The sequence below is a fragment of the Lissotriton helveticus genome, chromosome 10 (assembly GCF_964261635.1).
Source record: "Lissotriton helveticus chromosome 10, aLisHel1.1, whole genome shotgun sequence".
Taxonomy (NCBI): domain Eukaryota; kingdom Metazoa; phylum Chordata; class Amphibia; order Caudata; family Salamandridae; genus Lissotriton; species Lissotriton helveticus.
Window position 1 is genome coordinate 547,663,750 of NC_136071.1, and position 1,153,433 is coordinate 548,817,182.

Consider the following 1,153,433-nt stretch of genomic DNA (forward strand, 5'->3'; position numbering starts at 1 on the left):
CAGACTTAAGGTACATGTTCTCAGTTTAGAATACAGTATAAGATTCTAGTTTAGACAACATTCATTTTTCTGTAGTGAGATACCAATAATTAGACAGACTGCCAGGAGTAATAACGTCATCCATGCTAACTTTAAATACATAAGGAATTTGCAATGTGTTTGTAGGACCAAAGTATCACATTTGACCTTATCCTAAACAGTTCCATTAGGGATGGGAAATGCAGAAATGTTCACAAGGGACAGGTCTCTTCGCACTTTATGTGATTTAGAATGAGGCTCCAAAACCCCAGCTAACAGTTCAACAGCAGAAACTTGTAGGAGGTAATATCCATTTATGAGCAACAAGAAAACTGTAGAAAATCCAAACCAAACGAAGAGAAAAGAAGTGAAATAGCAATCAAAATATATATCCAAGGGGGAATCAGGTAAGTCTGTTTTAGCCAAAAAATAATTGCACAAATCCTGTGTAATGGTGTGTCTGACGAATCTGAAGAAAAGTTATCAATATCGGCAAAGAAGCTAGAGGCAGTCTGCAAAAACAAGGACCTAACGTTGGATGCCAAGGTGTACGATTCCTACAAATGAAGTAGGACGGTGAAGTAGGACAATCTATTTTCTACTAATTGAACTATCTGTAAAGCGCTCTGGAAACCTTTTAGTGTCCAGTTCGCACTATAAAAAACGTTATAAATAAATAACATAAATAACCAAAGCAAGGGCAATGTGCCCAGTGTTCCTTAGCCTTGACTAGAGTGTACAAATGCCATGATAAAAGGCTTAAGAAGAACTGATGTGCTGCAAGCAGAATACTTTCTAAGTAGGTTATCATGTACATGAAAAGCATATAAAAGGTTTCTAGTTGTGGAGATTCACCCTGTGACTGTTTTTGTTTTTTTTCCCTGGCACTTTTTAGAAGATTCTTATGCCTGTTTTAAGTTATCGTGTTCAGAATTACCCTGAAGTTGTTGTTTATTTGGTCTGGCTCCCAAATTATCTTGACCTATAGATGTACAGGTTTCTCACACATCACCATCAATCAGATTGATTACTAGTTATTAATTCTTCAGTCTTTAAGCATTTATCCACCCTAAATTTGCCATCAAGATTTACCAAACAAGGTTAGCCTCAATGAATGTCCCCTTGTTTTTTTTCCCCACTAAATCAGGTTAGTGACCTTCCATTTCACAGGTTTTGCAGACGTTTCAAGGCCTGTTCAGAGTCGTTCATTACTCAAAAGGGGGGGGGGGGGTATTTCTGATATTTTTATCTTTACATGGACTTTCTCTCGGTTTTACTTGCAAGAACGTGTCACTAGAAATGTCACACATTTGGAAGTAGCATGTCAGTTGTGCATATAAATGTCACACATACGCAATCTGAAAACTTGGAGGCTATGTCTCGTCTGCTGTAAAGACACACAAAACCTCACATATTTCACAACTACAAGCAGATCTCAAAAAGACTGTCCAATCAGGTGGAAGCAAAATGATACAATTCTATACTCAATAGGTTCTCAAGGTTTCTCATAATACAAGTTTGTCTCTGCATCCTTCAAAAATATCCTATCTGTAACAACATGAGGCATTTGTGATGCTATCCAGGTGCTGGAGCAGAAACGTAGGCTGGCGGTGCTCTTAGTTGAACAGCCAGGTCTTCAGTTTCTTGGTGAAACTGAGAAGTGAAGTACAGCCCTCATGTGTTGAGGAGGTTTATTTCAGCTCTTTACGGCAAAGAAGAAGAAGGCATGTTTTCATGATTTGCTTCTGCAGATGCGGGGAACCCAAGGGAGGGAGAGCAAGGTGGAGTGTAGCTGCCTGGAAGGTTGGTAGAGTTGTAGTACGTTGTTGAGGTATGCTGGGACGGAGTTGTGGAGGGCTTTGTAGGCATGGATGAGCAGCATGAATTGTCAAAATTTCTGGATGGGTAGCCAATGTAATCAGTGAGGAAGGGAGTGATGTGAGTGCTTTTGGGGATGTTTAGGGCGAGTCTTGCGGCGCTGTTTTTGTGGTCTGGAGTCTTTGCGTGAGCTGGTTGGAGATGCCAATGTAGAGAGCGTTGCTGTAGTTGAGGCTACTGGTTATGAGGGTCCGGGTGACAGTACATCTTGGTTGCATGGGGAGCCATTTGAAATTCTTGAGCAGCATTCTGAGCATGAGGCAGCAGGAAGCGATCACACCATTGACTTATTTGTTCATCATGAGTTTGTTGTTAAGGATGATGATGAGGTTTATGGTGTGGTTTGTGGGGGTGGGAATGGGAACTAAGTCAGGTGGCCCCAGGAGGAGTCGAAAGGGGAGCTCTTGTTTCTGAAAATCAGGATCTCCATTTTGTCCACGTTGGGAATAAGGCAGTACTCTTGCATCCAGTTGGTCATGTTGGACATGCAGGAGGTGAAATTGGTCCTGGTGGTGTTGTTCATGTAGGTGAAGCAAAGAATGAGCTGAATGTCATCTGTACAGAAGACAATGTTGATGCAGTGGGCTCTTATGTTGCAGTTGAGGAGTGCCATGTACATGTTGAAAATGGTTGGGCTGAGGGAGGAGCCCTTGGGAACTCCACAGATGAGCTTCTTGTGTTCGGAGGTGTAAAGGGGTGAGCTTGACTCCTTGAGTTTTGTTGGAGAGGAATGAGGTGATCCAACTCAGGGTGAGATACCTTCTGAGTGCAGTTTTGTTGGCATCTCTAGAGCTGTTGTCTGCAGATTCTCCATCTTCTTTCTAATGTTTGCAATAGCGCTTGGAATCTCTTAGCTCTTCCGGGTTATGCTTGCACATGAGTTCTTATAAGTCTGATTTTCTTCATGGGAGCCAAGGTGTTGGTGCAGTCTGAGATCGAGTTGTTGAAAGTGGATAGGTTGTTCTGTAGGTCACCATCTGTGAGAATAGGCTGATTGGATCGGAGGTTGTGGGTCCAGTCTGCTTATGTTATGTTGTTCTAGTTGAGACTGATGTTGACGGCTAGCTTTGGATTTCCTGAAGTGGGGTGCGCTGATTTAGAAGTGTACGATGGAGTGGTCCATCCATGTGAGAATGGTGAGGTGGTTGAAGATAATCTTGTTGCTAACTGTGAAGATTGGGTCGAGTGTGTTTACAGCGATGTGAGTCGAGCCTTGTATGAGCTGTGTGAGTCCAATGTTGCTGAGGCTGTCTATGAGGACTGTGGCGTTGCGGCCTGTTGGGTCATCAAGATGAATGCGATGGGAATGATGAAGCTGATGAGGAGGTTACTAAAGGTGGGGGTCCTGGTGGTCGATAAGCGAGGGTTCCTGAGACCGTGGGAGAGTGGCCTCTTATAAAAAGTAAAAGGCATATCACACAAATCAAAATTACTCCATAGGCTCCCAATGTTTTCCACAACGCAAGCGTGTCTCTGCATCTTTCAAACTTACACTATCTGTAACAAGAAAAGATACATGGACTAGTCTGCACACTACGGTGTCTCTTAAATGCGCCATTATTAAAACTACATTAAACGATTATTACAAAGAAAATAAAAAATGTCCATACATGGGAAAGAAAGAAAGAAAACAAGCTTTATTTTCACCAGCATTTCAGTTTCACTAGAAATTAGAATGCCCATGTTGTGAAGCAAAAATAACTACCAATGTTAACTCATTTTGAAATTCAGGCCTACATGAGCTATAATAAAAGTTAAACATGAATAAACATATTTTCTCTCTACAAATTGCATTAGCATGACTATGTGTTTGTATCAGGTTAATGCAAAGATTTAAAATATAGAAAAACGTCCCCAAATATATGCAGGTGTTGCAAATAGTTCATATAATATCTTATAACATTTTGTTAACATTTTGATTAAGCGCAACAGCTGCCCCAGCAAAGAGGCGTCCCGGCGCTGAGGATCCACCAGTACCATACCAATAGCGGAGAAAGAGCTAAGGCAGGAAGTCCTAAAGATAGGAAAACAGATGGGTCTTGACGGCTTTCCGGAAGGCGGACAGGTTTTCCAAGGAGCGAATATTCAATGGCAAGGAGTTCCAGAGCTTAGCTCCCAGAACCCTGAAAGAGCGACCGCCAATACGGCAGAGCTTTGTGCGGAGTACTATCACCAGGTGTTGGCCTAAAGAGCGCAGACTGCGCTGTGGCACATAAGGTGTCAGAAGCGGGCTCAGGAGTTCTGGGCATCTGGATTTGAGGATCTTAAATGCCAAGGTGAGGGTTTTAAATTGAATACGAGATTCAATGGGAAGCCAATGCAGCTTTCGAATGGTAGCTCTGACAGAGCATCTGCGGGGAAGACCCACCAAGGATCTTGCCGCCGAGTTCTGAACTCGTTGCAGTCGCGCTATTTCCGCTTTGTTTGCGCCCAAAAATAAAACACTGGCATAGTCCAAGCGAGAGAGGATTGTGGATTGTACAATGAGTTGCCGGACTTTAGAGTCAAAAAATGTGAGTATCGGGTTAAGACTCCTCAGCAGGCCCACACAGGTAGCTGCCACTTTTTTTGAGTGGGTCTGGAAGCTAAGCAAGGAGTCTATCCAGACTCCCAGGTTTTTGTCTAATGATTTAGGCGGTGGAATGGTGCCCAAAGAAGAGGGCCACCAGTGCTCATTCCAATAGCTGGTATTCCTCCCGACAAGCAGCACCTCCGTCTTACCTGCATTAAGCTGCAGGCAATTGTCAGTCATGCACTGGGCTACTGCAGCCAGCCCACTCTTGAATCTCGAGGCCGAAGTAGATGGTCCTTCGGTGAGAGTGATGACCAGCTGCGTGTCATCTGCATATGACTCCAGCGTGAGGTCCCACTCCTTAGCCACTACCGCAAGTGGCTGCACGTAGAGATTAAAAAGGGATGGGCTAAGTGCAGAGCCCTGAGGGACTCCCTGGCCGATGGAATGGGACTGGGAGAGAAACGGGGGAGCTGACACCCGGAAGGATCTGTCCTTCAAGAATGAGCGGAACCATTCCAGGGCAAGACCGGTAATCCCTACTGTCGCCAGACGATGTAGCAGAATGTCATGTGAAGCCGTATCAAAGGCTGCGCTGAGATCTAACAGAATCAGCGCAGCACTCTGAACGGCATCGAGAATAGTCCGGAGGTGTTCAGTCGTGGACAGGAGGGCAGACTCAGTACTGTGGCCCGGCCTGAACCCGTTTTGTGATGGGTCTAGGATGTTATTTTGATGCATATATTGGGACAATACGTTGCTAACATGAGCCTCCGCAAGTTTAGACACCCATGGGACCAGCGAAATGGGCTTGAAGTTTTCTAGTTTGGAGGGGTCCAGAGTAGGCTTCTTGATAATGGGGGAAACCCATGCTTGTTTCCAGACAGTCGGGACATTGGCAGAAGAGAAGGAAAGATTAAGTATCGAGGCCAGGGAAGGTAGAAAGTATTCTAAAGACTCAATGAATTGAGTCGGCCTCATGGGATCTGCAGAAGAGCCAGACTTGACTTTCCTGCAGAGTTTAGTTAAATCATCGTGCGAGATTTCTGGTATAAGCGTCAATGTGGTGCCATTAATATTGGAATTAGTGGAGTTAAGTGGGTCAAAAGAGTGCTGCGGGAATGACCTATATATTTTGTGCACTTTTTCTACAAAGAAAATGGCAAGGTCCTCGCACTGCTGGGCGGAGGTGATACTGGAGACAGGGGTTCTGCTACTCTGCAGTTCTTGCACCAATTTAAAGATACATTTGGTGGGGTTCGGGCTAGAGTTGATTTCTTCTGCATAGAAAGATGCACGCGCGGAGCAAATAGCTTTGTGATAGAGTTTTTGTTTGGCCAGATAGAATGCTTTATCCCTATCATTGCAGCGTAACCCATGCAAAAACTGAACACAAGTGAATGGAGCACAACAAGTTAGCAAGCACAGCAACTGGGTGCCACACAACTGGTATAATATTGAAAGGCACCTGTGTATTCTCAATTGCACACTTAAACAGCCCACAAGTTCTCACAGATTCTGGAGCATTCTCAAACTTTCAGTGCCACAACCAATAAAGCCAGAAAGTTCCTAGCATGACCATGCTCTATTTGTGTCCCAGTCACTAACGGCTGGTAGTCTTGTGCTCCAGTCACAGAGGACCAGCAATACTGCCACAAGCTTACCACGCTTGCATACCTTTGTGCCTCAGCCACCACGTAGAATTTTAAATGGGAGATAATTAAAATACAGCAAATTTTATTATTAAAACTACCAGTCTCTTGTGTGAATTAGGAGTATTATGTTTTTAACGGCTCTTCTTCTGGTGATCACATAAGCACTGGCGGTGCTATACTGAAATTCTAAATATAAAACACAGGTTGTCTGAGATAGGAATCAACACATTGTCTCCTATGGTAATCGATGTTATAAAATACTTGCATGCAGGCTTTAACCCAGTGTAATAACAATCTGTCCCAAAAATGTCTACATTCTTTACTCTATGGTTTTCAAAGTAAATAATTCAGGCATACTGCATTTGATATAACTTGTCATAATAAACAGGTGAGACCTATGCATCTGACATAACTTTTTCAAATAAACCAATTAGGCTTACAACCTTAATCACTGGCGAGTTACCATAACCAACGCAGGGGTTATGCTTATTCAGCATAAACTGTGCAACACAAACACTGTTTTTCAGCGGACACATGCAGCTTGTGTACATCCTCTAAGAGGAAGATCAACCTATGGGAAGAGCAAAAGTCCCCATCTCAGTAGTGCTTCTTAAAGCTCTTTTTCTGTTGATCACTTAAAGATAGAAACAGCAGTGCTGTCAATGCAGAACAAAAAATGCAGGGTTGTTAGCCATTTAAACACCCACATGGGTGGGCTGAGTCCGTTAATAACATACGTTCAGGCATTTTTCTCCTTTGTCAAGGGTGAGAATACCTCGTAACTAATGGCTGTGATGAGGATGAGTCAACGCCTCGTGAAGGGTAATAAGCGCTATGTAAATGAAACTACAACACAATAAAGAGAATGACTGGGAGGGTGTGAGAGTACTTCTTCAGCCTTGCCAAGTGCCAAACATCACTGGTTGGACTAAAGCATTTAGTGCCAGACCCGCATCACGACACTGAATTTCAATATTACACAAATAGCTTCTGACTCTTTGCTGCAGCATTCATTGCTCAAGGCAACTAAGACATCTGAAGCAGATGTCAGTTCCTCAAGCAGTGGAAAGCCAAGGTTGAAGAAAGGTGTAACAGTTGCTATGGATATAGCAGTCCTTGCACAGTTGTAATCGTTTATCGTGTCAACTTAGGGTCATGCACAATGAAAAAGGCTAAAAAGGCATCTGTTTAGGTCATAATGAAATCATTCTCCCTGAGGTCTCCTCTTGGTTTAGCACCGGGACACTCTCTGAGGAGCTGTGGGCTTTATAATCTCCTTCATTCATTCATTCACTTGGCTGAAAGGGCAGCCTCCTAGTGGGTTTTCTGTGCTGCGACCAGGCAGAGAGCAGGAAGATATGGGAATTCAATTGACTGTTTCTTGAACAAGCTGGCAGGACATGGCCCGGATCATCACACTGGTTGGCTGCACTTGGACGGCTATAACTAAGAGCAGCTTTGTAGGTACATGCTGCCACCCAGGATACTGACACTGCCCAACCTGACCAGAGCCACCCATGGCAATGCAAGCCCTCCTGTCCTGTCTCCCTGGTCAAGTTCCCGACGAGGTGAGCAAAGCTCTCTGGGGGTGGCACTGCATTCTCTCCCCGCAGTTCTGTTGCCTTCCACTGTGAAACCTGGTTGCATGGGAATACATGGTGTACAATTTGTCTGCAGTTGAGTCAAACACTGTATAACCAACTTAATACAAGTCATCAAACTTGGCCTCTGTGCACTGTTGCTAAATGCTTTTGCAAAAAATAATAATAACCATATAATCTAGATGCAATCAATTTACAATAGCCTTTTAACAAAATTGACAGCTTCAGTGTTGTCATAAATGAAAACAATAATCATGAGAATAATTGCTGATTACAAGTCACATCTTTAATTCTGTTGCATTCACAGAACAATCCTTGGAATTCAGTTGGTGTTGAACATATTCCAATTATACATTCATACCCAATGCATTTCGGGCCATTTGGCCCTTCTTCAGGGGCTTATATCTAAACATAATGAGAACATTATCTGTTACAAATACGTACAATGTTCCGAGAACTTTCAGACACCTCGAAGGGTGTGGTAATTGTCTACTATTCCATGCTTAAATGCTGAATTACTGTCTTGAAAATACCGTCCATGAAGTGAATGAAAAAAGAATGCATGAAACGAGAGGAAAAATGAACTAATTATTCTGTAAACAGAATAAGAAAGTAAGTCATAGAACCTAGATCCCAATAATACACTTTACGAGTGTATAAGTATCCAAAATGGTGACGCATGCATCGTTAAATGCAAAAGTGATCGACCACCTGATAATAAAATACCAACTCACTGAATATTCACTCCTCCGTAAATCAGCTGAAAGGTAACCATGTGGAAAATGTGTGTGCCCAGCATATATATCTTCAGATCAGTCTTGTCTAGACTCAAGTCAAGGTTCAGTGGTCCAGGGTGGGGAGTGGTGGGGAGTGAGGAGAGAAACATGATATGGATCCTGAGGCAGTGGCACTTCAGTGACCAAGTGTGAGCAGGAGGGGACTGATGGCCTAAAGTGGAGTTTGCCCGTGACCACATTCAACAATGCCCATAGGCTTGCCACCTGGCAGTTTTTTTTAGGTTTCGCCCTGGCCGTAGCACTGCGCAGCAGTGCTCGCGCAGGGCGAAATCTTTTGATGTATAGTATGGGGCTTTTGTCCCGCCTCTCTCTCCATTAGCTAGCTCCATAAATGGAGGCTAGCCATTGGAAGAGATGGGTGTCAGTCACTCTTTCCCCCGTCAGACGCGATTCGGGGGCGTTTCTGACTCTTTTTTTAAGTCCCGCCCCTTGTTGCCGTGTGTCCTGGGCCGCGCTGTGATTGGCTGCCGGCCCGGGACACCCCCGTGACGTCATTCCCCGAGCCGCGCTGTGATTGGCTGCCGGCTCGGGACCTGACTTGTTTTTGTGTTTCAATCTAGGACTCTCACCAGAGGCTGATCAATAGATTTTATTGTAGCCCTCGCGGTCTCCGAGGGCTCCCTGACCTTATGCCGGCTAAAAATAGTCTTGCTCCTGCAGCCGACGGAACCTTGACCCGCGAAAACCCATTCGGAGCCTATCTGACACATCCAGTCAGCTGAACATCCCAGACACGCTCCTGGCGGGGTTTCAGTAGAGGCGTCCGGCTGCGAGAGGGCACTTTCTGGGCGAGGGAGCACTACACGAGCTGTTGCTATTCGGAGCGAGGCTGTGCGGGCGGTCTCCCCCACCGGCCTCGCTTTCCAAAGCCAGCCGTCCGTTTCCTGCAGGGATCATCGAGATGTTGGTAGTTTGTGGATGAACGAGCGACTTCTATACCTTCGCACACAATGCTTTGCCCGGGGAGCTGGGACTGGCCACGCCGCTCCGTTCCCATACACTGCCCCCTCTTTGGTTACAGAAAATATCCGCCCTTGCCCTCTTAATGCCGGGGCTATTATTAGCAAGTGTCACTCAGTTATCTGAGAGGGGCTCTTTTAGCTGCCATCTAAGTGCCTGACACTTGGGTTTACAGCAGATTAAATTAAATTTTAGGCCGGTTTTGCTTCACTGAAAGTAGACAAAAGAAGCAGCTGCTGTGGAAATGTAATCTGGCACCGACAAGCACAGGGTGCCGTTCCTGACGCCTTTCTCTCTTTCGTCTCTCCGGAGGTTCTTAACCTGCAGGTGACTATTTTCAGATTAGGTACCTGACAAGCTGCTCTCTGCAGGGCTGTGGAGAGTGGGCTGCATTGTCCTAATCTCGCCGCTGCTTTCCCTCGACGCCGTTTGTTCAGAGCGACGGGTTTTAGGTAGTGGATTCTTAGAGTAAGTTAGCAGCGCATCATTTCTTCTTTCTGAGCGGCATGTTGATGGCCTCCGTTCACAGCAATTAGCGACACTTCCGTTTAAGCCGGAGGAACCTGCGAGAACGTCACTGTCTGAAATGCACATCTAGTTCTAGTTCTAAAGCCTCTGGCTCAATTTGACTTAATAACAAGTACTCATTTCTACCCCACCATTTGCAATGTAATGGCTGGACGTGTATTGCATTGCAAAACAATGCATACAGTCTGCTTGGCCTAGATTTATTTCTGTGTGAAGACACCCACTGCCAACATAAATGTGGTTACTTGCACTCCTTGCCACGTATAAACGTGATGTGCAGGCTAACTTACATATGATGCCAAGTAACACACCTTGGAAACCAGTCACACACTACCTACAATATTTTACAGATTGCTTGGTGTGGATACAACAAGCTTTTTTCGACATGCATTCCAATCTGTTCTAGCTAGATCAATGCTTTTACCTGTCACCGTTCTTGGAGTTTTTTACACCCGGGACTCTGGTCCGTCCATGGGCGCCACTCCCAACAAGTCCATAAAATGCTTCCCAAAACGTCAGCACCCAGTATAGTGAGATCTGAACTCTTTAATAAAAGGCACCTTCCAGCCTCTGCAAAGCTATCCACAGAAGGGGGTGCTAGAGCACCTGTGTGTATGCTTTAGGACAAGAAGCCTTGTGTGTGGGCATGGAGGTGAGTCATAAATAAAAAGTTTGTGATTTACAATGCCAACAGCTCTAACTTTTCCGAAGGCGAAACCGTTGCATTGTAAATGCTTGTTATCGGTATGACATATATTTTAATTTCCCAGTATAAAAAGTAGGAAAATTACCTAAAGCCTGTACTTTTTTCCCTTATGTGTCCATACATAAAACAGAAATTAGAAGAAGAAAGCACTTTAAAATGTGTTCTGGAGCTGCCTAATGAGCACTGACTGATAATTAAAGTAAACAAAGAAAGAAGGCCCATGCTAAAAATAAATATAGATGATTTAATTTAAAGTTCTAATTTAATTTAAAGTTCTATTTAAGTTCTATTTAGGCATGTACGGGCCTGAGTAGAAACTTAAAATGTGAACACAAATGGCTGGTATTTCTCATTGGGAACGGTGGCAACCCTACATGCGCATGAGATGCGGTATGCAGTTTTTTGATAGCTCCTTGCAGAAATTAAGTGCATTTAGTGGATAACCCCATGCAGCACTTTCTAGTAGAAGTAAACTGTGGATTTGTTGCTGTAAACTTGAACATCGTTCAGGTGAGTTACACGTTCAATTTTTATATAACTCCTTGCAGCATGGGTCAGGCAGAGTAAAGTGGGCACTTCTTCTCAATAATATGTCGCTCAAAGGGTCACATATTTTGCAATGAAATGTTTTTGGAATTGCAATTATATAGCTCTGACTACACCTTATGAGGCATTGAAGCGTTTTTTCATGCTAGGCAGCATGCTGCTCCAGAACCCAAGGGTAGTGGTTAGTGCAGTGATGATTGGCGGTTAGTGGGATTCACCTTCTGCAGTCAAGCAAATTCCCACACATGCCAACATTTTAGATGAGGAAAGTGAGAGATTTTAAATAAATAAGTGAGAGAATGTATTTCCCTCCTGACTGCAATGGAAACAGAGGCAATTTCAGGAGGGAGGCAGCCAAAAGAAAGCCATTTTTGGTTTAAAAATCTAACTGCTCCTATAAGTTTATTAACATCATTGAAATCATTACAAAGGAAGTAGTTGCACTTAGCAAGGAGCAACTCTAACGACCTAACATTCTCCAGCACTAACCCAGAGCTCATCAGTAACTCGTCAGTAATCAGCAGAACTCATCAGTAACTCATCAGTGGAAGAGTGCTCAGAGTGGCCAGAGTACACAGGCATACTCAGACTTCACTTCATGCATTTCAAATACGACACATTGAAGGACAGCAGACATTACGCAAAAATGGCGGAAAAAGAAGCCAAGAACCTCAAAAGACTCAAAGCCGACCCACCAAATCCAGACTCACCGCCTAAAGGCAAACGCGATATCAACGCCACAATGGATACTATAGTAAGCAAAGTGGCCGAGGTATATGACATCACAAAGTCAACGAAGGAAGAAGTGACTGCAATTAGACAGGACATTAGGGACACCAACATCAGACTAACAGAAACGGAGAACAGAATTAGTCAACTAGAAGACACGGAGGCCAAAGTGTGCAAATCTCTCAAAAACCTAACAATTACAACGGACTCTCTAACGAAACGTCTGTCAGGACTTGAAGACAGAAACAGGAGAGGCAACCTAAGAATTTTTGGAATTCCTGAAGGAGAAGAAGATCATTCAAGCTAATGCACCTCTTTCTTGGAAAGCTGGTTTGCACAAACCACTAACTTGACCTTCAATAAACCCTTAGAGTTTGACAGGGCCCATCAGGTCCCAACTAGAACCATGCCAAACCAGAAAAAAACAAGACCAATTGTATGTAAACCTCTCCGCTACCAACATGTGGACCATATTCTTGCTTTCATGCGTAAAAAGAATCATATTCTCTGGAAAAAAATGCTAAATGTTCATATCTCAAGACTACAGTAAAGAAACTGTGGATACTAGAAAGGGTTTTTTAGCACTTCGGCCAAGACTAAGAGACTTGAATTACCAGTTTGCCATCGGCGGTCCAGCAAAATTTTGTGTAATAATTCAGGAATCCCCATACTTCTTCACAGACCACTTACAACTGAAGAGTTTTCTCGACGGTCCCGATGATCCTTCTATGGACACGGCAGCCTCCGGTTCTTCAACATTCTCTTAAGCCTTCTTCTAACAAATTCCTCCAGTAACTGCTTAAGACAATTCTCAACCTTCGTAATGCTCTAACGAATATGTACTCTTCAAGGAGCTATTCTGATCTCTTCTATCTCATGTTTGCTACACGTCCATAAATTGTTCTTATGCAAGTCTCTAATCTACCTTGACATACTGATGTAGTTTTGTCACAATGTTGTAATGTAATGCTGTATTACAGTTGTGTCATAAGGTCACAGTCAATTTCAAAATGATTAGGTCTAGATGCAATATTACAGTTTCACTGACCTTACCATGCATTGCCAGACTTTCCTAGCTCTACCTAACCTACCTATCCTTACCTAGCTTACAAAGCCTTATCGGGCCATACAAGATGACCTTCACTGACCAACCTCCTCATTATTCTTAAGTGACGTATCTAAACAAATCCAAATATATCTGAAGCACAGTATACGTATATGCCTGTACGACCCTGACATCTATTCTCGACGTTGAATATAGCTCAACAATTCGCTTGGTGTTGTTTAATTAGTTAGAACAATCTTTTATTGTTCATTAGTAGTGTAATACGTAGTATAGCGCAACGGTTAAGTTTGCCACTCAATCTATTCTATGTCAGACTGCCAATATGCCAATTTGCCAAGATGCCAATATGCAAACTTATGCAATGCAGAGCACAGAATGGCAGAAACAGTAGAAAACAGTAGAAAATACATAGACTAGCAGTACCTCAAGTATTGCAATAGTCTACATCACATCTTGCTCAAACTCAGTTCTGAGTTCTTAGATTCTGAAGTCTTCCTTTATTCCCTGCACCACAAGTCACTATTATGCGTTCAAGATAGTTTACATGGCTCCCTTGAGAGGGGAGCTCTCTTCCCTTGTCACCACACCAGTCATCTACTTTCGGGGTAGGGTGGGTGGGTTAGGGGTGATGATGGGGGGGTTGGGTGTTTTAGATCATGTTTTCCTTCTTTTACTTATCTTTATTTGCTGTTTTTGCCATATTTGCCTTTTTTTCTCAAATGCCTTGCCTCTTTCCTCATGTCATGTTTCTTGTAGTAACTGTTGCAGTGTTAGCCCTTCACATACAGGTTATACTTCTTTGGAAGGTACTACTCTGGAAGGTATGTCCTGTATACACAAAGCAAATGATGTATCCTCTTATTTAGGTTCCAGGATAAATTATTCAAGTACATGGTGCTACTTTTTAGTATATAATGCTACTCTATTCATTTTCTATGCAATGTACCTATTAATTATGTATGCGATGTGCCGCTACGATTATCTGTTTGCAAAAAATATAACAAAGAGAACAACGCTCTGAATGGTAGACCATGTTACATGTTACAGGAAGGAAATCAACTCAGTGTAACTGTGTCCACTAACTTCACGGCAAGCACAAGTGAATAATGTATTCTCTTCCCACATAGTGAATAAACTTCATACACCAAAAAAACGCACAAAACTTACTCAAGAGTTAAAAAATCAATAGCAATCTTTTTAATAAAATTATGATGTCGCAAAATTCTCCAGGTACTTCAAGCCACAATAGCCTAAAGATAGTCTCACTGAATGTTAATGGCTTAAACCACCCTATCAAAAGGAGAAAGATCCTAGACTACATCCACAAATAAAAGGGAGACGTTTTCCTACTACAGGAAACAAAGATTGACTCCAAACAGTTTAATTCACTTAGAATGGATATTATAGTGAGGTTGCTGGCTCGGAGGCAATAGAAAAAAAACGGTGTCCTGACTTTAGTAGCTAAAAAATCAAACATTGACATAGTGACAAGCACATCTGATACTAAAGGGAGGTGGATCACAACAAACTTGACCAAGGACAACACCGAATTTTACAATACTAATATTTATGCACCCAACAGAGATGGTTCAAACTTCTGGGAGGACCTAAGTAAACAAATTGACACAATCCCAGACCCTGCTATGCACATACTAGCTGGAGATTTTAACCTGCGCATGGACCCGGCTTTAGATAGGGACTCACACTGCCCTTTTCGCGCCCTTAACTCCCACAAAGCCCTTATAAATCTCTGCACCGCTTCAATTTGATAGACGCATGGAGGCTACAAAACCCCACTGGGAGAGAATATACTTTCTACTCATCCCCACATAACTCCTACTCACGCATTGATTACCTACTTATATCAAATAACGCCATAAACAGGATCGAACAAACCTCAACAGAACCAAGGGTGATCTCAGACCACTCATGCATTAGCCTATCCATTTCTGACCCAAAGCCTTCCAAAAAACAACCTCTTTGGAGACTCAACAACAAAGTCCTTGAAAAAGAATCTCATAGACAATTAATTTATAGCGCGATACAGAACTTTCTTAAATTTAACAGAATAGGAGACACGTCAGACCTAACAAGGTGGGAGGCATTGAAGAGCGTTGTCAGAGGGGAGTTCATTAAAATTAGATCTGCCATGAATAGGGACACCAACAGTAATCTTGAGAAGTTGGAAAGAGAGTTATGTTATGTTAGAGGAAAAACATGTAATGTCCAGAGATTCACTAGTCCTGAACGAAATAGTGAGGAAGAAATACGAGTATAATAAAATAGTCCGTGATAGAGCTGGAATTTGGTTCACTAAACAGAAGAGCATCAGGTTATGTGAATCCAACAAAGCAGGAAAGAGCTCAGCCTCATACTTAAAGTTTAAAATGCAAAAGTAAACGATTAAAAACCTAATAGACAAAAATGGTATCGCTCACTCTGACCCTGACAAAATTTCAGAAACCTTTAAGGATTTCTATAAAGACCTGTATAGTAAGAACCAGGATATAGATAACACAAAAACACAGGAATACTTAGATAAATGTAAATTACCTACCCTCTCTGAAGATGAAAAAACTGAAATAAACAGCCCCATTCCTATGTCAGAAATTGAAAGCTCAATAAGGACCCTGAAAGTAGGAAAAGCTCTGGGACCTGATGGGTTTGGTGCAAATTCTACAAGTGCTTCTCCTCTACATTGACTCCTCCACTGTAAAATCTGCTTAACAAATTTAGTGACTCTGGCCAGATTAATGGGACACCAGCAGAGGCCATTATAGCCGAAATTCCCAAAGAGGGGAAGGGACCCTAGGCTACCTAAAAACTACAGACCGATTTCACTAATCACCCTAGATTGCAAAATTTACCCTATGATCCTCGCCAAACGCCTTCAATTTTTGTTACCCAAACTCTCTCACCCGTCACAAATTGGGTTCTTAAAAAACAGACTATCTAGTGACAATACTCACATCCTCGCTCATGTCCTAGAAAAAGCCAAACTCACTGACTCACCAACAGTCGCTATTACATTGGATGCAAAGAAGGCTTTTGACAAAGTTGGCTGGGCTTACTTGGAAGCAACACTAGACAAATTTAATTTGGGTGAACATTTTAAACGCATGGTAATGGAACTATATTTTAACCTATTGGCCAGTGTAGGAGCAGGAGGATGCTCTTATTCTCCTTCAAACTACATCAGGGCACAAAGCAAGGCTGCCCTCTCTCTCCCTCTCTATTCCTCCTTGCAATTGAACCTTTCCTTTTCCACCTTAGGAACAATCAACAAATCACAGGAATTCGCTTCAACAAATGTACGGTTAAAATTACTGCTTATGCCGACGACGTGTTGGTTGTCTCTGAGAATGCGGAAGCTGCTATCACCGAACTTATGTCCTCAATTGATGACTTTGCTAGAGTATCTGAGTACAGGTTAAATAAAGATAAGACAGAGGTGAAACTCCTGAACAACCTTGGAGGCAAAGAAATTATGGGTAACTCTGGTCTCTTATGGCTGCATAAGTGCTTTAAATACTTAGGCTTGGATTTCACGAAGGACCTGATCACTACCCTTCAGACCAACAAGAATGCAATCTTCAAAAAAATCTCTTCGTTATTAGATGGCTGGTCACCTACATTTTTAACATGGTGGGGAAGAGCTGAGACATTAAAAAACGATTACTCCTCTTGTCAACTATCTAGCCAGCATGTTACCGATGACATTCTCAAATGATTTCCTATGTAAAATCTATAAGCTTTTTAACACATTCCTTTGGCAAGGTAAGAGACTCAGAATATCTATGAAAAAAACTTCAATTACCAAAAGACAAAGGTGGTCTGGCCTTCCGAACTTTAGGAACTATCAAACCGCATATCTCTGTAAACCGGGATCTAACTGGCTGCTTCTGCTGACTGATTACACACCAGTCTGGTTGGACAGAGAAAGATCAATCATCAACAATATGCCCTTGCTTGCTCTCCTCACAATGGATATATCCTCCCTTCCTCCCTCAAAGTACATTTTGCACAATACTAAAAGAGCCATGCTACGACTGGAACACCTCTCCACAATAAAAACGTATGCCAGTGGGTGCTTGTCGCCAAGACACTGAATAGGCCCCTCTGTGACTTTAACACTGGCGGTAAACACGCCGAGAGGCTTGTGGTGTTCCAAACAACTGGGCGATGCTGTAGGCCAGCGTCGCAGGGCACAAAATCAGCCTGCTGTTCTCACACTGGCAAAATAGGGCTGTCACATCCTTGTTATGATGCGGTCACATAAAATTTCCTTCTGTGCAAACACGTTTGTATTATTTCATTTTTAACTTTTGTTTGACTGGACTTTTAAAAGCAAGTTTCACATGATCAGAAGTAAAGAAGAGATATCAAAATGTAGGCAGTTTCTCAGACGAAGTGGTTTAAGCTGCTAAATGATCCCCCTTGAGTTACCATTGATCGACGCAATGGTGCGATGAAAGCACACTACCAAGGAGTTGTGGGCACTCTAGTTGCACCTCTGATCGAGCTGTTGTAGGGATACCAGGGGTACTGGGAACGCATTAGCTTGATTTGCTTAAGCAGTGCACGCGCATGCTCACCCGAAACACCAACAAAAACCGGGACGTCTGGTCACCCTACCTTTGACCTTTGAGGCCCAAAAATAGAGCCTCCTAGAGAACCCTTTCGAGGCTCCCAAAAAACAACAGGGGTGCCCAGACCCCCCCTCCTACACACACACACACTTAAAGCCCTGCCCTCAGGTATGGCTCAAATAATTAATTATAAAAGGATCTATTTGGATGTGTCTCGTTTGGCATGGTACAAGAGGAAGGTTGAGACTAGCTTCCCCAGACTGTGGCTGGAGGGTGGCAATCCAGATTTTGAGGTCAAGTCACTCATACATGCACTGAAACCATGAAATGTCACACACAAACTGAAAACCTGCCAGCTATTAGAGGTGGGCGAACCAACAAATTACTAGGGCACATTTATAGCCCTGCACTGAGAAGTACTTATTAAAAGTGTAGTTTTGTACCGCTTGTAGTTTGAACTCAGATATTCAAAAGTCTTTTCATACGCGATGATGAAGAAATAAGAGTTTTTGTGAAATAAAATATTTGCCTAAGATCACACATTTTAAACGTGGAAGCTGCTATATATGCAGGTTTGCTGGTTTCACGCAGTACAAATCAGCCATAAATGGGTATCTGTTTGTCTTTCCTTATGGTAAGAGTTTGTTTTTAGCTCTTAGGGCATTCTTCTGCAGATTTGTATATACTCTGGACAAGCGCATCAGTTAAATTACACAAGGTTGCATTGTTTCTAGGCTTGGGGATATATTATGTGATTTACTCAGAATCATTGGATATTGAGCCAACCCCAAGACTCCGAGTTCAATGGTTGGCAACTCTGGCCTTAAAACCTGTAGTGTATTGTATCTTGGTCATTGGTCATTCTGTTCTCGTGCTAGTTATTCTACTTAGTGTGCACATGCCTGTGCATGTGCACAGAATGTATTCATTTAAATGTGGAGTCGCTTTCTGAAGCCAGGTGTCCGTTGTACTGTCAGTTATCGCTTGGACTCCTGGCTGATGAGACGCTCCTCCTGTGATTGGAAACCTGCAAATAAACTTCTTTTGGGAATACATTCCTTTTCTCAGGAATCTTATTAAGGACGGGACCCATTTTGTCTCTGACAAGATGTGTAAATTTTTGAAGACACATGATGTGAAACAATTGAAGGTGGCACTTTATTCGCCCTCATCTAATGGTCTAGTGGAGCGTGGCAATAAAGTTTTGAAAGAGGGAATACAAACAGCCATAGCTTCTGGTGTGGATGTTTTTAAATTTTTAGAAAAGAAAATTTGGAACTATAACGTCTCACCCCATTGTACGACTCAAATGTCCCCTTTTCAATTGTTGCGGGGAAGGGAATTACATTCTCCTTTGTTTCCTACTTGGTTAAGGAAAGTGGAGGGCATTCAATTTACTCCTGTTAGGGATAATGTGGACTTTTCAGTCAAACAGAAACAGGCTGTAATGAAAGAAAATTATGACAGGTCAAAATGTGTAAAAGATGTTCAAATGTTGGTGGGAGATTGGGTTATGATTAAGAAACCCTATAAAGTTGCAAAAGGTTTGTCCATGTTTTCAAGTCCTGTCCAAATCCTTAAAGTCAGTAAAAATGCAGTTTTTCTGGGGGACAAGGGTTGGTGGAACGTGAGACAGTTAGCGAAGTTGACTGCAGATCAAGCTACCCTCATTTCTAGGAGGAAAAATTTAGCCACTCAAGAGGGTTGCGATTGGTCTCATTGGCTCCAACCAAAAATAATCCAAGCTTGTGATGAACTTCCCTCTACGGCGCCTGTTACAACTAATAATTCCTCCCCTGTTCATGATACTGTAGTTTCCCCTGCAGTTACGTTTGACAGTCGTAGTGGTCGCATTAGAAGACCTCCTGCAAGATACAACGAGTTTATATCCTTTTAGTTGTTTAATTATTTCTTTGGTTTTTTTTTTGTATTTGCATAAGGGGGAAGGTAATGTAGTGTATTGTATCTTGGTCATTGGTCATTCTGTTCTCGTGCTAGTTATTCTACTTAGTGTGCACATGCCTGTGCATGTGCACAGAATGTATTCATGTATTCATTTAAATGTGGAGTCGCTTTCTGAAGCCAGGTGTCCGTTGTACTGTCAGTTATCGCTTGGACTCCTGGCTGATGAGACGCTCCTCCTGTGATTGGAAACCTGCAAATAAACTTCTTTTGGGAATACATTCCTTTTCTCAGGAATCTTATTAAGGACATATTGTTTTCTACAAAACCACATCCCGGGTAGAATGATGGATGCAGATGCCACTTGAAAGATAGCTCGTCTCCTTATGGGCTCAAGGTTCCCACAGTACCTGGAGCAGAGGCAGGTTTCGGGCTGGAACCTGTCTAGAGTTTTCAGTGGCTCGCCCCCATCTATTGAGAATGCTCAGAAGCTGCTAAATTTCCAAGGTCCATGCGTGATGTGCTGCTCAGTCTAGTCCAGTTTTAGAATCCCTTGCCGTCAAGACCACCACATGTGCTATTAAAGGCAACGAACGAACTACAGTTCCAAGATGGCGGCTATGTTCAATTAAGGCAAGATGTTCTTAAATTGTTAGCATTCCGTTACAGCGCGTAGCCAACAGATTCTCAAAGCAATATACTGCTTTAAAAATATGTCCCATGGACCAGTAAACCGTTTACAAAGTTTAGAAAAATTTGATCCCTACACACAGTGGGGAAAAAGGAATCAGCACGTAAAGCTGCTACGAGCAGTCCTGTTTCCATTTCCATAATCTCTCCGTTGCTAGAGGGAAGCATCAACCCATTGGTCCATGTGCCTGCACAGGTTGCCGATGGAAACGGAAAGCAGACTAAGCCGGAAGCGGTGGGATTTGTGAGGTTTAAAGAACGCCGGTGCGGAGGGGTTCGTCTTGGCAGTGCTGGTCTCGGTGTGCAGGAATGGAGGTCACCAGGAGTAGTGAGTGAACGACGGCGCCTTTCTAGCCGCAAACTGCGCTTGTGCCACTGCCAGTGTCGCAAAATCACAGGGGACGGGTCATGGATATATTAAAAGATAATAATGCATACACATGCCACAGCTGTTGTCACTACCCGGCGTTGAGCTCTAAGAGATGATTGGAGCACGAATACTGTTATGTAAACAAAGGCATGCCAAGCTGAGTTTATAATCATAATCAATCAATTATGCATGGCCCTGGAGAGTTGTAGTGTCAGGCAAAACGATAGTAACCTACCGTATCACTGTGTTCCGTGTGACCAAAGGAGCTGCTCTGTTGAAGTAAACGTGTCCACTGCTTATAAAGTCGACTGTTGATATTTTGTCCGATACAGCTATAGAAGCGGTTTGGTAATATTTTAGGAGGAATAAATGACTAAAGCGGTGAGCTAACTTACCTAGTGGGGCGACTACCTGTTTGTTGAAAGTATTTCTCGGCGCAATATAATGCAATGTCTGTTACAAGACAATCATGCTTGGTGTTTCAGTAGTAACTCTCAGTTGGTGTTAAAGGCATCCACGGAGCATAATGTATGTTCTAAATTGTAATCAGAACACAGTATGTACAGCGTAATACACTCTGAAGAGGTGCTGAGGTGAACCTGAGAAAACGCCCATGGAGCTTTAACGGGATTGTTGACTCTAAATGCATAACACCACTTTAATGTAACTGGTAACTATTGTGGCAACAGCTCTGTTTCGAGGGTATACCCTTTTCAAAGCTGTTTTTCTTTGTCCCTTTATTTAAGCCATCCTGCACCTAAAATGGCCTTAGTTTAGGTCTCGACGGCGAAACCTTGCCAAATGGGTAGGGTGGGAGGTGTTGGCTCTTGCAACCTAATGTAATATTTGCAGTGTCAATTCGAGAAGCGACTAACCAGTGGTAAGTTGATAAACCGGTTTGTCTTCTTTTCAGAAATGACCTTGCTGGCCCTCCCGTGAGCTCAAATGAACAAGCAATATGTTCGCATCTTTACACACTGATTTAACCGAGGCAAAATATTGAATATACCACCGGTTTTGATGCTCCACACCTCAGCATCTTCAGGCCCAGTTTGTTCAATGAAGGAGACTCCCCAACGCATCAGCTGCTAATAGGAAAGGTGCCCCTTCTCCCTGACTATTTGGTGTATTTCACCCATGGCTCTTCTGCATTTAGACAGGTTTCGAGTACACATAAGGCTCTTTATTCTCCTTACCTGAATCAGTCTCCATCAGTAATCTCTCCGCACGCGTGGCAAATTACCCTGGACTATGGCAACTAGGCACTACTTATGACCAATATTTTCTGCCGATGAAGCCTGACACTATTGCAGGCTTATTGAATTGCCAAGTACCTCATTCCTAGGCATTGACTTTAAGGCGGTTGGGTTTCGAACAGTCTAGCCTCACATGTTAAAAGAAATAGAAACGTATATTCTCTTTATACCGCATACTAAAATGTTCAAAAGAGGAAGCGATATTGTTATACAACTGAACGTGAAGCAAAAGTCTGGGGGCTCTCACAATGTGGGCTAGGCCCATAAATTAAGACGGCAGCTGGAACGGCCGTTGTGCCGTTATTTAAGCAACATAGCCTACGCTATTTATGATTTAAACAGAGTATCCCATTCAATGCAATATTCAGCACCTTTTTAATCTTGTTACTCAAGCCAGATCATCAGTATATTTTGCATGAGCTTGTGCTCAATTGATGCGTGGTTGAGGCAAGTGTGGCAGGTGGGGCGTCATAAGGTTGAAATTTCAGGGTGACTTTTGCACGGTCAGCTCAGCGCCGCAGCACAGAGTAGATGGTTGTGAAGGGTTGGGTGTATTGTTGCCAGGTTCAGCAGCACCAATGAGGGAAGTCAGATGCAGGACATCCACAACGAAGGGAGAAAGGATGCTTCACAGAGAAGACGAGTAGTTCATTTTCAGTGGCAGCCCACTCTGAGGTTCTTGAGCTCTTTTGCTATCACATGGTACTGTCGTAATAGAAGTGTGATATTGGAAAACAGATGAAAACCAAGCATTTACAATGCAATGGTCTCTGCATTATTAAAGGTAGAGCTATTGGCATTGCTCATGACATTTTTTTTTAATCATAAATATATGGCATTGTCATTTACATTGCCAATAGCTTAAGTTAAATAAATGGCATTGTCATTTACAATGCCAATAGCTTAATCGCTCGCAAATGCATGACCTATTGCATTTACACCCACACAGAGCCACACACACAAAGCCACCAACACACACATACAGAGCCACAGACACACACAGAGCCACAGACACATACAGAGCCACAGACACACACAGAGCCACAGACACACACAGAGCCACAGACACACACAGAGCCACAGACACACACAGAGCCACAGACACACACAGAGCCACAGACACACACAGAGCCACAGACACACACAGAGCCACAGACACACACAGAGCCACAGACACACACAGAGCCACAGACACACACAGAGCCACAGACACACACAGAGCCACAGACACACAGAGCCCCCCCCACACACAGAGCCCCCCCACACACAGAGCCCCCCCACACACACCCACAGAGCCCTCCCACACGCCCAGAGCCCCCCCACACGCCCAGAGCCCCCCCACACACCCAGAGCCTGCCCCCCCCCACACACCCAGAGCCCCCACACACACCCAGGAGAGCAAGCAGGGAAGCAAGCACAACCAGGGGCAGGGGAGCAAGCACAGCCAGGGGGCAGGGGAGCAAGCACAGCCAGGGGGCAGGGGAGCAAGCACAGCTAGGGGGCAGGGGAGCAAGCACAGCTAGGGGGCAGGGGAGCAAGCACAGCGAGGGGGCAGGGAAGCAAGCACAGCGAGGGGGCAGGGAAGCAAGCACAGCGAGGGGGCAGATGCCCCCGAATCCGAAAAAAACGGGGCTTAAAGGGAGTGACGCCCCTCTCCTCCAATGACTGGCCAGCATTTACGAGGCCAGCCAATGGAGAAGAGGGGCGGGTTGAAGCCCCCTACACTAAGAAACATAAAATCTTGGAGCTCCGCCCACTGCTTACGCAGTGCGACGGAGTCCTCGACCTAAAAAGCAATACTACAAGGATCAAAATTATAAGCATGGATCGCAAAAAAAGCAGAGTTAGCTGGAGATGTAGCACTCAACATGGGGAAAATATGAGTCATTTGTTTAAAGGGCAATGACAGTCGGTTGTAGCAGAATCACAACTATTTGTTATAAGAAGCATGTGTCCCCACAGCCCGCTATTGGGGGGCTGTGTCTTCACTCTCAGTATTTATTACAAGTTTTCTAAAGTTCAACATTCTTTCTCGTGGTTGCTTGAATGAGCTTCGTTCAACAATTTGCAAAGCAGCAGGATGCAGGACTTGGTAGGCTCCTTATGTCTAAAGTATTGAGACGAGACAGTTGGCCCCTGCTATTTGTGTTTGTCTGGTGGTTCTGCATTGTAGTGCAATTCTGTGCAGGTTTGGAAAACGCAGATATAGCAGGGAACAGGGCCTGTCCATTAGCGAGAGAGAGAGGGGAGCTCTGTTACTGTACCACTAGCGACAGAATGACTTGGTAAACTAATGTCTTTCTGGACCATATTGTGCCCGTCCAGTTGGTTCAAATGTTAGCACTGTTAACCTTACAACCTTACCGTTCTTCCTCTAAAGTTGCTTCTTTTGAACATCTTCAGCCAATCTGACCTTGTTGGTATTTCCGGACAGCCGGTTCCTGGCTGCTACTGTTTTTCAGGTACCCCAAATCTTTTTCCACAAAACATTGGTGAACTATGCATATGGCTTTGAGTTTTATTAGTTTTTCCTTTAGGGTCTTGCGGAGAACTTTCAAAGTTAGGTGTTTGCAATGGTACTTCTTCAGTGGTACCTTTATATACTTACTTTCATCACCCTCAGCGTACCAGTAGCTTCTGAACTTCACCTCCACGATTAAATCACTAATATTACCTCACTATTCCCCTGAACTCAAATGAAATACATTAAGGTAAGTTTAGGCCTAGGAAAAGGCGGCTTCTGCCATCCCCAGGGCCTGCGCTGCCCACAAACAGGTTGCCTAGCGCCATACACAAACTTTGCACCAAGGTTTAGAGGTGTCTGCTTGAGTTCTAGAATAAGATTTGTATTGGAAACATACCTTTCCAGTACAAAATCCCATGTGTAGACAAAGTCCGATACATTCCTCAGATTGGATGTGTGCTGAACAGTGGATCACTTATGCAATGTGCAGAATGTTTGAGGAAATAATATCATTTCTCTGAGTTAGCACCTGCTTTAATGAAACATAATTTTTCTATGCAAAGCCTGGTCTAACTTAGTAGACCAGGCTTAAGGTAAAAAACGTGGGTGTTTGTGATGATCGGCCGTTCCACACCCACATAGTGCCCCCTTTATGACCAGTAGTTCAAAGCAGCACAAAGTGGTGTTTGCGCACAAAAAAATGGCACCTTTCCAGAGCAAAATACCTTGGCTCAGAGTCTGAAAGCTGGCAGGCAACTCAGCACAGCACCCAAAGATGAGGCCCTGCGTTGCATGACAGGGAGGGAGTAGGAGAGTGCCATATTCACACAGAAATGGCTCTCCTAGCGCCAGTGCTGATTTCAGCTGCCAAGAGCCATGCACACACCTTAGTGCCTTAGCACTAAGGTATGTGAGTGAGTCTGGCATAGGTTTTGTACAGTAAGGTTAACCTTCTTGTACAAAATATTATGCTCAACCTCTCAGGTCACCAGTGGCTTCCCCAGGGTCCAACACCGTGCAGCACAACCAGTGACCTTTTCTAATTGACCGGCGTAGGCGGAACACCATGTTGTCAAGTCAGCAGCTAGTGTTGATGACATACTGCTGCCTCCCATGCAGTATGAGCATAGAGTGATTGCAGACCAGGATTCCACGGCTTTGGTATCTAAGTCAGTCAAGAAGCTACCACGATATGAGTTATTTCCAGGAACCTGTTGCAACCTAGGACCACCTCCATTCAGTCCCTGTTGCCCACAAGATTAGCAAAAGAGTTATGGCAAGTGATTTGTGTATAGGAAAGCCCACCTGATCACCCTCCTCCCTCATTTTACTTAGCCATAATTAGAGGTAATTTTCTTTGTGGCTCCCACAGCGTGGGCTTTGTATGACGCCTCTTTCATTGAAAACTTTACTAATCAGTGACCGGCTTACTCGCTAACATAGGGGGGGCCTGAAAGACCTTTGCCTCTGAAAGACCAGTAAGACTGGAGCTGTCCAGGTCACAGGTTAGTTAGTAGTTACAGGTTGAAGACCTATGGTTTATTTTAAGTCCACTGTGTAAGTACTTATCCAATACAGATCCAAGGAAAGATGAAGTTACTAAAGAAGAGCTTGTACTATAGTATTTAGTAGAAGATTACAGCCAGCACATGTTTCGCTCAGCAAGCTATGCCTAGACCTTCTTCAGGACCTTTGTGCTTTTGAGTCTGAATCTAATGATGGAGAAATATCACGTGGGCTTCGTCCCGTTTGCTAAGACACTCTAATCACCCTCAGATATGTGTTTTTATTGTATACGCCTGAAAGCAAGGACGCACAGTTTTCTACAATGTGTGTGTGTGGGGGGGCTAGCTTCTAGTAATTGAAGACAAGAGGATTGTGTTGGGTGATCAAGGTTGATGTTCATGTCGGACAATAGTTCGCGCAGATTTGCCGGAATGGGTTACAGAGTCCTTGACTTCCAAAGGATAAAAAAAGTTTACTTTATGTTAAAGAGTAGCAGGGCGCACAATGAGCCCGGCTGCCTGGGGCCACTTTGGGACATGGAGGGGGGTGTCTGGGGGGGGGGGGGGGCGCTTCGCTGGCATCATTTCCCAATTCTTGTTTCATGCCAATGGCATGGCTAGGTGGGTGTGTTCGGGGAGGGAGGCATTTAAAAGCCAGGCTTCGATCGTCTCACCTGGGGAGGGCAGCGCGCGAGTCTTGGAAAAGGTGGTTATTATTGCGCCGCGTGACAGCTGGAAGATTGTGCCGCGGTGCAGATATCCGGGCGCCACGCTCAGCTGCAGGGCACGGGCCGGGTCCAGCCGTCCCCTGAGGTGCTGAGCAGCTGTCACTGAGTAGACCCTCCCAGGCCTTCCCTAAGGACAGCCGACGAGTGAGTCCACGCCCCTTGGACTTCTCCGCGGACTGGGGGCTGCTGCGTCCCTGCACGGAGCTCCATCACATAAGGTAGGAACAGAGCACCCTCTCAACGAGCCCTCCCCGAGGCTGAGGGGTAGGAGGAGGCGGGGGGGGGGTGAGGGGGCGCTCACTAGCCAGATGTGCAGGCTTTTCAAAAGAAGCACTGTTTCCAGTGCACTCGTATTAGGTTTTTTCTTAGTTTAAGATATTAATTCGGGAACAATGTGTGTTGGGAAACTATAAACAGTAATCAGGAGTATGTGTGTTAGGAGGCATGTCTTTCTGATAGTCCTCGCCCCTACTTAACAAAAATGTGTGACGTTTGTTCTCAGAAATGCAACAAGAACGAATATACGTATTGTGTTCTGAAAAGTGATTTTAAAGTGATGCAGGTTTATTATTGAGGTTTAAAGAGCGTAGGGATCATTGCAGCTCGCCTTGCCCACACGTCACAGCGCCTTCCCGGGGCCCCGTGCCTAGCAGCCCCCTCAGACTCAGTCATACATTCATCCTGTCAGAGGGATTGCGCAATCTCTCCACACTGCTGCTTTTCTCTGACTCCACAGCGGTAGAAGGGGCTGCAGGAGGGATGCGTTCCTGAAACTTTAAATGCTCATTATTGCTGCTCGCTCGGGAATGTCGAGGGGCTTGATGGAAACCAGATGTTTGCCAGGAACAGGGACTGAACCCTCCGCTGACCCGCGGCAGGGGGGACTTTTTGTTGGCAGTGTGCCCGTTTTGAACAGCAACAGCGATGACCGTCAAATTGTAAGAGGCATTTGAGTTGCCAGTCATTTCTGTATGAAAAAAATAAAAGCAGCTCTTTTGAGAGGTACCTGTTTCTGGATACCGGAGTGAGTGTATTATCCCTGCTGAAAAACGCTGTTACTATTTAGGAATAAAAGTAAGTCGGGCATCTCTGCCCACCTGCACTGGTACTGTCCAAGGAACCGTCTAGACACCTGGTATTGCCCTGTACAAGCGCCCCACCCCCCTACTAAACCGCATTGATACTGACCTGCACCCCTGCCCGGGAGTGCTGATACTCTCTCCTATTAGAAGTATAATACTGCTGCTGAGAAGCCATGATACTCTCCCACTGAGAGTACAGCAGTCCTGCTGAGAAATGCGGATACTCTCCCATTGCAAAGTTCAGTAGCCATGCTATGAAGTGCTGGTATTTTGTATTATATTAGCACGTCTTTTCGGATGTCAACTGTAAACAAGAAAAAAATCAAAACTTACCTGGAGTGGCAGCGGGGCTGTTGCTGACAACAACAAAAAAAAATGGCTGCCGCAAAGCTCCGAAATTTTCGGAATCGGGGGCGTGTTTTTTGCTGAGTGACGGATGATGTCACAGATGGAAAGACCGCAAAAAACACGCCCGAATCCGAAAGACGGGGCTTGAACCGAGTGACGCCCCTCTCCTCCAATGGCTGGCCAGCATTTACTGGGCCAGCCAATGGAGAAGAGGGGCGGGTTCCAAGCCCCCCTCTAAGAAACATTAAATCTTGGGCTCCGCCCACTGCTACTCAGTGCGACGGTCCTCGACCTAAAAACCAGTAATACTACCATCTTAATAAACATACCACCTGTCACTGGCAGTGTAATTTAATCTGCTTTTCTATCTGTTCGGACAGTTTATCTCTTGAGGATCGTTGTTGCCACTGGGTGTGATCTCCTTTCATCGATGTATATCTATTTCCATGTATTTAAGATTCCATGCATCAATTCAGGTGGCACTCCACAATTAATAGTTTGGCTTCAAGTGTCAACGGAAATACTTTGGATTTCTCCCACTTAATATTTTGACCTGTTATTTTCCATAAGTGCACTTCCGTATGCAACAGTGGAAATAGATTGACCTCTGGCCTCTTATCAAATAGGAATATGTAATGTGCATATAATGAAACAGTTAGTTTTGCTGTATCAAAATGAGTTTCTGCCATGTTGCCTAGTAAGAGGCCATGGGTTTCATTGCAAGTACGAATATTAGGGATGACAGAGGCCACGTCCGCCTAGTTTGTTGTGTCTCTCCAAAAGAGAGCGAGATGTACCTGTTAATCCCGGCTCTGGCAGTGGAGTCTGTGTACAATAATTTGACTATTCCCAAAAAAAGGTAGACAATGCCCATTGTAACCAGGATGTAGAACATATAGTCCCATCCCAAGTAATCAATGCCTTTTCAGTGTCTAGTATCACTTATAAAGCCAGGAGGTCTGCATCCACCTGATAAGCGATAGCATATATGGTGTAGATTATAAGCAGTCTTCCAGGTATAAAGCCCGTCTATTCGGGTAAGACCAGATTTCTCATCAATGGTGGTAGTGGAATCGGCACCTTTACATTGATATTAAGTAGTTATTGTGGTCTCTAGAATGGTCTGTGGATCGATCTCCGGTGTAGGTTAAGCTATTCTAGTAGCATCACTACGTGATCCAGGAACAGCATCTCTCTAATGATTCATTGTACATTGTCATTATTTAAAATGCCAATAGCACCTTATAAGCATTCTAAAACTGAATTTTCAGCCAATCAGATTCGGATGCTTTACATGTTGAATTGCCAGGTCTATGCCCCCTGTCTTTAATCTCTGGCTCAGAGGTGCACCCAGGCATCCCCCATCTTCCCTCTCCAGCCATGCTAGTTTTAGGTCTTCTATATGTTCCTGATCCACTGGCACCTTTGCAATATATACTAGTTCAAAATAAATTGTAAACGCCTCTAGTACTGCCTGCAATTCTGTTACATGTTGGGCCTACTTGTGATTTACTGCAGCAACCACAGTATGTTGATATTCCCTGAGCAGCTATGCCAGTGTTCGGGCTGTGCACTCATCCTCCCAGAATCTTCTGGCTTGTACATATTTCCCAATAAAGACCAGCTCTTGTTATGTTAAGTTATTAAACTCTTATCTAGCTGCCTTCATGCCTACTAATATTCTCCCATCTTTTGGGGCATCTTGCTATGCCTTCTCCAACCTTGACAGCTGCTTTCCTGCTATTGGTCAAGAATGAACTGGAGCCCCTTTCCTGTTTCGATATGGCTTCCTCACGGATCTTCAAGATAAAGATTAACCAGAGTGAATCCCAAGTGCGCTGCCACACTGCTCAAATTACTGTTAAAATTGTTAGGAATGTGGCTTTCTCTTGTCTAAAGATTGCGTCTCGCAGTGCATCTGATGGGAGCAGCCACTGCCTTGGCAAGGACAGCTTGGCAGGCACATTTGTTTACATAAGTTTTAAGGCTGCAGCCAGTTTCCCTAAACTGTCTCCAGCCTGTCCTGCTCTCCAAAAAAGATTCTTTGCTGTTTATCAGATGTTTTCTGTTGACTTCTTGTACACCTTAAAGATGTTACATTTAGGAAACATTAAAAAACAAGCATTAGAAATGCAATCGGGCTCGGATTTATTTGAGTTTGAGCTAATGGCATTGTAAATGCCAATGTCTTTTTGCCATGTGTTATGGAGTGTGTGCATGTGGTGTGTAGTGGAATTATGTAAGTTAGATTGTAATTTTACCAATGGTTGCATGCTGTGCTTTAGATGAATATGTTTAAAAGTAAAGTGTATCATACAGCGATTGCTACAATAGTTAATTGTGGATGCGTTAACAATTGATGCGTGGACTGATGGCTGTTGGTGTGTGTGTTTGGTGGAAGAGTGCACTGGCGCCTGGAGGTGTGTGTGCCTGGTGGAAGGGTGCACTGACGGCTGGTGGGTGTGTGTTTGGTAAAAGCGTGCAGAGATGGCTGATGGTGTGTGTTTGGTGAAAGCGTGCACCGACGGTTGCTGCTGAGTGCGCCTTGTAAAAGTATGCACTGACGGCTGCCTGGTGTTGTACGCCTGATGGCGTTTGTGTTTGGTGAAAAAGTGCATTGATGCCTGGTGGTGTTTGGCCCTGGTGAAAGCATGTACTGACGGCTGGTGTTGTTGTGTGTGTGGTTGTGTTTGTAGTGGTGAGTCTGTGGGGGTGAGTCTGTGGGGGTGAGTGGTGATGAGTGTGGTGTGTATGAGTGGTGATGAGTGTGGTGTGTATGTGTGGTATGTGTGTGTCGTGTATGTGTGTGTCGTGTGTGTGTGTGGTGTGTGTGTGTGGTATGTGTGTGTGTGGTATGTGTGTGTGTGGTATGTGTGTGTGTGGTATGTGTGTGTGTGGTGTATGTGTGTGTATGGTGTGCGTGTCTTCTTGTGTGTGGTGGTATGTATGTGTGTGGTGGACTTACTTTGAGTGTTTGTTTCCTGCACACTCACACACTGCCCCTACACATTCACACACTGCTGACACTGCACACTCACACTGTTCACCCTGCATAGTCACACACTGTTCATCCTGCAGACTCATCTTGCACACTCACACAATGTGCACCCTGCACACTTACACACTGTTCACACTACTCACACTCTGCAATCAGTGTCACTCTGCTGTCACTCTGCAATCAGTGTCACTCTGCTGTCACTCTGCAATCAGTGTCACTCTGCTGTCACTCTGCAATCAGTGTCACTCTAGTGTCACTCTGCAATCAGTGTCACTCTAGTGTCACTCTGCAATCAGTGTCACTCTAGTGTCACTCTGCAATCAGTGTCACTCTAGTGTCACTCTGCAATCAGTGTCACTCTAGTGTCACTCTGCAATCAGTGTCACTCTAGTGTCACTCTGCAATCAGTGTCACTCTAGTGTCACTCTGCAATCAGTGTCACTCTGCAATCAGTGTCACTCTGCTGTCACTCTGCAATCAGTGTCACTCTGCTGTCACTCTGCAATCAGTGTCACTCTGCAATCAGTGTCACTCTAGTGTCACTCTGCAATCAGTGTCACTCTAGTGTCACTCTGCAATCAGTGTCACTCTGCAATCAGTGTCACTCTAGTGTCACTCTGCAATCAGTGTCACTCTGCAATCAGTGTCACTCTGCTGTCACTCTGCAATCAGTGTCACTCTGTTGTCACTCTGCAATCAGTGTCACTCTGCAATCACTGTCACTCTGCAATCACTGTCACTCTGCAATCACTGTCACTCTGCAATCACTGTCACTCTGCAATCACTGTCACACTGCAATCACTGTCACTCTGCACTCACTGTCACTCTGCACTCACTGTCACTCTGCACTCACTGTCACTCTGCACTCACTGTCACTCTGCACTCACTGTCACTCTGCACTCACTGTCACTCCTCTGCACTCGCTGTCACTCTGCAATCAGTGTCACTCTGCACTCACTGTCACTCTGCTGTCACTCTGCAATCAGTGTCACTCTGCACTCACTGTCACTCTGCTGTCACTCTGCAATCAGTGTCACTCTGCACTCACTGTCACTCTGCTGTCACTCTGCAATCAGTGTCACTCTGCACTCACTGTCACTCTGCTGTCACTCTGCAATCAGTGTCACTGCACTCACTGTCACTCTGCACTCACTGTCACTCTGCGCTCACTGTCACTCTGCGCTCAGTGTCACTCTGCGCTCAGTGTCACTCTGCGCTCAGTGTCACTCTGCGCTCAGTGTCACTCTGCGCTCAGTGTCACTCTGCGCTCAGTGTCACTCTGCGCTCAGTGTCACTCTGCGCTCAGTGTCACTCTGCGCTCAGTGTCACTCTGCGCTCAGTGTCACTCTGCGCTCAGTGTCACTCTGCGCTCAGTGTCACTCTGCGCTCAGTGTCACTCTGCAATGAGTGTCACTCTGCAATGAGTGTCACTCTGCACTCACTGTCACTCTGCACTCACTGTCACTCTGCACTCACTGTCACTCTGCACTCACTGTCACTCTGCACTCACTGTCACTCTGCACTCACTGTCACTCTGCACTCACTGTCACTCTGCACTCACTGTCACTCTGCACTCACTGTCACTCTGCACTCACTGTCACTCTGCACTCACTGTCACTCTGCACTCACTGTCACTCTGCACTCAGTGTCACTCTGCACTCAGTGTCACTCTGCACTCAGTGTCACTCTGCACTCAGTGTCACTCTGCACTCAGTGTCACTCTGCACTCAGTGTCACTCTGCACTCAGTGTCACTCTGCACTCAGTGTCACTCTGCACTCAGTGTCACTCTGCACTCAGTGTCACTCTGCACTCAGTGTCACTCTGCACTCAGTGTCACTCTGCACTCAGTGTCACTCTGCACTCAGTGTCACTCTGCACTCAGTGTCACTCTGCACTCACTGTCACTCTGCAATCAGTGGCACTCTGCAATCAGTGGCACTCAGTGTCACTCTGCCCTCACTGTCACTCTGCCCTCACTGTCACTCTGCCCTCACTGTCACTCTGCCCTCACTGTCACTCTGCCCTCACTGTCACTCTGCCCTCACTGTCACTCTGCCCTCACTGTCACTCTGCCCTCACTGTCACTCTGCCCTCACTGTCACTCTGCCCTCACTGTCACTCTGCCCTCACTGTCACTCTGCCCTCACTGTCACTCTGCCCTCACTGTCACTCTGCCCTCACTGTCACTCTGCCCTCACTGTCACTCTGCCCTCACTGTCACTCTGCCCTCACTGTCACTCTGCCCTCACTGTCACTCTGCCCTCACTGTCACTCTGCCCTCACTGTCACTCTGCCCTCACTGTCACTCTGCCCTCAGTGTCACTCTGCCCTCAGTGTCACTCTGCCCTCAGTCTGCAGTCACTGTCACTCTGCTCTCACTGTCAATTGCTGTCACTCTGCACTCACTGTCACTTGCTGTCACTCTGCACTCACTGTCACTTGCTGTCACTCTGCACTCACTGTCACTTGCTGTCACTCTGCACTCACTGTCACTTGCTGTCACTTTGCATTCACTGTCACTTGCTGTCACTTTGCATTCACTGTCACTTGCTGTCACTCTGCATTCATTGTCACTTGCTGTCACTCTGCACTCACTGTCAAAAGCCCTCCTACCCCAAATAAAGATCAAAAACTGATTTTAATAGTGGGTCAAATATGTGCAGCAGTGGCGTTCAGCATTTGTCCATAAGCCGGATTCATGGAAGTTTGTAAGTTTAACTGCTAACCAGGTAAAAGAGTTCGATTCTGATCAATTGCATATAAAATCATTTTACCTTTGTTGCCTTAAAATCTGGCGCGGTTTTGCCTCTTGGGCCTACTTTGGACACCCATGTTTAGAACGTGCTGCACAACTCGCACTCGTCGTGCACGGCTCGAAATTAAAATTAGGAACATAGAATAATAAGCCCAGAAGCCATGCCCACTACTCTAGTTAAATCAACTCGGTTTGGCACAAATGGCCATCTTTGCCTCCTTGCAAGGCATAAACTTAAGAATGTAAATGCTGCGTTTATGTAAATTTGTTTTTTTCTTCAACATTACTAATCCTTTCCCAGCCTTCACAAATAAATACGTCTAAAATGCCGTGGAATTATGTTGGTTTTAAGTACATTGTATGAGAGCAGGAGTTGTTCGTGTAGGTATTATAAATACAGAGCTGGGTGCCTGCCAGAACGTGTTGAAAAAGAACAGCTGAATTTAACCCTCAAACTGCCTGGATTGCGCCCAGAATAAGACAGTTCTGTATTTCAAAGGCAGCTGAAAGTTATTAATGCTCCTCCCTTCCAATAACACCATGGTGTGGATGGCTTCCAACTTGGGTATGGGGGGGGTAGGGGCGGGGCACTTGGTATTTTCTCTTTGATGGTACGCAGAAACTGGTGGTTCTGTCTTTCGAGAGTGACCTGAGGCGCCCTTTTCAAAGTGAAGCTGGACTGCGCGTGCAGTAAATGGGGAATGTATACAGAATACCGGCCTGCTTCAAGTGCTACAATAAAATGCCGCTGCCTGGAGGGAGGGTGGGGAGTCTCGCGGCGGCGGTTGCTCTCATCTGCGGGTGTGACAGCGGGTGGACAGGGGGCGGGTGGTCGGTGGAGGGCAGCGCCCAACTTTTGGCGGGAGAGGCTCAAGCGAGGGCGCTATACTCACCCTCAGGGGGGGAGGTCTAGGGCCCCTCGGCAGCCTTATCCTATAGACATATGTACTGGGCCCTGGAATCTCCTATATGAGGATGGCGAGGGGCTTCGAGGCGCTTAAACGTAGTCACTCGCGCATCCCACCATCAACGGGGCTCCTACTTCGTGGCGTCGAGGACGCATGGCGAGCCTCTGGTAGCCTCGGCCACACGTTGTGATCTTGGGCAAACCCCCGTCCGTTTATTTCAATTTGTAAAGGTGCGGAGAGAGCTTTAAAACCCCCCAGGATGCAAACTCGGGCCACAACATGACAAAATGTCGTCGCTTTCACATTGTCACGCAGCCGTGCTTTGTGTTCGCCGGTGCCCTTTGAGGTTTAAACGCACCCAGCCCAAATTAGGCGCTTTGTGTTTGTTTTTGGCTTCATACACGACGAGAAAACTTTAATTGTGCCCGAAGGCTGAGGTGCAGCTGCTCTGTTTGACACCAGTCAGTCAAAACTCTCACCCATTGGAAAAGAGGTAGGTGCTTGTGGGCTCAGTGCGCCTCAGACCACACAGTGGAGCCGCTGTACTCCGTGCCTTCAGCCGCTGCCACCTCTCATTGAGTACGTGACCTTTGCCCTCCTCGAATCTACACGACCCGCAGTCACTACATTCCTGACAGACATTCAGTCAAGGATTTGTAGTGGCACCACTCACCGGTGAGGATTTCTACGCGCTGACACAGTGTAGATGGAAATTGGTGAACGTGCACCACGCGTCATCAGCTACTCACAGTTTCACTAATATCTGCCAGTAGGGAGCGCAGCTGCGCTGTTCACCAGCGGCGTGGTCAGCTCCTGTCACAAGCGACAGAACGAATGAACAAACCATGCCAACTAACCACCAGGTGATTGTACGCCACGGAGCACACGAGGGGGCAGCTGCGCTGGTCGCCACAGCTGTAGCAAAGTTTCACTATTGCACAGTTCACGAGGGCGCAGTCTCACTAGTACCCAGCTCACGAGGGGGCAGCTGCGCTGTTCTGTCGCCATCAACTGCACCAAAGTAACGTCTGTATTTCGATAGCGCCCAGAAGCAGGAGGGTTGTCGTTCGATACTGGTGCTTCTCGTTTGCATGGTAAGTGGTAGGCAGGGTGGGCCGAGCTTCGCCGATACCGATGAGGGAGGGGGGCGTGGGCCCCCGTGTCTTGCTGTCTCAGCGCCGGATGAGTGAGGCTAATGAAGCCCTTTCCCGGCCTGGCATGCAGCAGCAGCGCGCGGAGCGCTGCTGAATGGTGAACGCGCCCGGCCATCTGGATTCACTTACGGAGGCACCCTGACAGCTCCTAATTATAATTAATGTACTTCTTTGCGCGAGCACGCACGAAAAATGCCCAACATGGCGTCCGAAAACTACATTTACCCTATCACTTCAAGCCTATTAAAACGACACCACAACGAAGACGAATCACTGGCCAGATGACAGAACACTCTAAGGAATGTGTGGAATTTGTCTCGCCAAAGCCCTAGGAGATAGTTTTTTTTTCTCTTCTTTAACATTAGGATCTCGAAACTCCTCCCACTTACGTGGGCGGAGGCCTCGCCCTAAAAAAGTAAAAAATGTACTGCAAAAAACAAGTTTTAGGGACTTTATAGTTAGGAAATAGAATTAAAAATAATTTAGAAATGCACTGATTAAACCAAAGGTTACATGTAAGTTATAGTTATTGTGTATCAAGGGGGTGTGCAGTTCCTAGTGGGAGGGGGGGGGGGAAGGGTGGTCTTTCTTCGTGATGCCCTCACACCCCGAAGGATGTCATGCTTCACCATTGGGCCAAACTCCTCTTCGGGTCTGCGATGCAATGCCCGACGGGCTCTGGTAAACGGGGCTCTTTGGTGGAGATCTTTTGAAGAAACCGTAGGGTGCGTGCGGGTGTGAGGGCTGGGTAGTGCACAGGAAAGTGGATTAAAATAAGTCTAGGACTGTCCTACTATCATATGTTTTATTACTGTGGTAGCTCAGGCTTAATTAAATATTGTGGGTTCCCTAAATGGATGTAATGTTCCTACAGGGCTGTCGTGGGTCAACATGTTTCATTCCTACTTTGCCCCTAACGGGTCAAGTGGCACTTCATCTGCACCAAGACAAGCTAAAGGTGAGTGGTGCACTACCGCTGGTCTGGTTCTCTTACATTTGTCTGATGACCAGGCACACTAGAATGTACCCTAGTAGACTTATACTGGGGTAGAAGACCCGTAGTATGAGTTTCTACGGCTGACGGGGGAGGCAGAGCACCTCGTTGCTCTGTGGAAAGGGTGGCAAACCGACATTTGTTTATCCTACTCTGCTCCGGGTACGATAGTAGGCAGTATAAGTCTACTAGGGTACATTCTACTGTGCCTGATCATCAGACAAATTTATGAGAATCAGACCAGGGGTAGTGCACCACTCACCTTCAGCTTTTCTTGGTCCTGATGAAGTGCCTCCTGACCCGTTAGGGGCAAAGTAGGCACAAAACATGTCCTACCCTGCTGCCATTTATTTGGGCCCGCATCTCCCGGCTTGTGGTTACCAAATGCTGGGGAGCTCGTGTATTTATGTCCTGTCATGGTACAGCTGCCACTGATCGTATCTGCTGCCCCGCCCCAGTCGGGTGGTGTAACCTCATGGTGGCGTTCTGGTAATGAGGCCCGCACCGGTCGCTTTCTGTCCGGGACTACACAACCCCATGGAATATTGGGGTTTGTAGTTATGTTCAATACTGTTGAATACCAAATGTAGTTCCTGTGAGGGCATGTGGCATTCAAAGCGGTCAGTACAGACGCTTCGACTACATGGGACTACAGAAAGCCCACCGATCATGGGAACTGTAGTAAAGTCTAAATTGCCAGAGTCGGTATCAAAGATGCTGCTGATTAAGGGGGGTGGGGGTTCCTACCCAGGTGACGGGAGAAGGGAAGGGCTTTGTAAGTGCTAGGTATGTGTAAGAAGGATTCTTGTATTCACACATGCCTATAAGCTCTGCGTATCATATGTCCACAGTGCTACTTTTGAGGACTTAATCATGCATATGCATATGCATGGGAAACCAGGTGTTGTAACCAACAAGTAGTTACATTCTTCGTCACTTGTCGAGTGGCGGGAGCATTCCCTAATAAGTGATGAAGAATGTAACTACTTGATGGTTAGAGAACCTTGTTTCCCATGCATACATGTATTTACCCAAGATACACAAGGGGGGCCCTTTTCCTCCAGGACGACCCATTATTGCAGGTATCAATTCACCAATAGAAAGACTTGCGTGAACCAATTTTTAAATTCATTTGTCCACAACCTACCGCCATACATCCAGGATATCTTGAATACATTTGAAATGGAAGCCGAGACGCCAGTGGAGCAAGACTGTGCCTACTGCTGGGATTAGTTTCCTCACGTCCCCGACTCAGTGAAGTTGCTCGCGGACATTGACCCCGGCACGTTGAAAGCTTAGAAGTTGATGGTATCTCTGACTTTGAAGAGATTCAGCATTGGGACGGCTGTGATTTGTACCAGTGTGCAAAAGACCATCTCTGTTTGCGCGTGAGAATATTATATTTAACCCTGTCCTGAAGAAGCCAAGATCTGGCTGAGACGTGGTCACGTCGACACATCAGTGGAGGAATCTTGGAATAGCATACATTTTTTGTGATCTGTGATATGTTACACTTGAGTCAGGCAAATTAATTTATACCCATTGAGTGCGACACCTTGAAGATTTCCTCCAAGTGGTTCTCCTATAATTAGAGGGAGACACTAGTGTATATCATTTTATAGGGTTATCATTTGGATGCTTCATTCCTGTATTAGTTTTCATGATCTCGGGTCATATTGTTGAATATTGTATTGTAAAATATTAGGTCATATTTGCCTTATGTTGCGCTTTGAATAGGCGTCTCTGCCCTGTGTATGTGCGAGAGATTGATTAGTTCTGAACAAATGAGTTTGTATTGAGAGGGTAATTAAAAGTGCTCTTCTCAAAAAGTGTTGAGTATTGTTTCGTTTGATACCAATTTTGATTGTATTATACATTTGAGCAGATGACATGGTCTGAGAACCTGTATTTTGTAACCATGGATGTGGCAAGCTTATAGTGGGAGTGAGTGGGAGCGTGCCTGGGGACACCTAGCATCAACCTGGCCTGAACATATTGTGTTTTGGAGCAGATACATAGACAACATCATAATGCTCTGGAATGGACCAGTTGACCAGCTATTGGCCCACCATACGTTCCTCAATGACAACCCTAATAACGTAAGTCTTACGATCAATTACAACAGGGAACTTATCGAATTCCTTGACATTTTGTTCTGTGTTGAAAATAATAACCTACAACGCACCATGTTTCGCAAAGCGACTGCCTGCAGCAGCCTCCTCCACGCCTCTTGTGCACATCTCAAGCATGTGGTTAATAATATACCCTCTGGGGAAATGGTGTGAATCAGAAGAAATTGTAGCCCTAATAAAACTTTTGCTGCTAACCTTAAAAATGCTAAATGTCGCTTCTTTAAGAGGAGCTATGCACCAAAGATTCTGGGGAAGGATGAGAAAACAAATGCCAAAATATCTAGGTGACGCACACAGACTGGTCAAACAAAGTTAGAGCTTGTCTTTTGTCATTTAACATACAATATAACACTCACAATAGTACGGCTTTATGGTGTCCTAAGAAGACATCGGCACCTACTCATGGACATACCAGGACTGAAGGACACTATTTCCAAAACCCCCGAAGGTGGCATATAGAACGGGCAAGACACTTAAAAACTGTCTCTGACCCAGATATATTGTTACACAAAAAGCAGATATATGACTTTCTAACACAATAAAGGGTTTCTACACCCCCAGAAACTGCAATGTATGCAGGTTGGGAAAAAAACAAGACAAAGTCATTTGGTTTTAACATGCAAGTGTATATATCGGACTGATTTGCATATGGCCATGTCTGAACTGGGGTGGCAGAGTGGGCTAAAGAACGGTGATGTATTAAACCCAGATCAGTTGACTGGGGGTGAGTGCTTGTATTGTCAACGCTCCGTCCATCATTTCCTTCGGTTTTTCTTTATAACCTCACATAAACTATACGACTAAGTTCATCACCTACATCTTGGGATCTCCCTGTGATAAGGTCTGTGCGGGGAGCACCATTAGATCATTAAAATTGTAAATTCAGGAGCATGCCCGTGCAATAATAAATAGGGATTTAAAGTACCCCCTGACCTTTCACATGTGCGAAAATCATGCCAACTGCGATGATATTTGGTTCATGAGAATTGATCACATACCACCCAACCCCAGATGTGGAGATAGGGAACTTTCCCTAAGACATAATGAGGCATGTTGATCTGTAAAATATGCAGTGTAGAACATGGTCACAACTCTGATGAAGAACTTCATTATTTTGTTATATAACTTGATCATATGTTGCTCTGTTCCTATCTGAATACATGCCACTCCTTGCTGATCTTATTGGTGTATGTATGCATATGATGTATCCCTCAAAAGATTGCTTGCTGTCTTGGGTAAAAAGTCTCTGCCACCCCCACTGAACCCTGTGGGGATGTTGTGCCTTACAGGTAGTCTTTATTCCCATCTACCTTGGGCCGGTGGTTTTCTATTGGACTCCTCTGGCTTGTAGTTTGGGCATGGGACCAATTTCTCTGTACCGACAACTTTTCTCTTTTGCACTTCCTGTAGGGGTATGGTTATGGATTAGATACTCCACGTCAATTGTTAAACTTTGTTTCTTTTCATACTATTGGATTGCTCTGACTTACTATGGGTATGGGCTAGTATTATCCTGTGCTCATTATTTGGTTCTTTAGCTCGATTGTATGGGGATGATTATGAATTAGAAACTCCTATGTCCACTGTTAACCACTTCGCTGCTTGAGAGTTTCCTCTCCTGTGCTGAATAGCAACGAAAACGGGTGTGGTCATGACGAGCTGAGCTCGTCATGAGCACCTGAGAGGTGCATGCCATGACGAGCTGAGCTCGTCATGAGCATGGAAGGGGTTAAATCACTATTGATCCACGTTTTTCAGTTCAACACCCTTATTGTATTTACATTCAAACACATTGGAATTTTCGGACTCAATTATTATTTGTTACCCTGTGGATATAACCCTTTTGGTGACTCCAAAATGGCCACTGTTCCAGGCTTTGCGTAGGCTCATGTCGGGGGCTTTTTCATTGGTTCTTTACGCTATGGATGGTCTCGTATTTGCGGTATTCAAATTTGTTTAAAGGGGACTATTTACAATTTTTGTTTTTCTTCTGTTCTTACATACATTTTTTCTGTTAGACCCTTTGGAATGGTTGGTTCTTATACTTGTGGTGTTGGGGCACCTGCAATATGGCTGCCTGTTTTCATGAGCGTTGCATTCAATACGTCTACCATCGGTTTCTGGCACGCCCCAACGCAGGTGTCCTGTATAATCAATCAAGACAGGGTCTTTAAAACCCAATAGGTTTTTTCCCTCCGGTTCAACCTAACTCACTGTCTTTTGAGGGTACTGGAGAGGTGCAGGCTGTACATTTGCATGTATTATGGTGAGATTCTTTGCCATTTAATAATACTATACCCTTAGAAGGTTTGGGATTTTCATCCTTGGTTGGCGTATTTAAACACACTTAATTATTCTCTCCTCACTAGGACTGGAACTCCCCTCCATGTAGGCGTATCTTAAATGACTTGTTCATACACCGACCCACACAGAAATGTCTCTAGCTATATTAACTCTGGATTAATAAAGTAGAATATCTTTTCTTTCTTTAATGTTTGTTATTCATACTACACATGGTATCCTGTGTCCCGATTAGATGTAGCGGTGTGTTTGTCAGATTACGGATTCCACCTTTTATTGGCAAAATTCCTGGGCTCCTGATGTTGCCTGCGTTTTATTTTATCATTTTATTTTATATGTTGGAGAATTTAATGTTGTGTATGCCCTTCTAATTTGGATATTATCACATGATAGTTACTTATGTTCTTCGCTATAGGTGCCGATTCAAGGGTTGACCTGCCCCGGGTCTCCCTAAATTGGACTAACCTAGAAATTGACCGTACCGGCTGGGTCTTAATACTTATTGTTGGATTACTCTTTTGCATTTTTCGTAAGCACTAATAGACTTCATCTTCCAATATGCACACACCCATTTGGATATGCCAGAGTTAATGGTATCTCTACTCATTATTCTTCCATTAGGACATGGATTTATAATACGCAAAATTGATACGAGTTCCCCTGCATTTGGATGAGAGAATTGGTGGCATCTTCACCATTCACATATTACTAAGCGCATAGTGGGTATGGTCTAACCTTGCATCTTGCGAACCTCATCTACTTCTCTAGTGATAGTTTTCCCTGCACTGGTATATTACATTTTATATTCCTACCTCCCCACCGTTCCAGCTCTTTTTTTTCCTCTTGATTTGTTTAGGGCATTAACTGTTTACAATTCTCTAATTTTTTTAATAACATTTCCTATATTTTTTTCTGTGCCTTACTTTGTTTTTAATCGGTTCTCCGTCATGATTTCCATTCCACAGTTGGTGTTTGACATTTTATTAATTTTCAATAAGACCATTTCGCCCTTTTGGGATTACTTTGTATGCACACATTGCACTGTGTTGTGTGTGCCTAATGTATGTGGTATGTTCTGTCACTATTGTATAGTGAAATCTAGGTTTGCTAACACATACAGAAATGTGTTTAAATGTATTGTGTGTTCCAATTTGTTTTTTGTATCTTCTTGTCTTGATGGTTTGTCTATGTTCAGAGTGGAATAGATCTGCCACTCTATTCAACAATGGTTGTAGTCTAATTGTGTATATGTCGTGATGCATGATGGTATGCTATGTTTTTAGTCATGTTATGTATTTGTATATGTATGTATATGTGTATATATATGTATGTATATGTATTTATATATGTGTATATCTGCTACTTTACAGCCCTGAAGAAGTCCAACGTGTTGGACAAAATTCATTGGCTGTTCTTCCCTGCATATGCATTTCACGTCAATCTATTTTGAATAAAAAAAATTGAAAATGCATCTTTAAAATTAAATCAGAGTTTTCGATTACCCTAAATGTCTATGTACTATTTGGTGCACCAGTTGACTTTTGTTAAGTACTGTCCATTTAATGTCTTGGTCAGTGTGTCCCTTCTCTACATAATGTGCCGTTAACTTAGTGGATGTCCTTTTGTATTCAATCAATCAAATTAAGTTTATAAAGCGCCTTGTTGCACTAACCAGTGCGTCCCCGCGCTGCGACAAGATCCCGTGCCAGGCAGAATGAAACAGACAATGGAATTATCCGATGGAAAAAGCAACGTCTTGAGCTTTTTCAGAAAGATAGTCTCGTATGATTCCTGCCGGAGCCCCATCGGAAGCTTGTTCCAATAAGAGGCTGCTAAGAACCTAAAAGAGCGTCGCCCCATCCTAGCTCTTCTGATAGGTATGCGTACCTGACTTGTTCCGCTAGATCTTAAATCTCGCTTGGGAGCATACGGGGTGAGGAGATCATGTAAATAGGAGGGGCCATTCTGCAGGATACGGTGACTGATACACATAGCTTTAAACAAAACACGTTTCTTCATCGGAAGCCAGTTTAAAGAAGCAAGAGCCTTACTGGATGATGCTCTCTTAGAGAGCAATAAGACGAGACATGCAGCCGCATTCTGAATGTGCTGGAGTCCCTGAACACACTTGATGTTAGCACTCAGATACAGAACATTCCCATAGTCTAATCGCAATGTCACAAGGGCGTGGACCATCAACTTTCTTGCTGACACTGGGATTACATCTAGGGTCTTCTTGAGAGTGCGTAGGACCCCCACACAGTTTCCCATCACTCGCCTGGTGTGAGTCTCAAAGGACAGTTTAGGGTCCAGCCATATCCCCAAGTTCTTCACCTGGTCCTTGGGGAATGGAGTCTGGCCCAAAGTATGGGGCCACCAAGCAGAGGACCAGATCGAGGGGGCCTTGTCTATGACTAAAACCTCAGTTTTATTACCATTTAGTTTCAAACAGTTCGAGGCCATCCAGGATGCCAACTCTCGAAGACACAGTGAAAAATTCTGAGCAGCCTCCACAGAATCTTGGGTCAGGGTCACCACAAGTTGTGTGTCGTCGGCATATGACCCCACTCTAACTCCAAACTTCTCCACAATCTCTGCCAATGGGGTGATACACAAATTAAAGAGTGGGGCTAATTATGGAGACCTGTGAGAGCCCCTAATCCAGCTTAACACTTTCCTAAAGGAAAGGTTTTTGTGACAACTGAAAACAGCGGTCACTTAAAAAGGAATGCAACCATTTCATCGCTTTACCGTCTACACCGCCTTCACGGAGGCGCCGTAGTAGCGTGTGATGGGCAACAGTGTCGAAAGCGGCACTGAGATCTAGGAGGACTAGCACCGCCGTCTGTCCAGCATCTACTTGTTTACAGATAAGCTTGGTGGTATTGCATAGTACTTCAGTGTTCCCTTGTGCGTGTTTTTACCTTTCTGGTTGTCATCCCAAAATATGAATCACCACAGGGGCACGTAATCGGGTAGATGGTGTTGTCGCAATTGGTGTGATGTCTGTTCTACGGGTTAGGAAGGCCAAGGTCAATAGCAATGGATTATCTTGTGAATGGACATATAGTACTTGAACGACATGAGAAATGACCTTTGACACGCAGTTGGTCCCAATAGGGTTGTTTCTCTAGTGGACGTTTTCAGCAATTACTGTGAACCTGTATGTCCCTGATACTCCTATTCAGTTTAAATGGAAGTGGAGTATCACTCGACACAAGAAACCATGATATGCCTGGACATAGAGGCCCTGTATACAAGTATCCCACAGAAGGAAAGCCTCCGAGTGATAACAAACATACTACAGGCCCAAGATTGGATCTGGAAAGCACCCATTGATTGGATCATGACATTAGCACATATAGCATTGACAGATAATTTCTTTAAATTTGAAGATCAGATCTACCTACGACACGGAACTTCCATGGGTAGTACATTCGCCCCAAGTTTAGCCTGCCTCTATATAACTATTTGGTTGAACAATCCTTACCAAAATGAAGCCTCTGGAGCCGCAACATAGATTACAGCATTGTAATTTGGCACGCAGATTAAAAAGTCACTGAGGGTTTTAAAGGATGGTTAAACCAACTTAATCCATACCTTTGCTTTACTATGACCACCAACACGGTCTTCTTTCTAGATGAAAACAGCATTGCTAGAAATGAGAAACTTGAGTACACTGTACTCAAAACTGACTGAGTTTGCTTTACTTTAACAGTGCCCATCCACAATCTCTGCGGGAAAACCTGCCTGTTGGACAATACCTCAGGACCTGAAGAAACTGCTCAGACTTGCACGGTTTCAATGATGAATCGAAAAAACGGACAAAAAACCAAGACGTATGCAAAAACGATCACTGAACAAGTGCTGAAAAGAGCCAGCAATACTCCGAGCGACGCTACTAGAAACTAATGAAAAGCAAGAAAACAACTCACTGATGTGTCATTGTGTACAACTCCTCCTCAAATATCAAAAAGATAATAAAAACATGGCATATTCTCACTTCAAACCAATTGTCCTTCAAAAATCCCCTTTTCTCATTTAAACGGAAAAGGAGCATCAGGGACGTACTGGTTACAGTAATAGCTGGAAAGGCCCACAAGAGAATGAACTCACCCTATGGGACCAATCTCGTGTCAAAGGTCATCTTCCATGTGGTTACTGTACTATATATTAATTCAACACACAATCCAACTCTATTGACCTTGGCCTTCCTACCCCTTAGGAACAGACATCACACCACTTGCAATAGCAGCGCCATCTACATGATTGCGTGCTCTGTGGTCATTGCTATATCGGTATGACAACCAGAAAAGTAAAAATACGCATAAGTGAACATCAAAGTACTATATGATGCAAAAGGACATCCACGAAGTTAATGGCACATTATGTAGAGAAGGGACACACTGGTCAAGACATTAAATGGACAGTAATTAAAAAAGTAGTCCACTGGAAAAACATATAAATTACTGGAAAAGGAACAACGATGGGTCTACTGACTTAATACGCATAGATCGGCACTCAATGATTAGATCCCTTGGAGTTCGCAGTCTCCAAACTGAAGGGCGCACCTCATCCTCACCCTCTAACACTTCACGCATTGACATAAGGACTGACATCTCTTCCAGAAGTGGCTATTTATTTTATTTATTTATTTTATTAATTTTAAAGGTTTTCTATAGTGCTGGCTAGACCCAGAGGTATCAGAGCGCTTTACAGGAATGTGATGAGGTACAGTATTAAACATTTGAGCAAAACAAGAGCCAATATAACAAAGAAAACAGATAAAATATTAAAGTTATTTACAGAACACCATGTTAAGCTAACGTGGGTAGTGAGAACTTAGGTTAGGGTGGGTGAGGGTAAGAGAAGAGAAAAAGAAGGGGAAGAAGAGAAAAAGGAGGGGAAGACGAGAGTAGGTGTTAGCGGAGTTGCAGGAGTAGTAAATCAATGGGAGGTTGTGCATAGGGCTAGGAGTCATAAGTAGATATAGAGAGCTGGGGGAGGGTAGGGGGAAGAGTAGCGTGAGGGAGGTGGGATTGGTAGTAGAAGGTGGGGGGATAGAATTGGAGGGCAGTAGAGGGGGACATGAAGTGGTCGCAGCGCATGAGATCAGTGTCGGAGGTAGGAATTAAGGACCCCAGTATTTGTTGAGGAGGAACAATTTGAGGTTTTTTTAAGTCGAAGTAGGAGGGATTACAGCGTAGGTCTTTAGGCAGGGAGTTCCAGATGGAGGGAGCGTTACCGGAGAAAGAGCAGGCTTGAGTGCCTTTTTAGGTCTCGCCTGTCGATGCGCATGCGCATCGAGCAAGCGAGACTATAGGGGCTCATCGACTCTTTATCTAACTTGCAAGGAATCGTGGCGATTCCTTGCAGTGCCCGTGACTTTTAAGCTCAATGCGCATGCGCATTGAGCTTAAAAGCGCGTGCACAGCCGCCCGCATTCCTCCGACACCTTTGAAGTGAAGCTTAGCTTCACTTCAAAGGCCCGGCTTCCACGGCCGCCAGGCCACATCAAAGGCTTCCCCAGCACTGCCCCGCCCATCAATCACCCTCCCACTGCCACCCCCCTCCCTCTCCATATGGTGCGCTCTGCCTCAGGCCTCTGAGCCGTCCCTACGCTCCCCGCCCACCCCCATCCACGGTCATTATATGCAGACATGAATGTATTGCAACCTCTAATCTAACAACAATAACGTCTTCCTTCTGTGCAATGAATGCCAGCCTAAATCAGGAGTGAGAGGCATGCCACTACGCTGCTTTGCTTTCTTTCCATCTTCTAGAAATTGCAACCATTCCAGTGGAAAACAGATGAAATCATGCGTTTCTAACGCACCTCCCGAGAACATCTAGGCTCCTTCACACCCACATGCCGCTCTCGCTCTCCCCGCTCCGCCCCCTCCCCTTCCCGCCGTGTCGCATTTCTCCTCCCCCCTCCCCTCTCTTCCCTCCGGCTTGTTTGTTTATTTGACCCGCTCCGCCCCCTCCCCTTCCCGCCGTGTCGCATTATTTTGAGGATATATTTAATCCCTATGCGATCGTATTTATACTGTTTGGACCTGATTTTACAAAGTTTAACTTTTTCTGATACTAAAATGCATTTGTTCTAATATGGATTAAAAAAGCATTTGTATTCCCTGCAGCTGCACCATGAAATTAAAAAGGAAGTTATTTTGTGTTCCATTTTGCTCTAGAACTCTGAGCAATTCACGCGTGACCGGATATGAGGAGTTTCACGGTCATTATATGCAGACATGAATGTATTGCAACCTCTAATCTAACAACAATAACGTCTTCCTTCTGTGCAATGAATGCCAGCCTAAATCAGGAGTGAGAGGCATGCCACTACGCTGCTTTGCTTTCTTTCCATCTTCTAGAAATTGCAACCATTCCAGTGGAAAACAGATGAAATCATGCGTTTCTAACGCACCTCCCGAGAACATCTAGACAAACCTCAAAATTTTGAAACATTCAGGTAAATGCTTCCGACTGAGTTTCACCTAATAGGCTTATATCCATTAAGAATGTTTCCAGTACCACAAGCATTTCTCAAAGCTTTCCTTCATATCCCAAGCAAGCCACTAGAACCAAACTAAAGCATAAATACTACAGAACACAACAACTCGGGCAGCTTAACCCACCGAGGGCCTCATACTTCATTCCTCATTAAAGAAACTGCATTGGCTCCCTATCAAGACTTGGTTACATTTCAAGACCATGACCATAAACTATTAAGTTTAACTTTTAAGTTCTTGGGTTTATTTAAAACACCTCATCTTCCAGCACACCTTCGCAGATCTGAAGGAAAACATCTGTTGAGTCCCCTAAATGCACCCGCTTTTTACCTTTTTGAGGTTTGAGTCCTCTAAATAAGGCCCCATTCTGGCTGATCTGTGAAACTGGATAACGTACGCCATTAAGCAAAGTCCCCTTTAGCACAGGCGCAGCTTGGAATTTGACAGACTGGCAGGCCTCAGATTAAGGGTGCCACAGGTATAGAAAATAACATTTTTATTTTTTCCATACAGAATAAAAAGCATCATCAGACGTGTCGTGTCGAAAGTAACTGCATTTAGGAGGGTCAAATACAGAAAGCAGCTACTCATGCATGCGATCTGTGAAATGTGCCCACCCTTACGGTGCTTACTTTGCATTTTCTACACTTTCTCCTACCCGTTCCTCTTGGCAGGTCGCACTTCTGCTTGTCTTTCATCACCCACCACTCCCAACTTCCTTCGCCCCCTCCCCCAAACTTTCCCTAGCACAGACGCACACAGGTTTAACCACCACTGTAGATGTTTCAGGATTGCAACACGTTTCGCTGGTCACAGCAATATTGCATGTAAAATTAGAACAACCTGCACTCCACTGAACAAGATTTGTTTTTAATGTCACTCATGAAGTCCTCTTATGTATCATTAGTAGTGCACGATCGGGGAGAAAAGTTAATGTTTCCCTCCATAGTGGATACTTCGTCCTCCAGTTTTTTTCAGCATCACCATCTTGCCTTGTCCTTTTAACTTGTGAAGCAGACATTCAGTACCGTCCACCACCTGTCTTATTTCCAAATCTACATGCAAAGAGGCAGAGGCTAACAAAGTAAAATATACAAGAGCGCAAACTATGTTGGTCTTCTGCGTAGATAGGGGCTTCTTGAGAAGCGCGGTTAATCCTTACTTTACGTCAAGGGAAACCATTCCTCACCCACCCTCAACACCTCACCCTAACTCACAATCACCCTCACTCACCTCACCCTCACTCACTCTCACTCACCCTCAACCCCTCACTCACCCTCAACCCCTCACTCACCCTCACCCTCACTCACCCTCAACACCTCACCCTCACACAGTGCAATAGGTCTCAGAGGATTTTTAGTTAAAGCTTTTACAATTGTTTATGGCTTTTTTGATTTGTAATTCTTTAGCATTGGCTACAAGAAATAAAAATGCTAAAGATTTACAACAAAAAACCCATAAACAATTCTAAAAGCACTAACTCTAATGCTGCGAGACCTATTGCATTTCCAATGCTTGTTTCTTAAAGGGGGGGAAGGGATAAGAGTGAGGGCGTTCGTGTTCCTCATCAGTCTTGCGCAGCCTGCTTTGTGGAGTTCATCTGAGAGGTAACGTGGGGTGTTTTGGTGAAGGGCTTTGTGCATGATGCATGCAAACTTATAGGTGGATCTGCCTTCAATGGGTAACCATTTGAGGGTTTTCATGGCGGGGGAGATGTGATCGAAACGTTTGTAGTCTGAGATAAGTCTAGCTACTAGGTTGAGCGCAGATTTGAGTGGAGCGAGGTGGACTTTAGGTGTTCCAGCGAAGATAGCGTTGCCATAGTAGATTCTCCACAATACCAGTGATTGGACAACAGTTTTAAAGTCATCAGCCTGGATGAAGGGCTTAATTTTCTTGAGATGACGGAGAGTGACGAGTGCTCCTTTGGCTGCGGTTTTTATGTGGGAGGTGAGGGTAAGGCTATTATCAATGGTGATGCCTAGAGACTTAACTGAATTAGAAGTGGTGAGAGAGCAGTTGAGAGCATTAAGGTCAGAGATCCAATCTTGTATGGGAAGTGGGTTGTTTTTAGTCGCGAAGAGAATATCGTTTTTTTAGGGTTGTGTGAGATGCTTATGGTGGGACCATAATTGGATCTTGGTCAGGGTGTCATTTAGGTGAAGGATATCGGAGTGGGATTTAATCTTCTAGTAAAGTTGTGTGTCGTCAGCATAAAGATGGTAATTTATTCCTGCTTGTTTGAGGATGAGGGTGAGTGGTTCCATGAAGAGGTTGAAGAGAGCAGGGGAGAGAGAATGGATCCCTGGGGGACACCGAGGGAAATCAGAGTGGGATTGGAGAGGCAGTTCTCAATTTTGATTTGTTAGGTTCTGTGTTGGAGAAATGAGTGAACCAGTTGAGGACATGGCCATTGAGGCCAAAGCGGACTTTAGAGTGTTTAGTAATGCGGAGTAGTTAACAGTATCAAAGGCAGCGGATAGATTGAGGAGAATGAGAAGTCATGATTCACCTTTGTCGAGTAAATGATTAATGTTGTCCACTATATTGAGCATGACTGATTCTGTGCTGCAACCTTTTCTAAAGCCAGATTGGAGTGAGTCAAAGAGGTCAAAAGTGTTGATGTGATTATCAAGTTGGAGCAGGGTACATTTTTCAAGGACTTTGGAGAGAAAAGGGAGGTTAGAGATGGGTTGGATGTTATTTGTGTCGTTGGGATCTGCATTAGGATTTTTGGGAATGGGTGTGATTTGACCCAGTTGGAGGGAGGCAGGAACACACCCTGTGGCCAGGGAGGAGTTAATAATGGTGGTCCAGAAAGGGTCAATGATAGGTTTTAGGTCTTGGACAAGGTTAGGGGGCAGAGGGTCTTTGGTGTGGGACGATGGTTTTAGCTTAGCAATGATGTTGTAGACTTCGTGTTCGGTGACAGGGAGAAAATTATGCCAGGAGGCATTGTTTTTTTGTTGCTGAGGGAGAGAAGGGTTGGGTTTAGGTGGGAGGGAACCGGACGAGAGATGTGCAGGGACAGGTGGAGGATTTGAAGGGGAAGGAGATTCGGAAGAAATGTTATACGAAAGTAGTGTGTTATGAGAAAGCGGATTTAAGATGAAGGATTGATCTGTTTTGGTGATTTTATTCAGAGAAGAACTTTGCAATTTCTTCGCATTTCTCAATGGAGGCCATTAACTTTTGGGGGGGGGGGCAGATGTTTGATATTTGATGATGTTGAATAGTTCTCTAGGTCTATTTTTGGCCCTATCAAGCTGAGTGCGGAAGAAGGTGGACTTTTCATTGAGAATGTGTTTTTTGTAGTCGGACCTAGCAGATCGGAGGAGGGCTAGATGGGAGGGGGATTGGTGTTGCCTCCAAGTTCTTTCAGAATGTCTAAGGGAGCGTCTTTCGTTGTTGAGAACAGGGTTGAACCAGGATTTGGAAGGTATGTTTCTTTGGGTTTTAAATTTTGGGGGGGCCACTTGGTCTAGGACCTCGGTAGCTGATTTATTATAGTGTTCGGTGAGGGTGCTTAGCATTTTGGAAGAAAGGAGCTAGCAGGGGTTGGGCTTTGATTTTCTTTTCTAGTTCGCTGGGTGGGATAAGATGAAGGTTTCTGGTCAGTTTCTTGTGTTTGATGCTTTGGGCGTGGATGGGGGGGGGGGGCAGTAGTATTGATCTTGAATAGGATGAGATGATGGTCAGACCAGTCGATGGGGATGATGCTGGAAAGGGAGGCCAAATCATCATTAGGGATGATGGCATCAAGAGTGGCCCCTTTGGAGTGAGTTGGAGAGTGACAGATTTGTTTAAGGTCACTGATCTCCAGAAGATTCAAGAGGAGATTAGCTGCAGTGTCTTTGTCATTCCAGTGGAGGTCGAAGTCTCCAAGGAAGAGATTTTTAGAGTTGGAAAGAACAGATTGGGTGAGGAGATCGGAAAGTTCCTCTGCAAAGGAAGGGATTTGCCAGGAGGATGGTAGATATTATGTAGGCGAATAGGAGGAGCGCCCTGAATTATAAGTTCTGCACCGAGGTATTCAAAGGTGGTGGGGTCAGTGTTCTTAACAAGCGAAAGTTGAAGATGGTCTTTAAAGATGATAGCTAGACCACCTCCAATTCTATCTAGTCTATCTTTTCTGAGTATGGAGTAACGGGGGGGGGGGAGTAGGTCAAGGATGGATGTAGAGTGGTCGTTGAGCCAAGTTTCCGTAAAGAAGGCGATGCCAATATCATCACTGAGGATGGATTCAGCTATTTGTCGCATGTCGGACAGCTGAGCGCAGTTCACTAGCATGCATGCGAGGGGTTTCTGGTTGTTTATGGGGGAGGGCAAGATTGGATGGCAGAGAGTTGCAATGGGGATCTGGGGGTGATGGGGGAGGAAGGGATTCTGTTCGTCCCCAAGATCACAGGGATGGGAGAGGTCAATTGGATAGTTTTGGAGGTAAGAGCTACAGGGGTCAGGGAGGTCGAAGGGGGAGAGGTGGTACAGGGTATGGGTGCCTATGGGAGCAGTTGCAGCGGGGGGTGGTTCTCCAATGTTGAAGTTTGAAGGGGGGTTAGTGAGTCGAGGCTTGGGGAAGTCACGTGGTTTGGGCGGATTCCAGAGGAGAGGGACTTAAAATCTTTCCTCAGTTGAGAAAGTTCGGATGACAAGATCAGAACATTCCTGAGCTGGGAGGATTCAGAAGACAAGGAAAGAAGATATATAACGTAGAAGGCATGACCGAACTCTACAGTATCTCTGACATTACACTTGCATACTCTGACACGTAATACATGATTAAACACACTTGTCACAACCTCTCATTGGGTGTGTATGCAAACCGGACTTACACATCCACATGGTACTCTAACCGAGCAGGATTAAGCCCTCAAAAGTAGCACTGTGAACATATCATTAATGTGCAGAGTTTATGGTCGTGTGAACACCGGAATCCTTCTCACACGTACCTTGCGCTTACAAATCCCTCCCCTGCTCCCCACCTGGCTAGGAACCCTCAACCCCCTCCCCCTTTATCAGCAGCATCTTTGATATGACGCTCAGGCAATTTAGACTGGACTCCAGTTCCTTTGGGGCGATCGGCTTTCTGAAGTCCCACAAAGTCGAAGAGTCTTTACTGAACGCCTAAAATGCTGCACACCCTCACATGATCTCTATTGGATATTCAATTGTATTGAACATAACTACAACCCCCATGATTATATGGGGTTGTGTAGTCCCGGATAGACAAAGCGACTGGTGCAGGCCTAATTTCCGGAACGCCATCTTGAGGTTATTCCGCCTGACTCAAGCGGGCAGCAGATCCAATCAGTGGCAGCTGTACCATGACCAGACATGAATACACACGCTCCCCAGGAATCACAGCAGGGTACGCCCCTTAAAGTCTCAGTGTGGATGCATATGGGACAAAGTATGTGGAGGTAGGCAAATTTAATGAATGTAGTAACTCGGCCTCATTTTTGGTACTTCCCTCTTTTTCCTACCTCAATACCATTCCAAACAATGTGTGACTACAGGGCTACCCCCATTTGTTCGCTTTCCAGAGAGGCAATAAATTTACACAATCTGGTGAGTGAGATTGAACAACACTTATGGGTGTATGTATGAGTGTGTAGATCTACCACTATTTATGAATGATATCTTGACTTACCTTGCACAAAAGGCAAGTTTTTGATTGAGGTTGTCTGGAGTACTATTGTGAAAAGGGACAGATATCTGGAGCACCAACAGGGATCCACTGCTAAGGCTATCATGATTGAAATTAGATGAGTGTGTCACCCATAGCTCCTGCTGAATGAGTAGACACTCGACATATGTATGAGTATGGGAATCCTGATGAGTAATTCTCATTCTCAGGCACCCTATCATTGATAACTGAGTGGATAATTTTACCACGATACGAGCATGCACTGGGTGTTGTATGCCACCTTATTCAATCCTGCAACGGGATTCAATATAATGCACTGGCCATTTAAATTTAATAGAGGAAAAATACTACAGATACCGGTATTAATGGCTTCTTTTAAATTGCAGGTTGTCTCCAAAAAGAAAAAAACGGGAAAAAGTAGAGCAAGTATACTTTTTGCCCCCAGATGCAGGTAGTTACATGCATCTTATTTGTGTGAACAAGATATCGCGCAGTGCGACCACACCAGGGATGTGATTCTTATCACCCTGAAGAAAGCTCCGGACCTTTCTGGGCCATAGAGTAGGGCTGAAACGAGTCAGTACAGGGTCATAGGACCATTATACCCTCATTATATTCTTTTTAACAACCCGACTACTCCATTAATAAAGGTGTACCATTTGAGTAAGCAAGAGGTGTTTTTATTCTTTATTCCCCCTGGTCTTTTTCTCCAAGTTCTGCCTGGAATATGGTTGAGCCCACCTGAACTTTCAGATTCAGGATGAACCCGATGATGAAGCATGACACTATTAGTGTGTGAGTTATATGAAGAAAAGGAACCCTTTCCTTCCCACCTCTAGGTAGCTGGAGTTCTACCTGTTAACTCTAGGTCTTCAGATAGTGTTACAACAGTAGGTGGGATACTTGAGTGTGTATGAAGTAATTTAAGAGGACGTATCCCTCCAGTCTCTCTTCCATAAGGTGGAAGTACCTATTTACCCTCCAGATCTAGAAAAGGGACCCACAATCCCTCACAGTGGTCTTCTTTATAGAAGTAGGAGTGACCTCATAAATACTGGTAGGCAGTAAGAGTGCTTGTCAATACAATAGGAGTCAAAGGGGGAAACAAAGGTGAGGCCGCCCCCGTCACAACATTATAAACAACAAAAGGCCTCACCTCAATTACACCTAATCCTAACAGGAACAACAATACAAGGGTTTTCAATAACCTTCTCAATTCCCTTGAGTATGATTACTTAAACTACTCCGATTTGTCACGGTGTATCAAGAACTACTTTTAAAAAAACATCCAGGCTAGGTTCCACCTCCCACCAATGAAAAAAATGTGTGAGGGGGGGAGAGAGTAACTCACGGTAGAAACACCAATGGGGTTGCTGACTGGTACTCACCATCTTACCCACTTATCATCATCGGCCACTCTCTCTCTCTTTGTGTTGGAGAAAAAAGAAGGAAAAGTGTATGCTCTCCTTTTAAAGAACCTTAACATAAATATAGTGAAAAGTGTTAGTAAGTAAAGCAACCGTGCAAACTATTTACTGTAAGTGCCCATTGAACCCCTGTGAGAATCAGTGAACATAATTCTCACCGTTAAAAACCAGTAAGACTTGCTGGCCAACCAATTTTATTAAAATCTGCAAGCCTTCCCAATTAAAAATGGTTCCCATCAAACCATAATCAATTCAATGTTGCCAACATATTTCGATGCTACACCATCTCGCAACTTCATCCGGCCTAATAAGTTCTCAGTCTTCACTTAAGAATTGCCTAAAACCTGACTGTTGCGGAGCCACAGCGTACCTGCAACCTTCTCCAACTTGAACACTGTGTCTTTAGATCACATGTCCTCGGGAAGACTATCCACTAGCCCCCCCCCCCGTGCCGCTTCCCACTGGCGTGTTTGAAGCTCCGACTTACTAGAACTTTTCACTATATTTATGTTATGGTTCTTTAAAAGGAGAGCATACACTTATCCTTCTTTTTTCTCCACACAGAGAGAGAGTGGCCGATAAGTGGGTAAGCTGGCGAGTACCAGTCAGCAACCCCTTTGGTGTTTCTGCCGTTAGGTACTCTCTCTCCCCCTCACACATTTTTTCATTGGTGGGAGGTGGAACCTAGCCTGGATGGTTGTTTTAAAAGTAGTTATTGCTACACCGTGACAAATCGGAGTAGTGTAAGTAACACACTCAAGGGAATTGAGAAGGTTATTGAAAACCCTTGTATTGTCATTCCTGTTAGGATTAGGTGTAATTGAGGTGAGTAAGAGTGCTTGGTCGGGAGAAGCACAACTTCTGAATTTAAAATGTAACACTATGGTTGAGGGTTCTCTTCATTAAGAATCGCAGTGTACCCAAATGAACCCTTTTTGCAACATTAGGATAATGAATGGTTCGTAAAAAAATATACCATCTAATCTATACCTCGCAGTATGCATGATGCTTTGATGATAGTTAATAGTTTACTGTTCTATATTAGGATTTTAATTTATAAACTGCAAGTAACAAAAGAAACTCTGAAAAAGCAGTAATCCGCTAACCTGTTTTCATTCAATACACTTTATCTGCATGCTACATGTTATTTGCAGTGGGTATATTGACCCTCTGTGCTACCTTCTTCTAGAGAATACTCTGATCTCCCTCCAGGCAGGACATTAATCACCGGAGTTATCTTGACATATGATATTGCCTGAAAAATGCTGGAGGAAATAAACATTGCAACAGGAGCTTTTAAAACAATAATATACCTGCAAACATGGCGCCGTGCAGTGACACCGGTCGCAGTGCCCTACAGCCGGCACCGTCCCGCAGCCACGCCCTATTAACAAAAGAAATGCAGCCAGTCTATAAGCATGACTTGTGTGTTTTCAAGTGATTCTGAAAGCACACGTCATGCTTGTAGACTTGCTGCATTTCTTTTGTTACCAGAGCACGGCAAACAATCTGCCCAGCTCTATTAGCAAATGAATTGCATCAAGTCTACAAGCACGTGTTCTCTCAATCACCTGGAAGCACATGTCCTGCTTGTAGACTTGTTGCCTTTCATTTGTTAATAGGGCGTGCCTGCAGGGCAGATTGTGTGCCTTTGTGAAAGTTTTCACGTTAATTGCAGCGCATGACAGGCGCTACTATTAACATGATACTTTCAAAAGGCATACAATCTGCCCTACAGCTGCGCCCTTCTTTATAAATAAATAAAATAAAAAATGTGGCAAGAGCAGGAGCCACTTGCTGATGAACTTGCCTTCTGCTCGCGTTCTCTTCGCGGTTGGTCTCTGCCTCCTCCTACAGCAAAAGAAAATGGCTGTTTTTCGTGCCGCTTGCTTTTTAATAGCGGCAGCACGAACGGTCCTATCAAAGGTGCTGTGTGCGTTTAACACATGACACTGCATGCTTGTGGTAACATAGGTGTGCGCACACCTTACAAGGTACAGTGCTTGTGACACAGGACTGTCCAATTTGGAACTCTTTTTTATTAACATTTTAAAAAAAGCATTGAAATTCAATGAAAAACCGAAGGTTAAAGCTTAGTTATAGTTAGGAAACCATATATTCTCTAAACAGAACAAGTTTAAACCACACAAACTTTAAGAATTTTAAAGTTGTAACTTTCATTTACGATTTATCCACCACCTTCATTTTATTATAAGTAGCGGACTGCTTTATACACACACTTTTCAGCTCGTTCAGACCACACTAATTATAACTTGTCACTACCATGCACTGTTCTCACTAATACTCCACTGTACAACACTACACTGTATGGGACTGTCACTCCACTGCGCAACACTATACTTGACAACACTGAACTAAACAACACTCTACTGGGCTCTCCTCTGTCACTGTACCCTACAACCCTGCTACACTCTATGCCACCTCTATGCCACTCTACGACACTCTGCTCGGTGACACTCCACCACACTCCCTTATTGTTTGACACACCACTACACTGTATAGCCCAGTCCTCCACTCTTCGATACTCCACAATACGACACACCACGCCACTCCACTGTTTACCACTTTACTCCACTGTACGCTACGTCTCTATTCTGCTTTAAAATACTCCACTCTACGACTCTCATTCACTGTACTACACTCCACTTTACAACACTACAATCAATGACACTCCAAACTGCAATTTGAAACACATTTTTATTAAAAAATAAATCATTAACATACAATGAAAAAATCACAAAGGTTAAGGATAATTTATAGTTAGAAATATCTTAGGCATCCTTTCTATACAAACCAAACATATAATATGCAAACGTTAATAATTGTAAAGTTATAATTATTCATTTTATAAGTTACGCACCACATTCAAATTACTGTTGCGCATCTCCGAACACTCACTTGTCACCTCACTCGTCACACTGCATTAACTAGAACTCATGCCTTGTTTATACCATTATTTACTAAATAATTTGTAGCATGTGAAATCATAGCATTCATAACACTTACAATTTCAAAAATTAATTTTTTTTGTCACAACAGTGCATGATATGTGGCAAGTTATAGTTAGTGTTCTCTGGCTAGTGAACTGAAAACTGTGTAACGTGGTTAGTCATAGCGCATTAGCTGCTCTGCAAGGCATGCTGTATTGGGAGTATGCATTTGAAGCCCCCCCACTTTCTGCCCATGTTTTTCATTGGCTTGTCATTTCACTTCGAAAATGCTAGCTTCTGATTCGTAAATAAGCTTGTTAATCCTTCTTTAGTACAGCCTTGTCTCCATTTGTAACCTCCCATGGCGACTGGCCCTTTTACTTTGTTACACGGTAAGTGTTATATAGTCTGTAACCACTGTTTTATGTAATTAGTTTCTCCTACTGGAGGCATGACATGTGCTGCTTCAGCTGGATTTGAATGATCCACGACATTGCAGCGTGCCCCACGTTCTTAGTAATGCATTTTAAGTACAGCGCGGTCCGCTTTTACTATAGCGGCTGCGCTTATTCACAATGAAGCCGCACGCACCACTTGTGGAACGTGACTCATTTTAATTTTATTTACATGAAATCACAGCGGGCGCGCGTTTCTCGAAACGGAATTAATTTTTTGTAGCTGGTATTTACCTCGGTTTCTTTATTTTGTATATTGCTATGTAAAATCGCACACGTATGTAAAATTTCCAAATATTATTTTTTCATAGTTTATGTTCCCAGGAGACTTTAAATTAAAATAGCCTGGACACTTAAAGATGGTCAACATGTTTGAGAAGCGATTTCAGATGCTCGCCTCTTCAGACTTGTTTGTCCCTTTCCTGTGTTTATCACGAGCTGTAGAGGTGTAGGCACAACACAAGGCGGATAGTTACTTCTATCTCCACCTTCAGTCTGGCCGGGTCGGCCAACCACTGAGTCGGTTTGCGCTGTGCTCAATGTATTGTTGAAATGCTTTGCCATTGATAAGGCCTAAGGTGGTGGCCCAACTCCATTGTGAGTAATAAATATGTGGAGTGTAGAAACTGAGCCTTTGATGGCATACAGTGCCCAGATTCCCCCCTTTATACCCCAGCGCCAGAACTCCAGATTTCACGATGTGTCTGGCTTAAGACCAAACTAATCTTGCAGTTTTCTGGTTTTGAACATGAAACATGTTTCCTGATCAGCTATCCTAAAATATTTTCCGTTTCCCCATAGAATTATAATTTTCGTTTCATACTATCAACCTCTCCTGCTTTCAGTTAAGAATAAATTGGGGGTTCGGTTTGAAAAAGAAAGGCAGCTTTACAACATAAGAATTTGTAATGCTACAATTAGCATTGTAAATGACAATGCCTTTTATTTGTTTTAAAAAACATAACTAAAAGGCATTGTCATTTACAATGCCAATACCGCAAACTCCCGTAAATGTGAGACCTACTGCATTACAAATGCTTGTTTTCATTGATATCCATATCTAGATCTATACACTCACTCACTGTTCAAACCACAAAGAATACAGGGCTTAGAAAATATACAGAGATGAAGGGAGCTACCCGTGGGAGGGTAATCTCAGGGATTTAGGCATTTGAGGCCCATGATTTCATCCTATCTATCCCCAAAACAGCCTCTGTGGCAGGCGCGGTGCGTCCATAGGGGCGTAGCCCCCCCCCCGCCCGCAGCCGCCCGCAGGAGACGCCGAGTGAGAACTGACAATGCATGCCAGTCAGCATGACGTCGGACCGCCCACCCCCTTCAGAGACTGAAGGGGGTGGGCGGTCTGGCGTCATGTTGATTGACATGATTGTCACCAGACACCAGGGCAAAAGGGAGGCAGCAACACAAGTGCGCATGAGTGGGGACGGAGGGTGAATTTTTCACCCATGCCCACGCATGTGCACTTGTGTTTCCGCTTTTTTGTGCATGTCCATTAGGAGCCCTTCGGTCTCCTAATGGGCGTGCTGCGGGCGCAGAGTAACCTGTGCCCCTGCAGTGCCAGGATTGGCTGCAAGGAGCTGCCAGTGGCATTCAAGGACGTGAAGGCGCCAAGGGGTTGAGGAGCAGAGGAGGTGCGGACCCGGACCGGCGGTGATGTAAGTTTTATGATATATTTAATCCCCCCCCCCCTGCGACTGATGTACAGGGCAACTCCAAATGACTACCGCAAGCATGTTTGTTCACAGAGCACTACATGCTGCTATGTGTTATATGACCTTCAGCTAGGTATTTTTACATAATGCCAGGTAACTGGTGATCATGTAAAGCGCTTCAATGCTTTCTTCGGGCCGAATTAGCGCTATATAAAACACTAAAAAAAATAAATAGCATGATTTCATTTAGTGTTACGAAATGTTTTTGATTTACTTCCACATTATTTTAATAAGCACCTATATGTCAATGCAGTGACTTCGAGTCTCCGAACAGTGTAATGGGAAAAACCTTTCCACGTGCTCGCCATAGGAACTCAAACTTTTACGCGCCACCACTTTTAAATGTCACCAGCCGCCCCTGCTCTGTGGAAGTAAAATCCTTATGTATTTCAAAGTACAACAGGGCTTACGGCACCTACAACACACTGAAAAGCAGATAGGCTTTGGCAGGTTGAGGCATTAATTAGAGTTGTTGCTAAATTCTGACAATTTCCGTTTTTTGTCCAGTTGGGGCTTGAAGAGGTTGGGAAGTGCTTTGATAATGACATTACAATGTCCCCTTCTCTCTGTATTACATTATCTTGAAACCTTACATTCTGCCAGTTGCTGCTGTGTATTTGAGGATGTGGTAGGATGTGATAACTGGGTCTTTCATCTGTTGATCCATCCCCTGGCACTTTAAGTAGCCTACCATGACCCCAAATAAAAGGTGCATGGTGCTGGCGGTGTTTAAACTTCACACCAGTAATTACCATTACTGTGCGGTAACGACCCCCCAGTACTTTGCAGTTAACGATTTGAGGCCCATGCTACACGAAACTTCTGGGCAGCCCTGGATATAACATGTGTATTCTGTGTGGTACTTCCTTTTCGTTAGGGTTTAACACACACATGTACCACCTGCTCTGACTGAGATAGTGTGCATGGGCTGTGGTAATGGTGCCGAGGGCTGTTAGACGGGGGGGGGAGGGGGGAGGGAAATGTAGGAAAGGAATGGAGAACGTTGGGTGGCTGTGGGGAGCATATAATAGTACCTTGTGTCTTGTATGAGATTAAGGCAGGTACTACGGGAGTGATAAGGACTGCAATACAGTATTCTTCCACGGTGTGTTTTAGATTTGAGATTTTCCAGCTGGTAAAATTTGGCTCATGATTTCAGCACCCAGTAAATCCTGGTGCAGGAACTATAGACCTCCCCAAACAAGCATTTGCAGTGCAATATGTCTCGCATTAACGAGAGTTTGAGCTATTGGCCTTGTAAACGACAATGCCAACAATAGCTTTAACTCTCGCAAATGTGAGACCTATTGCATTGCAAATGTAATTTTTGGAAAAACACCCCTTGCAGAGCTTTCACGTTAATGTTGTGCATGCCCCTTTCTTTAGACGAGCCACATCTAAAGAAAGGGGCGCTGCCGCAATTAAAGTGAAAGCTCTGTATGGGGCGCATTTACAAAAAAAGCATCAGTTTGCCATGTTGACAGACAAATGCTTTTTTTTTTTAAATGCCCCATGTCTTGGTTCACTTTAATAGCGGCTGTGCACCTTTGTTTTTTAGATACGGCTCGTCTAAAGAAAGGTGCGTGGCCGACGTTAAGGCACCGTATGGGGTGCTTTTACAAAAATATATTTGCAATGTAATGGGTCTCGCATTTGCGAGACTTTAGGCTATTGTCATTTTTAATGGCAATAGCTCAAACTCTCGTAAATGTGACTTATTTTATTGCAAAGAAGCGGCCGCGATTGTCCCAGGCTGCTTTCAAAGTGAAAGCGCACATGGTGCGCTGAATGTTGTAGGAAAGCACGTTTTACCTGCAGTACCAGAAACTCATTAAAGAAAATGCTTACAGACTAAACATACAGTGTAACAACACAAGTAAAATGGCCAGTCCTCATGAAAGGTTACATCTGAAGACCAGTCTGTACCACGGAGGGACTAACAAGCCTATTACCGAATCAGAAGCCAGCATTTACGAAGGACAGTGACACAAGGCAATGAAAAATATGGGCAGAGAGTGAGCGGGGCTTCAAGTCCATACTTGTAATACAGCATGCCTGGCAGAGCAGCGCAAGCACTGGCCAGGCTTCTCCTAAAAACTGGAGGAGACCTCACTGGAGCTTCACCCTACAATTACAAAAGTAGGACAGGAGCAGTGACAGATGCATTGGAAGAGGTGGAGATTTTGGAATGTTGATGGAAATTGGTCACCCCTTTAATAGAACTGTTGAACAACGGATATTTCTGTTGGGGCAGTGGAAAGATTTGTTTTGCCTGAAAGGTATGGTGAGGTGCAGACGGCTGAAGATATGGCAGAGGGAGACTGAATGAGAATAATGCAGTCCGTATGCCCTGCCTATATATGAAACCAAATACTTGCGACCTGCTACACTTTCCTTATAGTTTAATAGGGTGGGGCGGGTGACTCCTCCTGCGAATTGTGGAGGTGGGCATTTCCAAGCAGTCAACACTGGGTGTTGGGGTTGTGCTAGTTGAGAAGGTTAGGAGTTATAGTTTAAGATGGTACAGTATGGTTTAAAGCGCAGTTACAAATGGGGTAGCAACTGGGCGAGACAATGTACAAGAGTAACAGTGTGAGCGAGGTGCTGACTACATGACTGGGTCTCCAGGGATAGCATCTAGATACGCACAGTTAATTATTTAGTTTTGGAACATCCACCGGCTAGGCACCATGTAAAACAAGGGGTGGCTCATAGATACTTCATGTGGCATTGTCCTGTGTGATTATGCTACAGGATACGCACACAAAAGTAAATCACTAAGATGCTAAATCTGGGAGGTTACAGGGTGCTAGCCCACTTGAGGTTTGAATCAGATATGCGTGGCGTCAGTCCTGATTAGAAAATCTGTTCCATTTACTGAGGAAAGCAAATGGCTAGTCTCCCAGGGAAGATGTATTGCAGTGACGGGAAACTGGGAGGAAAAATACGTAATTCTCCTATGTGAACTAGGTCTCGGAGTAGCTTCTCCCATATACATTACTTCATAAAGTTAGTGGAGGATATGAGAACGTTGCTATGGAGTGGTGGGTGCCACTAATAGCTCTTGTGATACTGACTAAGGGGGTCTACACAAGGCCAGTGTTGCCATTCCCGATATTCTAGAAATAATACTGGGCTTCCCCGGTCAGGAGTAATTTTTGATTGAGCCTTTGCTTCATTGGATGAGCCATCCAGTCAGTGTCAACAGACATGCTATGGGACCCTCAGGATACCCTGCTACCCTGTCTGAAAGGAAAAATAGAGCATATATGCCACAACCATCCACCAGTGACATGGAAGCATTGGAAAAAGGCACCTAATGTATCAAGTGAGTGCTGGTGAACTCAATGAAGGAAACATCACTATGGAACACTGTAATAAAAAAAGTAGGCTGCCTAGGGGTGTTCCAAAATGGGATGTAATTGGAAATGGCAAGTTAGGACACCTTGGAGAGTGAATTGTTTCTTGGGAGTAGCTCCAGAATGAACATGCTGACATTGATATTTAGGTACTTAGAACTCAGACATGCACTTGCAATGCGGTTCCAGAGGGGGGTCACAACTGTAAAACTCTGCTTCTCTGGGAAACCAGATACTGCTTGCTCCATTAATGTGGGACGAGCTATTCCTCATACATAAAATGATACTAAATAATGAACAGGACGCACTGGTAAATTTGAAAGAACCATGGTAGAAAGAAGTGGGACACTTTGAAGAAGGTGAATGGGAGGTGGGGTTTAGTTCCCCACGAGAGGTTGCAATAAGAGCAGGTTTTTGGTTGGTCCAGTTAAATGTATCCCATAGGGCCGACCGTACCAGAATCCTTGTAGATAGAAAATAGTCTAATGAATGGGGATATAGGCAGCTAGATACAAATGGGATTGCCCCTTAGTAGCACATTTTTTAGGGGAATTAGGGGCGAGATTTGGGGTCGTTGTTGAAACAGAGGTAACAAAGTTCAATGCTGTTTATACTAGTTGTATTGGTGAGGGATGGGGGGGGGACTATACCCTGGGCAAATGCAAAAATCTTTTATCATTTGCAGCTAATGGTGGCTAGACAAAATAATGTGAGACTGTGGGATAAATCCAGAGAACTGGAGGCACAAAAATGGGATAACTATCGATTGGTGCATGTTAGCTGAGAAGAATATTTGAGGGGAGAGGATGTCCCATTAAATAGGAAACTATATGGAGGATTCGAAAATCATACAGCGGGTTAACCGCAGTTTTGTTTTAAACAAACATTTGCAATGCAATAGGTCGCGCATTTATAAAAGTTTGAGCTATTGAAATTGCAAATGACAATGCCTTTTATTTTTGTTTGTTTTTAAAACATAAATAAAAGGCATTGTTATTTACAATGCCAATAGCTTAAACTCGCGTAAATGTGAGACCTGTTGCACTGCAAATGCTTTTTAAAAAAATAACTTTACCTACATTCCCATTTCTCCTCCCCAGTCTCCGTATATTCTCCCCTCTCCCACCACCCCCTGTCTATGCTAATCTGGAGCTAAAAAGCGGCAAGCGCTGGCTGCTTTATAGCACTCTTTAATGTCATCCTGTTATCCACCCCGCAACCCACCCATTTGATTGCCAAAGCCAAAAGTTCAACTAAAAATGATACCTACAGGTTTGCCAATACTTGTTTTATTTAGTTTGGAAGTTTTTGAAGAGTTTGGACGTCCCGTTTTCCGGTTACTTCAGGGCACTAAATCTAAAAAAAAATTCTGTTCACTTCAGTGTGTACATGTTTAACGAGTTATTTTTAGGAAAGCAGTGCTGAGGTCGGCGCATGTGGTCTAGCAAGACTGGTGCCTGAGAAGGTGATTAATTTAACAAATTGATGCGAGTTTGTGGAAGAAAGCTGTCCTGCAATGGCTGAGCAAAACTTGCAGGCATAGTAGAGCAATGGTGCCATGTTGTGGCCATTTGAACTCTGTTCAAATAAGATGTAAAATAGTGTGTGCATGCGCCAAAGGAACTTACTTGCATTACTAGCTGCTTGCACAAGAGAGCTATGCGTGCACTTATGAAAAAAAGCTAATGTGCCTGTAAATCCAGATTCATTGCCTTTGTCCCAGGAACGAACAATAGGAAACCAAGAACACTCCTTCCGAAAGCAGAAATCGGTGGTTACTAATCAGCAGAAAGTGGCTTTTCAACGGGGACAGAACAGCTAAGGGGGCAAAGACGAGAGGTCTGCGGGATCATTTAGCAAAGACTTGAGTGCAAAAGCTACCCCGATGTAGGGAGCAGAGCCGTTGTTTGGTTTAATAAACTCCCATTGCTGCATCAGCGGAGCAAGACGAGTGTTATGGGACATAAAACGCATTTGAACCTAAAGACATTTGTCAGCTTGCATATGGTTCGATGTTTTATAAAGCGCTGACATGAGCAGGAAAAGTTGTGGCAGCGGGGCGTGCAGCGCGCAGTTTGATCAATGTGCAAATAAAAGCGAATTCCAATCACGAGTCAGCGTTTGCAATAAAAACGAACCGTCCCACGTCATGCCAAACAAAGATGGCGTCAGCCTGCCTAGATGAGCCGTCCTAAAAGTGGACAGGGCGGTAACAAAAAAGCTTGATTTCCAATCACGCGCCTGCGTTTAACATAAAGGATGATGTGAGCCAATGGAAAAGAGGGGCGGGGCTTCAAGTCCTGTTCTGAAGTCGTATCGATTCCAAGAAGCCCTGGCAGAGCAAGCAGCACATGTGCGCTGCAGCACATATGCGCTGCAGCGCCAGGCGAGACCTAAAAACAAAAGTCAAATGGGGATCAAGTACAGTTCAAACAATGAAACTAGGAAATACAATGGGAGGAGAAAGTATGATGCGCAACACAAGGGTAAAAAAATGTGCAATAATAATTCATGTGGGCAACCAAGTGTTCTGTGCTTGTTTTTCAATAAAAATAATAAAAGAAATATTGACCAAACAAGTCGTTATTGGTGGGCGTTTCAATCTTCATTTCTGGTCTCATTCAAAAGAATATACCCTTTGCCAAGTTGTCATACTCAGTCTTTGCTATATGGGATAATTTAAAACTTTCTGGCAATGTTCTGTAGAAAGTGGTATAGTCCATTGTAGAACAGCTAGATTTGGAGACTTTCAGGCAGCAAATACATTCATGAATTCTAACCAGTGATGGATATGCGCCATTAATTATTTAATCGTAACAAATTGGCACTGAGATAAAAGCACAGACCAGAGTAATTTGTATTGTTTCTTATAAATATGAATACTCTGCATTTTGGCATGTCCTATTATACTTATGTTATCATACCATAGGATTCAAAAGTATCTAGTATTAGCTGACACGTACCTATTGGTTTCCTAGAAGAAATTGTTACATGCACATACATTTTAAATGTTGCTGTGAAGCACAATCAGACCTAGCCTTGATTATTATTTTTTTTTTCCACGTCGTCCCTTTGAATAGGTGTACTTAGGCAGGCTTGCTATTGCCACCTCCCGCAATTTAGCTGAGCTGTCACTCACCCTAGGGTTTTTTCTCCTATGGTTGTTTGGCAAAAACTCATGTGGTTCCATGTATTGAAATTAGTTTTATATCAAAGGGCATTATGATATGCAATCCTTTTAATTGTCCGCTTTCTCTTGCATACTTTACTTCTATATATAGGTATCTTTCTGTGTTCCAAGCTTTTAAGTTTCAATCTAAAATTAAGGGTTGGTGTTCGACTTGGGGGTCTCTAGTTGGCACAGGTAGGTACTTGTGACAAATAGGGACATATGCCTCTAGTCAGGGTAAGGGGGTACACTCCTAAAATAACCCCCGCTCACCCCCTTGGTAGCTTGGCACGAGCAGACAGGCTGATCTCAGAGGCAGTGTGTAAAGCATTTGTGAACACAAACAGTAATCCAGTGACAGCACTACACGTGGACACCACACATTTGTATTTTAAAAATAAGTATTCTTTATATAGATTTAACACAAGACCACAAACGACAAAAATCCACAATAGTAGAATTAGCTTAGTTCTCTTTAGATCTTAAAATGCGACACTTTGAGTCAATGTACCTTAAGATGCGACACGCAGTGCAACAAAAGCGTTGCAAAGATGGTGATGCGTTGATTCCTTACTGCGTTTCCGGGGCGGTGCGGCGAGCAACGCAGCGATGCGATGACATTTTGGTGCAAAGAAATAGACGTAGTTTTCGTCTTGATGCGGCACGCTTCTCCGATGTTGCGAGAAGTCTTGACTCGATGCTGCAGCGGTGGCACCCTTGTTCCGTGATGGGACGACAGCTGCTACACTCTTCTCCGACGATGCAAGATGTTTCCGCTCGATGCGACAACTGCAGTGGCCACACCCTTGTTCCATGATGCGACGACAGCGGCATGCTTCTCTGTGGATGCGAGGCGCTTCTCTTGATGCCGTGCAATGTGACAGCTACAGCGGCGTCATCCACGATGCGACGGCAGCCGCTGCGACGGCGACTGGCTTCTTCTTCGTTACGAGGCGCTTCTCTTGATGCAGTGCAATGCGACAGCTACAGCGGCGGCATCCACGATGCAGCGGCTGTGACATGCTTCTTCGTTCGGAGACACTTCTCTTGATGTGGTGCAATGGACCGCTGCAGCTTCTCTTGATGTGGTGCAATGGACCGCTACAGCGGCGACATCCAATATGCGACGGCGACTAGCTTCTTCTTTGTTAAGAGACGCTTCTCTTGATGCGGTGCAATGTGACAGCTACAGCTGCGACAACCAGGATGCAGCAGCTGCGACAGCGACACGCTTCTTCCTTGTTGCGAGACGCTTCCAGCTCCTTGCGACGCGCAGTCCCTCAGAAGACCCAAAATCGCAGCAGGCACTTCCAAAGAACTCTTGGGGAGCTGGTGGTTGAAGTCTGTTGTCCGTGAGACTTCAGCAGGAGGCAAGCTCTTCTCTCAAGCCCTGGGGATCCTTCACAAGTTGAATAAAGTGCACACAAAGTCCTTTCTCCTTTATTTGGCAGTCGGGCAACCACTGCAGGCCAATCCCCCAAGCAGCACTTCAGATTAGGGAAGGTTCTCTCCTCAGTTTCTTCTGGTTCCTCTCCTCAGCAAAGGTTTCTTGTTCTTGTCCAAAAGTGATCTAATTCTCTGAGGTTTGGGTCCCCTCTTTTATACTACTTTTCTCTTTGTTCTCTGAAGGCAAAGAGGCCTTTGCCTAGTCTAAACCAATTCTGGTCAGTCCTGGAGCATTTTGTTTACATGACTCCTTCTTTCCTTTCACAGTGCAGGGCAGAAACATCAGACACCCCACAGGAGGTGGAGCCAGCATTGTGGAGGGAAGGCACAGCCCTGGAGCACTATGTTGACATGACTCCTTCTCTCCTTTAACAGTGCAGGGCAGAGACATCAGACGCACCACAGGAGGTGGAGCCAGCATTGTGGAGGAAGGCACAGCCCTATTCAGGTGCAACTCCTCCCTCCCATCTTGATGCAGATCTCTATTCACCACTGGGCTGACTCACCCTGTCTCCTGGAACCCCCCAGCCCCTGTCACTCAAACTCCAGACAAGGAATACACAACCTAGCAGAGGCAGGCTTGGATAGTTAGACAAGAAAATACCTACTTTATAAAAGTGGTATTTTCAAACACAGTGGTAAAATCAACTTAACTAAAGGCATACTAAACTCTAATTTCTACCATGTTCTCTGAGTCAGTTAGGATTATAAGATGTAATAATCTAACTACCCATTCTGGTGTATGGAGAACAGGTAGCCTTGCAATACTGAAAACGGAAATGGCTGTAATTCACTCTTAGGACTTGCCACACACACCAGGGCATGTCCTACCTTATACTTACAATGTACCCTGCCCCAGGGCCTATCATAGGGGTGTCTGAAATGAAGAAAAGGGAAGGTTTAAGGACTGGCAAATGGGTGCACTTGCCCAGTCAGCATGGCAGTACTAGACTGCACACAGGCTCTGCAATGGCAGGCCTTAGACACACTTTTACAGGCTGCTTCTGTGGGTGCTTCAATCAATGCTGCTCGCCCACTAGCAGCATTTGGATTACCATCCCTGGGCACTCCTGGTGCACTGTACTAGGGTCTGACCGGTACACCAAACCAGCCAATCATGGAATCACTAATCCATACATTAATTTACAGTAGGTAGCACTTGCACTGTGGCACTGGACAGCAGTGGCACCGTGCCCCAAACCATCGAACATCAGCACAAACACACGAGGCAAGAGCAAAAATGGAAGGGAGACCCATGCCAAGGTGTCAGGTCTGACAGTTAGAAATATGGATGTCTGAAAGGGGGTGCCTTGTGACATATCAACACAGTTTTGGGCTCCTATTTGTTTAATGAGCGCATTTGGACCTTTCAGTTTTAACTGTGCTATTATACAGTGATTGGTGTGTTTTGAGCTAGTAGCGGTTTACAATGCAATGAAAATAGTTTCTTGCATGTGTTGAAAAGAGTATAGCATGCACTTGTTCTCAGTGTTAGAAAGGATACCTACGTCATGGATGCCACTGAAGGGACTGTACTAATGACTGCAAGCTGTGTCCTGTTTAAGTTTGTGCATATGCTTGTTGTCATCACTTTGTGGAATAATGGGCAGACACGACTGCATGAAGTTGGTGAATGAATGCTCCAACCAAAATTTTATGTTCTTCCAGCCTCGTATTTATTGGTTAGGATGATCTTAGTTAACAGTCATGTTAATTTTTCATTTTACTCAAAGGTTTTCTTACCTCTTCCAGATTTTAAGGAAAGTTTACCAAAAGTGTATGCTGCAATTGAAGAAGCAGACTTCTTAGCCATTGATGGAGAATTTTCAGGTATTGATTGTAACTTCATTTTACAGACTTACTAGTTTGTGTATTTGTTCATACGTATGTTTGATTTATTTTTCGTTCGTGTAAATATGGAAAATCTTCATGATGAGCTGCATGAAGGTCTGAGAGAGGATCGGATGAGCACAAGTAAATGCATACTGTGTACAGTGGAAATATTAATAATATTTAATTGGATTTCACTTATGTCTTGATTATAGTTGATTGGCATGTAGTGCAGATTTTCTGCCACTGTACATTAAAACTTGCGACAGAATATAGGAACGATTAGTAAATTTTACTTCCTATAGAGTTGAAAGCCTGGGCTGTGGGAGATGCTAGAGAAAATAAGATTGAGCTTTGGTTGATCAGTGGTCAATAAGGTTTTTGTACCTTCTAAACATGAGCTGTCTCTCAGTGGGGAGTAAGGGTCATTTGAGTAGGCTGCCATCAATGAAACAACGAGTCTATTTTAGTGTGCTAGAGATCAGAGGTCAGGAGCTAAATAGATTGCCTTGTACAAATGAACCTCAGATTGGAAAACAGCAGACTGTTAGTTTGTTTACTGATTATGTTTTTAATGTGTTGTTGCACACCCGTGTTCACTCATTATGATTGATTAAAGATTGGTTGCAATATACTGGTGTGTAACCAAAATTATAATTTCACATGAGGGAGTGCTCTGGATAATTACCAAAAGCATCAAATAGATGAATAACTTTTTTTGTGTTGAATATGCTAAAGGTTCTAGACCATTCTTCTCTAGACATATGTACACCAGCAATATTGAAGAAACCTTACCGATGAGAGGTGCCCTAGGTGTGATGTCTATCACAACTTTTATACCGGATGAGATTTCATCTGCCAGAAGGAAATAGGTGAGAGACACATCGTAGTGGCCCTATGTTTGGCAGCTTGAAGGAATTGTAAAGTGCAGGATACATAGAAAGAAATCTGAGCTCGGCGATGTCCACTTTGGCAAAGTTTAACCAATAGTCTTCTGTTTTGTTTTTTAATTAGGGATCAGCGATGGACCATCTGTCAGTGCACTAACAAATGGCTGGGACACACCAGAAGAGAGGTACCAGAAGCTGAAAAAGGTATGTTGGATGCATACTCAAAATATGGGGACCTGTTGTCCCATCTTAAATCCATATTTAACATCATGGAAACAAACGTTAAATTAATAAAACAGTTTGGCGTACTAAATCAAAAATACTTGCAATTGGGGGGGGGGGGGGGGGGGGCGTGGATTGTCCGGCAGCGATGACTGCTGTGTTTTAGGCTTGCTCCAGCCAGCCCTGCAAATATCCTACCTTATATCCTGCCCTGAGCGCTGAATTTTGTCGGCCGGAGACCCATCGCTTTCTGCCGGCGCCCCCTGGGATCCGCGGGGGCTATCGGAGCGTTGGTGGACGAACAGAGGCGTGGGAGCGGCCTAGTGCTCCCCCTGGAGGCTGGAGCTGGGGCCTCGATTTCTGTACCTGGCCGGTGCCGTGAATCTCGGGCTGGCAGCAGGGTGCTGGCTTGCCGATCCGCGCGGCGCCCCTTCACATTCCTTGGCCGGAGGGGGGCTGTGCTTGCCGGGAGTGCACGGCGCACGGCCGCGCTCCCTGAAAGTTATGCTGGGCCGGCCGGGAGGCGCCAGGAGAGCGGGCGCTGGCGGTTGGCTGGCCCCTGAAGGGGCAGCGGCCATCTTGAGTGCCGCGGACGGATGGTGGTGTCTGCGGCGGCTCACCTACTGGAACTGGCTGATTGTGGTGAGCGTGGCGGACAGTCCTACACGGCTCAGTGGTGGGACCCTTGACTTTATGGGCCAGGGGTGACGCCCGGAGGGAGCGGACAGTGCTGCCTGTGCGGCCTGGGGGGACGGCGGCCATCTTCTTGCACCCTGGACAGTTCGCCGTGCCCTTGCGGGTGCCGAGAGGTCAGAACTGGTGCGGCTGTGGGTGCGATCTGGTCCTGGAGTGGGCCGAGGGCTGCAATCCGGAGGCTTTTGGGAGTGCGTCGGTTGGTACAGACCACAGTGCACGGACTGGAGTAGGGTCCCTTGCTGGAGGAAGAGATTTGGCCTGTGGCCTACCCTATTGGCCCCCCTAGTCCCAGGTTGGCCGGTGCTGACGGGCATCGGAGAGCGGAACCCTATCACCCACTATATCCTGTACTGCCACAATGACTCGGGATCGCACCGGTGGCGGTCATTCTAAACAAAGGACTCTGGATAAGTTTACGGAGGCGGGCCAGACGGCAGGCGGTGGGGGGCCGCAGAACACGGTGTCTGACAATGCAGCACTGCTGGCGGCCATAACACAGTCAAGGGACATGCTGGACGCCAAGATTTGGGCCGTAGGATCCGACGTTATGCTGCTCCGTCAAGATCTGAAGAATGCGGTGGAGAGGATCACTGGCACGGAGACTCGGTGGAAGATGATCTGTCAGTGCTCAAAAAGAAGGTTGCAGCCATGGAAAAGACTCAAAAGGGCCTCGCCATGAGGGTCGAGAATGCAGAAGGGCGTGCTCGGCGGAACAACCTACGCTTCGTGGGATTTCCGGAGGGCGACAACGCGGAGCGCTTTTTGGCCCGGTGGCTTGAGAGCTGGCTCCCCCCGGACGCTCTTTCTCGCTGCTTCGTGGTGGAGCGGGCCCACTGGGCTCTGGTGAGGAAGCGCCCTGTTGGAACGTACCTGCGGCCCATCGTTGCTAAATTCCTGACAATGCTGACCGGGATACCATCTTGCAGCAGGCTAGAGTGCAGGACTCTCTAACACATGACAATTCCACCATCCTTATCTTCCCAGATTACACGCGGCTGGTACAGCAGCAGCGCCAATCCTTCCTCGCGGCTAAGGCTCGTCTTCGGGGCCTCAACATCCAGTATGCCCTGTTGTACCCGGCGCGGCTGCGAGTCGTTTATAAGTCCCGCACACTGTTCTTTGATTTCCCCCTAGGAAGTCTTCCAGTGGACAGATGAGACAGTGAAACTTCGTGTCACCACGGCCCAGGGGGGGGAATCGGACTCCTCATCGAGTGGAGTGGCCCGCGGGGGCCTCCGGAGTCAGCGGCGCCTCCGCAGGGGATCGCATTCTGGTCGCAGCTCGCGGTCGGGCTCTGCGCTACGCCAAGGGTGTCCGGCGCCGGACCAGCAGCAACAGGAAGTGTCCTGAAGTGTTGAACTTTCGGCCGGAACCGGGTGGATGGACATTATGGACGCTCAGGTGCTCAGGTATTGTGGCTGGGAGCCCGCCACAGTAGGAGTGGGTGGGAGGGAGTGGGAACCCCGTTGTTATGGGTTGTCACTTGGGGATCCATTGGAGGGGGTGGTTCTGGGTCCCCCGCTGGGGCCCGGGCTGCGGCCCGGCCGCGACAGGTGCTTCCATGGTTGGGAGGTGCAGGGTGGGGGGTGGAGGGGGAGGGTTGGTGGTTGGGGTTGAGGGGTTTGTTTGCGCTTGTTACGCTGCTAAATGTTGATATTTGATATTTATTGTCATTTGTAAAGCGCTGACTTTCGCTCCGGAGGGAGCATCTTGGCGCTGAGCACACAGAAAGTCGTCTATGGGGAGCATGGATCAAATGGCTGCGAGAACTGAAGAGTCGGCCATGCGTTGTACGTGCTGAGACAACAGGACACTAGTAACTTATACAGTAATACAGTCTTATGTCTGCTGTGGGAAGGGAGGGACGGGTAGGCCCTGGCTACCTGCGAATATTGAGCTGGAATGTGCGAGGGGTGTTGGATAAGGTGAAGAGGGGAGCTGTTCTCCAATATGCAAAGAGGGCGGCGGTGGACGTCTTATTCCTTCAGGAAACACATCTGCTTGGCACGAAGGTACTGTGCCTCCAACGATTTGGGTTCACACAGGTATACCACTCTGGCTTCACGACGGGATCTAGGGGGGTTGCTATCCTAATTCATCGTAGGGTTTCCTATGTGCATGATCGACTCTGGACTGACACGCAGGGAAGGTATGTTTTCGTGCAATTGTAGGAGGGGACTGGAATGACGTTATGGACCTGGGCAGTGATAGGTGGCGCAGTGGGGTGGTTGATGGGGGAGAGGGGGTGGGGGTTTCCACCACCAAACTACATGCTCTGGCATCAGGCCTGGATTGGACAGATGCATGGAAGTATCGACATGGCTCACGTAAAGAATACACATATATCTCTGCAGTACATGGCTCGTTTTCCAGACTCGATTACATATTTGTTCCAAGGGGGCTCGCCTATAGATTCCTGTCGGTGGACATGCTGCTAAGAGCCTGGTCTGATCACTCACCAGTAGCCCTCACATTTAGTGTAGGCCCGGCCAGGCAGCTGTTTCGGTGGCGTATGTCTGGGTGGCATCTGATGCAGGAAGACTACAGGGAGCACATGGCTATAGAGTTGGATCATTTTCTGGTGTCCAATGTAGGCTCCGTGGTTTCCCCGACTACCCTGTGGGAGGCTTTAAAGCCCACTCTGCGGGGTGTGGACATCTCCTGGTGTGCGGCGGCTCTTAGGGAGCGGTGGAAAGAGTTGGTGCAGCGCGAGGCGGCGTTAGAGGACTTAGAGCGTAGAAGTCTGGGAGTGGATGGCGGTCTCGCCAGGCGACAGTTGGTCCTTGCCCAGCAACAGTACGCCACGGTGCTGATGGATGAGGCGCGGCAGGCTTGGCTGGCCACTCGTAGTCGGGTGTACCAGTGGGGGGGACAAATCGTGCAAAATGCTACACCGCTTGTGTCAGGGCACACTTCATGCCCAACCGCTGCCCCAGATCGTAGGCCCTGGGGGGGGAGCCTATACTCGAACCCCCGGCAATTGCAGATAGCTTCGCTGCATACTACGAGGAGCTCTACGCGCCCCGGGAGTGCTTGCCGGCTGATATGATCCAGCGATTCATTGATGACCTTCCCCCGCGTGCGGTATCGGACGACGTGCGTGATTTGCTGGATACGCCGCTGACTGACGAAATTGGTACGGCTCTGGGTGAACTTAACCCCGGCAAGGCGCCGGGGCCTAATGGCTTCCCCTGCGAATTTTTTCACCAGTTTTACGTGCAGTTGGGTCCACGGCTTCGTCCGGTGATGGAGAAGGCGCGCGAGTGGGAGGGGGTGCTCGCACCGGATTGGCGACACGCGGAGGTAGTGTTTTTTTGTTTTAAGCCGGGCAGGCCCCCCGGAGAGTCATGCGTCCTATCGCCCGATATCGCTGCTTAATACGGAAGCTAAGGTTCTGGCCAATAGGCTTAAGCCTCACATTGCGGATCTGGTTCATCCGGATCAGGCAGGCTTCATGCCTCAGAGGGCTACTCGCCACAATATTCGGCACGATCTCTGCTTGGAGGAGCCTGGGGGAGCAGGCTGCGCTATTTCTGGCTGATATGGACCGCACCTTTGACTCCCTGAGCTGGATATATTTGTTTGCCCTATTGCAACGCCTTAATCTGGGCCCGCACTTTTTGGTGTGTGGTTGCTTTAAACCGATCTTACGGCCTCCGTGCGCGTTGGGGGAGCAATCTCTCGATCCTTTTCGGTTCGGTGGGATGACGCGTCGGGGTTGCCCCCTGTCCCCCTACCTATTAGCGCTCGCCATGGAGCCTCTCGCGGCGTGGGTACGCATTGATGCCCAACTTAAGGGCTTTCGGTGGTCTGCGGGCCTGGCTGACAAAATAGCGCTATACGCTGATGACATATTGTTTTCTCACGGATCTAGATCGCTCGGGCCGCGGCTGTTGCGCATTCTGCAAATTTTTGGTGAAACCTCCGGCCTCTATATGAACCCGGCTAAGTCAACGCTGTGGTTACTCGGTGAGCGGGGACAGGTGGGGGAGTGGGCGTCTGGCCTCCAGATAGCGTCGGGCGGGGTGCATATTTGGGGGTGTACCTGTCAGAGGAGGCTGAGGTTTCTCGGGAGCGCAACCTTACCCCTGTGTGGGATCGTATGCGCAAGGATATAAAGGTGTGGTCCCGTATGCCGTTGACGATATATGGCAGATCGGCCATCTTTAAGATGGTAGCGCTCCCTCTCATTGTGTATCAGCTACAAAATCATCCATATCGGATTCCGCCGCGCTGGTTCCAGCAAGTCAACTCGGCGCTGAGTGGGTTCTTGTGGGAGGGGGGGGATTGCGCGCGTGGCCTTGCGGACCTGTTTCTGTTCTACGTATACAGGGGGATTGGCCACATCTGACGTGCTCTTATTACCAGGCTGCATATCTGCTGGTCTTGAATGACTGGTGGTACGGAGACAGGGGCGACCCTGCATATGCGGTTGAACGATTCCTCATGGGCTCGGCATCTGTCCATACGCTGCTGTACTCGGCGGCGCTTCGGCGTTGCCTTCCCTCTGCCACGCAAGTGGTGTTTTACATCTGGAGGCAAGCGCTGCGTAGAATGGGATGGTGGAACGTGCTCACTCGGGAAACCCCTCTATGGCATAATGGTCGCCTGCCCCACCTGACCGCGCTTTTGGGCTTCCGTGGATGGGATGCGATAGGTATTTTCTGAAGTCATTTCAGAACTTGCAGGACGAGTTTGGGATGCCCCGCTCCCAGTTTTTTAAATATCTTCAATTTCGACAAGCTCTAACGCCCTACTTGACTATTCTAGAGCTGCTCCCTGACTTTAGTCCGTTAGAGGCCAAACTGTTCATGGGCGGGTTGCCAGACAAGAAAATCTCCCGAATCTATCAGACACTGGTCCACCACTGCTCCTCCGATCTCCTTAAACTTAAGACTGCGTGGGAGGAGGATGTTGGGGACTTAGAGGAGGAGGACTGGAATGAAGCGCTGGCAAGCCCGCGGGCAGCTGCAATTTCCACTCGCCTGCGCCTGATCCAATTTAAATATCTACATCGCACGTATTTCACACGGCAGCGCCTATGGTGGGCGGGTATGGTGGGCTCGCCGGACTGTCTTCGGTGCGGCTTGAAGGTGGGCACGCTCCTGCTTACTACATGGGGTTGTTCAGCACTGCAGAGGTTCTGGGATGGGGTTTTTCGGTGCCTATCAGAGGTGTTGGCTTGGGTGCTTCCTCGGGACCCCAAACATGCGTTAATGCATGTTACGGAGGGCATTGGGGGCAATAGGTATAAGCGTCATTTGTTGCTTCTGGGCCTTACCTTAGCCAAACGAGACATTGCCAAAGCCTGGAAGCCGCCCCAAGCCCAACCTTTGGCCGCCTGGAGGAACGGCATGGACTTCTGCATGGGGCTGGAGCAACCCATATTTCTGGCCAGGGGATGCCCTGGCAAGCACTTTAAAATCTGGAAGAGGTGGGCCGACTACCGGGGGTTGGACTTGGACACTCCGCCTGACAGAACGGCCCTCCCGTCGCCTTGACACCCGGACATTTGGTAATATTGTGAAGTGTCTTGATTGGACTCAGCAGGTCTTTTGTACAAATGTTTCTTCTCTATTTTAGCAGCAGCGCAGCCTGGGGGGAGGGGCGGGAGAGAGGGGGGGGTAGTGTTTCATGTAAAAGTCTGCATATGATATTTTTGCTCTGCTAACGTTTGCAGCAGTCTCCGGGGTTCGGACCTATGCATCATATGTGCCTTCAGACAAATAAAATCTGTTTAAAAAAAAAAAATACTTGCAATTGTCCTCATGGTTCATAATTCAATTATTTGCTAATGTTATTTAGATGTCGTCTAAAAATAGATATAAAGAATCAATTCGACTAATCAAAGATGCAAAACAAAGCATCAAAGAAGGAAACAACATAGGCATATAAACTAGCAAATCAATGTGGTTTACAAAACCAGCAAAGTTCATACTTTTGTCATGTATTAATGTATGCTTGAGGCCACAACCAAATTAGACAAATGTAGGACAATCCACTCTTAAATGACTGGTCCACAGACAGATGTGTTTAAGAGAGTCTGTCTCCAAATGATTAATCTTAAAGGAAAAGTGTAAACTTTGTTGATATTTTGGCCTCTGGCGTGTTAAGTACATGAGACCATCTTCGGGACTACTCTTGCATAGGGATAATGTTGCTGATCCCTAGTGAGACATTTCAGTCTACATAAAGAGCTGGATGGGAAAGTACAGGACGGGCTTAAGATGCACTCAATTGGCTAAACTTTTATAAGAGCACTCAAGAAGGCCGTTGCTTTGATATGGGGAATGGCAGTTTTTGTTGGTTAACGAATAACAGTTGAAACCAAGCACACTGGAAAGTGAGCGGCTGGACAGCTCGCTTACACCACAGCATTCTTTGTCCAACCGATCAGTTCCCGTTCACTTGCGATATTTGTTAGTGCTCTTGCTTCACCCCACAAATCAATGTATATTATTGACACTTACGTGTTGTAATGTTTGGTCTATAAAGCTATTTGGTGTCTTAACATGATGAAATGTAAGTTGCAGAAACAATACTGCTACATGGTGTCTTTTTATGGCTTGTTTTCTTGTGCGATGTCTTGATTGCCAGCTTTTTAAAATGTTCTGATTTGTCTCACTGAGCACTTTGTTTTTGCAGCATTCCATGGACTTTTTGTTGTTCCAGTTTGGACTTTGCACTTTTAAGTATGATCACACAGAATCCAGGTATTTGCAACCATAACCCCATTGAATATGTATGTATTTATAATATCGCTGTATTTTAGGTTGGGTTTCATTTATGTTTATATTAGTTTTGCGCTGAAAGTAGGAAAACCTAATTTCCTTAGTAATTTTTCTTTATCTACATTTGTTGAGGGGAATAATGCTTTTTATTACTGCTTTGTTCATTATCCTCACCAGAACATCTTTAAGTACAGATTGCATTTAACACTTTTTTTTAAACTTATTTTTATTGGCATTTCGTTATCATAGCATTACAGACCATGTAAGCAATCACATATGCAAGAAAACGTAGGATAAAAAAAAAAAATTCAAAGAGAAAGGAAAAGAGCGCAAACATGTGAATCAACATCATGGGGAGCAGTGGAGGGGGTCTGCAGAGGCTGTACTGTGTTGTTGCCAAGTAACTGGGGGGACAGAACTCGGGGAAGAAGCATCTGGGTGTTTACACGGGCATATCGAGAAGAGATGGGGGTAGGGCGTTAGAGGGGTCACAGGCTCATGCTCACAGTGAGCCGGATTACTAGAGGGCGGGAGTGTTGTGTCAGATTGGGCATCGGGCCAGTTGCCCCGGGAGCAGGGCAGAAGTGTGGGACCGCGTGTCGCCAACGGCCGGCACTAGTCGTTAGTCAGGGGCTGTAGGTTCGCGCGGGTGGGGGGGGGGTCTGCCGGGGTGGATGTGGTTGTAGGGGTGGGCGTGGTCGGGTCATCTGGGCGCATCAGCTGTCGGAAACGATGCAATAGCATGGCCCATTCCATAGAGATGGACTGTTTACGGGCGCCTTTAGCTTCCTCCTCCCGCAGGGCGTCTTCTTCCGCCACTGCCCTTTTACATACCGCCCCTGTCCATGCTGCTGTGGGGGGGCCCTCTAATGACCGCCAGTGCATAGCTATACATCTTTTCGCTAGTAGTAACGCTAGGGATACAAAGCGCTTGTGTGCCGGGAGCTGTTTCGGAATGTGGAAAATGCCCAACGCGCTGGATTCCCAGGTATCTAGGGTTGTGAGGCCCGTGAGGTCTTTCAGTGTGTCGTGTACTGTCCGCCATAGGGGGTGGAGATCTGGGCAGCTGCAGAACATGTGACGGAAATCTGCATCTGGGGAGTGGCATCTGGGGCAGAGGAATTGAGTGGTGGGGTAGAAGTTCTGCAGCTGCGCCGGCGTCAGGTACGCCCTGTGCAATATATAATATTGGATGTTTTTAAAGCGGGCGTTCCTAGATGTACATTTTGGGGCTTCAAGCGCCTTGATCCACTCCGAGTCGTGTAACGGGCGCCCGATGTCCTCCTCCCAGGTGGTGCGCAAGGACATTAGGGGGGCATTCAAGAGTTCCCGTATCGCTTTATATAACCAGGTGACCAAATGGCGCCCTGTACCCATGTGCAGGATTGTGTGTATAACTGGATGCGTGTCTGGTTCACACGTCAGGAGGTTGTGGTATGGACGGAAACAGTCGAGGAGCTGGCGATAGCGGAGGAATTGACCGGGGGGGAGATCGAATTCGGCGATGAGCCAATCGAAAGATTTAATCCGACTCTCCTCAAAGAGCGATTCCATGTCTGTAATGCCGCACAGTGTCCACTCGGCGAGCATGGGGGCTGGGAAGTATGAATCTGACCTGGGCCAGCCGATCAGCGGGAGCAACGGGGAATACGAGGTCGTCCCGGGAGACATCCGGTGGACCCGGAGCATGCATCGACGCACCACTGAGACCTGTAGAGGATATGTGCGTCACGGTTTAGTGCCCGGAAGGAGAAGACGGGTGAGCTCCGGTGTCGGAATCCTACCTGTTGAGGTAGTGGCCTCTTGTGTGTATCGGTCTGCCGTCCAGCACGACAGCCATTGGAGCTCGGCCGCTAGAAAGTAGGACTCGAAGGATGGGGCTTCGAGGCCCCCCTGGTTGGTGGGAAGCTGAAGGGTTTTCAAGGCTACGCTGTGCCGGCCCGATCCCCAAATTAGGGTACCTAGGAGGGAATTGAGGTCCTGGAAGAAGGACCTGGGTGGGACCACCGGCAAGTTGGTTAAGTGATAAAGGAGCCGGGGAAGCATTACCATTTTGGCCAGGGCAATGCGCCCAATCGGGGTCAGTGGGAGTCTGGTCCAGAAAGCAACCGTCGGCCGGAGGCCCGCGAGTGCCCTGCAGTGATTGCCCTCGAAGACGTCAGCGGGAGAATGGTAAAGTCGGACCCCTAGGTATCGGGGGGCATCTGTGGACCACGAGATCTTTTGCGTCCCCAGCCAGGTATCGCGGGGTGGCAGTTCCGGGTGAAAGGGATATACCGTGGATTTATCCCAATTCACTCGGAGGCCCGAGGCGTCCGCGAATGCGGTGAGCGTGGTCCATATGGGGGTGAGGTCGGCCGTAATATCCCGGACATAGATGAGGAGGTCGTCCGCGTACATGGAGACGCTGTGCGTGACTTCCGCGAGTGGGATGCCCCAGTCTAGACCACCTTGGCATAATCTGATCGCCAACGGCTCGACTGCAAGGGCGAAGAGGAGAGGCGAGAGGGGGCACCCCTGTCTCGTGCCACGCCGGACCTCGAACACCGCCGAGACGTGTTTCCCAATCCGGACCCGTGTGGACAGGTCGGTATAGAGGAGCCGCGTGTACGCCATAAGTACTGGGCCGATATTGAGGCGGTGGAGGACCGAGAAGAGGTATGGCCATTGGAGAGTGTCGAAAGCCTTCTCTAGGTCCAGGATGAGGCAGGCGGAGCGGGGATATCTGTCCCATACCTGGTCCTGAACATGGAAGACGCGGCGGATGTTCTGTGAGGTGTTTCTCCCCGGGACGAAGCCGCACTGGTCCGGATGGACTAGCGGGCGTATGACCTGGGCGTATCTGTCTGCCAATACCTTCCCGAGGAGTTTACAGTCTGCAGACAGTAAAGTGGTAGGGCGATACGAGCCTGTTAGACCTGACACCTTTTGGCGTGGTTCTTCCCCCATCTTTTTGCCTCTGACTCACGTGTTTTGATGCTGTGCTGGATTTCGTTTTTGCTGATTTAGATGCTTTGGACACTCTGCCACTGCTGATCAGTGCCGGAGTGTAAGTGCTCCCTCTGTGAATTGTGATATTGATTGAATATACCTGATTGGCATATTTGTATCACCACGAAGTCCCTAGTAAAGTGCACTGTGTGTGCCAGGGCTGGTGATGACAGATGCTACTAGTGGGCCTGCAGCGCAGATTGCGCCACCCACATGAGTAGCTTTAAAATAGTGACTCAGGCCTGCCAGCGCAGGGCCTGTGTGCAGTCAGTGGACTGCCCTGTCCCCCTGGCCAGTGTCTCCACTGGCTGGGCCTAACCCTTCCCTGTCTGTGCACATCAGCCACCCCTATGGAAAGCTCAAGGTACCCCCCTGGGCAGGGTGCAGTGTATAGCTACGGTAGAGCATGTACTAGTGCAGGTCACATGCTCTGGTAGTGGGCTGCAACCATTTTATGTGCTCACTGCTGTAAGGCTATCTTGCTCCATAGAGTAACATGGAGAGGCTGGGCCCATGTGATGCCAGCCTATCTTCCCTTAGGAACAAGATGGGACATAAATGAAAGATATCCCTGAACTCAGAATTTAATGACACATCTTTTAGTGAAGGGTGTTTTTAAATCCTGTGTTGGAGAATAGCACTTTTAGAAAGTGGCTGTTCTCTTGTCTAAACCTTTCTGTGTGCCTGGGTTTGTGGAATGCTTGGGTGTGACAGGGGGGCTGCAGAGCCCCCGGAGGAGAGGGTCGGAGCCAGCCCGGGGATGAAAGGGCACATCTGCTGCCTGGGAGGTGGGAGGAAGGAAGGCCTGATAAGTACTGGGCTGTGCCGGCCACCTCCCCCATGCTATCTCCCTCCTGATGGTCAACTGACACCTCTGGCCTTGAAGCTGACAGGGAGAGGAAAACCAGAGACACCTCAGTGCTCTGCAACCCCCAGAATTGGCTTAGACTGGACCAAGGGCCTCCATGCACAAAGACTTCAAAGGACTTCAAAGACATTGAGGGGTATAAGGAAAGGACCCCTGACTACAGAAGTTTAGATTCTGAAATTCTACAATCAAGAAGGAACCTCTGCTGGAAGGAGGACAGCTAGGGAACTAAAGGAAGACTGCCTTGCTGTGTGCTCTAAGGGCTGACCTGTTCTGCTGTTTGACTGGAAGCTGAGGAGGAGAAAGGGGCTTTGCTGTGTGCTGTGACCCTGCCTGCTTGAAACTGCCAAGACCTTGCTGTGTGCTGTGTCTGCAACTTGAATCTCCAAGGGCCTGAGAAGAGCTGGCCTCCTGCTTGGAACCCAGGGCTAAAGGTTCCTGAAGCTTTGCCACAAACTGCGGAAAGATTGTGTGAGGAGCGGCCCCAACCCGTGTGTCCCAATTGCCAGCTGTCTGGAGCTCGCTGTGCTCATCGGCACAGATTCCAGGGGCGAGGAGGGACCGTGGTGTGGTTCTGTAACTAGGATCCCCCCCTGCTGATTGGGGGGCCACAGAGACGTCCTGCAGCAATCCCAGGACCCAAGGGAACCTTGCCGCCAAATCACCGACGCGGCCCGGGGCCAGAAAACACCCTCCGTGGATTTCCTGGCGAAGGGGAGCTGAAGCGCCAAAGAACGAAGGCGCCGCGCTCCCATTGGTGGAGGGAGCCGAGCCCCCTCACTAACGCCGCGACGGGATTGGCCCGTGCGGCGCAGCGTCATCAGCAGTGGTGGGCCGTGATTGGCCGAAGTAGCGGAGCGTCATTGCCAACCTGTCCCGGGAGCCGCTGTGCCATTGGCTGACTCCTGGGCACTGAAGGGGCTCGACCAGAGGGCCGCGACCTGATTGGCCGCAGCGTGGAGCAGCCTGGAAGCCGCCGAGGGAATCGCGACCTGATCACCCCACCCCCCAGTGAGGAGCCGACCGCCGGAGCAGCTGGCTGACCCGTCCTCGCCAAGGGAGTGAGTCCGCGTGTGTTCCCCGCCCCGGGCCTGTCGTCCCCCGAGGTGCTGCATCCCCCGCCGCTCGTTGGATTGTCGAGAGCGGGCGGGAGAGCACCAGGGGACCGGCCGGGGCTAAGAGCGAGTGTGCGCTTCTGGGTGCGAGGCGCCTGAGTCCCTCCGGCGCACGCGGAAGCCCCCACCCAGCAGAAAAGAAGTCCCCAGGATACCGGGTGAGGCGCGCTTGTCGCGCTTGGGGGGGGCTAAGTGCCTATGAAGGCTGGCTGTAACTAACTTCGCTTTGGCACTGCTTTTAATGATCGATTTGAGAGCGGAATGATTAGGAATCAGGGGCATTATTTTTAGACTCCTGATCTGAGAGACGAGAGACTATTTTTTTTTTTTTGAATCTGAGAACTGCCTATTTACAAGAACCATTAAGAATTAAGTGCAACCCGTAAGATAAAATGCTACGTTGTCTAAAGAAGTGATTATCGTGCAACTGCTTCATTTACATGCTGAAACTAGATAAAGCTATATATTTTTATAAAATATACTTACCTGTGTGGTCTCAGTTTGTGGTGGATTGGGGATTATTGTTGTGTTAAGTGCAAATGTTATCCACATTGCCTCTGTTCAGCCTAGACTGCTCGCGCCATGCTACCTAGAGGGTGAGCAGGGGTTATCTCAGAGGGTTATTCCGTCGCCCTGACTGGAAGCAAGGGTCCCTACTTGGTCTAAGGTACTTACCTCTGCCAACCAGAGACCCCGGGTTCTAACAGAGCCCATGAGATGTGGGTCCCGGTGTGGTTTCAGAAAGGGCACGATGACCGATTCCCGCAGGGAGCGAGGCAACACCCCCTGATCGAGGGCAGTCGCGAACATCTGTGCCAGGCGTGGGATCACTAGAGGGGAAAACGTTGAATAGTATTCTAGCGGGAAGCCGTCGAGACCCTGGGCTTTATTGCGAGATAGGGTCCGCAGCGCCTGAGTAAGTTCTGAAGCCGCTATTTTGGCGTCGAGCGCGAGTTTGTCGGCATCTTAGATCGTGGGTAGTGGCAACGGGTCAAGGAAATGGGCGACAGACGACGTAGAGAGCGAGTCCGGGGCGCCGTACCCCACGGTATAATAGCGTTGGAACGCCAGAAGGATCTCCGCCTGGGAACGCACGAGCTCGCCCTCCGGGGTGACGATGTCCGTGATCGTTTTGGTTTCGGTGTCCTGTCGCGCCAGCCATGCGAGCATCGCACCCGTTTTGTCCCTGTCTCTATGGACTCTGGAGGCATAGGCCCTAAAGTTATATTTCCTAAGGTCTGCACAGGCAGCTTGGTAGGCTGACTTTGCTTCAGCCGTGAGCGCAGCGTGCTCCTCAGAGGGATCAACTTGTTTAGTGAGTGTAGCTAAGCGCAGTTCCGTGGTTGTGAGTGCCCGTTCCAATGTACGCCGGACCCCTGTGATTTGTTTAATGCATTCCCCCCGTGCCACCACCTTGAACGCGTCCCACTCTATCCGTGTCGAAGAAGCCGTGTTCGTGTTGTGCGTGAAGTAGTCCCGTATGCTACGTGTGTGCGAATCCCGGAACACCTGATCAGTCAAACATTCCCTTGGAAGTCGCTAGGTAGGGACCGGTGGGTGCGGGGGGCATCGGGTGAGTCGCAGTAAGTGAGCGTCATGATCTGAGATGACCCGCCCTAAGTAGTCCGCAGAGACAACCATAGGGAGGATCTGCGCTGAGCATAGAAACCTGTCAAGGCGGACCCGGGGGTTGTGAGGGATAGAGTGGAACGAATAAAGGCGGGTATGAGGATGTAGGTGTCGCCAAGCATCAGTGAGCGCCCAGTGCGCGGCCTAAGCACGGAGCAGCTCTGATTGTCGGGGGTCAGGGGAGCGCGGAGGGGGGGGTGCGATCGGTCCAGGGAAGGGTCAAGCGTGCAGTTGTAATCGCCCCCCAAGATCCAGGGAACAGCAGTGAATTGGGCCAGGACTCCCGTAAGGTGATCCCAGAACTTTTCTTGCTCATTGTTAGGGGCGTATATGCTGCCCAGGAGGACCCTCTGGCCGTCTAACAGCCCCTCCAGTAGAGCGTATCTGCCCTCCTTGTCTGCCACCCGCTTAAGTTCCTGGAAGGGGGTGCCTGGCCTAACCCAGATTAAAGCGCCGCGTGCGAATGCCGAGTAGGTCGTGGCATAGAACGTTCCGCGCCATTTAGCCTGCAGTCTGCCCAGTTCGGTGCTGTTAATGTGTGTCTCCTGCAGGAGAGCAACCCCAGCTGTCTTGCGCTTGATGTATGAGTAGACAGAATAGCGCTTACTAGGTGTGTGGAGGCCCCGTATATTTAGTGTGAGGACATTAACGTCCAATCGTGGAACTGCCATCAATCAGAGGTTGTGTTAGCTGCTGAGAGCACCGAGGAGGCCCGGGGAAATGTGAGGCTGTAAACCGTGTGCATGCCCGTGTATGCCTTGCTGTTGAGGGGTAGGGACAGGAACTGACAGGAGGGAAAACTGCGGTAACAGGGGGCGGGAAACAGTCCCAATACAGGGGATACGTCACTGGGGGCGGCATATCCAAACTGGTGTCCCACTAGGGGAAGAATACAACAAGAAACTGCGGGGGTGGCAGCGCGCGTGTATGCGAGGCTGGGCGCAGATCGGGCTGTCGTAGAAGTGATGTATGTCGCGCTTGAGCCTACAGAGGAAACGCTGAAGTAGAGTTAGAGCATATTCGGCAAGTAAGGTGTACATAAAGAGGATACAATCCAGTCCCATATCACTCGGAGGTGCTTGGTCGTTCATCCAGGATAGCGTCCATTCTTTGCGTGATGACCAGGGGAGAGGAGGCCTGACCTTTCCCCGACATTGTGCCATCACTGTCGCGGTCTTTCTCCGGAGTGAAGAGGTGTGGCTGGCCTTCCAAGTCTGGAGCCAGGGGCGACGAGTGTAGTTCAGTCACCGCTCTCAGGGCATCTCGTCGCTCTTGCATGATCTGCGTTAAATCAGGCGGTCTCGAAGGGGATGATCCGTGGCTCTTGGAAGGGCTCGTATGGGGGTGCTTCGAACCACGTCTCCTGGATCTCCGTGAGCGACTGTTCTGGTCTCGTTGGGTTCCCGCCTTGGGTAGTAGTGGGCAGTGGAGCTCCGTCCAGTCCTGCGCGCCCTCGGCGGTGGTGAAGAAGATGGCCCTGCCCTTGTGTAGGACCTTGAGGCGGGCTGGGAACAGCAAGGAGTATTGGATATCGTTTGCGCGGAGGCGTCTCTTGACCTCGAGAAATGTGGACCTCTGCTGCTGAACTCCTCGTGCATAGTCCGGGAACACCATGACATGTTGGTCCTCCACCTGCAAGGGGCCTGCCGCTCGGAACACTGCGTCGCGGTCACGGAAGTGTAGGAACTTGGCCAGCATGGGTCTGGGAGGGAAGCCTGGTCTGGGCTCCCGGGCGGGGACCCTGTGGGCTCGTTCAATGGAGGAGAACGCCGAGCGGTCCGCTTCGGGGGTGAAAGATCTGGTCCATGACTCCATATAGTTCAGGGGGTCTGAGTTCTCAATTCCCTCCGGGAGGCCCAGGACGCGGATATTACAGCGCCTCGACCGCCCCTCCAAATCGACTGTGCGCTCCTCAAGGGCCTCCACGCGGCGTAGGACCTCCTGTAGATCTGTCTCTTGTGCCTTCATGGCGGGTTGTAGGTCGGTCAGTATCTTCTCTCCCTCCGCCAGTCTGTCCGCCAGCTTGCGGTGATCGTCGCGGACCAAGCTGATGTCCGTCTAGAGGGTGCCCAAACGTTCCTCCATCGATAGTCGGGACATCTCTATGGCCGCCAGCACCTGGTCCAGCTTCGCCGATAAGGTGGGGTCCGTTTGAGGCGCGTGGGTTTGCGACCAGGTCCGGGTGTGAGGCATATTCTCAGGGGCTGTTTCCGGGACGGCGGTCGCCTGTGTGCCCTTCGGTTTCCCCATGCCAACAGCAGGTGGGGCGCTGAGAGTCAGTGAGGGCAGGGAGAGGCAGACTCTTCAGGGAGGGGTCCCTTGAGCAGGCCCACGCCAGGGGAGGATGCGTGGACACAGCAGGTGTAGGGCGGCCAAGGGCTGGCCCACCAGGTCCCGGGTTCTCAAGCGGTGCAGTGCTCGCACTGGGATGATGAAGCAGGGGCGCAGGCTGTGGGGTCCCCCCGCTGGCAGTTGAGACCCTCCAGGTGTAAGCAGGAGGAGCAGGAGGGAGGCGCGTGGTGATCCGGGGCTTCTAGAGGTGCTGCTGGGAGCCCTTTGGACGTCGTCCCGCTCCGACGAGTATGGGCGCCATGTCGGAGTCAGGCACCACCGGGGAACATGCATCGGGCGGCCGTGGGGTTCTCAAGCGGTGCAGTGCTCGCACTGGGATGATGGAGCAGGGGCGCAGGCTGTGGGGTCCCCCCGCTGGCAGTTCAGACCCTCCAGGTGTAGGCAGGAGGATCAGGAGGGAGGCGCGTGGTGATCCGGGGCTTCTAGAGGTGCTGCTGGGAGCCCTTTGGACGTCGTCCCGCTCCGACGAGTATGGGCGCCATGTTGGAGTCAGGCACCACCGGGGAACATGCGTCGGGCGGCCGTGGAGGGTGCCTCAGTCCCCTCGGTAGTCTTCGTTCCGGGCCTACCTCCTGTGATGGGTGCAGCGACGTCAGTCGGCTCCGCAGACAGCCCGCTGGTCTCGTTGTCTGAGCCGGGAAGTCTACCGGCGGTCACTCCACTGAGGCGTTGAGGGGGTCTCGGGGAGAGCAGTGTCACCGGACCGTGGCTGCCATCTTGGGTCTCGGCGAATGCCTCCGGCGGGAGCAAACAAGGAGGAGATGCGCCCCTTCCAGCGCCAGAAGAACCTCTATGGTCGGCGCTCCGGGGAACAGGGATGCTCCGGTCACCAATTTTGTGCGGAGAGGCCCACGGCGATCCTCGGGGCTCGATATAGTGTCAGCCTGATTGCGGAGCCTCAACAACACACGGCCGCCATCGTGGCTTGCGAAGCCACGCCCCCAGATTGCATTTAACACTTAATGAGCACAGAACAAACTGAGCTATGTAATGTTAAGATTTTTAGTTATGAAATCTTTACTTTACTTGTGGCTCGAATTCGAAGAGATTATACATAATATATTGTCTATCCCCCCAAAAAAAGCTGGGAAACATGGTATGCATGCCAAAGATTACAGTGAAAAGAAAACCAGGTAGTACATTTTTCAAAATTAAATCCAATTTCTGTTGATGATCTGAGCTTGATGGTACTGAAGGTATTTTAGATGTAATTGCTAATGCAGGTCTGCATTTTCTTTTGAGGGGTTTTCAACTGGTCCTGTTTGCTACAATGTGCAAATGTTCTTCTTTGAGAGGTGCGTTTATACTAATTAACTTTTTGCAACACTTTCTTCACAGATATATAATGAAGTCATTTAATTTTTATATATTTCCGAAGCCTTTCAACAGAAGTTCCCCTGATGTAAAGTTTGTTTGTCAGGTGTGTAGAACCGGAAAGTTAATGAGTTATTTTTTTCACATTTACACATTCAATTATATGGCTCTTCCTAATACCACATAGGCTGGACGGAGAAAGAATAACACCTGCAATAATTTCAGTATTAGTGTTCCCATAGGATGTAGATTTTAATGATAGAATTAGCAATTGAGGTACTTTAATACTTTAACCTCATCTCAATTGATTTACGCCACTGATGTACAAGTTCTATAAACCTAACCTGTATAATTTTGGTAAGCTTTAGTCAGTCAACAATGAGACCATCATTGTCACAGAAAAATAGACCGTAAGACTAGAAAGCAGGATCTTTTAGGCTATTGAAGGATCCACTTCATCAACTTTTTGGTGGATTTGGTAGTGGCTTTGAAATGTTGTATATATGTCAGTGAGCAGGGTTAAGATTGCTACCTGGTTTAGCCTAGAGTTGTCAATTGTAGATTAAGATTTATGCATGCTAATTTCTCACATACAGAACATTTGAATAATTATTGAAGAATATGCTATGATTCCTCCCAACATAAAAATGGTATTGAGGCGTAATCTAACTGCTCTGTCACGGATGAGATCTGTGGTAGACCATCCTCACCCTTAAATAGCATATACCCTAAACAAAGGTATAAGCACATTTTAAAATTGGGTCCTCTTGTCCATTAACAATGACCGTAGTCCTTGCCTCTTGAAGTCACCTGGGACAGACTTGTCTGATTAATCAAACTATTGACCAATTTCAGATTTACTGTATCTGACTCAGCTGCTAGTGAGGTGTGCTGCAGTTGAGTAAGGAGTCTTTCTTTGAGAATCTTTACAATCCAGACCAGGCCCCATGTGGGAGGGCAGGCCGTATAAACAGACGTGGAGGCTGCAAATAGTGGGCCAGTAGGGCGGTCTTTATTAAAAAATAAACAAATGTTGGCAGAGATAGTGTCCTTCTCAATTTAACATGCACAATCACAGTTCTTCTTGGGTCTTGGGAAATCTTCTCTTCGTCAAGGTTTGCCGCTCCAGTGGTTGGTCCTTCCCAGGAGGCTCAGAAGAGGAGAGAAAAGAGGGAGCCGTCCGTGTTTGTAGGGTTTATTTATAGGGTTTTGTAGACACTAAGGTCTCCGTCACCACACCCGGCTGGTGCAACTACTATATGGGTAGAACACAAGAGTGAGGGAGGTAGGATGATACTTTGGAATTTTTTTTTTTTTAAAGGAGGTCCACTGTCATGCGGGTTGTGCACGGGAACAGACAAAGGTGAGGGAATAATGCAAGGATATGGGGTCGACTACTAACAAAATTAATCAGGCTTCCTCGCCCGTCTTCTTCGCGATTTCCTTGTTCTTAAAGCAACCGCCTCCCGCTCTCCTCCGATACTCCTTTGAACCTCCCGCCACCCTCTTGTACACCTCCTAACCTCCCGCCACCCTCCTGTACAAACCTCCCGCTGCCCCAGTCCCTTCTTTCCCCCTTGTTTTAGAGACTCACCGGCTCTGCCGCGACTCTCCTGAGTTGCGGCCGCTTCTCAGCCACCTCCTGCGGAGACCACCACTCCTCGTACCATGTCTCGCTCTTGTCCTGGTCTCCCGAGTCTACTTCTTCGGTTTGTCTTCTGGCGTCTTCTTCTTTTCCTCCGTCTCCTTCTGCTTCCTTCTCGTTTCCGGCTGTATCGCACCCGCTTGTCGCGGCTCTGCCCCTTTTCACCTCCTGTGGGTTTCTTCTTCCGGGGTTATCCCCGCCCTCTTCCAGTTGCACATACCGCTGTACGGGGAGAGGACAGGTGGGAGGAGTTACATTGCGAGCCTGTTTCACCCGGTACTGCAATCGGGTTTTCTTCCCTGGTGCAGGTACTCAATTTGGGTGTTGAGGGGGGGTATATGTCCCCATCGGGCCTGTCGGGTTCGTCTTCCTTTCACATCCCCTCACCCATGCTGTACTTCTAGTAGGGGAGATGTCACAGGGATATCTAGAAAAAAAGTCTGCGTTTGCATGTTCTGCTCCCTTCCGATGTTTTGTGTGAAATCTATAAGGTTGTAATGACAAGAACCAACGTAATACCATTTCGTTTCCTTTATTGCGTGCGAGCCATTCTAACGGGCGTGGTCGGTGTAGAGCGTGAATTCTCGCCCCTCCAGATAGTATTTTAAAGTGTCAATGGCCCATTTTATGGCAAGAGCTTCCTTTTCTATTACTGCATAGTTACGCTCTCTGGGAAATAGTTTCCGACTTGTATATAGTATTGGTCTTTCCTCTCCTTGTTGAGTTTTCTGGTACAGTACCGCCCCTAGTCCTTGGTCAGAGGCATCCGTCTGAAGGATAAAGGGCTGGGCATAGTCTGGGCTGGCTAATACTGTATCAGAATTCAGGGTCTTTTTCAGTGTCTCGAATGAATGAATGAGATTAGGGCTAGGTTCTTTTAATCGGGCTTCGGTTTTTACATTTTTTTGTAGGAGATCTGTGAGTGGTGCTGCAAGTTGTGGGAATCTGGGTATAAACCTCCTATAGTATAAGAGTAGCCCGAGGAAGGCTCGGAGGGCTTTTGCAGTACGGGGAAAGGGTACTTGAGCTATGGCAGAGAGTTTGGAGCTTTGTGGTCGTATCATTCCCTCTCCTAATATATAACCCAAGTACTTTACATTTTGGGCAGCCAGGTGACTTTTGGCGGGATTAATTTTGAAACCCTGATTACCCAAAGCCTGTATCACTTTATATAGGTGAATCAGATGTTACTCCCAAGAGTCGCTATAAATGACGATGTCGTCTATATAGGCTCCTGCGTACTTTTCGTGGGGACGTAGTATAAGGTTCATGGCCCTCTGAAAAGTAGCCGGAGCCCCATGTAGTCCGAAAGGAAGCATGACAAATTGGAACAACCCATCTGGAGTGGAGAATGCGGTTTTCTCTCGGTCCTGTACCCTTAGGGGAATCTGCCAATACCCCTTACATAAATCAAGAGTACTGATATATTTGGCCTTCCCGATATGTTCTATCATCTCGTCCAGTCGTGGTAGTGGATTGGTGTCAAATTTCGATACTTTATTAATATTAACCTCTCTAAAATCGATAGTCGTACCGAGCCATCTGGCTTTGGCACGAGGACAATGGGTGAATTCCATTCACTTACTGAAGGTTCTATAATCTCCATCTTCAACATTTGTTGAACTTACTCTCGGATGGTTTGTCGACGAGCCTCGGGTATACGATAGGGATGGAGTTGTACTCTTTTCCCTGGAATGGTCTTAATAGCGTGTTCTACTAACGTAGTCTTTCCTGGTGTCAAGGAAAACACGTTTTTTACAGGCAATAGATCATCCACCAGATGGTTTTTTTAAGTGGGAAGGTAAGTCAGGGTCTAAACATTGAAGAAATGAGGGATGGTCTCTCTCCGCATGTCCCATCAAGGCTGGAAGGGGCCCCTCCCATTTTTTTAAAAAGGTTAATATGATAGACTTGGTTGGTACCTCTATCTTTGTCCAGTTCCAACCTGTAAGTGACAGGCGTCACCCTCTCTAATACAGTATATGGACCTTGCCACTGTCCTAACAGCTGATGGTCTGACAACGTCCTCATCAATGATACGGAATCTCCTACCGAAAAGGACCTTTCTTTTGTGTTTTTGTCATATTGTCTCTTTTGGGATTCCTGTGCTTTTTCCAGGTTGTTCCTCACTATGGTTCTTATCTGGCCGAGATGAGTTTTTAAATTACTGACATACTCTATCAGGGGAGTAGTAATGTGGGGTTCTGTTTCCCAGGTTTCCCGTAACCTGTCTAATAAGGAGCGAGGCTGATGACCATACAGTAATTCAAACTGGGAAAACCCCGTACTTTTCTGCGTTTGGCTGCGTTTGGCATACAATGCGAGGGGTAACATATCCTCCCACCTTTTGGACTCTAGAGCCAAGAGTTTTTTTAACGTGGTCTTTAGAGTAGCATTATAGCGCTCAACAAGACCGTCAGTCTGGGGGTGATACACTGCAGTTCGTATTTGCTTAATACCCAACTAAGAGCACACTTGTTTCATCAGTTTTGAAACTAATGGGTTCCCTTGACCCAGGATCTCTTTCGGGAAAAAATGGCTATCATAGCCTTAGCTATACTGGCGGCATCGGGATGGCGTAGAGCTATGGCCTCAGGATAACGGGTCGCGTAATCTACGAGGACCAATACATAGCGGCACCCGCTTCAAGAAGGCAAAAGGGGGCCTATGATGTCCATCCCGATTCTACAAAAGGGTTCCTCAATGATGGGGAGTGGATGGAGAGGGACTCTAGGCGGTCTGTATCTACATTTTTTTTGACATACTGGGCATTCACGACAGCAAGTCCTCACTCTATGGTAAATACCTGGCCAATAAAACTGCTTGGTTATTAGCTGTTCAGTTTTTTCGTCTCCGAAATGCCCTCCCAACAAATGACTGTGTGCAGATAGAGTACTTTTTCCTGAAAAGGGGTAGGGACTAACAACTGGGGTGGTTTAGTGGGTTATGCCTGCCTTCCTGTACAACAGTCCATTTTTCTCAAAGAAATAAGGACATACGTGCAGTGGATCTTCCTGGGTTAGGGCTTGATTTCAAGCCTCTTGCAGAAGCGGGTCTTCTCTTTGGGCAGTCTGAAAATGTCTATTGCTTTCCCAAGGATTTTCCACTGGGACGGCAGGGTATTCTCTGGAGATTTGGCTCTTCTCTCTTCGTCTTTGATTTTGGGTTTCCTAGGTTTAGAGGGCGGCCATTCAGGTTCTTCGTCATGGGCAAAGGGAGCATTACCCCACCATTCCTCTTCCTTAGGTTTTGTTTCTCAGAGTAGCTGTGGTAGATGAGTAATAGTTCCCCAATATAACTTGTTCAGGTAAACGCGGAATGAGTCCCACTTTTAAATCAGACCCTGGATCCGTGGCATGCTGTATGTGAACCTGGGTAGTTGGATATGTTTTGGTGTCTCCATGGACACATTGAATGTTCACAACACTGTCTACGGGCCCGTTGTTGTCTTCCAAATCCTGAGGTTTCATCCCGTTTTGTCGACAACCAGTGTCGGCCAGGGCAGTCAAGGGTTGTCCATTTACCGTTACATCACAATGATAAGAGTGTGGCTGTGAAGACTGGGTAAGACCACAATAGTTCTTGGCAAGACCAATCTCCATTGGCTCCTCCTTCTGGGGACAGAAGCGTGCAATATGTCCCATACCCCCACAACTGTAACATTGTTGACTGGGGGTAGGTGTCCTCATCACGGTTGGTCCCGGGGGTCGAACTATTGGGGGTCTAAACACCGGGGTTCCAGGGATGAGGGTCAGGGGTTCAGGTTTCCGGACAGGCGCTCGAGTCTGGCGGTGCCCCCCACTCGGGTTCATCCTCCAGTTGCCATCTTCAGGCCCCCTTTGTACTTCTTGAGCTTTATTATTTGCACTAGTGATTTCCACCGCTGTTTCCAGTGTGAGATGGGCATGTTGTCTCACCCACTTTTGTATCGGGGGGGGGGGTGAAGAGAGGACAGGTACTGTTCCAAATTGACCTTGGCCATCATTTTTTCCTTAGTGGCAGTGGTGGGTTTTAACCATCGGTCGGCCATATCTTTTATGCGGAAGTATAACGCTCTAGGGGTCTCCTGGGGGCCTTCTTTAATTTGGCGTAACTTCATTCTATAAGTATCATCGTCAATCCCTAGCCGTTCGAAGATGCAATGTTTTATCTCGTCGTAAGGGGTGGTACCCAGAATATTGGCAGCTTGGCATGAGGCATGTAAATCCCCAGATAGTAAAGGTCCCAAGTACTGGCCCCATTTTTCTACCGGCCAGGCCGCAGCTTGAGCCATTCGTTCAAAGTTATTGAAAAAATATTCCGGGTCTTCCCCCTCCACGTATTTCTGCAAGATCACGGAAGGTAGGGTGCTGGGTCCTCTTTGTTGTCCCATGGCATCTACGAGTTTCCCCATGGCAGCGTCGTGAGACTGTCCTTTGTAGTTTTCCCCGGTCCTCTTCCACAACCGCTAGGAATTTCTCCATGGCCTGTCCTAGACTAGCCTGGTTTTCTGCCATTCTGGTTAGTGCTTCAGAAAAGGGGGTGGTGATGAACAGAGTGCCTGAATTAAGCAGACCACTCTTACCCAGTCCAAAGATCAGGGCTTGATCCATCACCGTTTTTTAGCTCACTGCCCCATCCCAGCTCAGAACTTGGCTATATGCAAATTAGTCTGTTCCTGTCCCAGTGCATGATGGGAACAGGGCAAACCAAACTACCAAGCCAATTCTTATACTGGGAAGGAAACAAGCTTCCGGGGACCGGTTTCTGCCATTTCAGGCGTCGTCGGCCCGGCAGACACTCTGTTCATCACCACCCCCTTTTCTGAATCATTTTGTCCCCCATAAGCGTGGAAGGGTATACTCAGATGTGAGTCCCTTGCTCACTGCTCCATCAGGATTCAAGCAAGCCGGGCCGACGACGCCTGAAATGGCAGAAACCGGTCCCCGGAAGCTTGTCTCCTTTCTGGTGAAGAATTGGCTTGGTAGTTTGGTCTGCCCTGTTCCCATGATGCACTGGGCCAGGGACAGACTAATTTGCATATAGCCAGGTTCTGAGCTGGGATGGGGCAGTGAGCTAAATAACGGTGATGGATCAAGCCCTGATCTTTGGACTGGGTAAGAGTGGTCTGCTTAATTCAGACACTCTGTTCATCACCACCCCCTTTTCTGAATCATTCTGGTTAGTGCGGCCTCCATGTCTCCGGCTGATCCCACTTCTGACACCACTTGTGGGAGGGCAGGCCAGATAAACCGACGTGGAGGCTGTAAATAGTGGGCCAGTAGGGCGGTCTTTATTCAAAAATTAACAAATGTTGGCAGCGATAGTGTCCTTCTCAATTTTACATGCACAATCACAGTTCTTCTTGGGTCTTGGGAAATCTTCTCTTCGTCAAGGTTTGCCGCTCCAGTGGTTGGTCCTTCCCAGGAGGCTCAGAAGAGGAGAGAAAAGAGGGAGCCGTCAGTGTTTGTAGGGTTTATTTATAGGCTTTTGTAGACACTAAGGTCTCCGTCACCCCACCCGGCTGGTGCAACTACTACTGGGTAGAACACAAGAGTGAGGGAGGTAGGATAATACTTTGAAAAAAAAAAAGGAGGCCCACTGTCATGCGGGTTGTGCACGGGAACAGACAAAGGTGAGGGAATAATGCAAGGAAACGGGGTCGACTACTAACAAAATTAATCAGGCTTCCTCGCCCGTCTTCTTCACGATTTCCTCGTTCTTAAAGCAACTGCCTCCCGCTCCCCTCCGATACTCCTTTGAACCTCCCGCCACACTCCTGTACACCTCCTAACCTCCCGCCACCCTCCTGTACAACTCCTAACCTCCCGCCACCCTCCTGTACACCTCCTAACCTCCCGCCACCCACCTGTACGCCTCCTAACCTCCCGCCGCCCCAGTCCCTTCTTTCCCCCTGGTTTTAGAGACTCACCGGCTCTGCCGCAACTCTCCTGAGTTGCGGCCGCTCCTCAGCCACCTCCTGCGGAGACCACCACTCTTCGTACCATGTCTCGCTCTCGTCCTGGTCTCCCGAGTCTACTTCTTCGGTTTCGGTCGTCTTCTGGCGTCTTCTTCTTTTCCTCCGTCTCCTTCTGCTTCCTTCTCGTTTCCGGCTGTATCTCGCCCGCTGGTCGCGGCTCTGCCCCTTTTCACCTCCTGGGGGTTTCTTCTTCCGGGGTCATCCCCGCCCTCTTCCGGTTGCACGTACCGCTGTACGATGAGAGGACAGGGGGGAGGAGGTACCTTGCGAGCCTGTTTCACGCAGTGCTGCAATCGGGTTTTCTTCCCTGGTGCAGGTACGTAATTTGGGTGTTATGGGGGGTGTATGTCCCCATCGGGCCTCTCTGGTTTGTCTTCCCCTCACACCCCACTCAACACTAAGAAGCACAGGTTTGTTTCCCTGAATTCTAGACTAAGAACAGAAATTGATCCCAGTTTGTTTGCCATTGGTCTTAAATCATTGGCCACCCCCCTTATAAATAGACTTCTTCAAGCAGGTATTGCCTGATAGCACTGGAACAGATAATAGCTTTAACAGGTGGCACACAGGCTATGGCTGTTATATTTCTGGTAATAGCCCTGTGGGGTTTAGGCCAACTTAGCCCTGGTAGGGAAGGTTATGCAGTCAGAACGTACCTGGTGATTGCAACATTTACAAAATGCAGCACCTAGAAATCTGCTTCACATCAGACTGTGGTATAATGCATCAGTGGCTATTTGATTGTTTCACTGACCGGCATCCAGAAAAGTTAGGTGTGCATTTGACCCTCCAAGCAGTCGCTTATACGATCATCCTTTCCTAATGGTGTAGATGGTGTCAGTCCTGGGCTACCCTGTGATCATCCTGTATTTGCCAAAGTTTGGCTTACAAAATATTAATTAAAATACTATCTTGACGCCAGGTGTTCTTGATGCTGGCCATTTGGTAATTTAATATACTTCCTGGCAGCTTAATACGGTCCTTGAAAGCACCCCTATATTCCGTTCTGGTCATTAAATGTGTAATGTAATTTCAGCCATTCCCTTGAGTAGGCATCAGGGAGTCACATGTGGACACACATTGCACCTTGTAAAATTAAAAAAACAACATATTTGGTCAATCTATTTGGAAGTATGCTGTGTGAATTCTTTCTGCCGTTATTCCATTTGGTTTAAAAAAAAAAAAACTAACATGTATGCATTTTGTCTGTTGCAGAGTTCAAGTATTGACTTTCTGGCTAATCAGGGATTTGATTTTAATAAAGTTTTTTGCCAAGGTAAGTGTTTCTTTCAGTGACAGTACTTTAAAAAAATGTCAGTGTATTTTACTTTCTCCAAATTTTTTGTTGAACTATATGTACTTAATTCTTTGTTAATCCTTATTTTTGTAAACACAATTCTTTAAAAAAAATGTTTTAATCTTTTCGTTTGTAATTTAAACATTTGTTCTCCCTATTTCAGCCTTGGCAAGTCTTTTCAGATATGAAAGTGGTCGATGTTTTATTATGAACTTGTGTATGTCTATTCTTACTTCTTGCTTGCTAGAATGAATAAAATGTTTCACTTTTAGTGCGCTTTGCACATCTAGTTGAAGGGCTGTTTCCTGTAACGGATAAGTAGATAACATGGACTTTTTAATAGAAGATATGTGAGTGTTCCTCCGAGCTAAAATCTGATCTTTTGCTTTAAAAATAATGGCTTTCACTCTTGTTATGCTCTCCTGAAAAAACATAAAACCTGTAGTGTCTAGTCTGCTGGACACGATGAATTACAATGTATTTGGTAATAAAAAATCTTCTTGTAATTGTTCCCAACAAATGTTTTAAGCATCAGATGTCTCTTGTAAGCCTTTTCAGAGTTCCTCAAAAAGAAAAAAATCTAATGGTCAATATTCATTCATATTCTTTATTTCGATACATTAGTACCATAAAAGATACATAAAAACATATTATAATACATAAACATTGATTGATTGACGGTTACAGGGTACCGAGTGAGGTAAGGTGCAGTTCAGTGGCTATTACAAGGAAACAGTTATGGGGCGTTTATCATTACATTAAAAACCTGTATAAATAATTAAAAAGGCATTTATAAAAAGTATAAACATATGACATTCGGAATTAAGTCCATCATTTCTTCTAAATGATCCGGCAATAAGATTGATTAAATATTTAAATATTTATATATATATACACATTTTATATTCATTAATAACACAATTAACAGTATCATTTCATAGTGCGGCTCTTACATCTCAAACAACGGATCAGTACAGTTTCAGACCTACTTTGGCTCTTATAAAATGTATAGCTAACAAAAACCTACTAATACCAAAGATAATAACCTGACTAGTATCAGTCTTTAAGATCCTTTCTGCTTCTCAAAGTGGTCTGATCCATCTTTTTCTAGGGACTACATAAGCGGAACAAAATATGCAAATCATTTTCTTTAACTTTGCCTGAGCATAAAGTGCGTAGATCATTACTATCATTTGACCACCTTGCTGCACTTGTGTCTGTCGTCAACTCCATATCTATACTTCATATATAGTGTTTTAGCAAGTGGTGGATATACTTCATCTAAAAAGCATTCAAAGCAAGCACTATCTTTGAACATGAGGAACTTGCTTGTCAAAGATCCATACGCTCTTTCACTTGACCTACTTTGTTCCATGTATGGCCAGAATGATAGCTTTAACATCTTTTTTGAGTTTTGGGTTAATGTTGATGGATCAGCCCAAAAGTGTGACAGACTGATCTTTTTTAACCAATTACAAACATGGTTGAGCCATAAGATACTATAGTTGTTGTCCAATTCCATTATTTCTTTTAATCCATCCTTATAATCTGACAACTCGCGTGTCGACCAAAGTCTAACCCAAAGCATCAATGGTCTCAAGATCGCATAGTGATCGGTACGTTTCATATTCAGATCAAGAATAATTGGTATTAGTGGCGTGCGCAAGGGTAGTCTTAGCAATGCTCTCTAAAATTTGTTTTCATCAACCTCAAAGACCTTTTTGCACGAGGGTCCCCATAATTCAGCTCCATATAGTGCTGCTGATTGGGCTTTGAACTTAAATACCTCTAGTGCTGGCGAAACTGCTTTGCTAAGACTATTTCCATGCCTTTTCATAATCGGTAATATATTTTGCGTTCGTATCATTTTACTTTTTTCTATTTGGGTATTCCAAGATAATTTGGAATCCAGGGAAACGCCCAAGTAGCTAAAATTCTTAACCTGTTCCAATTTTTGTCCGTTTAAAACCACTTTTTCCCTGAAGGTTTTATGAGGGTTTATAGCCATATACTTCGTCTTATTTGTATTGATCTTGAGGCATTTTTCGCTACAATATGTTTGGAATGTATTTAGTAGACATTGCAGTCCCTTAGGTGTTTGCGATATAAGTATGGTGTCGTCAGCGAAAAGGAGGGCTGGTATTTTTTCTCCCCTCAGTTTTGGTGCGTCATTTTTGCAGCCCTCCAAAAAGAGTGGGATATCGTTGACGAATAAAGAAAATAGTGTAGGCACCAACACGCAGCCTTTGCAAACTCCCCTCTTTATGGGGATTTGCCTTGTTAGTTCGCCACCCGGGCCCCACCTGACAATAGCATAATTATTTTTGTGCAACCTCATAATCTGTTCTAAAAGGTTGGCTGGTAGCCCTAGGCAGCTGAGTGTCTTCCACAGCAAATTTCGGGGGATAAGATCAAACGCAGCCCTAAGGTCTACAAAGGCTACATGTAAATGACCCTTTCTTATATTTACATACTTACAACACAAGCAGCAGAACCTTAAAACCTGAAATATAGTACTTATTTTGGCTCTAAACCCTGCCTGAAACTTTGTAAGAACTGCTTTTTCCTCAATCCATTTGTTTATACGATTTAAAACATGCCTTGCATAAATCTTTTGTAAAATATTGATTAAACTAATAGGGCGATAGTTTTCAGGATCACTCCTATCACCCTTCTTTAAAATTGTAATGATTTCCACCCCCCCTCCATGTCTCCGGAAGATTTGCACCTGCAGCTACAACATTACACAAACATTTAATATAGGGACCCCAGACACTGATTTCGTGTATATGTCTCCCGTAATATTATCTAGTCCAGGGGCTTTCCCATTTTTAACTAGATTACTTGCCAGTATTGTTTCCTGTAGGTCAAAGTCTAATTTACCTTCACTTGGACTCAAGAATAACTAATCATTTGAAAGAGTCATATCATACTCAGGTGCTCCATACAACTTAGTAAAATGCTCGATCCAAGTAACCTCATCAAGATAAACATCCCTAGAACCTTTTTCTTTTCTATTTCCTTTGGCCACAAGTCTCCAAAATGACATTTGATCATTGTTCTTGGCAGCAGTAAGTAAGTCGGTCCAAATCTCTTCTTCCCATGATTCCTTGGCCTTTTCTTGTACTCTCCTGTATTTTAATCTAGCTTCTTTGATGTTGGCATATTATTGTTTTTTATAGCATGGACTAGTTCAGCCTTGGCAATGCAACAGTCCTTATTATACCAGGATTTCCCTACCAGCTGAGGATTTCCACCCCTGCCTGTCTTTTTTTAGTGTCAAAGTATGTTTATTGAGTTTTGAAACAGGAGAAACAGGCATGGCATGGCAATAGACAATCAGCAGGCAAGAAAGGCAAGCGAGACAGACAAACACGTCTTCTCTTAGAAGCATTAAGTGAGCAGGGTGAACATGCCCAGATGGCGAGGCGTTGCCCGGAAATCGAGAAGAGCCCCTAATTGGAGCAGCAATTAAAAAGGCCAGCCTTAAAAAACACAACCCCCCCCCCCCCCCCAACACCCAATTCAAACACCCGCCCCTACCAGTACGCCATACTTCCGTAGTGATCGTGTGCGTTATAGCCAGTCCAAGTGTATCAGGGTGCCTTCGGTCGCTCGTGGTCCACCATGCACTCCGTAAGGCGTAGGATGCGAAGGTACTTTGGGCAAGTGATTTCATGGAATTCCCTGGAGAGTAACGTCAGGAGCGGTTGCCAAGTGGTTCGGAATGAGTCAGGCGTGTGTGTGAGCGTAGCCTGAATCCGTTCCATGCCTAACGTGAACCACAACTTATGCAACCAGCCTGTGTGGGTGGGAGAGGTGGTGGAGCCCCAGAGCGACAGGATGTGTTGGGACGCCGCCTGCATAGCGATGCCCATCTGTTTGCCGCGAGCTGATCTCAAGGGGAACATAAGCGCATTAGGGAGCCCTAGGATTGTGTAAGCTGGGAAGCGTGGGATTTCAGTGTCGAATGTGGAATCAATGTCGTCCAAGACGGCCTTCCAATATGTCTGCAGGGCGGGACATTCCCATAGGAGGTGAGTCAGCGTGCCCCGGCTGCCACAGCCCCTCCAACACAGCGCACTTCGGGTCGGGTTACCTTGGTTGAGTCTCGCTGGGGTTAGGTGCCAATAGATCGCCAGTTTTATCGCCGACTCCCTAGCTTTGGTATTGCGGGTGGTGTGGGCGGCTCTATAGTGTATGTGGTCCCATTCTAGTGAGGAAAGAGTTCTCCCGAGTTCGGTTTCCCATCGTCGCTGGCCAGCAGTTTTAGCAGGGTCGGCAGCAGGGGTGAGCATCCGATAAAGGTCTGAGACAAGATGTTTATCTGAGTCTTTGGACACAAGCCAGCGTTCGAACGGCGTCATTTGCCGGCCGACCAAGGGGGCAACTTCTGGTTGCAAGAGCCAGTGGCGAATTTGGAAATATTGAAACATGTGTGGTTTATCCACCCCGTAGGCTTGCGAAATGTCAGCGAGAGAGAGAAATCCCTCCAGATCGAAGAGGTGGCCGGCCGATCGGCAAGGTGTATCACGCCATTGCAGGAAAGCTCGAGCGTCCGTGCCAGGTGGGAATGCGGGATTATCAAAGAGAGGGGTAAGTGGAGATGGGAAGGTCGTGAGGCCCCGTTTGACCGCCACCATGTCCCAGGTTGCCATAGTGGTCCGAGTGATAGGGGAGCGGAGGAGATAGCGCGGTCTGTGCTGGCGAGCAAGAAACGGTACCTTCCACAAAGAGGTCTGAGCCATTGCCCTATCCTGAAAAAGCCATCTCTTCTCTGATTCGGGTCGGTACCATTCCACCAGGTATCGAATTTGCGAGGCTTGGAAATATTGCAATAGATTCGGGATCCCAAGGCCGCCCTCGTCCACGGTCCTGTGCGCTACACGTCTATGTAGTCTAGCGCGTTTCTTCTCCCATACAAATTGGTGAATGTCGTGTTGGAGGTCAGCTAGCGTTCCCGGAGGCGGGGATACCGGGAGGGTCTGAAAAATGTATAATATCTTGGGTAGGACCGACATCTTCACCGCCGCGATCCTGCCAAGTAAGGAGAGGGGTTGCTTCGACCAGCGCGCGAAGTCGGCCCGGATCTGGGATGTTAAGGTAGAATAATTATGATTGACCGTCAAGATCGTGGAAGAGGTCAGGGTGATCCCCAGGTACGGAAGCCGAGCAGTGGACCGTAATTTGCAGCCGAAGGTAGGCGACGGGCTGTTGGGAAGGGCATGGCTTCCCAGGGGCAGGATCAAGGATTTCCCCTGGTTAACTTTGAAACCGGACACCGCACCGAATTGCTCCAACTCCACCAGGAACGCCGGTACGGAGCTGGACGGACGGTCCAACGCGGCGATTATGTCGTCCGCGTACAATCCCACCACGTGGGGTTCGTTGCCGAAAGACATCCCCGTAATGTGAGGGTTGTCCCGTATTTTTTGCGCTAAGGGTTCCACGTACAGGGCGAATAATAGGGGCGAGAGAGGGCATCCTTGGCGGGTACCTCTCTGTATCTCGAAGGGTTCTGATTTGAGGCCACCCAGCCGGACACGGGCCAAGGGACGGTGATAGCAGCTCGCGATCCAGGCCTGAAACCGGTCGCCCAGGCGGTAGCGTCGTAGCACAGCCCGCAGGTAGGTCCAGTCGACACGGTCGAAAGCCTTCTCTGCATCGATGGCTAGTAGGGCAGAATCCGATACCTGAAAGTGAGCCTTGTCCACGAGATGCAGGAGCCTTTTTGTGTTGTCGCTGCACTGGCGATTCGGGACAAAGCCCGATTGGTCCGGTTCGAGGATGCCCGGGAGGCATGGACCTAAACGAGCCGCAAGCACCCCCGTAAACAGCTTCAGATCCAGATTGAGCAGGGAGATGGGGCGGAACGCGGAGCAATGCGTCGGGGGTTTGCCCGGCTTAGGCAGGACCACGATATCAGCTGCCAGCATATCGGGCGGGATGGAACTCGGGCCTTCAAAGGAGTTAAACAGCCTGGCGAGGATAGGCGCCAGGACCTGGCCGAAGGACTTATAAAAGCCCTCCGAGAAGCCGTCAGGGCCCGGGGATTTAAGCGGACGAAGGCGCGCAATAGCAGCGAGGATCTCGTCGGCACGGATAGGGGCATCTAGGGCTTCCGGGCACAGCGGCGTGATATCAGCAGATTGCAGATATGTATCTATGTCTGCCGGTGACGCCCTGTCCGCGCTGTACAGAGGCGTAGAAGGATCGAAAGGCTGAAGCAATCTGTGCGTCCTCCGTAATAGCGTCGCCGGCGTCGTCCAGTAGTATCGTGATTTTGGAGCGTTGGAGTTTGGCTTTCAAGGCGCTGGCCAGAAGCCGGCCGGTACGGTTGCCCCCCACGTAGTACGTGTGGCGGAGGCGGAGAGCGGCAAATTCCGCTCTGTCGGTGTCGAGGCTGGCTAATTGAGCCCGGGCGGCCTTAAGTTGGCGCCAAATTCTTGGGGCGGCTGTGCGCTCTCTCCATCTCCGCGACCTTGTCGGAGAGGTCATCTCTCTTCTCCTTGCGAAGTTTAGCGTCCGCGGCCGATATTGCTATCAGCTCCCCCCGGACGACAGCTTTCAAGGCTCCCCACAAGGACGACACCGATACATCAGGGGTATCGTTGGTGGCCAAATAATCTGATATGCATTTATGAAGCTGGTGGGCTACCGCCGGCTTCTGTAGGAGGGTTTCATTAAGCCTCCACGACCCCGGGGTGCGTGGCGACCTGGGCACGTTGAGTGACAGTTCCAATGCCGTATGGTCAGAGAGGGCTGCCGGGACAATTGACGCTGTGGCGATGTGAGGAATGAGGCCTGATGATCCCAGGAAGTGGTCTATGCGCGCGTAGGTGTGGTGTACGTGTGAGTAAAATCTGTACTGCGTTGTGAGAGGGTGTGTATGCCTCCAAAGGTCCGAGATGTCTCTATCATGCAGCCAAGTAACGCCTTTTTGCGAAAGTGCCCCGGTGTCTCCATAGCGGTGCCCCGATCTATCCCTGTCGGTATCCATGACGAGGTTGATGTCCCCCCCGAGTAGCATGTGGGTGTGAGGAGCTTGAAGCGCTTCAGAGATCGTGGAAATTAAGAAGGGTTCTTGACCTGTGTTGGGGGAGTAGATGGAGCCTATTGTGTATGCAGTGTCGCCTATTAGGAAAGTGTGGGCTAGAAGGCGTCCTTTGATTTCCCCTATTTTGGCCCCCACCTTGCCCTTGAAGCGCCGCGATATAAGGATAGCCACCCCGGCTTTCTTAGATGGGAGAGAGGAGAAGAATTGCTGCGGGAAGGCGCGGGAGCGCAGCCGGTGCCAATCTTTAGCTAATAGGTGGGTTTCCTGTAGCAAGCAGATGTCGGCTTCAGAGTTCTCCAAGTAAGAGATGATAGCCCTACGCTTTATCGGATTGTTGAGGCCCTTGACGTTAAGAGACAGGATTTTAATGGTATCAGGCATCAGCACGGCACAAGGGAACAAGCTGGATTATGAGTGCAAGGCGCTGCGCAGTGGCGTAAAACATAGGGAGCCCGTGGTGTGTGTAAAGGCCCCATGGCGTACTGGTCCCCTCCCACAACTCCCTCCCCCCCTCGGCCACCCTAACCCCAACAGAGTGGACCCTCCCAACCCCCTCCAAGTTCTGAACCCTTGTCCCCCAAACCCCCCTCCCGGAACAACCCCCCCAACAAAAACTGGTAAAAGTCTCGGGCCTAGTCGTGCAGGGCACAGGTCCGCAGAAAGTCAAAGAAAGGGGTACCATGGCTGCAGCTCAATTGGCGGCTCCCCGGCCCAACCCCCAGTTAAGCTATGTGCGAGTGAAAGCGCACCCCCGACAAGGTCAAAGTTCTACAGATCGGGTGCTGTGTTATCCGCCACTTCCTGTACTGCAGCTTCACGTTCCTGGGCGACCGTGATCGGGTCCGGTTTTGGGATGGGTCTCGGCGTTCTCCTCCTGCGAACTGTCTGCCAGCCGTCTCTTGTAGGGCGAGACGGGTCTTCCTGTGACCGGGACGGAGAGGCGTCTCTGGAGTTGGAACCTTCCGGCATGTCTATCCCTAGGAGGGAACAGGCGTCACGGAGCGATCTGAGTTGATGAAGGGAGCCGTTCCATTTGAAGATCAGGCGGAACGGGTGACCCCAGGAGTAGGGTATCCCGGCATCTCGCAGGAAGTTCGTCACAGGTCGGAAGGATTTACGCTTTTGTAAGGTGATGTTAGAGAGGTCTTGAAAGAGGGCTACAGGGTCATCTCGAAACCTAATGGGCTGTGCGTTCCTGGCCTCTCTAAGGATGCGTTCCTTCAGAGGGAAGTCCGGGAGGAACGCCAGAATGTCCGGAGGTGGCGCAGGTGCTCTGCGTGCTATGCCTACCCTGTGAGCCCTGTCGATTCGGATTTCAAAGTCTCTCGGCTCACCCAGGATGTCTCTGAATAGGTCTTGGAGATAGCTGGTCACATTGTCTTTTTCAGCCTTCAACGGAACACCCCTGACCCGTATGTTGTTCCGCCTGGAGCGGTTCTCCAAGTCTTCAGAGTGCGACTGTAAATCCACCTGTTGATCCTGAAGTCGCAGGATTTCCTGCTGGAGTCTCTCCACCTCCCCGCTGCGGGATTGATCAGCGTCCTCCAGAGAGGCAACCCGCTCCCCCAGGCCATCAATGTCACGACGGAGTTCGCGCTGTTCCCCGGCCATGTCCTGTTTCAAAGTCTGGAAGTCCTCTCGCAATGTGTTGAAAAGGGAGGCTAGGAAGGCCTTCGTGATTGGAGCGGAGTCCTCGTCCGGTGTCTGAGGGCTCGTGGGGGGCTTCGGGGACGACTGTGGTTGGGTCTTATCTCCCTTCGCCGCTGCCTTATGCATGAGTTCCACAACATTCCGGCCTCCTTTGCGAGTAGAGTGCGTCATGATGTCCCAAGCAGGGTGAGGGGCTCGGCCAGCGGGCGTCGTCGGGGCCGCCGAGTGATCGCCCAGCCACAGAAGCGAGGCCAACCGTGAGGGTCAGCGGGTGATGCGGAGCCGGCTCTGGGTAATGCGAAATGTCAGGTGCGGCGATTCAGCAGGGGGGTCCGCAGGCTGGTCCGGGGGCGGCCGTCTGGAGGAAGAGTCCTTCGTGGGGAGTCGCAAGGGCGGCGCTCAGAGTGCGTAGTAGCCAGTGAGAGATTGATGGTAGGGGTAACAAGATTGTCCGGGCTAGGGCAATGTACTACGCCGAGCGGGGTTATATGTGGGTGGAGGAAGAGCAATACGGGCCCAGGGGGAGCGTCTAGGCGCTAGGCAGGAGAACTGAGCCCCGGTATTAGCAAGAAGAGAGTCTCGTGAGCTGGATGTCGCAGAGGGATCCACGGACTGCGCGGGGGGTCCCGATGGATGGTGGGCAGCAGGTAGCCGGCTGGCAGCTGGAGTTAACGGCCCCGCCCAACCAGTCCGCGCTTTTGTCCACAGCAGCTGTGGGCCACCACACAGGAAATGCAGGGCCCGGAGGAGGGGAAAGGTTGGTAGTCCAGGTCGCAGGGCGCAGCTCACCTTAAGCCTCCCGTCCAGAAGGTCGTTGCCAACATGGGAAGATGCAGCTGGGTGGTGTCCCGCATCGTCTGAGTGCTTCTCCACCGGCAGGCCAGGGGGCGGGGAGGCTGCAGGGCGCAGGCGGCGGGCCGATGCCGCCTCGTGTGATGACCGCAGCAGGTGGCGCGGTGGACGGTGGGCCCTCCGGCCGTCCAGCAGGCCCACGCCTGGCAGCTATCGGAAGGGCCTGAGCAAGTAGGCCCCAGCACAGGTGGGACCCCTCCGCTGGAGGTCTGAGGCGTGAGGTGGGCACCGGTGGGTCGTAGGGGCGGCGGGTCTGGTCCTGTGCCACCGCCCGGTAGGCCCACGCCGGGACGTAAATCGTTCGGAAGGCTGGTGCTGCCTCGTAGGGTGACCGCCGTGTGTGGCGCAATGGACTGCGACTCTTCCGGCCGCCCAGCAGGCCCGCGCCGGGGCGAGGGAGATTAGAGTCCTCGTAGTCTTCGGAGAGGCCGGGGGGGGTAGGCCGCAGCACAGGTGGGTCCCCCCCGCCGGAGGTCAGAGGTGCGAGGGGGGTCCGGAGATCCGTGGGGGCGGGCGACCGATGTTCCGCCCGGTGTATGGCTCCAGGGGGGCGGCGGGGTTGATTCTGCGCCACCGCCCTGTAGGCCCACGCCGGGGCCTAAATTTGTAGAGGGCCTCCGCCTGGAGAGCTCAAGGCACCGAGAGGGCGCAGCCGCCGGACCTGGAGCGTCCTCTCCGGAGGCAGCCGATGAGGGGGGGGGGGGGGGACTGGTGGAGGTGCGCGGGGCCGGCGGCCCGTGTTCTGCGCAGCTCAAGCCCCCGCAGGCCCGACAAGAAAAGGCGCGGGTGGTCGCCTGGAGGCCCACGCCGGGGCCTGGAGTCGGCGGTCGGCTGGTGACTGGGCACAGGCTGTCCGGTGGCGGCCGGGAGCACCAACCGATCGGGCTCCCCGCTGTTGGACGCTCAAGTCGCCTCTCTGTGTTCTGCCGCTCGTAGGTGTGGAGCTTCGGTCAGCGTCCACAGCCGCCGATGCGTGGGTGTGTGGCGGAAGGGCTCTAACCTTCGTCGCCGGCGCACCGGTCTTGGCAGCAACGGGAGAAGCGGGGTTCTAGCGGTCGTCGGCCCAAGAAACTCGGCCAGTGGTCCCCCAAGGGAGCGAGGTCGGCATGAGCCGAATTTGGGCAGGGACACAAGGGGGTGTCAGCCAGGAAATCGTGCGTTAGGGGCACAGGGCCGGGGAGCCTCGCAATCCGCGTCCTTTCAAGCCGCCATCTTGGCCACGCCCCCCTGCCTGTCTTTTTTTGCGTTTTTGTTACCAGCGGGATAAGTTCTTTGAAGAACCCCTTATGTAGATCTAAGAGTATTTCACTTTCCACTAATGTGGTCGCATATCTGCAAAAAATATTTGCAAATATATTATATTATAAACACTTGCCAGCATTTCACCATGTTCCAGCATATACATCCATTTAATTGAGCGACGATTGTTGCTAACTATAATATCATCTGGGCTCACATAAGTTACACTGTTACTCTTGGTTGAGCTAAGCAACAATCTACTGTGAAAGACAAACTCAAGCGGACGGTGGCCACTCTCTACTCTTGGCATACTATTTAGATCTACTGCTTACGGCCGAATATCAAATGATAAGATTATATAATCAATTTTGCTCTGGGACTTACTTCTATAAAAAGATGGGCCTTAGGTACGTCAGATGTCCATTGCATGCTCTCAGGCCATGCCCAACCATTAGTCTCATGATTTGGAGTGCTAACACAGTGCACAGAACTATCTTGGAACTGTACATTGTAGGGATCTTGTTAGCACTGTCTTCCTCTGCTAAAATATTTCCAAGCCCTGTAATAGGTTCATAGTTACAATTAAGATCACCACCTATTACTATGCTTATGTTTGTGTCTAATAAGTTTTTAGAATGGAATCCAAATGTTCTATAATTACAGACTCCTTGGAAACCGGTGAAGGTCTGTTATAGATTATTACATAGGTGCAGCACCCTTCTATCTTTAGTTACTATTTTTATTCCAAGTGTGTCTAGTGAGTCAATACATAATTGCGTGACTCTAATATCGAGAGTCACTTTTACCTATATAACTAGGCCACCAGAAGGCCTTCCTCTTGCAGATGGGACTGCGGCCACATGAAAAGTTTTATACCCTACCCTGTGTGGAATCTTCAATGCCCAGGTCTCCTGTAGCATACAAATATCACTTGTTTCAATGTAATCGTTCCACTCAGGGTCACGGTCATTCCTTCCAAGACCCGCTGTGTTCCATGAAATCTTTTTTAATTCTACCTGATCATTGGGGTTTGGGATTCTCATAGGCCCATCACTTGACATATGGTTTGTGTCAGTGACTCCCCTAGCCAGTACACTCTCGCAAATTCCACTTACTATTGGAATTAATGGTGTAATTTCGCTCACACCTCGCTCTTCCCCTACTTCCATTTCTTCACAATGATTACTAGTTGGTACCTTATTTCCCCCCCTAATTCCTTCTCTACAGATAGCATCTGGAAATCTTTTGCTATAGCCTCGGACGGTTGCAGTCAATCAACCGCCTCCAGAGATGTTAACTCTTGGAAGCTGTTGAAGGTCTCAAGAAATAGAAATTTCCCATGATTATGATTTCTTCCTATTTCAGCAGGTATATAAAAATCACCTAATGGTAGGGCATGGATATTAGTACTCTGTGTTAGTATCTCCTCATGTGCTCTCAACAAGCTACGTACTATGTGAGGGTGGTTAAAATTTATAACAATACGATGTCCTTGTATATCTTTTGGAGAATCCCCCACCCACCCTACCCACCATCAGGATTTCATTTGTTTTATTGGGGTTGAACTTTTTATACTTAAAGAGCCAATCAACTGCTTTATTCCTAAGATTGAACCAGGATTCATTTTGATCCCTTCGCAGGGCTGGAACACCAGCTAGAACCAGAACATAGGGGTATGTGGCAGGAGGTAGCTTCAGGACATCAGGGTTAGGAGTCAAGTCAGTCCCCTTCGGGCTGTATACTGCTGCCCTCTAGCCATCTCTTTCGGAGTGATTTGTTCTGTTATCGGGTCGAGTAACAGTCTTTCTCTGTAACTCACTGTCCCCTAGTTCCTCTGCTCTTTCCCCCGTCCCAGTTTTATTTACTAGCTCCATTCTAGATTGTGTCTGAATGTTTATCATCACTGGTTGCCATGCTTTCATTTTGGATAATCCTAAAATCTGCTAGTAGTCTGGCCCCATCTTCAATTAATCTATTTCCATCCCCAATCATGATACCTAATTGGGCTATGGTAAAGTTTAACTGGTCGATTTTGCTATCCATGACCTTCATTTTGCTGTCCATACATTCATTTATTTGGGTCTGTACAGAGTCTAAGGTTGTTTTAAAAATTTCTGCCACAATTTGTTCTACCGCTCGTACTGCTTCATTCTCTCTACCTAGGCTAAGAAAGTTATCGGCATCAGTTTGCACCTCAATTGTTATACACAAGACCTCCTCATATTCCGGTACATTGATAGCACCATTATTCAATCTCCCCATTCCCCCGGCTTTCCCTTTCTTTCCACCAATTCTTTTTCCCCTCTGGCAATTCTTACTTTTTTCTTTAGTCATTCCTGCTGTTTTTTGCACTCGTAATCTTGTTGATATCTCTGGGGTCACTGGTTCATTTACATTTAAAGACCCCATGGGTTCTATTGTAGGGTTATTCAAAACGTGTTGGGGGATTACGGTACAGCTATCCACATCTAAGTGTGGTGTATTTGTTGACAGGTGTATACCAGGTTGACTATAGGTTGGAAGTTTTGAGGGGTCAAGTGATAACCTTCTTTGTGCTAGTTCAATTTCGTGGCATAATACTGATTCAGCTCTTATTATAAAATCAAGTGTGCCTAAAGCACCCTTTCGTTTGCTCATGATTAGGTGGTTCCCCTATTTCAGTTAATAGCAAACAGTAATTGCCCTAATCAACAAAAATGCTGCAACATAACAAAATGCCTATTACTTCACCCTCCAGTACAAATTCCAATTCCAAGAATGATATGACCAGCTTGGTGACCCAATTTAGCTATTTGGCCGTTGAGCTCAGTAAGTATTCACCTCAATATTAAATATTGGGCCATATAACCTGCTACAGTCAAAGCGTGTTATCTGTGGTCCCGACAGAATTTTTAACAGGTTCCAATAGAGTCAAAGTCAAATTTAACTGCAAGAAGCAATCAGCCATAAAATGTCATTGCGACAGTGTAGTTTTGACAGTTTACAGCAAATAATTTAGTTTTACCGCTTATACCTTATTCTACTGAGAGCCAAGGGGGGTGGCCCAGCCCAGACTCCTTCGGCCTCTGACGGCCTAATACGGCCCACCCTTGTCCCAGGCTTCTCCCAGCGCCGCCAGCGCGCGTCCCAAGAATTGGGGCTCAGCGTTCCTTTTGAGTGCCTCCTGGCGCCTCTCAACGCGGTGGCGTCGTGTGTGCTGCGGAGGTTGCTGGGGAATATAGTCCGATGACTATTTGCGGTGGCGGCTCCCCCAAATTCCCCGGTGAACAGCAGCAGCAATTTGGCAAGTAAGGGTATGGCAATGTTTAATAAGGCCAAGTTCCAAAGAAATGTTTATCAGAACTCTAATGGTCAATAAGAAAATGATGACTATGGATGATCTGCAAAAAGGAAAACTGGAAACATTCACAGCGCTCAAGGATTCTTGTTCCACATCCTGTTATCCATTACAAGTTATGTTCGTCTTGGCAGTCCAAAAACTGCTAAAGACTTAAGTATACCATGCTGTAATAGTTTTTCCAGCAGGTTTAGCTGAGTTTGTTTCCCTCATGGGGTTAACGCAAGTCTTAATTGGATGACCTGTTGATCAGAGTAAACTCAAGAAATGCCTGACTGAACAGAATGGTCTTCAGTTTCTTTCAACTTTGAATGTCTAAATTTGGGGCTTGACTGTTCTAGTGGCTTTCCCGCTGAACACTACTTGTTGAGAGAAGCCAATCACATCCTCTTATCGACTGCTGATAATACGGTTTTTGCATTGTTGACCTAGACAACATCCAGTTTAACTCTTGGCAACAGATGTGCATTTGGTTTGCAAAGATATGGTGCAATCTTCACTTTACCCACATGGCTTAAACATTATTTCCTGAGTTTGACAGTATGCTTACAGTAACCTTAGTTTACATGCTGCTGATGGTAAAAATATGTAAGGATCACATGATTATTTGAACCTGGTATGTCCTAAATCGAGCTCTACCCATCTAGGATGTATTGCTCTACTATATTCTTGCATAGCTTCAGAAAATCGAATAAGCAAATGATGCTTTCTTTGCCATTAGTTTTCTTTTTCACTGCAAGAATGTGGTCCCTCCACAGGTATTTTTGTTCCCAAATCTGTGATAGTGTTTGAGCCAGGACTTAATGCACCCTTGGCATTTTTCTAGGCACATGTCATTTGGAAAGAGTGTGCTTGTGACACTTCAGGATATCCTTGAAATGACCGAGTTGCTCAACATTTTCTTGTATTTGGTTGTCAAAAGTAGATCATTAAAGAATTTGCCATTTGGTTAAGCCACTTGATTGGCTATTTCTTGTGGGAGGTTGTTAAATGGTATGTTTAGCCACACAGATTAATCCAGCTTCTCTACAATAGGCCAAGGCCAATAGAAATGGGGTCTCTAGTACTTGTCTTTTGTAGGTCAAGAATTGCAGTGAGTTAACTCTGGGCCCGTTCAGCCACTGACCGCTCTTGATGTCAAAGATTTTTTTTTTTGCAAAATGGTTTGTGGGATTAATGGTGAACCCAGACATGCCAGCTTAAAAGGCCCACTCAGTAAACATCTTGAGGTGTTTTGCAGAATTTTCAGATGATGGACCTATTTTTATAAAGGTTTGAGGTTTATTTACATTTGGTAGCCAATGATGCAGGGTTACATGCAAATAAGTCTATTCTTTAGGCTGCTGCAGTCTTACCAAAATGTTCATATTTGAACAAAGATACCAAAGAATGTGTTAAATTGTATGTGTATATTTGTACAGTCTTGATGAATTTGATAGAAAAAAACGCACTGGCTGGGCTGATCGAGTCATTTTGAAATAAAGTTTATGATTTGGAGAAGGCTGTCCTTGTTATCAGTTGGACATAATGTAAGGAGGATTGCTCCACAGTGAAGTGTATTGTAGAATATGGGCAAATAGATAAAAAAAATGGAACACTCATGGTGGGCTTCCTCCCCTTACTTGGTGTTTTGTTGAAGGCATTTGTGAATGACTGTTTACATGTGTTGGCTCATTAAAGGTAGGCCTATTGTCCTTGACAGTGTTTGTCCTCCTAATGTAGGGATTTATTGTTTCAGTTTTGATTTCTGTTCACATGCCCCATTATTTCCCGTTTTACAAAACATTTCTGAAATATGCTTCATTTTGTGGCTGCCTAATGTGGCAGTTTATCTGAGTGGGGCAGAGAATCAATGTAGTTATTCATTCCACTGAGCTATGACTCAATATTCAAAATGTATTGATTAGGTTTCTATCTGTCCACCAGAAGGACTTTGGTACCCTCTCAGAGTATGAAGCATCTCATAAATGAAGTTGTAAATTAATATTTTTACAATTGGGAATTCCACAAAAGTCTGAAATGTGCTTCAAAATTTCCATGTTTATCATTTTAGGAATCCCATATTTAAATCAGGAAGAGGAAAGACAGCTACGAGAGCAGTACGAGATGCGGTCCCAGTCAAATGGTGCAAGCTCCATGTCCTACATCTCTCCCAACTCCCAAAAGACGCCAGTGAATGTACCAGAAGATCAGAAGCAGTTTATTGAGACAGTGATGTAAGTGGAAATCGCCATTGACACTTCACTTCCTTCTCCAGTTCCATATGGTTTCTATAGTCTGGGATATCTTGTTAATTCTCATCATATTGTTTCTGCTTAGCTTTCTTAAAGTCAGTTTCTGTAACTACGAAAGTGATTGTATATGTGAAATATACAAATGTATTATTAGTTATGTAACCATTCTTCTCTGGCACTTTAGGCGAAATTGAGTCTGTTCCTTGAGCAATACACGTAGGCCATATGACTAGTATGTGGGAGACATCCTGTTATGGTAGGGGTGATGAAAGTCAATTCCATCAAAGTCTTGGGTATGCTCTTAGACCTGACACACTTGGTTGGTAGAACCCCCCCCTGGCCCCCCCCCCCACCCTTTTGCCTTCACAGCTCCTGTTCTGCTGGATTTGTTTTTGATGGCTTTAGGGCTTTATGCACTTCCCCACTAAGTGCTTGTGCAGTTGACCTTTGTGTATTCCTCCCAGACAGTGAGACAAAGGGGGTACTAGATGTGGGCAGGATGGGACATCCTGCCAGATGGTTGGGGCAGAGCTGTTCCCTGTCCCACTAAGATTTCAAAGGTCTGCATCCAGCACATACACAAAGGACTTTGACACCACTCTTTGTCACTCTAGACTACTGGGAGCCCTGACAGGGGAAGGGAAAAACTTCCCAACACCAGAGGTGGGAGTAATAAAGAGAGTAACCCCCTACTTTAAAGGCAGACACCAGGTATAAATATTGGACCTCTTAAACCATTCATTAGGTCACTTCTGGGTAAGTGAAGGACTGCCGTGCTGCAGAAGGGACTGCCTTACTGCCTGATGAAGGAAGCCTGGACCTGTTCTTTAATTCCAGAGTCACCAAAGTGTCTCCATGGGCTACCTGGCTGGCCTCCTTTTCTCAGCTACAAGGTCACTAGCTCCTGATGCCTTCTCGCAACTTCCCAGCTGATCTGCTGCAAATAGACTTGCCTGAGCCCTGCTGGCCTCTGCTGAAGCGAGCCCCTGGTTTCTAAGAGTTGCTCCCCAGGGCCTGAACCCTTGGCTGGCATCTGAGTGCTTTCTTAAACTGAGACATGCTGACATTTTGGGCTCCTTATGCAGAGACACCTTTATGCATTGACTACCAACGTGAAGCTCCGGTGAGCCAGGCTCTTCAAACTACAGTGACTGCCAGTGCTGACCGACCAAGCGAGATCCGCACTTTGCACTACTGCAGTGACAGCCCATGGTGACTGCCAACCCAGAGCTCCAGCACAGCCACCTGCGACACCTGATTTGCTTTTCACTCTGTCTACAGCGCCAGCCATCCCCGATGCTCTGTGTGCTCCTTGTGGCCTCAGCCAGTGTGAATTGGACTCTTCGCGTCAGACTTTGAGACAGTAACTTCAGTGGGATTAACCTGGTCCCATTATCCGGCCTGGCATCAATAATTGTTGGCCTGAACTTGTGACTTTCCCCTGACCTTGCACGACTAGGTGGCCTCGAGTGACGCGTTGTGCTTTTAGGCACTATACTTATCCGAAACTTTGAAATTTCATATTTCTGGTTCTACTGATTGGATGTTTGTTATTTTATTTATTAAAATGTACTCTTATTTTTCTAAATTGGTGTGAGATTTTTCTTGCGTCGTTTTCTCCTTGTTACTGTTAAGTGTGCTGCGTGAATAATTTACACTTTGACTCTTGTTAAGCCTGACTGCTTTTGATAAGCACAAGTAAATTTACCCTACAGGTTAATTTGTGATTCACCCTGACCGAAATTGTAGTTGTTGCTTGCAAAGTGTCTTCACCTCCTACCTGAATATGAAAAAATTCCTGGTACTCATGACTGAAAGTTTCAATTCTATTAAGGACGTAGAGGGGAGAATTATGCTCTTTTTTCCATGCTCAGCAAATTCAACTTTAACAAAAAACTACAGGCTCTGTTGCTGTTATAGTCCATAGGGCATTCTCAGTCCTCCAAACAGTGATGTTCATGGTCCACGAGGGCGTGCTTTTGCCAGTACCCTTCCTCTTTCTTGACTGCGACCATTCTGACACCAAAGATCTTCAGTCTCCAAACAGCATGAAGCATACAATGCACCAAAGCTTAAATCAACAGTATTCAGTGAACCGAAGAACATTAATGTGGAATCCCAAGGACAATACTTATCCCATACGTCGAGGAGACAACCGTAACCATGCTTGGGTAATTATACAACCTCTGCAAATGTGGGTGGGTACAGGTCTCTTTGAGCCTAGGGTGGGAATAATCCTCGCCTCTGCGTCATTAATAGAATTGAAACTTTCCGTCATGATTACTAGGACATTTTTCATTCTATGTCAGGACCGAAGGCAAGGCTTATGCTCCTTCAAAGCTTATCTACCACCAACGACGCCATGTTCACGATTGGTTTAAAATAGAATCTTTTAAACATAGTCTGAAGACCAGTCCGAAGCATTTAGAATATCTTCTAATCTGGCGCCCAAAGAAAAAGCCTTGGCGGCCATAGCTCTTCGAACAGAGTGTGCCCCAAACTGCAAGACATTAATGCCCGCCTCTTGCATCACCCATCTGACCTAACAAGCTATTGTTGGTGAATTCGCTTTGAATGGTTTTCTTAAGTAAATCAGAAGCTGGAGCTCACCCGGCGGGCGAGTTTCCTCCGTCATGCTCTCGTACTCCTTGAGGCATCTGACGCACAGCTTTGGGGAATGGTCGAAAGCTGTATAGGACACTATTCTAGAATCAGATTTAGTTCTCCGTGTTATGTGAAACGGAACCCTTCTGGGCAAAAACACGACCAGTATTGTCCAGAGCTCTGACATCTGAAACACGTCGACAAGACACCAAACATAAAAGCATAGCCAATTTGGCAGAAAGCTCCTTGCGGGAACGGTGTCTATTAGCCTGCCAAGATTGAAGCAAGTGCAATCCTTTATTTATGTCTCACAAAGAGGAGTATCTGGGCTTTGGGGGAAGTGAAAGACGTATACCTGCATCAATTTGCAGACCAGAGAGTATGCCCCTAACGGGGCTCCTTCCACCGGGAGGTGCCCGGCTGAGATCGCTGACCTATAGGAGTTGACAGTGCGATAAGCCAGGCCTTGTGCTGCCAGCGAGGCCAAGAAACTCATGAGTCACCACTTCGCACCCCATGGGATCGTGATCGCCAAAACACACCAACGGACCAATCTGGTCCAGGTAGACTTATACCTTTTGTTAGTGCTGTCAGCCCAAGCTGCTCCCAGTAATGCTTGAGCCTCCGCCGATAGGCCAGAGAGTCTCCAAAGATGCCTGAAATCCGCAATGTCATCAAGGGCATCCAACCTTGCTGGACTAGAGGGTGTGGATCGCCCTGAGGGTCTTTAAGGGAAAAAAAGGATCTTGGGGTAGAAGGATTGGAGAATCCCAAGAAAGTTTCAGAAGAACTGGAAACCACACTTGAGACCTCCAATATGGGGTGACCACCTCCATGGACCAATCCTGGAGTAAAGCATCCGTCGCTGATGCAAGGGGATCTGGTTTCCTGAAGAAACGTGGGAGCTGGTGGTCCATCAGTGACGCAAAGAGGTCCACTGAAAATGGACCCCACTGATTGCGGAGACGTTGAAAGGTTGGGGATGTAACTGCCAGAGGGTCATGTCCTACCAGCTCCTGGAGCACCAATCCGCTATTACATTGACCTCCCCTGGGAGGTACTCTGCCGTCACGGAGACATTATGTGACAAGCAAAAGTCCAAAGATCCTTGGCCAAATCCGCCAACGCTTGGTTGGGACTTCGTCCCCCCCGAGATGGTTAATGTACCTGACAGCCGATACGTTGTCCATCTTCAGGAGCACACTGCAGGACGCCTTGTCCTTCGTCAAACACTGGCTTGCGAAGGACCCTCACAAAAACAAAAAGTCCCTACTCTCTATATAGATTAATTTGGATCATGGGTATTAAACAGTGCTGTGACTTAAGTCCGAATCAAGAATACATAGGAGCATAAAATATATAGTTACAAGAGTCAGTACCACACGGAAATCAAGCTGAATGGGACATATCACATTTTATTCCATAAAAATGCACTAGCAAAGTTAAAAACAATTCATCTTAAAATAAATTTTACAATCGAATATATCACGAGAAAACAAAGTCAACGCTGCGTTTCGGTGAGATCAAATCAAAAATAACTTTATTCGGTTTTCGTTGTTTACAAAACCATAAAAGTACAGTTTAAAAGGATTTTTCTTTTTACATCTCATAAAAAAGATTCCGTAAGTTAAAAGCAACTATATGATAAACTTTAGATTAAAAAACCTCTTGTGATTTATGGAATAGGCTAGTTTAAAGACAACATTATTTCGTATTTACATAGATATACTTAAAATCCTAGGCAGGAGGGTAGTACTCTATTCCAAATTTAATCTATGACGAACAATAAACTTTAAGAATTTAATTATGATCTTTGTTAACCATTCCTCCTCCAAAAACTGTAAAGATAGCAATGCGGGACGGCATCTCCTATTTCCCATGTGTTTTAATACCGGAATAAGCCAGGACTTTCTAGGCTCACTATAGAACTTACAGAATAGAATTGTGTGAATGGTAGCCTGGGTAGAGAGAGAGTCACATGGATAAGGTGGTAAGGCTGTTGACCAGTCGTTTCTTTTTGGAAAGGTGACCAGTCGATGAAAAAAATGTAATCTAAACCGAGTCAACAGAAATCTCTCATAACTAGTGGTATTAAAAGTTAAATAGGGTTGAATAGAAAATGTGGTCTGTATAGCCAAACTGTGCACAGTTGATGATTTGCTGGTCTCTTTGTCCAATCGCAATTCGTCTAAGTGCGTTAAGCACCGTGCCTGGAATGCTTTCCTGGATATCTCAAGGATTAAGGTGGGTGAATGGAAATATTTTCCCAAGCCTAGATCGTACAAAAAGGCTTTAATGTAACGTAACCACCCAATCTTATTAGCATTTTCCAGGGAAATACAATCCATAATAAACCCTTGGGAAAAAGTGGTTGTCTGATGTCCATATACGATGCCACAGGAGGAGTGGTTGTATTTTGAAGATATCGTCCAGATAAGAGCGGCCCAGTTCCAAGTGGCATGAGTACGTCGCAGTACCCCGAGGAACTGCAAGAAGATACCTCAAAAACCTGTTTTCAACCATTTGTAGGGCATCTATATTTTCATAGCCACACACGCCTGCCCCATATGTCGCTACAGTTAAACATTTGGCCTTGCATATCGCTACTAATTCAACAGGGGGCCTTCTTCCCAACCTTCGTGCAAAATTTACCAGAGCAGAGGTAGCTCTCATGAAGAGAGGTTTTCTGGACTCGATTGCCGGTTTCCAAGTAATTTTATGGTCGATAGTAATCCCTAAGCATGGGTATTTTTCAGCACACTCAAGCTTTTCATTTTTCAGAAAGATACCCTTTGTTCTTTTCTTACTGGATCCCGAGGACATAACAAAGGTCTTTTTGATGTTGATGTTTAAGTCCAGATTTGCGTATCTGTCAAGGGCCCGTTGCAATTCAACAGAGGTGCGGGCCAATATCATAGCGTCCTCGGCGTAGAGTAGGGCCTGAATTGGGCTATTTATTATCGGGAGGTCCTGGCACCCTTTGACCATGTCCCGCTCCAGGCCGTTAGTATAGAGTGTGAAGTGAAAGGGCACCAGGACGCAGCCCTGTCTCACCCCTCTCTCCACGCCGGACGACGCAGTTAACTCTCCATTTACCCCATACCACACTCTGGCTGTAGCGTTTGAGTATAGTTCACGCAAAAAATTTACGAGCCTCAGCTCTACCCCATTTCTAATAGAACTGACCAAAGTTTTGCGTGACTAACACAATCGAAGGCGTCCGACAAGTCGACATACACCATATGGAGGGTCCAGCCTTTTGCACTAACATACTTGCCTAACAGGGTCAGATTAAGAGCTTGTTCGGTAGTCCCTAGCCCCTCTCGAAACCCAAACTGTAGGTCAGATAAAATCCCGGTATCGTCTGCCCACTGCTGGAGGCGTTCAAGGATGACTCGGCCCGCCACTTTACCTAGGGAATCCAGCATTGAGATTGGTCTGTAACAGGATGTTAGTTGACGGTCCCCTTTTTAGGTTTCGCTTAAGTGAAAGCTGCGCACTGCGCAGCTTTTTCACGCAGGTGAAAACCTAATGAGAATAATATGTGTCTTTGGAATACGCCCTCTGTTCCATTGGCTAGCTCCATAAATGGAGGCTAGCCATTGGAACAGAGATCTGTCCGTCATGGCCGGACCAGATTCGTGGGCGTTCCGGCGATTTTTACTCATCCCGCCCCTTTAAGAACGTCATTGCGGCGGTGGGCGGGTTTACTTTTTTTTTTCCAATGTTTGTTTTTGTCATTTCGGCGAAGATGGCGGCCGTGCAGTAGCTTGTTTAAGATGCTGCAAAGTGTGTCCCGACCTTGCAGCGGCTGTGCCAGGGAGCAGGCCACCGTCTGTGCCAGGGTAACCCGATCCTTTCCCCGATGTCCCAAAGGTTCTGCGGCGGCGAGTTCACGAAGCTCTGAAAGCGGAGCATTTATTATGAATGCCCTCCCTCACCCCACTAGACATAACAGTCGCTTAATTAACTTTTGGGAAATCACACATTTCATAACATCACCTCCCTCCCTTTAAACCACCACAAGCAGCCAAACGCACATCTCCCAGGTAGCAGTGCCTTCTGCAATGTTAGGTTTGCTGGTGCTTTGCACAAGTCAGTTGGCATTATTTACGCGGCCAGATGTTGTCCCAGCGGTTGGTGACTCCGATGCGTTCGTTATCTCTCTCCTTTCTTTTTGGGAGACCGCGCTCGTTTCGAGTACACAAGCTAGCGTGTAAACTCACCAAGCGGAAACAAAACTCTTTTTGAAACCGGATACTTTAATTTGTAATGTGTCTCCTAACTGCACGTACCTCACTGGTCAGATCCCGCCACCCCGCGCAGACTCTTACAAGGGGCTCGAGAATAATGTGATCTGTGGTCAAGATGGCGAATAACATCTGGAGAGTAAAACGGTACAGTATTTGGGGCCTAGGCTCGTTGACGTGGAAGCACACCTTATTCGGCAGTTATTGTTCTATGTCTATCTTTTTTGAGCGTTTTGCCAACTCTATTATCCAGTGGAGAGTGGCCATGGTACGTTAATGCTTTGCGGCCAATCAAAACACAGAGTTCACTCCAGGTTACGTCTTGATCTTGGGCAGCATGGCAAGTGCATTGCTGCGAGGTGCTGCGCACCCCCATTTAAATCTGAATATGTACCATACCTGAGTGAATCCAGGTGAGGAGCTGGCATTGGTGCAGCAGGTGCAGTGGCACCGGGCCCATCGAACCCTTGCAATTGCTGTATTATACTTTACTCGCTCAAAAGTCCGTTTCCCGAAGCCAGAGATCGATATATATGTTTGTGTGTGTGTGTATATATATATATATATATATATAGTTTGTGTGTGTGTGTGTATATATTTATATATATATATAGTGTGTGTGTGTGTGTGTATATATACGCATGTATATAAATGTGTGTATATATGTGCATGTGCATATAATATATATGTGTTGTGTGTGTGTATATATATATATATATATATATATATATATATATATATATATATATATATATATATATATATATATATATATATATATATATATTAATCACCAAAAAGAACTTGGTGTCCGCACTCGCGCAGTGTATAGATTAGGGTTTATTAGTGCAGAGACTTACAAACAGCCCCCTTCACCTACGCGTTTCGACCGCAGGTCTTGATCAGTGTTGCCACTAGTCCATCGACTATTTTTAATTTATATACCTTCCCACCCACCAGCATATAATGATGCATTCTGGGGGAGGTAGTTTCAAATATCAATTGGAAACAATATCGTATGTACAATCTTAATTTTGTAACATTTTAAGCTTCTATTAGTCACTTTGTTTAGTCACATATTGGTTATACAGTATATTATATTTTGAAGTCTTCGTAATACGGTTAAAGTATAAGAAAATTCCTATCTCACCCTAGTATGGGTTTCAACCGATAAGCAATAAACATAAATTCCTTTAAGTAAACATTTATGCTATAAATATTGCAATTAATACAGTATAAGCTAAGTGCCATATGCGACTTCAAAAATAATCTGACCAATTTTTTGTTAATTGTCTGTTCGTAATGGGCTAAGTGCCCATGAAAATTATAAGTAAGTGAAAACAAAGTCCTGGGGGTCATGGTTTTTACATCAGTCTTTTTACTTTTCTTTCTCCATTTTCTTCATTCTGTTTGCTCCTATGTTAATTACAGTTCCCTCAATTTAATAGTTCACAGGTGGACATACATCTCTTCGTCCATATTCAATCCTCTAGGCATTTTTGTTTGCAATCTTATGATTAGGCGTGCCTCCAGTCTCTTTAATTGCAGTTTTCTGTTGCCCCCTCTTTCATTTGGAAGTACTGCCGCTATTCCACTGTATCGTATGTCTTTCCAAGTTTTTCCTTTATGTTGTGACATATGCTTGGCTATTGCATAGGACATGTCTCCATTTTGAATTGATCTAATATGTTCCAGGATTCTTTTATGCAATGGACAAGTAGTCATTCCAATGTAATTCTTACCACAAGCACATGTTAAGATATAAACCACATGCGTGGTCTTACATGTGATGGTTTCTTCTATGTTGAATGTTTTTCCCTGAGGATCTTTCAAAGATTTGATTGATTCACCTATAGTGCAGGCTTTACATTGGAAACATTTCTTGAATCCTTTCTGTCTTGATGTGAGCCAATCATTTTTCTTTTTCATCTCAAAATGGCTTCTCACTAATTTATCTTGTAGTGAGGGTGGTTTCCTAAATGTCACAAGAGGGTGATTGCCTAATTGTTCTCCAATATCAGGATCTTTCTGAATTATGTTCCAATATTTATTGAGTATATTCCTTACTTTTTGACTTTCTTTACTGTACGTGATAATCATCCTGATCGGTTCAGATTTTAGAGATGTTACATTTGATTCCCTTTTATTGATCAATGTTTGTGTTCTACTTAAGTCTCTTGCCTTAAGTTCACCTTTTTTGACATCATTATATTTATATCCTCTTCGGAGGAATATCTTGGTAGTTTCTTTGTTCTTCTGGTTCATCTCTTTTGTATTAGAACAGTTTCTTTTCATACGGATGAATTCACCGTAGGGAATGCTCCTTTTTAGGTTAGTGGGATGGAAGCTTTCACCGTGTAGAATACTATTCGTTGCAGTACTCTTACGATGAACTGTAGTTTCTAATTGTCCATTTTCCACATAGACCTTAGTGTCTAGAAATACAATTTCTTTGTTGCTGAATGCTGATGTAAATCTCAGCCCCATTTCATTGTTATTTAGTACTTCTAGATACTCAGTGAATTCTGCATCGGTTCCGTTCCAAATGAGGAACAAGTCGTCGATGAAACGCAGCGAAATTGTAATTTTTGAAGTATGGTGATCATTTTCTTCCCTCCAAGCTACTGTTCTCTCCCACCAACCCATTGCTAGGTTGGCGTAGCTCGGTGAAAATGCAACTCCCATGGCGGTTCCGCATCGTTGGACATAGTATGTTTTGTTAAAAAGGAAAACGTTGTTAAGACATAGTTCTGTCATTTCCTTAATCATCCGCCAGTGTTGTAGTTCTTCCAAAGGTTTTTGTTTCAGGAAGAATTCCATAGCTGTTAGGCCCATATTGTGTGTTATCGAAGTATACAAAGATACTACATCAATGGTTGCAAGTTTGTAACCATCAACCCATGCGATGTTCATCACATTCCGTAAAAAGTCTCCTGTGTTCTTTATATATGATGTTAAGGTGGGGACAATTGGTGCCAGAAAGTGGTCTACATAGATGGAAAGATTCTCATATAATGAGCCACAGCTTGCTATAATGGGCCTGCCCGGAGGTTTCTTTAAGGTTTTATGCACTTAAGGCAGAAAGTACATTGTGGGCATGACAGGATCTTCAGTAGTTAGAAATTGTACTTCCTGATTTGTTAATAGTCCTTGATTTTCCCATTTAGTTAACTTAGCGTTTAATTCCGAAATCAGTTCATTGATTGGATTTTTCTTAAGTTTTTCATAGTTTATAGTTTCACTAAGTTGGCGTGTGGCTTCCTGTATATAGTCTAATTTGTCCATTACGACTATATTCCCACCTTTGTCGGCGGGTTTGATTTCAAGTGAGTCATTTTCCATTAAAGATTGTAGCGCTTTTCGTTCTGCAACAGACATGTTTTCTTTTTTGCCTTTATGTGCATTTTTTTTCATTTTCTCAAGGTCTGCATTTACTAATTCGAAGAACGTGTCAATTTTATTGCCTGGATAAAGCGTTGGACAAAATCTGGATTGCTTCTTAAATTTTGTTTTTTGATGTTGATCAATAGTTTGTCCCATATTTTGTAACATTTGACTGTCCGATATGTTTGAATCCTCTATCTCATTTGCCAGTTCAAATGCAGTGCGCATGGCTGGAATCTCAGCAATAGTAAGTGTTAAGTGTTCTTCTGAAAACAAGCTGATGACCTACTTTATTGTTCGTGATAAATGTTGTATGCGAGCTTAATTATTTCGCACATGGATCCATTGGCTAGCTCCATAAATGGAGGCTAGCCATTGGAACAGAGATTTGTCCGTCATGGCCGGACCAGATTCGTGGGCGTTCCGGCGATTTTTACTCATCCTGCCCCTTTAAGAACGTCATTGCGGCGGTGGGCGGGTTTACTTTTTTTATTTTTCAATGTTTGTTTTCGTCATTTCGGCGAAGATGGCGGCCAGGCAGCTTGTTTAAGATGCTGCAAAGTGTGTCCCGACCTTGCAGCGACTGTGCCAGGGAGCAGGCCACCATCTGTGACAGGGTAACCCGATCCTTTCGCCGATGTCCCAAAGGATCTGCGGCGGCGAGTTCACGAAGCTCCGAAAGCGGAGCATTTATTCAATCCGCACGGTGGCTCGCCTTACCTATACTGCAGCACACATTGGCCCGCTGGAGGACGGGCACGGGAGCGCTGAGCCGCGACGGGCCTGAGGCAAGATCAGTGGAGGCCATTGGTATCGCAGCCTGAGCGTTAATTGCGGCAGAAGGTGCCCAGCGAGCCACACCATCTCGGCCGAACGAGCTATTAACGGGCGGGGGAACAGGAATACGGCGCAGGCCCACCCGTCATCATATGTATGTGCATTTTAACAGTGCCGTTACTGTTTCCACACAATCTCTATTCCTTGCTCCGCTACTGTCTCCGTCATTCACGCTCCCTCTTCCCTGGGTCATTCGTCATACTGCACTGCTGCATGTTTCCCTATCCGCATTCATGCCCATGTACTGTCTCTTTGCCATTTTCCAGATCGCACCCTACAGCCACGTGCCTTTTCTACGTGCCATTCGTTATACTGTACATGCATAATTATGTTTGTGCACACAGGAGTTTCCCCCTACCAGCGACTTTGTACGAGTGGACGTACCCAGTGAGTGCCCATGCCCTACGGCTCCGCATTATCTCCACAGTTGATAGGCGCCCATGAGCTCTTCAGCGCGCCATCTGCTATCACCTTTACTAATTCTAGTGCACATTTGTACATGTGTTCACACACAACCTTTCCCTAATAAGCACCTTTGTTTTAGTTTGTGTGCACCCCATTCTGCCTAGTCCTCTCTACACCGCATCTTAACCATTGAAATTTCACTACACTGTGTTTTTCGACTATACACATTCTTAGTAAAACAGTGATTTGTTGCCTTCTGTTACTTTTGACCCTAGAATTTGGGTTTGTTACCACTTACCAATACCGAGTACCAGTGATGTTATAGACTTCTCTGGCATGTTTTGGTCTTCTCTTAGGAATGTACGGGGGGGGGCGGGGTCTCGGTGTGGCTGTGTGTGCGTGCGGCTCTGTGTGTGTGTGGGGGTGCAAATGCAATAGGTCTCGTATTTGCGAAAGATTAAGCTATTGACATTATAAATGACAATGCCATTTATTTATCTATTTTCGAAACCAACACACAAATAAACAATTTGTCATTTACAATGCCAATAGCTCTAACTTTGTCAAAGGCGAAACCGTTGCATTGTAAATGCTTGTTTGAAGATGGGTATTAAAATCGACTTTGACCATGATTCCAAGAGCCCTACAGTAAATGATGCCTGCAGGACCCTTGTTAGGATCGGAGTCCACAGGTCGGGGTTTGATTTAAAAAAGTCAATTGGGACCCCGTCCGGGCCTGGGGCCTTCCCATTTTTACTGTTCTTTAATGCCAGATCTACTTTGTTGTGGGCTATATCTGAAAGAGACACGTTAGTATTAGATTCCTTACCTTAGAATATCCCCAGGCGTCAGACTGGATCCGGAAGTTTGCGTAGCAGTACCCTTGCGCGTCGGTAGGCGTCGTCTGCGGCTCCGCGTCCGTCGTCGGCGTCGTGGGCGCCGTGATGACGTCGTCGGAGTACTTAGACGCCGCCTCCGCGTGCTGACGTCAGTTCTTCTTTTTTCTGCGCCAGCAAGCGCAGATCTGGAAAAAGCAGTAACCCTAGTCACTTTTTGACTAACTTTTTGATAAATTTTGGATAATTTCCCGAAGTCTTTCGACTCCGATTGGTGCCGTAGGGATGCCCGGATTTAAGCACTGCGAGGATTGCGACCGCCTGATGTCAGTCACGGATCCTCACCACCTGTGCCTAACTTGTTTGGGCGTCGACCACGACGACAAGGCCTGCTCCAACTGCCGGGCCCTCTCTTCGAAAGCCAGGCGGGAGCGGTCCCGCAGGCGACTCGAACTCCGGCAGTCGGTCCCGCGCCGCGAGAGGTCTCGGTCCCACGGGAGGTCGAGGGACAGGTCATGGGCTGGGAGCCATTACAGCTCCGAGAGTAGGCCGCACTCCTCCGGGTCAAAGTCGTCGTCGGGTAAGAAGCACAAGAAGTCCAAGAGGCGTCATCGCTCTGAGGACTCCCCCCGACGCTCGCGCGATGTGGCCGGGGGTTCGGGTGACACCGCCCACGCGGCTCCGTCGGAGTCGCGGGCGCTGCGTTCAGCTCCACACCCTCCGGTCCCTGGGCTAAACGCGACACCGGAGGAGATCGAGCGCTTCCTCATGGCCATGAGGAAACTCTCTCCGACGGGCTCCGCGGCACCTTCGGGCCCAGCTGACCCGTCTGGGACCCCTAGCGGGTCGGGGGTTTCTGCCCCGACGCCGTCGGGTGCTTCGTCCCCGATGCTGCCGGCGCCTTCGGGCCCGGCGCCGCAGGTACCCGCTCTCCCGGCGGCGCCGGCGCCTTCGGGCCTGGCGCCGCGAGGTCCAGTTGCTTCGGTGCCGCCGGCGCCTTCGGGCCCGGCGCCGCGGGACGCCGCTAGACCTTCTTCGGGGTCTGGATCGTCGCCGGTGGACCTTACGACCTCCCCGGCGTCGGACCATCAGGTGTCGCCTCCGGCGCCGTCCTCGGGCGGCGCCGTCCCCGGTGCCTCCTTCGTTCCTGTTCCGGCGTCAGGACGGCCCCGATGGGCGCCGCTCCAGACGTCGTTTGGAGAGTTTCACTTCTATGAACAGGCCCCATTGGTTGAGAACCCTGGGTTTCAGGAGATGGGTGATGAAGAGGACTGGGAGGGGTCTGAGGACCCTCTGACCAGAGAGTGTCAGTCTCATGAGGACTGGGCAGGTGACCTTGGGGAGGCCAGTGGCCTGGACACCTCTCCAGATACTGGTTTTGTCTCCCCTCCTACCGTGGCTACGGAGGAGGGGGCAACCTGCAGTGTGGTGTTGATGAGGGCTGCCAAGACCTTGGGCCTTGAGCTCCCCGTCGCGGCTGTGAGGACTAACCTCCTCATTGAGGTCCTTAAACCGCAGTCAAGCTCGGCCGAGCCTCTGCTGCCCTTTAATGAGGCCTTGACCGACGTTCTTCTGGGCACTTGGTCCAAGCCCGCTACGGGTTCACCCGTAGATAGGAAAGTGGCCAGACGCCACCGCCCCGCCCCGGGCGACCCATGTTTCCTGTCCACCCACCCTACCCCTGAGAGCCTGGTCATCCAGGCCTCCAATTCCCAGACCGCGTTCCCATCGGCACCGCCGGACAGGGAATCCAAGAGGTACGAGCAGTACGGCAAAAAGATCTTCTCGTCCCTTAGTCTGGGACTGCGGTCTTCCAACACCGCATGCCTCTTGGGCCGTTACACCCACTCTCTGTGGGATACGGTCGCGGCAGTGCTGCCAGAGTGTCTGTTGGAGGTACGGGCCAAACTCGGCCAAGCCCTTGTGGAGGGTCGGGACGCAGCCAAATATTCAATACGGTGTGGGCTGGATACCACCGACTCACTGGGTAGAGCGATGGCAACGACGGTGGCGGTCCGATGCCACGCCTGGTTGAGGTCCGCCAACTTTTCGGCCGATGTCCAGAACACATTGATGGACATGCCGTTCGATGGCAGTCGCCTCTTTGGCGACAAGGCAGACCATGCGCTTTAAGGGCTACGGCCAAGTCCTTGGGCCTCTCGGCCCCGCGCCAGCAATCGGCTGCCTTTCATTCCTTTCGTGGCCACGGAAGGGGTGTACCCACACGTGCCGCCAGCCACGCTCCGCAGGGTAATACCCAACGCGGTGGCGGCCGTGGGAACCGCCGTCCTGGCGGTCGGGGACAACGGCGAGGTCAGTCCACACCTTCCCCCGCAGCATCCGCCTCTAAACCCTCCTAGTCCATGCTTTCAGGCCCATGTGACACCAGTGGGGGGCAGGGTTCGCCATCACCACCACCACTGGCGCTCCGTCACTTCGGACAGGTGGGTGCTGCAGATCGTCCGAAGGGGCTACTCCCTCCCCTTCGAGGCGACTCCTCCAGCCATGCCACCGCAGAACCACTGTGTATCGGGGGATCATTTGCGACTTCTGCAGGAGGTAGTTACGGCCCTCTTGGCCAAGGGGGCCATCGAGCGCGTTCCTGGGCCAGAAGTAGGGTGTGGTTGCTACTCCCACTACTTTCTGGTACCCAAGAAGGGCAAAGGGGGCCTGCACCCTATCTTGGACCTAAGGAATGTCAACGGCTTCCTCCGGAAGGAGAAGTTCAAGATGCTGACCCTGGCTCAGATCCTAGCTGCCCTGGACCCAGGAGACTGGATGGTAGCGTTGGACTTGCAGGACGCTTATTTCCACATCCCCGTCCTGCCGGCCCACCGGCGCTACCTGCGGTTCACGGTTGGCCACGAGCACTTTCAGTATACCGTGCTCCCCCTGGCCTTACCAGCGCCCCACGGGTGTTCACAAAGGTGATCGCGGTGGTCGCAGCTCATCTGCGCAGGTTAGGGGTTTCAGTCTTCCCCTACCTCGACGACTGGTTGTTGAAGGCGGGCTCGCCCCGAACAGTCGTCAGCCACCTCCAGACGACGGCAGACCTCCTGCACCAGCTGGGGTTCTCCATCAACGTGCCGAAGTCACACCTTTGCCCCTCTCAGAAGCTCCTCTTCATCGGAGCGGTTCTCGACTCGGCGCGGTTTCGGGTTTATCCACCTGAGCAGCGGGTCCGGGATATTCAGGCTCGGATTCCCATCTTTCAGCCGTTATCCCGGGTCTCGGTCAGGTTGATGCTGCGGCTTCTGGGGCTGATGGCCTCCTGCATCCTACTGGTGCATCACGCCAGGTGGCGGATGCGGGCTCTGCAGTGGGACCTGAAGTTTCAGTGGGCCCAGCATCAGGGCAACCTGTCCGACCACGTCCTGATCTCGGAGGGCACTGCGAGACAGCTGCAGTGGTGGCTCACGGACCGCGATTGGGTCAGCGGCAGATCCCTCTCCCTTCCCCACCTGGAGCACGTAGTTGTGACGGATGCGTCCCTCCAGGGCTGGGGAGGCCACATGGGAGAGGCGGAGATCAGAGGCCGCTGGTCTCCGGCGGAGGCCCGGCTCCACATCAACCTGTTGGAGTTGCAGGCGATTCGTCTAGGACTGAAGGCATTCCTTTCTCTGTCCGGGGGAGTGTGGTGCAGGTGTTCACGGACAACACCACCGCCATGTGGTACTGCAACAAACAGGGCGGGGTGGGGTCGTGGACCCTTTGCCAGGAGGCTCTGCGCCTCTGGCAATGGCTGGAACGCCAGGGTGTGACCCTGGTGGCTCAACACCTGGCAGGTTCGCTGAACGCCAGGGCGGACGAGCTCAGCCGTCGGTGCATGATGGATCACGAATAGCGTCTGAACTCTGACGTGGCGCAAGGCCTCTTTCAGCGATGGGGAGAGCCTTGGTTAGATCTGTTGGCCACCGAAGAGAATGCGCAATGTCATCAGTTCTGCGCGTTGGAATTTCCAAGGCGGCACTCGCTCGGAGACGCTTTTCGTCGCGAGTGGAGTTGCGGTCTACTGTACGCCTTTCCGCCTATACCAGTTCTGCTCAGAGTGCTGAAGAAGATCAAGCGCGACCGGGCTCAAGTCATCCTTGTGGCTCCGGACTGGGCTCGAAGGTACTGGTATCCAGAGCTACTCAGTATGTCAGTCGATCCCCCGGTTCGTCTGCCTCTTCAGGAGGACCTTCTGTCGCAGCAGCAGGGGACGGTCCTCCACCCGAACGTGTCCAGTCTCCACCTCCATGCTTGGAGATTGAGCGGCGACAGTTGAGGCCATTTGACTTGCCTCCTGAAGTCTGTAACGTCATTCTGGCAGCCAGGCGTCCCTCCACAAAGTCGGTATACGCCTGCAGGTGGAACAGATTTGTGGCATGGTGCACAGCAAAGGCTGTGGATCCCCTTGCTGCCCCTCTTTCTGAGGTTCTTCTCTTCCTTCTTTCTCTTGCCCGGCAGGGCTCTGCTCTGGGCACTATCAAGGGCTACCTTTCTGCCCTTTCAGCCTTTCTGAGGCTGCCTGATCAACCTTCTTTGTTCAAGTCCCCTATTGTAAATAGATTTCTTAAGGGCATCACACACACGTTCCCTCCTGTTCCGTTTGTGATGCCTCAGTGGGACTTGAACCTGGTTCTTACCTTTCTGATGTGCGCTCCCTTTGAGCCACTTCACAACTGTCCTCTTCGCCTTCTGACCTTGAATACTGCTTTCCTGGTTGCCATCACCTCTGCCAGGAGAGTGAGTGAGCTCCAGGCCCTTTCTTGTACTCCACCTTTCCTTTCTGTCCATCCGGACAAAGTGGTGTTGCGTACTAAGCCATCTTTCCTGCCCAAAGTTGTCACGGCCTTCCACATCGGGCAGTCTATCACCATGCCAACCTTCTTCCCACACCACATCCCTCTAAAGAGGAAGAGTGGCTCTACCGTCTGGACCCAAAACGTGCGCTCTCGTTTTACTTGGATCGCACACGCCAGTTCCGGGTGGATGACCAACTCTTTGTTGGTTACGTGGGCGCGAAGAAGGGGAAAGCGGTGCACAAGAGGACCATCTCACGGTGGATCATCTTGTGTATCCAGGCATGTTACTCCTTGGTTAGGAAGGAGCCCCCGGTTGGATTGCGGGCTCATTCCACCCGAGCCACGGCGACTACCACTGCCCTGGGCAGGGGAGTGCCCTTACAAGACATCTGTCAGGCAGCTACGTGGGCATCGCTGCACACGTTTGCAAGACACTACTGCCTGGACAGCCAAGTCCGGAGGGATGGCTTCTTTGGCCGTTCCAATATCTAGGGGTAGGGTTACCCCCTTTCAGGGCCCTAGTTTCAATGCACCAGTGTTGGTTTTTAGCATGGCTCTGCGTTTCTGGCGCGGAAAAGCTGTGCCTAAGAACTGACGTCAGCACGCGGAGGCGGCGTCTAAGTACTCCGACGTCATCACGGCGACGACGACGGACGCAGAGCCGCAGACGACGCCTACCGACGCGCAAGGGTACTGCTACGCAAAAATTTCCGGATCCAGTCTGACGCCTGGGGATATTCTAAGGTAAGGAATCTAATACTAACTAATGTCTCTTACAGATATATCGTTACACAAGTAGTAACTTGTGCGTCAAGGACTATAGGTTATACAGTAGACTGTTGCTCAGGGGGAGTTTTTACTTGTCTGTACTCTTTATCGTTTCTCTTCGCAAATTTCTTGCTAAAATGCTCCACCCAAGCCCTTTCATCTATGGCCACATCAATTTTGGGAGAGTCTCATCGGAAAGGAAGGGAGATTTAATAATGGCCCAAAAAGCAGAGATTTTTTTTGGGTACAGCTTTTATGGAGTTGGTCCCAGAGATCCTGTTTCAGTTCTGCCTTTCTATCTTTTATGGCGAGGTTGTACTCCCTTCTGAGGGTTGCAATTTCTTGGGCGTCCCTTTCTGTTTTTTGTAAAGCATATTTCAATTTAGAATGAGTAGTTGTGCATCTTTTATTAAATCAGCCTTTCTTATTGGGTCTGATGTTTTTCAATTTAATAAAAAGTGCTTCTTTTATTGTTTTTGTGACCACCATGAAATTGATCAATACTTCCTCGTCAGATGCTGCTCCCGTGGGTCTCCTGCTTCCTAACCCTTGCTTGTTTAGTGTAGCCCCAGCGATTCTACAGGCCCTAGGCCTGCTTTCTAGCTCTCACGTGGTACTTATACCACTTTCTTTCTTTCCATGTCCATGCATGTCCTGTAGACCTATAATAGGCAATTATTCACTGTAAACCATCGGCATTGTCAGATAGACGATAAATAATTGTCAATTGGCGAATACGGGCTACATCATTGTCTCCCTCCTCAATTGCAGTGCCTACAGGCCACACCTATATCGCCTCACCTCGGAGAACTAGGGCTATCCACATGCCCCCCAACCGAAGGATGGGACAGCTTTAACCATGCATGAGCGCTCCCCTCATACGGAAAATACTAAGGTATATTAACAGCACCGTAGCACTTAACCCCTTGTGACCACCGCCCAAAACCAATACCTCTCTCCTCCCCCTCCCCCCCCATCCCATCCCCTTCCTCCCAAATTTGACCCCCCTTTCCCTTCGTTGCAGCACTCCCTGACTCAGACAACCCAGTCCTGATGACGATCCGAACTCACTGGGATCGAAACGCTGTCGACCTAACTGCGTATTAATTGGCGTACTCTATTCCTGTGGCTCAACAACAAATCTGAAAAATCCTATGTATTGTGATACCACGTTGTCACCTACCCTAGAGCCACTCACTGTAAATAACTTGCACTTTGTCACAGTGCGCCGTCTTTGCTGTTCACTCATTTCACTTGCGCCGCCACCTTCACCATATTCACTCTCAAGCACCAAGTGTTCTTTGGTTGTCTTAAATTCATTTTATATAGTGCTGCCTTTAACTGTATTTTCTTTGACCATGACTTTTGTGATAACATAAAGATGATTAACTATCTTTTTTGAATCAATGTGGTTTCTCCTTCGCTCCCTTGCTAGTAATGCTGTTTGCATGCGCAATTAATTGTCCATACATCCTTACCAATCAGGACACTGTTTCTTTATGCACACTAGAACTAGTGGACATCATATGCCAGGCTAACTTCTCACAGGGGGCAGAAAAGGAAATGGGGCGGGTGTATTGACGGGGGAACCATAAAACTCTATCTGAAACCCCTGGACCATCTGCAAAACCCATGCATCCACTGTAATGCCTGCCCAGGCTGGGAGGAACAAAGCCAACCGCCCCCCTGCCCCCCTGCCCCCCTCCACCTTAGCTGCGCCGAGTGAATAACACTCACCGTTCGATTTGTTGTTGCTGCTGCACTTTTATCCTCCGCAGCCTTTGAAGCTTTGCCCTCTTGTCTCGTAAAAGTTGTTGAAACGTGGGTTAGCCTGATACTGCCCGCGCTCGGAGCCTTGCCCCTTTACTTGGGGGCAGGCCCGGACTGGCCGTTGCGGGCACCGGGCAATCCCCCGGTGCGCCGCAAGGGTGGGGGCCGTTTTCTGGACCCTGGGGGCCGTTTTTGTTACAGGGCCGTTGTTGCAGCATAGCTGTAAAATCGGCCCTGTAAACCAGATCGGCCGAAAACCGGCCCCTGCAAAGAGCTCGGGCGCACCCCCAGGGGGCCGGCCGAGCACTTTGCCAGGGCCGGTTTTGGTTCTCAGTCCGGCCCTGAGGGAAGAGAAGCGGCCGGTCGAGTGGCCCCTGGGAAAACACGGGGGAGGGAGAGGCTTAGAGTGGGGGGTTTTCATGGCTCGTTGGCTGCCAAGATCTAGAGGAACCTGCTTCCTTATCAGACTTCTCTGGGGAGTCCCCATCCTGAGGCTGAGGTGAATCTGGGCGGGGAGGATCCGTATCGGAGTGGGAAGGCCCTGTGGGAATTCCAGTGGGAAAGACTTGGCCAGGCAAGCCTGCTTAAGATGCGCGAACGTGTCCTTATCCGCCCCCTCCTCACACTTCTTCTTGGGGGGGTGGGGAACCCTCACCCGCATCCTCCTGAGGGACCTTACCCGGGGCAGGGACAGAACCAGACTGGCAATCTTTGTGCACTCTTGCACTTTATTTCTGACAATCTCTGCTCCATAAGGGCCATCAGGTTGTTTACTTCCCTGTAAGGGGAGGTGTCAGTGACCTCATTAGTTGTCATCCCATTGGAGGTAGGCCAGGGAGTAGTCTTCCTCGTATGTCTCATGCTCCATAGCAAGGGAAGTAGGGTAGGTCCTAACGTGAATAAGTGGAGCCCAAGGGCAAAGGAAGAGCAGAACTCGCTGGGTGTGAGCACTACGGGCTGAGGTGATGCCATAAAAATGTGGGTGTCCCAGAAGGCAAACCATTATTTAGGCATGAGCCTTGGGACACACCAAACACCCTCACTGTTCTTAGGGTTCTGCTTCCCGGGTAGAGGTGTCCCCACTTAGGCCACTCTAGCCCAGACAATACTGGCCCCTCTGGGCGTCGATCCCTGGGTGCACCGCACCACTACCTACCCCTGCGTGTTGTCTGCATCAATAATGCGGGAGAGAGTACAGAACCAGTTGTTTGCTGGGCGAGGACTCAGCAGCCGGGGAGGCGCGAGCAGTATCTGGCTGTGCGGAGCTTTTTTGAATTCCCAGACGGGACATGCACACCGCGGGCCAGAACGTCGTGGCAGCCCCGCAGCACCCCCTATTGGGCGGTGGACCGCTCCGCAGTAATGTTGGGCATTCATGTTCCGTAAGGAGCGCAGTAGCGGTCTCTCGACTAACCACTGGGTATCTAAAGAAACAAGACTTGCTTCCGCGCACAATCACACAGTGCTTCTCTTGCACTGAACTTAATCACTTAACAGACATAAAGAAGAAAAAAGGCCCACTTAACTGGCTGCCGAGCAGCGAAGAAAGAAAAGGAACAGGAAGAGTCAGAGGATGCTATGGGTGCCTGGTCAAGGACATTAAGAAAGGACTCAAATATTTGCTGTTGGTTTCCTGGTGTTATTGGGAAATGTAGTTGTGTTTTAATGGCTGCAGTGTTTTGAAGTTACATTAAAGCGAAGAAGGAAAAAGGATAATACTCGCCTGCGGTCCTGACCTAGAATTACACTTAAAGACCCTTACCAGTTGAGTCCTCTATAGTTGGAATGGTCAAGAAGCATTGAACCAAGTTGCAAAGGTCATTTATATCTGATTAATGAGAGGAGTCACCCTTACACCATTAATAATAATTACTAGATTAATCCACTAACAGTTTTTTTTTTACCCATTGAAAAAGCACTTCAACACCTCATCCAGGGTAATAAGTGCTGTATAGGTGCAATTACTACATAGTACATTAGTCCAATAGCAGCACACTTTATGGGGCTACAATGGAACATTTTGATCTGCCACAGCGTTCTTGCAAGATAGTCGCCCGTTAAAAACGGGGCCACCATTTCCACATAGTCTTTGACTGGGAAGGTTACACCAGAGTGTCTACGTTTTTAGGTCTCGCGTGGGCGGAGCAGCAAAGCTGCCTCGCCTCAGCGAGCGATATTGTTTGAAAAAGGGGACTCTAAGCCCCGCCCATCCTTTTCATTGGGTAGCATCAGCGTTTATGGTAAACGCTGGCTTCCCATTGAAAAGGAGTGGTTTTGGTTGCCGCCCTGTCAGATTTTTGGACCGCCCCTCCGGATACGATGGCCTGCTTTCCTTCGGTCATAAAAGATTTGTTATCTGAGGCTCCTTCATGCTGCCTTCATGGCTGGAGCAAGCACCACGCCGGCTCTCTGAGCCTGTAGGAACAGATCATGCGCCTCTGTTTGAGGAGAGAAAACGGCACGCAGTTCACCCCCCCTCCCAAGCCGCTGCGGTGAGGTCACCACCTGCCCCTCCTCCGCCCACCCGAGCTCTGCTGCCTCCCGGGCTCTGTACACTGCTTGCTCCACGACATGCACACGTTGTGCCTTCAGCTCCGTTTCGCGCAAGATCCTACATGCTTAAACTCAGTATTTCACCAAGAGAGCTTCCTTTTAGCAGCTGAGACCTCCAGTTGAAACACCTCAATTTACAATCCGATGGGGCAGGTAATTCTAATCTGCACACACATTTTCTTTGCCTTCTGGATAGGTTTGTGTAGCCGTTTGCACTGACAAAGTCTGAAATACAGCTGTGGACGCGCCGCTTATGCGTTGCTTGTTTAACAGAATACAGTACTCGCGTGGGGCACACTTTACACATTCCCTGCACTTCTAATCTGCGTTCGCAGCGCCCCTTATCAGCTCTGCGCAGCTGTCAGTCAGAGCGTTATATTTGATCGAATGTGCGTCGGCTGCTCGGCCTCCCTTTAATCTGATGCCTCGGAGGGGCTGCAAAATGCGCTCGGCTCTAATCAGATGGATTTTGTTCCGAGTAATTAGCCTGACTGGGTTAAAGGCAGGTGACAACCGACTGACCCCAGTCTCTGAATCATGTTTAGGAATAGAAATCCCACAGTACAACTGTTCTGGAAATTACCTCAGTGGTTTAAATTACGCTTTTAATCAATATAAAATTAAATGAAACGGTCAGCCGTTTCCCTATTATGAGTTGTGCCTGGCTCCCCCATTTGTCTTATATATGTTTCAAATTGGTAACGGCCACGTGACCTGCGTGTGTGTGTGTGTGTGTGTGTGTGTGTATGTGTGTGTATATATATATATATATATATATATATATATATGTATATATGTATATATATATATGTGTATATATATATATATATATATATGTGTATATATATATATATATATATATATGTCCAAGAAACTCTTCCAAAAAGAGGCCACAGCAGGCGAAACGTGAGAAGCACCTTTATTTCAAACCACAAGCCATAGCGATTCAAAACACCCATTGTGGCGAATGCATTTCGGTGTCTGTGCCTTCTTCAGTGCCGAGGGTGTAGCAAAACAAGAAGCAGGCGTGTATCCCGGATTAAGTATCCTGCCCCCTCCTGATTGATGAAGAGCTGCTCCGCCCCCAAGGTAAGTACCAATCGCCCTATACCTCCTTCTAGCCGCCTCGTGAATGGCGCCTACAGGTCCCAGCATGCATTGTTCAATACTGGCAGGTATTGCGGGGAATGGATCAGCGCTCAGATGTTGGTGAACCCCAAAGTCCATGTGACCTTAAAACAAAGTGCCCCCTCGAGTCCCCAGACCGCATCAACCCCCATGCCACAGGAATCCTTTCGGCGGGGGAAAGGCAGGGATTCCACCTCGCCCAGCGTGATGTCGAGTGACTTCAACACCGCCCCATCTCCTCCCGGGCCTGGAGGTGGCCCAAGGTCGTTCTAGTACCCTGGATTCCACCGAAATTCCACCGAAGCGGAGACCAGCAAGTCCAAGGCCTCTTGAAGTTGCAGGGGCCTCTTAAGCGCGACACTGGAACTCGCGCTGTTAAATGTCCAACAAACTCCTCCAAAAAGAAGAGGCCACAGCAGGGTAAACGTGAGAAGCACCTTTATTTCACAAGCCATGGTGATTCAAAACACCCATTGTGGCGAATGCATTTCGGCGTCTGTGCCTTCTTCAGCGCCGAGGGTGTAGCAAAACGAGAAGCAGGCGTGTATCCCGGATTAAGTATCCTGCCCCCTCCTGATTGATGAAGAGCTGCTCCGCCCCCAAGGTAAGTACCAATCGCCTTATACCTCCTTCTAGCCGCCTCGTGAATGGCACCTACAGGTCCCAGCATGCATTGTTCAATACTGGCAGGTATTGCGGGGAGTGGATCAGCGCTCAGATGTTGGTGAACCCCAAAGTCCACGTGACCTTAAAACAAAGTACCCCCTCGAGTCACCAGACCGCATCAACCCCCATGCCACAGGAATCCTTTCGGCGGGGGCAAGGCAGGGATTCCACCTCCCCCAGCGTGATGTCGAGTGACTTCAACACCGCCCCATATCCCGGATTAAGTATCCTGCCCCCTCCTGATTGATGAAGAGCTGCTCCGCCCCCAAGGTAAGTCCCAATCGCCTTATACCTCATCCTAGCCGCCTCGTGAATTGCGCCTACAGGTCCCAGCATGCATTGTTCAATACTGGCAGATATTGCGGGGAGTGAATCAGCGCTCAGATGTGTGTGTGTGTGTGTGTGTGTATATATATATATATATATATATATATATATATATCTCCTACTGGCGATAGCCAGTAGGTATATATAGTTAGGATTGTTTGCCATAGGGAAATCGCAACATTCTATTGGGAATAACTTTGGCGCCGGTTGAGGAATCTTCCTGAAACTTTCCTTAACTTTGCCTCGCGGCGCTCCGCTCCTTCCCTGAAAATTTGGGGGGGATTCGACAAGCGGGGGCCGAGATAAAAGGTGGGTCCCAAAACGTGTTTTTCCCATGTTAATTTCCATGGGGCGGTTGGACTCACTTTTAGCCCGAATGGCTGAATGGTTTTCCACCAAACTTGGCAAAATTGTAGGGACTGGTAGCCCGATGTGCCTTTGCTATGTCTCAAGATATGTGCTCCAGTGGTTTTTACGAAAATTAACTTTGAAAAAATATATATTGGGCTACATTGGGCTATATATATGTTAGAGCCCAAATGTAGCCCAATGTAGCCCAAAGATGGCCACCAGAGACAAAAAAAAACAAATGTAGCCCAAATATCAGCCAGATGTAGCCCACTATAGCCCAATGACACAATGTCCCAGAGTGTTCTAAAGAACAACTAGAGCGCTAACAGTCTTACTTATGGCAAAAATATGGCACACCTGAAGTCATCTTGATTGGAATAAAGTGTTAACACTTAAAACATTTAATTTGTAAAGGAACAAAATGAGGCGGTTCATTTTGCCATAGAAATTATGATTAGTGCTGAAGAAAGAAAAATTAGGGCACATTTTGAGTGACTTCTCAAATCCTCTTATATTTCATTAAAAAAATTCTGATATGCAGTCTCCCAAGATGGCCACCAGAGACAAAAGAGCCCAAATGTAGCCCAAATATCAGCCAGATCTAGCCCAACTATAGCCCAATGACAGAATGTCCCAGAGTGTTCTAAAGAACAACTAGAACGCTAACATTCTTACTTATGACAAAAGTATGGCACACCTGAAGTCATCTTGATTGCAATAAAGTGGTAACACTTAATACATTTAATTTGAAAAGGAACAAAATGAGGGGTTTCATTTTGCCATAGAAATTTTATATATATATTCACTGAAAAAACCATAGGTTTCACACCAGTTATAGTTAGCTGGAAATTTTACTCGCATAAAACCATTGAAATTCCCACGTTATAGTTAGTTGGACTCACTATAACTTGCACGTCTGCAATGCACTGCTGATGGCGTCACATATTACATCACTCATGCATATATTTAAATATTTAAACATTACTCGCTAATATATGTATTCACTAAGATACACTTAATAAGCCAGTTAACCAATCAATTTTTTTTTTTAAAAAACACTGAAAAAACCATAGGTTTCAGGCCTTACATAGTTAGGAATTAGCATTTAAAAAACCTTTGAAATTCACTGAAAAAACCATAGGTTTCAGGCCTTATATAGTTAGGAATTAGCATTTAAAAAAAACCTTTGAAATTCACTGAAAGAAGCATAGGTTTCAGGAGTTATATAGTTAGGAATTCGTTTTTAAAAAACCTTTGAAATTCACTCAAAAAACTATAAGTTTTAGTGGTGTTATAGTTAGCTGGACATTTTACTCATACAAAACCAATGAAATTGCTCCTATATAGTTAGTTGTACTAACTATATTTCGCGCACCCGCAATCCACTGCTGATGATGTCACATATTAGATCATTCATGACATGGTCAGTGACATCACTGATGACATCTCAAATGACATCACTGATGACATCATCCACGTGACAATCACATACACCTTTTCATACACTATTACAATTTTTCATCACTTTTTGTAAAATACAGATAATCATATTTAAATCCATTGTCACAGCAATACAAGTATCTAAAAATATACATGTATACACACATCTAATCCCTTACCTATGGATTCACTCATACATGCTGTCAATGAACAATAGAACACTATCAAAAATACTTATACATCTATATCGACATTAAACAACAGCATGCATCCTATTCACATATGAAGTCATCCTACTCACTTATGCAAACAATGGATCATACTTACATATTTACTTAGCAAAACACTCATACAAACACCACTTCTTCTATTCATTTAGATAGTAAGTCATACTTAGTGAATTATAAAATCATTATTACAAGTATACAGTTATCCATACAGTCACTCACACAATCATTGTGTCTTATGTATACTTATTTATATACAACAACTGACACATACACTGCCTTTTATTTTTCTAGTTTGTTGGACCTGTACCTTTGAGAAATATATTTGCTCATCACCACACCCATAAAGAGATTCCCTCGCCCAAACTGTTAGAACATGTAGTTTTAACTTCATATATCTACTGAATCAACTATTCACACATCTTTGGACAGTCACACCCCCCCCCCACCGAACCCCACACACTTTCACACTCCCATACAAATACTCAGTTAACTAATCAATAACTAATATAGACTTTCACATAGCTAGTAACCAACTGTAGAATCAGTTTACACAACAACTGACAAAGTGATACAGATATTCACAGTTTAGTCACTATCCACTATATTTAGTGAGACACTTTACTTTGTTAAAGTAAACAGTCAATTACATTGCCACTAAATCCTTATTACAAGTATACAGTCATCCATATAGTCACTTACAGAATCATTGAGTCTTATGAATACTTATTTATATACAAAACTTATATTTGGGCGTACGCTGTAACGCACGTTCATGTAACTCGACTAACGTTACACGTTGGTATGGCGGCGGGGTACCAGGAGGACCTCCTCCTGCGGCCCCTAAACTAGAATCGTCGACTGATACTCTTCGTGCTGGCAGAGTGGCTGATGTGGCGGGAAGTTGTACTACGGGCTGGACCGGGGGTACCGTAGCAGGTACTCCGGTGACTGGAGGAGCAGGATTTACATTATTTACAGGAGCTGGCGGAACAGGATTTGCATATTCTGGGACTGTGTCGTCCAAATAGGACGAAATAAAAATATCAGCTGCGGTCGGTTTGTGACGTAGCTTGATCGGAACTAATGGTGGCGGAAAATTACTGGATGCCTCCGGGGTCGCTTTTGGCAAGCCCTCGGCAAGAAGAGGATACATACCCTTAATGAGGGCAGGCCTCTGTCTGTCTGACTGTTCGGTTTTAACTCGTTCACCTATCTCGATTAGTTCCCTTTCTTGGGCTCGTTCTAAGGATTCTCTACTTAGTTCTGACTTTCTGATTTCTTTTTCGGTTCTTTTATGAGATTCTTTGCGCCATAACTCGATGGCATCTTTCTGTGACTGTCTGGCTTTCTTTTTCCATAATGCTTCTTCTACTCGCATGATGCACTCGGCATCCCATGTACCCGGGCCATCTATACTTTTCTTCTAACTCTTTGGTGTATTCTACCCATAAATCTAGATATAATATGGCACTTATGCCATGCTTCTGATACATAAAATGACCTGGACTGTCCCTAGGCGGGACAGGAACTGCTGCTTCTAACAGACCTTTTCTAGTTTTCAACTGACGTAGTTTGGAAAATAGCGGCATGACTGAACTGTAATCTAGACACAATACAATACACAATGAACACGATAATTACACCACTTTCATACCACGACATTAAAAATACATGAAGAACATTTAAAATAACAGTTCGAACAGAATACTACCTGGAATACTGAAAACAGAATACATGAATCTTCTCGAGAACAGAACTGACTAGAACAGAAACTAGATGCACTGCTAAAACAGTACGAAACTTACCGGTCTCATAAAGAGACACGTCAGGACCCGCATCCACCGAAGTGGACACTTCGTTTGGGTCTGTGTACCACCAAAACCCACGGACCAGAGTCAATTAGATTGACCCTGTCTAGATACTACCCCAGCAACGGTACTCACCGGGCAGCAAGAACGGAAGGCCTCGGACTGGACTGGACTGCTTTGACGCCGGACGGACGGACTTCGGACTTCTGTTACGGGTGGGCCTCCGGATACCTCGGACCTTGGACTCTCGGCTTGGGCTCTGGTCGGGACTCGCCGCGTTCCTCCACCGCCTCGTCTGGATGCTGGACCGCAACCTCCGTCTCCTCCGTGGGCCTGAGGGATACTTGAAGCAGAAATATCTGCCGGTGCACGGTATGGTTCCGTCACGGCTGCAGAGGGTCAGGGGGCCGGCGTGGCTTCACCGGCGCGTGGGGAAAGGGCAAGTCCCTATTCGGGCGCCATTATGTGGTATATAAATAAATAATACCGGATCTAGGTTTGACTGGACATAGCAATAACAGATAGCTCAATAAATAAGAGTCAAGATTCGAGGTAGTAGGAGTTTGCAGGTTTAATACAGCATAAAGGACAGGAACAGGACAACCTGCACAGGAATAGGATGGCAGCGCTGCCTGGGACAGGATTGGACTGGCGTAACATTTAATAACAGTACACAAGCATATATACTAAAACTGTTGCATTGCAATACATACAATAGGCGGAGCAGTGGGTGTGGTCAATAGCAGTCGCGAAAGATAAGGGTGAAAGTAGGTGTAACAGGAGGCGTATACATAGACATGTGATGTAAACGTAACAGAATATGTCATAAATGGGGCGGAAACATGGAGGGGGCTACCTAAGGAGCCGGGACCTCTGACCTAATGGTGCGCGCAAACTGACAATGACGTGTTACTAGGAGAAGCTGGGGGCTATGACTTCTGCGCTAGGAGCAGAGACTGAAGTCTGGAGAGTCAGGGCGACATGTACCTAAACCCTATCTAGTATCTAATGTTTAGAGGACATGTTGATATAAACTAAGAGTCAGGAGGGGAGAGGCTAACAGACTCTAAGACTGGAGCATGCATTATTCTACATGTAGTGCGTGTTGAGGAATATTAAATGACCATTAATACAGTATTTCTCCTACATGGAGACGTAAAGGCTAGACAATGACGGAAACTATTGATGCGATTCAGTAGCTTAGGAATGCAGAGAAGGAGGGCTGGACTGATAACTAGAATCATAACATACTCTTGGCAGACTCGTAGGCAGAGCCAGGCCGAGCCGGGCACTGCGAGGCAGGAAGTAAGTGAAGGGTCGAGGATACAGGTGGGGGCTGTATCGCTCCTCAGCGAGGGTTCAGGAGACAGGAGGTGAATCTGGTGTCCGGGCCCTTTTGAGGCCTAGAAACGGGGACTTTTCAATGAAATAACGTGCACACTGAGAAACGTGGCAACGTAACTTTACATAGGCCTAATACTCGTAGCTTTCACGAGAACTGGAAACTAGCATACTAGAGATGGACACAACTGTAATTGCGTCTTTAATCGAACATGGGGAATACATATGCATATTAATCATGCACACATAACATAAGATGGGGGACACGTAGGGACACAGAACATGGCAAAATTTACTTTTCCACATTCCCTCCTTGTCACTACGTTTCCATCAGGAAACATCAATATTCATGATACCATCTATCATTTCATACAGTATCATTTGCTCGTCTCGAATTTTCTTGGAACGGGATTTAGAACGGGACTTGGGGCTAGGAATACAAGAGGTAGCACAAATGCCGCAAATCGCAGGGCCACATTGTAAACAGAGGCAGCAACTGAATATGATCGCTACTGCAATACCTAGAAAGGACAATACTTTCCATCCCCAGGCGGAAATTATATTCCAGAACCAACCGGACCATGTCCAGGTGCCTGGATCTTGGTGTAACATATGGGCAATTTTATGGAGTCTGGTAATAGCTGAATAAACAGACGGTGCGTTATTTGGAATGAAAATGCAGCAACTAGATCCGATGACTCTACATGCCCCGCCCCTATCGGCCAGTATGACGTCAAGGACGAGACGATTCTGGAGCACGACAATTCTCATAAAGGATTGCTCTTCGGTTAAGTTACCTAGAGCGGAAGTAGTCTCAATCACTACTGCTTCAAGGGTTCTCGTTAATCTACGTATCAGTTTACTATTCACGACAGTACCTAAATAGGGGAAGACACCTTTATTGATATCTATGTATTGTTCTAGAGCAGTTTCAGTATAATCGACAATCGGGAGGTCTCTCTTGTGTCTAGTATGTACTAGGTGAGAATTCCTATGATAGTCAGGTGGGGCTAGAAAAACTGGTGGCAGTAGGAAGGCAATGTAACAGGTTCCCTCCCAATCGAGGGGCAGACGAACATATGCGGTCTGACCACAAACAAAATAAGAATGACGTGAAGCTTTGAAAATAGATTTCCCACTGTCACTATACTTGACAATAGTAGTACAATCACTATGGCCTACATGTACGGAACCATTCTTTCTGACACATAATTCACCTTTAACTGGTAATACTGACATAGCAGGTAAGTCTGGAGTAGTATCAGACTGAACATTCAGGACCATAAAATTCGAAGAATAATTACCCAAATTATAAACTTCATTTTCTAGATCTAGCCCTGTTCTGTGGGGCAGACCTTGCTTGCCTGGGAAACATGTACTGTTAAGAAAAGACATATCTGTTGAGGATGACGTTAACGTGGACCATGCTCCACACGAACCGTTATGTGAAAATGGATAAGGAAAGAGTGGCAGAACTCCCTTCGGTGTCTGGAAAGGGGGGAGTCGACCACACACCCAACAATTAGTGGCATTGCTGGTCTGGTGTGAATAATGTAACATGCGGATAAAGGAATTATTACGCATAGCAAGACGATATGAGAGTTCATGAGGAGGTAGATCACTAAACGTGTGCTCTACTGTAGCATTAGCAGACTCATTTACATTAGAAACTGGAAAACACAAATAAAATGCATAACTTGTGCAGGTAATCATAAGGCTGAGATATAGCAGAAAGCATAAAATAATAGTGCAACTTTTAGAGTTCTCACTAACTCTCTCTCTGTGGGGGTCTATTATATACATGTCAGAAACCGGTCTAACCGTTTCACCTAGGGGAGGACTTAGACAATCAAACTGGCTGACTTATTTTACTAGACCTTAATTTTAGCTTGTACTCCTGCTGCGGAGTTTTCTCTAACAGGGAGGAATCTGTATCATTGTCTTTTGCGGGACAGTCCTTAAGAATAGTACTTTGGCAATCCTTAAAATCCTCGGAAATGTTCTTGGAAACAGTCTTTAGTCCGTAAACTTTTTTCACATGAGACAGGTGGACCCAGCCCTTCCTGCCTTCCAGCTTGACGGCAGTACGGGTGGCCAGGAGGACCTGTTTGGGCTCCTTCCAGCGGGGCTCCAGCGGGCTTGAACGATCAAAGTTCCTTACAAGAACCAAACTTCCAGGAACGATTTCATGCGGTGCCACCTCGGTATTGTCTGGAAATGCGGCGGCAACCTGTGAACGACAAGAGTGTAGGGCAGACATCAAGGAAGCTAGGTAATCTGTCAGCATATTACTTGAAACATCGGTAATACTTCGGGGTCTAGGTGTACCCCACATGTTAGGGGGGCGGCCGAATACGACCTCGTACGGGGACAGACCTGATCTGGAATGCGCGACCATGCGCATATAAAACAAAGCGACTGGCAGAGCTACTAGCCAGTCCACACCTTTCTCTTTACATATTTTAGCAATACGGATTTTCAGGGTCTGGTTATGTCTCTCTACTAGACCGGCTGCTTCAGGATGGCGTACACAATGGAACTTCCACTGGTACCCTAACAAAAGGGAGATATGTTTCATGAGCTCAGATGAGAATGGCTGGCCGTTGTCAGAATATACGACTCTAGGGAGTCCATAGCGGGGGAAGAATTCACGAACCAACTGCTTGGCAGTGGTCGTGGCTGTGTAATCTGGGACTGGATATGCTTCTGTCCACCTGGACAAAGCGCATACAACTACAAGGACATACTTGAAACCTCGACATCGCTCCATCTGAATATAATCCATTTGGAGGACCTCAAAAGGGTGGTCAGGGGGCTGGAATCCACCTTGTTCCACCGGGACACTTTTACCTGGATTGAACTGGCAACATATCATACAGGTACGGACCTTCTGCTTGGCTGCAGCTCGTAAATGCTTGTTGAACCAAATGTTCTGGATACTATCTATCATAGCTTTTTCTCCTAAATGTGCGGGACTATGTGCGGTATTGATAATGACTTGAACCATAGAGTCGGGGAGAAACCATGTGGCTTTTCCCTTCGTTACCCATCCCTGATCTGTCTGGACCCCTCCTTGTTCGAACCATTTCTTGATTTCATCGGGAGTAGCATGTAACTGGATATCTATGACATCTTGAGTGGGGTCCTTAACTGTCATACAGGTAGTCAGATCTGAAGTATGTGTCTGTGTCGGATTAACTGACATGTCTGGAGTCTGTGCTGTAAGCTTGGCTGTGCGATCTGCTAGATCATTACCTTGAGAAATAATGTCTGTAACTTTCGTATGTGCTTTGCATTTCATGATAGCAATAGATGTCGGTAAGTGTATGGCATCTAACAGAGCTTGAATAAGGAGACCATGCTGAATCTTGGTTCCATGAGAAGTCATGAAACCTCTCTCCTGCCAGAGCACTCCGAAGTCGTGTACAACTCCGAATGCGTAGCGTGAATCTGTGTAAACATTAATTTTCAGGTTCTTGGCGTGTATGCAGGCTTGAGTCAGAGCAACTAGCTCTGCTGCTTGAGCAGACAGGGTGTCAATACGATGTGTCTCTATAACTTCAGTGTCAGTAGTCACTGCATACGCGGCTACTAGTTCTCCTGTACTTGTTCTCATACATGAACCATCCACAAAAAGTGTCAGGTCGGGATCTGGTAATGGAATATCTGTCAGATCTTGTCTTGGCTTAGTCATAGTATTAACTACTTCCACACAGTCGTGTGTGGCAGGATTCGAATTAACTGACGGTAACAGTGTAGCAGGATTTAGAACGTTGCAGCGTCTGATTTCTATGTGTGGCTGGAACAGTGTCAGTTCATAACCTGTTAGACGTGCAATTGTCAAGTGCTGAGTCTGTGTTCGGTTTAAAAGAACTTCCACGGAGTGTGGAACTTGTACTGTCAAGGAATGTCCTAATACTATGGAATCACTTTGTCTGATAGCTAGTGCTGTGGCTGCAACTGACTTGAGGCAAGCAGGCAGAGCCTGGGCTACAGGATCTAGTGTGCTCGAAAAATAAGCACAGGGCTTGTATTGGCCTGCTTGATCTTGTGTGAGAACAGATAATGCTGTACCTTCACGTTCTGTGACGAAAAGTGTAAAAGGCTTACTGTAGTTCGGTGTTGCTAGAACTGGAGCTTGGCATAGAGCTTTCTTTAACTCATTGAAACTAAGTGTATGTTCAGATGTCCAAGGGAGGACAGTCGATACGGCTGCCTCCTGTGTCGTTAACTGTATCAGTGGCTTAGCTAGAAATGCATACTGAGGAATCCATTGTCTGCAATAAGAAGTGAGGCCGATAAAAGCACGTACCTCCTTCTGGGTCTTGGGCTGAGGAAGACTCGCTATTAACTGGATACGGTCAGGTGTCAACTGCCTACCCCTCTTGGACAGTAAGTGGCCTAAATAGATCACTTGCTGGACACAGAATTGAAGCTTCGAAGGGGACACCTTGTGCCCCATCTCGGCAAGGAAATACAAGACTGGAAGGGATGCTCGCTCGCAAGCACGTTCAGAACGGGCTGTGATCAGTAGATCATCGACATACTGGAGCAGGGCAGTGTCAGTTGGCATGTGAATGTTGTCTAGTTGTCTCTTAAGTGCTTGACTATAAATACTAGGACTCTCTGTGAAACCTTGAGGAGCTCGTGTAAATTGGTAGCTCCTTCCATTTAAACAAAATCCGAAAAGAAACTGGCTGTCTGGATGAATGGGGACACTGAAAAACGCGTTCTTGAGGTCTATGACTGTAAAAAATGAGGCTTCGGAATCAATGGCTGTCAATAGGGAAGAGATATCTGGGACAACTGGGTACTGGGGAATAATACATTTGTTGAGTTCTCGAAGGTCAATCACTAATCGATATACTGGGGGTGCATTTGGATCAGTACGTTTCATGACTGGAATGATCGGAGAATTACATACATTGGAGTTAGTTTCTACAACTACTCCTTGAGCGATGAGCTCGTCAATAATTTTGGATAAGGCTGTTACAGCCTCAGGTGGCAATCTGTACTGCCTGATTCGTGGTAACACTACACCTGGCTTGAGAGTCACACGATGGGGTGTGATTTGCATATAACCTACATCAGTTGGACCTTGCGCCCATAAATGCTGTGGAACATTGGACAATCTCGGATCAAAATCTCGTAATACATAGTGACCCTTGAAGTCACGTAGAAACAGTCGTATTCCCTCGGGGGAACAACATATGACTGCACCTAATTCTTTCAGTGTTTTAATAACTAACAGATTTTCTGGACACGACTTCGTAAGTAACAGATCAGTAGTGCGGGACAATGGACCTACTTCTAGAGTGACTGGCTTAGATATCTCGTTTACAATAGGTTTTCCTGAAAATCCAAGGGAAACATTTCTAGAGCCTGAGAGCGGAGCCCCTGGAACTTCGGCGTGACTGATGGTCGTCCTACTTGCCCCTGTATCAATCAGAAACTTTCTGTCTTTCCCTAATACTTGACTATGAACATAGGGACCCTCTTGATCTACAGGTATCTCGATGAGAGGCAAGCCTACCTCCCTCTCTAGGCTGTTTCATGAATATGGCTGATACTCTGGATACTCGGACTGTGCATACTGGTACATCTGCTGTGTAACATGCTGTGTTGCAGTAATAGGCTGCGGCGCTGGAACGGTCTGTTGTGCATTCTGTGGCTGAGAAGTCTGTGGAACTTGTTCTTGTCTAGGCGGACGTAGTCTTTCTTTAGTCTTACCGGTAGCTATGTTATGTTTCAGAACTGCACACTCGTTTATATAGTGACCTGGCTGTTTACAATAATTGCAGGTCCCTTTAAGGGGAACTGCAGGATGACTGACTTGATTCGTACCCTTCTTCTGACTGTCTTGAGGAACAGATTGTGCAACTAGTACTTTCATTTTCGTGTCTTTCATACGTTTTCTCTCATGATCTTGCTCTTCTCTGATTCTATTCTGGTGATACTGAAGCATCTGTAACATTTGGGACGGGGTATTAGCTTGCCAGGTACTTTCGACTTTCAAAACTCGATTCTTAACTTGTGGACTTGAATTCTCGACTAATTTAGTAACAAAGAGATGAGGGTATGACTCGCTACTTGTCTTGAGGCCACTGTTTATACTAAAGCATTTCTCAAATCTAGAATAAAAATCACTAGTGTCTTCGTCTTGTTTCTGTTTACAGGCTGAGATTGCATCCCAGTCTTCCTTTTTAGTTGCTAACAATCTGGGCAAAACTTGTATTAACAGTTCTGGTAATTCTTTACATTTCTCTCCAAGACCGGTACCTGGTACTCGTATCTTATCTTCAGCTTCTAGAACTGCCCAATCGATCTTTTTCTCTCCCACCTCCCATTCCTTTTCCTTGAGTTTTTCATATACCCCTGCGGGCAACAGGACTTTTAACATTTTAATTATATCTGGATACGTGTATTCTCCCATACGGAGCATGTCTTTTAATTCTCGGTGGAACCCTGCTGGATCTTTGTCATGACAGGGAATTAATTTCTTCATCTCTAAGAGTTCCATCTTTGTAATTGGGGTGTAAACAAATACTCGTTGCATTTCACCATCTGCTGTCCTGACTGGGTGTACTTCTCGTAACGGATTCTGTCTGTCTATGTAAGAGGGTTTACTTTCTGGGGGTGAGACATGAACAAAATGCGGGTTCAAAAACGTTCTATATTTGTGGCGCTGTTCTAGAATAACACTAATTAAATCGGTACCTAGACCTTTCCATCTATACTGGAGTAACTCGTTCAGGACATCATGTAACGGACCTGGATCAGAATGTTGACCCTCATACAGAGTAATGAGGTGCTGAATCATATACATACCCACCAGTCGTTGCTCGGCTGGGGGCAGTTTCAGAAACATTTGAGCCACTATTTCGTCTGGAAAAGTGGTAGAATCAGTAATCCATCGGACTGCTGATCGGGCTAGTTCTTGTTCATGCATAGTACTTAACTCACTGTAACCGATTCGTGATTTCAGAATATGATCGGTAACTTGAAATACTTGTTCTAGAGAACCTTGCTCTGGTGCTGGATGAGGAACAGTTTTCTTGTAGTCTAGACGTGAATGTCGGTCGGAAAGTCTAGTTCTACCTACATACGCTATTCTCGTGGGATTCTCGTCGTCTACCTCTTCAGTGGGAGAGTCGTCTTCTTTCTCGCTTACTTGTGCTTCTTTGCGTTTCTCGTGTAACCTTATTATTTCTTTACGAATTTTCTTGTACATACTCTCTATACTACTGATGGTTCTGTGCTTACCCTCGGCTATATTATCACTCCACCTTGTCAGGATTCTCATTTCGGCCGGATCTTTAGTCGGAGAATCTTGTTCTCTTATTAAACAATTAATCAGAAACTTTAATAACATGAGCTGGATCTCAGCTTTCCTTTGAGACATGGCTTCGCCAATACTTTCTGGATCATCCCCTGTACGGATGAAACGATATATTCTGTCTAGATCTTCTTGCATATTCGGTAGGGTGTCCAAATACCCGGTCACCCGTCTTACACGGATGGAATATATAACTGTACTATCATCACCTGCAACTGGATCATAGCGGCATTCAGTAAGGGCTCGTCGGATTTCTGCAACGGACTTATATTTGGGCGTACGCTGTAACGCACGTTCATGTAACTCGACTAACGTTACACGTTGGTGTGGCGGCGGGGTACCAGGAGGACCTCCTCCTGCGGCCCCTAAACTAGAATCGTCGACTGATACTCTTCGTGCTGGCAGAGTGGCTGATGTGGCGGGAAGTTGTACTACGGGCTGGACCGGGGGTACCGTAGCAGGTACTCCGGTGACTGGAGGAGCAGGATTTACATTATTTACAGGAGCTGGCGGAACAGGATTTGCATATTCTGGGACTGTGTCGTCCAAATAGGACGAAATAAAAATATCAGCTGCGGTCGGTTTGTGACGTAGCTTGATCGGAACTAATGGTGGCGGAAAATTACTGGATGCCTCCGGGGTCGCTTTTGGCAAGCCCTCGGCAAGAAGAGGATACATACCCTTAATGAGGGCATGCCTCTGTCTGTCTGACTGTTCGGTTTTAACTCGTTCACCTATCTCGATTAGTTCCCTTTCTTGGGCTCGTTCTAAGGATTCTCTACTTAGTTCTGACTTTCTGATTTCTTTTTCGGTTCTTTTATGAGATTCTTTGCGCCATAACTCGATGGCATCTTTCTGTGACTGTCTGGCTTTCTTTTTCCATAATGCTTCTTCTACTCGCATGATGCACTCGGCATCCCATGTACCCGATACGGGCCATCTATACTTTTCTTCTAACTCTTTGGTGTATTCTACCCATAAATCTAGATATAATATGGCACTTATGCCATGCTTCTGATACATAAAATGACCTGGACTGTCCCTAGGCGGGACAGGAACTGCTGCTTCTAACAGACCTTTTCTAGTTTTCAACTGACGTAGTTTGGAAAATAGCGGCATGACTGAACTGTAATCTAGACACAATACAATACACAATGAACACGATAATTACACCACTTTCATACCACGACATTAAAAATACATGAAGAACATTTAAAATAACAGTTCGAACAGAATACTACCTGGAATACTGAAAACAGAATACATGAATCTTCTCGAGAACAGAACTGACTAGAACAGAAACTAGATGCACTGCTAAAACAGTACGAAACTTACCGGTCTCATAAAGAGACACGTCAGGACCCGCATCCACCGAAGTGGACACTTCGTTTGGGTCTGTGTACCACCAAAACCCACGGACCAGAGTCAATTAGATTGACCCTGTCTAGATACTACCCCAGCAACGGTACTCACCGGGCAGCAAGAACGGAAGGCCTCGGACTGGACTGGACTGCTTTGATGCCGGACGGACGGACTTAGGACTTCTGTTACGGGTGGGCCTCCGGATACCTCGGACCTTGGACTCTCGGCTTGGGCTCTGGTCGGGACTCGCCGCGTTCCTCCACCGCCTCGTCTGGATGCTGGACCGCAACCTCCGTCTCCTCCGTGGGCCTGAGGGATACTTGAAGCAGAAATATCTGCCGGTGCACGGTATGGTTCCGTCACGGCTGCAGAGGGTCAGGGGGCCGGCGTGGCTTCACCGGCGCGTGGGGAAAGGGCAAGTCCCTATTCGGGCGCCATTATGTGGTATATAAATAAATAATACCGGATCTAGGTTTGACTGGACATAGCAATAACAGATAGCTCAATAAATAAGAGTCAAGATTCGAGGTAGTAGGAGTTTGCAGGTTTAATACAGCATAAAGGACAGGAACAGGACAACCTGCACAGGAATAGGATGGCAGCGCTGCCTGGGACAGGATTGGACTGGCGTAACATTTAATAACAGTACACAAGCATATATACTAAAACTGTTGCATTGCAATACATACAATAGGCGGAGCAGTGGGTGTGGTCAATAGCAGTCGCGAAAGATAAGGGTGAAAGTAGGTGTAACAGGAGGCGTATACATAGACATGTGATGTAAACGTAACAGAATATGTCATAAATGGGGCGGAAACATGGAGGGGGCTACCTAAGGAGCCGGGACCTCTGACCTAATGGTGCGCGCAAACTGACAATGACGTGTTACTAGGAGAAGCTGGGGGCTATGACTTCTGCGCTAGGAGCAGAGACTGAAGTCTGGAGAGTCAGGGCGACATGTACCTAAACCCTATCTAGTATCTAATGTTTAGAGGACATGTTGATATAAACTAAGAGTCAGGAGGGGAGAGGCTAACAGACTCTAAGACTGGAGCATGCATTATTCTACATGTAGTGCGTGTTGAGGAATATTAAATGACCATTAATACAGTATTTCTCCTACATGGAGACGTAAAGGCTAGACAATGACGGAAACTATTGATGCGATTCAGTAGCTTAGGAATGCAGAGAAGGAGGGCTGGACTGATAACTAGAATCATAACATACTCTTGGCAGACTCGTAGGCAGAGCCAGGCCGAGCCGGGCACTGCGAGGCAGGAAGTAAGTGAAGGGTCGAGGATACAGGTGGGGGCTGTATCGCTCCTCAGCGAGGGTTCAGGAGACAGGAGGTGAATCTGGTGTCCGGGCCCTTTTGAGGCCTAGAAACGGGGACTTTTCAATGAAATAACGTGCACACTGAGAAACGTGGCAACGTAACTTTACATAGGCCTAATACTCGTAGCTTTCACGAGAACTGGAAACTAGCATACTAGAGATGGACACAACTGTAATTGCGTCTTTAATCGAACATGGGGAATACATATGCATATTAATCATGCACACATAACATAAGATGGGGGACACGTAGGGACACAGAACATGGCAAAATTTACTTTTCCACAGTGGGACCCCCTGAGAAGGCCTAGGGGGTCAGGGTGCTTCTACCCTGCCCCCTTTTTGAGTTCTACACATTTGTTTTTCTGCTTTCCTGTACCTCACTCTACCGAGGCACAAGATGGCTGCCCACAGTTTCTGTTTTAGAGTGTTGACAGACAGTGGCAGCCAATCAGCATGCAGCTCGTGCACGTAGGGGTACGCGCACGTACGCGTACCATACGTGTACGGTACGGGTAAGCTTATGGGTAAGCTTAGGGTGAGCTCATATAGATATATATGTGTTTTTGAAGTTAATTTTCATAAAAACCACTGGAGCAATTTTCACCAAATATAGCAAAGGCACTTCTGCATACCAGTCCCTTCAATTTTGCCAAGTTTGGTGTAATTCCGTTCAGCGGTTCGGGCTGTAGACTTGTCAGAACGTCCTATGGAAATTAACATGGGGAAAACATGTTTTTGGACCCCCCTTTTTTCTCAGCCCCCACTTCACGAATCCCCCCGAAACTTTCAGGGAAGGAGCGCAGCGGAGCTGGCCAAAATTTTGGAAAATTACACGCAAATTCCTCAACCGGCGCCAAAGTTATTCCCAATAGAATGTTGCGGATTTCCTATGGTAGCTAGGTCCTAACTATATATACCTACTGGCTATCGCCAGTAGGTAATATATATATATATATATATATATATATATATATATATATATAGATATAGAGATAGAGAGATAGATAGAGAGATAGATAGAGAGATAGATAGAGAGATAGATAGAGAGATAGATAGAGAGATAGATAGAGAGATAGATAGAGAGATAGATAGAGAGATAGATAGAGAGATAGATAGAGAGATAGATAGAGAGATAGATAGAGAGATAAATAGATAGAGAGATAGATAGAGAGATAAATAGATAGAGAGATAGATAGATAGAGAGATAGATAGAGAGATAGAGAGAGAGATAGAGAGAGAGATAGAGAGAGAGATAGAGAGATAGAGAGAGAGAGAGATAGAGAGATAGAGAGAGAGAGAGATAGAGAGATAGAGAGAGAGAGAGATAGAGAGAGAGAGAGATAGAGAGAGATAGAGATAGAGAGATAGATAGAGAGAGAGATAGAGAGAGATAGAGATAGAGAGAGATAGAGATAGAGAGATAGATAGAGAGAGAGATAGAGAGAGATAGAGAGAGAGAGAGATAGAGAGAGAGAGATAGAGATAGAGAGATAGATAGAGATAGATAGAGTGAATTTTTTAAAGTAAATATTGCCATAATCAGCATCTACCCTGCAAGATCACGTAATTTAACCATCTCATCGCATCTACTTCACCGGAAATCTGTCTTTCTGGCTGCCTTCATATTGCCATCTCCTTTTGCCCATTTTGTGAACATCTAAGGCTCATGGATGTATTACTTAGGAAATCATCTTCCAAGACACGTCTTTTCTGCACACCTGTCATACTTTGGCCTCGGCGATTAGTAGCTTTCCTAACCACGTCAAATGTATACTCCTCACACTCTTGCAAATGGTGCGATGCTGCTTCTTTCCAGTACTGCCCTTTACAACAGGAGCCTTTTCTTCGATGTACCGGAAGTAATTTAACCAAACCCCGCTTGCTGTGTATGAGGCCAATCACTTGCCTAACGACTTAAGAGTGCAGTCATGCCGTCGCCTGTATCACTGTACACTCAGCACTTTTATTAGTGTATGCTGTTTGTTTCATGACACACACATCACAAATTCTGCATAGAACTGACATGCAAGTACCTCCTGTTTTTATTTTTTTAACGCGCTTGGCTGTATTGATCCTGTTGTGCCGAAGTTCCAAGGAGCAGACTTCCAACAATATGGTTTCAAGCGCCTTTTCATATTTTAACATCCGAAAGTGATCAATATTGTGCTCACAAAAAATGTTATGTCAGGGTTATCCTGAAAGCCATATAAGCAATGTTATTTATTTACGAGATATTTGATCAGGCACGTTCTACAACTCACTACAAATACGTTATTGACAGTACATTTCTTCAGTTACTCCTATAAAGTGATTGAAAAATGAGGAATACATGTACCTGAATGCTGCACAGGATGTGCCATCAGCCCCAGGACTGCGGAATTCTCTTATCTAGCCCTTATGGTCTGTCCGTTCTTTTCTGCTAGAACACTGCTCCTCTGCCATGCCACATGGAAGCGTTTCTCGTAATTTAGCCATCGCCGTATTAAACACATATTTTCACATTAGCAGCCTCCGTTTGTGTATTGGTGAGGGAGAGAGGCAGCTGTGTATGCCTGATGTAGTGTGTGTATGAGGGAAAGAGAGAAAGACATCCGTGTATGTGAGCGAGACATCCGTGTATGTGAGCGAGACATCAGTGTATGTGAGCGAGACATCAGTGTATGTGAGCGAGACAGTCTATGTGAGCGAGACAGCAGTGTAAGAGATACAGCAGTGTGTGTGTCCTAGAGAGAGCATGTTGTGTGTGTGTGTGTGACAGCAGTGTGTGTGTGTGACAGCAGTGTGTGTGTGTGTCCTAGGGAAAGCATGGTGTGTGAGAGAGACGAGAGACCGCAGTGTGTGTCCTAGGGAGAGCATGCTCTGTGAGAGACAGCCGTGTGAGAGAGACAGCTGTCTGAGAGAGACAGCAGTGTGTGTGTCCTAGGGAGAGCATGGTGTGAGAGACAGCAGTGTGTGTCTGTGTCCTAGGGAGAGCATGGTGTGTGAGACAGCAGTGTGTGTCTGTGTCCTAGGGAGAGCATGGTGTGAGAGACAGCAGTGTGTGTCTGTGTCCTAGGGAGAGCATGGTGTGAGAGACAGCAGTGTGTGTCCTAGGTGGAGCATGGTGTGAGAGACAGCAGTGTGTGTCCTAGGTAGAGCATGGTGTGAGAGACAGCAGTGTGTGTCCTAGGTAGAGCATGGTGTGAGAGACAGCAGTGTGTGTCTGTGTCCTAGGGAGAGCATGGTGTGAGAGACAGCAGTGTGTGTCTGTGTCCTAGGGAGAGCATGGTGTGAGAGACAGCAGTGTGTGTCTGTGTCGGTTAAGAGCTTTGGTGCATCAACACAAACAGCCCAAAATAGAGGGGTAGCCATACTAATTAAAAAAGGGACACCCTGTGATATTAAAAAAGTACAGTCAGATTGTTCCGGTAGATGGTTGATCGCTACTTTAGCATTTGAAAATCGCGATATGGTCTGTGCCTCTTTCTACGGCCCGAACTCAGACGACCCCGACTATATCTATAAATTGCAATCAAGATTGATGTTGGAGCCACCACCATATGTGATAGGGGGGGATTTTAATGTTTTGATTGACCCTCTTAAAGATAGATCTAATGTAAGTCATTATAAAGGTGCAGTGAAGGTACGTAGGGCGTTAGTTAACATGATCCACGATATGGATCTAGTAGATCTATGGAGGGAAATAAAAGGAAATGAGAAGGGCTTTACTTTTTTTAGCAAAAAGTATCGTCATTCCTCCAGGATTGATTATATCTTCCTTGATAGAGGCTCACTAGCTAGCATAGAAGAGATTTTAGTCCTTCCGGGTCATCTATCCGATCATGCACCTTTACGTATTGTGTATCAGTTCAAGGAAACTCTGCGACGGGCATTAAGGTGGACCCTTAATAGGACCAAGCTGCAGGACCCTGATGTGATTACCGCTGTACAGGCCTCAACCTCTGAGTTTTTTGTGTTGAACTCCGACTCAACAACCCCAGATGTTGTCTGGGACGCCTATAAAGCCTGGCTCAGAGGGAAACTCCATGGAGTCATCTGTTATAAGAACAAGATCGAAGCCAGGGTATTAAAGGGTATCGAAGAGAGGATAGGTGGCCTGGAGAGAGACAGGGATGGGGCTAGTAATGGGGATCAGGAACAACTTACTCAAATCTTGGGAAAGTTAGAAGAGGCAAGATCAGAATATAGAGGGAAACTAGAAGCTAAATGTAGAGCACAGTGGGAAATTGGTAAGATGCAGAATTATGAGTATGGAGAGAGGGCCGGTGCTTTATTAGCATGGAAAGCTAGAGCCGACCGGACAAGGAATGACATAAAAGAACTTAAAATAAACGCCGGCGGGGAAATCTCAAATAAGATAGATGACATACAGACATGTCTTCTCTCCATGTTCTCAGATCTGTATAGGGAAGATCTGACTCCCCGATCAGGTGTGATTCAGTCATTTATCAGAAACAAACAACTTCCAGTTCTCACAGAAGAAGGTAAAAACAACTTAGATGCTCCCTTTACATCAGATGAGATCATAGCTCAGATAAATAAATCTAAGAATAAAAAGGCTGCAGGATCAGACGCGCTCCCGAGTGAAATATATAAACATCTTAAAGAGGAGCTCGTCAAACCCTTGGAAAACACCTTTAACTCAATTTATGGTCTGGATGGAAAGGTCCCTAATACTTGGAAAGAAGCAATAATAGTTCTGATATTGAAACCAGGTAAGGACCCAAAAAAGGCAGACTCTTACCGCCCAATCTCCCTGCTGAACGCTGATTATAAGATCTTTATGGGCATCTTAGCAGGGAGATTGGCCAAACTGATACCTGGGTTAATACATCCAGATCAGAAAGGGTTTGTCGCAGGTAGACATATACAGGAACAAACACAGCTTCTTATAGGCAACATCGATTTGGCTATCAAGAAGACAGAACCCTTGGCCGTTATCGCAGTAGATGCGGCCAAGGCGTTCGATAGGGTCTGCTGGGCATACCTATGGGAGGTCCTGAGGGCTATGGGTTTTGGTCCTATTTTTATTCAGACCCTGCAGAATTGTTATCAGGGTGCTTCTGCCCGAATACTCTTGAACGGGTTCCTCACCGCGAGTTTTAAAATTCAGAGAGGAACGAGGCAAGGGTGTCCGATTTCACCCCTTTTGTTTAATTTATATATGGAGCCGTTGGCACAGACGATTAGATTGGATGAGTCAATCTACCCATTCAGATCAGAACATTATAGCTCAAAAATAGCTCTGTACGCTGACGATCTGGTTCTGTATACAAGCGACCCGGATACAGCTATTATAAGGGTGGAAGAGCGTATGCGCGAGTTTGGAGCAATTTCTGGGTTTCTTGTAAATAAAACCAAGACGGAGGTGATGTGTTGGAATTTGGAGTGGACAGGGACAGAAAGTGAAGAGATGAGATACTTGGGGATCTATGTAGTGAAGGAAATTGAAAAGATCCCTGAGTTAAATTTAAAAAGGGTGGTAAAGGAAATTGACAGCTTATTCAGCAGATGGAAAAATCTACCTCTGACTATATATGGAAAAACCAACTTAGTAAAGATGGTCATCCTTCCTAAACTGTCATACCTCTTTTCTTCAATTCCTTTGACATTTTCAAGTAAAAGCCTGAGTAAAGTACAGAGTAAGATCAACAGTTTCATTTGGGGCAATAAAGGGGTTCGACTAGCGTGGAAAAAACTTAGACGTAGATTAAAAAAAGGAGGGCTGGCGCTTCCAGACGTAAGACTATATGCAGATGCGTTCCAGTTTAAAAGCATACGAATGCTGTTAGTTAAGCCAGGGGAATCAGCTTGGGGGAGGCTATTAGGAGGCTATTAGGTGAAATGGTGCGGGTAGAAGGGGGAGGTAACGGAGAAGCATTTCTGTATAAATTTGGATCCCCTAGGTTCTTCAAGAGGGTACGTCTGAAGGTTCTAAGGACAGCTTTGGAGACTTGGTGTAGGCTCAGGCATGGATGGGGCATTGGATACTATTCTGATTATGCCCCTATATGGGACGGCCCAGGGACCCCGGGCTGCTTGCAGGATGGCTTGGCACTGCCGATAAAGAGGGCCAGTGTCAAAATCTGGTCTGAGTTGTTGGACAGTGGGGGGATACTCCCCTGGGATTATCTGAGAGCTAAGATTGGCATCGGGCTCTCAAGATTTAAATACATACAGTTAACATCATGGTATGAGGCGGAAAAGCGGGAGATAAGCGGAAACTGGGAGATTGAAGACTTGTTGCAAGAGACAAGCCCACTGAATAAGGAAATATCTATTTGGTATAACAGTCTGCTAGATGCCGAAGACCATAAGACCCCCGCTTCTGTAGCAGTGTGGACAGGATCCCCACTTGGACCATCAGCAGACCTTTTGTATGAACCCTCACTGAAGACCCTGTACAGATCAGTTAAACCTGCCTGCCTAAAGAAAAATCACTTTTTTGTTATTAATAGACTCTACTACACCCCGGCAAAAATTGCAAAGTTTGCTCCTTTTCCCGTTCCTAAATGCCCTAGATGCGCAGAACCCTTAGCAAATGACTTACATATTTTCTATGAGTGCTCAGCACTCACAAGATACTGGGCTGAGGTAGGGGACAACTTACTGGGCATATTTAATACCAACATTGAGATCAATATACAACTGGTATTTTTTGGAGACGATGGTCAACTCAGCCAGAACCTTTCGCAGAAAGATAGGGGCCTATTACTGAATTTGATACTGCTGGCAAGAAGGGAAGTGTGTAAGAGGTGGAAGGATGCCCTACCCCCGCAAAGGGAGGAATGGCTCAAAGCTGCATTTGCTATGGCGCGACTAGAGTACGATGGAGCGGAAGATAAAATCTTGAATATCTGGCACCCCTTGGTGAGCTGGGGCAAGGACTTAAGATTATTGTAACATCATTGGTCTTATGATTACACCAGGGTCCCATACAAAACAATGGGACTGGTCGGATGACCCAAGCGAGTGCGGTAAGCCGTAGGGGCGACCAGTAACGAAGGCGGCTTCATAAGACCCGCAGAGGCTTGTCAGGTGAGATGAGGACCAAAAAAAAAAAGCAGTGTGTGTCTGTGTCCTAGGGAGAGCATGGTGTGAGAGACAGCAGTGTGTGTCTGTGTCCTAGGGAGAGCATGGTGTGAGAGACAGCAGTGTGTGTCCTAGGTAGAGCATGGTGTGAGAGACAGCAGTGTGTGTCCTAGGTAGAGCATGGTGTGAGAGACCGCAGTGTGTGTCTGTGTCCTAGGGAGAGCATGGTGTGAGAGACAGCAGTGTGTGTCTGTGTCCTAGGGAGAGCATGGTGTGAGAGACAGCAGTGTGTGTCCTAGGTGGAGCATGGTGTGAGAGACAGCAGTGTGTGTCTGTGTCCTAGGGAGAGCATGGTGTGAGAGACAGCAGTGTGTGTCTGTGTCCTAGGGAGAGCATGGTGTGAGAGACAGCAGTGTGTGTCCTAGGTAGAGCATGGTGTGAGAGACAGCAGTGTGTGTCCTAGGTAGAGCATGGTGTGAGAGACAGCAGTGTGTGTCTGTGTCCTAGGGAGAGCATGGTGTGAGAGACAGCAGTGTGTGTCTGTGTCCTAGGGAGAGCATGGTGTGAGAGACAGCAGTGTGTCTGTGTCCTAGGGAGAGCATGGTGTGAGAGACAGCAGTGTGTGTCTGTGTCCTAGGGAGAGCATGGTGTGAGAGACAGCAGTGTGTGTTTGTGTCCTAGGTAGAGCATGGTGTGAGAGACAGCAGTGTGTGTCTGTGTCCTAGGGAGAGCATGGTGTGAGAGAGACAGCAGTGTGTGTCTGTGTCCTAGGGAGAGCATGGTGTGAGAGACAGCAGTGTGTGTCTGTGTCCTAGGGAGAGCATGGTGTGAGAGACAGCAGTGTGTGTCTGTGTCCTAGGGAGAGCATGGTGTGAGAGACAGCAGTGTGTGTGTCCTAGGTAGAGCATGGTGTGAGAGAGAGACGAGAGAGACAGCAGTGTGTGTGTCCTAGGGAGAGCATGGTGTGAGAGACAGCAGTGTGTGTCCTAGTTAGAGCATGGTGTGAGACAGCAGTGTGTGTGTCCTAGGGAGAGCATGGTGTGAGAGAGACAGCAGTGCGTGTGTCCTAGGGAGAGCATGGTGTGTGAGGGGACGAGAGAGACAGCAGTGTGTGTCCTAGAGAGAGCATGCTCTGTGAGAGACAGCCGTGTGAGAGAGACAGCTGTCAGAGAGACAGCAGTGTGTGTGTCCTAGGGAGAGCATGGTGTGAGAGACAGCAGTGTGTGTCTGTGTCCTAGGGAGAGCATGGTGTGAGAGACAGCAGTGTGTGTCTGTGTCCTAGGGAGAGCATGGTGTGAGAGAGACAGCAGTGTGTGTCTGTCCTAGGGAGAGCATGGTGTGAGAGACAGCAGTGTGTGTCCTAGGGAGAGCATGGTGTGAGAGACAGCAGTATGTGTGCCCTAGGGAGAGCATGGTGTGTGAGAGGACGAGAGAGACTGCAGTGTGTGTGTCCTAGGGAGAGCATGGTGTGAGAGACAGCAGTGTGTGTCTGTGTCCTAGGGAGAGCATGGTGTGAGAGACAGCAGTGTGTGTCTGTGTCCTAGGGAGAGCATGGTGTGAGAGAGAGACGAGAGAGACAGCAGTGTGTGTGTCCTAGGGAGAGCATGGTGTGAGAGACAGCAGTGTGTGTCCTAGTTAGAGCATGGTGTGAGACAGCAGTGTGTGTGTCCTAGGGAGAGCATGGTGTGAGAGAGACAGCAGTGCGTGTGTCCTAGGGAGAGCATGGTGTGTGAGGGGACGAGAGAGACAGCAGTGTGTGTCCTAGAGAGAGCATGCTCTGTGAGAGACAGCCGTGTGAGAGAGACAGCTGTCAGAGAGACAGCAGTGTGTGTGTCCTAGGGAGAGCATGGTGTGAGAGACAGCAGTGTGTGTCTGTGTCCTAGGGAGAGCATGGTGTGAGAGACAGCAGTGTGTGTCTGTGTCCTAGGGAGAGCATGGTGTGAGAGAGACAGCAGTGTGTGTCTGTCCTAGGGAGAGCATGGTGTGAGAGACAGCAGTGTGTGTCCTAGGGAGAGCATGGTGTGAGAGACAGCAGTATGTGTGCCCTAGGGAGAGCATGGTGTGTGAGAGGACGAGAGAGACTGCAGTGTGTGTGTCCTAGGGAGAGCATGGTGTGAGAGAGACAGCAGTGCGTGTGTCCTAGGTAGAGCATGGTGTGAGAGACAGCAGTGTGTGTCCTAGGGAGAGCATGGTGTGAGACAGCAGTATGTGTGCCCTAGGGAGAGCATGGTGTGTGAGAGGACGAGAGAGACAGCAGTATGTGTGCCCTAGGGAGAGCATGGTGTGAGAGACAGCAGTGCGTGTCCTAGGTAGAGCATGGTGTGAGAGACAGCAGTGTGTGTGTCCTAGGGAGAGCATGGTGTGAGAGACAGCAGTGTGTGTCTGTGTCCTAGGGAGAGCATGGTGTGAGAGACAGCAGTGTGTGTCTGTGTCCTAGGGAGAGCATGGTGTGAGACAGCAGTATGTGTGCCCTAGGGAGAACATGGTGTGTGAGAGAGACGAGAGAGACAGCAGTGTGTGTGTCCTAGGGAGAGCATGGTGTGTGAGAGGACGAGAGAGACAGCAGTGTGTGTGTGTCCTAGGGAGTGCATGGTGTGAGACAGCCGTGTGAGAGAGACAGCAGTGTGTGTGTCCTAGGGAGAGCATGCTCTGTGAGAGGCAGCAGTGTGTGAGACAGCAGTGTGTCCTAGTGTGAGCATGGTGTGAGAGAGACAGTAGTGTGTGTAAGAGACAGCAGTGCCAATAGCTTAAACTCTCGCTAATGCTATTGGCATTGTAAATGACAATGCGTTTTATTTGTTTTTAAAAGCAAAAAGAAAAGGCATTGTCATTTACAATGCCAATAGCTAAACATTTCGCAATTGCTGGACATATTGCATTGCAAATGCTTGTGTTTTTACGGTCACTTATTAGCTGAAACAACGTCCCTCGCTTTACCTTCCTGTGGTTCCCCCTTACCCTCCCACAACACTGCTCGCAGGCCCCTTGCTTTACTTTAATCTCCCTGTGCATCCCCTCCCACCTCACCATCCCTCCGAGGCCAAGTGTCCAGTGTTCACATGGTGTTTGTTATGAAGGGCCTGGGCCTCTGCACTTTCCCTGAATATCTTCTATACTGCCCGTGACTTACTCTGAGCTCCCCTTCACCTCCATCTGGGAGACGCAATTACTGCTTTTGCAATAACCTAATGGAAGGTACTTTCTAATTATAATAGGCAACATCTGTTTGATTTTAAAGAAAAATAATTAAAAATCGTATCATTTACTGTGCTCACACCGGGTCAGCTGTTTAAAAGGATGGCTAAATTGGGTTTTGTGACTGGGTGTTTTATATAAAAATCTACGCTTGTCAGTTTTTTTGGTCACAAGTTTAAAATATCTGCAGTATCACATGAAAATGATAGAATATTTCACAAGTGTACGTTGTTTGTTGCGTAACATCTGACTGCATTCATTGACATTTAACTTGCATTTGCAGACAGTTGTCCTCATATATGCCAACAGTAATTTTGATAATTTTCGACAAGGTGTGTGGATTTTGTATAATTTTGATGTTTCAGGATGTGTATCTGGTGTGTTTGTATTAGCATGTGCATTCGGTGTGTCCCGGTCTCCACCCTGTGTGCAACCAGCATGTCTTTGTATTGGGCGCCTATATGTTTTTTTTTAATGGCGATTATAGCAGACGAGTCCAGTGAGCACGTCCGGAAATTTCAAATTAGGCCACGTCCACCTGCAGAGTGAACAAGCATTTGCAATGCAATAGGTCCCGCAGTTGTGAGAGTTTGAACTATTGGCATTGTAAATGGCAATGCCTTTTATTTATGTGTTGGTTTTTAAAACATAAATGAAAGGCATTGTCATTTACAATGCCAATAGCTTAAACTCTCGTAAAAGCGAGACCTATTGCATTGCAAATGCTTGTTTCTTGAAGTTTTAATTTTCCTCACAGTACAAACATCTGTGCCCAGTTGCCCACAGCACTCAAGCTAGGCTGCAAGAATGAATATCAATTATTTGCATTTTTATATTTTGATATGATCATATAAATCTGAAATACATATTACAACCAAAGAATACATGATGTTTATATCAATACACATTCACTTATTGGGCTATACTTTAGGCCCTATTAATCATTCAAAGGTTTACGGTACAGAACAGACCCCCGGTTCACTGTATTACATCTGTAATGTTTATAGTGTAAGGGAGCACGTCCATAGTACTTGTCTGCTCATCAACTTTAGGGGCCAAGTCTGCAGGTGTAGGGGTCATCAGCTCACTCACTAATTCCACCCATATTATGCAATCATCCTCTACTTTCTCATCTGTATGCTCCTCTCATACAAGCGTCCAAATCTTTGAAAGAAAATTATGCCCACCTAAGCTCACTTTGAGCCGGCACAATGGATGAGCCGAAGAGTGACCTTCTCCACCCAAGAAGCCCTGAATGGAAGGTGCCTAGAAAGCATACCCAAAGAGCCCTGAAAGATGAGCAAATTTTGGGGGGCAATAGGGCGGCAATTGCCCATTTCCATAATTGACACACAGGACACCAATGAAGATGTGGACCCAGCCCTTGGCTGACCTAGTGATGGTGGTATCTTTTGCGTGCGGGGCCAGGTGTGTTGCAGTTTTGTGCAGTTATACTTTACACTACTAGTGGTCTTCTTACAGGGGGACCCTCTGCTTGTTGAACAGTAGCATTGTCCTCCTGTACCTCTGCCTTACTTCATTCTGCACCACCACAACTATGTTCTGTTCTCGAACATATCACACCATAACGCACAGGTCAGATTTGGCAGGTTTCTACGAAACCAACATTGTTTTACGGTACTGAGTGGGCAGACAAACCTGTTATCATAGGGGAGACTTTAATCTGTCATGGATGGGGACCTGGCCAGAACCCAATGTGCACAGGGAGGTATGGTAGCCCTGTCTCGCCCCGGGAAACTCTACCTGTGAGAATTAGGGTTGGTTGAGGGGTGGTGAAATAGATGCATGCATACTAGCGATTATTCCAACTATATGTCAGGCCATAAAAGCTATGTGACTTGACCTTAATACTACTGGAAAAGAGGCTGCTTTTTGGATGGTTTCTGGAGTGCAGGATGTTCCAGGGTATGCTAACCATCTCGGCTAATGGACCGCTTTGCTGTGTTCTAGGCTTGTCCCAGCCATTAGACAAGAGTGATGCAACTTGGTGCCTTATTGAAATCTCTTTGGTAGACCCGATAGTCATTGATTACATATACTCACTACCCTGTTCTTGCTGAGGTCTTTCACAGAATAATCTAAGGTAGAAGAGTAACACCTACAACAATAGAGTTCCAGATAACCATGATCCTAAAGCTGGGCAAATCCCTTGAGCATTGTGCCCATTACAGGCCGCTCTCACTCCTCAACAAGGGCGCAAAAATACTCCCCAAAATCACGAAGAATTGTATCTACCCAACCAACAGGCATGTCATCAACCCTGACCGATCTGGCTTTATCGCCAGAAGGCAGGCCAGTGAAAATACCAAGTAGGCCCTATACCTCGGTGACCAAGGTAACGAGGGTAGCAGGAATGCGGTCCCTGACCTCTGTGTACACCAAGAAATTGTTTGACATAGTAGGTTGGGGTTCATAGAAGACACTCTGAGCAGACAATTTGGAAGAGGAATTTCAGGGGTGGATGATGGCAAGTTACAAAGCCCCACGAGCATGTGTGGGAGTCAATGGGATGAAATCATGGTGGTCCCCATAGAGCGGGAGAATATTCAAGACTGTCTCCTATTCGCATATCCTTTTTTGCCACCTTTCAATACCTTGGCCTAGAGGACCCACCACAACTCGTTAATCCAAGGTGTGTGCTTTGAAAGTGAGAAGTTTAAATTGGCAATGTTCATGTATGACTAGTTTACCTAAACGATCTGATAGTCACTCCCACTGCTTATGCGAGAGCTAGAAGAATATAGGAAAGTATTGGTCTTTAAGGTCAACTTGTCGGAGTCTGCAGGTCTTAATGTCTTCACCCCAGCTCTCTAACAGCTGATGCCTCTGCAGTGGTTCGCTACAACGATCCAATACTTAGGACATGACTTTTGGAGAACCATAATTGTCAGGAAGGAGCCCGGTCTGTGTAACCCATCAAGATTTTGTGCAAACTGAACTCCATAGCTGGGAGACTGAGACCCTCTCCTGGCGTAGGTGGTTAGCAGACCCTCTGCTGAAAAATTCTTTCTCTTCCAAACTCTCTCTTTACATTCCAAAGTACTATATGAATGAGCTCCAGCTTAAGTGCATGTTCTTTCTATGGCAGAATAAAAAAGGTTGGCATAGCTTTCGACAATGTATGTTGGGTGTCGCACAGGGAGCTATAGGAATGCCCAATCTCCTGAACTGTTGTGACCCACCTCTGCTTTGTCCTCAGCTGGATACAGACCAAAGCTGCCTCATAACTGATCGGACTCTTAGTAGGGGATAACTACGAGATCCCATGGACTCCTTAATCCGACAGAAAAGCAGCCTTTTATTTCTCCCCAATCACTGCCTTGAACTAGCGAGCATTGGTGTAGAATAGAACTACAGAAAGGGTTAGCCATCTTCCCCCTTCTTTCATTCTGCTTTGGGAAAATATTTTTCCAGGGGATGAGTTGGGAAAGTATTCCACTATTGGTGGGAAAGCATGTGCGGAACAGTGGAAGATGTGTGAGGGAGGATACATTAAACCATTCAAGCTACTTAAGGAAGGATACAGCCTTTGGCAAGCTTTAGATGGTTTCATGTGAGGCATTGAGTTTTACAACTACATATAAAGCGGTTGTTCGAGCCCTTACCCCATGTGGGGCATACCTCCTATATCATGACTGAGAAAAGGGAAGTGTTTCTTTGGTAAATAGACTACTGAATCAATTACTGCTAGGGGAAAGGCAACCTTTGTAGGATGCATGGGAGCGAGAGCTTGGCATAACAATAGGAGATAACGGGTGGGGCCACATAATCACTGGAGGGCACCATGGCTAGCCATGTTGGCGGTTAAGAAACCTGCTTGAAAATACTGCACTTTGACTATATATCCATTGGATTAAAGGCCATAGGCTGTGCCCAAGAGGCCCAGTGTTCACTTCTATTTGGAAAATAGGGCTTGCGTACCCATGTTCTATGTTAATGTTCTAAATGATGGCCCTTTTGGCAATGCATTCATAAAACGATTGAAGAAGTCACAGGATCCTAATTCGCACAATTCCAGAGGTCCTCTTCCTGACAGCCAAACAATGTGTCCTAGCTATGTGACACAGTAGGGTTCCTGGGAGAGATTGTCTGGGTGTGTGGAGTCTGATGGATCCAAGCAATAGAGAACATTTGAAAAATGCAGTGTGGAAGGAACATGAGTTTAGGAAACAACTGGGGTGCTACGGCAGTGCTTCGCCAGGAGCTTTCGAGAATTGGAGTGCCATGAAGTCTAATAGCTTTTGGAATTATAGAAGAATGCCAACTGCACTCATACTTTGCGACTAACAAAGACATTTAATGGATCTGTAATGAAATTAATGGCTGGCTGTTTAATATTGAACCTTTGATTTATATGCTTTAACCCAGCTAAATCAAATACTCAGGTGGGTGGAGTTGGAGGGGGAAAAGGGGTTTGGAAAGTGCTTGGAATTCGGGGGGGGGAAGACGTTTGAGGAGTTACCACTGTTGTGATTTTAACTTTGATAAAATGCAATAAAACCTTACTTGAAGAAATTAATCTTTATTTCTCTCGGCATAGCCGGAACAGGTGTACAAACCAGTTAAAATAGAAAATGTAAAACTACTTCACTTCTGTAAAGCAGCCAATTAGTTTATGCATTTATAGTTCTGTTAGAGCAAGCAGGGTAGTGTCCTTTGCAAACAAGACGATTGATGCCTTGGTACTATATCATTTATTATATTATGTTTAAGCGTGCTAAACCCACTCCTACATCATTTTGGAACAGACCAATGAGTAGTTAGTGCCAAGACACATCCCTGTTGCATGCCTAACAAGATCGAAAAGCTCATGGTACACTCCCAGCTAACCCATACCGCACTCTAGCAGTTGTCTATATGGAGGGTCTGACTAATAGTGGTCATGGATTTTTCGAGACCTTAGAGAATTGGGAAGACAGCAATTTATTCCCATTGACCAGATCAAACACAGATCTTAAATCCACAAATTAAAATATAAGGACCCCTATTTCACTGGCTATACTTTTCACAGAATGTCTGAGCCGTTTTGCCTGGTCGACTGTACCAGTGCGCTATTTCTGATGCCTGCTTGGCTGTCAGTAAGAAAAGCTTCTGTAGCCCCTCAGTCCTGTAGGCAGTTTAGGAAGACGTTTTCAAGTGTCTTGCTCGTGCCTGTCTTTACAGCGCGAGCATACATTCAAGAATCATGATCCCGTTTTATGTAAGTAAATGCAAAGCTTCTCATGCTCAACAATTCATGTCTCTGGTTAAGTGTGAGCATAATTTGTGACTAACTTGAATATTGGTTTTATCTTCAGTGAGAAGGTAGAAGATTTGTTAAAAAATGAAGAGAAAAAGACCCTGGATTTGGAACCATGCACAGGGTATGTTTAATACAGTCTATACAGGCCAACAATGCTGCTGTTTTTTCTGCAACCTCTTCTGCATGTATTTTGGATGTTGGCATTGTTTCACAGTGTAATTAAATATTTGTTTGGGTAAAAGATTAAGCATTTAACTTCTTATTTCTTGTTATAATAAATAATAGCACTCACCAAATCTTCAGTCCGGTGAAGAAGTACTTTCAAAATAGACAATTGGAAGGAAAACTAAATACAATGGGAAAACTGTTGTATAAGGCAAAGGAAAACCTGGCCAGACAGAGCAATGTGTTCGATATATTTAATTATATGGTCTGCCAGTAAGATCATGCTGTGAAATGTATTTCTAAATGGTGTTCCCCCTGGCGGCTGACCATTGTTGTACTACTAAACGGGACCAAGGTGTCAGACATGCAGTGGCTCACTGTACAGTTCAGGTTTTCAATTTGTCTAGATTTTTATTCTGTGGTTAGAGCTTGACATGAATCAGGATTCTTATAGACCAAATACACAACCACAGAAGCTCCAAGGGGCCACATTCATAGAGTTGATTACCAATGCAGATACTCAAAGCGAAAAAGTGCACACTAGGACAATAACATGGTCATCCTTGTTCAGAACTCTCATCTCTGTCCATTTTGGATCTGCTTGTCAAGGAAACATGAGAACATAGGAGTAACTGATGCACAAGAATGTATTAAAAGGTTTAATGCTGCACAGGACCATAACCTAGGATGCAAAATATCAGGACAACTAAGCAGAGTTCCTTAGAAGGAGAAAGCTTATGCTGTACCATAGTTCTGGTGCTCCTAGAACACAGGCCTTCACATAACCAGTATTTATAGTGGTAAAGTCTGCCAAATAAGTGGAGTTACTCAACTTAAAGGAATGTAAGGGAAGCACAATGTTTGTATGTAAATTTATTACTGCAGTCACAATATCTCAAATGCTTATCCGGAATTGTCTGACAGGCAATGGGAAATGTCTGAATTTATATAGCACTAACTAGACCTTTACTAGCCAACTTTATTTATATCAATGTGGTCATTTTAGGTTCTTTGACTGACCGATGGACCCCCATGCCAGACATACAAAGTCACTAGTCTGTTTATTGTTATATTACATTAAATGGAACTGTCACGAAAAAAGAGATCTACTGGATTTCCCAAAAATAGAGCCTAGTGGGTGTGAACAGTTGACTATTGCAGTGTGGCAACAAAGAATACTGCCACTGCATTCTAGAAATGTGCATGCCTCCCTTCATACTCGAATATGCAATCATACAAAAGAATAACACCGGCCTCAAGAACTGCAGTCCTAATTCTGGCTGAATGGTTCCATGTACTAGGCCTTGGAATAGCAAATCGGAAGAAGAGAAAACAGCACGAGGTGAAGTACAAATAGGACTAGTGCTGAGAAGTAAATTCAACTTTCAATTCCAAAACCACACTATCTTTGTGCTTTTACTTTTCAAACTTAATCTAATGAAAAATGTATGCTCAAATAAACTGAGAAGCTACAAGAGATTTAGCTTATTTCTCATCCCTAACTTTGTTCTCACTGGCTGCAGCGTTTCACGCACATCAGCCTGCTAGGCACCAGCTAGTGGGTCTGATTCGAAGACTTGCGTGTACAAAAACTCCAGTTTGCAGTAGTAAACTGCATAACTTGGATCAGAAGCTCTGAGTGTGTAGAATTTTGTTCTTGTGAATTTGGAGGCTGTACCAATGTGGTGAAATGTTTACCTTGATAAATGCGTGAGAATATGATGGTCTGATGGGGTGAGTAGAAAAGGGATATAGCCATAAAAAAATCAATACAACCAAAACAACTCACGTGTTTGGGGGTAGTCGCGTCCAATATTTTTGCAGCGTTTTCCAGACCCTAGACTCCGAGACAAAACTGCTGTTGTAACAAGCACGTTTTGAGAACCTTTCCTATGTGGCAAGGCTGGGAACACCCTTGTATTTTCTTGTGGTATTGGATAAGTGGGGTTTCAGCTTGCACATTTCCCCTTTGGAGGAAAGAAATTGTTTGGTCATTTATGTATGCAAAAGTTTCCACCAGACTGCATAAGTAATTCTTGAAAATCTGTCATGTCCTATCTTGCCCAATGTACTCCTGAGATTCTTTATCTAGTTTGAAATCTTCTTTGAATGCGAGAGCAACCGTACAGAAGCTGGTTTCTGACTTCTCAGTTGGTGTTTAATTCAGCCCTTTGGCCTTAGCTAATTTCTTAATAGAACGACTAGTGATCGAGCCACTGTGCACAGGGTTAGAGAGGTAGAGCAGTAGGAGGAGTATGGGTGGAGCAGGGCACGTACCAGGAGTTCAAATCTACTTTCAGGGGCCTACATAACCTTTACAATTGCATTTAAAAACAAAAAATGTAATTATATCCCAGTAGCAAATTAAGAGTTTGACTAACTTAAAACTAACTGTTACCTTTTGCTACTATACTTAGTAATAAATGTGTATTTTGGACACCAACCTGCACATTAGCCTTACTCATTGGCGAGATCTCAGACTTAAAAGCATACCATACAATGGTGCTGTGCAAAGATCTGGTGATTATCTTTACACAGTGCCAAAAACAGTATAATAGGTTGATTCTCTGTCAAAGGAACCCAGCGCAGAAGTAGTAAATGTAAGGTGTTCACCCCAGATGCATCTTAGGAAACCAATTAAATTAAACAAGTATTGGCAATGCCAATAGGTCTGGCTTATGAATGCACTGTCAAGCCAGACCTATAAATGCTTGTGTGTTAATTGCCCTCCTGCCATCGGTTCTTCTGACTGGGAGAAACACCTCAATTATCTAGTTGTTTAAGAGACTTGAAAAACATTGCAATGGCATGTGTGCCCCTAAAAGTTCAAGCTCATGCAGCTTGATAAATAAACAAAATGATCACAGCAGTGCGAAGGGCAAGCACTTTTTTGTGGAAAAACATAAATTATGCTCAATCAATCCAGATGCTCCTGAATCCCAACATGTAGATGGAACCATAGCCCCTCTCATGAAGACACTCACATAAGTGTCTGGCGACAGCTGTGCTGTCAAGCCAGACCATAAAAAGGAACCAATTTTGGGAAACAATTTGATTTCCCATCGTTTATCTAAGCCTGGATAGGGAAGATTCTTTTCTTCTGCTTGACTGAAGTGAAAGCTGGCTTTGTGTCCGTTTATTTGAATGACCAAAGGTAAACTGAATTTGAATGTCTTATAAACTTGCACTGCATTAGTTAACAGCTATTAAGTATTAGCCATTGAATGAAGATGACGTCCGCAACAAATTAGGTTCATTTAATTGTCTGACTGGTCAAGGCTAGAGAAAAAACAACTAGAGAAAAGATAGTTAGTAAACAAACATGTTTATCTTTAACCACTTGCAAAACATTCATAAGATGGAATCAATGTTGCGATGAGGAATACTTTGAGCCGTTGATGTATTTTGTAAATATGAAGATTGTGATTGAAATAATCTTTTCAAGGCTTTTTCGTTTAATTGTGTAGCATTTGTTTCTTAAATACATAAGGATTAGGGAATTCTCATTATACTCTTGTACACCAATTCTCGAGATAGTCAACCATTGATATAGTGAATGACTTGTTACAATTACCTATCAATCTTTTCATTTACAGGGTGCCTATTGTAATGCATTCCTCAGTGTAGAATATTCTGTATTTATACTTGTATACCAAATAACTTACCTTCCTCAATTTTTTTTTCTTTTTAAAGATACCAAAGGAAGCTTATCTATCAGACAATGAACTGGAAGTAAGTAGAAAATGATGTGTTTGTTAATATGTGATGAATAATTCTGCATATCTGAAAGAAACAGGTTAGTATTAGATTCCTTACCTTAGAATACCCCCAGGCGTCAGACTGGATCCGGAAACTTTTGCATAGCAGTACCCTTGCGCATCGGTAGGCGTCTTCTGCGGCTCTGTGTCCGTCGTCGGCGCTAGGATGACGTCGCCGAAGTACTTAGACGCCACCCTCGCGCGCTGACGTCCGTTCCTATTTTTTTAGCGCCAGCAAGCGCCGATCCGGGAACAGTGGTACCCTTTAGTCATTTTTTGACTAAACGTTTTGATCTTTTTGGTCATATTTTTCGAACTCGAACAACTCAGACGGTGCCGGTAGGGATTCCCGGGTTTAAACCCTGCGTCAACTGCAACCGACTGATGTCTGTTATCGACCCACATCGCCGGTGTCTTCATTGCCTGGGGCCTGACCACGATGACAAATCGTTCCCTGACTGCTGGGACTTGACGTCGAAGGCTAGGCGGGAGTGGTCCCGCAAGCGCCTCGAGCTCCGGCAGTCGGCCCCGCGCCATTCGAGGTCCCGGTCCGGAAGGAGGTCGAGCGACTGGTCGCGGGGCCGGAGTCATCACGGCTCGGAGGATCGACACCACTCCTCGAGCTCCAAGTCCTCAGGTAAGAGGCACAAGAAGTCGAAGAAGCGACATCGCTCTTCCGACTCTCCCCGACGCGGCCGGGGGGTTCGGGTGACACCGCCCACGCGGCTCCTTCGGAGCCGCAGGCGTCGCAGCCTGCTCCATACCCGCCGGTCCCTGGTCAGAACACGACTCCGGAGGAGATTGACGCCTTCCTCTCGGCCATGAGGTTGCTCACTCTTCAGTCGGGTTCCGCGATGCCTTCGGGCCCCCCGGCCCCGACTGGGAGCCCAAGCGGGCCGGGTGCTTCGGCCACGGCGCCGTCAGGTGCTTCGGCCCCGGCGCCGCCGGCGACTTCGGTCCCGACGCCGCAGGACTCTGCCGGGCCCAGATCCGGGTCGTAGCCGGTCGACCATACGACCTCGCTGGCGCCGGCTCCTAGGGTGTCGCCCCCGGTGCCGACCTCGGTCGACGCTGTCCCCAGTCCCCCCTCGGTCTGGTTCCGACGTCGGAACGGCGTCGCTCGATGCCGCTTTCGACACCGATGGGAGATTTTTACTTCTATGATCCGGCATCATCTTTTGACCCTGAGTACCAGGAGATGGGTGGCGAGGCAGATTGGGAGGGGTCTGAGGACCCTCTGGCATGTGAGTGCCAACCTTAACAGGACTCTACAGGTGAGCTAGGGGACGCCAGTGGTCTGGACACCTCGTCAGACACTGGCTTTGTCTCCCCTCCTACCGTGGCTATGGAGGAGGGGACAGCCTATAGTGTGGTGTTGACGCGGGCGGCCAAGGCCCTATCCCTTGAGCTCCCTGTCGCGGCCATGAGGACTAACCTACTCACTGAGATCCTTAAACCGCAAGCAAGCTTTCGGAGCCTCTGTTGCCGTTTAATGAGTCCTTGTCTGACGTTCTTCTGGGCACCTGGTCCAGGCCCGCTACAGGTCTTCCTGTAGATAGGAACGTGGCCAGACGCCACCGCCCGGCTCCGGGCGACCCCTGCTTCCTGTCCACCCCTGCTTCCTGTCCACCCACCCCACCCCCGAGAGCCTGGTCATACAGGCCTCGAACTCCCAGACCGCATTCCCGACAGCTCCCCCCGATCGAGAATCCATGAGGTACGAACAATATGGCAAAAAGATGTTCTCCTCCCCGAGTTTGGGGTTGCGGTCAGTTAACACCGCGTGCCTCTTGGGCCGTTCTACCCACTCTCTGTGCGACACGGTCGCGTACGGGCTGCCACAATGTCTGGAGGAGGCCCGGACTAAACTCGCCCAAGCTCTTCCGGAGGGTCGAGATGCGGCACAGTACTCCATCAGATGTGGACTGGATACCATGGACTCGCTAGGTAGAGCGATGGCAATGACGGTGGCGATTCGCCCCCACGCCTGGCTGAGGTCCGCCAACTTTTCAGCTGATGTCCAAAACACCCTTATGGCCGTCGCCTCTTTGGCGACAAGGCAGACGGTGCGCTTGAGCGCTTTAAGGACTCCAGGGCTACGGCCAAGTCCTTGGGCCTGTCGGCCCCGCGCCAGCAATCTGCTGCTTTCGTGGCCAAGGAAGGGGCGCCCCCACACGTCCTGCCAGCCAAGGGCCGCAGACTAACATCCAGCGCGGTGGCGGACGTGGTAACTGCCGTGGCGGTGCCCGGGGACACGGCGCGGCCAGTCCACATCCACCCCCGCAGCATCCGCCTCAAAGCCCTCCTAGTCTGAGCTTTCAGGCCCACAAGACGCCAGTGGGGGGCAGGGTTCGCCATCACCTCCTCCACTGGTGCGAGATCACATCGGACAGGTGGGTGCTGCAAATCGTCCGAAGGGGCTACTCCCTCCCCTTTGAGGCGACCCCTCCAGCCATGCCACCGCAGTACCACCGCGTGTCGGGGGATCACTTGAATCTTCTGCGAGAGGAAGTTTCGGCCCTCTTGGCCAAGGGGGTCATAGAGCGCGTTCCTGGGCCAGAAGTAGGGTGTGGTTGTTACTCCCACTACTTTCTGGTTCCCAAGAAGGGCAAAGGGGGCCTACGCCCTATCTTGGACCTGCGGAACGTCAACGGCTTCACCTGGAAGGAGAGGTTCAAGATGCTGACACTGGCTCAGGTCTTAGCTTCCCTGGACCCGGTAGACTAGATGGTAGCGTTGGTCTTGCAGGATGCTTATTTCCACATCCCCATCCTGCCGACCCACCGGCGCCACCAGCGGTTCACGGTAGGCCACAAGCACTTTCAGTTTACCATGCTCCCCTTCGCCTTACCAGCGCCCCACGGGTGTTCACGAAAGTGATGGCGGTGGTTGCAGCTCATCTGTGCAGGTTAGGGGTTTCAGTCTTCCCCTACCTAGACGACTGGTTGTTGAAGGCGGGCTCGCCCCAGACAGTCATCAGCCACCTCCAGACTACAGCTGACCTCCTGCGGTTCTCCATCAATGTGCCGAAGTCGCACCTGTGTCCCTCTCAGAAGCTCCTCTTCATCGGAGCGGTTCTGGATTGGGCGCAGTTTCAGGTTTATCCTCCTGAACAGCGGGTTCGGGATATTCAGGCTCTGATTCTGATCTTTCAGCCTTTATCTCGAGTCTCGGTCAGGTTGACACTGCGGCTTCTGGGGCTGATGGCCTCCTGCATCCTTCTGGTGCATCACGCCAGGTGGTGGATGCGGGCTCTACAGTGGGACCTCAAGTTTCTGTGGGCCCAGCAACAGGGCAACTTGTCCGACCAGGTCTTGATCTCGGAGGGCACTGCAAGACCGTTGCAGTCGTGGCTCACGGACCGCAATTTGGTCAGCGGCAGATCCCTTTCCCTACCCCAACTGGAGCACGTAGTTGTGACGGACCTGTGCCTCCAGGGCTGGGGAGGCCACATGGGAGAGACGGAGATCAGAGGCCTCTGGTCTCCGGCGGAGTCCCAGCTCCATATCAACCTTCTGGAGCTGCGGGCTATCCGACTTGCACTGAAGGCATTCCTCCCCTCTGTCCAGGGGAGTGTGGTGCAGGTGTTCACGGACAACATCACCGCCATGTGGTACTGCAGCAAACAGGGCGGGGTGGGGTCGTGGACCCAATGCCAGGAGGCTCTGCGCCTCTGGCAGTGGCTGGAACATCAGGGCGTGACCCTGGTGGTTCAACACCTGGCAGGTTCCCTGAACGCCAGGGGGGACGAACTCCGCCGTCTGTGCATGATGGATCACGAATGGCGTCTGAACTCGGATGTGGCGCAAGTCCTCTTTCAGCAGTGGGGAGAGCCTTGGTTAGATCTATTTGCCACAGAAGAGAACGCGCAATGTCATCCATTCTGCACGTTGGAATTTCCAAGGCGGCACTCGCTCGGAGACGCTTTTCGTCGCGAGTGGAGTTGCAGTCTATTGTACGCCTCTCCGCCTATACCACTTCTGCCCAGAGTGCTGAAGAAGATCAGGCACATTCACTCTTTTAACTGAGAAAAGGGCTTAACAGTTCTAACCAATATACAAACTTGTCCTGCGCACGCATTGCAGTGGATACTTTTCTAGAAGTTTAGACCTTAGCTACTATAAATGAGTGCGGTTTAAGGCTGTGAAGAATGCTAGGAAAATGTGGTGTCATGCCTGTAAAATTGTTAACCAAACTTTTTGCACTACTTTGGGTTATGTTGCTTTCTTTCCTGGTTTCCATGATTCTGTCCTCCAGCAGTTTAATAGAAATTACCTCACGACAGTAGGACAGTTACTTTTCCGGTCGCGTATTTCGGGCCTTTTCTGATTTACAACTCTACTCTAACCAAAGTTTCTTCAAATTCTTACAAATAAGCGATTACTTAAATTACAATAAGTGATTTATGCTTTGATCTGATTTCCCAGAATAAATACACTCTGATAAACAGAAATTCCCTATTAGCGATTTATATACGGTTAAGACAAGTTACCCGGAGGGAGATCTGGCAGTTCTAGCTGATAGATGGTCTGCGAAATTAGGAAAACAATTAACCCGAAGGAAATCGAGGATGCTTTTACTTGCCCAGTTACAAAATTGGTTGAGGTTGATTCAAAATGCACTAATTAAAAACTGTTTAACATTGTAACATTTCTTTACAAGAAACTCAGTACTGCTATTCTTTTTGCCCGAAATATTATGTTTGTTATTGAAATGAGTGTGCCCATCTCGAGCATAGGATTGTTTATATTGCGATTGTCATGGCACAATTAATCTTACACGAGAATGGGGTAATCAGACCCACTATCAATGGCATTGATTTGTCATTCCCATGAATTGGTTTTCACCACCAATATGTTTAAAAGAAGGCAGACCCTCAGGATATTTATAGAAATATGTTGGTAGCTGTTTTGATATTGAATAATGTCTTATCCACTGTTTTACTTATTTTCTTCTTTCTTTCCTCAGTGATTACAGTATTAATTACCTAATGATGCAAATTGATTCATTTATTATAATTGTTTCTGTATATGCCTGAAATTCCCTAATAAAAAAAGCAACACTATGGGATGGTGGTGAATTTTTCTTTGACATTGCATGTGGTATAGTGGCCAAGGTATTGAATTAAATGTAAATGTAAATGTATTTCGATTTATATAGCGCACGAATCACCCAGGGGTCTCAAGGCGCTTGCTTAGGGAACCCGTCCTGGTATTCCCCTGTGAGATACCCCGGCAGGGTATTCACAAGGTGAAAGCCAGGCATCCCGCCGCGAGGGGCCATAGTGGAGATTAAGCAAGCTATTGCCCAGAGTCGCAGAGTGTGACCCTGTGAGTCGAGTAGGCACCGGAGCGAGAATTGTCGAGTCCGTGGAATTTTTGTGCCCGAGACCCGCCGAGGCGGGGAATCGAACCCTGGTCCACGGCTGATCTCAGCTTCCGGGTCTGCCGCCTCTAACCACTGAGCCACGCTTCTCCACTAAGAACCCAGCGCAACATTTGTAATCCAGCTCCTGCATATGACAAAAAAACTGCCTATTATTCTGGACATTCTAGTGCAAATAAAATAATCTTTCTGGCTGTTTTAAATAAAACGTTGCTTGCTCTTTAGAAATTGTGATTCTTATTTGCACAATTAAAATTTAGCTGCAAAAATAATTCAAAACATTCTAATTTTTGTCATTTATTGGTGCTTAAATATACATGTTTACATTATCCCCATAAAAACAATTAATAGCTCGATGAGAACCACCACCAAAAAAGTGATTGTGCTTAGTGAATGTGAGGGAGGCAGGCAACCTGGACAGCTTGATTATGTTGGAATCGGTCCGTACTTTCAGTTGAAGATGAAGATTTCTATGTGAATGAATTTTTACATCCACTTCTGTTCACGAAAGGAGGATAAAGAGGCAAACTAGTGGCACTTTATTGAGAGTTATTTTGGTAAGAGACACCACAATACCTCAGCAGGTAGTTTTGGGATCTCAGTCACTCTCACCGATAGAATAGTCACTATTTTGATTCTCCAGTGATTTAGGTGTCTCCTCAGGACTACGATCTGATACTGTCTCGTTTAGATAGCTAGCAAACTCGTGTTAACGTAGTTCTCCACGGTTTGTTTAAATTGTGTTTTTTTTTAGTTGATCTGTGCTGTCTGTTTGCTGGTGCAGAGTTTTTTATTTATTTTTTAGTCTGCTGGCATTCAGCCAGGTTTGTGGGCATCTTAATTTACTGGGAGTTCATAGCCTGGCGTTGGGTTTCACCCATAGGTCTTGCTGTTATATTCTGAACCTGCTGTGGTAATTGTTTTCAGTTTTAAGCCATTTGGTTTTTAAAATATCTGGAGAGGGTTCTTTTGATTATTTTAAAAAGGGCACCACCCCTATTCGCTGGGATTAATCACTTCGTATACCTGTGCCTGAAGCTGTAACTATAGAATGAAGTGTGTAATTCCGTAACATTTGAAATTGTTAATATTTGCAATCTAAACATGTAAAATGGCAATTCCTTGGGCTTTCTAGTGTCCCAGATTGTGTACTGACCATGCATTGCACCTTGATTTTACCAACTCTGCATGCACCTACTGCTCAAAATAGAGGCCTCCTATTTGACGGCTTCTGTTGCAGTACACATGTTTTTAATTAAGTGCTCTGCTACTTATTAGAGCTAGTTGTGTTATACATCCTAAAGCAAATATTGCTATATTTTGGTCTTGATGAAGTTTCTAAGTGAATCCCATTTCTATTGGTATACAAGATCCGTTTTCTATTCACTTCTTAAAACATGAAATGGAGTGAATGGCTATTATATATCCTCTTTTCCTCCAATACTCAAGCAGCCAATCAGGATAAAGCAGAATAACTAAAGTGGTGGAAGCACTGTAATAACGGATATCTTGCTTACATCCCCCAAAAAGTCGGCAATGGTGATTACGTTTTCTCTACTGATCCATCCAAGCTGTCACACAAGGTAACCTACTTTAGTCTTCACATGAATACTGGACTGATCGGTGTAACAGAGGCTCTCTTCATGGGGCGGTCTCCCACTTCCCACACTGGGTTGCCGACATTCTGCACAGGGGCAGTCGTATAATATTTGGTACAGCAGCATATTTCTCACACCTTGCTACGAGATCCACTTGCCAGATTAACCACTGGACATCACTCCCTCCAAGCACACTCCTCCTCCTCACAGGATCCTCTAGTCTCGGCAGGTCGCAAAGATGACTTGAGTTCAAGGTCCGGTGCTCTTGATTTCCCTGTGTGAAGTCATCTCAAGCAGCCCTGAGACTGGCATCCCTTATCCCCAGTCCAGGTCACACAAGCCAGAAGAACTCTTGCTGAGTTCTCCACATCGAAGTACAGCCCAGGCTGGTTGTCTGACTCCTGTTAATTTGGGAGCTTACAGCTTCTCTTTTTATGACCCATTTCCAAACACGTGATTTAGTGTCTCATGCTTTGAAGTTCGTGTTGCAGGGGTGCCTGCTTTGAAGTGCCCGCTCTTCTATTCTGTCATTTACCAAGAAAGCGGTCTGTCACAGCGGGAGTAACTCCAACACAGATAGCCCCACAACTCAGGCCATGAGTCAGTTGTGGATCACACCTGAATGTCTGCCTCACTGGCATATGATAAGATATCTGTCTGTCAGTCTGTCTCAAAAGGTTAGAAAGGCCCCAAGCCTACTCAAGGTCCATTTCCTTCCTGGGAAGTTCCACAGCCCACTGACTAGCGACATTTTAAAACTCAAAAAAACTGTTTTGAAGTGCCTGGGTCCTCCTGTGTTTCCCACCCAACTCTCAGGAATATAGCAATCCACAATTCTGACTGGGTGGATCTTCCATATGCCTCCCTCAAGACTCTGGGCTTCCAATATGGAATCCAAAGGCTCCCATGTATTATACCATCACAGCATGCACCCGTGTGCTACACAGCTTTACATGCTAACCCCACATAGGCAATGGGTGAGTTAAGCGCACAGCAGTGGAACTTGAAACGAATGGCCCCCACTTTAGTGACACAGGCCTTTACTCACTATTGATGATCATTACTAAAACACGGTATGCTGCCCCCACCGCGCTCGTGCTACTTAAAGCTTTGATAAGGGCAGTTGCCCATTACCACTTATGAGGGTACCCGCCTGGTCTGAGTAATACTTTTCTGTCACAGACGTAGGTCATGGCACACCCACATGATCCATGTTTGCCCCTGACCAAAGAATATGCTCCAGGGATCCAGATATTGTTGCAGCTGCAAGGGACTTCTCCATCCCTAAAGTGGCGCTGCAGTAAAAGATCAACCAGCGTGTTGTAGGGATTCTGCACAAACACAGGACTATGCATAGGATTATGGGACCTTAGTGCATAGGGACTGAGTCATCCTACCACCTTAGTACCTATGCGTCCAGGACCAACTAGCTATAGTGTCTCACTTACTTTCCTACTCAGAGAGAAACAAATGAGTAGACACCCCAGAACACAACACTCCTGAATCTCTCAGGAATTGCGGTTGGAAGACACACCCATGAAAAGAGAAGCTGTAAGACACACCCTTTCGCTCACACTCTTGTACTTGTCCACAATAAGATGTGACAGACACACGAACAAGTTTAAAATGTTTATTTTAACTAACGTGCACTAATATGCAGTATACGTGCCACATCAAGCAGAAAAATGCATAATACAAATACGGTCAGCATAGCAGTTAGTCCATAAATCATGAAAGTAGATGTTATAATGAAAAGACAGTATAACCGTACCTCCCTCCCCTTGCATAGAAGTAGGATTATATATTAGAAGATCTCTGGGCTTTGTCTGCAGTCACCATACCTTAGCCTAAATATGGTAGATCTACATCACTGGTGCTATCTCGCTCTTCTCCCTGGAAAGGTCCCTCACCAAGTGTGTGCTACCTATTCGTGTATTCCAATAAAACAAAAGTACGTTGTCCCAAACAGCTGCATTTGTATGTTTTGTCTAGGTGCTAAGGCTTGGCCAGAACAAAATAACAAGGGGCATTGTTCGACCTTGCTTACAATGTTCAGACAAAATCCCAGGAACCTGCAGAGTGTGAACACAGCGATGTGTTCTCATGTGAAAACGGCTATAGAGACAGTTGCAAAAATAGTCTTGTAGGAACGTGTGCAAAGCAGCAGGCCATCTGCAGCGTGCTCATGCTAACTTAGAGAAAACAACAATGTCCCCAGGGCCATGTGACAATGGGTTCTTCGTAATTATTTTTTTCTCCTCTTCTGCCTGGAGGGAGGGTAAAGGTTTGATTCAATGTTTAATACTTGATGAACATCTTAGTTTTAGTTTAATGTAATTATATGTATCAACACAGTTAAATTTGTCCTTCAGCGATACTTCAAATTGATGTCAAATATATTTCCTTTAAAAATCACATTGACAAGTACATAACAAAGCTTATTTTTTGTAATTTAGATATTCCAAAGGCCTCCACGTAGAGACGGTAGAATCTGAGAAGGTAAGCCCCTGTCAAAGCATGAATGCATCATACATTGTGACTGGAAGTGTGATAGTGCTATTACAACATATTGCCAATGTCCCAGAGCTGGGTCCTCTCCAATTCCTTCATTAGATATCTTTAGACACAACAAACGTTTATAGTCGCGCATTAGGTCATTTCATACCTTTTCATGTTTTTTAATTTCTAAAAATAATGTGGAACAGTTTTATTCATAAGCAATTGATTGGAATGTTGGGAAGCTAAGATAAACACCAAGGTCTTAATGACCTCCCTGCTTGATTATTCCTGAGGGAGCTTGTCACCGTGGTTTTATTGTCCTCTGAAGTTAGGTAATTTTATAGACACTGAATATGTCAGTCCTATTGCCTTCCTGAACTATGGTTGCATTTCAAATTGATCATAGTCTGCAAGTATTGAAAGATCTCGATTGGTGACCCAATAGCATTCTATGTTGGGTACATTTAGTGGTAGTGACAAAAACCACAGGCAATCCTTCTAAAAGTCCTGTGGTCTTGCTGAATTCTGGGCTGGATAAGCCTATTATTGATCTGCTACTAGGCCCTGTATTGAAGGAAGCAAAGTATCTCGCCTAAGGTATGAAACCCGACTCAGCAGCTGGTTGGAGTATAGGTGAGCATTGTTGTGCCACAGTGACACATTTGCTTTTTCATGTAGAACTTAATGCATGGACTGCTTTTTTGTTTTATGTTCATAAAGTTACATGGTAAGCCTAGTGGTGTAACTATTCGTTCTCAAGAGGGCACATTTCATGGAAATCTATAAGAGACGATTATGGTGTTAAAAATGCAGCTTCTCAAATGAAAACCCGTTAGATGTCAACCATAAATTTTGTGTTGAAATTTTTGGATGTTAAAGTTGTGTACATTTTGTGATTTGTATTTGTTGGACTTGGTTAAGTGCAGCAACATGGTCATTTTTCTGTGCTATGACCGTTGTGGGCAGTCACAAAGTAAAATTTTTTTTGGGGCAATGTAATGGTACAGTTCCATTTGAGGCTCACAGTCTTGTTTAAAGCCACCTCTCCTACATTGGCATGATTATGGGATACGCTTGTAAACGTGAAGCTAAAGAGTGTAGTTTGATTCCACGGTGAATCAAGGACTAGAAGTACTGCTTGTTTGATCACTGGCAGTGCTTTTTCATTGCACATTACATAATTGTTGATGTACACATTTTCTCTCTCCAAAAGTATGATTATTTAGTATGTGTAGGATCGACCTGTAAAATACAGTCTTCCTCTCACTGTATTAGCCAGAGGATATCACTGCAGTAAAAGCAATAGGAACTGGAGGAAGCTTATTCATTTTAGGATTGAGAGGATATTTCCCCCATCTGTACATCCTTGCAAACTAACCTTACCATACCTGTCGACTTTGCCTAACCTACAGCTGTTCTGAGGGGACCAGGAGAAATCCCATACTTAACAATTCAATTGTCAGTTATACCAGTTGGTACACTGAAGCTGAATTCTTTAACTTGATTTACAGCTTATTCAAGCATAGCACCAGAGTAATTCTTGTCTCACACCACTGTTACACAAACTTGGTTTGCTAATTAGAGCAATAAAACCTTTCTTTTTCACTATGTAATTCATTTATGTGATAACTAACACAGCTGTTTTCATTTAGAATGAACGCTACATCATTATTAGTAAGGTTGATGAAGAAGAACGTAAAAGAAAAGAGCAACAGAGGCAAGCAAGGGAACAGGTATGTGTTGTGGGTCTTAAAAAGTAAAATATTTACAGAGCAATTGTATTACTTTTGAATTCCATTTGGGTACAGTGAGGACTATTAAGTGCATTGATGCACTCTGTTAAAATGGGGAAATTGTTTGGTAAACGTTGCAGAATACAAGACGCTAAAATAAACTCAGTCTTATCAATAAACATTTTCCATGGTCTTTAGCAAATTTAAAGAATGACCAAAGGAACAAATGGGATTTATTGAGTTCTACAAAAACAAGTATGGATGCTTGATTGTTGCTCCCTAATACAGTAAGAGTTAAACAAAATATGAATACAAATCATGAATGGGGACTGAGTTGGAGATTAATTGAGATTAAAATACAGACTGAATGCAGGAATAGGAGAGTGAAATGTGCGAAAGTTGTAAAAGAGTCTTGAAATGAATGAGGCTCTTGTTGCTTGTTTTGGTGCTCCAGAAAAGATGAATGAACTAGGTCTCGTGTTGCTATAATCCATGGTTTCATTTTATTGAATCTAAAACGATTTCAAACAATTATAAAAAGATTTGAAGTAAAATGTTGAAAAATGCTACTTACCACTCTTTTTTGTAGTCTTTGCTGTCAGTCATGTGGTTTTGCAGTAGCGTAAGACACTTGGTAATGCCTAGCTGTTGAAGTACGCTTATACTACCAGAGGTAGTATAGCCGTCAACAGTGGGTTCAAGTTATGCCATCTTGTGCTCTACTCTACATTTTTGTGGGTTGTGATGTTGCGTACCATTGAAATGTATTGATTCATTACATTTATATTGTGCTCAGTACCCCATTGTGTTTCTTTGGACTGGGCTTTCAGGGTTACCCAGAAAATGTGTTCTAAACGCCCTTCTAAAATCGAAGCAATACAGAATTGTGTGTGGCCCTCCCCCCCCCCCCCCCCCAGTCTTGATCTTAACAGTCTATGCAAAACGTTTTTGATTTTCATAACTACCTAGGTGGTGGTTAGGGATGTTTGCGGTTGGCTAGATAATGAGGTGCAAAGTTCAAGCTTTTATACAACCAATATCCTACTTTGAGCAATCCAGTCATGATCCAGTAGCCAGTGAAGTGGCATAAGTAATATTTTAGTGAGGCCAGAGACCATATTTATTTATTTTATTTATTTAAAGAGTTTTATATAGCGCTGGCTCGACCCGGAGGTATCAGAGCGCTTTACATGAGGATATGCGACTTACAAGTTTCAAATTACATACGTTACAAGAGCACAGTAAGACATAAGGGGAAGGGGGAGGAGGGGGACACAGCAGGGAGACGGGGAGAAACAGTGCCCAAAGTCCGGCTGGGTAGGTGACGGCCAAGGGTATACTACTTACTACTTACAAGGGTATAGTACTTACTTGCCCCAACTTTGGTGAATCACACACAAACTTTTTCTGAAACTCTTCAAGTTATACGCACTGCATATACCACAATGCAGAGGGGCGATCCGGAGGAGAGGCTAGCAGTGTGCTCCCATCGTGGTTTTCCTGTTAAAGGGCTCCCGTGAGCCCCTAAGCTGACGAGCTTTTGGAGATGCACCTGCGCGCCTAAGAGGCATTGAGGCCTGTGACGGTTGTTTGGCGGCCTTCTCAATCACCCCAGAACTTTTCTCTACTGATGAGGGATACTATCCCGAAACATGAGCCATGTCTCGTGTCTAGAGATGCTGGAAATTCAAGTACTTACTTGCACCAACTTTGGTGAATCACACACAAACTTTTTTTGAAACTCTTAAAGTTATACGCACTGAATATACCACAATGCAGAAGGGCGATCCGGAGGAGAGGCTAGCAGTGTGCTCCCATCGTGGTTTTCCGATATAGCTGTCTAGGCAGCTCCACCGGGCTTTGGCCATATTGCTCAATCTCCGAGCGAGTTACAAGTTTCAAATTACCTACGTTACAAGAGCATAGTAAGACATAAGGAAAAGAGAAGCAATGTGACAGTAATTAGTCAGAAGAAGGGGGAGGAGGGGGACACAGCAGGGAGACAGGGAGAAACAGTGTCCCAAGTCCGGCTGGGTAGGTGACGGCCAAGGGGGTGAACCAGGGCTGATCTCCTCTATAGCTGTCTAGGCAGCTCCACCGGGCTTCGGCCATATTGCTCAGTCTCAGAGCACAGTTTCTTTTAAAAGTCTTTCTGCGTTGCCATTTCGGTCATGACAGGTAAGTCTTTGAGTCTTCGAGTATATTGTACCTCTTCGTCATGTGCTTGGCCCTGTTTGGCTGACGCGATGTCAATTTGCGACCTTGTTGGATACTTTTTGGTATCATAAGGGTTGCTGAGCGGATCTGACCGGTTACGTGCGCAGCTCTCATTCCAACCTGTATAAAATGGATGCAGGCAGAGTCTTGCTGGTGGGTTGTTTGGTTGGAGAAATTCCTGGAACCAGATAAGCAGTCACTAATATGCTGTCAGGCAGTTTCAAAAGCTTGATCCACTCAGGGATGTTGGAATTGTGTGGGATTCCCTTGATAGCGGTAGAGCAACAGAGAGGGAAGCTTGTGTATGGGAATGATGGGTCAGCGTGATGGGGAACGAACTTCAGGAACACAAACTAGACGAAAGTCGCCATCTTAGGGTCAGGCAACCCGCTTCTGGATGAGTGAGGGAAAACTGCTGCATCCATCTGGATTAAGTTAAAGAAATCGTACAGCGGGAGGACCGGACCTGCTAGCAGATCTTAGTGGGTCACCGCAGACGTTTTCAACTGATTTGGTGTAAAAAGAGCCTTCCACTCACTTCAGCCGCCATCTTAGGGTCAGGCGACTATTAGTAAATGATCGTCGCAAGGCAAGAACACGGATCATGGCAACAAAAGTTATTTTGCATTGACAAGAAATACGGCCGGTAAAAGCCTTTTAAAGCGGGCGCTCAAAGAGGTCAATGTGGTTGTTTAATCTGTACCTTCATTATCTGCCATTTTGAAGCTTTGTGTTTCACAGTCCAACGGGAATGTGGCGTTGATCCAGCCCGACTCAATACCTTCAATCAAGCCATGACATTCCCATTGCGGCAGCGCTCCAGGCGTCGGCGTTGTGGAGGGATCGGGTCCCAGGGCTCCTGCGTGTACCTGCGTGTACCCCCGTGTACCCCCGACTCGAGCCCTAACTGCTCTGACACAGAGTAGAAAGATATGCATGCAGAAGCCGCGCCTCCTTCCTTCATAGAAATGAAACATTTCTTCTCTGTAGCTAGGAATTTTTACATTAGCTTTTCCGCAGTTGTCCCAACCTGACAAAAAAAAATCCTAAAAAGCACAACCTTTGACGTGTGGAGCGTGGTCAGCCGATGACCAGAAGCACCAATATCCAGCTTTTAATGCCCTCTGCCTATGAACATGGCATTTTGGCAGATGCAGTAGTTTTATTATGGCATTCTTCACTATCCCCTCTACTAGGGCTCGTTTGTTGAGATGGTATAGGGAGATAGTTTTCAGTTTAGCAAAATGCTAGAACTACCTACTGACGAAAGAGCTGATCTGTCTGAAGCTATCTGCATCAAATTTAACCCCGCTGTGCTTAAACCTGGATACAGTTAAAACATTTTTGTTGAAATGTATAAAATATAAAGCCCGGTCACCCACCATTTGATGTAAAACCTCACCTTTAAATGTGTAATACTTTTGAGCAACAATAGTGTTGTCCCTTTAACCAGTAGGTCATTTTATTTATTTATTTGCAGAGTTTTATATAGCGCTGGCTAGACCCGGAGGTATCGGAGCGTTTTACGTGAGGATTAGGATCATTCTTGTAGATAGAATATAAAATGCCTTCAAAACAAGGTCCATGATTACACTAAATAGCTTATCTATAAAGGTCATTAAATGGGAAGGATGCTACCAGAATATGCTTCAAAGGACTTAATGATGATGTAATGCAGGCTTCCCTTTACTTTCCATGGGGGTCCATAGTCCTAGTTGCAGTTTTTTAATGTTCTGTGTGATTTCTCCACATAAGAGGCATACCTATCAGTTTTAAAATCTGCAAGACCTTGAGAATGGAATTCCCCATCATTGCATAAGAGCGGTGAAATAAGTCAAAAAATCCCAGGCAGCAGCCTTCACCCATCATTGCATGTCATCTGGCGTTTCAGGATAGGATACCTTTTGGGTCTTGATTGCAACCTTCTTTTTTTTTTTTGCAAAATCTTTTTATTGGCATTTCTTATTTTCGCACGGGCATCCATTTTGTTCAATTGTATAATACATATACAGGTTTTCATCTTAACACTCGGTAGTGGAGTAGTGTGGCTCACTGGTTAGAGGCGGCAGGCCCGAGAGCAGAAGTCAGCCTGGGACCAGGGTTCAATTCCCGACGCGGCAGGGTTGTGGACCTTGGTCAGCGGACTCGATAATTCTCGCTTCGGTGCTTACTCTAATCAGGGGTTCCACTCGGCAGCTCTGGGCATTAGCTTGCCTAATCTCCACAACGGCCCCACCAATTCCGGGGAGGCCTGGCTCCACCTTGGGGACTCCCAGCAAGGGACCATCCCACAGGGAAAGCCAGGACGGGTTCCCCAGAGTTATACAGCGCCGGGACGCCCCGTTGCTGGGGCAGCTGTGTGCTTTACAAGTATACTACATTTACATTTACATTTACATTTACATTTAAACTGTTACATTTGTATCGAAATATACTTTTATTATCTAGGCAACTTTGTTGGTTGCAACCTTCATTTACAGTTTTCCTGACAGGAAGTATTAAACATGGGTTTCCTTTTCTGCATATTACCAGCATGATATGCAGGGCCTTAGTGTTACCTCCGAGCCAAATAGCAAACCTGTCATTTGAGTCCTCATTCAAGACCCGGAACCTCCATATATGTGAACACAATGCTTAAGCCGGCTTTTTCTGGAAGCTGCAATTGTTTTCTTTCTCACAGGATACCCTGTGTCCCTGCCACATGGACACAATATGATCCTTCTTTTTAAATCTGAAAGTACAAGAGTTCCAAATTAAATCAGCCTCAAATTAATTTAAAAAAAAATGAATTTGTGCATTTAAAGCATCCTTATGTATCACATTAAATAAGCAGGATTGCGCACAGCTCTGCCATTTTGACGAAGTCCAATTTAAGAGCTTGATGCTTCAAGTTGACACGAGTAGTCTCACTCTAACCATAATCCTTTCTTTTGTACAGTAAGAACAAAAATAGTTAAATGAAAACCATAACTGCTTCATGTTGGACCCAAATAGGAGGACCAGACCTGCTCCATTGCAGTGTATATTTGGTGTAGGAACATGACAACAATAGTAACTTTTTATATAACTTAATATTGTAGATTTGCAGGTGAAATAGCACAACATCCTGCCTTTTACATGTTCTGTTTATTTATGGCCATAGTAGAACATTCGTTTACAGGACTGTCCACCTTCAACCGTGGGTTCTGCAGCGTCAGTAATGCACAGCTAGAATTAAACTTGACACAGCTGTTCTCCTACAACCCCGGGGATTGCAGCGTTTTAAGGCTCGTTTTAAATCGGAACATCCCATGAACATCCCCCCTCCCCTCCCCCCCCACACACACACCCTAACTCCTTTGAAAGAGTTAGTTGCAGTGACCTTTGAGTACAGACTATTGGCTCATGTTTTGGGACTGCAAGAGTGTGTATTGGTATGTAGTGCTTTGAGCTGGGATGGACTTTCAGGTGTCCCTGTCATGGGAAGCCAGCACAGCAGTTTCAGTTAAGTCTGACTGGTCTGCTCATTGAATTTGGGGGACAGGGTAATGATGAATGGCGCCTACAGGTCAGGGTGTGCTTCACCTTTGGAGTCAACCGCTAGGGAGAGTTTTTCCATCCCCAGAATGAATCATAGTCATAGTTTATGGAGCTACACTATCGGTGCTCCATGCTGAGAGAAGGACTTGGTGGGCTACTACTATGGCCAAGGCCATTTAACTCTTCCCCCCCCCCTCCCCCCCCCCCTCCTCCTCAGTGAGTGCAAGGGTGAGGTCAAATGATTGGAAAGCCCTGGATAGTGAAGGCCGGGATCTGGGGATCGTGGTATTGAATGCCTTATCTATGTCCGCTAGAATAAAATACCAAAATCCGACTAGTTTAGGGCAGTGCCAGAGAAGGTAGACCAGGGTGCCCATCCCCCCCACATCCCTTCCAGCAATCTTTCCGGCTCTCTGGGCTCCAAGTGTGGAGCATTGCTGGTGTAAAGTACCAGTAAAAGACTATTTTATGACGCATGTGTGCTTGCCTTATGTGAACAGTATGCAGGCCCAGTAGTAGATGTCCTCCCTCTCCATGATGGGTAAGGCTCTATTTAGTTCAGCCTTTCACCTCTTCTGCCCCGCTTTCCTGGCCAGTGGTGCCACCCCACCCAGTAGAGCATAGATCTCCGTATTAAGCCGTCTGTTAATTTTCATAAGGAAAACCCTTATTTCACAAGGCATAAGGGGACACTCAGTAAAGTGTAATGGTACGCTGCAGCACCCAGTACTGGATTTATACATATTAGATGCGATCTGCTTCTTCTAGATCCTAATAATCCTTCATTTGATGAAACCCTTGTTTATCGACCAGGCAGCCTATGCGCTTGCAGCTGCCATCCATCGTCAGAACCCCTCTTTGTGCATCCCTGGGGTAAAGTCAGGCTTAGCTAATATTGGTGTCTTTTGGGAAGGATGTCAGTCTGGCCACCACTGCATCCCAGATTCTGAATGCAGAGTCAGTCACTTGTGAAGAGCCCATGCTCAATGTTTGGGGAGCCAGGGCTCTTTCCATATGTGGGAGCCCGCCACAGCCTGGTCCATAAAGCACCAATGCTTCTCGGAGGCTGGTCTGCACCATTCCACCAGAAACCATAGGAAATAACGCACGATCATGGAGGCCACCCTCTCGTGTCATGTGATAGAGTAGCTGCCTGTAGAGATCGGTTGCTTCCCATCCCAGATGAACGGGTTGATTCCTAGCTGCAGGCACCATAGTGTGTGTTTTGGTGGAGAAAGTGTGAGGACCTGAAAGATGTAGTGAATACGAGGGAGGACTGTAAAATTTAACAGCCGCTATCCTACCCAGCTAAGACAGCTGCAGGCTACTCCATTGAGCCTGGTCTGACATGACCTGGGAAGTGATGGCAGCATAGTTAAGTGTTGCTGTCTTGGCCACCAAGCGGGCCAGCTTGATACGATATGCACTCCCCTGCCCAATCAGAATGGAGCAATGAGTGGTGGTGTGCTTCCTGGGACTGGGCAAGCGATAGGTTAAGGATTTGAGATTTTTGCATATTAACCTTAAACCCCCACACTTCCCTGAATAAATGAAGTTCTGCTACAATAGCAGGGAGGGACTACTCGGGATTAGTGAGTGCAAGAATCACATCATTGACATATAGGCTGATAAGGTGGCGATCACCGCCAAAAGAGAATTCTTGTAATAGCTGGATTGACCCAAAGTCTTTGTACCAGGGTCTCCATGTATAGGGCAAATAAGAGGGTGGAGAGTGGGCACCCATGTCGTGTGCCTCTCTGGATAGGGAAGGGTTGGGATAGGTGCTGTTGACTCTAGACACCCATAGGGCACTGTAGACACTGCGACCCATAGCCAGAATCTATTTCCGAGGCCGAATTGTCTTAGATAGGGCTGATGTACCCTATAAAACTCCTTTTCAGCATCAACGGAAAGAAGAGCCTGCCGCCCTCTAGGATTGGTGGATCTTATCCTTCAGATGAAGAATGTGTGTGCGCGCTATTATCCCCACACTGACAGGGGGGATTAAAGCCTGCCAGCTTGGGATCAATCAGGCCAGGCATGAGGGGATTGAGGCAGTGGGCCAGGATGCTGGTAAATAGTTTTGCATCTATATTTAATGGTGATATAGGTCTATAAGACTAACACACAGACTAGTCTTTGCCAGCTTGTGGATTAGCAGAGATGTAAACCTCCAGCATAGTGTCTGTGATGGATCCGGTATCAGCGAAGGAGTTAGAGGCATGTAAGCAGTGGGGCCAGATCTTGGCAGAAAACTTTATAAAACTGTGGCGAATAGCCATCTGGCCTGGGAGCCTTCATCGGTTTCAGACGGGCGATGGCCAAAATTACCTGTTTTATCCCGATGGGTCCTTCCAAACTCTCCACATCGTGTGGTGAAAGAGGGGTGACTGGTACAGTCACCCTCTGGTATCCCGCACGGTCGGCAGGTTTAACCCCGGGCGATTTGTATAGTGTACTGTAGAAGTCTTCGAAGATTGCTGCGATTTGAACATCCCTGCCCGCTTTGGTGCCTGAATTGGTACGCATCACTTTGATTCTTTCTGGGTTTTGGCCCGAAGCCAGCGGGCCAACATCCAGCTGTATCGATTGCTTCCAAGATAAAATGTATGTTTTAGTCGTGACATTGTGTATTCCGCCCTGTCAAGATCCAGGCGCTTGAGGAGCAGGCACACACTTTCGAATCCCCTCTACACCTTTGGGGCCCCAGTGTACTTACGTATGGGCTCTAGCACCTTCTGCTCGAAGGTCATTTACTTCTTTCCAGCGACGATTAACAGCTGCCGAGATAACCATCAGCTTCCCTCTGAGCACAAGCTTCAAAGACTCCCATAAGGAAGTTTGACGTCTCTCCTGTGTCGTCCCAGAGATAGTTACTGATCGCCTTTCGCAGAGCTTCTACGTCCGATTTGGATTTGAGGAGGCTAACCCTGTGCTGCCAGTGTGGCGATGATCCACTTGTAACACCAGGGAGAGGCTGGGCATGATCAGATATGGACATGGGGGCAATATCGTCCTTTTTTATTTTTTAACAAGGGCTTGAACCGCCTGGGATGCTAGAGAGGTCGATGCAGGCATTGGTTTTGTGGGCCGCGGAGTAGTATGTCGTCTTGCATGTTAGTGTGGAGAAGATGCCGGAAGTCCCCATGGCCACAATCGACTAACCACCAGAGGCCCTGGGTTGAAAAGTCACCGTATTGGCCAAAGGTTGGTGTCCATAACTAGGTTCAAGTCCCCACCCCCCAATATGGAAACTTCAGGAGATTACAAGACTGATGTGAGGGCTGGCTTGATAGACATATCTGGGTGGTCGTTTGGTGCGTAGATGGAAGCAAGTGTAGTAAAAGTTGCCCAGGTTCAACTGTTAGGCAAGAAACATCCACATAATTTCTGTCAATCTGTTCTGGACCTCTCCTTTGAAACCCCTGGAGAGTAAGATCGCCACCCCTTCCTTTCTTCGCAGGGCCTGAGGACCAGTATCAGCAGGGAAACCAGTGGGTCTTCATCCTTTATCTGTGGGGAGTGGGTGAGCCTCCTGTAGGATGCATATGTCACTGCCGAAGTGCTCTAAGAGATGGCGCAGCGGCACGTTTTGTCTGGTTGAGGACTGGTACATTTAGGCAGGTCACCTTAAGCTCCAGGAACATGCGTAAGAGGAGAGATCTGGAGCCTGCCCCTCCTGGGTTATTCCTGCCATGGAGGATAGAGGGTCGGTACAAGAGCGGGCACTTGGGCCCCATGACCTGTAGACAGATATCAATAGGTTGGGAGATGTGAAGTAGTAAGAGCAAATAATAACAAAACTCCATCAACATTGGTTATAAAACTGATACATTAACAAGCCCATGAAGAATGTAAGGTCATATGGTGGACAAGGACCGATCAGTCGAGCAAGGCGCACTCTTCAGAAGGTGTACTGATTCAGTGAGCCCCCTCCGCCACAGACCTAAGCAAGATGGGTAGTCCCTTGCATGTTACAAGACTGATGTTATGAGAGGCATCCAGGCAGCTATGGCTCGAGTAATTGATCAAACGCTTGACTTGCTGGCTCTGAATGCTAGACTGTCCAAGACCACTAGGCGCTCCTGAGCATACTTTTTTTGGGACAGGTTGTGGAAGCTTCTTGCCTCTGCCAGCTTATTTCCAGTGTGGTGACCGTGTGGGTAAGCCCCTGGTAGAGCCAGGCCTGGAACGGGCAGCGGGGTCTCGCGGCAAATCAAGAATGTGACAGGCTTCCCTTAGTGTTTTAGGTTGATGGTTGACCCTCCCATTACAAAACCAGTCGAAAAGGGTACCCCCATTGATGGTACACCTCTTTAGCGTTCAAAAACTCAGTGACTGGTTTGAACTCTTTGAAGGGTGAGGAGTGAGATGTCTTCGGAGAGCCCGATTTGATGATCCCAGAAGTGGATACGTTGTTTGACCCTTGCGTTCCGCATGATGTCTTCTCTGATCTCAGTCATGTACACATGCCAGGAAGTCTGGAGGTTAAGTGTTGGAGCCCCCAGGGTACTTGGTTTACCCTATCGAGCTGCAGTTCAGAGTCTTCGGCCCATCCTAGGTTTGAGCGTAACTGTGCCTTTACATAACACTTGATGTCAGGGCCCTCGTAACCCACTGGGATTCCCCTGAGGTGAATGCTATTATGCAGGATCTATTCTCAAGGTCCTTGCCTCGGCACGGAGTTCATTGTGCTGTTTGTGACGTCGTATGACCTCCTGTCTCTGCATCCCCACTTCACTTCTTCCCATCTTATCTTCCAAAAGAGGAGATCCATTCACCCACCAAAGAAAGGTCCTTTCTCACTTACCGCAGGTCCTGTGAGACCTCTTTTAAGTTCTTGATTGTACGCCTTGAGTGAGCTGAACAGGAAGCCTAAGAAAGCTCTGTTCACCAGGGCCTGCTCTAAATCAGGAGTTTATTCCGAGTCCAACTGTGGGGGTTGCTGTGAGGCCGGAGCTGGATATTGGAGGCAGCTGGTGCGGAGCGGGTGAGCATATCCTGCACTGACTAGTCACGCTTGCCCCTTGCTGTTGCCATGACCGGTGGAGGTGGGGGGGCTAAATGTCTCTGGTCTACTCATTGTGATGGCTGGCCAACTTCGCCATTTAGTAGGTGTCTCCGGTGACAGGTCCTCATTCTAGCAGGCTCCCGGAGGCTCAAGTGCAAAGTGGGCACCACCCACCACCACCATGCAGACCCCTGGTAGGTATAGAGATCTGGCACATGGGTGCCTTGGACCCGCATAATGCCCAGCAGACCCTTATCCTTTTGCCTAGTGCTGCTGCACTGACTGGTTGAATTGGGTGCGAGGTATGGAGCGGCCGTACGGGGAGTTGAGCATCTTGATCCGCTTGTCTCCTTACAGGCCTCCCCAATGGCAAGACTGTCCTTCTGCAGTCTCTAGAGGGTTAGAGTCAAAGTGGATTGAATATGTTGTCGCCAGCTGTCTGAGTTTTTGGGCAGAAGTCTGGCACAGGAGCGGGCCACAGAAAACACTCCAAGCCCACCCGTGCCACTCCGTGGCCCAGTGCCAGGAGACCCACCCCCACACCTCCCCCTCACCCCGGTCACCACTTACTGGTGATGGGTGTGAGTGGAGGGGGGGCCAAATCAGGTAATGTGCTTACTGTCTGGACCCATAGGGGCCCTGAAGAGGCAGCTCAGAACGTCGTTGCTGCTGTGGAAGGCGGCACTGCATGGCCTGCAGCCCCGCGGTTCAGGAGGCCACCATCTTGCCTGCCTTGCAGCCGGTTATCCGGGCCATCACGCTGTGCCCAGATCACTTCCTGTGCCGGAAGCAATCTGTCGATGGGAGCTGGGCTGCTACCGCAGCATGGTAGATGGACTACACAGAGGTCGCTGGCCCAGAGGCACCATTACCGCAGTTTTAGATGGCCTGGTTTTGCAGAGGAGTGGATGACATGGCTTACTCCGCCGCCATACCCCCTACATAGTATTTTATTTTTTTATTGTCACTTTAATTTTAACTTTTGCTTGAATGGGTAAAGCGATAAGCAGATATTTAGTCAAAAGTGATTTTTGATTTTGAGAACTAGGGAGCTGTACAAGAAAATATGGCGGCATTTGAGATTATGCTTTTAATCCTGACACTTAGTCTTTCGGAACTTAGGTCTGAGTCTGAGTAGTCGAATTTTTCAGAATTACTATTATTGTAGCACTGCATGATATTCCTGCATTTAGTCCCTTGGCTACAGTACGGACATCTGGTCCTTCACCGTCATCACTAAGTCGGTTGTTGGATTTAATGCTGTACAAAACCCTCACATGACGTATTTTCCAGCGAATGGCTGGTCTGATGGGGTTTTATTATCAGCCTATGGGCCTCTTTGACAGGTGTTCATACATGCTTTCAATTTTGGTACATGTTGTTTCTCATAGCTGGACTGCACTCCCTTGACCTGGTATGCTCCTTTGTGTTTGGCATTTGAGATTAGCCTTCAAGCCAGCCATTATGGCATACTTTCCACGCCACATTTTGACTTTTGCCCTTCAAATCACCTCAATTCTCTGCTTTTCTGTCAGATTCCCTTTTGCAGGTACTTTTGGAAACTCAGGCATTCTATTTTTGGCATAGTTAATATTTTACCCTCCCATCTTTTTTATTTTTTAAAGAGAATAATTCAAACTGATTAATACAAGATTATAGGATGACATATATTACTTGCTCTTGTAAGCACAAAAAGTAGTTTTCAATTCTGCATAGCATTTTTTTTTTTTTTTGCAACGCCAGTTACTATTTCCTAAAGCATTTTGATGGCTCAAGATTGCTGCAGTGTACGCCGATCTTGGCTGCACATAGTCAATATATTTTAGAGAACAGTTGTTTAAATCTGTATTTTGATTTTTTTACTCTTATATTGGTTTTGTAACCGAAGCAATCTTTTTTTTTAAGCATTTTAATATCGATTTTACTTCTCAATTATATTTTATTAGCCATGCTATGAAATACTGCATTTAGCCTAATATCTGTCGTGAGGTTAACACACAAAGATTTAATTTGTTCTTCACTGTTTGCCATAACTAACATTTTTATAAGTTACACATTTTCATTTTATGAAGCTGTCTGGATTGTCCAATTTATCTTATTTTTTATGCTGTCCATTCCAGGAGGAGCTGGATAATGCTGTAGGATTTTCCAGAGTAATCCACGCTATTTCAAATTCTGTAAGTACTTTTTTTGTATTGTAATTGCATTTAAGTAGCTCTTCTTACCCCTGATGCGGTGCTGAAATGCATTTGCAGACGTGTAGTAACCCAACTACATGGGCATGTTTCAGTTTCGGTATTTTGGGGTACATAAATCTCAGGGTAATTAATTTTAAATGGCAAAAAAGTACAGTCAATGGCAAGGAAATAGTAAATGATTACTGTTATGAGGTAAAGTAAGTAGGGCTTCGGGATAATGGGAAAAGGTAGTTAGTTAAAAGAGATGTTCAGAGGTCTACCCCCCATTAATTACATACTGTTTTTATATATACATGTATACAAAGCAAGCATTGGCCAATGGGACAAGTTTTATAATTAAAAATGCAAGCCAAGGCTGTTGGCTTTGCAAGTGGTGGGGGCGTCTTATGGAATTCATGTTGCCCATTATTCTCACCAACTCTTACAATATTTTTTTTGAAAAGTTTTTGAAAAGCAAGAATTTTTGAATAAACAAATCCAAGCACAGCAAGGTACCTGTGAAATGTATCTATGTGTATGAAATAGCAGCTCCAGTCATTCAGGTATTGAGGCGGCAGTGCTTTCATTGCCAAACCAATTCGGGAGCAGCAAGGGACAGTCCCTTTAGAAATGACTCATAGAATTTGACAAAGTCGCTAGTGGACTGTGGTCACTGACTCTCCCAAGATGACTGCAAGGAGTCATTTGGCCATAATGACTTAAACGTGAATACCCAGGGGCCACAATTCAAGATATGTGAACTGTATATTGTTGATTTAAGACAACTGGGGCTCTCTAGGAAATGGTGGAGACGAGGAAAGTAGGCAAATAAATAGAGGCCCTTAATGCAGCAGTGGTATCTCAGAAGCTTATTGGTCCCGTCTTTTCAGAACCTTTTTGGCAAAACAGCATAATTACCTGTTAACACTTAAAAATGCATAAGTCCAATTTAACCACTTTGAATGTATAAACACAACAATACCATTCTTCAAGTGCTGTGAACTCTATATCTTGGGGATGGGGAAACCTCCATGTAGATATCTTAGGCCCTAAATGGAATACTGCACACCATACCCTGTTCTGGAAAAATAAGAACAGGCCAGTTTCTCACTCTCCTCTACATGGACTCCCCCGTAGCCCATATAAATAGACGTGCAGTTGTTGGTATTTTTTAAGGCATACAATTATTTATTATTCAATAAGTCTTGTTTATCAGAGTGAAGGTAAACCGTATAACCTCAGTAGTCTTAATATAAAAGAAAATTAACATTGGGAGAACCCCAAACATGTTTTAGCACTTGTTCTTCATTTCCTATTCAGTTAGTCTGGTCCCTGCCTAATATCTACACATGGAGCCTCATGATTGCTATGTTGGCTAAAGGGTTATTCCTTATTATTGCTACGCCGAACAGTGTAATCGTCCCTGCATAACTTATAAAGCTACTTGGGTCTGCAGTCTGATAACTACACTTCAGCGTGCCCTCCTTAGCAATCAGTCCTTGTGTGCGACTCTCCTAACTTCTCACATCCTCTCATACTTTCTCCTCCAATGATCGTGTATGGAGAGCGGATACTCCTGCAGTTTGTTAAATATTTGCTCCAGAACACTAGCAATGCCTGTGTTACAGAAGCACACTGAAGGCAGGCAAATATAGCCATTTCTATTATCCAAGGTTGATTAGTTCTAAGCAAGGTGGCCTTGTAGCAAAAATCACTGCATGTAGCCCAGCAGCTTTGAGAGAAAGTTTTCAGTTCTCTGTTTTGTTTGCATGTCTAATATCTTCTCTGAATATGTCTGAAAATAGTATTGCAATCTTGCACGCATGTTTAGCACCATTCAGAATATTAGTTTTCTAAGTACTATGTCTCTCATACACTCTAAAGAATTAGTGCTTTCATGTTGGCAAACAATGTTGTCTGAGTTATATGTAATGTGTATGTATTATGGAAGAAGCCTGCCACACAAAACCAAAGTTTTACAAAAAGAAAATGTCCTTGGTGAAAAATATTGCATGTTCACACATAACCGTGCCCACCAGTAAAGTACCTTCCTTTGACTTTCAGTTCCTGCCTCTTGTTCCCTGAGCGACCCGTTCCCCGAAAAGTTACTACACCCACACCACTTAACTCAATCAACCCACTTGCCCTCCTTGCCTCTTATTGATCTAATGCTTCTCATACTGTCTCCTGCACTTGCAGGTTCCCGTTTTTTCCCTTGGATCTAACAGCCAATCTTTGTTATGCAAAGATCTAAAAATCGCTATTGTTTATTCTGGATGTAACTTTTCACCTTGCACAATCTTGAATGCAAGAGTCCACCATCCCCATCCTGGAACTTCCAGCCCCCTGGAACCTACAAACTCATCTGCTACCCTGCCCTCATATCCATTGAGACTTTACCACCCCGAACCTACTTGTTTCCCCTCCCTTTGTCTGGAATTTTTCCAGTTCTTTGGTCTGGATCTCTGAATAGCTTGTTTGCTGTGGGAACTCTGAATCTCCATTATAGTAATCTGTTCTCTAAAGCCTACCAGTTCTGTCCACGTTGTGAACCAGTCCTGTCTGAAGGAAGCAAAGTTGACTGTCTAATCCAGTACCAAGCTGTGACCCTCATTGCATGGAGCCACCATAAACTGGGCTGCAAAATCCATTATGCGCTAATGGGGATTGGCCTCTTAAGGTTAGTCCCACCTTCTACTCAAAATTCTATTAGACACAGCTGCCTTTATTCCTCTGGGACCCTATTCCAATGAGGACTGACTGTTCCTGAGGCAGGGCTTCCCATTAAGAATGGAACTTACATCTTGGAGGACAGTTCCTCAGAAAGGCCCATAGGAGTAGGGCAGGCTACCTGGTATGTCTAGACTGAAGTTTAACAGTAGGCGAATGGATCAAACTTCACTTTTTGCAGTTTCAGTGCAGAAAGCGAATGTATTTGGTTTGCAGGCATGTGACAGCCTCCACAGGCCTGTGGAAACACTCAGGGGGGAAGTCTAGAGTATGCTTTGTGATGTTTGCACAGACTTTAGCTTGAAAAGAACAAGGGTGTGTCACTGTGGTTTATTCGTTCTCAGTGCTTTGTTCCTGCTAAGAAGCGCCTTGATAGGACTTACTTTTTAGTCTCTAGCTTTTAGTTGCTTTCTTCATGTTTGTTTCCATGCAGGTAAGGGACATTCCCTACCAACCCAGCAACTCCAACACGCCTTAAGTAACCAGCAATCAGTAACCATGACTAGCATTTAGAGACACATTATGACAAAGTACTTCATGTAGATGCTTAATATAGGAAGAGAGACTGAAGTTGAAGAGACAAAAGAAAATAGTGGGAGCTCGGATGCCATCCATATTGCCAGCCTTTGCCCCCCACCCTCCACTCGTCTCATTTAGCCTGCCAGATGCTTACCATTCTCAAGTTGGTCTCCAGTGAACTCTTTGGCCTTAAAATGAACTCGAGATTTCATCAACAAAATTTTTAAAATACAGTTCCGCAGACTGATCCTCCTGCTTACTTTTACCTCATTTAATGGTCCTCATTTTACAGACCTGAGAAGGCTGGAAGGTCAGGTTGACCTTTCCGGCTGTCAAATTCATGATCTGCACATCTTAGGAGATATAATGAGGAAGCATTAAATATTCCAAGCCATTTTGCATGCCTATAAGGCAATTAAGGTTGCAGAGCATGCCTTGTAGGTACCTGCATACATTTACATTACATTTATGAAACATGCTCTCTGCCAGTTGCGCGGCCTAGTAGTGCTGAAGTCTACGTAATTCCAAAGAGATCTGTGGGTTGGTGGTTTCTCTAGGTTGTGAACATGCATCTGTTTATTTAAAATGCTGACATCTACAGATCTAATAATATTTTGCTGTAGATTGTTCAGTTTTGCTGTTACTTAACACTAAATGTAAGGGGTTGTATTTACCCTGTTTAATCACACTCAGTTTAACAGCCTTGGAATGACGAAAGATGGTGTTGGGTTTGCTGGAATTCAAGCTTGTGACCTAAAGGTCGCTGATGCCAACAGCCATCGCTAAACTTGCTGAGCCATCTTACATGCTGAAGGTAAGTGTTGGAGTGAGAGAGGTGATCAATGAAGTCAGCAAGGTCCTCAATGAGTAGCCAAACACCAGTGCTTATGTCTCCTAGGAAAATATCTTGGATGACACAAGATCTACAAAGGCTTTCTGTTTACTTTAGTCAAAATGCCAACCCCTACAAAAATACATCTTTATTGTAGCGTGTTAGGCCAACATTTCTAGGTGACCATATGATTAATTGAGGACAACACTGCACCAAGAAGCAGAGAAGCTACTCTTCTTCTGACCCAGTTTCCTAAGCTGAAACTAAAGCAGTTCAGGTCACTGAGATTTTGCTCTAATGGCAGCTGCATTTCTTCTGCCTTCCCTGCTGTACTATGGTGCCTTGAGCCAGTAACCACTCTTAAGAGAAACCAGGCGAGAGAGCCCATTAACCCAGGAGGTACATCAGCCCTTGGACTGGCGAAATGGCACAGAGCACAGTGTATGAGGATGACTTTATCCACATGAAGCAAGAGTTTACCCTCATATCCAGTAGTATTAGCCTGTTGGCCAAATTAGGATTGATTTGGATAACACATGTTAATGTCATGCCTTTGAATGGCATTGCTTTTCAAGGGAGTGGTGTTGCTTCCAGCCATTTATTCCGTTGCTGCCTGTCACATCATGGAATGAAGTTCATAGTGAAATGCCAGCGGCAATGTGTTTGCAGTATGAAAGCTTTTCTAGATTCACATACTTTTCACATTTACACCATCTTTTAATGAGCAGCATCTTACAAATGTGATCCAGTGAAAATATTTTTTAAGACCAGCATCCTCAAGACAGAGCCTAACCTGTGCACAATATTATACTTTGGCTTTGCCATCTAAAATTATTACTGGTAATGCTAGGGTTAGAAAGCTAGTGGAGTGATCCAGTGTCTTTATTGAATCTGGTTAAAATTGCTGGTAAAAAAATCATTGGGCTTACATTTTGGGTCATGTACAAGTGACTTACTTACAGCAAAGTACTTGAAACATAAACAATCACCTTTTTTAGATCTTTCTAGATGAAATCTATCCACCGCTAGCGAAGACGTTGTACATGATATTTCAATATGGATCACTTAGCATCAAGAGTTTTACATAGAGATGGTCCTTTCAACATTCCTCTGTCCATTGTTAACTCTGTAATTGCCTGGCAATTGAGAATAGAAAACATGTAATTTTTATTCTGCCCTGCATATCTAGCCACGAGGCTGAAGTGGATTTCTCCTACTTGCCTTCGCCTGGATTCCTGCCAGCATTTGCCTACTTAAAGGATTTTACAGTCCAATACTTCCCAGCCAATTTTTTTTGCTGTAAGCAGATGCCTTTATTACCTTTATTGTGCGTGGCTAACCAGGTGTATAGGTAGGCCGCTATAAGTCTTTTGCATTTCTTCCTAGATGACATCTCAGTAGTTGTAGGACCTACTAAACCAGATATTAATTTCCCTGTACGTTTAGAATAAAAGGTTGTGTGCATGTTTTATTAGTAAAATGGATTTTTAATGACGCATGAGATTCTAAGGGTATAGATAATTTCAGCAGTTGTAACCATTTTAATCTATTTATTTGATGCATTTTATAGCTCATATTCTGTTTCGAATTGTATGCTGTTAGGTGGCTTTTGATAGATTAGTTGTAGAACAATTGTAGATTGTCTAAAACAGAATACATACATTTATTCGGAAATGTAAATTGAGGGTGGACAATATATTGATTTAAGAGGTGGATCCAAACATCCTTGGGAACATAGTGGACCCTTGAGGTTTTTGTTGATGTGTATAAGTTGCGTAACCTCACCAAGTAGCAATTATCCTTGTTGCTCCTGTATTAGCTGCTTAAAGCACTGTTGTACTACAAGCTTTGTTTCGGCTTGTGCGCGTGTGTATGCATGTATATATGAATTTTATCATTGTTTATAGACATCTAGCCGCAGATTCCTTAACTTAGAATATCCCCAGGCGTGAGACTGAATCTGGAAAATCTTATGCAGCAGCACCTCTGCGTGCCGGGGACGGCGCCACACGACCCCGTCCTGACGTCCTCGTACGTGACGGCAGCGAGGTCATATAAGTCCCTTCCGGCACGCTGACGCCAGTCTACTTCTTTTCCGCGTGCAACGCGGATCTGGAGTGAGCTCCTCTGGCCTGTTTTCAGGCCTCATTTTCTATTCTTCACGTCGAGAACAGTGAGCGATGCCTTCGGGCTTCAAATCTTGTAATTCTTGTTCGCGGCAAATGTCCACAACAGACCCACATCTTATTTGTATGTGGTGTCTGGGCGAGCACCATAACTCCACGGACTGTAAAGCCTACCAACATCTGAAACCGAAGTCTCGGCAGGGGTGCCGTATGAAGCTACTAGTGGCACGGCTGTTCCAGTTGGAGTCTTCTCGCCACCCGGCCTCATCATCGACTGTGGGTCTCTCTACTGTCCGGTTCCACCGTCGATCGCCCTCTGGGGTCCGGGGCCGTCGTTCTCCACTTGGTAAGTCGAGGCGCTTGTCGCTGAGGTCATCAACCTCCCCTTCTGTTGTCAGGGGCTCTGGTTCTCGAAACTCTCCGGACGTGCACTCCTGACTGTCACCCCCCCCCTTTCTAGCCGCCATTTCCGGGTGTGGGGGTGACTCGGGCCCTAATGGAGACCTATGTAACGGGTCCTCTCCTGTTCCTGGGGCGTCCTCGGGATCTCCGCTTTTTTTGGGGTCTTCGATGGACTCGCCGGTGGGTTCACCCCCAGCGCCAATTAAGCCCTTGCCCCTCAGGAACGCCGGAGATGTGGTGTCGTTAGGGCCCGGCCTGGCTGGGGCACCCCTCTACGCGCAGTCGTTAGGGCGCACCTGGGTCCCCCTCTTCGACCCCCGGCGCGTCTGTCGTGCTGCATAGCCTCGCGAGCCTACCTGTGGCGCCGTAGGTGGTAGCCCGTGCTCATAGCCCTGATTTGAGCACACCGCAACCTTCCGGGCAGACGGTCGCTGGTCCGAAGCTGGGGGTCGGCGTTGTCCCGGCGCCGGAGGCTCAGCTCCGCCTCCGCTCCTGTCTCCGCAATCGGAGCCTGCTCTAGATGAGCCGGAAGATTCTCGCTGGCCCCGGCGACCTCTTCTTCAGAGGGGGAGCTTGTCATAGTTTCGGCACCGGACGGCTCCGACTCAACGCCGGAGGCTGCCGAGTCTGCTTCCGACGAGGCACAATCTGCGCCGACACGTGTCATTTTGACGCCGTGTCGACGCAGAGTTCTGGATTCGTCTAAGGAGGCCTCTGGAGAGGGTTCAGCACCGCCGTCCTGCCCGCTGTCACCAGAGCTAGTGCTACCACTGCACCCCTTGGAATTTGTGGAGCCTCCTCAGGCGCTCCCAGACCCGGCAGGCTGTTCGCCTTCCCAGGAGCCTCGTCAGGATTCTAATTCTTCCATGGTGCTCCCTTCCGTGGGGCATTGGTTGCACCCTCATTGTCTTGGGATGGTCAGCCTACAACCCTCCCCACTGATGAGCGGTTTTCCCTTCCACGGAGGGCTACCGAGGACGGTGCAGCTTTTTTGAGAGTGGTCTCTTCGGCCACTCACATTTTGAATATGCAAACCCCCTCTACCCCCTTGTCAGTGGATCCCTTGCTGGAGATCCTCCACTGTGGGTCTGGCAATGTGGAGCCGCTTTTGCCTTTTGAGGCTTCCCTTTGTTGCCCCCTTAGGTACCTGGGTCCGAGCTGCTTCAGGTGATCCGGTGGCATGTTCAGTTTTGCACCACCACTGCCCAGCCCCACATGATCCAGTCTGTCTTTTCGTGCACCCTGATGCGCAGGGGTTTGTGTTGCAGACTGCCTTTCCTTCTCTGCCCCCTCTAACGCTTCCTCCCTCTCGGGAGTCCAGGTGGCTTGAATCCTGGGGTAGGAACGTCTTTGTATCCACTAGTGCAGCCCTTCGGTCCTTAAATACCGTATGTGTTTTGGCTTGGGCTACCTCTGCCCTGTGGGACTCTACAGTCACTTTGCTTACTTTCACCTCCGAAGGTGCTCGCGCTGATCTCCTTCACTCCATTCGGGATGGCCGCGACCTGGCTGAATTCATAATCCGTTCAGCCTTATATACTGCGGATTCTTTGGGCCGAGCCATGGCGAGTTCTGTTGCCTTAAGGCGTCACGCTTGGCTGCGAGATAGTGTTTTCCCTGAAAATATCCGGGAACGTTTGGTTGATTTACCCTTTGGTGTTTTGCTCTTTGATGCTTTGCTCTTTGATGCTAAAGCCAAGTCGACGGTTCACCGGCTGCTGGCAGACTTTCGCCCTCCCTTGTAAGTCTTGTTAGGCTTGTCTTCGGTGGTGCTTTTTCATTTTGTATCCTTTAGATGCGCTCTGTGTTTAACATAGGCAGTGAGCCTTATGTTTTCTTTTTATGAGGTCAAGGATGCGTTTTGCTTTCAGTTGCCTGTTGGCCTTCTGTAGGCGTGATCCACAGGTTGCTGTGTCCTCTGCTTGTGGTTTTCAGCCGGTGGCTGAGCTTGGTAATGTCATTATGACCCGGGACTCTGTTCATGGGTTAGTTTCGTTGCTGCATTCTTTTGGCCTGGCTTGTTGCCCTAAGAGGTGTCCCCAGTTGCCCGGGGTATGCATACTCCATGTGGGGTACTTGTACGCGATTATATAGCCTAACTTATGTCACCTGGGCCTTGAGATCATGTGGGATCTATGCACCGATTGAAGGTCCGTTCGTTGTTCTATGTTTTTCCTTGGTGCCATCTGCTTTCACCATGGTTATCCACCTCCTTGGAGGTTTCATGGTTCCTCTACGCAAACGGCTCCTGCCTGCCCTTAATGTGCTAGGTATGGTCCGGCATATTCTTAGTCTACATAGTGGTTGCCTTGGTTTCCTCTTCCTACGTCGCCACCTCTTGACGTGGTTGCGAATTTTGGACCAATATCTCCATGTGTCGGGAAGTCCTTCTTAGGTGGTTGCAAGTTGCCATAGGTCCTTCTTGCTTCTACTTCCTGGAGTGATTTTCCAATTGTCATATGCTCCCATTTTGGTGTTCGACGCTGTCTGTGTCTTTTGGAGTGTTGGTTTTGGATTCTGAGACTTTTCACCATTCGTTGACTTGTGTTATTGGCCTCTCCCTTCGGATTTGCCTACTCTTGTTCAAGCTACGCCTGTGGGACGGTTCTTCTGATGGCAGTGGTCATCGCTTACTGTCTGCGAGCATATATTGTGGTTGTTCCTCCCTTTGGCTTTATGCTGCCCGGTTAGGCGCTCTTCTGTTCCTGTGTAAGCCACTTCAAGATTTCTATTGCCATTTGCCGGCGGCATATTCTACCTGCTTCAGTGGGTTGGGGGTTGATACTATTGCCCCTCTTTACCCTTTTGGAGTTGGGTGTGCGCTTGGCGTTCTTTCTTGTCGTGCTGGCTGTTTCCAATGCATTGTTCAGGTACTGGCTTGCCTTTGGGCTCTTGCCACTGGCACTTTCGGCTTCCTTTTGTGACCTAGTCTGTTAGGCGCTGGTTGCATCTCCAAGTTCTTTACAGGCTTGGGTTAATGCACTTTTCGTGCACCATTTAACGCAGAGTAATCCTTCTCTTTCTCTCTTCTGAGGATCATACCATTCTACCTGTCATTTCTATACTGGTATGGTGTGGCTCCATTCTTGGATGTTATCGGATATCTTCTATCCTGTGACTTCTGCTCTTCGAGCTGCTGTGGTTTCTGTCGGACTTTCTGCTGTGGTTTTTCCCCTTTATCTGTCACCCTGTTGCCGGATCACATGCCTGGCGTTTTCTGTTGTCCTGTCGCATACCCACCTCCCTTTGGGGTAGGGCTGTGGTATCTATTCTAAGTTAAGGAATCTGCGGCTGGATGTCTCTATCAGATGTACGAGTTACTTACATTCGGTAACTGTGTATCTGGTAGAGACTTTGTCTAGCCGCAGATTCCTTAATGCCCACCCTTCTGCCCCGTTCTGCGAGGACCTTTTCTGGTGGTGTTTTCCACTGGCTCTTCAGTTGCCTTCAGGTCTATCTTCAGGGGGTTCAGGTTGTTGCACTCCCCTGCATGGTTTCATATACAGTTAACCTTTGCTGAGGGACTTCTTTTCTGTTATATTGTACCTTTGACTCACAGGAAGGTTTGTTTTCCTCTCCAGTTCCCTTCCCTTCAGTCTGCACCGCTGCCTTGGGGTCCTGGTCTCCACGTGGTCATCCTCTTTGAGGGTTGGTTGTGCTCTGTTTCCTACTTATATTTTTAGAGGGGAAAGGCCATTGTGCTCTTTTTTTACTACAGTGGACTGTTCCTTCTGTGTTCCGTTCTTACTGGACGGTACAGTTCCACATGGCACTATCAGTCTATTTCTGTCTGTCGAAATGTTCTTCCCTTGTCGCACTCGGGAAGGGGTCCCACTTAGTCTGCATGGCTCTTTGTCACAGTCTCTACTTAAGTGTAGGCGGCATCTATTCTGTCTTTAGGATGGTGTCTCCCACCATCCCCTTTCCTTATTCACGTAATTTTCGTTCCTTGCACACTGTTCCCATGCTTTCAGTTTTTAGTTGGTGGCTCCGCGTTGTGCTGCGGAAAAGTTTCTCCGAAGAAAACTGACGTAATTCTGCAGGGAGGGAATTATATGACCTCGCTAACATGTACGAGGATGACGTCGGGGCGTGGTCGGTAGCGCCATCTCCTGGCGCGCAGAGGTGCTGCTGCAAAAGATTTTCCGGATCCAGTCTCACGCCTGTGGATATTCTAAGTTAAGGAATCTGCGGCTAGACAACATCTCTACCAGATACATAGTTACCAAAGGTAAGTAACTCGTACTTTATGGTTATGATTGGCTGAATAAAGATATCTATGGCTCATTCGTAAGTAAACTCGCCAGTTCTACAACATATTGACGATAAATTAAAAGAACAAGTAGAAAAAGAAAATATATACTGCAGTCTAAACATGCAGAGGGCATATGCTTTCAATACCAATACTAAGCTTAACAGTAAGTGTCCATCTTGCTCATATATTGTAAATAGACTATTGTGTTTAGGTTCAAGCATGGCCCTCATGTTTAGAACCAAGGTATTAGTTAACTTGCAGTGGTAAAACGATAATACATTTTGGACAACAGGATTCCATTATGGTATTCTCGTTGAGAGGAAGTGAACACATGGAATGCTGCGCACTGCAGATGGAATGAGTGGCAAACAAGCAACCAATTAGCACTGCCTGGAGAGCTGCAGTTTTCTGCTAAATACAAAGAGGAGCAACAAAGACATGAAAGGGGAACTATGGAAGGAGAACATTAAAAAATAAAGACTGGGCAACCACTCCAGACACTGAAGCACGCTCATTTTCATGTGGATGTACATGTGATCAGAACATTCTGTCATTTTCAGGGCAAGTCAGTGAGTGATGCAGACTGAACCATTACCCCATGCAGTTCGTTGTCATGGATGGAAGTAAAGTTTAAATGAGACTTGAGCAGACCAGTGTTGGAACTGAACTGTCCCCAAGGCCTTCAATGTATCTATAGGGATATATATTTATATATGGATGCATGTATTTTTTTTTTGTTATAGCCAAGAAGACATTCTACTTAGTATTACAGTGCAAAATGTCTATGGTAATCTGTGAGATTACATATACCCAAAACCATTATTATGGGCTGTAGTATAATGTGATAACAATCCACTGTTAGAGGCCTATTTGCGTTATCTTCTGTTTTTCACAATATATAACCCAGGCCTACTGCCATTGTAATAACTTTTCATAATAAACTTGCCAAACCTATGGCGTTGGGAAAAACATTTCCCTGCGCATCCATCATGCCTGTAGCTGTTTGCATTGGCTTGTCACCATACCCAGCTCAGGTCTACTGTACTGATCAGAGAACTTCTCACAAGGTAACCATCAAGCATTCAGTCAAATTGCAAATGTATAAAAAATTGCATTTGAAAGAGCCAAATACTCTCTCCTAACGGGGCTTAACAAGGATTCTCACAGTGCATATCTTCTGTACTCTGTCAGAGTAGGTAACCAACTCCGAATCTGTTGCTTACTGTTTACGCTCTGATTACCTAATTAAGAGGGTTGATGTGCAAATCTGGGATTGTCTGCACCTTTGTAAAACTGTGCGAGTCTTAGTAAGACTTTCTCAAAGGCAAATAAACAAAACTGTGCAAGATAAGATTCTATGGCAAAACCTCATGGGCTATTCAAAAATATAATCATTCTAAAAACCAAAAAGTAGGTAGTTAATTAGGAATCAGCTCACTAAAATGGTCAAAGTATTATTCTGCAAGAGGACTAACACAAGGGCCTCCTCTGAAGAAAGTCCAAGAAAAGAATTAATAAAAAAAAATAAAAAAATGCGCAGAGTCTGCTCAGTTACAAAGCCCAAAAACAATTTGCTCATGAGCAAAATAAAATCGCTTTTGAGGTTTCAGGGTGCAGAATCCACATGCACCTCATTGTATGACATAACATAAGAGGATTATCGATATATATGGCCAAGCATGATACTTCTGGAGACACCTATTTCATTGGATAGGTTAATCATAAGTAAGGAAACAAATTGACATTTTATGTAACACAGCAGTATGGCTTGTTCAGATAATGAATGGCATACACAGAATATCTGCAGGAAACCTTGGAAAGTTTAAAAAAAAGGAACATACTGAACATTACTTTCTCGAACAAACACCAATATTTCATTAGACACAATAGTTGGGGATTATTTTTCGATGATTGTCCTGAAATGAAAAAAAACACAAGCGTAAAGAGGAGATTCTTACTCACTTAAAATAAATGTGTGATTCTGCAAATAGCTGTCAATGCAAGCCGGCTGAGGCCTAGTCACACCATCTGAATAATTTCTAAATTAGGCATTGTTTCTAATCGGTAAAAACTTGCCTACAATCCTAAATTAGACTCTGAGATTCAATGACCTGAAGAACACCACTTTGGCGTCAGAGGCTTTCTCCAACTGGATATGGGTGCTGATTGAGGTAGTTGGGAGCCTGTTATGTCCCTGTGACTCTGGACAGGAGGCCAACGAGCTAGCCCTTGGAGTAACTCTGGGAGTCCTGGTTTCAGGTGCAGGTCCAATCCGTTTGATTTATGCAGGATGGCAGCAAGGCAGCAGTCCAGTAAGGCAGTAGTCCAGCAGGGCAGCAGAGTGGCAGTCCTTTCAGCAGCACAGTAGACCACCTTCCTGGCAGTCTCCACAGGTCCAGTCGTATACTGAAGAGTTGGTGTCTGAGGTCCAATATTTATACCAGGTGCTTAATTTGAAGTGGGGGGAGCTTCTGGAGGTTTCCCTTTGAAGTTCACAGGTGCTATACAGCCAATTTAATGTATGTAGTGCTGTGACCAGCAACGGCCTCCCATCTTGTCAGTGATGGCTCATCTACGCACACCTAAGCTCTATTGTTTGTGCCTGTCTAAGAGGAATTCACAAAGCCCAGCTGTCGGCTACGCCCAGTCATGTGACGCAGACTGGTTACAGGCACTAAATGGCTAAGGCAGGAAAACGAAACTTTTTAAAAGTGGCATTTTCAAAGTTGAAATTCAAAATCAGACTTTACCATTACAGAGTATTTTTCATTACAATTCCAAAGACTCCAAGCGTGTGCTACTTACCTGTTCCCATTTAGAAGTTACAACTTAATAAATGTAATTAGAAAACTCCAATTGTATCCTGTGTGGGAGGTAGACCTTGCTGTAGTGAAAAACAAATGTAAGAGTTTTTCACTACCAGGACATGTACAACTTAAAAGCACACATCCAATCATTTATACTATACTGAACCCTGCCCTCTGGACTGTCCAGGCCTACCCTTGGGGTGACTTATATGTCTTAAAAAGGAATGTTTTGGCATGTCAAGAGGCTTATTTTGCCAGATTGAAAAGGCATTTTAAAACTGCTTTCACAGGCTGCAGTGGTAGGCCTGAGTCGCGTCTTATTGGCTACTGCAGTGGGTGACACAATCCGTGCTGCAGGCCCACTAGTAGCATTTAATTTACATGTCCTGGGCACAGGTAGTGCCACTTTATTAGGGACTTACAAGTAAACGAAATATGCCTATTGGGTGTTAACCAATTCTACCAGGTTCTGCAGGCAGAGCACACGCACTTAAGCACAGTTTAGCAGGTGGTATATCATGCAGAGTCCTAAAAGCCAACAAAAACGGGTTCAGAAAACAGGAGGATGAAGGCAAAAAGTTTGTGGGTGACCCTACAGAAAGGGCCAATTTCAACAGCAACTTTTCATAAACAATCGGGCATATAGCCTTTATCATAGCCTTGTCACCATAACTACTAGAGTCCATTGTCCTGAGTGTAAGCTTTCCACATGGGATCCATTCAGCATACAATCAGAAAAGTACAAATGTCTACAAAACTACATTTGGCAAAGGAAAATACTATCTCTCCTAAGTGGCTATTAATGATTATTGTGGTGCATATCTTCTATCACCACAGTTTAGGTGGATCTGCAACACCAAATCACTTTCCTACTACGGTAATCTGTGAAATTCATTTTCACAAAATCCTATGTACAGCCTTTAGCACAGTGTAAGAACAATCCATCCTTAAAAGTATATTGTCTTTTAATGAATGCTTTTCACAAAGAGTAAGTCAGGTTTACTGGTTTTATCATAAATGTTCATATTAAACCATTCAAACCTATGAAATGTGACATGGCTTTTGTCATTGAACAGATTGTCTTTACCCTTTACCATTGACTTTACACTTTACCCAACACAGGCCTATTTAAATGCACATAAACTGGCAACCACCATGCATACAGTTATACAATTGCAAATTTGTGAAATAGTGCAGCTTGCGAACACTATACAACCCCTCTCAACAGTGCCTGGCGAATCATCAGTGAAATCCCCCAGGGTTTGTCTAAGAGTGCCATCACCAAAGCCTTTGCCGTCTCCGGTAATCGGTGAGATTACATATAACCAAATTCCTGTCTGTAGCTTGTAACACATTGTGATAACCAACCATTGAAGGCTTACTGCCAAGAACATATGTTTTTCACAATTGATAAGTTAGACCAATTGCCATTGTCGTAATGCTTCACAATAAGCTGGCCAGAACTATGGCATCAACCTAATGTTTCAAGTGCATCAAACCGGCATATAGCACTTCACCATAACCAGGCCTACAGTTTTGAGTGTAAGCTTTTCCACAAGGCAACCATCAGTCATAAAATTAGTAAGGCATACAAAATTAGTTACGCAAAATACTATCACTCCTAAAATAGCCTACCCAGGAGTCTCACATAACAAACCTTCTGTATCTACGGCAGGGCCACTGGAGGTATGCGGCAGGGGAGGACCAATGTTTGTGGCAGGGTTTACTAAACTATGGTGCAAGAAAAGGCAAATTATCCGACGTAATGCAGAACATTTTGTGATGGTATTACTTCAGTTTTGTATTTTTCCACTGCCAGTGCAAAGATTTCACCCCAATTCTACTGGTTTAACCACCAAATACAGCAATAAGCAACAGAAATATGACAATCAACCTTTAGGAAAGACTTCAAAAACGCAGCATCGCCATATTTTTAAGAGTAACTTTTGATACATATGAGCCAGATTTTTTTTTTATTACTATCTTCATATTTGCAGCAGGTGATGGCTTGTGTGGCAAATGCACCAAATCCATAGTATTTGAAAACTGTGTGGCCACAGAATTGCATAATTTCAGTGGCCCTTGTCCATGGTTTCTCACTGGGTGACGAAAGCCATTTTCTACTACGTTATCTGTGAGCCGGTCGGTAGACTTAAGTAATATAGTTATAATCCATGATTACATTTTGGTTTTCTCAAATTTGTTGGACCTAGTGCCTTTATCATAACATTTCATTATAAACAAATCAGGCTTATAGCTATGATCATTTGTCCACCTCTCGAACTCATTGCCGATGTATACATTTTGCGTGTATTGCTCTTTTTGGCTTGTGGCAGTCATTTTACTATAAGCCCATTCATATCTCATACTTTGGTTCCAACCACATGTTGGTTCCTCAAAGACCCTGTCAGTAGTACTCTGAAAGCTCTTTTTCTGTTGATGACATAGTCGTGCGCAGTCCTTCCCTCAAGCCAGTTCGAGCAATCCATGTATATTAGTGTAGCGCTGGTCTCTCAAATACAAAACTCCAAAGTCTAATTTTCATGACTGCTCTCCTCCCATCTGTGCTGCGGTCAGTGATAAACAACGTAAATTATCTAGTTATCCAAGACACTTTAATAGCATTGCAATGTCATGTGTGTGACCCTGAACATTCAAGCAAGTGGATGAATAAACATAATGGTCAGAGCTGCATGAAGACCACACACTTTTTAGGTCTCGGCCTAGCGTACACTGCGCAGCAGTGTTCCCGCAGCCAGAGTCCTTTTCTCTGGGTTTTAAAAATGGACCTGGAAATTCCACACAGCTCGTGCGTGTTATTTCCTAGGTCCATTTTTATTGGGCGTTGTGTGCGTGTATTTTTAAAACAGAACACGCAATAGGCAATGGGCGGTAGCGTAGCTCCGCCTATGGCCTATTGGTGTCTGTTACGCGCACCAAAGCACATGTCTTCAATTATCGCGGCCAGACGCTGCCGCGATAATTGAAGACATACGCTGGCAGTGGCGCGTGCGCCCGCTGTCCCCGACATGTCCGCTCCGCTCGCTGCTGTACCCTTCCCGCTGCAGCCTTTGTCTGAGGTTGTAATTTATCTGAAATGCATTTCACTGCAGAGACCCGGTGCCAACACTCACCAGAGCTAGTAGTAGTAAGAAACGTAGGTGTTGCAGCACTACAGAAAACTGGAAAAAATGTAAACATGTGAAGGGAAATGGTAGGCGCCATATTTTTCCATGCTACTGTTCCGTTTTAGCGGGTAAGATAGCACAGTGGGTTGAGTGCCTGTAAAACGTAGTGGGGTCTGAGGATGCATTACTTAGTGTTCATTCGATTAATGATCTGCCTGTAAACACTGATCCACTCTCCTTTGAGAGACAGTAGAGCTGGGCCAGAGCCCTTTACATGCGGCCACTAAAAGGCCAGTGGGGCTGGGACCTAGTTAGTCAAATATCAGGGTCGCGTCCTTGAAAAGCCTGGCAGGGCTGTGACTAGGTCCGGTTGCTTCTAGCAGACTGGTAGAGTGGCGTCTGATGAGCAGATGGCGTGTGACTGACTTTTTCCCAACCATCCCAGCCTTTCAGAAACACCAGCCTGTCCGGATTTGGGTTGCTCCCCTGAAACCAGCCCAATGGCCTGGGCCATGGTGTAAACGCGACAACACCCAGAGTATGCCAGCTGGCCAGACAGTGTTTGTATGCCTAGGCTGAGCGCTTTACCAAATCATTCAACATAATATGCAGTTTTAAAATGCTCATCTGCGCCTAGATAGCAGGGACCCTGTCGCCAGATAAGGAGTTGTGTGGGATAGGCCGGGTCTGCCTTTGATCCCTTTCAGGTCCTTATCGGGTTGATAGAGGCCTGTGGTGCGAGGTGTCAACCTCACACTGCGCCCTGCCCAGGTGACACCTCTGATAGCGATGCGGCGTAGTACCGAGGCCCGTGCTCGTCTGAGTTCGGCCTGGATGAGATTAAGGCCAGGAGATGGCTCCGTGGGTTAAAGCACCTGCTGCCACCAGGTCCGCATAGCCTTTTGTCTTTCCTAAGCTGAAAAACAAGCGTGTTGGTGAATAGTTTATTACAGATGAGTTCTGCCTCTCCCAGGGGCAGCGGACACCGAGAAAGGTACCTCCCTAACCAGAAACTTTACTGCCCCATAAACAGTTAAGGGGACACCCAGCTGTCCAGCTCGAGCCCTTCTAAATTTTCTACCCTGAAAACACACATGCATTGGCTGACTAGGCGACCATTTCATTCGTTATTGCACTTATCAGCTTCAACCTCCGAGACCATGAATCTATGACACAAACTTAAATAAGACTGCTTAAAAGAGTGTTTGCAAGAAATTAAAGGGCGCTTATTAGTGTGCTGATATTCACAAAGTAGATTCACATTTATTATAGATTGGGTATCTTTTGATAAGGAGCAGCCAAAGACCAAGCATTTAATGGGGGTTTTTGTTAGGAAGGCTCACGCTGTGACCGTGCGCTGTACTGAACGAAACACTCACTGCTGTGTACCAGGTACAGTAAGGAATTTCATACCCCTACCATATGTTACAATGATATTGCATGTCTGCACTGAGTGGTGCTGTACGTGGTGGGGATTGAGTGGCGCTGTAGGCGTTGCGGGTTGAGTGGTACTGTACGCAGTGGGGGTTGAGCGGTGCTGTAGGCTTTGGGAGTTGAGCGGTGCTGTACGCGGTGGGGATTGAGTGGTGATGTAGGCATTGGGGTTTGAGTGGTGCTGTAAGCGGTGCACATTTTCAGCACGCACACTCCTCCAGCCGTCAGTGCACATTTTCACCAGGCACACACCACTATCCGTCACTGCACGCGTTCACCAGACATACACACCACCAGTTGTCAGAGCACGCTTTCACCGGGCACCAACACCACCAGCCGTCAGTGCACGCTTTCACCGGGCACAAACACCACCAGCCGTCAGTGCACGCTTTCACTGGGCACCAACACCACCAGCCGTCAGTGCACGCTTTCACCTGGCACAAACACCACCAGCCGTCAGTGCACGCTTTCACCTGGCACACAAACCACCAGCCGTCAGTGCACGCTTTCACCTGGCACATACACCACCAGCCGTCAGTGCACGCTTTCACCTGGCACAAACACCACCAGCCATCATTGCACGCTTTCACCTGGCACAAACACCACCAGCCGTCAGTGCACGCTTTCACCTGGCACACACACCACCAGCCGTCAGTGCACGCTTTCACCAGGCACACACCACCAGCCGTCAGTGCACGCTTTCACCAGACACACGCACCACCAGCCATCAGTGCACACATCAATTAACGCATCCACAATTAACTATTGTAGTAATCGCAGTATGGCGCACTTTACTTTTAAACATATTCATCTAAAGCGCAGCATGCAACCATTGCTACAAAAATAAATACACATTTTTTTGGCCTACAATTTATAGACTTTCGTTGCAGTTGGTGTTGCAATATTTAGCAATGCCAATAGCTCAATATTAATTATCCCGAGACCTATTGCATTGTAAATGCTTGTTTGTTTTTTGTGGAAGCATAACACTTCTGCCCATCAAAACATGTACTCCTGTCTATGAACCTGTGGGCGAGCCAAAGCCCCTCTTCTGGTTGTGCTTCTTAATGCCCTTTTTTCAATCACATAATATCTAATAGCTACTGTGAAGCCAGACTTAAAAGGCTGGTTATAAGTAAATAAGGTAAATCAACACTGCCATCTCGACGCTACAAGAAAATAAACATCATATTCAAATTTTGTGCTATAGGGAAAACAAAATGGGGAACACTGAATTGTTTTTTTTGCTCATGCTGTTTGGTATTAGCAAAAACAAACACATTGTTATTGCTATGAATGTTGAATAGCACCAATAAATATAAAAATGTACAGTGATTCATAAACAACATCCATCATACCATGGCTGGCTCAGTTTCCACACATTCATCACCTTGCGTACAGACTCCTGAGTAATGATGCAGTGACCATTTTATTTTATCGTTCCAAGATGTCCGAGACCTATCATAGAGCTGTACATGAAAAATTACCAAAGTGCATGTTTCACCCATTAGAAACAAATTTCTTTACAGCAAATTGCAGCTTCCATTCCCTCCCAAAAATGTTTTTTTCTTTTTTTTGTTTAATTTACGACAGTGAGTAGAATCGTATAAGAAGCACTTAATTACTTCTGTATGGGAGTGTGTTGTCTTTCTTTTGATCCGATGTGGGATGCATTTCCAGGTCTTGCGTGATGACACCTTGATGCTGTTATCCTGTTTTGGGACACAATGGAATGGATGAAGCATGGGAGAAAGTTGCATAGTCTTTTTTTAATTGTATTAAGTATATTTTTGTAAGTAATTTAAAGCAGTCCTAAAAATTGTAGTGACTCAACTTACACATCTCCCAATTTCTGGTCTGTCCTGTTTTGCCACCATGTATCCAATATTCACTAAGATTTTCTTCTCATGACACCTCTGAGGGATCCTGTATTTCAAATAATGCAAGCTTGGGTTGCAGTGCTATTCATTCCCAGTTGCGTCCTCTAACAATTTTTTGATTGCCTCACACCTTTGGGCAGAGCCACAGTGTGTATGAATGAACCCTCCATACCACATCTCCGAAGACACTACACATCTCCCATCTTTCTCTTTTTTTATATAGCAGTGTTCTTGTGTAATATGTTCTATGAAGGATATTTTATTTGATCAATCAATAAGCGCCTTGATCGCCACCTCTGCAGTCTTCCTCATCCATTGCACCCCGATCTTGTCCCCAGTGACCCTACAGACTCGCCAGCTGTCCCTGCGTATATTTAATTAATGTCCCGTAGATTAACATTATAGCCCTCAAGCAGATATGCCCAACCAGTAACCTCCTTTCAAATGGGGATTCCTCTTGGGTCTCTTCATCCATGGGTATGGCCCCTTGAGCCCGTGCCACAGCTGGCCCTATCTGAACCCCTGTGTTGCGAACATCCAATGCACCCTCCAATTACCGAGATGGGACAATCCCATTTGCGTCCCATACATCTTCCAGCACGGAGAGTCTGATGCCGTCCCAACTCCAAAAATCTTGCAGTGCCCCACAGGCCCCAGTCTAGTTTCTTCCCATCATGCCCTCTTAGGGTTTTGCCTCTTATTTAATTTCCCTGTTCAGTTGGTGCCATGCAGTTATTACCGTTTGTGGCCAGGCTCGCTATGGCATCCAATCTCTCCCCGCCCCAATACAGTGCATGGAGGTAACTCTGACCACCCGTTCCCCATCTATCGATCCGCAAGGCCAGGTCGTTCCAGGTTGCGTATGCCCAGTCATTGACAACGCTGACCTGGGAAGCCTTATAATATTTCCTGACTTTCAGGAGCGCTGTACCACCGTCTTATTTGGAATTTTGTAGCATTAACGTCCTGCGAGGTGCAGGTTCTGGTTCCAAGTAATCTGGTAGCATTGCAGCTCAGTTTGTTTTTTTATGTCCATAGTACGCTTAGCTGGTTACTTCATTTTGAGGTATCTTGCATGTTTATGGTCCTGAGATGTCATAGGTTGAAGGAACTAAGTTAGTTCTCAGTTGGCCAGCGGCATGTAACATATTGCTTACGTTTTTTCATGGTGGTCCATGTGGAATAATGCTGTGGTGGTGTATTGCTGTGGTCTATTACTACTACTGGTAATAGTAATTTCCCATACCAGTTTAGTTGTATGTGAATGAAAGGGAATCTGCAACCTGTATTAACTATAATCAACTGTCAAAGAGTGAGTATTGTGATATTATGCTGCGACGCTGACTCCACCGCCCTCCTGGACAACCTTGCCAACCTCGGATTGAAGCAGCTCATCACCACCCCCACCCACAAGGCCGGATACATTCTCTGCCCCATCTTCGCAGGAGGGACGAACATCCACTTCAGCCACACCTCGCTGCCCCTCTGGACAGACCACCACTGCATACACTTCTCCTTTACCACCACCACCACCACCACCACCACCACTTAACTGACTGAGGGTATTTATAGAACGCACTTATGCTGAGGTGTCTTGGCGCTAGGTAGAGTGATCTGAGAGTCGCACTATGCTTAGTTGTGCATAAAGAGCCTGGTTATGATGCCCTTCCTAAAGATAGTGCCTGAGGGCTGGAGTCGCAGGGAGACAAGACGGGAATTCCATAATTTAGCTGCTAGAAATGAAAATAGTTTCCCACCCCAACTGACCCTTTTCATCCTGGGAGGAAGAACCAGCCCTGTGTCCATAGACCGTAGACAGCGGGATGGGATGTAACTAGGAAAGGATTGTATGTCTGCCTCCCCACCTCCATAGGGGGCTTTATGCACTAGGCATAGAGCTTTAAACTCCACCCACAGTCTCACTGGGAGCCACTGTAGTTGTTTAATAATGGGCAAAGTGGAGTGATGTTTGAGCAGACTATACAAGACTCACGCTGCTGCATTTTGGAGTGACTGAATCTTGTTAAGTTGTTTTACTCCAGCACCCAGGTAGAGGACATTGCAATAATCTATCCTTGATAGAATAAGAGCACCGGCCACCGTTTTCCTCAGGGAAAATGGAATAAAAGGCAGGATCTTGCACAGTACCTTTTAGTGTGAAAAAAGCAGGCTGAGACCACTTGATTTATTTGGGGGGCACAAGTGAGATCTTTGTCAATGAGAAAACCGAGATTTCTGGCCTTGGGCACCGGCAGCGGACATGTTCCAGCTTCAGGGGGCCACCAACGATTTCTCCAAATTGAAGATTCCTTGCCGAATTCCAGAATCTTGGTTTTGCCAGTATTAAGTTTTAAAAAGTTGACATCCATCCATGACATCACAGAGGAGAGACAGTCACAAAACCACTCAGCTGCCATACTGTCATTTTGAGTGACTGACACTAACTGCATGTCGTCAGCATAAGAGACGAGTGCTAGACCGTGATTTTTAATTAGTCTTGCCAACGGAGCTACATAAATGTTGAAGAGGGTGGGGGAGAGGGCCGAGCCCTGAGGGACTCCACCCGGGAGGGTGAATCGTTCCGACCTCAGACCTTCCCAGTATATTATTTGTTCCCTGGAATCAAGAAAGGATGTAAGACGGGACAGGGCCTTACCACTAACCCCCACAGACTGCAGCCTATTCATTAACACTGTATGATTCACAGTGTCAAAAGCTGCTATGAGGTCTAGCAGTATCAAGATCGCCCTACCGCCCTTGTCAGCACCCTACGAATCTCCTCTGTAGCGATGATCAGAGCCGATTCTGTAGAATGCCGTGCTCTAAACCCATGCTGGCTAGAGTCAAGAATGTTGTTGTCCTCAAGATAAGCTGTTAATTCAAGGTGTATTGCTTTCTTCAGGATTTTGGAAGGTAGAGGCAAACAGGAGATAGGGCGGTAGTTTTTAGCCTCCAAGGGTTCCAATGATGTTTTTTTTAGGATAGGTCTGATACAGGCCATCTTCCATCCTAGGGTGAAGATCCCTGTTCCAATAACTAGATTTAACAAAGGGATCAGCGATGCCCCAACCTCAGCCATAGCTAGACGTAAAATGTATGGAGGACAGGGGTCTAGTGGGGACCCAGACTTGGTTACTGAGAGTGTGTCTCCCACTTGCTCTTCATTCAGAGCGGTAAATTGTGTTAGGCTACTTTGAGGAGAATATTCTTCCCATTTCTCAAGATGGTTAGTAGTGGTACCCTCCGCTGAGTTCCGAAGTTCCTCATAAACCACTTGGACCTTATTTTGGAACAAGACTGCAAGTTTATCCACAAAGGCCTATTCAGGGGCAAAGACGGTGTCTCTCGGGCGACGAGACAGTGCTGTTACTGTTTTAAACAGTTCTTTAGAGGAGTTTGTGGATTCTAAAATTTTGGAAGTGAAGTAGGCTGTCTTAGCTTCTACTATTGCTTCCTTATATTCTTTTAGTACGGAGCCATATTCTATTTTATGGACCAAGCTTTGAGGATCGCCAAATGCGTTCCTTCAGTCTGCATTTTATTTTTATTGTTTTAAGCTCTGCTGAGTACCAAGGGAGGATACCAATCTTTTCCTGGCTGTCTTGGTAACTTCAGGTGCCAGATGATTTACTGCATGAGTAATCCAATTGCTGAAGTCAGTCGCTGCCTTATTGGGATCTGCCCCACAAATTGGATTCTTCTTCAAGGCCGTGGTCAGCTCTTGCTGGGATATTTTCTTCAAGCACGTGCCTTGTTCAAGGGGGGGGTCGATTTCTACGGCTCAGATTAGTTTTAGAGATGTTTATAATAATGTGGACAGCATAATGGTCTGACCAAGGTAAGGGAAGAGAGCTGATCTCTTCAATGTGGCCTCTGTTAATGAAGATGCCGTCTAAGGAATGACCTGCCTGATGTGTGGGGGTTCCCGTGCAGTCTGCGTCACTCCAAAGCTAGCTAAGATGTCAGTTAGGCTTAGAGTGTCTGAATTATTCATTACCTCTAGGTTAAAATTAAAATTCCCCCAGCAGCGTATAAGAATCCGCATTAAAGTAAGATTTCATGCGTGGCTGTAAAGTGGTAATAAAAGAAAGCCTCGGGCCAAGAGGTCTATAGATTAAGATTCTTTTGAAACATTCAATATGGTTTAGTGTTGCTAGTGTCATTTGCCAACGTTTCAGTAAGAAAATAAAGTCTGGTTTTTCCAGTTGTATGAGGCACTCCAAATCATTTTAATGTTTAATTACTGATCTGGCATTGACCAGGACACAATTGATAGGTTTGGGGTTATTCGTATACTAGTTTTTTGTTTGATTTTTTGGGTACAGGGCCAGCCCATCATGCGTAGCCTTGGACTGTATTTCTTCCCTGGACCTGTTTGTATTGAATGAGCCAAGCTTAACGCCACACCAATTACAATGGCCTGGGGAGATAATTTTGGAATCCATCTTTACTTTTAATGCAGGGCACTCACCGGGATTGAGGCTCATAAGCTGATTTTGAGTATAGGCCAGCCTGGAGTATTGAGCAGGGGTTCTGTCATTGGTCGCGCTCCGGGCGCAGACGGGCTTGCCTTTGGCGCGCCATAGGCATGCCCGCTGCTCGCGCCCGCTGCACGCGCCCTCTGCACGGTCGCAGCATCCTGGGATTTGTAGCCAGGAGAGAAGTGCCTGGGAAAAAAGACTAGAACCTAGCCGCTGCAAGGGTCCGCTCTGACAGACTGACACCACGATCAGCGAGACAAGGTTATCAACAATTAAGCACTGTCCATAAATTTCACAATGTTAACACACAATTCCCTTTTAATTTTAAAATTATTTTAAAAGTTAACAAGTAAAATAGCAGCAGGCTCCAACGCTCGTAATCAGCGCTGAGCCCAGACTACTGCTGCGCGGTCGCAGCATTCGGGGATTTGCAAGCCCACCCCGTGCCTGCCATGCAGGAACTGGAGCAAGATCACAAAAGAGGCACTCCACCCTCATCCACACCAACCCCCCCGCACCTCCTAGCCACAACAGACGCAAACTCCATAACCACGGAACTATACTGCTGGATTTCCAGCTGCACAAACAAGCTTGCTCCGCCGCCTGGTTCTCCACCGACCTTCAAGAAGCTAGACGCTCATGCTGACGACTCGAGAAACGATGGAGAAACGACAACCACGTGGACCAGTCCACCTACAAGCACACCATGACCGAATAACACCAACTCATAAGAACCACCAAGAGGACCTTCATCAGGAACAAAATCCTCCTCAGAGGAGGCATGGGGATCAGAGCAAGGAATTAGTCTTTTGAAACATGAGGAAAGGCTCCAATTGGATTTTTTTCAGTCTAATTTTTATAGGTGTAGAGGACGCTTTTTTTTAGATTACATGTAAGCTAATGATGCAACACTGTAGAAATAAGCAACATTATTTACATACGAGACAGTGCTAGTTTAGGTAGTTATGATAAGCACTAGAGTCGGGGGAAATCTAGCCCTTGAAAGGTTACAGCTAGACAACCTCTTCAACAAGAACAGCTGATGAGTTCAAGGGCTAGAAGTGTAAATATATAGGAAAGTATAGAGCTCTTTAGGCTGTGCTCAAAGGCAGCACTAAACTCATGATCACAGCAATATGAGGGTATATGTGGTAAAAAATACAAGCTTTGAAGATGAGATTCTGCAACTGCTGAATCGGATGTGAAGTACATGTCTTCGGATGCTCACCCTTAAAATTTGGCTCAGAGTATTCATTATGCCCAAAGTGAAATGCGATCCATTATGGGTAATCCTGGGTATGGCATGGCACAATATGGGAGTGATAGCTTCCTTAGAAAGTGGAAGTGCATTGCCTGCATTCCTGTGCTTGCAGCATAGAGACCCAGACAGTGAAGTGAGAAGGATGTAGGGTTATATTTAGCAATTTATTTAACTTTACAACCGCAACAGTACTTGCAGTAAAACAATCATCCTCACCAAAGGGCAGTGATGTGGGGTGGCTGTGCCAGGAGAAGGCCTGTTTCAGGGGAGTGTCCATAGGCACTGCAACATTTGGTTTTATTGCAAGCAGTGCTTTAGGTTGCCAGTGGTTTGGAGAGGTGATGATGGACAGCAAAAGAAGTGGAAGGTATTTCATCCGACTGAGATTATGGTTGGTGCCAGACTGCTATGGATCAGGCTGTGTGCACAGGAGAGATGTCGGGCTGGGTGAACAGGTTGGGTGCAAAAGTCTGGTCTGAATCAGGCTACATGTACAGGAGAGGCCTAAACTCTTACAACTTTAAAACATTTTCAGCGAAAAGAGTGACTACTCATGCCCCTTAAAACACAAACTTCTACTCCGAGCAAAGCACAGGGTTAGGGCAATTTTAAGTGATACCCGGTGAATTAGCCTTTTGCTTAAGGCTAGGAGTAAACCATAATATGCACAGCCCACCAGCCTACTCCAGCTAATAAAAAGAACATTGGTCTTGGGCAAACATGTTGATATGAACAGGAGGAAACACTATATGGTTTTATTTCATTTGTGCATCAACACTGAACCAGCCAACATGTTTCGCGACACATCATTTCTTCAGGGGATGATGGTTTTCAATTTTTCTAGACTCTTTTTACAAATGTTAGAATTCCAAATATGGAAGTAGCCGTACTGGAACACTTCAGATCACTGTAACCATTCCATACAAATCATCCCTTAAAACCCCAGCTTGCTGTTAAAGGGAGAAGAGCATAGAAACAGCAGGAGATTTTAAATGGAGGTCTAGTTGGTGGGGAGGTCACAGGAGAGAAGTCGGGGAATAATCTGGCAGAAAAGAGATGTGGTGGGGGAAGTAGGGGAAGGAGTAGGTGGTGAGGGTGGGATGGGGAGAAGAGATTAGCGTGGAGGTTCTGAGAAGAGGAGTTGGAGCCGAATGCAAGCATAAGCATTGTCAGGCTGGGTGACATTAGGGAAAGAAGGCGAAGTATGCAAAGAGCCCTTGGGGATCAAAGGAAGACCGTGAGAGAAGGAAGGGTTTAATGTTGGATGAAGGTCATATGGGATGTAGTGAGCAGCTGATTGGTGGGAGTAAGAGACACTATAGGAGGTGAGAAATGTAAGAAGGGGTAGAATGGTTCGTGAAAAGGACAAGTGGTTGAGGGATAAGAAGTTTGATAACTATAAATGAACAATACTGAATGGAGAGGGTGAGAGCTGGTATGGTGAAGTGTAAAGTTTAGAGGCTGGTAGTGGTCAAACATGGAGGAAAGTTACCAAAGGACGATTGAGGAGGCAGTCTAAGAGGTGATGAGGAGGGCAGTTGAAGATCAAAAGGGAAAGGAGGAGACAGAATCTTAGATATTGGAGACACAAGGTTTTTGTGTGGAGGGCGAGTAGTAGTGCTGATGAAGGTTGTATGATCTGTCGGGGTAGTGAGAGTATTGGGATAGGTTGCAGAGCTGAAATCCGACAAGGGACACCAGGAACTGGAATGGAAATTACTAGGGAATCAACTTGTAGGAAATTGGATGCTATGGAGTAGCTAAGAAAACTCAACGGAAGACACAGCTTCTAAAAAAGACCTCAATTCAATAAGGACATGTTGTGGAGTCTACCTAGAGAGACCAAGCAGCCCAGTGGAGTACTAGGCTCCCAAAAATCAAGTGATTTAGGTGATCATATTTCTCCAAGAGTGGCTAAAGTAACTCTTGGAGACAGATGCCCCACGACCACCAAGGAAATAAGTCTGTGCCATCCACTTATGCAGCTTAGACAGGAATGATGTCTAAGGAAAAAAATAAACTCCCCAATAAATCTAAAGCCTATTGGGTTTGCATTGAAGTGCTGTGTACTAAATCCACAGGGAACTTACAAATCAATCAAACGGGGCACAAACACACTGACTTGACATCCCAGCACCCAGTTCATTCAGATGCATTCTGGTAAATGCAGTGCCTGATAACACGTGATCTTCTGTTTTCAATATGGATAATGCAGCTAGTGGCGAGTATCTCTAGACAGAAGTTGTCCTTCAGCAGCAGAGAGTAAGACGCACAGGTGCTCTTACCTTCAAATCAGTAGGTCCCTCATGGAATTACCTGCTTGGCAATATAGAGGGAAGGTATAAGGGGCTATACCAACCAGTGCGTAACAATTCAATGATATTTTTTATATAACTCACATTTACCTTGTTTTGAAAACCAGATCTTTCAAGGTTTGTAAATCAATTCCTATGCTTCATAAATCCGTCAACACTAAACTAATTAACCAACCAACAATTATGATCCAAAAGTCAAATCTTACTATCCATCCATAAGCATGAATATAAAGACTCCCCAACCCATGTGAATCATCATCATCATTCATTCTGATCTACATTCATTCACACTCATAATACACACTCCAGAAGAGAATGTGTAAGCCACCGAAACGTGCGTCGACCAACATTATGTGGAAACCCCAGAACAATGGAAGAGTATTGAAAAGTGGTCTCTGTATTGATTAAAACTGCATAGTATAAATTATTCTCTGGGGTTTCCGGGAGAGAAATGTTCTAAAAACAAAATGTGACTTGTATGAAAAATATAACTGAATTGTTACACAACTGGGTCAGACTTTGTTGGATATATTTCATTTAGTAATGTAGATAGTTCAAACAGGAATATGTGTTTGATCTTTTGCTTCCCCCTCGTTTCCAGACCTTAGCTTATACTTTAGGTGGTGCCCTGCATGGTTAGTTTGGGGCCTTCAAGGAAGCCCCCTGGAGCCGCAGGAATCCAGGTCTGATTTGTCAGCAGGCCTTCCCCTGGATGATCCCATGGGGCCTCTTCCATTCCTCTAACCCACACCTGTGCCACCCTCCACACCTGTGCTGAAGTCTGCATTTGCTGAAGTGGCTCCAGATCCAATGCCTGTGTTTGATCTGGAGTGAACGTCATCACGTGCCTGGCTGATGTTCGTTCAGGAGATAACCAAGGTGCAGCCCCCAGGTTATATTTCCAGGTATTACATCTCATTTGGAACCAACACTACCAAAGGCTGGTAGTCTTATTTGGATCTGTTTTAGACCCTGTATAAGACCTCCTAAGGATTCTGCATGATGACATTGAGGCAGATTATTTACTCCCCCTTTATTACACTGATGCTGGACTATGTTTATATGTACAGGCTTCCAGTGACCTGGATACTTCCTCTGTGACCTATTTGATCTCCCCACCAGGGACTCCTATAGAGATGAGTTCCTAGTTTGTGGTGGTAGTCGTAAGAGTTGCAAAGTGTTGGAACTTCAGCTACCCATACTGGAAACCAAGTCAAACTTATTGGCAGAGATTTAGCAGGCAGGACCTGCAGCTGCAAAGTCCTTGCTGCCCTTTAATGAAGCTGACCGACATTGAAGGTGACCTGGTCCAAACTGTGCTTGGCTCCCAATTAAGTTACCATGTGACTAGGTGTCATTGGCCTGGCCCGGGAGACTCATCCTTTCTGGCACAGTATCAGACTGGTTCAGTCAGTCAGTCATAAATACTTTTATTTGATTTCAATAAAAAAAAATCATAAAAGGGTGGGGAACCACCATGAATAAAAATACATTTTAAATTTAAGAACAGGAGAAATTAAAACATTAAGACAATGCCGTTGATGGGTATGCTGGAACTAATTAAATTAGTGAATGATTTCCTTTTTATCCAGCTCTCTTGCTGCCATTTTGAAAAATGTTATTGCTCTACAGGACAGTTGGATTGATGACCCCCCAAGGCATTGGATGACAGCAGCTCTGCATGTCCGTATTTCTTCCTTCCTTAAGGCTTCCCGGAGGACCATTCTTCGGGTAGCTGCCAGAGAGGGGCATATGCATAACAGGTGTAAAAGGGACTCGTCCCGACCTCCGCATAAGCGCGACATTCCTTGGATTGCCAGGGGTATGTCCATCTTGGTGTCAGATCTTTTGATGGAAATGACCCCATCCGCAATAATGTTAAGTACTGTTTTCTCTCCTGGGAGAAATGATCAAGTATATACGGTTGAGATTTCAGCCGCTGGTAGCCTTGAATCACGGCCCAGGCGTGGTTTTTTTTTGAGACAGTTGTTTTGTCCATTAATAGGGAGGTCCTTTTGATTGCGTTCACTACGATTTTGAAACTGGAGTAAGTCGTGAGAGTGAGCCAGGCCTCTTCGACTTGCAGTGCCGCGAGGGAGTCTTTCAAAACACTGAAAGTTTCCTTCCAGCAGTAGTGTGCTAAGGTGTTGTCCTCTGCGTCCCTCATTCTCCAGTAGTATTTCGCCAATGCCCCATGTCTGTCGAGGGTCTGGTTTCTCAGGCCGTACTCAAGACGAATTTGGGATGGTGAAATGTGTCGGGGATTGAGAAAAGGGCCTTAAAGAGAGTTGATTGTGCTGAGTTTAAGGAGATGACCTCTTTCGTGTTTAGAATTTCCGAGCCATATGAAATTGAGGGTAAAAATTTTGCTGAAATGGCTTTAAGCAAATGGCCTGTAGAGCACCCCGTAAGTTTTTTCTTTAAGACACTGAAGGCGAACTGCAGTTGTTTAGCTCTGGTACGGCCTTGCCCCAGTTGTAAATTGAAGTTGAGGTTGCGGTCTATAGTAAAACCTAGATATTTGTAGGAGTCTACTGGGGACAGGGGTTGCCCGTCCAAGTACCAGGTAAATTTGCGATGCGCTTCAATTTAACTCTTCTGGCAAAACACATCACTTTTGTTTTTTGATGGTTAGTTGGGCATTGGTGGTGTAAGCTCCTAGATGGTTCAGTCTTCCTCAACTCCATTGCATTCCCTTCTCTGCCAGATAGGAAATCTACACACATTGACATGTTTAGATAAGTCTCATCTGCCAGGTTGGCTTTTAGGTACCAGAATGCTGTCTGCCTGCGGAGTGCTGTGCACATGTACTCTTGGTTATGACCAGCAAGGTCTTGCCTGCTGTACCCAAGGAATTCAGAAATACTTTTGCACAAATAATTCAAGACTAACAAGACACAGCCACGTACTTGCTGTGAATCTGTCTAGCTACAACTAACCGTTTAGGTCAGGATGTGAGCACCAGTGTGATGATCAGACTTCCTATCTGGATGCAGGATGCCAAGGCATGTTTTATGGACATATTATTTGATTGAACCACGCTTACTGGAGAAAATGCTGGTTCTACTTTGGAGCACTTAAAGAAAAAAAACAACAAAAAAAACTGTTGTAGGGCCTGCTCCTTAGGCTTGCTATCCTCGATCAGTCCATTCCATCAGCAATATGTAAAGTCCACAGGATACTATTGTATAGTCTTGCTTATCCCTTTACAAAGGCAGCTCATTCAACTGTCTGTACAGTCCTTACTGCGTTCCAGAGGATGTGGTGGCAGAGCCTATGGCAACAAGCAAGGATTGCAGCTGTCTTACTCTTTGTTGCCTGCCGTGACAACAGCCATGCTGCTTTGATTTTCCCATTCCATAGTCTTGTGTGGCTTTTAGACAAATTTTTACCTACCAGACTCAAATGCAGTTACCATGGACCAGTGAATGCTGCAGGTTGTTTGCAATTGTTCCCCCCCCCCCCCCTTAAATCCACTCCCTCTTTCTTTCCACCTATTTTTGTTCATACGTCAACACTGATGCCTCCTTCTTGCCTTGGAAGTTGTCATTGCTGGCAAGAGGGGCATAGAGTGAGTTCCTGAGGCAGTAAGAGGCCCAAAACATAGACCGACCAGTATCAAACTTACGTTCTGAAAAAATTTCATCAGAAGAACAAGTTCAAGAAGTTAGTTCTGCTCCAGGTACTCACCATCCTAGATCCGGGCAGCCGAATGGCATCCTTGGACTTGCAGGACACATACTTTCTTTTGCTTGTCCTGCAATGCCACAATTGGATGTCCTGACCTTTGACCCCCACTTTGTTTTTTTACAAAGGTGATGGCTGTTGTTGCAGCTCATCAGGCGGGCAACACACCTATTCCCCGAGCACCATTACTGCTCTTGTATGCTCGTTTACTGCTCTGACACAGACCACTTACAAAGGTCACTCTGCTGTCATCACTGTATTTCGCCATCAACAAGCCAAAATCCATTCTGCACCCAGTGCAGCAGATTCTCTTCATAAGGCCCATCCTGGACTCTGACTTTCAAGGTCTTTACACTGCCGGAAAGAGTGTGGGACATTAAAGTTATGCTCTTGATGTTTCTGACTCAGTCCTGGATTCTGGTGCAGACTGTTCTGCGTTCTCTTGGCCTGTTGGCCTCGTACATCCTGATGGTCCCACATGCCCATTTGAACATGGGGTTGCCTCTTGGGCAACATCTGTATTTCCAACAAGGGATGCTTGGGACCTTCACTAGTGGCTGACTAAAGACATCTGGTTTGTGGCGGGCAATTTCCCTAAACCATTAGCTCACAGTACTTACTAATTGCTTTCTTGACTGGGCTGTTTGCCTGAGGGAGGTGGGAGGCAGGGGTCTCTTGTGCAGAAGCATCATATCATTTCCTTGAAGCTTTGTGCCATTCGATTAACAGGGGGGGGCCTTTCTACCATCCTTCAAGAGTAAAACTAACCAAGTGCTGATTGCCAGTGCAATGCCATGTGGTATTGAGATGAGTCAGGTGGTGTGTGGAAGCACGGACTCTAATGGAGTCTCGATCTCCAAGGGATCTCTCCTTTGTGGTTGCTGAATATCCGGAACAGGGGCCTAGACTCGGCAGGCATCTGGCAAACCATCAATTGCATCTGCATCCCGTGTTGTGTTTTAAGGTGCCCTCCCACGGCGGGACTTGTATTGGGTACATCTGTTTGCCACCATCGAACATGCAGTGTCATGACTGCACGCTCTGCCTCTTCTGGCCTGAGTTCTGAATGTTCGGTTTTACTGAGTCCAGTTCATCTCATTATCCCACGTTTGGGCTAGGAGAGTGTGGTACTCCGACCTCTTGAGCATTTCCCCTCTGGTCCTGTGACCTCTTAAGGAGGACCTTCCTTGTCAACGTGGTACAGTTCTGCACCCAAATCCTCACGCCTGCAGCTTGATGCCAAATGATTGGGCTGAACCAACTAAGTGGGTTTTACCTCCTTGCAGAAGTATTGGATCTTTGCAGCTTGGTGCCAGGCTGCCAATGCCCCCATCTAACCTTTCCATTATGGACTTTCATGCTCTTGGAGCTTCTGCAGTTTTTATTTAAGATTGCGGACCATTAAAGCCAGTACCTCTGCTCTCCTTGCCAATGAGCTACAGATGCTATGAGCGCAATGTTGGTATGCTACAGACTTGTGCTGTCTCTCTGCTGAAAGGGGTGTCAACTTTCCATGTGGGCCAGTCTGTCTCACTCCCTGATTTTTTTTTTCTCTTTGCCACATTCCTCTAAGGAGGAGCAGAGGTATCCTTGGATCTAGTTTGTCCAACAAAGCACCCTTATTTCTGCCATAAATCACTGGGTGAATTTACAGCTTTTTATTGGTGTTGATGGGGTTAAGGAAGGAATGTAATGTAGTTCATAAAAATACATCGGATCTGCGCGTTTAGATAACATAAACTAAGGGATTGTTTTATTTTTTATAGTTTTATAGAGCGCGAACCCGACCCTTGAGGGTATCAGAGTGCTTTACATGATTAAGGGGAGGTATACAAGCGTTGGGGCGGGAAGGATCAAATTAGGAAAGGTAGAGGATATATTATACAGGAAAAGCACGCTGCACATTTATAGACTTGCTACATGTGATAAAAAAATTAAAACAGGTAGATACTTTATACAAGAAGGCACTCAGTCTCAGCTCTTGGGGGGGGTGGGGAAGCCCAGGAGTGCAGAATAGGTATCATCTGTGGAGGCCATGGATATTGCCGAGGTGGAGAGTGGGGCAAGTCGTTAGGCGAGGTATTTTCCCATTAAGAAGGTTTTGGTTTCCTTCTTTAAGTGTGCCAAGGACTGAAGTCTTCTAATGGCGGGTGGGAGAGAGTTCCAAATTCTTTGCGCGGATTGATGTCCATTCTGATTCCAGACACCACCAAATGATATGTTAGCCTTTAGACCAGCTAGTTCACAGTGCCACCATAAGCCCCCTAACCTTACCAAGGAGCGAATAGTCTCTGGCAACTATTGAACATGACAACCCTTGATCCTTCAGGGATCGTGGAAACAGTACAGTTCTTTTCACTCAGTCAATCGAGTTCACTTAGTCTCAGAGAGATACATAGAAAAAACGATGGGGATGTTTTCAATAAATATTTATTGAACCAGCATCATTCTAGTACCGAACATGTTTGCTGTGACAATCATTAGACAGAATCAAATGTATAAGATTAAAAGCATCAACAGAGTAAATAAAAGGCAGAATTCTACCATGGTACTAAAACAGTGAATATATGCAGGCATATATATACATGACGGTAATCAAGCATACTCCTTCAATACAAACCCTACTTAAGTGTACCTAGTATGTATGTGGGTGTAAAGCAAAGAATCACATAGGAGAGAGCCAACCCCATTACCTGACGGGAGAGAATGAAGGACCCCATCTTTTTCTCGAGTTTGAGACCCCGCAAGGGATGTCAGACCACTGCGTGGTGGAGCTACTGCGTGCAGGAACCTCAGCGTCTTGTCACTGTGGAAGCTTCTCCTCTTCCTATCTAGTGGTGTTATAGTTCTTTTATACCATAAAGATAGCCTCGGGGTTCCTTACACTATCAATATGTTGTGAGTACAATTATGTAAATTAGCCTAAATCAATACCTGCAATTATGCAAAGTAGTTCTTTCACCCTAGGATGAAGATGGCCATGACATTTATACGGTATACAACCTTTACAACGAAACTTTTACAACGACCTACCATTACAACGCAACTTTTACAACGCAAACTATTACAACGCATCGCGCTGGGGGGCGCTCTAGGATAGGGAATAGGTTAATTTACTATCCAATAACCTTCCCTACTATCCACGGGGACTGGAGTTGGAATAGTAAATTAAACTCTTCACTATCCAGCACCCCAAAGCGCTATGCGTTGTAATGGTATGCGTGGTAAAAACCGCGTTGTAAAGGTAGGCGTTGTAAAAGTATGCGTTGTAACGTCATACATCCCATTTATACAGAGTATGTTTTTGTTTTTTTTGTTTTCCCGTTTCGCCACCATATACCCCAGGGTCGCCCACCTGGTTTGGGCCACAGAACAATCGGTAGGTTCCCAAACATTCAACAAACACCTCCTTGCCTCCGGCACCAGGGCAATTCCAGTCACAGCAGCCATCACCGCAAGTACCCCCGTCCAATAGGCAGCCACCCTCGGACACTCCCAAAGAATGTGGAGAAACGTGGCACTCATCCCACACTCACGCTTGCAGAGGCCATCCGGGGAAAAACCCATCACCACCAAACGAGGACCAGTAACATACACCCGGTGGAGGATCTTGAGCTGAACAAGACGGAGACGGGCCGGAATGGCGACCTCCTTCGGAGAAGATAGCGCCAATTGCCAATCCTCGTCATCCAATTCCAGCCCGTTGCCGACCCATGCCTCCCGAAGTCGAACGAGCAAGTCCGTGCGATTGTGAATAAGCTTCTTATAAATCAAGGAGATAGTGCTATCAGGGATATGGCCGTCCAGGATACGATCTTCGAGGGGGGAGGACTCGGGGACCGCGGTACCGGAAGGCAGAACAGAAGTGAGGGCATGACGGACCTGTAAAATCTAAAAAAATCCCTATCACTCAGGTCATAATCATTCCGAAGGGCCTCGAAGGACTTTACCGTTCCATTCGCACACACGTCACCCACTCTACAGATCCCAATCATGTCCCAGCGGTCAAACCCCTTCGTTGTCCACAGACATCCCAAAAGCTCAGACGCGAAAAGCGGAGTCGCCAGCGTCAATCGTTCATCCCACCCTAAGCTCACATTCGCAGCGCGCCACACACGAACCGCGATTCTAGTCGGTCCCGTAAGGTGGAGCCCAGACGACCTAGAGTAAAGCGCTCTATTAAAGTCACCACCCGGTAGCTGGAGTCTGTCCATTTCAAAAGCCGGATCCGGACCCGGGGAATACATCGAATGGTTAATGGCAGACAGTTGCGTAGCCCAATATTATCTCCTGATATCAGGAAGTGCTATGCCCCCATCATACCAAGGGATGGTGAGCTTCGCAAGTGCAATACGTGGGCGCCCGTCCCAAATCAGTTGCCTTTGTAGACTCTCGACCTCACGGAAATAAGTAGCGGGGATATCGTCATAGCAATTCTGGAGCGCGTAAAGGAAACGCGGCAAGGACATCATCTTGAAAAGGGCGGCCCTGCCCAGCGGCGACAAGGGTAATTTACGCCAGCGAGCCACGTCCAGCCTCAATCTATGAAGCGGGGGAAGGAGATTACGTTCAAATCTGAGCGACGAATCCAATGTAATAAAAACCCCCAAGTATTTGAAGCCGGACTGAACAACCTGGATGGGAAATCTATTCGGCAACGGGGGCAGATCACCCGAAATAGCATAGACGCAGGATTTAGCCCAGTTTATAATCAAACCAGAATTCTTACCAAACGAGGCGAGAACATCAAACAGGACATTCAAAGATTTACGCGGGGAAGTAAGATAAAGAAGAATGTCGTCCGCATAAAGCGAAACACGGTCCTCAAAATCTGGGGACCAACGTATACCCTTGAGAGAAGGTTCCCAGCGAATCCACGCAGCTAGCGGCTCTAACGCGAGAGCAAAAAGTAGTGGAGACAAGGGGCACCCCTGTCTGGTCCCCCTACCAAGGGGAAAGGGAGCCGACACTCGACCGTTAACCATGACCTGTGCCAGGGGGTCGGTATACAGCAGCTTCACCCACCCGATGAACCCCGGGCCAAAACCAAACTTCTCAAGAGCCGCCCAAAGGTAGGGCCACTCTATCGTGTCGAAGGCCATCGAGGCATCCAATGAAGCCAAAATGGCCGGCTCCGTCAGAAGCCCCGCCCTCGCGATGGCTCCATGAAGGCGACGCAGATTAAGAGCTGTGTTACGGTGTGGGATAAATCCGGATTGGGCCGGATGAATCAAGTCACTAATGACCGTAGCCAGGACCTTGGCAAGAACCTTAGGCTCGACATTTAACAGGGAGATGGGTCTATATGACGAACAAAGATCCCGGGGCTTACCATCTTTAGGAATTACCACAATCGTGGCCAGACGCTGGTCATAAGGGAGAGCACCCCGCTCACGGGACTCCGAAAACATTGTTCGAAGATAGGGCGCAATCCGATCAGGGCGCAGTTTGTATAACTCGATTGGCAAACCGTTCGAGAGAGCGAATAGCAGTCGCGATTTCGTCCGTAGAGAACGGGGCCTCCATGGAGGACCGCTCCAAGTCGGAGAGGCAGGGCAAAGCTATGTCGCGCAGCAAGAAGCGAGAGTCGTCTTCGTCCCTTACCGACACTGGGGAGTAAACCGCACGAAAGTAGTCCGCAAAACATTCCACTATTCCAACCGGGTCCGTCACCCGCACACCATTCAAAGTCTGAATCACAGGCACCACTCGATTCGCCCGCTCTCTCTTGTCCAACCAGGCAAGTAACTTACCCGCTTTGTCCCCAACATCATACAGACGACCCTGTTGCTCCCTAAACATCATTTTGGCCGCATCTGTGACCAGAGACTTATAGGCAAATTGCTTCAGACCCAGGGCATGGAGTTTGGCACGAGTGACACCCGATTCCAGGTCAGCTTCCATATCAAGTATTTCCATCTCAAGATCCACCACCTCCCGATTCCTTGCCTTTTTGGTTTCAGCAATAAGGGACAGAGCCTGCCCATGAATTACTGTCTTAAAAGCCTCCCATAGGGACACAGCAGAAGAGACAGACCCCTCGTTATCCAGAAAGTAATTGTCCAGGGACGTAATCAATTGACCACGGGTCTCAGGGGAGGCCAGGTACCAAGGGTTGATAGGAGCCACCCGGCCCACCGCCTCCACCCCCACATCGAACCAGAGCCAGAGCGGAGAATGGTCCGAGATGCCCCGGGGGAGGTGCCTAATCTCCCGGACAGCCGACGACTGTTCAGCTGGCATGAGGAAGTAATCTAATCTAGACAAACTCCCATGGGCCCCAGAGTGGAAAGTATACTGAAGTTGAGTGGGGTGCATGAGTCTCCAGCAGTCCACCAAACCAAAGGTATCCAAAAAGCCACCCAGCCATAAATGGGTCGAAGGAATATCCCTAGGGGGGTAACGATCACTCAGACCAGAGAGAACAGAATTAAAGTCACCAGCCATGAAAAGAGCACCATCAGGGAGTCCCAACAAAACTCGGCCCAAATCAGAGAAGGTGGAGGTCTGCAGGCCAGGGGGCACATAGACAGTGAACAGGGAAAGGGTCTTGCCCTCATATCGTCCCACGAGGACGGCATAGCGCCCCCGATCATCGAGGATCACATCATCTATGGCAAGGGGAAGAGAAGCCCGGACAAGGATGCCCACCCCCCTAGAACCCGTTGTAAACCCTGAGTGCGCAACAAGACGATAGCCCCACCTATTCATCGCACGACAAGTATTGCCCACTAGGTGTGTCTCCTGCAGAAAGACAATATCGGGAGACAAACGTCGCAGGCATCGCAACACCACCCCTCGCTTTATACGATCCCCTAGACCATTGACATTCCATGAAATAAACCTCAACCCGCTACCCCCCATCCCACGAAGTAATGCAGAAACCACCCCCCAATGAGCATGACACTGAAAGTAAAAATAGCAAAATAGAATCGCCTTGAAAAAACAAAACACAAACTACAAACGCCCCAACAACCCCCCCCAACACCCCAGGAAACACCCCCCGCCCTGCACCCCTGCAATAGACAAAAAAGCCACCCCAACATGCAGTGTGCCTGTCGCCCAGAAACCCCATTCTACAAAAAGACCCCAGAGGAGGAAAAGGCCCTGTCCCACCCGCCACCCCGACAGAAATAAGGGGAGAAGAGAATACACAGAAAACAAATCACTCAAGTACAGAACCCAGGAAGAAATTACATAATACGGAAACCGGGGCCCAAATAACAAGTTCAACTCTCCACGCCACCCTCGGCACCACCCGGGTGCTCGGTGGGATCAGCGAAATTAGGCCGGTCCGGCAGAGAGTCCAGCCAGTCATTTACCGAATCAGGTCGATCAAAGCAAAGGGTCCGTTCATTGTACTCCACTCGCAGCCTGGTAGGAAAAAGCATGGCGTATCGCAGACCCAGGTCCCGAAGACGCTTCTTGACTCCACGGAAGCCCATTCGCTGCCTCTGCACCAGCTGTGAGAAGTCCGGATAGAAGTTCACCGTGGCATTTTCGAAGGCCACCGGGCCCTTAGCTCTCGAGGCCTGCAGGATAGCGTCTCGGTCCCTATAGTAAAAAAGTTTTGCGACAATGGGCCTCGGCGGGGCACCCGGCTTGCCCTGGCCACCGGGAACACGATGGGCACGTTCCACCGCAAAGAATTTGCTCAATCCGGATGGAGAAAGGTAGTTTTGTATCAAGTCCTCAACCAGGAGATCAACAGAATGCGGATCAGGATTTTCCGGGACACCAATAACACGGACATTACAACGCCGTGCCCTGTTTTCAAAATCCTCCAAGCGCTGAGTCATGAAATCGTTCACCTTTCTGAGGTTTCCGATCTCCGTCTGTATCTCCGAGACGTCGGCCGTGAGGCTAGATGACTTGAGGTCCAATGACTTCACCTTCTCATTGGTTTTAGATAAGTCGGCCCGAATCAGGTTCACATCAATAGCCACAGTGTCAATTTTGTGGGCCAGAGCTTCATACTGTTGGCCGATGGTTTCTCTCATACCTGAGATGGCGCCCATGATGTCCTGCAGGGACGGCTCCGCCGAAGCCTCCGAAGGGTGCCCCACTGCACTCTGGCCAGACAAGGCGGCACCGGGGGACACCTTCGACTGTGTGTACCGGTCCATGATATTAGACTGGACCGGGCCCCCGCGAAGGGGCGTCTTGGTCTTCCGCCGCTCCTGGTCCCCCCTGCCATTCCTATCGGAGACCGCGTCCCCACGGGACCCACGCGACCTGGTGAAAATGGCCACAGGAAGACAGGGCGCCGGAGCCAGAAGTCAGCAGCGAGGGCAAGACGAGGTGCGAACCGGCCCAGAAGGACACGAAGCAGACAAAAGGCTCAACTGCGATCTCGCGCCGCTGGACTCAGTACCGGCCAGACACCTCCGTTGGAAGACAGAGCCTGAGTCAGAATCGAAACCGAAAGTTAAGAGGGGGACCCATGAGTCGAGTCCCCCTGCCGCTGTTGTTCAACTCCGACACGGCAACAGAGCCCCACCAAGACCCGGGCGCGCCACCAAGGCGGGCCCCGAGAGCTCGAGTCGATGTAGCTTCGGTGCCCCTTGTCCAATTCAAAATCCGAAAACAATATTAAGATCAGCCCAGGTTCCTCTCCATTACTCCTTGTGAGAAATCAGGATATGTTCAGGATATCATGCCGGGAGTGGCGGGGGTCCGGAGAGCGCTGTGCTCACGCGGCCATCACGGATGCCCGCCAAGCTCCTCCCTCTATACAGAGTATGTTAATCCTTTTGTGTACGTCATGTGCAGGGATTTAGCCAAGAATCCTCATGCATAATAAATTAGGCTAGTTTCAAGAAAACATATCAACATTTATTCAGCACATAACTGGGTGAAAGATCACTGCTAGACCGTTATGCAGAGCAAGATAAGACAAATGTAGGTAAAAGGTTGTATGGCTACCTAGGCCTAGATTGGGATACATTGGGTACATAACTTGTCCAGATAGAATCTCTGTGCATAAGAATTTACCGTACCATGGCACATTCTACAAGAGCCAGGGTAATCACCAAAATCACTGGCGAGGAGAGCTCTGGCATTGTACCTCTTTTAGTTTGCCGTATGGGTGTCAGTCCATGCCAGACATTACTGCCTCTGTTCCAGAGTCTGGAGGGAAAGCCATTTTGCCCTCTCAGTTTTACTGGACTTCCTGGTGTGTAGTCTACTCCTCAGACCATCTACCTTTTTCGAGACACTGCTTTGGTATCTATTCAGAAAGTGAGGAATCTGTGTTTAGATGTATCCATCAGAAGAACAAGTTACTTGTCTTCGGTAACTGTTTCTGGTGGATATCCTAACTCCACATCTCTCCCTGTTCTCTGAAGTGGACTAGAGTTCTAAATATATCACAAGTTAGGAACTGCACAATATTTTTTAATTTCAAATTTGTTTGATTGATTTTAATAGCAAACACAGGCATCACAGTGCGATTGAAAAGCAGTAGGCATATATTGCTAGCGAGACAGACAGACACATCTTCCCTGTAAATCGAATAATAAGCTAAATACATATGCCAGAGCAGAGGTAAAGTGCAGAGGCAACAAATGGTAGGTGTTGTGAGAGCAAAACTGTAAGAACAACAAGCATTTGCAATGCAATAGGTCTCGCATTAGGAAAGTTTGAGCTATTGGTATTGTAAATGACAATTTTTTTTATTTATGTGCTGGTTTTGAAAATTGCAAAATTAATAGCTTTGTCATTTACAATGCCAATAGCTTTAACTTTTGCACATGTGATACCTATAGCATTTGTAATGCAACATGTGTTGTATTTACGTGACTTAGATGTATTGATATTACAAATAACAATGGCTTTTACATTTTTTTTTAATAATTAATACTTAAATAAAAGTGATTGTAATTTATAATGGCAATAGCTTAAACTTTTGTAAAAAACTTTATGTGAAGATTATGTTCAGTGTATTTTATTGTGACGAAAATCCAAGAACAGAAGTGAAATATTAACATCTTTTTGTAACATTTGTAATAAAGTTTGAAACATTGAGAGAACATATTTGAACCAGTTGTTGTTGAATGTTTGCACAGATTGATGTTGTGGTGCCCCTGAGTGATGCTGTGGTGATGCGATAGATAGATAGAGTGAGTGTGATAGATAGAGGGAGGGAGGGCGATAGATAGAGGGAGGGCGATAGATAGATAGAGGGAGGGCGATAGATAGATAGAGGGAGGGCGATAGATCGATAGAGGGAGGGCGATAGATCGATAGAGGGAGGGAGATAGAGTTAGTTAGGGTGATAGATAGATAGAGTGAGGGCGATAGACAGACAGATAGAGTGAGGGCGACAGACAGAGTGAGGGCGACAGACAGAGTGAGGGCGACAGACAGAGTGAGGGCGACAGACAGAGTGAGGGCGACAGACAGAGTGAGGGCGACAGACAGAGTGAGGGCGACAGACAGAGTGAGGGCGACAGACAGAGTGAGGGCGACAGACAGAGTGAGGGCGACAGACAGAGTGAGGGCGACAGACAGAGTGAGGGCGACAGACAGAGTGAGGGCGACAGATAGATAGATAGATAGAGTGAAGGCGAATAATTTTTATGTAAAGCATTTTTGTATAACCATTAGTCTGAACTCACATGAAGGCCTGCATGCACATTAGTGTACACATAAAACACCTAAGATACCAGAAACTGCAGATCTGTAAAAGCTGTAAACTGTAATGCTCTCATTCACTTCAACGTCTGTACTGGTTCATAAGCAACTCCTTGTTACCCGTTATTATTAAACACCTAAGGTGTTCAATAATACAACAATCATCATGAGTGTTAGCACACCAGTACTTGTATGCTACGTTTTAAAACGGAGGCTCCATTTTGTTGCCTGTTACAGATTGTAGTATTTGCCATTTCCTCATTTGAGAATTGGTGAGAGCATGCCTCCGCCATTTCTGTGCCTAATGTGGGTAGCTACTTTGTGGGAGTTAACAAGCACTTCACAGCTTATTCCCGAAGGTCACAGGATGGTTGCTAAATGGAGCACTATTGCTGAGAATAATGTGCTAAATGTTCCAAAGGTATTGACATCTACCGAAATTCCTGCAGAAATACAAATATTATATGAACGTCAGCAGTCAACAGGAGGTAAAAAGGCAACTATTTACAAAACAAAGAACTGAATCCAAGACTGGAGCGAAATGTTGTTAAAAAGCAACCCTCTCGCCACTCCACCAAAACCAAGAGCCCGCTCTCGAGAAGTACTTTGAGAGTATGACAATTTGTAGGACTTCTGAAACTGATTTCTTACCATTAAAAACACGTTTCTGTAAAATATTTAAAGGAACATTTATGTTTGGTTCGAAAAGATACTGCCGAAGGGCAGGAATTATACAAGAGCAATAATGTCTGACTTATTGCCACAGACGTACGGAGGCCACTGTGGTTGTGGAGTGTCCTTTAAACCTCGCTGGTGGATGAAAGAATGTGCTGCAATAACAGTTTGAAAACACAGTAACAAAAGCCCGACCAAAGTTAATGTCGGTGTCTAAATGCAGCATTACTGAGACACTTCCTTTCCATTAAATCATCACTAATGTCTCCCTGGTTCCATGATTTATTTGAAGTAGATATTCGGCTTTATAAATTCATAAATAAGATGGTCTTTTAATTTCACAGTTACTAATCTGGAAACCAGTTTATGGTGTGACTAATTACTGTACCACAAAGCTGCTCTGTTGATCCTAGCAGGAAAGACTCCACTGGATGACAAAAAGATAAATGTCTTTGAGGAACGCAACAATTTATACATAGCGTTGCTGGTAAATTTCACATTTTAATAACTGTTGCGCTCATCTGTAGTCAGCGTACTGATAGAGAGAGCAGGGAGGCTGCAGGCTCAACAGGTAACACAAACCGAGAGTACCGAGCCGGAGAGAGCGAGAGGGAAACAGGCAGTTCCAGGGACACAGGGGCAGAAGACACAGAAATTCACCGAAGGTAGGGACGGGAGACAGTTAAAATCAATCGTACCAGGGGCAGTAGACAAGAGAAGCGGATCAGTCAATAGATAACACAGTGCTGGGGAAACTGGGACAAAAGATGTGGGTGCTGACTGGAGGAGAGGGCAGGTGATACAGACACTAAAAACAGAACGTGCCATGGGGACAGAGACAGGAACTGGCTGGTTGGGGGCAGGAGATATGTACAACAGGCAGTGCCAGGGGAACAGGAACCGGAAACCCGAGGGACGAACTGGAAGAGGAGACATGAAGTGGGTAAAACCGACGGTGCAAAGGGTACCGGGGCAAGAGACATGGGGGCTGAGTGGAGGAGGGACATGGGATAAAGAAAAGAAAACAAGCACTGAGGCGAAGAAAAAATACATTTAGGGCTAAAGTCCCACTTACAAACATATGAAATATATTGCTCTGCCTGTGTGGTGTGTTCCTGTGAGCCCACTGTAATCTATTGTGACTCACTGTCATAAAAAGCATGGACAGACTCACCGAGAAGACGGAAGCTCCGGACTGCTTGCAGACGACTGGCTGTCGTGTGATTTTACAGCCCCGGCTGGTGGTTTCGGGTTCATTATTTTAGCTGCTCACAGGGTGCGTGGCTCTTCTGGATCTGTGGTCGTGAAAAATAACTCTCAGAGCTGGCTCCAATCCTAGCGCGGCTTGGTGGTGACGTCGATGGACTCTGGGCCTGGTGAAGGCAATTTAAGTGCTCTTGCGTCTCCCAGGGCAGCGGAGGTTGTTTAATCCGCATGTAAAGTGCATGGAAAGTGCATGTCAAACAGGGGCATCAAAGGAAGCAGAGGACAGCTGGGCATAGCGACACAACCCGAGCCCCTTACAGTAAAGACCTACCCCAGAGAACAAATTGGAGAGAGCTCGGCAAGGTGAAAAGGTCCGGCTGTGAGATGAGCTCTGTGTTGGGGGATGGGGAGGAGCGTTAAAGCGCGCGCTCTAGAACAGCGATGCGAGGAATGCAAGTGAATGCCTGCAAATTACTGACAAGCCTTTCACCGTAACACGGCGGGCAGGGGAGGGGGCGGAGAGGGGAGAGGTGCGAGGTGCGACACGGCAGGCAGGCAGGGGAGGAGAGTAGGAGGAGGAGGGGGGAGGAGAGTAGGGGAGGCACGGCCTAGCGGCCGTGCAATCAAGTAGTGAGGGGGCGGAGCTGGGGGAGGCTGTGAGAGAGAGTAGGCAAGGCAGGCGGCTGGGGGCATGTGCACGCGCATTTAAGCTCAATGCGCATGCGCATTGAGCTTAAATTTCTCGTGCACTGCAAGGAATCGCCACGATTCCTTGCAGTGTGGATAAAGAGCGGATAAGTGCCAATACTCTCGCCTTGCTCGATGCGCATGCGCATCGACAGGCGAGACCTAAAAACCAGTAACCCACCCCCGCCCCCAACCAACCTCTCCCCCTCCCACCCAACCAGTGTGCCGTTCATAGGAAACGATCTGAGAAATAGTCAGGTAGTGAGTACTGAAATGATACATGAGATCAGGGAGGATCATGCGTAGCTTCGGTAAGTCGCAGAATGCAGAGGTATCTGGGGCATGTGATCCCTCTTTGGATAGGAGGGATAGCAGCGGTAGCCAGACCTTCTGAAATGTAGCTGTGGTGTGTGTATGTGTAGCTTGGATGCGTTCCATCCCCAAGGTGAACCAGATTTTATGTAGCCATCCCGTGTGTGTGGGCCTGGTAGTCTCGAGCCCCAGAGTGATAGGATGTGTTGCGTGGCCGCCTGCATAGCGATTCCCATTTGGCGACCCCGGGCAGATTTCAGGGGAAAAGTGAGTGCGTTAGGTAGGCCCAAGATGGTGTAGGCGGGGAATCGTGGGATTTCGGTGTCGAAGGTAGAGTCAATGTCGTCTAGGACCGTCCTCCAATAGCCCCGAACTTCACAGCAGTCCCAGAGGAGGTGGGTCAAGGTGCCTTTTTCCCCACATCCCCTCCAGCACAATGCGCTACGGGTCGGGTTCCCCTTGTGGAGCCGGGCCGGGGTGAGGTGCCAGTACATGGCCAGTTTCACCGCTGTTTCCCTGCCTGCAGTGTTGCGTGTGGTGTGTGAGGTACTGTAGTATATATAGCCCCATTCCCTAGGTGTCCGAGCCCTGCCAAGTTCCGCTTCCCAACGCTTCTGACACGCTGTTTTGCCTGGAGTGGCTGGGGGCGTGAGCATTTTGTAGATGTCCGAAATTAGATGTCTGTCCGAGTCTTTTGTCATAAGCCATTTCTCAAAGACCGTCATCGGGCGGCCAACTAGAGGGGCGTAGACCGGGTTCGTGAGCCAGTGTCGGAGTTGGAAATATTAGAAAAGGTGAGGATTTGTTATGTCGTAGCCCTGTTTGATGTCCGAGAGGGTGAGAAAGCCCAGCAGATCGAAAAGGTCACCGGCAGATTGGCAGTTAGTGCCACGCCATTGCGAGAAGGCGTGGGGGGTCGTTACCCGGCGGGAACTCCGGGTTGTCCAGGATGGGGGTAAAGGGGGAGGGGAAGGTCGTCAAACCTCTTTTAACTGCGACCGTGTCCCAGACTCGCATGACGGTGCGAGTGATAGGTGATAGCAAGAGGTATCACGGCCGATGCTGCCGGAGGAGGAAGGGAATCCTCCAGAGGGGCGTTTAGGCCATCGCCCTGTCCTGAAATAGCCACCGTTTCTCGGATTCTGGCCTATGCCATTCCACCAAATAGCGGAGTTGGGAGGCCTGGAAATATTGCATGAGGTTGGGGACCCCAAGACCCCCCTCGTTTATGCCCCGATATGCTAGCCATTTATGTAAGCGCGACCGTTTCCCCTCCCAGATGAAGTGGTGGAGAGCGGCTTGTAGGTCCGCAAGGATGCCAGTTGGGGGTAGGACCGGGAGGGTTTGGAAGAGGTATAGGATCTTTGGTAGGACTGACATCTTCACTGCTGCGACGCGCCCCAGTAGGGAGAGAGGTTGCTTGGAGCAACGCGTAAGATCGGTCCGGATCTGGGAGGTGAGGGTTCTGTAGTTGAGAGCTATTGTCGACTCCGTCGAGGAAGTGAGGGTTACTCCCAAGTACGGGAGTTGTGTGGTCAGCTGTAAGTCGCCCCCATATGCGGGTGCATTCCTGCAAGGGTGGGCATTCTTGCCCAGGGGCAGTATCAGGGATTGCCCCCTATTGATTTTGAAGCCTGAGACCGCTCCAAAAGATTCCAGCTCCTCCATAAAGGCAATTCTCCGGTGATTTTTCCCGATAAGATTGGTAGACACATGGACGTTGAGCTGGATGTATTCGTCGAGATAGGACTGGTTTGTTCGGATTCGTGCGACAACTGGTCACACTTCTGCATTACCCAATGAGAATTTTTCACCCGTGATTGGGTCCTGAGGTGGTGCATACGTGTTTTGAATCGTGAATGTTTAGAATTCAAGTAAACCGAGATTAAGAAATTCATCGACGATTGAAGCGTTTACTTGTCAAACGGAGCTGTTGGATAGATCTGCTGTCCACTTCTGGTCCAAATCTGTGGGCAATATACATTCCACTTACCATGAATACCTAGTGTACCCTTGGGTTTCACGGTTTTGTCCTGATGAAGACCCCGGTGTAAGGTGTCAACTACGCCTACGGTTGTAGCTTGGGGGTCGAAACGTCGACTGCTATTTTTCTTTCATATCAGTTGACGCCACCACTAATTAGGATATCAAGTACCAGCGTCTTACACATGTTTATTGACTAAAATATTTTGGGAAATTAGTTGTCCCAATCCTGGCTCAGGGATCTGAAGCCAATCTATTTTTCTATTTTTTGTATGTCTAAGTTGCAAAATTTCTCTGTCACTTTAACTGTATATTCTTGCACTACTTTTTTCTTATCACCACTTCACGTTACCCTCCTTTTCTCCTTGGGGCACTATGAAAAAATGTTATAATTGTTTTCTAATGTGAATTTGGTTTAGCCCATTGTGATCAAATAGCAATGCGCTCTGATGGTTTTATATTGTGAATTAAAGTAACTAAAATATACTACGTTTCACTGGGACCCTCCTTTCTGTACTACCTCCATAAAGGCGGGCACCGAGCGGTCCGGGTGGTCGAGAGCGGCTATTATTTCGTAGGTGTAAAGGCCGTCCGTGTGAGGCTCTCGGCCGAAGGTGATGCCGTGGACAGTAGGGTTGTCCCGGATCTTTTGCGCAAGGGGTTCTATGTATAAAGCAAAAAGGAGGGGTGAGAGGGGGTACCCCTGCCGCGTGCCGCGCTGGATCTCAAAAGGGCTCGATCGGAGGCTACCCAAGCGGACCCGAGCTTGGGGGCGATGGTAACAACTGGCGATTCAGGACTGAAAGCGGTCTCCCAGCCGGAAACGCATCAAGACTCGCTGTAAGTAGGTCCAGTCGACTCGATAGAACGCCTTTTCAGCGTCGATGGCCAACAGGGCAGAGTCCGAATCCTGGAAATGGGCCTTGTCAACCAAATGGAGTACCCGTTTGGTCTTATCGCTGTATTGGCGATTAGGGACAAAGCCCGATTGGTCAGGCTCCAAGATCCCAGGTAGACAGGGACCGAGACGCGCAGCCAGAATTCCAGTAAAGAGTTTCAGGTCCAGGTTGAGCAGCGAGATAGGGCGGAACGCGGAGCAATGCGTGGGTTTCTTACCCGGTTTGGGTAGCACAACTATTTCGGCCGCCAGCATATCCGGGGGATTGAGCTTGGGCCTTCAAAGGAGTTGAAAAGCCGGGTGAGGACAGGAGCCAACAGCTGACTAAAGGTTTTGTAAAAACCGGCTGAGAAGCCGTCCGGCCCCGGAGATTTGATATAGCGGCTAACACCTCATCCAGACGGGTGGGAGCATCCAAAGCGTCTGCTTGAGATAACTCAGTGATCGCCGCCGACTCTAAATAAGCATCGACCTCCTCGAGGGACACTGTCGGCCGCGTATAGAGAGGCATAAAAGGTCCGAAACGCCTCCGCAACCTGGGTCTCTCCGTGAGGACTGCGCCCGAGTCATCTGTAAGGCCAGAGATTTTTGAACGTTGGGTTTTAGCTTTCAGGGCGCTAGCAAGCAAGCGGCCGTTCTTGTTACCCCCAACGTAATACGTATGGCGGAGACGTAGAGCAGCAAATTCCGCCCTGTCAGTGTCTAGGCTGGCTAACTGGGCCCTAGCTGCCTTCAATTGTCTCCAGACCCGTGGGGTGCAGGTGCGGCTGTGAACCATCTCTAGCTCAGAAACCTGAGCGGTGAGGTCGTCTCTTTTCACTTTACGGACCTTGGCCTCGGCCAACGCGATAAGTTCACCGCGGACCACTGATTTCAGGGCACCCCATAGAGCTGACATCGATGTCTCCGAAGTATCATTAATGGCTAAGTATTCAACGATACATTTGTCAAGCTGCTTAGTGACATCAGGTCGCTGCAGGAGGGTTTCACGTAGTCGCCATGACCCACGGGGGCGGCGGGGCGTAGGGATCGTGAGCGACATCTCCACCGCGTCGTGATCCGAGAGGGCCGCGGGCACTATGCAAACATCGCCGAGGGTCACAAGTAGCTCAGAGGAGCCCAAGTAGTGGTCTAACCGGGCATATGTGTGGTGCATGTGAGAGTAGAAGGTGAATTGTGTCGTGTTAGGGTGCTTGGTCCTCCAGAAGTCCGCCAGGCCCCTCTCCCGCAGCCAATCCGTACCGGCGGCTGTAATAGCGCCTGAGTCCCCATATCGATGCCCTGACCTGTCTTTATTCGTGTCCATAACCAGATTGGGGTCCCCTCCCAGGAGCAAGAGAGAATTAGAAGGCTGAAGTAACTCCGAAACTGCACCCTTCGGGCATAGATGGAGCCTATCGTCAGGTGTCGGTCTCCTATTAGAAAGGTGTAAGCTAAGAGACGGCCCTTGATCTCCCCCGCTTTGTCCCCTATTGTTCCCCGGAAGCGCCTGGATACTAGAATGGCCACCCCAGCCCTCTTCGTTGGGAGAGAGGAGAAAAACTGTTGAGGGAAGGCACGAGAGCGCATCCTGTGCCAATCCTTGGGCAGAAGGTGAGTCTCTTGTAATAAACAAATCTCGGCCCCGGAGTCCTCCAAGTATGAAATCACAGCCCTTCTCTTGATGGGGTTGTTCAATCCCTTCACATTAAGGGTCAGTACTTTCAGCCCAGAGTCTGCCATAGTAAGGAGGGTGAATGGAATGTCACATGATCAGAAGCACTCTTCTGTGGCAAGTGGAGATGTAGTGAGCGAGTCAGCACTGTAAGACCCCTCGATACCTTGGTACCTGAAGTGAGGGAGCCGGAGCGCCGCGCATGGGTAAAGACAGATCGAAAGGCGGACAAAGAGAAGACACTAGCTAAAGAAACAAGCAAGACAATAAAAAGACAAATGTGGATTATGGTGGTTCCGTCTTTGGCAAACCCCCTTTGGCACACTGGTAGGTAGAGCAAGCGAGTTCGCCCAATGAATCCCCCGGCACACTGATTCCCACCCTGGATCCTTCCCCCGGCCCCACCCCCCCTGACCCCAAGCCCAATCCCAACTGCCCCCCGCCCTCCAGCCCCAACCTGCAACTCACCAACCCCCGGTCCCCCCACCCGAACCCCAACTAGGAATCCCCAAATGCAACCCATTGTCCCAGGTTTATCAGAACGTAGTCCAAACCTGTGGAGTCTCAACGTGGAGGAGTATGTGGCAGTGGCAGCCCCGTCGCCCCCCCGCCCGTCCCCCCAGCCCTACAAATTCAATGCGATGTAGGCAAGTTCCCTTTAGTCAGCGACTCAGTGTCGGCTCGATGTGTCTCTGACCACCTCTTGAATGGCCGCTGTTTGTTCTTGGGCTACGATGTTCGGATCAGGCTTAAGGTCCGCCGTGGGAGGGCGTCGTCGTCGCAGCCGTTGCCATCCGCCCCGTTGGAGCTGCGTAAGTCCCTCCTGTGACCGTCGTGGTGAGTCCTCTCCCGGCAGCTCATCCCCCGCAAGTTCGATGCCCAGCAGTGTACACTTGTCTCGGAGTCAGCGCATTTGGTGTAGGGCCCCTTTCCATTTAAAGACCAATCGAAATGGGTGACCCCAGGAGTAGGGCACCCCATTGTCCCGCAAGAATGTTGTGGCCACCCTGAAAGCCCTCCTCTTCTGAAGGGTGATTGCTGAAAGGTCCTGGAACAAGGCCACAGGATGGCCTTGGAAGTGGAGAGGTTGTTTCTGGTGGGCCTCCTTCAGGATTCGCTCCTTTAGGGGAAGTCAGGGAGATATGCCAGGATGTCCGGCGGAAGGGGCAGGTGCATGCCGCGCCAGGCCCTACCCTGTGCGCACGATCAATGCGATCGTCAAAGTCAGCAGGTTCGCCAAAAATCTCCCTGAATAGTGCCTGCAGATAACAAGTGACGCTGTTCCCCTCGGCTTTCAGTGGCACTCCCCGGACGCGTATATTGTTCCTCCGAGAGCTATTTTAGAGATCCTTCGTATGTGCCTGGAGGTCTACCTGTTGCTCCCGGAGGCGGAGGACTTCTTGCTGCAAAAGTTCAACCTCCTCGCTGCTGGCCTGGCCCCCTTCCTCCACCGTGGCAACCCTCTCGCCCAGGTCGTCCACGTCTCGACGCAATTCACGCTGCTCCCCGGCCAGCTCTTGTTTCAAGGCCTGAAAGTCGTCTTGCAGAGTGTTGAATAGCGATTCCAGGAAGGCTTTAGTAATGGGGCCCCCACCGCTCTCCTGCCCCGGGGTGCTGGTTGGTGCCGCTGGCGAGGGGGGTGTCTCAGTCTTCTCCCCCTTTGTGGCGCTTTTGGCTAGCATGTCGGGGATGGTGCGGCCTCCCCTGCGCCCTGTATTAGCCATGTCTCTTCCGCCTCTGATCCCTGAAGGGAAGGGCCAGTCAGCGTCTGGTGGAGCGGGGCGTAATGTAGGGGTTTCCCCCAGAGGGTCATTTAGCTCGGTGGTCCCCGGGGATCTCCACGATGTGGGCCGGCTTCTCCCTTAATGCTTGGTAGGCACCCAGTCTCACCCGGTGGTCCCTTTGCGTGACAAGCGGCCGGGCACCACCGCTCCTCTCCTCACCTGTCGGCCCCGACTTCAGCCACTGGAGTGTGATGCTCACTGGTCCGTCTGTGTCTCCTCACGACAGGCTCCGACCCTCAGCGTTTCTGCATGTAGTCTCCTATCTGCCGGATGCCAGGCCTTCCCGGGTGCGAAGCCCCGGCCTCAATTTATGCGACAGTCCGCGTCGCCAGTGTCTGCCCCAACGCCCTGTCTCAAACCTCTAGCGCCGGTGGGCCACGGGGGTCAACGTCCATTCACCGAAGCGGGCTCTCGCCACAAGATCCGCCGTCTCCCAGTAGAGCGCGAGCCTCCGCCGGGTGAAAATGTGTCTCGGCCTCACCGCTCCACGCGTACCAGGCCCGAAGCCGGGGCCTCGATTTTTGCAATGGCCCGCCGGGGCTCCCACGGGCGTCACCGCCTCCGTCCTTGGCCGCACACCGGTCATGGTGGGTCCCGGCTGTCCGTGTTGGGTCCCAGCCGCGGCGATCGCAGTCCGCTGCTCTAGCCGACACCCGGCAGGCCCCGTCTTCACCAGAGCCAGCTCAGCAGCCGATTGCTTGCGGCCGCCATTTCGCCGTCTCTCCCGGGCTGGCTCCCGCTTTGCGGTGTTCGCGGCTCTAGCCGGCGTTTCAGCACACACCGGCGAGCCAGAAGGATAGCGCCAGAGAGCACCGCTCAGAGAGTCGCAGAGCTCACGTTATGAGGGGCTTGCAGGCTTTTAAAAGGGCTGTGTGGGGTTCAGGGCTGGGGAGCCTCGCGGAACACGTCTGGTCAGGCCGCCATCTTAGCCACGCCCCCCACAATATTTTTTAGAGCAGTCACGGTCATTCTAAATCGGAGGACGTGGGATAGGTTAAAGAAAGTAAGGTCAATGTGCATGTATGGCATGTATATATGGCTCCGGGCTGGAGGCAATGTGAAGTTGCCTTGGAGTCTGATGGCTCCACCTACTGGTGCATGAGTACTGTTGCTAGGAAAAGTTCTAGATACGGGCTAGCACCTGGGAGCAATTCAGAGGGTGAGGACTTTAGAGTATCCTCCAGAAAGAGTGCTATCAGATATAAATAACTGGCTCATTTCTACCAGGCAAACAGAAAATTATCAGAAAAACTTCACCGAGTTTTTGAATGAATGAGTGGAGCTCAAGAAAATGACATTGTGCAAACGGTGTCTGGTGGTTATGCATAACGTACTGTTCTTTGGTGCAGCACACTGAACGGCGATAGGGGTTCACAGGGATTCAGAAGGGTAAGGTGTTCCTCAACTGTTTCAGTGCTTCAGTTGGAGAAACTGAGTTTTTATATTCGTCTTGAATGGTGGTGGTGAGGGTGCAGTTTAGGGGAAAGCGGATGTCACTGGTGGGATCCCAGCAACCTGAAGGGCTGAAAGTGTGACCAGGTACAGGAGGATTTGGGGGCAGACTGGTGGTTGGCAGATGTGAAACTACGAGTACTGAATCTGATTTTATCGTGGTACAGGTACATGGGAAAGATTCCATGAATTCTTGTCAATACCAGGGTTAGCACATGGTACAGGTGCTGCAGTTGGAAGGTGCCCCCATAGCGTTTTGTCAGTAGGGGGAAGTGTTTATCTGTCTGGAGAGGTTGCCAACAGGAATGTGTCAGCTTATGATCTTAAAATGACAGTCTACAATTTCTCTGTAAATGATCTAGCAAGGCACCACTTGACAAATTCCACTTGCTTAAATCAGAGTGGTAGTTGCACTACAAACTGGATGAACCCTTTTCAATGATACCACAGAATACTGAAGTAAAAGAATATTGAACACATTTAATCAAAGACCTACTGAAGAAGAGACTTGATTGGCACGAAATGCACTGGAGCTATATGAAAAGCATTGATTCAATGAAATATAATTTTGAAAAGAGTACTTTTATCAAAATGGGAGTCTTTTTATTGTCTGTATGCACTATGACTAGATATGTGGAGCAGGTGTAACTTTTTAAAGAGGCAGCACAATTTTTAAAAAGTGCTCAGAAGTAAGTGGGTTTGATTCGTGGGAAGAATAATTTGATCTTGCCACAGAGGAAAGCATATAGGCTTAGGCCTACTAGGAGGTGGTTTCGGTACTCTGTTCCTCAAAACGGGTGCCTTGGGTTAGTGGGCTTGGAAGTGGAGTCTTGCGTGTTTCAGTACTTTATATCTGGATGCTGTGTAGTTCTCAGGCTGGAAGTGGAATCCATCGGACTTTCAGCCAGTTCAGGGTGGTGATAAGAAGCTTGGCATGGAGAGACGGCAGAAGCATTAGCTATGTTTTTAAGGAGAACCGCAGTAGAGAGTGGAGTAATGAGGAAAAGATTATTCCTTTAGGTGTGATGTCAAATTTCAAATGTAGCTATTAAGTTAACTAAGGAGGACATGCAGTGAGAGAATTGGACTGGATCAAGGACTCCAAACAGTGGTCCCGCAACAGGTTGGCAGCACTTGAGGAGCTCCTATGGACAGGAATGGGTTGGACAGATTGGGGGGCGGGGGGGAAAGAATGTAGCACAAAAAGTGTGATGCCAAAGGTGCTGAGTACAATAGGGGGTGAATATGTTTGCTGAATGCAACTGAGAGGTTAATACATAAGGATAGAGAATGTCATGGTGCAGTGAAGTGGCATATATTTGTCGCAAGTGAAAGCAATTTCTCTACAGAGTACATCGGAGTTAAGATTCTAGAGGGCTAACCGGGTTGTGTCCACAAGGTGATACAGGTCAATTGAATGCAAGGTATTATAACATTTTTTAAGCATGATAATTCAGAGACTTGGCAATTGTTTGCGGGTATTTAATGCTTTCCCTCTACTGTAAGTAATCTGTACTAGACATTCAAGACTTTGTGCCTAACCAGGCTCGACTTCTAAATGTTTCCACTGTGCTTGGAAATTTGAAACTTTCCATTGGCACTTGAGACCCAATTTACATGCAGTGGTGCACTTGGTGTTATGCTATCTAACATTTGTTATCAATAGCTGGGTAGGGTATGTTTGTGCCCCAGGAATATCAGGACTGAGCCTCTACCAAGTAACTAGCATCAAAGTTCACATGTAAATAAGTGGAATTAAAGCTGACTTTTTGCTTCTCTAATTTTTTGTTTGAACATTCTTCTAAATGTACATTTTAGTTAAACTCTGTGACAACACTTATATATTTAATTTTGCTTTATTGTGCCCACAATGCATGGACGTACGCAATCCTGTATTCACTTTAAAAGTTACTATTAATACAACTACTTTTAAATTGAGTAACTTTTTTTCTGTTTAAACTGTATAACTTATTTTCACATGGCAATTTGACATCATGTAAAAGTTAAATGCATAGAGTAAAAGAGCACTTTGTAGTTCTTCAAGCAACTTTGTTTAATCAAGTGCTGTGCACTTTCCTACCTTAGGCTAAACTTGTAGTCGGCCACAACATGCTGTTGGACGTCATGCACACCATTCATCAGTTCTTCTGCCAACTGCCTGAAGTAAGTGGTACATTCAATTTCATATTGTTCAAAGTAGATGGATTTATTGCACAGTATGCATTCTGTTAACATGTATAATATTCTGGCAAAAGCAATGAAGTGCAAATCAAGCTGGCTTCAATACAAACCTCAATGTGGATGTAGTGTAGAGGTAGCACAGAATGGTATCCGTGCTATTGAGTGACAGGACTGAGAGCTTTCAGACAATACTAGAGAGTGCAAATCGCGATGTGTACTGAAAAAAATTCTTGCCCTTGCACACAAATATTTCGTGGTAACAGTTTACGTCTTTCCCAGTCATAGGTCTGGTAGATGGGTGATCAGCCACCCCTCCACAAAATGCTCCTGTGGGTGGCACAAACACAGAGGGGAAAGCCACAAGTAAGAACAAGGCATCTGAAGTTGACTTGAAAGCCATCCAGTCTGGATTGGCTCTGTGGAGTATTGTACGGCATGTGGTCTGTGATTCAGGAGGAGATGTCCTGACTGCTGGGGCAATTTTTAACTGTGCTTACTTGTAATTTTATTTGCGCTGTTAGTCATCGCGCTACAGAGCGTCTTGGGCTCATTTTATTTCGCGCTGCTTCCTAGGTGTCGGATCATTAGGCCGGGGAATCAGTTTAGGCTTACCTGCATGTTAATTTGGCTTTCACCCGCACTTGGCGGGATACAGATAGTGTAGCGGGTCCGACCGCCATCTTGGGTGGGGGTCAAGGCTGGGAGCACTTCGGGCGCCATCTTGCTGAGGGCAAGGGACGCAGGAGGCGGACTTCCGCTCGGTCGAATACCAGATAAGGATGGAGACTCAAGCGCGCAGCGGTTGCGCGCAGCGGGCGCGTCGTAGGCGCGCCGGAGGTGCGCCAGAGGTAAGCCTGTTTGCGCCCGTTCGCGCAACGGGCGCGCACAGGGCCGCGTCCCCTGGTCCATCGCTCTCTCCCCGCCTAGTCTATTCTCGGGCTGCCTTACTGGAACTAAGACCGACTCAGGCGCCCCTGACTCGGAGGGTTACTGCTCTAGGCCCCTCTCAATCGCTGTCTTGCGGACTTCTTAATGTTCGGTCGCTTTGTAAGCACCACATAGAAATTGCCTTTCTGATTGAATCTTCAGGGCTGGATGTGCTATTTTTAACAGAAACCTGGACCCGGGAGGACTGTCTAGTCGAACTGGGACTGGCGGTGGAATTGGTATCATCTATAGAGAATCGTTGGGTCTTTTCAAGCTTAAAATCAGTGAGGTTTCGGGCTTTGAACTGATGGGATTCTCCATTAAAAACCTGGAGAGAACACTACTCGCAGGGGTGTTACGTTATCGTCCCCCGGGCTCTGCTCTCTCCCTACCAGATTTTCTTGATCTGATATATGATCTATCGAATACTCACTCTAAGCTGTTGGTCCTGGGGGACTTCAACTTATGGCAGGGCGGTCCATTGGATGGGGCGTTCACGACACTTTGCCAAGCTTTTGGTGATATTCAGTTGCAGCAACTGGTTGGCTCTGCGACCCACAGGGGAGGTCATGTTCTGGACCTGATTTTCGCTGACGCTCAATCAGTAGTGGTCAACGATATCCTACGCCAATGCTGGACCGACCACGCACTGGTGGCTTTCTCCCTTTGTATAGGGGTTTATCCCTCTGAAGCTGCCGGGGTAGGATTATCGAAACTGGGTAGACCTTGGTCCCGAATTTTTGAGTCACCTTTACTGCCCTCCTTACTGCCAGACAATTTTTGTCTGAGCAATTCGGTGGAGGATAGCTACCTCTCCTTGTGTCGGTCTATTACTGACTCGCTAGATAGGCTGGTGCCCCTCCGTAGGTCTCGAGGGAGAGTGAATCGTGCTTTCCCCTGGTACACGGAAGAGCTACGATAGCTAAAGTTGAGCTGCAAACGTGCTGAGAGAGCCTGGAGGAAGGAGTACTCTCCCTCGGCTAAGGCCTCGTTTAGGCTCGCATTGCAGGGCTATAAGGCGCAGATTAAGTTGGCAAAGGCGACCTTTCTGGAATCCACCTTGAACAAGGCGCCCAATAAATCTCAAGCCCTGTTTAAAATCGTCAGGGACTTGTCTCACCCAGTGTGTGTGGCCAACACGGTTGTGGCGTCGCAGGCCCTGTGCGATTCCCTGGCGGGTGCTTTTGAGGAGAAGACTGCAAAGATCTTAGAGGGCTTAAAAAACCCTCTGTCTGCTGCCCTTGGTTTGGGTGCTCCGGTCAGCCCGCTCAGTCGACCCCGGCCATCCGGGTTTTGCCCTGGCTCGGGAGCTCCGAACGGGTCACCCAGCCGACCCCAGCCGTTTGTGGCAGCTCTCACACAGGGTACTCTTGGCTCGGGAGCTCCGGTCGGTCCGCCCAGTCGACCCCAGACGGGTTCATTTGTCCCCAGTCTGGGAGCTCCGGATGGACCACCCAGTCGACCCCAGCCGAGTGACCCAGTTCCTTGCTTGGGAGCTGCGGAGACCCCCTCCAGTCGACCTCAACTAAGACGGTTTCCTTGTCCCTCCTTTGAGGAATTCTGCAGCTTGGCTCACACGGTAGCCTCGGGATCTCCGCTTGACCCACTACCTCCCAAATTCTGGAAGGCCTTCCACGCTGAACTCTTTCAGCCTCTGCATTCTATCTGTCTCCAGTCTTTGGAGTCGGCATCGGTCCCCGAATGCTGGAAGTTAGCAATAGTGTCACCTCTGCTCAAAAAGCCAACGCTGGACCCTGCTTGCCTTTCTAACTATAGGCCAATCTCTCTGCTCCCATTTCCTATCAAGATCATGGAAAAATGGGTGACCCGTTCGCTCTCAGGTTTCCTGGAGAACATCGGTTGGTTTGACGAGGCACAGTTTGGCTTCCGCCCCGGGCACAGGACGGAGTCCGCACTGGTATCCGTACTGGACACCCTTCGTTCGCGTGTCGACAGTGGTCGGGCAGCCTTTAGTGCTGCTCGACATGTCGGCCGCGTTCGACACGGTCTGCCATCAGACCCTTATCAGGAGACTAGAGGAGTGTGGGGTCACAGAGGGGGCAAGAGACTGGCTGACATCTTACTTGGGTAGCCTGCAACAGCTGGTCTCGCTTCCTCCATTCTGCTCTGAGCCAAGGAAAGTTGGACAGGGGGTCCCACAGGGCTCGGCCATCAGCCCTATACTTTTTAACCTGTACCTTCGCCCCTTGGTCCAGCTTATTAAATCTTTTGGTGTTTCGGCTTTTAACTATGCCGACGACACCCAGCTGGTCTTCTCTCTGGAAGGAAATAATGCAGTTCCGCTGGAGACATTTCACCGCTTTATGGCAGCCACAGCGGACTGGCTACGGGCCAATTCCCTCCAATTTAACAGCTCAAAGACGGAGGTGCTTTACTGTTCCATAGATCGGATCCCGCGAGCTCTTCCTGAGAACTTTTGGCCTACCTCCTTTGCCGAGCCAGTAGCGGCGGCGGAATTCTGCTCGCAACTTGGGGGTGATCTTCGGCCCAAATTTACAGCTTGATCTGCACGTCAATAAAACCATCTCTACGTCCATGATGCTGTTACGCATGTTGCGTAAAGTTCTGCCCCTTCTCCCCGCCCAGGCCAGGCCGGAAGTAGTCCGCAGTACCATTCTAAGTCGTTTAGATTACTGCAATGCGCTACTTCTGGAGGCCCCTAAAAATCTGGTGGGGAAGTTACAACGGGTGCAGAACATGGCCGCCAAGTTGGCTCTTTCTCGCCTAGGTCCAGCTCTTCCACTCTCGCTTTAAGAGACTTACATTGGCTTCCGGTTTATCTGCGTGTGTCGTATAAAGCCGCGTGCCTGGTGTTTAAGGCAGTACACCAACAGGGCCCAATACCACTGCGGAATATGTTTGCCTGGTACTCTGCCTCGCGGCCCCTTCGTTCCTCTTCGGCACAACTGCTGGTGGTCCCGAGGTTTCAAAGAGTTAGGATGGGTGGCCGCTCATTCAGTGTTGCAGCGGCCAAACTTTGGAACTCCCTGCCTCTTTCTCTGAGAAGCCACAAGGACTACCTGCCATTTAGGAAAGCGTTGAAAACGCATCTCTTTCCGACTATTGTTTGAGTAGTGAGAAGTGCAATCTTCCCGAAGTTCAAAGCGCCAGGATGCCCTCTGGGTGACAGGTCTGCGCTCTACAAGTACACAAAATAAATAAATAAATAAATAAATGTCTGTAGCAAGACCATAAAAAAAGAAGAAAGGTGACTGCATGTGCTCCTACCTATTGGGAGGCACGTTATTTCCTTTGTACTACACCTGCATCAGTCTTGCTACTTTTACTGTTTATTTTGCCAATCACCCAATACACAGTAGTTCAACCATCTGGCATAACGTTATTAGCTGCCGATATAAAGAAAACAAACTATTTTCACTAAATTTTAATTTACTTTGTAATGTGTTGACAATAAAATTCAGAAATAGCTAATTTTGTTGTTACAGGTTTCCGAAGCATGTTTTTACTACATCTGGATAACAAAGGCACATTTAAAAAGTGAAATCACAATTTTTAAGTGAATAAATATACATTTCTTTGTGTATATATTTTTACTAGCATCTTCAGATGAAAAGAACATTCAGCTGGCGGGGACTGCCATAGAAATTACAACCCAACATGGGTAAAATGCAAATGGTAGTTTCAGTGATCAAATCGTGGAAGCGATGTAAAATAGCTGTTGGACCGCAAGTAAACTGGATCCCTGATTTCACCAATTATCCTCTTGCTTTCCGCAAACCCCAACTGAAGAAAGACAAAAATGCCTCTTCCCCATGCGTCCTAAAGAAGCAAACCTGGTGATTTAAAGGAGAGTTGTTTTAAATGCTGTAGTAAAGAAATAAAATGTGAGGTTCTGCAGCCCTGCCAGTCAGAGGCCCAAAACCATCCAGCACAGTGTAAGGGATGAGTTAGGAGGGCTGCCGCTCAGCTTAACATATAATGGTTTCCAATTGACATTCTGTAGTAAATAAGTTATGTTCATATTACTGATCTAATGTCCGTAGCAAGTATGGTCCTCAAACTGATACCACTGAGTAGGTGATAGACACTCCGTCTTCTTCCAGTAATAAGTAAGTCAGTTTTGCGGCTCCTAGGCATTGGAAAATCATATGACACTCGAGTGAGGTGACTAAACATACGTTGGTGGACTTCAGACCCTATAGCATCACTTCTGGCAATGAGGGAATCTTGTAGAGCTAGATGCTGTGTTAATTCCTCCCAGAAGGGATGGACAGCTGGGCACTCCCACCATGAATGAGCCACCTCTTCCAGTGCTTTGCACCCTCTCCAGCATCTAGAAGAGGCATTGTGATACATGTGATGTAATCTGTGGGTAGTGTAGGGCCAACTGTACCATACTTTGTAATATATTTCCCACCCCAGATTTGAGATGGAGTGGCGTACATCTCTGGGCAGCCTCTCCCAGCGTTTATTCATAACATACGGTCACAAAATGCATCCCCACTCCCTTTATGGTGCTATGTTGGTAGAGCGTCATGCTCTAGTAACATCTTATAGAGACTGGACATCATACCTCTGGTGTCTACCAGTTAAGTTTCTTAGCTCTGATAGTCCTGTGATTAATCTAATGGGTGTCACCCAGTGTCAGATCTGAGCATAGTGAAGATGCTCAGACTTCAGCAGATCAAATGATGTCTTGCATACTAAAAAAGTCTTGGGGGCAGGATTGTCATACATATCAGATCATTCTACAGCTCCCCTCCCTACATTTGTGAATGGTTTGACCCTCCTGGGCAGGTTTAAAAGCTGCATTGTAATGATTGGGAGTACAAGGGGATCATGGATCACTCCCCTACCAACTGTAATTGAGCCGCTGTATAATAGTGGGGAATATTGGGAGCAGCCAGACACCCCCCACCCCCAACTTGGTTTCCAGTAATATCTAAGACACTAGGAACCTTTTCCATTCGTATGAAGGACATCAGTAACTGTTGGATTAGTTTAAGGTAGAGCCCAACCTTATCAGGAGGGCTTGAAGGAGGTAAGGAAGACTTGGGAAGACGTTAATTTTTATTGCATTAATCCTACTTAGCAAGGCTCAAAGTTCTGGAGAAAATCTATGACCGCTGAGAGAGTTGCTCAGGTAGCCTAGTATTAGAAGTATGTCATGGGTGTACAGTGAGATTTTAAATTATTTGGCCCGACTATGATTCCTGTCCCAGCTAGAGATTGCACAATCAAACAGGGTAGGGATTCTTTAAAGAGGTCAAACAGAAGTGGCGACAGGGGCTTTCCTACCTGGAGCCCCTGGAAAAAGGAAAGGGGTCAAGACAGCCATTCAGAGTGACCAAGGCTGTGAAGTGCGCATAGTTTGAAAAGAGCATCCTCAAAAACAGAGCTCCCCGTCTGTCCTTTGAAGAGCGAGACTCAGAAAAGCACCATCCACCATGTTGAAGGCATTCTCTACGTCCAAGGGTAATAGGATCACTGGTATGTTCTTGACGGAGGCCTTCAAGTGGCTGTCTGTCCGAATTTTATTGTGGGTTTGGCGTTCCTCGACAAATATGTTGTGGTCAGTGTTCACCACAATCAAAAGCAACTCATTGAGGCGGGTGGCTAGGATTTTCGTGAAAAGCTTTGTGTCAATATTTAAGAGGGCTATTAGGTGATAGGACGCACTGCGCTGGCACCATTATTGGCCTTCGGTAGGATTGCAATAACAGCCCCCCCTTTAAAGTGTTTGTGCCTGTGTCAGCGCAGTGATTGAATATGGCTGCAAGTTTCGGGAATTACTTAAATGCGTATGTTTTGTAAAATTGGGCCGGGAGGCCATCCACGCTGGGAGTTTTAATAAGTGCGAGGGTTTTCCTACCTTGTTTGACCTACTTGAGTTGAATCCAGCCCACTAGTGAATCCCTCTGCACGTCCATGAGCCTGTGCCATTGTACCCTCACCTGAAAGTTGTCCTGACTGCTCCGAGCAGGGAGGGGGTAATTCAAAATAGAGATTAGTATAGAAGTGTCGGAACACTTCAGCCCTTTCTGCATTATCACCCATAGGCACCCCAGAGTAGTCAAGGATCTCTCTGATGTACTTCTTTTTCCTTTGTCCTCTCAGGTCCTTAAACTGGCTGCTCACTTTATCCCCATGAGATAGGAGTGTTTTATTAGGTTGAGAAGGGATTACGTTCACATAACAAATCAATTTGACCTATTTCATCCCTCATTATTAGGTCCCTTAACAAGGAGTGGAGTCGCTAAGTGCAAGGGCATATCAGTGTCCCCAGGTCCAGCTGGAACAAGACAAGAGCATGGTTTGAGATCACTACGGGCCCATTCTCCGCCACGCAGATCATTCCCATTAGGATAATGGTGAAGAAAATGTTATTGATACTGGACTGTGTATAATGGACATGAGAGAAAAAGGTATAGCAAGCAGTTGTTGCATGCATTGCCTGCCAGGTATCCCTTAAGCCTAACTCTTCCTGGCCCTTCGTCAGGTGTTTTGAAAAAACTGCTACATGTCCTGCTCCCTCCTTCCCTATACCTTTATTGGGGATCACACCGTATTCAGTAAACTGGCAAGAATAATCTACTTGAGCCATTCCGTACAACTCTTTCAAGAACTGAAAAAGTTAAGTCTTGTGCTGAACTTGGTGTGTAAACCGTGAAACGTGATTGGGCGCCCCTCCAATGACCCGACCATAATGAGTTGTCTGTCATCTCTGTCCACTTTAGTGTGGAAGATTAGAAGGTGGAAATTCCATTTCAGGAAGGTTGCTTCCCCCGTTGTAGGGGGTGTAGAGTAGTAGGCTGTTGGATACGCATTGTTTGTTTCACTTGGTCTTTCCATTGGAGAGGAGTCTACTGGAAGCCATTATCTGGGTAGGACTCCCTAAGGGTCTGTCATATGACTCCCCTTTTGATGGATTGCTTCAGACCTGTGCATTAGGCATGACTATCTGAACAATCTCTAGACCAGAAATAGAAGCTTGAATGAGATGTGTGCCTTAGACTGCATGAGAGCGTCTGTGTGGTGGACGTTGTCCTACCCCCCACATTCCTCCAACAGAGAAAAACTTAGAATAACAAACCATGAATTACTCAGTGGTGAGGAGATAGCCGTCCCCCCAGAAGGGTTGTTTGAGGGTGCCATCTGCCCCCAGTATCACCTGTCAGAGCCCGGAAGGCCCTCCTTCCCGACCGTACAAAGACCCCCGGACTAGGTACATTCCATCTAGGTACAGCCAGATGACCAGCGAGAAACATCTAGGTCTCTGCCCAGCTCCAGCTCGGCTAGCATAAGTCTGTATTGGGTAATATCCATGCCTATACACTGATGAGAGCAAGGAAGGAGGGGGAGCCAGCCGCCAGCATCTTGAGGGATTAAAATTCTCTGCCAGGCCTTCTCTGGCACCTGCGCGCAGATGACCCTGAAGGGGTTGCAGCACAGGGACCCCACCCATCCCCAAGCAGCCTGTACATCATGCCGCAAGCGCTCAAAGGTGCAGTACTGTGACAGACCGCATAGCCCTGCTTGCATGTCCGTAGTAAGTAGCAGGGTTGGAGCTGGAAGCCTTTCTTGATCCTCTGCGCAACATACATCAGTTTGCAGTCCAGCCCACTAGGGTGGCTCCAGTCCCTCAGTTCCATCCTTTAAACTCTGGGCTCCCTCCGGGGGCTGTTCTTCACACCCCACATAGCCTGACAGTTCCCATTCCGGCTTCTTTGATGGCTCCAGTTCGAGTTACCTCCATGCGGCTAGGGACCTAGACCCTGAGCTCTCCAGCGTAGAATTTCTGGGCATGTCCCCCACAGCCAGTTAGAGCAAGGCCATCGCCCTTCAGACCTCTGTGATGACATGCTTGTCCCCTAATCCAAAGGAGACCAAAAGCGTATGTCCGCCTGTATAGTATGCCCTCCTCTCAGTTTCTTCATGAGCTGTCATATCTGCTTAGTGCGGCAAAGTAAGCCGGCAGACGTCCTGGTAGACTGTGCAGGAGTATCTGTAAAAACTGACATCCCCCCGCCTTTTCAGCTTTCTGTAGGACTTTTTTTCAGTAAAATTGTGGAATTTAACAAGCACATCTCTGGGTCTTTGTTGTTGGGCATGTAGCTCGGAACCAGCATTATGCTCAGTGTCTACACATATGTTGGTCTGTCGATTACTCAGAAGAGAGAGTATTCCCACTAAGTTTCGAGATTTGAGTCCGGAATCTCTTTGCTTAGTCCCCAGAGCGTCCGGTAATCCCTTTTTCAGTGATTCTCAAGATCATCCAACTAAATTTCTTGTTTAAGGTGCTCCACCAGTGCAGCACATCATGCTGCTGTGGTGGGCTGCCCAGGTTCTACACCCTCTGCCTCCAGTATATGCTAGCGCACCGAGTCTCTGATCTTGGTTTAGCTGTTTTAGATCCTAGGTCCAAGTGTAAGTCTGTAAGCCCTTTGGTGAAGTCTTGTTGAAGTTCATCCCGGAGTTCTGCCTTAAAAATGCAGACACTCTCCAGCAGGTTTTATTTAGTATATGTCATGGTGGAGCTAGGCTCAAGAGGGAGGAGAGTCTCAACTTTTAGGAGTCATGTTTCGCGGCCGAGGTCTATCCAGGTAGTCGAGGAGACCACCACTGGGGGATTTGTTGCGAAGCATGAGGGAAGCCACCCCGCTGTCTTCTAAGTGCTGACGACCTCTCACTTGTCAAGGAGACATCACTGGCCTTCAGCGGTTTGCCCACGCAATGTGTACTATGACTCTCCAAATACCTCGATACCACTGGAAAGAGTCTTTCTCATAGGGGACAACTAGCCCACAGCACCATGAGCCCCATCGACCTCTATAGAGGTGTCTATCTTCCTGGACAAGAGAGTTGTGGCCAAGACCTCAGAGAACATCACGGTGCAGCTCTCCCTGTTGGACACTCGCAGTTAAAAGTAGAAAACTAGCTTATTCAGATTGTTAAAAAAAAAATGAAAATTCCTACAATATTAAGAACCTTAAGTAAGACCAGTTCTTTTTATGATTTATTTTCTCCATATAAATTATTTTAGAAATTTACAATAAAAAATTCTCAGACATCTATATAAATGTGAGTTCACTACAAGTTCAGAACCAAAACAAAAGCATATCCTACCACTTCAAGTCAGTCAAACACACTCACACACTCAAACACTAAAATAGAAAGCATACATGCTAAACATTAAAAACTGGGATATCAGTGTAGTATCATTTGCCCCATATACTATTCCCATTCATAATTTGCTATCCTTTTTTTTTTTTTAGTTAAGAGATCGTAATGACAAACTCCCAAACCATATACTCTTTATGGCATTACTGCACTTACAATGTCTTAAGAATGGACTTAGACACTGTAGGGGTACAGGGCTCATGCACCTGTACCCTCACCACTGGTATAGTGCACTCAGCTAGAGGGGTGGCTTACCTATGTCAGATCAATGGTTTGTAGGCATGTGCCATATCGACTCTTCACTTTGTTCTGCACCAAAGCACCCAGCCTGCAATGGCAGTGTGTGTAAGGTACAGGGCCTCTAAGGGTGGCAAAATAAGTGCCGCAGCCCTTAGAGGCCTTCCCTGGTCACATTGCCCTTGGTACCTATGGTACCTTTTTATAAGGAGCTTACATGTGGCCAGACAGTTGCCTATTGATTTTTGCAACAGCACAGTTTTAGGGAAGGAACATAGGCCCTGGGTACCTGGTTGGCAGGAACCCAGGGCCCACTCAGTCAAAGAACATCAACATTAGGCAAAACGTGGAGGGCAACCATGCAGAAGGGGCACTATCCTACAAACGATGACTGAAGTTATGGCAGGAAAGGTACAAGTAATCACTCAAAGGTGTTGGAGTTTTCCTAACACTTCTTTCTGTGGAGACTGCATCGGAGATACGTTTTGAATAGAGTGCTCTTTCCCTGTTCTAAAGCTAGTCCTCTAAAATGTAAGCTGAGGGGCCTTCAGCTTAGTTTATTGGAAAAATTAGGTTGCCCATTTCACTCTTGAGGTTTCTGAAATTTTGCCCTAGCTAATCTAGTAGCAGACATAATTGATTTTGCTGTAGTGTTTAAAAGTTGCCAGTTTCAAAAGGGGTACTAAGCTGCGAGACAGATTTCCCTACTGATAACGCTCCACTACGTATGCATTTTAATGCTGTTATCTTCCTTGAATGTTGCTGTCTTGATTACCACTTGATTATTTTGATTAATTGCTGTTGCCTTAGAAGCGTTTTACCATATGATACAGCAGTTTTATAAAACTTGTATGGCAGACTGTAAGTGGATGATGCAGTCAAGTACCTTGAAGGATTTGGTTTGAGTCTCTATGGAGGGAGCACTACCTTGATTGGATGACGTTAAGATAATTACATCTTGTCAGATGTCCAATACGGTTTTCACCCTGGCCGTTCAACAATGGTTCAATACCTGAACCTTTTTATGATTATGAAGAAGTATGAATAAGTATACAGTTGCTTGTTCTGGCACCATCTTTCTGGCATTCTTGGACCTCTTGTCTGCATTTGATCCCTGGGGATGGATATGGACATAGTCCTATTTCTTCAAGATCTCCACGGATATACTAAGGCAGCTGTACGATATGCAGGTCATCAGAAGGTCTCACACCAGTTCCACATTAAGAGCGGCGTCTGACCCGGATGCATGTTGGCTCCCTTCTTATTTAATGTATACATTAATGACCTGGAGAGGACCATTTTGGAGACCAAGGCGGATTTTCCCCAGGCGGGACGGCGCGGTCTCCCAGTCCTGCTGTACTCAAACTATGCCGTTTTTTGGGCTAGGACTGAAAGGGGTCTGCAAGTGTTTTAAACTCTTTTGTTCAATCTATGGGGAGAAGGACCTGCAGGTTTTTAACTCTAAATCTTTCATCATGCAAGTCGGAGCCCATTCAAGCAGGCCTTATAACTTCAAGATGGGGTCTACTTCGATTCCAAGGGCAAGTGCTTTTTCATACCTGGAGGTATTGATAGATGATAAAAAGAAATGTGGGCCACCAACTTACACATATGAAAAATGACCTAATCAGGAAGTCTGCAGCTTTATTTAACTTTGCTGATAGATTGGGAAAAAGACCGGTGTGTGCCATATTTAAGCTTTATAGGTCTTAAATGCATTTCTAAGGAACTATATGGCAGTGAAATATGTGGGTACACGCCCTAAATGACCTTCAAATTGAGGAAAATAAGTTTGGGAGACCGCTTTTAGTCGTTCCTCAGGGTACCCCCCTCTTTCAGTGTACCTGAGGAGCTTGGTATGACATATATCACTGATGATAGCTTATCTCCCTGTGTCTTTTTGATTGAAAATTTGGGCTGACGAGGGGATAACTTACAACAAGGTGATCTTAAAGGTTTGCCGGGCCCTTGATCATGCCTCCAGTGTGCCATTGTTCAAATACATTGAGAGAAGTTTAACACGCCTGGGGAGAGGAGACTTTTTTTTACCAACCCTGAACAGATAAATAAAGGGTTTAGAACTTTGTAAAGGCGGCCTTCTTTGTGCAACAGACCACGGCAAGGGAAAAGAAGCTCATGAAGCCCAGTGTACGGAGATTCATTATGCTAAAAAGCACTTTGACGGTTGAGCCGTACTTACTCGGGTTCATAAACACATATGATAGATTTTTACTGACCAGGTTTCAGTTTTACATTTTTCACCTTAGGGGCCTGTCGTTCTGTGGTTGCTATGGTCAATCTCCTCAGGATATGGTCAATTTTTCGATGTTTTGTAGTTGTTGTTACTTCCAGAAAGTCCTTTTTAATTCCGATTTTGGAAATGGTGAATTTTACTCCAGTGCATCCAGCTTTAATTTTCTTAAAAATGCTTATGGGTAGCACTGTTTTTTACGTGGTCAACTTTTTAAAATCTGCAATACGGCTTAGGTCTAGTTGTGATTAACCAGCTTATATTCTTCTGATACCTATTATGGCACCTTGCACTTTATATGTCATACCTAATCTGTTTGATTATTTCTTATCGCACGAGTTGTGATTTATGGTGCTAATGTCGACAAATCTCTTAATTGGTATTGTCTGTGTGGTATTGGGACCCCTGTATTTATGGATTTTCTTTTAGTTAGTCATCGTTTACTTGGTTTGTCCTCATGAAGACTGTTTTTTATTACGTTTTATTATTCTGTTGACACCCTGTTTGAACCCAAGTATGAATAGGGCACAGTGCTTTATGTCGGAGTTAGATGGTGGATGACTGGTAAGGCGGTATCATAGAGCCAAGATTTGTTGATGAGCAAAATATCCAAATGATTCACTCTCCATGGTTAAACGATTTCAAAGTGATGGTTAGCTGAAGAACTTAGATCGCTATGGCACTGATCACTCGGCCTTTGAGTGAGAAAGCATTACACGGCCAGCACAAATGATATCATAGATTTCTTTGCTGAAACTTTTCTTTGCTAGGTCTCACTTGCTGAAACCCAGGTGAGAAATCATGAGCATGTCCTATAAAATTACCATTCTATTTGTGATACATTTGACTTGAATAAGTATTAGGCCTACTCATTTGTTATAATCTGCTTCAATCTGTCGTATGAAGTTGCATTTCTGAGCAGTGTTGACATTTTTAGATATAAAAAAATGTATAGATGTAATTCAATACTTGTGCAATTGTGAGATGTGGAACTGGAGAAAGGTGATATGGTTTGCATCATCACCGGCCATTCTCAATGCTGTCATGTGTGGTCTGTCATTAAATCTGCAATTTCACCACTGAAAATATCGTAGTCTCTAAATGGATCTCTTGATGGACGCCGGTGGTTGTCCTTGGAATATGTGACCATTAATTTTGTGATTTAATTATTCAGCTTCATTTGTGCTCACCTATTACTAAGTGTTCCTTTTTGTGTACTCTAGGAGCTCAATGAGTTTAAAGAAGTGACAACCTGCGTCTTCCCCAGGTAGGTTTTGAAACAGACAGCTTGAATTCCATCTGAAATGCCAATGATTTCTGGGAAGGCTAACCTGTTCGTCTAGCCGAAATACTACACTCGCGCATTTGAAGTGTGATGTTTGAAAATGATTTGTGATCTGACTTCAACATTTCATTGCAATGAGTGCTCAATGGTTTTTCTGTAATGAAGTGCTCAGCTTTAGTATGTAGTTCCCTGAGTTTTCACAACAATCGTAGCGGTCTTCAAAGTACATTCAAACCTTTTAGACAACTGTTGACCCATACAGTTATTAGCATAAATTCTAAGTTGTCTTATGCGCCATGGAGGCGTTGGCCAGAACAAGAAGTAGCAATAGTTGGCTGGACTAGAAGGTAAAGGATGTCACTGAAGCACCAAGGTGGTGTTTAAAAAGTGAGGGTAGCAAGATGGGTGTAGTGAAGTGTGTAGACAAAAAAGATATGGTGATGGGGCAGCCTCTTCTGAACTACGAAGTCTTCCAGTTTCCTTTCTTCACTTGATAAATAGACCATACATAGTTTACGGCTTTATTCTTCCTTTGTGTTCTTTTGTTTTTTCTACCATCTCTCCCGAACCCAATTTGCTTATCTTTGTGTCTCTCAATTGTTTTGAATCATGTTCATGTCATAACAATGCAAACCTTTAGTGGTGGTCTGAACTTCACTGAACCTCAGTGACATATTTATTCTTTGATGCTTTTGCTTGCAAGCATTGTACCTTCCTGCCTGTTTTTTCTCCTTTTGGCATATGAACGTCTGTCATGATCTTATTATTTTCTTGTTTTGGTTGGCGGTCTCCAGTTTCTCTATTGTTTTGTAATGTATTTCGCAGGCCTGACGATAGTTCTCCAGATGAGAACTAGAAGACAAGCTAGTGTTTCTTTTCCAGATCTTGACATATTATGTTAAGTCGATTTGTATGGCACAACTTGTTACCTATGAGGGTATCCAGCTAAAGCAGGAACATGGGCGAGGCAGAACTCCTAGTTGAACAGCCAGGTCTTCAGGTTCGAGGCATGTGGGCTGCTAAATTCATATCTGTAGCATAGATCACCGCCTAGTGTTGGGTCCGGATGATTGCACATTGTTGTCCTGGAAGAGTCTTCGAAGTATCACGAGATAGGTGGCTCCTCCCCTGGACTACAGTGCGCATGGGCATCGACTCCATCCCCAGATTGTTTTTTTCCGCCATTGGGTTCGGATGTGATTTCGACGTCTCCTGTTCGGAATCGTAAAAGTTCTTTATCAAGGCCAAAAGGCCTTATTGGCACCGTCGGTATTGTTCGCGTTCGGTCCCGTCTATCTTCCAGCTCGTAGAGTCTGATATCCGGGGGGTCGTGAGACTCTTCGGTGATCGGGGCCTAGTCGACGCAGCAAGACTTCGACGGCATGGAGCGGAGTCCATTCAAGAAATGTCCCGTGTGTGGATCCAAGTACCCACACATCGACGTCCATCCTGTGTGCAACAAGTGCCTGTCGCCGGACCACGACGAGGCCAACTGTATGGCCTGTTCCAGATTTCGATCGAAGAAGACGATCAAGCTTCGGCGTGTGGCGCGCCTTGAGGCCCAGCGATCGGCTCCAGCACCGGTGGACATCTTTGACGACCCCGCGGAAGACGACCAAGTGCGTCACCTGCAGATTTCCCCTACCCCGGTGGAGGTCGAGTCCGAAGACGGAGCTGACGACCACAGTCCCGACATTGAAGAAATCGTCCAAGGTAGGGGACGACGACGACGAAGCATATGGGGCCATGGAAGATAGCTCGGAGGAAGAGCTATGCCCCGTTCGTACTATTACGAAGGCTCAGGTCACGGGATCGCCACGCGGCCTTACCCACGACCTTACACCTCGATCCACGGCCCCGCATTCCGGCTCGGCTACGGACACCTCCGCGGAGCCGTCATTACTGAAAACAAAACCGAAACCGAAACCCTCGGTACCGGTGAAAACAAAGATGGCCGACACGCCGTCGTCTTCGGGGACCCCCAAACAGGCGCAGGCGAAGAAGCCCATCGGGTCGGAGTCTACCAAGGGAGAAAAGCCGACGCCCAAGAAGACTGCCGAGCCTGCATCGGGAAAGTCTGTCGCGCCGAAGACCAAGGGGCCCGTTGACGCGAAGTCGGTGAAGGCCGCAGAGCCGAGGTCTGGGGCCGTGACCCCTACAGGAAAACAGATCGATCCGAAGCCATCGGCATCGACGTCTACGGTACTGGACAGTGATCGAAGCGCACCAGTCCCGAGTGCTCCTCGACCGGACAAACACAAGTCAGCCACGCTCGGGTCTTCCCCAGGGGGCGGACCTCGGACATCAGTCGGATCGACGAAACCGTCTGCTTCCTTTACGAAGCAGGTCTCGGACTCCCTCAAGCGCCTTAAGGACAAGGCTTCGGCATCGGAACCGAAGACTCCTTCCTCACCGAAGCTGACAGACGCACCGAAGACCACATCGGCACCGCTCGTCTACACGTTGCCGCCTAAGGTGGCGCCGAAGGCCTTTGCACCGCGGTCGGTGCCCAAGGACACCGTGTCGACGTCCACTCCGCCGGCTGGGACCGGGGGTCCTCAACAACCTTTGGTTGAAGAACGGTCGGAGCATTTCATCGATGCCGACACCGGCAAACTCACGCTATACAAGAGGAAGATTACTTCACAACTTTGCAGTCCTTTACCATTCCTTTGAAACGTAAAAAACCTGCAGCAGACACCCCAGTTCTGGTGGAGCAGATTCTTCCTCAGCATGGGCGGAGTGCAACACCTTCCCCCACATACTCAGATGGGGATGGAGGGGACCAAGATGAGGAGTACAACTTCCCTGCTCATACAGAGCCTGATGAGCAGCAGGAATCATGGATGGATACTGGTGATCAAGGGGACCAGCAGACGATCCAGGATCCACAGGTCTATAACGTGAAGCCGTCCCCCACTGAGGACTCTGCGGCATTTAATGCCTTAATTGAAAGGGCAGCTACAAACCATAAGGTGGAGATGCATGCTGACCCCGTGGAAGTGGACTTCCTTTTTGACACTTTCTCTACTGCTGAAAAAACTGTCAAGACTCTCCCAATGTTGAAAGGGGTCCTTAAGCATGCGGCAGACATTTTCAAGGAACCCACAAGATCCCGGGTAGTAAACCCACGCATTGAGAAGAAAATACAGACCGGCACCTGGCGACCCCACTTACATACGTGGCCAGTTGCCTTTGGACTCTTTGGTGGTCTCTAATGCCCGCAAGAGGGCAAACTCCCAAACGACGGGTGAAGCTCCTCCCCCACACAGAGTCAAAAGTGCTGGAGGCATCTGGGAATCTATAAATTGTTATAACATAACATAACATAACATATGGCGCATCTCAAACACGCAAGCTCTGTTGGCCAGATACGATAGGGCGCACTACGACACCCTAGAGCAGCTGTTACAACACATCCCAGACCAGTTTAAAGAGGGAGCTGAAATGCTTATTCAAGAGGGGAAGCTCATCTCCAGCGCTGCTATAAAGTGTGCGCTAGATGTTGCGGACACAGCAGCGAGAGCGATCAACACTAGTGTGATGCTGAGACGTCAGGCATGGCTCCGCATCTCGGGATTCAAGCCAGAGATACAAACTACTATCCTAAACCAATCCGTTAATCCAGACAGGTTGTTTGGCCCAGAGGTGGACACCACCCTAGAGAAGATCAAAAAAGATACAGAGACTGCCAAGTCCATGGGAGCTCTCCAGTCACAACAATTTAGAGCGAACACTTTTCGTCGCTCAGGCAATCGAGGTGTTAACAGAGGGCACATGTCGCAGCAGACGCCATTCAATAAAAGTGGTGCACAATCCTCCTACAGCAAGCAGGGCAGAGGTGGATACAGAGGAAACAGTGCCAAGGGTAGAGGCAGAGGCAACAACAGTTCCCGTTCCTCTGCCGCCAACAAACAGTGACTCCCTGTCACTGCCCCCCGACCATCCAACACCTGTCGGTGGGAGACTCCAACAGTTCCTGCCCGTCTGGAAGTCCATCACCACAGACAGGTGGGTCAGGAAACTTATCCAGTTCAGCTATTGTTTAGAACTGACATCCACCCCACCACCCATGCCCCCAAGACACCGTCCTATGTCAGCAGAGCATTTGCACTTATTGCAGCAGGAGGTTCTAGTGATGCTGCAAAAAGGTGCAATAGAGCTCGTGCCGGTGGAGGAGGAAGGCACAGGGGTTTATTCCCTGTACTTCTTAATCCCAAAAAAGGACGGCTCGCTCAGACCGATTCTAGACCTACGCCCCTTAAACCAGTACATTCTTTCAGAACACTTCCACATGTTAACACTGCAGCAGGTCCTTCCCTTGTTACAACAGGGAGACTTCCTCGCAACCTTAGACCTCAAGGATGCTTACTTTCACATACCACTGCACCCCTCCCACAGAAAGTACCTCAGGTTCACTATCCAAAACAGGCATTACCAGTTCAAGGTACTCCCCTTCGGCGTGACCACTGCTCCCAGAGTGTTCACAAAATGTCTGGCGACAGTGGCGGCACACCTTCGGAGACAGAGTATACATGTCTACCCTTATCTGGACGACTGGCTCGTGCAGGCAAAGTCGGCCCAGCAGTGCGCCGCAGACATGTCCCACACCATTCACCTCCTTCACAGTCTAGGATTTACACTGAACTACCCGAAGTCACACCTTCAGCCAGCCCATGTGCGGCAGTATTTAGGCGCGACGATCAATACTCTGGCTGCCACAGCTCAGCCAAACCCAGCGAGGATCGACAACATCCAGGCGCTGATCCAAAAGTTCAGACCACAACACTCACTCCCAGCGAGAGTGTTCATGCAGTTGATAGGCATGATGGCCTCCTGCATCTTCATAGTCCCGCACGCGAGACTCCATATGCGTCCGCTCCAAGAATGCTTAGCGCATCAGTGGACTCGGGCTCAAGGACATCTAAACGACCTAGTGTTGGTGACGGGTCGGGCATACAGCTCTCTGCATTGGTGGAATCCACACAACCTTTGCAAGGGCCGACCGTTCCAGGAGCCTGTGCCACAGATTACACTAACAACGGACGCGTCTCTCCTGGGATGGGGGGCTCATGTGCTCCACTATACGGTGCAGGGACCATGGACAACGCAACAACGGAAGATGCACATCAACTACTTGGAGCTGATGGCAATCTTCATGGCACTCAAGTCCTTCAAAGTACATCTGTGCAACAAGGTCGTGTTGATCCGGACGGACAACATGACAGCCATGTACTACATTCAAAAGCAGGGAGGTACGCACTCTCCATAGTTGTCTCATCTGGCTCAGAGCATGTGGAAGTGGGCCATTCAGAGGAACATCTTCCTCATGGCGGAACACCTCCCGGGCACGGACAATCAGATGGCGGATCTGCTCAGCAGGTACAGCCACCAGATGCACGAGTGGGAGATACATCCATCAGTACTCCGCCCGTACTTCCAGCAGTGGGGTCATCCAGAGATAGACCTGTTTGCCACGGAGGAAAACGCAAAATGCCAAAGCTTTGCTGCCAGGTTCCCTCACCCACTATCGCAGGGCAATGCGATATGGATGAACTGGTCAGGCAGATTTGCGTACGCTTTTTACCCAGCGCCTCTCATTCCGCTGGTGGCAAGAAAGCTCAAGCAACACTCGCTGACGCTCATCCTAGTTGCTCCAACGTGGGCGCGACAACCGTGGTACACCACGTTCCTCAAACTCTCCGTGGTACCGCATCAAAGACTGCACCTCACGCCCCGGCTCTTGACGCAGAACCGTGGCGACATTCAGCACCCGGATCCGCAGCAGCTCAATCTGGCGATCTGGCTCCTGAGGTCTTAGTTTGGCTACCTTGATTTGCCCCCTGAATGCATGGACATCATCCGAGAGGCAAGGAAGCCCACTACCAGAGTTTGCTATGCAGTAAAATGGAAGCGGTTTGTCATCTACTGTACCGAGCACGCTATCAACCCGCTCGATGCCTCCATTCCTAATATCATCTGCTATCTGTTGCATCTTTATAAATGCAATCTAGCATACGCTTCCATTAGGATACACTTATCCGCCATAGCGGCTTATCTCCAAAACAGGCAGCATCTCTCTGTCTTCAGGGTGCCTGCCATTAAAGCATTCCTGGAAGGGCTGAAGCGGGTCATCCCTCCCAGGACCCCGCCAGCTCCTGTGTGGAACCTCAATGTGGTGCTCACCAGATTGATGGGTCCCCCATTTGAACCTCTACATTCATGTGAGCTTCAGTTCCTCACATGGAAAGTGGCTTTTCTCATTGCCATAACGTCTCTAAGACGTGTTAGTGAGCTACAGGCGCTCACCATCCAAGAGCCATTTATACAAATTCATTCAAACAGGGTGGTGCTGCGCACTAACTCCAAATTTCTCCCTAAGGTGGTGTCGCAGTTTCATGTCAATCAAACTATCGAACTGCCCGCATTCTTTCCCAACCCAGAAACGGTAGCAGAAAGGATGCTCCATACGCTTGATGTCAAAAGAGCGCTTATGTACTACATTGACAGAACACAACCTTTTAGAAAGACACAGCAACTCTTTGTTGCTTTCGCAGCCCAGCACAAAGGCAACCCCATTTCCAAAGCAGGATTAGCCAGGTGGATCGTTAAGTGAATTCAGATCTGCTATCAGAAGGCTAAGCGCACTTTAACGGTCCCCCCCAGGGCACACTCCACACGCAAGTTGGGGGCCTCCATGGCATTCCTGAGTAACATTCCTTTGGAAGACATTTGTAGGGCAGCCACATGGTCTACACCACATACGTTTACCAAACATTACTGTGTAGATGTGCATTCCAAACAGCAGGCAGCTGTAGGACAGGCTGTTCTTAAAACACTTTTTCAGACTTCTGCAGCTGGCACGGGCGGCCGCCGTTAATGGAGGGACTGCTATGTATTCTATGCTACAGATATGAATTTAGCAGCCCACATGCCTCGAACTGAATATGCTACTTACCAGTATGCATCTGTTCTTGGCATGTAGGGCTGCTAACATTCATATCGCCCGCCCTCCTCCCCGGCGCCCATAGCGGCTGCAGACTTTTCTTACATTTTATCTCTAGCATGGCCATCACTTTCACTGTTAAACTCCATCTTTGCCACAATGGCTAAAAACAATCTGGGGATGGAGTCGATGCCCATGCGCACTGTAGTCCAGGGGAGGAGCCACCTATCTTGTGATACTTCGAAGACTCTTCCAGGACAACAATGTGCAATCATCCGGACCCAACACTAGGCGGCGATCTATGCTACAGATATGAATGTTAGCAGCCCTACATGCCAAGAACAGATGCATACTGGTAAGTAGCATATTCATTTCTTGCAGACGTTGAGAAGCGAAGGAGTTGTCATGATGTGTTGCAGAAGTTCATTCCTTTTCGAGGTGATGAAGGCGCTCCTGTACTGTGATGAAGGAGCACCTGTACTGTATTGTGCTCAGGTTTGATCTCTGTGTTTGGATGGTAAACTCCTTGAGCATTGCTTATATTGGTTTATAGAGGCCCTAGGTTAGTGATTCTTTTTCTCAGGAAACATCTTCAGGAGCATATGCGCTGCTTCAGGAGCATATGCGCTGCTTCAGGAGCATATGCGCTGCTTCAGGAGCATATGCGCTTGGAAACCCTTGTTGGGTAGCTGTGCGCATTATAAAAATAAATTAACATAACATATGCTCGTGTGACTCACCGCATAGCATTTGTGCAATTGGGCTTGGCTGTGTAATGCTTTTGCCTTCTTGGATTATAGGTGTATCGTAGCAGCCAATGCTGCTTGCGGATACCCCACCAGTGCATGAATGAGCGTTACAGCACCACAGAACCAGTTGAGCACATAATATCATATGAAATACAATAAAGGAAAATGCAGAGCTGTGCAGCTCTACTAGCATGGGAAAAACCATAGCACTGCATGTTTGTTTTTTAGACTTCATCATCCAACACACTGCTACGCTCTGCGTCCCATAACCCGATAAGCACGGTAGTCATCACACATGACATGGAAATGCTTTTCACAAAGGACTGGGCTAGTCATGTAGGCAAGCGCTTCGGCGCCCTCCACATAGGCAGCAGTAAGTGTTATATAAATTCTCAATAAAGTACTGTACAAGTTGACCACAAGCACATCTCTGGCCCAGAGTAATTTACATAAAACCATGCCACATCAGAGAAGTTAGTTTGTGCCAGTGAAAAGCGCTGGTTCAGGCTCTGCTGTCCAGGGAATAACAACATTTAGGGGTTGGCGTTGACTTTCAGTTCATTAATGTCAAACCTGGCTGTAGAATATTCCAAGTGTTCTTGGACTCTGTGATCTTTCTTACGAACTTTGACATTTTCGGTTGATCAAGATCAAAGTGTGGCACACTAGAAACACACACCCCAAAAAATACTTTTGTTGAATGATTTACATGCAAGCCTTGAGTGATGGCCACAGACTTTGAGTTCATCGTTGACTTTAACATGCAATGTCTCAGCTGATGCAAGGGAAATGGGAAATGCCATGGCGGAACACCATGTTGCCCCCTTTCTGTGGCTGCACTACAATGTTAATGACTTTATTAAAGGAGCTATGTTCCAGAGGGGCTAGGCATCAGGGTCAATGTTCTGGACACGGAGCTGCAATGGGTCTGAACTTTTTCATTGTTTGACTGTAAACCAGACCGAGTCAGTGTTCTGTTATGACTAGTAAAGCAAAGTGGGAGAAAACACACTGCAGCATATAGTTGAATACTACTACTTGTTTTAACATAGTCTTGCCGCTCTATTTCTAATCAAATTATCATTTTTGATTATCTAATTTAATGTTCTGCTCTCAAACCATACATGGCAAGTTAGAAGTCTGGGTCAGCTTAGCCAGGATTCAAACTTTATATTCTTAAGGTGGTGTAACGGAGGCGACATCTACCGAAATTGCTTAAAAGTGCGATGAAAATTGCAGTTTTTCGGTGAAAGGGGAGTGCTCCTGCCGGCAAAATGTATTTTCGTCTCAGCTGCTGGAAATCGCACAGTTCTCGCATGTGGTATCAGCAGTGTTTAATTCGCTGAGCCGTCTTGACGACTTTCTGAGGTATATTTTTCATGGCCTATGCTGGAAAATGATTTTATAAACTGAAGGTGCGAGTATGCTCGTTTCTAGAAAGCTAACCTGTTTTCTCACTTGACATTTTCATAAGTAGATACACTTTTGTGCCTTTTTTCCCTGATGGTGAAGGAAGTGACCTGGGTCACTCTCGACCTCTCCTAGCCTTCCAAGAATGAAGTGTCGATGACGCAGTAGAGAATAGAAGCAAACTAATTTATTCATAAAATACACTGCAGTGGAGTCCAATCTGACCAGCTGCCCATGATGGCTGACGAGGGACTGGCTTTTACAAGCCTAAAGTTACATTATCTATGTTGCAGAGTCCATAAAGACCCGCCTACCATGGAAAAATACTAGTAGGTGTTCTAATACAATGTGGGTGCAGAACATAAGTCTCGATTCCACAGCCTGGTACAAGCTATCTGCATTTCAAGGTTGTCTGGCCTATCATCGCCTCTAAACAGGTGGGAGAAGACCTTGATCTAAAAGAAAAGGCGTGCACTAACGAGCTAACGTGAGCATCAAAGAAACACAACTTACAAAGGACTATTTCTCGTAAATGAGCAAACTGTTTCGAATGTGCAAGTAACAGTTTCGATTGTAACAGAACATGGCGTCGTCTGTAACTATAATGGTGGCACAGATGTCAACCCAACTAACGTGACATCTGTATCAACTGATTACGCCTTATTCACACTATGTTAATATAATGCATTAGCCATATAAATGCTACCATAATATAGGGTAAAACACGAGTAAAATAGTAAAACTACGTTTCAATTCTATCAATGGAAGCCCCTGACCAACAGTAGCATGAGCTACCTGTTAGCATTATCCTAAGGATGTTTTCTCTTTCAATTTCACCTCTTTAAGTTGTTTTGTATTGGTTTTGTTTATCTGCATGCTTGCAGACTGATATTTTGTATTCATACAATTTATAGTTTTCAAATCTGTATTGATTGAAATCAGAGGCCAGTATCCCTCATCGGAACCACTTGAACAGAACCCCTGTGCACCACGTTGACCTGCCATTGCCAAGGCTTGTACACTCTTCTCTTAATCTTCGGGCTCCAAGAAGCTTAAGCCTCAAGCATGTCCTACAGCTAGGCTTTCCTGTTTTCAGTTTCTATTTTTGGTAAATTCTGGTGGGGTTTTTTCAGTGTTTTCAATATCTTAAAAAACAGTTGTTATCAGTGGTTACACATTTTCGCACCACTAAAAACAACAGAAAAAGTGTTTTTCAGGTGTTTATGGTACATTTTTCTTTTATTATTGCTTGCTTTCGGCACTGAAAGAACATGGTATATAGACAGTGTACTTATAGTGTATATGAGGTCCAAATAGATTTTTGCAAATTAATCTTATTGTAGTACACCATACAATACTTCTTCAGTGAGTCTTTGGGTCATGTGCGCTCGCTCTTTCCTTCCCATGTAAACGTCTGTGAAAAGGCCCTCTCAGCATTCTTAGCCCATTGGGCTGAGAACCATCAGCTAAGGGACACAGTTGGGGTGACTCTTTCTTTGATGCCACATAAAGCACGAAATGATAAATATTTGCAATTAGTTCCTGTGGATTAGAAACCAATGCACCAGAATGGACTAAAAAGTCAATAGCATCCCTCATTAACTCTTAAGATTGTAAAGATGCTTTCAGCATACCATCTAACAAGTGGCAAGGATCTACTACATGGAATCACTTCAGCTCGGGTATCAATTTTGACAGGTCATCACACAACTTTTTTATATACGTAGCTGAATCACTGCAAATACATATAAAAATATTTTTTGCAGAGCATTCCATGTTTTCCAAAAGTCTGGTGTCATGTTTTCACCACTATCCCAGATGCTTGGTGATATATATACTTGTAACTATACCTTGCATTGAATGTTTAAAGCCTGAGGTGTTGGCAATTCACCTACTATCAATACTGACCCACTAGAAACTATGGTCTGATGTATTAAGGGGTTTTAACCATTCTCTGTGGGTAAATGTGATGACACATATTAGGAAAGATTTTTATGAAACCAGCCATTTTACCTATCGCGGAAAGAATCAAATGCAGCCAAAATATCAAATATGAGTTTGATATTTCCTGATTCTCTAAAGTTTATAAAATAATTAAACTAGACCTAAAACATGAAACTAAACCCTGCATCTTTAGACCAAAGGCCACAAAACTGAAAAAGTAAAAGGAAGAAACAATATTTTAGTGGCACCCCTAAAGAATAAAACTCAAACAGAATAATGTTAGCCAGTCTTTCTTACTGCTACTTGTAAAACAAAGTTACATTGTATTGACCCCTTCAGGCAGAAAAAAATGACTCTTTCACTCTCTTTTTCTTTTCTTTGAATGGCATTTAGTTTGTGGTTGTCCAGGTGTTTTTCAGTGTTTATATGTTTTCACCGGTGAGGGCTATTTTTCTTTCAGTGGGGTTTTATCAGTTATTATAGGTTTAAACCTAAAACCCCACAGCCTACCTACAGCCAAGTTATCCATTATTGGATCTTTCATAGATTCAAATGCTTGAATCATCCCCGCAGTTGAGGTGGGAGTCTCACATTACCGTGAGACTCCCACCTCGACGGCGGAGATGATTCAAGCATGTGAATCTATGAAATATACCAATACTGGATATCTGAAGTTACAGGTAAGTAACTCGTTTTCATTTTCGCCTGCACCACATCCTTTGCACCGTGGGCCTTCATCTTGTGGTGAGCTGCTCAAGGTACTCTTGTGATGCCGGGCCATGGGTCCTCTCAAGGGTCTTCTTTGGCTCCAGTGGGCTCCTCTGTGTGTTCGGGCCTACTCTGACTTACCTACTCGTGGTATGTCACTTGGACCTTGTTGGTACCAACACTGCACCTTGTTCTATGACTAGGTTGTTTGCCATTGCCAAGGCTTTTTGGTGCCCCTGCCGAACACTGCTTTACACTCCTTCGGGACTGAGCCTGAAGGCTGTTCTCCACAGCTACCACTTAGAGAGCTTTCTAAAGTTGTCTGAGACCACTAAAATCACCATAAGGGTTGTCTGGATTAGTGCAGGGTGCTACACTTACATAAGTGAGCATTATATACTAATCCAGCCTCCCACAGCATGTATAAAATTAAGAAACCCATACGAGTATCGCCTTTAGTGGGTACAAGGAGCTGGTACTTTGCTGGTGACCATTGACCTGAGAGGATAGATGTTTTGTATAGGTTATGCGTTTGTGCTGCCAACTTGGTCGACCATGCTGTATCTTCTGCCATGTGATGTTCACATATTCATTAGTAAAACATGCCTTACTTTGTGTTGATGGTATCCGATAGCAGTCTTTGAAATTTAAGTCAAGAAAGTACCAACCCTAATAACTCTTATGTGTAGGAATGTTTGTATGTTACCGAATGTTAAAGGTATCTGCTTTGATGTGCATATTTTTTTTGTATTTTTTGTAACACCGTAAACAAACTTCAGATATAAGCAATTGATCATACATTTGTAAAGAGCAAGCCTCGGGTTGACAATGTTCAGACAATATAGCACATTAAATCCAGGGAGAATAGACGTAAACACCCCCCCCCCCCCGTTCCATTATCCGTGCATATTTTAAACCGATTTCTTTGTGGGGAGCATATTATTGAATGAGAGTACTTTTGACAGGTTTCATTTTGGCAAATGGGCATGTTCCAGAATTTGCAGAGTTTAGCACCCACCAGTTTTGAATCATTGTTAATCTGTAGGTCGCAGGTTGTATTGTAGTATTTATTTAGCTCCTATTTCCTCTATTTGGGCACTAGCAGCACATACCACATGGATAGCAAGCTACACCATTTAAGGTGTGTGATTGAAAGTGCGCTTTTGTTTTTAGCTTACGAGGGGAGTTCATGACTTGCATCATGACCCCCAAATGGTAGTTGTGTTATGGAACTCTTTGCCTGGCAAGTGCTGTATCTCCTGTGCAGTGGTATGCAGAGCCAATTGCGCCTTCAAGGCTGCAGTTCAGGCCTCAAAGTAAGGCAGGAACAAAGCGCGATGCACGCAACAGAAGGCAGACATCGTAGTTCTCCGTAGACAGGCTAACACTGCTCATGCTGGGCCTAAGTCAGGCGCTTCATTTTGCCCCAGATACGCTCCAATAGCCAGCAGGAGCAGCAGGTTCCTATGACGGCGGACAGAGGTAAGAGGGTTGAAAAAGCATAAAATACCAACATACCGATGATGGGGTACTAAAGTGAAAGCCAGGCCGCAAGCTACTGACAGTGTTTGAAAGCTAGTTCGCGATCGACCTGTTTGAGACCCCTGGTATATAGCAACAAAAATCTTACCTGCAACTCCAGTCCTCCAACGTTTTGGCTTTGTCTCAAAGTTGGAACTCTAGTGTTAACTCTGTCCTATGCTATATCTAAATATAAAGGAGATTGATCCCACACTTTGCCAGATATGTCTCACCTACTATATTTCCACCTAGATGCTGTGGCAGTAGTACCTGATCCATTCTACTATGTAACGAGAGCTTGAATAGCCGGAATATTCCCTACACACTCAATCAATGCACTCCATATATCAACATACTCTGTTTTTTTTTTAAATGAAATTTCTAAGAGTCATTGTCCTATTCATTTTTGTGTGTTCTTTGAGTGGGGGCCTATCTGTATTGCCATACAAAACACAATTGAAATCCCCTTCCCACATTGTTGGTATATCCAGATAGGGAGTGCCTTCCTCCGGCAGTGTCCAATAAAACATCTTCTTGTCTGTATTAGATGCATATACATTCATAAAGGTTATCTTTTCTCCATACACCAGTCTATGCACAAATATGTATTCCTGCTTTAGAATAGGCAAGCTTGAAAAGCACCCTGGTGGCAGCCATATGCACACTACTCTAGCATGACTGAAATATGGAGCTTAATACAATTTGCCTCACACATCTAAACCTTATTCACTTCACCCGGGAGAGAAGTAATGCTAGTTGTACCCCATGATGTCTCAGAAAAGAATTGACTATTGTGTAATATACCCTCTGAAACTCCTAACATTTATTGTTCGCAGTCTCCGCATTTTCTTCTGTTCTGCAATGTTACTTTTCTTTGTCTCCTATTTCTTCCAACTCTGCCTTTTGAAGACCTAAATGATACCCAGAGGAATCGATCTAATAGTTGTGTTGTGCGTGCATCTCTCCCAACATAGTATACCCCATATCAGAGCCATAGCACACGATATCTGATCCATGTACTATAACTAATATAATACTTTTTCACCCCAGGTAAACACTTGGATAGCTCAACTGGTGTGTTTCCCCATTTCCATCAGTCTGGACAAAATATAATTTGCTCACTTCCTAACCCTTCTCACAGCAAACAAGACTAAACTGCATCATAACTGATCTCTAGTTACCATCTACATATGAAATGTGTGCTTGCTCTGGGTCATTCTGTAAGCAGGGTGTGTCAGTCATCAGCCTGCTACCTAATGTCCAAGTCAGGGGACCAGACCTCTGGCACCTGCAATCAGTCTCCCGGGCAATACAAATATGAATTAAAAGGGTGCGTAGATGTGAGCCGCTATTTAATTAAAGCAAAATTGTTCTCAATAATGACCCAGCCCCTCCACCCTTACTTTTTGGTCCCATGTGAGTCTCTGTAAAAGCATCAGTGTTGTTGCTGAGGTACTTCTCCTGCAAAGCGGACCCAGGCCAGTTTACCAGTTGTGATATCTTCATCTTTTTTTCTGCACAAGTGTCAGTGTGCTATTGTTTTGAACCACTTCGGCTGGCATTAGATTACTATTGTAGAGAACTGAGCTTTTGTTGCAGTTACTCCGCTTAAACATTTTTTGCCCCTTTTTAGGTACTGGATTCTGATTTGCGACTAGAAGTGCACTGAGGCCTCCGAACCAGACCAGTGTCATTCCCCTTCCCAAAATCAAGTTGTCTAATTGTACTACAATGGCAAATGGCTTTGGCACTCCTGTAAGTCCCTTGTAAATGGTACTCCGTGTACCTAGGGCAGGGGTACTTAAGAGGTTCCTTAAGGGCTGCAGCATATCTTATGCCACTCTAAGGGACCCACATTCAAATTCCACCCAACTGCCATTGCAGGCTGCATGACATTATGCAAACCATGAGTGAAAACACGACATGATACACTCCTGTGTGTCATTACAAAGTCACTGCATCTAATATATGTAAGTCACCCCTACTGCAGATCTTTGAGTACTAAGGCAAGGTGCATTATAATTAGGGCTACCGTATTTTTTTTTTTTTTTTTTTTTTACTTTTCCGTCTGTATTTATCCATATTTATTTTTTGTTTTGTCCATAAATGAATTTGTAAAGCAGGGGGCGTGGCTAACTAGCCAGCATGGTGGCCGCGAGTTGCTAGAGCTCCGCCCATATCCCCTGTTTATCCTGAGATTACCCCTGTTGAGGTGCCATCAGAGCCCAAATAAAACAGGACTGGTGTGGCGAGGCGGAGAGGCATCAGTGCAGCCCGTTGGATTGCTGACTGTTGGGCGCTGGATCGGGGCCGTGGCCCCGCCGAGCAGTGAGGCCCAGGTGGAGGGGAAGGCGCGCAAAGTGCGCGCGCGGTAACGGCTGCCGCTCTAGGCTGCCTCCTCGGCGCGGCACATACCTTGGAATTGCTGGCGCTGGACTGGGGTCCTAGTCATTTGTCTGCACTGCAGAGGGGCAGAAAATCCTGGTTCCGACGTGCGGGCGGGCTGGAGACCCAGGCTGAGCGGCGCCACCTGCGGGCACTGCGGTGCGGAGCACGGTCCGGGTGAGGCGCCGCCTTTGACGGAAGGTGGCGCGAGCAGCGGTGGCCTGATCGACACCTGGGACGATCTGCACACGTTGGGAGCAAGCTGCAGGGCAGAGCTGCTAATCGACCCCGCTGACGCATATAATTAGCGAGGAGCAGCGGACAAACCCAGGGAACTGTGAAGGAGGCTGGTAGGTCGGTGAGCCTGGTGTGCATTGTGAGGGCGGAGATCAGCCGGGAGCAGACGGTGATTACTACAAAGGCCTGGGAGCCCAAAGACTGGCGCAGTGTTGAGTGGGTGCTGTTTTGTGTGGTGCAGTGACCTGTGTGGTGCGGCCCCTAGCACAGGAGGTGGGCCCGGGTGCAGGGGCGCCTCTGGAGACGGGCGGTGAGGCACTGGTCCGACACTGCGAAGTAGGGGCCTGAGGGGTGCTGGGCCCCCGTGCAGCGACACGGGAGCCCAGAGACTGTCAATTACCAGCAGGCCGGTGTACCCATAGGCGGGTGGTGCATACTTGTTGGGCAAGGAGTGTGTCCCCTGCGGAATACAGACTGGTGACATTGACACGAGGGGAAGGCCGGAGCTCTATTAGGTGCAGCTCATTTGGGACCGTGAAGCACGTGACTGACACTCAGGGAGTCAGTGCCCAGTGGCCAGGCGACCCCCAGTGAGACACCCGGACACCTGCCTGGTGCTGATGGGGGGGAAGTGCCGCGCCTGAGCTGCTTGCATCGAACACCAATTGTGGGCATCACAAGCAGTCACGACAGAGAGCACACTAGAGTCTGGTGAGAGCAGTGTAAGCCGGCACTTGCAGCGAGTGGTGTATTTTAGTGAGAGTCTGGCGCTAGTGCGGCTGAGAGAAATCCGCCTAGCGTAACCGTTCATTTTTTTAACTTGTGTAGCGCCTTGGTGCTAGTTTTACTTTAACTACTGGGGGGTGAATTGTGTGCTGATTTGAACTTCTGGTCTGCAACTGTTACCCCTCGGTACTCACCTGATCGCTCCCCGGTCCGTCATGGCGATTTTGTGCCGATTGCACGGTGGGACGCGACTCCTCCCCCTGCTGCCTACAAAGGTGCCTGTTATCGCCACGCTGGTGAAAGCAGTGTAAGTCGGCACTTGCAGCGAGTGGTGTATTTTAGTGAGAGTCTGGCGCTAGTGCGGCTGAGTGAAATCCGCCTAGCGTAAAAGTTCATTTTTTTAACATGTGTAGCGCCTTGGTGCTAGTTTTACTTTAACTACTGGGGGGTGAATTGTGTGCAGATTTGAACTTTTGGTCTGCAACTGTTACCCCTCGGTACTCACCTGATCGCTCCCCGGTCCGTCACGGCAATTTTGTGCCGATTGCACGGAGGGACGCGACTCCTCCCCCTGCTGCGTCACTTCCTTGACTCCCTACATAAGGAAATGATATCTCGACCGCGCGCCAAAGGCAAGCCCGTCTGCGCCCGTCCGCGGCAGGCCGGGGACAGGGGCCACAACCCCTGGTCAAAACAAGGCAGTAATACGCTGGAGCTCTCAACAACTTCGCGCCCTCTGTCCTAATACCGCTAATACCTGCCGTTATAGCCTTAAGGTTGAAGAGGATAACAGCTGCAAAGAGTGCCAGTATAATTGGCACATTCGAGGTACACAGAAGGCTGAGGATACTAGGCTCTCATGTGGGTTATTAAACACCAGATCTATGCGTAAGCATAAGCTGGACATATATGATCTGCTCATTGATATGAAACTAGATCTCCTGTTCCTCACCGAAACATGGCTCGATTCAAACTCTGAGCCTGATGTAGTTGCTTCCCTCCCGGCAGGATATACTATAGTGAGACTGGATAGAGCCTCAGGCAGGGGTGGTGGGATAGCGATAATAGCTAAGCTACCACTATGCTGTCAACTTGAATCGCTTACGATTGCTGACAGTGAAACCGGAGCTTTCTCTATTAAGGTTAATGCAGGTAATACGGTGAAGGGGTTCCTGGCTTATCGCTTTCCGGGGCCATCCACGCCTTTTACGACTAGCCTGATAGAAGGCATAATGGAAGCTGCCCTACGTAGGGATAAACTCTTACTATTAGGTGACCTTAACATTCATTTGGATGACTTATTGGATAAGGGAGCTATGGATTTCTGCCAGGAGCTACAATCCCTCCAACTCCATATTCGATCCCATGCCCCCACCCATCAAAAAGGCCACCTACTAGACCCTATTTTGGCCAATTGGGATAAAATTGTAGTAAATACCCCTACACCAATTCCCCGGTCTGACCACTTTTTAGTGCCTTTTGTTATAAGTGTTTTGGCAGATTGCTCCCAAAAACGAGCTAATCCGAAATTTCCTCGTCGTAAATGGGCTGCCTTTTCTAAAATCAAGTTCGATACCGCGCTGGTTAAAGGTGGCAGACCGGGATTCTGATTCTGCATCCGATAGACTAGAGGGTCGTATTAACAACGCCCTGGACGACACAGCCCCTCTGTGTCTTAAGAACTCTTGTAGCAGACCCCAGAAATCGGCCCCCTGGTTCAGCGACGAGCTCCGCCGAGCTAAGGCGAAATGTAAACAACTTGAAAGACAGTGGAGGGTTGCTTACCTTGATCATGCCAAACAAGAATACAAAACTAAACGTAGAGAGTATCACAGCTTAATTAGGCGTTCCAAAGCAACTTATTTTTCAGGCAGAATCGGGGAAGCTGAAAACTCCATGAAAGAGTTATTTAAGATCTATAAAGAAATATCCCTCTGTGATTCTTCTGTTGACCCGTCCAGTATCTCAGAAGAATCTTGTGACCGCATTGCAACTTTCTTCTCTGAAAAAGTGGCTACTATTTATTCCGCCTTTTCAGGAGGAAACAAAAGGGGCTCGGATTTTAGAGAAACTGAACAGGGTGTTGGGGGTGAAAATAGGCTGGAGAACTTTTTTACTCCACCCCCGGATGATCTCCGGCGGATATGCTGCTCCATCAAATCAGGATCCCCTCGCGACCCGGCTTCGCCGAAATTACTCGCGGGAAGTATTGAGATTCTTGAACCCTATATTAGGGATGTTCTGGATCTTTCATTTAAAACCCATACTGTACCGGAAAGATGGAAGCAAGCAGTGGAACTCCCGCTCCAAAAAAAGCCGAATTTAAGTTGGGGAAAGCTAGACAATCTTCGCCCGATTTCACTCCTTCCCTACCTGGCCAAAGTGGTGGAAAAGGTGGCCAATCTTCAGTTGATGGCTTATGTGGAGGAGGCCAATCTGCTCCATCCTACTCAATTTGGCTTCCGCTCACGTCACTCCACTGAGTCCGCACTGCTTATGGCCACCGAGACCATCAGGCAATGGGTAGATGAGGGGCAGATGATGGCCCTCATTTTACTCGACCTAAGTGCAGCGTTCGACACTGTAGCACATTTCACCTTGCTACAGTGTCTGAACAAGGGTGGAGTTACGGGGGCAGCCCTGGAATGGATTCAATCCTTTCTGTCCAACAGGGGCTTTCAGGTTAGACAGGGGGAATACTACTCTCGTAGGTTCAATTTGGACCAAGGGGTACCGCAGGGCTCGGCCCTGAGTCCAACCCTGTTTAATCTGTATGTGTCCCCCGTAGCCAATATTGTGGAAAGCCATGGCATGCAAATAGTGTCATATGCCGATGACACACAACTGGTCATCTCGCTGTCACGGGCACCCGATGTTGCGGCATCCAGCTTCAGTGCCTGCATGCAGGAGCTTGCCTCCTGGATGTCCAACAAGTGCCTGAAGCTGAATGGTGCCAAAACTGAGATGCTCGTGGTGGGGGGTGGTCCGGATTTGTGGTCCTCGGCATGGTGGCCATCATGCCTTGGCTCCACTCCAGTGCCTTGTCAGCAGGCCAAAAACCTTGGGGTGGTGTTTGACTCTGACCTATCATTCACACCCCAGATTGGTCAAGTGGTGGGGGTTTGTTTTGGAACTCTTAAAAAATTACGTAAGACTCTGGACCTGCTCCCCGTTGGTGCTAGATGGACGCTGGTGCACGCCCTTGTGACCTCGCGACTTGACTATGCCAACCTCCTCTATCTGGGGGCCACGGTCAAACGTCTCAATCGCCTCCAGGTGCTACATAACGCCGCAGCCCGGCTGGTGCTGAGACTCCCAAGAAGATCGGCCTCGAAAGCCGCCTTGGAGGCTCTCCACTGGCTCCCAGTCAGAGAAAGGATTACTTTCAAGGCGCTCTGCACATGTCATCGCATCCTATGGGGAAAGGCACCTAGTCCCTTACGGAGCCTTATTACTCCATACAGATCCAAGAGGATGCTTAGATCCGCTGGCACGGGCTTGGTTTCTATCCCCAAAATCACCAAAGCACACATGGGGGGCAGATCTTTCAGGCACTTAGCAGCCAAGAGTTGGAATACGCTTCCGCAAGAGCTGCGTCTGGAACCCTCTGAGATCAAGTTCCGAAGAGCTCTCAAAACCCACCTGTTTCGCTTCACACTTGTGTAATTCTATCTGGCTTTGCCTCCTTTCCTCTCATCTTAGCGCGGGGACACGCTGGTGCGCGTAAACCAGGCGCTCTATAAGTGTCCTTAATAATAATAGGGATAATATTGAGGTGTCCCTGGGCCAGCGAGGAGAAGCACAGAGATCCCTGCACTGAGGGGAAGCAGATTACGCGTTGCAGCCCACGGGTGGCGCCCCTGGTACCTGTGGCTGGCGCGACGTGGGTGGATTTCCTCCCCATCACCCGGACAGACCGTCTGACCACCCCGGAACTGGCCGCAAAATTCAGGGCGTTTCCCACAGGGAGGATTGTCCACTGAATGCCCTGCTAGCCGGGCGGCGCGTAGACCTTTGGACGGCGGATGTGCCAGGAGTCCCCCCCGGGGTTTCCTGGTTTGGTGGCCTGCTGCTGTTGGAGCTCTCACGCCCTGTGGGTCGCCTGCGAATGCCAATGGCACAACAGCTTGTGATGGGCCGACTGCGGGACAAGTCGCAGCAAGGAAAGGCACGTGTGTGAAGCCTGGACCCCCCACAAGCATGTCACTGAAGACATGGAACCACAAGCGGCAGCCCTTGCGGCTAAGATGGATACTGTGCTCGCAGCGGTGGAGAGGATTGGCACTACCTTAGAGCAAACTAAAGAGTCCCTGGAAACACGAATTGACGGACTTCACCCTCCTTCATGCAGACCATCGTAAGCTGGCCGAGAAGGTAGCGGTACATGGCCAGGAAATCCAGGAGCTCCACCCAGTCACCCAGAGTCACACTGCAGCCCTACAAGACATGATTAACCGGGTCCATGCACTTGAAGACCGAATAGACGATGCGGAAGAGTGCTCCCGCCGCAACAACATTCCCGGAGGGGGAGGAAAGCAGACATCCGGAGCAGTACGTCGAGCGCTGGCTACGAGACCTTTTGCCCCAAAGGGCGTTATTGCAGCAGTTTGTTGTGGAGAGAGCACACAGGGTGCCGGCGCAGAAGCCCAGGCCGGGAGCCAGACCCCGACCGTTCCTATTCAAACTCCTTAATTACCGGGATAGGGATGTAGTGCTGCGCGAAACATGGAAGTCAGGCGATCTGAAAGTGGTAAGCAGTCGACTCGTGTTCTTCCCGGACTATACCACTACTGTGCACCGGCGCAAAAGTAACTACATGGAGGTGAAGCGTCAACTTAGGGAGCTGGAGTTGCCTTACTCCCTGCTATTTCCGGCTCTGCTGAGTGGTCACGAAGGAGGGGACCCGATTCTTTGACTCCCAGCGAAGTATGGGACTGGCTGGAGGAGTCGGGGTTGTGGACAGGAACAAGGCCTTTGGGTTCGGATACTGGCAGCCTGACGGAGAGGAAATCTTGCCGACGAAGATGGCGAGGGACACGCCAATCTGTAGGGCCGGGCCCAGTAGCGCCCAGCCTGGAGAAAATTAGGAGGGAACGCCGGGAATCCTTGGAGGTGGTGGCAACCCTCGGAACTGTGCATAGCAGTGACCGCATGGAGGCATACGTACGAAGTGCTCCGGGAACAAATGTCTCCTCTCCGTCCACTGTAATCCCCGAGGACTCGAATCTACCAGTGGTGACTCCACAGACTGCCGACCAGATTGTGATATTATGATGCTGTTTGAGTTTCGACATGGGCAACTACCGCAAGTAGAGATTTGTTTTAGATTACCTATTTCTCTGCACATATTGTTAAGCTACACAGCGCACTAGGGATGTCATTAGGGCCTAGAGAGGTGCATGAGCAACACCAGGGGGCAGCCTGCCGCTCAATGCTGCGTTCGTCCAGGGTCATGGGTACTTTATCGTGGCTCGTACCAGACCTGCGCGTTAGCCTAGACCACGACATATTGATGCACCTCCCGTATACACCGTAAGGAAAGGTGGGGGGAATAGTGCAGATGAGCCACCGTCACCGCACGTACCCCGCCAGGCACTTCACTGGACTAGCTCACAATTAGCTGTTGTCTCTGAAGTTTGGGCGGATGCCCCTCCGGGGATACGCCCCATCTGTTATATTGTTTGCGGTTGTTATGTTATTGTTTTCATTGCAGCACATTGATACGCTCTCCCCAGACCATGGCACTGACTCCCTGGCGCGGCCCCCGCGTCCCAAGCTGCGAATGACTAACCAGATTAACGATGACTCGTACTAATATTGCGACCTGGAATATACGCGGCATGCACACACCATCGAAGCGCTACTCTATCTTCTCCTGTCTCCAGCGGCATTCAGTGGGCTTCGCCCTTTTGCAGGAAACACACATGACCCAGACAGAACTTGACTGGCTTCACGTGCGTTGGAGAGGACAAATATATGGCACTACTTTTTCAGTGCATGCGCGGGGCTCTTTGGTCTGGGTATGAGCAGGCATTCCCTTCATCTGTGACGAGGTGGTTGTGGAACTGGAGGGCAGGTACACCCTTGTGCGGGGGAAGTTGAATGGTCAGGTGATGTTGCTGGGATCGGTATATGCCCCTAACGTGGACCAGCCGTCCTTTCTAACACAGCTGTCACAGGTTTTGACCCCCTATGCAGGGCACCCATGGCTGCTTGGCGGGGATTTTAACATGGTGCTGGACATTCACTTGGACAGATCTTTCCCACCTCTTTGCGCAACAACAGCGGTGTCCAACGTGCAGGCGCTGGGAGACTGGCTCTCGAACTGGGCGTTACAGGACCTGTGGCGCATCCTCCACCCGACTGAAAGAATCTACTCCTATTATTCACAGTCCATGATCTGCATGTCCGGTTGGACAGGATGGTGGGTTCCCAGTCTTTGCTCCCCTTATTGTGCAACAGAATACTTGGGGCAGACGCATTCCGATCATAACCCTCTGTGGTTCAGCTGGGAGGCAGACCGCCCGCACTCACGTGGCGACTCCAGTCGTGCGCACTGGAGGACTCAGAGTTTCGCTCCTCCCTGGGAACGGTTATTCTAACATATTTCGACATTAATGGAGGGACGGCGAGCAATGCATTAGTTGAATGGGACACCCATAAACTGGCTATCAGGGGGCATTGCCTGGGAGCCACGTGGAATATACGCAGGACGCTATCAACTTCCTTAGCACGATTAGAAGCCGAGCTGCTACAATATGAGCGTGAAGGAGGGGAGGGGGGCAGACAGGCCGGTCGACTGTGGGACCTCTGCGCCCAACACGCGGAACTTTTGGAACGTCTTCGCTGCCATAATTACGTGGCGCACACAGCCCGAACACATGCCAGGGAGGACAGAGCAGGCCTGGCTGCTGTGGCAGGAGGAGAGTCGTGCCTCGATAGGAGCACTTCATACGGCGGAGGGGGCGCTGGTGTATATGCAACGTGAGATCCACCGAGCCCTAACCGACCATTACACGCAATTGTACAGAGGCAGAGGAATTGGCCCAGGCATCTTCTGGAGGGATTCTTGAACTCTATCCAACTGCCCACAGCCTCAGAGGACCATAAGGGTGAGCTTAATAAGCCTCTACCTTAGAGGAAATTGGGGAGGCGATCAAGTCCATGGCGTCTGGGAAGACGCCAGGACCGGATGGCTTACCTGCCGAGTACTACAAAGCATACTGTGAGTCCCTGGCACCACTACTCCACACCCTGTATAACACGGCGGTGGAGGAGGGGTCGCTACCTCGTTCGATGCTGGAGGTATACCTAGTCTCCCTATCTAAACCAGACAGAGACCCCACAGCTCTAGGATCATATAGGCCTCTAGCGATGCTTAATGTAGATTACAAAATCCTCGCAAAAGTATTGGCGGAACGGTTGGCACCGGTGGTCCCCCACCTGGTCCATGCTGACCAAAATGGGTTTGTCCCCGCGTAGAGCACGTCACTGAACCTACGGAGGTACTGTAGGGTGGCAGCTGAAGCCACACATGAGTGGCCCAGGGCGGGATGTCTCAACCTCGACCTGGAAAAGGCATTTGATTGCCTAGAATGGGGCTACCTGTCGGCGGTGCTGTTACGATATGGGTTGGACATGGGGTTCCTCAAATGGTCGACCTACTGTACAAAAACCCCGCAGTCCAAGTACGGCTAGGCCCCTACGAGGCACTAGGCAGGGGTGCCCCTTATCCCCGTTACTGTTAGCGCTGGCAATTGAGCCCCTAGCCCTTGCTATATGCGCGACCCTGGGGTTGGCATACCGTTGCGGGACACGGTCCACCAAGTGTCGCTCTACGCTGATGACCTGTTGGTGTATGTGAGAGATGTTGGGCAAATACCTGGACAACTGGCCCAACTGCTGCAGAACTTCGCCGCCATCTCGGGGGTCCGAGTGAATGCAGGGAAATCCTGCCTTTACGCCTTTGGAGAGGGAAACACTGACCCAGGGTACTTTCTGGGCGATACACGGGTCCAATGCTACCTGGGGATACACAATCGCCAACCAAATTATTTGTTTGATGGAAACCTGGGAAGGGCAGTCACGGTGCTAAAATCGCAAGTGCGCTTCTGGGGCACACTTCCGCTGACGACCACGGGCAGGGTGGCGCTTGTCAAAATGGTAATGCTCCCTAGACTCCTGTACTATTTTGTCAATTTGCCCCTATTTATACCGGCGGCCTTTTTAACATGCTTACTAGGATGCTGCGGGTCTTTATCTGGGGCACCGCTCGGCATAGACTGGCGCTAGCGAAGTTATACCTACCGTCTGATCAGGGAGGACTGGCTGCTCCTTGTTTTGAACACTACTACCTTGCCGCCAAGCTACAATGGGTCGCTCGCTGGCTGGCAGATAGGGGTAGGGATCATACGGCCACAATACTGCCACCGTATTCGCTGGAACGAATAACCACTCCTTCACCCTACCCCTGCTGTTGCGCGGCTAACGCTGCTCTTCTTGGCTGTGGCATATAAATGTTATCGGAGGGCCCTATATCTCACCAAGGATGTCGTCCTTTACGCGCCTGCGATACCTCTGGAGGGCTCCCCAGTGGAGGAGGGGTGCTCGCGGCTCCTATGCTTGGGGAATGGTGGGAGGCTGATATTCGCACACTCTGAGAGTTGTACCGAGATGGGCAGCTCATACCATACGAGACACTAGTGGCAGAAGAGGGGCTCCCACCCGGGAGTTTTTTAGCGCACCTCTCCCTGATAGCAAGGCTGACTGCCAAATGGGGGGATGTGACTACGGAGCCTGGGCAACACCTAACCATGCAATATCTGCACATCATGGGGAGGTGCAGGCACCTGGTCCGCTGGTTTTCGGCATCGTTGCAGCCACATGTGGCTCTCAGCTTAGATCCACTCCGCCGCATATGGGAATTGGACCTGGGACAGTCACTGGTGGACAAGGAATGGGAAAGTATACTTAAAACTCCTGTGCGTATCCCTAGAAACATGCGGTTCTGCCAAATCCAGCTATTCATCGTCCATAGGGCTTACATCACACCGAGCTGATTAACAGATACTTTCATTGTAATGACGTGCTGTGCTCCAGGTGTAGCGAGCTGGGGGTGGGATTTTTGCATATGCTAGGGAGTTGCCCCGGGCTGGGTACATACTGGCGCACAATTAGTGGGTTACTACAGGTTGCACCATAACCTTTGATTGGCCAGAGTACATATTACACCAGCTCAGGAGGACCCCGAAGGACAAGGTAGCATCCCGGTTCCTGGATCTGGGACTAGTGGTTGCAAAACACCTCCTCACAAAGAGATGGAAGGCACACGATCCGTCACACACGAGGGCGTGGAGTTTGTCATTTCAGGCATGGGCTAGGGCAGAGGGGATTGCCATCCTAAGGGAGGAAGCGCTGGGGCTGCGGAAGGAGCCTATAGCGGCTCACTTGAAGCAGATGCTTTGTGCACTTCAGCGAATGGAACAGGAGAGACATGGGAGAAACCTGGAGGGAACGGATAATGACCGCACAGGCAGAGACACACCCTATGCCAATACACTGACGTGATATTTTGGTAGCACTTTGCTTTTGCTTTAGTTCAGGTACGAGTGCAACCACACTAATGCGGTCGTAGCTGCGGTGTGCCTAAGGGGCCCCAGGGGCGGGATGTGGGGAAGGGGAGAGGGAGTTACATATGTATACATGGGTTGTTCTTGCTGCTGTTGTTATGGTTCCTTTGTTGTACAAGTAAACCATCTGTTTCAGTGATTGGGGTTCATTGTCAGTAAGGACTGTACAGGCTGTCACAAGGTTAACACTCTGCTCCTATATTGTAACGTCAGAGACTGGATCATGGCTTTCGGACTGAAATAAGGCTGGCTCCTGCGTGAGCACGCCTAGCTCCAATGGAAGTAAAGTTAGAATACAAGTGATTCCTGAGTTACCGCACACTTGTGTAATGACGAATAGCCTGATACACAATTGTAAGTTTATGTATGAGATGCCTGTCATAACTATGTGTAAAATAACAGATTTGACAAAAAAAATGAATTTGTAAAACTGTACATTTCCATATTTAACTGTTAGGACACGCACTCATACTTCTGTCGCGATTTAGGTATTTAAGCTGACAAATATTGTGTAACAATAAATCCACTAAATATTAGCATTATACCACAAATGAACGTTGACATATGCCATTATTTAACCCCTTGCGTGCTGCAGACATTCGTCCAACGTCATGGTGAGCGTGTGCGGAGGACAGCCGGGGGCTCTCTATTTCGCCCGCACAGCGTGAAAATTCATGCAGCGCGCAAGGCGTTAAAGAAATTTCATTCTGTTTTTTAATTACCCATGCTGTCCATCTGCTCAGCTGTGAGGCTACAATTCATGAAACACAACTCGGGAGTCATTTAAAAGAAGCACAATTTTCTGTATTTACCCACTAAAAATAAATGTATTTATCTGTAAAAATCCATAAAAACAGAGAACAGTGACCCTTAATTATAATTTATGTGAAGACTATCATCATGAGCAGATATGCCCCTGTAATGTCTAGTTGTATTACTAGATATTGCCAGTGATCAGACTAGCAGTTTTAAAAGCGTGCTGGACACTGGTAAAAACGAGTTCCCCAGCTACATGATGGCTTCACTGACAGTAAGGATGTTTAATATCAAACATCTCGTATTAATAAAACCACACTGATGCCAGTGTATGATTTATGAATACATGCAGCAAGAGGGCACCTTAAAGGTGCCCCCTGAAAACTTCCAACCACTGGTGTGCTAACTACCTGGTTTTCGCAAGTCTGCCACCAGAGACAAGTTTCTCACCACGAAGGGCGAGGGCCTTTTCCCTCAGGAGCTCAAACAATGTCTGCTCTGGCAGGGGATTTTCACACCCCCTCCCACAGGATGACCTACAAATTAACATTTCAGTGCAGGGAAGCTTCATTGAAGCCCACTGCCTTTGGTATGCAAATCTGGCTTCTCTTACAGGAGAGGGAGCCAACCCCCTTTGTCCAAAGCCCTGTGGCACCTGAGCAGGCAAACATTTGCTACACAGGAGGCGTGTTGCACTGCCAGGCTTGGCACACCTCTGGGGTGACCAAGCCTGACGTGAACACAACTTTAGAAATTCCACCATATTGTGTGTGGTGGAGTTAGGAATTCTGGAACAGGATGGTGACCACTCCCCAAAGGATGTGGTCATCTAAGAGGTGTAGTGACCCCAGGGGTGAGTAACCAATTGGCAACTTAACCTCACTCCCCTTAATGCTCCAATATTTAGTATTTAGGGAACCCCCTGATACCAGATCTTCAGATTCTGACTGATTCAGAGGAGTTGACAAAAGTCCTGTCATGGGAATTTACTGAGTGAACCCTATCAGCCTGACTGCTTCCCCAAACAGTCGTAGGAGAAGCAGACTCGTCCAGCCACTATGCAGTCTCCAAGAAACCCTGAGGGCTGCCAGTGCTTTACCAAATGCCTGAAGAAACTCCCTTTGAGTAGGGGAGCTAATTCCCTGCAGCTGCAGGCACCAAAGATGCATGGTGCGGTCCACTGAGTTGTCCCTTCCTGGCCAGCCTGACACAGCAGCTGCCCAGGAAGAGGAACCTGTGCTCCTGAAGGTCAGATCTGTCCTCCCACTGAGTGAGAGGAAACAAGCACCAACCAGAGCAGCACAGGACCAATTCCAGAGGTACCAGACTCCTTGTAGCATCCAAGGCTTGTTGTGCCTAGTCTGGACACCAACGCCAAGGAAGACTGACCTGCACATCGAGGGACTTCAGGGACAGTGAGACCCACATTGGGAGTGGCCTAGCTGTCCTGTTTGCCCTTCTGCAGCAGAAACCAAGACAAAGTGAGTCTGTGACCAGTGCCATTCACCGCCTCAAAGCACCTATGCACCCACGCTCCCGAGCCATAGTCCATGGGGTGTAACTACGCCAATGGAGTACCAAGACCCACAAGAGCCAAGCCCACTCTTGGGTTTGCCCAGACTGGACACCAGTCGCTGCCTGCAGCCTCTTTCTGCAGGCCTGCCCTCCAACAGTGAGAGACTTCTGCACCGGATTCCGCTGCCAGGACACCACTGCACCCAAGCCCCACAGCTTGAGGAAAGGCGTCCATGTGTGCCAAAAGATTTCAAGGTTCGAGCTCCCCTTTGGTTTCCCCTAGACTGGGGGCTCAGTCCCTATTTGCAGCCTCTTTGTAACTGGACAGTACTCCCATTGAAGTGAATGGGGCACCCAACGCCACGATACATCTCAGCATCTGGACGACCTAGAGCCTCCTGAGGTGACATGTTGGTGTGGCTTTGGACCTTGCCCCATACTTGCCTGAAGTACAGTCCCATAGGTAGCTGCTAAGTGCCCAAATGCAGTACATGTTTTTACTCCATATGATAACATTGCCTGTCCAGAAAATGCACTATCTATTTCTGAAATCTGTAAAAATTCATAACTCAAAGTACTCTCCTGATTCCAACGATCTTGGTAACTAAATGTATATAAAAATGTGTTTTTTATAAATTGGTGTTGGATTTCTTTGAGTACGCTTCTCTTTTACTGCCTTTTTGTGTGTAATAAATGCTTAACACTACCCTCTGATATGCTTAACTGCTCATCCACACTCCTGCAAAAGAGCATTTGGGGTGTAATTTGTAATTCCTTTTGGGTCTGCCTGGACTCTGCACAGTGTACCCCATTTGTGTGCTTCATATAGAGCAAACACAAGGGGATGATGGACGGAGTGCTGAAACTTTTCAGTCAGACACTCACCCTCTGTCACAGATCTGGGTTGAATCTATTATCGTTCTTTAGCTCACTTCGCCACCCCAGTTCAGTCCAGTGAAGACCTGGCTTGGCAGTTCGGGCTGGACTGTTCCCATGAGGCACAGGGTCAAGACTGATTTGGCTATAGCTGGGTCTGAACTGGGGTGGTGAAGTGAGCTGTATAAGGATGATAGTTAACCCAGATCTGTGACTGGGGATGAGTGTCTAAAAAGTTTCAGCCCTCCGTCCATCACTTCCTTGTGTTTGCCTTGTTCGCCCTAAGTTGGAAGGGTATGCCCAGACGTGGGTCCCTTGCTCACTTTGCTACTGTATTCAAGCTAGCCTGACTGATGAGGGGTGTTACCCTGAAACCGGTGCCAGGATGCTTGTTTCCGGTCCAGGAAAGACCTGGCTTGGCAGTTTGGGCTAGACTGTTCCCATGAGGCACAGGGTCAAGACTGATTGGCATATAGCTGGGTCTGAACTGGGGTGGCGAAGAGAGCTAAAGAATGATGATGGATTCAACCCAGATCTGTGACTGGGGGTGAGTGTCTGAAAAGTTTCAGAACTCTGTCCATCTCCTTGTGTTTGCTTTATATCGAGAGCCAGCTTACTACTTGTAAGAAAGTGCCCTCTTTTTGCATGATTGCCCCCACTTTTTGCTAAACTGCTGATGTACTTTGAGTGTGCCCTGGGTTCCTACCAAACAGGAACTAAGGGCCTATGTTCTTTCCCTTAACTGCATTGAAGACAAAACCCAATGGGAACTCTTTGGCCACAGGTCCGTTCCTTGTAAATGGCACCACAGGTACCATGGACACTGTGGCTAGGGAACGCCCCTAAGGGCTGCAGCACTTATTGTGCCGCTCTGAGAGTCCCTGCACTTTTCTGCACACACACTGCCTTCGCAGGCTGCGTGTTTTGGTGCAGAACAAAGTGAAGAGTCGACATGGCACACATCCCTGTGCTATTAAGAATGTGGAGGTGTACTCGTGATTCTCCACCTGCATGCTCAAATTTTTTTATTTATACTGTTTTATCCAAGTGGTGCTGCACCGCTGTGTGTGCGGTCGACACGTGTGAAAACGGACTGTTTATAACAAGTACAATGACTTAAATGCAATGTGCACTATTCACAAACAAAATTTAAATGAACTTGTTTTCGCTTACAATTCTCTACTCCATTTCATTCGAATACTTGTTTTTATTCAATTAGTATTCATTCATCATAATGATTTTTTTCTAACCCATATTCATATTATACATAATATCATCATATTGCAAGTACATGTAATACAAGATTTAGCATAATGGAAACATCAAAACATTACATGATACACAATGTAATATTCTTGTTCAATTTCATGCTCGATGCATTTCGGGACATTAGTGTCCCTTCCTCAGGGGCATCTCTGAAAACCCAAAAGAGATTTGACAATGTTAAACATCATTAAAAACATGGGAATGCCTAATCACCCAACTTCCCTGTATCAATCTTAATGGTCCACATGGACCCCTGTTCTTAAATGCCAGTCAGTGATTTATCCTCCTGTGTAGCAATATAAGCCTTTAAGAATATTATATTGTACAATGTATGCATGCTGTGTGTCAATCATGCATAAATAAAGTATGCACAACTTTTAATATTATAGTTCACCCTGTGTTCTCATCCATGATTTGTCACCTATCAAAACACCAGTCCTACCTCTATTGATCCTAGGCAACGTAGGAACCATATGTAACCTGTCGAAAAATTATGAGATTTAAGTCAACACCTCAAAACCACACTGCCCTGCAAGTGTGATACCAATGTGCGCACTCACGCTTACCTCTGTAAAACAGATCAAGAAGTAGACACGATTGACACGAACACCTAACTGGAGAAATTATACAATCCTTGAATATGTGGAACCCCAGGATAAAATTCACTCCGTATTGAGAAAAACAAAATCAACTGTTCGATGCATATGAGCTGCAGATCACACACTGTGTGTAGATCGCCATGTGGTGTTGGGCCCGGATGTTTGCACTTGTTGTATTGTAAAAGTCTTTGGAAGTCACGAGATAGGTGACTCCTCCTTTGGACAATAGTGCGCATGGGCATCGACTCCATCGTCAGATTGTTTTTTCCCGCCATAGAGCTTGGAAGTGTTTATCGCGCTCCAGTTCGGTGCCATTACCGATCAACTTTCGACATGCAATCCTTAACCCTTATCTCCGGTATTGTTTTGATCGCGTTCCCAAATCGACACACATCTCTACAAGCTCAATCTTCGATTCCGGTCATCGACGCAGGCCTTTATCGCTGCTAATGCAAGAGGTGCTTTCCTTCATACAAAAACATGCAATAGAACCAGCTCCCCTGAATCAGCAAAACCCAGGGTTTACTCCCTCATTCCAAAGAAGGACGGAACCCTGAGAGCCATCTTGGACCTCAGACCCCTAAACCTTTACATACAATCAGACCATTTTCACATGGTCACACTTCAACAGGTCCTTCCTCTTCTCGCACAAGCCGATTTCCTTGTCACCCTAGACCTCAAGGACACCTACTTCCATATTCCTATTCACATCGCTCACAAGAAATATCTAAGGTTCGTAGTGGATGGTCAGCCTTACCAATTCAAGGTACTCCCAATCGGAGTAACCACAGCACCCAGTCTTCACAAAATGTCTGGCAGTAGTTGCAGCTCACCGAAGAAGATAAAAAATTCACGTCTTCCCATATTTAGAAGACTGGCTCATAAAAGCCAAGTCATACAACCAGTGTGTAAATCTCACAAACGCCACAATCCAACTACTTCACGACTTAGGGTTTACCATAAACGACGCATAGTCTCACCTACAACCGTTTTACATAAAACAGTATCTCAGTGCCACAATTGCATATCCCAGTCCACCCAAAATAGCAAGCATACAAAGTCTCATAACAAAATTCCAGCCGCAACACTCTCTTCCAGCTTGAGTGTTCATGCAGTTGATAGGGATTATGGCCTCTTGCATATTTGTAGTACCTCACGCAAGACTCCAAATGCGTCCCCTACAGCAATGTTTAGCACATCAGTAGAACCAAACTCAAGGTCAGCTAACGGATCTGGTGTTGGTGGACGGCCGCACGCATCGCTCTCTGCAGTGGTGGAACACCCAAAACCTTTCCAAAGGGCAACCATTCATAGAGCCGGTTCCAAAGATTGTGCTGACAGCGGACGCATTGCTCTCTGGCTGGGAAGCTCATCTGTTACATCATATCATGCAGGGCACATGGACACCTCAACAAAAATTACTCTACATCAATCATCTAGAGTTACTAGCCATATTTCTGGCATTAAAATCATTCCAGAAAAATATCAGGCAGAGCTGTCTTAGTCCGCACCGACAACATGACAGCAATGAACTACATACAAATACAAGGCGGGACACACTCCCTACAGCTCTCTCAATTAGCACAGAGAATATGGAGATGGGCTATTCCTCAAAACATTTTTCTCCTAGCCCTACACGTTCCAGGAGTCCAAAACAACATAGCAGATCTGTTAAGTTGTCAGACACAACAGATTCACGAGTGTGAACTTCATCCTCAAGTTCTTCAACCATTTTTCCAAATGTGGGGGCAGCCACACATTACAACACAAAATGCCCAAGCTTCGCCGCCAGATATCCACACCCATTGGACTCTGTGCACGCTATACCTCATTTTGGTATAGTATGTTCAGAGCCAGCTATCTACACTACTACTATCATCAACTTCTTTACTGTTGGGGCATCTCACATTCCTCATACGTTAATTTTTTCACACTTATTCTTAGCGGTGTTGGTTCCCCTCAGCTGGTTAGCTTCAGTCAGTCCCACACCAATACGGAGAAAAAGGGGCATGTGAACAAATGTAATCTAACTCAGTCATCCCCCCTCACCCACTCCCACCCCTGGGAACACCCTTAACCTGTAGGATAAAGTAACATGTAGTGCAACTTCATTGCCCTCAACTTCTGTTTCACTGTTTGTAATGGGATCTCCTGCAGTTTTGGATATTTTGGGTGTAATCAAGGAATAGTCTGCTGCTCCTGCCTTATAGATCATCCCACAGCTATCTCACAGGCTACAGGATTAGGTCCCTATCCCTGTAGTTAAGGAACTTGGTTATCACTGTTGAGGGAACCACAGGAGGAAGCGGAGGTGCCAAGGTCCTTGGCCCGTTTTCCACCACAAAACATCTCAAGTCCTTCTGAGTTCAAAGCGCCAAAATCCACTCCTCCAGCAACTGCTCTGGTTAAGTTCCTGCTGCCCTTTCCAGGGACAAAACAAAACTATCCATTTTTTGGGAACCAACATACTCCATAGAGTAGGTGAGCCGGTTCTGCCTGCGACCTCATTGTTCTTTATGTTGACTACCCCTGAATTCAATGGAGTCCTCAACTTCTCTGTTTCCTGTGTTCTTACTAACTTTGTGGAGGTCTACTCAAAGTTGACTTCAGTGGAGATGGTGGTATTCTTGTTTTCTTTTGCATATCGTGAGGGTTCAATTGTAACTAATATCTGTGTAGCTGAAAGTTCCATTTGTGTGGACTCTTGCTCCATTGCTTTAGGGTTGTCCGCTACCTGTCCCACATGTATTATTCTATCTGAGATTGCTGGGTTGTACTACAGCCTCTGTCCTTCCACTATCTTGAGTATGCAGGTCATGGGTCTAACGATGCCGCCTAGCCCCCACTCTCCCTCACCTCCTTCAGCAGGTGGGTTCCTGTTTCTCAGGTCCGGCAAGTCAGGTTCTGCTCCCTTCTTGCTATAATCACTTTTTCATGTCTATCCCCGAGACGTATGAGCTATTTTTTCGCTTCACTTACGTTTAAATGGGCCCTTTCCAACCTCCTGTACACCTTTCTGATTTGCCTCTCTCCAGGGGACTCTTGCAGGACTCCATGCCTCTCTCTGACATCCGCATTAGAAATGTTGGCCCCCATGTTCCTGCTCTATGACCCCCAACATGGCCCAAAGCCTTGCACAAAACTATGGAAGTTGTGTGAAATTACCCCCATTCCTGAACGCCTTGGGCTGGTCACATCTAACCTAAAGACTTCCAGAGTCTTCCTCTTGTGTATCTGGGCTAGCCTTCTTACCCTCCAAGACTGGCTGTCCGATGCGCTACCTTTCCTGTGCCGCTGCTAAGCTCGGGGATCTGGTTCTACCTTCAGCTCACCTCTTCCAGTGTAGGGAGCTAGAGCACTATCTTGCTCTGCATTTCACCAGCAGGTGGTTTTATATCGGGAGGCCTTGTTATGGCGGGGCAGTTTGCCTCTGAGCCGGCACTTATCCTGTGCCTGGCCAGGTGGTGTGTGTCTGCCTCACTCAAAACTCCATGCGCTTTCTCAGAGTTGGAAGGGCTTAGCTGACATGCTGCTGATGGGGGCAGGCAAGCTCATTTTAGGAGGCCAGCCGACCGGGAAGCCAGCAGGACTCGCATCTGCTCTTCTCGGCTAATTAGTTGAGCTAGTCCACTTCCCACCGTCTTACCATAGCCTCCATGCAGTACAGCAACTTTACTGGCATTTTATGTCCACAGGGACCCTGTGATGATGGGTTCTGCTGAGGGAGCTGTACCTTCAAGAAGCTGCATGAGGTTGTCAACCTTGTCGGTTGCCCACTCCCCCATTGCTCTTTTTTGTTAGAATCCTGGTAGGATTAACTTCGTTTTCCATAAGAACTGATAATTTAGAACGCTTCATTCATGGATTAGCAACAAATTAATTACAGTGGTGGAAAACTCCAAAAATGAGTACATGTGCATACTTTGCACAGATGTACTAGCAGAATATCCGCATGCATCCTTCTTGATTCTCCTCCCTTCTCCTTTCTTTGTGCAACTCGTTAACGTTATAACCCCACCCCTTGTAATTCCTCTCTTGGTATGCTATCTTAGTCTTTATCTATTGCACCACAGGTAAAGTTATTCATGCTATGAAAAGGTTTGTTAATCCCTGAAGTTATTATTTTCATGACTATTAATTATGCATCGGTTTTCTAAGATAAGTCTATTGGAATCCAGACTGTACTTTGATTGTACTTGAAATACGATGTTCGAGGCATGTGGGCTGCTGAATTCATATCTGTGCATAGATCGCCGCCTAGTGTTGGGTCCGGATGATTGCACATTGTTGTCCTGGAAGAGTCTTTGAAGTATCACGAGATAGGTGGCTCCTCCCCTGGACTACAGTGCGCATGGGCATCCCCTCCATCCTCCGGAAACTTTTCTAAAGGCCAAATGGCCTTCGGGGTCGTCGGTATTGTCATTTCGATCGGTGGCGAGTACTTTGTTCCAGTTCTTTCGATCAGGACGTCGAAGAGAGCCCCGTGGCCTTTTCGACACCAGAGGCCCGATCGTCGATGGAACGGAGCCCGTTCAAACGATGCCCCCTTTGTAATTCTAAGTACCCACACATCGATGTACACCCGGTGTGCAACAAGTGCCTATCTCCGGAGCACAATGAGGCCAACTGCCTAGCTTGTGCTCAATTCAGGTCGAAGACGCTTCGACTTCGACGCGCAGCGAGGCAGACGATGACGAGGCCAGCGCCCGACCCGGTGAATATCTTCGATGAAGAAGACGATGAGGTCGTCGAGACTCAGGATCCAGAACAGCAGTCCGATCTCGGTTCGGAGCATGACTCCAACTATTATGAAGACGACGAAGAAATAATCGATGATGAAAACGTCGTCGAGGTAAGGGACGACGCATCGGCCATCGGAGCCGTCGATGACGACTCGAGCGATGAACCAGGCCCAACAGTGAGTACGGGGCCCATAACAGACACGGAAAGACTTCCAAGGGCTCAGGTCGAGGCATCGCCAACAGGCCTTAGCCAAGATCATGACGAACATTCTATAGCCCCGCGTCTCGGCCTGGCTAAGAATATATCACACGAGCCATCGGTCGAACATTACCAGTCACTGGTTAAATCGAAACCGAAAGCCATGGAGTCAAGAACGAAACCGAAACTGCTGGAGACAGTCTTCGGATCGAAGAGTTCGGATCCATCGGATTCGACAAAGAAGAAAGGTGTCGACGAGCCTGTGGGGTCACAACTAAGGGGTGTCGACCCGAAGATCGGTACGCTAAAGTCCATAACTAAAGTCCGGCACGTCGAACCGACGAGGTCGACGTCGACTGACAGCGACACAAATAAGGGACTCGAGTCTCGGAAGGTTCCCGATCCGAAGCATCGAGTCGACAGGCCACAGTTCGTCAAAGGCCGGCTCGAAGGACCACGTCGAGTCGAGGCAGAAGACCGCGCCTCCAACGCAACAGGCGCCCAAGTCGACGCAAGGCCAAAAACATATTGGCGAAAAGTCAGTCGGTCGGACCAATGACGACGCCAACCCCAAAGAAGGTCAGTCAGTCTACAAATACTATGCCACCGATAAAATTCGGACTGCCCCCAACTGCACGGCCTAAAGCGTTCGATCCGAAAACAGGGATCGAAACGTCCAAGAAGGTGTCGATGGGGAAACGGAGTCATTCTCTAGAAGAAGACATTGTGTACCAAGAGCCCTCCTGTGATGACCAGTCGAAGCTGCATATCAACTCCGACTCTGGCAGACTTACTATTTATCAGAGGAAGATCAGATCAGAAAATCCTCTTGAAACATATAAAATTCCACTCAAAAAGAAAAGCGATTCTTCCACATCACCGGTCCTTTTTGAGTCTGTAAGGTACCATGGCCAGGACACCTCTGCATACTCACCCACACGCACTGATGAGGATATGGGGTATGACTACAATGAAGAATTTAATTACCCTGTGGACACGGATCAGGATGACCAGACTCAAGCCTGGGCAGACCCTGTTGACCCGGGGGAGTCACAGACTATTCCTGACACTCCTTCTTATCCTGTCAAGCCTTTGACAACAGAGGATACAGCTGCGTTTAACACATTAATAGAAAGGGCAGCACACAATCATGAGGTGGAAATGCATGCTGACCCAATTGAACAAGACTTCCTATTTGACACTTTCTCCTCTTCAGAGAAATCAGTCAAAACATTGCCAATGTTGAAAGGTGTCCTTAAACACGCAGGAGACATTTTCAAGGAAACCACAAGAGCTTTGGTGGTATCAAATGCTCGTAAGCGTGCCAACTCACAAACCACTGGGAATGCTCCTCCTCCAGACAAGGAGTCTAAGATATTAGAAGCTTCTGGAAAAAGGGTGGCTGCTCAAGCAGCTAATATATGAAGAATTTCTAATACACAAGCCCTATTAGCCAGATATGATAGGGCACATTATGACACACTAGAGCAACTGCTACAACATTTGCCTGATGCCTACAAGGAGGGAGCATAAACACTGATACAAGAGGGAAAATTCATATCTAACGCATCAATTAAATGTGCGCTAGACGCAGCAGACACCGCAGCCAGGGCCATCAATACAAGTGTCATGCTCAGGAGACAGGCTTGGTTACGCATCTCTGGGTTCAAACCTGAGATTCAAACCACATTATTAAATCAGCCTGTGAACCCTGATTATTTATTTGGTCCTGATGTGGACACAATATTAGAGAAGATTAAAAAGGACACAGAGACAGCCAAGTCTATGGGTGCCTTGCAGTCGCAACAATTCAGAGGAGGCTCCTTTCGTCGCTCCGGTAACAGAGGAGCTGCACGAGGCCAGGCATTCCAGCAGACTCCATACAATAAAGGGAACACACAGACCACCTATAATAAAAACAATAGAGGTGGATACCGTGGCAACAGCAACAAAGGCAGAGGACGAGGGAATAACAACACCAGATCCTCCGCCAATACTAAACAGTGACGCCTTGTCACTGCCCCCAGACCATGTAACACCGGTCGGGGGCGATTACAACAGTTCCTGCCAGTCTGGGAAAGCATTACCACAGACAGGTGGGTGAGACAACTTATCCTGTTCGGATATTGTCTAGAGCTAATCTCCACTCCACCCAACATACCCCCAAGACACCGTCCTATGTCCGCAGAGCACATACACTTATTGCAGCAAGAAGTCATCAGCATGCTGCAAAAAGGGGCCATAGAACTCGTACCTGTACAGCAACAGGGTACAGGGGTATACTCGCTGTACTTTTTAATCCCCAAAAAGGACGGGTCTCTCAGGCCAATACTAGACCTCAGGCCCCTAAACCAATACATCATGTCAGAACATTTTCACATGCTCACTTTACAGCAGGTTCTACCATTGCTCAGTCAGGGAGATTTCCTCGCAACACTAGACCTAAAAGACGCCTATTTCCACATACCGATACATCCAGCACACAAGAAATATCTCAGGTTTACCATACAGAATCAGCACTACCAGTTCAAGGTCCTGCCTTTCGTGGTGACAACAGCCCCCAGGATGTTTACCAAGTGCCTAGCGACAGTAGCTGCGCACCTACGGAGGAACCATATTCACGTCTACCCCTATCTGGACAACTGGCTTATCCAAGCAAAGTCAGCCCAGCAATGTGCCAGCCACATGTCCCGCTCTATTCACCTCCTACACAGCCTCGGATTCTCATTAAACTACCCAAAGTCTCATCTTCAACCCGCCCACGTACAACAGTACCTGGGAGCAACAATAGACACTCTGGCAGCAAAGGCGCAGCCAAACTCAGCAAGAATCAACAGCATTCAATTGCTGATTCAGAAATTCAGACCCCAACACTCGCTCACAGCAAGGGTGTTTATGCAGTTGATAGGCATGATGGCCTCCTGCATCTTCATAGTCCCTCACGCGAGACTACACATGCGTCCGCTTCAGGAGTGCTTAGCACGGCAGTGGAACCAGGCTCAAGGACAGTTGAAAGACCTAGTGTTGGTGACCGGTCGCGCATACAACTCTCTGCATTGGTGGAACCCACAAAACCTTTGCAGGGGACGACCGTTCCAAGAGCCTGTACCACAAATAGTGCTGACGACGGACGCATCTCTCCTGGGATGGGGAGCGCATATCCTCCATTACACAGTGCAGGGACGATGGACGACACAGCAAAAGAGAATGCACATCAACCTGCTGGAACTGATGGCAATATTTATGGCAATGAAGGCGTTCAAAGTACATTTGTGCAACAAAGTCGTGTTGATCCGCACGGACAACATGACTGCCATGTACTACATACAGAAACAGGGAGGGACACACTCTCCACAGTTGTCACATCTAGCGCAAAGCATGTGGAAGTGGGCCATTCAGAGGAACATATTCCTCATTTTTTTTTTTTTTTTTAACATCATTTTTATTGCATCACCAGTATAAATGTACAGACAGGGTATGCATCAAAAGTAGCATGACAAGAGCCGACATCATTAAAGACAATTGTTCTCCATCCGGGGAAGTCATCCCGCTCTTGAAAGGTGTGGCTCCATAACCAGTCTGGTTCCGTTCCTTTTACAGTGTCTGACCGCTTCATTGTGCATACATCCCTGGAATGCTTTCGCAATTTACTCCCCCCCACCACTCTTAATTTCGGTACCCCAACAACCCTCCAATCTAGCTTCCTACCCGCCCTCCCCCGTGGTCGCGTTGCGCTTGGGTAACCATGCATTAGTGCCCGGTGTGTCAAGGAGGAAGCAAACATTCACTAAGATGTGTTCTCCTGTGTAGTGTCAGGGTCCGCTCCATCTAGTTCGCTTTCGCCTTCCTGCCCCCCATCGTCTACATCCCTGAGCGCCTGCACCATCACCTCCCATGCAGTCGCCCTTTCCAGCGCTTTCTCGTCATTCGACCTCCAAGCCATCTGGTATCGTAAGGTACTATCACATGCGGCCCATCTCAGACACTCCCCATACCATCTTTTATACGTGGGCCCCACTTTGGACTTCCAATTACGTGTGATCTCCCGCTTGGCTAAGATAAGCCCTAAGTCTATGAATTTACTCGACAGCGTATTCCTAGGTGTGTGTTGGAACCAGTGAAGGATGCCAACAGCTTTGGTATAGTGGATATCCCTGTCCGTCGCGCCGTTAAGTGCCCGCCCAACTTCCTGCCAATAGTCGCCCAACGTAGGGCAGTCCCACAGCATATGACATAGGTCCGCCCCCACTGTATTACACCTGGGGCAAGCAGCGTCGGTCGTCCCAAAGTACTGGCGGAGTTTCCCGGGCGTGAGATACGCCCTGTGGACAACATAAAAGTGGATCAATTGAAACCTTGCATTCCTCGAGCTCTTCCGCGCCCTCCTCAGCAGTTGGCCCCAGGTCGTGTCTGGTATCTCCATCTGGAGGTCCAGCTCCCACTTGGCTTTTAGAGCTGCTAAAGGCTGTAGGGCCTCCCGCTGCATTCTCGAGTACAGGCACGTGACGGCCTTAAAGGTTCCGGCTGCCATCATGGCGTACTGGCAGGCCATCGCGGTGCCCGGTTCCTTCAGCCCATCCCCCCAATGGGCTCGCATGGCGCCCGTGACTGCCGCGTGCAGCAGGTAGTCGCCCCTCGGTAGGTCAAATCTCTCCTGCAGGTCCTGAAATGGGAGTAACACCCCATCTTCGTAGAGGTCTCCGAGCACGTGCACTCCCGCCTCCTCCCACTCTAACAAGCGTGACCAATCACCTCCATGTGGGAGGGCAGTGACCATTCCCAGCGGTATTTCGGGGGCATACATAAGGCGGACACCCGCCCGTTTACGGGCTCGATCCCAACATAGACGGAAAGTCCGTTCCTCTGTCGTCAGGACTCCCACTCGGAGTTTCTGGTGTAGCGTAATATAAGCTAGAACGTGTCGTGGGGTGCCTACGGCTCTCATGTCTTCGGGGCCTCTATACGCTCTAGCCACTTCCTGAGTAAAAGTCTGCAGCTGCGCGGCGAGGTAATAGCCCTCGAAATCGGGCACTGCCATACCTCCCTCATCTTTGGGGCGCAACAGCGTATCGAGCGCTATGCGTCTCCTACCCGTGCCCCACAGGAACGCTATAACCAGTGACCTCAGACGTTTGAAAATCGAACTCGGGATCCATACCGGCAGTGTCCTAAAATAATATAGTAGCCTGGGTAGAGCTACCATTTTAAGCAGGGAAATTCTACCAGCCAGGGAGAGCGGTAGAGACGCCCAGAAGTCCATAGACCCACGCAAGGCGTTAATACAGCGAATTATGTTGCCTTCTAGCAGGTCGGATGGGGTGTGGTAAACATAAACCCCTAGATAATGTAGGCAGCGCGGCTCCCAACGGAGTTCCTGAGCAGTGAGTGGACACAGCTCTCCCGACCTCAGGGGAAACAGACAGGATTTGGGCCAGTTGACCCTCAGTCCCGACAGCCCACCGAACTGCTCCAGTAGCTTCCGCGCCCCCTGAAGGTCGGCGCCGGCATCGGCCAGAAACATCAACAAGTCATCCGCATATAGGGATATGAGGTGTGGCCTCTCCCTAAAAGACAGGCCGGCATAGTGGCGGCCCAGTCTGGCTACCGCAGCGAAGGGTTCCATTGCCAACGCAAACAGCAGTGGGGACAGGGAGCAACCCTGTCTAGTACCACGCCTAATCGGGTATTGGCTCGAGATCAGTGCACCCACCCGGACCCTAGCTACCGCCTCAGTGTAGAGTACCTTGGTCCACCGTATATAACCGTCACCCAACCCAAAGCGACGCATCACCTCATACAGATATCCCCATTCGAGGCTGTCAAATGCCTTCTCAATGTCGATGGATAGGACAAATGGGGAGACGGTGTCCGGCCACTCCGCACCCATCAGTCTCGTGAGTCTACGGATGTTATGAGTGGTATTGCGCGTTGGTATGAAACCGCACTGGTCACCATGAACCAGGCTCGTCATGTGCACTAGTAGTCTGTTGGCCAGAATTTTACTGAGGATCTTATAGTCCGTCGTCAACATAGATAACGGACGATACGAGGACAGTGCCGCACTCTCCCTGCCCGGCTTTAATAGTGGAATCATGAGGGCCTCGCGCATAGAGCCCGGGAGTCGGCCTATCTCCTGCGCCTCATTATATACCTCGCGCAGCCGTGGAGCAAGACGTTCTAGGAATTTGCCATAAAATTCGATCGGTAGACCGTCGAGGCCCGGGGTCTTGTTTCTAGCCATCTGTTTTACAGCACAGCCTATTTCTCCGAGGGAGATGGGCCGTCCTAATTCTTCTGCCTCCGAGTCCTCCACTCGTGGTAACTCCAACCCGTCTAAAAACTCCTCAAGCTCATCCGTCCCACCCGTTTCACCACTCAGATAAAGCCCTTCATAATAAGCTCGGAACTTGTTCAGGATCCCGGGTTGGGAGTGGCAAGGCTCCTCCCCTGGTTCCTGGATCCTCATGATCGGCCCTCCCCCCCGGATAGGGTTAGCAAGCCAAGCCAACATCGCCCCCGCCTTATCACCTTCCGCATGCGCCCTCGTCACGTACGCCTTATGGTCGAAGCTGCGCAGCCGCTCCAGCTCCACCGCCATCCCTTCCCGCGCCCCGCTAAGCTCCTCCTGCAGTTCAGGGTGATTCGGGCGCCTCCTCTCAAAATCTCTCAGCCGCGTCTCAGCCTTGTCTAAATCATCCAACAGAGTCTTTCGCGCTCCCGCCGTGTGCCCAATACAGTGTCCCCGCACCACCACCTTGAAAGTGTCCCATTCAACCGCCCTCGTGGAAGCCGAGCCACCGTTCTCCTCAAAGTACCCCTCAATACGTTCACTCAGGGCCTCCCTGAACAACAGGTCGTCCAGGGTATCAGGTTGCAGGCGCCAGGTTGGCACGCAGTTAACAGTCACCATCCATTCCAGAGACATCAACAAGGGGTTGTGGTCTGATATCGTCCTGGCCAAGTATTCCGCCCCCCCCACCGCTGGGAGCACACATTCCGCACAAAGAAACGCATCCAGCCTCACATGCAAATCATGTAGGTGCGAGTGAAAGGAGTAGTCCCTAATGGTGGGGTGCAACGCCCTCCATGCATCCGTAAGGGCCCAGCTCTCCCGCCATTCCATTCTACGCTTGGCAATCCTATGTGCCGGGGACGCGCGCAGCGGGGGATGGGATCTATCTAGCAGCACATCCTCAACTGAGTTGAAGTCTCCCCCCAAAAGGACCGGCCCCGCCAAATAACCCGCCAATTTGCCCGATATGGTAGACAAGAAAGCAGGCAAATCTACATTAGGAGCATACACATTACAGAGAGAAATCATCCTGCCTCTCAGCCTTCCCTCCACCGCCACATACCTGCCCTCTGGGTCTATCGACGACTTCGATACCTGGAAGGGGACCCCCGCCCGTATCCAAATCAAAGTCCCCCTCGCAAATGCCGAGAATGTCGTATAGAATAACTGCCCCCTCCAGCGCCTTTGGAGAGCCGCCCCCTCTTGCTTATTTAGGTGCGTCTCCTGCAGGAACGCTATGTGAACCCCCCTACGTTTGAGGTACGCCTGAATCTTATGTCTGCGCGTCATGGACTGCATACCCCGCACATTCCAGGTCACACATTTCAACGCTCCGGTACTAGCCATTCCCCTCTACACAACCGGACCAAACAGTAAAGAACAGTGGTCGTATAAATCCCGCGACCACGGGCCCTCCCCCCCATCCCCCCCAAACAGGAAGCCATACCCCTCCATGAACTACAACCCCCCGAGCAACCCCAACCGCTCGCAACTCCCACCCCCCCAGGACAGGCCCCCCCACAGCTGGAAGTACCCCCATCCAAACCAACACTCCCGACCACCCCTCAAGGAAAGGTGGTAATGTTCGCAGTCTCCACTGCGATGACCTTAGGGGCCAGTAAGGCGCGGCTCAATGCTAGAAATCCTCCAACAAATCAGCCCCGCGATCTCCATCCCACAATCCCCACATTACAGCCCCCCAAAACCTCAGTCAACATCCGATGCGGGTCCATCGCCCCGATGTCCAACCAGCTAGTCCATTCCGCCAAACCAGTTCAGCACGCCTCCAGGATTTCTCCCGAGGTCTGCGGCGTCACACTAGGGCCCCGGGCTCCGCCAAATTCCGATTGTCCTGTCTCTGAACCCGTGCCCGGGGCCTCCGAATCCGTACCCTTCTCAGACTGAGTTCTGGCGGCTCTGGATAAGTCCACCACCGCCTGCAGGGCCGCCTGCCTCTCCGCCTCCGTCTGCGACATCGATGGTTTCCCGGTCCTCTTGCGGTTCCTCCTGATCCGTTGTGATTGCCTGATCGGCCTGTCCATCTTAGCCTCTTCCTCCCTGGCCTTAGCACCGTCCGTACCAGCCTTATAAGTGTCCCACCATTCCCATGCGTCCGCGGAAGACATGAAGAATAGAGATTTTTCATCCACCACCACTCTGAGCTTGGCAGGGAAAAACAGGGAGTACTTGATGCCTTCCTGGCGGAGCTCCCGCTTGAGGGACAGGAAGTTTGCCCGGAGTCGCTGAGTCTCAAATGTGTAGTCCGGGAACATGGTGACTCTGCTATTTTCCACTTGGAAGGGCCCTGCCTCTCTCGCCCTCTGCAGAAGCCAGTCCCTGTCCCGGTAATGGAGCAACTTGAACACCACCGGGCGAGGTGGAAGGCCCAATGCTGGCGGACGCGCCGGAACTCTATGCGCCCGCTCCAGGGAGAAGAAGGGGGACAGACCCTCAGGCGCCACCTCCATCCGCAGCCAGTTATCTAAATAGCCCACCATGTCGTCGCCCTCAATCTTCTCCGGCAGGCCCACCAGGCGTATGTTGTTGCGCCTGTTCCTGTTTTCCGCATCCTCGGCCCTCCTTTCTAACACCTTCAGACGGTCCATCACGTCGGCCATCTGGGCCTTTACCGTTGCCTGGGCCGGGGCCAAGTCTTTGATCGTAGATTCCACAGATTTCACCCTGTCCTTCAGTTTGTCGTGGTCGGCCTTCAAGAGACCCAAGCCCGTTGCCACCTGAGCTATATCTCGCTGCAGGGCATCCTTCGTGGTAGCGATGGCTTCCAAGATACGGTCCTGCATCCGCTGTAACGCCGCTTGGTCTCTCTCCGCTCCGTCCGCCGTCTCAGCGTCAGTCACGCCATCACTCTTCCCCTTCGGCTTCCCCATTGGGGCCTGGACGGGTGACGGTCTGCAAGTGCGCACCAGGTCTTCCACCGATCGTCGCCAGGCACCGATCTCCGGCCTAGTGCTCAGGCCCAGAAATGTCACCAAGAAGCAGGCAGCACCAAGCGTCCGCGGCCTAGCCCGCGCCAGTCGCGCTAGAGGGCCGGGGTCCTCTCCTCCGGGTCACTGTCGCACCGCTATTGCCCCAAGCCTGAGACGGTCCTCAACCACCGTCCAAGGGCGCGCCTATTGTCCAACTGGCACCCGGGGAGGGGCGCGACGCAGCCACCAACGCCTCTAGCGTGGTTAGGAATGATCAGCGGTGGGTCTCCGAGCAGACATCTCCGTCTCTAGCTATCTCCTGCCCTCGCCGCCATTTTGGGGTCCGCGACTTCCCGGCCAAGTTTAGCTTTCAGAGTCGAGTTACTGCTGTGGGAAGGCTCGGTGTCGCCCTCCGTGGGTTCCGGACCCTCCGCAGTATCGTCCAGTATCGGATTATGTTCTTTATCTCGGGGTTCAAATGAATTATCAGGATATTATCCGGGATCGGGCACGGAGCTCCGAGCTCACGCAGCCTACCTCCTCGGCATCCAAGCCACGCCCAGGAACATATTCCTCATGGCGTAACACCTCCCAGGCAGGGACAACCAGATGGCGGATCTGCTCAGCAGACATAGCCACCAGATGCACAAGTGGGAGATACAGCCCTCAGTGCTACAACCGTACTTCCAGCAGTGGGGTCACCCAGAGATAGACCTGTTAGCCACAAGGGAAAACGCAAAATGCCAAAGCTGCGCCGCCAGGTTTCCACACCCGCAGTCTCTGGGCAATGCGATATGGATGAACTGGTCAGGCATATTTGCGTACGCTTTTCCACCAGCCCCGCTCATACCACTAGTGGCACGCAAACTACGACAACACTCAATGACCCTCATCCTAGTTGCTCCAACGTGGGCGAGGCAACCGTGGTACACCACGTGCCTAGAACTTTCCGTGGTGCCTCATCAAAGGCTGCAATTAACACCCGGTCTTTTAACGCAGAGCCATGGAGACATTCAGCACCCAGATCCTCAACAGTTGAACCTTGCGATCTGGCTCCTGAAGTCATAGAGTTTGGTTACCTGAACTTGCCTCCTGACTGCATGAATATTATCAAGGAGGCAAGAAAACCTACAACCAGAGCATGCTATGCGGCAAAGTGGAAACAATTTGTCATCTATTGTAACAATAATGACGTAAATCCGCTAGATGCATCAACTCAAAACATCATATGTTATCTGTTACATTTACACAGATGCAATTTAGCCTACAGTTCCATACGTATACATTTAGCTGCGGTGGCAGCTTATCTTCAAAACAGGCAGCACCTTTCACTCTTCAGAGTACCTGCTATTAAAGCTTTCATGGAGGGACTCAAACGAGTGATTCCTCCAAGACACCCACCTTCACCTGTCTGGAACCTAAACGTGGTTCTAACCAGACTGATGGGACCACCTTTTGAACCTCTACACTCGTGTGAAATACTATTCCTAACGTGGAAAGTGGCTTTTTTAGTGGCGATTACATCCCTTAGAAGAGTTAGTGAGCTGCAAGCCCTAACTATTCAGGAGCCATTCATCCAAATTCACGCAAATAGGTTAGTGCTACGTACAAACTCTAAATTTATGCCAAAGGTGGTATCCCAGTTTCACACCAATCAAACAATAGAACTGCCAGTGTTCTTCCCAAATCCAGATTCAGTGGCAGAAAGAGCTCTACATACACTAGACGTCAAAAGAGCTCTCCTGTACTATATAGACAGGACAAAACATTTCAGGAAAACTAAGCAACTGTTTGTTGCCTTTTCACCACAGCATAAAGGCAACCCCATTTCCAAATCCGGTGTAGCCTGATGGATTGTTAAGTGCATACAGATTTGTTATCAGAAAGCTAAACGCACGTTAACGGTTCCCCCCAAGAGCGCATTCAACACGCAAGTAAGGGGTATCCATGGCTTTCCTAGGAAACATTCCTCTAGAAGAAATATGTAGAGCAGCCACTTGGTCTACCATACATACATTTACCAAACACTACTGTGTAGATGTACATTCCAAGCAGCAAGCAGCTGTAGGACAGGCTGTTCTCAAGACTCTTTTTCAGACTGCTGCAGCTGGCATGGGCAACCACCTCGAAGGGGGAGACTGCTATCCAGTCTATGTACAGATATGAATTCAGCAGCCCACATGCCTCGAACGGAATATGCTACTTACCAGTATGCATCTGTTCTTGGCATGTAGGGCTGCTGACATTCATATCGCCCGCCCTCCTCCCCGGTGCCTGTCGCAGCTGTAGCACTCAGAATTAATCTCTAGCATGGACATCACTTACTGTATCATACTCCATCTCTGCCACAATGGCGAAAAACAATCTGAGGATGGAGGGGATGCTCATGCGCACTGTAGTCCAGGGGAGGAGCCACCTATCTCGTGATACTTCGAAGACTCTTCCAGGACAACAATGTGCAATCATCGGGACCCAACACTAGGCGGCGATCTATGCACAGATATGAATGTCAGCAGCCCTACATGCCAAGAACAGATGCATACTGGTAAGTAGCATATTCCTTTAACTTGTAGTTAGACTACTGAGCTGCTCATCACTGTCTGAATCTGCATTGGTTAAAGTATAAATCCGCTTTAACATTCTGAAAGCAAAATATTTAATTACAAGAATGCTTTCTATTCTGTAAATTTGGACGTAGCAAGCAACTTTGTCACTGACAAATATTAATTTCTAAGAAATATATGAAGGTAAGGCAAGCAGTGTAATTAAATAGAACAAGCTTGACCGGACCTCTCCTGTGTTTTACCTAGAACGGCAGCCTTTATTGGTAGCTCAGTAGCCAATGTCTTCTGCTTGCTTTCATTTATCGACAGAGAACTTGAGAAATCCAATTGTTGTACCAAAATTAAGGAAGCGTTTACGGAAATAAATTAATGTGGTTTTCAGATTTTTAAATGGAAAATTACATGTTTTTAAAGTTTCTAAATTATTCCTAATATTTACTTTTGAAATTGTTTCACAGACTATTGGACACAAAGCTGATGGCAAGCACACAACCTTTTAAAGTAAGCCGTTTAACAATTTTTTCAAACCTTTGATCAAGTGGTATCCACAGTAAAGTGTTTAATTAAAATGATTGTGATTTTCTTTTTGTCTGTTTGCCTTCATGGATACTCATTATTCTATGTTGGATGCTTGGTTTGTAAACCAGCACTAGCTTTACTCAGTCGCATGCACTACTAAAACACTGACTCGCAAACGGATTGGGACTGTTTGCTGTGTTTACCTTGTTGGAACTTGCCGTGAAAGAGGAGAGCAGCGCTTGGGGTAATCTTGCTGGTATCGGAACGGGACTGCGAGGCCCACCAGGCTGTGCGCAGGAACACCTTGCACACCTGCCGCCTCTTCCCGTGACTCCTCCCTTTTCACTGGCTTTCTGTATATGAGCTGGTGTAGCAACGCGTGAGCGGGACGCGTGTGCGGGACAATATTCCGGGACAAAGCCCGGACTAAGGGCGGACCCTCTGAGACCCTCAGACTCGAGGAGACCGGACTGGGCGCTGATTTTTGGTATTTTTCCTTTTTTGTTTGTTATTGAAAAAGACATTAGATAGGCTTGATTGGATATTTCCGGTCTGTTGTTCTGTATTCTGTGATATTGCCAGTTCTGAACTGAGTATGTCTGACAAACAGGGGGGTTTGTTAAATAAAACCCTCGACAATTATTTTACAAAATCCACCACTGACACTCCCAAGGAAATTGTACTGGCGGAGCGACGAGCTGAACGCCGTCGTTCCGTGGAGAGCATGAAGCACAGCGTAGTGTCACCATTACTTCTACCTTTATTGCTTCCTGTTACTTCTACTAATGAGATTACCCAGAATGCCAATGACATTGTACATATATTGGATAGCCAGCCCTTGGAAGCGAGTGACATCACACCTATATCAATTGCTTCCCCCAAGCTGGATACGATTGACCTTCCTTTAACTACCCATATGAGTACTCCTAGTTTAGTCAAGGCAGTTACCCCCATGCTAGCCAAAACAACACGAAATAGGGCAAAAGCATCTACGCCAGCACCTAGAATATATGGTCCACCCCCAAACAAAAAACGGCGGAAAAGGGGGGATTTACAACAAACCAAATTGAGCCACTCCGACTTTGGGAAAAAGATGAAGATTACTGTTAGAAACTCCAACAATCCATTAGCAGCTGGAGAAAGAACTAACACTACATCACCATTTTCACCCAACATGTCTATAGATAAAAATGTTAGTTTGGATACTACTATGTCTGTTAACGTGGCCCAAGTCAACCAAGGCCCTGTTACATTGGATACTCTAGAGAGTCTAATTAAAACGTACTCGGCATCAATTTTAGAGAGGCTGATTGAAGTGGAACTTAGATTAAGCAAAATCGAGCAGGCATTGGGAAGTAAGGAAGCTGTTACCAACGCAGCTCCAAGTAATGTAACTCAAAACATTACATTACCATCTCAATCTATATCAACTGTTTCAGTTTCTGTCCCAATTCCTACTCTAACTATGAATCCTTCCACTTCAAAGCACATGGGGAACAAAACGACCACACAACCCAACCTACCACCCAAACAGCTACAAAAAAAATCAGAGCAGTCACCGGCTATTTTAGCCGATAAATCTTCTATTAGTATGGCAAATACATTCCTAGAGAGACCAACAAGGGACGCGGGGGGCTCTAAGTACACGTGGGGGAGATCCAAACGGACTCCACTACCTGAACTCCCGCCAGAGGCAGTACCTTTTGTGGTAGTCCTAACAGGGGTCCCTGTGCTGGAACCAAATAAGCGGGAGGGTTTTGCCCAATTGAAGAACAAGATAATGCATTGGCTAAGTCTATTCAGGCCAATTGCAAATCATATTAGTGGCGAAATTGTTCATGTTCGCCGTCTTCAATGGCTGGGGGGTAGACCCAAAGACATCGAGGGTGATGTGGTGGTAGTGAATTTCAGGGATCCCAATGCTGTCCAATTTATATTAAGTTGGCCGCCAGGTACCACTAACAACTGTATAATCCTGAGACCACTGACATATTTCTATCCAAGGTCAGTGGTGTTTCCATCTCAGCACCAACCACCTCAGCATATAAAAACGCAAATCCACCCAACCAGCTATCCTCTGATCACGCAGTGTTGGGAATACTCATCACGCTCTGTATACGTCAAGTATACAGGATGTTAGGAACCCTCAATATTTGCCCTATCCAGTGCCAGTCCCCGATCCGCATGGATGGAACTATGTGCAACCTAGATCCTATAATGCCAACAATAGAAGAATGGATCATCTAAAACCATTCACACCACTAGAGACCACAAATAGATTTGACATATTTAGTGGCCTAGATGACTGTGATTGATGTTTTATGACATGGGAGGGTGAGGGAAGCGGAATAAGAATTCCCAGTGTGGAGGGCGTTGTTAACGTAACTGATGTGTTGGTGAATCGTGGGTTCCTATCTTTGGTTGGTCCAGTAACTGGGGATAGATCTATCTTGGGTGAGAGTTGTATTCAACCAGATGTTACGGTTTTACCTCAGAATAGTTTGATTAATATGATAACAACTGAAGATGTATCATTGGTAGTACAACCTGAAACTTTACCTAGCTGCAGGGAGGTACAAAAGGTAGTGCTCGAAATGAAAGCAGTAATAAGGGAGCCAGTAAAATTGATCTCCTGGAACATTGCTGGAGTCACGAAAAACTTGAGGGACCCAGAGTGGGCTAGCTACATTGACTCCTTTGATTTCTGCATGCTTCAGGAAACTTGGGTAGTTGATACACCACATAGATTAGGGTACAAGACTTATGGAATTGGTGCGATTCCATCTAGAAGTGGAAGGCCCTCGGGTGGACTATTAACTTGGGTGAAAGTACGTCTAAGGGCGCGTATTGAGGTGGTGGATACAAACTCCCTAGATATATTAGCACTAAAAATTACTGTATGTGAAGGGAAAAACCTATTTTTAATAAACATCTATAATAGGCCATCATCCTCACTAAGGGAATCTTTAACATTATCTAAATTAGATTGCTTTCTAAGTAAATTGGATGGCAGGGAGGATTTTATTATCCTGGCTGGAGATTTAAATTGTAACTATGAGCCAGTTATGGGTCTCAGTGATATTTTCGAAGAGAAAGATCAAGCTAACAAAATTCCTTCCATGGACAATGTCAAATCAGTCAAATGTTCAACCTTGGCTCTTCAAATGAATAAAATATGTATTGAACACTGTCTTAGGGCCTGTAATGGACGGTTATCGTCTGATAGCTTGAAGAAACCTACCTTTTGTAGGAGGAACTGTAAAAGTAATATAGACTTCGTGATTGCTTCCGTACCAACCTGGTTGTATCTTCTTGATTTTGAGGTAAAGGAGAGGTTAGAAAGTGATCACTTTCCTTTAGAGCTCAAAATGGAAGCCTCATTGTTAGAAGACACAGTTTCCTCTCCTCTAGTAGAACAAAGAAACAATGATAATACTGAGATCCATATTAGTAATAACAGACGATCACTTAAATGGCCATTCATATTAGACCATGGCGATATCCTTGCAGAAATATACACACTTTTTGCAGGCTCCTTTGGACCATATTTAGATTTAACATTTTTTTTTTTGCAAAGTTTTATATAGCGCGAACTAGAACCGAACCGAATCAGTTATCAGAGCGCTTTACATAGCACCAGTTACGTTACATGAGGACACACTTTCATATATTTTTTTTTTTGGCACGGGGAGATTAAGTAATTTGCCCAGAATCACAGGGGGTTTTTGGCGTCGTTACCGAGACTCGAACCCAGATCCCCAGGTCCGAGGTAGAGCGCCTTAGCCGTTAGGCCAACCCCCCTCCCCAAGCTTTTAAGCTTGTGTATATGGTTCCATTGGCAATTGCCTGAGAACTGATAATTTGAATAGGCGGTCTGGTTTCGAAATTAGAGATGAGCAAATGAGACACAAACTTGTCTGCTGACACTTTAATCTGTATAAAGTAGCCACACGAGAAAGTGATTAATATTTATTAAATTAAAAGAAATCTACATCCATATCTGAGGAACAGTTGCATTGGATAATTTTGCTTGTTTTGTACTCCCATTTACTTCTTAACATTTCTCCGTGTCTCTTATTCAATCAAATGCAAAGACCTGTTACAGAATCTATACCAGGTAAATTAAATTGAGTGGTGGATTTAAACTACGATGCAGATGAAGAATAAAAAATAAAAGCATCTCCATTGTCAGGGTGCAGGTTCTTTGATAACCCACACCATTGCCTGAGCACTGCCAAACTCTATTCCCCTGAAATATCATTCTAAATGACAAGCAAACAGGAAGATCATTTTGAGACTATTCCTCATTTCCACAAGGCACAAACGAATATTCCAAGATAACAAAGGTACAAGACTTGGAATAATGGGGAGGTGAGAAGGAGACGAAGGCTGGTTAGACACTGCCCCCCTTCGGCAACCGCAAAGTGATGAGAAAAGGAAAAACTGCCACAAGGGGAATTAAAACGAGAGATAAATGCGGGGGGGAAGTGGGGGGCAAAAAAAATCATTTTAAGTACAGACAACTGCTTGATGGCCACCTATTTGCGTCCCATTGGAAGAGGAAAACAAAACTCATTTTAGAATACTACATCAAATTTTTTTTGATGATATAAAACTTTTAGTTACCAAAATGCCTAAGAAAAGCCAGCAAAATACACAGAATTTGTCTCACAGCAAACCCTGGTATGGTAGAACTTGCAGAGAGTCCAAAAGGGCACTTTTACTAGCGATTAAATCTAAGCTACCCTTAGATATCATTACAGCTAGGAACAATTATAAGACTGCACAAAAGGCTTCAAAAATAGCTTGGGAAGAAGAAAAATGGGCTGATTTGCTGCTGGCCTCCAAATCACGTGATAACGTAGCATTTTGGAGGCTGGTAGCTAATGGGAACCATGTAGGTAGAGTGGTTAAGGTTATCTATTTGGATGAACAAACCTGGATTAACCACTTTACCAAACTCTATAAAAAATACGATGATCCCCAGAAAGACATGAATGCCCCAAGCCATGAACTCCCAATAGAGTATCTGGATTTTACCTTAGGGGAAACTGAGTTGGCAATAAGCCAAATAAAATCTGGCAAAGCCCCAGGTCTAGACAAGATTCCGGGTGACTTATATAAGCACGATTTAAAAGTATGGGTACCATACATTAATTATTTGTGCAATAAGCTATCCCGTACTCTAGACTTCCCAGAAAGTTGGAAGGGAACCGAAATTATTTTAATTTTTAAAAAAGGAGACAGGATGGACCCCTCCAATTATCGGCCAATCAGTTTAATGGATATACTCCAGAAAATGTATGCACAACACATTTTATTTCGTGTCAGTGATTGGCTGGAGGAAAAGGCAATTCTAACTAGATATCAAGCTGGATTTAGATCCAAAGTTAGCACAATAGACCAGATCTTTAGACTCTGCTGCCTTTATTGGAAATATGTCACGATCAAAAGGGGTCATTTATATGTTGCCTTTGTTGATTTAAGGGCAGCATTTGATTTAGTGCCTCGCAATTTCCTATGGAAAACGCTGAGTGTAGTAGGGTTGCCTAATAACTTATTAGTTCAGATTAAAGAGTTACATGAAGGAAACTTCGCGAGAATTCGATGGGGCCCAAATGGCGAACTAACCCCTAAAATTCCAATTGAGCGTGGTGTTCGCCAGGGCTGCGTACTGGCCCCTACGTTGTTTTCTATTTTCGTGAATGATATCCCCTCATATTTAGAGGGATGTAAAAACGATTCCCCAAAACTGAACGGTGAAAAGGTAACCTCCCTATTATTCGCTGATGACACTATTTTGATTTCCCAAACCAAAAGAGGTCTTCAGGCACTACTGAACTCCTTCAGTGGTTATTGTAGTAAGAAGGGACTGGCGATAAATGGGAAAAAGACTAAATGTATGGCCCTAAATCCAACCAAATCTGATAAAGGCTGTTTAACCTTAAAAGGAGTAAAACTAGAATCGGTCCCCAATTTTTCCTACTTAGGGGTGACATTAGACTCCAATTTCTCTTGGAAAGCTCAGATGGAAAAAAGTAAGTTGACATTTCTCCAGAATGTAAAACCTATCCTTAGGGATCAAAGCCTGAGCACTAGCAAAGCCGTGTCTCCGGCGATTGAACTTTTTAAATTTAAAGTACAACCAGCAGTGTTATACGGTGCTGAAATTTGGGGCCCTGGGTCTAAGGACAATTTTAGCGTCCTGGACAATAATTTTATGAGAAGTTTGGTGCGGGTCCCGAGAGGTACCCCCCTAGTACCTCTTCAACTCGACCTAAACATTAAAAGAACTGATCACCAAATCATAATACGTCCACTGTTGCTGTAGATTAGATTATGGCGGGTACCTGAACTACAAGACTATAGGGACGGGTTAAAAGAAATCATGGAGCTTGATATCTTAAGTCATCCCGTGGTTTAAACATGTTAAAACTTGGTTTATTAAAATAGGTCTGAAACATTTTTGGGAGAACCCGGACCGATTACCACCCCACCCGAAACTAATCTTAAAAAGGGCCTTCTGGACTTTTATTGTCAATATGACCATAAGCGCTCCAACTGGTGGGACCTTAGTAACAAAATTCCTCACTTTCAAGGATGTACCATTATTTGAGACTTTTATGGATGAAATAGAGCCCCCTCTTGCCAAAACCTTATTTTTAAAATTTAGATATGGAAATCTTTTAACAAAGACAACTTTGGCACGTTGGGCTAGGGGCTCAAATAATTCTTCCACAGTCATAGATGAATTTTGTTCTTTGTGCGAATGCCACCAGATAGAAAACGAGCTACATATCCTCTTTTTTTGTCCTGTGTATGCTCAGGCCAGGAAAAGATGGATCAAACCTATATGCTTAATGCTAGGCGTGAGATCATGCATACAGGCTTTGAGAATTCTTTCAACTAACACAAATCAATCAATAATATTTAGTGTTAGTAGATTTTTGCATTCTATTTTTTTCCAAAGGAAAAAACTGGGACACCAATTGTAATTGGGGTCAATTCTAGAGATAGAATTGATCTACTTCTTAATAGTCAGTGGGGGGTCCACCACAGAATTTTAATGTTGTTTGAATTTTGATTGTTCCTAATATGTACTGAATTGTTTTTAGCTAATGGTTTTAAAGCTTTATGCTGTAAAGTTCCATGCTGTATTGTTTCTATTTTTCTTGTTATTTTAAATGTAATGTTCATGCATTGTTTCTTTTATGGCTACCAAGCCGAAATAAAGAATTTTGAATGAAAACACTGACTTCGCAGGATAAGGGTTGTTGCCAGTGACTTACACCCACATGTGATTGATTTAAAATGCATTAATGTGGTGTGGTGGGCTTTTCAAAATTTTCAGCTGACCTATCAAGTTATCTGACTTCATGTGATGGGAATCTTGTATTTAGAATTTAGAAGGGCCTGGGCAATATAGGCCAGCGGCTATTACCTCATGTGTTTTCTAACCGAGTGTGTACAAATTTGCTAATAAACCATTGGATTCAGCTTCCTCACAAGGTGGTCCCTTGTTAGCACCACGTGTCACATTGACTTGTAGTTTTAGTCTGGGTAGATCAAAGGCTACTATCTCCTTTAATGCTGTTGCATCAAAATATTTCGTAAATACATATGTCGGGGCCCTATAGGATATGGGTTTGAGCTTTTGAAGAATGCTTGTTAGACAACCATGTCTGTTTTTTCCATTATAAGTTGTTGTCAGTTTTGTAGGTGCATGGGAGTCTGGTTGGTCCTCTAACCAATGTAATTGTGAAGGAGGTCTTTAAGAATGCCTCTAAACCTGGCAGTTCGGGCTGGACTGTTCCCATTGGGCGCAGGATCAAGACTGATTTGCATATGGGTGGGTCCAAACTGGAATGGCATGGTGAGCAAAACCATGATGGATTTAGGCCCAGATCTCTACTGGGGTGAATGTATTATATTGTTCTGCATTCTGTCCATCAATTGTTCTTTTTGCATCTAAACCAGAGCTATCACCCATTTGCCTCTGTGTCCAGGCCCTTTGGTCTCAGTTGTATGGTTTCTAAGTTGTGGTCAATCAGCTTGTTTAAGGTTTCTGAGGTATTGAACCATGTTTTGAAGTCTCTCCGGTTTGAGTAATGAGTGTTAACTGGCTACGTGTTCTGGTTTTTATTGGCAGTCTTCAGATTGAGAGTGGTGTTGCATAAGGTGCAGCAAAATTGTGGAGTGTCCTAATGTTTGTAGTCCTTTATGGGAAAATGACAACCCCACGCCTCTTGGTACGAACCTTCCCATTTGTCTTTTTTAAATACATTTTTAGTCATCACCTTCAGCTTTCATTTGTTTTAGAAACGCTTATTCCAACCGCCATTTTCCATACAACATTGCCCAGTTGCTGACATTTTATTGTTGCGGATATGCCTGAGGCCACCAGCTATTCAGCACTCAACAGGAGTGATTATGGACATTTGAAATTCTTTGCCAAAACAAAATAAACCATGCCATGTTTTCTGAAGTGATTTAGGGTAATATTTGTTATCTAACTAACTAGTATAACTGAAATAAGCCAGTCTGTAGTGTCTGGGGCCTCAGAAGAGATCCACTTCTTAAAATTTCCCTTCAAGCCAATACAATTAAATAAACCATTAGCCATTTCTTGAGCGGCACTCAAGGTTGCATAATCTGCTTCTTCTAATCCAAAGAAAATTAGTTATGCTTACCTAGATACTGTACCCAAACACTGCTAACATAATTTCAGATACTTTGTTCCAAAAGTTAAACAGAATGGCGCACATGGCTAGCATATGTAGGTAGTTTTCTTTTTCTAACTCCACAGCTCTTACATCTAGGTAACTCAGCAGAGAATTTAGCCAGTCTTTTGGTGCTCCAATATATCCTATGGAGGGTATAAAAGTGATTTCTTTTTAGAGCAGCAGTTTTGACCGTTTTATAAAGCAGACTCAGATACTTGCTATACCTCTGCTAGGTCCTGCACTGGCAAACTTCATTTCCATTTTGTATAGGACTGTTTTTCATCTTTGGCTTTTCCCAGCTCCCACCTCTTGGTTCAATTTCATTCCCTCGTACAGCATATTGTACTGCCAGTCAGCTTATTCCAAAGCTGACTGGACCATCATGATTGCAGCTGATAGCATTTAAAATTTAACACTTCCCCGCATAGTCTCAAATATGGTCTCACAATTTATAAGATTAACTCCATCTCTTAAATCTCCCCAGTATTTAGTGTTCATCTCTTAGTGGAATATTAAGCTTGTGCTTTAAAAATGCTTGTCAATTCAATATTGAGGTAGTGTATGCATAGTAGTGTACCTTGAATGTTTTCCGCATGCGATACCATACTTGTAACACATGTCTTAAAATCTTCAGACGGACAGTCTTAAAAGATTTGGTGCTCCGAATCTATACAGAAGTCTTCAATCTTGGATCATAGCAGCATACATGATTCCCCTTGGTGACTTATCTGGTTGTGTTAGAAGAATTCTACTGCTTTTAAATTGAAACGCATAGGCATATAGTTGGAAGTCTGGTGATGCTAGCCCCTGTTTATCTAATTACCTCGTATTTTCTCCACAAAAGTCACACACCCACAGAGGCCTAGATAAAGCTATTGGTCATGCATGCCCTGTAGTTTAGCAATACTTGATTTCAAAAATAACAGTGGGATAATGTTAGATAGAAAGGTTAGCGTTGGTAGAACTACCATTCTGATTAAGTTTAACTGCCTGTAAAATTTTAATAATGGCAGATCATTCCATTTTCTTAACACAGCCTGAATCTCCTTGCGAGCCCTCACTAGGTTTTTTCCTGTTAGCTGCTCTAAATTTTGGGTAATTTGGATCCCTGGATAACTAATCTGCTTTTTTAGGTTTGGAATGTTATTTGAGATTCCACCCCATTATTAGGTTTTTCTTGATTTGGTAACCACATAGAGCCCCAAATCCATTTGCCAGTTGCTCTATTGATGTTGTTCGAGTGGTTGGGTCTGATGTGTAAATTATGTCATCATCATATAGGGCCACTTTCCTGACTAGACCCGATAACTCGTATGAGACTATGTTTGTATCTACACGGATTCATTGGGCAAAGGGTTCAATGTATAAATTGAAGAAAAGTGGTTAAAGCAGGCAGCCTCGTCTAGTCCCTTTAGTGATTTAAAAACATTTGATAATACTATGTTTATTAGGCTCCAGGCAGAAGGTGCACTGTATAGGGTTTGCATTTAATTGATCAGGGTCTTACAAAATCCATACACTCCCAAATCTTCCTATAGGTACTCCAAATGTACCCTGTGAAATGCTTTTGCTGTGTTGACAGTGGCTATTGCTAAAGGCACTTTATGAATTTCCTCTATATCAATAAAGCCTATTAAAAGGTGTGTCAACTCATTTAACTGTCTCCCAGGGATGATCTTGATTCTAAATCTTTCATCTTTATTTCGGCCATGACCATCAAAGATATACAGTAAAACACAAAAAAAGCAGTGTGAGACCATCAAGGGTATGCAGTAAAACACATATAATACAGTAGTAAACCTTTCCACCATAAAAGATAAGTACTTCTTAAGAAAAGCAGATAAAAGGCCATACATTAAAATTCATATTCTTATAATTAGGTGGTCAACTGCGACTTTAAAATACGGGTGCGGGTATGCCAGACATTTGTAAGGAATTTGGCTAGTGCAAACACCGTTGGTCCTGAAACATCAGTTTTTAAAATTCTATACATCTGGAGGTATTCCCTACAACCAAAGTTTCTAATAAGGGGTAAAAGCCAATATTTCCTAGCGGCCTTGTAAGTTGGACAAAACAAGACCACGTGTAGGTCGCTTTCCTCATCACAGGTACATGCCGGGCATTGCTTGGTAGAGGGCGGTGTAGACCAGGAGCTGGTATATGACCGCAAAGGCAATGTGCCATATCTCCATTGGAGAAATAGCTTCCTGGCCAACACGGGAGTCATCCCATCCAGGACCCCCTCCAGCCTGTAAGAATCCTTGCATTGTGTAAATACAGAAGTTAATGACCCCTCGCGCTGGCAATCTAAGGCCATAGCCAGTTTCTGTTCATAATAAGCATTGGCCAAAACTCTTCGTGGGATCCTAAGTGACGCATTAGCTGGATCGGACCATAGATCTGGGAACCCCATTCTCACGCAGGACTTTTTTATATATTTTATCCAGGGAATCTGTAGGGCTTTGGGGTGGGTTAGAAACTCCCTCAGTTCTGCCCTGTAGGGAGAAAGTTCCTCACTGCTCCATAACCTTCTCCAGAAGGCTATGGGTCTGAGGCCCAGTTCGTCTGCTATGGGTCTCAGGCCCAAGTCCATCCTCAAAGGGAGGAGGGGTGTACTAGAAGGGAGTGCAACTATCTGTCTAATACATTTGTTCTCAGTTATAGACAAATTGGGGGCAGGTGTATGCCCCCACAATTCCGCCCCATATGTGGTAGCTCCCCTAGCCTGTGCCCTATAGATCTGGATGACCGGCCCCAGTGGTCGATATGTTGAACTTTTCATCATCCGTAGGATACCACCTGTGGTCTGCACTAATTTGAGGCTAGCCCTAGTCTGGTGTGGACCCCAGGACATGGTTTCATTCAGCGTTACACCCAGATATTCAAAGGTGGAGACTCTCTCTAGACGTGATGATCCTAGCAAGGGGTTCAAGCGTGATCTTTGGGTTGGGTTCAAGACCATGAACTTAGTTTTTACAGCATTGATCTCTAACCCCCTTTCCGTGCAGAAAACCACAAAAGATTCAAGGATCCTCTGTATCCCCATGGGGGTTTTGGACAGCAGCAGGGTATCATCTGCAAACATATTTGCAGGTACCCTGCTGCCGTTCAATTTGGGAGCATCGATGCCATTGAGATGGGCGATTAGCCCGTTGACAAAGAGGCAGAACAGGGTTGGTGCCAGTACACAACCCTGCCTCACCCCTCTGCCAACGGGGAATCTGTCCGTTAGTTCCCCAAACTTCCCACACCTAACCCGGGCATAGTTGTTATGATGCAATCTCTCTAGAATTGCCAGAATGTCCGGAGGGACCCCCATCTCGGCCAGAACACTCCAGAGTTTCCCTCTAGGTACCAGGTCGAAGGCGGCCCGCAAGTCCACGAAAATAGTGTACAAGCTGCCGCCTTCGAATATCGCCGTCCTCCAATAAATAATGTTCAAACGAAAAACCTGGTCCACTGTGGACACTCCCTTCCTGAAGCCCGCCTGATATGGACTAAGGGCATCAGTTTCCTCTGCCCAGTCCTGGAGGCGATTCAACAGTATCCTACCAAAAAGCTTCTGGGGCACATCAATTAGGCTGATTGGTCTGTAGTTGGCTGGGAGCAGAGGTGAGCCCTTCTTGAATATAGGAACCACCTCTGCCCCCAGCCAAGTACTCGGGATTTCCATGCCATGCAGAACTGCATTAAATACAGATCTTGATTCATTATTGACGGGATAACATTTGTAATGTGTTAAGCTAAAATGCCTGCAAACACATTTATTAATATCGGCCTATGAGTCTGGGTTTATGGGATCCTTATTTGGTATTAACATTAGTGTTATTGTGGCTTCGTTCCATGAAGGGGGTATGCTATCCAAAATATGCGAAATTGAATTTAAAAGCATTTTCTATACTGGAGCTGTCTGCTCTGATACTGCTTTTACCAGTTTTTCCGGTATTCTGTTGGACCATGCTACTTTCCCATTCTTTAATTTATTTGCTGTGTTATTGCCTCTTCATTTACATCTATCCTCAGAGCTGCAGATTGTGTGTTTCTGATATTGCTACCAGATTCCTATCCGCTAACCAATTCTTGCATTTATTCTAGTCGGGGTTATTTCTCCCTTCTATTTATTGCTAGTTTTTTTTAAACATTTCTATTTCTGACTGAAGGTTTAACGCTTTATCCACTTCCTTTAGTGATTTTATAATGTTCCTTGTCTCCTCTGTCCTTGTTTTCCAGGACATCAGAGAGCCATACTGTTCCCATTTGAAAAAGTCTGCAGCTTACTAGTTTACCATTGATACCAGTTGCTTTTTCAAATAACGTTTAAGACCGTTCTAAGCAGTCTCTAGGTCTAGTCTTACACTAGATAGCCCAACCAAATCCTTACCACTTAATAATCCCTCTAATGTAAGCCTTGTAAGAGACTCAAACCATTTTACAAGAGTCCGTATCTTTTTTTATACTTGAAGAATTCCTTAGTGGTCTCTATTATGTCTTGCATTATTGTCTTCTCATTAAGTAGAATCCTATTCAATATCCATCTAATTTGAGAAGCAGATTCTGATAGGGTGAGATTAAATGCTGAGTGGTCAGAGATATGCGCCGGAAGGTGAGTTGTCAGTCATTCAGACCAGGAGCTATGCTAATAATAAATAATCCAGCCTCGAGGGTCCTCGATAAAAACCTGCACGTATAAACGTGATGTGGGCGACCCCCATAATTGCCAAAACCCACCTATTGGAGGAGTCTGTTTTATGATCGAGAGGCACACATTTTTTCCTAACCGTTATCGCTGCCCCCTTTGTGATACCTGTTTGAACCAAACATAACACATCCTGTACCCACCTACATTTCGAATAATTCTCTAAACTCTACCATTTGCTGATGCGTCTTTTGCAATATTAGTTCTTCTAAGTCTCATAAATACTGCAAAACTAACCTGTGTTTCTCTAATATGTAGTCCATTGACATTCCAAGTTACTACCTCAGCCAACTTTCCCATATCTGTATTTTCTATCTCAAACTCTCCCACTCCTAATCCTTTCTATGACTTTAACTCACTCTTGACTATCTGTGAACTATTGGGCTCATTTATTTCTTCTCTTTTATACGTTAGATAAGGACTTGTTATTTTTTCTATCTTTTGTCTATTGTGGGAATCCGATGGGGGATGTAGTAGTCAGCTAACCACTCTCCTGTTAGAATCAACACCACAATATCCGCTATTGGGAATAGTTCACATATGATCTAAGTTAGTATGAAAATACTGAGCTGGTGGTAATCATGCAAGCGTTGATGTGTGCTGGGTATTGAGGGTAAGTGAGGGGCAGTGTGGATATCCTTGAAGGTGATAGGATAGTGTAGTCCGTGTGGCTGGCATAAGACGTGTTGTGTGTGCCCGTGCTGAGATGGTATAAGGTAGTGTTATATTGGTGTATGCTTAACTGTCCCTTTGTTTGTAGGGTGCTTCTGGCACCTGGAGGTAATAAAGATGTGGTAGGTGGGAATGGTGATGTGTTGTAAAGGCTGTATTTTTGGAGGATGACCGATGCAATCAAAAGTTTAACTGAACGGCTAAGAATTAAGTCTAAGCAATTGAATTGACTTGTCTGTGAAAATGTGATGTAATTTTGACTGGGTGTACTTGGTCTAAGTGAAACATCTTCTTTTGTTTAGAATTTTTCTTGGATTAAGAAAATCACATTTTAAGGGCTTTGTTGCATTGTTCCTCCACTGCATAAAATGTGTCCATTCCGTTTTATCTGTTAGATCAGTATGCACAAAACCAGTGTGTAACATCTACAGTTGCATTGAAATGCGATTTTTATGGTGCATTAGGTGCTTGAACGCTGAACATACTGTCCCATATAGGTACTTTTTCAGTGCATGGGATTAAGCTGGAGAAGACCAGAATGCCTTCATGGGCTTGTATAGTTTTCTCTGAACCTTTCCTCCAGGGTTGTTACATTGCACAGTGAGGCCCAAACTTCTCTAGCTCTGACTTGCCGTATAAGTGTGACTTAGTTATTTTTAACCTAAGATTTTGTTGTGCGTTTTCTGCATGGCACATTATTGTTTTTCCTATGTTAGCGTAATTGTGCACGTTGTAGGCTGCATTTTTATTTGCACGTTACTATATAAACACACTGTCTTCGTGCCACACTTCACTTTCACGTGGACCCTGCATATGTTTTCGTGCTCAGTTCTTTTTCTGAGATTTAGTCTGAACATCGAGACAAGGTCAAACAATAATGCCCTTGTTCTCTCGGACCAGGCACAAGCACCTACACATAACACAAACGCAGCTGTTTGAGCACACATCTTGTCATATAATGGAGTACAAGAGTAAGAAAAACCCACACTAAGCGAGGGTGCTGAGTTGAAATTGCTATGTCAGCTGAGATGTAGAACGTCCATTTGTATATGCTAAGGTACCGGGTTTGCCACTAATCCCCGAGATCTTTTATATATAATCATTTAGCTTCAGTAGAAGGGGAGAGGGGTTTAGGCTAAATTGGTCTTATAACATGACGATGCTTAGTATAGTATGCTTCCTTAGCCATCCTAATAGTATTTTTGAGATGCATTTGCTTTGTAATTGTGGCATCAATATTGCATTTTACAGCGCAATAGTTTAAATAAATATTCAAAACTTTGTGTCTCTTGTTTATATTATTGTGGAAAAATGCGAGTGAGAGAGCGAAAGTTTGTGTCCTGTTACTGTGATCACCAAGAGGGCTGTGTTCTGGGGTGCCAACTCACTTTTTTCTCTGTTAAGAGGACAAGTGAGGCACTATAGCTAGTAGGACTCAGGCTCATAGAGACTGAGGTGTTATGGTGACTCAGTCCCTACATGCCAATGTTCTATTATTCCAAGCAGAATTCTTTTTCGGAGTAGAATTCCTGCAAAAATGTGGATTTTTTTGCACCCACCATTCCCCAATATTTGGCAAAAGTTATCTTTAATTTTTTCTGCCCTTTTAGTTTTTAGGTCTCGCCTGGGCGTGGCAGGGCAGAGCCCTGCTCCGCCTCTGTGAGAAATCTTATAAATACAAGAATTGTAAAAGGGACTCTAAGCCACGCCCCTCTTTTCCATTGGGTAGCGTCAGCGTTTATGGTTAACGCTGGCTTCCCAATGGAAAGGAGTGTTTTTGGGTGCCACTCTGTCTGCTTTTCGGATAGCCCCTCCGGACATGATGGCCTGGTTTACGGCTGTCGTGAAGACTTTTCTTATCTGCTTGTTTATTTTTACAAGCAGATAAGAAAATTCTTCAGGACAGCCCTGAAGCAGGCACGGAGAGGGATGGCGCACAGGGTCACGGGGAGGACAGGGCGATCCCGGCAGACAGGAATCACCGCCGTGGCCCAAGAGCCTAGGGACCTCCGTGCGTTGCACCGCTGACGTCGGCAATCAGCTGCTGGGATTGGTGCAAGTGCGGGGGCATTGCCCGGCAACGAGGGGCTCATTTTTCCCCAGGCCACGACCTTTAATTCACCATTGTGGACCCGGTGGAAACCTTCCCCTACGTTTACCAAGTGGGTGCAATCGTGCTTTAATCGTTTTGCCCTTTAGCAAGCAAAGTCTAAATTTGCAAGTGAGCCGGGTGCAACATCACTGCCCATTGCCAAAGTGCCAGTGAAATGAAAGGTTGCGCTCTGTAGGTGGTATGCTGCATTCGTGCCTCTCGGGCCATGTACAATATGGAACCATGTGAACTTTGCCTTTGTGGAAAATAATTCACAATGGGCCCAGTTACCATCACGCAGGTACTTAATGCTGCGTGACACGTTTACTCCGAGAGGAGCGGGGCTCGGAATCGGACTGTTCTCCTGCAGCCACTCGAGGAAGCTTTGGGGGGGCTGTTTGAAGCTTTTGTAACCTGACTCCAGGGCCGGCCAGAGATCCTTTTCAGTGTTTCTCCTCCCGCCGGCCAGAGGTGAACCCACCCAGTCCCTTTACACTCGCAGTTTCCCCTCTGCTTCAGGGTGCACTACAGGGGTGCACATGAGGAAAGAGGGGGCCAGGAGCACGGGACAGTGTGGGTGAGGGGTCTTTGAATGCGGAGAGTGTGGGAGCAGTGTAAACCTCTGTGAGTTGGCCATAACACCAGGGTACATCGAAGGCGCTGCAGTGTAATCCTCTGAGTGCACGTGTCATATGACTCGTGCAACACTCCGCTCTATTGAGTCATCTCACTCTTGACCTCCAGACATTTTCCATTCCAGATCTGGCACACGCACTTCTACGAACTAAACAGGCTCCACCTCACCTCAGACAACATTGAGGCATCTAAACCCGAGCTGCAGCGCTTCCCGTTAGTTCATGACAGACTCCCACAGCCACGCAACCCTCCTGGAATTTTGGGACTGAGGTATGCCTCAGTTATAATCCCCGGTAGTTTTTGCTGTTTCCGTAATAGGGTCCTCACACAGCGCTGGCAATGCACCTCAATCTTTCCCTGTAGTATTTCCTGTCGTTCCAGTGCTGAGGTCCAGATACAGCTTATCAAATGCATCCCAGTCGTGACTTAAAACACACCTGATACGAGTCTCGCACTCCGATCTATCAATGCACCGCAGTTGTTGCCTGTAGGACGGACCCCTGCTTTCCTCGAAGTAGGCACTCAGGTCTCTAGCTGTACATTTGTGATAACTGGCTGCTGGTCTTATAGGTGCATAGTGGTGCACAAAATTAGTATCACTATATACTCTATGGCTTGGTCTGAGATGTGATTTTGAACTCTGAGCGACCTGACGTACAGATGTTTTGCGCAGTGACTTGACCTCCAGTGACATTGAGCGTCGAGTGCCCTGATGGCGTCCAGTGATGTAGTGCACCGAGGTGAAGTGGCGCTCAGTAACCGTCGGTAATGTTGTGCACTGAGTGAGTTGCGTACATTGATGTGCGCCTGGTGGCATTGTTAGCCACAGTGATATGCGCCGAATGACATGGCGACCTGTGATATTTTGCTCAGTACCTTCACGTCCATTGACTCTGAGCGCCGTTGGGGCACGTGGTCTCAAAAGCAACTAACCGCTTCAGTTTTAGTAACCCCCAAGGGATAACGTTTCACACACACATTTTCGTCCACTGCGTACTAGTGTGTGCCAGTTACACCTAGCATGTGGTGGGTGAGTGCTAGAGAGAATGGACCTTTATAGCACCTACTTTTCCACAAGACACCCGCTAACACCTCTGTGCTTTAAAAAGCACCCCGGCCTACAATCAGCCCTGACACAGCTGGGCTCCAGAAAGCACACTGGCAACCAACTAAAAACATTTGTGGGCCTTAGCAGACGTTACAGCACACCTTAGAGTCCAGCAGGTGTCTTCTCACGTAGACCAGGCCCAAGGACCAAATTATGTGGGGTGATTGGCTAAATTATGTGGCAAGACAAGGCAATTCATTCTGAACAATGCTGCCCATTTTGTGACATTACCTAATTATTTTGTCAATGTATCCCCATTATTACCATTTTGGACCCAAATACAGCAATAAGCAACAGATGACCAGTTCATCTTTGCGAATGTCAATGTGTTGCTGCGTTTTTAGTAACTTTGGATCCGTTTGACCTATACACTTTTTTTTAAATTTGCCAATCATTCAGTATATTATGCATTATATTGTACACGTGGCACGTCCATAATTATGCAAAAAAGTCGCAGCAGCAAATCCCCTATTTCGAGTGGCTCTTGCCACAGGGCAGTCCAGCAGTGTCAGAAGCTCTGGCATCAAAGGTCAATGCGTAGGCCTCTTTTTGGCTGTTTGTGGGTCTGTTTATAGTCTGGTTCCCCGGTTTTTACTGTTCATTTCACTGCTGCAAGCACAAATGCATGCTTTCTCATGTTTTCTGACAACTTTGACAACTCCTACGTTTACTGCATCACTGCCTGGGATATAAATGCCATCTCTGTACCTCAAAGTGCACCCCCTGGAGAACGAGCACGTGTTCAACGCCCATAGGGGTCAAAGGCAGGGCAGGACTGGCCGTAGCGGGCACCGGGCAATCCCCCGGAGCGCCACACGGGTGGGGGGGCGGTTTGGGGCCCCTGGGGGCCGTTTTTTTTTTTTACAGGGCCGTTTTTGCATCATAGCTGCAAAATCGTCCCTGTAACAAAATCAGCTGAAAACCGGCGCTGGCAAAGAGCTCGGCGGCACCCCCAACCCCCCAGGGGAGGGGGCGGCCGAGCACTTTGCCAGGGCCGGTTTTGGTTCCCAGTCCGGCCCTGGTCAAAGGGCTTCGAATCCACCCCCTATCCCCCCCCCCCCCTTTCGTGTGTGTCAGCCCGGGCTGAGACTGCTTCCAGACCGTTTTTGAGCTTATCGCAGCTGCACCTGGGTACTTCACAGGCCTTTAAAAGACCATTTGCGTGTTAACGAGGCTTTGTTGTTTTTTCACCCCTACAGCTCCACTCTGCCTATTGCTGGAAGAATTAGCCCCCCCTGACATTTTTAGTAAACCCCCCCCCCCCCCGAAATTTGGCTCTAGTTGCCCCTCTGACTAAGTGTCCCACAAAAGGGTGTAGAGGGAACAGGAAATATCCAGTGCAGATTGTGAACCACAACCGGCCATGGCAAATTGCTCGGCCGGCCCCCTCTCCCCACTTGGGGGTGTTGGAGGTGCCGCCGAGCTCTTTGCCGGGCCGGTTTTCAGCCAATTTTGGTACAGGGACGATTTTGCAGCAAAATCGTCCCTGTAACAAAAACGGCCCCCAAACCGGCCCCCACCCGTGCGGCGCACTGGGGGATTGCCCGGTGCCCGCTATGGCCAGTCCGGCCCTGGAGCCAGTAATTATTTGGGAGACTCTGCAGGAACTGGTCTTGGGAAGAAGGATCCGCGTTTAAGTTAGTGTTTCACTATGCTGGATATTTATTGCCATCAGATAAGCAAAGTACAAAAAACGCATTTGCAATGCAATAGGTCTCGCATTTACACGAGTTTGAGCTATTGGTATTCTAAATGACAATGCATTTTATTTGTTTTAAAAAAAACATAAATAAAAGGCATTGTCATTTACAATGCGAGAGTTTAAGCTGTTGGCATTGTAAATGACATTGCCATTTATTTATCTGTTTTCGAAACCAACACATAGATAGTTTGTCATTTACAATGCCAATAGCTCAAACTTTTGCAAATGCGTGACCTATTAAATTGCAAATGCTTGTTTATTTTTGGAATTGAAACGTAAATCATTTGCAGTTGGGGATATCTCTCAATGGTTGCTATTACATTAACCGAGATAGTTACTGAGGTTTATAGTACTTTTCATTTTGTCTCAAGTCATCAACTTTGTTTTCAGTGTTCAACTGATAGCTGTCTCTTATTTTCTTTGGTCGCCTACTGTTTGTTTCCCCTCGTCTTTTTCGCTGCCCCTCCCCCGCCTAATTTGAATATTTGTTCCGTCACAAGTATCTAAGATTGCATCAAGTTTCTCCCTTTAGTCACGTTTGCTCATGTTAGCCCTAGTTTCTTCTTAATGATTATTACATCTGAAAACCCAATCTCTTCTCACTCCACACTACTTCCAATTCAACCTTACCTTCCTGGTGCATAATACCGTCTCATTAGCAGCTCTGGTGCATAATACTGTCACATTAGCAGCTTCTGTCACGACAGTTTGTAATTAATATTCATCATCACTTAATCGAGATATGTACCCGTGTCTGAATTAACGCCGTGTTGCACCTTTTACCGCTTTTATTTGCTTCATTTATAAAAAAAGTAAGAATTTTGCAACCGCAAGGTGGCAGTAGATCACCATATAATCAAGCCTCTATCATTTGCAAAACACATCTGCCGTTTATTTCTTTTGAACATACCTTCTCATATGCCGTGGTTTCTTATTCTTCTAGGACATAATTAACAACACATCCCTTGCTGAACTGGAAAAACGATTAAAGGACGCTCCGTTTAACCCTCCAAAAGTCGGTAAGGTGCACGTACTGATTTCTTCAAAAAGTTGAGAAAAACAATTATTTTGTTCATGTTGCACACCTAATTAATTGCCTGAAAGGCTAATAGCCATTTTACCTTATTTCTGCGACGTGTCTTGCTGTTTATCTAATACTTGAGGCGGCCTGCCCCAGATTTAAGGTTTCCCATGAACACCCTTTCCTAATCTCTCGTAATTACTTCAGAATCCCTGCATTATTTTGAGGAAGCTGCCCGCAGCATCTAGAGAAAAGGGTGCCTATAGTGCGTTAAATGAGTTATATTCTATTCACAGTGGTATAATTTGTTTAAAAAACGGTATTTAATTTTAGTTTTTTATACAGTTTAACCCGTCGCTAGTAATCACAAAGCTGGCTTTTAATTATACCACACCTTTTGCAGTTTACTTTAAACTGTGGTTTTATAGTGATACTCAACTTCTGTTATATTTTTACTTCCTCATTTGTCGTATAACCTGCAGACAACTAAATCGTCTTGGCTAGTCTCTGAGCTGCTAACACTGAAAGCCATTCTTAATTTCAAGACATTACATATTTTACAAGACAAACCATTTCACCTTCGTAGGAAGGGCAGTAGTTGCATAACCGTGTGGAATACAAATGTTTTTTCCCGCTGTCGTGGGAACTACTTGTCGAACAAGCATTCAGACAATTGATTCTGTCAAATCCATTTGATAAATAAGAAAAAAAATATTATATTTAGTCTGTCCAGGTGTTCCGCCACTGTAAACTGAGGTATGTTTTAATATCAAGGCAAGTATGGTAAGCTCAACACTTTGTGACCCTTAACCCTTGGAAGGCCCTTTCTGCAATTTATTAATGAAACCACAGATATCACAGCTCCTCCAAAGGGCAGATAAAGATGGATCTCATCATTCAAACAGACCAGATAATTGGAACGCCACGTTCAGAACGCAACTTCACATCTCCAAAACTACGATTACTCCGATTACTCCACATAGCTGCAAACTGACGACCTCGACCACCAACCGCTCGGCATGGAGTGGGAGCATATCTGTGACATCTACTCGTATGGCACAGTCCTGATACAGGCTAACAATTAGAACCTAGATGTCTTAGACTCCCTCTTCGCTGACTCCGAACGCCTACTTGCACTCGCTACTTCCTTCCCTGACCCACTATCTACCCCCGGTCAACATGTCCTTCCCCTCTGGAGTCACCACCCGCCCCTCCGCCCCCACGATTTGCGATCTCCAACTCCCAGACGAACGTCACCCTCGGCCTCCCCCTCCCCAATTCACCTCCAACAACATCATGACCCTGCCCTACCAGCATTTAACACTAACTACACTACCCCACCCGTTGGCATCCAGAGGATGAAACCACGGCATGACACACTGCACCCTTTACCCATGGTCCCTAACAGAGGCAGCATGGACAACACAAGCAGCAACAGGCACCAGAACACAGACATGCCCTCCACCTCACGGGACGACCCTACGCACGACTCCCTCATCCCGCCCTGGAAAACATGGCAGAGCGTCTCGCCCTACTAGAAAGCCAGCTAGAAACTATATTCCTGGGATTAAGCAAAATCTTAACCAACCCCAACAAGGCCCGAAAGCCCAGGCAATCCCCTACCAGGGCTCCCACTCCGACCATCTCCCACAAACTAACGGGCACTATCTGGTCCTTAACCACCCTCGCGACCCTGATACAGAGACCCATAAGAACTGTTACAGAGATCCCGACACAGAGACCCATTAGAACCAAAGCCGCAATGTCCTCCGAAGAAGCAGCTGTTCTAGCCTCAAAGTACGACTCTCCCCCCCCACCCCCAGCCGATCCAAGATCCAAGTGATCACAGGTTTCGTATGAGATTACCCCCTCCCTAACCCCCCAAGACCCCCGCCCTTCCTCACCACCATATTTAGGGTCCCCTCTCCGGAAAGAACCTCCGCAAAGAAGGGTCTTCCACCAACTGCATGCTCATAAACTGCAGATCAGCCCCCAAGCATGCAACTGAGCTAGCAGAAGCCATCCTCTCTCATGACATAGATATCTCGTTCTTCAAGGAGACTTGGCTAAATGAGCTCTCCTCAACAAGCTTAGATATGCTTGTGCCCCCAGGCTTTAATATTATCAACAAAGACAGAAAAGATCAACGAGGTGGAGGTGTAGCTATCATACACAAGAATATCGCCATCGTGGAAATGGACACCCTCAAGTACAGCACCTTTGAATGTCTGACCACCAACATCAAGACAAAGGACAATAGAGCAATACTCTGCCATCTTCTCTATCACCCCCCAGGCAACACCTCCGCATTCGGGGCACACTTCTCCGACTTGATTGCCCACTGCTCACTCGGAGACTCTAGCAACTTTATTCTTGGTGACCTAAACCTACGTTGGAATGAATAGAACAACTCTCTAATTCAAACCCTAAACAATCTTCTCCGTGACAACAATCTATCCCAACACTGCTGAGAGGAAACGCTCAATAAAGGAGCAACCTTGGATACCATTATCGCTCAACGAGACGCAGTTCAGATCGACCACATCCTCCCCGTGGACTGATCGGATTACATTATCTTATTTCACATCAACCAAAAAGTCCTATCACAGCCACCCGCGTAAGACCCCCCCCCTCCAATGGGCTAGAAACCTAACTCCACTTGTCGTCCTAGAAGAAAGGATAAGCTCACTCCTCCCCAGTGCCAACGAGCACCTCACCACAACTGAACTCACCTCGCTCTACAACTCAAATATGGTGGACATGCTTGATCAACTAGCCCCCCTGAAATTTAAAAAAATCATGGTTTAACTCTGATGTCAACTCCGAAAGGAGACCACTAAGAGCCACAGAAAGACGCTGGAGGAACAATCCTACCGCTATCTTCCGCGAACAACTCCGAGCAGTTCGCAGGAAGTACAACAAGCACATCAAGAACAAAAAAAACCCGTTCTTCTGCACCGCGCTAGACAGCGCAAAAAACTGACCCAAAGAGCTCTTTAACAACATCAGGCAACAAACCTCCAAGCTCGCTACGTCCTCAGTGCTGGCTCCCAAAGAACTGTGTGCCAACTTCGCCAATTTCTTTAATGACAAGATCACCAAGATCGAGCTCTCACTGGTCACCAACAACACCCCACCCACCAATTGAAACATGTCTGGGGCATATGATAATGCACCCAAACCCCCTACCAAACCCTGGTTACTCTTCGACCCCATTCAGGAAGCAGAGATAGTCAAATTGATATCCACCTCCAATCCCTCATCTCACGTCCTAGATCCTTTACCACCCCAACTGACCTAAAAGCTGAAACTCTCCCTAGCCCCGCTCTGGTGCAAGATCATAAACAGCACCCTGTGAAGCGGAGTCTTTCCTGACTGCCATAAAGTTGGTCAAGTCACGCCACTGCTGAAAAAACTGGGTTTTACATAAAGGACCTGAATAATTTTAGACCTGTCTCAAACTTACCTCTTCTATCCAAAATCCTGGAAAGATGCGTGCTTCAACAACTAACCAAACACATGGATAGTATCAACCTCCTTTACTCACACCAGTCTGGCTTCAGAAAAGGCTGCAGCACTGAAACCACGATCCTCAACGTCATTGATATCCACAAATCACTTGATTCGGACCATTGCTGCCTTGTCATTCTCCTAGACCTTTCGGCAGCAGTCAATACGGTCGATCACAAACTTCTCATTCAGGCCCTTCAAGAAAGGGCCAGACTTGACGAGGTGGTCCTTCACTGGTTCTCCTCCTTCCTACACAACTGCACCCAAAGAATCAAAATCAAAAATTGTACGTCCGACCTACACCCAGTCAGCAGGGGAGTCCCCCAGGGTTCAGTGCTCTCCCCGCAACTTTTCGACATTTACATGGAACCCCTCACCACCCTACTCAAACTAAACATTCCCTTCCATCTGTATGCAGACAATACACTGATCTACTTGGAAATCTCCTCCATCAAGGACATTCAAAGACTCAACAACACATTGAGAGAAGTCCAACAAAGAAACCCCCAAATTGCAAAATGGCTAGAAGCTGTTAATGTGCTTAACGGGAACCTCACTCTGACCGACTGTGAAGTCACTAGTTATCACCCTAGACTCAAAACTGAACATGACCAAACACATTAAGAACTCTTCTAAGAGCGCCTTCCTTAACCTGAAGCTACTGAACAAAATAAAACCTTTCATCCCGCCCAATGATCTCAAACCAGCCACCCAAGCATTGGTGTTGTCAAGACTAGACTATGGGAATGCAGTTCTCTCAGGAATAGCAAAATCACAGCTTTCTCCCCTCAAAACAACTCTCAATGCGGCAGACAGAATAGTCAACGGAATCAAAAAATGTAATCACTTCTCACCTGCACTTAGAGAACTAAATTGGCTCCCAGTTGTAATGTGGGCGAGCTTCAGAACAGCCTGCCTCACACACAAAGCCTTGCACATCGGCAAACCGGAATATCTGGCTTCCAAACTCAAAAAAGCTGGTCAGACCAGGAACCTCAGAAGTTCGAACACTCTGCTACTGATTCCGCTGATATCACGCAAACAAAAAAAGCGGCCGAGTCCTTCGCCGGTAACACACCCAAAATCTGGAACTCTATTCCCCCTCACATCAGAACTATTCCATCTTTTGCAAAATTCAAAAGTCAGCTCAAAGTTCCTCGACTGTTCCCTAGTAAACCGATAGGAACAGCCGGAACGCTGAAGCAGACACATCACACCGTTACGACGCTGTGTCCTCAAGACTTCTACCGCCGCCTCGCCCCTGACCCCGTTCTCGTCACTCCTCCCCTAAAGTGGAGCGCTACTCAGGACAGTAACATTCCTTTAAGACTTTTCAAGAGCGCCTCATGGCTACGCTACGAATTGGAACTCAGTCCATGACCCATACTATTAATGTATTATTTTCTGCAATGCAACTGATGTAAAGCGCTCCAATACCCTCGGGTCAGGCCAGCGCTATATAAAACTTCTTAATAAATAAACAAGTGCTGTTGTCACACTCCTAAATGCATCGGGAGAACAAATCCTACTATTACCTGTAAGAAAGCGCCATTTTTTGCATGGTTACCCCCACGTTTTGCCTGACATTTGATGCAACTTGACTTGATGTGCCCTGGGACCCTGCAGGTTCCCAGCACCTGTTTGTTCACAGGTAGGCCACTTGTAAAAGGTACCATGGGTACCAAGGGCACTGTGACTAGGGAAGGCCTCAAAGGGCTTCAGCACCTACGGTGCCACCCTTCGTGGCCCTGTACCTTATCACCCACACACTGCCATTGCAGGCTGCGTGTTTTGGTGCAGAGAAAAGTGAAGTCGACATGGCACACATCCCTGTATGCCATGCCTGCAACCCACTGCCTGAGGTAAGTCACCCCCTAACAGGGTGCACTAGCCCACAGGTGAGGGTACAGTGGAATGATCCCTGTACCCCTACAGTGTCCAAGCCCATTCGGTAGCAAACTTCTCAGCACATTAAAGCCACACTGATGCCAATGTGTGATTTAATGTAAAATGCTCTGAGGTCCCGCCCTGGTGTGCTTCCTAAATGGCTGCCTGCCTGCCATTTGCCACCACCACACAGCTTTCTGGACCACTGGGTAGAGAGCCTCTGATCTCTGGGTCCAGAAACCAAGCCCATCCTGGGCAGAGGTGTCATGACTCCTCCCCCAGGATCAGCTGGGTCCACAAAGGGGAAGCTTCAAAGGCCTGCTGCCTTAGAAATCTATCCCGGACTGTACCTGCCCCACGCAACTGGCTCCCACCAGTTCTGACCCCCATTTAGGGCTGGAGAATCGGCAGGAAAACCAAGTTGGGAGGAGAGGTTTGCCCACCTTTCCAAAGCCCACCCCTCAGGTGGGGGAGGCAAAATGAAGAACATAACCCGGTCCCCTCCACCTTGAATATGAGGACCCAGCCAATTGGGGAGATGCTCATGCCCCCCTCCCACTGGAGGAGGCATGCTAAGGGGTGTACCCATCCCAAATAAAGGACCCATTGGTCCCCTACCTGCACACCCCGTAAGTGCCCCTAAATGTTGTATTTAAGGGCAAGCCTGAACCTTGCCTCTTAAGATTAAAGGAAGAAAAGAGGACCGAAGAGTCATGCTTCCCCAGGGGGAAGACACCAACTGCTTTGGCCCCAGCACTACAGGTTTGTCCCAACTCCAACCTGCTTACAGCAGAAACCCTGGCATATCCAGGAGCCTCCCAGAGCCAGGAGGACCTGCCCTGCTCTCACCTTAAAGACTGTCTCCTGTGAGCGCCAGATTTGCTCAACAAAGACTTCAACCACAGAATCCAGAACCAGGCGGCTGCGCGATTCTGCACTACTGTGCTCCTGTTACCCATGTCCCGAGTTCAAGTGTTCCAACACCACGAAGAGATCTCCCTATGCGATCCTGACCTGATATCTGGTAATCCCCGACCTACCTTGAGCTTCAACCAGATGCCGGCAGCCTCAACCTGAATACTTTTTTATACTTACCTAATTGGTCTGGATTTTGTATCTGAGTCTGTCCGTTCTTGATTGAGTAAATACAATGAATGCTTAACACATCCTCCTGATATGCCTAACTACACTTGTAATGGCTTGTTTGCCATTAGAGGATTCTTTGGCGAACGTGGGATGGCCGATGATGAAAACTGACATCTGGGTGGTGTGCAAGATCTTGCACACCTCCCAGATGTCAGTCTTCATCATCGGCCATCCCACGTTCGCCAAAGAATCCTCTAATGGCAAACAAGCCCATATTAGGGCTTTAGTCCAAGCATTAGCAGGAAACTGAGTAGAAAAGGGAACGGGGTCCAATAAAAATCCCTACCGCCTACCAGATCAATTTTATACTTTTTTTCATTGTTGGAGGAGGGATGAGTAAAAACTAAAAAGGTAGGACAGTGGTATGGTGCTAGTTGTCCGGTTTTAATCAATAAGGCCTGTTAATCAGGTAGACCTGTTTCAACCCCCTATCGACATCTTGGGGGTCTCTGGCTTTCTTCGGGACCGAATTGAACCGTATATGTCTCTACAGTGCTTCCCTATTAAATGCAAACTGACTACATGCATTCAGTACCCGGTTGACACTCTGTCCAATCCGGGTCCTTTTGTGCCAGGAGGAAACTATCTAGAAGACAAAGATTTATAGTTCAATGAACACAATACAAACAAACATTTATTTATTTAAAGGTTTTATATAGCGCTGGCTAGACCCGGAGGTATCAGAGCAGTTTACATGAGTATCAGACAATAATTGCAGGTTACATCTTTACAAAGGTTACACAAAGGTTACACAGTTATTAGAGCATGGCAACATAGTGACAAGTAAGGTTGAGACAAACAAAAAGGAACATATAGGTAAGGGAAAAAGCAGGCAAGGGGAGGTATTCTGGGGAGTGGGGGGTAAGAGCAGGGGAAGTAGACCGAGAATGGAGGAGGGAAAGTGGAGGGGAGGGTTAGAGACGGGCATGGCAAGAGGAGGGGAGGGTGACTGGGACACAAACCGGTAGACGAGTCAAAGCTGCTCCCAAAGTCCAGTAAGCTGTGATCCCAGGGGGAGTGGTATCATTTCTCCATCTTTGTTGCGAGAGTCTCCCTAAGCGCAGTGGACTCTCTCAGAGGGGTATCTGAGACTCCAAGGCCTACTTACTGGATCCTTTCCCAAAAAGGGGAGAGGGAGTGCTTTGGCAAGGGGTGCCATACCATACCTCAAATGTGAGTGGCTCCCTTGGCGATGTGGACTCTCTCAGCAGGTACCCTGAGACTCCAGCGTATATATCTTGGCTCTTCCCCATCCAGAGGAGAAGTGCATCCACCGGGCGTCGGACATAGTGCCCGGACTCCGCTGTCAGGATGGAAATCAGGAGTATGCTCAGATTGTCATTGTGCGTTGATTAGGTGGTGGTCGCTTCCACCCCTCGTTCACCTCTGCTCCATTGCTGCCTCTTTGGTCTGTTTACTCTGCCCCAGGTTCCCAACAGGTGCTCCGGTCGCAGGCACATTCTCTACCTAGTGGCGGTAGCAGCGACGAATTGAAAGACCTTGTTATTTGAGGCTCTTTTGGGTGGCATAAGGTGAGCGCCGTTCGGTCAGCCACCGGCCGCCCTTCGTTCTTCGTGTATCGAAGGCGCTTTCTCATCTGCAGATCCCCAGAGGGGCAAATTAGGAGGAGGAGGGAGGAAAGGACATGAGGTTGTCTACCTGGCCGCTCCGAGCAACATTCACACATTAACGAAAAAGGAATCTTTTCAAAGTGGCCAGTGCGTTAAAAAAAAAAATCATGTGTGGACTACTTACATACCAAAATGTAGTCGCCCGTATAGAAGTATTGTGAATAATACACATGTTCTAACACACCCATGCACATTCATACTCAACTTCTAAAACATACATTGTTTGCTTTGTGCCTTTGTCAAGCCCCATCTCTCACACACCATTACAGTTTGACCTTTAAGACCTTCACCATATAGAGAAATAAAAAATATACCGTAGGAGATCTGGCGAAGCTTCGCCCGATTTTATATTGGAGGCGGCTCTGGACTACCCCAGAGCTTAAACTCTATGCCGAGGGCTTTCTAGCAATGATTGAAGATGTGTTCCACAGGATAAAATGGCTAAAAGATCTACGAACCTTGTTGTGTGTGCTTGGCCTTCAATTCCTTTGGGATAATCCGCCAGGAGCCGCTTTTCCCAGTAAAAAAACAATTAAGGTGCTCTATTGGGATTATGTTGCTAGGCGGGATTGGAGAAAAACCGATGCGGAATCTATGGCAGGTCGATATCTGGAAGCTAAAGCATTCCCTGCCATAGAACTGTATTGGGACAACATAACTAAGCACAGGAAACTTCTCTTTCAGATGAGGATAGGAGTCCTTCCTCTTAGGTCCCTAACTGGCAGGTGGAGGGGATCATCTAACACCACCTGCCCTGTCTGTGGAACCACAAAAGAAACCATTGGGCACTTTCTATTCTCTTGTAGGGCCTATGTCGCTCCAAGGCGAATTTGGCTAACACCTGCCTGTAAGAATTTAGGCACCACCAGTAGTTCAGTAGCACTGAGACTTATCTGTACTAGCTCCTATTTGCCATTAGCTATAGCAACAGCTAAATATTTGGGGTGGGCATGGGTCATTAGGCTGAAAGCTATAGCCGTGAGACTACCCATATAAGGATTGTTGTATTTGCACATATCTGACCAACTGTGGAATCTTCTGCTACCTGTAAATCTTTTTTTAATGACATTTTATGTATTGTAATTCTTTTTTTGGAGGCGTCTATTTAATGATGTTTTAATGGTTTTAAATTTATGTATGTAATGTGCTTTTATGAGAATTACTCGAATAAAGCCTCTTAAATTTGTACAAATATACACACACACACACACACAGATCTTACCCTGTATAACTAGATCATGTGCCTCGTGGAGGAGGGAGTTCCTGTTGTCACACTCTAGAAAGGTTCCAATGTTACACACGCTCAATGCATCAAATTTTATGAGAAGCATAGAGAAAGTGCTGTGCAGTTATGCGCAAATGGCGAGGGGGCATGCAACCTATGCGGATCACCTGTAGTTTATCCCGATCATCCTCCTGACGCTACAGTCTCCTGTGTGCTGTGCGTCCACTGTAATGCTTGCCACCTGATCTATGATGTCATGGAACTGCGACGGACTAGGAATCATGGGAAAAGTAGTCCTGAAATTCCTAGCTCACGAACAAGTGTGTAGTCCTTTATAAGGAGTGTGCCAGTGTGCCAAAAAGCAGTGCAAGGGGCTAGATATTATGCAAATATTGTAGGCTTATAAGCCATCGGAGATCTTTGTTCAACATTAAATATGAGGCTATATTACCAATACTTCCTGGTAGGAAGGCAAGGTTTCATGGGAAATGTAGTCCCAGGATGCAAAGCTCATGTAGAAACATCTTGACTCATTCTACATAAGATAAATTATGACTATCTTGTCTATCTTTTACGGTAGAGAGGGAGCGTTTAAAAGGACAAGTGGACAACCTCTGTTTCATCACCCCACTACTTGGGGCAAGTTTGGTCCAAAATGCTAGGCTTGTCATCCTATACGGACCATTTTGCAAACAGCTGGGTATTGGGTTTGGCAACATGAGAAATATAATTGTGAGTCTTTTTTTATAGACACAGGAGTATGGTTCCTCATAGTATTCCAGCCCTGTTATCCGTGTTTGCCTATTCTGGCTATTTAAGGAGAATCCAGTTTTTGTTTTGTGACAGTTATCAAAAGCTGGAGTGGGTGATGTAATGAACTATACCTGCAACCACCTAGATCAGGCAACAAGCATTACAATGGACGCACTGCTCACAGGAGACTGTAGCTTCAGAAGGAGTATAGGGAGACACTGCAGGTGATCCGACGAGGGAGATACTTGATTAAGTAAGCCGCATAGGTTGCATGTGCCCCTCTCCATTTGCGCATAACCGCACCACCATGTGGCTCTTTCTATATGCTACTCGTGAAGTTTGATGCATTTAACAAGTGTAACATTGGAACCGTTTTAAGTTGTGACTACAGGACTCCCTCCTCTACCTCTCCATGAGGCACATGATCTAGTTATACAGGGTAAGATCCTGGTGTGTGTGTGTGTGTTTGTGTGTATATATGTATGTATATATATATATATATATTTATATATATATATATATATATATATATATATATATATATATATATATATATATATATATATATATCCACATTCCATACCATTTCCGAAGATCCAGTGAAGAGACCAACAATAGGGGAACTGTGGAAGACAGCTTTATTCCACTTGCACAGGTGAGTAACAGTCCCACAAACCCGCAGTAGGCGAATGCATTTCGGCGTGGTTTCCGCCTTCTTCAGCGCCAGGGGTCTGAATAGTTCAGGGAGGGTCGTGTTTCTTAGGTAAAATACCTGCCCCCGCCTGATAGGTTGCTCTGCGCACCACTCCTTAAAGGTATATACCACCACATACAGCCTGGGTAGGTCGTTAGTAAGTCATGCGCCTACCAGTCCCAGCATGCATTGTTCATGTTTGTGTCCGGGAGGTTGTTGCTGCCGCCGAGAACGCCACGTCCCCACCTCTAACGACGGTGGTCCGTGGTAAGGTGGCGAACCTTTAAATCAATCCAACTCCAACTGTGCACTTTTCCAGTTCAGGAAAAAACAGCCACCACAAACTCAATAATGCTCAAAGCAGTATTTTATTTGCAAATATCCGGCAAACTCACTTGACGCGTTTCGAGACTGAAGTCTCTTGGTCACGAGTGCTGTATGTGAAATTTCATTGGTTTAAATGCACATACTACTTTTCAAAACAATACATAGTGAAGGCAGACTTCCATTAAGCATTTATGCAAGGAAGAAAGTGACACACTTATACAATGAAATCAAAACCGTGTTAGTCTTTAACAGTTTAAACTTCATTGTTACAGATCGTCCATATACCAATAAGAAAACATAACATTTGCTTGTCAGATGATTGCCAATCGCATTAGATGATGTCAAATCACCCGCCTCCCGTACCTGCAAGACTGCATCTGCCTGTCGGTATAACGCTGGCCAATACAAAATCACTGCCCCAATGGGCTTTTTTTCTTTTCAACTTTATTGCTACCCAGTAATGACAAACCTGCTTTGCTTAGGTTTATTGAGGCAAAACATCAACCTTATTCTCATAACCTGACACATATCATCGCCCAAGTGGGCATTTCAAAACATCCGATTGTCAGAACCTAAGTTCGTCCTAGACTCAACACACAGAAAAATATTGGGTACATTGTACTTTCGCTCTTCAACCTTCCTCCCATTGCCCTGTATCCTGGAATCTGTCAGAAAAATAAACAAACAAAAAAGAAAATAAATACACACCCATCCACTAACAGTAACCTTCAATTTAAAAAAAACAAGCTATATGTATGAGTCATAGCAATATAAAGGGTTTAGGTTATTACACCACACAAAAAACATTCATAAAACAAAACCATTGCTGCTACATGGCTTACATTTTACCCCAAATGTACCGCAAGCTCCTCATCGCCGTTGTGTCCAGTTGGGGCTAGTGTCCTGTACTGTATAATTAGTCTTGACTCAAGGCGACGAAGACGTTGCACTCTGTTCCCACCTCTTTCATTCAATTTGATGAAATCAAGAACACATAAACTCAAAAGATTTGTGTCCTGTTTATGGTGGCTCTGAAAATGACGAGTGATCGGATACTGCCTGTCTCCATTCTTTATCGCTTGCAAATGTTCAAGGATTCTGATTTTGGCCTTGTGAACCGTACTCCCTATATATGTCTTTTTGCAAGGGCAAAAAAGGGCGTACACTGCAAATTCAGTATTACAGGAGGTGTGTTCTACAATCCGAAATGGTTGGCTGCCTGATGATAAAATAACCTCCTTGACATTCTTGCAAGCCTTGCATTTTCTGCACGTGTAGAATCCTTGTATACCAAGAATTTTTGTTTTCAATGGTTCAACTGCCCGACCGAGAAAATCTTTAAGTGATCTTGCTCTCCTGAAAGTTACTTGCGGAGAGTCTGCCACACATTTGGAAAGATGTGAGTCTGTGCGTAACATTGACCAGAACTTCTCTAAACTTCTACGGATCTTAAACGCTTTATTATATGTCGTAATGAACCGAGTTATAACTGGTTCATCCGAAACATCCGTACCTTTTACCTTCTTGTCAACTAGCAATGATTCTCTAGACCTTTCTGCCACCGTGATTTTTGCTTTATTAATCGCGCGTAATGGATACCCCCTGGCCAGAAATCTTTCTGTCATGATGGTCTCTTCTAATTTGAAACTGCTCTCTGTGCTACAGTTGCGTTTTGCTCGCAACAACTCACCTACTGGGATGCTGTTAATGAGTGAGCTTGGGTGGCAACTCCGCGCATGTAAAATGCTGTTGCCAGCTGTTGTCTTTCTATATAAGGAACTCTCAAGTTTGTTGTTTTCTACCTTAAGTTTCAAATCAAGGAACTCAAGAGTATATATATATATAAATATTTTCTTGATATGGTGAAGGTCCTAAAGGTCAAACTGTAACGGTGTGTAAGTGCTGGGGCTTGACAAAGGCGCAATGCAAACAGTGTATGTTTTAGAAGTTGAGCTGTAGTGTAGTTCCTATATTCCCAATAGGCTCTGCGCATTGGGATAACATAAACAGCAGTTTAGACGTAGGACTGAGGTCATCTAGGTCTCTACTGACTATTTTAGACTTAATTAGTTTTGCCAGCTAGCTCAGAGGTCACTAGAAACTTTCTGGAATGTTCAGGAAGGAGTTAACTTTCCTGATTAGCCAAGAAGGGATTAGTTTCTGACAACCACATAAACATGACAACTTTGCTCCCTCAGAATAAAGAGTACATCTCTAGAGTCGTGTGAAAACAATAGACAACCTATTTCGCTCAGTCAATCGTGCATGTTTAATTTCACCAGGAGTGCAGAGAAATAGAGAGACGGGCATTTTCAATAAAAGGTTTTATTTATTGAGCAGTCTTCTTTCTCGTGCAAGAGAAATGAATTGCCACAAATGCAATACTTATCAGAAGTAAAGTGCGTACAGTAAAAGGAGTATTATGAAATAATACTGTAAAAGCATTGATATGGTTTCTGAGCCATATGATACTTTAAAACGGATAAAATATATACATACATAAAATCATTGACTAAACGTACTCAACTGGTGCTTCTAAGATACGCCTACCCCGGTGTACCTGACCCAAGTCTAATACGTGGGAAGGAGTAAGTGAGCTGCAGTTTAAGTTAAGTTAGTTTTTGCCAAGAATCTGAATCAAGAATTCTCTCAAGGGTTTTAATCAGCTCCGTACCTTGGTTCTAGAATGAAGGAGGTCTTGTATCTCTCTCTCGGGACTCGATCTCCCAGCAACCCACAAGGGTGACTGGAAACACCGGAGCTGGAATTTCTCGGCTGGAGAAAAGACAGCGTCTCTCTCAGTGCGTCAAATGGGAGAGTCGGCTTCCTTCGGCACTCGCATCAGCTGGGCGTCGGGCAAGTAGATAGCCGCTCTGCTCCAAACCACTGTGTGTTTGCTTAAGGCAACGTTGGTATATTTATACCTGAAAGGTGCCGAGTTTGACGTAAGGTTGGACATAAGACGTCACTAAGAACTAACCGTTCTTTCTGGACTCCAGGAGTTCTTGTTCAAATCAAAACAAAAGCAGGGGGATTTCCCGGGCTGCTGGAGGCTTGGTTTGTTTAAAGAACGCGTTGTACTTTCTAGGAGTCTATGGGAGTAGCCTTGCCTTATTTGGACTGCATTGGCTATTACTAAATATGGACATGATTCCTATGCCTTTATAAGGATATGTTTTATTATAACCACATAAGGGCATGAATCGGGGATATCTAATTTAGGGTCCTAGATAGATTCACAACAGAGCGTGCATGTACATGGGTTTGTTAGAACGTGTGTTATTCACAATACTTTTATATGGGCAACTACATTTTGGTATGCAAGTAGTTCGCACATGATTTTTTTAAACACACTAGGCACTGTGAAAAGATTCTTTTTTTCGTTAATGTGTGATTGTTTGTATTGTGTTCATTGAGCTATATAGCTTTGTTCTCTAGACTAGATAGTTTCTTCTTGGCACAAAAGGACCCAGATTGGACCGAGTTTCAACCGGGTACTGTATGCATGTAGTTTGTTTGCATGTAATAGGGAAGCACTTTAGGGACATATAGGGTTCATTTCGGTCCTGCAGAAAGCCAAAACCCCAAGGGACGTTGGGGGGCTGAAACATGTGGACTTGATTAATATGCCTGCTTGATTAAAACTGGACAATTGGCACCATAACAGGGCTACCATTGTCCCACCTTTTTTTGTTTTTATTCATACCTCCTACACCAATAAATAAAATTGAACTGTTAGGCGATAGGGATTTTTATTGGGCCCCCTTCCCTTTTCTTCTTTTCTCCTTAGTTTCCTGCTAATGCTTGGACTACAGCCCTAATATGGGCTCGTTTGCCATTAGATGATTTTTTGGCGAATGACGGATGGGCGATGATGAAGCCTGACACCTGGGTGGTGTGTGAGGCCATCCTGTCAAAATAAAATTCATTTTGGTCCTGCAGAAAGCCAAAACCCCAAGGGACGTTGGGGGGCTGAAACATGTGGACTTGATTAATATGCCTGCTTGATTAAAACTGGACAATTGGCACCATAACAGGGCTACCATTGTCCCACCTTTTTTTGTTTTTATTCATACCTCCTACACCAATAAATAAAATTGAACTGTTAGGCGATAGGGATTTTTATTGGGCCCCCTTCCCTTTTCTTCTTTTCTCCTTAGTTTCCTGCTAATGCTTGGACTACAGCCCTAATATGGGCTCGTTTGCCATTAGATGATTTTTTGGCGAATGACGGATGGGCGATGATGAAGCCTGACACCTGGGTGGTGTGTGAGGCCATCCTGTCAAAATAAAATTCATTTTGGTCCTGCAGAAAGCCGAAACCCCAAGGGACCGTTGGGGGGCTGAAACATGTCGACCTGATTAATATGCCTGCTTGATTAAAACCAGACAATTGGCACCATAACAGGGCTACCATTGTCCTACCTTTTTTTGTTTTTATTCATACCTCCTACACCAATAAATAAAATTGAACTGTTAGGCTGTAGGGGTTTTTATTGGGCCCCCTTCCCTTTTCATCTTTTCTCCTTAGTTTCTTGCTAATGCTTGGACTACAGCCCTAATATGGGCTCGTTTTCCATTAATGATTTTTTGGCGAATGACGGATGGACGATGATGAAGCCTGACACCTGGGTGGTGTGTGAGGCCATTCTGTAAAAAAAAATAATTCCGCACAATTGTGTGGACCCATAGTATTGGAAGAACAGAGCAGTTAGAGCTATTCCTTGGTGAAGGAACACAGACATCATAAGATGTAAAAGCCCCTAAAAAGGTTGAGATAGTAACATAGGGGCCTGTTTGTTTCTTTGATGGAAGATACATTTATTCTCCCACTTGCTCTGCCAACGGCTGCTGGAGTGGGTGAAGAAAATAGTAAACAGTAGTGGAGATTTGGCTTTCCTCTGTGGCCCTCCATATGTTGCGGCCCCGGGTAATGGGCAGCTTATAGCGGTCTTAGCACCTGGTTACAAATTGCAAACAGTGCACAGCTGCCCTGCTCCCACGTGACAGGAAATATCTGTGAGGCCACAGAGGAGCAATGCAGCTCAGTTAACATGGTCTTAGATGCCCGGGAGTCCAGGGATGCACTAGATTACCCTTAACCACAGAAAACATGTTCAGACAAGGCCAGGCCTGAAAACACCATTGTGCCAGAGTGTGCTTGATCTGCTCCATCACTTCACTGACTGGACTTTAACTCCTGTTTTCTGCATTTCACCTAGCGAGCTGATGAAACTGAAATGGGACATTTACTGCTTTATAAATACTTATTGTCTGTGTGCCCTTTTCTCTCATCATGTCTAAATGTAGTGTTTGTGAGCTTTTTAATATGCTAGAATTATTTTATTCTACTTCCCATTAACTCGTTTTGCTTTTCAGCAAATTTATTGGGAAAAATGCCTGCAGGGATTTTTTTTTTAAACCCTTTACAATGTACCCACTGACCTTTGAGTTTTCGTTTGTAAAAGATAGACATACCCAAGCTACTGGTGTCTATCTGTTTGATCCCAGACAGATTTGAGGCTAGTGCAAGTTCAAAGTAAGTGGCGCATTTGAAGAAAAAAAGGCTTATGTTGAATTACGTGTTCGCCAAAAATGATATGTCATTTACCTCACATCACCTATTGCTGGTATCATTTGCAATGCATTAAGGAGTTGCTCCTTTAACTAAGGGATTATTTTACCTTTGAGAGTTTACACTGAGACAATAACATTTCATTAATGTTTAATTTAACCCTTTAGTTTCCAGGGTGTTAATGAACAAGTTACTTACCTTCAGTAACAATGGATCTGTAAGAGACGTATATTAGTTAGAGATTCCTTACTTTAGGATTACCCCCAGGCGTCAGACTGGATCCGGAGAATTTTTCCTCCCCAATACCCCTGCACGTCGGTAGGTGGTGTCGGTCGACTCCGTGTTCGGCGTTGTGGTCGCCGGGATGTGGTTGCAGTGCCTACTTAGACGCCGCCCCTGTGTGCCGACATCAGTTCTGACACGACTTTCCACGCCAGAATCGCAGAGCCATAAAAGACACTGACCACTGGTGTGCCACACTAGGCCCTATAAGGTTGTTCCTAACCCTAGAAGTCAGTTCACAAAGCAGGAAGGATGGGTGGGGCGGTAAGAAATCTATAACTAATGTCTCTTACAGCTACATTGTTACCGAAGGTAAGTAACTTGTTCATCTGAAAGAGACTTTTAGATATAGATTCCTTACCTTAGAATAGATACCCCAGCAATACCATCACTAGAGGAGGGTCTGCAAAACAAGTTCACACCAGAACATCCTGGAGGACAGAATGGGCAAAGTAGCCGTCCCTCCGGACTAGACTATCCAGCAGTAATGTCTGATGAACGTGTGCATAGAAGCTCATGTGGCTGCCTGGCAGATATCGATGAGTTGAACTCCCTGCGACAAAGCAGTGGTTGCTGCCGTAACTCTAGTGGAATGAGCGCGCAGCCCCACTGGCGGTTCCTTTTTAGCCAAAGCATAACGAATCTTGATACAAAGGACTACAAATCGAGAGATGGTATGCTTTTGCACAGCCCTACCTTTTTTGACACCCACATAGCCAAAAAAGAGTTGATCATCCACCCGGAACTCCTTTGTGCGGTCAAGGTAGAAAGGCAACGCATGTTTTGAGAGCAGACAGTGGAGTCCCCTCCTTACAAGGGTGCGGAGGCGGGATTAAGGTGGGCAAAGTAATAGTCTGCCCGATGTGAAAGGGAGTGACTACTTTTGGCAAGAACGGGGGTCTCTTTCAATGCACCACCTTGTCCGGATGGACTGAAAGGAAGGGAGTCTTAGAAGAAAGAGCCTTAAGCTCACTCACTGCTTTGTCGCGGGTAGTTCCACTCATCGATATCTGCCAGGTGGCAACGTGGGATTCTATGAACACGTTCTCCAGACATTACTACCTGGACAGTCCAGTCCGTAGGGCCGGCTACTTTGCCAGGTCTATCCTCCAGGATTTTCTGGTGTGAACTTGGTTCGCAGACCCACCTCCAGGGATGGTATTGCTGAGGTATCTATTCTAAGCCTCTTTCAGAGGAACAAGTTACTTACCTTCGGTATCTATGTATCTGTAAGAGACATATATTAGTTATAGATTTCTTACCGCCCCACCAATCCTCCCCGCTGTGCGACCAGGCTTCTAGAGTTAGGGACACCCTTATAGTGCCCTAGTGTGGCGCACCAGTGGTCAGTGTCTTTCATGTCTCTGCGCTCTTGGCGTGGAAAGTGGTGTCAGAATTGACTCCGAGCGCAGGGGCGGCGTCTAAGTAGACACCGCGGCGTCATCCTAGTGACCACAAAGACTGATGTGGAGGTGACCGACGCACAGGGCTATTGCTGCCCTTCTCCTGGATCAACCCATCAGAAAAGACTACTTCTTATGATTGAGAGCGAAGATCAGACTGGATTCTAAATACAGTACGGAAGCCTTGACGCCTATGATAACATGCCTCATGAGTGAAACTCTCTTGTTGGCTTTAGCCCATTCTAGATATGTAAAATGCCTCCTAAGAGTCAGTTTATGTAAATAAAGGTGGTGTGAATAGAACTAAAACTCTGCAATTATACTGAACCTTAGTAGATGCCATCAAAAAACAAAAAAAATATTTGTGCTTTCTACTCTTTTTATGCAAACTTTCCTCAGTGTGTGATTGACATATATATTAAAGTGAAGGTTCTTCATGAAAAGCTGGTGGGAGTCCTGCATTTGGAAGACCAGTAACTTGCCTTTACTGGTGGCAGGGGCTGCTGAAGGCTATGCTATCCTAGTAGGTGTTCTGCATAAGTTGGTTGTGAAGTGGTTGCACGGTGAGGTGGTGTTTCTTTTTGAAAGAACGTGGCGTTTCCTTTCCACAGACTCGTATATAGTGGCTGTAAAGGGGGATTAAGCTTGAAACAATATATTTAATTTGTATGGTTTGGCAGAAAGACTGCTGCTGCTTTCATTCCGAAGTTATTATTATTATTATTATTATGCGTTCTTATATAGCGCTCGATTACCCGTAGGCATCTCGGCGCTTGCCTTGGGAACCCGTCCTGGCTTCCCCCAAGGTGAAAGCCAGGCATCCCGCCGCAGGGGGGCCATAGTGGAGATTAAGCAGGCTAATGCCCAGAGCTGCAGAGTGTGAACCCATGATTCGAGTAGGCACCGAAACGAGAATTATCGAGTCAGTGGATATTTGGGCTCAAGACCCTGCCGCGTCGGGAATTGAACCCTGGCCCTGGGTCTGACCTCTGCTTCAGGGTCTGCCTCCTCTAACCAGTGAGCCACACTTCTCCAAGTTGAACTGTGATCTGTGGTTAGGCCTTTAAACAGGTGCACAATCTGCACAGTAGGTATTCAATAATGGAGCACCACTAGTGAAACTACTTCATAGCCAACACGATAGCCAATAGGGGCGAAGGTCTTTTTTTAATGCTGCTGTGGCAGGTTTGTGGTGTTTCTCCAAGTAGGATTTATAAGGGTTGTGGGGGAACCCACTAAAGGCATTGCATGTCGAAAGGTCTAAAAGTCCGCACAGCTATGGGAACCTAGTAGTGATTGTACAGTAATGCAGGAGCTGCATCCTTTTCCTGAGAAGGCTACATTAGCAGTGAGCAATCTATTTGCAGAAAGGAGTATTTATTTGTTGCTGTGAGATTTCAAGATTGCTGCAGCAGGTCAGCATTTCCTACAGGCCGTGGATCAGAGCTACCAAAAAACCGAACTGGTCTCTTAGCAAGAGATTGCATTTCAGGTGACCACACATGGCTATACTTGTAGAGTTTTCAGAATCGGGCTGGGATCTACAAAAGTGTAATGATTGAAAAGCTGGTCTAAAGTTGTTTTGTGGGGACCTTAGTGGGCGCAATAAGCTCCAAATGGCAGCGTACTTCTTGATATATGTACATTGTACATCTGGAAGTTTTGAACTCTGTTTGCTGGACTTTGAGTAGGTTACTATTTTTCAGCCAGAATAACATGGTCCTTGTATCCGGCCTACGTTCCATCGCGGTCGGCCTGAACTTGTGCCTTTGTCCTTGTCTAGCGTGACCAGATACCCACCCACGTGTAGTGTGTTCTGCATCTTGGTGCTATCTTTGCTTAAACTTTTAAAATTGCATATCTTTGGTTCTCATGATTGGAATTTTGTCGTTTTAGTCATTTTATTTATGAAATTGTACTCTATTTTTCAAACTTGGTGTGGGATTTTTTGTTGTGTTACTGTTTGTGTGCTGCATAACTAAATACTTAACGCAGTGCCGCTAAGTTAAGCCTGACTGCTTTTGTTCCATGCTACCAGAGGTTTAAGCGCAGGTTAATTTGCACAGGTTAATGTAGTAACTTTTCTGGTTCAAACTGGTTGTTGCTTGAAAGGAAATTGAACCGCCCTCCATCAAAGACATTTCTTACCCACATCATGAAATCAACTTCCTTACTAATATACACATTCATATTGCAGCCAAGTGGTGTCTGTATTGACAGTAAATGGTGTCACTTATCAATGCAGTTTGTCTGATTCTTCTGATCATTTTGGCTGTGGAACTGGAATACATTCTGCATATGTTTCAAAGTTAATCAGACTTTGGAATAATTCCCAGAATCACAAATTAAGCCATTGTTCATTAGTAATTTTAACAACGATTTTCTTCACTTGTTTGGCCCTACTTTGAGAAAACAGTTTCTTTTGGTGAACATAGTCAGATTCTGATGAGCCATACTCTGTAACAAGAGGCGGTATGTTGTCATTTTGTGCCATTGATAACAGTATTTAACAGAACGAAGTTCACTGGTTAGGGATTCCAGTTCCAGGGACAAAAGCCGCTTAAACCATTTGAATACTTTCTGTACCGCATCCAAAATCGATTAACAGGAGCAGATGCGAGCATGGCTGTGACGGTCAGCTGCTCAAGCGTTTTTACAATGGAAACGTTCTCTTTAGAAGAGGACAAGGAACTAAAGGGTTGGCACAGAGGATTTGAAATTTGGCAGGGAATGTATGTAAGCGATTCATGTATCAAAGTTGGCAGATGCTTCTTCGAAAACCCACTCCGAATTATTCTGCTTGATATGTTGGCTGTGGAATAGTTGATCATGTGTTACCAATGTAGACTTCCTTCTGCTTTAGAAAGGCAGCACGTTCCCCACATGACTGCAGATGCCCAAAGATGTTTATAAGCAGGTGTTTTATTGCTTAACCACTCAGTATTGTTAACTAGATTGCAATCACAGATTGATTACCAATTTGAGCTATTGGCATTGTAAATGACATTGCCTTTTATTTTGTTTTGGCTTTTATAACATAAAAGGCATTGTCCTTTACAATGCCAATAGTTTAAACTCAAATGCGAGACCTGTTGCATTCCAAATGCTTGAAGGCATCACTGATTTGCCCCCTTCTGTCTCCCATGGCCCCTGAAGAGCTCCCTGTTTACTACGGGTTAAACAAGCCAGTGGTCACAACCGTGCACGAGAGACCCTCCTGCAGTAAGAGAAACTCATTTAAAGAAAATAGTGCTTACAGACTAAAGAAGACGTACTGTGTAACAACCGAAGTAAAAGGGCCAGTCCTCATGGGAGGTTACAAATGAAGACAAGGCGGAACTAAGGAGGGACTAACAAGCCCAATAACAAATCAGAAGCCAGCATTTAAGAAGGCCAATGATGCAAGTCAATGACAAATATGGGTGGAGAGTGTGTGGGGCTTGAAGTACATACTCCAATACAGCATGGCCTGCATTGTAGTGCATGCGCTGCCCAGGCTCGACCTAAAGAGGGAAAATGAACCTAAAACCTACTTCCCTTCCTGGCTTCCTGATAGCTGATAAACCGCAAAAACAAAGGTGGCAGTGATCAAAGAAAAGCTGTCTTACAACCCGCTCTAGTCAGCAAACAAATTAGGCTAAGTTAATAGCCCAATTTGTTTGTTTGTTGAGTTCTCTCAAGTCCGGGTGTCAGGTCAGTGCTACATAACTCACCAGGAATATAAATAAATAAGTATTACATCAAGTCATTGCACACATTTAATTCTGGGATCCCCTCACTGCAAGTTATGTCAATATTGCATACAATGATATACAGCTGTATTGTTTGCGAAAGACTGCGCTTAACTATGTCATAGTGGAATGGGCCATATATACATCGGTAGGGGTGTGATCATTTTTATTTTTTAATTGAGCATTTCTAAACTAATGCATGTAAAACCAAAATCACTTCTGATTGCTGAATGGTCAAGTGTAAGAAGGGCATCAGTTCATGATGCTGCAGGAAAATAAAAGGATTCATTGTGGTCACCACTGGAGGTATTGAAACATTTTCAAGGATTATTATTGTGTATTGTTCTTTTGTTAAAGATTTTTGAGCATGCACGTTTTCTACAACCTTGCATCTTTTACAAATCCACATTCTTGAACCATTCCCTATCAGACTGGGAGCAATGGTGATTTAGAATATACTAGTAAACATGCCCATAGGCAAAGAGTAGTCGTTTAATGTTAGAAGCTGGCTTTGTATATACTATACTAAAATGAGGTATGGTGTGCACAGAGTCCAGTGGAACCCCAAAGGTAGGCAGAGGTAAAAGTAGATGACACCCTTACTCTCTGTTTGTGGTAGTGTGGGCGAGCAGTAAGGCTTTATCAGATGGTAGGGTTAAGCATTTGTGGTACAAACTCAGACAGCAAATGATGTCACACACTCAAAGACTAAACTCATACCAATTTGTTTAATTAAAAAATATTTACTTATATTTATTTTCTAGAACCAAGCCAGCCTGGTACAGATAAGTGTAAATGGTACATTTCAAGGCAGGTTGAATAATACAAGCAAGCTGAATTAAAATGACTTGGTTACAGGTTTGTAAATCTTTTCAATACAGTGGAAATTCGTTAGATTACTTTTGATTACTATTCAGATTACTTTATGGATTACTTTTTCTACTCATTGTGATATGCCTAGATATCACACTGGGACATTTCCTAGAGAAAAGGTTAGTAAAGCAGTTTCTAGTTATTTGCAGTTGTTCAAGTTCACATACAAAACCAACTCCACAATTGGAACAATTCTCAAGGAAAAAGTCAATGTATTCCTATTGAGAAAAATAAAATTATCGTTTAACAGGTAAGTACTTGGTTGAGGGAGTTGGTATTCTGAGGTTAGAACCAAGGTTCCCAGGGTCAAGGATGCACTCTTGAAACCCTCAGCGGCACTTGGGCTGCCGAGTGCTGAGGCCCAGTGTTATTCAATGGGGGATAGGGGGCCTCCGGTTGATGTCTGCTCACAAGCAGGCCACGAGGTTGTGAGAGCAAAGCTCCTGGTTTTCGGCTTAGAGCAAAAGGGGATCCGAGTTAGCACCCAAAGTGCACCCACATGGGTGCAGGGTGTTTTGGCATTGGGTGCTCTGTTTTTAATGGGGATTTTCCGGTTGCAACAAAGACTGCTGGCTCATGGATGAAGATCTTCTGGAAGTGACCACCGGTTGGAGAGGTAAGTTGGGATGCTGGGACAAGGTTGGTTGGGCCACCTGTGGCCAAAGCGTGCGAATTAGGTTTTGTTTTTAATGCAGTTTAGGAAACTAACTTAGGCCCTGGGTACCTCTTTGTCAGGAACCCAGGGCACACTCAGTCAAAGTAAATCATCAGTTTAGAGGAAAGTGGGAGAAACCATGCAAAAAGAGGGCACTTTCTTACAGTAACGTCATTGTTTACTGAAATTTTTATTTTTAGTCTATTGTATATGGTATTGCTCGTTAATTTTATTCTCAGCATTTAGGAACTCTTTTTACTGTAATTTTTAATGTTTATCCTCGTATGGAATCATTTTAGTGTTATAACTGTCCCTTGATTGAAGACCTGTGAAATGAAATTTAAATGTAATGGATTTTATGGAATTTTTTAATGTTTTGATTGTGAATTGGTATATATGTGTTGAATATTGTATCTGTGCCTTTTTATGATATTAAGTTCTCGAATAAAGTATATGACTGACTGACTACTGATCAAACTTCAGCCAATGAGGTGAATGCACAGCCACATTCACTCCATCTTGAGGCCACTGTGGTTGAGACTTCAAACTCAGATGTATGAAGGAGTCCCTGGACAAAGCTGTACTCTGTCATCATAAGACAGGATTGACCTTTGATTGTTTTTGGGCACTTGTCAGTTTTTTCATTAAAACTGACACTCTATCTTGCTTGTAAAGTAATGCATACATTTGGCACATAACTCGCATGACCAGAGGTAAGAGGCTAGTTGTCTTTTAACTAAGGTTACCTTAAGTTAGTTGCAGATCTGTATTCGCTTTCACCAGCTCATTGCATGTTGGACTCTTCCCTCAGAGACCACATGCCCAAAGTATGACCACATGCCCACCTCCTCCTGAAACAAATTGTCTTTTTCTCAGGATAACAAGACTTCCCTCTAAGACTGTCGACATTTTGTCCACCAGCCTTTGACCACACACAATATTGTCTTGTAGTGCTGCACCTCCACCTAACATATTATTTACTAGTATGAGGTCTGAGATCTCTTCATGTCACATCTTCTCCCCAGATTCATGTTAAAATTTTAAGAGGAAGGAGCATTGTTTGCGGATTATCATATCATGGCCTTTCGTACTCACCTTAGTAATCCTTTCACTCACCTTTATCCCACAGCTGTTGGCTAACATTGTGGGGCACAATTGATAGCAATTTTTCCATTCTGGAGACACATGGGATGGTTTCCCCTGTAATGACAGCCAGTGGTGAATGCCTCGTCAGTTTCCCCTGTTAGGAGCTGTGTTACCTGGTCACTTGAAGGTTTGATTGTCAATGAGAAAACAGAGAAATGGGAGCTTTGTAATGCAGTGGTATCTTCACAGTGGGCTGCTTTTGGTCAGCTTTGCAGAATTGTCACCAATGTTATCCTATACAATTTTTCATAGTCTGTATTCGAAGAATGTCCAAAGTTGTTAGTGTAAGTCTTATAGCTAACTTGCATATTTATAGTTTAGCTTGTCCAGGTTTGTTTATTATCCAGTTCCCCACCTTTGAGTAATGTTTTTTGTTGTTGTCTGTGCATGAGTATGTATAGAGTTGCAGTGCGCTTGCAACATTAGCCTACCTGACACGGGCCAGCTATCTAATATTAGAATGGTCTGTGAGGCTAGCAGTGTGAATGGAATTTTGGCTGTTGTAACAGAGCTGGGTAAAAGAACAGAAGATGCAGGACTGGTGGACATGTCGGACTAAATAAGACAAGTGTTTGAGCCCATAGCCTGAGTCCATGTTAAGGTCTGGAGTGATTAGACCGGACAAAGTTTAGGTTGTGTAGAAAAATACGTAATATTCTACGTTTCCTAATCCTCTGCATCTGCACAAGAGTAAACCGGAAACATGCACCTGCTCTTTTCATTAAAGCAATTTTGGTTAAAGGAGTTTAGTTATGCAGTTGTGTGGATATCCCCAAGTCACTATGGCATGACATTTGTAGTGCTGTAGTTGCCACAGTAAGATTTGAAGGAAGGAAAGATGAAATCCCTCTAACTGCAGTTCAATGGGTGGGTTGATTAGAAATTCGTGCAATACAAAGTAGACCATCTGAATTTTTATTCCCACCCGGTGAATCACCGCAAAGTTGAAACTGTGTTGTAGGCTTCACTGTGAATCTACAAATTGCTGATTGGACGAAATTCGATGATAGGAAGAAAACATTTTTATTTCACTCAACAGTTACAGAAGATCTTCCATCATCTACCATACATTTTGTAAAGTGCAGAACTGAGAAAGCTCATCCCAGTGATTAGAGCCACTTTTGGGTTGTTATGTCATTGCTATATTTTTTTTATGGCTGTATATTGGTAACAGAAATCTGACAAATTTGTTTCAGAAGAGTTTAACATTTAGATGGGGAAATGGCGATGCAATGACAAGCTAAACGCTCAGGTCGGTGGCAGCGCCTGACGTTTGCTGGGGGGATTCTGTGTTGTGTGAGCTGATTCTCCATCTAAGAGCTCGCTAGCTACAACGATTAGCTTGTCAGACCACTCAGTGTGCGCAGGCACGATTTAAATGCTGGCGCCTAACCCATTTTAAAAATTGTCACTTCATGTTTGAGCACTGATTTTTAATACTCGCATTTTCTTACTGCTTCTTTGCACATTTTGCTCCTCCTGCGGCCTCCCTCGCTCCGTTCCACCGCAGCTGACAGTGCTGTTTGAGTGGAGGGCAAGGCGCCATCTTGGGCTGTGTTGTCCCTGAAGCCTGGCCGGAGTTAGCGGTCTAGCGCTGTTGGGGAGGCAGGGCATAAAAAGACAAGCATCGCAGGGCTCACTGTGAACGCTCAGGTCGGTGGCAGCGCCTGACGTTTGCTGGGGGGATTCTGTGTTGTGTGAGCTGATTCTCCATCTAAGAGCTCGCTAGCTACAACGATTAGCTTGTCAGACCACTCAGTGTGCGCAGGCACAATTTAAATGCTGGCGCCTAACCCATTTTAAAAATTGTCACTTCATGTTTGAGCACTGATTTTTAATACTCGCATTTTCTTACTGCTTCTTTGCACATTTTGCTCCTCCTGCGGCCTCCCTCGCCCCGTTCCACCGCAGCTGATAGTGCTGTTTGAGTGGAGGGCGAGGCGCCATCTTGGGCTGTGTTGTCCCTGAAGCCTGGCCGGAGTTAGCGGTCTAGCGCTGTTGGGGAGGCAGGGCATAAAAAGACAAGCAGTGCAGGGCTCACTGTGAACGCTCAGGTCGGTGGCAGCGCCTGACGTTTGCTGGGGGGATTCTGTGTTGTGTGAGCTGATTCTCCATCTAAGAGCTCGCAAGCTACAACGATTAGCTTGTCAGACCACTCAGTGTGCGCAGGCACGATTTAAATGCTGGCGCCTAACCCATTTTAAAAATTGTCACTTTTCATGTTTGAGCACTGATTTTTAATACTCGCATTTTCTTACTGCTTCTTTGCACGTTTTGCTCCTCCTGCGGCCTCCCTCGCCCCGTTCCACCGCAGCTGACAGTGCTGTTTGAGTGGAGGGCGAGGCGCCATCTTGGGCTGTGTTGTCCCTGAAGCCTGGCCGGAGTTAGCGGTCTAGCGCTGTTGGGGAGGCAGGGCATAAAAAGCAGATGTGCTTCCGGGAGTGCAGCGGGCGCGACGATGGCGCGCCAAAGGTGCGCCAAAGGTAAGCCCGTCTGCGCCCGTCCGCGCCCCGGCAGCGCCCAGGGCCAGAGGGGCTGTTCGTTTAGGACCCCCCCTTTTTAACCCCCCTATCACATATAGTAGAAATCTACTCCTCTCCCTTAATAAAAATCCGTGCGCCCATGGCTTTTCATGGGAAGTCCTACACTCCTTGGACAGGGTTTGCCCTTTATGTCATTTCCAATTCAGATCATTTCATTATACCCCTATTCAGCTGGTTAAAGATGATACTGTTTCTAGAATTCGTGCTGCCATTATTAATGCACGCTCTCTAGTCAAGCACACAGAGGAGGTCCGTGAACTGATAATTGATAATTCACTTGACCTCTTATTTATCACAGAGACTTGGCTGCACACTATCTGTGCTCCTACGATTGAGCTGGCTATACCCAGGGGTTTTAAGATAGCAAGGCTAGATCGTAGTTTGGGCAGAGGGGGGGGATTAGCGATAATCTATAGGGACAAATGGTCTCTAATAAAGGAATGTTCAAGGGGCATGGAGGATGGGGAAGCATTCGAATTTTCAATTGCTCTCTCTCCGCAGTTCACCCTAGGTGGGCTATTGATCTATCGCCCCCCGGGTCCACTTGGCTCCTTTTTTAAATCACTGGAGGAGCTGGTAGCCCAGAGAGCATTGAGGTTCCCCAGATTCTTACTTCTGGGGGACTTTAATATACACATGGATGTCCCCACAGCCCTGGGGGTCAGAGACCTGGACGAATTATGCGCCCTAGCGCATCTTAGGACACAGGATCATGTTACCACTCATCTTGGAGGACATTGCCTCGATCTGGTCTATTCCAACTTCAGTATTACATCAGATATTCCTTGCCCAGTTACGTGGTCGGACCATTTCTTGGTAGGTTTCTCCTGGGAAATGAATAGAGCTCGTGCGTTAGGCAAAGAGCAGCGGGTCCCCTTTCCCCAGAAAATCAGCATTCCAGCCTTAACAACATCTCTATCCCATTCTCTTCCGTACAGGGCAGAAAATCTGGAAGAAATGGTGGAGAATTTTTCGTCATGGATCAGGTCCTCGGTTAAACTACTACCCCAGCCTATTGCTTCAAAACAGTCTAGAGCCTCTCCCCCTTCCCCGTGGTATTCAGAACATCTTAAAATATAAAAAATAGGCTGTAAAGAGAAAGAAAGAATTTGGAGGCGGGAGTACTGTCCACTGGCCAAGGCGGAACTTCGAGCAGCACAAAAGACCTATTATGCTGCTATTAAGAAGGCTAAGGGAGACTACTACGCTGATCGGATTCAAAAAGCCAATAACAATAGTAGAGACATTTTCTCTATTGTTAAAAGCTTTACGTCCCCAGTGGCAGAAACTCAGACGGCCCCTATTTCCGAGGCCTGGTGTGAGGAGCTATCCACTTACTTCACCGACAAAATAAGAAAAATTCAAGAGAGTCTTAAACCTACCATCTCTGATCACGTTATATCATTTCAGGATGCCTGTAACCAAGACGACTCTACTCGACCTTTTATTCCAACTAATGATTTAAAGCCGAAGGGCACGCTGTGTTCCTTTAAAAAGGTCGAGGAGTTGGACGTTTTGGCCATCCTCAAAGCGCTGAAATCCGGATCTCCGGCAGATCCCTGCCCTGCGAGAGTTCTGAGTGGTGTGGCAGGGGTTATTGCTTCTACTGTAAAGGATCTGGTTAATAGATCTCTTCAAGCCGGTACAGTACCTTCCCAGTGGAAGCAAGCAAAGCTCCTCCCACTGTTAGAAAAACCCTCAGCGGATCCTCTGATTACCTCCAATTACAGGCCCATCTCCCTCCTCCCGGCCCTAGCCAAGGTCTGCGAGAAGGTGGTGTTCCGTCAGTTGGAAAGGTTTGTGGAATCTACGGGGGCCTTACACCCGGCCCAATCCGGGTTCCGCACCTCATTCAGCACGGAGACCGCGCTCGTGGAGGTCACCGAGGCCATTAGGGAGTGTCTGGACGGAGGCGGCAGAGCGGCTCTAATTTTATTGGACCTCTCTGCCGCGTTCGACACGGTTCCACGCGTCCAGCTCCTCTCAAGGTTGGAGGACATTGGAATCACGGGCGCGGCCCTTAATTGGGTAGAATCCTTTCTTACGGACCGTTACCAACAAATCTGGCTCCCCCTTATCATTCTTCGAACAGCAGGGTAGATACAGGGGTTCCACAGGGGTCGACTTTGAGCCCCCTTCTTTTTAACGTGTATTTAACGCCACTTATCTATCTCGCGGAGAGCTTGGGTGTGAAAACAATGGCTTACGCCGACGACACCCAACTTCTCTTCACTTGGGATAAGGGCAACCTTGATACAGAGAGAGCCCAGCAGTGCCTGTCCTCGGTGTTCGCCTGGATGGCCCGGGCCTGCCTCAAATGTAATGAGGACAAGTCCGAGATCCTGCTGTATGGCCACTTTCCAGAGGCCTTTAAAGAGTCCATTTGGCCCAGGGGACTACCCTGTCCCTCTGGGATCAGCGGAGTCGCAAAAAACCTAGGGATCTGGTTTGGAGCCGATTTATGTTTCCGAGACCAAATCACGCGACTGGCGGGTACCTGCTACAGAACCCTTACCACTCTTAGGAAGTTCTTTTCCCCTTCTCCCCCAGGAGGCAAAGGAGACAGTAGCCAGAGCCCTTATACTCTCGAGACTGGACTACGCCAATGCCCTCTATATAGGTGCACCTGACTTTCTGCTGCACAAATTGCAAGTGGTTCAGAACGCGACAGTAAGGCTCCTGTTTAACATCCCCAGAAGTCTGAGTGTACGCAAGCAGCTCTCAGAGTTACACTGGCTTCCAGTGACGCTGAGAGTTCGCTTTAAGATTCTGACACTTGCTTTTAAAGCACTACATGGTCCCTGTCCGTCCTATTTAACGGACAGATTTGCTTTTTACTATCCACCCCGCCAATTGCGTTCTGCCACCATGAGACATTTGGTTACCCCCAGATTTAAGAGAGCTAGACTGGGGGGAAACTCCTTGGTGGTTAGAGCTGCTCAGATGTGGAACCAACTACCTGACCCTCTCAGACACACAACTAACCTAACATTCTTCAAAAAGCACCTAAAAACTTACCTATTCAGGCAAACCGTGTAGTCCTCCTGCTCTCATTTGTTCTCGCATTCTGATTCCCCCCCGCGCCAGGACAGTCTTGACTAGCAGTGCGCGTTACAAGAAACCATATAACATAACATAAATGTGTAAAAGAACTGATTTTGGGAGCTCCAGCTTTGGAAATATTTTAAGATGTTTAGTTAGGGATGATGCCAGTTCATCCTCTTTGGGACCAAGTGTTGGTGAGAATGGTAGGGAATATAGAACGTCATAGTGTTTGCTTAGGGAGCCTCGATGTTGCAGGAATAAACATTGTCTAGGCTATTGGTCATTTCTGACCAGAAAATGTATTGTAAAGACCACAAGACTGTTTTTTCATATTGAAGGGAAGTGCCCTGAGTAAGAAGAAAATTAAATTGTTCAGGCAGTTGTCCAAATACAGTAATGCCACTTTGATATTGTACTTGTGGCATATTGCTTTTCTTGAATTTGAAAGTGGATCTGTGGGTTTTGAAAATGAGCTAGAGATGGTTATTAAGGAGGTAAAGAGGACAGGTAGCTTGTGTGGAATGTGATGGAGCTGTGGAGAGTCATAATGTGAAGGTGTAGTGCTTCTTTTTGTAAATGATTGATCTAACAAGCATCAGTTTGACTGCTGACTACAGCCCTTTTAGAAGATTGTGGTTCAAAGGTTTCTCCTCAATCGAAATTGATCAAAGTATGTAAAGAACAGTTGGGAATAACTAAGTAAGAACATCTTGCACAAAATCTATTAGCAACTTTAGATAATTTTTTAAAACATTTTTATATTGAATATTAAGCACTTGGATGCGTACCAGATAATAGGCATTCAGTGAGATACAGCATAGTCCTACATTAAAGGTGATATTCGAGGCATGCCGTGAGTGAAGAGATCACTCAGAATATTTAAGTTAAATGTTTTATTTTAACAGTGGTTCAGAGTTGAATATTTCTTGATGGACTAGGCAGAGAGACTTACAGGTGATTTCTTTTTTGCAACAGGCAGCCAATGTAGTGTATGCAAGGTAGAGGAAGTTGAGTCATATCTGGGCAGTCCATGGGCTAGTTTTGCAGCAGTATTTTGGTTGCATTGAAGCTTATTCACCATTCCCTGCGGATCGGCCAGGAAAAGAGAATTGCACTAATCGAGCTGACTAAGAATAACCGTAAACAAAAATTTGGGCTACTGTTCCTAAAGAGAAAGTGGAAATATCGACAAGTTGTGCAGGATTTGGGCATATGCAGGGTGGCACTCGACAGGACTGTTTTATGTTGCCCTCACACATCCCAAAGGGATGTCCTGCTTAATCATAGGGCTATTGCTCCTCGTTGTGCCGGCGCTTCAATGACCAACGGGTGCCCGAAGGGCCACTTTGGCGGAGATATGCCACAATGATGAATGCAAGGTAGTTAGTTGGGGTGGAATCTCATGAGTGACGATGCTGGTTGAAACTGGTCAGGGAGGCCACCAACTACTTTTAATAACTAGACTGCTCTGTCTGGTTTAAAACCTTTATAGGTAAGTGCTACCAATGGGGTCATAAAGTAACCTGGTAGTCTGATGTGAGTTCCCTCTTTAAGGTCCAACTCTAGTCACTCAAAATATTTTGCGCCCTAGTTGTCAGGAAGATCCCATTGGTAGCACGTACCTATAAAGGTTTTTAACCTAACAGGGCGGTCCAGTAATTAAAAGTAGTTGGTGGCCTCCCTGACCAGTTTTAACCGGAATCATCACTCATGAGATACCTCCCCAACTAGACTCTAACTTGCATTTATCATACGCCATACCAATAAAAGATCTCTGCCAAAGTGACCCTTCGGGGGACCCATTGGGCATTGCAGCGTCGGCCTAACGAGGAGCAATAGCCGTATGATGAAGCATGACATCCCTTTGGAATGTGTGAGGGCAACATAACAGTCCTGCTACCGTGCATATGCTAGTCCTGCACATCCTGTCTAGCTCCTCTTTCTCTTTAGGAACAGTAGCCCTCATTTTGGTTTGTGACATACTAAGAAGCAAGGGCACTGGGCCTCTCATCCAGCTCCTATTCCCCCACATGTGCTCTCTAGGAAATCCTTTGATACATGACTAAGAATAGCTACCTGAACCCTTAGCTGGCTTGCTGTGTGGGAGAGGAACAAGACAATTTTTCTTAACACCTGCAACAAGAGAAAGCAGGATGTCCGCTGCAAAGGCTAACTGCCTGTCTTTCCGGCGCCAGGTTTTCGTTTAAATGGAAGCCAAGACTTTTTATGGATGCAATGGACGTGTAACCCCAGATTTCACACCCAAAATTAGCTATGGGGATACATATGGCATTTAAAATAGCATCAACTTTATATGTTTATGCCCCAATCTTCGTGGGAAGTCAGCAATGCTCTAAATGACCATTTAAAAGGTCATTATTTTATTTAACAGCAATTGCCAGTTAGAGTGAGATTCAAGCAAGACGCCCAAGTAAGAAATACATTTTACCCTACTGTGTTTTCCTTTTAACATGAGATTTCTTATGATTAGTCGTAAGATCTAGACTGTCTGGAAATCTTAGTCACTGCAAACCCCTTGCTGTACTGGCAAGGAAGACAGCATCGTCTGCATACAAAGGGCAGACACAAGTCGACCACCTACACTTGGAACATCCTCCCCCCAGTTCCATTAAAACGGGTTCTAGACGATTGATATAAAGAATGAATAGAAAGGGGGCCAGGATACAACCCTGACGTACCCCTCTTTTCAGTCTAAAGTGCTTTGTGCACTCTTCATTTGGGCCATACGTCGCTGAGGCCATAAGGCTGTTGTACAAATCTCGCAAGAAAGTGGCGAGTGCATGCTCAACCCCAAAGAAACCCAGCATGGGCAGGACCTTAGCTCTGTTCACTCTATCAAATGCCAATGTGAGGTCAATGAAGGGCAAGTGAATTGACCCCTCCCCCACTCTTGCCTTGGTATACTTTGTAATTAGCAGATGTAAATTGAGGTTTTGCTTAATGGTACCCTAGCCTTGTCTAAACCCTTATTATATATCAGACAGAATGTTTTGGTCATTTGCCCAAGTAGTGAGGTGATTCAAATGCTCCAGGCATGTGATTTTCACCTCGAAGTCCACCAGTGAAATGGGTTTATAACCAGCTGGGTCCACTCTATTCCCCTTTTTAAATACCAGCACAATTACAGAGTGGAGTCACAAAGGGGGTAGAGCGCAACGAGTGGCAGCATTTCGGGTGCTGAGATACCAGGGGTACCTATAGGTCAACTTGAGACTTGACCAGATCTCCAGACACCCCATCTGGTCCAGGAACCTTTCTTGAAGGAGGAGACAAGATAGCATTTCTAACCTCCTTCACCAGAAAGTAAGCCTCAAACCTCCTGGGTGCAGAATGTAGTTGGGTCCATACTCTCATTACCTTAAATAGTCACAAAATGATCGATCCATTCCTGAGCTGTGCTAGTTCAGGCCTGAGCTGACAGCTGCCCAGAGCTAAACAGTGAATGGTTCAGGACCCTCCAGAAGGCTGAGCTTTCCTGCGATTCACTAGCTTTCAATCGGTTCTTCCATGCCTCTTAAATGACTCATTATTACGTGCCATCCTCATCTTTTCCTGAGTATGAAGTTTCAGAATTGCTAACAATTCTTTGAGCCCGGGTGCACTTATTATCCAAGAGTTTGCGATGGCGTGGAGAAAGCCTCACCCCTGTCCTGGTCAGGACAGACCTAATAAACCCACAAATATTGGAAAAGGCTGCCAAAATACTGGCATCAGTGGCGTTCACATGTAAACGAGTTCACATATCAGATTGACAAGTAGTGACCAGGTTAAAGGTGAATTCGACAGGGATAATCTGATCTGTTGGTATGACTGATTCCTTAAATTGGTGGCCAGTATCCACTGGCATCACGATCCTCTAAAAGGTGGCAAGAGGATTATCGTCACTGCATATGTCCCATTCTCCTTCTAAATCTACAAAAGAAAAAATAAACATGCCAAAACAAAAATATAATCAATTAAAGAGCTGGTGCCCCCTCCCTTTGAATGTTGGTATCCTCTTTTCGAGGCTTGATTCTCCCTAGTTAAACAGATTAACTAGATTGTAATCTAAGATCAAATTTAGCACATCTCCCTGCTGGGTGTGTTTGAGGTGCACCTACCTGGTCAATATTTGACGATGAGTTACCGGTATCACCCTTCACATAACAGCCCATGCAGGGGTGCAGATTAAAATCCCCAATCAAGATAATCCTTGTAAAATTAAACTTACAATGAGAAAAATTGTCAACGTTCGAAGATCCCTAACATCTTGCTCATTATAGAAGTTCACAGTTGACGCCTTATGCAGTCAAACAAACACGTAAAACATCAGGTGAGTTAGAGGTAATCAACTATAATTTACAGTTTAGATGCAGATTAATAACCATCACAAGCCCCCACCCCAGCTCTACGATGGGTGGAAGAAATGATAGTGGAGGCAAACGTCACATATCCATCTAGGTGCAGATCTCCCCCTTTGTTTCGCAGGTCCCCTGAAGGCTGAAAATATCATCCTCAAAGTGTTTTACTGTGAATCCCTGCAATGTTCCAGCTTAACATGGTGCCTTGAAGGCTCCACAGTTTCTTGCCTGAGGATTAAAGGTCAATCAGTCTGTCATCTAACTCAGTCATTGGCTCAAAGCGATTGCTGAGGTGCATACTAGGACCCTGTCCGTGATGAGCCCACACACAGTCTGCCCTGGATGATGATCTCTTTGAAATGGGACTGATCAAGGTCTACCCTGGAAGTCGAGCAATATGTAACTTTGTTTTTGAGCTGCTGATGACTTCAGTTCCCTGCCCTTGAGGGGTCATTGCCAGTAAATAGGGGGTAGATGTAGGTGGTAAATACATGACCACATCAGGGTTTATCCTCTGAAGTAGCCTCAACAGGACGATGGTGTTCCCTTCCTGAAAGCCCAGGAACTACACTCTGTTATTACAAAGATAATTCTACCAGTGGAATCACGGGGCTGGGTTGCATGTGAAACTGACTGATCATTCTGTGGTAATAGAGTAGCGTTGGCTATGTTTCCCGCTATAATGCAGGCTTTCCCTGCCCATGTATTGATCTCTAATGAACAGGATGGGTAGAGATTGCTAAGATGCCTCTACGATGGAGCATTAGAGACATTATGGGTAATGTTTGGTAAAAGTCAATTACTCAAGAAATTCGTAATTTGCTTATGGATGAACCAAGTTCGAGGCATGTGTGGCTGTAGATAAACATGCTTAGCATACTTTCCCCCCATCTAGTGTTTGGTCCGGATGTGTGCAATTTGTTTTTCTTTGAAGAAGTTTTCTCAGTCACGAGGTAAAGTGACTCCTCATCTCAATGATGATACTCATGGGTATCGGCTCCATTGTGCTCATGGGTATCGGCTCCATTGTGATATATTGCTTTCTTTCCGCCGTCTGGTTTGGACGTGTTTGGCGTTCCGGATCTGAAAGAGACTATTAGTTATAGATTCCTTACCTTCGAATTACCTCCAGGCGTCAGACTGGCTCTGGAGAAATCTTTTCTTAGCAATACTCCTGCGCGTCAGTAGGTAGTCGGTCGTTTTTGGCGCTGTGAAACTGGGATGATGTTGCTGTATGTACTTAGACGCCGCCCCTGCACGCTGACGTCCGTTCTTTCTTTTTCCGCGCCAGCCAGCACAGATCCGGAGGGGGCGTACCCCTTATTCACTTTTTGACTAACCCTTTTTAGAGTTTTGTCGACATCTGTTTCAAGTCCCTCGACTCCTGGTAGCATGAGGAATGTCCCATTTTTGGACCGGCTTCAAGCCTTGTGACTCCTGTCACAAGCTGAAGTCTGTCACGGATCTGCACCTCGTGTGTCTCTGGTGCCTAGAGCGCGACCAAGAGCCGAAGTTGTACTTCGACTGTCGGGCCATGTACCCGAAGTCTTTGCGGGAGTGATCCCGAAAGCTTCTGGAGGCCCGGCAGTCGGCTCCTCAACATCCTGGTTGAGAGGAAGGTCTCTGGACTGGCGCGGAGCCACCACCACTCGTCATCAAAGTGTTCGCACTCCTCGGTGAAGGCGAAGAAGCATAGTCGCTCTTCGCCTTCTCCCCATCTGTCAGCCGACGTGACGCAGGACCTGGAGCAGCGTCACTCTCCAGCGCCGTCTTCGGAGCCCGCTTCTGGGACAACTCAACGCTTCCCTCCCTTTCTTGGAGATGGAGCGTCCTCTACCCAGGTTCGAGCTTTCTCCGAAGTGTTTCACGGCATCTTTGAGCACCCCGACTCCGCTGGTGCGCTTTCGGGCCCCGCGGACTTGGCTGAGGGTCCTGGGCCTTCGAGGCAGACGGCTTTGGTGCTGGAGGGTCCCTGAGGATCCAGGCCTGGTTCCGGATCGGCGCCGGTCGACCTCACTGTACCTTCCCCAGTGCCAATTCCAGTGACGATGCCTCCGACGCCGGTTGTGTCTCTGACTGGCGTCAACCTCAGCCTCACCCCCGACCTGGACATGGAGCTGGATAGATGTCGAGCGCCGGTGCCGGAGGGTACATTTGTACCACTATTTTATCCTGCCGTTTCCTAACACCCTGAGTGGCAGCCAAGGGAGGTTGAGGAGGACTGGGAGGGGTCTGTTGACCCTTTGGCAGATCAGCTTGAAGAGCCGGACTGGAGAGAGGAGTTGGGTGATGCCAGTGATCTGGATACCTCCCCAGACCTAGGTATTCTTCCTCCCCCTATCGTGGCTATGGAGGAGGGTTCTTCCTACGCTGTGGTGTTGCATAGGGTGACTGAGGCCTTGGGCCTTGAGCTTCCTACGGTGGCAGCCAGGACTAACCTCTTGACTGAGGTGTTTCATCCGGCAGCAGCCTCTTCGGAGACCCTTCTACCTTTCAATGAGGCCCCTCTGACATCCTTCTGGGCACTTGGTCGAAGCCCAGCACAGGTGCTCCTGTGGACAGGATGATTGCCCAATGCCACCGTCTGGCCCGGGTGAGCCACTTTTTCTCTCCCAACATCCTACCCCCGAGAGCTTGGTGGTCCAAGCCTCTAACTCAAAAGGTGCATTCCCTACAGCTACCCCAGGTAGGCAGTCCAAGATGTTTTCTTCCGCCAGCTTAGGACGGCGGTCAGTGAACACTGCACATCTCTTGAGCTGTTGCGCAACCGTGTCCCACACACATATTGCCTGGAGGGGGCCCGGGCCGTGCTCAACCGTGCTAATGCCAAGGGTAGAGACGCAGCAAAGCTCACATCTGGTGTGGGCTGGATACCGCTGACTTGCTCAGTAGAAAGATTTCCATGTCGGTAGCCCTTAGAGACTACGCATGGCTGAGGTTCACTGGCTTCTCTGGGGATGTCCAATCTACCCTTTTGGGCATGCCCTTTGATGGCCCTCGCCTGTTTGGTGACAAGGCGGACAACGCGCTCAAACGTTTCAAGGACTCTGGGGCTACGGCCAGATCCTTGGGCCGCGCAGCAATCTCTCTCCCCATGCAGTCTACCTTTTGCCCGTTTCATGTCTACGGATGGGGGTGCCCCACCACGTTCTGCCCAGAGCCACAGGCCTGCGCAAGCTACCCATCCTCTGCGCAGCTGGGGTCGTGGGACACAGCATCGTGGGTATAGGGGCCAGCGGGTGGGCCAGTCCACCAATGCCCCTCTTGCAGCAGCCTCCAAACCTTCCTAGTCCAACCTTTCAGGGCCATCCATTGCCAGTGGGTGGTAGGATCCGCCATCACCTCTCCCCACTGGCGCAACATCACGTCGGACAGGTGGGATTTGGAAATAGTCCGAAGGACCTACCCTTCGATACTAATCCTCTCCATGCCACCTATACCATTGCATTTGAGACAATTATCTGTCCTTTCTCCGCCAGGAGGTTACGGCTCTCTTGGCCATGGGAGCTATTGAACGCGTCCTTGTGCCAGAAGTTGGTCCTGGTTGCTACTCTCACTACTTCCTGGTACCCAAGAATGACAAAGTCCTATATTAGACCTCAGGGACGCCAATCGCTTCACCGGAAGGAAAAGTTCAAAATGCTCACCCTAGCTCAGGTCTTGTCTGCCCTCGACCGTGGAGACTGACTGGTAGCATTGGACTTGCAGGACGCTTATTTTCTCATCCCCGTCCCGCGCCCACCAGCGTTACCTACGGTTCACGGTAGGCTACGAGCATTTTCAGTTTACCGTGCTCTCCTTTGGCCTTACCTGCGCCCATCAGGTGTTTCATAAAGTGATGGCGGTAGTTGCAGCTCATCTGAGCAGATCAGGGGTTCCAGTCTTCCCCTATGTCGACGACTACCTGTTAAAGGCGTGCTCGCCCCAGGCTGTCGTCTCCCACCTCCAGACTACGGCGGACCTCTTGCATTCACTGGGGTCCACAGTCAAGGTACCGAAGTAGCACCTGAATCCCTCTCAGAGGGTCATTTTCATTTGCGCTTCCTGTGCTCCGATCTGCCGCCAGGACCCGTCAGTCCACGCCTCACACTTAGCCGCCGCTCCGGCGCTTCATTAAGGGGAACAGCAGCTGCGTTAGCTGCAGGATAATGGAAGGATCGTTCGATGCCCGGGAGAGCTCAGTGCTCAGGCGGCCATTTCGTCTCCGAGCAAGCTCCGCCCCCCCCCCCAAAAGTACCAGTTATTAAAGCGTTTGTGGAAGGCCTTAAGAGTAATTCCACTTAGTTCCAAATACATGGAATCTCCATATTATACTTATTAGACGTATGGGTCCACCATTTGAACCCTTGCACAAATGCACCGTATAATTCTCATCTTGGAAGGTTGCATTTCTAGTGCCCACTACCTTTTCTCACTTTGCCACTGGATTCAAGCAAGCCGGGCTGAGGACGGCTGGAATGCCAGAAACCGGTCCTCGGAAGCTTGTTTCCGGTCCAGGGAAGGCATGGCTTCGCAGTTCGGGCTGGACTGTTCCCATGAGGCACAGGGTCAGACTGATTTGCATATAACCATGTCTGAACTGGGGTGGCAGAGTGGGCTAAAGAACGGTGATGGATCAAACTCAGATCTTTTGACTGGGTGGGAGTGTTTGATTGGTTCAGATGCTCCGTCCATCACCACCCCCTTTTGTACCACTACCTCACTTAGGCATGACGGTGAGCTCCAGGCTTTAACCTTGAAGGAACCTTTCTTCCGACTACATAAAATAGGATAGCTCCTGGAACAAACCCAGAATTTCTTTTAAAGGTGGTTTCATTTGTCACCTTAATCAGTTGAACTACCGATTTTCTTTTGCAGAAAGGACCCTTCATACACTGGATATCAGAAGACCTCTTATGTACTATATTGACAGAACTAAACCGTTCTATAAAACTAAACTACTTTTTATTTATTTTTCACCCCTTCACACAGGAAAGACCATATTAAATGTAGGCATTTCTAGATGGATAATTAAATGCATTTAAACATGTTATGCCAAAACTTAAAGAACTTTGCCCTCACCACCTAGGGCACACTTGACTCATAGGAGCATCCATGGCTTTCCTGTGCAGTATCCCAAAAGCAGATATCTGCAAAGCAGCTACATGCTCTACACCACACACTTTAACCAAACATTTTTGTATTGATGTTTTAGCACGCCAACAAGCCAATGTAGGTTAGGCAGTGCTACTTACCTTTTCAAACTGCAGCACCCATTGGTTAACCACTGTTTGGGAGCGACTGCTTTGCCGGCTTAAGTCTATGCTAAGCATGTGTGTCTACAGCCACACATGCCTCAAATGGATTGTTAATTACTCTGTAGACATCTGTTTGTGGCATGTAGTGCTGTAGATTCGCATGTTGTCATCCTCCTCCCCAGACACCTGTGGCCGTTGCAGTTCATTTACATTATCTTACTTGCATGGACATCTTTACAGACATTTACTTTTACTCCATTCTCACCCGTCTGTGGGAATACAGTCGAACAATGGAACAGATGCCCATGCTCATTATCACTGAGGAGTCACTTTATCTTGTGACTCTGAACACTTCTTCGAAGGAAAACATGCACACATCCAGACCCAACACTAGATGGCACAAGTATGCTAAGCATGTGAATCTACAGCACTGCATGCCACAAACAGATGTCTACTGGATAAGTAACATAATCCTTTATCCCAATTTCTCACCACCTCCCCCATTTTAGCAATTTGTATAAAGTGCATCAAAGACAGTCAATTTGAGTTTCCAGCTTGAGGAAGAGACCTTGGTAGCTACATGGTCCCATAGATGGTACAGGATCTTAGGCAGGATTTCTAGTCTTGGCCTTACTGATTAACCAAAGTTTTTGCTTTTCACTCTGGTACCTTCCATATAGGCTCTCTGGTAGACAGATTGTCTTGCTGTCGACGTCCAAAGTGCAGTTTTCTGGCTCAGCCCCTTTGTTAGGGCTCTGCAATTAGCAACATAAATTAGAAGCACCCTCAGTTGATGCTTTAATGGGCAGAACCCCTGCTTGGTTTCTTAAGGGGACTTCATGATGGCCCCCACTGCATTATTAGGAAAAGACAGAATGCTTTCGTTTGTTCTTGGCAGTTTATCCGCCACATTTTTTGAGTCCACTTCTTCCGCATGACTGCATTGGCTTTTGGCGATTAAGTGCTTGCACCGGTGCCAAAGACCGGACAAAATAGAGATGCCTCGTCAATTAAAACAAGTACAACCTAAGGTATTTTTTTACATGACTCCCTGCTAAATCCTGCAGGAAAAAGTCAGGTGTCAGGGGGGTGACTCGGCCTCTTCCAAGCTATGACTGGCGCAGCCTGCCATTGGCCTGGACTTTGCGTGTGTCCCGTGCAGCAGGGCAGCGCTGACGCTAAATAGCACTACAGAAGGGTCATCTGATCCCCCCCCCCTGTAGCAATGTTGGCTAGGGCAGGTAGTGCCCAGCAAACTTTGTCTGCCCCCAGAACAACAAGGCATTGCTGGTGCTAAATAGTGCTACGGGAGGGTCTTCCTTTGCTCCTCCCTGTTCTGCTACTGGGACAGGTAGTTCCAGCAAGCTCTTCTGTCAGTGCATATTATCCTTCCTTCTCTCTGAGGTGGCTCTGACTCTATCCATTGATTGCTATGTTAGTTTTCTAGGGAGTTTGACTCTTGTATCCCTCTTGACAGACTCTCCCAGAGAGTTCTGGGCTGAAAGGGGAAGATAAAGTGACCTGTTTAAATTTGGATGAGTTTATTTTTGAGTACCAATTCTGAGCGGAAATACCTTGTTGACGATATTCTTAGATGGGTAAGCCAAAATCTGTGTAATGAAGGTTACCAGTAAGTAAATCAGAGCAGTACCAGTGGACAAAGTGAAAGCATGGTCCCATTGTGTCTTAGGCCTGAGAAATAGCCACCATTCCACTTACCAATAAAAAAATGCCCACTTAGGTTCCCCTTTCCAGTAGGGTTTGGCATTATGTATATTGATCTTGTAAAAGACCATTAATGTTGGGTGACACTGGTAAGTCACCAACAAGTTAGAATGTACGTCAGCAATGATTGTGACCAGGGCCCTTTGGTGTACTGCAAAGGTGCAACATATATGGCTTAGATGGTACGGGTGGAACTCAGCAAGCACCCTTCTATCAGTTATACTTTAGCTTTGTCATGTTGTGCATGTTGATCTTAAAGCTCGCAAGTGGAGTTCCACGGTTTAATTTAGTGTTTACAGTGGAACACTTTCAGATATTTTGGTTATCTCATATAATGTTTGATATGGTTGTCATGTTGGAGAATGGTGTGAAGTTAACAGTAATGCTGCATGAAACCAATGTCCCTGCTAAGTTTGTTCTTTAGGTTTAAAGTCATATGTACTTGCATCCCTTTCAATACCGTGCCTCCAAAATGAATAAGGTCAAAGTACCAGTTTCCAAAGTTGATTAGATCGAAGTTCAAGATCAATAAAAAAAAAAAAAGACCAAACAAATGAAATGACAAGATACTATAACTTATATGTTCAATTTAGCGAACTCAAAATTCATTTTGTCAGATGATTCAAAAATGTATAGAGAAATGTGCGTGATAGTCTGGAAAATATGGGTAAAAGACATTCATGTAGATCTGCATGTAAAATAAATCTCTTAAATGCTTATGATTTAATTTGCTTACTTCTAAGCATCACTGTTATATGTACATATTTTGCAAATTGCATGTAGTTTTGACTCATCAAAGTGCAGAATAAAAGTAATTAGTAACAAGTAACCTATTGTCCCTTTCACTCTTTGTCTACTTGAGTTCCATTGTGTTATTTAGGTTTTAGGATATCCTAGAGAGGTGGATTGGCCTACTGAACCAGGGCTAGAACAGGAATCCTATTTTTATATATATATATATATATATATATATATATATATATATATATATATATATATATATATATACACACATATATTATATATGGTCGTTCATGTGTTAAGCAGCTGTCAGGCTTCCCTAATCAAAGCATTTTCTTTCTTTCTGGATGATAACCAATATGAGTACGTTATAATGAAGATATGAATTAGAACTTATCTTAATTTTGCGGATTGCCAATACTGATGTTGCTCCCATAGGCCTGCAACCCTTCCCCAAATAATGCCCATCTGTTTACAATCCTACAAGGGCCAGATAAGGGGCTTCCAAAGAGAGAACAGTAAGGATACTAAAATCAGTAGCCTTACGGCTAGAGTGGTCGACCTCAAAGCTGGGGAAGCGGGTTAGTCTCGGAGGAGACGCTCAACATCCTGTGATTCTGGGCAAATCACTTAATCTCCCCGTACCTAACCAAAAAAAATAAAAAAAATGAATCTGTCCATTTGTAACAAAACTGGTGCTCAGGTAAAGCGCTCTGATACCCGATTTCGCAGGTCTAGTATGCACTATATAAAACTCTAAAAAAATAAAATAAAAAAAATCAAGAAAAAAACCCGATACAATGAAAAACTCCTTATTATTGAATGAGTATGAGAACAAGAGGTGTGCTTGATCATTTGGGCATCTGTGAAATCTATCCATCAGTAATCCCCTCGCCACGATATATCAAATCTAATAAGAATTTATCTAATTAATTTTACAAGGTTTAAAACTTAACCATGCCACTTACAGTTCTTAATGACTTGTGTGCTTAAGAAGAATGAATTGACATTGGATTAGCATCTTGAATATGTAGACACTGGCAATGTTACTTTTTGCTGATTAACCAACATATGACTATTGGTTTTATTAAATTAAGTTATCCTTACCTGGTGTCCTTGTACAAACTTTTGTCTCTTCAGTAAGTGCAGAGGGGTTTCCTAGTTATGATACGTCTTCAGAACAGCTTCATGAAGCAGGCTATGATGCTTACATAACTGGGCTCTGTTTCATCTCTATGGCCAATTTTCTAGGTAATGTATAAAGCTCGCAACTAAGTTAGACCTCATGCTTTGTTTGTGGCTCCTGTTCAACATATGACCCACATTTTCCTTTTTTTCCCTGATTGTTTTGTTTTAAAGGGTCATTCCTCACTCCTCCAAAATCCCACATATCCTGTACATCAAAACTCATTGGACCTTTTTTCAACAAGTAAGTCTTGTTTCAGTTAATTGGGATATATCTTTTATATTGAGCTTGTGATCTTAAGGATGTTATCCACTTTGGCATTGTATGCAGCTCTTAAGGGCTAGGTTTCTTTGGTTTTAAAAAAGGGCTCTGACATGCACAGTACGTTTTTTGATTCAGATTAGCATGGAAGCATGCTGAGGGGAATGACCTTCATTGCCACCTGTATGTCCCAACAAGCAGAAAGTATTGAAAGTTTGGCATGTCCACCCAGCTCCTCAAAAGACTCCAAACCATACGAAGCACCGCAGCCAGACTCATCCTGAACCTCCCCTAACCGACTAGTATTGCCCCGCACCTCCGATAACTCCACTGGCTACCCGTCCAGAAGAGATGCCAGTTCAAGATCCTCACAACCAATGACCTTCCTACACCAACCACTGTCTAAGCTTCCCCCACGTCCATCACAGCCACAGTGGGGGCTGCTCTTTGTCCTACATTGCTGCCAAGACCTTGAACAACCTGTCCCTCGACCTCCGAACATCACCCTCCCTGGCAGACTTCAGGAAGAAGCTCAAGACTTAGCTCTTCGACTGAGACATGTCACCCCAGGGCCCAGATACCCTTAGGTGGACAGTGCTGCACTTAACAAATACTGTTTGATTGCACAGACCTGACTCTTAAAAATGAAAAATCTCCTGGTATGTGTGTTTGGCTTATTATGATACCCAGATGCTTGCTGCTTCTTTGTTGGCATATCAGGTGAAGTTAGGACAGAGGGGAATAGAAGGTTGGGCAGTGACTGGGTCCTCCTACATGCTATGATCTCTTATGGAATAAATATTTGTAACCCTACCACTCACATTCCCCAAATCTGTACAGCTAATTCTATGCAAGAAAAGTTTTCAATGTGGTTAAAGGAGACCATAAGGGGGACTGTTTGACAGTAGAGCTTGGAGAGCACAATTGACTGCTTTTATAGGTTCATCTCTAGGCATTTTTCCATTCACAAATCCGACTTTTAACATGCTTTGATTAGTTACTTTTACTAACGTACCTTGATTTCGCTCCAAATCTCATTCCATTCTCCAGTTGGCCTTAAAGTCATGATAGTCAAACCATAGTGTCTTAAAAACACCTACATCAGGTAACATCTGTGTTCGATGCATATGAGCTGTAGATCGTATACTTGTGCATAGATCGCCATCTGGTGTTGGGCTCGAATGTTTGTCTTTGTAGTCACAAGGTAGGTGACTCCTCCATAGGACTATAGTGCACATAGGCATCGTCTCCATCTCCAGCTTGGTGTTTTCTGCCATTGGGTTCGGATGTGTGTTGCTGCGCTCAGGTTTGGTATAGTCTTCAAACCTTTTCAGCACGCAATCATTACCCCTCGACGGTATTGTTTTCATCACTGGTTTCCCCTTCGACGCACATCGTTGAAATCCAACAACTTCGATTTTCAAACTTCGAAGCGGGCCGCAAGGTCTACCCGCACCGACCACACCAGTAGTCGATGGAACAGACTTCATTTAAAAAATGCCCCGGGTAGGTGCTAAATTACCACACACCGATCTACACAAGGTCTGTAATCTGTGCCTAACCCCGGAGCACGAAGAAAGTAGCTACGAGGCCTGTCGATCATTCCGATAATAGAAAACGATTTGTGACCTTCAGGCTCGATATCACGAGATGAGACGCGGCACTAGCCCGGTGCTGGACATCTTCGGAGAAGAGTGAGTCCCATCAGCACAGCGCCGAACAAGAGTAAGAAATCTGTCTCTGAAACCGATGACTCCGACATGGAGGAAGACTTGCACTGCACTCCAGGTGAACAAACTGTGAGTAACAAGCCCCAGGTAAACAAAAAATCCACAAAGGCTCCGGTATTACCTTCGCCCTCGGTCCTAGGGAAACACCAAAAACATGGTTCGGATGCCCTGCCCTATGGCCCAGCTATGAAACCGAAAGACAAAGCCTCCGGCCCGGGATCGCGCCGTCCGCACAGTACCGAAACACCATCTCCGGCACCGAAAACCAAACCCAAGCTTGGGCCTGATGCTTCGATCCCTGCACCAAAGTCATCTTCAGGACCGAAAAACTCTGACCCGAAATCTTTCAAACCAAAAATTTTGGATCCGGCAATAACTAAACCCAAATCTTCGGAGCCGAAACCAAAAGATAAGTCTTCGAATCCAAAACCTCAAGACAAACCTTCGGAACCGAAAGTAACAAAAGACAAGCCTTTACACAAACCTTCGGAGCGTAAACAACATGCACCAAGGGATTCGGAACCAAAAAACAAACCACTCCTTGAGGCTTGAGAGACTATCCAAAAGATACCCTCTGAAAAAACTAAAGAAAATGATATACCAGCTAAAGAACTTCCTGTACAAGAGCCAATGGATTCCAAGCAGAAGAAACTGCATATTGATCCAACAACTGGACATCTTGTAGCAACCCTTCCTAAGACGGAAACTGGACATTTCAGAGGAATACCATATACCTCTCAAAAAGGACATGGGTACTAACCCCTCACCCCCTTACATACCTCCCTCTCCTCCACCTATTTATCCCAACTTGCTAATATCGCCATATAACTCACCACCAACTAGTTATTCCCCTGAACCACGGGAGGATAATGAGACGACAATGGGGATGGGGACAGGGATGGGGATAATGACCATAACACCATACCACAGGACCCAGACCCATCGGACGGTTATGATAAAGACCCAGATAATAGTAATGATCCGTACCTATATCCCTCCAGACCATCACCACCTGATGATAATATTGGATTCGCACATCTTATCAATAGGGCTGCTCTGTATCATGGAGTGGAATTACACACTGACCCACAAGAGGAGGATTTCATCATGGAAACATTAGCTCCATATCAAAAATCTACTAATACATTGCCAATGATAAAAGGCATGCTAATTCACACTAATGAAGTGTTCAAGGACCCAGTTAAAGCAAGAATACTTACCCCGAGAGTTGATAAATATAAAGCTGCTCCTACTTCCCTAGTTTATATTAAAGGTCAAGTGCCCCTGGACTCCCTTGTCGTATCCAATGCCCGCAAGCGAGCCAATTCACAAGCCACAGGCGACGCCCCTCCTCCTGATAAGGAGTCAAAGCTTATAGATGCTTCAGGCAAACTAATTTCGTCCCAGCCCGCTAATAGTTGGCGTATTGCCAATGCGCAAGCCCTTCTAGCACGCTATGACAGAGCGCGCTGTGGCGAACTAGAAAAACTAGTACAACATTTACCTGATCAAAACAAGGGTAAAGCCAGCGACCTCATTCAAGAGGGTAGATTAATTGCAAACACCTCTATAAAATGTGCACTAGATGGTGCTGACACAGCTTCATGTGGCATTAACCCCAGCATCTTGCTACGCCGCCATGCTTGGTTTCGAATCTCCGGATTCAAGCAAGAGGTACAGTCAGCTATACTAAACCAGTCTTTTGACCAACAACATCTTTTTGGACCAAATGTAGATTCTTCATTAGAAAAAACGAAGAAAGATACAGAAACTTCCAAATTTATGGGAGCCCTACAACTACCCTCTAACAGAGGCTTCTTTCATTGCTCCTTTTATAGGAGTGGCTCCAAAACTTCCAAAAACCAAAATCAACCCTCCTCCTCCCTAGGATACTATTGCGGAATATATAGAGGAAACAACAATAGGGGAAGAGGCAAAAATAATTTCACCCACACTTCTCCTACAACCTAGCAGTGACTTCCCCCCGCTACCCCGACCATACTGCTCCTGTCCGGGGACGCCTATCACAGTTCCTACCTGTCTGGTATTCCATTACAACAGGCAAGTGGGTAAGACAAATTATCTAGTATTGTTATTGCCTTGAACTCACTGGTACTCCACCAAACATTCCTCCCAGAGAACGCTCAATGTCTGCAGAACATCTCACTCTTCTCAAACAAGAGTTTCTCTCCCTGTTACAAAAACATGCATTAGAACCAGTCCCTTTGCCTCATCAAGGCACAGGAGTGTATTCACTGTACTTTCTAATTCCAAAAAAGGATGGCTCTCTCAGACTAATACTGGACCTCAGGCCATTAAATCTATACATTCTCTGACCACTTCCACATGGTCACTCTCCAACAGGTACTCCACTACTTCAATGAGGTGACTTTCTGTCCACTCTGGATTTAAAGGACACCTTCTTTCATATTCCCATTCACAGGAAATACCTCAGGTTTGTGATACAGCCAACACTACCAATTCAAAGCCCTCCCATTCGGGGTGACCACAGCACCCAGAGTCTTCACCAAGTGTCTCGCAATAGTGGTGGCTCACTTACGAAGACAACATATTCATGTGTTCCCTTACCTGGATGACTGGCTCATAAAAGCCAAGTCACACAGCAGCTGTGTTTAACACACATACAAAACAATCCAGGTGCTTCACGATTTGGGATTCACAGTCAACCTCTCCAAATCCCATCTCCAACCGTCCACAACAATATCTAGGAGCTACAATAAACACTTCAAAAGCTCTAGCATATCCCAACCCAGTCAGAATAAGCACCATGCAAGCCCTCGTATCAAAATTTCAGCCTCAACACTCATTACCAGCTTGAGTTTTCATACAGTTAATCAGGATTACGGGATCTTGCATTCTCATTGTCCCTTATGCAAGACTCCAGATGTGCCAAACACTCATGTAAGGGACACATCAGTAGAACCAGGCTCAAGGTCAGCTAACAGATCTGGTGTTGGTGGACAGCCGCACACATTGCTCTCTGCAATGGTGGAGCACTCAAAACCATTCCAAAGGGCAGCCGTTCCTCGACCGGGTTCCACAATAGTGCTGACAAGACACATCGCTCACCTGCTGAGGAGCTAATCCTCAAAATCATACCATTCAGGGCATGTGGATTCCAACAAAAACAACTCCACATAAATTATCTGGAATTGCTGGCGATCTTCTCAGCGTTGAAATCTTTTCAACTCCACCTCATAGGCAAAGCTGTCCTGGTCCATACAGACAACATGACAGCAATGTATTACATACAAAAACAGGGGGTACACACACTCTGCAGCTTTCACACCTAGCTCAAAGCATATGGAGATGAGCCATTCCGCAAAACATATACCTCCTTGCAGAACACCTCCCAGGAGTAAACACTCCGATTGCAGATCTGCTCAGTCGTCAAACACAGCAGATCCACGAATGGGAACTTCATCCTCAAGTTCTGCTTCCATTCTTTCAAATGTGGGGCCACCCAGAATTAGACCTGTTTGCCACACACCAAAATGCAAAAGGCCCAAGCTTTGCATCCAGGTATCTACACCCATTGTCCAAAGGCAATGCACTATGGATGAACTGGTCAGGCGAATTTGCTTACGCCTTTCTGCCTCTCCTGCTCATTCAGCTAGTGGTTCGAAAGCTCAAACAGCATTCCCTCACAATGATCCTGGTTGCACCAACATGGGCCCGACAGCCATGGTTCACAACCCTGTTGAAACCATCAGTAGTTCCTCATCAAAAGCTACGTCTCTCACCCAAGCTACTCACTCAGAACCATGGAGCGATAAGGCATCCAGATCCCGTGTGGAAATGTGCCTTTGTTTAGGGGCACACACAAGTGCAGGGTTCACCCTTCTCTGTCCATGGGTCCGTAGACCAACAAAATGGAGATTGACACTGAAGCTGAAATTCAAAATAACAAGTTTATTCACTCATGAGTGAGACCACGTCCATACAACACCCTCAAGTGTTCCAGGAGGTAGTGGCTTGAATACACAGACCATGGTGCCTATATACACAGTTTTCTGCACTGGTAAGCATGTACTTACAAATAGAAGGTACAAGCATACACAGGAATAGTTACCGACAAACATGGGCAAATGGAAAATCACTTAGCAAAATTAGAGGGGGAGTAGGAGTGCTTATGGCAGCACTAAGATAGACAGTTGAGTCTGAGACCAGGTGTTCTGGCAGCTACAAACTCTTTAGCATGCATATTGCTTTTGGCTGAGTCGGGAAGTCAACTAAAATAGACAGCACAGGCAGGGAAAAAGACAAGCAGCAGATGGGAGAATTACATAGCTGACAAAATGGATGCCACAAACAAGATGGTTTCAGCTTATGCTAACAGATTATCTGCGATTTCCACACCCAGTCAACTCAACATTGCGATCTGGCACCTGAAATCTTAGAGTTTGGCTACCTCAATCTCCCGCCAGACTGCATGAACATCATTAAAGAGGCTAGAGATACTACCACTAGAGCTTGCTATGCCGCAAAGTATAAAAGATTTGTAATTTACTGTACAAATAACAAAATCAACCCACTAGATGCTTCCATTCAAAACATCGTCTGTTACCTTTTGCATCTACAACAATGTAACCTAGCGTATACATCCATTAGATTACATCTCGCGTTGTTTAGGGTACCAGCTATAAAAGCATTTATGGAAGGACTTAAAATCAATCATAGCATTTGTAAAGCACACTACATACCCGTGAGGGTCTCAAGGCGCTAGGGGGGGGGGGTGCTACTGTTCGTAGAGCCAGGTCTTGAGGAGTCTCCTGAAGGTTAGAAGGTCTTCGGTCTGCCGTAGGCGAATGGGTGGGGAGGGTGTTCCACGTCTTGGCGGCGAGGTGGGAGAATGATAATTCCACCCTCTACAGTATTTAACGTAAATGTGGTCCTTAACAGACTCCTGGGTCACCCATCTGAACCTCTGCATAAATGCGAATTAAAATTTCTCACCTGGAAAGTAGCTTTCCTGGTTGCGATCACCTCTCTCAGAAGAGTCAGTGAGCTCCAAGCATAAACCATACAAGAACCATTTCTGAAAATTCATCATAACAAAGTGCTTCTTAGGACTAACCCAAAATTTCTAATTAAAGTTGTCTTCTTTCCACCTTAACCAGTCTGTAGAACTCCTAGTGTTTTCCCTCTACCAGACTCAGTAGCAGAACAAGCTTTTCACACACTAGACGTAAAAAGAGCAATACTTTACTACATTGAAAGAACAAAATCCTTTAGAAAGACTAAACCATTTTTGTGGCTTTCTCCCCACCTCATAAAGGCAGTCCTATCTCAAAAATAGGGATTGCAAGGTGGATTGTTGAATGCATCCAAATATGCTATGCTAAAGCCAAACTCACATTAACCATTCCCCCTAGAGCTCACTCCACATGTAAACTAGGGGTGTCTATGGTTTTCTTAAGGATCAATCCCCTAGATGACCTCTGCAAAGCAGCAACTTGGTCTACACCACACACGTTCACAAAGCACTATTGTGTAGCCTGCAAGCAAAACAACAAACTAGTGTGGACCAGGCTGTATTAAGAACACTTTTTCAAAACACCAACAGATACCGCTAAGAAGGTAACTATACGATCTACGGCTCATATGCCTTGAACCGAAACTGCTACTTACCAGTATGCATCTGTTCTTGGCATGTCGAGCGTTAGATTCGTATACACCCACCTGCCTCCCCGGATACCTCTATCTGTGCCAGTAATATCTTACTTCGATACATTACACATGTACTTCCTGTTCGATTTCTAACTAACTCCATCATAAACCTCCATGGCAAAACAATCTGGAGATGGAGTTGATGCACATGTGCACTATTGTTCTAAGGAGGAGTCACCTACCTCGTAACTACAAAGACTTCTTCCAAGAAAAAAACAAAGTGGAAACATCCGAGCCCAACACCAGATGGCGATCTATGCACAAGTATACAAATCTACAGCTCTACGTGCCAAGAAGTTCGTAATGTTTTTTTCACCTACCCTCTGATTTTCATCTTTCCTGCTCTCCCTTAGTTTGCTTTTAAACATTCCCCTTCTCCCCTTGTCAGAATTCCAATCCCTTGCCTGTTTCATCCCACTCCATGCATCCCTTTCTCACTATGCATATGGATTCTCTTTGCAGTACTTAAATACCCTCTTACATAGTCCTGGTCTCCTCATGTGATCTCTATTTAATTGAAATCCCCTTTCTTTTCATCTGATGTGAATGCACTGCAGTGGCCAAAAGGCAACATTTTGTCAAGTTTTATGACCACTGTCTTTACCACATGTTGATCTTGTGCTGCTATAGGCAGATATTGATTGCACAAGCACCATTGTTCATCAGTCATGTGTCCCATCTCTCATAACATGATTGTTTTCCTGCCTTTCGATTAACGTGCATCTGAAGTAGTCACTAATTCCAGAATGAGGAGTGGACTGCTGTTCAAGAATTGGTGTTCCCTTCTTAGATGAAAAGATTAACACAGCATTAATTTTTGTTACTTTGGAACAGAAGTTGTGTGATGTTCTCAATTGTTTTGGAAGGCATTCTTGACCTTGCAGATCATTTTATCAAAGACCTGTTCCTTTTCAAATGTGTTCTGCTGGTGATGTTTACATACCACATTCCACTAAGCATGTCTCATTGAGGGGACCTTAGGGCTCATGCATGGCCTGAGTTGTGCTGCTATTTCCAAAATACTTATGACTTCTAAATTGTATAATGTAAGGAAGTCTTCAGACTGTTACCTTTTCACTGCTCTAACTAGAGCACAAGAAGATGGCGATTGTGTCTACAGGCAAATTTTCTTAGACATGTAATCCAAGTATTCAGGATTGGCATTGTGAATTGGCTCTTGTGTGAGTGGTTATCTAGTTGCAGCAGCTCTATACATTTATGCAAAAGATAATAAGGTTAGAAATGAAGATCGGATATGAGGTGTGGCGAACCTTGTTGTAAGATCCTTGAGTTTGACTGTAGCTTATATGGGGCGGAATATCTATGAATGTATGGCCTTGTCCAGATAGCTATCCCATCTGTAGGATATATTACTGTTACCTCTTGATGAGGGCTTCTTATGTGACCACAGCAGTTCTGCTCCAATTAAAGGTGACTTTTCCGTTAGTGCAGAAGTAACATTGTTTCACTTTTCATTTTTGATTAACGCTAATTAGATTTCTTATGTAGAGCTAAGAAATCCCTTTTTTTATTCCCCCTGACCAGGAAGAACCAAAGTAAAAAAAAAAAAAAAAAAAAGTTTATCATGGAAATAAGGAACAATTTGCACCAATCTTGATTGTGCAGTCCATAGGGGCTGTATTTCGATGCACTCAAGTGTTGTGGAAATGTAAACTCTGAGACCGTATTGAGCAAGGTACACCGTCTCTCCAGGATTACACATGGATTGCTGTTGGTTCACTGTTTGTATACTCCGTACAATAAATGATGCACTGCAGTGTTTTGAAGTTCATATGTTACCCTTTTGCCCGTGGCATATTTTGGTTTGCTAATAACTTTGCTTTTTTTTTTTTTTTTTTTTAAAGTTTGTGAAGATTTTTCAAACGAGGCCAAATTAACTGCAATGCTTCCTGGAACGTTTCTGTTATCGGTCAAGCAGAGGCCGAGCAAAGAGGGGGGCTGGGGGGAGGTGGGTGTTCCCTAAAAGTAAAATTTCAGCGGGCCTTTTACATCGACTACTTTAAGCAGCGATACCACAAACACTGTTGAACGAAATAAATAAGAGGGCAGGGTAGGGATCCCCTGCACTCCTAGGCCCTATGAAGGGAACCCAGAAGGACCTCCCACTGTGCCAAAAGAGAATTGAAATAGAAAAAGAATAGCAGAAATTCAGTTTAACATTTTTTTTTAGTTCCTGTTGGATTGCAGCAAAACAAAAATGGCAAGCACCATTTTTGTAAGTATGTAGAGAGGGCATGAGTTTGAACCCCCCGCCACTTCCTAATCCCATTTTGGGCTTCGGGTACCACAGCCCCCAGGGCCAGAGTATAATATTTAAGGGGAGGGGGTGCCCCCCCCACCCCTCTTTGAGCTGTTTTCTGCCCCCGAGACCCCATCTTCAGGGACCCAATGTATAAATTAATGGGGGTAGGGCATGAATCCCCACTTCCTAGCCTAAGTAGGCTCCAGGGACCCTATACCCCAGAGCCTTCATTTACAAGGGAGGGTGGCCAAGTGACCCCTTCCTGATTCTTTAATGGCCTATGGGTACCCATCCCTAGAGGCCGGCTCACTTACTGTGTCCCTGGGAGCCTACCCCCGGGACACAGTAGTTATCCTGCCCCACTAGCGTAGGCAGGGAAACATTTTTGCTTCCGTCTGGCGGGAGCATTTTAAAATCTCTGACCAAATGGGAGAAAACTCTAAGTCTACTCCCAGCCCGCAGGGGATTTAAGAATGCTCCGACTGGCTGGTAGCAGACTTGTCTTCTGTTTCGGAATACAAATTGCTCCTTCCCGGAAGGAGCATGCAAAAAGCAGCTACTCCATTTCTCAACATCCATGGAGCCTACGTGGGCCCTGGGGCTCCCTGACACTCCCCAATGTGCTTGGTGGATGTCATGGTTGGAAAGCGGTGCACTCGCCTATTTATATTGAAGGCCCTGACGATTGGGGTCCCCAGGGTCTGAAAACTGGTGGGTGGGGCACGGACGCAGCACGGACCCCTTTTTTAAAATTGTATTTGGCTCTAGGGGATGAGTCGTCTGGGCCAATTAAGGCATTGGTTGGGGGGGGGGGGGGGGGGGAAGAGTCAGCCGCCCTCCCCTAGATTTTTTGCACCAGGGGATGGGTCCCCGGGGCCTAAGAAGGCTTGAAGAGGGGGGTCAAACTGGTCCTCTCCCAATTTTTTATTTTATTTGACCCCAGGGTATGCGACCTCTGGGGCCTTTCAAGGTCGGGGGGCGGGGGGAGAATGCTGTCTTTTTATTGAAACTGTCCCCTAGGGATGGGGCCCCTGGGGCCAATTAAGGGTCGGGGAGGTGGGGTTGCATGCCCCATCCCCTTAATATATATGTTTTGGCCCGAAGGCCAACCCTGTGCTGCCCAAGCCAAAGGTTGTTCTCCAGGTGGGGATGTCAACCTGCTGGGGGTTTGGCCACAGGGCCGGGCGGCAGACCAAGCCTTGGTCAGCCCCCTGCTGTGCACAGCCATTTCTTGTTGCCAATCCCCTGTTATGCACAGCCTGGCTGCCTGTGGGTGGGTTTGCTACAGGGCCTGGCTGCATGCAGGGAGGTGAGGGAGTGGCTTTTTGTATGGTATTAACATATTACTTTACATTTGTTTTAAATCTATAGAAATTCTCTGAAAAAGACAAAGGTTAAAGTAATGTTATAGTTGGGTGAATGTCAGTGACAACATTAACATTTGACTTAAAAGAAAAAAACAGAAATACACCAGTTATAGTTTGCAGGGCTAACTATATCTTAAACCCGGCATGCACTGCTTATAACTTCATATATTACATTGCTCATGACATGTTCAATGGCATAATTTATGATATCACTGATTACATCATCCAGTGCAGGTGTTTGTTTGTTTTATAGTCACATTGTGGCGGCTAACTACCATATTACATCTCTACCTAATTTTGTACAGCCTCTATCCAGCTAATGGGTATAAGTGTTTATAAAAAGAATGTGCTCCTAATGCATAGTAGGTGTGTAGAGATTTTGAACATGTTATGAATCTTTGTATAGTATTTATTTATTTATTTAATTTATTTATAAAGTTTTATATAGCGCTAGCTAGACCCGGGGGCGTCAGAGCGCTTTACATACACAAGACAAGAAGATGCATTACATCGTAGAACATGAGTCATAAAATGTATAAGCAGATACATCACACTTTAATATACATTGGGGAGTGAAGAACGTAGGTGGATTGAAACAGTCAGATGACCCCCCTCCAAGAAAAAGTCTGAGTGAGAGGGGAGACCATTAGTCTATCGATGTCTAGGTTGGTTGACTAGGTCAGGGAAGTATTGGTTGAGGAGCAGTAGTTTCAGGTCCTTTTTGAAGCAAGGGAATGAGGGGTTGCATCTGAGGTCCGTAGGGAGTGTGTTCCATATCCTGGGAACATTACCAGGGAAGGATCGGCACTGGGTCGCTTTTCTTTTCAGTTTCGGGGGGATGAGAAGAAGTGAGTTGGTGCTTCTCAGAGTTCTTGATTTTCCTGCTTTAACCAGTTTGTTGTTCAGGTAATTGGGGGATTGGGTGTGGAGGGGCTTGTGCGTGATGCAGGCCAGTTTGTAAATACATCTGCCTTCCATGGGGAGCCAGTTGAGAGATTTGAGGGTTGGTGTGATGTGTTCATATCTTTTTCCACCAGGTATGAGTCGAGCTGCCATATTAAGGACTGACCTTAGTGGGGCAAGATGAGCTTTTGATGCACCTGTTAGGATGGCGTTTCCGTAGTCTAGTTTAGAAAGGACTAGGGATTGTACAATTGTCTTAAGATCATCCTGGGTAATGAAAGGTTTAATTTTCTTGAGGTGTTTTAGAGAGTACAGTGCATCTTTTGCAGAGTTCTTGATGTGGTCTTTCATTGACAGGTTCTTATCCACGGTAATGCCTAGAGATTTTACTGAATCTGATAGGACAAAGGAGCAGTTTAGAGCATTAAGATTTTTGAGCCAGGCTTGGATAGGTCGGTGGTTACTTTTCGGGGAGAACAGTATTAATTTCGTTTTGTCCGGGTTCAGCTTTAAATGGTTTGCGTTAAACCAGGATTGGATCTTGGTAAGCGTGGTATTGAGGTGTAGGATATCCTTGGAAGATTTGATTTTGTGGTATATTTGGGTGTCATCGGCATAGAGGTGGTATTGAATCCCTGCTTGTTTCAGAATAATTGCAAGGGGTTCCATGAAGAGATTGAAGAGGGATGGTGAGAGATTGATCCTTGAGGGACTCCAAGTTTGACACATGATGGTGCAGAGAGGCAGGAGTTGATTTTAATTTATTGCGAACGGTGCTGAAGGAAGTGAACCATTTAAGAACTGTCATTAATGCCAGAGCGTCTATTCAGAGTCTCAAGTAAAGCTGCATGGTTTGTGTCGAATGCCGCTGATAAGTCCAATAAGGATGAGGAGACAGGCCTCTCCTTCATCTAAGGCTCTGTGGATATCATCTGAGATATTGAACATTGCTGTTTCACTGCTACAACCTTTCCTGAAACCCGATTGCAGGGTGTCCAGCAGATTGAAGTCGTCCATATGTTTGTTGAGTTGTTGAACGCATTTCTCTAATGTTTTAGCTAGGAACGGTAGGTTGGAGATAGGTCTTAGGTTGTAGAGCTTGCTGGGATCGGCCCCTGGTTTCTTGAGTTTGCGGGTGATTTGTTCTAGTTGTAGGAGTCTGGGACACAACCTGATGCGAGAGATGAGTTAATGATTTTTGTCCAGAAGGGGGTAATGGTGTGGTTGAGATATTTTACTATTGAGGATGGGAGGGGGTCCACAGTGTGGGAAGAAGGCTTTAAGCTGGCAATTATATTGAAAACTTCGATTTCTGACATGAGTTTGAAATTTGACCAATTAGTGCCATTCTTCAGTTGGAAGCAGGCCTGGATTGTCTGTGGTAGGATTTTGGTCAGTTTGATCAGGACTGGTTAAAAGGGGGCAGGTTGCGGGGGAGGGAGGTTTAGGGGATTGGATGAAGGATTGCTCAATTTTTGCGACTTTATCTGTGAAGAACCTGGCTATTTCTTCGCATCTATTCTTGGTGGCAATTATTTCTTGTGGCGGTGTGACGTTCGTTTGACTTTTTACAATATTGAAGAGTTCTCTAGGTCTATTCTTTGCATGGTCTAGTTGGGTGCGAAAGAACAAGGCCTTTTCTCTAAAGATGTGTTTCTTATATGCCAGCCGGGTAGACCTGAAGTCTCGCTCGGTGGAGAGTCAAAGAGTTTTGTCTCCAAGTCCTTTCCGATTGTCTGAGTTGTCTCCTTTCGTTATTAAGATCAGCATTGAACCAGGATTTAGATTTGGTAGATCTCAACTTTTTTAGTTTGAGAGGAGCTACTTGACCTAACACTTCTGTCACTGTGGAATTAAAGTGGGCTATGAGGTCATCCGCTTTCATATTGGAGGGCTGGGGTAGTAGCTGGGCCTGAATTCTGGATCGGTTATGGTGACTCCTTTATCCGAAAGAGACACGTTAGTATTAGATTCCTTACCTTAGAATATCCCCAGGCGTCAGACTGGATCCGGAAATTTTTGCGTAGCAGTACCCTTGCGCGTCGGTAGGCGTCGTCTGCGGCTCCGCGTCCGTCGTCGGCGTCGTGGGCGCCGTGATGACGTTGTCGGAGTACTTAGACGTCGCCTCCGCGTGCTGACGTCAGTTCTTCTTTTTTCCGCGCCAGCAAGCGCAGATCTGGAAAAAGCAGTAACCCTAGTCAATTTTTTACTAACTTTTTGATCGTTTTTTGGTCATTTCTCGAAGTCTTTCGACTCCGATTGGTGCCGTAGGGATGCCTGGCTTTAAGCACTGCGAGGATTGCGACTGCACGATGTCGGTCACGGATCCTCACCACCTGTGCTTAACTTGTCTAGGCGTCGATCACGACGACAAGGCCTGCTCCGACTGCCGGGCCCTCTCTTCGAAAGCCAGGCGGGAGCGGTCCCGCAGGCGACTCGAACTCCGGCAGTCGGTCCCGCGCCGAGAGAGGTCTCGGTCCCACGGGAGGTCGAGGGACAGGTCGCGGGCTCGGAGCCACCACAGCTCCGAGAGTAGGCCGCACTCCTCCGGGTCGAAGTCGTCGTCAGGTAAGAAGCACAAGAAGTCCAAGAGGCGTCATCGCTCTGCGGACTCCCCCCGACGCTCGCGCGATGCGGCCGGGGGTTCGGGTGACACCGCCCACGCGGCTCCGTCGGAGTCGCGGGCGCCGCGTTCAGCTCCACACCCTCCAGTCCCTGGGCTCAACGCGACGCCGGAGGAGATCGAGCGCTTCCTCATGGCCATGAGGAAACTCTCTCTGACGGCGGGCTCCGCGGCGCCTTCGGGCCCAGCGGACCCGTCTGGGGCCTCTAGCGGGTCGGGGGCTTCGGCCCCGACGCCGTCGGGTGCTTCGGCCCCGATGCCACCGACGCCTTCGGGCCCGGCGCCGCAGGTTCCCGCTATCCCGACGCCACCGGTGCCTTAGGGCCCGGCGCCGCCGGCACCTTTGGGCCCGGCACCGCCGGCGCCGCAGGGCCCGGCGCCGCAAGGTACAGCGGCCACGGCGCCGCCGGCGCCTTCGGTCCCGGGGCCGCGGGACCCCGCTAGACCTTCTTCGGGATCTGGATTGTCACCGGTGGACCTTACGACCTCCCCGGCGTCGGACCATCAGGTGTCGCCTCGGGCGGCGCCGTCCCCGATGCCCCCTTCATTCCTGTTCCGACGTCGGTACGGCCCCGATGGGCGCCGCTCCAGACGTCGTTTGGGGAGTTTCACTTCTATGAGCAGGCCCCATTAGTTGAGAACCCTGAGTTTCAGGAGATTGGTGATGAAGGGGATTGGGAGGGGTCTGAGGACCCTCTGACCCGAGAGTGCCAGTCTCATAAGGACTGGGCAGGAGACCTTGGGGAGGCCAGTGGCCTGGACACCTCTCCAGACACTGGTTTTGTCTCCCCTCCTACCGTGGCTTCGGAGGAGGGGGCAACCTACAGTGTGGTGTTGATGAGGGCTGCCAAGGCGCCTTGAGCTCCCCGTCGCGGCCGTGAGGACTAATCTCCTCACTGAGGTCCTTAAACCGCAGTCAAGCTCGGCCGAGCCTCTGCTGCCCTTTAATGAGGCCTTGACCGACGTTCTTCTGGGCACTTGGTCCAAGCCCGCTACGGGTTCGCCCGTAGATAGGAACGTGGCCAGACGCCACCGCCCAGCCCCAGACGACCCATGTTTCCTGTCCACCCACCCTACCCCCGAGAGCCTGGTCATCCAGGCCTCCAATTCCCAGACCGCATTCCCGTCGGCACCGCCGGACAGGGAATCCAAGAGGTACGAGCAGTACGGCAAAAAGATCTTCTCGTCCCTTAGTCTGGGACTGCGGTCTTCCAACACCGCATGCCTCTTGGGCCGCTACACCCACTCTCTGTGGGATACGGTTGCGGAAGTGCTGCCAGAGTGTCCGTTGGAGGTTACAGGCCAATCTCGGCCAAGCCCTTGTGGAGGGCCGGGATGCAGCCAAATATTCTATACGGTGTGGGCTGGATACCACCGACTCACTGGGTAGAGCGATGGCAATGACGGTGGCGGTCAGACATCACGCCTGGTTGAGGTCCGCCAACTTTTCGGCTGATGTCCAGAACACCTTGATGGGCATGCCGTTTGATGGCCGTCGCCTCTTTGGCGACAAGGCAGACCATGCGCTCGAGCACTTTAAGGACTCCAGGGCTACGGCTAAGTCCTTGGGCCTCTCGGCCCGCGCCAGCAATCGGCTGCCTTTCATTCCTTTCGTGGCCACGGAAGGGGTGTACCCACACGTGCTGCCAGCCACACTCCGCAGGGTAATACCCAATGCGGTGTCGGCCGTGGGAACCGCCGTCCCGGCGGTCGGGGACAACGGCGAGGTCAGTCCACACCTTCCCCCGCAGCATCCGCCTCAAAACCCTCCTAGTCCGTGTATTTCAGGCCCATGTGACGCCAGTGGGGGGCAGGGTTCGCCATCACCTCCACTGGCGCACCGTCACTTCAGACAGGTGGGTGCTGCAGATCGTCCGAAGGGGCTACTCCCTCCCCTTCGAGGCGACTCCTCCAGCCATGCCACCGCAGAACCACCGTGTATCGGGGGATCATTTGCGACTTCTGCAGGAGGAAGTTATGCCCCTCTTGGCCAAGGGGGCCATCGAGTGCGTTCCTGGGCCAGAAGTAGGGTGGGGTTGCTACTCCCACTACTTTCTGGTACCCAAGAAGGGCAAAGGGGGCCTACGCCCTATCTTGGACCTATGGAACGTCAACGGCTTCCTCCGGAAGGAGAAGTTCAAGATGCTGACACTGGCTCAGGTCCTGGCTGCCCTGGACCCAGGAGACTGGATGGTAGCGTTGGACTTGCAGGACGCTTATCTCCACATCCCCGTCCTGCCGGCCCACCGGCGCTACCTGCGGTTCACGGTTGGCCACAAGCACTTTCAGTATACCGTGCTCCCCTTCGGCCTTACCAGTGCCCCACGGGTGTTCACAGAGGTGATGACGGTGGTCGCAGCTCATCTGCGCAGGTTAGGGGTTTCAGTCTTCCCCTACCTCGACGACTGGTTGTTGAAGGCGGGCTCGCCCCAGACAGTCTGCAGCCACCTCCAGACTACGGCAGATCTCCTGCACCGGCTGGGGTTCTCCATCAATGTGCCGAAGTCACACCTGTGCCCCTCTCGGAAGCTCCTTTTCATCAGAGCGGTTCTCGAATCGGCGCGGTTTCGGGTTTATCCACCCGAACAGCGGGTCCGGGATATTCAGGCTCTGATTCCCATCTTTCAGCCGTTATCCCGGGTCTCGGTCAGGTTGACGCTGCGGCTTCTGGGGCTGATGGCCTCCTGCATCCTGCTGGTGCATCACGCCAGGTGGCGGGATGCGGGCTCTGCAGTGGGACCTGATGTTTCAGTGGGCCCAGCATCAGGGCAACCTATCCGACCACGTCCTGATCTCGGAGGGCACTGCGAGACAGCTGCAGTGGTGGCTCACGGACCGCGATTGGGTCAGCGGCAGATACCTCTCCCTTCCCCAACCGGAGCACGTAGTTGTGACGGATGCGTCCCTTCAGGGCTGGGGAGGCCACATGGGAGAGGCGGAGATCAGAGGCCTCTGGTCTCCGGCGGAGGCCCGGCTCCACATCAACCTGTTGGAGTTACGGGCGATTCGTCTAGCACTGAAAGCATTCCTCCCCTCTGTCCGGGGGAGTGTAGTGCAGGTGTTCACGGACAACACCACCGCCATGTGGTACTGCAACAAACAGGGCCGGGTGGGGTCGTGGACCCTTTGCCAGGAGGCTCTGCGCCTCTGGCAATGGCTGGAACGCCAGGGCGTGACCCTGGTGGCTCAGCACCTGGCAGGTTCTCTGAACGCCAGGGCGGACGAGCTCAGCCGTCGGTGCATGATGGATCACGAATGGCGTCTGAACTCGGACGTGGCGCAAGGCCTCTTTCAGCAATGGGGAGAGCCTTGGTTAGATCTATTCGCCACCGAAGAGAACGCGCAATGTCATCAGTTCTGCGCGTTGGAATTTCCAAGGCGGCACTCGCTCTGAGACGCTTTTCGTCGCGAGTGGAGCTGCGGTCTACTGTACGCCTTTCCACCTATACCACTTCTGCCCAGAGTGCTGAAGAAGATCAAGCACGACTGGGCCCAAGTCATCCTTGTGGCTCCGGACTGGGCTCGAAGGTACTGGTATCCAGAGCTACTCAGTATGTCAGTCGATCTCCCGGTTCGTCTGCCTCTTCAGGAGGACCTTCTGTCGCAGCAGCAAGGGACGGTCCTCCACCTGAACCTGTCCAGTCTCCACCTCCATGCTTGGAGATTGAGCAGCGACAGTTGAGGCCATTTGACTTGCCTCCTGAAGTCTGTAACGTCATTCTGGCAGCCAGGCGTCCCTCCACAAAGTCGGTATACGCCTGCAGGTGGAACAGATTTGTGGCATGGTGCACAGCAAAGGCTGTGGATCCTCTTGCTGCCCCTCTTTCTGCGGTTCTTCTCTTCCTTCTTTCTCTTGCCCAGCAGGGCTCTGCTCTGAGCACTATCAAGGGCTACCTTTCTGCCCTTTCAGCCTTTCTGAAGCTGCCTGATCAACCTTCTTTGTTCAAGTCCCCTATTGTAAATAGATTTCTAAAGGGCATCACTCACACATTCCCTCCTGTTCCGTTTGCGATGCCTCAGTGGGACTTGAACCTGGTTCTTACGTTTATGATGTGCGCTCCCTTTGAGCCACTTCACAACTGTCCTCTCCGTCTTCTTACTCTGAAGACTGCTTTCCTGGTTGCCATCACCTCTGCCAGGAGAGTGAGTGAGCTCCAGGCCCTTTCTTGTACTCCACCTTTCCTTTCTGTCCATCCGGACAAAGTGGTGTTGCGTACTAAGCCGTCTTTCCTGCCCAAGGTTGTCTCAGCCTTCCACATCGGGCAGTCTATCACCTTGCCAACCTTTTTTCCACCACCGCATCCCTCTAAAGAGGAAGAGCGGCTCCACCGTCTGGACCCAAAACGTGCGCTCTCATTCTACTTGGATCGCACACGCCAGTTCCGGGTGCCAACTCTTTGTTGGTTACGTGGGCGCTAAGAAGGGGAAAGCGGTGCACAAGAGGACCATCTCCCGGTGGATCATATTGTGTATCCAGGCATGTTACTCCTTGGCTAAAAAGGAGCCCCCTGTTGGATTGCGGGCTCATTCCACCCGAGCCACGGCAACTACAACTGCCCTGGGCCGGGGAGTGCCCTTACAAGACATCTGTCAGGCGGCTACGTGGGCATCGCTGCACACGTTTGCAAGACACTACTGCCTGGACAGCCAAGTCCGGAAGGATGGCTTCTTTGGCCGTTCCATCCTCCAGGACTTTCTGGTGTGATTATTGGTTCGCAGACCCACCACCGGAGTTGGTATTGCTGGGGTATCTATTCTAAGGTAAGGAATCTAATACTAACGTGTCTCATTCAGATGCACAAGTTACTACTTGTGTAACGATGTATCTGTAAGAGACATTAGTTAGTATTAGATTCCTTACCGACCCACCCATCCTCCCCGTTCTGCGATCCAAAATCTAGGGTTAGGGTTACCCCCTTTCAGGGCCCTAGTTTCAATGGCACCAGTGTTGGTTTTTAACATGGCTCTGCGTTTCTGGCGCGGAAAAGCTGTGTCTAAGAACTGACGTCAGCACGCGGAGGCGACGTCTAAGTACTCCGACGACGTCATCACGGCGCCCACGACGCCGACGACGGACGCGGAGCCGCAGACGACGCCTACCGACGCGCAAGGGTACTGCTACGCAAACATTTCCGGATCCAGTCTGACGCCTGGGGATATTCTAAGGTAAGGAATCTAATACTAACTAATGTCTCTTACAGATATATTGTTACACAAGTAGTAACTTGTGCGATGTTCCTGGTTCAGTGCTTAGGTTTGACAGGATGTATAGAATGGTTTCTGACATGTGACACAATATTAAACAATATGAGATGGTGATCGGACCAGTCAATGGCAGAAATTGATCTCCGAGAGATCCGCTCATTTTTGGTGATGATCGAATCCAGTGTAGCTCCTTTGTGTGTTGGTCCATTGCAAAGTTGTTTGAGGTTGTTTATTTCAAGTAGGGTGGAGAGGACCTGTGTAGTGGTGTCTTCTGGGTTGTTCCAGTGAATATTGAAGTCACCCAGGAACACGTCAAAGGCCCTCTAACTATTTGTGCAATGACTATTTGTACACGTCACAGGCCCTCTAATTATTTGTGCACTGACAGTTGACGACTTGTGTCCAGTATGTTAACCACAAGTGGTTTATCTGTAAAGATTCACCACAGTATGAAGGCTGAATGTAGTAAGACCTTCAACATCAACTTAATTTCTCACTGTAGGTTCAGTGACTGAGGGTTGCTATAGATAAAGGCTGCCCGTAGTAGGACATTAGTTATGAAACCGAAGTTGAAGATCTGGTGGAACTTGGTTTTCTCTGAATAGTTGCATACAGATTGAACACTATATGCAATAGGGGTCTATGTGGTTGATTGTTGATGTTAACTCTGCTTCGAATGAAGTGTATGGTATAGTTAATGTTGCACATAACACAACCATGCTACACCTAAAGGATTTATATGTATGATGGCATATCTGATGCTTCATATTATTCTGAGCTGTTTTAAACTTGCTTTCAAACCTCTAGTGCCATAATTTGCGATACTGATGTGTGCAAAATAAGCTTGGAACAGGTCATCAGTGATGTCATCAATGATGGCATTTGAGATGTCATCAGTGATGTCAAAAATGATGTCATAGTGTGTCTTGAGTGATATATGTGAGGTTATAAGTATGTCACTCCACTCTATTCCACTGTGTGCCACTCCACTTTATCCTATTTCACTGTGTGCCACTCCACTCTACCCTATTTCACCGCGTGGCACTCCACTCTACCCTATGCCACTGTGCCACTCCACCCTATTCCACTGTGTGCCACACCGCACCACTCCACTTTATTCTACGCTATTAGATTGGACTCCACACCAATGTATGCCACTCCACTGTAAGCTGTTTCACTCTACCCCACGCCTCTGTGCACCTCTCCAGTCTACACCACTTCATTATACACCTCTCCACTGTACGCTACGCCACTATACACTATTGCACTCTTTACCACTCCACTGTACATCACTCTGCGCTACCCCACTCTACACAATTACACTGTACACAACTCCACCCTATGCCAGACCATTCTTTGCTATTCCACTGTATTCCACTCCACTCTATTTCAGTGTGCCACTCCATTCTACCCTATGCCAGTGTACCACTCCACTCTACCCTATGCCACTGTGTGCCACTCCACTCTAACCTATGCCACTGTGTGACACTCCACCCTATTGCACTGTGTGCCACTCCACTCTACCTTATTCCACTGTATGACACGCCACACCACTTTATTCTACGCTATTAGATTGGACCCCACACCAGTGTACGCCACTCCACTGTAAGCTGTTTCACTGTACCCCACGCCTCTGTGCACCTCTCCAGGCTACACCACTTCATTATACACCTCTCCACTGTACACTATGCCACTATATACTATTGCACTCTTTACCACTCCACTGTACAACACTCTGCTCTACCCCACTCTACACAATTACACTGTACACAACTCGACCCAATGCCAGACCATTCTTTGCTATTCCACTGTATGCAGCTCAAGTGTACACCACTTCACTTTATGCCACTTTGCTATACGCTACTCCAGTATATGCTATTCCACTCTATTCCATTGTATGCCACTCCACTCTATTCCATTGTATGTCACTCCACTCTATTCCATTTTATGCCACTCCACTCTATTCCATTGTATGCCAATCCATTGTATTCTGCTCAAGTGTACACTCCAGTGTTTCACTACACTCTACCCCACTCCATTGTACGCTATTCCATTGAACTCCACTCCACTGTATGCTATTGCACTCTACCCCATTCCAGTGTACGCCAATCCAGTCTACACCACTTCTTTGTCTGCCATTGCACTGTATGCTACTCCACTATACCCTACGCCAGTATTGTACACCACTCTTCTCTGCGCTGTTCCCCTGTGTGCCACTCTAGTATACACAACTCCTCTCCATTCTACGCTAGTCCATTGGACGCCACTCCACTGTGATTCACTCTACCCCACTCCACTGTACACTACTCTAGTCTACACCACTCCACTGTGTTCCACTGCACTCTAATCCCTTCTACTCTACGCATTCCACTCCACGCTACTCCACTCTGCTCTATTCCACTCTATGCCACTTTAAACTATGCTAGTACACTGTACGCAAGCAACTTCAATCTTTGCCCTTCTACTGTATATTATTTCACTCTACCCAACTCCACTGTATGCTTTTGCACATTACCCCACAATACACCACTTCAGTCTAAATCACGTCACTGTACGCTGCTCCACAGTACGCTACTACACTCTTCACTATTACTCTACCCTACTCCATGCTACTGCTGTCTGTTACTCCACTCCATTCCACTTTATGCCACTCCACTGTGCGCTACTCCACTTTACACCACTCCAGTGTACTCTCCTCTACTTTATATAGCTCAGCTCTACAAAACTAATTTACACTCTACTGGACTCTACTCAACTTTATCCATGTACACTTCATTTTCCAAATTTGCACTCCACTCTGTCCATGCACTCTATCAAACAACACTATACCACTCTACGACCTTTTCCAATACTGACTTAGCACTACACTGTATGAGACGCCACTCCAATTTCTAGCATTTTCCTAGACACTCCGCTACACCACTTCAATGTATGCCACCCCACTCTGCTAAACCACTGTACCGTACTCAAGTCTACGCCACTCTGTGCTATTCGACTCTGCCATCTCACTCTTCTACACTCCACTGTACAGTATTCCACTGTACCCTATTCCACTGTATTCTACTACACTTTACAATAATCCACTCTACACCACTACAGTGTACGCCACTCTAGTCTACGCCCCTCCATTGTATGGCACACTCCTCCACCCTTACTCTACTCTAGAAAAAAAAAGTCTGCCACACTTCATTGCACTCTACGATATTCTGCCCCACTTTATTCACGTACATTCCAGTGTCCATCACTCCACTCCACTTTATGCTTGTACAGTCCAATGTACAACACTATTCCACTATGACACTTATCTACACAACACAGCACTCTACTGTACAAAAGCCAACTCCAATTTATGTCCATTTTCTACCTATGCTATGCCAGTACTCTACTCCATGCCTCTCTGACTCACCAATACGCTGTTATACTTTACACTGTTACACCACTGTATGTGACTTTACCTCACTGGACGCTACTATACAACAATTCACTCTACGCATCGCCACTTTTTCACACACTATGCAACTCCACTATGCAGCTCTACCTCACCGCATGCCACTCTACAACACTTTACTCCAATCTATACCCCTTCAACCCATTGTACAACACTGTCCAACACTCCATTCTGCGTTACTATAGTCCACTATACAACACTGTACACAACTTTGTATGCCACTGCACCCCACTTTACTCCACTCTGCTGACACAGCTCCACTGTAAGCCACTGCTCTACGCCACTCAATACCATTGTACTCTATAACACTGTATGCTAATCCACTGTACCACACTTTCCAACACCCTTACTGTACACCACACCACAAAAATCAACTTGACTGTGTGCCTCCCTACTGAACTGTAATCTACGTCACTTTCCAATATGACCCCCACTACACTACTGTACAACACAGTACTCCAAATTATTAAACTTGACTTGACTGTATGCTCCACTACACGCCACTAGTCTACAACACGCCACTCCACTCTAACCCACTAACGTTTTCTCAACTCTACTTTTTCCCACTCTATGCCACTGTACTATACTCCGTTCCATGCCGCTTTGCTGTCCGACACACAACTCCACTGTATGTAACTCCACTCTACAACACTACTAAACTCCATTCAATGCACATTTACTCTACTGCACTGTATGACACTCGACACACCAATCAGCTTCTCTCTACGATACTCTACTCTACTATGACATAGTACTCCTCCACTGTACTCTACGACACTCCACTTGACGAAACTCCATTCGGACTCATTACTTTACCCTAGTCCACTCTAAAACACACTACTCCACGCTGACAGTCTACAACACCCTACTTTACTATTCGACACACCATTCCATTGTGTAACTCGCTTCTCCGGCCTATACTTGACTTCACTATATGAGACACCACTACACTAAATACTACATATTTGGTTTACATGCCAACGATGAGATGTCCCAATTGAATTCTGAATTGGACACTTTGAAGGCGATTGGCTTGGAAAGACAAAAGGAATATAAAAGGCGCTTTAGACCTTATGAAAGACCTCCTTTCTAGTAAAGTGTTTTAAAGCCCTGAATGGCTGCAGCAGTAGCCTCTACACTAACAAAATAAACCTTACCAATGCAGAAAATAGTCTAAAGGGAAAGGAGGCCATCAACCATCTTCAAGGAAGCCATCCACAATACAGTGACTTCTCCTTTCCTCTTTGTTGGTCACTGGGGGGTAAATATTGTCTACCATTTGCAAGAGTGGCAATGAATTGCAAATGGGTCTTGGATATTTTTCAGAATGGGTATTCTCTCAGGAGCTAATCTGCTTTGCCTGTTGTACCACCCAAAAAATACTAACCTTAAAAAAAAAAAAGAATGACATCAAGGTTCTGCGTCACCAATATCGGACTATAATTTATTCCTGTTACTACTTTTCAAAAGAAAAGCCCAAATTGAGGATTCAGATCCTTGCTCGACCTTAAATTAGTGAACAAATGGATCAAGAATCAAAAATACTGACATTGGCATTACACCAGATTTACCCTCCATTACACCAGAAGTATTGGATATGTTCTGTAGATTTGCTTCTGACAGAGATTCTTACTGCAGATTCCTAGCCTTTCGAATATTCCCCAGGCATCAGACTGCATCCAGAAACCTTTCCATAGTACCGTTGCGTACTGGAAGCCATTCTGCCTTGAAAGTGATGTGTGGGACCCATATAGGTGTCACTCCCGCACGCTGACCTCCGTTACTTCCTTTCCATGCCACCAGATGTGTATCCGAAGCCTCTGTCTGAGACCCTTCCTAAACCTTGGAGGTTTTGCTTGGAGGTTTTGCTTGGAGGTTTTGCTTGGAGGTTTTGCTTGGAGGTTTTGCTTGGAGGTTTTGCTTGGAGGTTTTGCTTGGAGGTTTTGCTTGGAGGTTTTGCTTGGAGGTTTTGCTTGGAGGTTTTGCTTGGAGGGTTTGCTTGGAGGGTTTGCTTGGAGGGTTTGTTTTGCTTGAAGGTTTTGCTTGAAGGGTTTGTTTTGCTTGGAGGTTTTGCTTGAAGGGTTTGTTTTGCTTGAAGGTTTTGCTTGAAGGGTTTGTTTTGCTTGAAGGTTTTGCTTGAAGGGTTTGTTTTGCTTGAAGGTTTTGCTTGAAGGTTTTGTTTTGCTTGAAGGTTTTGCTTGAAGGTTTTGCTTGAAGGTTTTGCTTGATTTATTGTTGTGTGCAAAGGATGTCACCCCCTAAGATGACAGATTTTAAACCCTGTAAGTTGTCTGTGACACACCTCCACCAGGTTTTCCAGTGGTTTATAGGATTGGGCCACAACTTTAATTTCTTTGCATAGACTGCGATTTGATGAACCCGAAGGACATCCAGGCATGCAAGGCCATACCTGATCACCAACCACATTAAGATGCAGTATCAGGATTTCTCCAAGTCCCCCTCCAAATCCAAGGCTTGATCCTGCTACCTCTTTTGCACCTGGATGCGACTTAACCTCTCTAGTGGCCGGTCTTCGTGCTCCAAATCCAAAAGCATAAACATAAGAAGTAAAAGAGGAGTTCCAGTCCGCAGTATTCCCACTCCCCTGATGCTGCATTTGGGCTGCACCAACCGTCTGCTCTTGAAGTTTGCTGACTTTGGAGCCGATTCTGCAGCTGGTTTGAGCACAACCATCGTTTCCGGAGCCTCCAGCCACACCGAGCCAGATTGAAGAGTTCTGCGCAGCTATACTCCAGCTCGTAAGACCTCTACTGGCTCTGGTGCTTCTTCAGGACTCATGGAGCTGAGAAGCCTTCCAACTGGACTATTGGTGACGGTTTTGCCTTCTGTGCCAGCTGGACCCTCAGAGACCATTCTGGCCTCTGCTTCAGTTCTGACACCGCCCACAAGCACTGAGTACACTGATGCTGACTTCTCCACCTGAAGAGGTGGCACACATTGATCGCTCTGATGCCTGTCCGACTGAGGCACCCAGTTTCGCAATTGCATTAACACAATGCAGGCACATTGTTTTATTCCCTTTTTGGGACCAACAACTGCTATGACCAGGGTGATGAGTATGCTCAGCCCTAAACTGAGGGCAATTTGTATGAGGACTTGCAGGAGGCTATTAGGCTAAATACTGCATCAAAGATGGACCTTTTCTCCCCTCCTGGCCCAGCCATGGAAGAATCTGCCTCCTACGGTATGGGCATACATAGGGCGGCAGAAGTCCCTGACGTCCAGATCCCCACCATAGAGATCAAAAAACAAACCTATTGACTGAGCTCTTGTAACCGGATCAGGCGTCTTCCTCATTTTTTTTAATGAGGCACTGACTGATACCCTCTTAGGCAGCTTGAGCCAAGCCTTGCATTGGGTCCCTAGTTAACAGGCAAATTGCCTGGCGCTGGACCAAACATAATTTCCATACCACTCCCTCAGATTGGAAATCAAACACAGTGGAGACATTTGTGAAGCACCTCTTCTCATCAGCCAGTTTGGCCCTGCTGTTGACCAATGCCTTCTGTTTGTCTTTAAACCTTTACCCTCTGGGACTCGGTGACACACATCCTTTCTGGTGTTCTATAAGACCTTCGCCTTGTCCTTTTGCAGGTAATTTAGGATGGTACTGATTCAGCCAAGTGTACAGTTCATTGTGGCTTGGACAGCACTGACTCCGTTGGGTTAGCTGTATGCACCAGCATTGCAGTTCATCTTTGTGCATGGCTATGACAGATGGGTTTCTTGGCCAACTCCTCTGATGGACTTGGCCTTTGCTGGGACTTACCTGTTTGGAGATGAGCCTGATTGTGCCCTTGAACCCTTCAAGGAGAGTAGGGCTACGCTTCCTTTCTGGCCCTCTCTGCCTAGCCTCACCAGCCGCACCATTCATTTTGCGTCTTACAGCCAGTCTGTTCTGCCACAGAAGAGAACCAAACAGTTTTTTGGGGATAGGTCGTGGTGCCCTCTGCCCCACAGCGAAGGTTAGTGTGCTGCTCAATCCACCACAACCCACAGCCCCACCTGTCAAACCCCTTTACTGTACCCATCCACCGATTCCTTCTGGGTTGCCAAGAGATCATGTAGATAGATATCCACAGGTCCCTTCCTCCTTGCCCCCTGCTAACCTTACTTCCAGGTTTTTAGATTTTTTTTTAAAGCCATTTTTATCGAGATTTGAAACCTAACCGGTACAGAGCCATCTTTATCACAATACCTGCCACAAGTGCTGCTACCATCCGGTACATACTAAAAAGAAGCTTGCTAATTGAAAGGCAGGCCATCCCAGGTCTTTCTTGTATTGTAGTGGAATCCCTGATCAACATAGCTGATTTTCCTCCTCCATTTTGGTAATTCTCAAAACTTGCCTCTTTACGAATGTCTGCATACCTTTCAGCTTTGCATTAGGCCTGTGGCTCGCAAAAAGATATCTGTATGAAAGTTTCTAGAGATGATGGACTTCCCTGCTGCTCCTTTAACATAAGTTTTGTCAGAGGCCTATATAATAGAAGATCTGGTGCAGTCAGTCTTATTGATGGACTCAAACATCAATGAATGAATATTGTAGTTGTTTCATAACCCATGTTTCATTGGATGACACTTAGAAATAGGTTTAATTGACTGAAGTTTCCATGAGTGGGCCACTGTGGTCTTGTCAGTACCTGACGTACAAGGTTTGTCAGTACTTGGCATTCGCTTTTCTTTTAATGTTTGTTTGTTGCACCATGACTGGTTTGTCATTGCACATTTCTGATCTCTAAAAAGAGCTCTGAAAACATAATTTTCACAAAGTTGTGCTAATTGATTATCATATTGAAAAAACATATTTGAAATAGCCAAATATGTTCCTTCTTAGACCAGTAGATGAATGAAGCCTTTAAATGTTCGTCAATTTTGCTGGAAGTTAAGAGTCTGACATTGTTTTGTTTCATAATAGATAGATTTTGATGGAATTTAGTTTATTGTAATTGCTCATATAAAACCTTCCCTTGGACATGTTTTTAATTCGACATTAAAACAGGCCCCTGTGGTCTGTTTATGGTGGGGCTGGAGCTGGATGAAGAAACAGAGGAGATGCACTGTGGAAGTTCCTGGTTGCCTGCCCCTCACCACCTTCTGCTTTAGGATTTGAAGAGGTCACAGGATTCTATTCCGTGCTGGAAGAAAAAAATTGTCATATTCCATACCACATCAAAGACTAACCTACTGCTACTAAACCGCAAATGCTGTCCTTTCTGTGGCGTGAGACTCCAGATTTTTAAGAGTATGAGAATACTCGGTGGCTATCACCTTTGTTTGCTTTAATTATTATTCCTGGAAGCAAAAAGCAGAACATTTAGCTTATTCAATGAAGCACAAAGTGACACTTCACTAATTTTTATGTATTACTGTTTTGTAGATTGTTTCTCATGAGGGTCATGGACATTCCATATCTTAATCTAGAAGGACCAGATTGTAAGTTAACTTATTTACTTTATTTGCATGCTGTTTTATTAGTGCCACTGCTTTAATGTTTGCTGGAGTGCATGCGCTGTTGCAAAGAGATGGTCTTTGTTCAGCAATTTCTCTTTGAAATTTTGAGCACTAATTTCTTCCTGGAGAGTCAGGGAAGTAATTAACCTATTCCTCTTTGGTACTCACCAGGAAGTTCATGCATTTCACTTTTCCCTTTGTATTTTGTGCTTTTTGTGCTCGTACACATATTCTCTGAAATGTAATATTGTATTTTAATTCAAGCGCAAAAATGATAGGTTTGCACTAACCATGTGTAGAAGATTCACCGGATGCAATGGTTTCAATCTGTCACCATCCCTACTAACTGCATAAACTAGGACTGGAGGCCAGTTGTAGAACCGGGGAAAGGGCACTAGGATAAAAGATAACAAGAGACAGGAATTCACACTTTCTCATCCCTTTTGAGGTCAAGGAGGATGTGAAGGTTGTAGTGAATCTCTATAAGATAGAGATGCCTTTACTAACTTCTCATTGGAACACTGAACATAACTTGTAATTGTGAGGTGATGTCTATTAGGAATATGCTGCATAGCCAACCCTCGATGCGTTGACAATGCCAAACATAAAAAATGGATTATCTTACTAAATGCAGGCAGAATTACACTTCTCTAAAATTTTTAGAATAACTGCCTCAAACTTTGCTCTACAACCTTTTATGGAAAATGAATATAGTTTCTACTTTACTTATGCAGAGATGGAAAATAAGGAACATCAAGATCTTGTGATTCCCTACAATTAGCAACTCCCAGACTGGAAATCAGAAAACCTTATAAACTTTCTTGGGCTCTCAATATCTCCTCTTTAATGGCTACTCTGCATACGAAACCTCTGTGTGGTCCTCTCTCCCTGTACGGATGCTCAGCCATTTTTAAAATGGTATCACTGCCCCGTATGTTATATCTTCTCCAGAATTACCCATACCCCATTCTGCGTACATGGTTCGCACAAGTAGCAGCCATACAAAATAAATTCATGTGCAACGGTGGGGCGGTCAGAGTAGCGCTCCGCACATGTACACAATCCACATATTGCAATGGGAGCACCGCAGTGGATGTTTATGCTTATTATGTAGTGTCCTATGTGATGGTAATAAACAATTGGTGGTACTGCTCCCCTACAGATCCAGCATATTCGGCGGAACATGCTGCTATGGATGGGGTCCCGCTCCTACATTTATTATACAGCACGGTTCGCCTTGAGCATTTACCATCGGCTGGCAGAGTGGTGATACAACTCTGGCCGGCCAAGACCTGACAGATGGGCTGGAAGGGGACGCTTACTCAAATGACCCCCTTATGGCAGGGCACATATCTCCGCTCTGTATCAGCATTAACAGGATTCAAAGGGTGTGAACAAGTCGGGATCTCGACTCTTGGCGATGTAATACACGGCACCACCATGAAATCTTTTCAGCAATTACAGATTTTGATCTACATAAAACACAATTCTATAAGATCCTTCAGCTCCGACACGCACTTAGTTCCCATATCCACACGTTAGAATCCCTTCCTGAGTTTCAACCATTGGAGGGGCGACTGCTTACCGGGGATCTAGGACCCCACAAGATCAAACAGGTCTATTAGACGCTGACAACCCATTCACCCACCACACTAGATAAGACAAGGCTTGCATGGCATGCAGACATACCTGAACTCACTGACGATGATTGGGCCGAAGCCATCGCCAGCCCTAGGGGTACGGCGGTGTCCATGCGCTTTCGGCTTATCCAATTTAAATATCTACACCGCGCATATTACACTAGGGTACGTCTATGGCGGATGGGGGTTATTCAGTCCCCTGTATGCCTGAGGTGTGGAGGGAAGGAGGGGTCCTTCTTACACACGTTTTGGAGCTGCTTGGCGCTACAGCAGTTTTGGCGCCAAATTTGTTCGTGTCTCCTTGAGGTGCTGTCCGGGGATCTTCCGCTCGACCTTTGCCTTTTCTTGTTACATTCCACAGAAGATATAGGGGGGAATAGGTATAAACAACACCTTGTTTTCAGCTCTCGCAGTGGCCAAAAGGTATATGGCCCAAATGTAGAAGGCAACATCACCCCCGAACCTGGGCAAATGGAAAGCTGAACTACACAAATGTATGGGGGCTGAGATTGCTGTTTTCGAGGCCCATGGATGTCTTGCTAAACACTGCAAAATATGGACTAGATGGGCGGATTATCGCGGTATCGACCTATGCGGCAAAATCCTTACCTTAGACTTAGAGTAATCCCCTCGCATTGAACTGGATGTGGACGTTTTCGAGCAGTACCCAGTGTGCTGGTAGGTGGTGTTGGTCCGCTCGATATTGGAAGTTATGTGCATGGTGCCTACATAGATGCCACTCCAGTGGGCTGATGACCGTTCTTTTCTTTCTGCGCCATTCAACATATATGTAAGAGCTACCCCAGTCAATTTTTTGAATGACCTTTATCCTCTACTTTTTGAGAATTTCTTCTATTGGTATTCTAGGAATGTCCCCCTAAGAGACCATTGGGGGTTCAAGCCATGTGGTCCTGTCACAGGCAGATATCTGTGACAGACCCACCCATGGTTTGTCTTTGGTGCTGGGAGCGGGACCATGATTTCAAGATCTGAGAGGACTGTTGTGCCATGCACCTGAAGGCAATGAGGGAGCGTTCCCACAAGTGCTTTGCCACCCGACGTTCAGCTACTCTGCGATGCTCCTGATCCCGCTTACGTGGAATTCCCCTGGACCTCTCATAGAGCCACTACCGACAGTCCTTATCCAGATGAAAGTAATCTGGTAAGTCCCCCCGCAAAAGTCAATAAACAGGTCATAGACTTCTCTGCACCCATCCAAGTCCATGTGTGAGAGGCAGGAGCATTGACACTCAAGCCCGCAAGTGGGTCTGCGCCGCACCTACCCGATTTTCCCGGTCCCCCGTTCAACTGAAAGTTCTAGGAGTCCATGCACTTAATCTTTGCGTGGCCTGGCCCCACCCCTTGGAGTCTCTCTGGGCACCACCGGTGCATCTGGGGCCACTACTAGATACCAGCTGTCGGGCCCCTTGTATTCGGAGCAGCTTCACCTGCTCTCGTATCAGCACTTCTGTCCCAGCACAGCTGACACCCCACTGCAGTGCCATCCCCATCGTTAAACCTGACTCGGACATGGAGCGAACCGGGGGTCATGGCCTCCGAGTTAGAGCCAGCACCTTTCATTTGACAGTACTGGACTAGGTGACAAATTGGAGAGGTCAGATGACACTTATGGATACTAGTATCCCCTAGGCGACAGAGGACAACTGGTATGAGAAACTGGCAGATGCCTGTGGTTTAAATACCTCACTAGACGCTGGCTATGAGGGGGCGTGCCCGATTTGCAGTGGTGGTGCAAAGGGCGGCTGAGGTCTTGGACCTCACAATACCCTCAGTGGCAGTCAAGCCAAACGTCTTGGGGGTGCTTAATCCGGAAGTTGCCCCCAACAAGCCTTTACTCCAATGAATGAAGCCCTTACAAATGTCCTCCTTGGGGTCTGGTCCAAGCCCTCAACAGGGGCTCCTGTGTACAGGACAATTGCCTGCTGCCATTGCCCCTCTCCTGTGGACCACAGTTACCTCAACTAGCACCCCATCCTGGAGGGTTTGGTGGTCCAAGCATTCACTTCCAAAGTCAATTCTGGTGTGTTCTATACAGCTCCAGTGGATAGGGAATCCAAGACACTGGACAGCTTTGGAAAGAGGATGTTCTTTCACCAGCCTAGCACTGCAGTCTGTGAACACACTGTGCTTCTTGGGCCAGTACACCCATGCGGTTTGGGATTTGGTTGCGCAAGAGCTGTTTATGAACTCTGACTAGGCCCGTGCTACACTGTTCCAGGCTTAGCTGATGGGAGCATTGCAGCAAAGTTCACCATTAAGTGTGGCCTAGACAGAACACTCGCTGGGCAGAGTGATTTTGTAGTCTGTGGTAATTAGGCACCATGCCTGGCTAAAAACCACTGGCATCTCAGGGTTCAAGCCTCATTCATGAACATGTCTTTTGATGGCTCACGCATTTTTGGTGAGAAAGTGGATTGAGTGCTGGAGCACTTAATGAAATGAAATGAAATTTGATTTGTAAAGCGCATGGCTGCCCGAGAGCGTCCCAGCGCTGCAGAACAAAAAGCAACCTAAGATGAGCAGCGTTAGTTAAGGGTCATTGGGAAAAAGAAAAGTTTTAAGAAGTTTCCGAAACTTCCAAAGATTGGGTTCAGTTCGGATCGTCACAGGAAGGGAATCCCACAGCGATGCCGCATTAACTGTGAAGCAACGCCCCCCTGAGCGTGCCCTCCTCACTCTGGGGACGATGGCGAGGTTTCCCCGGTCAGATCGTAGGGACCGAGAGGACTTGTAAGGGCGGATCAGGCTCCTCAAGATGGGGGGTCCCTTGTTCTGAAGGGACTTGTGTATTATACAAAGAGATTTAAATGTTATTCTTTCCCGTATCGGGAGCCAGTGAAGAGATCTTAATGCTGGCTTGGCCGAAGTTCTTAATGAGGAGCCAGTAAGCAGCCTAGCTGCCAAGTTCTGGACACGCTGGAGGATGTTGATGGTTGCTTCGGGTGCCGCCAGAAAGGATAGCAGAGCTCCGCCCAGGGCCTTGGACCTTAAATTGTCCCTCGCCAACCCCAGTCTGCCGTTCGTGGCTAGGGAAGGGGCTCCCAATCATATTCATTCCCTCCCAGCCTCCAAGGCCTACAGGCTGCCCACCCTTTTTGTAGCAGAGGATGTGGTTCCCACAGACCATGTTCGAGCCACTAGCCTCCACACACCCTTTAGTTTTCCCTCATACCACCATGCGCATTTGGCGGGGGGCAGGATACACCATCACCTGTACCAATGGCAGTCGATTACATCTGAGAAGTAGGTTTTATAAATTGTCAAAAGGGGCTACTCCATCTTCTTTCTGGACATTCCTCCACCGATGCCACCCATGTATGACTGGCTGATGAAGGACCGTCTCTCCTTGCTCCGACAGGAAGTGTTGACTCTCTTGGCCTAGGGTGCCATTGGTAGGATATCCGCATCAGAAGTAGGTCATGGTTGCTATTTCTGGTGCTTTTTGGTGCCCAATAAGGTTGGCAACCTTTGTCCTTTCTTAGACTTGCACCAGATCAACTTCTTCCTGAAAAAGGAGAAATTCAAAATGTTCACATTGGCTCAAGTACTGTCTGCCCCGGTTTCTGGAGACTGAATGGTAGCATTGGATTTGCAGGGGAAAAACTTCCATATCCCCCGCCCTGCCTGCCCGCAGGCATTACCTGCGGTTCACTGTGGGCCAAGAGTACTTTGGTTGCTGTGCTCCCATTTGGCCTTACCAGCGCCCGTTGGGTGTTCAACAAGGGAATGGTGGGTGGTTGCAGCACATCTGCAGAGGTCAAGGGTTCCAGTCTTCCCCTACCTTGACAGTTACCTCCTGAAGGAAGGCTCGCCCAGGCAGTCATCTCCCATCTTTAGACTACGGCAGACCACCGGTTTTTCCTGGGTTTCACTATCAGCATGCCAAAGTCACACTGTCTCACTCTCAGATGCTCTCTTTCATCAGAGCTGTTCTGGACACAGTGCAGTTTCGGGCCTATCCTCCTGAGCAGTCAGGCTAGGTTATTCAGGCTGTGATGCAGATGTCAGCCTCTAGTCTGGATTTTGGTGAGATAGATTCTAAGGCTGTTGGGCCTCATGGTCTCCTGCATCCTACTTGTAACACATACCTGTTGACATTTGCAGGCTCTGCATTGGGATCTAAAGTTCCAGTGGGCACAGCATCAGGGTTAATCACATGGTCCAGATCTGGGGGGAACTGCAAAAGATGGATGCAGTGGTGGCTGACGAACCGTGAATGGGTCAGTGGCTGTCCTCTCCTTTCCCCCAACCAGAGCTTGCTGCAGTGACAGATGAGTCACTCCTGGGATAGAGCAGCAATCTGGACGAGGTGGCTATCAGAGGACTCTGGTTTCCGGCGGAGTCTGGGCTTTACATCAGATGGGTGCAGCTTCAGGTGATCCGCTTAACATTGAAAGCCTTTCTTCCTCCGATCAAGGAAAGGCTGGTGCTGGTGTTCACTGAAAACACGATTGCTATGTAATCCTGCAACAGACTGGGTGGGGTGGCATTGTGACCTCTTTAAGAGGCTCTGTGCCTCTGGACTTGGCTGGAACGCCTTAGCATTTCCCTGGTCGTTCAACACCTGGTGGGTTCTCCGAATGCCATGGGGGACTAACTCAACCATCAATGCCTAGCTGATTTCGAATGCTCTGTCCTTCCAGAGGTGGGGCCATGTCTCTTCCAAGAGTGGAAATAGTCTTTGTTACCTCTTAGCCCCCGCTGAGAACATGCAATGTCAGCAATTCTGTGCGCTGGAGTTTGAGGTGGCTCTCGCTCAGTGACTCTTCATCTAGTGTGAAGCTCTGCCTCTTTTATGTTTTTCCACCCATACCACTCTTGCCTAGATTACCTAAGAAACTACCATGCCCAGATCATTCCTGTGACTGGATTGGGCACTGAGAATCTGGTATCCTGAGCTGTTGAACATGAGCATCTGACCCCAATCAGGCTGGCTCTTTGGGAGGTTCTCCTGTCGCAGCAACAGGGAAAGGGTGATGCACTAGAATCTGTGCACCCTCCATCTTCATGCTTGCAGATGGAGCGGTGACAGTTGACAGCTTTCAACTTTCCTCTTGAAGTGTCTGTTATTGTGGCATCCAGGCGTACCTTCATGTCGGTATACGCCTGACCCTATGATAAATTTGTGGCATGGTGTTCACCTAGAAACATTAAACTTCTCTGCACCCATTTCTCAGGTTAATCTGTTTGTTCTATCTTTGGCCAGCAGGGCTCTGCTCTGGGCACAGTTAAGAGCTGTTTATCGTTCATTTTTTAAGTTGCCAGACCAACCTTCCATGTTCAAGTCACATGTTCTGTCCTCAAAGGTTTACAACACATTTCTCCCCAGGCCATTTTTTGTTCCCCAATGAGACTTAAATCTGTTCCTGACCTTTTGAATATGTGCGCCCATTGAGCTGCTGCACAACTGCCCTCTCAGGTTGGTAACCATCAAGACTGTTTTCTTTGTGGCATTACATTGGCCAGGAGTGTTCGTGAATCGCAGGCAAACTGTGCACCCTCCGAATTCCATCTCCCCGGATAAGCTGGTACTCTGGACATGTGCATCCTTCCTCCCGAAGGTTGTGACTTCTTTTCATGTAGGCCTGAACCTCACTTTGCCTACCTTCTTTTCTCTGCCTCATCCTAGTAATGAGGAGAAGAGGCACCATTGTCTGGATCCCAAAAGAGCGTTCCCTTCTACCTTGATAGCACAAGAGTTTTGGTGGATGAGCAACTCACTGTAGGGTACATCGGGGCCAAGGAAAAGGAAGTCTGTGACGATATGGACCATCTCAAGATGGATAGTACTCTGCATAAAGTCCTGCTATGCACTGGCCAAAAAGCAACCCCCTCAGGGCTTGCATGCGGTTTCTTCCAGAGCCAAGGCTGTGACCACTGTATTAGCTCACGGAGACCCTGTTCTGTACATTTGTCAAGCAGTAACATGGGCATCTCTGCACACATTTACCAAGCACTATTGCCTTCACAGTCGGGTTTGCTGTGACAGGCTCTTTGCCCGTTCGGTTCTGCATGACTTCCTGGCTTAAATCTGTTTAACAGACCTACCTTAGAAGAGGTAGTGCTTGGGTATCTATTCTAAAGTAAGGAATTTATGGCTAGAAGTCTACATTAGACGAACACTCTTCGGTAATGCCTTATCTGGTTGAGACTATCTAGCCACAGATTCCTTATGGATCTTCCCTGCTGTGCAAACTAATAAGTTTGAGGGTGACCCATAGAAATTCACAGTAGTGTTAGTCTTCATCATGGCTATGCTTTCCTGGCGTAGAAAGTCATGAAAAGGAGCAGAAGCTTACGCACTGGGGTGGGGTCTATATGGGCACCGTGTACATCACTTCTACCGTGGACAATGCCAATAATGCTGATGGGGAGCCGAACGGTGCAACCTACTGGCACACAGGGGTTCTGCTCAAACTTCCAGATCCAGTTTGACGCCTGGAAATAATCTAAGTTAAGGAATCTACGACTAGACGGTCTCTACTAGATGAGGCATTCCCAAAGATAATTAACTTGTTAATTATGAACATCTTGAACACCTGAGACATTTGGAAAGTGATGGCTTTTAGAGAAGTATTGGTGCCCAAATTGTGATCTGGAGGCATTGGCATTTTAATAAATATGCTTTCACCGTGTCAATGTTTGCAGCATTTATGGGAAAGTTATTTTTGGAAAATTGGGCAAAATGTGGCTATTAACTATCCCTTCAATCAGGTGTTTGCTTTTGATCAGGTCTTTACCATTCTTTATAGATTCCTATTACTCTTCCTTTTACCTAGTTTAAATTGCATTCTTTGTCCATTGTTCTTATCTATCACATGCCTGGACTATTCTGTGATAACTTTGACCCCCTTCATAATTACTTGCTTCCCCTTTCGTCACTTGCTTTTCTCAGACATAAATATTCACTTAAAGAGCACACAATACTGTACTCCTTTTCTTGTCATCTTGGATTCTGATCAGTTCTGTCAACTTGCTATTGCCCTGCCCCATTTTCTGTACCATACATCATTGTCTGCCTCGTCATCTTTTCCTGTTACCACGCAGGCCATTGCTTTCTCTCCATCTGTTACCTTCCATCCCCCCCTTTATCTCAGTTCTCTAGTCTCCCATGTTCTCTGTTGGTACCTACTTTCTCGTAAAATGTGCTTCCTTCTACCCCCAGTCTTTCATCTCCAAGTCTAACGTCCATCCTTCCTTTCTGTCTAATGCTGTCTCCGCCATCGTTGATGATGCTGACTTGACTCTTCCATGTACTCCCTCTTAAAAACGTCCCCAACCGTGCATCTGCCATCTTCCTTGTACCCCTTGCATGGGTATTGAGCACAGATATATCCTCACTTAATTCCTCCTACAGCTCTTCATTGTTGATGTGGGAAGGTGCCTCTTTTAGACAGTCACCCCCATTATTTGCCCACTTGTAATGATAAGCTTTTGATTGGAAGTGCACTGGGTTCTGACTAACCAGGCCCTAGTGCAAGTGCATTCCCTAAAAACTACACAAATGTTAATTGTAATCCAACTGGTAAGGACTTTGGCACCCTTGTAATATTCTGGTAAATGGTAGATCTGGTACCCAGAGCATGGGTACAAAGGGCTGCAGCATGCATAATGCCACCCAAAGGGACCCACACTCAAACTAAAGGCAAACTGCCGTTGCAGGATGCATGAAATGGTGCAATCAATTTAGAAAAACACAGAAAGCCATTTTGAGGACATATACTAGGCACTGGTAAGTAAGAGTTACCCAGCTACATGATGGCTTTACTGAAAGTACTGGTGTTTGGTATCAAACATTTTTTCTTAATCTGTACTGATGCCAATATCAGTTGTTTAGGACCTTAGAGGTGCCCCCCTGTAGTCCGATTAGTCTTAGTATGTTGACTGACTGGGCTTTCTGGCCCCCTGCAAATGAGTTTATTGAGGCCAGGAACAATGCCTGCTCATCAGATGTTCTCGCCTCCTCTAGCAGGATAGCTAGCAATTTAGCATATTAAGGGCAGGTTCTCCAAAGCCTTTGCCACCTTTGATATGCAACCCGGCTTCTCCCACCCAAACCTGGCGTACGCCACCCCTTGCCATGTAGACCATTTGGCACCAGAGCAGGCAGGAAATTAGTTATTCAGGAGGCACGTTTCACCCAAAGGCCAGCTACACCTCTAAGGTGGGCTACCGGAAGTGAACAGCCAGAAAAGGTTTTCACCATCTTGTTTTCGGTGAAATAGTGATTTCTGAGTCAGGGTAATGCCCACTCCTCACAGGAAGTGGTTATATAGGGTGTCTAGTCACCACTAGGGGTAGGTAGCTCGTTGTCTACTACCTTGTTCTCTCCTATACGCTCCTAAATTGATTATTTAGGTGTCCACCTGAAATCCGTCCGCATATTTCACCTCCTGGGCACTGAAGTACAAAGAAAACACAGCAAAAAGAAGGACCTGCACAGAAACTGGCACCAAACCCTGTCTTGCTGCTTGCTCCTTAACAATTGCCAATACCGGACTCATCCTGTAGCTGTGCATCCTCCCCAACAATTGGAGGACTACTCAGCACTGTGACAACCAGCTTGGAGTGGAGGAGCCATCCGCAGGCACCGTCTGCATCTGTCCAGTTCACTGTGTTGCTGGCCATCGGTCCACCGAGGGTGCACCACTTTAGGAGGTGGTCTCAGTGGCTCTAGGGGGCCAGCCCAGTCTCTCAGCCGAGTTTCGAGACGCTAGACCCTCCAGGAGCCCCCCACCACCAATAACCTGAGTATCAGGGCACTTGCACAAGCTAAGACTTGTTTCGCGTCCAGCCCAGACCTCACTGCCTTGGAAGTCTTCCTACACATCAAGGGACATCAGGACAGGAGACCAACACCTAGAGTGGCCCTGCTCCACAGCCCGGGTCCATGATTTCTGACTGCGTCCCCTTGGTCTAGGGGTCACCACGACTTGAGCAGCGTCTTTGGGTTCACCTAGACTTGCCCCCAAGTCCCCCCGTGCGGCCTTTGTTTCAGGTCCGATTGACTTTAACTGTGTAGCATTCAAAGCTACTATACCGACCATCCCCTCTGCACACGGACACACCAGGAAGGAAAGTAAAACTGCTGGTGATGCTTTGGATTTTGGTCCCCTAGCACCTTAAGTCTCTTTTGAGTGGGCCAGGTCCTTCCTTACGGGGAGAACACAGGCGGTTCGCCTTGGCCCCTACACTGCTAAAAAAACTCTCACATCCTGTGGTGTTCCCCAAGGCTCTTCCCTCTCCCCGCTCCTCTTTAATCTTTACCTCCGGCCACTCATTCAATCACTCCTGAAATGGGACATCGTCATTTATAACTACGCTGATGATCTCCAGATCATCTTTCCCCTCAAGTCACCAAACGCCATCAAAACTTTTCAAGGAGCCATGACTCATATCCAACTCTGGATGAACCAGAACCAATTGAAGTTGAACCCCGGTAAAACTGAGCTCCTACTTCCTGGACTCAGCTCCACCTACTGGGGGGTCCACAGTTCTGGCCTCCAGAGTTTGGCTCCCCCCCTGTCCCAGCAAAAACAGTAAAAAGTCTAGGTGTCATTATTGACACCGAGCTTTCTCTCAGGGCTCAGGTGGGAGCGGTGGTTTCCTCCTGTATGTTTCAACTTCGGAGGATCCGGAAAATCCGCCATTTTCTTCCCCCGGCAGCACTCACTCAAACTGTTATTTCGCTGGTACTTTCCCGTCTGGACTTTTCCAACGCCATCTATCACGGTCTACCACAATACCTGACTCAACGCCTTCAAATCGTCCAGAATCAGGCTGCCCGCCTGATCCATGGAACACCTAGATGGCAAACAGCTAAACCTTTGCTTATGAATTTGCATTGGCTCCCGGTTGAGCGAAGGGCTGCCTTCAAGGTAGCTTGTCTTACCTTCAAGGCACTTCATTGCCCTTCCCCTGCTTTTCTGAAATCTACCATCCACCCTTACTATCCTACACGTAATCTTCGATCCGCCCACCTTGACTTGCTGATCACCCCCAGGAGCAAAACTAAGAGATTCGGCAGACGCCGGTTCTCCCAGCTGGCCCCTGGAACCTCCTCCCTCTCTCTATCAAATCTTGCTCCTCTTTTCTCAATTTCAGGAAAATGCTAAAAACTTACCTCTTCCCTACCCCCACGTAGACTCTGTTACCTTTACCTTCCCCTCACTCTGTTCTGTTTATCAGCGCCAGGAAGCTCCGGTGTCAGTGCGCTTTATAAGCAACACTTAACATAACATAACAAAGTGCACCTCTGAACTTTGCTGGCAAGTATCTGTTTTCCGTGTGTGTTTTTCTCCCGTAGGATAACATTGTAGCGCTCGAGGCGCATGCCTCAAAAAACGGTATTTAAGCTATTTTTCCATTTCCTCCTAAAATAAATATCTGTTTGTACTAGCGTTATTCTATCGATCTTGGTGTCTAAATTCATATAAACTGCTTTATTTAAAAAAATGTGGTTTCGGATTTCTTATTGAGTGTGTGAACTATTTATTGACTGTGTGTGTGTACACCAAATGCTTAACACTTCCCTCTGATCACCCTAAGCTGCTCGACCACACTACCACAAATAGAGCACTTGGGATTATTAATTAAGCCCTGTAAACCATATAAGGTCGTCTTGACTTTTTGCATGCTGAGCCTTTACAGTGGCATCACTACATAAAAGCCCGACTTCCTCAGTTGAACAATACTATTTTGAGCAGAAAACTTTTCTTCCCGTCTTGACAGCTCTTCTCCCTATTTAGCTGCCTTCTCTTGTCCCGACCTGATGACTCCTCCATCCTCAACTGTCTACATCTTACTTTGCTGCCTACTTAACCTCTAAAATAGACAGACTTTGATTCATGTCTCCTGCTTTGCCATCTCTACTCTAGTTCCCGTCCCCAGACTGAAAATTCTGATTGCTATTTTTAACATTTCTCACCTTTAGGATGTCCCTTGGCATCAGCCTGGATCCTAACGATTTAAAACTGCATTGTTTCAGTGTGCTGATAGGCAGTGCTGTGTTTCTCTGTGTTGACTTGGTTCAGTGCCAGGGATGATGAACGGAGCTGCATATAAATACCCTCCTTGTGTGTTGACATCAGTTCCTTTCTTTCCACGTCTTTGTGCATGGATCCAGAGATAGCTTCTACTCTGTGCTTGTTGATTTGCATCATCTGGTGGTGGTGTACGACCAACTGGAGAGCCCACCTTCCACAGCCAGTTGACGAGATAGGGGAAAACTGGAATCCACAATCCAGAAAAAGTGTGCTGTGACTATTTCCATAAGTTTCGAGATCATCCGAGGTGCCACTGGTGAGGCTGAAAGGGAGCATGGTAAATTGAAAATGTCCCTGGCATACCCTGAACCGCAAGTAACATCTGTGGAGCTGCAGAAAGAGGATGTGAAAGTGGGCATCCTGCGTATCCAAAACCACTATCCAATGGTCTGGATCCAGGGCAAACAGAACCTGGGCCAATGCTAACGTCTCAAATTTGTCGTTCCGCAAGGTGTCCAGAGCACAGAGTTCTATAATGGGTTCAATCAATCAATCAATCAAAGCATTTATATAGCGCACTACTCACCCGGAGGGTCTCAAGGCGCTAGGGGAGGGGGGGTCCGCTACTGCTCGAACAGCCAGGTCTTGAGCTTCTTCCTGAAGGCAAGGTGGTCCTGGGTCAGGCGGAGGTGGGGTCGGGAGGGAGTTCCAAGTCTTGGCGGCCAGGTAGGAGAAGGATCTTCCTCCTGTGGTGGCTTTTCGGATGCGGGGGACTGAGGCGAGGGCGTGGCCGGTCGATCGAAGCTGGCGTGTGGGGGCGTAGAAGTTGAGGCGGCTGTTGAGGTATCCTGGGCCTTGGTTGTGTAGGGCTTTGTGTGCGTGGGTGAGGAGCCGGAAGGTGATTCTCTTGTTGACCGGGAGCCAGTGCAGATCTCTCAGGTGTCCGGAGATGTGGCTGCGTCGGGGTATGTCCAGGATGAGTCGTGCAGAGGCGTTCTGAATCCGCTGGAGTCTCTTCTGGAGTTTGGCGGTGGTTCCGGCGTAGAGGGAGTTGCCGTAGTCCAGACGGCTGGTGACGAGGGCCTGGGTGACCGTCTTCCTGGTCTCGGTGGGGATCCACTGGAAGATCTTACGTAGCATGCGCAGGATGTTGAAGCACGACGAGGAGACGGCGTTGACTTGTCTGGTCATGGAGAGGGAGGAGTCCAGGATGAAGCCCAGGTTGCGTGCGTGGTCTGTTGGTTTGGGTGCGCTGCCCAGGGCGGGGGGAAAATTGCAAAAAACACAGTTGATGGACAGAATGTAGAACAATGTCATACATTCACCCCAGTACAAGGATCTGGGCCTAAATCCATCGTTTTTTTGCACTCCACACCACCCTGGGTTAGACACTGGCTATATGCAAATCAGCTCTGACCCTGTGCCTCATGGGAACAGTCCAGTCCGAACTACCAAACCATGTCTTTCCCAGACCGGAATCAAGCATCCAAGGTCCGGTTTCTGGCTATCAGCCTTCATCAGCCTGGATAGCTTGACTCCAGTGGTGTGGAGAGCCTGGGACTCACGTCTGAGCATACCCAGCCCACTCGGGGTGAAAATTGCAAAAAACACAGTTGATGGACAGAATGTAGAACAATGTCATACATTCACCCCAGTACAAGGATCTGGGCCTAAATCCATCGTTTTTTTGCACTCCACACCACCCTGGGTTAGACACTGGCTATATGCAAATCAGCTCTGACCCTGTGCCTCATGGGTCCAGTCCGAACTACCAAACCATGTCTTTCCCAGACCGGAATCAAGCATCCAAGGACCGGTTTCTGGCTATCAGCCTTCATCAGCCTGGATAGCTTGACTCCAGTGGTTTGGAGAGCCTGGGACTCACGTCTGAGCATACCCAGCCCACTCGGGGTGAAAATTGCAAAAAACACAGTTGATGGACAGAATGTAGAACAATGTCATACATTCACCCCAGTACAAGGATCTGGGCCTAAATCCAGGGCGGGGGGCCACCAGGAGTCGTCCCAGGCGGAGGGTGAAGATCCCAGGATGAGGACTTCCGTCTTGTCCGAGTTCAGTTTCAGGCGGCTGTTCATCATCCACTTGGCTAAGTCTGTCATCCCTTCGTGTAGGTTGGCTCTGGCGGTGGCGGGGTCGTTGGTGAGGGAGAGGATCAGCTGGGTGTCGTCAGCGTAGGAGATGATGTTGAGGTTGTGTTGGCGTGCGATGGCTGCGAGGGGGCTCATGTAGACGTTGAAGAGGGTTGGGCTGAGCGAGGAGCCTTGGGGAACGCCGCAGATGACTTCGGTGGCTTCTGATCTGAACGGGGGGAGACGGACTCTGTGTCCCTCCGGCGAGGAACGAGATGATCCATTCCTGTGCCTTCTCCTGGGTTCCGACGTTGCTGAGGCGCCGTGCTAGGGTACGGTGGCAGACAGTGTCGAAGGCCGCGGAGAGGTCTAGGAGGATGAGGGCCGCTGTTTCTCCGTTGTCAAGCAGGGCTCGGATGTCATCGGTGGCTGCGATCTGGGCGGTCTCGGTGCTGTGGTTGGCCCGGAAGCCGGACTGCGAGAGGTCGAGGGATCCGTTCGTCTCGAGGAAGGCGGCCAGCTGCTTGTTGACGGTCTTCTCGATGACTTTTGCAGGAAACGGGAGCAGCGAGATGGGGCGGTAGTTCTTGAGGTCGGTGGGGTCGGCTGATGGCTTCTTTAGTAGAGCGCGGAGTTCGGCGTGCTTCCAGCTCTCCGGGAAGGTAGCGGTGTTGAAGGAGGTGTTGATGATGTCCCGCAGGTGGGGTGCGATGACAGCGTCGGCCTTGTTGAAGATGTGGTGAGGGCAGGGGTCGGTCGGGATCCGGAGTGGATGGAGTTCATCGTGCGGATGGTGTCTTCGGTGCTGATCGGGGTCCAGGCGCGGAGGATGGTGGTGGGGGCGGTGGTTCCGCCGTGGCGTGCGTCGGTAGAGTGCTGAAGCTGTTGTGTATGTCCGCGATCTTGTTGTGGAAGTAGGAGGCTAGGGAGTTGCAGAGTTCTTGCGAAGGGGTGATGTTGTTGTTTCCGGCGTTGGGGTTGGAGAGCTCTTTAACGATGTTGAAGAGTTCCTTGCTGTTGTGTGCGTTGTTGTCCAGTCGTTCCTTGAATGCAGTTTTCTTGGTGGCGTGGATCAGTTGGTGGTGTTTTCGGGTGGCGAGCTTGAGGGCAGTCATGTTGTTCTGTGTTGGGTCTCTGCGCCAGGCTTTCTCGAGTGCTCGGCAGTTCTTCTTGGAGCTCTTGAGTTCGTCGGTGAACCATGGGGCTTTCTTGCTGCCGGGTCTGCTAGGCGGGGTCTTCAGAGGGGCGAGGTCGTCTGCTCAGTTGCTGATCCACTTCGTGAGGTTGGTGGCCGCCTGGCTTGGGTTAGTTGCGCTGGTGGGAGGGTTCATGCTCAGGGAGGTCGCGAGCTGGTCGGCTGTGATCTTGTTCCAGCTTCTGCGTGCAACCTGTTGTTGGTGGTGGTGGATCGTGGTCCTTCTGAAGCTGAAGTGGATGCAGCTGTGGTCCGTCCAGTGGAGTCCGGTGGCGTGGCTGAAGGTGATGTCCTTGCTGGATGAGAACACGGGGTCGAGTGTGTGTCCGGCGTAGTGGGTGGGGGTGGTCACCAGCTGCTTGAGACCGAGGTTGTCCAGCAGGGTGGTGGTGTTGCGGTAGTTGTTGTTCTCCAGGTGGAAGTTGAGGTCCCCGAGGAGGATGTAGTCAGCGGAGAGGAGGGCGTGCAGGCTGATGACGTCGGCAATGTCTTCGCTGAATTGTGTGCGTGGTCCTGGGGGTCTGTAGATGAGGGTGCCTCTGAGGGTGGTCTTGGGGTTGATGTGGATCTGGAAGTGCAGGTGTTCGGCGGGTGCGAGGTGTCGTCTGTGTTGGTCGTGATGCGTATGGTGTTCCTGTGGATGATGGCGATGCCTCCTCCTGTCTGGTTGACGCGGTCCCTCCGGATGATCTCGTAGCCGTCCGGGATGGCGATGGTGATGTCGGGCGCTGAGGAGGCGTTCATCCAGGTTTCCGTGAGGAAGGCGACGTCTGGGGCTGTGGTGTCGAGCAGGTTCCAGAGCTCGACGGCGTGTCTGTGGATGGAGCGGGTGTTGAGCAGGATGCACTTGAGGTGGTTGCTGCTGGTGCTCGGCTTGGTCGGTGCTGGTGTAGTGCAGGTCCGGATGCAGGTGAACTTGCAGGAGTGGCAGCAGAAGGGTCCGTGGGTGCGTCTCGGGGTGGCTCGGCAGCAGCCCGGGATTCGGCCGGCGTTGAGTGCGTAGAGTTCGGTGGCGTTGTAGGTCCGGCGGGTGGGCTGGTGTCTGCGGGAGACAGGGGTCCTGGCACTGGGCGCGGTCCAGGTGCGGACGGGCGCAGACGGGCTTACCTTTGGCGCACCTTCGGCGCTCATTCGGTGCTCCCGCTGCGTGCGTCTGCTGCGCGGTCGCTCAGGGGGCGTCATAAGTAGGGGGACGGGAGGGCGGGTCAGCTGGGTTGGCAGGAGCGGGGCGGCCAATGGGCTGGTGGTGGGCGGGGCCGCGGGGGGTCAGCGGCGGGAAAAACTGGCGGCCGTGTTAGGGGAGATGCCCAATCCACTGGTTTCCTGTAAATTCATGTAAAGGTCATTATACTGTGCAGGTAAATCATCCCTATTATCTCCATTGTCCTCTCCTAATGCTATTTGACTCATATCCGAGTCTGAACCAAAGGTTTTTGAAGCACCGGGGGTGGTGGCTCCACAGTTAAAGCACTGTTCTGGCTAAATCATGTAACTTGATCAAGGCCAAGATGAGTTCAGCTCTGGGGGAGCATTGCCGAAAATTACTTCACCGTGTAGCTAACTTGTGGGCTTCTACCTGCTGCCCTTTATTCACGCGGACCCTGCTGCTTGACCTGCCGTGCTAGCCCACCTCCCGCTGCCGCACTCCAACTCCATCTTTGTGCAGCCGCAGTGTGGAGGGGGGGGCCGGTGGTATAGCAGGACTACCAAGACCAGCTGCCTTTGCGGCCGGAAGCCGCACCCGGGGACAATCGCGCCAGGAGGCGCTTAAATAACTGCCTCATCCTCGGGGGAGCGGGGAGCATTGCCGAAAATTACTTCACCGTGTAGCGAACTTGTGGGCTTCTACCGGCTGCCCTTTATTCACGCGGACCCTGCTGCTTGACCTGCCATGCTAGCCCACCTCCCGCTGCCGCACTCCAACTCCATCTTTGTGCGGCCGCAGTGTGAAGGGGGGGCCGGTGGTATAGCAGGACAACCAAGACCAGCTGCCTTTGCGGCCGGAAGCCGCACCCGGGGACAATCGCGCCAGGAGGCGCTTAAATAACTGCCTCATCTTCCGTGCCGCGGGAGCACGCGGGAGAAGCCCGGGACAAGGGCGGGACCGTCTGTGGCCATCCATGGCTGCCCATGGCTGGGCTGGGCCACCCCCTTTGACTGCACGGATCCTGAAGTAAGACAATACGTAGGAACTGAAAGACCTTTCATTGTTAACATTTGTCCATTGTGCTACACCTACAGTATAAAATATGAATAATATTTAGAGCCTAGGACGGAAATTGTCAGTGGGGGCTCTGTTAGAGGGACTCTAGATGCTTTTATTACAAGGGCTACTTCTGTTTTAGAAAAAGAAATAGTACTAACAGAGAGACGAATATCTGCAGAATGGCAGAGTAAACGATCATCTTTGGGGGCCATTCAGTCAGCTAGAACACCTACATTAACTAGTACTAGTAACGAACGAGCAAATGATATAGGTATTCCCCCGCAGATTCAAGATCTTTCAGCTCGAATAGTGACTCTTCGGGATCTGACTACTTCTGACACCAGTCTAGACACTCAATTAGAACCATCTTTAGAAGAGTCACCACTTGCCGTCCCCAACAATTCTATTCCTGTGAAGATTACTAGTATTAAACCAACAGGGGTAGGCACTGGGTGTTCAAAAAGAAAGAGGAGAGGCGCGAAGCACAGGGGAAATCGCGCAAAAACCCGTAGGGCTGTCGAGTCCAAAAAAACTAAAAAATCTACATGCAAGTGAGGACAACCAAGATTCTTCGTCTGGACACTCTCAGCAAATATCAATGAGCAACATTGAGCATTTGATTAAATCTATGCTTTTACCTATAGTTGAGAGGGTCAAGCGAATAAATGTACAATTAGAGGCCATCACTGACACTGGAACTGCTAACTCTAATTTACTTAAAGAACTGTTACCCAAGAAAACTCCCATGATTATTCCACAGACTAGCATTGTGCCCACAGCAACTGATATTGAATCCAGTAGCAGTAAGTCGCATCAAACTGCTCATGATAATCCTATTGGTAAACAGCTTCAGAACATAGTTTTAGAGCCCATTAATCCTAGAGATCTACCAGAAAGTGGGCATCCAAATGAGAAAGTTCAGGGGAATCAGGTCAATATGCAGAGGAGCCCTAATAAGAACAAACAGGTTATGGGTCCTGCAAACCATATTGATCTTTCACCGGAGGCAGAACCCCTCGGTATTGTATTAACTGGAGTACCCGAGTTGCCACTTGGGAAATTCGAAAACTACCAGATCCTTAAGAACAAAGCCATGCACTGGCTAAGAACAAACAGACCTTTGCCCGCACATCTAGATGGTGAAATTCTAAATGTTAGAAGGTTAGGCTGGATAGGGAGGAGACCGAAGGATATTCCAGGGGATATAATAGTTATAAATTTCAGAGATCGTAGGGTGACAAATTACATCCGTGACTGGTTCTCTGATGGTTACGTGGGAGGTATCTTGACTAGAGACCTAAGCTATTTTTACCCGAGAGCTCTAATTGATAATCCTTGGAGACGTGGGAACCTAAGTTCTCGGACGTATCCGCCCCCAGTGTTTAATATCCTCACTACTAATCGTTTTTCTTCTTTAATGGGGCTGGAGGGGGTTGATTGACATTCATCCAGGAATGACAAGTCTCTAAGAGACCATGAGCCTCTTTTATCCCAAGTCCAGAGGGTAGTAAGTAAGGATAGGATTGATACGGATATAACTAGTTGCACTAGAGGTGTGGATAATTGCGTGAACATACAAACGGCTGATATCATTTCCCTTTATCTTGCACTTGCTCTAGACACAAAATCAAAATTACATCCAAGTACGGAAATACCAAGAACTGATTCTCCCTGCCTTAGAGAGCACAGCAATTGCCAAGATTTAAATATTATTTCCTGGAATATCGCAGGGTTAAACAGAAATCTGCAGGATCCTACATGGCATGCCTTTGTTGGAATGTATGACATCATAATTTTACAAGAGACCTGGATGTTAGAATGCCCCCATAGGGTAGGCTACAAAACTTACTGGGTGGGGGCGACTCCTTCAGTAAAAGGAAGACCATCTGGAGGATTGGCTATATGGGTCAGCGTGTCTCTGCAAATTGAGATTACCTCTCTAGATATTACTTCTCCAGACATACTGTGCTTAAAATTAAAGGCTAAAGATGATAAAGCCACATATCTCTTCAATGTATACAATAGACCATCTCCAAAAAATGGTCCATCACTAGTCATTGATTTGTTGGACAGAGTCCTTGAAACATTAGGCCATGCTCCAAGTATATTTATAGCTGGTGATTTCAATTGTAATTATGAGCCAGTGCTTGGCTTTGGTGACTTGATGGAGTCACAAGACCAAGCGTATAATATACTACCACTGGCTTGTGAAAAGGAGGTGAAGTGCACAGCAGCTGTGACTCAGCTCCTATGCTTAACTCTGACACATAGCCTCAGATCATGTAATGGGCGTCTTCCATCAGACAGACCAAAAGTCCATATGTTTCGTAGAAACATTTCACAAAGCTATATTGACTATATGATGGTGTCACTAAGCTGTTGGTGTTTCTTGCGTGACTTTAAAATAATCCCTAGAATAGAGAGCGATCATTTACCCCTGAGTTTGAGGGCCTCTATAGAACTTTTTTCCATACTAGACTTTGAAAAAAAGAATGATGACCCCTTAGATGATCACATCATTTTAAATAGGAATGACCGTGCAGTCAAATGGCCACACATCTTGGAGGACAAAAAGGCAATGATGAATATCTATTTAACCTATTTAAGCAATACAAAGAAAGCAGGTAGAGACAACAGAAAGGGTCAAACATGGTAAACCATGGTTTAACAAGAATTGTCGAGCAGCAAAATCCGAGTTAATAAAAGCAATAAAAAGTAATGATACTGATAAAACCAGGGCAAATAGGCTTGCCTACAATGAAACTATAGCTATTGCTAAGAGAGTCTGGGATGAGGAGATATGGGCAGGTCTTCTAAATGCTGCTAAGGCAAAGGATCAAGCAGGATTCTGGAATTTACTTACAAAAGGCAATAGGACAGGTGGCAAACTCAGAGACCTCTATTTGGATGAGGTCACCTGGGTTAACCATTTCTCTGGCCTCTTCTCTGAATCCAACACAGATCTTAATACTGACCACCTTGATCTGACGGATGAAATGATTGACCTAGCTAAGGTTGCCAAGTTACACTTTTCATTAAAAGAAACCAATTATGTTCTAGGCACAATAAAATCTGGGAAAGCTCTGGGTCCCGACAGAGTTCCCGGTGACCTTCTAAAACATGACTTAACAATTTGGGCTCCGTATACGAACACTTTATGTAATGCAATAGCGAATTTTGACCCGATGCCAAACACTTGGAGGGGGGCTGAAATAATCACGATTTTTAAAAAGGGGAATAGACTTGACCCGGCGAATTATCGCCCGATCAGTCTTATAGACATTCCACAGAAAATATTTGCTAGACACATACTGCTGCGTCTTTCATCTTGGATAGATGAAGCTGATCTGTTAACAAAATTCCAAGCAGGGTTCAGAAAAAAGATCAGCACCATTGATCAAGTCTTTAGATTCCAATGTTTATGTTGGAAGTATATTACGATTAGACAGGGTACTTTGTATGTAGCATTCATGGACCTTAGAGCTGCTTTCGACTTGGTCCCTAGAACTAGTCTTTGGATTCACATGAGAAACCTTGGAGTACCAATTGAATTACTAGTTCAAATTATCAGGATGCACGAAAATAACTTTGCAAAAGTAAGGTGGGGACCACGGGGAGAACTTACTAGAGAGATTCCAGTGAAGCGTGGAGTGCGACAAGGTTGTGTGTTGGCACCAACCTTGTTTTCTCTATATGTAAATGACATCCCCGCCTTCCTCGAAGGAAGCAAGAGTGATTCACCAAAGTTAGGGAGGATGGGATTCCCGCACTCCTCTTCGCAGAGGATACTATTTTAATTTCCCAGACTCCCGGTGGCCTCCAAAACCTGATAAACACCTTTTACCTATATTGTAATAAAAAAGGACTTGAAATTGACCCTGGCAAAACAAAATATATGTCTATCAATCCAAGTAAAACGTTCAGAAAAAGATTGGAACTGCATGGCGAGAGATTGGAGTATGTGAATAATTTTAACTATCTAGGTATCACCCTGGATTCCAAAATGTCATGGAAACCCCAGTTGGAAAAAAGTAAAATAGTTCTGCTCCATAACTCCACGCCTATTTTAAAGAAGCATAGGGAGAGTACTTCTAAGGCAGTATCACCTGCTATAGAGGTGTGAGAGCGAGGGCTTGATAAACAGGCGTGGAGGCTGCAATATGGGTTTAGAAATGGGTTTATTGATATTAGGGGGAAGTGGAAAGGGTTGAGAAGTTAAGGTTTCTTCTTCGTCTGGCGTTTCCTGGGATGAGCCGGAGGAACTGGAGGCTTGCAAAGTTGTTTTCTTGCCCTCTGGTTCTTCTGGACAGGGTTGGTTTTTCCGGAGGCTCATAGAAGGATAGAAACAACAATAGAGGGGAACTGTCAGAATGGAGTTCTTTATAAGTATACAGATTTTTCCTTCACCACACCGTTGTGAATTTTCAAGGATAATCAGGATGTAGGATGGTACTGAATTGTCCTATCAGGAAAACAGGGACGTGGGGGTAGTGAATTTAAGTGCCTAGGGAAGGGAGAACCGTGTATGTTCACTAGTACATTCTCAAATCATTCTGGATAACTTAGTACGTTATCAGGCTCCACCTAGTACCCCGCGGTGCTCTGCCCTCCCGCTATGTCTGCTTCCGCCCCCTCCCTCTGTGTGTCCCCGAGCCAGTTACACTCGCCGGCCCCGCCGTAACTCTCCTCCGAGTTACGGCCGCCTTCCAGCCTCCTCCGGACACCACCAATCTTCCGACCAGCTTTCCTCTCCGTCTTCTGGATCTCCAGCGTCCTTCCAGTCGGGTCCCGCGTCTTCGTCACCGGGTCCCGCGTCTTCACTACCAGGTCCCGCGTCTTCTCTATCGGGTCCCGCGTCTTCACCACCGGGTCCCGCGTCTTCGCTCTTCCGCCTGCCTTCCGCGTCTGCTCTCCTCCCTATGACCTGTCTCCGCGCGCTTCTCATTGGCTCGCGCCTCTCCCTTCCGGGGTATGGGGGTTGGATTTCCGGGTCAAACGGGTGACCGGCATCCTCCTGTGGAAACACGGGAGAGGTTCATGGGCGTTGGAGTCCCCTGAAGCTTGGCTGACACCAAGGGCGTACCTGCATGTTCCGGGGGAGTGCGGGGTCTTCCTCACAAGAGGTTTTTAAATTTAAGGCCCAGTCAGCGGCCCTTTATGGGGCAGAACTCTGGGGTCCACACTGCAACCGTAATTTTGAAGTGGGGGAGAATAACTTTGTACGAAGGCTATTATCCTTACCTAATAGAACTCCAATGGTACCGGTTTTTTAAGATATTAATTTACAGCGCACTGATAGTCTCGCTGCGTTGCGCCCCCTTATGTATTGGATAAGAATCTGGACAACTGATGAGCTTGTCCACTACAGATCAGGGCTCCAAGAGATAATGCCCTTTGGTAGTTTAAAAGATATCTTATGGCTTAAACACATTGCTCTTTGGTTTAAAAGAATAGGTTTATCCAGCTACTGGGAAAACCCACAAGAGTTAACAAAAACCTGTAGCAAAATAGTAAAACGATCATTTTGGAATTTTCTAAGTAACACACTGCTACATGATACCAGCCTAGGATCTCTGTCTACAAGATTTCTCCAGTTTAAAGATATCCCTAAATTTGAAATTTTCTTGGATGAGGTTGATCCTTCGGCAGCAAAATCATTATATCTTAAATTTAGATATGGGGTCCTTCAGACCAACGACAAGAAATCCAAATGGGATAGTAATACTAAAGATAAAGACTCTGACAAATGTAGCTTCTGCAAAAATGCTACATCGGTCAAAGAAAATGACATGCATATCTTATTTTTCTGCCTGGCTTACCAACATTCGAGGAAAAAGTGGATCAAACCCCCATGTAACATTTTTAATTTAAGACACTGCAGACAGGCAGAACGGATTCTGCGATCAGATACTACTCAATTGGTTGTATTCTGCGTGTCCAGGTTTCTTATGAATGTAATGTTCCTTAGAGCCAAAAATGGGTTAAAATTGTAATAGCAGCAGCGCATTGTTTAAACTGATACATGGAGGAACAAGTTTATTTAATCTCTCTATCCCAAAACGCATCTTGTCTTTTATTTTCTATAACACTACATTGGAGTATCTCAGCAGTGATTGTGCGAATGTATAGTAATATTTTAAATTTTACGGAATGTATATTTTTAACTTCAATACCCCTGTTATTTTTATACTTATAAATAATTATTGTATTTTTTATATATAAACGATTTTATCTGTAAACTATTGATGAAATGTGGAAATAAACCCCCCCTCTCCTTTTACTTGGCTTAATTGTTGAGATTGTTTTATTGCTGTAATCCTTGTGATGATGATTTTAAAAATTACTGTGTTGTACTATTTTATTTTATGTACTTTCATGGTCCATAGTAGACCGAAATAAAGTTTTTTATGAGGATGATGATGATGAGTTCAGCTCTGAGTCAGATGTAACTTTTGGCATGGAGTCCTCTCCTGGCACCAGTGACGTTGTGGCTTGCGTAGATTTTAGTGCCAGAGTGGAAATTGACACCAAAGCCAGTGCAGAACTAGAGATATGTACAGGAGGCACAGATGGCAAAGACAAAAAATCCGCCTCTGGTAACCCAACTAGAGGCCCAAAGGTATGCCCTAGGGAGCATGATGAGGTCCAAAAATATTCAACATGGCCTCTCTAAAGTCTTCAAGTCTGCTGCAAAACTCTGGCTGCATCAAGATCCGCTGCAGAACCAAGCCCCTCGGTGGTAGATCAAGAGGCACCATGACATCCTCATGATGTCTGATAGAGTTGCGGTACGGGGTTGAGCCCTGCCTAGCCTTCTCTAAAAGCTATATCTGAAAAAACATTCTAAAAATACCTCGTCCTTGAGGTCCGCTTAAAAAAAAAAAAAAATATTATAACTCCATGAAAAAAGTCCACCATGGAGCCCTTTGGGTAATGCGCACTCTACTCATCCCGGAGCATGACCTGATGATGAAGCCACTTTGGTGGGTGCGGGTCAGTGCATCCTGGAGATGTGACTTTGGTAGTTCGTGATTGTATGAAGCTGGGTTTTTGTTGCAATAACCCCCCCACTTTTTGCCAGACTACTGATGCACTTTGACTTGATGTGCCCTGGGTCCCTGCCAATCAGGTTCCCAGGGCCTGTGTTCTTACCCAAAAACTGTACCTTGTAACCCCAATTGGCACCTCTCTGGCCACATGTCAGTCCCTTGTAAAAGGTACCATAGGTACCAAGGACACTGTGGCCAGGCAAGGCCTCTAAGGGCTGTAGCACTTGTTGTGCCACCCTTGGAAGCCCTGTACATTTAAACACACACTACCGTTGCAGGCTAATTGTTTTGGTGAAGTACAAAGTGAAGTCGACATGGCACACATCCCTGTGTGCCATGCCTGCCTCCCACTGCACTGGCATAGGTCAGCCACCCCTCTAGCTGGGTGCAGTATACCAGTGGTGAGGGTACAGGTGCATGAGCCCTGTACCCCTACAGTGTCTAGACCAATTCTTAGACGTAAGTGCAGTAAGCCATTAAGAGTATATGGTGCTGGGAGCTTATCATTACAAACTCCACAGCACCACAATGGCTTAACTGAAAACTGGGTAGTTTGGTATCAAACTTCTCAGCACATTAAACCCACTCTGTCAGTGTGGGATTTAATGAGAAATGCACTCAGAGGGCATCTTAGAGATTACCTCTGAAAAACGACCAGCCTCTGGTGGGTTCCCTGACTGGTACATGTCAGCTTGTCACCCGAGACATGTTTCTGGACCCCTGGGGTGGGAGCCTTCGCTCCCTGAGCCCAGAAACAAAGCCTTTCCTGGGCGGAGGTGTTCATACCTCCCCCTGACCAGGAAGAGCCATCTGTGGAAGGGAGCTTCAAAGACCTTGCAGCCTTTGTAATGCGACCCCCAGCCTCTCCTGCTAGCAGGAATCCAGGTGGGAATAACAGGCCAACCCAGAACGTGTGCCCACCTCTGCCAACCCCACCCCTCAGGTGGGGGAGGTGAGGGGAAGCCCACTTTTCAGTGCCTGCCATCTTGCAGATGGCAGGCACTTCCCAATCAGGATTAGGGATTGTGCTCACTCCCCCACGTGGGGTGAGCACACCAAGGGTGGTGTCACCCTAAGGTCAATACACCATTGGCACTGAACTCGAGAACCTCAAAACCCCCCCCCCTAAATACAGTATTTAGGGGCAGCCCTGAACCAAGAAGACAGATTCCTGCAACTTACGAAAGAAGACGCCCAGCAGCGGAGACTGCAGAGAACTGACTTGGCTACAGCACTACTGGCCCGTCTGCAGTATCCAGAGATCCTGCGGCCATAATCACCTTGTCTTGCAGCCAGCGACCTCCATAACTCCAGGGAGGACTGACTGCCTTCAACAAAGACTGGATTTCCTGTTAACAGCAGCTCTGTTCAAAAGAAACTCCCAAAACAGCCTCAGCCTGCTGACTACAAAGAAATCTGATGCCTGGAACCACCACTACACCTGTCGCCTACGGCCCGAGTTCAAGTGTCCCACCGGTCCCAGAGAGGTCCCCCAGCACTCCAGAGTCCGAATCCACCATGGGTTGACCCTTTCAGGACTCCCTGATGTCACCTGCAGCCTCTGCACAGTGTACAAGAAATGCCTAACACTACCCTCTGATAAACCCTTACTGCTCGCCCACACTGCTACAAATAGAGATTAAACTGGACTCTACGCACACTATCTCATTTTGGTATAGTATATACTGAGCCAGCTTTCTACAGTGATGTAAAAGAATATTCTTACAGGTCATACACGGATTGTCAGCCAATTAGAATTGAGTATTTTGTAAAACTGTGTCCACAGCATAACCATGACAGGAGCAAGGGCTACATAAGGTGTCCCCAACACTTAGAGTAGCAAGAGCTACATTTGATCCAGGAAATCCATTTTGAGCTACTGAGTTATAAATGGATTAGATAACAGCATAAAAAGAGCAAGCCACTAGAAGACCCAGTTGTGCCATAGTCCACACACAAAAAAATATCAGAAGAGGTGTACTGGGAATGTTTAATCTGTGTGGTCCCCAAGGACGTTATGTCTCTTTACTTTTACGTATGAAACTTGAGTTTATAGTGCCTCACGTAGGTTTGCGACCTCTTGATCATGCAGTACATGGGATGACACTATTCTCATTAAGAGAACTAGGCCAATTACCTTAAAGTCCATTAAAAGATATCCAAATATTGGCCCAGTCTTAATAATCAAGATTAAGAACAGGTATATGTAGTCTTCATAGCCCTACAGGTAAACTTATCACTGCAGCCACCCCAATACTGGAAATATTACCTCTGAGACAGACAAAACACAAATTAATGCAGAGATAGTTTCACGAAGTTAAGTACCTGTAAAAAACAAAAGGAATAAAGTTAATGGAATAACGAAAAATAAAGGAAGAAAGTGAAAAGGGAAAAAAGAAAAAAGCATAGGAAGAAGGCAAGAAAGGAAAAGAAATAACCGAAGAGAGAAGGGAAGGAGAGGAAAGATAGATGAAAGAACAGTGGGGTGGATGAGGAGGAGGGAAGCAAAAGAGAGGGAAAAAGATGGGGAAGGAATCAAAGGAGAGGAACAAAGAGTAAGCACTGACATAAGAGGAAGTGAGAGAAATGGTGATTATGAAAAATGAAGAAAGAAAATAGCTAAACAAATAGGAAGTGAGGGAAAAATAACAAACAAATTGAAAATGAGAGCGTGAAAAAGAATGAAGGAGAAAAATAGGGAGAAAGATGAAAGTGCAAAAAACAAGAGAATATTGAAAATGAAAAAGTTAAAGAGCAAAAGAGAATTTATTGCACCTCTCCTCCAAATGTGACTTCCATTGATTTTAAGGAAATAAACTTCTCATGGATACAATATTTTTCCCCGACAAGAGGTTTCCATACAATGTGGTTTGATGTGAGCCATATATTTATTATTTAAGGCTTCTTATAAAGCAGCATTCCTGGATGGTCACCATTGTAGGCCTCATGGCTACATATTCCAAACCAGCCCGACGGACAGGGAGCTAAAGACAGTCTGTGAGGTACAGGTAGCTCGCGACCGATCTGTTGGAGACTCCTGGATTAAATTTTATCATTGACGCTGACCTAATTGTTATGCTAATTAGTATTTTCGAAGCCTTAAAAATCTTACCTCTTTTTGGTCGCAGAATGTTGTCAAGTATGGTACATACTGTCTGCCAGGTAATTTTTACGTTATTACGGTCCTTCCCCTAAGTAGCCCTTCCCCTGCTAAGTAGCTCTCTCAGCCCCAGTGCTCAACTTAAGAATAATAGATGTTTGTGATGCCTTTGCCACTTCTGCATCTGTTTTCCTACTCTGCCAGTCCCTGTGTGTTTGTGTCGGGTGATTGGAAATATTTTTCTATAAAGCTCTATGGTTTCCTGCTGTCACAGTCCCATTTTTGAGTCCTTTTCATGGGCTGTTTTTTAAACCTCTCTTCCTTCAAATTGGTATTATATGCTGTAATGCTCCACCTTTAACCATGTCAGTCTATTGACCCTCTGCAGCAGCTGTCCTCAGAAACTGTCTCCTGTGTAAGTAGCAGTCATTTGAGCGAGTTTTGCTGAGGAAGTCTAAATAAGGCTCTCTAGGAGAACTCAACAAAACTTTGGGATCTGTTGGGGTGTTGGGGCTGGTGTATGCCACCTCACCACTTTCTACTAACAGGAAACAAAAATGTCTTCTCCCAAACCACCATTATGGGATCCAACAGAGCTTTGTTGAAAGTAGGCAGAGGTTCCCAAACAGTTACTGGAGGCTTTCCGTGAGCATGACCGAAGTGACTGCAGTCAAGGAAACATCAGTAGTCTTATTGATTTCAGGAAAATGTGCTTCTTTTGTAGGAGGCAAAGAATATATTATGTTATTCTTGCATGAGGTGACAAGCCCACTTACACTGTGCAGGCATATAACAGAACTGCATTAAAATTCTCTAGACTTTGTCAGCCCCTCCTTGGTGAAACTATGATCTATACATCCAAAGCAAATTAAGTGGAGCCAAGTGGAAAAACTTTAAATCAAGAAAGATGTTCTGCAAGAGTTTCAGCATCAATGCCAGCTGTCCTTTTCATTGCACTAGTCCGAATCCATCAAATATATATATCTTTTTTTTAAAACTATTTTATTGAGTTTGTACAGTACCCATCCATCAAATAATTTTTTGTCAGGATTACAACAGTTGGATCGGGCATCAGTGGTCTGCATTGCAGCTAGTGTAGTCAACAGGCCACAGGTATAGCTGCCAACTCCGTGTCAGTTTAACTTTTGCTAAGTTTGATGTGCGGTACAGAATTAACACCATCTGATGACGGCAGAGTTTGGCTGGCTCCAGACTACTCAAAGTCTAAGTCCCCATGACCATAATTTGTGGCAAGGAGTGCACCAAATGATGTGGATGCAAACATGAGGTTATCCTGCATGGTCTCGCAGCAGGCCTCACTCTGAGGCATCAGCAGAAGAGGAGAAAAGCAGACCTAATAAGTTTAACCTACAGCAAACAGGCTCTGAGGAGGAAGTAGACAATGCTGGAGATGAGGAACGGCGCTGCCAGCTGCTCTTCAATAGAAAACCTCTCCTTCTGGGATATTTCCTGAGCTTTTTGTAACCAGGAGATTTCTCATAAAGAAATTCCCATCCCTAGAGCGGATTATCCAGGGAATGAAAGTGTGAACCAGAGTCTTCACATTTGCAAGCCATGGCCAAAAGCTTGGCCTCCCTCTAGGCAGCAACATGTGTTAACGAGGCCACACTTGAGACGCCTAGATGAGCTTTTGCTGCAACAGGAGGTAACTTTCATTCACTGTGGAGATCAAAGATGGATATGATCTTCCTGCAGGACTGGTACAGCTTAAAACCATGGACATTCAGTGACCCGATTCTCCTCCTAATAATCCCCTTCCCAATCACCTTCGAGCAACAAACTTTAAAAGACATTTTAGGGTAAGCTGCTCTGAAAACAAGAGATCTTAAGCCAATAGGTAACTGAGGGAGTTCCACATTAGTCTGAAGGGCACTATTTATTTATTTATTTATTTATTAGAAACTTGTAAAGCGCGCGGCTACCCCCGACGGGGGTGTCCCGGCGCTAAAGACCAACAGACTTGGAAAGCAGGAAGTGCTTTAAGGGAGGGTAAACAACCAAGTTTTCAATTTGGTCTGGAACTGTGATTCAGTCGAAATAAACCTGAGGTCAAGTGGAAGGCTGTTCCAGAGTTTAGCTGTTATAATTCCAAACGCTCTGCCGCCCATTCTGGATCGGCGAAATCGAGGGACAACCAGAAGGCGCAAGTTGTTAGACCTCAGGGCTCTGACCGATTGGGATAGGATAAGTCTCTTTCTCAAGTATCCCGGGCCCAAGCCGTTAAGGGCCCGAAAAGCAAGAGTCAGAATCTTAAACTGAATACGACGGGCAATAGGAAGCCAATGTAGCTTCTTGCGATAGGAAGTGACAGAATGTCGATAAGGTATGTTGCCAATCAGTCTCGCCGCCGCTTTTTGAACGATCTGCAAGCGTTCAATATGGTACAAGGGAGCACCGGCGAAGAGACTGTTGGCATAATCCAAGTGTGACGTGATCAGGGCATGAATGATGGTTCTACGGGCATCCAGCGGGAGGTAAGGGAAGATCTTCCTGATCATACGTAATTTCCCGAAGCATGCAGTCGTGACCGTATTAATTTGAACATTGCAGGACAAGGTGTTATCGAATAGGAAGCCCAGGTTACGAGCTGTTTGAACCGGGGTGGGGGGAGGATTAAGTATTGTCGGCCACCACAAACTGGCAGGAAGCGTGGATTTCTGATTGAAAAACAGAACCTCAGTCTTGTCAGTATTAAGTCTAAGATGATTAGCGGTCATCCAAGAACAAATACTGCCAAGACAGTGACGAAAGCTGGCAAAGTTGGAGTCAGAGTGATCTCTAAAAGAAAACACAAGCTGAGTATCATCAGCATAAGAGATCACTCTGACCCCCCAAGACTCCACCAGCTTCGCCAGAGGAGCGAGATAAACAATAAAAAACAGGGGGCTTAGGGCAGAGCCCTGAGGTACGCCGCAAAGAAGAGGTTTACCCTCTGATTCAAAAGGTCTAAGAAAGACCTTCTGGGTCCGTCCTTTAAGAAAGGAGCTGATCCGGGTCAGAACCGTACCGCCCATTCCAGTCTGACTTAGACGATCCAATAGTATCTCGTGAGATACAGTATCGAAAGCGGCGGATAGGTCGAGGAGGACCAACATGGCCTCCTCGCCACTATCCACACACTCCCGGATCGTCTCTGAGACCTCTAACAAGGCAGTTTCGGTACTAAAACCCTTTCTAAATCCCGACTGCGAGTCGTGAAGCAGTGAGTTGGTTTCTAAGTAATCCGCCAGTTGTTTCTGAACCGCCTTTTCTAGGATTTTAGCCGGTTTAGGGAGAAGAGATGGGACGGTAATTACTAAATTGCACCGGGTCCGCGTCAGCTTTCTTCAGAATGGGGACTAGCATGGCCTCCTTCCAAACAGATGGAAAATGGCCAGTGCACAGCGAGGTGTTCCAAATTGAAAGAAGTGGATTAATCAATAGGGGTGCCAGATTGCCCATCACTTTGGCAGGGACTGGGTCTAAAGGAGAACCAGATTTACACTGGGAAAACAAACTCATTGCACACTCAGTGGTAAGTTCCGTAAAGGACACCTATGATACTTTCTCCGGGTCCCTGTCACTGAACATAGGGGGGCCACCACCGGAGAGAAAGAAGATGTGATATTACTAATTTTATCTAGGAAGTAGTCCGATAGTCCATTACATAAGGCCTGGCTAGTGGTACTCTGAGGCATCAAAGCAGGGGGGTTCACAAAATCCTTTACAATACTAAAAAGAGTTTTGGGGGAGTTGTCAGCATTCTTAATTTGTAAGGCATAGAAGTCTCTCATGGTAGACCGTTTTAATTTTTGAATTTTTTTTAGAGCAGTCTTGTAAGTGATTTTAGACTGTCATAAGCTAGCCGCCATTTGCGTTCTAGCTGTTTACAGCGGCTCTTTTCCTCTCGCAGAGCAGGGGAGAACCACGGAGCAGACGGTCGGGATCTTGTGGAGGTAATAGGATGTAGAGGAGCAATGGTATCAATGGCAAGCCGGATAGAGTCGTTCAATCTAGCCACTCTTTCATCAAGATCATTAGAAAGGGGATCAGGTTGATAAGAAAATACAGAATTCAATGCAGTGCAGGTGATTTTGTGCCATTTTCTCCCGTACTCCCTACCAGGTACTGTTGGACCGGGTAGTGTAGGGAGGGTTAAATCAAAAGGGATAAAGTAATGGTCTGACCAGGTGAGGGGAAGAAACCAGCATTTGCAAAGCCATAGGTCTCGCATTTGCAAGAGTTTAAGCTACTGGCCTTGTAAATGACAATGCCTTTTATTTATCTTTTTTTTGCTAATTGACATACAAATAAAAGCCATTGTCATTTACAATACCTTTAGCTCAACTTGCACACCACCCGCTCCTCCAGGGAGCTGCCCCGACAAATGTGCCCAGCAGCTTTGGGTTCCCAGTGCCTGAAATACTGTGAGATAGCATAAACTTAAAATGGGGGTACATTTTAAGTGTCCATATCTGTTCACAGTAAATCATGCTGCAGAACAGTGGAAGCCAACTTTGGGTGGGTGGGGAGTGGAAAGTGTCACTATAGACGAGGGGACATCTGTTCCAATGAATTCTTGATGTGAGACCCTTATCACCCTTTCCTCACAACATCTTGCTAGTACCACCGCTCCCCCAACACCTCATTATATTGTCGGCTATAGTGTTTAATTGCCCTTTTGTCTCACTTTTCCATCAGAAGGCAGCCTGGGTTGGGTAATACCTAATTTGACAGCACAAGCGAGAGTGGGGGAGTTAAACCGGGGTAAAAAAAGTTGTGTTTTATGGTACCACTTTAAGTGCAATAGGAATTGTATCTACCCATCTATGGAAAATGAGAGGGTGGGGCGAAAGAGACGGATCGAGCGTAAGAGGAAATGTGAGTGAGAAACGCAGAGGAAGGAGACAAATTTAGAGAAAGAGAGTGACAGAGTAGGTGTGAGTGAGAAAGGGGCAGAGAAAGAAGAAGAGGGAGCGATTAAAAGGGAGGCTGTGAAGTAGTGAAAGGCTCGTAAATGAAGCAGCCATATTGGGTGAGGCAGTTGGATAATGGTGAGACCCAGGGTGCCTCGGCGACAGATTCACAGAGGGGCCGACAGCCGGGTGAGAGAGAGAGGCCCAAGCCTGCGGCCTCTCTAATTATTTTTGACGGGTTAGGGCTTAAGCACATGCGGATGGTTCAGGAGGGCGACGGAGGACGCCACAGAGGGATGGCGCAGCATCGGTGGCTGTAGCGTGGCTCTCGTGCTCGGGGAGTAGGGGGCAGGAGAGGTAGACGGGTCCCAAGGCTGCCAGACTCAGTCGCCAGTATGCCAGTCTTATGGCAGGGAACGTGGTGGTGGGGGCGTGGGGTAGGGCCTTGCGTGCAGCCTAGCAACACGGTGTCTGCAGCTGCAGCTTAGTCTGCACCCTATTGGCTGGGAAGCTAGGAAAGACCAGAGTGGCGCACGCATGCTTGTGTGAAATCTGCCAGATGGCACACTGCGCCACGCCACTGCTTGTAACCATAAGCTTTCCTCCTTAAAAGTCCATAGCAATTCCAAAATGTTGTTTTCCTAGTGCAGCGCATGTGCGCTGCGCTAGGCTTGACCTAAAAAGGGAACTCATGCCAAGGAGCAAGGTGACGCCTTATGGCCGGTGAAGCAATTGATTCGCAATGTCTTTATTTAGCACCATTGGGGAGCTACTGCTTTCAGTCAAGTTTCCAGTTCCAATTTGTAGCACGGAACATATTCAAAGATGAAGAATCAGCATTAAGAAGCATCCTTTAAGGGCTGATACCCTCCCAAATTGATTGTCCTTATCACTAGCTCACAGTAACAAGACTATTGACACTAAAAAATGCTTTGTGTTCAAACATTTGTGCGCGGTCAACACAACTGTTAGAACATAAGCCAATGAGTTTCACATGCTCCAGCCACTGACTGGTTACAGAGTAGACCTCCCAATCTTTTGCAAAGGTAATCTGTTTTTAACAAGGTGTAATTATGTGAAGGTTATCTACTGTTACTACCTCAACAAAGAGAAACTACGATTTCAGTAGGATATGTGAACTCTACTGAAAAAGTCGAACTCCCCTCACCAGCCCCCTTGTAACTGCTATCTAGGAGAACCCTTTCGATACAAGGCTAACCAAGGGCTACCAGTCATCAGCAAAATTGAAACCAAGAAAGAGCTGAGAATCTGAGTTTGTAGAGGGGTGTCAGTGGGCAGACTCTTGAGACCTGCCCCCGCCTTATACACTGGTCAAATGAGTCCTCTAGGTATAATTAAGATTCCGAAATAGGAGAGCTCCCCCCTTTTCCTAGTGTAGTAGTGAGTGTATTTTCTCCCTCGTTTGTGGGAATGGATTTAGTTTGATTAAGGAGAGGAGCCAGCCTACTTTTATGCAGAAGTTACTGTAATGCAGACTGAGGCAGAAGTGGCTGTGATGAAGTAGGGGGTCCCATTGCTATAGCCTATATATTTTCAGTGCTGAGAAGACCCACATGCCTTTCGTTATTTATGTCCAGTGGTGGTAATGCTGGGCTAGTCTTCTCCGGAGAGGACTGAGTTTGGTGCCACATGTATGCAGAAATCATTGGGTGTTCTTGGCCTCAGCTAAGGCAAGGTGAGACAATTTAGTAACTCCTGTGAAAAATTTCCTCTCCACCTTGCTTCCTTAGTAAGAGAGTCAAGACAAAAAGGCCTTTACTGGCTGGAAAAAAGGGTCTGGTAACTGATGAAGGGGCTATTACCTTTCAGCTGAGCCTCTGGCACCCAGTCAGAGGACTTGATCCATGAGCGCCAAAAGCAGTGCTTAACCTGATCTGGTGTTTGCAGGTTCTTACACAGCAGGAGCCAGGCAGGTGGCTCTAAGAAAGAATCCTTAATAAAATGGTCTGTGCCAAGATTGTGACTTGCTCGATGGCAGGAGCAGGTGGTTCTACCTGAATCAGGGTGACTTGTGCAGCCAGCATAAACTCTTCCCTAGTGTGTTGCACTGGAGAAGATGGAAACGGCATATGGGCACCGGGGAGCAGCTCCATAGGTTTCACTTTGGCTTTCAGCCTGGCAACTGGTCCATCCATTGAGGAGTCCACGGTAAGAAGCTTTGGATGTATACAATATATCATATGGCTGCTCATGGTTCATAAGTTAAACGTGCTTGCCACAGAGACTTCTTCCCCAAGCAGTGACTGCTGATGCAGACGGTTTCTAAAATAACAGTGCACTAATGGAAACTCCTGAGATTCTAAAAGCTGGCTCAGGAAAATCAGTGCAAGCCTTCATGCTTCTTGAGAAAAGGGACTGGCTGAGCGAGTGTAGGAGTATGGTGCACTACAGGTGTCAAGTGACCTACCAGCAAAAATGGAGCATGGTTTACAGGAAAGCTAACTCAGCAAGGACTGGTGATACTGCTTGTTTTTGTACCACTTACGTTTTGAAATTGGCTCAGAGGTTGTTGATGCATTAGTTGAGGCTTGCCTCTTGTGCTTCTTCCTACACCAAGGCTTAACATAACATGTGTATTTAGAAAGTGCAAGTTTACCTGCGGCCATCTTGCCGCTGAATAACAGCCCAACTCAATGGTACTCATTTTATTGACCTAAGAAGGATGAATGGCTGAGTGGACCCGGCAGGATCTGAACCTGTGACCATGAGGCCATCAGACCCGGCATTGTATGCTGTCTCATTGGCCTCATTCTCAGCAACCAACTCTGCAGCAATGGGCATCTGCAGGGGTAGAAGAGGATCAGGAGAAGGGGCTTTGTGAGTGGGACAACAACAAGTTACCCGCAAAAAGAACAGGGCTTTTTCCCCTACAGCATTTCTCGAAAGCAGTAATAGACTTATCCTAGAACCATGTGCGTATAAGGAGATGGACTTGAACATTTGGTGCAATAGCTATGCAGCATATTGCTCCGAAAGACTGGCTCAACCCTCCAATTTAACAGCTGCTGGAGGCCTGCATGCCATGACGAGGAGCTGGATTGACATTGTGACTATTCCTCAGAGATAGGCTAAGCACTGGGCGCATTGAACTACAAACTTTTTTCACAGCTTTTTTTAGACGTATGTCACATCCTTGTTATGCCCGCACTTTGTGGGTAAACTCTCAACATGCCTGACCACATTTAAGGGACCTTCTTGCAATCAATGAGCAGTTGACTGTATGGGCAGAATGGGATAAAGTATATAATTATGACAGGCCTTATAAGGCTGATCCTGCAGCTTTTTCTGTGAACACTGGGTGTGGGTTTGTGAAGAACATTGACATAGGATTTTATGGTGATTTCACAATAACTTGATGGACATGCCATTAATCAGGTATGCGGTGTTTGTTATAGCTGATTTTCCATTTAAGTGTTTAAAACTTAGTGAGGCCACAAAGAGGTCTGTTTGGTCTCCCCTGCCACGCAATGTAATGGTCTCTCTAGGGGCTTATTAACCCCATCTACGCTCATGACGAGCTGAGCTCGTCATGTAACGCGGGTTTAAAAAAAACTCAGCACACCGCAGTAAATCCTACCGGGGCTAAGGTGTTAAAGCAAAGGCAGCCTACTCCACTTGTCCAGTCTCACCCGCAATTCTTTTGCCAGTGCAGGGATAAGAGCAGGTCAGGAGATGGCAGCACCAGTAACTACAGTCTTCTTCCTACAAAACTGCTTTAATCAGTTCTCCAAGTTGCTTGATCATGTGCTTGGGAAGGGACAGATGTCTGTGTATCTGGCTCACTGGAGAAGCATACCCTTGGTCCAGATTATTTGAATGGCTTATGCTTTTGCTTTTCTGAAAATGCCACAACTGAGTCCTCCATCTGTCACTTCTTACCACTTCCCTGTCTTAAAAAAGGATGTTCACGCTACCCTTAAAATCGCAGTAGAGAAGGTCTAAGTCACAAAAGGACCTGGGCTTTTACTCTTATTTTCAGGTCCCAAAAAGTCGAAAATGGTTCACCCTATGTTGGAGCTAAGATTTCTCAAGAAGTTTTGGATGAGAAATAAAATCAAGAAATTGTCACAAAGGCTTGCAAGCATTGAATTTGTATGACTAAATGGTTTCTTTCTGCAAGATGCCTACTACAACTACAATACCTAGTTTGCAGTCCTCATAGTTCTTTGGTTTTTTTTTAAAGTTGTTTTTATTGCAGATAAAGAAAAGATCAGCATGGTATGCAATTCTCAGCTGTCCCAGATTCGGGAGAGTCAATATGTATAAGAAGCACATCGTCACACAGCCGTTCAGCCCACACCCCGGAGGTCGGGCGGCGTCTGTAGGATGTATGTGGAAGGCATACCAAGTTAGTCAGTAATGATTGTCTAGAACACAAGGAATATCTGCTTTTTTGATTTGGGGTTGATTCCCATATAACCTTCAACTCCCCCCCCCCCCCCCCCCCCCCCCCTTCAACTCTTCAACTTAGCAGCCACGTAACACACCTTGGGTTGTTTTCGAGAATCGTTAACCACTTGCCTAGATAGATCTATACACAACCACTTCCACTCCATCCCCTCCCTCCCCCTCCCCCGCCACCACTATGTCCAGCAATTCTATTACCGAACACGGTCACATGTCCCCAAGGCACCTCGTGTCTGGGTGGCCTAGCCAGCCCATGTCTTTGTTAATCTCAGTTCATGCTTCCCTCTTCTCTTGCCCTTTGGGTCCCTCTCTCACTGCCCCCCCTCCAGACCATGATATTGCCTCCACTTGACCCACACCCTTCGGAATTTTTTGGCACATCCTCTTGCTTTATAGGTCACCCTCTCCGCGGCCATGTAAAGGTCCAGCCTCCGCCTCCATTCCGCAATGCTCGGCAATTCTGCTGCTCCCCAATATTTTGCTATGTCTCGCTTGGCGACTACCAGCGCCAGTACCAGAAAAATGAGCAGGGGTCGCGGCAGGTCCACGTCAGTGGTCAAACCCAGTAGGGCCAGCTTAGGCTCCTGCACTAGTTCCACCCCTAGAACCTCCCCTAATTCGGTGAAAATGTTTGTCCAGTAGTTTTGTATGTTTGTACATTGCCACATGGTATGGTAAAAGTCTCCCTGGTGGTGACCGCATCTCAGGCATGTGGCGTCTGCTATTTTCCCCATTTTGCGCAGTCTCACTCTATCAAAATATGTCCTGTGCAGCACGTTCAGCTGGATGAGGCGGAGCCTGGACTTGATCGCTACCTCCCGGGGGTGTATGAGGACCATCTCCCAGTCAAGATCTTCCATCTCACCCACCTCTGCCTCCCACACTTCCCTCAATCTCGTAAGGTCGCCCTGCATATTATTAGTCAAGGTCTTGTAGGTGAGGGAAACCGCTTTACCCAATATGTGTTCCTGGAGCAGTCTACCCTCTAGTGGCGCATACTCAGGCATGTCCGTAAGTTGTACCTTCTGTGCCCTCCAGGCGTGTCTAAGTTGCATGTACTTGAACATTTGTGAGTGGTGGAGTCCGAATTCCGTCCTGAGAGCCTTAATTGACTTCAATTCTCCCCTATAAACCATGTCGCCTATGTGTGATATACCAATATCATCCCATCGTTGGAAACCCCTGAGCTTACCAAGTTCTGTTAGCCACTGGCAATGCCACAACGGTGTTTGTCTGGTAGGTTTCCCTTCCCAACCCATACGTTTGGTTGCTTGCCGCCATGCCCGCAGTGTGATTACCGTCGCCGGTAATAGCGACTTCCCCAGCTTCCCACCATACAGATAGTATAGAATGCTTCTGTGTGATAGTGTGTGCCTTTCAAGGGTGTATGTCGGGTGGTCTGCCGGGACATGAATCCAATCATTTATGGGGGTCAGATGTTCCGCCCAGTAGTAAGCCTCCAAGTTCGGTAGAGATACGCCCCCACTGTATTGGTGTCGTTGGAGTGTCTGTAGGGCTATTCGCGGCTGCTTTCCCAGCCATAGAAAGGTACGAAGATCTGCGTGGATCTTCCGTATCGTATCGGGCGGGAGTGGGTAGTATTCATTCTGAAGTGCATATAGGAACTTAGGCAGGGTGATCATTTTGTACATCGCTGCCCGGCCCATGAGCGTGAGCGGCAACCGTTTCCATCTGTCCATGTCTAGTACCGCGTCTCCTATGATCCTGGCAATGTTTTTTGAGAACGAGAGTTTCTCATCCAGGGTGATAAATATCCCCAGATACTGAAAGCCAGTGGAGGTTGTGACCAGGCAGTCTGGGATGGCCCCCCATTGCTCCCTCCCCTGCGGGTCATAGAGAACCGACTTGTGCCAGTTGATGGTGTGGCCTGCCCGTGCTCCAAAGCGGCCCAGTTCCCGAAATACCTCTGGAACTGATGTATCGGGGTTGGTAATGTACAGGAGCACATCATCTGCGTAGAGTGATATCTTTTCTTGTATATCCCCAGGGGTGTCTAGTGAAAAGCCTTGGATGTCTGGGTTGCGTCTAATGCTAATCGCCAAGATTTCGATGGTAAGTGTAAACAGTAGGGGAGACAGCGGGCATCCCTGTCGTGTGCCCCGTTCAACCTTGAATTCGCGGGATAATCTCCCATTCACTCTCACTCGTGCTCTCGGGGCGTCGTATAGGAGCTGTATCCAGCCACGGATTTTCGGACCGAAGCCAAACCGCTGGAGCACCGCCATAAGGAAGGGCCAGTGCACCGCGTCGAACGCTTTTTCTGCGTCGAGTGAGAGGAACCAGTGAGGTTCGCTCCTCCTCTTGACCGCCTGCAACCAGTTATGTGTGCGCCTCAGGTTTAGTTTTGTCGCCCTGTCCAGGAGAAACCCTGACTGGTCCATATGTACAAGGCCTGGGATCACCTTTCTAATGCGGGTTGCTAGGATGGTCGCTAACACCTTCACTTCAATATTAAGGAGGGAAATGGGGCGATAGGACGCACAATCCTCCCTGGGCTTGCCCTCTTTGTGGATCGGCACTATGGTGGCCAACGCGAGGTCCGGTGGTAACGACGGCTGTTGAAAGGATTCAGTAAGGAGGTTTTTAAGATGGCGGGTCAGGATATCCGACGCTTTCTTGAAGAATTCCGCTGGGAACCAGTTGGGGCCCGGCGTCTTGCCCGTTTTTAGGTTTGCAGTCCTCATAGTTGACCTAATCTGACCCCCTGAGTTATTACCTAGGCTTGGCTAAGATGGCAACTTATCTGCCCAGGTGAAGAGTATACATCTTTATTTGCTCAACAGGCTGATAAAGGTGAGCTCATGCCAACTGCTGTCCTATCTCATTGCCCTGACCGGCAACTCGTTACACCAATCGGTGCTCTCAAAAAATATTCAGGAGCAGAACTTTGTCCTTGAAGCACCTCTTGTTCCTTGGTTCAGTGCTGGAGGCATTAAGAAGTATTTTCTTCCATATCAGAATATTTGAGAAATGCAGACTATGATCACAATATTTCACTCAATGTGTCCCCTCTTCTGGCTCTTAAAGTCTTTAGACCCTTAGAAATCCTGGTGTGCTGTATCTTACTGGGACTTTGTTTAGTTAAGAATAGTCTTACTGGGATGCCTTCCACAACAATGTTTCAGTATGTCAGAAATACCTTTCGTTTAGTGGTGATCTACTCTTCTGTCTTAGTTGTTTTTTTGATGTTGGATGCATGCAGCCAATCCGAGGCAGTTAATTCTTTCTCCTCATACCTTACCAGTCAGCAGCAGTGCTATGTCATCTCCATTAGATGATGTCACTTGAGAGAAAAATTTGATAATATTGGTAATTTGTAGCACAGTATCTGAACACACTTGAGTTTGAGGACCGGTTGATCCTGAAGACCTTTTTGCTGTCTATGAAATGAAAAGCAAACGTTTGTAGCACTACAACTATGTATTATATAAAAAAAGCTAGTTGAGGTGTCTGTGTGGGAGCCCTCAAGCTTAGGGTGTTGGGCTTTGTTAAATCAGGTTTTGTTGATAATAGGCAATGTAAAGGAGAATTCTCTCAGCAGACTAAATATGGCAAGCCATGAATGTTAATAGCACTGTCCCATAACTGGCGTTTTTTCTCCGTGGCACAATCGGCAAAAGTCACTGATATTTCAGCAAAATGTGAGTTCCTTTATGCCCTCAAGTTCTCTTCAAAGGCCCTTAGGGGGCGCATTTCAGATTCTGTGAAATGTAAGCCTCCTTTCTTTGTTGATTTCCCATGGGTTTATGAATACTAGAAGCAGGGACTTGAGCAATGGCCATCCGTATGGCACCATACTGGCCAGTGGGGTACTAGTGTTCAAAATTGTTGGAACACTGTATTTATCCTCAGATTGTTACCACAGACTGGATCTCTTCTTGAAGAAAACGGACCAGGTCCAACACCCGAATCTTTGTGGTCTCAAATTGCATGTCGGGAAACTGAAAAGGAATCTTAGATCTTTCCGACTTGCATTCAGTGGTGCTGGAATAAGTGGTGCTGGAATAAGTGGTGCCAACGCCATCTACTAAGTCACTGTACTTGTGGCTCTGAGCTCACTGTGTTTCTTGGTGTGCATTAGAGCTTATGGATCCTCAACAAGGTAAGCCTTTGGAAATTTTGAGACTGTCTTGTCCAAGCAAGATCTAGAATTGGAGACCGTGATGGGTCATTTGGCAATGCAACCACTTTTCTTGTCTTAACAAATCAACCTTCATTAAGTCCGCAGTTGTCTGTTTTCAGAAAGGATTTAATCATACCTCCCGTCTTCACTTTGCGATGCCAAATAGGGTATCTCAGCTTAATTTTGACATCTCACGTAGCTTGTCCTTTGACCCACTGCACAGTTTTATGAAGTTGCTGATGTTGAAGATGTCCTTCTTTATTTCCGTTACTTCTGCATGAAGGATTGGTGAACTTCATGCTTTCTCTGCTAATGCCCTTTATGCATAGTTTTCCAGAGAAGTTTGACCTAGGCATTCATTCAGTGTTTCTGCCTTGAGTGGTTTTCTCTCTTCAAATGCCTCAAAATGATTACTCTTTCTACGCTCTCACCCCTCCATTCTACTTCTCCGTCAAGGATGAGGAGAAGCTGCATCGGCTGGATCATAGGTAGGCTTTGTTTATGTAGATTTGACTAAAGACCTACATTTGGATGACCAGCTATTTGTTGTAGGTTTTGTAGGTTAGAAAAAAGGGAAAGCAATAAAAATAGCTAATTTATTTTTGCTGGACCATTTTATCGATCAGACTGGATCCGTCTGGATCTTCTGGTCAGCGGTCGCTCCCACTCGCTCCCCCTCGATCCCTGCCTGTCCCGAGAGAGCGCCTCTACGACAGCATTGCGCCTGGTATCGATATTTATATACTGTCTATCATTCATTACTCTTTGTTGCTGCATTACGATAATATAATTAATTAATCAGCGCTCGTGCTGTTTATTGGCATACCTGTCTATTATTCATTGCTCTTTGCTGCCGCATTACGATAATTTAATTAATTAATCAGCGCTCGTGCAGTTTATTGGCATTTTGACCGGCGACTGTGCCCCTGCTTTGTATTAGGATACCCCACCGCCATCTTGCTGTTGTTGTGTGTTTACCTGGGCCCCGTGTCTCCTCCCCGCTCCCGCCTCCCAGCCGACCCTCCCACACACTAGGACCGCTCTGGAAAACCCGTCCCCCTCTGACCCTGTGACCGTCTGGATCTTCTGGTCAGCGGTCGCTCCCACTCGCTCCCCCTCGATCCCTGCCTGTCCCGAGAGAGCGCCTCTACGACAGCATTGCGCCTGGTATCGATATTTATATACTGTCTATCATTCATTACTCTTTGTTGCTGCATTACGATAATATAATTAATTAATCAGCGCTCGTGCTGTTTATTGGCATTTTGACCGGCGACTGTGCCCCTGCTTTGTATTGGGATACCCCACCGCCATCTTGCTGTTGTTGTGTGTTTACCTGGGCCCCGTGTCTCCTCCCCGCTCCCGCCTCCCAGCCGACCCTCCCATGCTCCGCCCCCCCACTAACCATTTAAGTACGGATGGTCCTACGCGCAGCGTCCACGCGCAGCGGTCGCGCCGAAGGTGCGCTAAAGGTAAGCCCGTCTACGCCCGTCCGCGCCTGGACCGCGCCCAGCGCCAGACCCCCTGGCTCCCTTAAGTCCCAGCCCACCCGCATTACATACGATTCCTCCTCCCTCCTTGCACTAAACCCCGGCCGACTCCCCAACTGCGCCCAAGCCGCACCTGGACACACCCATGGACCCTTCATATGCAACTCCTGCAAGTTTGACTGCACAAAAACCAATCCCTCATCCACTAACACCAAACATAGATCTGACGCCAACCACCTAAAATGCATCCTACTCAACACCCGATCAGTCCACAGCCACGCCATCAACCTTTGGAATCTACTAGACACCATCTCTCCAGACGTCGCCTTCCTAACAGAAACTTGGATGAACGCCTCTTCAGCCCCAGACATCACCATAGCCATCCCGGAAGGCTACAAGATCATCCGAAAAGATCGCATCAACCAAACAGGAGGAGGCATCGCCATCGTCCATAAGAACTCCATCCGCATCTCAACCAGCTCGGACGTCAACCTCTCTAGCGCCGAACACCTTCACTTCCAGATCCACACCGACCCAAAGACCACACTCAGAGGCACCCTCCTCTACAGGCCACCAGGACCCCGTGCACAATTCACTGAAGACATCACTGATTTCATTACCCCACACGCCCTCCCCTCCGAGGACTACATTCTACTGGGAGACCTCAATTTTCACCTGGAAAAGAGCAACGACAACAACACCACCACTCTTCTGGACAACCTCGCCAACCTCGGACTCAAACAACTTGTTAATACCCCCACACACCACGCAGGACACACACTCGACCCTATCTTCACCTCCAGCAAACATATTTCCTTCAGTCACACCACAGTTCTCCAATGGACGGACCACAGCTGCGTTCACTTTGTTTACGATAAGACCACAACCCACAACCATCCTCAACCTACCCTACGAAGAAACTGGAACAAAATCACCATCGACCAGATCTCCTCATCGCTTCTTCAAAACCCCCTGCCCACTCATCGAACCCTAACCAAGCAGCCATTAACCTCACTCAATGGCTAACCAACACAGCCGACAACCTAGCACCTTTGAAAAAACGTCAAATTAAACTAGGCAGCAAAAACGCCCCCTGGTTCAACGATGATCTTAAAAAATCCAAGAAACTCTGTCGCTCCCTTGAGAAGGCTTGGAAAAAAGACCCAAACACCAACACCAGGGACGCCTTCAAAAACGCCACCCGCATACACCACCAATTGATCCGGACTGCCAAGAAAACCGCATTCAAAGACCGACTAGACAAAAACGCCCACAACAGCAAGGAATTATTCAACATCGTCAAAGAGTTTACCAACCCCACTGCCAACTCCAACGACATCACCCCCTCTCAAACCCTTTGCGACTCCCTAGCTTCGTTCTTCCACGACAAAATCGCAGACATCCACAACAGCTTCGACAACCAACCCGAAGACCAACCCACCCAACCCTCTGCCGTACCTTCACCCCCCTTGAACATCCTTAATGACTGGAACGCAATCTCCACTGAGGACACCATCCGCCTGATGAACTCCATCCACTCAGGATCCCCCACAGACCCATGCCCTCACCACATCTTCAACAAAGCTAACCCCATCATAGCACCACACCTCCGAGACGTCATCAACTGCTCCCTCAACTCCGGCACCTTCCCAGAAAGTTGGAAACACGCCGAACTCAGCGCCCTTCTGAAAAAACCCACAGCTGACCCCACCGAACTCAAAAACTACCGCCCCATCTCACTCCTTCCATTCCCGGCCAAAATCATCGAGAAAGCTGTCAACAACCAGCTCGCCGCCTTCCTCGAAGCCAACAAATCCCTCGACTCTTCACAGTCCGGCTTCCGAGCCAAACACAGTACTGAGACCGCACTCCTCGCAGCAACAGACGACATCCGAACTCTACTGGACAATGGAGACACAGTCGCCCTCATCCTCCTCGACCTCTCCGCAGCCTTCGACACAGTCTGTCATAACACCCTGTTACAACGACTCAGAAACATCGGAATCCAAGGAAAAGCACTGGAATGGATCACCTCATTCCTTGCCGGAAGAACTCAGAGAGTACGCCTCCCACCATTCAAGTCAGAGGCCACTGAAGTCATCTGCGGCGTGCCACAGGGATCTTCACTCAGCCCCACCCTCTTCAACGTATACATGAGCCCCCTCGCGACCATCGCACGCCAACACAACCTCAACATCATCTCCTACGCTGATGACACTCAACTGATCCTCTCACTCACCAAAGACCCAAACATCGCCAAAACCAACCTACATGAAGGAATGAAAGAGGTAGCCGAATGGATGAAGCATAGCCGTCTGAAACTGAATTCAGACAAAACAGAAGTCCTTATCTTAGGTACCTCCCCCTCCGCCTGGGACGACTCTTGGTGGCCAGAGGCCCTTGGAAAAGCACCCATCCCGACGGATCACGCACGGAACCTGGGCGTCATCCTGGATTCCTCACTCTCGATGACCAGACAAGTCAATGCCGTCTCTTCATCTTGCTTCAACATTCTTCGCATGCTCAAAAAAACATTTCGCTGGATCCCCACCGAAACCAGAAAAACGGTCACCCACGCACTGGTTACAAGCCGCCTAGACTACGGAAACACCCTTTACGCCGGTACCACCGCAAAACTTCAGAAAAAACTCCAACGCATCCAGAACACATCAGCCAGACTCATATTAGACATCCCGCGTAAAGATCACATTTCTGGTCACCTGAAAAACCTCCACTGGCTCCCCGTCAATAAGAGGATAACTTTCCGCCTCCTCACCCACGCACACAAAGCTCTTTACGAACTTGGACCTGAATGCCTCAATACACGTCTTTCCTTCTACACCCCCTCCCGCCAGCTGCGCTCTTCCAACCAAGCCCTCGCTGCTGTTCCCCGCATCAACAAAACCACCATGGGAGGAAGATCATTCTCCTACCTAGCGGCCAAAACCTGGAACTCACTTCCCATGCACCTCCGCCTCACTCAAAACCACCTAGCATTCAGAAAGCAACTTAAAACCTGGATATTCGAGAAGTAATTCCCCACCCCTCTTCAAGCGCCTTGAGACCCTCTGGGTATGTAGCGCGCTATATAAATTTATTGACTTGACTTGACTTGACTCAGTTTTGCACTGTTAAAGAAAGTCTCTCTGGGTGGCATTTGAGCGCACTTCACCAGGGTGAAAGACCGCCTTTTTGTCATAGTCTAGAGTCCCTGTTAATGATTTATCATGTAGTGACTGGGCATTATACATATATTCTCCAATCTACACCTAATAATGGTTCTTTAGAGAAGAACGTTGCTGTAATTTACATAAGGCATGTGAAAAACTAGGTTTGGTGAAAGATTTCGGGGTAGAATAACAATGCTGGGCAGATAGGGTTCTGTGCAGGAGGTTTTGCTGTCATGACGTTTTGCCAAAACACTTTTACATTAATAGCAGTAGGATAGTAATAGAGCTGTTCTTTGTATTTTCATTCAACCTCGGTTAACTATTTTTAAGATGTTGGATTATTGCCCTTCTGCATTTTTGTTTTAGCCCTTTCACATCGTGTCTTTACTAGACCATTAGCTTTTCTCTCATTGCGACATTGTATGGCAAAAAGGAATTGCATGAGAGTGACCTGCAACATCCCGGCATGTCCACTTCTTTGCTTATGCAAGTGGAATAAGGTGGCACATAGGAGTACCCTGTGTACTTTCCCTGGATATCCATGACACGGTGTTTTTTTTTTTTAGTAACAGTCCCAATCATAGGATTTACTTTCTGGTACAAGGATGGGCACTGGACATAAAATGAATACCCTTTTAGATTTTTACACCTTTTAAATTATAGCGGTTTATTATCTAATAAATGATTCTATGCAAAGTTACAGATTAGTCATTGACCCTAAATCTTGCAGCTACAATGAAATATATTACTAAACAGGAGGGAATGAAGACACCAAACTGCCTATATCAGTCTAATTGGCCTTTTTAATATTAAATAAATACTCTGCTAAGATGGTAAAAGCAGTTTTAATATCGTGTGCTGAAGCCCAACACACGTATCTGCCTTTGGTTTGGTAGAGAGAGCATTAGGTGTCTTGTTCAGGAACCCAGCATGTCATGTTCTTCTGTTGGCATTTTCTCTGTCTATAAGCTCTCCATCACCCAGTAAACTCTTCGAACAGATGCGCAAGATGCTTAGGATGTTCTGCTCCAAATGTTATGATTATATCTCGGGAACTCATTGGTTGCAGCTCTGACACTGATGTATCCAATCAATCATCACATTTGTATAGCGCGCTACTCACCCGGAAGGGTCTCAAGGCGCTTGGGGGAAGGGGTCCGCTACTGCTTGAACAGCCAGGTCTTGAGTTGTCTCCTGAAGGCGAGATGGTCCTGGGTCAGCCGAAGGTGGATGAGGAGGGAGTTCCATGTCTTGACCGCCAGGTAGGAGAAGGATCTTCCTCCGGCGGTGGCTCTTCGGATACGTGGTACGGCGGCGAGGGCGAGGCTAGTGGAGCGTAGCGGGTGGGCGTGTAGAAGGTCAGGCGGTCGTTGAGGTACTTGGGGCCCAGGTCGTGAAGAGACTTGTGTGCGTGGGTAAGGAGCCTGAACGTGATTCTCTTGCTGACGGGGAGCCAGTGCAAGTCCCTCAGGTGGCCGGAGATGTGGCTGCGTCGGGGGATGTCCAGGATGAGTCGGGTGGAGGCGTTCTGGATGCGTTGGAGTCTTTTCTGTAGCTTGGCTGTGGTTCCGGCGTAGAGGGTGTTTCCGTAGTCCAGTCGGCTGGTGACGAGTGCATGGGTGACCGTCTTCCTGGTTTCGGTCGGGATCCATCGGAAGATCTTGCGGAGCGTGCGTAGGGTGTTGAAGCATGATGAGGAGACGGCGTTGACTTGTCTGGTCATCGAGAGGGAGGAGTCCAGGATGAAGCCCAGGTTGCGTGCGTGGTCTGTTGGCTTGGGAGTGATGCCCAGGGCGGGGGGCCACCAGGAGTCATCCCAGGCGGAGGGCGATGGTCCCAGGATGAGGACTTCCGTCTTGTCGGAGTTCAGTTTCAGGCGTCGGCGACGTCTTTCATCCCTTCGTGTAGGCTAGTTCTGGCGGTGGCGGGGTCTCTGGTGAGGGAGAGGATCAGCTGGGTGTCATCGGCGTAGGAGATAATGTTGAGGTTGTGTTGGCGTGCGATGGCTGCAAGAGGTTCCATGTAGATGTTGAAGAGGGTGGGGCTGAGTGATGATCCTTGCGGTACGCCGCAGATGACTTCGGTGGCCTCGGATCGAAACGGGGGGAGGCTGACTGTGTTCTTCCGGCGAGGAACGAGATGATCCACTCCAGTGCCTTCTCTTGGATACCGATGTTGCTGAGGCGTTGAACTAGGGTGCGGTGGCAGACAGTGTCGAACGCTGCAGAGAGGTCCAGGAGGATGAGGGCCGCTGTTTCCTCGTTGTCGAGCAGGGTTCTGATGTCGTCTGTGGCTGCGATGAGGGCGGTCTCGGTGCTGCGGTTAGCTCAGAAACCGGACTGTGAGGGGTCAAGGGATCCGTTCGTCTTGAGGAAGGCGGAGAGTTGTCTGTTGACGGTCTTCTCGATGACTTTGGCAGGAAAAGGGAGGAGTGAGATGGGGCGGAAGTTCTTGAGGTCGGTGGGGTCCGCTGTTGGTTTCTTCAGTAGGGCGCTGAGCTCGGCATGCTTCCAGCTCTCCGGGAAGGTGGCGGTGTTGAAAGAGGTGTTGATGATGTTCCGGAGTTGGGGTGCGATGGTGAAGTCGGCCTTGTTGAAGACGTGGTGGGGGCAGGGGTCGGTCGGAGATCCGGAGTGGATGGTGTTCATCGTGTGGGCTGTGTCTTCGGTGGTCACCGTGGTCCAGGTGCGGAGGGCGGCGGTGGGGGGCGTTGGTTCTACGGTTGGGTGCGTGGATGGTGCGCCGAAGCTGTTGTGGATGTCGGCGACCTTGCGGTGGAAGAACGAGGCGAGAGAGTCTCAGAGACCTTGTGAAGGAGTGAAGTCGTTGTTGCCGGTGCTGGGGTTGGAGAACTCTTTGACGATGCTGAAGAGTTCCTTGCTGTCGTTGGCGTTGTTGTCCAGTCGTTCCTTCAGTGATGTCTTCTTGGTGGTGCGGATAAGCTGGTGGTGCTTGCGGGTGGCTTGTTTGAGGGCGGTCATGTTGTCTGTGGTCTGGTCGATGAGCCAGGCCTTCTCGAGGGAGCGGCAGTTCTTCTTGGAGTCCTTGAGTTAGTCGGTGAACCAGGAGGCTTTCTTGCTTCTGGGTCTGCTGGGAGGGTTCTTCAATGGTGCGAGGTCATCGGCGCAGGCGGTCAGCCGCTGCGTGAAGTTGCGGGCTGCTTCGTTGGGGTCCGTAGTGCTGGCGGGAGGGTTCTGGCTGAGGGAGGCGGTGAGCTGCTCGGCGGTGATCTTGCTCCGGCGAGGAACCTGTTGCGGGTGGTGGTGTACCGTGGTTCTTCTGAAGCTGAAGTGTACGCAGCTGTGGTCGGTCCAGTGAAGTCCGGTGGAAGTGATGTGCTTGCTGGATGAGAAGACGGGATCAAGCGTGTGGCCGGCGTAGTGGGTGGGGGTGTTGACCAGTTGCTTGAGTCCGAGGTTGGCGAGGTTGTCCAGCAGGGCGGCGGTGTTGCGGTCCTTGTTATTCTCCAGGTGGAAGTTGAGGTCTCCTAGGAGGATGTAGTCAGCGGAGGGGAGTGCGTGCGGGCTGATGAAGTCTGTGATGTCTTCGCTGAATTGTGTGCGTGGTCCCGGGGGTCTGTAGACGAGGGTGCCTCTGAGGGTCGTCTTGGGGTCGGTGTGTATCTGGAAGTGCAGGTGTTCGGCGGCGTTGAAGGTGTCGTCGAAGTTGGTCGTGATGCGGATGGTGTTCTTGTGGACGATGGCGATGCCTCCTCTGGTCTGGTTGACGCGGTCCCTCCTGATGATCTTGTACCCGTCTGGGATGGCGATGTCGGGTGCAGAGGAGGCGTTCATCCAGGTTTCTGTGAGGAAGGCGACGTCTGGTGAGGTTGTGTCGAGCAGGTTCCAAAGTTCGATGGCGTGTCTGTGGACGGAGCGGGTGTTGAGCAGGATGCACTTGAGGTGGCTGTTGTTGGTGCTCGGCTTGGTGGGTGCGGTGCAGGTCCGGTGGCAGGTGAACTTGCAGGCTTGGCAGGTGAAGGGTCCGTGGGAGTGTCTCGGGGTGGCTCGGTGGCAGGCTCTGTTACGGTCGGGTTTGAGTGCGATGAGGGTGGCGGCGTCGTAGGTCCGTCGTGTGGGCTGGCATCGCTGTGGAGCAGGGGTCCTGGCGCTAGGCGCGGTCCAGGCGCAGACGGGCTTGCCTTTGGCGCGCCTTCGGCGCGCATAGGGCACGCCCGCTGCGCGTACGTGCGGACTCTGCCATAAATGGAGAGTGGAGGGGGCGGAGCGAGGGAGGAGCAGCTGGGTGCAGGAGCGGGGTGGCCAATGGGCGGGTAACAGAAGCTAAAAGGGGCAGGGGAGCAGCGGCGGGGAAGGGGAGAATCGGCGGGAAGGACACTAGGACGGCGAATGCAGGGGCACAGAGGGCACAGCAAAAACACAATCAGGGGTACAGAAGTTTAAACACAGCAAACAATGGAAATAACACAGCGAAATACACGATCAGGGGCACAGGCAAAGGAGACAGGAAAAAAAAAACGGCAGAACAGCAGTCCAGGCACACGGCTGTGCGAGGCAGCGGCGGAGGGGTCAGGGGTCCCGGCACTCAAGGAGGGAGCTGCGCGGTGTGTGGAGCGACCGCCCCTGCAGGCAGCATTAACTAAGTCAATAGGTCACGCCTATGCAAGAGCTATTGGCTTTTTCAATATGTTTCAGCCATCTTGTACACCTACATGGCTGCTGTTCAGCATTTCTAAAGGTTAGTGTCGTGGAGAGGCGTGTCATTAAGTGGAATGTGAAGAGTAGAGGGTAGTGTAGTTGGGTCGCGTAGAGTGATGTGCATTGGAGTGGCATAGAGTGGAGTGTTGTAGAATGCACTAGCTTAGCGTTGCAGAGTATAGTGGTGTAGAGTGGTGTAGAGTGCGGCGCCATAGAATTCAGCAGCGTATAATGCAGCATCTTAGAATACAGTGTCGTAGATTAGAGTGTTGCATCGTAGAGTGCAGTGGCTCAGAGTGGAGTGCTGCAGATTAGAGTGGCGGAGAGTGCAGTGGCGGAGAGCACAGTATGGCATAGTAGAGGGGCTTGGAGTTCAGTGGTGTAGAGTGTATTTGCATAAAGAGCACTGGTTTAGAGTCCAGTGGCACAGAGTGCAGTCTAGATTAGTGGCGTACAGTGGATTGGCGTAGAGTGCAGGGGCATAGAGTTGTGGTGCAGGGTAGAGGCAGTGGTGTAGAGTGGAGTATGTATACCATTATAGGCTACACATTTTCAATTAAAATGACCATTACATTTGCACAGACATACAGTTTTACTAATAAAGCTATACAGTTTACGTATACTTGTACAGTTCATTTAAATGTTGTGCTAGAAAGAAAACCTTTCCTACCCCCAGTATCTGGCAAGATTGTTTATATAAAGCCTCTGACTTTGAAGTCGGAGAAAGAAAAGTAAACACCAAGCTACCTCTGAAGACATAACCTCACATTTGACCTTTGTCTTTGAATGCACAGCAAATGTGACAAACTGAGAACAAGATTTACAGGCCAGTTTACAGAAAGGAGCATTCGTGGAAGAATACAAGGAGGGGTAGTGTGAAAAGTCTTTGCTCCTTGGGAGGGACAAACTTGCTCTGGACAGTCTACAACTAAAGCCAGCAAATAGAAAGCCAAAAGATGAGTTAAAAACCAGAAAGCCAATGCTAAGCAACGAATGGGATGCATTCCCAGGGATGCTTTCTGAATGTCTCCAAGATATCTTTAGCAGACCAGACATTCCATGGCTGAAAAACATATATGTGAATGTAATGGAATTTCAAAAAGGTTAACTGAAATGTCATTGGCTGCAAAGTATACTTGGACGTATCCAATCAGAATTGAAAAGAGGACAACTGGCGTTTTTTAGCTGCAAAGCATAAATTAATTAATCCAATAGAGTGGTGAAAGAAATAGGGATTAAAAGTTATTTTCGTAAATAGGCTGCAAGATGCTTGTCAAGACCATCCATAGACAAGCTGTAGTGCAATATGATAAACATGGCACTTGTCAAACCCTTAAATCTACACATGGCCCCCTGCAAAATCCGGCTTCAAGAGAAACCAATAGGAGATGATTGGATGACAATGAATGAAGAGCCCGACAAGCCTTTTATGGGCGCACTTTTCTTCTGAGATACATGAGACCTATATTATATAGCACTTTATATGCAATGCTTCAGGCCTTAGAAATACATCTTTGCTGAAGCCAGCATAAAATGAGGTGTGTGCCAAGGTGGCCTTCCACCGGAAGATTTATAATCCCCCAAGCGTCTGCATTTTGAACTAATTGAAGCATTTTGCTGAGATAGTTAGGAAGGCATAGATACAGGGAGTTACTGTCTCAAGTGGGTGATGTAAACTTTTCGGTCACTGCTAATGGTGTACAGTATATGTTCTGCACTGTAAAGGCCATCTTTATTTTATCTCAGCTATGTTTACATGTGTATAAGTTTTTTTTTTCCAGAGTTACCTGGGAAAAAATACGACACTAAATCTGTACACGCCATTCAATCTTCTTTAAATAACATTCGCAATATGACCCGTCCATACCTTGGGGGTTTATAGATTATACCTTGGGGGTTTATAGATTATACTTATTATATCACTTTCTTTCCAGGGACTGTTTTTGAGTAGTGTGAATTACACTCAAGGCTGTGTTGCACTGTATATACCATGTTTTAAGTCATGCCAGACCTTTCTTATATTTCAGAATAATTTTTTTATTTTGTTTACCAGTGCAACCAAAACGAGACCATGTTCTTCATGTTTCGTTTCCAAGAGAGTGGAAGACTAGTGATTTGTACCAACTCTTCAGTGCTTTTGGTAAGTTATGAGAATTCCCATTATGGTTTTAAAAGAATGTTGCAAGTAGTTTCAAGCTCTTACTTGAAATCTGTTCACAGATTCCAGTGCTAGTGTGATAAGTATAAGCATCTGATATCCTCCCATCTCTTAGAAGGTTGCTTTGATAATTTTTTCTCCCAGTTGACTTAGTTACTGATAGCCGTGAAGTAGTTGATTAAAAGACTTATTTTGAAACCATATTTTCAATTTTTTTTCCACAGAGGTGATGCTTTCTTGTTCTTTAACGTTGATGCTTTCTTGTTCTTTAACGTTGATGCTTTATGCAAATTTTGTAGCAATATGTAAATTACTAGAAGTAATCCATGATCTTTACAGTTTTGTCTGTGCTGCTTGATCTTTGTATGCGTTTTTACCTATGAACACATTTCCTTTATCAAACGACATTAACTAGCTGATTTTCACTGCTTTTAACTTGAGTGTTGTAGTTGTGAAATTGATAATTTCTTGAAAATTTGCATGTCAATCTTATGATTTGTAATAAGACCAATTTGCCAATTATGTTACATGACAAAGGTGCTGGTGACTGCATTTGCACAGTCTCCTGAATATGAACGTAGCAAACTTCATCTGCTTGCCTCCTTGTCTCCTCTTTTCATGTGCCTTTCATTATGGAACCACTAGCCTTTTATTCTTATGCCCTCACCCTTTTTCTTTGACACCTGTGAAGGAAGTACAACAATGTTAGTGTGAATATGATGAATTAAAAAATGATTTTGATTTGATAGTACAGGCAGCGAAACAACTGAAAATGCTATCAGGTTGGCCAGTCTGTTAGCTTAAATCTTTGACTAAATCTTGGAATTACAAATAATTAGTCATATTGGCCAGAATGAGCCTTCGCTCTTCATTTGTCCTCAAAAGCATAGCAATAGATGGTTCTTTCATGGGAAACGCACTAGCAAGTCATCTCCCAAAAGAATTAATCTTCGAAAGAAATTGGAGACTGCAAGAAGTGGAGAAAACTTTGTTAGAACTATGAAAGTATAGTCCGGACCAACAACTATCCCTACCACGTAAAAAGCTTGAATTGCCTTGCTAAGTTCAGCCAAAGAGATCAAAGTTTCAAGCTAGAGCCTAGAGTTGTAATTCACTGAGATCTGTTTTAGAAGGCTTTGAGATGGATAGGTTCAAGTGATGTCCACATATGATTTGTTTGAGAAGCATTCTAATGGTGACAAGCGGGTTACGTAGTTTTAGAACAGGAATATTGTCCTGAAATAGTAGACCATGCTCCAGTTCTGTAGTAAGAAAAATACAGTAATGATCAGCCTTGTCTCTGGCTCGAATGTCTAGTAGGATGTTGTTTAGTGTTCCCCTAATGATTGCTTCCATCCCAAACCACACTAATGGGCACATCATTGTCCGAGATAAAATCTATTGCCCCTTTGTGTAAATAATCAGGGTTGTCGATCCTAAAACAAAGTCCTGTCAAATGTCCATCTAGGAGGAAGGACGTCTTGGGCACATAATGCTTGGGATAATTCTAATGTAAGAGGATTATGATCTCCTCATATGCCTCCTTCTGATTTACTTTTGCAAAGTTTCTTCCAGGCAATTCTAGCTCCCTTGGAAGCCCAAATAAAACCATTCAATTCTCCCTGCAGTTTCCTGAACCATTCTGCTCTGAAAATTAGTTAAATTACGTTAAAGATGAAAGTGAATTTCTGGAGTATCACCATTTTTATGTTAATGCTTCCTAGAATTGTAAGGGGACAAGAACCCCTTGATAACAATGTTAATCTCTACCATGAGCCTATCAATGATTATTTGGGCTGTTTTGTCCAGATACTTTACCTAAATCCCTAGATATCTTTCCTTTTTTTCTAGGGGGCTTTCAAAAAGGGTATTCCAGGTCTTTAGTTCAGTTTTTTGCTGGTTCACTAGGTATCATGAGACCTTGCCGAAATTGTTCAACATTTGCAGAATCGCTTGAAAAGAGCTTGTAAAGTCCTGGCTATTTACATACCATCAAGTCATGTGCATGTAGGGCCACTTTTTTCACCCAATCATTATGTCTAAATGGAATAACTTCCTGTTTTTTCTTACTCTGCTTGCTAAGGGCTCAATGTACAATTGAAAAAGCAGGGCAGACAAAGGGCATTCTTGCCATGTTCCTCTTACATTTATCTGCCTTGTTTACCATTGATCAGTATTCTTACTGCTGCATCTTTGTAAATTGAGCGAATTGCCCTTAAGACTTCCTCTCCCAGATCATATTGCTTCATATAAGAAAGGCCAACTTATTCTGTCAAACGCCTTTGCGGCATCAAATATTACTATCACTAGGGGAGAATTTTATTTCATTAGCCATATCTATTGCGCCCACTAGATGGTGAGTCGGCTCATGCAGCTGTCTGCCCTTGATAAAGACCTTTTGATCAATCATTTGTCCTCCGATCACCCTCTCCGGCCTTTTCATAATAGAGCTGTATATATCTTATAATCGCTATTTAACAGCTAAATCGATCGGTACGATTCACAGCATTTGGGATCCTTATTTGGCTTTAGGATTACACTAATTGTTGCTTCCTCCCATGAACGTGGCAGGATCTGGCCTTTAGAGAAAATACCCACCAATAAACTAGTTAATAACGTGATTAGTTCATCCTTTAATACAATATAGAGCTAATTCGTTAACAAGCCATGGTCTAATGCCTTCCCTTTTTTCAGTGCTCTAATTGCCCCTTTCACTTTCTCCACGCTTATCTCTTGATTTAGGTATTGGTTTAATTAAAATTCAAGTATTCGTAAAGTGTCTTCACTGAGCCAACTCCCTGTGTGTGTTTTCAAGGCTTCTAAGTCATCTGTATAAAGATCTTGGAAAATATTTACAAAGGCCAGTTCTATTTCAGAGTCCTCTATACACTGTTTACTGGACTCTTTCATTTCTTTAATGTTTCTAGTTACTTTCCTAGCGAATAGTTTTCCACAGCCCTCGCCATACTCCAAATTAGGTGGCTAGCTCCCATTTTTCCCATATAATTTCTTCCAGATAACCTGCAAAATCGCTTCTTGCTATTTTAATTTTATTATTTAGTCTTACTTGTTCTTAAACATTACCATGATTATCTAAATCTCTTTGGATCTCTTAAATGTTCAGTTCCAATTCTCTTAATCGAACCTATTCTTCTTTGTTTGTGGGCTTTATAACCTATTACTGTCCCCCTAATAAATGCTCTATAGGTGTCCTATACTACATGTAAGGGGGTCAAGCTGTTAAAAAAAAAAGTAATAATAATAATTTCAGTTGGTTAATTATGACTTGATCCATTAGAATTGTCCTGTTTAAAGTCCACCTGATAGAGCCTAATATCTTTTCTAGATTAACTTCTAATCTTACTACTGAGTGACCTGATAGATGGTCATGGATGTGTATCATATTTTTAACTTCTTGGTATAGACTAATATCTACTAAAAAATAAATCGATCCTGTAGGCATGGCTATATTTTTTGTTATGAAAGATAAAGCCTTTATCATTACCGGCCCTTTGTCTCCAGATATCAATGAATCCAAGATCTTTCATTGGCTGACGCGCTCTCCCTTTCATCTTGGGGGAATTAACCATAGCTTTTCAGGTGGATTTATATAGGATAGTATCTAATATGTTGCAGTCTCCTCCTATCACTATGAGTTGTAACCTCGAATAGCTGGCAGTATAACTCTTGGAGGGACTCTAGGTCATCAATCATTGGTCCATACTATCGTATAAAAGTAAACCCCTCTCTGGAAATCATAACATTTGCTATTAGCCATTTTCCTCTGGGTCAGCAATTAAATCTCCCAAGATGGCCTGAGCAGAGTTTTTAATCAAAATGGCTACCCCCTTTGTGCAACATGATTGATTAGTGCGTGCAAAGTGGTTAATCCATTTTTGTGTCTCTAAAATGCTTTAAAATTGCTCTCCTAGGTTTCTCCTGTAGTAATATTATATCCCTATCTGACTGCTTTAAGTAACTCCAAAGTTTTTCTCCTCCTATTTTACACTCTAAGGCCATTCACATTACAGAGATAATCAGTAGGGAGGAGGAAAAGAGGTCCATTCAGTTCCCCGTTGTAATATTCAGATTAATCAAGAAGGAGAATGGACACTTGTAGCTTCATAACCATTGGTTATAATTGAGCACCCTCATAAACGCTATGATATTATTTGCGGTGTATATCTGTTATCCGCCCACTATCAGCGTTATGGCATAGTCATCGGGTGTCCAATTTTGTGCTATATGCCAGCCTCATCCTGAGGCAACCTCTGGTCTGGGTAGCAGTGTCTAAAGAATAGAGGACACCCCCAGAGGGAAGGTGCAAGAAAAAACAAAATAATATCCGTTTAAAAAACAATGCCTCTCCAAACGAAGCTTTAATATAAAAAGGAAAGGTAAAGTTATTAAAATGGATTTTGATACTATGGTAAATCAAGTTACTAGATCACCTCATATCTTCAAAGGAACGGTCGACATGTTTCTGCTCTTTATGGCCCCACCGGGTCTGTAGAGCATTCGTCAGGACATAACAGGTAAGTACTTACACCATTTGTGTAGTTTTCAAAAATGTGCGAATTTTCAAACACTTGACTGAACTATTACTTGATTCCTACACTAAAGGAAAAAGAAATAGAAAGAACACACACAAACATCCACATTTTGACTGAAAAACTGTACAATATAGCACTGAAAATATACTCTAATTTCAGAGAGGTAAGCAAATAAATGTAAATCACTATTTTGCATATGTGGACAGAAATAAGTAGAACGATTAGGGAGGTATAATGGGTCCTTGCTGGAAGCATTTTCAATGGCCACAAATGTCTGATGTTTCTTTATATATGTTAATTTGCAATAAGGATAACAAACATTTCGATAGTCATCATCACCTGACTTTCTCTAGGTGTTTGAACCCTCAAAATAGGAATAAAAAAGAAAACGTTAACAGACTCATGTTGGAAATCCCCTATAATAAGTCTCGACCAAAAACGAGGAATCCCTTGCTGTGTTTCATTCCTGACTTAACTGGTTATTTGTAGCGTACACATAAACTGGCCCGTGTCTATAGCATAAGTATTATTTTCGGCTGTGGTATACACCTTTGTGGCTTTTAATGTGGTGCGCGTGTAATTTCAAGGTGGACCGTAAAGGTCTCCGATACAATTACAGTGGTCTAAAAACGTGATGGAAATCTATGTACACGCTGTTGGTGGTTCATGTTACGTTTAAGGAAAAAATACCTTGCTTTCACTAGTTTTATTCGTCCTCGGGGTACTTGGGTTGTATCTAAACCCAAGCTAAAAGGGGATAGAGTAGGAAACGAGAAAACATTACAAACAATAGGTTCAGGCACGTTATTGCTATATTGGTTTTTTTAACGCTCTGCCGCCATTCTTACCCGCGTTTTGGAGATACTCCTCGTCATGTGCTGGCTCTGCCCCCGGATGTGTAGAAGACACTCCCCCTTCCTGTTTATAACACCATCTTAATAGAGAAAGGACTAGATTCATGCTTATTTTCCTTAAAGGGAACTCCGAGATTTGTGTCATTCGATAGTGTAGGAATTAAGGTATAATGACCAAGATGAGTATGTACTTATATTTTGAATTAAACACTCATTATTTGAGATGATTCTACGCTGATTCCTCATTGTATTTTACAATATTTTTATGTCATAAATAACTTCTTGTTTTCAAGTGAAGACAAGAAATGGATTGAAAATAGATAGCAAGGTTCATTAATTAATAACACAAATAATTGTCCATTAGCCCAAATAATTTTGTGCAAAGGCATTTTCGATCTTAAGTCGCAATATAGTAAAGGTTTCAGTATGAAAACAGACGAGGATTGAGAAGGTCGAAGCTTTCACCTACTTTTGTTGTTTTCACATGATTTTTTGATTGCTTGATTAAGTTGAAAGGTATATATCAATGAAAGGGGGTTCTGTATGTACTATGCCAATGATGATATCTTATTTAGTGATACAGTTCAATGAAGGTGCAGATGACAAAATTGAAATCATGTAAATTGGTGCCACAGTATATTGTCATTCAGACCTCTGAGATGTGTCTAGAGGCGATTCACCCACCTTTGTTCTTTCTCAAACAATACTTTTCTCAGCATTCCTGGTTTTGTCTATCAACATTTCCAAGACTGTCCATCTGAGTTCTTCACAGTCATGGCCTGCTTCTACAAAATGGGAGCACAGTTTGGTCGTGTTTTTCTTCATTCTTATATTGCTCTTATGCTCTCCAATTCTTAACTTCACCTTTCTACAGGTCATGCCCACATACTTTAGTTGGCATGGGCAGCTGACCAAGTACACCACATGAGTGGAGTTGCAATTGGTGTGTTGTCTTTGGATCCAAACGAACGTTTCTGTCAATTGCAATGTCTTTGTTGTGTTTGTGAGTTTACACACTACACATGTCCCGCAGGGGTAGTGTCCTGTTATAGGCATCATATTCATGTCTCTGATTTATGATGCGACTCTCCTCTTCCTCGGGCGTGTGTGTACTAGTACATCCTTTAGGTTCTTTGTCCGTTTATTTGCAAACCTAGGTTTTGGCCAATTGTATTTTCCAGATGAGATTATTTGCCAGTTCTTTTTTATCAATTTTTGTACCTCATAAGTTGCTGGGCAAAAAGTCGTCACACATTTGACTAAATCCTTAATAGGTTCTTTGTGGATAGTTTGTAAGAGGCATTCTCTTGGTTGATGTTGGGCTCGTTTGCGACATTTAGCAATGGTGGCGGTTGTGTAATCTCTAGCTTTTAATTTTTGGCTCACTTCTTGTGCTTGTTGTAGATAGCCACTGTTCTTACTACAATTACGTTTCAGCCTCAAGAACTGGCTATAAGGGAGATTGTCCCGCAGAGGTTTGGGGTGATAACTTTTTTATAAGACAAAAGGCTGTTCTTTGCAGTTGGTTTCGTGTACGTTTTGGTCTCCAGGGTGCCGTTTTCGGTAAAGATGGTCAAGTCTAGGAAATCTATTTTTGGTTGTTTGAGGTGAAGGTGAATTTAAGCCAACAGTCTCTACCATTCAGCCACTCAATGAACTGATTCAGATCTTTATCCACCTGCCAAATCAGTAGAATATCATCGATATAACGTTTCCAGTATAGGATACTGGAAACGTATGGGTTACTGTCATTGAGTACAAACTGGCTCTCAAATTGGCTCACATAGAGTTCAGCTACTGAAGGGGCAAAGGCACTGCCCATGGAAGTACCATGGCATTGTAGAAACAAATCTCCATTATATTCAAAATAGTTCTCTTTTAAGGCTAGGCGACAACATTCAAGTATAAAGTGTCTGGGGGTGTTGTGTCCAGCTTTCCATAAGCAGGAGGCCTTCCAGCATCTGTAATGTATCGTCTTGAGGAAGGCTAGTGTACAATGACTCCACGTCTAACCCTACAAGTAGCATTGTCTTAGGGTCAAAGGTTCTTCCTGTAATCTGTATCAGGAGGTCGCGAGTATCTTTCAGATATGTCAGTGTCTTTTGCACAAGGGGCTTGAGATATTAATCTGCGAACTTGGATAATGGCTCCAATATAGATCCGATACCCGAAACTATCGGGCGTCCCGGAGGTGGAAACTTATTTTTGTGTGTTTTTGGTAATGAATAAAAGAACGGTGTTCTTGGTTCTTTTGGTGTTAAAAAATCAGCCTCTTTCTTGGAGATCCACATTTTGAGTTCTGCTTCATGGATCATTGTAGCGACGGTGTTTTGTCAGTCTCAGTGGGATCTGTATCCAGTCTCTTGTTTTTACAAGAGAACCAAGAACACCGTTCTTTTATTCATTACCAAAAACACACATAAAAATATTGTAAAATACAATGAGGAATCAGCGTAGAATCATCTCAAATAATGAGTGTTTAATTCAAAATATAAGTACATACTCATCTTGGTCATTATACCTTAATTCCTACACTATCGAATGACACAAATCTCGGAGTTCCCTTTGAGAAAAATAAGCATGAATCTAGTCCTTTCTCTATTAAGATGATGTTATAAACAGGAAGGGGGAGTGTCTTCTACACATCCGGGGGCAGAGCCAGCACATGACAAGGAGTATCTCCAAAACACGGGTAAGAATGGCGTCAGAGCGTTATAAAACCAATATAGCAATAACGTGCCTGAACCTATTGTTTGTAATGTTTCCTCGTTTCCTACTCTATCCCCTTTTAGCTCTGGTTTAGATACAACCCAGGTACCCCGAGGACGAATAAAACTACTAAAAGCAAGGTATTTTTTCCTTAAACGTTACGTGAACCACCAACAGCGTGTACATAGATTTCCATCTCGTTTTTAGACCACTGTAATTGTATCGGAGACCTTTACGGTCCACCTTGAAATTACACGCGAACCCCATTAAAAGCCACGAAGGTGTATACCACAGCCGAAAATAATACTTATGCTATAGACACGGGCCAGTTTATGTGTACGCTACAAATAACCAGTTAAGTCCGGAATGAAACACAGCAAGGGATTCCTCATTTTCGGTCGAGACTTATTATAGGGGATTTCCAACATGAGTCTGTTAACGTTTTCTTTTTTATTCCTATTTTGAGGGTTCAAACACCTAGAGAAAATCAGGTGATGATGAATATCGAAATGTTTGTTATCCTTATTGCAAATTAACATATATAAAGAAACGTCAGTCATTTGTGACCATTGAAAATGCTTCCAGCAAGGACCCATTATACCTCCCTAATCGTTCTACTTATTTCTGTCCACATATGCAAAAGTGATTTACATTTATTTGCTTACCTCTCCATATATATTGTACCGTTTTTCATTCAAAATGTGGATGTTTGTGTGTGTTCTTTCTATTTCTTTTTCCTTTATTGTAGGAATCAAGTAATAGTTCAGTCAAGTGTTTGAAAATTCGCACATTTTTGAAAACTACACAAATGGTGTAAGTACTTACCTGTTATGTCCTGACGTATGCTCTACAGACCCGGTGGGGCCATAAAGAGCAGAAACATGTCGACCGTTCCTTTGAAGATATGAGTGATCTATTAACTTGATTTACCATAGTATCAAAATCCATTTTAATAACATTACCTTTCCTTTTTATATTAAAGCTTCGTTTGGAGAGGCATTGTTTTTTAAACAGATATTTTTTAGTTTTTTCTTACACCTTCCCTCTGGGGGTGTCCTCTATTCTCTAGACACTGCTACTCAGACCAGAGGTTGCCTCAGAATGAGGCTGGCATATAGCACAAAATTGGACACCCGATGACTATGCCATAACGCTGATAGTGGGCGGATAACAGATATACACCGCAAATAATATCATAGCGTTTATGAGGGTGCTCAATTATATCCAATGGGTATGAAGCTACAAGTGTCCATTCTCCTTCTTGATTAATCTGAACATTCACATTACAGGTCAGAACCCTCAGAGAGGAGCTTTTACTTGTCCGTCACTGTATTTTACTATGTTGTTGTCATGTGACCCCCCCTTTACTTCACCAATTTCTCTTGCATCTTTTTTATCGCAAATGAGGAATTCAATAAAAGAGAAAAAATCTCCAATATGCGCCCCACTCAGTGACTTCCTTCTCACTCATCTAGCTGCCAACGCCACCTCTCCTACCCTAGGGAACTCTACAAATATCCTTTTGGGTATTTCATTGTTACTATTTAAGCCCTCCTCCTTCCAGGGTCTGTCTATACTGCGCTTTCATCAGTTTTACTCTGTCTTAAACTTCCTTTAGCTCTTTAATATCGTACATTTTGTTGTTCCACATTCTCAAAATTGCAGATAGCTACAGCTGGGCAGTGAGGCTCCTAATGATCTAAGTTCTTGAATGTCCGTTCCCATTTCACATTTCTATCCTGTCATCCATTTGATATCCGATCTTATAGGGACAGTCCATGCATTTTTCTTGAAATCACCTGCTTTTAGTGCCACTGATAGGATCTATGCCTTTAAGGAGTATGATTTCAAATTGATAAATATCCTTCATGGGTATTAACTGTTCTGACTTTTTGTGAAAGTATCTCTATGGATCCTCTGTATATCTGCTTCCAATTTGTTAGGGTCGTCAGATGGGATTACCGCTTTAAATAGTTTGATCATGAAGCCTCTGAAGTCTTCTCCTTCAGCCCCTTTGGTGATGTTTAGCACTCTTACGTTTTTCCTTCTTGCATTATTTTCCAGGGATTGCACCTTATGACGTAGCTTCCCCCCCCACACCCCCCCCGTGTTCTAAAGAATTTAATCTCATCACGAATGGTTTCCATCTTTGTTTAGCTCTTCTAAGGAAGATTCCATGGTTCTCATTCTTTCCATTAAATCATTCATTTTACCATCTAGAGTGTCACAGACAGAACACATGTCTCTTTGAGACAGCGCATGCGCTGCCTGCCTGAGACATAAAAATAGGTTCAGTCGAAAGTCCACTGTTCTCACCCTGCAGTTGGCATGCTCCACTCTCAGTTCAAGGTTCATGGGTCTTTCACACACCAGATTAACTTGAGATGCTGTATCTGATCTTGTGCTGTTGAGATTTTCTTCTCCACCTCCAACACTCACTCTGTTAACTTTTGTATATGTTTTTGCTGTAATTCTGAGTGTACTCCCATTGCTCCCACAATGTAGCTTTCACAGTATCTCAATTTTCTATCTGAGTTTAGGATTCCTGCAGCCAACACCTTCCAATTTGGCAGTGGTGTTTTCTCTAATGCTGCTCTTGGCCTAGGGTGTTTACTTACTCATTCTATTCTGAGCATCAACATGTTTTTCCAGTGCTTTACTTCAGCTTATAAATGTATCCCCCTATTTGTTTAATGATTTTCCTTAAGATGACAATTCAGGAGTGAAGTAAGCCAAATCCAATGTTGGATGTAGGGTTTTGGAATAGTTAAATAGTCCCGGACCGTTGCTTCAGTTTTACCTATTTTCAGTAGTTGTGTTCCATGAAAACTCCCTAATCACCTCACTTGTTTTAGAGTGTAACATTAATGCAGAATTTCAGACCCTACTGTAATGTGTACTCCTGAAGGTTACGTTACCCTTAAAATATTGACATTTAAAGCTCCTGACCTCCTTTAAGAGGACTGGCCAGCTCTTTAACGAAAGTAAATCATTTGTGAATGTGTATCTGCTAACCTTAATCAAAGTGATATTAGAGAAACTGTTTTGCAAGAGAAATTTCTACTGGAAACCATGTTGCACATTTAAGCTGTTTAGAATTTATCAGAGGAGGGCAATAGACTTGGTTCGAAAATTAAAAAGCTTCTGCCTGCTCTGAGCTCTTCACCCACAACCCATGGTGGCCTGTGAAATGCAGAGTAGGCTCTGAACGAATGCAACAAGCCCTGAGATGGGGTTGTTGAATGATACCCCAGTTGCCACTGGGGGTGGATACCAGAGCATCAAGAACCCAGTGAATCGCCACCAGTCACAATATTGTCATCAGGACTTGCCGTGACTAGACATGTGGCAGTATTTTTTGTTCACAACTCTTTTGAAAATAAGTCCTTGGATGCCAGGCCCGATTGCCTGGACTAGAAGCAAAAACGCATAGCTCATCTAAGAAAGAGAGGCAAAAATGCAAGTAGTATGTGGAAAACTTAAGGATCAACTTAGAAGAAAGGAGTAATTTTATGTTTTCGGCAAAGACTGCCGTCTGGGAATTGGTGTATAGTTACCTGGGAGCAGAGATATAGTTTCCTGGCCCCTGCACATTCAGATAGTCAACTCTGCTTTCGCTTTATTCACTGTTTGGAATTGCGCTTAATGCAAAGCTGACCATGACTAGAATTCTAACTCAGTTTAATGATTTGCCACTAAAACAGTTTGCTATCTAAGGGACTCATTTTTAGGTTTCGCCTGGGGCACGGAGCTCAAGCTCCGCCCCCAGGAGAAATCTTTAGTTTTCAGTATGGGGGACTTGAATACGCCCTCTGTTCCATTGGCTAGCTCCATAAATGGAGGCTAGCCATTGGAACAGAGATCTGTCCGTCATGGCCGGACCAGATTCGTGGGCGTTCCTGCATTTTTTTCCCCCTCCACCCTTTTTGCATCGTCATTGGGCGGTGGGCGGAGTTTCGTTTTTTTTTTTGGTGTTTGATTTCCTCATTTCATGCCGACCACGGCCGCCGGAAGAAGTCCAGGTGAGTGCGTTCCTCCCCCCCCGCGCTGTCCGTGTCTTTCCCGCCCCCCCCCCCCGCTGTCCGTGTCTTTCCCGCCCCCCCTCCCGCTGTCCGTGTGCTTTCCCGCCCCCCCCCCCCTGCTGTCCGTGTCCTCGTAGGTGCTTGTTTAGGACTTCAATTTATTTTTTCTCCTCTGACACTTCCCAAGAGTGAGCGAAGGAAAACGCACAATGGCGAAAGGAAGAGAAAGGCGAAAACCCCGCCACAACGGGAGAAAGCAGGAATCTGCAACGGAGATCTAACGGGGCAGGGGTGTCTGGTAGCCGGTTAAAGGCAAGAGGCTGATTCCAGACTACGCGGCCTCGGTGGGTTGTGCGCCGGTGCCGGCCGTGGGCTTCTGAGCACATTTTGGGCACCAGCACTGACTTAGCCATATCAAATTAAGCATAATACGCTGTTCCGTGCCTGTATTATACTGGATGCCACCGGGATTAATTGCTATTCCTTATTTAAAACTCTGAATACAGACGTGTAAACAAAAGGGCGCATGCAGGGAAGCCTTGTGTAAACAAAAGGGCACGTGAGGCGAACCCTCGTGTTAACAAACTGGCGTAAACTCCTACCTCATAACTAATATGGTTACATTAACAACAGATACCTTCACCCCTCACAGCTTTGAAAGACACGGGAAATAGTTGTCAATTAATCCACATGAACAACAATCGCGGAAACAAATGTAAACAAGGAACGCAGACAAAATATTTAATATAAAAACAGAGACGCGCCACAATAAAAGTACACCTTTCATTGGGGACGTAAAAATGAGAAACTAGTCCAATAGATTGCTGTGTACCTCTTGTGTGAAAGCCCCATGTGTGTCCCACCTAATACATCCTGTTTCCGAGTCTCCTTTTCCTGGTTTGGTTTAACCGGCAAAATGATAAAAGGCAAGTGCACGCATATCATCGGTAAAATATGACGTGGAATAAAATTGAATATTTAGGTAGACGTGAGGTACTGAGGTATCCGGAAGTCTGTTTACATTTATATAAGCATCTGATTCTCGCTACTGATTCCAGTGCTGGGCCAGAAACGTTTGTAGAAACCCCTGGATTTCAACACCACCCTTTCATGTCGCTTGAAAACGGCTCCAACGAAAACTCATAACATAAACCCTCGGGGGATGTCTCAAGCGCCCTCACTGCGGAGAGGCAACCTAGACTCTTCGATAAAGTGCGAACGTTTCCGGGAATCCTTTCATACCCCTATGTGTGTACTTGTTTTGCAGGGAGCGCTCTGGACGTAAATGTTCATATTTGCATTATCGCATTTATCATTTCTGCTGAGTGAAACAAATGTGGCCGAGGCAATAGCCCTCTAGATGAAGCGTTTGTCTTTTTCTGAACTGCATTACATGCAAGGAATATCGGGCCTTGCGCAGCACACTCCTCTAACTGCTTGAAACCTTATTTTAAACGTTTTTCCCCTTAATGCAACAGAAATATTAAGTAAACACGCCACCTTGCATTTCGCTCTAAATATAATGCACGTGTGTAAAGTACAGGCTTACAATTTGCTGTGTTAAAGGGGACGGGACGGGTGAGGAGGGGGCGTGAGACGGTGGGTGGTGGGAGAAGTTATTTTCACACAGCGATGCTTTTAACAATTTAACTAGTCAACGCTACTAGCGAAGCAGTTGAGGTAAATTAAAAACGCCAGCTCATTGGACATGCATGCAGTGTGATGGCCGCATCTTTGAGACTATGACTGTCCTTATGGACCAAAGAGCCCTGAAGAAGCTCAATGAGAACGAACCGTGTTGGCTTTCCTGATAGATGTTTAATCTGGCCACAATGAAATACATTTTAATTAAGGAATGAACTAATAAAAACATTGGATACGAATTGGATTATGGACCTATTCTGATTTCTTTAAATTAGGATGAATGTTGAGCACTGTTTAATACGAAGGGGTCCTCGATATGGTATATATTTATGTCAGATTCGTACACAGGGTAGTATTATTTAGTTTAGGATTAGGGACTGATTCCCCGGTGGCTGTTCCCTCACAATGGACCCGCTTTCTCTTAAGTGTTCTCTTGTGATTTAATGACAATTGGGGACAGTGCTAGGTGTGGTTTTTCTTTGCCTTGCCCTTCCATCTCTGGTAAATCTTTTACTAGCTAAGTAGAACTTTAATGCAACAAAAGTAAGTCTTCAGTTCTACAACTGGATGCCCGTCCCACGCCAGCTCACTGTTAGCAGACTCAGAGTAGATCAACGTCATCAGCCCCCACTCCCCAGCCCCTCCCCCACCGATCTGCAGGCACAGCAGGGCTGCAATTATTCAATGGAGCCATTGAAATTCCCTGCTGGGCCCAGCACACTGTGCTTCAGCACATCGCCTAAGTGGTTACACTTTTTGGGGCAAGTATCGACCCTTTGATAACAGATGGAGGACCCACCCAGGCTGGTGGGGGGTTAGGGGTGTCAAGAGCCGTCAAACACAATTAACTCTTCAAAACCAATAGTCAACATAAGCAAAATGAACAGCCTGAACTTGACTAATTACTGGCTTCGAAAATAAACAGTTCTCAGACCACGTTTATTACACACCGAACCAAACTTGATTAATATTTTCATCATATTTACCTAACTTGGCAAAGACCCACTTTGAGGACCCCTTAAAAAAACTGTCGCTGCTCAGACCTGGTGAGACCCGGCCCACTTAAAGCCCTACAATAGGCCTCACATTTGCGAAAGATTAAGCTAATGGCAATGTAAATGACAATGCCATTTATTTATCTGTTTTCAAAACCAACACATAAATACAAATGTTGTCATTAACAATGCCAATAGCTCTAACTTTTCCAAAGGCAAAACCATTGCATTGTAAATGCTTGTTAAGAGATTGTGAGATTATGCTCACAAGGCACCCTACAGAAAAATTGCAAGAGTCTGATTCTGCAACAGATTGTTTCCTTAAGACATTTTTATGATGATGTGTTTAAAAAAGTTCTGCCTTAAGTGGGCATCTTTGAAGTGATTGTGTCTTCCCAGGGTACATGCCTCCCTGTTCATTACTACTTTGCACTTGAGCTAGCAGCTCTTCCCTCACATAAGTATATAGTTGGTGTAGTAGTGTTGTGCATCTAAAATGGCGGTCCAGTATATTTTACTTCAACCCTCTTAATTTGCAGCATTATGTAATTATTTTATCAATTGAAGGCCCAGAAAACGTTAATCCCCTTTTTGTAGCCTAAACTAACAGCTATTAAAATTTTAGGTGCATTCTTTTCTTTGGAAATATTTATAAAATCTCCTTTCTCTAACAGAGTCCCGCAAACGTAATGTTTGCATTTGTTGTGCACACCCCATACCACAGATGTTGACAGCCTCTTTTTGTTCTATATTTGAACTTGGCCAGTAACAGGATGTTCATCCTTTATTTAGAAACATCTTCGGACTTTTTAAAGCTGTTGCTGGCAGGGACACGTAATGTGGGTGAAAAGTGAATCAGTCAAAACAAATTACCCATGCGCTGAAGAGGGCTGTTTGCAGGAAACATCAGCTGTATATGTGTACACGGTTACAGACCTCTGGTTATTGGTTTCAAAAACAACCCTGATGTATTCTAAAAGGTACACATGCATATTGAGGTCCCATAGACTACTTTTAATGAAAGCAGATGACTGGGTTAAAATCTGTGGCCAGATTCTTGAAGTTTGATGAATGCCACACAATGAAAAAGATGCAGAAAGTGCACACTTTGCATCAGTTGCCTGTGTTATCGATAATATTAAACGGTATTGGTGTTTTGTCAGTCCAGCATAATAGTCAGGAGTTCATAAGTATAAAAAAATTGCTATCTGTATTTTTATTGTGCACTACTCACCTGTTAGGGTATCCAGGTGCTCTGTAGCAGGTGTGGAAGGCCCCTGATTCCTCGAAAAGCCAGGTCTTCAGCTTCTTGTGAAAGTCAAGGAAAGAAGGCTGAGATGTGTTGTGGGAGGTTCCAGGCTTTAGAGGCCAGATAGGAGAAGGTGCGGTCCCGTGCTCTCGTTTTGTGTATTCGTGGGCTGTGTGCTAGTGAGAAATAAGCTGAGCGGAGGTATCTGAATGGTTGATGAGAGGGAATGTGACTGTTAAGGCTCGTGGGGCCAGTGTTTTGGAGAGCTGTGTAGGTTCTTAAGTTTAAAGCGTGTTCACTTGTGTATCAGGAGTCAGTGGAGTTCCAGAAGGCTTGGCATGGGAAGTTGAGGACTAGTCTGGCTGGTGCGTTTTGGGCTGTCTGCAGTCTTGTGACTGGCAAAAGTATTAAAACCTGTCCTACTGAGAATGCGTAGCTGGTGCCACTGAGAGGGAGTGGATACTGCATGTGCTTCGCTCAGTGATGATAGTCCACATAAAGTTCAAACTCATGTATATGCCACTCCCGCTTCTTATGTCATTATGGGTATGTCAGCAATTCTCATTTAAGGTATTAGGGTAAGACTTTTGGCCGTTATTGTGTATGGTTTAATAGAACATTGAGTGCAGAAGTAAAGATACAGGAGTTATTGTAATACTCTTTATAGATACATTAATGGTTTCTCAATACCTTCCTGTGACCCCTTTTGAGACCAGTATGCGTAGTTACTTTTTTTAACATAACACCATTTTTATAAACATTGTGTCTAATGCATGTTTTTAGTGTTTTTCTAGCTCTTGGTGTGCCTCAGAGGATTTGTAGATTGAGGATCTTAAAATTCACAAATAATACCTCCTCTGTCCTCAGATATAAATTAATGACTACAACTCATGATATTAGTAACCCCAGATTCCTCACCTTTACTATGTCCCCAGACACCAGACTGGATTCAGAGAATTCTTCCAGCAATGCATCCATGTGCCATATGGCTTCACAGTAACTCCTCACCGCCCCAGAAGTGACGGAGCGGAACCACATAGAAGTGCCATCCCTGCACAGTGATACAAGTTCCTTTCTTTCTGCACTCTTTGATACAAATCCAGAGGTCTGGTCCCAACTTTATCTGTCTTCCGACGACTCAGAAAAACTAGAGAACAATGTTTTCACCGAAAACTAGAGGATTTCTGCTGTGCTGGGGCTGCAGGAAGCAGATGTTGGTCATTGATGCACATGAGCGATGTACTCATGGCCTTTGGGCTGCGGTCACAACTCTAAAGCATATGATGAGTATGCACCCAAAGGCATTTCGGGACGGAAAGCTAAACTCTACGTTGCTGAAGATAAGAGGCTGTGGACAAAGCATGCGTTCTGCTCCTATTACAAGTTGACCCTGATCATGAAGCCACTTTTGCGAATGTCCACTCCGCATTGTCTTCCAGCAAGGTTAGGTGCAGGCTTAAACCTAGGAAGGCCGAGTGTTACTTGACCCTATCCTTCCACTGGAATTCTAGCCAAGAGGCAAGTGCATCAAGATAAAGATCGCACTCCCCCGATGTCTTCTGCAACTAAAACGATCCTTCAATTGGTCTGAGTGCACAGAGTTCCTTGAGCTATCAACCCTGCTTCAAATAGCCTTCAAAGAGGCTGTGCTTCAGCTTTTTGGTGATATTCATACTTCCTCTGGTATGCCTCTGGGCCCCACAGAGCTACAGGAATCTCCAGATGCACTTCTGCTGGTGGGTCTGCCCCCAGTATCATCTGCCCCTTTGGGACCGGTATACAGCTCCAGTACTTGCTTCTACTCTCGCACTGAGGTTCACATAAGTTCTTTCTGATGACACTGATTGACCTGATCCAGACGCCGCTCTGCTCCATGCCTATATCATGCTATAAAATTACGAAACTACAGGTGTTGTACAACCTCTCCCTTGTTAGCAGTACCAGTAGAGGATGCATGCACTTTTTGGCTCCGAGTTGGACCCAGTGCAGGAGTGAAGCACCTCCTGCACTGATGGGGTGAGGGAGTGGGCTGAGTTCTGCTCTTTATTATCCAATGATGCATTGTACTTGGACTTCCACTTGCCAGTGGGTGAAGACACATTTCCTGAAACAAAACTAACTCTGTCCTTGGGCAAACTTCAGAGGAAGTGCTTTGTTTGCAGGGCAGCTGAAACACTAGAACTAGAGTGTTACCCACTATGTAGAGGAAAACAAATATATTAACTGAGATTTCTAAATAAGGACCAGCTACTTCTGAGCCATTGCATTTAATAATGCCCTTCTGCCTACATGGTGCAAGCCATGCCCGCCAGTGAGTTGACCTGTGACGAGGCAAGGCAACGCAGGCAGGCTTTTGGTGATCCAAACCTAACCAAGCATCCTTCTCTATACAGCCTGATTATGCAAACTTCAACAAGCAAGGCCAATCAGAATTCCTTTCCGACCAATTCTCTGGTTGGGGGATTGAAGACTTGACACTCCGAGCCTAGCCCTCAGATTTATCAATGCAGTTTGCCCTTTGGCGAGCGGCATCTTGGTGGCTTGGACTTAACGATGTGTATTTCCATATACCTGTACTGCAGTACCCAAAGGCGTTACCTGCTGTTCAGGGCAGGCCAGAAACACTTTCAATTTACTCTTTCAGTTTACTGTGCTCCCCTTCAACCTTACCTCTGCCTCTCCGGGGTTTACATAAGTGATGGTGGTGGTGACTATACATCTTTAGAGGTCGGCAGTATGGGTATTCCCTTTCCTTGATGACTGACTGCTCAATGTTACATTGCTACAGTCAGTCCTAGGCCACCTCCATCGACGGTCAAACTGACATGGATTATTTGGTTTCACTGAGACCAACCTGAAGTCGTACCTGAGCACCTAGGCAACAAATTCCATTCATTGGGTCATTTCTGGACATGGTGGCATCCAAGGCCCTTCATCTGCTGCAGCCAGTCCTCTATATTCAGAATCAATACTGGGTTTTGAGAAGTAATCCTCCGCAGGTTCTTGGCCTCCTAGCCTTGTATATCATTCTCATTCTGAAATTCCAGTGGCATAAGCAGGCTCTGTAGGCTACCTTCACATTTCAGTGGACTACCTCTGTCTCCATTCAGATCTGGGAGATGGACTGTGCAGGATCTCCAGTGGCGGTTGTCAGACGCCAAGCTGACTCTCAGCAGGCCTCTTCTTCCCCGCCCAGAATATATCGTAGTAACGGACACCTCACTTCAGGGTTTAGAGGCCACTTGGGATGGTTGCAGATCAGAAGTCTTTAGTCTTTGGTAGAGAGACTGGTTCTAGCTATCTTCTTGCACTTCAGGTGATCCAACTGGCCCTAAAAGCCATCCAACAAAGGGCGGCTGGTACAGGTCCTCAAAGACAACATAACCACCATGTGGTAGTGCAACAAAGCAGGCCAGAGTGGCGTGCTGGACTTTGTACCAATTGCGCAATGCCTATCGAGGTGGCTGGACCAGCAGAGCATCTCACTCGTCACCCGCTAACCAATGGGTTTGTTGAATGCCCTGCAGATACTAAGCCGGTATTATCTGGTGGCCCACTACTGGTATCGCCATGCCTTGCTGGTGAGGGAGTCTTCTATCAATTGGGTATGCCTGGCTAGATGTATTTGGCAAACTAGAATGCACTATGTGAACAATTTCTTTCAATGGAGTTAATTCCAAGACTTTTATTTGTTAGGTGATGCATTCCTACAGAAATAGGAGGATTGACCCCTGTACCGCATTCCCACTGTTATCTCAAGATCTGAGGAAGATCAAGATAAACCGGCCCATAAGTCATTCTCTTCATCCTTACTAGGGCACAAGAGTGTGGTGCCCATAGCTGCTGAGTCTGAATTATTGTCCTCCAATCAGGCTTCCACTTCTTGAGGACCTCCTGTCTCAACAATAAGTTAGGGCCCTGCGTCCAAGTCTCTGCGTTTTAAACCTCCAAATGTGGAGTTTGATAGATGACAACTAAATGTGACTTGCTGACCGAGGTAGTTGATGTAATCCTTGTGGCCAGGCGCCCTCCATGAAGGTGATCTACATTGAGCATTGGAACAAATGTGTTGCTTGGTGTAAAGTAAAGTAAAGTCCACATTTGTAAAGCGCACAATCACCCGTAAGGGTCTCTAGGCGCTGGGGGCCGTCGGGAAGATTAAGCGAGCTATTGCCCAGAGTCACATGGTGCTGGGCTAACCTGCCGCCGGAGCCGGGGATCGAACCGTGGTCCCCAGATTCCAGCGTCAGTCGCCCTGGCCGCGGCGCCACACCTCTTCCTCGTGGTGTTTATAAAATGGACCCATTACAAGACAAACTTTCTAATATTCTTGCTTTCCTTCATTAGCCCAGCAGGGCGTCTTTGTGGTGGACATTGTGGAAAATTATTTGTCAGGCAATTCTATGTTGGCCTGACCAACCGTCTTTGTCATTGACAGTGATACGTTTAATGAATGGTTTGACAGACATGCCTCCCCTTCTCCCCACCCACAATTCGTTTATGCTGATAATCAGACCCGAACTTGGCTTTGACAATTCTCTTGTGCGAGCCCTTTTAAGCCTATACACAGCAATTCTATAAGGCTGTTCACACTAAAATCTGTTTTTTGTCATTGTACTTAACATCTGCACGCAGCATGAGTGATCTGTGGGTGCTTTTGGTGCAATCGCTTTACTCCACCTTCTTTCTAAGCTAATTGGTACTGAGAACCATGGCAGCCTTCGTACTAAAGGTTGTCACTCTTCAGTGTTGACAGCCTTTTTTACTCCCGCCTCCCCCCTCAAAAGAGACTCCATCGCCTTGACCCAAAAAGGCACTGAGCTTTTGTATCGACTGCATAAAGATCCATCCTAAGAATGGCCAGCTTTTTCTGATTTTCAGAGCCATGAAGGAAGAGCTTTGTCAAGAGGACCGTCACAGTGGATATTCTTCTACTACGCATTGGCCATTGTCTTCAAAGTTGGTCACTAAGCAATCACACTTGGTAATACTGGCACTCTTCGTTCGGTCTGACCCTGCTACATCCTATCTTGAGGTCAACCTCTCCTGGTTAGATGTCCAACTTTGCTTCCATATCTGAGTTTTTGTGACTTTATCTAATTCCATAATTGCTAGGACAGCCGCCATTCAAACTGGGACACCCTCTGCCATACTACAGATAGGGCACAGTGCCCCTGTTTTTGCCGCAGCACCTTCAAATTGGTGTGCTGGAATCAAACGATGACAGCGTTCTCTATTACCATCACTTCACTGACCCAGGGCAGCCTTCGAACTCACACCATGCAGGTCTGTGCAGTAAGCGGGAGGACTATTAAATCCCCTTCCCCTTCCCAGAGGGCTGCCCTTAGGATGCACTGACTGTGTGCCAACTTTGTGGCCCACGGTGAATGGGTGTATCCCTTGATTGCATGAGGCCACACCTCCTTGCAAATGTAGGAATGCTCTTAAGATAGCGTCGGCACTGTATGTGCACTGGTGCTATCTGTGTTAATGGAGGGCTGCCCAAGCATCTGTGTCCACTTATATAATACACCAGTGCCCCGGGGTAATGCTAAAAACAGCTGCACACGCCCTTTGTGTCCCAGGACGCTGCATGTAATATGGCTCCCAGAAATAAAGTTGCATACAAAAATTGTTAAAATCGAACTACAAATTAATTCAGAGACCTAGAAAACCAGGACTATATTCCAGTTAGGGTTATATCTGCTTAATGGCATAATAGTTGCCTTTGTAGATGCTCTGTACTATCTCATGGAGATGATAAATGTGATAAACATTGCAGTGCTAGTTATTAAGAGATTATGCCTGTTCAGAATATCAAAATGACTGGATCCACAGAGGCAAGACCTCTTTAGTGGGCCGCCAGATCAACCACTTTGCAAACACCGAGCTCTCCTGAACAATCATCAAATGATCCATGTAGTTGGTTTGGCCTCAATCATTGTTGAGAATGAACAAGACAGTGTAAAAAGTATTGTTTCACAGACTTCCAGTGGATGCTTGCTGGGAGTTAAAGGGCGTGTTTAATTCTTAGAGGCCGCCATTTACTTGCACCAAATCGAATAAAAAAATAATCTTACGCCATACCTTGCATCAAGACGTTTGAAGCTTGCAAGATCAACTTTCTCATCCAGGGTCCTTTCTACCTCAACCGTGGGAGTCAGACCTATGGACTAAATGGTTTCTTCCCTTGTAACCTTCAAAACTAATGACAACTTGTTGCAATCTTCATTTGAAGCTCTGTTGTAATCTTTCTCAGGCACTTCAGCATAACACCTAGAGTGATGTGGTAGAGTGTAATCTGAATTTACCTATTAGTACTATTGCTATTCTTACACGCCTAACCATCTGTTAATTAGCATTAATGGACTAGGAAATTTCTACTGTTATACAGATTCATAGGAACTTTGTGCTACTTTCTAACAGCAGAGATAATGACTTCTCAAAGCCGTAAAACGTTAAATATACACAACACCGTATCACAAATGCTCATCCCTATGTCGTTCGTGTGGTAAATACTTGCTGATTCTGTAAGTTTGTCCTCCTTTATTCATGTGTTATTCTGCAAGCAAGAAATAATTTCGAGCTTGCTGCCGTGGCATGCATGGCTAATCAGAGTTTGCAGTAACTGACTGGAACAGAGCCTGCGTGACATGTAGTTGGGAAATCTATTAATTGTACTAAATACATTTTGTTCCAGAAAGGCCTGAATGTCCCTGCTGAGCTGTCTTAAGTCCCGCCTGCCAGACTGCATTTAGCTGTCTGTAGGCGAAAGCTTCTTGTGGACCATACCAAAAAACCTAGAGGGCTTAGAGAATGCCCAATGCACCATTGACTTGCTTCATTGTCACTCATTTGCTTGTTCCATGGTTATTCCTTTTGACACTCCATGAGGATTTACATCTGTAGAGGTATAGGCACACAGAAACATGTACACCTGCTAGGAACCCTTTCATAGTTTCTGGTAGTTGTAAAATGGGTCTGTTTCATAGTAAATACAGGTTCATCACTGATTCACCTTTGTGAATAGGCTCCTGTGCGTTTCAGTGTGGTTTGATGCTAAAATTGGGGATATGGTATAACCCTACGCGTTGGTGCTGGAACATTAGTTTTAATACCCTAAAGTCAGGGTGATTGTGTGTCTAGACTAGAGTATTTAGTGTTGTAACGTATCGGAACCCTATGTTCTTAGCAAGAACCTGACGTGCAGGAAAAGTTTAGATGTTCGTCTCTCTGGTCAGTTTAATCATCAAGATTCGCATCTGAAAAGTGAATTTGGAATCCAGGATGATCATGACCTACATTGCATTTAAGACTGTTGTTTTGTATTTGGTTTCACTGTGACAAAACAAGGGTCAGCGTGCCTACAGCACACTTTTAAAGGCCTTCTGTCTTAGTATCAACAATGTAGGCTTCTGTTAGCAAAGCTGTTTCTACAACTAGCTGTATTTCCTATGTCCGTTTGAGGATCCTTTGTAAAGAAGACACCTGAACTTAGTGCGATATGTGTGAAACTCTTTGGTTTTAATAGGGCCTTTAGATTGGCATTGCAAGTGAATATGCCCTGCCAACTATCATTTTATTGCAATGTAAACCCATTTGAACGTTTTGTTATACGGATATGCTCACCCTTGTGCAGTTTCTAGGCAGGCTGATAATTTTCTGAATGGTGTGACCTATATTTGGCTTACGTGCGTGCCTTAGTTGTTACCACAGGAATTGCACAACACAGTTTGAGATAAAGTTCTATAAATGTTTATAGCACTTTTTTTTATTCCTATTTAGGCAATATTCATGTGTCCTGGATTGATGATACATCTGCATTTGTGTCCCTTAGTCAGCCTGATCAAGTTCAAATCGGTAAGCCTTTTCAAAATTCAGCTTTCTGCTTGGTCACTATAATTTTGTACAGTTTTAGATTTACTTTTTGATGCTGAAAGCTCACGAAATGCACCTTGCACTATGCTAATTCGGTTATTCAAAACTAAATTATAATATGAACTAACTGGTTTGCTTCAATGCCATTTTTATTCCAATTACATACATAATACTTTAAATATCTTTTCGGAAAATACTAAAAACAAAGTGACTGCCTATCGGTTTTCTCTGAAAATCACTAACAACCCTGTTTGAGATGATTTATTTTAATCCGGGTATAATTTATCAATGTGTTGGTCAAAAACTACAGAGTGAATTTTTGTGTTCACTGAGTCACTGCGCATCATCGACTTTGTAACTGATTTGGCTTTTCTGTAACAGACACAATGTAAATCATTGCAGGAACTCTGAAAAATCTGGAAAGTTCTGCTAATACCGTTTATTCTCTAATTTGCAACTCGATCGCTCCGTGGATTAGACAATTTAACTGATGTTTACTTCATTGTCTGACAGAAATGATTAATAAGGATACCGATTGCATGCTATCTGTAGCATAACATTTGTTTAACCAGTGCTTAATTTAAAGTATAAAAACATGCATTTGCTTTGCAATAGGTCTCATAAATGTGAGACATATTGCATTGCAAATGCTCGTTTGTCAAAGCACCCATGCGGCGCTTTCACTTTAATGTTGCTGTGCACCTTTCCCTAGAGGAGACCCGTCAAAAGAAATTGGCGTGGCAGGCATTAAAGTGAAAGCATAGAATGGGGCTCTTTTACAAAAAAGGATTTGTTTGTCATGTTGAGAGACTAATCATTTTTTTTTTTTGTAAAATGGGCCCCATGTTATACTTTCACTTAATGTCAGCAACGCCCATTTCTTTAGATGCGGCTCATATAAAGAAAGGTGCCTGGCTGATATTAAAGTGAAAGAGCCGCATTAGGCGCTTTGAAAAAAAAAAGAAAAACATTTGATAAAGAAGCGCGGCCGCTCTATTAAAAGCAGACCGTGCTGGACAAATAAAGAAAGGCACGTGTCCATTGCAGAAAAGCACATTGTGTCTGGAGTAGTAGTAAATAATTAAAGAAAATAGTTCTCACAGACTAAACATACCATGTAACCACACAAGTAAAAGGTCAAGTCCTTATTGGAGGTTACAAATACAGACAAGGCGTTAATAAGGTGGGACTAACAAGCCTATTAATGAATCCGAAGCAACCATTTAGAAAGGACAGTAACAGGAGCCAATTGAAAAGATGGGCGGAGAGTTGGCGGAGCTCCAAGTCCTTACCCGAGAACAGCATGACTTGCAGTGGATGCGCTGCCTAGGCCCGACCTAAAAAGTAAGCGCCCTTCTTGGGAGGCCACTTAAGCCTACACCACCCATTGCCAGCACAACCACTAACCATCACACTGCTACAATTTTGACAATTCAGACTATTCTAGATTTCACAATTCTACAAGAATGGTGTGGCGGCAGGTGTTATCCATTGTTTACATACATTGACTAAGCACTGTTCTAGTGCCCATCTCAAAATTAGACTGACCAAACCACCATGTGGTGGAGTGTCATTAGTGCCGTTGCGGAGAAGTGTAGATGCCTCCAACTGGAAACCACTGCCTCAAATTAAGCTCTGTCAGTATAACCCATACCAATAGATGTGCTTACGAGTAGCATATCCAGTATGTCATGGGCCCTACTGCAAAGGAGGAAATGCCCTCCCTGGCTGTTTGAATTCTAAATGTTGCCATTATCAGGATTCAGTAGGCCCCTCAGCCTCTAGTCATTGATGTCAATGCACCTGCTGCACAAAAGGAAGCTACACCCCTAGTGATTACTGAATTTAGTCAGAGACTTGTATGTGTCTATTCCATAGATGGGAATTTGGGATCACCAGATATCAGCTGCTACCTATTTATTGCCCTTTCGTTTCTTTAGCACTAACCTGGTTTACCTTGATCTCCGCGTTTAAATAGTCAGAGGCAGGAACAGAAAGTAAATGTAGCCCTAAGATCGTTTATTTCTGTAGTTCTACAACGAATGAATATAGTCAACGTTTCTAGACCCTGTAACTAAAGAGAAGGGACTTTTAGAGGTGCATGAGATTGGATCTTTTTTTTTTTTTTAAATATTGCGCTTTTTAGCGAAATGTGGTTTGGAAGTATTTCTTGTCACTTGTTTTTTTTTTTTTTTTAAACCATAGCAAAACCTCACATGAAAGTCTCATAAGATCCTAGCAGGACACTGATTCTACCCCAAATATCTCTCAGCTCCCAGGCACAGGGTCAAGGCTGATTTGCATAAGATTCAAGTGTAGCACAGGTACTACATGGGTAGTTGTCTTGCTGCCAAAAGCCCAGCATTTGGAATTGGAGAAGGCAGCTTGTTACTATTTTTAGGTCAGGACATGCTGAAAACTTCGCTAAGAATTAATTTTGCCTATTGATTACCATTGACTGTGTTTTGTAACTCACATGCACTTGCTTTGTTTGCTGGCTTTAATTGTTTTAGGCTGTTGAGCTTGAGTCTTTGTCCCTCCCCGTGAAGTATAGCCTGTTTACCACCTCTCTGACTGGCTCCTTGCATTCCTCCACAACTGCTCGCTTCCTTGGAACTTTTTGTTTTCTTTTTCTTGAGGCACTCCACAAGGTTTTCAGTTGTCTCCCTTGAAAACTAGTTCTGGAAGAAGCAAACCTGCTGTATTTCTTGGAAGAGGTCTCCTGCCTGCTATATTTCTGCTGGACTGATTCTATTTATCTTTTCCACTTTCAGTTCATCAAGCTTTTGTTTTTGTGAGGAACGATGTTCTGTCATTGAGCTTGTTTGTTTGGGTCAGTGCTCTTTACTAATAGCATTTACATAAATAAATAAATCTCTTGCTGAATTTCATGTCCATGCTGTAGGGAGAGGTGGCTTCTCTGCTGTGGCGGATGCGCGTCTCTGCTCCCCCTCCCCCAGCAGCTGCAAAAATAGAAAATTTAATTGAAAAACTGGTTTATCATTTTATTTTTCTCTCCCTGGTGAGTCTTGGAGGTGGGTCATCAGGGTGGGGGAGATGGGGCAGTCACGGAGGGAGTGTGTTGGGCACTGTGATCCAGTGTGCATGACGGTTTGGCTGCCTGTCACAGGCCGGCCAAAGTGCCATGTGCACTAAAGGTGTCTCCAACCCCTGCTGCATTGCTGGGTTGGCGACAGCAGTCACAGGCTCTTGGTCTTCCTGTGGGCCCGCAAAACGAGGGCGCTCAAGCCAATCCTGACACTGCTTCATGAATGAGAGCAGCTTTCTGACTGGCTGCAGGGAATTCTGGGAGTCTGTGCTGATGAGGCGATGAGCAGTGGTAAGGCAGGACTGGCAGGTAAGATGTTTTTGTGTGTATTTTGTTGTTAGTGGACATCAGCTGCTTCTGATCGTAAGTTCTGGAAGTAGGGACCAGGGGCTGCTGAAGCACCCCTAAATAGCAATACTTTAGTTCAGAAGTGAATAAGCAATAAATAGGTCTTTAAAAATCTTCCCATTTTTACTGTGCATTCATATAAAGTGGTCGCCTGTTAGGCTCTGTCTACCTAGGGAGGTTGGGGTTTACTTTTCTTTCTTCGACTTTAAAGTAAGACGATTAATGTGACAAACTTGTTGGATACTGGGTGTGGGAAATGCTGTAGGATGTTTTTTTTCTAGTACGTAATGTAAATGCCCGTAAATTAATTGGATAAATATTTCAGAATATATTAGGATTAGGAAAGCACAAATGAATCACTTTTTATGTAATTCTGAGTTGTTGTGGAAACCAATATTTTAATGCTATCAAAACAAATCGGTACACTAGGTAATGCAGATTTCTACAAATCATTTGTGTTCTGTGTAGTTTTTTCAGTAAAACTGTATGTATGTGCAAATGTAACTGATATTCCACTCTGCGCTGCTCTTTCCCCCCCCCTCTCCCTGAATCCCCCTCCCGGGTTCCACTTCACTAACTTTTAGCCTTATTGAACAGCAGCCACGATGGTGTACAACACGGTTAAAACGCATTGAAAAAGGCAAGATCTGTTGTATAGATGAGGCCTGTTGGCTTTTCCAATGTTTGCTTTTTGACCTTTTCTTCTCAAAAAAAGATCCTCGCCTGCTGCAGCACTGCTCGCGCAGCGAGAGACTTCTTGGAGGGGGTTTCAAAAGTAACCTAGGAATTTCACACTCTCGTGCGTGTGCTTTTCCTTTTGGCCCATGCTATTGGCCTTTGTGCGAGTCTTAACAAAGAAAGGCACTCAATTGGACAAAGGTGGGTGCATTGCTCCGCCCATGGCCTATTGGTGTTGGTTACCCGCACCGTCACCATGTAGTTTCAATTATCTTGCCCAAGCACAGGTGCAATAATTGAATCCACATGTCTCGCTGTGGCGCGCGTGCACCACTCGCGATCGCTTTCCCTGCCGCTTGTTTTCTTTCCCAGCGGCATTGTCACTGACCTCTTGTTCTCAATGAAAGGACGTGTGGACATATCAGGCACAGAGCAATACACAGCTTGTTATATGTTGTCCTCTCACCCAAGAGAAAGATAGAGACATTAACACAGTCATAGTCACTACAGGAGCACATTCACACAAATACAGACCAAAAAAAACACTTGCATCAGAGCCACAATGCAAGCAAAAAAAAAAACTCCCCACTCCCAAAACACACACTATTGCTTTATAGGAAAAAGTTACAATCGGTGTGAAGAGGGTCCTTCAGGATCAGGTGCGCTGCACCTCCTGCACTATTGACAGCTACGCCGGTAACTCACATGCGCCAGGTTACACTTGCACATAGGTACTACGCATGCAGACACACACTTAGGGTCATAGACCCTGCAGTTGCCTTTGGATTCCTGGCCATGTTACTGCTTCACACTGAACATTATTTTTACCTGGAAGGGGGATGTGCAGAAGGGTCCGCAGGAAACTCTGACCATCACCAGAGGCAGCAGAAGGGAGCTCAACTCTCTCTACACCTTCTGAGGCAGCAAGAAAACCCTAGCCCGGGAGTGCAGGGGACAGAGCGCGAGCGGGTAAACTAAACCCTACCAACGGGGGCATACTGACTGCGACCCATAAACTACAATAGTTAACCGCTGTTACCCACCCGAGACCGGAACTGGGTGAGTGAGTGGGCGAGTGAATTAGTGAAAGTGGGCACAAATCACCGTAGTTGAGATGTTGTGACTGCGTCACTTGGCTGCCATCTCGCGCTCAGTAGGCAGGGTCCTGCTGTTTATGGTAGTTATCGACAGATGCCCTCCTTTATGAGGGTCCATAAGTTGTCTAATGACTCCGGAGCAGCTTTATGACATAAAGTGTGTGATATGCCAGCTAATTATCAGAGGAATTAGGGAGTAGGTAAACACGCCAGGGCCGGAGTATGTGGTAACAGGAGGCCGGCCCGCAGCACTCCAAAGGTTACCAACATCCCCGTGATCCTCACCGTTCACACGCCGCGCTAGACAATTGTCCGACGCAGTTTAAAAAACCGAAGCAAACATATATATGAAAACCACCGACAGCCAATAATCGTTTACTGCCGAACCAACCTTAAAGAGAAATTCTGCTTAGGAAACAAGTAAAGCCTACGGAAAAAGTCTTGCAAATCAGTCTTGACAAACAATCAGCACCCCATTTTGTGAGGAAATCTACGTTGATGTTTCTTGAACCCAAAAGAACACCAACCGTTGCTCTCTTCGTGCTCTCTTCATGCACTCGAAAATGTTATGCAGGAGTTTATTAATTTGGCTAGTCAGTAACACCATACAGATAATCTTAAAGATAATCTAACCTCGATTTTACAAGGCTGACATCTTCTCTCCTAGTTAAAGACCAGGCCCCAAATTAGGTACCCCATTTGTTGTTGCCCTTATTAATACATAATTTAATTGGGTACATATTAGCACTTCATTTGTGAAAGAAAAAGTGCTGGGCCCAAAGCTTTTCATCAAAAGCTTTCTGTGGTGGCTTCTGATTGTCAGGGCGACCAAATACCAATGTTGTCTGGTGTTGATTTCACCTCATGCCTCTTTCTTACCCTCCTTACCCATTAATTTCACTATTGCAGGTTGTTTTTAATGTTTTTATTTTGTGGCCTCTCAAAGGCTCATCTGGATCCCATCACTTGCACCAATGTTTAACTGATGTCAAGCAACCATTTTAAAATCAAGATCTTTAGTTAAAAAAAAGCCCAAAAGGTAGTATTACCAGATTTTAGCAAGCATTTGCAATGCAATAGGTCTCGCATTTACGAGAGTTTGAGCTATTGACATTACAAATAGCAATGCCTTTTTTTTGTTTTCGTTTTTAAAACCTAAAGAAAAGGCATTGTCATTTACAATGCTAATTGCTTAAACTTGCGTAAATGCGAGACCTATTGCATTGCAAATGCTTGTTTGTTCATTATGTCAACCGTTTGCAGCACAAACCATTTGGCTGCTAGTTTACAGTAACATATTATGGTTCAGGAAAAGGAATTATCTGCTGCCAAGGCAATATTTGTGTCCCTATTTTACTGCTATTCAAACGTGTATTTGCGATTCATTAATACAAAGACTTTATGATTAGGGTGAGTGCTCAGAGGATATGTGCAAACTCGGACTGCACTACTGACAGTGGATCCAGTATAAAAATCTGTACACAGGTTTGCAAAGTTTAACAATATGAAGCTACGTATAATGCTCCCAGAATGCTCTATGAGCAGATGCAAATATTGGCAGAAGCTTGAAAGCAAGGTTGATGATTCTATGCTTCCTAAAGAAAATATTCACGAACAAATGCAAATAATAAAAAAAAAAAGTTTTACTAAATTACTGTGAAATAATACGTACCATTTCTTGGACGCATCAGTTAGTAATGTGTTGATACATCATAGTATTTCCCCAAAAGTATTCATAGTGGAATATCAGTGTAACCAGTTTCAACAAGATTATGGGACACATGAAAATATACCAGCATTGGCAAAGCCAATAGGTATGATATTGGTGGTCAGCCTTTTGGCTTTGTCAATGTGTGTCTTGTGTTGACATGGTTTTTGTAAAACCTTTTTGTTGTAGGAGCTGCTGGGCCCTCGCTATTATAACAAACATTGTCAAATTACAAAAAATATGTTTTGGTCTCAAAGCACACATTCCAACAGCAGTTCCTTGCAGTGACAAAACTTGGTATGCTGAAATGCTTCTTTTAAAAGAGCACAATGCTGTCACAGTGTAGCCAGCCTATATAGAAAGAGGTTAACTGTAAATAAAAATAAAAGATCTTGGTTACCACCAGATCTAATTAGATGCCCAATTCTTTATGAAAGTCACAAAGGTACATCCATGGTATATGCCTTGTATTAGTGCAGATTTACGCCTTTCGTGAATTCACACACATTTACGGAAGTAGGCTTTTAAATTGTACTCCTAGAATATATTTGTGAACTCTGTTTTTGCACGAGCAAATATGCATGTGTAGACCTGCTTATGAGAAAATCTGTTTAGCATTTACAAGTTCACTTTCCTTCCAACCACATTTGTCCAACATTGGAAGAAGTTTTACTTCTGCCTTTGTCACAGAGTAAATTCCCAACCTTACAATGTATGGGAGAAGATTCGAAAAGAGCTGGGGAAACCCCAAAACATGCAAATTAGTAGGTTTGCACAGACTAAAAGGGACATTCCAACCCTGGAACTATTGCTTACCGCTACCTCAAATCCCAGTTTGCAGATCTGTGGAAAGGTGGAAAAATAAGGGAATTCAGATATTCAGTAGTCAGATCTTGTAGTATGGGCCCTGGCATAATCAGAGAGGCTATTATCGGAGCTCTTATATAATGAGATTGCTGCCATAATTTGTCGCCATACTACATTGCATTAAACGGACAAGTGGATTTTGTTACAAGACAAGTAGATTTAAGAAGCAACCTTTCCTATGGACAAGTGGATGAGTTATTAAATTCCATACCACTGTACTAAGAAATGAAAGTGAGAAGACAGAAGACTGTTTTGGTCAGAGATTGACTAACTGTTTACTTGTGTTCATCAAGCTGAAATGGATATAATGTGTGTTATACAGAATGGTGGCTTTTCTGAAACAGTGAGGTTATTAATCATGTTAACAAGGAACACGTTTCTACATGTATTTGGATATTGGTGAATTTTAGTGGTATTCAATTATGCATGACAACCATAAGGTCACAGTTCCTGAGTTTTTATAAAGTAACGTCAATTTGGGTACAGGGTACCATATCATATCTCTAACTACATGTTTTCAATGATTTTGTAAAAATACTTTAGTCCTAAGGCCTATACCTACAAAAGTTCTACAAGTCTTTCCTGGAGAGTGGGGTGCCAAAGGGGAGGTCGACAGGAGGAGTATCCACTTGAATCCCCTACATATTCCTCTGCAGCTGTGGTTTTAAAAACATTGATAAGTTCTCCAGCTAAGGACGGCTTCTGCTAAAGGGATGTGGGTCTCATTTCCCTACCAACTGGGAAAACTGTGCCAACTAATTGCTGGTGCTCCAACAAATCAGAAAGTGCCATGATCTCCCCTTTCGGTCTACTCCCCAGGACAGCCTTCCATCTGTATCGAAGTTCTCTGTGGCGCAAGCCTCACTCTTGGAGGTGGAACCTCTTACCCTGTTGCACATGAGGGACATAGAAGTGGTGCTGTTGGAGAGGGACACAGTAATTTACTCCTTGATCCCTAGAAGGACCAGTGAGGCAGAGTCTTCTGAACTGCATTGTTCGGGCGGATACGTTCAAAATACTGTCTTTAAGTTGTTTCCTTCTGGTCTTCCAATTCACAGGCTTGAATGCTGTTTCTGGATCTTTTAATGCTTTTCTTTCCATCCACTATTGCTTTCTACATGTGTTGCACCAGATTCACTATAGAACCCCAGCACTACCAATTTGTGGTTCTTCCTGTTAATTTCATCAATCGTTCTTGAGTCGCCACCAAAGTGTTGGCTGTAGTGGTAGCTTATTTCCAGAGACGAGGAGTTAATGAACTTTGGTACCTGGGATGACTGGCCAGTTAAGGCAGGGCTGGTGCACTGGTCCTGGGATACCTAGAGTGCACTATAGCTCTCCTTCACTGTTTTGGCTTCTTAGTCAGCCATCAGAGGTCCCACCTCCTTTCTGTTGGACAAGACTTGTATGGCAGGCTTTCTTCCGGCTCAGAGGATTTCATATATTCTCGATGTGATTCAGATGTTTCGGAATTATTCTGATTTTACAGGCGCTTCACCTGCTATGCTGGATGGCCTCTTGCAACCTGTTACCGCAAAACGGATGTCAAATGAGGGCCCTTCAGTGACCTTTTAGAAAACACAATTCAGCATCACAGGAGGCTTTTAGCTCTTGTGGAGCTCTTCTGTCTTTGAGACTCGATTAGTTGGGGTGCCTCTCCTTTCTGACAGTGTCATCCCTTTGGTCCTTCAAAGTTGTAGGTAACAATTGATCTGGATGCCTCCTCACTAGGTTGGTTTCCCCTTAGGAAAGTCATGATACAAGGCCTTTATCTGGACATCTTAATTTTATTTATTTTTTTACACCACCACCATACATCAACAGAAAATAGCATTGTGGATTATTGGGCCCTGTTCAGAAAGCCATGGCCATTTTCCTTATGGCTGACTATCTAGCGGATACTCTGAACACAAAACTCGATACCTTGAGTTACCAGTCACTGTGTGATAATGAATGGAAGTTGCATCCCAAAATGAGAAACTCGATCTTCTGCCAGCTGACATGTCTGTATGCAGTTCTCTCTGACACAGCCCGTGCAGGAAGTTCCCAATGCTTTGTGCCCTGCACGTATCTCCAAATGATTCCCTAGTGAGACTCCTTCCTATTCACCTGGTTGGAGGGTCTGCTCTATAATTTGCTACCATGTATACACTCAATCAATGGCAAGTGAATGCATGAGGCAGAAGATTACAGTTCAACTGCCCTATCAGTGCTGAACCAATGAATGAAATAACATATACTGCAGATGAAAACTTACAACCGCAGATTCCTCACCTTATGAATATCACGAGGTGCCAGACTGAATCCACAAGCTTTCACAGCAGTGCCCCTGTGTGCAGCTACATGTTTACTTTGTTCCTGCCACAGAAATGATAGCACTGAGCTGTATAGCAGCGCACATACTGCGCACCAGTGTTAGTTTCTAAATTTTCCTTGGAATGCAATCGGGAACTCCACTCCTTTTTGTCAGATTGCCAACATCTTAATTAAAAAATAGTAATTTTTTGTGGAACAGAAACATGTCCCCTCCTAAAACTACAGGTTTGAATTTGTGGTGACTGTCAAACAGATGTCGATGATGTACCCAAGTAAGGTATGCCTTTAGAGTTTTGACTTGGGGCACGACTCCTAGTCATATGTAAAATGTGCCCTCGTGAATTCAGAGATGATCGTGAACCAAGATGCAAAGCTGTACGACGCTGAGCATTGAATAAGGGGATGCAAGTTCTACTCTAGGTTGAGGTTGTAGTCCAGTCCCTGCTCTTATGGCCATTCCTGCAACAGGTCTTGGGCGTCTGGTAAGTCGATGTCCAAACGGAAACGCAAGAAGACCAACTGATACTCATCCCCATCCTTCTACTCTATCAGAGAGTTTGTGATATCGTGAAAGTACTTTTGTCTCATTCCTGATCTCAGATTAAGCAGCACATTTTACCCATGAATGATCCTCCTGTACCCCCAATTTCCTGGCCTCACAGCAGCAGATTGAGGCCTTTAAGAAGACATTTTGCACATTTTTGGCAGTTCTCTGGTTACCTTAGGCATGCCTTCGTGACCCAAGGATCCTCAAGGGCCTCCAGTCGGGTTATCGCTGGCAGATATGTCCTCCGCACTCTGTGCTTCTTGAACACACCTCGGGTTCCATACTGACTCAGCAGTAGACTTTCACTTTAGCTCCACAACCTGTGGCGTTTCCTTTGATTTTGATGCCATTCCAATGGTGCCTGAGGGGGACCCTTTACTGATGTCCAACTCAGAGCTGCATTTATCTCTGCCCTGACAGAGATCCTGTCCAGACCACATTTCGATGCACCTGTTTACCCAAACCAATTCAGACAAAACACTGCCTCCACCACAGTGTCTCCCTCAGTTGCTCCTCCGGCTTTTCGGTTCAGACTGTGGTCAGAGATTGCTGCCATTAGATGACAACAGAGATGACTGGATAATTTTCCCCGCATTATGATGAACACTTCTATGTGGATTTTCATAGGCCTGTGAGCTAGATAATTTCCATGATAGGTTTTTGCCTCACCACTCCTACACCCACTACCGCCACCTTCTTTCTACCCAGCAACCGAGGGGACAAAGTGTTTCCTTTACTCTGGTGATTAGATGTGTTACTCAAGTTCTGCATCTACAACTTCCCTGTGTGGTCAAAACTCATGTTCTTACAGCCTGGTAAAGCTTCCTCTGAACCTTAACTGCCATTCAACAAAGCCCGATCTGATACATTGCTGGACATCTGATCTCATCTTTGCTCTTGTCTGCCAGTGAAGACGGGTAACCACCCACCAAAGGCCAGCTTCTGGCGACTTAGATTTATTTTGGCTCAACTCCGAAGTGTCTGGTAGTCCAGTTTCCACAAAGTAAATCTGAATTAATTTCTTATGACCCCATTAAACGGGGAGCTAAAGTGAATTGAAATATTTGCTAAACAAATGTTTTCTTAGACCAGCTTTGTTTTAAGGCTCATCGATATTAGTTGCTTATGGGGACATGGGACATGACTGGTGAGATTTTGCTGGCGTTACCTGGAGAGTTTAGGCTCTCTCTGGCACTGAAGCTTTAAGATGGCCCAAACTTGGCTAAATATGTGATTCTTGCTGGCTTGGACACTACAGATTGTTTAGGGCATGCATTTGACACAAGCATGGTGCTTTGTCGCCACTTTTAGATGAGATCCACAATCTTTACTGGAGATGTGCGGGCATTCCTTATGGATACCAAACACACAAAATGTGATGGGAGAAATGCTTGCAATTTGTCTGAACCAATGGCAATTGCTTGCATTAGCATTCCAACCCATCCATCTTTTGCCCATCATTCCATCTGTTTGGACCCAGCCATATGCAAAATCATTGCTGACTCGGAGATCCCTTACCTCTACATCTGATGAACAAGTTACTTATCTTCGGTGATAATGTATCTGGTAGAGACATATGTTAGTTGTAGATTACTTACCTTTGAATTTCGCCCAGGGGTTAGTCGGAATCCGGAGATTTTTTTCTTCAGAAATACCCCTGTGCGTCGGTAAGTGGTGTCGGTTGACTCCCTATTCGTCTGCGTTGCAGTGCCTACTTAGACGACACCCCTGCGCACTGACATCAGTTCTGACATTAGTTCTGACACAACTTTCCACTCTTGAAGCGCAGAGACATGAAAGACACTGACAACTGGTGCGCCACAACTAGGGCACTGTAAGATAGCCCTAGCCCTAAAAATCAATTTGCAGAGTAAGGAGGATGGGTTGGCCATGTAGGAAGGTTGGATCTGCTTTCATGGTTTCTTCCACTTTTTGCCAGGTGTTATGCTGTTTCTGACTAGGATCCTGCTAATCAGGACCCCGGTCTCTGTTCTTCTCCCCTAAATTGGATATGGTGAGTACTTGGGTACACCTCAGATTAGCTACGGGTGTACCCTTGTAAGTCCCTAGTATATGGTACCCAGGGCATAGGTAACCCAGGGGTCTCCCATGGGCTGAAGCATTTATTATGTCACCCATGAAAGACCACTCAAAGTGTGACTCCAGGCCTGCCATTGCAGCCTGTGTAAGCTGGTGCTAGTGCCACTTACAAAAGTTCTAGGTTCCCCAATATCTGAGGTCACTGCACTTAAAACCTATAAATCCCCCCTAAGGCACACCTTTCAATCCTGAAGGCAGGGTGCTCGGCTCTGTGTGAGGATCTTCTACAACCTATTGAGTCCATTCGCCCAGGTTGAAAGTGCATCAGCCATTACGATCTTTAGAGTGGCCATGTGTCATTATGCGATTACCATCTTTAAACTGACTGTAACGAACCCTGTCGTGTTTGGTATCAAACATGTTGGAATCATGGTGTGGGGGCATGATTCCATGCACTGTAAAGCTCCTCTGGGAGGCCCTCAGTGCTCCCAGTACCAGTCTTCCAGAACCGGACAGCAAGCTAGGGCTACTGCCAACCAGAGAAATGTTTCTCCCCTCCTGCTGCTGAGCCAGACTCTTCCAGGCACTGGAAGGCAGAACAATAGGTGTCCTGTCACAGGGAGGTGTGACCACCCCCCAGACAGGGTTTAGTGTATTATGGCAGGGTGGGGGTGCTTGCCAGTGCCACTGGGACGGCTCGAAGGGCACATTTGGTGCCCTCCTTGCATACTCCAGGTCAAACCAGTTCAGGGAGCCATTGGCTCCCTCTCTGGCGCAAAACTGGACAAAGGACATGGAAGTATCCTCCCCACTGTCCAGACCCTCCTCTGGGAGGGACCTCTGAATTGTCCCAAACCTTTCCTTAGGGTACTTAAGGGTGGGTGGGTCCCTATATTTGTTGTGGGACAAGATTCAAGATACCACTTTATCTTCGACCGTCTGGGCACTATGGACTTTGCTGGACTCTGCTCTAGGCATCGAGACTGCAACTGCGAATACACCTACTTCTCCTGGTCTCTTAGTCTTGCTCCTCTGCTGCAACGTCCGTGCCTGTGCTCCCTACAGGAGCCTCCCAAGGCCTGTGGACATCCAAGACACCTGAAGTAATCTCCCTTGAAGTGAATTAGTCACTTCCCTGCATCTGCAGGCACCGCAAACAAGCTAACCAGTCTGCTGCTGTGCCAGGGCTCCCAAGGACTCTGAAAGGCTCAGCAACACAGGTGGTGGTTCTACAACTCCCTCGAGGACTGCACTATCTTCTCTCCGAGTTTGAGGCCAGTCTTCCTCATTGGAACCGCAAGAGCCAAACCTCTGTGCACCGCGTTGACTTGTTGTTGCACAGGCTTGTTTGCTTTCTTCCTCAGATCTTCGGGCTCCAAGTAGACTCACCCTCAAGCATCTCCTGTGAACAAGATCTACGTCCTCACCGCATCTCTTGCACTGTGGACCTGCATCTTTGGTGAGCTGCTCAAGGTCCTCTTGCGACTCCTGTCACCGAGTCGATAGGAAGCTTGACACTAGAGGGCGCCTGTGAGCCGTGAATCTGCGAGAGGACACCAGAATCGCCGCCGCCATCGGATGCGGCCGTTGTTGCTCCCACTGCTGCTTTTCACTTATCACTTTTCGCTCCCGCTGCTCCTGCTGCCCCCCCCGGGCGTTAGATAAGCGGGGGAGAAACAGACCCGCCATTGGATGCGGCCGCTGCTGCTGCCTCTGCTTCTGCTGCTGTCCCACCCCGGGCGAGAGAGAAAAGCAGAGCGGGAGAAAAGTAACAATCGCATTAAAAGGAGGGCAAAAGCGGCAAAAAGCGGACTCTAACTACTGCCTCAACTATTGCTTGCTGCCTTCACTGCCCTTTACTGTCCTTCACTGTCCGAGGCTGCGGGAACCAATATAGTACGGACAATCATGGATTACTATGGTCGCAGCGTTCGTGAGGAGCCATAATCAAGGGGAGCCATAATCAAAGTGACAGCAACTGCACTGGCGCTGATGCCATTGCGCTCCCCCTTCATTTCACCACTACCGCTATCGCTGGGAGCAACGCTGGAAGTGCCAAGCCCGCTATCAGAGGTTAGTTGCGCTCCCGGCAAACTGAACCAGCGTAAGCAATGCAAGGGTAGGGTGATAGAGCACGCAAGCCAAGAGCCGGATAGATTGGCGTCCCACACTTCTTCGCGCACCTAAAAACTTAAACTTAAACTTGTACTGGCGAATTGCATCTGCGACTCGTGACTTGCGGCATCCAGCCACATTGACAGCTCCACGCCGGTAAAAGTCTCCCTGGGGGCGCTGGTGCACTGGTGAGAGATAGTGAGCTCAGCTGCCGTTAGAGGCAGCTGTAAAGTAAGAGCCCGGGGGTAGGAGGCCAGGCTGCTCTGACTAGGTCTGATCTCGCCGGTGGCCTACCCCTGTGTGATCCGCTCACTCTCGCATCAGCTTCAGGTACTTTCCAGCTGACTTTAATAAAGGCAGTGACCGTTGGGCGAAACGTTTGTCCCCCCCCCCCCCAATTGGAGGGGTCCTACCCCATACCTGTATTTTTCTTTCTTTTAAACTGTCAAGCTCTAAGCTGTCACCAACTCTCGCATCTGAAGCCACTCAGTTGGATTGACTGACGCCTATACAAATCCAATCACGCATCGACTAAAATGCGCACTAGGAGCTGCCTTTTACTGCAATCTACACATCGTCCTCACAAGTCTGCCAAGCGTCAGAAATCAAAACTGCTATATCCTCAGGCGACAGGTTGCAGTCGCCAATCTCCTTCTCGATTCTGCCCAAGGCAATCTGAACAAATGGAAGAGGCTTTGGAAATTTTTCCTAGCACCCCAATGGGAATCCCTGAGGACAAAAAGGCCAAAAACAGTCCCAGCAGAGGCTTTGCGCAAACGGCGTTAACGGCCCGCCTTCCACACACATCAAAAGGGAAAATTAGCGGAGTAACTGATATTCGAGATCATTTTTACAAGATTGGTCAAGGAAATAGCTCAACACCCCAATTAGCATGCAATAAGACCATGAAAATCCAGCAGCAACTTATAAATTCGTCTGATCCTTCTAACCTACCGTCTCTGTACCCAGAAATAACTGTTCATCGTCAAGCCACTGCCTTGGTCCCCGGCACCAAACTAGGGAATGTACAGGACAGCCTTCCCCTCTCTCCCCCGTTATTACCCATTCCCCCCCTTATCCCAGACGAACATTGGATGCAGTCAAGTATAACTAAACTTCCACTTGCGCTATCACCTGCGCTGTCACCCCCGTCATCGTCTGTTGTCTCTGTTACATCGCATGCTAATAGCCTCGCCATTGCAAATGACCCCGAGAAAGAAACTACATCGGCCCAGCGCGGAAAGGAGAAAGTCAATGTTAAAACAGCGGCGCCCTCCTCAGCTGATCCAGCCGATTCGATAATCTGGATTTCATCGTCTTGCTCCTTAAATCAATCACCCAAAATACTATCTCAGCAAGAAGTGCAACCACATGAAAAAACGATAAACATGACAGAGGGTGTTCCAAATGACTACTCTAAAAAATGTAGTCCTCTCTTCCTATCTCATACATCTACCCCAATTCCAAATGGAGCCCCCCATTTCATGCCCTTCAGCAATATCGACTCACTTGAGGCATTGCCCAAAGCTCTGTCTGCAAACCCCACCAACAATAAAACTGTAAACAAAGACAAAGACAAGTGTTTCAACTACGATTCTAAGAAAAATGGAAGAAATTTCCAGTCGGCGAATACTATACAAAAGTCTCCTCAAGCAAGCCCAGGAACATCCAAAACTGAAATGCTGCTTGTAGCCACTAACCAGGCCCTGAATTATATGGCCATTGCTGCCCATATGCATGCCGATAAACTCGAGACGCAGATAGCTATTCTCCAAATCCTAGCAGACTCTATAATGGGCATTGACAAAAAACTTGAACAATTAAACTACCTTATTCGAAGGGTCCAAAATAACGTGGGTGAAAATCACACCTCCACAGCACACCTAAACCAGGAACCGCTAGCAAACATCACCCCGCATTTAAACAACATGCATACTAATTGCATCTGTGAGCCTCTGATAAAAAAACTTGAGACTCTGCCTGAAATAATGTCCGAGCTAATTGAAGACTTAAGGACAAGGCCACAAATAAAACCGCAAAAAGCATGTACTTCAATTCAGCAGAAAATTAGCTTTGTCTCCAATCCCCAAATCCATGAAACACCACTGAAATCTAGATCAACTCTTAACATCTTAGCTAGCCCCAGTAAAAATAACAGCTCAAAACGGGATCAGCAACAATTAAATATCGCAATAAGTCTCCCTCCTGACCAAGCTCCTGCCACAATAAACTCTACTATGCTTTTAAGTGAGCCCAAGCAAGTCCCGAAGGAAGGAACAACGATGTCGAGAAAAAATAAGAAAAAACTGAAGAAACTAAATAAAGCTAATAAAAAGAACACTGCACTAATACAATGGCTCGGAACAAATGGGAGGAATATCTCGTCAAACCAGGTGGAGGAGCTAAACGAATCAACGGACCCCCACAAAGGCATTGCTGAAAAATCTAAACCAATTCAACATCCTACACAGAAAACAATAGACCTAAAGGAGGAAAAAGCACCTAAACATAACAGCAATATGAAAATGCCTTGTAGCAACCATCCGACTCAAAGTGAAAAGTCCATTAAACCTGCTACTAAAAACTCTTCAATTGCTACAAATAGAATAAACATGCCCACTGCTGAAGGCCTGGGGCAAATAAAAAGAGTCTCTAACACAGAAACACCAACATTAAGAGAAGACGAAAGCCAAACCAACAAAGGGGCCGCACAAGAGGAGGTCGGATCTAACAATAAAATACCTTCCCCTCAAGAATCCGCTACAAGTGCTCAGTTAACAAGTACCCACTCCTTGACTTTAAAGCAAACTGTCTTAGAACAACTAGAACACCATGCTAGGGAAAAGCCCCAAACAGATCCTCCTATTGGTGCCCCCAATCGGCCACAACTGCATAAAGCTACTACTAATATTCAGGAACCTAGCCTTTTACAGCGACAGAATAAAAAAGTACTACTCTATCCAGAATATGAATCGCAGGGTCAATGGGACATCCTCAATAGGAAAATGTTCTAAAACTCTGCCAGAATTTGCCAGGCTTAGAAAACATCAACACAGCAGACATTGAAACAGTGGCTTTTATTGACCCAGCCTGGGGCCAAAAAAATGAGTCTACTCTGGTAATTTTTACCAACCCAGAGCCAGCGGCAATATTAGCTAAAAACTCAAAACAACTGAGTGAATGGGGTATTCGAGTAAGTTCCTACATGTCCCTCAACTATCCGACCTTCTTAAAAAAAAAAAAAAACTGAAATCCCGCTGTCCAACAATACGGGCTCTGACTTAAATATGGAAGGGAGAAGACAGCAACAACAGCCGATGTTACGGGGCCCAAGACAGGAATTAAAAGCAGCACCCTGGATGGACACTCCACTTCAAGTAACCACCACAGCTGCAGGCGGTCCACGCAAGTGCATATTTAAATTAAATAAATCTCATGATTGGTCCTGGCTTTCCAAGGCCTTAGGGTAGTACACAGGCAAGTCAGTCAGAAGGTAAACCAAAGTATGACAAAGCTCGATTCTTAAACATTTGCTCGTGGAACATTAGGGGCCTAACCAAAGAGAAAATGTGTCGCACAATTGAGGCCCACCAGGAGCTAAACGACATCCTTGCGATCCAAGAGACTTGGGCCTTGGAGAACACCATCTGGGAAGATTTCACTACAGTTGAATCATTTGCTATTCCCTCTGCAGTAGGTGGCCATGCATCCGGGGGTGTGTTGATCGCCGTAAAGAACTCACTGGACGCAAAATTAGTGACACTTTATAATGGGAAGGGCGACTATATTTTTCTCAGTATCGAGATCGAGCCACGATAAGGGGAAAATAAGGCCAAAAAAAATCATCCTCGGTTGCATCTATCTACACCCTGTAAAAACTCGCCGGGAGGCAACTTTAAACACTTTGATTCCCATAATAGAGGATCTGGAAGCCCTATTCCCAAACGATTTGTGGTTGCTAATGGGAGACTTCAACTGTAACCTAATGGACCTGGACCCGAGCCAATCCTTCCAAATAGCACTAGGAAATGAAGAGTGGGCAATTCCGGAGATAAAGTCTCAATACTAACGGGAGGAAGTTAGCGGAATGAGACTTGCAACAAAACTAAATCAATCTGGTCTGCGTGCCCTTAATGGAAGATTTCCAACCGATAATCCTGCAGCCTATACTCATGTATCCCCTTTCCGCATGGCTACCTTAGATTACATCTGGATATCTCTTTTCGCCTTTCATCTGGTGCGCCAGTTCTCGGTAACGCCATCTGCAGACAGCGATCATGCCATCCTAGCATGCAACATCGCCCTTTGCCCTCAACATCGCCCAACAATTCCCCTGATTGGACGGGAATTAAACCCTGAGATGGTCCGAGGAGAATTGTGAAGTACTTGAAACAGAAATTGATAATCTTCTTTCCGAATATTGCCAAGATGGGGCTGAGTATTTGGTAGGTCCCTCCTGGGAAACAAGACTGAGTAAATTCAGAGACCAGTTGGCATTAAAAATAACAAGTAGCCCTCCGCAGGTGCTTCCGGCTTCGACTATCATGCTGGAGCAAAAACAAGCTGTAACTCTCTCAAAGAGTAAACTAAATAAGCTGCAACGAGCCCATACGTACAGCGAAAGCCAACACAAATCTCTGAAGAGCGATATCAGCGGCTAGAAAAGTCTATAGGAAGGCCAGATTCGCCTTACAAAGACAGGAAGAAGAGCATCACTGGGCGGCAGCCTTCGAGATAATTAAAACCAAGGACCCAAGGAAGTTTTGGAATTGGGTGAACGATCCAAAGATGCCAAACCTCCGACTGCAACTAATATCTCCCCCGCTGATTGGGAGAAGTATGTCAAAGAGCTGTATACAACATCGGGCGAACCAACTGGCAGTAGGGGCGTTCAACTAGCACTAGACCAGCAAGTCGAGGAGGAAGACACGCCATGTCCTATTAAGATAGCAACTGAAGAAATAGCTGCGGTAATAAGGAAAATGCGCTCTGGTGGTGCTCCAGGCCCCAATGGAATCCCAACACAGGTTTTTAAAGCTGCTGCACAAAAATGGGCTTTGCTGTTGACGCCGCTATTTGAAGATGCTATACTGGGACGTACCATCCCGCATATGTGGCAAGGATCACTCTTAGTACCTTTCCATAAAAAAGGTTCGCGCTCTGACCCCGATAACTATCGGATGATAGCTCTACTCGATGTGGACGGGAAAGCCTATGCAAGCATATTGCTGAAAGAAGTTACAAAATGGGTGGAATCGAATAATCTAATCCCCTTTAGCCAAACCGGCTTCCGAAAAGGCTGCCACATCGAAGACAATCTGATTTCGATAGTCCATTTGATGGAGACTACCATAGCTGCAAAAGGCAAATCCCTGTATATGGGATTTATTGATTTCCGCAAAGCATTTGACAGCGTTAGCCGCCCCAAATTATGGGAAAAACTGTCAAAATGGGGAATTCCGCGGGCACTATTAAATGCGCTAATGGCCCTTCACACGGACACATGGGTCAAGGTCAGAGTAACATCAAAATGGACCACCTCTAACAAAATTTATACAAACAGAGGCCTCAAACAAGGGTGCACCCTCGCACCATTACTTTTTAATCTGTACCTCGCTGACCTTCCCGAATGGTTAACTGGATCAAGAGCCTTCCCCCCAAGGAATTGGCCAAAGCAAAATTCAAATTCTGCAGTATGCGGACGATACGGTTCTGCTAGACCAAACTCAGGTGGGTCTCCAAAGGCTGTTCAACTCTCTCGCCCAGTATTGTAAAAACAATATGCTCGAGATAAACGTAGGTAAAACCAAGGCGATGGCAGTATCACCTACGAACACAAAAAAGCTCTTGTGGTTCATAGAGGGGAAGCAATTGGAAACTGTCCCTACATACAAATATTTAGGTGTCTGGATTGACCACAAAGGTAGATGCTCGGTGCATATAACTGAGATGCTGACAGTGGCTCGCCGTCTAGAGGGGGTCTTTTTGAGAACAAAGAAGCCCTACATTCTCAGGATTTTGTCCCATTAATAAAATTGATTAATGCAAAATTTCTGCCCACAATTACCTTTGGAGCAATCATCTTCAAAGACAAACTGAATAACTGGCTTGATAGAGCGCAATCATCATGTTACCGCCGGGTCTTTCGATTGCCAAACTCGACTTCCCATGCCCAAATACGGAAAGAATTCTCTCTATCCTCCATGCGTTGGATTATGGCTGCAAGATTCGCTATATATTGCTTAAAAGCAAAACAAGCAAATTCTCATACGCTAAAGAGCTGTATATGGCTGGTCCTCAAAAACCCCGCTACATCATGGAATAAATATCTAACGTTCTGCCTCAAATCGCTTGAAGCGGGGGACATATGGTCTTCTTCTCTGCCCAACGAAACAAAAGGAAATCTCTTAAGCAAGCTAAAATCCTCTCAAACCAATCGGATACACAACTGGTACTTAAGCTCTCTCATGGCACCTGGGCCGCCAAATTATACGCTCCGAAAACTCTTCCATCTTATCTTGCATCAGCAATGAAACCGTATATTAAACACCAGCTAATGAGATTCCGATTTGGCCTAATTCCGCTGAGAGCATACAAGTTTGGGCAAGGATATAAGATAGGAGCCTCCTCCCAATGTCGGTTTTGCAAACGGGGAGAGGAAAACTTAATTCACATTCTGTGCATTTGCCATCAATTGCGGCCACAAAGAATATTCTGGCTGAGACCAATTTGGCTCCTTCTAGGTATCAGGACATGTCAAGAAGCACTTGAGGAATGCATGAGGGGAGATTCGCCTCAAATGGCGACCCGCTTTGTTAAATTCATTACCGAAATTAATTCCATGACTCTTCCCTCTGTGTAATGTCTGCATTTAATTCCTTGCAAGTAATCGATTTTTGACTTTCCTTGTCTTTTTACTTTTCCTTCCCACCCATTTACTGTTTTAGTTTTAGCTTTTAACAGCCTCGAATGTCTCTACTATCGTTTTTTGTATTCTTGCATATTGCAATGATTTTAAATAATTGTGCAATAAAAACAAACTTGAACTTGCGACTCCTGTGCCTGTGGCTCCTCTTGAGGGTGGTTTTTGATTCCAGTGGGCTCCCCTGATTGCTCAGGGCCTACTTCAACTCCCCTGCTTGTGGCGAGTCACTTGGACCTTGCTGGTCGCAACACTGCACCTTTTCAGTTTGCCAGGCTGTTTGCAGTTGCCAAGGCTTGTTGCTGTTCCTGACATATGCGGACCCCTCAACTCTCAACATCCGACGTGGGACAGCTAGTGAATGGCTCCTGGTCTTCCAGTGTGTCGCCTGGTCCACACAGCTGCAGCTCCATAGTCACTGAACTTTCCTGCAGCACCCGACATCGGTGGGCATTCGTCTTCTGTGCCTCCTCGTCACTCCTGAGTGGCATAGACTCTGTCCCCTCTGCTTGCAGGTTCTTCTCATCTTGAATCCACCTTTGGGTTCCACTGGACACTTTCACCTTTTTGCCAGCGTTATCTTGCTGAAGTCCCCCATTGAGTTCGATGGCTTTTTCCGATGCCACTTTGCACTTATTTACCTGGCTTCCCTGGTGTAGGTATCCTGTTTCCTAGGGTATCTGCGGGTGGGGTGGCTCTCTAACATTGTCTTAAACAGGTTTACTTCTGGGTCTACTAGGAACGGTCCTTCCTTAAAATTGCAACTGTGACTTACCCACTGACTTGAATTGAGCACGTGGTCGTGTTCCCACTCTGCACATGGCCTCTGTGGGGTTCCTGGTCCCCAGCACTTCTACGTTTTCTGGGCATAGTCTTGACTTGAGTTGTGGTTCGCATACCACTATTTTAGTATATGGCTTGGTCTTCGCCTGGCGACCACTATGTATTTGTGCTATTTACCTGTTTCTATTGAAATGTATTCTCTCCGGTTAGGAGATATCTGTATGTAGTAGTGAGTGCCTTATAATAAATACATACTTCAATAAATAAACTGTGGTTCTTTTTCACTTAATCTAGATCTATAAGATTATATTCTGGTAAAGCAAGCAGCTTTACGGTCCTGGACTACGCCTGAAGGCTGCTCTCCACAGCTACCACTTCGAGAGCTTTCTAACTAAAATCACCTTAAGGGTCGTCTGGATTGGTGCAGGGGGCCCACTTACATATGTGTGCACCATATTCCAAGCTAGTTTCGCACATTAGACACCTCTGATCTCTGCCTCTCCTAGATGGCCGCCTCATCCCAAGAGTGACGCATCCGTCACTACTGTTAGATCTGATTGGGGAAGGAAGAGGGATCTGCCTCAGATCTAATCTTGGTTTAACCACCACTGCAGCTATGTCACAGTCCACTCAGATCTGTATATAGTCTGAAAGATTCCCCTGATGCTGCACACACTGAAACTCTAGGTACCACTGCACAGCCCGCATATACCACCTGGCATGATCCACCAGCGGGATGCTGGAGGCCATGAGGCTCAGCAGCCTCCGAGTCATGCTCACCGAAATCCAGGATTGAGGCTGAAACATCGGTATCATAGCCCAAATGGACCAGACTCGCTGTTCAGGAGGATAGGCCTGAAACTGCACTGTGTCCAGAACAGCTCTGATGAAAGTGACCATCTGGGAGGGAGTCACGTGTGACTTTGGCACGTTAACCCCAGCGAATGCAGGAGGTCCGCTGTAGTCTGGAGGTGGGAGATGACTGCCTGGGGTGAGCCCGGTGTCTGGTGGAACCCAAAAGTGGATTCATTTTAAGTACCTGCAAACTGAGGGGACAGAGTCTATGCTACTTGGAAGTGACAAGGAGGCACGGAAGACAAATGCCCACCGAAGTAGAGTGTTGCAGTAGAGTTGATGGTGACCTTGAAACTGCAGCTGTCGGACCAGGCGACACTCTGGAAGACCAGGAGCTATGCACAAGCTTTCTCATGTCGGATGTCGAGAGTTGAGGGGTCGGTGCCAGAAGCACCAACAAGCCTTTGCAACTACAATCAAAGTGGAAAGTGAAGAAGGTACAATGTCTGGTCCAGCAAGGTCCAGGTGACACACCACAAGCCGGGGAGTCAGGGCGGACCCTGAGCAATCAGGGGGCCCATTTAAATCAAAGGAGACAGTCAGGGGAATTGACAGGCCGGTGGCAGTGGAGTTGCAAGAGGACCTCGAGCAGCTCACTAAAGATGCAGGCCCCCGATGCAAGTGATGCGGTGAGGACGGAGATCTGGTCACAGTAGATGATTGAGGTCTGGGCTACTTGGAGCTCGAAGATCTTGGTGGAAGGAAGCCAACAAGCCTTTGCAACTGCAAGTCGACGTGATGCACAGTGGTTCAGTCCTACGGCTCTGATGGGGGATACTGGCCTCAAACTTGGTGAGAGGACAGGGCAGGCCTCAAAGGATGTGAAGAACCACGACCTGTGTTGCTGCAGCCCAGTCGGCTTAGTTGCGGTGCCTGCAGATGTAGGGAAGTGACTCCTTCACTTCAAGGGAGATATCTTCAGGTGTCTTGGATGCCCACAGGCCTTGTAAGGTTCCTGTATGGAGCACAGACCCGGACGTTGTAGCAGACGAGCAGGGAGATGAGATCAAGTGCACCAGGGGTCTTCCCAGTTGCAGCCTCGATGCCCAGAGGGAAGTCTAGAGTGCCCAGACAGTCTTGAAATGTATCTTGTCCCGCGACGAATCTAGGGACCCACCGTCCGGTAAGCCCTTAAGTACCCCAAGGAAAGATTTGGAACAATTCGGGGTACCCTCCCAGGGTAGTGGTGGGACAGTGGGGAGGATAATCCCATGTCCTTTGTCCAGTTTGTCACCAGAGCTGGAGCCAACGGCTCCCTGAGCTTGTTTGAACTGGACTATGCAAGGTGGGCACAAAATGTGCCCTTCAAGCAGACTGAGTGGCTCTGGCAAGCACTCCCACCTGGCCACAATACACTAAACCCTGCATGGAAGGTGGCCACACCTCCCTGTTACAGGATACCTATTCTGCCTTCCCCTGCTTGAGCTTGGCTCAGCAGCATGAGGGCAGAATCGTGTCTCCAGGATGCAGCCATGTTGTGCTGTCCAAGTCTAGAAGATGGGTACCGGGAGCACTGAGCGCCTCCCGGAGGAGCTCCACAGTGTATAGAGTCATACCTCCCACACCATTTACGGTGTGGGGGTATGATTCCAACATGTCTGATACCAAACATGACAGGGTTGGTTACAGCCAGTCATCGCTTAATGACGCATGACCACTCTATGTATCGTAATGGCTGATGCACTTACAACCCGGGAGAATGGACTCCGAAGGATGTGGGGGTGTCTTGCTCATGCAGGGGAACCTTCACACTTAGAACCGAGCACCCTTCCTTCAGGATTGAAAGGCCTGCTTTAGGGGAGACTTTCAGGTTTTAAGTACAGTGACCTTAGATATAGGGAAACTTACCTTTCGTAAGTGGTGCTAGCAGCAGCTTACACTGGCTGCAATGGCAGGCCTGTGGTCACATTCTGGTTGGTCCCTCATGGGTAGCTTAATGCATGCTTCAGGCCATGGGGTTCCCCTGGTGTACCTGTGCCCTGGATACCTCCGCACCATATACTAGGGACTAATAAGGGTACACCAGTTTCCAATCTGGGATGTGCCTAAGTAGTTATCGTACCAATTTAGGGGAGAAAGCAGAGAGACTGGGATCCTGGTTAGCAGGATCTCAGTCATACTAGTCAGAAACAGCATAGCACGAGGCTAAAAGTGGGGGGAACCATAAAAGCAGATCCTACTTTCCTACATCTGGTCTCCGGCGGAGTCTGGGCTCCTTATCAACCTGGTGATCTGACTTGCACTGAAGGCATTCTTTCCCACTCTCAAAGGGAAAGTGATACAGGTGTTAACAGATAACACCAGTGCCATGTGGTAGTGCAACAAACAGGACGGGTGGGGTCGTGACCCTTTGCCGGAGGCTCTCCACCTCTGGATATGACTGGAACATCAGGGCAGGACCCGGGTGGTTCAACACCTGGCGGGTTCTCTGAATGCCAGACCAGACTAACTCCGCTGTCTGTGCTTGGTCGATCACGAATGGTGGCTCCTTTCGGAGGTGGTACAAGGTCTCTTTTAGCGGTGGGTAGAGCCTTGGTTAGATCTGTTCGCCACCGAAGAGAATGCGCAATATCAGCAGTATTGCGCATAGGAGTTTCCAAGGCAGCATTCGCTCGGTGAGGCGCTTCGTCACAAGTGGAACTGCGGCCTTCTGTACGCCTTTCTGCCTGTACCACTTCTGTCAGAGTGCTCAAGAAGATCAAGTGCGACTGGTGGAAGTTAGTCTTGTGGCTGGTACCCAGAGCTTCTGAGCATGGCCATCAATTTTTTTTTAACAGACTACCCCTTCAGGAGGCTCTTCTATTGCAGCAGCAGGGCAGGGTTCTTCAGCCGAACCTGTCCATTCTCCATCTCCTTGCGTGGAGGTTGAGCGGCGACAGTTGACAGCTTTCGACCTTCCGCCTAAAGTCTATGATGTCATCTTGGCATCCAGGCGACCCTCCACTAAATAGGTATATACCTATAGATGGTACAAGTTTGTGGCATTGTGCACAGCAAATGCTGTGGATCCCCTTTCTGCCCCTCTTTCTGAGGTCCTTTTGTGTATACTTTCTTTGGCCAGCAGGCCTCTGCTCAGGGTACTCTCAAATGTTATCTTGAAGGTGATCTTGCAGCTATCTCTGCTTTTCTTCGGCTGCCAGATCAGCCATCCTTGTTAGTCTCCTATTAAGGGCATTACTCACCTGTTTCCTCCATCTCCCTTCATAATGCCCCAGTGGGACTTGAATATTGCTCTCACATGTCTTATTTGTGCTCCCTTCGAGCCTCTTCATAACACTCATCTCAGGTTCCTCCCTCTCAAGACTTCCTTGTTGCCATCACCTCTGATTGCAGGGTGAGTGAGCTTCAGGGTCCATCTTCCAAGCCCTGTTTCTTCTATGTGCATCTGAACTAATTGGTGCTTAGAACAAGGCCTTTATTCCTTCCTAAAGTGGTTACACCATTTCATGTAGGATAATCCATCACCTTGCCCACCTTTTTCCCACCTCCACACCCTTTCAAGGAGGAGGAGAGACTCCACCATCTGGACCCTAAACGTGCGCAGTCATTCTGTCTTGACCGCACCAAAGTCTTTCCGGTGGATAATCAACTCTTTATTGGCTATGTGGGTGCCAAGAAAAGCCAGGTTGTCCAAAAACGTTCCATCTCTCAATTGGTTGTCCTTTGTATTAAGATCTTCTATTCTTTCATGAAAAGGATCCTTCAGTAGTGTTGCATGCTTACTCTGTTAGGGCTACAGCAGCAACCACTGCAGTGGCATGCGGATATCACTCCTTGATGTCTGCCAGGTGGCAACCTGGGCATTTCTGCGCACGTTTACCAGACACTACTATCTGGACAGTCCAGTCCGGAGGGACGGCTATTTTGCTCGTTCAGTCCTCCAGGAATTTTGCATGTGAACTTGGTTCGCAGACCCTCATCCGGGTATGTTATTGCTGGGGTATCTATTCTAAGGTTGGGAATCTACAGCTAACAGTCTCTATCAACCGCCCCACCCATCCTCTCAGCTTTGCAAACTGATTTCTAGGTATAGGGGCTACCTTACAGGGCCCTAGTTATGGCGTACCAGTGGTCAGTGTCTTTAATGGCTCTGCACTTCTAGTGTGGAAATTCATGTCAGAACAGACGTCAGCACGCAGGGGTGTGTCTAAGTAGGAACTACAACGCCATCCTAGCAACCACAACGCCGACTATGGACTCTGGGGCAACCAACACCACCTACCGACGTGCAGGGGTATTGTTGAAGAAAAAATTCTCCAGATCCATACTGACGCCTGGGGGAAATTCTAAGGTAAGGAATCTACAACGAACATGTGTCTTTACCAGATACATTGTTACTGAAGGTAAGTAACTTGTTCTCCAGGCTGGATCTTGAATGTTGCAGGAGCTCTCCTGTGCTGATACAGTGCACCTAGGTTTCTTACTGCTCTAGAATAGACCCATATGTAACATACCGGAGCCATGCAAGCAGCCACCCAGCACACTGATGTCAATTCCTTTTCTGCCCTGGCCTTTGACTTGGATTCAGAGTTACTGTCCTTACAACAGTTTGTCAAAAATAATTGTTTTCCCATTGGTTTTTTACCATAATCATGCTGAAAATCTCAGGGGGAAAACAATGTTGCTCCTGGTCATTAGGCATGTCTGATTCTGGTTTTTGGGGTCCAAACATGACTCCCAAGTTGAGTGAGAAGTGTAACCCATGTAAACACCTGCCATCAAGAAGTAGGAGATGAATCTCTTCATGGTGCAGGCTTGAGGTGAACTCTAGGCTAATGGTCCAGATCCAAGTCCTAGTCTTTCAACAGCAAAACATCGTAGTGGGTACAGCGAAGTACAAGTCTTTCAGTAAGAAGTACAAGAAATGTCACAATGAATTATTTGGCTGCTCAGCTTCTTTGCTGTTCAAGAGCTAGTTCTTCCAGTCTTTGGCTTCCTGCCCCAAATCTGGGCTCAGCATAGTCTTATTAGCCTGTATTCATAGAGCTAAATCTGGATTTGGCACTGGTTCTAGGCCTAGGGATTTGCTTGAGGTTTGGAGGTTTCAGCCCTGACACTGACCTGTACAATTGCAACGTTCACCCATGCTATGGTGGCTCTCTTAAGCTCTCCTGGTGTCTGCGGTCCCCAAGTATCCTTCTTATTCCTCCAGTCTGGATTCTACTGGTGGCTCACCTCCCTGGTGCCAGTTAACTCAGATGAACCTTTTCTGGATTGTTGGATGTTTGATGGGTGAGACAAGAAACAGCCAAACAGATCCTCCATTCTGTCCTGGATACAGTGTTTTTAGTGTCATGATCTGCTGCCATTCACCTCTGTCCCTAGATGCCCTTTTTCTGATTACTCGGGTGATGTCAAAGACAATCTTTTGGGCATGCTCTTTGACGGAGCTTGCATCTTTTTTGTGCAGGGAGACTCAGCAGTGTAATATTTAAAGCAAGGTGTGGCTATAGCTCGTCCCTTGCGATTGGCATCTTCTGCTCACCTGTTTTTTCACTGGATATTGCCCCACGTTCTAGGGCTGTTAGATGACGCCCTTTTGATGGCAGCATTTATCCCAACCCTTTCAGCAGCTGAACAAATTCTTTTGGCTGCCAGAGGACACAGCTGAGATAAGGGCTGCCACGGACAGCAGCAGTCCTCTTCCTTTCTGCCCACCTTCATTGGCACCACACCAATTTAAATGGCCCTAAAGGACCAAATGCATCACCGAGGACTATTGGGTTTTCCAGATTGTCAAACTAGGTAAAAGCTGGCATTCCAGGACTTACCTCCTTCCATCCATCATGTTCCCTCTGTCGCCTCTGATGATCATACTTGCGTTCTGTAGCAAGCGGGTCTCATTGTTGAACAGGAGTGTCTTGGAATTGATTGCTTTCATTTCTTGTTCCCAAGAAAGATGGCGGCTTGTGTCCATTCTTTGTTTTCTGAATGCCTTCCTAGGCAATGACATTTTATATTTTTGCCCTTACATAGGTCCTTTTGACACTGCAACTGGAAAAATGCATGGTGTCATTTGACTTGTAGGATGTTTATTTTTATATACCAATCCTGTAGTCCCACAAAGTACCTGCTTTTTTAGTGTGCTTTACCAACTATCACTTTGCAGTCCCACTGTCTGGGAGAGCTTCAGCTCTTCTACTCTTATCAAAGCCGATTTTAGCGGTTTGGAACATATTTGTAGTTTTAGAATCTCTGTATTCCCATACCTTGAAAACTCGCTGCTGAAGGCGGGTTTACCACAGCTTGTGTCAGACCACAAGCTATGTGCTCTTTGAGCTGTGGTTTTCAGGCAACCTTTCTAAGTATCCGCTTGGGCCATCTTAATCAGTGTGAAGCTGGGTACTCTTCTTGGAAGGTTTCCCATCTCACCTGCCAGTTTGGGCCATTCAGATTACGATCCTAGAGGAAGCTCTTTCGACCTGAAAAGTCCTGCACCTTTCTAGCCTGCTCGCATTGTGCATCTCACTGGTGGCTTCTGTGGTGCCAGCATTGGTAAGTCCTCTAAAGGCAGCTTTTAAATTTCTCCAGAAGCAACTGTGGTGGTCGCTGGAGACAGATAACCTTGCTTGCGGGAAGTCCATCTGCCATCTAGGAGCAGTGGCCATGGTGATGGATGCTTCCTCCCTAGTTGGACTGGTCGTCTCAATACACTGGAGCCCAGAGGCCTGTAGTCTCCCACTGAGCAGAAATCACATGTAGGCCCTAGTTTTGGGTAATCGCCCTGGTCATTACAGCATTTATACCTTCCTTCTGCAGGCAGTTCCTGATACTCAACTTACACACGGTTTGTGGTATTCCAACAAACATGGTGGTGGGGCGGTTGGTGTTGCTATGTTTGAAAGCGCTGAAGTTGAGTTCAGTTAAGCATGTGATGTCTGGCTGGTCGTGGACCATGTGTCAGGCTCCTTAAACATACAGGCAGATTTTATTTAGTATCCTCTTTCAAACGGGTGTCTTCAACCGAAGGTGGCTCAGTCCATCCTAACCTCCTATGGCTGCTCTACATTTAACAATTTTGCCACTCAACAACCTCTGTCTGCAGTTCTGCACACTGCAGAGTTATGACACATGCACTGATCTTAATTGCAAAGGACTAGGAATGCATGTTGCAGTGTTCTGATTGCTCCACCAATCCTTGTGTCCTACTCTTCTGCTTCAGCTCAGGGCATTGTTCTTACAGAAGTTTGAGGACAGGTTCTCCATCGGAAACTCCAAAGCCTCATCTTTTTTGCCTACAAAGCGAGCGGGGCAATCGAAGTGCCTTTAACCTGCCTGCTGTGGGGTTTGACATAATCCTGTCTGCTTGTCGCCCCTTTATTACATTTGGGGATAGGGCAAAGTAAAGGGCTATCCTGTCCAGCGCAGGGAACAAAATGAAATGTAAGGTGTTAAAATACAAAAATATTATTGAATTCTGTTAACAATCTGTGCAAACCTGTCAATAGGTAACATCATATGGACTGAGATGGTCATGGGACTACTGTAGTTCCAAGTTAGTATTTGTATACTGCAGTTTTTCAGTCTCATCAGCCTGCGTCTCGACCACTGATGTCATGGAATAAGACGGGGGGGGGGGGGTACTGATGTCAGTGTGGCAGGGTAGTTCTTTGTAGAGGTGTCTGGTGTCATATCCGGGGTGGCTCCAGGAGCCCAACAGAGCTTTGTCCTCTTCCCAAATTCAGCCTGGAGGAAATTCAAGAGGTGTGGAGTCTGGAGGTAACTGAAGTAGCCACCCGAAAAATAGCTAGCACAAGTAGGTCACTTTGTGTGTTCGTTTAAGCTGTTTGAATTGGCTGGGGTTCATCTAGAACACTAGATTAACATCTTTAGCATGTTAGGTGCGTCATTCCAGCGTCTATGGAGGGCTTTCATTGCAATGCACGGGAGACTTTTACAGATTGTCTTTTGCTACGGATGCCCTTTGAGCTCAGCTGCCACACATGCCATGCTTTCCTGATCATCCCTGAAGAACCACACTGCCACTGCCATCCCTCAAGCTCTTACACTTCCATCACTCCTGCTCAGTCTGCGTGGTTCTATTGAGTGCATTCAGAAGGCTTCACCTTGCCTTCTGCAGGTGCCAAGCATCACGGTGGGCTGTATATTACCAGAGTACCTTCTGCCCTTAAACACTACTTTCCCTTTGCTTAGGCCTTTGTTTTGCTTTTACTTTCCTGTTTGGCAGCTCTGAGTGATAAGCTTACACTATGGACCTCTGTGCCACAAGCTGCAAGGGATCCGTATTGACAAGATTGATATCATCTTAGAATGGGGTTTGTACTAACGTACATGAAATGCAGTATGTTTTACACTCCTTATATGGAACATTGTAATTGATGTGAGAACGATCATGGACTTCCTTATGAGAGTGGTAAGGGGCCATTATTGATATGTTTGTCGATCCAGGGCGTTCATTAACCAATAAATATCACTTCCTGGATGTTCATAACTCAGTTAAAGGCGCATTTTAATTGAGGAACATCGCTTTTGGGGCTAACAAAGTTAGGTCTTAACAACAGCAAGGAAAACAGACATTTTGATAGAAGGCATCCCAAGGCACGTTTGTAACCTTTTCATATTTGCCTTACTGTATTTGAATTATGTGTTGAAGATTTGTAAACAATTTTCCTGGAGATGGCGGCTTAAAAAGATATACCATCAAAACACGCTGGCGAATATTGAAAACGTACCTCGTGCCTCATATGTATTTGGAAAAGGAATTGTGTCCTATTAAATTGTTTGCTGAGAGGCGGCTATTAAACTTTTAAGGTGTATGGTGTCTTGATTTTAACCTTTTTTATTTGTCTAATAGTATTATTATTGGGGGTGATAAAATGGATATCAACTTATAAGAGGTTTTCGTTTTTTTTTACCCCCCCTCACAGTAGGCACAGCATTTTACGTTAATGTAGACTGTGTTTTTTTTGGTCTGAGGAGAGATTTGCTTTTCTGTCTTCCAGAACACCCCGTCACCTTGGCTTAAAGGGGTAGCTCTCAAATCGGTTCGCCTGCTCTGTTACTTCTCCCAGTCTTATCTTTTCAGGGACAGGACAAGGCTTCAGCATGCAAACAATTACTGGCCAAGCCAGTCTGACTTCAGTGTTAAAGGCCAGACATGTAGTACTCCTGTGTTTGCAAGAGTTAAAACTTTAAAGCCAGGCCTGCTGGCTTTCCCAGGGATGATTCTAAATTCTGCACTTCTGTTTCTAAGAGATGTAACTCGAGGTTGTTGTTATCCGGTAGATGGGACTCCATTTTCAAATCTCTGAAGGGTGGAAGGCTGAGTTAACATGGTCAAAGATCAAACTCCTAACGTCCTCTGCATAGGAGTTGTTGGCGTGGACTTCTTAGCTCTCAGATAGTCTTTCCTACCATAGGTTGCCATATTTCCACGTCTTTATCCTTCTCTTGCATAGCAGTTTGTCTAATTCTGCTGTTCTTATTATGATGCTGTCCCTGTTAATCAGTATAATACTTATAAGCCAAATCTTTTCATTAGTGGTTATAATGGGTAAAGTACATCTTTTAATACCTCAGATTTCATCTTTTTGAATGTGTGAATGAGTTCAGGGCTAAATCGCCGCATGACCTTTTTCTATAAGTTATAAGTGGAATCAACACCCCAGAAAATGTCTGTGGCCGGTCCATCTTGCCATGAACGCGAGATGCCAGAGCAAGGGTCCGGGGGTCACATCTAAGCGGAACTTTCCACAAGAGGTTCTGGTTGGCCACACTTCTCTTGAAGCAGGGAATAGGTCTGTTAAGTATGGTTAATCCACAAACCTCTCTATGCTGCCACCTCTGCTTTATTTAACAACCCAGGACATGAACAGTGGTCTCGTGTCAGTAAAAAGGCCATGCTTGATGCGCTCCCATAATCGTTTCTAGTTCATTCATGTTTACTCTGCAGGTGGCATTCCAGTTCCAAGACCTTTTTATCCAGAGCTGGCCCAGACTATAGATTTTTGCACAATACAATGGTGTGGTGCATGAATCTGTACAACTGCACATCGGCATTTCCTGAGCTAGCCCACGGTTTGTTGACAAAGTTGCTGGTGGTTTATAGCATCATTAAAGACTGCAAGAGCTGCATCGTCATGGGTCTGGCTGTTTGATAGTTCAGCTTATACCAATTAGTAGCACCCATTTAAATGAGGACAGGGAAGAGTTTTAAATGGGAGCTGACATATTTACGTGGAGCTGAAATCGGGCCATTCTGCTGCTTGCCTTCTTGTTACCAGTCAGGTTATTTAGATGAGCCAGATGGACACCAACTGCGCAAGATTTGTTGGCAGCGGATATTGTTAAATTGTTGTGTGCGTTCGCATCCTGACACGCGATACTGTCGCGGATTTGCTGCATGTCACATGATCCTGGAATCCACGAGGAATCCAGTTCCTGAAGATTGCCTGTGCTGGCTCTTCGAGCGCAGGACCCCGGGAGAGCAGCTGAAGCGGCTCAAGTTATGGCGTATTTTTACACTGCTTACTCGGGCTTGTTTATCAGCTGAGATCCGTCCTGGTTTCGTTTAGGCGCTTTGTGTGGAGAGTTCCCAACCGCACCAATAGAGAAACCTTTCAAAACCATTTCCTCTACTGTGGATTCCAAAAGGTGTCTTAATGTCTGGATGTCCTTGCATTTTTTGGTGTTTGATTAGTGGGAGGCGGCTTCCTGTTGTCAATATTGCAACTTTGTCGTTGTGCTTCAATATAGTACAAACATTTCAACTATAGGCAGTGCTTAGACAGGAATTATAGAAGTGCAGTTACCCTGTACCTGACAGTACTGGCCCATTAAAAGCTCAGAACACTTTGGGGCACTCACCATAAACAAATATGCGCTATAAATGATAATAGGGTCTGGCTCATAAATAAAAGTGCCTTTTATGTCATTGATGGGTTTAGTCACTCGATAAGTCATCATACATACACCCTGTCACTCATATTTGCACACATGCATTTATTCATCCATCTGGTGACTCATTCTTTCATTAACCTTTTGACACAACAAAACCCACACAACCTCAACAACTCATGCAAGCTAAATTAAAGGAATACAATTAATAGCAAGAAAACATGACGCCACCACGTTTACAACCGATCTCTTGGCCATCTTGTAATAAGGCAATGATACACTATGGACAACAGCATTCCATAATGGTCTCCTGATTTAAAGTAAGTTGACACGTGGGATGCAGCAACCCAGTGACCAATTAGTGCTGCCTACAGAGATGAAGAATCCTCTTAAACATTAAAATAAAAAGGGGAAGCAAAGAAATGAGATTAACACTAAAAAGAGAAAAACTGAAAACTAAAGGTCTAGCCAACCAGCACGGGCACTGAAGCACTCGTTTTCAAATGGATGTACACGTGATCAGAAAATGCTGTAATTCGCAGGGCAAGATAGCCAATGACTAATGTGGATTGAACCATTACCCCACGCAGTAGGCTGACATGGATGGTCGCCGGGGATGCCTGGTTTCACCTTGGAGATACCCAGTAGGGACCATCTCACAGGGATAGCCAGGACGGGTTCCCCAGCGGTCTTCAGCGCCACGACACCTCAGGGCAGCAGTGCGCTTTACAAGACACATACATACATACATACATACATTATAAATGGCATGTACAGCCCAGTGGCAGAACAGAACTGATCTAAAGGACCTCTGTGGCTGCGTATGTGTACATTTGTATATGTGTATGCGTATTTACATGCGTGTGTGTATAAATGTATGCATATATATATTTATTTATATACATTTATTTATTTTTATATTACAATGTGCTAAAGAACGGCTAAGAAGAGATTATAGAAAATATTATAGTGTAGGACTTCTCCCCTCTAGGGTTTGTCAGGGCACCATCCAACCTTAAATGCCTATTGACTTTAACATATGCTTTTCTAAATCAGTAAGTCAGGCTTACTGGCATTATATTAACTTTTCATTATAAACAATCAGGCCTATATTGTTTATTGGGTTTCCCCAATACCAACTTAAAACCTACTATGTTGGTCAATAGCCTTCCCACAAGGCAACCATCAGGTACACTGTAATAAAAGTACAAACATGTACAAAATGCAATTGTCAAAATAATACACTACTAAGGATTACGAAAGTGCAAATTGTCTATCCCCGTGGTTTGTTTGGGTGGGTCACTATTATCAAAACCCTTCCCATCTACTGTAATCAGCGAGACTCCATATAACAAAATAACTACCTACAGGCTTAAACACACTGTAATAACTCACCCTTAAAAGCCTTTTGTCTTTAACACATGCTTTTCATAATAAATGAGGCCTACTTGCTTAGTCACAACTTTTCTTAAACAATTTAGATCTAAGGAATCTGACGTAACCTTTTCACGTTAATCAGGATATTAGATTCATCAATGTCTTGACACTATATACAACACAGGCCTTCTGAAGTGCTCATAATCTGGCAATAATGAAGCATACATTTAGAAATGTACAAAAATGTACAAACGTACAGTTGACAAAACAATATACAACCCCTCTGAGTAGGGGTTCACCAGAATCCTCACAGTGAAATTCTACTCCCAGGGTGTGTCAGAGTGGATGATCAAAACCATTTTCTACTATGGTAATCTCTGACATGAAATATAACCAAACACTTTTTCTGCGGTCTGTACCTTTTTTAAAATGTTTTATTTAAAGTGTTGGCAATGTGACAAACATTATGCTTAACAGTGTCTTGAACGACACAGCACATACATCATGAATACCGTTACAGTTTGAAGACACAGCACAAAAAAAGAAAGCACATTTGCGCAGTCTAGGAGGGGCTATGCCCCGCCCCCCTCCAGGGCCCCTCCCGATGCCCTCTCCTGCACCCATCCGGAAAAGAGTACATTTCAATAATGAGGTTTATCAAGAAAGGAATAGCAGAGATCAGTCTCTTATTACATAATGCACATGGAGGAGCATATGTCTTTAGGATGGAGGCTCCGCAGTCTGTCCATCGAGATCCGAGGAAGGGGGCTCTGATAGTCAGAGTTGGTGGTGGTCTGTACCTTAATGTGCTAGAAATCCACTGTTGGAGGCCTGGTGGTATTACTGTGTGTTTTTCGAAATAAATAAGGCAGACCTTTGTAATAACTTTTAATGGGCAACAGGCCAGACTTAAGGCATAACCTTTCTCTGCACACCAATAAAGCCTACAACTGTCATTGGTTTGTCACCATAACCAACTTTGGCCTCACACATCATACTCTATATTTGCGAGGGGGCTGCCATATGGATCAGGAATGGCACCCCATTTATTGCTTCAGAACAGCGAATAGATGTTAATGGCCGATATGCTCTAGTCCACGGTATGCTAGATGGCACTCATATAGTGTTAGGCAGTATATATTCCCCGATTTGTGAGCAGGATACATTCTTTGGTGCCTTAAATACAGTGCTTGCGGACTCAGTTATCCCTGGATCTTAGGGGGAGATTACAATGCAGTCTTGGATCTAAGATTAGATCGTTCTCATCCCCCACTGCAGGGGATGATCGCCAGGCTCCCTCCGGGGCTGGGCAGAGGGTTGGTCACTAACTGATGCATGGAGCATTCAAAATACAGAATGCTGCAAATACTCGTATTACTGCCCCCTCACCTGCTGCTCCACACGCCAATCGATCGGGTGTTATGCTCTCTGACCCTTATTGCTCAAATCACACATACCACATATTTGGGGAAAACGGTCTTGGACCACAACTCCTTTGAGATTACGTTCTCCTGGGGTAGGATCCCTACCCCATTCCCAATGGAGGCTACGTCTGCAACTGCTTGAGGACCCAGCGTTCGCACTTTTCTGCCCACAACCATTGCTAACATTTTCGCTGAAAACGCAGACACCGCGTCCTTGCGCCCAACAGAATGGGAGGTGTTCAAGACCGTCGTGAGAGGGGCTGCTATTAGTACAACAGTGGGGGCCCGACAAATAAATATTTAAGGGAGGTGGAAGGTAAACTGAACAATCTGAAAGAGACTATTCGTTATGGCTTCCTTACCTTAGAATTACCTCCAGGAGTCGGACTGAATCTGGAGAATTTTTTTTCTCTTAGCAGTACCCCTGCGCATCGGTGGGTGGCTTTGGTCGGCTCTGCGTTAATAGTCTGCATCGTGATAGTGAAAATGCTTGTGGCCTACTGTGAACCTTGTCCAAGAGAGCCCTAACTTCCTGACTAAGAAGGGCCAAGTGATCCTCCAACATGGGATGGAGTGTAGGTGGTATGGACAGAAGGGTTGTCTTGAAGGAGAGGGAGTAGCTCCTTTGGATTCTCTGCAAAACCCACCTGTCCGAGGTGATGTTGTGCCAGTGGGGGAGGTGATGGTGGATCCTGCCGCCCATTTGCAACTGATGGCCCTGAAAGGTCGGACTAGGAAGGTTTGGAGGCAGCCGCAAGGGGGGCATTGGTGAACTGGCCCGCTCTCTGGCCCCCGGAACCATGACGCTCGGTCCCACGTACCCGGCCGCGCAGAGTCTGGGTGGCTTGTGTGGCCCTGGGTGGAACGCGGTGGGGCACCCCTTCCGTTCATGCTAAACTGCGAGGTACTGCACCGAAGCACCCCCAAATACTCCCCTGGTTATATGTGAGTAACTGCATACTAAGCAGCTACATGTGCACTTATACTTATGATAGAACAGAGCTTCATATCTGTATATGCGTGGGCTGCAGTGAGTCCGGTAGGGAGGGGAGGATGTAGGGGTGGGGGATGGTTGGGGAATGTTTTGATATGCAGATTGATAGCATGTACCACTCAGTGTGCAATGCTTTGGTGACACTTTCACATTAATTTAAGGACTCCACTGCTAATGCACAGGCATTCACGCTGTAGTACACTGATGCTGGTCACCCCTCTGGGGCCAATGGTATGTACCTAATGAGAGTATATTCTTAACATGGGATGTTGTTACTTACGAAAATCAAAGTATGTGAAAAAAAAAATATGCAGGCCAATCATATTGGGCATAAAGGTTCAGAATGCACCAGTCAGGGCTATAGCTGTCACCATAACCAACTCAGCCCCGCAGTTTTGTGCGTAAGCTTCCCCTCAAGGCAACCACTGAGACAGTCTTAAAAATAGGAAGATGTGCAAAACTACATTTGGCTCGGTATAATAGTATCAATTCTAAAAGGGCCTAATGGATTCTCACAGAGCAAACCTTTTATATGCACAGTCTGCCACACATAGTAATAACACCAAAGCCTTTGCTTACTATGGAAATCTGCGAAATTCCATGTACAAAATACCTGTCTGTAGACTTTAATATAAAGTAATTATTATCCACACTTAAAACCAATGAACTTTAGCATATGCTTTTCCTAATACATGTTGGACCTAGTGTCTTCATCATAGCATTTCATATTAAACAAACAGGCTTATAGCCATGTTCATTAGCTTGCCATCATAACTAGCTCGGTTCTGCTGTTTAGTATAAACTTTGCCACTTACAAAAAAGTGCAATACAAGCAGTCTATATAGTGGAAACACACACATTTAGGCCAATCCAATATTGCATTCATGTAAACCAACAATTCAGTGGAACCTAACTCTCTCAGTAGTAATGTTAACGTTATTATTGGTTGATTAAATAAGGTTAGGCGACAATTTCGCTGTCAATCCATACCTAAAAATCCATGTAGATTAGTGTATCCGTGACAATTCCATGCACTGTATTAGATACACAGCTGCACTTTGAAGTCTAAAGTTCACTATGGAAGGGAAGGGTGCTGGGATTACAATACATTCCTCATGATTGTCATCTTCCCGTCTGTGCTGCTGACAGAGAAAAACATTCAAATGTATCTAGTTATCTAAAACACTTTAACAGCCTTACAGGATCCTGTGTGGCCCCTGAAGTTCAAGCTCAGGCAGCTGAATAAATGAACAAAAGGACAGCTCCATGAAGTGGAAGCAGACAACGTCTGCCCAATATAAACATGTATCACTTGCTACTTACATGCAGGCGGAGCCAAAGCCCTTCTTTGTAGTACTCGCGTAACAACTTTTTTAGGGTGATCACATAACATGTGGTGACAGCTGCGCTGTCAAGCCAGATCTACAAAGCAATAGTTACATTCAGAAAATGCTTATATTTTCATGAAATGCATCATGAGTTAAATCCAAGTTCAGTGTTGCTTTAATTAATATGAAATAATGATGCAAAAGGATCACATAAGTAGGGAGCACCTCATTTCTCCTCTTTCTGTATCCAGAGACTGTATGTACTATCCAATGTACCTTGATGTTTTGCAACCCTGACCAAATTTTGCAAGTCTTTGTCGTTTGTACACAGCACTTGTACATCAAAACAGCCTCATTTCATTTACTACTTTGTTCAGGATTGCTCAATTCTAACAGAACTTTTCTTATATGTCTTCCTCCAGCCCCCCAATTAAAGTGATGCGTCTCCCACTCAAACCTTACCATTGCTTAATTTATGCCGGTGGTTTCAGCTGCCATTGGTGGGCACCATCACTCCTTTTCAGGAACTCGACTATTTTTCAGTCATCCGAATTTGAACTGGTGCAAGAGAAGGGCCGGAAGTGGAACAAAAACATGTAGAAAAGAAAGATAGGAAAACAGTATAATGAGAAAAACCAGGGATAAAAACCAGAATCTGGAAGTGTGATATTGAGGCAGGAAATGTAAGGTTGTGGACATAAAAGGATTAAGGTGCAATGAAGATCAGGAACCCTTGCTATTGAGCAGCCCCAGTATTTAGCAGCGGGCTCTCATAAAAAAACACCTTGGAAGTGTACTTACTATTTTATAAATGAAGCACTAGCTTTCACTAGTTATTCCTCTGCCCCACATAGTTAGGCATAAGCCAGTGCAATCTCATAATTTGAAAAGCCTTAGGGTGGCTTTACCCCAAAGTTTTGCCTTACTCCTCCATTTTTGCGGATCTCGTTTCTTTTGGCCTTAGGACTTTATGCACTTCACCACTGCTGACCAGTGGTAAAGTGCATGTGCTCACTACCTAAAAACGTAGTAAAATTGCCTTGCATCCAATTGGCACTTTTATTTTACTTGTAAGTCCTTAGTAAAGTAGGACTTACATGTTCCTTGGACCTTTAAATTAAATGGTTCTAGTGGGCCTGCAGCACTCATTGTGCCACCCACTTAAGTAGCCTATTAAACATGTCTCAGGCTTATCATTGCAGCTTGTGGGAGCATTTGTAAACTGCCATTTTAACCAGGCATAAACCTTCCTTTTTTGATACAATGAAGTCACCCCTAAGGTAGGCCCTAAATAGCTCATAGGGCAGGGTGCAGTGTATTTGAAAAGTTGGACATGTATTTTAAAAATGTACATGTCTTGGTACTGAAACTCTTAAATTAGTTTATCACTACTGCAAAGCCAGCTTTTCCCGTAGGATGACATTTGGTTGCCTTATTACATTTAATAAGTGATGAACATTAATTTGGGAGCAGGTAGAAATATTGAGGTTGCGGTTTAAAGCATTCTAATTCAAAACCCTCTTTGATCGTAAAGTTGGATTTTAAGTCACAATTCTGAAAATGCCACTTTTAGACCCATTTGGTGCCTGTACACTGGGGTCACATGACAAGGTGTAGCTGGAAGTTGGTCTTCGTGTATTAATTCCAGACATTGAGGAAAAAGGGGGAATATGTGTTGACAGGATGGGCCATCTCGGACTTGAAAGGAAGGTGGAGCGGTCACCTACCACATTTACACATCACAAAGGATTTCACAATAGTCTTTTGTGTCCACAAACAAGCTGGAGCCAGGGCAGGCAGGAAGGAAGGAAATCTCAATCGCCATTGGCAGTGGAAACCTCCAGAACCTTCCCCTACTTTAAAGCTGGCAACAAGCACAAATAGTGGTCCAGCACACCCTTCTTGGCACTAAGCTAGACTGACCATCTGGCTTTAGGTTTCTCTATGGTTATTCCGAAACCAATAAGCCAGCCCCAATGCTGTAGGAATTCCCGTAGATCCTGGAGGAAAGTTACATTAACAGCATTTAGCTCGGCGTATACTACCCCGTCATTTAACAACTGTGCGGATAGTGACACAGCATTGGAAATATTGGAGGCCTCTGTAACCAAGGCCCTCGACACCATCGCTCCACTCAGGGTAGTCACAATCCGGGAAAGGGCTGCTCCAGCTCCATGGTATTCAGAGAGCCTTAAGAAAGAAAAAGCTATTTGTAGAATCAGGGAGAGGAAATAGAGGAAAACAAAGTTGGAGGGGGATAAACTGGCCTACAGAACAGCACATAGAGCTTATCTAAACAGTTGCAACATAGCCAGAAGATCTCATTTAGGCACGCGAATCTCTGAACCAAAGGGCTCTTCTAAAGAGCTCTTTAAGATCCTTAAGGAATTTACCAATCCCAGAGCTAATAATTCCTCCTTCCTGCCAACGCAAAGGCTATGTAACGACTTAGCCAATCACTTTAAACAAAAGATTGACTAAATCTATAGCTCCTTTGGTTCGGAAGAGGTCCTTAGGGTGGTAGTACTGCCCTCGGAAGACCCCCTCTATCCCAGCCTAGAGCCTTTGTCAGTCATTACCTCTAGCTAAGTATTGTCTTTGTTAGCGCATACTAAATCAGGCTCCCTGTCACACCTGGTCCCCCCCCCCTTTTATTATCTCAGATCTTGTACCGGCCTTGTCCTACTCAATTATGGAAATCTGTAACATACCATTAGCTATGGCCACGTTTACTTCTAAGTGTAAGAAGGCGCAAATTAAGCCATTGCGAAGAAAGCCTCAGCCGATCCTTCAGATCTGCAAAATTACAGACCTATCTCCCTTCTACCATGCTGCTCTAAAATTATGTAGACTCTGTCTAATAAACACCTCTCTGGCTATTTGGAACAAAAAAAGCTACTTGATCCTTCTCAGTCAGGTTTTCGTGCTTGTTATAGAACTGAGTCCGCATTGATCGAAATAACAGACTCAATAAGGATGTCACTGGACAAGGGGACTCCCACGATGTTAGTTCTTCTGGACCTGTCGGCAGCTTTCGACACCATCTCTCATAGAATCCTTGTGGATAAGCTACGAGACATTGGTGTCAAAGGAATGGCCTTAAGATGGCTGCAAAGTTTTCTGACCGACAGAACACAATGTGTCCAATTGGACACATTTGTCTCGGTAGTGGACAAGGGGGTCCTTCAGGGTTCCAACTTGAGTCCCACCTTGTTCAATATCTGTGTCTTCTCTGGCCACTATCATTAGATCATGTGTGTTTTATACGATCTCGTATGCGGACGACACTCAAGTGATAGTCCCTATAGAGACGGATCACGCTTTGTCCAGAGAACAATTTAAGAACTGTATGCTAAAAATAGCCACATGGATGAGTAAGAGCTTCCTACCGCTTAACTCCAATAAAACAGCGATCCTGCTGTTCGGGGAAAGCAGAGTAGTTATGGACTCCTCGCTGGTGGCCTTGAGAACTCGGGGATGCTCCTACACCAAAAAAGTGGACGAAGAATCTGGGCATCGCAATTGATAGACTTTCCATGGAGGAGCATGTAAAAGCCTTTTTAAGCTTTATTTCGACTGGAATGTCATAAAAGCTACAAATAAAATACAATACTATTGTTTAAAAAAGAAGAAAATACAGATATACAGCATATATGGGTAACATGGAAGTTGGTACAACCAAGTAATCAGTTGAGCCCATGTAAGAACCATCTTGGGCACATGTTTCGGTATGATGCGAATGATGAGAAAAATCTTCCCTTGGATTCCCCTTTCAGCCAGAAAAGCCCTTAAACAGGCGCTTCTAGTCACTAGACTGGATTATGGAAATTCGCTGTAGGTAGGGATTAGGGAAGACTTATTATCAAGGTTGCAAGTTGTCCAAAACACAGCAGCACGTCTAGACCTTAACAAACCTGCAGAAACTCAGTCAGTACACCTTCTGCGACAATTGCACTGGCTCTCTATCAGGAAAAGAGCAGTCTTTAAGCTCCTGTGTCTAGTGTTTAAAGGACTTGAGGGGATGGATCCTGCCTATTTAATGAAAAAATTAGAACCATACATTCCTGTGCGCCAACTTAGATCGCGCAGCTGAAATCTGCTCTGCACTCAATCAGGAAAGCCAAAATGGGCAGTCGTGCCTTTTCTCACCTAGTCCCCAGCCCACTGGAAGAGACTGCCAAATGATATTCGCGCTTGCTCCAATCTGGCACAGTTCAAGAAACTGCTGAAAACCTGGCTGTTTTAATGAGCATTTTTTAATATGGTGTCTGATACACAGCCGCAGAGAGATCCCCTTGGGGATGATTCGCTGTGCCATACAATTTTTTTAAATAATAATAATAATCTCTTCAGTGCACCTTTGAACCTGTGGAACACTGACTGCTGTGCTGCAAGGAGGACTGCTATCCTGCTGCTTGATTGAGGCGGAATGGACCTGCACCTTGAAAAAAGACCACCAGAGTGACTCCAAGGGCTAGCACTTTTTCTTCTTGTTAAGACCCTTGGGGCTAGAAAAGGCTCCGCCCACCTTTACCTCTACACTTGGGCCACCCCAGTCCTGTACCCTTGGAAGTGGGTCTGAAAATACTCTTCCAGCCCAGGTGTAGTCTTTTGGGTAGAACGGATGCAGCATGACACATCTCAGTACAGTTTCCGGGTTGGACCAGCTGCTGCTCAACACATCACTCATGTAGAACCTTGCATCATAACCTGCAGCTCTTTCGAACCGCCACTACATAACTCATCTCCGACATAGGGCCTTGCATTGCAGCCCACAACCAGGATTTAATGTACTATGGTGCCTGCCCAGTTGCAGTTTGACATCTTACCTGCGCTGGCCCCTAGGATTTACACCATGGATAGAGCTTGGTCCAGGCTCCCAGTTGATACGTGGGTGGCACAGCTGGAGGCGTCACGGCCTCCCCCTGGGTCTAACCCGCTAGTTGCGGATGAGAATCTTAACATCTGGCTCACCAACTCACTGGATGCTCTCCTCCCCAAAAAGAAACAACTTACTAGGGGTAAGAGAGTGGGATCTGCGCCCTGGTATACATCTGAGTTGAGGACATTGAGGAAGGGCTGCAAGAGGCTGGAGCGGACCTGGAGGAAAGATTGGAGCGAAACGAGCCGGAGAGAATATCGGTCGGCTCTTAGTATCTACAAATCTGCTATTCGGGTAGCTAAATCTGGATTCTTTGCGGAGAGAATTGGCTTTGCGGCCAACTCCTCGAAGGAATCGTTTAGGGTCATTAAAGAACTCTTGAAAGCCCCCGAACCTCAGGTCATTCACGAGGACCCACGTGAGAAATGCTCGGAACTGGCCTCCTTTTTCAAAACTAAAATTGATAACATCCTTGCATCTCTTCCCCGATTAACCGAGGATGTTCCCTCGGATGGTAGCCTAGGGCCTCAGACCATGGTGCGATCTGCAGAGCTGGTCTCTTTTGGTCCTGTCACTGTGGAAGAAGTCCTTACAGCTCTGACAACCATGAAAAGTGGTTCTCCGAAAGACCCTGCGCCCATGAAGTATCTGAAGCAGGTAGCCCCTACCATCGGTGGGCCAGTGACGGACCTTATAAACCTGTCTCTTACCCAAGGAGTGGTACCCCCTAGCTGGAAAGGAGCGGTTGTGAAGGCCCTTTTGAAGAAGCCCAACCTGGACCCAGCCGACCTTGCCAACTTCAGGCCCATTTCCCTGCTCCCCGGTCTTAGTAAGGTGGCGGAGAAGCTGGTGAATAGTCGCCTATCGGGCTACTTGGAGTCCAATTCCCTCTTGGGCAATTCCCAAACTGGCTTCCGCCCCGGTCAGGGGACCGATACTGCCCTGCTGGCAGTCGTAGAGAATGCAAGGAGCATTTTGGATTCAGGGGGATCGGTGGCAGTGATCCTCCTGGACCTTAGTGCTGCCTTTGACACCGTAGACCATCAGGTGCTTCTCCGACGGCTGTCGGGGGTGGGGGTCTCCGGGATGGCCCTCAAGTGGTTTGCTTCCTTTTTGGAAGGTCGGACATTTGAGGTGTGGGAAGGCCACGAGAAATCATCCTCAGTACCTCTCCAGTGTGGTGTGCCACAGGGCTCATCGTTGAGCCCCACCTTATTTAACATTTATATGGCCCCTCTGGAGAGTGTGGTACTGCCTCTGGGTATCAAGATCATCAGCTATGCTGATGATACCCAGTTGGTGGTAGGTCTTCCCCAGTTGGCCCACCATCCCGACCGGCTGCACACGTGTCTGGATAAGATCTTCACGTGGATGTGTAGCTCAGCTCTTAAGCTCAACGGCTCCAAGACGGAATTGATGCTGCTGGGGAATTCCCCTCCCTCTTTATCACCTAGCAGTTGGCCCAGCTGCCTGGGACCCGTACCCACTCCCAAGCAGGAGATCAAGAGCCTGGGGGTGTGGCTTGAGCAGGACCTTTCCTTCAAAACACACGCAAAAAAGATCTCAGGCGTGTGTTTCGGCCTGCTACGATCAGCCCGGAAGATTCTACCTCTCCTTCCAGTGGCCTCCAGGAGGTTACTCATTCAGGGGCATCTCGCGGCTGGACTTCAGTAATGTACTGTTTCTGGGTGCCCCAGAATCCACCCTAAATAAACTGCAGCAAGTGCAGAACGCGGCCGCTAGGCTCCTGACGGATCTTCCTAGACGTCAGTCGGCTCGCCCTGCACTGAAGGCGCTACATTGGTTGCCCGTCAGAGAGAGGGTGAAATTCAAGGCACTCTGTGTAGCCCACAAAATACTACAGGGGAAAGGCCCACCTATCCTTGGGGATATGGTCCAATCTTATAAGTCCTCCCGCTCCCTTCGCTCTGATCATCAACATCTCCTGCAGGTTTTGAGGGTGAGGAAGGCAAGAACTGGGGGCAGAAGATTTTCTGTAAACGTGGCCACCCTGTGGAACTCCCTCCCTTTGTACTTGCGCTCAGAAGCGAGCTTTTTACGGTTTCGTAAACTTTTAAAAACCTTTCTGTTCCCTGTCTAATCTTTGTGCGTAGTGCGGGGGTGTCTCTTTCTGGATGAGCGCGGGGATGCCTAATGGTAACCAGGCGCTATATTAAAACTCATTAATAATAATAATAATAATAATAATAACTATGTTCAGCGGGCCTAACTCGCTACCTGCATCTGGTCTGTGCTCCTTCGTGGTTGGCCTGAATTTGTAACTTTGTCCCGGTAATCTTTAAAATGCATATTTCTGGTTATACTGATTAGATTTTTGTCGTTTTGGTGTCAAGTAATTTATTACATTTTACTTTGTTTTTCGAAGTTATTGTGATATTTTTCTTGTATTGTTTTCACTTTATTACTGTTTAAAGTGCTGCTTACGTACTTAACATCTCTCAGTTAAGCCTCACTGCTTTTTTGCCGGGCTACCAGATGGTTAAGCACAGGTTCAAGTGAGGTTTGCTTGTGTTTTCACCCTGACAAGAATTCTGGTTGACTCTGGAGTAGGGTTTCACCCCATCCCCCAACCAGCAACCACATTTCCTAAAGTATTACATTGTTTTTTGCCAGTACAGCACTTCCTAAGATGGTGGAGTCTAACAGGACTGTATGTGTGATTCAACTTATAGTCCTAGTGGATATTTGTGTTTTTGATACTTGTAACCTCAAATCCTGCACCTTTAGAATATTTCCCAGGTTCTAGACTGGATCATAAGGTTTTTATAGTCATGCTCCTACGCCCCTCTAGTTGAGGCCATGCTGCTCAACATTGAAACTGTTCTACCCCAGATGTCACTGAGCAGACCAGTATGAGACATTCCTGTGCCCTAATGGGAGTTCCCTTCTTTCTGTGCCATCGACGTGGATCTGCTCTCACTTTTTCATCAGTTTGAGTTTATCAAACTGGTTTCCAGTGTGCAAGGGAATTATGTCCCCACCTAAGTCTACAGGGTTCAAACCATGCAGGGGCTGTAGTAAACATATGTCTGTGATGGACTTGACCAAAATGTGCCTCTGGTATTTGCGATACGACTCAAAGTTGTTTGAAGAATTTGCCCTCATGCACCCAATGGTGATCCGGGACCTTGAAGTGAAGCTGTACATCACTAAATATCATAAAAGGCCACAGAAGTTCTGCTCCTGAGGCCGATCCCACAATATATCCTCTTTGCGGTCAAGGTATTGCGGAAAGTCCAAAAGGGAAGTGGAAAATCAAGAAAGTGAAGTATAGCATCAAGATGCCACTCCGACTCGCCCCCGATCTCCAATTCAGGAGGTGCCGAATTTGATCCTGATATTCCCCAAGTTTCTCAGACCGTTGGCAACATCCACAGAAAGTCATGTCTTATGGAGGGTATGCTGTGTATTTTTGGCACTCGGGCTCCCTCTGCCACACCTATGGGAACCAAGGATCCACAGGGGCCTCTAGCGGGGTTAGAGTCTTGGTTTTCTCTATTTCCTCATGTAGTAGAAGAATGGAAGCTTTGGCCGTATTTGATCTTTGTCCTCTGAATGATTTCCTGTGGAATGACAAAACTTGGAAAGCTCACACTGGCCTCGATTCTGTCTGCCCTGAATCTGGGGCAATGAATGCGAGCCATGGATCTGCAGTACTCATACTTGAATGTGCTTATCTTAAAGTCCCACAGACATACCCTGCGGTTCACAATTTGCCAAAAGCATTTTTAGTTTGCTGTGTTCCTTCTTGGTCTTAACAATGGATTTGCTCTTCATCAACAATGGGCTGTTGAAAGCTGGTTTGCCTCAATCAGTCATAGACTTCCTCCAGATGGTGAACATCCTGACATTGTTGAAGTTCTCGTTCAATGAGCCAAAGTACACCTGACTTCTTCGAAGAGATAAAATAGGAGCTGTTATGGACATGGTGCTGGTCCGGGCCTTTCATCTATCATAATGAGTCCAGGACATTCATAATGCGATCCTGATGTTTCAGCTTCTGTTCTTGGATCTCGTTGAGAGCTGCGCTGACGTTGAGAGCTGCGCTGACGTTGAGAGCTGCGCTGACCTTTCTTGTTCTGTTCTGACCTTTCTTGTTCTGTTGACCAAATGCATCCTGCATTTCCATTTCACCAGGCGGCATATGTGGGATAGGAAGTCTCAGGGAGCCCATCTTCAAGGAAATCTGTCTGATACCATCTAGACTTCGGCGGAGACTGCACTTGATCTTCAGTGGTGGGATATCGACTGCAGCCTGACCGCCAACAGACCCCTCTCACTTCCGTAGCTAGCGTTGACAGATTCATCACTGAGTTGGGGTGGTCATTGGGGAGTGGTGGAGATCAGAAGACTCTTGATAGAATCTATTGGAGTTGCGGGACATCTGCCTTGCATTGAAGACCTTCATACTGTCCATCAAGGAGAGGCTGGTAGAGGTTCTCACGGACAGCACCACAACCATGTGCTACTACTATAAGTAGGGTGGTATTGGGTCTTATGCCAGGAAGCTCTGCGTCTGTAGAGATAGTTGGAATGTTTGGGCAGTCCCGGATTATGAACCACCTAACAGGATCATTGAATGCCAGGGTGGATGAGCTGAGCAGTTGGAGTTGCAGTCGCACCCATAGGTGGTCAGTGTGTCTTCTGAAAATGAGAACATTGGATTGATGATTTTGTCCTTGAAAAGGCACGGTGTGTAAACTTTTGCATATTTGAGGTCCTGTGAGAGGCTGTGGAAGGACTTCCCAAGGAGTTAAATTTCAACCTGGGTGAGTCGCAGGACTCCTATATGCCTTCCTGCCTCCAACTCTCCTGTCCAGAGTTTGGAAGATGAACCGGAATGACCAGGCCCAAATCCTTGTAGTGGCCGTGGGTTGGCCTTGGAAATGTTACCCGACACTTTGGAAGACAGACACACCTGCTCAGATAAGACTACCACTTCAGGAAGATCTTCTGTTGCAGCAGCATGACTGGGATCTCCACCCAAAGCTGTGCAATTTACACCTCCATGCGTAGAGACTAATCGGTGACAATTAACAGCGTTTGACTAGCCAACTGAAATTGTGGCAAGCGCCGGGCTGCCAGGCATCCTTCCGCTAAGTCAATTTACCATGGGTGCTTGGACAAATGTTGCCTGGTACCTGCAGGACAGATCTTCAGCAAGTCAAACTGTCAGATGTTTTGTGTATTTTATCTTTGGCCCAACAAGGCCTTCTGGTGAGCACTATTAAAAGTTGTCACCTTTCGTCTTTCCTGCATTTACTGGACCAAACCGTCTTAGTTCAGATCATCTGCTGTGATTTGGTTTCTTAAAGGTTTACCACATGTTTCCTTAACTTTTTGTGATGCCACAGCGGGATCATAATTCGGTCCTTACTTTTCTCTTGTGTGGTCCCTTCGATCCAATGCACTGCTGCTTGAGTCTTTTAAAACTGAAGACGGTTTTCCTTGATGTGATAACTTAAGCTTGTTGGGTTAGTGAGCTCCAAGCTTAATTGTTGCAACTGCCCTACCCCACCAAGAGTGCCTGTTCTGGACATCTGTCAGGCTACGACGTGGGAGTCGGTGAGCATGTTCACGAAGCACTACTGACTTGATAACCAGGTCCGACGAGGCATTTCGCCTTTTCGGTCATGCAGGACATTTTGGTCTGAGCCTACTAATTGGGAATTTCTGCTTTTGTATATATTCCATAGGTGACTAGTCGGAGGTTAGAAGTATCCAGCAGAACGAGACGTTACATGTGTGGTAACGCTCTGTTTGGTGATACTTTAATTGCATATTCCTCACTGCCCTTTCTCCTCTCCATTCTATGAAGTGGTCTCTTTTTAGCACCTAAAAAAGGCCCCAGATTAGAGATTTGAACACTGGTACCTCCTGTTATTTTGTACTCCACTTCCTGGAATACAGAAAGTCATGCAAAAAACTGGCGTCTATGCTCTGGGATGGCGAATATATGTAGCGCAGCGTAATTCAGAAACTTGTGGTGTGAATTGGGGTCAACGTGGAGATGTCTTGCAAGGCTCGAATAAATAAGGTCACCTCTGCATGCTTTCGTAAGCTTTGCATGATTCGTAAAATTCTCCCTTTTTTTCCCCATGGATACACGTAGGACCATTATTCACGCCCTTATAACATCATACCTGGAGCATGCGAACAGCCTGTATGCGGGAGCACCAGCCATTTTTGGTCAAACGCCTGCAGATTGTACAAAATGCGGCGGCAAAGATAATCTGTAACCTCCCTTATCGTCACTCAATTTCTCCTCACCTAAAAAAGTTACACTGGCTGCCTGTGACTAGCCGCAGACCGTTCCAATCTCTGGTGCTGGCATTTAGAGCAATGAAGGGTCAAGGGGCTGCTTATCTAAGAGCCAGGCTTAAGACTGCCCAGTCTAATCGATCACTTAGATCGAATCATCTGTGCCTCATACACACTCTCCGATTTCGTCGCTCCAGAAGGGCCTGCCATTGTCTCTTCATATGATTGAATCTGAATGCCTGTTTCCGCGCAATTTAAAAACCTGGCTGTTTTCCAACCCTTAGCCATGCTGAGAGACTTACTGCTGCCTACCGTCCGCATCGCCAGGACACCCCCGTTGGGGGTAGCTGCGAGCTATATAAGCTTCAAACATAAATAAATGGTTGGCACCAACTAGTGGCACTGCTATGACCACTACCAAATCCAGTCTGGTGCCTGAGGAATATTCTATAGGTGAGGAATCTGTGTAAACATTAGAAAATCCACCGGAAAGAACGTTATCAAAGGTAATGAATGATAGTTTTCACTTTGCTATCAAGTGGATTTCATAAACAAGGACTTCATACGCGTGTTTGTTGGAGTAACTGAATATTGATAGTTGTCTCTGGAACATAAACTTGAATAGATTGAAGCACTTCAAGCGTGTGAAGCCCAATCGACATTTAAATACAGTTTTCTTGTGACAGAAACGATACATTAATGTGCACCTCTTAGGTGTTACTGAAAACCACAAGACCTGTTGTCAGCTAAATAAATTTAGACCTTTGCTTCTATTAACCTCCTTGGTTTCCTTTTTTAGTCTGCAAGATATGTCATGCCAACAGGTGTTTTCTTTGTATGTTCCTTGTTAGAAAAAAAACCCGTAGCTTGCCAAAAGATGATTTTGAGCGATTGGCATTTAAAAAGTGGAACTTGCTTCTGTAAAGTCCGGCAATTAAGCTTGATATATTGGGTAGCTGTAAGGTAGTGAAGACTAGTCGCTTCGTTATGAAGCATGTTTATTTCCTGAGACTCTTACTAGTGTTTTACTTCTTGGTGTTTTTGAGTGAATGGAAATATCTCCTCCCTGTGGCCAATTTTGGAATTGGTCCCATGTTTTCCAGCATTTAGCGCGTACACATCCATGTCGTTTTAACCCATTCAGTGCTCATGACAGAATGGTTCCTTCATGAGCACCAGTCCTCATGACGGTACCATTGCGTCATGTGCACAGGCGCACAAAATCCCTCTGCTGCAAAAAGCCCACTAGGCACCGACTTTTTTTCGTAAAGTGCCTACTTGTGGATTTTGGGTCCTAGCGCAGCCGGCAACTAGGGAAACCTAGCAAACCTGTTAATTTTTTAAAACTAGATACCAAGGGGAATCCAGAATAGGGTGCTTTGTGTGCCTCTCACCAGGTTCTGTTACCCAGACTCCTTTGCAAATCTCAAACCTAATTTAAAAAAACACACATTTTCCTCACATTTCTGTGATGGAAAGTTCTGAAATCTAAGGGGAGCATCAAACTTCCACCAACCGAGCATTCCCCCAAGACTCCTGATTAAAATGGTACCGCACTTGTGTTGGTAGGCCTAGTGCCAGCGACAGAAAATTGTCAAGCGCAATGTGGACGAGTAAGCCAGAAACTAAGGGGGTGCTGGGGGGGGGGGGGGGGGTAGCCAAAATTGAAGAATTATGAAAAGTGCCTGTAGTGAGAGGTACAGTACAGGCACAGAGCGTAAGGAAACTTGTTATGCATCACTACCTTTTTCCCAATTTCTAACCTAGTAAAGAAATGCATTTTGAAACACTGGGCAGTCTTGAATGCAGGTGACATGACACTGGAATGCCCCCTTTTTGCTTTCCACAGAAACATTAAAGATCACCTGGTCAGAGCAGCCTTGCCCACCAAAAAAATGTAACAGTCCCTAACTGAAATGTGGGGTCTGTCCCCAAAGTTAGGGCATTTAAAATGTGGCGGCTGCAGTGTGTCATTTTCCTATTGAGAGCAAGAAATTCCCCTTTGGCAACATTGATGTGATATTAAATCACTTTTCCAACTGCAAAACAAACAATGTATGTATGCTATCTTATGCCCATGTAACCGCATTTACATAGGTCAGACAGCTAAAAAGATTAGAATCTGTATCTGCCAACATCGCAGTGGAGTGAGATGTCAAACACCCAATGCTCCATTGGTTGAACACTTCGTGAACCAGCGACACACGGAGGACGCTCTGAAGTGGCAAGTGATTAATGTGATTCAACCACCACCACGAAGCACAGACATCAGCACGATCCTTAACACAGCGGAATTGAAGTGGATCCTGCGCACCAACAGTCTGCATACTGGCTTCAACCGTATGGAGGATTGGACCTACTTGATCTAAAATTCTATGCTTGTAATTTTAACTGCCTTAATTATCTGTCCTCTATCTGGTCGATATCTCACATATATTTCCATGATTTCTCTAAACTCTGTAATTATCTGTTTCCTTACGCTCTCTGTGCCTGTGCTGTACCTCTCACTACAGGTACTTTTCACAATTCTTCAATTTTTGTCCAAAAAAAAGCCCCCCCCTTGTTTCTGGCTTACTCGTCCCCCCATCTCCATGGTTTATCTTCCATGATACTGTCCAGTGCGCCTGGGCAGGATTAGGTATTGATTAATTACATTATGTACACGAGACAGCCCTTATTGTAAACTGTGAATTGTCATCACCTCGATCTCAATTTACTGATTGTGGGCAGACCTTTACTCATTCCGTTTTGTGATCATTGTATGTCATTTATGCGTATCTGATTGCTCTTTTTATGCAGCTTTGGTGTAATTTTCCCATACAGTATTCGACTCTAGAAATTAGAGTCCTCTGTCAAATACGACTCAATATTTTTAGGTCTCGCCTGAGCCAATGCGCTTGCGCACTGCTCCGGCGAGATTATAGTAAGCGGAAAAGAAAAGTCTACCAAAACGGCTGCGGATCGCATACAGTTCATGTGACCTATGCATGTGCAGACCATCCACATAACACACCACCATTTGTCCGTGCCTCGGCATCAGAATTCAAAGGCTGCCGCTCCTCCACCCTCCCCCCCCCCGCCCCCCAACACAGCAATGTCGAGAGCCTGTTTCTGGACGAAAGTGAAAGCCTACCGTGCTTGTTTACAGTAGCCTTGCTCCTCAAATGCTGTTGCTGTGTTGCCATCTCTCTAGGGACACTCAGCTTGAAAACACTCGACTTGCTAGCTGCAATGCTACATCCACTATGCTTTGCCTTCAGACCCGATGATCCCTCGCAGACTGTGCTGACTCTGCCCCTCCTGATTCTGAAACTGCCCAACGCAGTCACCACGCAGTCTCTTCTCTCTGTCTTATGATGTCTGCCCTGCCACCATCTACTTCGGACTCTCACACCCCCTCACCCTCACACCCCCTCACCCTCACACCCCCTCACCCTCACACACCCTCACCCTCACACACCCTCACACACCCTCACCTTCACCCCATCACCCTCACCCCTGTCACCCTCCCTCACCCCCTCACACACCCTCACACCCCCTCACCCCCCTCACACACCCTCACACACCCTCACACACCCTCACTCACCCTCACTCACCCTCACTCACCACCACATCACTGGGGGGCACCACCACATCACTGGGGGGCACCACCACATCACTGGGGGGCACCACCACATCACTGGGGGGCACCACCACATCACTCTGGGGCACCACCACATCACTCTGGGGCACCACCACATCATTCGTTTACAGTAGCCTTGCTCCTCAAATGCTGTTGCTGGGTTCCCATCTCTCTAGGGACACTCAGCTTGAAAACACTCGACTTGCTAGCTGCAATGCTACATCCACTATGCTTTGCCTTTAGACACGATGATCCCTCGCAGACTGTGCTGACTCTGCCCCTCCTGATTCTGAAACTGCCCAACGCAGTCACCACGCAGTCTCTTCTCTCAGTCTTATGATGTCTGCCCTTCCACCATTTACTTCGGACCCTCACACCCCCTCACCCACCCTCACCCTCACACCCCCTCACCCTCACACACCCTCACCCTCACACACCCTCACCTTCACACTCACCCCCTCACCCCCCTCACCCCCCCTCACCCCCCCTCACCCTCCTCACCCCCCCTCACCCCCCCTCACCCCCCCCTCACCCCTCCTCACCCCCCCCTCACCCCTCCTCACCCACCCTCACCCACCCTCACTCACCCTCACTCACCACCACATCACTGGGGGGCACCACCACATCACTGGGGGGCACCACCACATCACTGGGGGGGCACCACCACATCACTCTGGGGCACCACCACATCACTCTGGGGCACCACCACATCACTCTGGGGCACCACCACATCATTCGTTTACAGTAGCCTTGCTCCTCAAATGCTGTTGCTGGGTTCCCATCTCTCTAGGGACACTCAGCTTGAAAACACTCGACTTGCTAGCTGCAATGCTACATCCACTATGCTTTGCCTTTAGACACGATGATCCCTCGCAGACTGTGCTGACTCTGCCCCTCCTGATTCTGAAACTGCCCAACGCAGTCACCACGCAGTCTCTTCTCTCTGTCTTATGATGTCTGCCCTGCCACCATTTACTTCGGACCCTCACACCCCCTCACCCACCCTCACCCTCACACCCCCTCACCCTCACACACCCTCACCCTCACACACCCTCACCCTCACACACCCTCAACCCCCTCACCCCCCTCACCCCCCCTCACCCCTCCTCACCCCCCTCACCCCCCCTCACACACCCTCACACACCCTCACTCACTCACCCTCACTCACCACCACATCACTGGGGGGCACCACCACATCACTGGGGGGCACCACCACATCACTGGGGGGCACCACCACATCACTGGGGGGCACCACCACATCACTGGGGGGCACCACCACATCACTCTGGGGCACCACCACATCACTCTGGGGCACCACCACATCATTCGTTTACAGTAGCCTTGCTCCTCAAATGCTGTTGCTGGGTTCCCATCTTTCTAGGGACACTCAGCTTGAAAACACTCGACTTGCTAGCTGCAATGCTACATCCGCTATGCTTTGCCTTTAGACACGATGATCCCTCGCAGACTGTGCTGACTCTGCCCCTCCTGATTCTGAAACTGCCCAACGCAGTCACCACGCAGTCTCTTCTCTCTGTCTTATGATGTCTGCCCTGCCACCATTTACTTCGGACCCTCACACCCCCTCACCCACCCTCACCCTCACACCCCCTCACCCTCACACAGCCTCACCTTCACCCTCACCCCCCTCACCCCCCTCACCCCCTTCACCCCCCTCACCCCCTCACCCCTCCTCACCCCCCTCACCCCCCTCACCCCTCCTCACCCCCCTCACCCCCTCACCCCCCCTCACCCCTCCTCACCCCTCCTCACCCTCTTCACCCCCCTCACCCCCCCTCACCCCCCCTCACCCCCCCTCACCCCCCCTCACCCCCCCTCACCCCCCCTCACCCACCCTCACCCACCCTCACCCACCCTCACCCCCCTCACCCCCCTCACCCTCACACACCCTCACACACCCTCACTCACCCTCACTCACCCTCACTCACTCACCCTCACTCACTCACCCTCACTCACCCTCACTCACCACCACATCACTGGGGGGGCACCACCACATCACTGGGGGGGCACCACCACATCACTGGGGGGGCACCACCACATCACTGGGGGGGCACCACCACATCACTGGGGGGGCACCACCACATCACTGGGGGGCACCACCACATCACTGGGGGGCACCACCACATCACTGGGGGCACCACCACATCACTGGGGGGCACCACCACATCACTGGGGGGCACCACCACATCACTGGGGGGCACCACCACATCACTGGGGGGCACCACCACATCACTGGGGGCACCACCACATCACTGGGGGGCACCACCACATCACTCGGGGGCACCACCACATCACTGGGGGGGCACCACCACATCACTCTGGGGGCACCACCACATCACTCTGGGGCACCACCACATCACTGGGGGGGCACCACCACATCACTCGGGGGCCCCACCACATCACTCTGGGGACACCACCACATCACTCTGGGGACACCACCACATCACTCTGGGGACACCACCACATCACTCTGGGGGCACCACCACATCACTCTGGGGCACCACCACATCACTCTGGGGGCACCACCACATCACTCTGGGGGCACCACCACATCTCTCTGGGGGCACCACCACATCTCTCTGGGGGCACCACCACATCTCTCTGGGGGCACCACCACATCTCTCTGGGGGCACCACCACATCTCTCTGGGGGCACCACCACATCTCTCTGGGGGCACCACCACATCTCTCTGGGGGAACCACCACATCTCTCTGGGGCACCACCACATCACTCTGGGGCACCACCACATCACTCTGGGGCACCACCACATCACTCTGGGGCACCACCACATCACTCTGGGGCACCACCACATCACTCTGGGGCACCACCACATCCCTCTGGGGCACCACCACATCACTCTATGGCACCACCACATCACTCAGCACCACAACAGCACTGTCCTTGCTTGCTACCAACAAGCATTGCCATAGCATTCATTAGGAACGTGTAAGCTATTGGCTTTGTGAATAACAATGCTATTAATTTATATATTTTCAAAGCCAACACATATTAAAAAAAATTGTCATTTACAATACCAATAGCTCACACTTTCCTAATGCGAGACCTATTGCATTGCAAATGCTTGTTCAGCTTGACACCAACACATTACCTTTTGAACTGTCTCTTTACATACACTTTCCCTATCCTGTTACCTTTCCTTCTCCCCTTCAATACGGCACCACCAATTTACTGAGTAACACCCAGATTCACCTGTCAACCATTGTACATGGACACTGAGCAATTTCGCACTCATTCATAAATGTGTGGATAGCCCGGTTACATGTTGACATTCGGCTCACTGACCGTGATTATTTCGGCATACCGCCCTTATTTTCCAAGAAGGTAAGGACTGGTTCCTCCACTCGCTCTTGGCTTTCCTGGTAACTGGCTCTACATTCTTCCTAATGCTTGATGGCAATTTTTGTATTTCCTGCAGGACCCCCCTGTACATTTCACTGCCCCGGTATCAACTGGATGGTTTCCTTCCCCCGTGACCTTCTGCTTCTTGGCAGGGGTAAATGTACCCCTCGTAAGTGTGTTCCATTTTTAAATATTGGTCTTCTACCATGGTTGTGCACAATTCTAATGTCAGCGTATGTGCACTTTTAGGTTCATCGTCTCATGTGCCCTATCTTGGCTGGATTAAGGTCAGCTGTCGGTTATCCCCGGATTTGGCCCTTGCCCATAGGGCATGCTCAGCGATTAAGTGCAAGTGTCTTGGCTCACGCGGGTTGGTTGCGACCAATCTCCCTCATTCCCTGCATCACCCTAGGCTAAGCATCACAACCCTGGTCACTTGTCTTCATCAGGTACAAACCCTGTTTAGTATCCACCGAGCACTATATACAATATGTTATGCTCTCACATGTCCTTAATAGTTTTTCACCATGTACTGTCTCTTTTTCGCATTAGATAACTGCAGATTTTGCAGTCATTGTGATCATCTGCCGAACCTCCCTCGAACCCTCTTTTTCTCCTCCTCTCCCCCCTTTTTTCTTCCCTCCCCTGTTTTTCCCTGGCCTCACACAGGCCTTCTCTCCGGCTTTATTCCTTCGTCCTGATGACACCCCGCCCCCCCCCCCCCCCCCCCCACGCTAGTGGGGATCGAAACGTCGTTGACACACTACGTCTTGACTCCCATTGCTTTTGCCTTGACTTCTGTGGGGCACAAGATGTCATGTATATCGTGACTACTGTAAATAAGGAAATTGTTGTTAACGTTACTATAGGTATACATACATGCCTGAGGTTTGGGAATCTGGTGATTTCCAACCCTGCTTTTACCCACTGCACTTCGTTGAATAATTTGTTTGATTGTTCGTTTAAATAAATACTTATACATTTTCACTGTAAAACTTCCCAGATCATTATGTTCTGTACGACACTACCTATACTTACTTGATGGGGACCATTGTCTCTTACAACACTTTCTAGAGTAGCAACATTTTTATTAGTCTCTTGACCACTTGTTGAAAACCCTAAAATGCATGCATAGAACTTGATCAGTTATCTTTTTGTTTCTTATGACTTGCCATCTGAAATTTTATAGTTTCTTGTGGCTGCTGGACGTCCATCCAGCACAGCAGTTTTATTTCTCAATTGGTCTAGATTTGCCTCTTAATGCCGCCATAAATAAAACCTTTATCCATAGCAACAGGGCACGAGCCGGGGGAACACGCGGTTGGACAGCGTCCACCCATTATTTTCACAGGGTGGACGCTGTCCACCCTGCCAAGAAGTTGGGCCCCACTGAAAAATATGCTTAATTAGTCCATGTGTCATTTGCAAACGCCGGGACACCGTCTGCAGCGCCTACACATTGTCTGCTTTCGATCCGCAAAAACGTGCAGGCGGGGAAGGGGCTTTCTCAGTTCCGATTTTTGCAGGCCCCATAACAAAGTCCTAATCTGAGGGGTCATGGGGCCTCCTTTTATTGGAGTCTCCTGGCTAGGAACAATCAGGAGCCTCACACCTGATGCAATTGAAGTGAAGGGGGAAACAAAGGCTCACGCCTTGTTAGCACTTCACACATACTTTAAAGAGGCAGCTTTTCACTTTGTTCAGTCCCTGTTTACAAGTTGTGCATTTACTGTAAGAACGTCAGCTGTGTTGGTCTTTCCCTGTCTTTACACAAAATAAATGTAATTTATATAGTGCTTACTACCCCTGAGGAGGCATTGAAATAATTTAAGTCCCACTATTTTTTCTTTTAAAGCACTTTGGTTAGAGAAGTTTACACAGACAAAAGTCAACAATGTTTTATGTATAGCTTACAAAAGTGTGAATCTTCTGCCTTAATGAGGAGGGTTTCCCTATATATTCAAAATATGCTACAGTGTACTCATGCTAGACCTGCTAAACATATATGTGAGGGCTCAAGATCTGATGTCATTTCTTATGTCACGCGCAGTGATGTCATGCGCCGAAGCGCAGTGATGTCACTTGCATTCTGAATAACCAGGTTAGTCCCCCCACTTCTTTAAAAAAAAAAAAATTTTAGGACTTGTGCCCTGCATAGCAAGCACGTATATCTCGCATTGTGCGGGTTGTGGTTCTGCTAACACAAAGGACTAAAGGTAGGTACTGTGCGTGGGACACCTAGCAGCAGCCGAGCCTTGTATGTATCCCCGGAAGCAAGGTTCTATAGTTAAACAGCCGGTACCGATAGCTGCGGTTTTAAAGGGACTTCAAAATGGTGCTCCCTATTTTCTTTTTCATGCTCGTCAAAAAACACTGCACAACGCCCAGAATTCAGCAGACAACTGAGTAGAACACACAGTAGTGTATTCATCATGCCTGGTAATACCTTTTTGCTAATTGCAACGTGGCTTTTTTATATGAAAGTTGAATATTTACGGTTAAGGGTTTTAAGATGTTTTTCCATAACATTATTTTAAAAATTGAAGTTACCGGTGTTAAGTTTTCAATCTGTTTTAGTTATTATAATTGCGTTTATTAGGACTGGTATCGTAAGCGAAGCATTCATTAGTCAAGCCTTAGCCACAGAACATGTTCCTTTTGACATACTGCAGCTCCACTGTGACCATCTAAAAGGCAGTCCAGGACAGGTACAGAGGGGAGCAGACAGTGACCACTCCGAAGGCTAATCTGGCCTTTTTCTGATGCACCCTCTGCCCGGGGACAGCTGATAATTATAGACTGAGGGTGCAGCGAACTCTGCAGCTGGGGTGAGGTATGTGGCCAGGGTCCAAGGGGAGGCTGGGCCTGCTTACACAGGCCCGGCTTTGGAGTTCGGCGGATGGGCACTCTGTCACCCAACCTTACTACAGGTGCATTCTGTCCCTAGGGCACTTGGAATGGTACTGATGCCATACCCACCATGTTTGCGACAGGGTACGCATGGCCAGTCTCTGAATCAGGCTATCAGTAATTTAGAGAAGACTCCCTATCGTGACCCAGGAATAAAAGGCTAGAATGCATATCGATCGACCTGTGCGGGTTTTAGGTGCAACTTTATGAAAAGGATAGCTATGTTGCTTAATGAAGTTGAAGTCTGTTTTTAGTGTTCACCTTTTTATGAACACGTCTGGCTTTGCTCTTAATTATAATCATAAATATAATCATACATATAATACATGTCTGGTAGGGTTTTACATTTGCTCATGCGACATAAGCATTGCTCCATTTGTATGTGAAAAAATAAAATAATTGCCAGGCCCAAAATTGTATTGAAAGCCCCCGGTAGGCGCTGTCTAAGGCCAGGCTGCCTGCTTAGTCCTGACCCTACTTCATGCCTCTTTATTCCAGGCACCAGACACTGCCTCCCTCTTTAGGTCACTCCTGAGTTTTCCCTTTCCACCCCTGCTTTCTCCCTTTTTCGCTGTTTTTCTATCTTTCTTTTCCTCCTTTTCCCACTTGTGTGTTGTTCTCTCTTGTTCTGGATCGGTTTGTGTAGGGAAAAAAAGTCAGTCACCAACCACTAACTCAAATGAAGCACTGATAGACAAGTGGCTTCTATTTCAGTTGTGTTGATAGACAATCCTCACTTGTGGTGACTGTTTGTAATCTGCCCAGTAACTGACTGCTGGAGAGCTGGGTTTGCAGATACTAGTTTGCTTTGGCATTTGTGAACTGTACCAAAAAATGGACTGAAGGCCGGCATAAGGATTGCAGGTGGAAGGACAAAATATGTATGCTTTTGTGTTTTCCTAAGATACAACAGTGTTACTAGAGTGTCCATGTGCCAAAAATAAGGGGAAGGTAGAACGGATTTGGCTTCACGGGGTCCCAGGATGACTCAAACCTATTTCTCAAAGCACAGTTAAGTCCTGGCAAATACTGATGTTTTTAGAATTGAAAACATGGAGTGGGGATGTGCTGTACTGACAGCGCTAACGTGTAGCACACGTTTGATGAACTTGTTTCTGGTGCACAGACTCCAAAGGCTCGGTAGTTTGAGTTTTCAGAGCCCAATACGGTCTCAAAACTAGCTGGGCATCAAAATACGACAGATCAGTTTGCACTCGAGGACGGTTCTGTCACCCTAACACTGTCAAAGCCCCACCCCACATTATGAACGACGGACCAGTGCCCCTGGCAGGATACAGACGCCCCCCCCCCCCCCCCCCCCCATATACTTTAAGTCCTCGGGTGTTACCGGAACCGCGGCTGCTGGGTCTGGGGCTGCAGGTCAGACATGCGGATTTTCACCCGTTATTCCCAGGCCCGCATAGTTATTGTCCATTTACGGGACTCTGGCTCGTAAACTTCTGAAGCCCGATGACCCGGTCAACTCCTAATAAGCACATTAAAAAAGAAAATAGAAAAACCACACGTCTGACAACCTCCGCAACAAACGTCCCTTTTTACACATTTTCAGATCATATCACTTTATTTTACTGTATAGTGCTAAGTAGTTAACATGATTTAAAAAAACAAACCAAAGCGAGCACTTTATGCCGGTGCATTTCAGACGATAGCAGTTTGTAGGGTCTAAAAGTGTTCCAGGCAGTTCAGCTGGAGCCAGCAGAGGACACCAGATGACTGCCTGTAAATGTTGCTGATTCATCTGTTCCTGTGTTGGCTTCAGGCCAGCGCTTGGCTTGCAGTAAACGTGTGAGAGCAGCAAAGCTGCTGGGACTCGAAAGAATGTTGGTAAATTGTTGCTATGTGAAAAGCAGGCAGTGTCTTTTTTTTTTTTTTTTAAGAATTTTATGTGGGCCCAAACCTGCTTGTATATTTTTAAAAAATGCCTCCTCCCTGCCGGGAATCAGAAGATGCCAGGTTTAGCTTGGATCGGAAGCCAGGGGACTAATTTACCAGAAGAAAGTTATTTGCAGATTAGTGAAAAAGAATGGCTAGAGCGTCCTGCTGAGTGGATTAGTGCAACGCAAACAAGATAACGAGAGATTACCAATTTTCCAAACAACTTAATTTCGGATTTGGAGTGAGCCTGAAAGCGCTGTCGTTGTCTGGCACGTTTACAAAGTGAGACTGCTGGTTGAAGTAATGATAACTTGATGAGGGGTAATCCAGGAATCGTATGCTTGCCAGCACAATAGAACGTAATGGCCGAAGAATTTTTTTTTTTTAATGGCTTCAATCAACACATGTAGTTGCTTAGAATCATATGCCTTTCATGCTTGGTTTTTTTATCACTAATTTTATCTATATTTTGTAACTCAAGTTGGTTGGCCCCAAAAAGTGTTTTTATGTGTTTAGCTTGAATGGTTTATGTAATATGAAAGAAAAAATCCTTGCGCCGTACAACACAGATTTCCCATCTGTACTTTTCTTTCACTGCACCTCTGTAAATCTACAGTTTTGAAATTAGATGTACGGTTCAGCAATTTAAGACGCACTAGTGTTTACTTCTTTTGCCACTCGAACAAGAATTTATTTCTACCAAGTTAACACAACATACACTAATTTACCCTTAAATACTAGTTGCATTATAAAGGAATGCAAAAAAGGGATTGGTGCATTTCTTGAATTAATCTCAGCCACTAGTAATTACTAGGGGCTGCATCCCAGTCTGTGTTTTTTGCCCACCATGGCAATCAGACAAAAAACAATATTATGATAGTCCTCCTTACTTCCGCTCCACCAGAGCAAGTGCAGCCTGAACTGTTAAGCTAAGTCCTCTCAGAACCAGAACACAAGCGAGCCCGGGCAGGATTTCGCCTCATCAGTAGGGATAGTTTGTTCCACTGGCTTTGTGAGCACAGGACCAATTTCTCAGCATACTCATGGCACCAAGAAATAGAACAAATGATGGGTTGTATGCTCGGACTAATCCCTGCCACTGGTAATGACTTGAGCTGTGTTCCAGTCCATTGAGTGTTTTGCGCACCATGTCACTTGAAACAGGAAGCAGCCATATGCAAAACAGCTTAGGTCCTACACCAATGTTGGGGAGGGGAATTTCTCCCATTGTTTCACCAATAGGGAGGCGATCATGATGGATTGTCATTCTGCTGATCAACAAGGACCTCCCTATATCCTTTCTCTCTTCAATGTTTCAGTGATTATTGAGATTTAGATCTACAATAAGATCCACATTTGAAAATATACAAAATAAAGGTTCAATACAGTCAATATGCCTGGCAAGAGGATTCTCTTGTCTGGTCGAAATGACCGTTTAAAACTGCTCACAGGCTTCAGTGGCAGGCCTGAGGCATGTTTGCAGCCTACTTACGTGGCAGGTACAATTGGTGCTGCAGGCCCCGTAGTGTAATGTAATTTACAGTCCTGGGTACATGTACTTCTTTACTAGGGGCATATATTTAAATTAAATGTGCCAATTGGGTGTGAGCCATTGTTACCATGCTTTATAAACGACCACTTTCACTTCAGCACTGGTTAATTGAGATAACGTGCACAGAGTCCTAAGGCTAGCAAAAACAAGATCAAAGAGCAGAAATGGATTGAGGAGGAAGGCAACAAATTTAGGGGAAGACCACCCTGAGGCTAACCGGTCTAACACTACTTTGATATATGGATCTTATTACCTGTTTATATAATGGCAGCTCAATTTAAATTACTTGAGTTTATGCTAATCTGTCTTGCCAGAAAAAAAGATAAATCTGCTGAAGATCGAGGATCATATCTGCCCATCTCTCATCAATGCGGACGCCAAAACATATGCCATAATGCTTGCTAGAAAACTTTCTGCTGCAATAACAAAGTGAGATTTTAACAAGCAATATGGTTTTATACACAGGAGATACCTCAAACATATTAATGTGACTTTAACCATGTTCATGTTCAATGCTGCTAGTAAACCAGCAGAGCAGGCTGGTTTGATTCTTCTCAACGTAAAAAAGGCCTTTGATAGATTAGCTTGGCCCTACTTGTGAACAGTACTAGCCAAAAGAATTTTGAACCAAGATTTGTAAAAGTTGTACAAAATTATACAAAAAATCCTATAGCTAGAATTGTGTTGACCAGGAAAAAGCCCGCAAGCATACAAATTACGAGTAACTTTAATGATCTTCAGTTAAAGATAGCTGCATGTGCAGATGTGACTATTTTTAACAGCAATGTAGAAACAGCTATTCCTGCGCTATAAGATTGCCAGACACCATGGTAGCATTTCAAGCTATTAGTTCAATACCACAAAAACACATGTTCTAATAAAGGAAATTGAATCAAGCTCAAAACACAAAATCCAAAGTTGGAAAATACTTGGGATGTGTATCCCCTTATATTTGAGATTTTCCATTCAAACTACCACTTGCTCTTAAAACAAAAAGCTGTATTGAAAAGGCGGGATTGGCTCCCCTTATCTTTAATTGATAGATGCAATCTCATCAATGACAATCTTGCCCAAATGTTCATATTTATTTTGCTCCATCCCAATGTACATTCCATTAACCTTTTTTAAACAGCTGACAATGCGCGGCCACGCTAAAGTTCTCAAATTCTTAGGAAGAGGAAGGCTGGTCAGTACCTTAGTTCCGATTCTACTATTGGGTGTCCACCGGCAATATACTTTCTATCCGGCTGTATATTTCACAATGACATTAATACAAATATGTACTTGATGTACTTAGTTGCTAACACAAAGGGCTGGCTACTCTGGCATGCAGACCCAACTATTTAATGAGAGTTAAATTTAAGGTAGTTATGGATGACCGAAATATTTGCTTACAGTGGGTTAAAATTCTAACACTTCCCTTACTTAACTGATATAAATCAATTGGCGTGCAAGCATTACCCAATTAGGAATTCGTTTTAGGCAATATATGGGTCCTTATGATTATCTTAAAAAGGAGTATTAGCCTCCAAAAGAAAGGTTCTTTAAATATTTACAAATTATGGATTATCTAATAAAACCAGGGTGCGGCTGGATACATTTGAGATAGTGAAATTTCTAAGCAATGTGAAAGCTGCTACGAATACAAATGTAGAGGTTTGAAACAGCAGTTACCACGCTGCAATAGTCTGCTTGCAAAGAAATGGACTTCAGCATTGAATCTCCAAATATTAGCTGAGATAATACACGAAAGGTATAATCGAGGTTCCAAATATCTACGTGAAGCTAATTTACTAATGCAGAAATATGACCACCTATAGGTTATATTTTACACCTAGGAGATTACACTCCTGGAACGACACTATTTGCTCCAGTTACCATAGATGCTTTGAGGAGACCAGCAAGGTTCATAAGTTTGCTATGCACGATTATTAGGGAGCTCTGTCGGGCAATTACTTGGAAATTATCTAAAATAACCGGTATTGTGATAAAACACAGAACCTAATTAATTATTTCATAAGTTGAGCTGGAAGAGTATATACCACCTGTTCGTATAGGATTCAGGTTTGTGACAGCCATTGTAGCAAAACTCGTGATTGGAACTCATTGGAAAAATCGGAACTTATCTTAATATATACATTGGTGGCAACAAATGTGTACTATATATATATGATTGAGTTGCCATTTAAAAATTAAAACCGAGCAGGGAGGATGATGGGATTGTAAGTATACGACAAATTTCCTAGGACTGAGAGTTAAAGGCTAAACATTTATTTGATTTGTACTAAACCCTTTTGACAAAATTAATTGGCACTCTTTACTTTTATACATTTTTTGCTTTTTTTCATAATTTCTTATCCATTTGTATATTGAGTGCACTAACGAGCATTTCCATGATTCTGGCATACAAAAAGAATTTGCAACATAGATGCGCAGTACTTGGTTATGCTTGAGTACAGCTGTCAATTTTATTTGGGACTGAAGCAGTCTTTCATACTAGACTGTATAATCCATGTTCTTTTCCAATGCCCTAGCCCATCTAGATGGTAAATAAAATGGCCTTGAGAGCATGTTGTAATATCCACTATTTGACAGCTCATCTGTAGTTAAATGCATCAAATAAAGGGTTTTCACCAATCCCAATCTGACAAATCCATAATATAGACTGTTTCTGGACCTTAAATTTGTTTGTTAGTATTCCATGAGCATCACCGATTCCTAGATTTGCTAGCCGCATACAAGTTTCTTAATTGTTTTTCGTCTAATGCTCTTCATGGACCTTCCTACATAATTGTGTGGCTCTTCATACAAGGCTCAATTTTGTTTGTACCTGCAGCGTTCCATTTGATGCACCTTCGTTTTTGGTATCCTTCCAGATATCGGATTGCCACAGATTTTGAAATAAAGAAAAGCTTCAGTAATGCTAAGGATTACATTTTACGGAAAATGGTCATTTGACCAGTTATATTCTAAATCCCTGAAACAGTCTAAATCTATATATACATGTGTTGTCCCATACCATGAGTCTTGATATACTTTAAATGGCTGTTGGCAGAAAATCTATGCCTTAAAGCTTGTAAACTCATTTTATGTAAGGCTGCTGAGTCTCTCACCCTGTATTTCTTTTCGTTTATTGGGCTCTGGGGCAGCTAGGATTTGTCATAGATCATTTTCCTTATTAATCCAGACCTGCTTTGAGTAGGAACTCGTAAAATTTAAATATCCTCTTATGATGAAGGCTGTCAGGAAATGGAGTGTGGTTGTGCAACCTCACCGTGTGATATACTCCCCAACCCCTTTATGACTCCTGGATTTTGTCTGTCAAACCTTCAGCTCAACCCTGAGTAGCTGTGCCACTGAACAGCAAGGAACACAAAGGAGCAAGTATAAAGCATTTAAGGAGCACCAAAACAATTGAAGTAGACACAAAGCTCAAGACATCCAACTCCAATTTATAAAAATAGACGATTTTTATTAGAATTCAATCACTAGAATGAAAAAGATCCACCGGAGTGTTCCGGAGATGTAGATTTACAGGCAGTGATGGTGATTTCACTCAACTGTGAGCAACCTTCGAAAAGTCAACGAATTGGACTCTTAGAAAAGTTTTTAGGAAAACTTGGATAAGTGTCAATGCGCTCTGTTCGGCGTACTTGGGGCGACAAACTCCAGCAAGGAGCTTATCAGGGGGACCAGCAAGCTCCTCAAGAACTGTTTACTTCACAGAAGAAGCAGTCCTTCAGCAGTTCCAGACATTTTATCTGCGTTGCAATTAATTCCTATGGAAGAGGGATGCTGAAGTTGCTCTAAGGATTTTGTGGATACAACGCAGTCAACAAGTGTTTTCCCACAGGGACTCCTCAGTCCTCAAACATGGGGAGGGGTCCTGGTTGCACTGGCGATGTCCTACGAAGTCCTCTCCGGTCTGACCAAAGCCCACTGGACTACCAGTCACATGTCCTTCCTGGGTCGTTAACTTGCCTTCTGAGGGTCCTAACAGCTCACCGATCGCACTCTTGGTTTCGGCGAACTCGTGTAACTCTGTGCGTCAGATCTTGGCCCTTGGTGCTGTACTGCAGCTGTGGTAGCAACTTGAAAACTTTGAGCTACCAACATGCCCCAGCAGGCCTCTTCAGCTGTTGTGTGTGTCCCTGTGCAGTGAACAGGAAACCAGTCAGCTGGCCCTTGGAGTACTCTCTGCTTCACTAGGTTCTGGAGACCACTTCTCCTTGAGCATGAAACAGCAGGCACAGTCCCTCTCTTCGCTAGCCAACAGGTGCAGTATTAGTGTTGACATCTATGTTTGCTAGTCCCTCAGTGCAGTAGGGCAGAACTCCTTCAGCCATTCCAAGTCAGTAGAGATCAGAGTTATGGGTGCCAGGGCTGCCCTATTTATCGTCAGAAAATGCCCTCTGGCTAGAATGTAGCTGGTATCCAAAGGGCTGCCAAGTTCCCTCCCGATGACCACTTCCTGGAAAGTATTGCATCTGGCTATCCCAGGAAGCATTCCCAATCCCAACATGACGAGACCCCCCTTTTTTTTTTTTTTTTAAAACAGATTTTATTGTGTGAACTCACATATCATGCATATCTCTGACACTCAGAGACAAATGCCACCATCAATGTACCAGCTATATCTTTAGTCACATGCATAACAATGAATATCCCTAAACACCCCCCCACTGATGAATTAGTACCACAGGATGTAATCAATGTGCAACCCCCCCTCCATCTCCCCCCTCCTGCACCCTCCCTGCGTGCCAATTCGCCCACCTGACGCATCAAATAGCAAAACATTACATGCCATGTACAATCCATACCACCTGCCACTGTTCATAGTCCGTGTCCTCGTATCGTCGGGGGGGTGGCCTCCTCGGGTGGCGGTTTAAGGTCCAGACCCCGACAAGACCCCTTTTTTGACCCTCGGAGCTCCTTAGCCCACCTCCAGAAGTTTGGCTACCAAGGGCCTACATTCCCTGGAAAAAAGTTTGACAACTGGTTCTCATCTGCTGTCCCAATGCCAGCCTATCTACCTCATCAATAGAGTGCCCCTCTCCTAAGTGTTACCAATTTGCCCTCCAAAGGCGGCTTCTCTTTTAAAGATCGCCTTTAGGGCTAACACCCGTGTGGCTTCCGGCAGGAGGGAGGTAACACCTCCCTCCCATGCAGGCAATGCCGCAACACTCCAGAATGATAGAAAGCTGTCTGCAGGATACGCTCAGTGTACATCCATCAATAAACAGGTGCTGGAAACCTTGGGCAACTAAAGTGGCAACTTAGAAAGTTGCCATTTGCCCACCAGTGACCTTAAATTCGATGTAGCCATTACATTATATATAATGCACTGATGTATTTTTGTTGTAAAATGCCAAACAGTACCAACCTTAATAGTCCTATTCAGAAGTTAGCACGGCTGGGGTGCCAACCTGTATCTCTGTACTTGCCAATGAGGCTACTAACCTTTCCACAGTAAAAACAACAATTTCGGGTTTTACCTGCTGGAACATGTAAAAGTGCATGTATCACCTTTTAGCATACAGTAACCTACTTCAGGGCTCGTTCGGCCTGCCATAGGGATGACTTGCATACATTAACAAGCATTTGCAATGCAATAGGTCTCAAATTTGTGAGAGTTTAAGCTATTGCCACAGTAAATGACAATGCATCTCATTTGTTTAAAAAACCAACACAAAAATAAAAGGCATTGTCATTTGTAGGAGAGTAGGATCTGCGTCTTATAGTTAACCCCACTTTTGCTGATGTTTCACTGTTTTTCGACTTTAGTCTGGCTGGGGCCCTGCTATCCAGGACCCCAGCCTAGCTGCTTCCTCTCTAAAATGATTCCATGTACTTTAGATACACTCCAGTTTGGATACTGGGGTACCCTTTTGAGTCCCTAGTATATGGTACACTAGCTACCCAGGGCATAGGTACCCCAGATGAAGTACCGAAAAATAAATAAGACCATATAGAGCTATACTTACTAATAGCCCCCAATACCAATTACCAATAATCTGTCAGTTGGCAGTGTAGAAAGTTCAATCGTTTATTAAACAAACAACTCTGCCAGAGGAGCCTCTAGCGACCTAACCCCTCGAGGTCCGCCGAGAAGACTGCTGGCACATTATCAAGAGACCACATATATACTGTTACATTTTGAAACCGTTACCTAAGAAGGAAAAATACAAGTTGGTACAGGTTGGTGCAAAGGAAAGACCATATATGGGACACAAAGCATCCTTAGTTTAGCTCAGCTTGTTATAGCAAGGTCGGTGAGGGTGACTCCCCTCTGCCAGCTCTAGGAGAGTCCGCACAGCGCCTCCTGGAATGTGCATATCTGGCCTACCCCCACCCACAACCTTGACAGGCCTAACATGCAGAAGCAGCAGTTTGTTACATGTGTCCGACTCATTGAGAGAATAGCTCTCGCCAACTATAATGGTAGGTTTCAACTAATGCTACAAGCAGGCTAGGCCACAAAATGGCGCAGGTCTAGTTAACCCATGTTGCTGAAAGAAAACGAAAACTAAAATAAGGCGTGCATCAATCACTTAGTAAGTACGTGTGTGAGTTTGCTAATGCTAGGAACACCTTCACAGAACTAATAGGTACATCACACTAATTTCTATCTTACTATTATGTGTCATTAGTCTACTTGCAGGGCCTAATTCAGATTTTAGTTCCTCACAGAGGCCTACCAGGGGCTGCAGCATGTATCATGCCACCCCTAGGCAGCCTTCCAAAATGATACAGGTCTGCTACAACAGCCTGTGTAAGGTGGTGTATGCACCCCTTACTTAGATATAGGTTCTCTATATCTACCTTATATCACTGCACATATAAAACTTTGAGTCACCCCTATGGCAGGCCTTATCAATCCTGAAGACAGGGTGCTGGGTTTTGTGTGAGAGGGTGCCCATGAATGAGCAGGGCCCCTCTGCAGCCTTTATAAACTATTCTCCGGGGTTGTTCTGTGATGCAGCCAGACCATATACTCTTAAGTGCATTATAACCTCGCAGTAAATGCTAACTTTGGAATGGCTGCAAGAAAGCATGTTGTGTTTGGTGTCAAACACCTTTGAATCATCCCTCCCCACCAGTACTGGAGGCGGAGGTATGATTCCACCCTTCTAGAGGGAGAAACGTAGCTACACTGGCACACCCGGTACCAGCTTAACAGAACCCTGGCATCACAAAATGTATGCTGTAGCCACAGACACAAGTCTGGCCTCCTGATGCTGGACGAAACTCCAGCAGGGGAGGCCTGGACAATAGGTTTCCTGTCACAGGGAGGTGTAACCACCTCCCAGACAGGCTTTAGTGCAGGGGTCTCCAACCTTTTATGTATTGAGAGCTACTTCTGCTCAAAGAAAGTCCTGCTGAGCTACTAGCATATGTTATCACTGTACAATAGTGGCAACATGTGTTAACATTAAACTATGACCACTCTAAGCAGGATTATCAGAAGTGACCATCCAAGCAATCCAGACAAGGGTACCAGCAGAAGTGGCAGGAAAATAAAATTATCAATATTAAATGCCACCACCTCACTAAGGAAGTTGCATTTAAATTATCAAATGCTCTGTGGCACAAAGGACAGAACTAGAGCAGTAAGTTTCCCCAACCCAGCTTGAATTATCATTCAGCTATCAACTTTAAATGTGTTTTAGAATTAAAATATTTTGCCTTTGTCAGCATATTAGTTTTTCAAAATACACATTTTTTTCTATCAAATACCACTTTCCATTTTGGGCAAACAAACTCAGTTTCAGAACAAAAACCTTTTCTGAAAATAAAATTACCTTTAAAATATCAGTTTTAATTTTTAGAAAACACTCAATCCACAAATATCAGTACTATCATGTAAAAATGCTTCATGCAGACAGATTTTTCTTAAAGTGCCCAGATACTACAATCATAGGTAATGGATGTTCACCATAGCACCAACAATGCCTTTGTTATGTGAATAATGCCCACCATTATACCAGAGCCAGCGTAACGAGGCTGGACGCCATAACATCCTGGATGCACAATGTATATTCGTTATGGCCATTATTATGCGAGGAATAGTCATCATTCTGTCAGGGGTTGCTCAAAGTGGGCCTGTCATGCTCTTAATATGTCAATGATGGCAGCCGGTATGGGAAAACTATACTAAAAAAATACCAGTAATAGTCTAAGATTACCATTATTACACCATGGGCACTATTATGCCATGAACGGACACAATTGCACCAAAGATAAAACCCTTATGATGCGGGCCAGCATACACATTTGACGGTCCTTGACTCTAGGTGTAGCTTACAGGAAACAACACTGTTTATTAGAGAGGGACACCATGCCAGTTAGGCAGACACATACATGAATGCAGATAAAGTTCTTATTTTTTCTTTGCTCTGCGTCCATATCCTTCTCTTCCTAGCTCTTGGGTTAATCATGCTCCTAACCAATTTTAACTCTGGCTCCTACAGTCCCGAACTTTGGTGGGTCAGCCTTGATTACTATCGTCACTCTTTGATGGTGCATTGTTCACATATGTGCTGAAACTGATGGAGTAGGGCGTATAACATGGCCAATCTCCTCTTTATTTAGAGTTAGAGGGGATGCAAAAGGTCATGTGGCAGACCCCGTAACCCAACTCAGTTTGTGTTTGAGTGTTACTATGAGGCTCTGCTATTGGTTTAATTGGCTTTCACTCTAAGTTTTTTGAGAGGAGAGGTGCTGCCTTCTTTAATATGCACAGATTCTCTGAGATTGTCTTGGCTTGTCTTCAACTCTGAGAGCTACCTTAAGGGTGCTGGCGAGCTACCAGTAGCTCCCGAGCTACTCGTTGGAGACCCCTGCTTTAGTGTATTGGGGCTGGGTGGATGCACTCCAAGAGTGCTTTGAAGTCTGCACTGGGGGCATATTTGGTGTCCCTGTGCATAGCCCAGTTCAAACCGGTTGCAGGGGCAACCAGCCCCTGCTCTGGCGCAAAACTAGACAAAGGAAATGGGTGTAGCCACCCATCTTTCCAAACGCTCCCATAGGTGGGTCCCCAGGGTTTGTCCCACCCCTTCCTTGGGTATAAAGTAGGAACTCCTGACTACAGGACTTTAAATTTACCTGTACGAAACTCTGATACTGAATCCTGGAACTTCGAGGATCTACAAGGTGCTAGATGACTGAAGGATCTCCCTTGGAGTAAAAGAGTTACTCCCCTGCGTGGAAGGCACCAAAGACGCATCTGACCGGTTTGCATCTCCGAAGCTCCCGCCGGACTCCGAAGAATTTGCAACACAGGAGATGGGTTCCCAGACTTCAGAGGCCGACCCAAGCTCCCAGCAAAGCTGAGACCCGTAGTCCTCGTGGGGACTGTGGAACCGGAACCCCTGGACTTCCAAGGTCCAAATTGGCCCCTTCGTGTCCAAAAAACAGAGTATTGATAACGATGTCCCTCATTGCTCTATATTGAGCCCAACTCTCTTCAATCTTTGTGTCCCCATTAGCAAAAATCATTTGTAACTATGGGTTTGACACAGTGTCATACGCTGATGACACGCAACTCCTGATCACGACAGGGACAGACCCTGGTGACACTAAAGTCGGATTTTCCAACTGTATGGCATCAGTCAATGACTGGATGGCAAACAACCACCTGCTACTGAATGCCAGTAAAACGGAGATCCTGCTCTTCGGTAACGTGCACAAAGTCTGCACCAACGACTTGTGGCCATCGGTCCTAGGCCCGTGTCCCCCCCCAAAAACTTGGAACGCAATTTAGGATTCATCATTGATGACAAACTCTCTGACTGAGCACATTAACACCACTGTGTGCACCAGCTTTGGCATCCTGAGAACCCTTAAAAAAATATTTCAGTGGATTCCGCTTTCCTCTCGGATGCCCCTTGTCCAAGGCCTCATCATTAGCCATCTATATTATGGCAATGCATTACTCGCAGGCAGCAACGAGGAATACCTGTCTAAACTGCAGGTGTTACAAAACACGGCAGCCAGAGTGGTTCTCAATCTTCCTCCTCGCTCTCACTCAGCTCCCTCTCTGAGGGCCCTTGTGAGAAAGTGCCATCTTTCTTGCCTTGGTATGCCCCCACTTTTTTCTGAACTGCTGATGTGCTTTGACTGAGTGTGCCCTGGGTCCCTGCCAATCTGGTACCCAGGGCCTGTGTTCCTTCCCTAAAACTGTACAGAAACGAAATACCCTATTGGCATCTCGGTCAGCCCCTAGTAAATGGTACTCTAGGTGCCCAGGGCATAGTGACCAGAGAAGACCCCTGAGGACTGCAGCACTGACTGTGCCATCCTCAGGGGCCCTGTACCCTGGCACCCACACACTGCCTTGGCAGGATGAGTGCCTAAGTTCCAGAACCAAAACCAGAGTACCCACTGCCCTGGCATACCTCAGTCCCCCTTCGCGCTGGGTGCCCTATGCCAGAGGTGAGGGCACGGGTACATGAGCCCTGTGCCCCTACAGTACCCAGGGCCATTCCTGGGCTCTGTAAGTGCAGTAATGCCATTAAGAGTATATGGTGCGGGGAGGTTGTCATTACGAACCCCCCAGCACCATAATGGCTACACTGGAGACTGACAAGTTTGGTATCAAACTTCTCAGCACATTAAACCCACACTGATGCCAGTGCGGGATTTAATGTAACATGCACGAGAGGGCATCTTAGAGACGCCCTCCAAAACCCGAACCTACAATCCACGTCTGGGCTGAGTGGCGCAGAGGCTGCCACACAGCAGACCTGTTGCTGGACCCCTGGGTGGAGAGCCCCCCTGCTCTCCTGGGTCTGCAACAAAGCACATCCTGGGCGAGGTGCTATGTCTCCTCCCCCAGGATGGGAAGGGGGAAGCTTCAAAGGCATGCCACCTCTGAGAGTTCCTCCAGACCATTTGCTGTACCCAGCAACCAGCCCCCCACCAGTCCTACCCCCCACTTTGGCGGGAAGACTGGCGGGAAAAACCACGTCAGGAAGGGGGTGTGCCAACCTGTGCCAACTCCTTCCCTCAGGTGGAAGAGGCGAGGTGAAGCACGACCCCGGGCCCCGGCCATCTTGTAGATGGGGAGCCCTACCCAATCCCAGCTAGGCTCCGCCCCAGGAGAGGCGCAGGTCAGGGGGTGTACTCACCCCGGGACAGGGACCCATTGGTCCCTGCCCTTCCCCTACCTGTAACGCCCCTAAATTCAGTATTTAGGGGCTCCCTGAACCTTCCTTCCTCAGATCCCGATAGAAAAAAGAAGCAAGAAGAGAAAGAAGACCTGCCGCGCAGCTGCTAACAGGACAACACCAACTGACTTGGCCCCAGCCCTACCGGCCTGTTGATCCTGGAATCTGCTCCTGCCTGAACCCGGCGACCTCGATGGACAGTGGCCTTAGGACACCCAGAGGACCTGCCTGCCGTGACCCTCTCAACGATTGGGACTCCCTCCAGAGGAGGCTCTGCTGCAACAACCCACCTGGTGCCAGCCAGGAAGCTCCGGACCAGCCCACTCTGCACCAGCCGAGCCCGGGCTGGGCCAACCCGAACCAAGACCACGAGGATGTCCCCCCGGCGACTGGAACCCGAAGTCCAGTGCCCAAGGACCCACCTCGACGAACCAGCCGACGCCTGCAGACTCAGAACCAGGGGCCACCCCAACCGCGACCAGCCGAGGGTAAGCTTTTCCGACACCCAAAGACGCCCCTGCACCCGGCGCCCTCCAGCCCCCTGTGCCTCCCTTTGGGGTACCTACCTGTGCTCCAAGATCCCAACTTACCCCTCGAACTGCTGGTCGCCCCTGGAGAGTCTCCGTCCCCGAGCCTGCAGCCTTTCTCCCTTTTGCAAGATCCTCATTGGATAACATTGAGCACCCGACGGCTCAAAAGCACCCTGCACCCAGCCGCCCGAGTGCCGCTGGCTGCGACCTCTGTCCTAACTTACTTCCCCCCTTGCCCCGAGCAAGTGTCCAGGAGCACAGCTCCCACAACCGCGTGGCCTGCGAGGCAGCAGCCACCAACCGAAGGCCCCCTTTCCCTCATTGGATATCATTGGGCCTACCTACCTCTGCACCCGGCCGCCTCTGTGCCGCTGAGGGTGATCTAACTACACCTACCTGACCCTGGGGGACCCCTGAGTCTATGCCCAGAACATTGACTTCATCAACCAAGTACTCACCTGTAAACCGGTAATTCACTTACCTGCCATTGGATAACATTGACCCATCTTTACTCGAAAAAATTTTAAGTGTGAAGTTTTGAAAACTGAAAATATTCCTATATAATCAGCCAAAGTCCGAACCCGAAAGTACTCACCTGTGATGGGGGAGAAGCCAGTACTGTACCTGTCAGCCCAGTACTGAACCGCAAAAGTAATGCCTAGCGGGTTTACTAGTAACCTGTATTTTCTCCATAGGAGCCCATTGTCTGCTTTTCTATGAAATTTCTTCTAAGGGACTACTTTTGAAAACTGCAAATATTCTTTAAAAATCGTGCGACATACTGAAACGCAATTACCTACCTGTTTTGAGCTAAGCCCCCAGTGCTGGCTCTAGGAGACTAGTGCTGGGTTACAAAAGTAATGCGATCGTACCTTACCTGTAATCTGAATTTCTTCCCATTGAATAATATTGTGAGAATCACCTCGAAAAGTTTCTAAGTGTGAACTTTTAAAACCGCTTTATATTCAGGAAAAATCCTCACTATAACTAAAACGCTTTTGCTAATCTGGTTTCAGCTTAGACCCCAGGACTGAATTCAAGATCTAGTCCTGGAACTACCAAAGTAATCCATAAAGTAATCAAATGTACTTTCCTATGAAAACCATTGAGCTCAATGCTAGTGTGTTGCAGAATTGTAGTGCTATTAGCTAACCTGTGATTATTGTGTGTATAAACGTATTGCTCCTCTGCAAAGTATTTACCTGAGAGTATTCATATCTCAAAGTATATTTTTACAACTGTGGGTTCTAAAAATAAAACGACTATATCTAAGGATATAATAACAATTGGCCTGGAGTTCAGTTCTTGAGTGTGTGAAACCTTTTTCTGACTGAGTGTGTGCAACAAATGCTTTACACTCTCCTCTGGTACTGCCTTACTGCTTGACCAAGCTACCACCTTGGACAGTAAGGTCAGTTCTGACTTTACCCTCTGTTAAACCTTTGGGGTTTGTGGACTCTATACACACTGTACTGCCTTATTGTCCAGTATATATAGAGCCACCTTCTCACAGCCCTACACTGGCTGCCCGTGAAAAAAAGGATCATTTTCAAAACTTGCTGTATAATTAACAAAACTCTTAACGGCAATGGACCCATGTACCTTGCAAACAAACTAATTAAGTCTGCACCAGCCCGACCTGTCCGCTCATCTAGCAAACTACTTCTGACTGTACCCAAAGTGCGCACTATTAGAACGAGGGACAGAGCATTCTCCAAACTCGGTCCAGAAACTTGGAACTCTCTCCCTATTCAGCTACGCGATGAACGCAACCACAAAAGTTTTCGCAAACTTTTGAAAACATGGCTATTCCGGCACGAGTGAGTCATCTACTGCAGCCCTCCTACACCAGCTTGCTCTGTGAGACCTACGGGTGATACACGCGCTTAACAAATACCAAAATACATACATACATACATACATACAGCAAATTTGCAAGTGCATATGCTTCTTGACAATCCTTGAGGCTGAATATTTGGCTACTTGTAGCCCAGACCCGACCAACAATTCCACTGAAGGTTACCGGCCTACACTCCATGAGTGTTCCATGAGCCGGCCCTTTGTGTTTTTTCTTGAGGTATCTTCGCGATCCCTGGTCCGTCGACCTGTGGGTCCCTGAGAAGGCAACTTTAACTTTCCTTAGGCTTCCCTGGTTGCTCCAGACGTGCCCTGACTCTCCGCCGCTTGGGGAGTCCCCTGGACCTTGCTGGTCCTCACCGAAGAATCTTTTCTCTTCCTGAGTGGGTTGCTGTTGCCAAGACTTGTGTTCAACCCAAGCACCGACGCCGCAGCACTCAACATCCTTCGTGGGGCAGCTCGAATCCTGTTCGTCGTCGGCGCGTCCTGATCCTCGTGGCTGCAAAGTCGAGCTTCACCTCTTCGTACCTGAAGCACCCAACACCGGTGGGCATTAGTCTATCGTGCCCCTGGTCACTGGCAAGTGACCCAGACTTTGTCCCCTCTGCTTTCAGGTTCTTCACATCTTCGATCCACGCTTGGATCACACCGGACTCTTCTTCACGGCAGCAGCACTTTGCAGCAGGTCACCATTGAAAACCACGACCATTCCCTACACCATTTGACATCTATGCACCCGGCTTCCCTGGGTGAGGTAACTCAAGTACTCCGGTGCTCCTGTGGGTGCTGGTCCTAGAACCCCTTAAGTCTAAAGGGGTTTGCTCAAAGTCCTCTCCTAAGTGTCCTTAAACTTTAAAATTCTAACCACGACTTTCCCCGTAGAAGCGAACGGTGCTCGCGCCTGTGTTCTCACACTGCACGCGTCCCCCGTGGGTCCCCTGTGTCACTGCCTTTGGTGGTTGCTTAGGGTCCCATCGATTTTACGTGCTCTAGGTATAGTCTAGTCAAATCGTGTTTCTTATACCACTTTCTTAATATATGGTTTGGTCTCCCCCTTGTGCCCAGTGTCTATGGTGCTATTTACTGAAATTCTATTGTTTAAATTGTGTATCTGGCTCTGTAATCTCATAAAGAGATTACTAGAGAGTGTTAGTAATAAATGCATATATATTATTTATACCTTGTGTGGTTCCCCTTTCACTTAGACATTCAGGAGGTTATAATCTGGTAAACCAAGCTGCTTTACACTCCTTCAAGACTTAGCCTGAAGGCTGCTCTCCATAGCTACCACTAGGATAGCTTTCAATACAGGTCGTCTTTAAACCTATCATCAATAAGGGTTGTTTGGACTGGTGCAAGGTGCCCACTATAATTAGTGGACAGCATATGCCAGGCCAACTTCTCACATCATTTACAATACCAATACCTCAGTCTCGTAAATGCAAGACGTATTGCATTGCTTGTTTTATATTGCATACACATGGTGCAAAAAAAAGAACAGATATCATGTTGAGACCTAAACATGGTGGCTATATACTTCCAATGAAAATGTTTAATTGCAATAATCACAAAAATAAATTCACCATTGCGAATTGTAATAACACAGTACAGGTGCTTCTTAGCAGACCGGTGTATTAGCAGCGTGCATTGAAACTATAATTTAGCTTTCAAGCACAGAGCAGGAAAAGGTGATTCTTAATGATGCACAGAAAAATAATGATTGGCTTTCAACCTTTCTGAAAATATATATTTTAAGACACACGACAAAAAAAATAAAACAAAGAATGGAGGGGAGGCATTAAGTGGACCAGGCCCTGAGCACCAGCAGGTTCTTCGGTGAAGAAAAAAAATCACGAGTCTGCAGCAGTTCCACCCTTCACTGCCTTTAATGTCATTTCAAAGAGACTGGTTATAGTTCTTTCAAAGTCTCATAATTTTAGAACTGAAGCATTTTCAATATCATATACAACAAAGCCATAGTTGTTGCCTTTTTATCTTATGCTACTAACAGCCATTGACAAAGCCAATAGTACTGGCTTGTTGTAGGTGTAATGTATTATATATGTGGATGCAATAACAGAAGCAGCAAAATACCAGTTGAGCGTCACACTTTGCTAAACACAGATTTTTAGCTACTGTGTTTTAAGCCACACCCTTAATTACATCTGCCAATCCCCTTTGAGACACTCCCTAGTTTTTTCATCGCACTTAAAGCCCTAAATGGAGGGAAGCAGTTCAAAGTAACTTATTGGCCCACCTATCCTCGCCCTGAAGCGTACATCTTTTTAGGCCAGAGGTGCACGTGTTGAGGCAAAGTGCATCGCCCTCAGTGCAAGAGAGCACTTAAGTGAGCTGACAATGAATTACCCCATGTTGCCTGCTGCGTTGGTGGAAGCAACATTTGATTTGACATTTGAATAGAGCAATGAATAAAGAGGGCTTTTCCACAGCCACTTTACATGTATGCTAGTATTTTTTTTATTCATTCATTTTTCATTTAAATATACAAAGCGGACTATCTCTAGGCTTGGATGAAAAAGGTTACGTATGAATCACGAAACCTAAGAAATACAGCAAGGGACATCCTGGTTAAATCCCTTGAAGAGAGATGGCCTACCAACACACAAGTCCGTCAAAGCGAATGGCGTATATTTCTGTTTCTCTAAAACTGCAAGTTATTCATAAGTGTCGAGCACCAGTTGTCTCCAGATTTTGCTGCTTGATCATCCTTAGAATCTCCCCATCTCCTTCCAACCTCAACATCACACTCTCCCACCCTAGTCTTCACTGCCCCACTTGACGGAAACGATTGGGCTTTGTCTTGCAATAACACTTGCCCCAAATACACAATACAGTCTCCTGTTCTGTGAAATGAAAGTTGACGGGCCAGCTTGAAAATATATTTGACATCGATCTGGCTTCCTTCACCGCCTTTCAATTCTAGGAAATGAGCATTTGGAACAAAATAAGAATACAAATAAGGGTGTAGGGAAGGGCTCTCCCTGTTCCCTACGCCTCGAGTAGCAACCACCCAAGAAAAGTACTCTTCTCTCCTCCATTTACACACACCCGTTCCCCGGGCTGGCTCTGCTGCTTAACATATTGTGGTAAACCGGATTGCGGACACATTACTTAATCTCCCCATGTCATGTTTAAAAAATATTAAGAAATTAAGGAGTCGTCTGTTTAAATATAACAAATGAAGGAGGCCGTCTGAAAAGTGCTGCTAAATAAACCAGTTGAAAAGCAGCACCAGGTGGAACAAAATAATAGTTCTCTTAAACTAATAGAAAAGCATTGCAAGGGTAACTATACTGTACTTAGCTGGTGCTCCTTTGCTGAACACTGGAAGTGACTTTTCGGCGGCTGACCAGTTATGAAGCAGTAAAGCAGAGCGACCAGGAGTTTGACCAATGGTGAGTAGCAGGAGGGAATAGAGTGGTATTGATCACAGGAGGTCTTTCAGACAGCGCATGCGCGCAGATGCTCGACTTATAAAGCAAGGTTTGGGCTTTGCCATTACTCTAAATGGCAAAGGCTAGTTAGCACTTTTAAAGTGCCCTTCCAGGCTGCAGTGACGGATTGGGAGCTCTGTTTTACCTTGTCGTATTCATGGGGGCACAAATAGAGCAGCAGTCCACAAGAGACACCTCAACCTACCTCTAGAGCGATATGCTAGGGATGTGCAAGTAAGTTAGGCTATGCCAAATTGGGGACAAGCCAATTAAACAAACACCATTTTAAGGGTCAATGCACATGCACAGAGTTCAGTTTAGGAGGACTTAAGGCATTTAAGACCAATTAAACCAGTGCCTAGTAGTGAAAATGGGCAAAAACCAGGGTAAACCTGCAAAAAGCCTGTTTCCTTACAAAGGTCATGTTTTTGTAACTTTACTTCGTCTTTGAGCAAGGACTACAATAAATGCAATTTTTTGCTTGGAGTGCCTCAGTCTTTTTTTAAACTTTATTATGACCCCAATATCCAAGGGATTCCAGAGAACTTTTCCTTGACTACATGATTGATTTTGATTGAAGCAACTGTGGCCACACCTTCTGCTAGTCTGCCTTTAGTTGATGTCCTAATTGCTGGGCTACCGAAGCACTCAAAGCCAATAAGGTCAATATGTTCAGAGCTCCATCTCTGCTGTCTACGATTGATATCAAAGATAGATAAATAATTCAGAGTCCTTCTGAATTTTTTAAGGGTTTCCAGCCAGCGTATTCTGTGGCGCAGAGACGCCCAAGGGTAATTGTACGCGCTTTATAAATATCACAAACATAAACATAAACATAAACATTAGTGCGGTAGTTTTTTCATTTTTTAAAATCATATGATGCATGGAAATCATAATTTAGACTAAACGACTGGTTTTTTGGGTTCCCATAAGTGGGAATAATCTGCTCACTTACATGGCTAACCCTAACTCTTCTTAGATATATAGGGTTATTGCTAATTCATCTGTTGTACAAACAGGTGATTCTAGGACTACTGCTGCTATAGAGCTGTACATTCAGCCATGTTCATAGATTTCAGAATGTTGTGGCCTCTTTGGTGGCTGAAGTCTGTTTAGTGCATTCTTGCTTTTCACCAGGCGATGGCTCAATGGATGCAATCCTAATAAGGGTGTTCGTTAATAGATTTAATTCAGGGATGGCCTTGAACAATTTAAAAATCTGTTTAACCTCCTGCGATGCATTCTGCAGTTAAAAACATAGTATCATTCAACTCTGATTTGTAAATGCTTGGAACATGCATTTTAAACAGTGTGCCCACGATGGGGGTACATATTTTGCCCGTATGTCATCCTACAGCATTGCTGGTTACTCAATTCAAACACAAAAAAGGCAAAACATAAAATGTATGAAAATCTTCCTTTTTATTTCACATGATATATTGCTTAAATCAGTATGTATCAAAAAGCTCAACTATTACACCCATTAAGGTTGCAAGAGCTAGATAAAGTTTGATTTTGTTACCTGTAAAATAACTTGAGGGTTTGGCGTGGGAAGCTTGTACCACAAGATTAAAAGATGGAGTATAATGACGGTCGGGTTGCGTTTCTTGGAGGCAACCCAACTGTTGAATTTTCTTATCCTCCTATCTTTTTATTTTAGTAACTGTTACAAATTGTGGGCTTTTTAGTGAGAAGCTATCAACGTTCTCTGCTGTTGCCATTATCTCATTATAGTAGTCTATTTTAACTGACCATTCCTTAAGATTCTCATTGAATACTGACTGGATGTTAATTTGATAGACTTCCAGCTTCAGATTCCTTACCTTAGATTATTCCTCAGGTGTCAGGCTGTATCTGGAAACATTTGGTGAGCTGTGTCCCTATGATCCGGTAAGTGGCGTTGTTTGACTGTGTGTCATCGTCCATGCTTGAAGCAACGTGCGTCGTTCATGTATAGGAGCTACCCCAACATGCTGACATCAGTTTTTTGCTTACTGTGTCAGTCAGCGCAGATCCTGAAAGAGCTACCACCAGTCTCTTTTTGACTGACCTTTTTTTTACCTTTTGTTAAAACCTTTTGAGACTTTCTCCTGGTGTGCAGGTTGTCCACAAGAAAGGCAGAACCTGCCACCGGCAGATGTCGGGGACGGACCCCCCACTTGGTTTACCTCTGGTGTCTTGAGTGAGACCATGTAGCCAGGACATGCGAGGATAGCTGCACCATGTATTCCAAGGCGCTGAGGGGGCAGTCTCTTAAGCTCCTCACCCCACAATTTCTCCGCGATGCTCCAGCTCTTGGTCACAAGGAAGGTCCTGAAAGCATTTGTGACGTTGTACCCGGAGATTGTCATCCTATTCCAAGTCTCCAGTGAAGTTTGGTAAGTCTGAGAAGAAAAAGAATTAGAAGAGGACTTCGACTTTGCTGTACCAGTCCTCGGATGAGTCACAAGGCCATAGGTACTTGAGGTATAGCTCTATGGTGGAGCCTGCACCTGGGCTGTCAATGCGTCTTACTGAGTATTCGGTAGCCAGATTGACCCCCCACCCATCGGGACGAACTTTGAGGACATGCCCCCCTTCTGGGTGGCATGACCCCTCAGGAGCCCCCTCGAGGTTCCATGGGTCCAGGAGAGGACCTACTGGTCTTCTGCCAGCAGGTATGCCATCAGCACCAGTCGGGCCCCAGGGATCCATGAACTAATCCATAGTGTCGTAGGTCAAGCAACCTCGACCTTCCCCGGCACCAGAACCGATGCCCAGCTGTGACACCGCCCCCATCATCCAGTATGGAGATGGATGGGTGTCCGCCATCTGTGTTGACCGGGGGCAGACTCCCCGCATCGACAGTGCCTTATTATTGACAGTTCTGGATTGGGTGACAAGTGTGGGTCTGTGTACACCTGGTAGGAGGCTCTGGCGGGTGCCAGTGGCCTGAACACCTCCCCAAGCACTGGCCTTATCTCTTACCAGAGCTAAGAACGACAGTGCCTCATTTGCTATGGTGGTGCGGAGTGCAGCTGAGGTCCTGCACCTTATGCTGCCCTCTGTGTCTTGACGAGGTGCCTCAGCCGGGAGTTGCCCCAACAGAACTATTACTCTCATATAATGAAGCCCCTATAGACATCCTTCTCAGGACATGGTCCAGTTTCCTCATACAGCCCCTCAGGCTGGAGATCTTGGAGGTCCAGGCCTCCACACACATCCAACATTAACCCAGCAGCATTCCCTACTACTCCACCGATAGGGAATCCAAAAGGCTGGATACTTTGAGGAGAGGATGTTCTCTCCTACCAGCCTTTCACTTGCATTAGATGAAGACTGCATACCTCTTGACCAGACTATGTGGGACAGGCAGCCAGAAATCAGGCCAGTCCACCCACCCATCAGCTGCAGTCTCCATATCCCTCAACTTTGGCCTCTGACCATCATTGGCATCCAGTCTAGGGCAGAATACCCCATCATCTGTACAACTGGAGGTCACTTGTGTTTTGCAGCATGTCCAAAGGGGCTACTCCTTCCCCACTGTGACAAACCCCCTTCCCATGCCACCCTCTTACGACAAGCTGATGAAGGACACCCCTCCTCGCTCCATCAGGAAGTGTGCTCTCTTCGCCAAGGGATCTATAAAGAATGAACCTGCATCAAAAGGAGGTTGTGGTTTCTGTTCCTGCAACTTTCTGGTCCCAAAGAAGGACAGAAGCCAATGTCTTATACTAGACCTATATCTTCTCAACCTCTTCCTGAAATAAAGAAGAAATTCAAGATGCTTATGTTTGCAGAAGTCTTCTCTGCCCTACACCTGGCAGTTTGGATAGTAGTGTCGGATATGCAGGGATCCTGTTTCCACGTCTCCATCCTACCTGCCCACAGTCATTACCTGCAATTCATCTTTGCCCAAGAGAACTTTGTTTGCCGTGCTCCCCATCTGCCTTACTAACATTCTTCGGGTGTTCATGAAAGTGATGGCGCTGGTTGCATCTCATCAGAGTTGGTCAGGGGTTCCAGTCTTTCTATACCTCGACGATTGGCTATTGAAGGAGGGCTCACCCCAGGCAGTCTTCTCACATCTCAAGACTACGGCGAACTTTCTGCAGTTGCTGGGGTGTGCTTTCGGCATGCTAAAGTCACACCAGACTTCCTCTGACGCTTCCTTTCATCCAAGCAGTTCTGGAATCATTGCAGTTTTGGCCTTATCTTCCAGAGTCCAAGATATTCAGGCTATGATATCAATTTTTCAGCCTCAATTCTGGATTTCGGTGAGAATTACCATGAGGTGTTGGGCCACATAGGCTAATGCATCTTGCTTGAAACACATGCCTGCTGGCTTATGCAGATTCTGCAGTGGAACCTGAAGTCCCAGTGGGCCCAGCATCAGGGGAATCTCTCTGACATGGTCCAAATCTTGGAGGGAACTGGATCGGATATGTAGTGGGCACTAATTAACTTCGATTAGGTCCGTGGCAGACCCCGCTCCCTTCCCCAACCACCGCTAACTGTAGTGACCAATGCATCACTCCTGTGCTGGGGTGGCCATGTGGGAGAGGTGGAGATAAGGACTGTTCTCCAGTGGAATCCAGACTTCACATCAATGTACTGTAGCTTTGGGTGATCCGATTGGCACTGAAAGTCTTTCTTCCTTCAAACTGGGGAATGCTAGTACAGGTGTTTACGGACAACACCGCCATTTGGTAGTGCAGCAAGCAAGGCGGAGTGGGTTCATGGACCATTTGTCTAAAAGCACTGCACCTCTGGACATGGCTGGAGCACTTGGCCGTTTCCCTAGTGGTTCAACACCTGGTGGGTCCTCTTAATGCCAGAGTGGATGAACTCTGCTGCCGGTGCTTAGTTGATCATAAGTGGTGGCTTCAACTTGAGGGGGCACAATGTTTCTTTCAAGAGTGGGGAAAAGCTTAGTTTTATCTGTTCACCGCTGCCGAGACCGCACAATGTCTGCAGTTCTGTGTGCTAGAGTTCCCAGGATGCTCTTGCTCTGAGAAATGTTAGTGGGGCTCCGGCCCCTGGCATGCCTTTCTGCCAATACCACTACTGCCCAAAGTGCTCCAGAAGATCAAGAATGACCGGGCCCAAGGCATTCTTGTTTCTTTAGATTGGGCATGGAGTCTGGTATCCAGAGCTGTTGAGCATGGGCATTGGTCCTCCGATAAGGCTGCCTCTTCGGTAGGGTCTTCTGTCACAGCAACAGAACAGGGTCCTGCACCCTAACCTGAAAATGATTAGCCTTCATGCTTGCATATTGAGCAGCAACAGTCTGTTCCGGCGAGGCAGTCATCTTGCCCATTCGGTCTAGCAGGATTATCTAGTGTAATCCGTTTCTCAGCCCCGCCTCCAGTGAGGTATTGCTGTGGTATCTATTTTCAGTTAAGGAATCTGCATCTAGAAGTCTCGATCAGAAGAACAAATTACTTGTGTTCGGTAGCACCTTATATGGTAGAGACTCTCTAGCTGCACATACCTTTCTGACCCACCTATCCTAGACATTCTGCAACCAGATCATAGAGTTAAGGATTATCCCTATAAGGGCCATAGATTTCCACACCAGTGGTCAGTGTTTTCTCATGACTCCCCGCTGCTGGCGCGAAAAGTCTAACGAAACGGGCATCAGAACTCTCGGGTGGGCTTATATAGACACCACTTACATCATTTCTGGAGCCTAAGGCACCATCTTCTGGTGCCCAGGGGTACTGCTTCCAAAATTAAGAATCCAGTCGGACGCCTGGGGAATATTCTAAGGTAAAGAATTTGCATTTAGAGAGTCTCTACCAGATAAGGCTTTAATGAAGATAAGTTACTTGTTCTTCACGAATGTCCTTGTTGACAAGAATGGAGTATGATGCATTTCTGCACTCACTGAAATGGTTGTAAAATATTTTGAGAAAGAAGCTAGAACATGTCTGTTTTATTAGTTCTACTGGACACAAACAGGTTTCAGGGCCGGTACAGGCACCCTAACCAATTTAACAGCACTAACTCTGTTAGCCAAAAAAGACGAATCTAAGAACAATAGTTTGCTCGCCTGTTTTGTGGACTGTAAGTCTGCTTTTGACAGTGTGCCCCATAGAAGACTATGGGAAAAACTGGACAGGTGGGGTGTCCCAACAAAGTTATTGAACGCCATCAGAGAACTATATACAGGTACCTGGACGCGGGTAAAAATAGGGGATGGCACAAGTATAACAAAGAAAATAGACATCCACAATGGATTAAAACAGGGGTGTGTGCTAGCCCCCATACTTATCCGACCTCGAAGATGCTCTCTGTAAAGCCAACAGCCATCCACCTTCATTAGACTACGAGAAATAGGGTGCCGCCAGTATGCCAACGACATTGTGCTATTAAGCCAAACTCCAATTGGATTGCAACGTGGAATAAGCGCAATAGCCAAGTACATGGAAGAGCAAGGGCTAGAATTAAATTTATCACAAACAAAGGTAGTACGGCTAGTGGACGCCAAATCAAAGAAATATACATGGTACTTCGATGGGAAAAAATTAGAGGTAGCTGCTTCATATAAATATCTCGGATTCAAGGTTGAACAAATAATGAGCTACAAATCACAGATCTCCACAATGCGGACCAAAACCCCAAAACTTCTATATGGCTTCAAACTAATAAAAAAGAAATTAAGCTGTCCATCCCACTGCAACCTACTGTCTGTTATGCTTGCACAGCTAATACCAACAGTGACCTATGGAACAGAAATGAGGGGTCGTGAAATCCCAGCTTTGAACAAAATACAAACAAAAGTTTATAAAAATGTTTTTCATATTAAGCAAAGTACATCATCGGCCCAAGTCCAACTTGAGTTTGGTCTGCTTAATCAAATATTCTGTAGTAAAGGTGTATTCATTACATTATGTTGGAGGCTGCATGCATCCGAAAAAGATTCCTTCGACTATTTGTGCTGGAAAAAAATAGGCAAAAAGTAAATAAAATTAAAGGATCCTGGGGCTGCTATCTAAACCAGGTGATATAGGACCTCGGTGCGCAAGACATCTGGAACTCCAGATTTGGGTAAAAGACCTTTAACAAATTAATCAATTCAACAATAAAACTTCTGTCGCATTTGACAGTTGAGAACATTTTATTACAAAGAAGTTACGCCTGGACGGGGATCAGCTCATATGGTACAATGAAACCTCAGGAATATTTATCAGCTTATTTCTCATTGGCTTTAAAACATCAATATATGAGATTGCTTTTTGGCATGTTGGAAACAAAGGATCTCATCCCTTCATGGAAAGATCAAAGGCACAACCGAGACTGCAGACTGTGTGACTATAAACATAAATCTCTCTAACATATTTTCTGCGCCTGCCCAAAGTTATTAAAAGAAAGGAATTTATTATTAAAAGAAATATTTAACATGAACATTCGTACAAGTAGAGAAGCAGTAATCACCTGGCTAGGAAGGACCTCAAACCCCCTAGTCTGTGTGGGGGGTAAACATTTTAAATCTGTATTTAAAGGAAATAGGTCGAAATCCTGTGAAAACCCAAATAGATTCTTAGAATTACTGGAATACAACAAAACAACTTGTAAACAAAATGAACTGCCTTACAAAGGGTTTTTTAGTATGATACCGTTTTCTCAATTTTAACAGGAATTTTATTTCTCGTAAGAAGAATGTGAAACAGGAACTAATTGTTTTAAAATTGTATTAATGATTTTTTATTATGATGACTGTATGCCGCAAAACATTTTGCTTGTTGTAATGGTTTTTCCAAAGACCGAACACTTGAATAAATAAACTTGAAACTACTAGTTCTACTTGTGATTTATTTTAAATCCCCTTCAAAGTTCTCCACCATTGATTGTATTATATTCAAGTTGTTTTAAAGCTTATCTAATATTGAAGATCCCAAACATGAGCCACAGATTTTTTTTTGTAGCCTCTTAGCATCTCCTTGGGGCCCAAATGAGTATATTAAGTTTGATCCGTTTATCAGTTGAGGACATATGGTCTTACATTTTTCCTAAGGCAGTAACTTGTTTGTTCATTGCAATACATTATTTTGACAAGCCAGAGGTTGATACATTAAGAGCAGTGTTTAGTTCATACTATGCTGATGATTAATTTCCCAAGTCATGTCTACTAAAAAAAAAATGATTACCCGTTGATCAAATAGGCGAGAATTGCTCAATAGTCTTACACTAAATAAATGTTATTTAGGAATATCTTGAGCTGACTGAATTTTGGATAAAGAGTGAATTATTTATCTTGTCATAGTAGTAAGCCTCATCCTTTTCTGTTTCCACCACACTCCACTGCATCATTTCCATGTTTGCTTTGTTGAATTGTTTGATTGGATTACTTTTTCCCACAAAGGAGGAGCCATGCTGGCCAGAGAATCAGTAGATAGATGCTGTTAGATTTGACAGCCTTTGTGTGGGCTTCTCCCAAACATTTTACCTTCTTCCCTCATGTTTGCTGAATTCTTTTTTTGTTGGCTTCAGATTTCTGTGCACTTTACCACTGCTAACCATTACTAAAGTTCTTGTGTTCCCTCCTTTAAACTTGGTAAAATTGGCTTAAACCCTATTGGCATATTTAATTTGCTTATAAGTCTCTAGTAAAGTGGCAGTCTGGGTACCCAGAGACTGTATATTAAATGCTACTAGTTGTCCTCCAGAAAGTATTATGCCACCCACTTATGTAACCCTTTAAAACCAGCCTCTGACCTGCCATTGCAGTCTGTGCACAGTTTTAAACTACCAAAAACCCTTTTGCCAAGCCTAAACCTCAATTTTTAGTATATATGTCACCGCTAAGGTAGGCCCTAACCAGCCCATAGGGTAGAGTACATTCTATTTACAAGGTAGGACATGCGTTTTCAAATTTTACATGTCCTGGTAGTGAAAAACTCCCAAATTCGTTTTTCACTATTGTGAGGCCTGCCTCTCCTGTAGGATAAGATTGGGTTGCTGTATCACATTTTAATGAGTGAAAACGTTTGATTGAGAACAGGTAGAAATCTCATGTTTGATCTCAAATGAATTGTAATGTAAAATACTCTAATGGTAAAGTCTAATTTTAACCCACAATTCTGAAAATGCCTCTTTGAAAGTTGGCCTTTTTGTGGTCTAACCATTTGAAGCCTGTCATGGGGCACTTGACTGTGAATAGTTGGCCTTTGTGTATTCCTCCCAGACAGTGAGAAAAAAGGGGAATAGGTGTTAGAAGGATGGATCATCCTGCCACAATGGGTGGGGTGGATCTGTTCCCTATCCCTCTTACATTTCAAAGGGCTGCCTCAAGCACACTCCGAAAGGAACTTGACACCAGGCTATTATCACCCTATAGCCTGGGCAGGGGAACGAAGGACACTTCCAGAAACAGATGTGGTGGTAGTCTAGAAGGTTCTCCCACTTAAAAGGATTAACCCAGGTATACATGTTGACCTCCTTTCCACTCTCCAGTTCACTCCTGGGACTACAGAAGACCCATGGAAGGACTTCCTTGTACATTAGACATCTGTTAGGCTGCAACATGGGTGTATCGACACACGTGCTCAAAGCACTACTGCCTTGACAGTCAGGGTGGTGGAGAGGCCACTGTGCCTAGTCTGTCCTGCAGGACTTCCATGTTTGAGTCCACTCCCAAGACCCTCCACCATTGGGAAGCACTGCTGTGGTACCTATTCTAGAAATGAGGAACCTGCGATTATAAATATCCATTAAAAACCAAGTTACTTCCCTTCAGTAATGCTCTTTCCAGTTGACACTCTAACTTCAGATTCCTCACTGTTCTGTGGAGAACACTTAACACCTCAAAATCCCAAGTTCGAGATCAGCACATTCTCTTGGACTATTTGTTATACTCGGTGTCACAGGGCTCAGAATTAAAAAGTTTATTAAACTGACTTCAGCGCCAGGGGTGGCGCTTATATGTGGCTTCTCTGTGTCACTTACCGGCTGCTTTGCCTTTTAAATCGACAAATAAATGAGGAATGTTGCCCTCAAAAATAGTGGGGCCAGGGAAATGACCTCTTTCCTTGCCCCCTACTCCCACTTACTTATGGGCTAGTTACACACGTTATGCATATTTAAAAATATGCTGGGTCGAAATAGTACAACCCCTTAAAGTTCTAAACCTAGCGATGCTGAAGAGTTTTGTTATTTTTTCAGTCATAAGTGTGGTAGATTAACAGAAATGAAATGAAATGAAAAATTGCACTTATATAGCGCGTAACTACCCGGAGGCCTCGCAACGCTTTAGACTGAAATTTTTGTGGCGGGCACCGGGTAGATCAACACGTTTTTGCGTACAAGTGCGTTTTTAAAACCTTTCTGAAGGACATGCGATTATTGTTCTCTTGCAAGGCGAGGGGGAGGGAATTCCAAATTTTGGCCGCGGCATGAGAGAAGGAGCGGCCGCCCCAGCGGGCCTTGTTAATTTTAGTTGTGGTTACGAGCTGAAGAGAGCTAGAGCGCAAGGCTCTAGACGGTGCGTAAGGCGTAACCACAGGGTGAAGAATTGCCGGGCCAGTGCGATGGAATGATTTGTGCACAATGCACATGGCCTTGAACTGTACTCTGGCCGTCACTGGAAGCCAGTGAAGCTCTTTCAGAGCTTTCTTAGCTGACTGCCAGCGGGGGATGTTATACAATAGCCAAGCAGCACAGTTTTGTGTAACTTGAAGCCTGTGGATAACTGCTACCGGGGCTCCTATATAAAGAGCGGTCCCATAGTCCAGGCGAGAGAGAATCAGGGCCTGGACGATGACTCTCCTGGCCTGGAATGGGAGCAGAGGGAGCACCTTACGGAGCATTTTCATCAGCCAATGCACGTGGAGGCAGTTTTAATAGCTTGGGCTGAGAAATCAAGCGCCTTGTCTAACCAAATTCCCAAGCTCTTGATCTGAGATTTGGGAGGGGGGGGGAGGCCGAGACATGTGGGCCAGATGGATGCTAGGGCAGATGGAGAAGGATTGCCCAACAGCATAATATCGGTTTTCTCCCCGTTGAGCTTAAGACAGGAAGATTGCATCCATCTGGCGACCGCCTCTAGGCAGGGACCTAAGGTGGAAGACGACCCCTCAGAGTGGTCAAGAGAGACTACCAGTTGGGTGTCGTCTGCGTAGGTAACAATACGCACACCAAAGGGATGGACTATCCTTTCTAGAGGTTCCATGTAGGCATTAAAAAGGGTGGGGCTCAGGGAGGAGCCCTGAGGGACCCCACAACTAAGTGGATGCTTAGGGGAAACTGTCTCGCCCTCAAACACCTGGAAGAATCTATCATCCAGGAAGGAGGTAAGCCATTCCAGGGCCGCACCCGACACGCCCAAGCCACTCAGACGTTGTAATAATATGGCATGGTTGACCGTGTCGAATGCGGTGCTGAGATCAAGTAGTATGATGGCGGCCTTTCCTCCCTGGTCCAGCACGGCTCTGGCCTCTTCAGTCACCGCCAAAAGAGCAGTTTCAGTTCCGTGCTGGGGACGGAACCCTGTCTGAGAGGCACGAAGCAGAGTGTTGGCTTCTAGATAGTCCACTAAGATGTTATTGATGTGCCTCTCAAGCAGTTTACTCATCCAAGGAAGTAAGGAGATAGGGCAATAGTTGGCCAAGTTGTTCTGGTCCAGTGTAGGCTTTTTCAGTAAAGCTCTAACCATTGCACACTTCCAAGGGGGAGGAACGGTCTGGAGGTGATGGAAGCATTAAGGACATCCAGAATGACCGGACGGAGGATGTTCATGACCTTAATAAGAGTCTGGGGGGGTGCTTGATCGTTAGGGGATCCCGAGGTGATCTTAGGGATCAACCTATCTAATGTAGAGAGGTCGAGGAGTGGAAATTTGTTAAGAAGACCAGGATGGTTGGCAACAGTAGGGGAGATGGGTTCTGTAACATTGCTACCGATGGTAAATAAAGAGTAAATGGCCTGAATTTTCTGAGAAAAGAAAGTGGCCAGATCGTTACAGCGGGTCTGTGCACCGTCTGGTGATGGACGCTCGGAGGAGGGAGAAATTTAAGACTTTGCTATTTTAAAAATTTCCTTAGGGGCATCAGCGGCCAAATTAATTTTTGACTCGTAGAAATGAGATTGTGTAATTTTGATTTCATTTTTATAGAGCTTTATGGCAGCTCTGTATTCAGCCTTCCTCTGTTGTGAGCGGTTCTGGCTCGAAGCTCTCTCCAATTTGCGGCAGGTTAGCTTCATAGTTCTAAGATCAGGTGTATACCATGGAGCGACTTTGGATCTTATTATTGATTTCAAGGTAATCATAGGGAGGACTTGGTCAAGAGTACCACAGATCCAATTATCAAAATTAGTCGTGGCGGTGTTGGGATTGGTGGACCTCTGGGGTAGGTGTTTAGTGAGGGCCCTTTCCCAATCAGGGAGCGAAAGTGAGGACCATTTCCTTCCTTTATGTTTATTGAGTTTGTGCGAGGTGGGGAGGGGACTTATGGACCAAGAGAAAGGTATTAAAAGATGGTCAGTCCAAGGTAGTGAAATAGGGGTCTCAACCTTTAAGTTATCTAGATTACTATAGATGTGGTCCAAAAGGTGTCCCTTGTTGTGTGTTGCAAGGAAGCCCTTTTGGCGTAAATCAATGGCCTGAAGATTAGATCGGAGGTTGTTAGCTGGTGCGTCACAAGGGTCGTCCAGATGTATATTAAAATCACCCAGCAAAGTAAAATTTGCCGAGGTAAGTAAGACATTGGCGACAATATCTGTTATGTTAGAGACAAAGTTGCTAAGGGCACCAGGAGGTCGATAGGCTAACATGCCAGAAAAGGTGGTGGTAGGAGAAAATTCTAAAATAAAATATAGGATCTCACACCCTGGTATAGTGGAAGAGGTGATGCGGCATTTATACGTGTCTCTATAAACAATAGCCAGACCACCACCTCTACCTAACTGACGATCTAATCGTTTGAGAGTATAGCCCTGGGGAATCGCCCACACAGTAGTCGGATCACTTTCTAACTGAAGCCAGGTCTCTGTCAAGAAGAGAACCTCCGGATTAAGCTCTTCTATCAACATAGAAAGTTCAGTATGGTGTTTAGATAGGGAACTACAATTAAGGAGAAACATTCTCCATTTGTGTGAGGATTGGGGGTTTTCGGTATAAACGGGAGATGTGCTCCAGGCACATGATTTACAGTAGGACCTTGTGTTAGTAGGGAGAATCGAGTGGAGGCACAGAGGGTTGGTAAGGGGACATAATGTGCGAAGACCAAAGGAACTGTAAGTAAGGCAATTTCCTGCCATGATGTCCAAACTAACCTATAGCTGAAAGCTGGAAGCGTCTGGACGCGGACTGGCGCAGACTGGCTTCTCTTTGGCGCCTCTTAGGCGCGTCAATGGCGCTCCCGCTGCGCGAGGAGACAGGGTATTTATAGATTGGGAGGTGAGGGAAGACTAGAACGTCACCCTCTGAAGATGGCCGCCTGCCAAGGGACAAGCAGGAAGTGAGAGCGCTATTCCTCCCTCCACTCAATCAGCATAGATTAGCTGCGGTGGACCGGGGAGTCAGCGCTATAACTGGCAAGGTACCAAACAATTTTCAATACACACTTTTACAATTTTAAAAACGAAGCAGGTTTAAAAAGTATCCTTGCAACAGGAGTCGATACACACCCAAGCGCTACCGTGCTATTAATCAATCTGCACGAGCGCGAGTGTCCAGAGCCCTAAATAGTCAGGGAGGGAGGGAAGACTAGAACGTCACCCTCTGAAGATGGCCGCCCGCCAAGGGACAAGCAGGAAGTGAGAGCGCTATTCCTCCCTCCACTCAATCAGCATAGATTAGCTGCGGTGGACCGGGGAGTCAGCGTTATAACTGGCAAGGTACCAAACAATTTTCAATACACACTTTTACAATTTTAAAAACTAAGCAGGTTTAAAAAGTATCCTTGCAACAGGAGTCGATACACACCCAAGCGCTACCGTGCTATTAATCAATCAGAAGGCTTGTGTATTCCGTTAACAGCTAATTCTACAACCAAACTCTTTAACTTTCATACTTTATTAGAATTTCTCCTTTTTCATGTTATTCCTTAGAGCAGTTTGTTTAAATCTTTTCCACTTCTTCATACTGAGTTTGAGGATATCATCTCGTCTTTGTTTTAGGCTACTCTTATATCCACTTCTAAGTATTTGGCATGGTGATTCTTGCTTAAGATTATAAAAATGGTTATTTTTTCCTGGTAGCTGTGAACACGAGCCAGTATGCTGAAAGTTATCGAATCCAGACATATGCCGATTATGTGGTAAAGAAACAAGAGGAAGCAAAAGCTAAGAGAAAATGGAGTGAAGACAGCTGGAAAGAGATGGAAAGGAAAAGGCTAAAAAGCCAACATGCAACATACGTTCCCCAGAGTCAAAATTTCTACGGGAACAGGTGAGTTTTACGTTTTGGATAGTGCTTTGTCATAAGTGCAAAAAATTAAAAACAAAATGTTTGCCATTGTTATACTTAATATGTAAACTAACCTAAAACCCGAAATGCACCTCTTTTGGGATGGTGATGTAGAGGGTACCCATTGTTAGAGAAATTTGCTGAATGTTCTGTTATATTTTGTCTCTGTTGAGTTTTCAACTTGTGAATAACCAGCTACTGGTGAATATTAACATTACTTCTACAGTGGTTGCTTAAGTTTTTTGTCTCTGCATTGCACATGCATGATTAGCACACCCCTTCCCTTCATGTATGGACCCCTCGCTAGCTCCCTTTTTCCATCGACCAGTGTGGATCAGAACTGCTTCCCCTTTGCTCGGGTAATTCTTAATTCTGTAGTTTGCCCCTGACGCCCTTTAAAATTGATTGTTGAGAATTTTTGGATGATTTCCGTCTATCTTCTTCCTTCAGCTTCAGTAGGTCATGCTTCAGAACTCTGGCTTTAAACCATATCTGTCATTTCACAGGCTGTAAGCTGCAACTGTCCCACATAAACCTTGAGTCTCTTGCATGGGGACAATCATTATGTGCATATCTGTGCTCCCTATGGTAATTTAGGTGCAAGGGCTCCGTAGAACCTCAACTGGCTTGTGTGCAGATGAAGTACCAATCTCAAAGGATGCTTTTTATTTCATCATTAGGAAGATGAGTTTGTATTAAAGTTCAAGGCCTTGGCAATGGGCCCGGTACTTTGTACCGTTTTTGCCGGCTACATGCAGCCCTCCACTGCTATCCCCCTCATGGAGAGTACCCTCACTGCACCTAATCAGGTAGTGCAAGTTAACATGGGAACATGAAAATACCTTGATGCAAGACAATATTTCCCCGGGCAGCAGACAAACCCTTATCTTTTGAAACTTCCTATTCCTTTGAGTCTAGCCCGTTTGCTCTGCTGTACACTGAGCTCCAGGGCCGCTGTTTTACTGTAGAAGTAACCCAGACTGTGTGAAAGATCGTGCGAGGCTTTCCCTCTGGGAGTAGAACATTTACCCAAGTCTCAGTTCACTAGGGTGAGTCTCTCTACCTCTATCTTCGAGTCATTTCTTTGGTGGTTCCAACCTACCTAGGTTACTCCCCTCTACTCCCCTCTATTCTAGAGGAATATTTATGATCAAAATAAAAAATGGAGGGTGTGACTCAGTGCTTGGATGGTCCTGAATTGCTGTCTCTACACATTGTTCGGCTTGAACATATGGGTTCTAAGTAGTACATCAGGACTGAGGTACAAGGAGACATTGCAGAGGTTCTTCAATTGGGCGTTTGATAATCTCAGTATCACCACATCACAGGATTCATTTTTTATCTGATAGTTTTAGCTGCAGATTCCTTACTTTAGAATATTTCCCAGGCATCAGACTGGATCCAGAAAATCTTGAGCAGTACCTCTGCACGTGGGTAGGTGGCGTTGATCGGCTCTGTGTCGGAGGCATCCATGCGGGAAGTGACGTGTGCAGTGCCTATATAGGCACCACCTCAGTGCGCTGACATCCGTTTTCTTTCCTCCATCAGCGCAGATCCGGAGAGCGGTATCTCAGTTCATTTTTGGACTATTTGGTTTTTACCTTTTATCAAAATTCATTTGAGCTCAGCTTCCAGTGTGCTGTTAGGGTGCTTCCTAAAACAAAAACTTGTGGTGTTTAAACCCTATGGATCTTGGCACAGGCAATGTCTGTGACAGGTCCCCACTTGGTTTGCCTTTGGTGCCTGTAGCTGGGCCATGCCTCCAAGCCTGCCCTAATAGCCGAGACATGAAAAAGTTCAGAGCGCTCATTGAAGCTCCTGGCCCCCAGATGACTAGGTCCCTGTTGCTAGGAAGGTTTCAAGAAGTCGAAGCGCTCTTTGACTTCATAGTGCCGGTCCAAGTCTTTGAACAAGGCATGGGAATGACAATCTAGGCCCCACTCCCTTGCGTCAGCTGCAGACCCTGTTTATGGATCTGCTGCGCTCCGCACCTCCAAGAACTTCTGTGAGTGCCCCCCCCCAAACAAATCCCCACGCCCCCAGCAGGTGAAAGAATTTTATGAGGCCATGAGCCTCATATTTGGGCAGGCAAACCCCTCTACACCTCTGTAACCTGATTCCAGTGGGCTGTTCACCCTCTGCTCTAGTTGGGCCCTTTGGATCTGTTCCTGTATCCAGAATCTCTCCAGTTGTGTAGCTGCAACCTTCCCTGGAACACATTCTAGTGACAGTGTTCCCTGCGTCACTGATGTCGTTATACCCAACTCCGATACGGAGCCAGACTGGCGTCGCCTGACAACCGCCGACTGGAACATGACCCTCAGTTGGGGACAGTGCCTCCCTTTACTGATGGGCACGGTGAGGAATACAATTGGGTCAGATCTGAGTATGCTTCTGGTTAATCCGACCCCCTGGAAGAGCTTGAGGATTACTGGTATGAGGAACCAGACACTGGCCTAGTCTCTCCTCCTAGGGTGGTTAGGGAGGAAGAGGCTTTGTTTGCCACAGTCGTGAGTAGGGCGGCCTAGGTCCTGGACCTTACACTGCCCTCAGTGGTGGTCCGGACAAACGTCTTGAGAGAGGTGCCTCATCCAGGAGTAAACTCCACAGAACCTCTTCATTTTAATGAAGACCTCACTGAAGTCCTGCTGGGGGCATGTGCCAAGCCCTGCACATGGTTTCCTGTGCACAGGACGATTGCTTCAACTAATGCCCTGCTCCTGGGGACCAAGCTTTTCTTACCCTTTGTAGGAAAGTAGGATCTGCTTTTATGGTTACCCCCACTTCTTGCCTGGCGCTATGCTGTTTCTGACTAGCCTGACTGGGATCCTGATAATCAGGACCCCAGTCTCTGTGCTTTCTCCCCTAAATTGGTATGGTAAGTACTTGGGTACATCCCAGATTGGACACTAGTTTACCCTTATCAGTCCCTAGTATGTTACTGAGGTACACAGGGCATAGGTACACCAGGGGTCCCTCATGGGCTGAAGCATGCATTATGCCACCCATGAGGGACCACTCAAACTTTAACTGCAGGCCTGCCATTGCAGCCTGTGTAAGCTGGTGCTAGCACCACTTGTGAAAGCTATAGGATTCCATGTATCTAAGGTCACTGCACTTAAAACATATAAGTCACCCCTAAACCAGGCCTTTCAATCTTGAAGGCAGGGGTCTGTGTGTTATAAGTGTGAGGGTGCCCCTGCATGAGCAGGACACCCCTGCAACCTTCGGAGTCCGTTCTCCCGGGTAAGTGCATCAGCCATTACGATACTTAGTGGCCATGCGTCATTACGCGATCATTAAACTGGCTGTGACAAACCCTGTCATGTTTGTTATCAAACATAGCTGAAAGAGACGATTTGTTATAGATTCCTTACCTTAGAATGACCCCAAGGCGTCAGACTGGAGCCAGAGATTTTTTCTTCAGCAGTACCCCTGAGTGTCGGTAGGTGGCGTCAGTCGACTCCGCGTCGGTCGTTTGCGTCGTGTTCGCCAGAATGAGACACCTCCCCTGCGCGCTGTCAGTTCTTTCTTTTTCCACGCCAGCCAGCGCTGTACCGGCGAGGGCGGTACCCATAGTCATTTTGTGACTAGAGTTTTTCCGACTTTTGTTGACTTATTTTTTTGAGTCATTCGACTTGTGGTGCACGGAGGTATGTCACATCCACAGACCGGCTTCAAGCCTTGTGACTCCTGTCACAAGCGGATATCGGTCACTTACCCACACCTCATGTGTCTTTGGTACCTGCAGCGCGACCACGACCCGAAGTCGTGCTCCAACTGTTGGGTCATGAAGTCTTTGGCGGAGTGATGCCTAAAGCTTCTTGAGGCCTGGCTCCCCGCCGCATGAGGTCCCAGTCAAGAGGGAGGTCGCAGGACCGGTCGCGGAGTCACCACCATCACTGTTCCTCGAAGTTATCACCATCACTCTTCATTGAAGTCTTCGGGTAAGTCTAAGCACAAAAAGAAGGCGAAGAAGCACAGTTGCTCTTTGCGTTCTCCCCGTCCGTCGGCCAACACGAAGCGGGATGCGGAAGGCCACCGTCCTTCGGCTCCACCTGCGGAGCCTACTGGAACGGCTCCGAGCTTCCTTCCCTTACCTAGAGCGTCCCCTGCCCAGCTTCGTCAGTTTTTTACGAAGCTCTCCACTCTATCTTTATACAGTCCGACTCCGTCTGTACCCCTCCGGGCCCCGTGGACTCGGTTGGGGGCTCTAGACCTTTGATGCCAGCGGCTTCGGTGCTTCAGGGCACCTAGGGATCCAGGACTGGATCCATTTCGGTCCCGGTCGACCTCCTCCGGCACCGATACCTCTGACGACGCCTCTGCCGCTTTTGACGCTGGTGTGTCCCTGACCGGCGGTGACCCTGGCCTCCCCCTTGCTTTGGACACCGAGCCGGTACCGGGACCGAGCGACTCTGGTACCGGCGGCGAGCGACTCTGGTACCGGCGGCGAGCGACTCTGGTACCGGCGGCGAGCGACTCTGGTACCGGCGGCGAGCGACTCTGGTACCGGCGGCTAGCGACTCTGGTACCGGCGGCGAGCGACTCTGGTACCGGCGGCGAGCGACTCTGGTACCGGCGGCGAGCGACTCTGGTACCGGCGGCGAGCGACTCTGGTACCGGCGGCGAGCGACTCTGGTACCGGCGGCGAGCGACTCTGGTACCGGCGGCGAGCGACTCTGGTACCGGCGGCGAGCGACTCTGGTACCGGCGGCGAGCGACTCTGGTACCGGCGGCGAGCGACTCTGGTACCGGCGGCGAGCGACTCTGGTACCGGCGGCGAGCGACTCTGGTACCGGCGGCGAGCGACTCTGGTGGTGGCGGCGAGCGACTCGGTTACTGGTGCTGAGCGAGTTCGGTGTCAGCACCGACGGGTACCAGCCCCGACGGACGCAGGTACCGGCACCGACGGACGCCAGTACCGGCGCCGTTGGATGGCGGTACCGGCGCCGACGGACGGCGGTACTGGCGTCGACCGGTACTTTTGTACCACTGTTCTCCCCTGGTTTCCCTCATCTCCCTGAGTGCCAGCCAGAGGAAGGTGAGGAGGACTGGGAGGGTTCTGTTGATCCTTAGGCAGATCAGCTCGTGGAGCCAGACGGGAGTGAGGAGTTGGGGGAAGCCAGTGGTCTGGTTACATCCCCAGACCTTGGCATGCTTTCTCCCCCTACCGTGGCCATGGAGGAGGGAGCCTCTTAAGCTGTGGTGTTGCATAGGGTGGCTGAGGCATTGGGTCTTGAGCTTCCTATGTGGCAATCTGAAAGAAGCAACATTTTCCTTACCTTAGAATTACCCCTAGGCGTCAGAAGGGATCCGGAAAGTTTTCGTTAGCAGTACCCCTGTGTGTCGGAAGGTGGTGTCATGCGACTCCGTGTCTGTCGTTGGTGACATCGCAGCAGCTACTTAGATGCGCCCTCGCGCGCTTACGTCAGTTCTTTCATTTTCCGTGTCAGCAAGCGCAGATCAAGAGATAGCAGTACCCTCAGTCACTTTTTGACTGTGTTTTTCGAGTCTATCGACTCCTGGCGCAGTAGGAATGCCCGGCTTCAAGTCTTGCGTGGACTGTCAACGCATGATATCGGTGACAGACCCTCACTGTGTGTCTTTACTGCCTGGGGCACGACCACGACCCCAAGTCGTACCCTTACTGCCGGGCCATGGCGCAGAAGCTTTTATGGGAGCGCTCCCGAAAGTTGCTTGAAGCCCGACATTTGACTCCGTGCCGTTCTAGGTCCCAGTCCCATGGGCGGTCGAGCCACCACCATCGTTCGTCGGGATCGAAGTCTTCGCACTCTGCGCCAGGTAAGATGAAGCACCACAAGAAGTCGAAGTGACATCGCTCTCAGACTTCCCCTCGCCAGTCATGTGACGCGGCTGAGGGTGGTGACTCCCCTGTGGCTCCAGCTGAGCCTTCGCAGTCCCCGTCGGCCTACCTGCCCTTCTTGGGTCCGTCTGCGACTCCGGCCCAGCTGCAGGTATTAGTCAGCCATGGCTCGCCTCTTTGGGCCGTCGGGCACCGTGGGCCCGATAGGGGGACCTCGCCCATTACTGTCGGCGGATCTGGCTCCTGCCCGGCGCCGCAGGGCCCCCTTGGATTCTGGCATGGATTCCGGTCAACGCCGGTTGACCTTGTGACACCTCCAGCGACGTCGACCCCACCGGCACCACCTCCGACGTCGCCTGTGCTACTTCGTTGTCCCCGATTTCAGCCCCGATGTGGACACTGCGCCGGAACGGCATCGCTCTGCGCAGATTCAGACAACGATGGGACCTTACTATCCCTACGTCCAGTCTCTTTATTTTCCGCCTGTTCATCAGCCTTCGGAGGAAGGAGAGCACTTGGAGGGGTCTGAGGACCCTCTTGCAGCACAATGTGAGTTTGACCCAGACTGGACAGAGGAGCTGGGGGATGCCAGTGGTCTTGCTACCTCTCCTGACTTTGGCATGCTAACTTATCCTACCGTGGCTACGGAGGAGGGTGCAAGTTAAGCAGTGGTGTTGCGAAGAACAGCCAAGGGCCTCCACCTCAATCTCCCTAAAGTGGCCATCGGGACTAACCTCCTGACAGAAGTGCTTCAACCGGCGGCTACCTCTGCGGAGCCACTGCTGCCCTTTAATGATGCACTTTCGGACGTTCTTTTGGGCACCCATTCCAGGCCCAACACCGGGTCTCCTGTGGATAGGAACGTGGCCAGATGCCATCACCCGGCCCCAGGCGACCCCCTTCTACTTTCCCAACACCCCACCTCGGCATCCCAGAACAAATTCCCTTCCACACCACCGGACAGGGAATCAAAAACTGGAACAGTTCAGTAAGAAGATTTTTTCTTCTGCCAGTTCAGGACTGCGGGCTGTGAACACCGCTTGCCTCTTGGGCCGTTATTCCCACTCTGTGTGGGATATGGTGGCGCAAGTGCTGCCTCTGTGTCCGGAGGAGGCCCGGACAGTGCTCTCTCAAGCTATTGCTGAAGGGAGGGATGCAGCAAAGTTCACAATTCGATGTGGCCTTGACACTGCCGACTCGCTGGGCAGGGTGATGTCCATGACCGTGGCGCTCCGTCGCCACGCCAGGCTGAGGACTACTGGTTTCTCTGGGGATGTCCAGAACACTCTAATGGGCATGCCCTTTGATGGCATTTGCCTTTTCGGCAACAAAGGAGATAGTGCGTTGGAGTGCTTTAAGGGCACGCGGGTTACGGCCAAGTCCCTGGGCCTTACCGGCACGCGCTCTCCTCCGCCTTCTGCCACGGAAGGGGCACCCTGACATGTTCGCTTCAGAGCCACAGGCCTACGCAACAACAGTCTTCGCGCGAATGTGGGACCCACCGAGGTGGGTCGGGCCAGCGGGCGGGTCAGTCCACCTCCACCCTGGCCACCACTGCCTCCAAACCTTCCTAGTCCGGTTTTTCAGGCCCATCACATGCCAGTGGGCGGCAGGATTCGCCACACCTCCCCCCACTGGTGAGTTTTACAAATAATCAGAAGGGGTTACTCCTTCCCCTTCGAAACTACCCCTCCAGCCATGCCACCCCAGTACCACCGCATGTTGGGGATCACTTGGCACTTCTTCGACAGAAAGTCGCGGCCCTCTTGGCCAAGGGGGCCATAAATGCGTTCCTGCGCCAGAAGTAGGATGTGGTTATTATTCCCACTACTTTCTGGTGCCCAAGAAGTACAAGGGCCAGCATCCTATCTTGGACCTCAGGGATGACAATCGCTTCTCCGGGGTATGAGAAGTTCAAGATGTTAACTCTGGCTCTGGTCTTGTCTGCCCTTGACCCTGGAGACTGGATGGTAGCGTTGGATCTGTAGGACGCATATTTCTATATACCTGTCCTGCCGGCGGGCTCGCCCCGGACAGTCGTCTCCCACCTTTAGACTACGGCCGACCTCCTGCATTTGCTGGGGTTCTCCATCAATGTGCTGAAGTAGCACCTGATTCCCTCTCAGAAGCACCTCTTTATCATAGATGTTCTGCATACGATGCACTTTCTGGTCTATCCTCCTGAACCGCGAGTCCAAGATATTCAGGCTCTGATTCCGATCTTTCGGCCTCTATCCTGGGTTTTGGTCAGGATGACCCTGAGCCTGCTGGGCCTCATGGCCTCCTGCATCCTGCTGGTCGATCATGCCAGATGACATATGCGGGCTCTGTAGTGGGACCTGAAGTTTCAGTGGGCGCAGCATCAGGGGAACCTGTCCGATTAAGTCCAGATCTCGGAGGGCACTGCACAACAATTGCAGTGGTGGCTCACAAACCGCATTGGATCAACGGCAGAACCCGCTCCCTTCCCCAACCGGAACACACGGTGGTGACGGATGCGTCCCTCCTGGGATGGGGCAGCCACATTGGAGAGACTGTGATCAGCAGGCTCTGGTCTCCGGTGGAGTCCAGGCTCCATAGCAAACTTCTGGAGCTCCGAGTGATCCTACTTGCACTTAAGGCATTCCTTTCCTCTGTCAAGGGGAGAGTAGTGCAAGTGTTCAGACAATACCCCTGCCATGTGGTACTGCAACAAACAGGGCGGGGTGGGATCGTGGACCCCATGTCAGGAGGCCCTGCGCGACGTCTAATCCGTGACCACGATGCCAACGACTGACGTGGAGCCGCACGACTCCACCTTCTGACGTGCAGGGGTACTGCGGACTAAAACTTTCTGGATCCAGTCTGACGCCTGGGGTTAATTCTAAGGTAAAGAATCTATCACTAACTAATGTTTCTTACAGATATATCTTTACCGAAGGTAAGTAACTTGTGCGTCAAGACTAATCTCCTGACTGAGGTCCTTCAGCTGGCAGCGGCCTCTTCGGAGCCCCTGCTGCCATTCAATGAGACCCTCACGTACATCCTTCTAGGCCCCTGGTCCAGGTCTAGTACAGGGGCTCCTGTGGATAGGATGATTACCCGACTCGACCGCCCTGCTGACGAGATTTTCCTCTCCCATCACAATAACCCTGAGAGCTTGGTGGTCCAAGCCTCAACATCTAAAGTCACATTTCCTTCTGCTCCCTCAGATAGGGAATCCAAGAAGCTGGACCATCTTGGGAAGATGTTTTCTTCCGCCAGTTTTGTGTAGTTCCTATAGAACTTATATAGGATCTGTTCGTTTAGACAACATACACTGCAGGATTGGTGTCAGATTGATTCTAGACACCCCCACTGGGTATTTTGGCCTGTGTACCAGCTAGCTCAAAGTGCCACTGGAAACTCCTCTTACCAAGGAGAGAATAGTTCTTGGCAACTATCAAACATAACAACCCTGATCCCTCAGGACCGTGGAGACAGTGTACTACTTTTCGTTCAGTCACTCGTGCTCACTCAGCCTCAGAGAGTTACACAGAATAAACGGTTGGGAAGTTTTTTAATAAGTATTTATTTAAGTTATTATTCTAGTGTAAAATTGGTGCGCTGAAACAACCAATAGGGAGTAACAAATATAAGTGATTAAAAGCACTAAAAGTAAAAAGATGGTAGATCTCTACCATTTTGCTATAACCATCTATACAGGGAAGTATATAAAATACATGACAGATGCGTACTCCTACAATACTACCCTAACTAGATGTACCTAAGTGTACCTAGCATGTATGTAGGTGTTAAGCCAAGAATCCCTCTAGGATAAAGTCAACCCCATTACCTGAAGTGAGAGACTGTGGGACCCCATCTTGGTCTCGAGTTGGACACCCCGCAAGGGATGTTAGACCACTGCGAGCTGGAGTATCTGTAGGCAGGAACCTCAGCGTCTCTCCTAAGTCTGTGTCAGCAGGTAAATCCTGATCTCCTCTACTTGTCTCAGCAAGATGTGATGTTTTTATACCCAAAGGTCTCCCCGGGGGTTCTACCTTGCCGTGCCACTTGTCGGATTTTGGATGATGTTGGGAATGAACTTTATACATAGATATTATACAGGAGATGGTAGTCCTGCTGAGTTTCCAAGAATCCTCAAGCATAATGTATGAGGCCTGACCAGGGAAAATCCTGCGTTCTCTGCGCAGTGTCGTATCTCGGCAAAAGGTCAGTCCCTAGGAACCGTTATGTATGTAATGTAGGAAAGAATTTAGGTGAAGGGTTACGATGTTAGGTGAGCTTATATTGGGGTACCTATATGGAATGTAACACCAGTTTAGGACTGCAGTCTGTGAACACCGCTTGTCTTTTGGGCCTCTACACTCTGTGTGGGATACTGTTGCGCAGGTGCTGCCGCAGTGCCCGGAGAAGGCCCGGGTCACACACTCCCATGTGGTCGCAGAAGGGAGAGATGCGGCAAAGTTTGCCATACGCTGTGGGCTCGACACCGCTGACTTGCTGGGTAGAACGATTTCTATTTCAGGAGCTCTACGATGCTACGCCTGGCTGAGATCTACTGGCTTTTCTGAGGATGTCCAATCAACTCTTTTCGACATGCCCTTTGATGGCAATCGCCTGTTTGGCGACAAGGCAGACAACGCGCTTGAGCGGTTCAAGGACTCTAGAGCTATGGCCAGATCCTTGGGCTTCACTACCAACTCTTGTCCTGCGCAGTCTGCCTTTTGCCCTTTCGTGGTTACGAAAGGGGTGCCCGACCACGTTCCATTCAGGGCCACAGGCCGGTGCAAGCTGCGCGGCCAGGGACGTGGAACCCAACGCCATGGGTCTGGGGTCCAGCGGGTGGGCCAGGCCACCAGTGCCTCCTCGGCAGCAGCCTATAAGTCTTCCAGGGCTACCAGTTGCCAGTGGGCATCAGGACCCGCTATCGCCTCGCCCAATGGCACACCATCACGTTGGACAGGTGGGTTTTGCAGATAGTCCGAAGGGGCTACTCACTCCCCTTCTATACTACCCCTCCCTCCATGCCATCAACACTCCATTGCACACTTGGCCCTTCTCCGTCAGGAAGGTACGGCTCTCTTGGCCGGGGATCCATCGAGCAAGTCCCTATTACAGAGTAGGTCGTGGTTGCTATCTCCCACTACTTCCTGGTGCCCAAGAAGGACAATCTTGGATCTCAGGGACGTCAACCTCTTCCTCTAGAAGGGGAAGTTCAAAATGTTGACGTTAGCTCAGGTCCTGCCTGCCCTCAACCCTGGAGACTGGATGGTAGTGTTGGACTTGCAGGACGCCTATTTTCACATCCCCGTCATGCCTGCCCACCAGCGTTACCTACAGTTCACGTTAGCCCATGATAATTTTCAGTTTACCGTGCTCCCCTTTGTCCTTACCAGCGCCCTTCAAGTGTTCACGAAAGTGATGGCGGTGGCAGCAGCTAATCTGCGCAGATCAGGACTTCCAGTCTAACGCTATCTCGAAGACTGGTTGTTGAAGGTGGGCTAGCCGCAGGCTGTCGTCTCCCACCTCCAGACTATGGCGGACCTCATGCATTCGTTGGGGTTCACTATCAACATGCCGAAGTCACACCTGATTCCCTATCAAAAGTTCCTTTTCATCGGAGCAGTTCTGGATACAGCGCAGTTGCTGGCTTATCTTCCCAAGCAGCGAGTCCGGGATATTCAAGCTTTGATACCGATGTTTAAACCTCTAGCCTGGATTTCTGTGAGATTGACCTGGAGTCTGCTGGGCCTCATGGCCTTCTGCAATTGGACCATTCCAGGTGGCACATGCAGGCTCTGGTATTGTGATTGCGAAGGGTTTTTAGTCAGGGTAGAGAGAGCGCACTGCTAAATGTGGAAGCATATAGGTCTGGAAATCTTGAGTAGGAGTTTGGTGCAAAAAGGGTCAGCGGATAAGCCCTGTAACCCCCCAATTGTGTGTCAGCCTAGGCCGGCACACCAAAACTTTACAACGGGATACCCTTGCACACAACAAATATAAATAACACAATGTGTCTGTGTGGACACTTATCCATTTAAGAACAAAGCCTGTGGATAAACAAGAAAATCATAAAATTGTCTGTGAAAATTGCAGTGTTTTAATGTTCTTTAGAGCAATCGAGCCGACATGTGCTTTGCAATTGGGATTGTTATCCCGTGACTCCTCAGGGCTAGGATGCAAAGAAAAGTCTCTAGGGAAGTCGCTCTGCCAATGATGATTCCGACCTGGCAGGGCCCAGGACTCATAGGGCGATATGAACGTGCTGAGGAAGTGCGATCAGATCCACGGTGGATTTAAGAAGTTTCTCTGGGTCCTAGAAGACTGATGTGTATTTGTCAATGCGAATAAGTAGGTGAAACTGAGTTGTTCACCGTCAGACGTAATTCTATCTCTGTCCAATGTAATTTCAGGGGGTATGCCCAAACGTCGGTGAGGTTGGTATTTAACGAGAGTGGATAACACCTTATGTACGATGCACCGTTTTTTACAGGGATTGTGCCTGTTTCAACCTCAAACGTTCCGTGTTCCGGATGCGAACCAACATACGGAACACGGAACGTTTGAGGTTGAAACAGGCACACATTCCCTGTAAAAAACGTCGCATCGTACACTAGGTGTTATCCACTCCCATTAAATACCAACCTCACCGACGTTATGGCATACCCCCCTGAAATTACAGTGGACAGAGATAGAATTAAGTCTGACAGTGAACAACGCACATGCAGGCTCTGCAGTGGGACCTGAAGTTCCAATGGGCGCAGCATCAGGGGAATCTTTCCGATGTCGTCCAGATATCGGAGGGCACTGCACACCATTTGCAGTGGTCGCTAACAAATCAGGATTGGGTCAACAGCAGATCCCTCCCTTCCCCAACCAGACTTCACACTGGTGACAGATGAGTCTCTTCTGGGATGGGGCGGCCTCATGGGAGAGGCAGGGCTCCACATCAATCTTCTGGAGCTATTGGTGATTCGTCTTATATTGAAACCATTCCTTCCTTCTGTCAACGGAAGAGTAGTGCAGGTGTTCACGGACAAATTCACCGCCGTGTTGTACTGCAACAAAACAGGGTGCGGTCGTGGACCTTATGTCAGGAGGCTCTTCGCCTTCGGACATGGCTGGAACATCCCTAGTGGTTCAACATCCGGCAGACTCATTGAACGCCAGGGCAGACTAACTCAGCCGCCAGTGCATGATGGATCACGAATGGTGTCTTAATTTGGAGGTGGTACAAGGTCTCTTTCAGCAGTGGGGAGAGCCTTGGTTAGATCTGTTCGCCACCGAAGAGAATGTGCAATGTCAGCACTTCTGCGTGTTGGAATTTCTAAGGCCGCAGTTGCTCGGCGACGCTTTCCGTCGCGAGTTGAATTGCAGTCTTCTATTTCACTTCTGCTCAGAGTCCTGAACATCAAGTTCGACCGGGCCCAAGTCATTCTTGTGGCTCAGGATTGGGCACAAAGAGTCTGGTATCTCTAGCTATTACACATGGTCATCGATCCTCCGATCAGACTGCCTCTTCGGGAGGATCTTCTGTTGCCGCAGCAGGGGACAGTCGTCCACCAAACCTGTCCAGCCTCCACCTCCTTGTGTGGAGATTGAGCAGCGACAGTTAACAGCTTTTGACCTTCCTCGCGTAGTCTGTAATGTTATCTTGCCAGCCAGACGTCACTCCACCAAAAAGGTATACGCCTGTAGATGTAACAAGTTTGTGGCATGGTGCATAGCAAAGGCTGTGGATCCCCTTTCTGCCTCTTTTTCGGAGTTCCTTCTCTTCATTCTTTCTTTGGCCCAGCAGGCCTCTGCTCTGGGCACCCTTAAAGGCTATAATTCGAACATTCTTCGCCTTCCTGATTAGCCTTCTCTTTCAAGTCCCCTATTGTGAATAGATTTCCGAAAGGCATTACTCCTCTTTCCTCCTTATCCTTTTGTAATGGCCCAATGGGACTGGTATCTGGTATTAACTTACCTTATGTGTGCTCCTTTCGAGCCGCTACATAATTGTCCTCTAAGACTTGTAAGCTTAAAGACTGGTTTTCTGGTTGCCATCACCTCTGCTCGCAGGGTGCGTGAGCTTCAGGCTCTGTCTTCCAAACCTCCCTTTCTTGCTGTCCATCCGGACAAAGTGGTCCTTCGGACTAGGCCCTCTTTCCTGCTCAAAGTGTTTACCTCTTTACACAAAGGTCAGACCATCACATTGCCCACCTTCTTCCCACCTCCACACCCTTCCAAAGAGGAGGAGAGACTCCGCACTCTGGACCCAAAATGTTCACTGTCCTTTTACCTTGACCGCAGTAAAGACTTCCGGGTGGATGATCAACTCTTTGTGTGTTATGTGGGCGCCTAGAAATGTCAGACAGTGCATAAATGTATCATCTCTCGATGGGTTGTCCTATGCATCAGGATCTGCTATTCTTTGGCAAAAAAAGGAACCTCCAGAAGGACTGCGTGCCCACTCTCCCAGGGCGGCAGCCGCCACTACTACTTTGGGACGTGGAGTTCCCTTACTTGACATCTGCCAGCCGGCACATGGTCATCCTTGTACAAGTTTACAAAGCGTTACTGCTTGGACAGCCAAGTCAGAAGAGACTGCTTTTTCTGCCTTTCTGTTCTCCAGGACTACTGGATCCGGAGAATTTTTTTTCGTAGGAGTTACCCCTGTGTGTCGGTATATGGTGTAAGTCAACTCCGCGCCCGTCGTTGGGGTCGCCAGGAGGACGTTGGGTTGTCTACTTAAACACAGCCCCTGCTTGCGGACGTCCGTTCTGACCAGACTTTCCACGCCAGAAGTGCAGAGCCATGCAAGACACTGACCTCTGATGCACAAAACTAGGGCCCTGCAAGGGAGTCCCTATCTCTTGAAGTCAGTTCGCAGAACGGGAAGGATGGGTAAGGGCAGTAAGGAATCTATAACAAATGTATGTTTCTTACAGATACATAGTTACCGAAGGTAAGTAACTTGTTCACATGAAAGAGGCCATTAGTTATAGATTCCTTACCTTAGAATAGATACCCCAGCAATGCCAACCCGGGAGGTGGGTCAGCCTACTAAGTTCACACCAGGTAGTCCTGGAGAACAGAACGGACGAAAAAGCAGTCTCTTCGGACTTTTCTGTCCAAGCAGTAATGCTTTGTAAACTTGTGCAAGGATGACATGTGCCCGCCTGGCAGATGATCAGTAAGGGAACTCCACGTCCCAAAGCAGAAAGCTGCGCCCGCAATAAGAGTAAAAAACCGGAGGTCAGAAAGCAAAAACTCAGGGGAAACATGCCAAAAGATGGCAAGTCTAACACCCACCATCTGGCGGGATTTTTAAACGTTGCCTAGCAGTTTACAAGTGGTGCTTACACTTGGAAGTGGCACTGGCTATCTTTCACAAATGAGGAGAGCCCTGACTCGATCTGTTTGCCATCGCCAAGAACCCATAATGTCAAAACCATTGTGCATTGGCATTCCCAAGTCAGATTTCCCTTGGATACTGCATCTGCTGGCATAGGGATTGGGATTCCTGTACATGTGTCCTCCCTTCCCTCTCCTGTCCAGAGTGCTGAAAAAGTTTGAGAGACTGGGCCCAAATCATCTAGTGGCTCCAAACTGGCAGAGGAAAGTGATGGTACCTTGAACTTCTGCCCATCAGCACATTTCGTCTGATTTGCGGCCCCTTTGGGAGAGCCACCTGTCACTGCAGCAGTCTTGCACCTGAGCCTTCACAACCTGTACCCCTATGCGTGGAGATTGAGCCGCATCAGTTGATTTCTTTTCATCTCCTTCCAGAAGGGGATAATGTCATCATGGCCGCCAAGCTTCCAACCAAATCATTTTATTCAGGCCACTGTTTTGTTTGTTGTCTGCTGGTCATTCTGTGAAATTGCACCCCTGAATACAGTTATTGAATGTTCTTCTGTTTTGTCATTAGCCCTGCAAGGCCCTGCTGTGGCAAGTTATCTTTAGGCCCTTTCAGCCTTCCTACATTTCAGATCAGCCTTCCCTCTTCAAATCACCTTCACCACCACTGGCACAAAGTGCTAAACCATTGGTGATCTATACTGTCTCTTCTGGCAAAACCCCACTGACCACTGTGAGAGGTTTACCAACAATCTTGCAGATCAGAATGCAAAACCAGTTAAGTCACTCCCAATAGACAGGCAACAGCAAGAAAGTATGGTCAACTCATGGAGAGGAGAATCCTATGATCAGGATGGCCGAAAGGGAAGTTAACCACCTCTGGTGTGCCCTCAAAAGGTCACCCATGGAGCTCACTATCCTGAATAAGTATTGGGCATCTAGGAAAAAATAAAAAGGTAGAATGGCAACTCCAAAGGAAATCCCAGAATTCATTCTGGGCTAAGCTGCTGCATGACATATGAGAAAACAACTCTGACTGTAGGTGAGCTGTAAATGTGATCGGCAGAACCCTTCTGAGTGGCCATGTCCAATATCCCTGAGACCACCTGGTGCCAATTCTTGAGCATTTACTACAACCTAAGGCCTCTGGAGGAACAACACAGGAGCAAACTAGACCTGGAAAACTCATCACAAACCTCACAAAGGGAGAGGGCCCAAGTCTCAGCCTGGTTCACATTTAGCCCCTCGACAACAGAGGCAAATTCACAAGGGCCGCAGGGAAAATGCACCAGGCCTGTATGGCATTCCTCCAGTAATCTACAAGGAGGATCCATTGTTCTGGGCTGCTCAACTTGTCCCGGTCTTCAATACTGTCATTCTGCTTGACAGCATCTTCCTCTCATGAAGGGGCCAATCCTCACACCAATACACAAATAGGGAAGGGACATGGACATGGGCAACCCTGGAAACTACCGCCTAATCTCTTTAATCCATAATGAAGCAAAATACTCTTCTGGAGTTCTATGGAGGAACTACAACATTTTGGCTGGGCACATTCCATTATTCCTACGTATCAAACCAGCTTCCCTAAACAAGGCGGGACCACAGCCAACATTACGCGCTTTTGATGCTGACCGATGTTGCTAAAATTAACAAATACCCCTTCCAGCAAGGTTTTATTGATTTTAAAGCTGCTTTCTACATGCTGGATCGGGGCAGGCTCTGGAGGAAATAGGCAAATTTACACATTCCACATGGTCAGTTAAGAGCCCTGGAAACACTACAGACCGATACATGAGTCAAGATCAAGGTAGGGGACAGCTCCCACTAAACTAGGAAAATCAAAATCATGCAAGGCTTGAAACAGGGATGTCTTGGCCCCAACCTTGTTTAATCTATTCTTGGCTGACGTCTCGCCCTGGCTAAATGAGGTGAGCTCACCTGCCCAAATTGGGGGGTTTCCTGCTGTCAAATAATCTCTGCGCAGATGATTTAGTCCCTGCAAGTAGAACTAAGATCAGGCTACAGCAGTTTTTGAACGAAACCCTTGCCTATTATCAAAATAGTGGATTGACCGTTAATAGAAAGAAACCTAAAACACTAACACTGCAAGTGGTCAAGATTACAATACTGGAGAACTACAGTTACAGGTAAGTAACTTATTTCTTACTCCTGTTTTGGAACTTTCATAGATTACCATGCTTGAATCCGCATAAAAGCACTAATTAGCACATTTAGTTATATATATCAACCATACATATACAGTTGATTGGTCTTGCAGAAGGATTTTGTTTTATCCAGATAAAACTTCAGGGAGCATTTCAAGTCCAAAGAACGCAGAGCTCATTCAGCTGCTGTTTGAGGTTTTGGAAATAAAGATTTTAATACAATTGGTTTGTTAAAATGAAAGTCCAAGGGGGCCTTGGCGATACATTTTGGGTAGGTTCGTAGGATCACCCTATCGTGTCTGAATTGGAAAAAGGGTTCTTGTATGGTGAAAGCTTGAAGTTCACGAACTCTTCTTGCAGATGTAAGGGCCAGAAGAAAATTATTCTTCCATGAAAGGAACTTTGTCGGCCACATTTGCAAACTTCAACATTAATGGTTTGTGCTTTCCCCAGAAAACATTGGTGCACAATTAACTTTTACTTTTACATTTGTGAGTCGTCAAGCTGGTGTTGGAGGTTTTCCTTCCTCCATTACAGGGCAGACAGGTTTAGGTTTTAATGGACATCATCATTATGTGGTACTTGAACAGACAATGTGGAGGGTGCTGTCATCCCCTGTGCACGAAGGCACAAGTCTTCTACCTGTGGACTGTAGACAGAGGAATTGGTCTGTTAGTGAGCTCATCTGGCGGTAAAGGAGAATGAGAAAGCAGATTCCTGCAAAACGGGATTGCCATCTTCTCCCAGTTCTGGCTCTGTTTTGGGCGAAATGTGGTATGCCTCAGATATTTTGCCACCAATGAAAACTTGTTACCCAAGTGCTCACTCAATATTTACCTACCAAAACCATTTCAAGGGCCAGTGTGTAATCTGTCATGTATTTTCCTTCCTTATTAAACCCTTCAAATCCAATGCATGCCTGTCCGCTTAAATTTCTTCAATGAAAGTTAGCATCTTTGCTAACCTTCACTTCAGCCAAGGATTCATGCTCTTTAGCCCCCTTACCTGCCTTTTAGAAGGAAAAGATGGTTTAGAGTTCGGCTTTCTTTGAGGGTGTGTGGTCAAGATAGCGGAGTAGCAGCAACTTCTCAGAGCTCTGCTCGCCACGGCCGATTAAAGCATCTAAAACGATGAATCCGAGACCCCATACACCATAGAAAGGGCGCCCGTAACGTGGCTCACTGGCGGAAGTGGCAAGGAGGACGACAAAAGATCGAGGCACCCCCTGAGAGGTGGAGAGGCGAGGCGAGCGACCTGCTGCCGGGCCGGAGCCCTATCGAGTGAATCCGTGAGTGCAGGAGCTCTTGGTGCTGCCATCCGCACCTGTGGCGGCATGGGAGGAATCGCTCATGAAGTGATCAGGCAGCGAGGTGCGGCCTGGCAGAGGACAAAAGCAGCTGGAGGTGACAGGGGACCGATGTGGCATACGAGCCAAGATCAGGCCTACTGAGCGAGACGCCGGGGAGTTGCTGGAGGAGAGTCCAGGCTGGAGGCGGGGCACAACTACAGGAGAGGAAGGCGACGACCCGGCCACCTGACGATCTGAAGAAGAGCAGGCCCTGACGCACACGGTGAGGGTCGGGCCGCAGACCCGTTTACTTTTTTATTATTGACTGTTCAATTAATTAAAATCTTTACAGTAAAAAAGATCAGTACAAAAGGCTAAAAACTGTGATTCAACACCTTAATACTGGTTAAAATTTTGAGGCCCCTTCGTGGCCACGAAAGGGGTGTACCCACACGTGCTGCCAGCCACGATCCACAGGGTAATACCCAACGCGGTGGCGGTCGTGGAAACCGCCGTGCTGGTGGTCGGGGACAACGGCGAGGTCAGTCCACACCTTCCCCCGCAGCATCCGCCTCAAAACCCTCCTAGTCCGTGCTTTCAGGCCCATGTGACGCCAGTGGGGGGCAGGGTTCGTCATCACCTTCTCCACTGGCGCACTGTCACGTCGGACAGGTGGGTGCTGCAGATCGTCCGAAGGGGCTACTCTCTCCCCTTCGAGGCGACTCCTCCGCCATGCCACCTCAGAACCACCGTGTATTGGGGGATCATTTGCGACTTCTGCAGGAGGAAGTTACGGCCCTCTTGGCCAAGGGGGCCATCGAGCGCGTTCCTGGGCCAGAAGTAGGGTGTGGTTGCTACTCCCACTACTTTCTGGTACCCAAGAAGGGCAAATCTTGGACCTACGGAACGTCAACGGCTTCCTCCGGAAGGAGAAGTTCAAAATGCTGACACTGGCTCAGGTCTTAGCTGCCCTGGATCCAGGAGACTGGATGGTAGCGTTGGACTTGCAGGACGCTTATTTCCACATCCCCGTCCTGCCGGCCCACCGGCGCTACCTGTGGTTCACGGTTGGCCACGAGCACTTTCAGTATACCGTGCTCCCCTTCGGCCTTACCAGCGCCCCACGGGTGTTCACAAAGGTGATGGCGGTGGTCGCAGCTCATCTGCGCAGGTTAGGGGTTTCAGTCTTCCCCTACCTCGACGACTGGTTGTTGAAGGCGGGCTCGCCCCAGACAGTCGTCAGCCACCGCCAGACTACGGCAGATCTCCTGCACCAGCTGGGGTTCTCCATCAATGTGCCAAAGTCACACCTGTGCCCCTCTCAGAAGCTCCTCTTCATTGGAGCGGTTCTAGACTCGGCGCGGTTTCGGGTTTATCCACCCGAACAGCGGGTCTGGGATATTCAGGCTCTGATTCCCATCTTTCAGCCGTTATCCCGGGTCTCGGTCAGGTTGACGCTGCGGCTTCTGGGGCTGATGGCCTCCTGCATCCTACTGGTGCATCACACAAGGCTAAACTGAACAGAAGCACACATGGTGCCTGGGGGATGAAAGAATCAAAATGGTAAAAAGCTTCAAGTACCTCAGTTTGCTTTAATGGGAATGGAAGTTTTATTGACCAACTGGAGGAAATTGGGAAGAAGGGCAAATCCTTGGCCTTTAGGGATGTCTCTGTAGAACAAGCTAAATGGCCTTGCGCTTACCCCGGTCTTAAAGGTAGCACAAGCCAAGATGCTTTCCACCCCGACATAAGGGAGCAGGGCGCTCTGAGACAGGGTCAGCGCCACTCTGGGCAGAAAGGTCCTTAAATTATACAGGCCAATTTTCAAACAACCTCTGAATAAATCGCCTGCACGAATAAAGTTGGAATTTGGCATTCCCAAACAGTTAATGGCCCGGAATGTGGTGTTTGTGTCCTGTTGTCATAAGTTCAGGACGGCTCCAGAAGGCTCCCTGGGTAGCCACCTATGGCAGGAACTGGATTCTGTTTCGAGTTCCCCGGCACAAGTCTATCTAAACCAGGCTCAGACTTCACTCTTCTTTACAGATGGTTGAGATTAAAATCTTGGCCACCGGTTACTCAAACTGACAAAATCCAGTGTACAGCTGTTCTCTGCTTAAGTTCAAAGATAAACTGTCTAAAAGCTGCCATGGGTGGATGGCACTTCAAAATTTCACCAGGCTGAAACCACTAACTACCTAGGAGAAATCTAAGACGTATGCCTGTTATGCATGCAAAACTGGAGATAGTCGTTCACGTCTTAAGCCTCTGCTGCACCAGTATGGTGGATCGACATGAGCTTTTGTGCTGGTAGTGGAGAAACCAGGGCATACTGTCCTGCAAGAATGCTATGCTGGTTTGCTTCGACCCCACGTACATCAGCTTGAATTGGGCCATGATCAAATAAAGATTTGAAAAGAGGACAGAGTAAGGAGCTTACCGCAGCAGAGAAGCAGGAACATCTGAGAAGTCATTATACGAGCACTTAACACCCTCAAACAACATAATCACCCGTTGCAAGGGTTAATCTAAAAGCCCAATCCTCGAAAGAGGGACCAATAGAACCTTATTTTATTGTTGGTCTTAACATTTTTAATTACCAATAACTCTTATTTCAACACCTTTATGGTCTTTTTAATGCCCTCATCTGTATAGATCTTGCATTTTACTGCTAAAGTAACATAAATCTTTTTTAAATGGGTTTACATTCACCATACTGTTAAGAAACGGACTACATACTGCTTTGCACAGGTGTTTTTGCATTCATTGTAGTGCAAATGTTTTTATTAATCATGCAATAAAGATTTACGTACTTCCCTTGTTTTGATGCATTTTTTTAAAGTGGTTGATCCATATTTGCCCCCCAATAACTTTCGTGATTCCGTATTAGGATCTAATTTGGTTCTCACTTACCTCATGTGCACTCCTTTAGAGCCTATGCACAGTTGTGCTCCTTGCCTGCTCACCATCAAGACAAGTCTCCTCATCACCATAACATTTACCAAACGAGTGAGTGAACTTCAGGCATTGTCTGTAGCACCACGTAATACATCTTTCTTCCCAGACAAACTAGTCCTCTGGATGAAAGCCGCATTCCTGCATCAAGTAGTCATGCCTTTCCAGATAGGGAAGTCCATCACTTTGCCAGCTTTCTATGCACTACTTCATCCATCTTAAGGGGAAGAATGGCTCCATCTCCTCAACCCGAAAAAGGTGCTTAGTTTTTGCTTAGATCAAACAAGAGAGTGCCAGCAGTATGACTACATTTTTGTTTGGGTCTCTGGCGCGAAGAAAAGCAGAGTGGTGCAAATGAGCAACATCTCTCGGTGGATTGTGTTATGAATTAAGATCTGATATGGGCTGGCTAAAAAGCAGCACCCAGAATGCTTGTGTGTGCTCATTTTAGGAGAACAAAGGCTGCTACCAGTGCATTGGCAGGTGATATACCAGTTCTGGACATTCGCCAAGCCACTATTTGGGCGTCCTGCCAAAAGTTCACGAAACATCTGCACCCTGCCATTTTGGTTTCTATGCGCTTTGACCAATGCTAGTTAGAAGCCGATGTCAGCATGTGAAGTTAGTGGAGATATAGTGGCCCGATCTCCCATTTGGGGCAGGACAGATCATATGCGAAGCCACACAACACAAACCACAGACTGACAAGGGAATTGCTACAAAAGATTCTGGATCAAGTCTGGCAACTAGGAAAATTCACAAGCTGAGGAATCTGCAGTTGGGTAAACTCTCTACAAGGAAAGGTGATACCAAAGGTAAGTAACTTGTTATGCAGAAACGTGCGGCTGTTGAAAAGACTTAATGCAGTGGTTTGTGAGGAAGGGTTGAAAATGTGCCTTTAAGCCTTAAATGTAGGATCATTGAATTATTTGACTGAGTGAGTAGTTGGATGGTTCTAATCTGTGGAATAAGCATTTTACTTAAGCTTCGGTATGCCGACCCTTAATTGATTTTTCCAGTAAATGGTTTTCCTGTACGTTTTCTCTTTAGGTTTTGGCTTATAAACCAGCATGAAACCTACATTGTGCCTCATATCACCTCCTGTGAGCAACAAGCTGATAGTGTTGCTCAATATCAGTGTCCCTTACCTAGGTACAGTAGTACATGGTTGTCTTGCACAGTATTACAAACCTTTCTGCTGCACTTGGTTGGAGAGGTGTACTGGTCTTTACTTTTTGAACTTGCATCTCATACACACAGCATTTGCTGTTATTGAAGCGGCTCTCACCATTTTTATTTCCTGCACTTTTCACTTTGGGCTTGGGATAATTTGTTATAATTTCACTTTTTCTCCAGTTTATCTTGTCATGATTATTAGTGACCTTTGTTCATATCAATCAAATGCGAAGTTATTAAGTTTACAGTTTCATTGTACATTTTACTTTGCCATCAATGACCTCTGGGAGATCTATGTTAAGTCTGAAATCTTCATTACTCCAGTATTGGAACTTTCATAGATTCACATGCTTGAATCATTCCCCGTTGCAGAGATGAGTCCCCGGTATATTTATAAAAGTAATGTCATAATAGACATAGACGTTAAAGGCCACTGCCCTAATTATTTAGTAACATATCCTAGTTCTTACTTAAAAAAGGACCAAACTTAAGAAACAACCAATCAGCTGACACCACCCTCTAGAACCTTCCTGAAAGGAGCTGCAGTCCCTCAGATTTTTATAAGCTCAGTGCGTACAAGCCAACCTAAATAGGCTTTCTCCATCAATATTCCAATACATGGAAAACATAAATAAGACAGGCCACAAGGTATTACAGTTGTACAAACTCCTCCGCCCTGCATCCACAAAACTTAACACCAAAAACACAGACTACTGGGAAACACAGATAGGCGCGAAACTCACAGAACAAGAAATACACACCATATGGAGAGCTCCTACACGCAACATAATATCACCGGTACTAGCCCAGACTAAATTCTGGCTGCTACACCAAGCTTACTGGACACGGGTCAAATTGGCGAAGTTAGGTCTGAGAGAGAATAAACAATGCTGGAACTGTGAGAAAGAAAGGGGAGACCTAGCCCATCTCTTTTTCTACTGTAGCAAGGTTTACAAATTCTAGAAGGTGCTCAGCTACATAAACTAAGTCCTAGACTGCACACAAACAGGAACTTAACACTATAATCACAGCACATCTCAACACAGACGTTTCATCACAACAAGACAGATATGTTACATGTTATTTGTATATGTTAAATGTTATAACCAACCAAGAATCCGCTACCAAGCACCGTAATGCAATAAATGTATGCCAAACGTAACCGCGAAATGCCATAAATGTTATATGTACTCTGTATTTTTGTAAAAGAAAATCAATAAAAACATATTTAAAAAAAAAAAACCACAAAAAAACCAGACGTTCAAGTGAGCCGTTCTCAGATTACAATACTGGAGAACTACAGTTACAGGTAAGTAACTTATTTCTTACTCCTGTTTTGGAACTTTCATAGATTACGATGCTTGAATCCGCATAAAAAGCACTAATTAGCACATTTAGTTATATATATCAACCATACATATACAGTTGATTGGTCTTGCAGAAGGATTTTGTTTTATCCAGATAAAACTTCAGGGAGCATTTCAAGTCCAAAGAACGCAGAGCTCATTCAGCTGCTGTTTGAGGTTTTGGAAATAAAGATTTTAATACAATTGGTTTGTTAAAATGAAAGTCCAAGGGGGCCTTGGCGATATATTTTGGGTAGGTTCGTAGGATCACCTTATCGTGTCTGAATTGCAAAAAGGGTTCTTGTATGGTGAAAGCTTGAAGTTCACTAACTCTTCTTGCAGATGTAAGGGCCAGAAGAAAATTATTCTTCCATGAAAGGAACTTTGTCGGCCACATTTGCAAACTTCAACATTAATGGTTTGTCCTTTCCCCAGAAAACATTGGTGCACAATTAACTTTTACATTTGTGAGTCGTCAAGCTGGTGTTGGAGGTTTTCCTTCCTCCATTACAGGGCAGACAGGTTTAGGTTTTAATGGACATCATCATTATGTGGTACTTGAACAGACAATGTGGAGGGTGCTGTCATCCCCTGTGCACGAAGGCACAAGTCTTCTACCTGTGGACTGTAGACAGAGGAATTGGTCTGTTAGTGAGCTCATCTGGCGGTAAAGGAGAATGAGAAAGCAGATTCCTGCAAAACAGGATTGCCATCTTCTCCCAGTTCTGGCTCTGTTTTGGGCGAAATGTGGTATGCCTCAGATATTTTGCCACCAATGAAAACTTGTTACCCAAGTGCTCACTCAATATTTACCTACCAAAACCATTTCAAGGGCCAGTGTGTAATCTGTCATGTATTTTCCTTCCTTATTAAACCCTTCAAATCCAATGCATGCCTGTCAGCTTAAATTTCTTCAATGAAAGTTAGCATCTTTGCTAACCTTCACTTCAGCCAAGGATTCATGCTCTTTAGCCCCCTTACCTGCCTTTTAGAAGGAAAAGATGGTTTAGAGTTCGGCTTTCTTTGAGGGTGTGTGGTCAAGATAGCGGAGTAGCAGCAACTTCTCAGAGCTCTGCTCGCCACGGCCGATTAAAGCATCTAAAACGATGAATCCGAGACCCCATACACCATAGAAGGGGCGCCCGTAACGTGGCTCACTGGCGGAAGTGGCAAGGAGGACGACAAAAGATCGAGGCACCCCCTGAGAGGTGGAGAGGCGAGGCGAGCGACCTGCTGCCGGGCCGGAGCCCTATCGAGTGAATCCGTGAGTGCAGGAGCTCTTGGCGCTGCCATCCGCACCTGTGGCGGCATGGGAGGAATCGCTCATGAAGTGATCAGGCAGCGAGGTGCGGCCTGGCAGAGGACAAAAGCAGCTGGAGGTGACAGGGGACCGATGTGGCATACGAGCCAAGATCAGGCCTACTGAGCGAGACGCCGGGGAGTTGCTGGAGGAGAGTCCAGGCTGGAGGCGGGGCACAACTACAGGAGAGGAAGGCGACGACCCGGCCACCTGACGATCTGAAGAAGAGCAGGCCCTGATGCACACGGTGAGGGTCGGGCCGCAGACACGTTTACTTTTTTATTATTGACTGTTCAATTAATTAAAATCTTTACAGTAAAAAAAATCAGTACAAAAGGCTAAAAACTGTGATTCAACACCTTAATACTGGTTAAAGTTTTGAGGCCCCTTCGTGGCCACGAAAGGGGTGTACCCACACGTGCTGCCAGCCACGATCCACAGGGTAATACCCAACGCGGTGGCGGCCGTGGAAACCGCCGTGCCGGTGGTCGGGGACAACGGCGAGGTCAGTCCACACCTTCCCCCGCAGCATCCGCCTCAAAACCCTCCTAGTCCGTGCTTTCAGGCCCATGTGACGCCAGTGGGGGGCAGGGTTCGTCATCACCTTCTCCACTGGCGCACTGTCACGTCGGACAGGTGGGTGCTGCAGATCGTCCGAAGGGGCTACTCTCTCCCCTTCGAGGCGACTCCTCCAGCCATGCCACCTCAGAACCACCGTGTATCGGGGGATCATTTGCGACTTCTGCAGGAGGAAGTTACGGCCCTCTTGGCCAAGGGGGCCATCGAGCGCGTTCCTGGGCCAGAAGTAGGGTGTGGTTGCTACTCCCACTACTTTCTGGTACCCAAGAAGGGCAAATCTTGGACCTACGGAACGTCAACGGCTTCCTCCGGAAGGAGAAGTTCAAAATGCTGACACTGGCTCAGGTCTTAGCTGCCCTGGATCCAGGAGACTGGATGGTAGCGTTGGACTTGCAGGACGCTTATTTCCACATCCCCGTCCTGCCGGCCCACCGGCGCTACCTGCGGTTCACGGTTGGCCACGAGCACTTTCAGTATACCGTGCTCCCCTTCGGCCTTACCAGCGCCCCACGGGTGTTCTCAAAGGTGATGGCGGTGGTCGCAGCTCATCTGCGCAGGTTAGGGGTTTCAGTCTTCCCATACCTCGACGACTGGTTGTTGAAGGCGGGCTCGCCCCAGACAGTCGTCAGCCACCTCCAGACTATGGCAGATCTCCTGCACCAGCTGGGGTTCTCCATCAATGTGCCAAAGTCACACCTGTGCCCCTCTCAGAAGCTCCTCTTCATCGGAGCGGTTCTAGACTCGGCGCGGTTTCGGGTTTATCCACCCGAACAGCGGGTCCGGGATATTCAGGCTCTGATTCCCATCTTTCAGCCGTTATCCCGGGTCTCGGTCAGGTTGACGCTGCGGCTTCTGGGGCTGATGGCCTCCTGCATCCTACTGGTGCATCACGCCAGGTGGCGGATGCGGGCTCTGCAGTGGGACCTGAAGTTTCAGAGGGCCCAGCATCAAGGCAACCTGTCCGACCACGTCCTGATCTCAGAGGGCACTGCGAGACAGCTGCAGTGGTGGCTCACGGACCGCGATTGTGTCAGCGGCAGATCCCTCTCCCTTCCCCAATCGGAGCACGAAGTTGTGACGGACTCGTCCCTCCAGGGCTGGGGAGGCCACATGGGAGAGGCGGAGATCAGAGGCCTCTGGTCTCCTGCGGAGGCCCGGCTCCACATCAACCTGTTGGAGTTACGGGCGATTCGTCTAGCACTGAAGGCATTCCTCCCCTCTGTCCGGGGGAGTGTAGTGCAGGTGTTCACGGACAACACCACCGCCATGTGGTACTGCAACAAACAGGGCGGGGTGGGGTCGTGGACCCTTTGCCAGGAGGCTCTGCACCTTTGGCAGTGGGTGGAACGCCAGGGCGTGACCCTGGTGGCTCAACACCTGGCAGGTTCTCTGAACGCCAGGGCGGACGAGCTCAGCCGTCGGTGCATGATGGATCATGAATGGCGTCTGAACTCGGACGTGGCACAAGGACTCTTTCAGCAATGAAGAGAGCCTTGGTTAGATCTATTCGCCACCAAAGAGAACGCGCAATGTCATCAGTTCTGCGCATTGTAATTTCCAAGGCGGCACTCGCTCGGAGACGCTTTTCGTCACGAGTGGAGTTGCAGTCTATTGTACGCCTTTCTGCCTATACCACTTCTGCCCAGAGTGCTGAAGAAGATCAAGCGCGACCGGGCCCAAGTCATCCTTGTGGCTCCGGACTGGGCACAAAGGTACTGGTATCCAGAGCTACTCAGTATGTCAGTCGATCCCCCGGTTTGTCTGCCTCTTCGGGAGGACCTTCTGTCGCAGCAGCAGGGGATGGTCCTCCACCCGAACCTGTCCAGTCTCCACCTCCATGCTTGGAGATTGAGTGGCGACAGTTGAGGCCATTTGACTTGCCTCCTGAAGTCTGTAATATCATTCTGGCAGCCAGGCGTCCCTCCACAAAGTCGGTATACGCCTGCAGGTGGAACAGATTTGTGGCATGGTGCACAGCAAAGGCTGTGGATCCTCTCTGCCCCTCTTTCTGAGGTTCTCCTCTTCCTTCTTTCTCTTGCCCAGCAGGGCTCTGCTCTGGGCACTATCAAGGGCTACCTTTATGCCCTTTCAGCCTTTCTGAGGCTGCCTGATCAACCTTCTTTGTTCAAGTCCCCCATTGTAAATAGATTTCTTAAGGGCATCACACACAGGTTCCCTCCTGTTCCGTTTGTGATGCCTCAGTGGGACTTGAACCTTGTTCTTACATTTCTGATGTGCGCTCCCTTTGAGCCACTTCACAACTGCCCTGTTCGGCCTTCTTACTCTCAAGACTGCTTTCCTTTTTGCCATCACCTCTGCCAGGAGAGTGAGTGAGCTCCAGGCCCTTTCTTGTACTCCTCCTTTCCTTTCTGTCCATCCAGACAAGGTTGTGTTGCGTACTAAGCCATCTTTCCTGCCCAAGGTTGTCACAGCCTTCCACATCGGGCAGTCCATCACCTTGCCAACCTTCTTTCCGCCACCGCACCCCGTCTGGACCCAATACGTGCGCTCTCATTCTACTTGGATTGCACACGCCAGTTCCGGGTGGATGACCAACTCTTTGTTGGTTACGTGGGCCCTAAGAAGGGGAAAGCGGTACACAAGAGGACCATCTCCCGGTGGATCATCTTGTGTATCCAGGCATGTTACTCCTTGGCTAGAAAGGAGCCCCCTGTTGGATTGCGGTCTCATTCCACCCGAGCCACGGCGACTACAACTGCCCTGGGCCGGGGAGTGCACTTACAAGACATCTGTCAGGTAGCTACGTGGGCATCACTGCACACGTTTGCAAGACACTACTGCCTGGACAGCCAAGTCCGGAGGGATGGCTTCTTTGGCCGTTCTGTCCTCCAGGACTTTCTGGTGTGATTATTGGTTCGCAGACCCACCACCGGGGTTGGTATTGCTGGGGTATCTATTCTAAGGTAAGGATTCTATCACTAACGTGTCTCTTTCAGATGCACAAGTTACTACTTGTGTAACGATATATCTGTAAGAGACATTAGTTAGTGATAGATTCCTTACCGACCCACCCATCCTCCCCGTTCTGCGAACCGATATCTAGAATTAGGGTTATCCCCTTTCAGGGCCCTAGTTTTAATGGCACCAGTGTTGGTTTTTAACATGGCTCAGCGCTTCTGGCGCGGAAAAGCTGCGTCTAAGAACTGACGTCAGTACGCGGAGGCGGCGTCTAAGTACTCCGACGATGTCATCACGGTGCCCACGACGCCAACGGACGCGGAGCCGCAGACGACGCCTACCGACGCGCAAGGGTACTGCTACGCAAAAAATTTCCGGAAACAGTCTGACGCCTGGGGATATTCTAAGGTAAGGAATCTATCACTAACTAATGTCTCTTACAGATATATCGTTACACAAGTAGTAACTTGTGCATCTCTGCACTCCTAAAACCAATAAAAAGATTTAAACCATAAAGTTTGGCTTTCCTTTTTGACCAAAGTAGTGTCTGATCTTCATGTCTCAGCTCAGAGGGTATCTTACCTACTTTCTTACCTTCTCATCATCCATGATTAAACATTTCCCATAGTTGGTAACAGCACCAATGTTGAAAACATAGGTGTCTAAATTTAGGGTACACATTTATTCTGATGGATACTCCTTACCTCGGAGTCCTCAACTTATAATACTCCCTAGGTACCACCCAGGATTTAGAAAGTTTTCACCAGCAGTGGTCCTGTGCGCTATTGGGTGGTGCTGTGCAGCTGCATGTCGTCTCCATACCGCCCTGGAATTGATGGTGCAGATCTGCATCACTGTGCCACTCCCGCACTCGGACGTCCATTCCTCTTTGTGTGTATCCTGTATTCTGCTCCCACTTTTATCAGCCTTTTGACGACTCCTAAAACAGGAAAATCCAGCGTGCTAGATAACTATGTCCAAGTACTAACTATGCCACAACTGCAAAAAACCGATATTGGTCACGGACAGTATGAGGTATGTCTCTGGTTTTTGGGCTCTGGGTACGATTCGAAGTTGTGTGGTTAGTGCACCTGAGGCTATCTGGGACCAGGAAGCCAAGCTGTATGCCACTGAGCACCAGAAAAAGTCTCAGGCCTCATGGAAGTCTCTTAAGTCGAGGGCACCAACTGATCCTGTCCCTTACTAAAGCAAACTGCCCATCGAATGGTTCAGAATCAAATCTGACCAAAGCCACTCATGATGGTGGGGATAAGGAGGTTTTACCCTTTCATTATGACAGTTTTTACATGTACTTGCAAGAGATTGCTGGGCTTGATATTTCCCCTAATACTGGTTGCACTCGCCATTTGGACCTTCAATGGGTACAAGTGCATCATTAACAGTAGTCCATCTACACACGGTTGAGGTCTTAGACCTACAACTGCTGTCTATTTTGATTAAGACAGATTTCCTTACCGAAACCTTCCATCTGAGCCCTTGCTACCTTTCAATAAGGCCCTCACTGACACCTTGAGGGTTACCTGGTCAGCTCTTGACCTTGCCCATCGGTGAATAGTTTGATTGTTATGTTTCAGCCAGCAAGATGAACCCCAGTTCATTCCCCAAGACTTCCCTGGACAGGGAGTCTAAGATGATTGAGGCGTTCAGAAAACAGATGTTCTCTTCTGCTAGCCTAGCAATGAAATCGGTCACTGTAATTGGGCTATTATGCTCATGCCTTCCGCAACCAGGCCAACAAGATCTTGCCTGCTGTCCCCTAATATTGAAGAGCCTCACTGGCTCAGATCATTCAGGATGGTACGTTTGCAGCCAAATAAATTGTTTGTGCTGGCATTGATATTGCTGATTGTCTAAGAAGACCTGTTCACACCAGTTTGGTGCTCCACTGCTTCAGTTCAAAAACAGATTCAGCTTTAGAATGTTTCAAAGTACATAGGCACACAACATACTCCCTGGATCTTTTGACCCCTCTCAAACCATTATCTTAACAGTTTAGGAAATTCCAAGGCTACTCTAATGGGTTGGCATATAGGCAACATCAGTTTCTAGAGCCATTGCTGCAGACAACCTTGTCATTTCAAAGCCTAGTGATGTGCATCAGTCCATTAGAGTGCAGACTATCATGGACTCCAGTCCTCTTCCACAGCAGCAACACCCATCAAACTGCTTTTGATTGCAATTATTGGTGCACAAGCATCTTGTGGGAGACAGTCAAAACTCATGCTAGCCCAGATCCTGGCTACCCTATAGTGGGTCACAAATAGCATCTACTTCCCAAGGTGGCACGGTGCATCTTCTGACTCTGGGGAGAGCCATGGCTAGATCTTTTCACCACCATCCAATGCAGTGTCAAATATTTTACATGTTCGCTTCTGCAAAGGGATTCCTGTACGTATTCCAGCCCCTGCCTCAAGTGCTGAGCAAGTTCTGGAACGGTTAGGCACCAGTCATCCTAGTGGACCCCAGGTTGGGCCCAGGTGTCTGTGACATCCAAAATGTTTGGGCAGGAACATCTCTGCTGATCTGGTTACTACTTCTGGAAGATCTCCTTCCACAGACGCAGAGCAGGGCCCTTCACCTGAATATCCACAATCTACACCTTCATACGTGGCGATAGAGAGGCCTAGGTTAGCTAAGTTTGATCTGCTAGCCGTAGTGGTGGAGATCTTTGTCGCCAAGTGCCCCTCCATTTACCCCAAGTGCTGGGACAAATTTGAGGCCTGGTGTGGAGACTGCAAGCCGGACCCTTTGCAAGCCAAACTATTGGATGTTCTATTGATCATTTTGCCTTTGTCCCTGCAAAGCCTTTCTGTGGGTGCTTTAAACAGTGAGTTCTTTCAGGTTTTTTGCGTTTACTAGACCAACCATCCGTGTTTAAATCGCCTATTGTGCTAAGGTTTATTAAAGGTTTGCCACACATGTTCCCTCCCGAACATTGTTTGATGCCACATTGGGACCTTATCTTGGTCTTGACGTTTCTCCTGTGTATGTCCTTCGAGCCGTTTCACAGATGCGTGTTGTTTTTCAAGTCTAAAGACTCTCAACCTCATTTTGATCACTGTGACATGTCATAAGATTGAACTACAGGCATTGTAGGTGTAACTTCCCTACACTTCCTTTTTTTCTGCACAAACTGTTACACAAGACTTTAGTGGCATTATTGCCTAAAGATGTGACTTCCTTTATCGTTTGGCAATCCATCGCCCTGCCAGTTTCCTTCGATCTCTGCCATAACCCATTGGAAGAGGAGGCTTCATTGGCTGGATCCCAAAAGGGCTTTAAGCTTTTACGATTATCGTACCAAAGAACACTGTGTGGCCAACCAGCCTTTTCTAGGTGTCTCCGGGGCGAAGAAAGGAAAGTCTTTGCAGGATCCTGTTACAGTAGATAGTCCTCTACATCAAAATCTGCTATACGCTGCCAAGAAGCAGCTCCCTAAATGTCTGAGATGCCATTCCACAAGGGCCAAGGCTTCTGCCAAGTGTTGGTACTCAGAGTGCCTGTCCTTGATATCTGCCAGGCTGCAATATGACAATGCACTCTACTGCCTTGACAACCAGGTCTGTAGGGATAGACATTGTGCCCTTTTGGTCTTGCGGGACATTTTTGGCTTGAGTTCACTCCAGAGACTCTCCACCATGGGGAGATCATGCTTTGATCGATATTCTGACATGAGGGATCTGCGGTTAGAAGTAACCATCAGAAGAACAAGTTACTTACTTTTTATAATACTCTTTCTTGTGATTAGTCTACCTTACTGCAGATTCCACGCAACACTCCTATCTCCCCATTCTGAAAGGTTTCAAATTGGGTATGTGCACACTGCTACTACCAGTTCAGAATTGAGGTCTGAGGACATGGAACGAGACAAGCTAGAAACTGATGTCCAGATCTGTCAGTGCACTTTACTGCTGTCGACACTCAATCACTTCTTGTACATCAAATTTACTGTATGTTTCGTTTTTGGTCTCTTAACCTCCACTGCCTTCCCACTCGGTTTCTCTAAAATCCCTATTCCTCCTAATCCTCACTTACCTTTGACCCTGGCTAAGCGCTCTGTGTATTCCAGTTTTCAGTGCATACTTTAACAGATATTTCTTTACACTCTGGACTCCACCACTCAAATTCTGAGCCCTGATACACCTCACCCAGCTCCTCCTTTTTCAAGTTCCCTCAAACACCTTTTACTATTTTTGATGTATTTTCTACATCCTTTTCTCTGTCTTTTAGTTGAACATGAACCCCCTTTTTATATTTTAAAGCTCCTTTCAGAACCTCAGCTTCTTAACATATTCATCAAATAGGTTTGGAGCTTCTTCATATCTGCATCAAATATCTTTTGCTATATTGGTGATGTTGCTGTGCAAATTTCCTTTCACTCTTAATTAATTCCCATATCTCATTTTGAATGTTCTGTGCCCTCTTAGCTGCTCTTTTTTTTTTCTTGTGGTTCATTACGTTTTTTTTCAGCTGTCGCCACCCTCAAATTCTGCTTGCAACTAAAGTGGTTTGTTGAGTCTTGCCCCTCTTTAAAAGTGTTAAACTTTACAAATTGTCTCTGACCCTTTAGGCATCCATCTCGCATTACCACCATTTTCTCATTACTACTGCCAAAAACCGAGCCTGTTTGAAGAATGATCAATGCATTGAAATATACTTTTTGTATATATATATATCAATGGTTCCTTACCTATGTCAGAAACTAGCATGGCTATGCAAAGTTATTTCTGTTTGTGATTTGTTTTTTAAGTAAACCTTGTCACTGATATTTGTTAAAAAAGTTTTATTGGGATTTTGCATTTCATTGCATCAATTGACATCTTGTCATTATAATACATTAACATACATCTATGATCTGTTGAAAAATCACTGTGGAGAACAGAATTCATAACATTATTGCATATCTGGCATTTCAGGCAAAGTACTATAAAACACTCTGGGTGATGTCCCCGTGCCTAACATTTGATTCTGTTCTTGTATGCTTACTAGCTCCTGGCTGGGTGCATTATCGGTGGTTATGGGTTTGCTATGTGTTCATCTCGCATTTTGTTTCTGTAAATGCTCGTATGACGTTTGGTGCATGCATTCCGGTTTAAGAATCCATTGGTTTCGGAACCACCGAAGTAGGGGTAAACCTATAAACTTTGGGGTTGAACTGGGAAAGCGGTTGCGGAGCTGTCAGAATGTATTGTGTGGTTGGTCGTTATTTCGGTACGCTGTGCGTCAGCGTGTGTGGGGAGTGGTCGAGATGGGTCGGTCCGACCTGGTGGGTGGAATTGCCCGATGCAGTCCTTTTGCATTTCCAGCTCTAGGCGTCTGGGTTTGGTCTTGCATTATCATCCGTCAGTCTCAGGGGGGATAGGGGTAAAGTCTGTGATTGGGAGGCTATCTGTGATTCCATTTGTGTTGTTTTGTGGGTAAATCGATGCAATAATTTTGCCCACTCCAGAGATATGGGATGTTTTCGTATTCTCCTCACTTCCTCATCCCTTAGTACCTTTTCTTCTGCCGCACCCTATTACTTCATGGCCCCTATCCAGGCTTCCTCGGGGGGGTCCCGCCGGGGCCCTCCAGTGCATGGTTATACCCCTTTTTGCTAAGAGAATGGCTAGGGAGGCGAAGCGGTACTGAACCTTTTCGGTTTTCCTCTTGCGGCAAAATTCCAAGGGCACTGGCTTCCCATGATGAAATGGTCAGAATGTTGGTCATCTCTCGGAGTGTTCCGTGTATTCTGTCCCAGTATTGCTGGACAGCGGGGCATTCCCAAAACATATGTTTGAAGTCCGCCTCAGGAGTCTGGCAGCGGTGGCAGGAGAACTGTGTCAGGAAAAAAACGGTGATGGCGGTGTGGGGTTAGATATGCCCTGTGTAGGATATTAAATTGAATGTTCCTGAAAAGCGCATTTCTGGAGATATTTGGGATATTCTAGTGCTTTTCCCCACTCTTTTAAATACCTGTCCTGCTACGTCTTCCCAGGTCTGCCATAGTGAGTCTAATGGGTGGAGGATCAGTTCCCGAATGGCTTTGGATAGCCAGGTAACTAAATGTCTTCCTGCCCCCCTATGCAGCACATTGTGTATCACCGGGTTTGTCAGGGGCTCCCCCTCACTGAGGTCCCAGTAGTGTTGACTGCTGTCTAGTAGTTGCCTATGTAGTAGGAACTGGCCCGGGGGTCGGTCATAGTGAGCGGCCATTTGGGCATATGTCCTTAGCTGTCTGTCTTCGAACAGGAATTCCATCTCTGTGACCGAATGATCAGTCCACACCTGAAGGGCTCGAGTGGTATAGTATTTATCATTTCGGGGGAAACCCTACAAGCGGGAGCAGAGGTGAGTAAGGGGGTTTTCCCCTGGAGATAAGATGAATTTTCAGCATGCACATTCGGGCTACGGAGACTTGCATAGGGTAAGTGCGTTTGTGATTGATTCTCCTATGTGACGCTCCGCTGTCCAGTGTGACAACCACTGGAGTTGAGCCACCAAAAAATATACCTCAAAGGACGGAGCTCCTAGCCCTCCCTGATTTGTGGGCAAGTATATTGTGGTAAGGCCACCCTATGTCTACCGCCACCCCAGATCAGTGTGGTTAATAGTGTGTCTAATTCCCGAAAGAAGGGGCACGGCGGATCACTGGGAGATTGGTGAAGTGGTAGAGGAGTCTGGGGACCATGATCATTTTTGCAAGGGCTACTCGTCCAATGGGGGCGGGAGGCAGCGTCTTCTAGAAGCCTACCGCTGCGCGTATCCCCGCTAGTACCTTACGGTTGTTGCCTTCGTACAGGTCATCGGGTGAAATAAACAAACGCACTTCCAGATATCCAGGTGCAGCAGTGCTCCAGGCGAGCATGTGAGCTCCGACAGATATGTCGAGCGGGGCTAGATGAGGGCTCAGTGGATATATTGTAGATTTGGCCCGATTGACTGAGGCCAGAGACCTCCGCCTTTGCGTCCGCCCTGGTTTGGCCGCCGCGCGCCTTATGGCCTGATGCTGTGCAGACGGGGTGCAGGGGCCCAGAGGGTGAACCGTAGCTTGTTGAGTTTAGTAAGGGTAGGAGGCCGATGATGGGAGAGATCTCAGTGGCCTTGATTAGCGCCGCCGGAATACCTGCGGCTGCTGGTTGTCCCGATGGTGGGGCAGTGTTAGGCGCCGGCTTATGGCTGCGGAGCGTCGCTGTGGTCTGCCGCCCTTCAATTTCCTCCTGTGTGTACTAACCTACCTTGCATCTCGAGTCCCAGCGCCGTGTTGGGAGAGGAGGCTGTGTTCGGATGCGGATTGATGTTTGGTGCAGCACCTCATGGTGGGGGGCCAGTAATAGTTTGCAATATCGCCGCTGCTTCGGGTAGGCCCCGTTGGTGGTTGCTGTGGCCTCCGGTGTGGGGGGGGGGGGGACGCTGTGTTTGGGTGGGGGTGGTGTTAGGTGCAGCACCTCTTGGTGAGGGGCCGGCACTAGCTTACAAGATCGCTGCCACTTCGGGTGGGCCCCCGGAGTGGTCGCTGTGGGCTCCGGGTTGTTCTAACCTCCTGCAAGGTGCGCCTGGAGTCCTAGCACCATGCGAGGGGAGGACGCTGTGTTCCGGTGCGGATTGGTGTTAGGTGCGGCACCTCATGGTGGGGGGGCCAGCAATAGGTCACAATATTGCCGCTGTCGGGAAGGCCCCGTGATTGGTCTCTGGGGCCTCCTGGGTCAGCGATCCCCCGAGTTGCACTCTCACCTGCTGTCCCCGGAGCTACAGGGGTGCTCGGAGGGGCCCTCGTCGCATTCCCCTCAGTCTCGCCAGGTAGTGTCAGGGGACCCCAAATTAGGTCTTGTGCTCCTCCCATCTCCACTGCGGGTTTTCAGTGATCGGTGGGCGCCGCCATGTTGGCCTGGTTGCCGGATTACCTGGGAGGTCGTGCATGGCTCGGGGGATCACTGCTCTGTCTTCAAACCAGCTGTCAGTAGGTGCCCAGGAGAACGTTGTCGACTCTGGTACAGACTTCAGCGGGATTGGGGGGGGTTATGGCATGGATATTTAAGGATTGGGCGGGCCGCTGGACGGAGCACCAAAGGGGTACGGCCGCCATTTTAGCAGGCTAGGCCACGCCCCCCATAAACCCTGTCACTGATGACGATAAAACGACCTATGCACATGTACAGACTTTTATGAGGTCTTTTGGGGAGAGGGTATAGTAAAAGTAGGAGGTATTGCTTTCACTATCGTATATCCTTGATATTTTACTCCACTTAGCAAGTACGGAATGGTCTGTACAGTGACCTTGAGTTTCATAATCCAAGCCTTATCCATGCTATTGGATTTAAATCCTTAGAAATGTCACCAGTTGTGCCTGAGATTACTCAAGCGCCATGTCCTCACTCTGGGTGTGGGATTACTGATAATCGCATAAAATATTTTTCTGATATCAGAAGAATCTGACAGATTTTTATCCTACTGTCTTTTGTTTAATGCTGCATTATTAATTTGGTTCCAGTTTCACTTCCCCCAGTATTACCGGAAAGAGAAGCATGAGCCCTATTCAAGAGGAATCTGCTTCTGACGAGCTGAACGAAGGAGAAATCCAAGATGGCGAGCTTGACGCCACAGCCGATGGTGGAGAATCTGCTCCAGAAAAACGGAAGAGAGGCAGAAAACACAAAAAAATGAAAAAAGATCCAAACCCAGCAGGTACGCATTGTCCTGGGCTTCCTATGTGTGAACCGGATTACCATTTTGTTATGATGGGCACTACCCGAATTTAAGTTTATTATTCAGTGTTGTATAGCCTTTGCTGGCATGGTATTTGGATTCTTTTGTGATAAATATGTTTGCAATTGTGATGTTTCAATACTAATTATACCAAACAGATTAATGCCTTTGCCTGAATATATGCAGATTGCATTCTAAAAAATAAGCTTTTATTTTTTCATTTACATTCACTTTCCAGTACTTCCCTTATAAAGTACCTCCTTCTTGAAAGTTTATTGTACAATCTTGCAAAAGAAAGTAATGGCGGTCCGTTGTGTTTAGGATGCATAACCGGCGTGGCTTAGTTTATCGAGCAGTTCCCTTTAGTGAAGCAACTGTCAAAATCTGTTCTAGATGTGAAAAGTCCAAAAAATCATATCAAAATTATTCAGAACTGTAAAAATTGTGTAGTGTATTAGAGAAGGCATTACCCATTGCTTAATTTAACAAAAAATATTTGGGGCCCAAGATTTTCTGATGGCATTGCTGGCGCGGCCCACTGTGCCGACTTCAGCGCTCCTTCCTCCCCTACCGTTTTGTTCCTTTCTCTGGCATGGTTCCTATATCAATTATTTTGTTCTACTGTGCTGCATCTGAAAGAGACAGCTATCTGCAGATTCTTTACCTTAGTACTACGCGGCGTCAGGCTGCATCTGGAAGATTTTTCTTAGCAGTACCCCTGCGTGCTGGTATGTGGAGTTGGTCGCCTCCGCGTGACGGTGTCCTGTTCATCATGGTGACGTCCCCATTGTCAATATAACCACCACTCCAGCACGCTGGCATCAGTTCTATTCTTTCCGCGCCAGCCAGTGCAGATTCGTCAGAGCTTACCCCCCCTGTAATTTTTTGACAAACTTTTTTTCTACTTATTGTCGACTTCTTTTGATGTGCTAGGGATGTCCAGCAAGAAGACCTCGGGGTTCAAGACATGCGGCACTTGTCACCGCGCCATGTCTGTCACGGACCTCCACTTAGAGTGCTTCTGGGGCTTGGAGCACGACCACGACACAGTTGTGTTCAGATTGCCGGGTCATTGCGCCAAAAGCTTTGAGGGAGAGGTCCCTAAAGCTGATCGCTGCCCAGCAGCCGGTGCCTCGGAAGTTGACCCGCCAGTCGTGGTCGAGAGGAAGGTCGGAGCCCCACTCTGGTGGATCAAAGTCTTCTTCTTCCGAGCTGTTTGGAAAGAAGCATCACAAAAAGCACAAGCAGTCGAAGTGTGCTTTGACTTCACACGCCAATCGCGTAACAAGACGGCGGAGCCTCTACAATTGAGGCCTCTCTCCACAGAGCGGGTACCTGGGTTGGCTCCGCCTTTTCCCCCCTTCCTGGGGCCGGGAGCGACCCCCGCCCAACTTAAGGGGTTCTGACGCCATGTGCACCATATTCGAGCAGCTGACCCTGCCGTTGTGCCTTTGGGCCCTGCAGGTTCGGATAAAGGAATCCCCGTGGGCTCCGCGCCGTCGGCTCAGGTGGCGCTGCCTCCTACTGCACCCGTTCCCAGGTCCTGGACCAACGTCAGTTGCACCTCCACAGCGACTTTCCCCGCGTCCAAAGCAGAGCTCCTCCTCAATCCTCATTCCCGACGACACGGAGCCTGTAGTGCGTCCATCGACGCAGAGACCAGAGCCATACGTCTCCATACTGTTGAACCTGCCCTATTCTGATGGGTTAGGAATGGATGAGGAGGATTGGGAGGGGGAGCAGGACCCTTTAGTAATCCTGCATCCCCAGGACATGTACTGGTATGAGGAACTGGGTGATGCCAGTGACCTGGACATTTCCCCAGTTTCTTGCAGGCTTTCTTCACCCAACCTGGCTATGGAGGAGGTTGCATCATTTGCTATGGTAGTGCATAGGGCTGCGGAGGTCTTGGACCTGCAGCTTCCAATGGTGACAGTCAAGACTAAACATCTTGGCAGAGGTCATGCAGCCTGGTGTCTCCATTTTGGAACCTTTGCTTGCTTTCAAAGAGGCCTTGACGGACGTTCTTCTGGGCACTTGGCCCAAGCCCTGCACAGGGGCTCCTGTGAACACAACGATTGCCCACTGCCAACTCCCTGCACCGGGCGATCCAATTTTCCTCACCGTACACCCCACTCCACAAAGCTTGGTGGTTCAAGCTTCCACTTCCCGTGGCCTGTTCCCTTCTGCACCCCCGGACAGGGAATCCAAGAGACTGGAAAGCTTTGGAAAGAAAATGTTCTCAATTGCAGTCGGTGAGCACTGCATGCCTTTTGAACCTTTCTTTTCATTTAATATGGGACACGGTTGGGCAGGTGCTGCCCAGAGTCTTGGAGGAGGACCAGATTCTACTTTCCCAAGCCATTTCAGAAGGGAGAGATGCAGCAAAGTTTGCCGTGTGATGTGGCTTGGACACGACACTCGCTGTGCAGAGCGATTTCCACGACCGTGGCTGTACGTCGCCACGCCTGGCTGAGGACGTTTGGTTTTTCGGCAGATGTCCAGGCTAATCTTATGGACCTGCCCTTTGTCTATTGTCTCTTCGGAGACTAAGCAGATGCTGCACTTAAACATTTCAAGGACTCATGGGCTGCGGACAAGTCCTTGGGCCTCACCACAACATGACGACCTGTGTCTGCTTTTCGCTCCTTTTGTGGCTACATAATGGACTACCAACCGTGAAAACCCTATTCCGGCCAGAGGACCCTGCAAGTTCAGGAACCTCTGCGGCGCCGTGAACGTGGTTCACGCCGATGTCGGGAGGCCAGAAGTCGAGACAAGCCATGCCAACCCCACACATCCCTCCCCCCACTGCAAAATCCTCCTAGCCCAATCTTCCGAGATCACTCTTGGCCAGTTGGTGGCAAAATACGACTACATCTCCACCACTGACAAGACGTCACCTCAGACAGGTGGGTGTTGCAAATAGTCCGAAGGGGCTACTCCCTCTCCCTTCAAGACTACCCCTCTATCCGTGCCTCCAGTGCACGATCGACTGACGGAGGATCCCATTGCCTTTCTTCGCGAGGAAGTAAAAACTCTTGGCCAAGGGAGCTATAGAGAGGGTTCCCGGGACAGAAATATGTTGTGGTTGTTACTCCTGCTATTTTCTGGCCCCAAAGAAGGACGGGAGCCTTTGTCCTATCCTCTACCACAGAGCCCGCAACTACTTCCTCAAAAAGGAGAAGATCATGATTCTAGCTCAGGACCTATCTGCCCTGGACCCGGGAGACTGGATGGTAGTGCTGGACTTGTAGGATGCCTATTTTCATATCCCTGTCCTGCCTGTCCAGCCTGTCCATCGTCGTTAACTGTGGGCCAAAAGCACTTTCAATTTGCAGTGTTCCTTTTCGGCCTAACCAGTGCCCATCTGGGGTTCCCAAAAGTGATGGCGGTGGTTGCAGCCCACTTGCAGAGATCATATGTTCCAGTCTTCCCCTATCTGAATGACTGTTTGTTGAAGGCGGGCTCATCAAAAGCAGTAGTCTCCCACCTCCAAACTAGGGCGAACCTTCTGCATTAGCTAGGTTTCACTATCAGTGTGCTGAAGTCGCATCCGATTCCCTCTCAGACACTCCCTTTCATTGGAGCGGTTCTGGACACAGTGCAGATTTGGGCCTATCCTCCCAAACGGCGAATCCAGGATATTCAGGCGATGGTACCTATGTTTCAGCCTCTATCCTGGATTTTGGTGAGAATGACTCGAAGGCTGTTGCGCCTCATTGCCTCCTGCATCCTGCTGGTGGACCATGCATGGTGACACATGCATGCTCTACAGTGGGACATGAGGTTCCAATGGGTGTAGCATCTAGGAAATCTCACCGACCTGGTTCAGATATCAGAGGACACTGCGAAAGACCTGCAGTGGTGGCTGACATACCGCAATTGGGTCTGAGGCAGGTCCTCTCCCTTCCCCACCCAGATCTCACAGTAGTGAGTGATGCGGCCTTTCTGGGATGGGCATCTGGGGGAGGTGAGATCAGAGGACTACGGTCTCGGGTGGAAGCCAAGCTCCATATAGTACTTTTGTAGCTTCGGGCAACCTGATTGGCACTGAAAGCCTTTTTAACGTCCATCAAGGGAAGGCTGCTTCAGGTGTTCACTGACCACACTACCGCCATGTGGTACTGCACAGGGCGATGTGGGGTTGTGGACTGTCAAGAGGCCCTGTGTCACTGGTCTTGGCTGGAACAACGAGGCATTTCCTTGGTGGTTAAACGCCAGAGCAGACTAACTCAGCCGAAGGTACCTTGCGGATCAATAGTGGTGTCTCCATCCGAAGGTGGTCAAGGTCTGCGTCAGAGGTGGGGAGAGCCTTGGTTAAATCTGTTCACCTCTGAAGAGAATGTGCAGTGTCAGCAGTTTCGTGCTGTGGAGTTTCCAAGGTGGCTCTCGCTCAGCGACAAGCAGACCTCCTGTATGCCCTTCCGCCCATACCACTCCTTCTCGGAGTGCTCAAGAAGATCAGGCGCGACCGGGCACAAGTTGTTCCTATGGCTCCTGACTGGGCACGGAGAGTCTGGTATCCCGAGCTTCTGGCAGTGAGAATCAATTCTCTGATCAGGCTCCCCGTTCGGGAGAATCTTGTGTCGCAGCAGCAGGGGAGGGTCCTCCACCCGAACCTGTCCACTCTCCCCATTCTTGCGTGGAGACTGAGTAGCAACAGCTGACAACATTTGATCTTCCTCCCGAAGTCTGCAAAGTTATTCTGAAAGACAGATGTCCCTCCACGAAATCGGTATGTCTGCCGATGGAACAGATTTTGTAAATATTCTACAGAACTGTCTATTGACCCCTTATCTGCCTTTGTCCGATAATCCACTGTTTATCCTTTCCTTGGCCCGCAGGGCTCTGCTTTGAGCACTTTGAAGGGCTACCTTTAGACCCTCTCAGCTTTTCTTTGGCTGCCTGTGAGAAGCTAGCTTGGTATATGGTGGCAGGAACAGTGTCCCTAGAGTTAGAGAAACTTATTTTGACAATAGGAATCTGAGCAGGATACTCCCTCTTTACCAGGAGGGGGATGATAACCATAAATGGATCACTGCTTTGGAGAAGGCCTGCAAAGTTCAAAGGGTCCCTCAAGAGCAGTGGGCAGCTAACCTGTGGCTCTCCTTTGCTAACGAAGGTAGAGGTAAGCTTCTTACTGTTAGAGAAGAGGATTCTGACAATTACTCAGTACTGAAGAGTGCTCTCATAGATGGGTTTGGCTTAAACACTGAGCAGTATATGATTAAGTTCAAAGACACCCAGAAGGCACTCACCCAGTACTGGGTAGATTATGTAGACCATGCTATTTAGGCTCTGGAAGGCTGGCTTCATGGATCCAAGGTACAGGACTATGAGGGGATTGTACAATTTAATCATGAGGGAGCACATCCTCAACTGTCAGAATCAACTTTAGTACCAGTACCTAGTGGACTCCGATCTGACCTCTCCCCAAGAATTGGGAAAGCAGGCAGACCAATAGGTCCGCACCAAGGTTAAGCAGAAGAACTATGGTAATGGAGGTAACCAGAAAAAGCAAGATTTTTCTAAATCCAAGGATAAGGGTGGGAACAAAAGTAAAGAGAACGTCTTCACAAGGGTCCCAAAAACCTGCATCTGGGGGTGAGTCCCAAAGTTCCAAGAAAGGCAAAAAGAAACATGTGTGATACATTAGAAAGATAAAGACCCATTGGACAAGGGATGCTGATTGTCCAAAGGCCAAGGAAACTTCTACTACCACTACCCCTAAGGCACCCTCTCCCACTAGCACAAGTGCAAGGTGCGGTACATCAACCAAGTGGTTAGTGGGGGTAAACCTTTGGTTCTGAGAACTCCAGCTCAGTCTGTTCTAGTCTGTGATGGTGGCACATACCTTGCCACCTTACTAGTAAGGTGGCATTAACTTGGGCAAGTACAGACAACAGCCTTTGATCAATGGAAAAGAAACAATGGCTTATACAGACACAGGTGCCAGTGTCACTATGGTGACAAACTTGTGTCTCCTGACCATATCATAAATGTACCAAGTCACCAACGCTATCAATGTCAGGAGTGACATTTCTTGGGAGTTGTGAACCTCAGCTGGGGAGGGGTAACTGGACCTAAAAAGGTTGTTTTATTTCCAGACCTACCTGTAGAATGTCTGTTGGGCAATGATCCAGAAACGTCAGCCTGGGCTGAAGTAGAGTTTAGGACTCATGCAGAGATGATGTGACAGCAAAGACACCGGCAGAGATGCCCAAGGGCTCCGGCCAAACATCCCAGCAGTGAAAAAGCCCTGGATCCTGGAAAAATGGACCAGGTGACCCCCAAGAGAAGGGACAGGAAGGGTAAGGCTTTATCTTCCTCTCAAACTCCCAGTGAAAATCTGCCTCCTGAGTGAGATTATCTCAGCCCCTGTGAAGGTACTGTCCCAGAGGAATTTGGGCCTGACCAGGCAGAGTTCTTGGGGGCGGTGGGCTCTTCCAGGGCTGACTTGAGTTTAGAGCAGCGGACCTGCCACTCTCTTGAACCCCTCAGACAGCAAACTGCTGCTGAGGAAGCAGGGAATATCAGTGGGTCCCATAGGATCTATTGAGAAGCTGGGCTTCTGTACTCTGAAGGTACAGACCCCAAACCTGGTGCCACCAGGAGGTTGGTAAAACCCTAGAGGTTGAGTTGACCTCCTCTCCCTAGCACATTATATTCCTCTTGCAGGACACTTAGGGCAAAGCACGACGTGGGACAGGCTTGTCCTTCACTTTTACTGGCCCCATATGTCTGAAGACACCAAGGAGTTTTGTTGCTCCTGTGCCACTTGCCAAGCCAGTGGTAAGTCAGGTGGCACCACAAAGGCCCCCTTAATCCCACTTCCAGTAGTCAGGGTACCCTTTGAAAGAGTGGGGATCTACATTGTTGGTCCCTTGAACCCTCCAACTGCATCTGGGCACAGTTACATCTTAGTGGTGGTGGACCATGCTACTAGGTACCCAGAAGCTACTCCCCTTAGGAACCACTACAGCTCCTGTAGTGGCCAGGGCCCTCCTGGGAATCTTTTCCAGGGTGGGCTTCCCTAACAAGGTCTTAACAGACAGAGATACAAACGTCATGTCTAGTTACATCCCTGCCATGTGGAAGGAAAGTGGAGTGAACTAAAAGTTTACTACACCCTAGCATCCACATTGCAATAGGCTTGTTGAAAGGTATAACTAGACCCTAAAGGGTATGATTATGGGACTCCCAGAAAAGTTTAGGCAAAAATGGGATGTCTTATTACCCTGCCGCCTATTTTCCTAAAGAGAGGTTCCTCAGAAGGGGGGTTGGCCACAGCCCATTTGAGCTTCTGTTTGGATATCCAGTTAGCGGTCCATTGTGTCTAGTGAAGGAAGGCTGGGAGCAACCTCTCAACCCTTGTAAGCAGGGCATTGTGGACTATGTCCTTCGCCTGTGTTCACGCATGGCTGAGTACATAAAGAAGGCCAGCAAAATCCTGGAGGCCAGCCAAGAACGTCATAAAGCTTGGCATAACCAAGAGGCTGTCTTGGCTGTTTACCAGCCAGGCCAGAAAGTGTCGGTGTTGGAGCCTGTGGCCCCAGCAGTAATTCAAGACCAGTGTAGTACTATCCTTGAACAAAAAGATGAGGTCACCTTCTTGGTGGACCTAGGAACTCAAAGTAGTCCCCATAGGGTACTTCATGTGAGCCTCCTGAAACCGTTTGTGGACAGGGCTGACATTGGCTTTCTCATTGCAACTGATGAGGGACGGGACAGGAGGAAGAGAGTGACCCTCTCCCTGATCTCCTCTCTCAGAACCCTGATGATGGGTCAGTAGATGGAGCACCCTTTGCAGGCAGCATCACTTGATTGCAAGCAAGTCCTTTATCAGACCATGTCAGGGATTACATCAAGACAGAGGTCCAAAAGTTGCTGTAATTGGGTGCCATTGAGCTTTCAGAAAGCTCCTGAGCCAGTTCAGTAGTCCTTCTACCAAAACCTCACACCAGGGGTGGAAAAAGAGAGATTAGGTTTTGTGTGGACTACAGAGGCCTCAATGCAGTCACTATGACAGGTGCCCATCCTATTCCAATTGCAGATGAACTGATAGATACTTTGAACTCAGCCAAATTTGAGTACATTTGACCTGACTGCTGGCTACTGGCAAATCAGACTAGCTGAGGATGCCAATCCAAAAACAGCATTATCATCCACTAGTGGGCATTATTAATTTATTGAGATGTCCTTTGGTTTGAAGAATGCACCTGCCACATTTCAGACGTTGGTGAACAAAGTCCTAACAGGTCGGGAAGACTATAGTGTAGCCTATCCAGATGATATTGCTGGCTTTAGTTTCATCTGGGAGGATCAACTGGACTATCTCAGGAATGTTCTGGAGTCCCTGCAGAAGGCAGGCCTTACTATCGAGGCCACCAAGTGCCAGATAGGGCAGTCAAAGGTTGTGTACGTGGGCCACCTGGTAGGTGGATTCCAGGTTTAACCATTGGAGAGCAAAATCCAGACCATTATGAACTGGATTGCTCCCACTACCCAGACTCTGGTCAGAGCTTTATTGGGCCTGACTGGGTACTACAGAAGATTTGTAACGGGATATGGGTCCATTGTGACTCCCCTGAATGATTTTACATCAACGAAAATGCCAAAGAAAGTTCAGTGTACAGTAAACTGTCAAAAGGCATTTGATTAACTTAAGCAGGCCTTCTGCACTGCTCCCATTCTTCAAAGTCCTGACTACTCTAAAACTTTCATTGTCCAGACAGATGCATCTGAGATGGGGGTAGGGGTTGTTTATCAGAACTAAATGCACCTGGGCCAGGATCAACCAGTAGCTTCTATCAGCAGAATATTGACCCCCAGGGAGAAACGTTGGCCAGCCATTGAGAGGGAAGCTTTTGCTGTGGGCTGGGCCTTGAAGAAGCCGAGGACATACCTGTTTAGCACTCACTTCATTGTTTAGACAGACCATAAGCCCCTCATCACACGTTAGTGATAGATTCTTTACCTTAGAATTATCCCCTGGCGTCAAGAGGTTCGTCCTGACGGCCACCGTAGGGAGCTCGAGGAGGAGCGCCTCAGCTGCTCTACCCAACACCACAGAATATGTGCCACCCTCTTCCGTAGCCACGGTAGAAGTGGACAGTGTGCCAGGTTCTGGAGTAAAATCCATGTCACCTGCATCCTCCAAATCCTCTTCCCAGTCCGGGTCTAACTCGCACTGGGCTGCAAGAGGGTCCACAGACCCCTCCCAGTCCTCCCCTACCTGCCGGGCAGGTGAGGGAAGCGGATAGAGGAAGGGATAGAAATTCCCCATAGGAGTCAGTATCGGCATCAATTGACACCGGTCCGGCGCAGTCTCCATGTCGGTGAGAAAGCCGATGACCGTGTCGGCCACGGAGACTGCTGAGGCCGGTGGTGGTGCCATAGATGTCGGTGGATGTCGTACGAAGCCATCCAACATCGGCATGGATCCATGGGAGTCTTGCGGCGTCGAGACCGAAGTCGTCGACTATGACAGGGCCAGAGCCGAAGAAGAGCGAGGACCCCCAGTAGGACAGGACGTCCTGTGGCTGGGCCGAAGTCACCGACGGACTCGGGAAGGGCGGGTAGGTCATCAGCAACTGTGCAGGCTCCGCCGGAGCTGCGGGGGTGGCACCACCCGCACCCTCAGCCATGTCAATTGACTGGCTAGGGGAAGGCGAAGAGCGACTACGCTTCTTCGACTTCTTGTGCTTCATCTTACCTGACTCAGAGTGCAAAGGCTTCGGCGAACAATGGTGGCAGCTCCGTGACCGGTCCCTCGACCTCCCACAGGACCGGGACCTTGAAAGGCGCGGATCCGAATCCCGGGCCTCCAGCAACTTTCAGGACTGCTCCTGCAAGATTTCGGAGCCATTGCCCAGCATTCGGGGCACGACTTGGTCGCGCCCCAGGCAGTAGAGAGACTCACGGTGCGGGTCCGTCACAGACATTGTGCGGGGACAAGCCGCGCAAGACTTCAAACTGGACATCCCTATACACTAGGAGTCAGACAAAAAACAGAGCCAAAAGTCACAAAAATAACTCAGTCAAAAAGTGACTGGGGGTAACGCTCTCTCCAGATCTGCGCTTGCTGGCGCGGAAAAAGAACTGACGTCAGTGCGCGTGGGCGCGTCTAAGTGGCTCCAGCGACGTCATCTCGGCAACTACGATGCCAATGACGTACCCGGAGCCACACGACGATGCCTACCGACGCGCAGGGGTACTGCTGACGAAAACTTTCCGGATCCAGTCTGACGCCTGGGGGTAATTCTATTGTAAGCATTCTATCACTACTGATGTTTCTTACAGATATTTTGTTACCGAAGGTAAGTAACTTGTGCGACTAGAGCTCAGTTCAGGGCTCTCAACATAGATAAAGGAGCACATGCACTACTTCGACAAATACTATAAAGAGGGCTGTGGACCTGGAAAGCTGCTAGTGTGAAAGTTCATGGCTGAAGTGAAGCAAAGGGTCTTAGTGGGGACACTGTCACGGCTTGTGACCTTTGCATTTCCATGCACCTGAAGGGCATAAGGGTGGGCAAAGCCAGGTACATTTTGACCAAGGTCAACAGGGCGACCCCAAGCAGACTCCCTCCGCAAAAGGCAAGGCACTTTCCAGAAACCTGTCTCCTTAGTGCCTCACCAAAAAAACAAAGTGGTAGGAAGGAGAAATCCTTTACCTCCACGGAAGAAGCCAGATTTCACAGACCGTTGGCAGTCTCAGTTTGGTTTGCCCGCACCAGATACCTTCTGGATATCACAAGAACCTCTGGCAGATAAGAAGTTATAGCTGGAGTTCTTGCTGATGTCATGCAGGTCGAGGTCTTCAGGATGACTTCACAAACTGGGCGACTTTCGAAGGTAGAGGTAGGTTCTTGTAATTTGACAATTCTTGTGGTTCTGATCCCAATGCCCGACAAGAGATCATATCCTGGTCCTCTAGGTGTTATGTCTACTGGGCCTCATGGCCTCTTGCATCCTGTTTGTACCTCATAGGATGCTTGAGTCCGGTCCAGGGAAGACATGGCTTGGCAGTTCGGGCTGGACTGTTCCCATGAGGCACAGGGTCAAGACTGATTTGCATATGGCCATGTCTGAACTGGGGTGGCGTGGTGAGCAAAATAATGATGGATTAATCCCAGATCTGTGACTGGGGGTGAATGTTTTGACAATTTGCAACATTCCGTCCATCACCTTGTGTGTTTTGCTGTTCATGGCAGATGATGACTCTCCGGTGGTGTCTGGAGTCGCCTAGGGAACCTCACGGCTCCGGTACAGGTCTCATCTGGTCCATTAAAGTCTGCATTGATGGATGGACCCCTCCAATCTCTTGAAGGACCTTCCTTTCTGCCCCTCATCCCCCTCCCTCCACCTTTTGCAAGCTGAAGCTGCCATCGTTACTGATGTTGCCTCTGGGCTGGGGTGCTTATCTAGGTGCAAAGATGACGCAGGGCCTATGGTCTGTCTGATTATTACATCAACAGTGGTTACGACACTTATGTCGAGAGGAGATTTGCCTATGAAAATAGGCATGGCGAGTCTTCCCGGAGGGGCACCCTGCAATCTGCCTCGTGTGAGGGCAGATGCTTTGTAAATACTTTAATTTGGGCCTGCAGCAGTGAATCAGAATCAGAAAGTACTTTATTCGGCTAAAAATCATTAACCATGAAAGTAACAACAACATAAACAGCATACAACATAAAAAAAAAAGAAAAACATAGTGATTATATTTCATTTACACTAATAGTTTTTCTTAATTTCAAAACATGTTTAAAATAGTTTAAAAGAACCACAACAGTAAAAACAGTATCCATTCTCTGACGAGCCTGCAGTGTACATTTCTCTGATTCGTCCATATCCAACCTAGTGCACACACGTTCCAGGGGTTCGGGCGCTGCTGGTTCTGATCTCCTGAGACTGCAAGGAGGAATGTGTACAGTGATCTGTTGGCAGTCACACCTGCAGCTTTCTCTGCTTGTAGCAGTGATGAGCATGCCTCACTGTGACCGGCCCTGATAATCCCAGACCTTTGGGGTTATGTTCGTGTCTCGTTGAGTGTAGTGTTTTAATTCTGAATATTGGGGGCATTTCGCCATTAGAAAGACTGAAGTCTGCGTCTTTTGAGCCATGGTATGGAAGGGCCTGTTCTCACCCCAGCCCCCAAATCGTCCTTTCGTATTTCAGCAAAACGTGCGCAGTTAGCCTGACGGTTCCAGCCTGCAGATTGGCGCCATCGGCCCTGTCTCCAGCAAATAACGCCCAAATGGCATACGGAGGCTGGTCACAAACTGGCAGAAAGTTGGGGAACTAACGTCAGCCCCCGCCGTTTGTTTGTAAATATCGGGGTGTTACTTTAGGGATTAAAAATGGCACGAATCCTCCTGACTGCTTGCACTCCGGCCGGGAAGACTGGCCAGAGCTGGGCACCGATGACCCTGGGCCTGCTTTAGATCGCATCGATGTGATGTAAGTGATGGCACACGGGCTGGTTTACATGGCGGTGGGCGTCTGTGAAACCTCAGCTCCCGCACGGGCATTCCATCCGCCTCACGTGAGCAGCGGCCTGACCTGTGAGGATGAATGATGGCTTTTCCAAGCACACTGGAATAGTACCTTGGTTACCATAAACAGGCGTCAAAAAGCTTTTATAGAATTACTGCTCGTCGCTATACCTGGGGGTGGTGTATCTCCTCAAAGGGGTTTGTTTCTATACGTTCTGCTCATTATTCAAAGCAGCTCTGAGAGAAGCTCTGGCAGTATTGGCATGCACTGATGCCAAACCCACATGCACGGATGCCATCCCCCTGCCATCTAACTAGGGCACGAGGGGGCTTCAAAGCTCCTCGTGGTCCAGAAGTGTTCTTTAAGCGCTGGACCGTTATATGCATATGTGCGAATGTTCAAGCGAATTATTTCACAATTTGTTTCTGGCATCCAAAAGAGTATCTGGTATCGCAATATATACGAACAAGCATTGGCAAAGCCCACTTTTTTTTTTTTATTAGTCTAGGTGTTACAGGATTGGTGTGGTGTGTTTGTATGTGTATGGGTGGTCAGCAGATGGGTGTATGTATGTAAGTTTGCGGGTTAATAGGAGTGTCAATTCCTAATATGGGTTGGGGGAAGATTGTTGGGTTAAAGATGAGTGGATTTGTGATTGAAGTTGAGTGGGTGGTTGTGGGAGTAAGTGGGCTGAAGCGTAAGCGTCCCTCCACCTGATTGCAGTATCTCCACAAAGTAACAGATGCTTTGTGGAACATCAGGGCTCTGCTTAGTAAGGTGTGGTATCTTTTACCAACTTATTGGTGTCCCCGAAAACGACTATGTATTTTTGAATTGGCCAGTTGTAACTGAAAAGCTGCTTATGATTTGCTTATAATTTTTGCACCCTTTCCACCAATTGCATCCTGCCAGAAAAAAAGTCTAATGTAGGTTTGATATGGTAAGTTTGGTGCAGATCTGTCTGGGTGGAGAAGGGAGCTCTAGCGAAGCGGGGTTGAATAGCAGTACACCAAACATGGCATGAAACTAAAACGTAATTCAGAACACTGTCTTTGCTTAGTTTGTTGTAAATACCTTTAACGGTTTTCGAGAAATTATAGTAACAGACATCTGGACCCATATTCCACAAACCTGCGTTTGAAGGAGGGACCTGATTTCCTTTCCCACAACTGAAAACTGAGTTTGCAAATCCGTCTGATAGGCAGACAACAACAGAAAGATTTCCATTTCAGCCAACGCTACATGAATGTGAGGCATTGTACTCAAGACAAAAGTAAAAGGCCATATAAGGGGGTAGGTTGGGCACTCCCTGACCCTCTAAGCCAAGGGTCTCCAACCTTTTGTGTAGTGAGAGCTTCTTCTGGTCAGTGAAAATCGCCGTGAGCTACTAAACCCCAAGCAACTCGCGCATTTTTCTGAGTGACCTCCCCCGCCCAGTTTCATTGGAGTTAAGCCTATTTCTTCAGAGCCCATAGGCCCCATACTGTGGTTTGAACACAATAACACTGAAAGAAAAGACTTTGCATGACAGTACCTTGAAATGCATAAGTTGAAGGTGCACTGTAAAACATCTATGAGGCCACACAAAGCCACCCTGTGTGGCCTTTAATGGCCTCATAGCTATGGAGGCAAGGCAGCGTAAATCGATGTGCTGCGTTACTCTACCCCAGCGAGGTGTTCCATGAGTGGAGCATGGGTGCCCTTTCCTGTGTAAAAAGAAATCTATGTGCAACACAGGCACCATGGCACAGGTGTGCCTGTGTTGGCACTAGGGGGCAGCAGTTTGTGTGCCAGTGCAGAGTAAGAATAGGAATGCATCATATTATGTTAAAATTTAAATGCAGTGCATTGACTGCCACAACAGTGAGACAAACGACTAAAGCACAAGCCACAACAATGACCCAACAAAAGCACAAGCTGTTCAAGCGGAGGCCAATGCTTGTCGGACTAGGACATGAAAGAGGCCCTGGCACCAACTTAGAATTATTTGCCCCATAAGCCAGGTCTGTAGGCTCAGTGCACTAAAGCAGCCACTGCAGGGGCCTGTGTCGGACCTCATGGTCACAGGTTTAAATCCCAGCAGGTCCACTCAGCCTTTCATCCATTTGAGGTCAATAAAATGAGTACCATTGAGTTGGGTAACAATAAGCATCTGTTATTCAGTGCCAGGACACCTTCGGGTAATCGTGCGCTTTACAAATAGACCTGTTCAGTTATGTTATGTTGTTAATATAGGGCAGGCAAATCAAATAGCTGAAAAAAGTGGGCCACATTTGCAAACTAAGTTTTTAAACTTAGACATGTTGTATATAGGAGGTGTTTTTCAAGGTATGGAAGACTTCAGTAGGCTATTTGTGCTTGCAGCAGGCAATGTTGGTAGTGTCTGAAAAATTAACAACACAAAAAAGCCCACCCGGCAATAAAATCGGCACACAAGATGCCGGAAATCCACAGACAAGCATTGGCACAGACCACCAACCAATAAAATTGTCCCACAAACAGCCCAAAAAACAACCAATATATAACACCCCGAGTGGCCACACGACACCATGGAGCAGTCAAGGCCTCACTGTGGAGAGGCCGGAGCTGGGAAGCCAGAGCTGCCTGTGTCCCTGAAGAGCGCACAGTGGTCAGTGAGTGCAAAATGGTGACGAAGCAAAGGACTGTGAGCTGTGTGAGGAGGTAGAGCAGGTGCAGGCTCAGGTGGCTTGATGGCCCTGTACTGAATAGTTTTGGGGGGGGGGGTCTGGATTGGAGTCTCTGTATGAACTCTGGACTCAGTGTGGCCTTTGCCAATGTGGAGTGGAACTGTGGAGGACAGGGGAGATGTTGAGGAGGAGCACACTGTGACCAGGGCCAGTGGGTATCTATTGCTCCCCCACTGAAACTGAAGCAGTCAAGTGTGGTGTGGGTGAGGGGCCGAACAAGGTCTCAGGGTGGCAATGGTGGCCCATAAAAAGAACTGAGATGAATTTGGGTGCAAAGACATCATGTAATCACCTGTTCACTGCACCACTGAGTACCCTAAAACTGTGTGTGCTGCTGACACTGCAAAAGAGCTCACCCACCGGCTTGCAACACGAAGGAGCATCCCAGCTGCCACCGCAATGTGGTCCCAGTGCTCTGGTTAGCTGTCAACTGAGACTCACTGATTGTAGAAGGCTGCACTTCACCTGGCAGCGAGAGGGCTGCATAGTGAAGGAAGTCCTACACAACTCAATGTTACTCAGCAAGATCCCCCAAACATGCTGCCCCTCCCAGGGCAAAATAGACAGTGATATGAACATCCACCTACCAAGAAGCACGGTTCTATGCCAAGGCTGGTGGGCCAACATCTTATTTTGAGAATGCACTTTTGATTCAGTATTTAGTTCTCACACCTAGACAATGCCTACTCTGTGACTTGGAAACCTTTTGTTTTCTACTAGTGGGCTTTCTTAGACATCTCCTTACCATTGTTTGGCTTCACTGCCACGCTCATTTGTTTGCTTGGTATTGGTCAATCACTGTAGTCTTCCTTCCCCTTGCAGTTTTAGTACCCCACACCCACTCCTCCAGATCATGGACACATTACTTGTCATTCCACTGCTCATTTTTATGGAGGGCTAGGTAGCTTCTTTGTGTTTACAATTGTATCAGTGACTCCCCTTCTGCTGGCAGTTCCCCCCCCCCCCCCCCAAATCTGCCCCCATCCTTACTCTGACTCCTGTGTTGCTGCTCCCTCCCCCACTCCTTCTGTTGCCTGTGTTGCTTGCCCCCTCCCGCCCTCTGTTGTTGCTGGTTCCCACCCGCCCTCTGTTGCTTGCCTTAACCATCCTCCATTTGTTGTTGATTGCCGACCCGTCATCCACCTGCGCACCCTTCCGACTTACTTGCATCCCTCTGTTGTTGCTTAACCCCACCTGCCCTCCCACCATCCGTTATTGTGAACTATTCATTACCAATCGTAAGCAATAGGACCCAAGCAAGATCTTGTGCAGCTCCATTTTCTGCTTTGCAAAAGGGTATTGTGGGGGTGAGCACTGTAGAGGTGCGGTCTTCAACGGGTCAGGCAATGGCTCCAGTATGCATTATTGAGGCCTAATGATAATCGGATAGGAACTGGAGTAGGGAGTGGAATCTGAGCCCCAAACCTGTTGTACAGTACCACTGCATTTTTTCCTCGAGTCTAGTATCTCGGGATACTAATAATTATTGCTCGCTATCATAAAGGAAGAGTCAAAGCTTGTGTTGGCAAAAACGTGGTCATGGTTAACAGCTGGGAGAAAAGGAGGCGTGAATATGGGGAAAAGTATTGTAGTTTACTTAATCATTTTAGCACATTTTTCTGTTTCACTGGGAATATATTTCACCCCAACACCCAACCTCAGACACTTGCAATGTTGAGTCTGCACTAAAAAACGACTCAGACAATTTGGGGATCTGCGCAGATATACAGCGTGGTTCAACGAGGAAAAAGGCATGCGTGGGTCCCAGCAGTACTTTGCTGTGAAAACCAGCAAGGAGAAACCAGGGGTGCGCCGTAGAGTCACAATGACAACGCACCTAGGTGAGGAACCGGGCAGACGTGGCAATCGAGAGCGGTCCCATGCAGGGTCATTGCACATGGTACGTCGTCACTTCACTCTTAGTCTTATATTACTTTTACCAGGGGGGCCGTTCTAAACTGTGGTACAACTAAATCTTACCTGCTGCAAATCGGGTGCAAGTTTATACGCGCGGGTCCCGGCATGCGAACTGCTCCTCAATGCTCTGCCCTACCGTGCCTGCCTGAGCTCCGCACCCGCACAATGGACAGTGCGGTGCAAGTGACGAAAAGGCAGGGGGCATGTAAACATCACGAAACTCTGTGCACGCCCGGTCACGAGACTCTACAGCAGAGGAAGTCATCCTCTTCGGCCCGCCCCACGCCAGCTAAGCTCAAGCCAATCAGAGCAGCTGCTTTGGGTGAAGGCGGGCAATGGACACTGAAAACAGCCTGAATAGCCCAAATAATGCTAATATGCTACTAAATTGAGCAGCCCTAGGCGCGAGCTACTCACAGGGTCTCAGCGAGCTACCGGTAGCTCGCGATCGACCGGTTGGAGACCCCTGCTCTAAGCCCATGTGGTTGTGCGTGGTTGGAGGTTCCCATAAAATCACCCATGTTTCTGCAAAAATAAAGTGTATGTGCTGTAATTTTCATGCATTCTCCTGCAAGGTCTGTGGTCTCAGAGCACGGCTCTGGGTTTAATGAACCAGTATCTAGATCTGTGGACTTCAATCAAAGGCTCTTAAACACTTGTTGGCTCTCTGCTTGGGTTCTTTGGCCCAGGAGCTAGAATGGTGATCCTTGGAAGGACCAATGCATCTTTTTTGGCCTTGGAGGTCTTATATCCACCACTTAAATTACTTTCATATTTCACTATACTAATTCAACACTAATCCTTTATGGGTCGAGGAGTAGCGTACTACTTGCCGAAAAAGCACTTAGACACCTCGACAGATGTAGTAAGCGCTATATAGATGTAATTACAATACAATAGACCCAAATTTAGGCTTGGCAAACTTGGAAAAAGGCTTCAAATACACAATATTCTTTTAAAACAGGATTTTGAGTTGAGTTTGGACGCCTACCGAGGTTGCACACTGGGCCACACTTGCCTGTGGGATTTTTATGCAGGCCTGAGCCCTGCAGGCTAACTCCAGCTGTGGATAGCCCAAGACCTTTTACAGTTGGGTTTTGCCACCTGCTGTTGAGAGTAGGGTCTAGCAGGTGGCAATCCCTGCTGCGCACAACCTAAGGCAAGGCACTAAGGCCATCGTTGCTCATGGATGTTGGATTCAGGGCCAATCACTGTGGCCTTCACCTGCTGCCAAAGGATGTGCACCGGGTTAGGTGGATGCTGATGGTAGAATAGGCTCAAGCCATATGGCCATACTTGCCACTGGGAGGTGGACGAAGTACCAGGCCCTCCTCCCAACCCCCACTGCATGCTGCCAAGGTTTACTGGTGTGAATATGTAGATTCCATTATTAAAATACAGTACATTTAAATGTGTTTGTAATGTTGAGAGCTCGGGCCCCACACAGGAAAAATATATTTGGCAAAGGCAGGATGGTTTGTCAAGAGTCTGTGGGCTTTCAGGCCCACAAGGTTACGTCATTGAAAAAATATGTAAATTGTTTTTAAAAATACAATTCATCTGATAGACGTCTAGGCGCAGGTTCCTTAACTTAGAATGTCCCCAGGCGTCAGACTGGATCCGGAAAACATTACGCAGCAGCACCTCTGCGCGCAGGGGGCGGCGCCGCCGAGCTCCACCCTAATGTCGTTCATGGACATGACGTCAGCGGAGCCATATATGCTCCTCCTGGTGCGCTTACGTCTGTTTGATTCTTTCCCACGTCTGAGCGCGGATCCTGGAAAACAAGCAGTTCCTTGGCCTGGTTTTTGGGCCTTCTCGACACCCTTGGTGTTGTGGGAACAGTGTGCAATTCCTTCCGGCTTTAAAGCTTGTGAAGCCGGTACGCGTCAGATGTCTGGCACTGACCCACACCTTATCTGTATGTGGTGCCTCAGCGTGCACCACGACTACGAGGACTTCGACTCCTGTCAGCGGATGAAACCAAAGTCCTTGAGGGAGCGGCGTATGAAACTTCTGGCCGCACGGATGTCCGGTCCAGTGCCCTCCCGTCGCTGCACTTCCTCTCGGGATCGGGCTCGATCCCGAGGTCGCTCGCGCGGCTGCCGTGTGACAATAGATAAGCGCAAGCACAGTCGTCGCTTATGGAGGTCTTACTCCGATATCCGGGACGTTGCCGCCCATTCCTCTCGCACTCTACCAGGTAAGGCTGCATGGCAGCCTCATCCTCCATACCCTCCCTTTCCAGGAGTTGGAGCAACAGGTGCCCAAATGGAGGCTTATTCTAAGGCACTCCAGGCTTGCTTTGTCGCCCCCTCTCCCTGGTGCGCCTTCGGGTCCCACTGAGGTAGCAGGCACTAATGCCTTGTCCTTGTCTGTGGACTTTTTCCCGGCACCGGCTGCGTGTGTCGATTCCGGAGCAGACGCGATGCCGACGAACCAGGGCCCGAGCACAGCTTACCCAGTCTGTTAGTGCATGGCCCTGATTGGCTTCCTGCGCTGATGTTGGAGACCGCGCCCGCGACGCCGGGTACTACACCTGGCTCGTCATTGGCCCTGGCACCCCGTGTTTCCACCAGGCAGTTTAGAGTGGGATCGACATCGGTAGGCTTTCCGGTCGAGTACCCTGTGGAGTTTGTCGACGTCCAAGCTACTCCGACACAGCGTTGATTGACGCCTGTACGGACGTCGATTCCTCTTCCCTTGGTTGAGGTTATTGCTCCTCCCCACTCATCGGGCGGCGATAGGTCTCCTATGGTTTGTTCTCACCTACAGACGGCAATTGAATCTAGTACTGCCTTCGCGTGCGATATTCATGGGGCGGCTGCTTTACTCTATCAGCCTCCTGTAGTGCCTCTACTTTCTGATCCTTCAATGGATCTGCTCTACTTGGAGCCTATTGAGGTAGAGCCTTTGCTGCCTTTTGGGGGCTCTTTATTTGACATCCTGCGTGGCACATGGTCAAGACCCTCTTCTGGTGACCATGTTGATCGGGCTATTGCTCGTAGGCACCGCCTGTCTTATCACCCAACAGCTCAGGGTCTAGTTGTTCAGGCGGCTTTTAATCTACAGTCTTCATCCACATTGGCGTTGTTAACTCCCACCAGGGAGTCTAGGTGGCTGGATGATTATGGTCACCAGCTTTTCGCCTCTGCCAATCCGAGCATCCGGGCATTAAATACGGCCTGTGTGTTTGCACATGCATCCTCAGTATATTTGGGACTCATTTGAGAACCTTCTCCCGTCTGTTGCAGAAGGATCACGGGCAAAATAGCTTAGTCTTCTACTGCATGGCAGGGGCAGGGCACAATTCTCCCGTAGGTTTTCACTTGATGCAACTGACTCTATAGGGCGGGTTCTTGGTCTCGCTGTGGCTTTACGCCGCCATGCTTGGCTGCGCGACAGGTGCTTCCCAGATCATATTCGGGATGCCCTCAGATCTGTTGTTCAATGGGGTGAATCTTTTTGACCGCCATGGGGATTCGGCGGTCTCCTGTCTCTTGTCCGGGCTGCGGTGAATCTTGGTGCCATATTCTCTGCCTTATTTTACAATGACAACCTATGCACAGGTTAGTTATATTACCTGGTTAGTGTTCATGGCTGGTTAGCCATCTCTATGTTCGTTCAGTACAGCGGTTTGGCTGCTTCTCTTGTTTTAATGGTCATCTTACTGTGTGCTTAGACCAAGAGGACACCCCTACAGGGGATTAGCCGTAATCGATGTGGGGTATTTTCTGGCATTGGGTTCTGCCTTTACCTTGGTACGCTCCTATGGAGTTTTCCTGCGGACATCCTGCTGGGAGTCTCTTGCCTGTTTCTACGATGCTCCTTGTGTAGCGTTGCTCTATTGCTTGTCTAGGTTGGTCTATCTGCACTACATCAGAGCCTAGCATGGATTCTGTGCTGTATCAGGAAGCCCTGGCAAAAGGTTTTTCACAACTGACACCCTATTTGCCGCTGTGCGGCCTTCTTATTTTTTTTTTTATTGGTACTGATTTGGACGTGCGGCCCTTCCTGGGTTTGTCCTCCAAGGCAGTGGTTTAGCAGGTGTTCTCTGCTGTGTGTGGTCGTGGCCTCCTTTAAGCCGTTCTCCTACCACAATTTCCATATTCCGTATTATATTTTTTCATCATTTTTGCACACTCTTCCTATATTCTCAGTTTTTTGGTGATGGCTCCGCGTTCTAACGCAGAAAAGTTTCTCTGATGAAAAGTGACGTCAGCGTGCTGTAAGGGGAATATATGGCTCCGCTGACGCCATGTCCATGGACGACGTCAGGGCGGAGCCAGGCGGTGCCGCCCCCCCCCCCCCCCCCCCCCCCCCCCCCCCCGGCACGCAGAGGTGCTGCTGCGGAAAGTTTTCTGGTTCCAGTCTGACTCCTGGGGATATATTAAGTTAAGGAATCTGCTACTAGACTATGTCTCTACCAGATACATCGTTAACGAAGGTAAATAACTTGTTCTTCTTTACATTTAATATCTGAAAGAAACAGGTTAGTGATAGATTCCTTACCTTAGAACTACCCCCAGGCGGCAGACTCTATCCGGAAAGTTTTTGTCAGCAGTACCCCTGCGTGTCGGGAGGTGGCGTCGTGCGGCTCTGTGTCAGTCGCTGGCGTCGTGGTCGCCGGGATGACGTTGTGGCAGCTACTTAGACGCCGCCCTAGCGAGCTGACGTCAGTTCTTTCTTTTTCCGAGCCAGTAAGCGCAGATCTGGGAAGCGCAAGTACCCCCAGTCACTTTTTGACGAAGTTTTTGAGATTTTTTTGTCTCCATTTTTTGAGTCGATCGACTCCTGGTGCAGAGTAGGGATGCCCGCTTTTAAATCCGGCGGGGACTGTCGCCGCATAATGTCGGTGACTGACTCCCACAATGTGCCTCTACTGCCTGGAGCCCTACCATGACCCCAGGTCATGCTCCGACTGTCGGGCCAACTTTGCAGGAGCGGTCCAGAAAGTTTCTGGAAGCCAGCAGTCTGCTCCGTGCCGTTCGAGGTCCCGGTTGAGGAGGAAGTTGAGGGACAGGTCGCTGAGCATCATCACCACTCTTCAGGTTCCAAGTCCTCGCACTCTGGGTCAGGTAAATCGAGGCACTCGAAGAAGCCGTCAAAGAAGTGTCATCGTTCTCCGACTTCCCCAACGTGGCTGAGGCTGCGGGCGGTACCACCCCCACGGCTCCGGCGGGGCCTGCGCAGTCTTCCCCGGCCTTCCCACCCTTTCCGGGTCCGGGAGCCACTCCAGCCCAGGTGAAAGAATTTCTTGCAGCCATGGCTCCTTTTTTGGGTCGTTGGCCCCCACCTGTGCGCCTTCGGGCCCGACTGAAGGTCCTTGCCCTGTGCTGCCGGCGGCTTCGGCCTCGGCCTGGACAACTACTTCAGTCCTGGTTTGCAGGACCCCCTTGGATCCAGGCCTGGATCCCGCTCAACGCCGGTTGACCTTACGACTCCTCCGCCGGCGTCGACTCCACTGGTACTGCCTGTGATGTCGTCTGGTCCCTCGGATGACTTCGGCCCAGTTTCAGCCCCCCGAACTGAACACTGGCGCAGGTCCGGCTTTGTTCGATTCCGACACCGATGGGGGATTTTTATCCCTATGTTAAGGCTCCATCCTTTTGACCTGTTCCTCAGGCCATGGAGGAAAGGAAGGACTGGGAGGGTTCTGAGGACCCTCTCACACAGCAGTGAGAGTTGGATCAGGACTGGGCAGAAGAGTTAGGGGGATGCCAGTGGCTATGCGCAGTCGCCTGACCTTTGCTTCCTTTCTCCTCCTTCTGTGGCTTCGGAGGAGGGGGTGACCTTCAGTGTGGTGTTAATTAGGGCAGCCGAGGCCCTTGACCTCGTACTTCCTACGGTGGCCCTGATGACTAACCTCCTCACTGAAGTGCTCCAGCCGGCGGTAAGCTCTTCGGAGCCTCTGTTGCCATTCAATGAAGCACTGACTGACGTTCTTATGGGCACTTGGTCCAGGCCCACCACAGGGGCTCCTGTGGACAGGTACGTGGCCAGACTCCACTGCCCAGCTCCGGGCGACCTCTGTCCACCCACCGCACCCCCGGGAGTTTGGTTATCCAGGCCTCTACTTCTCAGAGCGCATTCCTTACCGCCCCTTTGGATAGGGAGTCCAAGAAGCGGGAGCATCTGCCAGCTTAGCCCTGCGGTTGGTGAACACTGCATGCCTCTTGGACCGTTATTCCCTCTCTGTGTGGGATACAGATGCGCGAGTGCTGCCTCAGTGGCCGGAGGAGGCCCAGATACTGCTATCCCAGGCCGTTGCTGAGGGGAGGGATGCCGCAAAGTACACCATACGGTGTGGATTGGATACCGCAAACTCGCTGGGCAGAGCGATTAACACGATGATGGCGCTCTGACGCCACGCCTGGCTGCGGTCCACAGGCTTTTCAGGGGATGTCCAAAACTCCTTTATGGACATGCCCTTTAATGGCCGTCACCTTTTGGCGACAAAGCAGATCATGCGCTGAATCGCTTTAAGGACCTTAGGCCTTTCCACCACACGCACGGCCACCCCCACCCCGCAGCATCCACCTCAAAGCCTTCCTAGTCTGAGTTTTCAGGCCCATCAAATGCCAGTGGGCAGCAGGATTCGCCATCACCTCCCCCACTGGCGCACCATCACATCGGACAGGTGGGTGCTGCAAATTCTCCAAAGGGGCTACTCCCTCCCCTTCGAGACTACCACTCCAGCTATTCCACCCCAGTACCACAGCATTTCGAGGGATCATCCTCAACTTCTGCAAGAGGAAATTACGGCCCTCTTGGCCAAGGGGGCCATTGAGTGCTTTCAGGTGCAAGAAGTAGGTTGTGTTTGCTATTTCCACTACTTTCTGGTATCCAAGAAGGAAAAGGGGCCTGCATCCTGTCCTTGACCTCAGAAATGTCAACCGCTTCCTCGGAAGGAGGCGTTCAAGATGTTGACGCTGGCTCAGGTCTTATCTGCGCTAGACCCTGGAGACTGGATGGTAGCGTTGGACTTGCAGGATGCATATTTCCACATCCCCGTCCTGCCGGCCCACCGGCGTTACCTGCAATTCACGGTGGGCCACAAGCATTTTTCAGTTCACCATGCTCCCCTTTGGCCTTACCGGTGCCCCTTGGGTGTTCACGAAAGTGATGGCGGTGGACGCAGCCCATCTGCGCAGATCTGGGGTTCCAGTCTTCCCCTATCTCGACGACTGGTTGTTGAGGGCGGGCTCGCCCCAGACAGTAGTCTCCGCCCTCTAGCCGACGGCTGACTTACTGCATTTGCTGGGGATCTCCATCAAAGTGCCGAAGTCGCACCTGGTTCCCTCCCAGAAGCTCCCTTTCATCAGGGCGGTTCTGGGATTATCCTCCTGAGCAGCGAGTCCGGGATATTCAGGCTATGATTCCGATCTTTTGGCCTCCTTTCCGGGTTTCAGACAGGGTGACCCTCCAGCTCCTGGGCCTGATGGCCTCCTGCATCCTGTTGGTAAATCATGCCAGGTCACATATGCTGGCTCTGCAGTGGGACCTGAAGTCCCAGTGGGCACAGCATCAGGGCAAACTGTCCTATCATGTCCAGATCTCGGAGGGCGATTGCAGTGGTGGCTCATAATCGTGATTGGGTCAATGGCAGATCCCTCTCCCTTCCCTAACCGGAGCGCACAGTGGTGATGGATGCGTCCCTCCTCCAATGCAGTTGCCACATGGGAGAAGCGGAGAACAGAGGACTCTGGTCTCCGGCAGAGTGTGGGCTCCACATCAACCTTCTGGAGCTTCGGGCGATCTGACTTGCACTGAAGGCATTCCTTTCCTCTGTCCGGGGAAGTGTGGTGCAGGTGTTCAGGGACAACACCTCTGCCATGTGGTACTGCAACGAACAGGGTGAGTGGGGTCGTGGACCCTATATCAGGAGGCTCTGCGCCTCTGGACATGGCTGGAACATCAAGGCATTTTCTTGGTGGTTCAGCACCTGGCAGGTTCTCTGTTTTCCAGGGCGGACAAACTCAGCCATCAGTGCAAGATGGATCACGAATGGCGTCTGAACTCTGACGTGGCGCAAGGTGTCTGTCGACAGGGAGGAGAGCCTTGGTTAGATCTATGCACCACCGAAGAGAACGCGCAATGTCAACAGTTCTGCATGTTGGAATTTCCAAGGCAGCACTCGCTCGGTGACGCTTTTAGTTGCGCGTGGAGTTGCGGTCTGTTGTCCGCCTTTCCGCCTAAACCACTTCTGCCGAGAGTACTGAAGATCAGGCGCGACCGGGCCCAGGTCATCCTTGTGGCTCTGGATTGGGCACGAAGATATTGGTATCCCGAGCTACTCCGCATGACCATCGATCCCCTGATTCGACTGCCTCTTTGGGAGGATCTTCTGTCGCAGCAGCAGGGGACGGTCCTCCACCCGACCCTGTCCAGCCTCTACCTCCATGCGTGGAGAGTGAGTGGCGACAGTTGACCGCTTTCAACCTTCCTCCTGAAGTCTGTGATGTCATTTTGGCAGTCAGGCGTCCCGCCACTAATATGATATATGCCTGCAGGTGGAACAAATGTGTGCATGGTGCACAGCAAAGGCTATGGATCTCCTTTCTGCTCCTCTTTCGGCGGTCCTTCTGTTCCTTCTTTGTATGGCCAAGCAGGGCTCTGCTTTGGGCTCTATTAAGGGCAATCTTTCTGCTTTTCTCAGGCTCCCTGATCAGCCCTCTCTTTTCAAGTCCCCTGTTGTAAATAGACTCCTTAAAGGCATTACACACGTTTCCTCCTGTTCCTTTCGTGATGCCTCAGTGGGACTTGAATCTTGTTTTGACCTATTTGATGTGTGCTCCTTTTAAGCCACTTCACAACGTTTGTCTTCTAACTTTAAAGACTGCCTTCCTGGTTGCCATCACCTCTGCCAGAAGAGTGAGTGAGCTCCAGGCTCTTTATTGTAAACCTCCTTTTCTATCTGTCCATCCGGACAAAGTTGTCCTACGAACACGTCCATCTTTTCTGCCAAAGGTTGTTACTGCCTTTCACATCGGGCAGACCATCACTGGTGCCCACCTTCTTACCGCCTCCGCATCCTTCTAGAGAGGATGAGAGGCTCCACAGTCTTGACCCAAAACGTGCACTCAATCTATCTGAACCGCACACAACAGTTCCGGGTGGATGAACACCTCTTTGTTGGCTATGTAGGCGCCAAGAAAGGTCGTGCTGTGGACAAGTGGATCATCTCTCGTGGGTCGGTCTGTGCATCAAAGCATGCTATTCTTTGGCTAAAAAGGAGCCTCCAGTGGGGCTATGTGCCCATTCTACCAGGGCAACGGCAGCCACTACAGCTTTGGGACATGGTGTCCCCCTGCAAGACCTCGGTCAGGCAGCTACGTGGGCCTCGTTGCACACTTTTACTAAGCTCTACTGCCTATACAGCCAAGTCCAGAGAGACGGCCTCTTTGGCCGTTCTGTTCTCCTGGACTTTCTGGTGTGATCTTGGTTCGCAGACCCACCACTGGGGTCGGTATTGCTGGGGTATCTGTTCTAAGTTAAGGAATCGGTCACTAACGTGTTTCTTTCAGATGCACAAGTTACTTACCTTCGGTAACATTATATCTGTAAGAAACATTAGTTAGTGATAGATTCCTTACCACCCCACTAATCCTTCCCGTTCTGCGAACTAATGAATAGGGTTAAGGACATCCTTTTCAGGGCCTTAGTTTCATTGCACCAGTGGTCAGTTTCTTGCATGGCTCTGCGTTCCTGGCGAGGAATGTCTGTGTACAGAACTGACGTCCGCACACGAGGGCGGCGTCTGAGTAGCTGCCGCAACATCATCCCGGCGACCACGACGCCAACGATGGACGCGGGGCCGCACAACGCCACCTTCCGGCACGCAGGGGTACTGCTGACAAACTTTCCGGATTCAGTCTGATGCCAGGGAGGTAATTCTAACCCACTGTACCAGAATCGGTATTGTTTTGAACGAGTTTCCCACCATTTGCTTGTTGGATCGAGAATTCCAACAGTGGATTTCGGGCCTAGCCCGTTTATTCCCTTCTACTTGAACAAACATCGAGAAATATACAGATGGAACTAATTCGGTTTCAGTTCTGCCCTCGGTGCCACTCCAAATATCTGCGCACCAACCTTCACAAAGTCTGTAACCCATGCCTGTCTCTGTAGCTCAAGCAAGACTGATGCCTGTCCTTCATTCCACTCTAAAAAGACCCTCCAAGACCGCCCGGCTCGATAGAAAGAAATGCAGTGCCCTGATATTGAACAGGAAGAGATGGAAGAGTCCGCAGCAGAAGGCCTTCTCCGTCCAAGATTCCATCTCCGAGCTGGAGATAGAACTGCAGTCCCGTGATGTTTCAACCGGTCAAGGTGCCACGAGTACCAAAACCTCTTTGACCACAAAAGCCGCTTCCACTCAACATAGGGCTTCCAGGCCACCACTGTTATTTGGCCATGGTAGGCACAGAGACTCTGCTTCCAATGCCCTGCCCTCCAGCTCTGCACCGAAAGTGCACGTCAAGCCCTCTGGCTAGGGCTTGAGTTGAGATACCACACCCTCGGAACCTAAAACATCAGTTCCAAAAGACAAAAAGGAGAAATCCGGCTTGGCACTGAATGATGGCTTCAAAACAGAAAGGTGCTCCTCAAAATCCTCTTGAGCCTTTTGTGAAAACCAAGCAACAAAAGCTGGATCCAAAAGAAAATCTATATAAATCCAGACACTGGACGTATTACAGAAAAGCCAGTGCTACCATCCTCCAAAAGGAAAATGGACACAGGGTATTAAATCCCTCTAAAAAAGGAGTACATGGCTACTAGCCCTCTTAACCCAGTTCCTCATACCCCCTCCACCATCTTAATCAGTGCCTAATATACCACCTTCAGACACTCTCTAGACATCACACCACAGGGCTCTCCTTGTACAAATCCTGATGTAGGGGCTGGGATTGACACTTATGGACAACCACCACCAAATCCATGGGATGATTATAATATGTATCCTCCTACAGACACAGTTCCTGACCTATAAACGGCTAAGCCTTCCCATCTTGTTGACAACACTTCATATCAGAAGTTAATTGCCAGGACAGCCACATACGTATAATAACACCCAGGGTAGATAAAAAATATAAACCCCCACCATCTGACCCAATTTTTATTAAGGTCCAGCTTCCTTTAGATCCCTTAGTTGTGTCCAATGTACATTATAGAGCAAATACACAAAGTTCAGGTGATGCACCACCTCCAGACAAGGAGTCAAAGTTGATAGATGCCTCGGGCAAAAGAGTGGGTGCACAATCAGCCGACCATTGGTGCATTGCCAATACACAAGGTATTTTTGCTAGATACGACAGGGCTCACTGGGATGAAATGGAAGACTTTCGCCAATATCTCGCAAAGGGGCAAAGAAAAAGAGGGAAGTAACTAGTGCAGGAGGGAAAACTAATTTCAAATTCCTCCCTTAGGTTAGCGTTACATGCTACTGATACTGCAGACTGAGGAGTTAACACCAGAATTCTCCTCAGAAGACAGGCATGGGTCAGAATCTATGGGTTTAAACCAGAGGTACAACAAATAATACTTGATGCCCCATTTGGCAAGGGGACGTCTTTTTGGCCTCAAGTGGACGAATCACTTGAAAAAAATAAAAAAAGATACAAGTGGAAAAATCCTTGGGAGTTCTACTGTCATCCTATAACGGAGGCTCCTTTCACTGCTCATGTTATAGGGGAGTCTCATAAAGCACCTCAATAGATGCCACACATCTTCCTATAAACCTCAAAATCAATCCTCCCCCTCTATAAGATTTTACAAAGGTGGTTACGGAGGAAACAATTTCAGAGGTAGAGATACACCAACATGTACTTGGGAAAGGACGCATATTTTCACATCCCTATTCACCCAGCACATCGCCAATATCTCAGATTTGTGGTAGCCGGGAAATCCTATCAATTCAAAGTACTCCTATCCAGAGTAACTACTGCACCCAGAGTATTTACCAAATATTTAGCAGTAGTAGAAGCTAATTTAAGAAGACGCTACGCCTGGTTGAGGTCCACTGGTTTTTCGTGTGATTTCCAAGCAACGTTTTTGGACATGTCCTTTGATGGCCGTCGCCTGTTTGGCGACAAGGCAGACCACGCATTTAAGCTCTTCAAGGAAATCTAAGGCTATGGCCCTTTAGTAGCTACGGATGGGGTGCCCTGCCATGTTCCACCCAGAGCCACAGGCCGGTGCAAGCTGTCCAGCCTCTGTGCGTCCGGGGTTCGTGGATCCCACCGCCATGGGTCAGGGGGCCAGCGGGCAGGCCAGTCCACCAGCGCTCCTTCTACAGCAGCCTCGAAACCCTACTAGTCCGGCTTTTCAGGCCCATCAATCGCCAGTGGGCAACAGGATTCGCCATCACCTCCCCCACTGGTTCAACATTACATCGGACGGGTAAGTTTTGCAGAAAGTCTGAAGGGGCTACTCCCTCTCCTTTGGGACTACCCCTGTATCCATGCCACCTCAATTTCATTGCATGTTGACGGATCACATGGCCTTTTAGCAAGAGGTTACGGCTCTCTTTGCTAAGGGAGCCTTCCAGCACGTTCCTCTCCCAGAAGTAGGCCGTGGTTGCTATTCCCACTAATTTCTGGTGCCCAGAAAGGACAATGGCCAGCGTCCTATCTTAGATCTCAAGAACGTCACGGAAGGAGAAGTTCAAAATATTGACACTGGCTCAGGTCCTGTCTGCCCTCGACCCGGGAGACTGGTTGGTATCGTTGGACTTGCAGGATGCTAATTTTCACATCTCCGTCCTGCCGGCCCACCCGCGCTACCTACGGTTCACGGTAGGCCACGAGCATTTTCAGTTTACCGTGCTCCCCTTTGGCCTTACCAGCGCCCCTCGGGTGTTCACGAAAGTGATGTCTGTGGTCGCAGCTCATCTGCGCCAATCAGGGGTTCCAGTCTTTCCCTATCTCGACGACTGGCTGTTGAAGGCGGGCTCACCCCAGGCAGTCATCTCCAACCTCCAGACTACGGCGGACGCCCTGCATTCGCTGGGGTTCACTATCAACGTGCCGAAGTCACACCTGACACTCTCAGAAGCTCCATTTCAGCAGAGCGGTTCTGGAAACAATGCAGACGAGTCCGCGATATTTGGGCTATGATTACTATCTTTCAGCCTCTATCCCTGGTTTGTCAGACTGACCCTGTGGCTGCTGGGCCTCATGCATCCAATATGCGGGCTCTGCAGTGGTACCTGAAGTTCCAGTGGGCATAGCATCAGGGTACTATGTCAGATTACATCCAGATCTCAGAGGGCACTGCTCCACAATTGCAATGGTGGCTTACAAAACCAGGGCTGGGTCAATGGCAGATTCTGCTCCCTTTCCCAACCAGAGTTTACAGTGGTGACGGATGCATCATTTCTGGGGTGGGGGCTGCCACATGGGAGAGGCGTAGATTTGAGGCCTCTGGTCTCCGGCGGATTCCGGGCTTCACATCAACCTTCTGGAGCTTCCGGTGGTTCATCGTGCACTAAAGGTATTCCTTCCCTCTGTCTGGGGAAGAGTAGTGCAGGTGTTCATGGACAACAGCACTGCCATGTGGTACTGCAACAAACCGGGCGGGTGGCAAAAGGTTCTCCGCCTTTGGACATGGCTGGAACATCAGGGCATATCCCTTTTGGTTCTACACCTGGCAGGTTATCTGAAAGCCAGATCGGACAAACTCAGCTGCAGGTGCATGATGGATCACGAATGGCATCTTTCAGCTGTGTGGAGAGCCTTGGGTAGATCTATTCGCCACCAAAGAGAACGTGCAATGTCAGTAGTAATGCGCGTAGGAATTTCCAAGGCGGCACTAGCTAGGCGAAGCTTTTCGCCGCAAGTGGAGTTGCGGTCTTCTATTCGTCTTTCCGTCTATACCACTTCTGTCCAGAGTGCCGAAGAAGATCAAGCGCGACCAGGCCTAAGTCATTCTTGTGGCTCCGGATTTGGCACAAAGAGTCTGGTATATAGAGCTGTTGTATATGGCCATCGATCCTCTGATCCGACTGCCTCTTCGGGAGGATCTTCTGTCTCAGCAGCAGGTGACCGTTCTCCACCTCCTTGCGTGGAGATTGAGCGGCAGCAGTTGACGACTTTCACCCTTTCACACGACTCTGTAACGTTATCTTGGCAGCCAGGCCTCACCCCACTAAAATGGTATACGCCTGCAGATAGAGCAAATTTGTGACATGGTGCACAGCAAAGACTGTGGATTCCCTTTCCGTCCCTCTCTCTGAGGTTCTCTTGTTCCTTCTTTCTTTGGCCCAGCAGGGCGCTGCTCTGGGCACTCTTAAGGGCGATCTCTCAGCCATTTCAGCGTTCCTTAGGCTTCCTGATCAACCTTCTCTTTTAAAGTCCCCTATTGTAAATAGATTCCTTAGGGCATTACTCATCTCCTCCCTCCTTCTCCTTTCGTAATGCCCCAGTGGGTCTTGAACTTGGTTCTGACTTTTCTTATGTGCGCTCCCTTTTAGGTGCTCCATAATGGTCCTCTCAGACTTTTATCGTTGAAAACTGCCTGCCTGGTTGCCATCACCTCTCCTCGCAGGGTGAATGAGTTTTAAGCCCTTTCTTCTAAACCTCCTTTCCTGGCTGTTCACCTGGACAAAGTTGTCCATCGCACTACGCCTTCTTTCCATCCCAAAGTGGTTACCTCTTTACACATAGGAGAGACCATCACTTTGCCCACCTTCTTTCCGCCTCCGCATCCTTCTAAAGAGGAAGAGCGGCTCCATAGCTGGATCCAAAACATGCGCTTTATGTCTATCTGGATCGCACAAGACCATTCCGGGAGGATGAACAACTCTCTTTTGGCTATGTGGGCTACCTGGGTGCCAAGAAAGGTCAGGCTGTACAAAAAAGGACCATCTCTCGATGGGTCATTCTTTGTATAAAAATCTGCTATTCCTTGGCAAAAAAGGAACCTCCAGTAGGGTCGCGTGCCTATTCTACCAGGGCAACAGCAGCTAGTACTGCTTTGGGACGAGGAGTCTCTCTTCATCACATCTGCCAGGCAACTATGTGGGCTTCACTGCACACGCTTACTAAACACTACTACCTGGACAGCTAAATCCCAAGAGAAAAAGTTTTTAACCGCCATTCGAAGACTAGTTTAAGATGGCGGTTAAAAACTTTTTTATGTAAAGTCCGCTTTCTATCCCCACTAAGATTCTGATTAGTGGAAAGTGTAGACGTACCGCTTATAAGCGGCGTTCTCGGCTCGCCGTAAATTATCGAACAAAAACGAAGGTCTTTATGAGCAGGCTAGGGGACTTTTTATGTCCCGGTAAGTCCGATAATACGTACGTGAGTGAGCTATATTGGTCAGAGGGCTGCGATACTGGGATGGGTCCTGTTTTTTTTTTAACTTGTCGTCCCTCTATGTAGCGTTTTATGCACACCGGTGGGGTGGCGTCTGTTCTAATTAACGTAGCTGACCTCGGTATATTTTGTAAAGTACATCACATGAAGTCATTGCCATTTCCCAGTAGCATGGTATAAGTTTAATCTAAGTGCCATTGGAATGACTTAGATACTGTGGCCATTAATAAATTGTTTGGCTTGTTTAAATCCTGATGGATGGTCGATTATTTTGGCGGTCCCTGATAGGCTACATGTTGGGATATTGTAGCTACTGGGTTGGTCATTTTTAGACAGTGAGGACTCCGTGATCCCTGGCGACTTAAGAGGCATGTATTAGTTCTTTTGTAAACTGGGATGCTTTACCAACAACTATATAAGAGAGAGTTCCTCTTGTGTTTTTCCACATTTAGGCAGTTGGTTTTATTGTAAGAGAATTGGTAGAACCTGTGTGTAGGTGATTTGACCAAAGAGGAAATTGTTCCCACGGCTCCAGTGGCGGTGGGTGTCGGTTGACTTCACATCAGTCCTCTGCGTCGTAGTTGCCGGGATGACGTCGCAATGCCTACTTAGACGCCGCCCCTGCGTGCTGTTGTCAGTTCTTTCTTTTTCCGTGCCAGCCTAGCGCAGATCCGGATAGAGCTTGCCCCTTACTAATTTTTTGACACAACTTCTTTTGACTTATTCTTTTCCAAGTTTTTGACTCCTGGTGCGCGAGGGATGTTCCTTAGTCAGACCGGATTCAAGCCTTGTGACTCCTGTCTCAAACTGATACCCGTGAGGGATCCGCATCTTGTGTGTCTCTGGTGCCTGGAGCGCGACCACGACCCGAAGTAGTGCTCAGACTATCGGGCCATGAATCTGAAGTCTTTGCGGGAGCTGTCTTGAATGCTTTTGGAGGCCTGGCAGTCCGCTCTGCATCGCTCAGAGTCTCGCTCGAAGGGGAAAGTCTCGAGACCAGTCGCAGAGCCACCACACCTCGTCCAAGTCTTCACACTCCTCAGGTAAGTCGAAGCACAAGAAGAAGGCGAGGAAGCACAGTCGCTCTTCACCTTCCCCCTGTCGGTCAGCCGACGTGACGCGAGTACCGCAGTGTCATCGCTCTAAGGCTCCCACTCCAGTGCCCGATTCAGGGACGACTCTGCCTATCCCCCATTTCCGGGAACCGGGGCGTCTCCATTCCATCTTTGGGCAGCCCAACTCAGCTTGCGCGCCTTCCGGTCCCGTGGAGCCGGTTGGGGGCCCTGGGCCTTCTATGTCGGCAGCCCCGGTGCCACAGGGTTCCCATGGGTCCAGGTCTGGATCCAGATCGATGCCGGTCGACCTTACTCAACCTTCCCGGGTGATGATGCCCGCAGCGCCAGCCATGCCCCCAGTGCCAGCCATGCCCCCAGCCAACGCTGTCCCCATCCTCATTCCCGAGATGAAGCCGGATTGATGTCAGCCGATGTTGAACCCAACGCCGGGGTGTACTTTTGTGCCCCTGTTCATCCTAGGTGTTAACTATTGCCCTTAGGTTGGTGATGAGGACTGGGAGGGGTCCCTGGACCTTTTAACAGACCAGCTGGAAGAGCTGGACTGGAGAGAAGAGTTGGGTGACGCTAATGGTCTGGGTACCTCTCCAGACCTTGGCATGCTTACTCCCCCTACCATGGCTACTGAGCCTCTTATGCAGTGGTTGTGCATAGGGCAGCTGAGGCTTTCATCTCTCTACAGTAGCTGTCAGAACTAGCCTACTCACAGAGGTGCTTCAGCCGGCGGCAACTTCATCTGAACCCATCTTGCCCTTTAATGAAGCGCTCACGGACGTCGTTCTGGGCATTGTTCATTGTTGATTGGATACCACCGCCTCGCTGGGCAGAGCCATTGCTTCTACGGTGACACTTAGATATCACATCTGACTAAGGAAACTGGCTTTTTGAGGTATTGCCAAGCATCCCTTACGGACGTGCCCTTTGAAGTCACTCTCCTCAGATTTTGGGTTTGAGCGTTGTAAAGACAGTAGGGCCATTGCTAGGTTGTTGGGGCTCACCATGGCCCCAGGCAACGGCAATCCACCTTTTGCTCCTTCTGTGGCTACGTCCTTTAATCCCTAGCTATGACAGCCAACAGGCACCACAGCCATTTTGGCCGTAGACTCTGCTTCCACAAACCACTTGCGAACCAAGGCCAGAGGTCTACGCAATCTGCTCCCCCCTTCCTCAGCAGTACCCTCATACCATCATGGACAGCACTTCGTAGAAGGTTAAACAACCACCTGCCCAAATGGCGGACTATACCATCGAACAAATGGGTGATTCAGATAATTCAGCAGTTGTGCCCTTCCTTTCAGTCAAACTCCACCACCTATGACCATATTCCCTTTCTGCCACCCCACAGATGTTTCTGTGCTTCAAGGTAGGTCAGGAGCATTTCCAATTTGCTGTGCTCTCCATCTTGACCAGCGACCCTTGTGTTTTCACCAAGGTGATGGTGGTCATTGCTGTCCGTCTGAGGAGGCTGGGGCTTCTAGCCTTTCCCCTTCCTTGACAACTGACTATTGAAGGCGGGCTCGCCCCAGGCAGTAGTCTCCCATTTCCAGACCAGAGGGACCTTCCTGCATTTGCTGATGTTCTCTCGTAGCGAACCAAAGTCAGACCGGACTCCTTCTCAGACTCTCCCTTTCAACTGTGCCATTCTGGACACATTTCGCACTCATCTTCCAGAGCAGCATGTCTGGGATATTTATATTAGGTTTCCTTTGTATCAGCCTCTACCCAGGATTTCTGTAAGACTGGTTTGGGCTTGGCTGTGCCTCATGACTGCCTGCATTAATCTGGTAATATATGCCACTTGCCATATGTGGGCTCCGCAGTGGGGCCAGAAGTTCCATTACACTCTACATCAGGGGAAGCTCTCCAATTTGGCCAACATATCAGAAAGAACTTCAAAAGATCTGCAGTGGTGGCTGATGAACCGAGATTTGGTTAGCAACAGACCTCTCCCTTCCCTACCCAGAACACAGTGGTTACGGATGCGTCACCTCTGGATTGGGGTGGCCATCTGTGAGAGTTAGAGGTCATAGGACTCTAGTCTCCGGCAGAGTTTCCGCTCCACATCAACTTGTTGGAGTTTTGTGGTATACTTGGCTTACAAAGCCTTCCTTCCATCCAGCAAGGGGAGTCTGACTTAGGTGTTCACAGGCAACATTACTGCAGTGTGGTACTGCAACAAACTGGACAGACTAGATTCCTGGACCCTATGCAAGGAGTCTACGCCTCTGGACATGGCTGAAACATCGGGACGTCTTCCTGGTGGCACAGCATCTGGTGGGGTCTCTAAACACCAGAGCGACAAAATCTGCCATTGATGCCTTGTAGAGCATGAATGAGCTTTCCATCCAGAGGGGGGTTCAAGGTCTCTTCAGAGATTGGGACGAAATTTGGTGAGATTTATTCGCCACCGCTGATGATAACCAATGTCTACACTTCTGTGCTCTAGAGTTTCCAAGGTGGTTCTTACTTGGAGATGCATTTCATCTTTAGTGGAGCTCAGGCCTTCTGTGTGCCTGTCTGCTACCACCAATCCTGCCCAGAGTTCTCAAGAAGATTAGGAACGACTAGTACCAGGTCATTCTTGTGGCTCCAGATTGAGCGCAAAGTATGGTATCGCTAACTCCTGATCATGAGCGTTGTTCTTCCGATCAGGCTCCCCCTTTGGGAGACTTTCATGTCACAGCAAGAGGGAAGGATCCTGAACCTGCGCACATTCCTCCTTCATGCAAGGAGATTGAGGTGGCGGCAACTGATTGACTTTGACCTTCCTTTTGAAGTCTAGCAGCCAGGCATCCCTCAACTGCCATTGGGACAGATTTGTAGCTTGGTGCACTGCCAAACATGTTGATCCCCTCTCTGCACCTTTGTCTAAAGTCTTGTTGTTTGTCCGAGGTGATGCTGTTTATTTTATCATTAGCCCGGCAAGGCTTTGCTTTGGGCACCGTTAAACGGTATGGTTCAGCCATATCCGCTTTCTTACGGTTGCCGGATCAGCCCTCCCTGTTCAAGTCACCAATTGTGACCCATTTCCTAAAAGGACTCTAGGATATGCATCTCCAAAACTCCTTCATCATGCCCTAATTGGACCTTAGATTGGTTCTAACATTTTTGATGTGCTCTTCGAGTCCAAACACAGATACCCTCTGCGTCCCCGGACTCTTAAAACCATTTTCTTAGTGCTAATTACTTTTACCAGGAGGGTTAGTGAGCTTCAGGCACTCTGTGCACCCACCGTATGCCAACTTTTTCCCCAGAGTGGTTCTCCACACCTGTGCCTCTTTCCTGCTGTAGTTGGTAACACCTTTCCACGTCAGGCAGAGCATCATGCTGCCAACGTTCTTTGCTCTGCCTCACCCTTCTAAAGAGGAGAGACTTCATTGACTGGACCAATAATAAGCATTGTTGTTCTACATTGATCATACCAAAGAACGCCGAGTGCACAGTCAACTTAGTTTGGTTCGCCGGAGCGAAGAAAGTAAGTGTCAGCTCCATCATGACATGCACTTTGCCCTTTTGGTCCTAAAGGCCTTCTTGGTCTAAACTGTTAACAAAACCTCCTTCGGGAAAGAATTGCAAGAGTATCTATTCTATGGTAAGAAGTCTGCGGCTAAAAATCTCTATCAGATGAACAATTTACTTACTTTTGTTAACTGCTTGTTTGATAGAGACTATTTAGCTCCCATCCTTCCCACTTGCGCAAACTGATTTTATTGGTCTAGAAGGCTCCTCTGTAGGTCCTTAGTTCTTTCACACTGGTTCATTGACTTTCTAACATGGCTCCATGCTTCTGCCGCAGAAATGTAATGAAAATAAACTGGTCAGCACGCTGGGGTGGCACCTGTATAGGCCCTGTGCATGTCACATCCGGCCCAGCCAATGCACAACTGATCAATGTCGCCTACCTGTGCAGAGGTAGTGCTTGAAAGTTTTCAGATCCAGTCTGACGCCTGGAGAACATTCTAAGATAAGAAATCTGTGGCTTGATAGTCGTTACCATATAAGGTGTTACCGGAGGTAAGTGACTTGTTCATTTTGCTCCGTCATTTCAAGCCTTTACCCATGTGGGACCTCAGAAAAGCAGGGATGGAACTCATGCCACTCGTGCACAGTGCCATTAATTCTCTGTACCTGCTACATCATGCAGAGACATGGGACTCTGTCAAGGGCCGCACCTATGACTTTGCATAGATTAAAAAAATCTAAATCCAGTGTGGCGCCTTACGAAAGGTGTTCATTTCAGGAATCTGCAGCAGCTTTTACATCCATTAGATATAATTTCACCAAAAGCAAGTGACTAGCCCCTCTTGCACAATCATTATTGTATATGGAGTTCTAGAACAGGTTTAAATTACTTTATCTGTTTGTTTCCCACTAATGTATTCTTATCTTTTTTTTTTTCACAGAGAGCAGCAGTAGTAGTTCTACAGTCCTCTTTGAAGTTCCAGACACGTGGTAGTCAAAACTTTACATACGACAAGTGAAAAATATTTAAAGAAAATATCAGTTTGCACCACTTGGGAGGCGACAAATGGAATTAGCATGAAATGCCAGCTGTTGGTTCCTAAATATGTGTGCTTTTGTATGCAACATATGATATTCTTCCATGCAAACCCCCATGCCCTGTATACGCGCACACACAGCGTCCAAATAAATTGAGCACTCTAATGAAATTTGCTCTTACTTATAGCACAGTAGAAGGACTTATCATAGGTACATCCATGTTTTACTGACTGCTCCTACTTCAAGCCTAGTCTGGTTCTGTTTACAGAGATCACTCTCTTGTTTTTGGTTCACTCTTTTTCAAGAACTGCGGCATGACTGATTTTAATTTCTATACCTTACGTATAATCACAGTCACAGTTGTTTTGAAGCAGTAAATGATCACAGATACAGATTCAGATTTGACCCTCTACATGTTATCACTTTGTTCCCACCAAAGTGCGGGTAGTGGTGCTGCAGAAACGTATCGGTGAGCACTAATCAAAAGATCTGTAACAGTGATCTTATTTCGGTCATGAGCATCTAGCAAAACTGACATGTTCTTAGCCTTTGCTGCAAACTGAATGAACCCTCCAAAATGAGCGAATTTGACAAAGAACCACATTGCTTATGCTATTGTGTCTGCACTTTCGTTTTTAAGGAAGTGTGTACAGTATAGCACACCTTCTTGTTCAAATAACATCTTAAGAATTTGGGCATTTCTTTGAATGACTGGCGTTTAAAATGTATAGGATGTCCTTTTTTGACTTCTAGTTCGCATAGCCACCAGAAACCAAACACTGAAATTCTCCATGCAATATAAAAACACTTAATTGAAAACATGGTGCATCTCCTTAAAATACCTGGTTAATATAAAAAGAGAAACCTACTCCTGTTTCCTGAGTACTCATCGTTTTACTTTTGTGTAATGTATAGTAACGTTTGTGTTTTAGAAGGTGAACTGCACATTTGTTCTAGTCAATATTGAGAAATATTTGTTGTTTTTAGGTTTGACTTGAAAAATAAGACTAGTGTGGTTTAGCTAACCTATGTCACACTGGTTACACAACTATCACGAGCCAGCATTGTGATGTCCTTTTGTTATGGACTTTGATTTAACCTGTTTTAGGTGTATAATTAGTTAACCACGTTTTTTTCCAAATATTTCCTGCCCCCATCAATGGTTACACATAAAATATTCGTATCTGTAAATGTGGTTTGATATACCCCTCACCAGCTTTTATTTCCTTAAATTATCACTAATTATACTTTTCCACAGGATTTCTGGATATGTAAATCTAGAAATCTGTTTTACATGTTATAGTTTTAAAAACTTACATTGTAATGAACATTCTGGAGTATTCTAGTTGCCATAAGGTCATCGGTTACATTGTAAGACGGTAGGGGTGTGGCTTGTAAGTTATCACTGTCTTTCACTATTTTGTTTTTTATCCGTGTAAGTCTATGGAACCAGACTGTAACTGACCTGCCGACTGCACTAGCCCCTGTTTTGTAAAATGGATCTACTTTGGTAGATTTATTGTGGAAAACGTTTGATATTTAACTTTTTGTATCATGGAAATAGAAAAAAATCAAATGTGTTTCCATAAAATGAAAATTAAAGAAATTTTCTAAGATTTAGTGTGCTCTTTGTTACATTTATTCTTCTATTACACACTGTCCTGCATCACTAACAAATAGGAGAGGATGTTGCATAACCGAGCGGTTGACCACAAAGCTGGGGTCGAGTCTCGGCTGGGACACTCAGCATCCTGTGATTCTGGGCTCATCACTTAATCTTCCCGTGCCTAACAAAGTGAATGTGTCCATCTGTAAGGCAACTGATACTCATGTAAAACACTCAGATACCTTTAGGTCGAGTTTGCGCTATATAAAACTTGAAATTGGAAGGAAATGTGCCAAGTAATTTAAAATCATTTTTCTGTATGCTGAGTATGTCGTACACCTGACCTCTCGGTATCGTGCCACCTAATGGTGGGACCAGAAACTGCCTTTTCTGCGGTCACAGTTGAACCACAATCAATCATGAGTGGTGCCAAAGTGAGATCATGTGGCTGAGCCTCATTCCCCAGCATGGCTTCCCAACTTTGCCCCTTCCCTTTTCCACTGTTTATTCTTCGGCATTTGAGCCTGCATCTTAGGTGCTTATTTCTTTTCTGGAGAGTACCTTATGTTTTTTACTGTTTAGTAGAGCTTTTTTATTCATTCTTCTTTACGGCAGCTCATGCTGTAACGTTCAGGGCTGAAGGCATGTGAGCTTTGATACAAGCAGGTAGTTCTAATGGATCGCTCTATCTGCAGTTTTCTTATCGCTTCGATCTCCCCAAGGTACTAGGCTGGATTTGTAAAAGGTGAAATTGCTCTGCAGTGCCAAGTGGTGCCACAGCTCTGATTCAACCCCATGATCCTCTGCAGATGTTATCATGAGCCATATATGGCAGCACACCGATGTGAGATCCTTTTTTCGAAGTGGATCAAGAGAGCGTCCAATCAAACAGTATGTTCGAGGCATATGAGCTGCAGATTGCACACTATGCATAGATTGCCACCTAGTGTTGGGCCCGGATGTTCGCAGTTTGTTTTGTTGTAGAAAAGTCTTTGGAAGTCACGGGATAGGTGACTCCTCCTTTGGATGATACTGCGCATGGTCATCGGCTCCATCCCCAGATTGTTTTTTTCCGCCACCGGTCTTGCATGTGTTTCCAGCGCTCCGTGTTGAAACCGAATTCCTTCGGTGCGCAATCATCACCAACTTTCAGAAAATAAGTTTCCAACGCTTCTCCACTCGACGCTATTCCTCAACGTCGAATACTTCGATTCTGGTCGTCGTCGACGGCCTTCGGGCCTAACTAGGCCTCAACTCCAGCTCATGGAAAGGACGCATTCAAAAAGTGTCCTCAATGTGGGTCAAAGTTTCCCCACACTGACCTTCACGTGGTGTGTAACCTCTGCCTTTCTCCGGAGCACGAGGCAACGGACTGCTCAGCTTGTGCCTCTTTCCTTTCCAAAAAGACTATCCAGGACCGAAGAGCGAGAAGAACAATGGCTCGATCTTCAACCTCCATTCCGGACGACATCTTTGAGGAAGGCGTCAACGTCCCAGAACAACAAGTCGTCGACAGCGGTTCTGAACATGAAGAAGATTCGGATGTCAAGGATATCACTCCAGCGCATCGAGTCGTAAGTAAGACCGTCGACCCCGACCCTTCCTTGACACCCCCAAAGAAGGCCCCGGTTAAACCCTCGCCCTCAGGCGCACACCGACACTCCGCTTCTACTGCCCCACCTTCGGGCTTGGCTAAGAAGCCAATTAAGCCTTCAGGCGACTCTGGCTCGAGTCAGCCTTCGCATGGTGCCGGCGCCAACTTACCGGCACCGAAAAAGACATAGACACCGGCTATGCCGACGTCCACGCCATCGGCACCGAAACCCACAACTCCTTAGGCACCGAAACCCAGGTCGGAACCAAGCAAAGCTTCGGATTCCCAAAGAACACCGGAACTGAAAAAAACATCGGATCCAAAGAAACAACCGGATCCAAAAACAACACCCGACCCAAAAAAACCTTCGGCACTGAAAAAACATCCGGAGCCGAAAAAACATTCGGAGCCGAGAGACCCCTGCTTCCCCGACAAAGGACATTGTCAAAAAACCAAAGCAAGCCGCTTCGGTGCCGAAACCTTCTCCAGCACCAAAAGATCAGCCTCCGGTAGAAGACTTATCTTATCCAGACCCTGCTCAAAAGACTCTGGCTAGAGACCCAATCACTGCACAGTTGATTTTGGCCACAAAGAAGCGACCACTGGACGCTCCAGCTCCTTATGCAAAGAAGGATATGGCTACCTCGCCTTTAAGACTGCCTTCCCCTTCTCCTCCACCTTTACCATCACCACAGGCTCCCATACCACAGCATTCCCCAGCATCCTCTATAGACCATAGGGGTGATAGTTCTGATGATATGGGGGGGTAACATGCCTGATCCAGCCACACCTACAGGATCACCTGAACCATGGGATGATTACACCACTCCAGATGTCCCAAATGTCCCTCAGGATGACTTATACCCCTCAAGGCCTTCCCCACCAGAAGACACTATAGGGTTTAACGAATTGATACACAGGGCTGCACAATATCACGGGGTAGACATACATACAGACCCTGTAGACGAAGACTTCCTGATGGATACCTTTGATAATGCACAAAGGTCGACATCCATCTTACCAATGCTCAAGGGAGTAATGAAAACACGCTTCTGAAGTCTTCAAAGATCCAGTCAGAACTAGAATCATTAATCCTCGTATAGTGAAGAAATATAAAGCCGCCCCTTCAGACCCAGCATATATTAAAGGGCCAGTACCACTAGACTCACTTGTAGTTTCCAACGCACGCAAGAGGGCAAACTCGCAAACATCGGGTGATGCTGCCCCACCAAATAAAGAGTCTAAGTTACTGGACGCATCAGGGAAGATAACTGCGTCTCAAGCAGCAAACATGTGGCGTATCGCCAAAACACAGGCATTGCTAGCCAGATATGATAGAGCACATTATGACGAGTTAGAGTAACTAATGAGACACCTCCCTGATAAGTACAAGGATAGAGCACATGAACTCATCCAAGACGGTAAAAACATTACAAACACCTCTATCATATGTGCCCTTGACGCAGCGGATACTGCGTCTAGAGCAGTTAACACCAGCGTCTTACTACGCAGACACGCCTGGCTACGTATATCAGGATTCAAACCTGAGGTACAAATTGCCATTCTTAATCAACCTTTCGATGAGCAACACCTACTTGGACCCAATGTGGATGTATCTCTTGAAAAAATGAAAAAAGATAGACACCGCCAAATCCATGGGAGCCCTGCAGTCGCAGGCTCCCAGATGTTCATTTCGTCGCTCATCCTATAGAGGTGCCACCGGAGGATATTCCTCAGAGACAACCTCTGCCTCATACAAAGCCCCCACACAATCCACTTACGGCAAGGGCTACCCAAGGGGTGGGTACAGGGGTAACAATAACAAGGGCAGAGGTAAAAATAACAACTCCCTCTCTGCCTCTACCCCTGCCCAATGACTCCCTTTCCCCGTCCCACTCCACTCCTGTCGGGGGAAGACTCCAACAATACCTGTCAGCCTGGGAAAACATCACATCAGACAGGTGGGTGTTACAAATTATTCAATCAGGTTACTGTCTGGAACTAAAATCTACCCCCCCAAACATACCACCTAAGCAGCGTCCAATGTCACAGGAATATTTAACATTGCTCAGACAAGAGGTAATATCCCTCCTGCAGAAAAATGCAATAGAAATAGTTCCAGAGCACCAGAAAAACAAAGGAGTATACTCACTGTATTTCCTAATACCAAAAAAGGACGGATCTCTAAGACCCATCCTAGACCTCAGACCTCTAAACGTTTACATTCAGTCGGACCATTTCCATATGGTCACACTTCAACAGGTCCTTCCACTACTGGTACTAAACGACTTCCTTGCCACTCTAGATCTCAAGGTGTAGTGTACTTCCTATATTCCCAATAGGCTCTGCGCATTGGAATAATATAAACAGCAGTGTAGACGTAGGACTGAGGTCATCTAGGTCTCTACTGACTATATTAGACTTAATTAGTTTTGCCAGCTAGCTCAGAGGTCACTAGAAACTTTCTCGAATAAACAAGGAGGAGTTTAACTTCCCTGGATAGACAAGAAGGGATTAGCTTCTGACAACCATACAACATGACAACTTTGCTCCCTCAGAATAAGAGTGTATCTCTAGAGTCGTGTGAAAACAATAGACCGCTATTTCACTCAGTCAATTGTGCGTACTTAGTTTCACCAGAGTGCAGAGAAATAGAGAGACAGGCGTTTTCAATAAAAGGTGTTATTTATTGAGCAGTCTTCTTTCTCATGCAAGAGAAATGAATTGCCACATTTGCAATACTTATCGTAAAGTAAAGTGCGTACAGTAAAAGGAGTATTATAAAATAATACTGTAAAAGCATTGATATGGTTTCTTAGCCATATGATACTTTAAAATAGATAAAATATAGACATACATAAATACATTGACTAACGTACTCAACTGGTGCTTCTAACTACGCCTACCCCGTTGTACCTGACCTAAGCCTAATACGTGGGAAGGAGTAAGTAAGTAGCAGTTTAAGTTAAGTTGGTTTTGCCAAGAATCTGAATCAAGAATTCTCTTTAAGGGTTTAGTCAGCTCCGTACCTGGGTAATAGAAAGCAGGAGGTCTGGTATCTCTTTCTCAGGACTCGATATCCCAGTAACCCGCGAGGGTATCTGGAAACACCGGAGCTGGATTTCTCAGCAGGAGAAAAGACAGCGTCTCTCTCAGTGCGTCAAAAGGGAGGGGCCCCGTCCGTGGGCTCTCGCATCAGCTGGGCTCTCGGGCAAGTAGATAGCCGCTCTGCTCCAAAACCACCGCGTGTTTGCTTAAGGCAACGTTGGTATATTTATACCTGAAAGGTGCCGGGTTTGACGTAAGGTTGGACATAAGACGTCAATAAAGATGTCACTAAGAACTGCCCATTCTTTCAGTGTTCGCAGGAGTTCTAGGACAAATCAAAACAGAAGCAATGGGGATTTCCCAGGTTGCTGGAGGTTTGCTTTGTTTAGAGAACGCGTTGTACTCTCTAGGAGTCGGGGGAAGTAGCCTTGCTTAATTTGGACTGCATGGGCTATGACCAAATATGGATATGATTCTTATGCCTTTATAAGGATATTATTTATTATAGCCATATAAGGGCATAAATTAGGAATATCAAATTAGGGTCCTAGATAGAAATACAACAAAGGACGCCTACTTACATATTCCCATCCACACAGCGCACAGAAAATATCTCAGATTCGTGCTAGACGGGCAGCACTACCAGTTCAAAGTGCTCCCATTCGGAGTCACAACAGCGCCAAGGGTGTTTACCAAATGCCTAGCAGTAGTAGCAGCACACTTAAGAAGACAGCACATTCATGTCTTCCCATATCTGGATGACTGGCTCATAAAAGCCAGCTCATACAGCCAGTGTGTACAACACACTCACGCTACCATTCAACTGCTTCACAACTTGGGATTCACAGTAAATCACAGCAAGTCGCATCTACAACCCTCACACATGCAACAGTATCTCGGCGCTACAATAAACACCCAACTAACACTAGCGTATCCCTCTCCAGCAAGGATAACAAGTGTACAAACTCTCCTAACAAAATTCAAGCCGCAACACTCGCTACCAGCTCGAGTGTTCATGCAGCTCATAGGAATGATGGCATCTTGCATATTCGTAGTTCCTCACGCAAGATTGCAAATGTGTCCACTACAAGAGTGCCTAGCACGCCAATGGAACCAGGCTCAAGGTCAACTGACAGACCTAGTGTTGGTAGACGGTCGGACTCATCGTTCTCTGCAATGGTGGAACACCAAAAACCTTTCCAAAGGGCGACCGTTTCTAGAGCCAGTTCCTCAAATAGTCTTAACGGCGGATGCATCGCTCTCCGGCTGGGGAGCCCACGTCCTGCATCACACCATGCAAGGCAGGTGGACACCGCAACAAAAGCTACTCCACATCAACCACCTAGAGGTACTAGCGGTGTTTCTAGCCCTAAAAGCTTTTCAAACTCAAGTGTCAGGCAAAGCGGTCTTAGTCCGCACAAACAATGACAGCTATGTACTACATAAACAAACAAGGAGGGACACACTCTCTGCAGCTCTGTTAGCACAGCAGATATGGAGATGGGCTATACCACTAAAGATCTTCCTATTAGCCCAACACGTCCCAGGAGTACAAAACACCATGGCAGATCTGCTAAGTCGACAAACTCAGCAAATCCACGAATGGGAACTTCATCCACAAGTTCTTCATCCGTTCTTACAAATATGGGGACAACCTCAAATAGAACTCTTTGCCACCCACAAACGCAAAATGCCCAAACTTTGCCGCCAGATACCCACTCCCATTATCCAAAGGCAATGCGATATGGATGAACTGGTCAAAACTATTTGCGTACGCTTTTCCTCCTCTCCCACTACTTCCATTAGTGGTATGCAAACTACAGCAACATTCCCTAACGCTCATCCTAATCGCTCCAACTTGGGCCAGACAACCGTGGTACACCACGCTGTTGCAGATGTCTGTAGTACCACACCAAAAACTAAACCTATCTCCAAGCCTATTAACGCAGAACCATGGAGAGATCAGACACCCGGACCCAGCTCAGCTCAACCTAGCGATCTGGCTCCTGAGGTCATAGAGTTTGGGTACCTCAACCTTCCCCCAGAATGTATGAACGTTATCAAAGAAGCTAGACGCCCCAACACAAGAGCATGTTACGCTGCTAAGTGGAAAAGGTTGGTCATATACTGCCAGAACAACCAAATCTGAAAGAGACATGTTAGTGATAGATTCCTTACCTTAGAATATTCCCAGGCATCAGACTGGATCTGGAAATTTTTGCGTAGCAGTAACCTTGCGCGTCGGTAGGCGTCGTCTGCGGCTCCACGTCTGTCGTCGGCGTCGTGGGCGCTGTGATGACGTCGTCGGAGTACTTAGACGCCGCCTCCGCGTGCCCTCCGTCAGTTCTTCTTTTTTCCGCGCCAGCAGCGGCGATCCGGAAAAAGTGGTACCTTAGTCACTTTTTGACTAAAACTTTTTTGATCTTTTGATCTTCCTTTTTAGAGTCTTCGACTCCATACGGTGCCGGTAGGGATGCCAGGTTTTAAGCCCTGTGAGGATTGCGACCGGCTGATGTCGGTCACCGACCCTCACCGTCGGTGTCTCCACTGTCTCGGCGTCGACCACGACGACAAGGCCTGTTCCGACTGCCGGGCCCTGACTTGGAAGGCTAGACGGGAGCGGTCCCGTAAGCGGCTCGAACTCAGGCAGTTGGCCCCGCGCCAGGAGAGGTCCCGATCCGGACGGAGGTCGAGGGACCGGTCGCGGGAGAGGAGCCATCGGAGCTCCGGGAGTCGACATCACTCCTCAGGGTCGAAGTAGTCAGGTAAGCACAAGAAGTCGAAGAGGCGTCATCGCTCTTCCGACTCCCCCGACGCGGGGGTTCAGGTGGCACCGCCCACGCGGCTCCGTCGGAGTCGCAGGCGCCGCGTCCGGCATCTTACCCTCCGGTCCCTGGGCCTAACGCGACGCTGGGGGAGATCGAGCGGTTCCTCATGGCCATGAGGTCCCTCTCTCCTCCGACGGGCTCCGCGGCACCTTTGGGCCCAGCGGACCCGTCTGGGGGTCCTAGCGGGTCGGGGCCTTCGGGCCCGGCGCCGCAGGGCCCCGCTGGATCCGGTTCCGGATCCGGGTCGTCGCCGGTGGACTTGATGACCTCCCCGGCGCCGACCCCGCAGGTGTCACCCCCGGCGCCGTCCTAGGGCGGCGCCGTCCCCGATGCCTCCCTCGACCCGGTAGCGGCGCCGCTGGGCGCCGCTTCAGACGCTGTTCGGATAGTTTACTTTCCATGAACCGGCCCCATCATTTACCAACCCTGAGTACCAGGAGATGGGTGCTGAGGAGGATTGGGAGGGGTCTGAGGACCCTCCGGCACGTGAATGCCGGTCTCAAGAGGACTGGGCAGGTGAACTTGGGGAGGCTAGTGGTATAGACACTTCGCCTGACACTGGCTTTGTCTCACCTCCTACCGTGGCTACGGAGGAGGGGGCAACCTATAGTGTGGTGTTGATGAGGGCAGCCAAGGCCTTGGGCCTTGAGCTCCCCGTCGCGGCCGTGAGGACTTACCTCCTCACTGAGGTCCTTAAGCCGCAGTCATGCTCAGTCGAGCCTCTGCTACCATTTAATGAGGCCTTGACCGACGTTCTTTTGGGCACTTGGTCCAGGCCCACTACGGGTTCGCCCGTAGATAGGAACGTGGCCAGACGCCACCGCCCGGCCCCGGGCGACCCATGTTTCCTCTCCACCCACCCCACCCCCGAGAGCCTGGCCATCCAGGCCTCCAATTCCCATACCGTATTCCCGTCGGCTCCGCCGGACAGGGAATCCAAGAGGTACGAGCAGTACGGTAAAAAGATCTTCTCCTTCCATAGTCTGGGACTGCGGTCTTCCAACACCGCCTGCCTCTTGGGCCGCTACACCCACTCTCTGTGGGATACGGTTGCGGAAGTGCTGCCAGAGTGCCCGTTGGAGGTACGGGCCAAACTCGGCCAAGCCCTTGTGGAGGGCCGGGATGCAGCCAGATATTCTATCCGGTGTGGGCTGGATACCACCGACTCACTAGGTAGAGCGATGGCAACGACGGTGGCGGTGAGACGCCATGCCTGGTTGAGGTCCGCCAACTTTTCGGCCGATGTCCAAAACACACTGATGGACATGCCGTTTGATGGCCGTCGCCTTTTTGGCGACAAGGCAGACCATGTGCTTGAGCGCTTTATTGACTCCAGGGCTACGGCCAAGTCCTTGGGCCTCTCGGCCCCGCGCCAGCAATCGGCTGCTTTTCACTCCTTTCGTGGCCACGGAAGGGGTGTACCCACACGTGCTGCCAGCCAACACAGTGGCGGCCGTGGAAACCGCCGTGGCGGTGGTCGGGGACAACGGCGAGGTCAGTCCACACCTTCCCCCGCAGCACCCGCCTCGAAACCCTCCTAGTCCGTGCTTTTCGGCCCATGTGACGCCAGTGGGGGGAAGGGTTCGCCATCACCACTCTCACTGGCGCACTGTCACTTCGAACAGGTGGGTGCTGCAGATCGTCCGAAGGGGCTACTCCCTCCCCTTCGAGGCGACTCCTCCAGCCATGCCATCGCAGAACCACCGTGTATTGGGGGATCATTTGCGACTTCTGCGGGAGGAAGTTACGGCCCTCTTGGCCAAGGGGGCCATCGAGCGCGTTCCTGGGCCAGAAGTAGGGTGTGGTTGCTACTCCCACTACTTTCTGCTACCCAAGAAGGGCAAAGGGGGCCTACGCCCTATCTTGGACCTACGGAACGTCAACGGCGTCGTCCGGAAGGAGAAGTTCAAAATGCTGACACTGGCTTAGGTCTTAGCTGCCCTAGACCCAGGAGACTGGATGGGAGCGTTGGACTTGCAGGACGCTTATTTCCACATCTCCGTCCTGTCGGCCCACCGGCGCTACCTGCGGTTCACGGTTGGCCACGAGCACTTTCAGTATACCGTGCTCCCCTTCGGCCTTACCAGCGCACCACGGGTGTTCACGAAGGTGATGGCGGTGGTCGCAGCTCATCTGCGCAGGTTAGGGGTTTCAGTCTTCCCCTACCTCGACGACTGGTTGTTGAAGGCGGGCTCGCCCCAGACAGTCGTCAGCCACCTCCAGACTATGGCAGATCTCCTGCACCAGCTGGGGTTCTCCATCAATGTGCCAAAGTCACACCTGTGCCCCTCTCAGAATCTCCTCTTCATCGGTGCGGTTCTCGACTCGGCGCGGTTTCGGGTTTATCCACCCGAACAGTGGGTCCGGGATATTCCGGCCCTGATTCCCATCTTTCAGCCGTTATCCCGGGTCTCGGTCAGGTTGACGCTGCGGCTTCTGGGGCAGAAGGCCTCCTGCATCCTACTGGTGCATCACGCCAGGTGGCGGATGCGGGCTCTGCAGTGGGACCTGAAGTTTCAGTGGGCCCAGCATCAGGGAAACCTGTCCGACCACGTCCTTATCTCGGAGGGCACTGCGAGACAGCTGCAGTGGTGGCTCACGGACCGCGATTGGGTCAGCGGCAGATCCCTCTCCCTTCCCCAACCGGAGCACGTAGTTGTGACGGACGCGTCCCTCCAGGGCTGGGGAGGCTACGTGGGAGAGGCGGAGATCAGAGGCCTCTGGTCTCCGGCGGAGGCTCGGCTCCACATCAACCTGTTGGAGTTACGGGCGATTCGTCTAGCACTGAAGGCATTCCTCCCCACTGTCCGGGGGAGTGTAGTGCAGGTGTTCACTGACAACACCACCGCCATGTGGTACTGCAACAAACAGGGCGGGGTGGGGTCGTGGACCCTTTGCCAGGAGGCCCGTCGCCTCTGGCAGTGGCTGGAACGCCAGGGCGTGACCCTGGTGGCTCAACACCTGGCAGGTTCTCTGAACGCCAGGGCGGACGAGCTCGGCCGTTGGTGCATGATGGATCACGAATTGCGTCTAAACTCGGACGTGGCGCAAGGCCTCTTTCAGCAATGGGGAGAGCCTTGGTTAGATCTATTCGCCACCAAAGAGAACGCGCAATGTCATCAGTTCTGCGTGTTGGAATTTCCAAGACGGCACTCGCTCAGAGACGCTTTTCGTCGCGAGTGGAGTTGCGGTCTATTGTACGCCTTTCCGCCTATACCACTTCTGCCCAGAGTGCTGACGAAGATCCAGCAAGACCGGGCCCAAGTCATCCTTGTGGCTCCGGACTGGGCACGAAGGTACTGGTATCCAGAGCTACTCAGTATGTCAGTCGATCCCCCGGTTCGTCTGCCTCTACGGGAGGACCTTCTGTCGCAGCAGCAGGGGACGGTCCTCCACCCGAACCTGTCCAGTCTCCACCTCCATGCTTGGAGATTGAGCGGCGACAGTTGAGGCCATTTGACTTGCCTCCTGTAGTCTGTAATGTCATTCTGGCAGCCAGGCGTCCCTCCACAAAGTCGGTATACGCCTGCAGGTGGAACAGATTTGTGGCATGGTGCACAGCAAAGGCTGTGGATCCTCTTGCCGCCCCTCTCTCTGAGGTTCTTCTCTTCCTTCTTTCTCTTGCCCAGCAGGGCTCTGCTCTAGGCACCATCAAGGGCTACCTTTCTGCCCTTTCAGCCTTTCTGAGGCTGCCTGATCAACCGTCTTTGTTCAAGTCCCCTATTGTAAAAAGATTTCTGAAAGGCATCACACACACGTTCCCTCCTGTTCCGTTTGTGATGCCTCAGTGGGACTTAAACCTTGTTCTTACATTTCTGATGTGCGCTCCCTTTGAGCCACCTCACAACTGTCCTCTCCGCCTTCTTACTCTGAAGACTGCTTTCCTGGTTGCCATCACCTCTGCCAGGAGAGTGAGTGAGCTCCAGGCCCTTTCTTGTACTCCACCTTTTCTTTCTGTCCATCCGGACAAAGTTGTGTTGCGTACTAAGCCATCTTTCCTGCCCAAGGTTGTCACAGCCTTCCACATCGGGCAGTCTATCACCTTGCCAACCTTCTTTCCGCCACCGCATCCCTCTAAAGAGAAAGAGCGGCTCCACCGTCTGGACCCAAAACGTGGGCTCTTGTTCTATTTAGATCGCACACGCCAGTTCCGGGTGGATGACCAACTCTTTGTTGGTTACGTGGGCGCTAAGAAGGGGAAAGGGTGCACAAGAGGACCACCTCCCGGTGGATCATCTTGTGTATCCAGGCATGTTACTCCTTGGCTAAGAAGGAGCCCCCTGTGGAATGTGGGCTCATTCCACCCGAGCCACGGCAACTACAACTGCCCTGGGCCGGGGAGTACCCTTACAAGATATGTCAGGCAGCTACGTGGGCATTGCTGCACACGTTTGCAAGACACTACTGCCTGGACAGCCAAGTCCGGAGGGATGGCTTCTTTGGCCATTCTGTCCTCCAGGACTTTCTGGTGTGATTATTGGTTCGCAGACCCACCACCGGGGTTGGTATTGCTGGGGTATCTATTCTAAGGTAAGGAATCTATCACTAACGTGTCTCTTTCAGATGCACAAGTTACTACTTTTGTAATGATATATCTGTAAGAGAAATTAGTTAGTGATAGATTCCTTACCGAACCACCCATCCTCCCCGTTCTGCGAACCGATATCTAGGGTTAGGGTTATCCCCATTCAGGGCCCTAGTTTCAATGGCACCAGTGTTGGTTTTTAACATGGCTCAGCGCTTCTGGGCGGGAAAGCTGTGTCTAAGAACTGACGTCAGCCCGCGGAGGCAGCGTCTAAGTACTCCGACGACGTCATCACGGCGCCCACAACGCCGACGACGGACGCGGAGCCGCAGACGACGCCTTCTGACGCGCAAGGGTACTGCTACGCAAAAATTTCCAGATCCAGTCTGAGGATATTCTAAGGTAAGGAATCTATCACTAACTAATGTCTCTTACAGATATATCGTTACACAAGTAGTAACTTGTGCATTAATCCTTTAGACGTGTCTATTCAACACATCATTGTATATTTTTTGCACCTTCAAAAGTGTAACCTAGCCTACACGTCTATCGGGTTACACCTTGCGGCCATTGCGGCATACTTGCGAAATAGACAACATCTATCTCTTTTTAGAGTGCCAGCTATTAAAGCTTTCATGGAAGGACTCAAAAGAATAATTCCTCCCAAAACACCACCTGCACCAGTGTGGAATCTAAATGTGGCTCTCACAAGGTTAATGGGACCTCCCTTCGAACCATTACATAAATGCGAATTGCAATTTCTAACCTGGAAAGTAGCTTTCCTAGTAGCCATTATGTCTCTCAGAAGGGTTAGTGAACTACAAGCATTTACCATTCAGGAACCCTTTCTGCCAATGCATCATAACAAAGTGGTTCTTCGTTCTAATCCAAAATTCCTTCCAAAAGTCATTTCCCCTTTTCATCTAAATCAATCTGTTGAGCTGCCTGTATTTTTCTCGCAGCCTCAGTCGCAGAAAGAGCTCTACACACTTTAGCTGTCAATAGAGCATTACTGTACTACATTGAAAGGACACAAGCTTTTCGTAAGACAAAACAACTTTTTGTGTCTTTCTCACCGCCACATAAAGGCAATCCCATTTCAAAGTCAGGGATCGCTAGGTGAATTGTTAAATGTATACAAACGCACATTAACAATCCCACCAAAAGCCCATTCTACCAGGAAGATAGGGGCTTTAATGGCATTCTTAGGGAACATTCCCCTAGATGACATATGCAAAGCAGCCACATGGTCTACTCCGCACACATTCACAAAGCATTACTGTGTAGATGTGCAAACTAAACAGCAAGCCACTGTGGGCCAGGCTGTACTAAAAACTCTGTTTCAAACAACTGCAAGGGATACTGGTGGTCGCCGCTAGGTGTGGGAACTAATATGTAATCTATCCATAGTGTGCAATCTGCAGCTCATATGCCTCGAACGGAAAATGCTACTTACCAGTATGCATCTTTTCTTGGCATGTAGAGCTGCAGAGTTGCACATGCCCACCCGCCTCCCCGGCTACCTTTATCTGTTCCAGTATTATCTTAATTCGATACATATCACATGGACATCACTATCTCTTATACAGGCCCATCACTTCCCTAATGGCGAAAAACAATCTGGGGATGGAGCAGATGACAATGCGCAGTATCATCCAAAGGAGGATTCACCTATCCTGTGACTTCCAAAGACTTTTCTATAACAAAACAAACTGCAAACATCTGGGCCGAACACTAGGTGGCAATCTATGCATAGTGTGCAACTCTGCAGCTCTACATGCCAAGAACAGATGCATACTGGTAAGTAGCATTTTCCTTATATAGCGTGGCTTAACACCCTGAGGGTATCCAGGTACTGAGGAGAGCTGAACTTTTTTTTTACAGTGTACGGACAGTGTGCCTCCCCAAAGATTTCAGCTTTTGGTAAACTGTCATTTTTACCCCAAACATTGCTTTAAGACCACCACAATGTCAGTCTATGGTACTGGGGGCCCAATACGATTATAAGTCATGTGAAAAGTGCAGCTGTATACACGCCAAAGTGAAAGAATGGGAGGAAAACCTCAAGATGACACCAGTCTGTGTCAGACATCTGAAAGAAGCACGTTAGTGATACATTCCTTACCTTAGAATTACCCCCCGACCTCAGACTGAATCCGGAAAGTTTTCGTCAGCAGTACCCCTGCGCGTCGGTAGGCGCCGTCCTGCGGCTACGCGTGCGTTGTTGGCGTCTTAGTCACCGAGATGACATAGCAGGAGCTACTTGGACGCGCCCACACTTGCTGACGTCTGTTCTTTCATTTTCCGTGCCAGCAAGCCCAGATCTGGAGAGAGCGGTACCCCCAGTCTGTTTTTGACGGAGTTATTTTTGGGACTTTTGTCTGTTTTTTGTCTTTGACTCCTGGTGCATAGGGATGCCCGGTTTTAAGTCTTGCACGGCTTGTCCCTGCACAATGTCAGTAACGGACCTGCACCCTGAGTGTCTCTACTGCCTGGGGCATGACCACGACTTCGAGTCGTGCCCCGAATGCCAGGCCATGTCTCCGAAAACGTTGCAGGAGCGGTCCCGGAAGTTGCTAGAGGCCCGGGATTCGGCTCCACGCCGTTCAAGGTCCCGGTCCCGTGGGAGGTCGAAGGGCTGGTCGTGGAGCCACCACCACCATCTTTCGACAAATTCTTTGCTCTCTGAGTCAGGTAAGATGCAGCACAATAAGTCAAAGAAGTGTCATCGCTCTTTGCCTTCCTCTAGCGCGACACAGCTGAGGGTGCGTGTGGTGCCACCCCCTTGGCTTCGGCAGAGCCTGCGCAGTTGACGATGGCCTACCCCCCATTCCCAGGTCTGGCGGCGACTCCGGCCCAGCTACAGGACTTTGTTTGCCATGGACCGCCTTTTTGGCCCATCGGGCCCGTGCGGCACGGCTTCACGCCCTGCGGGTCCAACTGGGGATCCTCACTCCTCTTAGTCACCGGCTCAGGCCCGACGTCATCGACGACTTTGGTCTCAACGCTGCGAGACCCCCATGGATCAATGCATGGATCCCAGCCGATCTCGGGTGGCCTCATACGACCTCCACCGACCTAGTCTACGGCACCACCACTGGTGTCGGCCGGCTCCCTGGCCGACACCGTCCCTGGCTTCTACCCTGACGTGGTGACTGCGCCGGACCGGTGTCGATCGACGCCAATGGGAAATTTCTATCTCATTGTCCATCCGTCTGCCTCTTTTCTGCCTGGATGGCAGGTTGGGCAAGACTGGGAGGGGTCTGAGGACCATCTTGCCCCCCCCAGTGCGAGTTAGACCCGGACTGGGAAGAGGATTTGAAGGATGCAGGTGACCTGGATTTTACTCCAGAACCTGTCTCCTTCTACCATGGTTATGGAGGAAGGTGGTACATATTCTGTGGTGTTGCATAGTGCAGCTGAGACTCTCAGCCTCGAGCTCTCTACGGTGGCCGTCCTGAGTAATCTGACTAAAGTGCTTCGTCCGGCGTCTTCCTCTTTGGAGCCTCTACTGCCCTTTAATGACGCACTTTCGGACGTACTTTAGGGCACCTGGGCCAGGCCCAACACAGGGGCTCCTGTGGATAAGAACGTGGCCCAACGCCATCGCTCTACCCCGGTAGACCTCATTTTCCTCTTCCAACACCCTACCCCTGAGATCTTGGTTGTCCAGGCCTCTGCATCCCTAAGCAAATTCCCTTCCGCACCACTAGACCGGGACTCCAAGAAACTGGAACAGTTTGGGAAGAAAATATTTATTTCCACCATTTCAGGGCTGCGGTCTGTGAACACTGCATGCCTCTTGGGCCGTTATTCCCATTCTGTGTGGGACACGGTTGCGCAGGTGCTGCCTCAGTGTCCGGAGGCCTGGACAGTGCTCTCCCAAGCTATTGCTGAGGGGAGAGATGTAGCCAAGTTCACAATTCTTTGTGGCCTTGACACCGCCGACTCGCTGGGCAGAGTGATTTCCACGACAGTGGCGCTACACAGCCACGCCTGTCTGAGGACGACTGGCTTTTCCGGGGATGTCCAGAACACTGATGGGCATGCCCTTTGATGGCACTCGTCTTTTTGGCGACAAGGTAGATAATGTGTTAGAGCGTTTTAAGGACTCACGGGCTACGGCCAAGTCCTTAGGCCTTTTGGCCACGCGCACTCCTTCTGCTTTTCGCTTCTTTCGTGGCCAAGGAAGGGACGCCGAAACACGTTCGTTTCAGAGCCACAGGCCTGCTCAGCAACAGTCTCAGCGCACCTGCGGATGTGGGACCCACAGAGGTGTGTCACGGGGCCAGCGGGCGAGTCAGTCCAACACCTCCCCTGCCGCCACTGCCTCCAAACTTTCTTAGTCCGGTGTTTCAGGCCCACCAAATGCCAGTGGGTGGCGGGATACACCATCACCTCCCCCACTGGACAGGTGGGTTTTGCAGATAGTCCGAAGGGGTTACTCCCTCCCCTTCGAGACTACCCCTCCAGCCATGGCGCCACAGTACCACTGCATGTCGAAGGATCGCTTGCCACTTTTCCAGCAGGAAGTTATGGCCCTCTTGGCCAAGAAGGGCCATCGAGCGCGTTCTGATGGAAGAAGTAGGTTGTGGTTGTTATTCCCACTAATTCTTGGTTCCAAAGAGGGACAAGTCCCTGCGTCCCATCTTAGACCTTCGTAACGTCCATCGCTTCCTCTGGAAGGAGATGCTCAAGATGCTCACACTTGCTCAGGTCTTGTCTGCCCTAGACCCGCAAGACTGGATGATGGCGTTGGACATGCAGGACGCTTATTTTCGTATCCCCGTCCTGCACCCGCGTTACCTATGGTTCACGGTCGGCCACGAGCACTTTCAGTTCACTGTGCTCCCCTTTGGCCTTAGGAGCGCCCCTCGGGTGTTTACGAAAGTGAGGCAGGGGTCGCAGCTCATCTGCGCATATCAGGGGTTTCAGTCTTCCCCTATCTTGACGACTGGTTGTTGAAGGCAGGCGGGCTCGCCCCAGGCAGTCGTCTCCCACCTCTAGACTACGGCCGTCCTCCTGCATTTGCTGGGGTTCTCCATCAACTTGCCGAAGTCGCACCTGATTCCCTCTCAGAAGCTCCTCTTTATCGGAACGATTCTGGACATGGCGCGGTTTTGTGTTTGTCCTCCCGAAAAGCGAGTCCGGGACATACGGGCTATGATTTCGATCTTTCGACACTTGTCCTGGCTTTTGGTCAAGATGACATTGAGGCTACTGGGCTTCATGGCCCTCTGCATCCTGCTGACCAATTATGCCAGAGGGCATATGTGGGCTCTGCAGTGGGACCTGAAGTTACCGTGGGCGCAGCATCAAGGGGACCGGTCCGAGTACATCCAGATCTCGGAGGGCACTGCGCAACAGTTGCAGTGGTAGCTCACGAACCAGCATTTGGTCAGCGGCAGATCACTCTCCCTTCCCCAACTGGAGCACACATTTGTGACTGATGCGTCCTTTCTGTGTAAATAGAAGGAACGACACCCTGCCAAAATGGATACCTGAGGTCCTCTAGGGGATCCTAACAAATTATAGAGGGAGCAGTCTCAACAATGCATCAGAGCCATCAAATATACATGGATCAGTCAATCATTTTTATAGAAAATATATATTTATTTGTCTTTATACAATAGGACATTTCTAAAAAAACATTCAATAAATACATACAAAGGATTCAAAAGATGGGGTCAATATGTTTTTTCATATAACATAGCGACCAGGATATATTCACACTATTCAATGTTCCATACACTCCAGGGCAATCCTAGCAACTCAAACAAACATTCATACCTTTAGGGAATCACTCAATCTAGCATACACTCAAACAATTGATCCGGGAGTAGCTGACAATGCCTGCAACTAAAAGGTGAGATTATGGTTGCATGGACGGGGGCGTTGAAATAAGAAGGCAGATTAGATGATAAATTTTGTCCGAGGGACTCAAATACTGCCGTTCTTAGAGAAAGCGCCGACGCGCGTTTCGGTGTGAGACACCTTCGTCAGGGCAAGCAGGTACCGCCATGGAGGGGAACAAACAGGCTGAAAATTAAAAACATTTCCTGATATTAGACAGTTGAATGGTTTCATATTTTATGGTCTGCACGATTATTGAAGATAAAGATTGCTTATGGCATTATGATATATTTTGTAGACTTTAAATATTAAGACTCTGATATCATATAGAGGCTCCCAGGATGCATCTCCCCACATTCGACATTCGGAGAGTTATGGACAAATACAATTCGAAGCCTGGGTGAAGACAAAGAAATCATGGCTCTACACTTCAAACAATCAATCATTCATTCCAGCATGATTATTCAAGAGCATACATTCAACATATTGCTGTTCCGGTATATCTAAAATGGGATTTAATTATTACCCTGGGTTCTGAAGACTTTCAGACGACATGAAGGTTCACAGGAACCATGTTCTCTAATTTTGATATAAAGGGATTTCTATTCATCCGAAGAGAAGATCCTGTTTTTCTTTTCTGTTTGAGTTAGAAACAAGAAGGATATTGAGGATTTGTATATCCGCAATTCCTACTTTCACAGATGGACAAAACATTCCCAACTCAAGGGTCTAACTCGTGAAAGGAGGAGGATGAAATTTATTTGAAAATTGGTCTTTTATCAAGGAGGATGGCTTACGTACGCATGGGGGCCGTGATCGTAGTTTTTTTCCCCCCGGGACGGTCCTTACTAAACAACTGAATGGTTCTATAAAATGTTATGGGGTTAGTTTAATAGGTTACCTAACTTGAAAGATAATAAATGGTTCCCTACCTTGAAATATTTGAGGAGATATCCAGAACGGGTTATAATCCTTCCTCTTAGTTGCCGGATTTCATACAGACACTGTTTAAAAAAAGGAGTATAATGGTTAGAGTGTCCAAAGTGTTCTTCTCCGAGCGTTAGACCTAGTGAGGGACAGTCTGATGGAAAACATTAGTATTAATACAACGAATGTAACGACGGAAATATGTCCCAGAATAAGGAGGCACATTCTAAAGGTCTCGGGGAAAATCGGGGCGCTCACCTGACGATAGCTAATAAATAGTCGTGGTTTCTGGGTTCCACGGGATGGAGATTAGGGATGCTTCACGTTATCCATTCGTTACTGAATCGTAGGTTCAGGTTGGAGGAATCCCTACATAGAAAAAACAGAGTGGGTCTTATTATATGTTAAATAAGGTCAATGCCCAGAATAGGAGGGGTCAGGGATACATCGTAACGCCACTTACCGAGGGATTCTTTCGACACCGGGGTGCTTCCAGATGGCAGGGGCTCTTTCGTTCTGGTCTGATAGCGGCAAAAAGATGGTAGGAAGTAATCGACTGCTACAGTGGACGCGGTTTTAAAGGCGAGTTCGCGCAATCGACTTCAGCTGAGACAACGATGTGTAACATCGATAACGGACTAGGATGCCTCATATGGGGCGCCATCTTAGGTCGGCTATTTACAGTTGCATGGAAAAAGGACTAGGGTTCCCGATGTAGGGCGCATTGATTTCCACTGCTCTTTCAACTATCGTTAGAATTCGTTGTTTAATCATGTTTTCAGGGTTACGGATAGTACGTGTGTAATGCCCTGAAGATGATAGGAGCTTGTTCATTTTGTCGGTATATTTGGCAGTATCAAAGATAACGATCCCTCCCCCTTTGTCACAGGGTTTGATAGTTATTTTTTTATTGTCCTTCAGATCCCTGAGGACTGTGTTTTCAGAGTCAGACAGATTAGCAGCTGGAATTGGTACATACCGGGTAATTTTGTCTATTTTCCTCATGACGGCCTTCCCGAAAATGTTGACCTCGGGGCCAACCATTTCCAGAGAGGGGGTGAAAGAGGAAGGGGGTTTACAACCAGATTTATTCTCAACATCAGTGTTGGGTGGGCGGTCCAGAAAGAACTTCTTTAGACGCACTTTTCGAAAGAAGAGTTGTAGGACACGATTAAGTTCAAATTTGTCAAAGTTGGTGGATGGAACAAAAGATAGACCCCGGGTTAACAATTTGATTGCATTGGGATCAATTTCATCACCTGTTAGATTAAAAACAGGGATGCCCCTTATGTTCTCCAGTACTGTTGTTGGCGGGTCTGGACATACATTTGTGGTTGACCTCGACCCTGATGGAAGTTCCTCCGTTGGGCTGGACGTGAGTTGCCCCGGCGGTTGCCTAAAAAATGGTTCTGGGGGTTATTTTGCTCATAGGATCCGTTTCTGTTGGGTCGGTTGGAGCTATGCCCCTGATCATAGTTTGGGTCATATTCATCAGGGGTATCCCCCTCAGAGTCGGTGGTGTCTGAGAAGGTGATGATCTTTTTATGTCCCCAATTGGATGTTTGACCACGTGAACTATTGTCGCTTTGGTTGGTATAAAACCCTGATGCTAGATAAGGATAGGTGCGTTCTTGGGAGTAGAACCGAATGTCTTTACGCAATTTCTCGTTTTCCTTTTCAGGAGATAATCAGAGAACGAATCCAAATCCTGTTGTATTTCCTCAAATTTTTTCTTTCCTAGATCAACCGCATCACCATCCTTGAGTTTATCCTCTAGTTCAGCGATTTCCTTGTTTAGAAGATCTATAACTATACGGGCAGTTTCAACGATGAACATCATCCATTCCCTGGAGCACCGATTGGAAAGAGGGCCCATCGCTCCAGGAACTGTCTGATTTCAATGAACATGCCGGGTATGTTACGTACCCTTAATCCAATGGGGATGGTACCAGCTCTTAAATAGTCTAATATGAACTGGGCATGGAGTTCAGTCCTCTTTGTTTTTTTCTTTAAATTAAGTAATTTTGTCCAATCCCCATTGAGTCCCTTAGGGAGAGATGGAGGGTTTTCATCTGCAGGGATACCCAACATCTTGGCGAACTCCTCATCGGAGAAGCCAAAGGTTTTGATACTGTCCCTGCTGGACTGGGGCGGCCACATGGAAAAAGTGGAGATCAGAGGCCTCTGGTCTCCGGCAGAGTCCAGGCTCCATAACAACCTTCTGGAGCTCCGGGCGATCATACTTGCACTGAAAGCATTCCTTCCCTCTGTCACGGGGAGAGTAGTGCAGGTGTTCTAACACCACCGCCATGTGGAATTGCAATAAGCAAAGCAATGCGGGGTGGGGTTGTGGACCCTGTATCAGGAGGTTCTGCGTCTCTGGACATCGCTGGAACGTCAAGGCATTTCCTTGACTGTTCAACACTTGGCAGGTTCTTTGAACGCCAGGGCAGACAAACTCAGCCGCAGATGCATGATGGATCATGAATGGCGTCTTCACTCGGCGGAGGCGTAAGGTCTCTTTCAACAGTGGCGAGAGCCTTGGTTAGATCTATTCACCACCGAAGAGAAATCTCAATGTCATCACTTCTGCGCATTGGAATTTCCAAGGCGGCACTCGCTCTGCAACTCTTTTCGTCACGAGTGGAGCTGCGGTCTTTTGCACGCATTTCCGCCTATACCACTTCTAGCCAGAGTGCTGAAGATGATCAGGCGCGACCGGGCCCACGTCATTCTTGTGGCCCCAGACTGGGCTCGAAGAGTTTGGTATCCCGAGCTACTCAGTATGAGCATGGATCCTCCGATCCGACTGCCTCTTCGGGAGGGTCTTTTCTCGCAGCAGTAGAGGACGGTCCTCCACTCGAACCTGCCCAGCCTCCACCTACATGCGTGGAGATTGAACGTTGACAGTTAATTCCTTTTGACTTGCCTCCTGAAGTCTGATATATAATTCTGGCAGCCAGGCATCCCTCTACTAAATTGGTATACACCTGCAGGTGGAACTAATTTGTGGCATGGTGCACAGCAAAGGCTGTGGATCCCCTTTCTGCCCCTCTTTCAGAAGTCCTTTTGTTCCTTCTTTCACTGGCCCAGTAGGGCTCTGCTCTGGGCACAATTAAAGGCTACCTTTCTGCCATATTGGCCTTTCTCAGGCTCCCTGATCACCCTCTCTTTTCAAGTCCCCTTTTGTAAATAGATTTCTCAAAAGCATTACCCACCTTTTCCCTCCTATTCCATTTGTGATACCGCAGTGGGACTTGAATCTGGTTACTTATTTGATGTGCGCTCCTTTTGAGCCGCTTCAGAACTGTCCTCTCAGTTTATTAACTTTGAAAACTGCTTTCCTGGTTGCCATCACCTCCGCTAGGCGCGTGTATGAGTCTTTCCTCTAAGCCTCCTTTTCTGTCCGTTCATCGGCTAAGGTTGTGCTTCACTCTCGTCCTTCCTTCTTGCCAAAGGTTGTCACTGCCATCCACATCGGGCAAACTATCACCTCGCCCACTTTCTTTCTGCCTCCGCACCCTTCCAGAGAGGAAGAGAGGCTCCACCGTCTGGACCCAAAACATGCACTCTTATTTACCTGAATCACACACAACAGTTCCAGGTGGATGACCAGCTCTTTGTTGGCTACGTAAGCTCCAAGAAAGGCCGGGCTGTACACAAGTGGACTATCTCCCGCTGGGTCGTCTTGTGTATCAAGGCAGGTACATACATGTAAGTCCTCCAGCTTTTTCCATCCCTTTGGCTCTGCAAAAAGCAAATGTAGTTGGTTTAACCTAAATCAAACCAATAGGAAGCGATGGTGCTGGTTAGACACAATGGTTAAGTATGGCTCAATCGTTAATGATGTACATATCAGCTGATGAACCTGAACAGACGGTTTGCTTAACTCATTTTGCTCTCTATCAATTTGAGATACCTGAACATACATATTTTTATTTTTTTTATTTTTTTAAAACCTTTATTGATATCAAAAGAAGACAAATAGAGGCCCACAACCAAGCCGGCCGGCCGCAGTGTACAAAACAATCAGGAGTCATCAGGCAAATAGTACATAATCAATCAACACAAAGCAGAGGCCGTATAATCGCAATAGGGAAAAATAATACAGAAACTAAAGGGCTAAAACACAGGAGTAAAGAAGGCTTAATTTTACAATAAGGGGAGAGGACATATGACAGGCACAATTGCAATACGGAGGCATCCGATATCCCGTAATCAACCTCAACATTAAGAAGGGGGCGTGGGGCAAAATATCAGGGGGACAACACACTGCATTCAAGAAATCAGGATATGCGAGATACAGTCAACCCCTGAGCGTTATCCTCGTAACACGCCCGCCACCCGGGACACTACCAAGCCAGAACAGTGGGATCGGAAGACAATGCATGAAAACCCGCCCGTCACAGTACCCTCTGGGACGCAGGAAGGGAAAAAGGGAAGGGGACTAGGTAGGGGGGGGGGAAGAGGAAGGGAAAGGAAAATGGAGGGAAGAAAAACCAAACAATAAAAGGAAATAAGGAAATATGAAAAAAGAAAGGTAAAAGACACGCCGACACGGCACCCCATGGTGAGAGGACAGGAGACAAAAGGATTAACGGTCCAAGTGGGGCATGGCATTCGGACGAAAGACAGCCAAAATGTAGCAGGAAGAGTAACGACGCCATACCCCCACCCGAAACACACCATAGGAGGTCGGGACAGACGCGGCCTCACGAAAAAGATATACAAAAGGGCCATAGAACCAGAAGACAAACAATAAATAGAACCCAACCCACCCGTCCCACCCTGCACCCCTGTAGAAGGCTACGGCCTACCCTTCAAACAGCGTGCCTGTCGCCCTAAACCAGAACCCGAAATATAGCAAGAAGAAAGAATGAAAAACGAGACAAAAAGACCACAAAAGCGGAGAAAGAAAACAGGAGGGAGGAGCAGAAGAGCTATAATACAAACGATGGGCCACAGCCCTCCGCCCAACCGGACAAGTACAATCAAAAAAACAGACCAGGATGTCACCCCATCACGCGCCACCAAATATTAGGAGAAGGGGACCTCCCACCCCTCTACAATCAGAGACAAGTGTGCAACGAAATCGCATACCGGGAATCAAGCAGAAGTCGTACATTTCACCCCCAACCCTTCCGAGCGACAAACCCCACCCACCACATGGCAATGTACAACCACATACTAAATACGAAATCAGCAGATAATCGAGTGGAATGGAGACTAGCATAGCTACGTGGGGAGTAGATAGATCGATAAGTGAGCAATAGTTCAAACTGAAAGTATCGATACATCAGCAATCGAAGCACGAGCCATGAGAAACAGGAGTTCAGTTGCGCCACTGGAGCGGGCGAGGTGGTCCCACTTTTAAACACAGGCAAAGTCATCGAAGTAGGCACAGGAGGAAGTCCACCCATAATTCCAGGCAACAATGTCGAACAGGGTCGCAGTACAGCATCCGAGTCCCCGGGGTCCGAACCTTGAAAAGCAGGGCGCCCCAAAGTCACCAGCACCTTACACGATCTTCGATCAGCGGTGGAGACACTCAGGTCAATCGAGGGGGGTGAGGCAATGGAGGCATCGAAACAAGAGGGCGACAAGAAGAAACGGCCGCCCAAAATGGCGGCGGATCGTGGCGGACCCACCGAGACGCCCAGGGCCAGGGAAGCGTACAGGGATCTGAGGGCTTCCAGGATATCTCCGACTGTCGGCTCACGCCCACCAGATCCGATCCCCACACAATCAGGCAACTCGGGCCCGCCGCCACAAGGTGACTCTCGATCCAGAGGGCCGGCCGCCATTTCGTGAATCAGCCCAATCGCCGCCCACGAGGACCCCCGGAAATAACAGTTCTCAAATGTAGGACTTTACAAGCGCCGGGGGTCCCAGCAAGGGCGGCCTCGATGCCAAAAGGATGTCCGCCCAAAACGGGTCTCCGCCCGCACCAGCACCGGTGCCCCAAACAAGCGGAGTCCGGACCTCGAGGACCAGGGCCGCCGGACAAAGCAGCGGCGGGGGGAGACCCCCTCTCAGAATCAGGTCCCGGGGCTTCTCACCCACGTCTGCCACGCGACCAGCAGGACAGGTCCGGGTCAGGATCGCCGGGATCTTCGCACATCGGCTCCCAACACTGGTTCTCGCTCTCGGCCGGGGCCGAGAGCCGTCGGATCCCACCGACCAGGTCCCGGTCCAAGTCTCGCAGAGGCCCCGATCTCTCGGAGGCCGGAACTCCGGAGCCACTGCACGTCAAGACCCCGGGGTCAGATGGTAAGTACAAACAAGCCGTAATGTTTCCAATTCCCCAAAAGTGTGCCGTCCCGGGACAGGATAAAAGACAGGATAGGCAGTCAGGATGGAGGGCTGCGGGAGCCGAGTTAAAAGGCGACCATCACGGCCGCGAGCTAGGCTCCTCCCCAAACATACATATTTTTAACCCACAATTTGTCATCTTTTAAAAATTTCTCCTGGGTACCAAAGAGATCAGGTCTGCCTAAATAATCTGCAGTCCTTTTGACATAATTTAACCATGGGATGCTACTTGCCAAGTCAAGGGTTAAACAGTCACGAATGATAACATGGTTCATCTCCGGATTTGTCCAAATACTTATCCATTTGAGCAGACAAGTCATTCCAATTGTGTCTGTTATATAACCAAAGCCCATTTCTTGATGAATAATATAGGTGGATGTTGATGACGGTAAGGCTAGCAAATTTCGTAGAAATTTATTTTCCACAATTTGCACGTTTCCGGTGTTTCTGTAGCCCCAAAGTTCTGAACCATAGCTCGCAGTGGCCAGACATTTAGCCCTGTAGATATTTAACATAGCTTGTATGGATTTAGAGCCCAATCTGCGAGCAAAATCGAAAACTGCAACAGTTGATCTTGCCATTAAATTTCTTTTGGCCTGCATTTGTAGGATCCAGGAACCCCTTTCGTCAAATAACATTCCTAAATATGAGAATGACGTTACCCGTGTGAGATTGTTTCCCTCCCAATAGTGACTTTTACATTTCTTTGGCTTGGCCCCCATGATCATAATGTGGGACTTAGAGAAATGTACATCTAAGTCCAAGGACTTTATGAATGAAGCAAAAGTGGTTAAAAGCTGCTGTAGGCTGTTCGCTGTTAACCTATCTCCTATACACGGAATATCACTACAAGCACCCGATAGAACAATTTCAAGATTGTTAATATATAAAGTGAATAACAGAGGGGCCAAAATACAGCCCTGTCTCACTCCTTTAATTATACGGATGCTACGTGATAGGTTCCCTCTTTGATCGAATCGTACTGTGGTGCCCAGATCTTGATGCAGATCTGCCAGAAAATGTACGATATTTTCATCTAATCCTAATTTCAAGAGCAGATGCCTTAACTTGGACCTGTTCATTCAGTCAAAAGCCGAAGAAAGATCCATAAACGCTAAATGAAGTGTGACCTTCTTCGCAATGGTATATTTCCCGGTCAACAAGAGCAAGTTAAGGCACTGATCGGTGGTACCTCTCGCCTTCCTAAAACCATACTGAAGGTTAGAGCGGATGTTAGCATCATTCAGCCTGTCTGTAAGCGAGTGGTTTACTCGTCCTAGCACTTTCACAGAAGAATCGATCAAAGATATTGGCCTATAACAGCGCGGGTCATTTCTAGAACCCTTTTTAAAAACTGGTACTATCACGGACAACAAACAGGATTTAGGTAAACCCATTTTACAGGCTTTATTAAAAACGTTGGTAAGCAGTTTGGACCAAAGGGGTATGTTTGTTAAGAAGAGGTCGGGGGGGACCCTGTCCGGGCCAGGGGCTTTATCTTTAGACATTTGGGCTATAGCTTTTGCTACTTCACTAACTGTAAAGGTTAGAAGATATTTCTTACCCACATAAATAGAGCCCTTGGTTCATTTTCTCCCTGGTCCCCATATATAACTTTAAAATGATTGTACCAATCCTCTTCAGGAATATTACCCTCCAACATACCACTTTTACAGTCAGAAGAAGGGTCTATTCACTACACTCCAAAATTTGGCGCTGTTTTTCAACACGTCAATAGACGTTAATTCCATTAAAGCATCATTTTTAATCTGAGTTTTACGAGTGTTTGTAGCTTATTTATACTCTTTCCTACAATCGGCAATGAAGGTCTTATCTTGTGTGCTATTTTTTAGTGCACACATTAATTTTTGATGTGCAGCTGAGCAACTGTGATCAAACCACCTTTCTCCTTTATTTACATGTTCTTTGAAGGGGTGTGAAAGATCTTGTGCCACTTGCCTACTAATTTTATCGTATGCACTTAGAACACCATCTCCTGTCTCACTATGACAGCACAACTCCAATTCTGGCCCTACTGTATTGGCTAATCCATTACAGAAATCTGCAGGAATGACCATACTCCACTTCCGTCTACAACCCTGATCTATACTCTTAATTACTGCAGTGGAAACTCATTTATTAACCTCCAAATTTAGCCTAATACCCCCCCGCCCAAAAAAAAAACAGATGTATAGGATTGTGGTCACTAAATGGAGACCACAAGGCTGTATAATCCTTGACAAATAGTTCGAGAGCGGTATTTATAAAAATATAGTCGATAGTTGTACCGTTTCCCCTCCCTTCAAATGTTGGGATAGCATCTATATCCCCTAAATTAGATGGATAAATGAGGGCCAGATCTGCTATAAATTGCTCCAAATATTTACCTTGTATGGTATGTTCAAAGTGAGGCTCGGGAAACCTGTCGGGCCATAAACAATCCAAAATACCACATTGCTCATGACATGGATGTATATTAAAATCCCCTAAAATAATACCCGAATAAGGCACAGAATAATTCTCCCTATAACCCTCTAAGTAGGTCTTTAGGTTGAGCAAGTGTTCTGTGACTGTAATCCTATCAAATGAATTATAAAAATTCACAATTAAAATCCTACTGGAATTTGCTGGGATGATCTCAACAACTAGGCAATTTGGTAGTCCAGTTTCTAGCTTACGGTGACTTCCAGTGACCTTTAGGGCAATCCGAATAATCAATCCACCTTTTGATCTTCCCATGTTAGATGGTCTAGCTGGTTCAAAATAGGATGTGAAACCATCTAACCATAAAGGGCTATTTTCTTCCCAAGTTGCCTTGTTGAGCCAAAATACTGCTACCTTCCTGAGGATGATCGACAATCTTCCGGGGGTCAGGACCAGTAATTCTAGGACAAGCTACACTTGCAACGCACCCGATACCCAAATTTGTAGTACTGTTTAGGTTACAATTCCTGCTGGCTACTTCATGCTGGCCACTTTTGCCATTATCATGTTAGCTCCCTTTTGTAACATTCGTAGATGCCCCACCTGCTCCACCCGCCCATTTATTCTCAAAATTAGACAATTTCTTCATGATTCCATCCACCCCATATTTCATACAATTAATTAATTCCAGTCTCAGTGTTTCAAATAGAGTGTCAATATGGGTCAAAATTATGTCCATAGGAGTGTCCATGGGTGTAGCTCCAGAGGGACAGGGAGGTCTCTTTGTGGGATTCAATTGAGTACCAGGCACCACCTGGGGAGCAAGGGCTTTTTAAAGGGACCTTCCGTGATACCCGTAGCACTTTTCTTTCTTTTTTTCCTTATTGTGGTCCGGGGCTGTGCAATTAAGAAGATTGATGGTGTGTTAATAGTCTCCAGTGAAAGTCCCAAAAGTGGGGGCGACGTGGTAACTATCCCTTGAGTGGAGCCTTGAGCCCCTACCAAATTATCTGTGGCATGCTTAGCAATGTCCATCCCTGATGTGCTGGGGGCTAACAATGGTAAAGTATTGGTATTGGCAGTCTCGCCACCCATTCCCAATTGTGCTTCTACATTATATATCTCTGAAGTAATTGCCCCAACAGCACTTGTTAGGTAGGACATTATTGAGGCACAATTACGGGGAATTTTAGCTTTGGTCTTAGGCAAGTCATTAGAGCATGTTGTTTTGCGCTTACCCATGTTAGGTCCTGGATGTCAGAGGGCTGCCCAGCCCAGCCTCTGTCAGCCGCCCAACGGCAGCCCTTGCCGTGATACATGAGCCTCCAGGCACTAGCGATGACTTGGTGGCTCTGCGGGTCAATGGCCCGAGTTACAGAATGGGGACTATGGTCCTCTCTCCCCCAGCTGTTAGATTGCGGCAAGTATGGCTAGTGTGGCTGAGTGTGGCTGTGGTTGAGGCAACAATTCTGTATAACATCAACAAGGTTTCATTATAGTTGATATGACAAGAAGACTGATAAGTCAAGTCCAGAGAGACAGCTTCTTTGGCCGTTCCACTCTTCGTGACTTTCTGGTGTGATCTTCGTTCGCAGACCCACCACCGTGGTTGGTATTGCTGGCGTATCTATCCTAAGGTAAGGAATCTATCTCTGACGGGTTTCTTTCAAATGAACAAGTTACTTACCTTCGGTAACGATATATCTGTAAGAAACATTATTCTGATAGAGACGTCTAGCTGCAGATTCCTCAACTTAGAATACCCCCAGGCGTCAGACTTGATCCGGAAAATTTTGCGCAGCAGCACCTGTGCTCGCTGGGGAGGGCGGCACCATACGGCTCCGCCCTGACGTCCATGGACGTGACGTCACCGGATGTGACGTCACCGGAGCCATATATGCCCTGCCCTGGCGTGCCAACATAAGTTTTCTTCTTTTCCGCGTCACGACACAGATCCTGGAAACCAACCATTCCTGGCCTAGTTTTGGGCCTTCTCGGCACCGCTGGTGTCTTACCAGAACAGTGTGCAATGCCCTCCGGGTTCAAAGCCTGTGAGGCCTGTGCGTGTCAGATGTCTGGCACTGACCCGCACCACGATTCAAGACTGCAGCGACTGTCAACAGATGAAGCCGAAGTCCCTACGTGAACGCCGTATGAAGCTGTTGGCCGCACGGCTGTCCGGCCCAGCCTCTTCTCGTCACCGCTCTCCCTCTCCAGAGGGGGCTCATTCCTGAGGCCGCTCCCGCGACTGGCGCTCTAAAAAAGGTAACTGGGGCCACAAGCGTCCACTGAAGTCCACCTCCCGTAGGCATGCCGCTGGCACCCACTCCCCTCGTAAGGGGTCCGCTAAGGGCGCCCGGAGGCCACCTCCTCCATATCCTCCTTTTTCCAGACGTTGGAGCAAAGCACACCGAAATGGAGGCCTACTCCCGGGCTCTTCAGGCCTACTTCAAGTCCCCCTCTCTCCCTGGCGCGCCTTCGGGCCCCACAGAGGCAGAGGGTACACAGGCTGGGCCCTCGTCGGCGGATACTTCCCCGCCCAGGGCTGTGTGTTCCGAATCCGGAGCCAACGATGTTGGGCCGTGGCCCAGACCGTCCTGGTCACTCTAGCACACACTGCCAGTCAACGCATTACCCTGTGCGGCTTCCTGCACGGACGGCGGAAGTGGCGTCGGCGACGCCGGGCTTGTCGTCAGGCTCACACCGCCAGGCAACGCATAGCCCTGTGCGGCTTCCTGCGCGGACGGCGGAAGCGGCGTCGGCAGCCGGGCTCCACGTCTGACCCGAAGCCGGGCTCCACGTCTGACCCGAAGCCGGGCTCAATGCCCAAACCCGCACCCGACTCTAAGCCTCATCGCACATCTGGGGCAAAGCATGATCCGGCGCTGGTTGACGTCCAGGTAGCGTCCCCAGTGGAGGCCCTCTATGTCCAGTCGACCCCGACACTGCGCCCACCGACGCCGCGGTCGACGCATCCATCGCCACCTGTGTCCATATGTTCATAGACACCGGCGTCCATGCCTGAGGTTTGCCTCCCTCCAGATTCCTCGCTTCGGACTCCTCAGCGGTGTCAGGCAACACCGGTATCCGCTGCAGCCCTAACGGAAGCTGCTGCTTCCCATGGTCGGGGGCCACTGGTGCAGGTCCCTTGTGTGGTATGACCTTCGGGTCGATCCCCGTCCCACTTTTTATGGCAACTGTGAGGCTTAGTCTCCAACAGTCTCCTACAGATGGCCGCTTAACCCCTCCTATGGTGAATACTGAGCTAGGGGCTGCCTATGCGCGGACCATCAACAGGGCAGCTGCTATCCTCTTTCAGCCTCCTGTAGTACCCCTCATTCCCGATCCCTTAATGGATCTGTTTCATCTCAAGCCTGTTACCGTGGTGTAGTGTAGCTCCTATTTTCCCAATAGGCTCTGCGCATTGGAATAGTACCTACAGCAGTAAAGGCCTAGACCAGACGTTAACTAGGTCTACTACTGTCGATACTAGACTTAATTTTTGGGTTTGCCAGCTAAGCTCAGAGTTCGCTAGAAACTTTCTCGAATGTTCAAGGAAGGATTAACTCCCCTGATTAGACAAGAAGGGATTTAGTTTCTGACAACCATAGAACATGACAACTTTGCTCTCCCCTAATCAAGAGTCAATCTCAAGAGTCGTGTGAGCACAAGGCAATTATTTTACTCAGTCAGTACGTGCATTCTTAGTCTCATCAGAATGTAGAGAAAAGGAAGAGACGGGCGTGTTCAATAAAAGATGTTATTCATTGATCAGTCTCTTTTCTCGTACAAGAGAAATGGATCGATATTATTGCAATACTTATAGTTAAGTTAAGTGCATACATTAAAAGCAATAGTATAAAATAATACTGTAAAAACATTGATATGGTTTCTGAGCCATATGATGTTTAAAATGATTAAAATATATTTACATACACATATACATTTGACTAAACGTACTCAACTGGTGTTTCTAAATACGCCTACCCCGTGTACCTGACCTAAGTCTAATGCGTGGGCGGGAATAGAAAGTTACAGTTTAAGTTAAGTTTGTTTTTGCCAAGTGAATAACTAAAGAATTCTCTAGGAGGGGTTATTCAGTTCTGTACCTGGAATTTAGGATGAATGAGGAATGGTATCTCTTTCTCTGCTCTCGATATTCCAGGCTGCCTGCGAGGGCTGCCCAGAAGCGCCGGTGCTGGGTCTCTCGGCTTGAGATAGCAGCGCGTCTCTCAGCGCGTCAGGAAGGCGGGGCTGTTGCCTGCGGGGTCTGCTTCTGCTCTCTGCTTCGGCAAGTATGGCTGCTCCGTCTTGTCACCACGCGTGTGTTTGCATAGGGCAAGGTCGGCAATATTTATACCTTAAAGGTGCCGGGATTGACGTAAGGATGGACATAGGTACGTCAATAAAGATGTCATACGACTTGCTCGTTAGCACATTCTTTACTAAAGTTCTCTGTGAAATCAAAACAATGGCCGCACGGATTATCCAGGTTGTCATAGGTTTGATTTGTTATGAGAACGTCGTATGCCTTATCAGGGGCTGGAGGAATGTCGCTTGTCTAATTAGATCTCAAGCGTTATGACCTAATCAGATAACACGTTCCTGTGCCGTAGTGTGACTGTGTCAGATAACGGTATCTGCATCATGGGGGATTTCTTGCCTCATGGGCTGACTGTTAGTTAACTAGCTAGGTAGGTTAACCAGAATATGGTCAGGAATAGGGGGATCGATTCAGAACCTATAGAAATACACGACACCCACTCCACGCTAACTATGGTCATATCTACTAATCTATGCATAGTATAACATAGTACAACATACTATAGAGTATAGTGTATACCTTACCACCCCAAAATACATAAATGCATTTTGAAATTTTCAAATATACTGAAAAATTGCAGTCATATATATAGTATGCACTTAAGCTATGAATTAAATGCAAAAGTAAACATGCATTGTTATGCATTATTGCTTTTTGGTATATGAGAAATACACATGAAATGGCTCTTAATATGGCTATACAGAAAAAAAGTCGAAACCATTTCATCACATAAAATATATTGTGAACATACCAGCGGGCAGCTAAAGTCTATATAAAGTCTATAAAGTATCTAAAAAAATAGAAATCTTAGTTCTCTAGGAATAGTTTCTTACTTTAAGCAGAAGATCAGTGTCCCGGGGAAAAATATATAGAAAAATATTTTAAGGGCTTGCTGAAAAAAGTTGCTGTCCGTGAACTGGATTGTAATTGTTCATGTGACTTTATTTTTTAAGTTGAAGGCCGGATTCAGGGAACGCCGTGTGCGAGTTTACTCAAAAGTCTCTATTTCTGTTCCGGAGAGAACATCATATCATTCAGGCTTTCGAAAAAACTGTCAACAGCTTCATGGGAAAGTTCCACTAAGTCGGAAATAGGTGTAACCATGCATTCATGCGCATGATTGTCTGCATTGACATTCTGATTTGCATTGCTGACAGAAGGTCGTACCTGTTCGATGCTGCTTTCATCTTGAACTTCACTACTCTTCAATCGCAGTGGTGAAGATTCCAGGAATGCCGTCATCAGAATTGGCAGCCTTTGAGGGCAGCACAGTGCGTGAACCTTGGTAGGAACCAACAGTGTATCTGCATCCACCGGCGCATCCGATTGTAGCGTCAGACAGGTGTCTAACACGCATTCTTCTCCGCATAGCAGACACCTTAGTACAGGTAAAACACACCTTTGCCACATTGGTCGAAATGATAGAAACCAAGTCATGTTTAGGTCTCTAAGCCGGGAAAGTCCCAGGATTTTTGATATCCGGTCCCGGTATCCAATGGCTAGGATCGTGTCTTCCATTGTCGTGAGAGTTTGTTCTGTGACATGGGTTGCCATAACGAAAAATAAGGACTAGGAATAGGATTCCTGCAATTAGTCCTAGTATTAGGGGAAGTCCGCCAAAAATCGAATGGACGAAATCTGGAAAAATACCCAGTATGGCTTTGAATGGTGTTAATGCCATCGAAAATACTGTCTTAAATACCTTTGAGACCCCAGTGGTATCAGAAATATTTAAGATTTCGCTCAGGATTTCCGCGAAATGTACGGGGGAATTGGTTGATAATAATGTATGTATCTCTGCAGTCGTCCTTGCGACTTGTAGATCATACGTTTCTTTAGATGACGTGAGCCTTGTAGGCGTCTGAAGAAGCACTGTTTTCATTCTGCTTAAAGTGTCTATTCGAATAGAAGTAATTTTCAAACTGGGCCATGCCCTCGCCTCCCTGTCTGGAAAGGAGCTGGGGAACAAAGAACGTCCACAGCACTTGACCTTCGCCGTCGTAGTGACGAGATAAGGAGTCCCGGGCATAAGACTACAGCATCTGCGGTCTACAATAAGAATGTAACTCCCATTATAGAGTCTTTGAAAGAATGGTTCTATTTCAGTTGCAGGTGCGCCTTGCTGGTGACATGAAAGGTTGTATGAATTCCCTTCACAGGCTCCGTGCAAACTAATACCGTTACACAGAAGCGTGCCGCTCAGTGACATAGCACAATTGTTGCCACTAAGAAACACTTTCTGTCCTTTGTTACTGACACATGCATGTGAATAGGGCAGGTTCCAAGTTGTTTTAAGGTACCCCTTTCCCAATTTTTCGTACATGCCAGCCTGTATATATTTTTGGCAGTATTGAAACCTGAAGGTTGAGATTGGAATATTTATGATTCCGTGGATTATCCATTCACTGACAGGTCATTCTGACATTGTCAACGGTAATCTTTCTAGTTTTTCAATGCTCAAGATTGTATAATCAGCACCCTTCTGCGCCATACCGATTTGTCTATCAGTAAGGTTAAAGATTTGGAATAGTGACGTTGTGTTGATTAAACGCCAAGGCACATAGCCTGAACGCAGATTTTGTAACGTCCAGCCAAGCTGTACAATAGAGCGCAATTGTGACTGACCATGTTGTAATAACAGTAAGTCTTGCGATAATATATCGATTGCTGAAGACACAATGCTGTCCAATGAAAATATTCTGGAGGACAGAGTCATTAACCCATTGTCCACTACAGAAAGTGATTTTTCCAAATTGATACGGTCAATTTCCCGTATTCTTTCTGCTGTCTCAATTTGAGTAACCTTCCAGGCCTCATTGTATGCTGCATATACAGAGGCTGCTATGAAACGCTTTTGACGCTGTTTGCGTGGTCCCATTATGAAATCACGCAAGTCAGCACCATCAGTAAGTAAAGTTAGGTGTTGCTTAATTTCAGGCAGTGTGGAAGTTTGTAGCCATTGAAGGCATAATTTGCCCACACTGTAGGTTGTTATTATCCCTGGATGATGTCTTTGGGGATATCTAGGGTCTGGCCTGGTCATTTTGAAACCCTGTGTTTTATTCAGGAATCTATCTTGACAGTTATTTGTATCTGTGGGCCAGATCAACCATTGTTTCCAATCAGGATTTGTTCTGTTTTGGTTAAGTATATGGTTTATGTCTATTCCTTCATCTGTATCAGAGTTATTGCTAAACATTGTTGGTTTTGGAATAGACGGGTTATTTAAATCTTTGATTTTGGCTAAGCCAAGACAGGTGGTTTGTTGAACAGTGTCATTTAAAAATATCATTTGTTCTGGGATCATGCAGGCTCTAAACAAAGCTTCTAAACCCTGTACTTGCCATTCTTTTGTGCCCCATACACTTTTCAAATCAACATTTTTGTCCCAATAATCGAATCCAACAGTATTCATTTTTTCAAAGAATGAATCAGAATAAATCAATTTTGTGTTGATTATCATGGTTTTGGTCCCTGTCTTGTTTGACAATTTGTAATAAAATGTTTCAGCATTACTAGTGTTAAAACCTTGAAAGTATGAATATTTGTCATAAACGGTTCTAGAGCTCCCTTTTGGAGGTGTAGCACAATGTTCCCATTGATTAAAATTTAAAACATTTCTAGGTTGTGCAGATTTATGCAAGAAATGGTTACCATAGTGGTTATAGCAATACATACTATCATAATTTGTAGAACCTTGCAAATAATCATGTTTTGTAAATTTAGCAGACATTACTAAGTCAGACATCATATTGTTTATACTTTCAAAGTCCCAATCATCAGCAAATGAGTTTGGTTTCGCAAAGTCACTCAAAGAGATCTTAATTTGGTGTGGATATTTCAGGATCTCGACCGGACCATAAATTTCATAGTCAGTGTTGTCCCAGGCTACCCCACCAGGTATTGGAATTGCTGTGAAGTTGGCTGAAGAAAGTTCTGAAGAAAGTTCTCGTTTCTCGACGTGTGAAGATGTGTGTGGTTTGAGGACCAAGTTGATGTTCTGACTTGCTGTGTCCATTTTAGCATATTTTCCCTCAATGAAGCGTCCCAAAGTAAATACCATGATGAGCCAAAGTATGAGGATAAATGCACCAAAACCCACCCAAAATTCAATCCATGGAGAAATCAGATATGTTTCTTTTAGTTGTTTCAAAAGTTCCTTCGCTTTGTCTTTAAAGGATTTTGATGATGGCTGTGTCTTTTGTTCGCTGAAGCCTTCAGAGGAATCATCGAAGTTGATGAAGTAACCGGATGCAGTTCTGTCAATTGTTCCAATTGGTTCAGGATTTTTGTTTTTTGCATTTTCACTTGGTACTTCAGTATAGATTGGTGTGTCTCTGCTAAATGTCTTTATTTGGGTTTTCAGAGGTCTAAGTTCTATTGCATTGTTGCATAGTCCTTGTTGTTCTTCTGTAGGCGTTTCGAAAGTGATGAGCCTCTTTGTTAGGACCTCTGTACTGGTAGCAAACCTTGGTGTTCTGCTACTTATTGGGAGTCCACTTGGCCTACTGTTTGTTATTGGCCACATGTTGTGGTTTTACCAGATCGATTGATACAACTCGGTTCTCCTTTTTTCCAGCAAGTGGCGGTAGTACAACTGATCTTGTCCCGTTGACAGACAAGACAGGAACTGCTTTTCTGTAAGAAGGCCCAAATTCCTTCTTTACCGCGATCTTCTCCCTGACTAGATCCCCGACTTTTGGAATCCAGACAGGTCTTGCTGGGACAGGTGGTGATTCTTCAGTGGTTGTTGGCTGTTGTTTCAACTGTATGTTGCTCAGGTCTTTTCTTGTTTTGTTTAAGTCCTGCAAAATAGCCAAACGGTCTTTGACATCAAAGCTTTTTTCTATTACCACTGAAGTCTGACTATCAAGGTCAGAGATCAACATCCTAGTTCCGAATAATAATTCGTACGGACTGAATCCCTTCAGAGAATTTCTTGGCAGGTTATTTAGACTACGTTGGACACTTATTAGATGTTTGACCCACCCAGCTCCCGAACCTAATACCTTTGCCGTTATAGATTGCTTTATGTCATGGTTTTTTCTTTCAACAATTCCGTTCCCCTCAGGGTGAAATGGACAAGAGTACCGCAATTGCACGCCCATGCTGACCATGGCCTCCTTATAAGCCCGAGAGCTAAAAGCAGGACCATTGTCCGAATGCAGAATGCCAATTGCGTATGTGCCGATAAAGACCCGCAAATCTTTTATAACAGTTCTGGCGTCAGCCGTTCGCTGGGGCCACATCCATATGAATCTCGTGCATGAGTCCACTGCGACCAAGATATATTTATAGTTACCATCCCTTTGTAAGGGACCGCAGTGGTCTAGATAAACACAGGCTAATGGTTTATCCGAGATTAGAAGGGGCGTCTGTGCTGGACGTCTCACAGTTGATACTTTCATTTTTTGACATATTTCACATGCTAGAACATAGCTCCTTGTTTGTCTTCTCATTTGTGGCCACCAGTATCTCTGTTTTAATAATGATACTGTGGCTGAGACGCCAGCATGGGTAGAAGCAAGCCCTTCGTGTGCCGCTATTATTAGTCCTAACCTATGTTCCATGTTTGGAATTGCCCTATCCCCCACTCCAGGGATTTGAGCAAAAGGAACATTGTTTGCATCAGTTATGTATGAGTACTTTACTGGAAAGCCTTTAGGGAGTGGTTCTATCGAATCCTTTTCTGAAGCGCTGACAGCTTGTAATATTTCACTGTCTATTTTTGTTTTTGACCGGGTGACGGCAGCTACGGAAGCCGTTTGCACAGCTGCCTTCGCGGCCTCATCAGCCAATGAATTCCCTGCAACGTGAACGCCATCACGTTGATGACTCAGTGTATGTATCACGTGAGTCTTTGGTAGTTCTTTTTGTAAAAGAGCTACTTGTTCCCAGAGCATTTTGTGCTTGATTGTGCCACCTTTCGCATCCTTGAAACCATTTTGAATCCAGATCTGCAAGTATTCATTGTAAGATTGAACGCAATAATACGAATTGCACACTATGAGTGTGGGGAATTCTCGATCCGTATTTTCAAGCGCCATCTTGAATGCTAGTAGTTCAGCTCGCTGAGCTGTACAATCTCCTAGAGATTGTGTTTTAGTTATGGTTGGTTTAAATTTCCCTTCGTGCCAACGACCTTTAACAATCGCGCACGCAGCACTGTAAGCTTGTTTACCCCCTACTGCGGGTTGTGCTGATCCGTCTGTATATATTATACAGCCGTATTGGTCTAGAGGCAGAATTTCGGTTGGCAGAGGACATTCGAATTCATATTGTAGAAATTCTTGTGTTTTTAAGTAAGGATCAAATTCGTACACCACGTCTGTTGCAGCAAGAGAGTTAGACCATTGTATCCATCTCGGATGGAGTGCTTTCGCATTTGGAATGCTTGCCTTTGTTACCGCCTCTAAGGCTGGTATTGGTGTCACGATTATTATTCGTTTACCTTGTGCCAGGGCTCGTTCTTTTGCTATAGCTGTCTGTGTTGCTGTAAGAATTTTTTCCGTTGGGCTAAATTTCATTTCAGCCTTAGTGTACAAGTGTGATTTGAATGCAATTGGTACCTTTTCTCCCTCATTAGAGGTCAGGTATGTGAATCCGCATCTCCCTGGGATGACTCGGATCACAAGGTTGCGTGTATTATCACGGGTTTCTAATTTTGTTTTAATTAGCATGTCTGTTTGTAAGGATCTCAAAATTTCTGTGTGTGTTTGAGTCCAACTGGATCTTTTAAAGTCTGGTTTAATTAAATCGTAAAGGGGTTTGACCCTTTCTGCGTAATTTGCAATGTAAGTTCTTCCGAAATTTAGGAAGCCTAGAATTGACTGTAGGTTTTTTAGTGTTTTAGGAGCTTGGATTACGGCACATTTCTCTAGGAAATTGTCTGCCAGGCTTTTGCCTTCACTTGATAACTCATATCCTAAGAATAGGACTGTCAGATGGGCAATTCTGGATTTTTTGAAGTTGAATTTGTAACCCTCTGCAGCGAAACCAAGTATTATGGTGTTCACTCTTTTCAAGTGAGTTTCCAAGTCATCATCTGTTAAGTAAATGTCATCGACATAAGATAATGCTTCATCATCATATTGTTGTAGTAATTCTGTTACTCTCGCTGAGAATACCCCCGGGCTATTCTTGTACCCCTGGGCTAACCGACAGAATTGTTTTTGAGTGCCATTTACTGAGAAAGCTGTTAAATATCTGCTCTCTGGTGCTATGTTTTGACAAAAGAATCCGTTGGAGATGTCCAAGGTTGTTTTGTATTTTTTGCGCACTATGTTATTCATTAGTGCAGCACTGTGTGAGTTTTGCACTGCAAAAGTTTTGCAACATGTGTTAAGGTGTCGGTAATCCAAAACTAGACGATATGAATTGTCTGGTTTGGAGACCGGAAACAAAGGGTTGTTCATTTGTGAGGTGCAAGTTTCAATCACCCCCTGGTATTCTAGCTGATCTAGTATTTCATTTACTTGTTTTTTAGCTTCTTGCTTAATTGGGTACTGCCTTTGTGCAGTAGGTTGTGATTTTAACTGGATTTTGTGAGGAGGAGAATCCTCATCCCATCCTACATGATTTTTATATAAAGCAGGTGCTAAGGCCACTGCCCACTTTCTAGCAAGTGTGTATTTTTTATGAATCGGGATTTGATTCGAGAAGGCAGGCATAATTACTTCTTCGCCATGAGGGCACTCCCTGACAAACTCTGGTGGCCAGTCTTTTTCAGCTAGAAGTATGTCATAACCCTTTGAGAGGTTATCCCAAAATAGTCCCCTTATTTTCCTAGTCTTATCTCCCTCTATACGTAATGTTATCTCGTATATTTTGTGGGGCTTGCTAACTCTGGTATCTGCAGTTTCCACTTGAAGGTATTCATTCGTGTCCACTGTCTCCAGATGATCCATAAGGACTTTGCGAGCTATGCTCACCTCTGCTGCGCTGTCTAGCATTGTCTGAGCCCATTCTCCGTTTTTCAGTTGTGTCCTCAGTATTCTCGGCATTGTTAACTACCTTGATACTGGCTACCTTCTTTTTTGGAAATTGTGATTTCTTTTTCAGTTGAGCAGGTTCCTTGTCTTTGGACTTGGCGTGCTCTTCTGATCGTCCTCTTCTTTCCGATTTCTGCGAGGAATTCTGAAAAGATTGAGAGGGACGTGTATCAATGTCTTGATATCTATCAGGTTTTTTAATATTATCCCTATTTCTAAGGTTATATCTATTCCCAGAGGGTTCACTCTGAGGTGACCTTTGTCTCGGGTTTGGAGATTTCTCTCTTCGCCTAGGAGACCTTCCTCTGGACTGGAATTTCTTTTCTTTTGGATTGGATTGTTTGTTCCCATCCCAGTTCTTTTTTGGTGAATTATTATTATTATTAAAAAACATTTTTTCTGGACTTGTAGTCAGTTGCGGTTTTACTGGTATTCCACCTAGACTATCTCTGCCTAGTTCTTCATAGGATTTTTCTATGATTCTGGCAATTTCAGCTGGTTGGTCTGCTATGTCTGTCTCTTTTAACCTCTGGCGGATCGCCACGTTTGCTGCTTCACCCTTTATGTTGGCTAGTAATATAGCCGAGACCTGCTTGAAGTCTTTTAGTAATTTCATACCAAGAGTTAAAGCAGGTTCTGGACCGTATTCATCTTGAATTTGTTTTAGCACATCTGGTATTACCGAAATGGATGGAACACCGTGCGTTTTTGTGTAGATGGAAGCAAAGACTGTACCCCAAGTGTCACAGTCCTCAATGTGTGGTGCGATTCCCATTGGGAGACATATAGTCAGAATCCTGTGTTTTTCCAGCGGGGTGGTGTCAGGAAACACCGCCTCTATTTGGGTAATTTTCTGTGCCAACCAGAATGGTATCTGTTCCCGTTTAGCTGGAACTTTACCTAGGCAGGATTGGATGTTCTGTGGTGTAATTTTATTTGTGTTCCCCTGGTGAGGGGTCAGCTGTGGAAGTTTAATCGCTGGCTGAATTGTTGAAGTCCGCATTACATACTGAACTAATTGTCTGTGAATTTTTAGTAGTTGTTTTAGCTGTATTAACAGCTCTGCTGCAGGCATTCTTTCGATGTCTGGATATGGTGTGTATCCGGCTAAGACCGGCCACGTTGCTCCTGGTCTTCCTAAAGGACCGAGCCTTGTAATGTGATTATTATGTTTTAGGGCGCCATCAAATAAGAGCAAATGCTCTTGGAATTTGAGTGGTACTTCCACCTCCTCGAAAGGAGTGTACTCATTAGGAGGTTCCTCTACTTTGTAATAGTGGAAGTACTTTGTTATAGTATTTAGCTGCTGGAAAATGTATCCATGTATAGTATACCTCTGTCTGCCGATATTCGTGTGCCTCGATTACGAATATGACTGTGCCACCTCTAGGTGTCAGTCCATTTTCTATAAGTTTTAAGGTTATAGATCTCCTTTTGGCGACCGGAATGAGTATTATATCCGCGTCTGCTGCTTGCATGGTAGCATCAGCATCTGCTATTTCAGTAGCTAATCTAGTAACCTCTCGTTCTTCATCGCTGTCCATTTTGCTGACAGGATGGTATTATGTTTATTTGCAGATCAGGTTTCTTTATGGAAACAGAGATTAGATGCACAATATTCTGGAACTGTTTTATCCTTCAACGTTGACTAGACCAAGAACCATACATAGGAGTTCCCTCCTGCGAGGTTTTGGAGGATACAATAACCTTTCACCCACTCCAGACGTCTTTGGAGTATTTGGGAAAAGGGGTCTGAGTGAGAAAGCACGACTGAGTTACTCTAAATGTCTTACGTTAGTTTTATCGCCCTTTCCAAACGCGTTGGGCGCCATGTAGTGTAGCTCCTATTTTCCCAATAGGCTCTGCGCATTGGAATAGTACCTACAGCAGTAAAGGCCTAGACCAGACGTTAACTAGGTCTACTACTGTCGATACTAGACTTAATTTTTGGGTTTGCCAGCTAAGCTCAGAGTTCGCTAGAAACTTTCTCGAATGTTCAAGGAAGGATTAACTCCCCTGATTAGACAAGAAGGGATTTAGTTTCTGACAACCATAGAACATGACAACTTTGCTCTCCCCTAATCAAGAGTCAATCTCAAGAGTCGTGTGAGCACAAGGCAATTATTTTACTCAGTCAGTACGTGCATTCTTAGTCTCATCAGAATGTAGAGAAAAGGAAGAGACGGGCGTGTTCAATAAAAGATGTTATTTATTGATCAGTCTCTTTTCTCGTACAAGAGAAATGGATCGATATTATTGCAATACTTATAGTTAAGTAAAGTGCATACATTAAAAGCAATAGTATAAAATAATACTGTAAAAACATTGATATGGTTTCTGAGCCATATGATGTTTAAAATGATTAAAATATATTTACATACACATATACATTTGACTAAACGTACTCAACTGGTGTTTCTAAATACGCCTACCCCGTGTACCTGACCTAAGTCTAATGCGTGGGCGGGAATAGAAAGTTACAGTTTAAGTTAAGTTTGTTTTTGCCAAGTGAATAACTAAAGAATTCTCTAGGAGGGGTTATTCAGTTCTGTACCTGGAATTTAGGATGAATGAGGAATGGTATCTCTTTCTCTGCTCTCGATATTCCAGGCTGCCTGCGAGGGCTGCCCAGAAGCGCCGGTGCTGGGTCTCTCGGCTTGAGATAGCAGCGCGTCTCTCAGCGCGTCAGGAAGGCGGGGCTGTTGCCTGCGGGGTCTGCTTCTGCTCTCTGCTTCGGCAAGTATGGCTGCTCCGTCTTGTCACCACGCGTGTGTTTGCATAGGGCAAGGTCGGCAATATTTATACCTTAAAGGTGCCGGGATTGACGTAAGGATGGACATAGGTACGTCAATAAAGATGTCATACGACTTGCTCGTTAGCACATTCTTTACTAAAGTTCTCTGTGAAATCAAAACAATGGCCGCACGGATTATCCAGGTTGTCATAGGTTTGATTTGTTATGAGAACGTCGTATGCCTTATCAGGGGCTGGAGGAATGTCGCTTGTCTAATTAGATCTCAAGCGTTATGACCTAATCAGATAACACGTTCCTGTGCCGTAGTGTGACTGCGTCAGATAACGGTATCTGCATCATGGGGGATTTCTTGCCTCATGGGCTGACTGTTAGTTAACTAGCTAGGTAGGTTAACCAGAATATGGTCAGGAATAGGGGGATCGATTCAGAACCTATAGAAATACACGACAGTGGCGCCCTTGCTACCCCATGGGTGTGCTTTATTAGAAGTCCTGCGTGGCACATGGGCACAGCCTTATTCCGGAGCCACGATTGATCGGTCCATTGCTAGTAGGCACCGTCCTGCCGCGGGGGATCCACTTTACCTGTCCTTTCACTCTGCTGCTCAGGGCCTGGTAATTCAGGTGGCTTTTGTGTTACAAGACTCCTCCACTTTGCCTTTGTTTCCTCCCACCCGGGAATCCCAGTGGCTGGATGCATGTGGAAGACAACTTTTTGCTTCTTCTAGTGTTTGCATTTGCGTCCTCCGCACTATGGGACTCCCTGGCTAACTTTCTTCCTTCCTTTCCGGAGGATTTGTGCCCGGAGTTTCTCAGTCTTGTCCTTTACGGCAAGGAGATGGCACATTTTTCAATACGCTCCTCCCTGGATATCACAGACTCTGTGTGCCGTGCTCTTGCATGATCGGTGGCTTTGCGCAGCCATGCCTGGATGCACGACAGTTTCTTCCCTGATAATATTTGGGAGAACCTCCAAGACATGCCATTTAACAAAATAGACCTTTTTGGGCCCCACGCGGATTCTATGATCTCCAGGCTTCTGTCAGGGCTACCGTAATTCTGCTGTGCCACTGACTGACTTTCTTCCTGGTTGCGGGTCTTCCTTTATGGCCCGGTTTTTATCAGAGACAGGTTGATGTCTCTGTATTGTCTGTATAGCTGTATGGCTGGGTTGTTTTTGTTTTCAGTCCTCTGACTGTCTGTTTTGCCAAGAGGACCCCCCCCCCCTTCTTGCCAGGGGTTGACCTTTTCCCTATGTGGGGTATTGGCTGGTGGCAGGTGTCTGCATTTGCTCCTGTGGAGTCTTCGTTGTGGGTATCCCTCGGGACTCATATACCCCTTTACCCGCGTCTGGCAGGGTCACATCGCTCTATTGTCTGTAGTGCTTCGACTCCCGGTCTACGTCTATGCTGTGTAGTGTCTACCTCACATGGCCTGGCATCATGCTTTTTGGCACATGGTCAGTCTTTCGCGCCAGCCCCTTCTTAGTTCTTCTCGCCAGTAGGGAGTTGCCGTGGGCCTCTATGTTGTACGTTGTTATAGCCTTTTGGTTTATTCCCCAGCAGTTTTCTCCACTTCCCCGCTGCTTCCGCTCAGGGATTTCTACGTTCTGCTGGCATTCTTAATGTGGCAGACTTGTGGAGCGGGTTCTCCTTGAACTCCCCTCTTCCTGGCATCTAGGACCCGTGAGTTGGTCCTGAGTACTCCCTTGTTAGGTTTGTGTTTTCTTCTAATTGTCCTGTGAGGGGACTGTTCTCTCTACTGGACCTGAGGCAGATGCTGCCTATAGCCTGGACTAGTTCCACTGTCTGTATAAATGCGGGTACTTTTGAGCGTACCCTAGTCCCAGGGTTTGGCTGGGTTTCGGCATCCTCTTGAGTCTGTTTCTGTGCCAAGATCTTCCTAATGGCTTGTGCGGGCTTTCCTGCCTTGGTCTTGGCCTTGTCCTCTTACATCACCAGATCTTCTCTGGTGTTTGAGGCCCATTGCCTTCTTGCTATTGTGCGCATCTCAGCTGTTCCTGCTATCTTGCTTCCTGGTGCTCTTCTGTTATGGTACTACAGACACCCTCTGGCCGCGTATGAGCGTCCTTCTGGTTGTGTATGGGCATCCTTTCAATGCTCTCACAGATGTCTGGCTGGCGAGGGTCTCAGCAGTACTCTTCCTTTATGGTACATGTGGGGGCGAGACGCTTTCTCTCCATCATACCACTTACCAGTCTTTTGGGCCCATAGGTTCAGTTCTACTTCTTGCGAGGTGCTGAACTCCCTTTTCACGCCCGTTTCTTTACTGAGTGTGTTTGTTTTCGATATCGGCCCTTGCTGGGCAAGGGTCAATAGCCTGCTTCCTTCATATCTTTACAGGAGCAGGTTCAACTGTGTTTTACGCTGTTAGAGTTGTTTAGCTGGGCCTAGCTCTGACTTGTCGACATCTTGGATACTGCGGATTCTTCATGCCCCTTTGCTAGTCTTCTTTCGAAGTTCGGCAATTTTCGCTCAGGCACCAGTGTTCTGGCTTAGTGTTTTCCTTCTTTCAACCCCTCGATATATAGGGGTTTTCGTGTTATTCTGGATGGGCTGTGGTGCCCTAGCCACCTCTTGATTCCCGCTGTCTTCAGAGCTTAGGGGTCTGGTGGTTGGCTGCTCTGTCATTTCTGTCCCCACTGCGTTTCGCCCTTTGGTTGGCGACACTCTTTTGGTCATGCTATTGACGGCTAGGTTCTCTCTGGACCTTAGTGGGGTTCAGTCGCAGTCCCGCCTCCTTTAGGGGTATGGCTTTGGTATCTATTCTAAGTTAAGGAATCTGCGGCTAGACGTCTCTATCAGATGAACAAGTTACTTACCTTCGGTAACTATGTATTTGGTAGAGACATAGTCTAGCCGCAGATACCTTAATGCCCGCCCGTCCTCCCCATCCTGCGACAACCCTTTCAGGTTGGGCTTCGTGGGCTTCTTGCCATCGCCTCCCTTTGGGTGGCTTTATTCCTCTGCGGGGTGACGTCTTCTCTTCACTCAAACTCACGATGCTACATTCTGTTTCGTGGCTCTGCTCTACTCATCCTTGTGATTGGATGGTATGCTCATATGCCATGTGTCCTTTACAACCCTTACCCTGGGTTGTCCGATGTGAGTCTAAATTTTTCTTTCTACCCCCCCCCCCCGTCCTTCCCTTCTATCTTCTTCAACCGCTTGGTCTCTTGTTTCCCCTGAACTCTAGCAGTTGCAGTCTCTGACAATGCTGCATTTGGTAGGTCCCTTATTCAGATCTGTTGTCTCCTTTTGGGTGACGCCTTATGCTGGGTTCTGGGCTGGTTGTCCTTCACTGTCATATATTGTGGTTGCAGCCTTTCTGCTGTGATGGTTCACCGAGGAGCTATGGCTGAATGGTAAGTCTTGTGCCTCTGGTGACACAGGTTCACACAGGCCAAGGATTCGAATCCTGCCTATGCTCTGCATCTTCTGCCTCTGGGGAAGGTTTTGGACTTAAACAATTGCGGGGGTCGCTCCCAGAGTGGTGCTCTGTTCTTTTCCCTCCCTCAGTTTACAATATACGGTGCCTGGCACTGTCTTTCTATGGTGATTTTCACCATACTTTGTTTTTTCTTTTTCTGCCAACTGTTCCCATATTTTCAGTTTTTGGTGGTGGCTTTGCGCTCTGACGCGGAAAAGTCTTTTGACGAAAACTGATGTCGGCACAGGCATATATGGCTCCGCTGACGTCATGTCCATGGACTACATCAGGGCGGAGTCGTACGGCGCCACCACCCGGCGCGCAGAGGTGCTGCTTTGCAAAATTTTCCCGATTCAGTCTGACGCCTGGGGGTATTCTAAGTTAAGGAATCTGCAGCTAGACTATGTCTACCAGATACATTGTTACTGAATGTAAGTAACGTGTTAGTGATAGATTCCTTACCGCCTCACCCATCCTCCCCATTCTGTGAACTAATTTCTAGGGTTACGGTCATCCCTTTCAGGGCCCTAGTTTCAATGCACCAGTGGTCAGTATCTTGCATGGCTCTGCTTTCCTGGCACAGAAAGTCATGTACAGAACTGAAGTCAGCGTGCGTGGGCGCGTCTAAGTAGCTCCAGCGACGTCATCTTGGCGACGACTCACGCGGAGCTGCATGACTGCGCCTACAGACGCGCAGGGGTACTGCAGACGAAAACTTTCCTTCTCAAGTCTGACGCCTGGGGGTAATTCTAAGGTAAGGAATCTATCACTAACTAATGTTTCTTACAGATATATTGTTACCGAAGGTAAGTAACTTGTTCATTAGGCCCGCAACCGCTTCAGGTCCTGCTGCTCCAGATTTCGTTCTAGCTAGTTTTCAACAGTTAAGTTGTTGAAACAAGCTGCTTCAAAGGACCAAACGCACACAAGAAGTGCAAGAAGGATTTTTCTGCTCAGTGTCTCTACTGTTCAAAAAGGAGGTGTTCTAGTCTGTGTCCCCTGACAACTGCCTCAACCTAGTTCTTGAAGCTTGTATTGGATATGCAGCTGACACTGGACCCCGCTCCAGACCAGGTACCCCCTACTCCTTTTCTTGAGTTTCCAGCATCTAGCACTGACCTAGCTTAGTGGGGCTTTTTCCCAGGCTATGCTTCTACAGTATTCTGCAGCTCCCCCTGGTGTACCTCTGGACGGTGAAGGCCCTTTATGGCCTCCGACTGAGATTCTGCTGGTAGGTCCAGCCTTGGCACCATCTTGACTCCAAAGTGCTTGATTTGCCCAATGCCTCTAGTACCACCTTTGGATTCTTACTGAAAAATATGAAATATCCTATAAAATTTTAGCTGCAGATTCCTTACCTTAGAATTATCCCCAGGCGTCGGACTGGATCTGTAAATTGTTTAGCAGTACCCCAGTGCTCTGGTAGGTGGCGTCATTCAGTTCTGCGTCCGCGATGGAAGTGGCATACGTAGTAGCTAAACTGGCGCCACCTCGCTGCGTTGACATCCGTTCTTTCCTTTCAGCGCCAGATAGTGCAGATCCATGAAGAGCTACCACTCTGCTACTTTGACTGGCTATTGTTTACCATTATTGAGAGAAAATGCTTTCTCCTGGTATGACAGGTATGTCTCCCAAGAAACCGGCTGGTTCCAAGCCATGTGGCACCTGTCACAGACCTATGTAATATGAAGTCTAAGAAGTTGAAGAGGTCTCCAACTTCACCGCGTCCGTCCAAATCTACGGACGAGGGAGTTGTCAGCACGCCAGGCTCATCACCTTGCAGAGCTCAAACCAAGGTCAGATCTGCACTTCCCAAGCTTTACCAGAGCAACTCCTGCCCAACAGCATGAGTTCCTGAGAAGCCATGCACCTCAATTTTGTGATGCCCAACCCTCGAGCGACTTCGGGTCCCATGGGTTGGGAATTGGCCCTTATTGGAATCTCGCCGGCAGGTACACCCTCGGCGTCAGTCATGCCTCATAGATTCAATGCTGGATCTATAGCAGTGCTATTAGCGAGACAGAGACGACCTCCGCTTCCTGCTCCCGTGCTGACACCTCCAGCATCATTGGCACCCATTTATTTATTTATTATTTCAAAAGTTTTCTATAGCAAGAACGTGACCAGCGAGGGTTTCAGAGTGCTTTACAGTTAATACATCAAGAAGGTTACAAGCAATCAAAACAGAACCAACAAAGCGAAAAATTCACAGACCTGTAAAGCCCAGCATTCTCATGACCCTTGCAGCTGGGCCACAAATCAGCGACTATGACCTCCATATCGAATGGAATAACCAGTCTGAGACAGAAATTTCTTCATCAGGAGGCCTTTGACTACTTTTTTTTTTTATAGAACAGTGGAAGGATCCACCCTTACTTAGGGGGGAAGGAAGTTCCAAATCCTCTGTGCCATACCGTAGAAGGCCAAATTTGCTCACTGAGGTTTTACATTTGTCGTCTTCAGTATTTGAGCCCTTGTTAACTTTTAATGAAGCCTTGAGTGAGCTTATTCTTGAGGTATGGAGGAAACCACTCTCTCCTCCTCCTGTGTCTAAATCAGTGGCAAGAAGGTATAGGTCAGCTCCAGGGGATCCACTCTTTCTGTCTTCTCATTCTTCTCCTGAAAGTTGGGTGGTATAGGCGTCCTGCTCTAAACAGTCATCGGGTGCTTTTCCCCAGGATCCTGCTGACAGGGACTCTAAGAAACTGGAGCAGTTGGCTAAGAAAGTCTTTTCATCTTCCAGCATGGCTCTTAAATCTACCAAAGCTACCTGTTTATTGGGTTGTTATATACATGCCTTGATGGACTCTGCTAAGCAGTTAGCACCCAAGTTACATGATGAAGAACGGGGAAATTTCATGGAGGTTCTGTCAGATGCTCAGGGTTCTGCTTGACAGGTTATTCAATCCGGCCTGGATATGGCTGATTCAGTAGCCAGAGTTATGGGTTCCTCCATTGCTACCAGAGGGCAAGGTTGGCTTAGATCCTCTGTTTTTTCCCCGGATGTTCAAGCTACTCTTGGTGATTTCCCTTTTGATGGTTTAAAGCTTTTCGGGGAGAAGGCGGATTCCGCCCTTCAAAGGCTTAAAGACAGCAGTGCTACGGCGAAGTCTTTGGGAGTGCAAACCATTTTCCATTTCCATTTTATTTCACTTGTATAGCGCGTAAATCACCCGAAGGTCTCAGAGCGCTGGCAGCTAATAAGGATCCTTAAAACCCAACAGATTCAGGAGGTCGGGGCTCGGTAAACTAGAGATTAAAAGAGCCAGGTTTTTAGTTGTTTTTGGAATTTCATATGATCTGGCTCTGCTCTCAGTGAGATGGGGAGGGAGTTCCATGCTTCTGGTGCGGTTTTGCTGAAAGCTCTGTCTCCGTTTCTTACTGTTCGGACTCTGGGAACGGAGAGAAAGGCTTTACTGGAGGAGCGTAGCGTCCTGCTTGGGACGTGAGTTTTGAGTTTCTGTTCAAGGTATGCAGGTCCATGTCCATTTACTGCCTTATGGACCAGGCAGCAAAGCTTGAACTTTATACGCTTTTGTACGGGAAGCCAGTGTAGTGATCTAAGGCATGCTGCTGAGGGGGTGCGAGGAGGTAGACCTAATACCAGCCTAGCAGCTGTGTTTTGGAGGACCTGCAATCGGTTCAGTAGTGTTAGGTTGATGGCCGAGAACAGGGCATTCCCATAGTCCATCCTGTTAACAATGAGTCCCTGGACTAGGGGCATGCGTGCTGAGAGAGGGATCCATTTAAAGATCTTCCTCAGGCTTCGCATCTGGCCATAACTGCTTCCTACTGTTTTTTTTATGTGTTCAGACATGGTAAACTTGTTGTCTAGAATTACTCCCAGGTTCCTGATGTATGGCTTAGGGGCGGGGCAGGGACCAAGGGAGTCTGGCCACCAGTCCGATGACCAGATTTGGTCAGCTTTGCCAAAAAGCATGACTTCGGTCTTTCCTGCGTTCATCATAAGATAGTTTCTGGTCATCCATTCTTGTATATCAGTCATACAGCTTTTGAACCTATCTTTTACGTCATCAGAGTTATGGTTAATGGTGACGAGAATTTGAGTGTTGTCAGCATAGGATATGGTCCCAAAACCATTTTCTCTGATGATCTTTGCCAAGGGGGAAACATAAACGTTAAAAAGGGTCGGGCTCAGAATATATCCCTGCGGGACACCTCTATCATTATTGTAGGAGATAGAGGTGTGGGGGCCTAGTTGGACCCTTGATCGCCTGTTTCCAAGGTAGCTTGATATCCATTGGAGGGCGTTGCCCTCGACACCAATCTCGGCAAGACGCTCTAGCAGAACGCGATGCGAGATGGTGTCGAAGGCCGCAGATAGGTCCAATAGAACCAGGATGGCTGACTTTTTTGAGTCCAAGGACAGTCTTATGTTGTCCACGATCTCCAACAGGGCCGTTTCGGTGCTGTGGAATGCCCTGAAACCGGATTGAGATGGATCAAGGAGTTTGTTAGACTCCAGGTGGGCAATAAGCTGTTTGTTAATTAGGGTCTCCATGACTTTCCCAAAGAGTGGTAAAAGGGAGATGGGCCTATAATTTACAAATTGATCCGGGTCAGCCGTGGGTTTTTTCAAAATGGGCCTGATTATTGCTTCCTTCCAGTGATTGGGGACAACACAGTGCTGTATTGATTGATTGAAAATATTGGTCAAGGTGGGGATCAGAACTGGGGAGATTTTGGATATAATTTGTGGCGAAGCAGGGTCTCCCGGTGCTCCAGATTACATTTTCAACAGAGTTTGGTTCACGTCTTTTTCAGCCAAGAGAGAACTGTTTTAGCGTGGTGGAGTGGGTATCGAGGGAGTTTTGCCTTATGGTGTGAGGGGTAGTGGCCTCATCCTCTGTCGTAGGTTGGGGAAACCGTTTGTGAATTTCATTTATTTTCTCATGGAAGTAGGAGGCTACGGATTCCACCCAGTTCTTGGAATCAGGGGGCGCCTGCTGTGTGCCTGGGGGTGTAGTGAACTCCTTGACAATATTAAACAGTTCTCGTTGTGAGTTTGCTGCTAGAGTGATCCTATTGCCTAGATAGACTTTTTTCGCCTCGGCGATATCCTTCATGTACTGCCTATGAGCAACTTTATATAGTTCCCTGTCTTGGGCGCTTTTTGTATGTCGCCATTTTCGCTCTGCCATCCTAGTGGAATATTTTATTTGTTTAAGCTCTGGCGTAAACCAGGGAGAATTATTTTTCGGAGGCTTAGAAGTGCACATGGGTGCTATATCATCTAGCGCAGTGGTGATGGCCGATTCAAATTCCATGGCAGCTAAACTAGGATTGGTGCATTGGGAGATTGAGGGAGGGGAAAAGGATTTGACAAAAGCTGGCATGGTGATTTTATTCCATGGTCTACTTCTTTTCATCTTGTCTGGGCGGGTCGCCGGGATCTTAGATCCATTTATTGCGAATTCTATGATAGAATGGTCCGTCCAGAAGACTGAATCAGTCTGTGTAATCGTGACCTTTGGGGAGTTGGTACATATAAGGTCAAGAGTGTGTTCAGCTACATGAGTTGGACCTGTGGGGAGTAGACACAATTGCAGAGCTTCCAGGCTGGCAGTTAGGTCTATGGTGCAAGGGTCAGTGGTGAGTTCGAGATGGTAATTAACATCTCCCAGGAGGAGGAAGTTCTCCGTAGTAAGAGCATAGGGCGCTATTGCTTCTACTAATTTCTCAGAGAAATTTGTCTTGGAGCCGGGGGGGTCTGTAAATGAGGGCTACCTTCCATGCTTCTTTATTGCTCACAGTCATGGTGGCAATGAGCATTTCACCCCAGCATTCGAGGTAAGAGTCATTTATGTAGATTTTTATGGCTGATTTATGAATTATTGACGTCCCCCCCCCCTTTTTGTTGCCATGGCGGTCGAGTCTATGTATTGTATAGGCCGGGGGTAGGGCTATTGCAATATCTGGCGCGGATGATTCCTGTAGCCAGGTTTCTGTGACAAACAGTATGTCTGGTTTAACAGAGTCTAGGAGTGCCCAGATTTGTAGAGCGTGTTTGGCCATTGATCTTGCATTGCAGTAGAGGCAAACTAGGTTAGGTGGGGTCTTTGGGGCACAATTGGTGTTATGAGATTTAGGTAGTTTGGTAAGAATAGGTTTTGGTTGAAGACTAGGGAGCTGGGATATAGAGAGTAAAGGCTTAGCTGGATTAAGGCTGTGTGGTTCAGCATTCGTATACCTGATGATGCCCATTTCTTGTTACTGTGTGAGGTGAGAGGCGGGCCGGGAAACAGGGTGACGAGCAGGATTTCTGGCGTCTGGAGTCAGCCGGGAGCGGACGGGCGCACACGGGCTTGCCTTTGGGGCTTGGTTATAAAAAATATTGTGGATTTGAAAGGTCTTCCTTTCATAGCTTGCGACAGCCTCCGCAACAGCAAAATCTGCTCTATAAGTCCTATAGAGGAAGAGCCAAGGGTCACCAACATGGGTCTACCCTCAATCTCTTCTCCTCCTCTTCTACCTTCACTGCTCCCCCTGGTAACGCAGGAAAGCAGCCCTAGATCGCCCATCCTGGATCATGTAGGTCCTGTAGGGGGTCGGTTGTCATTTTCTACAGGGTTGGAAATCGGTCACGTCAAACCTTTGGGTTTTGAACCTTGTAGAGAATGGGTACGCCCTTCCCTTTTGGGAATTTCCTCCACCTTACCCTCCTTGTCTAGGTTTTTGTTCAGAGGACCATTTACTTCTCCTACAGATGGAAGTCCTTGTGCTCTTACAGAAAGGTGTGATAGAGGTGGTCCCGGAGCGCAAGAGGGGTCAGGGATACTATTCCCAGTATTTCCTGATCCCCAAGAAGGATGGCAGGTTATGTCCTATCCTAGACCTCAGGATCTTGAATTTTTACCTAAAACAGGAGAAATTGAAGATGCTGACTCTTGCGCAGGTGCTTTTGGCGCTGCAGCAAGAGCACTGGATGGTGTCGATCGATTTACCGGACGCGTATTTTCACATTGCCATCCTGAAGTCGCACAGGAAGTATTTCCGTTTTACGGTGGGGTCGCAGCACTACCAGTTTGCGGTCCTCCCGTTTGGTCTTACTACTGCACCTCGAGTCTTCACAAAGGTGATGGCAGTGGTGGCGGCTCATCTCAGAAGATCTGGGATTCCAGTGTTCCCTTATCTGGACGACTGGCTGCTCAAAGCAGAGTCTCCAGAGATGGTGCTTCATCATCTGCATGTAACAACTCAACTGTTGTTCAACTTGGGTTTTTCAATAAACGTGCCCAAATCTCACCTGGTGCCCTCTCAGCGCATCCTGTTCATAGGGGCGGTACTGGATACCACTGTGTGTCGAGCTTTTCCTCCTCCTCAAAGATTTCTTGACATTCAGGAGATGATTCCTTTGTTTCACAATGGAGTGGTTGTTCCGGTCCTGAAGGTCCTTCGCCTGCTCTGTCTGTTAGCTTCCTGCATACTGTTGGTCAGTCATGCGCACTGGCACATGAGGGCACTTCAGTGGTGCCTCTGCAGGCAGTGGTATCAACACAACGGGGATCTCAGAGAGTCAGTCACGATCTCCAGAGAAGCTGCAGTGGAGCTGACTTGAAGTGTGCAGGGCAACCTGACTCAATGGCAGCCCTTTCAGTCTCCTCCTCCAGTGGCCACAGTGATCATGGATGCCTCCACTCTGGGGTGGGGTGCTCATCTGAAGGATCTGGAGGTCAAAGGTCTTTGGTCTCCAGAGGAAAGGTTGCTTCATATCAACCTTCTGGAATTGTGGGTCATACGCTTGGCACTAAAGGCTTTCCTTCCTTCCCTTTACTGTCAGTCAGTTCAGATTCTGACCTACAACACTACAGCGATGTGGTACATCAACAAGCAGGGAGGTGTAGGGTCGGACAGTCTGTCGAGAGGCTCTGCGACTCTGGTCCTGGGTACAGAACCATAATATTTGTGTTTGCAAATCATCTGGCCGGTGTGCTAAATGCTCGTGCGGACAGTCTGTCGGCTTTACTCAGCCGATCACAAGTGGAGGCTTCATCCAGAGGTGGTCCATCACATCTTCCAGATTTGGGAGACTCCTCGGTTGGACAGGTTTGCCACTCACGTGAAATGCGTTTTAATTGAATTGGAGGTCACAACTCCTTTACTCGTTTCCTCCCATACCCTTGATTCCTCGGGTTCTGAGGAAGATTGGCCAAGACCGTGCCCAAGTCATATTGATCGCTCTAGATTGGTCAAGAAGGGTGTGGCAAATAGATCTACTTTCTTTCATCGCACCCGCCGCTCCGTCTCCCTCTCAGGGCAGACCTCCTCTCATAAGTGCAGGTTCTACATCCCCACCTCCAGAGCCTGCACCTTCATGCCTGGAGATTGAACTGAGCAACCTGAATTCCTTCTCTCTCCTGCCGGATGTAGTGGATGTTATCTTATCGTCCAGGCGACACTCCACTAAGTCTATTTACTCTTGTAGATGGTCTAGATTTGTTAAATGGTGTGAAGAGAGATCCATTGATCCTTTAAAGGCCCACTTGTCAGATGTTCTACAGTTTTCACTTTTCTTGGCTCAGCAGGGTTGTGCTGTGGCCACTGTTAAGGGATATTTGCCAGCTCTTTCAGCCTTTCTTTGTTTGCCGGATCAGCCGCCTTTATTTAAGTCTCCCATTGTTTTGAGGTTTCTTAAAGGCCTCACTAATAGGTTTCCACCTACTCCTTTTGTTATGCCTCAATGGGATTTGAATCTTGTTTTAACTTTCTTGATGGGTTTGGGGGGGCGGAGCTAGCCGCGCTTGGAAATGGCCGCGCCGTAGGCGAGCTCTCCCGATCAAGCCACAATCCTGCAGTAAATCCTGGGTTTCACCGTGCCACATCCACCCAAAAACGCCTGCCTGCCGAGCGGACTGTCTCCGCTGCCGTTTGCTGCCACCCTTATGAAAAACGGCCGACATCGGCGCGACGGCACCGACGCGACCCGGGAGTGAAGAGGCGTCCTCTCTGACTGTACGTGATCAAATTCGGGCTACGCGAGCCCGCGGCTGCGCTGGTGTGCTGTAGGCCGTGTCGGCCCGAGAAAGCAGCGGCGCCTTGCAACCGCCACATTCCTGACGCCACCTGGTAGATCGGTCTGCATTCCTGTGATGCTCCCGCGAAGCGTGTGTTTATGTTGGCGGCACCAAGACTGAGGTGAGGAAGCGCTACTGTGCCTGCCACCCCTACCTCTACCGTCTCTCCCCGATAACGCGAGTGGCGGCTGGAATCTGCTTACGCCACATCTCTGGCTCTCCTACATCTCCTCTCGCCGTGGGGCCACGTTGGGGACTACATACCCCCCTTCCACAGAGAGGGCTATCTGCTGTACCTGCTGCACCTGCTGACTACCGGCGTGATCTCCTGTGCGAGCCTTGCCGAACTGGCTGCAGCTGGCTGAGGTTCCCTCCCGGATTAGCCCTTCATTCCGGACACCGGGGCCTTCCTGGGGGGGCGATCCGATTCCTGCCCACGCAGACGTTGGTTACTGACCAAGGCTCGTCGACCTGAGGCATATCCACCGAGGGTTATCCCCCCTAGCAGGACCCGGCCTTGCCGTTGGAACACGTGAATCTGGGCCGGAAGGTTGGAACCGCGCCGTCACCATGGGCAAACCGGAGAAGACGCAAACGAAAATTCAATTTGAGAACCAGCGGAAACTGCCCATGCCGTCCACGGACCACCAAACGCCGCCCCGCGATTCTGTACCCTCTTCCGCGGCTCAGACAACACTGGACGTGCAAGCTATGTTCACCGCCATTCAATCTACCCTGACCAACATAGACGGAAAGATTGATACGCTCACTTATCGGGTGGACCGCATGTCGGAGCGTCTAGATAAGCAGACGGAACGCATGGACATGGCGGAACGCCGAATATCAGACACCGAGGACGCCACGCAACAGCTTGAACTGCAAAGCCTTGCGGCTAAGACGGAAGATTTAGAAGCACGCTCGCGCCGCTGCAACTTGCGAATTTTGGGTATCGCAGAGACGACTCATATCAATAACATGGAAGCGTATGTCGAGACTCTCCTCACCACCATTTTGGGTAAGGACACTTTTTCAGCGGTATTCATCGTGGAGCGGGCACATCGCACATTGGCGCCAAAACCAGCGGTTGGAGCTAAACCGCGCCCTATCATTGCCAAACTGCTGAACTATAGGGATAGGGACGCAGCGCTCCGGAAAGCCCGCGAGCTTGGGTCTCTCACACATGAGGGCATGCAAATCTCAATATACCCGGACTTTACTTCTCAAGTACAGGAGGCCAGGAAGCAATATATGGACATCAAACGGAAGCTAAGAGAAAACGATGTTCCATATGCTATGCTCTACCCGGCGCGTTTGAAGGTAACTGCATGGGAAAAGCGTTATATGCAACACACCACGTGAAGTAGTTAAATATTTACAAGCCAACCATCCGCATGTGCTGAGACGTAAATCACCACGTGGTCAACAACACGACCAAGACCCCCCTTCGGATGCGGAATGACTGATGCAAGACATACCTGCCATGCAGAGGAGGACATGACTGCATGCCTGCACCTCCTAATATACAGTTGGTAGATTGGCTATGCGTAATATATTTGCTGCAGCGTTTACAGAACCCTTCTTACGATGTTAATTCTTTTTGATTGTTAATGTTGGCTCGATATCATGACTTAACTGCACGATGTAAGCACTGAGACCCAACTGTCACTGACTCACGCCACCGCGAGTGGCTTGATCACCCGGCATATGTATGCTGGGCTACTGGCGGGCTGTGACCGCCCCCCCCCCCTGTGTAATCCACACTATCTGCCCTGTTTAGGTATCGAAGTTCGAGGGCACCCTGATGTTATGGATGCTTATTTGTTGTTGTTTTGGTTCTGGGCTGACCGCTTTGGGTATAGGCTTTGTCGTGATTGGGATGGCGAAGTGGGTGGTGGGGGGGGGGTTCGACGATGGATAATGTCACAATTTGCTTCTGTCACAACGGTGTTCCTGGAACGCTTGCATCAGGTTAAATGACACAGTACACTTGCAGGTACTCGCGCGCTGCATCGCGCTTTGCGCCTTAAGTGCCGTGTTATTATTTTTAAACTGACCTGTTGACTATTTGTGTTAGTTTTAGTTGTATTTCCCCTGTTTTTAATGGGACTCATTGCACCCCCCTCACCTGCACTGTAATCGGCCTTCCACCGCTGTTGAGGCGGGTCCGGTTCCTGGGGTGGGATTTTCTTTGGGCGCCATCTTGGAGTGGTGTGCACTCTCGGTGGGTGACATTGAAGAGCGGTCTAGCGCCCCGGCTGATTGGAGGGATGCCTATTTAAAGCTCCCTTCAACGTGCAGCGGTATCGAGCAGCGGGTGTGCCCTCGCTGCGCCTGAGTCGTGCCAGAGTCCTGCCCGTCAGCGCGGGCCGCGGCGGGACTCTATGCTCTTTCCTCCTCATCATGACATCGCCTATGATCAGGTATCAAAGGGAAGATTTGCTGGCCATTCGGGGACTGATCACCGCTTGTGATCTTCCACCAGTGGCCCCGACATGTGGTCCTTATTGCTGTACCTGTGTTGGTTGGGCATTGGACACCCCCTCGCGTATCCGATCCTTGAATTTACCATCTCGGCAGAAACAGATGCCAGGAATGCGTGATCTTAACATCCGGAACTTGAATGTCAGATCACTGGTAAAACATTATCAGGAGTTATATGATCTTCTTAAAAAAGAGTCCCCTGATGTGCTTTTTTTGACCGAAACTTGGTTGCAGGATTCGGACTCTTCCATACTTAACCTCGCCTTCCCCCCTGACTATGCTATCTTTACTCTTAACCGGGGTACTAGAGGAGGGGGAATTGCGATGGCCGTTAAGTTGTGTTATCCTTGTGAATGGAAAGCCCTTATACTTCCAGGGTGTGAATGTGCCTTTTTTAGAATTTCATTAAACCACCACTTCTCCGGCCTTTTAATATACCGCCCTCCGGGCTGCGATGCTGCCTTTAGGGCTGCTCTCCCGGATTTAATCAGTACGGAGGCACTAAGATGTGCGAATTTTAATGTCCTCGGTGACCTCAACCTCCATCTTGACTGTCCGTCCTTGCCCTCTATCCGAAGTTTCCTGGCTGATTTAGAGGCCTTGCAGTTCTCCCAGCTGGTGACCTCCCCCACTCATCGTGATGGTCACATACTCGACCCGTTCTTTACCAACTTAAAGGGAATTAGAGTACTCTGTCCTATTCAGATGATTTGGACCGACCATATGCTAGTGAAAATTATTTTTCCCATGTCCGAACCTCCTTTTATATCTCAGGACAGAACTATCCTCAAGCGACATTGGAACAAACTAAAATTGGAGGACTTTTATCGTTTGCTGGAGAAAGTACCCCTGGGCCCTGTCACCAATGTTGATTGTGGATATGACTCTGGTATGGTCTAAACAGTGCTCAAAAGAGCACAGTCCTTGGTACAACAGTACCTTAGCGTCCCTTAAAAGAGCCTGCAGGCAGGCTGAAAGGCTATGGAGAAAGTCGTTTGATCCAGAGCTCAAGGCTTGCTACTTCGCTAAAACAAAGATCTATCACAGAGCGGTATGCAGAACTCGCGCAGCCTATTATGCCCAAGAGTTTCTGAACAGCCCCAACCCTTCGAAACTTATATTCAAGGTTTTAAAGGACCTCATGGCTAAGAGGGCTACGGCTGCAGAAATATGCTCGGACTCCCACTGTGAGGGTCTGGCCTCTTTTTTTCCTCGAGAAGGTGCAAGACATCTATCGAACCTTCCCTACGGTCTCGTCTAATCCAGAGCGAGCCAGTTGTATCTTGGGAGATAGCGAGTGTCTTGACACCCTGCCTTCCTTTGATCACTTGACTCTAAAAATTAAGTCGGGTTCTCCTGCAGATCCGCTTAAACCGGTTCAGCTTAGGAATATGCTGCCGCTATGCAGCAACCCGGTGTTGTCTCTGATCAACCTGTCACTATCCTCTGGTGTAGTGCCTATTAGGTGGAAGCAGGCCGTAGTCACACCCATTTTGAAGAAGGCTACCCGTGATCCGCTCAAGCCTGAGAACTATCGCCCGATCTCCTTGCTTCCCTGGGCCACAAAAGTTGCTGAGGCCCATGTGAACGGTATCCTGGCTGACCATCTTACCAGCTAACATTCTAGACCCTACTCAGAATGGGTTCCGTGCGGGCCACAGCACGGAGACGGCCCTACTTTCTATGGTCGAACATCTGCGTTCTGTGCTTGATGCAGGTCGGACAGCGGCACTATTACTATTAGATCGTAGTGCCGCGTTCGATACGGTCTCGCACAGGATTTTACTTCAGCGACTTGAGGAAGTAGGAGTCAAGGGCTCTGCCCTATGCTGGTTTCGATCTTTTCTCACGGATAGGTCGTTCCAGGTTGCGATTCCACCTGGCAAGTCCAAATCTTACCCGTTGGCCCTGGGGGTCCCACAGGGGTCATCGTTGAGTCCCACTCTATTTAATCTTTACGTGCGACCGCTGGCTGCGGTCGTCAAGCAATGGGGCCTGACGATGGTCTCATATGCTGATGATACGCAGCTGGCGGTCACGTTGAGTGGGGACTCTGACGTGGAGGCTCTCAGGTTCCGTGACGGTTTACGGGCAGTGGCCAATTGGATGAACTCTAACTGTCTCCAGTTGAATACCAAGAAGACAGGGGTGATGGTGGTCGGCAAGCAAGTGGAGCTATGGGGTGACAACTGGTGGCCTTCTGAACTAGGTATGACCCCCTCTCCTGTATCGGAGATAAAAAATCTTGGGGTCTGGCTTGACCCGACACTTAGTTTTATCTGTCACACCAAGAGGGTGGCGGCCTCTTGTTATGGCATTATTAGAGGACTTAGGCCTATACTTAAATTCTTTGATGCTCCCACCAGACAGCTGGTGGTTCAGGCATCAGTGCTGTCCCGGCTGGACTACGCCAGTTCGCTCTTGGCCGGGATAAACCAGTCTGAACTCACCCGGCTGCAGCGAGTGCAAAATGCTGCAGCCAGAGTAGTGGTAGGTCTGCCTAGGCGATGCTCGGTTTCAAAAACGCTGCACTCGCTTCATTGGCTCCCCATAAATCAGAGGATTAAATTCAAGGTTCTCTGTCTGGCATTTAAAATCCTCAAGGGTATGTCTCCCCAAATCCTGGCGAATCTTTTAACACCTTATGTTCCTCTGCGAACTTTGAGATAGTTGTGTCAGAACCTGGCAGTGGTCCCGTGCTTCAGGCTGAGTAGAACTGGCGGCCGCTCCTTTCGAGTGGTAGCAGCGAAGTGGTGGAATCTTCTTCCCTCTGAGATCCGGGCAATTGATGACCTTCTTCAGTTTAGGCGCGCCATCAAAACCTTTTTGTTTGCTCAATCATAGGCTGTTTTCTGTGCCCTCTCTCTTTCGATGTTGTGTTGTGTTTGCCTTCTCATAGCGCCAGGACGCCCCTTCGCTGGGGCAGCTGTGCGCTGTATAAATAAAAATAACATAACATAACATGTAAAACGGAAATGCTCGAATGGTTATGGGTAGGCACTTAAAGTTGTTGACGTGGAATGTCAGGGGCCTTAACAGTCCTAAGAAAATCAGGCAGATCTTTGCATACCTAGACCGTCATGCTATAGATTTGGCACTCCTACAAGAAACCCACCTCCTCCCTGGTAAGGCTAAGACACTGGGATACCGATGGGCTAAACACTCTGTCTCTGCCACGTACTCCTCTTATGCTCGTGGTGTCGGTCTTGGTGCGTCGTGGGGTTCAGTTCCGCTTTAGAGCGCACAGATATAGACCACAATGGTAGATTTGTCATTTTTACTGGTACATTATGTGGCACTAGAGTGGGTATTGTTAATATATATGGACCAAATGTTGATGACCCTGATTTCTACTTCTCTCTATTTACCAAATTGCGCGACTACCCCCCGTTGGAATGGATCTGGGGTGGTGATCTGAAGGTTGCACTTGATTCTGCTCTGGATCGATCACATGATAATTTTGAACACCATAAACGCGCAGCGGAAGCACGCATTCCTCTGCAGCACACTCCAGCTGGTCACGACTTGATTATTGGCTGCTTTCAGAGCGGGCCTCTACTTGGGCCACTGATGTCACACATCTCCCTAAAACATTATCAGACCACAACCCGGTGGTCCTGTCCCTGGCTGTCCCAACATACACCCCCCGACCCCCCCCCGTTTACATGGCGCTTCAATGCCGCAGCACTCGTCGACCCCCTATATAAAGAAACACTACACAGGGCGATAGAGGACTACTTCGCGGTCAACAGCAAATCTGTAGATAGTGCTGGCATGCTCTGGGAGGCCTTTAAGGCGACACTTCGTGGGGTGTGTATTTCTACTACTGTGGGTATCCTGAAGGATATCAGAACACAATTACAGAACTGCGAGACCCTTATTCGTCGGCTGGAGTCGGAGTTCGACTCCACACAGGATACCGGGAAATTAGCTGACATACGCGAAGCCATCACACGATATAACGCACTGGCAGATGATGAAATAAAATACATGTCCAAAAGACATAGGGCGCGCAGGCTGGGAGAGGGGGGACGCCCTGGCCGTGTACTGGCACAGAAGGTATGCATGCAACAGAAGCAACAATTAGTTACGCAACTTCAAGACGAGCAGGGGCAATTACACTTTGACACCCCTAATATTCTGCACACGTTTGTCACCACATACCGCGAATTCTACACTACACAGCACACGGCCGCCGAATCGGAAATATTAGACTACATTGCAGATGTGGCGCTGGTATGGTTGTCGGACTCACACCGAGAATTTTTAGCCTCACCCATAACGGAGGAGGAAACTCTCACTGCTATTAAATCCTTACCGAATGGGAAAGCCCCAGGCCCTGACGGGTTTTCAGCGGAATTTTATAAGGCGTACGCTGAGGACCTTATCCCCCACCTCCTTGAAATGTATGATGAGGCCCATACCGATGGCATTCTACCGCAAACATTGAGGGAGGCCGTTATAGTAACACTGCTCAAGCCTGATAAAGACGCCACTAGGGCAGACTCCTATCGTCCCTTATCATTAATAAACGCAGATGTTAAAATACTGGCGAAAATAATTGCTGCTAGATTGCAACCACTCATGCCCACCATTGTACTACCTGATCAATCGGGCTTCATCCCTGATAGATCCACAACACACAACCTGCGAACGATCTTTGCGTTAATGTACCAATTGAGGCCAGATCTCCGTGCCGTAGCGGTGCTATTGGATGCAGCCAAGGCCTTTGACTCAGTGGAGTGGACGTACATGTTTGTGATACTGGGACGAATTGGCCTACCCTTATGTCTACTAACTTGGATCAAACTACTATACACAAGCCCCACGGCCCAAGTAAAGGTTAACGGATATGTCTCGGAGTCCATGCCCATACAACGAGGCACTAGGCAGGGGTGTCCGCTTTCCCCTGTACTCTTCTCGGTTGGGTTGGAGCCACTGGCCTGTAAAAATCGCCTGAAATACGCTCAAACTGCGCTTGGATTCCGCCTCCGACCTATAAGCATTTCGCTCTATGCGGATGTTATGGTCCTCTACCTTCGAGACCCAGACACTAATTTATCCCCTGTGCTTCGGGAGTATGTGAAATTTGGCAGACAATCTGGCCTCACTATTAACTGGTCTAAGTCTGCGGTGATCCCATTAACCACATGCACAAACCCTCCGCAACTAGATTTCCCTCTTGTGTGGCAAGATGATCCAATTAAATACCTAGGTGTGTGGGTGCACCGAGATGTGGAACTAGTAATTAGGCATAATTATGGCACAGTGGTAGACCACATCGAAACGCAGATACAGAGATGGAAGACACTCCCGCTTTCTCTAGCTGACAGGATTTCCCTGCTGAAAATGGTTGTGCTCCCAAAGTTGCTATACCTCTTTGTTAACATTCCGCTCACTCCTCCCCCTTCGGTCTTTGCCAGACTTCGCACAGCATTTATACAGCTTATTTGGGCGGGGAAGCAAGCCAGGGTTAGTCTCCGTACACTCACTCTTCCATACAGCGCGGGTGGCTTCACGGTGCCTGATGCTTACCTCTACTACTTATGCTCACAGGCGCAATTTGCCTACTACTGGCATCATCCGGTACAGTATCTGCCACATTTAGCAGAGGAAGAAGGGGACGCACACCCGATACCACTTACAAGCATTTTATCACACACTAGACCTCATCTTGCGGAAAGGGAGATAAACACAATCCGCACCACGACTCACGCCTGGGCACCACTTAGCGCACTGGCCCATAAATCCCCTATTTACGCTCCAAGCCTCCCACTGGCGTGGCATTCCGATCTCTCCGTCACGAGGGTACGGAATAACATGTCCATACTAGAGCAAGCAGGCTTTTCGACCATGGGGGACCTCTATCCCAATGGTTCATTCATCACACACGACGATTTGGCATATATTAGTAACCAAACTCCTCTCTTTCGTTTCCTCTACCATAGACTACGAGCCGCGGCTCGAGAGTAGTACCCCTCCTTCCCCGATGAACCCCCAACCCTTCACTCTTTGCAATTGCTAATCACCTCGCCTACTCACGCTCACATTCTGTCCAAATTGTACAGGCAAGCACAGGATGAAATTGGCGCTGACACCGTTCCGATGAGAGATAAATGGTCTAGAATGCTAGATGCCCCCCTCACGGAGGAAGACTGGACAGCTGGCTGCACACTGACCTCACTCCTTACCCCCAACGGAAACCTGCGTATCATTCATTATAAATATCTACACCAGGTATACCACACCCCCCTCAAGATGTACAAACTTAAACTGCGTGATGATGCTAAATGTAAAAGGTGTAATATGGATGACGCGGACTTTGCGCACCTAGCCTGGTGCTGTGCGAAGGTACAGCAGTACTGGATGAATGTCACTGCCCATCTAACGAAATTATTGCTATGTGAAGTTCCCTGTACTTCCAGAGTGTGTTTGTTAGGCCTGGACGTCCCACTCAAGGCGACTGGTAAGAAGCTTATGGCTATACTACTGGCGAAGCGCAGACTCTCTATACACTGGGGCAGCAAGCGCACCCCACTAATCAAAGACTGGCTGATGGACGCTCTCTACTGCAGGGATAACTTCATGATATACGCAGAGGAACTGCCCACCGCCTCCAAACCCTCTGATATTTGGGGCCCACTCTCTGACTACCTACGTACTACCCCAGATCCAATTGAAGAGACTCCTGCGACTGAGTTCCGTTCCTAACTCTCTTCTTGTACCATTCTTGACAATGCGGTATTACTGTAAAAGTGTATTGTGTGTGATGACTATATGGGTTCATACTGATTGCAAAACTGGGATTTTGGATATATTACTTTGTAAACCTCTTGAATACTGCTTGTGTCTGAAGTGTGACATGTATCTGTTGTCCGAGTTTTATGATAAAACTGATAAAAATAAATAAATAAATAAAAAAAACTCAACTGGCTACCAATAGAAGCGAGAAGTATTTTCAAAATGGCCTGTATAACCCACAAAGCGCTCTACACTGAAAAAACAAACTACCTCACAAACAAACTATCAAAAGCAGGCCTAAAAAGGCTCAAACACTCTACTCCTGATTCTGGCCAAATGTAAGAAAGAAAAATCACTCACCTGTTTGTTCTCTAGGAATGCACCTAGAATTTGGAATGCACTGCTACAAGATCTACGTAACACTCAATCATTCCTACCGTTCAGAAAAAACTTTAAATTACTTCTCCTCAACAAATACCAGAACCCTCCATCCTAAAATAATCATCATTCCTGGATACACTTCCCCCTCAAACCTCAAAAAGCCTGACCATCTCTACCTCTGAAAATAACTCTGCATTTATTCCTCCTACCTCTGTAAAAACCTACCATCGCTACCTTCGAACTGTATCATTCATCTACTACACCATCTATTGCATATCTCTACCATGTATTTTTCTCTTGTGTATTTCTAGTACATGTTGCTGTGTAAAATCTGTAAAGCGCTCGGATACGTTTGGGTAAAGTTTGTGCTTTATAAAACTCGAAAAATAAAATAAAATAAAAACTTTCTTGATGGGTTCCCCATTTGAACCTTTACATAGTTGTCATCTGAGACTCCTGTCTTTTAAAACGTTTTTTTCTTGTGGCTATTACCTCAGCAAGGAGGGTGAGTGAGCTTCAGGCTCCTAATTCAAAACCCTCGTTTTTAACTATACATGCTGAAAAGATGGTCCTTAGGACCAGGGCTGCTTTTCTGCCTAAGATGGTTACTCCCTTCCATCTAAGGCAGTCCAGTACTCTTCCTGTGTTCTATCCTCCCCCCTTCCAAGAAGGAGGAGAAACTTAACGGCCTGGATCGTAAAAGAGCGGTGAGCTTTTATTTGGACAAGTCGAAGGACTTGCGAGTGGACGATCAGCTCTTTGTGGGCTACATTGGATGCATGAAGGACAAGGCTGTGCACAAGCGCACTTTATCCAGGTGGATCATCTTGTGCCTCAAGATCTGCTACGCCCTAGCTGGTAAGGAGCCTCCTAAAGGTATTAGGGCTCATTCTACAAGAGCCAAGTCGTCAACTTCTGATTTGGCCAGAGGTGTTCCTGTAGAGGACATTGGTAAGGCAGCGACTTGGGACCCCCTCCACGCAAAGCATTATATCTTGGACTCCGAAATGAGTAGTGAGGGCCATTTTGCGTGCTCTGTCCTGCAGGACTTTTTGGTATAGAAGGGTGGACACCCTCCTCCAGGAGTGGGACTGCTGTGGGAATCTATTCATAAGGTGAGGCATCCACAGGCGGATGTATCCATCAGAAGAACAAGTTGCATACCTCCGGTAACGCTTTTTCTGGTGGATACAGTATTTGCCGGTGGAGATAAGGTTTGGGTTTCCTTAGGATGTTGAGTTGGAAGTTCAATCCTTTGGTGAGGGAACTGATATGCTTCTGCATGTTCAAACGTTTGTCTAACATAATACCCAGAGAGGTTGCAGAATCAACAAGGTGAGGTCTACAGTTAAGAGCAGTAAGCTGATTCAACCATTGTTCCATGGCCGGAGATTGCATGTGTGGCGTGATTCAGAGGAATTCCGTTTTTAGAGCATTTAGCTTCAAGTGGTTATGTGTCAGCCAGCTTTGTGTTTCCAGTAGGACTGAGTTGAGGGACTGTATGTCCTCAGAGTAGGCGATCTTCAGGTATAATTGGGTATCATCCGCGTACAAGTTATAGTGAATGCTGGATAATTTCAGAATTTCAGTCAGATGCTCCATGAACAGGTTGAAGAGCGTGGATGAGAGCGCTGAAGCCTGAGGAACCCCCAGAGTGACCTGCGCAGGATGAGACCGGGATTGGTTCACCTTGAAGCTTTGGGATCGGTTATGAAGGAATGAGGAGAACCGGTTTAGTACAGGCCCAGACAGCCCCATCCTGTGTTCTAGGAGGTCAATTAGGTTATCATGTTTGACAGTATCAAATGCTGACGAAAGGTCGGAAAGCATCAGTAGGCAAGATTGATTTTGTCCAACATTCTTAGCGCATCATCGACAATGTGAGTTAACGCAGATTCTGTACTATGGCCCGGGTGGAAACCAGATTGGCATTGGTCCAGGAGTTGGAAATTATCGATATGGTTACAGAGTTTGGTAAGCACGCATTTCTCCAGGAGCGTTGCCAAGGTGGGGATGTTAGCGATTGGGCGAATGTTATGAAGGTCCGTGGGATCAGCAGATTGTTTCTTTAGAATCGGGGTAACTTGGCCCGATTTTACGCAATCCAGAATAGCACCTTACTGAAGTGATGCATTGCCGATCTTAGTCCAAAGGAGGTTCTAATTTTCGAGAAGAGGTTCGATGGCAGGGGTTTGTTGTGATTAGAAGGCTTCAGAGTAGTCAGCATTTTGCGTATAGTGCTTTCATCCAAGGTTTGGATAAAACTCCAGGATGTGTTGTATATGGGAAGGTAGGGCTGCGCAGGGACCGTGACATGCAACCATGGGGGAAGGAGGGTGTTCAGTGGACTGATCAACAGGTGATCAAGGACAGAGCGCAGATCAGCTTCAATCTTGGTAGTCTTATCCGTGAAGAAATCAGCGAATTCTTCGCAGTTCGGCAGTGTCCCTCGACCCTGTGCCGAGAGATTAGGATGGCTGTTCGCTTGGGACTTGATGAGTTCAAACAGCTTTTTTGGACATTTTTTTGCTTGCTCTAGTTGATTTCTGAAGAAGGTGGCCTTAGAGCATCTGATGCGTTTGTTGTAGATGCTTCTTAGGGATCTCAGATGGTGGAGATGTTCAAGAGAGGGACAATGTGTCCCACTGGAGGTCACTAACAGACTGTTGGGTACTACAAATTAACATAATAACATAAAATGTTTATTTGTAAAGTACATGTTCACTCGGAGGTATCTTGGCGCTGAATAACAGATGTTTCTTGTTACCCAACTCAATGGTACTCATTTTATCGACCTCAGATGGATGAAAGGCACCATTCCCTTTGCAGCTGTCCCTCTACCTATGCCACCCACTTTGATCTAGTTGACATAGGGCCATCTTTCTGTACTCAGCAAGGAAGTGCTGTCTCTCTTGGCCAAGGGAGCTATAGAGGATGCTAGCATCAAAAATAGGTAATAGTTGCTATTCCTGCTACTTTCTGGTGCCCAAGGACTGAGGTCTTCGTCCTATACTAGACCTACACATTTTAAATCTCTTCCTCAAACAGGAGAAATTAAAAATGCTCAAGCTTGCTCAAATTCTGTCTGCCCTTGACCCAGGAAACTGGATGGTAACGTTGGATTTGCAGGATGCAATTTCACATTCCTCTCCTGTCTGCCCACAGACGTTCCCTACAGTTCATGGTGGGCCATGAGCACTTTAAGTTCACTGTACTCCCTTTTGGCCTTACCAGCGCCTAGGTATTGGGAGTAGTTGCAGCACACCTGTGAAGAATAGGGGTGCCAGTCTTCCCCACCTCAACAATTGGCTGTTGAATGTGAACTCGCCCTGGGCAGTCATCACCCACCTCCAGACTACCGCGAGCCTCTTGCACTTTGTGGAGTTCGCTTTCAACGTGCCTAAGTCACACCTGACTCTCTCTGACACTCCCTTTCATCTGAGCTGTTCAGGACATGGTGCTATTTCGGGCATATCCTATCCTCCCGAACTGCAAATCTAGGGTATTCAAGCTATGATACCGATGTTTCAGCCTCTACCTTGGATTTCAGTGAGCAAGAATCTAAGGCTGCTGAACTTCATGGCTTCGTGCTTCCTGCTAGTGACATATGCTTGTTGGCATACGTGGACTCTACAGTTGGACTTTAAGTTCCAATGGCGCAGCATCACGGGAATCTCTGACATGGTCCACATCTCAGAGGGAACTGTAAAAGAACAGTAGTGGTGGCTAATAAACTTTATTTGGGTCAGTGGCAGACCTCTCTACCTTCCCCAACCTGAGAGGACTGTAGTAACTGATGCATCACTCCTGGACTGGTGTGGGCATCTAGGAGAGATGGAGATCAGAGGGCTCTGGTGTCCGGCGGAGTTCAAACTTCACATAAACTTGTTGAAGCTTTGTGCAATTCGCTCTGCTTTGAAAGCCTATCTGAAAGAAACACTTTAGTTATAGATTCCTTACCTTAGAATTACCCCCATGCGTCAGACTGGATCCGGAAAGTTTTTTCGTCAGCAGTACCTCTGCGCGCCATAAGGTGGCGCCGGTTGGCGTTGTGCTCGCCGTGATGACGTCGCAGCAGCTACTTAGACGCTGCACTCGCTAGCTGACGTCAGCTCTTTCTTTTTCCGCACCAGCCAGCACAGATCCAGGAAGAGAGGTACCCCAGTCAATTTTTGACCAAGTTTTTGTCTACTTTTGTCTACTTCGTGCTTCGAGTCTTCGAATCCGAACAGGTGCAAGAGGGATGCCCGGTTTTAAGGTCTGCGGTTCCTGTAACCAGCTAATGTCAGTGACGGATCCGCACCGCATGTGCCTCTTTTGCCTGGAGCGCGACAGTGACCACGACCTCAAGTCGTGCTCCGACTGTCAGTTGTTGACGCCGAAGGCTTTGCTGGAGCGGTCCCGAAAGCTGCTTGAACGATGACAGTCTGCTCTGCGCTGTTCGAGGTTCTGGTCAAGAGGGAGGTCGATGGACCGGTCGCGGAGCCATTGCCTTTCCGACAAGTCATCAAAGTCTTTGCACTAAGGGTCGGGTAAGTCGAAGCATAAGAAGTCGAAAAAGCATCGTCTCTCTTAGACTTCTCCTCGTGGGTCAGCCGAAACGTCGAGGCCCATGGGCGGTGCCCCCTCCTGTGGCTCTGCGTGCTGAGCCCGATGGGTCAACTCCAAGCTTCCCTCCCTAACCGGTGCCCAGAGCGACTCCCGCCCAGCTTCGTACATTCTACGAGGCGATGCATGTCATCTTTGGGCATACGGATCCCGCTGTCGCGCCTTCGGGCCCCGCGGACTTGGATGGGGGGCCTAGGTCTTTGATGCCCCGGCACCTGTGCCGCAAGCCCCCCTTGAATCCAGGCCTAGATCCGGATTGGTGCTGGTTGACCTCATTACACCTCCGCCGCTTCCTCCGGCACCACTAATGCGTTCGGCGCCGGTCGGCGCCCCGGCCAGCATCGACTCCAGCCTCCATCCCGACGTGGACACGTAGCCGGACTGGCATCGGTCGACCCCGGATCCGACATCGATGGGTACTTTTGTCCCTGTGTTCCACCCTGGCCATTTTCAGCCTGTTTGGCAGCCAGAGGAGGACTGGGAGGGGTCAGGTGACCCTTTAACTGATCAGCTAGTGACTGAGCAGGACCGGAGAGAGGAACTGGGGGATGCCAGTGGTCTTGACACTTCACCTGACATTGGCATGTTGTCTTGCCTACCGTGGCTACAGAGGAGGGAGTGTCCTACACTGTGGTGTTGCGTAGGGTGGCTGAGGCTCTCAACCTTGAGCTTCCTACGGTGGCAGTCAGTACTAGCCTTCTGTCTGAGGTGCTTCAGCCAGCAGCGGGCTCTTTGGAGCCCCTGCCTACTGTTTAATGAGGCCCTCACCGACATCCTTTTAGGCACATGGTCCAGGCCCAACACAGGGGCTGTAGTGGACAGGATGATTGCCAGACACCACCGCCCGGCTCCGGGCGACCCCACTTTCCTCTCCCATCACCCACCCAGAGAGCTTGGTGGTCCAAGCCTCCACCTACAAAGGAGCCTTCCCTACCACTGTGTGGAATACAGTGGCACACATGCTGCCTCTGTGTCCAGAGGAGGCCCGGCAGTGCTCTGAAGTCAGTTCTTTCTTTTTCTGCGCCAGCCAGCGCAGATCCGACGAGAGCGTGCCCCTTAGTTGCTTTTTGAATAAACCTTTTTTCAACTTTGACGAAGTCTTTTGAGTCTTACAACTCCTGGTGCACGAGGGATGTCCAGCCATCGGTCCCATATCATAGGTTGTCGGTCACCGATCTGCACCTCGTGTGTCTTTGGTATCTGGAGCGTGACCATGACCCAAATTCATGCTCCGACTGCTGGGCCCTGAACCCGAAGTCTTTGCTAGAGAGGTCCTGAAAGCATTTCGAGGCCTGGCAGTCTGCTCCGCACCGCTCGAGGTCCTGGTTGAGAGACCGATCACGGAGCAATCACCACTTGCCTTCGAAGTCTTCGCACTCCTCTGGTAAGTTGAAACACAAGAAGGCGAAGAAACATCGTCGCTCTTAGCCTTCTCCCCATCCATCGGCTAACACGACGCGGAACTCAGAGCGTCATCGCTCTCCGGCTCCTTTCTCTGACCCCGCTGGTAAGGCTCTGCACTTCCCTCCCTTTCCTGGAGCAGGAGCGTCCCCTGCCCAGCTTTGTCAGTTTTACGATGCGCTTCATAGCATCTTTGGACAGCCCAACTCCGCCGGCAGACCTTTGGGCCATGTGGACTCGGCTGGAGGTCCTGGGCCTTCGATGCCGGCTGCTCCGGCCCTGGCACCGCAGGGCCCCCTTGGATCCAGGCCTGGATCCGGATCAGCACTGGTCGACCTCACGGTTCCTTGCCGAGCCCCGATCCCTGTGAGGACGCCGCCCTGTGACGATGCCCCCGGTGACAACACCCCTGATGCCGGTTGTGCCCCCAACCAGCGTCAACTCCAGCCTCATCCCCGATGTGGACACTGCGCCGGACCCACATCGATAGACGCTGGTACCGGCGCCGGAGGGTACTTTTGTCCTGTTAATTCCTGGTGTTCCCTACCGCCCTGAGTGGCAGCCAGAGGAGGGTGAGGAGGACAGGGAGGGGTCTATTGACCCTCTAGCATATCAACTCTAGGAACCGGACTGAGCAGGAGTTGAGTGATGCCAGTGGTATGGATACCTCCTCAGACCTTGGTATGCTTTCTCCCCCTACCGTGGCTACAGAGGAGGGAGCTTCCTATGCTGTGGTGTTGCGAAGGGCGGCTGAGGCCTTGGGCCTCGAGCTTCCTACAGTGGGTGTCAGGACTAATCTCCTGACTGAGGTGCTTCAGCCGCAGCTACCTCTTCGGAGCCCTGCTGCCTCTTAATTGAGCCCTGCTGCCTCTTAATTAAGCCCTCACTGACATCTGGGCCCTTGGTCCAAGCCCAGCACAGGGGCTCCTGTCGATAGGATGATTGCCCGACACCACCGCCTGGCCCTGGGTGACCCACTTTTCCTCTCCCAACACCCTACCCCGGAGTGCTTTGTGGTGCAAGCCGCATCCTCAAAAGGCGCATCCCCTACTGCTCCCCAGTTAGGGAATCCTAGAAACTGGACAATCTAGGGGAAAAATGTTTTCTTCCGCCAGGCTTAGGACTGCGGTCAGTGAACACCACATGTCTCTTGGACCGTTGTAAACACACGGTGTGGGATACAGTCACGCAAGTCCTACCACAGTGTCCGAAGGAGGTCAGGGCTGTGCTCACTCGCGCTGTTGCTGAGGATCGAGACGCAGCTAAGTTCACTATCTGGTGGGGGCTGTATACTGCCGACTCGCTGGGAAGAACAGTTTCCACGTCGGTTGCCTTGAGGCGCTACACCTGGCTGAGAAAATCTGGCTTCTCTGGGGATGTCCAATCTACCCTTTTGGACATACCCTTTGATGGCTGTCACTTGTTTGGCGACAAGGCGGGCAATGCGCTTGAGCGTTTCAAGGACTCTAGTGCTGCAGCCAGATCCTTGGGCCTCGCAGCCACTTCTCGCCCCATGCAGTATACCTGTTGTGTCTATGGAAGGGGTGCCCCACCACGTTTCACCCAGAGCCATAGGGCCACGCAAGCTACCCAGCCTCTGCCTGTCTGGGGACGTGGGAACCAGTGTCTGGGGGCCAGCAGGCGCCCAGTACACCAATGCCCCCTCTGCAGCAGCCTCCAAGCCTTCCTAGTCCGACCTTTCAGGGCCACCATTTGCCAGTGGGCAGCAGGAATCGCCATCACGTCAGAGAGGTGGGTTTTGCAGATAGTCCGAAGGGGCTACTCCCTCCCCTTCGAGACTACACCTCCCTCCATGCCACCAACACTCCATCGTATGTCGGAGGATCATTTGGCCCTTCTCTGCCAGGAAGTTATTGCTCTTGGCCAAGGTAGCTATCGAACACATCCCTGTGCCAGAAGTCGGCCGTGGTTGCTACTCCCACTACTTCTTGGTACCGAAGAAGGGCAAAGGTCTGCGTCCTATCTTAGACTTCAAGGACATCAACTGCTTCCTCCGGAAGAAGTTCAAGATGTTAACCTTGGCTCAGGTCTTGTCTGCCCTTGACCCTGGAGACTGGATGGTATCGTTGGACTTGTAGGATGCTAACTTTCATATCCCTATCTTGTCTGCCCACTGGCGTTACATAGGGTCAATGAGCATTTTCAGTTTACCGTGCTCCCCTGTGGCCTTACCAGCGCACCTCGGGTGTTCACGAAGGTGATGCCGGTGGTTGCGTGCTCATCTGAGCAGTTCAAGGGTTCCAGTGTTCCCCTATCTCAACAACTGGCTGTTGAAGGCGGGCTTGCCCCAGACAGTAGTTTCCAACCTCCAATCTGCGACCTACCTCCTGCATTTGCTGGGGTTCTCCATCAACGTGCCAAAGTCGCACCTGAGTCCCTCTCAGAAGCCCCCCTTCATCGGAGCGGTTCTGGGTTTATCCTCCCGAGCAGCGAGTCCGGGCTATTCAGGCTAGGATTCCGATCTTTCAGCCTCTATCCCTTGTTTCAGTCAGGATGACCTTCCGGCTCCTGGGCCTGATGGCCGCCTGCATCCTGCTAGTGCAACATGCCAGATGGCATATACGGGCTCTGAATTTGGACCTGAAGTTCCAGTGGGCACAGCATCAGGGCAATCTGTCCGATCACATCCAGATCTCGGAGGGCACTGCCCGACAATTGCAGTGGTGGCTCACAAATCACGATTGGGTCAATGGCAGATTTCTCTCCCTTACCCAACCGGAGCACGTAGTGGTGACGGATGCGTCCCTCCTGCGATGGGGCTGCCACTTGGGAGAGGTGGAGATCAGAGGCCTCTGGTCTCCGGCGGAGTCCTGGCTCCATATCAACCTTTTGGAGCTTTGGGCGATCTGACTTGCACTGAAAGCATTCCTTCCCTCTGTCGGAGAAGTGTGGTGCAGGTGTTCACCGACAACACCACCGCCATGTGGTATTGCAACAAACAGGGCGAAGTGGGGTCGTGGACCCTATGTCAGGAGGCTCTGCACCTCTGGACATGGCTGGAACATCAAGGCATTACCTTGGTGGTTCAACACCTGGCAGGCTCTCTGAATGCCAGGGCGGGCGATCTCAGCTGCCGGTGCATGAAGGATCACAAATGGCGTCTGAACTCTGACGTAGCACAAGGTCTCTTTCTGCATTGGGGAGAGCCTTGGTTAGATCTATTCACTACCGAAGAGAACATGCAATGTCATCAGTTCTGCACGTTGGAATTTCCAAGGCAGCACTCGCTCGCCGACGCTTTTCGTCGCGAGTGGAGCTGTGGTCTGTTGTACACCTTTCCGCCTATACCACTTCTGCCCAGAGTGCTGAAGAAGATTCGGCGCGACCGGATTGGGCACGAAGATACTGGTATCCCGATCGACTCGGCATGACGATCGATCCCCCGATCCGACTGCCTCTTCGGGAGGATCTTCTGTAGCAGCAGCAGGGGACGGTCCTCCACCTAGCTTGTCCAGCCTCCACCTCCATGCATGGAGATTGAGTGGCGACAGTTGACAGCTTTCGATCTCCCTCCCGAAGTCTGGAATGTCATTCTGGCAGCCAGGCATCCCTCCACTAAGACGTTATACGCCTGGAGGTGGAACAAGTTTGTGGCATGGTGCACAGCGAAGGCTGTGGATCCCCTTTCTGCCCCTCTTTCTGAGGTCCTCATGTTCCTTCTTTCTTTGGCCCAGCAGGGCTCTGCTCTGGGCACTATCAAAGGTTATCTTTCGTCCATCTCCGCCTTACTATGGCTTCCAGATCAGCCTTCTCTTTATAAGCCCCCGGTTGTTAACGCTTCCTCAAGGGCATTACACACACGTTTCCTCCTGTGCCTTTCATAATGCTCCAATGGTACTTAAATCTTGTCTTGACCCATCTGATGTGGCTCCCTTTGAGCCCCTTCATAACTGTCCATTATGTCTTCTCACTCTAAAGAGTAGCTATCACCTCTGCCAGAAGAGTGAGTGAGCTCCAGGCTCTTTCTTCTAAATCTCCTTTCATTTCTGTTCATCCGGATAAGGTGGTTTTACGGACCTGTCCTTCTTTCTTGCCAAAGGCTCTCACAGCCTTCCATATAGGGCAGACCCTCACATTGCCCACCTTCTTTCCGCCTCCGCATTCTTCAAAGGAGGAAGAGCGGCTCCACCGTCTGGACCCAAAACGTGCGCTCTCGTTCTATCTGAAGCGCAAACAACCGTTCCAGGTGGATGACCTGCTCTTTGTTGGCTTTGTGGGTGCCAAAAATGGTCAGGCCTTGCACAAACGAACCGTCTCTCGGTGGGTCGTTCTGTGCATCAAAGCATGTTACTCGTTGGCTAAGAAGGAGCCTCTTGTGGGGCTTTGTGCCCATTCTACCTGGGCAACGGCAGCCACTACCGCCTTGGGATGCGGCGTTCCCTTGCAGGACATTTGTCAGTCAGCTACGTGGGCCTCACTACACATGTTTACCAAGCATTATTACCTTGACAGTCAAGTCCGGAGAGGTGGCTTTTTTGGCCGTTCTATTCTCCGTGACTTTCTGGTGTAATTCTGTTTGCAGACCCACCTCCGGGGGTGGTATTGCTGGGGTATCTATTCTAAGGTAAGGAATCTATCGCTAATATGTCTTTCAGATGCACAAGTTACTACTTGTGTAACAAATGTTAGATCTGGGGGTCTTTAGTTGGCAATGGTATTCACCTTAGTCCAAATAGGGACCCTTACTTCTAAGTCAGGATAAGGGGATTACACTCATTAATAACCCCTGCTCACCCCATTGGTAGCTTGGCACGAGCAGACAGGCTTATTTCAGAGGCAGTGTGTTAAGCATTTGTGAATATACACAGTAATACAGTGAAAACACTACAGATGGACACAACACAGGTTTTATAAAAATAACTATTCTTTATATAGACTTAAACACAAGACCACAAATGACAAAAATCCACAGTACCACACTTAAGATTACTTAAAAGATGATTAAAGTTGCTTAGTTCAAGTTGTTGGTAAATGCGACAAAGTTCTCAACGAAGTACCGGGACGCGTAACGCAAAGTAAACAAAAGGCTCGCAAAAGGGGAGATGCGTCGGTTCTGTGATCCGGGGAAGATGATGCGCCGTGCCTCAATGCTTACGCAGAGTAGGGGATGCTTCGTGCTTTTTACCGGTGCGGAGGTGATGCGTAGATCCTCGGCCTGCGGGCCTGTTGCGGTGTGCAAGATGGCGCCTTGATGCGATGATCCGGTTGCTATGCGAGAAGATGGCGCCCTTGATGCGGCGATGCGATGACTATGCAATGACGCCCTGGCAGCCTTGTGACGACTCTGTACTTTGGAGCCACGACAGGCCCTGCGACGCGCTTCTCCGGTGATGCGATGGAGACTCTCACAATGGCGTCACGCTTCTCCGGTGATGCGACAGCAGGCAGCTTCGATTAACACAAGCTTCCAGGGAGATGTGACGAAGGCTTGCTTCTATGCGACAATTTCAGCTGCAGCGGCGACACGCTTCTTCTTGATGTGTCGCGCTTCCAGCTCCCAGCGGCACGCAAGTGTCTGGAGTCAGAATTCCCAGCAAGGAAATTCAGTGGGGAGCTGGAGGTGAAGCCTTTTATCCCTGAGACTGCAGCAGGAGGCAAGCACAGTTCTAGCCCTTGGAGAATATTCTGTAGATGAAAGACCGTACAAAGTTACTTCTCCTTTCCCTTGGCAAAGAAGCAACCACTGCAGACCAACCCAGCAAACAGCACACTGGCAGAGGGGCAGTACAACTCCTGCAGCTTTCTTGGTTTTTCTCCTTGGCAGAAAGGTTTCTTGTCCAGAAGTGATCTAATTTCTTGGGATCAGGGTCCCAATATTTATACCCCAAAATCCTTTGTTCTCAGAGAGGCCTCTGCCTAGTCCAAACACAGTACTTTGCACTTTGTTTACATGACTCTCTTGTTCCTTTCACTGTGCAGGGCAGAGACATTAGCCGCCCCACAGGAGGGGGAGCCAGCACAGGGGAGGGAAGATACAGCTCTAGAGCACTCTGTTGACATGATTCCTCCTCTCCTTTCACAATGCAGGGCAAAGACATCAGACAAGCCACAGGAGGTGGAGCCAGCATTGTAGAGGGCAGCCTGTCTCCTGGAATCCCCCAGCCCTGTCACTCACAAACCCAAACAAGGAATACACAACCCAGCAGAGGCAGGGCTGGATAGTTAGGCAAGAAAATACCTACTTTCTAAAAGTGGTATTTTCAAACACAGAATATTAAAACCAACTATACTAAAAGATGTATTTTATTATTCTGAGTTCAGGCATACTAATGCCCATTCTCGCCTATGAGAACAGGTAGCCTTTAATAGTGAAAAACTATTAAAGGCTACATTCGGTGGAGGTATTTCACAACTGTTTGTGGGACACGGCCTGTTGGCTACAAAATAATCCCTTCAATTTAATGCAGGAAAGACTGAGGTGCTCTTCTGTGCAGGGAATAGGATCCCTCATCACTTTCCTGGTAATTTCTGTCCTCCTGGAACTTCGATCAAAGTTCAGCCGGTGGAAACTGTCCGCAATCTGGGCATCATGCTTGACAACAAGCTTACTATGGAAGCTCAGGTTGCGAAAACCACAACCTGCTGCGTTTGCAATCATTAGGTACCTTCGGAATATCTTGCCGTTATTGCCCTCTCATGCACGTGCTCAAGTGTCAAGATGTACTATTCTTAGTAGGCTTGACTACTGCAACTCCCTCTTGCTTGAATCCCCTAGTTTCCTGTTGGATAGGCTACAAAGAATTCAATCAGCTGCAGCTAGATTAGTCTTAGGGCTGCCCAGATCGTCTGCTTCAGCAGCTCTGGCAAAACTCCACTGGCTCCCTCTGAGACAGAGAGTACAATTTAAGTCCCTCTGCCTCGTTTTTAAAGCCCTTCATGGGATAGGACCTGTATTGATGCAAACTAAATTTGACTGGTACACTCCAACTAGACTGCTTCGTTCCTCATCGGCTAGACTGGTGAGGGTACCAAGGTTCAGGAAAGCTAGGTCAGGGGGAAGATCTTTTGGGGTGAGAGCGGCCAAACTGTGGAATAGACTACCCTGGGAGATCAGACAAATCAGGGAGCTTCTCCCATTTAGAAAAAGTGTAAAAACCTGGCTGTTTCCCTAGACGTTTGATCCTGTCCTGACACTTCCTTCTGCTACTCATGAGCCACCAGCGCCAGGATGCCTGCAAGGCGATAGTGCGCTTTATAATTTGAATAAATAAAATAAATAAATAACTGTTCTCATAGGCCAGAATGGGCAGTTAGATTATTACATTCTTATAATCCTAACTGACTCAGGGAACATGGTAGAAATTCGAATTTAGTATGCCTGAAAATACCACTTTTAGAAAGTAGGTATTTTCTTGCCTAACTATCCAAGCCTGCTTCTGCTGGGTTGTGTATTCCTTTCCTAGAAGCTTAATCTTAGACCTGAATTTTATGGCAAAACTTAACATACATTTGAAGGAATTCTTGGAAATCAACATAGGATCAGCCTCACATATTGTGGTTTGGGATGCATGTAAAGCAAGCATCAGGGGGTTTACACAACAATTTATATTTAGACAGAATTGGGAAAGGAAAAAAGAGACAGATAGTACCATTGCCAATATACTCCAAACAGAAAAGCAACTAGCTGATGCACTCTTACAGCGTTCGTCAGAGGTAGAAGCTCTGGGGTATACTCTTGTTGATTTGAAATCTACTCTAATTAAGGTCATCAAAGGGCCAAATAATATGATTTACAAAAACGCTGAGCAGATACTCGAACAATTTGCTAAATATTATAGGGATTTGTATACTCCAGAAAATAGGCCATCAATTGATGATATTTATATGTATCTGCAGACCATTCCTCTGAATCACATGGAAGCTGAACAATCAGACAAACTAGCTAGTGACATCCCATTGGTGGAAATTAAATCAGCTGTGCTGTCGCTAGCAGCCGGGAAGGCGGCCAGAGAGGATTCAATCCCTCTGGAGTTATATAAAGAATGTGTTGAAGAGCTAGGCCCTTTATTTAGTAAGGTTATTGCATATATTGGAACTGGGGGGAAAGCTCCTAGCTCTTGGAACATTACGAAAACATATATATTTTTTTTTTAAAAGAACAAACCAGTGGACGACTGTGGGTCATATAGACCCATATCGCTTATCAATACTGATGCAAAGATATTTGCTAAAATACTTGCAACTCGTCTGGCATAGATAATGCCTGATTTGGTGTCTACCCAACAGCATGGGTTAATTCCAGGGAGGGACACTACGACCCATGTGAATACTGCCGTGGTTGCATTCGATGTAGCCAGGGTTAGCTCAACCCCGCTCGGCATGTTACTGCTAGATGCCGAAAAAGCATTTGACCGAGTGGTGTGGGACTATCTCTGGGCTACACTACAAATATTTGGGACTAAAGGACAGTTCTTACAATGGGTCCAAGCTATCTACGATTATCCCAGGGCAAAGATCAGCTAGGCAGGTCACAATCTACAATGTTTCCTATATTACGGGGCACTCGTCAAGGATGCCCTTTGTCCCCGCTATTATTTGCTTTGTCTATGGAACCGTTTTTAGTCTCTTTACAGAACCAATTATGCATAATCCCTTTTTCTTCAGGTCTGAACTTACTGAAAATAACAGTATATGCAGATGATATTGCTGTCTATTCAACAGACACAGGAGAAGCCATGAAAGGGATTATGTTAGAGGCAAGAAGATTTGGGGCCGTCTCGGGATATAGAATAAACACGAAGAAAACCCAAGTAGTAGTGAATTATAAATCATCAATGATGATACAGGGAGTTTGTAAAACAGCTACCTACTTGGGGGTAAACATTTCTGCTAATTCAGAAGAGGTAGTCACATTAAATTATGAAACATTATTAAAAGAGACCGTTATTTTGCTGAAAAAATGGCAAAAGGTTCCTTTGAGCATAAGTGGTAGTATAAATTTAATTAAAATGACAATTCTTCCTAAATTTCTTTATTTGTTTCGGTCCACTCCTTTACGTATTGGTAACTCATTCTTTAAACGTTTAGATGGTATACTTAGCAGCTTTATCTGGGGGTATAAGAAAGCACAGCGTGCACTTGATTTATTAAAACTCCCATTTAGTCAAGGAGGTCTTTACTTCCCAGATTTGAAATGATATTTTTGGTCAACATTTCTTGGTCGGATCCGTAGCTTAGTAAGTTTAGGTAATAATCTCTTCTATTATGCATTTATGTTAGGAGAAGAAACAAAGATGTTTCTATACAGAGTTAATGACCCCAACTACTACAAACGTGTTAAATTCAAGACCGCACGTGATGTATTTATTTGGCGAGCTATCCTAAATAAATATAAAATATCGATTTATCATCCTAAATTTCCTCTATGGGACAATGCAGTACTCCCGTGAATATTTCATGAGGGGGGTGGGAAACAATGAGCCAATCTGGTATTGTAAACCTAGGAGACTTATACAATTCCAATGGTCTTTTAACATTTGTGAGACTGAAGCTTATATGTGATTTAGTAGAGGGTATGCGATGGAAGTATTACCAGATCCGTGATTATTTTGTACGAAAGCTGAAACTTATGGTAATACTGGACTCCAGTAAATGGGATTGTATATATCGAAGGGAGAATAAATCGATGGTTAGCATTGGGTATAAAAGCTTTAACTCTCATAAGGAAAGTGATTGTGGAAGAATAGCTGCACGTTGGAGTCAGCAAATGGGGTATAATGTATCTACCAGTACTGTGTCATCTGCACTCAGCGGTATTTGTAAAGCGGTACATTTATATAATCTAAGATTACAGCAATTTAGAAATATCTGTTTTTTATATTATACCCCTGAAAGAATATTCAAGTGGGCATCAAATACGACTACTAGCGATCAGTCTAAGTGCCAGAAATGTGATCTGGTGGCGGCTGATCTGCAATGTATGTTTTTTTCCTTGCCCAATGTTGGGAGAATTCTGGCAGGGGGTGGCTAAAGTTTTATCACAAAAACTAGATAGACCCATCTTGTTTACAGCAGTGGATGTATTTATGGGGGGACAGAATAGAGACTCTAACCAGAAGGATTTAATAACTATACTACTAGCTTGTGCTAGATGAACCATAGCCCGGGCCTGGATCTCAAAATTACCACCTGTGGTGATGGAATGGTGGGGTATGGTCAAAGATATACATTATATGGAGCTTCTACTCGCTAAAGCTAGGGGGGTTCAATCACTTGTAAGATGAAAAAAATCTGGGGAACTTTTATGTAAAGCTTGGCCTCATCTTGTATTTTGTATTATTTTGTATTATTACTGTTTTGTTGTATCTTACCCATCGATGTTGGATACAAAGAATTTGTATCATTAATGCTTATTATGCTATACTCCATTTTTGTTTATGATACAAGAACTCATGTTAATAAAAATATATTTTTTTAAAACAGGGAAAGGAAAAACGAAAATGGCTGTAATTCACTATTAGAACATGCTACACACATCAGAGCACGTCCTACCTTATACTTACAATGCACCCTGCCCTTGGGCCTACCATAGGGGTCTAATATGGAGCAAAGAGAAGGTTTAGAGACTGGCAAGTGGGTGCACTTGGCCAAGTCGACATAGCAGTGCTAGACTGCACACAGGCCTTGCAATGGCAGGCCTGAGACACACTTTACAAGCTGCTTCTGGGGGGTGGCACAACCAGTGCTGCAAGCCCACCAGCAGCATTTGATTTACAAGCCCTGGGCACACATGGTGCATTGTACTAGGGGCTGACAGATAAATCAAATAACCCAATCATGGAATAGCCAATTAGTACATTAATTTAACATAGGGAGCACTTGCACTGTGGCACTGAATAGCAGTGGCACAGTGCCCAAAGCATATAACCAGCAAAAACATATCAAAACAGAGGAGGCAATCCGTCAAAAAATGGAAGGGAGACTCACGCCAATGATGCCAGGTCTAACAATGATATATCTGTAAAAGACATTGGTTAGTGATAGATTCCTTACCACCCCGCCCATCCCCCCGTTCTGCAAACTGATTTCTAGGGTTAAGGTCATCCCTTTCAGGGCCCTAGTGTCATGGCACCAGTGGTCAGTTTCTTGCATGGCTCTGCGTTCCTGGCACGGAAAGTTATGTACAGAGCTGACGTCAGTGTGCATGGGTGCGCCTAAGTAGTCTCCGTGACGTCATCTATGCGCTTACGATGCCAGCGATGCACGCGGAGCCGCACAATGCCACCTACCGACGTGCAGGGGTACTGTTGACGAAAAACTTTCCAGATCCAGTCTGACGCCTGGGAATATTCTAAGGTAAGGAATCTATCACTAACTAATGTCTCTTACAGATATATTGTTACCGAAGGTAAGTAACTTGTTTATTAGGCCTGCAACCTCTTTAGGTCCTGCTGCTCCAGATTTCGTTCTAGCTAGTTTTCAACGGCGAAGTTCTTGAAACAAGCTGCTTCCAAGTACCAAACACCCACAAGAAGTGAAAGAAGGATTTTTCTGCTCAGTGTCTCTACTGTTCAAAAAGGAGGTCTTCTAGCCTGTGTCCCCTGACAACTGCTTCAGGTCTATCTTCCCGAGCAGCGAGTCCGGGATATTTGGGTTATGATTGCATATGCGAGCTCCGCAGTGGGACCTCCGCATCAGGGGAATCTTTCCTATGTCGTCCAGATCTCGGAGGGGACCGCAAGTCAGTTGCAGTGGTGGCTCACGGACCAGGATTGGGTCAGCAGCAGATCCCTTTCCCTTCCCCAACCACAGTTTACAGTACTGAAGGATGTGCCACTTCTGGGATGGGGCGGCCACATGGGGGAGGCGGAGATCAGAGGCCTCTGGTCTCTGATGGAGTCTGGGCTCCACATCAACATCCTGGAACTCAGGGTGATTCGTCTTGCACTAAAGGCATTCCTTCCCTCTGTAAAAGGAAGAGTAGTGCAGTTGTTCACGGACAACACCACCGCCATGTGGTACTGTAACAAACAAGGCGGGGTGGGGTCGTGGACCCTATGTCAAGAGGCTCTTCGCCTTTGGACGAGGTTGGAACATCAGGACATATTCCTGGTGGATCAACATCTGCCAAGTTCCCTGAACGCCAGGGCGGACTAACTCAATTGCTGGTGCATGTTGGATCATGAATGGCGTCTTCACTCGGAGGTGGTGCAACATCTCTTTTAACAGTGGGGAGATCCTTGGTTAAATCTATTCACCACCAAAGAGAATGCGCAATGTCAGCAGTTATGCTCGTTGGAATTTCCTAGGCGGCACTCGCTCGGCTATGCCTTTCGTCACGAGTGGACTTGCGGCCTCCTGAAAGCCTTTCAGCCTGTACCACTTCTACCCAGAGTGCTGAAGATCAAGCACAACCGGGCCCAAGTAATTCTTGAGGCTCTGGACTGGGCATGAAGAGTCTGGTACTCCAAGCTCTTGCCCATGGCCATCGATCCTCCGGTCCGACTGCCTCTTCTGGAGAATCTTCTGTCGCAGAAGCAAGTGACGGTCCTCCACCCGAACCTATGCAGTCTCATCCTCCTAGCGTGGAGATTGAACGGCGACAGTTGACCGCTTTCGACCTTCCTCCTGAAGTCTGTAATGTCATCTTGGCAGACAGGCGTCCCTCCACTAAAACCGTATACGACTGTAGATGGAACAAATTTGTGGCATGGTGCACAGCAAAGGCTGTGGATCCCCTTTCTATCCCTCTTTCAGAGGTTCTCCTATTCATTCTTTCTTTGGCCCAGCCCTGCGCACTCTTAAAGGCTATCTTTCGGCTATTTTGCCCTTTCTTCGTCTTCTTGATCAGCCTTCTCTTTTCAACTCCCCTGTTAATAGATTTCTGAAGGGCATTACTCATCTTTCTTCCTTCTCCTTTGTAATGCCCCAGTGGGACTTTAATATTGTCTTCACTTATCTTATGTGTACTCCCTTTGAGCCACTACATAATTGTGCTGTCTCCTTACTTTGAAGACTGCTTTCTTGCTTGCCATCACCTCTGCTCGCTGGGTGAGTGAGCTTCAAGCCTTATCTTCTACACTTCCCCTTCTTGCTGTCCATCCCGACAAAGTAGTCCACCGTACTAGGCCCTCTTTTCTGCCCAAAGTGGTTACCTCTTTCCACAAAGGTCAGACCATCACATTGCCCATCTTCTTCCCTCCTCCGCACCCTTCCAAAGAGGCGGAGAGACTCCACCTTCCGGACCCAAAACATGCGCTGTCTTTCTTCCTTGACCGCACTAAAGACTTCCGAGTGGACGATCAACTCTATGTGGGGGCCAAGAAAGTTCGGGCAGTGCACAAACGTACCATCTCTCGATGGGTTGTCCTTTGCATTAAGATCTCTTATTCTTTGGTTGAAAGGAAACTCCAGTAGGACTGCACGCCCTCTCTACTAGGGCGATGGCAGCTACTGCTGCTTTGGGACGTGGAGTTCCACTGGTTAACATCTGATGGGCAGCCACATGGGGCATCCCTGCACACATTTACTAAGCTTTACTGCCTGGACAGTCACGTCCGTAGAGATGGCTTTTTTGGCCGTTCTGTTCTCCAGGACTTCCTGGTGTGAACTTTGTTCTAAGCCCCACCTCCGGGGTTGGTATTGCTGGAGTATCTATTCTAAGGTAAGGAATCTGTAACTACGGTCTCTTTCAGATGAACAAGTTACTTAAATTCGTTAACAATGTATCTGTAAGAGACAGTAGTTATGAATTCCTTACCACCCCACCCATCCTCCCCGTTCTCCGAACTGACTTATAGGGATAGGGGCTCCCTTTCAGGGACCAAGTTAGTTGCACCAGTGGTCAGTGTCTTGCATGGCTCTATGCTTCTGGCGTGGAATGTAATGTAAGAACTGACTTCAGCACGCAGGCGGGGCGGCATCTAAGTAGACACTGCAATGTCATCCCGGCTACCACGATGCCAACGACGAGTGCGAAGTCGACCGACGCACCTACCAACGTGCATTGGTACTGCTACGAAAAAGTTTCTCTGGATCCAGTCTGACGCCTGTGGGTAATTCTAAGGTAAGGAATCTATAACTACTAATGTCTCTTACAGATGCATTGTTACCAAAGGTAAGAAACTTGTTGGTCAGAGCTCTTTGACTTGATCCCGTCTGTCAAAGTCATCCGCCGAGACGAGGGAGTGTGTTCTTTCGAGCCCTGTCTCCACGGTTGTAGGAGGCTGGCTTAGTATATTATTATATATTTTTTTTCGATGTCTCTGGCTTCTACTTAAGCGATATCAAGTATGGTGATAACTCTCGCTATGTGGTTCACTGTCCCCTTGCCAGGGATAACCCATTCTGTCTCAGGGAAACTAAGGGGGATATAACCTTCGCAATAATTTTTGCATGGATTTTCCAGTTAGTTTGTAAGTGAAATTGGGCGATAAGACCCCGGGAGATCAGATGGATTGCACTTCTTTTTAAACACAAAAATAGTAGTGTCATCCCATCATTTTGGTGCCACACCAGTTTGATGGGCCTGGCATATGGCCCAAAAATACATTTTAAGGTCTTGAAATAAAATACGATAAAGTTCAGATGGAAGCTTGTCTGGTCCTGCTGCTTTACAGGGAGTCATAGAATTAATGGCTTGCTCTAGCTCATCCATTGTTATAGGGCTGTCTAATACTCCAACCTCCTCCTGAGCTAGCCACTGAAATTGCAGGTCCAAAGTTCCCATCAAGTTCTCCATCTTGATCATTGTAGGGTTTTTGATCAAAACTATGAAAAATTTCTAAGATCTCATGGGGATCATGTACCAATCTACCATAGGCGTTCTTCATACCTTCTATTGTTTGTGATGCTTCATTGCATTGTAGCCTTTGAGCTAGACAGTTCCCTGTAGCCTCCCCATACTCATAACGATCTTTCTTAAAAAGCTGGTATTTTACGGCAATCTCTTTACTCCATGTCATATTAATATAGCTTTACATCTTGCCACTTCAGTTTGCACCTCAGGAAGATGAATCTGGATTGAATCCCTTGAATTAGGTTTCCCTCTGCTAGTTTCAATTTATCATACAGCTCCTGGATTATACGTCTGGCCTGTTTCTGTTTGTATAATCCAAAATTCAACACTTCCCCTCTAAAACAAGCTTTGAAGGTATCCCAAACGATCCTGCAACTTGTAGAATAACGGTTATTTAGACAAAAATCCCTACTCCATTTACTCGTATGCTCGACGAAACCATTATCCAAAAGAAGATTTCTATCAAACGTGAATACCCTTGGTACTGACTTGCTACCCAAAGCTAGGTTGTCCAAGACAACTGGAGCTTAGTCAGAGGTAATTCGGGGGAAGACCTGAATTTGAGCTTCTGTTAGCAGTAAAGGCGAAATAAAAAAATAATCAGGACAAACTAATTTATCATGCGGGCGAGAATAAAACGTATAGCCGGGATCAAGTGTTTTAAGCATACCTCAGACATCAACTAACCCATGATCCAATATTAGATGATGTAAAGCCTTAAACACTTTAGGTTTCCGGCCCTTGTAACTCTGAATGCCTGCTAGTAGTTCGCCCTGTACCAAATTATTATTAAATCCCCCACATAACACAAGAGGGGTGGGCCATGATGCAAGTTCAATATTTAGGTGTTCGAGAACGGGGGCTTCATCGAATTTAGACCCATATATTGTACATTGCGTAAATTTAGAGCCGCCTGAGATGCATTCCAAGATTTCCCACCGCCCATGGCTATCTACAGTTATACATCCTGAAGTGTGTACAGTTGGATTAGCCAACACAGCCACCCCACGAGTCATAGTTGTCCGTTGTGAAGTGGCTAAAAGTACATACCCCAGATCTACTAAAAACTTAAGTTTTCCCCAGGGTATATATGCTTTTTCCTTATACATACAAGATCTGGATGAAACACCCTGAGCTCTGCAGCAATTCTTTGCCTTTTATTAAAGTTGTTGAGCCCACAAACATTAAACAAACATATTCGAAGCCCTAAATTAGCCAGAAGATAGATATGCATACCATCCCTTGCTTAGTTCCTTTGCATAGAATTTAATATTTCTCAATTTCACAAACTTAACAATAGTGTGGATTACATTTTTTTCCCTCCCCCAGACATCTCGCCCATCCCACCCTCAACCCTGAACCCACCCAGATGCCGCAACCCCCCTCCCCGAGCCTCCCTCCCCCCTGCACACACACCACAACCCCCTTCCCCATCCCATCAAGAAGGCAATAGGACTCATGGTCCCAGTGATGACAAGCTCCCGCCACCTGGGTGTCCCCGTCGCACACTCATATAACACCATATGTGCTGATTAATCCAACAACGTATCAAGAGAAAACCCAGCTAATGAATAGCACATAACTTCCTAAAGCCTGGATATGCATTTTTTTAGGAATAAATGACCACTGAAAAATACGTATACTCCGGGAAGAATGTACCCACAGTATTAGCCTCCCCTCAATATTTAAGACCAGACCATCGTACACATTAATAGATCATTCTGTATTACATAGTGTAAATACTCCATGGCCTGAACCTCAGAGGTAAAAAATCTAGTATGGTCTTTAAACAAAACCTTTAACTTTAAGCAAAGGGTTAAGCAAAAAAGCTTGTGCCCCTTTAGCCTGAAATGATGATATAAGCTGATGAAGCTGCCAGCGTTTTTCAACCGTGTGATGACAGTAGTCGGGTCAAACAAAAAAATTCCACACCCTTGTCTGTCCTCTTTCTATCAGGGCGAACAAGCTCATACAATGCCTCCCGAGCAAGGAAATTATTGAGAGAGATTAGAATTGCTCGAGGTTTAGCTGTAGTTTGATTTGAACGAATAGCGAAGGAAAATCGGTGTGCCCTCTGCACTTAAGTACCGGAAAAACCTTGGAAAATAGTTCAGTGATGAACTTGCGAGGTTCTTGGCCCTCCACACCCTCAGGAATCTGCAGAATTCGAAGATTATTGCGGCAAGAGCAATTTTCTAAATCGGCCAATTTCCAAGGAGTGACGTCTTTTATAGAACGCAGCGTCTTCTGTGCAACTAGTTCGTCTTCTAGGGAGGAAATCCTTGCCTCTGCTTCATTGAGCCTTGTTCTATACAAGGTTCCGCTATACGTCGAACCAAGTTCTATAGCTTGCAACAAGAGCTCTGTGCTTTCTGACTTTCTATCTGTGTTTCCTCCCTAGGAGTCATCATAGTCTGATAGATTAGGGCTAGCGAGATCTCTTCAGATAGATCTGAAGTTTTACCTTTAACCACCTCTGTGTTAGTACCAGAGCCACTTTTATTTATAAGAGAGTAGTCCCATTGTGGAGCGTTGTCACTATTACGACTATCCACAAATACAGGACCCTGTTAGCTCTCATAATTTTTCCGCACCGCACTAGGACTATCATCAGAAGTTTCCCAATCTAAGTCATCCGGCAGTGTACTACTGAAATCGCTACCACCAGCTCCCTGTGATTATTCACAGATCTTGGATCCGAGCTCAGGATTGTCACTAGAACAGTTAGAGTGCTCTGATAATGAATAGAAAGTGTCACCAGAGTAATTTTCCTTCACATGCGACTTTTTATTCCGCAAATCCATATCTGAATCTGCGTTTGCAGCTGCTGCAGCAGTGGTTATTAACCACTCCAATTTTCCCTCAATATTAGAGATATTCCCTCCATTGTCATTATACTTGAAGTCCACTGCAATGCCTTCAACCGTGGGTGTATACAGTATAGGGTTTATATCAACATCCCCCATATTTTTAGCAATTATCACGTTTGGGGAGTCTTGTGTTATCTTCATAGTTCCATCTACAGATTCTACTTGAGGGGAGTTAACAGTTTTTTTCTTTTCTTTACCACCCAAAAACAACTGGGGAATAGTGTGTTTACCGCTAATGTCCTTATCCTTACAACTTTTCTCATCAGCAATATCCCCCTTATTGCCTTTGTTTCCTTGAGTTGTGTGTATAGAGTTTCTAGAATTCACAGCTCCCGCCCCCGCTCCACCGCCATTAGAGTCCGCCATGGGGTAAGCTCTCCCTTTACCAACCTTGCGAGGCATCTCTGGAGTAGTGCAGCGTGAGCCCAGTTGGCCTCCGTAGAACGCAGCAGTCACGAGAACACCAGCCAAACCCTCCAGTAGCCTCTTTGAAGTTGTCGCAGCCCCTGCAATATCCCAGCCGCTGCAAGACTCAGCATTCCGGGGAGAGTATTCAATTCTTTAAGCCCTGTACAGGTATGATTTGCAGTAGTTTTAAACAGCCGTTCACTCCCGCGCCGATGCACCGCTTTTATCACACATTCAAAAGGCAGGAAGGCTATAAATAGCTGCAACAGCAGTTAAAGTCTCAGACCTAGTCCACAAGTATACTCAAGAGAACAAAGATCCAAGCTCGAATGTTTTAGCAATGTTCATGTTTCAGTCCCTAAAGTAGCTTCTCGTATCACATCGCACCACACCAAAACAGCGAATGCAAATGCCAGATATTGTCTCCAAGTAGGACATCATACTGTGCAAAAACAGCGGAGCCCAGGAGCGAACAGCTCACTTGTCTGAGCTCGCGGACACCATCTTAAGCTGGCTTAGTATATGGTGCTCCCTTATGTAGGGGTAGCACCCTGCACTAATCCAGGCAACCCTTATGGTGATTTTAGAGATCCTAGACAACCTTAGAAAGCTCTCCAAGCTGTAGCAATGGAGAGCAGCCTTCGGTCTTGCTCCAGAAGGAGTGTAAAGCAGCTTGTTTTACCAGCACATAGTCTAATGGTATGAGCTAAGTGAAAAAGAACAACACAGTGTAGTTATAAAAATATATATTTATTTTTAACACTCACTAACACAATGTATTCTCTCCTACCCGGAGATCTAAACACATTGCATACAATACTTTATTGACAGACTACGTAAATAGCACAAATGCACAGTGGTCTCTAGGGGGAGACCAAACCATATACTAAAATAGTGGAATGCGAATCATGTCTTACAAAAAGAATGGTCCCAGAAGACATAGGAGAGTCGGGGACCCAAGGAACCACCCAAGGTTAGTATCTAGGAACAAAGCAAACACAAGGAGATGATGGACTGAGCGCTAAAACTTTTCTGACACTCACCCAGTCCCAGATCTGCGTTGAATCCATCATCATTCTTTAACTCACTTCTAACCTCCGTTCAGACCCAGCTATATGCAAATCAGTCTTGACCCTGTGCCTCATGGGAACAGTACAGCCCGAACTGCCAAGCCAGGTCTTCCCTGAAACGGAAACAAGCATCGTGGGACCGGTTTCTGGGTAACACCCTTCATCAGTCAGGCTAGCTTGAATCCAGTGGCAAAATGAGCAAGGGACCCACGTCAGGGCATACCCTGCCAACTTAGGGCGAACAAAGCAAACACAAGGAGATGGACGGCACGCTGAAACTTTTCAGACACTCACCCCTAGTCACAGAAATGGGTTGAATCCATCATCATTCTTTAGCTCACTTTGCCACCTCAGATCAGATCCAGCTATATGCAAATCAGTTTTGACCCTGTGCCTCGTGGGAACAGTCCCCTTTCTCAGTTTGCCACTGGATTTAAGCTAGCCTGGCTGATGAGGGCTGTTAGCCCGAAACCGGTCACAGGATGCTTGTTTCCGGTCCAGGGAAGAAATGGCTTGGCAGTTCGGGCTGGACTATTCCCATGAGGCACAGGGTCAAGACTGATTTGCATATAGCTGTATCTGAACTGGGGTGGCAAAGTGAGCCAAAGGACGATGATGGATTCAACCCAGATCTGTGACTGGGGGTGAGTGTCTGAAATGTTTCAGTGCTCTGTCCATCATCTCCTTGTGTTTGCTGAGTATCTAGGAACTCCACGGAGGCTGTGTGTAGAGTGGGAACACAGCCATTTACTTAATGGAAGTCAGTGGGTAAGTTGCAGTTGAAATTTTAAAGAAGGACCCTTCCCAGAAGACCCAGAAGAAACCCTGTGGAAGGTGGAAGGTTGGAGAATCGCCCAACCTGTGAATACCCCAGGAACCAGAATACCTACAACAGGGAAGCCGGGTGCATAGGTGTGAAGCGACGTCGGAAACCCCTGTAGACCACAATGGAGGACTTCAGGAAGATACTGCTGATGGAGAATTTGGAAGTGTCCGGTGGAACCCAAAGGTGGGTTCAAGATGAGAGGTACCTGCAAGCAGAGGGGACAAAGTCTATGCCACTCTGAAGTGACCAGGAGGCCTGGAAGACCATTGACCATGAATGACAGAAGATACGGGAGAGTTGACGGTGCCCTTGAAGTTGCAGCTGTGCAGACTAGGCTATGCTGTAGAAGGCCAGGAGCTGTTCACAAACTGTCCCATGTCGGTTGTCGAGAGCCAAGGGGTCAGTGTCCAGCAGGTGAAGGGGTCAGTGTCCGGCAGGTGCACCAACAAGCCTTAGCAGCGGCAAACAACGTAGTCGATAGAAAAAGGTGCAGTGTCAGGACCAGCACAGTCCAAGTGACTACCAAGAGTAGGTAAGTCAGAGCAGGCCCGAGCAAGCAGGAAAGCCCACTGGAGTCGAAGAAGACCCTCAAGCAGCTCAAAAAAGGATGACGGTCCATTATGCAAAGGATGCAGTGCTGATCTTGGTGGCAAGAGATGCTTGAGGCTGGACCTTTTTGGAGCCCGAAGCGCTCGGGAGGAGAAAGTCAACAAGACTTGGCAAATGGCAAGTCAATGCGGTGCACAGTGGTACTGCTCCAGTGGGTCTGATGAGGGATACTGGCCTCCAACTTGATAGGGAGATTGCCTCGGGCATACTGGATGTCCACAGGCCTTATGAAGAACCTGTGTGGAGCACAGGCACCGATGTTCTAGCAGACTTGCAGGACGACAAGATCAGGAGTCTTCCCGTTGCAGTCTCTGTTCCCTAGCGTGAAGTCCAGCTTGACATAGAAGCAGGAGGGGAGAATCTTGTCTCTGGTCGGCAGCAGCCATAGTTTGCTGTCTGGGTCCAGAAGACTGGTAACGGGAGCACTGAGGGCCTCCCAGAATAGCTTTACAATGCATGGAATCATAGCTCCCACACTGTTTATGGTGCGGGGTATGATTCCAACATGTTTGATACCAAACACATCTGATAGAGACTACTAGCCGCAGATTCCTTAACGTAGAATTACCCCCAGGCGTGAGACTGGATCTGGAAAACTCTTTTTTGCCACAGCATCCCTGCGCGCCAGGAGGGTGGTATCACGGGACTCCGCCCAGGCGTCGTCTGCGCACGCTACGTCAACGAGGTCAAAAGTCCCACCCTGGCACGCCTACATCAGTTTTTTCCTTTTCCGCGTGCAGCGCAGATCCGGTCTATGCTCTGGGCCTGTTTGGGTCCTTTGTCATTCACTTTTGTGGTTATCTGTGTGGAACAGTGTGCGAATGCCTTTGGGCTTTAAGTTTTGCACGTTGTGTGGACGCCTTATGTCGGCGACGGACCCTCACCTCATTTGCATGTGGTGGCAGGGGGAAGATCACGGCTCCACTGACTTTGAGGCGTGCCAACAATTGAAGCTGAAGTCGCGGAAGGAGTGCCAGATGAAACTGCACTCGGCTCGTCTCTCCAGGTCGTTTTCTTCCCCTCGCTCAGCTTCGGCGGAAGGTTTTCAAAGCGGCCGTCGTCGTCGTCCTCATCCCTCTCCTGTGACACTCAAGCGTCGCTCCCCGGTGGGTGAGTGTTGCAGTTTGCCCCCGAGGGCTGGCTTCTGGCCTGTTGGGGGTGTGGGCTCTCTGCGGGTGATGCGGCGCCGCATCTCGTCCTCCTATCCACCGTTTCTCGGTGAGGGAGCATCGAGAGCCCAGATGGAGACATATGCGGCAGCTTTACAGGTCCCGCTGGCTTCTCCTCCTCCGGGTCGCATCCCTGAGCCCCTATCGGCCCTCTGGACAGGCAGCGGCCTTGTCTATTGCTGAGGTGATGCCGCTCTGGCGCTGGCGGCTGCTGGCCAAGGCAGCACTGCAGGGGTTGCCAGACCCCCCTTGTCCCGCTATGGGTCGAGGCTGGGAGGTGACTCCTTGTCCGCCTAGGAGCCCCTCTCGTCCCTCCGCGCAGGCGGCTGCCTCATTGGAGGTCGAGTCGAAGGTTGAATCGACCTTGGCGGCACCACATGGGTGGGCGGACCCCCCACATCCCATTTTGGGTCGGGGCTGGCGGAGTGCTCCTTGTCACTCGCCGGGTACCACTCGTCAATCCACGCAGGCGGCTGCCTCGTGGGAGATAGTCTGCGCTGTTCCGGGGCACTCCCTTGGCCATGTCTGCTCCGGATCAGCTCCGGTTCTGTGTGCTGCGCTGTCAACTAACAACAAAAGTCAACACAACCCTGTCAGCGCTCCCCCCACCGAAGAAATCACACCCAGAATGCTACCCAACCCCCTTCAAGAAGAGACGGATTGACGCCTCACCCGCATTGAAAGCCAACTCACCAACTTAATACAGGGCCTGAATCTTATCCTAACCAACCTCTTGCCACTCCACAACCCCCCCAACACCAACTCCAGCCCCATCTCCTCCCTCCACACCCACCTTAGGCCTCTCAACCCCCTGCCCCCCAACAAGTCAGCTTTCCCTTCCTTGTCCCAGGCCCCGAGACTAAATAGGGCTATGGAAGCCATGTCCTCTGAGGAAGCGCCCGAGCTGGCCTCCTCTTACATCACCCCTTCAGCCCACGGCCTGCAATCTACAATTCAGGTAATCACTGGGATCAGAAGTGAACACTCTGTCCCGAAACCCCTCAGACCCCCAGCCTCCCTCATCACCAGTCCTATGGAACCAAAGAAAGAGACTACCCGCACTAACTGCATGCTCATAAACTGCAGGTCTGCCAAGAAACATGCTACAGAGCTGGCAGAATCCATTCTCAACCATGACATTGACATAGCCTTCATCACGAGACCTGGCTCAATGACTCCTCTCCTCCGATCCTGGATATGCTTGTACCCACGGGCTTCTCTATCATCAACAAAGATAGAAAAGACCAAAAAGGCGGAGGCGTGGCAATTATCTACAACAATAACCTATCAGTGTCCGAAATCGATAAATTACAACTCCTTCGAATGCCTAACCGCCAACATCAAAACCACCAACAATAATCTAGTGCACTGCCACCGCCTGTCAGACCTAATCGCTCACTGTTCTCTCCGAGATACCAACAACCTCATTCTAGGCGACCTCAACCTCCACTGGAATCATAAGAACAGTGTTCCAGTACAAAACCTAAATGAACTACTCCACACCAACAACCTCACCCAGCACTGCTCAAAAGAAACCCACAACAAAGGAGCAATCCTGGATGCCATCATCGCCCAACACAACGCAATCACTATAGATCACATCCTTCCGGTCCACTGGGCGGATCACCACCTTATCCTATTCCAACTCTCTCAACAGATCATGTCACATCCCTCCATCTCAGACCCCCCACATGGTCGAGAAACATATCGCAGATCAACACAGCTGATTGAGAAGAGAAAATATCCTCCCTCCTGCCCATCTCCCCGGAAGGCCTCTCAACTGAAGAACTCACATCCCACTACAATGTTACCATGTCCTCCATCCTAGATGAACTAGCCCCCTTGAAACTGAAAAAACCCAGGAACATCCCCTCCAGATCCTGATTCAACAAGGACACTAACGAGGAAAGAAAGCAACTCGGAGCCACAGAACATCTCTGGAGAAAGAATCCCTCCTCCAGCCGTTGCGAAGAACTCCGAGCAGCAAGAAGAAAGTGCAAACAACATATCAATAATGAAAAATCCAACTTTTTCTGTACCACGCTGGGCAAGGCCAAAAACAGACCAAGAGAACTCTTTGACATCATCAAAAAACAAACGTCCAAGCCAGCTACTTCCCATCTCCAGCCTTCTAAAGCCTTATGTGACAACTACGCCAACTTCTTTAACGAAAAAATCACCAAGATCGAACTTTCACTGGACATCAACCTCCATCCCCCCGGCAAAGAATGTTCCCCAACAATCCAAACTACCTCGAGGGTGGCCGGCAATTACCTTGTCTTCCTTCGACCCCATCCCAGAATCTGAGATACTCAATTTAATCTCCTCCTCCAAGCCCTCTTCACACAACCTCGATCCCATACCCTCTCAAATGGCCAAAGAGCTGAAACTCACCCTTGCATCACTTTTGTGCGAAATCATAAATAGCTCCCTAAAAACTGGCATCATACCAGATTGCCCAAGTCGGCCAAGTCACTCCTCTTCTGAAGAAACCAGGTTTATACTCTACCGACCTGAATAATTTGAGACCTGTCTCAATCTCCCCTTCCTAGCCAAAATCCTAGAACATTGCGTTCTCCGTCAACTGAACAAACATATTGACAACATTAATTTGCTAGACCATCACCAATCAGGCTTTAGAAAAGGCTGCAGCACCGAAACTGCAATCCTCAACATAATGGACAACATCCTCAACTCCCTCGACTCAGACCACTGCTGTCTACTGTTTCTCCTAGACTTGCCAGCAGCCTTTGACACTGTAGACCACAGTCTTCTCATCAAAGCTCTCAAAGACCGGGTAGGTGCAGACAAAGTGGTCCTTCAATGGTTCTCCTCCTTCTTTCAAAACCGCTCTCAAAGAGTAAAAATCAAATCCTTTGCTTCTGACCTCCTCCCTGTGAACAGAGGTGTCCCTCAAGGATCCGTTCTCTCCCCTCAACTGTTCAACATATATATGGAACCCCTCACCTCCATTCTGAAAAAATGAACATCCCTTTCCATCTATATGCAGATGACACACGGATCTACTTGGAAACCTCCTCCTTTAACGACATTCTAAGACTTAACGCTCTCAGAGAAGTCCAAGAATGGCTATCAAAGAACCACCTTAAACTCAATCAGGTAAAAAACGAAATCCTCCTCATCTCCAACAAGGAAGAAAACCCGCAAATCGTTGAATGGTTGAAAGCAATTGATGACCTCAACAGAAATCTCACCCTGGCAAGCTCAGTCAAATCACTGGGAATCACCCTTGACCACAAACTATCCATGACCAATCAGATCAAGAACTCCGCCAAGAGCGCCTTCCTCAATCTGAAGCTCCTCAACAAAATCAAACCCCACATCCTTCCTATCGACCTCAAACAAGCCACCCAATCTCTGGTGCTGTCCAGACTGGATTAAGGGAACGCAGTCCTCTCCGGTACAGCTCTCTCCCACCTAGCCCCACTCAAAACCACCCTCAATGCAGCAGCCAGAATGGTCACCGGAATCAAAAAATGTGACCTTATATCTCCTGCACTCAGATCTAAACTGGCTCCCAGTGGAAATGCGGGCCAGCTTCAGAACTGCCTGCCTCACACACAAGGAAACGGAATACCTATCCTCCAAACTCAAGAAAGCCGGTCAGTCAAGAAGCCTCCAGAGTTCCAACTCCCTCCTGCTCATCCCCCATAAAACGTGTAAACAAAAAACTGCAGCCCGCTCTTTTGCAGGCAACGCGCCAAAAATCTGGAACTCCATCCCAGTCGACATCAGAACTACCCCCTCCTTTCCAAAATTCAAAGCCTCCTAAAAGCCCTTTACCTCAACCGCGCCTTCCTGAACTCAATTACGTGACTCACATGCCTCCACCAGGCAGCCATCTGACATCGCGCTCCCACTGGGCAGCCATCTGACATCGCGCACCCACTACCTACCTCATGCCCTCTCCAAGAACACTCAGTCCTTGGTTCGGCACCTTAAGAGAAAATTCCAGCATAAGACTTGCTTTCCCTAGGCATTGAGATTACCTCTTGACCCCTCTACCTCAATGATACATCGCGGATCTCTTGACCTCTCTACCTCAACGACGGACCTCAGACGTTCAGCAGAACTGTAATTGTTTAACACTTTTGTATTGGTCTACCTTGCCACTATCCTGTATTTGTCTTCTATACATCCTGTTATAAAGCGCTCCGATACAGTTGGGTCTGGCCAGCACTATAGAAAACCTCTAAAATTAATAAATAAAACGTGGGGGAGGCCTGTCTGGCGTCGCCTTTGGCACCGGACGGTGCTGATGTCCTGCCTCAGGCAGAGGACTCTACGGCACCGGATGGACATCGGACGCTCCCTCTTGTCCGGAGGGTCGCTGCGTGCTGATGTCGTCCTCTCCGGTGACAGGACGCCGCGTGGTTGCTTTTTCCCCGGCGTCATCAAAAGGCAGCTCCTCACTATTCCCGGGACTGCGGTTTTTGCCAGCGGGGCGAGAGGTTCTCCACTCGTCGTGCCTTCTACTTTTCAGGTCTGGCCTTTGGCTGCCCCGATTGGCTTCGGGGACGGCCGCTATAGTTTGCAGCCGTCGCCTACGGAGACGGGTGCGGCCTTCGCTCGCGATGTGTCCACGGGTGTGGGTATCTTGCACATGGGTGATCTGGTTGCTCATTTCCCTGCAGATCATCTTCTGGAGGTTCTCCACCAGGGCTCTGGTGGAAGGGAGCTGTTGTTTCCCTTTGAGGGTTTGCTCCTTTCTTCCCTGAAGGGAACTTGGGGGCGTCCCGCCACAGGGGATCCAGTGCCCCAACACCTCCTGCACTGACACCTTCCAGCACTGTGTGACCCGGTGTGCCTTTCCCTCCACCCCTCTGCCTCTAGTCCACTTTTGCGGACTGCTTTTCCCTCTCTGCCGCTTCTGTTGGCTCCACCGTCCTCGGAGGCCTGTTGGCAGGACTCTTGGGGTCGCAACATGTTCCCTTGACCAGCGCTGCGCTGCGAGCCCTTAACACTTTGTGTGTTGGCTAGGGCCACCTCTTGTTTGTGGGACTCAGAGGAGTCCTTGGGGTCTGCTGCTTCGCAACAGACTGATCAGGTTGACTTGCAGCACCACGCATTCGATGGCCGGGAGCTAGCCGCGTTTATTCTTCATTCTGCTCTGGACATATCAGAGGTACTGGGTTGTGCCATAGCCTCTTAGGTTGCCCTTCACCGCCATGCTTGGCTTTGGGACAGTGTGTTCCCGGAGAATATTAGGGAATGGCTGGTTGATCTTCCCTTCGATGGCACTCTGTTATTCCATGCCCTGGCAGACTCGGCCATCCAGAGGTTCTTGGTGGGGCTTCGTCCCCCTCCTCCTCCCCCTCAGTGACTGGTGGGTTGATCTGGTTCTTGGACCTCCTTTTGGACTATTCACCCTTGTTGTTCTGTGTGTTTTATGGCCACTCGAGTCCTCCTTGCGGAGGCTGTGGCTTTATTGGCTGCTGGACGGCCCTTGTTGACTGCGTGTTTTTTGCTTGTTATTTGCACAGTTTGGCCCTGAGATTAGGCCTTCTGTCCTCTTGGGCTGCTTGACAAGCCTTCTGCTGGGGTTGTTTTTTTCCCCGTAGCTCTTTTGGTTGGCCTCTGCTGCGGAAGTTTCTTCCAAAGAAGGTTCCCGTGTCTTGGGACTTGACGTACCCTATGTGGGGTAGTGGTAGCTGTTATATAGCTTGTACTGTGCTAGGGAGTTGTGGTCGCCTTCGGGCCTCTGCTCCCCATGGTGTTTATGTATGTTGCTGATGCAATTCCCATGCTGGTTTGGCAGTGGTGGTGGGTCCGGGCATCCCCTTGCCTTCATGCTCCTGTCCTGGAGGCTGTGATGGGTTTGTGTTTTTGACCGTCCTGTTACCTACAGAAGCGGTCGCTCCTCACGCTGCTCCCCGCTCTGCCTGCCACCTGGACTGCTGTCTGCTACCTCGCCTCTCTCCCACATCTGCCATTGCCTGTTCGAATATCGCAAGTACCCTGTAGCGCTAGACTGCCTGATAGTTTGTCAATTTGTTGAGCATTTTTAAATCGTATCGCTCTGATTGCCAAAGTACGCTATAATTATATTTTAAATAGTGCTGCACTGCCTGTCAAATTGATTGCTGCCTGATTGCACCGGTGCCACTGCCATTTGCCTCGCGTTATTCCTGGTTGTGCCCCAATCCTGTTTCGCTTTTGTCTTGCTTCCATTTTGTTTTTGTTGTTGTTGTTGCTGTGCCTCCCTGCCCGGATCTCCACCCCGCTCCCGCCTCCCAGCTGACCATTCCTCGCCCCTCCCCCTCCACTATCCGCATATGACAGATGCCTCAGCGCGCAGCGTTCACGCGCAACGGTCGCGCCGAAGGTGCGCCAAAGGTAAGCCCGTCTACGCCCGTCCGCGCCTGGACCGCGCCCAGCGCCATACCCCCTGGTCCTCGCAAAACCCTCCCTCCCCGCCCGTATGACGCCGCTACCCTCTTTGCCCTTAACCCCGGACGCTCACCACAATGCTGCGAAGCAGTCCCCGGACACACCCACGGACCATTCGCCTGCGATTCCTGCAAATTCACCTGCATCAGGACCCACACCAAATCCACTTCCTCCAAACACAGCTCCGACTCTAACCACCTGAAGTGCATCCTGCTGAACACCCGCTCGGTCCACAGACACGCCACTGAACTCTGGGACTTCTAGACACTACATCGCCGGACGTCGCCTTCCTTACAGAAAACCTGGATGAACGCCTCATCAGCTCCAGACATCGCCATAGCCATCCCGGACGCTTACAAGATCATCTGAAAAGACCGCACCAACCAAACAGGAGGAGGCATCGCAATCGTCCATAAGAACACCATCCGAATCACGACCAGCTCCAACGATAACCTCGCGACCGCCGAACACCTTCACTTCCAGATCCACACCGACCCCAGGACCACACTTCGAGGCACCCTCATCTACAGACCACCAGGAACCCGCACACTATTCAACGAAGACATCACAGACTTCATCAGCCCACATGCCCTCACATCCGAGAACTACATTCTACTGGGAGACCTCAACTTCCACCTGGAAAAGAAAAACGACAGCAACACCACCACCCTTCTGGACAACCTGGCCAATCTCGGACTCAAACAACTTGTTGACACCCCCACCCACTTAGCCGGACACACGCTGGACCCTATCTTCACCTCCAGCAAACACATCTCCTTCAATCACACCACAGCTCTCCATTGGACGGACCACAGCTGCGTTCACTTCAGCTGAAAAAAGACCACGACCCACAACCCCCCACATCCTATTCCTCGAAGAAACTGGAACAAAATAACCACCGACCAACTCTTCACATCACTTAACCAAAACCCTCCTACCATATCATCGGACCCAAACCAAGCTGTCACCAAACTTACACAATGGATCACCCACAGCGCTAACTAATTAGCACCCCTGAAAAACCACCAGATCAAACAAGGTAACAAAAAGGCCCCCTGGTTCAACGATGACCTTAAGAAATCCAAGAAGTTATGTCGTACCCTCGAGAAAACCTGGAGAAAAAACCCAACCACTGACAACCTGACCACCTTCAAGGACGCCACCCGCAAACACCACCAATTGATCCGATCCACCAAGAAATCAGCATTCAAGGATCAACTCGACAACAACTCCCACAACAGCAAGGAACTATTCAACATTGTCAAAGAATTTACCAACCCCACCGCCAGCACCAACGACATCACTCCCTCCCAAGACCTCTGCAACTCTTTATCCTCTTTCTTCCACAACAAAATCGCCGACATACATAACAGTTTTGAAAACCAGGCCGAAGAACAGACCACTCCACCCACCTCCGAACCAAAACAGCACTCTCACAACCTTTATGCCTGGAACCCAATCACTACTGAAGACACCATCCGCCTGATGAACTCCATTCACTCAGGCTCACCAACCGACCCATGTCCCCACCACATCTTCAACAAAGCAGACTCCATCATCGCACCCCATCTCCGCGATGTCATCAACTGTTCCTTCAATTCCGCCACCTTCCCGGAAAGCTGGAAACATGCCGAACTCAGCGCCCTTCTGAAGAAACCCACAGCAGACCCTTCTGAACTTAAGAACTACCGCCCCATCTCACTCCTCCCATTCCCTGCCAAAGTCATTGAGAAAGCCGTCAATAGTCAGCTCGCCGCCTTCCTTGAATCCAACAACTCCCTCGACCCCTCACAGTCCGGCTTCCGAGCCAAACACAGCACCGAAACCGCCCTCATCGCTGCTACAGACGACATCCGAACGCTACTGGACAACGGAGAAACAGTTGCCCTCATCCTACTTGACCTCTCCGCTGCCTTTGACACAGTCTGTCATAGCACCCTCATACAACGCCTTAGCAACGTCGGAATACAAGGAAAAGCTTTGGACTGGATCATCTCGTTCCTCGCCGGAAGAACCCAGAGAGTCCGCCTCCCCCCATTCAGGTCAGAGGCCACCGAAGTCATCTGCGGCGTACCACAAGGATCATCACTCAGTCCCACCCTCTTCAACGTTTACATGGGTCCCCTCGCATCCATCGCACGCCAACACAACCTCAACATCATCTCCTACGCAGACGACACTCAGCTGATACTCTCCCTCACCAAAGACCCAAACACCGCCAAAACCAATCTACACGAAGGAATGAAAGTAGCCGAATGGATGAAGAACAGCCGTTTAAAACTAAATTCAGACAAAACGGAAGTCCTCATCCTAGGATCATCCCCCTCTGCCTGGGACGACTCATGGTGGCCACCGGCCCTGGGTACAGCACCCATACCTACAGATCACGCACGTAACCTGGGCTTCATCCTAGACTCCTCCCTCTCGATGACCAGACAAGTCAACGCCGTCTCATCTTCATGCTTCAACATCCTACGCATGCTCAAAAAAATCTTCCGTTGGATCCCCACCGAAACAAGAAAGACAGTCACCCACGCACTGGTCACAAGCCGACTGGACTACGGAAACACCCTTTACGCCGGAACCACAGCCAAACTACAGAAAAAACTCCAACGCATCCAAAACGCCTCAGCCAGACTCATACTGGACATCCCCCGTCAAGCTCACATTTCCGGTCACCTGAAAGACCTCCACTGGCTCCCCATCAACAAGAGAATAACGTTCCGTCTCCTCACCTATGCACACAAAGCCCTCTACGACCTAGGACCTGAATGCCTCACCACACGACTGTCCTTCTACACACCCACCCGCCAACTACGATCATCCAATCAAGCCCTCGCCGCAATTACGCGCATCCATAGATCCAACATGGGAGGAAGATCCTTCTCCTACTTAGCGGCCAAAACCTGGAACTCTCTCCCCACTCACCTCCGCCTTACACAGAACCACCCCTCCTTCAGAAAGCAACTAAAAACCTGGCTTTTCGCTAAGTAATGCACCCACCCTCCCTCAAGCGCCTTGAGACCCTCTGGGTGAGTAGCGCGCTATACAAATTCTTGAACTTGAACTTGAACTTTCCTTCTCCAGGAGTAACCTGCCCAGCCTTCCGGGGGTCCCTGGGATATTCTCCCTGCTTCTGGCTGTTTATTGCTGCTGGCACTGGTCTGTCTGGTCTGTTGACTTCCGACTGTGGTGGACTTCTTTTCCCTCGTCTCCTTGGGTCCTCTAGGTTTTTCTTCCTCCTCCTTGCATTGGCTGGAGGTTCTATTGCCTTGAAGGGGCGTTTTGTCTGCCTTCTCTGGCCTCGCCCTTGTTTCCTCTGTTGAGGGTGAACGGGCCTTCTCTTTCTTCTTGCTTCTCCATCGCCCCTCTGGGGGTGGGTGGTGTTCGGCCTGTGGGGTTTCCCGCTTGCCTGGGGGACGGGGCTCCTCGCCCTGTCCGTTGGACTGGTCACCTGTGGGACCCTCTGTTAGGTCCAGGCGGATGGGGTCCTTTCGCAGACTCTCCTTCCCCGTGGGTATGGCTAGGGAATCTATTCTATGTTAAGGAATCTGCGGCTAGTAGTCTCTATCAGATGTATGAGTTCTTATCTTCGGTAACGATGTATCTGGTAGAGACGATTCTAGTCGCAGATTCCTTCACGGCCCGCCCTTCCTCCCCGTTCTGCGAGGACCTTTGGCTTCTGCACTCGCCTCCTGGTGGGTGGCTAGGTTTTCTGTGAGTGCGTTCTGTCAACTGGGTCATTTGTCATGTGCTTGTTCCTGCCTCCTCTTTGGCACTTTGGAGGTCGGGCCTATGGGGACTCCCGTGCCCCTCTACTCTGGTTGCTCTGGGGTTGGGGCTTGCCTTTGCTCTCGTCCCTCCCCTCCCTCCCTCTTGTTACTAGGGGTCCTGGTCCCTCTGTTACCCTCTGGGCTGGGGTCATCTGACCGTGCCTTGCCCTGGTTCCTTGAGGGGCTGTCACACTCTGTTCTGGGGTTGTCTTGGAGGTTTGGCGTTCATGCTTGTCTTGGAACTGGTTCCCCTTTCATTGTTCTTGGTTGGGGTTAGACTCCTGCTACATGTTGACATGACATATATGTGTTCCTTGCCTCGGTGGGGGGGGGGACTGTCCCATGCTGGCAGGGTGGCTGCTAAAGGCTGTGCTCTATTCTTTCTTCTTTCCCTGCCTTTGGGGTGCTGCATTGTTGGCACTGCTCCTTTTGGTGGTGTTAGTCACCATCCCTTTATCTGCTCTTTCGCACACTGTTCCCGCTACTTTCTAGGTGCTGGGACTGTAGGTGCTAGACATCCGCCCTTCATCTGTAGCTGTCACTGATGGGAATTTAGGACTCCTCTTAATCATCGTTCTGCAGGTTATTATAACTCTTCCCTTTTACTCTGGAAGATCCTGCAGAACCTAGTGGTGTAGGAAATGTGACACAGTTGTTGGTTTCCTTCAAATTAGCGCAAAACAATTTATTGTATTTAACAATGGGACTGCAAGCAGGTGGCCTGCAATCTTCAAGGGAGTGGCCCGACGCCACGGGACAACTCTGGTCTAGAATGCACTGTCACTCTCATAGGATGCAAAGGTCAAGGCAGTGCTTCTAGTCTCTTCAATTGGGTACTCTTCATTATCCTCACTAACTTCAATGTGAGAGCATTATTCTCTGCCATCTAAGGGTAGATAGCTACATGGGAATTCTATCTGAATGTATGTCCTCACACATAGTGGCATTGTCTAATGGAGTAAACATCTTTTGAATTACAACATCTGTGTGTTCCTATATTCATTGTCTAGAACACCTCAAAAAGGGGAAACGCATGATGCAAATTATCAGGGGCATGCAGATACCTCCATTTAATAATGTGGAAACAAAAGACAAGAACTAGAGTGTCCTGGTATTTCCACGATTATAACACATCTGATCCCACCAAAAATCAAAACAGCAGGGACAAAAGGGTAAAAACCAAACTAAAATAGGCATTGAAAATATATCATAAAAAAATAATAAACTTAAGGTATCCCCTATTGAGATGGAAAACTTGGCTACTATAGTAAAAGATCTTATTGAGTCAGTTAACCAGTCCATCACTACCCTGACAGTCAGACTGGAAAACATCGAAGTGGGCCTAAAGAAAATTCTTGAAAACAAGTCTGGTCATAGAAAAGGTGATTATACATAATATGGGGGTCCCTAGTACCTCACTGCAGCCTGGAAGTGTGAACTTGAACAATACACCAACAATAGTAAAAGGGCTGACTGGTGAGAGGAATATGGGAAAGGGAAATGGGACTGGGATACAGCTAAAATCCCCAATAACTAGGCCAGTTCCTTCCCCGGGGAAAATAAAACTTGGTTTCCTTTGAGGAACAAAGCCATACATTACCTAGGAAGCAGAACAGGATTAACTAGTGCAATATCATGAGAAAAGTTTAGGTCACCTTTAGCAAGAGCCGCAGATTTATAGTTCCTCCTTAGGGTCCAATCAGGGAACATTTAATCAAGGGCTGCTCGTCCCTTAAGGGAAGGGGCAGTAACATGACTAACTGCAGGTGACACACTTTGAATCCTGTATATCTCTTTTGTTTTCTATAATTTTTTCTTCAATACTAATATAGCCAAATAGACATGCACTGGTGAAGTGTTGTCTGTCATGTTCACAGCATGAAATATCATATCTGTGAAATTTAGTAACCAGAACAAGTCCAACCAACTGTTGCGTGGCAATGGGCATCGTCATGATCATCCCCTCACAACACAGGGGAGCTTGTAATAGTATCAAAAGTAAAATTGTAAAAACAACGCAAAAGCAAAAATGTGCACAAAATAAAAACACACATGACAAGCCATCAAGTATACTTGCTGTATACCAAGCACAGAAAACATTACAATAGTACATGCAAATAAGCGGTGACGCACAACACTGTTATGCACTTTATGCACAGTGAACCTGCAGCCCAAAAACCAATATTCTGGCCTGCTTAATTTGTCAGGCTTAAAATTAATATTCAATTTCATTACTTTAGTCAACCCCCTCTCACAGCAGGTCACCAAAGTGATGACCGGCTGTCAACACAACTTACTGTGTTGCTTGTGACACACAGGACCAGCAGGAACAAATCACAAAAAGACAAAATGCACAAAAATAAAAAACAAACATTTCTTTCCAAAGAAGTTATTTAAAAACACATCTGTTCCAAAACACCGCTGACAGCACCCTCCTTTTTGCAATTTGCACATTGATTAGGTCCCACAGGTACATATGGAACACTCGTTCCACCACCTCGTGGTATGGACCATTGCTGTTACGTTTGCTGTTGACCCCTTCTTTTTCACTACTTCCCTGCACCTGCTGCAACATTCTCAGTCCATTCTAGTCTTCTCTCACTCTGATTTCCTGCCTATAGCCATTCAGGCCGCTCATTTCACCATTATACCTTCACAACTACGACGTCTTTGTCAAACCAACTCACGTGTCGAGCTGTAGTCTTGTCAGCCCTCGAACCACCCAGAACAATCCATGAATGATCTGTGGGCAGAAGCAAAAATACACAACACACAAAAGAAAGACACTTCACATAACACCCAAAAATATCAACTGTAACTTTTAATCAGGAGACAAAACATAACACCCATTAACAAAACACAAAATAGGAAATATAGACCTAGTAATACTTAACTGTAACCATCTTGTCACTTTGCAATGACTAAAACATGTAAGCATGTTAAGCCACCTTAATCTTGACTTTCTAAAAGTAAAACTGTTTCAAAGACATTCTGTGTTTCCCTTGCGCCACAATTCCTCCTGTGAAAAATAAATCTTAATTTGCTGATCGTTTTTACCTAGGCATGTAGCCCACAAAATTCTAACAAAGAGCTTCATCTTACTTTTTGTCTAACATTTATGCAACATTTTTTAAAAAATAAGGCAACTATGTGGACATTATTTTTCAAAGCAGAAATACGAAGGTATCCTTTTCTTCACAGCACCCTTTTTTATTTTGTCTTGAACAATATGGGAACAGACAGGGCTCCTTAAGTTTCGATTCTCAGCCGCCCTATCTTATCAGTAAAGTTAAAAATAGCACCTCAGCGTGGAACTTTCTGGGCTGTTAGCCAGCCACTGTGAGCACTCCTGGCCCCCACCTCTTTCCAAGGCTCACTGGCTGCAAGCATTACACATTTTCATTCCAGGGAAGCTTTCGAAGCAGTGAGTACCCCTCCTGTTTTTCTCGTTCCTATTCCTAGCCCCCACTTAACAAACGTCTAGGTCAAAATATGCCTTCAATTTCTGCATTGCACTCTGCGCTCTTTAGCCCCCACCTTCTCCTCACTCTGAAGCTGTCAAAGACAAAAAGCCTTCCTAATTCTTTCTAATCTTCAATAATTAACCCTACTTAAAAATACATTTTTTATATACTGTCTCTTTTAGGGGCCATAATTTATTTCTATTATTAAATTATTAAAACACTTACTGTGAATAATTCACAGAACATAACATAACATACCAGCATAGAACAAATGTTTGTTACTACTCCATGCAATAGTACTCATTTTATCAACCTCAAATGGATGAAAGTCTCAGTAGGTCCAGCTAGAATTAGAACCTACAACCATGATGTTAAACACAAATCTCTGCACCGGGCATGTTGGCTCACTGAGCCATTAAAAAAACACAACCCTACTTGGAACAACCTGCAAATTCCAAATGCACACACATTTTTTTTTTTTACCTGAACTTTTGATCTGTCCATATTTACTTTTCATTAGCACTTTTGTACATCAAGATTATCGTCAAATCGCAGGGGGTGTTCTTTTTCTAGCTACACCCCTTTCAATTTCCTCTTGCGACACATTGATGGCGATGAGGCCAAATTAAACTCACTCCTTGACAATTTTACTTCTCCCATTCTCTCACACATTCACATCCACAATGCAAAAAAGGTGTAATACCATGCTTGACATACATATCATAACTTGGGCTGCCCTCAGGCGGGGCAGGTTTTACTCTCAGCCAAGCGCGTATCATTCAGGACGACAACAACATCCAAAACAACTCCATTTGCTAATACATGGCATAGTGATAGTTGTCATGTATTCCTCACTTAATCATGAAAACATACTTTCAAACATGGCCATGTTCACACATTCACGACACATTCACCCTCGCTCTTATTCAAACTCACACAGAACAATAATATATGTACACAAAAGTATTTCAAAATGACATGTCCAAACAGAGAACAGAGCCCGTCGACTCCTGTTCATGGAGAACTAATCAATTCAGATCCCTGACCAAACAGATTCTCCAAATCAAGCAGTCCAAAGACTACCAAGAGACCATCAGACAGGTATTTACCACAGACCGGCCTACAGACCATCCCGCAATCTTCCTGGTTCACCCCCGGGACTATTCTGACTGAGCCGGCAGCCTTAGCGTCGCTTCAGATATGTCCCAAAGGCTACCCAGATGCAACCACGGGCCTTTCCGAGAACAGTCTGGCCGGGTGTGCTCCTCACAGGTCACACCAAGACGTCCGATCGATATCTCTATTATTCACAAAACAAGTCCGTGGAGCATCTGCCCATGCAGTCATAATGCTGCCGCGTCAGAATCCCAAAGTTCTCCGTGTGGTACGCCGGCCACCAAATCTAAAGAACAGTTAACTGCTACCAAAAGCACTGCTCCACAGTGCATTCCAAACAAAAACATCAAGAACAATTCACTCACCTGGTGCACGCAGTTACAATTGAGTGTTCTCCACTGCCAGCTCCTGAAGGCCAAAACGGTCGGCTCCTGGGTTATGCCCGTAGGACTCCGGCGAGGGGTCACTAACAGCTGGGGCTCCCTGATTGCGAGAGCAGAGTAAGTCAGAATCTCTGGTCAGTCCACCCTCTCGACCAGAGCTCCTCTTTCTTTGTCCTTTTCTACCCGGTTACAGGTGGACGACCCCAATGCGGAGTCCCTTCGTGGTCGCCAACTGAAGTACTGCAAAAATAACATAAAGGGCTTTACCTACTAACAGCCCAAATCCCATTACTAAATAATCAGTCAGTTGGCAGTGAAGAAGGTTCAATTATTTATTAAGCAAAATACTCTATAGAGGAGCCTCTCTGTCCTCACCCATCCGGTGCGCAGAGAAGACTGAAGATTTAGTCAGAACAGAACAGATATACTTTCAGATCAACACATGAATTCACCGTAAATGGAAAAACAGCACTTGGCTCCTTAGCTCCAGAAAGGGACCATATATGGCACAGCTTGGATAGGAACAAAGGCATAGCTATCTATTACTGGGGAGGGCAGGAAGGGTGACTCCCTTTCGTCTCGGTAGTGTAGGCACGGCGCCTCCAGGAATGTGCTTCTTGCACCCATAGCCAGATGCAACCTTGAGTCTCCGGAGAGCAGGAAAACAGTTTACTTTCAGCTGCTCTCAATAACTCACATGAACTGGGACCTGACAGCGGCTGGAGAGTAACACGTGATCACAGCAAGATGGCGTCTGTCTAGTTCCTGGCCTACTCCATTAATGGAACAAACTGAAGAAGGACAACCCTTTTCCTACCAACTAAATCATATGTGGATTATGTTATATACATATGAAGCACAGAGGATATAGATACATCATGCTAACACAATATACATGTCTAACACTCTGGTATATATGAGAAAACCTAATTTTTATCCCTCACCACGAGGTCAGAACCTGTGCCCTATTCCTTTGGGCTTGAACTTGCCGATGACTGGGAGGGGCCCCTGGACCCTGATGAATACCAATCCCTAGATGTCAATGAGGACACCTGGTGTGAGGCTCTCTCAAATGTAAGTGGACTGGATACCTCCCCAAATACTGGCTTGGTTTCTCCTCCTGCCATGACTATGGAGGAAAAAGCCTACTTTGTGATGTTGGTGATGAGTGCTGCTGAGGTCCTGAACTTTCAGATACCCACTGTGGCTGTCAAGACGAATGTCTTGGCTGAGGTGCTTCAGCTAGGAGTCCTCACTTCTGAAGCACTTTTCCTGTTTAATGAAGCCCTCACTGACGTCCTACTCTGGCCTGGTCCAAGCCCTGTAATATGAGCTCCGTAAATAGGACTATTGCCCCGCCTCAGGAACCCCAAGCTTCCTCAGATCACACCCCACCCCACCCTAGATAGTTTGGTGGTCCAAGCCACACCTTCAAAGATAAATCCTGGTGCATTCCCTACCACCCCCTGAACAGGAAATCCAAGAGGCTAGATACCTTGGGGAAGATGTTTTTCTCTTGGTCCAGGCTGTAAATGTGATTGCTGAACACAGCATGCTTTTTGGGCTGATTCTCCCACTCGCTGTGAGTTTCGGTTGTGCAAGTGTTGGCTATAGCCACGGAGGCAGCCCGAGCCATAAACTCTCAAGCTATTGCTGATGAGATGCAGCTAAGTTAGCCATAAGCTGTGAGCTGGGTACGACCGACTCACTAGGCAGAACGGTTTCTTCGTCAGTGGCCTTATGGCACCACAACTGACTGAGCACAACTGGATTTCCTGTGGATGATCAGACCTCACTCATGAGCATGCAGTTTGACTCCAGTCTCTTTTCAGACAAGGTGGACTCTGCGCTGGAGCGTGTCAAGGATAGCAGAGCCATAGCCAGATTCCTTGGGCCTTTCAATGGCTGTCTGTCTCCCACACCTATTGTGGCCATGGAAAAGACTTCCAGCCATGTCTCCAACTGCCAGCCTCCATGGCCTGTAGTCTTCAGTCCTTGCATGGCCATGGACACTACATCCACAGGCGTTATAGGTCAGGTAGCCAGAGGTCATGCCAGTCCACCACCCCCCCAGCAGCCACAGCCTCCAAGCCTCTTTAGTTTGTCATCGTATCATCCTGGGCATCCAGTGGGGTGGGGCAGGATACATTGTCACCTTCACTATTGATGGTCAATGACATCCAACCGCTGGGTGCTCCAGATTATCCAGAAGGACTATTCTCTCTCCATTTTGTGACTATCTGTCCACCCGTGCCACCCACATACGATTGGCTAACAGAGGACCACATTTCATTACTTCACCAGGAAGTATGGGTTGTCTTGGCCAAGGGAGTCATCGAGAGGGATGTCCACATCCAAGGTTGGTCATGGTTGTTCTTACTACTTTCTGGTGCCCAAAATGGAAGGCGGTTTTTGTCCTATTTTAAACTGGTGCCCTCTCAATTTCTTCATGAAAAAGGAAAAGTTCAAACACCTTATGCTCACACAAGTCCTGTCTGCCCTGGCTCAGAGAGACTGGATGATAGCATTGAATTACAGGACACGTACTTTCCCATTCTTGTCCTGCAGCCCAAAGACATTAGCTGTGGTTCATGGTTGGCCAAGAGAACTTTAAATGTGGCCTTAAGAATGTCCCTTGGCTGTTCACCAAGTGCTGGCGGTTGTTGTAGCTTATGTACTGAGATCAGACCCAGACCACCTCCCAGACAGGACTTAGTGTATTGGGACAGGGTGGGGGAGCTTGCCAGCGCCACTCAGACTGTTTAAAGGGCACATTTGGTGCCCTCCTCACCAACTACAGTTCAGGAAGCCATTGGCTCCCACTCTAGCACAAAACTGGACAAAGGACATGGGAATATCCTCCCCACTGTCCAGCCCCTCCTGTCGGAGGGATCCTTGAATGATTCCAACCCTTTCCTTAGGGTACTTAAGGGCTTCTCTGTAGGTGGGTCCCTAGATCAGTCATGGGACATGTTTCAGATCCAACATCACTTCGACTGTCTGGGCACTCTGGATCTCACTGGATTTCATGTTGGCAACCAAGACAGCAACTTGGAGGACTCCTGCTGCTCCTGGTCTCGTCATCCTGCAAGTCTGCTACAACGTCTGGGAATGTGCTTCATACGTGTCCTTCACAAGGCCTGTGGACAGCTAAGACACCCGAAGGGATCTCCGTTGGAGCGAAGAAGTCACTTCCATGCATCTGCAGGCACCGCAACTAAGCTGACTGGTCTGCTGTTACGGAGCCCTATGGACTCCAAAATGTTCAGCAACACATATGGTGGTTCTACAACTCCCTCTTGGCCTGCACTATCTTCTTTAACAAGTTGGAGACCACTATCCCTCCTTGGAACTGCTGGAGCAATACCCCTGTGCAGCGCATCGAGTTGCCGTTGCCAAGGCTTGTTGAGACTCTCCGCCAGAGATTTTCGGGCTCCAAGAAGCTCCAGCCTCAAGCCTCTCCTGCAGCCAAGAACTTTGCCTGCACCACATCCCTGGCACCGTGAGCCTTCATCATTTGATGACCTGCTAGAGGCCCTCTTGTGACTCCTTTCTCCTCAGCCAGTGGGCACTCTTGAGGGTCTTCTTCGATTCCAGTGGGCTTGTTATGTATTATTTTAGGACTCTATTGTAAGTTTCCCGATTCATGCCCTCATATAGGTATAAATCACTATATCCTTATATAGGTATAGAAATCATAACCATATTTAGGCATAGCTCATGCAGTCCAAATACGGCAGGGCTACTTCCACTAGTTCCGAAAATCCACAACGATTTCTTGGAAAAACCCGCCTTCAGCAGCCAGGGACTTCCTCTTGCTTGAGCACTGATTTATCCAAGAACTCATGATTTTTTCAAAGAACGGAGACTCTTTGATGACGTTATTATGTCCAACCATACGTCAAACCAGGCACCTTCAAGGTATAAATATGCCCACACTTGCCCAAGCAATCAAACGGTGGTTTGGAGCAGTTAGACTATCTACTTCCGCGACACAACCTGCTACAGCAAGTGCCGAAGGAAGCCGACCCTCCAGCAAATGCACTAAGAGAGACGCTGTCATTTCTCCTGCCGAGAAATCCAGCTCCAGTGTTTCCAACCTACCCTTGCGGGTTGTTGGGAAATCGAGTCCCGAGACCAGCCTTCTCCATTCTAAACTAAGGTTCGGAGCCGGTTAGACCCGTAGAGAAATCTTGTGCAGATTTCTTGGCAAAAGAATACTACATTTATGCTACACCTCACTTACTTCTTCCCTTGTACAAAGCTTAGGTACACCGGGGTATGCGTATTTTAGAAGAACCAGTTGAGTACTTTTAGCCTCTATTATTTATGTATGTATTTTTCTATGGTTTAGGAACCATACAATGCTCTTACAGTATTATTTTATTCTACTATTTATACTGTACTTATTATATTTTACAAACTGTGTTACGATTGTTGGAGTTCATTTCTTATGCCTGAGAAAGAAGACTGTTCAAGAAATCTTTTTATTGAAAACGCCTGTCTATCTATTTCTCTGCACCTTTAGTGAAACGAAGCATGCACGATTGATTGAGTGAAATATCTATCTATTGATTCCACGACTCTGAAGATACGTTTTATCTTGGGGAAACAAAGTTGTCATGTTTATGCGGTTGTCAGAGACTAATCCTTTCTTGTGAATTCGAGAAAGTTTCTAGTGACCTCTGAGCTAGCTGGCACACACAATTAAGTCTAGTATATTCGGTAGAGACCTAGTCGACCTCAGTCCTACGTCTAATCTACAGGATATATTATTCCAATGCGCAGAGCCTATTGGGAATATAGGAACTACACTACAGGCTCCCCTGCCTTGTCAGGGCCTGCTCTAACTTACCTACCTGTGTTGAGTCACTTGATCCTTGCTGGTCCCAACACTGCACCTTTTTCAACAACTGTCTCTTGCCGCTGCGAAGGCTGGTTGGTGCCCCTGCCGGATACTGACCCCTTGGCTCTTGGCATCCAACCTGGGTCTTCCTCAGCTTTGCCTGGTCAGTACAGCTGCAACTTCACGGGCACCGTAAACTCTCCTGCATTCCCGACATCGATGGGCATTCGTCTTCCGTGCCTCCTGGTCACTCCTGAGTGGCATAGACTCTGTCCCCTCTATTTAGAAGTACCTCTCATCTTGAATCCACCTTTGGGTTCCACTGGACACTTTTACCTTCCTCACCAGCGGCATCTTCCTGAAGTTCTTCATTGTGGTCTAATGCGGTTTCCGACGTCACTTCACACCTATGCAACCGACTTCCGTGGTGTAGGTATCCTGGTTCCTGGGGTAACCACAGGTATGGAGACTCTCCAGTCTTCCATCTTCCACTGGGTTTCTTCAGGGTCCACTGGGGAGGGTCCTTTATCTTTAAATTTGCAACCGTGACTTATCCATTGACTTGAATTGAATATGCAGTTGTGTTTCCACTTTGCACACAACCTCCTTGGGGTTCCTAGATACGCATCTTGGGTGGTTCCTTGGGTCCCCAATTTGTCTATATCTTCTGGGTCCACTCTTGACTTGAGTCATGGTTCGCATTCCACTATTTTAGTATATGGTTTGGTCTCTCCTGGGGACCAGTGTGTATTTGTGATTCTTGCTTATCCTATTGACAAGTATTGTGTGTATTGGGCATATATCTCCGGGTAGGAGATACTGTATCGGTTTAGTGAGCGTTAATCATAAATATATATTTGTATAACTACACTGTGTGGTTCTTTTTCACTTAACCCATACCATAAGATTATGTGCTGGTAAAAGAAGGTGTTTTACACTCCTTCTGGACTAAGCCTGAAGGCTGCTCTCCACAGCTACCACTTGGAGAGCTTTCTAAGGTTGTCATAAGACCACTAAAATCACCATAAGGTTTGTTTGGATTAGTGCAGTGTGCTACACTTACATCCGTGAACACAATATACTAAGCAAGCCTCCCTCATTGGTGTGCAGCAGTTAGGATTCAAGCCTGCATAGATTTACCAGCTAATCTAGGTGTGGATTAATTGAAAAAACATTAATAGTATTAGGCACATATAATATTTTATAGAATAAGTAATGTCTACGGAACTTTTAGATCGGTTGTTAAGGGTCTAGCACAACACTTTCTCCAATCTTAGTAAGTTTAGTTTACACTAGGGTAGTTAGGTGCAACACCACACAACACCTATACACCATATCTTTAGTAATGGACCTCAATGAGGCCCAGTCTTCTTGATACTGAAGTCTGAAGTTCCAGGAACTAAGGGCCCTGTGTACCTCTAGGAAGTTAAAGACAGGCAGCAACCCAACCAAATAATTATCTGTTAAAGCTACTTATCATAGATCTCCCGAACCCTGACAGGTCAGCGGAATAAGATAAAGTGGGTGGGGATGTTTCTGAAGAAGGGTTTACACCGATTGGCCCTAATTCTGAGCATGACCAAGAGGAGTCTAAGTACCCCACATTGAGGAACTCTAATCCCTTAGGGAATAGTGAAGATGGCACATAGGGTGTCCCATTTATTCCTCCTGGGACAGTGCAGAGGAGGTCTAGATCGCCTTCTATTAAGTCCAGTGCTTCAGACATAGTAATAGGGACCTCCATATCTAGTAAGAGGGAGAACTCCTTAGAAAGGGACTACTAAATGTTCAAACTTGAGAAAGTATGACTTAAGCTCAGGCAAGATCAGTTGGCCCTTGACAAGGCAAGGAGTCCCTAGAAGTAAGGAGATCTAGGAAGAAACTTGGACTAGAGTCCCATGGTGGCAGCAATAGTGTCCCTAGAATCGGGGAAATATCCTTTCACACTGGGAACCTGAACAACATTGTCCCTCTTTACCAGGAGGGGGATGATATCCATAAATGGATTACTGCATTGGATAGGGACTGTAAAGTTCAGAAGGTCCCTCAAAGGCAGTGGGCAGCTATCCTGTGGCTCTTCTTTGCTAACACAGGTAGATATAACCTTCTCACTGTTGGAGAAGAGGATGCTGACAATTATTCAGTCCCGAAGAGTGCACCCATAGATGGGTTTGGCTTAACCACTGAACAATACAGGATTAAGTGCAGAGACACCCAGAAGGCACACACCCAGGACTTGGTAGATTTCATTACTAGTGTTATTAAGGCTCTGGAAGGCTGGCTTCATGGAAGCAAGAAACAGGACTATAAAGGATTGTGAAATTTGTTAATGAGGGAGCACATCCTTAAAAAATGTCAGCACCACCTTTTGCAGCACTACCTGGTGGACTCTGATCTGACCTCTGCTCAAGAATTGGGAGAGAAAGCAGACCTGTGGATCTGCACCTGGGTTAAGCAGAAACACAGTGGTGGTGACCAGAAGAAGCAATATTCTAAACCCCAGGAGAAGGGTGGGTAGAAGGGCAAATACAAAAACAAGTCTTCTCAAGGTCCCCAAAAACCTTCAACTGGTTGTGAGTCCCAAAACTCAAAGACAAAGAAACCTTGGTGTTATTTGTGTAAATTAAAACCCATTGGACAAGAGATGCTGATTGTCCAAAGGCCAAGGAACCTACTACTTCTGCCCCTAAGGCTACTGCGTCCCCTAGCAACAGTCCAAGTGGTAGAACAGCAACCAAGAAATTAGTTTGGTTAACCTTGGGTTCTGAGATGGGTTCTGACTTAGTCAGAACTTATTCTCAGGCTGTTCTAGTCTATGATGGTGGCATTGATCATGCCACCTTACTAGTAAGCCCCTCTAACATGAGCAAGTACGGGCAACAGCCTTTGATAAACGGAAAGGAAGCAGTAGCTTTCAGGGACAAAGGGGCCAGTGCCACTATGGTGACAGAGAAACTTTTGTCCCCTTAACAAATCCTACTTGGACAAAAGTACCAAGTAACCAACGCTAGCAATGTCAGGATTGATCATTCTTTGGCAGTTGTGAATCTCAGCTGGGGACGGGTAACTGGACCTATGATGGTTGGGGTATCTCCAGACCAACCTATAGATTGTCTGTTGGGCAATGATTTAGAGACTTAAGCCTGGTCTGAAATAGAGCCCAAGACTCATGCAGAAATGATGGGCATATCTGCCATTGTCTGTGCTGTAACTAGGGCTTAGGCCAAATAGCTCAGCCCTGAGAGAGCACTGCATCCTGAAAAAAATGGACCATCTTGCTCCTAAGAGAATGAGCAGGTAGGGTAAGGAATTATCCTTCTCCTAAAATCCCAGTGAGGAGCAGTCTCCTGAGGGAGATGATCTCAGTCCCTGTGAAGGAACTGTCCCAGAGCAACTTGGGCCTGACCAGGTAGAATTCTTGGGGGCATAGGGCGCTCCAGGGCAGACTTGAGTTTGGAGTATCAATCCTGTCCCTCTCTTGGACAGTTCAGACCACAAGCTGCTGCTGAGGAGGCAGGGAATGTCAGTGGCTCCCACAGGATCTATTGGGAAGATGGGCTTCTGTGCTCTGAAGGTTGAGACCCCAAGCCTGGTGCCACCAGGAGGTTGGCAATACCCCAGAAGTTCAGATGTTTTCTTCTCTCCCTGGCACTTACATTCCCCTTGCAGGATACCTTGGGCAAAGTAAGTTTTTGGACAGAATTGTACCTCACTTTCACTCACCCCATATGTATGAAGAACACAGGGAGTTTTGTCACTCCCGTGTCAATTTCCAAGCCAGTGGTAAGTCAGGTGGCACTACAATCTGATAGACATGTAGCCACAAATTCCTTAACTTAGAATATCTCCCTAGGCGTCAGACTATATCCGAAAAATCTTTTTTCCCCAGCAATACCTCTGCATGCCAGGAGGTGGCATCGCCTGGCTCCGTCCTGACATCGTCCACAGAAGTGACGTCAATGGAGCCATATAATCCGCTCCCGGCGTGCGTCAGTTTTCTTCTTTTCTGCGTCCTAACGCGGATCCGGGAAAGTAATACCTCGGGCCTGTTATTGTTTATTACAGGCCTTTTCTACGCCTTTTCACGTCCAAGGAACAGTGTGTTCAAACCGTGTCGGTCCTGCTCGCAACAGATGTCATCGTCGGACCCTCACAAATCTGTATCATTTTGCTTGGGAGAGCACTATGAATCACTGAGGAGACGCCGCATAAAGCTGTTGTCTGCCCGGATGTCCCAAACGGACCCCTCGCAACGCAGGTCTCCTTCTCCAGCAGGATCGTCCACGCGGCCCCAGTCCTCACAGGAGGACATTCTTGTTCGGGGCCGGTCCAGGAACCGTCGCCGTCATTCCCCTACCTCAGGTAAGCATTTGCCCCCCCCATCCATGGTGCGCCTCATAGCCCCACAGGGGGGTAGGAATTCAGGTTGGGACACTGCCGGCGGGTTTACAGTCGGCTCCAACCAATTGCCCTGACTCTAACACCAGAGTCACCGCAACGTCTGGACACGGCCCGGAGAGGCATCCCTTGACGTCTAGCCCTTCCATAGCGCCATCACACAGCCTTCCGAGGCTCCCTGCGGCATCATTGGAGGTGGCTGCGGCACGGTGCATGACACCGCTTTGGCGTACTCTCTCCCCGCAGGTTTCCTTCTCGGGGAATATTGAGTCGACGCCGGTCCGACTCCAAGCGGTCGAGGCCTTTTCGGAGGTCGCAGGATCGACTCGAAGGGTCGAGGCCTCTTTGGAGGTCGCAGACACTGGCCTGACTCAAGGAGTCGAGGCCTTTTCGGAGGTCGCAGACGCTGGCTTGATTCCACAAGTCTGGCCTCTTCGCAGGTCGCAGACGCCGGCTCCACTCGTGGGGTCGGGACCTTTTCGGTGGTCGCCGGCTCGGGTGGTCGAGGCCTTTTTGGATGTCCCTAACACTTGCTCCACTCTGCCAGTCGGGGCCTTTTCAGAGGTCTCCAATGCCGTCTCGACGCTGGTGCCGTCTCCAGCTTTACTGGTGGAGGGTGTGGTCCCGGTGGATTCACCACCCCCTGAGTCATTTCACTGCTTTTCAGAGCAGGCGCCAGTGGAGCATTGGCCTACTCATCCTGCTGCTGAGCCTCTATTAAGTGGCTGGTTTAGTTTGTGTCCATCACCTACTAATGACTTGCTCTCACCGTCTCACGGGCCACAGAGGCTAGTAGGACATTTGTCAGGGCTGTAGACATTTTAAGGCTGGAGCCGCCCTCAGTCTCTAGCCCTTTGGAGCCTTTGCTGGATATTCTCCACCAGGGCGCGGGGAACATGGAACCATTGTTACCCTTTGCGAGTCATTGTTTGACATCCTTTTTGGAACGTGGGCGAGGCCCTTCTCGGGGGACCCCGTGGATCGTGTTGTGGCAAATAGCCATCTGCCTGCTCCCAATGACGCTGACTCTTCCTACTGTTGTAGGATGTCTCCTCTGGTGAGATCCATGGGATTAGTTTCTCTCCAAGGGTTACAATTGGTTGTCTACGTGGCGTATTCCTGCAACCTCGCTGTGCACGTTTTGCCTGTCTATCAGTGGACCTGCGCCCCGGGGGGGGGGGGGCAGGTCTTCCTTGGCAAGGTCTCCGGTTCCTTGTTTCTTGCAGGACATGGGGTCCGGTTTATCCCTTCCTGTCCTGTGCATATTCCTAGTTCTCAAGGTGTGGCTCTTGTCTATGCCTTTCTGCCACTGGATGTGTGCTCCACCCCGGACATTTTTCTGGGTGTACTTTCATTCAGGCACAGGTGCCTCTTTAGGTAACATTACTGTGTGTGTATTCTTCTTGACGTTCTCCATTTTGGTAGACAGTATCGGTCTTTGGCGGTGTGCAGTTTTGGCGCCAGGCTTCTGTCTGTGCCTTCTCTCAATCCTTTATGGGTAGTCTTGTGGTCTGTTTCGGCCTGTCTCACAGGGGACCAGGATTCTTCCCCCTCAGGGACCTGTTGTTTTTTCTGCATTCTTACCTGTTATGCAGCACACCGGTGCCGTGGTACCGCTTGCATGACTCCCCTATTTGGGATTTAGCCACTCCACGTACGTATGTTGACATTCCTGCCTCTCTGTGTGTATATCGTGGATTCTACATGCCACTTGGGTGCTCGCTTACTAGGTCTTTTTTCCTTAGTGTCAGATATTTTTGCTTACTCTTTCCTTTGGGATAGTGTCCTCTATGTGTTAATAGCTTTGCAGGTTCTCCACTCACAGTGGTGCCTTTTACTTCGTTTGGCTGCATGCCTATCTCCTGAACTTTTGTTGAATGGTGGCTCCTCTGTCTCTATTGGCGCTAGGCTCTTGGCTCGGCCCTGCCATTGTTGTCACATGTCCTAGGGAGTACACATTACAGTGTTTTTTCTTACACACACGGGCCTCATGCTGCGGCTCCTGTTCTTGGGCGGACAGTCTTCCAACTGTCCCCTGTTTGTTGTGGCTTCCACTGTGGTGTGTGTTCAGGCGGTATGCTCTACCATTGCCATGTTGTTTTGAGCCTTGGAACATCGTTCCTCTTGGATTATAGGGACTGGTGCTTAGATCCTTCTTTGAACTGCATTGTTTCTTACATTAGGACAGAACTTTCTAGTTCTGTTTTCCTTTCATCTGTGTCTGGGCGACAAAGTTACTACCGTGCTCTCGTCGGATTTGGTGTCTTTACCATCCCTTGTTCATGCTCCTTAAAGTGGGTCATGGGTCTGATGTCCGTTGTCCTGGCATTGCGGTTGCCACCGTATTTCATCAGCAGTTGACGAATATGTTCTCCTGGAACTTGGTGGTTGTTTCGCAGACCTTCCTCCTATAGAGTATGGCTTTGGTATCTTTTATAAGTTAAGGAATCTGCGTCTAGATGTCTCTTTCAGATGGAAAAGTTACTTACCTTCGGTAATGATATATCTGGTAGAGACACAGTCCAGCTGCAGATCCCTTAACGCCTGTCCATCCTCCCCACTCTGCGAAGGCCTTTTCATATGGTGAATTTCCACCTAGCCCCCACCTTTCTGGTGGCCTTGGTCTTCCGGAGGTGTGCTCTCACACTTCACTCTGGGGTAGGGTGTGTTCTCCTGCGTGATGCCCTTCGGCCTCCCCTCTGTCCTGGTGTTTGGTTGGGGACGTGTTCTCACACCTTCCTGTGGTGCAGGGTGTGTGGTTTGGCTTTCGTGCTCTTTGGCTCTCCACTCCGTCCACGTTTTGAGGTGGTTAAAGTCTTACTTTTCTCTGCCTTCTCATGTTGTGCCACCTGTGTTCTTCATGTGTGCAGTTATTCTGTTTTTTATTCCCTCCCACCGCCCACACCTGTGCCGGCTCCTTTCTATGGCAGTCGGTTGGGTTCTCTCTGGTGCTACAGTCTTTCAATCTCTGGAGGGTGTGTGTAGTGAACTTTCCTGTGGTCATTCACTTCTAGTGACTTGTTTTGCAACATGTTGCTTCAATATTGAGGTTCTTTTCATTTCCCTCCTATGGTGACGAGATGTGCCTGGCTTGTCATATCTTTTGTGCCGCAGCCATTGCCCACCCTCGAGGAGGGGCACGACTTGGCAATTTGTTGGGCCCTTGCTTGCAGCAAATGCTCTGTGAGCTCCCTTCAGTCCCTCCGGGTACTCGGTGCTTTTTTCGACTTCCTATTGTTTCTCAGCTTAATGATTTAACTCTCATTTTCATGTTACTTATCGTTGTTTTTTCAACGATGTTGCTCTTTTTTAACACACACTGTTCCTATGCTTTCGCAGTTTGTTTGCTTGGCTCCGCGCTGTGGCGCGGCAAAGTTTCCTTAGAAAACTGACGTCAGCACTCTGGGAGTGGATTCTATGGCTCCATTGACATCACTTCCGTGGACGACGTCAGGACGGAGCTGGGAGACGCCACCTCCCGGTGTGCAGAGGTATTGCTGGGGAAAAAAGATTTTCCGGATCCAGTCTGACGCCTGGGGAGATATTCTAAGTTAAGGAATCTGTGGCTAGACTGTGTCTCTACCAGATATATTGTAACTGAAGGTAAGAACCTCTTCCAACGCCCCCTTAATTCCACTTCCAGTAGTTGAGGTTCCCTTTGAGAGTTGAGCAATTTACATTGTTAGTGCCTTCAACCCTCCAACGGCATCTGGACCCAGTTACATTCTAGTGGTGGTGGACCATGTAACTAGGCATCCAGATGCAATTCCCCCTACAACCAATACAGCTCCTGTAGTGGCCAGGGTCCCCCTGGGGATCTTTTCCAGGGTGGGCTTCCCTAAGGAGGTCTTTACAGACAGTTACCAGCTTCATGTTTAGTTACATAACTGCAATGTAGAAAGAGTCTGGAATGAACTATACGTTTCCACACCCTACCATCCACAGTGCAATGGGCTTGTTAAAAGAGACTCCCAGAAAAGCTCAGGTGAAAATGGGATGTCTTACTACCCTGCCTTCTCTTTGCCTACAGAGAGTTTCCTCAGAAGGGGGTCGGGGACAGCCTATTTGAACTTCTGTTTGGACACCCAGTTAGTGTGTCTAGGTAAGGAGGGCTGGGAGCAGCCTCTCAAACCTTCTAAACAGGACTTTCTGGACCATGTACTTGGCCTGCGCTCAGTTATAGCTGAGTCCACGAAGAAGGCAAGCAAAAACCTTGAGGCTAGCCAAGAACTCCAGAAAGCGTGGCATGACCAAAAGGCTGTCCTTTGTACCAGCCATGCCAGAAAATGTGGTTATTGGGGCCTGTGGCCCCAGCAGCTCTCCATGACAAATAGTGGCCCCCACACAGTCCTTGAAAAGAAAGGTAAAGTCACCTACCTGGTTGACCTAGGCACTCCAAGAAGTCCCCTTCAGGGTACCTCATGTGAACCGCCTAATGTATTTTTAGACAGTGCTGACATGAGCTTGCTCATGGCCACTGATGAGGGACAGGAGGAAGAGAGTGGCCCTCTCTCTGTTCTCCTCTCCCGGAAGCTAGTTGATGGGTCAGTTGAAGTAGTAGCCTCGGCAGGCAGCTTCACTGACCAGCATCAAGCTGATTGCAGGCAGGTCCTCAATCAGTACAAACACTTGTTTTCTCTGACACCCAGTCAAACCCCCTGGTTTACCCATGAAGCAGACACAGTTGACAGTCTGCCATTAAAAAACACAATTTACAGACAGCCTGACGATGGCAGAGACTGCATTAGAACAAAGGTCCAAAAGATACTGGAATTGGGGTCCTTGAGCCTTTCAATAGCCCCTGCGCTAGTCCAGTAGTCCTTGTACCAAAACCTCACACCAAGGGTGGAAAAATAGAGATGAGATTTTATGTGGACTACAGAGGCCTAAATGCAGTCACTAGGACTGATGTTCATATTATTCCTACGGCATATGAGCGTATAGATACTTTGGCCTCAGGCAAATATCTGAACACATTTGACCTAACTGCTGGCTACTGGCAAATCAGACTAGCTGAGGATGCCAAGCCAAAACCAGCATTTTCAACCCCCAGTGGGCATTATTAATTTATTGTGATGCCCTTTGGTCTGAAGAATGCACCTGCCAAATTTCAGAGGTATGTGAATAAAGTTCTCATAGGGCTGGAAGCCTATAGTGCAGCCTATCTAGATGATATTGCGGTCTTTAACTCCACCTGGGAGGATCACCTTGTCCACCTCAGGAATGTTTTGGAGGCCCTACAAAAGGCAGGCACCACCACCAAGGCCACCATGTGCCAAATAGGGCAGCGCAAGGTTATATACTTGGGTCACCTGGTAGGTGGAGGTCAAGTTCAGCCATTGGAGAGCAAAATCCAGACCATCATGAACTGGGTTGCTCCCACTACCCAGACTCTGGTCAGAGCTTTCTTGAGCCTGACTGGGTACTACGGGAGATTTGTTAAGGGATGTGGGTCCATTGTGACTCCCCTTAATGATCTCAACTCCAAGAAAATGCCTAAAAACGTTCAGTGGACATTTAACTGTAAAAAGGCATTTATTGTCCTGAAGCAGGCCATGCGCAATTCTCCCATTCTACAAAGTCCTCACTATTCTTAAAACTTCATTGTTGAGACAGATGCATCTGAAATATGTTATGTTATGTTATAACCCATTTGTAAAGCGCACGTAGACCAAGGTGTCATGGCGCTGAAATAGGGATAGGAGCTGTTTTGTCACAGCTACATGTAGAGGGCCAGGACCAACCAGTAGCTTTTATCAGCAGACGGTTGACCCCCATGGAGAAACTTTGGCCATCTATAGAGAGGGAGGCCTTGCTGTGGTCTGGGACTTGAGGAAGGTGAGGCTATACCTGTTTGGTACTCACTTCCTTGTTAAGGCTGACCATAAGCTCCTCTAATGGCTTAAATAAATGAAGGGTAAAAATCCCAAACTTTTGAGGTAGTCCATTTCCCTCCAGGGGATTGACTTTTCAGTGAAACATAGGCTTGGGAGTAGATATTTCCACTTAGAAAATGAAGACTCAACTTGGCAAGGTTAGTCTCATCTCCTTACATTTGGGGGGATTGTGCAGGAAAGTAGGATCTGATTTCATGGTCACCACCACTTTTTGCTGGTGCCATTATGGTTTACTGACTAGTCTGACTAGGATCCTGCTACCATGACCCCAGTCTTTGCTTCTCCCCTAAGTTGGACATGGCGAGTACTTAAGTAAACTCCAGATTGGCTACTGGGCCCCTTGTAAGTCCCTAGTATATGTTCTAAGGTACCCAGGGCATGGGTACACCAGGAGCCTCCAATTTGCTGAAGCATGTATTATGCCACCCATGAAAGACCACTCAAATTGTAACTATTAGCCTGCCAATGCAGCCTGTGTAAGCTGGTGCTAGCTCCACTTAAGACAGATATTTTTCCATATATCTGAGGTCACTGCACTTAAAACCTGTGTCTCCCCTAAGGCAGGCCTTTCAATTCTGAAGGCAGGGTGCTCTATTCTAAGTGTGAGGGTGCCCCTGCCTGAGCAGGACACCCCTACAACCTCCGGAGTCCATTTTCCTGGGTTGTAAGTGCATCAGCCATTTCAATTTATCGAGTGGCTATGGGTCATTACGCGATGGCCATCTCTAAACTGGCTGTAACGAACCCTGTAGTGTTTGGTGTCAAACATGTTTGAATCATACCTCCCACACCAGTGTGGGAGTTATGATTCAATGCACTGTAAAGCTCTGCTGGAAGGCCTTCAGCGCTCCCGGTACCAGTCTTCTAGACCTGGACAGCAAACAATGGTTACTGCTGACCAGAGCAGAGGAAGGTAGGACAATAGGTGTCTTGTTACAAGGAGGTGTGACCACATCTCAGACAGAACTTAGTGTATTGGGACAGGTTGGGGGGGCTTGCCAGCACCACTGAGACTGCTTGAAGGGCTCATTTGGTGCCCTCCTTGCATACTCCAGTTCAGGGAGCCATAGGCTCCCGCTATGGCCTGAAACTGGACAAAGGACATGGGACTATCCTCCCTACTGTCCAGTCCCTCCTTTGGGAGGGACCCCTGAATTATTCCAACCCTTTCCTTTAGCGTACTTAATGGCGTACCTGTGGTGGGGTCCCGAGATTTGTCGTGGGACAAGATTCAGATCCAACATCACTTCAACTTCGACCGTCTGAGCACTCTGGACACTGCTGGACTTTGCCCTTAAGAACCAAGACTGTAACTCTGAAGACTCCTGCTGCTCCTGGTCTTGTTGTCCTGCAAGTGTGCTGCAGCGTCTGTGCCTGCGCTCAATACAGGGCCGGACTGGGACCCGAAACCGGCCCTGGCAAACTGCTCTGCCAGCCCTGTGGGAGAGGCGGGGTGAGGCCGAGCTGTTTGCTTGGGACGGTTTCAGCTGATTTTGCTTCAGGGATATTGCTGGCCCTGGGTAACAAAAATGACCCCCAAGGGCCCAAAACTGGACCCACCCTGCCGTTCCACCGGACACTTTCACCTTCCTCGCCAGCGGCATCTTCTTGCAATTCTCCATTGTGTCCGTGCTCATTCCGCCAAGGCTGCGACCACTTCGTTAGCGTACGGAGACCCAATCCTGGACATCTGCCAGGCAGCAATGTGTGAGTCTCTACACACATTTGCCAAGCACCACTGCCTGGGCAGCCTGGTCCTTAGGGACAGTCCTTTTGCCCATTCGGTCCTGCAGTACTTTTTAGTTTGCAATAGTTTCACAGACCTACCTCCAGGGAAGTATTGCTTGGATATCTATTCTACGGTAAGGAACCCCTGGCTAAAAGATCTTTCAGATGAACAAGTTACTTACCTTTGGTAATGCCTTTTCTAGTGGAGACTTGCTGCAGAAATCTTTACCGACCCAACCGTTCTTCCTGCTCTGCAAATGGATTTATGATTTAAAGGCCGTTCCCCTTTAAGGGCACTAGTTTAACACACCTGTGGTCCGGACTCTTCGTGGCTCTACGCTCCTGGTGTGGAAAGACAAGAAATTAAACTGACATCTGTGTGCTCGGGTGGCGTCTGTATAGGCACCGTGCACGTCGCTTCCGGCAATGGATGATGCCACGTGGAGCTAAATGATTCCACCCACAGGCATGCAGGGGTACTGCTCCTGAAACATTTCCAGGTCTAATTTGATGCCTGTGGGTAATTCGAAGGTAAGGAACCTGCAGCTTGATAGTCTCTACCAGATAGTCCGTTACCGAAGGTATGTAACTTCTTTCTCCATCCATCACTTAATTCCTCAGTTTCTGAGGAAGCTGTATTAGGACCTTGCACAGGTAATCTTGATTGCACTAGTCTGGTTATGAAGACTGTGATACTCTGATCTTCTCTGTTGTTCCCTGTTACTTTGTCTTCTGCTCAGTGTGGACTTATTGTAATGGGAGGGACAAGTTTGACATCCAACTCTCTAGAACCTCCATCTTCATATATGCAGATTTAGCAGGGCCTCCGGAGGTCTTCTGTCTGCAGAGGTGGTCGACATAGTCTTGGCCGCAACTGGTTATTCTGGATATTGCTCACATTTTGTTTCTTCTCTAAGAACCAGAGTAGATCTAGGAACTTTGCAATAATTCTTTTGTAGCTGGCTTTGGTTCAGTCTCTGGGTTAGTTACCACCCTGACATGACGTCACTGGAACCATATCGTGCCAAGTCAGTACCCTAACTACAGTTCCCTTTTTCCCATGCACTTTGAGGCAGATGTCGAGCAGCTTTCCAGGGCACATTATTCAAACAAGCATTTACAATGCAATGGTTTCGCCTTTGGAAAAGTTAGAGCTATTGGCATTGTAAATGACAAAATTTGTATTTATGTGTTGGTTTTGAAAAAAGATAAATAAATGGCATTGTCATTTACATTGCCATTAGCTTAATCTCTCGCAAATGTGAGACCTATTGTACCCTACGGACGAGCTCAGCAGACAGCAATTAGTACCACACAAACACACCCAGAGCCACACACACACACCCAGAGCCAGCCACACACACACACACACACCCAGAGCCACACACACACACACACCCAGAGCCACACACACACACACCCAGAGCCACACACACACACCCAGAGCCACACACACCCACCCAGAGCCCAACACACACACCCAGAGCCCCACACACACACACACACCCAGAGCCCCACACACACACACACCCACACCCAGAGCCCCACACACACACACCCAGAGCCACACACACACCCAGAGCCACACACACACCCACACACACACACACACCCAGAGCCACACACACACCCAGAGCCACACACACACCCAGAGCCACACACACACCCAGAGCCACACACACACACACAGAGCCACACACACACACACAGAGCCACACACACACAGCCACACACACACAAAGCCACACACACACACAGAGCCACACACACCCACCCAGAGCCACACACACCCACCCATAGCCACACACACCCACCCAGAGCCACACACACCCACCCAGAGCCACACACACCCACCCAGAGCCACACACACCCACCCAGAGCCACACACACCTACCCAGAGCCACACACACCCACACACACACACTCAGGAGAGCAAGCACAGCGAGGGGGCAGGGAAGCAAGCACAGCGAGGGGGCAGGGAAGCAAGCACAGCGAGGGGGCAGGGAAGCAAACACAGCGAGGGGGCAGGGAACCAAACACAGCAAAGGGGCAGGGAACCAAACACAGCAAAGGGGCAGGGAAGCAATCACAGAGAGGGGGCAGGGAAGGAAGCACAGCGAGGGCGCAGGGAAGCAAGCACAGCGAGGGGGCAGGGAAGCAAGCACCGCGAGGGGGCAGGGAAGCAAGCACCGCGAGGGGACAGGGAAGCAAGCGCAGCGAGGGGGCAGGGAAGCAAGCACAGCCAGGTGGCAGGAAAGCAAGCACAGCCATGTTGCAGGGGAGCAAGCACAGCCAGAGGAAGGGGAACCAGGGGGCGGGGGAGCAAGCACAGCCAGGGAGCGGGGAAGCAAGCACAGCCAAGGGGTAGGGAAGCAAGCACAGCCAGGGGGCAGGGAAGCAAGCACAGCCAGGGGGCATGGAAGCAAGCACAGCCAGGGGGCAGGGAAGCAAGCACAGCCAGGGGGCAGGGAAGCAAGCACGGGCAGGGAAGCAAGCACAGCCAGGGGGCAGGGAAGCAAGCACAGCCAGGGGGCAGGGAAGCAAGCACAGCCAGGGGGCAGGGAAGCAAGCACAGCCAGGGGGCAGGGAAGCAAGCACAGCCAGGGGGCAGGGAAGCAAGCACAGCCAGGGGGCAGGGAAGCAAGCACAGCCAAGGGGCAGGGAAGCAAGCACAGCCAGGTGACAGGGAAGCAAGCACAGCCATGTTGCAGGGGAGCAAGCACAGCCAGGGGAAGGGGAACCAGGGGGCGGGGGAGCAAGCACAGCCAGGGAGCGGGGAAGCAAGCACAGCCAAGGGGCAGGGAAGCAAGCACAGCCAGGGGGCAGGGAAGCAAGCACAGCCAGTTAGAGCAAAAAGAAAAACACAAGCACCTTGAGGAGAGAGGCGACCTGCACTGACAGGAGCGTGCTGGCTGACCCAGAGTAGTCAGGTTCTCGGGCACACGGGTCTGTACTCTGTGTTCAATTACTTTTGAAAGTCCGGCGCACGTGAGACTGTGCAAAGGCGCCACCAGAGCGGTTCCATCGGGTTATTTTAAGAACAGCTAATTCCTTTACGACAACCCCCACACGGGCGCAGTCAGAAGCGGGCTGCGAGCTGCCTTTAGACTGACAAAGAGACCATACTGGAAAAATACGGTTTTAAAAACCTCAAATCCAGCGAGAACAAGCCCTGGTTAATGTTTCTAAGAAGTCCCGAGCTGAACTCTCCAATACTCATGTGACCGTGCCTCCTGTCGGCCTCGGACAACTACACAACCAAACGCAGAGTGACGGGAGCGATGTGGCCAAAACGAGCAGGCCCGGCAGGTAAACAAAGCAACACCCGCGCCTCAGCTTCAACATTTCCACATGTTCACTGTGCAGGCATATTTCACACTCACGCATGCATGCAGTTCATGACTGACTCAAAACATAATCTGACTGTACCACAGGAAGAGGATAGTGCTGATCGGACACTAAATTAACATTTTGTGTGGAGCAAAATGCCACACTCTGGGCGCCGCAAATAACAAATGTTGCCCCTACCTAATTTGCGATACTCAGAGGAAATATAACGTCTAATGCTGTTTTTTTTGTACATCATCTTTAAAATTAGTAGATCAAACGCCTAAAGGTAGCTATGGTGTCAACTGGTACAAGCACAAGCGTGACTACGGGTTAAAAATGCCCCCCAACAGACATTTGCCTCAGGCATATACCAAAAGTACACACAAATGCTCCGCCCCCAGATATTCCCCTAAAGTACACTGAATCTAGTACCAAAAATGCCAGTCTCATACAGGACGCACCGGCAAAAGGCGTGAGGATGGAAAAGCTCCCTTTCTCCCACACTCCCGTTAAAGCGACGTTGACACTTCATCTGTATCAGTAAAACATATGAATGAGCACTTCGGGGGCTGGTAGGGACTAAGGAGCGCTATGCAAACAATATTGAAAACACACATGTGCTAAGGATCTTCATTTGCTTGAGCACAACACACTTTTTTACCCATGAACTGCGCTTCCCAATGAGTGGGTCACAGCAAAACGAGGTGCAGACCAAGGCCTCGTGCAAGGGGACCCTTCTCAACATTAATGAGGCTTGCGGTCTACGCTGCTTCCGGTGCTCTTCTAATGGGTGGTCACGTGACATCAATCGCCCCATAAAACGCCTCAGTTTACTTTAAAAATGTAAGCACCCTTCACTTTGTTTGCATAACAAGCACCTCGTATTGTGGTGCAATTACACTCCTACCCAGCACAGAAATGCCCTTGACTCGGGTCGGGAAGTCAAACAGAGGTTACGTCCTTTAAACAGTCTGGTGAAGGCACAAGGAGAAAGTGCAAAAGGTTCAATTCAGGTGCTGGCACACGGACTCCCAGAATACCCTATTCAGCAGGTCCCGCCCAGAGGCAGTGCTCGCGGCATAGGCCAATGGCTGGCACACTGGAGGCAGCGCATTGGGCAGAGTGAGGCACACGAAGGTGCGCACATGGGCAAATAAAGGCCTTGCTCACAGGTGCACGATCTACTTACTATGAGGTGGGAAAACATGGCCCTAATAGTGCACCGCTCACCGTAAACCATCTGGTGCTGGTGAAGGCCTCATCAGACACCATGCTCGGAGTATACACCAGTTACACAGCTAGAACTCACGTGCCAACAGATTATTTTGGCTAACACGACAGAACCTGCCAGGGCAATGTTCTGGCAGATGATCATTTGGGGGCACCAATGCTTCCCAGGGCAACCAGTTCCCATCACACATTCTGAGCCACCGACACTGTCGGTGCTTTTTAAAGGACACCTACTCCTAAAGGGAGAGCAGTCATTCTCTCCACTGAAGTGTTTCACAATTTAAAGCACCACATAAAAAGATTGTAACACACCATACACCTGCCCACAGAGGGTACCCGTGCCCTGCTCAATAGATTAGTGCTGGGAAGCGGAGGGGAGTTCTCACCTTTTGCCACTGGCAACCGCCTCTCTGAAGGTGTGCGTCAGGAAGAAGCCCATGCTGGCATAGGCTGCGCCCTCACCCGCGGCTAGCAGAGGGCGCGCCTTGCCACTGTGATCAGTCCACTCTGCCGTGATGTGTATGTGGTTGAGGCCATTTTGGAAGCCAGCTGATGTTTCCTGGCACATAGGGCTGCCTCCACCGGGATCAGAGGGGACAGTGGTTTCGGGTGAGCTCTCCCCACCGGGCCCCCTCCTCGGCACTGACACGTTCTCCACTGAGGCCGAGCTGTAGCGCTTTGGGTTGTGCGCAAAGGAGGGCGACACTGGGGTCACTGTGGTGGTGGACGAGAAGGTCTCTGAGCTGTGCCGCCGCCGGCCGCTTTGCGGGTCCGCATGGATCACTTTAGCGCCACTATCGGGGTCCAGGGGCAGGGGTGGCGGGAAGGTGATCTCCGGGTCCAACAGGCTGAGGCGCTGGACGCCGGCGGTGGGGCTGGACAACAGAACAGCGGCCTCCGGCTTGGGACAGATGGGCTGCGGTGGTGTGGGGAAGCTCATCTCGGTGTAGTGATCGTCTTCCTGCTGCCTTCGCATGGCACCGAGGCTTGGAAAACAGAAGCGGGCGCCGCACCTTGATGCGCGGTGCGCGACGGAGCCGTTTTAAATGGTGACCTTTTCACAGTGGCACTGATGCAGCAACTAGGACAGGGAGCCAGCGAGTGAATATAAAGGCCTCAAGAAGGAGACTGGGGCGTAACTGTAGTCTGTAGACAAACAAAATTATTATATAGGCGACACTGGAACGTGTTGCTCATTGTTTCGTTCGCAACCCACCCCTGCAAAACCCATGTCCAAAATGGCCAAAACATCACGCAAAAAAAAAAAAGCACCGCCCACCGCCGCATGACGTAGCAAAAAGCCTTAAAATCGCCGGAACACCCACGGATCTGCTCCGGCATTGACGGACAGATCTCTGTTCCAATGGCTAGCCTCCATTTATGGAGCTAGCCAATGGAACAGAGGGGCGGGACTACACACATACACTGTACACAAAAGTTTTCACCTGCGCGAAACGCTGCTTGCTCAGCTTTCGACAGGCGAAACCTAAAAATGAATTTTTATTTTTTTGCAAGGCTACAGAGTATGTCAACACCTAAAAGTCAGGGTTCAAGCCCTGCAGCTCCTGACATAGATAAATGTCCATTTCTTTTTTTTATAAATCTTTTTTTATTAAACAGACTCGACAGCAGGTACAGTGCCACAAAGGTCAATAATTAGAGTACAGCGAAAGCAAGTATATGTATATATACAACAGGACAATACATTGGAAATCATGGGGAGGGGGGATCATCATTGTCCAGGTCACGGGGAGGAGTACAGATGTCACCACGGTATGTATTCCAGGGGGCCCATATCTTCGACCATTTCCGCAGACAGCCCCGGGCCTCATACACAGTTTTTTCCCTTAGCATGCACCAATCAAGATCTTTTTCTCAATCTGTAACCGTGGGTGCATGTGAGGCTCCCAAAGTTGTGCTATGTTCCTCTTGCCGATCATACAGCCGAGTGTGACCCTCTGTGCGGTGTGTGTGTTGAGGTCGTTTGGCTCTCAGATGTTAAGAAGGCACCTGGGCGCTTCTGGCTTAACTGCGACCCCCAATACTTTGCTCATAACTGCGTGGATTTTACGCCAATATTCCTGGATTGGTTCGCAGTGCCAAATAATATGTATAAATGTACCCATCTGAGTGCACCCTCGCCTACAAGACCCGTCTGTCAGCCCACCCATGTGTACCATTTGAGGACCAGTTATGTAAATTCTGTGCAGGATCTTTAATTGCACTAGGTGAAGCCGTGCCAGGAAGAAACCGCAGTCTGCCGTTTTCGTCGTCTAATTCAATTCCATCTCCAGTCCATTTCTCCCATAGTGACAGTAGGGGGTTATTCATATTGTTAATGAATTTTTGATAGGTAAGGGAGATTGCCTTCTCGGGTAAGTGACCATCTAATAGTCTGTCCTCTAGTGGGGAGCTATCTGATGGAGAGGGGTTGTCTTGCAACGCTGTCTGTAATGAGTGCCTGATCTGGAGGTACCGGAAACGTTCTGTATCCGACAGAGAATAGTGGTTTTTGAGAGCCTCGAAGGACTTCATGCCCTCTGTGTTCCAAAGGTCTCTGATGTGAGAGATACCAACCAGGTCCCACCTGTCGAGAGCCCTTAGAGTTTCCCAAGTCTCCTAACTTTTGAGAGTCCCAGAGGGGAGTGGCTAGGGTCAGTCTACTGCTCCAGCCAAGTGATCTTGTTGCAGAGTGCCATATTTTAACTGTGTGGTTGGTAGGGCCAGTACGTAGGTATCTATCAGGTTTGGAATATATTGCACGGGTGTAGGTCCCATTCGGAAGGAGCCAACGGTCCATATTGAACCCCAGATCGTCCGGGCGGCCATAGGTGAAATGGTTTATTGCCGTAAGGTGCGCCGCCAGTAATATTTTTTAATGTCGGGTAGCCCGATACCCCCATCGTACCAGCTGAGCGTACGTTTTTGGAAGGCAATACGCGGTTTCCCACCCCTTAGGAGGTCCCGCTGGAGCCCTTCAATCTCCTTAAAGCACGAGTTTGGGACAGGACCAACCGAGTTTTGTAGGGATTATAGGAAGCAGGGTAAAGACATCATTTTAAAAAGGGTCGCCTTGCCCAATAGAGAGAGCGGGAGTGTCCTCGACTTACTGATGTCACTTTTGAGTCGCTGCATGGGCGGAACATGGTTGCGGGCGTATCTGACCGACGGGTCGAGCAAAATGAATATGCCAAGGTATTTAAAGCCTTCCGTAACTATCGGTATGGGGCAGTCCCTTGGCAGAGGAGGAGTGGTCCCACAGAGGACAAATAGGAGAGATTTTTGCCGGTTGACTCGGAATCCAGAATATCTACTGAAAATGTCTAGGAGGCCGAAAACAGCAATCGGGGATCTCTTGGGGGATGTGAAGTACAGAAAGATATCATCAGCATATAGTGAAATACGGTCTTCCCAGTCTGCCGACCATCGCATCCCTCGATCATTACATCCATATGGATCCATGCTGCAAGGGGTTCGAGGGCCAAAGCGAACAATAAAAGGGAGAGGGGACATCCTTGGCGGGTCCCTCGCTAAGCACAAACGTATTGTCGTATCCTTTATGGGCCTATTTTGCATGTATGTTAAGTTAGCATGGCTTATTCAAGGTTTAAACGCCATTTTTCCCGTTTGATACTTTTGCGCACGACCCTGCTTAGCTGTTTTTGCTGACTTAGCTTGGATGAAGGTCTATACATGGGAAAAGGGTTGTTTTTCGACATCTCTAGACATACATCGTATCCCCAGTCTGTACAGTGAGTGCTAAGCCGCCAAGGTTATCATAACGTAAGCCTGTTTACTGGCTTGTCCGTGTAACACATTCTAGACGCAACAATTTGGCAGCTGCAAGCCGAAGTAGGATTCTGGAGCCTTTATCATAGCACACTTGCCAGAATTGCACACACTTGGAAGATTCCAGGTATGCAGAGGGACTAACCGATTCTGATGTAATTTACACTTACTGAGTGGACAGGTAAATAGGGTCCCCCTAAGATAACTCCAGAGACTTTCTATAGTTTTAGAATACATAGTTCCTAGATAGGGAGGGTGTTTTAAATAGGCGCTTTTATCACCTGTTTGCACTATCATTGTAACATGATTCCTCCTTTTGTATTTTATGGAATTGTAACCATGCTGTCCGTATTATTATTATCCATATATATGCTTATGTTGATTAAAATACTGTGCTTGAGATCACTTTGTTAAAATAAACATTTTAACCTTACCGTGTCTCTATTTTACTCCCGTTGTGGACTGGTATGAACGTATAACAAAAGTGTTCTCACTTCCCACCATTACTGAGATGGTTCTAAGTCGCATGTTCTAGGTTGTCTAATCATTGGTTTCTTTGCTATAGGACGAAGAGCTAATGTGACATTGATTGCTAGTCTGGTAGGGGATTTTGGGTACTGAGGTGAGTTCTAGCACACCCTAATTCACTGATGTCCCAAGTCTCTGTGCACAGTTCTGTGTTTGCGCAGAATCCCTGTTAAATGGCGCCGCCAACGAGTGTGGTCTTATTGTGAGACACTTGAGTAGTGCTTATATCAGTGTACGACCCCCTCACTGTCGATTCCTGTTGACGGTAGTGACGGATAAAAAACATACCTATATTTACATAGGTTGTTTCAAGCTTGTTCCTGCTCAAAGGTTTCTTCTTTGAATTACAACCCGGTTATACATTCTAGTATTGTCTTGTACTTCTCTATGGCTGCGGTTGATATCCCAGCTCACAGTCGTGTTGCTGTGCGTAATCATTTGCAGGAATACCTCGTCTCTCTTGAGGGACAGGCGGTAATTTTTGTGGTCTCTGCTGACGTGGCATACCCATTTGAGTTGTATTACTCATGGGTCACATTTCCTGCGGTGGATGCTCTTTCTGGTGTTTATCACTCGTATACCCCCGCTGATGCTCCTGCAGTGTACGTTCCATATCGGACGGTAGAAATTCCAATATCTGTTTGGCAGCATGCCGTTTGGTTTAATGGCGCCCTCCCCCATGTTACAGCGGTCAGACAAGAATCGTTGTCCATTCCAGGCGCTACTTGGCCTGTGTTGGCTGCTTACACACCGCATCCCCAGGAGGGTGCTTTGACAGCCATTCAATTGCGACCCCTATATGCTTCTTTGGTAGCAGTTATCAGGGGTCTGATTCACTACATTTCACGCAACCTCTCGGGTAGGACCCCGGCTGGTGTAGCACATCCAGTTGGCGGTGGCGGACTCAAACGTAGTCCCGTCATGGTTAATGCGGTCAAGGGCAAGCGTCCCCAGGATAAGGAAGAAATGCCATTTTAGCTTGCCGAGAAATTTGACCAACTGGAAGCAGTGTTCCCAAATACTAGTCCTGTTGAGAAACACAGGATTCAAACCATGAGTTTGCAGAAAGACTTAGTGCCTGACGTAACTGAGTGTACTACTTGAGGGGTGATTTTTGCAGCAGTCTACACTCTCTGCTTTGGCACCCCGTCAATGACTGTTTTGCCTACTGTGATCAAGCGTGTTCAGGATGAGCACGGACCAGAGACAGCTGTGGAGATGGGAATGCGCCTTGTGGGAGCGTTTGATATGGTACGTGATCTCGTCCTTGCTAATGTCAAGGGGGATGCTGTTTCCAGGTCTCTAATGCTCTGCGCGAGGTACCCGACGCCGACAAACTCCGCCAGTTGCCGAAAATTAATATTGAGGCTTATAAAACCGTGGGCCGTAATAGTTTAGGTGTTAAACCTTTCACAAAGAAAGAAAAGCAACAGCAAGCTCAGCAAGGGTCATCTGATAAGGATGACCGCCCGAAAGTTCAGAAACAAAATTGGAGTAAGAACAAAAAGCAGGGGAAGCAGCAGCAGCAGAAACAGGGTTGCCGTCCCTCTTCGCCTACACCTGCCCCTGTTGAGAGTAAATATAATTTGCGCAACCGCAGTACTATTAAGCCACCTGATAGGTTTCAGGTTCCGGAACAACGTTCTCCTCGCTCTTTGCAGGAAACATCGGTAACAGCCACCGGTTGAGGAGGAGGACGCAGAGGTCAAGGTGCCCAACAGAGCCGTGAGCAGCCTCATAAGGCTGATGGAAAAGGAAAGCAGAACGAGTCACCGTGTCCAAGACCCCAGTTTCAAAAGAAGAAAGTTGCTGCTGTAACAGCAAGATATGCCACAAATAGTGAGAACGCAGCTTCGGAATCTGACATGGGCTCTGACAGCGTGGCGGAGATTACCATCATTCGAGAGGCGCTGCGTCCAATACTGAAGGTGACAGCGACTGACACCTTCGTTGTTGTTGAAACAGCAGACACCAGAGTGGCTCCCCCTGACAGACTTTATGAAATAGTCCTTGTGATTGAAGGTGACCTAGAACTTACCATAAAAGTGGTATTTTGCGAAAATCTAGCAACTACTTATGAAATTTTGTTGGCAGAGGTTGACTGGCCCCCATTGTTTGTCTTGGCCGCTCCACAAGGGGAGGAGGTGATCCTCCCCGCTTTCGAGCACACTGTGCCGAAAGAGCAGGCCCTGCAGTTTGCAGAAGATTGGGCTAAGGCACTTGCGCCGGCGTTGTACCGTACTCATTGTGGATGGGACAAATTATCCCCTCGACATGAGATCCCTTTGCGGTCCACGCCACAGCCACATCCCGATACCCCATACGGCGTGAGGCAAAAGCCTCTTTAGCCGAGATCCTTGAACAATTGGAATATCAAGGTGTAATTGAAACATCTGTGTCTCTGATGAATAACCCACTTTTTACTGTGACCAAGCCCGATGGCTCGTACCGTTTGGTATTGGATTACCGCCACTTAAACTCACATTGTTGTACGTGTGCGGTGCAGAATACTCACAGCTCTCCTCTAAAGGATAGTCTTGTGTGTAAACGGTTCAAAACCATACTTGACATTTCCAATGGCTTCTTTGTCCATTACTTGTACCCTTTTAGTAGTGAGTGGACGAGTTTTACCTGTGGCGGCAAACAACACCAGTTTCTTCGTTTCCCCATGGGCTACAAGAACAGTCCAGGAGTTTTTGCTGCCCGTTAAGTCTCTCTGCTTGAGAGATGCGAAGCAGATGCATGTTCGTACGTGGATGACATTTATCTCAAGGACGACGAGTTATGGCCGCATCTGTGCCGTGTTGACCGCATAATTTGCCGTTTTGCGGACTTTGGATATAAATTCAACTTTGCAAAATCACACATTGCAGAGTACACAGTGTTGTTCCTCGGCTACGAGCTCAACAATGAAGGTAGAGGCTTGACTCCTCACTTCTTGGAGAAATGTGCACTTTTGCAAGCTCCCACAACGTTGAAGAAACTACAATCCTTACTGGGCTTTTTGAATTTCGGCCATACATACATTCCAGAATATGCCCAGCGTATCAAGCCGCTTTATGCGTTGATACAACCTACTTTTTCCAAATCGTGCTGGCTGCCTGAACATTCAGTCGTCTTTCAATCTTTGCAGGCTGACTTACTTGAATCTAAGTTCTTGTCGACTCGTGATAACCACACAAACCTGGTGATAAGAATCGTGGCAGGGGCGGTGGGTTTCACATACCTCACTTTTAATGAGATAGACACAGTTCCTATTGCTTACAAGTCACACCTGTACACTTCGGCCGAGTTGCGGTTTTCCACTGTGGAAAAAGTTTTGACAGCAGTGCAAATGGCGATTCTTAAGGAACATGCACTGTCGCAGGGAAAACGCATTGTGGTTGCTACTCCGTATCCTGCCTTGGAGGCAGTGACGAAGGCCAGTGTACCAAATTCCAAGGCTTTGCACCCTCGGTGGATACAATCGGCTACATCCTTGACATCCCTGGATGTAACATTCGTTTTCGTTTCCTCTTTGCAGACTCAGGAGTTTTTGCAGTGTGAGTTTGTTCAATCTGCTTCTCTGACTATGCGCCCACTGGAGGATTTTCGTTGCATCATTTACACTGATGGAAGTGCTCAAGCAGCTGCAGGTTCTAGACACGCGTATTCCGCCACCTGTGCAATTGTGGTTGGTACAATGGTAGATGGTGAATTCAAGTCCGATGTTGTGCATACACAGACATTAGGGGACTGTACCGTCCAATTAGCAGAACCACGTGCTCTGATGCTTGCATTGGAGTACGCGGACCCCATTGTGACTACTCTTATTATGAGTGATACTTACTGCTGTGTACAGTCTTTTAATGACAATCTACCCTTTTGGACACAAAATGATTATCGTGACTCCAAAGGTCGCACAATAAAAGATAAAATGATCTGGGTTCGAGTGGGGGAGCTTAAAGAACGTCTCCCACTCGTTTTTGTAATTCATACTCTTGGTCATCAGCGCGTGGGAGTTCACGCTGTTTGCAACTGACTCGCAGACGAGGCTGCGAAGACAGCAGTAGCAACATTTGCAGTGGCAGCGGTTATACGTTCCAAAAGTAAGATTGATGATCACATCTTGGCAGCTATTGCCGCAACTGAAAAGGGAGGTAATTATCCTAAGGGTTTCCCTTCGAACTACTCTTATCACTTAAGTCCCGATAAAGTTCCTTATGTGACAATAAACAACGTTGGTAACTGACTGATTCCCAACGCGGACCGCAGACAGCCTTTGATTACAGCAGCCCAGCGGGGATGGCTTCTGCGCATGCCGGCGTGTCAGCTACTGTATCTCTCCTCCAGCAACGGTATTGGTGGCGGGGTTTGTACAAACAGACGCGTGATTTTGTCCTTCAATGCGGCATTTGTCAGCAAATTAAGCCGCCTTCTGCTGCACGCCCGCCCCAAACTCAGTTCTAGATATCCAATAAGCCACTTGCGTGTGTTTATTTGGATCACTGCGGTTCTTTCTCCTCTGACACTTCGTATAAGTACATCTTAGTAGCAGTTGACTCTTGCACGCGCTTTGTGTGGCTGTTGCCCCAAAGGAGCACTGATGCCAGAACTGTCATAAGAGATTTGTGGGTCTTTGTGGGAATTTTTGCATGTGGTACCATCCATTCGGACCAGGGTCCAGCGTTCGCCTCTAAGGCGTACAAGGATGCCATGGGTTCATTGGGGGTCCAAGTCAAATTTTCATCTCCATACAGGCCTGAGGGCAATAGTGTTGTGGAGCGGATGAACTGTGACTTAAAGCAATCATTGACAGCGAAGGTGTTAGGTGCTGGCAGAGAATGGCTCACCCACATGCATAGTGTACAACGTGCACTTAATAATCTCCCTAGAAGGTCTCTGGGTGGGCGGACCCCATACAAAATGCTCTTTGGCATCAAGATGTTTGTTCCGGACCTTGATGGTCTAACATGGCCGCAGGAGCCGCATCCTTTGACGTAGACTAACATTCTAATGTTTTGCAGAATCTACAAAAGACCAGAGACAGTCTGGCAAAGGAACACTTGCCCGCCACGTCTGAAGCTGCGTTGCAGATTTCAGTAGTCGGCTGGCTACCCCAAGTTGGAGAACTGGTCCGAGAGAAGATCGACAACAAGAAAGAATTTGGTCCTTCCTATCGTGCTTCAGCTGCCGTGCTTGGTGTGCAGGGTACAAGAACAGTCATTTTATCTCCTCTTCCTGGACGAAAGGGAAACAGGCACATTTCAATTGACCATGTCAAACCACACAGGATGGCCGATAGTGTATAGTATGACGCTTGCGGTTTCGTGTCCAGCAATGGTGCGACACTCTGTTTTGGCCCCGGATCCTGCCATTGGGCCTCATGTTGCCATTGAAATGAGTCCACTTACGAATCCTATAGTGAATCTACATGCTGGTGATCCTCTTAATGACACTGAATATACTTATCCAACTGACTTGTCTATGCCGGATTTGGAGACCCGTGTGGCTAATCAATTCCGTTTTTCATTTGACCCTGGCTCATCCACATAGAAGGGCCCTTCAAAAGTTTTGAATTTTGCCACCTGGTTTAAAAAATCATTTTTTGATTCCCCCTTGGATTTACATTTGGCTGGTGCTGATTGCAATTTTTTTGTTCATGTCCATAGGATTTGTGTTATTTTTTTCATGTTATCAATAGACACTATGTTGAAGTGTTTGATGGAACTTTGGCTCCCCACTCCTCTTCGCAAATCATGAAGAGGGACTAGACTAACTGCTTGGCCCGTTTTAGATGGGATTATATGGGATGCTGTGAAGTTCCAGATTCATGGTCCCACAGAGGTTATTAATGTTCCCAATGTACTCCGTGTTTCTATGGGGGATGTGGTTAAACAAAACATTCGCTCTGATGATTGGGATGTTAAAGCTGTGGAGGCTTTATTTACTGATTTGAAATATTATGCTGCCTTCGATGCTGAAGATTTATATTTAGAGTCTGCAAATTATGGTGATTTGTACTGTTATCAACATTTTGGCAATCGCTTTCTGCATAAGACTAGCTCATTTAGGAGTATGGTTAATTTCATACCCAGGACCACGACCCACCACCACCAGCAACAGGTTGCACGCATAAGCTGGAACAAGATCACAACCGACCAGCTCGCGACCTCCCTGAGCAAGAACCCACCCACCAGCGCAACGAACCCCAGTCAAGCGGCCACCAACCTCATGAAGTGGATCAGCGACTGCGCAGACGACCTCGCCCCCCTGAGGACCCCGCCTAGCAAACCCTGCAGCAAGAGAGCCCCATGGTTCACCGACGAACTCAAGAGCTCCAAGAAGAACTGCCGAGCCCTCGAGAGAGCCTGGCGCAGAGACCCAACACCGGACAACATGACTGCCCTCAAGCTCGCCACCCGAAAACACCACCAACTGATCCATGCCACCAAGAAGACTGCAGCAGCAACGCACACAACAGCAAGGAACTCTTCAACATCGTTAAAGAGCTCTCCAACCCCAACGCCGGAAACAATGACATCACCCCTTCGCAAGACCTCTGCAACTCCCTCGCCGCCTACTTCCACAACAAGATCGCGGACATACTCAACAGCTTCAGCACTCAACCGACGCACGCCACGACCGAACCACCGCCCCCCACCACCACCCTCCGCGCCTGGACCCCGATCAACACCGAAGACACCGTCCGCACGATGAACTCCATCCACTCCGGATCTCCGACCGACCCCTGCCCTCACCACGTCTTCAACAAGGCCGACGCTGTCATCGCACCCCACCTGCGGGACATCATCAACACCTCTTTCGACACCGCCACCTTTCCGGAGAGCTGGAAGCACGCCGAACTCTGCGCTCTACTAAAGAAGCCCTCAGCCGACCCCACCGACCTCAAGAACTACCGCCCCATCTCGCTCCTCCCGTTCCCTGCAAAAGTCATCGAGAAGACCGTCAACAAGCAGCTGGCCGCCTTCCTCGAGACGAACGGATCCCTCGACCTCTCGCAGTCTGGCTTCCGGGCCAACCACAGCACCGAGACCGCCCTGATCGCAGCCACCGATGACATCCGAGCCCTGCTCGACAACGGAGAAACGGCGGCCCTCATCCTCCTGGACCTCTCCGCGGCCTTCGACACTGTCTGCCACCGTACACTAGTGCAGCGCCTCAGCAACATCGGAATCCAGGAGAAGGCACTAGAGTGGATCACCTCCTTCCTCGCCGGAAGGACACAGAGAGTCCGCCTCCCCCCGTTCAGATCAGTAGCCACCGAAGTCATCTGCGGCGTTCCTCGAGGCTCCTCGCTCAGCCCAACCCTCTTCAACGTCTACATGAGCCCCCTCGCAAACATCGCACGCCAGCACAACCTCAACATCATCTCCTACGCCGACGACACCCAGCTGATCCTCTCCCTCACCAACGACCCCACCATCGCCAGAGCCAACCTTCACGAAGGGATGAAAGAGGTAGCCGAATGGATGAAGAACAGCCGCCTGAAACTGAACTCGGACAAGACGGAAGTACTCATCCTGGGATCCTCACCCACCGCCTGGGATGACTCCTGGTGGCCCCCCGCCCTAGGCAGCGCACCCAAACCAACAGACCATGCACGCAACCTGGGATTCATCCGGGACTCCTCCCTATCCATGACCAGACAAGTCAACACCGTCTCCTCGTCGTGCTTCAACATCCTGTTCATGCTACGTAAGATCTTCCGGTGGATCCCCACCGAAACCAGGAAGACGGTCACCCAGGCCCTCGTCATCAGCCGTCTGGACTACGGCAACTCCCTCTACGCCGGAACCACCGCCAAACTCCAGAAAAGACTCCAGCGGATCCAGAACGCCTCAGCACGACTCATCCTGGACATCCCCCGTCGCAGCCACATATCCGGACACCTGAGAGACCTGCACTGGCTCCCGGTCAACAAGAGAATCACCTTCTGTCTCCTCACCTACGCACACAAAGCCCTACACAACCAAGGCCCAGGATACCTCAACAGCCGCCTCACCTTCTACGCTCCCAAACGCCAGCTTCGATCGACCGGCCACGCCCTCACCGCCGTACCCCGCATCCGAAGAGCTACCACAGGGGGACGGTCCTTCTCCTACCTCGCCGCCAAGACTTGGAACTCCCTCCCGACCCACCTCCGCCTGACCCAGGACCACCTCGACTTCAGGAAGCAACTCAAGACCTGGCTGTTCGAGCAGTAGCGAAACGCCCCCCCCCCCCCCCCAGCGCCTTGAGACCCTCTGGGTGAGTAGCGCGCTATATAAATGCTTTGATTGATTGATTGATTGTACAGAGGGAACATTGTCCCGCACCAGTGGAAGGCAGCTCCAAACCGTTCCTGAATTTTTTTTCTATTTTACTGATTTTGATCAATCCAACCCTGATGCATTTTATTTTAAATTGACTGGAGAGTCATTTTCCAAGGTTAGATACCCACACCAAACTACTTTATGCGAAGTCCTTTATTGACAAGTTGGCTGTTGGGGCTATGAACTGTGGAGAGATACTATTGATCTTAAATCTTTTTGGGGTTCTAAAAGTTGGCAAGTGCAAGGCACTGAGGCTTTGCATCGTGCATGTCTCATCCCAAACCATATGTTGTTTCTGAATGATACTATTTCACAGACAACATGCTTTGGATTGGCTACTTCTAAAAAATTGAATGCTCCATATATTCCAGATTTGGGTGAATACCCACATTCGAATAATTTTACCAGTACACCCCTGAGTGAAATTCAGGCACTGTTTTTTAATTCCTCCTTTAATGTTTCCAGCATTATTCCAGAAGGCTGGTTGCTATGTCAAAAAGTGCAGATTCCTGCCAGCACCGTTTTATGGGTCTGGCCCCTGGCTATACGGCGGTTAGAGTTGATCCCTGTTTTCCAACTCACCATTCAGTCACCACCTATTCTGTTGGCAAATTATGCTAGAGCTGGCTCAGACATTCATCCTTACCGTCTGTCAAGTCGCATTTGTCCAGACGCACTGAATCTGTCGTTTAAATGATTTTGTTAAGGACCCTGCGGGTGGCAGATCGAAACGATGGATATATGCTGCTTACAATGAAGTTTGGAAACTGTTGCAAATTGAAGCTGCTTCTAGGCTTCGAGCCATAGATGAAGCTAATTTAGAAAAAGTGCTAGCTGTGCTAGACAATAGCATTAACACCCTTTCTTCCCGAATTTACACTTTAGATAATATTGTCTCATCTGTGGTTGATATTGTACAAGAAGATGTTGCAGTATTGCATCATGGGCAAAATCAATTGCGTTCTGTTTTGCAGTTTGCTTGGACTTTGCAAACACTTAAAAATGGTCGCGTTCCATGGGATTACATGAATACAACTCGTTATTCCTGCCTTTTAATTTGACGTTGAAACAGCAATTTATGTCAGAGAAAGATGCCACGTTTTCCCTGTTGCATATTTAAAAATTAGAATCGCTTTCCTTTTTCTGTAGCAGAGGAGAATTCGGCTGTTTGGCATATTCATGGGTTAATAACCTTACCTTTCTCTCTTTTCAAATTCGAGAATTGCATGAAACACTATGCTATAGGCAGGTTTGAGCCCCTGGGTGGCGCATTCCTTCATGAGGTTTGGAACCTCCCCTTCACTTACCGATGTTTGAGGGATGGTAAAGAAGAATTTTTGAATGGCGAGGATTGTGTCTCTACACTTGATAATTCATTAACATGCAGAAATCTTCAATTACACGGCTCTTGTAATGTGCTTGCACCAAATTTAGCGTGTTTTTTAAAGGGCACCCCAGTCCCGGCCATTACACCAACATGATAATGAAGAGTGTTGTGGGTTGGCCGCCGGTATTGCTTACATTGTTACCGTTTCCCAGCGTGTTACTTGTTGCAAGAATGTGCTGTCCCTCCTCCGCATGGCAGGCTTGATGCTTCCATCTGGCCCTCGATTCCGACCTTGAAAGCAGAGTTCAACAAGATGAGCAGAATAAGAGCTCTATTGTCCCAAAAGGAAGTTCCCCTTACATCTGCGTGTGAGGCATTCGTCCTTCATGTTGCAAATACTCGTACAGAAGTAAATGCTTTTTTAAACATGGACCTGCACTTGCACTTCGGTGCTTTGATCCACACGATCCTGAAGCCTCGTCGACTACTGGCTTGGCAAATTTTTTTTAAGTAGTATGCTCTGGCCTTGTTACCTCGTTTCAGACTATGGGCCAGATGTAGGTAATTCCTATTTACCGATTCATAAATACCGAATTTTACCGATTCGGTATTTATGAATCCGTAAATATGAAGGTGGGAGATGTAGGTAATTCTTAAATTTGAATTACCGATTCGGTAACATTCGGTATTTACCGATTCGGTAAATACCGAATAGGTATTGCCCATTGATTCCTATGGGCCTTGAAGCCCATAGGAATCAATGTGCAATACCGAATCGGTATTTACCGAATCGGTAAAGACCGAATCCTGCAAGGGTGCAGGGGGTGTCACTTTGACACCCTCTAGCACCCCAAATACAGGCATGTGTGCCACATGGCACACATGCCCTAAGGGCATGTCTGTGTGTCACATGGCACAGGTGTGCATGCACAGATGTGCATGCACACCTGAATTCAGTATTTTACCACCCAATAGGATTGGGTGGTAAAATACCGACTCTTAAGGGCCTGTGGCACTCTCAGGAGTGTCACCTACATGTGGAATTACCGAATCGGTAAAATTACTGATTCGGTATTTTACAGAATCGGTAAATTTACCGAATCGGTAAATTTACAGATTCTGTAAAATGCTGGCCCCTACATGCCGAATCCTAAATACCTGTCAGTAACGGCTCTAATCGGCCGTTACCGACCGGTATTTCCTCTCCTACATCTGGCCCTATATTCGGTGTGATCCCTGCATTTTTTCATTCGATTTTTTTCAAGCGTCTCTGGAGGTTTCCCCTTGCTCCTGGCTTTGGGCGCCGGCCTTCTGCTTTTGTTTTGTCTATTGTAAAATGGATGCACAGTATGTGCCCCTAGACGTTCCTGGCTGCTCCACCTGCGTGACCGGATGCTCGAATACTATGGAGCGCTGCCTTTGGCGACTCTGAGTGTAGCGTATGGTTTGTCCTTCTGGTTCTCTTGCTTCACTTGCGTGCAGCCTGTTTTTCATTGCCTGGATTGTGAATTAGAGTGGGCCCTGGATTTGTGTCTCTGCAACACGGCGTCTCCTGATCTGGATATTGATCTACTAATGAGTCCCTTAGTTGCTCATGAAAATAGACTGTTCTGGTACCAGGATTATGGCCTGCGCAGCGGCACATGGGGTTCTAGGCAATTGGAATGTTTGGACTGCGGCCAATGACTTTCTGGATCGCAGTTATCTTGAAGTAAGCCTGAGTTGTCCTCTGACGATGCTAGAGGCTCCGGCAATCGAGGAACATGTATGTTTTTCCCCATTGCTGAATTGGATGGCTGCAATGTTCATGGATAAGAACAACGACTTGTTGGAAGCAGTTGCAATGTTTGGTGCTTACACGTTGTTGGACTGAAGTCTAGCTTTCTTCCTTGCAAGGCTGAGGTGTTTTTCCCACTGATTTGGATTTATTTAGGATTTGCACTCCTAAAATTTTGAAATCAGTTGACTTTTTGAGCTTGATTCTGTCCTCCTCGAACTTGAACTCTGCGTTCTAGCATGTTTGCCCTGAGTGCTGTGTGTTCCCCGAACATGGGGGGGGGTCGTATGGTTTATGAGCCTCTTTTGTGTGTATGTTAAGTTAGCATGGCTTATTCAAAGTTTAAACGCCGTTTTTTCCTTTTGCTACTTTTGCGCACGACACTGCTTAGCTGTTTTGGCTGACTTAGCTTGGATGAAGGTCTATACATGGGAAAAAGGTTGTTTTTCGACATCTCTAGACATACATCGTATCCCCAGTCTGTACAGTGAGTGCTAAGCCGCCAAGGTTATCATACTGTAAGCCTGTTTACTGGCTTGTCCGTGTAACACATTCTAGACGCAACAATTTGGCAGCTGCAAGCCAAAGTATTATTCTGGCGCCTTTATCATAGCACACTTGCCAGAATTGCACATACTTGGAAGATTCCAGGCATGCAGAGAGACTAACCGATCCTGATGTAATTTACACTTACTGAGCGGACAGGTAAATGGGGTTCCCCGAAGATAACTCCACAGACCTTCTATAGTTTTAGAATACATAGTTCCTAGATAGCAAGGGTGTTTTAAATAGGCGCTTTTATCATCTGTTTGCACTATCATTGTAACATGATTCCTCCTTATGTATTTTATGGAATTGTAACCATGCTGTCTGTATTATTATTATCCATATGTATGCTGATGTTGATTAAAATACTGCGCTTGAGATCACGTCGTTAAAATAAACATTTTTACCTTACCATGTCTCTATTTTACTCCCGTTGTGGACTGGTATGAACGTATAACAAATGTGTTCTCACTTTCCACCATTCCTGAGATGGTTCTAAGTTGCATGTTCTAGGTTGTCTAATCATTGGTTTCTTTGCTATAGGACGAAGAGCTAATGTGACACTGATTGCTAGTCTGCTAGGGGATTTTGGGTACTGAGGTGAGTTTTGGCACACCCTAATTCACTGATGTCCAAAGTCTCTGTGCACAGTTCTGTGTTTGCGCAGAATCCCTGTTACAGTATCAGATTTTTTATTGTTTACAACCACTTGTGCCATAGGGGCGCTGTACAGTAGGCGCACCCACCAGCTGAAAGCCGGTCCGAATCCCAATTTTGCAAGTACTGCAAAAAGATATGGCCATTCGAGTGTATCAAATGCCATTGTGGCATCTAGTGAGACTATGACTGCGTCTTCACGTATGGTTGGTGCCCTACCTAGTACCCCGTGCACTCAGCGCAGATTTAGCGCAGTGTTCCTCCTCGGCATAAACCCTGATTGATCAGGATGTACAAATTCCCCTATGACCTTGATTAGTCTATTGGCAAGTACTTTAGCTAGTATTTTGGGTTCTGCATTCAGTAACGAAATGGGCCGGTAAGAGGCGCAGTCTTTCTTGGGCTTCCCTTCTTTGTAAATTGTGACAATGGTCGCTATCCTCTGATCAAGGGGCAGTGACTTCTTTTCAAGGCTGTCTTCATACATGGATTTCAAGTATGGGGCTAATTTATCAGGGCAGAGCTTGTACAGTTCAATTGGGATACTGTTTGGGCCTAGGGCCTTACCCGGGTGGAGCGCTCGTATCGAGAGTGCTATTTCTTCAGTGGTGAGGGCACTGTCCATAAATGCTCGATCAGCGTCCGAGAGTGTAGGAAGGGAGATATCTCTGATAAGGTCTGAGGAATCTGTTTCCGTGTATGGTGCCACCGAGCTATAGACTGTGTGGAAGTGGGTTGCGAAGTGATTGACTATGTGTTGGGGATCCGTTATGGGGGACCCATCAGCGTCTCTAAGTTCTGGAACGAGCCTGCTAGCGTGTCCTTTCTTATCGAGCCAGGCATTTAACTTCCCGGCTTTGTCCCCCCAGTCATAGATCCGGCCCAGTTTATCCTGCCCCAAAGTTTTAGCACGGTCGGTGACCAGGGCTCAGTATTCGTCCTGGCGTAGGCAGAGTGAGTGGAGGGCTTCAGGAGTGGGATTAGCGTTCACGTCTTGTTCAAGTCGGTAAATCTCCTGTTCCACATCAGAAATGTCTTTTATTTTGTCCTTTTTGGATCCTGCTATGAGGAAGAGGGCTTGACCCCGGACCACCGTCTTAAAGGCTTCCGATAACACTTTTGGGGACTCAACAGTGTGTTTGTTTTCCAGGAAATAGTCATCAATAGATTTGTTAATGACTTTACGTGTGTTGGGATTTTTGAGGTACCAGGCATTTATAGGGGTGATACGCCCTACTTCTGAATGATCCAGGACCGTGTGGACCCACAGAGGGGAGTGATCGGAAATACCTCTGACCAGATGCCGGATCTCGTGGATGTCCGAGACCTGTGGAGCCGGGACAATTATATAATCAAGATGGGAGAGACTGTTGTGCACTCCGGAGTGGAAAGTGTGCTGAATCTTATCTGAATTGTAAGTCTTCCAACCGTCCACCAAACCCATCGCTTCCAAAAAACTGGAAAAGGAGTGAGCGGCTTGGGGTAGTGTGCGGGGGTGGGGTGTGTCTATCTAACAAGCCCAACAAAACTGAGTTAAAGTCGCCGCCGAGCACTAAGTGACCATCTGGCAGTGTCAGAAGCATAACGCTAAGGTCAGTAAATGTAACGGATTGTAACCCAGGGGGAGCATAGATTGACATGAAAGTGATGGTTTGGCCCTCCCATGTGCCTGTTATTCCAGCATACCTCCCTCGGTCATCCACGTAGGTGGACGTGATAGTTAAGGGGAATGATTTTTTCTGCATTATGCCCGCCCCTCTGGAGTTGGACGCAAAGCCAGCGTGTGCCACCATGAAGTATCCCCACCTATGCATTGCTTTGCATACATTGTCTATGAGGTGAGTTTCCTGGAGCAATACTATATCCGGAGAGAGTCTCTTAATATATTGCAACACCACGCTTCTCTTAATTTTGTCCCCCAGCCCATTAACATTCCAACTTAAGATTTTAACTTCTTTGTTTCGCTGAATACCCATTATCTGAAAGAAACAGGTTAGTATTAGATTCCTTACCTTAGAATATCCCCAGGCGTCAGTCTGGATCCGGAAACTTTTGCTTAGCAGTACCCCTGCGCGTCGGTAGGCGTCGTCTGCAGGCGTCCCCTGCGGCTCCGCGTCGTCGGCGTCGTGCGCCGTGATGACGTCGCTGGAGTATATAGACGCCGCCTCCGCGCGCTGACGTCAGTTCTTCTTTTTTCCGCGCCAGTTAGCGCAGATCCGAAGAGCAGTACTCCGGTCTTTTGACCAAGTGTTTGTAAAACTTAATCTTTCTACGGTGCCGGTAGGATGCCTGGGTTTAAGAGCTGCGACGAGTGCGACCGCATGATGTCGGTCACCGACCACCATCGACTCTGCCTCCGGTGTCTGGGCGCGGACCACGACGTGGAGTCCTGCGTCGACTGTCGGGCCTTGACTGGAAAAGCTAGGCGGGAGCGGTCCCGCAAGCTTCTCGAGCTCCGAGTGTCGGCCCCGCGTCGAGAGCGGTCCCGGTCCGGTCGGAGGTCGAGGGAGCGGTCGAGGGAACGATCGCGGAGCCGCCATGGGCGCTCCGGGAGTCGCCACCATTCCTCCGGTTCGTCAGGTAAGCACAAGAAGTCGGGGCGTCGCCATCGCACCCCCGACTCCCCCCGACGCCCGCGTGATGCGGCCGGGGGCTCGGGTGGCCCCACCCCCGCGGGCCCGCGTGGGTCACCGACGCCGTCTACCCCATACCCGTCGGTCCCTGGGGAAGGCGCGTCGCGTGAGGAGAGCGAGGCCTTCCTCATTGCTATGAGGGCGAGGTCTCCTCCGGCGGGGCCTACGGCGCCTGCGGGGCCGTCGGTCCCGTCTGGGGGCCCGAGCGGTTCGGGTGCTTCTGCCCCGACGCCGCCGGTGGCTCCGGTCCCGGCGCCGCTGGGTCCCTCAGGTTCGTCGCCGGCTGGTCTCCCGGCCTCTCCGGCGTCGGTTCCTTTGGGCCAACCCGTGGTACCGCCTCCGCGTGGTGCAGCGACTCCGCCGTCGGCTCCGGCCGGCGTCGGGTCCCCGGCACCGACGCCGCGCGGCGCCACCCCCATTCCCTCCCCGACTCCGGACACGGAGTCGGACCGGCGTCGGCCGACGCCGGATCCGACGCCGATGGGGCCCGTTGACCCCGATGTCTATATCGTCGACCCAGAATATGGGTATGATGAGGATGAGTATGGAGAGGGTTGGGAGGGGTCTGAGGACCCTTTATCCCGTGCCTGCCAGTATGATGTGGACTGGGTAGGTGATCTGGGTGATGCCAGTGGCCTGGACGAGTCGCCCAACCCTGGGTTTGTCTCCCCGTCCCCTGTGGCGTCTGAGGCAGGTGCTGCCTATTCAGGGGTCCTGATGAGGGCTGCCAAGGCCTTACACCTTGAGCTCCCCGTCGCGAAGGTCAAACCGAACATTCTGACCGAAGTGTTTAAACCGCAGTCATGCCCCCAGGAGCCTCTGCTGCCGTTTAATGAGGCCCTGACGGATGTCCTTTTGGGCACCTGGTCCAGGCCCGCTTCCGGTGCACCGGTTGACCGGAATGTGGCAAGGCGTCACCGTCCATGCTCGGACGACCCTGCCTTTTTATCCACCCATCCCTCCCCGGAGAGTCTGGTGATCCAGGCCTCCACTTCGCAGTCCGCATTTCCGTTGGCTCCGCCCGATCGGGAATCAAAGCGGTATGACCAGTTTGGTAAAAAGGTCTTTTCCTCTTTGAGCGCTGGACTGCGGTCTTGTAATACCGCGTGCCTCTTGGGCCGCTACACCCACTCCCTGTGGGATACGGTCGAAGAGTGTTTGCCGCAATGCCCCCAGGATGTGCGGGACAAGCTCACCCGGGCCTTGGTTGAAGGCCGGGATGCGGCGCGGTACTCGATCCGTTGTGGTCTGGACACAACCGACTCCCTGGGACGGGCCATGTCCACGACGGTGGCGATTCGTCGCCATGCTTGGCTGAGATCTGCCAACTTTTCGCCAGACGTCCAAAATACACTCATGGACATGCCATTTGATGGCAGTCGCCTGTTTGGTGACAAGGCGGACCACGCGCTGGAGCGCTTCAAGGACTCCAGGGTCACGGCCAAGTCCTTGGGTCTTTCGACCCAGCGCCAGCAGACGGGTTCGTTTCGCCCCTTTCGTGGCCAAGGGAGGGGCGGTCCCACACGTGCTGCCAGCCACGCGCCGCAGAACGCTCCCCAGCGCGGTGGCGGCCGTGGTTTCCGCCGTGGTGGCGGTAGAGGCCAGCGGCGGGGTCAGTCCACGCCTCCCTCCGCTGCTGCATCCAAGCCTTCCTAGTCCGAGCTTTCGGGCTCACGTGACGCCAGTGGGTGGCAGGGTTCGCCATCACCACTCCCGCTGGCGCGCGATAACATCGGACAGGTGGGTGCTGCAGCTCGTTCGAAGGGGCTTTGCCCTCCCCTTCGAGTCCACTCCTCCAGCCATGCCACCGCAGAACCACCGTGTGTCGGGGGACCACTTGACACTTCTGCAGGAGGAAGTTACGGCCCTCTTGGCCAAGGGGGCCATCGAGCGCGTTCCTGGGCCAGAAGTAGGGTGTGGTTGCTACTCCCACTACTTTCTGGTACCCAAGAAGGACAAGGGAGGCCTGCGTCCTATCTTGGACCTGCGGAACGTCAACGGCTTCCTCCGGAAGGAGAAGTTCAAGATGTTGACTTTGGCTCAGGTCTTGGCTGCTCTAGACCCACAAGACTGGATGGTAGCGTTGGACTTGCAGGATGCGTATTTTCACATCCCCGTCCTGCCGGCCCACCGGCGTTACCTGCGGTTCACGGTCGGCCACGAGCACTTTCAGTTTATCGTGCTCCCATTCGGCCTTACCAGCGCCCCACGGGTGTTCACGAAAGTGATGGCGGTGGTCGCAGCTCATCTGCGCCGGTTAGGGGTTTCAGTCTTCCCCTACCTCGACGACTGGTTGTTGAAGGCGGGCTCGCCCCAGACAGTCGTCCACCACCTTCAGACGACGGCAGACCTCCTGCACGAGCTGGGGTTTTCCATCAATGTGCCGAAATCACACCTGTGTCCCTCTCAAAAGCTCCTTTTCATCGGAGCGGTTCTCGACTCGGCGCAGTTTCGGGTTTATCCCCCGGAACGGCGGGTCCGGGATATTCAGGCTCTGATTCCCATCTTTCAGCCGTTATCCCGGGTTTCGGTCAGGTTGACGCTGCGGCTTCTGGGGCTGATGGCCTCCTGCATCCTACTGGTGCATCACGCCAGGTGGCGGATGCGGGCTCTGCAGTGGGACCTGAAGTTTCAGTGGGCCCAGCATCAGGGCAACCTATCCGACCATGTCCTGATCTCGGAGGGCACTGCGAGACAGTTGCAGTGGTGGCTTACGGACCGCGATTGGGTCAGAGGCAGATCCCTCTCCCTTCCCCAACCGGAGCACGTGGTTGTGACGGACGCGTCCCTCCAGGGCTGGGGTGGCCACTTGGGAGAGGCGGAGATCAGAGGCATCTGGTCTCCGGCGGAGTCCCGGCTCCATATCAACATGTTGGAGCTACGGGCGATTCGCCTAGCACTGAAGGCATTCCTCCCCTTTGTCAACGGGAGTGTAGTGCAGGTGTTCACGGACAACACCACCGCCATGTGGTACTGCAACAAACAGGGCGGTGTGGGGTCGTGGACCCTTTGCCAGGAGGCTCTGCGTCTCTGGCAATGGCTGGAACGTCAGGGCGTGACTCTGACGGTTCAACACCTGGCAGGTTCTCTGAACGCCAGGGCGGACGAACTCAGCCGTCGGTGCTCGGTGGATCACGAATGGCGTCTGAACTCGGACGTGGCGAGAGGCCTCTTTCAGCAATGGGGAGAGCCTTGGTTAGATCTATTCGCCACAGAAGAGAACGCGCAATGTCATCAGTTCTGCGCGTTGGAGTTTCCAAGACGGCACTCGCTCGGCGACGCCTTTCGGCGCGAGTGGAGTTGCGGTCTGTTGTACGCCTTTCCGCCTATACCACTTCTGCCCAGAGTGCTGAAGAAGATCAGGCGCGACCGGGCCCAAGTTATCCTTGTGGCTCCGGACTGGGCTCGAAGGTACTGGTATCCCGAGCTACTCAGCATGACAGTCGGTCCCTCGATCCGCCTGCCCCTTCAGGAGGACCTTCTGTCGCAGCAGCAGGGGACGGTCCTCCACCCGAAACTGTCCAGTCTCCACCTCCATGCTTGGAGATTGAGCGGCGACAGTTGAGGCCATTTGACTTGCCTCCTGAAGTCTGTGATGTTATTCTGGCAGCCAGGCGTCCCTCCACAAAGTCGGTATACGCCTGCCGGTGGAACAGATTTGTGGCATGGTGCACAGCAAAGGCTGTGGACCCCCTTTCTGCCCCTCTGTCTGAGGTTCTCCTCTTCCTTCTTTCCCTTGCCCAGCAGGGCTCTGCTCTGGGCACTATCAAGGGCTATCTTTCTGCCCTTTCCGCCTTCTTAAGGCTACCTGATCAGCCATCTTTATTCAAGTCCCCTATTGTATTACGATTCTTAAAAGGCATCACGCACATGTATCCACCTGCTCCGTTCGTGATGCCTCAGTGGGACTTGAACCTGGTTCTGACTTTCCTGATGTGTGCTCCCTTTGAGCCTCTTCATTCCTGTCCTCTCCGTCTTCTCACTTTAAAGACGGCCTTCCTGGTTGCCATCACCTCTGCCAGGAGAGTGAGTGAGCTCCAGGCCCTTTCTGTTAAACCTCCTTTCTTGTCTGTTCATCCTGACAAGGTGGTTCTTAGGACTAGACCTTCTTTCCTGCCCAAGGTAGTCTCTGCTTTTCACATTGGGCAGTCCATCACCTTGCCCTCCTTCTGCCCGCCTTCGCATCCTTCAAAGGATGAAGAGCGGCTCCATCGTCTGGACCCAAAACGTGCGCTTTCATTTTACATGGATCGCACACGCCAGTTCCGGGTGGATGACCAACTGTTTGTTGGCTACGTGGGTGAGAAGAAGGGAAGGGCGGTACAGAAACGAACCATCTCTCGGTGGGTCGTCCTGTGCATCAAAGCATGCTACTCTTTGGCTCGGAAGGAGCCTCCTGTTGGGCTGAGGGCCCATTCCACTCGGGCTACGGCGGCTACTACTGCCCTGGGCCGGGGAGTCCCTTTGCAGGACGTTTGCCAGGCGGCTACGTGGGCCTCGCTGCACACCTTTGCGAGGCACTACTGCCTGGACAGTCAAGTCCGGAGGGATGGCTTCTTTGGCCGTTCGGTCCTCCAGGACTTTCTGGTGTAGGTTGTATTGGTTCGTAGACCCACCACCGGGGTTGGTATTGCTGGGGTATCTATTCTAAGGTAAGGAATCTAATACTAACCTGTTTCTTTCAGATGAACAAGTTACTTACCTTCGGTAACGATATATCTGTAAGAAACAGTAGTTAGTATTAGATTCCTTACCGCCCCACCTATCCTCCCCGTTCTGCGAACTGATACCTAGGGTTAAGGACATCCCTTTCAGGGCCCTAGTTTCAAATGGCACCAGTGTTAGTTCTCACATGGCTCTGCGTGTTCTGGCGCGGAAAAGCTGTGTGCAAAGAACTGACGTCAGCGCGCGGAGGCGGCGTCTATATACTCCAGCGACGTCATCACGGCGCACGACGCCGACGACGCGGAGCCGCAGGGGACGCCTGCAGACGACGCCTACCGACGCGCAGGGGTACTGCTACGCAAAAGTTTCCGGATCCAGACTGACGCCTGGGGATATTCTAAGGTAAGGAATCTAATACTAACTACTGTTTCTTACAGATATATCGTTACCGAAGGTAAGTAACTTGTTCGACATGCATGTAAAGCGTGACAATTCTCTTTGCAAACAGGGACTGTACCATCGAGATAACGCAAAAATAAGACACATGAATAAAACAACCCCTCCCACCAACCCCCCGCCCTGCTTCCCTGCACTCTGGGCTCAGAACTGCCCATGGTTAAGAAAAATGCAGAGTGCCTGTCGCCCAACAACATGACTAAAAGAAGAATGTGGAGGGAAGAATGTGGAGAGAATGTGGAGGGAAGCCCTTCCCTACCATTCTAGATTATAGGTGCATTATAAAGTAGAGAGCCAAATCAAAGGATAATAGATACTTCAGTACTCCAGTGCACAGTCAGGCATTCTCAGTTGCAAGGAACTGCCAGTGGAGTCCAGCCCACAAGGAAGTCAAGTCAAGTCAAGTTTAGATTTGTATAGTGCACTACTCACCCAGAGGGTCTCAAGGCGCTTGAGGGAGGGGGTAGTTTTTCTTATCAAATATCCAAGTTTTTAGTTGTTTTCTGAAGGAGAGGCGGTTCTGTGTGAGGCGGAGGTGGGTGGGGAGGGAATTCCAGGTCTTGGCCGCTAAGTAGGAGAAGGATCTTCCCCCCATGGTGGATCTTTGGATGCGTGGAACTGCGGCGAGGGCTTGATTGGACGATCGAAGTTGGTGGGTGGGGGTGTAGAAGGACAGGCACGTGTTGAGGTATTCTGGTTCTAGGTCGTAAAGGGCTTTGTGTGTGTGGGTGAGGAGGCGGAACGTTATTCTCTTGTTGACGGGAAGCCAGTGGAGGTCTCTTAGGCGACCTGAGATGTGATCTTGGCGGGGGATGTCTAGGATGAGTCTGGCTGATGCGTTGGAGTTTTTTCTGTAGTTTGGCTGTGGTTCCGGCGTAAAGGGTGTTTCCATAGTCCAGTCTGCTTGTGACTAGTGCATGGGTGACCGACTTTCTTGTTTCGGTGGGGATCCAACGGAAGATTTTTTTGAGCATACGTAGTATGTTGAAGCATGATGATGAGACGGCGTTGACTTGTCTGGTCATCGAAAGGGAGGAGTCCAGGATGAAGCCCGGGTTACGTGCGTGGTCCGTTGGTATGGGTGCGGTTCCCAGGGCCGGTGGCCACCATGAGTCGTCCCAGGCGGAGGGGGATGATCCTAAGATGAGGACTTCCGTTTTGTCCGAGTTCAGTTTTAGACGGCTGTTCTTCATCCACTCAGCTACTTCTTTCATCCCTTCGTGTAGGTTGGTTTTGGCGGTGTTTGGGTCTTTGGTGAGGGAGAGGATCAGCTGGGTGTCGTCTGCGTAGGAGATAATGTTGAGGTTGTGTTGGCGCGCAATGGATACGAGGAGACTCATGTATACTTTGAAGAGGGTGGGACTGAGTGAAGATCCTTGGGGTACGCCGCAGATGACTTCTGTGGCCTCTGATCTGAAGGGGGGGAGGTGGACTCTCTGGGTTCTTCCGGAGAGGAACGAGATTATCCAGTCCAATGCTTTTCCTTGTATACCGACGTTGCTGAGGCGTCTTATAAGGGTGTTATGACAGACTGTGTCGAAGGCTGCGGAGAGGTCAAGTAGGATGAGGGCAGCTGTTTCTCCGTTGTCCAGTAGGGTTCGAATGTCGTCTGTAGCTGCGATGAGGGCGGTCTCGGTGCTGTGTTTGGCTCGGAATCCGGACTGTGAAGGGTCGAGGGATTTGTTGGATTCGAGGAAGGCGGCGAGTTGACTGTTGACGGCTTTCTCAATGACTTTGGCAGGGAATGGGAGGAGCGAAATGGGGCGGTAGTTCTTAAGTTCAGTGGGGTCTGCTGTAGGTTTCTTCAAGAGGGCGCTAAGTTCGGCATGTTTCCAGCTTTCCGGGAAGGTAGCGGAGTTGATGGAGCAGTTGATGATGTCTCGGAGATGGGGTGCGATAATGGAGTCTGCTTTGTTGAATATGTGGTGGGGACATGGGTCGGTTGGTGATCCTGAGTGAATGGTGTTCATCAGGCAGATGGTGTCTTCGGTGGTGATTGGGTTCCAGGCGCAAAGGTTGTTGGGGGGGGTTCAAGTTCGGAGGTGGGTGGACTGGTTTCCGAAGCTGTTATGTATGTCAGCGATTTTGTTGTGGAAAAACAAGGCTAGAGAGTCGCAGAGGTCTTGGGAGGGAGTGATGTCATTGGTGCCGGCGGTGGGGTTGGTAAACTCTTTGACGATGTTGAATAGTTCTGTTGTGGGCGTTGTTGTCAAGTCGATCCTTGAATGATGATTTCTTGGTGGACCGGATCAGTTGGTGGTGTTTGTGGGTGGCGTTCTTGAAGGTGGCCAGGTTGTCAGAGGTTGGGTTTTTTCGCCATGCTTTCTCGAGGGTGCGGCAGATCTTCTTGGATTTCTTAAGGTCATCATTAAACCAGGGGGCTTTTTTGCTGCCTTGTTTGATTTGATGGTTTTTCAAGGGAGCTAATTCGTCAGCGCTGTGGGTGATACATTGTGTGAGGTTGGTGGCTGCTTGGTTTGGGTCCGATGATTTTGCAGGGGGGTTTTGGTGAAGCGATGTGTAGAGTTGGTCGGAGGAAATTTTGTTCCAGTTTCTCCGTGGAATTCGTTGTGGGTGGTTGTGGGTCGTAGTCTTTTTAAAGTTGAAGTGTACGCAGCTGTGGTCCGTCCAATGGAGAGCTGTGGTGTGATTAAAGGAGATGTGCTTGCTGGAGGTGAAGAGTGGGTCGAGCGTGTGTCCGGCAAAGTGGTTGGGGGTGTCAACAAGTTGTTTGAGTCCGAGATTGGCGAGGTTGTCCAAGAGGGTGGTGGTGTTGCTGTCGTTGTTCTTTTCCAGGTGGAAGTTGAGGTCTCCCAGTAGAATGTAGTCCTCTGAGAGGAGGGCGTAGGGCTGATGAAATCAGTGATGTCTTCGCTGAATTGTGTGTGGGGTCCGGGTGGTCTGTAGATGAGGGTGCCTCTGAGTGTGGTCTTAGGGTCGGTGTGGATTTGGAAGTGAAGGTGTTCGGCGGTTGTGAGGTTGTCATCGGAGCTGGTTGTAATGTGGATGGTGTTCTTGTGGACGATGGCGATTCCTCCTCCTGTTCGCTTGGTGCGGTCCTTTCGGATGATTTTGTAGTCGTCCGGGATGGCTATGGCGATGTCGGGCGTTGATGAGGTGTTCATCCAGGTTTCTGTAAGGAAGGCGACGTCCGGTGAAGTGGTGTTGAGAAGGTTCCAAAGTTCAATGGCGTGTCTGTGGACAGAGCGGGTGTTGAGCAGGATGCACTTCAGGTGGTTAGTGTTGGAGCTTTGTTTTGGGTATGTGGATTTGCTGTGGCTCTTAGTGCAGTCGAACTTGCAGGAGTGGCAGGTGAAGGGTCCATGGGTGTGTCCTGGTGCGGTGTGGTAGCAGGTTGGGAGTCGGCCGGGGTTAAGTGCAGAGAGGATAGCGGCGTTGTACGTTATGCGGGCGGAGTGGATTTTGCGGGGGCCAGGGGGTCTGGCGCTGGGCGCGGTCCAGGCGCGGGCGGGCGTAGACGGGCTTACCTTTGGCGCGCCATCGGTGCGCGTGGGGCGTGACCGCTGCGCATGAAAGCTGCGCGCAAAAGCATCTGTCATAAGTGGATAGTGGAGGGGGAGGGGCGAGGGAGGAGCAGCTGGGAGGCGGGAGCGGGGTGGAGAGGCTGGCTACGAGGCACAACAACAAATATGGCGGCGTAAGCAAAACCGAAACAGGACGAGATTGGGGGCACAAAGTTGGATGTCGCAGTGGCACCGGCACAATCAGGCAATAAATGGTTATTTTAAAATCAGGCAGATTAAAATGCGAGCAGCAGCAGTGAGCAATAGCAGGCAGCAATTCTCCACAAGTAAAGCGAACCAAGCGCTACGATACCCAGGCACCAATTCTTAGCAGGCAGTGCGAGCAAAGCGCTATCGAAAAACAAGTGATCAGGGACCACCAACAGCCATCCGAATAGAGTACACCTTTCATTTGCTGGTCATTGGGGTTTCTTTTTGGAAATGGTTTCCAGCTGTCCAGCTAGTCAGACGCCACCTCTGTAATCTCAAAGAATCGGGTTTTCCCATCGACCTCAACACGTAAACGTGCAGGGAAGAGCATGGCGTATTTAAGACCTTTATCCCACAACCGTCGTTTCACATCCAGTAATGAGCGTCGTCGCATTTTCACTGCTCGAGTAAAGTCTGGGAAGAAGGTTCTGAGTTGTCGAGCTGGATCAGAGCAGCGACCCTGGCGGCTTGGAGAATGGTGTCCCTGTCTCTATAATTTAGCAACTGGGCCAGGATCAGGCGGGGTGGGGCACCCGGCCTTGGATGGCCTCCGGGTACTCTATGCGCTCTTTCGACCACAAATAGTTTGGACAGTCCCTTTGGTTGTAGTTTTGTCGTGATAAGAATTTCAATAAACAGCTCCACGGCGGGACCCTCCGATTTCTCTGGCACACCAAGGACGCGGATGTTGTTGCGTTGTAAGCGCCCCACGTAGTCGTCCAGCTTTTTTTCTGCGAACCTACGGAAGGCTTGGAGCTCATTAACATCAGTCTGAAGTTGCGAAGTGTCTTCAACAAGACTGGCAGTGGTGAGTTCCAGCTGTTTGACCTTTTCCCTGTTCTTGGCGAGGTCCGCCCTGATCAGTGTCACCTCAGTAGATAGGGCGTCAATGGATGTGCGAACCCCGTTTATCGACACCATTAAGTCTTTTCATTGTGGGTTTGGGGGGGTTCTGCTCTACACCGCTGAGTTGTTTGACGCCTGCTCCCTTACGGTCGGGTAAGTCCGCCCTCGGACAGGTGTAGCGTTCCAGCCTGCTCTGTTGGGACGTCTTCTCGTCTTTTGCGTTGGACATGGTGAGGGTTGTGGCCGCGCGTCAGGCCCACGACGTGCTGGTTAAGGAGTACACTGGGTCAGAATCCCTGGCTCATAGAAGAGTTTGGTACAGGACCATGAACAAATAGTCCCTTGAGGAGAGGCACACAGCCCACAAATTAAGCACTCCAAGCAGGCTCTTGCGGCGATCTGTTCCCCCTCCGCAAATCGTGAAGGACTCCTCACCTTCGGATATCAGGCACGGCGTTGCAAACCACTGGAATTGGCCTCACCAGTTGCGAATAACACAAGAGCCAGTGCCACTCTCCTCAGTGTATATCAGTTGCTGCACCACAGATTGAGGAGCCAGAAGAGTGACGGGAGGGGAGCAAAGGGGGGGGCGGTGCAGGGGGCCCTCAGCGGCCAACACCAGCGAGGCGCGAAGAGTAGGGGGCGCTCGACCTGGCAGCACGAGTGCAGACCCCACTAGGAGTTCCTCATGGCATGGACTAGGAACTGCCCGCTTTGCTGGGAAGAGGGCAGGACCCTATGATCCTCTGGTCAGGGGCAACAAGCTCAGCAATCTGGGCCCCTCACATGTAGCACATCAATGTCACAACGGCCCCCGAAAGCGCTAGGATGCCTGGCCTCACCTTGGAGGTGCCCAGTAAGGGGGCATCTCACAGGGAAAGCCAGGAAGGGTTCCACAGCGGTATACAGCGCCAAGATACCTTTCAGGTGATAGTGCGCTTTACAAGTATACACACATTTACATTTACAATGTCCCATACAAGCCCACTGGTCCCCTGAAGCCCAGTTACAGCAGTTGTGGCCGCTCCGGGTGTTTGTCTGTGCAGTTAGGGGCCCCAGGCAGTGTATAACACAGTCTCAGCTCCCGGGGTGTGCACTATCACTGGGTTTCCCGCAACGGCAGATGAAACCATTCGAGGTTCCGGCTTTTCCTCGCTGTAGGCCCCAATGCGCTGATGCGGATTAATTCAGCTCCCGGCGTCTGATTTTTACCAGGGTTGCAGCGTCGGGCATCGCTCCTCTTCCGATGCCCAGTATAGCACCTTAAGTGCGGATTGGTGTAGAGGATAGATGTGGTAGGTGAGGAGGGCTCCGGAGAAGCCCTTGTAAGCGGCCATGCTGGTGTGCCGCGTAGCCACGCCCCGCTAAATGTCAATTTCTGATGGGTGAAACTTCTACCTGCAGATATCTCACCGTTTGAATATCCCAGGCATCAAACTGAATCTAGAATATTTTCAATCACTCACCAAATCAGTAGATGGGCCCTGGTTCCACTTAATGGCTGAAGTGGCATCCTCATGACATCACTAGAGCTAAAAGTACCCTGTTGGCGTATTGATGTGAGTTCCCTTTTTCCATGCCATCGAAGTGAATATGGACTTTGAATCACCTCTGGAGATTGTTGATGTTATCTGATAGAGATATCTAGCTGCAGATTCCTTACATTTGAACTGCCAGGCGTCTGGCTGGATCCAGAAGATTTTTCTTTGCAGTACCCCTGCGTGCTGGTAGATGGCGTCAGTCTACTCAGTGATGTCGTCGGCATCATGTTTGTGACGTCCGCATAGTCAATATATCCACCACTCTGGAGCACTGACGTCAGTTCTTTTCTTCCCAGGCCAGCCACTGCCGATCCATTGAAGAGAGATATCCCCTGACATTTTTTGATGGACTGTTTTCGACATTGACTTCTTTTGGTGTGTAGGCATGTCAACCAAGACGACCTCGTGGTTCAAGCCATGTGGCGCCTGTCACCGCACCATGTCAGTGACGGACCCCCACTTAATATGTCTTTGGTGCCTGTATTGCGATCTCGACTAAGTCGTGCTCTGACTGCCAGAACCGCAGAGGTTGCCTCGTCAATCTCGATCCTGGTCTGTCGAGACGAAGGTCTGAGCACTGCTCCGGTGCTCCAGTGAGTCGAAGTCCTCTTCATCAAAGTCAGGTAAGAGGCACCCCAAAAAACACAAGAAGTCTGCTCCACATTTCCCCGCCTTTCCTGGTCCAGAAGCGACCCCCGCCCAGCTGAAGGAATTCTATGATTCCATGGGTGCCATATTTGGGAGGTATGAACCTGACGGTGCGCCTAAGGGCCCCACAGGCTCTGATGATGGAGGGGTCCCCATGGGTCCAATGCCTGCGGCTCTTGACACGGTGCAACAGCCTCCAATTGGGCCTGTTACCAGGTCCGGACCAGCACCAGTCGCACCTCCACAGTGACCTTCCCTGATGTCACAGGGACCACCTGCGGCACCTCCCCAATTCTCATTCCTGATGACACAGAGCGGTTCGGGCATCTTCTGGCGCCGAAAGAGCTGTGCGGCTCCACTCCGTTCAACCTGCCCTATTCTGAAGGGTTAGGGATGGATGAAGAGTATTGGTATGTGGAGCGGGATCCCTTAGAAATCCTTCACCCACAAGATATGAACTGGTACGAGGACTGGGTGATGCCAATTGTTTGGACACCTCCCTTGGTGTCCCAGGCTTCCACTTCCCATTCCCTTAACACCCCCGGACAGGGAATCCAAGAGACTGGAGAGTTTTGAAAATAAATGTTTTGTTCCGCCAGTCTCGCATTGCAGTTGGTGAACACCGCATGCCTTTTGGGCCATTATTCCCATTTGATATGGGACAAGGTTGCGCAAGTGTTCCCTAGGGTCTCAAAGGAGGACCAGGCTCTACTCTCCCAAGCAATTTCAGACGGGAGAGACGCAGCAAAGTTTGCTTGGACACGACAGACTCACAGGCAGAGTGATTTTCACGATGATGGCCGTACTTCGCACCGCCTGGCTTGGAGCATCTGGTTTTTCATGGGATATCCAAGCTAACGTCGTGGACAAGCCCTTCAATGGCTCCCATTTCTTTGGCGACAAAGCAGATGCTTCCCTGGAGCGTTTCAAGGAGTTGCTGCCAAGTCCTAGGGCCTCACCACAACTCCCCAGTCGGCGTCTGCTTTTCGCTCCTTTCGTGGCTACGGAAGGGGCTACCAGCCATGCCAGTCCTATTCCAGCCAGAGGGCCCGCAAGCTCAGCAGCCCCTGTGGGGCCGTAGGCGCGGTTCACCCCACCCAACACCATGGGTAGGGAGGCCAGAAGTTGAGCCAAGCCATGATCTCCTCCACAGCAAAACCTCGCTTGTCCAATTCCACAGGATCATTTTTGGCCAGTCGGTGGCAGAGTACACCATCATCCCACCACTGGCAAAACATCACATTGGACAGGTGAGTGTTGCAAATAGTATGAAGGGGCTACTCCCTCCCGTTCGAGACTTCCCCTCCATCTAGATCTCTACTGTATGATCGGCTGACGGAGGATCACCTTGCCAAGCTCCGCAAGGAAGTTAAGACTCTCTTGGCCAAGGGAGTTATAGAGAAGTTTCCCGGGCCATAAATAGGCTGTGGCTGTTATTCCTGCTATTTTCTGGTCCCCAAAAAGGATGGAGGCCACCGTCCTATCCTAGAACTCAAAGCCCTCAACTACTTCCTCAAAAAGGAGAAGTTCAAGATGCTCACCATAGCTCAGGTCCTGTCTGCCCTTGACCCGCGAGACTGGATGGTAGTGCTGGACTTGAAGGATGCCTATTTTCATATTCCTGTTCTGCCTGCCCATCATCGCTACCTGTCGTTTACGGTGGATCACGAGGAATTTTAATTTGTAGTGCTCCCCTTTGGCCTCACTAGCACCCCTCGAGTGTTCTGAAAGGTGATGGTGGTCGCAGCCCATCTGCGCAGATCAGAGGTTCCAGTCTTCCACTATCTCGCCGACTGGTTGTTGAATGCAGGCTCGTCCCAAACAGTTGTCTCCCACCTCCTGCATTCGCTGAGATTCACTATCAACGTGCCAAAGTTACACCTGACTCCCTCTCAGATGCTCCCTTTTATTGGAGCGTTTCTGGGCACTGTGCACTTTTGGGCTTAGCCTCCTAAACGGCAAGTCTATGATATTCAGGCTATGATACCGATGTTTCAGCCTCTATCCTGGATTTCGGTGAAAATGACTCTTAGGCTGTTGGTCCTCATGGCCTCCTGCATCCTGCTAGTAAACCATGCATAGTGGCACATGCTGACTCTGCAGTGGCAACTGAAGTTTCAATGGGTGCAGCATCAATGAAATATCACCAATCTGGTTCAGATTCCAGGGGGCACTGTCAAAGTCCTGTAGTGGTGGCTAACAGACCGCAATTGGATCAGGGGAAGACCCTCTTCCTTCCCAACCCAGATCTCACTGTAGTAACGGATGTGTCCCATCTAGGATGGAGCGGCCATCTGGGGGAGGTGGAGATCAGAAGACTCTGGTCTCCGGCAGAGGCTTGGTTCCATACTTACCTATTGGAGCTTCAAGCGATCCGGCTGGCACTAAAATCCCTCTTTTTGTCCATCAAACGGAGGCTAGTTCAAGTGTTCACAGACAACATGACCTCCATGTGGTACTGCAACAAGCAAGGCAGAGTGGGGTGGTGGACCCTGTGTCAAGAGGCCTTGCATCTCTGGAATTGGCTGGAACAACAGGGCATTTCCCTGGTGGTTCAACACCTGGCCGGTTCCCTGAACGCCAAGGTAGACAAGCTCGGCCAAAGGTGCCTGGCGGATCATGAGTGGTGTCCTCATCCAGAGGTGGCACAAGGTCTCTTTCTGCGGTGGGGAGAGCCTTGGTTAGGTCTGTTCGCCTCCGAATAGAATTCTTAATGTCAGGAGTTCTGTGCATTGGAATTTCCAGGGTAGCTCTTGCTTGGCAACGCTCTTTACTGCGAGTGGAGCTCAAGCCTCCTATATGCCTTTCTGCCCATACCACTCCTGCCCAGAGTGCTCAAGAAGATGAGGAGCGACCAGACGCATGTCATTGTGGTGGCTCAGGACTTGGCACGGAGAGTTTGTGATCCCAAAATTCTAGACCTAAGCATCGATCCTCCGATCAGGTTGCCCCTTCAGGAGGATCTTCTGTCGCAGCAGCAGGGTGCGGTTCTCCACCTGAACCTCTCCACCTGTATGCGTGTAGATTGAGCAGCGACAGTTGACAGCTTTTGACCTTCCGAAGTCTGCAAAGTTATACTGGCAGCCAGGCGCCCTCTACGAAATCGGTCTACACCTGCTGATGGAACAAATTTTGTAAATATTGTTCAGAACGATCTATTGACCCCTTGTCTGCCTGTCTGACGGATATCCTCCTGTTTATCCTTTCTTTGGGCCAGGAGGGCTCTGCCTTGGTCACTTTGAAGGGCTACCTTTCAGCCCTCACAGCATTTCTTCTGCTTCCAGATCAGCCTTCACTTTTTAAGTCCCCTATAATGCAGAGGTTTCTGAAAGGGATCAACCTATTTGTTTCCCCTTCCCCTTTTATTATGCCACAATGTGACCTTAATTTGTTCCTCACCTTCTTAATGCGTGCACCATTTGAGCCCATGCATAACTTTCCTCTACGGTTGCTCACCATCAAAATGGCATTCTTGGTGGCAATTACTTCTACTAGGAGAGTGAGCGAACTGCAGGCACTATCATCACAGCCTCCTTACCTGACGTTTTTTTGTGGAAATAGTGGTACTGAGAACTAGGACGTCCTTTCTGCCCAAGATTGTAACTCCCTTTCATCTGGGCCAGGCCATTACTTTGCCCACTTTCTTTGCACCTACGTATCCTTCCAAGGAAGAGGAGCATCTCCACTATCTGGACGCAAAAACAGTATTCTAACTTGATCGTACTAAAAAGTTCTGGTTGGATGACCAACTCTTTATAGGATACATGAGAGCAAAGAAAGGGCAAGCTGTTTAGAAGAGGACTATCTCTCATTGGGTCATCCTCTGTATAAAAATCTGTTACGCCTTGGCAAAGAAACAGTCTCCTGAAGGCCTTAGGACTCATTGCACCAGGGCGAAGGAAGCCACCACAGCCCTCCAGCGTGGGGTTCTGATTGCTGATATATGCCAAGCTGCCACATGGGCATCTCTGCACACGGTTGCCAAACACTATTGCCTGGATTCTCAGGTTCGCAGGGAGGGCCTGTTTGGCCACTCTGTTCTGCAGGATTTTCTGTTCTAAAACTTTTCTGCAGTCCCTACTCCAGGGAAGGTATTGCTTTGGTATCTGCTCAAAGATGAGGAATCTGTGGCTAGATGTCTCTATCAGATAAGTGACTTACCTTCGGTAATGCCTTATCTAGTAGAGACATGATCTAGCTGCAGCCTTCATTCTGATCCGCCCATCCTCCCCCCTATGTGGAATTGTTTTTAGTCTCAGGGCTGATCCCCTTTAGGGCCCTACCTTTTTTTAACACACCATGGTCAGTCCCTTCAAGGGTCCGCGCTTCTGGCATGGAAAGTTGTGAAAAGTACTGATGTCACAGCACCGTTGTGGCGGTTATATGGATGACGCGGACGTCAGGACGACGACTAACACGACCCCGACAATGTCGCACGGAGTCGACCGGCGTGCATGGGTAATCTTCTTGATTTAGCCTGCTGCCTGAAAGTTGAAAGGGAAGGAATCTACAGCTAGATCATGTCTCTACCAGATAAGGCGTTACCAAAGGTAAGCAACTTGTCCATCAACACTGAATAACTGACAGGCTTCTAGATGCAGATTCCTTGCATTTGAATTTCCCAGGCATCAGGCTATATATGGAATCTTTCGCCGAGCAATACCCCTTGCGCACGCCGTTGGGTTCCTCCATTCGGCTCCGTGTGACGTCGGCAGCATCGGTTATGATATTGCAGTACCTATATAGGCGCCAATCAGGCACGCGGACGTCCGTTCTTTTCTTTCCACGTCAGTTAAGCGTGATACGGGGAGAGCTGGCCACTGTTGCTTTTTGACCGAATTTCTCGACGTTTTGTCGAATTCCATCTATTTCATCGTGTGCGAGGTATATCTTTGAGGAAGATGGGGTTTAAGCCATGTCGGGCACCGATCTCCACCTCGTATGCCTATGGTGTCTTGTGCGCAACCACAATCCGAAGCTGGACTGTCGGACCATGGCTCCTAAGACCTAATGGGAGCAGGCTTTGAAGCTCTTTCGGCCGACAGCCAACACCATCAAGCGCGACTCTGCGGACGTTCCCATCGAGGAAAAAGTTTGAGGGACCCCTCCATGAGCCCAAAGTCCTTTGTCCCACTCCAGGTCATGAGGACACTCAGGGAAGATGCACAAGAAGTCCAAGCAGACTTCATATTCACCTCAAATGTTGTCCGTCGACGTAGAAGGTATTGAGCACCGACGCTCTAGGCACGGTTCAGCCGAGCCGCAACCAGGGTCGACTTTGTGACTCCCTCCATTTCCAGGAACCGGAGTGACCCATGCTCAAATCAAAGTTCTATGAGGCCATGCGCAACGTATTTGAGCAGGGGGACCCCTCTGGTGAGCCTTCAGGGCTTGCTGGGTCGGAGAGGTCCAGTCTGATTTGACACTGCATGCTCCGGCCACTGCGCTGGTAGGGCCTCAGGGATGTGATCCCGGGTTGACACTGATCATGCCACTGCAAACTCCTGAGGTGTGGGACCCGAGTTCTGTGCCTTCGGTGCCCATCGACAGTGCCAGATCCATCCTCCTACCCGATGACATGGAGTCGGAACAACATTGCTCAACGCAGATTCCTATGTCGATTGAACCCAGGCGTTCTATGTTGTCACCTCAGCACTTTGTGGATGTGTTTGGGTTGTGAGAGGAATGGGCGGGGTCTATGGACCCCCCTGGATCACCAGGATGACTCTTTAGAGCAGTTGGACAGGTATTGGGTACTTGGGGAAGCCAGTGGATTGGATACTCCTCCAGATACTAGCATGCTCTCTCTGCCAACTGTGGCTACGGAGGATGGGACATCTTATGCCATGATGATCAAGAGGGCAGCTGAGGTCCTTGGACTGGAGCTGCCCTCAGTGGAGGTCAGGACTAATCTCCTGACTGCTTCAGCCTGGGGCTTCCGCATTAGAACCCCTTTTGCCCTTTAATGAAGCACTTACTGATGTCCTCCTAAGCACGTTTTCAAAGCCTAGCACAGGGGCTCCTGTGAATAAGACAATTACATGCTGCTAACGCCCAGTTCCGGCTGACCCAAAGTTCCTCAGCCAACACTACATCCCAGAAAGTTTGGTGGTGCAGGCAAATATGTCCAGGGCACGTTCCCTTCTGCCCCTCCAGATAGGGAATCCAAGAGGCTGGATTCATTTGGAAAGAAAATGATTTCTTCCTCCAACCTGGCGTTGCGGTCAATGAATACCGTGTGCATATTGGGCTGTTTCTCCTACTCCTTTAGGAGATAGTTGCACAAGTCCTGCCACAAGTCCCGGAGGATACCTGGGCTGTGCTATCTCAGGCAGTTAAGGATGGGAGAGATGCTGCAAAATTAACCATAAGGTGTGGCCTTAATACGACTAATTCGCTGGCCAGATCGATTTCTATGACACTGGCCTTGAGGTGCCACACCTGGCTTACGACACCTGGCTTCTCTGGTGATGTCCAGGCAAATTTGATGGACATGCCCTTTGATAGAACCTGCCTTTTTGGGGAAATGGCAGATTTGGCCCAGGTGAGGTTAAAGGACTCTCAAGCTACGGCCAGATCCTTGTGCCTCTCTTCTACTCATAATGGCCAGTCTACCTTTCTCTCCTTTCATGGTAACAGAAGGGGTTTCCAGTTGCATCATCCCTATCCCAGCCAACATCCTGTGCAGACTTCCCAAGCTGTGTGGGGACATGGACGCAGTTCATTCCGATCTAGGAATGGAAGCCAGAAGTCATTGGCCACCCTGCCCTCGACAGCCTCCAAGCACTCCAAGTCTAACTCTGCAAGACCACGCCACCCCAGTTGGTGGGAGAATCCATCATCTCCCCCCACTGGAGGTCCATAACATCGACAAGTGGGTCTTACAGAACCTTCAGGAGGGCTATTCTTTTCCGTTCCTTTCTTTTCCTCCTCCTATTCTGCCAAATCAGGAACGGCTGACGGAGGATCATTTAAAATTGTTCCAGGAGGAATTTACAGTTCTCTTGGCCAAGGGAGCTATTGAAAGAGTCCTGGTTTTCAAAAGTAGACAGTGGCTGTCATTCCCACTACTTTCCTATTCCGAAGAAGAACAGTGTTGTAGGCCATTTTAGATCTTCGGACCGTCAATCTCTTCCTCAGGAAGGAGAAATTCAAGATGCTCACTATAGCTCAGGTCTTGTCTGCCCTAGACCTAGGAGCCTGGATAGTAGCGCTGGACCTGCAGGACACACATTTTCACATCCACATCCTGCCGAGCCACAGACTTTACCTGCAGTTCAAGGTAGGCCACGAGCACTTTCAGTTTACAGTACTCCCCTTCGGCCTTACCAGTGCCCCTCTGGTGTTCACTAAGGTGATGGCGGTGGTTGAAGCTCATCTGCGCAGGTTAGGGCTGTTGAAGACAACACCGCCCAGGCAGTCGTCTCCCATCTTCAGACTACGGGGAATCTTCTGCATTCGTAGTTGTTCTCTATAAACGTGCCGAAGTCACACCTGACTCATCCTCAGATGATCCCTTTCATCCAGAGATGTTCTGGACACAGTGCAGTTTTGGGTCTATCCTCCAGAGCAGCAAGTCCAGGATATTCAGACTATGATGCAGATATTTCAGCCTTTATACTGGATTTCGGTGAGACTGACTCTCAGGCTGCTGGGGTCTCATGGCCTCTTGCATAATGTTAGTAAAGCATGCCAGGTGGCGTATGCAGGGTCTGCAGTGGGATTTGAAGTTTCATTGTGTTAGAAATTGGATTTTTAGTAGGCTAAGGCGTGGGCAAAGCCAGGCAAAACCACCACTCTAGTCAGGATAAGGGAGTTACACTTCTAAAATAACCCCTGCTCACCCCCTTGGTAGCTTGGCACGAGCAGCCAGGCTTGTCTTAGAGGCAGTGTGTAAAGCATTTGCACATAGCCAACAGTAATACCGTGTACGCTCTACAAAAGGACACCGCACTGGTTTAGAAAAATATCCAATAGTTTTATATAATTAAGACTACCAAAAATGATAAAAATCCACAATACTATACTTAAAAGGTCACTGTTCCAAAAATATGCTGATTAAAAAGAGTTCCTTGTGGGGATAGCTGCGTCCGGGCTACCCCGGCGTCGTGAACCAAAAAATCCAACAGTTCTGGCTGGTCACGGTGTCACGGGCCGGCTACGGTGTCCGGAAGACCCGCAAAACAGTACCTGTGAGAAATGCAGGGCTTGGAGGCCCTGGAAGTCACTCGCATTGCAGGTTGAGCTCCTCTCTGGTGGAATCGGGAACAATGGCATCGGGTGGTGCGGTGCGAGGTGCGGCATGCGGTGCTCCCAGGTCATGGTGCGAGCAGGGGCTGGGTGGCAGCGTCACATGACGTCCTCAGTGAGACCAGGGTCACGGTGTGAAATGAAGGCGGTGCTCCTCATGGTGCTAGCAGGTGACGGTGCAAACACCGTTGTTGTTGTTGCTGAAGTGCTGTCGTCGGCTGACGACCTGGAGTCGATGGTCCTGGTGTCGATAGGCCAAGGCTGTGGTGCAGGATAAAGGCAACGCGTCATGTGACTTACGAGAGTGGCCCTCGAATGACAGTGCAAGCAGCGGCGTCGATTTCGACGGGAAGAGGCTGCGTCAGGCTGGCCAGGGCCCCCTCGTTAAGCAAGGCGGTGTGGAGTGCGGTGCCCACAGGTCGCGATATGAGCAGCGGCTCCGTTGCGGCATCAACAGGCATCTTTGGTGAGACCAGGGTTACGATGCGGCCAATGCGGCAGTGCCAAAGCTTAGGCGTGAAGCGAGGCGGTGCAAAGTGCGGTGCCCACAGGTCGCGGTGCAAGTAGTGGATTGATGGCGGCATCAACGGGCGTCGGTGAGACCAGTGTTGTGGTGCGGCGTTGTGGCGGTGCCCTCTACGGTGCCTTCAGGATACGGAGTCGGCAGTGGCATTGTAGATGTCGTTGAGTTGGTGTTCTTCAGCACAAAACACACAGTCCCGGGTGCTGTCAGTCGAAGAACTTGAAGTCTTTGCTGTTCCTGAGACTTTGTGAACAGGGGGCAAGCTCTACCTCAAGCCCTTGGAGAGACTCACAAGTTAGGTTGCAGAAAGTCCAGTCCAGGCCTTCACTGCCCAAGACAGAAGCAGCCACTGCAGGTCAGCCCATCAAAGCACCCAGCAAAGCAGTCGTTCCATTTCGCAGCTTCTCCGGCTCTTCTTCTTGGCAGTCTTCTTGATCCAGATGAGTTCTAAAGTTCAGGGGTCTGGGACCCAGTATTTATGTCAAAAAACCCTTTGATCTTTCAGGCAGAGGATGTCTGTGCCCGGCCAGAACAAGTTGGGCCTTCTCTGGTGTGAATTCCTGACAGGAGGTGGAGACAACATTTGTCAGAGGCAGACCAGGCCTTTTGAAGTGCAAGGCAATCTCCTACCCCTTCCCCCATCGCAGCCCAGGTATATTCCACCCTTTCCTGAACTACCTAGACTATCTGGAGCCCCTCCGGCCCCCCAGCCTTCTGTCATCCAAAACCCAGACAGGCAATCCACATTCCAGCAGAGGCACACGGGATGACTGAGCAAAAAAATACCCACTTTATAAAAGTGGTATTTTTAAATGCAGAATGTAAAAATCACCTTCACTAAAAGATGCATCTTTAGATTCTGAGTTCTGGCATACCATACTTCATTTTCCTACTTAATTCCCTGGGTCAGTTATGTTTATAAGATGTGTTAAACAAACCTCCCATTCCCTCCTATGGGGAACCGGTACCCTTGCAATAGTGAAAAACGAAATTAGCAGTAATTGGCTGTAATTAACTATCGGGACATGCCATATGCACCCTGGCATGTCACACACATACACTGCGCCCTGCCTGCGGGGTACCTTGGGCCTACCTCAGAGGAAGGTTAGGGACAAGTCGACATGGCAGTTACAACCTGTGCGCAGACTCCGCAATGGCAGGTCTGGTACCATTTCAGGGGTACTAATGTGTGTGACACAATCAGTGCTGCAGGCCCACGAGTAGCATTTGATTCACAGGCCCTGGCACACTCCGTGCACTTACTAGGGACTCAAACAGTTGTCTCCCACCTCCTGCATTCGCTGAGATTCACTATCAACGTGCCAAAGTTACACCTGACTCCCTCTCAGAGGCTCCCTTTCATTGGAGCGTTTCTGGACACTGTGCACTTTTGGGCTTAGCCTCCTAAACGGCAAGTCTATGATATTCAGGCTATGATACCGATGTTTCAGCCTCTATCCTGGATTTCGGTGAAAATGACTCTTAGGCTGTTGGTCCTCATGGCCCCCTGCATCCTGCTAGTAAACCATGCATAGTGGCACATGCTGACTCTGCAGTGGCAACTGAAGTTTCAATGGGTGCAGCATCAATGAAATATCACCAATCTGGTTCAGATTCCAGGGGGCACTGTCAAAGTCCTGTAGTGGTGGCTAACAGACCGCAATTGGATCAGGGGAAGACCCTCTTCCTTCCCAACCCAGATCTCACTGTAGTAACGGATGTGTCCCATCTAGGATGGAGCGGCCATCTGGGGGAGGTGGAGATCAGAAGACTCTGGTCTCCGGCAGAGGCTTGGTTCCATACTTACCTATTGGAGCTTCAAGCGATCCGGCTGGCACTAAAATCCCTCTTTTTGTCCATCAAACGAAGGCTAGTTCAAGTGTTCACAGACAACATGACCTCCATGTGGTACTGCAACAAGCAAGGCAGAGTGGGGTGGTGGACCCTGTGTCAAGAGGCCTTGCATCTCTGGAATTGGCTGGAACAACAGGGCATTTCCCTGGTGGTTCAACACCTGGCCGGTTCCCTGAACGCCAAGGTAGACAAGCTCGGCCAAAGGTGCCTGGCGGATCATGAGTGGTGTCCTCATCCAGAGGTGGCACAAGGTCTCTTTCTGCGGTGGGGAGAGCCTTGGTTAGGTCTGTTCGCCTCCGAATAAAATTCTTAATGTCAGGAGTTCTGTGCATTGGAATTTCCAGGGCAGCTCTTGCTTGGCAACGCTCTTTACTGCGAGTGGAGCTCAAGCCTCCTATATGCCTTTCTGCCCATACCACTCATGCCCAGAGTGCTCAAGAAGATGAGGAGCGACCAGACGCATGTCATTGTGGTGGCTCAGGACTGGGCACGGAGAGTTTGTGATCCCAAAATTCTAGACCTAAGCATCGATTCTCCGATCAGGTTGCCCCTTCAGGAGGATCTTCTGTCGCAGCAGCAGGGTGCGGTTCTCCACCTGAACCTCTCCACCTGTATGTGTGGAGATTGAGCAGCGACAGTTGACAGCTTTTGACCTTCCGAAGTCTGCAAAGTTATACTGGCAGCCAGGCGTCCCTCTACGAAATCGGTCTACACCTGCTGATGGAACAAATTTTGTAAATATTGTTCAGAACGATCTATTGACCCCTTGTATGCCTGTCTGACGGATATCCTCCTGTTTATCCTTTCTTTGGGCCAGGAGGGCTCTGCCTTGGTCACTTTGAAGGGCTACCTTTCAGCCCTCACAGCATTTCTTCAGTCCGGCTTCCGCGCTAATTTTACCACGGAGTCGGCTCTGCTGGAGGTCACTGATGCCATCAGGGAAGTACTCGATTTGGGGGGAAAGGCCGTGTTAGTCATGCTTGACCTGTCGGCGGCTTTCGACACCGTTCCTCATGATGTCCTCCTTGTAAGACTCTGGGAGTGTGGCCTTCGCGGAACGGTGTGGAATTGGCTAAAATCATTTCTGGCCGACCGCCGACAAACAATCTGGGCGCCTCCTTTTTCCGCTGATATGGCTCCGCTAGAGGTGGGAGTCCCGCAGGGCTCCATTCTCAGCCCTATGCTGTTTAACATCTTTATGGCCCCTCTGGCGAAAGTCGCGGAATCTTTCGGCGCCCAGATCGTGTCCTATGCCGATGACACCCAACTCCTGTTCACATGTGATAGGGGTGGGTCATTTGATGGCATAAAGATCAGGGACTGCCTGGGTGCGGTGTTTGAGTGGTTCAGATGTCATGGCTTAAAATGCAACTCTGATAAGTCAGAGTTGCTCTTTTTCGGTTGCGCACCGGAACACAACTGGAAATCTTGGTGGCCACAGGATATGTTTCCCCCTGACAAGGTTGCTGTTAAGGCCAAGAACTTGGGAGTGATAGTAGATTGTGAGTTATCTTTTGGACCTCACATCCTGTCTCTTGTTGGGAAATGCTTTGGCATTCTACGGATGTTGAGGAAATTTCTTCCTCTACTATCACTCAACCACAGGAAAACAATCGTTCAGGCACTGATCGGGTTGCGACTGGATTACGCAAACGCTCTTTTTTTGGGTCTACCGAAATATCTTATGACCCGTTTGCAAGTTGTCCAGAATTCGGCAGCCCGTTCTATCTTTAAACTCCCGAGGAGAGCTGGTGCCACTGTCTTATTGGACACCCTTCATTGGCTACCTATCTCCAAGAGAATCCTTTTTAAATGCCTGACTGTGGCCTTTAAGGCCTTACATGGCATTGGCCCCAAATATATTGGGAAACGTCTTTCCCGGTATGCGCCAAGCAGGACTCTTAGGTCATCTGGTCTGTCTCTGCTCACTGTCCCTGTAATTCGCCGTGCACGACTGGGAGGTCGATCTTTTCGCTACTTGACACCCAAGGCATGGAACGAATTACCACTGTTCCTGAGATCGGCTCCCTGTCTTCTTACTTTTAGAAAGGATTTGAAAACATGGCTTTTCAGGAAATAGTCTTTTCATTTCTGCCCTTTTCTGTTGTGTGGTTGCCTTTTATGCATGTTATTCTTTGCCAAAGCGCCGGGATGCTCCTCTGGAGTCGCCGTGCGCTATAAAAGAAATAAAGTAACATAACATAACATAACATTCTGCTTCCAGATCAGCCTTCACTTTTTAAGTCCCCTATAATGCAGAGGTTTCTGAAAGGGATCAACCTATTTGTTTCCCCTTCCCCTTTTATTATGCCACAATGTGACCTTAATTTGTTCCTCACCTTCTTAATGCGTGCACCATTTGAGCCCATGCATAACTTTCCTCTACGGTTGCTCACCATCAAAATGGCATTCTTGGTGGCAATTACTTCTACTAGGAGAGTGAGCGAACTGCAGGCACTATCATCACAGCCTCCTTACCCGACGTTTTTTTGTGGAAATAGTGGTACTGAGAACTAGGACGTCCTCTCTGCCCAAGATTGTAACTCCCTTTCATCTGGGCCAGGCCATTACTTTGCCCACTTTCTTTGCACCTACGTATCCTTCCAAGGAAGAGGAGCATCTCCACTGTCTGGACGCAAAAACAGTATTCTACCTTGATCGTACTAAAAAGTTCTGGTTGGATGACCAACTCTTTATAGGATACATGAGAGCAAAGAAAGGGCAAGCTGTTTAGAAGAGGACTATCTCTCATTGGGTCATCCTCTGTATAAAAATATGTTATGCCTTGGCAAAGAAACAGTCTCCTGAAGGCCTTAGGACTCGTTGCACAAGGGTGAAGGAAGCCACCACAGCCCTCCAGCGTGGGGTTCTGATTGCTGATATATGCCAAGCTGCCACATGGGCATCTCTGCACACGGTTGCCAAACACTATTGCCTGGATTCTCAGGTTCGCAGGGAGGGCCTGTTTGGCCACTCTGTTCTGCAGGATTTTCTGTTCTAAAACTTTTCTGCAGTCCCTACTCCAGGGAAGGTATTGCTTTGGTATCTGCTCAAAGATGAGGAATCTGTGGCTAGACGTCTCTATCAGATGTTATGTTATGTTAATGGCATTTGTAATGCGCGCAGCTGCTCTAGCGAAGGAGCGTCCCGGCGCCCGACAAGGTAGCCACACAACATAACGAAAGGACAGATTTATTTTAAATAATGTGAGTTTTTAACAGGGCTATGGAAACAAAAGAGTCTTAACGGCCCTGCGAAAGGAAAGCAGGTCGACAAGGGTCCGGATTTCACGAGGCAAAGCGTTGCACAGAGCGGCTGCTCGAACCTTGAAGGAGCGACCCCCAGCGCGACTACGGTTAAAGCGTGAAGCTACTGCCAGTTCGTGATCTGAGGAGCGGAGGGAACGGCCAGGGATATAGGGGTGCAAAAGGTTATGCAGTATTGTAGCAGAAGGGCCTTTTAAGATCTTAAAAGCCAGACAAAGCACCTTGAAGTGAATCCGCTGCCTGACAGGCAGCCAGTGTAAAGCACGCAAGGTGCAAGAGACCGAGCAGAACCTGGGAAGGCCTACAACTGCTCTGGCTGCTGCATTTTGCACTCGCTGGAGACGCGTCAGCTCGGCCTGATTTAACCCTATAAAAAGGGAGCTGGCATAGTCTAGCCGAGCCAATATCGTCGCCTGAACCACAAGTTGGCGGGTTGCGGCATCAAAATATTTGAGTGCAGGTCTCAGGTTACGCAGAATGCCAAAGCAGGAAGCCGCCGTCCTTTTGGAATGGCCAACAAAACTGAGTAAGGGGTCCAGCCACACCCCCAGATTTTTTGTCTCCGAAACCGGAGTGGGGGTGGGACCCAGCTCCGAAGGCCACCAAGTATCTCCCCAGAGATCCGTCCGCTTGCCAAAGACCATCACCTCTGTTTTTTTGGCATTCAGTTGGAGACAGTTGGACGTCATCCAACTGGCCACCGCCCGAAGTCCGTCCCTGAATCTTGGGGCCTCCACCTCGGGATCCCCGCTGATCGTAACCGCTAGCTGAGTATCATCTGCGTATGACACCATAGTCAAACCGCAGAGCTTCATAACCTCAGCTAGCGGCCTCACGTAGAGATTGAACAACGTGGGACTCAGCGAGGAACCCTGCGGGACCCCAAGCGACAGAGGATGAAATTTGGACTGGTAGGGCGGGGCGGCCACACAGAAGGAACGATCCGCTAAAAACGACCGGAACCACTGGAGTGCAATACCAGTCACACCTGCCTCCTCGAGGCGCTGCAGGAGGATCTCATGCGAGACAGTGTCAAAGGCGGCGCTCAGATCTAACAAAACAAGCGCCGCCGTTTGACCTGCATCAAGCACTGCCCTCAAATGCTCGACCATAAATAGGAGAGCTGTCTCCGTACTGTGACCAGCTCGAAAACCGTTCTGCGTATTGAAGGACTGGACTTTTATCAGTACCAGCGGTGCCAGGGAACAACACCTATAACCTTCATGGGATACCTGTTTCGGCGCACAAACTACAGAGACACGGGACACTTCCTTCGGCGTCAAAGATTCAAGGTTTATTACTGCAGGGAACACAGATGTCACGACAAGTACAACACGTGCAACTTGGGGAGACTGCTTCAAATTGGTTCTGTGGATCGCTCCTTTTATACAGATTTTCCCCATAGGACATCATGATACACAAAGTTTACAACCGGTTCCCATAATTATTCCTCAGAGGGGTCGCTTTGGTCACTTTGAAGCACATAAGGTCCGGAACATAAGTGCGGAAACATTTGGCGGTTCCCAACTGTAAAAACCCATCTTCCCAACATTAGCAAATTCCAACCGGCAGTAAAACAGATCGAAATAGGAACTAAAACAGGTGGAGAGGAAGATGGAAACAGTGAGAGAGTCGACAAGGGTGTAAGAGGGGAGGTATCGGGAAACACGAGATACAGGCATCAAAGGGACGTGCCTAATGAGATGCACGGCTGAGACAATAAACTGGCACGGCAAGATGAGCCTCGAGCGGGGCCATCTGCCTTACAGTATCATCCCCCTCATCATAAAGACACTTACAAAGAGCATGTGTCTTCCGCAAATATCGTGGGAGTCCCAGGGTCGCGAAGCGGACAGTGTCCGTTCGCTGCCTACTTGAGGGCAAGAGACAAAAATGGATGCCGTATCTAAGATGGAACCCGTGGGTACAAATGGAAAACTCACATATCAAATGAACGGTACAAGTTAGCACAGCGAAACTGCGCACAACTACTAGACTCGTCATTTACGGTTCTTAGATACCAGACTCGACCATATTCGTGCGAGTCGAAAACACCACCTAAAAATTGTCACGGAACCTCAGACGCTCCTTTTGCCCTCATGTAGGCAAGCACTAGTCGGAATCATATTCGATATTCATCAGACCCTCGAGATGTTGTTGCAGCATAGCTCTGTCCAATCGAGACCCTTTGGTAACAGGTGGCTGTCTCATACACGTTGTAGCACAGAGGCCACATAAGGCAGGACCGCACTGTACACAAAGGCAACACGTGAACAGGAACACTACAACGACTCCAATGATCGTCAGAATTTTCCAACCCCAAGTCGACATCAGGCCCCAAAACCAACCAAGTAGCGTCCAATCCCCTACATCCACGTGTATGGATTCGGAGATCTTATGCAACCTCGAGATGGCTTGATAGACAGTCGGAGCGTTATCAGGAATAAAAATACAGCAAGATGAATGGATCACCTTACAAACTCCACCTCGGTCTGCCAAGATTACATCTAAAACCATACGGTTTTGTAACGTCATAAGTCTGTCCGCCTGAAGTTCTGTGGTGATATTACCAAGGGCACTGGCAGTAATATTAGCTGTCGATTCTACCACTCGAGTCAACTGTCTCAGATTCCTACTATTAACCATAGGTCCCCAAAACGGGAGGAAACCCTTGAAAAAGTCTCCTGCCTCTTGACCGGCAGTATCCTCTTCGTTAATTACGCCTCTCACAACTCTAGTCTTGTGATAATCTGCATCTACAGTGAACGTAGGAGGCAACAAGTTGGCAATAAAGCATGCACCTATAAAGTCAGAGGGTAACCATGCATATGCACGATCATGACAAATAAAGTAGGTACCCTTGGCAGCCAGGAACACAGGGGACGAGACCATTGGCAATATATAATTTTCAGTGCAAGCACTCTCTCCAAGTCGAGCTTTCGATCTACGGCCACGACCTATTAGACAAAAATTACCAATGTGGGGTACGACCCATATCGGAGGCGGGCTTTTAAGCTGTTTTTCATTAGTGAACACACTATATTCGCCTCTACTTAGGACCCTATAGGCTTGTACCTCTTCTTCAGGGATAAGTGAAAGATCATAGATATCGCTATCTAAATCCTCTATTGCTATCGATAAAGTTTTTTGGTACGAAGTAGGACCAGAGTAAGGGGAACGTGGTTCTCGAATGGGGTGGAAACCCAGTGCGCTTCGGAACATTGTTTGAAATGCTCGAGCAGACCCTTGGGAGCTATACGGTAACACCAGATATGGAATTCCCTTATCCGTAGTATGTGGCATCAACCCACACACCCAACAGTTAGTAGTGTTTACCACTAACTGATGCTGATGAAGGAGTTGAATAAAGGAATTATTGCGGAATTCTGCACGTCTAGCCTGCTCGTGTTCAGGTAGGATGTGAAAAGAATGAGGAGAAACAGTGGGGATGAGTTTAAGGTCAGGGGTAGGAGTAGGTATGATAGAAGGCAAGAAGTGAAACATTGTGTAATACACTGCACCTACCAAAAATGCAGAAATAGTCATAAACAATACGAATATTTGAAATATGAAACATTTGGTACGACTGAGTTGCTGCAGCTTGAATCTTCTTGCTTGAGCTCTTTCCAAGTCCATCAGCTTCGAAAATGCCATTCCCTATGACCGTCCGCAACGTTTCTTGACGCACTTCGTTCTGTGTAGCAATAGTCAATTCCTAGGAGTTCCCAGGAATCGACGGTCTTTAACCTAGCGTCAAGACCTACTAACCAGGAGGAAGTACACGCGCGGCCCTACGGTCTTTATTTCATAAATATATATATATATATATATATACGCAAAAACAATGTCTCTCAGCTGTGGAAACAAAAAGGTGTAAAGAACGGAGCTCAATAAATATACAAAATAATTGTAATAACGTGAGTGTTTTACAGTGTTCAGGAAAAAACGGGATAATGCACTTATCAAGGGACAGAACGGATTTTTTATTAGTCTCTGGTGCTTGATCGCAGAAAATAACGAGTTTTCCCAGATCGTGTCTGTTCATTAAACAAAAGATCCATCGGAGGGACAACGCCCTGTTGATCAGTTGAGTGTTCTGGTCTTGAGTTTTCTGATGACAAGTGTTCAGTAATGCCTTTTGGCTGCACTGAGGATTCTCCGACAGGTTGTGCGTCGCTGAAAGGTACAAACGCTGGCAATCCTTCGGTTTCAGTTGAAGCAATGCCTTTCCTTACCCACGAGTCTGCTGGCAACGGAATGGGGACTTTCTTGGTGTGGGTGGCGTGCACCCAATTTCTGCGCCCCTCAAGACGAACTGCAGTTCTCGTGGCAAGGAGGACTTGGTAGGGTCCAGTGAATCTAGGGTCCAAATTGTTCTTGCGTGAGAAGTTGCGCGTCACCACCCAATCTCCGGGTTGGAGTTGGTGGCCTGGACCCTCCGTCTGTGTTGGCAATGCTTCGTGAACCTGTTGGTGAATTAACCTCAGTTTAGCAGTCAAGTCATGAAGATAATCGATTAACATTGGATACTCAAGTTCACAAAAGACACCTGGTCTAGGGACCCCCCAAACATTGGCAGGACGACCGAACACTATTTCATAGGGACTGAGCCCTACTCGGGAGTGTACAGTTGCCCTTGTTGATAGTAATGCTAAAGGTAAAGCGTCAGGCCACGAAAGACCTGTCGTAGCCTGAATCTTTGCTAGTTTTAGTTTAAGGGTGCCATTGTACCCTTCCACCAATCCTGCTGATTGTGGATGGTTTGCACTATGAAATTTTTGGACAATCCCCAATCCGCGACACACACTCTTCATCACACTCCCAACAAACTCACTTCCGTTGTCTGACCACACAACCCGAGGCATTCCGTAACGGGAAAAATATTCTTTGAGTAGAATTTTTGCCGTGGACAAAGCCGTATTATCCTTAAGGGGGTAGGCCTCAATCCATCGGGAGAATGCGCACACCACAACCAATACGTACTTCAAGTTATTACATCTCTCCATGTGGATAAAGTCTAACTGGATAACTTCGAAAGGGTATGCAGGAGGGGCAAAATGGCCAGGTGGAGTGGGAGTGCCCTTACCAGGATTGTGCATCAAACACACCATGCAATTCTTAACTAAACGTTCAGCACATTTCGTAATACCATCATTCTTCCACACAGGAAACAGCAATTTACAGATACCTTTCGCGCTAATATGTGCTAACCCGTGTGCCATAGTCACAACAGCCAGCACATATGCATCAGGCAATATCCATCTTTTCTGTTCCGACAAGTCAATCCAACAACCATTCGTATCCAACTTCCCCGTACTTTCTTTCCACTTCGTCTTTTCAGTTTCGGTGGCCTCATTCTGAATTGCTTTCACACTCTCGATAGTGTTTTCACACATACTTGATTCTGTAGGCCACCTAACCGAACTCGTCACATACATTCGAGTGCTAAAGTTCCGGGCAGTTTCTTTAGCAGTTTCATCCGCAAATGCATTACCACAACCAACATCATCCGTCACCTTACGATGCGCACTACATTTGACAATCGCCACTTGCTTAGGCAACGTAAGTGCATCCAAAAGATCATTCACAAGCTGGCCATGCTGAATCTTCTTACCATGTGACGTAAGGAATCCTCTCTCTCTCCACAGTCGTCCAAAACTATGTGCCACACCAAATGCATACTGGCTATCTGTAAACACATTCACTCGTTTATCTTTAGACAATACACATGCTCTCGTCAAGGCAATGAGCTCAGCAGCCTGAGCTGAATTCTGACTCAACCTTGCGCTCTCCACAATCGTTTTCAATGTAACTATAGCATACGCAGTTGTCACATCACCATTCGGTAATTTGAAACAAGAACCATCCACATACAGAGTACCATCGGGATCTGTCAATGGAGTATCCTTTAGGTCAATGCGACCCTTGGTTTCTTCCTCAGTTCTGTGGTAGCAGTCATGTACTGCTTCACTGCTTGATTCTGTGTCGATCGGCAGCAATGTTGCTGGACTCAACACATTACATCGTTTTATCCGTATATGACTGGCCAGCAACGTCAACTCATACCCAGACAATCTTGCGTTCGTCAGATGTTGAGTTTTCGTTCGGTTTAATAGAGTGTCGACTGCATGCGGAACCATTACCGTGAGCATATTACCCATGACTAGACCTGCAGACTGTCGAATGGACGCCGCAGCTGCCGCTGTTGCCCTTAAGCAACTTGGCAAGGCTCTTGCTACTGGGTCTAAAGTCGAAGAAAAGTATGCACATGGGCGTTGCTTACCACCAAAAGATTGTGTCAAAACACTCAACGCGCAACCATCCCTCTCGTGAACGTATAGTGTAAACGGCTTACTGTAATCAGGAGTACCCAACACAGGAGCCGAACACAACGCATCACGCAATTCAGAAAAACTTTTCTGACATTCTTCAGACCAAGGTACTGGAGATGAAACATCCTTGCACGTAAGGGCTATCAATGGTTTTGCCAACAATGAAAAATTTGGAATCCATTGTCTGCAGTAGGACGTAATACCTAAAAAGGCACGAACACCTCTCTGGGATTTTGGCACAGTCATTCGGGAAATTGCTGCAATTCTCTCTGGGGTCAACCTTCTCCCTTCTTTTGACAATAAGTGACCTAAATAGGTAACTTCTTGGCAACAATACTGTAGCTTCGAAGGTGATACCTTGTGGTGCAAGTCATGTAAATAGTGCAATAATGATACTGTAGCCGTTTTGCAAATAGCTTCTGTATCAGCTGCCACTAAAAGATCGTCTACGTATTGAATCAAAGCTGCACCTTTAGGCAATATAAAGTCATCAAGCTGACTTTTAAGTGCTTGGCTGTAGATTGATGGACTCTCACAGTAACCCTGTGGAGCGCGTTTTAGCCTAAAACTGCGACCTCCTAATGAGAATCCGAACAGGTCTCTGCTTTCTTCTGCGATCGGAATACTAAAGAAAGCATTCTTTAAATCGATCACTGTGAACCAGGAGGCAGATGCCGGAATCATTGTTAGTAAAGCCGTAATGTCGGGAACCACAGGAAATTGCGGAACCACTATTTTGTTTACCTCTCTCAAATCTATAACAAAACGATACACAGGAGGTTTAGTTGGGTCAGTTCGTTTCAAAATTGGCAATACAGGGCTATTGCACACGTTTCCACGAGTTTCTTCAACAACACCCTTTCCAATGAGATCATCGATCCTGTTGTCGAAATAAGTGGCCCGAAGTTTTTCCCTGCGAAGATTCCCGCCTCCTGACGGCTGCGACGGACCGATGCCCTGACTGTCGACCTGTCTTCAACGCCCGGCGTAGACCTTTGTACAAAGCGAGACGATAGACGGGCCTTCCTGGTGACGCCATTGAAGTTCTGAGTTAAGTATTTGTGGGTCGCTCCCAGTCCTTAGTGATTGTTTTTAGCTTTTTGAAAGCTTTGGTGTTAACCTTTAAGGTTTTTGTTGTAATAGCTCTCCGAGCTTTGTAATAGCCTTACGGCTTTGTTGTATTGCATGGTTCCATTGCATTTGTGGTTCTTAGTATTGGTTCTTAGTATTATTTGACAGTTGCAATTGCCAAAAACCGAGGGTTTTGACTTACACGAGGTTTTATTGCTTCGGTAATCCTTGAAGTTTGATACTAGGTTAGTGAGCACGATGCCTAGCCATAGTGGTTTGTTTCGTATTTTCAAATGTTGCGCAATGGACTCCCGGTTGGAGGACTCATGTCCGATACCTCCAGTTGGAACTCCGATACATGATCTATATAGTCGACACGGTGTGGGTCCCATAATCTATAATGATTACTGGATCCGCTACACAAAGAAGGACGGTGACCTTAGATGGCCACCACACGGAACTTTTGAACTTTTGATTTTAGATAATCTTGAGGCTAAATTATTTTTAAAGAAAGCTAGGCCAGCTATGTTTGATTCCTTTCGAATATGGCGTAAAGAGGCCAAACAGAAAGAAATCAAACAACTTAAAAAGGATAAAAAGCAAGAATTTGTTCCGATAATGCAAGCTATAAAAGAATGTAGACAAGACAAAGAAGAAAAAGATATGGAAATAGCTACTAGATTACATCATATGAGAATAGATAAATGTTATCCAGCTTTACCGAATAAATTAGAAAAGAAAGAAGAAGATTTGAAGGAGGATTCCTTGCTATCATACTTGATGAAATCACCACCTCCTTATGTACAGGGTGCTACTGCTCCTGTAGTTCCTCCTGTTGTTCCTCTTGTTGCTCCAGCGGCTGCGGGTCAGCCCGCTGTTAATCCTACGTTTGTACCTCCATCTGTTATCGTTCCTACTGCTCCTGTACCTGTACCTTCTCAGACTGTTGTTTCTGCTTCTCCGACTACCTTGTCCGTTCCTACTATGTCTTCTTTTACCTCTAATGTTGTTGCTCCTGTTTTTCTTTCTCCTTCTGTTCGTAAGCGTGTTCCTAATTCTGTTGCTACCCTTTATTCACCCCTTCCTGGTCCGTTATTTTCGTCGGATTCATCTGATACTCCTCAGAGACGGAGTCAGATCCCTAGTGGTAGGGAGAAAGAGACGTTAGTAACAATGGCACATAGGTGGATAAGACATCCTGCCAATTACACCTCACGTGTAGTGTTCGAGACATTTTCTCAGTTTAATGAGCCTACGCAGAGATTCGTATTTGAGGAAATGTGTAACTTTTTGAGAGAAGAATGGTACAATAATGATGTAGATGATGTACCGTCCGACATAATTGAACTCCAGAGTAACTTTTCGAATGGTATGATTGTAGGTGACGATGTACGACGTGCCGTGGAACGTTTATTAGCATTTAGACCCGCAGCACGTTCTCGAGTGTCATTAGATGATACCACTGAGAATTGGAAAGCGGTTCCTGGTCAGTATCCCATGAGAGAAGTCCCGCCACTGTGGGTGCCTGGAGATCCGCAAGCTAACCCTCCGGTTCTGCCGCATTTTCAAAGGGTATGGATACATCTTCCATGGAAACGATCGGAAGTTTTGCAGGTGAAGCAATCCTTACCCGATCCGCGTAAAAATCCGGCTGGTTATTATAAGGAGTTATCACAACTGGTGGAAGCTTCTATTATGAATATTGCCGACATCGACATGTTGTTTGGCAATGTTGTACCGCAACCAGTTTGGGCTAAAATTCGTCAAGCCAATCACGCTGTTGAATTAGGGGGTGATTGGGCTGCACTGCTAGCAGCTGATGCATTACAAGTTGGTGGAGCTAAACCTGAACAATTGATCTTGGATTTGCCTCAGAGAATCATTACGCTCATGAAAACTCTCATGCCAGCGATGAAGGTGAACTGGGATAAGTTGTCAGCTTGTAAGCAAAAGAAAGACGAAAGCGTCTCGGATTTCTTTACGAGGTTTGAGGAAGCGTTTATCGACCACAGCGGCCAGGACATGGGCGCTGAGGGAGGTCAGCGGTTATTCGTTGACAAATTTGTGTCAAATTTGCTGCCTGAGCTATGCAACAAATTAAAGAATTCAGAAAGTGCGTGGGCAGTCTCAACCCCTGCGCAAATATTGGCAACGGCTCAGTATTATGAGAATAGGGAAAAGGAAGAAAGTGATCGTGTAGAAAAGAAAACGAAAGAACTCAAAACGAAGGTTTTGTTGCAACAAGCATACCCTCCGCGATCGAACCAAAATGATGCGCAACAGCAGTATCGACCCCGTGCACAGCCTGATAGGATGCAGCAGCGTCCTGACAACTTTGATCCCAGATCTGCACTAGGATATAATCAATGCGCATATTGTAGGAAAGAGGGACATCTGAAATATGAGTGTCTTGCTTTAAAAGACCGTTTAAATGGTGTGTCAGCTCGAGGAAATCGTGGCAGTGGTCCTCAGCAGGCACCACGTGGTAGAGGTCGTGGTTCATCCCACAATCAGATTGATCGTCATCAGAATCAATCGGATGCAAATAATTATTTTGACCAGCGAAATGCGGGATCAGTTCGGTCTGCACAATATAATGTTGATGATTATTATATAGACCACGAGACTGTTGTAAATGACCACTACTAGGACAGCCTAAGACAAAGAGAGGGAGTAGTGTCAGTTCCGGTCGATCAGAGTGGGCCTTACGTTGCAGTGACTACATCGGGTGTAGTTGAGCCTTTTCTGTTAGACACTGGTGCGACGAAAAGTTCCATCATGCATTCAAAACTCCCTGGCGCACCTTTGTCTGGCTTAACGAATATTTCCGTTGGATTCTCTGGCGCCCCTGTTAGTAACCCAGTCTCTAACCCTTTGCCTCTTATGATTGGATCACGTGAGCTAACGGCTCCACTGATTCTATCTACAGGCTGTGGTGAAAATGTTTTGGGCTTGGATTTGTTGAAACGATTATATGCAACATTGTATTGTTCCCCTGAAGGAGTGGAACTTACATTGGGGAGGAGAGTGATCTCTCCCATGTATTTATCGGTTGATAAATTCCCACCGGAATTGAATTCCCTCCCAGCGTCCTTATGGGCCACAGGTCCCAATGATGTGGGTCTGTTAGACATTCCACCCTATGTGATCCAATTAAAACCAAATGCGCGATTACCGCGGTTACCTCAATATCGTATTTCTCTTGAAGGCGAACGAGCACTGTTAGGAATCATTCATGATCTCATTGGAAAGGGTGTTGTTGAAGAAACTCGTGGAAACGTGTGCAATAGCCCTGTATTGCCAATTTTGAAACGAACTGACCCAACTAAACCTCCTGTGTATCGTTTTGTTATAGATTTGAGAGAGGTAAACAAAATAGTGGTTCCGCAATTTCCTGTGGTTCCCGACATTACGGCTTTACTAACAATGATTCCGGCATCTGCCTCCTGGTTCACAGTGATCGATTTAAAGAATGCTTTCTTTAGTATTCCGATCGCAGAAGAAAGCAGAGACCTGTTCGGATTCTCATTAGGAGGTCGCAGTTTTAGCCTAAAACTGCGACCTCCTAATGAGAATCCGAACAGGTCTCTGCTTTCTTCTGCGATCGGAATACTAAAGAAAGCATTCTTTAAATCGATCACTGTGAACCAGGAGGCAGATGCCGGAATCATTGTTAGTAAAGCCGTAATGTCGGGAACCACAGGAAATTGCGGAACCACTATTTTGTTTACCTCTCTCAAATCTATAACAAAACGATACACAGGAGGTTTAGTTGGGTCAGTTCGTTTCAAAATTGGCAATACAGGGCTATTGCACACGTTTCCACGAGTTTCTTCAACAACACCCTTTCCAATGAGATCATGAATGATTCCTAACAGTGCTCGTTCGCCTTCAAGAGAAATACGATATTGAGGTAACCGCGGTAATCGCGCATTTGGTTTTAATTGGATCACATAGGGTGGAATGTCTAACAGACCCACATCATTGGGACCTGTGGCCCATAAGGACGCTGGGAGGGAATTCAATTCCGGTGGGAATTTATCAACCGATAAATACATGGGAGAGATCACTCTCCTCCCCAATGTAAGTTCCACTCCTTCAGGGGAACAATACAATGTTGCATATAATCGTTTCAACAAATCCAAGCCCAAAACATTTTCACCACAGCCTGTAGATAGAATCAGTGGAGCCGTTAGCTCACGTGATCCAATCATAAGAGGCAAAGGGTTAGAGACTGGGTTACTAACAGGGGCGCCAGAGAATCCAACGGAAATATTCGTTAAGCCAGACAAAGGTGCGCCAGGGAGTTTTGAATGCATGATGGAACTTTTCGTCGCACCAGTGTCTAACAGAAAAGGCTCAACTACACCCGATGTAGTCACTGCAACGTAAGGCCCACTCTGATCGACCGGAACTGACACTACTCCCTCTCTTTGTCTTAGGCTGTCCTAGTAGTGGTCATTTACAACAGTCTCGTGGTCTATATAATAATCATCAACATTATATTGTGCAGACCGAACTGATCCCGCATTTCGCTGGTCAAAATAATTATTTGCATCCGATTGATTCTGATGACGATCAATCTGATTGTGGGATGAACCACGACCTCTACCACGTGGTGCCTGCTGAGGACCACTGCCACGATTTCCTCGAGCTGACACACCATTTAAACGGTCTTTTAAAGCAAGACACTCATATTTCAGATGTCCCTCTTTCCTACAATATGCGCATTGATTATATCCTAGTGCAGATCTGGGATCAAAGTTGTCAGGACGCTGCTGCATCCTATCAGGCTGTGCACGGGGTCGATACTGCTGTTGCGCATCATTTTGGTTCGATCGCGGAGGGTATGCTTGTTGCAACAAAACCTTCGTTTTGAGTTCTTTCGTTTTCTTTTCTACACGATCACTTTCTTCCTTTTCCCTATTCTCATAATACTGAGCCGTTGCCAATATTTGCGCAGGGGTTGAGACTGCCCACGCACTTTCTGAATTCTTTAATTTGTTGCATAGCTCAGGCAGCAAATTTGACACAAATTTGTCAACGAATAACCGCTGACCTCCCTCAGCGCCCATGTCCTGGCCGCTGTGGTCGATAAACGCTTCCTCAAACCTCGTAAAGAAATCCGAGACGCTTTCGTCTTTCTTTTGCTTACAAGCTGACAACTTATCCCAGTTCACCTTCATCGCTGGCATGAGAGTTTTCATGAGCGTAATGATTCTCTGAGGCAAATCCAAGATCAATTGTTCAGGTTTAGCTCCACCAACTTGTAATGCATCAGCTGCTAGCAGTGCAGCCCAATCACCCCCTAATTCAACAGCGTGATTGGCTTGACGAATTTTAGCCCAAACTGGTTGCGGTACAACATTGCCAAACAACATGTCGATGTCGGCAATATTCATAATAGAAGCTTCCACCAGTTGTGATAACTCCTTATAATAACCAGCCGGATTTTTACGCGGATCGGGTAAGGATTGCTTCACCTGCAAAACTTCCGATCGTTTCCATGGAAGATGTATCCATACCCTTTGAAAATGCGGCAGAACCGGAGGGTTAGCTTGCGGATCTCCAGGCACCCACAGTGGCGGGACTTCTCTCATGGGATACTGACCAGGAACCGCTTTCCAATTCTCAGTGGTATCATCTAATGACACTCGAGAACGTGCTGCGGGTCTAAATGCTAATAAACGTTCCACGGCACGTCGTACATCGTCACCTACAATCATACCATTCGAAAAGTTACTCTGGAGTTCAATTATGTCGGACGGTACATCATCTACATCATTATTGTACCATTCTTCTCTCAAAAAGTTACACATTTCCTCAAATACGAATCTCTGCGTAGGCTCATTAAACTGAGAAAATGTCTCGAACACTACACGTGAGGTGTAATTGGCAGGATGTCTTATCCACCTATGTGCCATTGTTACTAACGTCTCTTTCTCCCTACCACTAGGGATCTGACTCCGTCTCTGAGGAGTATCAGATGAATCCGACGAAAATAACGGACCAGGAAGGGGTGAATAAAGGGTAGCAACAGAATTAGGAACACGCTTACGAACAGAAGGAGAAAGAAAAACAGGAGCAACAACATTAGAGGTAAAAGAAGACATAGTAGGAACGGACAAGGTAGTCGGAGAAGCAGAAACAACAGTCTGAGAAGGTACAGGTACAGGAGCAGTAGGAACGATAACAGATGGAGGTACAAACGTAGGATTAACAGCGGGCTGACCCGCAGCCGCTGGAGCAACAAGAGGAACAACAGGAGGAACTACAGGAGCAGTAGCACCCTGTACATAAGGAGGTGGTGATTTCATCAAGTATGATAGCAAGGAATCCTCCTTCAAATCTTCTTCTTTCTTTTCTAATTTATTCGGTAAAGCTGGATAACATTTATCTATTCTCATATGATGTAATCTAGTAGCTATTTCCATATCTTTTTCTTCTTTGTCTTGTCTACATTCTTTTATAGCTTGCATTATCGGAACAAATTCTTGCTTTTTATCCTTTTTAAGTTGTTTGATTTCTTTCTGTTTGGCCTCTTTACGCCATATTCGAAAGGAATCAAACATAGCTGGCCTAGCTTTCTTTAAAAATAATTTAGCCTCAAGATTATCTAAAATCAAAAGTTCAAAAGTTCCGTGTGGTGGCCATCTAAGGTCACCGTCCTTCTTTGTGTAGCGGATCCAGTAATCATTATAGATTATGGGACCCACACCGTGTCGACTATATAGATCATGTATCGGAGTTCCAACTGGAGGTATCGGACATGAGTCCTCCAACCGGGAGTCCATTGCGCAACATTTGAAAATACGAAACAAACCACTATGGCTAGGCATCGTGCTCACTAACCTAGTATCAAACTTCAAGGATTACCGAAGCAATAAAACCTCGTGTAAGTCAAAACCCTCGGTTTTTGGCAATTGCAACTGTCAAATAATACTAAGAACCAATACTAAGAACCACAAATGCAATGGAACCATGCAATACAACAAAGCCGTAAGGCTATTACAAAGCTCGGAGAGCTATTACAACAAAAACCTTAAAGGTTAACACCAAAGCTTTCAAAAAGCTAAAAACAATCACTAAGGACTGGGAGCGACCCACAAATACTTAACTCAGAACTTCAATGGCGTCACCAGGAAGGCCCGTCTATCGTCTCGCTTTGTACAAAGGTCTACGCCGGGCGTTGAAGACAGGTCGACAGTCAGGGCATCGGTCCGTCGCAGCCGTCAGGAGGCGGGAATCTTCGCAGGGAAAAACTTCGGGCCACTTATTTCGACAACAGGATCGATGAAGCGGGGTGCACCTTCCCTCGGAGATTTCACACGAAGTTCCTCACGAACATCAGGCTTTGGACCGGACCGGTACCGCTGAAGTCGCCCCACGTTGGGCGCCAACTGAAGGACTGGACTTTTATCAGTACCAGCGGTGCCAGGGAACAACACCTATAACCTTCATGGGATACCTGTTTCGGCGCACAAACTACAGAGACACGGGACACTTCCTTCGGCGTCAAAGATTCAAGGTTTATTACTGCAGGGAACACAGATGTCACGACAAGTACAACACGTGCAACTTGGGGAGACTGCTTCAAATTGGTTCTGTGGATCGCTCCTTTTATACAGATTTTCCCCATAGGACATCATGATACACAAAGTTTACAACCGGTTCCCATAATTATTCCTCAGAGGGGTCGCTTTGGTCACTTTGAAGCACATAAGGTCCGGAACATAAGTGCGGAAACATTTGGCGGTTCCCAACTGTAAAAACCCATCTTCCCAACATTAGCAAATTCCAACCGGCAGTAAAACAGATCGAAATAGGAACTAAAACAGGTGGAGAGGAAGATGGAAACAGTGAGAGAGTCGACAAGGGTGTAAGAGGGGAGGTATCGGGAAACACGAGATACAGGCATCAAAGGGACGTGCCTAATGAGATGCACGGCTGAGACAATAAACTGGCACGGCAAGATGAGCCTCGAGCGGGGCCATCTGCCTTACAGTATCATCCCCCTCATCATAAAGACACTTACAAAGAGCATGTGTCTTCCGCAAATATCGTGGGAGTCCCAGGGTCGCGAAGCGGACAGTGTCCGTTCGCTGCCTACTTGAGGGCAAGAGACAAAAATGGATGCCGTATCTAAGATGGAACCCGTGGGTACAAATGGAAAACTCACATATCAAATGAACGGTACAAGTTAGCACAGCGAAACTGCGCACAACTACTAGACTCGTCATTTACGGTTCTTAGATACCAGACTCGACCATATTCGTGCGAGTCGAAAACACCACCTAAAAATTGTCACGGAACCTCAGTATCATCCAGAACGTTGGTACGCGACAGATGGTCAGTGAGGGCGGTGTTAACATGCACCTCCGCGAGTTTGGCTGGCCACGGGAGAAGTGAGATGGGTCGATAGTTCTCTGATTTACTAGGGTCAAGAGATGGCTTCTTCAAAATGGGCATTACTACTGCCTGCTTCCACCTCGAAGGCACCCGGCGAGATGTGAGCGAGATGTTGATCAAATCGCAGACTGGGTGAGAGAGTGTCGCATCTCTGAACATTACTGGCTTGAGCGGATCTGCCGGAGACCCAGATTTGACTTGGAGAGCCAAAATCTTAAAAGTCTCCGGAGTAAGACAGGGAAAAGAGTCTAACACCAACTGTCCAGGCACAGTAAGCGGCCCGGCGCTAGCCTGCGCAACAGTAGGGAAGGCTCTGTAGATGGTTTGAACCTTCTCCAGAAAAAAGGCCGCCAACGTTTCACAATGAGCATTAGAGCTGATGGTGTCGTTAGCGGGCTTTTTTGCTACGAGGTCCTTAAGAGCCTTGAAGATGGTTTTAACCGGATTTAAGCTGTTGCGAAATTCCAGTGCATAAAATGCGGCCCGGGCTCTGCAGACAGCTCGATGATAAACCTTAACAGTAGCCATATAGAAGATTTTTTTACTCTGATCGTACGCTCTCCGCCAGTCTCTCTCTGCACGTCTGCAAGCACTTTTCAGTGCACGCAGAGCACCATTATACCAGGGGCTGGGGTCACGAGGTCCGCATTTACTTTGTATCATCGGGATAAGGGAGTCAAGGGCCCTGGTTACCCATTCGCAGAAATGGTCATAACCCGATTCCACATCCTCCACTAAGCCCAATGGATCTTCCGTAAGAAGGCGGTAAAAGTCTTCCAACTTTAATTTGCTCCAACGCCGCCTGGGCACAGCTCGCAACAAGGACTTTAAAGGAGCCTCTGACAGTGGGCAGTGAATCGTCACCAACGAGTGGTCTGTCCAAGGCATGGGAAGGGAGGGGGCCACCTTTACCCCCGCTAGATTTGAAAAGAAGGGGTCCAGAGTATGTCCCCCAACATGGGTGGAATCCGAGACCAGTTGGACCAGTTGAAGGGCCTCAAGATCAGCCCCCAACCTGCCCACTGAGGGTAGGGCCATGATGTCAAAGTGGAGATTCAAGTCTCCAATGATGGAAAAGTTGGCACACCCTACTGCCAGTGAACTGACAGCCTCAGGGAGAGCCTCTCGGAATGCCACATCGCTGCCCGGCGGACGGTAAATAAGCAACCCTGAGAAAGTAAAATGAGATGTAACCGAAACCTTAAACAGGGCGCTTTCACAGCCCGTGATGTTTTGAACTCTCCAGGTACAAGGGTAGCAAGATTTTACAGCGAGCGCTACTCCTCCGCCCCTGGAAGAGCGATGAGCGAGTAGGTGGAATACTCGGAGGGAAACGCCAAATTAAGGACAGCTGTGTCAGAGTCCTGGAGCCAGGTCTCTGTCATACAGAATATATCAGGAGGTTCGTTACCCATAAGGTCCGCTATGTCCTGATTATGTTTTACTAACGACCTTACGTTCAAGTTCCAGATGGTAATATAGTCCAGAGGGCTGCTACTGCAAATAGCGGACTTTGCTCCAGTAGCCCCCAGTAAGGAGGGTGCTTCAAGCAGCCACCTGCCGCACGCGCACCGATAAGGGCCACACAAGGGGTCAACACGGGCTCCGTCGCAAGACGGCAGACGGTGGCAGACAGACATAAGGGCTTCCCTGGTATAGGAGAGCATTGTGCATAGGTGGCAAGAAACAGAGTCCCCGCCGGACCAGCGCGACCGAGCGCAGACGGGCAGGACTCTGGCACGACTCAGGCTAAGCGAGGGTGCCACCGCTGCGCGTTACCGCTGCGCTAGGCGGGGAGCTTTAAATTTCTGTCCCTCAGTAGCTCCTGCGCACTAGAGCGCTCGCCGGTAGTAGCCCCTGAACACACCACCACCACACCACTCCAAGATGGCGGCCAATACCAAAACGAACCCCACCCCGGAACCGGACCCGCACAAGCGGCGGTGAAAGAACTATAATAGTGCAGGTAGGGGGCAAGATAAAAGCAGGGGATAATAACCCAAAAGTAAACACAAATAGCAAACAGGGATATTAAAACAGCTTTCAGCAATAAGAAGCGCCAAGCGCACAAGCAGCGTAGCGTAGCGCTACCTTGTCAGGGCGAGCTCCAGGGCGACTCGCCTTAAATACCTGTCCCTCAGTAGCTCCTGCGCACTAGAGCGCTCGCCGGTAGTAGCCCCTGAACACACCACACCACTCCAAGATGGCGGCCAATACCAAAATGAACCCCACCCCGGAACCGGACCCGCACAAGCGGCGGTGAAAGAACTATAATAGTGCAGGTAAGGGGGCAAGATAAAAGCAGGGGATAATAACCCAAAAGTAAACACAAATAGCAAACAGGGATATTAAAACAGCTTTCAGCAATAAGAAGCGCCAAGCGCACAAGCAGCGTAGCGTAGCGCTACCTTGTCAGTGACTTACCTTCGGTAATGCCTTATCTGGTAGAGACATGATCTAGCTGCAGCCTCCATTCTGATCCGCCCATCCTCCCCCCTATGTGGAATTGTTTTTAGTCTCAGGGCTGATCCCCTTTAGGGCCCTACCTTTTTTTAACACACCATGGTCAGTCCCTTCAAGGGTCCGCGCTTCTGGCATGGAAAGTTGTGAAAAGTACTGATGTCAGAGCACCGTTGTGGCGGTTATATGGATGACGCGGACGTCAGGACGACGACTAACACGACCCCGACAATGTCGCACGGAGTCGACCGGCGTGCATGGGTAATCTTCTTGATTTAGCCTGCTGCCTGAAAGTGGAAAGGGAAGGAATCTGCAGCTAGATCATGTCTCTACCAGATAAGGCGTTACCAAAGGTAAGCAACTTGTCCATCAACACTGAATAACTGACAGGCTTCTAGATGCAGATTCCTTGCATTTGAATTTCCCAGGCATCAGGCTATATATGGAATCTTTCGCCGAGCAATACCCCTTGTGCGCGCCGTTGGGTTCCTCCATTCGGCTCCGTGTGACGTCGGCAGCATCGGTTATGATATTGCAGTACCTATATAGGCGCCAATCAGGCACGCGGACGTCAGTTCTTTTCTTTCCACGTCAGTTAAGAGTGATACGGGGAGAATTGCCCACTGTTGCTTTTTGACTGAATTTCTCGACGTTTTTTCAAATTCCATCTATTTCATCGTGTGCGAGGTATATCTTTGAGGAAGATGGGGTTTAAGCCATGTCGGGCACCGATCCCCACCTCGTCTGCCTATGGTGTCTTGTGCGCAACCACAATCTGAAGCCGGACTGTCGGACCATGGCTCCTAAGACCTAATGTTTGGGTTGTGAGAGGAATGGGAGGGGTCTATGGACACCCCTGGATCACCAGGATGACTCTTTAGAGCAGTTGGACAGGTATTGGGTACTTGGGGAAGCCAGTGGATTGGATACTCCTCCAGATACTAGCATGCTCTCTCTGCCAACTGTGGCTATGGAGGATGGGACATCTTATGCCATGATGATCAAGGGCAGCTGAGGTCCTTGGACTGGAGCTGCCCTCAGTGGAGGTCAGGACTAATCTCCTGACTGCTTCAGCCTGGGGCTTCTGCCTTAGAACCCCTTTTGCCCTTTAATGAAGCACTTACTGATGTCCTCCTAAGCACGTGGTCAAAGCCTAGCACAGGGGCTCCTGTGAATAAGACAATTACATGCTGCTAACGCCCAGTTCCGGCTGACCCAAAGTCCCTCAGCCAACACTCCATCCCAGAAAGTTTGGTGGTGCAGGCAACTATGTCCAGGGCACGTTCCCTTCTGCCCCTCCAGATAGGGAATCCAAGAGGCTGGATTCATTTGGAAAGAAAATGATTTCTTCCTCCAACCTGGCGTTACGGTCAATGAATACCGTGTGCATATTGGGCTGTTTCTCCTACTCCTTTGGGAGACTGTTGCACAAGTCCTGCCACAAGTCCCGGAGGATACCTGGGCTGTGCTATCTCAGGCAGTTAAGGATGGGAGAGATGCTGCAAAATTAACCATAAGGTGTGGCCTTGATACGACTAATTCGCTGGCCAGATCGATTTCTATGACACTGGAATTGAGGTGCCACACCTGGCTTACGACACCTGGCTTCTCTGGTGATGTCCAGGCAAATTTGATGGACATGCCCTTTGATAGAACCTGCCTTTTTGGGGAAATGGCAGATTTGGCCCAGGTGAGGTTAAAGGACTCTCAAGCTACGGCCAGATCCTTGTGCCTCTCTTCTACTCATAATGGCCAGTCTACCTTTCTCTCCTTTCATGGTAACAGAAGGGGTTTCCAGTTGCATCATCCCTATCCCAGCCAACATCCTGTGCAGACTTCCCAAGCTGTGTGGGGACATGGACGCAGTTCATTCCGATCTAGGAATGGAAGCCAGAAGTCATTGGCCACCCTGCCCTCGACAGCCTCCAAGCACTCCAAGTCTAACTCTGCAAGACCACGCCACCCCAGTTGGTGGGAGAATCCATCATCTTCCCCCACTGGAGGTCCATAACATCGACAAGTGGGTCTTACAGATCATTCAGGAGGGCTATTCTTTTCCGTTCCTTTCTTTTCCTCCTCCTATTCTGCCAAATCAGGAACGGCTGACGGAGGATCATTTAAAATTGTTCCAGGAGGAAGTTACAGTTCTCTTGGCCAAGGGAGCTATTGAAAGAGTCCTGTTTTTCAAAAGTAGACAGTGGCTTTTATTCCCACTACTTTCCTATTCCGAAGAAGAACAGTGTTGTAGGCCATTTTAGATCTTCGGACCGTCAATCTCTTCCTCAGGAAGGAGAAATTCAAGATGCTCACTATAGCTCAGGTCTTGTCTGCCCTAGACCTAGGAGCCTGGATAGTAGCGCTTGACCTGCAGGACACACATTTTCACATCCACATCCTGCCGAGCCACAGACTTTACCTGCAGTTCAAGGTAGGCCACGAGCACTTTCAGTTTACAGTACTCACCTTCGGCCTTACCAGTGCCCCTCGGGTGTTCAACAAGGTGATGGCGGTGGTTGAAGCTCATCTGCGCAGGTTAGGGCTGTTGAAGACAACACCGCCCAGGCAGTCGTCTCCCATCTTCAGACTACGGGGAATCTTCTGCATTCGCAGTTGTTCTCTATAAACGTGCCGAAGTCACACCTGACTCCTCCTCAGATGATCCCTTTCATCCAGAGATGTTCTGGACACAGTGCAGTTTTGGGTCTATCCTCCAGAGCAGTAAGTCCAGGATATTCAGACTATGATGCAGCTATTTCAGCCTTTATACTGGATTTCGGTGAGACTGATTCTCAGGCTGCTGGGGTCTCATGGCCTCTTGCATAATGTTAGTAAAGCATGCCAGGTGGCGTATGCAGGGTCTGCAGTGGGATTTGAAGTTTCATTGTGTTAGAAATTGGATTTTTAGTAGGCTAAGGCATGGGCAAAGCCAGGCAAAACCACCACTCTAGTCAGGATAAGGGAGTTACACTTCTAAAATAACCCCTGCTCACCCCCTTGGTAGCTTGGCACGAGCAGCCAGGCTTGTCTTAGAGGCAGTGTGTAAAGCATTTGCACATAGCCAACAGTAATACCGTGTACGCTCTACAAAAGGACACCGCACTGGTTTAGAAAAATATCCAATAGTTTTATATAATTAAGACTACCAAAAATGATAAAAATCCACAATACTATACTTAAAAGGTCACTGTTCCAAAAATACGCTGATTAAAAAGAGTTCCTTGTGGGGATAGCTTCGTCCGGGCTACCCCGGCGTCGTGAACAAAAAAATCCAACAGTTCTGGCTGGTCACGGTGTCACGGGCCAGCTACGGTGTCCGGAAGACCCGCAAAACAGTACCTGTGAGAAATGCAGGGCTTGGAGGCCCTGGAAGTCACTCGCATTGCGGGTTGAGCTCCTCTCTGGTGGAATCAGGAGCAATGGCATCGGGTGCTGCGGTGCGAGGTGCGGCATGCGGTGCTCCCAGGTCGTGGTGCGAGCAGGGGCTGGGTGGCAGCGTCACATGATGTCCTCAGTGAGACCAGGGTCACGGTGTGAAATGAAGGCGGTGCTCCTCATGGTGCTAGCAGGTGACGGTGCAAACAGCGTTGTTGTTGTTGCTGAAGTGCTGTCGTCGGCTGATGACCTGGAGTCGATGGTCCTGGTGTCGATAGGCCAAGGCTGTGGTGCAGGATAAAGGCAACGCGTCATGTGACTTACGAGAGGGGCCCTAGAATGACAGTGCAAGCAGCGGCGTCGATTTCGACGGGAAGAGGCTGCGTCAGGCTGGCCAGGGCGCCCTCGTTAAGCAAGGCGGTGTGGAGTGCGGTGCCCACAGGTCGCGATACGAGCAGCGGCTCCGTTGCGGCATCAACAGGCATCTTTGGTGAGACCAGGGTCACGATGCGGCCAATGCGGCAGTGCCAAAGCTTAGGCGTGAAGCGAGGCGGTGCAAAGTGCGGTGCCCACAGGTCGCGGTGCAAGTAGTGGATTGATGGCGGCATTAACGGGCGTCGGTGAGACCAGTGTTGTGGTGCGGCGTTGCGGCGGTGCCCTCTACATTGCCTTCAGGATACGGAGTCGGCAGTGGCATTGTAGATGTCGTTGAGTTGGTGTTCTTCAGGTTGCAGCACAAAACACACAGTCCCGGGTGCTGTCAGTCGAAGAACTTGAAGTCTTTGCTGTTCCTGAGACTTTGTGAACAGGGGGCAAGCTCTACCTCAAGCCCTTGGAGAGACTCACAAGTTAGGTTGCAGAAAGTCCAGTCCAGGCCTTCACTGCCCAAGACAGAAGCAGCCACTGCAGGTCAGCCCATTAAAGCACCCAGCAAAGCAGTCGTTCCATTTCGCAGCTTCTCCGGCTCTTCTTCTTGGCAGTCTTCTTGATCCAGATGAGTTCTAAAGTTCAGGGGTCTGGGACCCAGTATTTATGTCAAAAAACCCTTTGATCTTTCAGGCAGAGGATGTCTGTGCCCGGCCAGAACAAGTTGGGCCTACTCTAGGTGTGAATTCCTGACAGGAGGTGGAGACAACATTTGTCAGAGGCAGACCAGGCCTTTTGAAGTGCAAGGCAATCTCCTACCCCTTCCCCCATCGCAGCCCAGGTATATTCCACCCTTTCCTGAACTACCTAGACTATCTGGAGCCCCTCCGGCCCCCCAGCCTTCTGTCATCCAAAACCCAGACAGGCAATCCACATTCCAGCAGAGGCACACGGGATGACTGAGCAAAAAAATACCCACTTTATAAAAGTGGTATTTTCAAATGCAGCATGTAAAAATCACCTTCACTAAAAGATGCATCTTTAGATTCTGAGTTCTGGCATACCATACTTCATTTTCCTACTTAATTCCCTGGGTCAGTTATGTTTATAAGATGTGTTAAACAAACCTCCCATTCCCTCCTATGGGGAACCGGTAGCCTTGCAATAGTGAAAAACGAAATTAGCAGTAATTGGCTGTAATTCACTATCGGGACATGCCATATGCACCCTGGCATGTCCCACACATACACTGCGCCCTGCCTGCGGGGTATCTTGGGCCTACCTCAGAGGAAGGTTAGGGACAAGTCGACATGGCAGTTACAACCTGTGCGCAGACTCCGCAATGGCAGGTCTGGTACCATTTCAGGGGTACTAATGTGTGTGACACAATCAGTGCTGCAGGCCCACGAGTAGCATTTGATTCACAGGCCCTGGCACACTCAGTGCACTTACTAGGGACTAACAAGTTAATCAAATATCCAATCATGGTAACACCAAATCATAACACAATTTACAGAGAGGGCCTGCACTTTACCACTGATCATCAGTGCAAAAAGTGCACAGAAACATAACGCCAGTCAAAACCGGGAGGTCAGAATGCAAAAACTCATGGGAAACACGCTAAAAGATGCCAAGTCTAACACATTGGGGTCAGCATCAGGAAACTTTCACTAATGTGGTTCAGAGCTCAGAAGGAACTGTGAAATATCTGCAGTGGTGGTTGGCGAACCGCGATTGGATCAATGGCAGAACCCTCTCCCATCCCCAGCCAGATCGGAGTTGTGACAGATGTGTCACTTCTGGGAGAGGTGAATATCAGGGGACACTGGTCTCTGGTGGAGTCGGGCACCACAAAAATGTGTTGGAGCTCTGTGCATTTCGATTGGCATTGAAAGCCATTCTTCCTTCTGTCAAGGGGAAAAGTTAGTGCAGGGTTTCATGGACAACACCACCACCATGTGGTACTGCAACAAGCAGGGTGGGGTGGGGTTGTGGACCCTTTGGCGGGAGGCCCTGCATCTCTGGAAATGGCTGGAACAGCAGGGCATAACCTTGGTGGTTCAACATCTGGCAGGCTCTCTGTACGCCAGGGCAGACAAACTCCGTCGTTGATGCCTAGCGGATCACAAATGGCATCTCCAGTCAGAGGTGGGGCAGGGTCTCTTTCAGCAGTGGGGAGAACCTTGGTTAGATTTGTTCACATCCGAAGAGAACGCGCAGTGCCAGCAGTACGTCTCACTGGAATTTCCAAGGCGGCTATCGATCGGCAACGCTTTTCTTCATAAGTGGAGGTCAGGCCTGCTGTACGCCTTTGTGCCCATACCACTCCTGCCCAAGGTTCTGAAGATCAGGAGCGACCGGGCCCAAGTCATCCTTGTGGCTCCCGAATGGGCGAGGAGAGTCTGGTATCCAGAGCTTCTGCAGATAAGCATCGTTCCTTCAATCAGGCCGCCTCTGCGGGAGGATCAGGTGAGCAGCAGCAGATGAGGATTCTCGAACCCGAACTGGTCAACTCGGCATCTCCATGCGTGGAGATTGAGCGGCGATGGGTTTTGACCTTCCACCCGAAGTACGTAATGTTATTTTTGGCAGCCAGGCGGCTCTCCACTAAGACTTTATACGCCTGCCGTTGGCAGAAGTGTGTTATACTGTACAGAAAGGTCTATTGACCCTCTTTCTGCTTCTTTTTTTACTGTTCCTTTGTTTATTCTGACCCTTGCCCAGCAGGGCTCTGCTTTTGGAACTCTCAAGGGTTACCTTTCTGCTCTTTTGCGGCTGCCAGACCAGCTCTCTCTTTAAGTCTTCGATTGTACATAGGTTTCTAAAAGGGCTGGCTCACTTGTTTCCACTGATGCCCTTTCTTATGCAACAGTAGGACCTTAATTTGGTTCTCACCTATCTGATGTGTACTCCCTTTGAGCTGTTACACAACTGTCCCTCCGGCTGTTGACAATCATAACAGCCTTCTTAGTGATTATTACATCTGCCCACTCCTTTCATTATCCCCCAGTGTGACCTTAATTTAGTTCTCACCTTTCCAATGTGCTCTCCATTTGAACCTCAGCTCAATTTACCCCTCCAGCTGTTTTCTATCAATACACCCTTTTTATCAGCAATTACATCTGTCAGTAGGGTAGGCGAATTGAAGGCTCGGTCATCTGAGCCTCCTTACCTGACCATCTTCCCTGATACGTTGGTGCTTTGCATTAGGGCCTCTTTCTTACCGAAAGTGGTAACACTGTGGGGCCTCTGTGGGGCAATCTGTCACCTTGCCTACTTTCTATGCTCCTTGGCACCCCTCTGGACCCAAATGGAGCGGTATTGTTCTACCTTGACCACACTAAAGAGTTCCAGGTGGACGACCAACTCTTCGTGGGGTACGTTGGATCAATGAAAGGTTGTGTGGGGCAAAAGAGGACTATATCGTGATGGGTCGTCCTGTGCACCAAATTAGCTACGCTCTAGGGCTCATTCCCCCCGAGCTAAGGCTGCTACCATGGCATGCAAGGTGGAGTTCCAGTCCTCATTTGTCAGGCAGCACAATGGGCATCCCTGCACACATTTACCAAGCACTGCTGCTTGGACAGTGAAGTCCACAGGGATGGCCTTTTTGGCCGCTCTGTCCTGCAGGACTTTCTGGTCCAAAGTTATCCACAGCCCCTCCTCGCGGGATGGTATTGCTTGGGTGTCTATTCAAAGGTAAGGAATATGCGGCTAGATGTCTCTATTAGATGGACAAGTTACTTACCTTTGTTCACACCTTATCTGGTAGAGACATGATCTAGCTGCAGATTACTTACTGACCCACCCATTCCCCCTGAACTTTGGGCAGGTTTTTAGGGCCAGGGCTGTTCTCTTTCAGAGCTCTAGTTGTTTTAATCACACCAATATTGGTGCTCTTCATGGCTCCATGATTCTGATATGGAAAGTAACTGAAGTCAGCATGCCGAGATGGTGCCTATATAGATAGCGCGGCAATCACAAAGGTGTTGACGATGTCACGCGGAGCCGATCCGTGCCACCAACCGGGGTGCAGGGTTATTGCTCGAAGAAAAATCTTTCAAATCCAGTCTGATGCCTTGGAAATTCAAAGCTAAGGAGTCTACGACAAGTTAATGTCTCTCAGATAAGGCATTACCAAAGGTGAGTAACTTGTTAGTCGAGCCTTTCACCCTCCACAGAACGTTCCTGACAAACTTGTTCTCAGAATCATTGCTGCCTTTCTGCCTAGAGTGGTTACTCTATTCCAAAAGCGCAAGTTCATCACCGTGCCAGCCTTTTTTCCTCCTCCCCATCCTACAAAGGAACGAGAAAGATAGTCCACAGGTTAGACCCCAAGAGAGCTGTTAACTTCTATGTGGACAGAATGGAATACAGTCTGGATGACCAACGCTATGTCGGCAAAATGAATGGCAAGGCTGTCCATAACAGAATATTATCAAGGTGGATCATCTTGTGAATGAAAAGGCGCTATGCTCTCGGCCAAAGGAGCCACCACAAGGCATAAGAGCTCTCTACTAAAGCAAAGTCTTCTACCTATGTGCTGAGAAAAAAGAACAGGTGACAGAAATTTCCAAGTCCAAACATAGGCATAAAAAGCCAAAGTAGGACTCACGACCACATAGCCTCTCTAAGGCAGATGAGACAGCACGAGGTTGTCAAGATAGAGGTTGCACCCCTTAGCAGTCCCCAGAATCCTAACTGTTTCTGTAGCAGGATCCAGTGCACCTGCATTCCTTGAGCTGTCATCAACTACACAGCAGGTAAAGAACTTTCGAGAGGCACCTCTTGCCCCCTTTGGTGCGCCTTCAGGTCCTCAGGAACTCCAGGGGGTCTCCAGATGGATTATTGCCACAGGTCTGCCCCAGCACCGTCTGGACCTCCTACTTTGACCATAGCTATTCTGGTATAGACCTCTACACTGGACTCTAGGCTGCTGAGAATTATGTGCTCTGGTCTGGCCTGGATATAGCTCTATTGGCTGGACTATTGGCACCAGCGTCATGCTTAAAAGACATGCCTGGATGTAGTCAAGTAGGTTTTCTGATGACGTGCATGCATCTCTCGTGGATATGCCCTTTTGTTCCTCCGAGTCAATATAGGGAGAAAGCTCATGAAATTCAGTGGCTATTCCTAGGAGCTTCTTTATAGCCCAGTCAGCCTTCACAGCCTGTTGTACAGCAGCCAAACCACTCCTTTCAAGGCTGAGGGCATGGCACCAGCAGAATCTGAGTGATTGAGCAGGGGCGGCATTCCTCCAACTCATCCTCTCCTTCTGCAGCAGCTTCCAAGCTGCTTTAATTTAACCTTAGCAAACACTCCAGGCTGGTAGATGGCAGGATTCTATGTTTCCTTCTGTCCTAGCCCCCAGTGCTGGACTGGCCCTAGCAGGCATCAGGTGTTTCCCCGGGCGGCTGGAAGGGTGAGGCCTGGATTGTAGCAGTGCTGCAATATTGCCCCCAGTAACAAAAGGAACAGCGCTGTACACTTACATCTATCCAATCCCTCCCACCCAGGGATCTGGTCTGACAAAATTGCCAGGGCTGCTTCGGGTTCCCAGTCCGGCCCTTCTAGCCCACCAGTAGCATTCTCCGTGAACTGAGAGGCCAAAAGAAGCCACACTACGCAGTCTTTCATTGGTCACCTAAGGTGCAGGCATGGAAAAAGCGTAATCAAAAATCTATGCAGCATAAAGTAGGGCTAACCACCAGGAATTAACACACTAGAGGTAAAGGTTCATAATATTAATAACATATTTTGATTTTAACAATACAAAAGGAGACTTTGACTTTAAAAAGCATCAATTTTAAACTGGCATGTGCTACAACAAACTAATTATCTCTGCTAGAAGAATCCTTTCAAAACTACAAAGTCTCGGCAGCCATTTTGGGAACCAAACTTATATAAGGCATAACCGATCTACCATGCCTTGCTTGGCAATCTGCTTAAAACCAAGGAGGAAGCAACCTGTCACCAGACTTACCTGAAAGGCGATCCACATTCCAGCCTGAATACACCCCAGGATCTCGCTCCTGCATACATAGTCTGTGGCTGTCTCTCCATAGGAAACAATTTCAAGGAAGAGGACAACAATGCATAGGTTTGCTTATCAGGCACAAACCACTAACTGCAAAAGGCTTACATGCTCTACTGCCTGGAAGCACACAAAAGCAAATACTTATTAACATGGCACGTTTGTAAGTCATGGGCATTTGTTACTGGTGGCACTTGAGTTTGAATGTTTAGATAAAGTGCATTACACACTTTGAGTAACATATTTTATACTTAAGAATTTGAATATTCAAAGGAAGGCCTAGGTATTTTCAAGACATTAGTCCAACAGGAAATACGTCTAGAAAAGGAATCCTAGCATTTGGCTAACAAAGGGAATTGAAAATAATTGATAACAGATCTATAGTCCATACTAAAGCTACTAGTTGGGTCCATTTCTTGAGATTGAGATCAAGAGAGTGTAAGACATATAGTGAAGTTTGGATAAGGTATATGTGTGCATAGTTTTATAATTGAAATTAGTGATTGTGATTTCTGATAGTTTTCTAGCTGCAGATTCCTCACCATTTAAATATTCCTCAGGCATCAAACTGGATCTAGAAACTTTTCAGCAGTACCTCTACAGGATTTAGGTGGGACCGCAGATAGAAACTAACACTGTTCTGCTCCGGAAATAACATGCAGAGGCTATATGGGGGCCCTCCTGTGCACTGTCAGTTCTTTTCTTTCCGTGCCACCAAACGCAGATCCGGGTCTCCCTCTCGCCTCTTTGAGACTCCTCTCACCTGCTAAAATTGTAAAACAGTGAGTAAGGTTAATGTCTCCAGCCAAAATTACAGATTTTAAATCTTTTTTAGACTGTTGCAAATAAATGTAACCAACCCTCTTCATGTTTGTCTGTGGTGCCTAGGGTAGAGTCACGACTCTAAGGCCTGCAGGGATTGTGCATCAATGGACCCAAAGACCATCCAAGACTGGTAGGCGAAACTGTATCACCAAGCACAGGAAAACTCTGTGACAGGACTTCTCTGATGAAACTTCAATCCAGTTTCAAGTACCAAAAATTATATACCATAGAGCTTTACTTACCAATAGCCCATATACCTGATTTACCAAGAATAAGTCAGTCGGCAATGGAGAAGGTTCAATCGTTTATTTTGCAAAAGCGCCCTATATAGGGCAGCCTCACTCTCGACACAGCCCTCAAAGGTGCGCAGAGGAGACTGTTGGATTACATTCAAAACAGTGCATATATACTTTCAGCATACCTCATGGAAACCCCGTACATGGAAAAGTACCACTTCTTGTGAAACCAGCAGGAAAACCCATATAAGGCACAACTGATTGATTCGAAACTCAGCTCAAGTTATTCGGGGGGTAGGTCAGTAAAGGTGCCTCCCTTTCGTTCTGGGGCACGGGAGTACAGGCATGGCGCCTACAAGAATGTGCTCATCCTACAAGAAAGACAGATGCGACCTTGAGTTTCCTAAGTTAGAATCAATAGTCCTTTCATAGCCCAGACCGGCCTTTCAGACCCTCTACACAGTAACAGGTCATGTGCTTTCCTAACTAACGAAAGAGACCCCGGGAAATGAAACCAAAATGGCGTTTGTTCAGTCTAGGCCCGATTCTTAAGATATGCACGGGTCGAGTGTATTTACAAGGGGCCTTCCTAAGGTAGCACTGATACATACATTGGATACATTAAGCCAACATTATATAATATCGATTGTATATTTCTTCAGACCGCCCTTTTGGCGTGATGTAGCCAATATGTGATATAACAGGCCTCCTAATCTAAGAACACACCTTCATCTATTTGCATGAGGTCAGCAATCTCCTACTGCACCAACTGCCCCTCAATTTTCGCCTGTCGTGAAACGGTCAATGAGGAAGTGAGCTTGGCAGCACAATAAGAGCAGCATGCCGGCCCACAATGAAGGCACAGGCAACAAACAAATACCACCCCAAGTGCTCCAGCCAGGATCATGAAAATTTTCCAACCCCAGGTGGATAGGAGATTCCAAAACCACCCGGTTAAGGACCAAGTACTAGTGTCTGCATGAACTTCAGCAGCTAAGCGATGTAGTTTCTCAATGGCCAAGTGTATAGTTGGAGCAGAATCAGGAATATATACACAGCAGGAGCTGCCGATCACGTGGCATGCTCCTCCTCGATCCGCTAGGATGACGTCAAGCACCATCCGATTTTGAAGCGAAACGAGTCTCATAGCCTGAACCTCTACCGTTAAATTAGTTAAAATGCCAGTAGTGGTTTGAACCACATTTTCCACTACTCTGGAAAGACGTCTGACATCTCTACTGGTAAAAATAGGACCCCATATGGGAAAGAGGCCCTTTGCTATGTCTACAAACTGCTGTGAAGCAGTGTCGGTCTGGTCACTGCCATCAGTATCAATACTTCTACTAACTCGGTAAGGATCTGAATTTCGTTTAGTCAGCTGGTGTGTCTTGTGATAATTAGAAGGGGCTATATACACCGGAGGGTAAAGGAAGGACAGGTAACACTGCCCTGCCCATCCTCGGAGAAGCCAAGTGTAAAAGTTCTCACCGCATACAAAATACACATTAGGTGGAGTTATCAAGGGCGGAGTGCTGTTGGTATGCAAAGTGTAGGTGTAGTTACATCTACTGTCTCCTATCTTAACATGACCTTTCCCTTGTATACAATAGAAAGCAGTACTGTTTAAAACGGGAACTGGAATTGCCTTGTCATCAGTAACATTACGGTCTTGGAAATGCTGGAAATATTGCGTGGAGTTAAAGTGTTCAAAGTCTAACATTTCTTCTTTCAACCAAGTAGCATTTACATAAGTGGTATACAGATTCATACAGGCATCTGGATCTAAAGATCCCTCTCCTTGGTTTCCCTGACCATCAAATCCCTGATGTTGTTCTATATACTTTAAAACAGCTTCATAATCTTTTTCAGTATATCTTTTGGGGTCAGCTATATAATGCAGATACATAAGAGATAGCAACTGAAACCAGGCTTCACAGCTCGCTAAGTGTGATAATGGCAAAGAAATGAATAAATCATGGCGATGCATTACAGATGGCAAAAGGCCACATACCCAACAGTTGGTCTTGTTTGTAGTGCTATGAGCTTCATGCAACATTTCTATGAGCACATTTTTAGCATATATTTCTCGATGTCTCTCTTTGTGGGGAGGCAAGGTATAAAAGAAATGCTCAGGTGGGGCTGCTGTGGTACCTAATACCTTGTGCATAGGGTATTGAAATTCCAAGTACATAAACACACATTAATATTATCATAATTACTGCAATAGTTATTACAAAGGTTATCTTCACTCTGGTAGCCCAACCGGAAAACATGGGGACATTTTCAAGAAAAGGTCTGGGAGCAAGGGGTCGCTTGTCTTCAACTATATCAAGCAAGGGGTCGCTTGTCTGTCCAACTATATCAAGAGCAACAACCTTCTTCATGACACACAGTCGGGGTTTCGTGCTAATTACAGTACAGAGACAGCCCTTCTGGAGGTCACTGAAGCTATCAGGGAGACGCTCGATCTTGGAGGTAAGGCTGTATTAGTCATGCTGGATCTGTCGGCGGCTTTCGACACCGTCCCGCATGACGGTCTCCTTTTAAGACTCCAGGAGATCGGGTTTCGCGGGACGGTGTTGGACTGGTTTAGATCTTTTTTATCTGACCGCCGACAGGTGATCTGGGCACCACCGTTCTCCGCTGAAATGCCGTCGCTAGGGGTGGGGGTTCCTCAAGGATCCATTCTGAGCCCCATCCTTTTTAATATCTACATGGCCCCTCTGGCGGCGGTGGCGGAGGCTTATGGTGCCCAGGTCATATCCTACGCTGATGACACCCAGCTCCTGTTTACTTGCAGGAAGGGAGAGGCATTTGATGGGGCTAGAATCAGGGACTGCCTTGACTCCGTTTTTTCATGGTTTCAACAACACAGCCTTAAATGCAACTCAGACAAGTCTGAGTTGCTTTTTTTTGGCTGCGCTCCGGATCCATGTTGGAAATCTTGGTGGCCTCGAGACATGTTTCCTCCAGACGCGGTGTCAACGCAGGCCAAAAATCTGGGTGTGATCTGTGACGTTGATCTGTCATTTAGATCCCAGATCAATGTATTATCAGGGAAATGTTTTAGCATCCTGCGGATGCTCAGGAAATTTTTGCCGCTGCTGTCACTGCAATATAAGAAAATTGTGGTGCAGGCATTAGTTGGATCACGTTTCGACTATGCTAATGCACTCTATGCGGGCCTGCCGAAGTATTTGATGGCAAGATTGCAGATAGTCCAAAATTCTGCTGCAAGGGCAATTTTTGGCCTTCCACGCAGAGCTAGAGCCTCTGGTTTACTTAAAGAGTTACATTGGCTACCGATTTCCAAAAGAGTCATTTTTAAAACTTGGACTCTGGCATTTAAAGCCCTGCATTCTGTAGGCCCTTTGTACATTAGGAAGAGACTGGCCTTTTATGTCCCAAAGAGGGTGTTGCGTTCAGCTTCATCTGCCACGATTGTGATCCCTTCCTTTAAACGCGCTCGGATGGGTGGTCGGTCCTTCCGCTATCTAGCGGCCCTCCATTGGAATGGGCTTCCGATCTCTTTGCGGAAAGCCAACAGTCTCCTGATGTTTAGAAAAGAACTAAAGACGTGGCTTTTTTCTGCATGATCATCACGACTTTCTGAGTTGCGGGCTGGATTGACTGGTCTCTGATCTCTTTGCTAAAGCGCCGGGACACCCGTTTGGGTAGCCGTGCGCTATAAAAGAGTGGGCACATAACATAACATAACATAAGGGCAAATCGGGCAAAGGGATACATCCTAACTAAAAGTCCAAACTAACCTCGGGTAAAGGGTGCCAGCCAACTGCCAGAGGGTTTCTTCTCCCTGTGTCCGTCTAGAGCCTCACAGGCAGGTTCTTATTTATCCAAAGATACACTCTTCACTGTCATTTCATCGTTGCAATTTTAGGCCCTCAACATAACAGTCTTTCTTTCTGAATAGAGCAATGTGAGAGTTCCAAGCTCTCAATGGGTTCAGTCCAGTGTGTTGCTCAATACCCCAGTAAAGAGCTATCTCCAACCCTACAACTCAAGTCTTTCCCTATCTCCTAAAATCTGAAACTGGGGTACCGCCTTGTTTTCGGGGCCGTAAATTGTATCGAAGATGGCCAGGTTGTTCCTGGTCATGAGACAACACAGCAGCAGGGATATTCGGTGCAACAAGGTTTTCAGAAGTCTCTGAGGAATCAGCCTTACCACGAGATTCAGAAACTGGGGCTGATTCGTCTCCTTGCGGTGTCAACAATCCTTCCTCTTGCCCGATTTCAAGGGCATCCGAGAAAGGCACAAAACTCAACCTCCGCTCTCCTTCTAGTGTTAGAACTCCGTCTTGGTTCTGCTGATCAAAAGGGAGCGGAAGAGGCAATTTCTTCACGTGTGACACATGTATCCAGTGCTTCTTTCCGTCCACTTTCACTGCCGTTCGTGTTGCCAAAAGAATCTGATAGGGACGGCTCCACCTGGGTTCCAAACTCGATTTCCGTTGATAATTTCGAACGAGGACCCACTGTCCTGGCTCCAAGCGATGTCCGGGACCCTCCGGCAGCGGCTGCAATACTGCTGACACCTGTTGATGAATGGAACGCAAATCTTTAGTTAAAGCGTACATATAATCTGTCATCATAGGATAATCCAGATCTCGGAAGGACCTAGGTCTTGGGACACCCCACACGTTGGCTGGTCGACCAAAAACAACCTCATAAGGTGACAGCCCAGCCCGCGAATGGGGGGTTACTCTTATTGACATTAATGCTAGGGGCAGCGCATCAGGCCAGCTCAAACCCGTGCTCTCCTGAATCTTTGCCATCTTTAATTTCAGTATGCCATTATATTTTTCAACCAGTCCTGCAGACTGCGGGTGTCGTGCTGCATGAAATTTCTGTTTTATCTGTAACCCATTACAAATATGTTTAACAAGTTCTGCATTAAAGTGTACCCAGTTGTCTGTCCATATTATTCGGGGCAAACCAAGTCGAGGCAGGAACTCTTTAATCAGAGCTTTTGCTGTGGCCAAAGCAGTATTGCCTTTGGTGGGGTATGCTTCAACCCATTTACTAAAAGCACAGACCACCACCAGCATGTACTTAAGATTATTTACCCTTTTGAGTTGAATATAATCCATTTGTATTACTTCAAACGGTAGAGAAGGAGGTGCAAAATTTCCACTAAGAACTGTCTCCCTCCCTCCAGGATTATGCTGTAAACGGACCATGCAGTATTTAACCACATGGGCAGCAGTCTTGGGGATGTTAGAGTTATTCCACACTGGGTTCAATAATGCACAAATACCTTTTGCTCCAATGTGAGCGGGACCATGTGCCATCACTACTACTGCATACACCAGTGCATTGGGCAACAGCCATCACTGTTTTTCAGTCAAATCAGTCCAACAGTTGTTTTTGTCCAACTGCCCTATTTCCTGTTCCCATTTCAGTAGTTCATCAGGAGTGGCTTCTTTATGCAATTCTCTAACACTTTCAATAGTATTGTCAAATACAGTGGTCTCCGCCACCCATCTGGCTGTTACACTGGGGAACATAGTAGACGTTTTAGTCTGCGCTGTATCTTTTGCTACTTGATCAGCAAAGGCATTTCCCTCCCCTGTAGTATTTATAATTTTCTTGTGGGCACTACACTTAATGATGGCCACCTTCTCTGGTAGGGTTAATGTATTCAACAGTCTTTCGATCAAAGGGCCATGTTGTATTCTTTGACCATGGGAGGTAAGAAATCCCCGTTCCCTCCACAGCCGCCCAACACTATGGGCCACGCCAAAGGCGTACTGGCTGTCTGTAAAAATATTTACTCTTAAACCTTCGCTCAGTTCACATGCTCTTAATAATGCTATTAGTTCAGCTGCTTGCGCTGAATGCTGGGAAACCCGAGCGGTCTCCACTACTGTTCTAAGGGTAGTTATAGCATAAGCAGCTGTTGTCGTGCCATCTGGTAACTTGAAACAGGAGCCATCCACATACAACTCCCCTTGAGGTTCAGATAAGGGGGTGTCAGTGAGGTCTACACGTCCCTTTGTTTCCTCTTCAGTCGGAAATATACAATCATGGACAACGTCCTTTTGATCACTTGAAGGGTGGGGTAGTAACGTGGCTGGATTCAGAGTGGCACATAACTTTATTTGCACCCCACATTACAATTAAACTAATTCGTAACCAGTCAATCATGCACTCGTAAGGTGCTGAGTTTTTGTTCAATTCAATAATATGTCCACAGCGTGCGGTACCATCACTGTGAGGTCAGTATTCAAAACAATCCCCTCCGACTGTCGAATGGCCACCGCCACAGCAGCAGTGGCCCTTAGACAGCTAGGAAGGGCTCTGGCGACATTATCCAATACTGCCAAAAAATATGCGCTAGGTCTCTACTTTCCGCCAAAACCTTGTGTTAAAACTGAAAGTGAACAACCGTCCACCTCATGCACATAAAGTACAAATGGTTTTCGGTAGTCGGGAGTACCTAAAACAGGTGCAGAGCAAAGAGCAGATTTCAGAGAATCAAAAGCATCCTGACATTCATCCGTCCAGGGCAAGGGTTCATGCACATCTTTGGTAGTCAAATGCAACAAAGGTTTAGCCAGAAGGGAAAAATTAGGAATCCATTGGCGACAGTAAGAGGTTATGCCAAGAAAAGCACTAACATCACGTTGAGTATGGGGCACAGACATGTTAGTAATAACAGTTATCCGTTCAGGAGTTATTCTTCTCCCCGCTTTCGACAGTAAATGACCAAGATAGGTCACTTCCTGTCGAAAATAATGACATTTGGATAAGGATACTTTATTACCATTAGCTGCCAAATGGGTCAACAATTTAACAGTGGCCTCTTTACAACCTTCCGCCGTATCCGACGCCACTAGGATGTCATCCACATATTGGATGAGAACATTACCAGGAGGTAGGACTATTTCATCTAGTACTGCTTTTAGAGCTTGGCTATAAATACTAGGACTCTCAGTATAGCCTTGAGGTGCGCGACAAAATCTAAAACTGCAGCCAGATAATGAGAATCCGAAAATATGACGGCTGTCAGGATGGATTGGGATACTAAAGAAAACATTTTTCAAATCTATTGCTGAGAAATACTGTGCAGTAGGGGGAATCATAGTAAGGATTGCAGTGATATCCGTAACCACAGGGTATTGAGGAATCACTATTTTATTAACCTCTCTGAGGTCAATTACGAAACGGTAGGTATCTTTATAATCAGGGTCACCATCTAGTGGGGCCTTTTTCAGAATCAGTAAAATGGGGCTATTACAAACATTAGCAGCTGTTTCTTCTACCACTCCTTTCTTAATTAAATCACGAATGACATGCAATAAAGCCCGTTCACCTTCTGGTGAAATTCGATATTGGGGAATACGTGGCAAATGTGCATTTGGCTTTAATGTAATTGATACAGGGGTATTTTTAACAATCCTACATCTGTGTCCCCTCTAGCCCATAGGGTCTGGGGAATTTCAGATAACTCAGGAGGGAGAGGTGCATTTTTGACCAAACATTGAGACATGCATTCAGTAGGAGGCTGCATGGTCAAATAAACACCATCAGGAGAACAATAAATACGAGCATGCAATTTCTTTAATGTATCCAATCCTAACAAATTCTCGCCACAACTAGAAGTAAGCAAGAATGGTGAGTCCACGGTAACCGGGCCGATAGTAAATGGAAGTGGCTTAGAAATGGGGCTTACCACGGGAATTCCTGAGAAACCCACTGATACGTTATTTTGCCCAGACAGAGCAGCCCCCGGGACCAGTGAATGAGCAACTGAACTATTCATTGCTCCAGTATCCACCAAAAACTTTTCATATGTCCCCATCAATTGCCCCTGTACATAAGGCCCCTGTTGGTCAACTGGTACTGATACGTGCCCCCTGCTCTGTCCGTGGCTGTTTCATGCATAACCGTTTCCGACATAGCCATCCTCCCGATAATCCTCATTATAGCATTGTCTCCCTTGAGGATCATCAAAATAATTCCTTTCCGTCTCGCCCCCATCCCCGCGTCTCATACTATTCCGATCAGTACCGCCTTGTCCTCATCCCCTTCCTCTGTTAAAATTTCCCCGTCCACTTAATAATGGACACTGAGCTTGCCAGTGCCCCTCTTGTCTACAATTGGAACAATGATTTATCCCTATACTTGGGGTCGTACCCATTCCTCCACCTCGACCCTTCATGGCCCTTCTTGGGAATGAACCTCTTCCTCTACCTCCTGCGTTTTGTTCTCTACTAACCTGTTGTAACAGCACTCTGGTCTTTAATTCCTTAACCTTTTTATCAGACCTGTCTTTGCTCTCATTGTCTCGATGTTCATAATACTGGGCCATGCTAAGAATAACTGATGGGGTCGAGGTGGTCCATGTACTTTCAGCAGCCTGTAATGGAGCCATTACTTCAGGCAACAGGTTAGTGACAAACCTATTTACAAATAATCGTATTCCACCCTCGGCGGGCAGGTATTGCCCACTAAAGTCGATAAATACTTTCTCAAACCGAGTGAAGAAATCAGATACACTTTCATCCTTTTTCTGCTTACAGGCTGTTAATTTATCCCAATCTACCTTTCGCGGGGGAATAAGAGTTTGCATATACATAATGAGTCGAGCGGGTATAGCGAAAATCTCGTCTTTAGGCTTATCACCCGGTTTCCGATCTTTGTCCCATGCCTTATTATGATCCCAGGTCCCTCCAAGTTCTGTAGCATGATCTGAATCATGTACCTGTCTCCATATATCTACTGGGATCAAGAGGCCAAAAAATAACTCGATGTCAGCTAAAGTCATAACGGCCGAATTTGCGGCTTCTGTTAATTCTTTATAATAGGCCGTAGAGTTTTTACTAGGGTCAGGAAGTTGGGCTTTTAAAGTAAGAACCTCACTTTGCTTCCAAGGGGTATAGACCCACTGCTCTTGGAAACGTGCCTCTACACGATGTCTGGTCACTTGGCCACCTCCGTCTACTACTTCGGGAATCTCTGGGTTGAAAAGAGGGTGCACTTCTCTCATGGGATACTGTGCCCCCAAATCTGGACATTTCCTATTCATCAGGTCTCGGTATTGTATCAAGGTTTCAACATTCTGAAACACTTCTTCGACCTGTAGTTCCAACTTAAAAGCTCGGTCCCTGATATCACATAATATCTGAGGGGCCAGCCCTTCCTGAAAACATTGCTCCCACAAGGAAATCAATCGGATCGCCATGTTTTCTAATGCTAATTGTTGCGTAACTGGTTCAAAATCTTTCATAGTACTCCAAATGTCTTCCAAAGTATAAATCGGATTCCGCATTCATTGGGATAACTGAATCAGTATAGCCCGTCTTTCTTCAGTTCCTAAGGACGATCAAGTAAAAACTCGTTGACCTTCCAACCCTCCTACAGGGCGTCGTGGCGTGACATCTGAAGAGGCAGCGGTCATTCCCATAGGGGTGACCGTCGTTCCTCTAGCTGGGGCATTAAAAATACCTGGAACAAGGGAGAGGCAGCAACCGGCCCAGGTAACAAAGTAATCAAATCTGAGGTAGTTGAATGAAGGGTAGGAGGAGCAGACAATGGAGCCGGAGGGTGAACGGCTACCAGTGCGGTAGCAACTGTAGGCACTGTTGCTCCAGCCTTCCCTGTCCGATCCACTGGGACCGCCGGATACAAACCTTGGGGAGCATATGGAGGTGGCGGACGGGTCTCTAATAATTCCTCTATTTCATCTTCTGCCTCAGTTCGTGTCACATAACTCTTAACTATCTGTAATCGAAACTGTCTATCCAGTTGTTCAATATTTTTCTATCCTTTCTTTTTCATATGCCAATGCCTTTTGAGTGACAGTCTGTCCTGCTTTAATTTTTCCCAATTTTTCTTCTCTTATTCGCCGCCGTTTCGCCTCCTTCAACCATAAGTTCAGGGAGTCGAACATAGTCTGACGGCTCCTTTTCAAAAACAATTTATTCTGTAAGTAATTAATTTTTCGTTCGTCAAAAGACCCCGTTAAAGGCCATTGTAATTCTGAGTATACTTGTTCCATAGTGTATTATACAAAATGGGAGGAATACCATGTTTAACATACATATCTAAACTGGGACTGCCTTCCAGAGGAGCAGGCTTGTCTCTCTTCCAGCCGTCCACTCCGCCAACGGCAGCATCCAAAATACAATTTACTAAAACACGACATATTTATGAATTCAATAACTCATATTCTTTTATCCACCTAGATTTCTGAATGGTCCCCCACAAAATGATGGACCCTGGTATACAGTGGGCCCTCGTTACCAAGGAAGAGAAAGGGAAGAGTGGAGCGGGCAAGAGCAGTGGAGAAATTACAGAGAACCACCACGCTGGGAGGGTTGGAATGGAATTCCACTAACAAATATGTATAGTGGCCTAGAATGCGTGGACTGACCATCACAGCCAGACGAACAAGTCCACAAACCCCCAGTCGATCCCCCAACCCCAGATAACCCTCCAACCCTTGATGACCCCATTATTCCTGGCAACTTACAGAATGAAAATAGCCCTGAAAACAAACCTCCATCTATCTCCATGATCTCCTGGAATATCGCAGGGCTACGACCAAAGGTTGAGGATGGGAGTATCATGCATCCTGTGGACAGACATCAAATAGTCTGCTTGCAAGAGACATGGTCGTCAACAGAACGCCACCTGTTGGGGTATAAGACGTATTTCTCTCCAGCACTAGTGGGACAAAGGGGCAGGCCAAAGGGAGGACTAATCATCTGTATAGCCAATACCATTCAAAACATAAGAATAAACATCATCGAGCTGGAACATAATTACCAAATCATTTGTCTTTCCTTATCCAAAAATGAATCTGTAGTTCTCGTTAATTTTTATAACAACCTCAAGGAATTACAGCTACAGAAAGTTTTGGTGCACTTGCATGAGAAAATAATCACGTTAAGGCAGAAACAAGGAGCAAAGGGCTCAGTATTTATAATATGGGCAGGGGATTTCAACCTCCATCACTGTACCCAGCCAGAGCAAAAATGTGCAGGAATGATGACAGAGGAAGGTAACCCCATTATTCACTTTTCCCATAATAATATCGGCGGAATAATAAATGACGTTCTATCAGATCTGGATCTCCAAGTGGCTAATACTCCAGACGATAGAACTAATTCTCTAGAACCGACATATGTAGGAAGGGGATTTAACACTACAGTCGATTATATTATAATATCGGCTAGCTTACAAACTAGAGTCAGTCAGTTTGAAGTTCTGCCTAACACCTTGAGCGATCATTCCATCCTTAAATTGGAAATGCTTTTAAACCACCAACAATCACTACCTCTGACTTTAGCTAGGGCACTGACCCAGGAAAATATAAATCTGGGCCAAATAAATGGGTATACAATAAAGTGGGGAAAAATTAACCCAGGAGAACTCACCAAAGATCTGATAAAACTGGCATATCCTCAAATCAAGAAGTGTGTGGACCTACAGACAGAAGATGAGGAACTTCTTACCAACTTTGCCCAAATCATGGAAGAAATCAAATCTCTACTTACAGTAAAACATAAACCAGGCCCTCGACAAATCACAGGATGGTTTAACCATGAATGCACCCAGGCTCACTCAAACCTTAAAATAGCATTAAATAAAGATGACAGGGACCCCCACGCCATATCCGCATTAAGAAAGGAATACCTTCTCACCAGGAAAAAGAGAAAGGCGGAGCTAAAGCAAGCTTTGTGGGATGAACTTCACTCTAGTGCCCAGGAAAAAAACAGCCAGGCATTTTGGAGAGTAGTGAGAGCCCCATTTCTAGCTGATAAAAAAATCCCACAAATTGAAGTCGCTATTGACGAGCTAGAATGGGTATCACACTTCTCAAAAATCTTCCAAAAACAACAAACAGAACAAGAAAAGGAAGACAGCAATTTAGTAGCTTCATCCTACCCCATCCAAATAGACTTTGAAATCTCCGAGGTCCTTCTGGCCCTGAAATCAAGCAAAAACGGAAAAGCTCCAGGACCGGACGGAGTTCCGGTAGATTTCTTTAAACATGACACAGATCTCTGGGCTCCGATCATCACTAGAGTATGCACGGCTGCGGCAAAGAAAGGAATCATGGAGTCTTGGACAAGGTCCCTAATGGTACCGATTTTCAAGAAGGGCAATCGCCAGGACCCCGCCTGCTACCGCCCAATATCTTTATTGGACTCATTGGGAAAGATAGCAGGCAGGGTGATCCTGGAGCGACTTCAAAAATGGGTGGAGCAGAGAGGCATCCTGTCCGAGTTGCAATTTGGTTTCCGGGAGGGGTTCGGTACAGTGGAACAAGCCCTAAACCTCTCGATCATAATCGGTAAATACGTACATGCAAAGAAGGACAAATTATATATGATCTACGTGGACTTGTCCTCCGCGTTTGACTGCGTTTCTCATACCAAACTGTGGTCTCTCCTGTCACAAATGGGAGTTGATTTACCACTCCTGAACTTTTTGAGAGAAATGTACTCCAAACCCTCTGCCAGAGTCCGTTACGGTAAGAATGGTGAGCTGTCAGCGCCCTTTAGAGTGGAGCGTGGAGTCAGACAAGGATGTGTCCTGGCCCCTTTTCTCTTCTCCCTCTATACTAACAACTTGGAGGTTGAGCTTTTGAAGGGTGCCCAGGACCTCCCACAGGCAAAACAACGCCCGATTCTCGCTCTACTCTATGCGGACGATGCTGTCCTGCTGGCGCGGACTCCCCGCGAACTCCAGAGGATACTCAACAGATATTCTCATTTCATGGGTACTTTAGACCTTCACATAAATGTGAAAAAAAACCTTCGTGATGACGGCAGGGGCCGGGAGAAAATACCCCAAAGACATAACCCTTAAGAATCAAAAAATAGAGTTTGCAACCGAATATTGTTACTTGGGTATCACAATAGACAACAAATTGTCCTGGAAAATGGCAGTTGAAGCAAGGAAAAATTGCTTTAAGAGAGTGATAGCAGCCTTGGTGTCTTTTTCGCAAAAATTGGGAAAACAACCGCCCCTAGAATTACTAGCCATTTACAGAGCAAAGTGCCAATCAACAGCACTATATGGAGCTAGCGTATGGGGCCACATGGATGTTTCTTCCCTGCAAGTTGCAGAAAATAATTTTCTGAGGTTTCTCTTAATGGCCCCAAAGCGATCCTCTACGTATGCATGTCATGTTGAACTAGGCATCCCGTACATTGAGGACTTGGCAAGAATACAACCGCTACTCCTATGGCGCCGCATTTGGACATCAGAAAAAAACGCTCTCACAAAGACAATAGTGGCAGACGCCATGACACTAGACCATGCCCTAAAAATAAAATGGCTAGCTTACATCAGGAACTTTTTTATTGATCTTGGAACTGAAAAATACTATTCTACTCCTGAAAAAATCTGTAAAGCAAGTTTCTTTTAACCGACAGTATTTGTAAATAGCTTTATGAAAAACTTAGCAATGTCTATGAAATTATTCTGCATTTTAAATTTGTCTTTTTTATTATGTATCAATACTGCTTTTATGGATTTCTAACATTGAAATTCCGAATAAAGAATTTATATATATAACTCATACCATTCCAGCCAGAATTACTCACATGGACGCGTCCGCTCATCACATACTCTTTCACTTCTGACTCAAACAATTCCACTCACTTAACATACGTAAAGTGCATAAGTTTCAATCGATAGAAATACTTCGGTCATAAATTCAAAATACCAAATGACATGTCTTATACTCGAACAGAGCCCGTCGACTCCTGTTCGGGGGAATCGATCACGCCGGATTCTAGACTAACAAAGATTCACAAAAGAGACAGTCCAAAGACTGCCCTGAGATCACCAGACAGGCGAACCAGGAACCCTCTTACAGACCATCCCGTAGTCCTGTGCTGGTTGGGCCGGGCGTCTGGGCGCGTAGCTCCAGAACCCAAGCTTACCCAGTTGCTCCTAGGGCTTTTCCTAAGAGGATTTGGCCGAGTGAGCACCCCCCTGTGCAACACTAAGGCGTCCGATGTTGGCTCAAATAGTCACCAAACAAGTATGTGGGGCATCAACTGTCCAGTCACTCCACTGCCACGTCAGACCCCCAGATTCCCTGTGGTTCACTAACCACCAAATTCCATACACAGTTAACTGTTTCTCTGAGCCACTTCTCCAAAGTGCTCGTTCCAAAGTCAACAAAGGACTTACAATACAATTCACTCATCTGGTGCACTCAGGTCTGACTGCCCGGTCTCCACTGCCGACTTCTTTATAGACCAACACGGTCAGCTGTTCCGAGTTAAGCCCGAAGGTCTCCGGCGAAGGGTTATTTAGCAGCTGGGAAGGTCACTGGACTCGAGAGTGGAATTTCCTTTTCTACCACAAACTGGTTTCTCAATTAGGATCCTCTTTCAGTCCACCCACTCTACCAGAACCCCACCCGTCCCTCTTCTCCTGTGTACAGAAGGAGACAACCCTATCGTGGAGACCAGGCAGAGTCACCAACTGAAGTACCAAAGATTACATACCATAGAGCTATACTTACCAATAGCCCATACACCTGATTTACCAAGAATAAGTCAGTTGGCAATAGAGAAGGTTCAATCGTTTATTTTGCAAAAGCGCCATATATAGGGAGCCTCGCTCTCGACACAGCCTTCAAAGGTGCGCAGAGGAGACTGTTGGATTACATTCAGAACAGTGCATATATACTTTCAGCATACCTCATGGAAACCCCGTACATGGAAAAGTACCACTTCTTGTAAAACCAGCAGGAAAACCCATATAAGGCACAACTGATTGATTCGAAACTCAGCTCAAGTTATTCCAGGGGTAGGTCAGTAAAGGTGCCTCCCTTTCGTTCTGGGGCACGGGAGTACAGGCATGGCGCCTACAAGAATGTGCTCATCCTACAAGAAAGACAGATGCGACCTTGAGTTTTCTAAGTTAGAATCAATAGTCCTTTCATAGCCCAGACCGGCCTTTCAGACCCTCTACACAGTAACAGGTCATGTGCTTTCCTAACTAACGAAAGAGACCCCGGGAAACGAAACCAAAATGGCGTTTGTTCAGTCTAGGCCCGATTCTTAAAATATGCATGGGTCGAGTGTATTTACAAGGGGCCTTCCTAAGGTAGCATTGATATATACATTGGATACATTAAGCCAACATTATATAATATCGATTTTATATTCCTTCAAGTTCCAGACCTTGAAGCAGGGTCTGCCTTTGTCTCGATCCAAGTTGTCTGGTAAGTGATAGAAAAAAACACAAGAAACCTAAGCAGGACTCTTCCCCCTCCCCGCCACTCTCATTGTCCTGAGGTGGCATCATACTTCTTGATCTTGCTCCCAAATTTGATCAACATCGGAGCCTATCCCACACTTTGTTCTGGTACAACCAAAGTTTTCAGTGCCGTCCACCATGACAGAAGACCGAAAAGATCGAAGAGTTCAATGAGGTCATGCTTAGACTCTTTGGATCCTTGTCGACTCCCTCTTGCTTGCCCCGCTGAGCCAAGATGCCCTCTGTCTGGAATAGCACAGCCTGTGGGTTCACTCTCTGACAGTTGGACCCTCCGAGCCCACCACTGGGCTGCCTCTGTCTCCAGTTCTGCCTCCGGCATCCATACTGGTTCCCGGGGTTGAGTGGGTTCCACGGAACCGCAGCCTCACACTGAGGCTGTCAAGGCATAGATGCCTCAATCTGAGACTTTACAAGGGAAAACACATACTCTACATTCCCTGTTTTGCGCAGATTCAGACAACCATTACGACATGGGTGATGACGTTGGCTAGCCATAACATGAGAAGCATTTGTACAACGAGTTACAAGAGGCTAGTGGCCTTGATATCTCCTCTGGGTTTGGCCTCCTCTCAGCCCCAGCCACTGAGGAGAGTGCTTCTTATGTAATGGTAATGCATAGGGCAGCTGAAGCCCTTGACCTCCAGCTTCCCATCTTGGAGGTCATGACCTGTGTTCTTACGTAAGATCTTCAGCCTGGGCAAACTTCCACTGAGCCCCTCTTACCTTTTGGTGAGGCCCTTACTGACACTTTGTTGGTGGCATAGGCCAAACCTTGTTCTAGCACCCAGATAAACCCAGCATTTTTATCTCAGCACACCTGCCCCGAAAGCTTGATGGTGCAGGCGACTGCTAGCAAAACTAACCCCAACACTTTTGCATCTACTTTCCCCTGTACTGAGTCAAAATGGGAAGAAACTTTCAGTATAAGGGTCTTCTAATCCACAAGTTTGACACTTCAATCTGTAAGTGCTAGCTGCCTGCTTGGGTGCTCTTCCCATGCCATTTGGAATTTGGTGTCTCAAGTCCTCTCGGGTGTACCTGAAGATTCTCCACCTGTCCTTACATAGACTATAGGCTCCTCATGGCAGTCGGGATATGGACCAGTTCACTGTTAGTTGTGACTGGACACCACTGATTACATCGGGTGGGCTTTGGGCACTAGTGTCCCCATTTGATACCCGTCGTCCACTGTTTTTTGAGGTGATGTCCAGTAGTCCCTCGTGGATATGCTGTTGAACAGGTCTCGCCTGTTTGGCAACAAGGCAGACTCCGCTCTTAAGTGGTTCAAGGGGAGCAGGGCCTCAATACACTCCCTGGGCTTATTTGCCCCACCTCGCCAGCCGCATCAGCCCAAGCACCCCTTTTCATCGTTTTGGCAGAGGTACCCCATCCTGCCAGCCAAACCAACCTCCACAAGGTGCTCAGCAGTTTAACGGTCAAGGCTGTAGTGCCCAACACCCCTGCGGTCATGGGCAAAGGGCCACCCAGTCCACTACCCTCCTTACAGGCCTACCTCCAAAAACCTATAGGGTGCACTTACCGAAGAGCTGCCAACCGGTAGGCATGAGGATCCTGAAATTCTTGCCGGCCGAGTTGGCAGGCTTTAACATGATAGGTGGGTCCTGAATTTATTCAACAGGGCCTACCTATTATGCCCTACCTATCATTTTCTCGTGGTGCCGGCAGTGCAACTTCCAAGGTCAGTGTGCCAGTGTTTCTGTACGTTGATGACTGGTTGCTGAAGTCAGGCTTGCCCCAGGCAGTCGTCAACCCCCTCCAGACTATGGTGAACCTCCTGTCAGCTTTGGGGTTCATTATCAGCGTACCAAAGTCTTTCCTGACTCCTCCTCAAATGCTTCACTTCATGGGAGCAATTCTGGATATGGTTCACCTTTGTGCCTTTTCCCCAGAAAATAGAGTCCAGAACAGTCAACCTATGATCCCAACCTTTCAGCCTCTGTCCTGGATGTCAGTGAGGTGTAGACTGAGGCTGCTGGGACTGATGGCCTCATGTGGCCTTCTGGTCGAGCATACCTGGTGGCATGTATGGGCTTTGCAGTGGTTTCCGAAGTTTCAGTGCATGCAATATCAAGGGCCCTCTCTGACCAAATTTGGATTTTGGAGGGGACTGCAAAAGATCTGCAGTGGGGATTACTGGAATGAGATTGGGTCAGCGGCAAACCCTTCTGCCATCTCCAACCAGGACTGACGGTGACTGATGCATTGCTTCTGGGTTGGGATGGCCATCTGGGAGACATGGTCTCCGGCGGCGTCTAAGCTCCATATCAACCTTCTGGAGCTGAGGGCTATCCGCATGGTCTTGAAAATCCTCTTTGCATCCATCAAGGAGAAGCTGGATTAGGAAACCCATAAATAACAGCACCATTATTTGGTACTGCAACAAGCAGGGCTGGTGGGGTCACTGACCTTGGCCAGGAGGCCCCCTTTGGATATGGCTGGACCATCAAGGAATTTTTCTGGTGCTAAACTTCCTGATAGGATCATTGAATGCCAGGGTAGATGAGCTCAGCTGTCGACACCTAGCAAATCATGAGTAGCAGTTCCACCCAGAAGTGGCACAAGGTCTCTTCAGCAAATGGGGAGAGCATTGGCTCAATCTGTTCGCCATCATTAAAAATGCACAATTTCCGCACTTCTGCACGTTGGAGTTTCCAAGGCATCTCTCGCTCTGAGACTCATTCCACCTTGAGTGCAAATCTCTACTCCTTCGTGCCTTTCTGCTAATACCTCTGCTGTCTTGAGATCTCAAGAAGATCAGGACCATGTTATTCCATTGGCTCTGGACTGGGCACAGAGAGTATGGTATCCATCCAAAACTTCTGGGTTTGAGAATCTGTTCTCCGATCCCGCATCGCCTATGGGAGTATCCGCTAGGGCAGGGTTTTGCGTTTGGCCTCATAATCTCAAGAGTTTCCTCTACAGGTGGTTGAAATCATCTTGGCAGGCAGGTGTACCTTGACAAAAAGTATATATATATGCCTGTCGTTGGGACACTGTGGCTTGATGTGGTACTCAGCAGAATGATTTCCTCCAGGCAAAGTTATCTGATATGTTGTTAATTGTTTTGTGCCAGGCCCGGCAAGGCTTTGCACTGGGCAGAGTTGAAGGATACCTTTCAGCTCTTCCTGCTAATTGCGGTTGCTGGATCAGCCTTCATTATTTAAGTCTCTAGTTGTTTTTTGAAGGGTTTACACCATTTGCTTACTCCCTATTCCTTTGTCATGCCACAGTGGGACCTTAACTTGATCCTTAAGTCTCATTTGTTCTCCATTTGAACTGCTTCACAACATCAAGACAATATTTCTCCTCGTGGCGTGTGGGTGATGTTGAAATTGTCAATCCACAGCACGCCATCACCTTCCTGGAAAGCAGGTTTTCCGGAAGTGGCAATATTTCTGAGGGATACTTTCACCTGCCGATTCCTCACCTGTAGAACTACCCCAGGTGCCTGACTGGATCCGGAAAACTTCAAAGCTCTCAAGTCGCCATCAGGGGGCCCTGGTCTCTGTCAACTCTGGAAGTGGTGTTTGGCAACCATAAGATGCCCACCCTTGTGCCACACTGTCAATTTCCTTTTTTCCACACATTAGATGTGGATCCAGAGCTTTGCTCTCCCTGAGGAGTTTCCTCACAGACATTTTCATCAGCACTACTGTGCCCTCTTCCAAGACGTTGGGGTTCAAACCCTGCAGGTTTTGTGAGGGACAGATATCTGTTATGGACACCCACTTATTTTGCCTTTGGTGTATGGGATTAGATCATACTTCCCAGACCTGTTTTTCTTGCCTCAGCATGCACCCTAAAGCCGTAAAAGTGTGAGAAGCCAAACTCTTTATGGCATTGCCAGAAAAAGGCGACCAATACCGTAAACGGTTAAGACATTGCTCATTCCCCCTCCTTAGCAGGTAACAAAAAGAAAAACCACAGAAGATCGAAGAAACACTCTAAGGGTAAGTGTAGTGAATTGTGTTTTTGGATTGTAGGGGGGAGTAGTGAACCTTTTTCAAGCAGAAACCACAATCCTTGTCCGAGTTAACCCCAGAGGTCACTAAATTATCCTGTGCTTAACCCTCTGGTAGCTTGGCACAAAAGCAGTCCAGTTTAACTTGGAGGGTATGTGTCGGTATTTAAGCAGAACTCAAACAGTAATAAAGTGAAAACAAAACACAAGAAAAATCCTACACCAATTTAGAAAAATGTAGAACATTTTAATAAAGAATTTGACACGGGGGCGGGGGATGTGCCGTGCTGGGGTTAGAGGCTGCCTCCTGGGACCCCTGTGAGGCCTGAACTAGAACAAGACCGGTTGGGCCGCTGGAGGAGCCGCGCTGCGAGGGGCAGAACAGGTGGTGCATCTGTGGAGCTGCTGGCGGACACGAGAGTTCTTGGGTCAGACTCACCTCGCCAACAACACAGACCTGGAAGGTGGATAGGAATTGACCGAGGGGCGCAGCGTGCCACAGGGGAGCGTGAATCACCCACAAAGTCAGCGTAGAACGGCGGTGCCAGTCGAGAGTGGGGCCCTGCTGTGGTGCCCCAAGTACTGGGACAGTGGTAGCGACCCTGGGGGCACATGGCCTATGAAACGACGCAGAGGCACCGCACCTGCTGAGCGCGTGCCCGCAGCCGACTGGAGGGCATAAATAAGGAGCCCGGGTGGCGGCTGGTGCCCGACTCACCCTTTCGCTTGAGGCGTGCGAGGAACTGGCAGACAACGGTGCAGGGCACGAAGACTAGTGCAGGCGCACGTGGACGCAGAGTTACCCTAGAGCCCCCCGTGAGACGGTGGACGATACCCACCACAACATCTTTGCTGACACTACAAGGGGAGGCCCCGCGATCCCAGCGCGGGAAGCTCCGCCACCCCACAGTGAATACAGGCCAGGTGGTCGGGATACGGGACGAACGCGCCACTGCAGAGGATCTTCCTGATGACAAGGCCGGGGTGGGCTGTCATCAGCCGCTGGCAACCGCAAGACACAACGGGAAGTCAATCCCATCAGCATGGGTCGATCACAGAAGACACCATCGCAAACACCGGCCGTGACGAGATCACGAGACGAACCCACCAGAGACAACGCTATGTCCAGGAAACTAGACCAAGTCCTAGCGGCCATAGAGCACTCCCGAGTGACTATGGAACATAAGTTTGACACCCTGGCCACAGACATTATCATCTTGCGGGACGATCATAGGAAGCTCACAGACAAAGTGAACCAGAGTGTAGCGACAATGGAACCGCAGGTCCAGCAACACCACCAAGCCATTAAGGACCTACAGGCCCGGGTCAAGACTCTGGAGCACAAGACTGATGACTTGGAGGGGCGTTCCCGAAGGAGAAACATCAATGTTATGAACTGGCCGGAGGCAGTGGAGGGAGCCAACCCGATCTAGTACGTCACGGATTGGATCGCAATATTCACACCCGCCGTGGATCTGACGCTCCACTTTTCCATCGAGCGGGCACACCGGGTCCCAGCGCGGAGACCCAGACCAGGCCTTCCGCCCAGGCCGTTCCTGATGAAGCTACTACACTTTCGGGACCGGGACACTATCCTTCGCGCCGCCAGAGCGCACGGTCGTCTACAAATGCAAGACAAACAGGTGTTGCTGTTTCCGGACTATTCTCAAGCAGTGCAGCGGCAAAGAGCAACCTTCCAGGCAATTAAATGTACCCTGCGCCAACAGAATGTACAATACGCTCTTCTGTTCCCGGCCCATCTCAGGATCATCCACGACGGTGGAGAACTTGGCCTTATGGGCCGAGCGGCGCAGGGCACGCCTAAAATCTCCGGGTTCACCTGCCTTGTCAGACAGAGACACGAGACACACCGTTAGGCGTAGAAAATCAGGTTTTATTAGCTGCAGCTAAGCACAGTTGGCCAAGAAGTTACAGAAAGTAGATTCTTAGGAGACTGCCACTTCATTCCGTGGTGCACAGTCTTTTATACCATACATATTTACAATACCTACTCCCAAAACATACAAAACTGACAAATGAGAAAAGTTCGAAAACAAGCTATCGAGTATCTTGTGTATGCCCTTCTTTCAGACCCCGTGTTCTCCTCTCAAGTTAATCAATGCTAGTGCATGTAATTCAATTTGCAGGTGGCAGGACGTATTTGTGAGCCTCAAAGGATGGTTGTGTAATAGGAGAATACACGGAGAGAATAGTGAAGGCCAGTCAAATAAGATAAAGTAAAAGAAGAATGGTGGTACCCAAACAGTCAACTAAGACCAGGATCAATCAGTCTAGACATGGATTAACTAACTCGGCCAGACCCTGACATCGGTTTCATAAACAAGGACAAAGGGTTACTTTTTAACAGGAGAGACGAGCAGCTGAAAAAGGTAAAAACGCTATGTTCGCCGTGTCGCCTGAGTGAGGGCAACATAAAATGGCAGCGGTCACAAAATAGCGGCTGACTACGAAGCGAAGTCGAAAATCACAGAACCTCAGCCCTCCTTTTGCCATTACTCATGCAAAACGCAAAGGACTCAAGTTAATCTGAGTCAATGTCAATGGTCATGAGGTCATTGAGCTGTTGCTGCAACATCATCTTAATGTTCTCTGTTTTCTGTGACGCAGACTTTGGAACACACAAGGTGGCACAAAGACCATAGGTTGCGGGACCACACTGCAAACAGAGACAACAAGAGAAAATGATGGCTAAAATCATTCCAAGGAAAGTTAACACTTTCCATCCCCACGTGGACATTAGTCCCCAAAACCATCCCATCACGGACCAATCTCCTGTGTCCTGATGAATAGACTCAGAAATCACGTGTAATTTAGAAATGGCTTGGTATGCTGTAGGAGCATTATCAGGAATGTAAATGCAGCAACTAGACCCAATCAATTTACAGACTCCTCCCCTATCTGCAAGGACGATGTCTAAAACCATTCGGTTTTGTAAAGTCATGAGACAATCCGCCTGAAGTTTAGCCGTCAAGTTACTCAAGGCTTCGGAAATTACATTTATCGTAACCTCGACAACACGAACTAGCTGTCTGATGTTTCTGCTATTAACCATTGGGCCCCAGAAGGGAAGAAACCCTTTAATAAAGTCTCCTCCCTCTTGTCCAGCTGTGTCTCTAGAATCAATAACCCCTCTACCATATCTTTTTCTGTAATGACTTGAAGGAGCAGTGTATGTAGGGGGAAGAAGAAAAGCTATATAACATGTTCCTGAAAAATAGGCAGGAAGCCATGTATAGACCCTATTGTGACAAACAAAATATGTACCTTGAGAAATCAAGGGGGAATAGACATTGGTATGAGAACAAACACTCTTTTCCTGTGTATTCTTATTATTCTGACCAGTTACTTGTAAACATAAGATACCTTTATGAGGTACAGTCCAAATTGGTAAGGATCTTCTTTGTCTAGCCTTGTCAGTGAGGCTAGTAATGTAACGAGTCACATTCCAACCGTCATATGCTCATTTCTCGTCAACGGGAATCTTACTAATATTGGCAATTTTAGCCATAGTCACTATTCCCTTTATTAAAGGACTATGACTATAATCCGATCCACCAGTATATACATCACCAGGAGGATATCGAAGTTGATTCTGATATACGTTAGAAAACATAGCCAAATAAGCCCAAGCGGAACCTTCATATGAAAACGGGAGAACTAAATATGGCATCCCTTTCTCAGCCTTATGGGGCATAAGCCCACAAACCCAACAATCAGTAGTGTTAACTACCAGTTGATGATGATGTAACAACTGGATGAATGAATTGTTAAAATATTCTGTTCTCCTAACTTGTTCATGGTCTGGGAGTGTATAGATCTTATGCGGAGAGTTAGTAGAAGAAGAGGGCAAAGGAACGGAAGTTGGAACAGGTGCTTGCTGCATAGTGTGGATAACCCATCCCACACAAGCTAATAAACTACATAAACACACTAGAATACATAATGCTACGCCACATCGACTAAACAACAGTTTCTTGTACTTATTTCTTTTTACAATATTAACATCATTCCCTTCCATTTCAGTATCCATTTCTCTAAAGGCGTTGCTCACGGTAATCTTCCTAGATCACTTAGCTGTGATTATTAGGCGTCCTATGACACTGCAAGTCCTGTTGACCTAGTCACTATTCAGGTCACAGCCTAAGACTCCTACGTGACCCTGCAACTTGTTGGATGGTGGAAAGGAAATGTCTTTAAAAAAAAAAAAAAGGTAACCAAAGAAAAAGAAAACACAGTTCAATTGTTTTTTGACAACCTAGGTCTTAGGTTGTACCGTGTCTTGCCAGGTATCGTTTGGTCTCGGAACAAAGTCTCTGGGTTAGTGGTGTCCAATCTCAAATGTGGTGGTACAGCTTCTTGCAGCACATCGTCATCTTCTTTCTCAGAACTTGTCCAGTCCAGGCGTGCACAACTAAAAGGTACAAATCGGGGTACTTTCTCACATTCACTATCACCAACGCCTTCTTGGACCCACTGATCATAAGGTAAAGGCAAGGGTACCCTCTTACAGTGCACGCCGTGGACCCAGTTTTTCTTCCCAACGACTTTAACAGCTGTACGTGTCGTTAAAAGCACTTGTTGCGGCGGCCCCAACGAGGTCCCGGATTCTTCTTCCTCTGGAAGTTTTTAAGATACACGAAGTCACCAGGTCGAATGGAATGACCTGGATCTGAGGAGGCCTCCGGCAAAGCGTTTTGGACCTGTTGATGAATAACACGTAATTAAGTGGTGAGGTCATGCAAGTAATCAACCAACAATGGATGTGGAATGTCAGAGTATTTCTTTGGTCGAGGGACTTACCAAACATTGGCTGGGCGTCCAAAAACAACCTCATAAGGACTAAGTCCTAAACGAGAATGCACAGTTGTTCTTGTAGAGAGAAGTGCCAAAGGTAAGGCGTCCGGCCAAGCGAGGCCCGTGCTGGCCTGAATCTTCGCTAATTTGAGCTTGAGAGTGCCATTATAGCACTCTACCAAACCTCTGATTGAGGATGGTTTGCCGCATGGAATTTCTGTCTAATCCCAAGACCCGCACACACCTTCTGCATAAGTTGACCCACAAATTCACTTCCATTGTCACTCCAGACAATGCGCGGCAAACCAAACCTTGGGATGAATTCCTTCAAGAGGACTTTAGCAGTGGACAAGGCAGTATTATTCTTTAGGGGGTAAGCCTCTATCCATCTGGAAAAGGCACAAACCACCACCAGGACATACTTGAGGTTATTGGAACGTTCCATATGAATGTAATCTATTTGTAAAACCTCAAATGGCCTGCCGGAGTTGGTGTTCCCTTTCCTGGATTATGCATTAAGCAAACAATACAATGCTTTACCACATTCTCCGCACATTTAGGAATACCTTCATTCTGCCATACTGGAGCCAGAAGCTTACATATTCCTTTCGCACTGATATGAGCTGGACCATGCGCCATAGTAACTACAGGTAGTACATAGGCATCTGGTAACAACCAACGTTGGTGTTCCGACAATTCCGTCCAACATTCCCGTACTCTCTCTCAACTTACTCAATTCCTTCTCAGTTGCTTCTCCCTGAATCATCTTCACACTTTCCACTGTGTCCTCACACATACCTGCTTCTCCAACCCATTTTGCAGGACCTGCAACATACATATGGGTCTTAACATCTTTCGCTGTTTCTTTCGCTACTTCGTCTGCAAAGGCATTCCCACGACTCACATCATCAGTGATCCTTTTATGTGCACTGCACTTCACAATCGCTATTTGGATAGGCAAGGCAAGTGATTCGAGAAGGTCAGTAACCAACTGACCAGGCTGTATTTTAGTCCCATGGGAAGTAAAAAATCCTCTTTCCTTCCACAAGCGACCAAAACTGAGCCAGGCCAAAGGCGTATTGGCTATCGGTGTAAACAGTCACTCTCTTTCCTTTTGCCAACACACACGCTCTCGTCAGTGCAATCAACTCAGCTGCTTGTGCTGATTTGTGTGTAATACGTGCAGTTTCTACTACTGTATGCAAAGTGGTAACAGCATAGGCTGCAGTCGTATCACCTTTAGGAAGCTTAAATCACGACCCATCTACCCATAGGATCCCATCCGGATCCACGAGTGGTGTATCTTTTAAATCTATTTTGCCTTTAGTTTCCTCCTCTGTACGAAGAAAACAATCATGCTGATCTTGTATATCCTCCTCTTCGGGATTAATTAACAATGTTGCTGGATTTAAAACATTACGTGGCTTTATGTGTATGTGGCTAGCTAAAGGCATCAACTCATACCCAGACAAGCGAGCACTCGTGAGATGTTACATTTTTGTTCTGTTCAAAAGAGTATCTACTGCATGTGGTACCATAACAACAAGAGTATGATCCAATACCAATCCAGCCGATTGGCGAATAGAGAACGCTGCTGCTGCTGTTGCTCTGAGACAACTAGGCAATGCCTTGGCTACTGGATCCAATGTAGCCGAAAAATAGGCACATGGTCTTTGCTTGTCTCCAAATTGTTGTGTTAAAACTGACAATGCACAACCTTCTCGTTCATGCACGTAGAGTGTAAAAGACTTACTATAATCTGGAGTACCCAACACAGGAGCAGAGCACAAAGCAGTACGTAAATCAGAAAAACTCTTCTGACATTCGTCAGTCCAAGGAAGAGGTTGGGGTGTGTCTTTCAGAGTAAGTGCCAACAGGGGTTTAGCCAACAAAGAAAAATTTGGGATCCACTGTCTGCAGTAAGAGGTAATGCCCAAAAAGGCACGCACTTCCTTTTGTGTGGATGGTACAGACATTCGTGAAATTCCATGAATACGTTCTGAGGTCAATCGCCTTCCCTCCTTCGACAAGAGATGACCTAGATAGGTAACCTCTTGGCGGCAATATTTTAACTTAGAAGGTGACACCTTATGATGTAAATCCGACAAATGACGCAAAAGCGAAACAGTCGCATTTTTACAAACATCCTCTGAATCGGCAGCCACTAACAAATCATCCACATACTGAATAAGAGTAGCACCTGAAGGCAAAGAGAAAGCATCCAGCTGGGACTTGAAAGCTTGGCTATAAATGGAGGGACTCTCACAGTAGCCTTGAGGTGCTCGTTGAAATCTAAAGCTTAGGCCTCCGAGAGAGAATCCAAAGATCTCTACTTTCCTCAGCAATAGGAAAGCTAAAGAAAGCATTTTTGAGATCAATGACCGAGAACCAAACAGCCGAAGCAGGTATCATTGTGAGCAAAGCAGTAATATCCGGGACAACAGGAAACTGAGGGACAACAATTTTGTTGACCTCTCGAAGATCAATCACAAAACGATATACAGGTGGCTTAGAAGGATCCGTACGTTTAAGAACAGGCAAAACAGGACTGTTGCAAACATTTCCTCTCGTTTCTTTAACAACACCTTTCTGAACTAAATCATAAACAATAGCCAACAGAGCTCTTTCGCCATCATTAGAAATCTTGTACTGAGGAATACGTGGCAATTGAACATCAGGTTTGATAGTGATCACATGGGTGGAATCTGGAGCAAACCAACATCATTTGGACCCGTGGCCCAAAGCGTAGTTGGAAGTGAACGCAATTCAAGTGGCAGTTGATCCTTAGACAAATACATAGAGGAAACCAATTTATCACCCAACGTAAGATGTACACCAGAGGGGGAACAATACAACGTTGCATGTAGACGTTTCAGTAAATCCAAACCCAACAAATTCTCACCGCAACAGTCGTTAAAATGAGCGGGGCTTCCAAATCATAAGGACCTATAGAGATGGGCAAAGGACAAGAGACTGGGTTACTAACTGGGGCGCCAGAGAATCCTACAGAAACATTCAATAAGCCAGACAAAGGTGCCCCAGGAAGTTTGGAGTGAATAATAGAACTTCTCATCGCACCAGTATCCAAAAGAAACGGCTCTGAAACACCCAATGCAACAACGTTAACATAAGGCCCATCCTGATCCACTGGAACTGATACCACTCACTTGCTTTATCTACGGCTGTCCTAGCTAGTAGAAAAATCAGTATTTTCGTTCTCAATATAATAATCGTCATTGTAATATTGTGCAGACTGAGAATTCTGTTGATCAAAATAATTCATAGTATTCTGAGGGGGTAAGGAACGCTGTCCTTGAGATGGCGCACCTCGCCCTCTACCCCTAGGTGCAGACTGAAAACCACCACGGCCTCGTGGCCCTGATAGTCCACCCGTACACTGTAATAAAAACTGACAATTATTCTTGAAATGACCTTCCTCTTTACAATAGGCACATTGATTAGGACCCAACAAAGCTCATGGAACAAACGGTGCAGGTTTCCGTAACAATCTCTGAAACTGTGGAGGCTGTTGCAATTGACACTGAGCAGAACAAGGGGGATAGGCTTGTTGCAAAAGAACCTTCGTTTTCAACTCTTTAGTCTTTTTCTCTACTTTATCCTTTTCTTCCTTATCCCTATTCTCGTAATACTGAGCTGTAGCCAATATTTGGGCAGACGAAGAAACAGCCCACGAACTTTCGGAGTCTTTCAATTTATGCGATAATTCGGGAAGTAAATTAAATACAAATTTATCCACAAATATTCGCTGTCCACCCTCCGTACTCATATCTTGACCACTGTGGTCGATGAACGTCTCTTCGAAACGAGTAAAGAAATCAGAGACACTCATCTTTCTTCTGTTTACACGCAGCTAACTTATCCCAATTAACTCAGAGGGCAGGCATCATCGTTTTCATTAGAGCTATTATTCTACCAGGCAATTCAGTGATCAAATCATCGGGTTTAGCACCACCTACTTGTTGCGCATCTGCAGCAGTTAAAGCAGCCCAATTACCACCTAAAGCTTTATCGTGGTCCTCCTTACGAATCCGAGCCCATAATGCTTGAGGGACTACATTTCCCATCAGCAAATCAATATCTGCTAAATTCATACCGCACGCATCAACAGTCTGGGACAACTCTTTGTAATATCCAGCAGGATTCTTAAGAGGGTCCGGTAGAGACTGTTTAAGCGCCAGAACTTCAGATCTTTTCCAAGGTACATGTACCCATATATGCTGAAAATGAGTAGGGACAGGCGGATTAGCAGCTGGATCCCCATCCCTCCATATCGGAGGTACTTCCCGCATAGGATAGTGTTTCACTTTACGCCGTACTGCAGGATCCGGTTCAAGAGAAGCTTGAGAGAAAAAGGAAGACCTAAAAGTGATGTGTTCGAACAGCATCCTCGACATCAGAACCCACAATAAGTCCCTTATCAAATTTAGCCTGTATATCAAACAAACCCTGAGGAGGTGACTCCAAATCTATATCACCCCATCCTTTAACAAGAGTATTACACATAACATTAAAAACATATCTTTGTGTAGGAGCATTCCACTGAAGAAAAGTATCCAAGATATCGCGTACATTATACTGTAGACCGCTCATGATCCAATTGTGAGCGAGAGAGTACAACCTAATTCGTTCGTCAGTATCCGGACTTTGACTACGGGATTGTCTTTGGGACGAAGCAGGAGTCAAATTAATAGACTCGAAGAAAGGCAACAAAAGACCGGAAACGGTATCAACTAATCGTTGACGAGCCGTAGGAGAATCTGACAGTAAAACCGGGGACAACGTGTTAAGCACAGCAGGAGAAGAACTGTCAGTGGTAAAAGAAACTGACGGTAAAGGAGACTGAGGTACAGAAGTCGGTGGCAAAGGAGGTGGAATTACTGGAAGAGGCAATTGTGGAAGAACCGGAACAACTGGTTGAACAACAGGTTGCTGAACAACAGGTTGTAATGGGGGTGCATTAGCACCTAATACATAAGGTGGAGGTAATCTCAACAAATGAGACATTAAAGGATCTTCGTCAAGATCTTTACTCTTTGTGGAAGGAGGCAACACAGGATAACATCTATCTACTGCCATATGATGCTGTCGTTCTGAAATATCAATCATTTGATCAGTTTCATTATTCTTAAACTGTTGAGCAGCCTGTAGAATCGTCATATCCTGTGCTTTCTTATCTTTTTTCGCTTGTTTAATTTCTTTCTGTTTGGCTTCCTTACGCCATAGGCGGAAAGAGTCAAACATTGCCGGCCGGGCTTTTCTCTTGAATAAAATTGTTTCTAAATTGTCTAATATATCAGGCTCAAAGCTACCATTTTGTGGCCACTGTAAAACACCATCTTTCTTCATATATCCAATCCATGTTTCATTAAAGATAATAGGACCAAGACCATATTTTGAATAGAGCTCATAAGTGGGAGTTCCAACCGGAGGAATTGGACACTTAACTAAATATTTTCTCACGCCAACAGGTGTCCGTCTAACGTCTCGCAATACCAATCGTCACCAGAGGGCCAAGGCAGGGCGACAGTCAGGGCAGCAGTCGTCTGCAGCCGTCGGAAAGGAGTAGCTGCGCTGAAAAAGACCTTCGGTCCACTTTCGACATACAGGGGTCGCTTGACGTGGTTCGCGAATCCTCCAGAATTTTCTTGCGAGGCTCCTCACGACCTTCGGGCTGAACCGCTACCACTGAAGTCGCCCCACGTTGGGATGCAAATTGGAGAACTTGGCCTTATGGGCCAAGCGGCGCAGGGCACGCCTAAAATCTCCGGTTCACCTGCCTTGTCAGACAGACACGAGACACTCAGTTAGGCGTAGAAAATCAGGTTTTATTAGCTGCAGCTAAGCACAGTTGTCCAAGAAGTTACAGAAAGTAGATTCTTAGGAGACTGCCACTTCATTCCGTGGTGCAGTCTTTTATACCATACATATTTACAATACCTACTCCCAAAGCATACAAAACTGACAAATGAGAAAAGTTAGAAAACAAGCTATTGAGTATCTTGTGTACGCCCTTCTTTCAGACCCCGTGTTCTCCCCTCAAGTTAATCAATGCTAGTGCATGTAATTCAATTTGCAGTTGGCAGGACGTATTTGCGAGCCTCAAAGGATGGTTGTGTAATAGGAGAATACACGGAAAGAATAGTGAAGGCCAGTCAAATAAGATAAAGTAAAAGAAGAATGGTGGGACCCAAACAGTCAACTAAGACCAGGATCAATCAGTCTAGACATGGATTAACTAACTCGGCCAGACCCTGACATCGGTTTCATAAACGAGGACAAAGGGTTATTTTTACAGGAGAGACGAGCAGCTGAAAAAGGTAAAAACACTATGTTCGCCGTGTCGCCTGAGTGAGGGCAACATAAAATGGCGGCTGTCACAAAATGGCGGCTGACTACGAAGCGAAGTCGAAAATCACAGAACCTCAACGGGAATATGCATTTCTTCTCGGACCAGAAGGAGCCGGACACCTGGATAGAACAACACCTGCGGCATAGCGACAATGCCTCACCCACACAAAACGGCCGAGGCACAACTGAAGGTGTGACCCAGCCCATCCGGAACGGGCTCCCCGGATCGAACAAATCATCGCTGAACGCCAGAAGGCCCTGCGGGCGGTGGCCGCCTTGGACCCCGCGAGCAGAGGATCCGATGTGGAGGAAGGCCCCCATCTGTTCAGTTCAGAGGACAAGGGCAGTGACGCACCCGCATCCCGTGAAGGCTCAGTGACGCCTCCCATGGTGACTCCCCAGACAGCTGACACTTTGATATGATGGACTGGTGGAAGTTCAGGTCACCTGGCGGGAGCAAAAAGAGTCAGGGGCCGGACTGGGAGCCACCGGGGGGCAGTTTCGCACACCCGAACCTATAGCAGAAAGACCATTGGCCTGTACTACAGCGCTTACAACGATTGGAGACATCTCAACCAATCATACCAATGAAGGTCAGGGGCGGTACTGGTGGACAAATCTCAGAAGCTTCCACTAGCTGCGGGGCCGTGCTGGCGACGGCCGGAGAGACACCTATCCACAACCCCGTGATAACGAACGTAAGTTTTATTTTTCTATGCAAACCAGTTTGGACGTATTGCCTCGTGCAGTAGGTCTCTGATGTTGGGAATATATCCCTGAGTTGCAGTTTTTTATCCCCCTTTTCATCCTCATTTTTTCTAGTTAACCCCGGGCGGGCGGGGGGGGAGCAGAGTGAGTGGCGTGGACTTTTTGGTGGTGGCGGGCGAAGGAGGTGGGAGGGAGCGGATCGGACATGGGGGGGTGCACACAGTGGTGGGAACACAGACCATACGGGTGACGCATGACACATAAAATGTCAAACACAGATTACAAGATCCTCACATTGAACGTCAGGGGTATGCACACGGCCAGGAAACGGTACTCAGTCTACGCCTATATTAAGTGACAACAGGCCCAGGTGTCCCTCCTACAGGAGACACACCTGACGGTACAGGAAGTAGATCCATTGCACAGAAAATTGCGGGGCGTGATATGCGCCACAGGGTACTCCGCCTTTGCCAGAGGTACGCTTATATGGATTAGACTGGGGGTGCCCTTTAAGAAACATACTAGGCTCATTGACAGGGAAGGACGGTATGTAATTCTGACAGGCCTGCTGGAGGATCAGCCGATACTTTTAGGATGTGTGTACGCCCGCAATATAGACAAAGACCAATACTGGAATACCCTTACAGGGTTATTGACCCGTCACGCAGGAATACCATGGCTCCTGGGGGGGGACTACAATTGTGTTTTGGACTTGCACTTAGACAGATCACATCCCCCACAAATTCACTCGCCAGCACACAAACATACAGAGCGTTTCCGCCGGTGGCTGGACCACTGGTCCCTGGTAGACGCATGGAGAGCGCTACACCCAACTGACAGACTATACTCCTTCCATTCCATCCCACATGACCTGCGAGTCAGACTAGATAGGTTCCTGTGCTCCACAGACCTACTACCCAAGATACAGTACACGGATTACTTGGGGCGGGTATTATCAGATCACGATGCGCACATAGTGGTCCTCCGTTGGAAGCCGCCCCGCCCCCCAGTCCCAACATGGAAACTACCCCAGGAGTGCCTTACAGATCAAGCCTTCCGCCAAACTCACGGGGATTACATTAGGGAACACTTCCTGTGTAATGCTGGCTCAGACTCTTCCAGGGCAATAGAGTGGGACGCATATAAAGTTGCATCCAGCAGGTGGTGGGGGTGCGACGCACATTAGAGCAGGCACTGAGCGGAGCAGAGAAAGCGCTGGTGGATCTCTCTCTCTCGAGGCATGGACCAGGGAACAGCCACACTCGCACAACTTTCGGCAGCAAAGCTCGCGCACGCAGAGGCTATTAGAGACCTGCACAAGTATAATTTTGGCGCCAATGCTGCTCAAGCGCACAGGGAGGGCAATAGAACGGGTGCACTCCTGGCCTGGCTGGTCAAACAAGACACGATGTCCCATCCCATTACAGAACTCGTGGACGTACACGGACAGCTTGAACATTCCCAGCTTGACATCCTGCACATATTTCATGATCATTACACTGAGGTGTATCGCGCCCCGGAGCCGCCCCGCGAACGACCTCAATTTCTGAGCCCGGCATGCATGCCTGTAATATCTCAGATGGATAGAAAAGACCTGGACTGTAAAATCACGCCTTCTGGCATAAAGCAGGCCATAAGCTCGCTAGCAACGAAAAAAGCACCTGGCATGGACGGGTTCCCCCTGAAGTACTACAAGACCTTTATGACCGAGATAACACCCCATTTGGCATCCACATATGAGGACGCCTTGGCCAGAGGCATACTGCCAGAATCGTTCCGTGAGTCGCTAGTCGTGACGTTTCCGAAAGCGCACAGAGACCCCACACTCCCGGCCTCTTATAGGCCGATCACACTGCTGAATGCAGATTGCAAAATCTTAGGGAAGATGCTGGCCGACCGATATAGTCAAATTCTCCCGGCCTAGGTGCATGCCCAGACGCAACACCTCCCATAATCTGCGTAGGCTATTTCACATACAAGATGCAATCACGGACCGTTTCCCGCGGGCGGCCTGTCTGATCTTTGACCTATGGAAGGCATTCGATACCCTGACCTGGCCTCACCTCTTCGCTGTCCTGCGGGAAGTACAGATAGGCCCCACACTGACGGCATACACCCAACTCCTATACAAGGGTCTTACCTCCAGGGCGTGAGTCGGGAAACTTATCTCTGCCCCGTTTGCAGTGGAGAGGGGAACCAGACAGGGGTGTCCCTTCTCCCCCCTCCTATTTGCACTCGCGGTAGAACCCCTAGCCATTCGGTTAAGACGGGAGGGGGAGGGATGGGGCATTCCGATATCGGACGTGTTCCACTACATCTCCCTATACGCGGACGACTTACTCGTTTATGTCCAGGAGGCAACAGGAGATCTCACCTCAATCTGGCGCACCTTGCAGGACTTTGGAGCCATGTCAGGCCTCAACGTCAATTGGGGGAAGTCGACGATCTATCCACTCAGCCCTGATCTGGCACCCCATGACATGCAGATAGGCACACAGACCATGAAATGGAGTGGGGCGGCCCACAGATACCTGGGAGTGCGATTATACCGTTCCCTGGAGTACCTGTATGAGGGAAACCACCGCAGGGTGTTGGCGGGCCTTCGCTCTGCGATTGGCTTCTGGAAGACGCTCCCACTGGCACCCATCGGGCGGGTGGCCGTAGCCAAAATGATAATGGTACTCAGACTACTGTATCACTTCACAAATCTGCCGGTGATCCCACCTCGGTCCTTCTTCCGAGAATTAGACACGCTTCTCACGACACTGATCTGGGGAGACGGACGGCATAGAATAGTCCTGTGCACTTTACAGCTGCCCACAACGGAGAGGGGTCTGGGCGCCCCGTCATTCGAATCATATTTCCTAGCCGCGCAACTCCAGTGGCTGTCTCACTGGACAGCTAAGAGGCACATGGGCGAGACGATCACTGACAATGGGGGGCTGCCCCTGCCCGCCAATAGACGAATACTAATGCCAGGCTCCAAACCGATCCGCACGCACCGAAACAGGTATCTATAGCCTGCAAGTGCATGCTGCGAATCCACCGACTTTCGAAGGGGCAACCGTTATATTCCCCTCTGCTCCCCTTGGTGGGCTTTCCTCGGAAAAAGGGATACTATACCGAGGAAGTCTTGCGAGCATGGACTGACAGAGGGGTGACAGAGATGGAAGCCCTGTTCCACGAGGGGCAACCGAAAACGTATGACCAGCTAGTCGAATGGTACGACATCCCCCGGGGACAATTCTTAACACATAGACAACTGATGGACAGCGGTCGAGCATACTGGGACCTGCGAAAGGGTGAACCCCCGACACACCCAGTACTACACACAATACTGCGGATGGGGGCAGGTAGGCACCTAGTGACATGGCACTATAAGGCCATCCGGGAGTTAACTAAAGTTCCCCTGGACGGGCTGTGCCAATCTTGGGAGGACGATGTAGGCTGAGTGTTCCACGACAAGGAGTGGACACAAGCGCTAAAATACCCTAAAAAAGTCTCCCGTAACTCCCGCTTCAAAAATATACCGTTTAATGTCCTGCATTTTGCTTATCTTACACTCGAAAAGCTGTAGAAATACTACCAGACACAGAATTTAAATGCCCCCGATGTCAGACGCTGAACGCGAACTTCAAACACATGTTCTGGGACTGTCTGTCCCAGCGGCCATACTGGAACAAAGTACACCACACACTGCACACCTTAGTCCACCTACAACACATTGTCGCATGGGAGGTATGTGCGCCGGGAATTTACAAGAAAAAGAAGTCTGAGAAACTGCAGTGGCGGTTTGCATCCCTAGCCATCCTCCTAGCCAAAAGAAACATAGCCATGCATTTGAGGTCCCCCACTGGACCGCCGGAGGTTGCTTGGATAGGAGCAGTGAACAAGTGGGGGGCAGCGGAAGAAGAGACCCTGAGGGAGGAGGAGGTAAAAGGCACACGCAAACACCCAATCTCTATGGAATGGGCGCATCTTCTCATACAATTTAAACAAGAGACAACCATATGCCCCAGAGTGGACACAACCCCCTCCATGTGAGCCCATTCGAAACCCCGGCCCGCAGCCCTCACCATTGAATGAGTAGCGCTCCCATGGAGGAGCTGGCACACCATGAAGAGTCGGTCCTGCTCGCGTGATCACCTGCCGATGTTATGGGTCCCCTTCCCCCGCCTCTCTCCCCTCTCCTGGTGCATGCATGCCAGCCCCCGCCGCCTGATGACTAGCCCATTCGCTGGCCGCATGTGCCACTCGCCCCGGCCCGCCGCGCCCCCCCCCCCTCCACTCTTCTTCTCTTTGTTTTTATTTTCGGGAGGGACCCCCTTCCATAGTTACTAGTTCAGTTCCAGTCGGCAGTTCGGAGTCCGACTCCCTTAAACAAACGTTAACACTTGCACACCTCCAAAGGGGTAGTACACTGACGGAGGGGCAGCTGTTCCACCTGACCCAGTTAACACACTACTCAAGGGATCAGGCATATTCAGACCCGACGAACTACGATGAGAAAGCTTAACGGCAAGCTCAGGGCACATGTTTCTCCCTTTTTTTTTTTTACAACTGCTGTATTCCAAAGACTGGAGCCAATTTGCTGTTGTCGTACCATGATTGCTAAAGTCAAATACTGTATACGTATATGCTGATGGACCTGTGACCTGTGTTTATGTCCCATAAGGGACTTTTTTTTGTAAATGTAAAACCCTAATAAAAAGATTTAAACAAAAAAAAGTATGTCCGACCTGGCCTGAAGACTACACACTGCATTGGCAGAGCTATTGGCACCAGTGTCATGCTCAGGAGCCATATTTGGATGCAATCAACTGGGTTTCCAGGAAATGTGCAAGCATCATTAATGGATATGCGGTTTGACAACTAGTTTATTTGAAAAAAAGGCTGATTCTGTGCCATAATGATTTAAAGATAGTTGAGCCACAACACAAGCATTGGGGCTCATGATAGCAGTCAAGGAATTTCCTCACCAGTGCAATAAATTCAGAGGCTTTTTCAGGGAACTACTTTACAGAAAGTGCCATCCTTCTTAACATGCACTACAGAAACCGAGGCAGTCCTTCCGAGGCCATGGGTGTTTCACCAACAGAAACCTTTCCATTTAGCAGGGACCACAATCCTCCAATTCTGCCCCCCCCGCTGCGACCTATACAAAGCTGCTTTAGTTTGTCTCTCAGATGCCTGTCTGGTTGGTGGCAGAATACAGCATTTCTACCCTGAATGGGTAGTCATCACATCGGACAGATGGGTCTTACAGATTATTCAAAGGGGCTATGCCCTCGCTAACCCCCTTCCTTCCACACTAGAGCAACATTTGAAGGAGCATCGGGGTACATGCATTCCCATAACTAGGTAACTTGCTTCTTAAGGTGGATGTGCAATGGTCAGCCATAGAACACCTCAGAAGCTTCTTCAACTCGTAGCCTCGCATCCTTCTTATCACGACTGCCAGGTGACAATGCGAGCCCTGCAGTAGAAACTCAGGTCCCATTGGTCCCAGCATCAGTGATACCTCTCTGGCTCTATCCAGAGGTTGCAAGAGATGTATCTGATGTGGCAGACTGCAGCCAACCTTGTCTGTTGCGAGCCACTTTCCTTCCCCACCCAGATTCACAGTGATGGCAGACGTGCTACTGATGGATTGGGGGAGATTTGGGAGAGGTGAAGATCAGAGCCACCTGGTTTCTAGCAGAATGCCAGCTCCATATCAGTCTTCTGGAACTTCATTCAATTTGTCCTGTACTAAAAGCCTTCCTGCATCCATCAAAGGGAGATTGGTCCAGGTCCTCTTGTACAACAGGACCACCTGTAGTATGTAGATATATTAATACATTCAGATGTAATGTAATGTATCTTTAAAGAGTGTTAGATTCTTGTTGTTCTGGATGACTCATATGTATTCCAGAAGGTTCAATCAATATACTCAGATGATTACTGGATTGCAATGTGATCAGTCGTGGGTCACTAACTTGAGAATAAAACCTCTTTATTTATTCTCCAACTTGTCTACTTTTTTTATTAATTGAAACTTCATCTCCAAAGAAACTAACTACATATTTTGGCGACGATATTTTTTTGGATTTATTGGACTGAAGAAATTACCGCTATTTACAGACTGGCCCACCAACCCTTGCAACCATGTCTTTGCATTTATGCTCTCTGTAATTAGAAGAAACCGTCGACTTGTGAGTAAATGATCCATTTTGACTTTATTTCTTATTTTCAAGGCCTGCTTGTACTTTGTATGGCACAGTTGGATTTGCATCTTTAGAATAACTACGATCAAACTTACCGTTGTTGGACGACGTTGCTTGCTTTTTATTTGTGCGTTCATTCCAAGCGCATGCTGTTCTCCTTCTCACAGCTACGATTGTCCGCGAGGAGCTATGACGTTGTGCCTTTAACGCTGATCTAATAGAGTCTGACACGTAATTTGTCACTATGCTTTAGCGGCCATTTTGTGTGTTTGGGAAGGATCTCATAGTGATTAATGTGATATATGCAGCACACTTCAGCATTTCTTCGGTCACAGCGATTAATTTGATTTCTTCAGTATTTCATCGGCAAGTTTTCTTCAATGATTTTTACCAAACGTTGGGATTATTTTCATTTGCATAAACTACTACTTTGCTGGTAATATATCTCCTCAATAAATATATTTAGAGGATTTAAACATTGGAGAATTAAGAAGGGAACATCGTGTTTTTTTATTATTCTGTTACTACTGTTTTCTTTTTACTATGGCAAATTCAAATAATAGCATTTTATCTCCTCCATGTTTTTTGAAGATTCCAGGTAAGCCACCTACTCCATGGCACACATGGTTGAGAGTTTTCACTAATTATTTAGAGGCTATTGATGCTCTGGAATACTCTGCTTTTAGGAAGAGAGCAATTTTATTTAATCATCTTAGGAGATGCGGGACAAAAACTTTTTGACAGTTTACCTGGAGTTCAAAATCCATCTTCTGATGATTCTTGGAATGTTTATAAGGAAGCATTGGTTCGCTTAGGAAAACAATACAAAAAAATCAAGAACGTATTCTGACTTGCAAAAATCCTACATTAGATGAAGTCATGGTCATTGCAAAGAGTATGGAATGTTCAGTCACATCGTCAAAAATTTTAGCTGAGTATTCTACTACAAATTCCAATACTAATGTAATGAGAATCTCTCAAGATAATATTTGTGAACTCAATGTGAATGCTGTCACCACTCGTACTAAAGATAAGAGAACTTTTGAACGCAAACCTAACATTTTCTGTTACAGGTGTGGCTCCAAATTCCATGTTGGCAACAATCCAAATTGTCCGGCTCAAGGTAAAAGATGCATTCATTGTAAGAGAATTGGGCATTTCTTCTCTATGTGTAGAGTACCAAAAGAAAAAGGCAAAGTTAATCTGAAGATGAAATTTGTGATGCTCTTAATGTTGCTTCTTTATCTATTCATATTAATTCCCTTGATGGTAATAAGGTTAAAGGACCTAATTGTAAATTGTTAATAGGCCCAATTGCAATTGATGTCATGGCTGATTCTGGTTCGCCAATCACTATTTTAGATGTAAAAATATTTAATAACTTGTGGCCTAACACAAAGTTACTTCCTACTGATGTGTTAACCCCAAGGCGTTTGGCGAATACGACATTATAATGCGTGGATATTTTTCTGATACTATTGATTTCAAAGGTAGAGTCATTCACACTAAGATTTATGTTGCACTGAATGGAAGAGACATTTTCGGATGGCGCGATCCAGCTGGTTTGGGTATAATATTGAAACCTGGTCATCCGGAACGCGTTGTTCTTGGGGATTTACCAGTATTATCTATTAGTGAGAACAAAACACAGGACTCCACATTATGCAAATTATTTGATAAGTACAAAGTTGTATTCAGTCATGATATTGGTTTAGTCAAAGATTTTGAACACACTATAAAGTTAAAAGAGAAAGTTTTTCCCGTAATTCAGAAAGTACGCCCTGTACCCCTTTCTGTGAAGGATGATCTTAAGAAACATCTTGACCAATTCTGTTCTCAAGACATAATCTGTCCAGTTGAATCATCTGAATGGGTTTCGGCTGCCGTTGTAGCTCGTAAACATTCTGGGGATATTAGTCTATTTGCAGATTTATGGGTTTTAATTCGTAACATTGTCATTGATGCTCATCCTTTGCCTAAAATTCATGATATGCTTGCTAAAATTGGTCACATCAAATTCTTTTCTACCTTTGACTTACGCTTGGTCTATCACCAGATTCCTTTGTCTGCAAAATAACAACCCCTAACCACTTTTGTGACACCATTTGGCGTTCATATGTACAAAAGATTTCCTTTTGGCTTAGCATCGGCAGCCAGTATATTTCAAAGGCTGATGGACAAGATTTTTGATAATTTTCCGAGCATTCAGGCTTTCCAAGAAGATATCCTGGTCCATTCAGAAATATTGGAACAACATTATATTTTAGTTGAGAAAGTTTTTTATTTCAAATTTGTTTTATTGATTTTAAGAGCAACAGTAGGCACTACAGTACGAAAAAAATGCATCAGGCATAGAAGGCAGTCAAGACAGATAAGTACGTCTTCTCTAGAGATCAAATAGCAGGCTAGGTTCAGTTGACATAACAGAGGTATAGTGCCAAAGCTGTAAATGTCAAGTGTAGTGAGGTAACAAATTTGTAGGAACAAAAACCAGAACTCCCTCCCCGTTCCCAGCCCCCAACCCTTCCCACCCCACCCAGTGTCCCGGACTCGTGTGACAATCACTGATGCATTCGCAGAGTAAGTATCGCAGTTCTCCATGGGATCATGAAGGATCATGTGTAGGCTCTGTGAGTCGCAGTAAGCGAAGGTGCTTGGGGCATGTGATCTCGTTAAATTTTTGGGACAATAGGGAAAGCAGCGGGAGCCAGACCTTCCGATATGCAGTCGTGGAATGTGTGAGCGTGGGGTGGATACGTTCCATCCCCAAGGTGAACCAGATTTTGTGCAGCCATCCCGTGTGAGAGGCCCTGGTAGTCGAGCCCCAGAGAGACAGAACATGTTGTGTTGCAGCTTGCATGGCGATCCCCATTTGACGACCTCTGGGGGACTTTAGGGGAAAGGTGAGTGCCTTAGGTAGGCCTAAAATGGTGTAAGCTGGGATTCTAGGGATTTCAGTATCAAAGGTAGAATCAGTGTCATCTAGGACCGCCTTCCTGGATCTCACAGCATTCCCAGAGGAGGTGAGTCAAGGTGCCCCTTTCCCCGCAACCCCTCCAGCACAGCGCGCTACATGTCAGGTTGCCCTTGTTGAGCCGGACGGGAGTGAGATGCCAGTACATGGCCAACTTTGTCGCTGCTTCCCTACCTGCAGTGTTGCCAGTGGTATGAGAGGCTCTATAATACATGTAACTCCATTCCTTGGGTGATAGGGCCCTCCCCAGTTCAGCCTCCCAACGTTTCTGGCCTGCTGTCTTGCCCGAGATGGCGGGGTGTGAGCATTTTGTAGAGGTCTGAGATAAGATGCCTATCTAAGTCTTTCGTCACCAGCCACTTCTCAAAATCCTTCATAGGTCTACCAACTAGGGGGGCGATGTCTGGGTGCGTGAGCCAATGCCGAAGTTGGAAGTACTGAAATAAGTGGGGGGAGACAACTCCATAGCCCTGAATTATGTCCGAGAGGGTGAGAAAGCCCCGTAGGTCGAAAAGGTGGCCGGAGGAGAGGCAGCTGATACCACGCCATTGCGGAAATGCATAAGGGACAGTGCCTGGTGGAACCTCCGGGTTATCCAAGACAGGGGTAAGTGGGGAGGGGAAGGTAGTCAACCCCTTCTTGACAGCAACCACGTTCCAGACCTGCATGACGGTGCGAGTGATGGGGGATCGCAAAAGGTAGCGTGGTCGATGCTGCCAGGGGAGGAATGGAAGTTTCCAGAGGGATGTCTGGGCCATCGCCCTGTCCTGAAATAACCATCGCTTCACGGATTCCGGCCTGTACCACTCCACCAGATATCGGAGTTGTGAGGCCTGGAAGTACTGCAAAAGGTTGGGGATCCCAAGGCCCCCTTCGTCCGCGTTTCTGTATGCTAGTCGTTTATGTAAGCGTGCACGCTTACCTTCCCAGATAAAATGGTGGAAGGCGGTTTGTAGGCGCGCAATGGTGCCAGCCGGAGGGAACACCGGGAGGGTCTGGGAAATGTACAGAATTTTGGGCAGAGCCGACATCTTCACTGCCGCAACACGTCCTAGCAGGGAAAGGGGTTGCTTGGACCAACACGCGAGGTCGGTTCGAATTTGGGAGGTGAGGGCTGCGTAATTGAGAGCTACCGTCGACTCTGTAGACGAGGTAAGAGTAACGCCTAGGTATGGGAGTTGTGCAGTCGACATTAAACCTCCCCCGTAAGCAGGTATAGTTGCCCGCGGTTGGGCATTTTTGCCCAGCGGCAGTATAAGGGATTTCCCCCTATTGATTTTGAAGCCGGAGACAGCACCAAACGATTCTAACTCTGCCAGGAAGGCGGGAACGTAGCGGACCGGGCGATCCAGAGCGGCTATGATGTCGTCGGCATAAAGGCCGATCACATGAGGCTCCCGGCCAAAGGTGATGCCATGGATAGCGGAGTTGTCCCGAATCTTTTGCGCAAGGGGTTCTACGTACAGGGCGAACAGGAGAGGCGAGAGGGGGCACCCCTGCCTTGTTCCACGCTGGATCTCAAAATGGCCCAAACGTAGGCCGCCTAGGCGGACTCGAGCCTGAGGACGGTGGTAGCAGCTCGCGATCCAGGACTGAAAGCGTTCCCCTAACAGAAAGCGCTGTAGGACTCGTTGTAGGTAGGTCCAGTCGACCCGGTCATACGCTTTCTCAGCGTCAACCGCCAGCAGTGCAGAATCCGAATTTTGGAAGTGAGCCTTGTCAATCAGATGGAGTATCCGCTTAGTGTTATCGCTGCATTGGCGATTCGGAACGAAGCCCGATTGGTCGGGTTCCAAGATCCCGGGCAAACATGGACCGAGACGCGCCGCTAGGACACCCGTAAAGAGTTTTAGGTCCAAATTAAGTAAAGATATAGGTCGGAACGCAGAGCAATGTGTGGGTTTCTTACCTGGCTTAGGCAGCACTGCTATCTCGGCTGCAAGCATATCTGGGGGGATGGAACTCGGGCCCTCAAAGGAGTTGAAGAGCCGGGTGAGGACAGGGGCCAGAAGCTGGCTGAAGGTTTTGTAAAACCCGGCCGAGAAGCCGTCGGGCCCCGGGATTTGAGAGGGCAAAGGCGGGAGATAGCAGCGAGTACCTCATCCAGGCGGATAGGAGCATCTAGGGCATCTGCGTTAGCTTGAGATAGCTCCGTGATCTCCGCCGATTCCAAATAGGCGTCAACGTCCTCCGACGATACAGAGTCAGCTTTATATAAAGTGGCGTAGAAGGTCCGGAACGCTTCTGCAACCTGGGTCTCCCCCGTGATATCTAGACCAGAGTCATCCGTGAGGCTAGAGATTTTGGAACGTTGGGTTTTCGCCTTCAGGGTGCTAGTAAGTAAGCGGACAGTTTTGGTATGGCGTATGGGTATGACGGAGGCGAAGAGCGGCGAATTCCGCCCTATCTGTATCTAGGCTAGCTAACTGGGCTCTGGCGGCCTTCAGTTGTCTCCAGACCCGCTGAGGACCGGTGTGGCTGTGAACTCTCTCCAGTTCAGAGACCTGAGCAGTGAGTCCATCCCTTTTTGCTTTGCGGACCTTGGCCTCTGCCGCTGCAATTGCAATAAGTTCGACGCGGGCCACCACCTTCAAGGCCCCCCCAGAGGGCCGACACCGATGTCTCGGGGGTGTCGTTAATAGCCAGATACTCAGTGAGGCACGCGTGAAGCTGCTTGGCGACGTCCGGCCGTTGGAAGAGGGCTTCGCGCAATCGCCACGCTCCTGGGGGCGGGTGGATTTTGGGACCTGGAGTGTCAACTCAACCGCGTTGTGATCAGACAGTGCCGCCGGTACAATGCTCACGTCTCTGAGGGTGGCAAGCAGTTCAGAGGAGCCCAAGTAGTGATCCAACCTGGCATATGTGCGATGTACGTGGGAGTAGAACCTGAAGTGTGATGCGTTGGGCTGTGTAGCCCTCCATAGATCTACCAGGTCCCTCTCATGTAGCCAGTCCTTACTGGCGGCCGTAATGGCGCCGGTATCCCCATAGCGGTGCCCCGACCTATCCATATTTGTGTCCATCACTAGATTGAGGTCCCCCCAAATGAGCAAGAGGGAAGTAGAGGACTGAAGTGATTCGGAAATGGCACCCTTTAAAAAGGCTTCCTGTCCCAAATTTGGGGCGTAGAGGGAGACGATCGTAAAGCGCTGGCCCCCATTAAAAGGTGTATGCTAACAGCCTGCCCTTGATCTCCCCCATCTTATCTCCCACGCTGCCCGGACACCAGAATAGCCACCCTTGCCTTTTTCGTTGGGAGAGATGAAAAAAACTGCTGGGGAAAGGCCGGTGAACACATCCTGTGCCAGTCTTTAGGCAGGAGATGGGTTTCCTGTAATTAACAAATATCGGCCCCGGAATTCTCCAGGTACGAGATCACAGCCCGCCGCCTAACAGGGTTGTTCAAGCCCTTCACATTAAGGGTTAATGTCTTCAAACTGGAATCCATCATAGGAGGTCAGGTGATCTGTGCGCTATGTGAGTGCAATCCCATAGTCGGATCCAATGAAGACGCAATGAACATCCCAGTCCCACAGAACCCCCCGGCACACTGGATCCCTCCCGCCATCCCACTCCCTTGGAAATGCGCCTCTGCGGCAAATGGAAGTGCTTCATTGTTGTAGGACTGCTCCACACTCTGTTTCCCAGATTAAGTGTATGTGGAGCGCTGCGCGTGGATATCGATATGTTCAAAGGTGGACAAGGAGAAGGTGCTAGCCAGAGAGGCATGCAAGGCAACAGAAGATATATATGAATCTTAGCAGTTTTGACTACATCAATTCCCTTTTGGCACACTGGTTCCCACCCACAATCCCACCCGTTGCCCTTCTCCGTGAACCCCCCATTCCACCCTCCTCCCTCAACATTCCCTCCCTAACCCCAACTTCAAACTCCCAACAAACAGTCGTAGTCCCAGGCCTATTCAGACCCTGTCCAGGCCCGTCTAACCATAGTCTCAGGTCCATCCGAGTCCAGACCCATGGAAGTTCAACGTATGGGAAAGTGTAGCAGTGGCTTCTCCCCTTTTGCTGTGCCTTTGGTGAGCATTTCGGGGATAGTGCGGCCCCCTCTACGGCTCGGGTTAGACATGTCGCTGTTGTCCCTAGTAACCAAAGGCAGGTCAAAGGGTCGGACAGTCCCCAGGAGAACCAGCAGGCCGGCGGGGGTCCGGCAAGGTCGGCGGGGGATGAGCTGCGTTAGATAGGGCCCTCAATGCACACACAGATGTCCCTCAGGCTCCGCGTTGCGGGGCGAGTTGCTGGGCCCACACCTCCGTCCTGCCCACACACCCGAGTTATGGGGCAGCGGCCCCGTTGTGGATGCCCCAGAGCAGAGCGTACATCAGTTTATGGCAGGAGGCACCCACGGCAGGCGGGAAGCGGCGACAGTCTCCCCCTGGGTCCACTCGTGCAGAAAGAAAGTTCGGCCTCCTCTAGGCAGCTGTCCCTCCTCCTCACCTCTTATGCGCAGGAAGCAGGCCGTCAAAGGGGCCACGCCGGGTTCAGCCAGATCCCCAGGGTCATCGGACATGTTGCCAAGCTCCGGTCAGCCTCCTCCGTGCAATAGGCCCCGAAGCCTGGGCCTCGATTTTCACACTTCCCCAGGGCCGATCTCGGTTCCGGGCTGTGTGCCTCCTGCCGGCAGCTCACCGCGGGGGGAAGCGCCTCATCGCCCCGCCCAGGTATCCGCTGTCGGGGGTTCCCCCGGTGGGCCAACCGCCGCCTTCCAGCACTTGTGTGCACACCTCACCCGGTTCCGGGCGGGCCCAGGACCGGGGACTCGATTTTCGTGGCCTGCCGCACGGGGGTCGCCCCGTCCCCGCTTCAGTCGGCCCCGCCAGGCCTCGGCGGGTCCCAGAGTCATCCGGGTCACCGAGCCCTCACGTCCGCCGACTGCGCCGATCCCGGCTTAGCCACCGCTTCAGGATTCCAGCAGGGCGCCATCGCCAGAGGAACGCGCCCAGTCCTCTCGCCACGGGCAGCAGTGAAGCGAGGCCTTGGGCGGGCTGCAGGCACTCAGGTGTAGCTACGGTCTTCGCCGCTCCAGGACAGCCAATGCGGGTCAAAACCGGGACAATAGCCTCCCCGGGCAGCAGTAGGAAGACGCTCGTTGGCAAGGAGGATCTGCATTCGGTAATTAGGGACTAACGGGGTTCAGGGCCGGGGAGCCTCGCTAACAGACGTCCGATCAGTCCACCATCTTGGCCACGCCCCTAGTTGAGAAAGTTTTGAGTATTTTACAAACTCATGGTTTGACAGTCAATATTAAAAAATGAAACTTTCTGTCTCAGGATGTAGATTTAGGTCACAATTTATCTAATGTGGGTATTAAACCTAAAACTTTGTTGCGCTGGATGCCATTAAAAATGCGCCTTCCCCTTCGGACAAAGATTCTTTAAGAGCATTCCTTGGGTTGAGTGAATATTATGCTCTGTTTGTTAAGGGGTATGCCTTAGTTGTACAACCTCTTAGGACTTTGTTAAAGAAACATGCTAAATTTGAGTGGTCTTCTGAAACACAAGATGCTTTCACTTCTGTTAAAGGATTAATTATCAATGCTCCAGCTATTAAACCTTTCACATATTGTGTTCAAAGCATAATAACGTTTGATGTTTTATGGTAACCTTGAAGATAGACATAGACAGGAATTATTACCTACTGGCGGTCGCCAGTAGGTATATATAGTTAGGATTTTTTCCCTATGGGATTTTTGAAAATTCTATGTCTAATAACTTTGGCGTTTGTAGACGGAATTGGCTGAAATTTTCAGGAAAATTGAACATTTTGTTTCTGAGCAGCCCCTGAAAATTTGGGGAGTGTTCGTCAAGGGGGGGCTGAGAAAAAAGGGGGGTCCCAAAACGTGTTTTTCCAATGTTAATTTCCATAGGGCGGTTGGCCTCACTTTTAGCCCGAACGGCTGAATGGATTTGCACGAAACTTGGCAAAATTGTAGGGACTGTTAGCCCGATGTGCCTTTGCTAGGTCTCAATATATGTGCTCCAGTGGATTTTGAGAAATTAACGTTCAAAAAAAGATATATATCTGTAAGCGCGCTCTGGGCAGCGCTCCGGTTCGCGTACTTTACGCGTAACGGAACTTCGCGAAGCGAAGCTGATTGGCTCTCCGGTGTCTGTCAACATTCTAAACAGTCCGGAGCGGCCGCCATCTTGTCTCTCGGTAGGATCGAGAGACAAGAGGAGGTCAAAACAAAGGGGGAAATGACCATAAGGGGGCATAGTAGTTCTTCCCTGACCCCCTAGGTTTGATGTGGAGGCTTTAAAAGGGCCCCGCAGGCCAAAAAAAAAAAAATTTTTTTTTTTTTTTTGCGTGGGGAGCGCCCGGTTCGCGAACCGGGAAGCGTACTGGGGAGCGTACTATAAGGAAAAAAGAATGATAGACTTTTCAAATACTGTATGTTAATTGATTGTTGGTTTTGTTGATTATTTTTTAATTTCTTCATTTTTTAAGCAATTATTTATTATTGTGATTGTGTTTCAAAATTTAATAACATTTCTAACATTTCACTGTCTCAAATGTCGTCATTTTCCATGAACATAGTTTGTAATCTCTGAGGGTGTAAAATGTCCTCATTTTGAAGGAGGTCATCTACTGCTTGCACACATTGCAGTAGTTCTTGGTCCCAAGTTTCATCCATAAATTCTATATAATTTGGATCAATTAATTCTTGGCTGCTCTCTTGCAGGACAATTTGAAATGAAACTTTCTGTTCGCCTTCCATGTTGCCTGAAATTTGGATAAAAAAAAAATATATATTAGTAGAGATAGGGCACTGTTGGGATTAATTTTAGATAGGCAGTTTTTATCAGTGAATTTATCTTTGGGCAGTGTATAGTATCAGAGTGGAAGTAGGAATATAAAAAAGTGTATGTGATTTAACGTAAGTAATTTCATAATTATACAAGAGAAACATAACTCCATCCATAACTATAACAGAGAAGTCTATCTAAATCTATAACTACTACAGAGGGATAGTATATAACTATCAGAAAAAGTTTACCATATTAACTGATAGTGCACAATATACTTCAGTTTTTAAAATAACAACTTACCTTTACAAAGAAGTTGAAGTGATTAGTGAAAATCCAATTGAAATGTACACCAGGAAGTAGTAGTCAAAATGGCTGTGTTTCCTTCTCTTCCTTTATATATATATTCAGGTGTATAACCAATCAAATGTCAGGTAATAAAAGTAGAAAATGAAAGTAACATTTTCATTGGTTGTCAATTCCAACACTTCAGATGTGTTTTGAGAAGTAATTTACCCCACGGTATTTAGAGAGGTCTACAGGCTAAATGGCTAAATGGAATTTCAATCAAATTTGTGAAAATGATAGGGATTGGTATGTAGTATGAGCTAATCTATATTTGGTGAGAGTGTCTCCAGTCTTTTTTCTGTAAATTACTTTCCCACCTTTTTTGATGGTGCGCTTCCCGGGGAGCGCCCCGGTACGCGAACTGGCGAGCGCCCCGGTACGCGAACCTTAAGCGTTACGGGAGTCCACCATTTTGTGTTTCGGTCGACTTAAGATACAAGATGGAGGGCAAATAATGTACAGAATGGGTAGAAGGGGGCACGGTAGACTTATTTTGACCCCCTAGGTTTTCTGAGGGTGGCTGAGGAGGCTTATATGTGCGAAAAAAAACATTTTTTTAAAAAATTTCGCGAGGTTAGCTTCTGGTTCGCGTACCGGGTAGCGCCCCGGGGAGCGTACTTTGTTGAAAATTAGTGAAAAACGTTAGAGAAAAATAATAATTGTGAGTGATCAGATGTAGGGTAGCTCTGAGAAGAGCTTTTGGGTTTATGGTACATTTAGGTACTTATAAGTAGGTACCAATGCACAGTCTTAAATTCAGAATGAAAACTCTGTTGCCCTCATCTGAGAAGTGAACTCCATCTCCTCTGTAGATATCTTGCATGTAGTAACGCAAGTTATTGTTGTACATGGAGCCCATTCCATGGTCTCTCATGTAAGCTGAAACAGATTTGTTTACATGCTTCCTCGACTTCTCAATTTGTGGACAAAATTGGTTTGACCACCTCCATTTCTGTCTTTGGCATATATTTGAATATACCAAGGCAGTCTGAGGAAAAAGTGGCATTAATTGCTCAAAGGTGTCCTTTAAAAGCATTTCCAGACCTACCCCAGTCAAAGTGCCCAAATCATTACCTCCACAGTGCACAATTAACAGGTCAGGTTTTGGCAAATGCATAAAGGTTTTCACCAATGGTATCAATTGGTGACATTTTAATCCTCTGTGGCCAAACCACTTAATTTCCACATCTTGTAAATTGAGGTTAGGTAATTTTCTGTTCTCAGCATACCTGTGAGCCCAGTGGATATAACTATGTCCAACAATCCAGACAGAAAACATGGTGAGAGAAGGTTCTCCTGCAGTCAGATGAAGTGTGGCAATGAAATGGCAGTTGAAAAAATAAGAGTTTAAAATGAAAAAAACTGTGGAGTTTCTGTGTTCATGAAGCAGTAACAGTGATTGGTGGATTTTGATTGCTGAAAACAGAAAGTTAGGGTGCATGGATGAGTTCTTTGAAAGATGTATTTTGAGTGGTCAAGAAAAAATCATTAAATGAAAGAATGCACTGGATATGCAGGTGCACTGAGAGTTCAGAGTTCAATTGCAACATTGTTGTGTGAACTTGCAAACACCAGAGGTCTTCCAAGAGGTGGTTGCTATGCAAAAAAAGCAGAGAGGGCAGAGGGGGGGAAGGGTTTTGATTTGAAAAAAAGTGAGGGAAGAGTTTTGATTGGGTGACATGAGAGATATGTGTGAAGAATTACAGCATTTCTGTGCTTTTGATAGCTGCAGACTCTGGAGTGCATACCTTTTGCTCTGCTGAAGACAAATTGGTGTGTTTCTGAGACTGTTTTGAAACTCAAAGTATTTGCTAAGGTGAGAAAAGATTTCTTTAATTTAGATAGAGAATAGTGTGCTTTAAGGAGAAAATTATGAAGAAAGTTGTGTTTTTCAAATGTTGCTTTGTCTCAAGTGTTTTACAAATAGATTTTGTTTCTTTGAGAAATTGTAATTGGAGAAAATGTGAAGTATTAGTACTGACAGGGTTTTTTTGTGCATAGGAGCTGTGGAGTGTTTTCAAATTATGACTTGAAAATCGTTTTTGGGGAAAAGGAATGGTTTTAAAATGTATGACAAGGACATAATGGTGTATGCTTCTTTATAAGGCAATTGAGTGTCTCTGATGTTATTTTTCCCATTTTAATGTAAGACCTTTCCCTGTGGAGCAAATTGCTTGTAAATATGCTCCCACCTGTGCATGGCAAATTTAGATTTTGAATGTTTGCGTTACATAGCCATGTTAAAGTGACCCAAACATGCTGCAAAGGCAATCAAAAAACGCTTTCATGTGTCTTAAGGACATTTTAAGTCATTTCCCCATGTGGAGTGTTTTCAAATTATGATTTGAAAATCGTTTTTGGGGAAAAGGAATGGTTTTAAAATTTATGACAAGGACATAATGGTGTATGCTTCTTTATAAGGCATTTCAGTGTCTCTGATGTTATTTTTCCCATATTAAATTAAAAGACCTTTCCCCGTGGAGCAAATTCCTTGTAAATATGCTCCCACCTGTGCATGGTAAATTTAGATTTTGACTGTTTGAGTTACATAGCCATGTTAAAAGTGACCCAAAAAAGTTGCAAAGGCTTTAAAAAAACACTTTCATGTGTCTTAAGGACATTTTAAGTCATTTCCCCGTGGGCAGTGTTTTCAAATTATGACTTGAAAATCGTTTTTGAGGTAAAGGAATGTTTTTAAAACTTATGTGCGCCATATGCCCCCAAATTTATTTTTCAGGGGTGCAGCAGGGTGTTCTTGAGACACCCCTGCACCCTTGGAAAAATTCCTAATTTGCGATGAGCTAATTGCTAATCGCAAATTGCACCTTCATTCCTATGGGCCTTCTGGCCCATGGAAATGAATGGGTAATTTGCAATTAGCAATTTGCTCATCGCAAATTAGGAATGGTAAAGAATCGCTATTTATTCCTTAAAATTCACTATTTAGGAAATGCAAAATAGTTTGATGATACATATGGCGGTTCATCTCTAACAAGATAAGAAGCTTAGGGATACATTTATGATGACTGGCGCAATGAAGTGGACATCACTTACTTCATTGGTAGACCTTTACATGTATTATCTCCTCTGTATTCTTCATCAAGCGTAACTTTGATCTGCAATCCTGAGTAGGCCTCACCTTAAACAAACCTCTGGATAGGCCACACCTTATCGTCATCCTGAATTAATCATTTAAAATGCTAGGGACAGATTTATGATAGGTGTATGCCTCTTTTGCGCCACTGTGCGTCACTTTTGTGATGCAGCGGCGGTGCAAAAGATTTGCTATGAGGCGACAAAATTACAAATTGATGCATTTAGGCAGATGTGTCATGGTGTAAAAAACACCGTGCCACATGAAACCGATGCAGCAGTGATGCAAAAGATGCACCATGTTGCAAGACAGGCCTCACTTGGGGCCATATGTATCAAGCTAATTAGCATTAGCAAAGGCCGAAATTCTGTGAATTTCGGCCTTTGCGAATGCTAATTAGACAAATGGTATGTATCAAACAAGTTTGATGCAAAATAAGGAATAGCAAAATTTGCTATTCCTTATTTTGCGATTGCACTGAAGGATTTGCAAATTTTGCGATTTCTTAAATGCAATGTATCAAACAAAAAATATGCAAAAAATGCAATTAAGGATTTGCAAATTACCACCAACTTCTAGTTGGTGGTAATTTGCGAATTCTTTTCAAAAAGCTTTTTTTCCAAAAAACAAAAGGTGCCATATGACGCCCATACATGCCCTTAGGGCATGTATGTGCGCCATATGCCCCCAAATTTCTTTTTCAAGGGTGCAGCAGGGTGTTCTTGAGACACCCCTGCACCCTTGGAAAAAATCCTAATTTGCGATGAGCTAATTGCTAATCGCAAATTGCACCTTCATTCCTATGGGCCTCCTGGCCCATGGAAATGAATGGGTAATTTGCAATTAGCAATTTGCTCATCGCAAATTAGGAATGGTAAAGAATCGCTATTTATTCCTTAAAATTCGCTATTTAGGAAATGCAAAATAGTTTGATGATACATATGGCAGTTCATCTCTAACAAGATAAGAAGCTTAGGGATAGATTTATGATGACTGGCGCAATGAAGTGGACATCACTTACTTCATTGGTAGACCTTTACATGTATTATCTCCTCTGTATTCTTCATCAAGCGTAACTTTGATCTGCAATCCTGAGTAGGCCTCACCTTAAACAAACCTCTGGATAAGCCACACCTTATCGTCATCCTGAATTAATCATTTAATATGCTAGGGACAGATTTATGATAGGTGTATGCCTCTTTTGCGCCTCTGTGCGTCACTTTTGTGATGCAGTGGCAAAGATTTGCTATGAGGCGACAAAATTACAAATTGATGCATTTAGGCAGATGTGTCATGGTGTAAAAAAACCGTGCCACATGAAACCGATGCAGCAGTGATGCAAAAGATGCACCATGTTGCAAGACAGGCCTCATTTCATCTCCAACAAGATAAGAAGCTTAGGGATAGATTTATGATGACTGGTGCATCCCCAGGGATGTGCCAGTCATCCTGCGCCGCTGTTCCGCCACCCATGACGCATCTGTGATGTTTTCACTCAATGTAAATGCGGCACACCATGGGTGGCAGAGCAGCGGTGCACATTAACTGGTGCATCCCTGGGAATGCGTCAGTTAACATAAATCTGCCACTTTACATTTAAGTATGAGCAGGGGACACAGAGTTGGTGAGGCTTATCCAAGGTTAAGAAGAGATGCGTCCTGTTCACTGAAAACTTGGACATAGGCCTTACCTCCTCAGCATCGCAGGTCATGGCTAAATAATAGCTGCAAAATGTTACTCTTTATAAACAATTTTACTATTATAGTCTCTGAGATTTGTGCCTTACTCTGCAACATCTCATTGTTGTTATCTTTCTTTAAAGATAAAGACAACATCAACATGAGCGACAATCAGCAATCAGTTGATTTCGACCTCATCATTGAACTCGTAATTGAAACATCAGTGGATGTTGATCCCTTGGATGATTTAAATCCTGAGGATGAAGAAGAACGTGATGAGGATGCAGATTTGTCAGAATTGTATGACATAGGATGGGAAGCTGACGTGCTTGAGCCTATGGAACTATAAACATTTATTTTAAAAATTTATAATAAATAAAAAGTAAAAATGTAAACCGTTTAATTTAAAAATAAAGACACCTTCAAAAACAGGTTATGTGTAGTGTCTTCAATAAAATATTAAAATATGCTCATAAAATTAGATCAGATTCACATATAAAACAGCACAGGTAAAATGAATATAAATTCCATTTCTTTTCTGCTATTTCTGTATTCTAAATTTGCCAAGCACTAAAAAATCTTCTATGTAAAAATGTCAAGTAGAGTTTTAAGTTTTTGATTACTGTTATTGATTTACTGTTGGGTAATAGTGGTTAATAACATTTTTTAATATATTTTACCACAGATTCAACTGCAGATCATTTCAAGATTTCAGCATGCCAACCAAAGAAAGACTGAGAAAGGCTGCAAAACGTCAAAGACAGCAGGTCAATGAAAAAAGCAGCAGTCCTCTAACAAAAAGATTTGTCAAGTCACCAAGAAAGCACCGGGTAAGAGTACAAAAACATTCATAAGAAATATCTGTAGTAAAAAAAATATTACTACAGAAAATGTTTCAGTCCAGAAAAAGAGAAGCAATTCAAACAGAAAGGAAAGGCCAATGAAAAATGTTACTGCTAGAGCAAGAGATAACTCTGTGCATGATAGTAGAAGGAAACAACAGTTTAGGGACATTCGTAAACGAATGTTCCGCAACAGGATAATTGGCAATTTGTTAAAAAATATTAAGAAAGGTCAACAGAAAGTGGTTTTTATAAGAGAAAAAAATAGTTGAGAAAGTTATTGATCAGGCATCTGAAATTAAACGTAAGTTATTTATTTTGATAATCAATAGAATTAGGAAGCTAAACAAGGCAATTTATGATTTCAAAAGAAATAGTAGATGGAAGAGAATAGTTAATCGTAGTAATTTTTGTGAAGTTTTTTCTGGAGAATGGATGCATAGTTCAAGCTGTGAGGCATTTTTTAATGAGGAGAGTTATTTCCAGGATAATGATTTGGTGCATGCAGTTGACACCAGTGGTCGAGCTTATGAAGTGAAAGATGGTTGTCCAGTTGAAAAAGAAAAACTTGTGACAACAGAGGCAGAAGAGGTGTTAGGTAATGAGGTTTTAGGAAGACGTCCTAAGGGTCCTGTGTATACCTGGAAGTGTAGTAGTATTTGCAGTGTGCGACAGGATTCCATCAATTTGCTTTGTGATTTTGTACAGTCATTTAATAAGAAAAGTTTGAAGCAGAAAATGAAGTTGTTGCAAGAATTAGATCCTTGCAGAGTGAGAGAAGTGACAGGTTTGCATGGTCATTCACTGGCTTGTCTTTCCAGGAGAGTATGCCAGAGTGTTTTTCATCATTTCAGGATGCTAGCAGTGCATCATAATAAAGTGAGGGAATTAGTTAGAATGTTGTATTATGCTAAGAGTCCAGCAATTATGCTTAAACAATTATGCGCTGCTCTTTTGCATGGTTCTGAAATAGATGTGAAGAATATATGTGAAGAAATTGAGTTTTGTTACTTTGGAAGTAAAGAGGAGAATGTTGAAATTGACCAAGAAGAAGCGGGTAATGTGGAAGATAGTGTACAGGTTTCCAGTACAGATAATTTCCAGAGGGAAATTGCGACGTTTCAGGTGAAATCAAGTGAGAGGCCAAATTTCACTTGTGTGTGTTGTCGACGCACTTATTATAAGAATCAGACTAAGTTAGTGGATTTATATGCAAAAAGTGAAAGGGAAAATAATAGTGAATGGAAGGATTTCACAACATACTTGATGGTAGAAAATTGTTTTGATTTGGGATTGGATCAACGTGTGTGTACTTATTGTTGTAACAAATTAAATCAAAACCAGATGCCTGCTAGAGCAGTTCATAATAATCTGGAATTGGTTGAGATTCCTTCTGAATTGAAGGATTTAAATACTTATGAATCTATTTTGATTCAAAGTATCCATCCCTTTCAGGCTATTGTAAGAATGGAGCCAAAGACAGGGAAATTGCCTCCATCAGATTTACAGAGAGGATTAAAGGGAAGAGTTGTTTATTTGCCTCTAGATTTGAAGAAAAACATTAACACAATTGGAGTAGAAAAAGTGGAAGAGGAACCTCTGGTTATCTTAGTTAATGGGGTTCCGACAAAGAATAAGAAAATATGGCAAGATTTAGTGGATGTTAGGAAAGTTAAAAAGGCAACATTGTATTTGAAAAAAAATAATAAATACTATAAGAATGTATATGTTGCAGAAGAGGAAGTAAGTGAGGAAGAGGATAGCGATTTGTGTGCTGGTCAAATTGAGAAAGTAGAACCCTCTACTAGTGAAGAAATATATGAACATTATAGTGTTCATCCTTTGCATTCCAAGGAAGTCATGGGGAATGCTATTGAGTTGTTTCAAATGAAACAAGCCAAAGGGAGTCCCATTAGTGTTTGGGAGGAAAGTTTGGAAGCTCGGTGTTTCCCACAGCTTTTTCCAACAGGTCAGGGAGGAAGATATGATGAGCGACCTCATCAAATTCCTGCTTCTGAATACCGGACTTTGCGATTGTATGCAGCAGATGCTAGGTTTCGACAATGCATTCCCTATTTGTTTCATCTCCTGTTTGAAAGCGATCTGTCTGGACTGTCATATGCAGTGAACCACATCTTGAAAAGTGGTATACACATGCAAAACATCTCGGCAAGTGACTTTATGGATAAAGTCAATGTCCAAGACAGTATTTTGGATTCTCACCTGATTAATCTCATGGCGTGTCAGCGTGGTACTAATGAGTACTGGTACCGTCGTCATGGTGATTTAAAATGTATGCTGAGGAACTTAGGAACTCCCACATGGTTCCTCACTCTGAGCTGTGCCGAGTATGGCTGGGAAGACTTACTTGAATTTCTACGAGAGGCAAATGGAAAAATCGAAAACATCGAATTCAAGACACCCGGAGAACTGTGCTCTTTGGATCCAGTCAATGTATGTAGGTACTTCAATCATAGATTTGAAGCTATGATGTCTTTCATCGTGAATAAGAAGAATCCACCTCTTGGAGAGGTGTTGGATTTCTTCTGGAGAAAGGAGTACCAAGCAAGAGGTGCTCCTCATATACATATGTTGCTGTGGATCAAGGATGCACCTAAATTTGGAACGGATACAGAAGACTCAGTGATGAGTTTCATACAACAGTATTCTATGTGTGCTGTTCCAAACGCAAAGGAGAAGAAAAGCCTAAGAGAAAAAGTTCTACGTTTCCAAAGCCATCGATGTGGAAAGTACTGTCGTCGTAAATTCCAAAACAAGGACAAGTTCTACACCAAATGTCGTTTCGGCTTTCCACGACCGGTGATTTCTAAAGGAAGAGTAAACAGTTTGATGTCTTCGCTGCGACATAATGTGATGAAGAAATCACCTAAAAACACATACAATTTGAAAAGGAACGAAGAGTCTAAGTACATCAACGACTACAACCCGGTGATTTTGTCCATGTGGAATGCTAACATGGATATACAGTTTGTGGCTGATAACTGTATGGCTGTGGCTCGGTATGTGACATCTTACATCACCAAAAAAGAGAAGACAGAATTGAAGGATATGTGGGAGGACATTTCCCATGAAAAGAGCCTCAGCAAGAAGTTGTACAGTTTCAGTCTGAAGATGTTGTTGCATCGAGAAATCGGAGCTTACGAATGTTCTGACCGGTTGTCTTCAGCAAGTCTCTATGCCAAGTCCAGGAGTATCGTTTGGGCGAGTCTTGGTCTTGCTGCAACGCGTAATCGAGTTCTCAAACCTGTGCGGGAAATTGAGTATTTGGCGGAAAAGGAGCCAAACAGTACCGACATTTTGAAGACCAACATGTTGGATACATATTATCCAAATCGAAGCAGTCACCTCGAGAATGTTTGTCTGTATGAGGTTCTTCAAAATTACATATTCAAGAGGAACATCAAAGAAGATACTGAGAAAGGAGTGTATGCTGTAATAGGAAGTGAGGGATGTCTGGTCAAGCAAAGAAAATGCCACTTGGTAAACCATCGAAAATAGAGTGGCGAATCTCCTGAAAAAAAGGAGTCTTTCTATTTAGCACATTTGCAACTTTTCAAGCCTTGGCGTGCAGAAGAGGAACTGCTTGGAGATTTCCTCTGTTACGAAGACTCTTTCAATGCTGCCAAGGAGACCATAGAATGTCCTGCTTTTCCCAAATATGTAGAAATGTTGAATGCGGAAATTGAGCAGGAAGCAACGATTGCAGCCGAGATTGCCAGAGACAGTTCTCAGGACAGTCAGAGTTCTGCTTCATTGAGTCAGGATCCACTAGGAGGACCTGTTATCGAAAATGAAGCTGCCACTGCTATGAATGAAGTGGAAAGAGCCAGGGCACATGCTCAGGAGGATGCGGTTAACTTAGAAGAGTTGGAAAGACAACTCAACGTTGAGCAGAGGAAAATATATGACGAAGTTACCATGCAAATTGATCATGGATTAAGTCATGACAAGAAAGAGTGCTCATGTACGTCGTTGAAGCCTGTCCGACTGTACGTGAGTGGAGAAGCGGGAACTGGAAAAAGTTTCCTTATTAAAGCAATTTCATGTTATTTGCAGGAAAGGACAGAGTCATCGCTGTCTTGTGTTGTCACCGCTCCAACTGGACTGGCAGCACATAACATTAAAGGGATTACTTTACATCGTTTACTGATGCTGCCAGTGGAGCATGACAACAAATTACAATATCACAAGCTATCTGGAGATGCTTGTTGTGAAGTTTCAAGAATCTTGAGGAAAATGAAACTTCTTATCATTGACTAAGTAAGCATGGTTTCCAATGTCATGCTTGCCTTTGTGCATTTGAGAATGCAAGAAGTTCTCAAAACAGAGTATGATGTGTTATTTGGTGGTAAACACATCATTGTTTTCGGAGATCTTCTGCAGCTGACACCAGTGAAAGGGCAACCTGTGTTCAAAATGCTCACGCATGAAGATACCAGGAAGTGCCTAGGGAGCATTGGCAACGTCAATATATGGTTAAACTTCAATTATGCTGAACTGCATGAAAATATGCGTCAGGCGAAGGATGAAGTTTACAAGACTATTCTACAAGATGTTAGAATTGGAAAAGTGACCGAGCATGGGAAAGAAGCTTTACATGCACGATTACTGTCAAATTTATATCCAGAACAAGATGTTGTGCCTGAGAATATTTTTCAGAAAATTACTGAGAAGAAATCTGGAATATGTTTGATGCCAACTCTTGCAGAATGTGCCAAATTCAACAACAAAATGTTGCATTTAGAAAAGCAAGAGATTGTGAAACTGGAAGCTATTGACAGAGTAGAGCATATGGGATCAACAATTATTTTGTCTGAGAATTTGAAAACAAAATTGGATTAATTAGAGAAGACTATATCTAAAACTGCAGGTTTTGAAAAGACTCTGAATGTGTACTTGAACTGCCGTATAATTTTAAGAAGGAATTTACATGTTGAAAGAGGTCTGGTAAATGGATCAATGGGTAATGTTGTTGATTTTGTAAAATACAGAAATAGAGATGGAATTGAATTTTTAAAAATTAAATTTGATGGCATTGAGGAAGTACAGCTAATTGGTCGTTGTTCTGCTAGATTTTTGCTTGTAAAAGACTTATATGTTCGCCGTAAGCAGTTTCCTGTTTGCTTGGCATATGCGGTGACAATCCATAAATCGCAAGGTTTAAGTGTAGACAGTGCATTGGTGAATATTGGCAGTTCTGTGTTCAAGGAGGGTATGGCATATGTGGCATTGTCACGAGTTAGAACTTTATCGGGATTGTACTTGATTGAGTGTGATGTCACAAACATTTGTGCGGATCTAGATTGTGTTAAGGAATACAATAGGTTAAGAAGAGAGTATGCGCCACATTTGCCTCAATATCCTTTGTTTGAGAAACGTGTGGTAGGCCGGAAACGAAGAAATGTGACCAATACTGGGGAGGTTATAGCAAAAAGACGAAAAGTCGATGAACCTGAAATTATAAGCAGAAACAAAAAGGATTCTGTTGAAGATGTTGTTGGTTTTCAATTTGAAAACAGTTCTGGTGTCAACTGCTATGCTAATGTAGTGGTTAATGTTTTGTTTTCTCTACAAAATGTAAAAGAAGAGATTGTGGTCAATTCTGATCAAAGATTTTGCAGTTTGTTAAATTATGTGTTAGAGAAATGTAGCACTGATAGAACAAAAATAGAAAGTGTGTCTGAAATTCGAAATCTGTTAGACAGATGTTCAGGCCAAACACAATTCTCTCAAAATATTCAGCAAGATTGTCAGGAGTTTTTAATGTATATCCTTGATGTATTGCATGCTGAAGGTGTAGATGTAGATCACCTGTTTGGGCTTTCTTATCAATGGCAGCATGACTGCGAGAACTGTAGGGTATCAAGTACTACTAGTGTAGACTCAGAAAGATTTATATATTTAACTTTGCCAGACAGTAAATCAGTCTCTTTTAATAAACTAGTAAAAGCAGCTGATCACAACATGGAGTGTAGCCAATGTAAATCTGAAATGATGTCCACATTATTTATACGAACATATGGCCAGTATGTTATTTTAATGTTCCAACGATGTAGGCCTGATGGAACAAAATTGACAACTTTAATTAAAAATTTTGTGGCTTCACAGTTGTCAATATCAAGAAGGACTTTTGTAACTGCAGCAATTATATATCATGACGGTCCTTCAATAACATCAGGACATTACACAGCTTATTTAAAGTGTAGAAATGGCTGGTCATTCTGCAATGATTCTGTTTTAATTTTCAAAAAAAAATTGCCGTATGACCTTAAAAACTCTTACCTGGTGTTTTTAAAACCAAAATTTTAGGGAAAGAATCTCGGGATGTGCTCTGAGGAATTTCAAGAACTTCTAATGGCTCCTACACGATTTGGCCTTGAGGATAAGTGTAGTACAGAGACATAACTTCTTACCATAACACTAGACGTCATGGAGAAATAACTGCACTTTGAATGAATTCAGAAAAACTGTTTCTTTTTATAAGCAAATTGAAGCAGCCAATCGAAACATGAAGTAGAGGGAATGTAAGTCTGCAATGCTGTCTACTGTTTTACATTGCTTTGTGATTAAAAGTGATGTAGAGAATTAAATAATTGTAGTAGTCATAGAGATAGTGTAAGTCTGCTTCATAGTAAGCAGTATCAGTGTCATAGGAAATGTAGAACATGACTGAGCAAGAAGGGGAAGATATTAGTAATCCAGGATTGTGAAAATGATCTTCAACATTTTAATTCTGAAAGTCGCGGAAATACAACATGACGGGATTGGCTTACAAGAATTCCAAGAGTTATAAATGGCTCTGACACGATTTGGCCTTGTGGAAACGTGTGGTAGAGAGCGAGAAGTCATTTATTGTATGTAACATATTTTTCAAAACGATGGAGGTTTTCTTTCAGAAAGTGGCGGGCTGAAAGTAATAACAGCACAACAGAGTGTAAGCTGTTCATAGGACATCCTTCGACGTCATGGAAAGTAAGTTAACTTTAAGGAGTTCTGAATTCTGATTTGTTATGTTGTATGGGTTTTTTAAACACAATCATTTTGATTGTGTTTTTTTTCCCCGCTGTTATATGATGAATACCTTCAAGTCACTGTTTTTTAGTGAAATTTGATACATTCTGAGAACAGCAAAAATAAACCATTTAACATGTATAATTAATTCTGTACTGTTTGCATTTATGATGTACATGTAGAACTGTGTAGGAGGCATGGAGAAGGTGAGGCTTCTGTAAGTGTCAAAGTTGTTGCATACAGTGCTCATATTCTACGTAGTCTTTCATATGATAGACTACATTTCCACAATGAGATACCTAAGCAAAGGAAACACAGGTGATATGATTGTGGAATGAGCAAACAAAATTGCACGTTTTTCAATTATATTACCTGTGTTTCCTAACATTACACATCACATTGTGTAGATGAGGTTTAGGCCTGTTCCTGGTGACAGAGGAGGTCTGACATTTGTTCAAGAGTACAGTGGACATGACACACTTGGTTGGTAGGCCTGCACATGTATTTTCTCCTCTGTATTCTTCAACAAACCTAAATTTCATCTGCAACTCTGAGTAGGACTTACCTGAAACAAATCTGTGAATAGGTTACAGCTTATCGGCATCTTGAAACAATGATTTAAAATGTTAGGGTCAGATTTATGATGGCTGTGCGCCTCTTTTGCTCCGCTGTGGGTCACTTTTGTGTAAAAGATGCACCATGTTGCAAGATAGGTTTCAGTTCATCTCCAGCAAGATACCATCAGTTTAAAATGTATATAATTAGCACTGTGTAGGGGGCATGCAGAAGCTGAAGCTTTTCTAAGTGTCAAAATTGTTGTATACACTGCTCAACTTCTGTGTACTGTTTGATATGCTAGACTCCATCTGCACTATGACATACCTAAGCAAAGGCAACACAGGTGATGTGATTGTGAAATGAGGACAATAAACTCCACATTTTTCAATTACATCACCAGTGTTTCCTAATTTTACGAATGACATTGTGCAGATGAAGTTTAGGTCTGTCCACGGACACAGAAGAGGTCTGGCCTTTGTTCAAGAGTGAAGTGGACATGACTTACTTCATTAGTAGGCCTTCACATGTATTATATCCTCTGTATTTTTCAACAAATGTAAATTTGATCTGCAACCCTGAGTAGGTCTCACCTTAAACAAACCTCTGGATAGGCCACACCTTATTGTCATCCTGAATCAATCATTTAACATGTTAGGGACAGATTTATGATAGGTGTATGCCTCTTTTGCGCCACTGTGCGTCACTTTTGTGACGCAGTGGCGGTTGAAAAGATTTGCTATGAGGCGACAAAATTATAAAATGATGCATCTAGGCAGATGTGTCATGCTGTAAAAAAACAATGCCACATGAAACCGATGCAGCAGTCATGCAAAAGATGCACCATGTTGCAAGATAGGACTCACTTCATCTGCATCAAGATACTGTTAGTTTAAAATGTATATTTTTAGGACTGTGTAGAGGCATGGAGAAGCAGAGGCTTCTGTAAGTGTCAAAGTTGTTGAAAAACTGTTTGTCCTTCTTTTTTTTCCCTTGTCTTTTCTAATTTATTAAAAACATGTTTTAATATTTTTCAAATGTTTGTTCTCTCTTTCACGGATTGGAAGTATAAAAATAACAAATGACTAACTTAACGACAATTATAAGGTAAATGTTTTGTACTCTTTTCGTTATATTTCTATCACATTTAACTTCTATTAGTTCCATTGCTTCATTTCTTTAAGCATCACTTTCCTGCCTTTGCTACTTCCCTCATTCCTTTCTCTATTACTTAATTACTCTACTCCTTCCACTATTTTTCTTAGTCCCTCTCTTCTCATACTTCTTCACTCTTGGTCACTCACTCTGTCTCTATTACTGTCACTGTTTCTGACTGATCAAAATTTTAAAAAAGAACAGTAAGTATAAGGGAAGGAAACAGACAGTTATGTTAAAAGAAAGACAGCTATAGGGAGTAAACTAGGGATACTGTTACCCGCAATCCTCTGCTGATGATGTCACTGACCATGTCATGAATGATGTAATATGTGACATCATCAGCAGTGGATTGCGGGTAACAGTATCTCTAGTTTACTCCCCTATAGCTGTCTTTCTTTTAACATAACTGTCTGTTTCCTTCCCTTATACTTACTGTTCTTTTTAAAAAAAAAAATTTTTTGGGTCGCTCCCGGTTCGCGTACCGGCGAGCGAACCGGGAAGCGAACCAAGAGAAATAGAGGTTGGCAGAGTTCCAAATATTCTACCAATTTTTTTATAACGGGGAGGTAGTTCTGAAAAGAACTTTTTTTTTATTGTTTTTGTTGTTTTATATTTTTTTTATTATTTTTCTGAACATTTTTTTACTTTTTTTGTATTTTCTGAACGGTTTTATATTTTTTTGGGGGTTTTTTTTTGGGGGGGAAACGAAAACGATTCATTTTAAAGGGCTCAACAGGAGCAACAAAAAAAAAAGAATTTATTGTCTGGGGCGTTTCGGACAAACATGATTCTCGATAGCTCTGTTGATCAGAGTGATGCTACTTTCTCTGTAGCAAATGAACCCATTGCAAAGTACGCAGACTTGCTTTACTTCCCCGAATCTCATTTGTATATTCGGCACCATCTCCCTCCCCTCTGGTCCCGTCACTTCCGGTACAACAGATCTTCTGGCCATAATAGGGGGATTATCTTGTTCATTACGTAACTGTGCAGCACTGTAGTTGTTTGGATGCCACCTACTCATATGGCGATGCATTGTGTAGTTTCCGTAGCTGTATTTCTTCTCGGTCCCTCTGGACAGTCTATCTTGACATATAAGGCAAGTTACGTACCTTGCATTTACTTTTTTCTGGCCTTTGGGAAATTTAAAAAATTGCCAAATAAAATTTTCTTTGAGGTGAGACCTCCTGGGCTCCTCAGGCAAAAAATGCCTCTCTTCCTGCTCTTCCTCCTCTTCCTCTTCTTCCTCTTCTTGCTGAATTATAACTTCAGCAGGTGGTCCTCTCTTCCTTGGATGTGGTGAAGGTGGTGGGGAAGCACCAGCTGAAGCTACTAAAGAAGCCATTGCTCACTGGTAACAAAGGGTCTTTCTCTCACAAAGATGAAAGTCAGAGTGAGGAAAGAAGGAGGGGTTTTCATCATTTGGGAAAAACAATAGTTCTAAACCAATGAAAAGTGTTAATTTTAGATCACATGACCTAGTCTTACATCATTAGGAAACCAAAAGTGAAATGAACCAATGAAAAGTGTTATTACCAAGTCACATGACCTGCTGTGTTTACGTTACGCGCTTTGCGCCGCGTCCCGGTTCGCTTCCGGGAAGCTGCGCTTCGCGCCTCGCTTCGCGTACCGGTTCTCTTCCTGGTACGCTAACGTAGCACGTCATATGACGTATCACGTGACAACGCGAAATGTCATGCGGATGCGACGCGTCACGATGTTGTTTTCTAACGCGGCAGTTGCGCTAACGGAACGTTTACCGGTTCGCGGACTGGGTCGCGGCATCAAGATGAGCTAACGGGAAGCTTCCCGGTTCGCGAACCGGGAGCGAACAAAAAAAAAGTATTGAAAAAAATTATTAATAAACATATAAAATATATTTTTGGATTTAAAGAAGAATACATTTTACAGCTACAGATATTAGCTTTTAAAAAACCATTGAAATTCACTGAAAAAACCATAGGTTATAGACCATATATAGTTAGGAATTAGCATTTACAAAACCTTGAAAATTCACTGAAAAAACCATAGGTTATAGACCATATATAGTTAGGAATTAGCATTTAAAAAACCTTATTTTACTCACACAAAACCATTGAAATTCCATATATAGTTAGTTGTACTAACTATATATCGCGCACCCGCAATCCACTGCTGATCATGTCACATATTACATCATTCATGACATGGTCAGTGACATCACTGATGACATCACTGATGACATCTCAAATGACATCACTGATGACATCACTGATGACATCTCAAATGACATCACTGATGACATCACTGATGACATCTCAAATGACATCAATGATGACATCACTGATGACTACATCCAGTGACTGTATAATTCTGTAAAGTTAAAATATGTCTTACATATTGAAGAATGAGTGGATGTATAAGTGTCTTGATGAAGGATTTAGTAGGGGCATGACTGACTGTATGAGTGACTGATTAAATGTGTCTCACTGAGTGCATGGGTTAGTGACTAAACTGTCTTAATTTGTGCATCATTATGTCTGTTGTTCTGTAAACTGCTGCATGTGTTGATCAGTAGCTATATGATTAACTATATGGGTTATTGATTGGTTGCCCAAGCATTTGTATGGGAGACTGAGTGTGTGTGTGGGTGGCTGGGAGGTGTATGACTCTCTGCATAGATGTGTGAGCAGTTGATTGACTAGATGTATGGGTTCAAAAGTGCATGTGGAAACAGCTGTATGGGCAGTTGACTGTGTGCATGAGTGTATTGGTGAGTGAATGGATATCTCAGTGCTACATGTCAAAGTAAGTACATATGTAAAATACAGTACATGTGAGAGTTGACATATATAAATAACTGTGCATAAGAGCCAGTGAATGTGTGAGTGGCTGTATGGATCATTGTGAACTTGTATCCAGGATTGTATAAGTGAGTAAATATGTTTTAGTATATGTTTGAATAAGTAAGGTGTGTATAACTGTATAGTTGAGGAAATGGAGGTGTGATTGATTCTTTGCATGACTGACTAGGTGTGTAAGTAACTCCATGGATGAGTGACAGTCTATGAGTGTCTGTTTACACTGAGTGTATCTAAGGTTATATTAGAGTCTGAAGAGGTTCATCGTATTATCACATGAATGATGTCATCAGTGATGTGATCAGTAATGTCATCAGTGATGTCATCAGTGATGTCATCAGTGATGTCATTTGAGATGTCATCAGTGATGTCATCAGTGATGTCATTTGAGATGTCATCAGTGATGTCATCAGTGATGTCACTGACCATGTCATGAATGATGTAATATGTGACATGATCAGCAGTGGATTGCGGGTGCGCGATATATAGTTAGTACAACTAACTAATATATGGATTTTCAATGGTTTTGTGTGAGTAAAATAAGGTTTTTTAAATGCTAATTCCTAACTATATATGGTCTATAACCTATGGTTTTTTCAGTGAATTTTCAAGGTTTTGTAAATGCTAATTCCTAACTATATATGGTCTATAACCTATGGTTTTTTCAGTGAATATAGATATATGTAAATTCAGATGTCATGTAGTAGCCTAAATATACCACGTCATTGTACTTATTTTATGCTAATACTTTATAGATGTATACCTAACCTACCTCTTATCATTGTAAAACGTTTACTATATAGCTCTATATCTAACCTACCTCATTCACTGAATGGTTATGATATGCAAGATGTACCTCTAACCTACCTCATGTATCTGTGAAGCGCTCTGATACCCAAAGGTCACGTTCGCGCTATATAAAACTTTCTAAAGAAAAAAGAAAAGAAATGTCAGTGCTAAAGGACTTGGCGCTGTTCTCAGCCAGATGGTTAATGGGCAAGAATGCACTATTGCATTTGCTTCTCGCACATTGAAATCTGCTGAACTCAATTATAGCACCATCGAGCATGAAGCCTTGGCATGCACCTGGTCGGTGGAGAAGTTTTGCATGTACATTTGGGGGAACAAAATTTCAGTTATATACTGATCATAAACCTTTAATGTACATGCTAAGTGACAGTTCTTCTAATAAAGCATCTTCTCAATTTGTCAGATTATTGGCCAGGCTTCAAGAATTGAATTTTTATATTAAATATCTTCCGGGTGGGAAAAATGTTCGGGCAGATTGCCTGTCACGCATTCCTCTTCCTATTCAGGAGTCTGTTAATTCAGAAGATGACATTGAATGTGTGTACTCAATTGAAGATGTTGTACAAAACTACGAAATTACACAAGAAGAATGGGTCTGCAATTTTGAGGAGGATGATTGTTTACAGAATGTTAAGAAATATTTGATTAGTGGATGGCCTATGGATAGAAGTTTATCTGTAGAATATTTTTTTTTGCTCAAGTTGCTTCTGATTTATCATTTTCTAATAACATTTTACTGCGCCAGGATACATTTATTCCACCTAGAGGTATTACGGACTGTATAATTTCTTTAGCCCACGAGGGGCATCTAGGTACCACTGCTACTGTGAACAAAATCAAACAACTTATTGGTGGCATGGTATAGATAATCAGGTCAAAACACATATTAACCAGGGACCCCAATGTCTTTGTTCAGACAAACATTGGAAGTCATCTAATTCACCTCTTAGTCCTGTGGAGTGGCCTCGTAGAGCTTGGAAAAAGATTAGACTGGATTTTTCTGGTCCCTTTTCAGTTTTCAATTCAGACAAGAAATATTTAATTGTTGCTGTTGATTATTTCTCAAAATGGATTTATTTTGCTTTCGTCAAAAGTGTAGATGCCTGCTCCGTTATTTTATTTTTACAACATCTATTCTACACTGAAGGTACACCTGAGGAGCTTATAACTGATAATGGCTCACACTGCTCATGATGTCGACTTGTTTTTAAACAAATTAGATGTCAAACATACTTTTGTTCCTTTGTACAGTCCATCTTCAAACTGACTTGTTGAGCGTGCAAACCGTTTGTTAAAAGGTGCTGTACAAACAGCTGTAGCTAGTGTATTAAACAGAAAAAAACAAGAAAATTACAAACATGATTATGATAAACGCATGCATGTTACAGACAAACCTTTACTTCCAGGTGATTGGGTTATCATCAGAAAACCCGTTAAAGTTTCTAAAGATCAATCTGGATTTGCTGCTCCTGTTCAAGTAATAAGAGTTTCACGCATGGCAGTGCTTCTGCAGGACAGAGTTTGGTGGAACAAAAATGCTCTCATTAAAATAACCAATAAACAAGCTGCCATCATTCATGAAAACAAGCATGATACTAATGTGATTGATAATTCAGATTGGTTTGGTGTTGGTGACATTATTTTACCTAACAGTCAAGCTCCCAATTGTCACTCTGATCGTCCCATTGGTTCTACCTCATCATCTGGTGAAGGTGATTCTGATGTGAATTCTTCTCATTCTACTTCACATTCATTAATTTCTCATAAAGGAGAAGGAGATGATAGAGGTAGAATGAATGGTGGTGGAAGAGTCAGGTTAGCCCCACTCTGTTTACGTGATTGTCATGAATTAATGTATTGATCTGTATAGTTCTGTATTTTATTTATTTCTTGATATTTATTCCTTTTACATATTTTATTAATGTTCATATAGTTTTTATTCCTTAGGTTGTAAACTTAGTCTATTCTCCCGATTAAAAAGGGGGATGTGTAGTATGTAGATATATTAATGCATTCAGATGTAATGTAATGTATCTTTAAAGAGTGTTAGATTCTAGTTGTTCTGGATGACTCATATGTATTCCAGAAGGTTCAGTCAATGTACTCAGATGATTACTGGATTGCGAAGTGATCAGTCGTGGGTCACTAACTTGAGAATAAAACGTCTTTATTTATTCTCCAACTTGTCTACTTTTTTTATTAATTGAAACTTCATCTCCAAAGAAGCTTACTACACCACCATGCAACAAGTAGGGTGGAGAGGGGTCCTGGATCCTGTGTCAAGAGGCGCTATGCCTCTGAAAGTGACTACACCAGCAGAACATCTTCCAGTTTGCCAACTAGCTGGTGAGACCGCTGTGTGCCAGAGTGGACGCACGTAGTAGGTGTATGTAGGAAGATCCACAAGGGAGGCCTTCATACTGACATGGTGCAGGGCAGAAGACAGCTGTACACATTTCTGCTGCTATCTCTCTGTCACGCCAATACTCATGCAAGAGAAGAATGTAAAACCGCACCCCCCTGATCTTGGTTTGGTAACTGTGTTAGAGATCAGTGGTCCACTAAAACCAAGAGCTTGGGTGACAGGATTAAGGAGGAGATGCCAAGGAGAAGATCCTTCTAAGAAGATGAGTAGGAAAGTCGCTGGGTTTCCAATATCGATTCAGAAAAGGGGGTGGTGATGAACAGAGTGTCTGAATTAAGCAGACCACTCTTACCCTGTCCAAAGATCAGGGCTTGATCCATCACCGTTATTTAGCTCACTGCCCCATCCCAGCTCAGAACCTGGCTATATGCAAATTAGTCTGTCCCTGGCCCAGTGCATCATGGGAACAGGGCAGACCAAACTACCAAGCCAATTCTTCACCAGAAAGGAGACAAGCTACCGGGGACCGGTTTCTGGCATTTCAGCCTCGTCGGCCCGGCTTGCTTGAATCCTGATGGAGCAGTGAGCAAGGGACTCATGTCTGAGTATACCCTGCCACACCTATAGTGGCCAAAAACGATTCAGAAAAGGGGGTGGTGATGAACAGAGTGTCTGAATTAAGCAGACCACTCTTACCCAGTCCAAAGATCAGGGCTTGATCCATCACCGTTATTTAGCTCACTGCCCCATCCCAGCTCAGAACCTACCTATGTGCAAATTTGTCTGTCCCTGGCCCAGTGCATCATGGGAACAGGGCAGACCAAACTACCAAGCCAATTCTTCACCAGAAAGGAGACAAGCTACCGGGGACCGGTTTCTGGCATTTCAGCCTCGTTGGCCCGGCTTGCTTGAATCCTGATGGAGCAGTGAGCAAGGGACTCATGTCTGAGTATACCCTGCCACACCTATAGTGGCCAAAAACGATTCAGAAAAGAGGGTGGCGATGAACAGAGTGTCTGAATTAAGCAGACCACTCTTACCCAGTCCAAAGATCAGGGCTTGATCCATCACCGTTATTTAGCTCACTGCCCCATCCCAGCTCAGAACCTGGCTATATGCAAATTAGTCTGTCCCTGGCCCAGTGCATCATGGGAACAGGGCAGACCAAACTACCAAGCCAATTCTTCACCAGAAAGGAGACAAGCTACCGGGGACCGGTTTCTGGCATTTCAGCCTCGTCGGCCCGGCTTGCTTGAATCCTGATGGAGCAGTGAGCAAGGGACTCATGTCTGAGTATACCCTGCCACACCTATAGTGGCCAAAAACGATTCAGAAAAGGGGGTGGTGATGAACAGAGTGTCTGAATTAAGCAGACCACTCTTACCCAGTCCAAAGATCAGGGCTTGATCCATCACCGTTATTTAGCTCACTGCCCCATCCCAGCTCAGAACCTGGCTATATGCAAATTAGTCTGTCCCTGGCCCAGTGCATCACGGGAACAGGGCAGACCAAACTACCAAGCCAATTCTTCACCAGAAAGGAGACAAGCTACCGGGGACCGGTTTCTGGCATTTCAGCCTCGTCGGCCCGGCTTGCTTGAATCCTGATGGAGCAGTGAGCAAGGGACTCATGTCTGAGTATACCCTGCCACACCTATAGTGGCCAAAAACGATTCAGAAAAGGGGGTGGTGATGAACAGAGTGTCTGAATTAAGCAGACCACTCTTACCCAGTCCAAAGATCAGGGCTTGATCCATCACCGTTATTTAGCTCACTGCCCCATCCCAGCTCGGAACCTGGCTAAAAAACGGTGATGGATCAAGCCCTGATCTTTTGACTGGGTAGGAGTGTTCTGCTTAATTCAGATACTCTGTCCATCACCACCCCCTTTTGAATCGTTTTGGCCACCACAAGTGTGGAAGGGTATGCTCAGATGTGAGTCCCTTGCTCACTGCACCATCAGGATTCAAGCAAGCCGGGCCGAAGACGGCTGCAATGCCAGAAACCGGTCCCCGGAAGCTTGTTTCCTTTCCAGTAAAGAATTGGCTTGGTAGTTTGGTCTGCCCTGTTCCCATGATGCACTGGGCCAGGGTCAGACTAATTTGCATGTAGCCAGGTTCTGAACTGGGATGGTGCAGTGAGCTAAAAAACGGTGATGGATCAAGCCCTGATCTTTTGACTGGGTAGGAGTGTTCTGCTTAATTCAGATACTCTGTCCATCACCACCCCCTTTTGAATCGTTTTGGCCACCACAAGTGTGGAAGGGTATGCTCAGATGTGAGTCCCTTGCTCACTGCACCATCAGGATTCAAGCAAGCCGGGCCGAAGACGGCTGCAATGCCAGAAACCGGTCCCCGGAAGCTTGTTTCCTTTCCAGTAAAGAATTGGCTTGGTAGTTTGGTCTGCCCTGTTCCCATGATGCACTGGGCCAGGGTCAGACTAATTTGCATGTAGCCAGGTTCTGAACTGGGATGGTGCAGTGAGCTAAAAAACGGTGATGGATCAAGCCCTGATCTTTTGACTGGGTAGGAGTGTTCTGCTTAATTCAGATACTCTGTCCATCACCACCCCCTTTTGAATCGTTTTGGCCACCACAAGTGTGGAAGGATATGCTCAGATGTGAGTCCCTTGCTCACTGCACCATCAGGATTCAAGCAAGCCGGGCCGAAGACGGCTGTAATACCAGAAACCGGTCCCCGGAAGCTTGTTTCCTTTCCAGTAAAGAATTGGCTTGGTAGTTTGGTCTGCCCTGTTCCCATGATGCACTGGGCCAGGGTCAGACTAATTTGCATGTAGCCAGGTTCTGAACTGGGATGGTGCAGTGAGCTAAAAAACGGTGATGGATCAAGCCCTGATCTTTTGACTGGGTAGAGTGTTCTGCTTAATTCAGATACTCTGTCCATCACCACCCCCTTTTGAATCGTTTTGGCCACCACAAGTGTGGAAGGGTATGCTCAGATGTGAGTCCCTTGCTCACTGCACCATCAGGATTCAAGCAAGCCGGGCCGAAGACGGCTGTAATGCCAGAAACCGGTCCCCGGAAGCTTGTTTCCTTTCCAGTAAAGAATTGGCTTGGTAGTTTGGTCTGCCCTGTTCCCATGATGCACTGGGCCAGGGTCAGACTAATTTGCATGTAGCCAGGTTCTGAACTGGGATGGTGCAGTGAGCTAAAAAACGGTGATGGATCAAGCCCTGATCTTTTGACTGGGTAGGAGTGTTCTGCTTAATTCAGATACTCTGTCCATCACCACCCCCTTTTGAATCGTTTTGGCCACCACAAGTGTGGAAGGGTATGCTCAGATGGAGTCCCTTGCTCACTGCACCATCAGGATTCAAGCAAGCCGGGCCGAAGACGGCTGTAATGCCAGAAACCGGTCCCCGGAAGCTTGTTTCCTTTCCAGTAAAGAATTGGCTTGGTAGTTTGGTCTGCCCTGTTCCCATGATGCACTGGGCCAGGGTCAGACTAATTTGCATGTAGCCAGGTTCTGAACTGGGATGGTGCAGTGAGCTAAAAAACGGTGATGGATCAAGCCCTGATCTTTTGACTGGGTAGGAGTGTTCTGCTTAATTCAGATACTCTGTCCATCACCACCCCCTTTTGAATCGTTTTGGCCACCACAAGTGTGGAAGGGTATGCTCAGATGTGAGTCCCTTGCTCACTGCACCATCAGGATTCAAGCAAGCCGGGCCGAAGACGGCTGTAATGCCAGAAACCGGTCCCCGGAAGCTTGTTTCCTTTCCAGTAAAGAATTGGCTTGGTAGTTTGGTCTGCCCTGTTCCCATGATGCACTGGGCCAGGGTCAGACTAATTTGCATGTAGCCAGGTTCTGAACTGGGATGGTGCAGTGAGCTAAAAAACGGTGATGGATCAAGCCCTGATCTTTTGACTGGGTAGGAGTGTTCTGCTTAATTCAGATACTCTGTCCATCACCACCCCCTTTTGAATGGGTTTCCAATATGTGACAGATGCAGAATTGTGTTTACTTTTACTATTAAGTGGTTTCTTTGCCTATAGGAGCTTCATGGCCATGGCAGAATTAGGTAGAATGCAGACTCATCTATGATGATGAAATAAATGGGTTAACAGAGACCAGTGATTGGTTAGAAGAAACAATATTAAACATATATGCAAATAATACAACCCACCTGATCATCAATTACATTCTTACAAGAAAAGAACCCCTGTATTAGGGCCTTGTTAGAGCCCGGCAAAAACATGCAACTTCAAAAGCCACTTCATATTCCTTTCATTGTCAAAGTTTCTCCAAAAGTCGTCTTCTGTTCGGTTTGATGAGTGACAAACATACATATTGGCTTTCTTAAATTGACTCACAAGGAAATTTCTTCTTACCATAGGTTATTGCAAGGGCCAATGTCATCTTAAGAACCTGGGGGCCTTGGGCAAGACTTACTTTGGGGACCCCTGTTCCGAAAAACAGTGAACTTTATTACCAATTTCCTGATGATTGAAGCCCACATACTGCCAACAATATGAATTTTTATGTTAAACTTTGTTGAAATATAGCTTGCTTCGGATGCCAAAAATCCCTAAGATGACACTGGGTAGACAGAGTCAAAAGTAAAGAGGCAGTGTGGTTTAGATAATGAAATAGAATAGACAGAGGTCAAACAGAAAGTTCACTGTCCCAAGGGGGCCCTTGGAAGGTGGGGTCCCTGGGCAACTGTCCACCTTTTCTATGCATTTAAATGGCTCTGTCAAGGACTAAGGCCTTAGGATGTCACTCTCTCCTTGTCCGTCAAAGTTTCATTTCAATCCTCTTTCCAATATTTACCTTTGAAAGCTGGTATCCTTTAATCAGAGGAAAATATAAACACTAAAGGACCAGTTTACCCTAAGAACTGGGCTCACTGCCCAATCCTTTAGTGTAAACAATGTCAGGTATTCAGTATACCAAGAATTGTTTTGACTGCCCGACTAAGTATTAAGGCTTAGTCCAGAAAGGCACTACCCACCTTTCTTTTCCTGCTCAGGGTTTCTCCTTTGAGCTTGATCCAAATGTGCGTTCTTTAGCAGAAAACTGAATTAACTGTTGGTTTGCCTTGGGCGTAGCTCTTTTGTAGGGTAGCCCTGCCAGTTCTAAGTCGTGCAGGAATTCCCTGTTTCAGATTGAATTCAAGATGGTCACCACCACCAGAGGCAACCAGACAAGTATCTTTTCTTTCGACTCATGGGTGTGCCGCAACCATTCTCCATGGACCCCACTGTTTGAAGCCACACATGCAAGGTCTGCCTGACCGCCTCATATTCAATACTCCCCTGAGCATGACAACGGCACGTGGCCCTCTCTTTTCACGTTGTCCGACGCCCACATGGTGGTCACTCCCTGACACACTCCTGCCTGAGTTCTGAGGAAGATCAAGACAGAATGAGCCCAAGTTATTGTTATCACTCCAAACTGGGCCTGGGGAGTTTGGTACTCAAAGATCTTGAGGCTGAATATTTGCCTGCCGATCCTGCATCCAAATCACCAAACCTTACACCTCTGAACGTGGAGATTGATTGGTGGGAGCTAAATGCGCTCGACTTTCCAGCTGAGGTGGTGGATGTCCATCTCGCTGCCAGAAACCCTTCTATGAAGTTGATCTAGGCTGGATGCTGGGAAGAGTTTGTTGCTTGGTGTTGCCCGTAAAACAAACACCTTGCAAACTAAACGTTCTGCTATTCTTTTGGTTGTTCTCTCATTAATCGAACAAAGCGTGTGCTGTGCACATTGAAACGTTTGTGTCAACGTTTTTGGCTTTTCTGTGTTTACCTGACCAATTGTCTTTGTATAAGTCACTGACAGTGATGCGTTTCATAAATCAGGGGGAGAGGATTTGCCATACTGACCCTAAGAGGCCCACAGTTTTTATATCCACATCACATAGACTGATCATGTGGATGACTAGCTCTTGTAGGGTTTTCTGGCACAAAAAAAAGTTAAGACTATTCAGACGAGCAACCTGTCAGGCGGATAGCCCGCCCTATTAAGAAAATCTGGACAATAGCCAAGAATTGGCTCCTTCCACCAGGGCCAAGGCTGCTGCAATGGCTTTGGTGAAAGAGGTGGCTGTTGTAGACATCAGGCAGACTCTGAACTGGGCACCAGTAAATGCATTAATGAAACACTACTGCCATGACAGTCCGGAGAGTAGAAAGGTCACTACGCCTGCTCGGTTCGACTCCTGGTGAAAGGGATGTAACGACGACGGACTGGCTTCAAACCTTGTGACTCCTGTCACAAGTTGATGTTGGTCACAAACCCACAGCTCGTGTGTCTCTTGTGCTTGGAGCGTGACCAAGACCGAAGTCTTTGCGGGAGCGATCCCGAAAGCTTCTCGAGGCCCGGCAGTCAGCTCTACGCCGCTCGAGGCCCCGGTCGAGAGGGAGGTCGCGGAGTCACCACCATCACAACTCAGTCTTCGACTAAAGGTAAGTTAAAGCACAAGAAGAAGGCAAAGAAGCACCCTCGCTCTTCGCCTTCCCCCGTCCGTCAGCCGACGTTACACGGGCTGCGGAAGGTAGTTGTGCGGCTCTGCCCGAGGAGCCTGTTGGGTTGGCTCCGAGCATCCTTCCTTTTCCGGGAGCCGGGGCGACCCCAGTTCAACTTTGTAGATTTTACGAAGCCCTTCACTACATTTTTGGTCAACCCGACTATGCCGTCGCGCCTTCGGACCCCACGGACACGGCTGGGGGTTCTCGGCCTTCGATACCGGCGGCTTTGGCCCCGGTGCCGCAGGGCCCCTGGGATCCAGGTCTGGATCCGGATCAGCGCAGGTCGACCTTACGATACCACCTTCGGCCCTGAATCCATTAGCATCCCCTCCGCTCCTTCCGATGCCGGTTGTGTACCCAGCCGGCGTCCACCCCGGCCTCCCCCTTGACATGGACACGGAGCCGGACCGACAGCAGCCGACGCCGGTACCTGCGCCGACCGGTACTTTTGTACCTCTGTTCTATCCTAGCGTTCTTTATTGCACCGAGTGGCAGCCAGAGGAGGGTGAGGAGAACTGGGAGGGGCCTATTGACACTCTAGCAGACCAGCTGGAAGAGCCGGACTGGAGAGAAGAACTGGGTGATGCCAGTGGTCTGGATACATCCCCAGACCTTGGTATGCTTTCGCCCCCCACCGTGGCTATGGAGGAGGGAGCCTCCTACGCTGTGGTGTTGCGTAGGGCAGCTGAGACCTTGGGCCTTGAGCTTCCTACAGTGCCAGTCAGGACTAACCTCATGAGTGAGGTGCTTCAGCCGGAAGCATCCTCTTCGGAGCCCTTGCTGCCTTTCAATGAGGCCCTCACTGATGTCCTTCTGGGCTCCTGTGGTTAGGATGATTGCCCGACATCACCGCCCGGCCCCGGGCGTTCCTCTTTTCCTCTCACAACACCCTACACCCAAGAGCTTGGTGGTCCAAGCCTCATCCTCGTAAGGAAGCGCTTTCCCTACAGCTCCTCAAATTAGGGAATCCAAAAAGCTGGACCATCTTGGGAAGAGGATGTTTTCTTCCACCAGCTTAGGACTGCGGTCTCTTGAGCCGTTACACACATTCGGTGTGGGACACGGTTGCACAAGTGCTGCCACAGTGCCCGGAGGGGGCCTGGGCCATGCTCGGTCACGCTGTTGCTGAGGGTCGAGACGCAGTAAAGTTCACCATCCGGTGTGGGCTGGATACCGCCGACTCATTGGGTAGGACCATGTCGGTAGCCCTGAGGCGCTACGCCTGGCTGAGAACCTCTGGCTTTTCTGGGGATCTCCATTCTATCCTTTTGGACATGCCCTTTGATGGCCGTTACCTGTTTAGTGACAAGGCGGGCAATGCGCTCAAGCGCTTCAAGGACACTAGGGCTACGGCCAGGTCCTTGGACTTTGCAGCAACTTCTCACCCAATGCAGTCTGCCTTTTGCCCCTTTCGTGGCCAGGGAAGGGGTGCCCCACTACGTTCCACCCAGAGCCACAGTGCTTCATAAGCCACCCAGCCCCTGCATGGCCGGGGACATGGGACTCAGCGTTGTGGGTCCGGAAGCGGGTCAGTCCACCAATGCCCCACCTGCAGCTGCTTCCAAACCTTCCTAGTCTGACTTTTCAGGGCCACAAGTTGTAAGTGGATGGCAGCATCCGCCATCACCTCCCTCACTGGCACAACTACTCCCTCCCCTTCAAGACTACCCCTCCGCCCATACCACCAACACTCCTTTGCATCTCGGGGGATCACTTGGCCTTTCTCCAGCAGAAAGTTACGGCGCTCTTGGCCAAGGGAGCTATTGAGCGAGTCCCCATGCCAGAAGTAGGCTGAGATTGTTATTCCCAATACTTCCTAGTCCCCAAGAAGGTCAAAGGCCTGCGTCCTATCTTGGATCTCAGGGGCGTCAACCGCTTCCTCCGGAAGGAGAAGTTCAAAATGTTGACATTGACTCAGGTCCTGTCTGCATCTCGACCCTTGAGACTGGATGGTAGTGTTGGACTTGCAGGACGCTTATTTCCACGTCACTGTCCTGCCAGCCCACAGGCGTTACCTGCGGTTCACAGTAGGCCATCAGCATTTTCAGTTTATCATGCTCCCCTTTGGCCTTACCAGCGCCCCTCAGATGTTTAGGAAAGTGATGGCGGTGGTCGCAGCTCATCTGCGCAGGTCAATGGTTCCAGTCTTCCCCTATCTCGACAACTGGCTGTTGAAGGCGAGCTTGCCCCTGGCTGTCTCCTCCCACCTCCATACTACCGTGGACCTCCTGCAATCACTGGAGGTTCACTGTCACACCTGATTCCCTCTCAGAAGCTCCTTTTTATCGGAGCAGTTCTGGATACAGTGCAGTTTTGGGCTTATCCTCCCTAGCAGCGAGTCCGGCATGTAAATGTAAATGTAAATGTATTTCGATTTATATAGCGCACTAATCACCCAGGGGTCTCAAGGCGCTTGCTTAGGGAACCCGTCCTGGTATTCCCCTGTGAGATACCCCGGCAGGGTATTCACAAGGTGAAAGCCAGGCATCCCGCCGCGAGGGGCCATAGTGGAGATTAAGCAAGCTATTGCCCAGAGTCGCAGAGTGTGACCCCGTGAGTCGAGTAGGCACCGGAGCGAGAATTGTCGAGTCCGTGGAATTTTTGAGCCCGAGACCCGCCGAGGCGGGGAATCGAACCCGGGTCCACGGCTGATCTCAGCTTCCGGGTCTGCCGCCTCTAACTACTGAGCCACGCTTCTCCACATGTTCGGGCTTTGATACCGATGTTTCAGCCTCTATCCTGGATTTTGGTGAGACTGACCCTGAGGTTGCTGGGTCTCATGGGCTCCTGCATCCTGCTGGTGGATCATGCCAGGTGGCATATGCGGGCTCTGCAGTGGGACCTGAAGATCAGGGGGCGCAGCATCAGGGGAATCTTTCTGATTGTGTCCAGATCACGGAGGGCACTGCACACCAATTGCAGTGGTGTCTAACGGACCAGGATTGGGTCAACCGCAGATCCCGCTCCCAACCAGAGTTCATAGTTGTGGCAGATGTGTCACTCCTTGGATGGGGCAGCCACATGCGAGGCGGAGATCAGAGCCCTCTGGTCTCCGATGGAGTCCGGGCTCCACATCAACCTTCTGGAGCTCCGGGTGATTAGTCTTGCACTGAAGGCATGCCTTCCTTCTGTCAGAGGAAGGGTAGGGCAGGTGTTCACAGACAACAACACTGCCAGGTGGTACTGCAACAGACAGGACAGGGTGGGGTGGTGGATCCTATGTCAAGATCCTCTTCGCCTTTGGACATGGCTGGAACATCGGGGCATGTTCCTGGTGGTTCAGCACCTGGCCGGTTCCCTGAACGCCAGGGCAGAGTAACTCAGCTGCCGGTTCATGATGGATCACGAATGGCATCTTCACTAAGAGGGGGTGCAAGGTCTCTTTCAGCAGTGTGGGGAGCCTTGGTTATATATGTTCTCCACCAAAGAGAACATGCAATATCAGCAGTTCTGCGCATTTGAATTTCCAAGGCGGCACTAGCTCGGTGATGCTTTTTGTTGCGAATGGAATTGCGTTCTTCTATATGCCTTTCTGCCTATACCACTTCTGCCCAGCGTGCTGAAGAAGATCAAGCATGACCCGGCCCAAGACATTCTTGTGGCTCCGGACTGAGTATGAAGAGTCTGGTATCCCAAGCTCTTGAACATGGCCATCAATCCTCCGATCAGACTGCCTCTTCGGGAAAATCTTCAGTAACAGGGGCAAATGACTGTTCGCCGCTCGAACCTGTGCAGCCTCCACCTCCTTGCATGGAGATTGAGCTGCGACAGTTGACATCTTTCAGCCTTCCTCCCGAAGTCTGTAATGTCATCCTAGCAGCCAGGCGTCCCTCCACTAAAACGGTATACGCCTGTAGATGTAACAAATTTGTGGCATTGTGCACAGCAAAAGCTGTGGATCCCCTTTCTGCCCCTCTTTTTGAGGTTCTCCTATTCATACTTTCTTGGGCCCAGCAGGGCTCTGCTCTGGGCACCCTATTAAGCTGTCTTTCCGCCATTTCGGCTTTTCTTCAGCTTCCTGATCCGCCTCCTCTTTTCAAGTACCCTATTGAAAATAGGTTTCTTAAGGGCATTACTCACCTCTTTCCTCCTATTCCTTTCAGAATGCCCCAGTGTGACTTGAATCTAGTCTTAACTTACCTTATGTGCGCTCCCTTCGAGAGACTACATAATTGTCCTCTCAGACTCTTAACTTTAAAAACTGCTTTTCTGGTTGCCATCACCTCTGCTTGCAGGGTGAGAGCTTTAGGCGCTATCTTCGAAATCTCCTTTCCTTGCTGTCCATCTGGACAAGGTTGTCCTTCGAACAAAGCCTTCTTTTCTACCCAAAGTGGTCACCTCTTTCCACATAGGACAGACCATCACTTTGCCCACCTTCTTCCCGCCCGCAACCTTCCAAGTAGGAGGAAAGACTCCACTGTCTCGATCTAAAACGTGCATTATCATTTTATCTGGATCGCACAAAACAATTCTGGGTGGACGATCAACTCTTTGTTGGCTTATGTGGGCGCCAAGACAGGTCTGGCTTTTCAAAAATGGACAATCTCTTGATGGGTCGTCCTTTGCATTAAGATCTGTTCTTCCTTGGCGAAAAATGAGCCTTCTGTAGGACTGTAGACCCATTCGATGACAGCCACTACTGCTTTGGGACGTGGAGTCCCCCTCAGTGACATCTGCCATGCAGCCACGTGGGCATCACTGCACATGTTCACTAAACATTACTGTCTATATAGTCCAGTTCAAAGAGACGTCTTCTTTGGCCGTTCAGTTCTCCAGGACTTTCTGGTGTGAACTTAGTTCGCAGACCCACCTCTGGGGTGGGTATTAATGGGGTATCCATTCTAAGGTAAGGAATCTATAACTAATAGTCTCTTTCAGATGAACAAGTTACTTGACTTTCGGTAACAATATATCTGTAAGAGACATATATTAGTTATAGGTTCGTTACCGCCACACCCATCCTCCCTGTTCTGCGAACTGACTTCTAAAGTAAGGCACTCCCTTTCAGGGCCCTATTTTTGTGCACCAGTGGTCAGTGTTTTCCATGGCTCTGCGCTTCTGGTGTGGAACGGACGTCAGCGTGCTGGGGCATCGTCTAAGTAGATACTGCGACGTCATCCCAATGGCGAACGCGGAGTCGACAGATGCCACCTACCAACGCGCAGAGGTACTGCTGAGAAAATATTCTCCGGATACCGTCTGATGCTTGGTGGTAATTTTAAGGTAAGGAATCTATAACTAATATATGTCTCTTACAGATATATCGTTACCGAAGTTAAGTAACTTGTTTGTTCTGCTTAATTGGTAGTAAAGTCTGCATTTTAAAATATCTTATCGGGTTAAGGCACTTGCTGCAGAGATCTTTGTGTGCCCAGTAAATCTCAGGGAATAATAATGGTAAGATTACTCTGGAAGTTAATGCGTTTGCTGGAGATATCCGTTTTTTTGGTCTAGTTAATATGTCTTTGCAAAGCACATCATGTAACATGCAGATGGCAGATTTATATTTTATGTTGCTAGATAAGTGGGTTACTAACACAAACTATAGTTTAGTTACTTGCAGTGCATACATTGTAATACTTCTAATATAGCACAGTGAGCTATGAAGGACGTGTGACTTATAAAACTTGTAACCCTCACTGTCTTATGTAACACATCCAGTCCATTGATTGAGATGTGATTTATTGTCAATGTGTAATTTGCACGTGTGATGTAAAGTGCTTTGACACCCTGCATTGGGATGAGTAGCGCTATAAAACAAATAAAATAGTGGTATTTGAATCATTTGTGTAAATACTAGGACAGACCAGCACATCTGACATTTTTACAGTGCATGTATATCTCGTATATTCAGGGACTGATCACAGTCAAAACCATACCTCAAGTACCTGTGTAATTATAAACTGGGTAATATATCCTTAATTACCCAGTGTTTTCTGCAAAGTCCTCCTCTCCTAATTTCATGCTATATTTTGAATCAGTCAGACTGGCCTATAGCAGTGCACAATGGACTGGTCTAAAAGGTCAGTGTGTGGGACATTTTTTTTTAGCTGTTTGTGGGTCTTTTTTCAGGTCTGTTGGTCCTGTTTTTGCTATTGATTTTCCTGATATTAAAACAAACATTGCCCTCTGCAAGCTGAATCCACTCTTCCATTCCCTGCAAAACACTTACTCAGAGTGTCTTTACATGTTCAGAACTGCTCAAATTTGCAAATTTGGGTTGCTATTCTTTTTAGTTACCTACTTTACCAATTGGGGACACTTATATTTTGTTGCCCAGGCCTATTCTTTGACCCAGTATGACCCTGAGAATACTTAGAATAAGGTTTGAGTACCAGCTCCCTAATGCTGGTGGTATAAAAATGTTCTCTTTAAAGAAGTCCTCTGCTCTTGAAGTTAGGTTAAGTCTTTAGTTGCTGAACACAGATCACTACAACACTCAACTTTGTAAACTTGCTCACTGAGAATTGAACTTTTAAACTACACATGACACTTTCTTGCGGTTGACAGATTCCATAGCAGGTGCCCAACTACCAGTCTACTGCCTGCTACTATCAAGCTCTTCCTGTACAGCTTACAATAATATTCTGGAATCAACTCTTCCGAACTGAGTGCAGGGGAAGTGGCTCAGCAATCTGGCATGACCTCTGGAGATAATTCTGGCTGAAAGAACTCTCCTAATCAATAGTCGAATTCTGGGGTGTGTATACCATTTGACCACTAATTTAATGTTTCTATTGCCAAAATAAGAGGTATTTTCTATAGGCACTAAGCCTACTGTCAGACTAACCTAACATGTTACAAAATGCGTCTGCTTGATCCACTGTTGACATTAAACATACATCTTTGTAAACAAAATGCTTACACTGCAATGGGCCGTGTTGTATTGGCTGCACCCATTATCCTTAACAAAAAACATGTTAGCTTACAGAGTTGTCAGCCATGATGATATCAGTAGTTTTGCCAGTGGTTTAAGAACTTCACACTTGCTAGTAAAGATTAGGAAAAGGTGATAGTAAGAAAGAAAGGCAAACGAATTAACACAGTTAGCACTTAGACTCATCCATCATTTAGAAGCATACTTCACGATTGGCAGATGCAGAGCTAGGCAATCAGCCTGGTGAAACTTTCTTGGTCTCAGAAGTTGTTTCATATTGATTTATGTCAATGGGGGTACCTCCAATGGTAGTTCAAGCACTGTCTTTTGCAGGTAATTTATCGCCAAATAACTGGTCTTACTTGGGGAGCACTCATTTTGCAGAAGGTTAGAGTCCAGTACTGAAAGCCATTCAAAGCCCAGATATAATGCCAGAATTTCACTCCATGTCTTTCCGTTGGAATACCCAAACTCCGTGTTGGACTGATTTATTTCTTTACTAGAAGGAAAATTATAATGCCACAGCCAATGATGAGCAGGATGGCAGGGGATCCACCTAAAAACTGGAGAATAGAGAATGGGAAAATGAAGGACTCAGTCTGAAAACAGTCTTAAAACCAGTCAATATTCTAGATCCAACAGTTTTGAAGTGCACTATGCCATTGGTATTGGAAGACCTTAGGCTAGTGTGCACAGAGTCTGCAAAATTGGCATGATACTGGGTCTGCAAGAGTTGTTGACTCTCTGAAGCAGAGTGGGTTGTCTGGAAGTCAACGAGAAGATGAATTCACAAGTGTATTACCGTTCGGACTTTTTAGAGAAGAGAGTCATCAAAAGATTTTTGAGAGGTCGCCTCACCTTTAACGTATCAAGGTATGCTTCATCATGTGACAACCTCTCATGCCGGGGTAGGAGCAGTGCTATTTTTTACCCTGGGAGTTTTTATAAATCTATTTTCAAGACCGTTTCTTTGGTCCTGTTTTTTGGAAAAGAAAATATCTAAAATATACCTAGAGGTATGCTCAAAGATTTCTTTTATTGACGAGTACCTCCGGCATGATTGAAAACAGTAAATGTTGGTCTAGTGACTCATTGTATTAAGACGTATGACCAATAACACCTAGCGAAGCACACCTCACTGCCGTATTATGTGTCTCATAATACAGCCATGGAGGGGGCTCTGCTAAGTGTTAATGACACATCATCCTTCTGACGAATGTGTAACTATGGAGGAGACATCTCGCACACTTTGCCATGATTCCCTTAGTTTATTATTACTTGGGTTCATCTATCTAATTGAGGGACTGGTAGGGTTTTATTATAGACCTTGTCTGCATGGTTTGACTGGATACCATAGCTAGTAATTCTTTTACCCTGAAAAAGACCAGAGAACTTGCTGATATAGTGGCCGAAACATGTTGGCAAATCATAGGATTTTTTGCAGGTCTAGTGATTCATTGTATTTCACTTTGTGACTAACTTTTACTGTTTTTAATCATACCAGAGTTACTCATAAATAAAGGAAATCTGGAGTGGCATTGCTCCTACCCCAGTGTGAGAGGATGTCAAATGATGAAGCATTCATTGATACGTTAAGGGTGAGACAAAGTTACACAATGCACCGCCCTCCTCCTGCACTGCAGCCTTAGTCTACCAATGCCTGAACTATTGACTCCATTTCCTCAGCCGATGACAGTGCATCTGCAACGACGAAGACACTGCTTGCACAGTGACCTGCCAGCACCGTGACAAGCACTGCATCACTTCACACCACTGCCCTGGTCTCACCGACGCTGCTGGACGACCATCACCAAGCTACTGCCTGCACCGTGACCTGATGGCACCGTACAGTTGCACTTCGTACCGCTTCCCCGATGCCTACTGACGCCTGGGCTCCCGACTTCAACCGCGAGGAGTTTGAGCAGCAACATGTGTGAATTCAAGGGCCTGACACCTCTGGAACCAATGCCTGCTGACGCGGGCTCTTCGGAGCTCGAGAGTTCACTGACGCCCTGCATTTCTAAAGTTACTGTTTGGTGCATCTTCCTAATGTCATGGTCAGCCAGAACTGTTTGGATTTGTTGTTCACGACACCGTGATAGCCCCGGACAGAGCTAGAGACTTCAAGGAACTTTATTTTAAGCCTATTATTGATATTTCTCAGAACTGTTTGAAGAACTTTTGTCATTTTTTAATCTTGTTTTGCACAGATAAAATATTGGATATTTTTCTAAAACTGGTGGGGTGTCCTTTTGTAGTGTTTTCACTGTATTACTGTTGGTTATGTGCAAATGTTTTACACACAGCCTTAGAGATAAGCCTGTCTGCTCTTGCAAAGCTACAAAGGGGGGAGCAGGGGTTATGTTAGTAGTGTAACCCCTTACCCTGACTAGGAAGAAGGATCCCTACTTGGACAGGGAAACACGCTGCCAACTAGAGACCCCCCCATTTCTAACAAAATCATTATGCATTTTTTTACACCAGCCCCAAGGCTTGTATTTCTGGCACTCATGAAAGTGAAAGGTTTTAACAGGAAAGGAGATTACTCTATGTAGAAGGCATGCGATAGGCACATTTTTGATGCAGAAGCAGAGCGTATACTATTCTTAATAGTGTATAAGTGTTTTTTAGCCATTGTCTTTTGAGTTTAACACAACACAACGCTTTTGTTGATCAGCTGCCAAAGTACTTTTCCAAATCATAATGTCTGCAACAGAGGACCAGAATGAGGAGGAGGGTTTGGAGTGGAAGGAGGAGGACCTGGTCACAGGTCCTGAGCTGCTGAACTCGGAGGGTGGGGGGGGGGGGGGCAGCTCAACCCCAGGGATAGAGAAACATTGTCACGACGTAAGGCAGTGTAAACTTTCAAGGTCTGCCCCAAAGGAGCTGGCAGACAGGAGAGCAGAGCGAGAATTCTAGCTGGAGAGGGCAAAACTAAAAATGGAGAATATGGCTCTAGAATAACTAGCTCATGAGAGGAGCCTTAAAACACTAACTCAAAGCAAGCACATTCCAGCAGTAATGGTGGCAGCATACCTGCAGTGTCCACTGGAGACAAGAGGGTCCCAAGGATTTGGTGCCTAAATTTGTTTTTGGGGATGATATAAATTAGTAGTTTAAAGCCTATGTGGTTGCCCTAGAAATGCATAGAGTTCCTGAGAAGGATTGGGGGCCCATTCTCTGGAAACACATACATACTGAGGAGAGGGATACCGTGCTGGTCCTCAGAAAGCGGGACAGGATGAGGTACCCCCCCCCCTGAACGAACACCCTTATCTGAAAGTATGGCCTTACCCCAGAAAATACAGGCCGAAAGTTTAGGACAGCCAAAAGCAGCTGCCCCAGCAAGCAGTTCTGGGTGGATTTCTTGGATTACCTTTACAAGGGACTGCATGGTTGGGTGAAAGGCAGTGATGTGAATGTACAGCCCCTTGTAGTCAATCTGTTTGCAAGAGAGCACATGTTCAGCAATTGTTTGCCAGCGCTCACTGAACCCATAAGCTTGCTAAGGAGGTGGACCACTAGTTCAACCCTATGGTCCACATGAAGGTATCTGGGGGTACTCCGAATAAGGTGGCCAGGTGGCCCACTAAAAGAAAGCGAAAGGAGTAATACTAACAAATAAGGAGTTCTCTAAAGGCTCCCAAAATAAATACCAAGAGAACAGTAACCAGTCCCAGTATGAACCAAAGAAGAAGGGTGTCTATGACAAGTAGAACGGGAGTTTCATCCCCTAGTGCACTGAGTGTTACAAATATGGGCTCTCCAATTGAGACGCTAAATGCCTCACAAAGACACTGCTCCCCCAATGATGACCAATGCCCTCTTGACCAGTGAAGCGCTTGAAGTGGGGTGGAGGTGGCCCCAGTTAGCTTGGAGGAGGACGCACATGTTACCCTAGTGACCTTGGGAGATGGAGAGATTGTGCCAAAAAGCCAAATGCTTTCAAATACTTCCAAGCATAGGTAGTGGGTCATCATGAACAGGCAGAGGATGGAGGCTCAAAGAGACACAGGAGCCAGTATGATTACTGTGAGGTGTCTTCTGGTATCATCAGAGCAGGTTATCTCAAATGTATTCCACAAGGTCACAGTAGCAGACAACTGAGAGAGCTGCTCCCCCAGTGGCTCCCTTTGATTGAGGGGGGGGGGGGATCTCAGATTCTCTAAATGCAGCTGTACGCCCTGCCTTACCTGTAGATTATTCAGCAACGGCCTAGAGCACACTGTCTGGAAGTGGAGATCAAGTCACACCTGTAGAGGTTAGGATTACGTGAATGGGTCTGTATGACCACATGGTCCATGGCTGCCCAAGAGAAGCCTAGAGACAAGAAAAATGGCCCGGGCAGTTCCCAAAAAGGTGAAGGGCAGCAGGTGGGGGACACCCACTCCTGAAATTCTTACAGTAACGGTTGATGGGGTGCCTGAGAAGGCTTCCCCGGAGCCTACCGCGGAGAACATTGCTGCCCCAGAAAATCTGCTGGAGCTTGCTGATTGGCAACTTGAGAGTGGACCGATCAGTGAGGAATTCCGTAAAGCACAGACAGAGGGCCCCACCCCTTAAGGGCTTGAGGTGGCAAGCTGAGGCTCAGGCAGCAGGTGACCCTCTGGAGATCACTTAATTTATGGGGAGAATGACCAAATGTATAGCAAGCATAAAACTGCTGTATGGGGGGTAATCTATCTGTTACTGGTCTACCAGTATTACAGGGAATTCCTAATATCAGCAAAAAGTATCTGAGAAGGTAGAAGTTCAGGAGGGCAAGGCTGCAGTCAGTGTCCGAGGAGGAGCCGTGGTGAAGAATTCCAATTTCGGATTTTGCCTCTTTTGTGGAAGTTTAAAATGTACAGCAGGATGAGGCTGTCACTGATGAGGGTTCCACAAGACCAGCTACCCCTTCTGCAAAAAGCAGCTGAACAGGATTTGCTACTGCAGAGAAGAACATTTGAACAGTTGCAAAGTCAGACCAACCAATTATGCACCGTGGGTGCATAGATGGTCCTGGTCTCCTCTCAGTTCTCAGAGCAGTTGTTAGCCAAAAAATGTCTAAGTCCAAGGTTTTTCAGATTTTGGCCATCTTGGCAGCTCTAGCACCACTCAAACGGGTCCAGGACTGGGGAAGCACCACTTGAAGGGTTGGTTCAAGATAGGTGGAGCCTTCCCTTTTCTGCCCCTGAGGCTATGATCATGAGCCCAGACAACTAACTCTTGGAGTCACTTTGGTAGTCCTGAGTTCAAGCAAAGGAACTGGGCTCAAGCAGCAGGGCAGGCGTCTTAGGGTTCAAGGCAGGATTCAGGTAGCAGAACAGTCATTCCAGGTGCTGCAAAACAGTCCTTGAAGTACTAAGCAAGCAGTCCTCTGAGAGCTCTACTGCAGGTACAGAAAGTGCACTGAAGAGTGGGTCTGAGGTTCCTATTTTTATATATGACACCTTAATTGAAGTAAGAGACGTTTCTAGAGATTCCTTTTGAAATGCTTGAAGTTTTCGGTTGCCCCTGCTCTGGCTCCAGGCTGGCTGCAAGAACAATGCAGAGGTGTAGAGTCATTTGTGTAAAAGTAGGGCATAGCCTATTGATTTGTAATTGGGTCTATGCCCAGCTCTGCTCCCCCATCCTGACAGTGATCGCCAATCCAGGCACACCTAATCCCTCTTGTGTTGCTGTCTTGGAGGAATAAACAGAGTTCACCTATGCCCAGTCATGGGACTTCGGAACAGGGGCGGACAAATATTTTAATGCCGCCATTGGAATTAGAGGAATTGAGTAATTCGGCAATACTTTTGTAATGCGGAACTACTAATAAATTCCGCCGCTCCACCAGTGGACTTAATCATTCAGCATCAGTGCACTAGTTAATCCTGAAGTATATTTGCGGGCCCACCATTATGAGGGAATGGCTGACATTAGGACCCCAGACAGTTTGGCCCTCCACTGTTGCACTGTTGAGCATTTCCCATTTCCTGTCTTTATTTGTTTTCGGTTTTAGCAGCGTCATGCCCGTAAGTGCTCATGGACGCCCAAGGGAAGAATGTACTTGAGGTTCGAGGCGGGAGAGCAGGGCCCATCTGAATATAAAATCGCAGCACAGGGACTGGATTGACAGGATTTATGTGGCCTCCCTAATGGGCCACTCCATCTCTTGCTCCTGCCAAAATTAGGATTTAGAAGGTGATTTGTGGACAAGTAATCAGCATAAACCTGCCATAACTTCACATTTTCTCCAATGGAAGAGTGCTGATCTTGAACTGTAACCTGACAGAGGTGAGGCACAAAGACATATTAATCAGATGTTCAGCACAGACGAGAGAGCCACAAATACCCTCACGGCGTGCTATGTGCATCTCATTTTCTAAAGCTGTACTTGATGTCATGTGTGCAGTTTCCGGGCAGTGTAGCATAGTGGAGTTTTTTCCTCGTTTGCTCTCGCCAGCATCAAGTTGGCGAGCGAGGAAAATCCAGGAGGTTGTGGATGGTCACAACCGCTTGCGTTGAGAAAGCTGCCAGTCGGGTAGAAAGTCTACTCAAGCAGGGAGAAAGGAAGCAGCATCCTCTTGCGCTGCCCATGGTGCCGTTCATGTTGATTTTACAGCATGGGACGCACACCCGATGCTGAAAATCAATGAGAACGGCATGACCAAACGCACTCCGCTGCTTGCGGCTCTGTTTTTTAATCACTTTGGGGAGTTCTGCGTGGTAGAACTCCGACCAGGCCTACTTAAAATCCAACTTTACCATTAAGGAGGATTTTAAATTACAATTTCTCAGACAAAAAACATGACATTTTTGTCATATCCTATTCTATTAGCACTTATGACATGTAATAAGGCAGCCAAATGATATCCTGTAGGAGAAGTTGGCCTCACAACAGTGAAAAACAAATTTGTGAGTTTTTCACTACTAGCACATGTTAATCTTAAAAGCACATGTCCAACCTTTTAATTGCAATGCACCCTGCACTTTGGACTACCTAGGGCCTACCTTAAGGGTGACATGTATGTAGTAAAAGGTAGGTTTAAGGCTTGGCAAGGGGGTTAGTTTAGAAGTCGAATCAGCATTTTCAAACTGTATTCAGGTGCAATGCCAGACCTTGGACTTGTTTTAATGGGATTCTTAAGTTGGTGGCACAATAAATGCTGGGGGGCCACTAGTTCTTTATATAGAGGGGGTAACCCAAGTAACCCTATGGCATCTGGGTAAAGAAACTAGTCTACAAAAGGTGATGCCTAGGAAAAAATAATAAGTATATTTCCAAAGGAGAGAAAAATGAATTATCCCTTCTTTTTCTAAATTAATCTTATCTGAACCAATCTATATTTTATGTTCATCTGAAGCCAAACTCAAGACACAAAAAATGAACTTACTTAGTAGTTCTTATTTATTGTTAATATCTTTTGATTACTGTTCTATTTTTTCATAGACAGAAAGACTTCATTTGCTACATATACACAACGAATACACATATATATACATAACATTTATATTCATCACAAAACTGTACACAATATTTACATTAACACACTAGCACATATATTTTTTCTTTTTATATGTATTATAACCCATTTTTTGAACAAAAAGGATGCTTAATAAAATAGAATGAGCATTCCTATACATGTCAGATCTACCACAAAGCAAATGAAGGGCCTAAAAGGTACATATTATTTAACCTTTCTTATTTGGGCACTCCTTCTTAAACTATTTGTGTGATTTACATTTTTGGTGGTGTCTTCATGCACAGGTCGACGTGTTTCAACCCATTAACTATGGGCCTCACCAGGACAGGGGCTATTAAAGGTCTGTCGTGGTTTATCTCATCCTGCGTATGAGGAATTATATGTGAATCCTTTTGTCGGCAAGAGGAGGCGGAACTCTGGAAGTCTAGATATTTAAGGTTCGCCGCATTGACGTAGATGGAAAGAGAATGGCGTTTTACCTATACGCTGACTCGCGGTAAAAAGAAAGCAAGAGGACAATAGGACCCCCGAGCCACACGTACATTTTGGAACTCCCAACACGGGTAAGAGCGTGGAAATCGTGGACATTCTTTGTCAACCTTAAGATATACAGTTGTGATGAGGCGAACCTTAAATATCTAGACCTCCAGAGGTCCGCCTGCTCTTGCCGACAAAAGGATTCACATATAATTCCTCATACGCAGGATGAGATAAACCACGACGGACCTTTAATAGCCCCAGTCCTGATGAGACCCGTAGTTAATGGGCTGAAACACGTCGACCTTTTCATGAAAACACCACCAAAAATGTAAGTCACAAAAATAGTTTAAGAAGGAGTGCCCAAATAAGAAAGGTTAAATAATATATACCTTTTAGGCCCTTCATTTGCTTTGTGGTAGATCTGACAAGTATAGGAATGCTCAATCTATTTTAGTAAGCATCCTTTTTGTTAAAAATATGGGCTATAATACATATAAAAAGAAAAAATATATGTGCTAGTGTGTTAATGTAAATATTGTGTACAGTTTTGTGATGAATATAAATGTTACGTATATATATGTGTATTTGTTGTGTATATGGAGCAAATGAAGTTTTTCTGTCTATGAAAAATAGAACAGTAGTCAAAATATATTAACAATAAATAAGGAGGGCCACTAGTAGCATTTAATGTAGAGGCCCAGGGTGTATGGTATACCGCTTTACTACCGACTCATGAGTAAATTAAATATGCTAATCAGGTGTACAATGTTTTAGGGAGTAGGCACAAGCACTTAAGCACTGGTTAGCAGTGATCAGGTGCACATAATCCTATGTCCAGCAAAACAAATTCAGCTAAAATAGGAAGGATGAAGGCAAAAGGTTTAGGGGTGACCCTGCAGAGAGGGCCAAGTGCAACATCAGCGTACATGAAGTCCATGTGGAATGAGTATATGGTAACCTATACGTTCTCCACACCTAGACAAATTGGCTTGTTTAGAGTTCAACAAGAACCTCAAGGGCATGATTATGGGCCTATCTGAGTCAATGGGGCTGAAGAAGGCAACCTCTTATCAAGCCTGCTCTTTGCCTACAGGGAGGTACCACATAAGGGAGTTTGGCATAGCCAATTTAAGCTGTTTGATGGAAACCCTGTGAGGGGTTCTCTCTTGGAAAAAAACGAAAAGAGGTCCGAGGTCACCATGCTCCATTTGACAGATGATAGAGTGGAAGAGAATGAACCTCTCTCTGACCTCCTATCCACCCAGGATCACAATGGGTCAGTAGAGGGTGTCAACATCACCGCTACTTTGACTCCAGAAGAGCAGAGTGACTGTCACCAACTGTTGGGTCAGTTTGCCTCCCTTTTTCCCTTAATAGCAGCCTTACACATGTGTGTACATTGATACTGGAGGCATTATGACCGTAAAGAACATAATTTACAGGTTGTCGGACAATGTGAGAGCTAGTATCAAAGCGGAAATGTCCAAGATGCTGGCATTTGGGGGGATTGAGCCCTCCAGCAGTCACTTGTCTAGCTCATTGTGCTGGTGCCCAAAGCCAACCCACGGGGTGCCACCCCAGAACTTAGGTTCTGTGTAGACAACAGAGGACTCAATTCATGTCACTAAGACTGACACTCACCTTATTCCCCAAGCTGATGAGATCATAGCCAGGCTGGTCGCTGCCAAGTTTCTCAGTACCTCTAATCTCACATCAGGGTACTGGCAGATTGCTCTGATTGAGCAGGTAAAAGAGAACTCATTCTCAACCCCAGAGGGCCACTTCCAGCTCAGGGTGATGCCCTTTGGCCAAAGGAATGCTCCTGTCCCCTCCCAGAGGCTGGTGAGCAGGGTCCTAGCTGGGAATGAGGCATTTTGTGCCGTTTCCCTGGATGGCATAACTGTCTTGAGCTCTAGCTGGGAGGAACACCTGCACCACTTCTAAGAGGTTGTTCAGGCCATGCAAATGGCAGGCTTGACTATCAAGGCCAGTAGTTTCCAGATAGGGCAAGGAACTGTGGTGTATCCTGGACACTTGGTGGGTGGGGGGCAAAGTGTAGCCTCTCCAGGCAGAGATTTAGACCATCCTGACCTGGGATCGCCCTGAAACATAGACAGAACTAAGGGTCTTCCTGAGCCTCACTGACTACTATAAGAGGCTTTGTTGAATGTTATGTCCCCATTCTTGTCCCCGTAACTGACCTAACTTCCAAGAAGCAGCCCAAAAGGTGATCTCGACCGAGGCAGGTTAGAAAGCCTTCGACACCCTCAAGCACGCCATGTTTACAGCATCCGTACTCAAGACTCCTGACTTCTCTAAGGAATTTATTGTGTAAATAGATGCTTCAGAGAGTGGAATATGGACTGTATTAGCACTCGAATAAAGAAGGCCTGGACAAACTCACAGCCTTCCTCAGTAGTAGGTTACTACCCAGGAAACAGTGGTGGAGTGCTATTTAAAGGGAAGCCTTTGCTGTGGTTTGGGACCTAAGAAACTGAGACCATATGTAGGAAAGTGACTCTTTTTGACATGGTCACCCCCACTTTATGCCTGGTACATGATGTGATTTGTGACCTGAAGCGCACTGGGTTCCTGCTAACCAGGATCCCAGTGCCAGATCTCTTTCCCCAAAACTGTAAAATTGTGTCTCCAGTTGGCAATACCTTTGGTACTTTCTGTAAGTCCCTCTTGAATGGTACCCCTGGTACCTAGGGCCTGAGGTATTAAGGAGGGTACCAAAGGGCTGAATCATGAATTGTGCCACAATAAGGGACCCCTTACCAAACCCATGCAGGGTTGCCATTGCAGGCTCCGTGTTTTGGTGCCGATAAAACTGAAATAACAACATGACACACATCCCTGTGTGCCGTGTCCCCTAACACTGCACGTAATAGTTATGTCACCCCTACAGCATTCCTTACAGCCCTAGGGCAGGGTGCTTTTTATGACATGTGGGGACATATATGCATGAGCAAATATGACCCTGTGCTATTCACTTCCATTGCTGCCAGTACAAATGATTAGGGAAGCCATTTTAACCCATGTGCCAGTCACTGGTGAAAACGAGCTCCAACAATTCCACCCTGTTTCTAGTGGTGGGTGTAATGAAGTGAATACACTGATAATAACTTGAAGTAGTTGATTTATTCAGTAGGTAGAAATAGGCAGGTCATATAATACGTCCTATCCACACAGAGCTGGAGTAACTGTCTCCCAGGAATCAACCTTCTAGAATTCAGAACATAATGACACACAGGTTATTCTTGATGAGGGAGGGGAATGCAGTGATGATGTATAAAACATTTGGAAGAAAGAGGCAGGATCATTACACATGTCTCCCCTTTTAGAAGAAAAGAAAGAAGAGAGTAGAAAGTGTAGGGGAAGCGAAGAAGAAGAAAAGATAATAAACAAAGTAAAACCAAACACAAGGCAAAAGTTAATGTAAAATAAAGTCATTGAGTTTCGTTGGGAGTTTCCCAACATGCACACACTTTCTTAATTTCCGTAAGACATCAGGAGGATTATTACTAGTGACAAGCAGGTTAGGTGCGGGAGCAATCCTGTTAAGATTCCAGATGCTACCATCACTTAATTTGACAGCATTTAGGAACAGTTTTTTGACAACATAAGGTAAGGAAAGTTTTGAAGTGCCAGAGGACCTTTGGGAAGGCGAACTCTCACTCTGTCACCCACGTGCACGCGAGTGTGTGCGACTGCATGCCTAGAGTCAAAGGATGCCTTCCTTTTAGCAACTTTCAAGTCCTGACTGACTTTCCAAGAAGCTGAATCAGGAGCTGTACAGACATCTCGAGACTCCTTTCTAGAGTCAGGAGACAAATCCATCTCATCATTCAAACAAAAACTTCCACTCTCACCTCTCATCCATGATTGAAACATACGGGTATTGGGTTTTCTACCATGGCAGAGTTCAAAGGAAACCATGGATGTTGTTGAATGGGGAGTAAGACGGTATAAACACAAAAGGGAGATGAGGGCCCAAGGAGATGTTTAAGGCCCTATCACCGCTACAGCCCCTAACCAATAATTACAACAAAAGGTAGCAGTGGGTCACTAACAAACTGACTAAACTTATGTATCTGAAAGCTATGGAAAAAAAAACAAAAAGAGTAGTGATTCTAAACCTAATCAAGAGCTAGGTGTAGTTACACTATCTACATAGGGGCACCTTTCCTAGGTGGAAAAATACCCATCAGTTGTCGATTCTTGCCGCCCTGTTCATCATCTGGGTTCCTTCACACCGGGAAGGTAAGATTTTATACCCTCTGTAGACAGCCAGAGATAACAACTCGTCTAAACAGTGAGGCCCAGTGAATCCTATGATGTACCTAGGTATGGACAGACAACTGTAGAGCAGTGCAAATAAAGTGTGAAAACTAAAAAGTGAACTGTGCTATGAACAGATAAAATTGGGTAGTAGAAAGGATAAGAAACTTTATTATACACCTTAGTACTCCCAAATCAATAAAATGCGTGCGACAGTGGTGGCTTCAACAAATAACCACTAATTATTGTGTACGGTCAACATGTTTCCGCAGACTAAAATGGAGCCTCTAAGGTATCCTGCTGCTTTCTTCAGGACCATGATCGCGACTGCTCAATAAATAGGTGAAAAAAAGGAAAATTATCACCTCGGTATTTAGTAGGTCATCATTCTCCTTGCTTTAGTGATTTCCAGGTCGTCACAAGCATGAGAGGACACACAAACAGATACAAAGAAAGACAGACAACCAAAACAAAAAAATTAAGTTTGGTCACAAGATCCATTAATTATATGAACCAGTCATAGGTTTGTAAAATACCTATCAAGTGTCATTCAATGACACATACACTTTCATATTGGTAAAGTGTGCATTCTCACTTACCTAAATGGCAGGAGAGAAAAACTCAACCCCACCTGGCCACAGCGCAGGTAAATGGAGCCCGCACTGGTGAGCAAAAAGGAAACATTAAAAAGAAGGGATTAATCCAACATGTCAGAAACACTGACTTCGTAATACCACCTAAAGGCGGCAAGCTAAGAAGGTGAATGGTTTTTTACTTATATATTATTATGAGCTGTCTCCATTGTCAACATAATATCTAAAAATATCTCGCCCGGTTCTCAAAAAGAATCTGGGGTACTCCACGATCCCCATGGCCAATCCTCCTTGGATGTTTAATGCCACTGCTCACATGTGTTAGCTTGTAATCATGTTCATACGCCCCACCTTTTCGAGAAAAATCACTCGTGTGTGGTTACTGTAAAAAAGGGCTACGCTGATACAGCAAGTCCGCCCGCTTACATAGACAGCCTCACCACTTTAGTCCCGTCTATTAACTGCTAGCCAGGGACTCGATATCCACCTAGACTCTAGCCATTAGATAATTTTTCAATGGAATTGCTAGCGCCATTTCACCCTCGTGTCCCTTGATGCTCGTTACAAAGTCAGGACACGAGAATTTAACGCTGAATCGTAGTTCATAAAATGACTGTTCACACGCTGAGGCTTACCTTCCGGTCGGTACTCCAGACGTCCTTCTGGGCTGTCTTGGGGAGGTGCCGACCGGAGAAAACCTCGCGTCTTTAAGCTCCCGTTCTGTTTAGATTGGTCGCGTGAGGCGCGTCACATCCGTGCGCCGTCGCCGGGGCTTATGGGGAATGTAGTTTATGCCATCACAGAGTAGCATTTCTCGATCGTAATTCTGGGAATGTATGTAATATATATATATAATATACAGTGTGTTTCTTCCGTTTGATGTTAATAGGTAATACACAATGTGAGTGTCAACTAATTGGGCCAAGTCATGTAATCACAACCTACAGTGTGCCTCACCTACCCCCACGAAGACCCGGTCACTTCTTAATGACACGCAGCGTGGGGGAATCTGCCACGTAAAAAGTATGCGCCATCACTTCAGCTCACGGGAAATGTAGTGTGTTGGCGCAGCGGTATATATTTCTCACATATCCTTTGTTACATGTTCACTTGAGAGTGTGAATATTGAGTTGGTCTTCCTTCTCATAGTCACTACTTGCACACTCTTGTTAAAAGTCTCTGAGAGTGGACATGTTATGTACTCGAGGCACACAAGACACCTTGGTTTGTCACAATTATAGGTCCTTTTCATCGTCACTGTTATTAATATCTCAAGAAGTGGACATAATATTTACTCAAGGTACATGGAACACCTCGGTTTACCGTAGCTATAAGTAATTTACCTTGTAGTTTATCACAGTGAAAAAAGGGCAAAAATAGTGAGCATCTCCACGCCATCAATGAGTTCATCACAGCGACATCCATGGAATGTCTTCGTTTAATCCAACTTTATCTGAGTTCAATTTATACACCCATTTCTGCTCAAGCCTGAACAGAAATTTCTTCACATCTGTTATATGGGTGGGGATCATTGGCTGCTCGATCACAGTCCACTTGAGATCAGTGGGCCCATGACCCACTTCTAAGAAGTGGTTCGTCAGCTTAGTCACTTGTCGCTGGCACCTAATTGAGCTTTTAGGCTCAGAAATCCGAATCTTTATCTTCCGTGTAGTCATCCCTACGTACCTCATATTGCAGGGACATGTAATAAGGTACACAAGGTTGAGGCTGTTACAGTTCGTAAACCGTCGCTGTAGCCACGGACGGTCAGTGCCTATATCGATGCTTGTTATTTTTGAAGTTTGTGGACAGGCAGCACAGTTGCCACAAGGATGGTGACCCGTGACCGCTGGCATGTCCCACAGGGTTCCCACCGCTCGTGGAGTAATCATTCTTGGTCTTGTATGGACCAATTGGTCCTTCAGATTCTGGCCCCTTTTCCAAGCAAAAAGTGGTGGAGGTAGTTTGTCTGTCCCTGTGTTAAGGATTGCCCAATGTTTCCTCACGATTTGCTGAACTTTATTTGATTGTGTTGAAAAAGTATTCACACATGTGATTCGATCTTGTTTCCCTTTTGGAGGGCTCAATTCTAACAGGCTCTCTCGATTATTATTAGAGGCTCTCTTCTTTGACCTGCGGATCAAGTTTTTGGGATAGTTCTTGGCAATCAGATTTGCCTCTAAACTTTTGGCATGTTTCTCAAAGGACGATTTAGTTGAACCGTTACGTTGTATCCTTAGGAATTGCCCATAGGGCAGATTATCCCGTAGGGCTTTAGGTTGACAACTTTCATAGCTTAATAGAGAGTTTCTAGCCATTGGTTTCCGATACAACTCTGACTGTAATACAGAGTCGGTAGGTGTAATCAGTAAATCCAAAAAGGCTAGCTGATGTCTACTACACTCCACAGTAAATCGCAAAAAACGATTTCTCCTGTTCAGCCAAAGGTGGAAGCTCTCTAGGTCCTCTGTCGTGCCCAAAGGAAACCATGGATGTTGTTGAATGGGGAGTAAGACGGTATACCATTACTCTCTTTTGGATCTCCACTTTCCAATCCATGTTTTGAGATCTAGCCAGCTGAATAGAATCTTTAAGCACACAGTTAAACCTCTCTGCCATCTCGTTAGTTTCTGAATGATAGAGGGCACAGCATTTGTGCCTGATCCCTTTCTTTGTAAGGTAGGTTTCCATCTCTTTTGAAACAAGTTGGACCCCATTGTCGGTAAGGATACCATCAGGAAAACCCTCATGAGTAAAGATCTCATCTAGAAATTTGATAACATCTTTAGTTTCGATACTGTGGAAAATGTTAATTTCGGCCCATCTCAAGAACAGGTCAATTAAGACCAAGACAAATGACGGACCAGAGTTACTACAAATGGGGCCTAGAAGATCCAGAGCTACTTTTTCCCAGCAAGGAGTGGGGCCTCACGTATAGCCATAGGTTGCACTCTAGTTTTATATATATTCTATCAGAAGAGTTGCACTCCTGACAGTCTCTCACCATACGTTCAACTAACAGATCAATTCTGGGCCACCAGAAGTGTAAACTAATTATCTCTTTCATTTTAGAGATCCCTGGTGTCCCTGATGAGCCTGTTGAGCGATTTTCTCTCTGAGAGAAAAAGGTGGAACTAGTCTAGTGCCTCTCCGAAGCAAACCAGAGGAGACAGACAACTCATGTCGTACATTCCAGAATTTCCTCGTCTCCTCATCAAGACCTTTTATACCCTTCCAACCTACAGTTACCAACTCATAAACTCTAAGAGTGATGGAATCATTTGCCATGGAAGATTTCCACTCATCCTCGCTCAACACACCATCCTTCACATCACATACTTTATAATCGTCAAACTCACATGCCTCATCTAACCTACCAAGCAAGTCACCTGGGTCAATTCTTACAAGGCGGGACAAACAATCGGAAACTTTGTTTTGTGTACCAGGTATGTGATGGACAATAAAATCATAGTCCTGGAAAGCTACAATCCATTTGGTGATTCTCAAGGAGACAGCATCAAGGCTCTTTTTTTGTAAATAAGTCTTTCAAAGGTTTGTGATCCAATTGTACTGTAAAGGAGATTCCCCATCGGAACTTTTTAAGTTTATTAATCGCCCAGAATATGCAGTGTTTTTCCTTCTCTATTACGGAATATTGTAACTCAGACCCTATGAGAGCTATTGATATAAACATTATAGTTGTTTCATGACCACCCTTAACTTGCTTAAGAACAGCCCCAAGTCCTTTCAAGCTAGCATCAGTAACGAGTATAGCAGATCCAGAAGTATCAAAGGTGTAAAGTCAAGGAGCTTCACCCAAAGCTCTCTTCACATCTTCAAAATCTTCTTGACATTTTTTTGACCAACTAAGTTATACTCCTTTCTTTAGAAGTGTTCTGAGAGTGTAAGTATGAGAGGCAAATTGAGGAACAAATTTGTAATAATATTCTGCCATCCCCAAGAAGGTGACAAGCTTGTCTCTTGTTTGAGCTACAGGGAGATCAGCAATAGTTTTTAATAACTTGTCTCTAGGTTTGACCCCTTTTTTAGATAGTTTGTGACCTAAGTAGTCCATTTCACCAAGATTGAATATACACTTGCACTCATGTAGTGTCAAACCACGTGATTTGAATCGGTCCAGTACTGCTTTGAGCCTTACATCATGAGCACTTTGAGATGGACCATGGACTAACACATCATCTTGATATATTTTTAACACCGGGCAGCCGTGGTAGGGCATCTTCCATGGCTCTCTGGAATACAGATGCCACTGAATTAAGCCCAAATGGAAGCCTCGTAAACTTGTATGTGCCAAACGGCGTTATGAAAGCTGTGAGGTTTTGTGACTCAGGGTTGATATTAATTTGGTGATAGGCAGCCCTGAGGTCAAGTGTAGAAAATACTTCAACTCTAGCCAATTAAGTCAGCGTCTCTGCAATGTTGGGGAGAGGATACCTATCAGATATCACTGCACGATTAAGAGAGTGCCGGTCTACACAAAGTCTAGCCTCATCTGAGGCCTTTCGGGCAAGAACTATTGGGGCCAACCAATCACTACCCTCAGTTTTAACAATGATGCCTTCCTAAAGTAATTTTTTTAATTAATTCTCCATGGAATCTCTCAGAGCTAAAGGTACATTTCTCACCTTGCAAGTTACCGGGATGGCGACAGGTTTCAAGATGATCTTGTGAGTGTAATTGGACAAATAACCTAAGCGCTCACTAAAAACGTCTTTGATTTCAGAACATAGATTGACTACCTGATCTACTTTAGTGAGCTCAGGTGTAGAGGAAGGTGCATGTCCGGAGATATGTGTCTCTTTGATTGGGTCACAAGGTTTTTCTCGCAATACAATGCCAGGATTGCCACTTTGAATTAACATGACACACATTTCAGCCAGATGAATCCAACTCACTATTCTATCCCCTTTTGAGGAGATAAATATCTTCCCAGCTGTAAGTCTGTTCTTGAATTCAATGGCACCTTCAAAGTAACCAAACTGCTTGATAGGTTGCCCTCCGTATGCATGAAGCCTTATGTCAGGTTTCAAAACGTTCACTTTTCCCAGAAGGTAGACATCATAAAAAGACTTAGGGATTAAAGTGATTTGGCTCCAGAGTCAAAAAGCATATTAACAGGTCAACCATTTATAAGAACACTGTCGACAGGGTTTGAACACTTACTTGGGTAGCATGTGTCAAGAGCTTACCACAACGTAGATCATCAGAACTAGATTCAGGTTCATCTTGTATCCAAACCTCTTTAACTCGTGTTTTTTTAAAATTCTTTTGTAGTCTGCAAGCTTTAGCCAAATGAGCCACTCTTCCGCAGTTAAGACATTTTGTGTTTATTGCAGGGCAAGACTTATCATCAGCTAGATGGCCAATATGGTCACAACGATAGCACTTTCCAGGGAAAGGTTTTCTTTGCCATGATGATTGTGGCTCAAAACGTTTAGGTTTTGTGGTATGAGGTTCAATCTTTTTTGAAGATTTGGCTTGCGAGACAGCTTGAATTTTCCCATACGAAGTAGTTGAAGAGTCACTTTTTTTTTTTTTAATGGTTTCAAGACAGGCTAAGGAGTGTTCGATGCGTTTCACAATAGTGATGACCTCATCAAGTTTAGGATCATCCTTCTGCCACAATTCATCATTTACTTTTTTGATGGCACAACCAAGCATGAATTGGTCACGTACCCGTTCTTCAAGTGTGCCTTCAAATTTGCAAGTGGAGGCAAGTTTGCGTAGCTGAGCCACATACATTTCTACAGTTTCTTTTGGTTGTTGAGTTCTTTTCCCAAAATAGTAGCGTTCAAGGACCGTGCTTATTTTGGGCAAGAAATGTTTATCTAATTTCTTCAAGCAAATTTCAAACTCATTAAGACCATTGGATTCAGAGTCATCGAGATCCAGTAGATGTTCAAAGACTTCTTGTCCCACTGTGCCTAAACAGTGTAATAACAAAGCTGATTTTCTCTCGGTGCTGAGAGATACTCCGCACACCCTGGCGTAGTTAATGAATACTTTTTTCCGTTTAGACCAGTGTACAGTAGGTTCACCGGGATTTGAAAGGAAGAAAGGTGGTGGTGTGACGTTTTGCATAATTGGAACAGAGAAGAAAGAAGTCAAGTAGCATAGATTTGCAGGCAAAAAATAGTATTAGCTTTAAAGCTGTGCCAGTCAGCGAAGTAAAGCTCCACCGGCGTAATGTAGAATGATGTAACTGTGTAGTAAATGCTGTGCCTATCAGCGTTAGATAATGTGATTTGACAGGCAAGAGTACATTTCAAAGCTGTGCCTGTCAGCGAAATGCACTTAATAGGCTTAAAATCTTAGGGCTGTGCCTGGCAGCGAAATTGGCTTGGCAGGCTTAAAATTTTAGAGCTGTGCCTAGCTTTCTTGGGCGTTAACAGTCCGTTGCGTGCAGTCTTGTGAAGATCAAGCACTCGCCAAATCCACTGCATGGAGCCTTGTGAGTATTAAGCACCCGCCAGCGCAAAACTATTAAAGCTGTCTTTGTAAAGAAATTGACTTGACATGCAGGTGAACTTTGAAGCTGTGCATGTCAGAGAGGAAAAGGTTAACACGCTGCAGCGCTCGCTCAAGCACAAAAGCGTCTTTGTTTCTGGGTGACAGATTATCCCTGAAGGTAACGCTTACAGATTTGCTAGGCAACGTGACATTAGCAGGTAGCGACGTGTAGGCAGGGAAAGAACGTCAGTCGGCTTTACTGGTTGAGCGCGAGGAAGGGAAAGTGCAAGCGTGAGCTTTGACTTGAAGAATGAAATCAATTTTGTGAAAGTTGAGCGCTAGGCAGAGGAGGCATGGGTTTGCGCTTTGAATAAAAGTCCCTTGAAGTGGATGAGATGATTAAAACTCGCTCGGAGTGGAAGATCTGCCAGAGGCTGCTCGATGTGTTAGGACGTCAGCTGGGTTTGAGTTCCAAGCTCGTCGCCAGTGTAATGAAGTGAGTACACTGATAATAACTTGAAGTAGTTGATTTATTCAGTAGTTAGAAATAGGCAGGTAATAAAATACGTCCTATCCACACGGAGCTAGAGTAACTGTCTCCGAGGAATCAACCTTCTAGAATTCAGAGCAGATGAGAGGGGGGAATGCGGTGATGATGTATAAAACATTCTGAAGAAAGAGGCAGGATCATTACTGTGGGTTTGTGAGTACATGCGCCCAGAGGGCACCTTATAGGTGCCCCCTGAAAACCTACCCGCCTCTGGTGTGTTGGCTGACTGGTCTCTGCCAGCCTGCCACCTGAGACAGATTTCTGACCTCCCAGGATGAGGGCCTCTACTCTCAGGAGAACAGAAACGAAGCCTGCACGGGAAGAGCGGGGTTGGCATCCCATCCCTCACGATGTCCTGCTGATTAGCATTCTAAGCCAAGGGAGCTTCAAAGAAGCCACCGTCTTTGCAATGCGAATCTGGCTCCCCTCGCAGGAGAGAAAGGCAACCCCCCCTTTGTCCTGAGGTCTTTGGCACCTGAACAGGCAGGAACACTGCTCAGTCATGTAGGTGTGCCCACCCCTCAGGCTAGTGCCACCCCTAAGGTGGGCTAACTGAAGTGGATATGACTTTTTAGAGTTGGCCATCTTTGTGATGGGAAATGTAGGAATTCTGGAACAGGGTTATGCCCACTTCCTACAGGATGTGGTAATATAGGGGCCGTTGGGACCCCAGGGGTAAGTAGCCCATTGGCTACTACCATACACCCCCCCCTATACTCCTAAATTGAGTATTTAGGGGAACCTTTGGTACCTGATCCTGCTGACCTGAAAGAAGAAAATGGACGGGAAGAATTACAAAGCATAAGAACAGAAGTCCCAACCCTGCTGGCCTGCCTGCTGACTTCGACAATTTCACCAAAAGAAGACTTGTCCTGCAGCTGCTGAGTCCCCAAAACCCAGGAGACCTGACAGCACTTCACCCAAGAGCCAAAACGTCCTGAGAAGTTATGGACCTGCTTCCCTGCAGGCAACCAAAGACTTCTGAGTGGATTTTGTGGCCGCAGAAACCTGGCGCCTGAAGACAACCTGCAAGCCGAGTCTAAGTGGGCCAATGGTTTCATTGTGGTCCCCCAGCCCTTCAGAGACTAAGTCAACCATGGTTTTGCTTCCAGTGAACTCTCCATCGCCTGTAGCCACTGCATGCAGGACCCCTCTACTGCGCCTGCTCTTGGTCCATGAAGAAGAAGATCAAAGGTGTCCCTACGTCCCCGAGTATCGTGAGACCTGAACCCTCCTGTTGTTTCAGCCCAACTGGCCTCCCAGTCAAAGCCTGCACCCTCTTTGCATGAAGACTGATTCCCATAGAGTAACATTGGTCACCCAACGCTATTTTGCACCCCTCCACCCGGCCGCCCTAGTGCTGCTGGTGGAGTTCTACGGGTGCTGTCTTGGACCTTGGCCACCACTTACCTTGACTCCTGGAGACTGGTCCCCTAAGTCGCTGTACTGTACCCAAATGTCACTCTTGCTTCGCCACCCAGAGGACAACATGGCAGCTTCTGAAAAATGCACTGTCAATTTTTTAAATACAAAAATATTTATTTTGAAAAATGTATTTACATGAAAAAATTGTTTCTGGTCCCTAAATATATATAAAGATACGTGTTATTTTTTTAAGTCACAGTACTGAAAATGCCACTTAGAAAATTGGAATTTTCTTGTCTTAACCATTTGTCAGCTGCAGCCTGTTCCTGGGTCACACGACTGAGTGTAGTTGTCAGTTGGCCTTTGTGTATTCCTCCTAGACAGTATCACAAATAAGGGTCTGGGTATTGGCAGAATGGGCCATCTCTTACTTGATAGTGGGATGGAGCATTCATCTATCACACTTGCACTTCAAAGACATTGTCTCTGCTCACACACAAATGACTTCACACTAGCTTATTGTGTGCCCAGAAAGACTGGGGCCATGGCAGGGGAGGGGGGGGGCAGGAAATTCCCACAAACCTCTGTACAGGGAAACTACAGAAATATCTAGACCTGTAGAAGACTTAGAAGAATGGCTGCTCTGTTGGTGATGGAATTGGGACTGACCTATTTCTTGAGAAAGAAGGACCGACTCTATGACTTGAACCCAGGACCGACAGACTGTATCCAAGGGTTTGTTTGCTGGCCTCCTTTTCTGAGCCAGAGGGAGTTCATAGGCTCCTCTGAGCCAGCACAACGCAACACATCTCAACGCAGGACCACACATCACAACTCCAGTTCAGCAGTCTCGCAAAATCGACGTAACTCATCTCGACACTGAGAAACGGCCCAGCTCGCCGCACTTCAACACCGGACCATGCATTGCAGCTTTTGATCAGCAGGATTGTAAGCACTAGCTCAGTGCAATGCATCTTGACCCCCACAACTGGTAGCTCGACGCATCTCTGCTCAACACCAGCACATCTCAATGCAAGTCCTCGTGCACCAGCGGCTTTATCAATCTCAATGCAGTGTTCCACAGCTCAGTGGCAGACTCCATCAAAAGGCCCCTTCAATGGCTCCATTGACCGTAACTCTGCGTGACGCATCTCAACGCAACACCTCACATCGCAGCTCTTATAAACGATTCCTTGCCACCTGTGCCTCGCAGGCCAGTGCAAGGTCTTTGCATCTCAAATGCACCAGGACACAAGGTAGCTTTTGCTACTTCAAAGCTGGCACCAGGTATACATATTGGACCTTTAGACCCAACTCTTCAGATCACCTCTGGACCTGTGGAAGACTTGGAGGAAGGACTTCTCTGCTGCCCTGCTGGAATTGCTGCTTAAGAAAGAAGGACTGAATCTATGACTTGAAACCAGGACCACCCAAGTGTCTCCAAGAGCTAATTAGCTGGCCTCCTTTTCTGAGCTACAAGGACATAACAGCCTCCTTTGCGCCAACGCAACCCGATTGATCTCAATGCAGGACCACACATTGCAGCTCCAGTTTGGCAGTTTCACAAAACTTAAGCACTGCGACGCATCTCAACATCGACAACTAGCCAGGCTCGACGTACCTCGATGCTGGACAGAGCATTGCAGCTCCTGAACACCAGCGTTGCAAGCCTCGATCCTGCCCAATGCAGCCTAACTGCAACAAGCGGCCAAGGTTGATGGATCTCGGTTCAGCATCAGCACTTCTCGGCGCAAATCCTTACTTCACCAGTGACTTCATCAACCTTGATGCAGCGTGACTTATCTCGGTGGCGGACTCCGCATCGCAGCTCCCGCCAATGACTCTTTGCCGCTCACACCTCAGAGGTCAACATAAAGTCTTCACATCTCAAGGCATCTGATCACGAGTTAATTTTTACTACAGAGTGAAATCAGAACTGTACCTGGCCCAGGCTCCAACATAACTGCAAATATATTGGGGTTCCACCAAAAAAGAATCTAGTTCCTAAGACAGGGACAAAACAATCAATTGTACTTAAACTTTCTTAGGCAACTATGTTTTAATAATGGTTGCATATTACTCTGCTATTATCAGGACATCCAAACCATTGACCAAAAACCCAGAATATATTCAAATATGGTACATTTATTGTATCAAAAAACAATTTTTAAATGTTTTATCAATTTATATACATATTATACTTTAAACTTCTTCTAAATCATACCATTCAAACTGTTTGTCATACATATCTCAAACATCCAATCATATATCCCCATTCATTCTTCCATGCGATACAGTGTATCACCACTATATGATATTTCAATATCCATACATAGATACAACATGCCTTTCTTTTTAAATTAAAAAAGGTTTGAACAGCTTGTATTTAGTAAAGGAAAGGATTTCTTATATTTGATTTTAGTATTCAGTCCAGAATCCTTGTTATTTAATGTGATGAATTCACAATCACTATATGTTATGTTAGTCTTTCTTCTGAGGGCAATACTGTATTTTAAGGGCTGTATAATTCATTCATTTTTATCTGTCATGGCTGTATAATCCAATCTCCAAATTACGGGCTGTATAATTTGTTCCTTTTTATCTGTCATGGCGAATATATTATACAGCCATGACAGATAAAGAACTATCCTTTTGGTTTTAGCGAAACAGATCAATGGAGTTGTTTTATGTAGTTACTAACTGATTTTGCTGTAGAAAAAGTGTGAATACAGTGTGCCGATAAATTTTGTAAAGGAGGGATCAATCGAAGCTGCAGAAGCCGGAGCAGGGCTGACGTCAAAAGTGTCGCGCTAGGATTGGTCCGCATGATCAAGACAGAGTAAGGGCTGATTGGTGCATCAGCGAAAGCAATGAAATAATTGGTTGAGCACTAATGCAACATATCTTGTTCTAATTGGTGCGATAGTGTGAACCGCGCTGCGATAGGCTGGTGTTACGAAGCAGTTTACGGAAGTGTGTGCGATCTTTTGAAAAGATAGGAGAATAATAACAAAATGGAATTTTATTACGGAATGGAGAAAGAGAAACCGTCATGGTTTCAAAAATTGAAAAATGTATTAAAAAAAAGACAAAGTAATTGAAACTAGAGAGGGAAAAATAATCCCTCCGCCGAAAACGCCTGCTTCATACATGATGACAAAATATGGCTACCATACAGGTATATGGTTACAGAATTGGGCAAGGTATACCAGAAATGATGGTGCATTAGCTTTCCCAGAAGAAGGATCTTTCAGTCTTGCGATATGAAGAAACTTGAGAGACAAAATGATGAAGCTTGATCTAAGGCCTAGACCAACTCAATTTGAAGCTTTGGCTGAGTGGGAAGATGAAATGCATGATTTAGAGCAAGAATGGTTTGGAGACTACCTAGGACCAAGGAATAGAGGTCGTAGATTTTGGAGAGAAACGCGTGAGACTAGAATGTGAAGATGGAGAGATGCGAACATGTGTGTTGGAATGTATCTGGTTAGATTGGTAGATGACGAAAAAGGGCGAAAATGTACAGAAAAGTGGAATAATATAGAAACAGGAAAATAGGAGTTATGAGGATTGTGGGTCTGAGGATGCAGTATTGGAAGAGATCCTAAATAGGAGACCACCCCCATACCAAGTAAATTCTATGGATACAACTCCAAGTGCTCCACAGTTGGAGGATAGACTAGCAGAACCTCCAAAACGATTCCCAAATTTTAGAGATCTCCCAGAAAGAGTAGAAATGAGATACGAACCAGATGTTCCATTAATCGGAACAAGATATACGGGGACACCTAAACAAGGAAATGGAATGGAGAGTATGGGAAATAGAGTAGAACAACAAGTTGAAGCACAACAGAGTACTGCTGAATATATACGTTCAACAAATTAATTAGCTGAAAAGATACAGGAGCTTACTAAAAATATTGAAGCTGTAACTGTTCCGGTAACAATAAGTCCTGTAATCCCAGTGTTTGAAAATCAGAAAATAAAATAGCCATCTTTAACTATTCCTTTAAATCAGAGTTTACAAAAAGTAAAAGAAAAGATTTATCCAGGTTTGTCAGAAATTAAACGTACCAACCAATGACCCTGCCAGATTTTACTTTTAATCGGAGTCTTCCGTATAAATTCCCAACAGGAGCAGAGTCAGATTCTGTAACTCCTGGGAAAAGTGTAGAGAAAATCGATTTAACACAAACTCCAGTAGGGCCAACAGAGCAAGTATTAAGTGATTGGATCAAACCCTTAAAACTGAAAGAAACAGAACCGAAATTGCTAGATGTAGCCAGGTTAAAAGTTGATATGGAAGAACTAATAATTGGAACAATTGGTACAGATAGATTGAAAAATTATCAGGATGATGGGATCAGATTTATGTGCAAGAGTATTACTTGGAAAACAAATAGCATGCATGAAAGATGTGAAAGCCTAGCAAGTGAAATGGATGTGCATTTTTACAAAATACAAAATATTGCAGAAACCGTATAGAATGGATTTTACTGACAAAGATAGAGAAAACATGAATACAGCAGGGAGAATTACTCAAATAAAAGAATTAATTGTGGTATTGAGAAAATGGGGAGATATTGATAAGTGGAAAATGATTTGGACAAAGAAAAGAGAGGAAAGCAGCGACAAATCCACATAAGCATTCCCAGTAAGAGATAAGGAAGAGGTGGTAAAAGAATTTCCTATGAGAGAAATGCCTGGAGGAGGATATGTACATGTACCTTGGAGCAGACAAGATATTTTATCATTCACAAATGATTTTCCCAGATTGAGTGAGAAACCAATAGAATGGTATAGGCAAGTAGATCGATTTGTGAAAGTTTCAAAAGTGTTATGGGAAGATTTAGATGGGTTGTTTGACATAGTAGTACCAGCAGATTTATGGTCAGAATGTAAGATTACGGTGGATTGGCCAAAAGAGGAATATCCACGAGATAAAGTGACAGGTGCTCCTGGACCTGAAGTGATGCGAAAATATTAGCAAGTGATAGTGTTTTTGAAAAATCAAATTCCACCAAAAGAGACTGATTGGGTAAAAATAGACAGGACAGTACAAGAAGCCAAAGAGTCAGTTCATGCATTCTATGGAAGACTGTTATTGTTATTTAAACAGTACAGTGGATATGAGGAATTGAATAAAAACGATATGAGTCACTTTGTATATCGCTTTGTGTTCGGATTGAGACCAGAAATAGGGGATATGATTAAGCATAATTTGATGGGATGGCAATCATGTTCCTTGGACGAAGTTCTGAGACATGCAAAATATGTAGTTATGAAATTGAGGTAAAACAAAGAAAACTCAAAGAGAAAGCAATGTGGGCACAAGTAAATGTTGCAGAACATCAAGTAGCTCAGTTAGAAAATAAGAATGCAGAAGGTAACCAAAATAGAGTAAAAGGAAATTCTAGCAAGCCAAAATTAACTTGAAATATAGAAGAATTATAGAAGAAATATTCATGTCATAATTGCGGTAGGATGGGACATTGGAGGAAAGAGTGTAAGTATCCACCGAAAGTTAATCTGGAAAATACATCATTGAATCCACAGGTGCAGAATGAGATAATTCAGCAACCATCACCACCGCAACAGGTAGTTAATCCACAGTGTCAGGTGCCACAACCTCCACTTCCTCACAATGTAAACCTACAGAGATACAGTACAGAGACAGGATTCTGCGCAGGAGACCAGGTAACAAGGAATAGAGTGCATGTGAGTCCGCAATATTGGCTGAAAGAAGACGGAAGCGAGTCGGATGATAGTTTCTGACAGTGCCTGAGAGAGGGAGAAGAGTGCGTGCTTGGCGCTACTCTAGAGGTAGATCAGTCTGGTCCATTTGTGAATGGAAAGGTGAATGATGTAGATGTGACTTTCCTAGTGGACACAGGCGCTACCCGTTCTACTGTTAGATCAGTGGAAATTCAAAATCTTCCTCTCTCGGGTGAACACATTCAAGTGGTAGGTGTAGCAAATCAGCAAGTGGTTTTGTTAAGGACGTTTTATCCTTAACAAAACCAATTGAAATAGAGATTGGAAATTTCAAAGACATGCATAGATTTGTCGTGTGTGACAGTAGTCCTGTAAATCTCCTTGGAAGGGACACACTGTAAAATGAACTGTGCCATTTATTGCTCACCGGATGGCACTGAGCTCCAAACTCCAGATGAGGATAGTCTGTATAAAATGACAATGACACTAATTGAAGCAAAAAAGAATAACATGTTTCCTGCGTTTGGTCGAGAGAGAATACCCAAAGAACTGAAAGAGGTAGTCAAAGAACAAGTGTGGAATTTTACAGGAGAGGATATTGGTTTGATGAAAAATGTAGATCCTGTAAAAGGTTCTGTAAAAGAAGCAGTAAGTTAGCCGAATATTCCTCAATACAAGAATACAACTGAAACAATTGAAGGAATAACGCCATTGATAGAAAAAATGATTGAGCAAGGGATTTTGAGAGAAATAGAAAGCAGTCCTTGTAATTCACTGATAATTGGATTGAAAAAGCCCAATGGAACTTTCAGAATAGTACAGGACCTGAGAAAGATAAATAAGATAGTTGTTCCATGTTGTCCAATTGTGCCAAATCCAGCAGTAATTTTATACCAAATTCCACATGATGCAGAATGGTATACCGTCATTGATCTATGTAATACGTTCTTCACAGCTCCATTACACCTTGAACGCCAACCAATATTTGCGTTCCAATTCAGAAACCGTATTTTAGCATGGTGTCGAATTCCTCAGGGGTATACGGAAAGTCCCTCAATCTTTAATCAATTGTTAAAGAAATCATTAGAAGATCTGAGTCTACCTGGAGAATCAGTTCTAGTGCAGTACATTGATGGCCTGTTATTGGTGTCGAAAACAAAAGAAGCATGTGTTTCAGACACTGTTATCTTGTTAAATTATCTGGCAGACGAAGGACATAAAGTGTCACCATCAAAATTACAGTTTTGTCAAAAAGAAGTACAATATTTGGACCACAAGATTGCTGTTGTTTTCCCTCTGAGGCGGAAGCCGGAGGTACTTTGTGCTCCCTTGCACTCTCCTGATGATAAGATTGTAATTGATGTACTAATTCGATCTATTTTAAAACTGTGTATTATATTTTAAACAGTGCGTTTTTAATACCCGCCCCACCTCGGTGCGAGACTACTTCGCCTGAGGCTCATTGACATCGCATCCCTCATCGCCGCCGTTATTAGGCGCTGGGAACCCCTTTGCACTACTTCAGGCGCCATCTTGGGAAGGGAAGGCTGGCGAGATAGCTCTGCGCCCCTCCCGCCCTCCCATGATATTTAAGGGCGAGGCTTTCACTCCCCGAGGTTTCTGTTGTTTTCCCTCTGAGGCGGAAGCCGGAGGTACTTTGTGCTCCCTTGCACTCTCCTGATGATAAGATTGTAATTGATGTACTAATTCGATCTATTTTAAAACTGTGTATTATATTTTAAACAATGCGTTTTTAATACCCGCCCCACCTCGGTGCGAGACTACTTCGCCTGAGGCTCATTGACATCGCATCCCTCATCGCCGCCGTTATTAGGCGCTGGGAACCCCTTTGCACTACTTCAGGCACCATCTTGGGAAGGGAAGGCTGGCGAGATAGCTCTGTGCCCCTCCCACCCTCCTCCCGCCCACTACCAACTATGAATATAAAGAACAGACCCGCCCGACCGCGCAGCGGGCGGGCGCAGCGGGCGCGCCGGCGGCGCGCAAAGGCAAGCCCGTCTGCGCCCGTCCGCGCCTGGCCCGGGCCGGGGGCCACCCCCCCTGGCTCCCACCCTCTGCCCCCAAGTGGCTACTACTCTGCCACCCAGCTTCACCAGCTACGCCCCCCGACCCATCCTTCCTGCATCATCTCTGATCTTTACTCCCTGGCCAAAAGCCTGGTCACACATTGCTCTGGTTGTAAAGCCTCTATCCCCTCCATTTCTAAACCACCCCCCTGTAACAAGGACTACCCCTTGAAATCGTATATACTCGCCCTTACCAACATCCGCTCGCTCGGGAAACATCGACAGGATATACACAAGCTGATCATTGATCATAAAGCGGACCTACTCTTTATGACAGAAACCTGGATGGACAATGCGTCCGATCCTGATCTAGCGATCGCTGTCCCCAAAGGGTTTTCCATACACAGATTGGATAGACAGCGGAAAAAAGGTGGTGGCATTGCTATCATCGCACGGGATATCTTTTCAATAAGAATTAAAATGATCGCACGATCATCTTGCGAAGCCCTAGAATTCTCCATCAACTTGTCCCCATCCTACACATTTAAAGGGATTCTTCTTTACCGTCCCCCCGGGCCCAGGACTGACTTTATTTCAGACCTCAGGTCCACGTTGGAAGTATCCGCCCTCGACAACTCCCTCACGATATTGGGTGATTTTAACTTTCACTTTGATAAACCTGAAAACCCTGACACCGCCACATTCCTAGCAGATATGTCCACCTTTGGTCTCGATCTCCTGGTGAACTCCCCCACGCATGAAGGGGGCCATACACTGGATGGCATCTTTTCTAATGCAGCGGGCTTGCAAGTCACCCAAATATTGCCTCTTACCTGGTCTGACCACCATCTCATTCTGGCATCACTATCAGTCTATGACTCTCTCGCAGTCAAATCCTACCCCAATCTCCGCCAACCCTACCTGGCATGGGATGATATAGATATCTCCCGCTTGGAAACTCTTTTCACTGACTCCCTCCCCGTGCTATCAACCGATTCCAATACTGCTACCACCCAATACTACGACTGGGTAGGCTCGGCGGCCAATGAACTTGCCCAGGTTAAACAACGGTCGCGTAACAGATCCACCCCGTCGGCCCCCTGGTATTCAGACGAGTTACGTACCAATAAACAACAGTGCAGGAACAAAGAGAGGCATTGGCGGAAAGACTTCGCAGAAGAAGCCAAAACCAAGTATAAAGATTCAGTGGCTAAATACAAACTCTTAATTTGTGAGGCAAAGAAAAAGTACTATTGTGAGAGAATCGAATCAGCAAAAAACTCTAACAAAGCATTATACGATACCACCAAACAGCTAGCTGGATTTTCTCCCAATCTGACACCTCCCCCCTCTCAATCACTCTGCGACGATCTGTCTAATTTTTTTATAGTAAAGTCGAGGATATCTATCTGGTCTTCGCAAATAATGCTAATATTTCCTTGATACCGCCTACCCCCTACTCTGGCCCTATCTTCGTGCAGTTCACAGATGTTTCTAGCCCTCAGGTATTGAACATCATATCCTCTATAAAATCGGGCTCTGCTTTAGACCCATGTCCACTGAAAGGTTTGCTCCCGATCATAGAGGTGGTTCTCCCGGCTATGACTGCAATCTGTAACGCCATGTTTAGTACAGGCGTTTACCCAGAGATTTTAAAAAAGACCCTTATAAAACCCCTCCTCAAAAAACCGAACCTCGATAAGGAAGAATTAAAAAGTTATCGTCCAATTGCTAGTCTTCCACTCTTGGCAAAAATAGTTGAAAAAATTATGAATTTCCAACTATCAACCTTTATCGAGGAACACAAGTTACTGGATGAATCGCAGTTCGGCTTCCGCCAATACCATGGAACAGAGACCGCCCTGGTTAAAGCGGCGGACGATATTAGATATATCCGGGATCTGGGAGGAACAGCAGTCCTGATACTGCTGGACCTATCTGCGGCCTTCGACACGGTCGACCATGTCACCTTGGTCGATCGTGTCGAAAACATGGGCATCCTACATAACGCCAAGAAACTTCTTGCTTATTTTCTTGCGAATAGGTCCCAGGTCGTCACCATTGGACCCTTTGAATCATCCTCCTTGTCACTGCCATGTGGAGTTCCCCAAGGCTCATCCCTTAGTCCGACACTATTTAAAATTTATGTGTCGGACCTTGCCAAAGTCATTCGAGCGCATGGGATGAGCCTCACATCTTATGCAGATGACACCCAGTTGGTCCTCGCAGTTAGGAAGGATGGGCACAAAACTGCCAACGATTTCAGTCAGGGTATGCGGGCAATAGGGAATTGGATGGCCTCCATTGCCTGAAATTAAATTCCGATAAATCGGAAGTTGTCATTTTCGGCAATTTAACCCCGGAATGGTCCTCCCTCTGGTGGCCATTATCTATGGGCCAGCCTCCGGCTCCAGTTAGCAAAGTAAGGAATCTGGGAGTCATGTTTGATAACCTCCTCAATTTTCTACCTCATGCAAACCAGATCTCATCTTCGGCGTTCCACAAATTAAGGCTCATAAAAAAAATCTTGCCATTTCTACCCGAGAATGACGGAAAAACCCTGGTGAGCTCCCTGGTTTTGTCTACATTAGACTATTGTAACGCTCTGTTTTTAGGTGCCCAAGAAAGAGTGTTACAAAAAATTATTCAAAATGCAGCTGCCAGGCTTCTCGGCCGTATCCCTAAACACCAATCTGCATCAGAAACCATTAGACAGTTGCACTGGCTGCCTGTGAGGAAGAGAATTAAGTTCAAGGCCCTTTGCCTAGTATATAAGGCTCTACACAATGTCGGACCGGCATTCTTTACTCAAAATCCCATCCCCTACAGTCCCTCCAGAACGCTACGCTCATCCAGTTCACATGAACTGGTGGTACCACGCACCAAATCTGTCTCATGGGGAGACAGAAGATTTCTTGTAGCTGCGCCTAAACTTTGGAACACCTTACCACACTCGATCAAAACAAGTACCTCCCTCTGGTCTTTTCGTAAGCAACTCAAGACCTGGCTTTTTAATCAATAAATTTTAGCTTCCCTATTGGTTAAACATTGCAGAGACTCTTAGCGCCGAGATGCCCAAGGGCCTTCGTTCGCGCTTTATAAGTGTTTTAATAAATAAATAAATAAATAAGGGAATCAGACAGGTCACTTTTGAAAGAATCAAAATGATTCAAGGAATCAAACCTCCAAAAACACAGAGACAGGTGAGAATGTTTCTTTGAATGGTCGGATACTGTTGACAATGGATTAGTGGGTTTTCACTAATAGCTAAACCTTTACAGAGATTGACAAAAGCAGATGTAAAAGACCCAATAACTCTGAATAAGGCAGAACTGAAAGCCTTTGAGCAGTTAAAAACAAGTCTATGTGAAGCACCAGCTTTAGGAATGCCATATTATGAAAAAGAGTTTGAGCTATACTGCAGTGAGAGGGTAGGATGTGCTTAGTCAGTTTTAATACAGAGACATGGAAAGGTGAGAAAGCCAATTACATACTTTTCTGCTGTTATGGATCCCGTTGCAAAGGCATTGCAGGGATGTTTAAAAGCAGTAGCTGCTCCAAGCATGAGTATTGAACAGAGTGAAGGTATAGTGATGGGATTTCCGTTGAGAGTGTATGTGCCTCACTCGGTGGAGATTCTCCTCACCAGAACCAAGACACAGTACCTTACCAATAACAGAATGACAAAATATGAGAAGACAATTCTAGGTGCAGATAACGTTACAATTTCAAGATGTGTAAATGTGAATCCATCTACATTATTACCTGAAGTCATGAATGTGGAAGTAAGAGATGAAGTGGATCACAAATGTCTGGATGTACTAGAATATTGCACCAAACCAAGGTCTGACATCAAAGATGTACCTTTACCTGAATCTGACTATGTGATGTTTGTGGATGGATCATGTCTGAGAACAGATGAGGGTGTACTGAGTGCTGCATATGCTGTTTGTACAGTAGCAAATGTCTTGGAAGCATATTGTCTGAAAGGAATCCGTTCAGCTCAAATTGCAGAATTGATTGCTTTGATTCGAGCATGTGAGTTGGGAAAAGAAATAAGGATCGCCATAGTGACTGACAGTCAATATGGATTTGGGGTTGTCCATGACTATGGTCACTGTGGTCCCAAAGAGGTTATATGACTTTGGCAGGATCCCCCATTAGAAATGCTGACTTTGTGAAAATGTTGATTGATGCCATACAATTGCCAGATAAGCTAGCTGTGGTTACATGTGCAGCTCATAAAAAGGGAGATGACTACATTACATGTGGGAATAAATATGTGGAATCAATTTCAAAATACTGTGCCAAAAATCAAGCATCTATTAATCGGGATAGACAAACTGAACATCTGTCAAGTCCTTTGATACTGACAACCGTAGTGAAGACATGGCAGGAGGTAAAACAAAGGCAGGAAGAAGATAGTGAAGAAGAAAAGGATAACTGGTTAAAGGCAGGATGTAGACAAAGAGAAGAGGATGAAATCTGGGTTTACAAAGATGAAAGACCAGTAATGCCAGATAACATGATCTAAAATATGGCCCAAATGTATCATGGTCAAGCTCATATTGGAAGAGACACTATGATTAGATTGTTTAGACAGACGTGGTACAATCCAAAATTTAGGCTGATTTCTGAAAGCCTTTGTCAAAGATGCCTTGTGTGTCAACAACTGAATCCAAGAAGAAAAACTGTTGTGAATCTGGGACCATAGGACGGGAGGGAGGTCCATTCACCAGAATGCAGTTAAATTTTATTGAGCTTCCTGAATGTAACAGACTTAGGTATGTACTTGTGATCATTAGTTTATTCTCACGATGGGTTGAAGCATTCCCCACTAGGAGGAATGATGGAGTGACTGTTGCCAAACTCCTGTTACGTGAGATAATACCACGCTACAGTTTCCCAGTAACTATTGAAACAGATCGTGGATCACATTTTCACAACAAGCTAATGCAAATGATTTCTGAAGCATTGGACATTCATCAAAAATTGCATTGTGCTTACAGACCAGAAGCTTCAGGGGTGGTTGAACAAGTAAATGGAACAATAAAAAACAGAATTGCCAAAATGTGTTTAGCTACAGGACTAAAATGGCTTGATGCACTGCCACTTGTTCTAATGACCCTGAGGAGTACTCCTGACAGAAGAACAGGATTGAGCCCACATGAGATTTTGATGGGAAGAGTAATGAGACAAGCATTTGTACCATTTGAAAAACTGTTGAGCATAAATGATACCATCACACTGGATTACTACAAAAATCGGTCTGACGTATTAACTTCTGTGTTCCATCAGGTGGGAACTGAGTCACAAACAAAAGAAAAACATCCTGCTCATGACCTAGTCCCTGGAGATTGGGTACGGATAAAGGTTCACTGGAGAAGAAATTGTCTGGTGCCTCCATGGCAAAAACTTCGACAAGTCATTCTTGTCAGTATCACTGCAGTTAAGTGTGCTGGATTCAAAAGATGGGTGCACGCCAGTCACACTATTCGTGTGCCAGCGCCTGAAAATCTGCAGGAGGAGAGTGAAAGCACCACTGATTCAGACACTGAAGGTGAACCAGAAAGAGATCCAGATATTGGAGCTCGACCTGTTCATTGACATCTGGAGATATCAGATACTAGCTCTGCATCACAAGGAGAAAATGAAATTGTTGAAATACCAAATATTGAAGATCGACCTGTAAGTCAAGATTTGGTAGAAACTGATACCAGCAAGGACACTGAGCAAAGTGAAAAGAAAGCTGGTAATTCGGAAAACAGTGATGGACAGTCTTTGGAGGAGGAATCGCCATAGTCCACAGAAACACCCTCAGAGTCTCGACCAGCACCGACGACACCCTCAGCACCGCCGAACACATGCACTTCCAGATCCACACTGACCCCAATACCACCCTCAGAAGAACCCTCATCTGCAGAACCCCGGACCCCGACCACAGTTCAGCGACTCCATCGCCGACTTCATCAGCATACACGCCCTCGCCCCCACAGACTACATCCTCCTTGGGGACCTGAACTTCCACCTAGAGAACAACAACCACACCAACTCCACCACCCTGATTGACAATCTCAGAATTAGACAGCTCGTGACAACACCAACCCATGCCGCCGGCCACATGCTGGACCCCATCTTCACCGCAAGCCCTCACGTCTCCTTCAGCCACACCAGCGAACCCCACTGGACTGACCACCACTGCATCCAATTCACCTTCAGGAAACCCACCACACACCACCTCACCCAATAAAGGCCCCGACGCTGCTGGAGCAAGATCACAGAAGATCAGCTAACCAACACCCTTGCCCAGAACCTACCTGCTGACTCCGCTGACCCCGACACCGCCACCCGCAACCTTAGACAGTGGATCGATGACTGCGCCAACACCCTCGCCCCACCCAAGACACCCTCCAACAACCACACCAGCAAGAAAGCCACCTGGTTCACCGAAGACCTCCAGGCCTCCAAACGAACCTGCCGAAAACTGGAGAAAAACTGGCTCCGCGAACGAACACTGGATAACTACGCAGCCCACAAGGATGCCACCCGCAGACACCATCAACTCATCAGAACCGCCAAGAGGGCCTCAATCAAAAAATGCCTGGATAACAACACACACAATAGCAAAGAGCTCTTCAACATCATGAAGGAACTCTCCAACCCCAGCTTCTAGACCAATGACATTCCGCCTTCGCAAGACCTGTGCGATTCACTGGCCACCTTCTTCCACCGCAAGATCACCGACATCCACGACAGCTTCAACGTCACGATCACCCTGACAACCACCACCCCCACGACCACCACCTGCACCAACTGCCTGCTCTCCTGGACCAACATCAGTGATAAGGAAACCAGCGAGACCATGAACACCATCCACTTCGGATCACCACTGGACCCATGCCCCCACCACATCTTCAACAAAGCCAGCACAGCCATCGCACACCATCTTCTGAAAACAATCAACACCTCCTTCGAGACAGCAACCTTCCCAGAAAGCTGGAAGCCTGCCGAGATCAATGCCTTACTCAAGAAACCCAAGGCGGACCCCAAGGACCTCAAGAACTTCCGACTCATCTCCCTGCTCCCATTCCCGGCTAAGGTCACAGAGAAAATTGTCAACAAACAACTGACCCACTTCCTCGAGGATAACCACATGCTGGACCCATCCCAGTCCGGGTTCCGCAGCAACCACAGCACCGAGACCGCCCTCATCGCCGCCACGGATGACATCAGGACCCTGCTTGACAACGGAAAAACAGCAGCCGTCATCCTCCTGGACCTGTCAGCCGCCTTCGAGATGGTCTGCCACCACACACTACGCACACGCCTACATGACACCGGGATCCTAGAGAAGGCCCTGGACTGCACAACATCCTTCCTTTCTGGCAGAACTCAGAGCGTCCGCATCCCCCCCATTCCGCTCCACGGCCACCAAAATCATCTGTGGTGTATCCCAGGGCTCTTCCCTCAGCCCGATGCTGTACAACATCTACATGGCACCCCTCGCCTACATCGCCCGACAGCACAACCTCAACATCATCTCCTACGCTGACGACACCCAGCTGATCATATTCCTTACCAAAGACCCTCACACCGCCAAGACCAACCTCCACGAAGGAATGGAGGCCGTCGCCGAATGGATGAGGAACAGCAGACTCAAGTTGAACTCGGACAAAATAGAGGTCCTCATTCTCGTCTCCACCCCCTCAGCCTGGGATGACTCCTGGTGGCCTGCAACCCTCGGAACAGCCTCAACACCCAACGACCATGCGCGCAACCTAGGGGGTCATCCTTGACTCCACCCTCTCCATGACCAAACAGGTCAATGCCGTCTCCTCTTCCTGCTTCAACACCCTCCGAATACTCCGCAGGATCTTCAAGTGGATCCCACAAGAAGAACTGTCACCCAGGCCCTTGTCACCAGCAGGCTGGACTACGGAAACGCCCTCTACGCAGGAACATCGGCCAAGCCCCTGAGGCGATTGCAATGCATCCAGAACACGTCAGCGCATCTGATCCTCGACCTCCCCCACTGCAGCCACATCACATCACACCTGAGAGACCTGCACTGGCTCCCCGTCAACAAGAGGATAACCTTCAAGCTCCTCATTCACGCACCCAAAGACCGGCCCAGCATACCTCAACTCTCGACTCAACTTCTACACCCCCTCCCGCCAGCTCCGCTCCGCCAGCCTCGCCCTCGCCACAGTCCCCCGCATCGGAATAGCGACCACCTGTGACAGATCCTTCTCCCACCTCGCCGATTGAAGTGACTAAATCCAAATGTTCTATTTTTAGAAAATGGTGTAGAATGTGGTTAATTTGTACTGGAATATTGATATTGATATGGTTAATTCTTGCTATTTTTATTCCTTTTACTCCTGACATTGAAAGACTGAAAACAAGTGAGAGTTTGAAAGATAAAAATAATGATTTGAAAAATCAGAAATAACATGTATATAGGCCTGAAATCCATCAAGATAATTCGCTCAGTGATTTTTCTAAAAACACCTTTTTTAAAATTATTGTCTGAATATTTAAGGACCATGGATGCCAGAGATTGTTATGTTTGTGGTAAAGCTGCCTGCATCTGTGTCAGAAGGTGTGACCTACCACCATTTACCGCTAACATATGGAGTGACTTGTAGTGTTATATCAAGTTTATTTTATAGATCTGGAAAATTAGAATACTATTATTCTGATTCAGATGATGTATTTGCAAAATTGAAAAATGTAGCAGAACTAAATCAAATTAAACCTGCTAAAGTTTTTGTTGAATATTTCTTAGAAACACAAGAATTGACACATGATTATGCTTTTAAACATAATTTGACTAGTAAAATGAGAAATGAAGAAAAAGTTTTTATGAATATGGTAGAAGAAAGGAGACAACAATATGAGAGACGAGAAAAAGTGAAACAGACTAAATCCCAAAATGGGTATTTTCAGATGATAATATTGAAGGACATAATGTAAATGTGGCTGTAAGTATAGATACACCAATGTTAGGGAAATTATGTATTCAAAGAGCTAACACTGTGTATGAAAATTACTTTGTGGTTGCTAGTCAATGTGAAGACACATATGTTATCACAGGGGGATGGGGATTTAAAGGTGGAAATGACCCCGTTTTTTCCGAGAATGTATTTTCTTTGTGGGAATAAATCTTATTATAGGTTACCTGACCACTGGTATGGTTCATGCTATATTGGATTGGTCTTTCCAAATTTTTTTCATGTTGACAGAGGTACGAATGGAATTCATGAAATAGGTAAACCACTAAGTCTTAGAAAAAGAGAAAGTGTAATTGAAATAATAGTGGATGTTTTTGGAGCACTGATACCAGCAGTAGGCATATCATTTAATGCAAATCGAATTAGAAAATTGTCAACAATAGTAGATAGACTGTCAACAGACACAGCTGGAGGATTTTTAATGGTAAACAGAAGTATGGTAATGCAAAATCGACTTGCTTTAGATATAATCTTGGCAAAAGAAGGAGGAGTCTGTGGAATTTTAAAAGTCCAACACTGTTATACATACATTCCTGATAAGAGTCAGAACATTGAGAGATACATTACAAATATTACACAATTGCATAAATTAATAGAACCACTAGAAGTAGAAGGTGCTCTTGAGAAACTTGGTAGAAGTTTATCAGCAGTTAGAAATTGGTTTCATGAAATAAGTAGATCTATAATAGGTAAAATACTAATACCAGTAACTGTAATAATAATAGTGATCTTAATTTTGAGATTAAGGTGTCAATGTAGGCATAGAAGAAATGTCAAAAGGTCTTTGAATAAAAAGATTGAAGAAAAACATGACAGGGAAAGAGAAAAAGGTGATATTGAGATGGAACAATTTTAAGAAAAGTTTTGTCAAGATACAAAGAAATTAGAAGAAACAGAAATGTAACAAGTACTAATTAAAAGAATTTGAAACATGTTGAGTTTAAAAAAAAATCTACATTTTGGAAGGTATTTGGTGATAAAATCACCAAAGGGGGAAGTTGATGGAGCAAGGTGGAAACAAAAATGTTTGTATACCCCTTGTGAGATTAACTTTCCATAACAGTAATAAGTACTAAATGTGTGGTTTTGAAATTAACCAACATAGAATAGAATGCACATACACAAATACATGTGGGATACTAATTTTCATGGAATTTCTAAGCATAATTTACTATTTTGTTGTATATTGTGTCATAAAGAGTACGCATTTGTTATAATCTAATTGAGAATTGCATAAATGTGCTTTAGTCTGTCTATTTGTGGCATAAATCATGAAGATTGGTAAGTCAAATCACGCCTATATGTTGCTTAAAGCTAGGTAAATACTAACCGGGATATCATTAGAAAGGGGGAGGTAAACAGAAAGGGCTTTATTTCGTAAATTTACATTTATTTGTGTTTGTTTCTGTAATAGTTCCTAAATTGAGGCCTATGTGAGCCAATAAAGATGGATGCTGACTGAAATTCCGAGATGGTGGTAGAATTGCACAGGCATCAGATCGGAGATGCGAGCTGCTTGTGACTGAGCAGTATGGGTCAAGGACAGCGTGGCCCATTTCATGGGCCCAAGCCAAGTTTGTTGAAGTCAGCATGTTGATTTGTGGGAAAAGTACATCAACTAACAATTTAAAGCACACTTCGATGGAAGTAAAAGTTAGGACAATGGTACCCCAGTTTTCCGCAACATAAGGATGACTCTGCACAAAATTGAACTGTAAAACGATGAGGTGATGCTCATCCGACTCTAAATTGACCAATCACAGACATTCTAGGACTTAAGAGTTGCACATTTAGACAGATAAGATAGTGAAAAATGGTATAAAAGAGGACATTTGGGACATTGAAAGAAGCTCGCTTTGGACCTGATCTTTGCACCCCGAGATGCTGTCGGCCTGCACAATTTTTCCTATGGCGCAGGAACTTTGACATTTTTCTGAACTTTAACTTTTGAATGGGTGCGAAGTCCTTGGAGAGAGAGAGAGAGAGAGACAGAGAGGTCTTCGTTTGGAACTATTGCATTCCATGCTGATGTCTGCGTCTCTATATCTGGGTAATATGCCTCTGACTTATTTTTCAAAGCTGTCATGCTAATAAATGAATGTTATTGAAATTTTACTTTTCTTTCAGGATTTATTGCATAACTGAATTATTTTCATTTTAGTAAACCGTGGAGATCATGCTAGGAGATTAAATCTCTAAATAAAAATTAAATAAATGGAGAATTAAGCAGGTCTTGTTGTCCTTTAGATAACTTTTACTAGCAGATCCATTAAAAAATGAATAGTGGGGTGTTTTAAAATTCTTCTTTTCGAAAACCATGGTATTAGAAATAAAACTGCAGTTGTAAATAATGTATAAAGTTTAGTTCAGGCACTCCGCTATAGCACGGCGACTCCTCTTTTGGATCCTTACTGACTCCTCGGAGCAGAGTAAATGTGTGAATGATTACAAGGTAAGAATGATGGGCCCAGTTGTGAGAAAATAGTAAGTAGCTCCGCAGGTTAAGGTGATGGTTTATGAAGAATTTTTGGAGCCGCGCTGCACCACTGGCAACACCAGAAAGAATTAGGGATTAAACTTGACCTGAATAACCCAGAGCAAGTACTCACAATTGATCGATCCAATGCTGGCAAAACCATATACAACCAATTTCCTGAGGTGTTCACGTCCAAATTAGGTCTTCTAAAAAAACTTCCTGCACAAGATAAAACTAATATCTAATGTCAGACCAGTGGTACATAAAACCAGACCCATAGCACACCTCATGTGGGAACCTCTCAAGCATGAGTTAACCAGTTTACAAACCCTTGGCATTATATAACCTATTGATTGCATGGACTGAGTTGCCCCAGTTGTTATCACTAAGAAGGCCCATGGGTCTGACATTAGGTTATGTATTGATCTAAGGGGACCTAAATAGGGACCTAAATGACAATATCATTATTAAAAGACACCATTTGTCCCACATTTCACGTAATCCTGAGTACCATGGGGGAAGCAACGTGCTTCAGCGTCCTAGACCTTCAATGGAATATCATCAGGTAGAATTACATCCCAACTCCAGGGAATTAACTGCCTTTACTACACACCTGGGGTCATTCAAGTTCCTTAGAATGCCTTTTGGGTTAGCCTCAGGGGCTGCAGAATTTAAAAAAATTAAGCTGCATGTTTTAGAAGGGATTCCCAAAACGTTATGCTTCCAAGATGACGTTTTAGTCTATGGTGCCACCACTTAGGAGAATGATATCTCCCTAAGATTAGTTCTCTCGAAATTCAAAGAGGCGGGCCTAACTCTGAAAGAAGAAAAATGCTAAATTGGGGTAAGAGCAGTAGATTACCTTGGGCACACCATATCTAAAGACAGATTCAAACCCAAAATAAGCCTTCTTGATGCGTGGAAAAAGCCCCCGCACCTACCTCTAAATAAGAATTCCTATCTTTCTTGGGACTTGCAGAATACATGGCAAAATATGTGAAGAACTTTGCTGAATTAACAAACTTTCTCAGGGAACTTACAAAAAATCATACACCATATAGGTGGCAAGAAAAGCATCAGTTGTCTTTTGAAAAAGTAAAAAATGCCATTCTATCTGCGCCTTACTTATGCAATTTTGACCCCTGCAGGAAAACCATCCTTACCACCCATGCCAGCAACAAAGGAATTGGTGCTACTCTTTCTCAAGTCATTGGTGGTAAAGAACGCATGGTAGCCTTTCCCTCTCGCACCCTCAGCAATTCAGAAAGTAATTACTCGGTGGTGGAGAAAAAAGCACTTGCTTGTTTCTGGGCTATCAAACATATTAAGTTCTACTTATTTTTTTATTTAGGTTTTTTAAATATCTTTATTGAGTTTTTCAAATTTTTCAGAGTCATTGTGAATTACATGTATACATATGTTAATGGACATTGCCATACAAAGTACATATTAAGGATTTGCGGTGTTCTTACATTTACAAAACTTATTGAAACTGTTATTTGTTCTACATAGCAATATGAGCAATTATGCACAATGTCCACTGTACTCTTTGTCGCGTCTCAGTGTCCAAATAGGGGTGCCTCTGTGTCTCTCAGTTGCTCATAATGTATATGCCACCAGCTGCGATATTTGTTATTTATCCTTGGGCCCTGTAAGGGAAACCCATGAAAATCTGCATCTGGATACGTCCTTACGGCCATTGGAAAATGCAAAACAAGATATATTTTGTTTTTTAAAAACACTCAAACTAACAAAGTGCCATCAACAGGTCATCAAATCTGGGTCAGGATATTTGTAATATATGTGTGTCAGACCTACTACCTCTCTGGTGAGGTTTACTATCTTACTCGCGCCACAAGAGGCTTAGGGCCAGATGTAGGTAATTCCTATTTACCGACTCCTAAATACCGAATCATACCGATTCGGTATTTAAGAGTAGGTAAATAGGAAGGAGGCATATGTAGGTAATTCTTATTTTTCAATTACCGATTCGGTAAGATTCGGTATTTACCGATTCTGTAAATACCGAATCGGTATTTCCCATTGATTCCTATGGGTCTTGAAGCCCATAGGAATCAATGGGAAATACCAATTCGGTATTTACAGAATCGGTAAATACCGAATCCTGGCAGGGGGAACGGGGTGTCACTGAGAGGGACTTTTTCCAGCTGTCACCGACAGGGGGGGTCATTGTGTTTCCATCGCTTAGTTATTAGTCGCTTTGCTTCGAATAATCCTAAATCAATACATTTAGAGGTGACCTTGTTTTTCTTAGATCTGGGATAGAGGCCTAAAACAAAAGCTTCCCATGTGTATGTTAACTACTCGTCGGTGCATTTCGCGAGTGTTGTGGTGACTGTTTGCCAATAGGTAAAAAGGGAGGTGCAAGACCATTGCATATGCAGGAGATCCGCATTTACCTGTAGGAAACATGAACATGTCGAAGTGGTGATATGAACATATCTGTTTATTTTGTCAGGTGAAAGGTATGCCCTCTGCGTTATATATGTTTGTATAAGTTTGAACTTAGAGCTTCTCTGTATGTGTGTGGAGCTAGCCAGTATTGTGTCCCATTCTTTATCCGTCCATGGTTGTCCTCTATCTACTTCTCACTGTTCACAGAGGGCCGACATGGGTTTCAGTGTGTGAATGAGTAATGCCTCCACTAGCCAATGTACAATGTGTGACCCTTTTCCCATGACATGTAGGGATTGCAACAGAAGATGTGTCTCCGTTTCAGTAGTAAGGTCTCCCCATGCCGCAGTTAGGGATCTCATAATAAAATTGTGCAAGATAAATTATCCTGCAGGTAAGTCGTATTCTGTCATCAATGTCTTGAAAGGCATCAAGGTGCCATCTGCGTGGAGGTCACCCAGTGTAACCAATTCTATTTCATGCCAATGTGTGAGTGCCCCCTCTAGGTGTCCCCACAAGTGGTAGTGAAGGGGCATAAGAGATCATACTCCTGGTAAGGTGTAAGCTTTTCCTATAGCAGTTGTGTGCTAGTGCTAGATGTATCTGGGATGTACGTGACAGCTGGGAAACAGGGTGAAATAAGTGATAGATCTGAGATTGAGACCACGGTGGTTGCATGGTGGCTGTGTCTTCTAATCCCATGTCCCCTATCCATCTCGTCACCCATTGCAACTGCGCCGCCAAATAGTACGATTCCATATTAGGAACTGCCAGTCCTCCTCTGCATGTAGGTCAATATAATTTCCATAATGCAAGATTAGGTCTCGGAACAATTGTTCAAGGTCACAAAATATTTTAGCCGGGACGTAGACCGGGAGGTTCGAGAAATAATACAACTGTTTGGTAGCATTATCATCTTTGTTAGTATTGTTTAACCCATAACGCTTAATGGAATCGACTTCCAGAAATGTGTTTGAGCTCTAACAGCAGATATGGCCCTAATTAGGTATCCTTCCAGCACATCTGTGGGGGCCCAATATATAAAAATGCCAAGATAGCGGAACGTAGATGGGTACCATCTGAGAGTGGAATTGTTCATGAGCACATTTATTTCCGTTGGTATTTTCACTAAATGGGTTTATGCCTGATTTGCCCAGTTTACGCGGAGACCTGACACTTTTTCAAAGTCTCTGAGTGTGTCTGCTATTGTGGGAGGGATATCATGTAAATCCCGTAAATACAACAGTAGATCATCAGCATATAATGAAATAGCATGCATTCCTCCTCCAAGTCGAATGCCCCAGTCCTGCCCATCCCTACGGAATAGCGTCTCCAGTGGTTCCATGGTGAGGGCAAAAAGAAGTGGGGACATATGGATTTTAAATTCTACTTATGGGGGATCAAATTCACTGTGCGCACTGACCACAAACCTCTCATTTTTATGTTCAATCCCAAGGTTACTTCAAATAGCATGCCTAGGGTGGCCAGATGGGCTTAAAAAGGTTTAGCTTCAGACTCGAGTTTGTTGCAGGTGACCTCAATTCTGCTGCAGACTTCCTTTCCAGATTACCTTTAGACATGGAGGAGCATTTCAAAACCCCCGAATACCCCATCTTGGAAATTCACTCTTCTAGAATAAACCAAACAGAATGGACCGAAAGCTTAAGTCAAGATGCCATCCTTACACTTACACTTTGCAGGGTTGTCCTGAAACACTTAACAAAGTAAGTCATGAAGTAAGCAAATTTTGGGAAGTCCAGCATGAAATCAACTTACACCACAACCGCGTATGGAGGAACAACAAGATTATACCTCCTGAAGGGTTGAGAGAGAAAATAAAAGATCTTGTACATGAAGGACACCTAGGGAGAAGTTTAACTCCATAGTTCTATTGAGTGGGTGGGCCTCGTCGGCCAACGGACGTGCACAGCACTACCGAGGTAGTGCTTGCAACTGCCTTTGGCCAACGCGGGTAACGCAAGGGGTTTACTAAGTCTAGACTTAGGAAGCATTATTGGTTTCCTAGTATGGATTCAATGGTTAAAGCTTTAAGTGAAGAACTGCAATGTGTGCCAAAAGTGACAAAACTAAACATACCCAGAACGCTCCATTATCCCCGGTTTCCATCCCTAACAAACCATGGGAGAAACTAGCTCTTGATATCATTGGCCCAATCAATAGGAATGTTATAAAAAAGAAACTTGCCTTCGTACTGACTATCACTCCCACTGGGTGGTCATCAAGATGGTGACCCACATCATTACAAAAACTCTCATTGGCTTTCTACAGGACACGTTTGCCTCTGAAGGCATTCCCTCTACCATTGGCACTGACAATGGAGTACAATTCACTTCTTCAGCCATGACCACCTTCTTGACCACATTAGCTATTACTCAACAAAAAACTGCTTTGTGCTGTCCTCGGGCCAACGGCGTGGTCGAAAGAGTATATAGACTGATAAAAGAGAACATACAACTAGCTTGCATCAACCACTTACCTGTAGAATGGGCACTTCAAGATATGCTCTGCGCGTATAACATTACCCCCAACCATGTCACTGGCATCTTCCCGTTCTCATAACTCAAAAGAAGAAAACCCAGCACCAAATTCTTCTTGAGATTCCATGTTGCCTAGCATTGGCTGTTAGAGAACTCCAAGGGAGCAGTTGGAACCTGGAGTGCGGTGGAGAAGGAGCATGCATCCTTTGTACCTAAGGAATAAACTTCCTTTGACAAACTCCTGAGTCTACGTGTTCCCAATGCTACAGTCATCTACACATTTTTGCTAGACCTTATTGCCTCACAGCTCAGGCATGCGATGATAGATACATTACCAAAACTGTGTTCTGTGACTTCCCTGGTTAATTTACATGACTCAGTTCCACCTCCCAGAGGGTATTGCTTTGGGGTTTATTAATACATTAAGGAATGGCTGAGAAGAAGTATCTATTAGAAGAAAACATTACTAATTTTCGGTAGCGATATTTTTAGTGGATACTATACCTTCTTGAAATTTTTCACACCCTTATCCTGAGGAGTTCATGTAGTGATCAATAAAATCTTAAGGTGTGCACATTGTGTTTGTCATTATTACTGATACCTGGTGAAGGAAAGGTTTCCAAATCTAGTTTGGTGTCTGGAGGATAATCGTAAAGTGAGAAACTGTGTGAAGGTAGAGTAGCTACCAGAAATATTGCTACTGAAAGTAACGTTCTCCTCTATGTAAATGAGCTTATATAGCGCACAGCTACCCGCAGTGGGTTTCCCGGCGCTTGCTTAGGGAACCCTTCCTGGTATTCCCCTGTGAGATAGCAGGGTATCCACAAGGTGAAAGTCAGGCATCCCGCGCGAGGGGCCGTTGTGGAGATTAAGCAAGCTATTGCCCAGAGTCACAGAGTGTGAACCCGTGAGTCGAGGAGGCACCGGGGCGAGAATTATCGAGTCCGTGGAATTTTTAGCCCAAGACCCCGCCGAGGTGGGGAATTGAACCCTGGTCCAGGACCGATCTCAGCTTCCGGGTCTGCTGCCTCTAACCCCTGAGCCACACTTCTCCACAATTTCACAGTATACCCAACATTTGAAACCAATATACCTGTGTACATAAACGTCCTTCTGTTCATGTTCTGTTGTTTAGTCACACATTTTAAAAAAAGTCGACTGGTTTTAGTTTAACTCCGTGCTAAAAGGCAGCCATTCTAATTCTCCCATCTTTCTTTCTATCTCTTTCCCTCCTCAATTACCTACCATTCCTACCTACTCTCTCCCTACTTCCATCCCCTTTTTTCGCCCAATTTCTCTTTCCCCATCTACCTTCTCTCTGTCGTCCAATTTCTCCTTCTACATTTACTTCTCTCCCTCTCTTGATCCCTTTTCCCTTTCTCTATTTGCCTCTTACCTCTCTCTCCTGCCTCAATTGTCTGTCCCCATTCCACCAACTAAATGCCCGCTTAAACTTGCAAACAAGGAGCCTCCTTTTAGGCAACTAAATGAGTAAGAAACATATTTTCTTAAACGATTTGCAGGTCCAATGCCACCCCCATTAACCACGCTGCGATTAACATTTCTCCTGTTTTCCATGCAACCTTTAAGACCACGTATGACTCACCTAGGTTAATTGATTCAGACTGGTAGAAATAAGATCTGGACTACTTCAACTGGTGGGTGATTGTATTCCCCTGGCCTAGGTCTGACCTGCCACCTAACAGCCTCCTACTAAGGGTGGAAAGATCATACTTTCCAGACTGGTCTTTGATCGTTTTATGGTTGTCTACATTCCATCTGGCCCTTTATTACACCGCAGTTGAATGCGTTTGATAATGGAAATGTTATATCGAGACTTGATTTTTGGATTTCTTAAAGTAATAGCAGCTTGCCGGACAAAGAGTAGAAGAAAAAAACTAAGATAGCCAAAAGAAAACACTTTGTGTCCTGAGGACTGGAACCGTGCATGATATATTTTGTAAGAATGTTTTATTGTGTGCTTCGATTGTTATTTTATGATGATACGGTTTGTTGGTAGGTTTCTTTTTTAATTTAGAGTATTTGTTGATGGCCACAGTTTTAAACAAATGACATTGGGAGAATGCTACAAATAGGTGGCTGCGTTTTCGGAAACATTTTGAGTTTTCCAGTGGTTGGACGAAGAAGTTCTGGGAAACCTTATTGAACTCAATGTTTTATCTGAACATTATTATTTCATAATTAATTTGAAAAATTACAAATGTTGGTGAATCGAAGATGACAGTGTACCAGTGAGCCCCTCTGTTTCCAGAGGTAATTATTTAGTGATCAACACACATTGGAATGCTGATTAGTTAACGTTTGCAGGGACTTGGGGCCAGATGTACGAAATCACGTGTTTGCGATTTCCTAATCGCGAATTTTAACGATTTGCTATTAGGAACTCGCAAACTGCAATGCTCAACAATGTGTTTTACATTGTTAGCGATTCACAGTGGGTCGCAAATCCGGTCTCATCAATATTCATGAGGCGGGACGCAATTTGCGACCCACTGTGAATGGCTACAATCAGCGATGGTGGCCTGCGTGTGATTGCTTTTTAAATAAAGCAATTTTTTTGTTTGCAATGCAGCCCGTTTTCCTTAATGGGATGCATTTAAAAAAGAAAAATGAAAAGCTATGTTTTCACATTTTAAGAGTAGGCAGTGGCAGTTTTTTACATTTTTTACCGTCTGCATTCACAAAGGGGTCCCTTGGGGGACACCTCCCCATTTGCGTATGGGTTGGTATCTGCAAATGGTTTGTAACTGCATTACTAGCCGCAAAACATTCCTACATACAAGTGCAACTTAATGTTAGGTATGGTACGCCCTTAAAATGCCCCTTCCTCATAGCGACTTGCAAACCCTATTTTGTGAGTCGTAATCGGTAACCGATTCGTGAAATAGAGTTGGTACATGCCAAAAAGCATTTTACCAATTTGCGAGCTGCAAAATGCTTCGTACATCTGGCCCTTAATGTTCACTCGCCAGAGATTTTTATAGGAAAAGCAATAACTTGGATAGAATTCACTGGAGTTCCCATTCTTCATGTTTCCCTAAGCACTGGTAAAAAGCAAGACTTATCGTATATCATGTAATACATTTTTCCCCAAATAAGCACTTTCCTTGCATCCTATGGATTAAAGGAAGGTTCAAAAGATTAGTTTTAAATACGAAGTCATTGTGCTACTTCTTTGAACTGCCCTTACCAATTTTTTCAGGTAGACCCAATGCATGGCTATTGTAACCCAGCAATCCTCAATGGAAACGTTCGAGCCTCCATGCTATTGTGGCAGTCACAATTCTGAGAGAGAAACACAAGGGGCGAGGTTCTTCTGAAACATGGCATCATGTACAAAGACAACGTTAGCATTTTGAGAAGCTAGGAAAGTTCATATACAAAAAGACAAGAATAATAAAAATGGGTGCCCACAAAATAATTCCTAAAACAATTACTGCCAGAAGAGCCAATATCATATTGGTGCGGTTTTGTTATTATTAAAATCCTGAAATCACTGTGACTCACTATTTTAATTATTGGCACAAATGTTACCTCACTTAGCATAGTTAGCTGTGGCATATTTTTGTTTACTCGTGTTTATTCAAACCAGTTGGCAGCTTCCCCTGAGGGAGTGTGTTACAGTTGTGTGGCTTCTCCTGCAAGGTGCCACTGGCCTGTTTCTACTCTCTTTTAAATGTATTAGAAAATAAAGTTTCTGTGTACAGAATATCACAGCATTACATTATAAAATCCCATATTATTTTTTTTTTATATATGTGACTTCCATTTTGACCTCTTCTGGGGTGTAGCCTTCTGATATAGAAGTGAAAGCCAATGCATTTCTGCATTTCTGCACTAGTTTTATCCTATAATAACATCACTGTGTTAATACAAATGCCCATGGTACGGGCAGTCAGTATGTATACCTGTGTCTGGTCCCTGCTCCCTCTAGAAAAAAAAGACATCCACCATCGCTGACTGTGGCTGAAAATAAATTAAAGAGATCAAAATCAATTAATCTCAAAAGTTCAGTTTCATGTACCATACACCTTCCAAGAAGTTGATTGCCCGGATTCTTTAAATAACAAGAGTTAATTTCTTCCTAAAACTCACCATAATGTGCATTTTTCATATTTCATCTTGGAGGGTATTCCACAATTTTTTGTGACCAGCCCCGAAACCGACTGGTCACAGGTTTTGGCTTTCATACATTTAGTAGTGGGACATGTCCTGTGACATTCTTGCTTTGTTTGCTGGGTAAGTGAGTGAGAGGGCCAGGTGGTACTCCTTTTAAAGATAGACATACAGATTTGTGATATAAAGTACAGTTGTGGAGTGTAATTTATAAGTGAGGGCACTCTTATTTCTAAACAACAGTCTCGACCGCAGACCAATTGACCATATTTTGAAACCAGCTGGATAGCAGACTTTTCAAAGATCCAAGCCTCAGAAGGCCGTCGGCATTACTCATCACAGTCAACTTACGAGTTGGCCACATGCACAACTAAAGTGCAAAGAATGTACAATCAATGTAACAACAGACTATAAATAGAGGATTATTAACCTTATAAATCTAACGACTATTTATCTAAAATGAAAACCACCATAACCTTTTGGGAAATAAAGTCCTGTCTAATATCGGTGCGACATGCCAACTACACAATTAATGTAGCAGCTGGACTTACAAGCAAGAAGGGCAAAATAACCACCTCTTGTGATGCAATATCTATATTTAGTGTAATCGAGAAATACTGACATCCTCCAACCACCTGCAACCACTCGGCAAATTTAAGATGCAGCCTTTGGTCTAGGAAGAGTCAGTGCAGGTCTTTCAAGATAAGCCGGTGAAGTCTGAGTTCAGAGGATCCAATGTTAGTCCGATGCAGAGTAACTTTTTAGGGTAGGGTTTGGACTTTCAGAATGCCTCTGTCCTTTATGACAGGATCAGGTCAGTCATGATATTTTATTGTTCATGTAGGGCAGAATGCGGTGAATTAGATATTGATTAGTAGGACTTCTACATATTTGATCTTGGTCCTTTGGAAGTCCTGGGTCAACTCAAGTGATTACGCAGACAGAAACAGAGTATGTGTGGATCTAAACATCTCACATCTTACTTTTGCCTTGTTACTACATGCACCCACCTGGATATTCTTTTCATCATACTCACGTCTCTTTACCATTTGCTTCCTTCAAGTCAATCTGAGGGCATCAAGAGGGCATATGATAGCAACTGTGTCAGCTCCATTTAAAGAGAATTCTGCGATGCTAGATCATAGGACCAAAGAACCAGCAAATATCACCCACTGAACTGTCTGCAAGAACCTTGAAACTTTCCTTCGGCCTTATCAGGTTCTACACCTGCTCCCACACGAAACATTTTCTTTGCATGACATTCTCCAGGGGTGTAGCTTGGTCAGTAAGACTGGGGGGGTGTGCGCTTCTGATTTTCAGACAATCACACCGTGCCATATCATGTTAATCATTATATGAGAAGCAGTGCATGAGTGGTACTAAAGGACCAGTGGAAAGGGAAAGAAGCGCACATTGTGAGACAGTACTTAAAAGCATTGTATTTGTAATAACCATGCTGTAAGACCTTCAAAACAGAGATAAGAGTTTGTGTGTGTTTTTTGTTTGAGTATTTTAAATCCCAGGTAAAATACGAGAGACACCTAACCCTACCCGACTGAAAGCTCCTCTAACCAACTATTTATTAAAACAAAAACCTTTATTAAGAGGGGATGTAACACCAGAAACACCTCCAATGAAGTTACGCTCGTGCCAGTCTCTTCAACAGAAAACCTCACCAAGTTAATCGAAGCATATCAAGAGGCTGATTCGCAAAAAATGTTTGAGTACAGGAGGACTCTTTTACATACTCTTACAATCTTATGTGAGTCGGCCAGAAGATTCCAACTTCTTGTCAGTAAGAGTGCAAAGAGGGCAAAGTCCTTTCAAATTGTAGTATTCTATATGGATATTCCTATTTTATGTCCTTTTTCAGATGGTTTAGGGACAATTCATAAAGGCATGTAAAAGTGTATGAAAAATGTCTACACTAGTATCTGTTACATGCTCTTATATATCTTTGTAAATTTCCTGCAAAGTATTCTTCAGACATCATCTAAAACCAACTTCTTCTTGAGTGAATGTTGCTTTGCAAGATAGAGTGAGGGCAAAGATACCTTTATTCAGAAGTTCTAACCTGCATGTGTGTGGGCTAGGTTCTTTCCAGGGCAGCCCAGACTTTAAATCTTATCATGCTAAAATCTACTATAGACATTCATTCTTTTTACCATGTTCTTCCTCTGAAAATGCAACAGTAGACCCCTACCCTAAGCCTTTATTTTTGTACTCTGAGCCCTATTTTAAAGGTAAACATATTTCTGTCCACATGGGTACTTAGTGCTGTCTTTGTGATTAAAGATGTTATTAATATTTTAGGAATCCTGTCTTGAAATTAGGAGGCCGATTCAAAAAAACATTACAAATACTAATACATCTGTTTACCTTAGAATGTCTCTTATAATTTGAATAGACATTTGCCTTTTTGGGGATTCTGAAAAATATCCAAGAGTAGTCGAAGAAATCGACATGCCTTTTTTTCTTTTTGATACTAACAATGTGCATTTGCATAGTACTTTTTGTTTTAACTTTTTTGGTCTGCATGGAAGATACTTTTATTGGTAGAGAAACTCTGTTACCTAAACCCCATTCGAAAAAATAGCAGAGTGTTGGTGACTCTTCCACTTTCTTTTAGTGGAATGGAAGCCCATAAGGGAGATATATAAATAAGTCCTCAGTGAGCTCTTTGTTTTCTGGTGTCTACTCTGCTCCTCACATGGAAACACAGTGAGGCAGGTGCATTACATTTAAACATGTTGCATAATAAGACTTCAAAGGGCAGCTGGTGAAAACCCCATCAAACAAGTAACATTCTAGCAGTGCATAGTTTGAGCAGGTGAATTCAGGTGGGGCCCACAGGCATTCATTTTTGGGGACCGGAACCAATTTGTCCTCATCAGACTTTGACCCAGAGCAAGAGAGTGAAAAACACAGTGAGGAAGAGAACGAAGGTATTGTGATAAGGGAGAAAAGCGGGAACCTTCAGGAGTCAGATAAAGGGGCATGAAGTGTCTGGTGGCGGATTAAAGAGGCACAAGGTGGAATTGAGACTCGCAGCCTTGGTATTATGCATGCTGACATTCAATAATATCAACTATGGGCTTCTGAGCAAAACTTTGGGCCCCTGCACTTATTCTTTTACAAATTAAGCGCTATTGCTGGTGATTGTTAGAGATGTAGGACTAGGAGAAGAGAATTTGGAACATTACAGATATTTTCAGAATGTATCAAACACAGGGTTTGTGCACATTGTGGAAGAAATCAAGATCCAGATGTTTGGGGTGCTTCCTGAAAAGAAGTGAAAGACGAGTCTTTGTATCTGTGTAAGTCTTTTTTTTGTTTCACATCACGTGTTCCTTGGTGAAGCCTTGGACTTGACCAAGCTGCCAAAAGTCAAGAGAGCCTTTCGCTCCCCTTTGACAGTAAATTCATCAATTTAGGTGCTGAGGAAGAGATCCATTTTGAATCGAAGCCTTTACCTTCCCTTTAACTTCCCATTCGTGTCCTCAATAGCTTTTTTCACATTTTCCTGCACTTAGTGTCTTTCTATTACATTTCTGTAAGAAAGTGAGGTCAGATTGATCATGATTAATTACATTAGAACATATTGCAGACCACACACACATTCACACACCCTCCCAGTGCAAAATACTTCCATTCAAAAACCATCTGACCAGCAAAAGCCTGCCTTACAACTTAAGTTTAGTAAGATGCTATTCTGCACATATAGGCACCCACTACACGTTTCCAACAGGGCTCGTAACAGGCGTAACAAAGTGGATCGGAATTCTAAATTTCACCTTGGGACTACGACTGCTGAAACCATCCTAAATCTCTAGGAGAAACTATGGGGGAGATCAGAGATTTTTTTACGGAATCAGGCGATTTATCCCCATGTCTCAGTATAACCTTAGGGTCCCACTTGTAATCTCTGGTAACTTCATGCCCAAAGTTAACAGGACCATGGTATTTCTAACCAGTAGTGGCTGGTAATTCAAGCGGGGTGAGGTGGGCGGGCCACACATACACACTCTCATCTATGCATTCACATGCAGGTACAGAATCACCCTCCATTCACAAGTGTATACACATGCACCCACACCCCATTCACAACATGCACTCACAAATACACATATATACACACATGCACCAAACATTAAAAAAATAGAACTTACTGGGTGGCAGTGGTGATCTCGGGTGGCAGACAGAAGCCTTGGTGGGTCCTGATGATTGGGACTGTCGCCGACTTTCATTGGCTGACCTTGTTAAAGGTCAGCCAATGAATGGAGGTGGCAGTCCCTTACTGGTTGCAAAATGGAATGGAATTAGTGAGAATGATGATTACACCCCACTCTGTGACGAGCATCACTGATGGACACTCTGGCTTAAAGCTGAAGCACCCAGGCCAGAGGCTATCAGTGATGCTCCCCCTCGACATGAGGGGGAGGACCACCAAGCACTTTGCCAGGCTGAGGATGTCACGCCCACACGGCTGTGATTGCTTCAGCCTGAATAAATACAGCTCAGGCAGCCAGTCACCTACACATTTAGTACAAGTACATCACCTGGCTGCTTGACCTGAACTTGAACCAGACTATACAACGTCCTGGGGAGTAGGGGGCAGAGAACCTTGCTGTTGCACGCTTTCAGTACGACATGTCAATAGGGGGGGGGAGGGGGGAAGGGGAAGGGGAAGGGGAAGGGGGTTCTGTTCCATCCAGTCTGTTATGTCCGTCATGTCCGTCACGTTAGTCATCTCCAGAAACTAAGCGTATCCTTAGACAGAAAGCACGAGCCATCATGCAGCAAACCAGCCACTCGATCAGGAAGACCCTACACACAAAAACATCCACCACTGCACGCACAAGCTGGGAATACCGCGACTAATACCCAATCACAATGAGTAACATGGACACACTGCAGTCTGACTTCAAAGTTATATCCCTGAACGTCAAGGGCCTGAACCATCCAATAAAAAGGAAAAAAGATATTAGACTACCTAGCGAAAACGAAAGGGGATATCATCCTCTTGCAGGAAACCAAACTATCATTAGAAGACACGAATACGATTAAAGCGAGATGGATAGGCCAGCAAGCATGCTCTCCAGCTGTGGGGAAAAAGAGAGGAGTAGTTATCATAGTAAACTATGGTCAGAGCTCATTATCTGACCATTACTTCCCTCTCTATACAACCATACCTTACTACTGTTAACATCCCCTTTCACAGGTGGCTTCTGGTTAAACTTCGGTTTAATCAGATTTATATGGTGCTCTGTGATAGTCAATGCTGCTATAGGGAGGAGGACGCCCCGGTCTGTAATTGTGATAACTTTTCAGCGCAAGACAATATGCACTTTATGTTGTTCTGTCATTTTTTTACTGTGCCCAGGCAGAAATATTTGGTTCCGCTATTGAAGGACAAAGCCTTCCAACAGGCTAAACCAGCCCTCCTGTATCTTCAACTTTTGGATTCTGCCTTGGCTATGTTTAGCGTGGCCAATTACCTTGTTGCTGCAGTCAGGATCAGGAGGAAAAGACTTAAAATTTAATACTTGGGTTTTTGTATGGAAGGCAAAATTGGATAAAGTTCTGTGTATTTGTAATCTGCTAAAAGCGTAATATTGCACTCCTATTTCTAGCTGTATTTTTAACCTATGATTCATATGTTTTTAACTGATGCTTTTTAACTTTTTAACAGTGTGATTTTGTATATAGTATTGACTCAATGAATTTGTATTTTCTCAAGCTGTAATACTGTCGCTTTTATTTGAATGTAGTATGCTTTTATGATTTTTAACTAAATCGAATAAAGTGGTTTTTGACTTGACTTGACTAGTTATCATAGTGAATTTTAAGTCCAAAACAACGATTGAAAAGGTAGAACAGGATGACGAAGGCAGACTTCTGTGCACTCAACTCAAAAGGGGAGAGGAAAAAATATCAGTAACTAACATTTACGCACCAAGCACAGATGACACAACATTCTGGGAGAGGGTTACAAGGAAATTGGAAATTAAGCAAACGCACAACTTGAATATTGTAGCTGGGGATTTTAATCTAGTACTAAACCACAACCTAGACAGACAATCAAGCGCCCGGACGAGACCCTTTGCCTTCTACAACATTCTGCAAAATATCTGCAACAGATTTGAGCTATAAGACCCATGGAGACTACAGCACCCAGACACAAGGGACTACAACTTCTACTCCAACCCGCACAACACATACAGCAGAATCGACTACATTCTCATCTCAAAGTCGCATACGCACCCGATAGAACACACAGATATCGCAGCAAGAACGGTCTCAGACCACTCGTGCATCAGTCTACACCTAACAGGCAGGCACAACGACCACATTACCCGCAGATGGCGGTTCAACAACATAACGATCGCAAAGCAGGAGGACAAAGACACGATAGAGAGAGCAATCAGAAACTATATTAGTGAGAACGACATACCAGACACCGACCCAAAATGCCTGTGGGAGGCCCTGAAAGCAACCATCAGAGGGAGCCTGATAGAAATCAAAGCCAGGAGGGACAGAGAGCCAAAAGCACAGCTAAACAAATTAGAAAAGGACATAAAACAGCTAGAAACCCAACACATGAACAACACCTCAAAATCAGAACTCCTTCTAGCACTGACAGGGAAGAAATATGAATTTAACAGAATCCTCAGTGAGTGGGTGGGATTGAGGATAGGAAAGTACAAACAGATTAACCTCTGCGAAGCAAACAAGGCAGGGAAAACACTAGCGACATACCTCAAACGCAAGCAGAGACAGCACTGCATATCCCATATCACAGACCAGCACAACAAAACACATACATGCCACAAAGAAATCCTACAAACCTTCAGGGAGTTCTACAAAGAACTATACACAAAAGATGACAACATTGACAAGGCAGGCACCACAGACTACCTAAAAAGACTCAACCCACCCAAGTTATTGGAAGAGGAAGCGAAAACACTAGGCCAAGACTTCAAAGAGACTGAGATAGCAATAGCCATAAACTCACTAAAAGACAACAAAGCACCAGGACCAGACGGCTACACAGCACCCTTCTACAAAAACTTCAAAGAACTTCTTATCCCAGTTCTAGCCAGAACATTCAACCACTGCGCAGAGGAAGGGACAATAACAGAAACAATGGCACAATCCAACATAATTGTCTTCCCAAAAGAAGGTAAGGATCCACAATAGCCCAAAAACTACCGCCCCCATATCGCTAATTAACCTAGACTGTAGGATATACGCAAAAGTACTGGCCACAAGACTAAATAAGATATTACCCCAGCTGATTGGAAACACGCAATTAGGTTACATGAAATGTCGCACGACAACACAAGACTCCTATGCCAAGTCATGGAACACTCCTCAAACTCGCCCCGCCAGGACGTCGTAATCACACTAGACGCCGAAAAGGCGTTTGACAGGGTCTCCTGGCACTTCCTTGAGAAATGCTTGCATGCGTACAACGTAGGGGATGAATACACGAAGAAAGTCATGGCGTTATACAAAAAGCCGATAGCGAAAATTACCATAAACGGTGGCTCATCTGCCCCTTTCGAATTAGAGAGAGGAACGAGACAAGGGTGCCCGCTATCCCCGCTACTGTTTCTACTACCTCTAGAACCTTTGATCACTAACACCCTAGCAAACAAAGACATCACGGGGATAACAATTACCAACACAACAGCCAAGATCGCCGCCAACGCGGATGACCTACTTATACTGACAAACAATCCAGCCGACTCTATACCAGCACTCATGCACACCATCGAAACATATGCCGAACTCTCAGGCTACAAACTCAACAAAGACAAATCAGAATGCATGCCACTCAACATACACACAACCAGGGAAGTGATAGGAAACGCAGGCCTAGCCTGGCAACCAAAGGCTGTCAAATATCTTGGAATTCAATTTAAAAGAAGCTTAAGAGGCACCATAGAACTGAACGAGAAGCTCACGCTGGGAAAGATAAAAGAACTACTAGACACGTGGTCACCCTAGTTCATCACATGGTGGGGCATAATAGACACCATCAAAATGATGGTAACTTCTATCATCAACTACCTGGCAGACATGCTTCCCCTGCCCCTGACAGAAGACTTCCACAAGAAAATAGACCTAATGATCAATAAATTTATATGGAGAGGAAAAAAGCTAAAATAGGCCTCTGTAAGCTGAGACTGGGGAAAACATTGGGCGGGCTCAATTTAGCGGATCTGAAAACATTTCAACTAGCATTCATAGCTAGACAAGGAATGCACTGGCTGCTCCCTATACAAAAATACACGCCAACATGGCTGGCCATAGAGAAAGCCATGCTGAACAACACCGAGCCACTCACACTACTAACAGCCAACAAACAAGCACTCAACAACAACCCGATCCTAAAGTTCACGAAACAAGCGCTACTGAAGGTAGACCGTAACCAAGAAATCAGCATCAAAAACTCGCAGAGGGAGACACTCTGGTCTAACCACAAGATTATATACAGACGGAAAACACTAGACATGAGTACCTGGAGGAAGCGAGGAATTCAGTTCCCAGCACAACTAGAAACGGAAGGAATGACATACACTTTCAACAATCTGAAAAAAACCAGAACCTCCCAGACATAGAACTCTATAATTTCCTAGCAATCAAAACAGCCTTAACTAAAGCAAAACTACACAGACAAACCCCATCCATCTTCCAGTGTGTGGATAACATAAACAAGACAGGCCATCAAGTGAATGAATGAATACTCATTTCTATAGCGCATGGCTACCCTGAGAAGTCTCACTTCTATACAAACTACTCCGACCCGTCACATCCAAACTTAACGCCAAAAAGACGACCTACTGGGAAAGCCAGACAAAATCCAACCTGACAGAACAGGAACTACAAACACTGTGGGCATCCCCATCTAAAAATATGATATCCCCAGTATTAGCACAGACCAAATTCTGGCTACTCCACCAAGCTTATTGGACACCGGCTCACCTAGCCTCTATAGGCCTAAAGGACAACAACACCTGCTTGAACTGCGGAATAGAGAGGGGGGACCTACAACACCACATCTTCAGTTGCACAAAAGTAAAACAGTTCTGGAAACAGGTGCTAGACTTCACAAACAGAACGGTGGGCTGCAGCCTTAGACAAATATTCGCCACAATCGTCACAACACATATCTCCACTCAAGAGGAGAGAAGTCTCCTTGACTTCCTCCTCACTTCAGCAACAAAGATAGTACTCACAAACTGGAAGGACACCGCCAAGGCCACATTCAAAGAGTGGCTGAACTTGGTGATCTTCTTCAGAGGGGCAGACTACACCACTCTCAGAAAGACACCAGGAAGACACCCCAACAGAGAGATGTGGTCTAAGCTAGATAAATTCATAGACTCCTTCAAACCACCATAGACAAAGCACAACCCAGCCTCTAATCTGGTCATAGCTAGCTTTCTGTCACAAACAACTACCATCACCGTAGGTTTTACGTTTTATGTTACATGTTCTAACGAGAAACCCGTAAAAAGGCGAAAATAAGTGTTAAATGTTACTTGTGAGCCAGTCCCTATGGGCGAACAATGTCGAACCATCAATCTCACAACTAAGGCACAAAGCGATATCATCCTAAGAACGTCATGTTTATACGTCTGTCATTATATGTAACCTGTAAATACCCATAAAAAGATTTATAAAAAAAAAAAGGAAGTACAGTTTGCAAAATATTCCTGCTAGTGCCTCCAAGGGCCTAAGTCGATAGATCCTATCTCCACGTCTAGCATATGCTGATCAGGACTTTTAGTAAATTGCATCAGCAGCAGCATGATACATGCAAACACTTTTTGGGTTCTTTGTAAAGAAATATTTTAACCCAAAGCTGTTTTTATTTATTTTTCTGGCCTACTATTCTTACAAATCTCCATTTGCCATTACTTTTCGAAGAAGAAATTGTTGAGGACATTTTCACTTTGTCCCCTTTAAAGTAATCTTTAAATACCACAACGTTTTAACTTTTTAACAACCTAATATGGTTACAAATGATCAATTTCTCTATACATTTTCTGCCAAATCGTGAAGAACACATGAATCCTTCACATACCTTGCTGTCCCTTCCAACGATGGTGGTACCATCCCTGCTAGAAGGTAATGTGTTGTATTTTCTGTATATTCAATTTTCAAGTCCAATTAAACTTTTCACCCACTACATTACAGCAGATTTTAGACTGCTATACCTGTGTTTTTTTGTTTTTTTTAGAAAATTACTTCATGCTGAGTCTTACTTCACAGCTAGTTTTTAGTTATTAGACACATAATTGGACCACATCTCAGGAATCATCACCCCACAGGATGGAAGAGGGAGGACAAAACGTGGGGTCTAGGAGAGGTTAAGGAGAAAACAGGAAAGAGAAATTGTCACAACTCCACCCCAAATGAACTCCACAACATAACCACATTCCTCATCGCCCCCACCTAGGTCCATCACATTCTCATGTTCCTGCAAAAGACCATCCTATGCACCAAAGAAAGGGAATGGATTTCGAATCCTCAACATGCAGGAGAAATTGAAATGTCTGCAGTCATCCTGGGATAGCCAGTAGCCTCAAAGGACTGGCTCCTTTATCAGTATTAGTCCTGTAACAGCCTTCAGTCTGCTCCACTGGGTAAGATGAAGCGGCAAAGCAGAGCTTTTAGAGTGTTGTTGGCTTGCTTTGGCGTGGCATGTTTTGCCTGGGGTTAACCCTTGATCGGAGCCGCACTTTCTGTCCCAGGTAGTAGAGTTTTCTCTTCACCCTTTTTGCCTTCAGGTGCAAGGGCCTCAGTTTTGCTGTGGGAACTCACCCAGTCTCCTCAGCTTTGCAATGCAGAGATCTTTTCCAGTCCCCATGTAATGATAGTACATACAGAGTCAGACTGGGACAGAAAATAATCCCAGGCACCAAAATAAAAGTGTCCCCCCATTATTTAATTAGATAGCTAAAAAAGTTCCCATGTTTGCAAATTGGGGCAGTTTTGCACGCTATATGTTTTTCACTGCATGGAAGACTGTGTTGATTTGAGCTTGCTGCAGGCAATGTTTGTTTTAATATTTGGGAAATCAACAGTAAAAATGTGCCCAGCAGACCATAACACAGGCATATAAACAGTTAAAACAAGCATTGGCAAAGCCAATAAGTCTCACCTTTGCGATAGCTATATTTTTTGTCAATGTATGTAACTATGTTGCTCGGGTGCTGATCAAAATAGCCGAAAGTAAAGAAAATAAAAGCTAGGACACAGTCAGTGCCATTTTTTTAGAAACATTTTCTCATGGGCTGCAGTGCAACATAGTTGAAAATTAAACCAGCATTGGCAAAGTCAATAGATCTCTGCAATCTGAGAGATATTAGCGCTGGCAATGTCAATATCTTATGGCCATGCTGAATAGCTGCACGGCTGCTGTTCAGCATGGCTGAAAGGCATGTATAAATCCTAAGCATACAGTGGCTACTTCAGTTTATTCCCAGAAGTAAAACAAGAGCATGCACATGCACCAAAGCCCCAGCACTGCGGTCTCTGAAAGTGGGAGAGGGATGTATGACATTACAACGCATGCTTTTACATCGCTTGCCTTTACAACGCGGTTTTTACAACGCAAACCTTTACAACGCATAGGGGTGCTGGATAGTGAATAGTTTAATTTACTATTCCAACTCCAGTCCCCGTGGACACTAGGGAAGGTATTGGATAGTAAATTAAACATATTCCCTATCCTAGAGCGCCCCCCGGTGCAATGCGTTGTAATGGTTTGCGTTGTAAAAGTTGCGTCTTAAAGGCACTGCGTGGTAAAAGTTGCGTTGTAAAGGATGTTTCCCGTGGGAGAGCCAAGGCAGGAGGTGTACTTCTTTCCTTTTGTGGTGCTGCAGGAGATCCTTCCTTCCTTCTTCCCCTTCTTCCTTCCTTCCTTCCCCTCTTCCCCTCGACCGTGTTTCTTTCTTTTTCTCTGTCTCTCTGTTTTTCTGCTTTTTCTTTTTCTCTTCCTTCTTCTTTCCTTCTGTAATCATTTTTTTTTTATCAAAGTGATACTTTTGACTTTCAATAAGGTTCCTTGGTGCCATTCTTTCTTTTTTGTGAAACGCTTATGAAAATGGTTAGAGGACCTATTTGTGACACGTTCACAACTGTTATATTGTATTTCTTTATTTTTAATCAAAGGTACCACTTTTTTATTGTATTTAATTATTTATATGCCTTTTTGGAAATTAATAAAAGTTTTGAACAAGAGGAGGAGTGTGACTCAGGCCCAATTTATCTTCTGTTTAGCAGGCATGAAAGAGGAGTAAAAGATGGAGAGCGAGGCATAAAAGAGAAATGAAAACATTCTCCATCCGCAATACCTACAAAATGGCGAACTGTGCACTTTTCATGTTTATATTCTGTCGGGAGAAGATTTGGCTACAATGGCCGGCTTTGAAACTGATTCAATTCTCGGCAGGAGGCTCAACACCCTGTGATTCTGAGCAAATCACTTATTCTCTTCGTGCCTAAAAATGAATGTGCCAGCCTGTAATTCAACTGGTGCTCATGTAAAACACTCTGATACCTTTAGGTTGAGTTCGCACTATGTAAAATAGCAAATAAAAAAAAAGTAACACCAGCTTGCAGTTTCGCTGCTATGTCATTTGTTAAACTACACTGTCTATTCATTGTTTGAAATGAAGCCTGGGTAAGAGAAGAACAAGGAGATTGCAAAAATATACGCACTCGCAGGGAGTGCTCAATCACAAACAAAAAAGTAGCTCCTAAAACAGAGCACTGGATATACACAAGAACTTGGCCCATGCTCTGGGGGAGGGATAAACACAAGAAGAGTCATCCATGGACAAATTATATGAGATTGACGATGGAGTGAGCAAGGGGTAAGCCTATGGGCGGGCTGAGGTCCATAAATTGAACACATTTCTTTGAGACAGTGCATGCGATTGTCTAGCCGATACCTAAAAAAAAAGGATGTGACACAGAGTGCTGCTACGTCACAGTGCTTTTAAAAAAAAAAATAACTTTGAGTCAGGTTGCACAGCAGCTGTGGTACAACCTGGCTGAAAGGGGGGGGGGGAGCATGGCTGAAAACATTGGCAAAGTTAATAGATTAGGATAGGCGAGACCTATTGGCTTTTCCAATGCTTGTTCTTTGAATATTTATATTTTTTCCAATGTGTAATTAACTTGACCTATCATTTTGTTCAGATTAGAAGTGCCTAGTGGTGATTCAGTCTGTTATAGTGTCGTATACAAAAGTTCTCCCACTCACCCTCCAAACACCCAGCTAGCCGGAGGTCTCTCTTGCGGTCATTGGGGTTCAGATGGTGCTTTGGTTGCCTCTGCACTTCTTGCAGAAGCAGACTATGGCAGACAGCAGGTAGGACAGGCAGCAGTTGGAGGCCACCTGATAGATGTGGTACAGGCAGTCGTGCTTGTAAGCCACCACACTGCAGTACTCACGGTTCATGGTCATATTCATCATGATGCATGCAGAGTGCAGGCAGGTGGTCAGCGAGCGGCTGCCGCCCAGGAGGGGCAGCATATCCTGCTTGTCAAGAAGGGTCAGCAGCTAGAGGGTAATGGTGAACAGCCAGGAGAGCACGACCACTAAGAAGGTAAAGTGGATGGCACCCTCGTACTTCTTACAGGAGATAGTGATCCAGAGGGTGGCCCCACAGAGGATTTGCATCCTGCACATAACTCCCAGGAAGCTCTTCAGGAAAGCCCTGTTCAACCACAGGGAGCTCGTCACCGTCTGCGAGGGCAGGTATGATATAGGAAGTGGGTGCATTTGAGGGAGCATGGCAAGAAGTCAGGCGCCTGGCAGAAGAAAGAGATCCCCACAAGGTGCCTCAGAGAAGAGAGAATGCCCAGCAAAGGCCATCTGACCAAAGAGTGCTGTATAAGCAAAAAGCTTCCAAGAACAGAGAGCTGCACCAACAAAGCTAGTTCTGGAGAAGGGTGAGTTGCTGCTGCACCAACCATCACAGAGAAGAGACTGATGTCAGCACCAAACTCTGGGTGAAGACAGATGCCCAGCCAGCCTCCGGTGAGAAAGGAGCTGCCACAGTGAACACTTCCTGCGAACAGGCAGATGCCCCAGCAAGCAGGCTTTGTAAAGAAGAGACACACCTTGAAGGAGCATTCAGGTAGCTGAGTGCTCAAAAAGCAACAGGAAGGAGGAAAGGGCACCAGAAGGAGGGTTGGGGGAGAAATAGTACTATCACAGCATGAGAAGCAGAGGGGCACTAACTAATTTGAATTAATCTGCACTTGGTCCATGCTCCACAGAAAGGAAAGCATGTAGCATTTGCTGGCCAATGAGGAAGTAGCGAGTGACCATGAAGCCAACAAATAGTAAGCAATGGGCGGGCTCCAAGCCATTTACTGTAAACAAGATCTCTTGCAAGCGAGAGTCCATGCGCTGTCACAGACACGACCTAAAAATAGTTAAATTGACCTTAGGAAGAGTACTGTGAACGATAAACATTTTATTCAAGAAAAAATAGGACGTTGGGCTTGCAGATCTAGAAGCAGAAATAGGGTAGTGTTTTTTCAATCAACATTTTGCGATTCTGCATTTACTTTTAATAAGGTGTTCTTTATGCATTTGCAACATTATCTATGGTGTTTGTGTATATTCAGTGTTCATTTTCTATGGGTGTCTTTCTTATGATCCTTTTCTGTTTATCTTAAACACGGAAGGCACACTATGTTTTGACTTATGTAGTCCTGTCAGAGTTTGTCTCTGTAGATGTGCCTTGTACAGGCTTCTATGCTCTAGCTAGCATCTGTGTTAAATAAGTGTTCTGTTGCGTGACATCCCATAAATGGACGAGGCTGGACCAGAGCTTAACCGTAGGCATTTCTGTAATCAAAGTGTAATTGAAGATTAAAGGAATAAATTAAACTTGAAGGCTATGGCAGTCAGATTTCAGTCCTTTCTCCAGTGTGAGTTACTACCATTACATCAAAGTAAACTAACATAGGAACTTCCATGGAATCCAAGGAGCAAAAACAGGGTTCCCCACTGCCAAATGCTCTATGGCTGCCCTTACCCACATATTTGTAAGGTACACTTCCTGAGAGTCCTCTTTCCTTAACCTACCTTTGTGAAATATTGTGCTTCATTTCACATTTTTACTAAAACTTCCAACAAAATAATAATCCATTGAGCTCTAAGGTTCAAAAAGTGTGGGATACACACATTTTATCGAAAAGTTCTTTTTTTCCTAGATTTATTTACCAGTATATTGCAAGAAAAGAGACTGATTATCAAAATCAGGGTTTAATCAAGCGAATATGCTTTATTGCATGTTCCATGTGTATTCTTTTAATGCTGTCTGTTTGGTTGGTATTAATCTTGATAATACCTAATTTAATGTATTCTACTTGAGCAAATATTACTAACTTATATTAAACTAATAATGATGTTCCTACAAAGGACAAAATAAAGAAAGATCTTAAAGACGATCCTGACAATAACTTTAAAGAACTAACAGGAAGTGACTCACACCAAGATAATTCTATTCGTGATTTTTCGTAAAATGTTTTTACCAAGTTATTATATGAGTATGTTGACACTATGGATGCAAGTTACTTTTATCTAAGTTCTTTAGAATATAAATAGTCAGTACAGGTATATATTAGTATATATTATTAGGTTCTTTATAAACCAATGTTACAGATAAATCACATTTATAAGAAACAGTTTGTATAATGCAGCACAATATCAATAACAAGCATTTGAGTGGAGTGTGAGAGAGAGAAAAATAAATATTTCATTACAATTTTCAATAAGCAATTAGTCATATTTTATACCATGGCAAGGAGGGATTTCCACAAAATCCAACTGCATACGAGTAAATGGACCTGCTGCCTTTCCAATTCGACCCAAACTGCTAAAAGTTTTTTTCTCTGCATTTTGTTGCTGACATATTACACACCGTTGACAAAGACTCTCTGCAATGGCTCGAAATTTGGGATTAAACCAATCTTGTTTAAATAATCTAATTATTGCATCTCTACCCACATGTGTAGGTCCATGATAAACATGTGCCACCTGAGACAACAAACTATCTGGCATTATTGGTCTTCCATCAGTGTAAACCCATACTTTATCATCAGCTCTGGGTGTACAACCAATTTTGATACAGTTTTCTTTTTCTTCATTACTAGCTGTGTCCTGCAATTGTCTAACTTCTTCCCATGTTTCAAAAGATGAAAACATTAGTCTTGTTTCTTTTTGATCAGATTGTTCTTCCAATTGTTCCCCATTTATTGATATTGAATTATGTGCACAATAACGCACAATCTCGTCAGCATATCTATTACCAACTGTAACATAATCATTTCCAGATTTGTGTGCTGAACATTTCACCACCCCAAATTATGCCGGCAATTGTAATGCCATCAACAGATCTCTCACACACTCTCCGTTTTGTATTGGTGAACCCGAAGAGGTTAAAAATCCGCATTGGGACCACAACAGCCCAAAATCATGGACAACTCTGAAACCATATTGACTATCTGTAAATGCTCATGTTCTTCCCAAAACATGGCCTTGTCAGTGTGATCAATTCAGCTACTTGAGCTGAACTCACTCCTTTCAACAATGATGCTTTAATAACATTGGCAACTGTGCATATTACATATGTAGCTCGCAAGGTACCTTCTTGATCTCTCTAGCATGATTCATCTACAAATATCACAAAATCTGATTCAGGCAAAGGTGTATCCTTTATGTCAGGCCTCGGTTTCGGACTCAAATCAGTAACATCCAAACAATCATGATCTGCTTCATCCATTGCCACTTCACAACTCGGATTAGCCAACAAGGTAGCTGGATTCAAATTCATACATCTTGTCACTGTCACATTTTCAGCTCCCAAAATCACTCTCATATTTGGTTAACCGACTGCTGGTAAGATGCTGTGTGCGAGTTTGTGGTAACAAAATGTCAACTGAATGTGGCACATACACTTTCAAAGGATGTCCTATCACAATTGTTCCATTCTGCTCCAAACTCATGCAAGTAGCAGTCACTGCTTTCAAACAACCAGGTAGTGCTGCAGCCACAGGATCCAACGTAGCGGAAAAATATGCTACTGGACGCCTTGCTGGTCCATGCATTTGCTTTAGAACTAAGGGCCAGATTTAGGAAAATCGTATTTACCGATTCATAAATACCGAATTTTACCGATTCGGTATTTATGAATCGGTAAATATGAAGGAGTGAGATTTAGGAAGAATCGGTAATTGAATTACCGATTCTTTAAAATTCGGTATTTACCGATTCGGTAAATACCGAATCGGTATTTCCTATTGATTCCTATGGGCTGTGAAGCCCATAGGAATCAAGGGGAAATACAGATTCAGTAATTACCGAATCGGTAAATACCGATTCCTGCAAGGGTGCAGGGGGTGTCACTTTGACACCCTCTAACACCCCAAATACAGGCATGTGTGCCATGTGGCACACAGACATGCCCTAAGGGCATGTCTGTCTGTCACATGGCATAGGTGTGCATGCACAAATGTGCATGCACACCTGGATTCGGTATTTTACCACCCAATTGGATTGGGTGGTAAAATACCGAATCTGTAAGGCCTTTGGGACTCAGAAGAGTCCCACCTACTTCGGGAAGTTACAGATTCGGTAAAAATACCGAATCGGTATTTTACCGATTCGGTAATTTTACCGAATCGGTAAAATAGGGCCCCTACATGCCAATACTTAAATACCGGTCGGTAACGGCCGAAATCGGCCGTTACCGACCGGTATTTAGGTTCCTACATCTGGCCCTAAAAGTGCACATCCATCACGCCTCATACAAAATTGTGCAAAATCCTTATTGAAATCTGCCATTCCCAATGCGGGTGCCCGACACAAACTGTCTTGCAACTCCGCAAATGCTTTCATGCATTCAGCATCCAGATGTATTGGATTGGACACATCTTTGTGGGTCAATCTCTGTAATGGTTTGGGTAATAAGGAGAAACTGTTAATCCACTGTCTACAATAACCAACCATTACCAGAAACATTCAAATTTATTTCTGAGTTTTTGGAGGATTCATTTGCAAATTTGCATTAATTCCATCTTGAGACACTTTCCTGATTCCTTTCTTAATTTTGTCACCCAAATAACGAACTTCTTTTTGACAAAATTGCAATTTAGCTGTTGGCATTTTATGCCCACCTACTGCCTAATGGTTCAGTAGAGCAATTGTATCTGTCACACAAGCCTCTTTTGTTTTCGATGCAACCAACAGATCATCAATGTATTAATCCAGGACTGAGTCTTTAGGCATTACCAATGACTCCGCATTTTCTTCAATATCTGATTGAAAATTGAGGGACTCTCTATCCACCCTTGAGGAACTTGGCACCATGCCAAGACACGGTCTCAGAACCGGAACGCAAATAAAAATTGGCTATCTGGGTGCCAAGGTATCAAGAAAAATGCTTGACACAGATCAATCACTGTGAACCATTCTACTTCACAAGGAATTTGATAAAGAATCACAGCTGGATTTGGCACACTTGGACAACAAGGTATTACTATCTGATTCACTTTTCCCAAATCTTGAACTATTCTATATTTCCCATTAGGTTTGCTAATTCCCATAATAGGTGAATTACATGGACTGCCTAAAATCTCCTTTAAAATACCTTGTCAATCAACATCTCAATTACAGGAGTTACTCCTGCAATCATCTCAGGACTCATTTTATATGGTGGTGTTCTTGGAAATTCTGCATTTGGTTTAACTGTGATTTTAATCAGAGCTACGTCTTTCATTAGACCAATATCTTTCTCTGAGAAATCCCAAACATCAGCCAACACCATATCTCTCAATTCAACAGGCAAATCATTTCCTGTAAACATAGGATATAAATCATTCACTTCTGTACCCTGCCTTGCCATCTTCAACACCAAATCTGTATCCTCTGTATGAAATGCTATTCCATCTGGTGTACAATAGATCGAGCAATTCATCTTACAAAGTAAATCTTTTTTCTAATAGATTAACTGGACTTGTGTAACACACCTCAAGTCAGTGAAAACCGCCAATCTGCACTTTTGTTGGTTTTATTAGTGGAGTTTTTATCAATTTGTTTGAGACACTAACAACTTGGATACTTTCTCCCTAGAGGGGAGGCTGGGAATTTCCACAGTTCTCACAGTGGAACGAGTAGCACCAGTATCTGTGAGGAACATAATTGCATTTCCGTCTACCTCACCATCTACATAGGGACCATTCTGATCTACCTCTAAAGATGCGCCAAGCATGCACTCCTCCTCCCACCTCAGGCACCGTCATTGAGATGAGTCCGAATCTGCTTCCGGCCATTGTATCAAATACTTAGATGTCATCTGCACATTTGAAATCATTTGTATGGAACCTGCATTCGCACTGTATCTCTGTACTTACCTATTCACACCTTGATTTGGTATAGGACCTTGAGGTACCACAGCTAAAGGCATTCCATGCATGCTCTTCCCTCTTTGAGCTGACACTTGCTGATTCTGATGTTGCATTTCATTCATATCATTTACTCCTGCAACAACATTATTTCCCAATAAACTCCTACACTCACGTGTCCAGTGTCCAAACTTGCTTCATGCCTGACAAGGATACTTCTTTTTTATCTCATCTTTATTATTTTTACCTCTCCCTTGTGGTAACGGTATAATTTGTGTCACAATATTTCCATTTGATACACCTTTCATACCAGTTGTAGTCTGGAAACCTTCCACATCATCTGTATTCACAAATCCTCCTTTCTTTGCTGCTTTTATTTGTCCTGGCAGTTTGGGCTGGACTGTTGCCATTGGTCACAGGGTCAAGACTGATTTGCATATGGCGGGGTTCAAACTGGAATGGCATGGGGAGCAAAAAAACAATGGATTTAGGCCCAGATCTCTGTACTGGGATGAATGTATGACATTGTTCTGAATTCTGTCCATCAATTGTTCTTTTTGCATTTGTCAACATGAGTGGGACGGGTATGCCCAGACGTGGGTCCCGTGCTCTCCATGCTGCTGGAGTCAAACTATCCTGGCTGATGAGGGGTAAAACCCCGAAACCAGTCCTAGGATGCTTGTTTCCAGTCCAGAGAGGAACTGGCCTGGCAGTTCGGGCTGGACTGTTCCCATTGGGCACAGGGTCAAGACTGATTTGCACATGGCTGGTTTCAAGCTGGATTGGCATGGGAACAAAAAACAATGGATTTAGGACCAGATCTCTGTACTGGGTGAATGTATGACATTGTTCTGCAGTCTGTCCATTATTTTCTCTTTTTGCATTTGTCACCCCCAATGGGACGGGTACGGCCAGACGTGGATCCCATGCTCTCCATGCCGCTGGAGTCAAGCTATGTTGGCCTTTGAGGGGTAAAACCCCAAAACCATTACTAGGAGGCTTGTTTCCAGTCCAGGGAGGACCTGGCCTGGCAGTTCCAGCTGGACTGTTCCCATTGGGCACAGGGTCAAGACTGATTTGCATATGGCTGGGTTCAAACTGGAATTGCATAGGGAGCAAAAAAAACAATGGATTTTGACTCAGATCTCTGCACTGGGGAGAATGTATGACATTATTCTCCCTTCTGTCCATCAATGGTTCTTTTTGCATTTGTCACCCCGAGTGGGACAGGTATGCCCAGACGTAGGTTCCATGGTCTTCATGCCGCTGGAGTCAAGCTATCCTGGCTGTTGAGGGGTGAAACCCCAAAACCGGTCCTTGGATGCTTGTTTCCAGTCCTGGGAGGACCTGGCCTGTCAGTTTGGGCAGGACTGTTCCCATTGGGCACAGGGTCAAGACTGATTTGCATACGGCTAGGTTCAACCTGGAATGGCATGGGGATCAAAAAATGCCCAGATCTCTGCACTGGGGTAAATGTATGACATTGTTCTGCATTCTGTCCATCAATTGTTCTTTTTGCTTTCATCTGAGCCAGCATTAATTTTTCTTTTAATTTCTTATGCCTTGTGTCAATATCATCACTACAATACTTCGCATAATGAAGAATCTGATCAATGGCCTTGCTCTGCCAACAAATCAAATGCTGCTGCATCATCATACTAATTTCTGGTCTTAAGGCATGCACAAACCTATATACACAATTTCCCATTTCTTTATCAGTGATATTCTCAATTCCACTGTGTTGTTTAAACACTAGTAAAAGCCTTTCATAATAAGCATGTACTGATTCTTTCAATTCTTGAGTAGTTCTGTCTATCTTTACCCAGTCTGTTTCTTTTGGTGAAATCTGTCCTTTCAAATAGGTAATGACCTGAATATTTTTCTTCATAACATCTTCCGAAGGTGCTCCTGTTTTCAAATCTCTTGGATATTCTTCCTTTGGCCAATCTACAGCAATTTTACATTCAGTCCACAAATCTGCTTGAACTACAATGTCAAACAACCCATCTAAATCCTTCCACAATACTTTTGAAACTTTCACAAAGCTCTCTACCTGTTTGTACCATTCCACTGGTTTTTCTCTCAATCTTGGGAAATCATTTGTAAATGGCAATATATCTTGTCTTGACCACAGGACATGAACAAATCCACCTCCCGGTACTTCTCTCATCGGGTATACTGTAGCATCAGATATTCCTATCCCTGTTTCTCTCACAGGATACAATGGCAGATCCACTGTAGTTGCTGTACTGTCTTTATTTTTTTTAGCCCATCTTCGACTCCAGTGATCTAATTCTCCCCATCGCTTTAAGGTGCTAATTAACTCTTTAATTTGCAATTGTTTCCATGAAGCATTCAGATTTTCCAAATCTCTGTCACTAAAATCTAATCCTTATGTTTTTTTGCAAAGCTTTAGACTTCTCTATATTGACTCCATATGCCTGCACAATCTCAGCAAAGTTATCATGTAGCACCCTTGCTTTCTTCTTAATATTTTTACACATAAACAGTAATTCTTCGTTTGATATTTACTTATTCTTTCTGGACTAATTGTAACAAGAATCATTTCTTCCAAATCTGCTTTTAAGTTGCTGACATCTATACCAAATTCTTTTCTATTCTGAACACTACAACCAGGTGCTATTTCTTTATTCCATTCATCCAATTCTTCTGGCGAGGGACCTAATGACATCTGAATATTTTCACTTGTTCTACTTCTTGTTCCTGATGTAGGCGTCAGTCCTTCCTCAATCTACAATAGCCTCTTTGGGTCTATACTTATACCACGTCTTGGAGTTTCGATAATCTTTTTGAGACGTTCATCAATTGTTCTGAACCTCCTGACTCTACACTCACATTTAATCTAGAATTCCCATTTATTCCTTGATTAGTCTCACTCATTTTCCTATAAACTACAGGAACTCCATTCAATATCCTGGTAGGTGTTGTCAATGCATGTACTTGCAAAATACCTTGTCCATCATTATATAATGGAACTATTGGACCTATAGTTACTAGAACTGACAACATTTCTAGATTCAAAGTAATTTGTGTTACTTTTGTACTAAATCTTCTCTAACAATATTTTAATTTTGACTTGCATTTACAGAATTTCTTCCCCGAGGAACTTCTACCTGAATTAATGGAGCACTTGGTAAATAATTTGTTTCTAACCTGACCTGTTTTTCATGGTATGGATGAGGTCTATTAATTATTTGTACATTTAAAAACTCATCATGTATGTCATCATTTCCCTCAATCAAATCTATATTATTAGATTTTTATTCTTCAACATTCTTTCTTTTTTCCTTACACTTTTTTCATTCTTTGGATTCTGCTACTATTACCGGAAACATTCCTGCCTCTTCTGCTACATCTCTTCTCCAGATTTTCATCTGAGCATCCCATTTTGCTTCTGAATATCTACTCACAGTATTTTTATATCTGCTCTGACTCCTATCTCTTTCTCTTTTGTATACCTCATGCTCATGTCCCATTCCTTAAGAGCTTCATACTGCATATGTCTAGGAGTAAGTCTCAAATCATTCATCTGTCTCCTCAAATTTTCTAGAATTCTAGTACTGAAAGTACCATTCTCTGGAAACGCTAAAACAACATCTTGCTCAGTGTATTTCATCCAATTATCTAACCATGTACACGTATGATACCCCCTCTGTAATGTCATATAGGAAGCAGGTGTTCCTTCGGGGCGGTACAGGAATTCCTTCACTAATAGGTATAGGCTCATCTTTGCTAAATAATGTCTTTAACAATTTTAATAACTTCATGTTTAGTTCATGTTTAGTTCAGTCTGCCACCGCACACTACGAACACGCCTCCACGACACTGGGATCCAAGAGAAGGCCCTGGACTGGACCTCCTCCTTCCTCCCTGGAAGAACACAGAGCGTCCGCCTTCCCCCATTCCGCTTCAAAGCCATCAAGATCATCTGCGGCGTACCCCAGGGCTCATCCCTCAGCCCTATGCTGTTTAACACCTAGAAGGCACCGCTCGCCTTTGTCCCCCGACTGCACAACCTCAACATCATCTCCCACGCCAATTACACCCAGCTGATCCTCTCCCTTACCAAGGACCCCCACACCGCCAAAACCAACCTCCACGAAGGAATGAAGGCCACCGCCGAATGGATGTGGAACAGCCGACTGCAGCTGAACTCAGACAAGACGGAGGTCCTCATCCTCGGATCCACCCCCTCGGCCAGGGACGACTCCTGGTGGCCGACCGCACTGGGAACAGCTCCAACACCCACCGACCACACAGGCAACCTAGGGGTCATCCTCGACTCCACCCTCTCCATGACTAAGCAGGTCAACGCCGTCTCTTCCTCCTGTTTCAACACCCTCCGCATGATCCGCAGGATCTACAAGTGGATCCCCACCGAAACGAGAAGAACGGTCACCCAGGCCCTCGTCAGCAGCAGGTTGGACTACGAAAACGTCCTCTGCGCAGGAGCCTCGGCCAAACTCCTGAGACGGCTTCAACGCATCCAGAACAACTCTGCATGCCTAATCCTCGACATCCCTCGCTGCAGCCACATCACACCCCACCTGGGAGACCTGCACTGGCTCCCCGTCAACAAGAGGGTAACCTTCAAGCTCCTCACCCATGCACACAAGGCACTCAACAACACCGGACCAGTGTACCTCAACAGACGACTCAGCTTCTACACCCCCACCCGCCGGCTCCGCTTTGCCAACCTTGCCCTCGCCACAGTCCCCCGCATCCAAAGAGCAACCTCTGGTGGCAGATCGTTCTCCCACCTCGTCACAAAGACCTGGAACATCCTCCCCATCCACCTACGGCAGACCCAAGACCTACTGACCTTCAGAAGACTCCTCAAGACCTGGATTTTCAAGCAGTAGCAGCATTCCCCACCCCCAGCGCCTTGAGACCCTCGCGGGTAAGTAGTGCGCTTTATAAATGATATGATTGATTGATTTATTGATTGATTGATTGATTCTATTCTAGTGTTTATAAGTAAATCCCTAACTATTCTTCTACTATGTTATGAATTCTCTTTTACGAACCAGAATCAACTTCACTTGTCCAATCCCAGCGTGGTTCTCAAAATATCAACCAATACCAGAGTGGCACTTTCTATGACGATTTCACATCAACCCTCCAATACCAACGCAGCACTTCTTTGATGTCAGTATAACTAACCCTCCCTTTACAAAATCAGCGTCACTGTTTTCAAAGTCTTAGACAAAACACACTACATAAAAACCAGCCTCTCTGCTCCACTAAAAGAAAATATTCCGATAGTAATCATATACTCTAAGAATTGCTCTCGTTTCCAGCAAAATCTCGACCAGCGTGATTTTACCCTCATTCGAGTGAAAAACCCTCGGGACTTCTTCAGAGGCGCTTTTCCGAAGCGACCCAAATAAGCTCCCCTTATTCTTCACTCTTTCAAGATTCCCTGTGCAATTCCGACAATACGACCATTGCTCAGCACTGCATCAACAGCAGGCAACGCAATTCCGCTTGGTGTATGCCACACTAAATTAGCCCTTAAGGTATCCTGGGATCTAAGGCCTATGATGGACCTGTTACTTCAGTTTCTTAATGTCAACGAAGGACCACAACATAAATCATAAAGGTACGTAGTCAATAATCGTCTATCCCTATAAATTCCGTCTTATACATTACCCAGTATGATTAGTCTAAACGAACCATCCAATGCAACTACCAAAAACTGATGTAGCGGAAGCGGGTGAACATTTTACTCATCCTAGATAATATCACTACATTTATACCAAATCTTTTATGATTAGCATTTCGGGCCCATAAAAACTCAATGACCACTTACAGTAAAAAGGTCCTCCAATGGATCTTTTAATAGATCTAATAGGTGCTTGTCAATGGAAAGACAGATAATATTCCCCTCATGAGGACCCTAATGAAGGAAAAACCTAACTGTAACACCAACTGTCATAATATAAACAAGACTATAAATCCTTATAAAAATGACAACATACTCTGAATACTTCTCAAGTTACTTTATCTAAGTCCTTCAGAATATGAATGGTCAATACAGGTATACATTAGTATATATCATTAGTTTCTTCATAAACAAATGTTACAGATAAACAACATTTATAAAAACAATTTGTATAATTCAGCACAAATCAATAACAAGCATTTGAGTGGAGAGTGAGAGACAAAAATAAATATTTCATTGCAATTTTCAATATGCAATTCGATCTAATACAGACTGAAGAGTCACTGCACAGCATGCAAAGAGAAAGGATGCTAACCTCTTGCCCAAAAGGTATAGTTTAAGCAACAACATCAGCTGATGAAGTGCAAAGATCTGAGGACAGTCTATGACAGGTTTAGCAAAGTCAGCGGCCAGCCAGAGTAGCATAGAGAGAAACAGCAGCGAAGCTCTCCTCTCATAGAAACAGCTACTCCAAATTAATTTATTTTTGCACAAATATTTATACCCTAAATATTAATGTCCAATCTCCAAAAAATATCAATCACAGTTTTCTTCTCGTTCTCACTGGTTTTCAAAATAAGGTGACCATTCTAGTTCGACAAAGTTCATTAAAGAAAGTCATTGTTAGTTCTAATTAAGTCATCCTTCCGCGGATTCGATGAGTTTATTCACAGTAAATAAGCAAGAGGAAATTCCTAAAGATTTACTTGCGCACAGCTAAACAAACTATCATTGAAATGTAAAACATGAAGGACAAAGCACATTTTCTTTCCGAGGCCTACATTTCTAAAGAAAAGAAAATTATATCATTCAAGCAAGGTTTTGAGGCCTTCATAGGATTTGTAATGCACTTCACTCTAAGAAAATAAAAGACATTTATGTTAGCACAATATTATCATAAAAGATAATCATGACAACTGAATCTTCACTTCTCTATTAACTCCAAAAAGCTTAATCTAATTATTCATAGGATTAATTAATATGTCTTACATTCCATGAATAGAAAATAGGTGTCTATGCATACATTTTTCATAAGCATTTTTCCATTACTATTTACCATTTCTCTTTCTCATAAATGTCTCAGTTTGCATAGAGAAAGTTTATTTTTCATGTTCTCCACAAGTTTAATGCTACTTTAAGTTTATTTACACATATTGTGCTTCATTTCACATTTTTACTAAAACTTCCAACATGTGGTTTGTTTTGCACCTATTTACCATAAATGTATCAAACATGTTAATAATTTTCCATGCGATTAGTCATTGTTTTATTAGTACAACAAACATGAGTAGATTTAATCAAGAAGGACTTTATTTAGCAAAATATTGCTTCATCAATAGCCGAGAAGGATTCGGCTTCCATCCTTTCCATGAACCACCCCAAGTATATGGGTAACCTAGTGGTAGACATCAAGAACTTCAATGACTGGATCACCGCCTGTGCCTTCACCCTGGCCCTTTGAAAACAAAGCAAAACAGAAAAAACAGAAACTTAGGACAGCTGGTACATGGAAGAACTCAGGATGACCAAGAGGCGGATGTATGATGTTACAACACCTACCTTTACAACGCCTACCTTTACATCGTAAGTTTTACAACGCATACCATTACAACGCATAATGCTTTTGGGCGCTGGATAGTGAATAGTTTAATTTACTATTCCAACTCCAGTCCCCGTAGTAGGGAAGGTTATTGGATAGTAAATTAACCTATTCCCTATCCTAGAGCGCCCCCCAGAGCATTGCGTTGTAATAGTTTGCGTTGTAAAAGTTGCGTTGTAATGGTAGTTCGTTGTAAAAGTTTTGTTGTAAAGGTTGTATACCCCAAGAGGCACTTCAGAGCAGTTGGAGAATGAGCCAGGATTCATGGACAAGGACATCTTCAAACCTGCCCCGAGACGCTAGCACCAGCAAATTCAGAATCCCAAGCAGATTGGCCTAGCAAACTGCACCAAAGCCAGCTACACTAGCAACACAATTTTCTCCATTATCAAAGACTTCACCTTGCCTGCAGCCACCACCAGCACCATCACCCCAAAACATGAACTGTGAAGCTATCTCTTGGAGTCCAGAAACTCTTCTGCAGGGTATCTCAAGGCTCATCACTTGGCCACACCTTTCTTAAAATCTACATGACCCCACTGGCCAACATCTTCTGAGCCCAGGATATTAACATCATCTTGTACGCTGACATGCAACTTATGCTGTCCCTCTTTGACAAATCCCCCAACACAAGAAACTAATTCTCCTCCATGACCAAAGTGGGCACCTGATTGAAGTCCACCAGCTCAAGCTAAGCACCAACAAGACGGAAGTGGTCATTTTAGGAAAGGATGTATCACAGTGGGACTCCACCTAGTGGCCTAAAGACCACAAACCTACCCCCAACCCCCTACCTAAATCTAAGAAATCTTGGAATGGTTGTTGATAACAAAGTAGAGAAGTCCACCCAGTTCAACACTGTCACCGTGTCTGGCTTCCACACTCTAAGGATGCTGAGAAAGATATACAAGAGGTTACAGAACAAAACAAGAAAGGTTGTTCCCAAGGTCCTCATCACCAGCTGGCTGGACTATGGGAACTCTCTCTAAACAGGTATCACCAACCATCTCACAAAGGGACTGCAGACCATTCATAACGCAGCATAAGACTTGTCCTTAATCTCCCATGCTGATCTCTTATCACATTACTGTATTCAGACAGGACCCCTGCTTCATTTCTGGTTCCAGGGGCAGGAAAAAAAATATGATTAAAATAAACCCTGGCCACCTCAATAGTCTCCAAGCGCTGAAATAATTTTGGGGGCATTTGTTTGAGTAAGCTCTTGGCTCTTGGAGGCTCCCCTAACTGTCGCTGGTGTCCTGCTGTGCTCCTGACCTCCCGCCGCCGCACATAACATCGCGGCCGCAAGAAGGGAGGACTACGACCCCCAGGCTCCTCAGCGGCCGTGGCCGCACACGTCTATTTCCGCGCCCGGAGGCGCTTTAAATTGCGCTTCCCTTCGGTGGTGGAGGTGGCGCTGAAATAATTTTGGGGGCATTTGTTTGAGTAAGCTCTTGGCTCTTGGAGGCTCCCCTAACTGTCGCTGGTGTCCTGCTGTGCTCCTGACCTCCCGCCGCCGCACATAACATCGCGGCCGCAAGAAGGGAGGACTACGACCCCCAGGCTCCTCAGCGGCCGTAGCCGCACACGTCTATTTCCGCGCCCGGAGGCGCTTTAAATCGCGCTTCCCTTCGGTGGTGAAGGTGGCGCTGAAATAATTTTGGGATTCAGAAAAGGGGGTGGTGATGAACAGAGTGTCTGAATTAAGCAGACCACTCTTACCCAGTCCAAAGATCAGGGCTTGATCCATCACCGTTATTTAGCTCACTGCCCCATCCCAGCTCAGAACCTGGCTATATGCAAATTAGTCTGTCCCTGGCCCAGTGCATCATGGGAACAGGGCAGACCAAACTACCAAGCCAATTCTTCACCAGAAAGGAAACAAGCTACCGGGGACCGGTTTCTGGCATTTCAGCCTCGTCGGCCCGGCTTGCTTGAATCCTGCTGGAGCAGTGAGCAAGGGACTCATGTCTGAGTATACCCTGCCACACCTATAGTGGCCAAAAACGATTCAGAAAAGGGGGTGGTGATGAACAGAGTGTCTGAATTAAGCAGACCACTCTTACCCAGTCCAAAGATCAGGGCTTGATCCATCACCGTTATTTAGCTCACTGCCCCATCCCAGCTCAGAACCTGGCTATATGCAAATTAGTCTGTCCCTGGCCCAGTGCATCATGGGAACAGGGCAGACCAAACTACCAAGCCAATTCTTCACCAGAAAGGAGACAAGCTACCGGGGACCGGTTTCTGGCATTTCAGCCTCGTCGGCCCGGCTTGCTTGAATCCTGATGGAGCAGTGAGCAAGGGACTCATGTCTGAGTATACCCTGCCACACCTATAGTGGCCAAAAACGATTCAGAAAAGGGGGTGGTGATGAACAGAGTGTCTGAATTAAGCAGACCACTCTTACCCAGTCCAAAGATCAGGGCTTGATCCATCACCGTTATTTAGCTCACTGCCCCATCCCAGCTCAGAACCTGGCTATATGCAAATTAGTCTGTCCCTGGCCCAGTGCATCATGGGAACAGGGCAGACCAAACTACCAAGCCAATTCTTCACCAGAAAGGAGACAAGCTACCGGGGACCGGTTTCTGGCATTTCAGCCTCGTCGGCCCGGCTTGCTTGAATCCTGATGGAGCAGTGAGCAAGGGACTCATGTCTGAGTATACCCTGCCACACCTATAGTGGCCAAAAACGATTCAGAAAAGGGGGTGGTGATGAACAGAGTGTCTGAATTAAGCAGACCACTCTTACCCAGTCCAAAGATCAGGGCTTGATCCATCACCGTTATTTAGCTCACTGCCCCATCCCAGCTCAGAACCTGGCTATATGCAAATTAGTCTGTCCCTGGCCCAGTGCATCATGGGAACAGGGCAGACCAAACTACCAAGCCAATTCTTCACCAGAAAGGAGACAAGCTACCGGGGACCGGTTTCTGGCATTTCAGCCTCATCGGCCCGGCTTGCTTGAATCCTGATGGAGCAGTGAGCAAGGGACTCATGTCTGAGTATACCCTGCCACACCTATAGTGGCCAAAAACGATTCAGAAAAGGGGGTGGTGATGAACAGAGTGTCTGAATTAAGCAGACCACTCTTACCCAGTCCAAAGATCAGGGCTTGATCCATCACCGTTATTTAGCTCACTGCCCCATCCCAGCTCAGAACCTGGCTATATGCAAATTAGTCTGTCCCTGGCCCAGTGCATCATGGGAACAGGGCAGACCAAACTACCAAGCCAATTCTTCACCAGAAAGGAGACAAGCTACCGGGGACCGGTTTCTGGCATTTCAGCCTCGTCGGCCCGGCTTGCTTGAATCCTGATGGAGCAGTGAGCAAGGGACTCATGTCTGAGTATACCCTGCCACACCTATAGTGGCCAAAAACGATTCAGAAAAGGGGGTGGTGATGAACAGAGTGTCTGAATTAAGCAGACCACTCTTACCCAGTCCAAAGATCAGGGCTTGATCCATCACCGTTATTTAGCTCACTGCCCCATCCCAGCTCAGAACCTGGCTATATGCAAATTATTCTGTCCCTGGCCCAGTGCATCATGGGAACAGGGCAGACCAAACTACCAAGCCAATTCTTCACCAGAAAGGAGACAAGCTACCGGGGACCGGTTTCTGGCATTTCAGCCTCGTCGGCCCGGCTTGCTTGAATCCTGATGGAGCAGTGAGCAAGGGACTCATGTCTGAGTATACCCTGCCACACCTATAGTGGCCAAAAACGATTCAGAAAAGGGGGTGGTGATGAACAGAGTGTCTGAATTAAGCAGACCACTCTTACCCAGTCCAAAGATCAGGGCTTGATCCATCACCGTTATTTAGCTCACTGCCCCATCCCAGCTCAGAACCTGGCTATATGCAAATTAGTCTGTCCCTGGCCCAGTGCACCCCTTGTTGTTAATAATTTTGTCAACCCTAAGCGTGGAAGGGTATGCTCAGATGTGAGTCCCTTGCTCATTGCACCATCAGGATTCAAGCAAGCCGGGCTGAAGACGGCTGAAATGCCAGAAACCGGTCCCCGGAAGCTTGTTTCCTTCCCAGTGTAAGAATTGGCTTTTGTAGTCTGGTCTGCCCTGTTCCCATGATGCACTGGGCCAGGGACAGACTAATTTGCATACAGCCAGGTTCTGAAACTGGGATGGTGCAATGAGCTAAAAAACGGTGTTGGATCTAGCCCTGATCTCTTGACTGGGTGAGAGTACTCTGCTTAATTCAGAGACTCTGTCCATCACCACCCCTTGTTGTTAATAATTTTGTCCACCCTAAGCGTGGAAGGGTATGCTCAGATGTGAGTCCCTTGCTCATTGCACCATCAGGATTCAAGCAAGCCGGGCCGAAGACGGCTGAAATGCCAGAAACCGGTCCCCGGAAGCTTGTTTCCTTCCCAGTGTAAGAATTGGCTTTTGTAGTCTGGTCTGCCCTGTTCCCATGATGCACTGGGCCAGGGACAGACTAATTTGCATACAGCCAGGTTCTGAAACTGGGATGGTGCAATGAGCTAAAAAACGGTGTTGGATCTAGCCCTGATCTCTTGACTGGGTGAGAGTACTCTGCTTAATTCAGAGACTCTGTCCATCACCACCCCTTGTTGTTAATAATTTTGTCCACCCTAAGCGTGGAAGGGTATGCTCAGATGTGAGTCCCTTGCTCATTGCACCATCAGGATTCAAGCAAGCCGGGCCGAAGACGGCTGAAATGCCAGAAACCGGTCCCCGGAAGCTTGTTTCCTTCCCAGTGTAAGAATTGGCTTTTGTAGTCTGGTCTGGTCTGTTCCCATGATGCACTGGGCCAGGGACAGACTAATTTGCATACAGCCAGGTTCTGAAACTGGGATGGTGCAATGAGCTAAAAAACGGTGTTGGATCTAGCCCTGATCTCTTGACTGGGTGAGAGTACTCTGCTTAATTCAGAGACTCTGTCCATCACCACCCCTTGTTGTTAATAATGAAATAATTTTGGGGGCATTTGTTTGAGTAAGCTCTTGGCTCTTGGAGGCTCCCCTAACTGTTGCTGGTGTCCTGCTGTGCTCCTGACCTCCCGCCGCCGCACATAACATCGCGGCCGCAAGAAGGGAGGACTACGACCCCCATGCTCCTCAGCGGCCGTAGCCGCACACGTCTATTTCCGCGCCCGGAGGCACTTTAAATCGCGCTTCCCTCCCGCGTCGCGGGAATGCGTGCGGGACGCGCCGGGAGAAGCCCGGGACAAGGGCGGGACCGTCTGCGGCCGTACGCGACTGGACGCGATCGGACAGGACCAGATACCCTGCCCCTGGGTCGACAGGTTCTCACTTACTAGTAAGAAATTGTACTTGTTGAGCTCTGCTTCGATCAGTGGGAATTTGTTGTTCGGTGACAGAGGGTCACCGGATATAAGCTCAGGATGCCGAAGAAAGCTGTTGCTGTTGTTGCTACATCTAACACCATTGAAAATTATCTGGTACAAACGGTGAAGAAAATTAATAATCAAAGGAGAGAATCTCTGGGCCTGAGCCAATCTCCCAATTTTGATCGTTTAAGACCATCTTCACCACCCTCCCTGGTAGACTCTTTATCTCAGGCTACAGGCATGGATGCTCCACTTGTTTCCCCCCACGTATCTGTTAATAATGATTCTGAAATAAATTCGGAGGTTGCCCCAGAGATACTTCTCGTAACTGATCCCGACAGTGACATTGATTCGGATCATGGGGTTCAGACACGAGACACTGAAGTTGAACCCTCTTCCCCAGATCTGGTGCCACGACCGATACGACAATGTGCGAAAAAACACCCAAAGCGAGGAGGGCTGCGGTCCGGGGTAAGAAGGAAAAGGGATGCCACTCCAGGTTCATCGAAGGTAAAAACTACCGACTCTGGCGAGGACTATATAAAGTACTCTACGATGGAGGACCTGTTCAATAAGTTTGTAGAGGTGTTTGAAAGCAAGATTAAAGTGATAATTAAACCTCTGGTGGCAAAAATTGACAAACTGAACGCCGAGATTAAAAAACTGGAAGGTTTACAAACTAAGGTCGTAGGGGAGGTGGAAAATATAACTACCCTTGTTGTAAATAGTACAGTCCATTCAGGGGAGAACACTCTGGTGGAGGGAGGGACAGGGGGTGTTTCGTTAACAACTAACCCCCCCGCTCATGCCCCGATGGACACTGTTAATCAGTTAGTTGTTAAGGATGGCCCCTTGTTAACAGTTAATATTCCCCCTGACCAAAATCAGGCAACAGACCCTCTTCAATTTATTGTTGAAGCTTCGCCGGTGGTACTGGTGTTGGCTAACGTTCCACCCTTAGAACGTGGCCTGGTAGAGCCACCTGCATCCCTGTCAAGTAAGGCCCTACATTGGTTAACAGGGAACATGAAGCTAGCCCCAGGAGGTAAACAGCAACTGGCGAGTGAGATAAAGTCGGCGAAAAGGGTCCCGTGGATAGGGAACCGACCCAAAAAGTTTAAAGGTGACTGTGTGACTGTGACTTTCTCAAATCCGGCAGTTTTGCCTAATCTCCTTGAAAACATACTCCCTCCCCAACGAAGAAGTGGTACCATTGTCCCACTCACGTTAAAAAAAATTTATGGGGAACAACAAAATGTTACCTACTCCAAAACCCCTGGTCTAGATAGGGAAAACAACATGAATAACATGAATAATAGGTGGGGCACAAATTTCGGTTTTAACATTGCAACCCATAACAGTTTTGATTCTCTATCCGGCCTGGATTTGTGTGATTGACGGGAGGCCAGGGCAGGCCTGGGTGGTGAGGGAATTGGTGATCTGAGTCCCATGGCCCCTGTATCTCCACATAGGAGGGGTAGTGCCATCCCCGTAAATGAGAACCCTGAATTGGGGGATAAAGTCAGGCTGTTAAGCTGGAACATCGCGGGGTTGCGATCTAAAAGAGAAGACCCAAATTGGCTTAATGTTATTAAACAATATGATATTGTCGCCCTACAGGAGACCTGGGATGAGGTTTGTGATTTTTGGGTGGACGGTTTCACTTCTTTTTTTGTCCCTGCTTTGAGTTCGTCGGCTGGAAGAAGTAGAGGGGGTCTCGTGTTGTTGGTCTCGGTGAACGTCAGGGGTAAAATTGTAAAGCTTGACTGTGACTCTCATAACTTTCTCATCGTGGAGGTAACCTTGGTTAATAACATTAAAATAATTCTAGTGAACTGTTATAATTCACAGCAAGGGGCCTCTACAGATGAGCATTTATTATGGTTAAATGATTTTTTAACTTCATATAAAGAAAAGCAAACCACTTTCTGCCATCTAATTTTGATGGGTGATTTTAATGTCCATCTTTGTTTTAACTGCGTCCTAATTGACCTTGATAGTCCGGATAGTACATCCCCCCAGCATTTCGAACATAGTCAGAAAGGGGTGGCTCTTGAAAATTTATTGTCCAGTAATAATTTGTTTGAAGCTGAGTTTTTTGATAGCAATACCCGGGTTGCTACTTATACTGGTAGGGACTGTCAAACGATCATTGATTATATCTTTCTATCTGTGGAAAAGTCAGCCCATTTCGCACCTGATGCCCAGGCTGCTGGCGCAGGACGCCTCTTAGTTCCCATCTTGAACAATTACCAAACAAAAAGAGACGGGCGCTGGAAGCAGGAAAACAAGAATAGAGTTTTATTCCTCATGAGGAGAGCCTGTCATTTCGGGTACCCGCATGGTGTCTACAGGGTGTGTTCTCTCCTCCCTACCCAACACACACACACACCGGTTTCTCTTCAGGCTTCGTCTTTTATACACATGTTTATGATGCACAAACATTCCTTATTACAATAAAGACGCTTTGAAGTAGGAAAAGGCATGCTTGGAATCCCAGCTTCAGGCCTATTCCCATACCAGTCGCTCAAATGTCATCCTCCCCTCCTGACTGTAACAAGAGATTGTGATCTCTCGCCGGACATTCCTACCGGACACGAGGGCAGGAGGGGATGATCAGGTCAAAGGTTGGGCAGGCGATAAGATCGTGCACTTCGGCTGGTGTATCACGGTTTTGTTATGCTGGGCAGGGAAAAGGGGGATGTACATCCACGAGGCTTGGTCTTAGGACTTGGGACCGGGTCGAGAGGCCAAGTGCAGCCGGGGGTGGGGGGGTTGTCAGCTGAGGGGAAGGGTGTTCTTGGGAGGAAATGGGGGGTGTGGGTCAAGCAGGAGTGCTACTTCTAGAGCAGGGTCACGCAGAGGGAGAGGGTCTTATGGCCGATGCATGAGCAATGCGCGCGGGGAGGGGTGCCGGGGGTTTAACAAACGGGCAGAGAGGCCATGGTGCCTAAAATGGCTGTCGTGTACGTGTGTGCATGGGTCTATGCTGGCGGGATAACACAGTCAGTGTTTAGCGATATCCGTTCTGTTTACTACAAGGGGTACAGTGAACACAAATGAACGCCGCTTATGTACATATACATTGCCATTTTCAACAGTCGCCGCTTTTTTACATAAGCTAGTTCAGTTCTATACAGTCGATACGAAAGGCGGAATGCGGCACATATGATTTTACATTTGTTGGGTAATTCATACAAGTCTAGAGATCGGCATAATACTTAGTCGGAGTCAATCAAGAAAAATTTTCCGAAACATTATAGAATCAAGTTCAGACTTTCTCTCCGGTGACATCAACATACAGTAAAAGTACTCTGATACCTTCGGGTCTTATCAGTGCTATAAGAGACTTTTGGACAACTAAATACATGAGTGACCGATGAAACATTTTTGAAAGCAATACAAAATGGTTGAGGGAGGAATTCAGTTCGATACAAGCAATTAGTCAAGGGGGTGAGTAGAAAGTTCAGGAAGGGGGGGTCTTCGTCACAATGTCTTTTTAACAGAGTCCGTCTTCTTTCGTTGGCGCTGTTGAGCACCGGCGGTGGAGCTATAGGTCCAGCTCGTATTCGTCCTTACGCGTTGCAGGGTGCGATCAGTCCTCTGCTGTTAGATCACAGTCCTGTTTCCTAACTGATCTTCTTAGGGGTGCCTCATGCTGGGCACCTGCGTGTCTTTCTTCTTCCGTGGCAAAACCTTATTCTATAGTCAAAAGTTATGCGAAAAGGGTGATGTTGTTGAATAATCAAGGGAAGAGAGGGCGGAGTGGGATCAGATCTTTGAACACACCAAGGGACCAAAGGAGCAAAGGATGACGAGCAGGCAGGCCCATCAGTCGGGCTCAAAAGGGACGGGGACTTCAGGCACGAGTGGGTCAGCAAATCAAGGGCTTCAAGGCAGCCCTTTATTCCTTAATCTGCCGAGTTTGAGAGTGGTGCCTCGTCCCGCGTCTCGTTGCTCTTTGGCTCCACCTTTGGCTGAGGTCACACGTGCTTCATGATCTGTGGCCAGGCTGTGCGTCAAGTCCAGCTCCTCTCCTCCGGTGATTGTATCTTTGAATGGGTACAAAACAAGTTTTAGAAAAACTGGCAGGAGAAGACATTTATACATCTCAATTCCGTCCCCAATCCTAAGTAGGTGGGGGATAGGTTCATCGGTCACAGTCAGAAGTCATCACTTATGGAGTATGTAGGAGGGCATTTCCATTGAATTCGTAAGCCTATTTGGCGTTCATTCGTGACGTACGTGGAGAGAAATTGGACTCCTATCGACAGTGTATTATAATCAAACTCGAAATCGAGTCCTTAGGTAGAGACTCGCCCTTTTTCTTTTTAACCCAAGTACTGACAATCTTACATTTCCCTTCGGGGTCGGCTAACTCTTGCAAGCAGGGGGTTATCATCATGAGAGGGGGGCAGAGGTTACACATGCTTTTCTTGGGGAGCGACTGTTAATCAAGGTAATCAATTACGCTTCGGGGGTAGCTGATATGGAGCTGGGGTTAATCGGGAGAAGCGAGGACGCTTTGGACAGGGAGCTGGGGTCAATCGGGAGAAGCGAGGACGCTTTGGACAGCCGCACTTAAGTGCAGAGGGGTGAGGTAGTCTGGGCATTGGGAATTGCATTTCTGACGAACTGACAAACAGAAGACCATTGACGTTATAGTCCCCCTATAAAAGGGCCAGATTAGGGGACATCAGTCGTCTTACCTGTCCTTTCCTTAATTACCAACTCGGGTTCAATCGTTTTGCAGAAAGGAGAGGTAGTAATATGGCAAGTTACAATCGTTTTAGTTTCTGTCAATTTTGCCGAACACTTTTGTGTTCGAAGAGACCCAATTAGGTTTGTGCCGGGGGGGGGGGGGCACAACGTTATCATACAAGGGAGGAGGGAACAGTGGGATCCTCAGAAAGAGAGAAAGAGAGAGAGAGAGAGAGAGAGAGAGAGAGAGAGAGAGAGAGAGAGAGAGAGAGAGAGAGAGAGAGAGTGAGAGAGCGCGAGAGTGCGCACTCTAAACGAATCATTCGGTACACGTATGACATGGAGAGAGAGAGAGAGAGAGAGAGAGAGAGAGAGAGAGAGAGAGAGAGAGAGAGAGAGAGGGAGAAAGAGAGAAACGTGTACAATAATGGGTCATTCAGTGCGCACACAACACAGGACAGCAGGGGTCAAGTAATACGGAAACACAGGCAGAGGGAAGACGTAGATCCAGACATTACGTACACACAAACTCAGGCGGGGGAGACAGTACACGTATTATTTACAAAAATTCAAGACAAAACGTAGAACAGTGACTGGTATTATATACAAAAATTCAAGACAAAACATAGAACAGTTATTGGCCAAAATGATCTCTGCCTGTATGCTACGCATCCTTAGCGTCCTAAGCTCTTTTTACCTTTTTCTTCTCTTTTATCGTCGGCTGCCTTTACTGGTGGCTTTTGGTTGTACACACTTACGCCTTTTGGCAATTGGTCAAGAACTAACCTGGTCGGGCTAATGTGTTTCCAGGCTGAGGCAACAGTGGGTGTCAGTTGTGAGAACAATGGGGCAGCTTTGACTCTTATGTCTATGAGGGTGCGAAAGGAGGTAGTAAATTTTAAACACTGGCAACATTCCTAGTCCTCCAAGCGGAGGGTACTTGGGTAAACCTCACCTCAGAATATTCTTTAAACTTTCCATATTTAGTTAATTGTAGGATGCTTATTCATTAGTGCACATCATTTTTGGTTGTATTATTCGGGGTGCCAAGCGAAGTCATATTTTGTAGTTTCCGCTTCAGGCTGTCCTCCCAAGCGCTAAGTTCAGGGAGAGAAATAGCCACCGTTCGCTTGTCGTGTGTATGTATCACAATCGAACCCCTCTTTCCCATTTTTGTCCGCTAGATCACCGTTTTCTTTTTCGTACCTTAGTCGACGTTCCGATGTGACCTGCAGAAAGAGGGAAAAAGAAGGGGAGCAGGGGCAGCATTTTAAAAACACATCAGCGCGCATAAACTCGAAAAGGCTTTTACTTACTACATACTCGAGCTATCTCCACTGGACGCAGTCCCTGCCAATTTGGCGTTTAAGCTCAGGTGGACCATTAAGGGTGGGAGGGATGATTATCGGAAGCCTGTGGGTAGCATAGGTCGCCCAAGCGTGGTATTATGGATCGTGCGCAGGGGGGGTCAGAACAAAAGGGCAGTCGGTGCAACGTGGGGGGCGAGCTCGTGCTCTCCTTTGAGGAAAAGTGATAACCTACAGCCGTACGGTGTCGCTGTCGTTCGTGCGGGGGGGGGTCAGGTGGCACTCCTTCGGGGCGACTTAGGGGCATTTTTAAAACAACTTCCCTGACACAGGTAGCATATAAAGTATAGGCTGAATACCAGGATCTTTAGCAGTTGTTTTAGGCTTGTACAAAAATGAGGGAACACATACAACAAAAACCTGGACCATTCATATTTGTAATATTTCTGCGTACTTTACTTTTTAACCCTTAACTAATCGAGCTGAGCCATTTCACCTGTAATTCAGTTATCTCGGAAATAGTGGTCATTTATTCGAAACTTACCAATTTACACGTGACAACTACGTACGCTTTTCCCAAAAATCTTTAATAAAAATGTCGGTGCATAAATACGGGCCTACAACCCCGTGGGCCGGCCAGAACTGTACATGTGGGGATACTTATTAGTGGAAAACCTAATGGAGTCGGTGGTCATTGATTTGATAATAAAAGTGCGACAAGTGCAATAAAATCATATCGAAACTTCAGTGTGAGCGAGTATCATAAGTGTTGAAATTCGAACTTTAAATAATCATGATGCGCCAAACTTAACAACAATTCATTGTCCGAATGTTCAATCAGCACCTATCTCACTTCAATTCATTGTCCGAACACATAATCAGTACCCATCCCATATCAATTCATTGTGTTTAAAAACTGCATACATATTTCATGACACCAAGGTTGAGCAATCGGGGTACAACAAGGAGTTGAAAGTTTCATTTGTACCAGCGCCATTTTGGGAGCAGCCAGGCAGATCCAGGCAAAGTCAAAATCTCCACCAACTCGTGGTTGGCCCAGAGCCTCTTTCGGCAGTCCAAAAGTTCCGTTAAAGGGTAACAGAAAGGATCGGCAGTATGAACCATCAGTAAAAAGGGGGAGGGAGGCAACAATTGTTTCCTACCGGGTCATACTGGGTTTTCACCGGAACTGATCCGAACTGTAATCTGCAGGATTTTAGTCATTCAAACTGAGGCTGGCGTCAGCATGGGAGCACCGACGTCTCGCGGCCACATCTTCATCGTTCCACGGAAAATCATGGCAGTCATTCCCCATCGGGGGTGTCCGCGGGGGTCGGGGGCCCCCGTGGCTCCTATAGAATCTTCAAAGTCGAGTAGAACACTTATGATGGTGGGACTCGTTTCTTAATCAACAAGCCGCCGGGCCATCTCTTCACGCCGGGCCCGCTCCAGCAGGATCGACCGCCATTTTACGAGTGGGCGAACCCTCGTCGAGTGAGTGGAGCGCTGGGGGTGCCACTGGGGGCCTCCACCTGGGGAGGTGGGAGAGGCTCGTTCGCGCCGCCTCTCCCTCCCAGCGCACCCCACGCCGTTTTTCTCGGCGCTAATATACATGATGGCCGGACCAGGCGATGAGAGGGGGGGGGGGGTCGGAGGCATAGGCAAGACATCCACCCCCGGTGGCCTGCAAGGCGCCGCTTCAGGGCCGAACGGGGAGCGTCTACCAAGCCGTGGCTGGACCAGGAGATGCGAGGGGGGGGTCGGTGGCATGTGCAAGACATCCCCCCCCGTGTTGTCGCAGCCATTATTGAAGAAAGAAGAGGGGACGCCCGGATCCCGTCGGCCTCGGCTCTTCTTCTGGCCCACCTTACTCGACGACCTCCGGCCGAGGCTGGCAGCAGGACCCGCCCTACACGTGCCGAAGATCTCGTCTTCCGGATGGGCGTAGCCGCGAACCTGTTGCACTTCGGGAGTTTCCAGAATGGGGGTAGGTATCTGTTGACTTGTATCTGTCTCATGTTACCGTTATTGGGGCGTGGCAGGCGGTGGGACAGACATGTTTGAACCAGTGAGGGGTGGCGAAGCCTGGTTGCCTCGTGGCTGCCGTGATGTCAAGCTTGGCTTCTCTCACCATTTTCATGTTTCTTATTACGGACTTATTTCTTAACGTTTCTTATTTGTAGCGAAATCATGTGTTTCGTCGTGAGCTATCTCTAACGTTTTCTTATTTGTAACGAAATCAAAAAACTCGTCAGTGGCCTACTGATTTTGCTTTCTTATTTCTTTCTTCCCTTCTCTTCCTAGCGTGTTTCATGCTAAAAGTTTCTGTTAACAGGATACGATGATTACTTCATTATTATTGCATATGTCCTTTTTATTAGGGGTGCCCTCTGATCAAGCCAGATGACCTACCTCTAATAAATGGTCCGGGTGGAACTAGTTTACCAATCAGTGGGGAGTAGATAGGCCCGAGAGATTACAACGGGGGACAAAGGTCCGCATTACCTACCCTTCACTATTTGCAAAGATTAGACAGAATATTCCCTTTCTATGTTATTTGCGAACAGACAATACCTCAAGAGAACTATTCCTTGAACAATAAATGTCCAGACAATCAATCAATCAATGAGGAGAAAAAAACAGGCATGACGGATTACAACGGGGACAAAAGTCTGCATTACCTATCCTTCACTATCTGCAAAAGGGGGGCAGAATATTTCTATTCTTCCCTGTTTGTAGACAGAGAATATCTCAAAGAGCAATAATCGATAAAAATCGATAACAAACAATCAGTGGGGAGAAAAATAGGCATGACGGATTACAATGGGGGACAAACGTCTGCATTACCTATCCTTTACTATTTGCAAAGAGAGAGGAACGTTCCTATTCATCGCTGTTTGCAAATAGAAAATGTCTCAAAGAGAACCAATACTTCAAGTACAATCAATCAATCAATCAGATGGATAAAGCCATCCTACCAATCGGACGTAAAGACGTCCTACTTAACCTTACCCGGACCGGACCGTGTGGGCAATTCTTCGCCTTCCTTTTTCCAGCGCCCAATCGTTCTCTTTCTCCATGTTTTTACCGCAGCATTCCTGTGGGATTCCAGTCAGGACAGTAGGTCACTTGAGAGAGGTCCGTTCAGAATCGGTGAAGTTCATTCAATCGGCAGCCGGACGAGGGCCCTCTCAAGGCAGGTATACTCCAATCGTTTAGATGTTCACCCCATCGTCTGGACCTCTCTTACCGGACCTTATGTCGCTGATGGACCCCGCGTTGGGACGCCAATTGTGGAAAAGTCAGCCCATTTCGCACCTGATGCCCAGGCTGCTGGCGCAGGACGCCTCTTAGTTCCCATCTTGAACAATTACCAAACAAAAAGAGACGGGCGCTGGAAGCAGGAAAACAAGAATAGAGTTTTATTCCTCATGAGGAGAGCCTGTCATTTCGGGTACCCGCATGGTGTCTACAGGGTGTGTTCTCTCCTCCCTACCCAACACACACACACACCGGTTTCTCTTCAGGCTTCGTCTTTTATACACATGTTTATGATGCACAAACATTCCTTATTACAATAAAGACGCTTTGAAGTAGGAAAAGGCATGCTTGGAATCCCAGCTTCAGGCCTATTCCCATACCAGTCGCTCAAATGTCATCCTCCCCTCCTGACTGTAACAAGAGATTGTGATCTCTCAGCCGGACATTCCTACCGGACACGAGGGCAGGAGGGGATGATCAGGTCAAAGGTTGGGCAGGCGATAAGATCGTGCACTTCGGCTGGTGTATCACGGTTTTGTTATGCTGGGCAGGGAAAAGGGGGATGTACATCCACGAGGCTTGGTCTTAGGACTTGGGACCGGGTCGAGAGGCCAAGTGCAGCCGGGGGGAGGGGGGGGGGGGGTTGTCAGCTGAGGGGAAGGGTGTTCTTGGGAGGAAATGGGGGGTGTGGGTCAAGCAGGAGTGCTACTTCTAGAGCAGGGTCACGCAGAGGGAGAGGGTCTTATGGCCGATGCATGAGCAATGCGCGCGGGGAGGGGTGCCGGGGGTTTAACAAACGGGCAGAGAGGCCATGGTGCCTAAAATGGCTGTTGTGTACGTGTGTGCATGGGTCTATGCTGGCGGGATAACACAGTCAGTGTTTAGCGATATCCGTTCTGTTTACTACAAGGGGTACAGTGAACACAAATGAACGCCGCTTATGTACATATACATTGCCATTTTCAACATATCATTAGGACTTTTAAAGTATGTAATTTTTTACAATGCTATACAGATGCCTTTAAGTGATCATAATCCTGTGGTGATGGAGTTATTTGATGGGTTTTCGTTACTAAACACTTCTGTCCCGCCTCAGGCGGTTGTGTCAGTCAAAGCTAAAGAGCATGGGAGAAGGCTCAAATGGGGCAAGATTGTCCCCGCTGACTTTTTCCAAACTATAACATCTAAGGCGGCACAAGAAATAAATATCTGTGTTAATCCTCTCTCTATGGGAGATGTAGTAATATCATCGTACGAGGCCATTTGCTCTAAAGTGTCACAGGAACTTACAATGAACGGTCGAGTAGTCACAAATAGACCGGCAATGGCCTGGTTCAACCAAAAATGCAGTAAAGCCCATAATATTTTAAAAAAGGCCCTCAATGTTCGTCCGAGAAACAGAGCACTGGTAGCCCAGCTCAGAAAGGGGTATGCGAAGGCAATACAAGAGCGAAAAAGGGAATTAAAACACGAAGCCTGGGTTGAACTCATGGACAAAGCTACCTTAAAAGACAGTGCCAAGTTTTGGTCAATAATTAACACTCCTCTATTTTCTAAAGTCCAAAATTCAGACTTAGAATTAAACATCTCTGAAACAGATTGGCTTAGTCATTTTGAAAAAATATATGGTAGCCATTTGGAGCCGGAAACCCTGGTAGCCCCTGTTCCTATTTTGGTCCCAGTAAGGTTTGAGACAGCCGAAGTAATTAAGGCAATCGAGAGTACGGCTGGGCATAAGGCGCCAGGCCCGGATGGGGTTCACTGTGATATGTATATGGCCAATCCGGCATACTGGGCTGAAATCTTAACCAAAGTTTTTAATGCCTCTGCAACCGTAGGGTTCCCCAAATCCTGGGCTAGTGCGATCATAATCCCTGTATTTAAAAAAGGGCAGAGGGGAGACCCGAGATGTTATAGGCCGATTTCACTGTTAGACTCCTCTATTAAAATCCTAGGGAAGGTGGTCTTGGCCAGAATAACATCTTGGGCCTCGGAAAATAACATATTGACAGATGTCCAATATGGTTTTAGAGCGGGGAGGAGTACGGAGGACCAATGTCTTAACCTTAATCTAATTATAGCCAAATACACGGGGGCCAAAAGGGGCTCCATCTTCTTGGGTTTTATGGACCTGTCCACAGCCTTTGATCTAGTTAATAGATCAAGGCTGTGGACCGTGCTGCTAAAGATGGGCCTTGATTGCTCACTGGTGTACTTCCTGGCAGAGTTGCACAGGGATTTGAACGCTTCCATCAGGATGACAACTGAGGGGAAATGCACAGCAAGTTTTAAGTCTAGTAGAGGGGTGCGCCAAGGCTGCATCCTAGCCCCAATGTTGTTCACGTTGTACGTGAGCTCATTGGAGACAGATCTGATAGCAGCCACAAAGGATATTCCGCGCATGGGGGGAATGCCAATTCCGGTGCTCCTCTACGCCGACGATGCGGTTTTACTGGCAAGAACCCAAATCGATCTACAGAGACTGCTTGACTCCTTCGGTAATTTTATGAATAGTCTTGACTTGTTGATTAATACCGGGAAATCCCACATAATGTCATTGGGGAGCTCAAGAAACAATGTTAAGACTTTTTACAGTGATACTGAGGTTATTAGTAGAGTAAAGGTATTCACTTACTTGGGATTTTTATTCGATGATAGGTGTAGTTGGAACCCACAGCTTACCACAAAATCCAGTGCCGTGAGAAGTTCTTCGGCTGCAGTATTGGGGTTCGCCAAAAGATTAGGGGGGAAACCAACTGAGGCAATCCTGGCAATCTACAAAGCCAAGACAGTTTCTATTGCAAGGTATGGAGCAGCAATTTGGGGATTCACTAATCCTGACCGCATACAAATTGAGGAGAATAAGTTTCTGCGGTCTCTTCTTGGTCTTCCATCATCTACAGCCACATATTCTATCCATCTGGAGCTGGGTTTGGGATACATTACAGATTTAATTAAATTAGCACCTATCCTGCTCTGGATTAAGATCTGGCTGAATCCACAACTCTCCTTAAACCGAATAATTATAAAGGATTGTCTTAATTTAGATTATGTCAGGGACATTCTGTGGCTGTCCTACATTAAGAGCCTGGCTGAGAAGCTTGGCCGTCCAGAGATTTTCTCTAGACCAGATTCTCTCTGCAAAGCCGATTTAGGGTGGGTTAAGACCAACTTTATTAGGCTCTGTGAAGCAGAGCGAGAGGCGGTTGAGCTAAGTAAGCCCTCAGTAAGGGCCCATGTACTGGTTACCACGTCTTTGAGGCTGGCTCCTTATTTATCGATTGTGACAAACTGTTTCCACAGATGGCTACTTACGAAATTTCGATTCAATCAAATGTACATGGTACTATGGGATGTGAACGGGTGGGGTAGGCCGGAGGTCAATCCCCCCTGTAAATGTGACGATCTTTCTCCCCAGGATACTGTACATTTTTTGCTTTTTTGCAGGTTGTTTTCTGAGCCTCGGAAACGGTTCATTACACCATTATTGAAAAAGTTGAACTTTAAACAATATAAACCCGCCCTATTATTTCTTCAAATGATGGAATCTCCGGAAACTATGTATTGTGTAGCCAGTTTTTTGGCAGCTTCTGTAAGAATAAGGAGGACTGGTCTGGGGGGTACTGCTGTAGTTACCTCCTTTTAAAACAAACTCTTGCAATTGGGAAATATGACCGTGTAGAATAAATGTAATAGGTACTCCTTCTCGTGCTTTTTATGGAAATGTATTTTGTATATAAGTGTGTAATTTTAACCTTTTTTAATGTTTTTAAATGTCAGCATTTTTGTATAACATACTTTTATGATTTTAATTAATCGAATAAAGTGGATTTGACTTGACTTGACTCCAAAAGCTAGTAAGGCATAACTCACTCATACATTGATGGTCCAACAAAGCATGTTGTATCATTTCATTTACATTTTATTCAATTAACCTTATATTATTATATATTTTCCATATTGTGCAAGTTCATCACAGAATACTTTTATGTCACTTGTTTAAATCCAACCTTGACATTGTGATACTTTTCAATCCAGGTCAGAATCAGACAACCCATACATTAATTTAAAACATGCTCCTCAATCTTGGCATGTCTTTCATTCTATTTTTCACACACCCATTCATCCTTCCATACAATGAAAACTTCTTAAATACAATATGCTATGGTCGGCCTTAAGCATCAACAGTTTTACACCTTGTTTTGATTTATACCAATATTATTGATTTCTTCATTGATGGTGATGACCTAACATACACTCTCTATCTCTCTATCTTTATATTCTATCAGTCACATATACATAATTAACTTTTCAACTTTAGCAATTTAGTTCCACTGTTTGTGGCTGAAGTTGATTCTCATCACTTAAAGTTTTTCCACTGTTTTGTAGCCAAAATCAATTCTCTTTATTGTGAATGAATTACCAAGGTTTATATTAATGATAGCCCACATCACATTACACCTGGGGGGTTGTGGGGCCCATTGACTCCAGATAAAAAAGGGGGCACAGTTCGAAATCATCACCGACACATGCAAAGCACAACACAGCACAGGACCAGCCTACCTAAACAACCGCATTCACTTCCATCAACCTTTCCATCACCTCCCCTCAGCCGAACCGAAGTCTTATTAGCACACATCCCTCTCATTCACAAAAGCTGAGCTGGAGATTGAGCCTTCTTTTATATCCCTCCTAAAGCATGGAAAGTCCTCCTGCTACACGTTAGAGCTCAACCATTCTTGTATTCCACAAGAAGTTGAAGACCTGACGTGAGTGAGTCCCCTTCCCCTACTCATGGGTCAAGCCTTACACACCTGCGCAGTACCAGGATACCCTCACTGGTTATAGATCGCTATAAAAATACCATAACATAACAGTCATTTGCCTTTTGGTAATGTTTGCCCCATACAAATATCACATGCAGATATATATACAAACAACCCAGGGAGAAGTGAGTGTATGTATAACGTTATAGACCTCAGACAACAAGAGAGCTAGAGGTTTATTGCTGTACATCCTCCACAGTGAAACTGGAAACCACACAAAATACATCAATTCGTTTTATTCCTACTCACACTGGGACATAGGGATGCTTCCTGGAAAAACAAACAAGCAAAAGAGATTTATACCGAATGGCCTCACCCACTTAATTGTGGCATGCTTCATCATTGGCCAGTCAGCCGCAGTCAGCTGTTACTTTTCTCCTGAAAAGCATATCTAATGCACTACCCTATTTCTCATCCTGTGCCTCTATCAATATCTTTAATCTACATATACTTACCTCTTTTATGTATCTATATACTTTCAATATAATTATGGATCTATATATCTATCACTTTCTTCTAATTTATCATTTCCAATGCACTACCCTATTTCTCAGCCTATACTTTGCTCAATATATCTTCTAGCCCAACCTTCTGACTCATCTCAAATTTCTTCTACTACTCCTTCCAATGCACTACCCTATCTCTCATCCTATACATCTATCAATATATCCTCTACATCCACTCTCTCATTCATCCCAAAGCCCATACCACTACTATGATTGCCAAAATAACCCTTTCTAGACTCTCTCCTACTCTGCCCCTCCTAGCATCATCTGACACCTCTTTTACTATACTGATCCCCTAAAACAAACCTTTCAAAACTCTTTCCTCTGAGTCCTCCCCTCCAAAATTCATTTTTACTCATCCAAAAGCCTCCTCCTATTGCTAAGACCTAAAAAAAAAAAAGAAAGAAATCTTTCACTCTTTTATCCCTCCACTATCCTTTTCAATCGAAATTAACAGACTAACATGTTTAATTCTCAAATTTCATATTAAACGATACCAATATACTACCCAAATAACTCAATAACATATCCACTACTCAAATTACTTCATATTTTTTTTTACTATACTAATTTTCAACAGTAATCCTTTATGGGTTCCGGAGTGGCGTGCTACTCGCCAGAAAAGCGATTAAACACTCGTCAGGGGTAACAAGTGCTATATGAATGCAAATCTTTCTTCCCCTTTTATCCCTCCGCTATCCTTCTCACTCCAAGTAACTGACTAATATCCATCACTGAAATTACTTCATATTTCACCATATTAATTCACCACCAATCCTTTGTAGGCTTCCTGAATAGCATGCGTCAACAAGCGCTATATAAATACAAACCTTTGCCCTCCTCTATCCTTCTGCTATCATTCCAAATCCAAATAACTGACTAACCTATCCATCACTTAAAATGTACTTGCATGTTTCGCTATACTAATTCAACACTAATCCTCTATGGGTCCCGGAGTAGCGTGCTACTCGCTGAAAAGGCGCTTTGACGCCTCGTCAGGGGTAGTAAGCGCTATATAAATGCAATTACAATACAATACAATACAATACAATAAAGGCCCAACTGGGAACCCAAAGCAGCCCTGGCAATTCTATCAGACCAGCCTGGGGAAAGAAGGTGTGAAGCACTGTTGCTTTTGTTCCTTGGGGCAGATTGTGCAGCACCGCTGCAAAACCGGCCTGAGTAACAAAATCAGCCTCCACCCTTCCAGCCTCCCGGGGAAACTTCTGATGCCCGGTATGACCAGTCCAGCGCACCCTGACACTAAAATGATGGTCTCGACCATCTCCTCCTGCATAACTTTATATGGCTGTGTTAATTCACAGATTAATTTGTGTAAACTGACATTAATTGAAAGCCTTTAAGGTGTACTAACATTACCAATCGTAAGAGTGCTTAAAACCACACAGGTAAATAACACTATTGAAGCAAAACGGCTAAATGCTGAGCGTTATCGGAATTGTTACCTCGTGTTTTTGTTTAGGATTTCCATGGGGCGTTCTTTCACCTTTTCAGAGGCTTCTTACCTCCTTGTAGTATTTGCTTTTAAGGCGGAAGCCTGGTCAGCATTTCATTTTCTTTTGATTTAGAACCATACACATGTTAACTCGGAGGTGTTGTTGGATAACGCAATCCATAGCAACGCTGATGACCAGTCAGCTGGCAATGAGTAAGTGACACATTTTGAGGATCGAGGGCATTTATTTATGAACTACTAACCGTGGCATAACATTCATTTCAGACGAAAACATTTTAACACATTTTCTCTCAGCACTATTTCGCGTCAGAACTAACATCTTGAGTGCTGAACAATCTAGAAAAAAACAATGATCCTAAAAATAAAGTCCATTGCGGTTATTACAAAAAACATGAACGAAAAAACAAATCCAGTAAAATGTTGCCAATTTCGTTGACACTGGTCTGCAAAGGAAGCGTGTATTAGCACGACCCACAAACATCCTTGTTGAGCAACCGCACCCCGCACAAAGCACTAAGGGGCTTATTTACAAGCCCCTTGCGCCACCCGTACGTCACTTTTCCCATGTTAAAAATGACACAAAAATGGCATAAGAGGCTAGTAATAAGCCCCAAAGGGCCTCGTGAGGAGTCCCCTGGCACAATCAAAGTTATGGGACCCACTGACGGAACTGGGATACTGGAGCCAACCAGCCAAACCGGTGTTAAGAGACGCCTGGGAACACCGTGGGTAGGGAGCATTTCCTCTGTATAATCTGGCTGTTGAAATGTCAGGTTTGAAATGCAGGGCTGAAACAAAGTGTTGTGTCGCCCCTGCGTTACGCAAGGTAATGCAAGGGCAACGCAACACTATAGTCTGATTTACCAAGCCACGCTAGGCCACCTTGTGTGGCCCTATGGTGTTTGGTAAATCGGATGTAACGTCAAGCCAGCGCAAAGCACGGCCTTGCGTTACTGTGCCCCAGCAAGGCGTTACATGGGTGGAGCATGGGTGTTCCTACGCGTCCACCCATGGATTTTAGCGCATTCTCAGATTACTCCGAGTAGTAGACCTGGGAATGCGTCAAAATGCTACGCCTTCCCAGGGGAGGCATAACAAAGAGATATATCTTTATTTCTCCTCATTTTTCCTCTTTCTACGTGTGCTGCATTCTACAGCACACTTAAAAAGAGAAAAAAAAACTCAGCGGAATGTTTGCGTGCAGGAAAGCGGGCTTTCTCCATAAAAACAATTCTGTCTGCAAAGCAGGCACCCTGGCATCATGACACAAGAGTGCTTGCATCGGTGCTAGGTAGCTAAAAGTGCACCAGCGCAAGGAGAAGACGGGAATACACATGTAATGTTAAATATGGCACATTCCTGCCCGCTCCCTTTCAAACAGCGCTGCTCAGCAATGCATCTTGTGTGAAATATTGATAAATCTGCCCCTTAGTGACCAAGCCCATAATCCTGAGTGCCCCTGGAAGCTAATTATTTTCCCTACTATATGTAACTATGAAGGGGTAAAAATTGGCCTGAAATCCTCTTGTCTCGAAATCGAGTCTTAGAATCTTACGGTTTGACTCAGTTTATCAAGGCACACATGTTTTATTTGTGGGAGGGGGTGTTCCTGAAGTTGAAATGTGGAAATATGCACGGAATCATAAGATCCTAGTGCAACGTAGTCAGTTTTCATGACCCTTATTGCAGAAGTGCAATTTGGACTATGCAGTGCTCCTCCGATGTATACTAGTGTGACCTCTGTGACGATGCAACTTGATTAATATAATTGTACAAAAGTTATATTTCTTTATTTTAAGCACAATAACCTGTTGGTCAGTTTCGCAATGTGGTTCTTCAATTTTCCTCAACTTATACTTCTCAGCTTTGTATACCAAAGGAATCTTGCTCAACATACTACACGTGGCCGAATATATGATGATACAACGAATTCCGTTGCAACGCATGCCTTTACCACGCATGCGTTACAACGGAATTCGTTTACCACGCATAAACATTACCTCGACTATTAGCGTGGTGACGTCATACGTCGTTAAGAGAAAACGGAATTTTTTTCCCGATTTCTCTTAAACGACTATGATGCCGACGTGACTTATGGTGAGTTGTTTTATTTGGGGGGGAGACCCCCCCAAGCCCCCCCTTTATTTTTTTTTACCTTTACCACATATGCCTTTACTACAAACATCGTAGTAAAGGCATGCGTGGTAAAGGCATTAGTGGTAACCACGCATGCGTTGTACTGCATGCGTGGTTAAAGATTACGTGGAAACGGCTTCGTTGTAAAGGCCGTTTCCCCACGTGGCCGTGACCTTGTGTTTCTCCTTCCCCTCTGATGAATACTTATAGCCACAGATTCCTCACCTTTAGAATATTGCCCAGGGGCCAGACTGGATGCAGAAATTCTCATAGTGCTCCATGCGCTGCTAGGTGGCGTTGACTGCCTCTGCATTGAATTTGTTCTTCCTACAAGTGATAGAACAGAGCTTCTTATATGCACCACCCGTGTGTGGCAACATCATTAACTTCTTTTTCTGTGCCTTCCTATGCTGAACTGGATTGCCAGTCCCCTTCATCAGTTAACTTGTTCTTTCAATAATTACTTTCCAGTGTGCAAGGGAACAATGTCCTCACCAAAAGCTACAGGATTCAAACCTTGTAGTGATTGCCGGAAACAGATGTCAGTGACGAACCTTCACAAAGTCTGACTCTGGTGCTTAGGCTTGTGGCAGGACTATAGGACATGCAAAGAAAGTGCCTTCATGCACCCGAAGGCAATAAGAAAGTGCCTTCATGCACCCGAAGGCAATAAGAAAGTGCCTTCATGCACCCGAAGGCTATCTGAGACCGTAAAGAAAAGCTGTTTGCTGGGAACACCGAAATAATTCTTGGACCTCGTGTAAATCCTGCTCCCACTCTAAATTGAGGGAGTGGACATATTCCCAATCTCAAGGCCGCTCCTGCAACATGTCCTGTTCGTGGTCCAAGTCATTCAGTAAGTCAATCTCTTAACATACACAAAGAAAAATGCTTTATGAGCACACAGCACACGTTTTGCAGTGGTGGTGGTAGACACTGGAGTTGCACACTGATTTTGGGGCACCAATATCAACCTTTTTTACATTTTTCTTTGTGTGTGTTTTCTACAGTGTACCCTGGCCCACTGAAGATGCTGGTGCTACAAGCACAGCTAGTCAGCTGACTGTATAGCCTAATTGTATAATTTTGATTGGTATTATTGAATTCTGCACACACAATACATAGCGGAGTGACTTACATCCTTGGTTCTGATGAATGCCTTGAAATTTACAGTCATACATGGCAGAAACATGTTGACCACAAGATAGGGTAATATCCATATCCCACTATGTTTTTACTTCTATCCATTGGGGCATTTGAATAAAGTTTGTTCGCCACCAATGAGATAGTTTTAGATAGTTTTATCCACTTTTCATTAGCACTCTGCCACTCGCTCTGCCCCTATAGGTAGTAGTACTACATGTGCTATAGAACATCCCTGCTCCTTTCATATGGGAACCCACACTGGGAAACTTGCGGTCCCAGTGTTGTAGCCCATACTGGGAGCCTTGTGGTCCCAGTGTGCGGAAGAGACCCTATGATGAAGCATGTCACCCTAGGGCCTAGGGTGAGTGAGGGTTCTCGTCCGAACACAATTATTGCTCCCACCACTTATATATTTTTCTACATTTTTCTGTTTCTACCCCCGTACATAGTGTGAGTTTGAGATTTAAGCTGGAGCAGTACGTGTGGTTTGGGGTATTTATGCTCCTCCTAGGCCCCCTTGCTTGATATTTATTTATTTATGTTATGCAAAGCGCCTTGAATTTGATGGTATGTCTGAATGAAGCATTACTCATCTGTTGAGCCCCTCCATTAACTAACCTCTCAACTTCAAGTACTGCAAAACTCAGTAGCATGCCAGCATTTGCGTATTCTTCACCACACTTCGATTTACCTTCCTATACCTAATGTCTTTCAGCAGTCTGTTTCTGTAATAAAGGGTATTATGTTAGTACCCTTGTGATTTTCGTGCTCAGATTCCAAGAACCTCTTCAGGATTTCAGAGATTAAAAGCTCAGGGGTGGGTAGCCATTCCCTCTTATTTTGGGACCGCAAATACTGGAAATAACTTGTTTCACTTCGTAAAACAATCCAATTTTCTACTGTTTGTAAATCAGTAATGATGTTCTTATTTCCATCCTAATATGACTTTCCCTCCCTCTCCAAAACAATTTCTCTTCAGTTCAGCTTTAGAGCCCAGACACTCTTTAGGGCAGAAGCAATCCCTACAAAGCTAAAAATCAATCCATCAAAGGGGCAAACTGCTCTCATGTATCCCATAGCATAACATAGCTGGGCTAGTCACAGGTCCTGGATTACAAATTCTCCCACTTCAGACTAAGAGAATCACATTGGTTTCCACAATAGACCGGTTCTGTGTCTGTAGTGCTCCAACCGCCCCTATTATCGACTGGTTGAAGGTTGCAAGATCCTTCTCTTCGGTTAGTTATGCATATGCTAATTTGCTACGAGCTGAAGAAAATATTAGATCCCCTATCAACGTTTTCGAGAGATTTTGTTTAGAGTTTTGGTGATAGACTACATCCACCCATTTTAAAGCCAATTCCAATGTGCAGGCCCTTCAAGTATTCACTGGGCGGGTGTTGGCCCCATGGTTGGACTTTGGCAAGGCACTGCGATCCGCATCCCATGCCCACAACCCCCCTGAATTCGATCCTCTAGCATACCCAACAGCATTGGTGCACAGCCTTTAGTTGTACAGCTGGTGGGCTAGACATAGGCCAGTCCTGCTACCAACCTCTGCACATCCAGTCTCCAGGCCTCGCCTCTGGCATCCAATCACCCATGCACTGAACCCAAGTGGCACAAGGCTTTGGACAGTGTGCATCGTTGGTTGGCCGCAGAGCCTGGCTTGGGTTTTCCCTTTGCTCTTTGATTTGCAAATTCCTTGCAAACGCACTTTAAGGTATTTGTTGTGACCCATTTTACACTGCAAGGTTTTTTATCCATGTATGTTCTACCTGCGGTTGTATGACATTTTCACCCATGCGTTTACAACGAGGTCAGTACAACAACTGCGTTGTTACCACTCATTCCATTACAACGCAAGTCATTACAACGACTTGTCTTAAAGAAGCGCTGGAGTTTGGAATAGTATATTTTACTATTCCAACTCCAGTCTGTGAAAGAGTAGGGCAGGTGTTAGATTTGAAATCCAACACCTAAAACTCCCTAAAGCAAGTTGTTTCAGTGACTTGCGTTGTAATGGAACATGTGGTAACAACGCAGTCGTTGTAATGACCACGTTGTAAAGGCACTGTGTTGTTCGGACAGTGTTGTAAATGTTGTTTTCCTCTGCCTGCATCATTATTATAGGGAAATCTTAAAATACAAATGATGCACTCGCCAACTATGGTCTTATTGAGTATGTACTGAGGTGCAAGGCTCCTACTGTAACTACCACTTATTGTTTCACAAACAATGTGTGCCCAATCCTTGTTTCTAGCAACTATTTTTTATATATGGGCGTCATTTTAAATTGTAATCGAAACGAATCCTTTGCTATTCTGAGAAAAGGCCTCTCTTACGTTTTGTTTCTTCAAGGCTAAGTTCTGCTTTGATAATGAATACACTGTTCTTATTAGCATATACCTTTCCTTTTACATATTAGCCTTCTCCCACTTTTCTAGTGGTGTGCACAGGCAGAGTAACCTTGAATAGTAGATAATGTGTGCCCGGCCTCAGAATTGAAACTTACTCCTTTGTATTTTACTGTCCAGCTGCATCTGCTTGGAAAATTCCATGGTGGCGTGCTTTTATGGGTTTTGAAGTGTACATAATGTATTGTTATGCTTGCTGAGGTCAGTCCCTCTGCAGCCCTCCTAATCGACTGGGCAGACTGGACTCCACTCTGAGTGTACCTGAATAAATAGACATTGGTTTGTATTCTCTACTGTCTGACTGACTCTTCGTTTGGTATGGAAGGCTGAGAGGTGGTCATGAGTGGCCTGAGTGACCCTATTTGGGCCATTTCCTTCAGGTGGCTCCTGAACAGGGACTCTTTTGAATGAGTGACCCATCCCCTTTCACGGCCAGAGGAGATCGAGGTCATCGTCGGGTCAGATGGACGGATCAGGGATCCCTGCACGAAGAGTTCCTGGTACTTGCAGCTGCCCCTTCTGTCCTGCCGGATGGTGCCTCGCCCAGTGGTCATCCCGACTGGAGTCGAACGGAAAAACCCTTGGATCTGACCGTTTGGTCTGAACAGTCAGCAGTGGAGAATTAATTCTTTTGATCCGCATATATCAGGTGAGTTTGTTTTGGTTCTTTGTGAACATGGTACCATTTTGGTTTGTAATGGGTACGGTCTAAGGACCGTTTTTTTTTATAAACACATTTGTAATTGCTTTTCCAGGCATAAAATAGTGAATTTGTTTTCTTTTGAGAATGCCCGGTGTCAGTAAATTATTTTCTTTGTGCTGATGCTGTTGTTCTGTAGATGCTGGATGGAAGAAGCTCAGCTGGCGCCTCCAGAAGGCACTCAAAATGTTGATATGTATGTGACGCATGATCATGGCCCTATTATGTTTAGTTCATTGTGGCACAAATATATGAGGGACAATGCCGAGTTGCAGTGGCCCATGACCGGCATTTTCAATGAACAAAAGATTGAGTATTTACAAGAACAGTTGTTTAAGTGACGAAGTAGGCAGTCTATGTTTGATTCCCTCAGAACATGGCAGAAAGCAGCTAGACAGAGGCGATTGAAGGCAGAGAAAGAGGCCCGGAAAGAGAAAATGCAGACATTGACTCAGAAAGCTGTAGCATTTGACCGAGAAAAACAGAAGGGAGTTGAATGTGAAGATAGGAGGTTTCGATTATACATTGATAAATTGTGTTTGGTCCAGGAAGAAGATAATGCTTTTGTGGAAGAATTGTTAGACACCCAATCCCTGCCTCGATATGACCCACAAAGGATATATCCTACTGTCCCGGTGTCCTGGCAGCCGCCCGTTACTGCTGCTTCCACTGTCTCTGTACCTGTATCTACCAATGTCATTTCAATGGCTGTGGCTTCGGCTCTTCCTTCTCCTTCTGTGTCTTTGCTGTCTGTAGCAACTGTGACTGTTAGTACCCCTGCCACACCTATTGTCTCAGCATCCCTCACGCCAGCTCTTTCTCCTGCGACACAACTATCAGTGAAAATAGTGCCTATTACTTCTGTTGCTTCGCCCACTATGGTTTTTCATCCTCCAACATTAGTAAGTAGTGGGACACCAGTACCGGGATTGGGGGATAGGGACTGGACGAAATTTAAGAAGTGCATGGGACCCTTAGTGCGATCTGATGTGGGAGATGATGAGAAACAGTTAATAGCTAATCAGGCTGCACAGTGGGCTTGTAATCCTATTTATAGTGTAGAGGATGTCCGGGCAACTATGTGAGATATTGAACCCTTTATACAGCAGCATGCCCTTAAACACATGTCTGCTACATTTAATTGGTCTTAGGCAACAGTACTTTGAAGCGGAAGAACCTCAAATTTTATATGATATTAGAGATTGGGTGTATATTAGTAAATTTGGACCAGAACCAGTTTTTGCTAATGTTACGACAATAATAGCTTATAGGGGAAGACTACATGAGAAAAGTCCTAGGTCGATGTCTCAGTTTTCGATGCGGGAGGTTAATCCTATATATCATCCAGAATTACCGGAAATACCATATGGCCGTGGTAATATTACTAGGCCGAGGGAGGTGGCCCGTTTTCAGGAACAATGGGTTTATACTCCGTGAAAAAGAAGTGACGTTTTATCTCTTAAAAGTCATTTACCTGACCCTAGGAAAAATCCTCCTGCATATTATAAAGAATTGATTGAAGCTGCCTCTTCCACTATAATGACTCTCGCTGATATTGAATTTTTTTGGGTTTTGCTGGTTCCGGTTGATATTTGGAGGCAGATGCACACACAAACTCATGTTGTGGAGTTGGGAGGTACATGGGATGCGATTAAAGGATGGGATCAGGAAAGGAAGTCAGGTGATAAACCCAGAGCTGAGATACTTGCTTTGCCTGGTCGCATTATTACATATATGCATTCTCTTATTCCGCTGAGAAAAGTAGATTGGGATAAATTGTCGGCTTGTCGTCAAAAAAAGGATTTTTACCCCGTTTAAAGACACTTTTGTGGCACTAGTAGGCAGCCGGATACTATGCCTTTGGGGCCGAATCAGTGTGCGTATTGTAAGGAGGAGAGCCACTGGCATAACGAGTGTTCTGTGCTTTTGCAGAAGGTGGTGGTCCCTAGAAGTCGAGGTTCTCGTGGACGTAGTCATGGAGCTGGTGGGGCTGATAGGCCTCAAAACGCTGCAGCCTCGCAGGGTCATTCTGATAATAATTACTTCGATGATCCTCGGGATGGACAGTATTTCCATTATGATTATGATTTGGAAGAAATAACAGGAATGTCTTACAGCTAGAACAGCCAGGAACATAGTGGGGGACCAGTTATGATACCTGTAGCCCAGAGTGGTCCTTATGTAACAGTGGAACTGCAAGGTTCGACTAAGGAATTTTTGGTGGATACTGGTGCGACAAAAAGTTCTGTTTCTCGAAATATGGTCCCTCTAGCGGCTGTGTCTGGCCATAATAATGTTTCGGTAGGTTTTTCTGGTGTACCGGTTGTAAGCCCCATTTCAAGACCCCTTGTATTGACTATTGGTCCTTTCACTGTGGATTCGCCATTTTTGCTAACATCTAATTGTGGTGAAAATTTGATGGGTTTGGATTTGTTGAAGAAATTGCATGCTACAATTTATTGTTATCCGGCAGGTGTCTATATGACAGTGGGCCTAGATGTAGTACATGCTAAACAGTGTTTGTCCAAAGATGCGCCTCTTCCTGTTGAATTTGCTCATGTGCCACTCACTTTGTGGGCGATGGGTTATACCGATGTGGGACTGCTGCAGATACAACCAGTTTCGATAAAAGTTAAGGATAGTGCTATCTTGCTTCTTATCCCTCATTATAAAATACCACAGGCAGGAGAGCGAGCCTGTTGGACCTGGCCCTTTTGGCAGGTTCACCCCAAAACTTTTTGCTTTTTCCTAGCCTGTTTCTGGAACCTGGTGTTGGTGATTTTAGGCCTTTGCTCACTTTTTCACTGTGGTACAGTGTAAAGTGCGTGTGCTCTCTGTGTATGTGTGGTGAGTGACCTGCCCTCCCATAGGAATGAATGGGGAATATGTATGCCCATGGTAGTTCCTGATGTGTGGGGAGTGCAGGGTCGAGTTTGGTATGTGAGTACTCGTGAGACTGAATGCTGCGCAATGGTATATGCGGCATGATTGTGTCTAGTCTAGAAGTGCCACTTTTAGGAGTTGGCATATTTGTGTAATTTGTGCCTGGCGTGTGATTGGCTGGTGAGCCTGGCCCAGGAGTGCCTGGGCCTGCTTGTGGATTGACTGTCTGGTTTGAGAGTGGCAGGGGCTGGGGAGCCCCAGGAGGTTGTCTGAGTCAGCCCGTGGATGAAAGGCTGCATCTGCTGCCAGGGAAGTGGGAGGAGATGGCACCTAGGAGTGAATAGGGCTGTGCCTGCCTGCCACAATGCTGGCTCCACCTCCTGCTGGGCGACTGTCGCCTATGCCCCTCACACTGAAAGAAGTTCCCTATAACCAGTTCTAGCTGGTTCTCACACTGCCTGCACCCTGCTAGACAAAGGAATTTACAGTATAAAAAGGGGCTGTGTCCCCTTACAATTTGTTCTTGTTTCTGACTTGAATCTTGCCAGGGGCGTGCTGCTGCTTGGGCTCAGGGGAAGGCTTGCCTCCCTGAGCCCTGCCCACCCCCTGGATACCAGATGGACTGCTGCAGGTCAAGAGGGACTTTGTTGCTGGACTTTGTGTGCCTTTAGCGCTGGGAGCGCTTTACTTTCACTGTTAAGCGCTGGGAGCGCTTTATCCCTGCTCTAAGCGCATGGGAGCGCTTTTATTTCCACTGGGACCTTGTTGGTCCTCTAGCGCTTGGTAGCGCTTTTATTCCCTGTTTATTTATTTATTTTATCTAGCGAGGGTGCTCACCCCTCATTCTGCCCCCTTCGTTCACCGCCGCGGCCCGAGCCGTCTGTGGTAATGGCCGCTGGAGATGCCGCGCTGTGATTGGTGGGCCGCGGGAGGCTCGCCCTGGATGCCGCGCTCCCATTGGCTGCCGAGTCAGCCTATGCCCAGAGAGCGGAAGAAGGAAGAGAAGCTGGCCGGATCCGCCGTGGTAAAAAGGAGCATGGCGGCGCCGGTGTGAGCAGGGCTCCCGTGTCCTGGAGAGAGCCCTGCTCGTGCCACAGGAAGCTGAGCGAGCAGAGAGGCGGCTGGAGGTACCGGCGGGGCTCCGTTTCCGAAGAGGAGCCCCGTGCTGTGAGGGAAGGTGCCGCCGTCCGCCTGGCTCCCCGAGTGCCGGGAGAGCCCACAGAGAGGAGAGGAGGCAGCGTGGAGCTGCTGCCCCGGCGCACGTCGAAGAGCCCGCGAGGAGCCCCGCCAGATCAGCCGGTGAGTAAGACAGGCTGGGGCGGGCTCCGTAGGGGCTACTGCTGGTGCGGGGGACGGACGCAGCGAGTTGGTGCAATTAGGGCGGCCCCGGAAGGCAGTGGGTCGCCCCAACGTTGTCTAGAGCCCGCGAGGCTCTCCTGAGGACCAGCCAGTTATCGAGCCACGGGAGGCTCGTGGGGGCAAGTTGGTTTTCGAGCCTCGAGGGGCTCCGGGGGCATGTTTAATTAAGGAGCTGAATTGGCTCCCCCCGCCCCCCTTATTGTTGAGAGGAGCCGAGGTGCTCCAAGGCCACAGTGACTTTAGCGTCCCCACGAGGGACTTGGGGAACATCTTTGTTTTACAGAGCCCCGTGTGGCTACAGCCTGCGCAGATGTGACTTGGAGGGGACCTGTTAATGTACAGAGCCAGAGGGCTCCAACAGTGGGCGCAGTTTTGTTTCCTAAGGGCTAGTGAGAGCCCTGTCGCAGTTTTGTTCTCCAGCTGCCCAGCAATTAGTGGGTAGCTGCACCGTTTAGGCGCAATTGGGGAGAGAGTCCCTGTGTGGGACAGAGGTGGCACAGTGGTGCCAGGCCTGCTACAGCTGTGCAGCACTTAGTGCCAGCTGCAAAGTAGTGGGCACCTGCAACGTTTAGGTTTTGCGCCGGTGGCGCACCCCTGACTGGCGCTGCATTGGCAGCGCGCCTGACATTCTGGACACAGGGCTCTTTAGTCCCTTTTTATTAGATGGGGGCTGGTATGTGATTTTATTTATGCGCAATGTGATTATCTATGTGATGGTAATGGCCTAATGTGAGTTTTGTGCAATGTGATATGGTTCTAGGAAATGTAATGCATTTAATATGATTACGCACCTTGATCTTACACCTCTGAATGTTTTTATGCATCATGTGTTTTTGCGCTATTGAGTTATGTTCTGGCACCTCTGAATGTTTTTATGCATCATGTGTCTTCCTTGATTTTACACCTCTGAATGTGTTGGTTTATGCATCATGTGTTTTTCCTTCCCTGCACCTCTGAATGTGTTTATGATGCATCATGTGCCTTGTTATTACACCGCTGAATGTATGTTTTATGCATCATGTGTTTTTCCTTCCCTACACCTCTGAATGTTCTGATGCATCATGTGTAATGTGTTCTTGCTGATACCCCTAAATGTATTTTATTCTTAGGTGGTTGTTCTTTCCAGTGCATGTGGTCCTAGTGAGGTCCTGGCCCCCCTGCGTGACATTCTCCTAAGGTGGTTAGGGTTGCTGAGGTGGTACTTACATGTTACCAGTAGTTACTGGTTGTGTGCTATTCTTGCTAAATTTGTGCTACAGTGATTTTATATCCTTTTATTCTAATTTCTGACAGTATTTCTATTTCTAAAAGTGTTGATTCTGACAGTGGCCCATGTGGCCCTGTCTTGTAAATAATCCCTTGTGAATATTGCCCGTGCCAGTTGGCACAATGTACATGTGTGATTTCTATCTGATGTGATTTTGACAATACAGAAGTTATTTTCATATAATCTTGTGTGGAGTTCCTTTTGTGGTGTGCCTAGTATGTTGTTGCTGTTGTGTGCTGGCGCAAATGCTTTACACATTGCCTCTGAGTTTAGCCTTACTGCTCGTGCCAAGCTACCAAGGGGGTGAGCAGGGTTTATCTTGTCGTGTGACTCCCTTGCCCTGACTAGAATGGTGGTTTCTGCCTGGCTTTGGCATCAGCCTTAGCCTACCAGAAATAGCCAGTTCTAACAGAGCCTTATTGCAAATTATTCAGGATTTGATCAAGAAGGGAGTGGTTGAGGAGACGACTGCCAGTATTTGTAATAGCACTATCCTTCCCATTCTTAAACGGACACCCTCAGTTTCCTCTGATGATCATGGAGATGTTTATCGTTTTGTGATTGATTTGCACAAAGTTAATAAAATGGTGGTTCTCCAGTTTCCAGTTGCCCCTGACATTACTACTCTTTTGACAATGATTCCTTCCACTGCTAAATTCTTCTCTGTCATCAACTTGAAAAATGCATTCTTCAGTATTCCTATTCATTCAGATAGCAGGTACTTGTTTGGGTTTACGCTAGCTAGCAGAAGCTTTATGTTATGTCGAGCTCCTCAGGGCTATACTGAGAGTCCCAGTATTTATAGTCATGCTTTAAAGTCTCAATTGGATTCCCTTTCGCTTCCTACAGGTAATGAATTGGTGCAGTATATTGACGATCTCCTTATCGCTTTTGATACTGAGCAGGGTTGTAGAGATAGCACTGTTAAATTGTTGTTGCATTTGGCCAAACATGGCCATAAAGTTTCTCTTTCTACATTCTTTTTTACATTTTTTTTATAGTTCAGCTTGAAAAACAAATCCATAACACATGCCATTTAACATTATCATGTGTATTCATATGCATAACCAATTGTATATACAATAACATTGATATAGATAGAAAAAAGAAAAAGAAAAGGTCAGAACGAGCCGCTGTGTCTGACTTGAACAGAAACTGTACAGCATATGGCAAACCTAGCTCCTACAGATCAGTCATTCAGCCATTGTGTAAATGGAGCCCATATTTGTAGCCCCCTCTCCCGCCTCCTCTTACCCCCCGCAAGAACACAGCTGATTCCAGATTATGAAGAGCTAGAATCCTAGCTCTCCAGTTCATAAAGGTGGGAGCATTAGAGCTGATCCATTCGGAAGTAATACATAATCGTATTAAAGACATAGCAATAAATATTAGGGCTGAAGAATGACTTGACCTGAGTGCTGAAGCATTAGTCTCACAGCCCAATATAACTAATTCGGGGGATAAAACCACAGGAATTTTGAGATTGAGATTAATAAATGTTTGAATTTCTTGAATGAACAAATCAAGTTTAGGACAGGTAAAAAACATGTGTATATCATTGGCGGCCACTAAACCACATCTTGGGCAGCTATGGCCCCCATTACCTCCCCATTTAGATATTTTAGCCGGGGTGTAGTAAAGATCGAATAAGGCCATATAAGATTGGGAGCGTAAACTCCCTGAGATTAGCACCGTGCTAGATATTTCTAATGCCTGCGCAATATTCATACCAGTCGTACCTAACTTGTTCTCCCATTTAATGATTTGGAGGGGTAGATCATCGGGGAGACCTAGAAGAAGGTTTTGGTAAAGCATCCCAATTTTTTACCTCTTCAAAATCAAATCCATGAGTGTGTTCTTAACAAACAGAGTGGGGATTTTATGCAAAAGTCTATCTAGATATCTTCGGATCTGCAGATATTAAAAAAATTAGTGCGTATCCAAGGCAAACTTATCTTTGAGAAAGAGAAAGGGAGCCAAACTCCCCTTATGATCTAAGTCCCCCACAACAGTAATGCCGTGCAGCCTCCACCTGATGGTGGTTTGGTCTTGAAAAATAGACGGTAGCAGTCTGGCTGCTGCAAGGGGGGTGTAATAATTAATATTAGGGATTGACCATTTCCGCCGTACCTTCCTCCAAACTGAGTACATAGCCATGATGACTTTAAATTTAGTTTTTTGTAGTAGCTGGGTTCGAGGACAGACAGTAGCGTTCCCTTGGCATCCTCTCTTAGGCCGATTTCAAAAATAGAAGGACTACAAAATAATGGGAGTACAGCTCTGTCACCAAAGAGTGGCAGAGCAAAATGTAGGAGTAGGGCTGACCAGTTGTAAAGCAGCAGATTGGGAACTGACCACCCACCCCTATCTAGCGGCAAGTGCATCCATTTCGCCGCCCTTCAGTGCTGACGGTAGCTCAATAGGAACCTGCTGCAACATCTTTCTGCCCGGGCAAGACTAGTCTGAGCAAATTCTAGTGGAATGGTCCTAAAGATATGAAGAAATGTTGGTAAAATCAACATTTTTAACACATTCCTTCTACCAAACAGGGATAGGTGCAGATTATCTAGTCTACGTAAGGTGGAACTAACTGTATCTATAATAGGTAAGATATTGATTTCTGGCAATTTATCTACTGCAGCTGTAATTCTTATCCCTAAATACATTGCACTTTGAACCACTGGTGCATCAGAAGGGCCCATTGTAGAGGATTGGACCACCCAGGTCTTTTTGGGCGTTAAGTTTGTAGCCGGAACACTGACCGTACTGTCCTGCTAGAATCTTGATTGCTGGGAATGAGGCTGACACATCACTGGTTAGCACAATAATATCATCGGCATATGCCAAAGCTTTAAATTCAAAGGCATTAACCCTGACCGGAGATATGTGCGGGAAGAGCTCGATTCTACTTAGAAATGGGTCAATATAGAGAGCAAATAACAGGGGCGAGCAGGGGCAACCCTCTCTAGTGCCCCTGCTGATTTGAAAAGATCTTGAGACCAGGCCTGAAATAGATACGGTTGTCTGTGGTGTGATGTAGAGTGCCTGCAAGGCATGGATAAAGCCAGGGCAGAACCCCTTCCAATGCAGAACTTTCCACAGGAACCCCCAAGCAACACTGTCAAACGCCTTTTCGACGTCTAACAGGATTGCACCGAGGGGCGATCCTGTAGCTTGAGCCCAATCCAAGAGTGCTATGACACGACGGACGTGTTCTACCGTGTCCCTGCCAGGGATCAATCCGTGTTGGCGAACAGAAACAAGTGGAGAAATCACTAAAGCTAATCTAGTGGCCAAGATCTTTGCAAAAATTTTACTGTCCGTGTTGATCAATGAGATCGGGCGAAATGAGGTGGGGTCGAGGTCCGGCTTATCTTTCTTTCTAAAGAGAATAATAATTGTGTGGCGCCAGGAGTCTGATATATGGCCGAGCTGAGCGTCTCTGAGGATTGTTAGAAAGTCCTCGCGGATCTCAGACCGGAATATGCTGTAGAACTCCAAAGGAATAGAGTCCGGACCGGCCGCCTTGCCCTTGGCCAGTGAGTTTAGTGCCAATTCGACTTCTTCCCATTCTATGGGTGCAGCAGGGCAAGATTCTGATGGTCTGCAACTTTTAAGGTGTTGAGCTCATGAACAAAAGCCCCAAACTCTTCATCCATATTGCGGTCCTTGGCTTCCTCTGTGTATAGAGAAGAGTAAAACTCAGAGAAAACGGTCTAGACTCCTGCAGGAGTGTCTTGAATATGACCATGAGAGTCCTGAATCTTAACAATACGGTTAGACAAGGATCGCTGCTGAAGCCGCTTGGCGAGGACCCTTCCCGATTTTTCGCCAAAGTCGAACATCATCGAGCGAAACTGTAAGTATTTAGCTGCAAGATCCTGACCGAAAAAGTAGAGGAGGGAAGCTTTGACGGGCGCAACCTGCGTTTGACTATGGGCTATATCATGACCTTCCTTAATCATGCTCGTGAGCAAGACCTCTGCGAGACATAGTTCGTCGATCCGCCCATTAATTTGCTCACGGATTTGCCTCCGACGTGAGGATGAAAAGCTCTTTGTTTCACCACGAATCGCTGTCTTGAGTGTATCCCAAACTATAATGTTGGGGGCTGACCCTCTATTGATGTTCAAAAATTCAGAGACACAAGGTCGCATGTGGTCTAAGTATGATTCTTCTGATAGGAGCTTTCTCTCGAAGGGCCATGGTCTAGGAACCTTTGCAGTGGAATTTAGAGTGCAACTAATGATCAGCGGATTATGGTCTGATATTATTCGAGGTGAGATTGAAATCGATGGTGTATCTGCAAGCTGGTCAGACAAAAAAAAAATAGTCCAAACGTACCATTTTATTGTGGGGAGCTGAAAAATATGTATAGCCGTCTAGATTCTTATGATGATAAAACCAAAGATCTGTCATAAAATGCTCCTGGACCAGCACTTGCAGGGCCTTACACACCTTAGGTTTCTTGCCCACATATTTTTCCCACCAATTAAATTAAAGTCAGCTGACAGGTTAATATTAAAATCCCCACAGAGACAAATGGGGTGGGGCCACAAGGCCAATTCTACATTCAGGTAATGTAGAACTGCGGGGTCGTCCAGATTTGAGCTATATACAGTACAAATGTCAAAGGTCTACCATTAATCAAAAGCTCGACAATAGCCCAACGCCCCCCATTATCTTGAGTCGTTCTCAAACAAGATCCTACCCCCCGCCTTACCAATATTGCCACCCCTCTTATCATTGTGGTCTGCCGGGAACATCCTATTAAATCAAAACTGGGAATATTTAAATAGTCCTGATTATTCCATGGCAGGTGAGTTTCTTGCAAACACAATACCTCTAAGTGTAAAGCATGAATGACCCTTGAAAATAAGGCTTTCTTCTTCCCATTATTAAAGCCACAAACATTTAATGAGGCTATGCGCAATTTACCCAATGCCATTGAGTCTTTTGTACACCAGAATCAAAGCAACAACAGTAATCAATATGGTACCATGATAAATAAAACATTTTTCAAGCTGGTTTTTTTATGCACCCCCACCCCAGACCCCCGCCCAGAGAGCACACCCACCCACCCACCAAACCCTGAATCCCACACATCAACAAACCCAGCACCCCACCTCCCCCCAACCTAGGCAATAGGACCGAAGTCCGAGTGATGGAGGAGCTGGTATGAGCTGGGACCCCCCCCTGGAATTGCTGTCAACTGAGAAAAAAAAACACCACTAGAGGACATACCTGAGGAGATACCAAAAACAAATCTGAAAACACAGAGTGTCCAGCAACTCGTCACCCCCCGCGAAAGAGCATTGTCCCCACTAATGATTCTAGGAAAAAGGAAAGACTAAAGACTTAATCCTTAAGCTAGAGCTTTCTACATTGAATCCAAAAAGGCCTTGCCCTGAATTTCAGACTCAAAAAATGTTGTCTGGCCTTGGTGGATAACTTTGAGTTTGGAAGGGAAAAGCAAAAACACCTGTGCCCCTTTAGATTGAAATGGGGCGATTAGCTGGCGGAGCTGCCACCTCCGTTCAACTGTGGCAGGGCAAAAATCTGGTCTGACAAAAAATTGACAGCCCTTCCCCACTTTCTGCTTATCAGGCCTGGCTAGGTCGTAAATCCTTTCTCTAGCTAAGAAGTTGTGCAAACAAATTTAAATAGCAGGGGTCTAATGTCCGTTTGGCCAGACCGTTGTTTAGGCTTAAAAGGAAACCGGTGGGCACGTTGGATTTCCAGTTGCTAGTTGTGGTATTCTAGATTATAGAATGTAGTGTATTTAGAATGTTGTTAGGTCACTGTATTTTGTCATAGGTGGTTCGTTGAGAAGCTGCAGATGTGAGGACTGGTTACGCTTTCCAGTTTCTCCCTTGTGGATGTTAAGCTGTATCTACTTCGGAATAAATGCTGCAACTAGAACCTGTGTTCGTGTACCTATTTACTACACGATAATTGGCGACGATCGGGATGCAGATTTACCGAAGTAGATACAGCTTAACATCCACAAGGGAGAAACTGGAAAGCGCAACCAGTCCTCACATCTACAGCTTCCCAACGAACCACCTATGACCAAATACAGTGACCTAACAACATTCTAAATACACTACATTCTATAATCTAGAATACCATGCTAGTCCCATTCTTTGACTTCAGGAAAGGCTTCAGAGAATAGTTCAGCCACAAACTGTCGAGTGTCCGATCCTTCAATGTCTTCAGGAACCCCCAAAATCCTTAGATTATTTCTCCGGGACCTGTTTTTAATGTCCACTAGTTTCCTTTGGATATCACCCCTCTGAGATTGGATTGAATCTATAGTGGTCTTCTGGGTGGCCATGTCATCTTCAAGAGTCGAGATCCGGGTTTCTGCTTCGGCTACCTTAGATGCCGTATCTGCACAGGTTTTAATCACTCTGCGAAGAGAATTTTGAACCCTGCGGCACGCCCCTTGTGCGCGGGCACTTTCCTGGCGAGTCTCCTCGCGATATGCCATTATCGTCTGGTAAATTATTGCCAGTGTAATTTCGCCCGGCGGTGGGCCCAATCTGGGATTAAAAGCATTAGTAGCTGGATCTTGGGAGTTAGCTTGTACTCCAGGGTGTGTAGTAAATGAATAATCCCAAGCTAGAGAACCGATATTTGAGCCAGGATCTTGAGGTACTTTTCGCACTGTGGAAAGAGCATTCGAAATGGCCGCGGAGTTCAAGACATCATTGGTTCGCCAGTCCCCCATGTCGCTGTCCTCATCATCAGTCCAATTCTTATCCAACCCATTGTCATCCACAGAGGAACCAGTATGTTCAGATAAGGGAAAAAATTGTCTTCATCTGTGTCGCCATCAGTATTTATTGAGGCAGGTGGTAGGGGTGCTTGCAATACCTCAGCATGTGGGTTATATTTTGGAAGAGCTAAAGAGGGTGCCAAAAGAAGGGCAGCTGCTGCTTGTATTTTTTGTTTTGGCCACCACAAGCGTGGAAGGGTATGCTCAGATGTGAGTCCCTTGCTCACTGCACCATCAGGATTCAAGCAAGCCGGGCCGAAGACGGCTGTAATGCCAGAAACCGGTCCCCGGAAGCTTGTTTCCTTTCCAGTAAAGAATTGGCTTGGTAGTTTGGTCTGCCCAGTTCCCATGATGCACTGGGCCAGGGACAGGCTAATTTGCATGTAGCCAGGTTCTGAACTGGGATGGTGCAGTGAGCTAAAAAACGATGATGGATCAAGCCCTGATCTTTTGACTGGGTATGAGTGTTCTGCTTAATTCAGATGCTCTGTCCATCACCACCCCCTTTTCTGAATCGTTTTGGCCACCACAAGGGTGGAAGGGTATGCTCAGATGTGAGTCCCTTGCTCACTGTACCATCAGGATTCAAGCAAGCCGGGCCGAAGACGGCTGTAATGCCAGAAACCGGTCCCCGGAAGCTTGTTTCCTTTCCAGTAAAGAATTGGCTTGGTAGTTTGGTCTGCCCTGTTCCCATGATGCACTGGGCCAGGGACAGACTAATTTGCATGTAGCCAGATTCTGAACTGGGATGGTGCAGTGAGCTAAAAAACGGTGATGGACAAGCCCTGATCTTTTGACTGGGTATGAGTGTTCTGCTTAATTCAGATGCTCTGTCCATCACCACCCCCTTTTCTGAATCGCTTGTATTTTAGGTGCATGATCTGAAAGGACTATAGCTCCCAGCAGGCCACTGGGTTGTACAGTTGAGTCCAGTAAAGATTCCGGCTGGTCAGAGTCCCAGAAGTATTAGCACCGAGCACCCCCACCTCTGGTTGCCCATTTGTGTTACCTGCCAAGCCCCCATTAATAATACTGGGCGAAACTGTCGGAAAGGATAGTATAGAAGCACTATCTATCTTACCAGTTACCGCCGTGGAAGCATTGGAAGGAACAGTAGAGGAATGACGAGGTTTCACAATTGCTGGGCTCTGTGGGGTCTGGAGCATTTTGTTGATGCTACTTGTCTGGGATTGAAACATTGCCTGCACTGGAGTGGACTTGGTATTTTTCAGTGTTTTGTCGGGCGGGTTATCTGGCTGTCCTTTTTTCACGTTATCGGCAGATGAAGGTGCCGAGCAGATGGGGGCTGAGGCAGCGAGGAGCCGGACTTTGAGGCGATCTGAGGCGGGTTTTTAGTCTGCCCTTTCGGCGGCATTGCAGAGTTAACGGAGCACAGTCAATGGAGCCGCCGAGCCGAAAAGAGGCCACTGCCCAGCGAGCGCCGTGGGGCAAAGATCAAGTATGTCAGGTAGCGTCGAAAGATGCTGTGCCACCGGAGCATCTCACTTCGAAGGTCAGAATGCAAAGAAGTTTGTTCGTCAGCCGTAAATTAAATTCTTTCGACCCCGAGCTGAAGAGCAAATATATCAGCAGGGTATCCAGGGGGGGAAAAACGCTGAGACCAGTTCACTCGGCCAACGAGACGGCCGCCATCTTGCCTCGTCTTCTCTTTCTAAATTCTAGTATTGTTGATAGGAGGTCACCTATTTAGGTCACCTTCTGTCGAAGGAGGGTAGGAGATTGACCCCTGAGCGCATCAGTACCATTGTTAAAATGCCTACTCCACAAACTCAAAAGGATGGGCGTGCTTTTATAGTTATCACTTCCTACTGTCAGCAGTGGATACCTAATTATTCCCTACTAATCAAACCCTTGCTTGCACTTACCACTAAAGAAGTGCATGAGCCCCTGCCTTGGACGCCTGAATGTCAGCAGTCTTTAAAGCAATTGAAAACTGAGCTTTGTTCGGCTCCAGTACTTGGCACCCCTGACTATAATAAACCGTTTGGGTTGTTCGTCTATGAGATGGCTGGTTGCGCGCTTTCTGTTATAACACAAAAATATGTAGATAAGCAAAAGCAGTGTGCTTATGCCTCTGCTGTTCTTGATCTTGTCGCAAGAGCCCTTCCGAGCTCTCTGAGAGCTGTTGCGGCTGTGGCCAACTCGATAAGACAATCAGCTGGACTCGTACTTGATACTGATGTCACAGTCATGGTACTCCATGCTGTGGATACACTTTTGAATAAAACAAAGACACAGCACCTCACCAGTGCACATCTGACTGGCTATGAATTAACACTGTTTGCTAAACACATCACAATCAAAAGATGTGCCACTCCGAATCCAGCCACGTTACTGCCCCTCCCTTCTGAGAGTGATGAGATTGATAAACATGACTATCTTCCGGACGGAAGAAGAGACGAAAGGACAGGTAGACTTGACTGATGTTCCCTTATCTGACCCACAAGGGGAACTATATGTTGATGGCTCTTGTTTTAAATTAACAGATGGCACTACAACTGCTGCGTATGCTATTACCATGCTGTGTACAGTAGTTGAGACATCACAAATCCCTTATCAGTGGGCTCAAGCTGCTGAGCTTGCGAATTGAGTGAGGGGCTTGTTGTCTGTATTTACACTGACAGACAGTATGCATTTGGGTTTGCACACAATTTTGGGCAACTTTGGGCTGAGAGAGGATTTCTTACTTCGCATGGCACTAAAATTCAGCATGGGCACCTTATATTGAGGCTTTTGTCTGCTTTGACATTCCCTAAGAAATTGGCCATAATAAAGTTTAGTGCCCACCAGAAAGTTACTGATGATGTTGGTAGGGGTAATGCGTTTGCAGATCAGACAGTTAAGGAAACAGCCTGGACTAAAATGAAAAGAATGTTTGTGGCAGGTCCCACTAGGTGGTGCCTGAAGTTGACATGTTTGAGGATACACTTGAGAATGTGAGAGAGATACAAAGTGAGGCCACAATAGAGGAATTAGCAGTATGGCAAGAAAGTACAGCACAATTGGATGATGAGGGATGTTGGATTGATAAGTCAGGGAAGCAGAGATGGATGTTGCCTGATGCATATGTTCTTCCTGTAGTCATGATGGCTGATGGCCCAGCGCATATTAGTGCTAAGGGTATTTGCAAGTTGTTAGACCCTGTATGGCAGAATGACACCATTTCTAAGACAGCTGCACATTTAGTGAAGTACTGCATGGTGTGCATGATGCACAATCCTGGAAAAGGTACCCCTACACCACCTGGTAATTTTACACCACCCACTTTCCCTTTTGAGGTCCTTCATATGGATTATATAGTTAGACAGGTGCAATAATTTGAAGTATGTTTTGGTGGTTGTCTGTGCATTAAGTAAATGGGTTGAGGCGTATCCTACCAAAGACAATACAGCCATTAGGACTGTAAAGGTACTCCTGAAGGAGTGTTTTCATGGTTTCGGCTTGCCCCGTTTGATCTGGAGTGATAATGGAAGCCATTTTAATGCCACAGTGATTCAACTGATTTGTGATGGTTTAAGTATCAAGCAGAAGTTCCATCCTGCCAATCATCCACAGTCAGCAGGTTTGGCTGAGAAGTACAATGGTACTCTCAAACTCAAATTGGCAAAAATTCAGGAGACCATAGGGTTACAGTGGCCAGATGCTTTACCTTTGGCTCTTTTGTCAACGAGAACAACAGCACATTCTAGGACAGGATTGTCCCCGTCAGCACATTCTAGGACAGGATTGTCCCCGTCATGTTTGGACGCCCTCAAATGTCTGGGGAGTCTCATGCCTCCGGTGGTTTTCCCGATATTGAGCACCCGTTGTTGATTGGCTATCTTGCTCAGTTAGCAGAAAGTTTGCGTTCTATTCACCAACAAGTCCGGGAAGCCCTGCCAGCTACACCAGATGGGCCGGCCTGGACATGATATCCAGCCTGGGGATTATGTTCTCATAAGAGATTTTCAGCAGAAGAAGAGTTTGGAGCTGCGGTGGAAAGGACCAGAGCAGGTCCTCCCAACTACACACGCAGCAGTCAACGTCGCTGGCCGTAAGAACTGGGTGCATGCGACTCTTGTCGCAGGATACCTCTACCTTTGCACTATGATCAATGGGTGAAGGATGGATTAGGGGACTCCGAGTGTGAGACGGTGCCTCGGTTTGTCCACTTCAGCAATGCCAGGCTGACCTGGACAAAAACGGATGAGGAAAATGAGGAAATGCTGAATGCAGCAGTTCCTTCGGAAATATGAGCTATCCAAGAACCCCTTTTTTGGGGATCCTTCTGTGCCTGGGGTCACTAGGTACGATCTGTGCCCTCGGCTGAGGGACGGTGCACTCAAGGAGAAGAAAGATTAGTTAGGGATGCACTGTGTAAGTCAGGGTGTACTTTGCTATACTACCAATGGAGTTAGTTTAGGGTGACGTGAGATTTGTGCACTGTTTGAACATTGGACAGGATAGTTCAAAGTATGCCCTTGGGGGTACATTATCCTGGTCTAGGTGGGAACACAAGCTTAGGACAGAGCAAGCTCCACCGCCGGTGCTCAAGCTCGCCATTTTTGATGGATAATAGGAGCCTGTACCAGTAAGGCTCTGACAGGCACTGGGAACTTGTATATTCTTCTTGCTGGCATTTTGCGCCCTTGTTTCATCATTTGCTATGCATCTCTATGGCAGAACGGTTGCCGACAAAGAGCAGCCAGTGATTTCCCCTGTTTACACATGTATATTCTGGTCTACAAAGAAAAAGATATTATGTGCTATTTTTGTGATTTGCTGCTATTGATTCTGGGTGGGGTGTCCTGGGTTTTGGAACGTGATCAGGATGCACCGTCATGTACTAAGAATAAGGTTGCTTCTCAAGTCCGCACAAAAAAGGACAGTCCGAGTAATGTACTTCTAGATACACAGAAAAGGTTTTTTGGCGAAGGCACTGCTTCTTACTCTAGTAAGCCTGTTAACAGTTTATGGACAGCATATCCATTGTCAATGTTAATTACACTTATACACAGGCCCCTGGTTTCGTAGAAGTGCAAGGAGTATTTGGGTTTGGTTATCCAGGCCCTTGTCTATATCACAGAAAGCCACGAGGCATAGGTTATCCAGGGTGTAACAACAACACTTATTGTGACAATTTCTATATGGAAAAACAGAATGTAACATTGGTGGGTTGGCATTACAAGGAGTTAACAGTTCCCCGAGAAGCTGGTTATTACCCTGAATGTTGTCCAAGTGTCAATTTTACTGACCTCATTTTGTATGTCAACTGCTCGGGATAGTTCTGTGTAAGGGCACATACTCTGTCTCTGTGGTAGATCCAAAGGACCCCAGTACCGGTGGAATTCCAGGTATTCTGCTGTAGATTATGATAGGCCTATTTATGCACACCCAGGGTTTTTCTTTTTATCTAATGGGACTTGTTCTAATATGCATATTGGTACAAATGATGTGACCCTTGGGATGGTGTTGCCTTTAGGTGTGTCTTGTAAACACGTGAAGCCTAAGGTAAGATAGGTTAAAAGCACATTGACAAAGGAATTCTGCGAAGGAGTGACAGACCTCAAAGTCAATAATTATAGTAATGGTATCACTTTTGGGTGTATTCTCTCCTCCATTATTACCTTTGGTGGTACTGCAATGGCCAGGGGCAAAATAGCTAGAGAATATTTTGGATGTAAGCTACAGACACTGTCTAACTCCATGGTAGCGGCACTTTGCGTGATATCACCACCCAACTGGAAAGTATGCAAATATATTCTGAGCAGACTAGATATGTAGTCAATTTTATCTTGGCTAAGAGCAGGGTGTGTGCACAGTAGTAGGAGACCAGTGTGTAGTCGGGATCACCAATTTGAAGAAGAACATTTCCCAACACATCTGTTGCTCGTATTGTACCACCTTTCTTTTCCTAAGAAAAGTATATCGATTCATGACACAAATGCTGCGATTATGTTGCAGAAGGAAGTAGACGATCTGATATAAATAAATGAGGGCATCTTTGAGACTGCTTCCCTTCTTTCAGCCTCCCTTCCTGATGATGAGAATATGGAATGTGTATAAAATATGATTGTATATATTTGTTCTTTTTTCCAATACAGAATGGTTAGCTCATACTAAAAGGAGGGCCTGTTAGAATAGAAAAATATGCTTTAAATGTGTTTTATGTAAGTTAGCATTCGTGGCACCATTTTGTATATGGGCGCCATTTCAAATCGTAATCGAAACTAATCCTTTGCTATTCCGAGAAAAGGCCTCTCTTAGGTTTTGTTTCTTCGAGGCTAAGTTCTGCTTTGCTAATGAATACACTGTTGTTATTAGCGCAGCGACCAGTGTCCAGCACTCGGGGAAAACAGCCAGGACCCCTGAGAAGAGTGGCAGGGCGGTGGGGGAAGCAGCGCGATAGGCACCAGCACTACCCAGCCCCGCCCCCTTCTACGGGCTTTACTTATTCACCTTGCGTCTCCCGCTCCGCGGGAGACGCAGCGTCCAGTGTCCAGCACTCGGGGAAAACAGCCAGGACCCCTGAGAGGAGCGGCAGGGCGGCGGGGGAAGCAGTGTGAGAGGCACCAGCGCTACCCAGCCCCGCCCCCTTCTACCGGGCTTTACTTATTCACCTCGCGTCTCCCGCTCTGCGGGAGACGCAGCGTCCAGTGTCCAGCATTCGGGGAAAACAGCCAGGACCCCTGAGAGGAGCGGCAGGGCGGCAGGGAAGCAGCGCGAGAGGCACCAGCGCTACCCAGCCCCGCCCCCTTCTACCGGGCTTTACTTATTCACCTGGGAGACGCAGTGCCCAGTGTCCAGCACTCGGGGAAAACAGCCAGGACCCCTGAGAGGAGCGGCAGGGTTGCGGGGGAAGCAGCGCGAGAGGCACCAGTGCTATCCAGCGCCGCCCCCCTCGTACCGGATATTGCCAGCATCCCCTTCCGGCCCACGGGACGCACGCGGGCGGCGCCGGGCTAAGCCTGGGCAAAGGGCGGGCCGTCTGTGGCCGTCAGGGGCCAGAAGAGGCCGGGCAGGGCCACCCATCTTGGCTACAGTGATGGGGAAGCGCAAGCAGGACAATAATGGAGAAGGGGAAGGTAAGAAGGCCAAGGCCCAAGGAAATCGGAGTCCATAATCTCGTATTTAACCTCAGCAGTCGGGGTTTTAAGTGTTGAAATTCCAAATGCTGAGAAGGAACTCGGCCTAGATATTCCTTCCAACACATGCGAGGTCACAATAAATTTGCCTGCACCGGGCCCCGCTTCTATCATCCCCCTTGATCCTGTAGTGGTGATTAAGTATCCACCCCATGTGACTAATAAAGAGGCGGTGATGATAGAAGGCCTAGCCAGTGATAAAGGGGAGCAGCCGCCGGGACAAGTTCCACCGGGCACCGAGAGGAAACGCAGGCGCTCTAAAAAGCCCAATAAAAAGATTACAGCAGCTGTTGTTCCACAAGCCATTGACTCAAGTCTCCCTGTCCAACTGGCAGAACTTGTGGAAGGATTGTCCGAATCCCGACTGAAGCCTGCCCTTGCAAGTATAGCCAAAGACATTGTGGACACACTCAACACTTGTGTTGCCTGTTTGTTAAAGAAATGTGATCATATTGACAAGTTTATAAAGGAATATAGGGAGCGACATTCTGTGTCCACCCAACCAAGGGAGGAGCATGATAGAATCAGGATGAAGAGTAGGCATCAGGAACCCAATAAAACTATCCCCCCTGGAGAGTGCTATATAAAGGCACCTAGCCAAGAGAGGCAGGGGGCCACTAATATGACAAATGGCCGTGAGCAGATGAATAATACAGCAGAGGCTAGACATATGGTGGTAGTGGGGGCGGAACCACCTGGAATAGGCCTAAGCTGTAAAAAGCCTATTCATTCTAGAGGATTCACTTTAGATCTTCCTCCGGATGCTGCCTCTCTGGTGGCAGTATTAACGGGGGTGCCTCCGTTAAACAAGGATGTGGTTGAGTCTATGCAAGACCTTATGGGGAAGGAAAATCCTGGTGTTGTCAGCTTAGTAGTGGGGGAGCAGACATCTCATCCCATATTATTATGGCAAGACGGGTTGGATGGGTGGGGAAACGTAACAAGTGTATAGCAGGGGACTGCGTGGTGGTTCATTTTAATAGGCCTAATGTTGCAGAAAGATTGTTCTGGGATGCCTCTGATATTGGGGGCTATGGAATTAGGCCTCTTCCATTAGGCTACTTCTATCCACCGGTAGCCAATCCACATAGAGTATTGCACACACAGAAATCCCAATCCACTAGACAATCTCAGCCTTATGTGGCTGCCCATAACAACAACCTATAAATACGGACTAACCAGAGAGAGGAGGGTTGTGTACCATCTTCTCCTAGTCTTTTTGTTAATCCGTCTACCGTATGGGCTACAGATTTAGTGCTGGCAAATCATTTTTCTCCCCTATCCAGCATGGATGCCAATGATTGACTACAGGTTACAAATCAACATCTTGTCGAACCCACTAGGGCACCAGACCACGTTTCTACATGTAAAATTCTTAGTTGGAACGTGGCGGGTCTTAGACAAAAATGCACAGATGACATTTGGATAAACTTTGCGGAACAATTTGATATCATTGCTTTACAAGAGACCTGGGACACAGTGAATAGCTTCTGCCTGGACGGGTATTCCAGCTTTTTTGTGAAGGCCGTTCCCGGGTTAGGGGGTAGACCCAAAGGAGGGTTGCTCCTGTTTATAGCCCTGAAATTAAGTGGTACTTTCAAAATGCTGGAGTTGGCCTCAAATAATGTATTAATTCTTCAGTGGGCTAGTCCAGTCCCAATCTCCCTACCATTTTATTGATTCATTTTTATAACGCCTATGAGAAGGACCCGTGGATCCAACATTTGAGTTCTCTGGCGGGATTTTTAGATGACTATAAATTAACACGTAACACTTTATTCGAAATTGTGATAATGGGAGATTTCAATATCCATCCGTGCAGTTGGGATTGCTAATCAGACTGCCACCAAGGCCCCCAGGTTCTATTACTACGCATTTTGAACATAGTCCCCAGGGAGAGGCCCTGGAGGATCTCCTAGTCAATATGAACCTCTTCAAGGTAGTAGGTAATTGGGGGGAGGAAAGGGTTCCCACATTCAAGGGCAGAAATTCTGACACTGTCATTGATTTTATTTTTGTCTCTTCGGTTATATTAGCTAAGGCCACCCTTTACGAAGTAGTAGTTTCATTGTACAGTGACCATAACCCTCTATCTTTGGTCCTGGACTTGGGGGTAGTATGCGCTAGTAGGGTGGTGAGTTCAGCGGATACTAACACCTTAATTCCTAAAGACCAAGGTCGGAGGCTCAATTGGGCTAGGGTGGTTCCAGATGCCTTTATGGAGGATCTTTTGGTCAAGGCAGACGTGGATTTGGCAGTGTGTCTAGATAGTTCTGCTCCAGGTAGCGAAATTATTGGTGCCTATGTTGCCGTTTGTACTCAGATATGTAAGGACCTGAAGGTAAAATCCAAACGGAATCTCAATAACCAACTTAGATGGTTTGATGGTAGTTGCTCCAAGGCCCATGGGGTTCTCCTCCAAGCATTATAACAAAAACCTAGAAACCAAGAGCTTGTTGCTGGCTTGAGGGAGAACTAAAAATTAGCTATTGCTAATCGGAAAAATGATATTAAGACCGGGGCCTGGAACAACCTTTTGTCAGCTGATGTCTTAAGGGACAGTAGTAAATTTTGAGCAACCATCAACCACCCTTTTTTTCTGGGCAAGATAATTTAGCTCTAGATTGTGTGATCCCCGATGAAGAATGGCTTTTACATTTCAGTAAGATCTATGGTACCGAGGGTGGTGCCTCGACAGAGCGGGGCGATGTACCTATGCAATTAGCCCCACCTTTGCAAATTGTTGTGTCTGAGGTTCAAAGGGCGATTCAAGAGATGTCCTAAAACAAAGCTCCAGGCCCAGACGGTGTCCCCGCGGACTTATATGGGACTCGTCCTAAGTTCTGGGCAAAGATCCTAACAAATGTTTTTAATGCCTCAAGTATTAATGGGTTCCCGCTATCCTGGGCGACCTCTATAATAATCCCAGTTTTTAAAAAGGGCATGAGGAGTGACCCCTCTGCTACAGACCTATTTCTCTGATTGACTCTGCCGTTAAAATCTTGGGCAGGGTCATCCTGCACAAGCTTAGTGACTGTCTGGAGGAGAGAGGGGTCCTCTCAAATCTTCAATACGGGTTCAGAGCAAAAAGAGGTACCCTAGATCAATGTTTAAATTTGCACCTGTTAATCAGCAAATATACCCAGACAAAAGATGGAATGCTCTATATGGGCTTTATGGACCTTTCATCGGCCTTTGACCTGGTTAAGCGGGCCAAGTTATGGGCAATTTTATTGAACTTAGGGATAGATCCATCTTTTGTTAATTTTTTAGCTGCCCTTCACCAGGGGATTTTAGCATCAATTAGGGTTAATAAGGAGGGGGGTTGCACTAGTTATTTTAAGTCTAAGAGGGGTGTCAGGCAGGGTTGCATCCTGGCACCTCTTTTGTGTACTTTATATATAAATGCTCTGGATAAATCTTTGGAGGGGGAATCTCTAGACGTCCCGCGTGTAGGAGATTCTGTAATCCCAGTCCTCCTTTACGAGGATGACGCGGTGCTATTGGCCCGTACTGGCCGGGGACTGCAGAATCTGCTGGACGCCTTTGGGGGTTTGATGGGCTTGTTAGACCTGCAGGTGAATAACAAAAAGTCGCATGTTATGGTTGTGGGCAGACGCTCTAGGGCCCAAAAAATAAAACGCTTCACCTGTAATGGGGCGGAGGTATCTAGGGTACGATAATAAGGGCACCTGGGGTCCCCAACAGAAAGCTAAATGCAACTCCGTAGCAAGGTCAACATCTGCATTATTAGGCTTTGCGAAGCGGCTGGGGTCACAACCTATTGAAGCTCTTTTAAAAGAATATAAGTCTAAATGTCTGACCATAGCCTCTTATGGAGCCTCGCTGTGGGGCTTTCTACCCCAAGAAAAACTACAGATAGTAGAAAATAAATTTTTAAGATCTTTATTGGTGGTTCCGCAATCTACCCCCACATTTTCCGTGCATTCTGAACTAGGGCTGGGGTACATTATTGGCCAACTGAAAGTGGCCCCATTGATTTGCTGGACAAAAACCTGGATGAACAGCGAGATTACATTAAATCATATTATTTTAAGAGACTGTATGGCTCTGGAGAAGGTTAAGAAGATTCCCTGGTTAGTCTATATTAAAGAGATGTTTCTTAAATGTGGACGCCCAGAAATGTATATGTCTCCAGATCTGATTAGAAGGGAAGACTTGAACTGGATTAAGAAAAATTTGTTGGGTATGCTAGCACTAGAACGGGAGGAAATGGAGTTGAACAAACCTTGTGTTAGAGTTAATTATGTCCTTTCAACTTCATTACTCATTGAGCCATACCTAAAGATTGTCACAATTCCTTTTCACCGTCACCTTTTAATTAGATTTAGGTTTAACATAATTCATTTTTCTCTGGGTCATTTTCCAGCTTGGGGCAAACCTGAATCTTCCATCCCCTGCAGCTGTGACAATTTCTCTATCCAAGATACGATGCACCTCATTATGTTCTGTGAGCACTACACTGATATTAGGAACCAGTTTTTAGTACCAATATTGAGAGAGGGTGGGTTTGTTCAAGTTAGGCCTGCCCTCACTTATTTACAACTGTTAAGTAGTACCCGGGTAATTTTTGGGGTTGCTAGCTTCTTGGTGGCCGCTGTTCGCAACAAAGCAAAAAGAATAGCGGCTAGTGATCTCCCTGTGTGATTTTATTATCTGCTGTAGATTGTATTTAACCCTTATTATGGTATTTTTACTACTTTTATTGTATATTGTATGATGCACTTGCACCTATATTTGTATTTATTTGGAGGGATGAAATGTTGTACTAACTTTTATGATTTTAATTAATCGAATAAAGTGTTTTTGACTTGACTTGACTTGACTTTCCTTTTAGCTATAAACCTTCTCCCACTTGTCAATTGTCTAGTGGTGGGCACAGGCAGAGTGACCTAGTATATAGTAGATAATGTGTGCCCAGCCTCAGAATTGAAACTTTTTCCTTTGTAATTTACTGTCCAGTTGCATCTGCTTGAAAAATGCCATGGTGGGCGTGCTTTTATTGGTTTCGAAGTGTACATAATGTATCATTATGCATGCTGAACTCAGTCCCTCTGCAGCACTCCTTATTTGACTGGGCAGACTAGGCTCCACTCTGAGTGTACCTGCATAAATAGACATTGGTTTGCCTTCTCTACTGTCTGACCGGATCTTCATTTGGTATGGAAGGCTGAGAGGTGGTCGTGAGTGACCCGAGTGACCCAATCTGGGACATTTCTTTCACAGCACCCATAGAAGTAGCAAATCATCATTATTTATAGATTGTTTATGTGCAGGAAGGCATCCCTTGTAGTGGAACGCAAACAGCAACAAACATTGCACGCCCCTTTCACGCTACGTAATGCGCAGAAAGGGGCCGCTAAAGGGTGTCGCTATTCCCTTGTAAATATTCCCCTAAGTATCAAAAGAAGTGTCAATGAATAATAGACAACTGCCAAATGCACGGTACAAGGATAATCATGAATGCTGCACCACAAGGTCAGAATTGTAGCACTGTAACAGTAAGTACATGTCCACAATTGGCTCACTAGTTTCTAAAGTTGTTTTCAGGGGTGAAACTGCAAAATGTGCACAAAGTACTTACATTGAATCTCCACCTGACTAACCTTACTTGTATCTTGCTCTTTGAGCAGTTACTGAAGAAAGAGCTGTACATCAGGTGCTGACCATGTAACTCTGATGCTGATGAGTTTTAGTATTTTGACACTGAACATCAAGATGAAGCTACAGGAATGCTGTTGGTATGCTGGATTAGCTGGTTTGGAGTTTGAACAGCTGGAGCTTGAAGAGATGCTTCTGTCTCCTGTCCAGTAGCCTCAAAAGCAAGCAAAGAAGCCCAAAAGGGTTGTGGTGTTTATACTGACTTACACCCATGCGGTGGAGCCACACCCAAAACCTGGAGACAAAGGAAGCCCCAGAGGCCAGCAGAGAGTTGAAGACTGAGTGTTTCTTTCAAACTGAAGCACATCTGAGGTCCACAGGACGAGTGGATGAGAGGTGCAGCCAAAGCCCCGCCCCCTAAAAAATCCTCATGGGCAGACAATTCATATGCAGAGTATACCAGTATGTGCATATATTTTTAGCAGCTGTGATGACCAACATACACACTATTTTATTAAACATGCAGACTCAATCAATCAATAAGGGAATAAGGGAATTGTAAGCGCGCAACACACCCGAGAGGGTCTCAAGGCGCTGATGGGGGGTCCGCAGATCTGTTTAGCCGAAGAACCAGGTCTTGAGGGTCTTCCTGAAGGATTTCAGGGAGGGGGCCCGTCTGATCTCTGCCAGTTGCTCATCCCAGGTCTTGGCTGCAATGTGAGAGAAGGAACTTCTGCCTGCTCTGACGATGCGCGGAGTTTCAGCCAGTGCGAGGTTGGAGGATCGGAGGTTTCTTTTGGGTATGTGGAAGTTGATTCTGTCTTTGAGGTATTTGACTCCGTTGTTGTGTAGGCATTTGTAGGCATGAGAAAGTGACTCTTTTCTCCACGGGGAGCCAGTGGAGACTTCGTAGGTGTTGACTGATGTGTTTGTGTCGGGTGATGCTGAGGACGAGTCTGGTGGCGGTGTTCTGTATTGTCTAGAGTTTGCAGGGAAGGGACTTGTTGATGGCGGCATAGAGTGAGTTTCCATAGTCCAGTCTGCTGGGGATGAGTGCATGGGTGACTGTCTGCCTTGAATCAGGGGGGATTCACTTAAAGGTCTTGCGGAGGATGCAGAGGGTGTTGAAGCAGCTGGAGGTGACGGCGTTGACCTGTCGGTTCATGGTGAATGATGAGTTGAGTACGATGTTGAGGTTCTTGGCGTGGTCTGAGGGGGTAGGTGGGCTTCCTAGGGCGGTCGGCCACCAGGTGCTGTCCCATGCAGAAAGGGTCGTACTGAGGACAAGGACTTCTGTCTTCTCGGTGTTGAGCTTCAGGCAACTGTTGGTCATCCAGACTGTGATGTCTTTCATTCCTTTCTTGAATTTGAGTTTGGCAGTGGTGGGGTCTTTGGTGAGGGAGAGGATGAGCTGGGTGTCGTAGGCGTAAGGTACGATGTTGAGGCCGTGTTGTCGGACGATGGCTGCGAGGGGGGACATGTAGATGTTGAAGAGGGTGGGACTCAGGGATGAACCCTGTGGTACTCCGCAGGTGAGTTTTGTGGGTTCGGAGAGGAAGGGTGGGAGTCTGATCCTTTGGCTTCTTCCGGTGAGCAATGTTCGATCCAGTCCAGGGCTGTTCCTTGTATGCCTGTGTCGTGTAGTCTGGCGATTAGTGTGCGGTTGGAGACGGTGTCAAAGGCCGCTGATAGGGCATGTAGGATGAGGGCTGCGGAGTGGCCTTGGTCCAGGAGGGTGCAGATGTCATCTGTGGCGGCGAGTAGTTCGGTCTCTGGGCTGTGGTTGCTTCAGAATCCCGATTGGGACGGGTCGAAGATGGCTTTCTCTTCAATGAATCGTATCAGTTTCTCTGCAACTTTGGCTGCAAAGGGGAGGAGCGAGATGGGCTGATAGTTCTTGAGGTAGGTGGGGTCAGCTGTGAGCTTCTTGAGCAGAGGTCTGACTTCTGCGTGCTTCCAGTTGTCTGGGACGGTGCCTGTTTTGAAGGTGGTGTTGATGGTGCCTTGTAGTTTGGGTGCGATGGCGGCTGCAGCTCTGTGGTAGATGTGAGGGGGGCAGGGGTCGCTGGGACCCCCCGAGTGGATGCTTTTCATTTTCGAGGCAGTGTCTTCGGCTGTGATCGGTGTCCAGTTGGAGATGGTGGGCTGGCTGGTGTTTCTGGGGGCGGGGGCCGTCTGTGGCACCTGAAGGATGGTCGATGAAGTTGTCATAGAGGTTTTTGATCTTGAGGTGGAAATAGGTTCCAAGCTTGTCGCAGAGGTCTTGGGATAGGGTGATGTCTGTGGCTTCGCTGCGTGGGTTGGTAAATTCTTGAATGACACTGAAAAGTTCCTTGGAGTTGGAGGAGTTGGCCAGGATTTTGTTGTGGATGAAGTTCCTATTGGTGACTCTGATCTGGCTCTGATCTGGTTGTGGTAGTCTGTCATGGCGTCCTTGTAGGTGGTGTGGTTTTCGGTTGTCTTGGTGTTTCTCCAGTTCTTCTCCACTGGCTGTGGGTCTTGTTCGGCGAGGCCTGTTGGCATTCTCTAAATCTTCCTTGGTTGAGTCCGAGGAGGGTGGTGGTGTCGTAGCGACGGGTAGTGGGAGGTCCAGGGTTCCTGGCGCTGGCTGCAGTCGGGTCGTGGACGGGCGCAGACAGGCTTGCCTTTGTTGAGCCTTCGGCACACCGGTGGCAAGCCTGCTGCGAGCGGCCGCCATTAATTAGGGGAGGTGGGAGAGTGAAGAGGCTGGGAGGTGGGAGGGGGGGATTTGGGGAGGGAATTCCGGGGGGAGGGGCCACAGGGACTGCAGCGGCGAAAGGCGAAAGGAACAGGCTGGCACGAGAAAATAAAAACAGTGATGGAATTAGAGCAAGACACAGATGGGCACAATAACAGTGGTACAACAGGGAACAATTAAGAAAAAAAACGGCTGAGAAAGGTTACGGTGGTTGCAGGCAGTCTGGTCACAGTGAGAGCGGGCAGCAGGTGCAGGAATGGGCAGCAGCCTCGAACCTCCCAAGGAGGAAGTAGGGGTCTGGAGGCAAGAGACAGCACAGCAGAGCTGCGGGGAGAGAGTGGACCTAGACCGAAGATCGGAGGCAATCAAGCTCATTAACAATTTACAACTTATTATTCCTAAAACAGAGGGCTCTCTGTGGGCCATCAGGTCGACCCACAGTCTTTATTTTACTCTTACTTTAATATGCTTCCAGATTTTCAAACACCAATAAGATCTGAATGATAACAACTTAGGTAGCAATCTCTCACCCTTTGCTTTAAGAAAGGCATCATCGGTGTACAGCAGACATGGTGCACGAATCCCATTATCCATAGGACTGCTTTGGTGGATAGGAGGTATTACTCTTGATCATTTTACCCTCTGAGACAGAGGAAAGCATAATTCTATTTGCATAAACCCTAAAAGCTCCAATACATTCGCCCAAAACTTTACAATGTAATCGGGATCCTCTCAGGAGATTCTGGCCTACTTTTCCAAGGACCCTCTGAAGTCCTGGAAGGATAAAAAAGCATCTCTTTCTTGAGGCCGACATACTTCATAAGAAATATTTATAACTCAATACCGATTTCCCAACCAAAAACCAGCATAGTAACTAACAATGCATAATTCTGTTCACACGAGCCTGCACACTATGGGCCTCATTTATGAGAAATGGCGCATCGCTGCGTGAAAGCAGCGATGCGTCACTTCTCAGTGCGCACTCCTTGCGACATACCTGATGCGCCAAATTTAATGTATGACGCATCATGTCGCAAGGAGTTACAGATACGTCAGTATTTCTGACGTATCTGTAAGCGCAAAAGTGACGCATTGCTGGAGTGTGTCACAAAAGTGACGCAACTCCAGCAATGCTTCCTTTCACAAGGGGCAAGCTCCATGTGAAAGGGCTTGCGTCAGTCTTTCGCCTGCTGTGAGGCAGGCGCAAGAATTTGACGCAACGGTGTCCTAGAGGTGACGCAGTGAAATCTCATAGATTTCACTGCGTCACTTCTTCGACCCTTTCTTGTGTCAATACGCCCCCTTGCATACATTATACCTGGCGCAGGTATAATGTGGCGCAGGGGTTTACAAAGTGACGCATCTACCTAGATGCGTCACTTTGTAAATATGGCGCAACAAGGCGCATTGTTTACGCCACTGGTGCGTCACAAAAAGTGACGCACCTGCGGCGTAAAAGTGACGCAAGGGCTCATAAATGAGGCCCTATGTACATAAACATGCCAAGCATCTCAACAGCAGTTTCAAGCAATCAGATAGGGTGCCGCTGCTGCAGTTATTGAACAGGACCATCAATGGGGCCAGCCAAAGTTCTAAATGGAAGATGAAAAAATCGGTTGGGAAAAACTGAAGGCTAAGATTTTTTTACTGTTGCTTTATTAATCAAAGAGCTTTTAACTTCCTCTGGAAAATCCTTATTGGTCTCCCAGGTTTCCTACTGGATCTTAGGGGTACCCCAAGAACCCTTTGTACGTTAATCGCTCTTCTTAGTCACTATCAGTTTCCTATAAATGACTCAGAGTCTCAGCAAACACAACCCCGTCCACATACCCTTGAAAATGCACATGATCTACACTCCTTAGCAAACCATATTTTTTTATTTCCTTTCCCAGGGATCCCTTTTAGTTTCCATTAGATTAGCAGTCACACCACTTAACATGGTCGAAAATGCCTCGAGAAACCAAAATGGCTGGATCTGGTAAGGCGTTAACTTTGCCATGGTGCACAGGTGAGGTTTGATTGTGGCTCATAATGCAGCCAAAGCTCCAATACTATCCTCCTGCTGCTGCTAAAAACCTCCAAGGAGCTTTGATTCTGAATATTCTGCACAATCATACCGAACCATTTTTCACGCTCACTTTCTGTGGCACCAGTGGGACATCAAGTTAATGACATAATTAAGGGGCCACGGCACACTTAGCCCTAAGCATCACTTGCCTGCCTGTCGCTGGACCCCATACCCTATGTCACAAATGTATAGTCAAAGTGACTTTCCACTAAAACTCTTCTGAAAGTAAGCCTGGTTGGCATATCTGCAGGGAGCCTTCCGTTTGTAGCTCTTAGAACCCTTTCAGTTGTACAATGAGACAACCTTCATTACCTACCGCTGTTTCGCTTCTAATATTTTCTTTAAAAAGCTTTCATAACCTGCTTGTGTATCGATCACCAGCATTTCATGTGGCGGACGAATGACATCCTGTGCTTAGTTTTTTTAAGTCATGACTCACCTCCCACTTAACAGGCAGTCTGCTTCTGGGCAAACCACTTCAACTGGATGCAGGTGGGCAGTGTTTGAAAACCAACAATTCTCTCATAGTGCAATGCAGGGACATGGCCTCTTTCACTCCATATGAAAAAAGGCTTTCTGTCAAAAGATGTTCTAGAATCAAGACATTGAGTGCTTTCACCAGTGGCTTTTATAATATAAACCATTGTGTCTTTGCATTCTCTGACAGCCAACCTTTCTCCCTACCTCTGGCTGTTAACATACGGGCAATGTGGGCAGAGTTCATGGAGTTCGTTCTTAATAATACAGTGGGAGTCATTTATCAAGGTATGCTCAGGAAAGGGCCTGCAATCAATGATGCAATTAAACAGGTCACAAAGTGGGACGCTGCATTTGGCGAGGACTCATAGCACTTTAAGATGTTCAGTCTTTAAGCTTCCGGTTAGGATGCCTGTGGTCTGCTCTCACGTTTTCATGGTTCACCATAGTAGAAATGGTGGCCTGTTTTGGCCAATGTTGCATTGTAACGATTGTCACTGCTTCATACAATGATTGTGACCCAGAAGGTGACTCCTGGGATCTCAGGTAATGGGCTGACCGTTTGATGTGGCTGGTTGGTGAATTTCCTGTTTAATACATAGCCTATTATGGGTTGCATTGGGTTATGTGATTGATATTTGATAAGGTGCTCCTGTTGACTTGTTGTGAATTTTTAGATTTGTTTCACTATGAAACCAGCCAGAAGCAGTTGAGGCAGATAATGTGCTAGTGGATGTATTCCCTCTTCTTCTGATTCTCCGTATTTCTTAGAATGTGGGTCAAGGGTTTCTTAAGACTAGGTTTTCACTGCTCAGTGTTCTTATAATATGCATAATTATGCCCTGCTACTCTCTAAACAATAGGGTAAAAGTTCCAAAGGTGACCCTTCCCACTTTTGCTGCAGTTCTTGAGTGTTGTGCCGTACACTATCCTACAGTACGCCTCTTTTCCTAAATCCACCATGGCAAAACCCTTCTCCCTCGTGTGAAAGCTACTTGTGCCCAGCCAGCGGTGTTTTTTTGGCTATAAGCAAACCCTTCCTTGTGGTCACTCCAAACCCTTGCTGGGGCAGTTCCCCCTCCCACTGGGTTTGAAGTCAAGTTGTCTAGGAAGAGAAAAGGCAACTATGCCTAGTTGTGAGCTACATCTGCCAGATGTAGGGTGGGCATGCTTTGAAGCTCAGGAAAGGGATGGGTACAGGCCAAGGCCATCCTGCTCAAGGACGAAAAACACCTCCGAACACCTAAGCCCTTAGTCCACGGTCTGGGAGCATCCCACATCTTACCACGGGGGAGCCACCATCAGTTATGTGACACTGGACACTTGCAGAAAGGCCATTTAGTCCTTACGCAGGAAAATGACAATTTTCTAAAAGTGTTATTTCCAAATTGGTAATATAAAACTTGACTTGACCATTACGTTGGATGTTAAATTACTATTAAAATGAGTCAGTGAGTTTCCTGTTGCTCCCAAACTGAAATTAGGCACTATAAATTGGTATAGCGTAACCCAGTGTTTTCCTATGGAAGAGCTAGCCTTGCCACTGTGAAAAACTACTTTGGAAGTTTTTCACTATCAGGACATATAGATGGCCTAGTTTTTTTTAATTCTATACACCCTACCTTATGAGCATTTAGGGCCTAACTTAAGGGTGACTTATAAGTATTAAAAAGGAAGGTTTAGGGCCTGGCAAAAGGTTTGTTTTGTCAGGTCGAAATGGCAGTTTAAAAATTCACACCTGGGCCGCAGTGGCAGACCTGGAGAAATGTTTTTACAGTGATACTTAAGTGTGTGGCCCAATATGTGCTACAGAATGCCAGTAGCATTTAATTTACAGGCCCTTTGTATATGTGGTACCATTAAATAGGGATTACAAGTATATTAAAGGGCCAGTTAGGGCATAAATTAAAGTAAACTGTGCAGAGTTCAATAGCCAGCAAAAACTGGCTCAGAAATAGAGGGAAATGCCTCTCAGGGAATACCACACAAAAGAAGGTCAATCCAGACAGACAGAGAATTACGATACCAGGAATGCTGCAAGAAGGATGATACGACTGTCCAGCAATGAATTTTGGAGAACCAGTTAGGGAGTCAGAATAGACGTTCCTCTGGATGAGGTATGACCCTCAACATCAAACCGGCTGTAGTTGGGGCTGCTCATTGGGTGTTATATTGGGCGTTGCAGAAATATAAAGCTTCTCAAGCTGCTGGACAGGTAAGAGGAAATGGTACTTCAGCACTGCAGCACCCACTGATAAGAGACTTCTAGGTACAGAGGATACTCAAACAGTTATGGAGCCCTCTGAAGATGTTGTAAGACAACTAAACTTGCAATATTGTGAAGAATATGTGGCATGATGTTTCCTACTTCTGACAAAAAGTTGGCAACCCTTGGCATATTGCAGGCATCCTTGACAATATGGAGCCCATTTAACTGCTAAAGAGTACTGTGGTCCTGAGAGAAGGACTACATTTTGAGTATCATAACTCCACATTGTGATCAATACATGAATTAACTGTGGAAAGCTTTTCTTCAAAGGATAAGGGACTCTCATCCACTCTAGGTGGGAAACTTGAACATCGAGTACACTCAATGATGATTCATGTTTTAATGAAACCGACCTTTTCTTTAGTTAAATTGTGTTAATCACAGCAGAATTAGTAGATAATAAAATGTACTATCTGTCTCTCAGTACCAAAATACTCTTTGCTAGGTAAATGTTGAGCAAGGGAGGTGGCATTGCCTGGTTCACTAATCAACCCTGACTTCCCCTTGTGGTTCATAAACTTTGTGTAGCTCTTGCTTTGGATAATGATGGCTCTGACATAATGATGCCCATCCTTAACAGATGGTGAGCATTCTTTTTTTTATTTTTTTTATTTTTTTATTAAAATCAACACCAAACAAACAAGACATAAAGCACAAGGCAGAAGTACAATGATGGTGATCCTGAGTCCATGTGGGAGCAGCTCCGAACAATTCAAAACATACAGTATAGTTAAAGGCAATTGCAAAGAGGGGGCGGGGCAGCAAGGAAACCGTGCAATATATACAGTCAATACAAAATATTGGGAATGCCAATTAGGGGGACTAGAGGACATCAGAGGTAGAATCATGTGGGGGAGTACATATATTTCCACAATAAGCATTCCACTGCGACCAAATTCTGCTCCACCTTCTGGGTCTGCCCCGAGACAAATACACTGTCTTTTCCCTAAACATGCACCAGTCCATATTCTCCTTCCACGCCAGTACAGTGGGTGGTCTGTGGGAGCCCCATAGCTGTGCGATATCCCTCTTAGCAATCATGTTGCCGAGGGTCGCCCAGCAGATCTGAGAAGCATTATAATCATTAGGTTCCCACACATTCAAGAGACAGCGCCGGGCCTCGGGTAGAAGTGGAACCCCCGTGGCATTTTCCATAATCCCATGCACTCGGGACCAGAAACCAGTCACTTCGGGACATTCCCACAAAATGTGAAGGAAGGTGCCAATCACGCCGCAGCCACGCTTACACAGCCCATCCAAAGAATAGCCCATTCGAACCAGACTCGGACCAGTGACATACACACGATGAAGGATCTTAAGTTGGATAAACCTAAGGCGGGCAGGAATGGCAACCTCTTTAGGCGAGGACAAAGCAGACTGCCAGTCCTCGTCGTCAAGTTCCAGCCCGTCGGCAATCCATGAAGCCCTGAGGTGCGCAAGCAAGTCAATTCTGGTGTTGATCAGTTTTTTATAAATCAGTGAAATTGTGCTATCAGGGACATAGCCGTCCAGGATACGGTCTTCGAGAGGCGAGGATTCGGGAATAGCAGTTCCCACTGGAAAGACTGACAGGAGAGCATGACGTACCTGAGCGTATCTAAAGAATTCCCTGTCTCCAAGCTCATATTCCATCTTGAGCACCTCGAAGGTCTTCACATTTCCTTTAGTCCAGAGGTCACCTACCTTACTCAGACCAATCATGTCCCATTTATCAAAGCCTTTCGTCCGCCACAAATTGCCCAAACCTTCGGAAGCATACAATGGAGTCGCGCGCGTCAACCTATCACACCATCCCAGGGCCGCATTTGCATCGTGCCACAGTCTTACAGCGACTTTCGTGGACCCGGGCAACGTCCTATGAAGCCCCTTGGAATATAGCGCTCTATTAAAATTCCCACAGGGCAAGAGGTGCTTGTCCATGGCAAAGGCCGGGGTAGGACCAGGAGCATAAGTTGCATGGTTAACAGCACCTAAATGAGAAGCCCAATAATAGCGCTTGATATCTGGGAGGGCAATGCCTCCATCGTACCACGGAAGCGTGAGCTTAGACAGAGCAATTTGCGCACGCCCGTCCCAGAGCAGCTGCCTCTGCAATTGCTCCACTTCACGAAAATAACCGGATGGAATGGGGTTAAAAAATGTTTGGAGTGCATACAAAAATCTGGGCAGCGACATCATTTTGAAAAGAGCTGCGCGACCCAGTGACGACAAAGGCAACTGCCGCCATCGTGTAGCGTCAAGCTTGAGCCGGTGAAGAGGGGGTAGCAAATTGCATTCATAGCGAACTGCGGGATCTAAGGAAACATAGATCCCCGAGTATTTAAAGCCAGTGTCAGCAATTTGAATTGGGAATCTGCGAGGCAGTGGAGGAAGGTCACCAGACAGAACGTAGACACAGGATTTAGCCCAGTTGATGATGAGGCCCGAATTCTTACCGAAGGAGGTCAGAACATCAAAAAGCACATTAAGGGATTTCCGGGGGGATGTAAGATATAAGAGGATGTCATCAGCATATAGTGAGATTCGGTCCTCGAAGTCGGGAGTCGACCTAATGCCTTTCATTGAGGGCTCCCAGCGGAGCCACTCCGCAAGCGGCTCCAAAGCAAGGGCAAAAAGCAACAGGGACAGCGGGCAACCCTGCCGGGTGCCACGCCCAAGTGTGAAGACACCGGAGACCTTACCGTTAACAACCACCTGGGCGAGGGGCTTTTCATAAAGAAGTTTCACCCAGGCGATAAATGTCGAACCAAACCCAAATTTGGAGAGAGCCGCCCAAAGATAGGGCCATTATATAGTGTCAAAAGCCATAGTGGCGTCCAAGGAGGCTAAAATGGCCGGCTCCGTTAGAGTCCCAGCTCTCGCGAGAACTCCGTGAAGTCTCCGAAGATTAAGGGCGGTATTCCGATGTGGAATGAAGCCGGATTGATCCGGATGGATCAAATCACTAATCACCGTAATCAACCGATTAGCTAGCAATTTTGCCAGTATTTTAGGTTCGGCATTCAGTAGCGAAATGGGCCGATACGAGGCGCAGCGATCGCGCGGCTTACCCTCCTTGTGGATTACAACGATGGTAGCTAGTCGCTGATCAGCGGGGAGAGAACGAGAATCGAAAGCCTCAAGGAACATACTCCTCAAGTAGGGCGCCATTTTGTCGGGTCGTAGCTTATATAGTTCTATGGGCAGACCATTAGGACTCAATGCCTTGCCAGAACAAAGTGAGCGTATGGCAACAGCGACTTCATCTATAGTAAAAGGTGCATCCAGTAGGTCTCTATCATCATCAGAAAGGTGAGGTAATGCTATGTCTCGCAACAACAAATGGGAATCCTCCTCGTCCTTATCACTAACCGGGGCGTATACGGTTCGGAAATGGTCAACAAAGCACTCAACAATACCAGCTGGGTCAGTAACACACTCACCATCCGGCCTTTCAATCACAGAGACAACACGATTCACTCTCTCTTTCTTGTCAAGCCACGCAATCAGTTTACCAGCCTTGTCGCCCAGGTCATATATCCTACCCTGTTGCTCTCTATTCATTGCTTTCGCTGCGTCAGTCACAAGGGCCCTATAATCAGCTTGTTTCAAACTGAGGGAATGCAATTTAGAACGAGTAACATCACCTTCAAGATCACTCTCAAGCACAGTTATTTCAGTTTCGATGCGTACAAGTTCCTCACATTTAGCCTTCTTGGAAGCAACAATCAAAGATAAAGAATGTCCACGAATGACAGTCTTGAAGGCCTCCCACAGTGAAACAGAGGAAGAAACAGATCCCTCATTTTCATCGAAGTAATGGTCAATGGATTTCAGCAATGCAGAGCGGGTTTTAGGATTGCGAAGATACCAGGGATTTATAGGAGCTACTCTACCCTCGCCACCCACCCCAGCCTCAACACAGAGCCACAGGGGGGAGTGATCAGAAATGCCCCTGGGAAGATGACGGATCTCTTTGATGGAGGGTGATTGTGCTGCTGGCAATAAAAAATAATCTAACCTGGAAAGACTACCATGGGCCCCCGAGTGAAAGGTATATTGTAGCTGCGTAGGGTGCATCAACCTCCAACTATCTATAAGGCCAAAAGTTGAGACCTAGCCAAATCCCTAGGAGGATGGCGATCCAAAGTGCCAGAGACCACAGAGTTAAAGTCTCCGCCCAGGATCAAAAGTCCCTCAGGAAGACCCAATAAGAGCCGCCCAAGGTCAGCAAAAGTCGGCGTCTGCAGGCCCGGGGAGGACATACAGTGTGAGTATGGAAAGCGTCCTACCCTCACATCTACCGGTGAGTGCAGCATAGCGCCCCCTGTCGTCGAGTATTACATCATCAATTTCAAAGGGGAGAGAGGACCGGATAAAGATACCCACTCCTCTGGAGCCGGAAGTGAATCCAGAGTGAGCGACAAGTCGGTATCCACGTCTATTCGTAGCCTGGCAGGCGTTACCAATTAAATGCGTTTCTTGTAAAAGAACAATATCAGGGGAATGACGTCTAAGGAACTGCAGCACAACCCCTCATTTTATCCTGCCTCCCAAACCGTTGACATTCCAGGACAGCAGTCTCAACTCGCTACCCCCCATCCCCGTGAAAGAAACAGAGCACACCCCTCACAGGACCCAATGATTGAAATGGACGAAAAACAATACGACGCCTTGTGAACAAAAAAATAAACACACAAACACCCCCCCACCACCCCCAAACTTGAACCCGTTACAACACCCCCGACCCTACACCCCTGCGTACGACTCAAAAGCCACCCCAACTTGCAGTGTGCCTGTCGCCCTATCATTAAACTAATCTACACAAAGAACCCAGGAGGAGGAAGAGTCCCCTTGCACCCCGGCCACCCTCGGGCCAATCCAAAATAGAGCAAAGAAACAATCATCCAAACTCAGCTGACAAACAGGTGGAGAGTTCAGACGTCGGGAACCATAATGTCACTCCTCCTCCGGCGAGCCACCGTCGGCGCCACCGGGGTGCTCAGTTCGATCATCTCTCTTCGGCAAGGAATCCAGCCAATCACTGACACTGTCCGGACGATCAAAGAAAAACGTTCGTTCCTCATATTCGATCCGTAGTCTGGCTGGAAACAACATGGCGTACTTAAGGTCCAAATTGCGCAGCCTTCGTTTCACTCCTCGAAACCCCATTCTCTGCCGCTGAACCAATGGAGTAAAGTCGGGATAGAAGTTCACCGTGGAGTTTTCAAATTTCACAGGGCCGCTCTCCCGAGAAGCCCGAAGGATAGCGTCCCTATCCCGAAAGTGGAAGAGTTTGGCAATAATGGGTCTCGGAGGGACACCCGGCTTCAGCTTCCCGCCATGGAATCGATAGGCCCGTTCAACAGCGAAGAATTTACTGAGGCCGGCGGGGGCGAGGTGATTCAGGACCAGGTCTTCCACCAAAAGGTCGATGGCAGCACACTCGGGATTTTCCGGAACACCTATAATGCGTACATTATTGCGCCGGGCCCCATTTTCAAACTCCTCGAGCCGACGGGCCATCAAGTCCTGTGAAGAACGCAAGTTGCCGATCTCAGTCTGTACTTCCGTGACATCAGTAGTCAGGCTGGAGGTCTTCAGATCCAGCGCCTTGACCCTTTCATTGGTCTTCGCCAGGTCCGCTCTAATCAGCGTGACATCGACAGCCACTGTATCAATCTTGGAGGCAAGAGCCTCGTACTGTTGTCCCATGGAGGCCTGCATACTGGTAATGGCGCTCATGACGTCTTGGAAGCGATACCTCCGTGGGGTCTTCAGGAGTATGGCCAGTACCACTGGGGGATCCCTTAGGATGGGTGTGGCGATCCATCACATTAGTTTGAGTTTGCCCCCCACGGAGAGGCGTTTTCGTCTTGCGCTTCTCAGTGTCAGGTTTGGTGGCCATATTGGGAACAGTGCCCCGGAGGGGCCCTCGAGACCTGGTGAAAATGGCCGATCTCAATGAGGCCAGAAAGTACACGAAATGGGGCCAAAGTAAAGATAATGCCAATAGAGCTGGAGGCCAGGCACTCACGGAAGAAGGCACTCAGGAGAAGAGCGAAATCAAGCCGGATCCGGAGTAGAATGAAGAGAATGCCAGTCAATCAGAACCCGGAGTAGGAAAGTGAAACTGAAAGTTGAAGCGAGGCCGCCTGGGGAAAGACCCCTCTGGCCGTTGTTGTTCAACTACTCCTCGGCCTGAAGAACAGCAGAGCCCCCGGCACCATCCCGGGGCAGGCCGTAAAAGTACGAGGCGATGTAAAAGTGGCAAAGAAAAACCAAAGGTGGTGATGGACGGAGCGTTGACAATACAAACACTCACCCCCAGTCAACTGATCTGGGTTTAATCCATCACCGTTCTTTAGCTCACTCCGCCACCCCAATTCAGACATGGCCATATGCAAATCAGTCTAATGCCAGAAACCGGTCCTGGGAAGCTTGATTCTGGTCCAGGGAAGACATCGCGTGGCAGTTCGGGCTGGACTGTTCCCATCAGGCACAGGGTCAGACTGATTTGCATATGGCCATGTCTGAACTGGGGTGGCGGAGTGAGCTAAAGAACGGTGATGGATTAAACCCAGATCAGTTGACTGGGGGTGAGTGTTTGTATTGTCAACGCTCCGTCCATCACCACCTTTGGTTTTTCTTTGTTCGCCCTAAGTTGGCAGGGTATGCTCAGACGTGAGTCCCTTGCTCACTTTGCCACTGGAGTCAAGCAAGCCCGGCTGAAGACGGCTGTAATGCCAGAAACCGGTCCTGGGAAGCTTGATTCTGGTCCAGGGAAGACATGGCGTGGCAGTTCGGGCTGGACTGTTCCCATCAGGCACAGGGTCAGACTGATTTGCATATGGCCATGTCTGAACTGGGGTGGCGGAGTGAGCTAAAGAACGGTGATGGATTAAACCCAGATCAGTTGACTGGGGGTGAGTGTTTGTATTGTCAACGCTCCGTCCATCACCACCTTTGGTTTTTCTTTGTTCGCCCTAAGTTGGCAGGGTATGCTCAGACGTGAGTCCCTTGCTCACTTTGCCACTGGAGTCAAGCAAGCCCGGCTGAAGACGGCTGTAATGCCAGAAACCGGTCCTGGGAAGCTTGATTCTGGTCCAGGGAAGACATGGCGTGGCAGTTCGGGCTGGACTGTTCCCATCAGGCACAGGGTCAGACTGATTTGCATATGGCCATGTCTGAACTGGGGTGGCGGAGTGAGCTAAAGAACGGTGATGGATTAAACCCAGATCAGTTGACTGGGGGTGAGTGTTTGTATTGTCAACGCTCCGTCCATCACCACCTTTGGTTTTTCTTTGTTCGCCCTAAGTTGGCAGGGTATGCTCAGACGTGAGTCCCTTGCTCACTTTGCCACTGGAGTCAAGCAAGCCCGGCTGAAGACGGCTGTAATGCCAGAAACCGGTCCTGGGAAGCTTGATTCTGGTCCAGGGAAGACATGGCGTGGCAGTTCGGGCTGGACTGTTCCCATCAGGCACAGGGTCAGACTGATTTGCATATGGCCATGTCTGAACTGGGGTGGCGGAGTGAGCTAAAGAACGGTGATGGATTAAACCCAGATCAGTTGACTGGGGGTGAGTGTTTGTATTGTCAACGCTCCGTCCATCACCACCTTTGGTTTTTCGATGTAAAAGTGGCCCCCGACGTCCGATTTCAATTTTGAAAGGAATATTAAGGTCAGCCGAAGATCGCCTTCAAAAGCCCATCCTCAGAATCAGGATATAAACAGGATATTTGTGAAGGGCGGCGCGTGTCTCGGGAGCTCTGTGCTCACGTGACCAGCATGGATGCCCGCGAAGCTCCTCCCCGATGGTGAGCATTCTTGACTCAATTGGGGAAGTTCTTAGTTCTTGCCATAATGGTGGAAACATATATTCATGCAAGTCAGAATTGATGTGAACACTCCTTGCTCATATAACAGTGCTGGCATCTACAAACAGATACTTCACGAAGAAGATGTAGCCACACAGAAAGCCTATCTGGGATGATGTTTTCCTTGAATGGAAGATAGTGCTGACTGTACACTTTCTATCACATGCATTTATTCTGTCGCGCAGGTTATGAAATGTTGTGGAATGCGAGCCTGTCTCAAGACTCCTTCTATAATGATGGCAACCTCCTGCTACCCAAAGAAAGTGCTGAGTATTAGAAATAATTTGTGTAGAAAAGTGGAGTATTATGTAGGGTTGTTGGTTAGGCTTCACTATGTAATACTCTCACAACACCCCAAATATGATCCTTGGAATCACAGTAATAAATCTGTAGCTCATTCATGGTAGTGTGTCAAAGAGCAGTCAAGCTTTACTGTAGTGTAGTTCCTATTATCCCAATAGGCTCTGCGCATTGGAATAATATCTTCAATAGTATAGACCTAGGGCAGAGGTTAACTAGGTCTTCTACCGACGATATTAGACTTAAAGTTTTGTGTTTGCCAGCTAGCTCAGAGTTCACTAGAAACTTTCTCGAATAGGCAAGGAGGATTTTAACCTCCCTGGATAGACAAGAAGGGATTTAGTTTCTGACAACCATAGAACATGACAACTTTGCTCTCCCCTAATCAAGAGTGTATCTCTAGAGTCGTGTGAAAACAAAAGACAACTTATTTTACTCAGTCAGTTCAGTGCATTCTTAGTTTCACCAGATTGTAGAGAAAAGGAAGAGACGGGCGTGTTCAATAAAAAGATGTTATTTATTGATCAGTCTCTTTTCTCGTACAAGAGAAATGAATCGCTATTATTGCAATACTTATAGTTAAGTAAAGTGCATACAGTAGAGACAGAATTATAAAATAATACTGTAAAAGCATTGATATGGTTTCTGAGCCATATGATACTTTAAAATGGATAAAATAGATACATACATATATACATTTGACTAATCGTACTCAACTGGTGCTTCTAACCACGCCTACCCCAGTGTACCTGACCTAAGCCTAATACGTGGGCGGGAGTAGATAATTAGCAGTTTAAGTTAAGTTTGTTTTGCCAAGGGACTGACTCGAGAATTCTCTGCAAGGGGTTATTCAGTTCTGTACCTGAGATCTAGAATGGTGGAGGGCTGGTATCTCTTATCCCAGGTCTTGATATTCCAGCTGCCTGCGAGGGCTGCTTGGAAGCGCCGGAGCTGGATTTCTCAGCAGGAGAAAGGCAGCGTCTCGTTCCCAGCGCGTCAGGAAGGCGGGGCAGCGGCTGTGGGCTTCGCTCTCTGCTGGGCTCCTCGGCACGTCTCGCTGCTCCAATCTCGTCACCACCGCATGTGTTTGCTTAAGGCAATGTCGGTAATATTTATACCTGAAAGGTGCCGAGATTGACGTAAGGATGGACATATATATGTCAATAAGGATGTCATATGAACGGGTTCGTTCGCACATTCTTTACTGAAGTTCTCGGTGAAATCAAAACAATGGCTATGGGAATTTCCCAGGTCGCTGTAGGTTTGATTTGTTTTGAGAACTCCGTATGCCTTATCAGGGGCTGGAGGAATATCGCTTGTCTAATTAGATGGCATGCGTTATGACCTAATCAGATAACGCGCTTCTGTGCCGTGGTGTGGCTTAATCAGATAACGGTTTCTGCACCGTTGGATGGCTGCTAGTTAATTATTAACCAAACCAGGGTCAGGAATAGGGGTATCGATACAGTACCTATAGGAATACATCACACCCACTCCACGTAGACTATGTCCATATTTACAAATCTAGGCATAGTGAAACCAGTAGCGTTTGTGTATACCGTACCACCCCAAAATACAATCATATGTATTCTGAAAATCAGAATTACGAAATATACGAAACACAATCACATGTACTATATGCACAAGCAGTCTAATAATGCTAAACATATAACGCATATTTTAAATTCAGCATGAATAAATGCGAAAACCACACATGAAATGGCTCTTAATACAGAAAAAAAAAATGCGAGACCATTTCATCACAATCATAAAGTTTTGAATAAGAGTGCTGAAGGATAGCTAATGTCTCGTGACTACCTAAAATAGAAATTCAGTTCTCTAAGAATAATGTCTACTTTAAGCAGAAGATAAGTGTCCCCAAAAAATCGTAAATATTTTGGAATTGGGGAAAAAGGTTCTTGCAGTCTGAACAAACTGATGAGAAAATTTTTCATATCGCTTTTTTTCTTTAAAAGTTGAAGGCCAAATTCAGGATGTAGGGAACTCCGAGTGCTAGTCTGCTCAAAGTTATTCCTGCTGCTCTGGTGAAAACATCATATCATTTAGACTGTTGAAAAAACTGTCAACAGTTTCTTGCGTAAGTTCCAATTCAAAAGTGCTTTATTCGAGTATTACTCATAAAAGCAGACATACATACATGTAATAAAAAGCAATTAAATTTACAAGTCAATTAGACGTAAGCACATACATGATATTTAAAAAACAGTGCACAAATAAAATATCAGGTGCAAGTTCATTATAAAAAATGCCATGTTAATAATCACGGGAGGCAATTAGCAAGAAAATTCATATCATAAAATTTCATACCGATGATACATTAAAATAGTATATTACAATTAGAAAATAAAATAAACACGAATCTAGCAGTCTCTGACCAACTTATCAACATCTACAGAGAATAAACAATAGTCTAGCAGTCTCTGGATTTACATTGAATTGTTACAGAGAATAGACACGTGACTGACAATTTACTGGCAACTAAGCAATTGGATAGTTATCCTGCCAGCAATCTCTGTCTTATGATCCAAGCCCACCCCAGGTACTTTGCGGTAGCAATTATAATCCAATTTACAGAAGTAGATCTTACAATCCGCAATGCTACCATACTATTTTTTGTACCTAGGTTCCTGCACATGGGAGCCAACCATGCTCGCCTTGGTGCAGAGTACATTGGACAGGAGAACAAAAAATGACCAAGAGTCTCGTTACCTACCCCACAGACTGGACAAATTGATACACCCCCTGCTTTCCATTTAGATGTTAAATTGCAGAGGGGGAGGGAACCTACCCTCAATTGAAAAAGCAGCTTCCTGTCCATGGGGTTTGTTATGTAATCCCAATACATTTCATAGATTGGATACAATTTAATCTCTAGGTAACAAGTGGTCATAGACCCACTGTTTGTACTAAGCATGCTTTTATTAACAACATGTTCCCAGTAAATGTTTTTTAGGGTGGACTTGGAAGGGAATAAGGCCCCAGCTGGATCAATCCATAGAGCATTAAGCCCTAATTCAAACAAAGCAATCTTTAATGTTTTAAACCATTTTAATTTGTTAAAGCAGTCGGCCTTGACAACGTCTTTAAACCCATTCGCGTAGTGAGAGAGCTCTGGCGTGGTCCATAGTCTGCGCCAATACAAAATCGGGCGCAGTTTGGCTTTATCAGAGATCGCTCTCCTACCTAATTCGTATCTTAGGGGCAATAGCGGGCTGCTCTGAGGGGCACCTATCAGTGTCCTGTAAAATTTGTTTTCTGAGGTTTGGAGTTCCTGAAGGTTTTCCTGCCCCCATAACTCCGCACCATACAAAGCAGACCCTATTGCTTTTGCCTCATAGATTATCAGTGGTGGTTTAATGGGCTTAGTGAGCGATTTCCTTTGCTCCTTAATAATTGTGCCAGCTAATTGCTTATGCCTTAGAGTAGCAATATTAAGATGTAGCTGCCACCTGTTGTCATTAGAGATATGGATCCCTAAATAAGTGAAGGATTTTACAACCTCCAAGATGCGACCACTCAAAAGAATTTTAGGTTTAAAATTCCTGTGAGGATTGAAGGCCATGAGTTTTGACTTAGACCCATTTACCTCCAGTCCATGAGCTACACAGAAATCATCAAATATTGCCAATGCTTTTTGCAACCCAGCTGGTGTTTTAGATAAAATTAAGGTATCATCGGCGAACATTAAAATTGGAACTTTCTCACCTGCAAGAGAGGGAGCATCCACTGCCTGAGTTTGCATGCAAGAAACCACGCCGTTAATAAAAAGGGTGAACAAAGTAGGGGCCATTGAACAACCCTGCCGAACCCCTCGCTCAACTGGGAATTCGTCAGTGTCATTACCGTACCCACCCCAGCGAATTTTGGCGTAATTGCCCTCGTGTAAACGCATGATTAAGGACAACAATTCCTCAGGGACCCCAAGAGTAGCAAGAACTTCCCACAATTTTGCCCTTGGTACCAGGTCGAAGGCAGCCCGCAAGTCAACGAATGCTGCATACAAGCTGCCTCCGCCTAGCACCACGGTTCTCCACTGGATCAGTTGGAGACGGAAGACTTGGTCCACAGTGCTGGTTGCCCTGCGAAAACCAGCCTGAAAGGGGGATAAGATGTTATTATCCTCAGCCCAGTCAAGCAACCTGTTAACAATTACTCGCCCCACTATTTTCTGGATAGTGTCGATCAAACTAATTGGGCGGTAATTACTAGGCTGAGCGCGGTCTCCTTTCTTATATATTGGGATGATGACGGCACCCCGCCATGATTCTGGAATATCTACACCTCTGGCAATATGGTTTATTAACAGATGAATATACTTGCACCATCTTGCAGTGTCGTTTAAAAAAACGTCTGCAGGCACTCCGTCAATGCCGGGGGCCCGGCCACTGTGAACAGTTTTAAGTGCAATCAGTATTTCACTCCGCATAAATATGTCATCTTCTATCAAAGAAGACGGTGGGCGTAGACTATCTATGGACTGGTCACTAGAAGCATATTGTTCGCTAAAGAATTTTACCCAGGCATCCTTGGGGACGTTGTTTGTAGTGGCGTCTTCAAGCCTGTCATGACCCCATTTGACTATATGCCAGAATAACCTGGAATTATTTTGGTCACTAGCACTCTGTAGCAGATTCCAATGTGCTTCATCCCAGTCTTTTTTCGCTTTAGCTATGGAACACTTATAATGATTCCTAGCTATCCTAGTGGCCTCCTTATTTTTGTTCTTGATCGCATCACCCAAGCGGGCCCTTGCCCCCTTGCAATCCTGATTGTACCATTTAGCAGGCCTATAGACCCCGGGCTTCTTTTTGATTGCCGGTTTTAAAAAATGGCATTTTATTTCTTTAAAAAGATCATTATGGACCTTCGTGACATTATTGTGGTTAGGAGAATGCCCAGCCTCGCCTTCAAAGGCCAGTATAGCCTTATCAGTTGCCATACTTATTTTTTCTAAGACCAACGGGTCAGTTCTAACACTAGTCCACCTCAGCCTGCGCAAATCATTGGTGGGTACAGTCAACGGAGGGAGAGATTCAACACAAGTGCTTAAAACAACATCAGACTGCCACCATTTATGGAGAACACATAAAGGATTATGGTCACTCTCAAGCCGTTCCAGAACGACCATATCAGTGACTGTTGGCCATAAGGGCATACTACATATAACATAATCAATATGGCTCTTATTTCTTCCGTTATTGAATGTCATGGCTGGTACTCTGTCAGACTTTGTCCGACCGTTCAAGGCCCTTAACCCATGTTCAAGGCACATGGCATTTAGGCCAAGAATATCCTCAGTCCAGCGTGTTATTGGGGTTGTATTAAGTGCGGGAATATCCCATAACATATCTTCCTCCATGCCCAGATATGCATCACCAATGTCTAAAGGTTCGAAAGTGCGATTTAGGTCGCCAGCTATTAGTGTGTTTTTCCCAGATGATTGAGTATCTAACAATTTATACAAAGACAACAGGACCTCAGATTTTCCTGCACTACCCCCTCTAGCATAAACATTATAAATATCTATCGAGGTAGATGGGTTACCTATTAGTCGTATGAGCTGGATGTCTTTTTGATGGAGCTCAATGTTTCTCACAACAAGCCTAAGAGACTGGCGCACCCATATAGTAAGTCCGCCCATCGGACGCCCCTTTGGGCCCTTGGTGGCCGGAAGATAAAAATTCAAATAGCCCAGTGCAAATACAGGGTCACAGGCCCAGGTCTCTTGAAAAACACAAACATCATACAGGCTGACAAAACCAAACCATTCACCACAATCCATTTTGGAACAAAGCCCAGCAATATTCCAGGACAGCAAATTCCCGGTAGCATTTACCATTATTGAATCGTTACTATGAGCTGGCCCTGTTGGAGTCGAATCAACAATACCAATTCCATTTATATTTGCTGCAGTTAGTCCGGCTCTAGGTACATTAATAACTGTCACATTTTGTGGGAGTGTTAAACAACTAGACACCTCTTTAGAACTTGCAGCCATGGGAATTTGCAGCGAGCTGGAGGGGTTAGATGGTAGTCAATCACATGCGTCTAGGTTGGAAAGGGCGGAAAATCTGTTTACCAAACCTAGACCCCACTCACCAGGATCAGCGTGCTTGCTGCCCCTTTTAGCTACAACGTTCCATTTTGTTCTTAGTGTACTGCAGTTGGGGCCTCTGCCTTTCCTAGGATAGAAAAAATCTAGGGTCAATGGGACAATTGGGGTAAATCTCTTCTGGGGTGGGTGAAGATTGGGCAGGATATTTGGCAAAACCTCGGGGTCAGAGAAGTTGAGCACAACACAGTCCCCCTTGAATTTTTTTACCCTGTTCCCAATCCACTCAACCCTTCTTGCATTCACCAGTTCTTCAGCTAATTGCTCTTTGCCCCAGGGAGTTATGGCCATGTTATTGGTTAGCCAAGATAAAGATTTGTTTAACAATGATGAAGTTGTTTCGTCATCACCTGGGGCTAGTGGAGGTACATTTGCAAGAACAAGGACCAATGGTGAAGCTTCCACGACAAGCTCTGATGATCCTTTCAAGGAGTTAGGTTCCCCATGAAATGCAGCAGATGGTGCATCACAGGAGGGCCTATCAGATAGGTTTGTCAATGAATTCGACATGGGGTTTGGTGCAACAACAGGTGTCGGTCCGTTAGATTTGCCAGATTGGATTTCACTCATCAATGGCTGGACACTTGTTGTAATGACTTCAGGAAGTTTTCTCACTTCCCCCAGTGTTTTTCCTAATAGACCTTCCAGTTTGCTTACCTCAGCAGTCAGTTTATCAATTTTACTAATCAGGGGTTTTACCATCCCTTTAATTTTTGTGTCCATCAGGCAACAAAGTTTCTGTAATAGATCGTCAGAGAGAGTCACGTAGGTTTCCCCATTCAAGTCTTCCTCCTCATCATCGGTGGATTTCCTTGGTGGCGTGGCAGCTTTGTTTTTGGATGATCTTAGACCTCCACGCTTTTGAATGGCTTTTTTTTTCCCCCTGAAACCCTTGGTGCGGGGATGGGGGGAGCGATGGAAACATTAGAGTCGCTATTTGTAGAAAGCACAGTCAAAGCATCAATGTCACTATTGTCATCAATGTTGGCTACTATGCCACTAGGCTGGATGCTATTTGTGTCCTGGAGGGAGTCCTGTGCCCCACCCAGGAGGCTATTATTTAGCAAAGCAAATGAATCTTCTTTATCGGTATCCACCAATGGTGATTGTATAGGGGATTCTAGCCCCAAAGAAGTCCTTCTATCAGTATTAATTTTTGTTACAACTTGAACAAGATAGTTCTCCATTGTGTTAGAGGCAGAGGTAAGTTTTTTGACAGGCATTGCTCAACAAGAGTACACTTAAATCAGAAGGGTAATATACACAGGTGCAGTGGGATTTTTGTTTACCTGGAGGACAGTAGGCCTGATGTACTCAATCCCTGGGAGAATGTTTGATAAACAAAAAAGGGCAGAGTCCCTGGCCCAACCCGACCTTGACCGACCTCGGACGGCCCGCCCTTTGCCCGGGCTTCGCCCCGGGCGTCCCGCTCGCGTCCCGCGACGCGGGTCTCTTCCTCCCTTTATTTGCCTCTGTGCGCACTGCTGGCGCGTTTCGTGTCACTTCCGCGCGCCGCCGCAATGCCTGCCGGGAGTTGTAGTCCCTCCCGGAGCGGCGGCGCGGTTTCTATGCCCAAGTGTGACTCTCGGCAGTGGCGGCGGTGGCGGCTTGAGCGTCAGCTCTGGCGTTTAATCTGGAGCCTGATTGCAGCCTGGAATGACTCTCGGCGGTGGCGGCAGACTGGAGGACCCAGGATATGACTCTCGGCAGTGGCGGCAGGTAAGTAATCTCCCCCGCTCTGCCGGTCTCTTCCTCCCTTTATTTGCCTCTGTGCGCACTGCTGGCGCGTTTCGCGTCACTTCCGCGCGCCGCCGCAATGCCTGCCGGGAGTTGTAGTCCCTCCCGGAGCGGCGGCGCGGTTTCTATGCCCAAGTGTGACTCTCGGCAGTGGCGGCGGTGGCGGCTTGAGCGTCAGCTCTGGCGTTTAATCTGGAGCCTGATTGCAGCCTGGAATGACTCTCGGCGGTGGCGGCAGACTGGAGGACCCAGGATATGACTCTCGGCAGTGGCGGCAGGTAAGTAATCTCCACTAATTCGGAAAAGGTTGTTACCATGCATTCATGAGCCTGAGCATGATTGCCTCCATTGGTGTTTTGATCAGCATAGCTGATTGTAGGTCGTACCTGATCGATGCTGCTTTCATCTTGTACTTCACTACCCCTCAATCGTAGTGGTGAAGTCTCCACGAATGCCGTCATCAGGATTGGTAGCCGCTGGGGACAGCACAATGCATGAGCCGTTACCGGACCCTACAAGGTATCTGCGTCCATTGGCACATCCGATTGTAGTGCCAGACAGGTGTCCAACACGCATTCTTCGCCGCATAGCAAGCATCTTAATACAGGCATAACACAACTTTGCCACATTGGTCTAAATGAAAGAGACCAAGTCATGTTCAGGTCCCGAAGCCGTGCTAGTCCAAGGACTTTAGTTATGCGGTCCCGGTAGCCAATGGCTAGGATCATTTCTTCCCTTGTCGCAGGTGTTTTGTCTGTGACATGGTTTGCCATAGCGAAATAACAGGATCAAAAATAGGAAGCCTGCCACTAGTCCCAAAAGGAGAGGAAGTCCGCCAAAAATTGAATGGACAAAGTCTGGAAAAATACTCAGGATGGCTTTGAATGGTGTTAAAGCTCCTGAAAACACTGTCTAAAATACACATAAGACACCACTGGTATCAGAAATATTTAAGATTTCGTTCAGTATTTCTGCGAAATGTATGGGGGAATTAGTTGATAACAATGAATGAATCTCTGCCGTTGTCCTTTCAACTTGGAGATCATACGTTTCTTTTTATGACGTTAGCCTGGTCGGCGTCTGTAGGAGCACAGTCTTCATTCTGCTTAAAGTATCTATTCGAATAGAAGCAATTTTCAAATCGGGCCATAACCTTGCCTCCCTGTCTGGAGAATCGTTAGGGAACAATACTCTTTCACAGCACATGACCTTCCTAGTCACGGTTATGAGATAAGGTTTTCCGGGCAGCAAACTACAACATCTGCGATCTACTATTAGAATGTAACTCCCGTTCGAGAGTCTCCTAAAGAATGGTTCTATTCGTGTTGCAGGTGTGCCTAGCTGGTAACATGAAAGGTTATTTGAAGTCCCTTCACAGGCTCCATGCAAGCTAATACCCTGACACAGAAGTGTACCGCTTAGTGATCTTGCACAATTATTGCCACTGAGAAACACTTTCTGGCCTTTATTACTGACACATTCGTGTGTATAGGGCAAGTTCCATATTGACTTAATGTACCCTTTACCCAACCTTTCATACTGGCCTGCCTGTATATATTTTTGGCAGAATTGAAACAGGAAAGTAGTTATCGGAATATGTATTATTCCATGTATTATCCATTCAATGACAGGTCGTTCTGACATTGTCAATGGTAATCTCTCAAGTCTTTCAATGCTCAGAATTGTATAGTCAGCACCCTTCTGCGCCAAACTGATTTGTTTATCAGTAAGGTTAAAGATATTAAATAATGACGTTGTGTTGATTAAACGCCAAGGCACATAGCCAGAACGCAGATTTTGTAACGTCCAGCCAAGCTGTACAATAGAACGCAATTGGGACTGACCGTGTTGTAACATCAGTAAGTCTTGCGATATTATATCGATTGCTGAAGACACAATGCTGTCCAGAGAATATATTCTGGAGGACAGAGTCATTAACCCATTGTCCACCACAGAAAGTGATTTTTCCAAATTAATACGGTCAATCTCCTGTATTTTTTTCTGCTGTCTCAATTTGAGTTACTTTCCAGACTTCGTTATAAGCTGCATATATAGAGGCCGCTATGAAACGTTTCTGACGCTGTTTGCGTGGTCCCATAATGAAATCAAGCAAGTCAGCACCTTCTGTAAGTAAAGTTAGGTGTTGCTTAATTTCAGCCAGTGTGGACGTTTGTAGCCATTGAAGGCAGAGTTTGCCCACGCTGTAAGTGGTTGCTAAGCCAAGACAGGTAGTTTGTTGAATAGTGTCGTTCAAAAATATAATTTGTTCTGGGATCATGCAGGCTCTAAACAATGATTCTATACCTTGTACTTGCCAATCTCTTGTACCCCAAACAGTTTTTGCTTCAATATTATTGTTCCAGAAATCAAACCCAAATGTATTCATTTGCTCAAAAAATGAATCGGAATATATCAATTTTGTGTTTGTAAGCATGGTCTTCATACCTGTCTTATTTGACAATTTGAAATAAAATGTTTCTGCATTACTTGTGTTAAACCCCGAAAAGTATGAATCTTTATCATAAAACGTTTTCGAGCTATCTTTTGGAGGAGTAGCACAATGTTCCCATTGGTTATAATTTAAAACATTTCTAGGTTGTGCAGATTTATGTAGATAATGGTTACCATAGTGGTTGTAGCAGAACATCTGATCATAATTAGACGAACCCTGCAAATAATCATGTTCTGTGAATTTAGCAGACATCACAAGATCAGACATCATATCATTAATACTTTCAAAGTCCCAATCATCAGCAAATGTGCTTGGTTTTACAAAGTCACTCAATGAGATCTTGAATTGGTGTGGATACTTCAGGATTTCAACCGGACCAAAGATTTCATAATCAGTTTTGTCCCATGCTACACCGCTTGGTATAGGATTGGCTGTGAAGTTTACTGAAGAAAGTTCTCTTTTCTCGATGTGTGTGGTTTAAGGACCAAGTTGATTTTCTGGCTTGCTGTGTCCATTTTAGCATATTTTCCTTCAATGAAATGTCCCAAGCATAGTACCATGATGAGCCAAAGAATGAGGATAAATGCACCGAAGGCCACCCAAAATTCAATCCATGGAGAAATCAGATAGGTTTCTTTCAGCTGTTGCAAAAGTTCCTTAGCTTTATCTTTAAAAGTTTTTGTTGATGGCTGTTTCTTAGGTTCACTCAGATCTTCAGATGAATCATCGAAGTTGATGAAGTAGCCGGATGCTGTTCTGTCAATTGTTCCAATTGTTTTTGGATTTTGCTTTGTTTCATTAGCAAAGTCTGTAGTTACATCATCATAGGTTGTTGTTTCTTGATGAAAAGCTTTAATTTGGGTTTTAAGAGGTTCAAGTTCCATTGCTTTGTTGCATAGTCCTTGTTGTTTCACTGTAGATTTTCCAAATGTGATCAGTCTTTCAGTTTGAACCTCTGTATTCGTAGCAAACATTGGTGTTCTGCTGCTTCTTGGGAGTCCACTTGGCCTACTGTTTGTTATCGGCCACATGATTGTGGTTTAACCAGGTCGATGGATATGACTCGGTTCTCCTTTTTACCAGCAAGGGGCGGTAGTACTACTGATCTTGTTCCGTTGACAGACAAGACAGGAACTGCTTTTCTGTAAGAAGGCCCAAATTCCTTCTTTACCGCGATCTTCTCTCTGACTAGATCCCCGATTTTTGGAATCCAGACAGGCCTTGCTGGGACAGGTGGTTTCTCTTCAGTGGTTGTTGGCTGTTGTTTCAACTTTATGTTGCTCAGGTCTTTTCTTGTTTCATTTAAGTCCTGCAAAATAGCCAAACGATCTTTGATATCAAAGCTTTTGTGTTTAACCACTGAAGTCTGACTATCAAGATCTTGGATCATCATTCTAGTCCCGAATAATAGTTCGTACGGACTGAATCCTTTCAGAGAATTCCTTGGCAGGTTATTTAGACTACGTTGGACACTTATTAAATGTTTGACCCACCCAGCTCCCGAACCTAATACCTTTTCCGTTATAGATTGCTTTATGTCTTGGTTTTTTCTTTACACCATCCCGTATCCCTCAGGAAGGAAGTGAGAAGAGTCCCGCTATGCAATGCTCATTTGGCCATGCTTCCCCATAAGCTTGAGGGCTAAAGGGAATACATTAGTCAAAACGTAGCATGCTCCTAGCGTATATGCCATTATAGACTCGCAAATCTTTTTATAACAGTTCAGACGTCAGCCGAGCGCTGGGGTCTACATTATAAGTGAAAATTAGTCTTTTTTCGTTAATATGACGCTTTTTTCATGATGGGAACTTTCTTATTGTTGTTGTTTATCTGGAGCGAAATGCCATGGCAATAGTCCTCCTCGCTCGCCACTGCGATCTCTGTTACAGTCTGGTCAGTTTTTTACAAAAATGTGATGATGCAGGCTCATGCCTGGCCACCAGTACACTGATTGTAATTCCTCCAGAGAATCTTTTAGTTTAAGGTGTCTGAGACCCTCACCCATATGTGCGTCTGCTATTAACAAGCCTCTCCTGTCCGTGTTTGGAATTACTCTATCCCCCACTCCTGGGATTCGAGCAAAAGGGACTGAGTTTGCATCGATTATGTATGTATAATTGAGTGGATAATTGATCGGTAGCGCTGAGCAGTCGCCTTTTGATGACGTTTTCACCGCCAGCACAGTTTCACCGTCAATGTGTTTTACTGTACGCTTTTTTGTAGCTACGGAGGCCGGTTTAGTTGCTACCGCTGTAGCTGTCTCAGCCAATGAATTCCCTGCAACGTGAACGCCATCACGCTGATGACTCACTGAATGTATCACGTGAGTTTTTGGTAGTTCTTTCTGTAAAAGAACTACTTGTTCCCAAAGCACTTTTTGCTTTATTGTTGCACCTGTGTCATCTTTGTAACCGTTTTGAATCCATTTCTGTAAGTCGTTATTGTATGATTTGACGCAGTAATACGAATCGCACACAATAAGTGTCGGGAATTCGCGATCGGCATTATCTAGCGCCATTTTTAATGCTATTATTTCAGTTTGCTGTTCTGAATTATTTTCCACTGAGTGTGTTTTTGTAAGTAGAGGTCTTAATTTACCTCCGCGCCACACTTCTTTTACAATTTCGCATGTGGCGTTGTAAGCCAGCTCTCCCCAAACTGAGGGTTGAGCATGACCGTCTGTATATACTACACAGGCGTACTGTCGTAAAGGCAGAATGTCGATTGGCAGAGGGTATTGTCTTTCATATTCTAGATACTTTAATTCTTTCATTTCCGGGTCAAAATAGTATTTTACTTTGTCTGTAGCAACAGAATTTACCCATTGTATCCATTCTGGATTCAATGCAGTTGTCGGTAAATTACATGGTGTTGTTAATGCCTCAAAAGCTGATTCTGCTGTTCTGACTGTAACCTGTCTATCGTCTGCTTGGTATTTTTCTTTTGCTACAGCTGTTTGAACCGCATGAACAATGCTTTCCTTAATGCTGAACCTTTTTTCAGCTTCTGTGTACAAATGTGATTTGTATGCTATTGGTACCTTCTCTCCCTCATTAGAGGTCAGGTATGTGAATCCGCATCTTCCTGGGATGACTCGAATCACAAGGTTGCGTGTGTTGTCACGTGTTTGTAATTTTGTTTTAACTAACATATCTGTTTGTAAAGATCTCAAAATTTCTGTGTGTTTTTGAGTCCAATTAATTCTTTTAAAATCTGGTTTTATTAGATCATAGAGAGGTTTAATTCTCTCTGCATAATTTATAATGTAAGTTCTTCCGAAATTTAGGAAGCCTAGAATTGATTGTAAGTTTTTCAGTGTTCTAGGTGCTTGGATTACAGTATTTTTTGTATTTTTTGTATTTTTTGCGCACTATGTTATTCATTAGTGCAGCACTATGCGAGTTTTGTACTGCAAATGTTTTGCAACATGAGTTAAGGTGTCTGTAGTCCAAAACAAGACGATATGAATTGTCTGGCTTGGAGACAGGAAACAAAGGGTTGTTCATTTGTGAGGTGCAAGTTTCAATCACCCCTTGGTATTCAAGTTGATCTAGGATCTCTTTTACCTGTTTTTTAGCTTCTTGCTTAATCGGGTACTGCCTCTGTGCAGTAGGTTGTGATTTTAACTGGATTTTGTGAGGAGGAGAGTCCTCATCCCATCCCACATGATTTTTATATAAGGCAGGGGCTTGAGCTACTGCCCACTTTCTTGCAAGTGTATATTTTTTATGAATTGGAATATGGTTTGAGAAGGCAGGCATAATTATTTCTTCGCCATGTGGGCACTCCCTGACAAACTCTGGAGGCCAGTCTCGTTCAGCTAGAAGGATGTCATAGCCCTTGGAGAGATTATCCCAAAATAGGCCCTTTATTTTTCTAGTCTTATCCCCCTCTATATGCAATGTTATTTCATATATTTTATGAGGTTTGCTAACTCTGGTATCTGCAGTTTCCACCTGAATGTATTCATTCGTGTCCACTGTCTCCAGATGATTCATAAGGACTTTGCGAGCTATGCTCACTTCTGCTGCGCTGTCTAGCATTGTCTGAGCCCATTCTCCGTTTTTCAGCTGTGTCCTCAGTATTCTCGGCATTGTTGATTACTTTAATACTGGCTACCTTCTTTTTTGGAAATTATAATTTTTTATTCAGATGAGCAGGTTCTTTGTCTTTGGACTTGACGTGCTCTTCCCTGTGTTCTGATCGTCCTCTTCTTTCCGATTTCTGCGAGGAAGTCTGAAAAGATTGAGAGGGACGTGTATCAATATCTTGATATCTATCAGGTTTTTTTATATTATCCCTATTTCTAAGGTTGTATTTTTTCACAGAGGGCTCCCTTTGGGGAGACTTGCATCCTTGATCAGGAGATCTTTCTCTCCGCCGAGGAGACCTTCCTCTGGACTGGAATCTTTTTTCTTTAGGATTGGATTGTTTATTTCCATCCCAGCTCTTTTTTTGAGTGTTTAAATTATTTTTAATAAATACCTTTTCAGGACTTTTAACTAGTTGGGGTTTCACTGGTATTCCACCCAAACTATCTCTTCCTAGTTCTTCATAGGATTTTTCTATGATTCTGGCAATTTCAAATGGTTGATCTGCTATATTTGTCTCTTTTAACCTCTGGCGAATCGCCACATTTGCTGCTTCTCCCTTTATGTTGGCTAATAATATTGCCGAGACCTGCTTGAAATCTTTCAGTAATTTCATACCGAGAGTTAAAGCGCGTTCTGGACCGTATTCAACTTGAATCTGTTTTAGCACATCTGGTATTACTGACATGGATGGTACACCATGTGTTTTTGTGTAAATGGAAGCAAAGACTGTTCCCCAAGTGTCACAGTCCTCCACATGTGGTGCGATTCCCATTGGAAGACAGATAGTCAGAATCCTATGTTTCTCGACAGGGGTGGTATCTGGAAACACCGCCTCTATTTGAGTGATTTTTTGTGCTAGCCAGAAAGGAATTTGTTCCCGTTTTGCGGGTACCTTACCTAGACAGGACTGTATGTTCTGTGGTGTAATTTTATTTGTGTTCCCCTGATGAGTGGTCAGCTGTGGAATTTTAATTGCTGGTTGGACTGTTGAAGTCCGCATTACATATTGGACTAATTGTCTATGTATTTTTATTAATTCTTTTAGCTGTGCTAAAAGATCTGGTGCAGGCATTTCTTCAATGTCTGGATGTGGTGTGTATCCGGCTAGGACCGGCCACGTTGCTCCTGGTCTACCTAGTGGACCGAGCCTGGTGATGTGATTATTATGTTTTAGGGCACCATGAAACAAGAGCAGGTGCTCTTGGAATTTGAGTGGTATTTCCACCTCCTCGAAAGGAGTGTACTCATTAGGAGGTTCCTCTATTTTGTAATAGTGGAAGTCCTTTGTTACAGCGTTTGCTGCTGGAAAGTTTATCCATGAATAGAATACCTCTGTCTGCCGATATTCGTGTGCCGCAATTACGAATATGACTGTACCACCTCTTGGTGTCAGTCCATTTTCTATAAGTTTTAAGGTTATAGATTTTCTTATGTTGACCGGGATGAGTATTATATCCGGGTCATTTTGCAGCAGAGTATTGTCAGCTGCTAGGAGTTCAGTTGCTATTCTAGCTGTCTCCCTTTCTTCTTCAGTTTCTGACATACTATTGTCAAGAAGATTATTTTATTTATTTGCAGATCAGGTTTCTATGGAAACAAAGATTAGATGCACAATATTTTGGAACAGTGTATCCTTCAACGTTGAGTAAACCAAGAACCATACATAGGAGTCTCCTCCTGCGAGGTTTGGCGGATATGACCTTTCACCCACTCCAGACGTCTTTGGAGTATTATGGGAAAAAGGGGTCTGTGTGAAAAAGCACGACTGAGTTACTCTAATGTCTTGCGTTAGTTTTATCGCCTATCCAAACGGTTGGGCGCCATGTAGTGAAGTTCCTATTATCCCAATAGGCTCTGCGCATTGGAATAATATCTTCAATAGTATAGACCTAGGGCAGAGGTTAACTAGGTCTTCTACCGACGATATTAGACTTAAAGTTTTGTGTTTGCCAGCTAGCTCAGAGTTCACTAGAAACTTTCTCGAATAGGCAAGGAGGATTTTAACCTCCCTGGGTAGACAAGAAGGGATTTAGTTTCTGACAACCATAGAACATGACAACTTTGCTGTCCCCTAATCAAGAGTGTATCTCTAGAGTCGTGTGAAAACAAAAGACAACTTATTTTACTCAGTCAGTTCAGTGCATTCTTAGTTTCACCAGATTGTAGAGAAAAGGAAGAGACGGGCGTGTTCAATAAAAAGATGTTATTTATTGATCAGTCTCTTTTCTCGTACAAGAGAAATGAATCGCTATTATTGCAATACTTATAGTTAAGTAAAGTGCATACAGTAGAGACAGAATTATAAAATAATACTGTAAAAGCATTGATATGGTTTCTGAGCCATATGATACTTTAAAATGGATAAAATAGATACATACATATATACATTTGACTAATCGTACTCAACTGGTGCTTCTAACCACGCCTACCCCAGTGTACCTGACCTAAGCCTAATACGTGGGCGGGAGTAGATAATTAGCAGTTTAAGTTAAGTTTGTTTTGCCAAGGGACTGACTCGAGAATTCTCTGCAAGGGGTTAATCAGTTCTGTACCTGAGATCTAGAATGGTGGAGGGCTGGTATCTCTTATCCCAGGTCTTGATATTCCAGCTGCCTGCGAGGGCTGCTTGGAAGCGCCGGAGCTGGATTTCTCAGCAGGAGAAAGGCAGCGTCTCGTTCTCAGCGCGTCAGGAAGGCGGGGCAGCGGCTGTGGGCTTCGCTCTCTGCTGGGCTCCTCGGCACGTCTCGCTGCTCCAATCTCGTCACCACCGCATGTGTTTGCTTAAGGCAATGTCGGTAATATTTATACCTGAAAGGTGCCGAGATTGACGTAAGGATGGACATATATACGTCAATAAGGATGTCATATGAACGGGTTCGTTCGCACATTCTTTACTGAAGTTCTCGGTGAAATCAAAACAATGGCTATGGGAATTTCCCAAGTCGCTGTAGGTTTGATTTGTTTTGAGAACTCCGTATGCCTTATCAGGGGCTGGAGGAATATCGCTTGTCTAATTAGATGGCATGCGTTATGACCTACTCAGATAATGCGCTTCTGTGCCGTGGTGTGGCTTAATCAGATAACGGTTTCTGCACCGTTGGATGGCTGCTAGTTAATTATTAACCAAACCAGGGTCAGGAATAGGGGAATCGATACAGTACCTATAGGAATACATCACATTACTACCGGAACATGTGTTAAGCATTTTGGATTAACAACGTGGACAATAAGTAATTGACATGACTCAAGGGAAACTGACATCAATTTATAAAAATAAAGCATATTTTTCTATTAACCCATTTGCCGCGGCCGCGATTTCGCGGCAGTGCGGCACTTCGGCAAAACGGGCGGGGCCGCGTCGGCCGTTGGACGTGTGCAGCACTACGAAGGTAGTGCTCGCGACGTCCAACAGCCGACGGCAGCACTTAAGGGGTTAATTTAGACACCAAAACAAATACAATCAGATGTATATAACCAGAGTTATGGATTTTAGAAGAAACAGTAAATCAGTGCAATTCACTACAGTAAAACTTTACCTTTGAGGTTAATGGGAAAGAACACTAGTGACAATCGGTCACTTGCATGTCGAGTTACGTGGAACCCATGGGGGGTTAAGGTGATGTGGTTCCCAGGACCAAGCCACCACAGTCAGTTCAGTTTTACCTCGCCCAAGAGGCCCGGTGCAGATTTGTCCTCGCTAACCTTGGTGTTGAAGTGGGAGCTGCGGGAGAACTGGGTTTACTAATTAGACAGTGCTGGGAAGAAAACAGATGCAAAAGTTAGACAATAGGTCCACTGCTGTAGTCTGTTGAAGGTGATGTGTGGTTCCCTCATGTTGCAGTGCTGAGCAAAGATGAGTCTACCTGGACTGGTCGCTAACAAGCCTTGGTAGGGGTAAGGTCAGAGCATTGATACTTCAACGTCCAGAGATCTGGGGGAAAATGGCAGATGCCTGAAACTTTTTGGGGATCAGGACTACATTTACCACAATGCACTGAACCAGGAAACGGTGGGGCAACCAGGTAGGCAACCTCTAAGGTAGCCACGTGGATGCACGCCACATCAAACCCAACATTGGAATCATGTCAGGGGTGAGGAGGCACGTTTTTTGATACCAAATATGTCTATATTCAGCAGTACCATAATTGTGCTGGCAGCCTAGGAGGTGCCCGGGTGCCAGCCCATGTTATCCTATGCACTGATTACTTATAGTAGTACTTAATGGAAAGGGCTACTATAGGGACATATACTCTTGCATTTATGTGTCCACACCTTTAATATACTGCACCCTGTCTCCTGGGTTTAGGGGGCCTACCTTAGGGGTGACTGACAATATTAAAGTTATTGCTTTGACCTTGCCCCTCATGGTGAGGACAAAGTCAAGCTGGATCAGTTTGCACTGTTCCAGCAGTCTGCAATGCAAGGCCTACTGTCATCTCATCTGTTTTCTTGGGTCACTCAGGGTGGAACAAATAGGGCTTCAGGCCCTGGTGACCCCTTTAACGCCCATGCCATGTGTACCCTTGATACAACTTTACTAGGGACTTAAAAGGGGGTTACAGTCCTTGCCAGTTGGGGTTACCAATTTACTTACGTCATGTTTACGGAGAGAACACAGGCACTGGGGCCGGGGCGGTTCCAGTGCACTTACATAGTTATAACCATCAGCATTGGGGCAAAAAAGTGTGGGGGTGACCAAACAAAACGGGCATTTTCTTACAATGTGTTTCTCATTTTATATTTATTATCGGGCAGGTCCATTGGAAACACCTAATTCCATGGCCGCAGCCTTTTTGTGCAACACTTGCCACATAATCCACTATCTGTCTCCTTATTATTTGCACATTTTAACAAAAATGTTTCTAGCTCAAACATTTCAAAGGTCCTTATAGTCACAGCACAACGGAACAGCTAACATAAAAAAACTAACCAAATATTTAGCTGGTAACTTCTAAACCATTGATTGCTGTACTCCCACATTTAGAGATGCAGCTATTTTACCCAGATATTATAAACAACCCAAAAAGGCTTTTATCTGCAGCAGAAAAAGTAAACCCCAAGTACACTAAGTGCTACTTGGCGCCAAACAGGCATACTATTGGTGGTACATTTGCATTTCCATGCAACCATCCACTGATTTTATCACTAATCCCTATCTTCTAACATTGGTAGAAGGAGAGTTAAGCATAAAGAATTATGCCTCCTCCAGGTAGACGTAACAGAGATAAAGTTATATTTTCTACAAACATTTCTAACTTTGCTTGAATGCAGTAGTGTACTGCACACCTAAAAAGTGGGAAAAGTGGGAAACAAAGCATGGTACTTTGTACTCGAAGAGTACCCTTCGAGTACACTATAGTGCAAGTATCTGTGTGTTGGATCAAAGCAGTCTAAATGGAGCCAGTGCTTCGGGAGAGAGAAGCAGTGTGATATCTTAGTAAATATGGAATTTGTGTTTTCTCCCTTTCACGCAGCGCAGCTCAGCAACTGTGGTTACTGCTCTGTGTTAAAACGTAGTAAATCTGTCCCTTTGATTCTCCAAACCAAGCACATATAATGCTACCAGTATGGATGTGCTAACGCGGGATTACTGGTTACTAATTATCTTGCCAAATCCCTTCTTCCTGTCGACTGAATCGTTGGTACCTGTCTTGAGTAAAAGGTAATCTCGAGGTAAACAATCAATTTAAGAACTTACACCACTCTAAATGACCACTGACCAAAATTAAGTTTTAAAGATTTAATATAAAGTCAAAGATAACTGAAGATACAAACTTCTCAAGATGAGATTCAAAAGGTATATCGGAATCACTATGAACATGAACTTCTTGAATAGTCTGAGTCTGAAGAACAAAATAATAAGTACAAGTTCGAATACCATCAGGGTTGCTAAAATGGATACAAGTTGCAACCTCAAAGTCATTACAGAAAAGAAAATTAAGGTTAGTCTGTCCCTACACTACACTAAATGACATCCCTACTTAACAAGATCTTTACCCTCTAGGTGTCAGCCGTGGTGACTTCCTAAGAAGATCACGCACTTCTCTTTATCTCTTCTCTGATGATGGGTCTCTCCTGATCAGCCTATCTGCCTACCCATCCGCTTCCTTAGGCTCCCCAAGATCATCTGCTCTGCTCTCCTCCCGGGTCACTTTCCCTAATACCAAATCACATTTCCAATAGAAACGCCCCTTGGGACGCCCCTCACGTGGTACATCTTTCCGCGGCAAACTCCATGATGGTACTCTTGAAGACCCTCGTTAAAGTTGACCTTGGTTCCCAGGCAGCTTCTTCAGTGCGCTGATACCCCCTGAAATTCCTGGAAACTCCTACAGGCCTGCGCAAGGCGCCACTGAACAAAGTCCCTTTCATTCGAGCTGATTAGGACCCTCGCACCTGCATACAGCTCTTCCTGCAGTGGGCCTCAAATTCCAGACTTCACCATATCTTAGGCCATAAAACACTCTCTGAGCTTCATACTGGACACCTCACGACCTCTCCTCTAACGAGCACATGACGATTTAAACTTCATGACATTATCGGCTCTGGCCTACTTGATTTACATGCAGCAGGTTCCTGCACTCTTAAAACGTTGACTTGATTTAAACAGCAAACATTCTTAACTAGCATACGTTTCTAAAATAACACATCTATAAAGCATATACTTTTAACCCTAAGTTCAATAGTACATTTTGAAAGAACCATGTCAACCTTGTCTCACATTATTTTAGCAGCACGTTTAGATTTGCTTGTGAATTGCCATGAGGCCTACACAAAATACTGGTTTTAGAGTTACATTCAACTCTTACATTATTCCTTTAACATGAGAACGTGAGGTTTTCATATTCATCCCAAACATTTCTACATTAATCTCACACAGTTATGATTATCGTTACTCTACTTAAACATTCTATGCATTTCACCACTGAATATAAGACACTCTGTGTATTTCACTTCTAAACATAAACACTCTGGTGCAAAGTACATGTTAACTAACTACGTGCTTGTAAATATGGCGTACTTATACATTTTTTTCAAACTTGTGCTCTCTCAGTCCCCCCTTTGATGACCTTTAGGGGTCATCATTACCATGACACTAAAAATGTAAAACCTTTAAAGTGAAGACAGGGCAGTACCACTTCTTTTCATACTCTCTAATGCTTTCAGACTCTTATATTGAGTGTCCTGCATCGCTGTCAACTCTTCTTCCTGTTTCTTCATAGCTCTCTGTAACCTATTTGCTCTATACCATTGATACAAACGCACCAATCCCCACAAAGTGATTACACAAATCACTACTATGATGATGGGTTTCAATATGTACCAAACGATACCCTTTCCTAAGTTGGCAAACCAACTTCCAACTTTACCCATTCCATGGCCTACTTTTTCCCACACATTTACCTTTGCCAGGTCCTCAATTTCGTAGTGTATGGCAGTAATGTTTTGTATATACTTCTCTAGAGGCTTTGAATTGTCTGGAATGTAAGTACAGCATTCCTGGACCTTCAAGGCCCTACAGACTCCTCCCTCTTTTGCTAACAGAACATCTAAAGCAAGTCGGTTCTGAAGAACCATTGCCCTAATCGATTGCATCTCCCCTTCTATCAGCATCAAGGATCTTGCAGTACTGGCAGATAGTCTATCTACGACTGTAGCTAACCTCCTGATCTTAATGTCATTCATTATCAATCCTAAGAAAGGGAATGCAGCACCTATTACATCTCCGATTACTTCTGCTGCACCCAGCCCTCGCTTCCATCTAGTTGATATTTCTTTCTTAGGCGTGTCTAAATTCTCAACATGATATATTTTAGGGAAGACAACAGCCAGATAGCATGATCCGTACCAATTATCTGGTAACTTCACATAGGCATATCTTCCACATACAAAATATACATTTGGTATTGCTTGCATCCCTTTCATGAAGTTCTTAGAGTAGTACTCCAATTGAAAAGCATGTTCGCAATTGACTTGTCCTACATAAACGTTTTCATAGTAGGAGTAACTCCTGTGAATGCACAGTTTCCCCCGTTTCTCCTTATCCAAAGCAATTGGACCAATACTACCTTTTCGTTGTTGTGCCCTTTCCTCCTTGGTCCAATCTGTTTCTCCTTGTCCTGATGCCTTCAATGCCTTCTGCTTTCTGTATCTAGTATCTACCTGTGCTATAAACTTTTTCTCAACTTCTGATATTTGACAAGTCAGATTGTTGTTTCGAGCATGTGAAGTATCTAACGTTTTCCATGGAATAAACCATTTGTGTAACCTGTCTTCGCTTTTGTAGTAGTCCCATTTGTTCAAATGCTTGAAATTCGGAACCTCTGGCAATGTCGAGTCGAAATTCGAGAAGTAATACTCAAATCCGTCTCGTCCATAAAACATACTTAACAATAAACTGCACGTTATTCCATATGTCAACGGGAGATGATGGTATTTGATACCCTCCTCCACTGAAATTGGTAACTGCATACATACATAGCAGTCCTTTACCTCCATGGCATCAACATATTCATAAAGCAACTTAGCATAAGCATTTGACTTGTAATTCCCCTGTGACTCATCCATGTGTAACCTTTTTACTTCTGCGTCTAACAACGCTTTGTCTTTCTCATTGATGTTTCCCTTCTCCTTAATAATGGTAGTTCTCGGTGTTGACACTCCCCTATCCTCCTTAACTGTGGTTCCATCCCCTTCGTGTCCCGCTAGGAATGAAACAGTTACCACTAAAATTATAAGAGAAACCACTACTCCTAAAAATGTAACAGCTATACATTTTGCCCTGCGGTTCGGGTTGCCAGCCTCCATGTTCTCAAACAGTGTAATTTTCGACTATCTTCCAGCATTCACTTCCTCTTCTTTTCAAACAAAGTCTTTCTCTCCTGCAATGTCTTTCTTGGAACACTTGGAAGCTTAACAATTGGTTTCCGCAAAACAGTTCAAAGTCCAGTAGAAAATAGACAACCCTAGCCCTTCTCCATCCACTAAAATGAAACCCCTATCACTTTTCTTCTTCCACTCGGCGCTAGGTTATCTTGCAACAAGTTTACAATTTCTTTTCAAAAGTCTTATTTTCATCTGAAGTTATGTATGACTCAAGGAGTGACACTACTTCTTCATAAACGTCCATCCGAAGTATCATTCCCTCAGGTTCTGGACAGTTCGTACCACACCATGGAAAGTCAACCTTTTCTAGGATTATTCTCCTTATTTCGCTCAAGACAAGTGGACGGACGAAATTGAGAGTTAGCGTTTTTTCAATTTCCAATCCTGGTACTATCAGTTCTATATCCACAATTACAAAGGGGTCCGTTCTAATCAAGATCACTTTCTTCACTTTTCCAGATCTGCACCCCTTTGAAGACATTCGCAGTATGGTTTTAATCCACAACAATAAGCACTCCTAGCAATTCTACTACTCGTTCAAGCATTTCCAAACGAAGAAGAGTTCCCTCCAATATTGGATATCGTGAACAGCAAACTGGAAACTCAACTGTCTCTAAAAGCAATTTTCTTATTCCACTCAGGAGAGCAGGATGAACGATGTTGAGTGTCAGCAACCTTTCGGTCTCCGCTCCTGGCAGTAGAAACTTTATTTGCACTGTGATGATCGGGTCAGTTCTGATCAGTTCCACTTCCCTGATCCTCCCTGTTCTGTGTCTCCCAGACATCTGCAACAAGGTAGGTCCAGTCGGGAGTAGAGTATCTTCTGCTAGGCACTCGCACCCTACTTGATCTTCTAAGACCCTCCTCGGCTTGATCCTGGATATCTTCTTCTGGATCTGAGTCTTCGGATATAGGAGTAAGCGTTTCTTCTTGGGCCGACCTCAAACTCAGCCTTCTTCTTCTTGTTGGCCAAGTGGCAGCTCCAAGCCTTATTCTCCTATTCCTTGTCCTCCCACTTGGTTCTTGATCGCTCCGATACGGATCTGAGTCTGAGTCGTATTCACTTCTGCTCTCTCCTTCAGTTGCGTCTTCTGTCTCACTGCCGTCCTGCCTTCGCTCTTCTTCTGAATCCGATGCGTTCCCAACTTCTTCCGACACCTCCTCAGCTGCCTCAATCCCTTCTTGCGACTCTTCTTCCACTTCCGGGCTTTCGTCTGGGATGGGAGCTGTTCCTTCTAGAGGTGCTGGAACTCTTCTAGTATGGGATGCATGGATCCAATTTGGCAGCCCCCCGCACTTCACCGCGGTGTTCGTGATCAGGATTACCTGAAAGGGCCCACGCCAGCGAACATCTAGGCAGTTCTTCCGGACGTGTTTTTTAACCAGGACCCAGTCCCCTGGGTTCAGGTCATGACACAGGTTCCTTGCTGTTGGAACTTCAGCCGCATGCACCTGAAGGGACACAGAATGGATGGCGTCAGACAGTCCTTTACAATAATCCAAGATCAGATCATCTGTAATATTCAATAGAGCAGTAGTTGGAACTGTAGGAAGTCTCATGGCCCTCCCCATCAGGATCTCGTGAGGAGAGAGACCTGTCCTCCTATCAGGTGTGCTGCGCATGCTCATGAGCACCAATGGAAGAGCATCTGGCCAACTCAAAGATGTGGATGCCACTACTTTAGCCAATCTATTCTTCAAAGTGCCATTCACTTGTTCCACAATTCCTGAAGCTTCTGGTCGATAACTACAATGCAGCTTTTGATCGATATTCAGTGTGGAGCACAACATCTTCACTATTTCGCTGTTAAAATGTTTTCCTCTGTCCGATTCCAAAGAGGCAGGCACCCCGAAGCGCGGTATCAACTCCCTGAGCAGCAATTTAGCCACTGTGAGTGTATCGCACCTACGTGTAGGGTACGCCTCAACCCATCTGGAAAATACGCATACAATCACCAACACATACCGAAGGCGATTGACTCTTGGCATTTCGATGAAATCTAGTTGCATTCTATTGAAAGGCCCCCCCGACCTCCCAATGTGACTCAGTGTGACTGGTGTTCGTTTGCCTACGTTCAGTTGTTGGCAGGTAACACATCGCTTACATACTGATTCTGCTGCTATTCTGAATTTCGGGCAATACCAAGTCTGCCTAAAAACTCTCATCATAGCATCCCTTCCTAGATGTACTGGACCATGTATTTCTCTCGCCATGGGATTAGCTAATTCTTCAGGTAACACAGCTCTCCCATCTGCTGAAACCCAAAAATCCATTTCACTTCGCACACAGCCTGCTATTTCCCATGCCTTTTTCTCTTTTTCAGGTGCGTTCTCCTGCATTATTCTTAAATCCTCCCAAGTGTCTACAGTTTCTAACATCATACTTAATTCAGTCTTTTCTTCTGCACCTTCTATTTCCACCTTTGAGAAGGAATAACTTTGTTCCGCACAATAGCGTGCGACTTCATCAGCATATCTATTACCTTGTGACACAAAATCTGTATTCTTAGTATGAGCTACACACTTCACTACTGCAATATCAACAGGACCTTGTAATGCTTCTATCAGCAATCGCACAAATTCTCCATTTCGAATGGGCGAACCAGAGGAGGTCATGTAACCCCTCTGAGACCACAACTGCCCGAAATCATGAACCACACCGAAACCATATTGGCTGTCCGTGTAGATGGTGACTCTCTTTCCATTTCCTGCTATGCAGGCACGAGTTAGGGCAATAATCTCTGCTACCTGTGCGGAATGTACTCCTTCCAGGCAAGCGGCTTCCACAACTCCAGTAATGGTACAAACAGCATAAGCTGCTCTCAACCGACCAGTATCGTCCCTTAAACATGAGCCATCAACAAAGTAAATTTCATCGGGGTCAGACAATGGCTCATCCACAATATCTGGTCTGGGTTTCGTGCATAGTTCAGTCACATCAAGGCAATCGTGGTCTTCACATCCTTCGCCTTCTATTACAGTAGGTAATGGCATCAAAGTAGCAGGATTCAAGACAGAGCATCTCCTGAGAGTCACGTTTTCTGCGGCAAGTATAATTTGCTCATAACGCGTGAGCCTGCTATTGGTCAGATGCTGCGTCTTCGTCCTGGTCATTAACAATTCAACTGAATGTGGTACATACACCACTACTGGATGTCCCATTACAATACTTTCGCTCCTTTCAATGCTGACACCCGTTGCAGCAACGGATTTGAGACATCCGGGCAACGCTGCGGCTACTGGATCTAATGTAGCCGAAAAATATGCAACTGGTCTACGGGCATTACCGTGGGTCTGTGCCAAGACTGACAAAGCACATCCCTCTCTCTCACAGCAATAGAGTGAAAACGACTTTTCATAATCTGGCATTCCCAAAGCCGGAGCACGACATAAATCGTCTCTCAGCTGTAAAAACGCCACCAGACATTCTTCATCCCATGGTACCGGATCACTCACCTCCTTGTGCGTCAGTTTCTGTAAGGGCTTTGCTTTCAGTGAAAAGTTAACTATCCACTGTCGGCAGTAACCCACCATTCCTAGGAACATTCTAACCTCTCTCTGGGTTGTAGGCGCATTCATTTTCATTATCGCCTCAATCCTCTCTGGGGACACCTTACGTTTCCCTTTTTCTAACCTGTGCCCTAGATACTGTACTTCTGTCAGACAATACTGTAACTTGCTCGGAGATACCTTATGTCCATTTTCAGCTAAATGATTCAGTAAGGCAATTGAATCTACTTTACAAGCTTCCTCTGTTTCTGACGCAACAAGTAGGTCATCTATGTACTGTACCAGAACCGAGTTCTGTGGCAGTACTAGATTCTCAAGATTCTTCTTCAACAACTGATTAAAGATGGATGGACTGTCTGTGAATCCTTGTGGAATTCGACACCATGTTAAAACGCGATCTTCCATTTTAAACGCAAAAAGGTACCTGCTCTCTTCATCCAATGGGATTGAAAAGAAAGCCTGACAAAGATCTATCACTGTGAACCATTCTGCTTGACATGGTATTTGAAACAATATTACTGATGGATTCGGTACCACGGGACAACATGAAACGACTATGTTGTTAATCTTTCGTAAATCCTGAACTATCCTAAACTTCCCACTAGGTTTCTGCAAACCCATAATCGGGGAGTTACAAGGACTGCCCACAATTTCCTTCAGTATTCCCTGCTGTATCATTGACTCGATCACAGGCTTTATTCCCGCAATCGTTTCCTGGGACAATTTGTATTGAGGCGTTCTTGGAAACTCAACATTTGGTTTTACCAGAATTTTTACCGGTTCTACCCCTTTAATCAATCCTATATCTTCTCCTGTGAAATCCCACACCTCTGACGCCACTGCATCTCTTAAGTCTTGTGGAAGATCTTCTACAGTCAGAGTAGGATATAGTTCTACACAGAATTTTGAATTGGCCACCTTAAAGGTAGCATCATCGTCGGTAGTCTGTACCTCCACTCCTTGTGGGGTGCAGTATATGGTGCAATTCAATTTGCATAACAAATCCCTACCTAACAGACATACCGGACTCGAGTCACAAACCACAAACTGATGTTCGTTCATGTGGTTTCCAATTTTCACAGACACTGGTTCTGTCAAGGGACTAGTCATTCTTTTATTTGCGACTCCTACCACTTGAATTGTTTCCCCTGACATTGGCAAGTCTGGAACTACCGCTGACCTCAGAGTCGAACGAGTAGCCCCAGTGTCCACTAAGAACGTAGTGGGACACCCTGCCACTTCTGCCTCAACAAATGGCCCTCTCTGATCCACTTCTAGAACTGCCCCGAGGGTACAGTCCTCTTCACTGCTCACCCGTTGTCCTGTCAATGGATCAATGTAATAACATTTTTCTTCCTCGATAAACAGAGGCATTTGTTTAAAGACCTTTCCTCCAGCTGCTATCTTCGGTGGCTGTGGGAATTGGGCCCGTGGAGCCGAAGTCCCCCCTTTGGCCACCTTACTGCTTGGGACTGTCACTTTTTGCACTGGGTCCTCTTGGACCTGCTCTTCTACTTCTTGCTCTCCGTTTTCAGGGTTAAAGGGACACTCGCGTCGCCAATGCCCCACCTGATGACACAGATGACACTTTGTCGTTTTCTTTAAAGTGGCAAAGTCTATCCTAGGTCTCTTCTCTTCTTCATTATCTTTGTTCTGACCATTTGGTTTTCGTCCCATCCCCTGCTTCTGCTGGCCACCCTTCCCAGCGGACTGCATTTGCACCACCATCAATTTCTCCTTTAGATTCTTGGCTTTAGAATCTATCTCGTCACTGCAGTACCTCGCATATCGTAAAATCTCATCTAGTGGTTTGTTCTGCCAACAGATTAAATGTTGCTGTATCATCAAACAAATATCAGGTCTCAACCCCAAGACAAACTTTGACACGAACTGCCCTATGTCTTTGGGATCCATTACATCTAATCCACTGTATTGCTTGAATGTTTTCAACAATCTTTCATAAAACTCGTGAACTGTCTCCTTGGGTTCCTGCCTTGTTCGGTCTATTTTTACCCAATCTATATCCTGTGGTGGTACCTTATCTTTCAGCCATGCTATTACCCTTTCATACTTTCGCATGACTATCTCAGCTGGTCCATTAGTTCGAACATCTCTCAATGGTTCAGCATTTGGCCATTCGACACTAGTCTTACAAGGGGTCCACAAATCAGATGGGACCACGATGTCAAACAACGTGTTCAAATCTATCCACAATACTTTCGAAATTTTAACAAACCTCTCTACCTGCTTATACCACTCGACTGGGTTGTCCCGCAGCTTCGGAAATGAGTTGGTAAATGCGGCTAAGTCTCCTCTACTCCAGGGCACATGTACATAATTTCCATTTGATATTTCTCGCAAAGGGAATGCCTCCATCTGCATTACCCTTCCCTCAGGGGTCATCACGTTTGTACTTCGCCTAACTGTACCCTTTTTCGACCACCTTTCTTCCCATTTATCCAGTTCTCTCCACACTCTTATCCCTGTTACCAACTCTCTTATGTGTGTTTTTAATCCAGCAGTTCTCTTCTCATCTAGATCTTGGTCTGCGTACTGTAATCTGTGGTTACTCTGTAATGCCCTTGTCCTAGACAAATCCACGGCATACTTGTCTGCCAAATCAGTCAGTTTTTCATGAACCGCTCTAGCTTTCCTAGTAATATCCTTTGCCATGAACAATAACTCATCCTGTTCATACAATTCTATCCTCTCCAAAGGCAATGTTCCATCTATTATCTCATCTACATCTGATTTTAGACTGGTAACATCAAGCCTTTTTGCCTTTATTTCAGCTTTCAAGACACTCAATTTAGCTCCTCCATCCGCATCTCTCCCATCCCAGCTCCGAGATCTACGTTTAGGTATTGGTGAATTATAGGGAGTCCTCCCCTGTTCCCATCTCTCTAGATCCCATGCCTTTCCGTCTTCTCGGGGTGGGTGGTGAAACACTCCTTCATGCCTCCCAGCCTCTCTCTCTCCATCCTGGCTAGTTTCACGGGATAGAGGGTAAGAGGTTCTATTACTCCCTCTTTCTTCCCTACTTCCCTGTGCTTCCTGAGTATTCGAGGCGTGGCGGGACCTATCGCTGTTCTCCTTTCTCCAATGTTGAACGTCTTCCCCAAGTGTATGATGAAGGCACCTAAACCTGTTCTGAAAATTCCGTACCGCCTCATCTCCTCCGTTCCCCCAGAGACGGGACATTTCCTCACATTCTACAATCCTAGTATTTTGTTCCGGCTGTTCTCTCTGATTTGTAGGACCTGCATCCCCTCTATTCTCTTGGCTTTGGCCTTCCCGGCCCTGACTGCTTTCGCTGGCCCCACAATGAGATACAGTCCCGTTTCCCCTGCTTTCCCACTCTGGTTCCGTTCTTGTCCTGTTACTCGGAGATACTATGGACCCGTCCCATTCCCTCAAATCAGCTCTTAACTCTGAAAAAGATCTTGGCCGCGGTCCCCTTAGATCCATTGGTCCTCTCGGACCTCCCTGTTCTGAATTGGGACCGACAGTTGTGTCTAATGGGGTGTTCCACGTTACCGAACCTGGTAATTGTTTCCATGCATTTGTCACATTATTCCTCCTTTCCATCTCAATCCTTTCCCTATCCAATTGCCTTTGTTGTTCCCCTCTATCTCTCTCAGAATTATAGATCGAAACTATGGGTCCTATGGTAACAGGCACTTGAAGAGCGTCTGGCAATCCCACAGACTCAACCCTTTCTGTGGTTGGCGTTTTCTGCACCACAAACCTTCCCACTACACTCTGTACAGTGTTGTTTAGAGGTGTTTCTCCGCCTTTGCTAGGTGTCCATTCCGATATAGGGAGTGGTGTATATCCCTCTATCTCATTCCCATCTTCCCTTGCGAGCCCTCTATCTTCTATCAAACCCACTCTCGGAGGTGGTCTATCCATTAACAATCTGTTTATCAGATTGTCCTCCGACTCGCTTTCCTCGTCTTCTTCCATGAGGTTTCCTCCTCCTGACACCTCCCTCATCGGATACATTTTCTCCACCTCAATAGTCTGTACCCTCCAACGCTTTTCCTCCTCATCCCATTTGGAATCTCGCACTGCCCTTACCGATCGCGTCAGCCTTTGTTGACGCCTTTTCAAATTTCGGTCGTGTGCAGCCTTAATCCATGCATTAAGAGCCTCAAACTGTGTTGGTCTAGGTGAGGGTTTCAATGAGGACATGGTTGCTTTTAGCCGATGTAACACCTCTAATTTAAACGTCCCGTACTTCGGGAACTGCATTTCCTCATTTCCTTCCGTAAGCTTATTCCAAGCCCCAATCCACAATATCGTATGCAGCCCAACATTCGTTGCCATATAATGAGCTGGCGTACCCTCTGGGGGAGCCTCTTCCCCGTAATAATGTTCACTTCGTTTACGTTTAAAAATCCCTTTCAAACACTTAAAACACTTCATGATTTCTCTTTTCTCCGCGTTTGTTTACTTCCTGATGATATTCCACCAATCTCGGCGCCGTTCTCACTAACTGGCCTATCCGTACGCGGCTTTCCTCCGACGTCACTCTAGCCGCCCAACCAGAGCGCGGCTCTAGCTAACGTCACACCAACCGCTCAATCACAGCGCGGCTCTAGCCGACGTCACCCGTCCCCCTTCGCAGCAGTTCCCCTCCTTTCTCAGCTCGTCTCCTCGGTCATGCACGCATCCCATTCATACTCTGAAAAATGATTACTTCCGTCCAAGCGATCACCTTTCTTTGACTGTACGCCCACAGTCTTTCTGTAGTTGTCCCCCTAACTTGGCGAAATGTCTTTCCGTTTACTTCCAGACAATCGCCTTCTCCGATAGGTTACTCACACGCAGTAACTTTCGACCAGCGTCCGTTACTCATACACTCACTCTTACACTCCCCCTATCTTGGATCCACGGCGGTCAATGGTACCTCGTGACCTCCGTACTATGGTCGACAACTACCCTGGATGTTCGATACACCCAAAACCACTTAAGCTCTGGCCTGAACTTAAGATTTCACCAGTTCACCCGTTTACCAGGTTACCAGTTTACCAGGTTGCGCGCGCTCACAACCTTCTCTCTTTCACACTACAGGCATTCAACTCCGCAAGACATTACAATACAAATACAACACAAAACACCGCAATCTGTTCACGCATGACCCTTTTTATACTCACTCTCCGATACTGCTGCTTTTCTCGCACCGTCTGCACCTTTCGGCACACGATTCTTCCGCTGCTCGTCTCTCGGCGTCTCGGGCCTTGGGGTAAACTAACCTCTCTAGATTACCTTCCTCAAGAAGATAACCATCCTCACTCTGCTACCAACTGCTAACGCGGGATTACTGGTTACTAATTATCTTGCCAAATCCCTTCTTCCTGTCGACTGAATCGTTGGTACCTGTCTTGAGTAAAAGGTAATCTCGAGGTAAACAATCAATTTAAGAACTTACACCACTCTAAATGACCACTGACCAAAATTAAGTTTTAAAGATTTAATATAAAGTCAAAGATAACTGAAGATACAAACTTCTCAAGATGAGATTCAAAAGGTATATCGGAATCACTATGAACATGAACTTCTTGAATAGTCTGAGTCTGAAGAACAAAATAATAAGTACAAGTTCGAATACCATCAGGGTTGCTAAAATGGATACAAGTTGCAACCTCAAAGTCATTACAGAAAAGAAAATTAAGGTTAGTCTGTCCCTACACTACACTAAATGACATCCCTACTTAACAAGATCTTTACCCTCTAGGTGTCAGCCGTGGTGACTTCCTAAGAAGATCACGCACTTCTCTTTATCTCTTCTCTGATGATGGGTCTCTCCTGATCAGCCTATCTGCCTACCCATCCGCTTCCTTAGGCTCCCCAAGATCATCTGCTCTGCTCTCCTCCCGGGTCACTTTCCCTAATACCAAATCACATTTCCAATAGAAACGCCCCTTGGGACGCCCCTCACGTGGTACATCTTTCCGCGGCAAACTCCATGATGGTACTCTTGAAGACCCTCGTTAAAGTTGACCTTGGTTCCCAGGCAGCTTCTTCAGTGCGCTGATACCCCCTGAAATTCCTGGAAACTCCTACAGGCCTGCGCAAGGCGCCACTGAACAAAGTCCCTTTCATTCGAGCTGATTAGGACCCTCGCACCTGCATACAGCTCTTCCTGCAGTGGGCCTCAAATTCCAGACTTCACCATATCTTAGGCCATAAAACACTCTCTGAGCTTCATACTGGACACCTCACGACCTCTCCTCTAACGAGCACATGACGATTTAAACTTCATGACATTATCGGCTCTGGCCTACTTGATTTACATGCAGCAGGTTCCTGCACTCTTAAAACGTTGACTTGATTTAAACAGCAAACATTCTTAACTAGCATACGTTTCTAAAATAACACATCTATAAAGCATATACTTTTAACCCTAAGTTCAATAGTACATTTTGAAAGAACCATGTCAACCTTGTCTCACATTATTTTAGCAGCACGTTTAGATTTGCTTGTGAATTGCCATGAGGCCTACACAAAATACTGGTTTTAGAGTTACATTCAACTCTTACATTATTCCTTTAACATGAGAACGTGAGGTTTTCATATTCATCCCAAACATTTCTACATTAATCTCACACAGTTATGATTATCGTTACTCTACTTAAACATTCTATGCATTTCACCACTGAATATAAGACACTCTGTGTATTTCACTTCTAAACATAAACACTCTGGTGCAAAGTACATGTTAACTAACTACGTGCTTGTAAATATGGCGTACTTATAAATTTTTTTCAAACTTGTGCTCTCTCAGATGACATGTGACTCCTACACCTAGCACCACTCATTGTGTTCTGAAAAAGTTCAGAAACATTTATTTACACACTGGTATGATTTATTGCCTCTGTATAATGTGTATCTGTAATGTAAAGAATGAATGAGGAATCAATGAACGAATGAATAAATTATATTTTACAAAGTGCGCAATGCCCGTAGGGCGCAATGCATTTGGCGCTGATGAACTGCAATGAACAAACTGCAACCAAGTTGGACCTAAGCATAAACGAACTGCAAAATGAAACTACAAACTAGGGGTTTGAAAACCTCCAACTTTTGAGAGATTTACTAAAATGAATTAGGCTGTTTGAGATTTTAAATACAGAGGAAGACTAGTCCACAGTTTCCCAGTAGAGAAGATAAACTTCTGCTACCCCAAGTAGCCCTTTTAAATTTAACTACCATCAGATTTTTTGTGAAGGTGGAATGTAGTATTCTTTTAAGGACATACCATTGGAATCTGCGCTTCAAATACTCTGGGCCACAGTCATGAAGAGCCTTATGAGCAATACACAGGGTCTTAAAAGCAATCAGCCTCTTTACCAGCAGCCACTAAAGCTTAGCTAGTGCCTGAGAAACAGACTGAAACTGCGGAATGCCTAAAAGATGGCGCACAGTTGCATTTTGAAGCATTTGAAATGTATTTAACAGTCTCTATTGAGTGTTGACATAAAGAGCATTGCACTAGTCAATTCTTGATAAAACTAAGGCAGCTATTACTGTTTTCTGGATCTCAATTGGAAAGACTTTCTTCAATATTCTCAAAAAATAGAAACAAGACGATGTAACTTGATTAATTTGGTCTAAACATCTCATTAAACATCACTCCAAGATTCTTAAGCTTTCAGGCGGGAGATGGAAGAATTCCTAAATTCTGAGGCCACCAACTGGGGATCTGAAAGATGTATCATTGCTGAACAGAAGGACCTCAGATTTACCAGAATTGTTTTAGGCAGTTATTTTAATTCCAACTTCCAACATACAGTCATGGAACCTACTTGAAACCTCAAGGTAGTCACTTGAAATGGAAACCACAATCTGAGTGTTGTCTGCATATGGTACCAAGGAAACCCAAAGGAGTGAATCTGACCATCTGGCCAGAGGTGTAACAAAGATATTAAAACATGTGGGGCTTAATGATGACCCCTGTGGAACTCCACAGGGAAGAGAGAAAGGGTTGGAAATGTAATCCCTGAGAGTGACAGACTGTTCCCTATGAGAAAGAAAATAACTGAGTAATACAAGGCAGAGCCCCTAAACCCTTTACTCTCAGGGCGGGCAATGACCACTGCATGGTTGATTGTACTGAACGCAGCCGACAGATCCAAAAGGATGAGCACTGACTTACCACCAGTATCCACTACTGCTCTAACTTCTTTCATTGCCACAATCAAGACTGCCTGTGCTGTGACTGCCTCAGAAAATGAATTGAGCGGAGTCTAACAATTGATTTCTGTTTAGAAATTAAGAGAGTTCCATATTCATAGCCTCAAGAGGATTAAGCAAAGGTTTCTTTATTAGCGGTAATATAGAGGCCTTTTTCCAAAGTCTGTGAAAGTATCCTGAATCAAACATGCTATTTAAAAGCTTGGTAAGATGTAAAGCTACTGTCTCTGCTACTAAGGGTAGTATTTTGGAAGGACAGGTATCTGATGGAGCACCAGATTTAATTGATTCCATTAGTTTTGTCACCTGCTTAACTGTTAAAGGAGAGAATTTGGAAGAGTCATAGTCCCTGGATAAATTACTTTAATGATTAACAGCAGATAGGTCGGTTTGCATGTTAAAAGAAAACTCCTTATGTACCTTATTGACTTTTGATTGAAATGATGGGTAAGTTTGTCACAGATTTTATTCAAGCCAGATGTATTGTTGTCAGAGCCGGACTGGCAACCAAAACTGGCCCTGGCTAATTGCTCGGTCGGCCCCCCTGTGGGGAAGAGGGGCTGCGGCTGAGCTGTTCGCCAGGGACGGATTTGGCCGATTTTGTTACAGGGGGCCAGCAATACGGCCCCCCAGGAGCTCAAAACCACCCCCCATCCTGGCGGCCCACCAGGGAAATGCCCGGTGCCTGCTACGGCCAGTCCGGCCCTGATTGCTGTTAAAGTTTACAAGCGTGTTAACTGTTTGGAAAAGTTATCTTGCAGAGTTATAGTGGGTTACATTTTTCTAGTATAATAAGTTGATTTTTCAGACAAAATTGTGGCTATATAATCCCTAATACATTGCTTGCATCTATCTCTACTGCATGGATCATAGTTTTATCTCCACTTTTGTTCTGTCTATGACAGAGTTATTTATGGGATCTTGGTTTGTCAAAATACCATGGAGCTGAGGGTCTGTGTAATGATTAATACACAGCAGCATAAAAGGATAAGGTAGAGTTTGGGTTTATTAAGTATAAGAAGGTAAGGAACACCCCATCCAGCATCAAACCCTGCAGCTGCCAACTGTCAAGCTGCTTACAATCTTTTCACAAGAGGCCCATTCCACATTCTCGGCGGCGTAGCCTAGGAACAGCAATAACATTCCACAAATTCAGAGAAGCAAGAACACTACATCACATCCCCCTTAATAACAAAGAAGTAGGTAAAAAAACAACAACAACAAAATAAAAAAAATAAACCATAGAGCGACAACAGAACTAAACATAATCTTGATACTTAGCTGGTCGTTGTATGAGCCTACGAGGCCTGACAGAATTTTCTTGTGACACGGCATCTAAATCTTCTGTCACACGACAAGGTTGAGAATTCGCAACCTGGCATTTAGCCACTCTATTAAGATTCCATATTTTATGATCATGAGTATGAACAGCATTGTTAAACACCTTGATAACTTTGAAGGGTATACTGAACTTCGAGCCAGGTTTGGTTAAGCGAAGAGATTTTATTTTGACCCAATCACCTATTGAGGCACTAGTTTTCTTAACAGCTTTCCTCAGATCATATCACCGCTTCCTCTTCTCCTTGATCATTCTCTCGCTATCTCTCCATCCTACAGAACCCATGGCATCTTTGTCAACAGAAATTCTCTGCGAACTGACCCAAAAGGACACACCTCTGTGCAAGGAGTTCTCTTCTTGAACAACTGGAAGGGAGACACATTCATAGATGACTGCGGGGTAAACCTGTACTCTATCACTTTCTTCTTCATTGCGGTCTCCCAATCAGTACCCGTTGCTATATCCTGCTGTAAGGGGTCCTGCAAGACCTTTACAAACCTTTCAACAACCCCATTACTTTCTGGGTGACAGAGAGCCGCCTTTTTGTGTTTGATCCCTCTTGAAGACAAGAACTCTTCCACCATGGAAGAGGTGAATTGCACACCATTATCTGATAGCAAAGACTTGGGAAAACCTTCTCTTTCAAAGAGAGAGTCCAAAAACTCAATCACCACGGAAGAAACAATGAAATTCACCACTTTAAATCCGGCCAACAAGAAAACATGTCCACACAGACTAGGACATAACGGTCACAAGATTTTAGTTTAATGGGACCTAAAATATCTATGGCCACATCTGACCAGGGACCTTCAGATTCCTCTCTCACTACCATGGGTTGTGTTCTGCATTTTAGAATCTTGTGACAACACACACATTCCTGGCAACTCCTGACTTCTCTTTCGATCCAGACATTCATGCCCGGCCACCAGTAAGACTCCCTCAATCTTTCCTTCGTCTTGACAATGCCCATGTGGCTGGCGGGAGCCCCCTTTATTCCTGTTGCTAACGCTGCAGAACTCACGCACCTGACCGCCCTGCCACAGGACCTTGAAGGGGGCCGCCGCATCGCAGGGTGCCGCAGAGTGCCCCAAATTCTACTCAGACGCCAGGGGTGCCGCCGAGTGCCGCTATTCCTGCACAGATGCCAGGGGACTACATCCCCCAGCATCCCATGCGGCATTTCTGCCGTGCATCACGAAGCATGTCACCGAGCACCAGGAGGTGCTCATAAGGGGGCCAGGGCTCCCGCAGCGCGGGAGCCTGTTTTATTCCTGTTGTTAATGCTGCAGAACTCACGCACCTGACCGCCCTGCCACAGGACCTTGAAGGGGGCCGCTACATCGCAGGGTGCCGCAGAGTGCCCCAATTTCTACTCAGTTGCCAGGGTTGCCGCAGAGTGTCGCTATTCCTGCACAGATGCCAGGCGACTACATCCCCCAGCATCCCACGCAGCATTTCTGCGGCGCATCACAAAGCACGTCACCGAGCACTGAGCCAGGCAGAGGCTGGGCTGGGCCACTCCCCTTTCTTTTGACTTAAAGTGGACCCTTGTGCAGGTACTTTTTATGTAAGGGAGACTTAAGTTTAAGAAGAGAATGAGTTTATGTACATTTCAGTACTGAGGTCACACTGATCCTTGAAGTATCTATTCTGTTTTTTACAACTAGGGATTTTCTTATTTACTGTGTTAGAACCTTATAATCAGTACAGTAAATTTTTTTGAGTTCTTATTTAATGGGTATAATTGCATTGTCGGGAAGATAACCAGTTTCAGTACAAGTTTTTAAATATAATTCTGAGGAATACCTTATATCTAGGGACTAAAGTGTTTCTTTTAATATTTCTTGTGTCTTTTTACGCATATAGTCTAACAGTGTTTTGTCACTCTAATTGTTGATTTTTAATTTGCACAGCAATTACGTACAGACCCGGTGCTTTTCGATTGCTAAAATTATTTAGAGAAAAATGAGTAGGCGGAAAGTAACTGCGGGGAAAAGCGTACTTGGAACCTTAGACGCCTTTTTTTTTTTTTTTTTTTTTGTGTAAGACTTTATTTATAGTTGCCAATAATACAGTACATTATTCATTACATCAAAGGTTTGTCGTCTATTAGTCATCATCATATCGACAGTGTTACACAGCTATTCAGCCGACAACCTTCCGGTCCGGCAGCAAATGCTAGCGTAGTACAGAAGGCATTCAGAGAATAATTGGTTAATACGCATCGTCTTACTTTTTTAATTATTCTAACAAAACTGTAGACTCATTAAGATCAGATAGTCACTTATAACCATTACAACGTATCTTCAATGTCACTAGCCGGTTCAAGGTGCCCGGGCTGTTGTCCCATCCCCTACCAATCCCAGGCCATGCAGTACCTCTAGTGCTCGGTTCCCAATCTGCCTCCCATCTCCTCCCTGCCTCTTAGTATCTCAATCATCCATCTCTTCCTCATCCCCTGAGCTATCTACCTCCTCTTCAGGAAGTGGTTCGCATACGTCCCCTCTGTATCTGTTCCATGATTGCCCGACCATGTTCCATTTGCGAGGATTAGCTCTCATTTTATAGACTGCACGCTCAATCAACATGAGTCTGTCCATCGTCCTGCACCATAACGCTAATGTAGGTGTTTCCGCCACTCCCCACCTCTGTGCAATGTCTCGCTTTGCCACCATGGTCCCGATCGTAACCCATTGCCGCTTCCGATGCGTCAGATCAGTCTGCTCCCACACATTCAATAGACATACACGCGGGTCCGGCGCCAGTGAGATCTCAAGAGTTTGGGAGACGGTGCGCATTACTTGTCTCCAATACCCCGAGATAGCCGGACACTCCCAAAGTGTGTGCAACAGTGTCCCCTCCTCTCCACACCCTCTAAGACAGTACGGGTTTTCTGCCCTGCGCATTTTATGTAAGGCGGTTCTGGTGTAGTATACCCTGTGTAGTATCTTGAATTGTACCAGTCTGAACCGAGCCGAGACACCCGCCTCTCGTGGTGACGCCATTGTGGCGTTCCAGTCTGTCTCATCCATGGCTCCTAGCTCAGTTTCCCATTTCTCTTCTAATTTAAGCAAAGGGTCCGGTAGATTATTCAGTAGTTTACGATAAGTGAGCGAGGTGGCGCCTGTCTGCATGAAGTCCGTGAGCAGGCGGTCCTCCAGTGGCGAAGAGCCCGGGACTTTTGACCCCGGCTAAATGGCTGCCAGTCAAGCATGTCGTATTTGCAGGTATCGGTAGGTTTCAGTGGGGCCTAACGCGTATTGCTGCTGCAGGTGTGAGAAAGGGACCATCCCAGTACCGGACCACAAGTCTCCTACTGTCGAGATTCCAATGTTATCCCATTGGGTAAATCCCTTGCTGGATCTAAGACAGCCTAGTTGTTTAGTGTCCCACAACGGTGTAAGCCCAGTTATGACCCCTTTCCATTTAAGTTGCGACTGCGCCTTATGCCAGAGTAGCACGGTGTGCTTGGTCGGGCCAATCAGTTTCGTCGTGAGTCCCTGATTGTACAATGGTGCCAGCAAATTGTGCGTACCCAATTGTATTCTATCCGCTAAATATGCCGGGTCATCATGCAGGGCGTGTATCCACTGATTAATGACTTTAAGCTGCGACGCCCAATAATACAGCTGCATATTCTTCAAAGCTATCCCCCCGTCGTACCACCCTCGGTTGAGTTTGACATGCGCTATTCTGGGCGGGCGTTCTCCCCATAACAGATCTGTCACCACCGCTGTTACTCTCCGAAAATAGGAAGGCGGTATCAAGACTGGAGTATTCTCCAATCTTAGACGCCTTTTTAACAAGGGCTGAATCTGTCCTCAATAATGAAATTATATAAAAGGAGCGAAGGTTATCTTTGGAGCCTTTTACCTTGCAAGGCAGGCTTTCCCTTACCCCCCCTATTCTGGATGTATTGCATGCCCCTAATCAGGAGATGTCATTAGAACAGCGGAGTCAATCACCATTTGCTGACACATCGCAACTGAATGAAACAACCCCCTCTTTAATTGTGGAGCAGGAATCCAGCCCAGCTAAACAAAAACTGAGACCAAGAGCACAAAAGGCAAAAGTAAAACCTACCCGCCCTGCCAACCCCCCGCTGTAACTAGAAAAAATCGGGGAACTAGGCAGTCAAAGAAACCAGTGGAGAGTAGCCTGGGGAGGATCAGGGTAGATGCACCTACTAAAGACGATGTCAGTGAGGGAACTCCAACTACCCAGAATCACAATAGGATAGGGACATCATTTGTGGGTTCTTTGGAGGGGGTCTTTTGGGGGAGATTAGAAACCATTTTGACTACCCTATTAGACCCCATACTTCAACAAATTAGCATGGTGGAAGTTAGGGTGTCTAACTTAGAATCGCTGGTGGCGAATACTCCCCGTGAAATTGTAACAGCAAGCTCAACTAAGCTCAATACTAAAGTCACCACTGAAAGAGGTAGAGTGAGGCGGGATAGAGAGGGGGAGTCGCCACCGTGAGTTCAACATCCAATAGTAGGACACCAGAAAAGAGCTATTTAAGTAATGACAAGCCCATAAGCACTAATACATTAGACTCTAGACAGTCTACATCCATCAGAACAGGACCTCCCATGCTGCAGAAGGACAGGAGTCCAGAGGTTAGGTCTCTTCAGCCAACAAGCCTCCCTACCATTGATCTCCCTCCTGAATCCACTCCCTATGTAGCGATCCTGGGACATGTTCCTGCCCTTCCTCCAGGGAAGGGTGAAAATTATGGGCAGTTAATAAATAAAATAAGCCATTGGTTTGCACAGAACACTACAGCTGGTGCTAACATATCTAACAACATAATCATGGCACATAGGGTTAACTGGATTGGGAGCTCCCGCAAAAAGGGATTGGTGACTGAATCATCATTAATTTTGACAATCCCTATACTGCAGGTCGTATTTTTTCAAGGGATTATAGTCTCTCTCCACTAACGAGTTCTGTAATAAGAATATTACCTTTGGGCTTTTTTTATAGGCCGTTTAGCAGCAGGTATATGGCGACACTAGCTCAAGAGGAACACCGTATAGGAAATGCTCGAATAAGATCTGAATCCATTTATCATCATATTCCCCTGGTGCAACCTCAACCAATCATGGATAGGCACTTTGGTACTGACTATAGATTGACCCTATACAACAGATTTAAAACCTTGACTGGTATGGAGGAATGCGATTGACTGTGGGGCCCTGTTCCTGCGGGGTCGGAGCAGGCTGCATTACCTCAGGATCTTAGGGTTGGAGCGGCTGGACTCCCAAGGAGGAGTTCAAATAACCTTTTATCTTGGAACATAGCGGGTTTGGCTGCCAAGTTACAGGATCCCAGATGGACAGCCTACGTTAAGCAATTCCCGGTAATTTGCCTACAGGAAATATGGTCAGTAGAATGTGACCTTTTCCTGGAAGGTTATAAAACTTTTTTCGTTCCAGCTAGACCCTCTTTGAGGGGGAGACCAAAGGGTGGTTTGGTCACTTACATCTCTGTGGCCATTGCCTGCAAAGTGCAGGTATTGCCAACTACACACCCAGGAATCCTAGTCTTAATGGCACGAAAGGGGGCTAACAGCTGGGGACTGGTTAACTTCTATAACTCTATCTCTTCCTCGACTGAGCCCAGCAATGTAACTCTCCTGAGTGAAACTATAAACCAAATTTTACATAGCCTTGTGGTTGCTGGTGATTTTAACATTCATCCCTGTGGTGAGCTGTTAATATCCTGCATACCCGAGATGAGTTGTCCTCGCATGCACGGTTTCCACTTTGAACATACTGTTGAAGGGGAGTTGTTAAATGCTTTGATCAATGAATTAGATCTGATGGCCACGATGGTTATAATGGGCCCGTGCTCCAACTTTATCGTACCTACGTTTAAAGGACATGGGCATGGGTCATTCATTGATTTTGTCTTAATCTCATCTTCCCTACAATCTTCAGTAAGCACTTTTAAAATCATAGAGAGCGAATTCAGTGATCACAATCCTATAACGCTCCACTTGACAGCCACTTTTGCTAAACAAATAGAGGTTGCCCCAAAGCTGGGCTTACTGCGACCAACTGATGGAATGCGCAGATTAAAATGGTCGCAGGTGATCCCAGAAATAATTTTTGAAAAAATTAAAACTGTCAAGTCAAAAATCTTTATTAGGATATAGATAATCCAGAAAAGTACAAACATACACATAATCACGTACACGGTCCATCATTATTAATAATAAAATCTGTATTAAAATATTCAAATAAAATAATACTGGGTTATCCATATCTTTGATGACAACAACAGTATTAAAGTGACAATGTGCAAAATGCAATATTTTCCCTTTGAAGCAGCTACGATGAACAACTCACTGGATCTCACAATCAGCAGCATCAAATAAAGTGCAACTGTGCATAGTGCAAGGTGTAAGTGCAAGCAATACAAAACCAGTAAATACATGTTGTACAGCCTGACCCGGCAATCATCAATTCATAGAGCAATGTGAGCGAATAGCCATTTTCAGAAAAGTACACACTCGGTATATAATGTCATCATCTTTAAGCTGGAGAATAGTATTGTATGCTACCTTAAAATTCTTTATGCCCTTAGCTCTAAAGAACGGTATCAGTAACTGCATACTGTAGATCTGATAAAAAGAGAAAAAGATTTTTTTTTTAATAAAGACTGTTTCCCTAGATTGCCACATGGGCAGGCCAAATTCTCAATATTAGGTTGGTAGCCTATAGGGAAGCACAGCAAATTCTTTATTGACCCTGATCTGAGACGAAAGAGAAAGCTACGCTCCCAGCGGAAAATATCCTTTGAAAGATAACTAAAAGGTAAGCACGAAGGGGGTCCGCCGTCACCTGTCATTACAATATACTGTTTCACTGATACTTTGGCTGATTCCTGGGCGTATCTTGCATCCCCAAAGTGTTTATATAAAATTTTGCGAATAATCTTTCCGTCAATACCATCTAATTGATCAGGATTATTAAAGATATGCTCAAGATTAACCGCAATCAAATTCGCCCATACTTGGGCCAGCCTGGGGATATCGCTGCCCTTGTCACATTTTAGGCAGTCAGCCAAAATTTCCCTAGTCAAAGTAGCTGACGGAAGTCCTCATCCTGGGACCATCGCCCTCCGCCTGGGACGACTCCTGGTGGCCCCCCGCCCTGGGCACTGCTCCCAAGCCAACAGACCACGCACACAACCTGGGCTTCATCCTGGACTCCTCCCTCTCGATGACCAGACAAGTCAACGCCGTCTCCTCATCTTGTTATGTTATGTTAAATGTATTTGTTTTGCACACAGCTGCTACAGCAAAGGAGTGTCCTGGCGCATCTTGCTTTCACACCCTACGCATGCTCCGCAAGATCTTCCGATGGATCCCGACCGAAACCAGGAAGACGGTCACCCAGGCACTCGTCACCAGCCGAATGGACTACGGAAACACCCTCTACGCCGGAACCACAGCCAAGCTACAAAGAAGACTCCAACGCATCCAGAACGCCTCCGCCGGACTCATCCTGGACATCCCCCGACGCTGCAACATCTTTGGCCACCTGAGGGACCTGCACTGGCTCCCCGTCAACAAGAGGATCACGTTCAGGCTCCTCACCCACGCACACAAGTCTCTCACCGACCTGGGCCCCAAGTACCTCAACGACCGCCTGACCTTCTACACTCCCACCCGCCAGCTACGATCGACCAGCCACGCCCTCGCCGCCGTTCCACGCATATGAAGAGCCACCACCGGAGGAAGATCCTTCTCCTACCTGGCGGCCAAAACATGGAACTCCCTCCCCATCCACCTTCGACTGACCCAGGACCATCTCGCCTTCAGGAGACAACTCAAGACCTGGCTGTTCGAGCAGTAGCGGACCCTTTCCCACAAGCGCCTTGAGACCCTCCCGGGTGAGTAGCGCGCTATACAAGTGTTATGATTGATTGATTGATTGAGTGGTAGCGCTGTGTTTACCCATAATGTCACAGCCTAGTTACAGAAAATTGCCCAGTAGTAAAGCACACCACTCACCACTTGTAGTCCGATTGAGGGTTGCACTCTGATTGTTAGGGGGCTGGCCCAGCCCAGCGCCGCCCGGCTCCGGATGGCCACAGACGAACCGCCCTTTGCCCGGGCTTCGCCCGCGTACGTCCTGCGCCGCGGTAGACCGGATGTGGCTAAATATCCCCGGTGAGAAGGGGGGAGGGGCTGCCGCTCCTGCTCGCGGCTCCACGGACTGCTGGGACACCGAGTCCCGATGCCTGGTCCCACTGCCGGTGTCTCCGGGTCTCCTGGCGTGGTTATTCCTGGTGTGCAATGGTTTGCACACTGACACGAAGCGTCTCCCGCGAGTTGCTGATGAGGCCCCAGTGGGAAAGGGGGAGGGGCTGCCGCTCCTGCTCGCGGCTCCACGGACTGCTGGGACATGGAGTCCCGATGCCTGGTGCCACTGCCGGTGTCTCCGGGTCTCCTGGCGTGGTTATTCCTGGTGTGCACTGGTTTGCACACTGACACGAAGCGTCTTAAAACTGTATGTGCCGACAATCTATCTCTCTGCACAATGGAAAGGTCCTCGCCAAAGGTGGTTTTAGCAGCTTTTAAGTCCATCTCAGAAAAGGTGGCAGGGCTGCTATCTGCTCCAGCAAAAGTTCAAACCTTGGCTGGTCTTAGATGGTTTGCTTCCCATTGCTCTAAAGCAGCTAAGAGGCTTAGGGAAGCTTTGGCAATCAAATCTAGAATGCAAGCCGATGTCTCCGCTTGTCGCAGGGAATATAGGTTGGCCCTTGCTACACAAAAGGGAACACTGAAAGACAAAGCATGGAGGAAGTTACTAGATCCCGGCACTCTTAGAAACAGTTCGAAATTTTGGAGTGTGGTAAACAAACCATTGTTTGACCAGGAAGGGGGGGGGGCTCGATTGTCTTATAACGGAGGAATGGGAATTACATTTTGAACTGACTGTCCGCCTGTGCAAAATTAAAGGACGCCGAATGGTACTCAGGAGGCAGTAATACGATTTGGGAGGGGTGAGATTCTGGAAGGTATAATAGGTTTAACTGCCGGAAAAGCACCCAGCCCTGACGATATCCCTCCAGATCTCTTTAAGTCAGACGCTTCCTTCTGGGTGCCGATATTGGAGTCAATTTTTAATGCGGCGGCACAGCACAGATGTCCCCAGTCTTGGGCAACCTCTACCATAGTTCCTGTTTTAAAAAAAGGTGACAGAAGTAGCCCCCATTGCTATAGACCCATTTCACTAATAGACTCAGTGGTAAAAGTGGCGGGTAGGGTCCTCCTTCAGAGACTGTCATCCTGGGCAGAGGACACTATGATCCTGTCGGAAGTTCAGTATGGATTTTGACAGGGACGGTCTACAATTGCTCAGTGTCTTAACCTGTTTTTGATACTGAGCAAATACACCGTCGCTCGCCCTGGGACCATCCACCTTGCCTTCATGGACCTGTCATCGGCTTTTGATTGTGTCAATAGGAATAAGCTCTGGCAGTCCATGAGGGCAATGGGAGTGGAGACCAGTGTTGTAAATTTTTTAGAGGATTTACATAAGTCCACGATAGCCAATGTTAGGTTTTTGCAGGACCTGAATGTTACGAGGGATTTTAACATCAAGAAGGTAGTTCAGCAAAGCTGTATTCTGGCTCCTTTTTTATTTATTTTTCATATTAACAAATTGGATAGCGTTTTACAGGCATTAGGGGCTGACTGTCCCAGGGTAGGAAGGCGAGGGATCCCCGTCCTGTTATATGCAGATGATGCCGTCCTCATATCCAGGACAGAAAGGGGATTACAACTTTTTAACCGCCTTCTCTGGATTTATGTCAGATAGGGATTTGGCAATTAACAATACCAAATCTTATGTAATGCAAGTGGGGCAGCCTGCAAAGAAGAATTTCCAATTTAGGGTGGGAGACTCAAAAATTCCCCGCACAAACATGTTCTCATATCCAGGGGTCATCTTTGACAATACGCTCAATTGGGGTCCTCTACTGTGGAAAAAAAGGGGATGCTACCAGGGTGAACGCAGCAACCTTTACTTTTGCTTCCAAATTAGGTAAGAAACCCACTGGAGCTATGCTGCAAGTGTATCAGGCTAAAAGCCTGGCCACAGCTTGGTATGGCAGCGAAATATGGGGATATAATGCGGGAGAAACCCTACAAATAGTAGAAAATGATTTCCTGAAACGCCTATTGTGTGTTCCATGTGGTACATCCAATTTAGCGGTCCAGGAGGAGCTGGGGGTTCCGTATGTAAACAATGTACTTTCCCTGCGCCCACTGACTTGCTGGCTAAAGTGTTGGCTGAACCCAGACCTCCCCCTGACTCATGTGTTTATAAAAGATTGCATGTCACTCAATAACTCGGCTCGTATTTCCTCGGACCCGATAATTCTCGCCTCGGTGCCTATTCTAATCATGGGTCCCACTCTGTGACTCTGGGCAATAGCTTGCTTAATCTCCACATCGGCCCCAAAAGCGCTGGGATGCCTGGTTTCACCCTGGGGGTGCCCAGGAGTGGACACTCACAGGGAAAACCAGGAAGGGTTCCTAAGCAGTATACGTACAGCGCCGGGACACTACCTTCGAGAAGTAGCTGTGCGCTCTATAAATATCGCTACATTTACATTTACATTCCGTGGCTGAGGAATGTTGAGGAAAATTTTTGTAGGTTGGGGCGGGGGGATTTATTTACCAACCCCGAAAGTATTATAAAGAGAGATGTGGAGGAAATTAAAACTGCCTTTCTAGCAAGCAGGAATTTGGATAGAGAATCCAAGGAGGTACAAAAACCGAGTGTGGGGATGTACATAATGCTTAAAACAACCCCAAGACCAGAGCCTTATCTTATGAGGTCACTGTCCAGCACGAGAAATTCCTATTAACTAGGTTTCGTCTGAACCTTTTTCATCTTCTGCTTGCTAGACCTAAATGTTTTACTACAAGTTAAGTGGCAGCTCCCTGCGGCTGCGACGGAAAGTCTCTGCAGGATATGCTGCATTTTATGTTTTTATGTCAATTTTATAAATTTCCTCGCAAACGCTATTTGGTTTCTCTCTTAAAAAGACTGAATTTTAGGCAGGCTCGACCAGCATTGATGTATCTCCAACTATTGAAAGAGGACTGTTTATTTTTAATTGTGGGATTTTTAAAAGTAGGTGTTAATTCTAGAAATTTTATGTATCTGTAATGAGTTTTCCCCAGGTTTTTTAATTATTTATTCATTCTCTCTTGCTGTTCTGGATATAATTTTAAACAATGCACTGTAAATCATATTGTATTTTGATGTGTAACTTTTATGTTTTGCAATTTAAACCAAATAAAGTTTTCTATTGATTGATTGACTGGCATGTGCATGATTCAATAATTTATCCCATTACTCACGGGCGGGAATAAGCCTGCAACCCCTCAAGAGCAAGCCGTCCACAACTGTGAGTTCATGCTTGACTTGCCAGTAACCCTTCAATGCCTGGTTGCAATCTTTTTTGTCACTCCAACCATTCACGACCATTTCCATCATATTTTTCAAAACTTCATCTCTCGCTAAAGCGCCCCTCCATTCAGCCTCAGAGATAATGCCTTCACTTACAAGACATACATCCCATCAAAATCGTCAACACCAAAATAATCACACTCAGGCGTTTCCTCATCCGTACAGCACAACCTGGACAAGCAGTCTGCCAAAATACTTGTGGCACCTGGCACGTAGGCGACAACAAAACTAAATTTCTGCAAGGCAACAACCCATTTGCGAATGCAGTGCGAGACAAAGTCAATACCTTTTTTTTCAAAGAGTTCTTTCAATGGCTTATGATCAGTTAGGACTTCAAATTCACCACCCCAAAGAAACTTCCTCAACTGGCCCAATAAATGGCCAAAGCTTCCCTTTCTACTACCGAATAATTACACTCTGCACCCCTTAAGGGTCTCGACATGAATAGCACAAACCTTCTCAGACCCTTCAGGCTTTTGGAACAAGACCACACCTAAACCCTTCGAGCTGGCATCCGTCATTAACTAGGATTTAATCCATGGGTCAAAGCTGCTGACATCTTGGGCTTCGTTGAGACACATTTTCAAATGTTAAATTATCTTTCACAATCAGCAGACCAAGTGAACTCACACCATTTTTTTAAGAGATCCCTTAGATGACTTGTCCAGCTAGCAAAATTAGGGGCAAACTTGTGGTAGAACTCCGCCATGCCCAGGAACTTCACCAGCTCTTCTTTGCTTACAGGCGTGCGAAGCTTGGAAATGGTCTCAACTAAGGCATACTTAGGCCTAATGCCATTCACGTATACATGATGACTCAAATATTCAATCTCAGATACATCTAATTTTCATATTATCTGCTTGCAGGGTTAAACCAGCATCACACATCTTTCTCAGGACCAGACTTAAACTGTGATCATGTTCCTCTGAGCTGGAACCGAACCCCAAAACGTCATCTTGATACATTTTTCTGCCTTTGACACCTTCAAGGATATGTTCCATGACTCTCTGGAACACAGAGGCCGCAGAGATGAGGCCGAAGGGCATACTCAAAAACTTAAAGGTGCCAAAGGGTGTTATGAAGGCAGTTAAGTCTTGAGAAGATGAGAGTAGCTTTACCTGGTGGTAGGCTGAGGTCAAATCAAGGGACAAAAATGTTTTACCCCAGCAAGAGAGCATAACATCTCACTGATATTATGTAGTGGATAGTGGTCCACGACAAGTGCCTTATTGAGCTCTCTGAGATCCACACAGAACCTGGCCTCTCCATTGGCCTTGCAGGCCATAACTATGGGAGAAAGCCATTCAGTAGCTTCAACCTCCTCTATAATGTTATTAGATTTAAGTTTCTCAAGTTCAAGTTTCATCTTGTCCTTTACTGCAAAAGGAACCCCTTGGACCCTAGATACCTTGGGAACAGAACCAGGAATAATTTTGATATGGTGCATGTAGTTCTTAAGACAGCCTAGTTCCTTTTTGAACACTTCAGGAGAACGACTGAACCAGACTTTGCAGTCTTTTAAAATTTGATTAACTGAGGGTAAATCTCTCAAACACACTGAAGGGGTCTCGTTTAGATCAAGGAATACATGTAGGTCCTGTTGGTGAAACCAGCTTATCAAGGAGTAACCTTTCATGGAAACATAAACTTTACCGGGAATAACTCTGCTTTTGTAATCAATTGTACCCCAAAACCATCCTAAAAGATGAATTATGTCTCCCCATATCCTCTTGGACGTATGTCAGGTTTCAACAATGTTACTTTCTTTGAAAGGTACTGATCGAAAAACTTTTTAGGAATTAAGGTAATTTTGGCCCCAGAATCAAACAGCATCTTTCTGGAGAATCATTGATAAGCACTACATCAATTGGAGCTTCACCCCCAGAACTTTTGACTTGACAGATGTTAATTTCCTCAATGTCTTCTTCAAACAAATCTACCTCCCTTACGTTTTCCCAATCTCTACCAGATCTACAACATCCTTTCCGTCCACAAGAGGAGCAGGATGCCTTCCAACCAGGACAGCTTTTGAAATTTCCCATATGGCCATGATTTCCACATCTGAAACATTTGCCCAGGAACTGTTTCGAGATACTAGATTGGATCACACTCTTATCCTTGACGACATTTTTTTAAGTGTTAAGTTGACTCAGAGACTTGCACTGAATTGTGCTTTTTGCCCCTTCATTGTTGTTGTTTCTCTCATTGTCATTGCTCACTTTCATTACAGATATTTGTTGTTTTTCGTGTTCACTGGTATTATGTGTAAGTCTTACTGCAATTTCAAACTCATTGAGGGAAGATGAATCATTATCTGCGAGGTCAGGAAGATGTTCGTAAACCTCTTGTCATTCTGCTCCCAGACAATGCATCAATAAAGATGTTTTCCTTTCTGCGCAAAGAAAGGTTCCGCAAACCCTGGTATAGTTGGCGAAAACCTTCTTCCATTTTAGCCAAGGTAAATTAGATTCACCTGGAGAAGACAAGAAAAAGGCAGGAGCAGGCACATTCTGCATCTTGGAAAGATCAGAGAATAGCAACAAGAGGAAGGAACTGTGACCAAAGATACGTGCAAACACTTATAATAATAGTATACGCTGTGTGTGTCAGTGATAAAGCAATGAACGTGAGGTGCTTTACAACTGTAGCAAGCTGTGTGCATCAGCATAGAAAATTGACACACAATAAAAATAAAGCTGTGTCACACATGAATAGTAAAGCCGTGTGTGTCAGCGATGACACAAATTAACTTGAGGCATTTAACTAATAAGGCAAGCTGTGCGTATCAGCGATGCAGACACGCGTAATCAAAAGAGAGGGGGCGTTTCATTAATGAGGCAAGCTGTGCGTGTCAGCGATGCAGCCACGCTTAACCAGGAAGAGCGGCTGTGCTAGTCAGCGAGGCGGAGATAATAGAGAGAGTGAGCGTGCGTCTTAACAATGACATGACATCAGAGAGAAGCTTGCACCTCGTCTCGCGCTGGAGCTGGCGTCTTGTCATACGTTGGAGCTTGCGCTTCGTCTCGCGCTAGAGCTCATGCTTCATCTCGCGCTGGAGGTTGCGCGACCTCTCTGTATCCCCAAATAAATATATTTAAGCCCTCCCGTGCTCATGACGAGCTCAGCTCATCATGAGACACGGTGGCGCTGTGCTCATGACGAGCTGAGCTCGTCATGACCCACGCGGCGCTCAAACACGGGGATAATTCCCCTGCTGTGCTGAGCGTTCCACGCAAATGGATGTGGTCATGACGAGTGCACAGCACCACTGTGCAGCATGACGAGCTGAGCTCGTCACAAGCACAGTGGCGCTCCACGCCCCACCCCTGCCCCCAGCGACGCGGGGGAAATAGCCCCGCAGCGAAGGTGTTAAGTACTCACAGGTCACTGGATTTGACAGGCAGCAAACAGCTTGAAGAGATGACTTTGGAGCCAACGTGCAGAACACAGCAGTTCCCCTCCTGGTGAAATGACGTAGAGAACATAGCAGTCTCCCTCCGGGTGAAATCAGTTGGAAATGACAGGGCACAAGCTGCGCAAAAGACCCTTCAAACTGTTTGATGAGAACTGCCAGGGAACAGCTGCTGAAAAGAAGGTAGGCTTGATGTGATGAGGTGATTTGTTGCAGAACGCATGGGGTCATTTCTTCTTTCAATCGTCGTCAAGTGTACTGAAGTAATACATGGCAGCATAAAAGGATAAGGTAGAGTTTGGGTTTATTAAGTATAAGAAGGTAAGGAACACCCCATCCAGCATCAAACCCTGCAGCTGCCAACTGTCAAGCTGCTTACAATCTTTTCACAAGAGGCCCATTCCACATTCTCGGCGGCGTAGCCTAGGAACAGCAATAACATTCCACAAATTCAGAGAAGCAAGAACACTACATCACATCCCCCTTAATAACAAAGAAGTAGGTAAAAAAACAACAACAACAAAATAAAAAAAAATAAACCATAGAGCGACAACAGAACTAAACATAATCTTGATACTTAGCTGGTCGTTGTATGAGCCTACGAGGCCTGACAGAATTTTCTTGTGACACGGCATCTAAATCTTCTGTCACACGACAAGGTTGAGAATTCGCAACCTGGCATTTAGCCACTCTATTAAGATTCCATATTTTATGATCATGAGTATGAACAGCATTGTTAAACACCTTGATAACTTTGAAGGGTATACTGAACTTCGAGCCAGGTTTGCTTAAGCGAAGAGATTTTATTTTGACCCAATCACCTATTGAGGCACTAGTTTTCTTAACAGCTTTCCTCAGATCATATCACCGCTTCCTCTTCTCCTTGATCATTCTCTCGCTATCTCTCCATCCTACAGAACCCATGGCATCTTTGTCAACAGAAATTCTCTGCGAACTGACCCAAAAGGACACACCTCTGTGCAAGGAGTTCTCTTCTTGAACAACTGGAAGGGAGACACATTCATAGATGACTGCGGGGTAAACCTGTACTCTATCACTTTCTTCTTCATTGCGGTCTCCCAATCAGTACCCGTTGCTATATCCTGCTGTAAGGGGTCCTGCAAGACCTTTACAAACCTTTCAACAACCCCATTACTTTCTGGGTGACAGAGAGCCGCCTTTTTGTGTTTGATCCCTCTTGAAGACAAGAACTCTTCCACCATGGAAGAGGTGAATTGCACACCATTATCTGATAGCAAAGACTTGGGAAAACCTTCTCTTTCAAAGAGAGAGTCCAAAAACTCAATCACCACGGAAGAAACAATGAAATTCACCACTTTAAATCCGGCCAACAAGAAAACATGTCCACACAGACTAGGACATAACGGTCACAAGATTTTAGTTTAATGGGACCTAAAATATCTATGGCCACATCTGACCAGGGACCTTCAGATTCCTCTCTCACTACCATGGGTTGTGTTCTGCATTTTAGAATCTTGTGACAACACACACATTCCTGGCAACTCCTGACTTCTCTTTCGATCCAGACATTCATGCCCGGCCACCAGTAAGACTCCCTCAATCTTTCCTTCGTCTTGACAATGCCCATGTGGCTGGCGGGAGCCCCCTTTATTCCTGTTGCTAACGCTGCAGAACTCACGCACCTGACCGCCCTGCCACAGGACCTTGAAGGGGGCCGCCGCATCGCAGGGTGCCGCAGAGTGCCCCAAATTCTACTCAGACGCCAGGGGTGCCGCCGAGTGCCGCTATTCCTGCACAGATGCCAGGGGACTACATCCCCCAGCATCCCATGCGGCATTTCTTCCGTGCATCACGAAGCATGTCACCGAGCACCAGGAGGTGCTCATAAGGGGGCCAGGGCTCCCGCAGCGCGGGAGCCTGTTTTATTCCTGTTGTTAATGCTGCAGAACTCACGCACCTGACTGCCCTGCCACAGGACCTTGAAGGGGGCCGGTACATCGCAGGGTGCCGCAGAGTGCCCCAATTTCTACTCAGTTGCCAGGGTTGCCGCAGAGTGTCGCTATTCCTGCACAGATGCCAGGCAACTACATCCCCCAGCATCCCACGCAGCATTTCTGCGGCGCATCACAAAGCACGTCACCGAGCACTGAGCCAGGCAGAGGCTGGGCTGGGCCACTCCCCTTTCTTTTGACTTAAAGTGGACCCTTGTGCAGGTACTTTTTATGTAAGGGAGACTTAAGTTTAAGAAGAGAATGAGTTTATGTACATTTCAGTACTGAGGTCACACTGATCCTTGAAGTATCTATTCTGTTTTTTACAACTAGGGATTTTCTTATTTACTGTGTTAGAACCTTATAATCAGTACAGTAAATTTTTTTGAGTTCTTATTTAATGGGTATAATTGCATTGTCGGGAAGATAACCAGTTTCAGTACAAGTTTTTAAATATAATTCTGAGGAATACCTTATATCTAGGGACTAAAGTGTTTCTTTTAATATTTCTTGTGTCTTTTTACGCATATAGTCTAACAGTGTTTTGTCACTCTAATTGTTGATTTTTAATTTGCACAGCAATTACGTACAGACCCGGTGCTTTTCGATTGCCTAAAATTATTTAGATAAAAATGAGTAAGCGGAAAGTAACTGCGGGGAAAAGCGTACTTGGAACCTTAGACGCCTTTTTTTTTTGTGGTTTTTTTTTGTGTAAGACTTTATTTATAGTTGCCAATAATACAGTACATTATTCATTACATCAAAGGTTTGTCGTCTATTAGTCATCATCATATCGACAGTGTTACACAGCTATTCAGCCGACAACCTTCCGGTCCGGCAGCAAATGCTAGCGTAGTACAGAAGGCATTCAGAGAATAATTGGTTAATACGCATCGTCTTACTTTTTTAATTATTCTAACAAAACTGTAGACTCATTAAGATCAGATAGTCACTTATAACCATTACAACGTATCTTCAATGTCACTAGCCGGTTCAAGGTGCCCGGGCTGTTGTCCCATCCCCTACCAATCCCAGGCCATGCAGTACCTCTAGTGCTCGGTTCCCAATCTGCCTCCCATCTCCTCCCTGCCTCTTAGTATCTCAATCATCCATCTCTTCCTCATCCCCTGAGCTATCTACCTCCTCTTCAGGAAGTGGTTCGCATACGTCCCCTCTGTATCTGTTCCATGATTGCCCGACCATGTTCCATTTGCGAGGATTAGCTCTCATTTTATAGACTGCACGCTCAATCAACATGAGTCTGTCCATCGTCCTGCACCATAACGCTAATGTAGGTGTTTCCGCCACTCCCCACCTCTGTGCAATGTCTCGCTTTGCCACCATGGTCCCGATCGTAACCCATTGCCGCTTCCGATGCGTCAGATCAGTCTGCTCCCACACATTCAATAGACATACACGCGGGTCCGGCGCCAGTGAGATCTCAAGAGTTTGGGAGATGGTGCGCATTACTTGTCTCCAATACCCCGAGATAGCCGGACACTCCCAAAGTGTGTGCAACAGTGTCCCATCCTCTCCACACCCTCTAAGACAGTACGGGTTTTCTGCCCTGCGCATTTTATGTAAGGCGGTTCTGGTGTAGTATACCCTGTGTAGTATCTTGAATTGTACCAGTCTGAACCGAGCCGAGACACCCGCCTCTCGTGGTGACGCCATTGCGGCGTTCCAGTCTGTCTCATCCATGGCTCCTAGCTCAGTTTCCCATTTCTCTTCTAATTTAAGCAAAGGGTCCGGTAGATTATTCAGTAGTTTACGATAAGTGAGCGAGGTGGCGCCTGTCTGCATGAAGTCCGTGAGCAGGCGGTCCTCCAGTGGCGAAGAGCCCGGGACTTTTGACCCCGGCTCAATGGCTGCCAGTAAAGCATGTCGTATTTGCAGGTATCGGTAGGTTTCAGTGGGGCCTAACGCGTATTGCTGCTGCAGGTGTGAGATAGGGACCATCCCAGTACCGGACCACAAGTCTCCTACTGTCGAGATTCCAATGTTATCCCATTGGGTAAATCCCTTGCTGGATCTAAGACAGCCTAGTTGTTTAGTGTCCCACAACGGTGTAAGCCCAGTTATGACCCCTTTCCATTTAAGTCGCGACTGCGCCTTATGCCAGAGTAGCACGGTGTGCTTGGTCGGGCCAATCAGTTTCGTCGTGAGTCCCTGATTGTACAATGGTGCCAGCAAATTGTGCGTACCCAATTGTATTCTATCCGCTAAATATGCCGGGTCATCATGCAGGGCGTGTATCCACTGATTAATGACTTTAAGCTGCGACGCCCAATAATACAGCTGCATATTCTTCAAAGCTATCCCCCCGTCGTACCACCCTCGGTTGAGTTTGACATGTGCTATTCTGGGCGGGCGTTCTCCCCATAACAGATCTGTCACCACCGCTGTTACTCTCCGAAAATAGGAAGGCGGTATCAAGACTGGAGTATTCTCCAATCTTAGACGCCTTTTTAACAAGGGCTGAATCTGTCCTCAATAATGAAATTATATAAAAGGAGCGAAGGTTATCTTTGGAGCCTTTTACCTTGCAAGGCAGGCTTTCCCTTACCCCCCCTATTCTGGATGTATTGCATGCCCCTAATCAGGAGATGTCATTAGAACAGCGGAGTCAATCACCATTTGCTGACACATCACAACTGAATGAAACAACCCCCTCTTTAATTGTGGAGCAGGAATCCAGCCCAGCTAAACAAAAACTGAGACCAAGAGCACAAAAGGCAAAAGTAAAACCTACCCGCCCTGCCAACCCCCCGCTGTAACTAGAAAAAATCGGGGAACTAGGCAGTCAAAGAAACCAGTGGAGAGTAGCCTGGGGAGGATCAGGGTAGATGCACCTACTAAAGACGATGTCAGTGAGGGAACTCCAACTACCCAGAATCACAATAGGATAGGGACATCATTTGTGGGTTCTTTGGAGGGGGTCTTTTGGGGGAGATTAGAAACCATTTTGACTACCCTATTAGACCCCATACTTCAACAAATTAGCATAGTGGAAGTTAGGGTGTCTAACTTAGAATCGCTGGTGGCGAATACTCCCCGTGAAATTGTAACAGCAAGCTCAACTAAGCTCAATACTAAAGTCACCACTGAAAGAGGTAGAGTGAGGCGGGATAGAGAGGGGGAGTCGCCACCGTGAGTTCAACATCCAATAGTAGGACACCAGAAAAGAGCTATTTAAGTAATGACAAGCCCATAAGCACTAATACATTAGACTCTAGACAGTCTACATCCATCAGAACAGGACCTCCCATGCTGCAGAAGGACAGGAGTCCAGAGGTTAGGTCTCTTCAGCCAACAAGCCTCCCTACCTCTGATCTCCCTCCTGAATCCACTCCCTATGTAGGGATCCTGGGACATGTTCCTGCCCTTCCTCCAGGGAAGGGTGAAAATTATGGGCAGTTAATAAATAAAATAAGCCATTGGTTTGCACAGAACACTACAGCTGGTGCTAACATATCTAACAACATAATCATGGCACATAGGGTTAACTGGATTGGGAGCTCCCGCAAAAAGGGATTGGTGACTGAATCATCATTAATTTTGACAATCCCTATACTGCAGGTCGTATTTTTTCAAGGGATTATAGTCTCTCTCCACTAACGAGTTCTGTAATAAGAATATTACCTTTGGGCTTTTTTTATAGGCCGTTTAGCAGCAGGTATATGGCGACACTAGCTCAAGAGGAACACCGTATAGGAAATGCTCGAATAAGATCTGAATCCATTTATCATCATATTCCCCTGGTGCAACCTCAACCAATCATGGATAGGCACTTTGGTACTGACTATAGATTGACCCTATACAACAGATTTAAAACCTTGACTGGTATGGAGGAATGCGATTGACTGTGGGTCCCTGTTCCTGCGGGGTCGGAGCAGGCTGCATTACCTCAGGATCTTAGGGTTGGAGCGGCTGGACTCCCAAGGAGGAGTTCAAATAACCTTTTATCTTGGAACATAGCGGGTTTGGCTGCCAAGTTACAGGATCCCAGATGGACAGCCTACGTTAAGCAATTCCCGGTAATTTGCCTACAGGAAATATGGTCAGTAGAATGTGACCTTTTCCTGGAAGGTTATAAAACTTTTTTCGTTCCAGCTAGACCCTCTTTGAGGGGGAGACCAAAGGGTGGTTTGGTCACTTACATCTCTGTGGCCATTGCCTGCAAAGTGCAGGTATTGCCAACTACACACCCAGGAATCCTAGTCTTAATGGCACGAAAGGGGGCTAACAGCTGGGGACTGGTTAACTTCTATAACTCTATCTCTTCCTCGACTGAGCCCAGCAATGTAACTCTCCTGAGTGAAACTATAAACCAAATTTTACATAGCCTTGTGGTTGCTGGTGATTTTAACATTCATCCCTGTGGTGAGCTGTTAATATCCTGCATACCCGAGATGAGTTGTCCTCGCATGCACGGTTTCCACTTTGAACATACTGTTGAAGGGGAGTTGTTAAATGCTTTGATCAATGAATTAGATCTGATGGCCACGATGGTTATAATGGGCCCGTGCTCCAACTTTATCGTACCTACGTTTAAAGGACATGGGCATGGGTCATTCATTGATTTTGTCTTAATCTCATCTTCCCTACAATCTTCAGTAAGCACTTTTAAAATCATAGAGAGCGAATTCAGTGATCACAATCCTATAACGCTCCACTTGACAGCCACTTTTGCTAAACAAATAGAGGTTGCCCCAAAGCTGGGCTTACTGCGACCAACTGATGGAATGCGCAGATTAAAATGGTCGCAGGTGATCCCAGAAATAATTTTTGAAAAAATTAAAACTGTCAAGTCAAAAATCTTTATTAGGATATAGATAATCCAGAAAAGTACAAACATACACATAATCACGTACACGGTCCATCATTATTAATAATAAAATCTGTATTAAAATATTCAAATAAAATAATACTGGGTTATCCATATCTTTGATGACAACAACAGTATTAAAGTGACAATGTGCAAAATGCAATATTTTCCCTTTGAAGCAGCTACGATGAACAACTCACTGGATCTCACAATCAGCAGCATCAAATAAAGTGCAACTGTGCATAGTGCAAGGTGTAAGTGCAAGCAATACAAAACCAGTAAATACATGTTGTACAGCCTGACCCGGCAATCATCAGTTCATAGAGCAATGTGAGCGAATAGCCATTTTCAGAAAAGTACACACTCGGTATATAATGTCATCATCTTTAAGCTGGAGAATAGTATTGTATGCTACCTTAAAATTCTTTATGCCCTTAGCTCTAAAGAACGGTATCAGTAACTGCATACTGTAGATCTGATAAAAAGAGAAAAAGAATTTTTTTTTTAACAAAGACTGTTTCCCTAGATTGCCACATGGGCAGGCCAAATTCTCAATATTAGGTTGGTAGCCTATAGGGAAGCACAGCAAATTCTTTATTGACCCTGATCTGAGACGAAAGAGAAAGCTACGCTCCCAGCGGAAAATATCCTTTGAAAGATAACTAAAAGGTAAGCACGAAGGGGGTCCGCCGTCACCTGTCATTACAATATACTGTTTCACTGATACTTTGGCTGATTCCTGGGCGTATCTTGCATCCCCAAAGTGTTTATATAAAATTTTGCGAATAATCTTTCCGTCAATACCATCTAATTGATCAGGATTATTAAAGATATGCTCAAGATTAACCGCAATCAAATTCGCCCATACTTGGGCCAGCCTGGGGATATCGCTGCCCTTGTCACATTTTAGGCAGTCAGCCAAAATTTCCCTAGTCAAAGTAGCTGACGGAAGTCCTCATCCTGGGACCATCGCCCTCCGCCTGGGACGACTCCTGGTGGCCCCCCGCCCTGGGCACCGCTCCCAAGCCAACAGACCACGCACACAACCTGGGCTTCATCCTGGACTCCTCCCTCTCGATGACCAGACAAGTCAACGCCGTCTCCTCCTCTTGTTATGTTATGTTAAATGTATTTGTTTTGCACACAGCTGCTCCAGCAAAGGAGTGTCCTGGCGCATCTTGCTTTCACACCCTACGCATGCTCCGTAAGATCTTCCGATGGATCCCGACCGAAACCAGGAAGACGGTCACCCAGGCACTCGTCACCAGCCGAATGGACTACGGAAACACCCTCTACGCCGGAACCACAGCCAAGCTACAAAGAAGACTCCAACGCATCCAGAACGCCTCCGCCGGACTCATCCTGGACATCCCCCGACGCTGCAACATCTTTGGCCACCTGAGGGACCTGCACTGGCTCCCCGTCAACAAGAGGATCACGTTCAGGCTCCTCACCCACGCACACAAGTCTCTCACCGACCTGGGCCCCAAGTACCTCAACGACCGCCTGACCTTCTACACTCCCACCCGCCAGCTACGATCGACCAGCCACGCCCTCGCCGCCGTTCCACGCATATGAAGAGCCACCACCGGAGGAAGATCCTTCTCCTACCTGGCGGCCAAAACATGGAACTCCCTCCCCATCCACCTTCGACTGACCCAGGACCATCTCGCCTTCAGGAGACAACTCAAGACCTGGCTGTTCGAGCAGTAGCGGACCCTTTCCCACAAGCGCCTTGAGACCCTCCCGGGTGAGTAGCGCGCTATACAAGTGTTATGATTGATTGATTGATTGAGTGGTAGCGCTGCGTTTACCCATAATGTCACAGCCTAGTTACAGAAAATTGCCCAGTAGTAAAGCACACCACTCACCACTTGTAGTCCGATTGAGGGTTACACTCTGATTGTTAGGGGGCTGGCCCAGCCCAGCGCCGCCCGGCTCCGGATGGCCACAGACGGCCCGCCCTTTGCCCGGGCTTCGCCCGCGTACGTCCTGCGCCGCGGTAGACCGGATGTGGCTAAATATCCCCGGTGAGAAGGGGGGAGGGGCTGCCGCTCCTGCTCGCGGCTCCACGGACTGCTGGGACACCGAATCCCGATGCCTGGTCCCACTGCCGGTGTCTCCGGGTCTCCTGGCGTGGTTATTCCTGGTGTGCAATGGTTTGCACACTGACACGAAGCGTCTCCCGCGAAGCGGGAGGCGCGAGTTGCTGATGAGGCCCCAGTGGGAAAGGGGGAGGGGCTGCCGCTCCTGCTCGCGGCTCCACGGACTGCTGGGACATGGAGTCCCGATGCCTGGTGCCACTGCCGGTGTCTCCGGGTCTCCTGGTGTGGTTATTCCTGGTGTGCACTGGTTTGCACACTGACACGAAGCGTCTTAAAACTGTATGTGCCGACAATCTATCTCTCTGCACAACGGAAAGGTCCTCGCCAAAGGTGGTTTTAGCAGCTTTTAAGTCCATCTCAGAAAAGGTGGCAGGGCTGCTATCTGCTCCAGCAAAAGTTCAAACCTTGGCTGGTCTTAGATGGTTTGCTTCCCATTGCTCTAAAGCAGCTAAGAGGCTTAGGGAAGCTTTGGCAATCAAATCTAGAATGCAAGCCGATGTCTCCGCTTGTCGCAGGGAATATAGGTTGGCCCTTGCTACACAAAAGGGAACACTGAAAGACAAAGCATGGAGGAAGTTACTAGATCCCGGCACTCTTAGAAACAGTTCGAAATTTTGGAGTGTGGTAAACAAACCATTGTTTGACCAGGAAGGGGGGGGGGGCTCGATTGTCATATAACGGAGGAATGGGAATTACATTTTGAACTGACTGTCCGCCTGTGCAAAATTAAAGGACGCCGAATGGTACTCAGGAGGCAGTAATACGATTTGGGAGGGGTGAGATTCTGGAAGGTATAATAGGTTTAACTGCCGGAAAAGCACCCAGCCCTGACGATATCCCTCCAGATCTCTTTAAGTCAGACGCTTCCTTCTGGGTGCCGATATTGGAGTCAATTTTTAATGCGGCGGCACAGCACAGATGTCCCCAGTCTTGGGCAACCTCTACCATAGTTCCTGTTTTAAAAAAAGGTGACAGAAGTAGCCCCCATTGCTATAGACCCATTTCACTAATAGACTCAGTGGTAAAAGTGGCGGGTAGGGTCCTCCTTCAGAGACTGTCATCCTGGGCAGAGGACACTATGATCCTGTCGGAAGTTCAGTATGGATTTTGACAGGGACGGTCTACAATTGCTCAGTGTCTTAACCTGTTTTTGATACTGAGCAAATACACCGTCGCTCGCCCTGGGACCATCCACCTTGCCTTCATGGACCTGTCATCGGCTTTTGATTGTGTCACTAGGAATAAGCTCTGGCAGTCCATGAGGGCAATGGGAGTGGAGACCAGTGTTGTAAATTTTTTAGAGGATTTACATAAGTCCACGATAGCCAATGTTAGGTTTTTGCAGGACCTGAATGTTACGAGGGATTTTAACATCAAGAAGGTAGTTCAGCAAAGCTGTATTCTGGCTCCTTTTTTATTTATTTTCATATTAACAAATTGGATAGCGTTTTACAGGCATTAGGGGCTGACTGTCCCAGGGTAGGAAGGCGAGGGATCCCCGTCCTGTTATATGCAGATGATGCCGTCCTCATATCCAGGACAGAAAGGGGATTACAACTTTTTAACCGCCTTCTCTGGATTTATGTCAGATAGGGATTTGGCAATTAACAATACCAAATCTTATGTAATGCAAGTGGGGCAGCCTGCAAAGAAGAATTTCCAATTTAGGGTGGGAGACTCAAAAATTCCCCGCACAAACATGTTCTCATATCTAGGGGTCATCTTTGACAATACGCTCAATTGGGGTCCTCTACTGTGGAAAAAAAGGGGATGCTACCAGGGTGAACGCAGCAACCTTTACTTTTGCTTCCAAATTAGGTAAGAAACCCACTGGAGCTATGCTGCGAGTGTATCAGGCTAAAAGCCTGGCCACAGCTTGGTATGGCAGCGAAATATGGGGATATAATGCGGGAGAAACCCTACAAATAGTAGAAAATGATTTCCTGAAACGCCTATTGTGTGTTCCATGTGGTACATCCAATTTAGCGGTCCATGAGGAGCTGGGGGTTCCGTATGTAAACAATGTACTTTCCCTGCGCCCACTGACTTGCTGGCTAAAGTGTTGGCTGAACCCAGACCTCCCCCTGACTCATGTGTTTATAAAAGATTGCATGTCACTCAATAACTCGGCTCGTATTTCCTCGGACCCGATAATTCTCGCCTCGGTGCCTATTCTAATCATGGGTCCCACTCTGTGACTCTGGGCAATAGCTTGCTTAATCTCCACAACGGCCCCAAAAGCGCTGGGATGCCTGGTTTCACCCTGGGGGTGCCCAGGAGTGGACACTCACAGGGAAAACCAGGAAGGGTTCCTAAGCAGTATATGTACAGCGCCGGGACACTACCTTCGAGAAGTAGCTGTGCGCTCTATAAATATCGCTACATTTACATTTACATTCCGTGGCTGAGGAATGTTGAGGAAAATTTTGGTAGGTTGGGGCGGGGGGATTTATTTACCAACCCCGAAAGTATTATAAAGAGAGATGTGGAGGAAATTAAAACTGCCTTTCTAGCAAGCAGGAATTTGGATAGAGAATCCAAGGAGGTACAAAAACCGAGTGTGGGGATGTACATAATGCTTAAAACAACCCCAAGACCAGAGCCTTATCTTATGAGGTCACTGTCCAGCACGAGAAATTCCTATTAACTAGGTTTCGTCTGAACCTTTTTCATCTTCTGCTTGCCAGACCTAAATGTTTTACTACAAGTAAAGTGGCAGCTCCCTGCGGCTGCGACGGAAAGTCTCTGCAGGATATGCTGCATTTTATGTTTTTATGTCAATTTTATAAATTTCCTCGCAAACGCTATTTGGTTTCTCTCTTAAAAAGACTGAATTTTAGGCAGGCTCGACCAGCATTGATGTATCTCCAACTATTGAAAGAGGACTGTTTATTTTTAATTGTGGGATTTTTAAAAGTAGGTGTTAATTCTAGAAATTTTATGTATCTGTAATGAGTTTTCCCCAGGTTTTTTAAATATTTATTCATTCTCTCTTGCTGTTCTGGATATAATTTTAAACAATGCACTGTAAATCATATTGTATTTTGATGTGTAACTTTTATGTTTTGCAATTTAAACCAAATAAAGTTTTCTATTGATTGATTGACTGGCATGTGCATGATTCAATAATTTATCCCATTACTCACGGGCGGGAATAAGCCTGCAACCCCTCAAGAGCAAGCCGTCCACAACTGTGAGTTCATGCTTGACTTGCCAGTAACCCTTCAATGCCTGGTTGCAATCTTTTTTGTCACTCCAACCATTCACGACCATTTCCATCATATTTTTCAAAACTTCATCTCTCGCTAAAGCGCCCCTCCATTCATCCTCAGAGATAATGCCTTCACTTACAAGACATACATCCCATCAAAATCGTCAACACCAAAATAATCACACTCAGGCGTTTCCTCATCCGTACAGCACAACCTGGACAAGCAGTCTGCCAAAATACTTGTGGCACCTGGCACGTAGGCGACAACAAAACTAAATTTCTGCAAGGCAACAACCCATTTGCGAATGCAGTGCGAGACAAAGTCAATACCTTTTTTTTCAAAGAGTTCTTTCAATGGCTTATGATCAGTTAGGACTTCAAATTCACCACCCCAAAGAAACTTCCTCAACTGGCCCAATAAATGGCCAAAGCTTCCCTTTCTACTACCGAATAATTACACTCTGCACCCCTTAAGGGTCTCGACATGAATAGCACAAACCTTCTCAGACCCTTCAGGCTTTTGGAACAAGACCACACCTAAACCCTTCGAGCTGGCATCCGTCATTAACTAGGATTTAATCCATGGGTCAAAGCTGCTGACATCTTGGGCTTCGTTGAGACACATTTTCAAATGTTAAATTATCTTTCACAATCAGCAGACCAAGTGAACTCACACCATTTTTTTAAGAGATCCCTTAGATGACTTGTCGAGCTAGCAAAATTAGGGACAAACTTGTGGTAGATCTGCCATGCCCAGGAACTTCACCAGCTCTTCTTTGCTTACAGGCGTGCGAAGCTTGGACATGGTCTCAACTAAGGCATACTTAGGCCTAATGCCATTCACGTATACATGATGACTCAAATATTCAATCTCAGATACATCTAATTTTCATATTATCTGCTTGCAGGGTTAAACCAGCATCACACATCTTTCTCAGGACCAGACTTAAACTGTGATCATGTTCCTCTGAGCTGGAACCGAACCCCAAAACGTCATCTTGATACATTTTTCTGCCTTTGACACCTTCAAGGATATGTTCCATGACTCTCTGGAACACAGAGGCCGCAGAGATGAGGCCGAAGGGCATACTCAAAAACTTAAAGGTGCCAAAGGGCGTTATGAAGGCAGTTAAGTCTTGAGAAGATGAGAGTAGCTTTACCTGGTGGTAGGCTGAGGTCAAATCAAGGGACAAAAATGTTTTACCCCAGCAAGAGAGCATAACATCTCACTGATATTATGTAGTGGATAGTGGTCCACGACAAGTGCCTTATTGAGCTCTCTGAGATCCACACAGAACCTGGCCTCTCCATTGGCCTTGCAGGCCATAACTATGGGAGAAAGCCATTCAGTAGCTTCAACCTCCTCTATAATGTTATTAGATTTAAGTTTCTCAAGTTCAAGTTTCATCTTGTCCTTTACTGCAAAAGGAACCCCTTGGACCCTAGATACCTTGGGAACAGAACCAGGAATAATTTTGATATGGTGCATGTAGTTCTTAAGACAGCCTAGTTCCTTTTTGAACACTTCAGGAGAACGACTGAACCAGACTTTGCAGTCTTTTAAAATTTGATTAACTGAGGGTAAATCTCTCAAACACACTGAAGGGGTCTCGTTTAGATCAAGGAATACATGTAGGTCCTGTTGGTGAAACCAGCTTATCAAGGAGTAACCTTTCATGGAAACATAAACTTTACCGGGAATAACTCTGCTTTTGTAATCAATTGTACCCCAAAACCATCCTAAAAGATGAATTATGTCTCCCCATATCCTCTTGGACGTATGTCAGGTTTCAACAATGTTACTTTCTTTGAAAGGTACTGATCGAAAAACTTTTTAGGAATTAAGGTAATTTTGGCCCCAGAATCAAACAGCATCTTTCTGGAGAATCATTGATAAGCACTACATCAATTGGAGCTTCACCCCCAGAACTTTTGACTTGACAGATGTTAATTTCCTCAATGTCTTCTTCAAACAAATCTACCTCCCTTACGTTTTCCCAATCTCTACCAGATCTACAACATCCTTTCCGTCCACAAGAGGAGCAGGATGCCTTCCAACCAGGACAGCTTTTGAAATTTCCCATATGGCCATGATTTCCACATCTGAAACATTTGCCCAGGAACTGTTTCGAGATACTAGATTGGATCACACTCTTATCCTTGACATTTTTTTAAGTGTTAAGTTGACTCAGAGACTTGCACTGAATTGTGCTTTTTGCCCCTTCATTGTTGTTGTTTCTCTCATTGTCATTGCTCACTTTCATTACAGATATTTGTTGTTTTTCGTGTTCACTGGTATTATGTGTAAGTCTTACTGCAATTTCAAACTCATTGAGGGAAGATGAATCATTATCTGCGAGGTCAGGAAGATGTTCGTAAACCTCTTGTCATTCTGCTCCCAGACAATGCATCAATAAAGATGTTTTCCTTTCTGCGCAAAGAAAGGTTCCGCAAACCCTGGTATAGTTGGCGAAAACCTTCTTCCATTTTAGCCAAGGTAAATTAGATTCACCTGGAGAAGACAAGAAAAAGGCAGGAGCAGGCACATTCTGCATCTTGGAAAGATCAGAGAATAGCAACAAGAGGAAGGAACTGTGACCAAAGATACGTGCAAACACTTATAATAATAGTATACGCTGTGTGTGTCAGTGATAAAGCAATGAACGTGAGGTGCTTTACAACTGTAAGCTGTGTGCATCAGCATAGAAAATTGACACACAATAAAAATAAAGCTGTGTCACACATGAATAGTAAAGCCGTGTGTGTCAGCGATGACACAAATTAACTTGAGGCATTTAACTAATAAGGCAAGCTGTGCGTATCAGCGATGCAGACACGCGTAATCAAAAGAGAGGGGGCGTTTCATTAATGAGGCAAGCTGTGCGTGTCAGCGATGCAGCCACGCTTAACCAGGAAGAGCGGCTGTGCTAGTCAGCGAGGCGGAGATAATAG

At 46.6% G+C, this 1,153,433-nt stretch overlaps 1 protein-coding gene across 2 annotated transcripts; it reads left to right on the plus strand.

Annotated features, from left to right (window-relative positions):
- The first annotated feature begins 20,365 nt into the window (after nucleotides 1-20,365).
- On the plus strand, nucleotides 20,366-657,454 carry PARN (poly(A)-specific ribonuclease). Of its 2 annotated transcripts, XM_078663092.1 has the most exons (25): nucleotides 20,377-20,505; nucleotides 69,629-69,706; nucleotides 70,721-70,800; nucleotides 78,160-78,227; nucleotides 88,539-88,620; nucleotides 97,334-97,394; nucleotides 113,604-113,766; nucleotides 168,851-168,916; nucleotides 172,654-172,692; nucleotides 182,158-182,200; nucleotides 183,853-183,933; nucleotides 196,801-196,857; nucleotides 252,086-252,163; nucleotides 265,982-266,025; nucleotides 314,493-314,535; nucleotides 335,126-335,201; nucleotides 378,834-378,944; nucleotides 379,053-379,122; nucleotides 407,772-407,827; nucleotides 460,991-461,077; nucleotides 484,907-484,981; nucleotides 580,021-580,210; nucleotides 602,844-602,945; nucleotides 617,605-617,798; nucleotides 655,742-655,939. In XM_078663092.1, the coding sequence occupies exons 1-25, from the start codon at nucleotides 20,487-20,489 to the stop codon at nucleotides 655,792-655,794; spliced, it is 2,016 nt and encodes a 671-aa protein (XP_078519218.1). In that variant the 5' UTR covers nucleotides 20,377-20,486; the 3' UTR covers nucleotides 655,795-655,939. The 2 variants fall into 2 exon arrangements, with proteins under 2 accessions (XP_078519219.1, XP_078519218.1); XM_078663093.1 differs by lacking the exon at nucleotides 602,844-602,945 and having other exon boundaries at nucleotides 20,366-20,505; nucleotides 655,742-657,454.
- The last annotated feature ends 495,979 nt before the right edge of the window (nucleotides 657,455-1,153,433 follow it).

Bases quoted from the DNA above. Each gene is read 5' to 3' on its own strand.
- PARN (XM_078663092.1), top strand. The intron at 183,934-196,800 runs GTATGTGTTGTG...TGTCCATTCCAG, and splicing joins AGAGGCAAGCAAGGGAACAG to GAGGAGCTGGATAATGCTGT. The intron at 266,026-314,492 runs GTAGGTTTTGAA...ATTGTTTCACAG, and splicing joins ACAACCTGCGTCTTCCCCAG to ACTATTGGACACAAAGCTGA.